Consider the following 1,134,653-nt stretch of genomic DNA (forward strand, 5'->3'; position numbering starts at 1 on the left):
AGATCTTCTAAATGCAAACTAGACCGCAGATATGCTATTAGGTGGACTTTCTAAATGCGATTATACCACAGATATGCTATTAGGCAGACTTATTAAATGCAACTACACCACAGATATGCTATTAGGTAGACTTTCTAAATGCAATTAAACCACAGATATGCTATTAGGCAGACTCTCTAAATGCAATTACACCACAGATATGCTATTAGGCGGACTTTCTAAAAGTGATTACACAACAGATATGCTATTAGGCAGACTTTCTAAATGCAAACTAGACCACAGATATGCTATTAGGCAGACTTTCTAAATGCAACTAGACCACAGATATGCTATTAGGCGGACTTTCTAAATGCAACTAGACCACATATGCTATTAGGCAGACTTTCTAGATGCAAACTAGATCACAGATATGCTATAAGCAGACTTACTAAATGCAACCAGACCACTGATATGCTATTAGGTGGACTTTCTAAATGCAATTACACCACTGATATGCTATTTGGCAGATGTTCTAAATGCAGCTACACCACATATATGCTATTAGGCAGACTTTCTAAATGCAGCTACACCAGAGATATGCTATTAGGCAGACTTTCTAAATGCAAACTAGACCAGAGATATGTTATTAGGCGGACGTTCTAAAAGTGATTACAACACAGATATGCTATTAGGCAGACCTTCTAAATGCAACTAGACCACAGATATGCTATTAGGTGGACTTTCTAAATGCAATTACACCACAGATATGCTATTAAGTGGACTTTCTAAATGCAACTAGACCACAGATATGCTATTAGGTGGACTTTCTAAATGCAACTAGACCACAGATATGCTATTAGGTGGACTTTCTAAATGCGATTACACCACAGATATGCTATTAGGCAGACCTTCTAAATGCAAACTAGACCACAGATATGCTATTAAGTGGACTTTCTAAATGCAATTACACCACAGATATGCTATTAGGCAGATCTTCTAAATACAAACTAGACCGCAGATATGCTATTAGGTGGACTTTCTAAATGCGATTATACCACAGATATGCTATTAGGCAGACTTATTAAATGCAATTACACCACAGATATGCTATTAGGCAGACTCTCTAAATGCAATTACACCACAGATATGCTATTAGGCGGACTTTCTAAAAGTGATTACACAACAGATATGCTATTAGGCAGACTTTCTAAATGCAAACTAGACCACAGATATGCTATTAGGCAGACTTTCTAAATGCAACTAGACCACAGATATGCTATTAGGCGGACTTTCTAAATGCAACTAGACCACATATGCTATTAGGCAGACTTTCTAGATGCAACTTCACCACGGATATGCTATTAGGCAGACTTTCTAGATGCAAACTATATCACAGATATGCTATAAGCAGACTTACTAAATGCAACCAGACCACTGATATGCTATTAGGTGGACTTTCTAAATGCAATTACACCACAGATATGCTATTAGGTGGACTTTCTAAATGCAGCTAAACCACAGATATGCTATTTGGCAGATGTTCTAAATGCAGCTACACCACAGATATGCTATTAGGCAGATTTTCTAAATGCAAACTAGACCACATATATGCTATTAGGCAGACTTTTGAAATGCAATTACACCACTGATATGCTATTAGGTGGACTTTCTAAATGCAGCTAAACCACAGATATGCTATTAGGCAGACTTTCTAAATGCAAACTAGACCACAGATATGCTATTAGGCAGACTTTCTAAATGCAAACTAGACCACAGATATGCTATTAGGCAGACTTTATAAATGCAAACTAGACCACAGATATGCTATTAGGCAGACTTTCTAAATGCAAACTAGACCACAGATATGCTATTAGGCAGACTTTCTAAATGCAAACTAGACCACAGATATGCTATTAGGCAGACTTTCTAAATGCAAACTAGACCACAGATATGCTATTAGGCAGACTTTATAAATGCAGCTAAACCACAGATATGCTATTTGGCAGATGTTCTAAATGCAGCTACACCACAGATATGCTATTAGGCAGACTTTCTAAATGCAAACTAGACCACAGATATGCTATTAGGCAGACTTTTGAAATGCAATTACACCACTGATATGCTATTAGGTGGACTTTCTAAATGCAGCTTAACCACAGATATGCTATTAGGCAGACTTTCTAAATGCAAACTAGACCACAGATATGCTATTAGGCAGACTTTCTAAATGCAAACTAGACCACAGATATGCTATTAGGCAGACTTTATAAATGCAGCTAAACCACAGATATGCTATTTGGCAGATGTTCTAAATGCAGCTACACCACAGATATGCTATTAGGCAGACTTTCTAAATGCAAACTAGACCACAGATATGCTATTAGGCAGACTTTTGAAATGCAATTACACCACTGATATGCTATTAGGTGGACTTTCTAAATGCAGCTTAACCACAGATATGCTATTAGGCAGACTTTCTAAATGCAAACTAGACCACAGATATGCTATTAGGCAGGCTTTCTAAATGCAATTACACCACTGATATGCTATTAGGCAGACTTGCTAAATGCAACTAGACCACCAATATGCTATAAGGCAGACTTTCTAAATGCAACTAGACCACAGATATGCTATTAGGCAGACTTTCTAAATGCAACTACACCAGAGATATGCTATTAGGCAGACTTTCTAAATGCAAACTAGACCACAGATATGCTATTAGGCAGACTTTCTAAATGCAATTACACCACTGATATGCTATTAGGCAGACTTTCTAAATGCAAACTAGACCACAGATATGCTATTAGGCAGACTTTCTAAATGCAATTACACCACTGATATGCTATTAGGCAGACTTTCTAAATGCAATTACACCACTGATATGCTATTAGGTGGACTTTCTAAATGCAGCTAAACCACAGATATGCTATTAGGCAGACTTTCTAAATGCAACTACACCAGAGATGTGCTATTAGGTGGACTTTCTTAATGCAAACTAGACCACAGATATGCTACTAGGTGGACTTTCTGTATGCAAACTAGACCACAGATATGCTATTAGGCAGACTTTCTAAATGCAACTACACCACAGATATGCTATTAGGCAGACTTTCTAAATTCAATTACGCCACAGATATGCTATTAGCTGGACTTTCTAAATGCAACTAGACCACATATATGCTATTAAGCAGACTTTCTAAATACAAACTAGACCACAGATATGCTATTAGACAGACTTTCTAAATGCAAACTAGACCACAGATATGCTATTAGGCAGACTTTTTAAATGCAATTTCACCACAGATATGCTATTAGGTGGATTTTCTAAATGCAAACTTGACCACAGATTGCTATTAGGTGGACTTTCTAAATGCGATTACACCACAGATATGTTATTAGGCAGACCTTCTAAATGCAAATTAGACCACAGATATGCTATTAGGTGAACTATCTAAATGCAACTAGACCACAGATATGCCATTAGGTGGATTTTCTAAATGTAAACTTGACCACAGATTGCTATTAGGTGGACTTTCTAAATGCGATTACACCACAGATATGCTATTAGGCAGACTTTCTAAATGCAAACTAGACCACAGATATGCTATTAAGCAGACTTTCTAAATGCAATTACACCACATATATGCTATTAGGTGGACTTTCTAAATGGAAACTAGACCACAGATATGCTATTAGGTGAACTTTCTAAACCAATTACACCACAGATATGCTATTAGGCAGACTCTCTAAATGCAACTACATCACAGATATGCTATTAGGCGGACTTTCTAAATGCAAACTAGATCACAAATATGCTATTAGGTGGACTTTCTAAATGCAACTAGACCACGGATATGCTATTAGGCGGACGTTCTAAAAGTGATTACAACACAGATATGCTATTAGGCAGACCTTCTAAATGCAACTAGACCACAGATATGCTATTAGGCGGACGTTCTAAAAGTGATTACACCACAGATATGCTATTAGGCAGACCTTCGAAATGCATCTAGACCACAGATATGCTATTAGGTGGAGTTTCTAAATGTGATTACACCACAGATATGCTATTAGGCAGACCTTCTAAATGCAACTAGACCACAGATATGCTATTAGGTGGACTTTCTAAATGCAATTACACCACAGATATGCTATTAGGCAGACTTACTAAATGCAACTACACCACAGATATGCTATTAGGCGCACTTTCTAAATGCAAACGAGATCACAAATATGCTATTAGGTGGACTTTCTAAATGCAACTAGACCACGGATATGCTATCAGGCGGACGTTCTAAAAGTGATTACAACACAGATATGCTATTAGGCAGACCTTCTAAATGCAACTAGACCACAGATATGCTATTAGGCAGACCTTCTAAATGCACCTAGACCACAGATATGCTATTAGGCGGACGTTCTAAAAGTTATTACACCAGATATGCTATTAGGCAGACCTTCTAAATGCAATTAGACCACAGATATGCTATTAGGCAGACCTTCTAAATGCAACTAGACCACAGATATGCTATTAGGTGGACTTTCTAAATGCGATTACACCACAGATATGCTATCAGGCAGACTTACTAAATGCAACTACACCACAGAAATGCTATTAGGTAGACTTTCTAAATGCAATTAAACCACAGATATGCTATTAGGTGGACTTTCTAAATGCAACTAGACCACAGATATGCTATTAGGCAGACTTTCTAAATGCTATTACACCACATATATGCTATTAGGTGGATTTTCTAAATGTAAAAATGACCACAGATTGCTATTAGGTGGACTTTCTAAATGCGATTACACCACAGATATGTTATTAGGCAGACCTTCTAAATGCAAACTAGACCACAGATATGCTATTAGGTGGACTTTCTAAATGCAACTAGACCACATATATGCTATTAGGTGGACTTTCTAAATGCAATTACACCACATATATGCTATTAGGTAGACTTTCTAAATGCAATTACACCACATATATGCTATTAGGTGGACTTTCTAAACCAATTACACCACAGATATGCTATTAGGCAGACTCTCTAAATGCAACTACATCACAGATATGCTATTAGGCGGACTTTCTAAATGCAAACTAGACCACAGATATGCTATTAGGTGGACTTTCTAAATGCAACTAGACCACGGATATGCTATTAGGCGGACGTTCTAAAAGTGATTACAACACAGATATGCTATTAGGCAGACCTTCTAAATGCAACTAGACCACAGATATGCTATTAGGTGGACTTTCTAAATGCAATTACACCACAGATATGCTATTAAGTGGACTTTCTAAATGCAACTAGACCACAGATATGTTATTTGGTGGACTTTCTAAATGCGATTACACCACAGATATGCTATTAGGCAGACCTTCTAAATGCAAACTAGACCACAGATATGCTATTAAGTGGACTTTCTAAATGCAATTACACCACAGATATGCTATTAGGCAGACCTTCTAAATGCAAACTAGACCACATATATGCTATTAGGCAGACTTATTAAATGCAACTACACCATAGATATGCTATTAGGTAGACTTTCTAAATGCAATTACACCACAGATATGCTATTAGGCGGACTTTCTAAATGCAATTACACCATATATATGCTATTAGGTGGACTTTCTAAATGCAACTACACCACATATATGCTATTAGGTGGACTTTCTAAATGCAAACTAGATCACAAATATGCTATTAGGTGGACTTTCTAAATGCAACTAGACCACGGATATGCTATTAGGTGGACTTTCTAAATGCGATTACACCACAGATATGCTATTAGGCAGACTTACTAAATGCAACTACACCACAGATATGCTATTAGGTAGACTTTCTAAATCCAATTAAACCACAGATATGCTATTAGGTGGACTTTCTAAATGCAACTAGACCACAGATATGCTATTAGGCAGACTTTCTAAATGCTATTACACCACATATATGCTATTAGGTGGACTTTCTAAATGCAGCTAAACCACAGATATGCTATTTGGCAGATGTTCTAAATGCAGCTACACCACAGATATGCTATTAGGCAGACTTTCTAAATGCAAACTAGACCACAGATATGCTATTAGGCAGACTTTTGAAATGCAATTACACCACTGATATGCTATTAGGTGGACTTTCTAAATGCAGCTACACCAGAGATATGCTATTAGGCAGACTTTCTAAATGCAAACTAGACCACAGATATGCTATTAGGCAGACTTTCTAAATGCAAACTAGACCACAGATATGCTATTAGGCAGACTTGCTAAATGCAACTAGACCACCAATATGCTATAAGGCAGACTTTCTAAATGCAACTAGACCACAGATATGCTATTAGGCAGACTTTCTAAATGCAACTACACCAGAGATATGCTATTAGGTGGACTTTCTTAATGCAAACTAGACCACAGATATGCTACTAGGTGGACTTTCTGTATGCAAACTAGACCACAGATATGCTATTAGGCAGACTTTCTAAATGCAACTACACCACAGATATGCTATTAGGCAGACTTTCTAAATTCAATTACGCCACAGATATGCTATTAGCTGGACTTTCTAAATGCAACTAGACCACATATATGCTATTAAGCAGACTTTCTAAATGCAAACTAGACCACAGATATGCTATTAGACAGACTTTCTAAATGCAAACTAGACCACAGATATGCTATTAGGCAGACTTTTTAAATGCAATTTCACCACAGATATGCTATTAGGTGGATTTTCTAAATGCAAACTTGACCACAGATTGCTATTAGGTGGACTTTCTAAATGCGATTACACCACAGATATGTTATTAGGCAGACCTTCTAAATGCAAATTAGACCACAGATATGCTATTAGGTGAACTATCTAAATGCAACTAGACCACAGATATGCCATTAGGTGGATTTTCTAAATGTAAACTTGACCACAGATTGCTATTAGGTGGACTTTCTAAATGCGATTACACCACAGATATGCTATTAGGCAGACTTTCTAAATGCAAACTAGACCACAGATATGCTATTAAGCAGACTTTCTAAATGCAATTACACCACATATATGCTATTAGGTGGACTTTCTAAATGGAAACTAGACCACAGATATGCTATTAGGTGAACTTTCTAAACCAATTACACCACAGATATGCTATTAGGCAGACTCTCTAAATGCAACTACATCACAGATATGCTATTAGGCGGACTTTCTAAATGCAAACTAGATCACAAATATGCTATTAGGTGGACTTTCTAAATGCAACTAGACCACGGATATGCTATTAGGCGGACGTTCTAAAAGTGATTACAACACAGATATGCTATTAGGCAGACCTTCTAAATGCAACTAGACCACAGATATGCTATTAGGCGGACGTTCTAAAAGTGATTACACCACAGATATGCTATTAGGCAGACCTTCGAAATGCATCTAGACCACAGATATGCTATTAGGTGGAGTTTCTAAATGTGATTACACCACAGATATGCTATTAGGCAGACCTTCTAAATGCAACTAGACCACAGATATGCTATTAGGTGGACTTTCTAAATGCAATTACACCACAGATATGCTATTAGGCAGACTTACTAAATGCAACTACACCACAGATATGCTATTAGGCGCACTTTCTAAATGCAAACGAGATCACAAATATGCTATTAGGTGGACTTTCTAAATGCAACTAGACCACGGATATGCTATCAGGCGGACGTTCTAAAAGTGATTACAACACAGATATGCTATTAGGCAGACCTTCTAAATGCAACTAGACCACAGATATGCTATTAGGCAGACCTTCTAAATGCACCTAGACCACAGATATGCTATTAGGCGGACGTTCTAAAAGTTATTACACCAGATATGCTATTAGGCAGACCTTCTAAATGCAATTAGACCACAGATATGCTATTAGGCAGACCTTCTAAATGCAACTAGACCACAGATATGCTATTAGGTGGACTTTCTAAATGCGATTACACCACAGATATGCTATCAGGCAGACTTACTAAATGCAACTACACCACAGAAATGCTATTAGGTAGACTTTCTAAATGCAATTAAACCACAGATATGCTATTAGGTGGACTTTCTAAATGCAACTAGACCACAGATATGCTATTAGGCAGACTTTCTAAATGCTATTACACCACATATATGCTATTAGGTGGATTTTCTAAATGTAAAAATGACCACAGATTGCTATTAGGTGGACTTTCTAAATGCGATTACACCACAGATATGTTATTAGGCAGACCTTCTAAATGCAAACTAGACCACAGATATGCTATTAGGTGGACTTTCTAAATGCAACTAGACCACATATATGCTATTAGGTGGACTTTCTAAATGCAATTACACCACATATATGCTATTAGGTAGACTTTCTAAATGCAATTACACCACATATATGCTATTAGGTGGACTTTCTAAACCAATTACACCACAGATATGCTATTAGGCAGACTCTCTAAATGCAACTACATCACAGATATGCTATTAGGCGGACTTTCTAAATGCAAACTAGACCACAGATATGCTATTAGGTGGACTTTCTAAATGCAACTAGACCACGGATATGCTATTAGGCGGACGTTCTAAAAGTGATTACAACACAGATATGCTATTAGGCAGACCTTCTAAATGCAACTAGACCACAGATATGCTATTAGGTGGACTTTCTAAATGCAATTACACCACAGATATGCTATTAAGTGGACTTTCTAAATGCAACTAGACCACAGATATGTTATTTGGTGGACTTTCTAAATGCGATTACACCACAGATATGCTATTAGGCAGACCTTCTAAATGCAAACTAGACCACAGATATGCTATTAAGTGGACTTTCTAAATGCAATTACACCACAGATATGCTATTAGGCAGACCTTCTAAATGCAAACTAGACCACATATATGCTATTAGGCAGACTTATTAAATGCAACTACACCATAGATATGCTATTAGGTAGACTTTCTAAATGCAATTACACCACAGATATGCTATTAGGCGGACTTTCTAAATGCAATTACACCATATATATGCTATTAGGTGGACTTTCTAAATGCAACTACACCACATATATGCTATTAGGTGGACTTTCTAAATGCAAACTAGATCACAAATATGCTATTAGGTGGACTTTCTAAATGCAACTAGACCACGGATATGCTATTAGGTGGACTTTCTAAATGCGATTACACCACAGATATGCTATTAGGCAGACTTACTAAATGCAACTACACCACAGATATGCTATTAGGTAGACTTTCTAAATCCAATTAAACCACAGATATGCTATTAGGTGGACTTTCTAAATGCAACTAGACCACAGATATGCTATTAGGCAGACTTTCTAAATGCTATTACACCACATATATGCTATTAGGTGGATTTTCTAAATGTACACATGACCACAGATTGCTATTAGGTGGACTTTCTAAATGCGATTTCTCCACAGATATGTTATTAGGCAGACCTTCTAAATGCAAACTAGACCACAGATATGCTATTAGGTGGACTTTCTAAATGCAAACTAGACCACAGATATGCTATTAGGTGGACTTTCTAAATGCAACTAGACCATGGATATGCTATTAGGAGGACGTTCTAAAAGTGATTACAACACAGATATGCTATTAGGCAGACCTTCTAAATGCAACTAGACCACAGATATGCTATTAGGTGGACTTTCTAAATGCAATTACACCACAGATATGCTATTAAGTGGACTTTCTAAATGCAACTAGACCACAGATATGCTATAAGGTGGACTTTCTAAATGCAACTAGACCACAGATATGTTATTTGGTGGACTTTCTAAATGTGATTACACCACAGATATGCTATTAGGCAGACCTTCTAAATGCAAACTAGACCACAGATATGCTATTAAGTGGACTTTCTAAATGCAATTACACCACAGATATGCTATTAGGCAGACCTTCTAAATGCAAACTAGACCACAGATATGCTATTAGGTGGACTTTCTAAATGCAAACTAGACCACAGATATGCTATTAGGTGGACTTTCTAAATGCAACTAGACCACGGATATGCTATTAGGCGGACGTTCTAAAAGTGATTACAACACAGATATGCTATTAGGCAGACCTTCTAAATGCAACTAGACCACAGATATGCTATTAGGTGGACTTTCTAAATGCAATTACACCACAGATATGCTATTAAGTGGACTTTCTAAATGCAACTAGACCACAGATATGCTATTAGGTGGACTTTCTAAATGCAACTAGACCACAGATATGTTATTTGGTGGACTTTCTAAATGCGATTACACCACAGATATGCTATTAGGCAGACCTTCTAAATGCAACTACACCACAGATATGCTATTAAGTGGACTTTCTAAATGCAACTAGACCACAGATATGCTATTAGGTGGACCTTCTAAATGCAAACTAGACCACAGATATGCTATTAAGTGGACTTTCTAAATGCAATTACACCACAGATATGCTATTAGGCAGACCTTCTAAATGCAAACTAGACCACAGATATGCTATAAGGTGGACTTTCTAAATGCAACTAGACCACAGATATGTTATTTGGTGGACTTTCTAAATGTGATTACACCACAGATATGCTATTAGGCAGACCTTCTAAATGCAAACTAGACCACAGATATGCTATTAAGTGGACTTTCTAAATGCAATTACACCACAGATATGCTATTAGGCAGATCTTCTAAATGCAAACTAGACCACAGATATGCTATAAGGTGGACTTTCTAAATGCAACTAGACCACAGATATGTTATTTGGTGGACTTTCTAAATGTGATTACACCACAGATATGCTATTAGGCAGACCTTCTAAATGCAAACTAGACCACAGATATGCTATTAAGTGGACTTTCTAAATGCAATTACACCACAGATATGCTATTAGGCAGACCTTCTAAATGCAAACTAGACCACAGATATGCTATTAGGTGGACTTTCTAAATGCAAACTAGACCACAGATATGCTATTAGGTGGACTTTCTAAATGCAACTAGACCACGGATATGCTATTAGGCGGACGTTCTAAAAGTGATTACAACACAGATATGCTATTAGGCAGACCTTCTAAATGCAACTAGACCACAGATATGCTATTAGGTGGACTTTCTAAATGCAATTACACCACAGATATGCTATTAAGTGGACTTTCTAAATGCAACTAGACCACAGATATGCTATTAGGCAGACTTTCTAAATGCAATTACACCACAGATATGCTATTAGGTGGACTTTCTAAATGCAACTAGACCACAGATATGTTATTTGGTGGACTTTCTAAATGCGATTACACCACAGATATGCTATTAGGCAGACCTTCTAAATGCAATTACACCACAGATATGCTATTAAGTGGACTTTCTAAATGCAACTAGACCACAGATATGCTATAAGGTGGACTTTCTAAATGCAACTAGACCACAGATATGTTATTTGGTGGACTTTCTAAATGTGATTACACCACAGATATGCTATTAGGCAGACCTTCTAAATGCAAACTAGACCACAGATATGCTATTAAGTGGACTTTCTAAATGCAATTACACCACAGATATGCTATTAGGCAGACCTTCTAAATGCAAACTAGACCACAGATATGCTATTAGGTGGACTTTCTAAATGCAAACTAGACCACAGATATGCTATTAGGTGGACTTTCTAAATGCAACTAGACCACGGATATGCTATTAGGCGGACGTTCTAAAAGTGATTACAACACAGATATGCTATTAGGCAGACCTTCTAAATGCAACTAGACCACAGATATGCTATTAGGTGGACTTTCTAAATGCAATTACACCACAGATATGCTATTAAGTGGACTTTCTAAATGCAACTAGACCACAGATATGCTATTAGGTGGACTTTCTAAATGCAACTAGACCACAGATATGTTATTTGGTGGACTTTCTAAATGCGATTACACCACAGATATGCTATTAGGCAGACCTTCTAAATGCAACTACACCACAGATATGCTATTAAGTGGACTTTCTAAATGCAACTAGACCACAGATATGCTATTAGGTGGACCTTCTAAATGCAAACTAGACCACAGATATGCTATTAAGTGGACTTTCTAAATGCAATTACACCACAGATATGCTATTAGGCAGACCTTCTAAATGCAAACTAGACCACAGATATGCTATAAGGTGGACTTTCTAAATGCAACTAGACCACAGATATGTTATTTGGTGGACTTTCTAAATGTGATTACACCACAGATATGCTATTAGGCAGACCTTCTAAATGCAAACTAGACCACAGATATGCTATTAAGTGGACTTTCTAAATGCAATTACACCACAGATATGCTATTAGGCAGATCTTCTAAATGCAAACTAGACCACAGATATGCTATAAGGTGGACTTTCTAAATGCAACTAGACCACAGATATGTTATTTGGTGGACTTTCTAAATGTGATTACACCACAGATATGCTATTAGGCAGACCTTCTAAATGCAAACTAGACCACAGATATGCTATTAAGTGGACTTTCTAAATGCAATTACACCACAGATATGCTATTAGGCAGACCTTCTAAATGCAAACTAGACCACAGATATGCTATTAGGTGGACTTTCTAAATGCAAACTAGACCACAGATATGCTATTAGGTGGACTTTCTAAATGCAACTAGACCACGGATATGCTATTAGGCGGACGTTCTAAAAGTGATTACAACACAGATATGCTATTAGGCAGACCTTCTAAATGCAACTAGACCACAGATATGCTATTAGGTGGACTTTCTAAATGCAATTACACCACAGATATGCTATTAAGTGGACTTTCTAAATGCAACTAGACCACAGATATGCTATTAGGCAGACTTTCTAAATGCAATTACACCACAGATATGCTATTAGGTGGACTTTCTAAATGCAACTAGACCACAGATATGTTATTTGGTGGACTTTCTAAATGCGATTACACCACAGATATGCTATTAGGCAGACCTTCTAAATGCAACTACACCACAGATATGCTATTAGGTGGACTTTCTAAATGCAATTACACCACAGATATGCTATTAGGTGGACTTTCTAAATGCAGCTTAACCACAGATATGCTATTAGGTGGACCTTCTAAATGCAAACTAGACCACAGATATGCTATTAAGTGGACTTTCTAAATGCAGCTACACCAGAGATATGCTATTAGGTGGACCTTCTAAATGCAAACTAGACCACAGATATGCTATTAAGTGGACTTTCTAAATGCAATTACACCACAGATATGCTATTAGGCAGACCTTCTAAATGCAAACTAGACCACAGATATGCTATTAAGTGGACTTTCTAAATGCGATTACTCCACAGATATGTTATTAGGCAGACCTTCTAAATGCAAACTAGACCACAGATATGCTATTAGGTGGACTTTCTAAATGCAAACTAGACCACAGATATGCTATTAGGTGGACTTTCTAAATGCAACTAGACCACGGATATGCTATTAGGCGGACGTTCTAAAAGTGATTACAACACAGATATGCTATTAGGCAGACCTTCTAAATGCAACTAGACCACAGATATGCTATTAAGTGGACTTTCTAAATGCAACTAGACCACAGATATGCTATTAGGTGGACTTTCTAAATGCACCTAGACCACAGATATGTTATTTGGTGGACTTTCTAAATGCGATTACACCACAGATATGCTATTAGGCAGACCTTCTAAATGCAAACTAGACCACAGATATGCTATTAAGTGGACTTTCTAAATGCAATTACACCACAGATATGCTATTAGGCAGACCTTCTAAATGCAAACTAGACCACAGATATGCTATTAGGTAGACTTTCTAAATGCAATTAAACCACAGATATGCTATTAGGCAGACTCTCTAAATGCAATTACACCACAGATATGCTATTAGGCGGACTTTCTAAAAGTGATTACACAACAGATATGCTATTAGGTGGACTTTCTAAATGCAACTACACCGCAGATATGCTATTAGGCGGACTTTCTAAAAGTGATTACACAACAGATATGCTATTAGGTGGACTTTCTAAATGCAACTACACCACAGATATGCTATTAGGCGGACTTTCTAAATGCAATTACACCATATATATGCTATTAGGTGGACTTTCTAAATGCAAACTAGACCACAGATATGCTATTAAGTGGACTTTCTAAATGCAATTACACCACAGATATGCTATTAGGCAGACCTTCTAAATGCAAACTAGACCACAGATATGCTATTAGGTGGACTTTCTAAATGCGATTATACCACAGATATGCTATTAGGCAGACTTATTAAATGCAACTACTCCACAGATATGCTATTAGGTAGACTTTCTAAATGCAATTAAACCACAGATATGCTATTAGGCAGACTCTCTAAATGCAATTACACCACAGATATGCTATTAGGCGGACTTTCTAAAAGTGATTACACAACAGATATGCTATTAGGTGGACTTTCTAAATGCAACTACACCGCAGATATGCTATTAGGCGGACTTTCTAAAAGTGATTACACAACAGATATGCTATTAGGTGGACTTTCTAAATGCAACTACACCACAGATATGCTATTAGGCGGACTTTCTAAATGCAATTAAACCATATATATGCTATTAGGTGGACTTTCTAAATGCAACTACACCACAGATATGCTATTAGGTGGACTTTCTAAATGTGATTACACCACAGATATACTATTAGGCAGACTTTCTAAATGCAAACTAGACCACAGATATGCTATTAGGCGGACTTTCTAAATGCAATTTCACCACAGATATGCTATTAGGCAGACTTTCTAAATGCAATTTCACCACAGATATGCTATTAGGCGGACTTTCTAAAAGTGATTACACAACAGATATGCTATTAGGTGGACTTTCTAAATGCAACTACACCACAGATATGCTATTAGGCGGACTTTCTAAATGCAATTAAACCATATATATGCTATTAGGTGGACTTTCTAAATGCAACTACACCACAGATATGCTATTAGGTGGACTTTCTAAATGTGATTACACCACAGATATACTATTAGGCAGACTTTCTAAATGCAAACTAGACCACAGATATGCTATTATGTGGACTTTCTAAATGCAATTTCACCACAGATATGCTATTAGGCAGACTTTCTAAATGCGATTACACCACAGATGGAAGAGTTTACAACAGTTTAGATTTTGGGGTTGAGTGGTAGGGTAGTAAGGCGTGAAGTAATTCCTTCTGTCCCCGCCCTTGCCACACTCACTTATTGTTGGCTTCTTGCTTCTCCTGCGGATACCTGCAGATACGACCTGGAGCCGTCTCTGTAGGAGCTGTCATTTGCCTCGGGTCCTTAGCCGATGGGCTGCCCTGGGGAGGATCGGTAATGGTCTGGGTAAGACGGTTCGTGGGGCCAATCGGGGCACGGTGGGCAGGTCGGTAGGGGGGAGACCAGGAAGCGGGGAGAGCGAGGGCTGTGGCAGGGAAATCAGGGGTTGGAGGCAGGCAAATTTGTAAGTAGCATTGCTAAAAGCTGCAAAATATCAAACAAATGGGCAGCAAAACAGAAGTGACTCGCCGGATGGGGCTACAGACGAAATGGCCGGTTCTTCCTTCCCTGCATTGCCCTCTCTCTGCCCCATGTACTCCATCTCCTGTGTGCCAAACTTGAGCAGTTATGCCTACCCAACGTTCCCAGGGCACATGTGGGAGATCTAGGGGTTGCTGCCCAACATGCACCCTTCTGCCCAGTCAATAATGAAGATATTGTAATCTACACTGCGCCCCCCAGCCAAGGTACAGGCAGACCCTAACACCCACTGTAAGCGGGGGTGGGAGTTGGGTGACCGAGCAGTGGCCCTGCCAGAGCCAGGTGTGCCAGTGCCATCTGAGTAGGGTGACCAGACATCCCGGTTTTCCTGGGAAAGTCAGTGGAAATCACCCTCCGTCCCAGGGTCCCGAGACTTTTATAATTTAATGAACCGCGTCCCGGGATTAGATGGGTGGATGGCTGCGGTCCCAGTTTTTGCCATGATCCGATTCAGAAATCCTGAAATCGGGGGCCCGGAGCGACTCTTCCTATGCGTGAAGGCTTTTCACGCCCCCATTTCCTCCCCCTTCTTCTCCCTGGTTGCTCTCCTCCAATGAGAGGAGTGTGCCTGGAACTTACACCCCTCCCCCACCACCAACAGGCCAGCCATATAGAAGTAAGACTACAGTTTTATCTGATTCCTGTTTGTGTTTTACAGTAGTCCTACTTCTATGTCTATGGCCTGTCGTGTATTTTTATTTTTTATCTGGTCACCCTACATCTGTGTCTGAGTTGAGGAAGGAAAAAGAGGGTCCTCACGTGAAAGCTTTAGTCGGGGCTGGACTGGGGGGAGGCAGATCAGAGCTTCAGGGTTACGTTTGATCAGTTGCACACTCCCATCATTTGTATTTATTTATAAAGCGCTTTACACCAAACCTTGGGACAAACATGGAAAGGCAAAATAAAATGAAGAGCCTGTGTGACTAAACAAATCAAATCACTCGGCAGGGGAAAGTTTATGAAGGAGCAGGAAGAACAAATGAAAAGAGCGAGAGAACTCCAGATGAAAGACTGGGCGCAGGGGGGTTTAGGGACAGCAAAGAGAAATCGAGATTGTAAAAGAAAGAGACGTGGAGGAGAATAAAAAGAGAAAAGGGAGAAACAAACGATGGAGAGGTAAGACCACGTGCACATTACAGTCCAATAACAAGGAAGTGAAAGGGAAGCTGGGAGCCAAAGGAGAGCAGCATAACGAGTGAAGGGAGGCAGAGAGAGGGGGATTGGGAGAGAGACAAACTAGGGTGTGAGCTAAGAAGATGAAGACAGATAGAAGAGGAGGAAGTTGGCCGTAAAGTCAATGAGTAAAGCAAAAGAAAAGATGGACGAAGATAAATGCAGACCTGAGCCATTTGGTGGCATTGAAAGAGAGGACTGGACTAATTTTGCAAATGCTAAACAAGTCAAAGTGACAGATACGAGATAAGGGAGGAGAAGGAAAGAGACTGATGAAAGAGAACTCCTAGGCTGCAAGCGGAAGGGGGGCAGATAGTAGAGATGGTGGAAATGATAGAGGTGGGGGAGGGAAGAGGAAACAGAAGAGGATAGAAAGAAAAGTCCCTTGGTTTTTTATAGGCTGAGGTGAAGAAAGCGAGAATGCATCAAGGATTGTATTTCCAGGAGGCAGGCACACAGAGAGGATGAAGAGTACCATAAAGGATACAATGATATGAGCGTCATCAGCGTAGAAGGGTGAAGGAAAAGTCAAGGAAAGAAGAGAAGTATAAAGAGAAAAATTAGAGGACCAAGGACAGAACCTTGGGGAATGCCGGACTGAAGTGGGAACGAGGAAGACTGGTTTACTAGCCCAGGGTACAGAGAATAAGTGATTGGACTGGTACAGAGAGACCCACTCTACCACAGAATTAGAACAGCCCAAGGAAACCAGCGTGTCAAGTGAGGGGGTGGGAGGGGCAGCTGACCATATCAAAAGGAGTGGAGAGGTCAAGTAAGATCAGAATAGAAGAGAGCCTGACATGAGGTGTAGACAGGCAGGAGTAAGTTAGTGACACGAAGCAGGGAGCTTTCACTAGAGTTCATAATGTGCAAAGCAGATTGGTGTGAGGGCAGGAGGGGGCACTGATTGATAAAAGCCAAAGCCTGATGGTGGAGCAGGCGCTCCAGACATTTCCCAAGAAATGGAAGAAGGGAGGTAGGCCGGTAATTAGAATAAAGAGCGGGAAAGAGTGAAGGCGTTTTCTGTGTAAGAAGCATGAGAGCGTGTTTGAAGTCAATGAGAAAAGAAAGGAATTAAGAAGGGCGGTCATGGAAGGTAGAAGAAGAGGAGAGATTTTAGCGATGAGAGGGGTCAAGGGGATAAGAAATGGATGCAGTAGGGTGATCACGGGCTAGGAGCTGGGCAGTGCCCGGGCCAGATAAGAGAGCAGAAGAAGAGAACGAGTGAGGAGGAGAGGAGAAGAGACAAGGGATAGAAAAGGAATGGATTGAACAGGATGCGGGGAAAGACCGTAGCTGAAGAATTTCAGTAGAGAAAAAGTGAGCAAAATCAAAGGAAGAAAGAGAGGAGAAGGAAGCAGGGTCAGGAGAGGGAGAGCGAGAAGACGGCCACAAATCTGAAAAGGTCTGCGAGGATGGGCCGAGCGGGATAGAATGAGGTCTGAGAAGTATTGCTTCTTCACAGCACAGAAGGAAGTGTCATATGAAGACCAGAGAGAGGGAGTAAAGTAAGGTCAGAGAGGCAGCAGCAGCACTGGTCTATACAGCCGAGGTAGGAGCGTAAAGACAGGAGCAGAGGAGTGTGCGAGGCTGCGAAGGTTTGTGAGAAAGAGAGAATGGAGGGGTGGGGTAGAGAAAATCAGGAGTGGAAGAAAGGCTATAATTGAGCAAGAAAAGAGTACAAGTAGCGGGAAGAGAAGGAGGGGGTAGGGGAAAGTATCCAGTTAAAGAGAGATCAAAGAAACTGTGCTAAGCACTTGAGAATGCAACGTAGAAAGGTGGGAGAAAGAGCGTGCCTAGAAGGGGAGAGAGGGAGGGGTGGAGGAATGGACGCATCATTTGGAACCATGAAGTCTAAGATGCACCCTCCTCCATTCATGGAAGGGTCATTGCTCCGGGGTGGGTCCTCCGAGAGGACTCCTTTAAGCATCCCCCCGATTCTTTTTGTATTAAAATGTGAGGAGAAGAATTATCCTAACCAATGAATAATCATTCAGCTGTTCCTTGGGGGAAGTCATTGAGGTTTTAGCTTTTCCTTCTTTCCTAATCCTTTATGGTGTCTTCTCATATCATATTCAGAAGGTGGTGGGTTTCATGTTCCACGGTCATCGTGGTAGCCTACTGCATATGGTGTGGCATGTCGGGGGTGCTCGGGCATCGGGGTGGCGGAGGCTGGCTCCGGCCATAAGGCTTGCAGATTTGTGCCACTCGGTTGTTCTCAATTGGCGTGCCTTATGGTGGCACAGATTCACCTTTGGGTACGCCATGTTTCTGTAGATTTCAAAAATGCCCCCTGTGTTCAATACTGTTACCTTTATTGTGGTTACATGTCTGGGAAGGATCCCAATACATCATGGCTGCCGCACACTAACTTCCTGTCAGGTGATAATGTATCAGTATGTGAGAGTGCTGGTCAGGAAGCACGGCGCAGCACAGCTCTTCCTGTCTGGGGTTCCCTGCATAGTTTATGCCGGATCAGTGCTGTGGTTGTGGACCAAAGAGCTTCCACACACTGGACAATGTTTACACTTAGTGTTTGCCCCCCCAATTAGGGGTCTCAAGCCTTAATTACTCTTTATACCACTCTGCCAGGTCCAGAGATAAAACATTCTCATCATGGAAGCCTATTTCTACATACCAAGATAGGTCTAGGAGCAGCTTAAATAGGCAGGTTTAGAATTAGATGCAGGTTGTGTATTTTTTTTACATTTTTTATTTTATTTACTTGTTTGTAACCAAAGAACAATTTGATTTTTACAAGACGCTGTTCCACATAGAAAACACAATATAAAAGGGGGGTCGAAAATGATGAGAAAATAGATGCAAAAGAAGACATGGAGAAAAACCAGAAAGCATAATACTTGAAGAATATGTAATGTCCGAATGAACAGATACATCAAGATTCGTTTTAGTCACACTCGGTTAATTTGCGGATTTTGGTTTAAACTCAATGCCGCTTCTAAGAACTTTACTGCTGCAGTTGACCATTCGGTTCTGTCCCCTGCAATCAGACGGCACCACCATGTGTCTTACTCTCGAAGGGATACATCATACATCAGGGGAAGCAGGTAGGCCTCCTGCAAAGACGCGGTTCTGGAGCAACTCAAAAGTAAATGTCTTAAAGTTTCCACCGTCTCTAAGTCCGAACAGAATCTACAATATCGTGCTTCAGTTTTCATGCGGATGGCTAAAATTTCCTGCGTTGGCAATTGATTAAATCTTATTTTCATAAAAGTTTTCTGCATTTTTTTATTGGGAAATTTTATGCAGTAATTCATAGGTTAATCAAGTTTGTTAGTTGTTGCTGGTAAATGAGCGAGTAGCTTATTTCCTATCGCTTTCTTGCCGGTTTGAATCCAATCTTCTAGTGCTATTTTTGACTTGATTCTGTTGGGATTCAGGATGAGGTCCTCTGGTGAGCAGGCCAAATCTGATAACTTTTTTGTGAGTTTTTGTTCCCAGTTCTTTAAAGCCTTGATTAAGTTCTATCTGGACCAGCTTATAAATCGGCAGAGTATCTGGAAGGATAATTTTACGAAAAAGTCTCATCTGACTTTGGTCGACTGATGCTTTCAGTGATAGTAAACCCAATTCCCGCCTGACAGCTGATATAGATGAAGATTTAGGCAGACGTAACACGGCTTTCCACAGGTAACCTTCCAGCTTCGCCCATATGGTGGTATCAATATTCAGTGCAGCGTCCATGCCATAGATTATCGATGGCACTACCTTTTGTTTGTAAAATTGGATAGCCGGGAGGAGGGAGAATTTTCCATATTTCCGGTCTACTAGTTTAGTTTGGGTTGTCAAGATTTTGATTTTTATCCACAAAGCTGAATGAGTCGCGCTTTCCGATCTTTTTGAGTCTATCATAATTCCCAAATATTTCATAGTAGAAACGGTTTCTACTTTTATGTTGTTCACATACCAGTGGCCTTGATTTGTGGTTGTTGGTCGACTTTTCGCCATCGTCAAAATCTTTGATTTAGCGATGTTTATCTCCAGATCGTTTTCATCGATGTACTTTGCCAAGTTAGTTAGTTGGCGCTGGAGGCCAATTTGAGTTTGATCCATGAGGATCAAGTCGTCTGCGTATAGTAATCTAGATATTGCGGTATATCCTACTTTGGCCAGAAAGGCTCTAACCGCTGGTTGTGTATACTGGAAATCTCCCATGAAGGCAATGAACAAGGCCGGAGCAAGCGGGCATCCCTGCTTAACAGCGCGCTCTGATGGAAATTGATCCGATAGCACCCCTTGCTGATTTAGACGAACTCTAAGTTTGGTGTCCGTATGTAATGCGATCACAGGGCCTAAAATTTCCGCAGGGCAGTTCCAGTTGGTTAATTTCGCCCACAGCTTTTGGCGGCTGATCTTATCGAAAGCTTGTGTCAAGTCTATGAACGCTATGTAAACTGCTGGTGCACCATTGTTTACGTTTTCTTTCATGATGTTCAGAATCAATATGTTGATGCTGGTGTTTGCGTTCTTAGCAAAGCCTGTTTGAAATTGGTCCAAGCAAGGCGCAGATCTCGCCCATTTATGAAATCTGGTTAGCAGAAGGGTAGCAAAGATCTTGGCCATGATGTCAAGAAGGGCGATTGGGCGGTAGTTTGCCGGGTTGTCTCTATTACCCTTTTTGAAGATTGGTACTATTACCGCATCTGTCCATGTTTTAGGAATTTGCTTAGTGATCTTACATTGTTTGAAGGTTTTTGTTATTAGGGCGGTCCATTCCTCAGGATGTTGTTTTAGGTCTACGTTGGTTAAGCCATCTGGTCCCGGGGCCCTAGACGTTTTTAGTTTCAGAATTGTCGCCAGGATCTCATCTCGATCAGCCAGATCTACCCACAACGATGCTGTACCACATATGTAATTTCTGGAAGTTTGTGGTAAAGGAGCGAATTGAGATGAGAAAAAGGTTATCCAGGTCTGTTCTGATACAACGTTAGACAGTTGGTTATTTGTCTCGCAGTTTTTATCTTTGATCAAAGCCCAGAATTCTCTTGGATTTTTTGACGTTAAGATCGTCAGCATTTGCTCTGCATCGTTTTGATACATTGTTGCTTTATGATGTCTCAGCCATGATCTATATGATCTAGTTGCTGCTTTGGCGATATCTTTTTGCTCGTTGTTATTGGAGACTCTGGCTAAGCGATTCAATTTGCGCATTTGTCTTCGTTTCGTAACCAGTTCGATGTCATACTCATGTACACCTTTTCCTTTAGATCGGGTACAGTTTCCTTTTTCTTTCCTGTGTGGCAGAAAAAAGGGAATGTAGTTTGGCCTATTTGTTACGTTCATAGTACTTTTGCTGACTTCATCGAATTTCTTTGTAATTTCCTTGATATTGGTTGCTGTGAGTTGAATTCGCGACGACTTCCGTGCTACCTCCACCTCGAATGTGTAGACTTGCTTGGGAGTGCTTTCTGTCTCAAGAGTCATTATTAGAAGATTGTGGTCACTAGATTTAGTTCTGTAGACCTCGAAGAAGTCAACAAAAGGAAGAAGGGAGTATGAAGTGAAAATGTGGTCCAGCATTGCTGATGTTTCTGCTCGTTCCCAAGTTGGAATCCGTGGGAGTTGGCCTCGAGCTGATGCCACATTGTGGAAATTTCTAATGTCCATAAAATCGGACCACAGCGCGCCTCTCACAGCTGAGGGGCAGAGATAGGAGGTAGTGGAAGATTGACCGACTCTAGCATTCAAGTCGCCACAAATTATGATGTGATCTGTTGCCAATTCAGTATAACATTCATCTATGGTTTCCGCAATGTTATTGCAAAATTCCAAATTGCTTGTTCTCTGCGGATTCCAATAAACATTAATAATAGCGAGGTTAGATTTCACTTTGCCCCTAGAAGAATTTTTTGTATGGAGCCACTCAGCTAGGAGAGCTAGCATACCATATGTTTCAGCCACTTTCTTTTTAATGGAAATCCCCGATCCAATTTTAATAGCGGTTAAAAGGCCTGAAGATGGTCTTCTGAAAAAGCCTTTCACCGCTGGAGAGATGTACGTTTCGTATCCATCAAGCACTGGTTTTTCCATTAGCCAGGTCTCCTGGAGACAGATAATATCAAAATGACTCAAGTCGAAAGCATCTGGCTGTGTCAAATGTTCATGTCTCCTCGTATTGCAACAACACATGGTACTCCTTTTCTTTGGAAGACATTTAAGTTGTGAAGCTGCAGTAGGCATCGCTGAATCTTTTCGTTGTTAATTTTGAGGGTTTGGATTTAACACCTTTTTCAGCCACCTCCAAGGCCCCGATGGTTCCCGTTTTTTATTATGAGCCCACTCAGCGCTTTCATCAGTTGAATCCGGACATCTGTGATTTTTTTCCCATCTGGGATTTGGTCTCCACTTGTCTTCGTATTGAACTTTTCAGTAGTTTGTGTTAGTATTAGACGAGTGGAGTTTCGATCTACATCTCCCACAACTGCGTTCAACATCCTCCCTGTAGGCCTCTCTCCTTCTCCCTATGAAATGATCTGTAGTTTTAGGCTGATGTTCCGAATGCTGTTCCACAGAGCTATTTGGGAGAGGAATGATCTTTGCGGCTAGTTCAGAGACGGGAACGCTTTTCGTCGTTTGGGGGACATTTTCATGTTGTTCCGATGAAGAGTTTCGTTCTTTTGAAGGTGGATCAGCTGCAGCTTTTTTCACACCATCACAAGTGTTGTCTTTTGTTCTGTTTGTTTCTGAGATCTTGGTTGTGTTCAGAATCAAAGGTTTATCTGCGTTGTTTGAATTGGACTCTAGGTTTTGCTTGTTTGGCCACAGGGGATGTTAGTTTCCTCTTCGTTCGGATGAACAGTAAGATCTAAAAGTGACGAATTTCCCAGGGACCCTGCCTCATTAGGCCGAGAATTGTCAAGTTCGATTATTGTTTGTTCGATTACTGGACTGTGGCATGCTGGAGCTTGCGGCGCCACACAAGTAGTTGTGGCTTTTTCTTGGTTTGAAACGGTTGATTTGGGAATATTGAAATTTGTTGGCACTTTTAAAGGTTCTTTGCTTTTTTTCTCATTTCGTGGTGTGCAATTTGATCGCTGATTTTTCGAAGTTTGGTTTGCGTTTTCTCCTTTAGTTTGAGAGGCCTTTACATTCGACAAAGGGAGACGTTCTGACTGAAGATTTAATTTGGTTTCTCCAGAACTACTTGCGTTGCTTATTGTGCTAATTAAAGTTTCAAGCCGGGTAATTTTTGATTCCCATTGTCTTTCTTTCTCAGCGTTTTGTTGATTTAGAGCACTGATGAAACCTTCCAAGAAGCTTACTTTGGTATTTAATGCCGATGCAAGCGTTAATGAATCTTTCATTGGGCCTCATTACAACTCAGGCGGTAAGGGTTTTACGGCGCCGTAAACAGCGCCGACCCTTACCGCCTGAGTACGAGGTCCCTTAGCGCCATGGCGGATTTAACACCTGCTTTTAGCAGGTGTTAAAATCCATGGCGCTAAGGGACCATGGAGTTAATTACGCCACCGTAATTTACGGTGGCGTAATTAACGCCTTCCCCACTCCCATTATGCCCTATGGGGCAAAAATGGGAATGGGGAAGGGTAAATGGGGATTGGGGACTTACCGCCCCGCCAAGGTCGGAATGGGGCGGTAAGTCCGCCAACCACCATGGCGTAAATGTAGTTTACGCCATGGTGGTAAAGTCACGGCCCAGGCGGTAATTTACCGCCTGGGTCGTAATGAGGCCCATTGAGTCGTTTATTGACTCATACAATTTTACAAATGGTGCGAGACCCACCGTTATGGCAGACATAATTGTTACCAGCTCCGTTTTTTTTAATGGGGCATCTTTAGGTGAATTTCCAATCATGTCGCTTGGCCTTCTATTTCTCACCGGTGTTCAGGTGCCTTTTGGGGGATCGCTATATGATGACGGTCTCCCAGATGGAAAGTCAGAAAGAATTGTTTTTGACCAAATGATGCCAGCACTGGTTGAGCCACTTTGAGGAGGGACTTGTTTCTTTTGGTCCGAATGGACCAGTATAGGCGAACATGTCCTTCTTTGGTCCATTCCGACAGTTGGGGGAGTAGTAGTTGATGGCATTAATAAATTGTTCCCCAATCCGCCCTTTTTCGGAACGATGCGCTGGTACATCTTCGTCAAGCAGATTTATTGCAGATGTACGTGCTTCATTTCGGTAAGAATTGGCCACGTTACATTGAGTACCCATGTCTCCCCGGCTGCTAGAACGTGGAACGTTCACCCGCAGTGAGCTCTGCAACCTCACTGCGGGTCGTTGACACTGGCAGCGAGTGAGAGGCGTGAATTTCCACTTGTGTGGAAACTTGGATGCTCTGCTCGTTCGGGGCCTCTATGATGGGGGCTAGGGACCCGTCAGACCCCACCACTCCTGCCGGTGGGGCTCCGTCTCCGGCACCCTTCGATGGAGAGCGGAGAGAAGAGGAGCCACGGATGATTCCAGCGGTCACCGTGGCCTCCCGCAAGCTGAGATCGGCCTTGCGGGGTCCTTCGACTCCGCTAGGCTCAACCTCACTCGCCGCAGCGGCGGCCTGAGGGGCGCGTACCGCCGACAGCAGGGAGGTCGAAGGAGGAAGCGGGCTCCACACCTCTGGCAACAAATTCATTGCAGGACGATGACCCTCCACCCGTGAGTCCAGGGCAGGTCCTCCCCCAGGTAGGTTCAGAGATGGCAAGGGGGGGGGACCTATGCGAATGAGGGGGGGGGTCAAAGTGGGGAGACGAAGAAGAAATGTTCGTTGAATCGTCCTCCGTGTTTTCACCCAAATCGCCTTCCAGAGCACCGGAGGAGGTGCCGCTCAGTGCGTTCGGGGCACTCTCGAACTTGGTGCTCGCTCCCTCGAGGAGACAAGTAGCCATTTGGGTAGGGGACGCCAAGGAGGGCGAAGTTATTACTTTTTTCTGTGCAATAGTACCGGGACTGGCGTTATTTCCATGGTTTCTTGCCATGCAAACTTTGCGAGAGTCTTTCTGCTTATCTAAGCATAGATATTTGCTCTATCAGATGGACTTTTCCCTTGAGGGTGGGGAGCAGGACATTCAGAATTTTCCATATTACAGACTTCAGGTCTAGGGAGCAAGGGGTCTGTTTGTAGGTCCATACCTCCTTACCTCCTAGCCTCAGTAGACTGCAGTTGACTGCTCACACCTCAGCGAGCCAACTCCACGTGCCGCTCCGCGTGTGTACTGAGGTTTTGTCCACAACCACTGTAGAAAGACTGCAGGCGTGTATTTATAACACGCTTAATCGCCACAGGTGTCTAAGTGTGGACCTGGGGATCGAACTCGTGGTGCTCCTTGTCGTTTTGCTTCCAAGTCTAGCGTGTTGCCCCTGAGCTATTCTCCCGAAACAGGTTACAGCTGAGAACAGTGTGTAGAGGAGAATGCAGTGTGGTTCTGCATTTGTCAGATAATGGGCCATTTCCATTTGGTTCACATTAAACATCGACTGTACACTAATTTGATTTCTTCCCTAGACGGGGACTTTCAATTGTGAAGGTAAAAGAGCGACCCTTGTTAAGCCTGCCAAATAGTGCATTAAAACCTGCAAAGACTTCAAAGAAATGCAGATAAAATAATTACATCATTAATGTGTTTTAACTTCCTGTGTTTCTGCAAAAGAGGATGCATTTGGAACAGGTCACAGGCTAAACATTCAGGGAAAGTGCACATGCTGCATGCACTTGTGTAGTGGCCCCAGACGCCCAATAAGAGTTCTTGAAGGTGCTATAACCATTACAGTTTTCAGAAAGGAATGTGTAGGCCTTGTGCTGGAGAGGTGCACATGCAGGGATGAAGGATTGAATGATGGTGATAAGCCTGAGCAGCATTTACAGAGTAGAAAGGAGGGAATAGGCTGCGCACACCGCCGGAACCCACAGACATGAATCCCATAGAGACTGCACCTCAACATTGTATCAAAGCAGAATTTGTTGCCGGCATCCAGACATTCTGGAAGGAAATGCAGATGGAGGAGGCTTCCTGCAAAACATCATTTCTTTCACTTTGTGCAGCTGAAGCTGTAAAGTCATACAGATTCCGAAATAATTGCCAGCACAAATGCATTTCCATAAATGCACGCTATCCCAATGCACAAAAAGCAGCAATGAATTGCTTATACAAAAGGATCACATTTTAATATAAAAAGTTGTTTGCACTGACATGGCTTGTTTTATGCCACCTGCATTACTATGTATCCATTGCAATAGTGGAAGCATGGTGTTAGGTTTGCTGCTTGCCGGACAGGTGACTCATAGATGACAGACAGCCGGTGAGTAGGAAACCAAAACAAGACCGTTGGACTGAAATAACAGAGTTCCCCACAAATCAGCATGAACTCAACAGATAACATAACTATGGGCCAAAAGGGCACAGCCAATTCCCCACTAACCCTAACACTAAAACTCTCCCATATCCTACATGCTCGCCCTCAAACACTGAACAAAGCCCACTCGTACCTCGACTGCTGCAACAACCTAAAACAACCACAAACTGCACACACTGCGCAACACCCAATAGGAAACTAAACCAACTACACACAAATCACCCATGCACACTGATACACCAAACACTGCATCATGTCTACCAACAAAAACAAAACAGTGCCCGGTGACCATTTTTCTGAACTGACACTACTAACAGCACACCAGAGCTTTCTTGCGCTTTTTCCCTCTCAATCCCACTAACTGAGCTCTCCTTCCTTTTCCGATCTGCCTGAGCACGTGGAGACCATGAAAATGTAAACAGTGTGCGGTATAAGTCACACTAGCATAACGTAACATAGCTTAGCCAGAAATGTTATTAGAAAATCTGTTCAACAAAGTGTGAATGTTATTCATTTAAGAAACACATATTGAATGTATTTATTTAATTATTGTGCATTTGTAAGGCGCTTACACATCAAGTAAATTGTGTTTCAAAGCGTCCACAGGGCAACGGGTAGGAAACATAGGAACGAAAGGCAAATATAATAACAATGAACAGAATGAAAGAGGTGGTCCTAATAGGCCTTGGGAGCATTCAGAACGTGCAAGTGCAGAAAGAGAGAAGGGACGAGGGAGGGGGGAGCACTAGGAGCTCCACTGAGGGAAGTGCTTGGGAGTATGTTGCAAGCAGCAGTTAAGTGCCTGGCAGAGATCACTTGTTAAGAGTGGTCACCTGCCAATGCTATAAGTGCAGTCCTGTGAGACAGCACCGGCCAGTGGGCGCCCAAAGGCAAGTGCTGGGAGTGGGTGGAGGCTGAAGGCTATTGGGGGTGGGAGGCTAGGACCCAGGACCCTGGTCACCAATCTCAATGTTAATGTCACTCCATGACATCACTTGCCATTGTACATGTCTGAGTCTCCCTGCATTTTTTATTAGGATTCGAGCCTACCCATTCACCCCTGGTGCTCCGGAAATTCCTGGTTATCTCACCGGCCCTGCTCTCCACTTTTACCTGGGCTGCTCCTGTTACAAGCATCCCAGGGCTTCCTAGAGCTCTGGCACGCATGGTCTGTGGCGTGGATACAGCTGCCTTTCTCGTGAAGACACCAATGACAGGACGGGACCTCGACAGCCAATCCGTGCCCTTTCCTGCTGCTGGAGCCCACCAACTGACACAGGGTAGGGCTGCCAGGTCTAACCCTCTGCCAAGAGCTATTCTTCCAAAGCACTGATGTTCCTAGGCTCAGAGGTCGAAGTGTGTGGGAGCTACCGGGAGCATAGTACCACTACTTTTATTTTTTACTGCTATGAGTCCCACTGTACAATAATTCCGGAATGGTGCTCTCTTTGAAGTTAAATCATACCCTCTCATTTTACCACCCTCTGGAAGTTCTAGCCGAACAGAAATCAGTTTCAGTAAACATTCCCAAGGCGCAGGTGACATCTCAGCCTAGTTGGAATTATCTGCCTACATCTAAACTTTCAGAACATGCAAGAGGTTCTGCTGACACTAAGAAATTATGGTTATATGTGATCTTACCGACCACAATTACAGAGTGGTACATTTCATTGTGGAAAAAAGACCAAAAAGCACAGATTTTTGTTTTCTTTTTTTAATTTGGGGGGTCTCCTCCCCAAGCCCTCTGTTTTTTAACCCTTAGAACATCACCCCAACCCCATCCCGACCCATTTTAACCCCTCTACTCCACTACTCTTTATTTATTTAATTAATGGTCCCTGTGTTTATGTTCACTCTGAAATTGACCACTCTGTTATGTTTCAGATATTTTGACTGGATACAGAAACTATCTCTCCAGACACCCCATCTAGGTGGCTTATTCTTCAACTTGTACAGAACGGGCGGGGGGCAATAATAAAGGGCGTTGTGTAAAGTGCCACTGAAACATGTCAGTATAGGTTAGGAAATGTCTAATTAAACTAAAATCTCAAACAGCCTATCCAACAGCCTTAGAATGTACTGGTGGTTCCCTTCCAGGGTCAACGGCAAAGTCTCTGGTTTTCCAATATCTGGCTACTTCCGGCGATCGTTGAAACTCCTCAATAATCCTGGTTTTCACAGGGATCTCTGACTTTTTTTTTTTTGCCCTCTTCTTAATGGTCACTGGTCTCGTCTCCTCCCCCGAGATTTCCTGTTTCTAACCCTCAGGGTGCTCTTTGTCACTGGGAGTCATCAAATCTCAGGTGAAGATCATGACTGGGGGATTGGGAGTGGGTGTGGCAGGCCCGAAAGGTCTGGATGTGGACCTGGACAGCATGGTAGGAATAAAGGTTAGCCCAGTACTCTTGATCTCCGTCAAATGGATCCTTTACATCTTGCCCGCTCGTCACCAGCTCGTAGCACACTCCGCTGATCCTCATGTTCTCTCAATCATTACTGCCGTAACTCCTCCTGTTATCTTATGCCAGCTGTCCACTCCTCTATATCTTACTCTTGCACCAAATGCTCCTCCAGTCCTCATGATCATCCTCCTGCTCTCTACACTGCCGCTTCCGTTATGAACACCTCTGCCAGCTACTCATCCCTTTCTTCCAGCTCCTTCTCCCTTCGGAATCAAGGTATTCTATTTTCCACTCTTTACTCTTCTTCACCCCTTTGGGCACCTCACTTTTTCAATTCCCCAATCCATAAATATGCACTCACTCTCATCCCTTTAGGAATGTATTCTTTGCAATCAATGTTCTCTGGCACCACTCTCCTCTCAATGCCACATCCATCTCACAGCTGTTTCTTGCCCGTTCATCGCCCATCGCTCCTTGTTAATCTTCTCTGGCTTTTCCTCACACCTTCACCCCTTTGACCACCACCCACACCTCAATGATCTTCTCCAATTCTCAAATGTTTCTCGCCCCTTCCTTACCCGTCTGGGGAACACTCCCTCTCAAGTCACCTTTGGTGGGTTTGTCCAGCACTCCCTCCCTTCTTACCATTAACCCCAGTTCTATTTGCTCCTCAGTTTGGTTCCCTGAGTCTCTCTTCTAGCTTCGAGGCTCCAGTGTGGGGCAGTCTTCTGGGTCTCTATTCCAGCCTCCATTGCACTACACCCCCTCCAGGTCTTTCCCCCAGGTTGCTCCAAAACATCTCCTGTCTCCAGCTTCTGCTCCAACTGCTCCCAATCTCAGACTGAGCACTTGCCATTGTAGAGGTCATTAGCCCATCCTCTCCAATTCTATCTGGTAAAGGAGACTCAGGTGTGGTAGACGGAATGGGGTTAGATTGACAGGTGTCGTCCGTGGGAATGGTAGCTTCATGAGCACTGCCCACCATCTTGGGGATTCTAATTCACTCTTCGGGTCACTGGTGTAGGGACTGGCTTGTGCGCCACACGTCTGAGAATGGCTTCCACTTCTGAGGTGGGACTTTGTGCTGGCAAGTCCCTCCAGTTTGGTGTGGCTCTCTCTGGTTGTCACGTCTGGCCCTGGCCGTGAGGTGTACTCTACTGACCTAGTTGCTCTGAACTGTGTGAGTGTAGGGCCCGGAGTGAAAAAATATATTCTTTTAAAGACTGAGAACAAAAAAAGTTTGATTTAGAAAGACTGTTTCTAGACCGCTGTAGCGGTCTTTCTAAATTGACCAGTCATGCTTCTGCCCACTCACAAATGGGCGCAGGGGCTGACAGGCTGGTGTGGCTGGATGATGTTAAATGTGCGTTTGCATTAGTGTGGGTGTGGTTGTGGGTGTGTCTGTGTGGTGTGTGACAAATCCAGGGAGTGTGTCCTCTCTCCAAGGGAGAGCCACCCCCTTTAAGCTTGGGTGGTGAGCCTGTTACGATTAACACCCCCTGGAGCTGACTACCCATTAAGGGACAGGGGAACTCCAGAGAGAGACTTAAGTCACCATCTCACCCCCAAGAGTCTAACACCTATGTGGGGTATGCAGGAACTAAGATGTGTGAGAATCCTTTTACAGGCTTCTGACCCAAACTTCTTTACACCATCTTCATGGAAGACAGCAGGAGGGTGGAAAAAACTATTTCAGCAAGCCCAACACTTTTCCTATGAGAATGGGTAAATAAAATAGGTTACCACACAAAAGAGCCCCAGGGTTCAGAGGCCTACCAGGAAATCTCAGAGTTCCCTGTAGGCCAGTCCACTCCTGTCCGAAGGTTCCGCACTAGGAGAATGCACTGCAGCCCGGCAGGTGAAAAACTGGTTCCATGGGGTGTGAGAATGGAGTACCTCAGTGGGCTGAGGCAGAGCACAGAGGAGGAACTGTCCCACACCATGCCAGCAAGAACGAGGAGGCGATGATCACTGAGTTCAGTTGAGGAGTCGTTTAAGTGGCTCTGCAGTGAGACAAGAGGCATTTGGCATACATTGCGCTCCCATGGAGCGACGCTCATCACAAAGAGGTATGTGGTGGCTTCCGAGGAATGGGAGGCAGGCGACAAGGCCAGAGGAATAAGCCACAGAAAAACTCCAGAGTGGGGAGAAAAACCAAAGGAAACCCTGGTGCGGGGAAGAAACAAAGAAGCACCAGAGTGGGGAGAGAAACAGAAAGAAGCCCCAGTGTGGGGAGAAACAGATAAGCCCTGAGGTGGGGAACGAGCCAACAAACCACAGAGTGGGGAGAGAAATTGAAAGAAGCCCCAGTGTGGGGAGAAACAGATAAGCCCTGAGGTGGGGAACGAGCCAACAAACCACAGAGTGGGGAGAGAAACAGAAAGAAGCCCCAGTGTGGGGAGAAACAGATAAACTCTGAGGTGGGGAACGAGCCAACAAACCATAGAGTGGGGAGAGAAATTGAAAGAAGCAGAGTTGGATTGGCCCTTCCTCCTTTCGGCCCGGTCTCTGGAGAGTGGGGGCTGGTTTCTGGCCATGTCTGGACCGGTTTGGAAGAAAAAAAAAATAGAAAAAAAATGTAAATTTTTTTTTTAAAAGTCTTTCATCCTTCTTAGGTCGATAAATGAGTACCAACACAGGTTGGGTGATATTGTATGCATATTTGTTCTATAAAAAAGAGGTTAAGCATATGTGCTATACAATAACATATTATCATTTGGCCTTGGACGTCTGCTTGGATTCACAGTAATTTAGTGTACTTAGGAACAATGCTATTTGATGCCACTTCCTGTTTTGTCAAGGGGTGAAAGGTCGTGTTTCATTGCTTACCGGGATGTCACTTTGGGGTGGGGTAAAATGACATCACTTTCGGTGATGTCATCAGAGGTCAAGGGCTGTGAGGCGAGGAGTGGGCCACTTTTTTGAGGCGAGGGGTGGGCCACTTTTCTTTGGGTGACCAGAACTATACCTTGTCCCAGTCCGACCCTGGCAAGAAGCCCCAGTGTGGGGGAGAAACAGATAAGCCCAGAGGTGGGGAAAGAGCCAACAAGCCACAGAGTGGGGAGAGACACAGCAAGAAGCCCCGGAGTGGGGAAAGAACCTAGGAGCCCAGAGTGGGAAATAAGCAAAAGCGAGCCCCAGAGTGGGTAAGGAAGAAGCTAAAAGCACCGCAGACTGCAGGAGGTGAAATAGGAAATGCTCACCCAAGGGAGTAGAACTGGGAGATACAAACGTTTTCATGGAGAACCAGAGAAATCTGTCTGGAACCATGGCAGGGCACTCCAGCTGTATACAAACAATGCCTTTAGAACTGTGAACATAGGCAAGGGGCCTGTGGTAAAGAGACCCATGGCTGGGGGTCAGAAGCCACAAGCCAGCCCCTTCCCTGGGCAAGGCCCAAAAGTATGTCTTGGTTGTTTTATATTTTCTTTTGAGCAGTAAAGGACCAATGCAGGTTAGAGTAAGATTTCTGGACAGAGGATATCATTTATGTTTAACCATTACGACACTCGGGGGGGGGGGGGGGGGTGGGAGGGGGGGGGGGGGGGGGGAGAGAGAGAGAGAGAGAGAGAGAGAGAGAGAGAGAGAGAGAGAGAGAGAGAGAGAGAGAGAGAGAGAGAGAGAGAGAGAGAGAGAGAGAGAGAGAGAGAGAGAGAGAGAGAGAGAGAGAGAGAGAGAGAGAGAGAGAGAGAGAGAGAGAGAGAGAGAGAGAGAGAGAGAGAGAGAGAGAGAGAGAGAGAGAGAGAGAGAGAGAGAGAGAGAGAGAGAGAAAAATATATTAGGGCTGGGAAGGGGGAGGCTAGAGGAGCAAAGAAGGGAATCAGGGTCTGAAAACCCTCATATTAAATTAAATCCCGCCACCATGGCAGAGGGCGGGTGGGGATTGACTATAAGGAGGATTCAGGGGTGGGGTGAACCGGCAAAAATGTCATAATCGCACAATTGGAGGCCGTAGCAAATCAGCCATACAATAATTTGCCGTTTTTGTATCACATGGAAGCGAGTGTGGGGGCCTTGTATGAGGGCTGCTGGTTGCACCGGGGACTCCCTAGCCTAGGTCAGGCCCCTCCCTCTCTCTAGGCTTAGAAGGGGTTTCTGCAAGTGCATGAGGGGAGCTGAGCATACAGGAACTTCTGTCTCAGCAGGACCACCACCCCGCGATTCCCTTAAGGGGGCCGTGGCATCTACAGTAGCTTTAGAGGACATGAAAGCCCTGCCCTTTGGGCTTGGGAACGCTGGATGTGTTTGATCCCATATCACTTCTGTTTCGCTGGGGGTAGGGGCTGAATGCCTTAGAGGGGCCCTGTCCGTAATTGGCGCATTGTGACGGTCAGCTGCCCTGACACGGGACTGAGTGATGATGACCAGGGGACCCTCACAATACCACCCTCGGATCCATACTCCACTAGTCCCAGGAGCATTACCACCCCACTGGGGGTCCCCAGATCAGTCCAGGTGCTTTAATAATTGTTTGGGAAGGCAGGGATGGTTGAAACTAAGGGGGTCCCTGCAACCCTCTCAATCTCTGTGTGGGCTCCCTCCATCTTGAATGCTCAATGTATTCTAAAGCACAGTAACCCCCCTAACGCCGAGGTCAGTTCTAATTTGGAAGAGAAACCTAAAGGCCCTGGCCTTCTCTGTCTAGATTTCTCCTTTTTGCTACCTCATGACCTTCCCCATCGCTCTTGCTCTCAGCCTGTACCTCTCTCCTCTCCCTTCACCTCTCTCTCTTTTCTCTCCTCTTGTCTACTCCACACCCCTTCTCGTCTCACCTCTCTTCTGCCACCCTCTCACTGCCTGTACCTCTCTCCACCCACCTCTTTCCCAGCATCCCTCTCCTCTCACCTCTCTCCCTCAAGGACCCCTGCCCACTCACCTGTCTCCTGATCTTATCATACTCTCTCCGCCTGTCTCTCCCAACTACCTTCCTCTTTCTTCTGTGTGCACTCCCCGCTATTACCCCTGCTACCACCTTTGACTTTCTTACTACTCACCTGCCCCACACTCTTCTCTTACACTCACCCTCGCTCCCTCTAATACTCACGCTTCTTTGCCTATCTCTCTTTCATTATTTCTCCCACCTTTCACCCCACCTCACTACATTAGACACAACTGGTACTGCTCTCCCTTGCTGCACTCTTTCAGAACACTACCACGGTCTCCTCAGCACTCCACTCCATCGTCCACCCTTCCTCCGGCTTCTTCTTCCACCACCGCTCCACCTGGCCTCAGCTGAACACGTTGCAATGCCCCAGCCATCCTTCTTGTAACACTCCAGCCGGCTCCCATTGGTCCCCCTGGTCACATGATCCCTTTCACCAATCTCTTGCAAAGCTGTCCCGCTGGGAGTTGGGACTTCCTCTGGAATGCTTTCACAAGGGATTCAGCCGTGCTCACCTTTCAATCTCCATGCTGCGGCTGCTCGCTTTCCTTGTGGCATTTTCCTTGCACTGATGAGTTTTGTTTCCTTCTGGCTTTGGGGAGGATTTCTCTGAACCCCTGCTACATGCAGCCCCTTCTCACCCTCAGTTCATTGTTTGCTGCCCACCATTCCCCTGGGTTCTATGAGGGGTTGATGGGTCAGGTGCTGTACCACCCCACTCCTTTAAGGGGCTTAGTGAGGGCCGTGGTGTTTTAAAACGTTGAAGTGGTACATTTGCGTCTTGAAAATATAGGGGCGTGAGTGGAGCACCGTTGGTACATTTAGAGTTAACCCGGCGCTTGCTTGGGAGGGTCGGCTGGCTCTCTTCCCAGCACCCCTTATCACCCGTATCTGGTTAAGCCTGCCAGAGGATGCCACTGCGGTACTCCATTGCCAAGAGGGGCAACACGTCGCTGTATTCACCTGCACAGTCTGGATTCTCTCTTCAACACATTGCCCCATTGCCTGGAGGGGCACTGAGCACCATGGCACTGGCACAGCCCGACTTCCTTTCACGCAGTTTCCCTCGGCCCGGCTCATTCTCTGGCACTCCCCGCCAGGAAAGGAAGCGCTGCGCCCACAAGCGCACTGCCCAGGCCACTTGCATCCCTGTGCTGCACTCCCAAGCCACGAACGGGAACAGCATGCGATTGCCACTGGACCCGCCCCTTCTCGGGTGGGTAGGCCTGTTTTCATCTCCAGGCTGGCCAGACTCATGGTCTGGGTGCAAATACTATGTTGCCCCCCATGCAGCAGCCAAACGTGCGAGCCCCTCCTGGCCTATGAGGCCCACCAAGGACACCATGATGGGGAGCTCCATTTGCTGCAGATTGTACTGGACCTGAGGGCAACCGCTATCAGGACCATCTCCGGGCTTCCCCTGACAGACACAGCTCAGGTAAGGACTCTGGCCGCCCTGTCACCTACTACTGCTGCTCCTGCTCTGGGCTACCACCACACGTGGCCCAGGACGGAACCTTCTACCAACAGGCACAGCGATTGAACCCTCTACCAACAGGCACAGCGATTGAACCCTCTACCAACAGGCACAGTGACTGAACCCTCTACCAACAGGCACAGCAATTGAACCCTCTACCATCAGGTACAGCGATTGAACCCACTAACAGGCACGGCGATTGAACCCTCTACCAAGTGAACCCTCTTCCAACAGGCACAGCGATTGAACCCTCTACCAAGTCAACCCTCTACCAACAGGCACATCGATTGAACCCTCTACCAAATGAACCCTCTACCAACAGGCACAGCGATTGAACCCTCTACCAAGAGGCACAGTGATTGAACCCTCTCATAACAGGCATAGCGATTTTACCCTCTACCAACAGGCACAGCGATTGAACCATCTACCAAGTGAACCCTCTACCAACAGGCACAGCAACTGAACCCTCTACCAACAGGCACAGTGGTTGAACCCTCTAATAACAGGCATAGCGATTGAACCCTCTACCAACAGGCACATCGATTGAACCCTCTAACAACAGGCACTGCGATTGAACCCACTAACAACAGGAACGGCGATTGAACCCTCTACCAAGTGAACCCTCTAGCAACAGGCACAGCAATTGAACCCTCTACCAAGTGAACCCTCTTCCAAGAGGCACAGCGATTGAACCCTCTACCAACAGGCACAGTGATTGAACCCTCTAATAACAGGCATAACGATAGAACCCTCTACCAACAAGCACAGCGATTGAACCCTCTACCAAGTGAACCCTCTACCAACAGGCACAGCGATTGAACCCTCTACCAACAGGCACAGCGATTGAACCCTCTACCAACATGAACCCTCTACCAACAGGCACAGCGATTGAACCCTCTACCAACAGGCACTGCGATTGAACCCTCTAACAACAGGCACGGCGATTGAACCCTCTACCAAGTGAACCCTCTACCAACAGGCACAGTGATTGAACCCTCTACCAAGTGAACCCTCTACAAACAGGCACAGCGATTGAACCCTCTATCAACAGGCACAGTGATTGAACCCTCTAATAACAGGCATAGCGATTGAACCCTCTACCAACAGGCACAGCGATTGAACCCTCTACCAAGTGAACCCTCTACCAACAGGCACAGCGACTGAACCCTCTACCAACAGGCACCGTGATTGAACTGTCTAATAACAGGCACAGTGATTGAACCCTCTACCAACAGGCACAGCGATTGAACCCTCTAACAACAGGCACAGCGATTGAACCCTCTACCAACATGAACCCTCTACCAACAGGCACAGCGATTGAACCCTCTACCAACAGGCACAGCAATCGAACCTTCTAACAACAGGCACAGCAATTGAACCCTCTAACAACAGGCACAGCGATTGAACCCTCTACCAACAGGCACAGCAGCATCTTTTAGCACCCTCTTCAGAGTGGACGCCCAGGCATGACCAGGCCAGGCTACCTGTGAAGTAAGGACGCAGATGTATATATTTTTAAACATAAAGCACACTTTAAAAAGACTGTGTATGTATATTTTTAAGGACTTTTTAGCTTTTTTCGCCCTTCATGAAGCCGCTTGGGGATAGGTGTTAAGTGTATTGTTTCTATTCCTTTTTATATAAAACCAACACTGTTGGCGTACAGGGGACTGTAGGGAAATGTATTCTGAAGAAAAAGATGCATAAAAGCGCTGTTTCAAAAGCAAACATGTGAGCAGCGTCCTGCACACAATGTCTGAAAAACACATGTGCAACGAAAATGGGCGATGTTTGTAGCCTCTAAAGTAAAGATATAATTGACACGGCCGAGAGAAATATTTTAAATGACCAGAAAGTATCCTACAACTTTTATTACGATAGGATTAAAAGCACAGTATTAAAGATGTGTTTTGGACAGAACTTGTAACTTGTATCAGCAAAGGCAATGCAATGGTGTTGATCTGTTTGAAAGTGTGTATTGCCACATGGAGAACAAAGCAAATTTTAAAGGATTCATTTCTGAATCAAGCACCTGCAATAAGTTTGAACTGCCATGTGGAATTCTTCCTTCCCACAACCCCCCAGCAACAAGGACTGCGATGCCTTGCTTTCTCAAGCAAATCAAACTCTTTTAGAAGCGGAGCAATACAAACTGTCAGGAAGCCAGACCCTATATTTAAACAAAGAATCAGGTTGGTAGACCCACACTTTTTGAGATTCAGGAAGTATTTATTTAATCTCTGAATTGTGGTAATGATACATACAATATGTCACTTATTTGCATGATAACAGATAGACGGACAGTTATACATTTGGTGTGTAGGAGTACCGTTGGGTACCACCCTCAAGAGTGTGGAGGGTGTTAGCCTTCTGGTGGTGCAAAATCTCTTGGATATACAATCAACCTGGGTTCACAACACAAGAGTGAATGCAGCCCAGGACCTCACTTGGTCCATGGGTATTGTCATAAAGAAAAACACAACAACAGGTGTGTACAGGTAAGTATGAGGCGAAGTTGTGTCATAGATCGACACTGTAGTGTTTCGGCCACGGAGTACGAGGGCGGCTAGGATGACCTTCTTCAGGATGGAGGTGAAGGGATGAAACACTGTCCGTATGGTATTGTGGACCGACAATCGGTGTGGCGGTAGAAAGCTTCCGAGGGTCTTCAACAATGTGAAGGGTCTGATGAAGACAATGGCCCAGTATCCACTGTGGGTAAGGATGTAATTCCAAAATACCAGGTCTGGAACAGGGGTTTCCAGATGGTGAGAGCGTCAGTAAATGGCGCCAGCAATTCTTGCCATGCCTGCGCCGAAGCCTCTGTCTGGATCGTCGCAAGCCAGCCCCGGCAATAAAGCCCAGGGGCCCATTCACCACATGCATCTGTCTATGTGCTTGGGTTTAAAATCTTTAATCCACACTGAAATCAGCTTGGTCGGTGGTTCTCCCTCATCCATTCTGATATTCCAATAAGCCAGGCCTTTCCCGAGTGAAGGAATGGAACACTTTTTTAAGACTGAACGGCTCATCTATAACCAGATAGACCGTGGGACCACTCTCAGGGGACAGGGTTGAAGTCGTAGATGGCCATGGCCACTTAAACTACAAACAGGTGTACCATGGTGACAGGCCTCTGGGGCATAAATATTCCAACTTTGAATTAACAGCATGGACACCAGATGGTGTGGTTGCTGGGCAGAAAAACTAAAGGCTGCCATGTAGTATTGTGTAAAGTGGAAGAAATGTAAAAAACCGAATCATTGAAATTACATTGGATTCATATTTCTATTCATACCTTTAAAACAAAACCTTGTAGTGAGCTAATTTTGTTCAGCTTGAAATGCCTAGATATACCCCCAAACAAACATTTTGTGATGTTATCTTTATTATGTAAATTAGACACATAGGTATTTTGTTATGCAGAAACAACACACGCCTGTGGTTCATATATCCTAGTGTCCGTGCTGGTGAGCATATCCGATGAGATGAAAAACAATGTGCGCATAAAAGTAAACGTGAGATAAAAGCCAAAATGTGCAACTTGTTCTCCATATGTCCTATCAAGATGAAAATTGCATCATTTAATTTGCCTGAGAGGGCAATCTGGTGAATCTATTGTGTGAGAAACCTGAAGGTGTCGCACCCGCTAGTCCCTGTGGATTGGTCATCCAGGTGGCCAGGACACGGCCATCGCTATTGTATCCAGTTCCTAGGGGTGGACCAGTGAGTCAGGATCCCCTGTATGGGCGGGTTCTCGGGGAGTGGAAGTGGGACACTGACAGGTAAGATGCAGTGTCCCCCTTCTTGTGACACCTTTTCCCCAGCCTACCACCCAGGATACGCAAACACTCCACCCCCACTTTTCTCAAGCGAACACTCTCACATATTACATGACATGTCCCAACACAAGGGTCAGGCAATTGACCAGAACCGCACACACCTGATGGCCCTTTCCCTTCCCCACAGGGATAAAAGGTGGAGCGCAAGAGCACAATACGAGCAAGGCAGACAGCGCAACGAGAGAGCTAACTCAGAGGAGGAGAAAGATGGCATGAACTGAGAGGGTGACAAGGAGAAAAGCAACCAAAGCCTCTGAAACCTCAGCAGAAGGAATCGTAAGACCGCAAACAATAGCCAACATGTGTTGCAGCAGATGTCAACATTACACGGTACCCTCCTCCGCTGATAACTCAGCCAGGGAGAGACCCGACGGATGGAAGCTAATATTGGAGAGGGTCTGAGCCTGGAAGAGGGGCACCCAGGGGTGAAAAAGCATCATGTATTGAACAAACAGGAAGGACCTTTGTTTATTATTTTTTAAACATGTTATGTCCTCGGAGGCAGGAGACTAGAGACTAAACTACTGAAGGCCCTGCTTGCTGAGAGTGAAACTGTTGGCTCGTGCTGGGAAAGCTTGAGCGTGTGCTCTGCTCCAGAATCCTACTTTGTCCTGTGCTGAAAACCTGTGGAAGGGAAACCCCAACTACCGCATCCTGACTTATTATTTGTGAACACTTACTTCTTCCTTAAGAACATTATCCCACAATTCTTATGAATTTAATGTAAGGATTGGCAATAGGTTTTTCTTAGTATAGGCCCTTTCTTTTTACAAGATGCCACTCGGACTGCCTTATTATTGTTTGATGGTCTAAGCTTGCTCCAATTTTAGATCTAGGTTTAGATTAGGCATTTTTCCAACCTACCTATATAGTTTAATAAACATCCTTGAACTGTGATCACTTGTGTCTCTCTTTACTGTTGCCACCACGAGTTCCTTACAATTGGTAACAACATTACATGTATGGAATATGCTATTTCAGACTGTTACTATTGTTTCATCCAGAAAGCTCCACAATGACATCACATCAAATGTTAGGGAAAATTGGCTTAGAAATTACTTCCATCAGACTGCTCCCTTCATGAATATACCCAATGACCATGGAGGGGTATGATTAATATGATGTCACTTTTGGAGCACTGTCTAATGCATGCATTGACCAATTAGATTAGAGAAATTATACACACCTGCAGAGGAGGTCCCAAACACGGTTTTCATCCCCACGCCAATTTTGAGGGCCAGGAACGTTCATGCCGAAACGTGTGATGTATGATGAGCAAATAAACCAGCAGAGAGCAGCAGCAGGGCTCTGCCCAGTACCTATCAGACTGACAGCACCTATTGAGGTAACTGCACCCAAGAAACCTTTGACAATAAGGTACCCATTGAGAAAACCATATCGACAAGTGAGACAAAATGACGATTGTCAAAATGCAATACTGGAAGAAGCCAAGAAAGTCCTAAAAGAAGACGAATGGTGATGTCACAAGACCCCGGACTGACTCATATATAAAAGATATGACAATCTATGAATGATGAAAAGAGACGAAATACCATGGATAAGTGACATCCTGAGTCTAAAGCGAAATAACAATGTCAAATGTTAGATGCTTATCCCATGAGCGTAATGCAGATATTCAGCCAGCTTACACGTGTACATATGCAAGAAGCTAAGAAAATCGTGAGGCTTGCTACAGGTCAATAGTGAAATAGAGTGCGGCAAGCGCCACCTATACATATCTACCTCAAGAAAGAACTGTGTATAAGTATACTTACACTATGCACAAGAGCCGAACTGACCAAAGGTTACTTAAGGTCTCACAAGGAGAGCTTTGCAGCAGGAAAATTGAGAATTAAGGACAGACAGAAACTCAGATGAAAGCAAGTCATGCCAAGAAGCCAAGGTCGTATCAGCTGAAACAGGTCAACAGTAGATACCTTTACTGAAGAGAAGAACAGAGTATCCTATTCTGAAAGGTCAAGATAAGCCACAGGAGGCAGATGGCTGACACAATAAAATCAAATGCAAGAATTATATGGAGAATAAGACGACTTTCACAGTGTCGGAATCATGTGACCGAGCCAGCAGAAGATATGAAACTCACACCTACGCATGGAATTGTGCCATGCCCAGACACCTTCACATTTCCAGACCAAGAAGCAGTCTTGAGGCCAAGATACAAAGAAATATTTGACACATGACCACTGAAGTGATGACTGATTGTTGCAATAAATGGAGGGAGACTGGGGGAGTGGACAAGCTTCCTGCAACTGGCCGGCTATTCTGCATGCTGCTAGGCTGGTTGAAAAGTATGAGTGGGGTTGATGCCAAGCCAATCATAGTGAACCAAGTAATCTAGGGTCCTATGGTTAATAGAGCCAATGAGACGACGTACTTTTAGTGACGTCTACGGCAGCTATTTTGAAGGAAGGGCTCAGATGCCCCACCTGACACTGTTTATCCAATCCCCTCACTTCGTTACCATAAACAGATATAGTACCTATATTAAAGTTGCTTTCCTATAACCAATAGAATTGCATTCAACATTTTAAGCATTACACGTCAGTAATGACGTGTTTTCGGTATAAAAGATGTGTTTTTTATGAAGTTCGTTGGAGTTGTGAAGCGAGAAGGAAAATCAAGCGACAGCTGATGTTCATGAACTCCCCGTTTTTTGTACTTGTCATCAAACTGACTCCCTTTGCAAAACTATTGAGTTGTTTTTATTGATTTGATGCAAGAGTATTAATCTGACTCCCCATCTATCTCACTGGTGCTGCTACTCATCTTAAAGTGCTATTGGGTAACCCCCAGCTTTATGGGCCGGTTGGGGTCCTAGTGAACACTTAATAGCAGAGAGAGGATGGTTTATCTACTATCGATTAGAGAAGCCACCCATTGACCATCAACATAAGTAACTCTAGGTCCTCGGCAATATCACAAGTCCTTTGCCATCCAGCTAAGTAGACCGAGAAGCTCCCTGTAGATAGTGGCTAGAGTAAATTAGAAAATCTGCAGTTGAGGTCTGAAGGAACCCGTGTTTCCACCCACAATTCCCTTCCCACTTCTACGAGCAGCCTTCCGGAAGAAAAGCAGGAGAGACGGTGACGAAGGCAGTGATCCCGAGGATCCAGAGAGGAAAAACATGCGAACGGTGAGTGAGAAAGACTAAATGCTTTGGCAAAAAGTTGCATGCCTTAGAACAAGTAAAGGAAGGTAACGGAGGGAGGTGGGACAAAAAATAAAGTCAGAAGTAGCTTAGCATGTGTATATATATATATATAAAAGGGGAAGTTAATATTGACTCGAGGGTGATCGAGCAAAGCATAGAGAGGATACCCGAGCTAGAGAGAGGATACCAGGAGGATACCTGAGCAGAGAGAGGACATGCCTAAATACCTATGCTTTAATATAGCGGTTAGAAGTAGCCTGCATTCAAAGACCTGAAAAGATAGGGCAATAGGAGACCAAAGCGGTTAAAGACGTTTTTGAATTGAATGGGCTTATACTCCATGTCGGAGTAAATCATAGAGGCAAGAGATTTATGTAGCCGGCTGGAGTCTGTCACGTCTGTCTTATGTTTTTCTTTTTTCTCTGAGGTCATCAAAAATAAGAAATCTTTGGAAGAATTAGCGTGAAAATTACGCGATTGTTTAACTAAGATATTGTATAATGTGAATTGATGTTTGTTGTGGGAAAAATAATTTTGGTGAAAAACGGGATTGGAGCTTGCGACGATTGGTGCTCGCTCATATTGTTGATTTTGTTTAAAATGTGACAACGTGTTGTGTGAGGAGAAGATATTACACTGCTAATACACTTGTGCAAACAGTTGCCGAAACATGCACCCAAGCTGAAAAAGTACAGTGAAGCCAGTAAAGACAGAGGATTATATCCATTAAGAAAACTTAAAGCAGCCACTGGATATAGCAACCCCGCATTTGAGTCACCTACGCAAAGCAGTGACGAAAGCCAGACAAAGACCGAGACAGACATATCACCTCCAAAACCCTGAGGGACAAGGAGAGGCGTGAGAAAGAAAAAGGAGATCAGGCACAAGCAAGTAAATCTCTAAATCCGAAGAGAGGGAAAAAATGGAAAGGAGATGAGGACAGAACTGATGAGATGGCATTCACACAGATTAAATGGATGAGAGGTTAGATTCTATTGAAACTCGATGGTAAAGGCATTAAGGATGGGAGACAAAAGGGAGAGCCAAACGATTCACAAAGAAAAGAGAAAGAAAAGGAAAAAGGATTGAGAGACGAAAGGGACAGGAAAAAAGAAGACAGACGTGAACAGCTGTATCGAGAAGAGCAAGAAAGGAAACGCAATCAAAAGCCAAGAGCAGCTAATGATCAAAATAGGCAGGAACAACAGATAATAGAGGAAGAAGAGCAAAAAATAAGGGAGAAGAGAATAAAAAGACAAAGGGATGAGGAAATTCGAAGAGCAAATGAACGTAGATATGCATAGAAACAGGAAGAAGATAGGATCAGAGAGGAAGCAAGGAAGAGCAGAGAGTCCTATGACGACATAGAACATAAGCGAAGACAGAGAGCACGTGATCTTGAATATCTGAAAAGAGAGGTTAAAAAATCCAATCCAGTAGTAGAATGGGAAGACATTGAAGAATTATTTCCTGAGTACGATTCAGTACCAGGCACGTCTACGGCAAATATCGAAGATGACTTCGACACCAGAAGCATCAGAGAGACGATCGATAGAATATATGATGAAATGGGCCTAGAACAAGTACCCCAATGGAGAGGGGAGGACGAGCGCCTTGAGAGCACTCAGTTGTATGACACTGAAGACGCCTCCCAAAGTAGTAGAAATAGAGAGATGTCCCTAGATAGGTTGACACTAAACAGAAACGAGGAAGATGAGAGGAGTTACACGAGTTGGACACAGACAATATCAGACGCAGAAAGAGAGGAATATGAGGAAAAGGAAAAAGAGAGAAGACGCAAAAAATGCTTCTCCAGAGGAAAAGGGATAAGATGGTCAGACTCTAGCGAGCCTGCACCTAAGGCATCAGAGTCAGCCACACAGTCAGACCGACACGAAGGAGCATCTTACGGTCAGCGGGGGGTGTCTCCACCACCCTATGTGAGCTGACTAAGGACATTGGCAGGTAGACGGCGATGCAGGATTATCTGTCATGCGCCCCTTTTTTGTCAAACATTGGGACCGATGGAAACTTGGCTGGCATAGATAGTCCCATCACGTTGGGAATGTATTTTCAGGCTGTGGTCTAGTCTTTTTCAAGATGGCCGCCTCCAGCAATATTAGCGTTCAGATGCAGCCGGATCCCCGCGTTGCAACTGGGTTTTGCACTATCCTGCTGTTGTTGCGCTCCTTATCATTTCCCTTGGCTCTGCTGAGCCCCTTCCTTTCTGTGCTGGGCACCCTTCACCCCCCACTAACGTTCCTTCTCTTTTTCCCCCTTCTCCTGTACGGGTTTCCGGGCACTCGCTCTGCGTTTTTCCCCCTGCCTTGCTCTCTCTCTCTCTCTCTCTCTCTCTCCTCGCTTTGCTTTCCTTCCCGTTTGCCATGGTTCCCTCGGCTCTCCACCTGTGTTTTACTTCTCCCTCTCACGGCGCTACCTTGGCATCCCCCTCTTGTGTCAACGAGCTTTGCTCCGTAGCACTCTCCTTCAGTTCATTTGCATTTTTTGACACTGGCACTTACCTGTTTACTGGAACTTCGTGTATACTCACCGATCTCCCGAGATTTCTGGATTTCCTCTCTTCGGCAAGGCGTTCAGTTTTTTTTTGCCTACTTGGCTTTTTCCCCATTGGCTATCACGGATCCGGGGCCACTGGTTTCTGGAAACATCCGTAACCATTGTGGTGTCGTTCCATGGTGGACAGTATCTTCTGAAAAAGAAATCCTCCATTAAAGAAAGAAGGAAGAAGCTTCCCATGGATATTTCATCAGGTGGGGAGGAGGGGAGGAGGGGGAGGAGACAGAAGTGGGAAGTGACTTGGACATTACACTATCACCCCTGCAGTGGATAGAAAAATGATGCAAGAGGAAAAAGAGTTGCATGTATTACAATTCCTGTTGCTCGAAAAAGGAGGAACAAGGCCACAGTATATTCCATGGCCTCACATGGACCAAGAAAATCAGAAAAACAAGCTTCCAATGTTAACATCGGGAGCTGGAAAATGGATACATGAGCTGGAAAAAATGACAGGAGGGAACACGTTGGCCATAGGGGATATTACGGGTCTTTTAATCGCCATACTTGGTGATCGAGCTGACGCCATGCTGCAGTCAACACTGCACACAATGGAGTTCCTTTTAACAATTGTAGAGCTGCGGTATGGAAAGCATTATGAATGCGATACCGGATACGTCTGGCATGGGATCCATAATGACCCGCAAAATGAAAGAAGATCCGTTGCTTTACATTCAGAATTGTCAAGACACATGGGTGCTGGAAACTGGTGAATCTTGGGGGAAATGCATACCCGTGTTTTACCATATATCATGCCAAGGGCTGCCAGATCAGGTACAGAAGCAGTTCAAGAAATCGGTATGAATCGAGGCCAAGCCATGGTCTCAGATACAATTAACCATAGCCCACTATTGCAGACTTCTGCAAGAAAAGAATCGCAAGAAAGAGAGTACATGAAAAGCTGAAGAGGCAAAGTTAGTGCTGAAGAAAAAGTCAAAATATGCCATTGAAGGGGCAATGATAACTAGCACAGACAGATCAAACATACAGCAGGTCAATAATCAACAGCAGGTTAATCAGGGCAGTAATGGGTTCTACCCCAGATGGAGAGGCTTTTGAGGAAGAGGATGGCAGAGTAATCAGGGAGATTTCCTGGGTAATCAGGGAGGTTTTCAAAAAAAGCAAAGTGGCAATCAAGATATGGCAAATGGGCAATCAATCATACCACCGCCAAAATGTTGGACGTGTGGGATGACAGGGCATCTAGCGCGCACATGCAGAAGGCAAGGCATGGTGCAAACAGACCAAGGAATCAGAAGAGGAATGGTGACTCCATCTGTGTTTTTACAGCAGGGTGGAAATGGCGTTGCACAGAATCACACGGTGCAACAGGAAACGCCAGGAGCACAGCAAAGCTTCCAACCTCAGAACTTGATACATTTTCCACAAGGACAGTCTCAACAGTCGCCGATGCAACTATCACAGAAAACAAGTGCAGGACAGGCATTGAACTCTGGAATGAGAGCCAACACTGGTGATAGAGGAAGTCCATTCACGCAGCATGGGACAAGGTTATATATGGACTAGGACAGCTCACTGGGAAACCTGATGTGTTCTATCCTATTAGTGACACCAGAACCTCATGAGGAATTAAGGGTAGATGTCTGTATAGGGGATAAAGAATATTTCTTCTTAGTTGAAATGGGTGCAACATGCTCGTGTATACATGAGGGCAAGTTTTCCTTTTCCGACGATGCCATGAATACTCAGGGCTTCACAGGAGCAACAAGTCATGTTCCTTTTACAAATGAACTTCCAGTCTCTATAGGAGAGTGTGACATGAAGGTGCCATTGCTATATTCAAGGAAGACCCCAGTAAATATATTGGCCCGGGACTTAATGACAAAGTTAAACATGACAATCTCGTTCACGAAGAAGGGCATAGTATGTTTGGCTCCAGGAATGCATTATTTAAACGCCTGCGAAATGATTAGAGCATACGCGGGACGAACAGCTATGAGAGCTGTCCCATTGGAACCAGAAATATTTGTGTATAATGGCAGGGCTACCAGGCCTCACAGAAAAAACCATGAGAACGCCAGACGAATTTCTATTTAGGCCAAGAATACCTATGCACGAAGAAAAAGGACAAGTATTTCCCTTGACAATATACACAGCCATAGTGTGAGGGAAAATGATACTGATCGATGGTTGCGATGATGAAGGCAGACAATGGTGCACAGTAATCGCCATTGAGGAAGGGTACATATTGAGTGATGTCACTGATGACGATCTGTTTGACGAGCAAAAGGATGTTGAGGAAACAACAGTTGAGGTAAATCAAATTTTTGGTGTGAGGATGATCAAAAGAGAGGTGCCCCAGCGAATGTTGCTGGCACAGAACCGTCCCGAATACTTTAATGACGACAAGGCCCAGGTGTCTGTCTCAGTGTGGACGACAGTCCACTATGACGTAGGCTTATTGAAAGGAATCGGAGAAGTAAGGATTACATTGAAACCAGGAGCAATTTTTCCAAAAGCACGACAATATCCCATGTCTAGGGAAGCAGATGAAGGGATTTTCAAGACAATTTCTGCTATGATGGAGCAGGGCATCTTAGTTACATCAGAGTCATCATGCAACACCGTGGTTTATCCGATTAAAAAATCAAAGGGAGGGTCATGGAGACTAATTCAAGATTTACTCCCGATAAATTATATTGTAGAGGCCGAGTTCCCTCTAGTCCTGGCCACAATACTATGTAATATACCTGTTGAGGCTCAATATTTCATGGTGATTGACTTGAAAAATGCATTTTTCTCAATCCCATTGCACAAATACTCATAAGATCTGACGTCATTTACATTCAGACCGATGCGTCTGAAAAGAATGAGGTTACCCCAGGGGTACTGTGAGTCTCCTTCGATTTTTAACAGAGTCCTGCAGATGGATTTAAGCAATATTGCAGTAGAGAGTGTTGTCTTACAATATGTGGATGACATCTTAACTTGCAGCACATCAGAGGAGAGATGCAGACACGATTCTGTTCAGCTATTGACCATATTGGCTGAGAAAGGATATAAAGTTGACAAAGAAAAGTTACAATATTGTCAGCAAGAAGTTTTGTACATAGGCCAGCTGATCGCATGAGGGGAGAAATGTTACCCATGAAAGAGCTGAGGCCATATTGAACACAGCCAAGCCACACATGATAAAACAGATGCAGAGTTTTCTAGGACTTTGCAATTATGTCAGGGCATGGGTCTTCGACTACAGCTCATACACTAAGCCCTTGTTACAAGCCCTGAAGAAGGCACAGGGGACAAAAGAAAAAAATGGAATGGTCTGAGACCATGGAAGAAAGCTTTATTGAACTCAGGAAAGCCATTTGCACGGCGCCAGTTTTAGGAATTCCCAATAATGCAGAGGAATTCTACCTGTTTTCACACACGAATGGCAGTGCTATGACAGCATTACTCACACAGAGAACAACATAGGGGTACAAGCTCCAGGCATATTACAGTGGGAATTTGGACCAAGTGATGAGAGGTAATTTCCCTTATGAACAGAGTTTAGCTGTCGCAGCGTTCGCCATAGAGAAGGCTACAACCATTGTGATGGGATGCTCAATGACGTTGTTTGTCGAGCATGCACTATTTGCCATTCTAGAGAAACCAAAGGGCACATTGACATCTCAGAGAGCTTCTGCTTATGAAGTGATCATATTGAACCCATCGATTAAGATAGTTTGATGCAAAATAGTGAACCCAGCCATGTTCATAGCAGAGCCAGTCATTGAAGGAGAACCGATCCATGACTGTGCAATTTAAGAAGAATTCTATGATGAGATTCCGAGAATGAAAGAAAACGCATTGGCAGAAGGAGAAATTGTCTTTGTTGACGGTTGTTCGAGAATCAATCAAAATGATGGGCAAAGATATACTAGCGCGGCTGTGATGAAGCACACAGCAAATGGAGAATTTTGAGTACTTATTAGTGCACAATTACCATCTTATTATTCAGTACAGGCTGCAAAATTATTGGCGTTGATACTCTCCATTGAGAATCACGCAGACCAGGAAGTGACGGTGTACAGTGACTTCGCCTATGTGATATCAACGGTGCATGCAGGCTTAGCGCACTAGAAAAGGAGGGGCTACCTCCAAGCGGATGGCATGCCAGTGCAGCACGCAGCCCTATTGGATAGGCTCATTAAGGCACAAAAGCTCCCAGGGGGCATAAAGGTCATAAAATGCACCACCCACATGAAAGGGACAGATTTTATCTCACGTGGAAATCGAGACACAGACACAGAAGCAAAGCGTGTGTCCACCCAAGACGAAGTTGTAATGGAATTGGAAACAACTGATGTGCATGAGAGAATGATTGTTGCACGAACTGAACCTGACAGCTATAGTAACATGGGGCAAACCCAGTTAATGGAATTCCAAAGGGAAGCACCACAGGAGGAGAAAACCCTCTGTAAGCAGTGAGGGTGTTCTTTAAACTCCTCCGAAAGTTTGTGGTGACAAGATAGCACTGGTAAATCAGTAATGCCTGTAGCCCTATTAAAAATAGCACTGGAGCAGCTACATTATCCACCACACATGACAAAAGAGAATCGAGCAGCAACACTCGCCGAAGACTGGTTCATACCGAATTTAGCAGAGCATGTAGCATTTTCTTTATGATGAATTGTATAATCTGCCAACAGTTCACGACTGGGCACACACTAAGAGTAATTAGAGGAGTCATCCCAAGGCCTAATGGACCTTTTCAGCACTTGCATGTCGATTAAGTCTATATGATTCAAGTGTGTAACGAGTACAGGTACCTAATTGTTGTGGTGTGCCCATTCTCTAGATGGATAGAAGCAGGTACATGCACACACCCAGACTCTACCTGTGCGGCCACATTTCTGGTGAGAGAAGTATTTCCCAGGTGGGGAGTATGTGATGTCATGAGGTCAGATAATGGTCCTAACTTTGTTAACGCAGTATTTGAGACGATCAGCTTGCTGCTTGGTATAAAGCACAAGTTCTCATCGGAGTATCACCCGCAAGGTAATGGAATATTTGAGAAGCTCAACGGCTTGTTAAAGGAAAGGAGAGCCAAGTTGAAGCTTACTCTTAAAAAGGGATGGCTACACTGCCTTCCATTGGCACTGTACGCACTCAGAGACCAGCCTGGTTCTGACCATCATCTTACGCTACACGAAATAACAACAGGCAGAAGGATGCATACTCGATTGACCCCCCCTGAGCTAGAGCTAGTTGTGATGCCTAGCCAACAGGAAAAATCTTAGGGTCTGAAATGCAAAATTATTTGAATTGCATGACATCTTGTCTTATTGTAATTTCAGGACAGCTGCAGCGACGACAAAAAGGGTGCGGGACACAGACACTCTGTGCATGCAAGTTGCAGGGTGAAGAAGAGAAATGCACGTATAAGCCACAAATTATTCTGTTGACTTTGAACTTTGGACTGAGGCATGTTAAAGACTTGATAAGAAAAGGATATGGCAAATTTTGATCGAGGACACACAAATTGGAAGAAAATACAATATCCGGACTCATTACAAACAGAAGCATTATTTGGACTCACTTATGGTGTCCAAGAGCAGTGACATCACTAAAGACGTTCTAAATAACTTTGACTTAATCTTGAGGTCATACCCGTCATTAGTGGGAAGGCTCACTAGCATCACTGAATTTCTTCAAGACCCTGAAAATGAAAAGACAAGAAGGAGGCTGATCGCTGAGTGGTTCCCCATCTTCTGTAATACAGAGAGGAAAATATAAATGTCCCAAGCAGAAGAAGAAGCGAATAGGCTTATCATACTGTTCTTTCGCTTAATTGAAGAATACCCAGATCTTGTTGGGAGCCGAACTGACGTCTTGACATTCCTCGAGATCCTGCAAACAGAGAATGTTTGAGCATAATCCTGAATGGAATAATAATCCAAGTTGCTCTTGAAGCTCACCGAAATCAAGCATCTGCCCACAGTGCAACAAGGACAAGACCAATGTCCCTGCCACCAGAAGATAGCAGATTGGCGAGTAACGTCTTCTTTCGCCCAATAGAGGACTTTCCAGAACTTGTGGGGACGCCTGCCTGTGTTGACGTCCTCACTTTCATCAGAGACCCAGCAAACTCTACACAGATGAGCATGCTCCTATATGGTATTGTGATACAGGTTGAACTGTCATCATCATCAGAATTTCCGAAGGAGACTGTAAAACTTTCCGCTGAGGGACATATCGAGAAGGTGTTGCCAGAGACTTTACTCTTGTTTATACTTATCAAGGACACGACATGTCATCTGAAGTGAAACAGATAAGAGGAACAGATTGGGAGCTTGTGTATTTTGAACAGGTACAGTAAAAGGACTTGCCGAATTGTTTCAGAACAAAGTGTTGCCGCCTAACCTACAGAGGCATAATGTACCTAAGTGTTGCATTTATCATTGTTCTACTGTCACTGACGATTCGAACTGCATTTTTTATTGGTGCACAAAGTGTTCCGGTTTCAGTGCACCCACCTAATGATGTAAGCACGACACCCACAAAAGTACCCAGACCTTTTATAGTCCTTCCAGTTCCTAGACAAGCTGACAAAGGGCTGAGGGAGCTTGAAATGGATGTGATTAGCCATGACATGGAAGACACATTTGACAACCAACAAATTGACAAGTCGGAGACAGGGTCGGCAGAGCAAGCATGAGAAAAGGTTAAAGAAAAATACACACACACAAACAGTGAGTACACTTGCACCAGATCTAGTGTGTCAATAACTGCAGAACCACAATCCAAAGCATGGGAGAAGAATAGACTGTCTACTAGGAGAAGTTATACTACAAATGAAGTAAAAAGACAAATTGAAAAAGCTGAACTTTTAAAGAGACAAAAGGGAGGTGGAGAATAAACCAACAGAGGCAGCACCAATAAGCACACATGTTCCAGTGAAGGGGACAAGTACACGTTCTACACTACAGCCATATACTGGGCCAATAGCAGAGTGGATACTGACATTTATAACCAAGAGGAAAAGGATGCAAGAGGAGAAGGAAAGGATAGCCAGACTTCCACCTACACCATTAGTACAGATGAAGAGACCTGAACCATGGATTGAGGTACCTGAGAAGGCTCCAATGAGAAGAGGCTACATGGATGCTATTAAGAATGTGATGATAGCAAACTACATGAAAACCTTGAGAATAAAGAGGAGCATACAAGGAGATGACGATGAACTAAGCAATTACCTGGACAGCACAGCACACTTGGGAAATACCATATGGTACCAACACATGAAAGAAGTTGGACAACAAAATTCAGAGGGGGTATGCTTTGTTTGACTTTCCCATGCTGTAAGGTAGGAGTGCACAAAGATCTTCGTAGCTGTGGAAATCGATGTCCAGACAGCATACTTTCTATCACACATAGCAATGTGCATGACCAGAGGCCAGTTCATGGGAAGTGATGCCTCACTGAAATGGGCAAATGAAGCAACTGATCCAAATGAAGATGATTATGATCTGGGACATAAAGACAAGAAACAATGGAAAAACAAAAACACATTGTGATCAGATGCGAGAAGCCTGGAGTTAAAGGAGCAGAAATCAGAAGAGAAGCAAATCACATACTAAACGTTCAAGGGAAGGATGCCAGAAGAGGCTCGAAAGTGCAAAAACAGAGGCCAAATGGAAATTTGGGGAACAGTGCTTTCACCAGACGGATGGGCGAAAGTAGGAGGGATTTGCAGGGCATGGATGGTCTTCGGTCACTACGAGGCCACCATCAACATAGTGCGAAATGGATGCAAACCATTATGGCCAAAACCTGCTAAACTATTGACATGGGTCGAGGACAGAGGACGACCCTGGCAGATAGTGCCATGGAGAGCCTAAAATTCTGCTTCAGGAATAATGGCACAAGGAAGATGGGGGAGAATCAGAACTGTGGACTAGTTTTTGACGCTTCAGGAATGGTACACAATACTGTAGTGATCATGGATCATTATTGGGCATGTGGATCCAAAGCATGTATCAGACTGCCGAGAAACTGGGGAGGTATATGCACAATAATAAATTTCAATTTTCCAGCACTGGTGATCCCAAAAAGTTTTCTGAATATTGACAGTCTCCCGAAAGCAGATGCTCACCTGAGGAAAAGGAGATCTGTGGAACTGATGAGCCGAATGAAGCGAGAGAATTACTTTTCTGCCAAATCCATGGAAGCTTTTGATGCTATCCCTTATGAACATAGGCTGTTCAGTCAGACTTCTTCAGTGTTCACGACAATTTTCATGCTGAGAATTCAAGTTGGAGCAAATATTAAATGGTTGCAGATAACCAGATGGGAATTACTGCAGACCATCAACACGACCATAACATGATTTAATGCGATCAGAGAAGAACTGAGGGCAATTTGACTACTGACTCTACAAAACAGGTATTTCCTTGACATGATCACAGCTATGGATGCAGGAGTTTGTGCCAAAATTTGAGAATCATGTTGCACATTTATACCATATCATGACGAAGAAAATGGAACGTTAACAGAAGCCATAGGTATGTTGACTAAATTACTGAATCAGATGATTGATGAAGCTGACGAAGTAAACGACAGCTGGTTTGGATCACTATTTTCCTGGTTTCCATAATGGATGGCAGATGCATTCAAGTTCCTAGGAGCCCTACTAGTGATGATATTACTCGGATTCTGTGTTATCAAGATAGTAATCTCTCAGTGCCAGAAAACTGCAAAAAAGGCTACAGGGATGAACATCATGATCGATATTGAACCAGGATGGAAGCCCAAACACCTGACTGATGAAGAAAAAAACTTTGTGAAAGCTAGCATTCATGCACCAGAAGGAACCAAGTTTCGGTATCCAAGGAAACACAGAAACTATGTGCGAAGGTGGATGGATCTATTGCAGTACAAATGGACAATGTCAATTTATGACATAGAATAAGGACGAGCACGTGAGAACAGCAGGGAGCCTGAAGGGAGTCATAAAAATATGGACTCCAAAGAGACATTTCTTCAGACCTTCATGTGTGGACCCAGATGAAGAAGTGAAAGTGAATACAGAGGATGCAGGAAAGAAGGATATAAAAGAAGAAGTGAAAGTGGTCGATGAATCGCCCAGAGGGGGGAGTGTAGAGGAGGACCCAAACACGATTTGCATCCCCACTGCCCATTTTGAGGTGACAGGAACGTTCACACCGAACTATGTGACGTATGACGAGCAAATAAACCAGCAGAGAGCAGCAGCAGGGCTCTGCCCAGTACCCATCACACTAACAGCAACTATTGAAGTAACTGCACCTAAGAAACCTTGGACAATAAGGTACCCATTGAGAAAACCATATTGACAAGTGAGACAAAAATGACGATTTCTCAAAATGCAATACCGGAAGAAGCCAAGAAAGTCCTAAAAGAAGACGAATGGTGACATCACAAGAACCCAAACTGACACCCATATAAAAGATATGACAATCTATGAATTATGAAAAGAGACGAAACACCATGGATAAGTGTCATCCTGAGTTTAAAGCGAAATAACGAGTCAAATGTTAGATGCTTATGCCATGAGCGTAATGCAGATATTCAGCCAGTTTACATGTGTACATATGCAGGGAACCGCAAGAAGCTAAGAAAATCGTGAGGCTTGCTACAGGTTAATAGTGAAATAGAGTGCGGCAAGCGCCACCTATACATATCTACCTCAAGAAACAACTGCACAAGAGCAGAACTGACCAAAGGTTACTAAAGGTCTCACGAGGAGAGCTCCGCAGCAGGAAAATCGAGAATTAAGGACAGACAAACTCAGACGACGGCAAGTCATGCCAAGAAGCCAAGGTCATTCCAGCTGAAGCAGGCCAACAGTAGATACATTTACTGAAGAGAAGAACAGAGTATCCTATTCTGAAAGGTCAAGATAAGCCACAGGAGGCAGATGGCTGACAAAATTAAATCAAATACACGAATTACATGGAGAATAAGGCGACTTTCACGGTGTTGGAATCATGTGACCGAGCCAGCAGAAGAGATGAAACTTTCACACCTAGGCATGGAATTGTGCCATGCCCAGGCGCCTTCACTTTTCCAGACCAGGAAGCAGTCTTGAGGCCAAGATTAATTGACACATGACCACTGAAGTGATGACTGATTGTTGGAATAATTGGAGGGAGACTGGGGTAGCGGACAAGCTTCCTGCACCTGGCCAGCTATTCTACACGCTGCTAGGCAACCATTTTGAAGGAGGGGCTCAGATGCCCCCCCTGACAGTGTTTCTCCAATCCCCTCACGTTGTTACCATATGCAGATATAGTAGCTATATTAAAGTTACTTTCCTATAGCCAATAGAATTGCAAGCAACATTTTAAGCGTTACACGTCAGTAATGACAAGTTTTCAGTATAAAAGATGTGTTTTTTATGAAGTTTGTTGGAGTTGTGAAGCGAGACGGAAGATCAAGCAACAGCTGATGTTCATGAACTCCCCGTTTTTTGTACTTGTCATTAAATGGACTCCCTTTGCCAAACCATTGAGTTGTCATTATTGATTCGGTGCAGGAGTATTAATCTGCATCCCCATCCATCTCACGGGTTCTGCTACTCATCTGAAAGTGCTATTGGGCAACCCCCAGTTTTATGCGCCGGTTGGGGTCCTAGTGCACACACCTCAAATGGGAGTGGGTTCTGTTCTATAAAAATATCAAACCCATATGTTCTGGAGACACACTCATTCGCTCGCTCACTCACTGAATGATGGAGAGGAAGGAGGAGAGAAAGAAGAATAAATTACAAGGAGGGGATGGAATAGATTGCTTTCCTTTTGAGCACATTGATGGATTATTTGCAGAGCACTCCAAGTTAAATCCCAGGCTTTCTTTAGTGGAAGGGACAGCAGACAGCCTGTGGAGGGAAGCTGACCCTCATCTTGCTGATGGATGTCCACCAGTTCCTACAGCGTGAGAGTGTAACCAGACCTTAAGAGGGTGCCCACCTCTCTGTGAGACAGCCACAATAAATTCAGTTGCAAGTATATTATAAAGGGAAAATAATCCTGACGGGAGTGATACTCTAAAAGGGGAATTGATTAAATCCCAGACCCTTTCATTTGTAAGTACAGAGGGACGAGGTTATGTAAATTGACTGTACTTCCTTGGAAATAAGTAAATATTTCAGAGGTTTATGTACGTCTGGAATTATAGATTTGATTAAATAGATCCTGCTGTGTGTATACTGGGAGATCCATTGACTCTTTATGTGTGCAATGTACAAACACGCAAGAGCAAAGGACATCTCACTGTGTGAATAGCAAGAACAATAAAGTAATGGAAGTCACTTCAAGCAGAATTTTATTATTAGTGCTGAATTGTTCAAGACAAAGCAAAAAAGGTGATTATTCAATACCAATTCAACCACCTTAAGTTGCCTATTGTAAATGAGAAATGTACACTTTCACATTAATGCAATAGAAAAAACACTGAAAGGAATTTATCAAAAATACACGCTGGATATACATTGTCCTTTTACAAGCAGGAATAGCAAGTAGCCGGTCATTCAATTTTGTGTTTTCTAGAATGTCATTAGAAAATATATGTTGTCTGAAGTGGATGGCCCTGAGGGTGGAGCCATGAGATACGGGCCTTCTAATAAATATTAGTGCACTTACATGAAATATATGTAGCTTGACAGTGTGAACCAATGAATCTTAGGGATAGGTTTTGTAACGTGTATGTCATCATGACATCAGCATTGACAAATCAACACCTCATACTGTGTTGTCATCTATGGAAACCTGGAGAACTTGAGTGAGAGATTGCCTGTTAATCCCATTTTCCCCCAGCTATTTTTGTATTGGTAACAAAGGTTGTCTTACCTTGCACCCAGCATACTCCATCCCCTCTATGTTGCCTCTTTTATTGGCAAATGCCATCAAGTGCTTTGTCACTTTTGGGCCCTGGTGTACATTAATATTGGCAGGGAGGGAAAGAGGCAGTCACAACACAGATCACCTGATTCTGCCCTTCAAAGCCATCAACCATTTCCAGTTATGTGTATCAATAGGTTTAAGGCCATATGAAATATCTGGAATTACTTTTACCTTGTAGAACTCAATCAGTGGTTGTGTAGAAAATCGTTCATATTTTCTCTGAATAATCTTCATTTGAGCAATACAAACATCTCCTTCTGTACACAATTTGATCTTGATCCGTGATATATGTTTTTGGCTATTAAGAAGCCTAGATAGACCATTTGGTAACTACCTAAAGCACATTTTTGTTTATACTCCAATTATAACCCAAAAAGTGTCCTTTAAATGTAATCTTTGTGGGATTTATTTTTAGTTTATTACGGGCAGCAAAGTTACCTAAGCATTTCAAGCTCCACTGCAAGCCAATCAGGGTAGTATCCAGCAAGAAGACATCAGCATATGCAAGCCAATCTCTGTGAGGGTGATCTCATTTTGGTGGTAACGCCCTGTATTGCATTTGGGTCTCTTGCAAATTGGAAATATGGAAGGTAAAAAGGCAGGGGGAGGGGGGGGGACACCGCACCCCTGCCTTAATTCCCTGTAAGTATTAATCTCATTAGTCAGGAAGCCCTTCTTCCATAAGGAATAGCTCAGGATTCACGTTTCTGCCACAACAAATATTCGGTCAACACAGTCAAAGGCAGCCGTCATGTCCAAACTGGCAGAATAGAGGGATCTGCCTTCGACACAAACAGCATTTGGAGACGTCCACATTTTTTGACACAACCCCGTTTGAAAAATACTTACCCAATTGGTGGACTCCGCCCAACGAGTTAACACCTTTAGAACGAATGCGGACAGTATCTTGCTGCTGACATCAATCAATGTGATTGGTCTGTAATTATTTTGCTGGGAGGCCTGTACTTCCTTTTTGTAGACAGGCACTATAAATGCCTTAAAACAGGAACTGGGAAATGTACCTGCTGAAATAGGGTCCTCTAGATTCACGCCTAAAGGCAGACGGCAGCTTTAAGGACTGCATTGTACAGGCCAAAGGCCCTGGACTTTTTTAATCCACATAACATCAATTCTAGGCCCCCTCTATCAGAATCCATCTACCATGCAGAGGGAGATTTATATGGCACAAGCACACTAGAGCCATTCCTAGCCTAGACATTTTGAGTGTGTACACCGCGTCGATACAATTCGCTTGTTTCGCCGCTTGCTAAATAGTATCATTGTTCAATAAGGACCATTATCCTCCTTTGCAGTCGTTATTTAGAACATAGCTGAATGCCCTTTGGCCATCTCTTATCTGTATATCCCACTGTGTTAGTCAGCCATATGTTGCATTTAGCCTAATTGTGTAAGGTAGCCTTACCTTGGGTTCAGCCCACTGTGTTAGTCCGCCATATGTTGCATTTAGCCCAATTGTGTAAGGTAGCCTTACCTTGGGTTCAGCCCAACTGTGTTAGTCCGCCATATGTTGCATTTAGCCCAATTGTGTAAGGTAGCCTTACCTTGGGTTCAGCCCAACTGTGTTAGTCCGCCATATGTTGCATTTAGCCCAATTGTGTAAGGTAGCCTTACCTTGGGTTCAGCCCAACTGTGTTAGTCCGCCATATGTTGCATTTAGCCCAATTGTGTAAGGTAGCCTTACCTTGGGTTCAGCCCAACTGTGTTAGTCCGCCATATGTTGCATTTAGCCCAATTGTATAAGGTAGCCTTACCTTGGGTTCAGCCCAACTGTGTTAGTCCGCCATATGTTATGTTATGTTATGTTACTTTGCATTTATATAGCGCCTTATGTACCATTGGTATAGTCTCAAGGCGCTGGTAGGTTGAACGCCCTCGGGAACCGAAGTTCAAGTCAGTAGAGAGAGTATAAAGGCGTCAAAGATGCGTGTGCGCACCGTATATGTGTGCTGCAGGTGTAGCATTCATGTGGAGGCAGCTTCTTAGCATTAGGTGTGGTGGTTGAGGGTTGAGGAGTATGTGTTCGTTCTGGCCGGATTATCCAGATCGATTGAGGCTGCGTTAGGCCTGAGGTAACCAGCAGTGTTTAGTTAGAGTGATGTGTAGTATGAGGAAGATGTTGGTATGAGAACAGCTATACCGAATGGTGTCATAGTATCGCTGTGTTCTAGTTGGGTGATGGTGTAAAAGAAGAGAGTAAGCGTGGTGATGTGATATGATGCGTATGAGATCGGATTATATCTACATACTTCCTAATTCGTCGCTCATGCGTTCGTTCGATCATGCATTCAACTGCACTAAGGAATCACCGGCTCTACTAGCTGGTACTTCGTCTGGTCTGCGCACACATACTTCTGATCTATACACAGGTGCCTGCTCTACATACACACATACACGTCTGCTCTACACACACACGCGTGCATGTCTGTTCCACGTCAGCTCTATACACAAACACATATACGCGCGTCCGCTCTACACACACATACGTCTGTTCTACACATACACGTCCGCTCTATACACACTCACACGTCCGCTCTATACACACAGATGTCCGCTCTATACATACACATGTTTGCTCTACACATACAGATATGTCTGCTCTACACACGCACACCCGTCCGCGCTACTTACACATACACGTCCGTTCTACATATACATACGTCCGCACTACACACTCCTGTTCACTTTACACACACTCCGGTTCGCTTTACACACACCCATGTCCGCTCTACACCTACATCTATACATCTGCTCTATATACACACATACGTCTGCTCCACACATGCACACGTCTGTACTACACATACATACGTCTGCTCCAGACACATACATACACACACGTCCGATCTACAGACACACATCCATGTGCGCTCTACGCCTGCATGTCCGCTCTACACGCACACGACCGCTCTATACACACGCACACATCCATTCTAAACACACACACGTCCGTTCTGTACACACGTAAGTTCGCTCTACACATGTACACACGTTCGTTCTACACGTGCATACACGTCCGCTCTATACATAGACGTCTGCTCCACACATGCACACACGTCTGCTCTACACACGCACACGTGTCCGTGGTACATACACATCCATGTCCGTTCTACATACACATACGTCACGCTCTACAGACATCTATGTCCGCTTTACACACATCCACGTCCGCTCTACACCCACACACATAAGTCTGCTCAACGCACACACACATCTGCTCTACACACACACACATCCGCTCTGCACACACACACGTCCGCTCTACACACACACACGTCCGCTCTACACAACACACAACACACGTCCGCATTACAGACACACATACATCTGTTCTGCTCGCATACCTACGTCCGCTCTATACATACTCACGTCCGCACTGCACACATCCACGTCCGCTCTACACACATAATTCCGTTTTACAATGTACGTCCGCTCCACACTCATACGACAGCTATACGTACATACGTCATCTCGACGCATTCGTGCGCTCCACACACTCTCTCTACGCACTCGTCTGCTCCACATATCCGTCCGCTCCATATACCCGTCCGCACGACACACCCGTCGGTACACGTCAGCTCCACGCACACATTGCCTCAGGGCACCCATCTGTTCCGCGCATCCATCCGCTCCATGCGCTTAACCGCTTCGCGCACTCATTTGCTCTGTGCGCACATGCGCTCAGCGCACTCATTTGCTCAATACGTTGGTCCGCTCTATGCGCTTGTTCGCCCTTATAGGTTCATCCGTTCTTATACACTCATTCGCTCAATATATTCGTGCGCTCTATACGCTCGCCTGCTCAATACACTCATCCATTCAATATTTTCATCTGCTCTACATATTTATCAGTCCCTTGTGCTCATGCGGGTTTATACCTCCCTCAGTGCTTATACATTCATTCGCTCTATACAATCATCCGTTTGGTACATCAGTTCAGTCATTTGGTCTAGACGTTTCTCTGTCCTATTCAATCGTCTGGTTTATGCCTTCATCGCCTCCACGCAACGTTCCCGTTTATGTGTTTGTCCGCTCTAAACATTCATTGGTTTTATACATTTGCTTTACTCATCATGTTGATATTTCGCTGTTATGACCTATTCACGTTGTTCTTTAGTTTACATTGGTGGTTATTGGTTGTCGATTTCTCGCTTGGATCTTGATGTTATACTATTATTTGTCATATTGCAGTTCGAGATCTAGTAGTTTGTTGGGCTGGTAATATTGCAGTGGTGTTATTCAGTTTGAGTTAGTTTTAGCACAGGGTTGGTTTTAGGGGAAGAGCCAAGTTTTCAATAGTTTGCGGAAGGATATTAGATCCTCTGTTAGGCGGATGTGGGGTGGCAGCGTGTTCCACAGCTTGGGGGCCAGGGCTGAGAATGATGACCCACCTAACTTGACTGAGTTTGTTTTAGGTACGACCAGGAGGGCGGCCGAGCTAGATCTTAGAGTGCGTGGTGGGTGATAGGGTTTTAACTTATCTTGAAGATATTGAGGTCCGGTTTTATGCAGCGCTCGGTGAGAAATGCATAGGGTTTTGAAAGACACCCTTCGGGCTACTGGAAGCCAGTGTAGAGTTTTGAGAGCAGGGGAGATGTGGTCCCTTGGTCCGAGTGCAAGTAGTAGTTTGGCTGCTGCGTTTTGAGCTCTTTGTAGTTTATTCAGCTGGTAGGTGTGGATTCCAAGGTAGAGTGGGTTGGCGTAGTCTAGTCTTGATATGACAATTGCTTGGACTGCGGAGAGTCTGTTGGGAAAGGAGAGGTATGGAAAGATGCGCCTGAGAGTTTTAAGGTGGTAATGGCAGGACTTTGAGACATTGTTGACTTGGCACGAGAGTGTTAGGTCAGAGTCAAGAGTGCATCCAAGGTTTTTTACAGATTTAGAGGGGGTTGGGGACTTGCCCATGGTTGATGGCCAGGGTAGTGGGTGTGGAAGAAGTTCAGAGTTGCCACATACCAGGATTTCTGTTTTGGAAGGGTTTAGCAGAAGGTGGTTTTTGGTCATCCAGAGCTCTATGTCGAGGAGGCAGGAAGTGAGCTCTGGTCGGCAGTAGGGTTTTGAGTTCAGGAATTTTAGAATTAGTTGGGTGTCGTCGGCATAGTTGTAGCACAGGATGTTGTGTGAGCGAATTATTGGTGGGAGGGTGATCAAGTAGAGATTGAATAGGAGTGCCGATAGGCACGCTCCTTGTGGAACTCTAGTGTCGGCTGGTCGCGTTTGTGAGGAGTAGGTGGAGAGTATCGTTATTTGGTGCCTATCTTTGAGGAAAGAAGCTATCCATTTTAGAGCGGTTCCACGAATTCCTAGGGAGTGGAGGCGGTCTAGGAGGATTGAGTGGTTGATTGTGTCGAAGGCGGCTGATAGGTCGAGGAGGATTAATGCAGCGCATCCTGCGGCGTCTGCCGTGTTTTTAAGGTCATCCCAGATAGAGGTTAGGGTGGTTTCGGTTCCGTGTCGGGCTCTGAAACCGGATTGGGCGGGATCAAGAAGATTGTTGGATTCGACAAAGGCATTTAGTTGGGCGTAGGCAGATCGGTCGATGAGTTTTGCAAGGAATCTTGTGTTTGAGATGGGGCGGTAGTTTTTGGGGTCGAGAGGATTGAGGGATGGTTTTTTTAATAGGGGTTTGACATGAACAGTTTTGAATGCGTCTGGAAAGATTCCTGATGTGAGTGAGTCATTTATGATGGTTCTTGCGTGTTCTCCTGCGCAGGTAGATGCAAATATTTCTTTAAGGGTTGATGCCGGGCATGGATCAAGCGGGGAGCCGGATGGTTTTCGGGCGGAAAGGAGTTTGCGAAATTGGTCTGCTGATATGGGACTAAAGGAGTCAAATGTTGGTTGGCTGGAGGTCGTTGGCGGTTGGGTGACTGGTGTGGACGGTGGGTTGGTTGGGGGATATAAGAGAGCAAGTTTGTTTGTTAGGTTGCTTGTTCTTTCGAGGGCTGTGGTGTAAAAGTGGAGAGAGAGTGAGTCGCACAGCGATTGAGAGGGTGTCGGTGTGGAGGCGGTGCATGATGGTTTGGTGAATTCGGAGATGATTTTGTGGAGTTCTTTGCTGGGGTTTTTGCAGTTTAGAATTCGGAAGTTGTAATGGGCTTTTTTTGCTTTTCGGATTTCAGCCTTGTATTGGCGGAGATGCCGGGCTAAGTTGGATCTGTTCAGGGGAGTTTTGTCTTTCCGCCATTTACGTTCGAGGTATTTGTATAGTTGTTTACTGGTTTTCAGCTCAGGGGTGAACCATCTAGGAAAATGGCCACAGCGGGCTGATGGTTTGCAGGTTGGTGTGAGTCGAGTTAGAGGGGTGTTGAGCCAAGAGTCAAAGGCATCAGGGTTTAGTTGATTATTGGATAGGTAGGTAGGCGGGGGAGACTGGAGGAGTGCGTTGGCTAGGTCAGGAAGGATTATTAGTTTCTTCCAGGATTTGCGTATAGTCAGTGTTTCTGGTTCGGGTACAGGTGTTGGAGTGGGAGAGCGTATAGTGAATGAAACGATGGAGTGGTCGGACCAGATGATAGGGATTGGGGGATTTAGGTGAATCTGGTTGTGGGAGGTGAAGATGGCATCTAGAGTGTGTCCTTTATGGTGGGTTGGGCCGTTTATGTGGGGATGGAGGTTGATTGCGTCTAGGCCGTCAACAAGAGAGTGTGTCATAGGGTTGGCTGGGATGTCGAACCATATGTTGAAATCTCCCAGAAGGGTGAGGTTGGGATGGTTTAGTTGGAGTGCAGAAGTAGAGTCGCAGAGGTTGTTTGAGAATTGTCTGTCGTAGCCAGGGGGTCTGTAAATTAATAGGAAGCTGTGGGAGAGTGAGGGGGAGAGCGATAGTTTAACTAGGAGTGATTCGCAGGAAGGGATGGCTGGTTTGTTGTCGATGATTGAGGCGTGGAGGTGAGTTTTAAATGCGAATGCTATTCCACCTCCTCTAGAGGGACGGTTCAGAGGGATGAGGGAGTAGTCTGGGGGGAACGCTTCGTTGACTATAGGGGCGAAGTCGTCGGAGAGCCAGGTTTCGGTAATGAAAACCAGGTCAGGTTTGTCAGAAGCGAGGAGGTCATAGATGCTGTGTCTGTTTTTTGCTACGGATCGGGCGTTGAATAGTATGCACTTCACTTCGGTAGGAGAGGTCGATGTGGGAGTTGCCGAGATGGGTGAGAGCGGGGGGGAGGTTGGAGAGAGGGCTGCCAGAGGGGTGCAGAGGTTGATGGATGATGGGAAGAGTGGGCGGGCGGAGGAAGTGTTGGGTATTGAGTGGGTGAGTATATGGGTTGGTCTGTTGCGGTTTGGTCTGGGGGATTTTAAGGTGGGGTGTGTTGGGTAAAGAGTTTCAGCAGCGGGTGGTGAGAAATCGAGGAAGAGGGGTTTCAAGCTGGGTGAGGCGTAGGGTGAGGGTGGAGAAAGGGGGGCTAGGGTGGTGGATCGAGACAGGAGAGGGGATGAGTGGTGGGAGATTGAGGGGGACCAGGTACGTTTCCTTTTTCGTGTCTTTGTTGTGAGTGGTGAGTGCGTGAGGGTAGGGGGGTCGGAGGGCGAGAGGCATGAGGCTTCTGTTCTTGCTAGGGCTAGGCGTGCAGTTTTTAGGGAAAGGAAGGCGTGTGGTTGTGGCCGGATGGAGGTGGGTGTAGCTGGGGGGGATGATGGTTGGATGGTTGCCGGGCTGGGTGTATTTGGCAGGGTTGTGTGAGGAGGGTGTATGATTATGGTAGGCTGATCGGGGTGGTTCGTCGGAGTGGTGGTCTTGGGGTGGGTGGCACGCCATCGTGCGCCTCTGGCTTGGTGTTTGGTGAGGGGAAGGGAGTGAGGTGGGGTGGAGGGTTGGAAGGTTGGAGGTGGTGACAAGAGGTGGGGTTGGGTGGAAGGGGCTGGTGGTGCCCATTGGTCGGATCCGGTGGACCTTCGTGGTATGGGAGTGCTCATGGTTAAGCTAGGAGGTGCTACTAGGTAGGTTTAGTTTTTAGATTAGACTTTGTACAGAGATGGTGCTGGGGACACTTCAGGTTAAACTTTGGACAGGGAGGAAATTGGGCACACTTCTAGATGTAGCTTTGACACTTCAAGAATCGACTTTGTATACGGAGGGTATTGGGCACACTTCTAAATGCGACTTTGCACAACTATGCTATTGATCCCACTTTACAAAATCAGTTTTCCCACAAATATGCTATTAGGCACACTTCCTAAATGCAATTTCTCGCAACTATGCTATTCGGCACACTTTCTAAATTCAATTTCTTCACAACTATGCTGTTCAGCCCACTATGCAAATTCAATTTTCCCAAAAAGTCAGTTTTCCCACAAATATGCTATTAGGTACACTTTCTAAATTGAGATTCTCACAAATATGCTATTAGGCACACTTTCTAATTTGAGATTCTCCACAGCTATGCTATTAGGCACACTTTACAAATTCAATTTTCCTACAAATATGCTATTAGGCACACAATCTAAATGCGGTTATCCACCCAAAATGCTATTAGGCACACTTTCTGAATGCAATTATGGACCCAAAATGCTATTAGGCACACTTTCTAAAGGCAATTGTCTAATCAAGATGCTATTAGGCACACTTTCAAAAAAAAGGGGTTACCCACCCAAAATGCTATTAGGCACACTTTCAAAAAAGCGGTTACCCACCCAAAATGCTATTAGGCACACTTCCTAAATTCAATTTCTTCACAACTATGCTGTTCAGCACACTATGCAAATTCAATTTTCCCAAAAAGTCAGTTTTCCCACAAATATGCTATTAGGTACACTTTCTAAATTGAGATTCTCCACAAATATGCTATTAGGCACACTTTCTAAATTGAGATTCTCCACAGCTATGCTATTAGGCACACTTTACAAATTCAATTTTCCTACAAATAAGCTATTGGGAACATTTTCTAAATTCAGTTTCTCCACAACTATGCTATTAAGCACACTTTACACAATCAGTTCTCCTACAAATATGCTATTAGGCACACTTCCTAAATGCAATTGCACACCCACATGCTAATAGGCACACTTTCTAAAGGTTACAAAAATGCTAGTAGGCACACTTTCTAAATGCAATTGTCCACCCAAATTCTAATAGGCACACTTTCTAAAGGTTACCAAAATGCTAGTAGGCACACTTTCTAAATGCAATTGTCCACCCAAATGCTAATAGGCACACTTTCTAAAGGTTACCAAAATGCTAATAGGCACACTTTCTAAATGCAATTGTCTAATCAAGATGCTATTAGGCACACTTTCTGAATGCTGTTATCCACCCAAATGCTATTAGGCACACTTTCTAAAGGTTACCAAAATGCTAGTAGGCACACTTTCTAAATGCAATTGTCCACCCAAATGCTATTAGGCACACTTTCTAAAGGTTACCAAGATGCTAGTAGGCACACTTTCTAAATGCAATTGTCTAATCAAGATGCTATTAGGCACACTTTCTGAATGCTGTTATCCACCCAAATGCTATTAGGCACACTTTCTAAAGGTTACCAAAATGCTAGTAGGGACACTTTCTGAATGCTGTTATCCACCCAAATGCTATTAGGCACACTTTCTAAAGGTTACCAAAATGCTAGTAGGCACACTTTCTAAATGCAATTGTCCACCCAAATGCTATTAGGCACACTTTCTAAAGGTTACCAAGATGCTAGTAGGCACACTTTCTAAATGCAATTGTCTAATCAAGATGCTATTAGGCACACTTTCTAAATGCGGTTACCCACTCAAGATGATGTGAGGTGGTGATTCGACATGGACATATCACAGTAGGGAGGGTTTGCAAACCAGGATGAGTGGTAGGGTGGTATGGCGAGAAGTAATTGCTTCTGTCCCTGCCCCTGCCACACTTACTTATTGTTGGCTTCTTGCTTCTCCTGCGGATACCTGCAGATACGACCTGGAGCCGTCTCTAAAAAAAAGCCGTCCTTTGCCTCTGGTCCTTAGCCGATGGGGCTGCACGGGCAGAGGGCTGCCCTGGGAGGGCCAGTAATGGCCTGGGTAACTTGGCAAAGTGACCAATCGCGATGGCGGTGGGCGGGTCGGGAGGCGGGAGGGAAGGCAATCAGGAAGCGGGTGCGGGGTGGGAAGCCTGGACGCTACGGAGGAGGCAGAGGGACCTGGATGGGGAGCAAACACTCACCGGCACTCCTGGATGGAGAATGGAGTTCGGGGGAGCTGCAGGCCACTAGGCCTTTGCTAACACGGTCAGGGGACCAATCGCGATGGCGGTGGGCGGGTCGGGAGGCGGGAGGGAAGGCAATCAGGAAGCGGGTGCGGGGTGGGAAGCCGGGACGCTACGGAGGAGGCAGAGGGGCCTGGATGGGGAGCAAACACTCACCGGCACTCCTGGATGGAGAATGGAGTTCGGGGGAGCTGCAGGCCACTAGGCCTTTGCTAACACGGTCAGGGGACCAATCGCGATGGCGGTGGGCGGGTCGGGAGGCGGGAGGGAAGGCAATCAGGAAGCGGGTGCGGGGTGGGAAGCCGGGACGCTACGGAGGAGGCAGAGGGGCCTGGATGGGGAGCAAACACTCACCGGCACTCCTGGATGGAGAATGGAGTTCGGGGGAGCTGCAGGCCACTAGGCCTTTGCTAACACGGTCAGGGGGCCAATCGCGATGGCGGTGGGCGGGTCGGGAGGCGGGAGGGCAGGCAATCAGGAAGCGGGTGCGGGGTGGGAAGCCGGGACGCTACGGAGGAGGCAGAGGGGCCTGGATGGGGAGCAAACACTCACCGGCACTCCTGGATGGAGAATGGAGTTCGGGGGAGCTGCAGGCCACTAGGCCTTTGCTAACACGGTCAGGGGACCAATCGCGATGGCGGTGGGCGGGTCGGGAGGCGGGAGGGAAGGCAATCAGGAAGCGGGTGCGGGGTGGGAAGCCGGGACGCTACGGAGGAGGCAGAGGGGCCTGGATGGGGAGCAAACACTCACCGGCACTCCTGGATGGAGAATGGAGTTCGGGGGAGCTGCAGGCCACTAGGCCTTTGCTAACACGGTCAGGGGGCCAATCGCGATGGCGGTGGGCGGGTCGGGAGGCGGGAGGGAAGGCAATCAGGAAGCGGGTGCGGGGTGGGAAGCCGGGACGCTACGGAGGAGGCAGAGGGGCCTGGATGGGGAGCAAACACTCACCGGCACTCCTGGATGGAGAATGGAGTTCGGGGGAGCTGCAGGCCACTAGGCCTTTGCTAACACGGTCAGGGGACCAATCGCGATGGCGGTGGGCGGGTCGGGAGGCGGGAGGGAAGGCAATCAGGAAGCGGGTGCGGGGTGGGAAGCCGGGACGCTACGGAGGAGGCAGAGGGGCCTGGATGGGGAGCAAACACTCACCGGCACCAGAAGGGTGGATTTGGCGGCTAAAACACAGGCGGCTGCACTCACCAGGCTCTGGGGGGCTATGGGAGCCGGGCCAGGCACGCGAGTAGCTAGGGTAGATGTGAGGGTTGGATTGACCAATGGGAGGGGGTGGGCGGGAGCGGGAGGCGGGGAGGGCCGGGGAATGAGGAAATGGATGCGGGGAGGGAATGGGAGGCGGATGGGCTACGGGGGGGAGAACGGGGACCACGGATGCCACCAGAAGGGTGGATTTGGTGGCTAAAACACAGGCGGCTGCACTCACCAGGCTCTGGGGGGCTATGGGAGCCGGGCCAGGCACGCGAGTAGCTAGGGTAGATGTGAGGGTTGGATTGACCAATGGGAGGGGGTGGGCGGGAGCGGGAGGCGGGGAGGGCCGGGGAATGAGGAAATGGATGCGGGGAGGGAATGGGAGGCGGATGGGCTACGGGGGGGGAACGGGGACCACGGATGCCACCAGAAGGGTGGATTTGGCGGCTAAAACACAGGCGGCTGCACTCACCAGGCTCTGGGGGGCTATGTTGCATTTAGCCCAATTGTGTAAGGTAGCCTTACCTTGGGTTCAGCCCAACTGTGTTAGTCCGCCATATGTTGCATTTAGCCCAATTGTGTAAGGTAGCCTTACCTTGGGTTCAGCCCAACTGTGTTAGTCCGCCATATGTTGCATTTAGCCCAATTGTGTAAGGTAGCCTTACCTTGGGTTCAGCCCAACTGTGTTAGTCCGCCATATGTTGCATTTAGCCCAATTGTGTAAGGTAGCCTTACCTTGGGTTCAGCCCAACTGTGTTAGTCCGCCATATGTTGCATTTAGCCCAATTGTGTAAGGTAGCCTTACCTTGGGTTCAGCCCAACTGTGTTAGTCCGTCATATGTTGCATTTAGCCCAATTGTGTAAGGTAGCCTTACCTTGGGTTCAGCCCAACTGTGTTAGTCCGCCATATGTTGCATTTAGCCCAATTGTGTAAGGTAGCCTTACCTTGGGTTCAGCCCAACTGTGTTAGTCCGCCATATGTTGCATTTAGCCCAATTGTGTAAGGTAGCCTTACCTTGGGTTCAGCCCAACTGTGTTAGTCCGCCATATGTTGCATTTAGCCCAATTGTGTAAGGTAGCCTTACCTTGGGTTCAGCCCACTGTGTTAGTCCGCCATATGTTGCATTTAGCCCAATTGTGTAAGGTAGCCTTACCTTGGGTTCAGCCCACTGTGTTAGTCAGCCATATGTTGCATTTTGCCCAATTGTGGAAGGTAGCCTTACCTTGGGTTCAGCCCACTGTGTTAGTCCACCATATGTTGCATTTAGCCCAATTGTGGAAGGTAGCCTTACCTTGGGTTCAGCCCAACTGTGTTAGTCAGCCATATGTTGCATTTAGCCCAATTCTGTAAGGTAGCCTTACCTTGGGTTCAGCCCAACTGTGTTAGTCCGCCATATGTTGCATTTAGCCCAATTGTGGAAGGTAGCCTTACCTTGGGTTCAGCCCAACTGTGTTAGTCCGCCATATGTTGCATTTAGCCCAATTGTGGAAGGTAGCCTTACCTTGGGTTCAGCCCAACTGTGTTAGTCCGCCATATGTTGCATTTAGCCCAATTGTGTAAGGTAGCCTTACCTTGGGTTCAGCCCACTGTGTTAGTCCGCCATATGTTGCATTTAGCCCAATTGTGTAAGGTAGCCTTACCTTGGGTTCAGCCCACTGTGTTAGTCCGCCATATTTGTGCCCAGATAACACACTTTCTCCCCTCGCACACCGCACCTTCCTAACTTAGAGGAAGGCACAGGCTCATTCCGCATGCCCTGCACTCACATATAACACAAACCCAACTGCACAACACCTCTGCCATTGGGACAAAGCTACCTTTAACAACAAATATTGGAGCTGTAGCTTCACACGCAAGTCTCGATCTCCTTAAACACAATCCACCACTGTCTAGTTCATTGTTTACATCTGCTGCGCCCATCCAGACGCCATTCACACATGGGTGATGTTGTGCAGCCCCTAAACGCTTACACCAGAGAAAATACAACTCACTAGGGAGAAAGGCCCAGCAGACTTCTTGCAAGGAGAACAAGTTGTATTCTCATAAAAAGTCAGGTACGCGATGGCAAAGAACGCTACTGCCACGGAGAGCTCTAACAAAACCGACATGGATGCCTACTTATGAGGGCGAAAAGGGTCACAACTGACATACATCACATAGGGTACAAATCCACTTAGCTGCTTGGTTGTAACCTTATACATAGGCGGCCTGCTCCATATGGGATGCCAGGTTATTGGCCAGAGCTCACTGCGTCATCAGGTGCCGGGTTCAATAATTAGCAATTAAGTGTGCAACTCGGAGCAGGCCCTATTAGAGGCCTAATGTGCACCTGGTACTGCAGACACGGGCGCCGAGACTACATTTGAGGTCATCCTATCTTACAAACCCCAACTCGATCCCAGACGCGTCAGCGCCGTTCCAGGCCTTCCCACCCTGAGTGTTACATTTGTTACTTTCCCTCCCTGGCACCTCTCAGCTCAAATCACAGGTGCCTTCAATATTCTGTTTGTGATCTTTTATGAGGAAGGGGTGTTAGAACAGTTTCATGGTCTGGGGTCTTGGGCTGGCTGGTACTCAGGAATGTTAGGGTCTTGGGACAGGGGTATCTGGTCACTATAACTTAGGATTTGGGCCTGTCTGGGTCTGAGGCTTGGGCACTCCCTCTAGAGGGATAACTACTCGCAGGGAGTTCTCCACCCCCTCATGGCCTTGCTGGGTGAATTCGTTCTTGGTTACATGGGCTAACAGTATGAGACAATGAAAGGGTTATGGGACAGTGTGAATGTGGCCTTCCCCACTACCGCCCAGGCTGCAGCCCGTTCTCACATTCACACACGTAGCTCAATGTCGCGTGCTTGGGTCTACTGTCGTGGCTGCAGCGCAAAGGCCGGCCTCAGTTGAAGTTGGCTGCTATTTTCCAAGATGGCGCTCTATGTCTAATGCACTTTACACACAATTTCTCTGTGCTCTAACCCCCAACATAATTTCTGTTGACACCCCCCTCCCCTCTATATTCTCTCAAGACACCAACACAGACTTGGGCCTCTGCCGCATTCGAAACCTCTTGGGGGCCTGGGACGGCCCCTGCTCCCCAACATTGACTAGCAGAGTCTTGGCCGCCCTGACATAACTTTAATGGCTGAAATGCACACATGCATAATAGCACCTCCCAACTGCTTCCAAATGTGCACCACACCTACTCAGAGGGCGTTCAACCAACAGCGCATTGGTACCATAATTATGGTGAAAGGAGCTAGACAAATGACAGAATGAATGAATGAATGAATGAATGAATGAATGAATGAATGAATGGTGTTTTGTACTTTTTGAGCTGGTTCTTATACCTTTGCTTTAGCCTTCTCCTAGCATTTATGCTTGTATTCTACAAGTAGTTATGCACGTAGTCTCCTAGCATTCATGCTCGCAGTCTCCTAGCAGTTATGCACGCCGTCGCCTAGCATGCATTCTGTCTCCTTGCATTTATGCTCGCATTCTCCTAGAATTTATGCACGCCGTCTCCTAGCATTTGTGCACGCCATCTCCTAGCATTTATGCTCACAGTCTCCCAGCATTTATGCTTGCAGTCTCCCAGCATTTATGCTGGCCGTCTCCTAGCATTTAAGCTCACAGTCTCCCAGCATTTATGCTGGCCGTCTCCTAGCATTTATGCTCACAGTCTCCCAGCATTTATGATCGCAGTCTCCTAGCATTTATGCTCACAGTCTCACAGCATTTATGCTGGCCGTCTCCTAGCATTTATGCTCACAGTCTCCCAGCATTTATGCTTGCAGTCTCCTAGCATTTATGATCGCAGTCTCCTAGCATTTATGATCGCAGTCTCCTAGCATTTATTCACCCTCTATTTGCCAATCCTTAACCAGTGGCCAGAATCACACATGGCATAAAGAGACCAGCTAGGTCAGCTGCCGGGAGCAAGACTCGCCTCTTGGAAGGCGAGACACTGTCTCTGCGGGCACGTGGGCATCTGGCTCGCCGTCTGGTGTGGTCTCTGGACAGGCTGTCTCTGATAGCGCCTTGAGGCCTGCGGGGATTCAGAGAGGGGGTTCAGTGCTAGGAGCTGTTGGCCGTCTCTGGCTGCGAAAGATTTGGACAGAGAATGTGTCTCTGTCGGCTGAAGTCTCTCCCCAACGTGTTGGTCTCGCGGTCTTACTGCGAGCAAACCAGCCCCCCCCCCAGCAGTGGTGAATAATTCATGAGCCGATGCTATTTTTTTATTGTTGATATTGGTGTTAAATTCGTCAGTGTGCGTCGAGAGAATGGGTGTCCTTTCGTTTTTTTTGAAGGAAGGTGCTAGCACGTCTCTGGGCGGGTGCTGGGCGCTCTCCGGCTGTCTCTTGGTGCGGCTGCACACCTCACCCGCTCGCCTTTGTCTCCCCATCTCCGATAGCATCTCCCTCTGCCTGCTGCCAGGAAAGGGCGCAGCCCCCACACTCTCTCTTTCTTCCCATTTTAGGGCTGGGGGCGGAGTCACCGAGGCCGGCAGCTGAGCCCACTTACCGCCGGCCTCAGCCCCGAATGAAAGAGACAGCGGCGGGTGAAGGCAGCGCCGGTGGCGGGCTCCGAGAGACAGCCCTGCCATAGCAGTCTCCCTGCCCCGAGAGACAGCCCGGGCGCAAAGAGACAACGTGAAGACGCTGTCTTCCGTGGCTCCGAGACAGCCGAGCACTCTGAGAGAAGCAGTCTCCACGCTGAGAGACACACCCAATCCCCAAGTGACACCCGCAGGGGCCGAGGGCTCGGAGAATGAATGAATGATGGATCATAGCAGACAGCTCTGAGTTGCATGTGCCGGAGCCCGCAGCCGTCTGACAGTCTACACGAGACATCCGGGCGGTGGTCTCTCTCCGCACAGGAACTGACAGTGGAGGGAGCGGAAGGGCTGGGCGCCTGTCCCTCCCCGGGACTGAATCATCCCCAGGAATGCACAGCTCTACGGCTCCACGCTGATCACCGCACCCCAGGCGGAGCGGTCCGCGGACCCGGGAGTTCGCGGACTGGCGGCGCTTTAAACGCGTGGCATGAAAGCACAATTAAATGAACTGCGAGATTGAGGCGCATCCTGGTAACCCCGTGACTACGGGCACGATAGCCCCCCCTCACTGAACTCGTCTGTGAAGGCATTTTAACCCTCCAACCGTGGCGTTTCGGATATTTCCATTTGGCGTCTGACTTCATTGGGGAGGGGCCTCTTCCGGAAAGCCCCACACCTGGTCACCGGGCCCAACATCTCACAATTGCTCTTAGCACCTGAAGACTCGTGCCTCGCCGTCAATTTCCTGGAATAAGGAGGAGCCTCGGCCCAGGCGCCGTCCTGCAGCACCGTGTGATCTTGCCCCCCGTCCCTTTTCTGTAGGGTCCCAGCAGGGTAGCACGAGCAGGTCTGTCCCTGGACAGCCACTGTGACGGACTCAGAGTGGGGTCTCTGGAGTCTCTCCATCAGCGCACCCCACCTGCCCATGCGCCTGTAGCTCGCATGAGGCGCTGTGCACGGACTGGCGAGATGCCGGACATTAGAAGGGTCGCGGTTACAAACTTCAGGTGACAAAGGCACCGCGAAAGAGGAGCAGGGGCTGTGCCATAGGGGCTTCCGGTCGCCCCCTAGGGATGGGAGGTCTCCCGCGTGTGTGGGGTGAACAGACCTGCACTCCCGACCCCTGGGACACACGTCTGCCCCTGTGTGACGCTAGGCTTCCTGGATTAATATAACCTGCCCCGTGGGAAGAGCACCAGAGCCACGCCACTGGAAGGAGCCTCGGGGATGGAGCACTACAAGGAGGTGAGCATGAGTACTATAGCGCGCTCTAGATTCCTCTAGGCGCTGGAACCACGCTGGCAGAGATAACTGTTAACTTCTGTACTGTATGCACCCTGTTCTGACAGTGCTGTCGCTGCCCCCAATGCAGAGGCGGGGCCCCCCCCCCCCAGATGCAGACACGCACCCCTGTGCTTATAGGGCTGCACTTCGCGTGCATGGGGAACGCCTTGTCAGAGTAATGCTGCCTGCTGCTTCCTCGGTGCTCTGACTGTGCTGACTCTGCCCCCGGTGCAGGTGCAGGGGCCGTGCCCGCGCCCGCTCCTCTGCTGTGCAGGGAGCGACGCTGCTTTCTCTGCCCTGCGAGGCAGCGAGAGGGCGGTGTCCTCTGATACAGTGACCATGGTGGTTGTGCCCTCTGGTGCAGTGACGGCCTTATGTCCCCACATGCAGTGACAATGCTAGTTTCACCCACTGGGTCAGTGTTCTGTCCCTATTGCAGTGACAATGCTAGTTTCACCCACTGAATCAGTGTTATGTCCCCCATGCAGTGACAATGCTAGTTTCACCCACTGAATCAGTGTTATGTCCCCCCATTGCAGTGACAATGCTAGTTTCACCTTCTGGAGCAGTGTCAGTGTTATGTCCCCCATGCAGTGACAATGCTAGTTTCACCCTCTGGAGCAGTGTCAGTGTTATGCCCCCCATGCAGTGACAATGCTAGTTTCACCCACTGAAATCAGTGTTATGTGCCCCCATGAAGTGACAATGCTAGTTTCACCCACTGGAGCAGTGTTATGCCCCCCCGCCCATTGCAGTGACAATGCTAGTTTCACCCATTGATGCAGTGACTGTCTTATGCGCCTGATGCAGAGGCATAGCTAGTTCTGCCCTCTGATGCAGTGAGGGGTCAGGTTGTGCCCTCTGATGCAGTGACAATGCTGGTTTCTCCCTCTGATGCAGTGTCGGTCCTGGTTCTGCCTTCTAGTGCAGTGATGGCACTGGCTGTGTCCTCTGAAGTGACACTGCTGGCTCAGACTTCTGGTGCAGTGACAGTGTCGGTTGTGCCCTCTGATGCAGTGATAGTGCTGAGTGGTCTATGGGTGTAGCGACAGCAGTATGCACCTGATGCAGTGACAGTCCTGGCTCTGCCTTCTGGTGCAGTGACAGTGCAGGTTGTGCCATCTGATGCAGTGACAGTCCTGGTTCTGCCTTCTGATGCAGTGATGGCGTTGACTGGCCTCTCTGGGTGTAGCGACAGTGCTGTTTCCTCTGGTGCAGTGACTGTCCTGGTTTTGCCTTCTGGTGCAGTGATAGTGCTGAGTGGTCTCTCTGGGTGTAGCGACAGCGCTGTACCCCTGATGGAGTGATCGTCCTGGTTCTACCTTCTGGTCCAGTGATAGTGCTGGCAGTGTCCTCTGGTGCAGGGACTGTCCTGGTTCTGCCTTCTGATGCAGTGACTGTCCTGGTTCTGCCTTCTGGTGCAGTGACTGTCCTGGTTCTGCCTTCTGGTGCAGTGATAGTGCTGACTGGCCTCTCTGGGTGTAGCGACAGTGCTGTTTCCTCTGGTGCAGTGATAGTCCTGAGCGCTCTCTCCTGATGTGGTGACAGTGCTGTTTCCTCTGATGCAGTGACAGTTCTGACCCCTCCCTCTCTGGCTCATAAATGCAAAGGTTTAGGGATTAAGCTTGAGTTAATGTATGGTTGTACATTGATAGGTTATTTATAGTGCTTCTATGGTCTCAATCAATTGCACCACTGTTGATTCGTGCCATCAAATACGGTCAGGAATCTTCAAATGGGAAGACCCTCAATATCGGATTAAATGCCCCTGTGAACAGCAGGGATCATGTCCGAAGATTTACCAACAGAACTGAAAGGAGAAGGCAGTACACATATAACTGCACTGTGTCTCACTGCTGCTCGGCTACCCTATGCAATTCTAGCTGCCTTTTTTAACCGCATTGTGACCATCTGCTCTGTTCTGCTGATCTGCTCACCAACTGCCTCTAGATCTGTTGACCTGCAGCCCAATGTGTCCCCGCTCAACATACTTGTATAGCCACTAAACTCAATGTTGTGCTTAATCTGCTCTATGTGCTATTCTGAAGTTAGGGGTTATTCTGATTCTAGGTGTTATCTTGAACTAAGTGTTACTCTGAACCTAGGTGCTATTCCCATTCCAGGCGCTATTCTGAATACATGCTACTCTGATCCAAGATGTTAATTGGTACACTGGCGCAATTCTAAACCTAATGCTGTGCTAATTGACAAACGCTTACTATGACCACTTTGCTTACCTGTACCTGAGTCAGATGCCAATCTGCAACCTTGCACTACATGGATTAGGTAGTATTCGGCTACTCCAAGCAGGCCGCACTGTCCACTGCTAGATTTCGACCCTAGACAGGACACACACTGCACCTTACCCCCCTCACACAATGTTCCTGCCGGGCCTTTACTCTATACTACTGAGAACCATTCTCCACATCACCAATTCCGCATGCCTGCCCAGCTCACCCCTTAACTTGACCAGCCTAGGCACCGCATCACCCACCCTCACAGAGCCCAGCACCACAATCATGCTTACCCTACTCGCTCCCCCATGCCTTTCGGACAGGCTGACCAGATTACGATCCAAACTTCCCAAAATACACGAGCCTAGAGCCAGGGACTCCACACAATCCATACTCACACACCGAACATCCATCAGCTCCTGCGCTAACCTTACGCTAAAAAAACCCGAACCTAAACCCGTCAACTCCACTACAACCAACAATAGAGCGCTCAGCACAGCTACCACCCCCACCCATGCCAAAGCCAAAACCCTACCTATAAAAGGTGCCCTCATCAACGCACGCTCCATGATTGCCCATGCCACGGACATCGCTGATCTCATTTTAGCTGAAGATCTAGACTTCCTAGCCATAACAGAGTCCTGGCTTCATGCAGCCGCAGGCCCAGCCCTTTCGCTAGCCATCCCCACTGACTACACCATCATCTGAGCGGACAGAACTGAAGCTAAAGGCGGTGGTTTGGCCATCATTGCCAAGACCCACCTTAACATCAGACTCAACTCCGCCACACACCACCCATCATGTGAATCACTTACAGCCAATCTACCCATCGCTAACTCCCAAACAATATCCATTCACTTACTTTACAGACCGCCCGGACCCCCGGGATCTTTCGAGGAAGACCTCAATGCCATCCTTACCGACAACCTAAAAAACTCCTCACAATGCCTTCTCTTAGGAGACTTCAATTTAGGCTACAAAGACCCCAAAGACAATCAAGCCACTCTCATCAGTAACACCCTGTCTGAACTAGGCTTCACACAAAAAGTAACCAGCCCCACCCATAACAAAGGGAGAACCCTTGATTGGATAGCAGATTATAACTGTGCCGTATCGATCACTAACAACACTCCCCAATCCTGGACCGACCACCACCTCCTCTCCTTCTCACTTGAGGCCTCAAGCCCTACAACCAACATGGCACTAGCCCCAGCCATCCACACGAGAAGCAAAAAAATATCACAGTAGAAAAACTGATCCCACTCATTCTTCCTACACTAAGCCAACTCCAAGACTCTAATCCCTATGACCTCGTAGAAGGCTATAACAACACCATGCGCATAGCCTTAGACGCCATTGCACCATTGAAACTTAGAAAATCCAAACCAAAAAAGCACCTCAACCAATGGTTCTCCAGCCATCTTAAAACCCTTAGATTGGAAAAGAGTAAACTGGAACAAGTCTGGAGACAATCTCCGACTGACCACAACAAACTATTGCTTAACAAAATAACGGCCAACTATAAAAAAGAAATCATAGCGGCCAAACAAGAATCCTATAACCAGAGAATCTCCCAATCCAACTCCAGCTCCAGAGAATTATTTACTATCCTGAAAGAATTGGAAACCCCGGTAACAATCCCAGATACTTGCGTTAAAAACAAACAATGGTGCACCAGTGTCCAAAATGCACTAAACAACAAAGTCACTGGCCTTCAAACAAAAATTAAAAATAAGAAAGACTCCCTCACCAATCTTACCAACCCCATCAACGCCCACTCGAGCCCTCCACCCTCACACCACACACCTAACTCTGCTCGCTTCAGCTTTTCCAAAGTCTCTTCCCTCGAAGTAGAAAAAATCATTCTTGGCCTTAAACCCTCCAACTGCAAAGGTGACCTCTGCCCCCCACAAATCATTAAAGACGCGGCACGAGACCTCTCGCCATTCATCACCAGACTCATCAATGCCTCTTTTTCCTCTGGAACAGTCCCCAGTAACCTTAAAGAGTCCTGGGTCCTCCCTCTCCTCAAAAAACCCTCCCTTGACCCGTCCATCCCAACCAACTACAGACCGATTACCACCGTCCCATTCCTGCTCAAGATACTAGACAAGACAGCATACCAACAAATTCAAAAGTATCTTGAAACAAACCACCTTCTAGGAATAAGACAATCCGGCTTCAGACCCCAACATGGAACTGAAACAGCCCTGATAGATCTGAAAGCCCAAATAGACGACCTTAGAGATAACGGGAAAACTGCACTACTACTCCTGCTAGACCTCTCTGCGGCGTTTGACCTAGTTGACCATAAAATCCTATGTAATCATTTAGACTCAGCTGCCCACTTTTCACAAGAAGCCATCAGTTGGATTGAGTCATTCCTCAACAACAGATCCATGCGAGTCTTCTCCTCCTCTGCCGCCGCCGAACCCATCCCCATTACATGTGGAGTCCCACAGGGCTCGTGCGTCTCCCCCACTCTGTACAACGTGTTCACAAAGCCCCTGTTTGATGATCTAGACGGCCTGGGTATCACCTACACTAACTACGCCGATGATACACAGATCCTCATCCCGTTGACGGGAGATTACAACCAGGATTTGGCCTTGGTGAACAGGGTGTATCTCATCATCCAGGCATGGATGGCTTCGCACAGTCTATGCCTGAATGATGACAAAACTGAATTCATCATCCTTGGTTCTACGTCCAACCTAACCAAACTCGACCACAATTATGCTAACTTCATCATAGATGGGAACCTAATCAAGGTTTCGAAAGAAGTAAAAACCCTAGGAATATACCTCGACTCCTCCCTAACCTTCCACAAACAGGTTAGCTCGATGGCATCCTCTACGGCCTACACATGTAAGCTCATAAGAGCAGCCAAACCCTTCCTCTCCACCCACAGCTGCACTACACTTGCCAGAGCATTGGTATTATCCAAACTGGACTATTGTAACGCCCTCTACATAGGAGCCACCAAACAAATCACCAACAAAATTCAGACGCTACAAAACCACGCCCTTAGGGCAGCACTCAATATTCCCAGGAGGGAACACATTTCCAATATCAGGAAATCCCATAACTGGCTCAGCACAACAGACAAAATCCTGCTTAAAGTAGCATCGCTTACCCACAAACGCCTGAATAATGCTGCCCCACGCTATCTGGCAGACAAAATATGCAAACACACCCCCATCAGACCCACCAGAACCTCCAATGCTAATCTGCTCACCGTCTCCAGGTTTAAACACACTAAAATGGGAAAGCACCTCAACACTGGAACTCCCTACCACCATCGCTCAGAACTCCCCAACCTTACTCACTTTTTAGACGCAACTACATCCATTGGTTAAAGAACACGAACCACTAACACCTCTAACACCACACGGCTGCTCTCCACGTTGCATGCTTTAAGAGAATCTGTAAATTTGTAATACTAAACTTGTATATATTTGTAATTCTTTAAATACATCTACTGCATTCTCTCCTGCCAAACTGTACACATGTTCCTTCATCGTCACACTGTAATTATGTAATGTAAAGTATAATTATGTAATGTAAAGTATAAGCATCCTGTAACCAAGCTTTGAATCACCTTGCTGCTCATACCCTCGGGTCTGGTGCGCAATACAAATGAATAAACTAAACTAAACTAGCCTTCATTACCAACAGGGCTCCAATGAGTAATCCAAAAACCTCAGTACACAAGGTCTATATGTACAACCATGTATTTATGAGCCCTGATGAAGAGCAAGAGCTCGAAACACGTCTAGGCTCTAACATTACCAAAACTATTGTGTGAAGTTTCAGTGAGAATGAATCACAATATCGCACAATAATGCAGAGTTGTGAAGGAATGCTCTGTGTAATGATTTTCAAAAAAAGGTACGTTGTGAATTATAAATGTTATTGCTATTTTATGATGAGGTTTTTATTGAAATAATTTGTTTCTGAAATAAACTTGTATGAATGATAACTTCAGGATTGGCGCAATTACAAACCAGGAGATTCACTTCCTGAAAGCGCCCATTTACTTTGAGGACGTTCAGAGAAGCGTCAGAGAAGCGTCACCAGGAACGTCGCTTGTGCAGGTTGAACTTTTAGTTTTCTGGCCACACTTGACCGGTTTCAGTAGTGTTTGGTGGTACGTTTCGGGTAACATTTGTGGCAAATGCAGTATTTGTATGCAGATTGGGGTCATAACTACCCTGTGCACAAAGCACTGGCTCGCCCTTACTAGGTGAGCAGGGAGCACTGACTCCTCAACAAAGTGTCCCTTACTAGACAAGCCGGGAGCACTGACTCCTCAAACTAGCCCACATTAGTGTCCCTTATAAACAAGCCGGGAGCACTGACTCCTCAAGCTGGCCCACAGAAGTGTCTCTTACTAGACGAACCGGGAGCACCGACTCTCAAACTGGCCCACAGAAGCGTCCCTTACTAGACGAGCCAAGAGCACTGACTCCTCAAGCTGGCCCACAGAAGCGTCCCTTACTAGACGAGCCAGCAGCACTGACTCCTCAAGCTGGCCCACAGACGCGTCCCTTACTAGACGAGCCGGGAGCACTGACTCCTCAAACTGGCCCACAGAAGCGTCCCTTACTAGACGAGCCGGGAGCACTGACTCCTAAAGCTGGCCCACAGAAGCGTCCCTTACTAGACGAGCCGGGAGCACTGACTCCTCAAGCTGGCCCACAGAAGCGTCCCTTACTAGACGAGCCGGGAGCACTGACTCCTCAAACTGTTACTAGACGTGCCGGGAGCACTGACTCCTCAAACTGTTACTAGACGAGCCAGGAGCACTGACTCCTCAAACTGTTACTAGACGAGCCGGAGCACTGACTCCTCAAACTGGCCCACAGAAGCCTCCCTTACTAGACGAGCCGGGAGCACTGACTCCTCAAGCTGGCCCACAGACTTGTCCCTTACTAGACGAGCCGGGAGCACTGACTCCTCAAGCTGGCCCACAGAAGCCTCCCTTACTATACGAGCCAGCAGCACTGACTCCTCAAGCTGGTTTCACTAACCAGATGTCTACTCCCGGAGGAACTCAAGCCGCTCGGACCTGATTTGATTGTAGAACCCCGGTTAGACCTAAATCGTGGTCTCCTCTCTGTTGAGGGAATAAACTCTTTTCAATGATATGCCCCCCACCGTTAGATAACAGTCAAGGAGGCCGATCACTTAAAAGAGCGGATAGCACACCCGCTAAGATCACCAACTGCAAAAGAAAAGTAACACTGTTTAGTTGTATGATAATAGTACAGAGGAATTAGATCTTTATGAAGGTATAGATAGGCCTGAGCTATGGTGGTGATTATTTTCTGACAACCCCTACCCCGATACCTAAAAGGAAGAACAACCCTGTAACTAGCAGATCACTAGAGGATGATGGGCATTCTTTGAGATAAAGAAAAAAGGAATGTAGAGAAGGGAAGTTCTTATTAGTGACTTAAGTCCAACAACGAATAGGATAAAATAAAAAAATGGGAAGGTTAGTAGAGGGACTATCCCGACGAAACGAGGGACGCACTGGAGTCGGGATGGTGCACGATGATGCAAAGCGTCCCTGAGTGCACTTGTATTGGACGTCTTCCTCGAGAAATAGGAACAGAGTAGAAGGAGTGTCCACGGAATCCTTAAGCAGGGGATGTAACAGTCTTCTCACAAGGCAGGGTGCGGGGAGTAGGTAACGTGCAACTGGTAATTGTAACAAAAGCAAATACTGTGCAGTCTTGCAACTTTAAAGTAGAAAATGAAAGAGTAAGAAATACTTGCGGTAATCATTCAAGGCAGTCTGCTAGGCGTGCAGGGGTCCGGTACACAGAAGAATGAACCAAAACAAAGGGCAGTTCGATGCAGTCCGTTTAAACATGCAGGGGTCCGGTACACAGACAGAAAGGTCAAGCCAAGGGAAATCCGAAAGGCAGTCCGTTAGGAGAAAAGAAGGTCGGAACCAGAAGTAGGCAAGACGAAACTTCAGTAATAAAGTGGGAACAACTTCAATAGGAAGCAGCGTTCGGCTCGTCTTGCCGTGCAATGAAGGATTCAGAAAGAGGCTTCAGTTTCCCATTGGCGTATCCAGGAATGGAGCGGGAATGCTGGGACATGTAGTCCTTTTAGTATTGCAGCCAGTAACAGCTGCAGAAATAGCCCGTTTCCACGGCAGCCTCCACTGCCTTTAGAATGGTGCTGAAAAGCGCCGGATTCTATTTCCTAGATGAAAACCAGGTCCAACAGATGGATTACGCCGTGTCCGGCGGGTTAACCCTTTTAATCCTCGGGATACCGCAGAGCCCTGAACCGTAACAGCTGGCCCACAGACGCGTCCCTTACTAGACAAGCCGGGAGCACTGACTCCTCAAGCTGGCCCACCGAAGCCTCCCTTACTAGACGAGCCGGGAGCACTGACTCCTCAAGCTGGCCCACAGAAGCGTCCCTTACTAGACGAGCCGGGAGCACTGACTCCTCAAGCTGGCCCACAGAAGCGTCCCTTACTAGACGAGCCGGGAGCACTGACTCCTCAAGCTGGCCCACAGAAGCGTCCCTTACTAGACGAGCCGGCAGCACTGATCACTCAAGCTGGCCCACAGACGCGTCCCTTACTAGACGAGCCGGGAGCACTGACTCCTCAAGCTGGCCCACAGAAGCCTCCCTTACTAGACGAACCGGGAGCACTGACTCCTCAAGCTGGCCCACAGAAGCATCCCTTACTAGACGAGCCGGGAGCACTGACTCCTCAAGCTGGCCCACAGAAGCGTCCCTTACTAGACGAGCCGGGAGCACTGACTCCTCAAGCTGGCCCACAGAAGCGTCCCTTACTAGACGAGCCGGCAGCACTGATCACTCAAGCTGGCCCACAGACGCGTCCCGTACTGGACGAGCCGGGAGCACTGACTCCTCAAGCTGGCCCACAGAAGCCTCCCTTACTAGACGAGCTTGGAGCACTGACTCCTCAAGCTGGCCCACAGAAGCCTCCCTTACTAGACGAGCTGGAGCACTGACTCCTCAAGCTGGCCCACAGAAGCCTCCCTTACTAGACGAGCCGGCCGCCGCTTGGGCATTGCTCTAGTGCAACTCCGGCAAGTTCAAGACTATATGCAGTGGCCGCCCTAACGAGCCCCGCCCCCAATATTCATTGTCAGGGTTCCATGTCCCTTTGCTGACGTCAATTTTTTTCGAAGAAATTAATTCGAAAAAACTCAACTTTTTCGGGGGACTACCCCCTCCTCCAGCCCCCCTTCATTATACTATAACCCTTTACCCTTCCCCACCCGACCCCTATATATTTGAGGTTTTTTTCAAAGTAATTTCGCCAGGGAAAGGCGATACATTTCTGACTCCTTCCTCCACCAAACACTGATGCAGTGACAGTGCTGACCCCCCCCTCCTCCCACACACTGATGCAGCTGGTGCAGTGACAGTTCTGGCTTTGCCTCCCACTGATGCTTACTGTTGAGAAGTGTTGGCACTATGTCTTTGAAATGAAAGAAGTTCAGTTCCTCGGGCCTGACAAGTGCCTGTACATTTAAAGCCCTGCACGCTCCTGACCCGCCCTCCCCTTTACATGTGGGTTTCCACCCGAGACCAGACTTGTGTGTCCCCTGTATCAGACTTCTATTCTATGAATTATACCCAGTTCACACAAACGTCATTCAGTAACTTGATCATGCCACAACATGTTTCGGACTCTAATGTTCCTTTTATCAAAAGACCTTCAACACAAAACACTGTAATTACAATGTTCATTTTAAAAGCAGTTCTAGCATTCTTAAATCATGTTAGGCTATGTATGTTATCAGGTGTTAATCTAATCAACATAGCATTTGTAAATTTGTCGGGATCCCAAAATCGAGTTTCGTGCTCCATGATATGTTTGTGCACTCTTGCTGCGAAGTAGAGTGCCGTAGAGTGCTATGATGCAGTTCTCCTCTGAACGTCGGCCGAGGGCCTTAGTACTACGCTGGAAGGCTTTGCGGAGAAATGTAGGGAGCTCAAACTCGAGATTAATATGACGAAAAGCAAGACACTGGTTTTCCACCCAAGATCTAGCAAATTTACTGAAGTTAGGTTGGCTATAAACAATATTTCCCTCGAACAAGTGCAGCAATACGATTGATTTCCCTGGTGTAAGATTAAATGACCTAAGTAACTGTTGCCACAGCGCTCAAAATCTAGTCTGCCTTGGAGAAATATGGGTGGGGGAGGGGAGGGTATCCTGAGATTCTTCTATTCACACGGCCAAGCCAAATTTCACCGGCTATCAAGATGTACTCAGCCCAAGCTGGATGGGTCAGAAATATGGGGTTTTTCGGATGGTAAAAAACAGGGCATGGTCGAGAGATCCTTTTTGAAAAGATTGTTAGGACTAGCTAAATCTTGCCCAAGCGGCCCAATTTCTCTAGAACTAGGGGGTAAGGCTTATCCAGGAAGAGATCTTGTTTCGACCCGTTTTTTTCTGGTTGCGACTATGGTTAGTTGCGGAATTGCAAAAATATCGGGGGGGGGGGGGGGGGGAGTGTCACACATGCTAGAAGTGGATGGTCGGAGATCCTTACCATGGTTCCAGCATGTAAAAAGGCTTTCAGATGGACCTAGGCGACCTCTGGCAACACCTGCAGAGAATCTCATGGGGTGATCTTGTTAAAGCAAAAAGTGTGGCGCAGAGGTTGACCGAGAAGGTACTGATCAATGGCTTTTTGGTTGCATCAGAGGGAGGCACTTATGTGTCCTATAAACAAACATTGGGGTTTGAAGCATACCTAGATTGGACTGATCATCCCCTGGAACGTAATGTGTACATAGAATTTAGGTTTTTGCAATTGAATCTGGCATACCGTACGATGAAATGGGCCCCCAATGGTAATGGAATTTGTCCAGTTTGTAGCACCGCTAAGTAATCTCTGGTCCACGTCCTCTTTTTATTGTCAGGGTTATCGGGTAGGGGGCGATATAAGTATTTAAAATCACTCTGCAATACTTATGGCATATGCCGTATATCAGCGGCATTTAAAGTGATGCGTACTGTGTAGCACGCTGTCTGACCCTGGCATGGTGTGTAAGGGCACACATCATTAAGGAAGGAAGTATCATGTTGGGATACTTGAATTGGACTACAAGGTAACATGGCATGAGTTTCTAATCTGGATCAATTGGTATTACACAATACACTTGATTGTGTTTATGTATATAGAACCCCTTTTAGGGTTTAATAATCGTTTTATATTATATATATTTATGGTGAAGTGATTAGCAACATTTTTAGGAAGTTTGTTTTGGGCATTATTGTAAGCAAATGTGTTTTTATGGCGAATACTATATTGTTGAATAAAAGCTAATTGATGGTGGTGGTTAATCTTCTTCAAGTTCTCGCCCGCGCCCGCCATTGGATTCAAACAGTAGCTCTATGTTCCTGCCTAGCTCCCTTGATGGGCATAATAGACGGACTGACTCAGCCGGGGCTTGTGGGAATTGTAGTCCTTGCACTTATTTTAAACTATGATCTAAAGAATGTCTCTGCAACGTTTGGCTCTCCAAATGTTTTTGGATTACAAGTCACATCAGCCCTAGTCAACCTAAGGATCATAGAGTCCAAAACATTGGCTGCGATCTCTGCCCTACGGTATTCTTTGTGTAACCTTGCCTTGGCTTCGCTTCGTTAAGGCCCTGTGGTGATAGTGTTTTCAGCTTCCGTATCCAAAAAGGGTCATGTTGTTGTTTAAGAAGTTTCATCCAATCGCCACCTCTGAGATGCTATTGAATGAATCCCAACATTCGGAAGCGTAACTGTGGTACTCTATATTGTGCGTGTACAAATTGTTGTGCTACTGGTGACTTTTTCTTGCGTGTTCTGATCGCAGACTTGTGTATTGCATCGTTCATGCAAACTACTAAATGAATTCAGGGCATCTGGATGTGCGTTTGTCACTACTGAGTGATGGGGGCAACTCTTCATGTCTACTGGTGATTTCCGATATGCAAAGGTCATGATATTGGGAGTGGAGGCAGCGGCGGTGTGTGAAAACCATAATCCGGTTATGTTAAAGGATAGTTATACCGCGCACTTTCACCACCTGAGTGGTGCTCTGGTGGATCTCAAAAGCAAGAGGGTAAGATCAGTTAGTAGGACTGAGCGGGAATTAAGGGCAAGGGAGCTGTGATTTGCTTTTGGCAGCTCCATTTTGTTTTACAGCATTTGCAGAGCATAGGTGTGAATTTTCGGTCGGTAGTTATGTGCTGTTGCACGAGGCTATGGGCCTCATTACGAGTGTGGCAGTCCGGAAACAAGGGTGCTGGTAAGCTTACCGGCACCCTTGTTTCTGGGCCACCAAACTACAAGTCTGCCTGCAGGGACTGTTACGCCCAGCAAGTCCTGAGTTGTCACAGAAGCACCGGCACTGCTATCTATGGTGCCGCTGCTTCCGCGTCCCCATTGCTGTGGAGTCCTCTGCGACTCCACGGGAATGGTGTCTTTCCGACGCCTGACTTCCTGCGCCGATGCGATGTGTAATGTCCCGGTGGCACCGTGAAATTAGGCACTGGAAACAGAGATTCGGGGGTCGGCGGCAACCTGCCGGTGGCACCGGCAGATTACTGCCAACCTCATAAGTAGGCCCTATGTGTGGTTTGTTGCGTGCAGAGGCTTTTATACTGCACAAAATCACCACCGTATTACTTTCAGAGCATCTATGCTTGCCTGTGGTGTGGAGTGTTGTGCCCCCACCAGTGGTATGCAGACCGTAGGCTTCTGGGGAAGATGGGGGGGGGGGGTCAGGGGGGAGTGCTACAAACACAGCGAGGGAGGGATGCAGCGAGGGAAGAATGTTTTGTGATTGGCTGTGTATGTGTCAGTCCTAGACTTCGACCAGATATCTGCAAAAGATTGGAGGGGGGGGGGGAATGGCTTCAAGTGTTGTGAGCATTGGGCTGTGTTTCCGAAGCAGATTTGCAGGGTTCTAAGTTAGTACGCAATGTTTGGGGAGGAACGCAGTGCAACACAGGTTTGAATCCCAATCCTACACTTAGAAACCACTCACTGGTATTAAGCGCGTTATAAATTAATAATTATAATGTTAAGTTAGATACGTGACAGCAGGGGAGTTGCTAGGTCTGGAAAAGACCCGGGGCTAAGCTGATGTTGGAACTGTTGGGACTGGGGGCTAGCTAGTCTTTTGGCTGTAGCTCCTGAGATTCTATCCGGGGCTACAACCAAAAGATCAGGGGCTATAGCCCCATTACCCCCCCCCCCTAGCAACGCCCCTGCGTGACAGGCTCCAAGAGCCTTTACTGGCAATCCTAGAAGTTTGGTTGCTTATTTGCCCGGGCATCTTTGTGCGTCGCACCCTGGTGACACAACTCTTTCTGTGCCTGCCAAGGCTGACATAGACTGTGTATAAACTGGCACCTTCATGTCGCAAGCATGTTCTTAAGAGTTTGCATCCTGTCGTGCCAGACTTTATTTGGGTTCAAGGTGGGATGAGGTGTTGCCTCACTTGGCAGTAGGCAATCGAAGTATAATCATGTTAACCCACTTGCAGTGGGACCATATGCACTGAGCTCCCGATGCAGCTGTGTTCATTCCACCGCCTGGAAGGCAGATATCGATAATAGCGGAGTGCAAAATCGAGACCAAAAGATCAAAACTATGGGAGTCATTTTGTGGCCTCTTCCTCATATTATGTAAGATGATTGTCTCATGAACGCCCTTTCCGTTCCAAAAAGCGCAGTCCGACGGTCGCTAGAACGATTATCGGCTCCAAGATAGACTACTGTATCAGCCTATTGACGGAACTCGATCGTGGTGAAATTGCAAGACTTCAAGTCATACAAAACAGTGCCATTAGAGCCATAGTAGGGCTGAACAAATATGACCATATCTCGGAGGCTAGGAAAGGCCTAGACTGGCTCCCTGTGGAGGCGAGGATACGCTTCCGACTGCTCACCATAGTGTAGAAGTGCCTGGACGGCTCAAATCCGCAGTGCCTGCCAGATAGATTAGCTGAGAAGCCAGGTGTCCAACATCGGAGATCAGACAATATAGCTATGCCGGCTGCGCCAAGAGCAAAGTTGCCGCAAGTTAACCAAGGTGCGTTCTGTATAGCCGCACCCAGACTTCGGAACTCTATCCCGCCGACTGCAGAAGTGAATAATCGCTAGGTGTGTTTAAGAAGCAATTGAAGACCCTTTTCTTTAAGTAATCCAGAGAGGAAATGAGTTTGCTCTCTTGGAAGCACAGGTGTCTCGCGGTAAAGTACGTTTTGTTGTTTATTTTCTGTTGTATGTTCCATTCTCTATAGGACTCTGTCCTTCTTTCGCCCGTAGGCCTCCTGGCCATTCTGGTTTGTGCAGAATAAATAAATAAAAGTAAAGATGTATGACGCAAAAGGGCAGGTAGGGAGAGAAGAGACTGTCTTCTGAAGCGACAGCTTTTTGTGTGAAATGATGCTGTGAGTGTATCTTTGGCAGTCGGGCAGTCAGGCTTTCAGGCCTTCCATGGCGCTAGGTTGTGATTGTGGGCCTGCGTGTGCAAAAACCACGTACAAGGAAACAAGCCCGAAAACACTCTTCTAATTGCTCCTTAGGCTGTGCAGGATCAACCACAAATGGGTGGGTTCCATAGACACAAAAGTTGGGGAAAAACGAGGGGCACTTTTAATTGAGGCTGGTTTTTGATCGGAGGCTTGTCGGAGAGCAAAGCTCCAGCCTGATGAACTTCCGGGGAGTTGGAGGCCGCTAGGAACTTTATGGCGATGTGTATAGTTTGTGTGAGGCACAATTAGTCCTGCGCTGAGGCCGGGTTCTTTTGGCAGTTCGTCTGTCTACTACGCCTCTCCACCTGGGCTCAGGGTGCCCTGTCATTTTATAGGGGGGCCGCCTGGGTTCCTTGGGCCCAAAAGCCTTAGTAGGCCTGCATGCAGGTTACATTTGCGGGTCTGCTTCCGGTGTTCTGCCCTTTTTCCCGAGCTAGCCGCCACTTGTGTATTTGCTTATTTTGTTAAGTGTTTTGCAGCGTGCTACCTTTCGGCTTTTTATTGCAACTTCAGAGCGCTTGACATTTTGATATGAATGTGAAATGACATGGGGTGACTGGACAGAACACGATTTAACCAGCTAGTGCATAACAAAACTAGTATCTGGTCCTTTTTATTTATTTATTTATTTATTTATTTATTTATTATTATTTATTTTTTTAACTTTTATTTATTTAGCTTGGCAGCACAGGAACAGGTTAGCAACATACAAGGCATGTACAAATCAAATGCAGTGCAGGTAATACAGGCACATAGTCAATTTACAACTCGATTATAAACAAGGGGGATACGTACAGAGTGGGTGCAGGGTTGAAGAAACAGTAGTTCAGGAGAGGGAACAGGGATGATGCGGGGGAGGTAACTGGAGATGCAGTGTCTGAAGCAGTATCCGTGGAGGACATATAGGACCGAAACTTAGACCAAATGTCTCTGGGTTTTGAATGAGTTGGCTGTAACCCAGCCAGGATTCTTCCATATCTGAGGCCCATGTGACCACTCTGAGCCACTGTGCATGGGTAGGTGGTGTAGGCCGGAGCCAGCAGAGTAAAATGGAGCGTACTGCGAGTAGCATGCAGAGGCCGGCCAGTTTTTTGGGGTCCCGGCAGAGTTCGGGAAAGTCATGGAAGAGATGCCTCATTGGGGATGGAGTGATGGGGTGTTCAAGAATAGTTGACATGGTAGAGCATACCAAACTCCAGAACTGGGCGAGACAGGGGCAGGACCAGATCATGTGAATATAGTCGGCGTTCTCATAGCCACACCTGGGACATCTTGGGGAGAGGTCATTGGACATATGGTGAAGTCATTTCGGGGTGTAGTGATATCTGTGGAGCACCTTAAACTCAATCAGTTGGAAGCGGGAATTGAAGGATACCCTGTGAATGCATGCACGTAGTATCTGGTCCTTAAAATTAAATTAATGAAAATGAGCAAAGCTCCCTTCTTAAAGACCCAACAAATCCGATTCAGTTACAAACTCGAAGTTCAGAGGACAGGAAAGGATGGAGCAGAGTTGGGTTGGATACAGCGCAAGTGCAAACGGGAGTGAGCGGTACAGGCACCCATCCAGTAGCAAAGGAGGGTGTGCATAGGCACGCGTCCACGTGGGAACATTTCCAAAGCATTCTAATTAATAGTGCCAGGGCCAAATGGGTGCATTTACGGATCATCTCGCAGTTGTATTCGGGGGCCAATTAAAGAATGATTTCAAATTAATATGTTGAAACTCTCCATTATTTTCCATACGAAAACCAATTTATGTCCTAAATATTTCAATGTGATAATCCACTGCAAATTGCCCTGGATTATTACATTGCAATATTCAGCCCTGGATTATCGCATTTAAATATTCAGGACCTGGATGATCAGTTTGAAATATTTAGGCCCTGGATTATAAAAATGACATATTCAGTCCTGGGATTATCAGAATGACATATTCAGGACCTGGATTATCGCATTGAAATATTCAGGACCTGGATTATCAGATTTGAAATAATCAGCGCTGGAATTATCAGAATGACATATTCAGACCCTAGAGTATCGCATTGAAATATTCGGTCCCCGGATTATAGCTACAGGGGATTTGAGGCTGAGTAAGACCCCTTTTAGGTCCACGCCCCCATTGCATAACGGCCCATTAGTGCACCTCACGATTTCTTATGGCTCTGCACAGGTCTTTGTTTGGTGAACATGTTTCTGTCACTCGCACTTCTGAAGCCCACGTGGCATTCTGCAGGCTTGCAGTGGTGTGTCCCTGTGTCACAGTAAGCTGATCTTTGGTGCCCCTGGGATTCTGAGGGGTGCTAGTGCTGTGAAGTTGTGCGTCAATGCCTGGTGTGGTGTATGTATTTTCTTTTTTACCCTGTTTGGTTTAATGATCATTTTTTATGCAAGTCGTTTGTTTATTGTGGCAACTTCCAGCACCACCACTCGACTCACTGCTGCATGCACAATCCTGCGCCAGTCTTCCTAAACCGCGCTGCTTGCGTTCCTCTGCCATCCTGGCCTTAGCCACACCAAGATACACCAGGAAGAGAGCTGGGTTGGGGGGGCGCCATTCCCGTCAAAGCACCCACCTTGTAGAACGCCCACCCCCCTTGCATCCAAGAAGAACCTTTGTACTTAGCCTTCAGAAAAATGTTTAAAATGTGGCTGTTCAACAAATAGGACTAAGACTGCAAGCATGTGTTGCTTGCGGCTCCTCCTTGCCTGTGTCTGTTTACAGCCTGACTGTCCCATTTACTTTTGCCTGTGTATTTTTTTTTTTTAATTTATTCTCTTCGTCACTATTATCACAAATTGCCAAACGTGCTGGCGATAAATTTCAAATAACGGGTGATCCGTAATTCAATAACCTTGCGCTCGTTCCTTGGGTTTTCCTAGTCCAATGTTTTAAATGGCCAATGTGTACAGACGTTACGGGTTCATTTGTGGCAGAACCTTGCCTTCGTCCGGCGTCCGCGTGTGTGCACACACAGGGTTCTGCCACATATGACCCCCCAATGACTGTACACACCAGATTGGATATTATGCAGCCATTTAAAACATTGGTCTAGGAACATCCAAGGAACGAGTGCCCCGTTATTGAATCACGTACCACCCGTTATTTGAAATGTATCGCCAGCACATTTGGCAATTCTTGATAATAGTGACAAAGAGAATAAATTGGTCACGCGTGTGGAGAGATCCACACACCTCCAATTGTATCTACATAGTCCCAAGTGGGACGTTTTTGCTTGTCTTGCCTTGAAAAAGACCACAACGGTTGAAACACGTGTTGGCAACCGGCAACAAGATAAAAGAATGCATCAATGCTGTCACTGTGATTAAACAGTAGAACTGTTACTGTACTATTTTTGCATTTGTAGCATTTAAGTCTGGACAAGCGCATTGATATTGGCACACCCAGGGTTTTTTTTGTATGCATTCTGCTAGGCAGGGGTGAGCCTAACTATGTCAGTATCTGCATCTGTCAAGCATATTCTGAGTGAAGTGCCCATAGCCAGAGTGCCCATACTCGCCTGGTATCCCCCGCGCTTTCTTACCAAGTCCAATACAGTCGTGCAATATAGATACTTTAGGTAAGCTGCCCAAATTTATTGCAACAAAACCCCTGAAATTCGGTGCATTTGGGAAGTCATGACCGGCTTAACTCTGTGCGTTCCCGTTGCAAAGCCCATGAGCGCATACACATTATAAGGGAAGGGATGGAGACATCACGGGAAGGCGCCGAGCCCGTCATGACTTCCCAAATACGCAGAATTTCAGGGGGTTTGTTGTGATAAATTTGGGAAAATTAACTAAACTTCAACAAAAGTTTTTTTTTGTGTTTTTTTTTTTTTGTTTTTTTTTTTTTTCTGTTAATTTCGACGGTTTTGTTATACCATCGTTGTTTCCGTGCCTCCAGCGACCCCAGCCTTTAGCAATGCCCACTGTATATTTTACAACACTACCAAGCTACTAGTCATGGCCTTCGGCCATGCCCACTGTATATTTTACACCACTACCAGCCTTTGCCTGTGTCCACTCTATTGTTTAAAACATTGGCTCGTGATATTTCATCCCTTAACTCTCTGTAAAAATACTTTTAAAAAACGTTTCCCCCATAACCATGGGTATAATAATGTACTATAGATAGCCGTGGTTATTGGTAGTTGTTAAATGCCCGGGAATATTGACAAAAAAACTAAATTCACCCCTGCCCTCCTAGGCACCCACAAAGTGCCCTCATCTATGTCTGCTCCCCTAAGACCTCCTCATCCCTCGCCCATTCCCCCCAACACTCGTTATCACGTGACACACTTTAATTCCTGATCTTGTTTTCTTACATTGCTGTGGTTATCCTTCTGTTTAACCGTTGCTACAGGAAATCGTTTGTGCTCTTAAATTGGTCCCTAGCCCACCTCCAACTCCCACGTTTTACATGGTGCCCTTATACCACCCCATGCCCCTCCACCTCTAGCATGTTACCATTTTTCCACCTCTCAATGGCAGTTTTCTGACTTTTTGTTTTCCAGTTCCTGCGGGTATACCCACGGTTACCTCTTGCATCGGATAAAAAAAAAGATGTCAGATTTTTCATTTCTGAAAAGCCTCTCTGCTGCAATGCACCATGGGAGATATCTCCATAATTTTTGGAGAAGGGGACACCCCCTTCTCTGTCAAATATTTTTTTTTAAAGTACTGGACGCAATAACCCCAGACCTACAAAGGATCGTGAGTCAATGATTTGTGCCAAAATTGTTTTGTACCTGGTCTGATTCCATCCTGCGGTTTTCGCTGTGCTGTTGAGCAAAAATTGACCTTTTCTATTATTGGGAAAATGAATGGGAACTAGGCCGAAAAAATGCATTTTATATTTCTTGATGATTTTTTTTCGTTTTTTAACAGATCTTTCCCGAATTTTCCAGTCTGGGGGGCCTGTGAATACAATTTCTTTGTCTGCAACATTTCACCCAAATTTGTCATACAAAGTTATTAGCAATTCATGGACAAGACACCGATTGGTTTGCAGCACCAGCTCGACTTACTGCAAGTATATGGGAATGGTTTGCAGCAAAATCTTGAATTAATCATTTCAGGACAACTGAAAGAGGGCCTTTTGAATGGTGGTTAAATCAAGAACCCTTACAGAAGGTGGAGAGCTTTACGTGTTTGGGTATATGTCTGAACACTAGCTTGACAGACGCTCCGAGCGAGAAGGGTATCAAAGGTCTGGCTGTCCAAGGGCTTGCGCTATTGCACTGCCTTTACTCCTTGCTCCCCCCATTTTGAAATTTTACAAAATGAAAGCTACATTAACATATGGAGTGGAAACATAATTTGCACTTCCATTCGGAATATAGAGGATCTTGGCGGGCATGTTCTGGAAGAAAGTGCTGCTGTCCCTGCCTAAAGGTATCCCAATTTCAGGTTCTTTGTCGGGAGCTGGGGCTCCTCTCGCTCTATGCCATGGAAGTTTGGAAGACTCTATCCCTTTATCGGAAATGCATAGCTGAGGCAATAGCGTGATAACGCACATAAATAGTCGGCCATCTTGAGAGATCCGTATCGACTACATCGATCGGATCTCTCGTGTGGCTCTAGGAACAGGAACTCTTTTAAGCAACGATAATAAGGTAAGAACGGGATTGGGTTGCACAACCCATTAAAAACGGAATCATTATACCCAAAAGGGGTTCTCTAACTTTAAGTCAAAGCTTTTATCCCCTCTCTTTCACTAGCGGGCCATTGTTTGCCAATTTAAACCTAGATGGCATGAGAGCACAGCTTAACAGCATACTAATAAGGACCTAACTAAAGAAATTGGAATAAAGATTTAATATTTCGTTTCACTGAAGTAATTTCAAAACCTCCTTATTCACAAATGATAACTACTCTTTCTACTTAACTTGTAACTGGACCCAAAGGCACATGAGGTATTAAAGTCAAATGTTTTTTTGGTTCCCTTTTTTTGCAGGCTAAATTATGTAATGAAATCGCAAAATACTAAATTTGTTCACCATAACCCTCCTGATGAACCATCCGATAGGGATGGAGAAACGCGTGTAGAGGGGTCGACAACTTTTCATTACCTAAAAATTGGAACTTTCTTTGCATCACCCAAAACTTCATTTTTTGGTATATTAAACGTATGATCATGAAAAGGATATGTACTGCAAGAATTTACTTTCAAATCTAATGAAATTATGAACTATTTGCTACATCTCAGCTCCTCTGTATGAATGCAATACAGATAAAGTTTAATTTAATAAACAATCATTCAAAATGAGCATTTGGAGCGCATCATTATCTGTTATTCCCTAGCTGAGGATATACCTTCTGTGTTTCAAACTTTAAGAATTTAATTGGCAGAGGATAAGGAAGGGACTGAAAATCTGTGTCTGAATATTCTTAGCAATTTTAGATGCAATAGAAGAGGTACTACAGCTATGGGGAAAAGACTGGATCAAAACTCGGGATGATATAGAAGAAAATAGGCTGTCTCATCGATGCAAATGCGATGCGAAAACATATCATATGCCTCCTAGGTATTTGATTAATTAAGTTTCCTAGTACCTTTTTAACTAAACCAATTTTTACATTTTCGTTTGAATTTGTATCCAACAAAGGAAATTTGGACCTCAAGAAATCTGGGTGGCATAAAAGATTCGATCTTTAGACTCATTCCGGGGAACAAAAATGAACAGCTGGTAAATAAGGCCACCTGTTACAAAGTTGTGCATGACCTCTTTCCTCCTTCCACTGCGCTATCATTGGGTCCCCCAGCATGGAATGCGCTGCCACTGGGATTCATCCGCCCGGCTTTTACATGTTGGGGGTGATGGGCAGTTGGTGGTGGACTGTTGGATGGTGATTTGCCCATACGTGGGTCCCTGGCGTCTGGGGTTGGCCGTGGAAGTGGTCTGAGCCGGTAGGTTCCATGGAGTCTGATTGGGGGGGGGCTGGACCAGGAACAATTCTGTGCAGGTATTGTGTCTTGGGCATCCTAGTATTGCTCCCGAGTGTGTGTCGGAGGCGCGGCCCACTCCTCTACCACGCACTGCGAGGGTGCAGATGTGAGTGGTCCATCAGGTCGACAAAATGACTAAACTGTGAAATTTGAATATGATGTTCCTGGTACATTTTGGTACATTTTGGGTTTTAATAAATTTGCCCCTGGTGTCCAAAAGGGAATCTGTGTGGAAGTCTTCTTGGCGGCCGCTGCACAGCCCAAGCCACAAGATGCATGGAGGCAAGTGACAGTATCGCATAAAGCCACACAACACATGTCCCTGTTATTGGCAAGTTGTATGTATGCGTACAAGAATTTGTGTCCAGAGGGGGGGGGGAATCTCGCTAATTTCAGGCTCGCAGGCACTTTTTGTACACTTGTGACGTCACAATTGTCGTCACTTAACAAAATCCTTCCCTGAACCTAACACCACCATGTGTTGGCTCCCAGAGTGGTAGGTCCAGTATAGAGAGGTATGTGGTGCTGTGTTATTGGTGGTCGCCGTGTCAGGTGGTACACTTAGTTCATCCCTAAACGTTGCTACCTGACAATTGTTACATAAGAACTCCTGAAGATTGGCTGGAGATTCCGCCCGCCAGCCTCCGTCCCCCAGTGTGCTGATTGGTCAGGCCGCAGGCCCCCAAGCCTGGGACTAAAGTTGTAACCAGACCACAAGACACCTGCTCTCATATACTATGTATCAACAAGATATAATTATGTGGCAGTGTGTAACAATGAGGTCTTTGCTAATGCCATGAGAGCAGTCCAGTCCCAGCGCATATTGTAGGTGGATTGTTGCAATTATGTGGCAAGGTTCAGTCTCAGACGTGGGATGGCTGCAGCTTCCCAGCTTCCAGGTCTTGGCATCATAGGTCGGCCGGATCACATGTGAGGAGACCGCTAGGGAAGTCGAATTACTTCGATTTGATTTGTATTTTAGCTTAAGGTGTCCTGTCCTGGTGCCAGGCTCATCGTGACACCAGAGATGCAGCGTCGAGATCTCTGCAAAAGGAGTTTAGTGTGCTGGATTGATCCGAGGCCTACCTAAAGTTTGGTTATTCTTCCAATATGATTGCTCAGGTTTAAAAGCAAGCAATGAGTGGTCAGGTCCTTTTGGGGGTGCTCCTGCCCATCCATAGAGTAACTAGCGAGTAGCATCTGCAAGCACATGCACAAGCTCTTCTGGCATCTTGCGTTTCTGTGGTGCGATAGCGGGTCTATATACAAAATAACAAACGTGCAGACAGAATGTGTGTCACTGTCCTCTAGCTCATAGAACTGTACCCATATGTTCATCATGTGGATTGGTGTATGAGTGTCCCGATTGTGCCTACTGCACATGTGCTTCTTGTCTAACGCGGCTATGTCGTCATGGAGTCTCTAACGACCTGCAACATGGTTTGTGGGGACATCAATCGAGTTGGTCCATATAGTCATCTCCAGCTCGGTCCTGGTTGTCATCGGTTGATTTGGCTAAGGCTCGTGCCATTGTGGGGTTGATCGGGTGGATGACTGGATGTGGGTCGTGATGCAAGCTCGCGTTGGGAGCAGTGGGACTGGATGCAATCTCTGATAGTCGATAGTTGTTCTGTCGGGAGTGCTTCTTCCGGTTAGGGGCCCCATCAGGAGGGAAGGGACACTCAGATTTTCCCTCTTCAAATCTTAACCCCTTGCATTGCTCTGGGCAACCATCCAGACCTACGTTCTTCACCTGCCAAGTCATTGCAAAAGGGGAAAGACAATATGCAGATCAGGCCTGGTCCCACCCCAAAAGGGGCAGTCCAGCCCAAACTGCTAGGTAACATCCCTTGTGTCCCCCAAACATGTTTCAGCCTTGTTGGACCTCATACGGGAGGAGAAGCTTGGGTCTCTTAAGAAGCATAGGCAGCGACTGAAGTAAATAAGTTAGTTGTACAGGTGCAGTGTTTTATTGTTTGAATTCTGCTGGGATGGACATTAAATTGCTGTGTGTGAGTGGTTTAGTTAGCCTGTGTGAAGTGTGTTTGAGCCTAGAAGTTGTGAATGTTAGTAAAGGGGGGGCGACTGTGTAAGAAACTATGCTGCAGAATACCTGGCAGTGTGGCCACAATTGGAAATGGCGAAAGCTGCAGGAATCCTACAGGTGTTGGACAACATAAAGGGAGAAAGCGGCAGGGTGTCTGGGAGCATGTGACCGAATGCCTGGCAGTGTGACCCACATAAAACGCACACAATCCAGGAATAGTGGTAGAGTGCTTAGAAGCAGGTGGCTGCACCACGGACTGCTGTTTCTTGGGGTTGAGGGATGTCATGTGACCATGTTCATGGCATTGCAATTGGCAGGAAACCCACAAAATGAAGTTCTACCACTTTTGGGGCGATTGAGATGGGAGGGGGGTTCTCTTGCCCCACCCAGAAATATAACTTTACCACCTGTGCATTTGGAAGCCCTGGAGTTGCTATGTGCTGTCTTTCTAGGCTTTTTGGTCCACAGGGTAAGCTTTGTTTAATGTGGCTGTGGGATGATGCTACGTGTAACGTAGAAAGGAAAGTACAGAAGACTCCGGCAGAAAAGGCTTCAGAATTCCTGCAAGAGTCCGAGTGGGTAGGGAGCCATCCGCAAGCCCCCATATGTGGAACCGCTGAGCTCACTCCTAGACGACCCCCATCATTTTGATGCACCAGCATGCAGTTGATGTACAGTGCCATTTAAAGGCCAAGGGCACACAGGATATTTGCCAGTTTATTACACAGCACACGGAAGCCAGGGAACTCCTTCCCCTGAAATTAATGTGGCGCACGCTAAAATGCTTATTTTATGGTTTTTTTACAATTTCGGATTCAACTTTGAGAAGGCCACCGCGTCTCGCAGCCAACCTCCACAGCACCCCGTGTCACAATGGACTAGGAACCAGGCGGGTGTGTATCAATAAGATATTTATTAATTTCTTATTTAATGAAAAAGGAAAATCAACCAATTGCAAAAGCCATCAATGTTGTGGCAACACAAAATGCAATAATCTCTAGAAAATAACCAGGTTAAGATGTACTATGACAGTTCTGGTTTTTTTTTTTGGTTTTTTTTGTTTATTGGCGGAACAGAAAAAGAACAATTTACAACAATGATAGCACTAGTGTCAAGTGCCACCCCAGCAACACTTAACCCCCCAAAACATCAATTGGACTTGATTCCTTTGGATGGAAGGCAGTTGCAGGGGGTAAGAATACTGTGGAGGAATCGGTTTTGGTGTGGTGCCCACAGAAACAAGATGGGGAGCCAGTAAAGCAGGGGAAAATCCGTTTTTGGAGCACCAACGGGAGAATGTATTTTTTCTTTTTTTTTTTTTCTTTTTTTTTTCTTTCTCACAAAGGCTAGGGGAAAGAGATGGAACACAGATAATGTGCTTGCTTGTGTTTAGAAACAGGCAGATCTTTTAGGAAATGCTAGTCAACACACAAGGAGAAAATGAAAATAGTTTTTTGTAGGATATGCAACACATGGGCAATGGAAAGGGAATGCTAGTGGAAAACCAGTTTTTACCACACAATAGGGAAAGGGGAACAGAATAGGAACATCTATTTTATAGATGTTGAGCACAAATTCAAGGGAAAATAAAATGCAAATTAAATGTGTTTTCACTGGGGCTGCAAATGACAGGTAGGCTCTAGGAAAAGGGGTAACTCAAAATAGGAAAATCGGTTTTTAGTTAGGATGGCGGAGAAAGGGATAATGACAGTGGCAAATGGAAATTCGTTCATCAGGGCACAATTTAAACACAGGGACAACTTTGTTTCTGAAGTGACAGTGGGATTAATTCTTTTGGGCAACACTTTGACTATAACAATTAACAAAAACAGTGGGGAAATGATTGCTGGTGTCGCATTCCACCAATCCCGATCCTGTGAAATTCAATGGGGGAATTAATTGATTTACATAACAAAATACTAAGGATTTACACAGACAAATGAGGGTTTTTTCAATGGGGATAAACTAAATTACACAGGCAAAAAAGAGATTATCCTATGGGAGATGACCGAACTACATGGGCAATTCGGGGTTTCAATGGGGAATTGTCAATGGGGGCAATATTGGATGCAATGCTATAAGAATGAAGGGCTTGTGCAATTTAGGGCTGTGGTTATTGCTACGTGCAAAGCAAGCCTTTGTTTAAGGTTCCGGAAAGACAGCTGCATCTCGGGACACTCTGGAAAAAGAGGGCAGTGGTCTGGTCACTCTACTCTCCAAGATGGTAAGTTTCAGCAGCCTTCTCTCCGTCCTCCTGTACTTCTCCTTTTTCTGTCTCCCCGGTTTTTCTGTGTCCGCTGTCCTAGCACAGTCCCCCTTATATAGCAGAAATGACATCACCAATTTTGCAATCTTGGGGAAGTACCCTGCAATAATCCCTGCCACTAGGTTTGGAAAGCTACCCTTTCTCTCTCAACGACCAGTCAGGATTGGTTTAGGGGTTTTGGAGCAACATCTATCTTTTCCCATTTGTTCTCATCCTTTGTTCTCCTTTCAACATTTTGGCAAAAACTAGTTATGTATCACAACTTCATAATTGTACTAGCAACTGCCATATTAAACATTTTAGCATATAATTGGGAATTAGATAAACCGACCGCCAAGTCCGTATGATGTAGCATGGCCATGTGTCACATTTTTGTTCATAATGTACAACAGTTATGAATATGTAAGTTATGAAGCATATTCCTAATTTATTTTTCCAACTTTTCACCCAGTCTCACATTTTAACATGTGCAGATCAGCCAGAAACCTAATCTAACTGGCCATTGCAATTCCCAGACTCGCAGGTAGATGCATTTTATATTCCAAAACCGCCTCGAAATTACATGAAAAATGGTATAAAAATGAACTCGATCCACAGTATGGTTGCTGCGCAAAATGTCTAAAATGAAAATAGTCTTTTAAATTAATTGTGGGTCTCTGTTAAACAAATGGGATGGCTGCTTCATCCCACACAACCATCTGTTCCCCTGGGCCAGCCTGGGATTAGAGGTTTTTTATGAGTCTCTTTGAAGTTAGTGTGTGCTCTTTGCAGTGGGTGCAACAAGGATTCACACCTTTATTCATGCTCCAGCCAAGGATGGCTTTCTTTTGAAATCCCTGCTTTACTAGTCAGCAGGTCTCGCGGATACTGACTTTTGATGCCTTCAGCAGCATCACATTTTATTGTGGGGTTATTAGATGCGAGATGTGACATCCTGGCTGAAAGTGGGGCTTTCCTTTTGTGAAGTTTTGTTCTGAGCCAGAACAGGTTTTTCCTGAAGACTACTTGTCCCTTCAAATGTCACTGGAGTTTTGTGGTTGAAACATAATATACTCTGCTTTGGTCATCCCACACACCATGTTTTGCTTTCCTGAAATTTTTCTGTGAGCATGGATTTCTCTTTTATTTATTTATTTATTTATTTTCCATTGTGGTTTTTTAAATCCGTTTTTATTTGCAAACACTTGTGCAGGCCATTTTTGCTTTCAACGTTTCAAAATCCTGTTTTCCATGTTGCAGGATTCTATGATTCCTCCTTCTTTTGTAGATTAAACTGCTGCTTGTCCACTGATGATAGGTAGGCCCCTTTCCACATGGCTCTTAAGCTTTCCATGAAACAAAAGTAAAAGCCAGGCCGTTTCTGTTGCAGGGTTTAAATGCCTGCCATTCAGGTGAAAGGCACTTCTGTTTGGGGCCTTTAAATGCACCTTCGCTCATGCCTTGTAACCATTCAAATGGGGATGACCAGTGCCTACTTACAGCTTAACCCCACCAAGGCCAAAGTCATACTTCGGGGCCACCCCTCAACCCCTCCAAGCAGGAACCCACTCAAAGATGTCTGGACGAAATGCACTGAACGTGTTCACCCGGATCTCACTCATGCATCAAAATCCCTCTGTTTGAATGTAGAGGACTATCTTTCCGTCCAATGTCGCATCAAACTGATCGCTATCCGATCTCTCTACTCTGGAAGAGCAAGCCATCCCTTCTGCCCCAGGACTTTCCAATGGTGGTGCCGGCCCTAGTGATCTTGCATATCAGTGGGGGTCATGGTCATGCCCCCTTAAAAGGCTCCTGGCTGTTCACCTGCCCCCCTTCCTCAGAACGGCCCACCATGCTGCAGCTCGCCTCATCACCAGCTCTAGGAACCTTGACCACTTCACGCCCACCTTGTGAAAATCACATTGGTTCCTATCAAGGTGCCGAGAGGAGCCTGGCACACAGGTGGCATAGTGGTTGCTATAGACTTTTATTTTTTAAGAAAATAAAGAGAAAACCTAACTTTTGCTAATTGTAAGAGGGGTTTCCCTGCCTCGACTAAAACACTAAGGGCTCTGTTAGAATGTCTGTATGCATCAATAGTCCACGATCTTGTGTCAAAACCCTACTTCTGTCCATTACACATAATACTAATATAAAGCTAAAGTAGATCTTCTTGGTCCAGAAGAATGACGCCCTTCTTCTGTGCTGGGTGTAGAAGTTTGCTTCCGAGTATTGGCTTCATCTTCAGGGAATGGCTCCCTTCCCCAGGTCAACGCACAAAAAGGCAAAGTTCAAACAGTTCTCCTTCGTAGCTACTGTCTCTCAACAGTTCAACACAACCATGGAGAAGGAGTCCATTCCCCTGGTCCTTCGTTATAAGGAGAATGGCTCCCTGCTCCTGGTATCTTTGGGTACTGGCTCCCTTCTACTGGTCTCTCTCTCACACTTTGATTTCACAGATCACTGCCACCCGGGGGAATGACTCTCTTCTACTGGTCTACGTCTCGTGCTCCTTTGAATGCACAGTTCTCAAATAATAGAAGGGTCCCTGACCCTGGATTCTCCTCTTCTTTGTTTGGGCTCACTTGGAATCTCTCTTTACCAAGTACTGCAACGAGGAAGATAGCTTGTGCTATTCTCTGGTTTGGGGTCCCACACTTCTCTTACACTCAGTCTGACTCTCACTCTCTCTTCGTTTGGCCCACTTGGTTCACTCTCCTGCCAAGTATGACCATAAGGAAGATACCTCCCATTCTGGCTTGGGTCCCAGATCCTCGTTGCTCTCACTCTTCGGTTCGACCCACTTGGCTTCCTCTCTAGCCAAATACTGTCATGGAGGAAGATGCCTCGCTTCTTGATGAGGGTACCCGACACCTGTTTTTCCCACTCTTTGGTTCAGCTCCCCTGGCTCACTCTCTTGCCAAGCACTGATGTAAGGGAGATGCCCCGCTTCTTAGTTTGGGTCCCAGGCCCCTCTCTGGCAGTCAGTGATTTTCCTTAGGCCATTGGGCTGAGGAAGAGTTACCCTGATACAGGACCCTCCTGCTGCCTACCCTGCATCCCTACCGGGTCTCCCAAACTTTCCCTGTACCTGCCACTGGGATTGGGTAGCTCGCTGGTTCTTCTTCGGAACAGCCATCTTGATGGCGGCACCAGCCTTCCTTTTCTGTGGGTTCATCGCCTACTTGGGTCTACAGGCTGCTGCTGTTTCCGGCCTCAACAGCAGCCATTTGGTCCACCTAGTCACGACGGCGGCAGTTCATGGCTTCGCAGGACTGGCAGGGAGGTTGCTTCCTACTCGACCTCCTTGGGGCTTCCACAGCTGCTCACCTGCATCCGCTGCTCAATCAGGTTCTTTGGTGGATGTGATCCGAACCTCCTGGATTTGTCGTGGGTTGAAGACCAGAAGTTCTACTAGTTTCCTTTTAATTATGCAGGCTCCACCGTGGTGCGAGGTCCACATCCATCATTATGGTTGTCTTGTCATTCCTTATTCCTCCTATGGGTCACCTCGTCCCAGTACTTGGGTCAGGCAAACTCTCAGGGCTCTCAAGGATCTTCTTCGTCCCAGTACTTTTGGTCATGTTAACCTCAGATGTTACAGATGGGCCTACTCTCACTATGGGAATTTGAGTTGGAAGTGGGGTCTTGAGGACTGAAGGGATGTTTAGGGCATGGGTGGAGGGTGGGTATACCACATTCTCCTGAGATGATCTCTCTTGTCCCCGTGGGGTCTCTCCCCAGGGGAGCCTTCCGCTGAGTACCACCCACAGGTTGACTATCTGGTAGCAGCCTCGCCACCCTGACCTCATGGGAAAGGCTCACCTAGAAGGCAAACTCCGCCAGTACGCCAGCCTACCTGATGGCCAACCAGAAAACATCTGTTGGCACGTGGCCACCTCACAGCAAGACCATCACCCGACTGGAGCAAGACTGGTTTGCACGGAGAAAGTGGTTCTTCGTAAGCTGCGCGCCGGTCCTCGAACTTCAGCGCGCGGCGTAACCATCTACTCCAAGTCACTTTCAGTTTAGGAAAGGACTGAAGACCACTCCTCCAACAAACACCCACTTGATGTAACTTTGATTGCGCTATCCTGTACACACACCCTGTTCATGTAGTGTACTGGGACTGGTGTACTGGTGCTTGGCTTTGTGACCTGTACAGCGCGCCCTCGCTTCCTCAGTGCTGTAATGCACAGGAGAGCCCGCAGTGCCAAACCTACCAGTCTTAACAGAATGCTGATGCAGTGTTGGGACCACAAACGAGCTCCTGCCCGTGGCCTGGACTTGGTGCCGGTTGGAGGGTTTCAGCCATAACTGGTAAGATCGCGGGGCGGGGACGAGAACCTGCAACCCGCGAACTGTGGAGTCCAGGGTCCGCGCAGCGCCGGGCCAGGAAGTCTTTCAATGGAACTCGTGTTTGCTCGGGCTCACTGGCTGAGAGCAGACACACGCAAACCCACCAACTGTGTGATGAGGGCCGTTAACGCATCACAGTGACGTTCCACCTGCTGTCACGTACCTATGAGAAAAAAGTCTAAGGAAATCGCCCAACCCCTGTGCTTTATTTATTTTATTTCATTGTTATGTTATAGTTTGTTTTGGTTGAAACATTGTAACCAACATTGTTTCAGGAACAAGGAATAGATTCTGAGTAAGGCCGTGTGTGTTTTTTTTTTTTTTTTTTTTTTTTTTTTTTTTTTTCTATTCTTAAGAGAGGGGAATTGGGGTGTGGCGGGGTTATTTCAATGATCGCTGTGCAAAGCCTATTGATTTGGACTTGGGGTGCCATGGTCACGTGCCAGGGCGAGTTCCGTGCCGCATTTGCACCACTCACAGGGTTGCAACTTTTCCTAGATTGAAATTATGCGGGTATATTTGCCAGAGCAAGCTCTCTGCTGCGAGTCCATGTCTGTAGGGATGGCTCGAGGGTCCTTTCTTAGTAGATGGGTGTATGGTGAGATGATAACGGCGTCCAGTATTTGCCCCGTGGATCAGACCTGTGCAGAACGCATGCGTACAGGGCCACCCTCCCTGAATAAACCGGCCACACGAAAGCCTGTTTCATAAAACTAAAGCCGCCCACCCGTTGGTGCAATGTAGGTGCAGGTTTTTTGTGGGAATTCAGCTTGTATGTACGTCCTCCTCCACTTTAATAAGACCCGTTGCTGTTTCTAACCCTGACCGTGGGCAGAAGATGTGTCACGCGCGTATATCAAAGAGCACTCGGCTTGGCCCCTGTGAGATGCCTTGCGAGTCCTGGCTTTTAGGCTCACATCGGATTGCATTATGGTATGTGTAGTGCTATGTTTCATATCCTGCACAGGAGCACAGCGTGATGTGTGCCAAAGAGCCAGAACTTCCCAAACACCAGCCCCTTCTCCAGGACACCTAAAGATGCAACTGGACCATGGATGGTGTGAAGCGCGGCCAGAGGACCCGGACTCGCAGCAAAGCTTTGCCAACCTGTGTGATTATGGGCACACCACACTCCAAATGCGTCCGATTTTCTTTGCCTGCCAAGTTTGGGATCCCCGGGAAGTGCTTTTGAGAAGTCTGAACTACACTGAAAGCCTCACGCATGCCTGGTGTTCGAGCCCATGGCGTTTCCTCCATGTATGTTCTGTATGTTGTTGTTAAGCTTTCCTAGTGGCCCAGCCTCCACCGTAGTGGCCGAGAGGTGTATGGTGTGTATTCTACACACCCCTTCCTTGGCCATTGCTCATGGAACCATCACGCGTGAGCCATCTGCCCTCCTAACAGAAAAGTACACTTGAGACCTACAATCTTTATTTATGTTTGCATGCATTGCAGCACACGACCCCCTCGGGTATCTAGGCGCTAGTTACATTGAGGGGGAAATGAAGGGGAGGGCGCGAGGAGATGCATTGGGAAGATGGGAAGACTGGGGAGTCTAGCAGAGTTACTTGCAAAGCCAGGTCTTTAAGTTGCTGCGGAAGGACCAGAAGGCTGCTTCTTTTCTGAGGTTTGGTTGGCGACGGGGCTTTCCTGGGCCTGGACTGCGTGAGGAGTCTCGGCCTAGACCCTAGGGGCGGTGGCCATGGGGTCTCCTCCAGCGGGCACGGCGGCTGCCTGCCCAATCCTGTGGCTTGCTCCCCGCCTGCTTTACTCTTTCTCCCACCATTCGGGACATGGGGGCGCTGCCTGCCGGGACCCGGGTAAACTCCCCTGGGCCTTACGCGCCGTTGCAGCTGGGTTTGGTGCCCGCCCATCCCTGCCCAGACAGGTGGCATGGCCTCGTAGGGATTCCCTGATCTGCTGGCACATCTAGCACACAAAGCCTGTGCTCGGCTTCTTGCCCACGGATCACTACAGCAGGTGCATCTACCTACTGAGCTACTTTAAAAACTATATTCCAATGATCTACGCTGTCTGCGTTCTTGATGATCGTTGAAAACTAAGGTTGCCGTGCGAGGAATGCAACGCTAGAGGGGCAAGCGGTGCACTGTTTAAGTGATGGATGCAAGGCTTTGAATTAATCATTACCACTGTCAGTGCTCTGGGCTGCCTTTCTTGCCGCCATTCTTTATTTTTGTGTCCGTCTGCCCCATTACAGAAGGGGGCCATCAAACAAGTATCGGTCCTGCCACCTGTGTGGTTTGTAAAGTTTTCCCAGTGGAGTGCCAGTGCCATGGCTGTAAATCACTAAATCCTTCTGTCCAAAAAACGAGGCAAAGCCAGTACGTCACTTCTCATGACCTTTCCCCGTGCCCAAAGGAAAGGTTGCGCCGGAACGCGCAGCGCCTGTACAACCTCAACAGCTTCTCCCCACCCCCCCCCCCCCCCCGCCCGCCCGCCTCCTCTCCCTAGAGAAGTGCAAAACTGGCGCTGGCCTGGTTTAATCCAGAGATGGCAGCGCGTGCATCTTCTGTGCCCGCAACCAGGCCTGGCAACGATGCACCTCTTCTCTTTCTCCCCTCTTTCTCCCCTCTTTCTCCCCTCTTTCACCCCTCTTTCACCCCTCTTTCTCTCCTCTTTCTCTCTCTCCCTCCTCTCTTTCTTTCTCCTCTCTCTCTTCTCCTCTCTTCCCCCTCCTCTTCCTCTGCCTTTCTCAGTCCTTTCTTCCCCTCCCCTCTTTCTCTCCTCTTTCTCCCCTTTCTCCTCTCTTTCTCCCCTCTTTCTCCCCTCTTTCTCCTCTCCCTCTCCTCTCCCTCTCTTCCCCCTCCTCTTCCTCTGCCTTTCTCAGTCCTTTCTTCCCCTCCTCTCTTTCTCCTCTCTCTCTTTCACCTCTCTCTTCCCCCGCCTTTCTCAGTCCTTTCTTCCCCCTCCTCTTCCTCTATCCTTTATTCCCCTCTGCCTCCTTCTCTCCGGACGCCCCTCCACCGCCTCCCTCGCACTGCTCCCCGGCCAATCCCGCCCACCCCCCCCCCCCCCCCCTACGCAGGAGGCAGCAGCCCGCGCTCGGAGCCCTGTCCCCCGGCCCCATTGAGCGCGGGTGAGTTAACGCGCGGTGGCCCTGACCTTCAGCCATCGCGGCAGATGGCCTTTATGGGTTCTGCTGGTGGTGGGGGCTGGAACCCCCACACATCCAGACCAGGAGACGGGGCCACGTTATTTACACATCTGACTTGTTATCGCTTTACACGCTGCGCAGGATAGCAGCGCCTGTGAGGCCGTGGAAACTATGCAAGGGAGCTCCCCGGGGGCCCCCACAAATCTGTATCCGGGACGCGCTGCAAGGCTCAAGGTAGCGTGACGGGGGGTGGGGGTATATACAGCAGGACTGTCTGTGTTATTGGGGTCTCTTGTGTATGTATGACCCAGAGGTATATACAGCAGGACACGGTTATTGGGGTACATGGTGTGTATTCTGCCTGGCTGAGAGGACACGGTTATTGGGGTACATGGTGTGTATTCTGCCTGGCCCAGAGGTATATACAGCAGGACACGGCTATTGGGGTACATGGTGTGTATTCTGCCTGGCCCAGAGGTATATACAGCAGGACACGGCTATTGGGGTACATGGTGTGTATTCTGCCTGGCCCAGAGGTATATACAGCAGGACAGTGGTAGTCAGGCCCCATGTCTGTATTAGACAGTGTGTTCTAATGTGTGACCCAAAGGTGTGTGTATATATTGCAGGACGTTGTTGCTAGGTCCGTTAGCTGTTTTCTGTGTGACCCAGAGATATATACAGCAGGACAGCGTTGACTGTGCGCCTGGAACAATACATCTCGGCGGGTGCACTACATGACCCACCGTCACACGCAGCAGGGCCGTGTTACTAGGGTCCCTTGTCTGTATTCTGCCTGGCATAGAGGTGTGTGCACAGCAGGACCGTGTTACTAGGGTCCCTTGTCTGTATTCTGCCCGGCATAGAGGTATGTGCACAGCAGGACCGTGTTACTAGGGTCCCTTGTCTGTATTCTGCCCGGCATAGAGGTATGTGCACAGCAGGACCGTGTTACTAGGGTCCCTTGTCTGTATTCTGCCCGGCATAGAGGTATGTGCACAGCAGGACCGTGTTACTAGGGTCCCTTGTCTGTATTCTGCCCGGCATAGAGGTATGTGCACAGCAGGACCGTGTTACTAGGGTCCCTTGTCTGTATTCTGCCCGGCATAGAGGTATGTGCACAGCAGGACCGTGTTACTAGGGTCCCTTGTCTGTATTCTGCCCGGCATAGAGGTATGTGCACAGCAGGACCGTGTTACTAGGGTCCCTTGTCTGTATTCTGCCCGGCATAGAGGTATGTGCACAGCAGGACCGTGTTACTAGGGTCCCTTGTCTGTATTCTGCCCGGCATAGAGGTATGTGCACAGCAGGACCGTGTTACTAGGGTCCCTTGTCTGTATTCTGCCCGGCATAGCGGTATGTGCACAGCAGGACCGTGTTACTAGGGTCCCTTGTCTGTATTCTGCCCGGCATAGAGGTATGTGCACAGCAGGACCGTGTTACTAGGGTCCCTTGTCTGTATTCTGCCCGGCATAGAGATGTGCACAGCAGGACCGTGTTACTAGGGTCCCTTGTCTGTATTCTGCCCGGCATAGAGGTATGTGCACAGCAGGACCGTGTTACTAGGGTCCCTTGTCTGTATTCTGCCCGGCATAGAGGTATGTGCACAGCAGGACCGTGTTACTAGGGTCCCTTGTCTGTATTCTGCCCGGCATAGAGGTATGTGCACAGCAGGACCGTGTTACTAGGGTCCCTTGTCTGTATTCTGCCCGGCATAGAGGTATGTGCACAGCAGGACCGTGTTACTAGGGTCCCTTGTTTGCATTCTGCCTGGCCTGGAGGTATACACAGCAGCACAGTGTTCCCTTGTCTGTATACTGCCTGGCCTGGAGGTATACAGAGCAGCACAGTGTTACTGTGGCCCCTTGTCTGTATTTTGTCTGGCTCGGAGGTATACACAGCACAACAGTGTTACTGTGGCCCCTTGTCTGTATTCTTTCTGGCTCAGAGGTATGTGCACAGCAGCACAGTGTTACTAGGGTCCCTAGGCTATATTCTCCCTGGCCCAGAGTTGCACACAGCAGCACAGTGTTACTAGGGTCGCTTGACTGTATTTGGCCTGGCTCAGTGGTATTCACAGCAGCACAGTGTTCCCTTGTCTGTATCCTGTCTGGCTCAGAGGTATACACAGCAGAACAGTGTTACTGTGGCCCCTTGTCTGTATTCTTTCTGGCTCAGAGGTATGTGCACAGCAGCACAGTGTCACTAGGGTCCCTAGGCTGTGTTCTCCCTGGCCCAGAGGTACACACAGCAGCACAGTGTTACTAGGGTCGCTTGACTGTATTCAGCCTGGCTCAGATGTATTGTATACACAGCAGCACAGTGTTCCCTTGTCTGTATCCTGTCTGGCTCAGAGGTGTGTATCTATAGCAGCAGGGGCGCTGATTACGCTGGTGCTCCGTGGCCCAGGCACTTCCCGGGAAAGTATATTTCCGTTAAAGTCCCTATACTAACATTGGAGCTCTTTTTTAGCTGTCACACTGCTGTACCCCCCCCCCCCCCCCCCACACCACACTGGCTCCCCTTAGGAAAACCAAAAGTCTGCACCCCTGTATAGTAGGACAGTATTACTCGATGAGGAGTGAGGTGAAAAGAGTGTGCAGTCTGCGTGAGGTCGAATGTGGTGGTTTTCCTACTGCTGACTTCACTGGGCTTTTTCCTCTGTGAGACATCTATTACTCGGGGTAAGGCGCTTTGTTCATTTAATCCTACTATATGTACTTTCGAAGGAGCAAGTACGGGGAGGGTACAGGCCACCCGGTCAATCAGACCATTCCCAGAATTCCCCCGAGCTGCCGACAGGAACATATTGGCATTCTCGTAGAGTGTTGTCATGTGCTCTCGAGGAGCCCCCCAGGTCCGCAGCCCTTAACTACACGATTACTTCCAGGAATATATATATATATATATATATATATATATATATTTAAAATACTTTTTTCGGCCTGTTCATTTATTATTTATTGGATATTTGTAAGGCAACCTATATAACAAATGGTGTTTTCAGGCACCAAAAGACAACAAAAAAAGGGGAGGGCGGGGAGCAAGGGAGAAAGATAACGATAACAGACCTACTAGGCCTTGGAACGTTCGGATTTGCAAGTGCAGTAAAATAAGTGCGAGGGAGAGGGGACGGATGTGCGGGTCTGCAAAGTGCTGGGGTGGGAAAGGAAGGGCAGGGTAAAGAGGAGCGAGTGCGAGTGCAAGTGGGTGGGGGGAAGAGGGCCACAGGGGCTAGGCCAGTGCTAAGGGGAGGCGAGGAGGGAAAGTGCCAGGGATTGCATGGGGTGAGGGTCCACATGCAACGTGCAAGGAGGGGGGTGGGCTGGGCAGAAGATGGGACTGGTGCCCTGTATAACTCGGAGGGAACCAGGCAGCCAGTCACTGCGGCAGATGAGGGTGTTAGCAGGGAAGGGGAAGGGGGAATGAAGAAGAGAAAAGAGGGTCTTGAGGAGCATCCAGAACTTGAGGAGATCCGGCTCAAGCCTGAGGGGGGCAGGTAGACCATTCCTGCAGAGCAGAGGGGTCTATTTCCCCCCCCCTTTCTGCTTAGAGAAGCGTCTGATCTGCAGAGAGCTGGAGCTAAAAGACCAAAGGGAGGTATTTGGGGAGAGAGAGTTGGATGTAGCGGGGTCCCAGACCCCAGAAAGCCTTGTGGATGATGCAGAGGGTTTTGAACTTGATACTAGTAGCAACCGGGAGCCAGTGGAGAGCTGTTAGGGCTGGAGAGATGTGGCCCCAGGGCTTGAAGCCAATGGTAAGTCTTGCAGCCCTATTCTGGATTCGCTGAAGGGGGCGAAGGGAGGATAAAGGTAGATTGAGGAAGAGGCTGTTGCAGTATTCCAGCCTAGAGGGGACCAGAGCTCTGGAGATGTTGAATTTCTGGGGGAAGATGAGGAAAGGGAGAATACTTCTGAGGAGGTGCAGCTGATAGTGGGCCTTCTTGGCAAGGTCCGCGATGTGAGGCAAGAGAGGGGAGTTAAAGATGACACCAAGGTGTTTTGCCTCACAAGAGCGTGAAGGGAGGGGGCCCATGGAGGGCAGCCAGAAGGTTGGAGGAAGCTGGGGTCCCAACGAGAAGAATCTCCATCTTACTGGCATTAAGGCGGAGATCATTGGTGGGACATCACTCCTGAATAGCAGTCGGGGATGAGAGAGCAGGGAGAGGAGGCAGTAGAGGGGAGCTTGAAGGAAAGCTGTGTGTTGTCTGCAGAACACTGGGAGTGAGGAGAGGAGGAGGTCATGCAGGCCAGAGGTGTAAGGTAGATGTTAGAGCCACAGCTAGAGGATTGGGCCTTGATGGACGCCACAGGTGGAGAGTGTGATAGGGGAGAGAAAAGGGCCCAATTGAACCTGTGAAGGTCTGTTGGAGTGTTATGGTGTCAGCCAGTTCAGTGCCAGGCCCCTGATGCCAATGGTGTCACAGAGCCGATTTGTCAGGGTGGCATGATTTACCATGTCGAAGGCAGAGGAGAGGTGCAGAAGGATGAGAACGGAGGGAGAGTTGGAATCGAGATTTGAGAGTAAGTCTTCATGGGTGTTCAGTAGAGCAGTTTCCGTGCCTCTGGCTGTTCTGAAGCCAGACCGGTGGTCGTGGAGACAACAAACAGATTGAGCGTGTTGCATCGATTGGGGGATGACCAGCTTCTCCAAGGGTTTTCCCAGGAAGGGGGTAATCAAGATAGGGCGGTAGTTAGCCAGGCAGGAGGGGTCAACAGAGGGCTTTTTTAGGAGTGGATGCACAATAGTGTGCTTGAGGGGTAGCAGGAAAGAGCTAGTGGCAAAGGATTGATTACAGAAATCGCCCAAGGCTGGCACAAGGGAGGCAATGTTGTCCTTGATAGCACCTGTTTGGAGGAAACTTCCATAGAGAGGACTTGTCTAGAGACCTCATCCGGTGCTATGGTCAAGAAAGAGGAGAGTAGGAGGGATGGGGGGCAAGGGAGTCGTGAGCTGGGGATGGAGGAGGGCGGGAGTAGAGGAGAGAGGACAGAATGTCCTAAGTTTTGGTTAAGAGGGAACCCAGTGAAGTGCAGAGGTTCAGGGATGGCAGGGGCGAAGTGGAGACTGTAGTAGGATTGGCAAGATCCTTGCAAATTTTAAATGGTTTGCCTGTGTTGTTACTGGCTCCGGACATGCGGCCTTGGAGATGGGCCCTCTTCTTCGGATGGAGAGTCTGTATTGCCTTTGGTGCAGGCGGTAGGCCAGTTTGTAAGATGATGTGCCCGATGCCTGCCACTTCTGCTCAGCAACTCTGCACTTGCGTTTTAGAGAGTCTAGGTCAGAGTCATACCAGGTGTTGCGCTTGGAGGCAGGCTTCATGTGGATCCTCATGACGGGGGCAACGATGTCCAGGGTGATGGTGATAGAGAGGTGAAGATTAGCAAGGGTAGAGTCAGTGTGGGAGTCCATGGCAGGAGTAGGAGGGGGAATGAAAGTGGCGGCAAAACAGCAACTGTCACTCGCTTAATCAGTCAAATGATAAACTTGGAGGTGGAGGCAAGAAGAGAAGTGGTGAGGTCAGATCACTCTGTGAGGAAGAGTGGCGAGAGTCAACAAGAGGGTTTGGAGAGACACCAAGCCTACAGACAAGGCATTTAAAGTAAGAGTAGGTCTGAGTGGGAATGATAGTAGCAGGGACCCATTCGGGGAAGATCAAGGCCACGCCTCCTCCAGACCGGTTAGGCCAGGGCTTAGAGAGGCTCTTGTAGCCCTCAGGGAGCAGTGTGTCAAAAGCAGTGACCGAGCTGGCAGTGAACCACGTCTCAGGGAGAGCGAGAACATCAAGCTCAGAGTCTTCAAGAAGGAGACAGACGTTCGAGGAGTGTTTAACAGCAGAGCAAGAGTTGAGGTTAGCTAGGTGAGATTGGTTGCCACCTTTGGAAGGTCTTCGGAGGAGGGGTACAAAGAAGAGGTACACCTGTTGGTAGTGGAGAAGGGACAAGAGGGGTGGCAGATTGACGAGTGGTAGGAGAAGGGAGGAAGTTTGAGAGACACGGAAGACGCCTATCAAGAAGGAGGAGGCAGGGCCAAGAGCCCTGGGCCAAGACAGTGTTGTTCTGATAGACTTTAATGATGTACCTAGAGGATGAGAAGCCTGCCAAGAGTACTTCCCATCTGGTGCCACCATTAATGGGTGACATAGAAGGGAGAGAGGACAGAGACCATGTGGGGAGTCCATAGGTCTGGAGAGGGTTGCGAAAAAGAGGATGTCTGTGGCAGTCTGCCTGGAAGAAGCATTGACTTGGGGGTCAGCGATGGGCAGGCCTGGGTTGGAGATCCAGAGCTTTTTGTACGCTTCCAGGCTTCGAGAGAAAGGTAGGATAGGCGACGGATTAGCAGTTAGAGTAAATGTGAGGGATAGAGAACACCATGGAGGGAGAAAGCAGAGATGGAAAGGGGGAGAGAAATGGTGGAAACTACAATGCATGTAGAAACTGCGCAATGCACAACAAACTCACCAGGCGGCCTAGCAGCAAGACTCTTGCAGACAAGTCAGGCGCATGAGACGTCCCAGGTCACCGACAACAGGATTGGTAGCTTGCTGCATGGAGAGACTCCAATCATTAGATGCTTGGGGTAGCAGGGTCTCCCAGGCTTTCCGAAGAGGTGTAAACCATCAAGAGCTCTCCACCATTGGGTCCACTCCGCCGTGCTTGCAGCCAGCCAGCCAGCCTGCAAAGCCCAGCAGAAATGCTGCTGTGAATTCCAGCTTCCAAGGGACCAGGAGAGGCAGCTGCAGCTCCTGCTCCTGTATTTATTGGTACACTTGTACCCTATGTCCAAACCCGGACAGTTTATAGTCTGGTGTTGCAGAGAAGGAAGCCTGATTTCCTACACACTCAATGCCACTGGGTGGGATGGGGCATCTTCATTGATATCAAGCTTCTGGTTTGCCCAGAAAGAGGTAATTTATGCCTCACAGAAGCCTCTGCCACAGCAGTTGCTTTTTATTGCAGACAATAACAGTCATTCTGCTCACAAACTCTTATCTCCTTTGGTTCCTGCCAAATGCTTCAGCTTTCACCACTTTGAATTGGGTTGATTAGCATGAGTTTTGTTCCCCCTTCTGTGCTGAAGCTCCACTATCCAACACCTCTGCTTCCCCACTCAGATCTTTCATAAAGACACTGCTCACCCTTTCCTGGTGCACCGGAGGCCCAAATTGGGAAAGGAGAAACCACTCAAACCAGCCGCCGAGACTCTCACACGCGAGGCAGACGCCCATCAAAAGTCCGCGGAATGCTCACCTTGCTGATATACTCTCCCAAAGTGACCGTCTCCACTTTCTCCTACTGAGTATGGCAGAGTTGTTCTCTCCTCCTTATTGCAAGATGTTACTCTTCCATCAATTCACATTTATCGGAGGCCAAAGGGGCTCACACCAGCGTGACATACAAATGGGGTTTGAGGCATACTCTCCCGCGACTTACCACTCAGACCCTCCTCTGAGTCAACCAGTACATGTGGCAAGTGTCCTCTAGCCAAGATCGGCTTTCGTGCAGCACAAAGGTGGACTCGCCGCCGCACCCACTGTGACTCTGAATCACAGGCGACTGGTTGGGTGGGGACCTCCTTGGCCCTCTACAAGATGGCACTGCTGGAACATTCAAACAAAGGCGGGCTTCAGCGCTCCACCCTTCTCCCCTGCTTGGCATCCCCGCTCTGACAGTCTCTCCACGTGAGGGGATGCCATAGGCTTCCGGTGCTCCAAAGACACCAAGTGGCAAACACACCAGGGCAAATGGCAGCCAACAGGATCCACCGGTTGCCGCCAGCTGATCTCTCTGTACCTGGCTGCTAAAGGCACCAGTCTCCATATGCAGACCTCGTACAGCCAACACAGGGGAGGGCTCATCCCCTGCCCACAGGACTATGGTGCTGGGTCAACGCCTGGTACCACAAGGCCTCCCTGTCCCCAGCATCACTGCAAGGGCATCAGCATCTCTTGGCACCAGCTGTCCTCCAACACCAGTTGAAGAACGCAGGCCAGATGGTGGCTCCTTGCCTGCACCCCAGCCGCACTTCCAACGGCCGGCAAGGCCGCTCCGTAAGCCCATGGCTCTCGTCACTGCCCAGGCCGCGGAAGCCCACTGCCCTGTTGTCGCAGTTTGTTACACGGGCACACACAAGTCAGGTATCTCCTTCACCTACAATAAATGTAGCGCGCATTAAAAACACTTTTGTGTATATAATCCAGGTCCTTTTTGATAAGGCCTCCAACCCGTCTCGCACACAACCTCCACAAATATCCAGTGTCGCAATGTACTAGGAACCAGGCCGGTGTGTATTAATAAAAATATTTATTAAAGTAAAATCAGCCACCAATATTGTGGCAACACAATGACTTCTACAAAGCGACAAGGTAGAAATAAACTTTCTCAATTAACTCCTTTCAAATCACAAGACAGAAGGACAATTCAATACATAGCAATAGCAAATTGGTTAAGCATTCCCCAGCAACCCTCACCCCCCCCCCCAAACATCAATTAGGCTTGATTCCTTTGAATGGAAGACCGTGGCAGGGAGCAGGAATGCACGGGGAAAACGTTTTTTTGTGTGATGCATACAGAAACAAAATGGGAGACAGAAGAAAATTCATTTTGCAAAGCACAATGGTAAAATGTTTTTTTTTTTTTTTTTTTAATTATTTATCACAACTTCTATGGGAAAGAAAAGAAAGGAAGGGAATTCGTTTTTCTCATGCTTAAAAGTACAGGCAGGGATTTGGGGAATATTAGTCGGCACACAATGGGAAAATCGGATTTTTGAAGACATGATCACAAAAGCACCAGAGGAGACAAAAATGCAATGGGAAAAATGTGTTTTGCCATACCTGACAATAACGCACAGGGCTCTAAGTTAATTATTGAAACACTTGTGTATAGGCGCGTTATAAATGCCATATCATATATCATATCAGATTAGAATGGGAAAATCGATTTTGGGACGTTTAGCACAAGGGCAATGTGAGAAAGAAAATGCAAATGGAAATTCGTTTTTTACCTTACAATGGGTAAATAGGGGCAATTTCATTTTGCACCTTACAATGGGAAAATGGGGACATTTTCATGTTGCACCTTCCAATGGGACACACATGGAAACAGGGCTTTTTGAAGTTCATTCTTTTGGCAAATCTTTAGGACTATACCGGCTCACAACACACTGGGAGGAGATTGTTGGTTTCGAATGCCACCCATGGAGATCCCGTGAATTCACTGGGGGAATTAATTGATTTACTTGGAGAAAAATGCTAAGGATCTACACAGGAAAACGGGGGATTTTCAATGGGGAAATCTCTAAAACCATGCTGAAAGAATACAGGGCATACACAGTCTTTGGCTTTTGGGGTTTAGTTGTACTTGCAGTAGAGGTCTGGACTGAACATCAGGGAGCGTCGGGACACTGCTGCAACAGAAAAAAGGAGGTCAGTCAAGGTCTCTGCCAAGTCCTCCAAGTTGTTCCAAGTCAGCTTCTAAATCTCCTTTCTCCACTAACATTAGGCCTCCCTCTGCTGGGATGTTTCTTCAGATTTTGACAGCAGATCACCTCATGAGATAAGTGGGGAAAAGTCTTGCTCTGAGGCAGGCTGACTTAGTAATAGTGCTAATGACATCACCAACTTGTCATAATTCTTGCAGAAGGGATTTGTTGAGTGTCACTATTCCACTCCCATCTGTGTGCTGATAGGATCAGGGAATGTAGGAGTGCTTTGGGCTGGCTAGGGGAAGAGAGCGCTTCTACCTCTCATTTTGACAAGTGGGCTCTCGGTCATGTTTTTGCACTTAAAATCTCACTACCTTGCAAGTGCACTTAACTTCCCAAACTTTACATGTATGAATACATTTTTGCCAACTATATTTTACTGCGAGTCAATCAGAAGTCTGTATGTCATTCCTGTACAGCAATGCTGTTTTTTTCATTTACTCAGGAATCCGATCAGTGAAAAATATGCCATTTTACAGGCATCATAGGAATTATGACTGGCATGTTTTTTTATCAAATTTTCATATCGCTGGTGAACGCAAGGAGGGCCACATCATATTTTCATTAATAACTTTAGTTGTGTTTATCCCATCAAAATCGTTTTTAGATGGATAGGAGTTTACTGTCATCTTTCGAAAAATCCTACAATTACTGTGACAAGATAAATATTGTCAATTGTACATGATAAAAAGCATTTCTTCCATTGTAGTCAATGTGCCACCTCACTCCTCATCTGGCTAGGCTCCCACCCTCTTGGAGCCCGTGACATCAGCAAAGGGTCTGTGTTTCGATTAGCTTAGCCATTCCAAGGGCTAATGACTAAGATAATGCACTTTTTTATTGAGGCTTGTGACCTGGGGACACAAAGGTCAGAGACCAGACCCACTGTTATCTGGTCCTCCCCTTGTCTCCCATCTCAAAAGTATTTTAAAGTTGTATTTTTAAGAGCCTAGTCCTGGTTGATGATGCCACCCATTGCCTGCCTTCAGGACAGCAAAGGGGAGGTCCTGGAGCTTGTTTGGCAGCAAACTTAAATGCATTTAAAATTACTTTTTACAAAATACAGTTTCAAACTATGCAAGTAATTTGAACATTGTCCATTTTGTGAGCTTGTGCATGGCAGAAACTCTATTCATTTTCTGAAAGTTTGACAAGCATTTTGCTGTACCTATTAGTTTAAAGGGAAAAACAAAATGTCATGCATTCGTTAATTTCCCAGTAAAAGGCTTCGTTTCACTGTGATGGCTTGAAACACAATCTTGGCATTTTCATTTAAGATTCTGTGCACTACGATTCTTGGTAATAATCGGTGCAGATATCCATGTGTGTTTTGGTTCCTTCATGAAAGGCAGTTTGCATGTTTTTGTATCTTCAGATTTTTAGGCCCACTTCCTCTCCTTTTTGCTTTGGTTCCATAGGCCTCATGTCCCACATTATCTCAGCGCAGGCCTTTTACTTGGGGGCATGTTCCCCACTGACTCTGGCCTTTTATTTATGGCATCTGGGGCGAATTCACACCACACTGTCACAGATCTGTGCCACGGGAGCGTCCCCAGCCACGGAGGTTACACAGGCAGCACCAGTAGGGTCCGCAACACTGATCAGTCCCCAGATGCAGCCAGAAATGCAGGATGCTGTCAGGAATTCCGAAGGCTGTACTGGAGAGGAGTGCCGGCATAGGGGATCTTCCGTCCTCTCATGCATATCTATCATACAATATATCCCCTTTGAAGGCTATTCCTCCTTCTTTGATGGTGTCAGCGGGGGTGGGGGATCTTGAGCGGCAGAGCCCTCTTCCCTTATTGAAGCTGATGAGGTTGCAATTGATGATTCGCTACCCCTATCTAACACGCCTGCGCTATTGCAAACGGAAGAGGATAATGTTCAGGCCTCATTCAATTAATCCCTTTCATCGGTTGAGTCGCCTATGGTGCGATCCAACAAATGGTGGAAGGCCAAAGAACATCAGTGCCTTGTTATTAGCGGCGCTCAATTTTGTATTAATTCCCTGGTGAATGTTTTTGAAATGAAATGCTACTGGAATAATAAAAAAAAATGGCATACAGTTTGTCTGCCTGCATGTTAAAATTGGCAAATGGAATACTGGCTGCCAGGGGGCGCACGAATGAGCCCAGCCTTCGTGTGAGCTCCCGCGCCTCTGGTCCCTGAGACGCGTTGAGCCCCCGTCTCATGACCCCCCCCCCCCATGGAAGTGAATCGAGGTGCTGATCCATAAAGACCCCACTGCCCCCGACATCCAGGAAAAATCCCGGATGAAATCGGACACGGGAAAGCGAAGAAATCGCCGTCCGAAGAAACCTGCTTCCCAGTGCATGGGAATCGAAAGTACAACTTGGGCCGACTGCTGCTGCCGCCCCGCAGCCGTCTCCATGAAACTCTGAGGCCCGGACAGCCAGCCTCCGCAGCACCCGCCCGGGCCTTCAACCCGTCGCCTATCTGATAGCGCGGGCTCTGCTGGAAGTACGCGGAGCCCGCAGGGAGGAATCGCGGAGCGCTTCGCAGCACGCCTTGACAGCGGAGATCCCCAGGTGAGGAGCCTATCCGCATACCCGTGGAACTGCACGCGGCCTCGGACGGCGCTCCTTCACGGGTGCCTGCTGCTCGCGGTCCCCGTGGCAGGGGTCCTCCCACGGGGGGTCTGTGGTTTCCCCTGGGCCCCAAGTCGGGGAGCCTGGAAACGGGCTGACACCACCGGAGGCCCCCACCTGCCATCATACGCCGGGCCCCTAGGCCCCAAAGCTCACCAGCGTCCTCATTGGCGACGTGCCCTGGGTACTCCCGCGGGGGAGGTGAGCCTCCCCTCCTGTGGAGGACGACTCACAATACCGAAACGCACTCCACACTGCCACCAAGCAACGGACACCCGAAAGTGGGGTCCTGACCCCCCTGCCTCATAAGCAGCCTGATCCCTGATCAACGAGGAAGATAGGGATTCCCTATGCCAATGAACTTCACAACCCACATACTGAGAGACAGCAGATAAGATGTTCCCCTGACACGCTGATCATATGTGCTTTGTATTGGATGTCTACATGCCGGCACGGCAAGGGACCTCGTCGGTCCGCCTTTGAACCTTACTGACCGCCACACTCTACTGATATATTGGGGACACGTGCTTCCCCCCCCCCCCCCCCCCCCTGTGGGACGTACTTTGGGGTTCCTGGCTCTCCCAACTGACGGCGACATCCCCAGGAATGCTGTACTAGACCTGGTCACCGTCGATTCTCCCTCCCATAGAGCACAATTTTGGGAGTGCTTTCCAAAGGACTCGCCACACGGCCTCACGGAATGCTCATCGCAAACCCCGATGACTGCACGTCGACTTGCATGTGGTGCCAAATATAGGGGACAGCCCTGATCCTGCAGTCCTGTGCAACTCCGAAGAGGGTAAGGCCCCCGATTCAGGGGCGTGTGCCTCCTCTGACCCGGGTCTCATCGTATGGACCCACATCACACACTGGCCAGATTCGCCTACGACCCATCCCCTTCGTTCATCAGACCCACAGCAACCATGTCCACAGACACCTCTGAGGCAGGTGCTGCTGCTACCAAAGGAGACTTCGCCACATTATTAAGCGAGATAAAAAACATGGGGGCCAACCTTGGTGGTAAAATCGATAGAATTACCCAGAGAATGGACAGAATTGAAGAACGGCTGGAAAGTGTTGAGAATAACCAGGCCTCGATTGACACCCTTGAAACCCAGATGGACATAAGGATTCGTAATATTGAAAAAAGGGAGGTTGAGGCGTGGCTCAAGATGGATGACTTAGAAAACAGAGAGAGGAGGAATAACCTCCGCTATTTTGGTATTCCAGAGCGCGAAGGCGAAACTGAAAAGGACCTCAAAGACACCATCCACAATATCGTAAAAATATTAACCGCTGATGAAGAAATTGATGAACCTAAAACTGAACGAATACATAGAGCTGGCGGATCTCGAGGGCCAGGTCCGGAGGCCCACTCACAATGGGAGGCGCCCAAATCACCATTTTTCAGGACTTATCCTCACTAACATTAGCGCTCAGACGCCTCTGCAGCACCCTAACAAAATGGCTCAAAGACCAGGGCACACGGTATAGATGGTGATATCCTTTCTCGCTCACCTTTGACCACGGAAGCAGGAAAATCGACCTCCGATCTGAGGAAGAAATCAAAGAGTGCATTGCTGACCTCCTCGGCACGGGCCCGAGAGGCAACGAAGATGGCGAAAATGAGCAGCCTGGATCACAATGGGAACTCCAGGGCCCCAGGCGGAAGAGAGTAAAGGGATCAAGGAAATACAGACGTCCCAACAACACTCCTGACAGTGAAAAATGAAGATATATCCTGTGGCTCCTGCGAATCGGCTTAACTACAGCCTCAGCTGAAACATGGGACACCGACCCCTGCAGAGACTGAGAACCAGCAAGATCCACGACGTGGGTGTCACCGCAGGCGGGGCACCCCTCTGGATCGAGAGGTGATGCTGACTCTCGCGGGAGGACCCTGGGAATGCACGTAACGTTATACTTCTACATGTTTGTTGTTGCTATTGTTGAAATTATACAATGTTTGGGGGGGGGAGAATGGGATAGGGGCTCACCCTTAAGTTGAGATGGTACATTTGACTGGGACTGTGAGGCAATGGTCCCCACTGATGGTCCGCCAACGGATTGCACACTGTCATCCAGTCCGTTCCGGACGCCGTCAACAGCTGCCCGTGCAGCACCTCCAGTTCCCGAGCTCACACGAGCACCACCAATTATGGTGGAACAGGGGGAGAGAGGGGAAGGGTCATAGACTCTTGGGAAACATACTAGCATTACTTGGCTTATTCCAACACACCACACCACCTCACAACCCCGATGCACTGCCATATTGCTCTGGCCGCTGAAGGTGAATGATCCCCCAACAAAAGTCGTCGATGGCGTCACCTGACAAGTCTAAAGGCAAGGGCCTCCTCAGAATTGGGACCATTAATGTGAAGGGATTGAACTCTCCAACTAAGAGGTCACTGGTGCATAGAGAATTCCGCAGATCTGACATAGACATTCTCCTTCTCCAGGAGACGAAATTTGCAAAGGGGGAAGCGCGGAGCGTTCTGGGGAAGCGGGGAGGCATAGAATTCTGGGGCTCTGGCCCGCTCAGGAAAGGAGGGGTCGGAATCTTAATCAAGAGGGGAACTGGATTTGAACTAGAAAAGACTTGGTCGGATGCGAGTGGTCGAGCCCTCCTGATAGTGGGAAAAATTGCGAGTATCAATTGCCACAATATACTCACCCAACAGCGAACAGGCCGCATTCCTTAGGAAAACGATCCCCAAAATAGTGCTAGAAGCTGCAGGCCACGTCATTTTGGGAGGCGACTTTAACCATTGGGTCGACCCGTCCATAGACTGGAGACCAGGCAACCCGGAAACGAGATCCCAACACAGAGGGGAACGTACAGAACTAGCCGTCATCATGGAGCTATACGAACTACAGGATGTGTGGAGAACTCTGCACCCTAGAGAGAGTGGATTCACCTTCTATTCAAACCCTCATGGCATATTTACACGTATAGATTACATATTTCTATCAGCCAACCTCACAGGTTCCACAAGTTACTTTGGAATCGTCCTGATAACGTGGTCAGACCATGACATGGTTCTAGCAGATGTCAACTACTTGTCACTGGGGGAATCTTGGCGTTGTAACGAGTCCCTCTGGAATGATGCGGTGTTTAAAAATGAAATGGGGACCGGGATCGAAGAATATTTTAAGGTGAACAATAATGGGGAGGTCTCCAAACAAATGATCTGGGAAGCTGGGAAGGCCACTTGGAGAGGCATACTGATACGCAAGGGCTCCTCCAAAAAAAGGGAACGCAAGATTGTAGAAAACAAGCCACGTAATGAAATACATCAACTAGAGGTGGAAGTAAGGGGAAACGCAGAGGTGGATCCTGACAAAATAGATGCAGCTCAACGTAAAAGAGAGGAACTACGGCTGTTAGAGCACGGCCAAGTAGTGCGCAAATTGCAATTTCGTAGGCAGACATACTACGATAAGGGAGACAAAGCTGATGCACTATTAGCAGCTAGACTTGGGGAACAGAGAGCAGAACGCAAGGTGAAGGAGATAATAGAGACCACTACTCCCATGGTGCACCCTCCCCACTCGATACCAGAGTGCTTTGCCAGCCTTTATGCAAATCTACACACCTCCGAGTTGACCTCTGCCCAATTTGACATAACCTCCTACTTGTCCTCAATCACCATGCCCGCAATAACACACACAGAGGCCGAGTTCCTTGATACTCCAATAGCTGAACACGAGATCCGGGACGCAATCAAACGGCTAACACTGGGGAAATCTCCGGGTGAAGATGGTTATACGGCTGGCTTTTATAAGACTTTTAGTGAACAACTGACACTCTTCCTAACAGAGCTCTTTAACGAGATGGTGGACACTGGAGTCGCACCGGACTCTTTCTAGAGAGCGCTCATAACAGTAATCCCTAAGGAAGGGAGAGACCCCAAACTCTGCGGGTCGTACCGCCCCATCTCCCTCCTCAATCTCGACACCAAGATCTATGCTAGGGTACTAGCAGCGAGACTGGAAACCCTAATGCCCAACTTGATCCACCCTGACCAGGTCGGGTTTATTCTCGGGAGGCAGGGAGCCGACACCATGTGCAAAACGTTACACCTCATTTATGCAGCCCATAACCTACCAGATGATCCGGTCCTCCTGTCAATCGACGCAGAAAAGGCCTTTGATAGGGTGGAATGGGACTTCTTGGGAGCAGTCCTACAGAAAGTAGGGATAGGCCCAAAAATCCGAGATGGGATACGAGCAATATACACCTCTCCCAAGGCATTGATATTTGTAAATTGGGAATATTCCAGGTGGTTCGACCTACAGCGAGGAACCAGACAGGGATGCCCCCTCTTTGCGATCCTGTTCGCACTCTCCCTCGAACCGCTGGCGCAAAAAATGAGAGATGACCCCCACATAGAAGGAATGCGATTGGGAGAGGTGGAATATAAGGCAGCATTGTATTCAGATGACATCCTTCTACACGTAACAAACCCTACAGGCTCCATCCCTCATGCCCTACACCTAATAGAGGAATATGGCCGGTGCTCCGGCTTCAAAGTAAACAAATCTAAGTCCATACTTTTCCCCCTCCAAGGTACCCCAGAAGAGAACGATGCTAAGTTCCTCTCATTAGGGCTCAAAGTGGAACACACAATGTTGCAATACCTGGGTATACACATTACTAGAACCCCGAGTGACTTTATGAGGCTAATTTCCCTCAGAGTCTCCGGCGATTTGAGTTAGATCTCAAGAAATTGAGTAAATTGACGATTTCCTGGCTGGGGCGTATTAACGCCGTCAAGATGATATGGCTCCCCCGATTCCTCTATCCCTTTCAGATGTTATCAATTGAGATGCCCAAAAGATTCTTCATAGATGTCCAAAAGATCATGATGCGATACATCTGGCAGGGGAAGAAACCGAGAATTTCATACAACACACTGATACTCCCCAAAGACGAGGGAGGAGTAGGGCTTCCCAATCTGAAAACCTATTATAAAGCCGCCCAGTTGCGCGTCCTAATTCCACACCTTAGGAACCACAAGCACCTTCAGTGTGTACAGATGAACAATCACTACCTGTCTCCCGCTACAGTTTCAGAATGGCTATGGTCACCATACAAATGGGTACAAAGGAAAATAAAACACCACCCCATACTGAGCACTATATGGAACATATGGCGAACTGGGAAAGAAATGCGCAAAATCACTACCTGGCCATCCCCGCTCAGTCACCTGTGGTCACCACGTATAAACAACCATATCCCCAATGTGGAGCGGTTCCAGTCATGGTATGAGGCGGGTCTGGAACGGGTGGGGCAACTCCAAAGAAAGGACTCGTTCATTACATTACCAGACCTGACGACGGCATTGGGGATAGGCAATCTATCGACATTCCACTTTATCCAATTAAAAGGGGTACTAACGAAACCTGAATAGAGACAAAAGCGTAAAAGAGACCTTACCACCTTTGAGAAACTCTTAGACTCCAGATCAGAAATGAAAGGTCTCATATCTGTGATGTATCAGACGCTATTAGCGGCGCGAGATGGAACCACAGATCCCCTCGGGCCAGATGGGAAAAAGACCTTGGTGAAGAGATACTCCCCGATCAATGGGACTTAATGTGTAGAGCTGCACCTAAATCCTCCATATCCAACCAATATTAGCTCCCTGCAATAAAGCTTCTACACAGGTGGCAATATGATCCTCTTAGACTTTCTAAAATGTCCCAGTCCAGGAGCCCGAGATGCTGGAGGAATTGCGGCGAAACTGCTAACTACTGGCACATGTGGTGGAGCTGCCCACACATCAAAGTGTTCTGGACCGAAGTCCTGGGTTGGATCAAGGAGGTTGAGGATATCCAAAGGGAGCTTGACCCCTACCTAATACTGTTCGGCCTCGAAAAAGACGAGGAAGATTGGTTCCGGGTGAAAGGCCTGGCCCCCCAAACTACTGTTGGCAGTGAGAGCCCTAATGGCGATCAAATGGAAATCTCATTTAGTCCCACGAAAGAACGAATGGGTCAAACTGGCTTCGAACATATACGTGATGGAAACAATCACTGCCTCCCTACATAATAAGGCAGCTAAATGTGAAACCCTATGGATGGACTTCAAGAGTAAATATATTACGCCTATCTCAGACTCCCAGTTGGAGGAACCCTCAAAGGCTTGATCTTAAGATGCAAAACTTAAAGAACACTACATGGGGTGAAAAAAAAAAAAAACAACTCATTTTCAGCGGCAATGGTGCTGCCAAACGTTGTACTGTGTTTACTGTGCGTTTCTAGTACTTACGTTAAACAACTATGCATATGATGTATACTAATCCAAGTGAAGGAGGGGGGTGGAAGTGGGTTGAAGCGAACAGTGGAAGTGACACACGCAGAAACATGGAACTATTGCCAAACTATGTGATTCTTAATAACATGCTATATTCCGCCCTGATTGGATTGACATGTATTTCTGGAGATGTATATTTCTTTTTTTTTTCTTGTCTACTGTTTGCTTCTTGGTTTTTGTTTTTTCTTTCTTTTTTTTTTTTGTTTGTAAAACCAATAAAGCCAAATAAAAAACAAAAAAAAGAATTGGCAAATGTGTTGCTGTTATTGGAGAGAACACTATTCAAAATCAACAGCATGGCCCAGATTAGGTGCAAAGTCCCACATCACAAAGGATTCAAATGCAAGCTTGCTTAGAGCTGGATACCCCCGATCAGATTCAATAAGGAGAGAATTTGTTAAATTGAGCTTCATCTCCTGTAATGGGAAGGAGGAATTACCAATTACGCCCTCCTATTATCTGTTTCGACCCCGAACTGAATAAATGGGTATCGGTTTCTGAAATCAAAAATACAACGGGAAAAAATAGAAAAAACAGATCAATGGAAATAAATAAAATAAGGGCTCCTCTCGGAAACATCTCCGACATTGCAAGCTAAGGCACAAGAGGAACATAAAGCAACCTTTTACCCCCTTTAAAGGTAAAACTCCTGTAACTACCGTGCCAACAGTGATGACCAAAAATGTTTCCAACAATAGTAAAAAATAAAATTAAAAATAGGAAGTCTGGAAGTGTTGTGCCTAATAGCATATGATGCAGTTTGTTCTGGCGCCTCCTCATAGATAGATGGGCAAGGACATCTGACTAAGTCCATAAGAACGGAGAGAGGCGTGAGGCAAGGGTGCATTCCTGCCCCCTGCCTCTTTAACCTTTATGTGGCTGACTTAAAGGGTGCATTGGAGAATCGGGGACTGCTCAGTCCCAAGATTCGAACTCAGAATATAAATTGGATCACATACGCGGACGATGTAGTCCTTATGGATTATACACTGCATGGTTTACAAAGGCTATTAATTGCATCCAAAAATCATGTGGAGATGAATGATCTGATTACTAATTCAGCTACATCTAACATCCTGAGATTTCATAATTGTGCAAAGAAAAACACTTTTGGCTCAGTAGTCACTTAACACCCAGCCAATAAGTCTGGTTAAAGAAGTGATTTATTCAGGATTCGTCCTTGCATCACATCCTTACATTCTGGCTGGGGAAAATAAATTAAAGGGGAAAATAGATCATCTCGCTTGTCAGATGCAAAGATTGAAAGGCAAGTATTGTAGACTTTCTTTAGTCCCCTTACAAAATGTTCATACAGGTAAAGTAATTCCATCCCTTTTATACGGCATGGATGTGGAATCGCAGGGCTGGAACTTGAATTGGTTGCGATTGGAAGCTAGACTGTGGAGGAACATTTCAAACCTTCCACAGTTACTCCCAATGGCGACATTAAGGTATGGATTGGGGCTGATCTCGTTGGGCACCAGCCTGGATTGGAAATTGGTCCAACTTTTTTCCGACCCATACAGGTTCCGCAGGAAAATTTGCAGTCGGAGGATGTAAATTGCATGCACCAACAACGCAGAAACTCTTTGTTCATTAAGCTGGGAGAAAGGGTAAAGTTGATCTTAGAAAATGGAAAAATCCACAGAGGAGCTAGTTTCGCATCCGGGAGGAGTGAAGGAGGCCATTTTAAGACAGGATTGGGCCTACACAATAGTCTGAAAAGTTATAGAGTCCACAATACATTCTCATACCTGGACATACCTAGGCGCTACATACCAGCTTACTTGAAAAAATTCCCAAATGCGAGATGCAGTGATGAATTAAGGTTTCGCCTAAATCTTCTACCGACTGGGGAAATATTGGATATGAGATCAAAAGATGATAAAGCAAAGGAGGAGTACGCTATCTGCTCCTTGTGTAAAGAAAAGTTGACTCGGACATTACGACATATTCTATTAAGTGCCCGGCTGCCCAAGAACTTAGAGTCCGGCACTTGGCTCATTTTGTAAATAAGGTGTATTTGTTAAATACCAAAGAGTTTTGGCACAGACTATCCTCGGCTCACAAGACCTTTTCAAGTATGGGACTGCTGAAGTTGTTGAATGAGTTAGGGTTGATCACATTGGCGAACTTTGGAATGGCACGTGAACCGAGGATTGGTTAGGATTGTATCAAATGTTTAAATGCTGTCATTTGTAATTTATTTAATTGGTGATTCATGTACAAAGTTATATCTTTGGCTATTCTGCATTCATTAAAAAATGAAAAAATAAGAAGGGCAAATTCGGTGTTCCTTTGTAACTATGAATAATGAGGCAAATCCTGATGTTCAAGGATGGGTATGATGCAGTTTGTTCTGACGCCTCCTCATAGATAGATGGACAAGGACATCTGACTAAGTCCATAAGAACGGAGAGAGTCATGAAGCAAGGGTGCATTCCTGCCCCCTGCCTCTTTAACCTTTATGTGGCTAACTTAAAGGGTACATTGGAGAATTGGGGAATGCTCAGCCCCAAGATTGGAACTCAGAAAATAAATTGGATCACATACGCGGACGATGTAGTCCTTATGGATTATACACCACAGGGTTTACAAAGGCTATTCATTGCATTGGAAAATTATGCCGAGATACATACACAGATGATATTGTCCTTGGGGATTATCCATCGCAGGGTTTGCAAAGGCTATTAATTGCATTGGAATAGCTTCCCAATCTCTGTTTAAAGTGGTTGCTCACCCCGTTCGAGGGACGGATATTTCAGTTAACTCTTATTATGTGGTAATAGAGGTAATGGAACCTGGAGTATGTTGTCCTGAAGCCCGTCGCCCTAATAAGACTATTGACCATGAACCGATCCCACCAGAACCCTTGGCTCTGAACTCTGGAATGAGTTTCTCCAGATTTTATTTTGGAAACAATGTTTCATAGTGAGGATCAAATTCTGCTTAATCGGCAGACTGTTCTTTCACTCTTCTGGGGATAACCGCTGTATGACGCATTTCTACAAAAGATAATGCTTTGGTTACATTTTTGGACATGGTAGAATTAGAAATACCCTCTGTAAATGTTTGCACTTTGATTTGGTCAGCTGTCGAGGATTTAAGGTGAAGGGGTTTTGATTTGTGGTCCCCGGGTACGCGTGGTACATTTAGTCGACATTATGATCAGCAGGGGCGTAATAAAGACCAACCTCCTATTTTTACTAATACGAATTTTACGGGAGCCAATGAAAGATGGAATGTAACATTTTGTGATTCAGTGAAAGAGGAGTTTGGTTTGGACACGGCTGCCAGGTAGTTGAGTAAGGGACTCTCCAGTGGGGGAGTCATTACACCAGGTTTCCAGCAGACCCCTATTGGTGAAAATTGACTCCTGGAATTCATGTGGCTTTACACAACTGAATTAAAATCTGGATCTATGCACTAGGTCTAGGGACCAATATGAGAGATGCCTTTCGGAGACCTTCTCTTTTGTAAATCTAACATCATGGACGTCATTTAGGGGTCACAACTGTGACCCCCATGGTCTCCCTTGCTACCCCCGTGGTCTCCCTTGCTACCCCCCAAAAAAAGTGTGAAAAAGTATTTTTTTTTCTTTTTTTTTTTTTTAAATGCATTCCCCTGGACTGTGGCCAGCACCATGTGGCTCTTTGCTTCTGGAGTGGCTGGCTTTCATGTTCAGGCCTACAAGTCTAACACTTTCAGCAGTGACCTTCAATAAGAAAGAATAGGAATACCAAACAATGTGTCTTTCTGGAATTCTATACAATCATTGCTAGACTCATTAAAGGTTTATTTCAGTCTCACTTCAGGGGGTGAGTCACTGAATTAGTCTGTTCTTAAACACCTCAACTCAGCCTTTCATCCTTTTGAGAACGATAAATAAGTAGCAACACAGGGTGGGTGATCTTGTGTGTATGTTTTTTCTATATAAAGCGCTTAAGCGCAAGTGCTATATAATAACACATCATTATAATTTGGCCATGGCAGTCTGTGAATGCAACAGTACTATGTAATGCCACTTCCTGAAAGGCTGTATTCCATCGCTTCCCACGATATCCCTTCAGGGTGGGGTGAAATGCCATCACTTCCTGTGATTTCATCAGAGGTCAAGGTTCATGTGATGGCATTTCCGCTAATCCAAGCATTTTGGTGAAATGACGTCCCTGTCTAACATCGGATGGTTTTTGGATAACAACTCTAAACGCTATCCGGGGGCGTATGGGAGACCGCAAGGTGGCCTTGTGATACCACTTGGACAAATATTAACCGAAATATCCTGGCGGTCCATGTTAGAATGAAATAACATGGAACCAATATGTTGATTATTAATCATTATTGGAATGGAAAGACTGGGTCCTTGGGGAGGTTAATTGCACAGGTGGAAACAGTTCTTTGTAAATGGAGAGACAGATGCTTTTGGGATGGACGATGTAGTCGTAGTGATTTGAATTATAGTTCTTCAACGTGTGAAAACAAGGAAATAATATGAGGCAGGGTAACCAAAAAGGAAACGCACCAAACACAGGTTACAAAGGAACATACAAAGTACTTTATTTTATACTGAATCCAGTTACAAAAGAACAGAACAAAATTCAGATAGCTATCGACCCTCAGTACAACACAGCGAACTCCGGCGTGGTTCGGTGTGCTCAGTGAGTGCAAATATTCATTGAAACAGTCAGGCTTTTATACATTTCTCCAGCCTGTTGTCCAGCCTTTCTTCAGGTTAACCATTCCATAAATAAGTTACTGCTCTAGGGTCCCTTGCCAGGTCAAATCTAGTTCATCTTAGGTTTATACATTAACAAGAAGAAATGGTAATAATGTATGCTCTAGGCCTAACATTACAATGCGGGACTTAATTTATACAATATAGTTAAGCAGGTGTTCTCATTCAATTATAGATCAGTTTCGGTGATACAGGTAATCCATTGCACACAGGTCAGCAGAAGGACAAGGTCTCAGCTCGTGACCCTAACAAGTGGCCTGCAGGCAAGTTATACATTAGCTGTACAGAGGTCATGACAATCGAGTTCTGTTCTGAATGACATAGGCTACCATTTTAGCTCACATGGTGACTTTATAGAGCAAGAAAACCTAAAATGGCGGCTTGACCCAAAATGACAGTTTACATGGTTTCTAAGGTCAGGACCTTGCAATGCGAGTTTATTCACATGTAGTTTATAAGCAGCTTGTTAGCAGCTTGGCGTAGGCCAATATTCATAGCAATAGGAGGCACGATATAATTTCTAGTTTGACAGGAGAAGCTTTAATGTGCGCATAACGTCCAGTATAGAATCCTGCCCTGTGGTCGAAGTGTAGTGGAACTATGCTCCCTGCTGGCCTGCACCGCTCCACACAAACCTCATCACCACACCCCCTCCCATGAGCATTACAAGCTGCCAAGCACATGCGCCTGCTGTGTAAGGGAACGTTCAGTGCAGTGCAATTCAACTTCTTCCTACACTTTTATTATTTTAAAACGAAACCATTCCGGAATCTGTATAGGAACAGTTCAATTTAATTTTTTAAAAAGTAGAGGAGCGCCGCTCCCGCTCACTGGGACCACTGCCTATGGATTGTGGAAATGCAATCATGTTGCCTTTACTGTTCCCAGTTTTTATTCAAGGTTGTGTTGCCTAACTCTCCTGACCCTGCAAGGACGTCCTCTTCCAGGTCTAGTGGCTGCAACGCTGATCTGCAACAATGCAAGAGAGATATGAGGCTCCAGATCAGACCATTAAAAAGGACCGGGCAGACAGCAGGAGTTAGTAAACTAACTCTTAAAGCAATTAAGCAGAGGCATTGCTAGGGTGGCACGGGGGGCTTTCGGTTGTAGCCCCGGATAGAATCTCAGGGTCTACAACCAAAAAGGCTAGCTAGCCCAGAGTCCCGACAATCCTGACATTAGTGTAGCCCCGGATCTTTTCCAGACCTAGCAACACCCCTGAGACTAAGTAAAACAAAAAAGCTTATGTAGCAGTCAAATGGGGGGGGGGAAATGCTAGCCTGCGTAACAAGTACATCCAATGTGAATTACTGGAAACTAATGAATAAGCAGGAACCTGTCCAGCTTCAGAGCCAGGAAACCCCGATACTGGAGACTGCTCGTCCAGCTTGGGAGGGAACAGAGGACTTGGGCCTTTTCCTGTGGGCTTTGATCTTTAACTGGGATGATGTACTAGCAGTGATTTGAAAAGGGTACCGGGGGTTATGGGGGGGGCTTTGCCACAGGGTTTTTAGAGGTGACCCGGAAATATGGGCCACTCATTTGTACATAGAATTCAAAAAAACTTTAAAGGAAGAAACATTTCCAGAAACCTGTCATAGTGCTCACATCACATCCATCTTTACAAGAAGGGGAACAAACTGGACCCCTATAATCGTCCAATTGCCCATCTGGACTCAGAGGTGAACATTTTCGCACCCTTGGTCCTGAGGGATCCCTCCCATCTGGGCTGAACAAAATGGGGTTCGAAAGCCTTTTCAAACCGGCTTTAGGAAGGCGGTGGGGACGATGCTACCAGGGGCTCTCATGGATATGTACCAGCATAGGGCGGCTACAAGGGTACTTATGACGTATATGTGTCTAGTATTGAGCTCTCGGTAGCCTTTGATACTGTTAACCGTGAGATCCTCATGGACGTAATTTAAAATCGTGGAATACCCTCCCTCCCTAGGTATATTGGTCAGTCTGTTTAAGGGATTAACACCAAGTATTACACTTAGGGTGCCCTTTCACAGCCTGTACACTTTCAGAGGACTGTTATGGGGCGGCATTTTGGCCCCACTTTTATTGCACTTCTATTTGGCGACATTGCACCTAGCGCAGTGACTGTTGCCGCTCCTGAGATATTTGATATAAAGGTTTTCTGGCTCTCACATGCAGATGATATTGTCTTGCTAGACTGTACCAAGGAGGGCCTTCGGAGACTCGTTCATGCTTCTTCCTTCTTCACATCGGAATCCTCTAATAATTAATGCGAAAAAACTAAGATTGTAAAAAGTTCTAGGAAAAAGCAATCTCAGTCCATGAGCTGGTGGTTAATGAACCAAAAATTGAAAAATGTGGATAAGATCCAATATTTGGGTTCACAATTATCTTATGGCCTAATAAAAAACATTATGATAGCTCGGATCTTAATAAAAGCAAGAGGTTTTGGTTACCAAATGAGGCATTAGCATGGAAAATGTATGATCTGATCATGCGTAAATTCTATGAGGGTGAAGTTGTCCCTGCCTTGCTTTTTATGGTCTGGAGACCATTCAGACACTCTTCGATGTTGATTTTACTTTCATTGAGGGTCTTGCATAGAAGCTAGTCCTTTCATTATCTAGGAGCGTCCCCATGGTAGCGTTATGAATTTGGCCTAGTTTCACTGAACAATAGATTGTTCTGCAAAAGGCTATTATTGTGTTAATAATTTTGGAATCTGGTACATTTCTCCTTATACGCCAATTTTGGGTAGAGGGGGCAGGGTGGGGGTGAAACCCAAGTGGAGTTCTGCGAGTCCACGCAGCGGTCACGGGGAATAACTCTCGTCAAAGGTATGGAAAATGTCTGGTCTTTAAAAATAATTGCACCTCCAGGATTGGCGCGAGAACTGGGCTCAACGCACAAAGTATACATGGGTAAAAGATCTCCTTTTGGTCCATAACAAACTTGGAGAAGTTCCTGTATACCTGGAGCGTTTCCCCTTGCCCGAAGCTAGGTGACTTACCTGCTTTTTCGTTTCAATTTATTACAGACGAAAGATGATCTATTCTCTGTGAAAAAAATTATGAGATCTCCACAGTTGGGAGGTTCTGCTAAAAAGATTGAGAGTCCTTCAAGCGCTTGGCTTTAGAATGTGAGGGCCTAAATCAGCAAAGGATATCCTGTTTTGGTCGGTGTGCGTACTCCGTGGATTTTATATTAAGTAACGAACTATAGAAACGATTGCATAATCCTAACTCTGGGGCATTCATTTTAGCACTGCAGAGAATTGGGTTAGCCAGATGCCCTCCTTTAGGTTTGAAAAAAAATGAGATTTTATTATTTGATTTGTTATTTATTGTACTGTGATTTATTCAGAATGTGGTTATTTTATATGTTCCGAAATCTTGGCTTTTCGTGTTTTGTTGTAATCTGTTGTGTGAGGTTTTATTTGTAAACCATATGCACAAAAAAAGAAGTTACTAGATCCCTTGGCTGTAGTCTGTCTGGCTCAGACGTGTGTGTATATGGTCCCAATGGCCCGATTCACATGCAGCAGGACAGTGTTACTACTGTGCCTTGTCTGTACTCTGCCTGGCTCGGAGGTATATACAGCAGGACAGTGTTACTAGGGTCCCTTGCCTGGCTCGGAGGTGAGGTATATGCACAGCAGGACAGTATTACTAGGGTCCCTTGTCTGGCTCAGAGGTATATGCACAGCGGGACAGTATTACTAGGGTCCCTTGTCTGGCTCAGAGGTATATGCACAGCAGGACAGTATTACTAGGGTGCCTGGTCTGGCTCAGAGGTATATGCACAGCGGGACAGTGTTACTAGGGTGCCTGGTCGGGCTCACAGGTATATGCACAGCGGGACACTGTTACTAGGGTCCCTTGTCTGGCTCAGAGGTGAGGTATATGCACAGCAGGACAGTATTACTAGGGTCCCTTGTCTGGCTCAGAGGTATTTCACAGCAGGACAGTATTACTAGGGTCCCTTGTCTGGCTCAGAGGTATAGGCACAGCGGGACAGTATTACTAGGGTGCCTGGTCTGGCTCAGAGGTATATGCACAGCGGGACAGTGTTACTAGGGTGCCTGGTCTGGCTCAGAGGTATATGCACAGCGGGACAGTGTTACTAGGGTGCCTGGTCTGGCTCAGAGGTGAGGTATATGCACAGCAGGACAGTATTACTAGGGTCCCTTGTCTGGCTCAGAGGTATATGCACAGCAGGACAGTATTACTAGGGTGCCTGGTCTGGCTCAGAGGTATATGCACAGCGGGACAGTGTTACTAGGGTGCCTGGTCTGGCTCAGAGGTATATGCACAGCGGGACAGTGTTACTAGGGTCCCTTGTCTGGCTCAGAGGTGAGGTATATGCACAGCAGGACAGTATTACTAGGGTCCCTTGTCTGGCTCAGAGGTATATGCACAGCAGGACCGTATTACTAGGGTCCCTTGTCTGGCTCCGAGGTATATGCACAGTGGGACAGTGTTACTAGGGTGCCTGGTCTGGCTCCGAGGTATATGCACAGCGGGACAGTGTTACTAGGGTGCCTGGTCTGGTTCAGAGGTATATGCACAGCGGGACAGTGTTACTAGAGTGCCTTGTCTGTATTTGACACTGGATGCTATTGACGCGCCCAGTGCTATATACGCGGTACAGTGCTAGCTGTCCCTCTCGCGAATACATCTGACAGGCGCTGGTGTCTCGGTCTGTGGGTGCTCCTTCTCATGCAGTTACATGCAGCGGCACAATTGTACTAGGGACCCTAGTGTACCAGCTCTGTATTGGGATGTGGGGCTCTGCCTAGCATAGGATTTTGTGTAAAGCGCCCTGGCATTACACAGGGTAGAGTAGTGGAGGTAACACAGTAGGAGATTGTTCTGGCATCAGGCTTTTATAGGGTCCCCAGTGCACCTGAGCAGTGATGGCTGTAGCACAGGGGTCTGCAACCTGTGGCTCTCGGGTGTTTTGGACTACGACTCCCATGCTCCCTCACCATTGACTACACTGGGTGGGACTGATGAGATTGTAGTTCAAACACCTGGAGAGCCAAATTCTGTAGACCCTTGCTGTAGCAGCGTCCCTGGCACCTATTACTGAGACCTGGCTCTCTTTGACCCGTTCTCTGTTTATGTTATAGTGTTTTAGCAACTGTATTGACGGGCAATCTCTCATATGGCAAGCAACACGAGTGCGCGCGCCCTGGCAAGGGTGGCTGCATCTGGGCCCAGCTCACTGTTCCTCCTGAGCCGGCTGACCCTGGTGGGCAGCACACAGGCAGAACGCTGGGCACTGGCCACCCGTCCCACTGGCGCGAAGCGAGGCTGTAGAATCTGGCTTGCATTTTAGGCCATGATCCCCCATCCATGTACATGAACACCTATGACGTGCATCTTAATTATTCATAAGTGCAACCCTTCCTAATGACTGTTCCCTGAAGCCGAGAAAATGTGCCCCGGGATGTTATTAAGCTGCAGAGGAAAGTGATGCCGGAAAAATCTGCGCCTCAAGAACCAGTTGGGAAAATGTGTGTATCTATCGCCAAATAACAGCCTGCATTTCCTGTGCAGCTGTGTGCAACGATTCACAAAAACCCACTGTGTCAAACCCCTGCGTGTCCATTTCTAGCATGTGCAGATGCGACCCTAAGCAGATTGGGGCGCAGAGTGGAACTTCATATGTTCCATCTCCCTGTTGCTTAGTGCCTAGAACCAACCTATAAGCACTCTGAAACATTGGGAATGCACTGCAGGGAGACTGTATGAGCATGCGCTCGAATGACGTCAAAAACCCCTCTAAAGACTCTACGTTTGCATATCTGGATGGCCGCGCTGCCACTGGCAGACCTAGGTCTACTTTGCATATCTGGATGGCCATGCTGCCAACGGGAGACCCAGGCCTACTTTGCACATCTGGATGGCCACGCTACCACTGTGAGACTCGGGTCAACCTTGCATATCTGGATGGCTGCGCTAACACTGCGAGACCCAGGTCTACGGGATACCCAGATCTACCTTGAATTTCTGGATGGCCATGCTGCCACCAGGAGACCCAGGTCTACTTTGCATATTTGGATGGCCACGCTGCCACCGGGAAACCCAGGTCTACCTTGCATATCTGGATGTCCATGCAGACACCGGGAGACCCAGATCTACCTTGAATTTCTGGATGGCCATGCTTCCACCAGGAGACCCAGGTCTACTTTGCATATTTGGATGGCTGCGCTGCCACCGGTAGACCCAGGTCTACGTTGCATATCTGGATGGCCATACAGACACCGGGAGACCCAGGTCTACCCTGCATATCTGGATGGCCACGCTGCCCCGGGAGACCCAGGTCGACCGTGCATATCTGGATGGGCATGCTGACACTGCGAGACCCAGGTCTATGGGATACCCAGATCTACCTTGAATTTCTGGATGGCCATGCTTCCACCAGGAGACCCAGGTCTTCTTTGCATATTTGGATGGCCATACAGACAACGGGAGACCAAGGTCTACCCTGCACATATGGATGGCCACGCTGCCCCGGGAGACCCAGGTCTACTTTGCATATCTGGATGACCATGCAGACACCAGGAGACCCAGTTCTACCTTGCATACCTGGATGGCCATGTTACACCGGTAGACTCGGGTCAACCTTGCATATCTGGATGACCGCGCTGACACTGCGAGACCCAGGTCTACGGGATACCCAGATCTACCTTGAATATCTGGATGGCCATGCTGCCACCGGGAGACCCAGGCCTACTTTGCATATCTGGATGGCCATGCTGCCACCGGGAGACCCAGGCCTACTTTGCATATCTGGATGGCCATGCTGCTACCGGGAGACCCAGGCCTACTTTGCATATCTGGATGGCCATGCTGCCACCGGGAGACCCAGGCCTACTTTGCATATCTGGATGGCCATGCTGCCACCGGGAGACCCAGGCCTACTTTGCATATCTGGATGGCCATGCTGCCACCGGGAGACCCAGGCCTACTTTGCATATCTGGATGACCAGGCTGCCACCGCAAGACATGGCGTGGTGACCCAGAGATAATGTTCATCCAAACTGTTGAGGGACTGGTCAACTTGACCAGTGGAACATGGTGTGCCTCCGAATACCTCCCTGAGGTCAGAACGGCTGCCCAATGGCAAACACTCGTGGGGACAGTCTGGCAACCCAGAGTAGCAAGCACACATTAAGCGCTGGTGTAGGTGCGAGCCTGGGGCAGCGCCTGCCTGCCGTGGGGCTGCCAGTATCTCCAGTATCTCGGGGGTGGGGGGGTTACGCCACACGTGCCTGGTCCTAGGCTGGGGAAGTAGAAAGTCATGCTATTATGAGCAAAACAGTTCATGCGAAGCGCAGCTGTACCGCCTGCCTCTAAACATCTCTACAAATCGGATCCACATTCGCTGCGGTTTCAAGATCCAGAGTTAAAAAGAATGGCTGCATTTCCGGGAAGCCAGGCTCGCGATTGACGCGATGACGTCATCCGCAAGCTGACGTAAGTGAACTACGTGCATGCCCCCAAAGGATTCCAAAAACCAGGTGAAAATAAAACTCTGTGGCCTGGAGAGCTTGGCCTGCGCGCCCCCTTTCCCCCCCCTCTTCTCTCCCTCTCTACACCCCGCGCTCCGAGTTTCAGATGGCGTATGCACTGGCTGCGGGCATGGAGGGCCAGATAATTCCTCACTAGGGCCGAACCTGAGGGGTCTGGCCTGGCCCTTAGGGCCCAACACGAGCCGGGCCGGGGGAATGGCTGCAAGGGAGGGGCCTGTGTCAGGGATGGGCGCAATCAGCGTTTTGGAGTAAAGCACTATATAAACTAAATAAATACAAATAAATACAAATACAAGAAAAGGCTGGGGAAGTAAAAGGGATATGGGTAAGAAATGGGGCTAGAGGGGGCAAGAAAAGGGACTAAACAGGACTCTGGGGTGGGGGGGCAAATAATGGATAAAGGCGTTCGGGCAAGTACAGGGGCTACCAGGTACTGGGCGAGAGCAGGGGCTAGGGAAAGGGGCTAAAAGTGACGGGGGCAACACAGTTGGTTGAAGGGGTTAGAGCTACAAAGGGGCAAGAATGGGGAAAGGAGCAAGGGTGGGATAGAAAAGGGGCTAAAACAGATTGGAGCAGCAAAAGTGCTGGAGCAACACAGGGGGCTATGTTTCTGTATTTCATGGGGTGCTTGTTAATGTAATGCTTGTGATGTGCGGCTTTGTCTCATGCCACATGCGTGAAAAGTTCAGCTGATGGACTATAAATGCACAACAATAAACAAACAAGGGGGGCTAACGAGGGCAAGAACAACAGGGGCTAAAGTGGGTAATAACTGGCTAAAGGGGCCTGGGGCAAGAACGGGCTAGGGGCAAACAAAGGGGGTAAAAGGGGCTGGGGCAACACAATTGGCTAAAGGGGTTGAAGGCTACAAAAGGGTCCGGAACAGGGCTAAACGCCACAAGAACGGGCACGAAAGAGGCCTGCAGTGGATTGGGCCATAAAGGGGCAAGAACAGGGGCTGGGGGCAACATAAGGGGCAAGATCTGGGAAAAAGAGGGCCGAAACGGATTTGGGGCAACAACAGGGCCTAAAGTGGTCAAGAACAGGGACAAAAGGGAGCTGGGGCAAAAAACGTGCTAAGGGAAAAAGGGGCTACAACTAATTGAAATTAAATGATATTTTATTTATATCGCGCTCATACACAAGTGTTCCAGACCGCGACCGGGTAAAGGGAGGGGAACAAGGGAGAACAAAAACAACGATCTTTCTAGGCCCAGTGACATTGAGAACGCGCAAGTGCGTGGGAGAGGGAAAAGGGGGAAAGGTGAATGGAAGCAGGGAAAAGTGGAAAGCACAGAGCAGAGGAGGGAATAAATATCAGTAAGTAAAAATAAACAAATAAAGGTGATAAGCAGTGGTAGTGCAGCCAGCAAGTGGTAAAGTGCTAGGTTAGTCAGATAGGGTGTATCTGATAAGTGCAGAAGAAGAAAAGTGGGTGGGGGACTGTATGGGTACAGATACAGGCCCCAGTGCAAGGGGTGGCCCGGAGGCAGTGCAGGAGGGAGGCAGGGTGAGCGGGTAGCTGGGCCTGAAGAAGAGAGGGTGGGACGGTGCCAAGAGAGAAAGCAGATCAGCAGGGGAGAAGAGGGGCAAAGGCAGAAGCGAAGAGCAAGGTCTTGAGTTGTTGCCGGAACCGGAGATGGTTCTCCTCAGGTTTTAGAGTGGCAGGAAGGTTGTTCCAAAGGGTGGCCACAGCCGAAGACGGAGATCTACCCCCAGCTTGTTTCTTTGAAAAACGGCTGACCCTGAGGGAGTTGGAAGAAGAGGAGTGAAGGGCTCGAGAGGGGAGGTATTTACATATTTATATTTCATGTATTGACTATTTCATTTTTGTACAATGTTTCAGTGTTTTATAATTTAGGCCGCCTTCCTCTTTACCCAATAACATTAGTCTATATGTTGTTTCAAAGTGTATTCAACATGTAGACGCTACTTTTCTTCAGAGTTTGTTGGATTTCATAGACATCTTCTATGTTGTTCTTATATTATCATCTCTGGTGCTCTAGACTCCACTGCTGATAGAGGGGCTGGATCTGTAATTCACCTAGAGACCAATTGATCAGGGGCATCCATTTGCAGTTGACTATAGTGACGACCATCTGGACTGTTTTCCATTTATTGTGCATCCGTAGGTTATTGCAAACTTATTTCCTCTGGAATAAACTTTGCAATTGGGGCAACAAAGGGGCCTAAAGGTGTTGGGGCATCAAAAGGGCTCTGGGGGCAGGGACCACACCAGTGTATTACAGGGGGAACGAATGCCTACCAACTCTTTGTGCTCACTACGCTTGCCTTCAAATTCGCCACCACGCCAGCCGCTGCACAAGCACAGAAAGTGTGCCTGTCCTGTCTCAGCCAATAAGTGGGTGGCTGGGGCGGGACCGGAAGTTAAGTGTCCACCTGACTTCATGTCCCGGCCGCCAGACTTCCTGTCCTGCCCCAGCCACTCTGATTGGCTGGGACAAGAGCGGGCTTTACTTGTTTTTTTTTCTACAACGTACTATTTTTATTAGATTTTTTTTTGTGTTACAGTGTGGTGTGGGGCTCGTGGCCGCCCCCTGCTGTGGGCAGGCAGTGACCCAAATGGAGTGTCGCGCCAGAGCCCCTGCTGTGACCCGGGCCGGCCCGAGGCCTGCCCAGCTCTAGTTCCTGTGTGCATTGCTTGTGTAGTGATTCCTTATCCACCTGCCAAGGTCCAAACCCTAGCTGTTCACTTTTTGGCAACAAGCCCTCGCTTTTACCCCAAGGAGACCATTTGGTCAAGACTTCCATCCTTTTCGCAGGGTACAGACTAAACACGAAGGGCCGTTTTGTTCCTAACGTTGCACCACTGCAGCCGCCTAGTAACGGCCCTGGCACAGTTTGGGGACTTCTTCGTGCAGACTGCCGAGTAGAATGCCAGGTCGCCATGGGCTCCAGTCTCTGCCTTCCAACGGTCACGTTTGTCTACCACAATGTTCTTTTGGGACTTTCTCCTATAGAAGTCCTCAAAGGAGTGGGTTCCACTGAGGAAGGTGCCATTGGGCAGTGGTCGAAGTGTCCGAAAAGAAGTAGTCGAGCTATGTTTTCTGCCGGCCTGCCTCTCTCACCACAAACCCCATCGCCACGCCCCTCCCACGGGCAATCCAAACCCCCAAACCAGTGTGCCTGCTTTCCAAGGGAATGTTCAGCGCAGAGCACTGAAGTGCAAGTTTCCACTTCTTCCTGCACTTCTATTTTAAAACGAACCCTTCTGGAACGTTTTCTTTTTAAAAAAAGTATAGGAATGGTAAAATGTAATTTAAAAAAAGTAGAGAAGCACTGCTCCATTCGACCACTGCCCCATGGTTTATAATGTGGCAATACAGGACTACAAGTCCCAGAATGCAAAGTTAAAACCAGGATTTGGACTACTGTCTTCCGAATGGAATGGATAATTGGGGCATTATAGTATACTGCTGCATGAAGCCTCCGCTGCCCGCGTTCCTTTCAAGTAAACCGGAAACTGATGTCTCTTCTAAGGCCAGGCTGAGGACAGTGGGGGTGGGTGGGGGGAGGTGAAATTGCAGCTGTCTGTTATTCTCCAAAAACGCATGCTGGGAGCAACATTGCCCAACCCTCTGCAAGGTACACTGCGCATGAAGGGTGTGAATGCAATCTCTTGCCCAACCTCTCTCGCCCTCTGCACGCTACCCCCTGGGCACGGATGTGGCAGCCCTGACTTTGCACACATGGCCTCCATTAACTTGCACAAGAACCCAGAGCTGCTGGCGTGCTGGGGGGGGGGGGAGGCGAGCCCCCTCCGTCCCCACCCTCCAGAGTGTCTTCTTTCTTTACAGCGTCGCGTTCTGGAGTTTTCTGGATATTGAACACTCTCTAAAGGAGAAATGGCCGCCTGCCTTGGCTGCTGGGGCAGCGATGGCTCCTCTTTAATGTCTGCGGTTATTCATTGCGTCAATTCTCTCTACAGAGTGTTAGTATCTTAGGGTCCAGTCCTAAAACTAAAAGTGGGGGGACTCGTCAACACTCGCAATGGGATGTGTCGTCACCAGAAATGAGCATGTCAAGGTGAAATATGCACATTTCATTAAATGTCTTTGCATAACCACCCAAATTGCACAGGGCGACCAGCGTTTGCCTTTCATAAAATCAACACACACACAAAACCCAGAGCGGAAATTTTCTTCTAATAGTGTTATTGAAAACGTTATAACGTGTGCATGTTTTAAACTCCAAGGACCGATACAGTTGTTTTCCCTGGACCTTGCAGTACCGAAATGGGACATTACACCTTTAGTTGTCTGTTATTTTTCATCCGGTTATACAGCGCAGTGGTGAAGTGTCTGGCCGTCAAACCTGATCCCCGTGGTCGGCTTTAATTCATACATTCAAAGAGGACATTCAATGTTTCTCATTTTAGCTGGGGGGCACTGAGTACACCCCCCACCCCCGCGTGTACTCTCGACTTGAGCCCTGTTATATCCCTTTACACCGATGTCTTGGGATGCGGCAGGTGCCTGCCTCTGTCACATACTCCCACTATCCTCGTGTCTGCATTGTAGATTTCCGGGGGGGGGGTTTGGGGGTTGGGAGTTAGGGGGCGCCTGAGAATGTGGCTCGAATGCTTTATTTCAACACGATTTCCCACGACTGCAAAAAAGCCATTCTTTGGTTTCTTTCCCGCCTAAAATGTTCCCACCGCGTTCGATATCCCGAAGCAGTGTAGTGTGCTCTAGTAAAATGCACACATTGGTTGGCAACAGTGTAGTGCACACAAAGGTGTTGCTAGGGGGCTATAGCCCTGGGTATTTTGGTTGTTGCCCCGGATAGAAGTTCAGGGTCTACAACCAAAAAGCTAGCTAGCCCCGAGTCCCACCAGTCCCGACATTAGTGTAGCCCCAGATCTTTTCCAGACCTAGCAATGCCCCTGCTGGTAAGATAAAAATCCACACTGATGCCAGTGATTTCTGTATGCTAACTAAAGAAAGGGATGACACGGGTAGTCTAGCTCAGGGGCACCGCGCTCGTCTTGGTAGCAAGATGACGCAGAGCAGCACAGCTTGAAATCCCGGGTCCGCGCTTGCATAGATGGGCCACGTCTCTTCAACCCAGACAGAATGTTCTTGAATGATTTGAGTCCAGTGTAATCTGGAGGCCTGGAGTATGTCGAGTGTGGCTGCAAACTGTAAACTTCCAGCCATCACTCTTCAGTGTTGCATGCATCACCCCGAGTATGCCCAGACGTGGGCCCATGCATGCCGGGCCTGGAAACCCAAGCTAATCCTCCCTGATGACGCCCAATGAGGCCGAAACATGTCTGGGGATGCTTGTGGTCTCGTGCAGAAGGGACCTGACCAAGAGGTTTGGGCTGGACTGCCCCTTTTGGGGTGGGCCCAAGACTGATTTGCGTATGGTCTTTCACCTTCGGTAATGGCTTGGCAGGCAAAGAACGATGGTCTGGAGGGTTGCCCAGAGCAATGCCAGAGGTTATAACTACATCATAACATTCCAGGACTTATTCTTGAGGAAAGTAGGTCTTGTTTTTATTTTTGATCAAAGCTTTTTTTTGTATTTTCCAGCTCACATTTTTAGCAATAAATGTATATGGTAAGTTGGGGATGGGCAATATTGGTGGGGGTGGTGCGCATGTAAAGGTGGTGATGGGGGGGGGGGCTGGGGAGGGTCTCCCTCTGATTTTCTATATGAAAAGAATTGAACAAAGAATTTGAGCAAACAAAAAAGTTTTAAACAATCAATAGACATTAAAACTTGTTTTACAATGTGTTGGACACCAATGGCACCAGGATGAGTTGCCCCTTGCCCGCCATGTCTCCAATCCCAGGTATTATTATTATTATTACTGCCTGACAGGCAGATGCGTTGCTAGAGTTGGGGGGGGGGGGGGGCTAGGGGGGCTATATCCCCGTTTCTTTTAGTTGTAGCCCTGGATAGAAGCTGAGGGGTTACAACCAAAAAGGTTAGCTAGCCCGGAGTCCCTCCAGTCCCGACATTAGCTTATCCCCTGATCTTTTCCAGACCTAGCAACACCCCTGCTGACGGGCCAGGTGACTGGGGGTGTTTCAGTGTGAACCTCCAGCTTGTGGCTCTGCCCGGAAAGAAGGATATAGTACGGCGTGAGGCAGAAGTGTCATGCCACTCCTAGTGGGTCGCTACCAGCTTGCTCGAACAGGCCTAGAGGGCACGGGCAGTGCCGGAGCTAGCCAGACCTGAAATTGAGGGACTGTTTTCCAGGCCACCTCACTACACTGTGAAGCTAGCCTTTTTAACCAACAGTGTTGCCCGATGTTCTTTAAAATGCACCTTGTTTCAAGCATTTCCCTAAACCCATCCGATATATGGCATTTAGATCTGCTCCCAAGCACTTCTCAAACGGTTTGCCATAAAGTCATGAATTGCAAATTGCGAGCGTGGGCTCAACTTTTGATTACATTTTTATTATGGTCTGGACTTTTAAAAAGAAATGTGTTGTCCCAATTCAACCTGAGGTGTTGGAAGAGTGGGCGAACAGATGTTTTTGTTTATAATGTAATGACATGGATCCTTGATTCAGGATAGCGCTGAGCACAGACATAAAAACCGGAAGCTTTTCAACAAGAAAAATAGAAGCGTCAGAATAAAATGACCACAGGGGTAGGGTGCCCAGACGTCCCGGTTTTGCCTCCTGGACCATCCCAGTATTTCACTCTTGGGCCCGGCGTAGACTGTTAAAACCATGTCACGGGATTTGAGGGATGGCGGGTTAACTGGTTTTTGCCGGTAATCCTTGAATAAATACCACAATCGGGCTGGGCACGGCTCTTCGTGATTGCGTTTCATTGTTTTTCTCACTCTCCTTCTTCCTCCATGGCTTCTCACCTCCAATGAGCGTTTAATAAGCATGTACTTTGCGTGGAAAAGGCCGCGGACATAGACGTAGCACTACAGTTTCATTGGAGTCCAATGTGCATTTTAGTCCTTTCTGTGTTTGTCAGCTGAAACTGTAGTCCTACTTCTATGTTGGTGGCCCGTCCCAGTTTTTTATTTTAAATATCTGGTCACCCTACACAGGGGGGAAAAACAAAATAACAGAATAGTGGTTGCTAAGTGGTAGCTTCAAGTGAGCAATCGGATAGAAATGTGAGTTTAATCGCCATGTATTACGTCTCGGTGACTATCCCTGTCGTAACAGATTGTGAGGCTTTGTTTTTTATTTTTTATACGCTTTCACTGGGTTGGCATTTTCTTTCATGACTGGGCTTTGGCTCGGGTTTCTAATGGTGCCCATCAGTCCCTCTGGTTATCTTGCATGCTTCTTGAAGCCGTGTTTGTTTGTTTTTTTTTTCTTTCTCCAAGGCTTTAAAAAGCCGGGTAGCCATCTTTGAATCAGGCAGAAGTCCCACCTCCATTTTGCGCCTTTGTGTTCTCTCCCCCAAAGCTCTTGGAGTCTCCAGCCATGCCAGGGATGTTGCCAGCTCCAATGTTCCTGGCAACCTCCTCCGCAATATGTGGCGTAACACAAAATGTGTGCTCTGCTGCTGGGCATGGACAGCATGTGGCCCCCCGCAGACTTGGGGCTGTGGGGGGGCCCCTCGTTATGCCAGTGTCCACAAAGCATTCCACCCCAGTAAGGGTCTCCTCCTTGCAGACTCCTAAGCAGGAAGAGTCTATGAATGCAGCAGTGGCCTTCGCTGCCTATGCTGCACCGCCAGGATCTCTGTAGGGGAGAGTTATAGGGCAACAATTAATTCAAAGAGTTTTCTCCCACCGCCCAATCAAGAGCACCACACCAATTGAGAAGATCTGGATTCTTGGCCAACCCTGCTTTTGACTCCTATAGCCCAAAGTGAACCCCCACCGCTTCCACAAAATAGAAGTAGACGCCAAGAACCAGGCCGATGTGCAGAAAGAATGTAGGTTGTTTATTCATTTATATCTGACTTTATTTCTTTAGTGTTTTTATGGAATCTGTGGTGCGATTCCGAAATAAATTCATGAAATGAATAAGTAAACAAAATCAAGATCGCACTATAGTTATCGGAATGCACGCCACCTTACTCCATGGCACAAGACCTTTCCTTCCTGACAAAACGTCACTTTACATACAAACGGGTTCGAGCCGCCATTTTGTTTTGATTAGAACTGTAATTCTCATAACACATAGGACGCAACCACATGTGCAGTTTTCATTTCAGCTCTCTATTCCCCGCCTGTTAACATGTACAAAGAAAATGCATTTCTAAAGGATGCTTCAGAGACTTGGGTCACTCGGGAGGTTCCCTAACAGGAACGTTAACGCAGCAACCCAGAACCTGACCGTACCATTGTGCTTTGCAGTAGACTTTTTATGGGGTCTAATTTAAATAAAATGTAGCACTCTTCTATTTGCCCAAAATAAAAAAATGGACATGCGCAGCACTCTTAAATTCGTAACTCCCTGCACGCTTTCCCTTTCAACAAGATCCTTTCACAACAACATTAATTAACAGACTCCTCAACAGATGATGGAAGCCTTTTCCTTTGCCACTAGGAAGTGAAACTATTCCCATTCAATTTGGAATACATTGTTGCCTCTGTCTCTAGAGTTGGCTTTTAAACCAGCTACGTTCACGTTGCTTAACCATGAAGACGCTTTTCTGAACAGCACAGACCCGTATATTCAGTTCACCATTTGGAATCCCTCCGCTTTAAGGCGGGGGGCATAGAAGGGGGAACAGTTGGGAATTCTTTTCAATTGGGTACCGCTGCTTCCATCCTCCCCATTCCCAATGAGCCCTATGGGGGCTCAAATGAGAATGGGGACGTACCGGGTCTGTGTCCCACGATAGGGAATTACCGGGTACTTCAAGGTCGGAATGGCCCGGTAAGTCCCCTTTTGCGGGACCAGAACCCGAGTTTGAAGGTAGCCATGCCCTCAATAAGGGCATGGCTACCTCCAAACTCGTAATGAGGGCCTTAGTCTTTATCACTTGTATAGATGTTGGGATTTCAAATTTCCCCAAAATGTGGAAATTAATTAAATGATTAATTGGTAAGAAAATGCCAGGAATCTACTTCTATATGCTCACCCAATTTATATGGGAAAAGTATTAATTCAAACCGATCCCCACCAATGATTTGTCTCATGTACTTACTTTAAATCACTCTGGGTCTATGCTAGGGGAAAGGTCATAGGGCCCCCTGGGTCATCTCATGGGAAGCATAGGGACCTGGTTAGACTGCCTCTCCAGACTCTGTTATGGATATCCACGGCCTCTACCTCTCTCCTGCTTCCCTCCAGATTTGAGTCCACCTCCTTCTGTATCTATTGACATTTAAAAAAAAATATATATCTAAATTAAATTGTACTGGCTCCTTGGTTGTTTATCCTGATGTGGGCATTCAAATACCGCAGAATCCTGCAGCTCGGTTATCTTGTGGTCTGCTTGGATGTGCACATATTTCTCCTGCGCTCTCTCTGCTTCATTGCCTCCTGGCGGAGGGTAGAATTAAATGTAAGTCTCTGTCTGACCCATCGTGCCTTGCATAAACAAGGGGCTTTCTACTTCCAGGAGAAGACAGTCCCTATTCTCTAGTGAGAGCCCTTCGATCGGCAATCTGTGGGTGGTACTGCTTTTTCCATCACAGCTCCATCCCTGTGAAACACTCCTCCCGTAGCTCTGAGGTTGACAAAGGACCATGCTCACTTTCAGAAATCCTTGAAGTCCTTTCCTTTTCCTATGTAATTCTCGGCAGCTCTTTCCCTGTTCCAGCGGTTATTTGCCTTTTCAGTGCCAGGCTACCTTTGGGTCACAGTACGTTATATAAAATCCTAATAATATAACATTGTTTTTCCTCATATGCAAAGCCTAGCCCCTTTCCTCTAATTGGTCCTTCGGTTTCTAAGATCCATCTCAGAGAGTTATGGTTCCACCCATTTGAAGTGGCATTTCTGAACAACTTAAGATATGAAGTTAAAATCTACAACATGACCCTTTTTTCAATTTACAGATACGTGTCACAAACTATGTATTTTTGAATTGTTCTGATCATGCCAGTCACAATGCTGCAGTGTGTCTGGTGTTGGCACATGGTTGCAGGTGGGAATAGCATGTTTTTGTGATTTCTTCAAAAAGAACAAACCTTAGCATCATGAGATTTTATAGATGGGTTTCTGACTCGATAAACCACCATATTCTCAAATCTCCTATCTGTAATTTTTTCTGAGAAGCTGTAATCACATTCTAGCTTATAAATCTGGTTCCCGAGGTCACATTTCGAGGGGATTTCTATCAACGGATAAGACTCTTCATGAGTTCTTTGGAGAGGTCTCCATCTCTGTAGGTGTCACTGTTCCTCAGTTAATGGACAAAATATGATTTTCCATATAATTCCATTCACTCGCTGTGGCAGGTACAGCATAGTAATCTTTACTTCTCTTAATGCAATTAAGGACAAACGCAGTAAGGTTTTTAGATCAATTGGATGTATCGCATGGGGATATATTGTCAAACCCTAATAGAATAGCGATATTAAAAAGTTAAGCAAGAGACCATCCTGTATGTATTAATATCAGTCGGATTGCCAAATTAAAAATGTATGTTTTTGTGCACCCAGCAGAGCTTTAGCCCCATTTCACCCTGTACTTATTTAACCAAGCTGTGCTCGAAGCAACTGCAAAGATTTATTATTTATCTGCGATTTAATATATTACCTACATCTGAACATACTGGGCGGCGGGCCAACATTCCTAGGCATGAGAGAATTTGCCGATTTATGTAATTCGACAGTTGAAACAGCTCGCCTTCTCCTCACTCAGTGTACAAATATGCAATATTACTATTTTAAAAGTTATTCTAATTGCATTTCTACTTTTGGGCTCATTGAGCACGATACATTTTGGAGCGCCTTATACAGGGCAGAATCTATTGTAATTACTGCTGCCGCCTATCACATCTGGAGGGAAGTCCTGTCTTTGATTTCTATCTGATAAAGGTTGACTATTTATTCTCAGGATACATGCTGTGTATTAATAAATCATTAATTCATATTTATTAGGAGTTGTATATTTCTGTCGGCTGTTTCCAGAATTGTTAGTAGTTTTACTAAGTTGAATTTGACTGTTTGACTGTTTTGTAATATTTTTCTGTCCCATTAAAATGTGTAAATGGTTTGTATTTAACCAATAAGCACAATAAACAATATATATGATTTTCCATATAATCATAAGACCCTTTAATTATATGCATATTTTTCATTCGCACATTTTTGTTGCTCAAACTTGGATGTAGGCTCCGTCCTCTGGTGTCTTTTGACTAAGTCTGCAGTACAACACTTAACATTCTTTCTCCCAGGGTAGATTGACCATCAGTGTCCTTATCTTTTTGAGCAAAGGGGATAACTCTGCCCCTTGACTCATGTGACCTTCTCATGTAACATGTCAATTGTAACTTAACACGAAAGGACCAGAGCGGGTCTCATACCTGAGTATACCCTATTGTGTTGACACATGAGAAGACTCCGGTTGGTCGATTCTGTAGATTGACCTGTCAATAAGTTGGATATGTATCCTATTTTTATGTCCCGTGGCTGGAGAAATCTAATAAAAACCTTTTTTTCATCTAAGAAGCAGTTTTAAAGGAATTTAAGTACCTCACAAGAGGGCGAACCCTCAATTTAAAATAAAATATTTGATAAAAATACCCCCTACAGAATCGACCAACCTGAGTCTTCGCATGTGTGAACACATGTCAATTGCCATCAGGAATCTCACCACAGACGGGATTTAATTCTGAGTATTATACAGAGTTCAAAACCCTTCAGCAGCCTCACGAGGCCCATGGCCTTGTAGCGCTTAACAAGAATGAAAGTAAATGAATACATTGTTTATTCAGTGTTCTCATTCCATTTGCAATAACCCTCTTCCCAAGCCCCAGCTCCACCCCTTTCCTGGCTCAGCTGTCGCTTCGAAGCGATTTCTAGATCCAGGGGTGAATCAGGGTTTGATCTTTGCAATTTGATTGATCTCTGGGCGATGCACAGCTTCACTTCACTTCTTGTGAATAGCAAAATAAATGATACCTTTAAAATGGCTGCATGTGCTTTACACATGAGGCCTACGTCACTATCTTGCAATACAAAATATGTGTTTGCTTCATCTTCATCCTCGCTGCTCATTTTAATACATTTTTGATAAGCTGACAAGGTCTCACATTTCCTTAAGGTGGGCCTTTTTGAATTTACTTCTGGTAATAGAGTTTCATCTGCAGAATGTTCCCTGTTCCCTGTTCCAAGCTGCAGAATGCACACATTTCTCAGTGGCAGCTCTGTTTTAGCAAAACTGCACTTAGTGCGTTTGTCACCGTCAAGGGAAAGTAGGCCACATTTCTCTCGGCCTTGTCACTTGAACACCGATCGCAATTCGTTTTATATTTCTGAAACAGCATTTTGATATTTGGCATTTGAAGGCAAAATGCTGGCCTTTTTGGCAACTGTGTTCTTTCAACATTCCTGCACCTTTGGGCCTAACTTTTAGCCCGATGCAGTTCCCTTATCCTGGGTCGAAAACGCCCCTCAGTTCCACAACGTTGACACGGGTCAATGCGCCTCATTACAATGTTGCCGGTCCGGAAACAAGGGTGCTGCTAAGCCCTTGTTTCCCGACGGGCAAACTACAAGTCTACCTGCCGGAGCCGCTGTGCGGACAGGTCTGACCCTGCCTGGCACAGCGGCCACGGTAGGCAGATTTGTCACGGGAGCAGCGGCACCGTTACTCCTGTGTTCCCACTCCCATAGAGTCCCATAGGACTCTCTGGGAATTGCGATTAATAATCGTACTGGCACCTGACTTCCTGGCTGCCGGACTTGTAATAGCCCGGTGCCCCCGGGAAGTCAGGCACTGGTAAATTATTACAGGTCTGGCGGCAACCCGCCAGTAGCACCGGCAGGGTTACCGCTGGACCTGTAATGAGGCCCAATGCCTTGGTTTCTGTCATTGTCACCAGCATTTTAATTCCTTTATCAGTGTGTCACTGTTGCTGGCCTAGAATAAGAGAACGGGCTTAAGTGAGAGGGTTGTTACCCTTGTCATGGCCATGTTCCCTGATAATAGTGTTCTTGCGGGGCAAGGGGGTTATGAGTTTGGACAGGGAACAATGTGTATTCCACCATTGTGTACCTCATGGCATAGCCCCATAGCTCCTAGAAAGCAGGCATTCCTGACCCACAGTGTCCCCTCTGGTTCTTGGGACTGGATGCTTCCAGCCCATGAGGCTTCAAGTTAAACTGAATGCTTAGCTTGAACCTTGGTGGATTTCAACGCGGTGGTAAGTGCAGGACGGAACCCAAGCGATGGCCGCACAGAAACCAATTGCTTGCAGGTGCAGTGAAAGTGCCTGTGATGATGAGCAGTCCTTGGGTTTGGACAGAGGTTTGAGAGATGGAAGGACTTCCATTCCTCGAGGACCCCGAGACTGTGGCACACATCCCTCCTGTCGTCCCCAGCATGCACAAAGTGCAAGTCTATCTCGTGCTTTTGCAGCTAACGCGGTCTCCAGCATGCCTACAAGAACTGTACTCTGGTCTTCCGAAAAGGTCACTACTTTTGGGGTAATGATCCCACCCCTTCCCCCGGCCCCAGAAAGCCAAATCCACATTTCATTATGTGGAACATTAAAGCCATGATCACTGCTTCCACGGGCTGTACTGTGTGGTAATGGCCCCGGGCCCGAGTTAATGGGCTGGCACTGAAGACTAAGAGTGGACCGAAAGAGCAGTGGGGTAGCCAGAGGGAAATTAAGTGGCACAATGCAATATCAGCAGGCAGTAGACCACAGTGGGGACTACCAGCAGGGAGTCGGTGGAGCAAAACTGCAGTGGGCGATGCCCTTGCAGGCAGCCATAGGAACGTCCAGGAGTAGAATTACGGTGGGCAAATTGGCGTAGGCAGGATTGTCTAACAAGGGTTGCATGTCACTATATTTTTGCGGTGATATTGAGCCATGGACCCTGCGGAGGACACCCCTGCAATCCCCGTACTATTTTTAAATGTGTGAGGGACACCCTTGCAACCCCCGCTCCCACAAATTATCCCCCTCAAAAATATCGCCTATGGGGAGGCAAACGACCGACCATATGTACGGTGAAATATTTGGTGGGGATAATATGTAGGGATACCCTAACAAGTGGGGCCGGAATCTAATGTAGTTGGGCCCGCCGCAGTGACATTAGCATCTGTAAATGCCCACACAGTGCTGCTGAGTGGGCATTTGCAGATGTTGGATGGGCCTTGCCCTCTCAGGCCCAACCCTGTCTCTGCCTATGGCATGGAATATGCCCGGGGAAACAGTGGGGTGCCCAGTGTGTGGAGAAAATGATTTGGAGTTGAGCCGGGACATGCGGGAGGGATGAAGAAAGCTTGTTGTCCTGATGAAGGCCGAATAGAGGAAGGTATGGGCCAGAGTTCTATGTTGCACTGAAAATGTGGCCAGAACACACTGTCGACATAAGATGGTGGTTTGGCTACAATGTTATGAATTAACTTTGAGATTGCGCATATCCGAATGGCGCAGATGGTGGGATTTTACCAGGCAAAAAATGGTGTTCTCCTAATAGCACACAAGATGAGTTGGGAGCTGAGTTGGAGCAGTCTGCGCAGAATGCCCTGTGTCTGTCTTTGCTTTCCCCTGCTGTTGAGAGGAGAAGCCAGAATTTAAAAGGCCTGCCAGTCCACAGAGCGGAGTAGAGAGCGGAGTTGGGAGCAGTCTGCGCAGAATGCCCTGTGTCTGTCTTTGCTTTCCCCTGCTGTTGAGAGGAGAAGCCAGAATTTAAAAGGCCTGCCAGACCACAGAGCGGAGTAGAGAGCGGAGTTGGGAGCAGTCTGCGCAGAATGCCCTGTGTCTGTCTTTGCTTTCCCCTGCTGTTGAGAGGAGAAGCCAGAATTTAAAAGGCCTGCCAGTCCACAGAGCGGAGTAGAGAGCGGAGTTGGGAGCAGTCTGTGCAGAATGCCCTGTGTCTGTCTTTGCTTTCCCCTGCTGTTGAGAGGAGAAGCCAGAATTTAAAAGGCCTGCCAGTCCACAGAGCGGAGTAGAGAGCGGAGTTGGGAGCAGTCTGTGCAGAATGCCCTGTGTCTGTCTCTGCTTTCCCCTGCTGTTGAGAGGAGAAGCCAGAATTTAAAAGGCCTGCCAGTCCACAGAGCGGAGTAGAGAGCGGAGTTGGGAGCAGTCTGTGCAGAAGGAGTTGGGAGCAGTCTGTGCAGTCCGTGCAGCAGTGATTGCGACCACAAAAGCTGCTCTGTGCTTGTTCCGCCTAGCGATTGTTCCTAGGACTGAATTGACAACCCTTAAAGGAAGCGTGTCGGCAAAACCACGACTGGTGTGCAAGGCTGTCTCAGGGGTAAGCACTCCAGTAACCTGCTAATCTATTTAGGTTTGTGAGTCTGCCATTAACAAAACTCTGCTTTCCTATAGCCAGCCCGTCGGCCGTCTCCCTTTTCCCCGACAACGAACCTCCTAATTTCTATCAACTGCGAAAGATTGGAGGGGGGAAGACAGTTTTTACACCCTGGGAAAGTCCTAGTCGGCGCCTCGGGTCTTGGGAGGGGCGCAGTAAGTAAGCCGCATGGGCGCAGTGAGGCGACTGCCACACTAGGTCCTTTGAACCGAGGAGTGCTTGAAAAGAGTGTTGGTCCTCACTTTCCCTCGGCCATGGTGGCTGTTCTTCGTAGCATGTTACTGACTCAACAAGGAACTTCTGATGTTTCCCAGGGATTACCATCGACTGCAACCGAAAGCTCTATGGGACTAAGTGATCCAGGCCCGAGTAGTGATGTTGCAACTAGGGTCGATGAAGGGAGGGTGTCTCCACTTCGTGTAGGTGCACATACCCTGCATGTCAGACCACCTGCATCTGAGGCAAAGTCCCAGTTAAAAACACTTCCTGTGGACAAAGGCCCCTTGAGAGATTGTACGGAGTGCATCATAGTTCATGATACGCAGAAAGACGTAGGAACTGTACTGACTATGCCTCTCCCATTCATTTGGAACCATGGGGGTCTCCCCCCGGCCCACCCCTACTCAGCCTGAAACTGACCCACGGCAGGTGTTTATTTTGAGTGAGCAGGACCTGGTGTCTGATGTTTCTATCCTCAACCCCACGATTTTCCACAAAATGAGGAAACGAGCGAGACTCTTGCTTGACTTTAAATCAAACCAGTAGGTATTTCAAGGCCCTATGGATGAGGAGGTTGAAGTCACAGAGGTCATGCTACATCGACCAGCTGTGCTTGGTGCCCAGATCAATGGGACCACTGGGGCTACGCCTCCAACCGATTATTGCAAGGAAGCGGTCCTGTGGACTATGACGGGAGGGCTCACTTGTCGGCCACGTCGGCATCTCCTGGGGGATGCGAGCCTGTCCAGGAACGGACGGTGGTCAATGAGCTATCCTTCCTGGTACTATCTCGTCTGCTGCACTCTATGGACAGGGGTTCTGGCACCCTTAAATTTGAATTGAGGGAGGTTCGGTCAATGTTGTAGAATGTTTGTGCAGAGGTTAACTTCATTGAAGGTTTTATTACTGGTAGCATAACCAAAGACTACATTATCCCGGCGAACTCCCGTGAAAAGATATTGCAAAATCTCACATTGTCCCTCCCCAAAAGCCCCTAACCCTGACTTTAATATGTGGCTAGCTGCTCCTCTGCCTTCCGAGCACATCTTGGAGGTCGAGCCGCAGACCCCAACTAGGAGGATGAGTTTTGTGGCATCGACTCCCGATGAGGAGTCTTGCCCCACTGTTTCTATTCTTGGTCAAACCACTTTGGTCTTACAGGAGAGGGAATGTGCATCAAGTAACAGCAGAAACATGGCTGAAATCCCAGAGGTTATCCCGCGCAAATTATCAAGCCGGGGTATATGTAAGGAATGTAATCCTAAAAATCAGGCAAAATCCAAACATTGTAAAAAGTTGGATAAACGTGCTAATAACGGCTCCAAGATATTCGTGCGGTATTTAGGGCTAAAAGTGGATGAACTTGTGAGTACAGGGGGGTGGGACTCAAAGGGACAAAGTTTGGAATGGAAAGTGGCCAAAAGGGGTTGGAAGTAAATAGAACTGGGACATGTCCTGGCAAGGTTATGCTTGCAAACGCCTGGGGTTGCATTTCCTGCTTTTTGGTCCCAGTAACTACGACAAGTGAGTACTTTAACTCGAGTAAGATCTCGGTGTATTCTGACTCTGAAAGCCCAGATCAAGATGGGAACAATGCATGGGGCATCCCCCCGGGAGGGCCAAAGAACGTTGGACAAAAATTGGTACTGGGAAATGTCACACTTTGCCTGAATCTTCATTGACGGAAGGCAGGGAAGGTTTGACCCAAGTTGCCCTGATAACCCAGGGCGTGAATAAGGAAGCCCCTAACCCTAGGAGGGGGCGGGGGGTGTTTCCAATACTCAGGACCTTGACACCAGCAAAGGTTTACTGCAAAGGTTCAGTGGCCCACAGCCCCCGATGTCAGCCCCAAAAACCGTGGGCCAAAGAATATAGGTTGTGGCGATAGGAAGGGAAACCACAAGGTGAAATTTGAAGAGGAACCACATTGTTTTATTGGGGCGCTTGTTTGAGGAATGTGATAACCCCTTAAATCACCACCATATTTTGTCTGTTTTCGGAAGTGCCAAGCCTAAGCCTAATCGGCTCTAAAGACAACAAACGGGTGGTCTTTTGTTTATGAAGACGGTCTGAATGTTGTAAAAGTGTGTCTGCGACCAAACATATTTAAGAATGTAATTCTTGCTGAGGGTGAAACGTTGTCAATGGGTTCTGAGATTTTTGAGAATTTAGCGGTACCTTTAGCCACCCACATCAGGGATACCAGGAGTGATAATTGGTCACCAAGAGATCATACTTACGATTGACAATCAGTTTGTGTACGAAACAGAGCCAGGGGCCCCAGAAGTTACAGTTCAACAAGGAGGATGGCGAGAGAAAAGCCAAATACGTCTGGGTTAGGATTGTGAACTCATTGATTGGGAAATCGGCCATATCAGACCCCAGGGTATGATTGTCAAATATCCATGGTGTCTTAGAACTCTAAGGGTTTTACCAATATATCTAGAAATAAAGATGAATTGAGGGCCTCTCGGTTTGCCTTCAGGAAACACGTGTGTGTGACTCGCCTCTTATGGACGGATATAAGGCTTCTGCACTGAAGTCTGAATAGGGTGAAAGAGGCCACCCAAATGACGGGCTGCTGACAGCCATTAAACACAACCAAGGAATTGAGGGCATATTAATCAATTCATCAAGAAAGGATATGCTGATTACGCTTTTGTCCTGGAAGCCGTTGGCATCTGATACATTCTCAAAGTGTCTTATATTTAATGTTTACTTCAATCCTGAACGTGTAAGTCTGGAGGACTTCTTTTCAGATTTTTCCTATTCCATGCTTGGGGAAATCCCAAAGGAGGGAGCATATGTCATAGTTGTGGAAAATTTCAACTCTGAATGTCTTGAGCAAGTCATGGTATCGAAAACAAGACTGATTGGATATTTCAACTAAAAAGCTCCACAACAGGAGTCTGATTTGCCAAGAACTTCTAACATGGGACTTGGTCCACATGGGACTTGGTCCAATTGAACAGAGTTTTGCAGCCCGATATACCCACAAGATTCCCGTAGCACAATTCTATCTGGTGCTGGAGTATATGCTATGTTTTTGTGTCCTCTGAGTTGCAGTCAAGGGGCAGTTCCTTGGAGGTATGGTGTACCCAGTTAAGCGATCACTCAATGGTAGTGTATGAGTTCCCAGCTCTATGGTCTCGCTCTGCTGGCCCAGAGGAGCTGACATTATCGTTTAAGCCAAGGGACCATAGTGTTTGCTGGCAACATAGATTTACACGACAATTTAATGGGATAATGGAATCGAGGCTCCGTGGAAGTCTCTACTGAAAAGGCACCCCTGAGAGTTTTGGACCCATTGTCTAACTAACTTTGGGGGCCTTATGCTCTGCAAGGTCACTAGAAACAGCCTATGTTCGGGTGACCATGTTCACACATTTGATAATGTAGTAATACTACGTGAGAAAGAGCTGAGATGGAATATCAGGAGTCTGAACAAAAGTAGCCAGTCATTCCTCGCTGATGGCCGAGCTTTGAAGACAACAGTTGAAAGCTGGGTGCGAGGCCACAGGTTTCTGAGGTCGATTTAATGATGCAGAAAACATATTGGGATGTATGTCGGGGCCCAATTCGGTTAATTTCTAGTGACTGATCAGGTCAAACAGGATTGACTCATTTCTGCAGGTACAACCCCTATCGAAGTCAATCCTGGGTTGACCATTTTGAAAAATGATATAAGGCAGATAACTGACACCCGTTGATTATATGGCATCTTGGTTTGGTGCCCTCATCTGGGACATGGACGACTTGCTGACCCTTGTTCGATCTAGCAAGAGTTTGAATGCTCTGGGCCATGACGGCTTATCAGTTATGACGCTGAAGTCTGACCCGATATTGTGGGCAAAGATTATTTCAGCCCTGTTTGCCAGTGTGTTATCAGAGAGAAAGATTCCCCAATCATGGAAACTTGCAACAGTGGTGGTGATCTTTAAAGGGGGGATAGATTCTCGCCCCTAGATTACTGGCCGATGACTTCACTGGATGCAAGCTGCAAGATATTTTCGAAGCTGGTTCTGCAGGAACTGCTTAACTGGGCTTGAAACTTTGGTAAACTGGATTTATTTCAAACTGGGTTCAAGAAAGGAGTGGGGATGGGCCGAAACAATTTTCTGGTAAACGTATTAGATGCCCAGGCGTGGGACCAAAATCAGGCTTTATAGTTGCCTTTCTTTTATGTAAGTAAGCAAGGCGTTCGATTGTGTAAATCACAATGGTCCAAACCATCTAAGCATGGTTGCCCAAGTGCACGAATAGATATCCTGGTGTCCTTGCATAGGGACACAGAGATTAGAGTCGGACTTGACGTTAATGGGTCCTGCACTGCTTGGATCATCGCAAACGGAGGATTATGCCAGGGCTGCGTCCTAGCTCCTTTTTTGTTTAATTTCTACATAATGGACCCGGGTCTATGTTGGGAAGCCGTCCGTATCAACCCCCTTCTCTTGGGTCAGACTAAGATTCAATATTTCAATTACGCGGATCATGTCATCATATACGACAAGACGCCAATAGGATTACAATGGGCCCTAGACAGACTAAATTTCTACTTCGAAACGCTGGACCTAAAGTTAAATGTTACTAAATCAAAGGTCCAAATCTTAAATGAAGCAAAAGCTAAATGGAAATCCATCGGTCGAGGCGCACGTCCTTCAAGTGGTGAAGGAGTTTAAATATCTGGGTACTATGGTGTTGTGTCGTCGAGCAAGTGTAAAGTAGACACGTATACGAAATTTAGATCTTCCTTTTTGGCTTTGGCCTCCTAGCTGTTTGACAATAAGTTTGGTTGTTTATCAACTCTGCCCATATTGAAATTATGTAGGCAAAAAATACTTCCAAAGCATATTTTTTGGTTTTGAAAAACTGGTGGCTACAGTAGACTGTTCAACACTAGAGGCCCTTCTGTGGTGAAGGGTTCTCACCTTCCCAACTCACTTCCTATGGCAGCTATAAGGCACGAATTGGGATTGTTGCCCGTTGGTTCATTGGTTGAATGGAAAGTGTTGCTTTAATACTGGCCCCTCCGCATGCATCAATGTACATAAAACTGGGCCAAGAACTTAGTAAATCGATTGCAAACCATTAGTGGCTTGGAAGGAAAACTGTGAGGTAATTGGATTGAATCCTCAGCTGTGGAACTCGTAAGTAATCACAATAAAGTGGAATTTAAGCTACAAATGAACAAATGGTTAAAGAATAGGACGGTTCTGATGAATTACCGATGTTGTAATGATCACTTAGAATACAACATAAAACGTTTTAACTCTTTGTCCCCTTACTTGAGAAGGCATCCCTCCCGGGACATTCGAACAAAGGCCTTACGATTGAGATTTAATCTCCATTTAACAAGGTAGGTCCAAGGTTCATGAGAAGGCTTGCAATCTAGTTTTAGTGTGTGTCGATTTGCAATAAGGTACAGGAATCCCTGAGGCACCTCTGTGTGGACTGCCCTACGCTGGCACCCCTCCGGCACGAGAAGTTGGGTAGATGCTTCTCTAGCATTTGGGTCACACCTGAAGACCACTTACAGGAATCCCTGAGGCACCTCTGTGTGGACTGCCCTACGCTGGCCCCCCTCCGGCACGAGAAGTTGGGTAGATGCTTCTCTGGCATTGGGGGTCACACCTGAAGACCACTTACAGGAATCCCTGAGGCACCTTTGTGTGCAGTGCCCTACGCTGGCACCCCTCCGGCACGAGAAGTTGGGTAGATGCTTCTCTAGCATTGGGGTCACACCTGAAGACCACTTACAGGAATTCCTGAGGCACCTCTGTGTGGACTGCCCTACGCTGGCACCCCTCCGGCACGAGAAGTTGGGTAGATGCTTCTCTAGCATTGGGGTCACACCGGAAGACCACTTACAGGAATTCCTGAGGCACCTCTGTGTGGACTGCCCTACGCTGGCACCCCTCCGGCATGAGAAGTTGGGTAGATGCTTCTCTAGCATTGGGGTCACACCGGAAGACCACTTACAGGAATTCCTGAGGCACCTCTGTGTGGACTGCCCTACGCTGGCCCCCCCTCCGGCACGAGAAGTTGGGTAGATGCTTCTCTAGCATTGGGGTCACACCTGAAGACCATTTACAGGAATCCCTGAGGCACCTCTGTGTGGACTGCCCTACGCTGCCCCCCCCTCCGGCACGAGAAGTTGGGTAGATGCTTCTCTAGCATTGGGGTCACACCTGAAGACCATTTACAGGAATCCCTGAGGCACCTCTGTGTGGACTGCCCTACGCTGGCCCCCCCTCCGGCACGAGAAGTTGGGTAGATGCTTCTCTAGCATTGGGGTCACACCGGAAGACCACTTACAGGAATTCCTGAGGCACCTCTGTGTGGCCTGCCCTACGCTGGCACCCCTCCGGCATGAGAAGTTGGGTAGATGCTTCTCTAGCATTGGGGTCACACCGGAAGACCACTTACAGGAATTCCTGAGGCACCTCTGTGTGGACTGCCCTACGCTGGCACCCGTCCGGCACGAGAAGTTGGGTAGATGCTTCTCTAGCATTGGGGTCACACCGGAAGACCATTTGTGGATCCGAATTTTAAATCTGAATGAAATAAGTTCATTAATTTCAACTTTTGAATTTTTAGAAAAAATTTTTAACCTTGAACTGAAAAGATTTTAGAACATTGTATATAATGTCTATGGTCTGAATATGAAATGATTAGTAATGGTGATTTGTTTGAAACTTTTAAATATTAACCAAATGCACAGTAAAAAAAGAAATGGCACTTGCAACAAGGTTCACAAGATGTTGAATTGAACATTTGGGCGGGCTGATCTCTTGTTTTTAAAAAATTCTGTACAACTTTTCATGACGTACTGAGTTGTGTACTTTCTAACCCCCTTCGTACTACTTTCTTAGGAAATGAGGCAAACGAAATATTTATTCAGAAACTCTAGAAGTGAGTGCTTGGTGTGCTAGGAAATATTCACAAAGAAAAAGTTTTTAATGATGTGCAAATGCTTGTGAGCACAATGAAGGCGATGTGGTATTGAATCACTGAGGGCGAGTGTGATGAGACTATAAACCTTCTTCAGCTTATGAACTCTCATGCTAACGATGGCCATGCAGTGCTCCTCTCGTGTGTTATGGTTTTGCTATAGGAGACTCCCACTCCCACTCCCAGGCGCATCACTGAGCTCTCCCATGGCCTATGGGAACATTGCCACTCCCAGGCGCATGACAGAGCACTCCCATGGCCACTCGGAACACTGCTGCTCCCAGGCACATTACTGAGCACTCCCATGGCCACTCGGAACACTGCTGCTCCCAGGCACATCACTGAGCACTCCCTTCGCCTATCGGAACACTGCTGCTCCCAGGCACATCAGAGCACTCCCTTGGCCTATAGGAACGTTGCTTCTCCCAGGCACATCACAAAGCACTCCTTGCCCTATTGGAACACTGCTGCTCCCAGGCACATCACTGAGCACTACCTGGGCATATCAGAAGATTGCCACTCGCAGGCGCATCAGTGAGCACTCCCTTGGCCTATCGGAACACTGCTGCTCCCAGGCGCATCACTGAGCACTCCCTTGGCCTATCGGAACACTGCCACTCCCAGGCACATCACTGAGCACTCCTATGGCCTATCGGAACACTACTGCTCCCATGCACGTCACTGAGCACTCCCATGGCCTATGGGAACAATGCTGCTCCCAGGAGCACGACGGAGCACTCCCATGACCTATCGGAACAATGCTTCTCCCAGGCGCATGACAGAGCACTCCCATGGCCACTCGGAACACTGCTGCTCCCAGGCACATTATGGTGCACTCCCTTGGCCTGCGTGCAGGCTGGGACTCCCAGGTGCATCACTGAGCACTCCCTTGGCCTATCGGAACACTGCTGCTCCCAGGTGCATTACGGTGCACTCCCTTGGCCTACAGGCAGGCTGTCGCTCCCAGGTGCATCACTGAGCACTCCCATGGCCTATCGGAACACTGCTGCTCCCAGGCACATCACTGAGCACTCCCATGGCCTATCGGAACACTGCTGCTCCCAGGCGCATCACTGAGCACTCCCTTGGCCTATCGGAACACTGCCACTCCCAGGCACATCACTGAGCACTCCTATGGCCTATCGGAACACTACTGCTCCCATGCACATCACTGAGCACTCCCATGGCCTATGGGAACACTGCTGCTCCCAGGAGCACGACGGAGCACTCCCATGACCTATCGGAACAATGCTTCTCCCAGGTGCATTACGGTGCACTCCCTTGGCCTACAGGCAGGCTGTCACTCCCAGGTGCATCACTGAGCACTCCCATGGCCTATCGGAACACTGCTGCTCCCAGGCGCATTACTGAGCACTCCCTTCGCCTATCGGAACACTGCTGCTCCCAGGCGCATTACGGTGCACTCCCTTCGCCTATCGGAACAATGCTTCTCCCAGGTGCATTATGGTGCACTCCCTTGGCCTACAGGCAGACTGCCACTCCCAGGTGCATCACTGAGCACTCCCATGGCCTATCGGAACACTGCTGCTCCCAGGCACATCACTGAGCACTCCCTTCGCCTATCGGAACACTGCTGCTCCCAGGCACATCACTGAGCACTCCCTTCGCCTATCGGAACACTGCTGCTCCCAGGCACATCAGAGCACTGCCTTGGCCTATAGGAACGTTGCTTCTCCCAGGCACATCACAAAGCACTCCTTGCCCTATTGGAACACTGCTGCTCCCAGGCACATCACTGAGCACTCCCTGGGCATATCAGAAGATTGCCACTCGCAGGCGCATCAGTGAGCACTCCCTTGGCCTATCGGAACACTGCTGCTCCCAAGCGCATCACTGAGCACTCCCTTGGCCTATCGGAACACTGTTGCTACCAGGCGCATCACGCAGCACTCCCTTGGCCAATCAGAACACTGCTGCTCCCAGGCGCATCACGCAGCACTCCCTTGGCCTATCGGAACACTGCTGCTCCCAGGCGCATCACGCAGCACTCCCTTGGCCAATCGGAACACTGCTGCTCCCAGGCGCATCACGCAGCACTCCCTTGGCCTATCGGAACACTGCTGCTCCCAGGCGCATCACGCAGCACTCCCTTGGCCTATCGGAACACTGCTGCTCCCAGGCGCATCACGGAGCACTCCCTTGATAATCAGAACATTGCTGCTCCCAGGCGCCTCACTGAGCACTCTGTACTCCAGAGACCCCCGGCCGGACCATAGAGCCGTGGTTCGCTCAGACGTACTTTAAGACGAGATAGCTGCACCCTTGAGATGGATGGGGGTGCAGATGTATTACTCCAACACCAGTCAATAAGGACAACTCAATGGTTTGGCAAAGGGAGTCCGTTTAATGACAAAAACGGGGAGTTATGGATTTCAGCAGTGATGCGATCGTCCTTCTCGCTTCAACTCCAACGAACTTAATACAAGTTGTAACATTTGTATTCAAAACTCGTCATAATTGACGTGTAACACTCAAAAGTTAACATGCAATTCTATTGGTTGGGAAAAGGTAACTTTACTATAGGTACTATGTCTGTATATGGTAATGGAGTGAGGGGATTGAGTAAACACTGTCAGGTGGGCGTCTAAGCCCTTCCTTCAAACATGACTACTGTAGACATCACTAAAAGCATGACATCTCATTGGTTCTACTAACTATAGGACCCTGGATTATTTGCTCCATTGTGATTGGGTTGGAACCAACCCCATGCATACTTTTCTACTTTGCTTAGCAGCACGCAGAATGGTTGGCCAGGTGCGAGGTGCCCCTTAGTTACCCGGCCTTCCTCCAGCCCTTGTTACAATCAATCATTACTTTAGTAGCCATGTGTCAATTAGTACATTGTGGTTGGCCTCGAAACTGCATCTTCTGTCTGGAAAAGTTATGATCTCCCTGCTTGGTCAGGTGCCAAGCGTAGGTGTGAATTCTTGCTCGGCTGGTCACGTGCTTTCCACACCATGAATTTGTCTCGTTTCTATCAATTTGTGTATTTTATTCTTATTTAGCCCGCCACCTGCCTATGTCTTATCTCGACCTTTCAGAGGCAGGATATTCTGTTCTTAGTTTCAATTAAAAATAGCTACTATTCATAGCTTCTATTGGTATGACCCAGGCTTCCCTGGCACGAGTTGCATCTGCCGAGTTTTGGTTCAGCCGTCTCTCCTCGTGTTACTAGAATATGAATCTTCTTGCGTTTGGCCGTTAGTAACCTGGGTTGGTTCTGCTTTTGTGCAAAGTTAAAATATACTTCTAATAAGGTGCTTCATTTGAGGTAGATTATGTATAATGGCGCTTGCCGCACTACTCTTCTACCAAGCATAGCAAGCCGCACTGTTCTCTTAGCTTTCTTGCGGTTCCAAGCATATTTACAGGTGTAAACTAGTTGAATGTCTTCATCTTGCTTACAGCTTGAACTTCTTTGTATTTCAATATCATTCTCCCCCTTGAGGTTCATGATCTCTTTATTCATGACGTTCCGTCTGTGTGTCATTCTTTGACATTTCTTCTATCTGTGAGTCTGTCTGGGTCCTTGTGACGTCACCATTCATCTTCCTTTACAGCCTTTTTGCTTTCTTCGGCGAGAGTGCTTAGGCAATCTTCATTTAGTCTTATTTGCTGGTAAGGTTTCCTCAATGGATACCTTACTGTCCATGGTTTTCTGGGTATCAGTACTTCAATAGGTGTTGCTCTTCTAATAGGCACTGGGCAGAGCCCTACTGTGGCTTTCTGCTGGTTTATTTGCTCATCATACGTCAAATATTTTGGTGTGAACGTTCCTGGAACTTCAAAATGGGCGACTGGAGTGCAGGCTTTATTTGGGACCTCCTCTACAACTCGCATGGCCTATCGGAACACTGCTGCTCCCAGGCGCATCACTGAGCGCTCCCTCAGCATATCGGAAGATTTCCACTCCCAGACACATCAGTGAGCACTCCCTTGGCCTATCGGAACACTGCTGTTCCCAGGCGCATGATGGAGCACTCCCTTGGCCTATAGGAACACTGCTGCTCCCAGGCACATAACAGAGCTCGCCCTTGGCCTATAGGAACACTGCTGCTCCCAGGCACCTCACAGAGCACTCCCATGGCCACTCGGAACACTGCTGCTCCCAGGCGCATTACGGAGCACTCCCATGGCCTATCGGAACACTGCTGCTCCCAGGCACATAACAGAGCACGCCCGTGGCCTATAGGAACACTGCTGCTCCCAGGCGCCTCACAGAGCACTCCCATGGCTACTCGGAACACTGCTGCTCCCAGGCGCATTACAGAGCACTCCCATGGCCTATCGGAACACTGCTGCTCCCAGGCACATAATACAGAGCACTCCCATGGCCACTCGGAACACTGCTGCTCCCAGGCGCATTACGGAGCACTCCCATGGCCTATCGGAACACTGCTGCTCCCAGGCACATAACAGAGCACGCCCGTGGCCTATAGGAACACTGCTGCTCCCAGGCGCCTCACAGAGCACTCCCATGGCCACTCGGAACACTGCCGCTCCCAGGCGCATTACGGAGCACTCCCATGGCCTACAGGCAGGCTGTCACTCCCAGGCGCATTACGCAGCACTCCCATGGCCTATCGGAACACTGCTGCTCCCAGGCACATAACGGAGCACGCCCATGGCCTATAGGAACACTGCTGCTCCCAGGCACATAACAGAGCACGCCCATGGCCTATAGGAACACTGCTGCTCCCAGGCGCATAACGGAGCACTCCCATGGCCTATCGGAACACTGCTGCTCCCAGGCGCATCACTGAGCACTCACATGGCCTATCGGAACACTGCCACTCCCAGGCGCATCACGGAGCACTCCCATGGCCTATCGGAACACTGCTGCTCCAAGGCACATAACAGAGCACGCCCATGGCCTATAGGAACACTGCCGCTCCCAGGCGCATTACGGAGCACTCCCATGGCCTATCGGAACACTGCTGCTCCCAGGCGCATCACTGAGCACTCACATGGCCTATCGGAACACTGCCACTCCCAGGCGCATCGGAGCACTCCCATGGCCTATCGGAACACTGCCACCCCCAGGCGCATCACGGAGCACTCCCATGGCCTATCGGAACACTGCTGCTCCCAGGCGCATCACTGAGCGCTCCCTCGGCCTATCGGAACACTGCCACTCCCAGGCACATCACTGAGCACTCCTATGGCCTATCAGAACACTACTGCTCCCATGCACATCACTGAGCACTCCCATGGCCTATGGGAACACTGCTGCTCCCAGGAGCACGACGGAGCACTCCCATGGCCTATCGGAACACTGCTGCTCCAAGGCACATAACAGAACACGCCCATGGCCTATAGGAACACTGCCACTCCCAGGCGCATCAGGGAGCACTCCCTAGCCCTATAGGGAGGCGAGCCGGGCTCGTTTTCACTGGTGCAGTTCATGAAGTGCAGTGTTTTAGTTTTGCCGATTAGATGGAGCAGCACGCACTGCCAATAAGCTGAAACTATTGGCATGGGAAATTAACATAGGAGAGAGTATGTGTGGAGAGACCCACTCTTGTGGGTATTGTGTGCAGTTTTACCAACCCCTGGACCTTCCGAGCCGATGTTAATCCCTCTGGCCTGTAAAGCAGCTCCTGGTGTAATGAAAATGTCTCAAGCAAGTGAGGGTTCAGCCACTGGATTTATAAGCGATGCACAGGTCTCGGGAGGATAGCTCAGGGGCAACGTGCTCGCCTTGGAAACAAGATGCAGAGCAACACAGGTTCGATTTCCCCGGGTCCGCGCTTAGAAACCTCTAAAGCGCGTTATAAATAACCAATTACAATTCGGTTCTTGCATTTGTTCCATTTACTGAATTCCTCTGTAAAGCAGCATGGGCGAAGCCAACAGTTTTGGCTCCCGTTTAAGCATGTGTTAGGCAATGCCATAGTCTGCTTCTGCACGAACACCATTTGCCACCTCTTGCCATGTTATGGACAGTTGGTTCAGACGGGGCCTGGAGAACGCCTATGCCCAGCCTGCACAACAACCAAAGCGATTGTCTTTGCCACAGCTTGTTTGTGTCGAGTATTGCTACTCCACTGCTTCTCCTGCCGTCCGCTTGTTTGTGTCGAGTATGGCCTCTCCACTCCCTTTTCCTGCAGGCCGCTTGTTTGTGTCGAGTATGGCCTCTCCACTCCCTTTTCCTGCAGGCCGCTTGTTTGTGTCGAGTATTGCCACTCCACTGCTTCTCCTGCCGTCCGCTTGTTTGTGTCGAGTATGGCCTCTCCACTCCCTTTTCCTGCAGGCCGCTTGTTTGTGTCGAGTATGGCCTCTCCACTCCCTTTTCCTGCAGGCCGCTTGTTTGTGTCGAGTATTGCCACTCCACTGCTTCTCCTGCCGTCCGCTTGTTTGTGTCGAGTATGGCCTCTCCACTCCCTTTTCCTGCAGGCCGCTTGTTTGTGTCGAGTATGGCCTCTCCACTCCCTTTTCCTGCAGGCCGCTTGTTTGTGTCGAGTATTGCCACTCCACTGCTTCTCCTGCCGTCCGCTTGTTTGTGTCGAGTATGGCCTCTCCACTCCCTTTTCCTGCAGGCCGCTTGTTTTTGCTTGCTCCTTAGTCAGCTGAGGATCATGAGCGTCCTGGCGTGTCCCACCCCAGGCGCCACATGTAACGCTGTGTCGCAGGCATGCTGGGTCATGCCTGCCTTGCAGAAGCTGTTCGCAGGCCGCCTCCTGCCTGCAGATCATGAGGCGCATGAGTGTGCCCCCTCCCTGGCACCCCGCGGTGTTTGTTATTGTGACGACTAGTGCTTTAAATGGGGGGCGGGGGAGGTGGAAGGGGAGAAATGCAGCTACTCTAGGCTTTAAGTGGTCTGGGGCTAGGACACGGTAATGTCGAAAAATTGGTCTTGTGCTAGGACCCTGCCGGGTCTCATAGTCCAATTAATTTAATAGTCCGCTGTCTCCCCGTCCAGCCACGTCGTTCTCGATTTCTCTCACTTGCTGTGTGTGTCCCATCCATTTGTAGCATGTTCTGTCTCTCTCCCCGCCCCCCAATCGTATTTTACCCCCTCTTTAGCTCTGTGTAAGCGCTTGGGCCTTGGCACTCTGGAACACTGAGACACTGCACTTTTAGGACGAGCACTTGACATTTGATTCTCAGCCTTATGCAGTCATCTCTCAAAGATGTCCATAAATCACAGACTGAAATGTCCCTGTTTTGCCACTAATAGTGTGACATTTACAAGTTGTTAGGCTTTGAGAGAAAGGAGGGTCTGGAAGATCAGGAATAATAATCTTATAACCAGGATCTCGCAAAAATAGGATAATGGCTTTATTTTACCACCCCTGACTGGATGAACGCTCAACCCTAGACAAGTGTGTGACTTCACAACTGCATTCACAGTTAAGTGAAATGCAGGGCACTCTGTTGCCATTTGCTAGTCTTTATTGCACACAGCATTAGGGCTCAAGTCGAGGGTACACGCGGGTGGACGGAGCCCCCACCCACTATTTTCAGAGGGCACCTTGATTTGCTAATTTCTGGGGACGCCACATTCAATTGGTATGTTAATGAGCCCCCTCCACCTTTTTATTGTATTATTTTTTTTAAGCGCTTGACCCCTGCCCAGCATGCATTGTTCTTCTCTCTTCCCATTTATTATCACGCCTCTTAAAGGACCATAGTCCTTCCCCTGGCACCCTTGTGCCCTGGGTAACTACCACTAATCGCTTACTCGTCTGGTTCGATGACGGAGGCTAAACCTCCGGGGTAGCAGTTGTGTGCCTGCTCTTTGAAGTTTCACAATAAAAAGTGTGACCATGTCTCACTTTGTCTCGGGAGGGTAGCTCAGCGGCAATGTGCTCGCCTTGGAAGCGAGACGACACTAGTGACACAGGTTCGATCCCCGGGTCCGCGCTTAGAAACCTGGGTTTTAAGCCGTTATAAATAACCAATCATATATCAAATCATGGAGCTGGGAAGGTGCAACTATGGGGAGGTTGGCAATGTATTGAGTACCGGTACTCTCCCCCATCTAGGAGAAGTCCTGGCCCTTGGCAATGACAGCAATGAGAAGTGCAGGTACTGAGGGTCGGCTAGTGCCGGTCCATTTAAAGAATTGGTGTTGCTGAGTTGGGGCTTTAAGTGGGCCGGGGCCCAGCCCAGGCAGGCTAAAAAAATTGGTACTGAGGTGGGCTCACTAGTGTCCCCCAGGCAGCCCAGGCCGCTTGAGGACCAGGATTACTTTCTAAAGCTTGAAGCCCCTGCTCATGTGCAAGAGCTTCAGGCTGAAGTAAAAAAAAAAAAGCATGTTCTCCATAATGGTGGCGTCAGCATCAGCGAGGCTTCCCTTCAATCAAGAGATGCCCGTGGGCCAGTGCCACCATTATAGAAGAAATGGTGAGGCCGCTGGAAGCAAGTCTTTTTTTCCTCTAAAGCCTTAAGCTCCCACTCATTCACGGGAGCTTCAGGCATTAAGAAAAAAAGTCCCCTGCTTCCTGCGGCCTCAGCTTTCTTAATGGTGCTGCTGCCCCTCCTCAAAAGACTGGCGAGGAGCAGTGCCAGGATTAGGACTGAAAACATGCGGCTGCAGCCCCCCGCCCCCCCCCCCCCCCCCGCCAGCCAGGCTTCTCTTTGTAATTCATGCAGAGATCAGCACCCCGTCAGCATGGGATGGGGGAGTTCTGATCTCTGCAAAGGGCTGCTTTGCAGGGGTGGCTGTAGCATAGCCCATTAAGTGGAGCTCGTCAAGGGGGCATGGCCTAAGGAGCGGCAGGCGTCCCCCAAAACCCTCCTGCCGTTCGGCCATGCCCCCTTGCAGAGCCCTTGCTTAATGGCCTACTGGACCGCACCTCCGCAAGGCGGCCCATTTTTCACACACCCTGCCTGCCTTCCTGAGTCCTGCCCAACACTGGGTAGTGCAAGGGGCTGTGTGTAATGATTCGCTGCTACACAGGCCGCGCTTCGCGGACCCGCTGACCTCGCATAATGGCCTCTTTAATGACAGTGCGGACTCCAGCTAACACCAGCTGTGAAAGTGGCGGGTCCGCAGCAATTACCCGCTATTGGTGATGCGCGGCCCTAATTACAGGTGCGCGCTTGCCACTCAATGGAGCCGTCATCGCGAGGGTTCTGGGCCCTTCCTGGCGCCGCTGCTTAGTGTCCAGGCTGGGAGTAAATGACACGCGTGGGACCGTCATTGCAGCCTCCGTGTGGGCAGCGTGCGTCCACTATCCACCATGGTTTGGCTGCATCCTGAGGGTGGCCTACCCAAGGTAGCCGGTGCAGGCAAATAGTAGCCGGGTGGGGGTGTACAAGGGCTTAATGGCAATGCCATTGGAGACTGAAGGCTAGCTATCCGGCCCTAGTATGCCTGGGTCCACGTCACATGCCGGTGGCGACACCAAGTGGCTTAGGTCTACTTCACAAATATTTAGTCAGTGAATATCCAGAGCGGCTCAAAACCTCACACCATAGACCTGCTGGTCACGCCCCCCCGCCACAGTGGAGCTGGCGGTCACGCCCCCCCACACCCTGGAGATGCCGTTTGTACCCCCCCAAACCGTGGAGATGCCGGTTGCGCCCCCCCCACACCGGCTGCTCCATGGGGTGGGGGGCGCAACCAGCAGCTCCACAGTGTGAGGGGCGCAACCGACAGCTCCACGGTCACGCCCCCCACACAGTGGAGCTGTTGGTCACACTCCTCGCGCAGTCATGCCCCTCACCCAGTAAGAGCTGCCGGTCATGCCCCTCGCACAGTAGAGCTGCTGGTCACGCTCCTCACAGTAGAGCTGCCAGTCACACAGGTGCATGGGCGTGACCGGCATAACCTGCCTGGCAGAATTATAGCACAGGGGCCACACGTTTGTCTTGGAAGCAAGGCAACACAGGTTCGAATCCCGGACCGCCCTTTGAGACTGGTCTCTGGTAATTGGCCCATTCCAAAAGATGAATTTGCATTACAAAAGATTAATTCATTTGACTGGTCAAAGAAGCGATTGTCAACGAGTGTGGCGCCTCCTCCCAGGACATCAAATATGTCCCCACCAATCCCTGCCTGCCCACCAAGACTCTGATGCAGATACACCCCCACACCCCATCAGGGACCTCTCTCAGGGCACCTGAGGCATGTTTATATTGGGTGGCCGGACCCACCCCGCCCATTTTAGGACCACCTATCTCCTGCAAGACTCTCCTCGTTATGAAGCACGCGTCTTTCACTCGCGCTATAATGTGTGGGGAGTTTGCAGGCAGGGACATCATTTGGGGGTCGCCAGGGGTTGCAGTTTTGTGCAGAAGCCAGGGCCGCAGGCCAGAGTCACACACATAGAAATAAAGTACATGCAGGCAGGAATAGGTTGTAGGTTGGGCACTGGTGAGGAAGGCCAGAGCTGCGGCAATTCATAGACCCTTCCTTGTCTCATGTTGCCAGTGTTCGTATCCCAGAAGGAATGCGCCCTGCAAGGCCACGAGGGGGCTGAGAGCTCTCTGGGATGAGCGATCCCAAGAGAAGGGGGGGTGGCACGAGCCTCCAACTCTCCCTCTCCCTGTCCCAGCTCTAAGTAACAGCCCCAAGACCCCAGCATTGCAGCCAGTCCTAGACCACCAACCATAAAACTGTTACACCCCCCAATCGATCAGAAAAGATCTGAAAACAGAGATCAGTTGCCTTCACCATAGGTCGCGTGATTTGTGCTGCGCGGTGCCGGGCAGGATAAAACATGGCTAATACGAGGATGGGGAACTTTGGGTGGGCGCCAGCGTGTCTGGAATCGAGCTGTAATCTGTTGGATGCAATGGCCTTGAAGCATGCTCTCGGCCCATGTCTGTAGTACCAGGTGCACATCAGGTTAGAGATGGAGAATGCATGGTTTATGTTCACGTAATTGCCAATCAGTGGTAGCTTCACGCGCGATGACGCGAAAGGAGGAACTCGCGTGGAAGAAGATGGGCTGGGACCAATGGTCTTGCATCCCTTATGGAGCAGGTAGCCTATGTATAGGGTCTCGACCAACCAGTCACGTGGGTTTGCACATTATGTAATGTATGTCACTGATGAGGCTGTATGCCTTCATAAAGTGTTGCTCGTACTGATTTCCGCAGAGTGTTCCGTGGCAGCAGAGTTCTTTGCTGGCACATCTCAATTTTTGTGGAATTAAAACTTTGTTTTCTTTGTAAGAGGTGTGCTGGGCCTTTTTCCCCTAATGGGTTGCATTTTTTTCTGTTGTGAGTTGAGGGGCTTCTCTTCACACCCCTGGATGCCTTGCCAGGCAGGATCACCCGCTCGGCCTACCGCACCCAGGTATGGGGAGAAGGGGGCTGCCCCCCTCCCCCCTCCATCCACCAGCATGAAAGGGAAAGTTGTCTAGCACAGTGTGGTTCCTCCAGTCTCTTTCCGGCCAGCAGCAGTTTCCCCCGCCTCCAGCGAGCGGCCTGGGACCCGCGGTCAGCAGCCCCGGAAGTCCGCTGGAAATCTCCCAGTGGGATCCCACAGTGGGGGTCCTGTCTGCAGTGGTCGCCTCTCTGCTTCTCACATCATCTACACAGTCTTCTTCACGCTGCCTCCGACTGGGGGCGGACGATTATGAACAGCCGCTCCTCTGCAAGTGGCCAATCGGAAGTCCAAGCCCCCACAGCACGAGGTGCGCTTGTGCCCGCCCACTGCCCCCTCCAGAGGCTCTTCTAGGGCACGGCGTGCGCTGTCCCTGGTGCTGAACGGCCACAGGAAGGCGGCCGTGCCACTGGTTTTGTTACTACACACGGTTTCCAAGACCTGGCCCTGAAGATCACCCTCTGAGGAGTGATTTCCTGGCCGGATGTTGATCTGTGCTGACTCCGGTCATCAGTGTCTTGTACTCGCAGTGTCTGCTGCCACGTCACTTGCGTGCCTGGCTTGCTCGACCTCCCCTAGCAGAGGTGAGCCAAGGAGGCCACTGAGCACTGCAGCCCGAAGGCCCAGGCACGTGTGTCGGAGCGATTCCACGCACCATCTCTGACTGACGCCCGAAGAGGCACGTAGGACTGACCACATAGCCCACCCACCCCCACCGAGAACAGCTGAGGGCCGGTGGCTTCTCAGACGTGGGCATCTTTCCCAGAGTTTAAATGGGAGGAAAAGGGAGGCTTTACTGCAACGCTGATCTGGTATCCGTGGGCGAAATGGAGCTGTTTGGGGCATCATTGAGCTGCCTGGCACAGGGCAGAGATGTTTAGCAATGTTGCCAGACTTTTACATAGCGCCACGTTCAAGGTTGCGTCTGCTTTATAGCGCTCTATTCTCTCCATGTAATGCTTGGCTTGCCCAAATAGGGTTGGCGTGCTTTGTAGATGCCTACAAAATGGTAGCGCTGCTTAGTTTGCCACATATATGATGTCACTTTGGTTCGCTTTAGGGTCTTGTATAGCGCCGAGGACCTAACGTATTGAAGCGCTATGAAACGGATGAGAAGGATAACCCCACTTTCACATGAGTCCCCAAAAAATAAATAGTGACTCTCGAACCCAAAATAAATCTGTGTTTTGAGTTGGTTGTTACTCTGTGATCTGAAACTGGAGTGGCCCTCCTGCAGGTTCCAAAGAGAAGGCAGGAGAATAGGCTTTAAGGCCTCCTGCAGGAGGATATGAGGTTGGGTTAGAAAGGTGTGTGGCTGTTTCTATATGGAAGGCACATGTGTGGATTAAGGGCACCCGCTTTAATCTAAATGCTCACCTGGACTATTGGCCAGTGATGCTTTTGAGGGATAAGAGTACTTTGGGAAATGGTTGGGGCGCTAGCCACTATCCTCATTGAAGGGAGTATTTTGGTACATCACTTATCAGAATTCCAATAATCGATTTTGGATCCGGTTATTGCTGTAGCTATATAACCTTAATGATAATTGCCAAGAAATTAACACACTTTTCAGAGCAAACTTCTGCAGCACATGGCAGAGCTGATGAAGCAGTCAAGGTGTGGAGTTAAAATGAGCTGAGGGTCGAACTGGACTCCCAACTGTGTGACCCGTGTTGTGATGCTTGACTTCAGGTACGCGTAATGTTTGCATTTTGGTAGTATTCATAGTGTTCTACTTGAAATAAGTAGCCGTTCCATTGAGCTGGGAGAGCTGGTTCTTACTGTTGCCACTTGGGAAAAATATTTAGGGGAATTTGAAGCCTGCCCTATTGAAGACATAAAAGCATGTATTTCTGATATAGTGGCTTCTTCACATCGTTTCCCAATATTTGCTAGGTAGTGCTTACAATCTATACCAGGTACTGTATGCCCGTCTTGGTTCTTTTAAGATCGGTTTGCGTCATATGGGTGCATTTAAAGGCCCTAAACAGAAGTCCCTTTCATATGAATAGCAAGATTTTAAACACTGAAACAAAAACGGCCTGGCCTTTTTGTTTTTTGTTTTTCAAGTAAAGTTAAAGAGCAATGTGGAATGGGCCTACCTGTTACCAAAGGACGAGCAGTATTTGACTTTACAAAAGGAGGAGGAATCAAAGTTTCCTGTTGCATAGAAAACAGGATTGTTAAACATTGATAACAAAAACGGCTTGCACATGTGTGGGCAAATAAAAACGGCTTTAAAAAGCAAAAGTGAAAAAAAAATCACTGCTCACAGAATAATGTCCGGAAAACGAAACATGTGTGGGTTGACAAAAATGATATTTATGTTTAACCTACAAAACTCCAGTGACATTTCAAGAGCCACTTGTCAGCCCAAGGCAGACCCTGTTTGTAGCTGTGGGTAAAATTCACAAAGGAACTCCCACTTCTATCCTGGATGTCACATCTCCCATCTAATGATCCCCCCCACCCCCCACACCCCGCACAATAAAATGTGTGAAACGTGTTGAAAGCCCAGTGTTCTCGAGACTTGCTGCATCTGAAAGCATGGATTTCAAGGAAATTCACCCTTGGCTGGAGCACGACTAATATGTGTGAAAGTGGGGACACCCACTTCAAAGAGCAAACTACCAACTTCAGAGACTCATAAAAAAACCTCTGGTCACAGGCTGATCCAGGCAAAGCAAATGCCGGAAAGTAGAAACTGTCTTTTTCTGAGCAACCATTATGTGGATTGATTTCATTTTTGTACCATTTTTAATGTAATTTCTAGGCGATTTTGGGGATATAAAATGCATCCACCTTTCACTCTTGGAACTGTAATGGCCTGTTGGACTAGGTTTCTGACTGATCTGAACATGTTCCAAATGTGAGAGTTGGTGAGTGGGTGGAAAATGAATTTAGGGATATGCTTAATAACCTCCATCTTCATAACTGTTTTGCTTTTATGGAAACCTCAGAAATGTGCCTCCTGGCCATGCTACATCGTACGGATTTGGTGGTCGCCTTATCTGATTCTCCATGATCAGCTAAAACAGTAAATATATTGGGTATGGCATTTGCTAGTAAAATTATGAACTTGTGATACATAACTAGTTTTTGCCAAAAAGTTGAAAAGAGAACAAAGAGACGATTACAAATAGCAATGGCCATATGTTGCTCCAAACACCTAAACCAATCCTGGTTTAGAGGCGGGGTTGGGGGGAGAGAGAAGCAGTAACTGTCCAATCCTAGTGGCAGGGATTATTGCAGGGTACATCACCAATTTTACTATCTTGGGGGATGTCATTTCTGCTATATAAGGGGGACTGCACTAGGAGAGGAGACACAAAAACCGGGAAGATGGAAAAAAGGAGAAAGACAGGAGGACAGAGAGAAAAGAAAGACCATCAAAAAGACTGCTGAAACTTACCATCCGACAGCTGTAGGGAGACACCAGAGGAGATCGCTGAAAGTGCATCTGGGCGGTCTATTTCTAGGAAGGCCTCAAAGCTGACTGGGTCCTGTGGTGGAGAGTGGGAGGCCATCTTTGAGAGTAGAGTGACAGACACCTGCCCTATCTTTCCAGAGTGTCCTGAGATGCAGCTGGCTTCCCTGAACCTTAAACAGAGGCTTGCTATGTAAATGGAACTAAGCCACGGAAACACAAAAAGTGGGGGAGTCTGCTTGCCTTGAATCCTTTCCCTTTACAATGAGTGAGGGAGGGAGGGAAAACTGTTGAGTTCCTTAGCCTATGTAACCATTAATTGAATTCCCCATTTGGCGGAACACTACGGGGTGAATTTTGTTAAAATTCGAAATTTAACAAGGCTCACTTCACAGTGTGCGCTGAAAACTACAGCCCATCATTTATTTGGGTAATTCTCGTTGCTGGCTGACCATGACTTATTAAAGGAAGAGGGGTGTCTTTGTTCTTAAATCAGTCCAACCTTTTTATCCAGCTTCCCCAACTCGGGCCTGTCAGTAAGGGGGGGGTCTGAAATCCAAAATTCCCCAAAGCATTCCGATTTTTCTGACTTGCCAACATAGAACAAAGCAAGGGGGTTCTGAAAAAGAAAGTGATGCATCACCCCGTGTTTTAAACCAAAAGTTTAGGCAAAATTATATTATTGATCAGTGTAATTATTTTGTCAAGTGAAATTGGAAAAAAAAGTTACTGTTAATACCAATATATTTCCCGTACACCAGCCTGGTTCTTGCCTCATTGTTAGCTCAGGGGCGAGGGATCCAAGGGGCATGATCTGTGTCTGTGATGGGGCTAAAAAAAGAACCTGTTAAACAGTTTGTTGAATAACCGTTTCAGTGGGGAGGGAGGGGACTCCCCGTGTTGAGGTGGCTTCTCAGTAAACCGTTACAGTCCAGCAGTATACCTGGCTTGTCGTGGCATCTTCTTCGACGGTTGGGTCAGCAACATCTGTGATGGAGGATAAATGACTGAGCATGAGCGCCTCTCGCGTGCACGGGAGGAGCGCCTCTCGGGTGCACAGGAGGAGCACCTCTCGGATGCATGGACGGAGCATGATCACCTCTCGGATGCCCGGAAGGAGCATGATCACCTCTCGGATGCCCGGAAGGAGCATGATCACCTCTCGGATGCCCGGAAGGAGCATGAGCACCTCTCGGATGCCCGGAAGGAGCATGAGCACCTCTCGGATGCCCGGAAGGAGCATGAGCACCTCTCGGATGCCCGGAAGGAGCATGAGCGCCTCTCGAATGCATGGTATGAGTTTGAGCACCTCTCGGATGCACGGAAGGAGCATGAGCACCTCTCAGATGCACAGAAGGAGCATGAGTGCCTCTCAGATGCACGGAAAGACCGCCTCTTGGATGCATGGTAGGAGTATGAGCACCTCTCGGATGCACGGAAGGAGCATGAGCGCCTCTCGGATGCCCGGAAGGAGCATGAGCGCCTCTCGGATGCCCGGAAGGAGCATGAGCGCCTCTCGGATGCCCGGAAGGAGCATGAGCGCGCCTCGGATGCCCGGAAGGACCGCCTCTCGGATGCCCGGAAGGAGCATGAGCGCGCCTCGGATGCCCATAAGGAGCATGAGCGCCTCTCGGATGCCCGGAAGGAGCATGAGCGCCTCTCGGATGCCCGGAAGGAGCATGAGCGCCTCTCGGATGCCCCGAAGGAGCATGAGCGCCTCTCGGATGCCCCGAAGGAGCATGAGCGCCTCGGATGCCCGGAAGGACCGCCTCTTGGATGCCCGGACGGAGCATGAGCGCCTCTCGGATGCCCGGACGGAGCATGAGCGCCTCTCGGATGCCCGGAAGGAGCATGAGCACCTCTCGGATGCACGGGAGGAGCATGAGCACCTCTCGGATGCACGGGAGGAGCATCTTTTGGATGCATCTTAAATGTGCTTGTTTAAATGCTCTTTTTTTCCCCTTTGTGCAAAACGGGGCATAAAATGCCCAGAAATGGGGGCCATGGGAGGGGCAAATCATGACCGGGTCATCGCCGAGGCTATCGTTATTCTTTTTTTAAGTACGAGAGCTGCGTGTTAACCCGCGTCTGTCACACTTATATTTCTTTGGTTTTTTCGCAGGCATTTCACGTCTTGTTGAAAACTGCTCCCAGCATTCGCTCTGTTGCTGGGAGCCTGTCCTGGCATCTCTGCGCCACTGTCCAGCCCCCCCCCCCTGACATGTTGAGGTCAGCTTTGAGACTAAGGTGCCCTGCGCGTTTCTGAAACAGGCGCTTTCATGACCAGGGCTCCTTTCACTTGCACTGCTCTTTGAGAATGTAGTCCAGAGTGTCTGAGGCAGGATTTAAAAAACTGCTGCCCAATCTAGGGTCTGGTCAAATCCATGACGGGGCTGCCACGTGATGGAGGTAGGGTGACCCGACGCCCTGGTTTTGCCGGGACTGTCCTGGTATTTGGTGCTGTGTGCCCCTTTCTCAAGATTATGTTCCCATTGGAAACTGCAGTGACCCCGCTTTTCGTTACCAGGTCTTCATGGCAGGCAGGCAGGCAGGCACAATCTCACACAGGAGAAGTGTTGCATTTTACAACTTAAGAGCGTGTTAGTTTGTGATGAATTACTTCTGATACGTGTTTCTTTGAACAGTCACACTGAAGCCTCCTTCTCCAATCGCCTTGACAGCCACTTTCAAGAGTTAGTCCTACTTTTATGTTAGTTGCCCTGCCCTGGTGTTTTACTTTTAAATCTGGTCGCTCTAGATAGAGTAGACGAAATGATGGCAAAGTTACCAGCCCTCTTAACATGGTTCCATGTGTTAATATCGCCATACAAAAAGCTCACCTTATTTTGCGGCGATATTGACCCATGGACCCTGCGGGGGACACCCCTGCATTATTTTAAAATGTGCAGGGGACACCCCCAGTACCCCCACAAAATATCCCCCCCAAAAATATCGCCTATGGCGAGACAAACGGCCATATAAACAGCGATCTTTTAGGTGGGGATGTTTTGTAGGGATACCCTTAACATTTAGGGAGGTTTGGTTTCATAGACCGACTCACACAGGGCCACATGACACGGGAGTGGTAATTGCAGTGCGACCGGCTGTAATGGCATTAGTAATGGCAGTGCGGACTTCGAGTGACGTAACTGCTCACGACAGCTGTGAAAGTGTCCGGTGGACCGCAATTATCCGGTATTAACGGCCCTGGCTGGTGATTACAGGTCTTCGGTCGCCACTCCGAGGCTTCCTGACGCTGCTCTTTTAATGACCGGCTCTTGAACGACGAGTGCATGTGCAGTTCGGGCATGCCAGCCTCCATCCGGGGAATTTGTGATTTCATTCTGCTCCAGTTTCTCTCACAGGCCCCCGTTTTACCTGGGAGGGTGGGCCGGGGTGCAGCTGGGTTGCCGGGAGGGGGAAACTCCAGAACACCGCAATGGATTCTGGGTCCTAAGCAAGGGATTGGCAGAAGCTGGGGGGCGGGAGGGGCTCATTCAAATATTTCTCTAAAGCAATGTATTGTAGACATGGGGTTAGATTAACCCACGTTTCTACCAGCACCACGAAAATGTTCTGCTTCTGGGGTAAAACGGAAGCAGCAAAGCGATGTGCTCCCGATCTCTAACTCGGGGTGCGTGTTGTGCTATACTTGTAATTGTCCTTTTATGACGCGCTTAATAACAATGAGTGGTTTCTAAGCCTGGATCGGATTCGAACCTGTGTTGCGCTGCGTCGTCTGCTTCCCAGACGAACCCATTGCCCCTGAGCTCTCCTTCCTCCCGTTTGGTGCAATACATTTTGACTGCAATGCTCTTATTTTGTTTCTTACCCAGATTTGTAGGTGAGACGGATTTGGTGGGAAAGTCACGTTTGCTCGTTTCCATATTATTAGCCAAGTAGCAAACCGTGTGCTATGTTCTATGGCGAGCCCCCTCCCCCCCTCCCCCTATTGCCCCCACGGGAAGGTCCACGGGTGCTCTGGCCACGCCCCCTGGCTTGCCATACCCGTTCCCACTGACGGGGTTGGACCCAAGTTGGACTGGTGAGCCCCTGGGCCATTTGGGAGAATCCCTCCCCCGCTGGACAACCCCTCGGTCACCACCGCCCGGGGGGCCCCTGGCAGGTGCACAGGTACACCCGCCTGTGGCTGTGCTATGGCTGCTGCGCCTGCCTCAACCTGCACGGGACCCTTGCCCCGCCCCCATCTCCCCGCCCCCAAACTCCACCCCCTTGCTTACATGAGCACTTGCCCTCTTGGGATTCATACACCGTCCTTCTTGTGTACCCTCTTCTTTTGTGTTGAGGGGGAACGCTGTGCCAAAGTCTCTGCGCGATGCACTGAGCAATGAGTGGACTGGCCTATAGCTAACTCTGGCGATTTCCTGGCAGGCCTCAAGGTTGGACTGGCCTATAAGGAACTCTGGCGATATCCTGGCAGGCCTCAAGGTTGGACTCGCCTATAGGGAACTCTGGCGATTTCCTGGCAAGCCAGTCAAGGTTGGACTGGCCTATAAGGAACTCTGGCGATATCCTGGCAGGCCTCAAGGTTGGACTCGCCTATAGGGAACTCTGGCGATATCCTGGCAGGCCTCAAGGTTGGACTCGCCTATAGGGAACTCTGGCGATTTCCTAGCAGGCCTCAAGGTTGAACTGGCCTATAGGGAACTCTGGCGATTTGTCATTGGGCCTCGGCACCCAGGGCCTCTTTTGTGTGGTAACCTCTTCTATTTCTAAATGTTCTCATAGGAAAAGGCTTGCACTTGCTGAAAATGTGTAATATGGGGCCACTTAGAACAATATTTCCAGGGCCTCTTTTGGTTCCCAGTCTACCCTGCACTGAGCCTTGCTCCCTGGGTAAGTTGTCCCCTGCCAGCAGTGGCATGGTGGCACCTTCTCTGCCAGCTTGTCACGCCGTCAGTGGGCGCGCTCTTTCACGCGCCAGCGCTGATCGATGCCGGGGGCACGCCGCAGGTTACTTTGTCGGATGTGGCATCGTCTTGGCAGTCGGCCATAGAGGATGGTGGCCCTCGGAAAGCGTTGGTAACATCCGAACTATAATGGGTTGGAAATGTGTGGTTGTTTGGGAGAACAGCTCGAGGAGGTGGTCTCGTGCAGAGGGGAACAGAAGACTCGCTCACCACATGAAACCAGGCACAGCCGTCCATCATTGGAGCAAGGGTGGCAGGGTGGCGCAGAACGTGCCTGCTTGGCAGGTTGGGCATCTGTATAAAGGAAGTTCTCTCCACTAAAGGGCCCCACCCAGGAAAGACTTTGTGTCTCTCTGGCCTCGGAAGGGTGGCACTCACTTGCCCCCCTACACGTGCAATTGCCCTCCCACTTACCTACCCATTTTCTCTCTGACTCCTTTTCACCCACATCTCTCACCCACCACATCTCTCACCCACCACATCTCTCACCCACCACATCTCTCACCCACCACATCTCTCACCCACCCTTTCTCTCACCCACCCTTTCTCTCACTCACCCACCCTTTCTCTCTCTCACCCACCCTTTCTCTCTCTCACCCACCCTTTCTCTCTCACCCACCCTTTCTCTCTCTCACCCACCCTTTCTCTCTCTCACCCACCCTTTCTCTCTCTCACCCACCCTTTCTCTCTCTCACCCACCCTTTCTCTCTCTCGCCCACCCTTTCTCTCTCTCACCCACCCTTTCTCTCTCACCCACCCTTTCTCTCTCTCACCCACCCTTTCTCTCTCTCACCCACCCTTTCTCTCTCTCACCCACCCTTTCTCTCTCTCACCCACCCTTTCTCTCTCTCACCCACCCTTTCTCTCTCTCGCCCACCCACCCGCCCTCTCTCTCTCTCTCGCCCACCCCCCCTTTCTCTCACCAGCCTCTCTCTCTCACCCCAGGTCTCTGGGTGATTTACTGGGGGAAAGACCTGTAAGTTCACATATTGCCACAGAGGCTCTTCAGGGTAGGATTTCACCCCCCCTCCTCCACCTAGGTATTGTTTTCTAGCTACAGTAATTGCCCCCCCTTATGCCCACACTGGTTGGGGCTGGGGGTTTGCAGCTACCAAAAGGATCTGGGGTAGTGCCCCCAGGAGGTCAGCCTCCAGCTTCTTCTCCTAAGGCCTGGTTCGGGCCAGCGTCTAAAACCAAAAACAAGATGGGTCGAAGGTTTTGCGTTAATTTGAACCACTGGCATTGCTCTGGGCAACCTTCCACCCTACCATTTTTTTAGCCCGTCTGTGCCATTGAAGAAAGCAGTCCAGCCATAAGTGAATCAGTCCGGTACTGCCACCAATGGGAACAACCCTCCCCGAACTGCTAGGCCAGGTCCCCTCTGCTGCACGGAAAAGCAAGCAACCCCAGGCATGCTTCGGCCTTGTTGGGCCCCCTCAGGTAGCTGCAGCTTGGTTCCCTATGGCACAGCGAGCAAGGGTCCCACGTCTGGGCATGCTCTCTTTGGCACGGGGCTCACCTAAGGTGCTCTACTCTAGCATTTTGGCTTCTGCTCGCCTGTTCGGTTTCCTCCATGTTTGCCCTGGTTCATGATTGGTGAATTTTTTAACTGGAGGGGCGTAAATGATTCCCCCAAATATGTGGAAGCAACAGTGTAGTAAGAGAGCCCGAACCAAGCAAGGGCAGTTCAGGGGTGGTTCTAAACCACAACATTTTTTTTAAATTGTGTTAAAACCATGCAAATTCAACACAATTTCTCTGAAAAAATAAGGTAAAAAGGCAGTTTGCAGTGGGTTTTGTAGGGTAAGAAGAGCACAATTTTCCTGCTAATTTTCATGATGCCTTTGGTATAAAAAACATGACTGTTGGCTGTGCCCTTTCATGTCCATATAGGCTGCAGATATGTATGCCAGTATCCCCATATATCATACCATAACCCTGCTGGCTTTACCAGTATGAAATGCCATGACGTATTATGAAAAGATGTCTCGACTGTACCAACCAATAAGGGCCAGTACCACTAAGAACCCTCCTCATGCTGCTTTTCACCCTTGATGCCCAGCAAAAGAAAATGCCATGCCACAGTGAAGGTTACTCTATACTGGACCCACCAGTGTGGGCCAGTACCACATAAGAACCCTCCTCATGCTGCCTTTCACTCTTGATGCCCAGCAAAAGAAAATGCCATGCCACAGTGAAGATTACTCTAGACTGGACCCACCAGTGTGGGGCAGTGCCACATAAGAACACTCATCACGATGACTTCACCCCGATGGCCAGTACAAAATGCCCAACCTCTGTAAAAAAAAAAAAAAATATATATCCAGACTGGACCCACCAATGTGGCCCAGTACCAGTAGGAACGTTCATTATGCTACCCAGGAAATTATGCCATGAACTGTGAAGATTGGTCCAAACTGAACACACCAATTAAAGAAAAGTGTCCTTGGCTGACCCCTCCCCCCGCCTCCAATCCTTCTGCAGCACCGCACTCCCCCAATCTTCCCAAAAAGATGCCTGCTGTCCACTTGGCACACACGCATCTGCATTCTTCAATGATCCTTGCACATGTATCGACATCATTCATTCACTCACCCATACATACACTCATAGGCATTCATATGGCATCATTCATTTATTCATTCACTCTCTCATACATACACACTCAGCATTCATACAGCATCATTCATTTATTCATTCACTTTCCCATACATACGTACATTCGTCAGCATTCATACAGCATCATTCATTCTTCATTCACTCTCCATTCACACACACTCGTCAGCATTCATACGGCATCATTCATTCATTTATTCATTCACTCTTCCATATATACATACTTGTCAGCATTCATACTGCATTATTAATTTATTAATTCACTCTCCCATACATACACACTCGTCAGCATTCATATGGCATCATCCATTTATTAATTCACTCTCCAGTCACTCTCCCATACATACACACTCGTCAGCATTCATACGGCATCATTCATTCACTCTCCCATACATACACACTCGTCCGCATTCATACGGCATCATTTTTTATTCATTCACTCTCCCATACATATATGAACGTCAGCATTCATACGCCATCATTCATTCATTCATTCTTCGATATATACATACTTGTCAGCATTCATACTGCATTATTAATTAATTCACTCTCCCATACATACACACATTCGTCAGCACTCATATGGCATCATGCATTCATTTATTCATTCACTCTCCCATACATACACACTCGTCAGCATTCATACGGCATCATTCATTCACTCTCCCATACACACACACTCGTCAGCATTCAGACGGCATCATTCATTCACTCGCCCATACACACACACTCGTCAGCATTCATACGGCATCATTCATACACTCTCCCATACATTCACACTCGTCAGCATTCATACGGCATCATTCATACACTCTCCCATACATTCACACTCGTCAGCATTCATACGGCATCATTCATTCACTCTCCCATACATACACACTCGTCAGCATTCATACGGCATCATTCATTAATTTATTCATTCACTCTCCCATACATACACACTCGTCAGCATTCATACGGCATCATTCATTCATTTATTCATTCACTCTCCCATACACACACACTTGTCAGCATTCATACGGCATCATTCATTCACTCTCCCATACACACATACTCGTCAGCATTCATACGGCATCAATCATTCATTTATTCATTCACTCTCCCATACATACACACTCGTCAGCATTCATACGGCATCATTCATTATTCATTCACTCTCCCATACATACACACTCGTCAGCATTCATACAGCATCATTCATTTATTCATTCTCTCCCATACACACACTCGTCAGCATTCATACGGCATCATTCATTCATTTATTCATTCACTCTCCCGTACATACACACTCGTCAGCATTCATACGGCATCATTCATTCACTCTCCCATACATACACACTCGTCAGCATTCATACGGCATCATTCATTTATTCATTCACTCTCCCATACATATACACTATTCAGCATTCATACGGCATCATTCATTCATTTACTCTCCCATACATGCACACTCGTCAGCATTCATACGGCATCATTCATTTATTCATTCACTCTCCCATACATACACACTATTCAGCATTCATACGGCATCATTCATTCATTTACTCTCCCATACATGCACACTCGTCAGCATTCATACGGCATCATTCATTTATTCATTCACTCTCCCATACATACACACTATTCAGCATTCATACGGCATCATTCATTCATTTACTCTCCCATACATGCACACTCGTCAGCATTCATACGGCATCATTCATTTATTCATTCACTCTCCCATACATACACACTATTCAGCATTCATACGGCATCATTCATTCATTTACTCTCCCATACATGCACACTCGTCAGCATTCATACGGCATCCTTCATTCACTCTCCCATACACACACACTCGTCAGCATTCATACGGCATCATTCATTTATTCATTCACTCTCCCATACATACACACTCAGCATTCATACGGCATCATTCATTCATTCACTCTCCCATACATACACACTCGTCAGCATTCATTCTTCGTTGTCGCATTCACACTTCATACGCTCACATGAACGTGCGCACCGACAAACATACTCTCTCATTCACACACACACACACGCACGCACGCACGCTTCTACGTTCTTACCTGCAGCCCCCGGCCCCTCTGGATTCCGGTATTCTCGGCCTTGCTCTGTCTTCTGTAATGAAGGCGATTTGTCCTTGTTGTTCGTTACTCAATATTGTATGTTGACAGTAAGACTTGAAAACCTTGAGGAGTAAATGTTGCTCAACCCAGATGGTGGTTGAAATATCAATGACACATGTTTGATCCTTCTGATGGTCACACGCGTCCTCTGTGCAGAAGACCATGGAAACAGATGGCACTATTGTCTCGGACTGCATACGCATTTCTACACAGATTTATTCTGAAGCCTAAATGATGGCAGATCTATCCCATGTAATAAAGCGTACTCCTTGTGTCTGGTATGTACTGTTATGTCGCATGAGATAAGGAGTAACTCGACAGTTTAATACTCCTAAAAATGGCCACGCAGTTCAGAATGTAGGAAACCAGTGGGGACGTGCAGTGTGACGACTGGCACTGCACGCTATCCACCAGTGCTCAGTACCATATCAGAATGTAGGATGCCAATCGGGACATTGTGTGAAGGCTGGCACTGCACGCTATCCACCAGTGCTCAGTAACATATCAGAATGTAGGAAACCAGTGGGGACGTTCAGTGTGAAGGCTGGCACTGCACGCTATCCACCAGTGCTCAGTACCATATCAGAATGTAGGAAACCAGTGGGGACGTTCAGTGTGAAGGCTGGCACTGCACGCTATCCACCAGTGCTCAGTACCATATCAGAATGTAGGAAACCAGTGGGGACGTTCAGTATGAAGGCTGGCACTGCACGCTATCCACCAGTGCTCAGTACCATATCAGAATGTAGGATGCCAATCGGGACATTGTGTGAAGGCTGGCACTGCACGCTATCCACCAGTGCTCAGTACCATATCAGAATGTAGGATGCCAATCGGGACATTGTGTGAAGGCTGGCACTGCACGCTATCCACCAGTGCTCAGTACCATATCAGAATGTAGGAAACCAGTGGGGACGTTCAGTGTGAAGGCTGGCACTGCACGCTATCCACCAGTGCTCAGTACCATATCAGAATGTAGGAAACCAGTGGGGACGTTCAGTGTGAAGGCTGGCAATGCACGCTATCCACCAGTGCTCAGTACCATATCAGAATGTAGGAAACCAGTGGGGACGTTCAGTGTGAAGGCTGGCACTGCACGCTATCCACCAGTGCTCAGTACCATATCAGAATGTAGGAAACCAGTGGGGACGTTCAGTGTGAAGGCTGGCACTGCACGCTCTCCACCAGTGCTCAGTACCCTAGTGGCGAGCTTGAAACGGCAACAGCACCCCGGTGCTGTCAGGTGGGGCCAAAGCTTTTGTTTTCAGCAAGTTCATGTCTGAAAGTGGCAGAGATGGGCAAGCCCATTGGCTGATGGTGTGGATACCCTCCTTGCCATAGTGTGTGCACCGAGCTGCACACCTGACATGGTTGATGTATGTTATCCTGAGACACTGGGAGGCCTCGGGTGAGCGCCCAGTGCTCCGCGATCCAATGGTTGCTGGCCCTGGGAATCGCCAGTCTCCCAACCTGTAATGTGCAACCGGTGTGTGAACTGCAGCAATGCTTTGTGAAATGCGTTCCTTTAAATTGCTCACTGCTCGCTGGAGTTTTATTTTATAAATGTTTGACAAAAAATCCTAGATTAACCCTGAAAACATTTTCATTGTCTTACCCTCCCCACCCTCTCCCGCACATCGCACGTCCGTCTCCTCGCACGCCCATCCCTCACTGGTCCCATGTTTTACTAAAGAATTTTCACACCGGTATATTTGTACCTCAAGATTTTTTACTGACGTTGATGCAAAATGTGGGGTACACCATCCGCCTGCCTCATTCCGATCCCATATTGCCTCACCCAAACACCCCCGCTTGCATTTTGCAGCAAAGTTTTGGTGAAAACATGTAGTTGATGGAATATCTGCAGTGAAAAGACTGCAGGCCCGCTTAACCTGCTGCAGGCCCGCTTAACCTGCTGCAGGCCGCCTTATCCCCTTATCCTGCTGCAGGCCCCCTTATCCCTTATCCTGCTGCAGGCCCCCTTATCTCCTTATCCTGCTGCAGGCCCCCCTTATCCCTTATCCTGCTGCAGGCCCCCTTATCCCTTATCCTGCTGCAGGCCCCCTTATCCCTTATCCTGCTGCAGGCCCCCTTATCCCCTTATCCTGCTGCAGGCCCCCTTATCCCCTTATCCTGCTGCAGGCCCCCTTATCCCCTTATCCTGCTGCAGGCCCCCTTATCCCCTTATCCTGCTGCAGGCCCCCTTATCCCCTTATCCTGCTGCAGGCCCCCTTATCCCCTTATCCTGCTGCAGGCCCCCTTATCCCCTTATCCTGCTGCAGGCCCCCTTATCCCCTTATCCTGCTGCAGGCCCCCTTATCCCCATATCCTGCTGCAGGCCCCCTTATCCCATATCCTGCTGCAGGCCCCCTTATCCCTTATCCTGCTGCAGGCCCCCGCATCCCTTATCCTGCTGCAGGCCCCCGTATCCCTTACTGCTGCAGGCCCCCTTATCCCTTATCCTGTTGCAGGCCCCCTTATCCTGTTGCAGGCCCCCTTATCCTGCTGCAGGCCTGCTTAATCTGCCCTCTTTCTTTAGTAGTCCCCTTTTGCGCCATACTTTTGCCCCCCCTCCCCACAGGGAGCAGAGTGGGAGGGTTAGAAGATGGTGAGCGCGGCTGTCAATGGAAAATACGGTTACATTATGAACCCACCATCCAGCGGGAGTGATGGGGCAAACATTGGGTAGAGCAGGAGTCTACAAACTGGGGGGCCGCAGGATGTGCAGGGGGTGCGGGGGCAGACTCTTTAAAAAGGGATTAAGTATTGAAGTAACTGTTTAATAGAAAATATAAGCAGTAGACAATCTGCTTATACCTTAAAGAGCTTGCTCTCCCGTCCCCCTCCAATCATCCTCTGGGCACCCTGGGGGGGGGGGGCGGGGGCTCGATATGAAAATGTTTGAATACCACTAGGGCAGAGGAATCGGAAGGCCTCAGGTGCTGCTGAAAACGAAGAACGGGGCGGCTTGGTGGCCTGATTTATTTATTGTTCATTTATAACGCGCTTAATACCAGCGAGTGGTTTCTGAACGCAGGATCAGGATTGGAACCTGTGTTGCCCCACGTTGTCTTCCTTCCAAGGCGAGCACTTTGCCCCTGAGCTATCCTCCCATAGATACTATCTGCCCTGGGTACCAAACATCCCCGATTCCCTGCCTGCTGATATGTCCTCTTCCTCTCTTTGTGTCTCTCTCGCTGCCCCCCCCCCCCCCCCCGCCCCTTCTCCGCCCCACCCTCGCTCGCTTCAATGATGCTTTACAAGCCTGACTTGCGCGTTTACGAGGCTCGCCGGAGGTCGGCTGATTTACAAGAAGTGACCGAGCTTTACCCAGAGGTCTTTGTGCGCCGGGAGAGTGGCAGGCTGGCAGGTCTCCCTCTCACTCTCCTCCCCATCGCCCCCCCCCCAACACACGCAGCAGGATCTTCATTCTGTGTTTAGTCTCCAGCTTGTCATAGGCTGTGATTTGCAGCCAGAAGGCCCAAAAGTGCCGAGGTCTCATATTCCAGAGACAATCAAGAGGTGTGTGCAGTGGCGTCACTTTTCTGAAAATGTGTGTGGGGGGAAAGGGGGTTAGGGCGGGCATGACATCTAAAGGAAAAGGGCCCCTGCTAAATGAGGGGAAGAAAATGGCGTGCCACCCTTGCCCTCCTCCCTAAAATGACACCCATGGGTTTGTGGCCCTCCTCTGGTAGTTAGCCGTGTGCACTGAGACTGGCTGCAGGGCCCTTTTCCAGACATGAGTGCGGATTCCCCTGCAAGTGAAGGGTTAATTGTGTTCCAGACAGTTCTACAGCAGATGTCACGCCAGCAACAGCCAGGCCCGTGTTGGGCGGGGACCACCAGCCCAGTGGTGTGGGATTTGGAAAGGGGGCGCCAGTAGGATCGCTCTCCACGTGTTTGAGGAAAGTGCTGGTCAGGTCATGCACACGCTGGGCTGCCTCTGCAAGTGCAGGGACAGCCCTCTCCATGGGATGCTGCTCCCTAGAGCGGGGGAGAGAGTGCGGGGTTAGGCCTCGTCGCCTATTGAGTAAGACTGGACTCATGAGAAGACCCTTGTGTGCCTGTCCCAGTCCAGCCCACCGCGGCGGCTGTTCCCAGAGCTTTTCCTGACTGAGGCCTGTCACCTAGGAGTATGTAGGGACTAAGCTTCCCCTGGACCCTCCTTGGAATGTCGGGGTGAGTGACCGAGAATGCAGCCTGAGAGAATGTGGATGTACGAGTGGTGTTCTGTGGGAGTTAGTTGGAGATATAGACCCCTGAGTGAGAGGTTTGCGGTGCTTGTGGCCCTAAGCTTGAATGTACATGACTTGATGTACTTAATACAATGTACAGGAACTTAATTAAAGAAGTTACCAGGACATCCCAGGATGTCAGTCATTAGAGAAGCCAAGCTTTACAGAGTGCCTCCTAACCCCCCCACACACTGCACCACAGGGACCCCAAATGTGGTAGTGTCTCAAAATATTTTTCCAAAGGCCATGCCGCACAGACCCTACGTGTGGACCAGCCTCCAACGAGCTTTGGTAAAGACCTCTGGGTTCCTCTTTGCACGAGGGCAGGTTCTCAAGCCGCCGTAGGCAGTATTATTCCAGTTGGAGCCCAGAAACGTTCCCACTATGACCATTACAATGAGAGTTCTCCTCAGAGAGTGAGGGAAGTGTGTGGTAGAGTGAGGGTGGTCTTCCGTAGAGCTGCGAGACATGGTCGCCGCTAAAGGATTCACTGTTTAAGCAAGAAACTCTGTGTAAAATGGTGCCTGTCCGGTTATTCTTTGTGTGGTGTCTTTGGGAACTATCATAGTGCTTGGAAGTATGTGCCAGTAGGCATCCGCCCTTGTTAGGCGGACCTCTGTAAGGCCCCCTGTCCACCAAAGGGACAGGTGGGGGCGCTACAGCACCATGATGCACCTGAAGACCCCATTCCCACACCAGGTGTTAGGGCAGGGCCAGATGGGGTGTGTCTTGGGGCACAGCCTGTACCCCATCTCTTGTGATTAGAAACTGGTAGCGACAGACACTTTAGTTCTGCACAAGTGCCAGGTCACCCTGGCCGCCCATCTCTTGCCCTGCATACACGATCACCTGTGCCAGCTCAGTGTTCCAGTGTGTGGTCACCGGCAATGTATTTTGGCCCTAGCTGCCTGTGTTTGGCTTATCTTGATCGCCTGTCCCTGCTTCAATCCTCCGTCTGTGGACCCAGATCCCTTACTTGGGCCCTAGCTGCCTGTGCTTGGGTTCTCTTGATAGCCTGTCCCTGCTACGATTTCACCCCCCCCCCCCTCCTCGCCCAAGTCTGTGGTCCCAGAACCTGTAATTGGGCCCTAGCTGCCTGTGTTTGGGTTCTCCTGATCACCTGTTCCCGCTTCGGCCCTCGTGGACCCAAATCCCTTACTTGGGCATTAGCTGCCTGTGCTTGGGTTCTCTTGATAGCCTGTCCCTGCTACGATTTCACCATTCCCCCCCACTCCTCCCCCAAGTCTGTGGTCCCAGATCACCCTAGCCCTAGCTGCCTGTGTTGGGGTTCTCTTGATCGCCTGTCCCCGTTTCGACCCTCAGCCTGTGGACCCAGATCCCTTACTTGGGCCCTAGCTGCCTGTGCCTGGGTTCAGCCTGTGATACCATCCCTATATTTCTCAAAACAAGGGGTGATGGCTGGAAGGTTCAGAATTAAACTTCACCCCTGGCATTGCTCTGGGCAACCCTCCAGACCACAGTACTCCACCTGCCAAGCCATTACAGAAGGGGAAAGACCATATGCAAATCAGACTTGGGCCGTCCTGCACATCCCTTCTGCACGAGACTACACGCATCCCCAGTCATGTTTCGGCCTCATTGGGCCTCATCAGTGAGGAGTAGCTTGGGTCTCTAACGGTGGATCTTTTGCATATAAGCCCCACCTCCTCGCCTCCCCACCCGTGTGGGAACTCAGCTTTCAATGTTTTACAGCGAGCATCTCTTTAAAGCCTGCTTCCTGTAGCGTGCAGATTTGCTCCTCCTGCGGTGAACCCCAGGGGTGCACTACATGAAGGGTTTCCTCCACCTAATGACTGTGGACCTGTGAGGGAAGGGCCCCCTATGGGTTCGTAATAAGGGAGCTTTCAACTTAATTGCATCTTTTAAGGACCGGTTGGCTTAGGAGTCTGCTCTGGCAGCGCGTGGGTGTCTCAACGCGGCTGTAACAAGTTCTTACAAACCGCTGGAGATGTCTCAAGTTAAAGGATATAATGAAATTGTGGCTGCAAAATTCTAATTGTATATCCCTACTTGTGATGACCAGACATCCTGGTTTTGCCGGGACCGTCCTAGAATTGGGCCCTCTGGTCCTGAGAGTTTAATTTTATTAAGTGCCAAGGACGAGGATGCTCGTCCTTTTTGCATAGACTTGCATAATAGCCTGGCAGTTAAGGGGTTAAAAACCCTGTGCCGGTTTAATGAAAGGGAGGGTGATCACTGCTGAGAGGCAATGATTCAAGGTGACCTTGATGACTAATAAACAGTTAAAGAGATCGATCCTTCGCCAGATCTCACTGCATCCAGAGGCTAGCCTCGAACCCCCAACCCTTCTGCTCAGTCACTTGCCACAAAACTGGCTAAGGAGTGCATACAACAAAGCCTGGAAAGACTATCGGAGAAAAAGCCTCTGTATTTCACATGTTTACTGTCCCAGACGAATCTGCCGTCTATATATAGGAGAAATACCGGAAATTATATTTATTTTAATGAGGGATTCCTTGGGGATATATGATAAGTCATTTATAACGCGCCTCTACACAAGTGTTTCAAGGTGTGAAGTCCTTTATAGCGCGATGGCGGTACTCGACATATTGGACTGATATAAATGGGCCAGTTGGAGTGGCATGTGTGGGCCTTCCCGTAGGGCGCCCACCCCTGCAGAACAGATGGCTTTGTCTCTCTGGCACAGGCTGCTAAAGCCTTAGAGGTAAAGTGGGTGGGGGCCACGACACAGAGTCTGCGAAACTGGTCATGGCAAAATTGGTTGGATTGCATCAACGACCGCTCACTGTGGGCATGGTCTGTAGCCGGTCCTTGTTATGTAGAACCTGCCTTGTGGCAAGGAGCCAGGACATTCTCATAGACTCCTTGATGCCTGCAGAGAACCTCCCAGACCCCACAGAAAATGTGCTCTGGGTGTGGGTGCTTCGGAACTGGAAAGTGTCATTGTGGCTCTGCACGTGACTGATTACCATAAGCCAAGGATCCACTAGCCCTATGGGAAATACACGCTATCCAATACTGAACCAGCACAAGGGATAACTGAACACACATCGAGCAGATACTTAAACCTGAGAAAATAGAACTCCGATTGAATCTTAGAAGATCATACATGTACAGGACACGTTGTATGACAATTAAGGACCCAAGGAATATGTGGAGCAACATACGAATTATATGTAACTTGGCATTTGAGAGTGTAGTCAATAAACAGCAAGTGGACAACTGAACCTTTGAGCATCATTTGAAGTACATACTCCTCCTCTAGACGAAGCGAGCGCAGAAACGCGACCCCCTACTGACTTTAAGCTTTTTATACACTCTACACAGTAAAAACATGAAACATCACCCAGAGACTTCTTTTGTGTTTGGCAACAAAAAGGCTGTGGCTTTTTATTATACATAATACTAATTAAAACAGCTGAGTGTTCTAGGTATTCCCCAACCAGCAGGTGTGCAGTGTTTTCTTAGTTCTGTACTTTTGGGCACTTGGCCAGGAACTGGTAGTTGCCCTTCTTTGCTCACAGGGTGCCCCCGACGTGAGCTCACAGGTCTATGTGTTTGGGGGCCTGTACATTGGCCGTTGAGCACTCCTGTGCCTGCTGGCGGTTTCCTTCCAGGCCCATGCTGCCACACCCAAGTGGGTTCTCGGCCACTGGGGTTTCCCCAAAAGACCCTTCCTCTACCTCCTCACCTTGTTGCTATGGCGTCCAGGATCCCTGTGTGGAATAACTCCACCCCCTTCACGGGCAGGTGGGTTCCATCTCTGTAAAAGGGGTCTGGTTCAGAATAAAACGATACCCCCGCGCCTGATGAAGCCCAGGCCCCCGTTTGTGCAGAATCTTTCTACGCTTGTGTTCAGCTTTCTCCCAGCTACGTCAATGGCTCTGATTGACGAGGCACCCTTCCACAGCACTCTTTCCGACATAAATATCCCAGTTTCTTTCCAGCGGTGTCCAGTCAAAGGATCGATTACAAAAGGCTCGAATGCAAAAGGCGAGAGTCAATAGGGTCGAAAACCAAAGGTTCGAAATATTCTTTCTATTTATATATTTATTTTTGGGTTTCTGTGTAGGTAAAAAGTGGTTTTTACCACAAAAACGGGGGTTACCAGTGGCAACCTGAGCAGCCATGTTTTGCAGCCGTTGAAGTCGCAAGATAAAACCCTTCAGTTGGGATAAGTAGAGGGAATTACAGTAGTATAAATGACTCCATACAATTGCCACCACAACTGGAGGGTGGAGATGGAACAGGGATAAGAGGAAGGTCTGCTAGCCTCTCATGTATGTCATCCCATTTCATGCCCCAGGTGCCCCAGCAGGAGGGGATGGGGTTTCTAAAGTGTAGTTGGTCTCGGATGTCCATGGTCCACCTTCCTTTTCTTACCCACAAAGGAACGTCCCCCGATCCAGGCCAATTTGCAGGGGGCTTCTTCATCTGTTGAGAGATATTTGTGAAAATAGTGCTGGTCTTATCCATCTTCTGAAAAACCCTGATGTCCAGACCCTTATTTTCTAGACCGCTTGTGGCCCTACGCCCGCACTCTATGCTGAAGGAGTGTGTTCTGTGCTGTCCCAGCCAGCCATGGCGATGGCTTTTTTGAGGATGACCTGGAACGGAAAACGGCTGAGGGGCTTGACGTCCCTATGTATTAAGAACAGGTCCCCTAGGTGGAGGCGAGTTGCAAGAAAATGTGTGATGCATGACGGGCAGTTGACCCCATCTTCCACGCAGCATAGGTGGATCAACCTGCCTTTTCCTGTCTTTGTCTTTCTTATCTCGATGGTCATGCAGTCCCGCCCCATGCGCATCCAACATGGATAAACCATCATTGGCCCTTGTACTAGAGGCTATTGGGGCCCCAAAATAGGCTAGCACAAAAGCTCTCCTAAATAACGTAGCCTCATATATGTTTGTTATTCTGTCTACTTAGCACTTATTTAGGAGACTGGTGTTGCACCAAGTGCTCTCTGAAGATAAGGAACAAACTATATGTTGGCCTATTCCCTGAATAATGCTTAAGTCTGGTTTCACGAATGAATTGTGCGTGAATTAAATTTGTACACCACTAGGGCAGTGTTTTTTTTATTTTTGATGTCTGTTAAGTAAATGGTTGTTGATGTCTGTTTAGGTAAATTAGTATATGTATTATATTTCTTTCGAATTTATTGATTTTATGAAGGTTTTGGAGTAGAGGCTGTGTGCAGTATTTGTTTAACTGTATTTTTTTTCCAAGCTCGGCTACTTTGTCTGCACAAGAGAGGGCGGGTTGCCTAGAACTAGCAGGTTTGTTTTCTTTAAAGTACTCCCCTATTTTGCAAGAAAGCCCCCCCCCCCCGAGAACAAAAAAGAAGGGGCTGACCCATTTTGTATAGACCCTTCCAATGGGAGACATCCTTGAAGAATCGGAGCTACACTCTTCCAAGGTGAGACATCCTAAGATCCCCCTGGCCCCCATAACCCACCCACCCACCCCTATGGTGAGATATTTTAAGATCTGTGCAGCACCCCGCCAAGGTGAGACATCCTTGAAGGATCAGGGCTACATGCTTCCAAAGGTGAAACATCCTAAGATCTGGGCCCCACCCTCCCAGGGTGAGACATCCTAAGATCTGGGCAGCACCCTCCCAGGGTGAGACATCCTAAGATCTGAGCACCACCCTTCCAAGGTGAGACATCCTAAGATCTGAGCACCACCCTTCCAAGGTGAGACATCCTAAGATGCACCTGCCCCCCATAACCCACCCACCCCTATGGTGAAACATTTTAAGATATGGGCAGCACCCACCACCCCCAACCCCGCAAGAAGATATCCTAAGATCTGGGCAGCACCCTCCCAGGGTGAGACATCCTAAGATCTGGTCACCACCCTTCTCCCTTCTAAGGTGAGACATCCTAAGATCTGGGCAGCACCCTTCCAAGGTGAGACATCCTAAGATCTGGGCAGCACCCTCGCTAGGTGGCCATCCTGAAGATAGGGAAGTGGCAGCCCGATCCATGGCAACTTCCTGCCCAACCTGCCTCTTCTGCCCAAAACCTCTCATTCAGACATATACCCATGCAATGTCCCCGCGCCAGAGCTGCTCACTATAGATGTATGGATAAATCTGCTGGAAGGTGGCTGCTCGCTAATGAAGGGTCCATACCCTACACTAGAGCTGGGCTGAACAGAAGCGAGCACCACACCCAGGCATCTACGCTTCTAACTGCCACATCGCAGTGCAATGCGCCTACGCAGTCCTCTTTACTCCCAACTGAAGGTTGCACTTATCAATGAGCCCTCCAGCCTCAAACACATTCAACGTTTTCAAAGTACCAGAGAGACAACCCCTGGAGTTCCACGAGCCATGCTCCTTCACTCCAGGTCATATGCCCAACACATGACGTAGACCATGCGGCTGCCACCATGGACCCGAAAGCCATTTCTTCACCCTCAAGTGCATCCTGGGGCAAATCTTTGGATACATTCTATACCAAGGTTTGAAGCTGCTAATGGCATCAGGGTACAGTTGAAGGCTGTTACTCGGCCCAGATGCGGGGTACCGTTATCAGGGAACCTTGATTTCAAACAGATACTCAAAATAATTCCCAATGGTGACTTGGCAGAGTCCAGTGCATCAGCGACTGGCCCAGCGAGGGAGCATGTACCATATGAATGTTCTCCAATGCCTACTCCATGAGTCTGTCCAACCACCAAAAGAAAGAGGTGAGTTAAGGATGGCAGATGGGCCCGCAGAACCAGCACAACACGCCACGTGTACTCTCATTGTAGTAGATATGAAGTGCCCTGTCTTGTGAGGATAGCCCAGGGGCAACATGCTCACCTTAGAAGCAAGACGACACGGAGCAACACAGGTTCGATCCCCGGGTCCGCGCTTAGAAATCTCTGGGTATTAAGTGTGTTATAAATAACCTATCGTATCATATATCCTACATCTGCCACAACTGTAACGCGACTAATCGCTGCGGAAAGGCCGATGTACGACTCTCGTACAGCACCAGTGCAGGGGCAGTGGATTGTTGGAAAAGGTAACCAGGTATTCTCCACATTATCATACAGCATACGCCCCCACATCGTGGCTGATATTTTCAGAAGGTACCCTAAGGTGAAGATTGGCTGTTACAGGAGCATTGGTCACCAGCCCAAGTTTGCAATAATTGCGACTCCTGGCATCTGAGAGAGGTCTGAGACTATGGGGAATACTTGGGTATTTGTACCATTCAATGAACCCCATGGTGGCACCGGGCAAATGGAGATGTGGCACACTTCATGCGTACCCTCAACAAATTCACAATACGAACACAATGGCCGTGTGATGTAGAAATGAAGATGTAACGTTTCCTGCAGAAATATTTCACCATGAGCCGCCCCTCCACTGAATGCCTACCAATCACGAGTCTCCCTGCCACGGCAGCCGTGCCTACTCCTCAGCCATGATCACCCAAAAGGTTGCCATCCAGTGTGCTGAAAATCATACTTGCTTGGATTACCAACCATCTAGCCGGGGACTGCTCATGGAAAATGGGGGAAGTCAAATGAGCAAGGGAAGTCGAGCCTCTCTTTTTTGATGTGACCGCACTTGTAGCGGTCCAATGACCAAAGGCAATGACTACAGCTACTCGACCAGGCGGTCGAGGTACTCGGAATGCGCGGCACTTTGACAACAGGCCCTGGGAAGAACCAAGAGTGGGGTCCGCACCTAGCAGTGAAAATTCATAACCTGTGGAACCGCTATCCTTATGGGTCACACAAATCCCACAGTATATACATAAAACAAATCGGCGGAAACTTGTTTTCTGTTGGGAATAAAAAGGCAGTTGCTTTTTTATTAAACATAATACTAATACAAAACAAAATGAGCATTATGGTATTTCCCAACAAACAGGTGTGCAGTGACACCATAGTTCTGTGTTTTGGGCACTTGGGCCAGGAACTAGAGGCTGCCCTTCGTTGCTCACACAGTGCTCACAGCGTGAGCTCCCAGGCCCGTTTGTTTGGGACCTGTAAATTGGCTAGGGAGCCCTCCCGTGCCTACTGGCAGATTCCTTCCAGGCCCATGCTGCCACACCTGAGTGGGTCCCCGGCCACTCGGGCTCACCCCAAAAGACCCTTGTTCTAACTTGCATACCCTTGCTGCTGATGTGTTCAGGATCCTTGTGTGGAATAATTCCATCCCTTTTACTGACAGGTGGGTTCCGTCTTTGTCTTTGTGGAATAGGTCTACTCCCGTGCCTGATAATATCCAGTTCCCTTCTTATGCAAACATGTTCTACTCGTACTTTCAGCTTTCTCCAAGCTATGGCAATGGCTCTGTTTGGAAGGCCCCGCCATATTTTTCTGGGTAGTATTTCGGACATAAATATTTCTGTCTCTCTCCAATGTATTGCTCGCCCCGTAAGGGATGTGTACGTGTCCTATGTTGTTGCCTTCCAATATCTCCTAGATTGGGTATTACCAGGTGTTCCGGGGGGTCCCTGAAACCCACCAGGTCAGCTAGTCTCTCGTATGTCCTCCCATTTCATGCCCCCAGCGCCCCACCAGGACGTGATCGTGGTCTTAAAGGGTAGCTTGTCTCTGGTTTGCTCAGTCCACCTTCCCGTCCTACCCACAAAGGAATGTCCCACGGTCCAGCTGGCTTGCAGGCAGCTTCTTCATCTGTTGAGAGATATTTGTTAAATTAGTTCCCTCCTTATGTATCTTTTAAAACAACCTGATGTCCAGCCCCCTATTGTCTTGACTCCCTGTGGTCCTACGCCCCAACCCGATGCTGCCGTGGCTGCTCCTATTCTAAAAGATTGAGTTCCGCAGTCTGTGCTTCCCAGCCTGCCATGGTGATGGCTTTTTTCAGGAATCCCTGAAACTGAAACCGGCTGAGGGCCTTTACATCCCTGTGTATCAGGAACTGGCCTCCTAGGTGGGGGCGATTTGTAGGAAAATCACTTTATCAACCTACATTTCCCTGTTTTTGTTTTTCTTATTTCTAGTGTCATGCAGCCTCACCCCATGCGCACATCTCACATGACCAACCCGTCATTGGCCCTTGTATTGGACGCTATCAACTTGCTGACCCTCAGGGCCCCAAAGTGGTCCAGTGCAAAAGCTGCCCCAAGTAACTTGCTCTCATATATGTTTGCACGTATTGCTCCTAGTTTTATCATGAATGCTTTTAGTTTTTCCACAATCGGGGGCCGTCTTCTGTCTTTTGCTGGGCCCTCCAGCTTGCTGCACCCCTTGAAAGCATTATCTATCAGTGCGCTGTGCGCTGTGGGCTGCGCACGGATTACCTCCCGACTATTCTTACAAAATATGCTAAGTCCGATAGGTGCCTCCTAGCCCATGCTTTCTTTTTATTCTGGCTATAACCCTGTGCAACTCATTTGTTGACCTCCATCTCATTTATGTCTTCTGTGTGCGTGACGTTTGTAATTTCTTTTACTGTGCCAGGCACTTACTGTCGTGCTTGCCTGTCTTTTCTGCCAATGCCTTGTTGGGCAGCTGCATCAAGACCCTTGTGGGGGCCTCTGGGTCTGACAGGGAGTGGGCATTGGTAGGGCCCTTGCTCTGAGGTGCGTTTGTTGCCCGCTGATTTCTTCTCCTGGCCACGGCCGTTCGGCGTGTACCAATCGGCTGCTCTTATGAGTTCCCTGTCAGAAGCTCCCACACCTCTTTTGGCACTCCTGTTCTCCTCTGGTCTGCATCTGGCTGGAGGCTCCAGAATGCATCCCACTGCAAGCGAGATAAAGAGCCAGCAACATCCTGCTCTGCTCCTGCAATGTGTTTTGCCCTTATCTCTGTTATTGTGCAGGGAAATTGTGGTCCTAGGCCTCAAAACCCATGGGCATGATGTTGTTCATCTATTGATGACTGCCAGCTCTTTTGTTGTTCACCTCTGCGACCGATAGCTTTTAGGCAATCCATATGGGGAAGATTTGCAGAAGCGTAATGTTTCTGGTCAACCCATGCATGTACCATGCCTTTCGTCAAGAGCCTGCAGACCAACTTTTCCCCAAATTTTCTCCAAAACCTTTGCTTCCGGTGGAATCCAAGAGTAACGCTCTTCTCATGTCCATATTTGATGACGTGCGCAATGTTACCGCCCTATTGAAATTCTTTAGGAAATGTTCCCATGTGGTCAAGTCTTTTCTGACTTGGTTTTTTGACTCCTGTGATTTTTAGCTCTAGGCTTCTAGTAAACATCCTTCCCTGCGGTATTATACTTGCTGCAAAATTGAGACTGCCTGCTAATGATTGCAATTCTCTCACCGTCCCTAAAGACCTGATTGCCTTCAATAGGCTTTTTATTTTTTCAGGGGGGATTCTGCATCCCCCAATACTGTCTCTCTAAAAAAGATATTGTAGTCGTTAAGCCTGTTGGTTTTCTTCGTGGGCCAAGGGGATGCCCCATGCGTCTGTGAATTGTATAAACTTCTCCAGGGCCTGCTTGCAGGTGTCCATCCCCTGTGTCCTAGGATTAAAAAATCATCCAGGTAATGGATCATGGATGCCTCCGGCACGTGCCTTTTGGAAGACTCATTGTAGAAAAACAACTAGACTTATTAAAGAATGTGCATAAGATGGATGGCACCCCAAATAGGCAGGCACTTGTCTACGTATATTTTGTTTTCCAATTGGAAACCTAGCCATGGTGTGACCTGGGGTGTACTGGCAAAAGCCTGAAGGCGGCGGCTATGTCCACCTTGGCTAGGAGCGCTCCCTCACCTGCTTTTGTGACCAATCTGATTGCTTCTCGGAAACTGGTGTCAGACACAGCTGTGTCCAGCTCTGATAGGCCGCTATTTACTGACCTGCCTCTGGGGAATGATAGGTGGTGCATGGGTGAATGGCTAATGCTTGTATGTTTATGGGTCCTCATGCTTGAGGTTTTTTGGGGGGTTCTTTGTGCATTTGCTAATGCTGTGCTCCCCTCCGCACCTGCTGCACTGGGGCTTATATCTATCTACATTCCTTGCCCAATGAACAGAAACCCTTGCCATATTTCCAACATATGGTGTTACTCACCTTGGGGGAGTGCATTTTGGTGGGTTTGTGTTGCGGGTATGTGACCTATCCTCCCCGCCCCAGACTGCTTCCTTAAGGGCTGCCCCCCTATATTTTGGTGTTGGCAAGTATCATTGCCCCTGCTCGCGGAAGGCTGTGGGGGCCTTTCTGCTTGCCGCCCCATGTGTGTGGTGGCACAGGGTAATAGGCTTACCTTTAGCACCTCATGTATGTACAAGTTGGCCTCGACTTCACCCCAGCCTAGTTCTGGGTACTCTTCCATGTACAACCTGAATGCGCTGTCGTAATTTAGGCAAGCCCCCCCACCCCCCCAAAAGGTGTCCAGGTGCCATAAGCTACCCCTTCCTCGGGGAACTTTTCCATTACAGTATTTGCCAGTATGTCAAATGACCGTGACCAGTTTCTAAAACTTTGTTTGCGCCACTTGCTTTCTCTTAGTTGAGTTCTGGTCTTTGTGTGTGTGGTTGTGTGTGGTTGTGTGTGGTTGTGTGTGGTTGTGTGTGGTTGTGTGTGTGTTTTTGCTCATTGTGGTTGTGTGTGTGGTTGTGTGTTTTTGCTCATTGTGGTTGTGTGTGTGTTTTTGCTCATTGTGGTTGTGTTCTGACTGAGTTCTCCACAGGCTGCCGCGTACCCTTGTGTGCTACTAGTGTGGCCTTGCCCATTACTGGTATGGCTGTGTATTATTCTTGAGGGCTAGTGGTAGGGGTGTCCACACCCCCCCCCCATGCTCTTAAATATCCTGGGCCTCATTACAAGTCCGGTGGTAACCCTGCCAGTGCTACCGGCCGGTTGCTGCCAGACTTCTAAAATTTACTGGCACCTGGATTGCCGGTAACACCGGGGGATTACAACCCCAGCGTTCTGGAAAGTCAAGCGCCGATAGGTAAATTGTAATTCCCCATTCCTATGAGAGTGGGGACCACGGAAGCACCGGGTAACGGTGCTGGTGCTTCCATTGCAGTCTGCCTACCGTGGCCAATGTGTCCGGCAGGGTCCAACCTGTCTGGTCCAGTGGCTCCTGTAGGCAGACTCGTTGTTTCCAGACCGGCAAACTTGTAATGAGGCCCCCTGTCTGTTCCTCTATTGCCTGTGGTAGCAGCGCCTGCTTCTTCAGTGCCGTTTACTTCCTTACTTGCTCCAAACTCGGACACCAGTTTCTCCATTCTTTCCATTTTACTTTAATTCAAATTCTTGCATAGATTTATGCTCGAACAGCATTTTCTTTGTTGAGCTTCTTCCCCTCCGGGCCTCTGACATATGCCCAGCCATATTCCTTTTTCGGCGCTGCAGCCCCTTCCAGCAATTTGGTGTCTCGTTTGGCTTTTGAACCTTTTTGGGGACTTGCCATTGTGCCTCATCTCCTGTTTCTCCCTGGTTTTTAAAAACAGTTGCTTTTTTAGCAGAGTGCTTGTTTTGTGTGCACCTGAAGTCCCCTCCCAGCTGCCTTTTATATGTTCGTTCTCTGTGCGTGCTTAGTAATTGTAATGTATCTCTGCTTTCATTTCTCTGCTGTGGCGAAAATGTGTGCTCTTATTCTGCCTTGAAAGGCCTCTGCAGCCCTCTCTCTTGCACTACAGTGTTTACCTAAAACTTTTCCCCCTGGAGCTCTGCTGCTCCTTTTTGCAGCCTTGTTCTTGTTTCTGCTCCGGGCTGGTTGCTATGGTGATGTGGACTTTCCACAGGCAATGGACTTCGCTGCATTTGCCCGGTTCTCTCCTTGTTACGCACCGGACGGCTCTACGGCTCCTCCCAGTACCCAGGTTTCAGTCCGCACCTGCCACTGCTCGTGTATGCGCGGTAAACTGACGGGGTGGGGTTGCCGGTAGGCAAAAATGTTAGTTTGATTTTCTTGATTCCTGCACCTTCGTTCGGTCGCTCTCCCGTAGCTGCTGCCTCGCTGCGATTCCTCTGCTACTCCTCTTACCTTACTTGTCCGTTCCTTGATCTGCTCCTTACCATGCAACAATGTTTTCTATCTAGTGCTTCCGCCGCAGACAGGATGTAAGGCACTTTGGGACAGTAAACCGTGCAAAAGCACAAGAGGCTGGGACTGGGAACGCAGCATCCAGGTACACTCAGGCCAGTGTTTCTTCTGCAGGGCGGCGCTTCTTCTTCTTCTTGCTGATAGATTTTTATCCATCAGCAGCGATTTTTGGACACCGAGGCTTGAGCCTCATTACTCCATCTTCTCAGGTTGAGTCTGTAGTCGTGGGTTTGTATTCTTCTTGGTCTTTGTGGTCTTGTCACAGTAGAGCTGGTTTCACAGGGTCTTCGCAGTGATGGGCCGCGGGTAGCGGTCGAAGGGGTTTGCAGTGAGTCTTCTGATCAGAGGGTTCTGATCCAGTTCTTGGCAGAAGTTCTTACTCCGCTTCGCTAGATGTTCGTCCAACATCTCGATGTCCAGGTCTCTGTGAAGGTTGGAGCTTCAGACGATATCTGCAGGGCCTTGTTCTGGACTATCTGAAGACTCTTCCGGTGTCACTCATGGCAGGTCATCCATGCTGGGGAGGCATACGTCAGGGTTGGTCTGATGATTGCCTTGTAGACGTTGATCTTTGTCCGGAGGGGCATTGACTTGCTCTTCTGGAGTGGGTACAGCGCTGCCATCTTTCCTGTTGCCTTCTGCTGAGTATTCTCGATGTGGCTTTCCCAGTTGAGTTTGCTGTCCAGGGTCACACAGAGGTAGCAGCTGCTGCTCTCCCATTTGATGGTCTCCCCGTTGAGGCTGATGTGTGGGTGCTCCTTGATCTTCTGTCTGTTGAACAGCGTTGCAGTTGTCTTGCTGGTGTTGAGTTCTATCCTCCAGTCGCTGTACCACGTCGCAGTGGTATCCAATGAAGCTTGCAGGTTCTTCGCCACTTCCTTTTCGCTGAATGACTGGGAGATGACTGCAACATCGTCCACAGGCAGCGCCAGGTCGGTCTTGTGGAGATCTGTCGGGATGTTGTTGGTGAAGAGGTTGAACAGGAAGGGTCCGCGGTTCGATCCCTGTGGCACGCCTGCTCGGATGGGATGCAGGACTGCTCCCGCAGTCCCGTCTTTATAGGGCAAATATGCCCCCCACCCACCCCCCAGCTCCTGGACATACAAAAGGCCGGCCTGTGTGGACAGCCACTTAGCAGCTATGTGCATGGCTTCCTGTCTCCTCCCTCACCTGTTTTATTGTTCTCTTCCCCCTTTGAAGAGGGGGAGAGTGAACACTGTTAATGATGCTGGCTTTCCTGTCTGGGCCCCCTCCCTGTCAGGCTCTCCTTTGGGATGCTTCTAGCAGGAGAGCAGCCACTGCGGGGGTTGAGGGGGGAGCCGTGCCTTATGGCCTCCATTCTTGCCCCCCCGCCCAACCCCCGTCCATCCTCTGTGCCCCTGTGGGCAGCTTCCCAAGTTTAAGGGTATGGGCCCTTTAGCTTCATGGGGGAGCCCCCTCATTCCGAGGCGCTGGACACCAGCTGGTGGTGTCCCAATGACGACCCCATCATGGGAGCAATCACTGCCCTGCCTTTATTAGCAAGCCCCCAGAACCCCCACCCTACTCCCCACGGTTTGATGCACGTGCATTCCTTGTGGAGACAAACCGCCCATGTGAAGGTTAAGGTCAATGACCCAGTCGCCATATCCGGACCTTTCATCTCCATTCCCATGACGTCGCCAACAAAGGAAGGTTCCAGAGGCGTCACTGAGTTTTGGGCCTGACGCGGGTCATGTATGTATGTATGCACACATGCTGGAGCGGCGTCCCTGCATACAAGGAAAGGACCCGACTATTGCCCCATGTCCGCTGGACCGCCTCCAGTGGCCGCGCTGGCCTCGCGCTCGCGCAAGCTGCGTGTGGTGTCAGTTGTGCATGCGGACGCTGCGTGCCATCGGTGAGCATGCACACCGTCGCCGTCTTCCGCACCCCCCACACCTCCCACGGCCACGCTCGTCGCCTGCAGCTGTTAACCACATCCTGGGGAGCCGAGTAAGCAGCTGCGGAGGTCGCGCTTTGCAGGTGCACTGGGGGCGCAGCAGGGTCATGTGACCGTAAAAGGCAGCGCTGGGCAGGAAGCTGGTGTGCCTCGCCTGGCGGCTGAAATCAAATGCATTCATTTATATATAGCGCGCAGGCCTGCAGGCATAGTAGTACGACATGACAAACAGATAAACAAAAATCACACATGTAGAATCAGATCCTGCAAAAACATGCCAACTCAATAAAATAGAAGTGTTTTTAAGATCATCCTTAAACTTTATCTTGGTATCAGAACCCAGGACTCTCGCCCCCTCCCCATAAGCATGTCCAACTTCCGAAGAGCCGAACAACCAGCGCTCACCATACCCCCATACACTCTGGAGTTCCAGTAGCGCACTCCCTCACTACACCCATCGAACCTCATACCACGCCTTTAACTGGGCCTGGGCTAGCCAGCGCTCAGCCCCGGCAGTCTCCAGCAGGGCTTTAGACCTGACTTTCCCAACCGGATCTTTTCCTTGCAGTAATGTGAATGCAAGCCTGAGTGACAATACGTCTCTATAATGCATGTCTATTATTACAGCATCATAGACCTTATGAATTAAGCTGTTTTCAAACAGGATTGGCTATCGAAACACATCATATTATAGTATTGTCAGTACAATGATGTTAATTGGTGCTTAAGAATCTCAGAATCCTTTCAAAGGATCCATGAGGTTGTGCCTGGCAGTGACCTATTTTGATTTGAAGTTCTATTTTGTATATGAATATATTTATTGTGGTTAATATTTTTAAGCACATTTATATTTCGTATGTGTTTTTAAAGTAGAATTTCTTTGCACGTATGACAACTCCATCGGGTCGGTTATGTTACTCTTAATTATTTCGGCCCCACCTCTTTAAAGGCTTTGGGAGAGGAGGGTATGCCTTTCCTACCCCCAAAAATGTGCATCACAGTGTGCTAGACCCCCCCCTTAATTGATTTCTTATCCCACTTAAATTACTGCATCGTACCCACTTTAATCCTCCACCCATTTACACCCTCAGTTGTGCTTTTCAGGTCCCATGACCCCTGTGTATAAACAGCAGAAGAGTCTTAGATCACGGACGTGTGTGTGTGTGTGTGTGTGTGTGTGTGTGTGTGTGTGTGTGTGTGTGTGTGTGACTGACTGAGTTAGACCCAGTTTACAAACAATTCCAGCTGGGAGACCCTCTAATCCCTACTTTGCCCAAGGTAAAAATCCTGCGTGTGGTCTTAGATCAATCACTCAACATGAAATCCTATGTGGCTAATACGTTATCTTCTGCCACCCATTATATTAAACTGTTGTCTCATCTGCGACCTTTCATTGCTCAATCCAATGCAGAGACCATCGCCGGAGCCATTATTGGCTCCAATTGGATTATTGTTGCAGTCTATTAGCAGGCTCCAGTAAAAAAAAACTATTAACCGTCTTCAGGTGGTCCAAAATGGAGCAGTTAGAGTGGTTTCTGGTCTTGCATACAGGGCACATGTCTCTGAGGCACGGCGAGCGCTACACTGGTTGCCGGTGGACTCTAGAATCTCCCTTAGACTTATGGTTATCACTTTCAAATGCCTTAAGGGCATGATGCCCTACTATCAACAAATACATTGGAATAAAATCCTCGATTAAAAATCTTTGATCTAACAACCAAAACATGCTCCACCAGCCAAGAGTTAAAAGCAAAAAAGCACAATGCGAGGCCTTTGCCTATGCGGCGCCAGCTCTTTGGAACACTCTGCCAGATCATTTGAGGAATTCAACAGCCCCGAGTATCTTTTAAGAAAGGCCTTTAAAACCTTCCTCTTTAAATAGTTCCCCTCTTTCTGTGGTTCCTTTCTCATAAGATTTCCTGGCCTTCTCTCTTTTTTGTGTTTTGTCTGCGCCCTCACACCCTATGGCGGGTCTATGGTCACGCTATACAAATGTAATAAAGTAAAAGTAAAGCAAAGTAGAGAGAGCGAGATTGCGAGATTACTTTGTAGCCGGTAGGCTAGCTCAGTGGGTTGAGCGCTCGCTGCTGTGATCTTCAGGTTGCAGGTTCTGATCCCTGCAAGGTTAACTCCAGCCGTCTATCCTTCCAAAGGTCGATTAATGAGTACCAACTCCAGTTGGGTGATATTGTATGCATGTATATATGTTCAATGTAAAGCACTTGGGCGTAGGCACTATATAAATGACTTATCATTTGTGTGATGGGGTTGTCTGGTGACAAAGAAGCAGGTAAAATATTTGATTGGTAGACAACATTGAATAGCATGTTGCCCCATAGACCTTCTGATTGGTTGGCATTCTCACCCAACCTTGGACTTTCGCCTCGTTAACAGCATGAATGCAAAATGAAACCTAGGTGCTTGAGTCATATCCGATTAATCCCCACTTTCCTAATTAATCCATCATCTCTCATCAGTCTGGCAATAAGTCAGTTTCCCACCTTGTTTTCTCCTTCTGAATCACGTGCGAGGAGACTGCAAATGTGTCCATTTCAACCTCCTACTTACTGCTATTTGATTTAATTATACTGGGTGTCATTGCTCCTCTCGGCCTCTAGAGACTTGCTCACTCCCTCTCGGAGGAGCCTTATCCATTGTTAATTGTCCAATACTTGGCTCTTGCAAATGTTTTCTTCTTCTTTAATCTAAGAGAAATATGTCTTATGTACATGGCTTATCCGTCTGCCTCCACTTGTGCCTTGCACTTATTCCTTAAAATAGCATCCTTGATCCCAAGCCAACACAGACTCCTCTTTATTTTGCACACATCTATTTTTCCAACGTCTCCTGACTCTGCATTCCTGGTCTGTCTGATGTAGCTGGATTGAGTCTTGGCACAAGCCGACGTCCATCTTCCTATCATGGCCGCCTTAACCGTTCTATTTTCCTCTATGGTAAGCTTCTACACGTCTCTTCTACCTTGCTTTACAGCATATTTACACTTATTGGTCAGTAGGTTACTTCATTCTTCTTTGTATATAGCATATCTTTATCATTGTGTACATGTTTCTCTCGTCACTTCAGTTACATCGTTACTCTTAAGTATTTCCATATTGTTTGAGTATGTCCTCGAAGATCTTCTTCATGACATCACTCTGCCCTCATCAGATTTCACTCCGCGCTCCATGATGTCCAACGGTGCGTGCTGACATCCTTCCACTCTTTCATTATGATGGTACATTCGGTATGGTTGCCTGTGTGCATATCATCTCTCGTACACTCGATGCGGTATAGGGACAACACATGGGGTCCCACATAGAGCTCCTCTTCTGCTGTTCCAATATGACGGTGGTGAGGGGGTGGGAGCAAGGGAAAACGCATCCACCTGCTCCTCTCTAGCTGGTTACAGGAGTGTGGCAGTCTTGGCATACCCAAGTGCCCTCCTTGGTTAATTGAGCTGGATCTTGTTTGGGACGGAAATTGGCCACTTGCCCTGGTAAGCGTGTTGGGCTGTCCATGATGCCCATGTGGATCCTGCACCCGACTGGTTGCCATGGTGATGTTCAGAGTGCCTGTGTTGTATGTCTGCTCTGATCTAGTCCCAATGGCAGCTTTTCAACAGTAGTTGTTTTACTCTATGAAGCGATCACTGGACATATTTGGAAAATCCTCGGTAGATGCCGTTTGCATAGACTCCTTGCCCAACCGTGCAGAAACCATGGGGAAGATGGCCACCATGCTTCACAGGAAGGAGGGGAAAGGCAATCCTATGTCTTATTGTTTTTGAGGTAGAAGATGCAGATTTGTACCAAGCTTTGGATCTGTGGCTCCGGCGTGTGGTTGTCCCTCAAGATTCCCAGGTTTGTTCCTTATGATGTCAGAGAGTAGGTAACCATTTTGTATGGACCCGGGATCATTTTGAGAAGTTGTTGTACCTTGGGGAACTGCTTGGTATGTCTCGGTGTTCAGGTTGTGTTGTATCATTTCCACAAAGGAGACACACCAGTGATGAGTCGATACCACCTCAGAGGCTGTTTACAAGGGTGAAAAACTAGAGTCCAACAGTGGGTCTGAATGCTCGTTCTGGTTGTTCAAATGTACATTTCTTTCAAGAGTCTCTCCCTGGTGTCAGTCGGTCTTGTGTGTAAATACAACGCATCTGGTTAGAGGGTCTTCCAGCTTTCATATGTCAGCCGGTCCGATAGCACAGCGAGTAGAGCGCTCGTTTTGACATCTGTGCAGAGCCTGCCAACGCAGGTTCGAAACCCGGCAGGGACAAACTCAGCCTTTCATCCTTCCAAGGTCGATAAATGAGCACCACACACCGTGGGTAATAATAAGCAGCGCTCAGATACCTGAGGGTTCATAGCGCTATATTAATGCTAAATTATTATTATTCTAGTTGAGTTATAGTTTAGTTCTGATCACTTGGTTGGGTGTTGGCCAATGTCCACTTGAATTGGGTATAGAGTTTCACATGGGCCGGAGCTAATACCGGAGGCGGCCAGGTCAGGGCTCTGCAGGCTGCTCTGTAGGTGCTTGACCAACTCCCTCTCCAGGTTCCTGGTCCTACAGCCCTCCAGCCAGCTCGCTGTCCTTCTCACCACCCAACACCTTCTCAGACCAAAGGGACCTTTCCCCGATGAATGTGTTTGCTCCTTCACGATTTACTAACTTCTCACACCTCCTCGATGCTCTGCATGCTCCTTCATACTCCTGCCTCACTTACAACCCCTCACCTCCTCTCCGACTCACCTGCTCGCCTCTCCTCCAATCACTCGTCCTCTTCTGATTTCAGTTTCTCCTCCTCAGGTCTTTCCTTCATCTCCTCTTTTCACTGTTGGTCTCTCCCTTCTGCAGCCACCACCCGTAATTGCATGGTCTCCTTCTCCAAACATCCACACAACCTGTTTCCCCCTGCCAGGTTTTAAAGGGGAGTAAATCCTCCCTCAATGTTTGGCCTTCCCTGCGGGTCTGTACCTGCGTATCTTGGTTGATCTTTCTGGGTGATAGACAATCTTTACGTGATTATATGATTTTGGGTGTATTTGTGTTCTTCGCAGCTTAAGGATGTTGTTTCTGATTGTGTCACATGCTGCTATGTCTGTTAGGATGAGAGTACCAGGATGTGTTGTCATCCCAGATTGGCACACGGGGAGGTTTGCATGCATTTGCATTTTTTTTAAGCACTCACCGTCCGCGGGCATCGAGGCGCTGTTAAAGGAATAGATTTTTTTTTTTTTTTTTTGCGTAATTGTTTTTGTCTTCGTTGCGTATTTATAACGCACTTAAATACCCAGAGGTTTCTAAGCGCAGACTCGGGGATCGAAGCTGTGTTGCTTCGTGTTGTCTTGCTTCCCAGGCGAGCACGTTGCCGCTGAGCTATCCTCCCAGGGTTTGAGTGATCCGACACCTACCAGTGCTGATCCAGAAGGTGATTGGTTTCTGTGTGCTTGGGGAGGTGGTGGTAGACTAGTGTGGCAGGGGGTGGTGTGTTGGCTGTATGGCTGTAGCTTGTTGGATCTTTTGGGCGTTTGAGGTTCTGTTTATCAAGGGCTTGGTGGAAGCTGACTTGATCTTGTGCCACTGACTCTTGGCAGAGGAAGAGGTGAGAGGCCAGTGGAATGCTCCTCGTTAGTGTTTTTGGAAATATCTGGTAAGCCCGCAAGGTTGCTTGTTGCCATGGTTGCCATGTCTTTCTGCTGATGGGATTGGCTGAGTGCAAGTGTGCTGCTTTTTGAAAAAACGTCCACTGTCCCTTACCTTTTCTGCTCGCCATCTTTCCTGTTTCTTGCTCAGCGGGTCATTGTGGAACAAAGCGATTTCTGAGTGTTGTAGCATTTAAAGTGTTGAGGTGGCATAGAGTCTAAGATGGGGGTGCAGCGTTGTTGCAGGCTGCTGGTTTCTGGAGTTCCCTTTAGTAATCTGACCACCTCATTTTATTGCGGTGTGGCCTGTTTTTTTTTTTGCATAGTGGTGGTCCCACTCTGCTCCCCATACTTTGCCCTGTATTGGCAAAGGTGCTGTTGATAAAGTAGCTTTGATGTGCGCCTTGTAGTTGTCCCTCCGTGTGTGTATCACTTTCTCATTCTTGTTTAGTGTGTTTATCTAGGGGGGAGCTGTCTTGCCTTGTGCTCTTTCTTTGAGGGTTTTGTGAGGGAGCGAACGTACCAAGGACTTTGAACTTACAATGTTGCGATGTCTGCGGTGCTTTTTCTGGGCCTATTTCATTTAGAGGGGCTAAGATTGGCACACTTTTGCCGGCTATGTAGTTGTGTGCCCAAGTGCCATAGGCGTGGCCTGGGGTGGCACGTGCTACTCCTGGAATCTGAATGGCCACCCCATTATCCTAAACTATGACACGTGTGTGTTTGTGTGTGTGTCAGTGTCCCAGCCCCACTTGAGCCACTCCAGTCAAGAGTCTGGCCACGCCACTGCCAAGTGCAGTGCGGGTTCGTGGATGGCCCTGAGGTTGCTTTCATGTCTTTGGGAGGGGCACTGATCCATTCACCCACATGGGAGTGGTATAGTTGAGGGTCACAGTGTATATTCAGCAAGTGTGCTGTTAATTTGACCAGTTGCACGTGGTGTATGGGTCAAAGGTCAGACCTCTGGCATCTGTACTTACACTACATCTGGAAGCCTCCTGGGAATGTGTGCTCGGACTAGATCTGGAAGCCTCCTGGGAATGTGTGCTCAGACTAGATCTGGAAGCCTCTTGGGTATGTGTGCTCGGATTAGATCTGGAAGCCTCCCGGGAATGTGTGCTCGGACTAGATCTGGAAGCCTCCCGGGAATGTGTGCTCGGACTAGATCTGGAAGCCTCCCGGGAATGTGTGCTCGGAATAGATCTGGAAGCCTCCCGGGAATGTGTGCTCGGACTAGATCTGGAAGCCTCCCGGGAATGTGTGCTCGGACTAGATCTGGAAGCCTCCCGGGAATGTGTGCTCGGACTAGATCTGGAAGCCTCCCGGGAATGTGTGCTCGGACTAGATCTGGAAGCCTCCTGGGAATGTGTGCTTGGGCTAGATCTGGAAGCCTCCTGGGAATGTGTGCTGGAAGCCTCCTGGGAATGTGTGCTGGAAGCCTCCTGGGAATGTGTGCTGGAAGCCTCCTGGGAATGTGTGCTGGAAGCCTCCTGGGAATGTGTGCTTGGGCTAGATCTGGAAGCCTCCTGGGAATGTGTGCTGGAAGCCTCCTGGGAATGTGTGCTGGAAGCCTCCTGGGAATGTGTGCTGGAAGCCTCCTGGGAATGTGATTTTTTTTATGGTCCCACCATGCTTTGCTGACACCTGAAAACCTTTCTGCAAATGATGACCAGTATTGGCGGTATGTATATATTGAGCGCTGAACTAGCTTTTGGAAGCAATGCAGTGCTTTACAAGTCCTAGGGGGGAGCATACAGTGAAGGAAGCGGGGGTTAACCACAAGGGTGGGGGAGGGCGCGCTGTTTGGCAGCAATAAACCAGGGGGGGGGGAGATCAATGTACTCCATGTATCCACCTCGGAAGGATGAAAGGCTGAGTTGACCGTGCCGGGATTCGAACCTGCCCCAGCAGGTATTGTTTGCCTCTGTCTTGATCATAAAGCAGATCTTGCTACTGTTCTGACAGTGGGATTATATGCCCTGGTGCCCTCAGAGCGTTTGCGGGAGAGGGAGCTTGGCATGTTAAGTGCTCACCCCAGACTTCTAATGTTCAGCCTTTAGGACACAGGCTTTAAAGTGGCTCCGCCCTTGATCTTTTGGAAGATTAGAACTGGGTCCAATTACATTGGGTAATGATCCCACCTGTTATGACCGAGAGTATGAGCAGGAGGCATCCATCATACACCGTAACCTTGTGTATCATTTTTGGGTGTCACTATTTCATCGTCGATGCTGTTGCGTGGTTGTGGCTCATGATTGGGCACGTCCATCAAGTTTTGCTGATCCAGGATGCCAGCTCCTCTTTTTGGTCCTGTGTCTAGAGTGCAATCACTAATGAGCTGCTGGAGAAGCTGCCATCCGAATCGGAGGTGACCAGGTGCCAGCTTGGATATCTACCCATAAACTGACCAAACTTCTCGTCTCTTCTGAAAGGTCCTCCCGCTTCCAGGGCATACCCATCTGTCTCTACTAGCAGCACCCTATTGCCCTTCCCAGTCCCTTCACTGAGAAGCCACCAGAAAGTTGGTGCCACTTAAAAGTTGGTGCCACTTGGGGTCAAGAGATAAAAATGTAGGACAAAAAGCCTGGCGGGGACCGTGTGGTATTCTTTTCCCCCGGCAATACGCCTTCTATTGACTCGGTCACCGTATGTTCTTTACGTGTTCGGGGTGTGAGAGCTTCAGGCTTCAGAAAAAAAACCTTTTTGTGTAGTGGCCGGGGCTGGCAGGGGAGATTAGTGGCCCCGCAGGACCCCACCTCAAAACGAAATTTTGGAGCCTGACAGGGCTGAGCCCCAGCAGGCTCCGGCCCACTTAAAGCCCTGGTTGGCGGTAAAAGGCAATGTTGCCGTTGTAGGCGCTTTTTTTTCTTTCTTTTTTAAAGTATTTATCTGATCAGATGGCCACTACCAACCCTGCCACCTCTAGACCACACCCCCTCTGCCCCCCCACCCCCCAACTCCTCCCCCACCATGGCACTTGTGGGATTCCCCACCACATTTTTTCCATTTCCACCACTGCTTATAGAAATAGGCCCTCATTACGACCCTGGCGGATTTCGCGGTGCAAAATGCACCGCGGAGCATGGCGGAAAGCCGCCGATAGCGCCATGGGGGTTGGCGGATTTACCACCCCATGCCGACCTTGGCGGAGCGGTAAATCCCCAATCACCATTTTACCCTTCCCCATTCCCATTCTTGCCCCATAGGGTATAATGGGAGTGGGGAAGGAGTTAATTACGCCGCCGTAAAGTACGTCGGCGTAATTAACAACGAGGTCCCTTAGCGCCATGGTTTTCTCCGCCCGGTAAAACCAGGCGGAGAAAACCTCCATGGCGCTAAGGGAACTCGTAGTACGGCGGACGGGTCCGCCGCGATTACCGCTGGCGGTATCCCACTCCGCCAGGGTCGTAATGAGGGCCATAGTCTGGTGGAAACCTAGACGAGCTGGTAAGCCAGTGCAGCTTGCTCTGCCCCTGCAGTACCAGCCTTTCAGAGGGTTCTGTGCATTGGGAAGTGTGCTATGTTTTATAGTTAAAAGCCATTATAACCAGTTCTACTTCAGTTGGGTCCCGCCGTCCCAAACCCTCCTTCAAGAGGTGGTGACTGCCCGTCGAGGCTTCTTGACAGAGAAGCAGAGTGCCATGGTGGGTTTCCGTCACTTCCTCCTTCCGTCTTTTGGCCAGATTCCAGGGTCTTGGTGGTTTCACTTGCAATGCTCGATGGCTGTGGAGTCCATTGGGCAGGGAACCAATGTCCTCCATGGTTGTTTGGCCATTGCTTTAGTTTAATGATGATTCGCATATTTAATTCATTGCAGCCCATGATTGGCGGGTCTTCTCTTTGGGGTGTGGTCCACTCTGGTTGATGGTAAAAGCGTGAGATGTGGGTTTCGCACTCGATCTCGTGTCGTTCCCACATCTAAACCTTGTACTCAAATGATTAGATTATCGATCTGTTTCAATGCATCCTCTTGCGAATGACCAATTTATTATTTTTCAGTGAATTTATTTTACATAATTTTGGGTTGGTTTTGGAATTGCTGTGCGGTCGATGCGTTGGGAGTTTAGGACCGCGTAGGAATGTAAATATGTCGAGTGTGCGATGGATACTTGATGGTGGATCGAAGATTGGCAGATTATTTTGAGAAGATCATATGTGCGATGAGTCTTATTAAAGATGACAGCCCATGTACATGTGTGCCCAGCCCATGGAGAGGAATCCTAGTTCTCTTGTGTAAATATGACAAAAATGGAGGCACTTCACTCATGGGTGAACGGTGGGTAGGGGCTCTTGCAAGCAGTAGGATAACCACAATACTGGGGGGTGCGGGGTGAGGCACCAGGGGGTGTGTGTATGGTGCATCCATGTAATGAAGGAAGGAATGAATAAAGTGAAGCCGCGCGTGATTGAATATATATACTTTACCATGCTACTGATGAAGGGGTGTGGTGCATCGAAACATGCAATACGAGGACAGCTAATAAAAGCATTATATATATAATATATATGCACACGCACACGCTGAGTGGGCAATGTGCTCCAGTGCAATAGATGTGTGCTCCGGTGCAATAGATGTGTGCTCCGGTGCAATAGATGTGCGCTCCGGTGCAATAGATGTGCGCTCCGGTGCAATAGATGTGCGCTCCGGTGCAATAGATGTGTGCTCCAGTGCAATAGATGTGTGCTCCGGTGCAATAGATGTGTGCTCCGGTGCAATAGATGTGCGCTCCGGTGCAATAGATGTGCGCTCCGGTGCAATAGATGTGCGCTCCGGTGCAATAGATGTGTGCTCCAGTGCAATAGATGTGTGCTCCTTTGAGGACCTCGCATCCCTGCGCATTCCACAGCTCTGAGTCGTGTTGTTTTTTCTCGCTCAGTTTATTCCTGCTCCGCCAGTGGTCCTCCTCCCCTTGTTTGCATTGTTGTATCCTGGGCCATGTGCATCCCTCTTGCCTCCACTCCCTCGTGCTGCCCACGCCCTGCTGTTCCCTCCAGACCCCTCCCCTCCTCCATTATCAGATCAGATTACTCCCTGAGCTCCTGAAGCAGCAGGATACCCTTCACCCCTCGGGCAGTGGGGGCGGGGGGACTCCATTAGCTAATGTCTGATGCTGCCCGATTTTCATTCATTCTCAGGTTTCACAGAGCGCGAGGGCAACCTCTGTCTGGGGCTCAGTCTGTGTTCCAGTCAGACTCCATCCTAATGTGTACAGCCGAGAAATGCACCTGCGCCCTGGCCAGCAGCATCACTGCTGCACCTCCGCCCTGGCCAGCAACATCACTGCTGCACCTCCGCCCTGGCCAGCAGCATCGCTGCTGCACCTGCACCCTGGCCAGCAACATCGCTGCTGCACCTCCGCCCTGGCCAGCAGCATCGCTGCTGCACCTCCGCCCTGGCCAGCAGCATCGCTGCTGCACCTCCGCCCTGGCCAGCAGCATCGCTGCTGCACCTCCGCCCTGGCCAGCAGCATCGCTGCTGCACCTCCGCCCTGGCCAGCAGCATCGCTGCTGCACCTGCACCCTGGCCAGCAACATCGCTGCTGCACCTCCGCCCTGGCCAGCAGCATCGCTGCTGCACCTCCGCCCTGGCCAGCAGCATCACTGCTGCACCTCCGCCCTGGCCAGCAGCATCACTGCTGCACCTCCGCCCTGGCCAGCAGCATCACTGCTGCACACTGCTGCACCTCCACCCTGGCCAGCAACCCCCGCCCTGGCCAGCAGCATCGCTGCTGCACCTCCGCCCTGGCCAGCAACATCGCTGCTGCACCTCCGCCCTGGCCAGCAGCATCGCTGCTGCACCTCCGCCCTGGCCAGCAGCATCGCTGCTGCACCTCCGCCCTGGCCAGCAGCATCGCTGCTGCACCTGCACCCTGGCCAACAGCATCGCTGCTGCACCCCCACCCTGGCCAGCAGCATCGCTGCTGCACCCCCACCCTGGCCAGCAGCATCGCTGCTGCACCCCCACCCTGGCCAGCAGCATCGCTGCTGCACCCCCACCCTGGCCAGCAGCATCGCTGCTGCACCTGCACCCTGGGCAGCAGCATCGCTGCTGCACCTCCGCCCTGGCCAGCAGCATCGCTGCTGCACCTCCGCCCTGGCCAGCAGCATCGCTGCTGCACCTCCGCCCTGGCCAGCAGCATCGCTGCTGCACCTCCGCCCTGGCCAGCAGCATCGCTGCTGCACCTCCGCCCTGGCCAGCAGCATCGCTGCTGCACCTCCGCCCTGGCCAGCAGCATCGCTGCTGCACCTGCACCCTGGCCAGCAGCATCGCTGCTGCACCTGCACCCTGGCCAGCAGCATCGCTGCTGCACCTGCGCCCTGGCCAGCAGCATTGCTGCTGCACCTGCACCCTGGCCAGCAGCATCACTGCTGCACCTCCGCCCTGGCCAGCAGCATCACTGCTGCACCTCCGCCCTGGCCAGCAGCATCACTGCTGCACACTGCTGCACCTCCACCCTGGCCAGCAGCATCACTGCTGCACACTGCTGCACCTCCACCCTGGCCAGTAACCTCCACCCTGGGCCAGCACCAGGGCCAGCAGCATCGCTGCTGCACCCCCGCCCTGGGCCAGCAGCATCGCTGCTGCACCCCCGCCCTGGCCAGCAGCATCGCTGCTGCACCCCCGCCCTGGCCAGCAGCATCGCTGCTGCACCTCCGCCCTGGCCAGCAGCATCGCTGCTGCACCTCCGCCCTGGCCAGCAGCATCGCTGCTGCACCTCCGCCCTGGCCAGCAGCATCGCTGCTGCACCTCCGCCCTGGCCAGCAGCATCGCTGCTGCACCTCCGCCCTGGCCAGCAGCATCGCTGCTGCACCTCCGCCCTGGGCCAGCGCCATCAGTGCTGCACCCGCGCCCTGGGCCAGCAGCATCACTGCTTCACCCCTTCTCACAGGTAGGTGGTGCCCGAGCTTCCAGAAAGGTGCCCTGCCGGAAGGCCAACCTTTTCAGGGTGGGGTGTGTTCGAACTGCCCCAATTACATTACCGCAGATTTTTCCAGAGATTAAACTCCTCCTCGTGTCTCCAAGTGGGGTGGAGTCCCGCCATCCGATCATGAGGCCCGAGACTAGGGCCGGGAATCTGACCAGGCAATCTGAGGTCGTGAGTCGTTCTATAACGGGAGAATCTTCGAAAGTCGGTGCATATGTTGACTAGAGGTGACTGTGAGGTGGCCAAATGCAGTGCACCTTGGACCAGGACTGCTCTTGTGCCCTGGGTCCAAGGGGCGGGCACCAAAACGATGCAGGTGCCCCGTCACCAGAAATGTTCAATGTTTTTTTGCCGTTGGGGCCTGCGTTTCCCTGTATCCGGCTAGAACTGGCGATCTGACATCACGCTTCTATTTATGTGTAGCACTTTGTGTACGATTTCTCCTGCTTCTAAGCACTGCAACCGGTGTTCTCATCACCACCTGTAGTGGTGCACAGTTCTTTTCGACCTCCGAAGGGATGCCGTGCTGATTTGGCCCTTCTCAGATGTGGAAGCGTGGGCTTGCAAATGTCAGTTACGCGTTTAACTCACCGAGCTATCCACTTGCACCATAGTATTTTGTGTGATCACGTGCAGTTAAAAAGAAACCTTTATTACGATCTCTACCCACCAACACCCCTGTTTCTGGTCTCCTCCAGTTCTTTTGCAATAAATAGAAAACATGCCATTAGTATTATCACATTTTCAAGGTGTGCCACGACACAGTCTTGCTGCTTCTAAGCACTTTAATAATGAGCAATGCATAACCCCACCCCAGTGCCAAAGCATCAGCGGGAGGTGGGGGAGAAAGGCCCATTCCAGCAGAGCCTTGGATGCGTGTGACTGCAGCGACTTGCATTTCGCTTCCGTCGTGCCCGTATACACCCCGTACCCCGAGCTTTACTTTAATGCCATGTTTGGGTATGCGCCAATATGACGTGTATCGTGGCTGGCACGCAGTGTGAGTGGGCTGCGGGCTGGCTATCGGGGGACCGCGCTTTGCCACCGCTTGCTGGGTGCAACAATCAGGTTGATTTTATCCATTGCTCCCCCAAACTGTGTGACGCTGCAATGAATTCAAGCTGGTCCCTGTCGTTTGTGTAAATCCCTGTGTACCCCCAAACATCATTCCCGGAGACGCCGCTGTTCAGCCGTGTGCAATAAGCCAAAGAAATGACTTACAGGCGGCTTGCTGAATTCTGCTCCTCGTCCAGGCGCTATTTTATGCACTCTTCGACTCGGCGCTGGATGGGTTCGCACCATTCTCCGGGCAACGAGAACTCGCCGTCGCGGCGCAGTGTGATCTGTGGCAGCACGGCTGCGGGTCTGTGCTGGGAGGTGGGACCTGTAGGCCCTGGTTCTATTGCCACCAGCGGCTGCCAGGAGCTACTTTTGACTGCAGAAGCCAACTCTAGCCATACAAGCCTAGCTATGTTCAACATGCACGTCCCGTTTTTGGGAATGCGCGTGAAGACGCATGTAAGGCATTATGGCTCGCATGTCATGGACACAGTGTGTGTTTGTTGTAAGATCTGCGGCACGCGATGTACTGACTCCTAGTTCGCAAGGGGAGCTCCTGCCCACCAGGTGCTGCCCAATTTACCCGGGAGCTGGTGTTGGCTCCCTCTGCTATCTGAATGGCGACCCCTGCTGGCAGACAGCCCTCATCACACGCTCAGGGCGTGCAGGCTCCATGCGATGCTTGCTATGAAGACCTCCTGCCCGGGACCCCTGTGGTGCTCGCCACAGCGCCATCGCTTCTCTCTTTCTGCGAGAGGGGACACTGGGCGTGTCTGTGGCCATACATTAAATGGGGGGGGGGGGGGGGGTGGCGAAGGGGGGTTGTCACCAGGGGTGTTGCTAGGTCTGGAAAAGACCTGGGGCTACGATGTTGTTGGAACTATCGGGACTGGGGGCTAACTAGCCTTTTGGTTGTAGCTCCTGAGATTCTATCCAGGGCTACAACCAAAAGACCAGCCCCCTTAGCCCCCCTCCCCCCAGCAACGCCTCTGGTTGCCACTGCGCCCGTAACTTTCTCTCATCGTGATTTATATCCGCCTAGAAGACCCACAAAAGCGCCTCGTCGTAACGATTGTCATCGGAGAAACACATTCCCGGAGACACGAACGTTGGTTGAGCAGCTTTTTTTGCTCTCCCTCAGTTCCCGACCTGAAACACGCTTCCTGGCGAGTGGGGACACGTCTCCTTACTTTTGGGCATGTGATATGATTGATATGATATGGCAATGCACCTGTACACAAGTGTTTCAAGGCGTGACGTGGCAAGGGAGGGGAACAAAGGGAAGACAGCCAGTGATCCTACCAGGCCGAGTGACCTTCAGATCACGTAAGTGCATGGGACGGGGAGGGAGGAGAAGTGCGGGGGCGGGGGGAAAGGGGGAGAGGACAGTGCAGTGCGGTACATGGAATAAGAAAATAAATAAACAATAAGCAAAAATGCAGCCAGTTAGTGGCAAGTGCAAGGTTAAGTGCAGACAACAGGTGTCAAGTGCTGGTAGTGGGACTGTAGGGATACAGAAACAGTCCCAAGTGCAGGAGTGCGACTGGTGGGGGAGGGGACTTGCGCCCGAGATCAGAGGGTGACCAGGTAACCAGTGCAAATTCAGTGTCAGCCAGGAAGTCAGCAGGGGAGAGGAGGAGAAAGAGCAGAAGCAAAGAGAGGTTTTGAGGTGCTTCCGGAACCGCAACTCCAGATGAAGGCCCCAGCCGAAGGAGATCTACCACCAACTCGTTGCTTGGAGAAGCGACTGACCCTGAGGGAGTTTCAGGCAGATTAGCAAAGAGCTCGAGAAGGAAGGTATTTGGGTAGAGAGAGTTGAAGATATTGTCCCATGGTCCATGTGAGCTTTCTGAACCTGCATGTCCTTTTCTTTGACGTGCATCCTTGTGTGTATAGTGGCACGTTTTCTCTTATGGGAGCTTAAGCGTGGGACATGTTTGTGCTGCATGGGACCGTGGTCTGGTGCCGAGTTCTGTGTGTTGTGTAGGATTGTGCGCCTGAACCAGTTGACATTGCCTTCCCTTCAGCATTCAGTGCTGTTTTTCCAGTTTCTTTTAGACTCGAGGCTGGCGATACGCCAGGGCCATCTTGGGTCCGAGTCCGTGCCAGGCTCATAGACTCCACCTTTTAACCATGGGTTTGTGAAGAAATGCCTCTGATGGTGTCTCTGGTTTTGTAGTTCCAAGCAAGTTTACCTTGTGACCGGGTGCCCTCTGCACTCTCGCCAGCTAATGTACCCCCTGCCCTCATTTAGCAGCTAATGGCCACGTGGGTGCTATGAGCTACTCTGTGGTTTTCCTCGCTACTTCTGCTTCCCTTTAGACCTCAACTTTGCTTCCCGCCCTCTCTACAACCTACCCAGATCCTCCCCAACTTCTTCCTACCCACCACATGCTGGTTGGCTCGCCATGATCAACTACCCTTTATCAAGTTCCTTCTCCTGGTCTATACTTCCAGTTCCTTCTCCTGCTCTGCGCTGCCAGTTCCTTCTCCTGCTCTGCGCTGCCAGTTCCTTCTCCTGCTCTGCGCTGCCAGTTCCTTCTTCTCCTGCTCTGCGCTGCCAGTTCCTTCTTCTCCTGCTCTGCGCTGCCAGTTCCTTCATCTCCTGCTCTGCGCTTCCAGTTCCTTCTCCTGCTCTGCGCTTCCAGTTCCTTCTCCTGCTCTGCGCTGCCAGTTCCTTCTCCTGCTCTGCGCTGCCAGTTCCTTCTCCTGCTCTGCGCTGCCAGTTCCTTCTCCTGCTCTGCGCTGCCAGTTCCTTCTCCTGCTCTGTGCTGCCAGTTCCTTCTCCTGCTCTGCGCTGCCAGTTCCTTCTCCTGCTCTGCGCTGCCAGTTCCTTCTCCTGCTCTGCGCTGCCAGTTCCTTCTCCTGCTCTGCGCTGCCAGTTCCTTCTCCTTCTCCTGCTCTGCGCTGCCAGTTCCTTCTCCTGCTCTGCGCTTCCAGTTCCTTCTTCTCCTGCTCTGCGCGGCCAGTTCCTTCTTCTCCTGCTCTGCGCGGCCAGTTCCTTCTTCTCCTGCTCTGCGCGGCCAGTTCCTTCTCCTGCTCTGCGCTGCCAGTTCCTTCTCCTGCTCTGCGCTGCCAGTTCCTTCTCCTGCTCTGCGCTGCCAGTTCCTTCTCCTGCTCTGCGCTGCCCGTTCCTTCTCCTGCTCTGCGCTGCCCGTTCCTTCTCCTGCTCTGCGCTGCCAGTTCCTTCTCCTGCTCTGCGCTGCCAGTTCCTTCCCCTGCTCTGCGCTGCCAGTTCCTTCTCCTGCTTTACGCTGCCAGTTCCTCTGCCAGTTCTGCGCTGCCAGTTCCTTCTCCTGCTCTGCGCTGCCAGTTCCTTCTCCTTCTCCTGCTCTGCGCTGCCAGTTCCTTCTCCTTCTCCACGCTGCCAGTTCCTTCTCCTTCTCCTGCTCTACGCTGCCAGTTCCTTCTCCTGCTCTACGCTGCCAGTTCCTTCTCCTGCTTTACGCTGCCAGTTCCTTCTCCTTCTCCTGCTTTACGCTGCCAGTTCCTTCTCCTGCTCTACGCTTCCAGTTCCTTCTCCTGCTCTACGCTGCCAGTTCCTCTGCCAGTTCCTTCTCCTGCTCTGCGCTGCCAGTTCCTCTGCCAGTTCCTTCTCCTGCTCTGCGCTGCCAGTTCCTTCTCCTTCTCCTGCTCTGCGCTGCCAGTTCCTTCTCCTGCTCTGCACTGCCAGTTCCTTCTCCTGCTCTGCGCTGCCAGTTCCTCTGTCAGTTCCTTCTTCTGCTCTACGCTGCCAGTTCCTCTGCCAGTTCCTTCTCCTGCTCTACGCTGCCAGTTCCTCTGCCAGTTCCTTCTCCTGCTCTGCGCTGCCAGTTCCTTCTCCTGCTCTGCGCTGCCAGTTCCTTCTCCTGCTCTGCGCTGCCAGTTCCTTCTCCTGCTCTGCGCTGCCAGTTCCTTCTCCTGCTCTACGCTGCCAGTTCCTTCTCCTGCTCTGCGCTGCCAGTTCCTTCTCCTGCTCTGCGCTGCCAGTTCCTTCTCCTGCTCTGCGCTGCCAGTTCCTTCTCCTGCTCTACGCTGCCAGTTCCTTCTCCTTCTCTGCGCTGCCAGTTCCTCTGCCAGTTCCTTCTCCTGCTCTACGCTGCCAGTTTCTCTGCCAGTTCCTTCTCCTGCTCTACGCTGCCAGTTTCTCTGCCAGTTCCTTCTCCTGCTCTGCGCTGCCAGTTCCTTCTCCTGCTCTACGCTTCCAGTTCCTCTGCCAGTTCCTTCTCCTGCTCTACACTTCCAGTTCCTTCTCCTTCTCTGCGCTGCCAGTTCCTCTGCCAGTTCCTTCTCCTGCTCTACGCTGCCAGTTTCTCTGCCAGTTCCTTCTCCTGCTCTACGCTGCCAGTTTCTCTGCCAGTTCCTTCTCCTGCTCTGCGCTGCCAGTTCCTTCTCCTGCTCTACGCTTCCAGTTCCTCTGCCAGTTCCTTCCCCTGCTCTGCGCTGCCAGTTCCTTCTCCTGCTCTGCGCTGCCAGTTCCTCTGCCGGTTCCTTCTCCTGCTCTACGCTGCCAGTTTCTCTGCCAGTTCGTTCTCCTGCTCTACGCTGCCAGTTCCTCTGCCAGTTCCTTCTCCTGCTCTACGCTGCCAGTTCCTCCTCCTGCTCTACGCTTCCAGTTTCTCTGCCAGTTCGTTCTCCTGCTCTACGCTGCCAGTTCCTCTGCCAGTTCCTTCTCCTGCTCTACACTTCCAGTTGCTTCTCCTACTCCACAAAGCTATGAATGGTCTTGCTCCTTAGGACCTGTTGGATTGCATGTCCGCTCACTCACCACCTCACTCCACCCGATCTTCCTCTGCACTCAACCTCACATCCTATAACCTCTCTGTGCCTCGTCTCACTTTGGATCTTTCCCCCTCCTCGCTCCACACCACTGGACCCCACTGCCCATAAGAATCAAAGCCAGCCCAACTGTGGACCTCTTCAAAGCTCGGCTTCAACTTCACTGCTTAAAGATGGAGATCCCCCATCCTACCTAGCAGACCCCACCCCTACATCAAGTACGGCTTATTAATGGTATCAGTACATCTCTTTAGTGTGAAGCACTTTCCCCTTGGGTTACTGTTACCTCTGTAAGTCACCCGTGTTGTTTTATATACACTTTATTTTGTCCCTGATCTATGGCCCACTGTGTTTACACCCTCATACACTTGCTCACTACTTGTTTTCATCGTTTAATTATTCTATTTTTACTGTCGATCCCCCTTCTCCCCCGCACTTTTCCCCTTCCTCCTCTCCTGCACTTGCGATATCTCCATGTCACCCGGCATAGTAAGATCATTGTCTCTGTCTTCCCTCTGTTCCCCTTGCCTCGACGCGCCTTGAAGCACTTATATAGGTGTGTTATAAATGCCATAATCATATCTTATATCATATTGTTATGCTATTGTACAGGCACCCTTGAGGGGAATGCTTCCACCGTCTGCAAATGTGCTATTGCAAGTCATTTCTGATCGAAATTGACATCCCTGTTCTTGAAATAAATACAAATACAAAAATATGTCTAGCATAACATGACTGTGTGCACAAAATGTTGAGCACGAGTGACGTCTGGTGCATCCAATTTTAGTGATGTGTATCAAACTGAAATGATGTTAAAATGCACCAGCTGGAAGTGTGCTGCTGCGCCTACCCTGCCAGTGCACGGGGGAGGGGGGTACACATCCATGTTCCTGCCCCTGCTGTTACTGCCGGTTTCTTTTTCCCTTTGCATTTCTAGTGCAAGAAAGAAACGGGGTCGTGATATAATTGCAAGGCGAGTCGGGGTCCATTCAGACATCCAGTGTGATGGAAGGACTCTGCTTGCTCACTTCTGAAATGGAGTCCAGCCACCGGACCAGCTAGTCCTCATATTTGGGAGCGATGGGAACCATTTCATTTATTTACAATATGTTTTTATTTGAGTTTTCGAAAGGAACGACGTTCCCCATATCCATTGCTAGATCCGTGAACTCTTCCAGTTTGTGAGGCAGGCCCTCGCTCCCAGCATCCCTTTTCTTGCCATGTGTCCCAGTGCACAGACCTGGTTTTCCTGTATTTTTGAATTTTTTTAATCTTTGTATTTCTAGCCCGCGCCGCGCGCACCAGGAAGGGCTCTACTTCTCCGTCTTTCCACTCTACCATCCTAATCCACTCAAGGACCGCCATCCAGTAGGCTTGCCCCGTGGGACATCCCCACCACATGTGCCAGTATGCTCCCGTTTCTCCACAGCCCCTCCCAACGGTAACATTTGAGAAGCCATCCATGTATTACGGACGGATGTTCAGTAAGCGCTCTCATTTGTTTGTTTATTTGGTAATGCGCACCATACCCACTTGCACCGGGCCTGTTGTGTGGGAGCCGGATTGCTGCGTTTACTGAAAATCAATAAAAAAAAAACAGAGGTGTTGCTGGGTGGTGGGGGGGGGGGGGCTATGGGGTTATTTATAGCCCAAAAGCTTGTGAAACCCTGAATGGTTATTTTATTTTTTTGCTGTGTTTTATTTGTGCTACTTCTGTATCAGTGCTGTGATAGTCGGGGTTTTGGCGCTGTCAACAAATAAAATAAATAAATAAATAGAAGCTCAGCTGCTACAACCAAAAGGCTAGCTTGCCCCCGAGTCCTGGCAGTGCTGACATTGGCGCAGGCCCGCGATCTTTTCCAGACCTCGCAACACCCCTGTCACAAAACATTTTAAGTTGATTCCATGAAAATTGCTCAATGCCCATCCCAAAACCATTAATATAAAAGCAATGTGTTTACTGAATATCAATTCCATATTCTGGGGGAACCAGTGATGGGTCCAAGAACATCTGGGGCCGAATTATCAAAAAAAGGAAATGAAACCAGGAGCCTGTAGCATTGTGAACATGTGCAAATGCCTTTTTCGGGGGGCTTAGGGGGCAGGCGAGACGCAGGTGCTTCGTGAGGGGGTAGGGGCAGCTGCTCCCCACCAGCTGTCAGAGCTTTGTGTCTGTTTTTTCACTTTGCATTTCAAGTGGAAAGGAAGGCTGTGGGTGGCAAGAGGGTCTTCCGAGGATCTTGTGAAACCTCTGCTTGTCTCCGCCGCGTGTTTGCAATGGGGAGGGATTAGTGATAGGTGGTGGCAGTCACAGCAGTGACTGGCTCATTGGGAATGACTATGGTCAGTGTGATGCCTTTTAGGTGTGACCATGTTGGATGATTAGAAACGGGCGCAGGGTGTGTGGAAAGTGACTGCAAGCAGGTGACCGTGTCATGCTCTCTCTTTAGCTCTGTCTTCGGGTCTCCGTAGTACAGCTGTTAAAGCCAGGATACATTTGTGTAGATTCCATTACTTTTCCTGCTGCTGATTGTAATCTTGCATTCAGGGTGGGGGGAAGTAAAGCTTCTCTTTTTGCTCTGCCTGTTTCTATAAATATTTACATTATTTGATTTCTGTCGTTTTCAAGATCTCGCTGTCAAACGGACTGTTATTTCATCCAGTCGAAAGCCCAACTGTAACATGTATCTGTATTAAGTAGAGCTGGGAAGCTATGGAGGAGGCCAGTCGATGCGCTAGTCCCATTTATTAACCCCTAAAGTGCCAGGCTATTATGCACGTCTATGCAAAAAGGAGGAGCATACGTGTCCTTGGCACTTATTGGCGGCTGTGAGAAGATGTGACGGGGCGCTAACGAGGACTCTGATCCATGCGACGAGGCGCCTCTGGGCGCAAGTCATTCGCGCGCTGTGATGCCTCCATTCACGCGCCTCCGGCGACTGGGCGCGTCTTTCTGGCGGTCCGCGGCTGCGAGTCCGGCACTCCTGTAGGAAGGTCTCGCGTTCGCTGTCATTTGGGGCTATTCATCGCCCGCTCACCAAAGATTATTGGCAAGAAAATCGCTCCCGGTTTCATGGTTATGAGGAAATTAGCGTGGCTTAAACATGACGGACCGTCTTTGAGTTTGCCGCCACTTTTACTGCACTGCCAAATTCAGAGTTTCAAAAGGAAAACCCGCCATGAACCACTGGGTTTTGAGTGGAGGAAGTTTCCACCGCACATTACCTTGTGCCGTGATTACCACGTGGGTGATACCTGCGTGTACTAATATGCAACCCCGGGGAGTCCCATATGACTCTCTAATCGGCAATAAAACAAGCGTCTGTATGACTCATGTGGACCCTTCTTGTTACTGCATGAGGTGACGGTATTTGAGTTTGGCGGTATTTACCGCCAATCCTTAAGCTCCAAAGCCTGATGGCCCATTCTGACAATGCATGCTAAATGGGCTTCCTTAGACGCTAGGTAGGGCAAGTAGATTGGAACTGGCGGCCCTGGGCCTTACTTCATCAACCACCATCCTTCTATTGGAGGACTGCCTGCGGGCAGGTAATGGGAATAAACCTAGAGGAGCTGCTGGGTAGACTGGGGGGTCACCCTAAATGGCTTGACCGTGCCACAACTTGCTATGATGAAGTGCGTGTCTTGGTTTTACCAAAAGAACCAGGAGTGTGCGTCCCTAGACTCAGAGCTGGAAGTGTAATAATCATCATTGGGGCGCCGTAGCACCTGTGCCTTTTGCTTTGTACAGAGCGTACCTTTAGTTCAAAGGCTCAAGGAACGCGTTTGGACGCATTTTCTTTCTCCCGAGCCAGTTATGGAATCAGCTCAGGCCGGACATTCAAGCACTGCCAGCTTCCCAAGTGTCAGCGAGACAGACACACACACACACGCTCTCACTCTCACTGTCTCTCTAACTCTCTCTCACACTCTGCAGGTCGTTAAGGAGCTCAGATTGTGCAGACATTTCTTTTACCAGCGGCAGAGCCTTTCCTATGCATGATGGTGGAACATTTCCAACTCGGAGCTCGCAAAGCACCCGTTACCTTGCAAATCTGTGATGGTTAGTGAGCAACACAAAGCACTCATTTAAAGATGTGTTTATATCCATGATATCTACTATCTTGATATGCACAAAAATAAAGTTGCTTTAAGTCACTATTCAAATGTTTTCAGCATCACGAATGACAATATGCTGGAAGTTTCTGATGCATAATCTGCATAGCTGGCCCTGTTTATTACACCACTCCCTTTTATTACAAGTCTTAAATCACTGAAAGTCCAGTGGGGTTAACTAGATTTTTCAGGTTGGCATTCTATTGCATTCTGGGACTTGTAGTTTACCATTGAGGATGTCAAAATGAAAGCCACAATATTATTTCGGATTAACATGTTGCTTGAAGGGTTTACATGCTGTCATGGGGCTTTATTATGCAATTTGTGTTTTTTTTTTTTTGGTAAGTAAACTCTATAAGCTCTTACTGTACTTCTTGAAATCCGACAATTTGAGCCCAAGTGTGTGATCCTGGTCACCCCCTTGCCCCCCACATGACGTCCCCTCCCACTGCCTCCTTTTTGCATGCAGCCGGAGCACCACTAGCTTCTTGTTGCCACTTCCACCGCTGCCTATACCTCAACTTGGGGGTCCGGCAGGCTTTTCCAGACCCCTGCAGGCTGGCAAACCTGCTTGGCATTGATTGACTTTCCCAAATGTGCAGGGCTTCCGGTTCGACCCACCTTTTGAATAGCTCGAATTGTTCTTGAGGCCCTGTGGTTTGACGCGGTGTGCGTGCGTTCACCACCTTTCAATTAAAGCAGAGCCGTTACGTTACGTTATATTATGTTATGTTAATACATTTGCAATGCGCGCACACAGGCCCGGAGGCATAGAGGCGCAACAAAGCGGGAAGAGAAGGAGCGGGAGTGATGTACGGTAAAGAGGATTCATCTAAACCAGAACGTTTCGCGTTTCCTTCGAACTTGCCCGTGAGCACTAATTCCCGCACGTGCGGTGGAACGGCGCATTCCGTGCTCTAGGCGCTGCTGAAGAGAACGCACCATTCCCGACACAGGTTAGTTTCGTCTTGGGCCTTGTCGAAAGGTTCTTGTCGTTTGACCCGAGGGCTTTGCCGATAGGTTTCCTTTCTAATGTTTCACTCTGCTAGGTTCGGCTAATTCCTAATGGACGTTTGTGTGGAATCGTTATGAGGCAAAACTGTATTCTAGCCTCTATTGGCAGCCAGTGCCATTTTTTTTTCGGCATCAGTTAAGTTTTCTCGAAATTGCTAATTTATGCAACCTCCTGCACCTGTCAAAAACTTGAGGGCAGGTTTGGGACCTGTTTCTTCCCACGTCGCTAGAAGGGGTGGACTGGGAACCAAAAGAGGCCCTGGAAATAATATTCGAAAGTACCCCGCCCCCATATTACACAGTTCCAGCAAGTTCAAGCCTTTTCCTATGAGAACATTTAGAAATATCAGACAAAAGAGGCCCAGAGCTCCGAGGCCTATGGGAAGTTCTGTGTAGGCCAGTCCACCCCCGGGCGCTAGCTACCCAGTGGCAGGACGCTAGCAAAGAGGGCTGGCTCCTATTCAGGACGACGTTCCATGTAGCCCAGTCCACCCCCGGGCGCTAGCTACCCAGTGGCAGGATGCTAGCAAAGAGGGCTGGCTCCTATTCAGGAAGACGTTCCCTGTAGGCCAGTCCACCTCCGGGCGCCATCTACCCTGAGGCAAGATGCTAGTCAAGAAGGCCGGCTCCTATTCAGGGTTCCCTGTATGCCAGTCCACCCCGGGCGCTAGCTACTCTGTGGCAGGACGTGAGCCAAGAAGGCCGGATCCCATTTAGGAAGAAGTTGCATGTAGGCCAGTCCACCCCGGGCGCTAGCTACCCTGTGACAGGACGCTAGCCAAGAAGGCTGGCTCCTGGTCAGGAAGACGTTCCTTGTAGGCCAGTCCACCTCGGGCGCTAGCTACCCGGTGGCAGGATGCTAGCCAAGAGAGCCGGCTCCTATGGCGACCGGCACCTATTCAGGAAGACGTTCCCTGTAGGCCAGTCCACCTAAGAGGGTGGCTCCTATTCAGGAAGACGTTCCCTGTAGGCCAGTCCACCTAAGAGGGCCGGCTCCTATTCAGGAAGACGTTCCCTGTAGGCCAGTCCGCCCCCATGCGCTAGCTACCCTGAAGCAGGACGCTAGCCAAGAAGGCCGGCTCCTATTTAGGAAGGCGTTCGACAATGAGCCGTCTACACAGGCCTGGCACGAGGGCAAGGACTGCGCCCAAAGGTACAAGGCGCGCTGTCTGCCCGCAGCACCTCCAGGGCAGCCGTGAGGGATTCTCTCGTCTGCACTCACCCCCTACTGTAAGTTCCCCCCCACCTCACCTCAGTGCGCATGCAGTGCAGAATACATTGCTACATATAAACGCACTCTTATTGGTTCGTGAGCGCACTAGTGTCACGTGCTGCCTGGTGGTGCATTCTGGGAGAAATGTTCTGGTGCAGAGTGGGTAGCCGTCGAATGCTGGTTTGGGGCGGCGCAGGAACCGGTGCCATGCAGGCACACCACACGGGCATCTTAAAAAGGCAACATGTATTCACCTCTCGCAGAAGTGATTAACCCGCCTGCTTAATCCAACTCTTCCCCCCCCCCGTGTGGCACAGCGCGCTACACAGTGCTTCGAGGCCCTCGTGAGTGCGCACCAGCCCAGAGAACAGGTCATGGGCCCCCACGTCACTGGTTACACCAGTGTGGGCCTGCCCCCCCCCCCCCGGGCTGGCATGGGGGATATTTAGGGGGCCGCAAGCCTATCGAAGCTGCCCCCCCTCTGTGGCTCTCGGCCTCCAGGGCTCTGACGTCATCCGTGCCGAGCGGCTGCTCCGAGCAGAGAAATCTTGAGCTTTGTGGTCGGCGCGCGAGTCATGTTTTCCGACGATCGCAGGAAGTGGTGGCAGGCTTTTAAAACCTGCACTTTCTTTCCCCGTCCCTTCTCCGACCTCCTCCCCCTATTTATTTTGCTTTTTATTCTGATCCCATTTGTAGTTCAAGGTGAATTCGATTTTGCAGGTTATTCGTGCTGGGAGCTGTCTGTGGGGTCAAAGCATGGAATGGAATCTGGTTTGGGAGTGGAGCAGGACATGGCAAAGGCCCCTGTGTGATGGCACGCGCGCGTTGCTCTTTACCACGTGACCCAACTGTTGTTGGCTGGACCTGTGGCCACACAGGCCAGCCCCATCCGTGCTGGGGGCACTCGGTGTGTGTAGGCAGGGCGTGGTCCCACGGCACAACATCAGTTGCTGGGGGCTCCTGGGCTAGCAAATTGGCTGTGGTTACACAGCAGGACCATGGGGGCTCCCAGATCAGCGGTGGCTGCAGTACCGCGTTCACACAGCATCAGCCTGCAGGCCCAGCAATGAGACACAGAGACAGAAGTGATATTCATGGAGTCTGCCGCCGGCATGTGCTGGCTGAGGCTCCTTTTATTGACGGGCAGTCGTGACCAGGTCATGACGCGCATTCTTAAAGGGGCAACACCACACCAACCTTGGGGATCTCCGCCCGGAATCAGGTCTCCTCTGTTGAAAAAGGGAGCCGACGTTCAGTAGCAAGCATGACGCACAGTCCCCTACATGCAACAATTCAAACGTTTTACACCGCGGCCTCTGCACCTACCAGCGGTCTTCACTGTGGGCGCCCAGGTGAGCCACGAGGTCCTTCCGAAAAGGGGGCTGACTTCTTTTAACAGGAAATCGAAGCAGAACTGGCATTTGGGTGCCCAGCATAAACTATTTTTGATCAAGGGCTGCCCAGCATGAACATAATTAGAGACAAGTGATACAAAAAGATTACATACATGTGCTCCTCTTTCTAACCTGCATGGTGCTGTGGGGGGAGGGTCAGGCACTCATCCAGGACATTCTACCCACCTGGAAACATTGCAGCTAAACCATCGTGAGCAGTAATTAAGCAACACTGAGACGATGGTGGCGCTGCACCTTGGTTCGCTTTGTATAAAGGGCTGCAACTAGTTGTAGATTGAACATCCGGCGTGTGGGGATGTGATGAATCTACTTCCACCCGTCAGGAGTACCAGGGTGAGTAGAGGGTAAAATGCCCACTCGGCCAGAGCCAACACCCTCATAAATGTAATACGAGTACAGTCAAGCGATACACCTCCTTCGACTTTTGTGGTAACGTGGGCTGAGGGAAGGCTGTACTCTCAAGAGGGGTGTGAATGTGGTTCGGCAGCAACCCAAACAGCGAAGTAGAACAGTCCAAAATAAAGCAATGTCCAATCAAAGCTCTATATAAAATTATATATTTTTGACAAACCCACCGTGTACAATAATAACTAACTAGAAAACACTATAAAATACACACCCCTGTAGAAAGAGCACAGAATATTTCTCTCTAATCTTGACTCTCGCTGTCTTCCTCCCCTTTTCACACCTTCTCATATTTCGGGTTCTTGTTTGGATCTTATATTTATCTCTTCTATTATTACATCTCATGTGTCCTCTTTTCCGGTATATCGACCACCATCTTCTTTTGTTCTCGACTTCTCCTGTTGTTGGCTCTTGCATTATCCCTTCGGTCACTTCTTCGGGCACTTGGACTTATTTACGTCGTGATCTACACAAGTTTAACACAACGCTTTCTTATCTCTATAAGTACTTGTAAACTGGGATCTCGAGCTTCATTCTAGAATCTGACAGCAGATGAAGCTGCCACTGCTCTTTCCTCTTCACTCTCAACATCTCTTGATTCACGTTACCCTTCTTTTTCATTTCACCCGCCACATAAACCCCCTCAACCTTGCTTGACTTCCGATCTTCGCGCAATGTGACGCGTCCTTCGGCGCCTAGAAGGATGCTTGCTAAAACTGAAGACACCAGGAAATTACACTTCTTATGTATCTGATCATACTTTATATGAGAACGGTCTTCTCAATCTTATTTTTCTGGTCTACTTCACTCCGTCTTCTCACCCTGAACGTCTCTTTAAAATTCTTTCTCGACTGCTTTCATCTCCTATTCTGGATCCTTCAACCAACACTGCCACATATCTTGCGCTTTACTTCACTGCTAAAGTCCCTTCCTTTCGTGCAGTTATTGAATCTTCTCGCACTCGGATAGTTCTGTTTTCTGTTTCTCCTCTGGAATCTCCTAAGGAAATTATTTCTGGATTCACTCCTATTACTAATGAAGATACTCTGTCTTCTTGCCTCTGCTCACCCTACTTCCTCCCCTCTGGATCCTATACCATCTGCACTCAGTCCTCCTATTTCACGATCTGCTCGTTCATGTCGATTTAATCTGTGCAACATTCGCAAAGCCCCTCTGTTTATAACTTTCAAAGCCACAAAGCTACTGGTGTCTGCCTTAATCTTTTCACACCTTTTTTACTGTTCCTCTTCACTCGTTGAACTTCCTATATCTCATTTAGCTCCGCTGAAATCTGTATTTCACGCTCCTATTCGTGTTCTTTGTCTATTGGCCCCTCGTGATTCTATTTGTTCTTCTTTGGTTCATCTCGGATGGCTCTATTTTCATCACAGTTTAAAGTTACATTTTCTATGTCTAGTTTTTAAAGCTCTTCATGGACTTGCTCCTCTTTTTCCTTCTTTGCTTGTATCTTTTTATCTTCCCTCTCGCTCCCTTTGTTCTCCTTCTCACCATCTTCTTGTACTTTCCTGTCCCCCTTGTGCTCAATCTCGCTTTCGGTCTTTCTTTTCTAGCACCCTTAAAATGGAATGCACTCCCCCTTTCTCTACGTTCCATTACTGTCTATTCATCATTTCCGGTCTCTGCCATCCCAACTGGTTAATGAGGGTTTTTTGCAATTGCTGGAATACTGTGTTTTAAATATTGACTTCATTATTTGTACTGTTTTCTGTCCTTAAGTACAGCGCTTTGGCATAAGGCACTATATAATATAAAATACAAAAAAATACAAGACTATGCAAAGATGGAATAGACCATAATGTATTTCTTATATAGTGCTACGCACCCATAGGTCTCAGAGCGCTCAAATAACACAAGGCATTATTATTCCACCGATTGGTACTCATTTTATCGACCTCGGAAGGATGAAAGGCCGAGTTGACCATGCCCGGATTCAAACTTGCCAAAACAGGCTGCACACAGATATCGGGGGCAAGCACTTGGCTCACGGTGCTGTCTGACCGGCTAAATACAACACTCCGGGTAATCGGATGGCTGGTGGGGTGTGAAATGTAACAAAGACCCCAATGTTCAAAAAATAGATTCTTGGGTGTAAAAGGGGATAAAAGTGACAACCAGTCTCGGGGGCCCAATAATGGACCAAAGGGGCTCTTGGCCGTCAATGGTACCTATTTCCCGAAGTTCTTGGTGGTCGGGCAGTGCAGAATCACTTGTTCGTGCTCTGCGTGCTGAGTGTCACAATCCAGGGGCTCAGGAACAAAAGTTGTCATTTTTCCGTGCTCCCGAACATGGGGGAGGCTGGTGCACTACTGCAGGGGCCCTACAACACGCTGACATCCTGGGTACCCAGTGGCTGGCAGAGGGGAGAGGGGGGGTCCTGTTACAGAAGCACGTCACCCCCAATGGTGCATGGGGGTGGTAAAGGGACATCGCTCACCTCTGCCTTGGAACACCTGCCACACCTCAGAACTGGAGGACTTTAGAAAGGACGGCTCTCTAAGCAGGGTCCAGCTAAATCTTCTCAAAGGATGATCCAAAGACGCTTCAAGATGATTCAAAGAAGTGGCAGGAGACCCCTTCTTTTATGGGCAAAGGACTTCAGGTTATTGGAGTAAAGCTAGCCTGCCCCGCGGGTCCAATCCCTGCCCTTCAAATGAGCAGACCATGCCCATCTGATGTCAAACCCAAAGTGGTTTGCCAGAGGAAGTGGAGGGGACATGAAAGAGAAGGGGAGATTCAAGATGGTGAAGGCCTCCTTTCCTTGAACAAAATTCCCCTGACCAAGCTAAGCCCACCAGTTCCTTCTCGCTAAGAATAAAGGCCGTTAGAAATGCCTCCCCCCCTGGTGTGAGGCCTGGCTCTTTGTGAATGGATGTGCCCTTTTATTCTTGTTCCCCGGCCAACGTGCTGTGGATTGTCTGTCCAGGGGAGAAGGTTGTTGCCTGCCCTTACACAACAAGAAAGAGAGGCAATCCCAACAGGCTACCATCTTGCCAGTAGGGCAGGGTCGAGCCTGTCTGGGGGAATGCACATAACCTTTCCATTGCTGAACCTTCTTAGAACACTGCTGGCAAAGTGTGCACCTGTTAAACCCCCACATCTATACAAGACGTGCTTTGAGGACTCATGTGATTTTTGTGGGTGGGTGGGTGATTTCAAATCCTGGTGGCTGAAAACTTGAGCAAACAAACTTATTATGAATGCTGACCTCACAAACACCTAAGAGGGATGGCATCCACACTGTGGGGAAATAGTGGGCGAACGCTATCAACCCACATGTAATCTCAACTTGTACCCTGAAAATCAGCACAAGGCCAGGAAGAACATCTTCCGTCCAGCCAACCTCTCTTCCCACAACCATGGACCTGGTAAATCGTCACCACAAATGTGCCCTCTGACCCCTCCCCCTCCTCACCACGACGTTTGGCTTTCAACAATGCCACATTTCATGAAAAGGACTTGAATATTACACACATCCTAATTAAAGTACTCCAGCAATATAGGAATCCTTATAGAAATATGTTCAACAAAAAGAGTACCAATGTTATTTTCACCCCACATTTGAAGACTACAAATACCAGAATGCAATTCCACAAAATGATGAATGGTTTGTAGGCTGTCTTTCAAGTCTTCATCATAACGAAAGAGAATTTGAAAAGTAAACTTTTGCATCGTTTGACAAAAGCATGCTTCATATGATGAGTGAAATGTAAAAGCATGCTTCATATGATGTGAGTGAAATGTAAAAGCATGCTTCATATGATGTGAGTGAAATGTAAAAGCACGCTTCATATGATGTGAGTGAAATGTAAAAGCACGCTTCATATGATGTGAGTGAAATGTAAAAGCACGCTTCATATGATGTGAGTGAAATGTAAAAGCATGCTTCATATGTGAGTGAAATGTAAAAGCATGCTTCATATGATGTGAATGAAATGTAAAAGCACGCTTCATATGATGAGTGAAATGTAAAAGCATGCTTCATATGATGTGAGTGAAATGTGTATTTAACACACCAAATGCGAACACATGAAAACTAGCGAGATAGTGCGCACCCCCTTTTGTTTGTTAACATATTCATATTTTAACTTGCTTCAAAGAAGACGGATTTGGGCAGAAAACTAGTTTTTCTGTATTTGTGCTTTCAGAATAAAATGCCCCTTTTTGAACCACTCAACCAACACCAAGGTTCTTGAAGGGACCATTACTGAAAACAGAGTGTGGTAAGTTGTACCTGTGAGGCCCGGTTGGGGCTGCTGGGGAGGTGGGCAGAGGGGGTATTCCTCCCTAGAAGGGAGTCACAGTGGTGTGGGCGCTGACCGCACCTCCTGACTAAACTGGGCACAAAAAGGAGCCCCTGCGCCTAGAAGCAGCACAGCCACCGTTTAAAGTAACTTGAATTACTTCTTATACTCACGGCAGCAGGTAGCTGCCAGGTCCCCAAGAGTGTGGGACCGGGTCAACGGCACATACTACCCATGCCTTGGGCCGGCCTTGGTCCAGCTATAAGCCTGCAGTGTGTGTTACTGACTGCAAATCAGTATTTTGTCTCGGGAGGATAGCTCAGCGGCAACGTGCTCACCTTGGAAGCAAGACGACGCAGAGCAACACCGGTTCGATAACCCCGGGAGCACACTTAGAAACCTCTGAGTATTAAGCACGTTATAAATAACCTATCATATCAAATGTGGCCAGTCCGGCTATGAGCCTGGAGTGCTTGGTTGCAGGGTGAAAGGAGAGGAGTTAAAAACGCAGTTGAAATTAATTTGATATGGTAAAGTCTGTATGGCAAGGAATTAGTATGGGCCACATAAACTATTGCGTGTGGAAAAGAGCACATTTAGCCCACACTCCATTAAGAAGTGATGTAAGCAATTGAAGGTATATGAAATGCAGCGTTTTTACCCTTACCGCCACACTGTTTCAGAGGCCCTCCGTGTAGTGCAGGCTCTGGTGAAAGCAGGGACATGTTCTGTGCTGTCCGGAAGGTGAAAAGTAAAACCTGTCGTGGAATAACGTGCTTCATCCTGAGTAGGGGGAGAAAGGCTGTAAAAGAATGACAGCCCTTTCTATACCACTTGGGGAATTTTTACGTTTGGATGCAATTTGAAGAAAATGCCTCCAGCAGTTGACTGGTAGTATTTACCCGAGAAAAATGACGTAATCCTTGCTGGTATAATTACCTCTGCAGGTAATTCATCCAATCCCCAATGCGGTCCAATGGGAGCTCCACAATATAGTCTGACAAGTGAGGGGTCATTATCGTGGGATAATGACCCGTCCACAAGTTGAGATGATCATTATCCCAAGTGATGATTACCCCACACAGGGATATTCGCACGTAGTGGTAGTAGCTTGAATTGCAATTAGGAAAACAGAGAGAGGCTCGAGAGAAATCCCATCAAGCCCAGAAACTGAGGAGTCCAGAAATGTGACAAATTGCTGCTTTATTTAGTCCACGCCGGGATACGCACATGGATTCCACAGCTCCAAATGCACTCTCAGCACATTACAGGCGGGCAGTGAGTTTTCAAGCTGCCGTGACCTCACAACCAAAAGATCCATTCCAAATGGGATTGGGTGAACAGTATAGGCCTAATTACAGTCTATAGGGTACAGATAATTTGATTGGTCTGGCTAGATCTGGTAGCTCCGCCTGGCACCACCCACCAGGTCAGTGCAAGCCTAGTCAGTCTAGGAAGTTTACCAGCATGTGAGCAAAAACTATGGGTGGGGAAGGTGAACTCAGAGCACCACCTGCTTCCTGTTATTGTTTCACCCCTCTGACTTCCCAGACCTTGAGCAAGGACAGTCCATTCTCCACCTTCGTGTTGTGTTGCATTTTTTCCATCTTCTGTCTTACATTTGATAGGAACGACCTTATCTGTCTGAATGGGGCTTTGTTCCCCACCTCCAGGTCATGCGTTCAGGGACCGTAAAAATGATTTTCTCTGCTGGCATTTATGAGGGATTTCAGTCTTTTTGTCCTTGCCGGTGCAGTATCATTTCTGCTGACTCAAGCCCTGTTCCCCAGTGTCCTTGGTAGGGCTGGACATGCTGCCAGGCCTGTTTCGCATCTCTCTGAGAAGTCAATGTAGAGAAGTCCCTGTATCAGGCCTCAGCCCTGTGTTTTGAACTTCCCCCAATTCTTGTCAATGCAGCTGTGGCTTCCATTTTGCCGATAATTGCTTTTTTTTCGTTGTGAACAAGCAGTGCATGTGTTTTGCGCCCGGCTAATGTCTCTGCGGGTGTGTTCAGCTATCTCATCTTTTCATGATTACTTTGGTGATGCCATCCGGGTATTGTCTCTGGGTCTGCTTCAGTGGGTGGCATCCGTCATCTTTGGGGTATGCTGGGGCCGGGGGGTTTGAGACCCCCCTCAAAAGCTATACATGTTTTATGGTTGTCCTGCTAACGTAAAAAAATAAGTTTCTCTAATAGTGAGTTAATGAAATGGGTAAACTGTTAGTAAATTCATTGTTTTATTTTGTAGTATTGAAATAACGTGGTTGTCATTATTAAGCATTTTAATTACAAATTTGGTTGAACTGGAACGGGTTTAACATGAGCAGGCATAAGGCGCCATGTAAAAGTGAACCATTTCTCTATAAGAAAGCAAGAGCCTTTTCCCATGTTTTAGCTTTCTCTTAAATGCGTTAACTAGGAAGTGGCAGCAAAAGAAAGTGACTCCCAGAGAGGAAATGTCTTGCTAGAAATCTTGGCTCGAAATGAAAATGTTGCTTCCCTGTTTTGCTTTTGAAGACCGAACACTGTCAATATCAATAATAACTGACTGCACTCTGCACATTCTGATTGGCTGAGAGGAGGTCTATAACAATCTCCATGTACTAATGGAGGATAATGCTACCTCATAAGGCTGATTTTCTGCACTTAGCTGCGTAGGTAACGGTAAATGAGTTTGGAGGAATTGGCACGGCTAATTCTGGCAATTTAATTTTTAAGCCCTGATCGCCAGGCAGTGAGATACGTAGTGTTCCTTTCTACCACGCGGCGGCGGATCGGCGTTGCCTACTCATTATTGTGTTATCCGCTAGCGGCATCAGAGAAGCGCGGGGAATGCTGCTATTCAACGAGCCCTCAAAGGCCAGTGTCTGCTGAGCTGCAGAAGAGTCTTTCTAGCTTCCACGATTTATTCTTTTGTGATTTCTTCCATCAAAGACTCGAACAAAGGAGATCCTTTCTGGACAGATCCCCTGTATACAGTCACTGATCAGCAGTGAAGCGCCCTGTAGCTCTGGGCCAATGATGCTAGAAGCTGATTGGTTGCCTGGCCAGCCATTGTCCTCCAGGATATGCTAATGAGTGCCTTGCATTTGTTGAAGGACAATGATGCTGCCGCTACTACGTCAGTGACGCGCGGGGGGGAACCTTCGCAGGAAACTGGGGTGGGTGCAGCGCAACATGCTGCCGCCATGACAATGAGGTGTGGAACGGTAACAGTGGCACCGCCTAAGTGGGTGCATGTGGGCAAGCGGAAGCTTGCATTTTCAGCAGGGCCAATGTTTTAGACCTGGCAGCACCCACGGGGAAACTAAATGTGACACTCGCCCCACCTCTGTCAAGGCGGGGTGTGGGAGTGACCAAATTACCAAACTTTGAAAGGCTGCCCCCTGCAGGTGTGGCAGCATCGCTCTGTTGAAGCGGAAAATGCTCCACCCAGCGCCAGCATGAGAGCAGGGCACTTTTTTTATTTCAATAGGGCGCCTTCACCATGCCAGCTTAGGGAACCCTTGAAAGACTCTGTCGAGCTGGCGCGGTAGGGGGGGCTTACGTGGCACCCCGACTGACTGCCCGGGTCACTCATGCCTAAAGCCTGGGGTTGTGGTTGTAAACCCCACATGGAATTAAATGAGATGGTCTTGCTAATCCGGGCCATGGCAAGGGTGCCGCCGCTGCCCCCACCACCACGTGTGTCGCTGACTGTTTCTGGGGGATCCAGCGGAGAAACAGGAAGGTGATCTCCAGTGTAATTACAAGGGTTCAAAGGTGAAATCTGTATTGGAAAAGGGACCCCTGGTGTGGCACAGTTTGGTTGCTGGAGAGTTGGACATTTTTAATCCCCGGCCTCTACGAGAAGCCGGGGAGGAGGGCATTACATGGACAGTTTCTGGAAGCTATTCAATTAAAGACCAGCTTTATTAAGAATTCAGCGTTGTCCTTGAGAGAGGGGCAGGTTTATTCTAGGTCTCAGGGGTGGAGTGGGCAATTGATGTTGGCAGCAACGTGCGCCTCTTTGCCTGGCTGTAGCAGACAGATTTGCACAAATTAACCCAGAGCAGGCACCCCAGGATCAATCCATTCTCCATATTAATAGCAAGAATGCTTATTCCTGAGAATGAACCCTGTGTTGCGCAACAGCACTAAGAGGGGAACAGACCTTCGCTTCAGAGCTGGAGAAGCGCGTGCAATGACTTTAAAGTGCTGCATGAGTGAAAGGCACAAGTGGCGCGCATGGGACAGTAGAAGGTATTAATTGCGAAGGGTGGCGAGCAACGTAAGCTAAAGGAAATGAGAGCGATGAATGGGAATGACATGAGTTCTGAGGGTCCTGTGGTCAGTTTCCTGTCCGATGGGCCAAGGTGTGGCATTATGCCTGCTGCTTTAAGGGCGTGCTTGCAACCAGAACATGTGCCTTGCCTGCAGCACCCACAGCAGCTGATCGCAAGGCATACCCCAAAGCATTGCTACTGGATGAGGTACTTCTTCCAACCGAGCCTGTCCTACGTCATGATTTTACATGTCCTGCACCAAGGACGTGGTCTGCAGCCATGGCCCAGACAGGCAACCTCAGCGTGCAGGACCTGCCTGTGCCCACTGCACGCTGCCACTGCATACCATCACATTGTCCATTGCTCAGTGATCTGTGGGGGAGGGTGCTCGCAATGATTCAGTTAACGTTACACGGTGAAGCCCACGTTTACCCCCAAAATATGTGAACCCCATTGCAAGAAGCCAAAGCCAATTGTGATAAATTGCCAAAAGTCATCCTTGTGGGCGGCTTCCTCATGTATGATGCCCAAATCTACGAACATGCCCAACTTTGTTATTATTCTTTTGTATAATATACTTGTGGAAAATGGGGATTCTCATACTTTGTTAGTCTTTCTGAATCTACGATTGGGAATTTTTAGTTTTGGTTAAATTGTGTTTTCCTAAAGTCTTACCTTGAGTGTGTTTGACCCAATTGCGCAATCCCACAGAGCCTTAAGAGAAGATTGATATCCTCTTACGTGGGATCTGCTGATTTGGTCAGGTGAGAAGAGCTGTTCTAGTGGAGAACTGTAGAAGACTTGATATCTAATCAAGATTGGGCATAAAATAAATCAAATGAGGACAGCCTTCCTGGAAGCACATAAGTAACCATATGTATAGACTTTGTAAATTATTGAAGGTTTCTGCTACTTGCTTGCTGTCGCGCTTAAAAGGGACACCTGGCAAATTGCATACCAAATGCAAATGTTAGAAAATTACTTTTGAACTACCTATATCTTCAAAGCCAGAATTCATAATACCAATGTTCCGATACTTGTTTTCTTTTTTTCTTGCAGCCATTGTGCAATGTGCAACCCACAGAAAGTGAGTTGGGAATGTATTCCTATTCAATGCCCATCTTTAATGGGTGTTTAGAGTATATAGATTAGTATTGTATTGGTAAAGCGTATTTCTGTCGTGTGTGAATGTATGAGCCCAAAATATCAAGTACAGTAAATTGACTTAGAATTGTTTAAGTATGCCTAGTGCAGCTTTAAGTAGAGAACAAAATGCATTTGTTGTACGTGACTTCCTTTGTCTGGAGCGAAACACACATTTATAAGTTCTATTATTGTATGATTTCACTGTTGTTGTGTAGAATTAATTTTAACCCAGAGGGGCTGAAATGAAAGGACATATTCTCAACTGTTAAGTACTTGCAAGTCCTGCTGAAGAAGTCCAAGTCTCTCCAGTCCAGTGGGAGCCTGTTTAGAAGACTATTACATGTCCTTGCCATGCCAGAGGGATTTTAAGCCACCCAGAAGGGCTACTCTATTGTATGCAGGATAGGTATTCAAAGTAGATGTTTACTTCATGCATTCACTAATGGAGGAAGGCTTTGGCTTCAAAGTAGACATTTCACATAAGCTTGTAACAACTGCATTAACTCGGTCAATGAGAAGGTGATTGACATTCAGATTCTCGGCCCTAGACATCTTCCTTGGATTAGTCAAGGTGAAAGGTCATGGAGAATATGCACACCAAGAGAATTTTGCTGTGGATAGTGCTACCATGGAAAGGGAATATTTAGGTGATGTATCGTCTCTGCCCTCCAGTTAGCTGAAATTGCACACCAAAGAAATAAATTCATTTAACGTGTAGAAAAAAGATTACCCAAAATGTGTCATCACAAAATTAAGCGGTGCATCCCAATGCAAGATCCGATTGACATATAATTTGGACAGTTTGTAGACGAAAGGAACTTCTATCGCAATCTTTAATAAGAAAGTATGTTTATTTCATTTAAACATTTATATATGCGCACCAAGCCCGTGGACCTCTAGGCACTGGTTATAATGGGGGATGGAGAAAAGGAACATACAGTATATGACGAAGTGGAAGTGAGGGAGTGTCTGTTGATGAGGCACATTTTCTTTTAGCTTTTTCCTAAAACTGTCATAGGATGGTTCATCTCCCAGGTTGAGGAAGGTTGTCCAGCGAGTAGAGGCATGGACCGGAAAGCTGCCCCCCACTCCAATCTTTAGAGGTTAAACCTTGGGGTAATGAGGCAATGTTTGTAGGCTGTTCTCAAAGGTCTTGCAGTGATGTGTGTTTTTCGATTTGTTTTCTTTTTGCATGAGATAAGGAGTGGTTTTGCTAGACAGCGATGAATAATGGAGAGGATCTTGAAATTGATTCCATCTTTGACAGGGAGCCAGTGGGCATCTTTTCTGGCTTCAGTGATGCAATTGTAATTGGTTATTTATAACACGCTTAATACCCAGAGGTTTTGAAGCACGGAACCAGGGATCAAACTTGTGTTGCTCTGCATTATCTTGCTTCCAAGACAAGCACGTTGCGCCTGAGCTATCCTTCCAAGACTGTGGTCATGCTTGCCAATGTCCAGTGCCACATTTAGTGCATTGTTCTGTATTGTTTGAAGTTTGCTCAGGTTTTTGACAGAGGTGCTGCGAGGCAGTAAGTTGCAACAGTCAAGTTTAGAACAGATAAGCGCACATGCAGATTCCAGCCGGTTCTTAGCAGAAAAAAAGGGTTTGCTAGCAGTGATAAACTTGATGGCATATCCAGATGTGGAAGCAATATGATTGATCTGTCAAGTCATGCTTAGCGAGGAGTCAAGGTAAACGCCTAGAGTTTTCACTGAAGCGGCAACAGGAACGGTATTACCTTCAATGATAAAGGCATTCAATGCTTGGTTTAGTTTATCTGGGCCAGTTCGGGAGCTGATGTGGAGGTTCTCTGTCTTTTCATCATTAAGGCAGAGGCTTTGCATGGCCATTCATGATTGTACGCTCTCAATGATTATATTGAAGCCAAGGGAGTCCTGTGTTTAGTTGCCGGTGAGGGTGACAAGAATGTTGTCACATTTCAAATTGTCATAAATGGTGAAAACATTTAAAATAGTAATTGTATCATGCAATATACATTAACATCTATAACTGTTCTCCCTGACTTGCAGAATATGAAAATGTTTTGTCAAGTTAACACATATGGGTCAAAAGGTATGTAAAAGTCCAACATTACCATGTTTTTAGAATAGGGCAGTCTCTCTCCCTCCTTTTCTTGTCATGTGGAAAAGAATCCACTCCTCTGTGACAGGGCATGGCTGGGGTTGGAGGGTGCTATAATGGCATACATATAGGACAAAAGGATTGGGATTGTAGAACATTGGCTGAAGAAGATTAAGATGTGGAGTTAACTGGAGATTGGGGCACAGAAGGGCTAATTCTACCCATAGGGAGGACGTGTCCATTGATGGGAGGATGCCAGAACAGCGCATAGAAGGAAGATCAGTCAGCACATGGGGGGAATTAATTTCCAAATAAGTCGCCTGAAGAGGATTTGCTTGAGGAATGATGTCCGGGTGACTGGGTTCCATGATGGTTCTGCTCCCAAAACCAGAATTTGCATTTGAAAAGGTAAATCCATCCCAATTTCTGACATGGATAAAATCTGGAAAGAAAGGACTGGGAAAGCAGGGGGGTGTAATTCAAAAACAGGGACATGGGTGTTAATATCCCAATGTTCCCAATGTTCTGTGTTTCTCTTTCATATCAAATGCAAAGTGAGATCTTGTTTTTAAAGGCCTAATTGACTTTGTATTGAGAAACGAAATTCAAAATGGAATCATTTTCGTGCCCCTGTAAGATGGAACGGTTTTTGTAAAGTTACTATTATTTTAAAAATAAGTAGTGGTTGCGACCAGTGTGGAGTCATGGTGGGTCATAGTGCAATATCAAGTACTATCGCATGGGATGGTATTGTGCATTTAATGTAGCCGGGAAGTACCATAGTTTTAGACCCGATGTGTGTGCAACAATGCTGAATTAATGTTATTCTTTAAGAACTGTACAAAGTGCAATCCTATGCATTCCCCTGTCTTTCGAAGCATAGGCAGAGTCTGGTAGAATGCGGGAAGGAAGGGGGTTTTAACTAAGTTTTTATTTATTTATTTTTTTTTTTTATTGTATGTTAACCTGTTTAAGGTTTTTTTACAAATCTGTGCTGTAGTGAACTGTGTTCGTACTACTTCTAAGAAGTTAGACCAGGACTTAAGACACCACTCTCAAATTTCCTTGAAGATCACTTGCTGGTGTTGTTGGTGTTGCAGGCGATGAAGTACTGTCACTGGCTTGTTGGTGTTGCAGGCGATGAAGTACTGTCACTGGCTTTTGCCAGGGCTACTTCAAGGAATTTAGCTGCCGCTCTGGACCATCTGGTGGAATCGCCTGCAATTAACCGAAACCATATTGTGTCTTCGTCGAGTGTGAGCGGGCACGTGATGAGTGGTGTCAAGTAGGCCCTTCTTTCGTGTGCCAGTCCAGGACATGAGGTGAGTAGATGACGGACAGATTCTATTTGGTCAACCAGTCCACAGACCCGGCAGTGAGGAGAATTTGCCAGTGCCCTTTTAGCCAAAACTTCTCTCGTATGCAGAAGATTCAGACGGGCTCGTAAAAGAATTTTTCTCAGCCTTTTTTCAGGACATTTTTCGCAATATTTCAGCGGAATCTTTGGGCGGTTGTAAGTAGGTGGCAGATCTTTTAGGGATGTATACGTTAGGATTTTCTCGTTGGTACACATCCAATCTTGTTCTAAAAGCTTTTGCTTCACACGCCCAGGATTTGAGATGAGGAGGTCGTCCGTGCAGTGGACTTCTTCTAATTTTTGTCCAATTTTCTTCGCCCAGTTGGTGAATGGTGTGCACTTCCCGTTTTCCAGTTCGTTTTCTAATATCCGAAAAAATCGTCAGAGAGTCAGGAGTTCGTATTTTCCTGTAAAGTAGAATCGCGCTTTGCATGACGACTGAGGCTAGTGAAGGAAGGCCAAGGTCGCGCCGAATGGCTGGCATGGGGGCTGCGGTAGGAAGTCCCAAGACCGATTTCCATAGAAATCCTTCCAGTCTCAGCCAAAATTCAGCAGGTAGAGTTAAGTTGGCTGCCATTCCGTATGTTATGGCCGGTACTACTTTTGTTTTATAAAATTGCAGTACCGGGGTCCAAGAGAACTTGCCGAATTTACTGTCGACAGCTCGAGATTGGGCTGTCAGGTTCTTGATTTTTGCCCATAACGAGGCTTGAAGTGAAGAATCGTTTAAAGTGTTGTCAAGTTGAATGCCCAGGTACTTAAACTCATCTACTACGTCGATTTTGTTTCTGCATCGAGAAACCATACCGGACACTTCTTTCTCTTTTTTTTGCTTTTTGAAAAGGATAGGATTTTAGTTTTGCTTTTGTTTATTTGCAGGTTATTTTCTTCCATGTATTGGGCCAGATTTGTTAGCTGTCTCTGAAGGCCTACTGCCGTCTGGTCAATCAGAATTAAGTCGTTGGCGTACCACAGTCTTGGGACTTTAGAGGAGCCCACTCTCGGTGGGAAAGATCTTACTGATTTCATAGTGTCTTGGAAGTCTCCGATAAACGAGATGAACAGAGCTGGGGCTAACGGGCAGCCCTGTTTTACTCCCCGTTTTGTAAAGATTTGATCTGAGAGTGTGCCTTGTTGGTTTAGGCGGACTCTGAGTGAGGTGGTTTCGTGGAGTGCCATTGCTGGTGCGAGAATCGAGTCTGGACATTTCCAGTTGGCTAACTTGGTCCACAGTCTTTCTCGATCTACCAGGTCAAAGGCCTGGGACAAGTCCACCATTGCCATATGGACCTTTCCCGTACCCCTCTTTGCATTAGCTTTCAGTATGTTGAGAAACAGTAGGTTGATTGACGTTCCTGCTCCCTTCTGGAATCCTGTTTGAAGCATGTCGGCTGCCGGGGAGGCACTGGCCCAGACTTTAAAGTGGCAGAGGAGTAGTGCTGCGAAAATCTTCCCTATAACATCCAATAAGACAATGGGCCTGTAATTGGCGGGGATGTCTGTTTCCTTTCTTATAGATAGGTACCAATACAGCCTCTGTCCAGGTTTTGGGAATTTCTTTTGTTTTCTGAATTTGAGTAAATATTTCGTCAATTGCTTGCGCCCATAGTAGTGGGTGTGCCTTAAGGTCAATGTTAGTCAAGCCGTCTGGCCCAGGATCCCTTGAAGATTTAAGATTGTTGATTGCTTCTGTGATGTCCTCGACCGATGAGAGGGTGATCCATGGGGAGTCTGAGAGGATGGGGAGATGTAATGACGTGGAGGTGGGGCAGCGGTATAACTCTGTGAAGTGCTGAATCCACTTTGCCTCTGGGACACAGTTTGCCAGCGCGTTTGCCTTCTGCCCATTAGTTGATTTTAGTAGTGGCCAAAAGTCTCGAGTGTTCCTTGTGGCAGAAGTGTAGAGCATTTCTTCAGCGTCGTTTTGGTACATGAGCAACCAGTGCTGTTTTAGCCATGATTTGTAGGACTTTTGTTCTGCATGGTAATTCAGCCATGTTTCCAGCGAGTCAGCTCGTATGGCCGTTTTTTTCAGTTTGTTAAGCTTTTTTCTTTTTATTGCCACTTCAGTATCGAAGGAATGCGTATGGGTCGGTTTCCCTGTTTTTGTTCTGGCAAATTTCGTTTTGTGTGCGGCCAACAGCGACACGTATTCTGGTCGTCTGTCGCTTTTGCTCTTTATTTGGACTGTTTTCCTCGCAATATTAGAAAAGAAGTTTTTTACATTTTCGGCGGTTAAGCGAAGCCTATTTTGTTGTACATTAGTTTCCACTGCTGCAGAATAGAAGGGTCTTGATGGGGCTGTTCCGTTCCATGACATTTTTAAAAGGTTGTGGTCGCTTTCCTGTGTTTTTACCACCGTGAAGTCGGTGAAATAAGCTATCAGCCCTTCCGTGATGAATATGTAATCCAACGTGGCGCAAGAGCTTAGTCTTTCCCACGTAGGGATTTGTGATTCTCGATCTTGAAATGATGATACATTATGGAAGTTCCTTGATTTCATTAGGAGGGACCAGGCTCGACCTCTTTCGTCCATCGTTGAATTCGGGCTTTGTTTGTTTTCCGCTCTCCCCTCACATTTAGAGTTCAGATCGCCGCAAATGATGATGTTGGGTACTTTCCGCTCCACCGTTAGGTAGTCAATTTGGTTGGCGACCATGGTGCAAAATTCTGTAGTGCTGGTTTTCGCCGGGTTCCAGTAGAGGTTTATTATGCCTAAGTCCGAGTTTGTCCAAGCGTCTCTGGTTAAGTCTTGATGGCACCATGTGGCCAACGTCGTCAGCATTCCGTAACCCTCTGCTGTTTTCCCTTTTGGAGTAATCCCTGAGCCAATCCGGATAGCTGTTAGTATGCCTCCGGAGGGGCGTCCTAGGATGGATTTGCAGGCGGGTGAGGCTTCTGTTACATATCCGTCCATGGCTGGTTTGTGAACCAACCATGTTTCTTGAAGACAGATCAGTTCAAACATACCTAAATTTGTGTCACTAGGCGTTGTAAGATGTTGATGACCTCTCGTATTCCACGAGGCCATGTTTAGGGAGCATTTTTGTAGAGGGTTTGAAGGACCGGTGTATTGTTTCTCCGTCGGATGTGGTCCTTGGTTTTGTTGCTATTTCTTGTGAGTTTGCGCAAAGGTTTCTGAAATCCATTTCCATGGGTTGCGTACTCGTGGTCTGCTCTCCTTTGTGAGTTCCGTTCTAGATTGTCTTGTTTCTCTTTTCTCGTGGTGACTTTGTGTTTTTGAAGCTTCGTAGTTGTTAGTTCGGGTAGTAGTTTGAAGGGTAGTTTGGTTTCTCCGCCCCCACCTTTCGTCGCCATATACCGCGTTTTGTTTTCTTGGAAGCCTCTGTGCGTAATTTTCTCTGTGTCGCTCCCTGTCTCGAGTTGGATCTTCAGTTTTTTCTTTTGTCGCTTTGATGTTTTCCTTCGAATGTTTCTGAAGGCAGTAGATTTTTAGGCCCATTTTTTGGAGGCCCTTGTGCACGTCGGGAGTTAACTCCAATGCAGTTTTTCTTCTTAAATGGAGGTAGGCTTTTGCTTTATGTTCCCGGTGGTAGGGTTCGACCAATGTGAAGTCTTCCGTTCTTAGGTGGCAGAGTGCTCCTATTTTCCCTAGTCTGTTTAAGACTGTTCTGCTGTTTAGGACCAGGTAAGAATCTTTAGATGATGTTTGTTCTAGCTTAAAGATTTTTCCCCCTTCATTGATCTTATCTTTGTCTGAAGCTGTGTCCTTTTTTTTCTCTTTGTTCCTTCGATGACTGAACTCTGGCAGGATAGTTCGGTTTGTAGTGTTTCTGATCTCGGTCTCTATGAGGCTCGAGTCCAACGAGTTCATGAGTCTCCTTTAAGTTTTCCAGGGCTTCTAAGGCAGTGGATGGAGCGTTTGAACGAGATCGTTTTCTGGGCGGCTCCCTTGATACCTTGGAGTGATTTTTTTTCTTTTGTTCTTGAATAGGTTCGTCATTAGATAAAGGGTTTGTTTGCGTATGTTTTGGAGCGTCGTCGCAGTTTGACCGTAGTGGAGAATCTGTTTCCCGTTCGTCGGGGTACAGCGATATGTTTGACAAGTCTGAGGATGAAGTTGAGTCTACGCTTATTCTGGTTTTATCTATTGCGGTCGACTGCTTCAAGTTTGTGAGTGTGGGGTTTGTACTCCCTTCCCCTTGGATAGCTTCCGTCTCTGTTTCTCCAGTACAATTTCGATTTTGAAGGGTTTTTTGAGGGGATTCCGTTGGGCGCAGCCACACAAAGGGTTTGGTACCATTCTTGATCCTTTCTATGACTTTGCCCCTAGCTGTGGATTTTGAGGGGGACAGTGCTCGTGTAGTCTCATCAGTTTTATGTTTTGAAGGAATTTTTGTGAAGATTGGGGCAACTTCTTTGTTCTTCTCGGTCTTTGTGGACTGTGTGGTTTTGGTTGGTGGTTCCACATTTTCATACCTAGTGCCCTCTTTCTTTAGTAGTTCTGACATCACGATGTCTATTTTTTCCTCCCATTTTGAATGTGTGGAGTTTGACGTTCTTTCCATTCCTGTAAGGTAGCCTTCCACATAGATTAGCTTATCCTTTAGTTCGCTGATCATTGCTGTATTGTCCTTCAAGGCCTCGTGTATTGATTCGTACAGCTTTGTGAAAGGGTTTAGCACTATTGAGAAAGCGGACATCACTGACAGAAGATCTTTTTTCTTTGTCGCAGGAGAGTCGTTTTCTGAAATGTTTGTGTTTCCAGGGCGTCTGCTTTTCTGCGGGGTGTTTAAGTCTTTGGCGGCATGGAGTGGCGCTAATCTTTCTGAGGATCTTCTTTCTACCGTTGACACGTTCATTTGGGGAGGCTTAGGAGGGTTTGCCGATGATTGGGTCAGGTTCTCCAAAGTGTGCGACTTGTTCCACACATCATTTTCTCGTTGTTGGCTGGGGCAGGAGTTGTAGGTCTGCTTTGGTCCCTCTAAGGTGGGCACGGGAGTTTGCAAGTTTGCGTGTGGCAGCTTTGGAAGACTGAGAGAGACTTCGGGGAGCTTGTTTATTTCGTCTGCCTTCTTTTTGTTCGAGTCTTTTCCTCTTTCTTCTTGCTGGGACAGTTCAGGCGGCGCTGGTCTCCTTTGATTCAGGTCTCCCGGTTGCATGGGCTCATGATCGATGACTGCATGTGCCGTCTGAGTCCGTCCTTGAAGATTTGTGTCAGTTTTTCTGGCTTTGCTCAGTGGAGATTTATCTTGAATAGCCTCTAGAATTTCGGCGTCTGACAGCTCAGACTCTTGGCTAATCTTTTGTTTGTGTTGCTTTAGGAAGTAGTCCTTTAAGCTGCTTAGGTTTGTCAGGGTCGGGTTACCTTTGTACCCTCCTAATGGTTTAGAGGTGACTTTTTTTTTCAGGGTCTTTGATATCGTTTTTTTTTCCCTTATTACATTCAGATTAAAGTTATCCTTTTTGCATGGAGTCTTTCCTCTCTGGGGTGAGTTTGTTGAGACTGTGCCGTGTTGGTCGTTGTCGCTCAGCTGTGATTCAGCCAGCACCAAAGGCGTGCCTTCTGGTAATTTTGATGGTTGAGGACTCAGATGTCGGTCTGGGTCCTGGACTGGGGATTCGTTCCCTTCTAGGGACCCTATGGACCCCACGGACTGAGTAACTACTGGTTGAATTTGGGCCTGCTCCGGGACCGTGGTGCTGAGTGTTTCTGATGGGGAGTACTCCTCCAGCCCTTTGTTCGTAAATACGTCGTCTTCAGATTCCGTGTCCCATGAGGAGGTAGGAGTGCCTCGTCTCGTGGTTAGCTGGGTCTTTCTGAAATGAAATCTCTTTTCAGAATTCATCTGATAGGCTCGGCTCTGATGGACCTGAGCCTGGACCTGTATGGCTGTATCGCATGAGTGTTCTTGTGCCGCGGTCGCGTCAGCGCGCGCCGCGCTGCTGACCGGCATGGTAGCCCAATCTAAGTTTTCTCCAAGATTCTGGGGTGCTGATTGAGTGTGACTTGGCGAGGTATGCGAGGCCTCCAGGTCACTTTTTCTGTCAGTGGGATGAATAGGTTGCAGATGGCTCATGTTTGGCCTGGCATGCTCTGCGGTACCCTGCCGAGCCCACCCTCCTGTGGTCACCGGGAGGGGGTCGCACGTCGAGGCGGTAGTCTGACTGGGCGGCTGGAGTCGCTCCGTTCTTGCTGTGTGGCTGGAGTGACTGTGCGAATTTCCAGTTGTAGTGGCGAGACTTTCCCGACCCCCTGCTAGTGTGGCGGGCTTCAAGTTTCCGTGATCCGAGTCAAAGTCACGTTTTTTTGGAGTAGTAGGTATTATTAATGGACAAGCCTCGCCCTTCCAGTGCCTGTCGGTTGTTTTAGTACGTGCTGGGTGATCATACAGGTTCTCTTGGTCTGTTTTGCTGCTGCTGCGCAGCCGGCGGCTAATGTCGCCCTCCGTGGGTGATAGAGGAGGCATGTGTGTGATGAGTGTGATAAGAGGGTGGCTGCGGGGTTTCTGTGATGGAATTGGGACGACACATGCTCTTCGGCTATCTGGTGCTGCCACAGTGCGCCAAACAGTCGCTCAACAGTCCCTAGGCTTTACTCCTCTCGGGCTTAACGCCGCGAGGGTGAGTGTCTCCGTCTTTTGAGTCAGCTGGGGTCACGTGATGCCTCACGTGTGTGACTCAAGCCACGCCTCCTCCAGGAAGCAGGCTCAGAACAGAGGACCAGAAAGAGCCCCTTCACGGCTCTGGAGCGTTCGTTTCCACAAGAAAAAAATGCTGCTGAGGTAGGTGCTGCAGCGTTTCTGTTACTGGAGAATAGTACATCTCCTGTCCAGAAATATAAAGAGTAAAAGCATTATATGTAGGCCCCTTTTTAAAACTGTGCATGCATCTGGATTGAAAAGCATATATTAATGTTCAAGTAAAGCTACACACACACACACAAATAGATGAAAAGAACAAATCCATGTTAAATGAAAGCCACACATGCATGAATATAGAGAGCTAGGCCTACACTTTCAGAAAACATAGGATGTGGTTTCAGAACCGAACATAGATTCCTGAGAGCACTGCCTCTGAGTTCAGTCTTACATGAGCTAAAGCAGACCAGCTACTTATTTTCATTTACATGGCTTAACACCTATAATCTCCTGCATGCTGGTCACTGTCTACATGTCAAGTGGCCTCTACATAATTAATACATCCACTAACTCACACCTGCATAGGGGGGTGGTAGAGTGTACAGTTATATTGATAATTTTTCTGCTAACATTCTCTGGTACCGTCTGTGCCTTTCTGGAGAAAATGTAAGGTTTTAACCTTACTTGTATCGTGTTAAATGTTTCTATTGAAAAGTTAGTGATTTTCTAAAGAAGCCAATGCTAACCAGAATGTTAGAATTACTAGTGTCCTTTACATACCCTAATATTTAGAAGAGGACTGCATTATTGAAAGAGTATGCCTTTGTTGACCTACAATGGTGAGATTCATATAGACTGGTAACATTGTGTTGCGTTTACGTATTTAATTTGAATACCTACAATATTGTTATGGTCTCCTGGGTCACGCCGATGACTCGGCTGTTTGAAACTGAACTTTTCCTTTAATTGTTTACTTTTTGACTACCTCACTGTCTGTTCTTTGCTCTGAACAGTGGGGATGGTATTGTATAGATGGGAGCATGAGATGGGCACGTCACATCTGCGTGAGCCAATAATAAACTATAGTTCTATGTCGGCAGAAATCGCTTTCCATTCAAATTCCAATGGAGACAATTCTGGGAAGCTAGAGTGGAAACCCTGTTAGACAGATCAATGCCTAATCGGGATTGTAAGTTGGAAGATGCTCAAACTTGATCTCCTCTCCAGCTTTTATGGAAACCCATCCAATGTGTTTTGGGGGAAAAAAAAAAGAAATCGCTAAAATAAACCTCCAATACGTATTTCTTATTTTTTTCATTTAGTCCGAATCTTGGGTTGGCCAACCTTTACCCTGATCCAGACCCTTCCACCTTGTTAGAACATTTCCCAGCAAGGGGTGTCAGACTGCCACGGAGTACAGACGGACAGACACCTAGCCCTTCTTTACAATTTATAATTATTTGTTTATAATGCGCTTAATACCAGGAGTGGTTTTTAAGCGCGGACCAGGGATTTGAACCTGTGTTGCACTGTGTTGTCTTGCTTCCAAGGGAAACACGTTGCCCCTGAGCTATCCTTCTCTCCCTGCCACGCTCCTTCTCGCACAGCCACATGCGCCTTACATGCAGTCAGCCTTGATGCGGAGCTCAGGGAATTTTTCTCACTATAAACGAAAAACTATTATCATTTGATAGCCTGCTCCGAAGTAAAGCACCTCACTTTCTAACATTACCTAACATTGAGTAGTCAATCGTACCCCTCTTCAAAAAGCACAGATGCAAGGTCAAAATTCAAGTTTTTGGTCTGAAACTCATTGGACTCAAACTGGATGCAGGACAAAAATGTCCAGGGGCAGGTAAACGCCCCTAAAATTACTTTAGGTTCAGGGGAGTAAAATTGTTCACTATATTAGCCACCATGACAAGGTCCAAAGGAAATCGACTTGTATGAAGAAAAGAAAGGAAGTCCCAGCACTTCTCCACAGGTGCAGATCAGGGGGCGAAATCCTCCCTCCCAAGGAGACCCCAGGAGAATCGGCAGCTTGAGCCCCCAACGGAAGTCTATAGGGAAATGCTGTTAAGACCCCCCCAGCCCCCCCCCCCCCGGTACCAAGTCTCAACCACGGACCACGGGGACCCTGAAGGGTAAGTATCATGAAAAATCCAGTATTCCAGGTTCCAGAGTAGAGTACTTTTGCCCCCAAAAAGACAGTTCGCAGAAGGTTAACCAGTGAGTGCAAGGCTTATTTTCCAGCTGCAGTTTACAGTCCCCTAAAATTTGGGGCCTTGTACCTTGGATGAATGACGACCCAGATGATATAAAAGACCAAATAGCCTTCCTCTCGGTGGGACCCTTTAGAATCAGTGACAATGATGCCAGAGCGGGGTGGGGGACCCAGCAAAACGGGCTCCAGAGGCTCAGTGCAAAAAGGAATGTAGCCCAGGCACAGAATATGGACCCGCAAAGAAGATGGAGGGGGCCACCCAGGACCGTTCTGAAGAGCAGTGGAGGCTGGGCATTGGGTGCTCAACACTCTTCCAGGTGACGGCAGTGACCGACACTTCGGTGGGGCAACCAGCCTCGAGATGGTCCCAGCAGGGAAGGCCTGGCCCAGTTAAGGAAGGGAGCCAGAAGAGGATGCAAGTGGCCCAGGGTGGACGTCCAGCAGCCAGGCATGCTAACTGGAGATTAGCCCAGGGCACACGGCAATATGACTAGACTGGTCCTAAAGGTGCAGCAAAAGTGTTAAAAAAAAAAAAAAAAAAAAGGGGGAAGGAATGCTCTGCCGGTAAGTAGCCACCTACCTACAGTCTGCGAAATTCCTAACTGAACTAAGTGTAGGCACTGGTTCTCCTCCAACGCTACCTGCCGCCCCCCACACACGCATAGGGGCTGGACTAATCCTGCCCCCCAATCACACTGGAGGATACAAAGCAAGCGCTGGCTGTCAGCCAATCTGGTTGGTCCCTAAATCTGCCAATCACCCAGACCTGCCCCCACAGGATGTGATGGTCTGCCCAAGTCAAGGAACTGTTATTCCCCATTTCAGACCACTGCTGATGGCACCGATGGGCTCACGTGTACACCACGGCCATTTTAGGTGAAACTTGTGGTTTCTCGCTCTCTTAAAATAGAGTGAAGTCCCAACATGTAAGCATCTACATAAGAGAAACCTTTTAAGTCGGGTTCACATACGAAGAGTGATGTGCTCTGCCCAAGGACCTGTCTTTTAGGAAGTGAAACCGTCTGGTGTGTATCTCAGGAAAAACTCGTGCACCTAAGTAAATGTGATTATGAGTAAAACTGCTGGCGTGCATGACACCCACGCCTGTCTGTACACTGGTGCACAGAGCACAAGTGGAACGTTTCTCCACCCCCCACTTCCTGCTCCCCCGCTCGACTTAAAGTGACTGCCTTCTTCACAGTGACCCTTCCCATCACCCGCACCTGCCAGCACGTGTGCAAAACGTGGTGGGAGTCTTCTGCAAAACTCTAGTGAAAGGTGCAAAGTCACCTGGACATTGGAAAGGGACGTTGGAGAGGGCACGTGGGCAAACCTGCGCCCCAGAAGCCGCGTGCAAATAGAATAACCTTGGCCTGCCAGTGCACATGGACGGGTAGAGACGTGGCATCAGTCTGGAGGAGACTGCAGAGCTGTATCTGTGGTCTTGCATGCGGAGACCCGGTGCAGATGCGGAGACCCGGTGAATAGGTGCACATGCTGAGACCGGGTGACTGGGTGCAAATGCGGAGCCCCGGTGCAAATGCTGCGACCCGATGCACATGCTGAGACCCGGTGACTGGGCGCACATGCTGCGACCCAGTGACTGGGCGCACATGCGGAGACCGGGTGCACATGCGGAGACCGGGTGCAAATGCGGAGACCGGGTGCAAATGCGGAGACCGGGTGCAAATGCGGAGACCGGGTGCAAATGCGGAGACCTGGTGAACATGCTGCGACCCGGTGACTGGGCGCACATGCTGCGACCTGGTGCAAATGCAGAGACCCGGTGAATGGGCGCACATGCTGCGGCCCGGTGCACATGCAGAGACCCGGTGAATGGGTGCACATGCTGCGACCCGGTGCACATGGTGAGACCCGGTGACCGGGCGCACATGCTGCGACCCGGTGCACATGCTGCGACCCGGTGCACATGCTGCGACCCGGTGTAAATGCTGAAACCCGGTGAATGGGCGCACATGTGTTACACTTCAGACTTCCCCGCGGGCATCCTTGCAAAATACAACTTCTTTACAGTCTCCTCTATGGTCCAGGTACAAGCTACCATGGTGTCTGTACAAACGGCGATGCACTCCAGGTCACCTGACACGTATTGTACGTGGAAGACGTACAGCAAGCCACGCCCCTCTTACGACTATAAAACCACCGTCTTCCAAGGGGCCCGTTGCTGCTAATTAGCGTTACCAGCTACACGCGGTTTTTGTACCGTTTCCTCTTCGTGTTTCCTTATACAAATCCTTATCTGAACTCCTGGTTTTGACCCTTTGCCTGACTTTTGGATTGCCTCGTCTCATCCTTTATTCCTGTCGTGCTCATCTGGTTTTTGGATTCGGAACGCTACTGGATACGGCTCTCTTCTGTGGCGGTTCTTCCCAGCTGCTGCTCTACTATTCAATTGCCGTCTTCTATCCGGATCATCTCAACAGCTACTCAATTATACTCGTGTACTCGGGTACATTCCTATTGCTTTCCTTGGATATTGTCTTCTGTTGGATTCTGGGACATTGAGTGACTTTTCTTGTGATTGCTCTTAAGTGCACATGAACGCCCTCCTGAATTGCACCAACCCGGCACTAGTGCGTCCCTCGTGCCGTTCGGGGTTACTTACCTGTACTAACTTCCCTGTTTGTTATTTTCTCCTGTCGTTGTCTTCAGAATCCTGGACTCCTCTTACTCTACTATCTTATTTCAGGTCGGTGGTTATCAATCCTATAGCTATAGTGTGAACCGATACTTAATTAGTTCAATTCCACTCATTTGTGTTATTCTTATTTTAGATCATTCCCGGGGAAATTCAACTCCACTCCAATATCTATATAGGTAGTTGTCCCATCATTTCATCTGTTCTAATTACTTGCATAATATCAACACTGTCTAATATCTTGGCATTCTTTTGCAGCATTGGTATTGGCGGTGTGTGTTCTCCCCGCTCTTTTATTCAATTGACACCTCTGTCTGTTCTAACTAAAACTGCAGAGAGGTACATTGTGGAAAAGAGCCCCTCTTTGAGGAAGCCTGAGTCTTGTACTCAGGGGAGCTGAGATGGAAGGCTGAGTTGGAATCTTATACCACCAACATCTCCAAGACCTTATCTCTGTATATTCGGCCTACTTGGAGTGGTGAGTAACAACATGCTGCGACCCGGTGTAAATGCTGAGACCCGGTGACTGGGCGCACATGCTGCGACCCGGTGCCCATGCTGCGACCCCGTGTCTGGGCGCACATGCTGCGACCCCGTGTCTGGGCGCACATGCTGCGACCCGGTTACTGGGCGCACATGCTGAGACTCGGTGCAAATGCAGAGACCCGGTGACTTGGTGCACATGCTGAGACCCGGGGACTGGGCGCACATGCTGCGACCCGGGGACTGGGCGCACATGCTGCGACCCGGTGACATGTTACACATGCTGCGACCCGGTGACCTGGATGCACATGCTGCGACCCGGTGACCTGGATGCACATGCTGCGACCCGGGGTCTGGGCGCACATGCTGCGACCCGGGGTCTGGGCGCACATGCTGCGACCCGGGGTCTGGGCGCACATGCTGCGACCCGGGGTCTGGGCGCACATGCTGCGACCCGGGGTCTGGGCGCACATGCTGCGACCCGGGGTCTGGGCGCACATGCTGCGACCCGGTGTCTGGGCGCACATGCTGCGACCCAGTGTCTGGGCGCACATGCTGAGACCCGGTGACCTGGTGCACATGCTGAGACCCGGTGACCCGGTGACTGGGTGCGCACAAGCAGAGACCCAGTGACTGGGTGCGCACATGCGGAGACCCTGGGTCTGGGTGTACATGCTGAGACCCGGTGACTGGGCGCACATACTGAGACCCGGTGCAAATGCTGAGACCCGGTGCAAATGCTGAGACCCGGTAAATGGGCGCACATGCTGGGACCTGGTGCACATGCTGCGACCCGGTGACTGGGCCCACATGCTGAGACCCGGCGACTGGGCGCACATGCTGAGACCCGGCGACTGGGCGCACATGCTGAGACCTGGCGACTGGGCGCACATGCTGAGACCCGGTGACTGGGCGCACATGCTGAGACCCGGTGACCGGGCGCACATGCTGAGACCCGGTGACCGGGCGCACATGCTGAGAGACCGGGCGACCCGGCGCACATGCTGAGAGACCGGGCGACCCGGTGCACATGCTGAGAGACCGGGCGACCGGGCGCACATGCTGAGACCAGGTGACCGGGCGCACATGCTGAGACCCGGTGACCGGGCGCACATGCTGAGACCCGGTGACCGGGCGCACATGCTGAGACCCGGTGACCGGGCGCACATGCTGAGACCCGGTGACCGGGCGCACATGCTGAGACCCGGTGACCGGGCGCACATGCTGAGACCCGGTGACTGGGCGCACATGCTGAGAGACCGGGCGACCCGGTGCACATGCTGAGAGACCGGGCGACCGGTGCACATGCTGAGAGACCGGGCGACCGGTGCACATGCTGAGAGACCGGGCGACCCGGTGCACATGCTGAGAGACCGGGCGACCCGGTGCACATGCTGAGAGACCGGGCGACCCGGTGCACATGCTGAGAGACCGGGCGACCCGGTGCACATGCTGAGAGACCGGGCGACCGGGCGCACATGCTGAGACCGGGTGACTGCGCACATGCTGAGACCTTGGGTCTGGGTGTACATGCTGAGACCCGGTGACTGGGCGCACATACTGAGACCCGGTACAAATGCTGAGACCCGGTGCAAATGCTGAGACCCGGTAACTGGGCGCACATGGTGGGACCTGGTGCACCTGCTGCGAACCAGTGACTGGGCGCACATGCTGAGACCCCGTGTAAATACTGAGACCGGATGACTGGGCGCACATGCTGAGACCGGGTGACTGGGCGCACATGCTGAGACCGGGTGACTGGGCGCACATGCTGAGACCGGGTGACTGGGCGCACATGCTGAGACCGGGTGACTGGGCGCACATGCTGAGACCGGGTGACTGGGCGCACATGCTGAGACCGGGTGACTGGGCGCACATGCTGAGACCGGGTGACTGCGCACATGCTGAGACCCTGGGTCTCGGTGTACATGCTGAGACCCGGTGACTGGGCGCACATACTGAGACCCGGTACAAATGCTGAGACCCGGTGCAAATGCTGAGACCCGGTAACTGGGCGCACATGGTGGGACCTGGTGCACATGCTGCGAACCAGTGACTGGGCGCACATGCTGAGACCGGGTGACTGGGCGCACATGCTGAGACCGGGTGACTGGGCGCACATGCTGAGACCGGGTGACTGGGCGCACATGCTGAGACCGGGTGACTGGGCGCACATGCTGAGACCGGGTGACTGGGCGCACATGCTGAGACCGGGTGACTGGGCGCACATGCTGAGACCGGGTGACTGGGCGCACATGCTGAGACCGGGTGACTGGGCGCACATGCTGAGACCGGGTGACTGGGCGCACATGCTGAGACCGGGTGACTGGGCGCACATGCTGAGACCTTGGGTCTGGGTGTACATGCTGAGACCCGGTGACTGGGCGCACATGCTGGGACCTGGTGCACATGCTGCGACCCAGTGACTGGGCGCACATGCTGAGACCCCGTGTAAATACTGAGACCCGGTGACTGGGCGCACATGCTGAGACCCCGTGTAAATACTGAGACCCGGTGAGTGGGCGCACATACTGAGACCCGGTGCAAATGCTGAGACCCGGTAACTGGGCGCACATGCTGGGACCTGGTGCACATGCTGCGACCCAGTGACTGGGCGCACATGCTGAGACCCCGTGTAAATACTGAGACCCGGTGACTGGGCGCACATGCGGAGACCCGGTGACTGCGCACATGCTGAGACCCTGGGTCTGGGTGTACATGCTGAGACCCGGCGACTGGGCGCACATGCTGGGACCTGGTGCACATGCTGCGATCCGGTGACTGGGCGCACATGCTGCGACCCGGTGACTGGGCGCACATGCTGAGACCCCGTGTAAATACTGAGACCCGGTGACTGCGCGCACATGCTGAGACCCGGTGACTGCGCACACATGCTGAGACCCGGTGACTGCGCACACATGCTGAGACCCGGCAACTGGGCGCACATGCTGGGACCTGGTGCACATGCTGCGATCCGGTGACTGGGCGCACATGCTGCGACCCCGTGTAAATACTGAGACCCGGTGACTGGGCGCACATGCGGAGACCCGGTGACTGCGCACATGCTGAGACCCCGTGTAAATACTGAGACCCGGTGACTGGGCGCACATGCGGAGACCCGGTGACTGCGCACATGCTGAGACCCTGGGTCTGGGCGCACATGCTGGGACCTGGTGCACATGCTGAGACCCGGTGACTGGGCGCACATGCTGAGACCCCGTGTAAATACTGAGACCCGGTGACTGGGCGCACATGCTGAGACCCGGTGACTGGGCGCACATGCTGAGACCCGGTGACTGGGCACACATGCTGAGACCCGGTGACTGGGCGCACATGCGGAGACCCGGTGACTGGGCGCACATACCCAGGGTCTGGGCCAGGGGCACCTCCAAGGGGTGGCCAAGGGGGGCAACGGCCACCCTTATAAAATCAATGCCCCCCCCATCGGCCCATTCAGATATGTGTGTTTGTTTTGGTGTGCCACCCCAAGATTACAAGTGTGGCCACCCCTATGAAAAATGCCTGGGGGCAACACTGGTCTGGGCGCACATGCAGAGACCCGGGGTCTGGGTGCAAATGCAGAGACCTCTGTGCTCCTTGTTAATGTTAAAGGTATTTGTACCGCGCACCGTCACCACTGGAGTGGTCCCCGGGCGCTCTGGCGGATCTGAAAAGGAGCGTGTGAAGAGTGGGGGAAAGGGGAGGTTAGTTGGATGTCGTGGGAAAAGGAAAGTGAGGTCTGTGATGTCCTGTTGGCTGCTTCAGTTTGGTTTGCACTGTTCGCTGAGTTGAAGTGCGGTTTTCGGGTCGGTGCCAAATTCCAATGTGCAGTTGTGCCGGAATATATGTTGTTAGTCTTTTTTTTTTTCCAACAACATTTTATTGAATTTTACAAGATGGGATGATACATGCAACAACGCAATACAGGTCAATATGAGCGTTAATTAGAGCCTTTATAGTCTATTTCGAGTCGTAGAGTGGAGGCGAAAGTGGGAGGTTCCTGGATGTGGCGGTTGGGCAGGCGAGATCTGAGACTGTTCCTCCTATGTTCTGGAGTGTTCGGGGGCCGGTCGGGGATTAGTAGAGAGGACTGCATTGGAGCCATCTGGTGAGTGGCGGCCTCCTGGTGAGGGTTGGGTATTTGGCCGCGTAGTCAAGGAAAGGGTCCCATATATTTAGGGTTCTATTTAAGGAGTCAGAGCGGATTGCAGTGATTTTTTCTGATACTGCAATTTCCCAGCATTTGGCCCACCATAGGGCAATTGAGGGGCCACTTTTGTCTTTCCATAATCGAGCCATTGCAATCTTCGCGGCTAGCAGTAGATGGTTGCAGAGGCGGGAGATATGGCCTGAGATCGGGAATGCTCCATCGCCGGTTTCACCCAGAAGGACGATGCCTGGGTCCCATGTAATTGAGAGGCCAGTTATTTCCTTAATGTGCTTCAGCACCTCTTTCCAATATATTTCTGCCTTTGGGCATGTCCATACTAAGTGGTAGAGGGAACGGGGGCTTGGCAGCCTCGCCAGCATGAAGCGGGAAAATCCGGGTTGGCTTTATTGATTAGTGTGGGGGTGATATAGTATCTGAAGCATAGCTTATAGCCTCCTTCTTTATTTGTGACGCATTGCGAGCTTTTATGTAGTCTAGTCCAGATTAGCTCCCAGCTTTCTACTGCTATTTCCCGGCCGAAATCCTTTTCCCATTCCGTCATATATCTTTCTTTCTTTGCTGGGTCCGATCTGTCGAGGAGTCGGTATATGGTGGATATTCTACCTTTGTTGGTCGGGGACGTTAGCGTGAGTTCCAGGGCTGTTGGCTCTCTCGAGCATTTGTCCCGAGTCCTTCTGTGGGATAACCAATGCCTAATTTGTGCGTATCGGAATCTTTCCCGTTCACCCACTCCGAATTTTGTTTTACACCTCTCGAAGGTGATGGGGGAGCCCTCTTCAATGAAGTCGCTAGTTTTTGCCAGGCCCCCTGCTATCCATGCGTGGAAGTCTCGAGGCGGGTTGCCAGGGGAGAAGTCTGGGTTGTTCCAGATGGGAGACATGGGTCCCAGGTAGCTGCGAAGTCCCCACTTCCGCGCTGCGGTTTTCCAGCAATGGGTTGTGGTAGTCGTGGCCGATAGTGGCCCTGAGTTGGGTATGTTGTTAGTCTTTTGTTGTTATGATAGAGGCCATTCTTTCATGAGCCTCTGATGCCATGATATCAAGGAGCCCTGAGGTTCATGCCAAGCCTCTGAAAGAATGACTGCATCAGATCTAGGAGCACATTCTTTCAGAGGCTTGGTGCCAACCGCTGTGCTCCTTGCAAACCTGCTGTAAACACATGAATGCCAAACGTCTTATTCTAATCATTGGGATGGCAAATGATTCTACGGATCGCCGAGGAGTAGGCGAGGAAAGTAAAGGGATGGTACGATCATACCTTCCTCTCGTTCCACGTGGCATTTAACCTCCACCCCTTCTGTGGGTGGAGCTTGTTCTGGGGTCTGGGTGGGTGCGGCTGAAGCACATCTGTAGATGGATGAGGACGCTACTTTGCCCTACTGTGAACTTGCAGAAGCGCTTTGCTGCGCCGGCGCGTGCTCTACTTTTGGATGATCTGGGCGCTTCTATCGGTTTTGCTGCAATGACCAATGATTTGCTAATTTCTCTTATAACCGGATGAAGACTATAGGTCATGCTTTTTTAATTGCTTGTTTGTATCTTGTTCTAAGAACTTATTTCACTTTTATGGAAATGGTCCAATTTCTGAAATAAAAGATGTGGTGGTGGTGGTGTTGTTGCTGGTGTAGTGTGGGTCCATGTGTAGTGTGTTGGACTTTGTTTCAGGAGGGTGGTTTATTTGTCATTAGTTGGCTACTTCCTCTCTGTGAAGGCAGAGATCTGCAGAACTGCATGAAGCCCTGGTTTCTCCCCCTGCGGGGGCCCAGGCTGTGTTCCTTTCGCGTCTCTGTTCTCAGCAGCACTTTAAGCTTCTATTGGCTCCGTTTCCCAGAAGCCTGTGTGGTCGGGACTTGCTGCGCGGGTGGGGCTCGCCATTACACGTTTTATTGCAGAGCGGTGGTCAGTCCTCCGCTTCATCCATTAGTTCTGGGGGAGTGGGGAGGGCTGTTCCAGTGCCAGACCCTAGGCCCATCTGCGCGTATCCTGCGTTACCAGGTGATTCCTCCGTCCTAAACTCACCCTGCATGTCTTCATTCTGGCGGGCGGGGGTTGGTGGGTAGACCTGCATAGTGCTGAGGTTCAAGCGCCTCGAAGCGCTGTTATCTGATCACAAAGCATGCACAATCACTAAGCAGCCAAGCAGACAGCAACAAGGAATGCCGTCCCAAAAGATGACCTCATCAGCTTGACGCAAGTCATTCTGGGTAGTTCATTCCTCCAGCCCAGGCTACAGATTTCATCATGGCGGAGGTCATTCTGGGGTGCTCTTCCACCAGCCCAGGCTATGGATTTCATCATGGCAGAGGTCATTCTGTGTTCCTCATGCCTCCAGCCCGGGCTACGGATTTCATCATGGCGGAGGTCATTCTGGGGTGCTCTTCCACCAGCCCAGGCTATGGATTTCATCATGGCAGAGGTCATTCTGGGTTCCTCATGCCTCCAGCCTGGGCTACGGATTTCATCATGGCAGAGGTCATTCTGGGGAGCTCATTGCTCCATCCTAGGCTACGGATTTCATCATGGCAGAGGTCATTCTGGGGAGCTCATTGCTCCATTGCTCCATCCTAGGCTACGGATTTCATCATGGCAGAGGTCATTCGGGGTTGCTCGTCCCCCCCCCCCCCCCATCTCCCTCCCTCCCCCCCAGAATCAGGCTACGAACGTCAGCTTGGCAGCGAGGCTGAGGCAGGCAGCGACGTCACGCAATAAGAGAAAAGTGTGAGACCCGAGTGTGACAAAGGAACCCCGCATCTCGCCTGATCTATCGCTAAAAGGAGTCATCTTTGGTAAGCGCTTAAAATTGGCCCAAAAAGATTGGGATATGCAAGTCACGCGTCTAGAGAAAAACATGTTATAAAACGAACCGTTCTAGAAGTTATGTTCGAGAGGGACAGACCCCTTACATTGGAGTCAGAATCCTCCCAGGGCAATCAGAAATTGGTGATGACGAGCTGGAGCAGGTCTTGTCCCATAGGCATCCATGGCCCATCCTCCTTAGGATCCAAGCAACTGTTTGTGGACAGCGCCCTGTCCATGGTGCTGAACGCTGCTCCAGAAGCCTGGCGCGCAGCTGTCCATGGTGCTGAACGCTGCTCCAGAAGCCTGGCGCGCAGCTGTCCTGGGTGCTGAGCTGGTGGGCCAAACAGAGCACTGGGGGAACACTTCTCTAGATATTAAGATCGAACCGAAACGGGGGACCGCTGTGGAGTGCTTACCACAAGTTGTCCAGTTAGGGCAGCGCGTCTGATTGGCTTGGGGTTGAGGTCCAGTCAGCACAAGTTAACTTAATGGAAAAGTGAAAAATACCCAATGTAACATTTTCTGGTGGTACCAACGCCCAGACTTTCGCTCCTCAGGGCAAGAGAGGTCCATCGCTGTATGGCGAATCCCACCCGAAGTTCTACGGTGTGGATTAGTTATTAACCACAACTGATTCATAAAATATAACGAAGTGTTCAGGCGCCGCCTTAAACTACTTCTTTCGAACTACTGGCCCAATAGCACCTGCAATTTCACTCTTGCATCTCTGCAGGAGCAGGCCTAGCCCTGACCTCCAAGATGCTCCGGGGCAAAGAAGAATCCAGGGTGAGGCTCAACACCCTCACAGACCTCGACTCCGCACAGAGAGGCTTGAATATAAATCTAAAATCACACCTTTCTGCAGACTACGGCAGGTCCCAGGTAGCCAGGCCATTGGTGCCAAAGTCTCCAATTAACACGGTTTCCACCAACCCCGGACGCTATCAAGATACATGAGGTACTGTATGCATAGCGGGTCATGGTGGCAGTACGGGCAGGTAGCCCAGTTTACAGCAGGTGGGCAAGCTAAAGTCCCAGAACTCCACGTAGGTGCAGCCCTTTCAACGCCCGCAGCGTCGTCTTTTGGGTTATGGTATTCTCACTGGTCCATCTTCTACGTCCTACGAACTACCCAAGTAACAAAACATATTGTGCAGAGGTCCCGTCCACATCTATGGGTCGTTTTATATTTATTGGAATGGGAAAACGTGCCAACAGAACCATAGCCTTCCTTACAAAAGTGTTCATAGAAATCCACATTCATGTGCAAAATCACAAAATTAAGCTGTTTTCTTGACGTGTCGTCATAAATGCTTTTGCACGCCCTCCGCACACAGGTTATATCCACGTATTTAAATAGTTGTCCTGATGTTCAAGCCTCTTGGTCAGTCTTTCTGGCCTGATCCTCATTTGGGATACCAGACATAATATGATATAGTGGTCTTTCCTATATCCCGTATGTCAACATGTTTCTGCTCTCTCCGGTTGCTTGGGAACATTCTTCAGGATGTGGGTATCACGTTTACGGTCTTATTTGCTCAAACTCTTCTTATACAGTTTATAGTCTCACTAATCTGTTTGGTGCGATTCTTAGCCCCACGTCGGCTGCTTCTCTATTTGCAGAGGATCTCATTTTAATATGTTTTCTTCTGCATGTTGGTATTTTACTTTCGTCCACTCTTATTCTTTTAAAATGAATGTTGAGATATGCTTGCCCCATTCTAAGATAGTATTGTGATTCGGGAACGGTTTTCCAGGTTCCACACATAGAGTACAACATGTGGTCTCTAGCCTGGACAGAGTTGCAGAATGCTGCTGACCTATTTGGCATTGGATTTTTGCAGGCACACTTGGTGTGCTGCTGTTTTAACTGGACCACGTTCGCTGGAAGAGCTCCAGAAGCTCAAAGGGATTCTGTAGAGGCCACCATCGGAATGATTTCTTGTCTGTGTGGAAATTCAGCATCCTCGCCCAAGAGCTTGAGGATTCTAAGGAACTCATGGTGGCAACAGTAAAGACAGACACATGTTATCACAGTTCAAGGGTGAGGATATCCAAAAGCCTTTATTTAGGGGCAAAAAAAGTCCTGACGTTTTTCACTGGGACTTCAAAGGAAATTAATGAGTAGGCAACCATCCATGCTTCCTCGGTGTACCTTAATTGGTAAGTTGCCTTTGCCCATCAACCGAAATGATAGAAGTGTACAGAGTCTTACTCCAAGTGCTACGCAGCTGTATGGCTAGGTCAACCCTATATAAACTTCCAAAATAAGTTGGACGCGACAAGGTACGGCAGAGCTTTATCCATTGTGGGGGAGAGTTGTTACTCTATAGTGCTGCAGGAGAGTGCCCCTGTAGTGGGGATAAATAAGGCGTTTGCACCTTGTTTGTATGAAATATGATAGGTTATTTATTATGCGCTTAATACCGAGAGGTTTCTAAAAGCGGACCCGGGGATCGAACCTGTGTTGCTCCGTGTCGTCTTGCTTCCAAGGCGAGCAAGTTGCCCCTGTGCTATCCTCCCGAGACACGTCGCATGTAGCCTGCAAAAACCAGCTACTCCCCCACTGAGCTCTTCTAAAGCACCCCCTTGCTCACATGTTGGATGCTTGCTATTCCGATATTTGAAAGGGCCATATATAAAAAATAATGGCCCTTCACCCTGTCGTTTATTATGCCTGCTAAATTGGCACAGGGATATGGCCATGGCTCTGTCATTGCACCTTTGTCCTTGTCTGCCACTCTCCTATATACTGACAATGAGAGCCACAGTGTGACAGATGCCCACCTGTGAGGGCATATTAACCTGGGCATTTTATATGCTTAATATAACCTGATCCTATTAATTCTGAAAGTGAGCTCTGCTAATCAGACTCACTATCATAATGCTTCATGCTGAAAAGTAAAATGCCAACATGCAACTTTGCTGAGCCTGTTCACTGGCACCTCTCAGCTGCTGCCCTGTAGCTTGGCAACTTGCCACGGAAAGCATCATGCGCATTCCTGCCAACATCCTGATTGAAGCCAAAGTTCCACCAGCCAGGGACAGCCTTTCACCTTGGGAAGCCCTGAGCCAAATTATAGAATGACGTGAAACTGACCCTCTCCAGAGGGGATGGGTACATCTGGCAGCCTGGGTGGGAGAGAAGGAGGGGGACTCTGGGAGAAGGTATGGGTGGTGTGAGAGAGGGTGAGGAACAGTGGTAGGAAGGAGAGAGAAAGATATATATAGTAGTGGTATTGAGGAGAGAAGGTAGGGAGTAATATTGAAGGATGGAGGTAGGTAGTAAAGGGGAACTTTGGAGGGATAGAAAAGAAATTGTGAGGGAAACTGTAGGGAGAGGAAAGGAGGAGCAACAGAGAGATGTAGTCAGAGGAACAGAGCATGTGTGAGAGGAAAAGTGTCTGGATGGCATCAACCTTTTGTGTTGCATTGGACTGTCGAATGTAGGTCATGGACCACCTAGATTGTTACCAGAGGAAGTTTAGATGGCGAAGGCATTTGCCTATAGGCCATCACCACCAGTCAAATGGCTTCATAGATAGTATGGTTTTCTGATCTCTAGTGACCATCCTGGGGTTGAGGGACGCCAGGGTTAGGGAGAACGACGGCCCACACCAGGATGAAGAGAGGGCAGGCTTTAGCAAGCCCCTTGACCATTCTGAAAATAGAAAACTTTGATCTGTCTTTGAGAGTTGGTGTATTCTTGAGGCCAATTGTGACAGTAATTTTATTGTCCGCTTGGGTTCTAGTGATTCATTCTGTCGGGGCAGTCTTTGTATTCATTGTTTCGGACCGTTTCACCAAGAAGCATACCACTTGGTCTCAACCCCAACAACACCTATGTTTTCTATGGGAAATGCTTGCCACTTTCCAGGAGAACTGATTTGCTGCCCGGGGGCAGGGAGAGAGTCATGATTCAAGGTTCAGGATCTACTAACAAGAGCAAAGTTGCCCCAGGATGGTAATTACTAGAGACTCTTTGGTGCAGGGTAGGCAAGAGCAAAGGGTGGAGTTGGAGTAGCCAGAAGAGTACGATTCCAGAAAATTGTCCCACCCTCTTGGAATCTCCCAGGGCTCGCCCTCTTGCTGTGCGCCCTTTCGGCAGACAAAGCACCCTGGGACTGACCTCACAGGAAAATAGATTGATCACAGAAGCCTGGAATGGGCCAGTATACTTTAACTAATTGACTATATAAGGGGTTGAGCCCACATTTAGTTGAACCCACTTTGAACCTCATAAGGAGTTCGCCTAGATACAGTCTGCCAAATGTCCTATGACATACAGGTGAAGATAAAGGCCTCCAAGAAGGGAAAAATACTGTTTCCCGCCCATCCCAGAGGAACATTTGACGTAAGTTGCTGCCTTTACACTGGAACAAGGATACTGCTCACTGGAGGTGACAGCCTCTGTGAGTGCTCTCTGCCAACCTTTTAGGCTTTAAAGGGCAGAAGGACTCCCCGTATTCCTGGAGATCCTGGGGCAGAGACCCCAGCAGCAGAGTAGTGTGGGTTATGTTCCCGCTTCAATCCCCTTTTGAGCTGACAATTGATTTTGAGACCCCTTTTTTGAGCTACTGCAGGCCGCCCAAGGTACTGCTTTTCACACTCAATGGGCACCGGCTGCGCCCCACCCATTTTTAAGCCAATGAAGAACCACACCGCATCTTTGGGCATCAAGTTAATTTGACCATCCCTCGCCTGTTCCTCACTCAATTTAAGCTGACCACTGCTGATGGACTAAACCGGTTCTCTAGACCATCTCAACCCAACTTGACCGTCTGGATCCTTAGGAAACAACCAACTGAACTGTCGTGATACCAATTTGACAATTTGTGAAGTGCCAAAGGACCCAGTAGCAAACCTAATAAGGATGTGTAGTGGTTCTGTCCCTCGAGCATGCATTAACGAGCCCTGGTAATATTTGAGATCCCGTTTTTAACCTTTTTTAAGAATATCTTCATTATTACTGCTGAAATGATTGCCCCTCTCCTTCTTTCATCCTAGTATGCTTATTCTGTCTCTTTTCTTACAGGGATGGGTCATCTTGTTTTTGATTAGGGTGTTTTTAATTTTGATTACATTAAACTCTCCTACTTTTATAGAACCTTGGCTCAACCTTTTATCTTGGTACCACAGTACTTTTTGTTGTTTGGATTACTTCTGTACCAGCTGTGACAAATCCTAGGGTATCATCAATGCTTCCATGAGGGGTAGGGAGAGTCCCTTTCCATGAAGCCAGGGAGGTGAGGCAGTATCCAATAGTTCCCCTGGGGATGGTACTCAGCGGATGGATTGCATGGTGAGGGAAGCCCTTCATCGTACCAGTGACGATCACCTTGGGAGAACGCAGTATTTACTTTCTTAATTTCTGTCCCCTGCTTCCTTTCCTCCCACTCAATTCCGTATAGTCGCCCAGATCATACTGGGATGAGGAAGAGCGAGGCTTACCCAAATGGAGTACATATATTTGCTGCCACAAAGAACATCGGACAAGGAGGCAAAAGCCCACTGCTGAACCATCATACACGGTGCATACTACTAAAAAGCACTCTGGTGATGAAAAGCAAAGAAGGACTGTGTAACTTGTCAAGCCAGCCCTGGAGGAGCCAGTTTCATGGTGAGAGACAAGAGGAGCTGGGAACGAGAGACTGTCAAGGAGGGCCGAGTCTCTCCAGTAGCTCTGTGGAGCAGGAAACTGTTGGTGATTGGGAAAGGGGAAACCCGATCGGCGAAGCCAAAGTGAAGACGCGAAAGAGAGCTTCCTGTTGTGGAGCCGGGTGAGCGCAGGATGCCAAACGTGGAAGCAGTACAGAAGCCAGAAGCCACAAACCACATCCAGGACAGACGCAGACCGCAACATTTCCCCAAGGTAGGGAAAGGGTAGGGAAAGGGTAGGGAAAGGGTTGGGAAAGGGTTGGCCGGGCTGGTGGGACATGAAGGGTACCAAATATGCTGGAGACATGTACCATTGGAAGTTGCAGAAAGGCATAATGAACAAACTGTAAAAGCTGGAACAAACTGTGCAAAATATCCTATGTGGAACAGTACCTGTCTGGAAAGTACAGCAGGTTTGTTCCGTTGGACATTGAGTGAAGCAGGGGTAGAACATCCGCAAAAAACAGCACATCAGGGTCTGGGACCCATATGAAGTTGCAGAAATGCAGAAAGAACAAACTGTAAAAGCTGGAATGAACTGTTCACAATATCATTTGTGCAACTGTACCTGGCAGGAGAGTACACCAGGTCTGTTCAGTTGGACATTGAGTAAAGAACCCACAAAAGCAGCACACCAGGGCCTTGGAGCCATATGTAGTCGGGCGAGGCCCACAAAAGCAGAACAAATGGGTCAAGGCCCCATACAACATGAAGAAACACAGTCAAGGTGCTGGGACTCGGGACAAGTCGGGGAGAACTCAAGATGATATAAAGGGGTCTGGAACCCACACAAAAGAGAAAGAAGCAAGATAACTACTCGGGGAGACCATGAGAAAGCCCAGAGGGATCTGGGGCTCATGTAAGAAAGAAAGAGAGGTACAAGAAACTAAAACGAAGGGTCAAGGACCCACTACCAAGAGAAGATCAATTTTGTGGAATTTTAAACACAGGTTAGTGCACCAGACTTACATTGTTTTTGAAGAAAAGAACAGGGAAAGAGAGACTCCTCCGCCCTCTCCCACAACTGCCCCTCCGATACTTGGGGACAGTGATTTTGTAAGAAGATACACAGTCAAGTCTGGCAAGTTAGTGTACCAGACTTGATGGTGCATTGTTTTTGCTGGAGAAAGAACAGGTGAAGAGACTCCGAGCCCCCCAGATACTTTGGAACTGTGTTGTGATAAGATCTACAGTCAAATCTGGCAGTAGAGTGAACCAGACTTATTACTACGTGCGTGAACTGAGGAGAAAGAGAATCACCCTTGATACTCGGCAACTGTGCTTAAATAGTTACACATTGTGTCTTCTCATCAAGCACGGAACATAAGTCTGTATGCAGAATGAGAGAAGCCTCTTTCTGGATCAAGAGAACACCCAGTTGTTGAAAGTGTAAGGGACGGAAAGAGGTTTGGACACAAGACGGTGGACATTTTACTTTACAAGACGTCCTGACTGAGTCCTTGGTGTTTATTTTGAGGTAGGGCAACCCCTCATCCAAATAGGGCATTTGGGGTTTTCCTTTTCTTTACTTTTATATAATAAGTCTTTACCAACAAGCATGCCACCACTGTGTCAGACTCTTACCTCTGCACCCTCACACAGCTCATGCCCCTCTTGCCTAGCCTGCCCTTGTGCCACATCACTGAATGAGATCTGCCTGAGATCTTGTGTCTGCTTCTACTTTGTGACTGGGAACACTGCGGATTTAGTAGTAGTGTGAGGTGGAGCATGTATTTTATACACCACTTTACCCTGTTCTCCTGAAGAACAGCAGTCCTTTCACCACACACTGGGCCTCTGATCTCGAAAGCAGTGGAGGGAGGGCCCCTTCTAATTCCTCCCTCGTTGCTTAAAAAGGCCAGCTCTTCAAACAGCACCTTAAACCCAGGGTGAAGGGACGTAGGCGATTACATCTGCAAACAGCACGAAGCAACAGCCAATAGCAATGGAGCATATCACACACTTAGATTATATGGGTAATTAGGCCACAGTAGGTGACAGTACAGTCTGAAAAAACATGGGCACTCTTCCTCCGATTTGGGCAACCAAGCAATCTTTCAACGTAAGATCCCAGCTGGCGTGGCTGGGAGCACGGGAGGGCAATGGAATGGACGCCTTTCTTCCCTCTGAGCAGCCACACAGGTGAGGGAAATCTTCAGTGCATGAGAGGCAAATCTAGCCCAGTACAGCCTCAACTCCCACCCCCGGCCCTCCCCCAATCCTAGGGGCTGTGCCCCAGGAGCATTGCCGTACACCTAGCTAAGTGGCGCTGTAGGCATAGCTGGAGAGACCGGTCCCACGACACAGTGCCAGCCTTCGGATGAGGTTGGCGGGGCAGGCATGCTTATTCAACAAGAGGGGCATTGGTGTGTCCTGCGAACCCAAGAGTCTACGCAGGAAATGAAAGGGAATGGATCTGCTCCTTCCGACCGGGGCTCCATTTTGGGCAATGCACCATATGAAGTGGGTGCCAAAATGGCAGACCGTGCAGAGACACAATGGAAACGAGCCAATACCGGCCTGCCGGACACCCCGGCTGGCGTTAGAAAGCCTGGCGATGAAAGGACGTTGTACCGGCTGGATCAGCTGAGGGCCTAGCGGTCCATAAATAACTCTGGCTTGGCAGCTCAATGCTTACCTGTACTATCCCTTTGATGCACGTACTGGTGCCCAGCCACACCCGGTCCATCTCAGTACTGGCCCGCAGATCCTGTGCTGTTTTGTCGGACCCTGGTTTAGCGCTGCCAATACTGCCCCGCAGGACTGCTGTTTCTTGAATGGAACCCCCGTAGAGCTCTGCCTTTGTATTACCCCTTCATTTTCCAATATTCTCCCCACCCGCCACCCATTGAATCTGTGACAATGCTGTCTGTGCTCTGCAGTCGGTCACGTGTGTTGGCTTCATAAGAACTAAAAATAGCCCGCGACCTGCATGAACATTTCATTAACTTCCATCCGAGTGTGCTGTGGCAGCCGCCACGCTCTCCTCGGCCCCTGAGGCTGGAGGATGCGCGTGTCTGGAGCTGGTGCAATTACCCGCCACAGCTCAATCCTCCCTCCTTGGACACACAGCACTAGCCTTGAAGGTGCAGGCGCCCTGACTGTGACAGAGGGAGGGATAACCCCAGCTTTACATGAAATATGGGTAATTCTGTTTCTGAAACGGAGGTCTGCTAATCGGACCATAATCCCCTTTCATAAATGCCCGGTGCCTACATTTTAGTACCCACCGGTACCTTTGCTGAGACAGCCTCCCGACGCCCTCTGTATCCGTCCTTCAGTGGCACAGGGCAGGTTGAAAGTCCACAAGTGCCCCGACTGCTGCTGCAGAGGTGGCTTTTTAAACTTCTGCGTCTTTTTTTCCAAATCAATAATAATTGCATGCCTTGGTCAGTCAGGTGGCAGATCATTATTTCAATGTAAGACATGCCCGATTCTTGCCAAGTGAATACTAAGAGCACACAATTGTACAGTTTATGCAATTTGGTATTACACCAGCGTCACCTTTGTGAACAGGACTGTGGCTATTACAGGACTGATGCGTATTAATGTCTGGTCTGACTGTCTCCATTACATCCGTGTGGAACGATGGCCCGATGCTGCCCTTTTGATTCTCCTGCAGGAAGGGTAACCCCTTCCTTTGGGCACAGGAACATCCCCCAGAAGATCTCCTGTGCCTCAGTGCCTCAAAGGCAGCACTCGTGTAACAACGCCCCCCTTGCATGTGGGTGCTGACCATTGAAGTCAGCTGGCATGGGAAGGGACGGAGTTAAATAAGCCAGGAATGAGAGGTGGGCTGGGAAGGATCCCACCATCGTGATTTATGTTAAAGCGATCTTCCTTTTCCTGTCTACTCCATTTCCTGCAGGCAAGGCACTCTGGGAATGATCTCCTAAGGCAAAATGGCACCCGATACAACAGCCAGGAATTGAGCCCTTTTAGCAGACTTGCTTTGGACCAAATCCCTGTGACATTTTGCCCTCGAAGAGAGGGCCACCTCTCCATCTTTTATTACTGATATTATTATTATTGTATTTACTGAGCGCAGACCTAGCTTTGAGAAGCAACAGAGCGCTTTACACAGGTATACAACAATATAGATAAACAGCGGAGCGCTTTACAGAGCTATTCAGCAGTACGGATGCAGAACTGAGTGCTTTTCAGAGGTAAAAGAACAGATATACAGTGGGCGGTGGGATACAGAGGGGCAGAGAGGAGGGGTGCAGTTATAATGGGGGACAGGCAGGCAAGGGGTGGGTCATCTTTGGACTCTTAGAAGGACAGAAGAGATGTCCTAGAAGTGAAGACCGAAGAGCACAGGAGACCTCTGTCCACTAGCTATCCCCTGAAAACAGTGGGCGGGGGAGGTTGCTATTGGACCAAGGTCTCGCTGCTGGCACCCTGTTTGCTAGGGGTGATGGATCCCCTGAAGGTGCCAGAGTAGGTCCATGGAGTGGTAGTGCAGAACAGAAGGACTGGCTTTGGTTTCGAGACCTTTGATTGGCACTCCCAGTAACGCAGATGTAGCTTAGAATACTGTTCCAACGCTCTATTGCATCTTCAAGCCAGATCAACCGGACTCCGTGCCTTTGAGCGGCCACAGGGCGTAGGGTGCTGCTTTTGGCACTCTACACCACTTCCAACTGCTTGCTGAATTTTGAGCCAATCAGACCCAGCCTGACTGCAGGCTTGACCTTTGCCGAAGAACTGATTGGAGCTCTTGACCTGCTGGAATCCATTGAACTCCCCGTTGGGAAGGCGGTTTAGACCCATCACAAGCAATTGTCCTATCGCCAACTCAACCACTGCTCAAAACATTGGAAGACATTGGATTGTACAAAAATACTGAGCATAAAACTGCACATAGATGTTTACTGCGAAAATTGCAGTAATGAAAATACTGCATAGCCAATACTGCGCCTCGTGGGTCCGGGGGAGGCAGGCGTGTCCCCCGCTTCCTTTTATGCGGGTAACCCACCTCAATAGGGTGCGGGGGTAGCGGGGAAAGGGACTCAAGAAGCGATCAATAAAGTGAGCAGAAAAAAAAGACACTTGCGAAAGTTTGTCGGGGAGAGATGACGAAAAGCCAGCAGAGCCGGGGGGCATGCGACTGGAAGGAGGGAGCCGAACCATAAGATGAGAGGTAATGGGGCAAAGGACAGGGAGGAGGCCTGGGGGGGTAGGGGTGGAAGAGACCTCTGCAGTCTAAAATACGCTATTTAGAAGTTCATCAATGCGGAAGGATCCAACCATTTGATCACCGGGTGCCGCCATTTTTGAAGTTGGAAGACTCTGATTCTGTATTTTGCGGCGGCGCAGTGATCACGTAGATCGGAGATCCCAAGGCTGGTCATGCGGTCCTCTAAGCTGGCACCGGCGGGGCATGGACTTGGCCTCCCTCCATGGGCACACGGCTGGGGGCTGATGCCGTGCTGCCTTGTGACCACGTGTGTGAAATTAGACCAATTCCTTGAAAGGAGGCTGTGTGCTCACATGTCTGCCAGGAGCGTTTGGCTGTCGAGGAATCCAGGCTGCCAAGGGGCAGGGGCCTTTCTGCTTTGAGTCAGAAGGCAGGTCATGCTGGCACTGCATGGGAGGGCATTCGCTTGCGAGAGTCTGGCAGGGGAGAGGGCGGCGGGGAGGGGGGGGATCCAGGGTAAACGAAGGCCGAGAGCGGCAGAAGTGTGGCGCTGAACACACGCCCGCCTGAGTGGGCCAATGTTCATCTTTCACGGTATATTTTCCCATGCATGTAATGCACATTACACGCTATATAGCGCCGTGAGGCCTCTTTGCTCAATGTAAGGAGACAGGGAATGTTAGGTCCTAGGCAGGAGAAGTTAGATTGTGACCAGTGGCGTCTCTAAAAGTCCATATTTGTCAGGGGTCAAAGGGGGGCAAACCAGGGGGCACAAATAGGACAAGGGAGGGTGGGGTGGTGGTACAGCAAATAATGGTCGACAGGCCATGCTGGTTTCAGTAACAAAATAAAAAAAACTTCCAAAGGCCTTTTAGTTTTACAAGTGTTTTACTGTGTATTTGTCATTGAACACATTTTATCATTTGTTGCTAAAACAATGAATGAAAAATGACATAAATTTATAGTCTGAAATAACCCCTCCACCCTCCCACCCCCCACCAGAACCTTTAATGGCCAGCCCACAGCACCCTGAATGGCACCTGGCACCTCAGCTACGCCTACATGTTGCATGTTGGTTCATCCACAGCAAAGTTCTGTCTAATCCTGGTGCATTACTTCAAGTTTAACGCTAGTAATCATGTCCAGTTTTATTAATTGCTTCATGGCGGATACTTCCCTCTTCTAAGTGCTGTGAAAGTGCTATTACCTAGATGAAGGCTCATGTAATAAAGTGGTCTTGTATAGTGCAGCTCTGAAATTTGTGGTAACCTTGAGGTTTTGACGGAACAATAGAAGGGGTGGTTGTAAGAGAAAGACCGTTACTAAACATGTGGTGTTGATGAGTGCGGGCCGGAAGTGCCAGTCAGTGCTGGCATGGTTCTATGTGGGTTGTGGCATTGATACTTGGCAATGTGTTGTATCAGATGAGAGCACTGACAGTGCACAGATTCTCCTCCCACTTTCTGGGGATCATAGCAAGGACATGGAGTTGGTGAACAGGGTATATCTTATCATCCAGGCATGGATGGGCACCCATGGCCTATGTTTGAATAATAAATCAGAGTTGATAATCTTGGGCACACATGCAAACATTAATAAACTAGGCCAGGAATTCTCCTCATTCAATATCGATGGAAATATCATTAAGGTTTCCAAGGAAGTAAAAACCCTTGCCTTCTACCTTGAATCCACCTTGTCCTTTGACAAACAACTAAAATCTTTGGCCTCTAGCACTGCCTACACTTGCAAGTTGATAAGAGCTGGCAAGCCATTCCTTTCTAATGACAGTTGTATGATCTTCGCCAGAACCTTAGTACTCTCTAGAATTGACTACTGCAATGCCCTCTACAGCGGCGCTAACAAAATTACTATCCAGAGACTACAAATATTACAAAATAACGCTTTGAGAGCAGCGCTTGGCATAAACAAAAGAGTACATATCTCCTCCATCAGACGCCAACATAAATGACTCTCCACTGATAACAAAATACAGCTAGAAATGATTTCACTGACCCACAAAGCCTTAGCCAACGCTGCCCTAGCTACCTCATGGATACACAAAAGAACTTCTACTAGACCAACTAGATTTGGTAACCCCACTTGCTTGGTAGTACCAAGATATAAGCTTACTACGATTGGTGGCAAGTTTTCCAGTGAAGGCGGCTGAACTTTGGAATTCACTACCTCAAAATTTGAGAGCAGCCCAACCCTACCCACACTTTAGAAGGAATGCCATCAAGCACATCATTTCCAATGACCCCTAGACACCCTTTCATCTACGCTGCATCTGCCTTTTTGGCCCATTCCACCTCCCGGCCACAGCACACTCCCACCACCCTTTACTCCCAGCTGAATAATGTCCACTATCGGTATTGTTACGTGATATTTATTCTGTTATTTTGTGATTACGTGCACCATGTTGTAACCTGTACAAATTTGTATATTTGTAAGCTTTGCATTATCTTATTGCTGCGCCCTGTTTCCTACGGGTTTGGTGCACATTAGAAGTTAATAAACAAACAAACAAAACAAACAAGCAGTACGTGATAGAGCTAAAGGCTGTGCGACAAACGGCGAGCTTCTCCCCCAAGGTTTCAGTGGTTGGGATGGTGCTAGAAGGCATACATCTGCTTGCTATGTGTGTGTAATTTAAGGGTGTTCTAGATTGAAAGGTTGGGCAAGAGAAAGTTGTGGTGTGGTCCTCAACAGTCATTCTAGAATTGAAGGGTTACACTGAATCGGAGTTGATGAGGTGGGATTACTGTTCTGGTTACACTTCGACTGTTGGGCAGTGTCATTGTCTTATGTGTGTAAACAGACATGACTGGGTTGCAATCTCATTGCTTTAAATGAGCTGGTCCTAACCGACTCACAGTACCTGCACTTCTTCTAATTTTTACCATATTGATTACCTGGACTTCTCCAAGATGGAGAGTACCGGTACTCCATTATGGGGCATGTGAAAAATAAAGCATTTCATTTTGACTTTACAGCAATGAAGAAATAACCCACTGCAATCTTTGCTGTGGCAAGTAGAGCCTACTTCCTCCTTCTCACTTTCCCACCCACAGTAATTCCTGCGACAATTGTAGCAGAGCCGGTGCAACCTAAGGATATTGTTCACGATTGCATCACGTATGAGGGAGAAGAGGAAGAGAGGGTGAATGTGAAGAAGGATGTGTTGGAGGTTGAGTGAGCTGATGTTTGTTGATGGGTCTACCATCAACCAAGAGACTGGTGAGAGGCATACGGGCACAGCTGTTGTGGGTCTTGTGGTTGGGGAGTACCGGCTCAGACTGAAGAAATGGCTGCATTCTCATTACTCTGCACAAGCGGCAGAACTGGTGACATTTATATAGGTGCTTGAAATGTGTAAGGGGAAGGCACTCACTGTTTATTCTGACTCTGCGTATGTCTCCTCCACCGTCCATTTTGGGTTATCAAGGTGGCTGAGAAGAGGATTTAGGAGGTCGGAGTCCCTTGTCTGCATGCTGCGCTGCTATCTCGGCTAATTGAGGTGTTAACCTGGCCAATAAATATAGGTTCAATAGCTCTTGGAAATCATGCTGCAGACAAAGTGTTGAAGGAAGCGGCATATTTTCCATTCACAGATTCCATGTAAAAGTAAACCATGTCCCAACAACAATTACCAGCCTCGTACGCTGCAGTCCCGGTGCACCAGATAATAGAAATACAAGGGAAAGCCCCTAGAGAAGAACAGAAGCTCTGGAAAAAGAGGATGTGTTCTCTCACCCATAGATTTTCTTTGGAGACAGGATGTGACGGAAAAGGTAGAAATGCCTGCTTCTTTTCGCCCTAGAGCAACTACATTACCCGTCACATAGTTCTCAACGACAAATCACAGCAGAGCTCTGGGAAGATTGGTTTATCCCTAAATTACAAGAACAAGTACTTAGATTTGTTGGGAATCGTATAGTGTGCAAGGAGTTCAATCCTGGAAATATCATGTGGTTGGTGAAGGGATGTCCTGCCTAGCCCTTTGGTCCATTCAAAGAGCTCCATCTCAATTTCGTGAACATAACTAGGTGCAGCAATTTCAGATATCTTATCATTGTGGCTTGTCCATTCTTCCGGTGGCTTGATGTTGGTCCCTGCATACACGCTGATGCTGAATCAGTGGCAAGAGTTCTGGTGTGAGTGGTATTTCTGAGGTGGGGAATTTGTCAAGTTATATAGTCCAACAACGGAGCCCACTTCTTTAATGCCTTGTAAGCAGAAATCACTTTTCTGCTCGGAATAATGCATTGGTTGTGCTCTGTGTACCACCCGCAGGACAACCGGATTATGGAGAGGCTCAATGGAGTTTTTAAGGCCCGGCTAGCCAAATTGAGTGCAGAGTTAAATCATGGTTTGTTTGCCTCCCATTAGCTTTATTTTTCATACGGAATTAGCCTGGGAAGCACCACCATTTGAGCCCTCACAAAATCGTCACTGATCATAGGCTACATACACCTCTCACCTACACATGACAACAGATGCACACAAGACTTAGGAGAGGTGTTTAAAGAGTATCATACAGGATTAACGAAAAGTATTAAGATTATATCATCACAGTAACAGGAGACCGCGACGAGACTACCGACGATCAGCACAAAATACAGTGTCTCCCTGTGGATAGAGTTTACATTCACGCCATTGCGCATCGCTGGAATGAGCAGCGTTTCCATGGACCACATATAGTGGTCTATGTGACTTCGACTGCCGTAAAGGTGGGGGGGGGCAATGAGAGTTGGATCCACTTGAGACACTCGAAGGGATACCGGCAGCCTGCCACCTACACAGGAGCAGGCTTAGAAGTTAAGTATGCCCTAAGGATTCACCTTTCATTTCAGTACAAAGGGGGGGGGGGGCGATTGGAGATCAGGAGTTTAAATAACTCTTGTATAAGAAAAGGAATGTTTTAGATTGTGAATTGTGTAACAAATGTTTTTTATGGTCCTTGGTTCATCATGTCTGAAGATGACACAGGACAACTGGAAATAAAATAGAAATTGTCTGTTGGGAAGTATGAGGGGAAAAAGAAATGTTGATAATGATTTTTTTGATAATGATGAATTAAATCCGATAATGACTGCATATGGTTTTGCAGCTGATAACATACGGTATGGCCATATGAGGAAGGTGGTGAGAGAGAGATCTAAAGGATATTGCTACATCTGCTCTCTCCTCCACCATGCTTCTGGCATTCCTAGGGTGTTTACCCCAAGTGATATGGAGGTAGCAGATGCACTATTTGTAGTGCACTTATCTCTGTGCAGGGTTTGATGCCAGTTTAAAGGGCAGTCAATTACAGCATCAATCATCTCAAGTGACGATCATTGTTTAATGGCCTAGTGGACAGAGCACAAACTATTAGGTGTATTCAAAGAGTCCAATTGATCTTGGAAGGAGCTATTTTTTTAAAATAAAAGTCGATGGATGCAAGGGGTGAAGAGTTGCAGAGCTGGATGAATGGGGGGATTCTCAGAAGAAGGGGTGGCACAGCTAAATGGGGAAAATATGGAGAAATAATTTGCAGTATCTGACGTGGCTTGGAGAACCAGAAAAACCTGTTAAGATACAGACATGTACACATTTTTCTCTGTATTAAGGTTAATAGCGCGGTGCCCGTTGGCACAAATGGGAACTGCAGTAACACTCTACACATTGTAGATTTGGCTGGAGGTACGGCTGCCCTTCTCGACAACTTTAGGATCTGTGGACAGAGTGCATACAGGCAGTTGCCTCCAGCATCGCAAGGTGTGTGCAGTCTCTCGACCCTTCATGTGCTGTCCTTGTGATCCCTGAAGAGCACCTGACTTTGGCCCATCCAATGCCTGAAATTACATCTGTGCTCCCTTCATCCCCTGTGCCCCTTGCATTCCATTTACCACCGTATATAGACAAATCGGAGACTGACGAAAATCCCAGACAATTACAATGAAGGCAAAGGTCCAACTACCTCTCAGCAGCATCATCACAGGCCTTATCAGACATTCCTGATAGATATCAAACTGGCCACAATTTTACCTCCCTCCTGGCATTTAAGCAGCAGCAAATGCCAAATAGCTCCAGGTGACCAGGTATTGACTCTTGCTCTTTGTGAACACTTCTGAGTCAGTCTTTAGCACCATTAAGGAAGAATTACCGGCACTGAGGCTCATAGCTTTGCAAAGCCGGTACATACTCACTTGACAGCAATGGAGGGCGGAGTATGCAAGAAAATCGGGAGTACCTGCTGTACATTTGAACCTCCCAATGATGCCAAAAATGGCATGCTCCCCAGAATTATTGCTGCTCTGCCTGAACTGAAAGTGATCATGCAAACTGGATCGGGGTATAAAGACTGAGGTAGAAATGTTCGAGGGAGAAAAGACCAAAGTTTATTTTTCCAAAATAACCTCTGGTCTTTTCTCCCCTGAATATTTCTGACTTGGTCTAAACCCATACCCACACCCTCACCCCCATTCCCCCTACTTACCTTGCTGCCAACAGGCTGTGTCCCTGCGATGCCCCTTCCCTTTCACTTCCATGATCGTGAACTGGCGCCGCTGGGTCCTTTCCTTTTTTTTGCTAGTATGGAGCAGCGGGTAGATTGCGGAAATGGTATGTGGACGAGTTGGGTTGATTCAGCGGAGGAGTATGTCCATATTGAGACCGGGGTGAGAGATGGTTGTAGAGATGTTCCCCAAGAAGATGATTATGATTTGTGGGTCATCAAGGAGGGTCCCCTTTGTTATGAGGGATTCATGTTGCGCACACCATATTGATGATGGGGGTGGGGGGGTGGCAGCAATCTGGATTAGTGTTGCAAATCCATATGACTCAAATAGTTAATTATGTTACTTTGTGTTACAATCATTTAGAATGTATACAAGTTAGATCTTCATGCATGTATAAAGACACCATATTAAAACTGCATATACAACACAACCACAAATTCACACAATGTGGTGCTTTTCTCCATGGTTAGCTTTTACAAATGCATTCGAAGTAGCAGGAACATTCTTGACGGAAAAGAGGAGTTACCTATTAAGAAGGTTGTACGAACAGGGCAAGGTTTACAGTCACTGCAAGGGAACAGGTGTTGGCTTCCCCTTTGTCTTAAAACCTTTTCAGGGGGTTAGTCATTTGTTTGGTGGTAATAAACATGAGGCTCAAGGCCAGGACCGATGGTTGGAAAAGGTTGTCAAAACAGCAAGGTTCAGAGTTTTGCTCATGTTTCAGGGAGTCAGGAAACTGGCAATATGGCACTGCTGGTGTGCGATCGCCTGCTGGTAGGTAATGTGCTGTTCCCAGGCATTAGACCTGCGTGCCTGGAGCTTCTCTCCTTTCTGCAGGACTCCCTGTCCTGAGAAGAAGCAAGGAAATCGGGTATAGAGTTCCCGTGGGTCATGGGTTCAATACCCCGGTTGGGTCAATTCAACTGTTCACCACCCCTCTCTCCCCAGCTGATATACTGGGTAATAATGGTGACCTTGATTATAACAGTGCTTAGATGCTGTAGGAATCTAGCATCAAGCTCTCTATAAATCGCCAAGCTTCTAATTCTGTTAGATCTCGCCACAATGCAAACCTGTGACTGGCGGCACGGGTCTCCCCTGCACAGAAGTATATACATTATTAAAGTGAGTGTCCTTGGGTGATTGCTGAGCATTCTAGCCAGCCCAGCTGCAAGGGATTATTTGCCCCATCTGGAAAGGGCCTGCCAAGTCAGGAGCCCTTGGAAGGGACCCGGGCTCACATCCTGCACTGCTCTTAAAGTGTGTGCTGGCATTATCCTTTGAAGAGGCAGGGGAGGCGAGGCCTGCATTCCCCGCCACCCCCCGCCCTGTAACTAATGGCCTTGCATCAGATTCCTGGGCACCAGTGCGGTGGGCGCCCCTGCAGCCCAGCGGATGAAGTCCCTTCTAAGGAGCTGCAGGTGGTCTAGCAAGAGAGCAGTTCCCCAGGAAGACACTGGGCGGCCATCTTGGCAGCCATCTTGGCAGCCATTTTAGCTGCGAGGGTAGATGCCACGTAGGGTGTAATGGGCTGGAATGAACTGCAATAGAGTTGTCTAATGGCGTCTCTTGTGGTTAAAGTGGGTTGAACTTGAGATGGCAGAGGTTCATGAGGGGCTTCGGAATACACTAATCCCATAGTCCTGCTTTACCATGGCAGCTGCCCTCCTTTCAATTGGCACATCCTTGGAGGGCATACCTGCCTAGTCTTCGGGTTTAGCCTGCAGACTCTGGGTTTTTACACTCTTCTCTGGGTTTTCCACAATCTAAGGAAATCCGCCCACGCCTCGATGTAATTGACTACACACACACTGTGTCTAATCACCTCGAGGTGTGGGTGTAAACTAAGACTCTGCGACAGAGCTGTAGGCCGGCGCCTAGTTAGCAGCATCTCCTGCACTGATGTGAAGAGTGACACCCGCACACATGCAACAAAAAAAAGACTGCTCTTTTGCTCAGTTGCTTGTTCTGCTGTCTCTCAGCCGCTTTTTTTTAAGGTGATCAGGTGGGCGGGGAATCGGTAACGTAATTCCCCTGATTTTGCATTTGGGAATGTAGGCAGGTATGAGAGGGTCTTTAGGCCAAGCGAGAAGGGCTGTTGGGCCTATTGCTCACGAATTACGCTCCCATTAGATGTGACCGAATTCGTCGACATTGCTTTGTAATCTAGTTCCCTTGAAGGCTCAAGAGAGGACTCTTCCCGCCCCTGAAACACTCCCCGGGATTGCTCTGCGAAAGATCTTTCCATTTGCTACCCTGCTGCTTGTCAGGAGTGGGGTTCAGGTGCCCAGAGCCTCTGGGGTCCAGGGACGGCCAGTTTTAATCTGAAGGTGCATTTAGCACAAGTGCATCAAGTTTTGATTTTTTGTGTGTGTGTGTGTGTGTGTGTGTGTGTGTCATACATACCAATACTATGCTGTTGCTAGTGGATCTGTGGGGTGACATACCCATACTATGCAGTTACTAATGAATCTGGGCGGTGGTCTTCCTATACTATGCTGTTGCTAGTGGATCTGGGGGGGTGACATACCCATACTATGCAGTTGCTAGTGGATCTGGAGGAGTGACATACCCATACTATGCAGTTGCTAGTGGATCTGGGGGGTGACATACCCATACTACGCTGTTGCTAGTGGACCTGGGAGGCAGCCTTCCAATACTATACTGTTACTAGTGGACCTGGGAGGTGACCTACCCACACTATGCTGTTACCAGTTGATCTGGGGGGGGGGGTGACATACCCATACTGTGCAGTTACTAGTGGATCTGGGAGGTGGTCTTCATATACTATGCTGTTACTGGTGGATCTGGGGAGTGACATACCCATACTATGCAGTTACTAGTGGATCTGGAAAGGTGATCTTTCTGTACTATGCTGTTACTAGTGGATCTGGGTGGTGACATACCCACACTATGCCAGTTCTAGTGGATCTAGGAGGCGACCTACCCACACTATGCTGTTACTACTGGTTCTGGGGGGGCAGCATACCCATACTATGCAGTTACCAGTGGATCTCGGAGGGGGCCTTCCCATACTATGCTCTTACTAGTGGATCTGGGGGGCGACATACCCATACTACGCAGTTACTAGTGGATCTGGGGGATGACATACCCATACTATGCTGTTACTAGTAGATCTGGGGGTGACCTACCCATACTATGCAGTTACTAGTAGATCTGGGAGGATACATATCAATACTATGCCATTACTAGTGGACCTGGGAGGTGACCTACCCACACTATGCTGTTACTGCTGGCTCTGGGGGGGTGACATACCCTACTATGCAGTTACCAGTGGTCTCTGGGGGGTGACATACCCATACTGTGCCATTACTAGTGGATCTGGGGGTGACCTACCTGTACTGTGCAGTTACTAGTGGATCTGTGGGGTGACATACCCCTACTATGCTGTTGCTAGTGGATCTGGGAGGTGGCCTTCTGATACTTTATTGTTACTAGTGGACCTGGGAGGTGACCTACCAACACTATGCTGTTACTGCTGGTTCTGGGGGGGGGGGTGACATACCCTACTATGCAGTTACCAGTGGATCTGGGGGGGTGACATACCCATACTATGCTGTTACTAGTGGATCTGGGATGTGACTTACTCATACTATGATGTTACTAGTGGACCTGGGTGGTGACATACCCACACTATGCCAGTTCTAGTGGATCTAGGAGGCGACCTACCCATACTATGTTGTTACTAGTGGATATGGGGAGTGACATACCCATATTATGCTGTTGCTAGTGGATCTGGGAGGTGGCCATCTGATACTATATTGTTACTATTGGACCTGGGAGGTGACCTACCCACACTATGCTGTTACTGCTGGTTCTGGGGAGTGACATACCCCATCTATGCTGTTACTAGTGGGCCTGGGAGGTGACATACCCACACTATGCTGTTACTGGGGAGTGACATACCCCATACTATGCCCTTACTAGTGGATCTGGGGGGTGACATACCCATACTATGCAGTTACTAGTGGATCTGGAAAGGTGATCTTTCTATACTATGCTGTTACTAGTGGATCTGGGATGTGACCTACTCATATTATGCTGTTACTAGTGGGTCCGGGAGGTGACATACCCACACTATACCAGTTCAAGTGGATCTAGGAGGCGACCTACCCACACTTTGCTGTTACTGGTGGATCTGGGAGGCAACATACCCACACTATGCTGTTACTAGTGGTTCTGGGGGTGACATACCCATAGTATGCAGTTACTAGTGGATCTGGGAGGGGGCCTTCCCATACTATGCTCTTACTAGTGGATCTGGGAGGGGGCCTTCCCATACTATGCTGTTACTAGTGGATCTGGGAGGGGGCCTTCCCATACTATGCTCTTACTAGTGGATCTGGGAGGGGGCCTTCCCATACTATGCTGTTACTAGTGGATCTGGGAGGGGGCCTTTCCATACTATGCTGTTACTAGTGGATCTGGGAGGGGGCCTTCCCATACTATGCTGTTACTAGTGGATCTGGGAGGGGGCCTTTCCATACTATGCTGTTACTAGTGGATCTGGGAGGGGGCCTTTCCATACTATGCTCTTACTAGTGGATCTGGGAGGGGGCCTTCCCATACTATGCTGTTACTAGTGGATCTGGGAGGGGGCCTTCCCATACTATGCTCTTACTAGTGGATCTGGGAGGGGGCCTTCCCATACTATGCTGTTATTAGTGGATTTTGCGGGCAATATACCCACAGTGTGTTGTACTAAAGGATCCGAGTGATCACATACCCAAACTATGCTGTCTCGGGAGGATAGTTCAGGGGCAACTTGTTCGCCTTGGAAGCAAGGCGATGCGGAAGCAACACAGGTTTGATCCCTGTGTCCGCGCTAAGAAATCTCTGGGTATTAAGCACGTTATAAATAACCAATTACAAACATAGGATTGTGTCTTCTGTTTTTTGCACCAGAAAAGCCATCTGACTCTGTAGATCCATTAATCACCAGGGACAACGTTATTAATTGTTTGGCCTTGATCAAGACCCAGGATGGATCGTAACACGTGTTGGCTGTATTGTTTTTGACCTTATAGAACACTCATATAAACAAGTGTTTTTTGTTACAATTTTCCTTGAGTAGTTTTGCATTATTTTACTTAATCACCTTGATGACAACTGCTTGATACTTATATAGTGTATGTCCCAGTGCGATTGTGACCAGGATACACTGTCTAGTTATCCACAGCCTGGCTCAAGATACACTATATTACCCGGCTCGGTTTTGGTTTACTGACCCATTGCCTACCCTTGTGGTCACAGTGACTGTTAAGTGAATATTTCTAACTCGCTTGCTTACTGACCTATGAAGGCAGCTTCAATCCGAGGACTTTTGCAGGGCGGGATCCGATGGACCAGACACTGCCCACGGTACCTATAGCTTTAAAATACCAGGCATGTGGATTAGTGGGAAGGACAGAGCCGGTGCTCTGCAAAACCTATGGACGATGGAGGCAAGCAAGTACAGACGGAGCCACTTGTATATAAAACCTTCCTTTATTTCCTCTACAAGTTTTCTGTGTCCCGGACTCCAGTAGCCCCTCCTCTTCCAGCTTCCTTTCTTTCCCTTAAGGTGGTTCTCACGTTAAGGTGGACCAGTCCTGTTTCACATTACAGCAATACGGGACTGACTTAAAAGTCGGCTCAACGTGGGGAAGGTGACCAGGTGGTCCGGCTTTGCCAGGACCATCACAGTATTTTGCCCTTGGTCCTGGTTTCCTGAAACTTTATTTAAGTTTTGAAACCATGTCCCGGGTTTTGAGGATGGCTGACTATTGTCCCGGTTTTTGTTGGGAACCCTAGAACAAATGCCGAAATTGTGCGAGGCACGGTCCTTCATGCTTCCGTTTTGCTTGTTTAATGCCCTCCCCCTTCTACCATGGCTTCTCTCCTACAATGAGAGCAGTGAGCTTTCAATAAAGGCGTACTTTGTGCGGAAAAGGCCGGCCACCTAGAAGTAGGACTACCGTTTCATTGGAGTCCTATGTGTGTTTTAGTCCTTCTTTTGTGTTTGTCCGCCAAAACTGTAGTCCTACCTCTATGGTGGTGGCCTCTCTTGGTTTTTTATTTTAAAATGTAGACGTCCTAGACGTGGGCTGCCTGGGTGTGCTGGTAGCTCTGTAAAGACAGTCATTTTTGGGGTGAAGTTTGCATTGGCACAGCTATTTTTAGTCAAAGTTTTTTTTTCTAGTGGCGAATTGAAGGTGAAGTTGGGGCAGCAATATAGGGCCATGGGACAGGAGTTGCATGTCTCACCCCTCCCACATCCTTCCTTCTCTTGACCCTATAAGGCTTTCCTCTCTTCTCCCCACCTCGCCCTGAACCCTGCAGGGTCTGTCCCGATTAATAGGAACTTGTGCCCTCTGTACCTACCTGCCGTATAGGATGTCCTTCTGCGCCTGGTGACGGGGTGGCTGCGTAGCAGACCCGGTGGCCACCTGCGGTATTGCACAGGTGCAGATCCAGTTCCTCATCAGTTTCATACCGGTCCAATCGATGGGTGGCCACTGTAGCGGGGCACTCGTATATGCCCATGTCTTCATGAAACACCCATTGTTTTATACAAAATTGTGCTACATCATTTTTGGAGGTAAACGGGCCATATTTTATTGCAGGAAATTCTTCAGAGATCATGATGGCGACCCCACATACTTTTGAATCGACCATAATTGGTTACCATGACCATGACCCTGGCAGCCGTGCCGACTCGCCAGCTGTCTGTTTGGCCTAGAAGCGGTCTGAGCTGTTCAGGGTTAATTGCAGAATCCAATATCCAGCTGGACTGTCCAATGCCCAGGCCTGGGCGAAATATCCACCCAAAGGGCAACCCGAGGGGCTGCCACCACCGTCCACGCCTGCTTAGCGTATTGCATGCAAGTGGACCCCTCGACCCACAACCCGGGTAGCAAAGTCATAGTTCAACATTTGGTCATGGTTTGAACATTTTCATAAGCCATTGTGTAGGTCCCCGTCAACACAACGTCACCAAGCTGATTGGGCTACTGTCTGACAGCCCTCCCCCTGTGCTAAGGTACCGGCACCTGTCAATACCGGCTCCTTGTCTTGTACTCTTCCCACTCTGCCCCCCCCCCCCCATTGCAGGGCAGCTCCTTCCCCCACATCTCACACTTAAAACAGGATGAACGCTTGCCCACCTGGATGGTCGACCAACCGCTGTAGAGCAGGTAATTCCAAAGATCTCACACTTAAGGGGGGATCCACAATTGTCCACCTGTATGGCGGTCCAATGCCGCCCTAGCATTGCCGGAACGCAGAATGCGGCAGTGGTTCACTTCCTTCCCATAATTTCCGCCAAACTTCTTGTTACATTCTTCTACTCCTTTTCGATAGCTTAGCAGGATCGTCCACGATCTGTTATGTCATGGGTGGCCCTTCAGGGCTATTCCGATCCACTCTGTCCCGATAATTACAAGGTGGGGTGCGTCGGGATCAGAGGTGGACGAGCCTATAGGGAACTTTGGAGTTCTCCCGCTAGGCCTCTGACCCTGGGCCTCTTTTGTGTAGCAACCTATTTCATTTCCAAATGTTCTCACAGGAAAGGGTTGGGCTTGCTGAAAATATGTAATATGGGGCCACTTTGATGATTATTTCCAGGGCCTCTTTTGGTTCCCGGTGCACCCCTGGTCGGGATACCACCGAACTGTAGACCTGCTCACACACCGTGACTCGCACCTTATGTTCCTCCTTCGCACGCCACACTGATAATAAAACAGGAGGCGCAAATACATTCCACCCCATTGACACCCACTGGGCAACACATGCCTGGGTCAGAATACGTATCTGCTGTTGCAGCATCGCTTAAAATAACATTATTTCGGAACTCCACTCAAGAACACCACTCTTATTGGATTCCTCGTGTGTTGCACACTGCTCGTGAATATTGAGCATCAGAAAATTGAGACGAAGAGGGAACACCCTTCCCTAGGTCTGGTTGCGAAACAATACGATCGCGGACAACCTCCGTTATCTCAATAGATCAATGCCACGCCCCTCTCCTCAGGCTGGATTGATTCATTTGATGTACTGCTCTCGTTGTCTGGGGCGTGGGGGTAAAACCACACACGCACTGAAAATCTGCACCACCCATCCCCCATCTTCAGAACAATAGCCTGATGGCGCCACTCGCCATCCCTCCGATTCTAGGGGGGATTCCCAGGAGCGCATTTAACACTGTTAAAGCGATCAACTGCCGGACCGCTAACCACAATTGTTGCTGCTACAAGAGCTTGGCATTTCGGCTACAGGAACATCCGCAGCCCAAGAAAACCTTTTGGTAGTTGGTTGCTACATAACTAGCCTGTCACAAACGTATTCAGCTGTGGCAAGACGTCGATAATCCGGTAATAACGCAATATGCACCGTTTTCCACCCTCAAGCCACGGCTGCCTTAATGAAAGAACTTGCTGGCGTATTTCAACCCTAGAACCCTGTTCATGGATCGAAGGTCATGGATTTGAATAAGATCATAGATTCCCAACAACCAATACCCTCAATGGGACACAGCTGTAAGCCGCCGCCATCATACCAATTCTGCCCCATTGGTATATGGATATATACCAATGGGGCAGAATTTTGCATTGGATTGCTGGTCGTGCTCCGTCGCCCAGAGATGAGTGGCACAATTGTAGGCTCTATGGCACATCACCTCCTGCAAACCTTAACTTGGTTGCCATGGTTACATCTTACAGCTGTGGGCCTTGCTGCCGTCTCTTCAACACGAATGTAAAAAGAAAGCCACCTCTGACCTCTTTAGGTGTTTTGGAAGACTCCATTGCGACTTGGGAACCCCATTAACCAATCGAAGATAACCAGAGATCGCTAAAGCCTTCCAAATACCATGTTAAGCTGAGCCAGAAACCTTCACAAATTGATAGGAAGGCCCTCTATGCAGTTTTCTTTGGGGCGCGGGCGGTGGGAATAAGGTGAAGTTGCGGCTCGGCCCCTATTTATGTGGCGGGCCACTCGATGAAGGTAAGGGCAGACCCTCACCTTCCATTGGTCTAGGGAGGATAGCTCAGCGGCAACGTGCTCGTCTTGGAAGCAAGACACCAGGGAGCACCACAGGTTCGATCCCCGGGTCAGCGCTTAGAAACCTCTGGGTATTAACCGCGTTACAAATAAGCCATCCTATCATATCATATATCATCGCCGCGTTTCTTCCCATAGTCACCCCGGAAGTCCAACCAGCAACGAGAAGGCCCCGCCATGGCCCACGAGGCAGACCCTAATGGCGCCGCTCACGTAGGGCCATGGCGGTGCCTCCATATTCTGAGGCCAGGAGAATTCCCCGTGCTAGTCTCGCTTCGGCCCTCCCAACCCTCGCTGCCTCTCTTCGTGCCTAGCAGTTTGTTGTGTACCTGGCAGTCCTTCATCTTCGCTCTACCGCATTCCTTTTTGGCTCTGCATGCTCTTCTCTCCCCTCCTTTATTTTCCAATCTGCCCTGTCGGCTTGGGGGGTGCACTCGTATATGGCCCTGGCTTCATGCCGAGAAATAGCACAACTGGATGCACAGGCTCTGGGAGCTAAACAGGCAGCAATTGTTGTGTGGTCAAGGCAAGATGGCCATGTCCCTGGAATCTAGCATACCAGCTGTCTAACTGAGCCAGGCCCCTTGATGAGACAAATGTCCATGCAGACATTTGCAGAACCCAACCCGGGTTCTGCCTTCCTGCCGATGGGCAACTCGGGGGACCAGTCGGCTATGCACGCCTGCATAGTGGCCTACTAGACAACGAAGGGCCCCTCGACCACCGCCCGCATAGTTCATGTATGGTGCAGGGTCTTGAAATCTCCAGAAAGAATTGAGAAGGTCCCCAGTAAAAAGCGTCAGATGGCAAGTGGCCTGCTGGCCAGTCGCCCTCACCAACCCCGCAAAGGGGAAACATCCTAGACTGACTTGGCTCAGCCGGTCCCCTTTCCAATGTTGACGCATTGCATTCTACTGAGCGGGGTAAATATACGCCCACCATTAAGGTTGCGGTGCAGACTATATGCATTTGCATGCTGTTATCCTACGTGTATTCCCAGAGGCCCTTCCATGCTCGTGTTTGAGCAATTTCATGCTAATGCAGGGGCAATTTGTGTGCTAGCGTCTGTGCTGGCAGACTTTAGACTGTCACCAATTAAACCTGTAAAAATTCAACGTGCCGGTCTCGGAAAGAAATGTTATTTTGTATCATCTTAACCGGAAATTGACAATCCAGCATAGAAGTGTTTACCAAATGTCTCCGGTTTGTGCCATTGACTGGACAAACATCGTCTGAAGTCCTAAAGGTGCACTATGTTCTTAATGTGTGCTAAATTTAGAACGTCGCACACGATGTACCGCTGTTTCCTCTGCACCCTTACGTGCAGCCCCTTGGGTGCGGCCCCTCTGTGCAGCGCTCCGTTGCTGCCCCGCTAGCTTCAGGCGCTTCAAAATGCAATCTCACTGGTACAGGCTTCAAGCGCTCTACACGTTTTGGGTTTCATGTTCTTTTTCTGAAAGCTACTTTGGGGTAGAATATCCAACATTTTAATAGTAATTTTCTCCAAAATCCATCCTACTCTAGCAGTAAATTGGAGCAGAAATGGTGTAAAGTGGCGGCCGTGTTGTAAAATGATTTAGTAGGAACTCCTCAAGGTTTCAGGGACTGATCTAACTCGAATATAACCAGCTTTATTAAAGAAAGATTACCCACCCATCCAATACCACCGGGTAGGCTCTGAACAGCCTATAGGGCAAGGCAAAACCCGAGGGCCAGCCCCAACAGGGCGATGCGAGCCAGCTGTTTGGGTCAACGTGGGCTAGTTTGACCAGTTGCAATACTATGCAGCTGGCAGTTTTGACCTGTGTTTCTGACCGAATGTGCTTTAAAATCCACTCTCTGCAACACATTGAGGCTGGTAGATGTGGGCACTTACTTTCGGATGCCTGGCCTTATCTTACATCCCAGTTTTGACAGGGCCACTATCTGAATAGTTTTCTATCTTTTCCCCTGGAGCCAATGGCAGATTTAAGGGACGGGGCCCCGTGGGCAAGTGTGACAGAGGGCCTTGCTCAGGCGGAGATTAGGGTGGGAAGGGTTAATGGCTGTGGCATTGGTGAACTTTAGGGTCAAATGTGCCATGTGTATTGTAGGTTCTCTTTTCTACTATCTGTGTTGTGTGTTTAGGGGTATGACTGGAAGGAAACCGCCTGCCCACCTCTCCAGATCTTGCTGACAAAGTGGTGTGCCCAGGATCACACAATTTGCGCATGTAGAAAAGCCGCTTTCCTCACCCATCTGATCATCACTTCCAAAATCTTCTGCTCTCCTCTTGCATCTGCTCCCTTGTCATCGTCCATAAAACCTTTACTCCTTTCCCCTACATGTTCCATCTGCCCCCATCCTTCTCACCTTCCATCCACTGCTCTCGTGAGTTCCCGTCCACTCCCCCCTTTCCCAGGAGGAAAACAGACTTTGCCACAGCAAGAGCCTGAGAGGTGATTCCCAATTAATCATTCCCTCAAAAAGAAATCTGTGCACCTTTTATTCAACATATATGCCTAAACTCGCCTAGAAAAAAAGCAAACCCACATCAGAGGAGAAGAAAGACACGTGGTGTAGAAACATAACTCTACTAATCTTCCCATCGGCGCCCCCCTTCCTGTTTCACCCCGTTACCTTCCACCCATTCTAAAGACCACCATCACTGTTTACCAGCCACTCCACCGCGCCCCCGCCATGTCTTCGTGGCCTGGCTGGAGAGGATGGAGGTCAATGCCTCCACTCCCCCACCCACCCCAGGACTGAGATAGGAGGGCCCGGCCCATAGTCCATCTCGGCTTCAGCTTCCCTGTGCCCCAACAATATGTCCCTGAACACTGCCTCTACTCCCAGCAGGCCCCCCGCGAATACTGCAGCATGCAAGGGGGCATTTTGTGGCTTAATAAATCGACTTTTGAAGCACGAAATTGCAGTGTTGCCGTCCCTTTAGAGTGTGAAGGAGTGTGACTAGGCTGGAGTGGCAGCCCTAACGCCACAGCATTTGGAAACGTAACCAATATCCTCAGGGCAACATACATGTTTGGAAACAGCTGTTACTTTGCATGGTAACTAAGAAGGGTCACTCTTATTATATATGGCGCAAAACTAGCCTATTAAATCCTAAGTGAGGCTTTTTTTTTTAATAGTGTACACTGGGAACTGAAACGCTTGCCAAGGGCTCCTAGATTTGGCAGCTAAGGCCAGAGGCACAGAGCACACGCTTGAGTTTAGTGGAGAAGCCGGAATTGGAGTCTACTCTGAAATGGAAGTACTTGACCAGATCTCTTCCTAGCTCAAGTTGCTACAGTTACATTTTGTTGTTTGGGTTTGAAGACCTAAACTAATAGTGTGTTTTATACAGATGGCTTTAAGAGTGCCCAAATCACATGATGTACAAATCTGTCAATATATAGATGATTGCAGAACCATGTTGATCAAAAAGTGTATGGGGGTCTCTTTGTTTTGAATCCTAAATTGCGCAGAGGGGACCACTTCTGTTTGCACATTTAGCGCAAAAGGTCCCCTGTATGCAATTTTAATTGTTTCCACCGCTTAGTAGAAAAGTAAATCGTGAAACACCAGTGAAATCACCTTTTACTCTTCACTTCTCCACTGTGGCGCTCATATTGGAGTCCCTGCATAATTGAGTGGCAGAAATTTGTATGCGTGCACAGATCCCGCCGGTGAATTTTGGTCCTTTGCGTCGGAATGAAAATGCATGTGGGCGCAAGTGCTGGGAGTATTTGTATGGTGGAGGGGAAGGCAGCGGCGGGAATGCAAGTTGTGTTCCGCCCATCCTCTCTGTCATACAAATTGAAGAAAATGGAGTGCACTGTTAATTGGAAGTGTAAAGGTCCGAGAGCTTTTATGCTTTCAATTAACCGTGCACTGTGCCGAAAATGAGCCCCCTATGTGTCTAGGAAGTGTAAATGCCAGCCGCAATTAAAGGCTGTGTGAGCCACCTGCAATGGATTCCTTTGGAGTCCGCCTGCTTATGCCAGGTGTAGAGGTCAGGAGGAATCCACTGGTTTTCCAGCAGCAGAAAAATACACGCTGGTGGAAAAACCAAGCGGATTTGGTGGGCGGACCTGAAAGAGCAAGCGGACGTTTTAAGTCCGCTCCGCTCTGCTCTCAACGTTGCCTGCGGAATTATACCAAATCCTGTGTGGCGTAAAAAGTGCCTGAAAATGCTTTCTCCGCCACTTTACAAGCTGCGCGGGACATGGAACATTACTCCAGAAGATTGCACCTTTTATTTTCCGCATCCGGAATGGAAGGGTGGGAATTGCAACAGGAAGATTAAATAGAACCCACAAAAAATCTCGTAGCACCAGGGGATTTACAATGCAGGCCATGGAGGGCTGGGGGGGGGCGGGGTGAATCAGTGTTGCACACGACCGGCAGCTACTGTGGCAGCAGGACTGTAAGAACAGCAAAGCAAAGTGCCCCAGTAATGGTCACTGCCATCACCTGGTGACGTCACTAATCGCAGTTGAAACTTTGAATAGAGATGAGAGGCGAGATCTCTGCGTGCCCCCCAGTTTCCACCTGCGAACCCTGGAAAATGCCCATTAGCCCCCTCCCCATTAATCCGTCCCGGATTGCCGGACCCACGCTGCCATTAGTTGGGTCGGAAAACATCCGCAGGTGTGAAGCCTCGGGGCGCGCCCCCTCCCCTCCCTCGTCACCCGTCCCCTCCCCTCCCTCGTCACCCGTCCCCTCCCCTCCCTCGTCACCCGTCCGCCCAGTTTAATGTTCCGCCCTCGCACAAGCCGCTTCTGCCCCTCCCCACCTTTAATGTGGACGCCCACACCAATGGCGTTTAGGTTCCCGACTGCCTGCAACACCTCATCAGCTACTGAGAGTGGTGGACACCATCAGCCACGGATTCAACATCAAGAAGTCCACAGGAATCGTCTTCCTGGATGTAGCCAAAGCATTCGACCGAGTCTGGCACAAGGGACTGCTGCACAAGATGATTGGCCTGGGATTTCCGAACTACCTGGTGAAGACGATTGCAAGCTACCTGGGAGGCCGCACCTTCCATGTCGCCATGCGGTCTGAGATTTCCTCTTCACATCCCATCCGAGCAGGCGTGCCACAGGGATCGAACCTCGGACCCTTCCTGTTCAACCTCTTCACCAACGACATCCCGACAGATCTCCACAAGACGAACCTGGCACTGTATGCAGACGATGTTGCAGTAATCTCCCAGTCTTTCAGCGAAAAGGAAGTGGCGAAGAACCTGCAAGCTTCATTGGATACCATCGCAAAGTGGTACAGCGACTGGCGGATAGAACTCAACACCAGCAAGACAACTGCAACGCTGTTCACCAGAAAGAAGATCAAGGAGCACCCACACATCAGCCTCAACGGGGAGACCATCAAATGGGAGAGCAGCAGCCGCTACCTCGGTGTGACCCTGGACAGCAAACTCAACTGGGAAAGCCACATCGAGAATACTCAGCAGAAGGCAACAGGAAAGATGGCAGCGCTGTACCCACTCCTGAAGAGCAAGTCCATGCCCCTCCGGACAAAGATCAACGTCTACAAGGCGATCATCAGACCAACCCTGACTTATGCCTCACCAGCATGGATGACCTGCCATGAGCGACACCGGAAGAGTCTTCAGATAGTCCAGAACAAGGCCCTGCGGATATCATCTGGAGCTCCAATCTTCACAAGGATAGCAGACCTTCACAGAGACCTGGACATCGAGATGTTGGATGAACATCTAGCAAAGCTGAGTAAGAACTTCTGCCAAGAACTGGATCAGAACCCGAACCCTCTGATCAGAAGACTCACTGCCACCACTGCAAACCCCTTCGACCGCTACCCGCGGCCCATCACTGCGAAGACCCAGTGAAACCAGCCCTACTGTGACAAGACCACACAGACCAAGAAGAATACAAACCCACGACTACACACTCAACCCGAGAAGATGGAGTAATGAGGCTCAAGCCTCGGTATCCAAAAAATCACCGCTGATGGATAAAAATCTATCAGCAAGAAGAAGAACAAGCGCGCCTGCAACACCTGCCCACATCGCCATCCCCACCCAGCAGCGCCCCGCTTGTTTGGACGGTGACCCCCTTTCGTCCTCCTTGGCCCTGGGAGGCAGTTTCCGTCTGATAGCCCCTGTCAGACAGAGCGGATGAAGTCAACCACCCTCAGGCTAACTTTGTGGGGGGAGGGCGGTGTAATCAGAGAGACGGTCGGTGTGGGGGGGGGGGGTTGTTTCACCTATATCACCTTCAAATGGATCACTCCGCCGTAGCCATCTGTGCCTAAATAATCGGGAAGGGAGACGGGGGGGGGGGTCCCACGGGATGAGGGGGAGGCGACACGAGGCGATTCAGCAGAAACCAGAGCGCACAATGCCGAAGGCAGCAGAGCTAAGAGATGAGATCAGCAGGAGGGGGAGGGGCCCGGTGACCGTGAATGCCTTACTATGCAGGGGGGCTGCACCCCCTTACACGGCGGAGGTATGCAGAGAAGTGTGTGTGTGTGCGCGCGTCGGTGCCTGGTGCAGTTCATCAAGGGCACACGCAAGGTGCTGCTTTCGGGCGCCTGGGGGAGGGGAGAGGGGTATGTAAGCCACACTCCCGTGTCTTGGTGGGGGCTTTTTGTGAGGGGGTGTGATGCATATACACGTAAGATACTTTATCGGCATGACCAGTTGGACAAATATTGCCAAATACTTGGAATACGCAATGGTGGAAATGGACAAAGCTTACTGGGGGAACGCCTTCCTCTCCCCACTAAGCAGGGGTGGGTGGGTGCATCACGCATGCGGGGCCGAGCTAGGTGTAGAATGTGGGTGCCTGGAATATAAGCTGCTGGCTGCTTTGAATAAAAACAAAGTGCATTTTGTGAACATAAGAATGACCACCAATTTATCAACCATGTCTGTGCTAGCAAGGCAAACGTTCACTCCTTCCGAGCATGTAGTGCACACTTGGTAAGGTGCTCCTTTCCTCTGTCAGAATAGTCACCCTGAAAGTAAAACATGTGCAAGTATGAGAAATAAATACAGCTTTGGTATGTTAGGGGTCGGTCGGCTCCAACAGGTGGATACGTGTGGTCGGGAGAACACTATGGTATGGCTGAGAGGCTGGACGGAACACAGAAAGGCTTTTGCGGGGACAGGAGTAACGGAACAGAGGAGAGTTTCCGCATTGGAGGCAAGAGATGTTGCGCATTTCACCTCGTGGGACTGGACCGCCAGGTCTGAGGGGGTAAGGGAACACGTCGGGGATAAGGAGCTGGCCTTGTGCCAGCGTTCCCTAGGAGCGGCGAGTGACCGGGCAGACCTGACTGGGAAAGAGTGGGAGAGAGACAGCCGGGTCCAGGGGGCGGGGCCTCACTGACCACGTGGGACTGGACCGCCAGGTCTGAGGGGGTAAGGGAACACGTCGGGGATAAGGAGCTGGCCTTGTGACCGCGTTCCCTAGGAGCGGCGAGTGACAGGGCAGACCTGACTGGGAAGGAAAGAGTGGGGGAGAGACAGCCGGGTCCAAGGGGCGGGGCCTCGCTGACCACGTGGGACTGGACCGCCAGGTCTGAGGAGGTAAGGGAACACGTCGGGGATAAGGAGCTGGCCTTGTGACAGCGTTCCCTAGGAGCGGCGAGTGACAGGGCAGACCTGACTGGGAAAGAGTGGGAGAGAGACAGCCGGGTCCAGGGGGCGGGGCCTCACTGACCACGTGGGACTGGACCGCCAGGTCTGAGGGGGTAAGGGAACACGTCGGGGATAAGGAGCTGGCCTTGTGACAGCGTTCCCTAGGAGCGGCGAGTGACAGGGTAGACCTGACTGGGAAGGAAAGAGTGGGGGACAGAGAGCCGGGTCCCGGGTGCGGGGCCTCGCTGACCACGCCTGGCTGCTCTAGGCCCTGTGAGGAGCAGTTTTATGAGGTGGATGTACTGTTTGCCACCTTTTAGGAGTGGGGTTAGTTTATGAACAGGGCTGCTTTGGGCAGTGCCATAGGGGAAGACATGTCGCAATGCATACTGCGGGGAAGGGTGAGCCTCTGGTTAAAAAGGGGAAGATCAGTACAGAGGAACACAGTCGAGGGGCGATAATCAAGGGGGCGCAAAAGGAAGGTGGTGGGAAAACAGGAAATAAAGGGGAGTGTGGCAAAGTGAGACTGCCGGTGGGCGAGGGCGGCAGAGGTAACACTTCAGTAGGTGTTCCAGTGGGAAGTAGTGTCGAAGGGAGAAGGGAAGGGGTGCAAGGGGCTGGTACTAATGAGCAGTCCTGCAGTAGCTCCCCAGTGGCTAGGAAGGGTGAGGAAGCTGGGAGGGCAGATACTTGACATCAAGGTGAAAAAGTCGATAGCCGGTGTGGAACTGGGGAGGAGCCAATGGCGGGTGATTGGGAGTGGCGAGTGGTCATTAAGTCGGTGAGGCCTGATAAGGATTTTGGCAACGTTGGCCCTTTTATAATTGAGAAATGGGTACAAAAAGCGATTGGTGAGGTGCAGTGTGTGCAGGTGATAAGTGGAGGGAGAGTGTTGGTAAAAGGTGCAGGTGAGGAAACCAGGAACAATGCTTTGGACATGGGTAGCCTTGGGGAATCCCCCTGTACCGTGATGGAGCAGTATGGTATGGAGCAGTATGGTATGGAGCAGTATGGTGATACATCTAACGGGGTGACACATACACATAACATATAGTGAGATCGCTGCCAGGTATGGGGTTGTTGGTAGTGTGGCGGTTGGGCAGAAAAACATCTAATGGAGGCCACCAGCCTTACGACTGTGGTTTAAGGGGAGCATAGTCCTAGAATGTGTGTATTTGGGGTATCAGTGCTTTAGGGTCAAGCAGTATGTCCCGGCGCCTCTTTATTGATATAAATGCCAAGAGTATGGCCATGTGGCATGAACGTGTAGGAAGGATAAGCATTGAAGTAAATGTGGTGGGCCGCATGATATTAAGCAATGTGTGACCGCGGATACGCCAAAGTGTTGCAATTATGGTGGTGAACACGTTGCTTCATGTAGAGGTTGCCTTAAGCAAGAGAGGCCTGGAAAATAATGCAAACAAAAGTGAGCCACATAATCAGCTGTTCTGCGGCGGTTCAGGAAGTGAGAGAGTAGAGGAAGGAAGTGGCGAGAAGTCTAAGGTTCTCCGAGGGACAGGCAGAGGCGGGGGTGCGTCAGACTCATAGGAGTGGCGAGGTGCCTGGACTGCATGGTTTAATGTCAGAATGGAGGACTTGTTATATCATTGCAACCATTAACGTATCGGCCAAGTGTCGGTCGAATGCTGACCGATTGCAAGCGGTCGTGAGAGCTGCAACAATGTATCTGAAGATGATGAATCTCACCGACGGGGATGTGCACAGAATGATGAGTGGAGGTGATGCTACCCGGTATAGTCGAGGGGTGATGAAATTATGGCAGTGGAATGCCAGGAGCTTATTGGCGGATTGACCAGAGCTGAAGAGAGAGCTATTACAAGAGGGTATGTGGATATTGTCTCTATACAGGAGACTTGGTTGAGAGGTGGTCTCAACTTTCACTTTCTAGGATATGTGTTGTATCAGAAGGATAGAGCAGTAGGTAGAGCGGGTGGTGTTGGTATTTTGGTTAAGAGTGGTATTCAATGCTCAGTAGTTCAGCTTGATGGGGACATTGAACTTATAGGCATAAAAATACCAGTGGGTACTGGAACGACAGTTGTGCTCAAATGCTATAACCCGTGCAACCCCCTTAATATAGAGACGTTCCAGCACGCCCTAGGTCAAGGGGCAAGTTTGTATAGGCTTAATAACTCATTGAATAGTCCTGTGACAGACATGAATGGGGATAAACTTGAGGCAGTGGCAGAAGAGTGTGGGCATGTATTGTTAAACGCTAAAGAATACACAAGGATGGATGGGACTACAGGCAAGGGATCCTGCCTTCATTTGATGTGGGTATCGGTGAGTTTGGCGCCTAAGTGTGTGTGGGGAAGGTGAGGACGGATGGGGAGATGGGAAGCGATCATGGGTCATTTGCGCTGGAGTTAAACATCAGGATGTTAATAGCCACCAGCTTGACACCCCCCCACCCCGGGCTGTAACATTAAAACAATGAACTGGGTGAAGTTTGGTGCGAGGTGCACTGATTTGATGGTTGACAGTGGAGAAGGTGCGGGGCAGAGTTCACAATAGAAGAGTTGGATCAAGCGATAGTGCATCTGTTTCAGAGTGCAGTGGAGGAACTGGCTCCGGCTCGGAGAAAGCAGTTTAGGAAACCAGAGGTCCTGTGGTGGTCGTTGGAATGTTCGGCGGCTGTAATGGATCTGAAGAGGAAACGGCAGAAGGCCTTGCGCTCTGAGTGTGGAGGATGTGGTGGGGTGTAAAAAGGCCAGGGCTTTTGTCTAGTGTGTAATTAGGTCACATAAGAGATGTATGGCACATGTATGGGCGAGATATAAACCTATGTTGGATCAGATGAGACTGAGTAATTCGATGCCGCGCATCACTTTCGATGCGTGTGAATTGTTCGATGATTGTAGTAAAGCGAATGCTTTACAGGCACATTTTGGGGTGTGGACAGTACATGTCGTCATTCTTCAGCAGCTAGACAAGAGACGCCACAGTTCATGATTGCAAATGTGAGTGTGTTGGAATGTGCAGGTGTGGACGCCAGGTGTGGAAGTGCTGTTCTCCTAGTGGGAGTTACGGAAAGCCTTGAAGGGGAGGCGGGACTCTAGCCCACTAGAGGATGGTGTGCGATAGGTCTTCCTGCCGATGTTACCGATAACGGCTTTGAGGTAGTGCTGAGACTGTATAATATGGTGTGGGATGATGCTGCTTGGGCGGAAGAGGGCTATCATCCTCCCAATATTGAAACCGGAGAACCCAGATGATTCCTGCGAGTCTTCTCGTCCCCTAGCCTTGAAGTCTGTCCTATGGAAAGTAATGGAGTAAATGATATGTGAAAGACTGCTGACTCTGGAGTCGGAGAAGAAACGGGTGTGTTCCAGCATGGATTCCAGAAACCTAGCTCAGTTATGGAGGCCGTGATTGCTCCGACATTGAAGAGGCCTTGAGCTGGGGTGAAATGGTGGGCACAATCTTCATAGACCTCGAGGAGGCTTTTGATAAGGTGTGGAGAGGTTTGCTCTACACATTGTGGGAGAAAGGTGTCCAAGGGAAATTATTTTCCTGGGTGGAGAATGTTTGGGAAAATAGTGTTTTGTATGACGGTGAAGGATGCGGTATCCCAGGAATATCTGCTGGAGAATGGGACTCCTCAGGGCAGTGTTATTCGTCCTGTCCTCTTTAATGTAGAGGTGGATGTTATTATAGGAAAGGTCCAGGAGTGTGGATGTAAAGGTGGGTTTTATGTGGATGATGGGGCGCTATGTGTGAGAAACGAGCGAGGAGGTAGTATTCAGGAGAAGTTGCACACAACATTAGATGTACTGGAAGGATGGTGGACGCAATGGGGTGTTACGATATCTAGCTCCAAATCAGTTTGCATGCTGTTTCATAGACGTAGAACAGCAGTAAACCTGGGCCTGCGTGGGGTTGTGCTGGAACAAGTGACGGCAGGTAAATGGGAGTGTCTCTGGATGAGCGTTTACATTGGAATACACAGGTGGATGGGGCAGTAGCGCAAATGCGAATGATGCCTAAATCTGATCAGGCCGGTGTCAGGCCAGGAGTTGGGGAAAGAGGGTGTCGAGAGCAAGAGACTGCTGCGTATAGGAATGGTTAGGCGTGTGTTGGAGCACGGGGTTCAGCTGCAGCTTAGTTACAGCAAGACTCAGTTTGGTTAGCTGGATAGGGGCCAGGCAAGAGCATTGAGAATGGTGACGGGCACAGTACGGTCGTTACCTACTGAAGCCGTGCAGGGTGTTAGCAGGGGTGTTGTCCTTGGACCTGAGAAGGGTAGAATTGTGTGTTAAATATTGGTTGAAATGACCCCCCCCTACAGTGAATGGCACCCAGTGAAAAGGTGCCTGGAAGTTTACTGGGTGCATATGTTCAAAGGTGAAAACTGGGAAGGAAGAGGGGGGACCTTTGCATTTCATGCTGATAGGTCAGAGAAGTTTCTGGGTTGGAGGTGCTCCAGATTGCGGAGAATGCTGATAGTGTTGTTTCCCATATGGATAATGCATGAACCCGAAAATCATCTATTTAGAATTGACAAAGGTAGCGGTGAAAAAGGAGGGTGATGGAGGGGAAATCAAAGGATGTAGGGTTTAAAGTAGGTGCACAAGTGTATGCCGATGGATCCAGGGACCCCGACAGGCACAAAGTTGGTATGGCCTCGATTTGAAGGAGGAAGAGGAGTTTAAAATGGCGCGGCTTACAGATAATGTTACGACATGCACGTCAGAGTTGATGGCAGTGGTTAGAACTATGGAGAAATGGCTGGAAAAAGTAGTAGTATTTGTGGACTCGCTGAGTGCATTACAAGCTATAAAGGAATGGAACCGTGATAGAAAAGACAGTGTTGTGTATTAGACAGCGGCTTGAGAATGCACAGTGGGAGGGATGGGGACTGAGTTGACATGGATCCTCAGTCATTGCAAGATATTGAGTAACGAGTAAGCGGAAGGGCTTCGTATGAGGCCACGACCAGGGAAGTAGTGGATATAGAGATCCCCTTAAGTGTCTGAGGTTTAGGTGGCTTTGTAAGGCGGAGTCAAGGGAGAATGGCAAAGCAGATGGGATACGAGCAGGAACGGAGGCACTTGTACACGGTACAAAGTAAGGTTCAGTCTAAGAGATGGGGGGGGGTGAATGTAGAGTTGGCACGCAGAGAGGAAACGCTATTGAATTGGCTAAGAGTGGGCCATGCAGGTTTGAAAGCATCGATGGTTAAGATAGAGAGAGTCACTTCTGCAAATTGTGAGATGTGCAGAAGCCCAGAAACGGTGAATCACTATATGATGGGATGTGAAAAGTTCAGACTTCTGAAGGAATTGCTAATAGCCTTGGTGAGTAGCATCGGGTTTGGGATGGCAGTGAAGAGTATTTCTGACTTGCTTCACCTCAAAGCTGGGTCGGAGGATAAGCAGTGCAAGTTCCTCCTTCACTATGTTAGGGAGACTGGGAAGTGTGAGAAGCTTTAGCAGTGCAGTGCAACGGACAAGGGTGACTAACAGCAAACATCATCGCTCCAGATAGAAATCAACGGCTCGGGCCGTTGGGAAGCCATCCCGAGAAGAAGATTACTTTTTAATTGTTTGAGATTGGACTGTCCTGGAAGTGAAGGGCAACTTTCAGATGTAGTTTCTGAAGTCGTTGTATATCACAGCTCCCTTCACAGTTTGAGACTCCCAACGCACAGCGTTTTGGAGACTCATGGTGGTAGTTGGGGCCAGAGTGCTTAGGGGGGGTTGGGGCATCTGGTTTACATGGAATGGCACTCCATCAAGATCATTGATCCCGATGGGGTCTTGTTCTGGCCCAATTCCTCCCTGGGGATATGTAAAAAATGTCCATTCTCACTTGAACTGCTAATTTCTCTGCTACTTCTGGTGGCTGCGTGAAGTTCATGTGGAGCGGTTCTTGTCCTACTTTACCTGCAGACACTTCTTTTGCCAAATTAGATGAGAATAAGGTGTGTGCCAGATGTCTTTTCTATAGGGGACGCATCCATAGTATTGTCATTGAGGGGGAAGAGTTGGATAGTCACAAGTACCGCTGCCCTACTCCTAGTGTCTCGGAGCACCTTACATGGTTCAAAGTAGGGGTATACCAAAATTCGGCTTTGAGTAAGTATTCGGCCGAATTCCAGCTGGAAATTAGGTATTCCACTTCTGCAGAGTACCTAATAGAATGCTTACTCGAAGCCGAAGTTACACACACCCCTACTTTACGCAGACAACTGACAGAAGTTATTAAATAAATAAAAAATCAATTATCTATACCCGAAGGCACGATCTTTGCTGCTGCTGCATCAGCATCAATATTTGAGAGGCCTTTTGAAGCTGGTTCATTATTCTGCTGCCGAGGCCGGCTTTGCCGCGAGATTGGTCCCAGACAGAATGCCGAAAGTTGCCCGGGGTACCGGCAGCGGTCATCTCCTTGCCCCCTCTGACCCTCGCTCCTTGTCTAAATGCCACGTCGCCTCTGTGCCTTTAACGCAGTGCTGGTGTTTCTAATGGCTCTAATGCTCGTCGAAGCCTTAATGGCTCTTGACAAAGCTGCCGGCTCAACAGAGCCGTGAGAGACGCCTTATTTTAAAGACTCTCCACGCTGTTTGTTTAAGCTAATATTAAAAAAAGAAAGATAATTTTAGTGAAACGGAAAAGGCAGAGCGGGACAGTTTGCTTGTGTGCGAAATAGCATAACTAAGTAAAAATACACATTGCTTAAGGCGCGAGTCAATTAAGCAGCGTTTGCGACTGTCTGAGGAAAATAATGAAGCAGCACTTCAGGTTAATGTAAATCGAAGTTTGCAGGTGAAGAATGTGATCAAGGAAGTGTGCAAGTGTCTATTTAAAAGGTTCACCTTCTGTAAGACAGTACAAACCTGGGGGCCGTGTGCAACGTGTTTCCTCAAGAGCAGCTGCATAATATGGCATCAGGATTTCGTTTGGGAAGCAGTGACATGGCCTGGTAAGACCTCTTGGGGAGGAATAGTCTGCTTACTGGAAACCGTCAGCGTGGCCCCTGGTGCGCTACCTATTTCATGTGCATTTGGACAAAGAATGAAGATCAGTCCCTCTGATTAAGAGTGGGGAGGCAACCTCCTTTTGTTACAGTCCAAGGGAACTGACTGCCAGGTGACTCTGAAAAGAAGCCTGCAGACAAGCCCGCAGGCCTTGGTCAGCACTTAGGAAGGTGTCAGGAGTCCTATGTTCTGTGCTGTCGTCGGACTGGGGTGCTTTGTTCCCTCTTTGAGATACTGTAAGATATCCCTTTGTTTAGGAGCTCTGGTGCAAAAATGCATACAACAATGTATTCCCTTGTGCTAGAATTGTACAAAATGACACTTGCAACGGTGCACACTTTTTGCAATTTGGGAAATGTTGGCTTTTGAAATAGATCTGTTGCCTGCTGGTTCCCTTGTGTTTGCAAAATATAGAAGTGAACAGCCTACATTTAGTGGAAAAAACAGTCAATATCTTCCTACCTTTCAAATATACCTTACGCTCCAGTGGTTTGTGATAATGGAAATTAAAGGGGCCTCTAATGAGTAACAAAGGAATATATATGAGAGGGTGCTAAGAAATGTGATGCCATAAGAAGTAACTAATGAGTCTTTATGTATTTATTGTGCATTTGTAATTTATGCTATTATCCATTTATAAGCATGTCCTTCAATGAAGTCCTGGTAAAACAAGCATTGGCAAAGCCAACCGTTCTGGTTTGTTATGCATATCTCAACACATTTCCAGTGGTAATCTACTATTCGTTAACTATTCGGCTCCAGCCGAATACTTTGGTCAACTATTCAGTATTCGGCTGAATAGTAAATTTATTCGGTACACCCCTAGTTTCAAAAGTTGAAAAGAAGGTGGCAGGAGAAACGGAACATAGATAATGTTTTCAGGAAAGGATAGGAAGATTGGTATAGACATGCGGCAGCAGGGGAGGAAGGGTGGATTCTTCTGCGTGGAAACCCATCGAAAGCTTAAGACCTCATGCACTGCTTTAAGGAAGCTTTGTTCCATGGCGCACCCTGCGGGCTACCTCCTCGTTAGGCGCTTTTGAAAGTTTAGAGTGAAGATGCTCTGCTGATTTGTAGCATTAAGACCCAGAGTTCTATGCAAGTTTGCCGACTCCTCTCTGCCACACTGTTTTCATAAAACGCGGCAGAGCAAGGCCGAGTGAAGAAGGCCCTACCATCCAATCATTGTTGCAAAGACTGCAACAAGGTGCCAATTTCCTTTCAATCGTGCATTTGTTCTTTCAGAGATTGGAATGTAAAGGCCAGTGTTAAAAATCACTTTTTCCAAAACTACCTTAGGAGTCACTCAGTCTGTGCCGCCCCCAATCATGCTTTCACAGCAAACGCTCCACCTAAACTGCTCCCACCCCTGTATCCAACTGTTAAACCACTTCTCAGCCTTCTCAGCTGTCCTCCATGTTCCTAGCACTTGCCTTCTCTGCTGCCTTCGACACAGTGCCATTTTGCCCGCCACTAAACCCCCCTCCACTATTGGCTTGAAGGACACATAATTAACTGGGTGGCCTCCTCCTTCATCTCAGACCTCCAACACGACCTCCCCTTCCCGCGGGAGTCCCCGAGGATCAATTCTTGGCCTACCCCTCCTCCCCTTCCCGTGGGAGTCCCTGAGGATCAGTCTTTGGCCTACACCTCCTGCCCTTCCTGTGGGATTCCCCGAGGATCAATTCTTGGCCTACTCAACCTCCCCTTTCTGTCGGGGTCCCATAGGATTAGTCCTTTACCTCCTCTACTCCCCTTCCCAAGGAATTCCCTGAGGATTAGTCATTGTCCTAGACCTCCTCCCCTTCCTGTGGGAGTCCAGAGGATCACTCCTTGCCCTGCACCTCCAGCCTGGGTAACCTTCTCGTTCTTGGGCTTCCACTACCACCTATTCGCTGATGCTCCTAAATCCTCATCTTCTTTCCAAAGGCATCATGTACTGCCTCAGCATTAACCCACCACTGGATGGCCCTAAACCGCTGCAGGCTCAATTTCTCAAAGACGGACATCCTCTTTCTCTCTGCCTCTAAATCCCCCATCCCCTTGCCACCGGACCTCCACACTCGCTTAATCACCAAAGCTTTGTACCATGGGGTCTTCTTTGACAACGTCCTAAGGCTTGCGCATTTCGTCATGACTACTGCCCCTACTGCCAGGATTAACCTCCATATAGAGGAAATCTGCCCCACCTTGCACATCATGCAGTGAAAACGTGCATCTCTGGTTGTGTGCTCAGCGAATGGGACTAGTACTTAAGCCTACTGTTAGTATACCCCTCTACTTCCCCAAACAAAGCGCTCACCTCCGCCATGCACTCTTAACCTACCCAGGTCCACCTACCTCTTCAAATCCACCCCCATCATAACGGATGGCTCTCCAAGCAAAATTACAAATCTTTAAGTGTCTACTCTCTCTACAAAGGAAGAGGAGGCATCTGTGGCGGCAGTTGGGGCATTGCAGAGATGCGAGCTGTGAGGCTGGTGTAGTATGAGCGGAGCAGTTCAGGGACGCCTGTCAAGACGAAGGGGGAGGCTGACGGAGACAGTTGTTTTGAACTGTGCAGCCCTGCCCTCACACCTCACTTTTTTAGTTGGAGCTATTCGGTGTCGCTTGCGACACCTATAAGCCGAAACTATTGCATTCGAGTACCAATAGGGAGGAATGTCATATGAGGAGGGACACAAAGTTCGTAGATGGTGTTTGGTTATTTGTCCACCCATTGACTACCCATAGTCCTGCTAATCTACATGGCCATTCCCGCCCAGTTCCACCCACTCCTCGCCTAGAACAACACCTCCTGGGAACGTTGTGAGCTTGCTTTATTCAAGCCTTACCATCAAACATTGCACTGAATTGCCTGCCAGTGTTTTTTCAAAGCTCTCTTCTGAAAGCCAATGACTTAATTGGAGCTTTAATTCTGCTACTGGTGTAATGAAAATGACTTCAGCTGTTCTGGCTTCAGCCACTTGATCTATAAGCACCATGCGTGCCCTTCGCTGAAGTCCTCTTAAAAACAAGCATTGGCAAACCCAACCGTTTTGGCTTGTGTGTATAAGTATCAGGCATTTGTCAGGCACTTCAATTGGATGCCCAGGTACTCGTATCATTTTGCACCTGCTGTTAAGATGGATTTCTGAACTATGTCCTGGAGGGGCAGAGGTTCAGAAGGCCAGCCTAGTTTCTTGGAACAGGGTAACCTCTGGACAAGCCAGACCAATCAGGGTAGCGATTGCTGCAGTCAAGACTAGGTCTCAAGAGGGGTGAGGGTGCCTGTAAGCCCGCAATGAGCACACAAAGCAAGGACAAGTACAAATTACTCCAAGCAGGTGTTATATTAAAAATATAGACACATTTATTACAAGGCCTTTGTAACATTGACCGTAGCGAGAAATCACAATAATACTCAAGTAAACCAACACATATCAATCAAATCCAACATATATACAAATACAAACAAGTCTAACGAGTTAGACCCACGCAATGTGTAGACAACCTAGATGGGGAGGGAAACGGGCAGTGCGAATAATAATTAGACCCAGTCCACCTTCAGAGGCACCTAACTAAAAGGACGTCCAAGCCCTACGAAGAGTGGAGCCTTGTGCTCAAAAGTACCTGCACACGCTGGTGCCAACGGGCAAAGGGGAGTCTCTTCGAGGGAATCAGGCAGTTTAGTTCGATGAACAGAGCTCCACGACTTAGGCACAGCCTCCATTGGGGGCAGAAGCAGAGCGCGAGTACGGAAAGGCGTGCTGTTAGACACAGCGGGGAAAAGCTATAGGCTACTGCAGGAGGGCGGCCAGTTTCTAGCGAGGCTACTCACCTGTCCCCGATGCAGGCAGACCCAGGCTTCTCCGCGTCAGTTTCAGATACGAGCAGAGGACGTCTCGGCATCGTGTAAATTCCGCAGCAGCAGAAGTTGAGTTGAGGATGTCCCAAACGCAGTGAACCCGCACAGTTTGTTACCACAGCAGGGCCACGGAGAGGCCATGTGTATTTCAGCCAAATGTACACTACTCACTTCAGACCTGGGAATGCCAAGTGTACGAATCGTGTGAGAGTGACAAGGACTCGTAATACAACACAACCTGACGGCGGTTACAGAGCAAGACTCCTGGGTAGGCTGGTCAGTCTGCTGGATGGCCCAGAGACACTTCCGAAGGCTTATGTGCAGGAGATGAAGATGCCGAGAATAGTTGTTCCCACTATTCCAAGGGGTCGAAGTACCACTACAGGCCTTCTCGTTCGATCAGAGGTAGAAAGGGTTTCACAAAGCGACAGCAGTGCAGAGGAGCAGTCCTTCAGCGGGTCACCAGCGATTCCTCGGTTCAGCCTCGTAGTTGCAGGATACTTGGCTCCTGTATTCCTTAGTTCGTGAGAACTCGGGAGATTGACATGGTAGAGGAGTTTCCAGCCCCCTCTTATCCACGGTTCCCTTCGCGCCAAAACGGAGGGGACCCAATGGGAGATCTGCTCATAAAACACTCACCCCATATGTGGACCTATCACGGAGCACGGTGGTCCCAGGCATTCATGACACACTAGACTCTCTGGCACCCAGGATGTGTATTGGGACAGACATCCAAACCCACATCCTGGAGGCACACACAAGGCCTGTAGAAGCCTGAGAAAGCATCTGTGTTTCGCAGGAAAGTACATGCCCAAATAAGGAAGGCCCCGGGTTGGCTCGACCTGGGGAAGGTGAAGGGGGCAAGACGGTCAGCGGGCAGGACAAAGAGCCTCGTGGTCTGGCCATTTTGGGAGCCAGGCCACCATTTTGGGCTAAGCGCGAGAAACGCGTTCAAACGCCAAAAGGAGCTCAAAAACACAAAGAAACGATCGCTGCCACCAGTCCCATCCGTGATTCACTTGCACCGTTCATTAACAATCCAAAGAGAGTATGTAGGGCCTGTAGAAGACTAGAGACCCAAGAGAGCAGTAACTTAGCTTACAGTGCCCTCTTGTGCCATGTTGCGCGAAAGCTGCAACATGATAAAAAAAAAACTACGGAAAACAACGTTTCCCGGTACTAACTGTCTTAAGGGCATGTCGGTTTCCCCGTAAGAATGGAGCGAAAGCCCAGAGGAGTGCGGTGGAAGGCTGCACTTCTCTGGCAAAGTCTAGATCCTGGTGAAAACAACAGCAAAAAGTTTAGGGGTTGCCACATGGAAGGAACATTACCCACAATTAAGAAATCTTTCCTAACACCTGCCATCATCAATGGCCAGTTAATACCGCTGCCACTGTGCCTGGTAAGTGCCTACACAAAAGTCCAAACCTTTGGCATTACCACTGCTCGTCTACTGCGTGTGTGCTTCCTGAGGTGGAGTGGCGCTTCTGACGCTTCCGGTCTTTCATGGCTCATGGCTTGGTCCTGGGCTCCCTGAGCTGCAGGTTGGTTCCATTGGGGGCAGGCAGTGATTCCTGCTCTGGGGTGAAAAGACAGCCCGAGTGACAGAGATGGAGAGGCCATGCTAGGCCCCTAGTGTGAGAGTGAAGCTGGTTGCTGTTAAGACCCATTGGAAATTTAGTTTTTGTAAAAGTGAACACTGGATTCCTATGTTAACTGTGGCCTATCTGAGTGCATAAGATTAATAATGAATCTACCCCTGTTCTAATATAGTACAAAACAAAGATTGTGTTTATGAACAGCTGGCCTAGGTGTAATACAACATACGACATGATAAAGGAATGGTTCGCCAAAAAAGATGGGCAATAATAAAAAAATATATTGTCTTTTTTTTTTTAAGTCCCTACGTAAAATTTTGAGCAAATGAAGCTCAAAGGGAAGCACATGTGGGCATCCATTTTGTGAAATGGATGCCCGCCTGTGCTTGCGTTTACGGCACTAATGAAGGAAAAGCCAGCCAGCCGTAATACACAAAAGCTACTGCTGGGTGGCTTTTCCTTCATTAGTGCCGGGACTCGGAGGACAGAGACCGGAGACTACAGGCAGAAAAGCTGCAGCTGCATCTCGGTAAGTGCTATTTTTTTTCAAAAAAATAAACACTAGCTGCGTTTTTTTTTTTTTTTTCTAAGTTTTCCGGGCTGGAGGAGCCTGGAAAACTTAGAAATAAAACTGCAGCTTTAAAAACATTGTATTTATGTTTGGGGTAGCTTTTGAAGCCCCCCAGGGGAGCACCGGAGACCCAAAGTGAAAGCCATGGCAGGCACAAACACAACGCAGTTGTGTTTCCATGCCGCAGTGTTTTTGCCTACAGCAGCTTTCCCATTTGGGGCTCCCCGTGGGGAGCCCGAGCCCCAAATGGGAAAGCAGCTGCAGGCAGAAACACAACACGGTTGTGTTTCAAAAACGCTGCGGTTTTTCTTTCTAAGTTTCTCAGGCTCCTCCGGCTCAGAGGAGCCCGAGAAACTTGGAAAGAAAAACCGCTGTGATTTTAAACATAACAACGTTGTGTTTGTTTGCGGTAGCTGAAGCTACCGCAAACATAAATACGACGTTTTTAAAGCTGCAGTATTATTTCTAAGTTTTCCGGGCTCCTCCAGCCTGGAAAACTTATTAAAAAAAACGCAGCTAGTGTTTATATATTTTTTTTAAAATAGCACTTACCGAGATGCAGCTGCAGCTTTTCTGCCTGTAGTCTCTGGTCTCTGTCCTCCGAGTTCTGGCACTAATGAAGGAAAAGCCACCCAGTGGTAGCTTTTGTTTATTACAGCTGGCTGGCTTCTCCTTCATTAGTGTCGCAAAAGCAAGCACAGGCGGGCATCCCCCCATGTGCTTCCTTTTGTAAAGTTTGAGCTTCATTTGCTCAAAACTTTATATAGGAACTTAAAAAAAAAAGTGTGAATGAATATATATATATATATATATATATATATATATATATATATATTTTTTTTTTTTTTTTTATTGCCCATCATTTTGGCCAATAATAATTTTTGTGCGAACCATTCCTTTAAACACATTGTGTCAATGTAAAATGCCATTTGTATTTAGATTACGTTTCCCCATTGAACTGGAAGGTCTGGGCCTCTGAAACCATGACCTCAAGATCTTTGGCGGAGGACCTCTAGGAGGAAAAGGTATGTTTTCAGTTTAAATGCTAAAAAATACAGAGGAGTAGATCACAATTGTGTAGGTGTCAGATAAGACAGCCAGCAGAAGTGACCTTAAGGTCAGGGGTCCCATTACCTGTTCATTAGCTTTGAACAACAAACCTTTGAAGCCCAGGAGAGGAGGGCATGATCACATGGGCCAGCCAGATGTCCTAATCGGGTCGCAGGAGAGAAATGAAACCTAAGAAATGGTGGGGGCTGGTGTGAAACTGAGGGACACTTGCTCTTCACTAACCTTGAATACATTTTCTTGAATAAAAAGTGCATTGTGTGTTCCACTGCGCTCATCCCGGGTTCATATTAGAGGGGATCAGTAGCCAGTTGGGACCATGTAAAGAATCATTTTGGGTGATAGAAGTTATGAAGACAATTAATTCTGTCCTTCTCATAAAGTGAAGTGGCAGATTTGTGACTGTTTCAGCTCAGGAGTAAATTGATAAAAATGGTATCTCCTCCCAGGAAGGGCGTGCCGAAATACAATTAGTATTTTCTGACTCACCAAAAAATATAGAACTCAAACATATATAGGTGCCTGCAGTTATCTGAAAAAATAGGGTAGCTGCCATGTTGTTAGATTTTAAGGTCACTGAAAACCCACTTGTCATTTTGGGATGACAAATCTTTCTCCTCCCTCAGCCTCCTTCATTCACACCCCTAACTCCTTGTCCTATTAGCAGGCCGTGGGCATATTGTGGGAGGGAGAGGGAGAGAGATGGCCAATCCTTAGCGTGGGAATTTGTGATAATGGAGTGTCACAAGCACTCTAAGAGATCAGTTTTCACTCTGAGAGGGATCTTTCTTTGAAGAATGGTCCCAACAGTAAAATAATCAGACCTTGGATTTTTCACAATCTGTATAAGAGCTTTGGGTGCGCGCCACCTTGCTTGGGGTGTGGGGGGAGGAGGAACTCTGAGTTAAGTGACCACCTAAAATCTCGCAACAAAGCCATGGGAAGGCGCAGGGGCAATCTGCTGTAATGGCATGCTTGCTGCCTTCCAGCAGGACTGCGTGTAATGTGCAGAGTGCATCGAAGCGTTGGTGGCATAGATGGTGCCTTCAGCCAGTGAACACTGCCCTTTGAAACACTTACACTTGCTTGTAACCCTGCACTGGCCTTCTTATGGCCCAGGTAGACGCCCCGTGGCCATGGACTTGTCTAGTTTTGTGCTGCCGGCATCCTCTGTACCTCTGGCCACCATTACCATTGGCGGTCATTCCCTCCTACAGAGCTATGCTCGCCTCTAGTCCCCTCTTGTCATGACTGTTTGTAGCTCCCCCTCACTTTAATTACCTGCTGGCCTGAGCCCTCCATCTGTAAGGGGGGCAGGGAGGCATGGCTTTGGCTTGTCTTGCAGTTGACTGCATCAATTTCTTTTAATGGTTTTCTCTTTAATCCATTTTTTGTTTAAATTCATGTTCAAGTATACTTTGCATTTATATAGCGTCTTATGTACCATTAGTATGATCTGGAGGCGCTGGTAGGTTGAACGCCCTGGGGAACCGAAGTTCAAGTCAGTAGAGAGAAGAGAGAGTCATAAGGTGCGTGTGAGCACTGGATATGTGTGCAGCAGGTGTGGCATTCGTGTGATAGCTTCTTCTTAGCGGTAGGTGTGGTGGTTGGGAGATCAGGAGTATGTCTTTGTTCTGGCAGGTTGTTATCCAGACCGATTCTGGCTGTGTTAGGCCTGAGGAGAACACCTGGCTGGAGGGTGTGTAACCAGCTGTGTTTAGTTAGGGTGATGGGAGGTATGAGGCGAGTGATGGTATGAGAACAGTTATACCGAATGGTGTCATAGTATCACTGTGTTCTAGTTGAGTGGTGGTGTAAGGAAGAGAGTAAACGTGGAGATGTGATATGGTGGTCTGTACACTCCAATAGTTCCATGCACCCAAACCGTTCCATGCATTCCGACCGTTCCATGCACTCCAAACCGTTCCATGCACTCCAAACCATTCTATTCACTCCGTTTTATGCACTCCAACCATTCTATGCACTTTGATCGTTTTATATACTTCAGATCGTTCCATGCACTCTAATCAGTTTTTTGTACAGTGTCCATTTTGTGCCCTCTATCTGTTCCGTGCATTCAATCTGTTGCCTGTACTCGCTCAGTTCTATGTACACTATCAGTTCGATCAGTTCTATGTATTCCTTCTGATCAATGCACTTCGTCCGATCTATGCATATTATCCCTTCATCATCCGGTCTGAACATTTCATTTGTTCTACCCACGTTATCCGTTCTCCATGCATCATCCATCCACATACTTGACCCGTTCCATACACTGTTTCACCCATTCTATCTACATACGTCATCCGTTCATCCACCTCCTTCATCCGTTTCATCCACTTCACCCGTTTCATCCACTTCACCCGTTTCATCCACACACTTCTTCCATTCCACCCACTTCACACGTTCCACCCACTTCACCAGTTCCACCCACTTCACCCGTTTCGTCCACACACTTCACCCGTTCCACCCACTCCACCAGTTGCACACATTCCAACCCCATGCTTCACCCATTCCAACCCCATACTTCACTTGATCAATCCACTTAACCCGTTCCATCCAACATACTTTAACCCCGTTCCATCAATATACTTCACCCGTTCCATACACCCACTTTCTCCGTTCCTTCCACATACTTCACCTGTTCCATTCACCCACATCCGCCGATTCCATCGACCCATTTCGCCCGATCCATCGACATATTTCATCCTTTCCATCCACATACTTCACCTGTTCCACCCACTTCACCTGTTCCACCCACTTCACCTGTTCCACCCAGTTCATCCGTTCCACTCACATACTTCACCCATTCCAACCACATAGTTCACTTGATCCATCCACTTCACCCGTTCCATCCAACATACTTCACCCGTTTGCTCCACACTCTACACACTCTACGCCCGCCCCACACTCTACATCTGCTCAAAACCCTACATCTATTAAAAAACCCTACATCCGCTCCACGCTATCAGCCACTCCACACCCTACATCCGCACCACACCCTACATCCGCTCCATACTCTCCCATCCGCTCCATGCTCTCATCCGCTCCATGCTCTCATCCGCTCCATGCTCTCATCCGCTCCATGCTCTCATCCGCTCTATGCTCTCACCCGCTCTATATCCTTTCCACCAACATTCTTCCGCTCCACAGACTTCGTCTGCTCCACTCACTTCATTCATTCATCCTGCATTATCGGTTCAACCCATGTCACTTGTCACACGCACTCGATCCGTTCCATGTTCTCCATCTGTCCCATGCACTACACCCGTCTCATGCACTCGAATCATCTCTTCTATTTATTCCATTTATACCATGCACTCTTACATTCCATGCCATCTATCCGTTTCATGCACTCTACCTGTTCCGTGCACTCATCCGTATCCTGTATTCATCTTTCCATCATCTCCACTTTATTAGTCTCGTCCATTTTGTTCCTCTCGTCCATTACATTCATTTCATCCATTTCATTAATTTCAACCACTTTACTGCTTTCATACAATTAATTCTTTTTATCCACTTCACTGCTTTGATCCACTTTACTCATTCTATTCTGTTTGTCCTTTTTAGATTACATTAGAGGTTATTCGATTTCGATTTCTCACTTGGATCTTGATGTTGGATTGTAATTTGTTATTGTTATTTATGATCTAGTAGTTTGGGCGAGTTGAATTGCTGCTATCCACTTTATTCCTCTCATCCACTTTGATCCTCTTGTCCATTATATGTATTTCATCCATTTCATTAATTTCAACCACTTTACTGCTCTGATACAACTCATTCTTTTTATCCACTTGACTGCTTTGATCCTTTTTACTCATTCTATTTTGTCCTTTTTAGTTTACCTTGGAGGTTATTCGTTTTCGATTTCTCGCTTGGATCATGATGTAGGATTGCTGATGTAGCATTTTGGGCTAATGTTATTGAGTTGCTGTCCCCCAGTTTGAGTTAGTTTGAGTTGGGGGTCGGTTTTAGGGGAAGAGCCATGTTTTCAGTAATTTGCGGAAAGACATGAGGTCCTCGGGGAGTCAGATGTGGGGTGGGAGTGCGTTCCACAGAGTGGGGGGCCAAGGCTGAGAATGATGATCCACCTAACCTGACTGAGTTTGTTTTTGGTATGACTAGGAGGCCGGCTGAGCTTGATCTTAGAGTGCATGGAGGATGGTAGGGTTTTAGTTTGTCTTGAAGATATTGAGGTCCGGTTTTATGCAGTGCTCGGTGAGAAATGCATAAGGTTTTCAAGGTCAATCTTCGGGCAACCAGAAGCCAGTGCAGAGTTTTGAGGGCTGGGGAGATGTGGTCCCTTGGGCCAAGCGCTAGTAGCAGTTTGGCTGCAGCGTGTTGTGCTCTTTGTAGTTTAGTCAGTTGGTATGCGCGCACTCCGAGGTAGTGGGGGTTAGCATAGTCCAGTCTTGATATAACAATTGATTGGACCGCAGAGAGTATGTTGGGAAAGGAGAGGTATGGAAAAATGCGCCTAAGAGTTTTGAGGTGGTAGTGGCAGGACTTTGAGACATTGTTGCCTTGGCACGAGAGGGTTAGGTCTGAGTCTAGGGTGCATCCAAGGTTTTTTACTGAATTAGAGGGTGTCGGCCCATGGCAGATGGCCAGGGTAGTGGGTGTTGAAGAAGTTAGGTGTTGTCACATACCTTTATTTCGGTTTTGGAGGGGTTTAGCAAGAGGTGGTTTGTGGTAATCCAGAGATCTATGTCGAGGAGGCAGGAAGCGAGGTCAGGTTGGCAGTTGGGTTTTGAATTCAGGAGTTTTAGAATTAGTTGAGTGTCATCGGCGTAGTTGTAGCACAGGATGTTGTGTGAACAAATTATTTGTGGGAGGGTAGCCATGTAGAGGTTAAACAGGAGGGCTGATAGGCATGCTCCTTGTGGAACTCCAGTGTTGATTTATACTGTGCACTGCTACCACACAGGGGCAGTCTCCAGGCGCTTTGTATATCGCTGTGCACCAGTTTATGTAACTTTGTAAAGCTCCCTGGTGTAAAACGTTATAGAAGCACGATAAGTAAATAACACCCAATCTCTCCATGTTCTTGCCCCTTCTATCTCGCTAACTGCATTTCACAACCTCCCAATCCATGTCCTCCTCCACGAACCTTTCCGTCCTTTGCCTCCCCTCTCTCACACTGGATCACTTCCTGCTCCTCTCTGCGTTATGCTTGGGCAGTCGGGCACCAACTTTAGACCTGTCTGGGTCAAGCTGGGCCACTCCTTTCACTGTGACAGGAGAAGCTGGCTACATGCACTTCCGGTTCCTTGTAACGGAAGTGCTCGCCGTATTGCTTCAGCGTGGCCTGCAGCTTTTGCTCCTAGATTTCCCAAGTCCCACCTCTGTATTTCCGGCTCTATTGCTAGACCCAGTGAATGAATAGGGCTGGGCAACCGCTCTGGCCTCTTCCTATGGGTGAATTCATGTTCCATCATTTGCATCGGCTCTGGGGCCAAAACATTAAGGAGTAGGCCAGAAAATTCACTAGGCTGCACGATATCCGATGGGCACATTAACATCTTGCAGACTAGTTTAGTCTTTTTTGCTTGTGAATGTTTTCATGTTAAAGTGAAGTAGGGAATTCTTTTAACTTATAAATTGATATTTTGGATGGCCTAGAATTTTTTTGAAAAAACCTTAGGTGTGTTAATTGGGATTCCTCCCATTTTTTTTTATCCTAAACGTTCTAGTGGTAATCAGTAAATACCTGTATAAAAGTTTATAAACCCCCCCCCCCCCCTGATTTCTTCACTGTTTTGCTCTGTGCTTCCGCCCCTTCTGCTTCTCGGGAAGAGACAGCCTTGATATCGGCCTGCGCTACTCCTGGTGAGCTGGGTGGCTGCTGTGCTTTGTAGTGTGTATATAGAACCTCCATGGGCTGCACTGAATTAGCACTCTATACCAACGTTCTTGGATGAAAAGCTGAGTTTTTACAGGCAGGCAGGTCTGCGAGATAACCCCATGCTTTAGGGGCAGATCAGCGAATTCATAACTTTTTGTAATTTAAAAATAAATTTATTAAGAAATTGGATTAATAGGAAACCTTAGCTAACTACAAAAACACACAAAAGAAAAAAATAGAAAACAAAAGGGAAAAAAAGAGAAGAAAAGCAATTAAATGCGATTTAACATAAAATCTCTCGATCTCTGTCTAACGCTTCAGACACTACTACAGGGGAACTAATTCAGTATGGTTTGAGCTCTGGGTTTGCTTTTGTGCTGGATTCTGGGCATGAGGGGGTGGGCATATTTGTGAATTTGTTTTGGGGGCATGTATGGTTCTTCCATTTGGTTGTTGACCATTGTTTCTCTCTTACAGGGAAGCCGCGTCTGGCTACGGGAGAAGGACCAGCTGCTGCCTTGCACCATCACCTGCTGCGCGGACCGGTCAGTGGTCTTCAGTTCGGACTATGGCGAGGTGAGTAGACCTGGGCGGGGTCCTTGTGGTGCATGAGCTGAAGGGTGGCGAGTTGTTCATTGCCTGTATGATCTCGTCTAAGTGCTGTGGAGCAGTCGGGGATGGTGAGTAGTTCCTTGTGTGGTTGATCTGGTGTAGGGGCTATGGAGCAGTCGGGGGTGGTGGGTAGTTCATTGTGTGGTTGGTCTGGTGTAGGGGCTATGGACCTGTGAACAGTCTATTGTGTGGCCTGTATGGTGATGCCTAGGTTCAGTGGTGATGGTTCCGGGCGATGACGCACTGCTCCTAGAGTAGTGGTTGTTTTGCAGTCTGTCTATCCCCGGTCAGCGTGTACTGTGTGATGGACAGCAGTGATAAAATGTGGTCCATTATCGGACCAAATTACTCTCTGCAAGCCAAACCTAGGGAAATATTCCCTAAGCATGGTCTTTGCCGTTGACAATGCTGTGGCATCTTTTAGTGGGAAAGCTTAAACCCTTTTGCTAAAGGCACAGATCACAACTTTGGCATATTTATAGTTTTGGCAACGTTCCATCTCAATGAAATCAAAATGGATCACCTCAAAGGACATGGAGGGGGGACCAAAACTGCCCTTCGGTGTCAGTGTTCGCTTCCCAATGTTATGTTGCAAACATATCATGCATCTCTGGACCAAACGTTCAGCAGTTTTCTGGATATTCGCGTTATACCAGACAGGATCTAATTGTTGACAAATCTTTTTAGCACATATGTGTGTTGGGCCATCAGCCATGGTGACCTTAGCAGTGACATAGGCATTGGGTAGCATCCATCTTTGCTTCTCATTATCCACCCAACAACCCTCATCGTCTAGACCCGCTGGACCCTCAGCCCACTGTTTTTATTTCTTCTGGAGTAGCTTCAGCCTGAATTTCTTTTACACTGCTAAACCAGTCGTCCATCATCAAGTATCGGTAACTCGTCTTGCTGAATTGAGCATGTACATCTTTGAGTGCAAATCAGTAGCAGGTGTTTGGCTATTCTGTCAAAAAAAGCGTTTCTTTTTCCTACATCGTCCGTTACTTTTTGATGTGTGGCACACTTCATTATTGCTAGTTGTGTAGGAAGCACAAGTGCTGATAGTAACCGGACTATCGGAGTGCCATGTTGAATTTTTGTTCCATGTGAGGTCAAGAATGCTCTCTCAGCCCATAGTCGGCCAAAATTATGAACCACCCCAAATGCGATTTGGCTATCGGTATATATGTTTACACTAAGCCCCTCAGAAATTTCACAAGCTCTGGTTAATGCAATAATCTCTGCAGCTTGCGCAGAGTTATGCGGAATTCGTTTACTCTCCACAACAGTGCTTAATGTGGTGATTGCATAAGCAGCGGTAGATGTACCACCATCAAATCTGCGGGACAACGTACCTTTTTCTTCATAAATTCATCTTATATATACTCAACCATCACCTGTAACACTTTCCTTTGCATTGCCGGAGCATACTGACTAAACGTGTAATGCACTTCAATGGGAGGAATTGAAACATCGGAAATCCATCTAAGAGCGTCGCTTGTGCAAATGCTCATTTCTTCAATTATTGGTGTCAATGGATGAAGAAATCGCTTCTGCACATAGGAAGCCTGCCGTCCATTATCATCCATCACATCTTTCTGTAACCGATCTAGCTCCCTTTTAAACCCAAATAACTTCTCTACATGCTCGTATACATTCGCTGCAGTGTCCCTTGAGCGGGCAAGGACATTCAAATCCCTCAAACCCTGTGGAACATTCATGTCCATCAAATCACTCCATATAAAAAACTAAATAAGTTCCCATTCGTTCTATCAAAATATTCTGTTCAGGAATACCACCTTATCAGAAATCGCAACTAAAACAGCCGATTCATCACCCTCTTCTATGTACTTTTTAGCCCACGTATACAAATCTCTCTTTCGGTCTTCAGATACTGTGCCTATGTTCGCTATTCATCATTCTACTTTGCTGTTTGAACACAGCGAGCCACTATTCTTGGATCAGCTACTGCCCCTTTCAACCACTACAGGTGGATAAGAAACACCTGGAAAAGAGGGTTCATGCAATTCTTGTTCAAAAGGTAGTGGAGGCAATACCACTGGTGGCGCAGATGGAATTGCGGGGACGGCAACTGTTGGCACAGGTGGAGGTGCAGGATGAGGAACAACGGGAAGAGGCACATAAGGAGGTGGTGCAGTTGAAACAGTTCTGCATTCATTCAATATTTTATTAATTAACTCATTTGATGTATGAAAATCCTGAGGGATATATCTTTTGCACATCTAGTTGGAAAGCCCTGTCCATACTTCTAAGAGATTCTGACTGTTTCTGCTGATCATGCAGCAATGCTTTCCCAGCATTCGTCATGTGTCTACACACACGCTTTTCTCTACTTTTGAGTTGCTGCATAGCTTCCTTCCTCCAATCTCTAACTGCATTAAATCCTGCAGGCCTAGCCTTTTTTTCTAAACAATACAGATTCTAAATACTCTAGGCGGGCAATTTCAAAACTACCATAAACTGGCCACTGAAGTTCGGAAACATGTCTGGTCTGTCTGTGCCAAATTTCACTAAATACGATAGCTCCCAGGCCATACTTATAATACATTAAATAAGCCGGCAACCAATCGGGTGGCGCCAGTTGGCCTTGTTTTCAAAGATTGTCTTTTCCTGCGGAAATAAAACCCTGCAACAGGATCACAATTTCCGAGGCATGGTTAAATCGCGATCTTACCTGGCTATGTTTGTTTCTGCAGAGCCAACACTTGCAACAAATGTCAGGATTTTTAGGAATCGGGGCACCACTCGCCTGATTTCAAATCGAAGGGTCTGATCGGACATCAAAACATTGTGCCTGGCGTTTTTGCAAAACAGGCCTCGATACACGGACCCCCGTCGTGATGCCCTACTACCGTCCAGGGATTGGGCATGCAGTAATGCAGAGGAATCACGTCTCACTTTGCAGGGCTCCCCGTCACTCTCCGATCCCGGTCCGGTAGCCTCGTCTTCGTCTAGCGATGTGGCATCGATCTTGAGGATCCCTATTTGTGTGCCATCTGAAAGATAAAAAATATGAAGGTGTAATACCACCTAATAGAAATACGCCGGTCATGAGGTCAAGGTATAATGTACATTTATTAACTGGCAGCTGTCTGGCTCTCAACACCCTGCAATGTGTGCAAGCAGACACCGTGACATGACAGAGTGCTGGACATTTCAAATACACGTACATTTATACAGATTTTCCACAATCCCGGACACATCGTCCAGCCCCTCTTCATGTCATACATTTACCTAGGGTTCATGGCCTATCCACATAGCTAAGTCATGTTTAAATATCTTTGAATAGTTTGTTGTTTTCCTTTAAACACTTCATATGTTTTCTAAATATAGGACACAAGGTTAACAGTCCTTATTTTACTCCCTTATATTTGTCTAGCGTTTGTTCTTGAGCTTAAACTCGGCTTACTTTCATGGAGCGAAAACAAAGATTTCTGCAAGAAGAGCATGTTCGCTATTCATCATTCTACTTTGCTGTTTGAACACAGAAGGCACTATTGGAACAGATGGTATCTAAATTACTGATTAGTATGGCTTTTGTTTAACTCCAAGGTTAATCAGTGTTAGACAAACAATCTACTTTAGCAGCTTCAACATTCGTATCTACGTTGATATCGTGGAAACGGTACAAAGTTAATTTTGCTCTGCTGGAGCCAAAAACACAATTCTAAACATGGGACAGAAAGCAGGAGGCAATAAAAATGGCAGATGACTCAAAATGGCAGCATATTCGGCCTGTTTCAGGTTCATTCAATGCAATTTATATTGCGATGTGAATGTGCTTAGGCCAATAGTTTACTATCAGGCGGTATTCATGCAAAATATACTTTTACACTCCGACACTGGGTCTATTGATATGGCCTGGGCAGTCTGCTGTCCTCTGCCACTGGATCTATTGATATGGCCTGGGCAGGGTGCTGTCGTCGACCACTGGATCTACTGATATGGCCTGGGCAGGCTGCTGTCCTCCGCCACTGGATCTATTGATATGGCCTGGGCAGGCTGCTGTCCTCCGCCACTGGATCTATTGATATGGCCTGGGCAAGTAAATCGATTTGAAAGACCCTTGCCATCTGAGCCCTGGGCTGGGCAATAACTCAAGCGCCACCCGTGTGTGTCTGGTGGTGAAGAGGGGGCAAATATTTTCCTATATAGCGCATCGTGATATGATATGGCATTTGTAACGCGCTTATACACAAGTGTTTCAATTCTAGATAACTCCCCTTTTTAATTGCTGAGGGAATGTGTTAATATTCTGCAGTGTACTTTCTGTACTGCCTGTCTTTTAATTGACCGCGAAAGAATGAAAGGTGGAGTCTGCCTTGCCATCCTAACTTGGGATCCAATGCCTGCCCTTATGTCAGTGGCCAAGGCGCGGGGCTTTCAGACAGGGGGGTAGCGTGCCGGATGGGGCACTGTCACCTGTTAGAAGAAAAGGTGCAAGGAAGCTTTCCTACATTTTTAAAACCATTTGAAAGGGGGAGGGGTGGGGACCCAGGTGTTTGTGCTTCGCTCCGATGTGTATAATGAATGGACTGACGTGTTTCTGTACCATAGTTCGTGTTCTGATGCGACGTGTGAAATAAGGCATTGGGCCAGGATTTTGAATCTGGTGACAATTGCCTCCATGGAGGACTCCTTTGGAGAAACAAAAAACCTGCAATGAGCCTTTTATCTCAGGAGGAGCCGGAGCACCTCCACACTGCAGGAGCAGTGTTTCACTCAGGAGGAGAACGGATTATCACCAGCCGTAAGGTAGGCCCCTGGCCCCATCCAGCTGAATTTCTACAATTTATCATCTGCAGCAGAGATCGCTGCAATATCTGAAAGAGCACTGCTTAATTTCTTCTAAGTGCAACTATCCAGCTACCGCTTTGTTATTGCCCATATATCTATGCCTTGAACCACCATCTGAGTGCTAGCCTCCTTTGTTTGCCGCGAGGTCTAGTCACTGAAAGATGGCCGCCTGCAAAAGTTCTATGGCTGCCCGCCCTGGCCGAACTATCCACCAGGTGCACTTCCCACGACCTGATTGGTCACCCACTGCATTTCTGCAGCCTATCCGACACCGGCAGGTAATAGCCGGCACACCCACAAAGGCACACACATCAAGGCTCTGCTCCTGTCTTGAGCCTGTCCTGAGCCGTACGGGCCGAGGGCCCCGCCGTGGTTCCCCACCCTCCACGCTCAACTCGACCCCCCCTGGTAAGTGATCGGAACTACCGCCTGAACTGTAAGCCTCCAACACCTACTGTATACCTAACCGTCATAAGATTAGCCCGGACGACGTCTGCGTGTCTAACGTATGTTTATTGCATCGTCCTGCCACTCGAGCCCTGCACGCATGCTAATTACTCGAACACGTCTGTCTATCTGCTTAACTACTGTACCAGACAGCGTTTTTCGAAAATAAGTAACTAACTATGTCCAACTAATTCACTATTGTCCAATGCTGCCTCTATGACTGCATATATTGCCCTCTGCCTAATGCTGCCCCAGTGCTGCCTCTATGATTGCATATATTGCCCTTTGCTTAACGCTGCCCCAGTGCTGCCTCTGTGATTGCATATATGGCCCTTTGCCTAACACTGCCCCAGTGCTGCCTCTGTGATTGCATATATTGCCCTTTGCCTAACGCTGCCCCAGTGCTGCTTCTATGATTGCATATATTGCCCTTTGCTTAACGCTGCCCCAGTGCTGCCTCTATGATTGCATATATTGCCCTCTGCTTAATGCTGCCCCAGTGCTGCCTCTATGATTGCATATATTGCCCTCTGCCTAATGCTGCCCCAGTGCTGCCTCTATGATTGCATATATTGCCCTCTGCCTAATGCTGCCCCAGTGCTGCCTCTGATTGCATATATTGCCCTCTGCCTAATGCTGCCCCAGTGCTGCCTCTGTGATTGCATATATTGCCCTTTGCCTAACGCTGCCCCAGTGCTGCTTCTATGATTGCATATATTGCCCTTTGCTTAATGCTGCCCCAGTGCTGCCTCTATGATTGCATATATTGCCCTCTGCCTAATGCTGCCCCAGTGCTGCCTCTATGATTGCATATATTGCCCTCTGCCTAATGCTGCCCCAGTGCTGCCTCTATGATTGCATATATTGCCCTCTGCCTAATGCTGCCCCAGTGCTGCCTCTATGATTGCATATATTGCCCTCTGTCTAATGCTGCCCCAGTGCTGCCTCTATGATTGCATATATTGCCCTTTGCCTAACGCTGCCCCAGTGCTGCCTCTATGATTGCATATATTGCTCTTTGCCTAACGCTGCCCCAGTGCTGCCTCTATGATTGCATATATTGCCCTCTGCCTAACGCTGCCCCAGTGCTGCCTCTATGATTGCATATATTGCCCTCTGCCTAATGCTGCCCCAGTGCTGCCTCTATGACTGCATATATTGCCCTCTGTCTAAGGCTGCCCCAGTGCTGCCTCTATGATTGCATATATTGCCCTTTGCCTAACGCTGCCCCAGTGCTGCCTCTATAATTGCATATATTGCTCTTTGCCTAACGCTGCCCCAGTGCTGCCTCTATGATTGCATATATTGCCCTTTGCCTAACGCTGCCCCAGTGCTGCCTCTATGATTGCATATATTGCCCTCTGCCTAATGCTGCCCCAGTGCTGCCTCTATGACTGCATAGATTGCCCTCTGCCTAACTCTGCCCCAGTGCTGCCTCTATGATTGCATATATTGCCCTCTGCCTAACGCTGCCCCAGTGCTGCCTCTATGATTGCATATATTGCCCTCTGCCTAACGCTGCCCCAGTGCTGCCTCTATGACTGCATAGATTGCCCTCTGCCTAACGCTGCCCCAGTGCTGCCTCTATGATTGCATATATTGCCCTCTGCCTAACGCTGCCCCAGTGCTGCCTCTATGATATCATATATTGCCCTCTGCCTAATGCTGCCCCAGTGCTGCCTCTATGACTGCATAGATTGCCCTCTGCCTAATGCTGCCCCAGTGCTGCCTCTATGACTGCATATATTGCCCTTTGCCTAACGCTGCCCCAGTGCTGCCTCTATGATTGCATATATTGCCCTCTGCCTAATGCTGCCCCAGTGCTGCCTCTATGACTGCATATATTGCCCTTTGCCTAACGCTGCCCCAGTGCTGCCTCTATGATTGCATATATTGCCCTCTGCCTAACGCTGCCCCAGTGCTGCCTCTATGATTGCATATATTGCCCTCTGCCTAACGCTGCCCCAGTGCTGCCTCTATGACTGCATAGATTGCCCTCTGCCTAACGCTGCCCCAGTGCTGCCTCTATGATTGCATATATTGCCCTCTGCCTAACGCTGCCCCAGTGCTGCCTCTATGATATCATATATTGCCCTCTGCCTAATGCTGCCCCAGTGCTGCCTCTATGACTGCATAGATTGCCCTCTGCCTAACGCTGCCCCAGTGCTGCCTCTATGATTGCATATATTGCCCTCTGCCTAATGCTGCCCCAGTGCTGCCTCTATGACTGCATAGATTGCCCTCTGCCTAACTCTGCCCCAGTGCTGCCTCTATGATTGCATATATTGCCCTCTGCCTAACGCTGCCCCAGTGCTGCCTCTATGATTGCATATATTGCCCTCTGCCTAACGCTGCCCCAGTGCTGCCTCTATGACTGCATAGATTGCCCTCTGCCTAACGCTGCCCCAGTGCTGCCTCTATGATTGCATATATTGCCCTCTGCCTAACGCTGCCCCAGTGCTGCCTCTATGATATCATATATTGCCCTCTGCCTAATGCTGCCCCAGTGCTGCCTCTATGACTGCATAGATTGCCCTCTGCCTAACGCTGCCCCAGTGCTGCCTCTATGATTGCATATATTGCCCTCTGCCTAATGCTGCCCCAGTGCTGCCTCTATGACTGCATATATTGCCCTTTGCCTAACGCTGCCCCAGTGCTGCCTCTATGATTGCATATATTGCCCTCTGCCTAATGCTGCCCCAGTGCTGCCTCTATGACTGCATATATTGCCCTTTGCCCGTTGCTGCCTCAAGATTGCCTTCTATGACGGCATACATTACCGATTGCCCAATGCTGACTCTATGACTGCATGTATTGCCGCCCATACTCGCTCTTGTTACCTATGCCACGCTCACGTTGTCAGTAACTATTAGATGTCAGATAGGCATCTCTTGCTTACCTCACGCACACGCTCTGGCACCCTGTCCTAGAAGCACCACACCTCCCTACTGCCAAGTTCCACCCACTTGTTAACTTTACCCAGTTATCCCCTGCAAGCTATCAACTCGCTAGACCCTAGCCTCCACTTTCTGCCACTCCCTAGGAGCGCAGCCGCCCATGATGGCCATACTGACCATGGCCACGCTCCTCCCCTTACTCCACAATCTTTCACCACAGAACTGCACCAACGCGACTATTCCACTTTACCCAGAACCACTATCACCAGTGGAATGGATAAAGAGATTTGCATGCCGCCCACACCTCTCATACCATGCCCTACACCTCTAAGAAACACACGACTAGGCTCTCGCCTCGTTCTACCTACTACCCGCAACCTGAAGGTAGCGCCACCCATCAAGTTCAGAAACGCCAGACTCAGCTACCGCACTAGCCTGAGCCACAAATCCGCTAGAATGATCACCAACCAAACCAAGAACCATAGGCAGCAGACACCGCACACCGATTCCACAGTTAGCCAAAACTGCACAACACCCTACATTCTGCCACCCACAAACGTTACCCCCACTTCCATTCCCATTAAGGGTGCCCTCATTAATGCCTGCTCCTTGGTAGCCCACGCCACCAGTGTTGCAGATCTTACCACCGCAAACCACCTAGACTTCATCGCGATCACTGAAATGTGGCTCCATCTAGCAGCTGGTCCTACCTAGCCTTAGCCATCCCTGATAACTATAACATCATCCGTGCTGACAGAAAAACTGGAATAGGAGGGGGGAGTGGCCATTATTGCTAAATCCAACCCAAACATCAGAGAAGCAACTAACACAACCCTGCCATCAGCCGAACTCGTATCCATCAAACTTCCATTATCCAACACCCAAACCATTGTCCTACACATTATATACAGACCTCCAGGTGCCCTGTCCACCATTGAAGAGGATATCTCTCTCCTACTCACCACTCACACCAAACCTAAATCACCAATTATCATCATGGGTGATTTCAACCTGGGACTCAATGACCCCAACGACGATCACGCTCCCTCTCTCAATGACACCATTACTCACTTAGGCCTCACTCAACACATCAACAAACCAACACATACAAAAGGAAGATCCTTAGACTGGCTAGCAGACGCCAACTGTAACCTCTCACTGACGGACATCACACCTTGTGCTTGGACCGACCATCACCTTATCACCTTCTCCCTAACCAGATTTGTACCCAAAACGAATACTCTCCAGAAATAATCGCAACATCACTATGGAAAACCTTAGACCACTCCTTATGCCCATCACTAAAGCCAACCTTCCTACTCAGAATGACAACCCCTCCACCCTGGTAGATCTTTACAACAACACGTTGGAACTAGCCCTCAACCAGATAGCTCCACTCAAACAACGAAAAGCCAAACCCATTGCCCATACCAGCAAATGGTTCTCAGCAGAACTAAAGGATCTCTGCAACATAAAAAGAGCTGCAGAAACTAGCTGGATAAAAGCCCCATCTCTCTCTCTACTAAAGACAAATTCTCTACAGCTGATTCCATCTACAAATCTGCTATCGTAAACGCCAAAAAAGAGATTTATAACCTGAGAATTCACAGCGCCAAATCTGGCACAAAAGAATTATTCTCGATACTAAGAGAACTTGAATCACCTTTGCCACCCACAGAGGACTGCACTAAGGACAAGGCCTGGTGCAACAATATCCAACTAGCCCTCTCAAAGAAAATTGCCCTTCTACAAGCTAAGATTGAAGCCAAAAAAGCCAACCTTGCCGCCAAAGACAACCTTAATAGTAAAAAAGACCTCACCATTCCCAACTGCCCCCCTTTCCACTTGTCCCCAGTCACTGAGGAGGAAGTAGTTATCAGCTGTTCCCAGTGCTCAGCCATTCCAGGCTTTGCAGCTCCGCTCCAGTGTGTCTGTCTTCGGCACTCCCATTGATCAGCTGTTCCCAGTGCTCAGCCATTCCAGGCTTTGCAGCTCCGCTCCAGCGTGTCTTTCTTCGGCACCCCCATTGATCAGCTGTTGCCAGTGCTCAGCCATTCCAGGCTTTGCAGCTCCGCTCCAGTGTGTCTGTCTTCGGCACTCCCATTGATCAGCTGTTCCCAGTGCTCAGCCATTCCAGGCTCCGTAGCTCCGGTCCAGCGTGTCTTTATTTTTTTCTTGTTTTATTATTTAAGCACATGTGCAACTGGCTTTAGATCGCTGCAGACCCAGCAGTGAGGGGATACTTTGGATTAGTTATATGAGGCGTGTATGCGGGGTGATTACACTAATGGGGGCGGTTTAGAGCTAACACAATGACTACAAGCAGGTGTATGTTGTCTCGCGTTCTTGCGTATTCTGGTTGTAGGCTTGTACTCGGGATGGGGAAAATAAAGCTAAAATCGAAGGCTTTTTGACCAACCCGATTTTCTGGTGGTTTATTGTGGTGTTTTTTTACTTGTCTCGAGTCCTCTTTCTCCAGTGGAGTGTTGCGTTAGCCCTTTGTGTGGTGTATAAGCCTTCCACGTGCCTGCCCGGATGCTACTGTGAGTAAAGCCTCTTGCTCTGGTTTGCCTGGTACTAGGAGGGGGGGAACTGGGAACCAAAAGAGTCCCTGCAGTGCAGACCATTGTCAAAGCGGCCCCATTTACACATATTAAGCAAACCCAACCCAATTCCTATGACAACACGTGTTGCCACACATGCGCCCCGTGGCGTAGAGTCCTAGCGGGACATCCCCGCAGCTCCCTATAGGCCAGTCCACCCATGCCTGGTGCGTGCACATGTGTGCTCCTGCCTTGCGTTGCTGCAGCACAGCCAGCTTTTGGTGGAGGGGTGAGGTTGGAGACAGTGGGGGGGTGGAGGCCTCGGGGGAAGGAGATGAAAGCCACACGCTCTCCGGGCACTGAACTCCAGGAAGGAATGCGAGGAAATGAGGAAACGCGGCCAGTCCTCAGAACCGTCCACCCTCGGGGTCAGGCGGCCTCAGGGTCGCGGAATGCGGCGATGGGAGCGTCACTCATTGACGGAGCCTGTCCTCTGGCTCGAGCGTCACGGGGATTCTGGAAGGGCTGTGGGAAAGCTGTCCCGTCACGCGGTGACCCAGTGGGACAGGATGTGGGTGGGTGGGCGCCTGGACGGGGCGGTGGTGGGCAGGGGGGGATGGGGTAGCTGCGGTCTTCCTCCAGGAAGGAGAGTTCGTTTGTCACTGCTCCGGGTACTTGTAACCAGCACCAGCGTCTTTAAGTCGTGACTTAGCACCAGTGGTCGAAATGGGGGAAAAACTGGTGGGGGATCCCACAAGGGCAGGGGTAGGGGCGGAGTTGCGGGAGGAGGGGGGTGCTTTAATGTCCAAATTAGTAGTTTTAAACGGCGCTATTTCTTTCATGCTGCTTCTTTTCCAAACTATAGATCGATTGCACTTTAAACCACTTCCATGGCACTGGTGAGGGGTTACTTCAATATGCGTGTAATAGTTTTCACCAGTGTTGCTGTGTATATATTCTTTAAAATGCACAATTTTCATCCTATTTTATTAAAAAACAACACTTTCCCCTTGGGTACTAATCAAACAGGGTGATTTCTGTTCGCCACAAGCAACGTTTTCTTTGACTGGAACCACACCCGGCACAGCTCCTGCAGCTCGCCTCCGAAAGCAGTTGGGTGGCTGCATTGTGTGGGATAGTTTCAATGTTAATAGCGCTATTTATTCATGGAATGTTTGTCAGATTCCTGTATATTTATTTATGCTGTTTGTCGGATACAGATATCCGACCAACATTGCAGAAGTAAATAAATAATTGGGGTCCATGTATCCGACAAACATTGCATAAATAAATAAACTGGGTCAGTCTGAGAACTGTAACTTCCCCTGGTGACCCCTTTTACGGGGTCACCAGAGGAAGTTGCAGTTCGCTTTTTCTGCAGCTGTGACCTGTATCAAAGTCCTGCTGTGTACACGCAGGAGGACGGAGCCAGCAGAGTGCTCATGGCGGCAATGAGCTGCTCCGCCCCCCCCCCTTACTCTGTGCCGTCGCAGGCGTTTTCCTTTCCATTTTTTCAAAATAATTTGGTTTCTGCAGAGGCTGACTCTGGCTGGATCCTGAGATCTGGCTACACATCTGGTCCCCAAGTTCAAGACAGTTCCACAAAACTCAAGGTTCCCTCCCCAAGTTCCACTTGTACTTATTTTCAATCTTCAAAGGCAGCTCCAGGCCAACTTTATACTCCTTCTGGTTTCTTAACAGTTCAGTCAGATTGCTTTCTCCTGTTTCACTTCATCAATTTCTATGGCTTTCACAATTGGGGTTCCCTGGTCTAAGCGCAGTTGTCAGACCGCGCGGTCCACCCATCGCAGGTTGCGCACACAGGGACCCTAGGCTCTCGAGCCCACACAGGTGCTTCTGGATTTGTGCCTGTGTGCTGGTTCCCACTCACTTAGCTTCCCTTCGTCAGCCCCCTGGCTTTGCCACAGTGTGTGCTTTCCTTTGCCAGTCTTTTGGCCTTGCCACAATGTATTTTCATATGTAGCTCATTTCATGGTGGTTTTGTTCCTTCCTCACCTTGTTTTCATGCTCTCTCGCAATCTTGCATACTTGCTTTCTTTTGAGCTTCATACGACTCGTGCTTTGCCATCAATAGGGAATATTTGAATTTTACACCACAGCATATCGTTGCCTAAAACCTTCCTTTAGTTTTGTATTCAATTGTGATTTCTCACTCTGCCATTTGTATATTATATTGTACTTGTATTTTCCTTTCAACCAGTTGCTTTAAGTTAATTTCTGCTGGCATATGCTTTCTCATTCATTCTTCATCCAATTCTGCTTTCGCACACAGCCCCAGGAGCGCCCCGTTCGAGTACTCTACCCACTACACTCACCGGTCCCGGGCAACTCCTCTGGGCAGCTGTGCTTTTGGTACAGGCTCTGCCGACACTTTTATCTTCACACGCGAGCCCCGTTCCCACTTCCTTTTCTCTTCCAGTCTCGACAGCAGCGCCGCACTCTATGCATGGATGCTGTCGGACCCCTTTCTTCTGTGTCCACAGCTGCTGCTGCGCACCTCCGACCATCAAGGCTTCCACACTATTGTCCTTGCGGCCTTCTTGGCCCTGGACTCCATGGTTCCTTGGGGTCGTCTGCCGTCGTCCTGGCTCCATCTCGGCTGCCTCCTCGCACACAGGATTCCTTGCTGGTCTACGTGCTGCCGATATCCTCCCTTCTCATACACAAGTGCCACTTGACCGGTTGCCGGTGTGAGTCCCAAATTGGAATTGCCTGGTTGCAATTAGTGAAGCAGTTGGGACATGCCTGATCTTTACAATGCTCTGCAGGCTTCTTCCTCGTCTCAGTACTAGCGTGGTGAAATGACTTACTAGTGTTCACTACTCCTAGTCGCTTCTTCCTTGTCCCAGTACCATAGTGGGTTGAATGAGGGAAAATGTGGGGCGATGTGTTGCAATAGCCCACAAAGGCTGGGGAGCCTTTATTAGGGAAAGGGTGATACCGTGTCTCATTATTAACCTTTCTCTATTTTACCCTCTTTCCGTGGCTTCTGGATGTATAATATTTTCTGATGTTACCCTGGCTAGAGGGAAAGGGGTCGCAATATTATGGGATTACAAGTTCATCATGGAATGTGAAGGGGGAGTACCACGTCTCTCTGAGAGACGTCCTCTTCCCCAATCCCCAAGGACCCTTCACCCAGGTGATTGGCTTCTCCACCCTCCCGGCTCAGGATCCAAAAGCAATGGCCTTTCCCTGGCCACCTGAGAAGAGGACCCATGGGGAGTAGATGTGAGTAGAGGTGGCCAAGCCTGGGCCGGCCTGGGGTCTAATGGGGGCTCCATCCTGACCCTCGTTTCGGGCTGGTACCCCTGGATGCCACAGGTCTGCCACGGGCCCCACCATTGCTGACCAGTGTACAGGAAAGGTGAAGAAAACAATAAAAAAGCAGCGTGGCTGCGTGCAGGCCCGCTCACACACCACCATCCGAGTCCTGACTTCCTGTCCCGCCCCCAGACAACACGATTGGCTGGGAGCAGACCAGGGAGTCACCCTGCATCTGCTACCACCGAGGTAGGCCCGTTCCCCATCCCACTCCCTGCCATGTATTTATTTTTGTGGGCGTTTCTTTAAATTTTTTCCGGCTCCGCACAGGCAAAATGGAAAGAAATGCTCAAGTATGATGGCGGCTCGGGTGCCAAGAGGGCATCAGGACTGCATTCATTTTTTTCCTTTTCATGCATTACTTACATTTTGCCCGTGGCGCGACCAATCCGGAAATAAATGCGCAAAACAGGAAAAAAAGAAAAGGATGCGGGCTTGATGGTGGTTCAACAGGGGCGCATTCTTTTTTTTTATTTTTTTTTCTTCTGGGGAAATGAGGGATTTCATGGGTTCAGCCCGTGGTGGGCTCCCAGAGCTGGGGCTGACCCCCGGGCTCGGCCCTACCCATGACATCCCTGCCTCCCCCAGCTCTAGATGTGAGGACGCCCTCAGGTTTCTCACAGAAGCAAGAGAGGTAACTAGCACGTGAGGGTTGCAGCTCAGTGTGAGTGCTTGTGCCACCAGTGTGTGTTGCTGCCTGCCCCACTGTTTGTGGACTAGGCCGATGTGGCGCCGGGTGCTGCTTTGCCAGCTCCCGACCTGTGCTGTGAACTGTCTTGGACTGGCAGTAGAGTAAGTTTGAACTGGTTTTCCTGCAGCCCTGCAAATGCTTAAAGAGGACTCAGTAAACCTGTCGACTCTGTCACTTCCATGGTGTCGCTGTGTGACCACAGCCTGTGTGTGTGTTCCACCCTGGCCTGTGCCAGGGACTGTTGCTGGGTGATCCCAGCCCACTGATCTGACTGGGTGATCCCGATGGGGACAGCGTGATTCCCCTGTCCTTTGGGGGCCGCGTGACTGTGGCATGATTTGTCCTGTTGGGTGCTCGGTACAACTTGGTATATGGCTCAGGTGCTCCCGAGCAAGACCTCACCATGCCTTTCCCCTAATTGTTACCACCTCTGTGGGAGTGGCTTGTATGTTGCAAGGGTGTAGCCACATTCACGCGCCCCATCCCCCGCTGGCCTGGAATTATGGCCAATCCCATGTCAGAAGATCCTACTTACGAATTTTGTGGGGGTGCTTAGATTTTAGGGAAGTGACATTGGAAGTGACACCATGTTTTTCACTCATCACCAGCTGGGGTGAGGGTAGAATGGAGGAACAAAGTGTTGATGTAGGGGTGTGAGAGTGCAGAGGGAAAGGTTCACGGCGGCATCCCTCTGGTTCCCCAAGCCTGGGGTATCCTAGTGGTGTTGTGGAGCAGGAGGGGGTAGTGCGCAGCGAACGGTGCGAACAGATTGGAAACAAAGACAAATTATAAACCACCTTCTCCAATTTTGGTAACGTGGGCAGAACTGCAGGCTTATCTCCAAAAAGTCCTGCTTGGATGCAACACAGCAAAAATACAATGGACCATGCACATGCCTGTGGGCCACAAACACACCTGTGACCTCCCTGGCCTGCGCACACACACCTGTGACCTCCCTGGCCTGCGCGCACACACCTGTGACCTCCCTGGGCTGCGCGCACACACCTGTGACCTCCCTGGGCTGTGCACACACACCTGTGACCTCCCTGGGCTGTGCACACACACACCTGTGACCTCCCTGGGCTGTGCACACACACACCTGTGACCTCCCTGGGCTGTGCACACACACACCTGTGACCTCCCTGGGCTGTGCGCACACACACCTGTGACCTCCCTGGGCTGTGCGCACACACACCTGTGACCTCCCTGGGCTGTACGCACACACACCTGTGACCTCCCTGGGCTGTGCGCACACACACCTGCGGCCTCTTGCTCTGGGCCGCGCACACCTGCGGCCTCTTGCTCTGGGCGGCGCACACCTGCGGCCTCTTGCTCTGGGCGGCGCACACCTGCAGCCTCTTGCTCTGGGCGGCGCCCACCTGCGGCCTCGTGCTCTGGGCAGCGCCCACCTGCGGCCTCGTGCTCTGGGCGGCGCCCACCTGCGGCCTCGTGCTCTGGGCGGCGCACACACCTGCGGCCTCTTGCTTTGGGCGGCGCACACACCTGCGGCCTCTTGCTCTGGGCGGCGCACACACCTGCGGCCTCTTGCTCTGGGCGGCGCGCACACCTGCGGCCTCCTGCTCTGGGCCGCGCGCACACCTGCGGCCTCTTGCTCTGGGCGGCGGCCAGACCTGCGGCCTCTTGCTCTGGGCGGCGCACAGACCTGCGGCCTCTTGCTCTGGGCGGCGCACAGACCTGCGGCCTCTTGCTCTGGGCGGCGCGCACACCTGCGGCCTCTTGCTCTGGGCCGCGCGCACACCTGCGGCCTCTTGCTCTGGGCCGCGCGCACACCTGCGGCCTCTTGCTCGGCCTCTTGCTCTGGGCGGCGCACACACCTGCGGCCTCTTGCTCTGGGCGGCGCACACACCTGCGGCCTCTTGCTCTGGGCCGCGTGCACACCTGCGGCCTCTTGCTCGGCCTCTTGCTCTGGGCCGCGCACACACCTGCGGCCTCTTGCTCTGGGCGGCGCACACACCTGCGGCCTCTTGCTCTGGGCCGCGCACACCTGCGGCCTCTTGCTCGGCCTCTTGCTCTGGGCCGCGCACACCTGCGGCCTCTTGCTCGGCCTCTTGCTCTGGGCCGCGCACACCTGCGGCCTCTTGCTCGGCCTCTTGCTCTGGGCCGCGCACACCTGCAGCCTCTTGCTCGGCCTCTTGCTCTGGGCCGCGCACACCTGCAGCCTCTTGCTCGGCCTCTTGCTCTGGGCCGCGCACACCTGCGGCTTCTTGCTCGGCCTCTTGCTCTGGGCCGCGCACACCTGCGGCCTCTTGCTCTGGGCCGCGCACACCTGCGGCCTCTTGCTCGGCCTCTTGCTCTGAGCCGCGCACACCTGCGGCCTCTTGCTCGGCCTCTTGCTCTGGGCGGCGCACACACCTGCGGCCTCTTGCTCTGGGCGGCGCACACACCTGCGGCCTCTTGCTCGGCCTCTTGCTCTGGGCCGCGCACACCTGCGGCCTCTTGCTCGGCCTCTTGCTCTGGGCCGCGCACACCTGCGGCCTCTTGCTCGGCCTCTTGCTCTGGGCCGCGCACACCTGCGGCCTCTTGCTCGGCCTCTTGCTCTGGGCCGCGCACACCTGCGGCCTCTTGCTCTGGGCCGCGCACAGCTGCGGCCTCTCCCTTTAAAGCCTCATGTTGTTTGCACCGCGGCTGTCACTTAACCCTCAGTCTCGCTCTCGCCCTCCTGCACTTAAGGAAGGGATTAAAGACCACCTCCTCAATGAGCTCCGCGCCTCCGCCACACGGACGCATGATGACTGGATTCGGAGGATACTTCACCCCCTGCCCCCCCGCCCCCCATCTACATGCACCCCCTGCCCCCCCGCCCCCCATCTACATGCACCCCCTGCTCCCCCGCCCCCCTCATCTACATGCACCCCCTGCTGCCCGCCCCCTCATCTACATGCACCCCCTGCCCCCCGCCCCCTCATCTACATGCACCCCCTGCCCCCCCGCCCCCTCATCTACCTGCACCCCGTGCCCCCCCTCATCCACATGCACCCTCTGCCCCCCTCATCCACATGCACCCCCTGCCCCCCTCATCCACATGCACCCCCTGCCCCCCTCATCCACATGCACCCCCTGCCCCCCTCATCCACATGCACCCCCTGCCCCCCCTCATCTACATGCACCCCCCACCCCTCATCTACATGCACCCCCTGCCCCCCCGCCCCCCTCATCTACATGCACCCCTTCTTTTACGCGTGCCGGCCTCGGCTGTTTCCAGATGGATACATTATCCTCGCTCCGGGACACGGGTCCAGCCACGCCCACCTGTGTCCCCTCTCCCTCTCTGGGGTGCACGCAGCACGTCTGTGAACCCACAGTCTCTCCCTTCCTTTCCCTCTTGCACACCCTCTTTCCCTCCTCCCCTTTCTCTTTCCCTCCTCCCCTTTCTCTTTCCCTCCTCCCCTTTCTCTTTCCCTCCTCCCCTTTCTCTTTCCCTCGTCCCCTTTCTCTCCCTCTTGGGCTCCCTCTTTCCTTCCTTTCCTTCCTTTCCTCCCCCTTCCCTCCTCCCTTCTCTTTCCCTCCTCCCCTTTCGCTTTCCCTCCTCCCCTTTTTTCCCCTCTTGGGCTCCCTCTTTCTTTCCTTCCTTTCCTCTCCTTTCCCTTCTCTCCTTTCTCGTCCCCTTTCCACCTTTCTCTTTCCCTCCTCCCCCTTCTCTTTCCCTCCTCCCCTTTCGCTTTCCCTCCTCCCCTTTCCCTCCTCCCCTTTCTCTCTCCCTCCTCCCCTTTCTGTCCCTCTTGCACACCCTCTTTCCTTCCCTTCTCTGCTTTCCTTTTCCATTCTCTCGTTTCTTTCCCTCCTCCCCTTTCTTTCCCTCCGCTCCTTCCTCTTCCTTCTCTCCCCCCCCTCCTGCTCTTATATTGTTTTCCTCTGCTGCACCCCTGTTTCTCAGCAGTCGGCGGCAGATGGCAGCTTCGGATGGGGGAGGGGCGGGGCATGTGATCAGAGCTGGTAAATGATGTCTCGTTTTATTCTAGACCTGCCCTCCCCGATAAAGCCCCATCTGGGAAGGATTCGCTCAGTCCATTTTGGGGGGGGGGGGGGGCAGGCATTCAAGTGTGCTAAGCCCGGCCTGTCCCCTGAGACCCCTGCAGTCAGAGAGGCGGGCTTGCGGTTCTGGGGTCACTGCGTCCAGAAGGCCGCGGGGGGTGAGGCGAGGTCACTCGATTGCTCTCACCTCGAGGTAGAGGTGAAGGGCACTGGGTCGCTGCTGTATTTCACGCCCAGCCGCCTAGTGTCTGCTGAGGGTCCACTCTAAGGCACAGAAGCGTCTGCCAGCTCAGCAAGTTAAACACTTCCTGCCCTGATGCGTGGTTTAATCTGCAGGTCAGAGGTTCGAAAACAAGACTCCGCCTTTCATCCTTCTCGGTTGATGAGTTGTATAGCAGCAAGTGTCGGCCGCCCTGGACTGTGTTCACACACCCGCTTCAGTGAGCTCTCGCCTGCCCAAGGCAGCTTTATTCGCCCACCTTGGTGGCAGGCTGGCCTAAGACGTATGCACTTGAGAGCCGTTAAATTAGCCCATATGAAGGTGTCTAACCTCTATACCTGGCACCTCTTGCCCACCACATCGCTACTTTCTGCTCTTTCAGTGTCATGTGGCTGACGCCCAGCTCTCCTTCAGGGGTCCCCTCAGCCACCTCTCCTCCTGCTCTCACACCAGACTGGCTGGCCGCAATTCAGCAGTGGTGTGCTGCCCGCAAACTCTGCCTCAATCCCATTATTTATTTATTTGGTTGTTTATAGTTCACAGAACTTATACATTCAGTAGTAAAAAGGACACAAATAACAGCATGTCAAATTTCATAGACTATAAAATGTCATACATATACAATTCATTCTTAGCACGAACTCATTAAAATTCGCTTATTAAACCTCAGAATTGTCGAAACAGCAATTCAGAGAAATATACCGTCCCCAAAAATTCCAGGGCTGACATAAGAGTTAACACTTAATGTGGGGGTCCGAGGTCGCCACTGCCTTAGACCAAACCCGATATAATGCCATCAGAAAAGACTCGGAATGGGTGTTCAGGCGGTATTGCCAAAAGTCATCAGACCAATCCTGTACATACCGGCCATGATTCAAGTAATACACACTTAGCATTCGAGGGCAGCAGGTCATTCCGTGTCTCACTGTTTCTAAAGCATCCGAGTTCTTGCACACGCAACGATAACGTTGGTCATTTTGGTAATTTTCATTGCGTACCTCGAATAGCTCTTACCGGAAGTTGATCCATTCTCATAACTATCCGGAATTTGCGTAGTAGAGGTTCAGGACAACGTATCTGGGACGGTTGGGGACGTAAGAAGGAATACACCGTTCCCTCTATATGTTCATAATTATGTAATTCGCTCATAGGGGTGAAGTTAGCTTCCCAATCTTTCTTCCATAATTTACGTTTAAATGCCGATTTAATAGATGTGTTATGACCACAAGAATTACGCGCAGTATTCCATTCTAATTCAGTAAATAGGGCAGGGCACGCCGAGTCGTATATATCCGTCCGGTCAAGTTTATCACCGTAGACCCAGTAAAGCGCAATAAGTCACTTTCAGGCTGGCACATGCCTTCTTAATAGCAGAAGGGCCGCGCTGTTGCACCACAATAGCTTTAAGGGATTGAAGATCCAACTCAACCCTTCTGGATTGGCTTGCACAAAATATTACGCCAGAAATATCCCTCTATTTTCTGGAGCCACAATACATGTTTCATTGTTATGGCTTCAGTCCCATATGTGACAACCGGTGTTAGCCATTGCCTATAGAGCATTAAGATTCCTTTCAAGGAGTACCCAGCATAGTTCTTTACAAAGTTCTTTATAAGTAGGGTCATTTGCTTTGCATGTCTGATTTTATTTTCAATTAACAGACCAAACCCCACTTTAGTACAGAATATTCCTAGGTACCTGCAGCGATTGGTCTATTGGATCTTACCCCCTGATTCCTCTATATTCGGTCTTATTAATTCTCTTGGGTGAATAGAGCATGAGTTGAGTTTTTTCAAATGAATAGTGAGTGAATATTAGCAAAGCAACCCAATTTTCCTAGGATTGATTTCATCCCACTAAGCGTGTGCTCCACTATTACGTCGTCTGCCTACAAAAGTGCAGAGACCCTTTCGGTGCCGAATTTAGCTGCACGATTAGCTTTAACTACTAGACGACCTATCAATTTCGAAAGGTATAGGTCAACTGGGAGGGCAGCCACCAGGCATCCTTATTTAACCCCCCTCATTAACACTTATAGGCTTAGAAAGGCGTCCCTGGTTTTCGAGTCGAACTTGGACGTTGGTGTGAGTATGAAGTTGCTTCAAGATCGTGAGTAGCCAATTTGGGCACTGCATCTCATTCAGATTTTCCCACAATTTCGAACGATTGACACTATCAAATGCGGATTTAAAATCTATAAAAGTTCTATAGACTGATGGATTGCCTAAAGTCTTAGCTCTGGATGTTACTGTGTCAAGGAGACGAATATTGTGGGTAGTACTGGTGCCTGTTCTAAAGCCAGATTGAAATGGGTGCAGAATAGACTTTGCATTAGACCAACTTTGTAAGTGATTGAATCATTGCCATTAAAATGGAGATCCTCCTCATTGGGACACCCGCTCCCTCGTTTCCTCTCTTTCTCTAGCCGTCCACTTTGGGCACTCTTCCTGCTGCTTTCGGTGAGGCTAAGAACCTTGGTGTCCTCTTTGACTCCACCCTCTCCTTCTCTCCCCACATCTCTGACGTCTCCAAGAAGCCAAACTACCAGCTGCACCTCCTCAGAGGTATTCTTCCTTTTGCCACTTTCCCCATAAGCTCACTGTCTCCAGAACTCTGGTCTTCTCTAGGCTGGACTATTGCAACATCCTCTTTCTAAATCTTCCTGCCTCCACTTGACCTATACAACTTATCCAGAACAGGACTGCAAGACTTGTCCTTGGCCTCTAAGCTCTGGGATCGTATCTCTCCAGCTCTGAAATCTCTTCACTGGCTCCCTGTGGCTGCAAGGATCAACTTCAAGACCCTCTGCATCATCCACAAGGCTTTCTGGGGCCTAGGACCGCTCTGTCTTCAACTTTCTCTTCCAAAAGATCTTCCTTTTTGAGCTCTTCGCTCATCCACCTCCAACTCTGAGGGCCAGATGCTTCTCCAAGCAGAGAGCTGGGGCCGATCTACCTCTTCGGCTGGGGCCTCCCTCTGGAACAGCTCCCTGCCTCTCTCAAACTTGAGCAGAACCACCTCCGGTTCCGGAAGCAACTCAAGACCTTCCTTTTTGCTTCTGCTTTCTCTCTTCGTCACCCCTGCTAAAGGGACCTTTATCACCACTGAGATTCAAGGTGACATTGACATAATAATTCTCCTTTGACATATCTCTGCCACCCCAGAGCAGGATCGAACCGCCAACCTTTCTGTTTACAGGCATTGCTACTTACTGATTGTGCTACACTGGTTAAGAAACGCAAATAGCAAAATCTGTAATAGCAATCAAACCAAAAGGCTCTGTAATTTAATTTACCGTCCCAGTCGAATCTGCCGTTTATTTAATTTATTTGAATTTTGTTTATAGGAGAAAAGCTGGAAATTGCATTTATTTGAATGTGGGATTGGGGATGGGGAGGGGGCAGGCTTTGGGCTGCGGGCACTAGTCCTACCTTTATGTTGGTGTCATGTCCCGTTTATTTTCAAAATCTGGGCACCCTACTCATGGTGGCAATGGGGTCAAAGGTTATGGGATGGCTATTCTGCTGATGGCATTAGGGAGAGGGGATGGGAGCAGGGCTGGCCCTGGGCTGCAAAAGGTGTGTGGGGCCCTCTTATTTGTATTGCAGAAAATTGTTTCAAAATGAGTCTTTAATAGCCATGGGAATCAAATAAACTGGGTAGCATATGGATTTTTACTGTTAATGCATGTGTTTTTAAGTAGCCGGCAGAGCGAGCAGGATCGTTGGTAGAGACCTCTACCTTTGGCAGGGGATCCTCGGTGAGGTCCATCGAGTTGCCTGGCAGCCCACATTCTAGTCACGTGATCTGCGACGCGGGCACCTGAGCACATCTGTTACCAGCTGTGGGTACTAGAAATATTGCTTCAGGCAGCAAAGCCAATCTGACTGCGGAATGGGGGGGGGGCCTAAAGGCGGCGTTTGTGTTTTGCTAACTTGTTTTTGCAACTGCTTTTATTTTTATGGTGTGTGTATATATATTTGGCCATAGTGTCCAAACTAGCAATATATAATAATTATTTATTTATTTATCTAGCGCTAGGACTAGCGCTACGAACCCTCAGGTATCTGAGCGCTGCTTATTATTACCCACGGTGTGTGGTGCTCATTTATCGACCTCGGAAGGATGAAAGGCTGAGTTTGGCCCCGCCGGGATTCGAACCTCCGTCAGCAGGCTTGAGCAGATGTCAGAGCGAGCACTCTACTCACTGTGCTATCGGACCATCGTATATTTCATTTAGATGATTATTTTGAAGGTCAAAGAAATGAATCCCCAAGAACACACTAAACCATCGCGTCCAATTTGCCCACGGGGTCTTTCCCCGCGCCACCCCCCACGTTTGCCTTTTAACTATACTCTGTTTCATATGGAGGACTTCCAAAGTAGACACACCTTTATATATCACTCCAGAAATATAGTTATTCTTGCAGAAATGCATTAAATCGAAAGAGTCCAACTGTTGCGCTATCTCTCGCATCGTCAACACTACAAATACCAGAATGCAATTCAGCAAAAGGATGGCGTGTTGTCTTTCTTTCAAGACTTAAAGACTCAAACCAAGAGATCAGGTGAAAAGGTAACGTTGGTGTTTTGCATAGTTTGGAAAAGGTCTGCGAATAAACGTGGCTGACACCCCAAAAAGCAAGCACCGGAAAACTAGCTCGATATGTTAATAAACAAAAGTTGCAAACTATTTTAATTATCTTCAAAGAGGATAGATTTGGGCAGCAAACTACTATTTCTGTTTGTGTTTTCAGAGAAAAATACACCTATTGAACGCCTTGTCTAACTCAATGTTTTTTAAATGCCCAAGTGTCGATCAACGTCCCATGGAGGCGGAGCTATTATGCAGCATTTCTGGGAATGCAGAGGTGGCAGCAGCCAGTGTGGGATGGGAACTGCTGATGCTGCATTTTAGAAAATCGAAAGTGGCCAAAGAATGTGATAGAAAGTGTGTAAGCAAAAAGCCACAATATGCCAAGCGAGGGAAAGTAAGACTCCCCAGCCGCGGCTGACTCCGACAAAGCCTTCATCTCATCATGCGTTTAATAATGTCTAGTATTGGCTATTGGGTGGTGCTTTAAGCACTGCCTGTGCGTGGGAAATGTTGACGACTGGAGGGATGGCATATGCGGATGGGGGGCACAGCCTGTGGGTATGGTTTAGATGTGTGCCCACCCTTTGGTGGTCAATGGCTATGATTTCCGCAGACAAATCCCAACCTCTGCCAGTGTCTTACAGCTAGCTCTGGGCTTTTAGTGGGATGCCAATGTCATTTCTAAGCAGTCTCTTGAAATGGAATTTTCATTTCAGCTCTAAACCAGCTCCAAGTCTAAATCAAGTGTGCCTTTAGCCACCTGATTTATAAGCATTGTGTGCTACTGCATCTGTTCCTTGTGCTGAATTATTATTTAAAACAAATATATTATTAAAGTGTATTTGGTTACATAAACCTTTTTAACACTATGCAACAACAAAAGAATCCAGTAAAAACATTGAAAAACATTTCATATCATTACTTGAACGAATATCATAGGAACAGTTCTCTAACCGCACTAAAACAATTACATATTTCCATATCATAGATGGCCATACATTGTTCTAAAAGCGCACTGGCAAAGCCAACGGGTTTGGTTCTTACATAGGTGCTAGAGGGCCATTCACCAGGCGGTGCCATACTACGCCCATGAAGATTTGCTGACTGTTGCGATCTTAAAGCCAGCTAGTACTGGAAAGCGGTGCCCGGAAAATATAGATCCCACACCTAAACAGCCTTGGATTCTGGGAACTTCTGCAAGACTTTTGGCCGCACTGGTGGCCCCAGGACTCCATGCAACTCTTGGTTCCATTTCCTCTTTGTGATGGAGCTATGTTATGCGAGAGAAGTGCCCGTTCCAGTTTTCTGCTGCTTCTGTTATCCTGTGGCTGCTCTGTTGGGAAGCCTGTATGTATGTAGGTTCATAGCCTATTGGTTTCGGTTAGTCCAATCGCTGGAATGGAGACTTCAATGTTTGTGATTTTAAAACTGGACTTTACGCACACAAAAAAAGCATTTCTAAAGCAAACAGTTCTCGCTTGTTAGTTCGGGGTGTTAGGTGTCGGGACACCTAAAATTCCAAACGATTGCATTAGAGTACAGGTACAAAGAAATGGCATAGATGGTTTAGGGGGTGGGGGGTGCACAGTCTGGTTATGTGTCCACCCCACCTATTAACTGCCCATGGCCGTGCTAATCCATATGGCCATTCCCATTCAATTCCTGCCCCTCCTCGCCCAAAAGACGACCTTGTGGGAACTCTTTGAGCTCGCTTTAATCAAGTCTTACCATCAAACTTTGCACTCAACGTGCCCTGCCAGTGTTTTTTCAAAGCCGTTTTCTGAGAGCTAATGACTTAATTGGAGTTGTAAACCTGCTAATGGTGTAACAAAAATGTCTTACCAGCTCTGCTTTCAGCCACCCGATTTATCAGCACTTGGCTTGTCCTACACTGAAGTCCTGTTGAAAACCAACATTGGCAAAGCCACCAGTTTTGGCTGGTGTATAAGTATTGGGCATTTGCCAGCCGCTGCTATTAGATGTCCAGATGCTGGCACCATTTTGCACTTGCTACCATCAATGGCCAGTTAATACCACTCCGGCAGTGCCTGGCAAGTGTCTTTCCAATGCCTATAAAAAGCTGGTGTAGGCATGTGCCAGGCATAGCCATGATGATGCCACCAGGCCAGAAGATGGTAACGATCGAAAATGCTGAGAGTGCCTGGGTTTGTGATAGAAATTCCTGGGAAATGCCTAAATATGGGTAAAAACTGTTAGCCTTGTGGATCCTCTTTTTTTAGCAGGCCTTCAGTTCAGATAGATGCAAGGAAACACATACTGCTTGCAAATAAAATGGCCAAGGTACGCTTGGGTAAGTAGCACAAGTAACAAATCGCTCAATAAGCTTCTCGACAACTGATCGTTTTCAATTATTTATTAGACAATATTTGTGCAACACAGTTGGGGTTCCCAATCTATGGTCGGTCGCTACACTTTTCCTCAACCTTGAAATGGGTTCCCACCCACCTGCCGGGACGGGTCCTTCAGGCAGCAGATCACCCTCGTTTCCTCTGGCCCACGGCAGCCTAGTCCATCATGGCTCGCCTAACACTGACTCCTGGTGGTGCGCAATAGGAAGTGAGGTGAGAGCTGATTGGCAGCTCTTCATGGTTTGGCTCCTCCTGCTCACCCTATAGGAGGCATGGAGGGCTGGCAGTTTCACAGCCACGCCTGCGCTGTTATGCACAGGCTGGGGGCTCTGAATATCAGACGCCGGGGAAGGTGCTTGTTGGATGGGACCACCTACTGGTCGACTAGTGAGGGGGATGGAACATTCTACCAGTAAAAAAGCGATTCCAGAGGAGGGAAGAACCCTCCCTCGAGGAGATTACACTGCTGAGACAGAGGGTCACCATGCGCAGAATGGGAGCCTTAGAATATCAGTGCAGTGCATAGCTCTCAAGCTTCTGAGAGCCCATTGAAGTGTACAGATGGGTAAGGAGTTTGGCAGGTGAGGAAACAGATTCCTTGGCCAGTGACACCCGCCAACATTGTGTAAGTTGAGGGGTATGAAGTGTATAGGCAGGACACATCTTCAGTTGGGATCAGACTGGGGCATACAATTGTCTCGGGCACTATTGAAAAAGTGGCCCACAGTTTCAAATGGCAATTCACTCCTTATGTGACAGACTGTTTGAGTAGTACCCAAGGGGAGGTTTTTTGATAAACTGTGCAATTTAAAGAATATTTATTCAGCAACAATGGTCAAAACTACTGCCCCCATAGTGAAGTAACTCGTCAAACTGGGCCACATTGGTAAAAAAAGGGGCCCACTTTGACAAAATAAACGGCCCCACACTAGCATTTTCTGTTTTTGGTTCGGCATTGTGGGAAAACTGCAGAGCTGTCTTAGAAAGGTCAAGGGGTGCTCTGAGTCCCTGCTCAGCCTCTCCCCTCAGCCTGTGAATTCTAACGCTGGAGTAAAGGGAGACTTCAGAGCTGTGTTAGAAAGGAATGCACAGAGTCCCTGGTTAGCCTCTCTCCTGAGCCTGTGGCTTCTAATGCTGGACTGCGTAATACGCCAATACGCCCACTGCCTGTTGATTGGACAAGGAGTTGGGGAGGTGTGGATGATGGAGGCTGAGGGAGGAGAAAGATTCATCATCTCAAAATGACAAGTGGGTTTAACTTTTGGTTTTCCTAAAAATCTAACAGGACAGCTACCCTAGTTTTTCAGATAACTGCAGGTATGTATATATATATATATATATATCAGTTCTATATTTTATGGCAAGTCAGAAACTACTAATCACATCTCGGCACACCCGTCTTGGGAGGAGCTACCGTTTTTATCGATTTAATCCGGAGCTGAGATAGTCACAACTCTGACCCTTTACGATTCAAACCTTACTTGCATAACTTATTACCACACCAAATTTCCATTACCTCAGAAGAATGAGAAGGCCGGAATCATAATTGTCTGTATAACTCAAATTGTATACATCACACAGGATTTATATTTACACAATACCGTTGGGCTTATTATCCCCTTTAATACGAGTCCAGAATGAGCTTATTGGGACACACGATTCTCTTTTTTTTCAGGAAAAAGTAGTCCAATGTTGATCAATGGCAAGGCATCACGTGTCCCTCCGTTTCACATAGCCAGCACCTATTCCTAAGTTTTATTTCTCCATCGTCACCTGACATGAGCATCTGCTTATCAGGCTTATTAGCACTCTGTTTCATACACAATGTTTGATTATCCATTAGTGGCGGAGTCGGTGCAGAGTCTCGTGAGTCTGCTTTGCCTGCTGGACTGTTGGACTGCTGTTGGAACTTTACAGTCCTCTTTCTATTTCTATCAACTGAGAGGGGTGTGCTTATAACCCCCTGTACTCCGCGGAGCGGCGCGGAGTCGGTGCAGAGTCTCGTGAGTCTGCTTTACCTGCTGGACTGCTGTTGGAACTTTACAGTCCTCTTTCTATTTCTATCAACTGAGAGGGGTGTGCTTATAACCCCCTGTACTCCGCGGAGAGGCGCGGAGTCGGTGCAGAGTCTCGTGAGTCTCTGGAGGCTCCCGAGGCTCAAGGGGTTCAAGGGGCACAACCCTCATGGATCGAGGGAAAATATCCAAAGTGCCGACAAAAATCGTACATCACCCCCTTACTCGTATGCAGCTGAAGCGTGCTAAAGAGGGATCGGAAGGAACTTTACCTGCGTCTTGGAACCGCTTTGCCGTGTCTACTACAACAGCGGGGAGCAATCAAGTAAGGAAATCCAAATCCCATTCCTCTCCAGTCGCACGCACAATATCATTGCCGCGCGTGTCAATGGAGGACACGAGCGTTTGTGCTGGCGACATGCGAACCACGCACGCTGTTGTCTCTTGTGTGGATCGATCGTGCAGTGAGCCAGACTGCAGCCTTTCCGCCGATAGCCTATTGAGCTTGAGGAAAACGGGAAATGTTTCTGTTAGTTCGGCTTGCAGAGTGAATGAAGGGGGGCCCTGTGACAGTGAAGTGGGGAGAGAGGGTGATAGTGTCCCACTAAGCGACACGAGTGCAGGTTGTCTTCCTGGGCGTGGTGTACAAGCGCTGGGAGAGTCCTCATGTGTGGACGATGTTCCCAGCTCTGATGGAGTCCAACTCCCATGCGTACGGTCCGTTGATTTGGCTGGGCCTGTACGCTTACCGGGAGATGTAGAACTGGCTGTCGATATGCGGGGTTCAATGAATCGCAAATCGCAACGGCTAACCTCGGAAGCCACTGGATCATGGCTTGAATGTACTTCTGATACCACTTCCCTGATAACCATGACCTCCCATGCCGGGAGTCCTTCACTGTCCCTCAAATCTTGTGCCACTCATCCACTGCCAGACGCTACCAGCCCCTCGTCTTCCAATAAAACTTCCTCCAATGTGGAGAAAAGAGTCCACGTCAATGAAGCACCTTCAAGTAACTTGGCTGAAATTATGACAGAAGTAGAGGAACGAGGTGTTAGAGAAGCTATTGCAATTACCCCTCTTCTAACTGTATCAACCCTAATGTCTCAATCTCATTACGATGAAAAAACCAATTCCTTGGCCATAGCGAACAAACTCCTCTTAGATCTGACAAAAATGAACAGCTCATTGAATGCCATATCAGTATCAAATGATAGTGATCCGAATAGTGGACTAACCACCATTGAAACCCGTTCCATGGCAAATGAGCTGGAGGTTAATGTACAATCAAGTAGCAAATGGCCTAGGGGTCCTAGAAAAAGAAGACAAATGGCTTCCAGTGCATCTCCCCCCATACCATGCTCCCAAAATAGAAACCAACGGAACCGAATTTCTCTGTCTCAAACCTCCCCAGCGACACCCACAAAAACCATTACAAGGCCACCTATATCCTCATGTAATGAGGAGCTGTCCGACTTTTCATCTCTGGACGAATCGCTGAATGCCTTCCCTGTTAGACATCAGCTTCTCAAAGGGAAATCAACCAACTACAGAAAAACTGCCTCCCAAACATTGAAAGACCTCAAGCTGCAAAGCATGGTGAAAGAAGCCTTAAATGATCTTAGACCGTTTGTTTTATCCTCACTGACCATAGCTATGGCTCCAATGCTCAAACTGTATGAACAATTCAATGACAATGTCAAAGATCTAACTACACTAGCAGCATTGACAAACTCTAAACTGGCAACAGCAGAATTATCGCATAATGGAGGAAATTCCAAAATACAGGATTACATCCAAAGATTCGAAACCTTAACCAAGGATCTTGCGGATCAGAAACGCTCAAACATTGATGAGAAACGCCTAATGTCTGAAATAACATTGGAAGCGTTAAGCCTATTGAAACAGGCCCAACCACCAAGGAGAATGTACGACGAGTCCCAACCAGCTTCTTGGGAGTCTGAGACGGCCCCACTAATGGCAGACACCTTATCAACTGAGCGGGAAGGCTGTGTCTTTCGCAAAAATGATCCAGGACAGTCATTGAGGACAATTGTTCCATCCTCAACAATTAATGCACGAAAGGAGCCAAATACCTCTAGGCCTCAAATAATGCAGCTGAATGGGAGTATTCCCCAGAGGGTTCCCCTGGATGATGAAAGATCCTCGAGCGAGGGAGACAATCTCTCGGATGTGTCTCACTCAGACTTGTCACAGAAGCTACCACCGACTATTCGGGTGGCAGATGTTGTTATTCGTCTGCCAGATGTAAACATCATATCATCTCATATTGAGCAATCAGAAACCCCAATGAAATCCCCCTCAGGTATTCCATCGACTCAACCTGACAACAACCTGTTGGATGTAAGTATCCCTGTGCCATCTACGTCTGCAAATACTGAAGGAATCACTGGACTTTCAGAACATGAAGCAGACCGCTGTTCTGAAACAAAAGATAAAACCTATGAAATATTCCAGAAAGCACATATTGCCGATGTAAACCAACTGCAGGAAAAAAAAACAAAGAATCAAAAATGCAAACGAAAAGGCAATAACATGGGATCAAGGAAATTTCTAAGAAATCTAAAATCAGTCAATGTATTTGTTAATACAGAAAAAGCAAATGAATCATCTAAAAAGACCAATATAGAGGTCCAGCAAAAGTGCCCGGACGATTCTGAACCGACAATTGTGATAGATGAAAGTGTCGAAACTGTTGAGCAAGAGCTCTTAAACTTATCAGTCTATGATGATGTGACAAATGCCGAAATAGACGATGAGGACTCGGCACACAAAACCACACGTCCTGAGGCCTTGGCAAAAATTGACTGGTCAAATTCTTCGAATGGGGCCCCCCGAGCCAGCAACTGGCGAGTTTGCGAACTAATACTCCTGCCAACAGAAGTGATCGTGTTGCCCCCCACTGAAAACTCCAACAAATTCGAAACTATGGCAGAAAAAAGAAGACGCCTGGGAGCTCAGAAAGGAGCCCTAAAATCTGGAACTGAAAATAGCTCAGCCTGCGGGAATGTTCATAGCAAAACGCAGGCTGAAGAACTTGACAAACCAAAACTTAACATGACAGACATGGTTAGTACAATTCAGCCCATCCTGCAGGATCCCAAAATAACCACAACATCAAATGTGGCTAATAAAAACCAACGAAGCTCGCAACAAAACCTTTTCGAAAACAAAGACAAACTGGCAAAAACTGCGAAGTATATGCTAATACTGGAAAGAATATTGGACACTAAAGATGGTCTAACTTTGAACCGAAACAATGTCCTTAGACTTTTACATCATGTTCCTGGACTCCGATCAATTGAGTCCAATGACATTCAAACAGTGGCCTTTATCAACGATCATCAGAATGACAAAGTTGCACTGCATATAAATTCCAGACTTGTCTGTGATTCACTCCTAAATGCAGTCTCGTTCCTGCTATCCTTAGGCTTTGACATTCATGAGGTCTTCCAAAATAATACTTCAGACTCTAGCTCCACAAAGGCAACGGTAGCATTAGATGACAATTCGTCCTCAACCCACAAGGTTATCTTTGGAAACAATGCTAATCTAAATCCTTCCACTAAAGCTGCCATTAAGACATCGAACAATAAGCCACAAATCAATAAAGAATTAAACAGCCTCCCCCAAGAAGGAAAATTCTGTAACTTGGGAGAAAACATCAAAATTACAATTCTTGGAACAAATTCTGCAGTTGTAAGCGAGCAAAACAACAAATTACACATTTTGGATGATAATAACACGACAAAAAACTGGAATTGGTTAGCTGGCGTTCTGGGAGGGCAATCTAGCTAATGCCACCAGGGACACTGTAGTCCCTACATGAATGTCCTCTCATGGAACACCCGAGGATTCATGCATTTATTTAATGAATCAAAAATAAATCCATTGAATCAAACAGTGATTTGTCTGCAGGAAACGTGGCTGACTCTGTGCCCATTATCAGGTGAGTATGAAATAGTTATGAACCCAGCCATAGTGAGAAAAAAAAGGTCGCCCATCTGCTGGTCTAATAACAATGGTGAAAAAAAACTCGGGTTGGACAGTGAAAAGTGTCTGTAATTATACTCCTTACATCCAACATACAATTGCAGAGGCTACTTCAATGAATCCCGGGAAAAAAATCCAGCTCAACATAATCAATTTATACTGGCATCATAAAGAAGCCGGTACATACAAATTTATGAATACAGTATTGGATTTAATTGATGCGATTAATAGCGAGCAACAAGTACCCAACGTAATTTGCTGTGGTGATTTCAACTTATCATGCTTGAGGAACGTGCCAGATTCTGCAGCATCAACCACACCGCAAAAGTTGGCAGAAAAGTGGTGCTCGGCCCTACAAGAAAGAAACATAGTAATGGCAAATGGGAACACTTGTGGAGACATTCCAGCACAAACAACATGGAAAAGTGGAAAGGCAACCTCCACTAATAGACTATTTCTTTATTTCTGACAATCTGAGCCAACGAGCTGTAGAACTAACGATACTAGAAGATCCAAATAGTGACCACAGTAAGTTAACACTCACTCTGCTTTCTCCGATAGTAGTGAAGCCAAACATCTGGAGGAACCAGGTTGAAGTAGAATCTAACAGAATTCGCCTGAAAATAAAGCCATCTGAGGTGAAGCAGATTACAGATTTATACTATAACCTCATAACAAACTCAACAGACGTTAACCCAGAATACACTGTTGTATTAGAACAGTTTATGACCATTCATAATGGTTCAATAAGACCGGACTTTGCTCCTAAACACTGTTACAATCACGAAATTGCAGTAAGAAAGAGGCAATTAAGAAAAGAGCTAAAACATCACGCACAACTTGACACTGATCAGCGACAGCTTGCAAAAAAAGCCTCAATGCAGAAATACAAAAACTGGCTAATCTCGCATAAATCCATCCAATACCAACAGGATAGCGAAGCCATGTTAGCGGCGCTTAGCAATAAGAAGTCAGCCGACTTTTGGAACCTGATCAACAACATGAACTGTCAACAAAGCGCAATTCAGACAAACATGGTCCCACAAGCGGAATGGGTTACTCATTTCGATTCGGTCTATAGAAAAAACAGCTCAACAACTGAACCTAAATTTCCGAAGCTCACCAAATGGGACTTAAGGTTCGACAAGGAGAGCATAGCACAGAGCATCCTACGTTCTTCCTCCTCAAGAGCACCGGGTCCCGATGGACTTACCAACCATCTAATAAAACAAAACCCAGAGGATTGGTCTGAGTTCCTCATGCTATTGTTCACACAGATCATGGAAGAAGCCACTATACCATCTAGCTGGAAATCAGCAATTATAATTCCCATCTTCAAGAATGGAAACAGAGCAGACCCGAAAAACTATAGGCCCATAGCATTACTAGATGTCCTAGGAAAAATCTTTGCTACCCAACTACAAAATCAACTAATGAAATGGATTGAATCTACAAAACATCTAGACCTCCGGCAAACTGGTTTTGTCCGAGGTGTTGGCTGCGGCCTAAATCTGCTACTGTTGAACATTTTGAAAATGGAAACTATAAGAGCAAACAAAAAAATCTATCTTGCATTCGTGGACTTATCCCAGGCATTTAACAGTATTGACCGGGAATTATTATGGAAGAAAATGGCTACCTGGAACTGTCCTCTCAGTCTACTCTTGGCTATTAAAGCACTTCACACCGACACAGTGATAAGGGTGAGACTGAATCAACAAGGACTCCTCTCCGAGCCAATAAATACCTATAGAGGAGTTAAACAGGGCTGTCCACTTGCTGCTATAATATTCAATCTGTTCATCTCAGACCTGGGGGCTGCCTTTGCAAATATCAATGCCTTTGCGCCAAAAATAAACGGAAACGAAGTAAATTGGCTCCTGTATGCGGACGACCTAGTCCTATTGGATTTAACACCAATAGGACTGCAACGGAAATTGCAGATTCTTGATCAATATGTCACGCAAAACGGCTTAGTCGTGAACTCGAAAAAATCTGCTATTCTAACTCTGCAAGATCTTCAAAAAAACAAAAAGAGAGGGGGCCGGAAAAAATTTAAATGGAGAATTGGGAAGGAGGTCTTACAATGCGTTGACCAGACTATGTATCTTGGCATGTGCATTAGCTCAAGTATCAATGCGTTTCCTTGGGTTGCGAAAACAAAGGATAAATGTAAACAACTAACAGCACAGGCCTGTATACTTAATAAAAAGTTTGGTAAACATTCATTAAAACCTGCCATGGACTTCTATAAAATGAAATTCATTCCGGCAATTACACATGGAGCCAATAGTGCTCTGGGATGTCCAGACACACTATGGTCATCGCTTGAACATCATTTCTGGTCCAAAGTTTTGCGCCTTCCAAAGGGTGTACCAACAGCTTGCATAAGATACGAGCTAAGTCTCTTGTCAATCAATGCAATTGTAACGTGGACCACTCTAAATGAATTTAGAAAAATAACCTCTGAGTCAACTGCTCCTCAATACCAGATTCTAACAAGTGCCGACACAGGACCGACAAACTGTATTCTGTCCCAATGGATAACACGCTGTGACACTATCCTCAGTGATCTATGCACCAACAGAGAGTTACTCCATACGAATCCTGTCAAAGTAAAATCACTATTATGGCAGCAAGATTGGATTGACACAGGGGACATAAGAGGAACTCATAAAATTATGAAAATATGCCCAGCTGAAGCAAGAAAATTAAATGACCCTCAATCCTACTTGCTTAAGTTCCCAGACACCGCCCGTAGACTCCTTTACATGAAATTTCGCTTGAACCAATTCCCAACAAGAGAAATGTTGGCAATTCGTCAAAAGGATGGAGCTCCGATATTGACCTGTCGCTTATGCGGGGAGGAAAATGAAACACTGAAACATCTTATTTTGTATTGCACACAATTGCGACAAGAACGATCTACTCATCTACTCATCTGAGAAAATATATTGTGGCAAGACCAACCGTGTCTGCTGAGGACTGGTGGGATATGATGCATCAAGACGTGGAACGCAGTCTAACAATCGAACTGACTTTCCTTCTTGAAAAGATGATCGAAAAGCTAGAAAAATATGAAAACGACATCAAAGTCGCCGTAATCTCTGCTCAAACATTGGCAATCTAAGAGTGCTTTGGACTCCAAACGCTCCTTACTTAGTCTTATGCCTCTTCCTTTTGCCTTCCTCCAGTCTATCTGTCTATCTTTGCCCTTATACTTCGATTGGAGCTTCTTCTGTAAATCTCTTTTCTTTAAGAATGATTACTTCTAATGTTTTTTGAGATTTTCTTTTTTCCTTTTCTCTTTCTTTACTTTTTTAAAGGTTTGTAGCAAACCAATAAAAAAAAAAAAAATTAAAAAAAAATTAGTGGCTCTGAAGCCATTTCCTGAGGTGGAGCTAACCCTGAAAAGGTAATTTCTGTTGGCCACTAATGCACAGTTAATGGGGAGACCTGACCGTAAAGGTTATTTCTACTGGCTGTGTTATTTACAACTCCCACAATTGGGATCTAATTCTCTGTTATTCATTTATTTCTAACTGAACCAGGCCTGTTTTTCCTGGTGGGCCCAGCCCAGGCCTTGAGTTCAAATTTTCAAAGGCACAGACCTTTCAGTTCAGTGGGGAAAACAGCAGATGCATCCATACTTCAGAAAATACAGCTTTAAATTGACAAGATGTGCTTACATGTAACATTTTAACATTATAGCTAGCTTTAGCTAGCTTTAAACTACAATCTTTCTTGACATAAGTTTGGATAAATTTAAAGTCACTTTAGGTATTATTTACACATAGGCCATAGTTGCACAGAAAATCCAACATGTGGGCCTTTTCATTTGAATGTCAGTTTGTCAAATGCAAGTGTCTTTCTCTGAAATATGTCACTTGGCTCCACTTTTTAAATGTAAGGCACAATTCCTCTTTAGTATTTTTCACATGCCTGTCATTTCAATGCATATTTTCCCATATGTACTGCTGAAGTTTTGAATCTGTTAAAAGGGTGCCTTTTCCCAGTTTTCATGAAGTCCGTATCACCACATGTTGCTTGTTATTCATTGGGCATATTCTTCAGTATTAAGCTCTCAGGTATATATCCCTTCACTTGCAACCCTGTCCATTTTGGTGGAGTTAAATAGGCCCATTTCTTTCTAGTTCACTAGGCCTTATGTCAGAAATCACTGTTTTGTACTGGCTTTTATATTTCAATGGAACTCCACCTTAGCCAACTTCACTTTCACAATACATACCCAGCTTCACTCTCACAATAGGGGCCTAGCATGGCCTCTCCATATCGTCACTGTGGGGCTGTCTTTTCACCCCACACTGCTCAACCTGCCCATTTAGTATAGTATGCCAAAACACTAAGAATTAACAATGAATAGTTAATTCCAAGAACGGCTGTAGCCCATGCAGCCTGGTCCTCAAATGCCTTACAAAATCTGTCTGAGCGCCATCATACTCCGCAGAGACTATATGCATCCCCTTGATTACCATTTCAACCTTATGGACAACGTGCCCCCAGTGAGATTTTGACACTGCAGGACACACCAATTGACAGTGTGTATACACAAATTCCAGGCAATTCCCCACCTAGAGGGATGCCTTTCTCACTGCTGCTCTCATTCTACTTGTAGCCCTAAGTCACCCCTGCCTCCCCACCACCACCTTCAAGAGATTAGTGTTTTTCCTCTGGTTGTGCTGATGTCTGCAATGGCTGTAGTGTGTCTAGCAAACAAGCATCTGACAAATGTTACTCACAACCAGTGAGTGGGGAGTAGGGGGGAAGAGAGGGGGGGAGAGAGAGAGAGAACGCGAGAGAGAACGCGAGAGAGAACGCGAGAGAGAACGCGAGAGAGAACGCGAGAGAGAACGCAAGAGAACTAGAGATCGAGAGAGAGAACGAGAACACAAACGCCATGTTCAGCTGGTAAACCATATATTTCTTTTTGTTTTTATTTTGCCTTTATCAAATTGATGATTTTGCAAATGTTCTTTGACCTATTCCGTTTCTTCTTACTTGTTTCTTAAATCTTATTTCTTTAGGCCTTGTCCCATTGCGATTTGCCTTTCTCAATGATCATGCCCACGGCGAGTTAATCAGTGGTTTGTTTAGTGCATTCATCCAGGGCTGCCCTTAAAATTTTTGCAATTGCTAGGGACCATGATGTCTTTGAGCCACTCGGAAGACGACTCCACCACACTTCCTCTTCAAACAGGATGCTTGATTCAATTAAGGGTCCAAGATACGATCTTCTCCATTTGATGGTCGATGGACAACTCAACGGGAGGTGTTTCACCGATTCTGTTTCTGATTCTTTTTGCATAGGCGACAATGATTTGTTGTTGATAGGCCCCTAACAGCCCGAATTTCATTTGTTGAAAGTATATTTAGGCGTGTCCTTAGGAAGGTGAGTCTCAGAGCTTTATCCGGGAACCTTTTCAAGATTTCGGTGGTGAAGTGCAGTTTTTTAGCCTGAAAAGGTAAGTGGGACAATAGCTTGTTTTTCTCAGCTAGGGCTTGAGTTTCGATCCAATCTTACTTGTCCATTTTATGTTTGACTTTTGTTGGATTCTGAATCAGGACCTCATCTGAGCATGCAATATTAACCAAACAAGATCGCTCTTTGACGGCCCATGCTGTTAAAGCCTTGCAGCTGCCGGTCTCCATTTCCATTTTTATCAAGTTGTACAGTGGGGGGGATTCAGGCATTATCACTTTTCTGAACAGAGCCATTTCTCTGGCATCTTTTACTGCTTTCAAAGAAAGTAGACCCAATTCTCTTCGGATGTCCGAGATGGAGGTCGCATTTGGGAATTGGAGGATCTTCTGCCAAAAGTAACCCTCCAGTTTTTGCCATATAGTCTATGGAATCATTGGCATTGCTTCACCTCTGTACACCAAGCTCGGCACAACTTTTCCTTTATAGAACTTTAATACTGGTAACAGCGAGAAACGGCCGTATTTCCTTTCTATTACACGGGCCTGTGTGGTTAGTTTCCGTGTCTTTTCTCACAGATGTTTTTGCATCGTTGTCTCGCCTTTTGAGCTGTCCACCATCACGCCCAAGTATTTAAAGTCTTTGACTACCTCGATGTTCGAGTTTTCGATGTGCCAGCTTGGTTTCTTCGCCTTCTTTTTTGATGGTTTTTCTAGGATCAAGAGTTTTGTTTTCTCTTTGTTTATCTCCAGGTTGTTCTTTGATATATATTTGGCCAAGTTGTCCAGTTGTCTTTGGAGGCCAATTGCAGTCTGGTCGAGAAGGATAATGTCGTCAGCATATAGTAGGCGGGCCACTGCTGTTTGACCGATTTTGGGTGGGAAGGATCTTATTAGGCTGACCCTCTCTTTGTAGTCACCCAAAAATGAAATAAACGGGGCCGGGGTGAGGGGGAAGCCCTGCTTTACTCCTCTGTGTGTTGGAATTTCCTCACGTAGCAGACCTTTTTGATTCAGCTTGACTCTCATGGTGGTCCCAGTGTGCAGGGCTTTGATTGGCTTGAGTATTGCTTTCAGACAGTTCCAATGGACCAGTCTTGACCATAGCATCTCTCTGTCAATTTGGTCAAATGCCTGGGTAAGATCTATGAACGCCAAGAACACCTTTCCTGACCCTGCCACAAGTTTGTTTTTTATGATACTGAGGATCATAATGCGCGCTGTTGTTCCGGAGTTTTTCATGAATCCCGCTTGGAAGCCCATTGCACGAGGCGGTTTTTGCCCATCCTTAGGAGAAACAAGCCATAGACCTTTCCGATCGTATCCAGGAACGCGATGGGGCGGTAGTTGCCAGGCACCGCCCTGTCTCCTTTCTTGTAAATTGGAGCGACCACAGAGGAAGTCCAGGACCTTGGAATCGATCTTCAGAGGCGGCAGTTTTTGAAAACTTGGCTGATGAAAGTAGCCCATTCTGCCGGGTGATTTTTCAAGTCGATGTTGGTAATTCCATCTGGGCCAAGTGCTCTGGAGGATTTTAGTCTTCTTATGGCTGTCTCAATGTCGTCTGTGTCTGAGAAGTCTTCCCAGTTGAACCTCTTCAGTGACAGTTGACTCTGGCAGGGGGGGCTGGAAAATGGTGGTAAAATGGGATTTCCAGCTTCCCTCCACAACACTATTCGATGCAATGAGAGTCTGAGCATTGCCATTCTTTTTGATCAGTTGCCAGAATGCTCCAGAGTTTTTGTCTGCCAGTTTTCTCAGCATTTCCTCGGAGTCTTGCTGATATCGAGAGCATCGGTAGAATCTCAGCCAGGATTTGTACATTTTTTGCTCGTCCAATAAGCTTTCTTTAAACAGTCAGAATTGTTGTTTGCCGCCTGCCTCTTCAGTTTCCTCAGGTTTCGCCGTTTCATCACCAGCTCCTTGTCGTACTCGTAAAGGGCTTGTAGATTACCCCTTGCTTTTTTCTGTGAGTTTGAGTAGTACAGGAGTAAGAGTGGTTGATAGTCCGTAGAGGATATAGATCCTCGCTCCTTCCTGGAGAGCTGCGTGGCATAGATTTTTTTAAAGTTCTCGGATCCTTTCCGCCGTTAATCTGAAGCGATTTCCTTGAGCTGTTTCCGATTCTTCGGGCATGTGGAGACACGGGCTGCTCTCAGTGGGCCACCAAATTTTCAAGATGTTGTGGTCGCTGGCCACGGTCCGGATGACCTCGAAGCATGTGATCCGGTTGAGCATTCCTTCTGATGTGAAAATATAGTCAATTGTCCCTTTTTGTGAGGTTGGGGGGAAGAGACTGCTCGATGTTATGGAGGTTTCTGGAATTCATGAGCGATTGCCATAATTGCCCGTGAGATTCTGCCTGGAGTTTATGACGCGATGGATTGGTGCTTGAAACTCCCCAGACATTTGGCATTCAGGTCTCCACTTATTATTATTAGTGGATCGTCCTGGACTGCAATGATTCCGTCGATCTCTGTTTCAATGATGTTTAGGAATTTCTTCTTCCGAGATGGCCTGCGATTTCCAATACGTTCTTATTATCGCAAGCCAGGAGGTCTTCGTGGTTTGGGGGAAAGCAGTCAGTTGCTCCCACTTCACTAGTACTGCTAAGTGGCTCTGAGTGGAAGCAAGGTGCTTCTGAATAGACACAGCGGTTCTCAATTGGACTGCCACTACAAGACCGGCTGAGGGTCGGCCCAGTCGACCTTTAATTGCCAGGGAGACCACTACAGAAAATCTGTCAATTACTTGGGTATCAAGAAGCCATGTTTCTTGTAATGTTATAATGTCAGTCACCCAGGTTGACATCTCCTGGTCTTGTTGGGTGGGTATGTCCTCTGGTGTTCCAGGACATCATTTTGAGATCCACAATAGGTTGAGTCTTCATCCTGTAAAGTCCATTTTATTTTATAGGGACTACAATTTTCCTCATAGATTTGTTAGCTGGTGTTAGTTGCTATTTACTCGATAGAATCGTTGGGGCTTTCGGAAGCCATGCCAAAAGTTGTTTAATTGGGGCGAATGTTGACATGGTCTTCTGAGAAGATACAGGTTTCAGGTACGCGAGGACTTGATGATCCTTATCGACAGGACTCTGGGCTGCCATTGGAGTTTCTCGGTACAGCCCGGGACTGGGGTCCTTGCTTTCTCTTGGCCAGCTCGGGGAGTTTTGAGTGACTTTCCTGTTGGCGTGTTTGGTCTGAAATTGGATGCCAGGGGTACCCGGCGTTCAGTGACTCGATGGTTTTTGAGCTTGGGATGAATTCCACTTGTAGGCCTCTGTTTTAGACCTATAGTGGGGCTTCTGGTCCGAAGGGTGTCTGGCACGAGTTCTGGTTGTTTACTCGTCTATTGTTCTTGTCATCTCTGTAACATAGTAGCCTCGTTTGAGGAGATCTGCTTTGCCTTCTTTAGTCCGCCGGCCTAGGGCGTTCACTCTGACGTGTAGGTAGGCCTTCGCCTTATGGTCTTTATGGTAGGGCTTGACTAACATTAGATCTTCCGTCGTCAGGTCTTTAAAAGTCTCTGACGTGTTTCAGGACTTTCAAGACCGTTCCCCCTATTCAGGGTTATTGCCTCAGAGGTTTGCAGGATCTGTTCTAACTTGAAGATGTTGATCAGTGTCAGGCGACGCTGATTTGTATTTTTTTTGTGTGGTGTCCTTTGCCCTGTAGGGGCTACTCTGCTTTTTTGGCCTAGTTTCCCTCTGGTGCCTGTCCGGAGTGCCTCTTTTTCTGGGCTCTTCCTTGTCCCGATTGTGTAGATCCATGCTTTTATAGGGCCTGTTTGGAGATGCAGGGCGAATTCTCAGAGATTCAGGCCCTCTCGGATATCTAGAGTTATTTACTTGTTTCTAAGCATTGCGATTGACGCTGTCTCCTACGTTTTTTTGGAGACCGGAGAGACTGTACGATTGAATTTGATGGGCGTGGTTTGTCTCCCGTATTTCCACTTCTGAGGGTCGGTGATGCGTGGAGGGTAATGTTCATGAAATTTTCATCTCTCATAAAGTCCTCTGCCGTGATCGGCGATTGTCGTGAAGAGGCCTGTGGAAGATTCCTGGCGGACTGCGAACACTGCGTAGGAGACCTGGGTGAGACACATTCCTCAGTGGCTTTTTTTGCACTGATCATGGTCCCAGGCAGTGGAGCTGCACCTTTTCCCGCTGTTAAGTCGATTTGTTCTGCTGCTTTCGCAGTTCGTAGTGAGTTTTTTGGTTTCTCGGCTGTCTTGGCGGCAGGTGGTGGACCCGCCTGCTCCGGATTTATCATGGTTTGCGGTAGACCCACTGTCGGCCCCTTTTGATGTAAGCTGGATTTAAGGGCCCCCTTTTGGCACCCTGTAAATGTAAATAGATGGATTGGGTCAGTCTTTTCCTTATTTTGCTGTTTTTTTGTTGTTTTTTTTGTAGCTCGGGAGTGTTTCCAGTGGTGTTCAATTTTTCTGCCACTTGTTTTTGGGATGCTGGCCAAATTTCTTTAGGATTGCTAAAGTCGTTATGGGTGGCAAGGTCTATTGAGTCTTTGACAATGGTTCGAGGTGAAAGAGGCTCTATAGGAGAGCCGTTTCTTGGGGGGGGGGGGTGGCCAGGCTTTTGTTCTACAGTTCGCTGTCCAGTTTTTCTTTGGCTGTAATGTACCCCTCTGGGTAGGTTAATTTGGTGTGGGTCATTGCAATTGGCGTAGTTTGATCCTTCAGCGTGTCGCTTATGGCCTCGTACAGTTTTCCGAACGGGGCAAGCGCAATTGTTATTGCAGACATCAAAGTTAAGTCAAGTTTTTTTGTCAGAGTGTGTTTCTGGGTATCGTTGACTTGTTCTCCAGCTCTGCTTTTTCTACGGGGTGTGGCTTGCAGAGGAGCCTCTGAAATTGACACTTGTGCTGGATTTTTCATTTGCCGCTGGTCCTTGGCCATTGAGGATGCAGAAGGCCCTAGGACTGGGACGATTTTTGGTGGTGTCAAATGCAATGGGGCGGTCTCTGCCCGGGTCGGAGAGACGAATGATTCAGACATCGCAGATTTTTTTTGGTGGTCTCTAAAGGGTGGTGTTTTGGTGGGGGACAGCTGCCCCATGTACTCGAGATCAATTGGGTTAGCTGCAGGAAGAGATAACTGGCCAGTAGGAAGTGCTTTGTCTTGAGATTTCCTAGCTCTCAAAGGGACTTCTGGAGAATGAATAGGAGTAACGCCCTGGGTCGCAAGAGGAGTGGAAATGGGGGGACTTGGAGAGTGGTTTTCTGCCAACGAGGGCGTTTCAATGAGAGATCCCATATCTATTGCGAGCCCCTTGTTTGGAATGAAGGGGGTTTTGCATGCTTTAGGGCCCCCGGGGTGTGTATTGTAACTTCCAACATTTCAGCGTCCGTTAGTTCTTTTAACACGTCATATTTTCTTTTTCCTTGACTCGCAAAGTATTCTTTCAGGGAGTTGCATATTGATGATTTCAACAGGACCTTCAAAGAGGGTCTCATTTGTTTTTGGGATGTCGGGTGTGCTGATTGTTTTGTTTTTTGGAACTGGTTTTTGAGAGCCTTTCACCCCATTTCTTTTATTTTTCTTCTGGGGTGGTGTGGAGGAAGACAAGGTGGCGGCCAGGGGATCAGCACGAATTTCATCCATAGCTGAGTCTCCCTGGTCGATGTTTACTGGGAGGAGACCCAGCCCCGCTCTTCCTTCTGCCAGGAACAGGGATCCACCTCCAGAGAGCTCCTGGGCCCCGCCCCCTTGCGGAAGCGGAGCCTCGCTCTCAGCCGCGTGGATCAGGGCCTGCACTTCCCTCTGTTCCGATGACATGCGCTGGGCGGGAGGAGGATCCCGCCCATTCTCCAAGCACTGCGGAACGAACGGCGTGGTCCCACCCTCGACCTGGCTGCCGCAGGCGGAGTCAGCCTGTCCAGACTGACCTGGGGACCAGGTCCCGCTCCTTGACGCCTGGGCCGCGGTGCTGGAGGTAGTTTTGATAGGTTTGATAGTGTTCGAATAATGACATTGAATTACTTTTTGTGAGGCTGAAGAGTCCACGACACAGGCCGGCAGGTGTATCCCTTGCAGTCCGCCCTTCGCTGCCGGGAGTGGGATGCTCCGGCGCTGTCTCACACGGTCGCGGAGCGTCCGCTGCTGGCTTATTCTCCAGAGAGTTGTGATCTTGGGTCGAATCTTCCAATGGTAGTATGTTTTCTTCAAGTTCATGTGTTTTTGCTGGAGTTCGGATGAACACTCCACTTGTAAGTCAGATATTTGGGCGGTTTGGGGCGTGAGGGGATTCTGCTGCGAAGCAGAGTCTTTACACAGCCCCGACGCCGGAGAAAAGCATGGTCTTGAGGTGGGGCGGGCCGACGGGACGCGTGGAAGGTCAGATCTATGCTGGCCTTGTCTTGAGCTTCGCAACCAGCGCCTCTCCTCATCGTCACCACCCTGAGGCGATATGAGAGGTTCTTTGAGGCTTCCAGCCTCCATTGAGAGGGGGTCCGCCAGTCCTGCCCACGGACTGCCACAGACTGCCCTAACTCAGCAGCTAACTCCACAGCCGCTCCGCAGATACTGGAGGTTTTTATGGGTCCGCCCACAAAAAGGAGTGTAGCAGTAGGGAGACTCGGGTCTCAGCGATGTAGAGTAGCCTGCCACAGACTGCACTAACTCAGCAGATAACTCCGCCATATAACCATATTACTCTTCAACTGACCCCAGTGGTCCAAGTGGGCGGGAGTGGTTGGCAGCGGTGCACCTCTACTTAAAAAATAAAAATTAAGTTATACTGTTTCCTTTTTTGATTTTAGTTTAAGAAAAACAAACTTTTTTTATTTTAAAAAGAAACCATTCTGGAATGGTTTCATTTTAAAATAAAAGGGCAGGAAGAAGTTGAAACATGCACCTCAATTCACTGCACTGAATGCTCCCTTAAACAGCAGGTGCAAGTGTTTGACAGTTTGTACTGTGTGTGGGAGGGGGCGTGGCGATGGGGAGCAGGGAAGATAGTTCCACTACTTCTTTTTGAACACTGACTGACCCTGGATCCAGAAAAGAGTTCAACATGGAGGCTCTTTCCATCCTGACATCACTGTTGACCTGTTGGACTACATCTGCCGTGCCTTCGCGCTTCTTTGCCACTCGGCTTTCCTGCATCGTTTGCTGGATCCGAGGAGTCGTTTGCATCCCCGGATGATGCTTGTGGTTTACCACCACACGCTCCATCCATCGTAAGTTCCCTTGCCATCGCCCAATGGCCTCAAATCCACATTCAGGACAACCGGTCTCCAACTAGAGTTCTGTGGGTACTGACCCTCTAGGAACCCGGGTCAGAAGAGATCTGTTCTTTACTTGGATGGTATTGATTATACTACAGTTAATACATGTACTACCATTGGTTGTGTGCGTGCAAACTAAATCACGTGATCTGGAAGTTGATCTTTATTATCTGTGATAATATTCACGTTACCCTATGCCTGGTGCCGCCCCACCCATGCCAGGTAATGCTAGGCCTTGATGGCCCCACCACCCCTAAAGTAACCATACAAAGGAAGCTGCAGGGTCCTGCTCCCATTGGTGGCAGTACCTGACTGATTTGCATATGGCTGGACCCCTTTTGCAATGGTGCAGACTGGCTAAAAAGCTGTGTTGTGGAAGGTTGCCCAGGGCAATGCCAGTGGTTCAGATTCATTTGAAACCTTCCACCCATCACACATTTTTTGGTTCTATTTCAGACAAAGGACGCGTCCTCTGGAAGGCAGCACTAAGACTGCTGGATGCCCCCTGTGCAGCCGCAGGGACTGGACAGGGGACTGGCACTGGCCCTCTTGAAGAGGTTTATCTCCCCTTGGTTTATACAGAGGCAGGATTCTGTTTACACAGATTCCACTGTAGCTGGTTGGGTCCAGGGTGTTCCCAGCTTATAGACCGGGGTGAGGAGTCTTTCAGGCTGTGTCTGAGACGTGAAAAAAAAAGAGAAAGCAATCCGTGAGGGATAGCCGCGTCCCCTGCACACTGTCTAACAGGCCGAACGGCCTAATGGAGTTGATAATCCGAAGATTATTTTGAATGTTTATGAATTTCTTTATATTCAAAATACAGAAGATTTAGGAAAAACACATTCAATAGACAATTAGTGATCATCAACAGTAAATTCTGTTATTCATTTGTGTTTTCAAGTGCCCAACGCGTTTCGAGTCGAAAAAACTCTTCATCAGGGGCGACATATTCATCAAACAATTTCTATAAAAGGAAAATTATATACAATATATTAGTGCTTTAGATAGACTTAATAGTGAACAAAATCTAACAACAAAATCACATTTGTTATGAAGACAGTAATTAGCTTAAACATTTTAGCTGTATTGGTGGGTAACACATTCTATTGAAAAAAAGCCCAACATTACCCTAGTCTTTCCACATTCACCAAGTTAGTGTGATTATGCCACATATGTGTCTATATAGAAAATAGGTAGCTGCCCCTATATTTTGCCTTTGGCGCAGTGAATTTTGGGGGGATAATTTATTACTAAGGAGTGCAAATTATTGTGCTGCATTGATGCAAAATGACCTCTTACCTTGAGTTATGCTAATAACCAGCAAGGACTCGGAGGGTAGACGATTGTGTATTGTCCACTAGGCTCACGGTAACTAGTTCTTTTAAATCTGTGACCAATGGGGACCGATGGCAGAAGCTAATCTCTCAAGCCTAGAGAGAAGGAAAGATATTTTATAACAATGTATGTGAAAAGCTTTCTAAAAGAAAAAAATAGGCTTAGAGCCCAGAGTTAAGTGCGTTTACTAAGTAGTTTTAAAGTCCGGTCTAAATACTCACTTCGATTCACACCAGCAATGTAGGAGGAGTTCAGGAGCCGTAGGAAACGGCAGTTGAATGAGCCTCTCACATTTTGCGTGTTTTTATATTGTTAAGTGTTATGACGTCACTCGCGCATGCGTTGGCGGCGTCACGCTTACGCATGACGTCACCAGCGCATGCGCGGACTGATGTAAACAATCCCCCATGTTGTGTATGAATTAAAATGCAGCATTCTACCATAGGCGATCCATATGAGGAAGCAACGATATCGATTTTTAATTATATGGCGTTACTTAGTAAAAAGTGATGGCCGTAAATGTGTATTTCTAATCTAAAATTTGAAATAGCGGTAATCCGTGAACCTCGATATGGGCAAAAGTGGGTCAAACGGGCTAATGATTAGGCTTTTGTACTAGGGCAACTGAAGAGAGTAGGTTGCTCTCTGAATTGTGATGTTATGTAATTATAATTTGTGTATATATCATCAACAATACTGTCGTGGAAACTTTGTTTTACACATTTAGCATTTTTCAGACCCTTATAAACGTTTCTTAGTTAATCAGTGGAGCATAAGGAAAACACACATTTCAATCACAATGACATAGCAGAATAGCTTTTAGAAAGCTTTTCACATACATTGTTATAAAATATCTTTCCTTCTCTCTAGGCTTGAGAGATTCGCTTCTGCCATCGGTCCCCATTGGTCACAGATTTAAAAGAACTAGTTACCGTGAGCCTAGTGGACAATACACAATCGTCTACCCTCTGAGTCCTTGCTGGTTATTAGCATAACTCAAGGTAAGAGGTCATTTTGCATCAATGCAGCACAATAATTTGCACTCCTTAGTAATAAATTATCCCCCCAAAATTCACTGCGCCAAAGGCAAAATATAGGGGCAGCTACCTATTTTCTATATAGACACATATGTGGCATAATCACACTAACTTGGTGAATGTGGAAAGAATAGGGTAATGTTGGGCTTTTTTTCAATAGAATGTGTTACCCACCAATACAGCTAAAATGTTTAAGCTAATTACTGTCTTCATAACAAATGTGATTTTGTTGTTAGATTTTGTTCACTATTAAGTCTATCTAAAGCACTAATATATTGTATATAATTTTCCTTTTATAGAAATTGTTTGATGAATATGTCACCCCTGATGAAGAGTTTTTTCGACTCGAAACGCGTTGGGCACTTGAAAACACAAATAAATAACAGAATTTACTGTTGATGATCACTAATTGTCTATTGAATGTGTTTTTCCTAAATCTTCTGTATTTTGAATATAAAGAAATTCATAAACATTCAAAATAATCTTCGGATTATCAACTCCATTAGGCCGTTCGGCCTGTTAGACAGTGTGCAGGGGACGCGGCTATCCCTCACGGATTGCTTTCTCTTTTTTTGCATATGTTTCCAGCCTAGATACCAAGGCTGTGTATTTTCTCCCCTGCACCTTGAACTCTGTAATCATTATTTGGAACAGTCCTCATTTTACAAATTTGAATTGTTATTAATTTGGTGTGCAAGTGTATTTATCAGTTTGTGTCTGAGACGTGACCAGATCGTATGATGTTAAATAGTCTGTAGTGCTTTCCGAGTCGTGTCCATCCCGCTCAGTCTTGTGTGAGGGCTACAATATTACCTAGACTTCAGTTTTCCAATGCCCTCTTTTCATTCCTCCGTTATAGGTTTGCCGCTAAGGCTCTGCTGACCCTCATTGATTCCTTCCAGTAGATCCAGTCTTGTCCCTTCCTCTCTCTGAGGTCATCGCTGTGGCTGACCTTTGATAAATGCTCGGACCGTTCTTCACAGCTAGTTCCGTTTTGTTACCCGTCTTGAGTTTCCTGCACAGATCCCGCGAGAGTTGCTATCCCTTCCCGCTTCTAGATTTATGGTGCCTGTCTGCCTGAATTGACGTTAGTGTTCTGGGTGCAGCTCGGGTTCCCCCTGTCCTTGTGTTTTAGGTTACACCCCTGTCTAAGCTTTGTGACGTGTGTGCAGTACTTTTCACATGTACCTGCTTGGTCAGTCTTTCTGTGGCTGGTGTTTCTTTGTTTCTCTGAGAGCATTTTTTACCACCGACCTCTGGCTTTTTTCTGGGCTAGGGTCTGCCTGGGTGCTTTACTGAGGAAGGTACCAGTCCTGGGGCTTTGTTTTCTGGGGTAAAGGGCAGACAAGAAGGTGCATTTCCCTTCTTCTGCCCCTGACAAATGCACTTGTTTTTTTTTTTTTTAAGATCTTGGAGGTGCAACATGAATATTTCATGTAATTAAAATGAACATAAACGTTAGTAATAAATGCAATCGCACCCCTCACTTCATGGTCCTGTTATGCTACCCCCGCACGAAGTAGAAGAGATGCAGAAGACGCGTAGTGATGGCTCCTCCAGAATGAGCGAGGGGGGATGGGAGGGCGCCGGCCCACCAGAACCTTCGCCCTTTTTGGAAGAGCTAAGGCAGCCCAGTGTAAACACAGAGCGCTTTATGTGGCTGAGGGAGGTCTCCTGGGCTGACTTCGGCCATCAATGAGAAACATAGTGTCTCTGTGGTCGTTTCTTTCCCAGCGTGCACGTCCAATGGACCATGCAAGGCCGGGAATGTTCTACTTTGGGGATGCCGGTTGGCGCACTGCACCTCTGAATGTGTGTAGGGGCTGCTCCCATGCCTCCCTGAACATTCAGAAAGTCTGGGTGGTGACGTCGGTGCTCTGGATCCTGCATGCATGTGCAGGAACCAGGAAGCGTTCTTTGCTTCCTGGTTCCTGTTCGTGTGGTGCGTGGGTCGGAGGGCTTCGGTGTTCCCTGCCAGGAGATGATGCGCAAATAAGGGCAAAGTCAGGACTGGGGCAGAAGGTAAGAACCTGTTCTGTGTATGTATGTATGCGTGCATGTGTAAATGATTGAGTGAGAGTATGATGCATGGGTGGGTGCTGGGTGTGTGCATGAATGAGCTAGTGTATGGGGTCGCAAGTGAATGCTGTGTGATTGAGCGGGTGGATGTGTGGTGGTGGTGTGCGCTTGTGTGTTTGGGTTAGGCCTCTGAGCTTGGAGGTAACGGGACTGAGAATTGCAAAATCAAAGATGCCCAGTAAAAAATTATGTGGTGGCATCACCTTTTGCTGGGTTGTTTGATAAAGCAATCATAAATGTTGTGACTAGACTGGCATTTTGGTGCACCCAGTCTAGCCATTTCTTATTTTTGCATGATATTTTTACTGCACATCTTTGATAAGGCAAGCATGTTAATTGTTACTCATTCCTTGGATACCCTCAGTCTCACTGGGTACCAGGCTCATATATGACCAGTCTCCCCTGCACTGCCTCCAGGCCTGTCGCGCCCTAGGGGCTGTAACTGTAACCACCACTGTCCCCTGCCTCCTTGCACTTACCCAGATCCACGCTGCCCTGGCTGCACTTACTCAGAGCAATGCTACCCTGATCACACTTTCCCTCTCCCTTGCACTTCTCCCGTCCCCCTGCCCTGTTCCTTGCGTTACTGCACCTGCACGATCTGAATGACAAAAGGCCTAGTAAGATTGTTGGTCTTGTCTTCCTTCCGTACCCTCCCTTGTCTTGTCCTGGCTAGTAACACATGTGCACAGGCACGTTATAAATAATATATATCACATCATACTTGACTAGACTGGCTTTTTGGTGCAGCCATTCTAGCTTTTTCGTTGGCATGGCATTTTTTTTAACTCTGAATCTATCGTAGAGCAACCATGATCTGTTGATGCATAGCCAGACTGGCCTTTTGGGTGCGGCTAGTTTGGACATGTTTTCATTATGCGGCATGGCATTCTAATGACAAAGCTAACTGGAGTATGTTCTTACATGGCCATATTGGCTGAACCAGTGTAGACATGTTCACAGCTCGCCTCTTGGTCATCCCTTCTGCTAAATCAACCAGAATAGAGGGATCCTCCTTCTCCGTCCAAGCACCGACAATATGGAACTCTATGCAGCAGATGCTAAGAAAGATGGAAGATCACCTCGCCTTCTGGGAGGCACTCGAGACCTGGCTCTTCCCACATATGTCTTGACTAACCTAATCCGCTTCCCAGTGAACTTCGCCCCAGACAGGTAGGCAGGGGTATTGTTGAGCCACTTAAGGGGATTCCAAGAAATTGCTGAGCACGCACAGAATGGATTCCAGTAGACGCGCACGACTGGACCAGCAATCCATGAACAAAACAAGTAATCAGCCATGACTCTTGGGTACGTATCGCACTTCACCTCGATGGAAGATAGCAATATCCCTCCCAAAGGCAGGGCCACCCGCCCACAGACATGTGCAATCACCTGCTTCTCGATCTCCTATCACACATCACCTCTGCCACTAAAATGCAGCAAAGTCCCATGATAAAAATTTGGTCTAGCTGGAGACCTAATCAGTCTCCTTGACTCTCGTACTTTTCCAACAGCCTTCACAGCACCCAACCACAAGCCAGTTCTACTTGGGCCTACCTTAATACCGGATAAATGCACACACATATTCTTAGTTCCCCGGACTAATCTCTCATACCTCGGTCCTCCAATGGCGTTCACATACAGCGCTTTGCGGCCATACCAATGGCAATAGGCGCTATAGAAATGCCATATTACATTACATTACTTTACATGTTTTTTCATAATATCATTACTGGCACTGGGGGCAAAGCAAATAAGAATATTTTCTTATCTGGGAATTATGGCATATATTGGTGCACCCAGCATGGAAATGGATGGGTATTAGCCAGCGTGAAAAGGTTTTCATACTGGCATATATTGTGGTAAAAGGCCTCATGAAAATGCGCGAGAAATGCTCCTGTGCACTGTTGGTGACTGGCATTTATTGGATTTGTTTCAAGGGTTACCATACAAAACCAATTGCAAACTATCTGGCTTTTTACACAATTTTTCACTTAGTGTTCTGTAAATGCATAAATGCACCATTGTAACCAATTATTCCAAAAATGTTCTCATGGGTGAGAACCTAGCTTGGTTGGTTCAGGCTGCCGCTGGGATATTTGTGGGAAATATTTACACCCCTTCAATTAAACAATTTCGCCAGTCGCCACTGGCTGTGCCATCATTCATAGCCCACAGACCACTGCCTACAGCATTCCCCCTTTTTTGAGTTTTGCACCAAGAGTGTCGCAGTTGCTACCACTGCCTGGAGAGTGTTGAATGAGCTTAAAATAAACCTCACCTCATTCACCCTCCTTGTTCCCTTCTCCCCGAACAGAGGCCTTGAGTAGGTGGTTATAAATGGAGGAGGAAAACAAATGCATAACAACTCAGTTTTTGAGCGGGTCGTGGCAATGTTGCTCGCTCTCCTGGAGACACCCCTAGGATCCTAGGAACTGTCTGTGGAAAGCATTTTAGGGTTTTATTTCTTTTTACTTCCTGGGGTGTTTTTCCAGTGTTTTCAGAATCTGTGTTTATCGGTGTTTTCCTGTTTGCCCCCTTCAAAAAATCACAGATAACTGTATTTTCCAGTGTAAATAGACATTCTTTTATTGCATCATTGCTTACATAAGTTGGGTAATGTCTCTCAGAGCACGATGTTATGAACACTTTATGGAGAATAAAGATGAATGTGTTAATCCCGTAATAGCTAACATTTCTACAAGTCAAAATTATTGTAGGAAATTATGCAATACTTTTTCAGGGACTCTTTGCCCGTATTTGCCCTTTCTTTTCTTCCCATGAAGACTTTGATTTGTGAAAACAACCTTTCCACATTGTAGAGACTTCTAATTTTAGCAGATAAAAGTGTAGTGTGATGAAAGGATTTGCCCAAGAGCACTCACTTGGTGGAGATGAGAATTATTTTGACTGTCAAAAGAAATAAACTCTAAGCAGATAATAAATGTTTATTAAGTGCTCCTCACTGCAAAATGAGAAGGGAGTCTGGTTAATCCACCCCTTGAGGCTTGATTGGAAGGGCGGTATGCAGGTCAACATGGTTTGCTGGGTGCAGGAATATCATGGGATCCTATAGCAGAATGTTGCAACGGCAACTCAGCAGGTTGGGTGATTGTTGCTGAGATGTTATGTGGTTATACTTTCCTGTAAATCATATGGCTTTTTCCTATTTCTGCTGCATCATGTGCTGTAAAATGTGGTGTTTTGACTGGGAATGAGAACAGCTCTCTCGCTTCACTCTGCGGGGGAACCTTTGCCCCCATAGTGAAAATCAAAAGCTGGCACCCATGAACATATGCATTGTAAGTGAACATGCATCTTAAAGTGAAATATACAAATATAGTTTAATTGACCTACCCTTTGAAGAAAGTGTGTAAGGCAAAAGAGCATTGGACTTTTTTTTTTAAGTAGCTGACACCATAAAAATGACCTGCGAGAGGAAATGTCCCCATAAATATGCTGGCAAAGTATAAAAGGTGCTCACCTTTTAAGCCCAGCAATCTGTAGTGAAATATTCCCTGGAAACAAAATCCCAATCAGAGACCAGTGCTTGTGGTCTTGTGGGTAAGTATCTGCACTGCGAACCGGACAACCTGAGTAAAATCCTTGTAGCTGAATACTTGAGCAAGCTTGCCAACCTCAAAAAAGACCAAGGAGTTGTGTCTGCCCTCTGAAAAAATGTTACGCTGTCCATCCCATGTATCCTTTACTTGCGCCCTCAAAAGCAGCCAAAATCAGGGAAAAATAACTGTACCTGTCTCCAGGATTGCAATCTCTTGACACATCCTGGGCAATTATCCATGGCTCACTTGCCCTCATCATTTCCCCTCCTCACCTGCATGTCTGGTTTTCAACAATACTCTGCTTCATAAAGATAACTTGAGAAGTACACATGTACGCTACTCACACACATATATACATCCTTATAGAACTGTTAGGTAAAAAGTGTACAATTGTGGCATTATTCCGCCCATCTTGATGGGGACACTACAAATACCAGAATGCAATTCAGCAAAAGGCAAAAAATGGCCTTTGGGTTTTGAAGGCTTATAACATGTAGTGTGTGAAAGTGTTACCTGTTTGTGTTTGACAAATGGAGGGTTCATCCATGATGTGATGAAACTATTACTTTCTACCAAAACCAAACACTTTTTGGTGGTACATATGAACATCTGAAAATAATCTAGTTAGTTTAAAACTGTTCTGTGTGATAATGGCCTGGAGGACCGCATAGAAATGGGCAACTACCTTGTGCTTTCTGTGTGTTTTCAGAATGAAATGCCCATTTGCAATTCTTCACACGGAAAGGTTACGAGCGTCTTGTCCAAAACAGTGGTCCCTTACATGAGCCATCGTTTATAAATCGATCCTAATTTTAAAACTTTCCTTGACAAAAGAAAGTTCTAAGTTGTTGCCGTAGCTGTTATTAGCCAACGAAAGCAGCCGGGAGGCGGGAGCCGGCCCGGATCACCTACGGTCCACAGCAAAGGCCCTGTCTACTCCCTGTCCACTTCAGGACGTGCCATTGCAAGTACTCCGATGCATCATTACCGACACCCTTTTGAATTGACTCTTGCATCTGTGTGTGCTACTGACCTGCAACATGGGGTAGGCTCCATGTTTATGCCCTTTGCTGCATTGTATGCTGATGCCACCCTTCAAGATGGGCTTGCGCATAATGTCTGTGCCACATATTTTTACTTTCTGCATTGTATGCTGAGGCCACCGTTCAAGATTGGACTGCGCATCATGTCTGTGCCACATATTTTGACTTTCTGCATTGTATGCTGATGCCATGGGAGATGCGGTGAGTAGGGCCCTTTTCGTATTGTCTGCCAAGCCCCCTCTCCAGCCACCCTTTCACCCTCAAACATCCTCCCATCCTTGCTCATACTAAGGCACAACTGGGATAAGGGAAACAGTGTTTTTCAGTTTAAACCTAGGAGGCACTCTTCCTTCCGGGGGTGTTTTTCCAGTGTTTATCAGATTTCACTGAAAGCCTAAGTATGGGCCTCTCCCCTGGTCAAGATTAATGACATCCAAATATCATTCCAGGTCCCCCACACTATCTTAACGTCAAAGTAAATTATGGCCATCTGTGTACCTGCCAGGCTACCCGCCATAGCCAGCTTTCTCTGCGAATCCTGCTTCTCCAAGAGGACACGCAAAGTCCTTGAAATTGACACTGGACGGGACCAGGCCTCCTCCAGCCCCCAACTAAGGGGACATGATCTTGCTTGTAACCAATGGTGCTTGTGCCGATTGGTCGACAACTCACAGGTCCATATTTCCCTCTTTGATCTATCTCAGCCTTGTGGTTAAGCCACACTCCTCAAAGTTTCATTGGGGCCATAACCACTTTGCAACAATTGACCACATTGGATCATGTATTTCGAAGGGATTGTGTCCTCCGACGTATTCCTTATCTTAGATAGAAATCCTTCAGCTTTGCTGGCCTCGGAAAATTTTTTCGCCAGAGGGCGCTGCGCGTCGATGATCGCCGAGTCGATGACCCTCGACGGCCTCCGTGCCGACGTCGACGTCATCCTGCCTATAAAGGCCGCGCGCAGCGTCCGTTGCTCAGTTCCGTTTTTCCGCGCTTCGTTGTGCCTCGGAACACCGTTGCTCAGTTCTCGTCAAGATAACGTATATAATAACTACTATTTACCTCGATATCGATGGCATCCTCCTCCGACCCGACGACCCCTCGGTCCGGTTTCAAAAAGTGCCGAGACTGCGGGAAGAAAATGTCGTTGACGGACCCTCACAGGGTCTGTTTGTGGTGTCTGGGAATCACGCACCAGAGTTCGGAGTGTGAGGAATGCCTTTCCATGACGGCGAAAGCCTTGAAGGAGCGTAGGGGGAAGCTCGAGAGAGGTAGGTCAACTTTAACTTCCTCGAAAGCTTCTTCGGTAGAGTCGAGACGTTCGTCTCCTCACCATAAAAAACACTCTCGATCTAGATCACGAAGTGGCTCCCACCACTCGTCGACATCGAGACACTCGAAGAAGAGACGTAGGAGATCCCCTTCGTCATCTTCGTCGAGTTCTCCTGAGAGAGTTCATTGCCCCACAAAACGCAGCTCGCAAGCTGAGTGGGAGGAATTCAGGAAAAAGATGCTAAGCGTCTTCGAGAAAGCGGCCTCGTCCCCCTCGAAGACAGCTGAGGGTGATACCCCGGGTAAAAAACCCAAAAAATCTAAACGCCGCGAGTCGCAGTACCCGGCGGAAAAGTCAACCCGAAAGCGCCTCGAGCCATCGGGAGATAAAGCATCATCGACGCCATCGTCGAAAACTCCTTCGAAACAGAGGTCGGCGCCATCGACGCCGTTGTCGAAGGATTCATCGGCGCATCAGTCGATCGAGTCGACGCCGACGTCGACGCCGATATCGACGCCGGTGAAGGAAAGAACCACGGCTACTCCACAGCCAACGGTTAGACAAAAGACCTCCGACTCGACGCCGAGAACGTCGACGTCGTTCTCGAGCAGGACTCCGATCCTTTCGAGTTCTTCGAGGCCTAGTACACATTTCTCGACGCTTTTCACGGCGCCTTCGAGTACTTTCACGTCGGTGTCGACGACATCGACGTTTTCAAGGCCTGTGATGATGGCTCCTTCTGCATTGGAAATGGGGTTTATACCATTCCAAAAACCAATGTATCCCCCTTTAACCTCGATTTTTGAGGAAAGGGAGGATTCAGACCAAGATATTGATTTACAGAGGACCACATCACCAGAGCCAGAGACTTTCGCCTCTGAGGAAGGAAGATTAAAAAATCTTCAGGATGCACTTCAGGAAGCTAGTGGCTTGGACACTTCTCCTGAAGCAGAATTTATCAAACCAGACCCAGGAGAACATGCGGAGACTCCATATAGAGCTCTGATGTCTAGAATCATAGAATTTATGGGTTGGTCTGCACCTTCTCCTGCCTTTCAGCAGGATGACCTCACTGACATACTGGACAAGGGCCCACAGGAGGATCCTGTGGTTCCATTTCACTCTGCTCTACAGAGAAGGATTTTGACAAACTGGGAAACGCCAGAAATTATCCCGGCAGTAAATAAAAAACTGTCAACAAAATACAGGGTGGCTAGTTCTGACCCTGAATATTTGTCAAAACACCCTACTCCTGAGAGCTTGGTTGTACAGGCTGCAACCTCATCAGGCAGCACATCTGCATACCCCACTGCTCCGCAGGATAGGGATGACAAAAAGTATGATGCCATGGCTAAGAAGGTTTTTTCTGCCTGTAGCATGGCGTTAAAGTCTATTAACGCGACCTGTACGCTCGCTAGGTTCAGCCACACCCTTTGGGAGTGCGCTTCATCAGCGGCTGACTGCCTCCAAGAAGGAGAGGAAAGGGACGCATTTTTAAACATCATCAGGGATGGTAAAGATGCGATGTGCGAGACCCTACAAACTGGCCTAGATTCTGCTGACAGTATCAGCAGGGCCATGGCGGCAAGTACCACAATCCGCAGGCATGCGTGGTTGAGGAAGTCTGGTTTTGCCTCTGACGTGCAGACCAGGCTTTTGAATATGCCCTTTGACGGTTCTACCCTCTTTGGAAAGAAGGCGGATGACAGTTTGGAGAAACTGCAAACGTCCAAGGCAGCAGCCAAGTCATTGGGAGCTGCTATCCGTCAGAATACCTTTCGTCCTTCGGGATCATCGTGGAGAGGACGGTCCTTTCGTTACTATTCCTCATATGGAAGGGGCAGGGGACGACCGGCTCAAAGAGGCCAAGGAAGATTTACCCGTGGTGGACGGGGTAGGGGAAAGAAAGCCGCACCCGCAGGAGCAGGAGCCACTTTACCTTCGGCAACTGCATCAGCCGCTTCAAAACCACTCTGAGGTCTCCCCTCACAGAACACCAGTAGGGGGCAGGTTAACTCACCATCTGACGGAATGGCAGGCTATTACGTCAGATGCTTGGGCTCTGGAGACAGTGGCCCAAGGTTACTGCCTGCCCTTCCTACATATCCCTCAGAGTCATCCACCGGGGAACAACCCTTTGAAGCTTCCAGATCCGCTCCTCTTGCAGGAGGTTTTAGACCTGCTAGAGAAAGGTGCCATAGAACTGGTACCTGTAGCGGAAAGGAACAAGGGTTGGTACTCCCCCTACTTCATAATACCGAAGAAGGACGGAGGACTGAGACCCATCTTAGACTTACGGGAATTGAACAAATTCCTCCGAAAGGACAAGTTCAAGATGGTGACTCTCTCTCAGATCCTTCAGGCCCTCCAGCTTCAGGACTGGTTGGTATCTCTAGACCTCCAGGACGCTTATTTCCATGTGCCGATCCATCCCAGGCACAGGAGATACCTGAGGTTCGCAATTGGCAGCTCTCATTATCAATTTCGAGTTCTGCCATTTGGGCTAACCTCCGCCCCGAGGGTCTTTACCAAGCTAATGTCGGTTGTGGCTGCAAGTCTAAGGAGGGAAGGGATTCATGTCTACCCTTACCTAGACGATTGGTTGATCAGAGCTGTATCTTCGGAACAGGCTCAGAGACAACTAGATTATGTTTGCCACTTCCTTCACAAGCTGGGCTTCTCCCTCAATTTAAAGAAGTCACAGATGATACCATCACAGAGACTCCAATTCATTGGAGCAGTCCTGGACACTTCCCTGGGAAAAGCCTTGCCACCAGAGGTGAGGGCTCGAGATATTCTGCAGATGGTCATCAGATTTCAGAATGCCCAATATCTCCCAGCCTACGACTTTCTGAGGTTGCTAGGCCTCATGGCATCCTGCATATTCCTCGTGCCGGAGGCTCGCCTGAGAATGAGATCCCTCCAGTGGGCACTGAGAACTCAGTGGTCACAGTTCTCAGGAAGGATGACAGATCTCCTTCGGATCCCGGTCAAAGTAGCCCGAGACCTTCAGTGGTGGGCCTGTCGGGAGAACATCCTGAAAGGAGAAATGTTTTGGCAACCATGGCCGGAGATAACAGTAGTCACGGATGCCTCACTCACGGGGTGGGGAGCTCACGCCAACGACTTGACCATCAGCGGTCGTTGGTCTCCATCGGAGTCCAGACTACATATCAACCTGTTGGAGCTGAGAGCCATCAGACTAGCGCTGAAGGCTTTTCTGCCGTCTGTACGGGGAAGAAACGTCCTAATAATGACGGACAATACAGTGGCCATGCACTACCTCAACAAAAGAGGAGGCGTAGGCTCACTACCACTGTGCAGAGAGGCGATGCAGCTCTGGTTTTGGGCAATTCAGGAAGGAATCTCTCTATCGGCAATTCACCTAGCCGGAGAGAAGAACTTGACAGCGGACGCTCTGAGCAGGCAGAGCACAGTCTCTCACGAGTGGGAGATAGCTCAGGAAGTCCTTCAAGAGATCTTCGCCCTTTGGGGAACCCCTCAAGTGGATCTGTTCGCCACCAGTATCAACAGGAAGTGCGACAGATTTTGCTCAAGGGAATTTCCCCCGAGAGGAGCTCTAGGAGATGCGTTCGTAGTGGACTGGGAGTTCCCACTTCTGTACGCGTTCCCTCCGGTCCCTGTCATTCCTCAAATGATCAGGAGGTTGAGAAGGTTTCGGAAGACCATGATCCTAATTGCCCCGGATTGGGCCAGGAGAACGTGGTACCCGGACCTTCTAGACATGTCCATCTGCCCTCCAATTCGACTGCCATACAGAGAGGATCTTCTCTCGCAGAAGGAAGGTCAGGTTCTCCATCCAGCCATCAAGACCCTCAACCTTCACGCTTGGTGTCTGAAAGGTTGAGGTACAAGGATTGGGACCTTCCGGATGATGTTATGGAGGTGTTGCTTTCGGCCAGAAGGCCAGCAACTAAAACTCTATACCGCTGCCGTTGGAACAAATTTTGCAGCTGGTGCAGAGAAAAGAATATTGAACCCTTTTCTTGTGGTACACCTATGGTGTTGTCATTCTTACTTTACCTGGCTAATTCAGGCCTACAGGTTGGCACAATTAAGGGCTATCTCGCAGCGCTATCAATCTTTAAGCGCACTGCAGAGGAGCCTTCATACTTCAAAATTCCATTGGTAATACAATACCTAAAAGGATTAACTAATGTTTATCCCCCGAAACCTTTTCAAGTTCCCTTATGGGATTTAAACCTAATTTTAAACTTCCTAAAGGGTGCCCCTTTTGAACCACTACACTCTTGTTCATTGAAGCTTCTCACCCTCAAAACTGTTTTGCTAATAGCATTGACATCTGCTAGAAGGGTTAGCGAGTTGCAAGCCTTATCGTGTAAACCTCCACATACAATCTTTTACAAGGACAAAGTTGTTCTTCAGGTGAAGCCTAACTTCCTCCCGAAGGTAGTCTCGGAGTTTCACATCACTCAGAAGATTATATTACCTTCTTTCTACCCTCCTCCTCATCCGGGGAAGGAGGAAGAGAGACTGCACAGGCTGGACCCTAAGCGAGCCTTGAGCTTCTATATCAGCAGATTGGCTAAGATCAGACAAGCAGACCAACTCTTTGTAGGTTATGCAGGACATAAGTTGGGCCTTCCAATAACAAAACAAACCATCTCCAGATGGATTATTTTAGCCATTCTGGAGTGCTACAAATTGGCAGGAAAGGAGCCTCCTCAAAATCTAAGGGCTCATTCTACCAGGGGTATCGCAACATCCTCAGCCCTTCAAAGAGGGGTGCCAATTCGAGATATATGTGCGGCTGCCACATGGTCGTCCGCACATACATTTACCAAATTCTATAGCCTGGATTCCTCCTCTAGTCAAGAAACTAGATTCGGCAAGGCTGTGTTACACTCTGTCCATTCTGGAAGGGTAACATAACTTTTATTACTCCCGCCTCCAGTCACAATACCACTGCTATGGGAGTCTATCTAAGATAAGGAATACGTCGGAGGACACAATCCCTTCGAAGAACTAGTTACTCTTACCTTGTAACGTTCTTTCGATGGGATGTTCCTCCGACGTATTCCTTATCGACCCTCCCATCCATCCCCGCAGTATGACTTCCTGTGGGTTTGCAGCCTATGCTCCTTCAAGGTGATTAGTCTAATCCAAAAACATTACTGGGGACTACAAAACGGAACTGAGCAACGGACGCTGCGCGCGGCCTTTATAGGCAGGATGACGTCGACGTCGGCACGGAGGCCGTCGAGGGTCATCGACTCGGCGATCATCGACGCGCAGCGCCCTCTGGCGAAAAAATTTTCCGAGGCCAGCAAAGCTGAAGGATTTCTATCTAAGATAAGGAATACGTCGGAGGAACATCCCATCGAAAGAACGTTACAAGGTAAGAGTAACTAGTTCGTCTGTTTTAAATAATAAGACTAATTGCCAGTGGTCCAATTCTCTTTCTCTTAGTAAAGTGCTCTTAGAAGAAGTTAGGCCTCTGTTGGAATTGCATGTACGCATGGCTCAAAGCTCTCCCATTGAGAACATGCACAAAAGTGTAACATAGTCCTGCTGTTCACTCTCGTGATGCTGTAATGTGCAGTTCTGATGGTCGAACATGACCTTCACAGTGAGTGTTCAGAGAAAAAGCTTGGTCGGTAAATGTACAGAAGCATGCACTACTTGAAGTTGGTTATGTTACAGAATCTTGGTATAGCGCAGCTTTCACCCGAGGTTTTTCATTAGGTCTCAAACACTGGAGCGCTAAAGCTCTCTTCAGCCAGACTCATGTTGTTTTTAGCCACATTAGCACTTGCGGCTTGCCCTGCTCGCCGGAGTGTACCACGAGAATCATCTGCAAACACACCAAGTGAAAGGCTCCCTGGGTAAATAAGGCGGTCATGGATTCTTCCTCTTGCAAGTCCCCGGACGTGCCTGAAGCCATGAATTATTAGTGAGGCACGAGCCCCACAGCAAAACGGGAGGTGATGGCTGGAAGGTTTAGGATGAATCTTACCCTCTCATATGAAGTGGCGCCTCGGCTTCTCTGTGGTGATCTTTGCTGGCAGCGGGGCAGCACATGCAGCCGCAGTGGGGCACAGCAGGAAATGGCAGCGGAGCAGCACATGCAGCCACAGTGGGGCACAGCAGGAAAGGGCAGCACATGCAGCCGCAGTGGGGCACAGCAGGAAATGGCAGCGGAGCAGCACATGCAGCCGCAGTGGGGCACAGCAGGAAATGGCAGCGGAGCAGCACATGCAGCCACAGTGGGGCACAGCAGGAAATGGCAGCAGGGCAGCACATGCAGCCTCAGTGGGGCTCAGCAGGAAATGGCAGCGGAGCAGCACATGCCGCCGCAGTGGGGCACAGCATGAAATGGGAGCGGGGCAGCACATGCATCCTCAGTGGGGCACAGCAGGAAATGGCAGCGGAGCAGCACATGCAGCCACAGTGGGGCACAGCAGGAAATGGCAGCAGGGCAGCACATGCAGCCGCAGTGGAGCACAGCAGGAAATGGCAGCAGGGCAGCACATGCAGCCTCAGTGGGGCACAGCAGGAAATGGCAGCGGAGCAGCACATGCAGCCACAGTGGGGCACAGCAGGAAATGGCAGCAGGGCAGCACATGCAGCCGCAGTGGGGCACAGCAGGAAATGGCAGCGGAGCAGCACATGCAGCTGCAATGGGGCACAGCAGGAAATGGCAGCGGCAGCACATGCAGCCACAGTGGGGCACAGCAGGAAATGGCAGCAGGGCAGCACATGCAGCCGCAGTGGGGCACAGCAGGAAATGGCAGCGGAGCAGCACATGCAGCTGCAATGGGGCACAGCAGGAAATGGCAGCAGGGCAGCACATGCAGCCGCAGTGGGGCACAGCAGGAAATGGCAGCGGAGCAGCACATGCAGCTGCAATGGGGCACAGCAGGAAATGGCAGCAGGGCAGCACATGCAGCCTCAGTGGGGCACAGCAGGAAATGGCAGCGGAGCAGCACATGCAGCCACAGTGGGGCACAGCAGGAAATGGCCACGGGGCAGCACATGCAGCCTCAGTGGGGCACAGCAGGAAATGGCAGCGGAGCAGCACATGCCGCCGCAGTGGGGCACAGCATGAAATGGGAGCGGTGCAGCACATGCATCCTCAGTGGGGCACAGCAGGAAATGGCAGCAGGGCAGCACATGCAGCCGCAGTGGGGCACAGCAGGAAATGGCAGCGGAGCAGCACATGCAGCTGCAATGGGGCACAGCAGGAAATGGCAGCGGCAGCACATGCAGCGGGCACAGCATGCACTTCTCTGCAGGGCTGCTATGCTTTTAATTGTACAATGCTGGCTCTGCACAGCAGGGCCAGCTTGCCTTTTAAGGCAGTAGTGCAGCAATTCCCTGCATAGCCACTCTGCTGTGCTACTAAAGCGACAGCTCTGGCTCTTCGCAAGAGAGCAGATGCGCTTTTAATGAGACAGTGGGTTAAGCAGGGGACAGCGTGCACAGGCAAAAAGATTACCGAAGCCAAGCTTTGGAAGAAAACTGGCTGCATTCATCAACACTGCACCCTTAATTGGGACATGTGTAACAGAATCCAAAAGAAACAGCAAACATTATACATATCAATACTGGCTTGAATCTCCCTTGATGACGGATGGTCTGTTCCACACGGTGTAGACTGGCGTCATGGCAGTGAGAAGCCGGACCGGCGCCGGGATCACAGAGGAGGAGATACTCTGCCCCTCCTCGGGCCACCCTTAAATGGTGGTTTTCCTACCACCAGATACCCTCCCCGGCAAGCCTGTGAAATGGAGCTGCCCGCTCCATTCCTGGCACAGCCTCTTCCAGGCTGGCACGTTTGTGCATCACTGTGCACCGAGAGGGGAGGACCCGGGGGTGTAGAGGCAAGGAACCATTGCCAAGTGTCCTGCCCACGACTGTGACTAATCAAACTTCCGTTGGTCCAGGGATGAATATCAGTTTCTAAACCATCAATCAACCCCACACCTCGAGTACACCAGAAGATTGGACACACAAGCAAATTATAAAACTCCTTGTCCAATTTTGGTAATGCGGATGGAACGACAGGCTTATCTCTGCAAGGTCATAGATCATTGGTTAGTTGCAACAGAGCAAAAATAAAATTATTACCCACTGATAAAAGGGACTGTCTAGTCAAGGTTGTATAAAAATATCTGATTTATTATTATCACAATAGAAAGTTCTAGCACACAACAAAATACAACCCACCCTGTAAAGGAGCACAGAGGACAGACAGTTTCACGAAGGAAAGGGATGCACTCTGGATGCTGATAGGAGGGTAGTCGGTAAAGCAATCAGTCGTAACTGTTCAAGGTTATTTGGTTTCAGCACCAAGGGAGCAAGGGGTTGTAAATGTCACTAGGGGCCTTTGGAGAAGAACCAGGGGGACAGAACCTGGTACCTGGTGCTTGAGATGATCTTGATGCTCGACAGTGTTCGGTTCCAGGACACTTTGCAACTCCTGCGACAGAGTTCAAGACAGGAGACAGCTGTGGGTATCAGGCAGCAGGCAGTTCGGCAAGCGAGGCAGGATGAACAGCTGCAGGTGGGCCTACGTGGCGGTTCGGGGTCAAGAATCAGTGTCTGTGCTGGTTGATCGATCTGGAACGCTGATTGAGGCATCTCGGGCAGATTTAGTGACTGCAGCGTGACAACAGTCAGTGGTGCAGCCAGTCACCGTTCGAGGGCTCGACAGCCTCGAAAATGTCCTTAAAAGATGGATGCTGGTTGATGCTTGTCATGGCACTCCTCCTAGCTTCTTGCTTAAGGCAGACGACCCAAAGCTGAGGAGAGTGTTTGCAAGAAGCTTGCTGGAAACCCTAGCAGGGCAAGCTGTGTGCTGGCTGGGTACCAGTTCTAGAGTTGCTAGAGGGTCCTCGGAGTCCGGTATCTACCTCTCTTCCATGGGAGATGCTTAGGGGAGGGGATCTTGCTTCACTTTTGGAAATCCTGCCTTCCTTCAATGGCGGAAGATGTAAGGTAGACTGTACCTTCAGGTCATGCCCAAATGAGCCTTTCTGACTTGAAGTGGTCGGATGATCTGTTAAAAGAGGGGCTTGACCCCCCCTTTAAAGCCAAATGGGTGCCAGTATTTGGTGCAGGCTAAGCCCACCTTGAGGAACCAATCGTAGGTCCCTTCCAACAAGCTCCTGTTATGCATGAGGTCATAAACAGAGTGCTTTGCAACAGAAAAGGTAAAGGGGTGACATGTACTACTAAGTCCCACCCAGCTTCCTGTCTGTTGTCGATCAAATTGTCTCTGGTTAATTGTGCTCTCTGTGGTTCCCGATTAAAAGCGGCAGGTGACCCTTGAAACAGCAGTCAGACCAGACTTCTGGTCGCTGCCAAACCACATACTAATTTGAATGGGGTCCCCCTGCATAGAGGACCAGTGTAAATGGTCCCAGATATGACATTTCACTGCCCTTGAAACTAAGAGGCAGGAGCTGACTTCAGGTTGACACAGATGCATATCAAAAGGGTGTTGGGTATCCTGCGACCAGGCCTCTCGCAGGTCTGCTTCAATTAACTTCTCATCAGTATGCACTGCCACCAGCAGGGCGCACAAAGGGTAGGGCGGATCCATGGAACCAGTTAATGAAGCTGGCCATGGCAGTAGGAAGGTTTTGCCTTCCCCCTTGAGATGCTTTGATGTACCAGTGGCTGTTACATTCCAGCTGAACATGATCGGAGGACTGAGCATGTAGGCTGTCCCCACCCAGAGTACACGTGACTGTTTGTTGTGCGGCGTGCATAGGAAAATGTGTGCGGATTAGCCCCACACATATTCTGGTGGTTGATCTCCCATCAATCAATTTCATTACAAAATTTCAAAAAAGCCCATGTGAGCGCACACTCCCCGTGCGGATGGTCTAATTCCTCACAATCACAACCCCCACTCTCCCAACCCAGTCGACACTTCGTTTGGAGGGGCCTTACCGCCGTACCGACAATTCTCAGATGGGTTACTGTATGTTTCATAAGCCAATACTGGTACTTAAAGGCCATGTTAGCAGAGAGGCCAAGTAGTGAGGGGGTGTGGTTTCTCCTTTCCCCTCTTGTCAGTCTGAGAAGGTGTGCTCTGTACTGCTAAGCAGTCAGTATAGGCATGTAAGGGTTTTCTAAAGCACACACTTACTGCGGAGCAGCTGCACTGTGCACTATATGGTGCTGGGCGGGCCCGGCGGGGCTTGGGCCAGCCTGAGTCCCGCCTAGGGCTCTGGCCTGACCCCTCTGTCGGCCCAGTGCCTGCTCAAAGGAGGGGCCAGCCACAAGCCCACCGGGTGCTCGCCAACGCCATCTTAAAAAAGAAACCGCGCTCGTGTCTGCCTTTATTTAGCCAGCCTGTCCCACACTTACTCTGCCCGGCGGAGCATGTCCTTCCCAACCACTCTCCTGGCCTCCTGCATCCACCACGCGTTAGCCTCTGCCACTGCTGTGATGCCGCGGTCCACAGCCGTCCGTGCCGCTGGCAGTGCTTGAATGTCCGGCCTGAGCCGATTCTATATTTGGCTCGGGAGAAAGACAAAGCGTCAAGCACGCGTTTCTTGAGCCTTTTGAACTAAAGGTACGTGCTGTAAAAAATTAGAAGAACTTGTGGTACGGCACCAATGATTTATACTCCACTTCCATCTCTGAATGTGGGTGAATTGCTGCCCCTCCCCCACTTTCTGCAGGCACTCAGGCTTCATTGACACTATCCATGGAAATTCAGGGGCGGGTGCAAAATGCATGTCCCGCAAACGTACTTAGTAACAGTTAAGGCCCCCATGACTTTATCTATGAACGCCATACTAAAGAATAACTGGGAGTTTCCGAATTCTCTACCATATCTGGTAAAATAGCTCAGCTGGTTGCGTGCTCGCTGCTGCGATCTGTGGGTGATATGCAGGTTCTCAACCAGCAAGACTAACTCAGTCTTTCATCCTTCCGAATAAATAGGTACCAACTTGTACACATTTATCGACGTGCAAACATGCTGTATGTGGACCGCGCTTTGGAGAAAGCCTAGAGCCCGGCCTGACCCCCGGACTCGGCCCTGCCCATGAAATCTCTGGCTCCCCCACCTCTATCGCTACAGAGGCAGAAGAGATCACGGGGATGGGAGGGGAGGGCAGATGCCCTGGGCGCTGCATTCTGCTGACTTATTTATTTATACTGCGCCATAGCCCACAGGCATCACTAGATGTTCTTTATAGAACCCGCACTCCGGTCCTGATTTGCGGTGTCTGTTGCCTTCGTGTTCCATGTGGTACAGCGCAAAGATTGCAGCTTCGGAGTCTCAATGGGCAGTGGGTCGATGGCTCGATCAAAAACTGCCCGAAGTTCCTTTGCTCGCCTTTTTTTTTTTTTGGTTCAAACTTTACAACTAAAATTAAGCTGGTGGGTTGGGGTCAGTCAATATTGGTGAGTTTGGTAGGGAGGTTCGTGGCGGGTCTGCAGGGGGTCTCCGCCCCGCTTTCTGTGCTTAAAGAAAAAAATGTCAGTAAAAAATATGTGAGCTGTTTTTTCTAACCACAGACATAATGACTGCGCTGTGTTCCTGCTGCCCGGCGTGCTGCTGTTGCCTGCGGTTCTTGGGGTGTGTCGTCGTAGCCAAGGGGGGGGGGGTTCTGTTCCATTTTTCTTTCCTGGCCCAGTGCTGCAACTCTGTGGCGCTTCTTGGGGCTCCTTTGAGGACTGTTTGTTGGTTTATTTATTTACATCGGTGCGATTTCTTTTGGTGGGGAGTCTGGCTTATTGCAGCTCTTGATGCCCATCACAAGATCCCGCAAAACTACCATGATATCGGTGCCCGATGGTGCTCACATCAGATACATGGGTGATGATGCCTCCACCCAGCACCTGCCCCCTGCCAGGAAGATGGGTGTGTGGGGGTGGGGGGGACTTTCAAGAAGCCCAATCCTTCGGGGATCCGATCCGGTTTCAAGAGGACGGGTTACTCTATCTGCGTCCTGAATGTCTGGAGGGAGTCGGCTCTCGGAGGTTCTAGAGGGGAGCGCCAGGAGAAGAATTGAGAGGGGCAGTTAGTGAGGCTGCTGGATCGGATGCTGTTCAAGAGTTTAATTTTAAATCTCAAAGGGCAGTTGTCTCTTCTGAGGGCTTTAAACTCTATGGGAGGGGCTTAGTAGGTGGAGCCCAGGGGGGCTCGTCGGACTGTTTGGTCTCTGTCTGGCTCACCGCTCCCTCTTATGGGAGAGGTGGAAGGCGCGATTCCGGAGTCCCCCTCTCCCAAGTGTTATGACTATACAAGTTTGGCAATCGGTGAAGGACAGAATGGCCAGTCAGACTGACCATATGGGTGTTTCCGGGGAATCGAGTTGGTATTATGCACACCTTATCCTCTTCGTTGACATTGGCAGTTCAGCCTCACACGAAAAGGATGGAGGAAGTTATATTGGAAGCCCTGGTGCAGTATTGCCTGGATAAGATCGAGCGGATGATGTATCAATCAAAGCTGGGAGACGGTGACGTAGATGGGGCCGATGCATCAATCAAAGCTGGGAGACGGTGACGTAGATGGGGCCGATGCATCAATCAAAGCTGGGAGACGGTGACGTAGATGGGGCCGATGCATCAATCAAAGCTGGGAGACGGTGACGTAGATGGGGCGGATGATGTATCAATCAAAGGTGGGAGACGGTGACATAGCTGGGGCGAATGATGTATCAAAGGTGAGAGACGGTGACGTAGATGGGGCCGATGATGTATCAATCAAAGCTGGGAGACGGTGACGTAGATGGGGCCGATGCATCAATCAAAGCTGGGAGACGGTGACGTAGATGGGGCGGATGATGTATCAATCAAAGGCGGGAGACGGTGACATAGCTGGGGCGGATGATGTATCAATCAAAGGTGGGAGACGGTGACGTAGATGGGGCCAATGATGTATCAATCAAAGCTGGGAGACGGTGACGTAGATGGGGCGGATGATGCATCAATCAAAGCTGGGAGACGGTGACGTAGATGGGGCGGATGATGCATCAATCAAAGCTGGGAGACGGTGACGTAGATGGGGCGGATGATGCATCAATCAAAGGTGGGAGACTGTGACATAGATGGGGCGGATGATGCATCAATCAAAGCTGGGAGACGGTGACGTAGATGGGGCCGATGATGCATCAAAGCTGGGAGACGGTGACGTAGATGGGGCCGATGATGTATCAATCAAAGCTGGGAGACGGTGACGTAGATGGGGCCGATGCATCAATCAAAGCTGGGAGACGGTGACGTAGATGGGGCGGATGATGCATCAATCAAAGGTGGGAGACGGTGACATAGATGGGGCGGATGATGCATCAATCAAAGCTGGGAGACGGTGACGTAGATGGGGTGGATGATGCATCAATCAAAGGTGGGAGACGGTGACGTAGATGGGGCGGATGATGCATCAATCAAAGCTGGGAGACGGTGAAGTAGATGGGGCGGATGGTGCATCAATCAAAGGTGGGAGACGGTGACGTAGATGGGGCCGATAATGCATCAATCAAAGCTGGGAGACGGTGACGTAGATGGGGCGGATGATGTATCAATCAAAGGTGGGAGACGGTGACATAGCAGGGACGGATGATGTATCAAAGGTGGGAGATGGTGACGTAGATGGGGCCGATGCATCAATCAAAGCTGGGAGACGGTGAAGTAGATGGGGCGGATGGTGCATCAATCAAAGGTGGGAGACGGTGACGTAGATGGGGGCGGATGATGTATCAATCAAAGGTGGGAGACGGTGACGTAGATGGGGCCGATGCATCAAAGCTGGGAGACGGTGACGTAGATGGGGCAGATGATGCATCAATCAAAGCTGGGAGACGGTGACGTAGATGGGGCCGATGATGCATCAATCAAAGCTGGGAGACGGTGACGTAGATGGGCCGATGATGTATCAATCAAAGTTGGGAGACAGTGACATAGCTGGGGCGGATGATGTATCAATCAAAGGTGGGAGACGGTGACGTAGATGGGGCGGTTGATGTATCAATCAAAGGTGGGAGACGGTGACGTAGATGGGGCCGATGATGAATCAATCAAAGCTGGGAGACGGTGACGTAGATGGGGCCGATGCATCAATCAAAGTTGGGAGACGGTGACGTAGATGGGGCGGATGATGTATCAATCAAAGGTGGGAGACGGTGACGTAGCTGGGGCGGATGATGTATCAATCAAAGGTGGGAGACGGTGACGTAGATGGGGCGGATGATGTATCAATCAAAGCTGGGAGACGGTGACGTAGATGGGGCGGATGATGCATCAATCAAAGCTGGGAGACGGTGACGTAGATGGGGCGGATGATGCATCAATCAAAGCTGGGAGACGGTGACGTAGATGGGGCGGATGATGCATCAATCAAAGCTGGGAGACGGTGACGTAGATGGGGCGGATGATGCATCAATCAAAGGTGGGAGACGGTGACGTAGATGGGGCGGATGATGCATCAATCAAAGGTGGGAGACGGTGACGTAGATGGGGCCGATGATGCATCAATCAAAGGTGGGAGACGGTGACGTAGATGGGGCCGATGATGCATCAATCAAAGCTGGGAGACGGTGACGTAGATGGGGCCGATGATGCATCAATCAAAGCTGGGAGACGGTGACGTAGATGGGGCCGATGATGCATCAATCAAAGCTGGGAGACGGTGACGTAGATGGGGCGGATGATGCATCAATCAAAGGTGGGAGACGGTGCCGTAGATGGGGCCGATGATGCATCAATCAAAGGTGGGAGACGGTGACGTAGATGGGGCGGATGATGCATCAATCAAAGGTGGGAGACGGTGACGTAGATGGGGCGGATGATGCATCAATCAAAGCAGGGAGACGGTGTCGTAGATGGGGCGGATGATGCATCAATCAAAGCTGGGAGACGGTGACGTAGATGGGGCGGATGATGCATCAATCAAAGGTGGGAGACGGTGACGTAGATGGGGCGGATGATGCATCAATCAAAGCTGGGAGACGGTGACGTAGATGGGGCGGATGATGCATCAATGAAAGCTGGGAGACGGTGACGTAGATGGGGCGGATGATGTATCAGTCAAAGCTGGGAGACTGTGACGTAGATGGGGCGGATGATGTATCAATCAAAGCTGGGAGGTGGTGACGTAGATCGGGCCGATGTATCAGTCAAAGCTGGGAGGGGAGACGGTGACGTAGATGGGGAGGATGATGTATCAATCAAAGCTGGGAGGTGGTGACGTAGATCGGGCCGATGTATCAGTCAAAGTTGGGAGGGGAGACGGTGACGTAGATGGGGAGGATGATGTATCAATCAAAGCTGGGAGGTGGTGACGTAGATCGGGCCGATGTATCAGTCAAAGCTGGGATGGGAGACGGTGACGTAGATGGGGCGGATGATGTATCAATCAAAGCTGGGAGACGGTGACGTAGATGGGGCCGATGATGCATCAATCAAAGCTGGGAGACGGTGACTTAGATGGGGCCGATGATGTATCAATCAAAGCTGGGAGACGGTGATGTAGATGGGGCGGATGATGTATCAATCAAAGCTGGGAGGTGGTGACGTAGATCGTGCCGATGTATCAGTCAAAGCTGGGAGACGGTGACGTAGATGGGGCGGATGATGCATCAATCAAAGCTGGGAGGTGGTGATGTATTAAGGAGCTTATTGTCCGCGACCTTCATCTATGCACGAATGTTGCGGAACTTTCCACCTGGGTTGACTCATTGGATATGAGGGTACTGCGGGTACATACTGAAAGAGTCAGTGAGCCTTGTCAAATGGATCAGAGCCATGACAGGGCTAACCAATATTGTCAGAGGAACCTAAATGAAATGCCTGTTTTGGGAACTCGGAATAAGAAATCCTAGGAACTGTTGAAGATCGCGCCAACGGGATCAGTTTTTAGCCCAGTGACAGACCTTTCCCATAGTGTTACTCCATCTGTTTTGAAGCCTGTTGGAGCCGTGGTTGGTGCAAATTCCATGGTGGATGTTCACCCTCAAAGGATATTCGCATTAGAAAATCCCTGATTCCAAAGGTGACTGGTGGGAGTTTGAGGGGTTTTTCTGTGGATCCACGAAATAATATCACTGATGTGCAGAAGCCGAGGGGGTCTGAGCCAAGAACGGTGCTCAAGAACAAAGTGTTGGCATGGTAACAGCAACGAGTGGGCCAAAACTGAGCTAGAACACAGGACCAGAGGTGTCGTCACAAGGTGACAATTGATAACTGGTGCTATAGAGTGTGGTCAAAGCAATCTACCACTTTTCCTGAGTTTATGTAAGAATCTGTGCAATATGTCATCCCACACTAACTTTAGAATGATCCTTAATTGATGTATTTGGAGCACCTGTGGGAATTGTGAACCTCTGCCTGGGGGTACAGTTTTTTGTTTTCTTTGCTGTTGCTGTTTAATGGTTATTTGTACTGATTGTTGTTTTTATGATTGTATGTTTTTGTGTTGCGCACTGAGGCCTCTGGGCGTGTTGCGCTTTATAACAAATACATCGTATCACTAATGTCCATGGAAGAACGACAACCTGTCCACTGCTTTGTTTGGTGAGCAATGGAGGAAGGTGCCACCAGCCAGGGGGCATGGCCTATTAAGTGCTGCCCCCCCCCATTCATCACTTGGTCCCTGCTCCTATGCTATATCACTTGTTACTAACTCCTCCCTTCCCCCTATCACTCTGCATCGCGCCATTGCTTTCCAGAGCTAGGTTTGTGCTCCATAAAGGCAAAACAACACATGAACACATGAATACATGGCTTTAGCTTCTAGGAGAAGGGCCGCCTGCCCCCTCCCATACATCGAGAGACCCTGTAAACATGTATGTTGTGTCAAGGTCTGCCTATAGTATTCCCTCTGGCCCCCCACACTCAATGGCCTCCTTTCCTCATCAACCGTGGCCTTTCTCCTTCAGCCTCCAACCTCTTCCACATTCCTCCTCTCTGGACTGGCAGCGAGGCAGGCCATGCTGCTCATCGCCCTGGGACCGTGCAACTACAGAGTGGTGAAGTGGCACTTGCACTGTAGCTCTTGGGCTTGTGAACAGTTTTTGGGGGCTGTTGTCTCTGCCGGGGCTTTCTCCAGCCTGCTTGAAGCCACGCACCCCTCTTTGCAGTGTTTGGTGTCCGATGCCTCTAGCTTAGAGACTGCTTGTCTCCAGGCATCACTTTTAGGGCCCAAGGTCAATGTCCAAGGATGAGAGATGAGGTTCAGTGTACACCGGTCAGTTGGGCATGGGGGTTCTAGACCAGGCATGCAGGTGGCTGCCTGTGGTCCTTCAATGCTGGCAAGCTCCAGGCCTTGGGACATACATTACTCTACGGAGAGAGACCAGCGACAAGGCCCGCCGGGGGATATCCGCTGGGTTCTCGCCGGGGGATATCCGCTGGGTTCTCTGAGGTGACGGGGCACCCAGACATCACTGCTATACCCTTTCATTGTGGTGGTCAGTTCAAGCGTTCATCATTACTTTCATTGTGCTGGGCCGTAGAGTGGGAGGTCTTCTGATCCTGTGGACTGTGCTGCTCGCTGTCCGCAGCGGGGTTGTGGTGGGGGTCGGTTCTCAGATCAGTTTGTGTCCTTTTACAAGAGACCTGGTGTCTGGCAGTTGAGGGGGGAGGGGACGCTCTTGGCTATCCCTGTAGAGAAGCAGATGTCCACACCCTGCAAGTCATTCCTGAGGAGTCGACGTCTCCAATTCCTCCTGCAGGGGGTCTATTTCAGGAGCTACATCATAATCATCTCAGGATGCTTTCCCAAAACCTTTTGAGTGGGCTCGTGCAAAGCCTTTAGTACTCCTGTGGAAATGGGGCAGAGGTGAAGCTCTCTAGCTTCTATTGCAGGGACGCATTCGTTCAAAAAGACGTGTCCTAGCCAACCAGAGGTAGGGATCATCTTTCAGACGAACAGGATCCCAACCAGCCAGAACCTGGGTTAATCACTCAAGCGGACAGGATGCTGACCAACCAGAGCTAGAGACCATTGTTCAAATAATCCGGATCCCAGCCAACCAGAGCCTGGGTTAATCATTCAAGCGGACAGGATGCTGACCAACCAGAGCTAGAAACCATTGTTCAAATCCTCTGGATCCCAGCCAACCAGAGCCTGGGTTAATCATTCAAGCGGATAGGATGCTGACCAACCAGAGCCAGAGACCATTGTTCAAATCATCCGGATCCCAGCCAACCAGAGCCTGGGTTAATCATTCAAGCAGACAGGATGCTGACCAACCAGAGCTAGAGACCATTGTTCAAATCCTCTGGATCCCAGCCAACCAGAACCTGGGTTAATCATTCAAGCGGACAGGATGCTGACCAACCAGAGCTAGAGACCATTGTTCAAATCCTCCGGATCCCAGCCAACCAGAACCTGGGTTAATCATTCAAGCGGATAGGATGCTGACCAACCAGAGCCAGAGACCATTGTTCCATTCGTCTGGATCCCAGCCAACCAGAGCCTGGGATAATCACTCAAGCGGACAGGATGCTGACAAGCCAGAGCTAGAGACCATTGTTCAAATCATCTGGATCCCAGCCAACCAGAGCCTGGGATAATCGTTTGATTAACAGGATCCCGGCCGGCCAGGGCCGTGGATCATTGTTGAAGCATATTGGGTTTTTCCTTTTCCGAAGCCCTTCTTGGCTTGCACAGGTTTTGTGGATTCCCCTGAGAAGTCAGAGAAATGGAAGTCTCCCCATAGCTTCTGGCTTCAGGCCGCTTTGTGTCCATAGGTCGCCTCCTCCACCCAATCTTGGGCGCTGATGTGGCCCCGATACCGAATCCCACATTCTGAGTGAAATGGGGGTGCCTGTGGGCTCTGTCGCTCCAATCCATGGCAATATTTTTCACTCCACCTCCCGCCGTGGGTGGCTCGGCGGCATTCCCCAGGTGCAGCCACGGCTGTGACCTACACACGCTAGAAATATTGACACCAAGAATCTACTCTCCGGCAGCCACGCGTTGTAATGCTGACCCCGGCTTCATGGATTGCCACCGTGCCGGGTTATCATGGGCGTAATTTTAGGGGGGGGGCGGGGTGTCTGTCCCCCCCAACTTTCAGGGCACACATTTGTCCCCATTCACTTGGCTGGGGCACCTTTTCTTCAGATGTCTTGTCCCCCCCCCAACATTTTCAGCAAAGTTACTCCACTGCGGGTTATTGATGGCTGCCCCTATGCTGGTGCTTGCTACCCCTGTGGACTGCTGGGCAACCCTGGGAGTGGATCATTCCGACCACTGATCTAGGGAACACTACTAAGCACTGTTTGCTAACATAACCCCGCGTCCAAAGGCCTGGATCAAACCTCACATGATGCCGCTTGTGTGGTGTGATCTAGAGGTCAGAGGTTGTGTGACGTCTCTTCTGCTACCCCTGTGGTTTTTGGGGAAATGGCGTAGAATTGGGATCCGGATGAAAAGCCAATCCTTGGAGCATGAGGGATGGCTCCGCGGTCTTCCGTTGCAAGCGGCGTAACCTGAGAGCTGCAGGCCACTCTGAATCCTAGTCCTGCCTGATGGCACTTGAGACACAGAGCAAAGGTTTTCTTTGCCTTTTTATTTACACAACCCCAAAGAATGGGGATGGGGGGGGGGCTAGCTAGCCTGCCTTTTGGTTGTAGCCCCTGAGATTCGGTCTGGTGCTACAACCAAAAGTCCCGGGGCTATAGCCCCCTCAGGCTCCCCTAACAACGCCTCTGAGCACACCTGCAGACCCTTCAGCAATTTAATCCGGAATGGCCTCGTCTTTCCCTCCCGAGCCTGTACCCCGTGCCGCCCCCCGACCTTCTGCATGTACCCTTCACATTCTATCCTCCTTATTGTACCCCATTAGTGTACCCCGTGTTGTACATACTATGAAGCTAGCTGTGAATGCCCAATCGCCCCTCCCCCACCCCCAATTGCTGGGGACATATGCATGACGCACAGTGACGTAGCAAGCAAAAGCTCAAATGTCAAATTCGCCTGGGGCATGCAGCCTTGTTGGACAATGTAGGCCGCACACCCTTCGTGCCGCTGCATGGAAGGGAACCCACTGGCGTGCAATTTAAGAAGAGGCCTATGCAATGCATGGGTTCCCCTTTACATTGGCCTTACCACATCAGAATCGCAGTATCTTCAGAATTGCAGGATGTCGTCTGCTAGTTTCAGATCCGCAACGCATTCAGTATAATTATCCACATTAGTAAGGAGTTACGGATGGGGTGTCTGCAGGGCTTTAAGTGGACTGGGGCTAGCCAGGGCTGAGCCCCGGCAGTCTCTTAAAACCTTGATTGAGCCGGGGGCTCACATTAACCCAGTCAGCCCTGACACAAACACTTTCCGTGCGTAAGATTCAAAGTACCAACCATACCACAGACTGCATTTATTGTGTTAAGAGCTTGGCGTTTAGTGCCACCTGTATAAAGTATTTAGCATCGAAGCACTGATTAATGAATGCATTAACACGCATGTTGCTGATCTCTCCAACTTTCCCTCTTATGATTTCCCTTGTTCCCCTTCCAGTCCTCCTTGCACCGCTCCGGGACGGCCGCTCTAGATTTAGACACGTCTTCACACAATGCCAATGTCGAACCCTTGCTGGAAAATGCAGCTGGTTACTTTTGCTTTTCTGGTACTCTCCGGCTTCTGCTGTCCCTACAGACAGGCTGCAGCTCCCAAAGACTGACTTCCAAACCTAGGTGAACTGGAGTCCCAGCTCTGGCCTAAAAGTAAGATTCTGAAAATGAGGAGTAAATGGAAAAGGATGTGTGGTCACAACACCCAATCAGCAACCTTCTCACTGGTGCTGCCGCGAGAGTATCATTATTGTTATTATTATTATGAGGGTATTTATTGAGCGTGGACCTAGCTTCGGGAAGCAATGGAGCGCTTTACAATCATAGGGGGAAAATGACCCTCACATCCTCTGAGGCAGTTGAGCCATAGGGACTGGATTGGTCTGGCCGATATCCAATGATCCTCCCACAGGATGGAAGGAGCGCGATTCCCTGCACTCTTCTCCCTCTCCCAGATGCACGATCTCGTCTTCGCTTTTTAGAATGCCTGAACCACGCACAGTGGGACTAGCATCCCGTCCCTAATCTGGACAGTATGCCTAGAGAACGTTAACACTAACTGGAAATGCTTAATAAAACCAACATACACATGTACCAGGTCAGACAAGAAAGCTGTACCCATTACACCAGCAAACTGACAACCACAGAGCACCACAGAGTTGCAAACGCACCACTGGGGAATTCTAAGATGGCGACAATGTATATTTGAATCTGTTGACCTGGACATGAAGAGTAATGACGTTCAGTTCCCTATTGACCAATACAAAGGAAATACGACACAGGTAAGGAACCAACCAAAAAGAGGCCAATCGGGGTAATCGAGATTAGCCAGCCCAGGGAAAGACCAATCCCAGGCCAGGTTACTAAGACACCCATCGGCCTAGGTGCATGAAAGGGGCTGTGCGAAGCCATTAGCCGGGAGAAAGCAGATGTGCTACTTACTGTTCCCTGTGAGAAAAGCTACATTGCTACCTGGTCCCAGGTAGCAGGTCTGCTGGCAGGAATTCAGCAGAAGCTCGGGGCAGAAAGGACATCTCAAAGACCAACGGTGTGGTCTGAAGGACGTGGAACCCCCTGCAGGGTCACAGTCCAGAAACCTGGAAAAGGAGGAAGGTGTATGGACTGGGTGTTCCAAGAGAAGCCGGAGAAGGGGAGACTCCTGGCAGTGGAGCAACTTCCCTGCAAATGTGTGCGGGGGGAGGGGACATGTCATCTAAATGAAAGGGGCCCCTGCCAGATGAGTGGAACACAATGGCTCACCACAAAAGTTGGTTGGGGGTGAGGACAAACAGTCCAGGTGTGCTCTGTCGGATTACGAGCAGAGGTACTCCCAAATTGAATGTGAGGCCCTGGCGGTACTGTGGGGTACAGGCACTTTTGACTCTATGTGCTAGGGAGGCTGGTGACTGTCATGATGGATCACAAGCCTCTGCTGCCCATCATGGTGGGTTTGTCCACCTAACCACCGGCCAGGATCGAGCGATGGATGCCCATCCAGGACCTCGAAAGGGCATCCGAAACTGACGAATGCTTCCGGATCCTGATGTGTGCACTGCAGATAGGGGAGTGGAAATCGCTGCTGGGAGGTCTGGGCAAGAGAACCCAGGAAGCTTGAAGAACATTGGAGCAGTTGTGGAGGGTCTGGAATGAGCTAACATTCACTGACTCTGGGTTACTACTGCAAGGAGACAAAATGCTAGTGCCCGCTCACAAGATGCATCAAGTGATTGGGCTAGCACATCCTGCTCACCAGGGGATGGCCAAGACCAAGACCAAGGCCAGACTACGGCTGAAGGTGTGGTTTCCAGACTTGGAGAAGAAAGTGAGGAGTTTGTGGGGGTCTGTCTGGTGCCAGGCAGCCTCCCCAGTGCAGAATGACCCCTCCATTGAGTTGATGCCTCGAGGAACATGGCCATGGGAGGCAGTGCATGTCGACTTCACGGAAAAAGATGTCCACTTCCTGGTGGTGATGGACCAGTGGTCTAGATACCCGGAGGTGGAGTTTGTTGACTCGGTGGCGTTCGATGATGTGGCAGTGGTGATGGACAACATTTTCACTACCCGTGGGCACCCACAGACTGTGTGCTCAGATAATGGACTGCCTTTCCAAGGTTAGAGCTTTGCCAAGTTTCTGAAGGAGTATGGCATACACCACAGGAAAATCACTGCAGTGTGGCCCCGTGCCAATGGCGAGGCGGAGCGATTTATGAGAACACTCAATAAGGTGTTTAGAATTGCCCATGTACAGGCCGAGTGCCTTCTCAGGGCCCTCTACCAGTTCCTCAGATAATATCTAGAAACTCGTCACTGCTTGACCGGGATATCCCCCGCTGAAGCCATGTTCAGGAAATGCCGCAGGGGCCTGTTGCCAGACGCGAGTGCCCAGGAGCCTGCTGTAATTTACGATACTCGGCTGGAAGAAGAGTGGAGGTGCAGCAATGAGGACGAATACATGAAAAGGGAGCTTTCGCAGCACCAGTTTGCCCCGGGGGATGAGGTGATCGTAATTAATAGACATCCCCAAGGAAAGCTGACGTATGAGCCGAGCTCCATGGACGTGGTTGCGGTGAAGGGGTCGATGGTGATGGCCTCAGATGGGACGGCAACTGTTACCAGAAATGCCAGCTTTTTCAAGAGACTAGGAGGGGGGCACACGGCAGGGGTCGTCCCCGGGAAGAGACTGTGCCGAAGAACCGGATGGAGGTGGTGAGGCTGGCAGCCCTCGGGTTCCCGTGATCGAGGGGACGCATGTGAGGAGAGGCCGAGCTGGGAAGGGGCAGGAGGTATCTCCAGAAAACTGGGAGGGGAAGACCTGCCCGCCTAAGTGACTATGTACCGGACCTCTGAGTCAAGCACCTGAGAGATGGTGGAGACTCTTACTTGCCTGTCGGTGTGGGGTGTTTAATGTGTTTGCCACATATTTTGAGTGGGTGGTGGTGGTTGTTAAATTGCTGTTTGTTGTTATGAAAGAGGAGCAGTGTGGTGACCTTTAAACTAGCACACGCAGCCGAGTGATGTAACTCTGCATGTGGATGCAGATTAAAGAGGCAGATCACGTGCACTCTACAGAGCACGCGTGGAGCCCGGATGAGATGCAGAGCCTCACAAGTCTTCTGTCTGCCAGGATGGGGGCTCACAGTGCACAGGGAGGTTCCTACTAAGGGGCCCCCTTCCACAGTCCACATTTATAACGACCATGTTAAGGTCGGGCTGAAGTGTCCACGCGTTCTGAGGACTATGACATGGTCGGGCTGAAGTGCCAACGCGTTCTGAAGACCATGTTAAGGTCGGGCTAAAGTGTCCACGCGTTCTGAGGACTACGTCATGGTCGGGCTGAAGTGCCAACGCGTTCTGAAGACCATGTTAAGGTCGGGCTAAAGTGTCCACGCGTTCTGCGGATAGCCCACATTTATAACAACTATGTTAACCTATGTTAAGGTCGGGCTGACTGGTCAAAACGTTCCATGTAGAGTCCAGATTTCTGATGACCAGTTCCGGCTGAAGTTTCGGTGGGCGCTGGAGCGTGTACTTTTCCACACCGCCCCCGTTCTGACTCTGGCGTTCGTGTGTAATGTAGTCTCGTGCCAAGAGCGGGTCTCCGGCACCCCGGATTTGCTTTGCTGCCGAAGGTTTTGCCGTTGCCTCCGATGTATGGGCCTTGATGCCAGCCTTTACTCCCAGAACCGTGAACTAAACCCCGAGCGTTCCGGGAAGTACTGGCTCATTTCCTGTTCTGTTCTGCTGAGCTCCTGAGCACCGCTGTTGCCCCTTTTACCTGCACCCAGGAGGCTCGCCTTTCTTTGGTCGCCCCACACCCCCTCCTTTGCCCCAGAGAGGATGGGCGACCCCCGGGAGTGATGAATTAACCACCTTCAAGGGTTCACTATGGAGCAGGTGGCTCCCCCTGTTCTCCGGGGTACCCCAGTCTCTGGTTTCCGTGGCACAGCCGTGTGCTTGTGGGACTGTAGTAACACAGACCATTTTATAGGAACAAGCACTGTTGCAAATGATTGGAACTGCTGGCTGGAGTCTCATGGGTGATAGTCGGGTAGCTCCGCCTTTCATCTGGTTTGGCTTGGATTCATTGGGTAAATGGTGAAAATGTTTGGAACTGCGTGTCTTTGAAGCAAGTCGTACTTTAGTAATCTCCTTCGCCATGCGCCAGGGCCCCAGTTTCCCATTCACAAGCCTCTTACATCTCACTGGCCCCATCACCCGCCCCTTTCACAATGATGCCCCGAGTCTTTGGCCGGGACGAGAAGAATGGCCTTGTGTAAATAAATAAGCCATTAATTTGTAGCGAGTGAAACCGACTGCTATTGCCATTGGCCTGACTACTGGTCTATGTGAATTGCAGCAATGAACTATGCTGCTGTACCATAACCAGGGTTCACCTACTCGTGGGTGTATTGAAAATGTGTTTGCATTTCCTTGTACGTTATTTCAAAATTATATTTGAGCTAGATCATTTGTGTGCTTACTTAAAGTTCATTTACAAAATCTAATCCTAAGAAAGTTGAGGGGCGGCTGTGTGTACCAATTCTGTGTGATTGACAGGTGAGGCGACCATGTGTATGGGGGTCAGAAAGCCTGTATGATGCCCCTGTATGGCCACTGTATTTATGTGGATAACCTTTGCAGGGGGAGGAGGGTCGAGTATTTTTGGAGCACCTGAAACATACGGCCACTTTCTGGAAATCTGAAATTTTCCCGGTGCAAAGTGTATACATAGAGGTTAAAGTGGGTGGGAACTAAAGGGTACAACGTTCCCACAGCACAGGACGTAACTTTTTTGTTTTTGCTGTATATTAAACTTCTCCTTTACGGCGATTCGAAGCTGAGCCCTGCTGCTAATAAGCCAGTGTAACATCTCACTGCCCTATCTTGCCGGTTATGTTACGTTATGTTACTTTGCATTTATATAGCGCCTTATGTTTCATTGATATGATCTCAAAGTGGTGGCAGGTTGAACGCCCTTGGGACCCGTATTTCAAGTCAGTTGAGAGAGGGAGAGTTGTAAGGTGCGTGGGTGCACCGGATGTGTGTGCAGCTGGTGAGGCACTTGCATGATAGCTGCTTCTTTAGCGGTAGGTGAGGTGTTTGGAAAGTCAGGAATGTGTGTGTTCATTCTGGAGGATTGACACCCAGACTGATTTCTGGCTGCGTTAGGCCTGAGAAGACGCTTAGGCTAGCGGGTGTGCTGAGCCAGCTGTGTTTAATTAGGATGATGAGGAGTATGTGGTGGGTGTTAGTATGAGGACAGCTCTACCGAATGTGTCCTAGCATGGCTGTGTTCTAGATGAGTGGCATAGGAGAGAGTAAGCATGGTGGTGTGATATGGTGGTATCCATCCGTTCCACATCCACTCTATCCGTTCCATCCTTTCCATCCATCCCATCCACATGGTGAACAGGTGTTGTCTCTATTCGCACCATAGATGACGCTATTGGTCGTAATTTCTAGGTTCAACTTTAACACAGTGACGCTATTAGGCACCCTTTCTAAAATAATAGAAGCTATAAAATCCCTAACACCTGTGAAAGTGCTGGGCTTAGATGGCCTGGGCATGGAGCTATACAAGGAATATCATGACGAACTGGCCCCCGTCCTGTTAAAAGTATGGGAAGGAACAATGGACCGAGACATCCTACCAGAGTCTCTGAGGGAGGCAGTAATAACAGTGCTATTAAAGCCTAGGCGTCCACCCCATGGCAATTCCGGATTTTGGTTGTTTAATAGGCTGTTTTACAGATGAAACCCATTCCCAAGCAGCCAAAAAGGCCAGCTCGGCCTCAGCATATGAAGGGGCAGCATTGTGTGCAGATAATAGGAGGCTGGGTGTGTCTGTCTAGAGCCATGTGCATGTCCCTTAAGAGTTCTGAATGGTGGGTGATTGGGACAGGAGGCCCCATAAAGCTGCATGCTGTGGGGGGGCAATGACACGCTAATGGGGGTCATTTATATTCAGTTTCTTTAACTGTTTTATTCTGTTTTGCTACAATAGTTGTAAAACACAGCATTGGTTGCGGGGTTAGGGGTGGAGGAAAGTATGGACTCGGGTATGGGGTTTGAATTCAGGGGTAGGAGGGTGATGGGGAGTTTGGGGGTGGGGATGTGAGACAGCAAAGGAGGTCGGGCAACATCTGTGCACTACTTTTTCTTGTTTTTACACTTTGACCACTGATACAAAGTGGGGTGATTGTGAACAAGTGTTCTTTCTATCTCCTGCAAACACTGCTCATGAGGAAAATTGACAGCAAGGCCTTTTTTTACTCGACGTTGGGTGTCTAGAGTTAAAGTGAAGGGACCTAGTGCTGCAATAGAGGGGCTGTTGTCAAATCTCTGCATTTCCTCACCTGGCTCCCTGGCATCCTCTCGATTGTAACTGGGGTACTGCTCGATAGTGTCTGTATATTGCACTGTAGAAGGTGGTAGTCTGTTCTTCTGTCACCCGAAGCCTGCATGGAAGTTGTAGCCATGGTATGTAGCTCTGACAGTTTATTGTATTTGGCTTGTATTCTGCACCATCAATCCACCTGGGCTCTGTTGAGAGCATTTTCAATGCTGCTGCCTGGTTGACCATTGGTGGCAAGAAACATACTTGTCTCCCTGAGCCTTCATTGGCTTCCTTATGAAGCCAGAACTCTCCTTTTAAACTATTTGCATCTCCCACAAAACTATACACTGTGGGGTTCAAATCCAGGCCCGGACAAACAGGAAACTGCATTTGACTACGTTGGGCCTAAAAATGCATAGCATTGAAAACACACAGATGACTGCAAAACTGAAAAGGCAGCATTTAATTTTCAAAAGCCACATCAAAATGTTGTTTGCAGAGAAGATAAATTAAATGGGCCAAGGAGAAAACTGCATATGATATGAGGTCAAATAATTATGCAGGCCTCTTGTCTACAGAAGGAAATTGTGGCCTTTAAAGTACAGAGGTCTCTTCATTATAGCTAACCTTTACACTGAGATTCAAAGCAACCTTCCCCCAATGGATGCCAGGCCTCTGCTTTGCTCTCTATCTAAAAGACAATCTCTTTGAAGTTTCTGGGCCAGGCAGGAGGCTATATTCATGCATGACAAGGGAGTTGTTTGGGTGCTGTAAGCAGCCGAGTCAACGGAGAGCCATTCCTTAATGGGTTGAACAATGGCTAATTCTTAAACATAAAATCCATTTTTGTGGTCTGCTCAAATACAGGAACCCGATGGACAGATCACATGTTCACTTTGAAGAAACAAAACTTAATGTGAAATTGAAGGAATAATATGTAATTAATACAATGCCATACAGTTGTACTGAAGATCCTACTTTGTTCATTTTGTCAGGAACCATAGGTTGCACGATAATGCGACAAATATCACTGCAAAGCTGATAAAAAAAGCCCTATCTGTTGATTTAACTTTCAGAACAATTCGACATTGGTAACAGGAGTTACAATCTATAATGTTTTTTTCTTAGTTCCCCAGAAAATGTCACAAAGCAGAGATTTGGAGCGATGATAGCTTATTAAATTAGATGTGTAGAAAATGTCAGGTTAACAACCATTATACATTTTGAGTAATCCATGAAATTGGCGTTCAAACCTGAAATATTGTGCCGCGATGAGACATGTTTCATTAGGCCCAAAATATATATATATATATATATATATTATGCTTAAGTATAAATTAAAACTATTTTCCATGTTAGAGTTTTTAAGTGCAAAATTGATGTGTAAACAGGTAACAAGTGGGTGGCCTCATCCCTCCCAGAATTTGGGTTTGGCAACTGAACAGGCCAATCATAGAAGAGATGGTTGGCCTTGAATAAGGGGATGGAAGATGGTTGTCCAATCAAAACGTATGACCAATGAACTGGTAGGTCATAATTTAGACATTTTTGTGGGTGTGGTTTAGGATTCATAAGGGGATGCTCAATGAAAATCAGGGAGACTGCCTGAAATTACCTGGGTTGGAACTGCTGATAAGATTGCTGGAGGAGACCAGGAGAGGGGACAGTGTCTGAGATCTATGACCAAGCAGAGGCAAAATCGAGGGATTGAGCCTGGAGAATATCCATGACTGATGGTGGATTCTAATGGTCCCTGTCCTGTAGCTGTGAGATGACCTGAGCCATGAGGTCCTTTTTCCTGCGTGCAAACTCAGAGATATTTACGTAAATAAACGTATCCATCCACACCAAGCTTGGTGGGGATCTGTTTGATTGAATAGTTTCCCCATTATTGATTGATAAGTAGATCCTTAGTATTTTTATTAAACAATTATTTAATTCCCACATAGCCAAATTAAATGGGGTGATTTTGTTGAAATTTGACCTCAACATCATCTCTTCCGGTGTGGATAAAAATATAGCCTGTAAAGTAATTGGGTATTCCTATTTATTTTTGCTAACTCCAAAACAGAGTGGGGTGCATTAAAAACAAAATTCCCTACTGCTTCTCATTTCCCTGAACCCTGCCTTAAAGAAGAGGTGTTTCAAATGAGCAACTGAATACCTGAGTTTGTGTGCTGGTACAGGACCATGTCTTCCCAAAGTTAATTGGCGTGGAGTCATTGATTTGAAAGCACCCCTTCTATTCGAGTGAGAAAGTGGCTCCGAAGAGAAGGGGGGACATTGCCTTAAATATTGGTCAACGAAAAAGGGTTGAAAATCTAAATCAAGTGTTTGTTCTGAAAAGCTTTTTGAGTTATAAAATTGCCAGCATTGCTAAGAGTGCAGCACCAGTCAACATTATTTTTACATGTAATTAATTTAAACAAAACTGCTAGCATTTTCAAAGGGCGCAGGGAAATAAACAATTCAAAAGGCTGCATGTCTGAAATTGTTTGTGCCAATAGGCAAGTGTTGCATATTATTTAGATTAAACTTTGTATAAAATAGTGTCACACATGATCTTGTTTCAAGGTGCTACATGCTAGTAAAAGTGAACCCCAGGCAAAGTGTTTTGACTGTACATGTTGTGGGTTTAAAGAGTTCGGGATCTGTGTTATCCTGAATCAACTGTTTTCAATTTGTGCTAAAAGAAATAGAATTGTTAGGAAAGAAAAGCATTTGGTCCACGGAGTGACGTGGCATGATTTGCGATTTTGTACAAATATACATTTTCCTCTTCATTAATGAATCTATATTTTTTCTGCACACCGGCCTGCTTCTTGGCTTCTATGTGGCACAGGGGTGAGGGAGCCACAGACAGGACTAAATTGAACCAAAAATGAATATTGGGGTGGTACTTTTGATTGGGGGGGAAGTAATTCCCTGCATCGATGGTTGCTGCATAAATATCTCTAAGACTCTCAAGACTTCTTTTATATTTGGCTGATAAACAGAAGGTTTCTGGGGCGTCTCATGCTCCTCACCTAGATGTTTCGGCGATACTATTCTATTAAGCAGTCTTCTTCAGGTGCTGCCGTCTCTCTTTGGAATTCTGAGTTGCTATGATGTATGAATTTCAGAAATGTAGGCAAGCTTTCAAGGCCTGGTTAGGGAACATTGCTTTTTAATCACATTTGCCTCTTTAATGTGTGAGCTTTGATTTGATTTTTGCGTTGGTCCTTTTTTTATGGGGTGTATGTTTTATAGGGCAGCGCTCTGATGCATGTGTGCCTTGTTTCGCTCTCTGTGTAAACTTGTAAAAAAGGAAGAGCTTCTCAGGCCCAATTATTCTGATTGGCGCTCGTGACAGATTTATTGAAATGTTCTCCTTAACCTTCTCTGGGCAATCTGCCACGTCAGCGTCTGTAGCAATGTTTGTGAAATATGGGGAAGGCTTTGTGTACTGGAAGAGAACTCGGTTGTGCAAATGGTGCCCTTCTGGCTGGTGTGATGTATGGGGTGTTTAGATGGGCGCGACTGCTGCTGGTTCCCTGTGCCTCTTTACTCATGTAAATGTCACTCTGCGCACTCGCCCGTCACGCGCTTTATTAAATGATTCAGCAAAGTGCAGGTCATCTTTCCGGAGCATAATAGGTGTCGGGGAAAATTGGCAGAAATTAAAGACATTGCTTAAAAGAAAAAAGAAGACATGTGACGATCACAAACTGTTTTTAGTTTGACGTATTCTCTTGCAACAAATTCACTTTCTTCTGTGTGGGGGGGTTTCACGCGTTGTGGCCTGTTAAAGAGATGGAACGTGTACATGCTGCGCGAGCGCGTTTTCAGTTTGGGGCATGCACTGGAGAACGTATTCATTGATGGCTTCTGGGTGCTGTTGGATTTGCTGGATGTCTCCAATTGGCTATAGTAGGGGTCCTGTGACGATTCATTAGGTGCCATCGCGGCTCCCCTGGTGGAGCCCCTTCCCATGAGGCCAGGCAGGTGATGCCGCTACCCAATAGTCCCAAAAGGGGTGGTTTAATGGGGAAGGACCTCATGGGAAGAAACTCCCCACCTGGGGCAAGTACGACCACCTATTTATTTATTTATTTATATGGCGCCGGTAGCCCGCAGGCATCGGGCGCAACATGAAGACAAGAAACCAACAATAACTTCATGTCTGACAGGACACTTGGCAAGCCAAACAGAGAGAAGGGTAAGCGGACCTGGTTAACCATCAAATGACTCTGTTCATTTGAACAGGTGTGTTTTCAGACTTTTTCCCGAAAGAGAGGTGATTAGACTCTAGTCTCAGGTTCAGTGGTGAACTATTCCAGTTTAAAGCTGCACGAGTTTGGAAAGCTCTGCCTAAGCCGTTTGCTTTCTTGTATGGTCTGACCACGATCAGTCCCAGATTTTCAGATGTTTGGGTACATGCTGGTAAGTTTCGGACAATCTTTGATTTCATATATGCTGGTGCTTCCCTGTATAGACACTTGTGGACTAGTGTCATTGATTTGAAGAGAACTCTATCTTCTGCTTTGTGCCAATGTAGCTCCCCCCTAGCTTCACTAATGTGCTCAGTCCTAGATTTCTGTTTAATTACTCTCACTGCGTTATTTTGGACTAGTTGGTATTTGGCCATGCATTGTTCACTGGCCCCAAGCAAAAGTACATTTCGGTAGTCCAGGCGCGATGGGATGGTTGCTCTTCCAATGGTGGTGCAGTTTGCTTCATTTAGGAGGGGTTTAATGGCTCTAAGGAGTCTAAGGTAATATGAGCAGTTTTGATCACGTACAACGCCTGAGCCTCGGAGCTGACAGAGGCTTCCAATGTCATGCCCAGGGTCTTCATCTTGTTCACCACCTGGATCTGCGTGTCTTTGATCTTAAAGGAATTATATGAGGACGATAGTTCAGCCATTGCCTGATGGGAGCCGAAGGTCATCAACTCTATTTTATTAATGTTCAGAGACATTCAGTTGTGGTCCAGCCATGATTCTATAATGTTATATAGATCTGTCACTGATTGGCTGTCTTTTGTGTAATCATTACTCATCTCTACGACTAGCTGAGTATCAGCGTAGTTTGTGAAATAGGTCTTAATTTTATCCAAGACTTCACATAAAAACCTTAAGTACAAATTAAACAGGAGCGGAGATAGACTTGCTCCTTGCTGAACCCCGCAAAAGATGTTCGACTCTTGGGGGAATTTGTCTCCCCAATGTACCCTGGATTTTCTGTCAGCTAGTAAAGATACCAGCCAGCCGATTGCCTCCTTGGAGCAGCTGGCTACTTTTTCAAGTGCCTGCTGGAGCAATTTATGATCTAGGAGATCAAAGGCAGCACTAAGATCAAGTAAGATGTGTAGTCCAGCCTTGCCCTTGTCAATGATACCCAGCATATGCGACTGCAGGTCAAGCACAGCCGTTGCAGTGCTGTGCGCAGCGCGAAAGCTGGACTGCTGGATGAAGGATCTCATTGGCCTCTACAAATTATTGTAATTCCGCAGTGGCAACCTTGTCCATTATTTTAAGGGTGAAGTTGCAGTTAGTAATGGGCCTGAGATTCCCTGGTTCTTGTGGGTCAAGATTGGCCTTCTTCACCAGCAGGGTAACTGTCACCTTTTTAATGCTATTTGGTACAATTTTGTCGCGAAAAGAGGTATTAACTATTCGTGTGAACAGGGGTGCGAATATATCACGTTGTCAAGGACTATTTTTGGAGATAGTTCATTTCTGCACATGACGACGGCCTCATTGAAGCCAGCGTCTTTAGCATGTCCTCGGTTGTATCTCATGGAAAGAGATTTTTTCTGAGTGTTCTGAATTTTCTTTAGTGATGAATTGCTCAGAGTTGACATTATTTGCTTAGGCTCTTATTATCGATTCCCTTGAAGATTTTGTTTACAAACGCTGCCCGAGTTTGATCACATTCTTCCTGTGATGGAATAAATGTAGGGGATAGTGCGACCGGTTTCTCGATAGATTTCAGTATCTCAAGGAGTTTGCTAGGTGCATTTGCAGCCAACCGGATTTGGTTGTTGTGGTAGTTACTCTTGTCCTCAAGAATGTTCTTTTTATAGGAGTTATCCGACTCCTTCCAGCTTTCCTTATTGGCTTGTGAAGGATTCGTCAGCCATCTAGTTTCTCTTCTCCTTTTTTCTTTCTTTAGGACTGGTAATTCGGGGTGCATTGGCGTTTCCCATTGGGTTTAACCGATTTGGACAGAAGTGGTGCCTTCTGATTCGCTAATTCCATGATGTGATGATCATATTTAGAAATAAATATCTCTCTGACTCTCCGACAATACATACCCACAGCAATGTAACCACCGCTGTACCCCCATTTCTAATCTGTAACCTAAGCTGAACAATCCTCTTTTGCCTTCGCGCCTGAATACCCCTGGGTCTGGTGCGCAATATAAATAAAATAAATAAACAAAACAAACATAATACCCTCACAGGTGTCCTCTGTCTTAAGACCTGTTAGGATTTCACTGACGCATTGCTCTAGTTGGGGTATTTCTATTTTCTTGAAATTCCGACAGGTTATAGACCGTCGGGTGATGTCAAACCCCAACATTCTTTTTCCTCCCCTTCCATCACAAACCCCTTTCGTGAGGATCAACCTATGAACTATTGTAATAGCTTCGGTAGAGCCCAGGTAGAAAAGACTAGGACAAGCAAGATCACAGAAGATCTGAAAAGTACTGGTCTGGCAAGTACTGGTACGAGTTGGCCTCAAGGAGGCATAAAAATGCAAATGTCAAAAGGAACAAATGACTTTCTGCCAGAGACGAGCTGGAAACAAAGTATAAGAAGAGACAAAGGAGTATACAGTCGAGCCCAGCTGGGTCAAGTAGCGAGAGGGGAGGAAGCTGCCAAATCTAGAAGGGAATCTAGAAGCAGCAAAGACCACAGACTGGAAGACGCGAGCAGGAAGTTGAGAGCACCTTAAGCAGGCCCGACGGCAGCGAAGGTGAAGCAGTGGCGCGACCTCCTGTAGGAGGTGGACTGTGTAGTCCCACAAAGACACAGAGGATGCAGGGAGCCGAGAGACACAGGAATGCAGTGAAACCACCAAAGACCGCAGGAATCCAGGAAGAGACAGACGTCGGATCCTAGGAGAACCGGCGCTGTGCAAGCGGCTTCCGCCATGTAATGGGGAAGCACGGGCGGACTGGTGGGGACAAGGAAAGTCGAGGGGTCTCAGCTTCCAGCCATCAACGTGATGAAGCCTCAAAGTGGGCCAAGAAGGGTTGGGGACCCAATAACGAATAGAGAGTGCATCCGAGGAGTACTTCCTCCTCTCAGTGGAGAAGCCCAAACCACTGACCACCAGGGAAATGTCGGGGACCCCACAAAAATAAAGACTGCATCCAAGGAGTAATTTGTCATCTCCGTGGCGAGCAAGAAACCACTGACTACCGGAGAATGTGCCAGGACCCTAACTTTGTTGGAAGAAACAGAGGAGAATGTCCTCATCCCACTGGATCAGGGTTGGGGACCATAAGGAAAGTGGAATCAAGTATAGAGGGAAGTGTCCTCAATTCAGTGACCAGAGGAGTCACTGAAACCCGTAGAAAGAGTTGGGACCTTGTGTAAACCCGAGGCCAGGTGAATGGTCGAGTCGGCAGGAACTAAGAAGATTGCAAGTTTTGTGCCAAGAATCGGAAGGGAGTCCTTCCCCCTGGTCTAAAGTCTGTGGACACTGTGATCAAGCAATAGACACAAGGAGAAGGGTGGCATTGTCCTGGTACAAAGAGTAGAAGCTGCCCCTCAATGTAAAGAATTCACCCGCCGCCACTGCATCGTCTGTGATAACAAAGGATGTACGTTATTTTTGTGAATACGAGAATTTCGAAGACGAAAATGTTGAATTCTAAATGTTCGTATGCGAAATAATAACCCCACAGCTAAACTGCTTTTGTGTACCCTGCTCCCCCCCCCACCCCTTACTTACCCTTCGCCGAGTCCCTGCAGCGCAGGTTCCCTTCACTTCCGTGGATGGGAACCGGCGCTGCAGGCTCCTTCTTCCTTCTTCAAAATGTTTTCGTCACGTGGGACCCCCCTCCACCCTGCCACCCCTGATTACATTATAGCAAACAAGGGTGCGAGGGACACCCCTGCTTCCCTTGTTCTCTATAATAAATACCGAATGGTTAAAATGTTCAGCATTTTAGGCTGTACGTACTTTTGGATATTTTCGTGTAATACCGATGGACAGCAGAGCTGGCGCTCCATTTCTAGCATTTGGAATATAAAACCTCGCAACCTCCGCTATCTCTGGTGTCCCGGCGGATCTGTCCTGTTCGGCCATCATAACCTCACTTCCTCGAACAGCGACTGCTGGCGAAAAACCCCGGAGGAAAGTCCCCAAAATGTTAGCAATTAGAACAGGATGTCGGAGACCAAATCATGCGAATAAATGCTCCCAGCTCTGGAGTGAAACTCTGCAGCGAATAGCCCCTCAGGGTGCAGTGGGATGGGGGAAGGGGAGGGTGTAAGTGGGGGGGGGGGGGTGTGTGTGTGTGTGTGTGTGTGTGTGTGTGTGTGTCCCCACTATGCATCTTGTATACAGAGGGTGATTCTCTGTATAACAGAGTACATGTGTGAGGGAGGCTGGCTGCATGTGAACCTCTATTCGTAGTTGTGCCAGGGGGAAGACGACTGCTAGGTCCACATCACCATAATCATGTTTAGCTTTTCAGTGGTCCTAAAACACCACCTGTAAGCCTAAACTATAGCATTAGAGTAAAGCTTGGGCGAAATGGCATATGAGGAGGGACACGCAGCTTGTGGGTGTTTTTGTTATGTACCCACCCATTGACTATCCGTGGCCAACCTAATCCTTAGTCATTCCCACCCACTTCCTGCCTCACCAAAAACCTCCTCCTGGGATCTCTTTGAGCTAGCTTTATCAGGCCTTACCATCAAACATTGTGTTCAGAGTGCCTGGCAGTGTGTTTTTCAAAGCAGTCTTTTGAGAATTAATGAGTTAATAGGAGCTGTAAACACGTTACTGGTGTAATAAAAATGTCATAACCAGGTAGGCCTTCAGCGACTCTATTTATAAGCACCATGGGTCCTTCACTGAACCGTCACTGAAATTCCTGTTAAAAACCTGCATTGGCAAAGCCAACAGTTTCAGATTGTGTGTAAGTATTCTGCATTTGCCAGGCCACTGCTATTGGATGCCCAGGTACTTGCACCATGTTGTACCTGCTGCCATTGATAGCCAGTTAATACTACTATGGCAGTGCCTGCCAAGTGCCTTTCCCATGCCTGCTCAAAAGCCCAAACTGTTGGCATTGCCATTGCTTGTTAGATATTACCTTAAGCGTTCAGGGGCGTGCAGCCTGTGCTGCTGCGTTTAGCTTATAGTATGGTGTTGTGTGTCCTTATAAAGCGCTCCATGCCACGTTCCTACGGGTTCTGGGAGCTGTAATACTAGGTCTGGGTGTTATCCCGTGTATTCTTGTAAGAGAGGCAATCCTTTCTTCTACGCTGGCTGAGCGCAGCAGCTCGTGCGAGTGATCGGAGGTATGCAGTAGCGCAGCACTCCCAGGGAGGGGGCGCCCCCCCGTGGTGTGGAGGTGCTCTTCCTGCGGCGGGTGGCAGGCCATGTGCCGCATCACTGAGCTAGCGTTCGCTGCCGCATGCCTCCTTGGCCCCCACCCCCTCCCCCGTCCTTTAAATTCGCCGGAGCAGGCCGGCACTGTTCTAGCAAGCAGTCGGGTTTCTGGGCCAGGGTGGCCACTTGAAGGGCTTGCTGTAGTGTGCAGCTGATTACTGTTAAACAAATAAGTTTAATTTAACAGTAAAGGCTCCATTTGCTACAAAACAGGGTCCCGCACAAAGCTTTGTGATGAACATGGCCACCTTCTTGGGACTATTTAGTGCCCCTGACCGGCCCTGGGCTTCAGTGGCCCCTCCCATCCATGGGGGCAGAAGGGGGCCAGAGTCCTACCCCCAGATGGTTCTAGATTACTGAGCGCAGCAGATTCTCTACCAACATAACTGCCCCCTGACACCACCTTTCCTAATGAGTAGTGCTGGAATTTGGATGGATTCTCCCAGATCCCGATTCGCTGGATTCGGGATCTGGGTGAGGGAGAAGCCCCCCCCCCCCCTGCCCTACCCAGGACGCTCCTAGGACCGCAATGGGGTGAAAACTGTCCCATCAATATTACCCGCGCATCTGAATTCTAAAGCTGCCCGAATGAGTATATACGGTTCGTTGTTACTTACGCTTTACTGTTGGAGTAAGTGTTGTACAAAATTAAATGTACACAAAGACCAGTGTGTGTTTATACTTACTGATTCAATCATACAACCCTGGTGTTAGACATGCTTGTCAAATATAATGTTTGTGGCTACAAGTGTTCTTTTAATTTATGCAAAGCAGGCTGCAATGCTCACTGGTGCTATTGCTCAGTGGAATAGGAGTGTACAAGACTGCCCATCTTGCGGTGATTACCTTCAATCAGACAATGTGTATTGGGCTATTCTAGGTTTGCAGTGTGTGCTTAGTTCGGGTAGACAAGCGTCATGTTAGGACTATTTACCGGAAGTAAGCATTTGAAATGGACATACTACATTTAACAAAAAACAGGTTACAAATCGGAATGCTCTGAAATACAAACTAACTACATCCGTTTCCGCAAACTGGTGAAAACCCATATCTATAAATAAACGACATTCCCAGTCTATGCCCAGTTTCAGAGTAAATCTATATGGTGGTCCCGTCTTCCCTGTCTCAGTCGCTGTTTGTCTTGTGTTCTTGTATCTGCGCCCCAAGGCTTGTGAGCTACCGGGTCATTATAAATATTAAAATAAATAAATCAAATAGATAAATGCACAGAATGCAGTCTCCAATCTCTGCTATGGACCGAATTCCGAACAGTCCTAATTGTACAGCAGCCTGACTTGCGTAACACAGATGGGAGCCAGGCACATTCAATTCCCAAAATGTGTTCAGTCCATTGTTGCATGTTGATTGAAATGACATTATTCACCTTTGGCAGTAACTTGGGGCTAGGTTGTTATCCCGTGACAATGACCCCTCCATCAGTGTGCAAGTTTTACTTAATTATTTTTTTAATGGTTTTGTTGCTGTAAATACACTCCCTTGACAGTCAAAGTGTGCTTCCTTCTTGGAAAGGGCATTCTTTGATTAACGCAATTATCTGTGACCAAAAGGGCAATTTGTATTTGTGTGTCTTGGTCACTGATTGGCTGATAGTGCTGCTGAACCTGTGCATTTGTTACAGTGCACTGCTCTGCGTGAATAGGTTCGGCCAATGATCTGCCTTCCATCCCTGCCCCCATCCCTGCCTCATCACTCAGGCCATTGGAGGTGGAACCGCAGGTTTCTTTTCCTTTTTCATCACGGCTGAAAGGCCGCAGGAGGAGGGCCTGGTCTGCTTGCCACATTCGTCTTTGAACCTTCCTGCCAAAGAGCTGCATGGTCCTGGCCGGATGCGAGCCTGCTGGCATCTCCCGACCCACCTATTTTATCTGGTGCCATGAGTGAGTGCTCAGCCGGCTTTGGGGAACCGGCTCGACCAATAGCGTGCTCTTGGTGTAGGATGCAGTGGATGCGGAGAGGGCACGGAGGCTGCGGATGGAGGTGGAGAGATGGTGCACGAGGAGGATGAGGGGGGAGAGTGCGAGTGAAGCCGCAGTAGGAGAATAACAAGGGAGAGTGGAAAACACTGAAGAGGTTGCAGAAGAATGGGAGGGAGAGCATGTAAGGGGTTGGAGAAGGAGAAAATGAGGGGTGGGTGTACAGAAAAGGTTAGAAGAGAGAACCCCTGAGGAGGAAGAGGGGATAAGATCAGAATACATTGAGGGAGAGAGAGAGAGAGGGAGAGGGAGAGAGAGGCGCTGTTTCTAAGTTTTGTGTAAGAGCTTTCTGCCTCTGGGGGTTTCCCAGTAGGCCTCACAGGTTGGACTGGCCTACAGGGCACTCTGGAGATTTCCCAGTAGGCCTCTGCACCCTGGCAGGGGTGGACTGGCCCATAGGGAACTCTGGAGATGTCCCAGTAGGCCTCTGCACCCTGGCAGGGGTGGACTGGCCCATAGGGCACTCTGGAGATGTCCCAGTAGGCCTCTGCACCCTGGCAGGGGTGGACTGGCCCATAGGGAACTCTGGAGATGTCCCAGTAGGCCTCTGCACCCTGGCAGGGGTGGACTGGCCCATAGGGAACTCTGGAGATGTCCCAGTAGGCCTCTGCACCCTGGCAGGGGTGGACTGGCCCATAGGGCACTCTGGAGATGTCCCAGTAGGCCTCTGCACCCTGGCAGGGGTGGACTGGCCCATAGGGCACTCTGGAGATGTCCCAGTAGGCCTCTGCACCCTGGCAGGGGTGGACTGGCCCATAGGGAACTCTGGAGATTTCCCAGTAGGCCTCGGCACCCAGGGCCTCTTTTGTGTGGTAACCTCTTCTATTTCTAAATGTTCTCATAGGAAAAGGCTTGCACTTGCTGAAAATGTGTAATATGGGGCCACTTAGAACAATATTTCCAGGGCCTCTTTTGGTTTCCAGTCCACTCCTGGAGAAGGGCAGACTCAGTTGACTTGGACATAGTGTTGCAAGCCCGTCACGTCTGAGCAGATGGCAGGGGGCGACCTGGGAACCCCCCCTGCAAGGGTGAAAGACAAGTGAGGTTCCCCGGGAGCCTGGTAGGCCCTCAACACCCAGACATGGTGGTCCCAGCGCAGGGATCCTGGGAGGGACTATCTTTCCATAGAGCGCATCGTCACCAGAGACTTGGCTGAGCCATAGGGACGAAGGTGACTTGGGAGACGTAACCCCAGGGATGTTGCTTTATTTGAGCTTTTGTCTAACCCCCACAAGAAAGCCTTTTCCTTAACCACGCCCTTTAGTTGTAAAAACAAGAAAAAGTCCAAGGTTTGTAAGCGAATATTTGCTTGTGTTTTTCCCCATATCGTTGTTACAAGTGTCAAATGTTTGTAGGGTCGCTGCATTTGATTGGAAACGTGAGACCTGGGATGATGTGTGTCTCCCTCTCTCCCTCTCTCCTTTCAGCATCACTGAGCTTCTTTAACCCTTCTCTCTCCCTCCAGGTCTTTTCCCACCCTCAGGCCTTTGTTACCTGCAAGCACGTCCTGCCCATGCACCAGACGAGTGTGGCTGGAGTGGAGGACATGTCCACGCTGGGAGATCTGCACGAGGCGGCCATCATGCTCAACTTGCACCTGCGCTACCAGCGAGACCGAATCTATGTGAGTTGTGCCGCGTTATGCCGACGGCTGCTTTGAAGTGCCAGGCTATTATGCACGTCTATGCCCTGAAGGGGTTAAAGCTCCAGGGTGATATGCACCCTTTCCCGGTGTGGAGAGCGTGGGTGTCTGTGCCGCTTCCCGGTCCTTTTCCCTCCACACCGGGCCCCTGTAGGTCCCTTGTACTTAAACCTGCAATGCTGTGTAAATGACAGTGTGCGGAGACCAGATGTGTAAGACTCTGGGATTTTTGGGGGCAGCTAAAACATTGTACTGTAAATAGTCCTCGCTTCTAGCAAAGTAGAGGGGGGGCATCTCTTGGCTGCTAGCAAGGCTGGGGTGTTTCAAATCCGTATTCCTGATTGGGCCCTAGATATGGGACCGTCCTTGCTAAACTCCGACAATTAATGAGGTGTCCTAATTTGATTTTTCTGCTAGGTTACAGAATGGGGTTGAGGTGAAGCGCACACCTCCTTTGGTGGACGTTTGGAGGTTTATCCTGGATTACCAAACTTTTTTTGTTAAAAAGTAGAAAATTCCGTCTTCCGTGCAACTATTTATTTATCCATGGTTTCACATGGACTCATAGTCCCAATTGTGGCCAGCCGACACGTGTTTCGACCGCGTGGGTCTTTATCAAGGCAAGTGGTATGGAAAAGAAGCCCCGAGTGGGGCAGGGTGGTGATTCAGTCGATTGGATGACGGTTGGGCTTCAATCATGCACTTAGTAATGTTCAATCTGGGTGCCTACCATCAGCACCCTACCCCACTTGGGGCATCTTTTCCATGCCACCTGCCTTGATAAAGACCCACGCGGTCGAAACACGTGTCGGCTGACCACAATTGGGACTATGAGTCCATGTGAAACAATGGATAAATAAATAATTGCACGAAAGACAGACTTTTCTACTTTTTAACAAAAAAAGTGTGGTGAAGCCACTGTTTTGAGAAAAGAAATAAAACGCAAGGTATCTAGGATAAACCCCCAGACGTGTTTCAAATCGGAACTGGCTTAAGATGCGGTGCAAATGTGCGAAGCCCACAGGTAGCATTCAATCGCGGCAGCGGCTCTCGCGGGAGGCAGGACATCGCACAGGGGATTTTCCAGAGTGAGCGCACTACGCTCAGAATTCCCACACATTAATGCGGGTTAGGTAGGCTATATAAAGGTATCAATAAATGAAACCCCATCACAGAAGCGCCATAGGCAAATAGCCGACGCTGCTATCATTGATGGGCTGTTTCCTCCACATACGTGTAAAATCAGCGTGTGTGTTCCTCACAGCGTGAAGAAAGGGAGATTACGCGGGTGGGGAAAGCCAGCATCCCTTTCACTAAGAGCCTCCCACTGAGCTAAAGGCGTCACGCAAACTGGGGGCCGAGCCCAAGCCCCCAGATTCCAAGAGCGCACAGATAATGCATGGTGAGGGGCTCTGAACCCGCGTCCCAGAGACCTCCAATCGCTCACTATCCGCACCTCTGAGACAAGGGGAGACCTTCAGCCAACCCAGCCTCAAAGCCCCTGAGACTTAGTAGCCTCGGCTTCCCAAATTACAGCACCTGTGTGTAAGGTTTTGCAGGACGTTGTGTTTCCAGGAGTCCTACTTATGGAGGGCACACACAGGTTTACAGGGAATAAGTAGGGGGAGGGGGACATGGGGGTGTGATGGGTGCTTGCAAGTCTTCCCTCCTAAATGATTGAGCTCGCACATGCAAGTTTTGTGTACCCAACCACGCGCTCCTTCAGATTGGTCCAATCCTGGTCATAGTTTGTTTGTGCCCAGCAAGCGGCGTCAACGTATCCTTATCTCTGATAATCCATTCATGGTGTGTTTATTGGAAAATGAAAGTCCGGCGCGGACAGGTGAAGGTCCTGGGCAGATGTCATGTCACCCAATATTGAGACTGCGCCCGTCATGACTGTAGTGGTTTTACGGCACCGGACCTTCTCTGAAAGGTGGCCCACTGTGACCCTGCCAGGGTGTCACCAGACTGGGTCTGTGGAGAGGAAGGGGCGGTGTCAATGATGCATGTCTTTTCAGTTGCACAGATGATCAAACCACCCTGTGGTACAAGTGGTGGCTCAGCAAGTCAAGTTCTCCCTGGTGCAGGTGCCAACTACACTCTGCACGCTCAAATCCAGGGCGGAGCTGACTCTGCTCTTCAACCTTTCCCAGGGCCATACTTTGAGTACATTTAAATAGTTGTATGTGATAATATCCCCACCAAAATTGTTGCCATACAAGAATGGAGCCGTTTGCGGTGACGTTACCATATGGAACCTGTGGGGGAACACCCCTGCAATCCCCGCTCTCATTTACCCCGTATATTATCCCCCTAAATAATGCTGCCTATATGCATGGCGACCCTATTTATGTGGGTAATATTACCTGATACCATTTAAACTTAGTCATAATATCTGCTGTTACAGTGCTTAGAAATGGGAGGAATCCGCCATGAAGCGCTACATGGAAAATTGTTGTTAAAGGAACTATTCCAGCGGGATCCAGGAAAACCTTCTCCACAGTAACAAAAAGTGGACTGTTTTGAAAGGCATTAGATGATCTCTGGAAATTTAAACCAGTCATTTGTAAATCAGCTTGCACAGTGCGCACTAAGTCTGCCTGCCCAATGTCCACAAAGCCAACAATCTAGGTTTACCCTTTACACTACAGCACATCAGCCATCACAAGAAAGACGAAACGCACATGGAATTGGGTGGAGGCGGTTTTGGGGTGCAAATTCCACCCCACGGCCTGCATGACCTGCCATCTGCACATGTTTCAGCTGCATGGCAGGTGCAAGAGAGAAACGTATCCCGCTGTGGGTCATTGCGCTGCGCGTTCCTAGCGCCGGGCGTGCGAATGCTAGTCACTGCAGGAGGCACCAGACATTCAGGAAAGAGGAAGAGTTTCCCTCCCCTCCAGGTGCCACTGCTCAAACCCCTCCAACTATTAGCAGCTGACATGGACCCCACACACTCGTTAGGCCTCAGTCTGAGCAGCACCCCACATCACGAGCATCTCTGAGCCCCCTTAAATCCGAAGGGGGCAGTGTCCGAGTTCCCAGAGTAGGAGGATGCCTGGGTCACAGCCCGCAATAGCACACGTGTATCCGAGCCTCTGACTATGGGCGTCGCTGTGTGAAGACCCTACCGAGCAGAAGAGCACATGGTGGCACTCAGGAACCCCCTTGGTATGTGGCTTTAATGAGCCCCGGAGGCGCTGTGGCCCCCAGCACCTTGACCAGTGAAGAGAACAGCACATTTTCACATTATAAATTCAAACTCTGCTTGTACCCCTCAAAACATATAGGGCAGTTTTTCCAATATCCTTTCCGATTTAAAAACCATGAACTTCGCCACAGAAGCGCAGTTTTAGTTTCGGCTCTTGGGTGACGTTAAGCGCCACGCGCACAGATCGGAAGCAGAGGGGATGCGAGGAGAGTCATCATACCCGTGGCCACTCCCACCCGCTACCTGCCCGGCCCTGCGCAGAACACTACAACTAGGATGTCTCTGAGCAAGCTTTGTCAAGCAGTAGCATCAAACTTTCTGGTGTGCATGATCTTCCAGGCTAAACAGCCTTCTAAGAATTAAGGACATACTAGCAGTTGTAAATGCACCATCAGTGCAATTAAAATATCTTAACGGTGCCTTCAGCCACTTTCTTTATAAGCAACATGTGTGTTCTCGCATCTGTTCTTTGCACTTAAAACTAGCGTGGGCAAAGGCAACCCTTTTGGCTTGTATAGGGACATCATATGCGTGGAATCTAGATAAATCAGACGAGTTTCCAGCTGTTACCATTTTATGGCCAGGCAGTTCCATTGTGGTAGTGCCTGGCACATGCCAAATGTCATGCCTATCCAAATGCCAAAACGGTTGTAGGAATCACACGGGTTTGGCAATGCGCCTCGAAGCCACCTGCTCGCCTTCCGTCAGACGGAAGCTGCGCTGGAGTTCTCTTGAGGACACGGTAGGGCTCGAGGAATAGTCTGGTCTTATGCTGCCCTCTGCCGGTAGCATGGTAGAACGCAGGCTTTGAACCTACTAATAGACGTGCTCCTATGGCCCAGGGCTCGGATGCATTGAAGGCCGCGTCGGCTCGGCCTGTCCTGATGGCCTGATGTCCTGGTGGCGTATATCTATCTACTCCTCTGCACGCTGCTATTTAAGCGCGAGTTCCTTTGACCAGGCAGCCTTCCCGACTCTCCGATAAATGCGATCTACACGATCTCCAAAGTGAAAGTGGTCATGGGCAGTCTTCAGGGGAGGGTATGCTCGCAAAGTTTCTATTTCACACCCCAACACACATGGCATTGCGACACACAGCCACAGGAATGAAGGCCATGTTCGCACGGTGGAACATGCAGTATTCTGTGCGAGAGCCGGCCGGAGCAGGCAGGCTGCATCCGGGTGCCTGAGGTAAGGAGGGGACTGTGTACAATAACTCATCGACGCGGAAAGAAGCTGGCGAACCAGGGCCGTGGTCAGAGCCTCGTGAAAAGACCCCCAAGGAGAACGGGGCCCCGTTCAGTAAGGAAGAAGGTTCCAGGGGTGGGCACCAGCAACAGGAAACCTCCGGGCACCCCTCCCTCGCCTTGCAGCGAGCTTTTGGAAGAACTAGAAGACACGGCTCTTGAGATGAGAGACTGCACCTGGCCTGGGCTGATCATGGCAAATCTTATTGATGCAATATCTAAGGACCAGCCCCGAGGACTTCGGAGGGTATCCGCTGTCGGATTCGTAACCAGTGAGAGGCTCTCAATAGCGGGAAAGCGCATGATTTAGGTAGATTGTGAATGCGGAACCCGCCCACCTGGCATTCCCCCAATGCCTTTATACGGGGAATCGGGCTTGCACTGTATCAAGGAGCCGGCCCCCGTGCAAGTGAAACAGGAGTCCGCGAGCACCTCGCCCACCCGCCTCGTGTTACTAAAATCCGCTTCCCAGAATGCACCCGGATTCGTCACTGATTGGGCAAGCGGGTAGAAGCAGCCAGGGGGACTAGGGCGCGGCTGCCTGGCAGGGCCATGCACACGTGTTTATGTCCCAGGAGAATGGCCGCCGTTTATGAAACATTAAGTGGCAAGCAGCTGTCCAGTCCCCAGAGCTGGGCTTCATTCAGGCCACTTGGGAACGAGTGTCCGAGTCAGGGAAGATTTAGACTGAAGCGTGAGCGTGATCTTACAAACTCCATTCATGGAGATCGCCCAGGGGATGGATATAGAGATCAAACCATAAAGGAGAACGGGGTGACCCCTGAGGTAGCCCGCAAGAGACTGCGGTGAGTCTGCAATGTTTTTACAGGGTCAAATCTGTTGCCTACAAATGAAGTCCAGCATCCACAGTGGGACACCCCAGCAGCTTCCAATAGCTGGACAAGGAAAGTCTTCTGGTCCACAGATTCAGAAGCGGCGGACAATCCCAGCACCCCACAATAGTGTCAACCAGTCCATACCAGCATTCCAGGCAAGAACCAGGCCAGGCCTGGGTCTAATTCAGAAGCTGTGGACAAACCCAGCACCCCCCAGTAGTGTCAACCAGTCCATATCAGCATTCCAGGCAGGAACCAGGCCAGGCCTGGGTCCGTGCACAGGAGGGCCCGAAGGACTGGTCTTTCCCCCATGTAGTTGAGCTGAAGTTGGGATGCTTCCCTTGGTGGCCAGGGCCGGCCGGCTACAAGAGGATCATTTTCAGGGTCGGTGAATCCAGGATTGGCCATGCACGCTTCCTGTAGGAATAAAGGGGCGTCACCTTGCTGGAGAGACCCGCTGGCAAAGTTCACCAGCAAAGATGCAAGTACATCAGCTGGGCAGTCTCCAAAGCTGCCAAGACCCCCTCAGGCTGACAAGTGGGCTTCACGGAAGAGATGAGAGGGGTCGCCTCATCACCCAGGACTCATTTAAAATTACACTAACAGGGCATTATCTAACGCAGGAGTGGGGGGGTGGGGGGTGGGGGGTTGAGACTTTCCTTTAAAGCGCTATCTTGCTGGCTGTCAAGTCTTGGAAGGGAAAAAAGTTAAGTGTCGGTAGCTTTGGTGGGAGAAGGAGGAACTAACTGAGTTTGAATACAAAGACAGTAGAATCCTCAACAACCACAAACCGTTCCCCCAGTTTACCATTCGCTTGCAACCACAAACCGTTCCCCCAGTTTACCATTTGCTTGCAACCACAAACCGTTCCCCCAGTTTACCATTTGCTTGCAACCACAAACCGTTCCCCCAGTTTACCATTCGCTTGCAACCACAAACCGTTCCCCCAGTTTACCATTCGCTTGCAACCACAAACCGTTCCCCCAGTTTACCATTCGCTTGCAACCACAAACCGTTCCCCCAGTTTACCATTCGCTTGCAACCACAAACCGTTCCCCCAGTTTACCATTCGCTTGCAACCAGAAACCGTTTCCCAGTTTACCATTCGCTTGCAACCAGAAACCGTTTCCCAGTTTACCATTCGTTTGCAACCACAAACCGTTCCCCCAGTCTACCATGCGCTGCAACCATAAACCTTTCCCCCAGTTTCCCTTTCACTTGCAACCACATGCAGCAACTGCCGCTGAAGGGACAGGCTCATGGCCTCAAGACCGGCTTCTTTTATAGACCAGAGAGCATTGCTACACCTCCTGGAAGAGTCCACATTGTCCAGCTTTTTTCCAGGTTTTCTCCTTCTTGCGACAGTCCCTGTTTGGTGGTCTGAGAGGAGGAGAGAACTGCGGCTGTGAAGGTCTTTTAGACTTTCTGGTGCAGAGTCGGCCATGAGAATCAGACCGCCCGTCCGAGGCACTGGGACACCAGTTCAGATACAATGAGCAAGACTTCTAATGAGAACGTGGAGCGAAGCAGGGGGACGGGCCATTATCCTGGATGGGTGATGGTTTACTCCTGGCAAGAATCGGGGTGGGTGGCTGGGGGTACATAATGAAAGAGATGATAAAGTGGCCCGGCCAAGGGTCAGGAGATGTGTTGGACAGGGTGGGCCTCGGGCCCCTCTCTAAGATGAGGAGAATGGCTTGCTGCTTTTCACGCCACTGAGCCATGATGGCAAGTTACTGGCTCCGGGCCAGTCACAATGAGGGTGAGTCTTCTAGAGGGCGGGGGGGGGAGGGGGAGCAAGCCTGTGGCTCTCGGGGTGGCTACAGCAAAACAAGAGAGGCAATGGCTGAAAGGTTCAGAATTAATCGTAACCTCTGGCATTGCTCTGGGCAACCTTCAGACCCAAGCTGCTCCTTCCTGATGAGGTCGGAACATGTCTGGGGATGCTTGGGGTCTCGTACAGAAGGGATGTGACCAAGCAGTTCGGGCTCGACTGCCTCTTTTGGGGTGGGACCCGGCCTGATTTGCATATGGTCTTTCCCCTTCTGTAATGACTTTGGGGTGAAGAGCGATGGTCTGGAGGGTTGCCCAGGGAGTTTAAGATTAATTCAAAACCTTCCAGTCATCACCTCCTTTTGTTTTGCTGTGTTGTATAGAAGGACATGCGTAAATGGTCATGGAGTGGGCGAGTAGGCATGTGGGATGTTGAGGAATATGAGTGGGTGATATAGTACAAAGCATTGATCTCTCTTTTTCTCTCTCTCTCTCTCTCTCTCTCTCTCTCTCTTTCCCCCCCCCCCATTCTCTGTCCTTCATTCCAGACGAACATCGGTTCCATCCTGGCCTCCGTGAACCCCTATAAAGCGATCCCCGGCCTCTACGAAGCCGCCGCCGTCGAGCTGTACAGTCGGCACCACTTGGGGGAGCTGCCACCCCACATCTTTGCCATCGCCAATGAGTGTTATCGCTGCCTATGGAAGAGGCATGACAGCCAGTGCGTCCTGATCAGGTGAGTGCCCGATTGCCAGCCAGTGTGCCCTGATGAGGTGAAGGTCCGGACTATAGCAGTCGTTGGCACTTGTTGTGCCCTGGTCAGGGGAGTGCCACAGATGCCTTCCGCGATCCTGGGGCTGAACAGGTGAAGATAAAGCCCGTACATTACATATATAGTTAAGGATATTTATACGGCGCACTATCACCACCGGAGTGGTCCCCTCGCTCTCTGGTGGATCTGAAAGAAAGGGGGTAGATTAGGGCGTGGTAGTAGGCTAAATGTTTGGAGAACGAGCAAGGGAGCTGTGATGTACTGTTGGTAGCTTCAGTTCGGTTAACAACGTTCTCTGAGCTTTGGGTGTGGTAGCCGGCCGGAATCTGTCGTGTGCTGTTGTGTAAGGCCCTGTGTGGTGAATTAGTAGTTTCAGTGTAGTGAAGTGCATGCGGGTTGCTGTGGTTTAAGAGGTATAGTTGTGTTTAGTTAGGATTTTAGCAGTGTTTGAAGAGGGCTGAGGTTTTAGTAGGGTTGGTTATTAGCATTGTTGTCTGGAGAAACGCACGCTCATTAGTGTCTTTCGAGATTTAGACACATTTCTTCCTTACAGTGACCCCCAGTTTCAGCGTGAAAAGACGGTCACATCTCACTGCTTATATGTTGCGCTAGTTAGTTTCTAAAACTCTCGTTTTGTTACTCGGGCCAGCCCCTACACCCCAGTCTGTGCCTGATGCAGACTGAGCCCGGTGATCGATCTACTTGTTACCTATGCCCAGTGCCTTAAGTGGCACTACAAAATGAGCTGGGGCTCATCAAGGGGGCATGGCCTAACGGTGGGGGTCGCCTGTTGGCCCGTTAGGCCACACCCCCTCGACGAGCCCTGGCTCAATGGGCTACTGGCACCCCTGCCAGGCAGCCTTTTGTAGAGATCAGCCCCCTCTCCCCTAGGGGAGAGGGGGCTGATCTCTGCCTTTATTTTCTAAAGGCTCGCCTGGCAGGGGACAGCGCCTTGCCTATTCAGCGTTAATGGTGGCGCTGGCCCTCGCCAGCTGGGGAGGGGAAGTGTCACCATTAAGGCTGAAAGGGTGAGGCCGCTGGAAGCTGAGGTTGTTTCCTGAAGACTGATACTCCCGCGAATGCGCGGGAGCCTCAGCATTTATAAAACAAGGTCTCTGCTTCCAGCGGCCTCACATTTTCTCCAGAATGGTGGCGCCGGCCCACAGGCATCTCTTGCTTGAAGGGATGCCTTGCAGGTGCAGTGCCACCATTATGGCATTTTTTTCTTAAGCCTGAAGCTTTCGCACACGACCGAGAGATTCAGACATTTAGAAAAAAAGCCTTTTCGTGTAGTGGCCAGGGCTGCCAGGGTAGATTAATGGGCCCTGGCAGGGCCCTGCCTCAAAACGAGATTTCAGAGCCTGCCAGAGCCCCGGCTCACTTAAAGCCCTGCATATGCCCATTCTCATAGCTCCGTCTGTGTGCGACATGGTACAGTTTATTCATTGCCCGCATGTCTTGGTTTACACAAGTGAATAATCATACCTATGTCTCGGATGATTTTGTTGTGTGTGTTGGGTTGGTCACTTGGCAATTCTGTGCATCTCCTAGGAAACTTCTAGGGTTTCGTGTATGTTGGTCTAGTGCATTGTCTTCCACTTACTAGCTTGGGTGTGGGTTTGATGGTGTGGTGCTAGTCCCCTCATTTTGGCTGACGGGTTAGCTTATATGGAGGGGTTGTTATGTGGATGGTTGTCTTGTGAGTGTGGACAGTAGTTGGATAGTGTTGATGCACAATTGCGTTGGGTTGGGGTTTACACATGGTTCATGTTGTCATGTTTGTGGGGGATGCTTGGTAGTGAGTAAGGTTGATAGTTGTGCATGTAGTTTGTCTCATCCTTGTTAGCTGCTATTCTGTCCTGATTGGAATGTTGCTCGTAATCGGTTTCGCCTTGCATGGTCTCTTTAGTTCTTGCGGGTGGTCCCCCTCTCTGTAGGTTCTAGGTGTTATGTATACTGTCTTGGGTTCTGTTGACTGACTCTCTTTGCATTTTCGGTTTTATTATTTCAGCTGTTTCCGCCTGGCTCCGAGGCCTTGCAGAGCCAGGTTTTTAGTAGTTTTCGGACTTTTAGGTGGCCTTCTGTGTTTCTAATTTCTTTCAGGAGGTTTTTCCAGCTTTTTGCGTCAAGGTGGGAGAAAGAGGAGCCCCCAGGTTTTTTCCTGGCATATGGCTTTGGTTCCAGGCGGATTTCATTGCTTGATCTAAGGAGTCTCGTCGGTTTTAGATGTTGGATGCCCTATGTGTTATGCACATTGTTTTGAAATTGATACAGAAGCTTTTTTAGCGCTGGTGTGATGTGGTCTCTTCTAGATAGTTTGAGGAGGAGCCTGGCCGCTGCGCTTTGGATGCGTGGTAGTTTCTTCAGCAGGTATTCCGGCATTCCGAGGCTGTTTGAGTAGTTGATTCTTGACATGAGGGTGACGATTGTCAGTGTTTTGTGGGTCAAGGACTGGAATGATAGGATTCTCTTTTGTGTGAAGAAGGAAGAAGCATTTCTTAATTTTTGTGTTTCCTTGTGGTTCTAATGTTAGTGCATTGCCCATTATGACTCGCACGTTTTTGACTACGTTTCATGGTGTGGGCGCGGCTCCCAATTCTATCGGCCATGGTATGTGGGTGCTGTTCTCTTGGTTTTTAGAAATAATCACGATTTCTATCTTACCTGTGTTGATTTTTAAGTTGTTGGCACTCATCCAATCGTAGATTTCATTGAGACCTTCTCCTAGAGCGGAGTGTTCTTCATTTTCAATTTTGTAGATGATTTGAGTGTCGTCTGTGTAGTTGTAGTACGTAAGATTGTGTTTTTTGAAGATTTGGATTAGCAGAGTCTGGTAGATGTTGAAGTACAGTGGTGATAGTGATGATCCTTGTGGTTATCCAGAATCGGTAACTCGAGGAGCAGATTGGAAGGGCTTTATCCAGAATGACTGTTCTGTTTGCTAGGAATGATTTTGTCCAGAGTAGTGCCAAGTCTGTTATAGCTATATCTTCTAATCTCTTGATGAGGGTGGCATGGCTTACTGTGTCAAATGCTGCTGAGAGATCGAGAAGAATTAGGGCGGAGGTTGTGTTGGAGTCGGCGTTTGTCTTTAGGTCATCCCATATGGATAGGAGTGCTGATTCTGTTCCTCTCGTGGGTCTGAAGCAGGCTTGTGCTTGGTCCAACAGCTGGTGTTTTTCTACGTGCTCTTTGGTTAGTTTGTATATATAGGTTTCTAGGAGTTTTCTGGGTAGGGGATGTTTGAAATAGGTCTGTAGTTGGAGAGGTCTTCCACGTGTTCTTAAGGAGTGGTTTAATATACACTGATTTGAAGGATCGTGGTAAAGTTCCTATCGCGAGCAACAGATTCAAGAGGTTTCTGTAGTATTCTAATGACGTTCCTTCTGTGAGGATTGATTTGTAGATGTCTGGTGGGCAAAGGTCCATGGACAAGCCTGCTTTCTTGCCATCTTTTACCAGCTTGACAAATGTCTCTACTGATATTTGTGGGAAGTTTTGGAGTTTGTGCTCTGGTTCCTCGTTTGATCTGGTTGGTTATGTGTTTGGGTTGGTTGGTCTGTTTTGTATGATTTGTCGGATGTTGTTGATTTTATTTTTGAAATGGCCTGCTAGGTTGTTGCATAATTTCTGTGAAGTATCGGAGTGTTGTCGCAACCTGGTGGGTTTCTCATTTCATTTATGATGTTGAACATTTCTTTTTGTGTGTTGGTGGCTTTGGTGATTCTATCGTCATAGTGCCTTTTTCTTTGCCTTTTCAATTTCCTTCTTGTACGATCGGATTTACCTTTGGAACTGAGTCTTCTTACTGTGGTCATATTCTTTCCTCCATTCTAGTTGCAGCTTCTTGGTGTTCTTTTTCATGGTGCTTAGTAGTGGGGTGAACCATTTTGCCAGTGCTCTTTTTCTTGAAGCGGTAAACTGTTTTTCCGGGGATATGCTTTCAATTGTATCAGCGATCCAATTATGAAGTAGGTCTGTTTTTCCATCTAGGTCTGCCTTGTCCATTTCGGTTGCAGACGGTTTTGTCAGCTCAAGTTGTTCTATTAGGTTGATTGCTTTGATGGTTTTCCAGTTTCTTTTTGTGGTGTTTGGGAGTTTGAGGGGCTGGATGGTAGTTTCATTTGGTAGCGTGATCACAAAAGGGATGATGAGATGGTCGCTCCAGAGTATCTGTATCAGCGGTGCGGTGGTGATAAGTTTTTTGTTGGCGAAAATTGCATCAAGTGTGTCCTGCCGTGTGTGTTGCTCCTTTGACCAGTTGTAGTTTCATGGTTGCTAGTTGCCCGATTAGTGAATTTTGTGAGTTGGCGAGATTTCCTTCAAATGATATGTTGAAGTCCCCTAGGATTATCAGATGTTCATGTTGGATGGCTATGTTGTTGATGGCGTCTATGAAGTTGTCGACGAAGGTTGCATCATATGTCGGAGGTCTGTAAACCATTATGAATTTAGTGTTTGTTTTTGGGTTTACTGATCAGTGTATGATCATAGATTTTCAATTCTCGATGTTTAGATGTTCGTCTGTTCTTATTTTCAGGTGTTCTTTGAATGCTAATGCAAGGCCTCCTCCTTTTCTTCCCTTTCTGTTTAATTGTAGGCATTTAAAGTTGATGGGGAAGAAGCTTTGGAGTGTGATTTTGTAGTTTTAGTCCAAAATAGGATATCGATATTATTGTCGCACAGCAGGTCAAAGATCTCTGAGTGCTTTGACATCGATCTTGCGATGATTAGGTTGCAGGGGACTTTTATGTTCCGATTTGGCTTGCGTTTTTTTATCGGTGTCATCTTCTGACCGGTGTTTTAGTTTTCTTCCACGCTGGTCTCCGGTTGTGGTGGTGATACAGTTGTGTTTGTCTCATCATCGAATAGCTCTTCCAGGTTAAGTCTTAGGTTTGTGTTTTCTTCAAGTTCCTCTTCTATATTTTGTGGTTGTTGAATGGTGGGGCCTCGTGTTCTTGTGATATATGGGGTTAGGGCATCAAGCGTGTTCTTGTTCCCTCTGGCTTTGTGTGTCGTTCTTCTCCATGGCTGTCTTCTGTTGTTGGTCTTTCTTGATTCGTTCGTTGGGTTGGTTCATTCCGGTGAGGAGTGGTTGTTTGAGAGGTATGGTGTTGGGTATAGAGTGTTCTCTTCTGCCAGCAGTAGTTCTGTTTTCTGTGTTTGTTTGGGTGTGTTGCGTGGTTGAGGATCTGTGGTGGCGATCAGTTGGGTTTGTTCTCTTTCCCATTTGCCTTTCTCGTGGTCCTATTCATTTTCATTGTATTTTGTGTTTGTTTGCGGTAGATTGTTGGGTTGGTGTGGGAGTATTGCTCCCTTTTTTTTTTTTTTTTTGGATTGTCCGAGATGGGTTCCTTGTAAATTACTAACTTTGTTTTGTTTCAGTTTCCTTTGCTGTTGTATGGGCGGTAGCCAACGTGCAGTGCTTTTGCAGTTTTTTTTAATTATGATAGTACGATTGTAGGTGCTTTTCCGGATTTGTTTCGTTCAGTTCTTTGCTTCCGTGCGTGTTTGATTACGGGTGGGGCGCTGTTGTCGCGCACAGTCAGTCTTTCGGGCTTAGTCCGGGTGTCTTGCTGGGTTAATCTGGTGTTCAGTGGGTTTGTCCGGTAGATTGCGAGCTGCCTGGGGGAAGCTAGCTAGCTACTGTGTATCTGGTTGTATGTATGTCTAAGGAGACACAACTGTGTTTGGTTTGTGGCTGTCTGAATGATCTAGTCATCGAGGATATAGCTAGTGCAAACATGTTAGATGTTCGGTTAGGATTATATAATCTTCTCTGGGAGTGATGTAGGCTGAGATTCAGTGTCCTCTCTCCAGGGGCGAGGAAGGTTAATTAACTAATGTTCCCTTGTTCTAGAGTGACTCGGGCAGCATTAACAACTGTGTCTTAGTGCGAAGGTAGCTATTATTTACCGTTCCATCTTAGTGTTGTGCCGGCTAGTATTCACGGTTCCATCTCGATGTGGCGTGGGGTAATGACCACTTTCCTCTCTGTATGTGACTCGAGGTAACATTAACAATTCTCTCCGAGTGCGATACGGGCTAGTAATTCACAGTTCCAACTCATTGAGGCACAGGCTGATGGTTACAGTCCTTACTAGATGCAACTCTGGTAACGTTCAGAATCCTCACTTGTTTTGAAGCTGGTCAGTGTTAACAGCCTAGTCTGCTATGTTCTGTGAGTAGGTAGAGTGGCAGGGCTTCCGGAGTACAGTGATTGCGCAAACTCCCCGCCCAAGGCCACACCTACCTTGCTGGTCGCTGCTGGTTGATGGCTGGCCGCTGGCCTGCCCTGCTGACACCTGCAGACACAGTTTGGAGCCGCTGCTGTAGGAGTCGCCCATTGCCTTGAGGTCCTTAACAGCAGGGGCTGCCGGGCAGGGGGCTGCCCTGGTCGGGTCTAGGATAAGGAGGGATGGACCAATTGGGGCCTGGTGGAGGGCACAGGAGGCGGGACTGGGGTGGGGAAGCTGGAAAGGGTGCTGGGGGAGCCATGGGGGTCGCACTGGGGGCAACAACCGGAAAGGTGGATTCTGGAGGGGCAAGGGCACAAGACAAGAAACCTTACCTGTTGCCAAGACGGGAAATGGCGCAGGAAGTGTTTGTACAGCGGGTTAGACCACTGTCTTGCACACCTGTACTTGTGACCAATCGGGGCCTGGGGGAGGGTGTGAGGCGGGACTGGGGTGGGGAAGCTGGAAAGGGTGCTTGGGGAGCTGCAAGGGTCACTCTGGGGGCAGCATCCGGAAAGGTGGATTCTGGAGGGGCAAGAGCACATGACAACGCTTACCTGTTGCCAAGATTCGAAATAGCAAATGTGACCTGATATTGAGTGCCTCTTGCACCAGGCAACTGCAGCCAGGGTGAGCTGGCGAGGGGGATGGCAGGGTACCAGCCAACGACAGCGACTGCTAGCTCATCCTGACAATGGCACGAGAACCAGGCAATAGCCAAGCATTGGGGCAGGGCCACAAATAGGAGCCAGCACTGCCATGGGCACTAGGCAGTGATCCATAATCAAGAAGCATGACAGTGGCACAAACTAGGCCTATGTATCAGCACTTTTTCTGGGCTTTTTGGCACCCCCTTTTTAGTAGTAGCTACTTTGCCAGTTAATCGGTGCCCTTTTCAGCCTCTAGGCGCTTTGAGTGTTCTCGCTCCGACTTCTTTTGGCTCTAGGTGCTTAAAGTGGTTCTCGGGTGATTCTTCTGGGATCTGCCCCCTCAGTGTGGAAGTTGGGAACTGTTAACCTGTGGCTTTAGAGATACTTTTTTAGGAATACTAATGGGGTTACCATGGGGGGCAGGGACCCCCACAGCCAATGAAAGCTGTTCCTGGGGTTGGTATACAGAGGAACACCAGGTCAACCCCTTAACTCCCACCATTGAACAGGAAACGCACGTCTTGGGCAAAAGTTTACTGACCCTTTAAGTGTCTTGGAGACCAGTGACCTCTCACAAGGGGCACACCTGCTCCCAAACCAGACTGGCCATGATGCAGGCCTGAACCTCACCTGCAATCATTCCAATAGCTCGCTAGCACTGCCCAATCTTACAGCAGGTCCTGCTGGACACGCGCGGCCCCGCTGTGGTCTTCCGCCACGTGCGTGCATGCGCAGAATCATGCAGACAAGAAATCCAAGATCGCGCAGTGGCTTTTTAGAGCGGCTGTTCCAATGCAGGAGGTGCAGAGAAGGCTGGCAACTAGAGGGAGAAGAGACATCAGACAGTGGTTTGAGAGTGACATCAGGTGGTGACAGGAGGAGGTTGGGATCCGGGGAAAGTACTGATGGCCAGTAAAGGGATAGCCAGTGAGTGCTGGAAGCAATGAGCGAGCACACTTGGCTCAGGATAGGAGGTAGAGTTGAGATCCCAATTAGAAGCGGTGAAATCCCTGGTGGGAAGTCGACCAATCATGTAGCCTGGTGTTGAGGAGGTCTGGGACCAGAGGAGGCGTAGGGAGGTGGTGCTGCTGGTACAAATCAGGAGCCAAGAAAAGGGTGGTGATGAAGCCCTCCTGGATCCTCTCTGGATGAGAAAACCAAGATGGCTCTGTCATGAAGTGAAGGAGAGACTCCACCTGTGTGTGCGCAACCGCCGACAGAGACTCGGCCGCGTCTACAGAGTCTGAGTAGATTGGTGTTTGGTGTACCCCATCATCCACTAGAGATTAGCCAGAGGACTTTTAGAGAATGGACGTTGGCCTGCGAGAGACCGAGAGGTGGCTCTACAATCGCGAGAACTTTATAAAGAGACATTCCATAGTGCAAGACTTTTCTTTTGTTGCACTTGAACTTTCAGACTGCCAGGAAGTACTCTCTAGAGCAAGGGCCCTCCACCTGCAGCTCTCCAGAGGTTTCGTGCTTCTACTCCTACGATCATGACTATTCTGATTAGGGCTGATGGGAGTTGTAGTCCAAAGCATCTGGAGAGCCAAAGGTTGCAGACCTCTGATCTAGAGAGATTGAATCCGGTGTTTGATTAGACTCCCACAGATCAGGGAAGGAGCAAAGGTCCTGATGAAGCCACAGAGGACAATATGTTAGACCCTGTTATTCATTAAGTTGTTTGAAGGACTCTTTGGGTACGAGGCAAAAAGGCCAATCTAACACCAACATAAGAGAGAGGAATTTAGGTTCAAGTCCTGGCCAAGCCAGAGTTATGTATTTTTGTTTTCTTTCTGTACAGCGATTTTTAAGAATGAAAATAAAGCAACTTCCTTCCTTACATCGGGCTTGATTTAGTCTGTTGATGAAAGCTCATAACATGACAGTGGTTACCCTTTGAGTTAGTCATCACTGCTACTGATGCTCTGGCTGCCCGCCTTTAAGACCCGTGCTCCAGTGGGCCAGTGTTCCAAGTTCTCTATGTCGTTTATCGTGTCTGGTTCTCTAGTTGTGGCTTTGTGTGTTTTCCGGTTGCTGTGGTGTTGTCTCACTTTGCCTTGTTTCCTTGATTTGCAGCGGGGAAAGTGGAGCTGGAAAGACGGAAAGCACGAAGCTCCTGCTGCAATTCCTCTCGTCCATGAGCCAGAACTCGACGGGGGCTCCGGCGTCAGAGAAGGGCACGCATGTGGAAGAGGCCATCATGGAAAGCAGGTATGGCGGGTGTGGAATAGGGAAGAGTGCCCCAGATTCCCACCCGGATCTTCGCCTGGGTGCTCAGTGGCTTTATGTTCAATAGCAATACCCCAGTGAGCCTCCCGCTGTTCTGAGCACACTTTCTGCGTGCAGGCTCTTTGGCCAGGTGTGGTGATGATGCTTGATTGCAAGGCGTCGGCTTTCAGGCCAGTTCTTTTGCAGCAGGAATCTGTGATGGATTCACATAATGGGCTTAAACCTTTCTATAAGTGGGTAGCTCTAGAAACTGCACCTAGCTTTACTTGTGTTGGCGGCCATCATGGGCATGTCCAGAAGGGCTGCCAAAGACTCGAGGCCCGCAATGCCCCACAGATCTTTGTAGTCTTTTTTTCTAACATTGAGCTTGATGGCAGTGTGCACAGTGGAGACAGTCATGTGAAGAAGGCCCATAGCAACAGAAGAGGGTAACATACCTAAGGTGGCTATAATGATAAGGTAGTGAAAGATTAGTTCAAATAGTTTATGCGTCAAGTTCCTGTGTATTTTTCGTGTTTATGCGTCAAGTTCCTGTGTATTTTTCGTGTTTGACGGCTTGTAGAGAACACTATTGAAGTTCTGCCCGGAGTCCAGCACATGCTTCTTCTGTGCCCCGATACCTGCAGGCTGCGGTGCTTTATAAATGGATAGTTTGGGTTTGGCGTCTCTGGGAGCAAAGCGTGATGAGCTCCTTGAGGGTCCTGCAGAGACCCCTAAACCTTTTGCTTCCCCCCCTCCCCCCCCGCCGGTTTTCTCTGAACTTCGCCTTTATCTTTGGGGTCAGACCAACGTCTAGTGCAGTCCCCCTGTCAATGCGAAACGTTTTAATGTATAGATGGCCCATACGGCTCCTGTGACAGAGGTGCCTTTTAAGCACCTTCATTTTGGTCCAAGGGTAATTGTTTCCCCTACAATAGTGTTGTGGAGCAGGCGACTGGCAGCTGTACTTTAGTTTTGGCTTTTCGGGGGTGCAGCCCGATTTGTCATCTGAAGCTTTCGCTTTCATTAAAGTTCTGCGCTCATCCATTTTCTTTAGGCCATCCCTTGGTTTTTCAGACCCATGACCCACAACTAAAATGGCATTTGTGCACGCACGGGCTCAATTTCAGCCCAGCACTGCACCTTCTGTGTGGGGTGGGACCGGATTACACTGGTCCCTTGCCCCCAAGCATCTCCAAGACAAGACACACACTGTATGGGTGGGCCTGAGTGGCAGTTTTTAGAGCCAGTCTAATGGACCTTTGAGTGTCTGCTTGGGATGTGATTGGAGGGCGGCCTTAGATCAGCCCATGAGTGAATGCATACACCTGAGGGTGACCCTTTTCCTCCCTCAATTATGCTGGATTCTTACCTGATGCTGGGCTGCTGAATGTTAGGACCAGGTTTGGTCAGACCAGCTGAGCCCCCTGGCTCTTCGTCTCTTGCCCAAGTTTCGCCTTTTGGCCGCTGGCTGTTCCATCCTGGAGCTGTTTCTGGGCTCTGTTACTGCAGTCTCTGTGGCTTTGACCTCCGAGACCTACTGCCTTCTGGATGATGGAAGCCTCCATCATCCAGAAGGCTTGTCGGACACCTCTACCCCACCAAGCTCTTCGTTTGGGATGTCTTTGGTCACCTCTATGGTTTCCCCTACTTATGGGTCCGGTTGTTGCAGGCTGCTCTGTTTTGCCCTTCGAGCATTATGGCTTTGCATGGTTGCGTTCCTACGGCCTCCTGGTAACTTTTTGGTCATTCAAACTGCTCCTGGTTGGTGTATCACACTCTTGGGAAGGCTGATTGTTTTGGTTGGGGTCATCTAGGTCTTCACTGGATTGGGGTGCAACTCCCTTTGTATGGAATGCTGTAACACGACCTGTGGAAGAACCCTCTGTGGGTTGTTTTGCCGTACCTGGGTAAAGGCCTCTGAAACTCGCCCTGTGATTAATTACCATTAGGGCCTGGACTGATGAGCTATTTGCTGGATTTCAAATCTGGGGTCCCCTCCAGCCGGTTGTAGTGGGGTTCTACAGGTTACCCCTCTACTGGAGTTCCCTGTTAACTTACATTGACCCAAATCTTGCTCTGCTTCCTTCCTTCTTGGGTCTTCTGGTTCCTGAGCCTGGAACTGGATCTTTTTGCGGTTTTCTCCCCCTTCATGGTGGTCTTCTCTGAATTTGTTGGGGTTGTTTGCATCTTTTAGTGCACCTGTGGGGCGGAAGAGAGACTTACCTGCCTCTTTCCTGTAACCACGGGTCTTCATATTGAACGCATCCTGTTATTCTCCCAGGGAACTTTTGTCAACTTGGAAAACTCCACCAAAGAAACTTATAAGAGTAATTACCTGAACAATTAGATTTTGCCGGGTCCCCCCTGGGTCCCTGCAGTGCCCTGCAAGAGGCTGGAATCTTAGCCTTTGCCACAGATTTAATTCTCATTTTTGTGAGTCCTTGTATTACCGCATAAATTGTGGTGCTTTCGCTTCCTGGAGTGTAATGATACCATTCAGGTCTGGTATTAGGAACCCAAGTGTATTCGTGGCGCGCTGAGCATGGTTGGCAAATCCTTAACCCATTTCCTTGTGTTAAGTACAACATGTGCTATTTACGTATTTATTTAATATACTACTAGTCAACATGGCTTTGGCTTTGTGTGTGTACATACATGAAAGGAAATGGCTAAAGCAGCTATAAAACCACAATTTAAACATGTCATCAGTACACAAATAATCATGAAATTGATCACCTAAAAGCCTAAGAGGAAAAGGCAATACAATACATAAGGGATAAAAATCAATTGCAACTGTTAATAAAAAATACCTTTCGATAGGTTTTCTAAAATCTCTTGACATTTCATATAGAATTTAACCATAAAATACATACGTTTTGATCATTTCCTTCCATAAACATGTTCCACATACATGATTCCTTCAAACAGTCTATTTCATTGCCATAGGATTTGACATATTCGTTTCTCAGCATCTTTAGGCTTTCACAGTTCATGTGTTCAAGCGTTTCAATGACATTCACGCCGCAGAGCCGGCACATGCCTTCAGATCGCGGGATCTGTATTCTTGCGCCTACTACAATTGATGAACGCCCTAAATGATTTTTTAATGTATTTTAAGATCTGTGAAAATATGATTAAAATATGTTGACTATATTATCTTGACTGTGGTGATAGATATAATCTAATGAAATCTCCACTTTGAGAAATATTGTTGATAAGTAGCCCCTATGGTGTGATAGAGGTGTGTAGCTAGTGGTTAGTGTACTCTTTTGTCAGGTGTATTTCTCCTCACATACCACAGCCCCCTTTACAAAAAATTGAGGAACCCTTGTTTTGCTCAAAACACTTGTTTACCCTAGGTATCAAAGTTCCTGGTTGTGATTTGCCTTACAAGTTCTTTACAAGGGCAAAGGACTCCCTTCCCCTGGCCTCTGGGTTACCTGGAGAATGACTCCCTTCCCCTGGCCTTTCTTTAATGTCCACAGTGCACAACCCCATGGGGAATTGCTCCCTTCCCCTGGCCTCTCTTTCCCTTAGTTTCACAACTTCACCATACCAGGGGGAATGACTCCCCTCCCCAGGTTTTTCATTCTTTGTTTTGGGCCTGCTTGGTTCACTCTCCTATAGAGGCCAAGCCCGGAGGAAAACCATAAGCAAGCTTCCCTGGTTTCCTGCGCGGACCGCAGCCCTGTATTTCTCTGCTTCTCGTGCTGGACAGACTTGGTTTACTCCCCTGCCAGGTACTCCCACAAGGAAGATTATGGATGACTGACTCTTCCTTGGTTCTCTTTCTCTAGGTGGGGGTTTTCAGGATTCCCCGTAATGATAAAATCTCAGCTTTTTGGACTCTGGAATATTGACTCTGAGGGGAGGTCCAATCTTGCCCCAGATTTGTATGTTTTCTTTCTTGGTGCCCCTCAGCAGTTGCCAAGCCCATCGTCTTTCCCCACCAGCCAGCCTGTACACTACCTTACCTTTTGGGTTTAAGTTCATCTTCTCATGCTCTTCCAGTCCTGGGTGTCGGCTTCCTCCTTTCTTAGGTCTCTCGTGGCTTCTGCTGGCTTCCCCTTTGTAATGGTGTCTCTGCAGCTTTTGGGTCTCTTGTCTCGGTCTCTTGCAGAGCCCGCTGACTTCTCCTCCGCTACAACGGCTCCACAGCGTTTGGCTCCCTGTAGCATGCCTACCCGTTCCGGACCGTGGGGTGCGCCTCTTCTCTGAGGTTGGGTTACTGCCTCACCAGTTCTTTCTAGGGTCTTCTGTCGCTAGACCCCATTGAGATGCTTCTTCCTGCTTTCTTTCCAATGCCGAATAGTTCCTCCGCTCTGTTCCTCCTTGACCAAGTACCGAGTCCTTTTTCCCTTTTTGTTCGTTGCTGAAACAATCTGACATGAATGACTAGAATGTTTGAGTTTCGCAGAGCATTATTCACTACTCCGCGTCTCCTCGTCTCAGTCTTTCCCACACAAGTGTCACTGGGTAGCCCCAGCTCTTCCTCATCTCATTGGATGTCACACTGACTGCCATACACATATGCATGGGTTGGTTGAGTATAGTATTGGGGTATACATAGTAGGAGATCAAGAGGTGTTTGGGTGGAGTGGCCATATCATACTCTCCCTGATCCACAGAGGGGGAAATCTCTCCCCATGAGATCCTCCCGCTGAGTACCACCCCTTGGGGGACTATCGAGTAGCAGCCTTACCTCCCTGGCCTCATGGGAAGAAGCTCTCCGTCAGGGAGAGTTGACATCTCGGGATTCATCGCAACGTATAGATATTACTTGCATAATTTAGTAATAGTTAATTTAAGTATAATGGTGTAGTGTATTCTCTGGGGGTGACTATTGGGAATAACTGTACGTCACTACCAGTCTATCTCCACCCTTGGGTTCGAGATATTTCGACATCCCTCAGTTGTGGGATGTAAAACCAGCTAACAGTTGGTACTGGCGTAAAACCAGCTATTGATTATAAAAAGAATTTCCAGTGCGCACTGCACCAGTCGATTATGCACCTGGAAGCAGCTCTGAGCGTTCCGACACCAAAGGGACAGTACCTTGAACGGTTTGTAAAAGACTGAAGTGACACAAGTTGATGCGCAAAACTTTTGGTTCCACTTGTCACATTTCATTGATCCGCAGAGGGCCAACCAAATGCAAACCTAAAAGCATTTGCAGGGCCAAACCGTGTGAACAAAAGAGCATAGAGGCCGACATGGCAAAGCTAATCAACATCGTCCTAGAGGCAAGCAGATTTTTGGCACCACCCACCCCATTAAAACCCATCAACTACGCAGAGGGAAAACTAACACAGAAGGGGATTGCAGAAATCTGGGCTCCAAAACATACCCAGCCTTCAAAATTAAGGCTTCAAAAGAGCTCTGGACGTTCAGACACTAGCATTTTGACTTGGGGTGGGGCGGGCAGGGGGGGTGGAGCGGGGGGGTGAGGTTGAGCTTGAAGTTAAAAAGAGAAAACCATGATGTTTCTCTGATGCCATCAAGCCCTTAAGTCTGAACCCACAATGAAGAATGTATTTTGGCTCCTCTGGTAGAATACAACCGAGGGATCCACACGGATGACGCGCCAGGTGATAAGTTAGAGTTTGGGCTTCACGAGAAAGACCCTGGTCTGATGGAAGACCTTAAGCGGACATGAATAAGGTTGGGGGCTCCGACGAGAGACGGCGGGGATAAGTGTCCCTTCCTGAGGGTGGGGCCGCTCATAAAAGGAACTGTTCAACGAGCGGGTCATTCTTCTAATCGGGCATTAGACGACAAACCCACTGAGACGACCTTTGAATAGGCAGGCCACATCTGACAGGCAATCAGAACTGTCCTTTGCTGGGAGAAATCACGACATATTTTCAGCATCCGGCCAGGAGTAGAGCAGTGCTGTAGAATGGAGTCGCTGCAAAGCTCCTAGCCAGGGTCCCAAATATATTTGAGACATCCAGAACCTGATTCTTTTGAAGAGCTACGAAGGCACCACTCAATGAACTGGCATCCCACATCGGGCCACCTGAGACAGCGAGTGCAAGCAAAAGTCGGCCATGATGAGCCTCCGAGAAGCGGTGGCCACAGCTCTTCTGCCAGGATTTGAGGGACGTCGGTGGGGAGGAAGCAACATCATCTGAAGCACTTATCAGAAGCATGTATGTAGGTTGGAGAATCGACACGCTTTGTGTCATGTCTGCCAGCGTTACCTGACGTCTGTATGATTTAAAGAAAACGTGTTTGATGTAAACTACTGCTGCCACAAAGCGTATCGACTCTCCCACATGAATGACGTGGCAAAGGATTAAGCTAAAGATCCATCCCAGGCCATAGGATGTCATTTAAGGGAGGTGATCTGTTTGGCAAATATGTCAATTTATACTTTGGAGGAAAAAAAGGAGAGTGGGTCTGCAAATCCATGCAAGAATTCTAACACCGCTCTGGGTCCCACGTAGTGCAACACCGCTCTGGGTCCCACGTAGTGCAACATCACTCTTCGTTACACGTAGTGCGTGTTCTAGGAGAACAACATTCATCCAGAGGCAGTCATTCCATTCTTATACCCCACAATATCTCCTGCATCTGTGCAGGCAATCATGGATCTATGAAAGCCTCGTCAAAACAGGTTCATCCCTGTTCCTCCAAAACCATCGAGGACCACATTGACACCCTCGCTCCTGCCCTTGCTGATTTTTGCAACCACTTGTTTGCCTCAGGATCCTTCCCCTCCCCTTTGAAGCACTCCCTTGTGCATCCTCTTCTCAAGAAGCCCATAGCTGATCCTTCCTGTCTGGCAAACTATTGCCCAATTTCCATTACCCCCTTTCTGGGCAAACCCCTGGAAAAGCTGGCCATCTCTCAGCTTAACCTTCGTTCAGATTCTGTTGGTTGTCTCCATGACCACCAGTCTGGCTTCAGAGTGGCCAGAAGCACGGAAACTTCTCTCCTCAATATCCATGAAGATCTGGTCTCCAACCTTGATTCTAACATTCCCTCTGTCCTCATCCTTCTTGATCTCTCTTCTGCCTTCGACACGGTCAACCATACCATCCTGCTCAACCGTCTCTGTGATAATCTGGGTATCACTGATCAGGCTCTGGCCTGGCTGACCTCTTTCTTCTCTGATCGACCATCCCAGGTCCAACTGGGGTCTTTCCTATCATCTATCTTCCTCTCCACCTGTCGGGTTCCCCAGGGGTCTAACCTCTCACCCTGGCTTTTCAACCACTCTCGCTCACTGCATTGCCATTTTCTGCTCAAATTTTCAGTGCTACGCTGACGACACTCAACTCATTTTCCAGCTGCCCTCGGCCACCTCCTCTCCCTCTCTCATCTTTGACTGCCTAACTGCCATTCAAGATTGGTGTGCCGCCAATGATCTTTGTCTGAATGCCAGCAAGATGGAGATCCTCCTCATCGACACACCATCTCCATCCTTTTCCCTCACTCTCTGGCTGGCCTCCCTTGGCCCTCCTCCTACCCCTACTTTGCTTCTGCCTTTGCTCCCCTTCTCCCCTGCTGATCTTCTCTCTTGGCACTGTGCACCTGGCCACCCTCTGTCCCCTGGGCCCAGGTACCTGCTCACCCTGCCACCTTCCTGCACTGCCTCCTGGCCACCCCTTGCACTGGGGACTGTATCTGTACCCATACAGCCCCCCCTCCCCATTTTTCTTCTTTTCTGCACTTATTCAGATTTACCCAGTCTGCTGCCTTAAACACAGCACTTGCCACTTGCTGGCTGCACTACCACAGTTTCCCTCAATTTTCTATTTATTTTATTTATCTGCGCTCCTCGGCTTCTGCACTTTTCACTCTCCCCCTTCCATGCACTTTTTCCCTTTTCCCTTTCCCATGCACTTGTGCGTTCTCAATTTCACTGGGCCTAGTAAGATCGCTGTTTTGTTCTCCCCTGTTCCCCTCCCTACACTTGTGTACGAGCGCGATACAAATAAAATATATCATATCATATATCGTATCATATCATGGCTGGACTGTACCACAACACTTGCGAGCAATGGGCTCTAAAATGAGGGGTGCTTCCCAAGCTAAACAATGGCATTTGCTCATTGACTGCAACCCTGCTACAGCGTTTCCTTTAGGGGAAGACTGAAGTTCTTCCACAACACCTAGAAGTACATTCCTCAAGACACTACGTCATCCCTCTTTTCTAAAGTCGGAGTCGTATCTGAAACACTGCCAAAGATCAGACTAAAAATAGAAGTAACCGCTCCCTCTTGGATGTTTGTGAGTAAGAGACCATCTACCTCCCTCTCCTATTAGATGTGGTCATATCCCTGTGGATGAATGGTAACTTTGAAGACCTACCCTTCCAAGAAAGGCATCCGACAAGACACGACGATAGAAGTCCCTATACTGTGTCACGCCTTGACCTCACAAAGGCCACTAACTCCATGACCGTCCTCGAACTGGCCCATCCACGTTCACACTAAACATTCGCCTTCCAGGGTTCCCTCTCTCAGAATCAATGGGAATGTTCACCAACGTCCAGCTGCAGTTTTGGCAATTTTACGCAGTCGATACAGGTCAATGGTCATGGGTGTTGCTAGGTCTAGAAAAGATCCAGAGCTATGCTAATGCTAGGACTGTCATGACTCGGGGCTAGCTAGCCTTGTGGTTGTACCCCCTGAGCTTTTATCTGGGGCTACAACCAAAAGACCCGGGGCTATAGCCCCCCCAGACCTTCTAGCAATGCCGCTGTCAATCGGTATCGCAATGGTTGTTCCATAAAGAGGGCTTATTTTGTGCAGTGCCAAAAATCAAGAAACTGGATGTGATGGCTCCTGGAAAAGGAAAGTTGACTGTGAATTTTAAGAGGTCCTCTGATTCCAAATCGGAAGATCTAATTTTCCGGAGCAGGAATGAGCCCTAGAAAGAGCACGTAAGATTTGAGAAGCCGTTCCCCCCCATCTGCAGAATTCCTAATTTCCCACAGTTTGGAAATTCCCAGGAATGATCGGGTCCTGCATGTGGTAGCTACACGATGCATATTTGCACGTGAGGTTACCTTTGTAGTAGTAAGCCACTCAAAGTGTACCAGCCTGGATTATTAGTGGCTGTAATAATTGTTAATGTTTTGTAGTGCTTCATACCTCCTTCAGTTTATAAACAATGTGATCATCTGTGTCCACATTGCCCCCCATCCCTCCTTCCTTTGCAGAACCCCCAGAGCACCAAGAGGCCACGCAAGTGGCAGCAGTGCGTGGTACAAGACCACAAAACAAAACGTGACGCATTACTCCCTCAAGATCCTCTGTTTATCGATATCTGGCCGATGAAGTGCTGAGGCAACCTGACCAGGGTAGGGAGTATGTCTTGCCTGAGCTATCCTCCTGGCTTGGTCCAGCAATATGGAGAGCGGCTTATTTTGACAGCCCAAAAGGCGAGCAGATGTAAGAACATTGAGAAATCCAACGCTAGAGGTTTTCACTGTCGGAGACGCCTACATGGTAGGTGGGGGAGGGTGCACACAAGCAGAACGTCCGTTTAAGGAAAGAGTGGTGCGGCTGATTGCCACATCAATGTACTAGACTGAGACTGTGGGCACAGAAGTGAAAATGGTGCACAAATACTGAGAAAGGTGGCCATGACCAGGACAGACTATACCTCTGCCATGCATTTGATCATCAAACTGGGGCAGCACGTTATCCCCCTTGGCCAATAGTAACCCCACAAATATGGCATGGGGCAAGTGAAAGATTAGCTGGACACATACTTATTCCTACCACTGACAAGGAAGGAATGGCTGTCGCTGCCACAAACTCCAAGGGGCTTAAATACCCTCAAGGTGCTGATGGGTGTGACTGCACTTGAATAATACACTCCAGAGAATATGGTGCCTAAAGGGCCCTGAGGCACAAAGCCCCCTTTAGCAAATGTTTCTGACTTCCATCGCTCTCTTCACCCTCTCATACTAAGCCATATAAATAACACATCCAAATACTGATTGTCTTTTTAGAAGGGTTGGGGGTAATGGGTAGTAATGTCTTGGGCATATAATACATTGGTCCTGGATTGGTGCATGTCATGTTTACTTTGTGAATAATACAGGATTTCGTAGTCGTGAACAGAGGTGTTGCTGGGGAGGGGCTGGTCTGAAGGGGCTATAGCCCTGGGTCTTTTGGTTGTAGCCCCGGATAGAAGCTCAGGGGTTACAACCAAAAAGGATAGCTAGCCCCCAGTCCCGACAGTCCCAAAATGAGTGTAGCCCCAGACCTAGCAACACCCCTGGTCGTGAAAATTGATTGCTGGGCTTGTAATCTGATGACCTTGAAGATGGTACTGAAAGTCAGGTGCTGCCAGGTGCACCATGCCATATGTAGGCAAATGAAAGGCCTGCTGTCTGCATCATAGCACACAAAGAATTGCCACCTGGAACCTAGTACATGACTTCACACTACACCATGATACAGCTTGACACGAACAACAGGTGACATTGGTGGGTCAAGCAACTCTTGCACACATCTTTGCTTCCACACATCACACTCCACCACATGCTGAGAAAAGAGCCCTGGTTTAGAACCTTCACACAGAGGATGTGCACCGCTAATGCGTAATGTTACTTACCTGTAACAGTAGTTTTGCAACTTGATATGTTATATAGGTAATGACGGTGTGCTTTCCAGTAAGGTGAAAAAAGTTCACACAAAATAGACGTGAAAAGATTATATCAGTCACACAGTACAGGGAAACAGCCCTCTGAAGGTGGGTTGGATCGTTTAGGGAGTAATTCGGGATCGGTCTATTATTTTTGACACCTACACCTTTAAATTTGAGGAAAATTAGATGCCATTTCCAGATCAAGCCCCTAACTAGCAGGATTATATACAGAATTAAAATATACAACATATTTCAACCTGCCAAAGCACTGTTACAGATAAGTATCACTTTCACTTTCCTTAGGGGTGGGTGGACAAACTTGTTACACATCAACATCTGATCTTATGCCCACATAATTATTTAAAAATGGTACGATTGAGCTGCAGTGGGTGCCTGTAGGGAGGGGGGATTTGAAGGGGACCAGGTTGGCAAGATGAGTGAAGGCATTCTTTATGATTGAGGATGGGGAAAGTATGGACAGGGAGTGGTTGAGCTGCAGTGGGAGCCTGTAGGGAGGGGGGATTTGAAGGGGACAGTGTTGGCAAGATGAGTGAAGGCATTCTTTATGACTGAGGATGGGGAAAGTATGGACGGAGTGGTTGAGCTGCAGTGGGAGCCTGTAGGGAGGGGGGATTTGTAGGGGACAGTGTTGGCAAGATGAGTGAAGGCATTCTTTATGACTGAGGATGGGGAAAGTATGGACAGGGAGTGGTTGAGCTGCAGTGGGAGCCTGTAGGGAGGGGGGATTTGAAGGGACAGTGTTGGCAAGAATCGTGAAGGTATTCTTTATGACTGAGGATGGGGAAAGTATGGACAGGGAGCGATTGAGGGTCATCAACTTGACGTTATTTAGAAGAAAAAAAATAACTGTCCGAAATCCTGGATGAATTGTATTCATGGAAATATATTTTCACATTTAATGCAATCAAATCCTAACCAGGCGCACAGAATCCTACTTAATTGAAAGATCTTTCTCCCCCCAGAGGACAAATGACACTGGCCTACAAGTGAGAGATTGTGGCAGAGCGTTGGCTTGGGGCACTAAATTAGCTAAAGTGGACGCAAATGCCTGCGCAGGGGCCACTGGGCCCTACCCTGCAAACTGCCAATGATCCAAATGTTGAACGCAAACAAGGAACCCGTGTCTGCAGATGCCAGTGCTGCTGCACCCTACAGCCATTTTGCAGAAAGCACCGGCCATGAAGTCAGTGCATCCAAGTAAGCCGCAATGTGCAGAGTACGGTCTCCCAGCCACCGGCTCATAGGATAAAGGTCTATGGGTTCTCATGCTATACCTCAGTAACAAAGGTTCTCAAAAAGTGTCATATGGGGTGGGTACATTTCTAATCCAATGGATGAAGAAAGTCACTCAGTTACCAGTTTGGGACCATGGCCCTTACATCCAAAGAGTCTAACCATTGCATGGCAAAATAGGCCAGGCTGCAAAGGGATCCTACTTATGCATATAGTGCAAGCATAAATTCTTTACCGCAATAGTCCTAACATAGCATTAACTCCTTACACTGTCATGGCTCTCGACTAATTTGCATGTAAGTGTATTGTCACTTCAGGCAGAATGTGGGACTGTTGCTGATTGTGCAGTGTTCCGACTTTCCTTGTGTTTCGGAGAAGTATGAAAACCCTGTATGAGTTGTGCATGAACTCGGTTTCCCGGCTCTTTGTAAGCTTCTAAAATGTCCTCCGTTTCCCTGTTCCTTCCTCTGCAGTCCCATCATGGAAGCCTTCGGGAATGCCAAAACTGTCTACAACAACAACTCCAGTCGCTTTGGCAAGTTCATCCAGCTACACTTTTCCCAGCACGGACACATCCAGGGCGGCCGGATCGTCGACTGTATCCTTTGACGCCAGAAGGTGGCAGGGTATCGCAGGAGTGGGGAGGATTATGGGTCATGTCGAGGCCAAAGTCAGAATGTCGCATGAGTGTCCACGGGAACCTTAGGAGACGCTCCATTTCTCTCTCTAGAGAAACAAATTAATTTCTCACTTCACTTCCCACACATCACACCTCTTGCCCTTATCACTGAAAACAAAGGAACTTAACATACAGCGTGCTACCGTATGGGCCATATGTGGGATGTACACGGTTGATATAAGTATTAGCATAATTGACCTAAAATATTTGACCTAAAACATTTGATATATATATATTTGAGGCTTGTGGAATCTGCTTAGATCACATGCTGTGCATAGGCTGACATCTAGTGGAAGCTGCAGAGTATTAGTTTGTTTTTCGAAACTCGAAAATGGGCGTCGACACAGGGCGTGCCAGTAATACTATCCCTAGTGTGACGTCCACTGTACCCAAGATCCCTCACGCGTCTAGGATCCTCAGATTGTTTTTTTCCGTCATACTGGTTGGAAGCATTTTGCGGAGTCCCCTGGCCTTAGCCATACTTTTGCTAAAATATTAATTTATTTAGATCCTTCCCCATCCCAACGTCGAACTTCGTCGCTCGACGCCGGCTGGAGAAGAAATCGACCGTTGGCTGCTGCACGACGGATTTGGGCCTCGGAAGGCTTCTGGCCTCGGCCCGGGCCTTGGAAGGCCTCTGGCCTCGGCTCTGCAAGTAGGGAGAGTGGGGGGTTGTACATACTCTACACTCTTGGTATATAGGTACACCTTATACATTTCCTACACTTAACAGCCCGCTGCCTCAAGGTGCGTATGGAGGGTACCCCTTTTCATTTCTGCCCCAAGTGCAATCGCAAATACCCTTGGGTCGACAGGCACGCAACGTGCAATCTGCTTGCCGAGGGACCACCCCGAAGCGAACTGCAGAGCGTGTAGTGGGTTTAAACCTAAGACACTTAAGGACCGTTCGACAAAGTGTTGGGCCCACCACGCCAGGCAGGCGGCCATGGCAGCGTAGGGCTCCTTCAGCGACGGCAGCGACGCCGTACTTTTGGACGGCGAGGGCATTACGGCGTCGATAGACAGCCGAGCGCAAGACCCCGACCTCGGAAGGTCGTCTGGCAGGGCGGCTATGGGGAAGACCCCCGGCGACACAAGCGCTTCACACACCACACACACTAAACACACAAAGTCCAACCGAGACTCGGCGACGTCGAGTTCTCGGAAAGAGGCACAAACAGAACGGTCCGATTCAGTGTCCTCTGGGCGCTCTCGATCGAGATCGCCGCATGACTCCAGGCAATCATCCACTCTTGCCAAGAGTGCCTCGCTCCTTAGGCTAACAGAAGTTCGATCGTCGGAAGATGAAGACGACTTCCATCCCCAGGCCGCGCTCCAGGAGTTGGAGCCCGCAGTCAAAATCAGCAAGGCCCCACGCTCGAAGGACAGGGACCCTACCCCCGATCCTCGACGCCAGACGTCAAAAAACTCCGGAGCCACGAAAGGACAGGGAAAACATTTTTCCACTCACGGGGAGGGGGGAAAACAGCAGAAGAAGCAGCCTTTGCACTCTTCCACACCTGTGAAACACACCACTCCCCCTAAACAGACGGACAAAACCAGGTCTGCTGATATGTCTAAAACCAGCAAATCTACTCAAGATAAATCCCAGAGACTTACTGAGAGAGTCATTCCCAGTTCCAAAAAATGGTCGAGTGAAGACATAGATAGGGTCATGTCAAGGATGTCTTCTTTGGCTGATTTTTACGATAGAAATCCAGAACATTTCCTTTTGTATGATCCACAAGGGGCGACACCCTGCGAGGTACAACCATACTCAAGACCATACTCACTGTATCAAGGAGAGGCTTCCTTTGGTGAGGACCAGGAATTTGGCATGGTAGAAGAGCAAACCGGGACGGGCTACTATGGGGGATGATGATGACCAAGAAGAGGAAGACCCGGAAACCTACAGAGTAGATTCACCGGTAGAAAACGAAGCCCCGGTTACCGACTCCCCTGTCGATAACCAACCCCTCCTAAACGAGGTTCTCGCACGTGCAGCAGAACATTTCCATATTGACACCCACGGTGTCCAGGAGGAGAGGGACTTCGCAGAAGAGTTAGTGGGAGAAAGGAGTCCTGTTGCCCAGACCATCCCTATCCTTAAGTCCATTCAGCGAAGAATAGACCCGTCCCTGGTGAACCCGAACCTCACCAGAGCAGTCAATCCCAGGGTTGAAAAACTTTTCAGGGCAGCCCAGTCTGACCCTCTCTATATAAGAGGACATCTGAATCCAGACTCCCTAGTGGTCACTAACACTCGTAAGAGGGCTGGAACACCCTTATCGTCCGAAGCTCCTCCCGACAAAGAGAGCAAAAAACTATATGGTTTCGGCAGGAAAGTAGCCTCAACGTCCGCCTATCAAGCAAGGATTGCAAACTCCACCACCCTGTTGGCCAGCTACAACTGCCATCAGTGGGAAGAAGTCGCGGCACTCATAGCCTCTGCTCCTGAACCTTTAAAGGGCCAGTTAGCTCGGATTTCCGCAGAGGGTAGAGCAGTGTCTGGTTGCATTTTGAAAGCAACCTTTGACGCCGCGGACAACATAGGCAGATTGATGGCAGAAGGCACTGTTATCAAGAGACATGCGTGGTTACGGCAGTCTGGTTTTAAGGCAGAAACCCAGGCATCATTGTTGGACAAACCGGTGGAAGCCGATCTGTTTGGTAAGGCGGTCGAAGACGCACTGAAGAATGCAAAGGACGAATACGAGACACTCAAGTCCCTTGGCCAGTTAACCAATAAACCCCCTAACCAGAGAGGGAATAGTAATTTTCATCGCCCACGCGGCCAAAATTCCCAGAGAGGATCTAACTATTCCCTGGGGCAGGGTACACAGTGGAACAACAGCCAACAGTCTACCCAGGGTTACGGCAGGGGTAATAGGAGAGGTCGTGGTAAAGGCAGAGGCAGCCCCAGCAAGGGAGGCGGCACGCCTCCACCAAAGCAGTGACGCTCAGTTCAGGGTCCCTTCTCACGCCACCCCAGTAGGGGGACACATTTCCAACTTCACCCAGGCTTGGGAAGGGATCACATCAGACAGATGGGTGCCGTCAACAGTATCCACAGGGTACTGTATAGAACTACTGCAGCGTCCCTGGAACCATCCTCCACGACAAAGAGTACACTCTTTAGAACATCAGAAGATTCTCCTCGAGGAGATCGCCATTCTGCTAGAAAAGGACGCGATAGAACTCGTCCCGGGACACCAGGTAAACAAGGGTATTTATTCTACTTACTTCCTTGTGCCAAAGAAAGATTTGACAATGCGCCCAGTATTGGACTTACGGCCTGCCAACAAGTATGTCAAGCCCCAAATGTTCCGTATGACTACGCTACAAGAGGTAATCCCCCTCTTAAAAAAGGGGGATTACATGGCAACCTTGGATATGAAAGATGCTTATTTTCATATTTCCATGTTCCCAGCGCACAGAAGGTACTTGCGCTTCAAGGTGGACAGTCGACACTACCAATTCAAGGTACTGCCCTTCGGGATAGCTTCAGCACCAAGGGTATTCACCAAGGTACTGGCAGTGGCGGCTGCACACCTATGGCAGGGAGGCAATCCCGGTGTACCCTTATCTGGACGACTGGCTCATAACGGGGGAAACCCCAGGAATTTGCAGGACAAACATTCAAAGGACTATCGACCTTCTCCACGAGTTAGGCTTCTCAATCAACGAGAAAAAGTCAAGCCTAGTGCCAAGCACCTCCAAACAGTTCCTAGGAGCAATCCTAGATACTCAAGAGGGGTTGACCTTTCCTTCAGAAGAAAGAATTCGGAATATACTACTGCAAATTCCGCATTATCAGTCCGGTCACCAAATAACGGTACGCAAAGCAATGCGTTTTCTGGGCATGATGGCGTCATGCATTTACCTGGTCCCCCGCCTGCGCATGCGTCCCATGCAGGAATGGTTGGCGAAACAGTGGTCTCAGGCAAGTGGTCAGTGGGACGATCTAGTGGTCGTTTCGCCAACACTAGTACAAAGCCTTCACTGGTGGACAAGAGAGAATCTCGCACAGGGGAAACCCTTTTATGATCCCGAAGTACAGGCAGTAGTCACTAACGATGCATGTCTGACGCGGTGGGGAGCTCACCATCTCCACCACACAGCTCAGGGTCTCTGGTCTCCCTCAGTGGCCAAGAACCACATCAACCTGCTAGAGCTTCTGGCAGTATTCAGAGCGCTTCAAGCGTTCGAGCCCCACCTACTAAACCTGTCAGTGCAAATCCGGACGGACAGCACAACAGCCATGTTCTAACTGAACAAGCAAGGAGGGACTCGTTCGCCAAATCTGTCCAAGCTTGCCCAGAAAATCTGGATATGGGCACTCAGACGGAACATCTTCCTGTCATCACAACATGTTCCAGGGGAGCTCAATTCCATAGCGGATGCTCTGAGCAGAGACTCCCTCCCAGAGGAACACTAATGGGTTCTACACAGAGAGGTCGTAGAAGATATCTTCTCTCAGTGGGGTTTCCCCACTGTAGACTTATTCGCCACAAGCGAAAACAGACAATGCCCAGGATTTGCATCCAGGTTCCCCCAACCAGACTCCCAGGGGAACGCCCTGTGGATGAACTGGTCAGGGATGTTTGCGTACGCTTTTCCACCAACTCCTCATCAGGAAAGTGGTGAACAAGATGAACAGAGAGTCGATGACGCTCGTCCTAGTTGCTCCCATGTGGGCAAGACAACCGTGGTTCCCACACCTACGCAGGATGGCGGTGTGCGAGCCCATCAAACTTCCAACCTGGTACAACCTACTGTCCCAGCACCAAGGTCAAACAGTGCACCAGCAACCCAACTCAATGAACCTGGCAGCATGGCTCCTGAGGTCATAGAGTTTGGACATCTCAATTTGCCTCAGAGATGTATGGAAATCCTAAAGGAATCTAGGAAACCAAACACAAGGCACTGTTACTTTGACAAGTGGAAGAGGTTCGTTATCTGGTGCCAGAGTAGACAAATCAACCCTGTTGATTGCACTCCTTCCGCTATTGTTACATACATGCTCCACCTGCTAGATGCAGGATTGGTTTTTAACTCCCTGAAAGTACACCTGGCAGCCCTGTCGGCATACACCACTTCCCATAGCAAGGTCTCGTGGTGGAAAGTACCAGTAGTTAAAGCCTTCATGGAAGGAGTAAAGAGACTTCACCCTCCTATTTCAAACCCACCACCAGGGTGGGACCTTAATGTGGTGCTAGCCAAGCTCATGGGCTCCCCTTTCGAACCCATGCATAAAAGCAGTCTCAAACACCTGACTTATAAAACGGCCTTCTCAGTAGCTATTACTTCTATAAGAAGGGTCAGTGAAATTCAGGCTCTGTCAGTGCAGGATCCCTTTTTTACTGTCCATAAAGACAAACTGGTTTTACGCACACACCCTAGGTTCTCACCTAAATTTATATCAAAATTCCATGTAAACCAGTCCATCGAGCTTCTGGCTTTCTTCCAGGACCCGCAAAGCTCGGCTGAGGTGAAACTACACACCCTAGATGTGCGTAGAGCGGTCCTCTACTATGTAAATAAAACCAGACCGCTAAGAAAGACAGATCAACTGTTTGTCTCCGTAGCTACAGGCAGAGAGGGGGATCGCGTCTCTAAAGGTGCCATCTTGAAGTGGATTATTAACTGTATCCAGCTGTGTTACTCACTCTCTGAAAGAACTCTGCCTTTCACGCCAAGAGCCCACTCTACTAGAGGCATTGGGGCCACTCTGGCTTTCATTGTAAATGTACCCCTTGACACCATTTGCAAAGCAACTACTTGAAGCAGATTCCACAAGCCTCAGAAGGGATACATTACTCACTGTAATCGTATTTCTGATGCTTGTATCTGCTTGGATTCACATGCGACCCACCCTTCCTCCCCTCTGAGAGAAGGCGCATGATTGCTTGTAGTCTTACCTTTCTGTCTATCTGCTTGGATTATCTGTACTCACGCTACTCCTCATGCTACCTCATGTCAGAAAAAATACAATCTGAGGATCCTAGACGCGTGAGGGATCTTGGGTACAGTGGACGTCACACTAGGGATAGTATTACTGGCACGCCCTGTGTCGACGCCCATTTTCGAGTTTCAAAAAACAAACTAATACTCCGCAGCTTCCACTAGATGTTGGCCTATGCACAGCATGTGAATCTAAGCAGATACAAGCATCAGAAATACGATTACGGTGAGTAATGTATCCCATATGGTTCAAGGTAAGTGGAGGGTTGCAGGGTTTCTGAATAAAAGGTCAAATTCGAGGAAATGTGACTAGGTCAAATAGACCCAAACCCTTCTATCGACACAATGGATTCCGATCCGATACCACTGACTCGACACAGGCAGTCGATTCAAGAGACTGTAACTCCCAACACAGAAAGAAGTAGATATTGCCTTAAAAATCACACATTGGTGCTTCCCAAAGGAGAGGTCAATTGCTGAACAAAATGGTAAGGGGTACGTTTCTCTCTACGCCAACATCCACAGAATTTACCAGGCCCAGAGAGAAAGAGGAGTCTGGGTCTTTTCCACAGAGAAACCAGAGGTCGGGAACTCCCTAAGAGAAATCATGGGGAGATCCCACCCCCACATTTGTATCCGGGGAAGGTTAAGTTGTACATTGGTTACCATGATAGACCCCTCTGTGCAGATACATTTAAGGCTAATACCCCGCTCTCACTTAGAAATCGAGGTAAAATGCTGAGAACCCCCACATTACCTGCCTTAGATGTAGACCACAGATATTTCCTCCAGCACAATAAAAGATGGATGCCTGCCAGTGTAGGAATTGTGGGCAGACGCCGCGCTACTAGAATAAGAGGCCGCTCAAGATGTTAGTCCGGCCCCATGCATGCAGGGTTGCCCCAGTACTCTATCCCGCTCGCGTCACAAACTGTGGGAGATGCCTAGCCTGCTACAAAATGGGAGGTTGGTCCTCAGTATTTAGGTTTGACTTTACTGCGATGTGCACTGAAATCATTACACCCTTAACGCACCTCTGCAGATCTCCTGGAAAAGGTGAGTTGCAACGCCGCCAACGCTGGGGACCAGGGCGCATTACGGCCAAGTCCTTTCCAGATGCTGATCTTTTAAATCACGCCCATGTCCATGTGTCCTATTGCTCCCCTACTCCGTAGTCTTCCATAGATGGTTTTTGGGGTGTGTCAACCCGAGTCCCTTCTATACCACCATCCACTGTAATGCATGGATTGCCCAAGACCACTCACACATGATCTGAATGATTTCTTATGAGGTTTGTGTGGGGTCTACCATTTTTCCAGGCCTTCTTTTTTGTCTCTAATATTCTGTGTATTTCAGAACCGGGTGGTGCGCCAGAACCCTGCCGAGAGGAACTACCACATTTTCTATGCGCTACTGACCGGAGTCCAAGGGGAGGAGAGAGGTAGGGACCGCTCTACTCATGGGATGTTTTCATTTGCATTTTATTGAATTTATCTCTAAATTACAAAACACTGCTCATAACAGTACAATAATAACTACAATTGTTAATATAGTATTGCAAAGGGAGAGAAAAGGTGTTGGGTTAAAGGTAAATTGAAATTAGAAGAATCAAGTCTGATGGGAAGTGGTAGCTGGTTCCAGAGTGTATGAGCCAGAAGCAAAAAAGAATGAGCGAGACGAAGCACAATGAGGTTTAGGAAGAAACTACAAGAAGAAAGTGAGATTGGTAGCAGAGAGAACGAGATGGTCGAAACGAGAGATGAGGAGCCGGACCATAGATGCACTTGAAAACCATATAAAGAAAGTGAAAGAGGAGATGAGTGAAGCAGGTGTAGCAGAGACAGAAACAAGGAAAAGAAAGTGAAAAAGGAGATGAGTGAAGCAGGTGTAGCAGAGACAGAAACAAGGAAAAGAAAGTGAAAGAGGAGATGAGTGAAGCAGGTGTAGCAGAGACAGAAACAAGGAAAAGAAAGTGAAAGAGGAGATGAGTGAAGCAGGTGTAGCAGAGACAGAAACAAGGAAAAGAAAGTGAAAGAGGAGATGAGTGAAGCAGGTGTAGCAGAGACAGAAACAAGGAAAAGAAAGTGAAAGAGGAGATGAGTGAAGCAGGTGTAGCAGAGACAGAAACAAGGAAAAGAAAGTGAAAGGAGATGAGTGAAGCAGGTGTAGCAGAGACAGAAACAAGGAAAAGAAAGTGAAAGAGGAGATGAGTGAAGCAGGTGTAGCAGAGACAGAAACAAGGAAAAGAAAGTGAAAGAGGAGATGAGTGAAGCAGGTGTAGCAGAGACAGAAACAAGGGGAAAGACCAACAAGGACACACATAGACTTGTAGAGCGAGCGAAGAGGACCTTACCAATGAGTAGGGAAGTTGTGGTAGTTTACACGCCGTATATTTGGAATTTTGGGATGTGATATGAGAATGTGGAACGCAGGCGTTGGAGTTGAAAAGTGGGGGCTCTGCTGTTGGCTGGAGTCGGCGCTGCAGGGTCTTTTGAGTTGAGGATCTGGGACATGTAGTGAGTGGGAAGGGGTATCGGCCGAAGGAGGACACCATGAGGGCGGTGAAAGAAGAGCTGGTACCTAAGAATAAGGATGAAGTTGGAGGATTTTTGGGTCTTGCTGAATTTTACAAGTTTGTTGAGAATTTTGCTGTAGCATCGGAACCCATTCGCAGACTTTTGAAGAAGGGAGTAGAATTTGCTTGGGAGGAGGGAGTGTCAGAGGGCTTTGAGATTATAAAAGATTAATGTGATGCATGGGATTTGGGAGGGTTCACAATGGAGGACGAGTGGGCTATTACACTAAATGCCACTGTGAAGGGGTTAGGAGCTGTTCTTTCCCAGGGCGTTGGGAGAGAAGAAAGGACAATTTGCCATGTATCTAGAGCGGTTACGGAATGTGAGAGTAGATATTCGGTGATAGAGAGGGAGTTGCTGGCATTCGTGTGGGGAACAGAACATTTCAGGAACTAGGTTTGTGGTAAGCAGCTCTTGGTGAGAACGGATCATAAGCCGCTGGTGGAGGTGCTTTCAGTAAAAGGAATGACGAGGGCCACGCCCAGAATCGCCTGGTTTTGCTTGAGAGTATAGGAATATGATCTTAAGGTGGAGTATGTACCTGGTGTTTTGAACAGTGGAGCAGATTTTCTCTCAAGGGCGCTGTTGGAAGGGACAGAATGTGTCGAAGTGGTGAAGGAGGAAGAAGGACTTATGGTAGCGTTCCTTGGGTAGGTTTTTGTGGATGAATATGTGGTGATCAAGAACGAGGAGTGGAAGGATGGTTTGGTGGAGGATCCTGTGCTTGGTAAAGTAATGTGGACGAAACAGGGTTGGCCTGTAAAAAGGACTTTTCGGATGATGTGAAGCTGTACTGGGAAATTAGGGACCAGTTGACTTTGGAAGATGAGGTGTTATTAAGAGGAAGAGTGTTGGTTGTACCAATGTGTTTTAGGGAACAACTTATTAGCAAAGCGCATGAAGCGCATTCTAGTGCAACTTGTACCAAGAGGAAACTGAGGGTGTTATAAGGAGTAGTGCGCGCCGCAATTGTAATAAAGGCTTTGAAGACTCACAGACAGGAATTGTTGTTGCCGTATTTGCCTGAAGGGGCGTGGGCAAGGGTGGCCATTGATATTCTGGGTCCGTATCAAATGTTTGGGAAGGAGCACAGGTTTTTGATTGTTCTGGTAGATCATTTTTTAAGGTGGCCCGGAAGGGCAAGTGGGTAAAAAGAATTTCTAGTGGCGAGATAATCAAGTTTCTGGAACAAGTGTTCAGGAGGGAGGGTTTCCCAGTGGAAATGTGGAGTGACAATGGTACCAAATTTTAAAGTGCGCAGATAGCAGAGTATGTGTGGAAGAGGGGTTTCAAATGGAGGTTCACGTCCTTGCATAGGCCTCAGTCTAATGGTGTGGGTGAATGTTTTAACAGGGTTTTGGTCGGAGTGATCACAGGCAGTGAGGAATGGTACAGAGGTGGAAGAAGTGGTTCAGAGGTTTTTATGGAATGTGAAGGTATCTCCCAATGGGGTCACTCACGTGTCACTGTTTAGGATTATGAGAGTCCAACACAGGCCCTAATCCTGCATGGGTGAGCAAGATGATTACAGGTGGTGATGTGGCAGGGAGTGCTCAGGAAATTGCAGTTTGATACCAGGTTGAGGGAAAGGATGTGTGAGGCAAAAAGGAGAAAAGTTCTATGATGCGATGTTGGGACGCAAAATCAAGGCGAGGGTTATGTTGGTGGTGTGGGCTCATTTGGGGCTCATTTATGTTTCAGTTCGACATTAGAATGCGCTTTATGTTCTGCTTTGTTCTTAATGTAGTAAGCACATGTGTGCCCTTGTTTAAGTTCAAAGCTTTTTGTGGGGGGGAGATGTATGGTAGCTTACACACTGTATATTGGAATGTTGGTATGTGATATTAGAATGTGGAACACGGGCATTGGAGTTGAAAAGAGGGGCTCTGCTGTTGGCTGGAGTCGGCGGAGTTTGGGGGTGTTTTGATCATGTGAGAATTGATCGCAGCAAACTTTGGGAATTGATCGCATGCAAGCTGTTTTTTTTTTCAAATGATCAAAACCACGACCCACACAACCCCACCCCCCACCCCCCACCCACCTTCCCTACTTACCTGTTAACTCATTCCGGTCCACTTCTGCCCTGTTGCATCAGATCTGTCCCTCTAACGCGGGTCGGATCCGACAAAGCAGGGTCCCTTTTGCTTTTTTATTTCCCCCCGGTCCCCTTCCTCCAATATTGAGGAAGTGGGGGACACTCCCTGCAATCCCCCAAGGCTAATACATACTGATCACGGGGAGCTGGGGACACACCCGCAACCCCGCTCCACATGTTAGGTATGTATTGGCCAAATTGTTTGTTTTTATTCTGTCGAATGGTGCAGGCCAAATAAAAATGAACAAACATACTAATACCGTCGGGGCTGTGAGGTCTTTTACAGTAAAGTTTACCTCTTTATAACGTGGGGTGCATTTAAAGGCCCTCAACAGAAATCCCTTTCACCTGAAAAACAGCATTTAAACACTGCCACCAAAAACGGCCCTGCTTTACTTTTAAATCACATGAGGGGCAGGTTTTCATCACTACAAGCAGAAACGGCTGTTGCTTTCCATTTCACTTGAACAGCAGCCCTTTAAACACTGCAAACGAAAAACGGTGTGGCTTTTTCTTTTATTCACGGCAAATTAAAGAACCAGGTGGAAGGGGGCCGTCCCATCATTGTCAATGGACCAACAGCAAATGCAAACTTGCTCAAAAAGGAGAAATCAAAGAATCCTGTGACCTGCAAGACAGGATTTTAAACATTAGCAGCAAAAAGCCTGCACACATGTGAAAATGAAAACACGGCTTTAAAAGCCACAGTGGAAAGACAGCACTGCTCACGCAGAAAAATGTCAGGGAAATATGCTGTGGGGGGTTGACCAAAGCAATGTACATTATGTTTCAACCCACGAGACTCCAGTCACCTTTTAAGAGAAACTTATGACAGGAAAAACCATTTCAGGCTAAGGCAGGAAACTTAACATTCAAAAGCCCTGCTTCCCACTGGAAGTCGCACCTACCAGTGAACCATCCCAGCAGGGACATCTCTATGGGGGGGGTAAACGTGGCATGTGCCCCAGGCCCCTGATCCTGGTGGCCCTGGAGGGGGCCCCCAGAATGATCCTGAGTGTCATGACACTTGTGTGAGAATAGCATGTGCCTGTGCCAGCCTGCCTGCAGCAGGAGGCACGGTGACGGGGGCACTGCGCATGGCTGGCTCCCCCTCGTAGGGCCCGGCCTTGACTTAAAGGTCAATGATCCTTCTTTCCTTCCTAAGTAAAGAAGTAACTAAGCAACATAGTACTCTAGTCTCCTCTCTGCCCCCAACCCCACCGGGATTTCGAGTAGTAAGTTGACAACAACCACTTTTGGATCATCATAAATCATTGCAGGCCATGGCTGGGCCTGGGAGGGACCACATGCAACAGCCAATGAAAACGACCATTCTGACGATACTATGCAGTAACACAGAATGTGCAGTTTTCATCAGCTGCTGTGAAATGACGTGGTGACGTGTTGTTGCCACAGGAAGCAGCGTGGCGCCACCTTCTCACGAGGTGTCTAGGCGTGGCGTCGGTCAACCGTCTTCACTCTCTTCTTCAGACAGAGCCTAGAGCCTGCCTGCTGCTGCCCGTGTGTGCGGGTGCGGCCTACCAACCTAGTTGGGCCGCTGGTGACTGACTGCCACTGTCTGCACTGTCGCAGTAGTGGGTAGTGCTAGCTAGTGTCAGTGTGCACTGACCATGCACTTGTCTGTGCACCAGCACCCCACAGCTGCGGCGGCCACCCCACGTGAGTGACCCACCTGAGAGAGACAAGAGGCCTCGGCAGCCGAGCCAGTGAGCTGAGTGCCAGTCCGACGAGGGGACGACGACTCTGACCAAATTAGGTAAGTGCCTGCAGCCAATGGGCAGTGGTCTTAACTTTAAGTGCAGTCAGGAATGTAACGGAAACGTCCATGTCCTCGCACTGCAGACATTCGCTGTAACGTAAGTCATAACGTTCAGAGGAATGCATGTCACTCAAACATTTCATACTTTTTCGAACCGCACATGTATTTTATTAGGAAGAGGGCGGCGAGTTAAGGAAATATGTATGCATTTTTAATAGGAATTTCATTTGGAGAGGTTTTATAATTTCAATGGTACTGTACAGCCTGGGTAGAGCCGATCCAATGTGCCATCATAGAAATGGGTTTACCTTTTCTGGAGGACGAATTGCAGATTGAACCTTTGCTTTTGCGGTTTATAATATGTTCTAATGAAAAGTTTGTTGGGTGATACCCCAGCATAGAACATTGTCACACAACAAATGTTTTCAAAGGGCACACTGGAAGAAAGAGCTCAGAAATACAAGTCTCATCCCAGTAACACAATGGATGTGAGAAGTTGGCTGTAGGAGTTAGAAGTTGGTTTCCAGGATGCAGCATTCTCTCTCAATAGAGCCCTTCTTCAGTCTCTTACTTGCCAAGGTGCTTCAGGCATTTTACTTCTAATCCTGACATACAGCTTTACTGTTTGGATTCCTCTTGCTCCTTCCCTGCTTCCAAGATCCATTCCTCCTCCAGATATGGAGAGCAGGTTTCTGGCGGGTATTTTTCTCGACTAATGTGTTTTCTCATGTTTGCTAGCCATTAGCATTCTTCTAGTGTCTTCCCATTTAGAAGGCATGGTCTCCTGGGACTCTTGCATGGGGAAAGATTTGGTATTAGACATCCTTAGGGCACGCAGACATTGGAAGTCCTCCCTGGTCTGGAATACTGCATGTGGTTCTTCTTTCACACTATCACGTTTGATGATCTTGCCATCTATGCCACATTGAGTTTTTCAAATGGCTGCGGCTCGTCCCACCTGCATTACCTGGCCTCAACCATAGACAAAAGACTTCAGAGAGCATTACTGTGTGCTACATACAGATGTTAAGTAGAAAAAGAAGGTCAGGTGCACACTCTAGTTCCCAGTCATTTAATCCTGATGCAAGTAATAACAGGGTTAAATCCCAAAATGTTCAAAAAATACCAGGGCTAAATCCAACATTTTCTTTTTCTACATTCAGATGTTGATCCATAACTCAATCCAGAGTCCATAAAAAATATGTCATTGACGTATTGTTGAGACTTTCAAATAAATACTAATTTTAAGCATTAGGATGAGGAATTGATTCATCAACCAGGTGATTTTGGTACTGGGTCAACATTTAGCATATTAATATGTAGCATTCTTACATACAAGTTGTTGCGTGGCATGCAATGCATGGTGTTACTGTGATGCAAGAGAGTACAGAGTAACAGTGGGTATATAAAACAAAAGGTAAAGCATATTGTGTCACGGGGCGGGGTACCCGTGTGTTTATGTAATCTTTTCATATCGATAAAATATGGGTGGGCATGGGGCCATGCGATGCGCTGCCTTTTTGGAGAGGAGGTGGGGTGCAGGCAGCACGCTGCGCATCCTCCTCCACCCTCGAGTTCTAGGAGGAATCGCAGCTGAGAAGCCCCATCAAAAAGGAGGTTCTCTGACCAAGCAGCATCCCTTCCCCTCTGGCAGATGATCCAGAGGTCCCCCAACAACGATCTTCCTAGAATTTCATGGACCAGTTTAAGCGCCCATGTTGCCAACGCTCCTCCTCACCAGAAGTGGTGAGGGGCGCACAGACATTCACGTTGAAGAGGCCTCTGCCCTTTCATCCACCTAAAAATCACAAGGCAGCCTCTCTCGCGACATTCAAGCCATACTAGTGTGCGCCCGCATATAAGAATCAAGTCTCCGAAACGCAAGGCAAGGGCATACATTTTCAACTTAAACACAAGATATTCAACTAAACATTTACGAATATGCACCAATTTGCACATTTCCGCATGATACAGCGCATCTGTCTATCCAGACACGGAGAGATGCTGCAGCGATTGGACTCTCCGCACACCTGGGTGGGTGGGTGTGATCCGAAAAGGTATGTGTGGATGTGGGCCTTTGCAGCACTGGAACTCGGCTCATTTCTATTCGGATGCCCATGGCCTATGCACTATTTTGAAAGCGTTCATTCCAGGAGGCTTTTGTCATTCTCGTGCATTTGTGCATGTTGGACCTGCTCGTTTGCCGCCTTCCCAATCCCAGCCCCACAGCCAAGTGTACCACCATCACCGACAATGCGTTTTATTTTATTATAATACATGCCATGCTTTACAGTTCGCATTGCATTGTGCCCAGGGAACAGATCACAGATGTATAATGTTTATATTTTATTAACAACTAGATAATCCATTTAAAGCTTAGAGGATTATCTGTTGAATTGGACTCGAGATATGTAATCCCTTCATTATTCACATTGGGAGGGGGCATGGGTGTCATGTTGCGGGGGCGACAGCGACATGGGTTTGGAGGGCGGTGGGATTAGGACATGGGATTCGGGGGCTAAATGGGTTTCGGGGGGGTGACATGAGTTTCAGGGAGGGGGCCTAAGGCTGTCTGTGCCCCGGGCCCTCAAAACTATTAAGATGGCACTGCATCCCAGTGAACCATACCGCAGTAAATGTGATGCTACCGAGGGAGTCCTAATTCCCTGCTCTGCCAGACATGAAGGCAGGAGCTCGGAGATTTCAAAGAAAGTGAAGTGTGGTTGGAGCATGACCAGGAGGGGTGAGCCCTTCTTTCACCCACTTCAAAGAACAAACTGCCAACGTCAAACAGTCCTAAACATTTCTGGTCACCGGCTGAGCCCAGGGGAAGACAGGTGGCTGTGGGGGATGAAGCACCCCTCCCACAGAGGGGGACCGATCCTCCCAATTGACATTAAGACTGATTTCATTTTAGGCATTTTCGGCAGCAATTAGAATGGGAATTAATTTCTTTTAAGGCTATTTTGTTCATGTAATTTCCGTGCGGTTTTTAAAAGATAAATTGCATTTTCCTAGGACTTTGGGGACAGAAATGGCCAATTGGAATAGTTTTCTGGCTGATCTAAAAATGGGATACATATGACAGTTGGTGGAAAGATGGAAAATGAAATTAGGAACATGCTTGATCATTTGCAGAGTTATAACTCTTATACATTTTATGAAAAGGGCAAAAATGTGCCTCAGGGCCATGCTACATCGTATGGAGTTGGCGATTGGTTTACCTAATTCCCTATGGTTTAATAGTTCTATAGGCACTGTTGAGAGAGCATAAACTTTGTGTAATTATGATTTAATTGACCTACAATAGGTTTGGCTAACAGATCAAATTGTGCTGGATGGCTATTCAGTAATCCAGCAAATGGCGACCTTTAGGCTCGGGAGGCCACCCGGCAAGTAGCTTGATAATAGCAGGTAAACATTTTATTTTAGAGAGCTTTTGGGTCATCTCACACACCATGCATGGTTTGCTGGCAGTCAAAATTGTGTTGAAGACGATTTGTAATCCAGCACATTCTATGTCAAGACTGGAGGAGAGCATTATGCTTAGCTTTCTTTTAATTCCGCTCATCAGCAGCCTTTAAAAATGTAAAATTGTATTTCTCTTTACTGAAACTAAATAAAAATGAAGGGACTACAAATCCCCATAAGTCCCTTGTTCAATGTAGTCTTGTATTCACAAAATTCTGCCAATCATGGCTTGGCTCTTCCTATGACCCACATCCTGCATGGGCCCCTTTCTAACTCAGCAGATAAATTGGGAGATTGGGGGCTCTGTACATTTACTGTACATCTTGTATGTTTTTGCATGTAACTGTATTGCCAGTAGAATTGTGTGGCTGCGTGTTAGCCGAGTGCATGGTACGGATTTCGTTTCATCCTATTACTGAAATATAGTGCACCTTAATACGTTTGCATTTGTTTTTCCATGCATGAGGAGCAGACCGGAGCCGTGAGCGCATGTGCTCTCTTGAGGCAGCCTGTCTGGCCCTCGCGTGCATCTTGCCGGTGCTACATTGAGGCATTTGGCACCTGCTGCAAACGCGAGAGGTGCTTTGGCACAGCACTGGGACCGTGACGTCTGTCGTGACGAGCTCGACTCGTTTGACAATGCGGTTTGGTTATTTCCGGTGTTTCAAGCCGGTATTTCAGCGCAAAAACTAGCTCCAAAAGGAACCCCGGCCTGCTTTAATATCAGAATGTCAGCACGGCTAGCGTTTACCCAGCATTTCACAGCCTCAGATGTACTTGAGTACCATTAACTGCCACAAACAGAATCTGCAGTATATATTGAATATCAGCTATGCAAGTAGTTTAATTTGCAGCACTGATTGTACTGGATACGCAGGTGACCCTCAGGAGCAGCTTGCCCTGTTCAAGCACAAGGTTGGCACAACATATCAAACCAGTACACTGCACCTGGCACTCCCAGCAGCTTCCTCTGTATACTATAGCAGCTTGATGAGTTCAAACTCAAGGCAGATTTCTTCAGAAAATTGTACCCTATATACCCCATGGAATCCAGGAGCACTACCCTAGATTGGAGTGAGGAGTGGATGGAAGATATCCCTAATGCAGACAGAGACTTGTCCCTAACCTTTAAAAAAAATAAAAGTCCTAGGGGACTCCCCCATAATGGCAGTTTCCCAAGAAGTGAAACCCATTAAGGACCGGCTAGAGGTTTTGGAGTAAATCTTGGCCAGTAAGGGTACAGGAGGGAATGGAGTGCACAGGAAGAGGAGGGCGGGCAGCCCTGGCGAGGGTACAGTCTGGTGTTGAACACGTGTGGAGTAAGAAGTCTCTGAAGAGGCCAGCCTCTTTTACCCCACCCCTGAGCCATAAGGAAGGGGATAACAAAGGGTCCAGTGAAGTGGTCGACACCTTCAGTAAATTAAGAGGCCTTTTTGCAAAAGTCTACAGTGCCACACCGCTTACCCCCCTACCCCAGAGTTGATTAATACAGGGGATGACGACAGCGGTTCCTCATCAGTCAGGCGAGTAAGTATTTGTGGATGTGCGCCCCAGTGATTGGGTTCCACAGAATCATGCCACCCCAGAGCAGGGGGATGAGGACAACAAAACGGTCTATATGTTCCACCCGGAAGCCATCGAGCACCCCAAGACAATAGAGTGGGTGTCTTCGCACAAGCTGCTTCGTACATAGCACAGCACATTAGAAAGCTGCTAGAATGAGGGGTGTGGTTCCGCATGAGAGCAGAGTGTCCGAGGCCTGACCTGCCAGGCAAAGTCACGGACACCCCATAGCTGGATTCCAAGCTGGTGCGTTTGTCACAAAGACGTCCAGAGACATAAGGAAGAGCGTAGCTGGAGTCGGGAAGGGATGCCAGGATAAGGTCCTGGACTTGGCAGTGTTATTGGCAAACATTATGGACCTAGCTGAAAGAGCCAAAGAGACAGGGGGACCTGTACATGTGGGCGCAGCGTGCAATTTGCCTTCTAGGTAATGCAATCTGCGCTCTTCTTGGAGAGGAAAAGGAATCTTCTATTAAAAGTAGATACTCGGGGCGTGGCTTGGCACCATGATGGTCGGTCTGGCTCTGTAAGAGCTCTCGGCCGTGACCACGCGTCCATCTTAATATGCCCCAGTGAAATTGTCTCCCTGTGTATATCTTCAATGACTTCTGTTGTGGAAGGGCTGCCTCACACATCTGCCAATTTTTGGCCACTGAGACCGCATGTGAACCAAGGTTTGCCGAGTTTCGCCTGGAAGGGGCCCGCAGCGGTTGAGGCGTACTCAAAATTTCAGGCGCTATGCCAGTGGGTGAGCCTCACGAAGTTGCCTTCAGGCAGGCTCTTTGATGGCTTAACATTGACCACCCCGCTGAGCCCTGCTTACCCGAGGGTCCTGCCTTCCCTAACGCCTTCAGCACTAAACTGCTTTTGGCTTCAGGAGTTCCGGGGTCCTACGCCACTGCCTGGCTGCCCCCACGAGTTGATCCAAGCTCGGCTGATCAGCCTACTTCTTTGCAAGGGCTTTCCATCCCGGACGGATTGGGGGTTGCGCTGATCCAACGGCAGCAGACTCCTGCTGTGGAGGGAGGTCTCCTGGTCCCGCTCCCTTCCCATCTACAGCACCTTCAGCAGAGACGGCCCGGGACCTTCCCGGCAACATGGTGCCCGGTCCTCCTTGGACCTTTCCTGACAATGACCCAGAGGGGTTCCTTCCCAGGAACTCAAAAATGTGCCAGCGGAGCTGATAATGTGAGCGGCACGGAGATCGGGGTCATCTGTCTGCAACTCTCACCCTCATCAGTGCCCTGATTGCCTCTTCTCCTGCAACGCTTGCCTGGCGGCTCCATGGTTAAGCCAGGAGGCCCGGGGCTGGGGGAAGGAGGCGATATAGCAGCGTGGGCTCCTGGCTTCCTGCGCTGGGCGAGGACCTTCTGAGCCCAGGAACCCTCACTGGCCCGGAGCTGCTAGAGAAGGTAGGGTGGCACCTGCCACATACTTAATCGAACGTTCCCCAGGGCGGGGAAGGATCTTTCTCCTGGCCGCATGTAGCCCTGTGGAGACTCTGTGCTGCATCCTTTAGCTCACAGAATTCGGGGAGTAAACTTATGCTGCAGGGGACAAATCCACAGCTCCCACAGGTCCTGGGAGCCTGCTATTGGGGCCCTCTCCGTCCTAATTCAGCACAGGGCAACGGCTGCTGCCCCAACGGAGGGTAGACATTCCAAACTTCCTCCCCTTCCGGAAGCCTCCACTTTATTGCCTCCATCCAAGCACCTCCAGCAGGGGATCCTAGGAAGATATCTGGTACTCTCTTCAGCTGAGGGAGCCCTGCACGCAGAACCTACTCCCTTGCCCCCCCCCCCCCCTCTCAGCGCCCTTCCTGGACCTGGGGAGTGAAGCGGCGCTGACCTCTGACCTCTGTACCCTGTCCCAGTCAAAGGGGTCCCGGAGTCGGAGGACCTAGTGAATATCCAGGCATTCTGACAGCCCAAACCTACTGGGGGTGTCCAGGCACTCCCTATAACCTAACACTTTCACCAAGACCGGCTGCAAGGACTGAAAGGCGCAACTGGCCACCAGCCGAGCAGCGGCTTAGGGCGAGTGTACCATAACAGTGGGAACCCCGGAAGCCCACACCACCGAAACAAGGTATGGGGTTTAACTACCCAGGGGCTCCCCTTCGGACTGAGAAAACAAGTAGTGCATAATGGGGAGTAGCATTGGTCTTCAAGTCTCTCTTCCACGCCTCAATCATCGACAACCAACCTTCCATCCCTTCCTGCGAATCACTCCTCGTTAAAATATCCATCTCCCCGTCGCTCTCACACAGCTTCCTAATAATCTACAGGCCCCCTGGCTACGATGGACAATTCGCAAACAACCTCTGCGATTCTATTGCCACCCTTCAACTAAACCATCCCAACCTCGCCCTTCTTGGAGACTTCAACATATGGCTCGACATCCCCACCAACCCTATCACACACTCCCTGGTTGATGGTTTAGATACAATTAACCTCTAAACCCACATAAATGGCCCGACTCACTATAAAGGACACACTCTTGATGCCATCTTTACCTCCAACACCCGGATTCCCTTAAACCCCCCGACCCCTATCATCTGGTCCGATCACCTCATCTCTTTCACCATTTGCTCACCCGACCCACCCTCCCGTACTCTAATCTGAACCACCGAATCTACGCAAATGCTGGAAACAATTAATAATTGTCCTGGACCTTGCCGACGCACTCCTCCAGTCTCCTCCTACCTCCCAACTCAATAAACAACTAACCCCTGACACCTTTGACTCATAGCTCAACGCATCTCTGTTGCGGCTCACACCCCCTTGCAAATCATCAACCCGCCGTGGACTCTTCCCCAGATGGTTCATTCCTGAATTGAAGACCACTAAACAACTATATAAATACCTAGAACGCAGATGGCAGAAAGACAAAACCAAGGAGAACAGGGCTACCTTGGCCCGACACCTCTATCTGCACAAGTCCGAAATCCAAAAAGCAACAAAATTCCACTACAACTCCCGAATCCTAAACTGCAAAAACCCAAGCAAGGAACTCCACAAAATCATCTCTGAATTCACCAAACCAGCTTGCACCACGACCGTCCCAACCCCCTCACAATCACTGTGTGGCTCTCTCCCTCCACTTTTACACCACGGCTCTCGAAAGAACAAATACTCTAGCCACCAAGCTGGCTCTCTTACATCCTCCAGGCAATACTCTCCCCATAGCGGCCAGCCCGCCAGCTACTACCACTACGCAACCAATGTTCGAATCCTTTAGCCCAATATCACCAGAGCAATTTCTCAAACTTCTATCTGCCCGCAAACCATCTGGCTCGCCGCTGGACCCTTGCCCAGTCACAACCCTCAAAGAAACTTTCGCTTCCACCTGCGCAGGGGAACACGCAAGATCCATCATAAATGCCTCCCTTTCCTCTGGTACCTTTCCCAACGCATTCAAAATGGTTCATGTCAAACTACTAATTAAAAAACCTTCCTTCGACCCCCCCCCACCCGCCTCTCGAGCCCAAAAACTACCGCCCCATATCAAACACCAGATTCCAACCCAAACTCATTGACCAAACCGCCTACTCCCAACTAAATGCATTTGTCGAAGCCAACAACCTCCTAGACCCCGCACAATCGGGTTTCAGAGCCCGTCACAGAACTGAAACCACACTAACCTCCTATCTTGGATGACCTTAAAATGAGGGCTGACTTCGCGGGATGCACCGCACTAATCCTTCTTGACCTATCTGCCGCCTTTGATACAATTAATCACTCAATCCTCCTAGACCGCCTCCACTCCCTAGGAATTTGTGGAACCGCTCTTAAATGGATAGCTTCATTCCTCAAAGATAGGTACCAAATAACAATACTCTCCTCCTACACATCCCAAGCCCGACCAGTCGACACGGGAGTCCCACAAGGAGCATGCCTATCCGCCCTCCTGTTCAATCTCTACCTGAGCACCCTGCCTCCAATAATTAGTTCACACAACATCCTGTGTTACAACTACGCCGACGACACTCAACTAATTCTTAAACTAACGAACTCAAAACCCAACTCCCGACCTTACCTCCTGCCTCTTTGACATAGAACTCTGGATGACCCAAAGCCACCTCTTGTTAAACCCCTCCAAAACGGAAATTGTGGGTTGTGGCAACTCCGAACTTCTTCCGCACCCACTATCCTGGCCATCCGCCATGGGCAACTCACCGACCCTGTGCAACTCGGTGAAAAATCTTGGATGCACCCTTGACTCTGACCTAACGCTCTCGCGCCAAGTCAACAACGTCTCAAAGTCCTGCCACTACCACCTTAAAACCCTTAGGTGCATCTTTCGATATCTCTCCTTTCCCAACAGACTCTCTGCGGTCCAATCAATCGTTATATCAAGACTGGACTACGCAAACCCCCTATACCTCCGAGTCCACGCGTACCAACTGAATAAACTCCAAAGGGCACAAAACACGGCAGCCAAAATGCTACTTGCACTTGGCCCAAGGGACCACATCTCCCCAGCCCTTAAGACGCTGCACTGGCTTCCAGTAGCCCGAAGGGTGACTTTCAAAACCTTATGCATCTCCCATCGCGCACTGACTAAAACCGGACCTCAATATCTTCAAGACAAACTAAAGCCCTATCACCCCCCTCGCACCCTAAGATCAAGCTCAGCCGGCCTCCTAGTCATACCAAAGACAAACTCAGTCAGGTTAGGCGGATCATCTTTCTCAGCCTTGGCCCCCGCCCTGTGGAACTCACTCCCTCCCCACATCCGCCTAACTGAGGATTTAACATCTTTCCGCAAACTGCTGAAAACCTGGCTCTTTCCCTGAAACCAACCGGTACCAAACTAACCCAAACAGCCTAAACAGCATCTCAATGACACCAATCCAACAAACTACCTGATGCGAGAAATTGACAGCTAATAACCCTGAATATAAACTAGAAAGACAAACTGAATTAAAGTAAAGTAGATCAAAACAGTGAAGTGGATAATGAGAATAAACCATAGGGAAACAGTAAGGAGATTTAAACTGCTGAAATGGACATCATGCATGAAGAAGGAACAAAGTGAATGGCATCCATGAAATAGTTGGAATGGATGAAGCATTGAATGCACTGAGTGGAAGACTGCATGAGTGGAAGAACAGATCCCTATATACATTGAATGAGTGTGTAGATCGGATGAGAGTATAGAATAGATTAACATGTTAAACGGACGAGTGTGTAGAGTGGTTGGGCATGTAGAGTGGACGAGTGCGTAAATACAGAGAAGTGAGTTGAATGCAGGAATGCGTAGAACTGATGAATGTACAGAGCGGATGTGCTTGTAGAGCGGAAGAGTATGGAAGTGCGGAAGAGTATGGAAGTGCGGAAGAGTATGGAAGTGCGGAAGAGTATGGAAGTGCGGAAGAGTATGGAAGTGCGGAAGATATATAGAGCGGAAGAGTATGGAAGTGCGGAAGTTATATAGAGCGGAAGAGTGCATAGCGCGGATAAGCAAATTAATATATAGAACAGGATTCATGCATATTAGCGAATGATTGTATAGGGCTGATGAGTGCATATTGCTGTTAAATGCGTGGAAAGCACGAGTACATAGAGCGGATGAGTACATAGAGCGGATAAGCCAAGGGGCCGGATGAGCGCGGGGAGCGGATGAGCTGAATGCGTGGCAAGCATGAGTGCGTGGACCGGATGATTATGTGGAGCGGGTGAGTGTGGGGAACGGATGGATGAGCAGAGCGGGATTGATGATACGAAAAGAGAGGTGCTTAGAGGGGAAGAGTGGGGAAGAGTGCGCAGAGGGGAAGAGTGCGGGGGGGACGAGGGGACAAGTACCTATAGCGGAGCGAACGAGTGCCTAGAGTGGAACGGGCAGTTTGCGAAGAACAGATGAGTACGTAGAACGGATGAGTGCGCAATGCACACAGTATTGATGAGTGCGTAGAATGGATAAGTACGTAGAACTCCTGAATGCGTAGAACAGACGGAATGAGTAAAGTATGTAGATGGATTCTATAAGGATAGAACAAATGATATATGTGAATGGAACTGATCATGGGTGCCGGACGTGGATGGAACGGGTGTCGTACGCTGATAGAACGGCTGACATATATGGATAGAACGGGTGCCGATGGATCGCGTGCCATATGTGGATGAAACGGGTAACATAAGTGGATGAAACATGTGAAATAGGTGGGTGGAACGGATGAATTATGAAGATGTTACGGGCAAAATTTGTGGACAGAGCGCATAAAACAAATTGGAATACACGAAACGGATTAGAGTAAAATGTGGCGGGCAGGAATGCTAATGGCGGGCAGGAATGCTAATGGCGGGCAGGAATGCTAGTAGCGGAAGAGAGTGCATGTGACGGACAGACAGGAGTGCATGCGTGGGGCAGACTGGAATCCCAGGAATGAATAAATGTGCACCGAATGGACTGGGGCGCATAGAATTGCGTGACGTACATAGCATGGTTCGGAATTCAGGGAACGTTTGAAAGAGCATATAACCCATCATATCACACCCCACGCTTACTCTCTTCTTTACACCACCACTCAACTAGAACACAGAGATACTATGACACCATTCGGTATAACTGTTCTCATACCAACATTCAGCCGCTCACTCCCCATCACTCTAAGTAAACACTGCTGGTTACACACCCCCCAGCCAGGCGTTCTCCTCAGGCCTAATGCAGCCAGAATCGGTCTGGATAAATCCCATCAGAACGAACACATACTCCTGACCCCCCCAACCACCACACCTACCGCTAAGAAGCAGCTATTACATGAATACTTCACCAGCTGCACACATACCCGGTGCGCACACGCGCCTTTCACTCTCTCTACTGACCTGAACTTCGGTTCCCAAGGGCGTTCAACCTACCAGCGCCTTCAGACCATAAAAATGGTATACAAGGCGCTGTATAAATGCAAAATAACATAACTTAACATATAACCAACTAAAACCACATATCTAGTTCAAATGGCAGGGGCTAGGAGAATTATAAATTATGAGGCATAACTAGTTTTTGCCAAAAAGTGGCCTACAATGGTAGCCCTACTTCTGTTGTTGGCCTGTTGCGGGGAGGGGATGTGCTCACAGGTGCACTCCTCTCATTGGAGGAGGGCATCGGGCAGGTGAAGGGGGAGGAAATGGAGGTGTGAAAAGCATTCACGACCCCATTTACGTGGCGGGAGCCAATTTCGGGATTTCGAAATCTGGTCCCGGCATAAACAGGAACCGTAGCCAGCTAGCCTTTTGATCCCTGGATGAGGTTTGGAAATTGAAAAAACCCCCGGGACATAGGGTAATTTCCACGGACTGTCCCGGGAAAGCCTGGACGTTTCGTCACCCCACACTTGGTGAGCATTGCAAAGATGGAAGCGACGAGCAGCATTTGGAAATGTGAAGAATTCTACAGTCCGAGGTAATGCCAAGATTAGACGCTGAACAGGAAAGCGGGAGCCGAGGGAGGAAAACCAAGCCATGAAGGAGAATAAGGGGTGGCTCAATTCAACAAGCAAACAAGCTGTACTCCATTATCAGTGCTGAAACACCCTGTCTGCGCAGCGTTGACTATTCACTGCCACAAACCACTCCAGTCCCAGAATTCCTGCTACTTCATAGAGCTCTCCTAGAGGTGGACACATACCAAACGGCTATTACAGGCAGGAATGGACAGTGAAAGCCTATTGGCGAAATGCGAGAGAGCAAATACGAAGTCTGGCTTCATTGTCGCTCGCTTGTGGGGTCTGCCCCCACCTGTGTCTTTCCACATCTCGCCACCCCTCTCGTTGCCCTCCCCTGAGCCCATGCCTTGGGTCTACCCCACCTATCACCCCTTACCTATTGCACTATGCCCATGCCCTCGCCGCCCCACTTCCTACTCCTACAATGGCCGCAAACAGCATAGCAAGGGCCTTGCACCCTTTTCTACATTGCATGGCAGCCAGTGGAATCACACTTGCGCTATTGCCGTGCACCCGATTCTCTTTAAAACATGATCTTCTCGTACCCCGGATGGAGCCCAGGAGCACTAATCGCGTTACGCACACAGGTGGGGTGAAGACTTTGCTTGGGCCCACCATTGATTGGTAAATGGGCTGTTACCAGGCCAGCCCAACCCTCAACCCAATGCTGAACACATGAATAATAAAATGCAGAAGCAAAAGAGCACAACCATGGAGGTCCAAAACAAGTGAGGGGCAGCCATCCAGGCAAAAAGAAAGGGTAGAAGAGTGAGGAGCAGCCATCAAGGCAAGAACAAAGGGTAGAAGAGTGAGGAGCAGCCATCAAGGCAAAAAGAAAGGGTAGAAGAGTGAGGAGCAGCCATCAAGGCAAGAACAAAGGGTAGAAGAGTGAGGAGCAGCCATCAAGGCAAAAAGAAAGGGTAGAAGAGTGAGGAGCAGCCATCAAGGCAAGAACAAAGGGTAGAAGAGTGAGGAGCAGCCATCAAGGCAGGAAGAAAGGGTAGAAGAGTGAGGAGCAGCCATCAAGGCAAAAAGAAAGGGTAGAAGAGTGAGGAGCAGCCATCAAGGCAGGAAGAAAGGGTAAAAGAGTGAGGAGCAGCCATCAAGGCAGGAAGAAAGGGTAAAAGAGTGAGGAGCAGCCATCAAGGCAAAAAGAAAGGGTAGAAGAGTGAGGAGCAGCCATCAAGGCAAAAAGAAAGGGTAGAAGAGTGAGGAGCAGCCATCAAGGCAGGAAGAAAGGGTAAACAAGTGAGGGGCAGCCATCAAGGCAAAAAGAAAGGGTAGAAGAGTGAGGAGCAGCCATCAAGGCAAAAAGAAAGGGTAGAAGAGTGAGGAGCAGCCATCAAGGCAGGAAAAAAGGGTAAAAGGGTGAAGAGCAGCCGCCAAAGCAGGAATAAAGGGTAAAAGAGTGAAGAGCAGCAATCAAGGCAGGAATAAAGGGTTAACAAGTGAGGAGCAGCAATCAAGGCAAGAAAAAAGGGTAAAAGAGTGAGGAGCAGCAATCAAGGCAGGAATAAAGGGTTAACAAGTGAGGAGCAGCAATCAAGACAGGGATAAAGGGTAAACAAGTGAGCAGCAATCAAGGCAAGAACAAAGGGTAAAAGAGTGAGGAGCAGCAATCAAGGCAAGAACAAAGGGTAGAAGAGTGAGGAGCACCCATCAAGGCAAGAACAAAGGGTAGAAGAGTGAGGAGCAGCAATCAAGGCAAGAACAAAGGGTAGAAGAGTGAGGAGCAGCAATCAAGGCAAGAACAAAGGGTAGAAGAGTGAGGAGCAGCAATCAAGACAGGGATAAAGGGTAAACAAGTGAGGAGCAGCAATCAAGGCAAGAAAAAAGGGTAAAAGAGTGAGGAGCAGCAATCAAGGCAAGAACAAAGGGTAAAAGAGTGAGGAGCACCCATCAAGGCAAGAACAAAGGGTAGAAGAGTGAGGAGCAGCCATCAAGGCAAGAACAAAGGGTAGAAGAGTGAGGAGCAGCAATCAAGGCAAGAACAAAGGGTAGAAGAGTGAGGAGCAGCAACCAAGGCAGGAATAAAAGGTAAGAGTGAGGAGCACCCATCAAGGCAAGAACAAAGGGTAGAAGAGTGAGGAGCAGCAATCAAGACAGGGATAAAGGGTAAACAAGTGAGGAGCAGCAATCAAGGCAAGAAAAAAGGGTAAAAGAGTGAGGAGCAGCAATCAAGGCAAGAACAAAGGGTAGAAGAGTGAGGAGCAGCAATCAAGGCAAGAACAAAGGGTAGAAGAGTGAGGAGCAGCAATCAAGACAGGGATAAAGGGTAAACAAGTGAGGAGCAGCAATCAAGGCAAGAAAAAAGGGTAAAAGAGTGAGGAGCAGCAATCAAGGCAAGAAAAAAGGGTAAAAGAGTGAGGAGCAGCAATCAAGGCAAGAACAAAGGGTAAAAGAGTGAGGAGCACCCATCAAGGCAAGAACAAAGGGTAAACAAGTGAGGAGCAGCAATCAAGGCAAGAAAAAGGGTAAAAGAGTGAGGAGCAGCATTCAAGGCAAGAACAAAGGGTAGAAGAGTGAGGAGCAGCAATCAAGACAGGGATAAAGGGTAAACAAGTGAGGAGCAGCAATCAAGGCAAGAAAAAAGGGTAAAAGAGTGAGGAGCAGCAATCAAGGCAAGAACAAAGGGTAAAAGAGTGAGGAGCACCCATCAAGGCAAGAACAAAGGGTAAACAAGTGAGGAGCAGCAATCAAGGCAGGAAAAAGGGTAAAAGAGTGAGGAGCAGCATTCAAGGCAAGAACAAAGGGTAGAAGAGTGAGGAGCAGCATTCAAGGCAAGAACAAAGGGTAGAAGAGTGAGGAGCAGCAATCAAGGCAGGAATAAAGGGTAAAAGAGTGAGGAGCACCCATCAAGGCAAGAACAAAGGGTAGAAGAGTGAGGAGCAGCCATCAAGGCAAGAACAAAGGGTAGAAGAGTGAGATGCAGCAATCAAGGCAAGAACAAAGGGTAGAAGAGTGAGGAGCAGCAACCAAGGCAGGAATAAAAGGTAAGAGTGAGGAGCACCCATCAAGGCAAGAACAAAGGGTAGAAGAGTGAGGAGCAGCAATCAAGACAGGGATAAAGGGTAAACGAGTGAGGAGCAGCAATCAAGGCAAGAAAAAAGGGTAAAAGAGTGAGGAGCAGCAATCAAGGCAAGAACAAAGGGTAGAAGAGTGAGGAGCAGCAATCAAGGCAAGAACAAAGGGTAGAAGAGTGAGGAGCAGCAATCAAGACAGGGATAAAGGGTAAACAAGTGAGGAGCAGCAATCAAGGCAAGAAAAAAGGGTAAAAGAGTGAGGAGCAGCAATCAAGGCAAGAACAAAGGGTAAAAGAGTGAGGAGCACCCATCAAGGCAAGAACAAAGGGTAGAAGAGTGAGGAGCAGCAATCAAGGCAGGAAAAAAGGGTAAAAGTGAGGAGCAGCAATCAAGGCAAGAACAAAGGGTAAAAGAGTGAGGAGCAGCAACCAAGGCAGGAATAAAGGGTAAAAGAGTGAGGCGCACCCATCAAGGCAAGAACAAAGGGTAGAAGAGTGAGGAGCAGCAATCAAGGCAAGAAAAAAGGGTAAAAGAGTGAGGAGCAGCAATCAAGGCAAGAACAAAGGGTAAAAGAATGAGGAGCACCCATCAAGGCAAGAACAAAGGGTAAACAAGTGAGGAGCAGCAATCAAGGCAAGAAAAAAGGGTAAAAGAGTGAGGAGCAGCAATCAAGGCAGGAATAAAGGGTAAAAGAGTGAGGAGCAGCAATCAAGGCAAGAAAAAAGGGTAAAAGAGTGAGGAGCAGAAATTAAGGCAAGAATAAAGGGTAAAAGAGTGAGGAGCAGCCATCAAGGCAGGAATAATGGGTAAAAGTGAGGAGGGGCAATAAAGCTAGGAATAAAGGGTAAAAGAGTGACGTGTGGCAATCAAGGCGGGAATAAAGGGTAAACGAGTGAGGAGCAGCCATCAAGGCGGGAATAAAGGGTAAACGAGTGAGGAGCAGCCATCAAGGCAGGGGCATACACGGTAAACGAGTGAGGAGCAGTAAATCAAAGCGGGAGCAAAGGCTAAGAACAAAAGGTCTTAGTCGAACAATAAGAAGGAAAAAAGGAGATTTTGCAAAGGGAGCATGAGTGAGGAGTCAAAAATGTTGCCAGGATTACAGGAATAACAAGGGTGATGATGACAGCTAGAAGGAAATGTAATCGAGACAGGGAGTACCCAATGAAAGGTGTTGGGTTGCCAGGTAAAGAATATGCTTAGATGGAGAAAGATCTCGAGTAGGCAGCCATGCAGAGCTCAATGGCAGAGACGAGCAGCAGTGGGCATGCGAGCAGGGTTGGAAATGAGCAAGGGGATGGGTGATGGTCCAGAGCCCTGGGGAACCCTGTAGATTAAGGTCATGATAGAACCATGTTTAATATGCTGTGGATGGTTGGAGAAAACATGTCAAATGCACTCCATGGTACTTCCTGATAAATCATAAAGTCCTGAGAGAGCTGAAGGCAAACCACACTGTCCCCGGAACTGTAGTGTGTGAATAGGTCCAGCTCATACTTTTTAAGGTTTATTCTTGACACTGCAGTGTTGAGACCAGCTTCTAGGCGCTTTCCCACAATTTAAGACAGTGCAAAGACAGAGTAAATCGGTGTCTTGCACTGGTTGGGTTGGCTATTGAAATGGACAAGACTATTGCTTCCACTGGGTCATGTTAAATTCAAGAGGGGCGGGAGGATTTCTTTCAGTAGGTTGAGTAGCCATCAAGCTGGGTTAAAAGGTGGTTAATGGCAGCTCGAAGTGCGCAGAGTGACAGCCAGCTTCAGGGGTCCTGCAGATGCTCAAGATGACTCCCAACGCGGCTGATGGGAGGATTGAAGTGGGAGACCTTGCTTCGTGGTTGCTGGGGACCCAGTCCACGATCTCCAGGGACAAGGAAGGTACTGTTGCCTCCAGGGAGCAGGATCCTGGTTCCATTGTTCAGACATCGGGTAGGCCTTGACCACAGCAGTTCAGCCCAAGTGGATCGCTGGGTTGGATGAGGGCAGGTCTTTCTCCTTTCTTTGAGTCCAATCTTCACCTCTATGGCTGAAGACTTTGAGCAAATGTTAGCCCACTAGAGCTCAATCGAAATATTCTTTTGATGTCCAAAGAGGATTCATGGTCTTCCCCTTTGCTTTAGTCCACCTGTGCCAGTGGATTGGTCCGCTCCATGCTCATCCGTAAAATGCAAATCCTGGCTGCTGTGCTTAATCTTTTCCGGGTGTTGTCTGCTCCAGAGTGATTTGTCCACTGGAAGCGGGCAGGGGTCACTGGATGTGTGGGCGCCCTGGGAGCTTTGAACACAGTGGGCCCCTCCCTGGACTGCAACTACTCTCCGGGGCTTCACGATCTCCACTCTCTCCCTTATCTGCTTACTTTAAAGAAGAGTCTCCAGCCATTGCCACTCTGGTGTGACTTCCCTCTCGCTGGCAGAGCCTGTCCTTTGAAGAACAGGTCCCTGTGTGCCCCCTGGAGGCAGATCCTGTTCTCCTGGAAGCTGATCCGCCTTCCTAGACCGAACAAAGGCTTTGCTGGGGCTGAACCCAAATGAGCTGTTGTGGGTGAAACTCATTTCCAGACATCTAAATAAGCAGCCTCTGACAGCGGAAAAGAGACAATAGAAACCAATCTGGCAATGAAATGGACCAATAGTTTTTGGCGGTATAATTGTAGATTCCCAGACACCACCATGTCAACACTAGACCTGGCTTCTCGATAGTTATTAATTTGCCACCCGGGCCTGGGAACACACCATTATACAATTTGGATCATGGCTGCCCACAGATAAAGGCCGTCCCTGGCTGTTGGAACTTTAGGTTCCATCAGGCCATGTGGAGGAATGCACATGTTGCAAAACTACAAGGCAGCTGCTGGGGGGTGTCAGACAGGCTCAGCAGAATTACATGTTTGCACTAAATTTTGGGATCTAAAAATCCAAAAATCTCTGGCTGTTCCGCCCTCACATGTGGCAAATAGGAAAAAGGCTCCCATCCCCCTTATGACGCTTTCTGAAATCAACAACGCATACAGAACAATGTACCATTTCCTGCTATTATCACCATAGCCCGACACACACAAAGCTAATTGTTCCTCAACATTGAAAGGGCAGCAATAACATGCAGGATGGCATGCTTTCCAAAGCAACATTTAAGCTCTATCTAAAATGACCACGACATCCATAATAGAGAGTGATTAGACCACTTCCTCTTAAGAGTTTTAATACTTTATGATATATGATATATATGAGTCTTTTAAACACGCAAGTGATTCTAGGCGTGACAAGGGAGGGAGGACAGAAGGAGGACAAAACAACGATCTTACTAGGCCTTGTGTCATTCAGATAACGCAAGTGCCGGGGTTGGGGGGCTTGAAGTGCCAGGGAGGGAGGCAGGAGGGCAAATCACAGCGTGACTTGGCTTTTCCAAAGATAAATAACCAGCCCAAAATGCACAACCCAACCTTGCTTCCTAGCACTGCAGCCCACCATGGTCCTGGCAGGGATTCTCAACCAAGCCGAAACGAAGTGAGGGTCCCCGTGTGCCTTGGGTTCAGCGAGCGGGGGCACCCCTAAAATCCTAGGCCAACTGCTTCCTAAAGGCTTCACTGACTCACCTGGTGTTAGTTATTGCCGATGCCTCAGAGGCGAACTCTCAGGAGGGGAGTAGGTTTAAGATACAGGGTAATAGACATTACTTTGAACAAGGCAATGTCCACCCATAGATGTTTAAGGAAGCATGCTTTAGCCGCTGTACAAAAAAAAGTTATTCAGATGTGTGTGCAGAATACAGATGAATGAAACAGGTTCTGAAAGTGTGCAGACGATTTCTCGGGTCGTGATCCGGCAATTCAGTCAAGCGGGTCCTTTGAATACCAAACGTGTTAATCGGTACCCCAGGAGTTTCATAGAGCCTGTGGCCGCTCTTCTGAACAGTGAGTTCCTCAGGGGGAGTCCGGGGGGGGGGGTTACAGAGCAACGTCTAATTGGCTAACCATGCTAGTGGATGTGATGCTGGGTTTCTCCGGCTCCTAATGTGAAGCATAAGACTCCATGTTAAAGATAAGTCCGACTTCAGAAGCACTCGGGTGCCGCGACTGAAGGTCCTCAGGGGGAGTTCCTGGGGGCGACTACGGCATCTTTCCTTTTTCTGAATAAGAAAGCCTTCAAGGAACCTGGGCGCTCAGTGCCAGAAAAGAGAGGACCTGACGGAGTTGGGCAATGGTACAGGAGACCGATTCACTGACTGTTTGGTCCAGTGCTGGGGTAAAAAAAAGCTGTCCTGCAGAGTCAGTTCAGCTACGAGATGGACCCAACAGTCCCAATGCTACTCTAAACTTCTTGCTTTTCAGTCAAACCCAATCATGGCTCTCAGAATTCAATTTTTTTTTAAAAAAACGGTATGCAACAGATCAGGAGCTCTGGCAAACCAAAGTTCTATAAACTTAGAGTAAGACCACAGCCCCAAATCTCTCGGCAAGCAATTGGTCTTTCCGAAAGACTTATCGACTCATCATTTTCCATTTACATCACTGACATTCCGAAAATGAAAAATGCCAATTGGCACAGCCCAGGATTAAGCCTGCTCAGATCCTTGAAGGCAAATGTCTAAGACCTCTCCACAAATGTGATTAAACGTCTTACCCGATGACCAATAACCAAGCAGTTCACTTTCCGTCAGCTCCGATGTGGTCTTAGCAGACACAGAGAGCTCCTTGTCCTACTTGAGGGCCAAGCGACTGCCCTACCTCAGCTTGACCCATTCGCACACCCATGTGTAGTGCTGCTATACCTTGTACTGCCGGAAACTGCCTTGTTTGAAGTTTAGACCCAGCCCCTGTGTTTTTCAAAGACCTCTTCGTTGAACTTGAGCAATGCTGCTGAAAATATCGCGGTCTCCCAGTGTTTTCAGGTGCAGAGTGCCTCTTTCATCTGAAAGCCTGCCTACTCTGTCTTTCTGTTGCTAGTGTTGGGGGGACAGGTGGGTGGGGTAATAGTGTTTTGATTAATTGTGTGTATTTATTGTTTAATTAAACTCTCCTTTTTTTATGGAACATTGGTTGGACATTCCTTTATTTTGGTCATCATGCCGCAAGAGGTATCCTGTTGGGTTGCAGCTGTTTCCCCTTTATAATTGGGATCACTGCTGGTTTAGTAGTAGTGTGGGGCTGAGTAGGAGTTTCATACACTACTAGTCATTTCATCAAAGCGTGATAGTCGAAGGTGAACTGTAATTACCACAGGCAATATGTCCCTATCAGGTGTGTAGTACGACACTTGTGAGGTTGCAGGGAACCTATGCACGCCTCACACGAGGTGTGATGCACGAGCACTGATCCACGATACATGCTTCCCTGAAATCTAATCCAGTATCTCTTCCCCCGATACAGAAGCTCTATGTCTCTCGGAGCCGGAGGCCTACCACTACCTCACTCAGTCCGGGTGTGTGACGGACGAGAACCTGAATGACCTGGACCTGTACAATAAAGTAATGGTGAGTCCTTCTACCTTCAGAGTTGCCCGTGCCCAGGTGGTAGGTGGCCCGGCTACAGCAGAAATACCGGTTTCAATCCCATCCTCCCCTGTTTGAATATGTCAGCGTTTTCCCAGCTGCTTATTAATCTTCATGATCAGAAGGGTCACGGCACATGTTTGAGCAGAAAGGGCAGAGCTGGAAAGAATTGGGCAATAGGGTGGGATGCATCCTGAAGGTATGAAAGGCTTTTTCCCTTTAGGAGGCTGGATTCTCACAGGTGGCACACGGTTTATAGTGAAAATGTCGACTGCAAAAATGTCGGTTTTTTTTATGGGGGTTCCCCCAACCACCCGTTTATTTTTACTAGCTAGACCCCAAAAAAACATCCAAATAAAACACATTTGAATGTATTCTTTGCCATTTTTTTCTCAACATTTTTGCATTCGACATTATACCTGGACACCGTGGCACTCCCAGAGACGGGTGTAGTTCTAGTGTCCCAGCTCCGAACCCCTCACGGGACTTCTCCCTTTCTGGCTCCTGTCTGCATGAGAGACCAACTTCCATTGAGCATGAGTTGAGGCAATGTTGGCCATGTACTGTGCATGCATGGAATGCAGGAAAAAGTATTACCAAAATCAGGTAAAGTTCCCAATTTTTTTAACGGGGGATCAAGGCTCAAGGGAACTAACTTAGAAGAGAGCAAAACATAAAGGTGAGTCTGATACCCCTCTTTCCATTGCCCCGGTGTTCTGAAGTGAAACCACAATTACAAAATAGACAGATACCCATGACATATGTTCCGATCTAAAGTCATGAACCCTATGCACATACAGTACTTAAAAAATATTTTCCATTTTATTATCATCACATGTTGTATAGCATTAAAAAAGGCAGAGATTGCCACGTACATAGTAATACACATTTCATAACAATTTGCCAATGATTAAACAGCTCTGTAAGTCTCAAAAAACAAAGTGCAACAAGCACCACTTAGACAAAGGAGGGGAAATAATGCAACAGGGTTTTATATCATTTTACCACTTTGTTTGCATGAAAAATCCCACAGTTAATTCGCATGGGTATTTTGGATAGCTGTCGACATGTTTCGGCCGTGAATTTATTTCAGACACTATCCCTAGTGTCTTTTAATCTTTCTTTTCTTAGGCCATCTTCAGGACAGAATTTCTTCAAAAGCAAGTCAAGAACGCCTTTATACCACAACAGTAGATTTGAACAACCGATTCTACAAAGAATACATAAAAACAGATACAGCATGTCAGTCTAAGATTAATTCATTACATGGGTTCAACTGTTTACAAGGTCTCCTAAACTAAAATGCTGTTAAACACATTAATTTGACACAATAATCCTATTACAATTCGACCTAGTCAGACACAAACAACAATGTACACGCTTCACTTAAAAAAAAAACACAGTGGGACACAACAAGGCAATGCAAGCGAGCTGTTCACAATTCCAGCTCCTTCACTGAATCTACAGCTTATAAATAGCACTGACTTTTTCGATACTTCTCACACGGAATGTATTTAGAGCTAAAACAATTCATTTTTATTCTTTTCATTTATTATACAATCTTTGCTAGGCTTCCAAATGTCAAATTTGATTTATAACCCAGGAGCAGCACTTATTGATGGACTGGTTCATTTTTCTATTTCTTTTAGGGCATAGATTTTTACTTACTCCAGGACTTCAAATCACGGGATTTCCCAAAGACACAAAAGGGGCCCCTCAAAAATCATACTTTAGACAAAACATGCATTTCTCAATTAGCCTCGTTCTGTATGATGGCCACAGAAATGTGTGTAGTACATTAATACCACTACTCACTATTGTCATCTGTAGGTTGTTTTTTCCAAGTGTGTAGCCCACAGTTTTACATACAGGACTATTAGAGGAGGAAAACGCGGCACAACCGCTCATATACAGTGCCCTAAACAAATAAAAGAAACGCATCTTCGTCCGAACCTTTAAAATTGGCTCCAATTCATTGTTTTCTTCAATGAAGAACACTTGTTTTATGCTTATATTATATTTAAAGGCTTTGATTTTATAATCGCATTATTGCGCCAACTATACGGCTGCACCATCAATCACATTGTGCTTACCCTTTCACAACGAGAACCACGTGTTTTCAATGGCGTGCAATTTGACCTCTTGGCTGTCACGGCAATAAATCGAGCGGAGGGGAAAACATTACTCATTCATTCCGGCGCTCGTCAAAACCCTTGGCGGCAGTCTCAGTTCAAACCTGAGGACACAGTCACACACACGAGGCGTCAATTAGCAAAACCGAGCTTGAAAGGAAAGCATAATAAGAAACAGTTATGATGGCAGAAAGGGTGAACACGCTTAGTCTTCCATGGGCGTCCGCGTTGACACTGTGTTACTCCGCGAGCACTAACAAGAAACGGCTTGCTATTTGTAGCCATTGACTGAGGTCACGTGGTTTTTTCGACTGACCACGCAGGTCACGTCACGTGAGTACTCTCACAACGGCATTGAAATTACAGTGCAGGAAAATGTACATGGGCAGCCACAAGTGCTGTGTATAATATAACCTGTGTGAGAAACCAGAGGGTGTCTCCCCCACTAGTCCCTGGGTATCTCTCTCTCTCTCTCTCTCAGGTGGCCATGGCACAGCCATCACCTTTGGATCAAGACCGTGGGGGTGTACCAGTGCAGGAGGATCACCTGGGTAAGAGGTCTTCAGGGAGTGGGCTAAGGCAGCCAATGGTGAGACGCGGTATCCCCCCCCCCCTGTTTTTGTTCACCTAACCCATTTTATTTTTTCAGATTCTCAGAGATCCCAACTCACCGACCACCCTCTTTTTACAAACATTGTGCCGATGAAGAGGGTGACTGAGAGTAACAAGACTAACCATTATACATCATACTGGACATGGCCCGTTAATTCGGTCAGCGAAAGTCAGGCACTTGACTCCAAGTGCTTACGACCGATAGCAATTAGCTCTCCTCACACACAAAAGGCAGAACGTAGATACACACTCTGACCAAGGCGGAACATGAGTACAAGCAGAACGTCTGGGGCAAAGGCAATCCTACTGGAGCAGAGTGACAGATCAAGGGACAAGAGCAGTGGGTCAAAAACCTCAAGTGTTCCCTACCGGAGGTCATTGCCTCCACCAGGCTGTGAAAGACATGTGCAGAAGGCCAGATCCCACATCAGAAGCCTGTATTGTGTTTCAAGGACACCAGCGACCCTCCCGGGTGATCGGCAGAGTTGGGGAGGTGAGGCTAAACCTGTGGTACTATCCTTGACTTGTGAATTGGAAAGTGCAGGAAAAAGTACATGGGCAGCCGTAAAACCAAGAAAGAAAGGCACAGAGCTGGTGAGTTGGCAAGCGACCTGAGACCAGTTTGTTAAATTTTGACATGGCAACATTATATCGCAAGTGAAGGCTTCACGCGTGTGGATAAGAGACGAAGAAAGACAGACCTGAGGAATGAACTTTGAAGTAAGGACAGCTGTGAAATCAGCGATACTGAGTAATGGAGTGGTCTGGCGAAGGAAAGTAGGCCACTCGAAAGTCTCTATGAAAGGTGCATTGTTTGTAACAATAAAGTGAATGAACTGCGTGAAATAAGCAAAAACTGACCCTGAGAGAAGGGGGGGGAGTGAAAAGCGGCACCTTGAATAATTTTGAGTCGAAGTGGTCCTGCAGAGGTCTGCAAAGAGAGCCATGCACATTCAAAAGTCTTCGGCATCTGAAAGCGGTCTGAGCCCGACTGAGCGAGAACCAAACTTGTTTTTTCTTATTTTTATCCGGTCCCCCGCCTCCAATATCGAGGAAGTGGGGGACACCCTCAAAAACCCCCACGGCTAACACATACCATTAATGGGGACACCCCCGCAACTCCCGCTCCACATGTTTATGTATTGGCCAATTTGTTTGAATATATTCGGTTGAATGTACCATTCAGCCAAATATATTTGAACATATATACTAATACCGGGGGACCCACATGAACATTTTTCTGAAATATTAATTGTAAGTTAGAAAGGGAGACTTTAACGTTGAAGGCCAGACGGGCCTCGATCCACTTCTTCTTTTTTTTTTTTTTTTTTTTTATTAAAAACCCCAAAGCCAAAGTGTGTCATCCTGCCTACAGGCCTTAGTCTGTGTGGTCCAACATGGTGAGAACAGCGGGTTCAGCTACATTTATTCTTTTGAACACTGATTTTTCCTTTGCAAACACTTCTCCTTTATACACTTTGTGTACAAGAGATAGGGCAGGCATTAGGTTTTTGTTAGCATAGGCCATTTTGATCTGACAGACTCCTCTAGGACTATTTTGTGTATCGTTTGATGGTCGCGACTTCTCCCGTGAGTTTTTGCAACCCAGAAGCATCAATATAGGTTTTACAAATTGTACCTCTTGTGTCAGTGTCGATACTTGTGATACCATGCCTCCCCTACACCAGGAGTGGTGCCAACTCCTGGATTTGGAGGTCTTAAGCCTCCTAAATGGAGGCTGTTTTAGGCAGAAGACAGAACTCTGCCATATATTTCTCGCCTGGGAGAGCAGAGTATTTACATTTAAGCATTCATTAATGTGGCAGCAGCAAACGTGCATTGGACAAAAGCCTACCCGAGCAATATCAATATACACCCTATGATGAAGCCAAAGGCGTGCCTGCGCTGCGCTGCGCAGTGCGGCCCATGTTGAGAACCCACACATACACAGAATAACGGTGTGACCTCATCTGGCTAGTAAAGGAAGACGGTTCCTGAGCATTGGCTGCTTGATTGAGAATCCGAATGCTGCGAGTAAAGGCATTATTTCGGTGATGTCCCATCGTTTTATGTATTGCAAGTAGCTGCACACCAGGAGCAGAGTGGCTACCCCCCTACCAGGGCAATTTCCATTTTAACAAATAGAATCCTAGTACAGCCATCGACTGGAGTGAGCAACGTCCAGATTCACTGCAGTTGCATAGATCGGCCACACACATCTCCCAGTTTACAGCCTCCACCAACCCGATGAGCGAATCGGACACTAGCTGGCCCCTCAGTGCTTGAGCCTTTGACAGCCTTGTGGATAGACGGGGCATAAATGTGTTTCAATGTGATTAAGGAAACCAATGATGCCACGAAGACATCCCCTATCCTGATCTATGCAAGTGCAGGGGTGCACAATAGGTTAAAAATGCTAACCACTATGGATCGGAGCTCCACCATAAAGACCATACAGTTGACTACATGTAAATGCTGATGGAGTGTTTCAGCTCTGATGAGCCAGACAAGTGAATGAGTTGATTGATGCATACTACACACAATTACAACACCCACCATCTTCCTGTACGCAAATCAACGAAACCGATGCAGTGAGGACATGATAGAGGCTCCTCGCCAAATTTTCAGCAAGCCTAACCAATCAAGTCAGACTCATGGAATTGGGCCGCTCCCGCGATTTGGCCCACTGCAGAGCAGAGAGAATGGAAGCTGCACTCCACAAACCTGGCCTAGTGGATGTCCAGGCCGCGAAACAAATCATATCTGGCCAATCCTATGCGAACAAAGTGGAAACGTACAGTGAAGCCCACTAGAAAGCAAGACCGTACGTTGATACGATTACTATGGGGATACACTTTAACACAAAGAAGTGTGCCTGACTATCCAACAGTATGCAGAGCCATGATGGACGCGACTGCCCTCCACAAACCTCCAGGCCCAAACCTTGAAGAGTGGGGCACGTACATGCTGCATCCCCCAATAGATGCTGAAGATTCAGATGATGAGCAGAAGGGAGTCTTAATACGGGTGCTCATGCATAAGAGGTTGATGTAGCCAACCGAAATGTTGAGTACCAATCACAGAAATGGATGCCATCATTGGCACTGAAGTGGCAGTTAGCGTAAAGGGACAGAACCAATTCAAACCGCTCTGCCCAGAACCAGCCCTTTCCGCACAACTGTGAGAATGTTCATGGAGGAGAGACCCCACTACACATTAAAGGCATGTTTCTCACTGACATTAAACATGGCAAAACCATTACCGGCAAATACTTTGTCACAACCTCCAGCACCACAATGCATCTTTGCTGGGATCCTGCTGAAGACATTGAGCTAACTATAATCTAATATTAAGTAACATAGCATTTACACTAAAGTGCTTTCCGTTGAATATTTGTTATATACAATTATTACCCAACTGAAATTGATACTCCTTTAACAAATAACAGCTTTAACAAATAGCAAGAGCTCTTTCAAGGCATTGGATGTCTGAAACATCAAGAGGTCTGGCTACACATTGATGAAACTGTAAAGTAGAAGAAGCTGAAATAATTGGGTGTGTTCAGCTGTGGATATCACCCATAGTACTTGCATGGAAAACAAAGCAACTGAAGATGTCCACATCTGCATTGATATGCATTTGCCATAAAATGAGAACGCCATCCAGCACCTGCTATGACCAATTTGCGGACTTACGAGGGGTGCAGCACTTCATGAAACAGAATCTAAACCCCGGCTACCAGCATATCACCACCCCCCCCGGATTCCAGATATATTTGACCTTTTCATTCTATGTGGGCCTCCATCACTACAAGAGACTAAACTATGCAGTTTCTTTATGTGGGTCTAGTATTTAAAGGAATGATCAGGGGTGCTCTGGTAGGCATTTCAGGCATGCTGATTGTCGGGAATGAAATTGCCATCTTTGCATCATTGATGGCTGAACACCATTCTCTCTTATGGGAGGTTCTTCAGTACCTGGAGGATCACCTTTTTAAACATTCATGAGAAGAAATGAAGGTTCAACAAGTACAGGAAATTTTTTTTTTCTATGTATTCGGTGACCAGAGCAGATCGATGGATTCTTGATGAGTTGTCCAACTAAAATCAGTGGTCTGCCTCACAACCAAACAGTGGTGTGTAGTTTTCTCGGAATGCTTAACAAACGCGGCAGATTCATCCTGAACATCCGACAAACTCTGAGACAACTCTGATGGACCATTGAATTCATGGGATTCATTGCAGCGGAGGGCATCTTAAGCACCCAAAGATGCCCTGACAACACACTATGATGGCTTACTTCTTCCCCACATGAATCGCGGAACTGCTCACTGATGCCATCCCATGTTCTGTTGGCACAGTTCTGATACTGCATTTATGGTTTGGTAATCACTGTTCCAGTTGCTTATGAGCGTAGCGGACTGATGATGCCAGAGACTCAACTTTCTCCGATCAAGATGGATGCCATTGCCGTACTCTGAGGATGCAAACTCTTCCTCGTGTACAAATGTGGACATCATTTCTCAGTGGTGCTGGATCCCAAGTCGCTTAATCCTATCTTCAAGGGCACAGCCCCGTGCCCTCCAGAGCGCATTGAGAAATATACCCTCCAGGTGCAAGAAAAGGAACTCCATCTCAACTACCAACCTGGCACTGACAACACCGCCAATGTTCCACCAATGCACCCTTGGCAGCCATGAAGGACGAGCATTAGGCTTAAAGGACTGAGGAGCATCCCCACCCCCAAATCTGTCCTTGAAGAAATTGCTAAAGTATTAAAGTATCACTGATGCAAATGGTCTTTTTGTGCCAAGACAGCGTTCACCAGTGGCAGGTGCAAAGGATTCTTGGAGACTAAACAATGGACCACACAACAAACCAACCCCAAATATGACCAAAGGTTTGTTGCTCTTCCGTGGCAATTTCTCAACACAGCTTCCTTCACTGCCCACTGGACGACGCCCATTGGTGGTAGTATATGATTTTTGAAGATTCCCGGAGTTGTAAATTGTCTTCTACTGCTGCAGTCCTATGCAACCTCAAGATGTTGGCCATGCATGGGCCTGCCCGAACTGCTAAACACGGACCGCGGGCCACCATTTCAAGAAAGCTGAATCTAGAAGATTTAGGGATGAAACACGCTTGCATTACACCCTGCTGGTAGCAAGCTAATGGACACACCGAGAGGGTAATGGGATTACCCCAAAAATATGATAATTGTGCACAACCAATCTGCCGACTGGAAGAGTTTGTCTATATCGGTTCTTGTAGGGCTACCAATCCATGCCACTTGCCTCTACAGGAGTGGCTCCTGTGATAATAATCGTGGCCTACTCCCCAAGAGCCACCATCCTTACTCGTGCCCCATAGTGCCCACCAGCTGGGTACTGTTGGCGATCAAGTACTGGTGAAGAACCGAAGAATTGGACTACATTCAGCTTTCCTTTTGAGCCCTCATTGTTGACTGCGGTGGCCAATGAATGGACCATAATAGCCGCTCCGAGTTTCATCGACTGCAATAAGAAATCCCTCACGTTTCAAGAAGCTGAAGCAGGAGTGCGGAGAAGGTTCCAGCCCTAATCAAGCTCATGAATCGCAGGATGGTGTTCCCAGCACACCCGGTGCTGGCCTCAGAAAATGGCGATGCAACGATGTTTGACGTGGAAAAGACTGCATCGGACAACACCACCAATAAGACCAGAATCGCTGGCCACGACTTGCCAACAGCCCCTGCGGGGACTGGTAAGAACACAACAAAAGCGTTTTAAGGACTGTGATTAACAGAGCCCAATTCAGGAGCATTATTGAATTGCCACACAGTATGGCTTTCAAATACTGTGTTGGTGTGGAATGTGGTGCTCACATTAATCGAGACTGGCATACTGTGGGGCGTGCACGCACGCACGCACACGCACACACACACACACACGTGCAGGCCCACACGTGCAAACACACACACACGCGCAAACACACACACCCCTCTGAGAGAAGCTTTGAATCAAAGGCTGCACAGTGCCCAACACCCCCTACCCCCCACACACAGTCAATCTGAAGGCAGCCAACCTGGATCTTAAGCCCCATTTCCACTGATCAAAATCCACAAGGAATCTGGTTCAGCAGCAGGACTCTAGAAAACAACAATGTCCCCCACTGTACACGAATGAGGAGACCACTTCCACATCAAAAGCATCTCCCTAAAGGAGCCTCAAGAGAACACCTTCATGAAATCCGAGGCCGGGCTGGGTCCTCCTGTCAGCCATTTTGTCAGTGGTTGCCTTTGGGTGTGAAATAGTTTTACCTGCACTTCCATCAGTGTGAGTAAGTTATTTTGACGTAATGTTTGCAGATACTCCTATCAGCAGTGTATTATATAACAGGAGAGCTTATTCTTTGAAGCTGTGGCAGATAACATGTGATACTATATCCATATCTAATACAGAGCGATCTGATAGCCAGAACTTTCTAGAAGGATAGGCGTAATCCTGTCAACGGGATACTTTTAACATGTGGCTTCTGGCCCCAATGCTTGTGATTAAGTGGCAACGCCTGGATTGTGGATTACACCAGTTGTCCCAAATTCTTCTTGTCCTGTAATGTAATGCCTGGGGGCTCTGGTGGATAAGGCCTAGTACCCCTTTTCAGGGATTACATCACCTGATTCTCAAAGCCCTTTTGATTAACACCCCCCTTCCCAAGTGTGGAGGTTCAGTGGTTTGTGGAGCAGTCCTTACTAGGGATTGTGTAAATGTCCTACTTCTATGTGTTAACGTGTATTCAGCCATGACATTGTGACAGGGCACCTTTTTCTGTCTTCAAGCTCTGAACTTGCAGTTCTGAGCCGGCATGGCCATTCATGAACCTTCGTTTTTAATCCCTTTTTGCTGCATCTCTTTGAGCAGACCGCCCTGAAGGTGATGGAGTTCAATGCCGAGGAGATCCGGGACACCTTCAAGCTCCTGTCGGGGATCCTCCAGCTGGGGAACATCCAGTTCATGACCGCAGGAGGAGCGCAGATCACCACCAAGGCGGGTGAGTACCTGGGCCGGTTCCTGGTGAGCACTATGGTTATCTGAGGGGATGCCTGGGGCCTCCAGATACCTTGCTCTGGATCCCTGCGCTAAGTACCAATGCCCTCAGTCAATGAGAAATGTGAGCCCTACATTAGTGAGGTCCAAAGTCCTGGATTCATGGGTACTGTAAAACACTGGTGATGAGCACCAGAACCCTCAACAGGCATCTTGTACTTTCTTTGTGTACAAAGTAAGGTGATAATAGGATATTCTGTTGAGGATTGTCTTCTCAGTCATAACTCAATGAAAGCCCCTTGAGAGGAATTGTGCAAATAGCAAAAAAAACCTTTCTTTTTCCATCAGCCGGACTGCAGCAGTTTCCCATGCCACAGGTGTCAGTTAGCACGGCAAAGACTCAGAGCTTGTCCATTTTGAACACACTTTTTTTTGTAGAAAATAAAGCATTGCACAACTACCTCATATTAATTTAGCATGACCGGTTGTTTTTCCACATCTTCTGAAGTGACGCATTTGCTTCAGATTTCTTAGCGCACTGTGTCCAAGACATAGATTAGCCTCTGTGTTTTTATTGGTTACCCCAACTGGCTTATATTTTTCCTGACTTCATGCCAGCTTCATTTGTAAGCACCACTGTTGAAAAATAATATATTCTGCTATTTAAACTGCCGAATTACTGCATATTGGCTTCTGTCCAAGCACCCCCTTTCTGAGTTTGCATACAGCACTACATTTTCTATTTGCTCAACACTTCTACATTTCCAGGAGATTTAAGGCCTTCAGTTTATTTGTAATTCATGATGTAGCATTCATTTTGAAAATAATGGATCCTTTTGCCATTGCTATGGTTCCTATTGTGATATGTTTTTCTAATTTCTATTGAGTGTGAATGATATTTCTTATGTTGGGGGCTACGTTCTATTTTTTGGATGGTGTGCGCAATGTAAGCATTGCTTTCTTTTTATATTGTCCTAAATAAATGTGTGCAGTGTCACCTTTTTTCCAATGTGCCTGCCTATAATAAGGGCAGCCTGACTGCCTCAATGGACAATGCTTCTGACGTTTGCACTGTTAGAGAGGATGGTGGGGCACATGCCCTGAATGACATTTTCACCTGTCTTATCACCAAAGAGGGGGAATAACTACTCCTCTCCAGTACCATCTAGATATTGCTTGTGGGAAGAAGTCTTTTTGTGGTCACTATGAGTTTCCCTAGGTGTGAAGTGTTGGGTGATTGGATATGACAAGCGCTTGTGTCCCTGGTGTAGTTACAGTACGTGTTCCTGTACTTTCCTGCCTGTTGGGCTCCCACGTCGACACACAGTGATTTCCCACATCTCCTTTCTCTACTAGTGCTGGGCCTCACCAGTGACCTGCTGGGACTGGACTCCTTCCAGCTGTCCGAGGTGCTCACCCAAAGGTCGATGATCTTACGAGGCGAGGAGATCAGCTCTCCGCTGACTGTGGAACAGGTAAGAGACGCAGTGTACTACCTTCACCTCGGTTACCTGGTCTGACGAGGGGTTTTGTGCCCATTATCTCTGTCTGCTGACATCTGGTATGTGCCACAGCTCCCCCTTGGCTTGCTTACTGTTTTTATCCCTCATCAATCTGTGCCACCGGACTAGCTTTTTGGCCTTCTATGGGACTGTATGCATCTTTCACCGTTGGTGGGGCCTCAGCCTATTTAACACAATATCCGCTTTCCTTCTCTACTGTTACATCTGACCCCGCCTCACTTTCTTCTTGTGGCTTTCTCTGTGCCCGTCTGTCTACCCCCACATCTGTCCTTTCATGCCGGCCTACGCCTGTCACCCAGTGCCAGAGAGAACATTTGGTGCCAGTGGTGGTAGGGGTCTCCTGAGGATGTACTGAAATTATAAATCATTTGGGTTACACCAGCCCACAGAGTGAAGACTCATGATAAATAGTCAGGCATTGGCAGATCACAGCATAGGGTCTTTCCCTGGGATACCCAGCAGTGGCAGCATCTGATTTTTCCCAGCAGGAGGTGTCAGCATTTGCCCTGACTTGGCACAAGTCCAGTGCGCTATACCAAATCACTATTTGAGTACTCAGTGTGTGGTTCTCTCGCCCAACAAAATCTTTCAAAATAAACAGGAAAAGGTTCTCTTGGCGAATACATGAGAATATCCTAACAAATGAAAGTTCACCAACATTACACAATCCATTTTCAACAACTTTCATGGTGCCTTTCTCAGATATATATGTTGAGATAAGCTGGTAAGCGAGCCCAGGGTAAATGTGCTCACCCTGTGACCTATTGCCTCTATGGAAACACACTTTCACGATGGCGGCAACCAATATATGCCAGTATTGTCACTGTAAAACATGTATGTGCGGTTTTTGCCTAATATATGCCATTATTGCCATTTAGAAACTGTTCCTGCTGTCTGTGCCCATTTTATGCCAGAATTGCCATTTGAAAACATTTTAATGTTGCCTGTTCTTACACGTAATGATGGTTCCCTCTTTCCCTCCATTCTGGGCATCATCTTGGTGGCAGAAGCATTACTTGTGGGAATCTAGAGTGGGGTGTGGGGGATATGAGAGGCGGAGTTTTACAGGGAACAGGAAACGAGAGGGTTGTCCGTGAACACGAGCAAGCTGTATTGTGAATGGTGGCTGTGTGTTGCTTGGTTGACCTATTTGATATGATGTGGCAATGCAACGTGCCTATACACATTTGAGCTTCAGATAGACATTCTAAAATATGGCTTGATGCTGCATACTCTGCCCCAGTCCCGGTGATCAGGAGGCAGAGCGTGCAGGCTGCGAGGATAGCTCAAGTGCATTCTTCTCACCTTGGGACCACACCGATGCCATGCATCATGAGTTCGATACCCTGGTCGGGCGTCGGGCCAGCTCAGCCCTTCATTCCCTCAACTCAATAATCGGTGTACCACTTTGTTGGTAATTATGTATATGGTAATTCAGTAAAAAAAACTTTGTTAAAGGGACGTTATGGTTCAAAGTAAAACCGAAAAAAAACCTGAGATTCGCCAGTTATGGTAAGGTAAGCAACCATAACTCGCGCCACCGTGCACTGCTAACACTAACACCCAGGACATCAAAGATGACATCACAAATGTCATTGATGACATCACTGATGACATCACATGGCTGGCTCTCCCTTTTTTCCTTTACTGACATATCTAAGCCACATAGTTTTCTTCAGTAACAGTCAGGAAGTAAAAATTAAAAAGGAACTATATTTGTAGACTTAGGGTATAAAGTCATATCATATGAAACATATACATAGCAGAAGACACAGGCTTGAAAGAGAGCAATCCTTTCTGTGCATGAAGATAATCATTAGGGTTATCAGCACTTTCTCATAGTTTTATTTTTATTACTCTACCTTCCCTGTATATGCTCATATTTGTATACATTGTACTCACTCTCCTCTCCTTAGGGTTCACTGACATCATGTGATACACATACATACAGTAAGTAGCAGCTTTGAAACAGAGCAATCATTTCTCTGCATAAAGATAATCAGTTAGGTTATGAACTCTTTCTGCTACTATTTCTGCTTTTTTGCTTACTTCTCTGTCCCTGTATATACTCATATTTGTATGTGTTGTTGTCTCTTTGTGTTTTGTCTGTAATAATGTAATTATGTATTAAGTGGGATTTATTAGCTACTTATTACATGTTTCACAGTACGCAACACTCTAATAAGAAAGCAGTTATCATTTCATTATTCTACATGGCAAGATTATGAATATTGCACCATCATCATGTATGCTGCACACACTGCCTAAGTTTCTGCATGAGTAGCTTAGTATACTGGATAGAACTTCATAATAGAATGCTATTTATATCAATGCATTGCGTAATGCACTAATTAGCTCATGATATTTATTCAAATGATCCTTGACACTTTTTGGTCAACATTGTAAGAATCCCTCCTACAGAGTTTTCATGAAAAGTAAATGTCATCAGTGATGTCATCAATGACATTTGTAATGTCATCTTTGATGTCCTGGGTGTTGGTGTTAGTAGTGCACGCTGGCGCGAGTTATGGTTGCTTACCTTGCCATAACTGGCGAATTTCAGGGGGTTTTCGGTTTTACTTTGAACCATAATGTCCCTTTAACAAAGTTTGAGGATTCGTCCAGAGGGAGCGAAGTTATAAGCCACCCAAATAATGCTCTTCCTATGGAAACACCAATTTAACCATAACTACATGGACGCTACCACGTCCATACAATAAGCAGCATCAGTTACCGAGCGCTCTGAAGCAGGATTTCCAGTGATATTGTGCTATATTAAACACCAAAAACAGAGACACCTTGGCTTGTGGTTTACTTTGAAAAAGTTATGTGCAAATGTGTTCCTCTTTTGCCGAAGTCTACGTCCTGTGCGTATTTGCAAACTCTCTTGATAGCAGAGTGGCCTCCGATGCAGCCCGGGTGCCCTGGTATTGGGAGGCAGGCCAAGCTACTGGTGCCACTCCCTCCCAACCACCATCTCTTCTCTACCCGCCCATCACTGTGGCTTCCATCTGTCTGTACCCCTCCCGCCCCTCTGTGCCCTATATCCCGCCTCTGTGTATCGCTGGGGATATTGCTAGAGGCTGGTGACGTGAGCAACCAGCCCAGGCATAGACGAGGAAGGTGCTGGGGGATACGGCAGCCATATTGGCTGTGCCCTGCTCCCACGAGCACTTGCTTACCACAGTTCATATTGGTGTTTATTGGATGCAACACTTCCATAATGTTGAACCTCAATTCCACTCTAAACAGTTGCACCTTTTGATCTGTCACCAGAGAAAATCTCAATTACCCAAGAATCTGGTGGCCCGCCAGGACCAAGTGGTGACCACGGAGGAGGAGATTAAAAAAGCAAGTTAAAAAACGGAGGAATTCTGCTGAATGGAGATGGACAGGATGGCAGGAAGTGTGAGCAGAGAACAGGGAAGCGGCAGTAAGGGAAGGAACAAAGCAAAGGGAAAAATGAGGGTGGAAGAATAAAAATTAGCTCAGGAAAGAATATAAAAAAGAACAAATTAAAGGAATCGTGAGAAAGAAACAGGGTGACTTAAAATAGCATGAGGAACAAAAGAGAAGGAGGAAAAAGACTGGGGTGATTAAACAGAAAATGAAAGAAACATGGAGGCAGAGGGGAAGAAGAAATGAAGGAGAAAAGAGAAGACATTACCAGACTAAAAGAAAGGGCGGGGAAGGGGACCTGGGAGAGCATGCGTGATCGACAGCCAGGTGCACTTACAAATGGACAAAACAAGACAGCCAACACAATCTGGTTTAACAATTCTCAAGTATTCTTAGAAAATCTGCTCCAGACTTCTATAAGGCTACTTCAAACAAAATCCACAGACATCTGAGCGGTCCTCGAAATGACCCAGACATCTGAGCAGTCCTCGAAATGACCCAGACATCTGAGCGGTCCTCGAAATTACCCAGAGCACCGAGCAGTCCTCGCAAATTACCCAGACCACCGAGCGGTCCTCAATCACCCAAACCTGTGAGCGGTCCCCAGACCTCATTCACAAGCACATTTTGTTCTACAAACAAAATATTTTTGGCCAAGATTCTTGGCCCCCTAAATGTCCAAGAGAACTTTTCAACATAATGCATCCTTTCCTTTCATCGGTTGGCTCTATGAGCACCACCTCCCAGATTCAGCATCTCTGCAATGTCCCCTCTTCATTGATTATTAATAACCTAGTGGAAATCAATGGGAGGATCATATAAGCCCACCCCGCTTTAATCCTAGATCATCTGAAGTCTGAGTTCTCCTGCCTAGTCGAACCTTCCACGCATCCCTGCGACCGGAGCCCCCTCACGTGGCTGAAGCGTGTGCTTCTACAGTCTCCAGCCCATGACCTCATCCATCAACAGCTCCCTGAAATAGAAGAGCATTTTCAAGGCACTGCATCTACTTCTAATAATTAGAGCCTCCACGGCATTTGGCAGAATGAATGTCCATGTACTTACCTTAAAGCCATCCTCCAAACAGCGAAGCGCTGTTTGAGTTATTTAATCAACGGGCGATCGTATAAGCCTCCAGTACAGTGCTATAGTTTAGGGTCATCAGTGGTTGACTGCGTTGGATGGCCCCCAGCTTGCCACCCTTAAACCCTCTAATTGTCTCTAAAAGATCTTCCAAAGTATCTAAACCAGGCTGGTTACTCGTTCACAAACATATGCTATCATGGGTGTCGGTTTGATTTTTCAGGCTTGTAGCGGTGGGTTGAGTGTGGACCTGCCCAGTCTACCATTAAACAAGGCCTTCCCTGTCGGCACAGAAGCGAATCCTTCCTTTTTCCCCTGCAGGAAGATTTATTTATTATTTATTTATTTTATTTGTATAGCACGCATACCAGGCCTGTAGGCATAATAGCACTGGCTATTACCCAATCGCGGTTGCTCCATTAAGCTTGCACTTGCACTATTGCAAGCTTGTCTGCCAGATTCCTAAATTCATAACCTCCAAAATTTGAGACTGACACTATGTGGCTTGTATTGGGCATGGAAAAAACCACCAGTTTATCTTCCCACCAGAGAAGATTCCACTGGCTCGCAGTTCGTGCCATGATTTGCTTTACACTGCTGTTTTTCCCCTTGCATCGAGTGCATCAAGATGTTTGAGTCCGCTGAAGGCGGTCCAGTGACGCAGTGCGGTCCTTCAGCTGTGATCGCTTTGAATCAGATGAAGAACAGGCGGGAGATGTGGTCAAGTCATGTCTCGAAGAGGTCGCGTCAGTTAAAAATCCAAATATTTGATGTGGTAATCGGCTCAAATGGTTGGGGCACATGCAGGCAATGGTAAAGCCAGTGGCTTGAATTGGAGCGAAAAGCAGTGAGTGTCAAAGGCAGCTCCTAGAAGCCTGGAGCAGCTAAAAAAAAATCGCGTTGGATTTAAAGTGATTAGAGACTGGAAAATGGTGCCCAGAGCTGTTCCTTGATTTCTGGTTGCTGGGGGACACCGTTCAGGGTCTCCAAGGGCAAGGCGAGTCCTTGGTCTGCACTTCCCAGTTAGGAAGGTTGCCATATTGTACTTGCAGGGGCTGTCGCCTCCAGTGAACAGGATCCTGGTTACCAGTTAGCCTGCAGGCAGACCTTGTCCCCAAATCTCCCTCTGGGGATGGCTGCAGGAAGGGTCTTTCTCCCTTCTTGGAGGCATCCATCTTTACCTCTATGGCAGAGGCTTTTGGACATACTGTACCCCGAAAGCGCTCCAGTGAAATCCTTGTTCGATGGGACAAAAATACGACCCACTTAAGCGGGTGGTTTTACTCCATCATCTAGTCAATCGGCCACAGGTCGGTCTCCCAGCTTCTGTAAAGGTCTAGTCCTGGCGGCTGTGTTCAGTGTTTTTTTCTGGTGATGTCAGTCCCAGAGTGCTTTCTCTGCAGGAAGTGGGGAGCTGGCACAGGAAGTGTGGCAGCCCTGGCAGATTCCAAGAATAACTAGGTGCAAAGAAATATTGTTTACAAAAATATCTGTTTTATACCCATTTTAACTCTCGTATTAAATATCCACATCAGGAATGGGACTTACTTTTTCACTCCCTAAAAAAACATTTTACTCAACGTTAGAAAATGGGGATTAAAACAATGCGACCTCGGACTCTTACCTGGAGCACTGCTGCTTCCTGCATTTCCCTCTGCTGTGTTTTAGGGTCGCGTGCCCCTCTTCAGTTCCCCGCCTTTATGCTTCCTCCTTACTCCCTATTGAGGGCTGTCCTCCTTGTGCCAGCCTTCCTGATGTATTTCTTCCTTCCACGCCTCTTAACCGCTTTGCGATTGTAGCACCTAGAGGCAATGCGTTGTTCGCTGTACACTGACCTATACTGACACTATTACAATGTATTATTGGGTTGTGATGAAAACGTGACACCGTTGCAAACCCTGAAACGCACAAGGCTGTAAACGCGCTCTTAATGGAAGAGGGGGGTACGGGGGGCAGTCAACCATCGAGCAGTGACGGTGGGCCGGTTGTGGCTCCTGTAAGTCGCCCCTTATTTGCTGTTCAGACCCGCACCTCCATCCCTCTCTATTGGAAATTCTCCCTGGCCTGCTGGGCGGAAGTCCTTCACTACATCTGTCAATTGATCTTAATTCAGATTTTCATATGGGAGTAGTTTCTACCACAAGGTGGCAGCATTTCCCAGCTCTTAAACTAGAGCGCCTTGCCGACCAGTCTGGGTCCTTATGCAAGTAAACGACGCTCCCGCTGGAAGATGCCACGCGGGTCTGGGTTTCCTGGGGGTCTGGAGCGGAAGTGCAAAGAATGTAGGCCGGGACGAGGCTCTCTTGCCACGTTCTGTATGATTGCTAATCTTGTGAACTAGAGCTCATGGTTGTTTGCTCGTAGGCAGGTCGGCTTTAGGGGCAGCCGCGCCCTGAGTGAATTGGTGTCCCCCCCCCGCCCCCCCCCCCGCGCGGGGGCGGGGCCAGGATGTGCCACTTTTTTTTTTTTTTTCAACCTCCTTGCTCCTTGCTCAGGAGAGGAGGTAATCATATGAATTGGGTGCATTAGCACCCTATCGTTAAATGCGCTGCTCCGCCGGGGACGCATTCAATAACAATGAGTCGCCTGATACGCCGCCAGCTCTGGGGAGCCCTTGAAAGAGCTGGCGTGGTGGGGATCTAATGGCGCCTTTTGTTATTAAAAGCACCCGCGACGGAGGGGCGCATTTAATAACAATAGGGTGCTGACAACATCACCCTATTGTCATTAAATGCGCCGGCTGCCACGGGCGAATTTAATCGCAAAAGCCTGCCTGCCGCGCCTTCTCCCTTTACGCCTGCTTGGGGGAGCCCTTGAAAGACTCCCCCGAGCTGGCGTGGCAGGTGCTAATGGCACCCTGGGGGGGCGTGGTACCCCGGGCAGTCGCCCAGCCCGCCCTCCCCTAAGGCCGGCTCTGCTCGTTGGCAGTGTTTTTAAATGGAGAAAAAGTGCAGGTACTCGCCAAGCTACGAAGCCGGAGATTCTGGCGCAGCGCTTTCAGCGCCGGGCCTTTCGGCGAGGCACCTTGGTCACAGGTCCCTTTTAGGCAAACCCTGTTGTTTGCTGGCAATGCCCAGTGAGATTAAATTATGTGCAAAGGAGCACTCTTTGGTAAAGCCGTGTATCTGGGATCCTTTCACACAAACTTCCAGTTTGTTATGCATTGTTAAGAAACGTTGAATATCTATATTAAATTAGACTTTTTTTGTGTATCAAACTAGCAGATATCATAGCTGTAGACTAGGCTTTAGAAGGGGAGTTTTATCATGGCTCGCTTTCATTGCCTAGTAAGAAATTTGGTCGGTAACTGGAGCTGTGTGCGAACTTTCAGTCGAAAACGTTCCATCACAACTGCAGAGAGCGTTGCCCCTGAGCTATCCTTCCGGCACGTTTGTCCCTCCTTTTGTTTTGAAGGGTGAACCCGGAAGGAGACATTGTGGGCACTGTGGTGGTCCAGAGAGGAGGAGGGAGGGGGGGCGCTGCTTTCCCCAGCAAAGGCTGCAGAAGGTTAGTCCTTTCCGTTGTGAAAAGGTGAAATGAAAAGCTTTCATTTTCACATCGCAACATAATTGAGCACCAGTACTCTCTTTCAGGCGTTGAGAAGGGCAGGTACTCAATGCAGGTACTGAGGGCCGGGTAGACCGGCCCATTTAAAGGACTACTCGTAGAGATGGAGGTTTGAAGTAAACAGTTCCTGGGTAACTGAATGGCCCTCTATCTCAGTCAGAGGCTTTCCTACAGTGGTGGGACCACATATTTGGTATGCCAAGCATGCATGCAATACGATGTGCCATTTGGCATCGAGTGCCAGGTGATGGGCCATTTGTCATGTCATCGTTACCGAGCTGCCATGAAATGCAGATGTTCACCTGTAACTGCGATTTGCTGCTCATGTGACTGGGGACGGAGTACAGTTTCTCAGGCAGTGCCACTTGCTAAAGCTCCTCGCTTACTTGTGGTGATGCTTAATGGCACTGTCGTGCTGAGGGCACACTTGGTACTCCATTATGTACCCTTAGGTCGAACTACCCTGAGTGTGCACTCACCATAAGCTTTATACAGTTGGAAACACAGGACCCACGGACTCCAACCCTTCCCTCTCCTCAACCATGTTTATTTATAATAATAATTTTGCATTTATATAGCGCTACGAACCCTCAGGCATATGAGCGCTGCTTATTATTACCCACGGTGTGTGGTGCTCATTTATCAACCTCTGAAGGATGAAGGGCAGAGTTTGGCTCTGCCGGGATTTGAACCTGCATTGGCAGGCTTTGCACGGATGTGAAAGCGAGTGCTTTACTCGCTGTGCAATCTGGCCTTTCACGCCTAGGCTCTTGGCTTAGAATCCCAAGTACTACAAAGCTGGTGTTTGTTTAGTCTGAGAAATCGAATGCTTTCCCTAATCAGAAAAAGCCTCCACGCTTCAAGGGTTTACTTGAGCACATCTCTAATCTATCACAGGGCCATATGTTACAGTTTATAATAGCTGTGCATTTACCTAATTCTACCCAGATCTACTGATCCCATTGGAGTTACTCTGGTAACCGCCTGCATGCTTCATCCCCATTCCGGCCATAACTGCAGCATTGTGTACCCAAAATCTCACAAACCTCTCCCCTCTCGTTAGCCCGAGTAGTTCACATCTTCTATGCGTTTTAGACACTCCTTTCTTTTACTCTCCACACTCATTCTGTTTTACTCTACACCCACAGACTAGGTCTCAGAGCCCTGACAAGGGCATGATATGGCACTTTCCTGGCAAGCCTAGACACTCTGCGACTACTACAGTGGCATCTTGGTGAAGTAGACAAACTTTGCAAGGTAACATAATGAAGCCTGCCCATTCTGGGCTTGGCGAGTGTCATGTAAACCGGTCCTGCTCTGCGCAGTGGGCATAATCAGATCCAGTCGTGCGCTAACTGGGCATACCGGAATTTGGCCCCTCTGCCCTGAAATCACTAATGGGTCCTGGGGATCTATAGCCACACTGTGATTTTAAAGTCGATATCTGGCCAGACCGTTGGTATCTCTGGTTTTGTTGCTACCATGGCAATGCAGGATAGTAAATGGACATACTGGTGAACAGTGGCAGTGTCCTGCAATGAAATAGTGATGCTTGTACAATGCCTCTGCTATGCTTCTTCAAAAGCCAAAGCTTTTATCAACTTTGGTTAAATATGCTGATAACATTTGCTCATAATGGGCCTGGTGGCAGAGTTTTTGTCTCCTCCCAGAGTTTCTGGGAAATTGAGCTTTCATTTGTGAGGTGGTACCCATCTGCTGTGATTAAAATAGGGGCATTCTTGTGAACTTTCTGTCCATTTTTCTGAGCCGTATTTTTGTAAAACCATGATCTCGTGTTAGCAGACCCCATGTCTCATTTCCTGGCATACCTTGTTTGTTTGAGCTATATTTGCTTATCTTTCAACATGCTTGCCAACATTATCCATTCCAATCGGGAGATACCAGTGCATGTCTGGTTTTCACTGTGCATTCTGGGACTTGTAGTCATGGGTTTATAATGGAGATATCCGGAACTACAAGTCCCAAAAGTGTGTCCAGAATGGAATTGATAATGTTGGCCTGTATGAGTTGGTTACATTCTAGTTTGGGCTCCATCTTCTGATGAAACTTCATAATGAGTCCAGAGCAGGCAGAAGATCTTTCCTCTAGAATGTTCTTTCCTGTGCTGATTCCACATCCTTGTGCCCAGGTGTTGGCCTCTCACCTTAATTGTCCATGTTCAATGCCCTTTACTTTGTGTCCTCTTTCTTACTGTGGATGGGCCGTCCCTGCTCCACTCCATTCCTGTATGGTTCTAAGGGTCTCCCTCATCTTTCAGGTGTTGCCCCCCACCTCCGTCGATTCCAGTGCGTGTCTAAGGGTCTTCCTCATTATTTCACATCTTGACTACCCATCCACCTCCCTCGATTCCAGGGCAGGTCTAAGGGTCTTCCTCATGTTTCAGGTCCTGATTACCACCCACCTCCCTCAATTTCAGTGAGCTTTTAAGGGACCTGCCCATGATTTCAGGTCTTGCCCACGCCCCACCTCCCTCGATTCCAGTGCAGGTCTAAGGATCTTCCTCGTGATTTCAGGTCTTGGCTACCCTCCACCTCCCTCGATTCCAGTGCAGGTCTAAGGATCTTCCTCATGATTTCAGGTCTTGGCTACCCTCCAACTCCCTCGATTCCAGTGCAGGTCTAAGGATCTTCCTCATGATTTCAGGTCTTGGCTACCCTCCACCTCCCTCGATTCCAGTGCAGGTCTAAGGATCATCCTCATGATTTCAGGTCTTGGCTACCCCCCACCTCCCTCGATTCCAGTGCAGGTCTAAGGATCTTCCTCATGATTTCAGGTCTTGGCTACCCTCCACCTCCCTCGATTCCAGTGCAGGTCTAAGGATCTCCCTCATGATTTCAGGTCTTTCCCACCATCCACCTCCCTAGAGTGCCGGTCTAAGGGCCTTCCTCATGATTACAGGTCTTGGCTACCTCCCACCTCCCTAGATTCCAGTGCAGGTCTAAGGATCTTCCTCATGATTTCAGGTCTTGGCTACCCCCAACTCCCTAGATTCCAGTGCAGGTCTCAGGATCTTCCTCGTGATTTCAGGTCTTGGCTACCTGTTAGCATGGATTTCTAAACTCTGCTCTTGTGAACGGATGTTTAGGAAGCCACCCTTGCTTAGTGAAACAGGGGACAGCTCTGGGGAGGTAGCCAGGACAATTCATGGTAACTTGAAGAGCAGTCAAGACTAGGTCTCAGGAGTAGAGGTGGTGGTCTGAGGTCTTGGATGAGCACACACAGTAGGACGACAAGAATTACCCTTAAACAGTGGTATATCAAAAATACACAATTTATTAGGCCCAGAACAAACATGAGTGGATAAAGGCAAACACAGTAATACTATTACTTCAACACACACTATGTAAATTATATACAGTCACTTTTCGGCCAACGCAGTAAAGTGCGGATTCCTGCAAAATCCTGGGAGGAGGGAATTTATATTGTGCGTTTGTAAGGCACTTCTACATCAAGAATGTGTTTCAAAGTGCCCACAGGGCTTTGGGGCGGGGGGGAGAGGAACAATAGGCAAATACAATAATTATGATGAGCAAGCAAGACGGAGGCAGTCCTACTAGGACTTCTGAGCATTCGGAAAGTGCAAATGCAGAGAGATGGGAACATGGGAATGGAGTAAGCGCTAGAGTTTTCCCAGAAGGGGAAGTGCTTGACGGAGAGCACTAGGTGAAGAGTGGTCACCTGCTGATACCATAAGTGCAGGCCTGTGGGATAACCTAGGCCAGTGGATATCAAGAAAGTGCTGGGAGATGGAGGAGGCTGAAGGCGATTGGAAGGAAGGCCAGGGCCCAGAAGGACACAAGGGCTCAGGCTACCAATCTCAGTGGCTGTGGGGTTTAGCACAGGGGGAAGAGGGGGTAAGCAAACTTGTCCAACTCCAGAAATGGATATCCCTAACTTAAGAAGTCAAGCTCTATGAAGATTGGAGCCTTGTGCTCAATGTTATGTTTGTGCGTATAAGCGCTCATCAATACGTAAAACTCATAAAGGACAAACTTCAATGGGAATGAAAAGTTGGAAGAGGACACTGGAGTGGAGAAATCCGGTTCCAAAAGTTAGAGGAGAATCTGCTGCGGAGAGCAAAGCTGTCCCCAATTTTGACGGCTACAGGGAGTGGAGGCCACCCAAGCCAAGGCAAGGACCACAAGGGACCCTTCATGTGTAAAAGGGATTGGAGGAACTAGGGGCCATCGGTAAGTGGTATGCTTACTCATCGCCCTTAACTCACTCCGGGTCCAAACCTGGTAGGTTCGAGATGGTGGCCTGGAGTACAAAATCCCACTGTTGGATACGCTTCAAGATGCACAGGCAATGCGGGTGCAGATGCTGGTCTGGTTTACACCAGGAGTTGGACCTCTCATCTTGAATGCAGTAGTTCTCAGCACACTCGAAGAAAGGCAGGAAAGTCACCAGCAGCGACTGTCGCTGTCGCGCAGTGACGCAGGTGCACCCAGGTGGCGCTGTCAGATGCACGCTTCTCTCTCATGGCCCAAAGCAGCTGGGACGATGAGGTTTGGAGAGAAGGTTCTTTGCAATGCAACTCCGGTTCCTCCAAAGGCTTGAGTCAAAACACGATGTAGCAACGCTCCGGCACCGATAACAAGGTTCAAGCTGGTCAGCCCACTGGATGGCCCAGGGACACTTCCGAGAAGACTCGTCTTCAGGGCATCAAAGAGACGTTGAGAGTAGTTGGTCCCACCACTCAAAAGGGTTGAAGCACCTTTGCAGGTCTTTGGAAATTGAGAGCAAAGCAGGGCTCTGCTGGGACAACAACGGGGTCAGGGTGCCAGACCTTCTCTGCACGGCTCCGGACAGTCCTTGCATCTGCTTTGCTTCTCTGGATACTTGGCTCTGTATGCAGATCTATCCAGACCTAAGGTTAATCTGTGGGTCTGCACTTGGGCCCCTTCCTCATATTCCAAAGGGTATTACCCAAATTGACCTTCTGCACAATTGACCTTTATCTGTATCATAGTTTTTTCATGTGTGGGGTGGGTTTGGGGTAGTAAATAATGTAAGGGTATTGGGTGGGTGGGGTCGAGGGGGGTTTCTGGATTGGGTGGGGGGTATCCCCCCGCATATATGTCCCAATTGACCTAATAACCTCGATCAGTTTTCCCTCAAGCAGTTCACTCACGATCAATTGTGATTAGAGCAATTCGTATACATCCTTCCAAAGTTCAGTGAGTACTCGCACCCAGTTGACCAATGAGGAGATCAGCCCCACTCTTACATGCAAGCAGTGGTCTAATCAGGGACCACTGTGGCTCTCGCGCTCTCATGCACATCAGCCATCCTGGCACCAGTAATGCGGATTGTGACCGGACAGTCCCAGCCCAATTCCTAGGTACCTACACACGTGACCTGCATTAGCAAGCAAAACGCTCTGGCTTTCGCGGGTGAATGCATGCCCAAATTAGGATTCCCCGGGTCACTCAGACCAGGAGGATGGCCAATAGACAAAATGGCCAAAGGAGAATACAGACCTTGTGGCAAGGCCATGACGGGCACTAGCTACAGTCAGGAGCCAAACGCGATAAGCGCAGTATGGCTCGGTAAAAGTGCATACAAATAGCTGAAAAAGCTGCTGCTGCCACCAGTCTACTCCTAGGCACATTGTCCAGTTAACAAAAAATCCTTAGTGGGTGTCTAGTGCCCAAAAATACAAGGACCTACGTGTGTGGTAACTGTAATGTACATTGCGCACTGCAATACAGTTGCCAAACAGTGCGACACAGTCATAAGACTAAGGGAAACAATGTTTCCCAGTACTGACTGCCTGAAGGGACAGGTCAGTTTCCCTGTAATAAGCTAAAGGATAGTGGAGTGCAGCTGAAGGCTGTGCTCCAGGGGTGAAGGTCAGCACAGGAGGCTGTAACAAAAGCAAAACGTTTGGGGGTCCCCGAATATGCAGGTAAAATAGCAGTAAGGGACATGTTTTCTAACCCTACCCCCACCTCCCTTGATTCCAGTGCGTATAATGCTATATCCCTTGTGCTGCCGACTGTACACTAGGATATGCACCCACAAGAATGAAATGGTAGTAGTAAGTGACTAACCTGTTCAGATGCAACAGCCTGAGGCTAGAGATAAGCTTCCCAGGAACCCTTGTGCTCAGCTGTACTTTGACTGACAGAACTGAGTAGCACTGGCCCCAGGGAACCCCTCTGGGGAGGGGGGAATCCCTGATGAGATGATTGTATGATGTCTTCTGTTGTAGCTTTGGTTTCTCGTGCAACTGCAGCCTGGGTATTCTGCCTACTAATCAGATGGTCTGGATACGATGTAAATGGGGAGGACTGACAGAGTAGCAAGAGGACGGAAGAGGTTGTGCTGCAGGGACGATAGGAGAAAAAGACGTTATCCTCACTAAAAGGGAGAGCTATGCTTTGATAAGGGCGCGAAGCACAGAGTATCGGCTTGAGGGTTCAAAAGGGCCTGGGACCGATGCAGAGGCTGCCCAATGTCTGAGGTGATGCTGGTGCTGAGATCTGTGTAATAGAGTGAGTTAGTAGAGCAAAATGGACCAGAAAGGGAGATACAATAGCAAAGAACAGTAAGAACATTTCAAACGCACCGAGCGTTTTAGGAAAAGAGTAGCGACATGCAGGTTTCCTAGTTGCTGCTGCATAAATCCCCTGTTGACATCAGTGTGGGAGGAAACAGGAAGGAGCTGCAAGTGTGTTCCAAAGCTAGACTGTCAACCGGAACTCCGACAGCCATTTTGGGACGGGGACAGTACACAGGACCGATCCTTCTCCATCTATTCCAGATAAAGTAGCATCATACTCGGGTCGTGACAGTGAGGGTCTTGGGGTCTCCTCATGATTTCAGGTTTTGGCTACAACCCACCTCCCTCGATTCCAGTGCGGTCCCATGTGATTTCAGATCTTCCCTACCCCGTACCTCCCTCGATTCCAGTGCGGTCCCATGTGATTTCAGATCTTCCCTACCCGTACCTCCCTCGATTCCAGTGAGGCCCCACATGATTTTAGGTCTACACTACCCCCCCCCCCACCTCCCTCGATTCCAGTGCCATTCTAAGGGTATGCACCCCTGCATGTTCTAGCTCGTGCTTCCCTTGCTGCCCATTAGTACCCGGCGAGGGGGGTGCGGCAGCCTCCCAGCCAATGGGGAGGCTCAGAATGTGGGCATTACCACATGGTAATCCCACCGCCCGGAGCCTCCTCAGGGCTGGCGGCCGCCATCTCCACTGGCCGGGGAATCGGGTATGTCTTTCTCCCACTCCTCCTCCCCCATCCACAGAATTCCCTCCCCGCCCTCCCACCCCCACTTCCACTTAGATTCTTTTTTGTCCATTTCGAGAGTGGACGCGCTGGAAACACTTCTGCCCCAAACGCGCCCGCTCCCAATCTGCGACAGGCTGTCATTGAAAGGGAGAAGGGACTACATGTAGTCCCATCTCCCTTTGCACGGTGGAAATTTTGTTTGTCTACTTTTTTCACTTATTTTCAATGACCGCCATGGAAAGGGAAAACTGACTTTGTTTTCCCTTACCCGGTGGCCATTTTTTTACATTTGTTTTTTTCTGTTCAGAAACGTCTGATTGGTTTGGAACAGAAAATAACATGCCTATGATACCCCGGTCTAATGGGCCGGGGTACTAATGGCAATCGGCCCCTCACCTGCGAGCCATTACCGCATAAGGTAATGCCCCAGGGGTCTTCATTGAGGCCCTTGCATATGGGCCCCGGGGGCATTACCTTATGCAGTAATGGGCCGCAGGCTTGCGGCTTACTGCCTAATTAATGTATGTGTACAATGGTTCTGTCTCTCCTGTTGCTGTTGTTGGGCACCAACCTCCCTCATCTTCTCCCTTTCTCTCCTAGGCCGCGGACTCCAGAGACTCGCTGGCGATGGCGCTCTACTCCCAGGGCTTCTCTTGGCTCCTCGGCAGGATTAATGCCAAGATCAAAGGGAAGGAAAACTTCAAGTGTGTGGGGATTCTGGATATCTTTGGCTTCGAGAACTTTCAGGTGAGTGGTGCGGGACCCCTGAGTGTGTCTGTTGGTGTAGCCTCATGTATTGGAGGGCTACAGAAGCACCTGTGGAGCCTGCCTGACCCATATGGCCATCATGTGTGGGTTCACACTGGACTGGTGCCTGTTGAAGCTTTGGAAGGAGCTCTCTGGATCATGATGTCCAACCTGTGCTGTGATGGACACACTGAGGCAGCACTCCACATCTGACCAGTACCTTTGGTGCATGATCCCATGGATCTTTGTGTCCACCCCCTTCGCTCCTTTGCTGTAGTGCAGGCCCCACACGCTTTGATGTTCACCCACTGCTGGGGTGCAGGGTCTCTTTGCTCATGGTATTAAACCCACTGCCCGCATGCAGGTGTGCATTACTCCTGGCATTCAGGTTGTTGCGCACACTGCGGAACCCATTACTGAAAAGCACTTTAACAGAGCATTGGACTTGACCCTGTGTTCTAGTTCTCCTGGCGTCCAGCCCACTGCTCTGGTACAGGACCCCCATAATCCTGGCATTCGGCTTGCTGCTCTAGTGTAGGAACCCATTACTCCTGCCACTCAGCTTGCTGCTCTAGTGTAGGAACCCATGACTCCTGGCATTCAGCTTGCTGCTCTAGTGTATGGACCATTAATCCTGGCACTCAGCTTGCTGCTCTAGTGTAGGAACCCATGACTCCTGGCATTCAGCTTGCTGCTCTAGTGTGGGAACCCATTACTCCTGGCATTTTTCCTGCTGCTGTATTGAAGGGACCATCTGAGGTTCAACCAGCTCACAGACGCTACTGTATAAGGTAATTGCTCTTATGGTTAAAACGTTGTTTTCTACTAATTGACCTAAACTTTAAAGCATTTCTTCTTCTATAGCTATTTTTCTTAATTACGACATTCTCCATATTTCGGAAGTGCTATCATGCTCCCAGATCCTTATTTGGACATGAAATCAATTAATCAGTTTTCCTCTTGTCCTTGGCGCTTTGATTGGGTTTGTCCCCTTTCTTTGATTGTTCTCGTGCTTGGTTGTGCCTTGCCTCTTCTCCTTGGCGCTTTCATTGGTTTGGTCCCCTTTCTTTGACTGTTCTCCAGCTTGGTTGCGCCTTGCCTCTTCTCCTTGGCACTTTCATTGGTTTGGTCCCCTTTCTTTGATTGTTCTCGAGTTTAGTTGTGTCTTTCCTGCTCTCCATGGCACTTTTATTGGTTTTATCCCCTTTCTTTGATTGTTCTCAAGCTTGGTTGTGTCTTGCCTATTGCCTCTTCTCCTTGGCGCTTTCATTGGTATCGTCCCCTTTCTTTGCTTGTTCTCGAGCTTGGTTGTGTCTTGCCTCTTCTCCTTGGCACGTTCATTGGTTTCTTCCCCTTTCTTTGATTGTTCTCGAGCTTGGTTGTGTCTTGCCTCTTGCCTCTTCTCCTAGGCACTTTCATTGGTTTGGCCCCTTTCGTTGATTGTTCTCGAGCTTGGTTGCCTCTTGCCTCTTCTCCTAGGCACTTTCATTGGTTTGGCCCCTTTCTTTGATTGTTCTCGAGCTTGGTTGCCTCTTCTCCTTGGCACTGTCATTGGTTTGGCCCCTTTCTTTGATTGTTCTCGAGCTTGGTTGCCTCTTGCCTCTTCTCCTTGGCACTTTCATTGGTTTGGCCCCTTTCTTTGATTGTTCTCGAGCTTGGTTGTGTCTTTGCTGCTCTCCTTGGCACTTTCATTGGTTTCTTCCCCTTTCTTTGATTGTTCTCGAGCTTGGTTGTGTCTTGCCTCTTGCCTCTTCTCCTAGGCACTTTCATTGGTTTGGCCCCTTTCGTTGATTGTTCTCGAGCTTGGTTGTGTCTTGCCTCTTGCCTCTTCTCCTTGGCACTTTCATTGGTTTCTTCCCCTTTCTTTGATTGTTCTCGAGCTTGGTTGTGTCTTGCCTCTTGCCTCTTCTCCTAGGCACTTTCATTGGTTTGGCCCCTTTCTTTGATTGTTCTCGAGCTTGGTTGTGTCTCGCCTCTTCCCCTAGGCACTTTCATTGGTTTCTTCCCCTTTCTTTGATTGTTCTCGAGCTTGGTTGCGTCTTTGCTGCTCTCCTTGGCACTGTCATTGGTTTGGCCCCTTTCTTTGATTGTTCTCGAGCTTGGTTGCCTCTTGCCTCTTCTCCTTGGCACTTTCATTGGTTTCTTCCCCTTTCTTTGATTGTTCTCGAGCTTGGTTGTGTCTTGCCTCTTCTCCTAGGCACTTTCATTGGTTTGGTCCCCTTTCTTTGATTGTTCTCGAGCTTGGTTGTGTCTTGCCTCTTGCCTCTTCTCCTTGGCACTTTCATTGGTTTCTTCCCCTTTCTTTGATTGTTCTCGAGCTTGGTTGCGTCTTTGCTGCTCTCCTTGGCACTGTCATTGGTTTGGCCCCTTTCTTTGATTGTTCTCGAGCTTGGTTGCCTCTTGCCTCTTCTCCTTGGCACTTTCATTGGTTTCTTCCCCTTTCTTTGATTGTTCTCGAGCTTGGTTGTGTCTTGCCTCTTCTCCTAGGCACTTTCATTGGTTTGGTCCCCTTTCTTTGATCTCGAGCTTGGTTGCGTCTTTGCTGCTCTCCTTGGCACTGTCATTGGTTTCGTCCCCTTTGTTTGATTGTTCTCGAGCTTGGTTGTGTCTTGCCTCTTGCCTCTTCTCCTTGGCACTTTCATTGGTTTCTTCCCCTTTCTTTGATTGTTCTCGAGCTTGGTTGTGTCTTGCCTCTTGCCTCTTCTCCTTGGCACTTTCATTGGTTTCTTCCCCTTTCTTTGATTGTTCTCGAGCTTGGTTGTGTCTTGCCTCTTGCCTCTTCTCCGAGGCACTTTCATTGGTTTGGTCCCCTTTCTTTGATCTCGAGCTTGGTTGCGTCTTTGCTGCTCTCCTTGGCACTGTCATTGGTTTCGTCCCCTTTGTTTGATTGTTCTCGAGCTTGGTTGTGTCTTGCCTCTTCCCCTAAGCACTTTCATTGGTTTGGCCCCTTTCTTTGATTGTTCTCGAGCTTGGTTGCCTCTTGCCTCTTCTCCTTGGCACTGTCATTGGTTTCGTCCCCTTTGTTTGATTGTTCTCGAGCTTGGTTGCCTCTTCTCCTTGGAACTGCCATTGGTTTCGTCCCCTTTGTTTGATTGTTCTCGAGCTTGGTTGCCTCTTCTCCTTGGCACTGTCATTGGTTTCTTCCCCTTTCTTTGATTGTTCTCGAGCTTGGTTGCCTCTTCTCCTTGGCACTGTCATTGGTTTCGTCCCCTTTGTTTGATTGTTCTCGAGCTTGGTTGCCTCTTCTCCTTGGCACTGTCATTGGTTTCGTCCCCTTTGTTTGATTGTTCTCGAGCTTGGTTGCCTCTTCTCCTTGGCACTGTCATTGGTTTCGTCCCCTTTCTTTGATTGTTCTCGAGCTTGGTTGCCTCTTCTCCTTGGCACTGTCATTGGTTTCTTCCCCTTTCTTTGATTGTTCTCGAGCTTGGTTGCCTCTTCTCCTTGGCACTGTCATTGGTTTCGTCCCCTTTGTTTGATTGTTCTCGAGCTTGGTTGCCTCTTCTCCTTGGCACTGCCATTGGTTTCGTCCCCTTTGTTTGATTGTTCTCGAGCTTGGTTGCCTCTTCTCCTTGGCACTTGCATTGGTTTCTTCCCCTTTCTTTGAAGTCTTGAGATTGATTGAGTCTTTCCTCCTGTTGCTTAGTTTAACATACACTGAGCAATGCATTTTGGGTTTTGTTGCTCCACTAGAGTTCTTACACCATCTACTGCGTCATCCCCTTTGAGTTGAGCTCCCATTGGCTGCTCTTATCTACTTTGTTTGCTGGGGTGGGGACGTGATTATCTGCACGTGCAGATAAACGCACTGCCCATACCAATAACTTCCAAAGTTGGTGCGGCTTTAGAGAACCACACAAGGGGACCAACACTTTAATAATGTATAAAAAGGAAAGACCAGTGCATTAACTGGGGCAAGAGTTCAAGGGGGGGGGGGGGCTCTAACAAGTGTGTGGCTTGGGCAGCAAGCAGCTTCTGTTCTCGTTACTCAAGGTTGGTGGGCAGCCTGGAGGGCACAGACATGTGGCTTTCCCTCCCTTTGTTTTGTATTGCAGCAGCGCCGACCCAATAGCAGGCGGTCTTTGGACATTGATGCACACGATCAAAAGCATCTGTTGAGAGGGGAGAAACTGAAGCGGAGATGAATCCTCTCTTTCATCCCCTGCCTCACCCAACAGATGTTGTCGATCGGGTGACATGCTGAAGAGCCAATACGCGCTGGAATGCTGGCTAGTGTGGGGCTTATGTGAGCACCTGCTCTTTTTTCAGACTGCCAGGACTTAGCTCTGGTCAGCCCCGGCCCACTTAAAGCCCTACGAAAGACGCTTCCAAGCTTGGCAGTAGCCAGAGAAAGGTGACCCATCTAATGGAAGGGCCGAGGAGGAAAGGAAAGCGGATTTATCTGCATGTGCCGTAGGATGGATCTGAACATTTTCTACACTGGTTCCAGCCCTGTGACCTAGGACCTCAGCCCATTGACCTTGCAAGCCTGGCTTAGGTCCTGCTCGGTCACATTGCACCAGTGTAAGGAAAGCACAAGGGAAGGGAGTAACCCTGCACCCTTGCAATACAGACTTTACACCGTTGTAACACGAGCTTGAAGCCAGAAACCTTTCAGCCTTCCAGTCTAGACATTGTACCATTGTAATGCTAGTTTGGCGCCAGTAACCTCTTGAAATCCTGGCACTGCCTTGGTAACCCAGCTCCCGTAGTCCAGACATTGTAACATCATGATATAAAGCTAGTGGCATTGTTCCCTTTAATATCACTTGCTCCAGGCCACACAAATTGCACCCTTACAGCCCTGGCGCATAGCTAGAAACAATGCACCATTGTAAAGTTGGTTCAGAACCAGCAACCTAGCACCTTTACAGTCCTGGTTCCAAGTCAGTGCCACCGTTATAAGTCGAGAGTAACATGGCTATGTTGTAATCCTGGCTCCAAGGCAGTGACGCCATCTTCTAACCATCCTGGATCCCAGAGAGTAGCATGGCTCTGATGTAATCCTGGCTCCAGGGCAGTGACATTATCCTATCCACCCTGGATCCCAGAGAGTAGCATGGCTCTGATGTAATCGTGGCTCCAGGGCAGTGACCTTCCCCTATCCATCCTGGATCCCAGAGAGTAGAATGGATCTGATGTAATCCTGGCTCCAGGGCAGTGACCTTCCCCTATCCATCCTGGATCCCAGAGAGTAGCATGGCTCTAGTGTAATCCTGGCTCCAGGGCAGTGACCTTCCCCTATCCACCCTGGATCCCAGAGAGTAGCATGGCTCTGATGTAATCCTGGCTCCAGGGCAGTGACCTTCCCCTATCCACCCTGGATCCCAGAGAGTAGATTGGATCTGATGTAATCCTGGCTCCAGGGCAGTGACCTTCCCCTATCCATCATGGATCCCAGAGAGTAGCATGGCTCTGGTGTAATCCTGGCTCCAGGGCAGTGACCTACCCCTATCCACCCTGGATCCCAGAGAGTAGCATGGCTCTGGTGTAATCCTGGCTCCAGGGCAGTGACCTTCCCCTATCCATCCTGGATCCCAGAGAGTAGCATGGCTCTGATGTAATCTTGGCTCCAGGGCAGTGACCTACCCCTATCCATCCTGGATCCGAGTAGCATGGCTCTGATGTAATCCTGGCTCCAGGGCAGTGACCTACCCCTATCCACCCTGGATCCCAGAGTGTAGCATGGCTCTGATGTAATCCTGGCTCCAGGGCAGTGACATTATCCTATCCACCCTGGATCCCAGAGAGTAGCATGGCTCTGATGTAATCGTGGCTCCAGGGCAGTGACCTTCCCCTATCCATCCTGGATCCCAGAGAGTAGAATGGATCTGATGTAATCCTGGCTCCAGGGCAGTGACCTTCCCCTATCCATCCTGGATCCCAGAGAGTAGCATGGCTCTAGTGTAATCCTGGCTCCAGGGCAGTGACATTCCCCTATCCACCCTGGATCCCAGAGAGTAGCATGGCTCTGATGTAATCCTGGCTCCAGGGCAGTGACCTTCCCCTATCCACCCTGGATCCCAGAGAGTAGATTGGATCTGATGTAATCCTGGCTCCAGGGCAGTGACCTTCCCCTATCCATCATGGATCCCAGAGAGTAGCATGGCTCTGGTGTAATCCTGGCTCCAGGGCAGTGACCTACCCCTATCCACCCTGGATCCCAGAGAGTAGCATGGCTCTGGTGTAATCCTGGCTCCATGGCAGTGACCTTCCCCTATCCATCCTGGATCCCAGAGAGTAGCATGGCTCTGATGTAATCTTGGCTCCAGGGCAGTGACCTACCCCTATCCATCCTGGATCCGAGTAGCATGGCTCTGATGTAATCCTGGCTCCAGGGCAGTGACCTACCCCTATCCACCCTGGATCCCAGAGTGTAGCATGGCTCTGATATAATCCTGGCTCCAGGGCAGTGACCTACCCCTATCCACCCTGGATCCCAGAGAGTAGCATGGCTCTGATGTAATCCTGGCTCCAGGGCAGTGACCTACCCCTATCCATCCTGGATCCCAGAGAGTAGCATGGCTCTGATGTAATCCTGGCTCCAGGGCAGTGACCTACCCCTATCCATCCTGGATCCCAGAGAGTAGCATGGCTCTGATGTAATCCTGGCTCCAGGGCAGTGACCTACCCCTATCCATCCTGGATCCCAGAGAGTAGCATGGCTCTGATGTAATCCTGGCTCCAGGGCAGTGACCTACCCCTATCCACCCTGGATCCCAGAGAGTAGCATGGCTCTGATGTAATCCTGGCTCCAGGGCAGTGACCTACCCCTATCCATCCTGGATCCCAGAGAGTAGCATGGCTCTGATGTAATACTGGCTCCAGGGCAGTGACCTACCCCTAGCCACCCTGGATCCCAGAGAGTAGCATGGCTCTGATGTAATACTGGCTCCAGGGCAGTGACCTACCCCTAGCCACCCTGGATCCCAGAGAGTAGCATGGCTCTGATGTAATACTGGCTCCAGGGCAGTGACCTACCCCTAGCCACCCTGGATCCCAGAGAGTAGCATGGCTCTGATGTAATCCTGGCTCAAGGGCAGTGACCTTCCCCTATCCACCCTGGATCCCAGAGAGTAGCATGGCTCTGATGTAATCCTGGCTCCAGGGCAGTGACCTACCCCTATCCACCCTGGATCCCAGAGAGTAGCATGGCTCTGATGTAATCCTGGCTCCAGGGCAGTGACATTCCCCTATCCACCCTGGATCCCAGAGAGTAGCATGGCTCTGATGTAATCCTGGCTCCAGGGCAGTGACCTACCCCTAGCCACCCTGGATCCCAGTGAGTAGCATGGCTCTGATGTAATCCTGGCTCCAGGGCAGTGACATTCCCCTATCCATCCTGGATCCCAGAGAGTAGCATGGCTCTGATGTAATCCTGGCTCCAGGGCAGTGACCTACCCCTATCCACCCTGGATCCCAGAGAGTAGCATGGCTCTGATGTAATCCTGGTGACCTTCCCCTATCCACCTTGGATCCCAGAGAGTAGCATGGCTCTGATGTAATCCTGGCTCCAGGGCAGTGACATTCCCCTATCCATCCTGGATCCCAGAGAGTAGCATGGCTCTGGTGTAATCCTGGCTCCAGGGCAGTGACATTCTCCTATCCACCCTGGATCCCAGAGAGTAGCATGGCTCTGATGTAATCCTGGCTCCAGGGCAGTGACATTCCCCTATCCACCCTGGATCCCAGAGTGTAGCATGGCTCTGATGTAATCCTGGCTCCAAGGCAGTGACATTCCCCTATCCATCCTGGATCCCAGAGAGTAGCTTGGCTCTGATGTAATCCTGGCTCCAGGGCAGTGACCTACCCTTATCCATCCTGGATCCCAGAGAGTAGCATGGCTCTGATGTAATCCTGGCTCCAGGGCAGTGACATTCCCCTATCCATCTTGGATCCCAGAGAGTAGCATGGCTCTGATGTAATCCTGGCTCCAGGGCAGTGACATTCTCCTATCCACCCTGGATCCCAGAGAGTAGCATGGTTCTGATGTAATCCTGGCTCCAGGGCAGTGACCTACCCCTATCCATCCTGGATCCGAGTATCATGACTCTGATGTAATCCTGGCTCCAGGGCAGTGACCTACCCCTATCCACCCTGGATCCCAGAGTGTAGCATGGCTCTGATGTAATCCTGGCTCCAGGGCAGTGACCTACCCCTATCCATCCTGGATCCCAGAGAGTAGCATGGATCTGATGTAATCCTGGCTCCAGGGCAGTGACCTACCCCTATCCATCCTGGATCCCAGAGAGTAGCATGGCTCTGATGTAATCCTGGCTCCAGGGCAGTGACCTACCCCTATCCATCCTGGATCCCAGAGAGTAGCATGGCTCTGATGTAATACTGGCTCCAGGGCAGTGACCTACCCCTAGCCACCCTGGATCCCAGAGAGTAGCATGGCTCTGATGTAATACTGGCTCCAGGGCAGTGACCTACCCCTAGCCACCCTGGATCCCAGAGAGTAGCATGGCTCTGATGTAATCCTGGCTCCAGGGCAGTGACCTTCCCCTATCCACCCTGGATCCCAGAGAGTAGCATGGCTCTGATGTAATCCTGGCTCCAGGGCAGTGACCTACCCCTATCCACCCTGGATCCCAGAGAGTAGCATGGCTCTGATGTAATCCTGGCTCCAGGGCAGTGACATTACCCTATCCATCCTGGATCCCAGAGAGTAGCATGGCTCTGATGTAATCCTGGCTCCAGGGCAGTGACCTACCCCTAGCCACCCTGGATCCCAGTGAGTAGCATGGCTCTGATGTAATCCTGGCTCCAGGGCAGTGACATTCCCCTATCCATCCTGGATCCCAGAGAGTAGCATGGCTCTGATGTAATCCTGGCTCCAGGGCAGTGACCTACCCCTATCCACCCTGGATCCCAGAGAGTAGCATGGCTCTGATGTAATCCTGGCTCCAGGGCAGTGACATTCCCCTATCCACCCTGGATCCCAGAGAGTAGCATGGCTCTGATGTAATAGGGCAGTGACATTCCCCTATCCATCCTGGATCCCAGAGAGTAGCATGGCTCTGATGTAATCCTGGCTCCAGGGCAGTGACCTACCCCTATCCATCCTGGATCCCAGAGAGTAGCATGGCTCTGATGTAATACTGGCTCCAGGGCAGTGACCTACCCCTAGCCACCCTGGATCCCAGAGAGTAGCATGGCTCTGATGTAATCCTGGCTCCAGGGCAGTGACCTTCCCCTATCCACCCTGGATCCCAGAGAGTAGCATGGCTCTGGTGTAATCCTGGCTCCAGGGCAGTGACCTTCCCCTATCCATCCTGGATCCCAGAGAGTAGCATGGCTCTAGTGTAATCCTTGCTCCAGGGCAGTGACCTACCCCTATCCATCCTGGATCCCAGAGAGTAGCATGGCTCTGATGTAATCCTGGCTCCAGGGCAGTGACCTGCCCCTATCCACCCTGGATCACAGAGAGTATCATGGCTCTGATGTAATCCTGGCTCCAGGGCAGTGACATTCCCCTATCCATCCTGGATCCCAGAGAGTGCATGGCTCTGATGTAATCCTGGCTCCAGGGCAGTGACATTCCCCTATCCATCCTGGATCCCAGAGAGTAGCATGGCTCTGATGTAATCCTGGCTCCAGGGCAGTGACCTACCCCTATCCACCCTGGATCCCAGAGAGTAGCATGGCTCTGATGTAATCCTGGCTCCAGGGCAGTGACCTTCCCCTATCCACCGTGGATCCCAGAGAGTAGCATGGCTCTGGTGTAATCCTGGCTCCAGGGCAGTGACATTCTCCTATCCACCCTGGATCCCAGAGAGTAGCATGGCTCTGGTGTAATCCTGGCTCCAGGGCAGTGACCTGCCCCTATCCACCCTGGATCCCAGAGTGTAGCATGGCTCTGAAGTAATCCTGGCTCCAGGGCAGTGACCTGCCCCTATCCACCCTGGATCCCAGAGTGTAGCATGGCTCTGATGTAATCCTGGCTCCAGGGCAGTGACCTGCCCCTATCCACCCTGGATCCCAGAGAGTAGCATTTCTCTGATGTAATCCTGGCTCCAGGGCAGTGACCTACCCCTATCCATCCTGGATCCCAGAGAGTAGCATGGCTCTGATGTAATCCTGGCTCCAGGGCAGTGACCTACCCCTATCCACCCTGGATCCCAGAGAGCAGCATGGCTCTGATGTAATCCTGGCTCCAGGGCAGTGACATTCCCCTAGCCATCCTGGATCCCAGAGAGCAGCATGGCTCTGATGTAATCCTGGCTCCAGGGCAGTGACCTACCCCTATCCACCCTAGATCCCAGAGAGTAGCATGGCTCTGATGTAATCCTGGCTCCAGGGCAGTGACATTCTCCTAGCCACCCTGGATCCCAGAGAGTAGCATGGCTCTGATGTAATAGGGCAGTGACATTCCCCTATCCATCCTGGATCCCAGAGAGTAGGATCCCAGAGAGTAGCATGGCTCTGATGTAATCCTGGCTCCAGGGCAGTGACCTTCCCCTATCCACCCTGGATCCCAGAGAGTAGCATGGCTCTGGTGTAATCCTGGCTCCAGGGCAGTGACCTACCCCTATCCATCCTGGATCCCAGAGAGTAGCATGGCTCTGGTGTAATCCTGGCTCCAGGGCAGTGACCTACCCCTATCCATCCTGGATCCCAGAGAGTAGCATGGCTCTGATGTAATCCTGGCTCCAGGGCAGTGACCTACCCCTATCCATCCTGGATCCCAGAGAGTAGCATGGCTCTGGTGTAATCCTGGCTCCAGGGCAGTGGCCTTCCCCTATCCATCCTGGATCCCAGAGAGTAGCATGGCTCTGATGTAATCCTGGCTCCAGGGCAGTGGCCTTCCCCTATCCACCCTGGATCCCAGAGAGTAGCATGGCTCTGGTGTAATCCTGGCTCCAGGGCAGTGGCCTACCCCTATCCACCCTGGATCCCAGAGAGTAGCATGGCTCTGGTGTAATCCTGGCTCCAGGGCAGTGGCCTACCCCTATCCACCCTGGATCCCAGAGAGTAGCATGGCTCTGATGTAATCCTGGCTCCAGGGCAGTGGCCTTCCCCTATCCACCCTGGATCCCAGTGAGTAGCATGGCTCTGGTGTAATCCTGGCTCCAGGGCAGTGACATTCCCCTATCCATCCTGGATCCCAGAGAGTAGCATGGCTCTGATGTAATCCTGGCTCCAGGGCAGTGACCTACCCCTATCCATCCTGGATCCCAGAGAGTAGCATGGCTCTGGTGTAATCCTGGCTCCAGGGCAGTGACCTACCCCTATCCATCCTGGATCCCAGAGAGTAGCATGGCTCTGATGTAATCCTGGCTCCAGGGCAGTGTCTTCCCCTATCCACCCTGGATCCCAGAGAGTAGCATGGCTCTGGTGTAATCCTGGCTCCAGGGCAGTGGCCTACCCCTATCCACCCTGGATCCCAGAGAGTAGCATGGCTCTGGTGTAATCCTGGCTCCAGGGCAGTGGCATACCCCTATCCATCCTGGATCCCAGTGAGTAGCATGGCTCTGGTGTAATCCTGGCTCCAGGGCAGTGACATTCCCCTATCCACCCTGGATCCCAGAGAGTAGCATGGCTCTGGTGTAATCCTGGCTCCAGGGCAGTGGCCTACCCCTATCCACCCTGGATCCCAGAGAGTAGCATGGCTCTGGTGTAATCCTGGCTCCAGGGCAGTGGCCTACCCCTATCCACCCTGGATCCCAGAGAGTAGCATGGCTCTGATGTAATCCTGGCTCCAGGGCAGTGGCCTTCCCCTATCCACCCTGGATCCCAGTGAGTAGCATGGCTCTGGTGTAATCCTGGCTCCAGGGCAGTGACATTCCCCTATCCATCCTGGATCCCAGAGAGTAGCATGGCTCTGATGTAATCCTGGCTCCAGGGCAGTGACCTACCCCTATCCACCCTGGATCCCAGAGAGTAGCATGGCTCTGGTGTAATCCTGGCTCCAGGGCAGTGGCCTACCCCTATCCACCCTGGATCCCAGAGAGTAGCATGGCTCTGGTGTAATCCTGGCTCCAGGGCAGTGGCCTACCCCTATCCATCCTGGATCCCAGAGAGTAGCATGGCTCTGATGTAATCCTGGCTCCAGGGCAGTGGCCTTCCCCTATCCACCCTGGATCCCAGTGAGTAGCATGGCTCTGGTGTAATCCTGGCTCCAGGGCAGTGACATTCCCCTATCCATCCTGGATCCCAGAGAGTAGCATGGCTCTGATGTAATCCTGGCTCCAGGGCAGTGACCTACCCCTATCCATCCTGGATCCCAGAGAGTAGCATGGCTCTGGTGTAATCCTGGCTCCAGGGCAGTGACCTACCCTATCCATCCTGGATCTCAGAGAGTAGCATGGCTCTGATGTAATCCTGGCTCCAGGGCAGTGACCTACCCCTATCCATCCTGGATCCCAGAGAGTAGCATGGCTCTGGTGTAATCCTGGCTCCAGGGCAGTGACCTACCCCTATCCATCCTGGATCCCAGAGAGTAGCATGGCTCTGGTGTAATACTAGAACTGCGGTGTGGGCTATTAGGGTGAATCTCTGCGACTTGTAATTATTGAGTTGTCCTGTGGTAATGCCAGTGGCCAAAGAGTAGGCCCTCTACTCCTTTTAAAAGCAGAAAAAGAAAGGATTGCCACTTCGCAAAGGTGCTCTAGGAAAATCAGGAATGTGTCCTTAGGTTTACATGTGTTTCGGCCCCTGGCCTTCCTCAAAACCGGACATAAATTAAATAGCTGATAAGCTTGTTTCCTGTGATTGTCGAAAATATTCAAAGTAGAAGCTGCAATTGTGGGATAATCTCTTTTCCTACAAATACGCAGCTAAATTCCCCTCGCGATTGCGTTGCTGTGAGCAAAAACGTTCTACTTTCCAGTTGCATCCCTCTATCCTGGACCTGAGACACTCGCACGTTATTAGCACATCCCATATCTGCCCCATGGAAGACTTCTGAGCCACTCACTAGCACGACCAACTGTGTGACCTTGAACAGTGGTCCATGGCTCGTCTTGGCTCCTCAAGGCGCTAGATGACCCTATGTCTCCAATAGGAACAGGGTCTATCCAATCTTGTATTTGGGGAGCTAGGGCTCCCAGGCCCTAGCAACCGCTGACTCCCCGCGGGCTGCGGCATTCTGGTTTTGTCTAGTTGATATTGCACCCTAGTCTTGCCCAAAGGGCAGTAACACAGCATTGCTGCCCTCATGGCTTCACCCCCCACCTTTCCCCCACACGCATGTTCCACCCTGCAACACTAGCTAAAGCATTGTGGTACATGCCCTTTGATGCTTTATTCGGTTTGTTGCTATGGCAACCTGATGATGCGGGGCAGATTGTAAAGCGCCATATCCCAATCTAGGTGCTGACCCAGTTGGGTAGAAGCCACCTGACACGATTTACCTTGATGTTCCATCCCAAGCATGGTCTATATAATATACGTACTATTGAGTTGGGTGTAGTGATACCTAAGACTCTAGAACCTTCTTTACTAGTCTGCTTGTGATCCTGGCAAATGTGTAAGATTGTCTTGGGGCTTTTGGCATTGCACCCTCACAGTCTTGGCACAATGCCAGTGCTCTGATGTTCCTATTCCCCCCCCCCACACGATGCTGCCTCAAAGGTATCCTCCGTCTCTGGTTCTACAAGGTCTCGGCACATGGGCCGCCGGGAAGGTGGGATGGCTAGCAGGAATTTGTGTTGGCCTTGAAACCTGCAGCTTCAGTTACAAGATTGGAAAGGATGACATCTGTCCCAGAACATATTGTGGATTCCAACATTTACAATGTGGGGGGCTGTTGCCTTAGCTGCTGCATAGCTGATTATAGGGCTCCGGGGACCGTGGCATGAAGCCTGGCACCTCTTTGGCATGTAGTCTATCCATTGTAAAGTTAGCAGTGCCCTCGACCACTATCACTTGATCAGACCAGCCACAGTCCTGAGGGCTCCCTGCTTTTATAATGATGGCGCCAGGCTTCCTAGTGCGCTGATCCTGTCTCTCTGCTTCCAGGTGAACCACTTCGAGCAGTTCAACATCAACTACGCCAACGAGAAGCTGCAGGAATACTTCAACAAGCACATCTTCTCGCTGGAGCAGCTGGAGTACACCAGGTGGGGAAGCCGTGCAGCTGTGGTGAGCAGGATGGGTTCAGAGGGACGTTCCTTGGCATCAAAGCTGAGAAGACGGGGGCGGGGGGCGTCCTGAGGCATAACATTGTCCCGGCACCAACGCAAAAGTGGCCCACAGTTGCAAATGGGAATTCATTCCTTTTGAGACGCTCTTTGAATAGTACCCAAGGGGCAGGTTTTTGATGCAATGTGATGCAGAGTGTGCATATTCAGGAACACTGGTCAAAACTATTAGCCGCACATTGAGGTAACTCACCCAACTGGCCCCCGTTGGCCAAAACAGTGCCCCACTTTGACCCCAAAAAACGGGCCCACACAAGCATTTTGCGTTTTTGGTTCGGCCATGGGCCTATTGCCCTATCGGCCAGTCCGAGCCTGGTCTTGAGACCTGCGTAGATCGCCTCTTCAGAGACATGCACACTGTGGAAACAATGTTGCCGTGGGGAAATTTAGTTTGTGCCCACATTTGAGAAACTCCATGGTTGGCGATGGGATCAGCGGGCAAGGAATGAGAAAAGACCGCCCTGGTGTATTTGCTTGTGTTCAGTGTTGGCGAGCAAAGCTCGATGCGACTTCCTAAGACGGTGGCATTTAGGTGTGCGTGACTGGTGGGGAGACAAACCTTTGGATCTCCATCGTTTGTTTTGGATGAGGTTGAGTTCACCTTAGAAATCAAAAGCAAGAAAGCACTTCATCCCAGATTCCTCCCTCAGTAATCCCTTTAGTAATTGGCTTTGTTACCCATTGTACGGATAATTCCTGGGAAGCGTGATGGGAGTATGACGCGTGCCACCTGGCCTCCCACCAGAAGCTGAACCGTGAATGTGCCAGTTGGCACTTCCAAGCAAACGCAGTTTCTCCCGGGACTACTACTCTCCAGTAGAAACTGGCCCGTAGCCCCAACTTGATCGGATGGAATCTGATTCGATCACTGAAAATCGTGGGACCACACCACGGTTCTGTTTCTGTGAGCCGGCATGTGGTTCTGTAACTGACTCCTCCAAGGGAGGGACTCTCGAGTGCATGGAAGCCTGTGCTGGAGGTGTCCGATGTGCAGCCTCTGGAGGGCAATGTCATGCAAGGTCCTGGGAAGGTGTCTTTAATGGAGAAGTATAGAGGACCTACTGTCCTGGCCTAGCTTGAGAGCAGAGGGGCGCAGTACAGGGTGTGGGTAGCGTATGGGCTGGCATCTTAACAGTAGCACAGTATTTGGAGATATGATCTGTATGTCGGTCTGTACATCTACTGGGATTAGTCCTTGGTCGAGTGTAGTTTAAAAAAAAATAAAAAATAAAAAAAAAACACGGTTTGAGATATTTGCAAAATTGGAGAATTTTGAGAATTGTGGGGACTTTCTGAGCCAATACTGGAATAGGGTTAGGGCATGGCAAGAGAAGGGTTGTTTACGGGTCCTCTTTCTGTGAGAGTTGAGATTTGAGCAGGTTGGTGGATTTGCTGAGCAAGGAGCGTTTTCCACCATATATGTGGAGCTTAGCCGCCAGTTACGCTGGTGTGCTACTCGTGACTGCGTTGTAGATGATGCACGCAGTCTTGAACAGTAGCCCGGCCTGGAGAGGGAGCCAATGAGGTATGTCTAGGACGTGAATGATTTGGTCACATTTCTGTGCACCTGTAGAAAGGCATGCTACAAAATGGTGGAATGCTTTTAGGGGGGGGGGCAAATGAAAGGCTGGCATCCGCATCAAGGCATTCCCCCCTTCAAAGTGCAAGACCACAAGACCTGCACTATGGGCTGTAACTCCCACGGTGAGATGAAGGGTTTGATGTTGGAATGATTTACATGCTGGCGGGCATGACATTTTGGCCTTCTTGGCTATGTGTTTCTGGAAGGACAGGCGGCTGTCACAATGGTGAAGCCTCAGGATTTGCTGAATGCAGGAGTTGTGGATCAATTTCTTCTACGTGCGTATCATGAGTCGCTGTTGGACAATTTGTTTAGCAAGTGGACAGATGAATTCAGTCTTGGATGGGTTAGGTTTGAGTTAGGCAGTCAACATCCGGTACTGAATGATGGCTAGGCAATTGCCGAGGCCAGTGATGTCCTGTGGAATTTTAGATAGTTGAGGCATTTTATGAGGACTGACTGGATTGTCTTCGTTACTGGTTTCACATTTCAGTTGTTAACGCTGTATCTGCCATGAAAACTATGAATGTCAACTCATGGACTGGCTTGTGGTCCAAATGATCCCTGTTGATGAGGAATCAAAGATCCGTCGAGAGATCCTTTGACCATATGACATGGAGCTTGAGCTTAAGTGTACTGTGACTAGGAGTGCACCGAAATTCTGCTTTGAGTAAGTATTCGGCCGAATTTCGGCTGAAAAAGAGGTATTCGGCTTTGGCTGAATAACTACTTAATTATCAGTTGAAGTTGACTAGTTTCCCCAACAAAATACATTAAGTACTGCTTTGAGTGGTGCCTGGAATCACCCAGGCATGTCATGTTCATCCTTTAAAAGGAAAGAACGTATGGATGGGTGCTCCCCTTGTGCCTGGGGAAAATGATAAGAATCTGCAATGGTGGCGCCTCAAGAGTAACTTTATAATTATTCTGATATTTTCTGAAATTAATTAAATATCCAATGGGGATCAAAAAAGAACAGTGGATTTGTCCAGCCGGGAGAATCAACACACAATACATTTATTAATATTTAATTATAACAGCTGAAAAAATTAACGCCTAGAAATACATAAAAAATACTTGTCAAAAATATAATAAGAACACTTAATTAAATATGACGCACAATTCCTGTGTGCAAATATACATCTGAAGATAAAAATCCATCATGAATTTTTATCTTTAGACGTATATTGTGTCATATTTATTGAAGTGTTTTTATTGTATTTTTGAAAGTATTTGTCTATGTAGTTCTAGAACACAATGTTTTTCTAGGCGTCATTTTTCCAGATTTTTTAAATAAGTATTATGAATGAATGTATCACGTATTGATTCTCTGGCTTGGAAACATCCACTGTTCCTTTTTGGGCCCCAGTGGACATTTTTTTATGTCAGAGAATATTAGCATACATGTAAAGTTGCTTGTGAGACACCACCTGTGCAGATTCCTATCCTTCATGCTGCTCTCCCTTTTTGGATTGAGTACAGGCAGAGCAGAGGTGCAAAAGTGCAAACCCTACCCTTCATGTGCTGGACAGACAGGCTCATCTGGTGGTTTGCTGGGAGGCGAGGGGCTGAAGCAAAGTCTCGCCTGTATTTTGCAGTTGAAACCCCTTGAGCTGGACCAATAGTTTATGAAGTCGCTATTGGAAAATGGTATTTCCTGTAGGTGCTTTTTCTGACGACGTGTGTGAGAAATCGGAAAGTTGCAGGTTCCAATCAATTCCCGACACAAATAATATAATTAAGATTACAGGAATAGCGCGCTCAGAAATATTATTGGCTAATAAGATGGGCAATAGTCTAAAACATACTTTAAAAATGTTTTTACTGAAAGTTCCTATGTGAACACTTTGAGCAAACGAGGCTCAAAGCGTTTACATGGGAGCAGCATCCATTTTGCCATTTCAGGCGGCCTCCTCAGCTCTGCCCTGACAGCACTAAACAAGCAGCGAAAGCCCCCTGCTGGGAGCTTTTGCTTACTGCAGCCAGAGCCGAGCTGAGGAGGCTGCCTTCACTTTCATTTTACGTTTTTGGTGCTCCCGAACCCAGGGAAGCACCGAAAACCTAAAATGAAGGCAAAAAGCAGAGGCGCGGCAATTACAAATACAACGTTGTATTTGTGATTGCCGTGGTTGGAAAACCACAGAAATTATAAATACAAAAACATTGTTATTCTGACTGCAGCGGCTTTCACGTGGAGTCTCCTGGGCTTCCCCAACCCTGAGGGAGCCCAGGAGACTCGAAGCAAAATCCGCCGCTATCAGAATAACAACATTGTTGTATTTGTAAATACCGCTGTAAATAACAGGCCAGGAGCCCCACCGGGTTTCCACGCCATTCTGATTTTTAAAAAAGTTGAGGAAAAAACGAACAAAGCCAGCTCCTGTCCTGTCCTGTCACAGCCAATTGAATGGCTGGTGTGGGACAGGAAGTCAGGCAGCCAGGACAAAAAGTCAGCCAGCCACTTATATCTGACTTCCTATCCTGGCTGCCTGACTTCCTTTCCCGCCCAGCCACTCAATTGGCTGAGACAGGACAGGAGCACTTTCTGCGCTTGTGCAGCGGCTGTTGTGAATTTTAACGTAAGTGTAGGGAGCACAAAGAGGTGCCTTCTACCTCTTTGTGCCTACTCCCCCCTTCCTCCTGCCCCCTTTAGCTCCCTTTATTGCCCAGTTCCTTTGATGCCCCAATCAGTTTTTCCCCTTTTTGCCCCCATTAGCGCCTGTTCTTGCCCCTTTTATGTCCCCAACCCCTTTAACCAACTGTGTTGCCACCAGTCCCTTTTACCCCCTTGCCCTACTCCTAGCCTCTATTCTCACCCCAGCACCCTTTTGCCTGAACCCCCTTTGGCCAATTGTATTGCCCCCAAGTCTTGTTTAGCCCCATTGCTTGGCTCAGTCCCTTTCTGTGTCCCAAATCTCTTCATCCCCTTTTATTGCCCCCAATCCCTTTCCATACCCCAGCCCCTGACCGAGGCCCCTGCCCGGCAGCATTTTACAGGCTCGGCTCATGTGGGCCCTAAGAACCAAGCCAGATCCCCAGGCCCGGCCCCAGCCATGAATCTCCCGGCTCTCCCAGCTCAAGTCACGCATGGAACTGGGAAACTTGCCACGGACGGATTGGTGCAGCAGTTGCAAAAGGCCCCGCACTGACCATGCCCCCAGGCCTAGGTTTAGCCTCCGAGCCCTCATAACACGGGTATTGCCTGTGCTCAAGGCCTCACTATATTTAGGACACCTCACCAGCACCTCCGTGTCAAGGTGCCCAGTCCATGCGTGACACCTCGAGCCAGTCCTGATTTTTGCTTCCAAGTGCACGCGGCAACTTGTAGTTTAGTTTTTCCTATTGCAAGGTTGGGCCTACAAGTCCCAATATGCAGTGCGTGAAAAATAAACCGGACTGGCTCAAAGATTCTGCATGGAACTGGGAAACTTGCCATCTATGCCCACCTGCGTGTGGGAAATAGGGATGGCGTAGTGAAAGCGGGTAACCTCATCACTGTGCCTCTCACATATCCAGACAGTTTTGGAAGGGGTAGGGGGGCTCTGCAGGCAATCCCCCCCCCACCTATTGCCACTAGATGGCCCAAAGCTCTGGGTATATGGCCCTGGAAAGCTGACTTTCCTGGACTGTAAAGCTATGTCCAGGCTTTGGAATGGAATCTAGGATCCGACCAGGCCCAGCTGAAGATGTGTGGGGGCCCATTTCAACATGATGGTTGCCCCTGCCCCCCTTTGTTTAGAGCAGAAAGCACTCTAAGGCACCCGTTGGGGGATGGGGGGCGCATATGTTATAATGGAGATAAAGTTAATAGCCGCCAATTATCAGGAGATGGAGAGCCAGCAGGAAGCTGAAACACTGAATGCCTGCTGAGTAGCTATGAATCCTCCTTTGTAAGAAAGTGGAGGAACCAGTGTAGAAAGTCAACGAGGTGATAACACTTCTGTTTTCTCCAATGGAACTGACGGCTGGAAAGGCTACACCGCTTGTAAGGGCAGTGTTGCAAAGCTCACACTGGAAGCCCCAAAACGTAAGGAATATATTGCCTTGTTATTCGACTGCTGACTGGTAATATGGGGGACAGTTGATGGGGCACCCCTGAGACTCGAGGCCTCTCATGTGAAACATTTGAAAGGTCCTGACGCCGTCCCTGGATCTCGCTTTATCAGAACGGGGAGGATCTGTGATCAGAGGCCTCGCGTGACAATAGCGCCATGACATGTCTTCCCCAGAGCCATGTGCCTTATTGAAGGGTTCACTTATTCTGAAAGTGAGGCCATTCTCCCTTTGGCCGCTCACATGCTCGCGGGAGACGGTAGCGACTTACAGTAGCCACGGCGCTGCGGCGGATAACCAAAAATAGCCAGGCACGGTGCCAGCAGCAAATTCCAGAAACAATGACCCTTTCCTGCGGCCCGGGGGCGAGAGGAGAGCGTTCCGCCTCGCGGAGGACACGCGTTGCTGCAGTAGCTACTGCGAATGGGATGAGTTCAAGGGGCAGCACCCGACAGGGGCCTTAACCTGAAAGCATGGGGCCTGGCCCCTGACTAAAAGCGGTCTCGGAACACGCGTGGGTGCGCCGTCGGCAGGCCACCTTGTTGCCAAGGCACACACGCTGGCAAGTGTTGCCTCAGCAAAGCCTTTCAGCTGGATATCTATGCAATGGGTTTGTGTGGAGTTGTGTAGGGCAAGGTGTGGCATATGGGATGCCGGGCGCGGAGGGGAGGTGGGGTGTGATGCCTGAGGACGAGAACCTTTCTGCTGTCTAGGTGGTTTGTGCCGAGGCTACTTGCGAGTGTGCAGAGGCGTTGCTAGGGGGCAGGGGGCTATAGGCCATGGTCTTTGGGCTGTAGCCCCGGATAGAAGCTCAGGGGCTACAACCTAAATGCTACCTAGCCCTGAGGTCTGACAGTCCCGACAGCCCCGGATCTATTCCAGACCTAGCAACGAGAGGGGGAGAGGGGGAGAGAACACTGAAAAGACTGAGTGTCTCCGGGTGAAGCGGGGAGCGCCCCTGGAGGGATCCTGCTGCTTAGGGAAGCGTGCAGTGTTGGGGGGTGTTCTGTGCACCGAATGACCGCTGCTGGGCATAGACTGGTGATGGGTGGAGTGGGTACATGGAGGTGTTGGGGACACTCGCAGGCGAGTGGGCGAGATGGCCATGGGGTGGTCACCTCTTGGTGTTGGAGGGATTGGAATTGTAATCTCCTCCAAGGAGTACGAACCTGCTTGGACCCATCCAGGACACCTCTGGATCGGGGCCACTCCCGCCGTCCTTCATCCATAAAGCACCTCTCCCAGTGCGTTCCCAACACTCTGCCTTCGCGGGTTCGGGGTACACTGTGGGTGGTCCCAGTGATGACTGCATAGTAACACCATTCTCTTCTCTTCTCTCCACAGAGAGGGCATCAGCTGGGAAGCCATTGACTGGATGGATAACGCCGAGTGCCTGGACCTGGTGGAGAAGGTGGGCCGTTCTTTCTTTCTCTGGGGCTGCAGGGGGTGCTGCATCCTCTTGCAGCTCGAGATGGAACTGCTAATATTACATTTGATCTTAGAAATGTCTCCAAGGTTGTCATGTTGAAGGCTTTCTCGAGGAATGGGTAGGTCGCCTGGCGGTTGGTGTTCTGCTTTTGTTCAGAATGCTTTGCTTTAAACTGCTGACTTTGCACTGTTACATTTCCGTGAGAAAGCTGCCCAGGCATTGTGGGGGCCACCATTTGGGCTACTCGCACGACCCTTCAATGCTTTCAGGGGGATGCCCTCTGGAACCGCCCCGATTCCTCATTGTTCCATTCACTGGGCAAAAGAGCAAAACTCTCTGCAGCAACAGTAGCATGGATGCAGATGTGGGAGCAGGAGAACTGGCTGCGGCAGATGTGGGAGCAGGAGAACTGGCTGCGGCAGAAGCATGAATGCAGATGTGGGAGCAGGAGAACTGGCTGCGGCAGATGTGGGAGCAGGAGAACTGGCTGCGGCAGAAGCATGAATGCAGATGTGGGAGCAGGAGAACTGGCTGCGGCAGATGTGGGAGCAGGAGAACTGGCTGCGGCAGAAGCATGAATGCAGATGTGGGAGCAGGAGAGCTGGCTGCGGCAGATGTTGGAGCAGGAGAACTGGCTGCGGCAGAAGCATGAATGCAGATGTGGGAGCAGGAGATCTGGCTGCGGCAGATGTGGGAGAAGGAGAACTGGCTGCGGCAGAAGCATGAATGCAGATGTGGGAGCAGGAGAACTGGCTGCAGCAGAAGCATGAATGCAGATGTGGGAGCAGGAGAACTGGCTGCAGCAGAAGCATGAATGCAGATGTGGGAGCAGGAGAACTGGCTGCAGCAGAAGCATGAATGCAGATGTGGGAGCAGGAGAACTGGCTGCGGCAGAAGCATGAATGCAGATGTGGGAGCAGGAGAACTGGCTGCGGCAGAAGCATGAATGCAGATGTGGGAGCAGGAGAACTGGCTGCGGCAGAAGCCTGAACGCAGATGTGGGAGCAGGAGAACTGGCTGCGGCAGAAGCATGAACGCAGATGTGGGAGCAGGAGAACTGGCTGCAGCAGAAGCATGAATGCAGATGTGGGAGCAGAACTGGCTGCAGCAGAAGCATGAATGCAGATGTGGGAGCAGAACTGGCTGCAGCAGAAGCATGAATACAGATGTGGGAGCAGGAGAACTGGCTGCAGCAGAAGCATGAATGCCGATGTGGGAGCAGGAGAACTGGCTGCAGCAGAGGCATGAATGCAGATGTGGGCGCAGGAGAACTGGTTGCGGCAAAAGCCTGAATGCAGATGTGGGAGCAGGAGAACTGGTTGCGGCAGAAGCATGAATGCAGATGTGGAAGCAGGAGAACTGGTTGCGGCAGAAGCATGAATGCAGATGTGGAAGCAGGAGAACTGGCTGCAGCAGAAGCATGGGTGCAGATGTGGGAGCAGGAGAACTGGCTGCAGCAGAAGCATGGGTGCAGATGTGGGAGCAGGAGAACTGGCTGCAGCAGAAGCATGAATGCAGATGTGGGAGCAGAACTGTACCAACAATAGAAAAGGGGAACCCCCGGAGAGATAAGGGACCCTTTGAAAAACTAAAGGAACTTATTCAGAAAATCACCAGAAGGCATCCCAAGAGAGACTGGTTGAGACTATGGAAGCCTGTCCAGGAGAAGGCAGTCATTCTCCTGGACTGTCTCTTTTTACATAGCGGCAGGGACAGAACAGGGTACTTTGAGACGGAGGACAGGCTATTACTTTGGGGCGATATCACTGCCGGCGAGCACCTTAGTTTTGTTGTGGGTAGGGCAAACACTGTACTATTAAGGAGAGATGGCCCTACTTCATTATTTAAATACATCTACTTCTGAAAATGCCACCAGTTTCTCTGTCTCCTTCATCTGACCTGCCACAGTCCCTATTCACCCAACGGGCTAGGTGGAGGCGCTATAGCGCATAGAAGATGAGTCGAACACAATGAAGGACATTAGCACTGGGCCTGTGATTTGGGAAGAGTCAGGAATGCTAGAGGAAAACAGGAGGGCATTAACCCCCAACCAGTCTTCTATTACACCGCACAGGTAGTGCCTAGAAGGCTAATAAATCCGGGGGTTACATAAAGGGAGGCACAACCCTTGGGAGTGCAAGGGTTTGGGTGCCCGGGAGCATGTTGGGAGGCAGATGGAACGCTGGATTCCGCGCCTCCCTGTGCATGCTTGGAGAAGGGCATATGTGCATGCGGGCAGTTAGCCAATCATGCTGATGACTGCGATTTTATATTCCCAGAGTTTTCTTCAAATAACCTCACATTCTCTTCCCCCATTCTGTCTGGTTTGCAGAAATTGGGCTTGCTGGCCTTGATAAACGAAGAGAGCAGATTCCCTAAAGGCACGGATGGCACGCTCCTGGAGAAGCTTCACAACCAACATGCGGTGAGTAGATCCAGACACGTCCCTGTAACCCACCTACCTCTCCTCCAACATGCACACCATGAACTTACCCAGCTATCTGGGACCACGCGGGTTCCCATTGCAGCTACACAACCAACATGCGGTGAGTAGATCCAGACACGCCCCGGTAACCCCACCTACCTCTCCTCTAACATGCACACCATGAACTTACCCAGCTACTTGGGACCACGCGGGTTCCCATTGCAGCTACACAACCAACATGCGGTGAGCAGATCCAGACACGCCCCGGTAACCCCACCTACCTCTCCTCTAACATGCACACCATGAACTTACCCAGCTACTTGGGACCACGCGGGTTCCCATTGCAGCTACACAACCAACATGCGGTGAGCAGATCCAGACACGCCCCGGTAACCCCACCTACCTCTCCTCTAACATGCACACCATGAACTTACCCAACTACCTGCAGCTACGCAACCAACATGCGGTGAGCAGATCCTGACACGCCCCGGTAACCCCACCTACCTCTCCTCTAACATGCACACCATGAACTTACCCAGCTACCTGGGACCACGCGGGTTCCCATTGCAGCTACGCAACCAACATGCGGTGAGCAGATCCAGACACGCCCCGGTAACCCCACCTACCTCTCCTCCAACATGCACACCATGAACTTACCCAGCTACCTGGGACCACGCGGTTTCCCATTGCAGCTACGCAACAGACATGCGGTGAGCAGATCCAGACACGCCCCGGTAACCCCACCTACCTCTCCTCCAACATGCACACCATGAACTTACCCAGCTAGCTGGGACCACGCGGGTTCCCATTGCAGCTAGGCAACCAACATGCGGTGAGCAGATCCTGACACGCCCCGGTAACCCCACCTACCTCTCCTCCAACATGCACACCATGAACTTACCCAGCTACCTGGGACCACGCGGGTTCCCATTGCAGCTAGGCAACCAACATGCGGTGAGCAGATCCTGACACGCCCCGGTAACCCCACCTACCTCTCCTCCAACATGCACACCATGAACTTACCCAACTACCTGCAGCTACGCAACCCACATGAGGTGAGCAGATCCAGACACGCCCCGGTAACCCCACCTACCTCTCCACTAACATGCACACCATGAACTTACCCAACTACCTGCAGCTACGCAACCAACATGCGGTGAGCAGATCCAGACACGCCCCGGTAACCCCACCTCTAACATGCACACCAGGAACTTACCCAACTACCTGCAGCTACGCAACCCACATGCGGTGAGCAGATCCTGACACGCCCCAGTAACCCCACCTACCTCTCCTCTAACATGCACACCATGAACTTACCCAGCTACCTGGGACCACGCGGGTTCCCATTGCAGCTACACAACCAAATGGCGGTGAGCAGATCCAGACACACCCCGGTAACCCAACCTACCTCTCCTCCAACATGCACACCATGAACTTACCCAGCTACCTGGGACCACCCAGGTTCCCATTGCAGCTACACAACCAACATGCAGTGAGCAGATCCAGACACTCCCCGGTAACCCCACCTACCTCTCCTCTAACATGCACACCATGAACTTACCCAACTACCTGCAGCTACGCAACCAACATGCAGCGAGTACATCCAGACAAGTCCTGGTAACCCTTCCTACCTCTCTTCTAACATGCACGCCATGAACTTACCCAACTACCTGGGACTAAGGGGGATTCCATTGCAGCTTCACAACCACAGGGAAATGGTCTGCAACCAATCCCCCTTCAGGAACACCCCATGAGTTAACACCACTTCCAGCCCTCTTCTCTGTTGGACAACATGGCTAGCACCACTCCCAGACACCTACCATCATGATCCTGGAAACGGGGAAGCTTTGTGACTTACCGGCCATGAATTTCATGGAACAGAGGTCAGTACCTATCGTTTGCCTCGGTTGCACACTAGAAATTGGCCCCATTCCGCTCACCATCCATCGTCGGCTGGAGAGGTTTTACTTCCAACTTGCCTCCGGCATTGTGGGTCCATTTTCCGCAACCAGACCCTGCCTCCGGCAAACATGAATCACCCCCACCTCCTTGGCACGCTCCACAAGAAGGTTCTTCTAGCGCAGAAGAGCACGCTTTCTGTGACCGCCCCTCGCTGCCAGCATGCGCCAGGAACCAGCCCACTACTCCTGGCCATCTCTCCACTCAGGCTCACACCACAAATTCACGCCACTCCCAGTGACCACCCCTCACCTCTGGTGCACAATATGACTTGGCGTCACTCCCAGACACCATCTTTCCCTCGAACGCCAACCAGTACCCTCCTGGAATAGCTTCATAGACAACTTGCTGTGCAAATAGTGGCACAGTGATCTGTAACCATCACTCGCCCCATGAAGTAGCCCCATCTCCAGTCCCCCTCCTTCTCCTTACAGAAGCTTGAGCACCAATGTATTGTCAGTATGGCAGATCATGTCTGCTGCAAGCGTTGTCGCTCACTTTCCTAGCCCCACTCCCAGTCACCGACCCTCACCTCCTTTGGCACACTTTGAGTTAACCGTGCTGTCCAATCACAACCCTGCATCACCTGTAGAGGCGTCAGTGCAGACATGGCATGAGCAGATGGAGCCTGTGTAACCCCATGTCTGCTCTGGGATTGGAAATGCACCAAGAACCCCATGCCCAGACATCATTGCTCACCATCTGGGTAGGGCATGTACTGTGACCTAACTGATCCCCCCCCCCCCAGACTTTCCTTCAACACTTGGGCATGAGAAGGGAAGTGAGTAGCCATGGTCTCATTTTCAGCGACCAGATTTCACCTGTCAATGCTGTAACCCAATGATTCCATTTGTGAAAACATAAAAATAATATGAGGCCGGGAAGCCCAAAAAGAAACACACCAACACAGGTTACAAAGAACATACAAGTGCTTTATTTAAAAGCTACGACAGTTACCAAAGTCAATTGACAAACGGATAGCTATTTGGCTCTCAGAGTAACGTAACGAACTTCAACGAAGGTTCGATGCATTAGTAAGAGAGACCGTTCTTTGGAATATTTAGGTCTTTTATACGTTTATCCAGCCCTTGGCCAACCCCCTCGCGGGTTAACCATTCTAGGAGTCGGCCTATGGGTTCCTTGCCAGGTCAATCCTATAATATATGCATTTTGATTAGTTTCGCTGATATAGTTGTACATTTACACATAGGTCAACAATAGGACAAGGTCTCAGTTCGCGACCCCGACAAGTGGCCTGCAGGCATATTAATTATTCGTGTGTACGGAGGTCACTACGGTCAGAATCTTACTCAGAATGTCATTCGGCCTCCATTTTGATGTTCAGGGTGACTTCCACATTACAAGAGAACCTAAAATGGCGACTTAATCCAAGATGGCGACTTGCATTACTTTCTCTAAGGTCAAGACCTTGCCGCAGAGTTTGTTCGCAGATGATGTTTAGACAACTTGGCATAGGCCAATACACATACAATTGTTGCGATAGGAGGCATAACATTATTTCAATTCCGACACATACAAGACGGACGATTAACTGCTCTAACCCAATATCTCCCTACCAGAAAGGCGATCAACTGCTCGAACCCATTGTACCTTACCAGAAAGGCGATCAACTGCTTGAACCCATTGTACCTTACCAGAAAGGCGATCAACTGCTTGAACCCATTGTACCTTACCAGAAAGGCTACCGGGAAGGATCAACCTCTCTAACCAAATGTTTCCCTACCAGACGGACGATCAACTGCTCTATCCCAATGAACCTTATTAGACAGGCGATTAACTGCTCGAACCAATGTTATCCTACCTTACAGGCGATCCACTGCTCTCACCCAATGTTACCCTGCCAGACAGGCGATCAACTGCTCTGACCCAATGTAACCTACCAGACAGGCGATCAACTGCTCTGACCCAATATAACCTACCAGACAGGCGATCAACTGCTCTGACACAATGTACCCTACCAGACAGGTGATCAACTGCTCTAACCCGATGTAACCTACCAGACAGGCGATCAACTGCTCTCACCCAATGTACCCTACCAGAAAGGCGATCAACTGCTCTGACCCAATGTAACCTACCAGACAGGCGATCAACTGCTCTCACCCAATGTACCCTACCAGAAAGGCGATCAACTGCTCTGACCCAATGTAACCTACCAGACAGGCGATCAACTGCTCTGACCCAATGTAACCTACCAGACAGGCGATCAACTGCTCTCACCCAATGTACCCTACCAGAAAGGCGATCAACTGCTCTGACCCAATGTAACCTACCAGACAGGCGATCAACTGCTCTAACCCAATGTAACCTACCAGACAGGCGATCAACTGCTCTGACCCAATGTAACCTACCAGACAGGCGATCAACTGCTCTCACCCAATGTACCCTACCAGAAAGGTGATCAACTGCTCTGACCCAATATTACCCTACCAGACAGGTGATCAACTGCTCTAACCCAATGTACCCTACCAGACAGGCGATCAACTGCTCTAACCCAATGTAACCTACCAGACAGGCGATCAACTGCTCTGACCCAATGTACCCTACCAGAAAGGCGATCAACTGCTCTAACCCAATGTACCTTACCAGACAGGCGATCAACTGCTCTGACCCAATGTAACCTACCAGAAGGGCGATCAACTGCTCTAACTCAATGTACCTTACCAGACAGGCGATCAACTGCTCTAACCCAATGATTCCCTACCAGAAAGGCGATCAACTGCTCTAACCCAATGTTACCCTACTCTTGCACCTTTCTCTAGGAATGGGGACTAAGATTAAAGGGCGTTTTAGTATATTTAGAAATATTTTGGCGAAGCACTCCTCTTCTTTTCTACCATGTAGGCACTAATAGTACTGCCTAATGCACGCGTGCATGCACTTATGCACTTTGTCATCTTAGAAGGGCACCTCGAAATCCAATAGTCGCTCCTGTGCCCTGTGTTCCCGCTCGAGCTCCTACTAATAAGCCTCTTATGGCTTTGTCATGGCGTCCGCAGTGCCTCGTTTTCGCTCCTATTCCATCGGACGTCTCCTTTAGTTTAATCTCTCTTTATGGTAATGTTTTTTGTTTTTTTCATGTAACCCTTTCTATAGATTTTTCTGGCAGTTTAATATTTTCAGTGAAACCGAAACTGGTGCTCTGTGGTAAGGATCCATTCTAGGCCATCGGTATTGCAATCGCTTGCCGTGGACTGCCAGTTCACTGCCCCAATTCTCCAAAGCGTTGTCAGGATACCGACGTGTGAGAACGACAGATGCGTGTTCCTTGTAATGCTTTCCACCTTACATGGAATGTAGCTGGCTTCCCTCTTTAATTGTGGATATTCGGGGCGTCAAGCGAATCTTCGGAAAATTCGTTTTTCATTTAAATATTTAGTATGCAAGGGTCTTCAGTTTTTTTGGACAGCACACTGTTACCCTCTGGGTTTAGGGTGAACGATTTCTCTAATCTACTATTGACCTGTTCCCTAGAGTGACCATTGCCCCAGTGGGCGGAGTGCTTTAGACCAAAAGGACACATCGTGGTCAGAAAGACATGGATTGAAAATGTGCAGGAGACTTGACTAGTGCAGAGCTTCCCCGCCCCCGCATCCTTCTGATCCGTGCACCCCGCTCTCCTTTTCTGCACCCATTACGCATGACCTGGCCAAGGGAGAGTAACGCGGGAGCCTCGATTCCTCTCCAGAACACCCCACCGTTGCCTTCGAGTTTAGGCCTTAACCTTTCCCAAATGGAGCGTTTGGCTGCCGGCCTCAGGCTGCAGCTGGCGAGCAGGAGTCCTGAGTGAAAGCAGACTGGCTTCTGCCACATAACCAGCCATGTGAATGTTCCCCAGGCTGCCACTTAGTGAGTCTGGAAAATGCCCAATATTACTACTGTGGACTCGACAGGACTGGCGCCCCCAGAGTACCTTGGGAAACTAAACCGAAAACACGACCATTTTCTCAGAGAAAGAAAGACACACAAATGTACAGAAAAAAATCACCATCGTGTTAAAGCACCAAATACATTTTAAAGAATGAATTGATAACAACATCTTCTTGGTGCAGTAGGCGAGGACCCCCACAGCGAAATAACTTCCGGGTCCTCCATGTTAAAATAACGATGCTCCTGTACCTTTTTGGGGGTCATGTCTTAACCCATCTCTTTTCCCGGGTGCGGATGAGAAGAGGAATCGGACGTCACACTCAGAGGAGCAGTAGGGGGCCCTTGGCTTAGGCTCTTGCCCCATCACTACACTGAGACTTGTGAAACCGCTCTCCTTGTATATTTCCACAAACTCCCATGGGCCATTCTTCGGCCCCTCCCTGAAGAGAATGGATGTGTGTGTTGTGCCTTTGTGTTGTGTGCGCCATTGTGTTGTGTGCGCCTCGAGACAGCGGCAAGGCTAGTCTCTGATGAATGGGAATGCAGGGTCACTATTGACTTCTGTGCGTTCACGTATGTGCCTGAGCCTGTAGAGTAAGGTCTGATAATAGCGGCATGACATATGCTTCTTTACATGCGTATAGTCTCAGGAGGATAGCTCAGGGGCAACATGCTTGCCTTGGAAACAAGACGTTGAGCAACACCGGGTCCGTGCTTAGAAACCTCTGGGTATTAGCGCTTTATAAATGTTAAAGGTATTTGTACCGCACACCGTCACCAACGGAGTTGGTCCCCAGACGCTCTCCGTCGGATCTGTAAACGAGAAGGTGGGATGGGTTAGTAGGTGAAGAGGGAGTAGGATAGTGAGAGGAGTGGTGTTCTGTTGGCAGCTTCAACTCTGTATAAACTGGGTGCTGAGCTTTGGTGCGGGTATCGGATCGATGTCAGTCCTTGTGTGCTGTTGGTGCGGCTTATGTGTTGTGAGGTGCGTGCAGGTTGTTGTGTGAGAGATGGTTGTGGGAGATTTCTGAGTGAGATAAGTCAGAAATGCTGAGTTTTTTGTTAGTGGGTTATATGAAGTTTAACATGCTAACATTCAGAACTCTGTCTGAGTGTGGCGCTCGCTAATCCTCCCAATCTCATCCGGATGGGCGAGTGGGTTGTGCCTGGCAGGGTTTTTGGTTCCTGTGCTGTTCTAATGCACTCTGTAAGTGTTCTAATTCTGATAGAGTGAGTGTTGTGGGTTGGGTTTTAGTTGGTGCGATGCGCTCGCCGTTCTGTTCTAGCGAGCTCTGTAGGTGTTCTAGTGCTGATGGATTGATTAATGTCAGTTGGGTGTCTATTCTCCTCCTTGGGTGTTGGAGCAGGTGCTGTGGTCTCCTCTTACAAACTTTCTATCTAAATGTGTCTGCTGGGAGTTTGGATAAGGTACGGTCTGGAGGCAGTGGATGAGTCATTTAAGGACTTTTCGTCTCGGTGTGGGTATGTGATCAGTTTATAGAGACCTCCTTTTGTGGCTATTTCCCGCAGTAACTTATGGTCTGTCGTGGGGTCCATTCTTTGGGTTCCGTGTATGTCCATTTTGGGAGTGACCGGGGTTGGTGTTTTTATTCATCGTTGTTTAACGGGGTGGGCATTCTAGTGCGTTGCTGTTGTAGTTACGCTGTGAAGAGCCATGATTTGAAGAGTTTCCTGAATGCTAGGTGGTTTGTTGTGTTTCGTATATTCTTAGGTCATTCCAGGTTTTCGGTGCCTGGTCAGAGAAAGAGGATCCTCAGAGTTTTATTCTGTTGTAGGGTTTTGGCTCCAGGCAGATGTCCGTGCTTGATCTCCGTGTTCTTGTCGGTTTATGTAGGCGTAGTTTATCGCGTAGGAATTCTGCGCCTTGTTTGTGTATTGCTCTGTGCGTGATGCACATGGACTTGATCTTTATTCGTTGTTTTAATGGTAGCCAGTGTAATATTTTTAGCACAGGTGTAATGTGTTCTCTTCTGGGTAGCTTGAGGAAGAGTCTGGCTGCAGCATTTTGTATGCGTTGTAGTTTTTTTAGAAGTCGTTCAGGCATGCCCAGGAATAGGCTATTGGCGTAGTCTACTCTGGACATGATTAGAGCAATGATGGTAAGTGTTTTGTTGGCGAACGACAGGAACGGTAGGATCCTTTTTGCTGCTCGCAGGAGGAAGAAACATTTCTTGAGTAGAGCATAAATAAATAACCAATTACAATATAGCTTACACTTCTGTAAACACACATGGTATGTGGCAGCTGCTGGTTTTAAGACACATCCGCTGCTTCTCTCGTCTTGGGAATTGGAGGGGTCTGGCTCTTGACTGTCCCTTTTCCATTTCTGCTCGGGAGGGTCCCCTTTGACCTGTGGGAGGCACAGGGTTATTTTCTCCCTCCTCTCCTTTTTCATATCGGCCATCCATTTGCTTTGTTGTGTGAGTCCCAGTTTGTTGTGTGATGACACCCGAGTTTTGGCATGACTGGCTATGATCGGCACACCCATGCCACCATGCCCGTCTCCAAGCAGTTGATTCTTGGATGTGGCCGTGGCAGAAGGCTCTCTGGCGAGGGTGGACATTGTTTCATTATATACAATGACGCACAGAATTATGTTTCTGAAAGTGAGCTCCACTAACTAGACCCCTCTTTCATTAATGTTACATGACAAAATTATAGTGCAAACTTGTGCCTTTGCTGAGATACCGGTGCCCTCAGCACAATCTCTGCAGTGGCACAGGGCAGGTTCAAATGTTGTGCGTGCATTCTTAAAGTTCCTGCAGACAGCTGTGTTTTTTAATCTTTTGCACCTCTGATACAAAACTTAATAAATGTGTGCCTTTGTCAGTCTGCTGGCACATACAGCATGGTGACTACTAAGAGCACCCAATTACACAGCCACAAAATCTTGATATTGCACTAGGACAGGACTGAAGTGTATTGGTGTGTGGTCTGACAGCCTTCTCCTGCTAGGTGGAAGCAGACAATCCTCATGTGAAACCTCTTAAGTACCTGAGGAACAAAGGATGTCTGCACCATGAAATAACTCAACATATTAAGTGTCATGAAAATTGTTTCTCCAAGTAGAAGGATAAGAAACAAGAAGCGTCAGTATCTCAAAACATTCTCCATTCTTACTCCAGTGGTCTCATCAAATCTCCAATAATTTGTATCAAGTGAACAGGCAAATCAGTGTGCCAAAGTTCCTTTGTCTTTTCAAAGGTGCAGGCTCAAAACCAAAATGTTTACACTTCACAGTGGATGTTGTCGCTCCTCCAAGGGTCTAATTACTGAGGGGGATCATCCGTTACTTGGAGCCTGAACTTGTGGTGTCCATTTCATCCACGGCTCTCAGGAAATCGGGATCTTTCGGGTCCTCCGTGCCCGCAGTCTGTTTGGTCATTGTTGTAACACATCCTCCTTCAAAGTTGGTAGCAACTTCGGCCAGGCTGATCTCCAAGTTGGCACTTCTATCGAAGGTTGATCAGGCCATGGTGGGATTTGGTAGAAAAGTGTACCCCACTCTTCACCTTCTCCTTATCTCTCTCTCTCTCTCTCTCTTTCTCTCTCCTTCTCTCCTTCTCTCCTTCTCTCCTTTCTCTCCTTTCTCTCCTTCTCTCCTTCTCTCCTTCTCTCCTTCTCTCCTTCTCTCTTTCTCTCTTTCTCTCTTTCTCTCTTTCTCTCCTTCTCTTTCTCTCCTTCTCTCCTTCTCTCCTTCTCTCCTTCTCTCCTTCTCTCCTTCTCTCCTTCTCTCCTTCTCTCCTTCTCTCCTTCTCTCCTTCTCTCCTTCTCTCCTTCTCTCCTTCTCTCCTTCTCTCCTTCTCTCCTTCTCTCCTTCTCTCTGGGTTCACATAGTCTCCTTTTCCCACACAGTATGATCCTATTCTGTCCTTCCTATATCCTGGAGCAGTCTTGCCATCTCATCACCCCGCCTGCCTGTCTAATTCTTCCTGTTTCAAATTGGTCCTACAGGCCCGCTATTCTGTCCGATGGTCCTTGGCGAATATCTTCCTTTGTCCTTCTGGTCGTTGAAGGTTTAGGCATTTCCCCCTCTCTATGTTCTGGTGTCTCTCTATCCTGCCAGTCCATGACATTCTCCCTCCTTCTCCACAGGCTATCCTCCTCGCTTCACTTCTCTCCTTTCCGAGGGACTCGTCTCGCCTTGTCCTCCAGGTTCTCCCTCTCTACAGGCTCTGCAATTATTTCTGGTATTTTTCTTTCTAGCCTTTCTCCAGCTGTTGAACAAGGTCTCGCCCCAAACTGTTATCTACTATAGTCTCATGCTCTGGTTCCATCTGACTTCTTGGAGTCTCTTTCGTTCTTACTGTAGCCAACTTGCTCATCTATCTCAGTAAACCGGTCTCTTCCACTCTCCTTCTTCTAACACTGTCTAATTCCATCTGCTTGATATAATTCACTTGTTATCTCCCTGGTAGCCCCCACCGAGCTGTTGTCCGATTCTTTCTCTTCGCAGAGCATTCCCCTGTTTTCGGTCTCGCAGTCGTTGCCACTGTGTCTGTTACTAAATACCTTCCCTCTCCGCCCCATATTCACTAACAGCTTTCACCCTCCTCAAATGGCAATAAACATCTCTTTATACATATCAGTTCTATATTTTACGTAATAACCATCCCCCGATAGCTTACTCCCTTGATCTTCTCAGGTTAATTTGTTTCCAGCTCCAGTTCAGACTTTACACCAGTTTCTGTCTTCACAGAACTTTCCCTCTCCTCAAACCTCAATCCCATTTAAAGCGTTCCAGATCCATACCTTTCTTTATCATTAAATCTGACATTTTCGAAGTTTCAGCTTTTATTTCCATTTCCAGTTCCAAAACTGTTTTCCTTTGTTAAAGCTGTTCTGTTCAGTTCACTACTTTTCCTGCACTCAGAGGGGAACACACTTCTTTTCTGCACATACAAATCTCCCTTTTTAAATGTCCCCACAATTCTCTCCCATTACGACGCACTGGTCCCTCTGTTATGGGCTCTTTCTCTCGCTCTGCTTTTGTAGGCCAATTCTTCCTTCTTGGGCTCTGGCTGGAACTCCAGGCCTTCTCCTGGCAGCTTTTCCAAGGAATGACGCCTTCTGTTGGCTGCTTTTTAGAGGGGTTTTCTCCCTCCCCTTGGGGGTTGTCCAAGCACTTGCCTGCACCTGTACTGCAGGGGTTGCACATTCTCCTGATTGGGTCATGTGCCCAGGGTGATATCATGTGTCGGGAGGCCGGGCTAAGGGCATAAGACGGCTGGCGGCCATTTTGGTATCTGTACTGTGTTGTATAGTGGCAGGGATTGCTGTCTGCTTCTTGGTGTTTGTGTGTTGAGCAGTATTTTCTGCATTTTACCATGGGTATGCAGACCTCTATCCCAAAAATGAGGGGTCTGCAGTCCCGAAAAGTCAGTTTATCCAAACTCGGGATCTGCAACGACTCCATAAAGGTTTGTGCTGCAGGCTTTCAGTGACTTGGGGACACCAGCAGGTGGGTCCTGAGAGGAACATTTCCAAGACATGGGGACTCAATACACTCCCCATTTTCTTGAGAGTATTTGCCTGATTTTAGGGAGTAGAAGTTCCACTATAGGAGCCTGATCAAGGATACAAATGTTCCAAGTTGTGTAGAAAGGCCTAAATGGGCAGGACTTTCCTCAATGGAGCAACACACTTCTGTCAGGAAGGTATGCTGCTTGTGATGTGCCTAGGACCTCCTGCCCTCATGCCCTTTTTAGCGTTATCTACCTAAGACTTGAACACATTCCAGATTTTCATCCTGGTTACAATGCAATTGGGTGTTGATCATTGGCAGACCTCTACTATCCTATCATGGGAGACAGCAGTCTTGCTCTTCTGGAGAGCTAGGCCAGGTGCTCCAGGACAGCAGGAGCACATAGGACCAATATCCTTTGGCATTGAGGACCCCTTTACTGACTCGCTTTAATTCTATAGCCTCTTTCAGATTGCAGTGTCGGGGACCAGCAGCCAGGATGACTCACTCAGGGTAGCAATGACTTGGAAATGGCGTTTACTGCGGAGCAGAAGGGTCACGTTTCCTTCCACAAGGACATATCTGGTGCAAGCTTCTCAAAGTCAGTTTTGGAACTGTTCCCCCCCTACCCTCCCCCACGTCCAAATGGGGTCTTGGCACCTCAGTATGCCCAAGACGTGGAAGCCCATGAAACGTTACCTGCAAGGCATGTGAACAGCAATGCCATGAACACTTTGGTGGAACCCTTTTGATTCTTTGAGCCATTCAAATTAGGCACAGTTGCTATGCCTATAAGGTGGGGTGACAGGTAGTTCCCGTGGGAACTGTGAAGGCATTGTGAAGCAAGATGCAGACAACAGACTTCAAACAAAAATCTTTTATCAACTCAAAATGTCAGGATGGTAGAAGGCCCAAATTGCCCTATTTTAAGGTGGGATTCCCTATGTAAAGAAACTAAGGATAGTCCGAGTCAGGAAGTTCAACTTAAGTCTGGCTGTGTCCAAAACCTATCCTGGCCCTCACACCTAAAGCTAAACAATGTGTAGCGATGTCAATAATGAAAGAAATAGTGTTGAAAAGAATGTTCTGAGCTCCTTCCAGCTCGTCGCTTAACCTTCAGCTCCCCTTCCCCAAGTTTAAGAAGGTTCTGTCAAAGTATTGGGGTTTCAAACAGTTCCACAAAATACCTTCAGGGTTCCCTTCCCCAAGTTCAAACAGGCACCTTGTACTTGTTCTCAATCCCTCAAAGTACAAGATCAAGTTTATACTGCTTTCGTTTTCTACCAGTTCATCAGGTTGCTTTCCCTTGGCTTGCTTCAAAACATGTTTATCTTTTCACAGCTGGTGCCCCTTGGACAAGTGCAGCTATGGGACCGCACAGTCCACCCACTACAGGTCATGCACCTAGGAGCCCTAGCCTCTCCTGCCCACACAGGTTCTTCTGTGTTTGTATCTGTATCAGGATTCGCACTAAACAACCTTCTTATCTTCTCACAGTTTGGGCTCCCTGTTCCAGGGGCTGTTGTTGGGCAGCGCGGTCCACCCATTACAGGTTGCGCAACCAGGAACCATAGGTTCTCCTTGGTAGCCTTTTGGCTTTGACACAATGCTCCATAACTCCTTTGCCAGTCGTTGGCCTTGTCGCACTGAATTCCTGCTTACATTTCACTTTATGATTTACTTTTTCCACCACTTTGTTCTTGTGTTCACTTTTTTCCCATCTCTGCTTTCTTTCGTGATTCATACAGTTTTATATTTGGCTTTCAAACAGACAGCATCTGTAGTGCATGCATATTTGTCATAGGATCATAGCTTTGCCCATTTGATATTCAATCTGCACCATCTTTCATCTTGCCTCTTGCAGGTTAAATGGCTTTTAATATTTTCTCCAATTCTGTTTCTCATGTACATACATTTCATTCATTCAACTTCCATTTCGGGTTTCCCTTCCAGCCCAAGGAGTACCCCAGGTCGAGTGGCTTCCCTCTGCACTCACTGGTCCTTGGTGACTCCACCTGGCAGCTGTGCACCTTGCTTCCGCTTTCATCTGCATGTCTTGTTTCGTTCGCGGGCCCCACTCGCAACACGGCAGCTCCACTTCCCTGCTGTGGATGCTGCCGGTCTCTTGCTGTGTTCGTGAGCCGTGCTCGCACTTCGGATTCACTCGGCAGCTCTGTTTCTCTTCTGCGGACGCTGTCGGTCACTCGCCCTCCTCTCACTATGCTCGCCGCTCCAACGGCACGCCTTGGACCACTGAGGTCTACCCAATTGTGGTTCTTTGTAGCCCATTGATTCGAGGGCTACAGAGTCCATTGGGGTCTCCTTAAACTGGCGTCCTGTCTCCCCTGGTCCCACCCCGGGGGCCGCCTCGCAAACGTGTTTCCCTGCTGGTTTAGTCTCCCATACTGCTGGTCTCCTCCCTTCTCATACAACAGCAACCACTCAACAGGTTGCAGGTGTGAATTCCAAAATGTAATTGCCTGGTTGCAATTCGTGAAGATCTTGGGACATGCCTGATGCTTACAGCACTCTGCAGGCTTCTTCATCGTCTCGGTACTAGAGTGGTGAAATGTGTTACTCATGTTCATTACTCCTAGTCGCCTCTTCCTTGTCCCAGTACTGTCCTAGGGAAATTGTGGGAAAATGAGGGGAGATGTTTGACAATAACCCCAAAACGCTAGAAGAGGATTAGGGTGGTTTTCAGAAGGGAACGGGGATACCATGTCTTGCCTGTTGGTACCCCACTCCCCCCAAGAACCCTCCACCCAGGTGATCCTCCCTTGCTTCTCCACCCCCAGGGTCAGGATCCAAAAGCAATGGCCTTTCCCTGGCCACCTGAGAAGAGGATCCAAGGGAGGTAGGAGTGAGGATATCCTCAGTTTTTTCAAGGAACCTGGGCAGTAACAAGGATTTGGACCATGTGCAAGTTCACTGGGGGAGGGGAGGGAGTGGGGGGTGTTCTTACATGTGCCAGGGAACCACCTCCTGTGAATGTTTTGCTAGCTGTACTTACAGGCCAGATATATGAAAGAATGTAGGCTTCTGTTTTGTCCAATGTGTGGGGTACTGCGTGCTCCAGTCGCGTTAGGCCTCAGAAACTTCTCACACTTGTCCCTGAAGGCATTTCCTTCTGGCGTTCGTTTGCATGCTGCTCATCTTGTATTACTATCAGCATGTTGCTGAAAAGTGGGATTTATTACTATTTTTTTAGGTTAACAGAGGCTCAATTGTTTGAATGTTGTCTGGAAATGTTTGGCTTCACGGCAGTGGGCGCACCATGGGATGTTCTTGCGGTTGGCACAGTAAATGCCATGGCAGAGTTGCCCACAACAGCTGCACGTGTTTGACTCCAAGAAAGATGTTCTTACAGCGTGCACGGCCCGTCTCTCCACCAGCACAGCCCTCACTGCCCTTTCATTTGGTAATGGGTGTAGCGTGTCCACTTCAATTCCTTTCTTTTGCTTGCAGTACATAGGAGATATTTCGCTTTAAGCAGAGGTGTTGCTGTGGTGTGGGGGCTGAGGGGGCTATAGCCCTGGGTCTTTGGTTGTAGCCCCGGATAGAAGCTCAGGTGCTACAACCAAAAAGCTAGCTAGCCCCGAGTCCCACCAGTCCAGACATTAGCGTAGCCCGGGATCTTTTCCAGACCTAGCAACACCCCTGGCGTTAAGAGTGCCCCCGTGCCATTTCACGGATAAAGCGCCCGACTCAAACCCTTAACGACGGAGACCATCCATGCTAATGCTCTCGTGCCAGTTTGTGGCCCCGCCATTGTATGTTGCATCAGTGTTGGATTCTGCACAGGGCACAGATCAAGCGGCTCTTTTTAGGAGTGGTTTGACTTACACAGCGGACAGTGGCAGAGCCAGGATGGGGGCAGAGGGGGTGACTGCCCACCCTGGCTCCACCCTGGTGCCCAGTGCATTACCAGTGCACCCCTCAGCCTCCCGCTGATACCCTATTGTCTGCCCCACCCGCCAGGCACCAGAAGCTGCCTCTGCTACTGACCGCCGGCCATCCCTGGTTCTATGCCATAAACACAAAAAGCCTTTTTATTGAGAATGTGCTCGCTGTGCCCTTATATGCATTTTTCTTTTGGAGTATTATTTTTGTAGCCCTTTTTTTACCAGATGACCCCAGAGTGTGGTGGTAGCCAAGTGACCCCAAAGCGGGTTAGGAGTACTTCACGCCCCAGTTGGACTAAATAGCGAGAACACCCTGGTTCATGTGTACTACCCGAGACCCCATCGAGGGGAAATCAACAAAAGGAGTGGAGAACCGATTATAATTTCTGGGAAGTGAGTCCAGAGCAGCACCTGCAGTGGCGTCTTCAGGAAGCAACTTTAGGGGGCTGCAGGCAAAAGTAGGGGGGCCTCCTATAAAAGGGCTATTGCTATGCTTTCCCAAACTGACATGGGCCCCAGACCTGGCATCCTTCCCCCTCACCACCCAGAACCCAGGCCCTATACCTGACAACCTGCTTGCCTGCCACCAGAAGCCAGGCCCCATACATGGCATCCTGCCTCCCTAGCGCCAGAACCCCAGCGCTATGCCTGGCATCCTGCCTCGTTACCGCCAGATTCCAGACCCCTTACCTGGCATCCTTCTACCCCCACCATGCAGAGCCCAGGCCCCTGGCATACTGCCTCCCCAGAGCCCAGGGGCCAGAATGCAAGCCCCATTCCTGGCATCGACATCTGCCCCTCCCGCCCCCATCACCTAGAACCCAAGCATCACACCAGACATGCAACCTCGCTAGCCCACGCCCCATACCTGGCATCCTGCATCCTTAACAACCAGAGGCCAGAACGCAAGCTGCATACCTGGCATAATGCCTCCCCACTACCATAACCCAGGCCCGTACCTGGCATAATGCCTCCCCACTACCATAGCCCAGGCCCGTACCTGGCATCCTGCCTCCCCACTACCATAACCCAGGCCCGTACCTGGCATCCTGCCTCCCCACTACCATAACCCAGGCCCGTACCTGGCATCCTGCCTCCCCACTACCATAACCCAGGCCCGTACATGGCAACCCACCTCCCCACCAGCATAGCCCAGGCTCCATATCTGCCCTTCTGCTGCCCCACCACCACAACCCAAGACCCATACCTGGAATATTGCCTCCTCAACAGCCAGAGGACAGAACACAAGCCCCAAACCCACCATCCTTTCCCCCACAACACCAGAGCCCAAGCCCCATAATGATGTTTTCCATTGATATAAGCAAATAACTAACTGTGATTTCTGCTCCCAGTTCTTATCAGGTGGTCTGTTGAGCAATGTATGGCGACAGTAACTACCTGAAAATCATTCTACACCCCCCTCAGCATACAACTCCTCTTCACATACAACCTCTCACTGAGTCAATATGGATTACACAATAGAATGCATTCCATACATAGCACACATACCTACCACAGATACACCAACACAGCTCCCCACACTCCTTGGACACCACAAGGACAGGCACAATAATCACATAAACCATGTATGTTACCATCCTGGAGCGCACACTAACCACTGCTCCAGACAGCACACAAAATATATATAAATCTTGCACATCACAGAGAATCCTACCTTTTCAGATCGTGCACACATCCACGTTGCAACAAACCAACCTCCCGCTGCTTCTGCATTAGTCTCCTACCCCACCTCTTGAAGATCCTGAAAATCCAAGAACCCTTGAGGATGGTGGACTGTACTATACAAAACTCAATAACATAGCATAACAGTGGATAGCAAAACGATTCACTCAGTCTCCCGTGAGGCCATACTATGGATGGCCAATGCCATTTTGGTCACTGGCAGCGATAGCGGAGGAAATCATTGTTGGCTCTGCTGAGGTCAGCCCACTATACATGAAGGCGATTACATTATTTGCCCAGGATCACACGCTTTGGGTTAAAATCCCAGTTTTCCTGTTTAACCAATCTACAGTTTAGGCATTTGAACACATAACTTTCAAGCTCACCCTGCTGCAAATATGTACATTTTGGATGTCAAAAGTATTTCAAAGCCTAAAATACTACAATACTACTGCATGATAGAGCTGAGTGCTCAAGTTTCCCATGGCCATGTGCAAGAAGGCGTCCCAGTCCTGTTTATGCAATTCCCAGAATCCAGAGGGAGGGGGGGGCAGGACTGGGTGGTCTTCTCATGCCTGGCCACTGGAAACTTGAGAGTTCTGATAGTTTAATTGCAAATTGCACATATCTCAAATTAAAGTGACCTTACAATATAGAAATCCGTAGTGAAACATGTTGGGCCAAAAAAATATTGTAGTTTTATTTTCCACATCGTGAAAGGAAAAAAAGAAGTCTCAGAATGCAAAAAAAATTCAAGTCTGAAAAAAAACTTCCTTTAACACAACTACACTTTTCTCACTTTAGAAATCACTAAAAAAGGTTTTGTAGTAAATTCACTAGGATAATAGTTACATTTGTCACGAACCCCCAGCTTGTTGTGCAACCTTTTAAGAACATTTAACTCTGCAGATGAAACGATCCTTTTCCCATGTTAAATAGTAGTAGACTTAATTACTAACTCTGAAAAAGTAAGCTTTCTTGTGTAACTTTAAATATCTTGTAAGTGTACACCCATGTACTAGGTAAGCCAGCTGTTAGGAATCTCTCAGATGGAACACAGAAACCAGCAGATGAGACGTAAGACAAAGGACTAATTGCTGGAGATTAAGGCCACAAAAAAGGACAGGCCTGTATGCAGGCCAGTCAAGGAACTCTGTGCAACTGCAAGATGTAATGGGCTTTGCTGTAAAGTCAGCAAGCCCACTTTAAGCAGACTTGGCCAAACTCCCAGGGCAGGTCTTCACTCGTCCCTGGTGGGTGGGTGGGTGGATGGCACACAGGGAGGCACAACATTTTGGAGGGGAGGCCAGTGCCCCCCCTGGCTCTACCCTAGCGATGCCACTGAGCACCTGGAAGAGAACCTTCAAGCCTCAGCAACCCCACGGGTATCCAAGTCCCGGGACTGGTGTAAAGTCTGGTCAAATCCAAAGAAGGAAGAAAGACATTGGCTTGGAGCATGTCAGGTTTCACCATCTCCCCACTCCCTTCAACGCCCCTCAACTTCTCCGCTTTTACATCCATCTTTATGCGACACCCCGATTTACACACACATTCCCTTTGCCAACCTTCTTTTTCTTAATGGTTAGCTCGGAATGGTGAGATTCTCAATAACATTTTCAAATTGGTGACGATACTTGGCTCAGCTGCCTCCATTTCTTCGGAACTTCTAATATGCAGCCTGTTTGGCTTCGCCACCTCGCGTTCTTATGCATCCTGCTAGACCACTGACACTCCACACCATTCTAACACCAAGTTGGGGGGCCTTTTGACGCTTTGGCGCAAATTGTTTCAGTGATAATCCTGGTTGGTGCGTACATTTAGCCATTTGTTTTATTTTCTCAGATGGGTTCATAGCTACACTTCCTCTCCAGATGTATTCCTCTTGGTTTCACTTGTCCAGGTGCTGAGCTTATTCATGTGGGACTAGTCAGCCCTTGCCTGCTCGGCCCTCACCAATACAGCTCAAATTTGGAAATATCCTGTCCACCATTTTGGGGTCAGGCACAGAGTCCTGGACGTGTAGCGATACAGCATTCCTAATGAATACACTGAAAGTTAATGTATTCACTCTCTGCATGTATGCATGGATTTTGTAGGGATGATGTGCCCTTTTCTCATGTATAGAGAATCTTTCATCTAGGCCTGCTCTGTGGCTCACACCAGGCTTTGCGTAGCTACAGTGCGTTTGTCACAAAGCCACACTCCATTGGTTTATCCCCAGTCGGGGGTCTGGTGTTATTTGTATTTTCCCTTTATATTCTGGTTCGTACTCACTCCATAATTCTTCATGCTTAAATGACTCTGGTTTTGTCGGCCCGGTCGCATTGTAGGTAGCAGCAAGAGATGCTGGGTACCACAAGTGGCGTCTTCTAGGGGAGGGCAATTCGCCGAAGGGTGGACTCTTTACCATATTTGGTGCTGTGACGAATTCCGGGACCCCCATTGGGACTAAAGAGGTGAGTCTGCGAAGCTTAACATCCCCTAGGGGACAGAGCAAGCAAAATCCCACTGGGGGCGAACCCTCTATCTGGGGACAGGCAGGGAAATGTATCATCCTCCCTCATCCCACGATTCTAATAGCTATGTTTGTTATATGGAAAATGATGTGTGTAATGACTTGCCTCTTTGTAGACCAAAGGCTGTGATGGTGTCTGGCCTCTTTCAAGCACTGTTGACTACACCGGATGGAGAATGGGATGGAGTCCCACCCCCTCACTGCAAGGGAATATATATATATCTGAGGGAGGTTTGTGTTGTGAACGTTTTGGAACACTTCACTTGAGGGGTGTAATGGACAAGGATTCCTAAAATATATTTGCTTACCACTTGATTGGAACCGTGCATTGGGCAAGAAGCCCAGAGACATTTGATGGTACCAGTATTGAAACGATGCTTTACGCGGGAAGTCCTCTTCAAATCTAGAGAGACATTTCAGTGGGGGTCAGAAACCAGCCCCCTTTTTCATTTGGGTAAAAGACCCTTCTGGCATCCAATGTTAGGTTATTTTCCTTTACAGTGGTAGGGACAGGAATTGGGCTAGGATAGGTTGTCAGACGGCAGACAGACTTTATTTTGTATGACATCCTGACGTGCACCCTTTTTAACGCTTATCTTTCATTCAGCGTAGGGACTAGAATAGAAGCGATATGATAAGATGTTTGGTACCTCAATGAAACGTGTGCTTCTAAGCATGTTGTCCGTCTCCTGATTCTGACTGACCACTGTGTAGACCTTGTCAAGGAAGTTGGTTGTGCCGCATTAACAACCAAGCCGCGTAGATGCGCCAAATGAAGTCTGCCACCGTACAATTCGCAACCCAAATTTGTATGTAACCGCTTGGGACCCTGAAAGAAACGAATGGGGCAATATAAGCCACTTGGCTGCAGTTACTGGCAAGGCTGGAATTCGGGAACTCCTAACGGCAACCGTGGGCCTTCCACAATCTCCCTGTGTCTATTGCATGTGCTTGGAAGTGAGGGTCCAATTTGTAGAGGATGATATCAAGCCCCCTCCAGCTCTGACCTGCAGGCAGGAAGAGCAACCATCTTAACCTTGGCTAAATCTCTCCCTGCGTTGGATAATGAAGAATTGCTCTTCAGCTGAAAGTGCATGGGAAGAAGGAAAGCGCACTCAAGTCAGTCTATAGCTTGTGGTGTGGGGCGCCCAAATAAACCAGAAAACCGTTGGTCTGACCAGGACACCGATGAGCGACAAGAGTCAAGTGTTTGAAAAGACCTTGACTTGGAACCCTACATGTCCGGGTTTCACGCAGGAGTGCTATAATGTTCCAGATTAACTTTTGCTTTAATACATGTCCCCTTTGTATAGATAAAGGGGTTTGATCGGGAGGGGAACCTAAGGATCATAAAGGTCAATGTGCCTATCTTTCGTTGGATTCACATATGGACTGTACGATGGCCATTGATTGTATTTTTCTTTATACATATGGAAGGACAGTGTTCCTACACCATACAATGGATCCATTTGATGGAAAGCAGTGAGCTTCTTACAGTGGGGTGAGTGACACTCTAACCAGGTTGTGGAGGGGAGTAAATGGAAAAGTCAGCGGGGACAAATCATGGGTGGACATACATAGGCTAAGGACAAGCAACATTAGACGTTTGTAAGTGCAGGTAGGGGGTACGGCCAGCCGTGCCAGGGATGTGACCATGGTGGAAGCGGTGCTAGAGTGGAGGCCAAGGAAGTGAGGTACGGAGGCAGATTAGAGGCGAGGGGAAAAATGTTAACTTGAAGGCAGATGAAAAGTACGTTAAGAGGATAACGCTGAGGCGAGGAGGTACGCTTTCAGTTTGGCTTTAAACAAATCTGTGTGGACTGTTTCTTGGATGGCCAGGGGAAGTGATTTCCATGCAAGTAGAGCAAGAAGAGAAAAAGAGCAGAAGCGAATGTAGCACAGGTAGGACAAGGTGCCACAAGCGGGGAGTAGGTGTAAATTGAGGTGGTTCTGGTTGCGAAGTTAATGATCTTTTTGAGAGGACCAAGCATAGTTGGGTGGACCGAAGTGGATGCTGGCACAGTAGTCCAGTTTAGAGAAGACGAGTGATTATGGGATGCTTGGCAGTGTTGAATGGAATGAGGTGACGGATTTTCCTACTATTTAGGAGGTCGAGGCGAGCCGCCATTGCTGTTTCGGTGATGAAAGTAGAGCAGGCGTGAGAATGGTCATAGATGACGCTGATGTTTCTAGCAGAAGAGTAGTAGGGAAGAGGGTCAGGTGAGAAGCGGATATTGTGAGGAGTCAGAAATGAAAGGCAGACACAAAGGTATGTTAGTCTCTAAATTAGACATTTTTATTTAACAAAGTTGGGTTGGAAAAACCCATCTCTAGCGCTGGTCTTATGAGGATTCTCCCTGCCCGAAAACTAAAACTTAGGATCTGCCTGTGTCGCGTAGTCAATAACTTTAATATCCGCCCTTGTGTCCAGACATTCTAAGCTGACCCTCACACAAGAAACAAAACAACACAAAGTGCATGGAAATGTCTTTGAGTTGATTTTAGCAAAAACAATGTTTACAAACAAAATTATAGGGATGGCTCCAACAAAAAGGGGGTTCCAAGGAGAGACCCTTGGATCCAGAGGGTGGTTCCCTTCCCCTGGGATTTTAGGTAGGAGGGCAAAATACTGTCCCTTTGTGTAAAGTGTCTGTTTATATGACAGTTTCTTTGTGTCTTTGGAATTGAATTCACAAAGTTCTTGTGCAAACTATAAATTCCATAGCCGTCTTTATTTTAGCTTTAAACAAAAACAACTTTCTTTGGTTTCAAACAATGAATTCCATATTCTTTCTTGAACTCTTCTCGTTACTTTTGCACATTGCCTGGCATGCTTCCCTGCCAGGACTCCTTCTATGGGGGTTTTCTGATCCCCTGGTATACTCCCCTGCCAGGTATCTTCCCCCAATGTCAAACTCCTTTATAGAACTTCAGGAGCCTGGTTTTCCTGCTTGCCAGAACTTCTGCAAAAGCTCACAAGGTGAGGGTTTTCCTTTCTCACCCTCGTTTACCTCTCCTGGACTTTGCTTTCCAACTGCCTGGTGTATTCCTTTACCAGGAATTCTGCACAAGTTCACAAGGTGAGGGTTTCCCTTTCTACCCCTCTTTTCCTCTCTCGGGCATTGCTTCCCAATTACCTGGTATATTCATCTGTCAGGACTTCTGCAAGAGTTCAAAAGGTGAGGGTTTAACTTTCTCCCCCCCCTTTTTTTACCCCTCATGGGCTTTGCTTCCCAATTGCCTGGACTTCCTATTTTCTTCACCATTCTTGTCACTGTACCACAATAACATATACCCTGAGGTCGTTGGTATATTTGCCCATGGTAGTACCTGCTTCAAATCTCCCCCACTTTGACATCTCATACATCCTTGCTTGCCTGAGGCTTGTTGTGACATTTTGTTTTGGTTACTTTCAATAGTTCTTATTGGCGTTTGAACTTGTGTTGTTCCTTGATTGTATTTAAACAAGCTTTGTGCTTTTTTGTCATTTGTAACTTCATACAGTTCAAGCATTTGCTGGTGGGTGCGTTGTAATGTCTCAGGGTCCCCCGCTGTTTAGTCAGACTCACTGGGTCTTCTTTGCGTCTCCCAACTTACTTGTGCTTCACAGTGCTGTCTCTTTCCTGTCGGGAATGTGCAGACACTCTGTTAAACGTCTAACGCAGCTATGCAAGCAACTGGCGTTGCTGCGGTCGTGTACCCTGGAGTTTCTGCGCGGCACCTCCAAAACTTTCCTCTCTCCGCACTCTGCTTTCCGTCTCGCCACACCGGTCGGGATACCTTGCGGTCAGGAGTCTCAGCACGGGATTCCTCGTCCCTTCCTGCACAGTTCTCTTTGTCATTGCCTCTGCCATTTTTTTATGTCCTGCTTCTTTTAGATCTAGCAAAACTAGTCTGTGCATTAGACATTAGACTTCAGACCTCTCTTGATCTGCATAAACTCTTTTCTCCTCTTCTTCATCTCAGTACTTGAGAGTTTATGGGAGTTGAAATCCATAGATGTTACTGGATTACTTGGATGTGGTTGTTCAAAGGTTTTCCATAAAGACGCATCAAAACCATAAGATGTTATATATGAGTTGTGTGTGTTTAGTCATAAATGGGGGGGTTTTATTAGAGTGATTGAGGGAAAGTCTTCTGAATTTCACCACATGATGGAGTTGTAAGATAACAAGCCCTTAAGGACCCAGGTATTTTATAGTCTTCTGGTGGGAAGGATGGGTGCTCATCTGAAGCGCCCCCTCCACTTTTGAATAAGGCAGAGGACTGGGAGTTTGCAGTAGGAGCTCGGGGAGGGTGCAGGAGGGTGTCCATAGAAACCTTAATATGGGGAGGTTGGTGCAGGTTTTCCCCCCTGGTATACATGGGGAACAAAATGCCATCTTGGATAAGAGCAGCCATATTATAATCGAGGCCAAGTGTTGCGCTGCAGTTAGGGCTGTAGGCCCTAAGGCATTCAAGGGGAAGTAGGTGATTGCATGCGAGAATAGGTCGTAGCATGGGCACCTGTGAGAAAGGCCAGAGCTGCAGAGACTCGTAGACCTTCCATTGGCTCATGTTGCCAGTGTTTGTATCCCAGAAAGAATGTGCCCCCGTCCCCCCAAGGGCACAAGGGTGTTGAGAGCTCTCTGTAAAAAGCGATCCCACGAGGAGGGCACGAGCCTCTGACCTTCCCAGTTTCAACTTCAAGAAGTAGCAATCGGATGCCCCCATCCCAAGACCCAGGGCATTCCAAAGTACCAGTCCACCCCAGACAACCGACCATAAAACTGTTGGGCCCACGATCGATCAAAAAAGATCAGAAAGCAGGGACCAGTTGCCTTCACCATAGGTCATGTGATTTGTGCTGTGAGGAATAAAACAACATAGCCAAAAAGAGGTTGGGAAGCTTTGGGGCGGGTGCCAATGTGTCTGGAATCTAACTGTAGTTAGTTAGAAGCGATGCCTCAAAGTATTCTCTTACCCTATGTTTGCAGTACCAGGTGTACGTTGGGTCAGAGATAGAGAATGTATTGTTTTTTATTTTCCTAACGAGTAATCAATCGTAACTGCTGATGCGCGAGGAGGAGCCCACATGGAAGAATATGGGTGGTCGGGGGTCGGGGATGTGACCAATGGCCTGTCATCCCATATGGAGCAGGTAGCCTATGTATAGGATCGCACAGTCGAATTTGTACTGTATGTAAATTTCATCACGGATGACACTGTGTCTTTATAAACTACTGCTCATACTAATTTTCGAAGAATACTCCACGGCAACAAAGCTCTTTGCTGGCAAGCTCTATTTTTGTGGAAATTAAACTTTGTTCTCCTTGCAAGAGGTATGCTGGGCTTTTTTTCCCTTGTGGGTTGTATTTTTTTCTGGTGAGAGCGTTGAGGGGCTTCTCTGCATTTCCTCAAGGGAAATGGGGGAATACCTCACCTCATCCAATGAGTTACCACCTCCCTCGAACAGCTGTCTCCTCCCATGTGATCCTTTCCTATACAGCCGTCCCCAGGTTCCAGATCAGGCAATCATTGTCGTCCCTTGGTGGCACAGGAGCAGGTCACTGTGGGGAACTCTGTGATGATGCCACCTGATTCATCACAATAAGCAGGGGAAGAGATGAGCAAGAGAGCTAGAAGTAGATGTATCAGAGAGGGTGAGAGAAAGAGCAAGAAATTGGCAGAGAAGAAGAGTAACTCTGTTTTGGTAAAGTTTGACATCAGAGAGTGTGAAGCCACCCACCATTTAATGGCAGAGCACCAGTTGGAAATGTTGATGGCTCAGAGGAGATTTCAGGAAAAAGAAGATGATTTGGGTCTTATCTGCAAAGAGTTGGTACGAGAACCCAAAGGCTGAGATGAGTGCCCCAAGAGCAGAGGGATAGAGTGTATAGAGGAGCTAACCCAAATCGGAGCATTCTGGAACACAACAGTTAAAGGAGTGCGTTGAGAGGTGGTGGTGTTCCAGGACACAGAGAATTTGCAAGGTGCCAGGTAGGATTCAATTCAGGAGGGAGTTTGATCGCGAATCCCAAACAGAGAAAGAGTACTATGGAGATCAGAGTGATGTACAGCGTCAAAGGCAGGGTACAGGTCAAGGAGAATTAGGATAGACAATAGGTTAGGAATCTTAGCAGAGATGATGAAGTTGGAGAACTTCCTGGGGGCAGTTTCCATGGAGTGGCGGGAGCAGAAACCTACTTGTAGTTGGTCTCAAGTATTGTGGATGTCTAAGAAATGTGTAAGATGCTTGAACACAACCCTTTCTAGCACGTTTGAGTAGTGTGGAAGGAGACACACACAGCACACGTTAGATTGTAGGTTACAAAGGATGACTGTGGCCCTTTTGAAAATAGAAGGAAAGCAAACTGAGTCGAAGGACAGGCTGAAGAGTTCAGCGAAGGTGAGAGGCGTTAAAGGGGCAATAGGCTTGACTAGCTGAGGGGTAAGACCATCTGATGGGGTTAGCCTTCATCAGTAGAGACTGGACTCCCTTAAAGTGAGAGATGAAGGCTTAGGATGATGGTAGAATAGACTGTGTAGAATGTACGAGGAGGGAATGTGAGGAAGGCCATGAGAGAGTCTGTAAATTTGGAAATTTTTGCAGCGAAGCATTCTGCTAGGTCATTAGCTGTCAGAGCGAGTTGATGGCCGTAGGCTTAGGAGGAGTGAGTTTAGGGTGCCCTGTAGTCTGCAAGGATTGTTGGAGTGAGAGTCGATGAGGGTGAGGTAGAAATCTGTTTTTTCTCTTTTAAGGGAGGACTTGAGAGAGTTAAGGGCAAAAAGGTAGAGTTGCAGTCCTCATGCGAGTGGGTACACCTCCATTTGTGCAGCAGCTGACACGTGTGTGCGGAGAGAGCATATCAATGGGTGCCCCATGGCTGAGGATGCTGAGACTTGGTGATGAAAGTTAGCAGCGGGAAGTGAGGGGAGGAGTCGTCCTATCATAGTGATTGAAAGCTAGAGAAGGCTGCATTAGTGGAAGAGGCATCAGGCATGAAGGAGGAGAGTGAGAACGGTATGTCGGAGAGAAAGGGGGCATGGCAGAAGGGGTACATTTCCTTTTAGTAATATTTGATGCAATTGGTGAGGAGAGGTCAGAGGGTGGAAAGAGATGGTGGCAGAAACAATGGGCTGATTAGCTCAGGATGGTGTGACAGCCGTATTAGTGGCTGAGCGAGAGGAGGAGAAGAATAAGAGATCCAAAGAGTTACCCTTGGTGTGGGTAGTTAGGTTATGGATGGAGTAGAGAGTGAGGTCATTAAGAAAGACTGAAGTTCAGATTTCTGAGAAGTGGTTGGAGAAGGAAGGTTAAAGTCACCAAAGAGAATGAGGTGATGTTTTGTGGAAAGAGAATCAAGCTGCCCAAATTAATCAAGAATGGTCCAGTTGAACCAGGAGGGCGATAGATGGAGATGATGTGAACCAAGTGTGGTTGAGCGATAGTAGAGATGGTGAATTCAAAAGAGGTAGAGGTAGGAGAGGACATGGCATTGGAGATTTGTGAGGCATTGAGGCACGGTGTAGGTCTTCGACGCCTCCACCTCCTATTTGTGGAGAGTGAATGGAGGATAGTCCGGAGTCATGTAGGGCCGCCAGAGTGGCAGTGTCGGATGGAGAAATCCAGGTTTCAGTGCTAGACTTGAGCTTTATGATAGGGATAGAAAAGGAGGAAGTTGTAGCATGTTTGGAGAAAGCGTAGAGAGAGGGTGAGTAAGAGCAGAAGCAAATGCATTAAAGGAGAGTACTGCAGTGTGGAGAGACCGTAAAGTAATTAGCAAGCTAGGAGTAGTCACAGGTGTAGAAGGGAGGAAGGCAAACGCAAAGGTTCATAGGCGAAGAGGCTGGTCATTGACTGGTTTCACTCTTTACTGATGTGCCCTAGGACGCTCCTAGGGAGTTCAGATAAGACGTCACACGCTCTTGTCACCTGATGGCCTAGTCTATCAGTGATTGGTCTCTGATTTTGTTCCTGGTGTTGCTGGTATGAGACGTTTTCTTCCCGATTGGTGTCCCCTGAAGATTCACTTATGGTCTTTTGCTAGAGAGTGGGCTGACTCAAGATGGCTGCAGGAAGTGAAATCACTGAACCAAGATGGCCACAGGAAACTGTGAATCCGATTCCAAAACTTGAGTCTGATTTCACACAATGGCGCCTGGTGTTTCTTTTCTTATTATTCCTTTCTGATCTACGCTGTATAGTTTGCTTTCTGAATCCCTGAAGCATAGGGATGAAATTGTAAAATGTGGACCTAAGTTGGAGGAAATGTATATAGTTCCTGGTATACTTAACCTTATTATGTGTCTCCGATTTTTTAATTGCATGTTTTTTCTACTGTTCTGATGATGCGACCATTCTGTGGGTCGATGGTTGTCTTGCTTTCCATTTTATATTCTCTTTTTACAAAGCATTTCAATCTCTTCCACAGAATTCCTCTTTATTAAACTTTGATTTGCTATTGGGAACGTGTGAAATAATTGTGCGCTTTTATACAAGCAGTATTTCTGGAATACTGTATTACTACTATACACACATCTCTACTGGTGCGCTTTCACACAATGGTGACTGTCGATTAACCTGATCTTCGCTGCTGGTCTGTTGCTTGCTATTGTGATACAAAAATGAAATGGAATTGACCAACACAGTGGTGGCTCTCCATGCGTGTCGGGCTGACTGCTAAGGTGATTTCCTGTGTCTATGGGGCCTTGCGGCCCTCACTTTCTAAGGGGGGTGCCATTTACACTGGGTTGGCTGCCGCAGCACCTGTACCCAGAGCTTGTTAGGGACTCTGTCTGCCTACTGGGCAGCTGAGAAGCTGCAGTGAGCTTGCGAGTGGGCAACCCATACTCTGTGGGTTATACCAGTCGCTGCCTCGCTTGCCCTCTAATACTTCCGAACTCCCCCTCCCCTCCACCCAGAGGCGTTGCTAGGGGGGGGCTAAGGGGGCTATAGCCCCTGGTCTTTTGGTTCTAGCCCCGGATAGAATCTCAGGAGCTACAACCAAAAGGCTAGCTAGCCCCCAGTCTCGACAGTTCCGACATAAGCGTAGCCCCGGGTCTTTTCCAGACCTACCAACTCCCCTGCCTCCACCACACTGTTTGGGGTGTATTTCTATGGCCCACTATTTCTGGTAATCTGACTGCTGCATAAGGAAATACTAGACGCACCATTGGTATTACTTGACCCGTCACCTTTGCCCCTTGCACTTGACGCATAGCTACATGGTCGCCATGTTTGCTCTTGCCATGATTCTCTTTGTGTCCCACCCCTTTGTTTGAAGTGTTATCTTGTTTCGCCCCGCCCCCCGAAGCTTCTTCTGAGAGGCGGTTTCCTGCTTTCAGGACACTTTCTATGAAAACCTATTTTTGAATGTCGCTCCGGAACTTTCCAGGCTCGGGTCGTGGCCTTTGGTTGTAGGAGTGCACTTCCGCTAGGAACGCACCCCAGTGTGCCGCGTTGAGTCGGTTACAGAATGGGAATGTTTCATCCCCCTTGCCTCTCCCAAACTATTTAGGGATTGCGAGTTCAACCGTGTGCAGGTTTGTCAGCCTGTCCATGAGCAGGCAGCATGCATGCTTCTTGGGATGAGGACCTCCTGGGGGTCTCGAGTCAGCAGAGAGGGGTGGCGGGTGCGGATACAGTCTCTGCTTTTCTGGTGGGGGGGTCTTCTTATACCCCCAGTGGGGCTGCTTTTAAAACGCGTTGAATCTAGGCAGTCCCCCGCGGTGTCAATAAACAGCAACTATGGCCCCATTGCCAGGGATGCCACAACTACACGCAGTCTGCAGGGGCGGGGTGCATGTCTTTGGACCAGCCCTGCCCACACAACAATGCTTTACGGTGTTTTCATGAAACCTATAGGTAGCTCAAAGGAACTGTGTAGGACACTGGTGGGAATTTAAAAGCAATACTGTGATCTGCATAAGAATGCACGACGCCCACAGATGCATTGAATGCTTGTAAAATATCATTTTTGTCTACGATCTTCTAAGATTCTGATAATATCCTTATAAGAATATAAACAGGAAATGACGCAGGCAGAGCAGGATGTAGGCTTGAATTATATCCGATTTGTTGGTTATTTCTAGAGGCAAAAGCGTGGTCTGCTTCCTTCCTGATCAGCTCAGGTGCTGGTGCCAGTGGTCGAAGTGGTCGGGAGCGGTGCTCCTATACTTCTTTTAATTAGGTTTTACCGTTCCTATACTTTTATTTTAAAAAGAAACCGTTCCGGAACGGTTTCGTTTTAAAATAAAAGTGTAGGAAGAAGTTGAAACTTGCACTTTCAGTGCACTGCACAGGAGGTTTTCTTAAACAGCAGGCACATGTGTTTTGGGTTTTTTATTTTGCATGGGGGGGGTGGCAATGAGGTCTGTGGGGAGCGGGGCAGGCCAGTAGGGAACATAGTTCCACTACTTCTTTTCGTACACTTCGACCACTGCTGGAGGCAGGAACTTTGAGGTGCATGGTATAGGGTTCTATTAGACCCCAAAAGCCTACCCTACTGTGCTTCTCCGCACCGCCAAGCAGTGCGTCCTGCGGCTGCGTTCCCAGGCAACGGGACTGCCGGCGTTTCTCTTATGTCCAGGGTATGTGTGGGTGCCTACAGCAGGGAGCTATGCAACACCCATAATAGAATGCACCGGCTCCGAAAACATACTCGCACCCCTTTTCCTGATAGCTTGTTCGTCTGCAGTTGGTCTTTTCCCAACCAAGAAAATGTACTCCTTGGGTTGCCCTTTCAGGGAACCCTGCAGCTGGCACATCCAGCTGTGTCTGCCTACAGTGTCGCGGATTTCCTTCAGTGATGCCGGATGGCTCAAGAGTGCTGGCCCTTATGGGGGGAATAAGGGAACATCCCCCACCTCCACTCAGTGTAGGAAGGCCCTAGCACCTTTTCTGCAGCACAGATCGTGACATAGAACGTCTCTGCCATGTTTTATTGACATAACCTGGGCATCTGTCCATCTTTGTACCAAAACCTCTGCTCGTTCTCTTTGTCCCTTTCGGTATCCCCCCAGTAAGGTGCATAAAAAAGGTAGCAGATTTATTTTCACACCACAATGAACTCAAAATACTACAAACTTTGTGAAAATAGTTCTGAAGGTACGGCGACTGCTCCGTGTCCAAAACTTGCTTCCCCCTTTCCGAACCAAGTCCACAGTAGACCAAAGCTCCCCCAACCATTCGTGTCTGAGCCCCGCCTGCCCTTGCAGGTGTTCCTGGGCTGGGGGAATGCTGTTTATTCGGGGGAAGCTGAGCCCTCATTGCTACCACCAGCGCCCCTGCCACTTAGGCCCCCAAGAAGTGCTGGTCCCGAGAAGGGTGAAGACACTTCCGGCTTTCCCATGGCTCATTCAGAGTCTGTATCTTGCCATTGGTCGCCAAAACACTGCCTCGCCGTTCTGCGACATCAACGGCCAGGCATTGCCATTCTGCCGCTCTCCATGCTGGGTGGGCGAGTGGAAAACAAAAACCAGGTCCTTCGGTGCGGCGGATGTCCTGCTGTTCAAAATGGATTCTCATGCAGCAGGACGCCCGCCGGCTTATGTGCAGCCTGGCACGCCCGTTTCCATTGTTGCCTTTCACAGGCATTTCTTAGGTTTGGTGCACTTCACGCTCCTCAGGCTGCATCCAGCCCACTTCCCCCTTAACGGGGGGGGGGGGGGGGGGGGGGGAGAGAACACTGCCCACGTTATTAGGGCGCCTCCTCGAATTCTTCACGTTGTCACCTACACTCTTTCTGTCCTTGCATCAATTTTTACGTTTAGAGGCACATAACCCACTAGAAGGCTATGTTACAAAAGTATACAATACTCATTCAGATTACCCATCAGTAATCCTTACTTCCTGTTTATGCAAAGCACTTGGCTGCATAAATCTGTATGTATGTAGCCAGAATGTAGACGTATACAGTAAGGGCAAAAGAACCCTCTTTTTTGGTGGGTCCATGACCATGCTTGTGTACTGCCTTATTATTAGCAGTACATAAAATCACAGTCACTTGAATTGTACTAACCCACTGAAATATGTACAAAGTATTGTGATCTATATACAATACCTCTTTGTGCCCAGGACGGCATATGTCATTATCTTAAATACTCTTTTGTCGGATGTGAACTAATACATTTCAGAACTTAACTGTCTGCACTTTTTCTGGAAGAGCACACTGATACTCAGTATCCAAAGCTCCACTGCACTTTTTAAGACAACCCACCTTAGCGTCACTGACAAGGGTAGCCTTTGACCCCTTTTTTGGATATATTTGCCAGAATGTAGACTCCATTGTCTGTTGTTGGACACTTTCAGGCCTAGCTTTGGTGTTCGGTTTCCTACTTGCTTTGAAGGGGGTGAATGAGGAAATGGCCTACATGAAATGGCCTTTTGCACAGTAATACCCCCCCCCCTCTTCTGGACAGATTGGGTTGCCACCACATGACGATGGACCAGTGAGTGATGTGTTCTTCTGACTTCTGTGGTGTGTGGAATGCTGCGCTCCTTGGTCTTCTCTCATTGGGCGCTGAATAATGATCTCCCCCGCTGTTGTTTTAGGGTAACCACTACTACGTGAAGCCCAGGGTGACGGACCACCAGTTTGGCATCAAGCACTACGCTGGAGAGGTATGTATGGAGTGGGGTTGATCCACAGGAGGGGTTGCAGGGTTAGGGGAGGAAGGGGTGATTTTACAGAGGATGTGTTGGGTCTATGCAGCGGTGTGGCTGGGCTGAAGTCCTCTGTCCGCTCCGCCGCCAGGAGACATTAATGATAGATCTGTGTGCATGTCGGAGGAAGATCTTCTCCTGAATGACGGCTGCTTTTGCCAATAAGAGTGAGGAGTGGGGAGGGACCGCCTCCACCCTGTCAGTGACTACGAGCATTCAGGTGCCATTGAGAAGAACTGGCACATCTGGCTGAGCAAGAACCAAACATCTCAAGCATGAGGCCTTCACGTCTTCATTCATGCGTGACTAACTCAAGGCCACTCCTCACTCCGCGTGACTGCATGTTCAGGTTAAAGTCCAACAGTGGATGCTCGCTCTTGAGTGCGAGTCTTTGCATGCTGATATCAACCTTGGCAGAGTCTTGATGGGGTAGATGGCATTGGAGGTCTCTGAAGTTGATTCTATATACAGCCATGCACCTGCTTCTGTCCAACGTATGCTTCCATGTGATTAGCTGGTGCCTGGCACTGAAGGTCCTCTCCTCTGTGGTGTATGGATGTATTCACAGCCATAGACCTGGCACTGAAAGTACTCACTGGAGCATTATTGTATATGGAGAGATGTAGACTGCACTTTTGGCCCTCTGTGGCATATGATTGTATGTGCAGGGTTAGATCTGGCCCCGGTGCTGGTCTCTGATGAATGAAGGTATATGCACACACATACCTGGCACTGGTTGCCATGTCTTGTGTATGATTGTATATGCAGGGACAGTAGCCTGACACTGGCAGTGCTCACTGGTGTGTGATTCTGTAAGCCAGCATGTATCTGGCACTGGTGGTCCTCTCTGGTGTGTGGTTCTGTAAGCCAGCATATATCTGGCACTGGTGGTCCTCTCTGGTGTGTGATTCTGTAAACCAGCATATATCTGGCACTGGTGGTCCTCTCTGGTGTGTGATTCTGTAAACCAGCATATATCTGGCACTGGTGGTCCTCTCTGGTGTGTGGTTCTGTAAACCAGCATATATCTTGCACTGGTGGTCCTCTCTGGTGTGTGGTTCTGTAAGCCAGCATATATCTGGCACTGGTGGTCCTCTCTGGTGTGTGGTTCTGTAAAACAGCATATATCTGGCACTGGTGGTCCTCTCTGATGTGTGGTTCTGTAAGCCAGCATATATCTGGCACTGGTGGTCCTCTGGTGTGTGAATGTATATGATGGTGTATATCTGGCACTGGTGGTCCTCTCTGATGTGTGGTTCTGTAAGACAGCATATATCTGGCACTGGTGGCCCTCTCTGAAGTGTGGTTCTGTAAGCCAGCATATATCTGGCACTGGTGGTCCTCTCTGATGTGTGGTTCTGTAAGCCAGCATATATATGGCACTGGTGGCCCTCTCTGAAGTGTGGTTCTGTAAACCAGCATATATCTGGCACTGGTGGTCCTCTGGTGTGTGGTTATGTAAACCAGCATATATCTTGCACTGGTGGTCCTCTCTGGTGTGTGGTTCTGTAAGCCAGCATATATCTGGTACTGGTGGTCCTCTCTGGTGTGTGGTTCTGTAAGCCAGCATATATCTGGCACTGGTGGTCCTCTCTGATGTGTGGTTCTGTAAGCCAGCATATATCTGGCACTGGTGGTCCTCTCTGGTGTGTGGTTATGTAAGCCGGCATATTTCTGGCACTGGTGGTCCTCTCTGGTGTGTGAATGTATATGATGGTGTATACCTGGCCCTGGTGGTCCTCTGGTGTGATTTATATGCTGGTGTATACCTGGCCCTGGTGGTCCTTTCTGGTGTGATTTATATGCTGGTGTATACCTGGCGCTGGTAGTGCTCACCTGTGTATTCTTGGGATATACCTGTAATTTCTGGTGCTCGCTGGTCTGTTGGTAGATGCAGAGACATAGCTGGCACCATTGGTCGTGTCCAAACAGCTGTGAATTCAGCACCTAAATACTTCATTTGTTTCAAGTCCCTCTCTCTGTGTACCAGCCCCACTCCCTTGGAACACATCTATAAGCACTTTAGTTATCGTGCACTTTATTTATCGTGTACATTATTTATCGTGCACTTTAGTTATCGTGCCTGCAGCTGCTTGTGAATTGAGCAGCTCTTATCCTGATGGTTGAACCACGTGCATTTCTTTCAGGTGCTTTACAACATCCGAGGCTTTTTGGAGAAGAATCGGGACACCTTCCGAGACGACATCCTGAACATGCTGAGAGACAGCAGGTAAGCAGGGACACCCTTCATAAAGAGACAGCAGTTAGGCAGAGACACCCTTCATAAAGAGACAGCAGTTAGGCAGATACACCCTTCATAAAGAGACAGCAGTTAGGCAGGTACACCCTTCATAAAGAGACAGAAGTTAGGCAGATACACCCTTCATAAAGAGACAGCAGTTAGGCAGAGACGACACCCTTCATAAAGAGACAGCAGGTAAGCAGAGACACTTTTCATAAAGAGACAGCAGGTAAGCAGAGACACCCTTCATAAAGAGACAGCAGGTAAGCAGAGACACCCTTCATAAAGAGACAGCAGGTAGGCAGAGACACTCTTCATAAAGAGACAGCAGGTAAGCAGAGACACCCTTCATAAAGAGACAGCAGGTAGGCAGAGACACCTTTCATAAAGAGGCAGCAGGTAGGCAGAGGGCAGAGACACCCTTCATAAAGAGACAGCAGTTAGGCAGAGACACCCTTCATAAAGAGACAGCAGTTAGGCAGAGACACCCTTCATAAAGAGACAGCAGTTAGGCAGAGACACCCTTCATAAAGAGACAGCAGGTAAGCAGAGACGACACCCTTCATAAAGAGACAGCAGGTAGGCAGAGACACCCTTCATAAAGAGACAGCAGGTAGGCAGAGACACCCTTCATAAAGAGACAGCAGTTAGGCAGAGACACCCTTCATAAAGAGACAGCAGTTAGGCAGAGACACCCTTCATAAAGAGACAGCAGGTAAGCAGAGACGACACCCTTCATAAAGAGACAGCAGGTAGGCAGAGACGACACCCTTCATAAAGAGACAGCAGGTAAGCAGAGACACCCTTCATAAAGAGACAGCAGGTAGGCAGAGACACCTTTCATAAAGAGGCAGCAGGTAGGCAGAGGGCAGAGACACCCTTCATAAAGAGACAGCAGTTAGGCAGAGACACCCTTCATAAAGAGACAGCAGTTAGGCAGAGACACCCTTCATAAAGAGACAGCAGTTAGGCAGAGACACCCTTCATAAAGAGACAGCAGTTAGGCAGAGACACCCTTCATCCCTTCATAAAGAGACAGCAGTTAGGCAGAGACACCCTTCATAAAGAGACAGCAGTTAGGCAGAGACACCCTTCATAAAGAGACAGCAGGTAGGCAGAGACACCCTTCATAAAGAGACAGCAGTTAGGCAGAGACACCTTTCATAAAGAGGCAGCGGGTAGGCATAGGGCAGAGACACCGTTCATAAAGAGACAGCAGGTAGGCAGAGACACCGTTCATAAAGAGACAGCAGGTAGGCAGAGACACCGTTCATAAAGAGACAGCAGGTAGGCAGAGACACCGTTCATAAAGAGACAGCAGGTAGGCAGAGACACCCTTCATAAAGAGACAGCAGTTAGGCAGAGACACCTTTCATAAAGAGGCAGCAGATGGGCAGAGACACCCTTCATAAAGAGACAGCAGGTAAGCAGAGACACCTTTCATAGAGAGACGGCAGGTAGGCAGAGACACCCTTCATAAAGAGACAGCAGGTAGGCAGAGACACCCTTCATAAAGAGACAGCAGATAGGCAGAGACACCTTTCATAGAGAGACGGCAGGTAGGCAGAGACAGCATTTAGGCAGAGACACCTTTCGTAGAGAGAAGGCAGGTAGGCAGAGACACCCCTCATAAAGAGACAGCAGGTAGGCAGAGACACCCCTCATAAAGAGACAGCAGGTAGGCAGAGATATCTTTCATAGAGAGACAGCGGTAGGCTGAGACACCCTTCATATCGACCATTGCACTGATGCCTGCTACAGATGATGAGACCACAGCCATCCAATGTGGAGTGCATGCATCAGGGTTAGTGGTGACATGAATGTCCAATGTGGAGTGGATGCATCAGGGTTTGTGGTGACCACGGATATCCAATGTGGAGTGGATGCTTCAGGCTTAGTGGTGACCGTGAATGTCCAATGCGGAGTGCATGCACCAGGGTTAGTGGTGACCACGGATAGCCAATGTGGAGTGGATGCATCAGGGTTAGTGGTGACCGTGAATGTCCAATGCGGAGTGCATGCACCAGGGTTAGTGGTGACCACAGCCATCCAATGTGGAGTGGATGCATCAGAGTTTGTGGTGACCACAGCCATCCAATGTGGAGTGGATGCATCAGGGTTTGTGGTGACCACGGATATCCAATGTGGAGTGCATGCATCAGGGTTAGTGGTGACCACGGATAACCAATGTGGAGTGCATGCATCAGGGTTAGTGGTGACCACGGATAACCAATGTGGAGTGCATGCATCAGGGTTAGTGGTGACCACAGCCATCCAATGTGGAGTGGATGCATCAGGGTTTGTGGTGACCACAGCCATCCAATGTGGAGTGCATGCATCAGGGTTAGTGGTGACCACAGCCATCCAATGTGGAGTGGATGCATCAGGGTTTGTGGTGACCACAGCCATCCAATGTGGAGTGGATGCATCAGGGTTTGTGGTGACCACAGCCATCCAATGTGGAGTGGATGCATCAGGGTTTGTGGTGACCACGGATATCCAATGTGGAGTGCATGCATCAGGGTTAGTGGTGACCACGGATATCCAATGTGGAGTGGATGCATCAGGGTTTGTGGTGACCACGGATATCCAATGTGGAGTGGATGCATCAGGGTTTGTGGTGACCACGGATATCCAATGTGGAGTGGATGCATCAGGGTTTGTGGTGACCACGGATATCCAATGTGGAGTGGATGCATCAGGGTTTGTGGTGACCACGGATATCCAAGGTGGGGTGCATGCATCAGGGTTAGTCGAGACATCCTGCACACATCAAGGCATCTGTTCTTGATCCGTTGCAGGAGAACCATTGTATTAAGGCTGCACTTTTCCACCCTCTGTCTGAGGCAACTCTACTATTCTTGCATCTACAGCACCTGGAGGCCCTCTCGGGGTTACATGGCACTCTACAAACACCAATATCATGGGTATTTTGTTGCACGGGTAATACCGTGCCACCTCCCTTTGATGCAGGAATGATGGGTCATGAGGTGGATAGTTTTGTCAATGGTTGTAGGTGTGAGATGGCATGCTGTGCGGGGTTGCACATATGTGGGGGTGTTCCTTCCTTTGTGCTGATACTGGCTGATGCAGGCACTGAGAAATTGGGGTAGGTCACTCAGAAGTAGCCAATATTTCTTCACTTTTTAAAGAGATGGAAAAGTTAACACACACTATTTTCTTTAAGGGGCTGTTCTTGTCTTCCTGGGCAACGACCCGGCAACCAGTGATGCTGGGGTAACAGGGCCAAAGAGTGATTGATGCTTTTGGGCACCTCTCAGGTTAGACTGGTGCAACTTGCCTGGGTGGTTCATCCTTGAACAATCCCCCAGCATCTGCCTCTCTGCAGTGATCAGAGTTTAATACTTTCAATAAGCAGACTTTCCTTCACCCCCAGTTCCTCCTGCTCCAAGTTACCCCTTCTCTCCAACATGCTAAATAGAGGCTCGCGCAAACTCAGTAACTGGAAAGCGCACATACATGATCTTATGGTAGATAGGGTGGTGTAGACAGTGTCTCTCTGCCGGCCCAAGTCCAGAATTGGCTGCGTGAACCGAAGGTCGTAGGATTCACGCCTCAACTCTCATCCAGTGCAAAATCTCTCAGCTTTACTATTGACTACGACCTTTCATTCAAACCACACATCACCAAGGAAACCCAAGCGCCATGGTCGTAGCTTGTGCTCCTGCACAAAGTCAAGCCTTCCATCCCGTCCCTGAGTTTCCGAACCGATGTCCAGGCCCAGGTCATCCCCCCCCCACCCACCTGGACGATAGAACCGTGCCACTTGAAAGAGCGGCAGATGCCACCTGCCCATCCAGCACATAGCAGAATGCCTGAACACAGGACTAGGAGAATTCGACGACCACTTCACCCTCATCCTGAAGTAAGCATCATGTCCAAAGCTGCCGGCATCACCTGCAAAGCTGTCCCACCCAAACCATCACTACTATACCTGGCTGTGAACTCCCCGTCTCCATCGGCCCGTGCACCAGCAGAAGACTCCACATTGCCAGGCTCCAAGAAAGCCACAGGAACATTCCTTTCCTGCTTTGCACCCTGCTTCTGGGTCGAGGTGCGAATGCATATAATTCTTCCCTGCTGCACCCACCCTTCAGGAAAAACCTCAAGACCATTTGGTTTAAGGAACACCTCATCAGTCTCTGATTGCTTCACTTAACCCTAATGGTCCCTTTCTGGAGCCCCCCATACATTCTAGCACCTGTTACCTGCACCGATACTTGTAATCACCCCTGCGTGCCTTACCTAGTTACATCGCTCTCATCAAGGTTTCTGCTGTGCGCCCCACACATACAACTAGTTAGTACCTTGGATCCCGGGTAGTCACTGTGGCGTGGGGTAGGGAGGGTGACGGTGGCAATTCCAAGGACTTGCAAATATTGGGAAGCTCCCAACCTGCCCGCTCCCTCCCCAAACTCGCAGACAATGGGCGGGACATAATCAGGTACTCGCAGCCAATGGGCGGGGCTCACATCCAATGGGCGTGGCATGATCAGGCACAGGGTAGCCATTATTGAACTTCAAAAAATAAGTTAGCCGCCATTTCCATGCTTTGCCCCCACAAGCTCTGCAGCCTGCTCGTTTTGGGGAGCCCTGACAGGACACCCAATAGTTGAGAATATATTTCAAGTTCTCTATTCTGCACCCAAACACAACATGTAGTTTTGCTGTTTGCTAATGAAAAGGCACTGCCCCTTTCTGGCGAGTGAGCAGGTTGGGTTTTGGGAAGAGCTGTTATAATGTGGAATGTTGTACTGAACATTCTTTGGTCAGGGTTCCTATTGGAGTCCTCTCCCCGCGTGATTCTGGAACATGAACAGAATCACACGGGAAGAAGACGGGCGTTGTTTCGGAAGCTGCAGGGGAACTCTCTATGTAAATAAACCCGTTGAAACGGAGCCGAGTATCGTGTGTGTATATTTCATCACACAACGTAACAAGTGGCGACGAGGATGGGAGAGTTCCCCACGGCATGCTGTAGATGACTGCCGAGAGCTAGTGGAGGAGAAAACAGTCAGCCAGAACCCACAAACACCAAGCTGGAGGTACGAACAAGTGACAATATTACAAGAAAGTGGGGTGTTGATTGCATCTCGAGAGCTGCATGACTTCAGTGTTGCGCGAGCCACAACGGTTCAAGAACTTCATGCATAAACATCATATGCGTGGGCACGCTGCTGACATTGTAGTGAAGCAGTGAAGAAGAAACTTTAGTAAAGCACCCAGCGACGTGCGCTACGTGCGCCATCTTGTTGTATAAGTTGTCATGGCAACATAATACGAAAATGAAATACGGCAGTACAGTTGAATGTAGCAAGTGAATCGTGCACACCATTTCACTTACCAAAGGAACGGGTGTTGATACATGTATAAGCGGACAATCGTGATGCTGCAACAGGGCACGTGCTTTAAGCAGGTAACATTAAGCCTGAAAATGAAACAAGTTATCAAATTAACTGTGCACTGACTGCAGTTCAACGCCCATGAAAGGAATTAAATGCAATTCAAAGTTGCCTTTATGAGAGGAGTTCTATGCAAGTGGACAGTTTAAAAAATAAATAAATTGTTGCTACCAAGCATATGAGAAATTAAAGATCTCACTGGAATGGATCTGGTTCAGTGTACATGGTCAGACGGCAGTATTTAAAACGCTGTTCCTGGGACAATTTTCTTGGTTTACAGAGCAATTAAGCTGATTTTTCATCAGTGTAAAAGGATATTCGACTGGTCATGCAGAACATTGTAGCTCCTGTGAAATTTTTGGCTCAACCCAGCAGTCCTGTCTGCTCATGGGAACAGTGGTTGGACAATTTTCAAGTTTATTTGCGGGCCATTGGTGGTCAAAATACGATGATGACCTCAAGGAGGCCACCCTACTCAACGGCGTGGGGGCAGAAGCATTAAGAATATTCCAAACTTTACCAGAAATTAATGATGCTGGAGAGGGATCTGAAGATTCTGCAAGCAGTGTGAGAAAATATGAAACTGCATTGTTGAAACTTGGCAAACATTTTGGGAACAAGACGAACATAGTCCTGGACAGATATAGATTCTTTTCCAGAAAGCAACTTAAGAATGAATCCGTTGATGCATATCTTTCGGCATTAAGGGGTCTCATAGCTACATGCGAATTCACAGGTGTGGCAGATGAGTACTTGCAAGACCAACTTGTTCTACATGTTGCTGACTCCCAAATCCAACAGAGACTTTGGCAGGCGAAAAATCCAACGTTGGAACAAACGTTGGAAATTGCCAGGTCTATTGAATTAGGGAAAAAGTGTATGAGGGAGGTGCAAAGCAAGCAAGAGAGTTTTGATGTCAAGTCAGTTCAAGCTGTACATGATGGGGAAGTTAACAAAGATGAAGAAGCTTTGGTTGCCATGGTGAAGAAGATTGTGAGGTCAGACCTAGGAATTGACTCCAAACAAAACAGGGAGATGTTGTTCAGATCACAAAACCAAATGCTACAAATGTGGATGGTATAAACATGCCAACCCAGATAAAGACTGCCCGGCAGCAATGGATGTATGTTTCAGGTGTGGTCAAGTTGGCCATTTTGGGAAAGTGTGCCGCAGCGTTAGAGGAAGAGGCAGATTTAATGCGCATGGAAATGTTAACAGGAATTATGCTCAAGTGTGTAGAGGTGCTACCTCTGGAGTGAGGGCTGTTGAAGATGGTTCTGATTGGAACGATGTGGTAGCAGTAACAACTGAATTTGAGGAGGAGGTGCAGATTCTGGCTCTCACATCGAGCCAGGGAGCAATGGGTCCATGGGTGTCTATGACCATTGATGGAGTTACCCTACGAGTCATGGTTGATACAGGATCCCCTTATACAATGGTGGATACAGAAACGTTTCTGGGAGCTTTGCAGAGGAAGATGGAGGACCTACATGTGACTAAGGTCAGAGCAACTGGCTATGGTAAATCTCCAATTAACATTATAGGTTATGTTTGGGTGCATCTAGTATTTGAAGGAAGACAAACATATTGTAAGTTGTAAGTTGCCCAAGATGGATTTTCAATAGTGGGCTGGTGGAACAAGCTGCATTGAGAATTAAGATTCACCCGGGTGAGAGCACACCTATATTGAGTGTTATAGATAACTGTTGTGATTCTGCTGCAACATTGGCTCAAAGTTTTCCCAACATTTTCAATAACAGCATTGGTGTGCTCAAAGGTTTCAAGCATTGTATAATACTTAAAAGAGGGGCGAGGCCGGTGGTACATAAGCTGAGGAACATACCAATTGCCACGCGTGAGCCACTAAAAAAGGAACTAGAAAATGTGTGCTCCCAAGACATCATTGAGCCTATAGAGTTCGGAGTGGCTCTCTCCCATTGTGATTGTAAGGAAGCCGGATGGGTCAATCCGGATGTGTGTTGATCTCAGGGAGCTCAATAACAACATATGGATAGATTAACATCCCCTATCTAATATTGGAGAGATGCTTACCATGATGGAGCCCGCAAAGTACTTTGCTACATAACCCCATACCATCGGGTGGTGCTAGAAGAAGAATCCAGGCACCTTACATCGTTAATAACGCCCTTGGGTGCATTCAGGTTTAAGAGGATGCCATTTGGTTTGGCATTGGTGGCTGCCGTTTTTCAAAGACTGATGCAGTATCTCTTTGAGGGTTTACAGGGGGTGTACTATTTCCAGGATGATATTTTGGTTTCTGCGATGTCAGAAGATCATGACGCCAAATTGCTAGGAATCTTGCAAATTATACAACAAAAGGGCCTCACCTTAAAAATTGAGAAATGCAAAATAAAGAAAAGAGAGGTGACTTCCCTAGGTCAGTGCATTAATGCTGAAGGGATCAGACCTAAAGAGACTTTGGTAAACACAATACTCAAGCTTCCTGATCCTTCCAACAAGGATCAGCTGAGGAGTTTGTTGGGTCTTACTGAATATTATTCGAAATTTATAGACCATTATGCAGACAGAACAACTCAGATGAGGAACCTAATGATTAAAAGTTCTGAATTTGAATGGTCTGAAGGATGCAAAAATGAATTGAAGACAATTAAAATGTTAATAAACAAAGAACCCACTCTAAAGATGTTCGATTGCAGTGCAAAGACTATTGTGTCTGTGGATGCAAGCAACATAGGATTGGGAGGTGTTTTAGAACAAGTTTAGGGAGGAAATGTGGTGCCGATTGCTTTCGCCTCTAGAACTTTAAAAGGTGCAGAGAAGAACTACTCCACCATTGAGAAAGAAGCCCTGGCTGTCAAATGGATATTAGAGTATTTTAAAGGGCTTATATGGGGAACCCCCATTGAATTTAAGACGGATCATAAACCTCTCATTCACATATTGAATCCTAAGACTCCACATTTAACTTCTCCACGCATCAGAATGTGGATATTAATTATCATGCAATATAATGTGACCATCAGATATATCCCAGGAAGAACGAACATGGTTGCTGACTGTCTCTCCCGATTGCCATGTTCTTCAGAAGATGAAGATCTTGATGAGAATGATGAGGAAACTGATTGTGTGATAGCACAAATACATCCCAATTTTTGTAAGGAGGAATGGGTTGAGGCCACGAAATCGGATGTGGCACAAGGACAACTAAGAGGAGCAGTGGAGAGTGGCTGGAGAGATGTGGCTGAGAATGTTGAATCTTGAGGAAGAAACAAGAATAATATAAAAAGTATTATGAAAGTCAGAGGTATGTTAAGGAAAGCAATATCACGAAAGGAGATTGGATCGGAGTGAAAGAACCCAGGAGAGTTATGAAGGGAGAGTCCAAATATCGCTCTCCACAAAGGGTAGTGGAATGTTCAAAAAAATCTGTAATTCTAGAGGATGGTAACAGATGGTCATGCAATGATGTTATGACAAGAGAGGAGGACAGGCACCGATGCAGTCTTCCAAGTGGCGTAGATCAGGAACATGTGTTTATGGAGAACACTGTTTCATCAAAAAGACCCATGAATTATGCAAGAATATCGAGAGATGATGCAATGAGTACAAGATCCAGAAGAGTTGTGCCAAACAAGGAAAAGGATTTTATTTATTATTGAAACTGTTAATTTGTTGAGCTGTCATCATTTTCGCCATTTCTTCAATCATTGTGGGAGAGTTTTCCCACATGTATCCTTTTATCAAGTTATTGTTATGTTTATGTGTTATATGCTTGTATGTTTTCTTTAAATGCCTGTACATAGTTATTCACGGCATTTTGTAAATATTGTGGGGGAGGAGATGTTATAATGTGGAATGTTGTAGTGAACATTCTTTGGTCAGGGTTCCTATTGGAGTCCTCTCCCCGTGTGATTCTGGAACATGAACAGAATCACACGGGAAGAAGACGGGCATTGTTTCGGAAGCTGCAGGGGAACTCTCTATGTAAATAAACCCGTTGAAACAGAGCTGAGTATCGTGTGTGTATATTTCATCACATAACGTAACAAGAGCTTTAATTGCTTTCTGACTTTAGTAATTTCACAACCTTCCCCCCACCCCCTCAGATGGAGAGAACTTCCAATGGTAAGGGTAGCTCGGATTTTTGAGTAACCCGTTTAATTGTATTTAGCTTATTGAAACTTCGTATTTTTAATGATAAATTATTAATATTTCTGCAAGTGTTCAGATATAATCCACATTTATCAGAGGCGGTACCCTCACCTTTGCTTTTAAGAGGAGAGAAGATGTGGCTTTTGGAAAGAGGGCTACATGAGCCAAAGTGGGATAGAAAGCTAAACTAGGTATGCTAGGATTTATGAAGTGCATGTTCACCCACTGGAATCTTGGCACTGGTGCCCAGGAGGCCAGAGGCAAAAGGGAAGATATCCCTTCACCTGAAAAGCCAGGTGTTTAGAGCCCTTCTAAACACCTCTCACCACCACTCTCACCCAGCTCAACTCATGACTGCATCATGCACACATTAAGATACTAGCATAGTAGTCTCAGTGGAAGGAAATGCAGAATGAATTGTGGAGGGCCGCACTGGGAGTATGTTTAGTATCCAGTATGGACTAATGACCCATGTGCATCCTTCACTCAGAATCTGGAGCTCAGATAAATAACATGCCCGTGGAGTCTAGCCGCTAAATGACAGAAATAAGATGATAACCAAATCCATGGATTATATTGAAGAGGCCATCCCATGCCACGTCATCAAAAGCCTTTTCCGCCTCCAGGGGTGTCCACGTAGCTGGCTGAGCCCTGTGCCGCACTCCCTGACCCAGAAGGCTTTACGGCAAGGACAGTGTCTGCTGTGATGAGCAAGAGTCACACTCTAGGTGCACCTGCTTACCTGTCGGAGCGCTAGGGTTTGCGGCCTGGAGCACTTGAGTCCAGCATACGCTAGCTGCTCGTCTCTCAGGGGCCACTTGGGAACTCAGTTTTAGGACCCGTGGGAGATGTTCTCCATGAGATAGACATTCTGCAGAGCACCGTTTCTACTGAGTGCTTCCGGGGATTCAGAGTTGGACCGCCCAATTTTCTTTACTTTCTCCCCTTTCCTTGGGTTTTCTTGTTGTAGTATGCAAGTACTGAGGTGTTCATGCTACGGCCTATTGGTAGCTAAAGGTATTGCATAGGCCCTGACTGTACGGCGGGCCGCAGCATCCATTAAGAAGGGGATTCATGGAAGACAGCCTACTCTGGTGTAGAGGAACTGCAAGATATGGCATCAGTGCATAGAACGTGTATTGACCGTATGATGGGTGTAGGGTTCAACGCACTAATGCGCGATTCATTTAGTGGTGGAGGCTGCACTGTGTTTAGTGAGACTCGCTATGCTAAATGAGGTTCTAAGTTTAATCAAGCACACCTCCTCAGTTACAGCTGCTTCCGTATGAAGAATGGGACCGGTCAATCCCAAAACCCGAAGGATCCTATGAGAACTGTTGGAATCTACCACGTGCAGAGATGTGATGATTTTGGCCATTTCTTTGACTTCCTACAATGTACATTTAATTGTGTTTTGATTTTTCAGGTTGGATTTCATTTATGATCTTTTTGAAAAGGTCTCGAGCCGGAACAGTGAAGAAACATTGAAAATGGGAACCCAGCGCCGGAAACCGACAGTCAGCTCCCAGTTCAGGGTAAGCGGGAAGGGAGGAAGGGATTGTGTTGGCAATGAGGTGGTCAGTGAAGGCGAAAGACCTACACAGATGGTCACAAGGACAACATGATGCAGAGAGCAGAGTGAAAGTGGCCAGGCAACTGGAGGAAGTGCGGGCAGACTGGTATACCATAGTGAGGCTGTGATACGAGGACATATGAACAGTGAATGTATCATGGCCATAGCTACTTGAAGCAACTACTGCAAGCGAACCTCCCTCACCATTCACTCCCATCATAAACAATATCAGCATACTTGCTCGAAAAACATTTGACCTTTTTACTTTTGACCAAATTATTTTGATCGTTCTTCGATCGAAATTTAGTCAAATTTAATTATATATATATATGTGGGGTGGGGTGACCCCCCTGCATTTCAACCAAATATAGAGCAAAAGAAATGTGGTCAAATGTGAAAAGGGCAAATATTTTCGACCAAGTAGAGCCAAACCATCATAAACATCACATATGACTTCTCTTCTAGATAACTAGCAAATGCAAATAAAGCTTCCAGGCCATATCATGTTTTGATATGTTGACTTGCATCTTGTAAACCTCGCTCCTCTTTGATCTTCAGGCTGGGCGTCCATTTCACCTCCACTGTCCATCACGCTCTTCTCTTTTCATTGTTCCCGAGATTAATAACCACCCCCACCCTAGTTACATCGCCCAACCTCTGAGGACGTGCCTTCAACACTTGTAACATACATACATCTGGTCCTATACATCACCCAGGTCTGAGCGCCCACCAGCTGTCCATGGTGTCCGTGATCATTTGGTGTGGACAGCAGGCAAGCACTGCTCCAAATGATCCCCGACCCACAATTGAATATTCCCACCCCTTTCCTTTAGGGTAGCTTCTCTCCTAGCTCTGTGCAGAGAATGGAGGAGACTGCCCACAGCTAGGTAACAGGGTTTCCTCCAAGCCTCCCATGGCTCACATAGTGGTGGGTGTGAATGGCCAGTCCAGGGCAACTCGTAGGGTGGGAAAGAAGGGTTGGGGTACAGGATGATGCACATTGCGCTTTCTCTAGACTCTTCTCCACACAAAGCTGATCTGAAAACAGTGTGGCGGAGCAGAGGTACAGAAGAGTTTAGGGGACCAGTGGGTGCTCACCCACTACATGAAGTGGTACCTAGAGCAACGCGGATGGGGAAGCCCTCAGAGCCCCCGTCATGTCGCTGACCTTCATGCTTCGTAGTACAAAAGTAGAAGGGGACTACACTGGTCGGTTTTCCAAAACATCATCTTCCCAGGGTGGGGGTGATATCTCCCCTGGGCCCTGAACTTCACCTGGGCCTCGAATGCATGTACCCTCTGGTGTGAGGAGGGAGCCTGCTTCCCAAACACCCTCTTCACCTCCAGTCATTTGCTGCAGGAAGGAGCACAGACCAGGCTACAGATGAGGGAGGAGAGAAGACCTCAAGGGGGAGTGGCGCGCGGACGGCTAGATCAGACACTGGGAGGATCCGACCCAACTATAGACATGACCAGCTGATGGATAGTTCCCATTTGGCTCTGGGGAGTGAGCAGTGGCTGATGCATAAACGTATCACTGCCTGGCAAAACCCTAAGCAAGCAGGGTGGGGTGGCCGATGTACTTGCTTGTATTTGGTGCCAAGAGATGAGCTCTGCACTAGATCCAGAACAATTGAGGCCAGGTGCAAGCTTGGCAGCACATCCATAAGACCGTTTGTAGAGGCTAGCAGGGTGCTGAGCGCTATCTCCCCGAGACTGTGCTAGACTAGGATATTTTGGGGACCATGAACTGTCCCATGTTTGGACCTTTGGAACAAGATTGAGTTACCCTATTTTTAGGACAGGGCTCCATGTTGGGGTTCTTTTAGCTAACTCTCTGAGCCCACTACACCTCTTTCTAGCCTTCTTGGCTTTATTTTTCTGACAGAGGGACTTGTACTAAGGCCCCCTTGCAGATGTAACTCCTTACGGGTGTGCTGACCTTGGTATCCTATATGGCTAACATTGAAATGAAATGATATTTTATTTATATCGCGCTCGTACACAAGTGTTTCAGAGCGTGAGCAAGTAAAAAGGGAAGGGAATAAGGGAGAGAAAAAAACAGCGATCTTACTAGGCCCAGTGACATTTAAGAAAGCGCAAGTGCATGGGAAAGGAAAATGGGGGGAAAAGTGCAAGGAAGGGGGGAGTGGAAAGTGCCAAGCAGAGGAGAGAAAACATAAATAAATACTAAAATAGAATAAATAATAAATAAGGGCCTTAAATCATGGTAGTGCAGCCAGCAATTGGCAGGTGAAAGTTAGTCAGAAATGTATATCTGATAAGTGCAGAAGAAACTTGGGAGGGGGACTGTATGGGTCCAGATACAGAACCCTAGTGCAGATGGTGGTCTGGAGGCAGTGCAGGAGGGTGGCAGGGTGAGCAGATACCTGAGCTCGAAAGAACAGAGGGTGGCCAGGTGCACAATGCCATGAGAAGAAACAGATCAACAGGGGAGAAGGGGGGCAAAGGCAGAGGAAGGTCTTGAGAAGTTTCCGGAACCGAAGATGTTTTTCCTCAAGGTTCAAGGTGGCCGGGAGGCTGTTCCAAAGGGAGGCCCCAGCCGAAGACAGGGATCTACCCCCAGCTCGTTTTTTTGCAAAACGACTAACCCTGCGGGAGTTAGAAGTAGAGGAGCAAAGGGCTCCAGAGGGGAGGTGTTTACGGAGGGATAGTTGAAGGTATTTTGGCCCCAGGCCCCAGAAAGCCTTGTGGATAATGCAGAGGGTTTTAAATTTAATCCTTGCATCCACTGGGAGCCAATGAAGGGATTTGAAGGCTGGAGAGATACGATCCCAGGGCTTGAGGCCAAGGACAAGTCTCGCAGTCCTGTTCTGAATTAGTTGTAGAGGGTGGAGAGTAATCCAGTCTGGAAAGAACCAGAGCTTGGGAGACAGTGAGCTTTTGAGGGAAGGAGAGGAAAGGTAGAGTACTTCTTAGGAGGTGAAGTAAAAAGTTAGATTTTTTTGGAGACGTCAGAGATGTGTGTGGAGAAGGAAAGTGTAGAGTCAAAGATAACCCCAAGGTTCTTAGCCGCGCAAGTGGGGTGGGAGGAGGGCCAAGGGAGGCCGGCCAGAGAGTAAGAGGAAAGGATGGAGATGGTGTACCAATAAGGAGGATCTCAGTCTTGTTGGCATTTAGACATAGATCATCGGCGGCACACCAATTTTGAATGACGATTAGACAATCGGAGATGAGGGAAGGAGAGGAGGAGGAGGCTGAAGGAAGCCTGAAAATGAGTTTGGTGTCGTCAGCATAGCACTGGGAAGTTGAGCAGAACATTGAGATGCAGTAAGCGAGAGTTGCCAGGTATTGGTTGAAAAGCCAGGGCGAAAGAATAGACCCCTGGGGAACACCACATGTGGAAAGGGAGTTAGAAGATAGGAAGGACCCAAGTTGTACCTGGGAGGGTCGATCAGAGAGAAAAGAGGTCAGCCAGGCCAGAGCCTGATCAGTGATACCGAGGTTGTCACGAAGACGATTGAGCAGGGTGGTATGGTTGACCGTGTCAAACGCAGAGGAAAGGTCAAGTAGGATGAGGACAGAGGTAATGTTAGAATCGAGGTTGGAGAGCAGGTTTTGACGGATATTCAGGAGAGCAGTTTCAGTACTTCTGGCAGGCCTGAAGCCAGATTGGTGGTCATGGAGGGAGCCAACAGAGTCCGAATGGAGATTAAGCTGAGAGGTGGCCAGCTTTTCCAGGAGCTTGCCCAAAAAGGGAGTAATGGAAATTTGGTGGTAGTTTTCCGGACATGACAGATCAGCAGTAGATTTCTTGAGGAGCGGATGCACAAGGGAGTGTTTAAGAGGGGTGGGGAAAGAGGCAAAGGAGAGGTTGCAGAAATCAGCAAAGGCCGGTGCAAGGGTGTCAATGTGGTCCTTAATGGTTTTAGAGGAGCAGGGATGGACCTGTTTTGATGAGGTTTTCATAGATCGGACTTGTCTAGATATCTCAGGGGAGAAAAGCGGAAAGGAGGAGAAAGGGGGATGAGGGGTCAGCAGGCTGAGGAGAAGGAGAGGGAGGAGGAGGTGGAGCAGAGGAGAGGGTTTTAGAGATAAAGTGAGAGGCAAGGGCATTTCAAAGATCCTGGGAGGAGAGAGGAGGGGTGGAGACTGCAGCAGGGTTGGTCAGCTCCTTGCAGATTTTGAAAAGTTCAGCCGAGTTGTTAGATGCCGCAGAGATGCAGGCTTATATGTGGACTCTCTTCTTAGTGCAGACAGCGAGTCGGTATTGCTTTTGGAGCAGGCGGCAGGCCAGTTTCACAGAGGATGAGCAAGAAGCCCTCCATTTCCTTTCCTCTGCCCTACACTTCTGTTTAAGTGTAGCTAGGTCAGAGTCATACCAAGAATTGCACTTGGCTTTGGACTTCAAACAGATTCTCATGACGGGGGCAAGAGTATCAAGAGTAGCAGAAATGGAGGAGTAGAGAAGAAAGGGCTGTGCTGAGGTGTGAGTCTGCCTGGGGTGGAGGATGGGAGGGGGGGGGGGGGTTGCAGCGAAGGCCTTGACTGACAACGCTTCATGGGCCGGATATCTGAGAAGGTGGGTGGCAATCTAGGAGGGGACTTGGCTTGGGGGGAGGAGATGGAGAGATGAGAGGAGAGGAGGCAGTGATCACTCCAGGAGAGAGGAGTGGTAAGGGGGGGTGGAGGGGGGAGGCTGGATGAGATTAAGACATCAAGTGTGTTGCCAGCCAAGTGAGTCGGGCCGAAAGGAAGGATGGGGAGGGAGAGTGAAACGCAGAGGTTGCAAAAGAGTGAAGATGAGGGACAGGTAGAATCAAGATGAATGTTTAGGTCACCAAGGAGGAGAAGTTGAGTGGTGGAGGCCAAGAGGGAAGAGGAGAGGTCAGCCCACTCAGAGAGAAAGGAGGTGATTTGACCAGGGGGCCGGTAGAGAGTAGCCACAGTAAGAGAGTGGCTAGGAGAGAGAGAGCCTGCAGACGAGGCACCTAAACGAGGAGTAAGCTTGAGTGAGAATATGAGGGGCAGGGATCCACTCAGGGAAGATGAGGGCTACACCCCCTCCAGGCCGATTGGATCTGGGAGCTGAGAGGATATTGTTGCCGTCGGGGAGGAGAGTGTCAAAACTCGTGGTAGAGCTGGCTGTGAACCATGTCTCGGTGAGACTGAGTACATCAAGGTCGAGGTCTTCTAGGAGGTGACATATGTTAGACGAGTGTTTAACGGCCGAGCGAGAATTTCTGTTCCCTCAGTGTGTATGACGTAGGCAGGTGGTAGCTATACATTGTCTTTTTGGTTAAACCATGCTGTACACTTTATTTTTACTCAATTGGTAGCCAAGTGCCCATTGGTGGTGGTCATTTGGGTACTACGGCAAAATGGCCAGTCTATCTACTGTTGCGAGTTCCCTGACCTCCCCATATCAACATGTGGGATAGCAGTCTGTTTGTGGGAAAGATTGGTCCGGTTGCCCGAGGGTGGACAAAGCAGGTTCCCTCTGGTCTGCTACCACCACAGAGCGATGGTATTGACATTTCAGGAGTTCCTTGGCAGACGGATGAACTGTGGGACTACAAGTTCCAGGATACCTTGCATCTGATACTCGCAATGCAGGGAAACTGACAAATATTCAGAGCCACTTGAAAAAAACAAAATCTGCAAACCCACAGTCATTGTGAAGTTCGGAAGGTTAAGTAACCGAAATTACCAGTGGGAAGGGGCTGTACTTCCATTGTCCCAGCACAGTGCCAGCTTCCACACGTAGGGGAAGACCACACACTGCACAAACAAGAGAGTGATATTACAAGGTGGGGTGGGGTGCCGCATGCATGAGTCTGATCGTTCTGGGACCATTTCAGATTTTCAAGTAATTGGCCAACCCGAAAGAACCCCACTCATTTCTTAATGAGGGTAGTTAAGAAGCAGTTAGAGAACAGCCAATCAGAAGTGAGAGTTAAACTGGAATTAGGCATAATCTATCTGGAGTGGCGCCTAATAAAATCAAAGAAGATCTGAAAACCCCTCGCGTGTTCGATGCACTGTCAACCCCCCTTTTCAGACACCACCAGTAAGTGATCCATCAACAACGACCAGACGAACTTTGATATGAAAGACTTTGGCCACAATGAACCCTACATCATGCCCTGAGAACATCATTCCAGCAAAAATACATTTTGGATAGAGAAGTCCTCTTTTCTCCACACTTGACCAGATTTGTTAATTTGTCTTTCCTACACAATCACATTCCGGACATGTGAAGACCTCCCCACCGAACTCCAAAATATCGGATTTGCTACCCTACCCATCATTGATGGTATATCTATTTAAGATTGCATTTTAATGTATTACTTGATAGAGATGAGGTCTGTAAGGGTGCAGAAGAAAGACTGACACGGAGGGGGTCATAGTGTTTGCTATAAACGTTTATTCAAGGGATTCAAAGAAAACCCTATCCCGCCCTAACTCTAAGAGGGCAACAATCTGCACCAATACGCTAAACATTTTTTCAAACTTGTGCGTGCTTAATGATTCAGAAATAATTATTGAAGTGGTAGTAGATTTGTGACAAGGTTTTAATTTTATTCAGTTTAAAATTGCTTATTTCTCATGTCATTTTCCTCGTATTTGTCCTCTGTAGTTCTCTTTCTCGTGTGATTATCCTCGTGATAATCCTCTTTCTCGTGTGATTATCCTCGTGATTATCCTCTTTCTCGTGTGATTATCCTCGTGATTATCCTCTGTGATTATCCTCATTTATCCACTGTAATTGTCCTTATTCTCATGTGATTATCCTCGTGATTTCCCTCTTTCTCATATGAATATCCTTGTGATTGTCCTCAAATGCTACTGTTTCTACATATTTTATTGAAGAATTGTGTGAGCGGTCTGGGAAAAATAAAAAAAATTAGCTAATGAACTGTTAGATTGTGCTGCTGCTGTTGCTGATTGCAATAAATAGAAAAAGAGATTAATTTCAATGATCAGAATTGTGGTGAATGGTATCTCTTGATGTTTTGTGGCTAGGGGCATAGTTTTAAATCTTGGTGTTTGGATTCATATTATTAAACTACCTTATATATAGTGTGATTGTTAGAAGAGAGCTTGAGATTATGAATTTTTTACAAGCATTTTCTGTTCTTTTTGTAGATATAGTGGGTGTTTTTGTGATTAAATATAAATCTCAAGAACAATGTATTGTTATATGCAGTTCTTCTAATTATAGACAATTGTACAGTTCACTTTCCTGGTTCAAGCCAGAAAAGCAGGTGTCCATGATTTGTATCCATTCCACCTCGCTTGCTTCCTATATACCATTTGTGGCATAGGCCCTGGATTCCATAAACATAATTGGTGTTGCAATCCATCAGTGGTTTGATGTCCCTCTTAGTGCCATTTGGAAGATTAATACGTTGCAGCCCATTCATCATGTGTGGGCATATTTTACAATTACCACATTTAAAGTTCCCTCGAACCATTGTTAGGTTCCATGACTGTTCCAATGTGCTTGCTTTGTTGTCCGGGCTCATGAAATTGAGTCTCATTTGGATTTTGATTGTAGTTGCTGTCCGATAGGGAAATCATGAGGATAATCACATAGGGAAAAAGGATAACCACAGAGGAGAACTGAGGATAATCGTGAGGATTATCGCACGAGTAAGAGGACAACTACAGAGACAGTTACGAGGAAAATGACATGAGAAAGAAGCAATTTTAAGCTGAATAAAATTAAAACCCCGTCACATACCTCTTACCACTTCAATCTTTATTTCTGAGTTATTAAGCACACACCGGTTTGAACAGGTTTTTGGGATATTGGTGCAGAATGTTGACCTCATATTTGTATTCATGTAACTTTTGAATACTGGACAGGCACAACAGAAGAGGTCAATTAGCGACAACACACACTCTTATCCAGCACTAAGGATTTTTCACCATAGGTTTGTACTATGTCTGCAACTCATTGTTAACCTATCTATAAGAGGGGTTTCCCTGCCTCAACTCAAATAACTATCACAGAATGTCCAAAGCAAAAAGTCCCATTTTAAAAATCCTAACTCTGTCCCTTACACACACTAAGCTATCTAAATCAAAGGACAGGTCTTAGTCCAGAGAAATGACTCCCTTCCAATTGACATAAGGCAGTTCTTATCTTGGTAAGATTTTCCCAATGTGGTTTCAGCCACTCCTTAGCTGTTGGGAAATGTCTTGCGCACTGCTGCCTTCCTGAGGCTTGCAAAGTAGTTCTTCAGGGTCCCAGCTTGGCTTCCTCTTGCTGTATACTGTGCTGAATAACAGCCTGGATGCACTTTCCAGGCTGTAGTGAGTCTCTGACCCTGGTGTGCAGACCTGGCTCCCTCTCACCAGGTACTGCGATGAACAAGAACAGCCTGGATGCACTTTCCAGGCTGTAGTGGATCTCTGACCCTGGTGTGCAGACCTGGCTCCCTCTCACCAGGTACTGCGATGAACAAGAACAGCCTGGATGCACTTTCCAGGCTGTAGTGGATCTCTGACCCTGGTGTGCAGACCTGGCTCCCTCTCACCAGGTACTGCGATGAACAAGAGTAGCCTGGATGCACTTCCCATGCTGTAGTGGGTCCTACAGATTTGGTTCACTAACCTGCCAAGTACTGTATAGGCTTTCCACTAACTTCCCATTTGCTTTATTAAGGTGTGAGTCTGACTCGCAATTCCCACTTAAGTTTTACTTTCTGTGGGCTTGGTTTACTTTCCTGCCAAGCCTTAGTACAAGTGCATGCACCTCTATGCTTTCCTCCCACTGCGGTAGGGTCCCAGACTCTCCTTTGCCAGCATTCAGATCCATGCGACCATCTGATTAAGACTTCAGAGCCTTCTTGGCTACCCGCGTACCCTGTGATGTGGTTTGCTTGAGTGGTGGCTCCCTTGAGGTAGCTGGGCTCGTACGCGGCACTCTGGTAACTTCCCCGAGCTTCCCTTGCTCCGTGGTGGCTCTGCAGTCTTCTTTCCTTCCGGAACAGGGCGGTCTTGCACTCTGGCACTTTGTGGGTTTCTGAGGCACCCAGGGTCTTGTCTGTTTACGGGACGTGCAGTCCTCGTATTCTGGACCGACCTCAGACTCTCTACCTCTTCTCGGCATCCCAGTCAGCACCTGCCTACACATCGTGCTCGTCCTACCTCTTGTGGTTCCTCCTGGGAGGGGCTTGACAGACAAGCCCTTCTTTGGTTTGTATCTTGTTTCTTCCAATCAATTGTCGTGAACCACTAGACTGGTAAAAGTGGTTCCAATGGTTGTTCGGTATTGCTCCGCACCTCCTCCTCGTCTCAGTACTAAGGGAGTGCTGATGTGGTAGCTCACCTAAGACGACTCCTTGTCTCAGTACTCCCTACGTGGACTGCTTTAGAAAAGTACATTGGGTATGAGGGTAGGAGTGAATAGGAAGGATGCTAAGGAGAACTGGGTTAACTGTGAGGGTCTAGGGTCAGGGTGATTGGTGGGAATACCACGTTCTCATGATGTAGTCATTACTTGTCGCAAAGGGGGTTTCCCCTCCTATGAGATCCACGCCTGAGGACAACCCTCAGAAGGACTTTCTGTTGGCAGCCTCACCTCCCTGGCCTCTTGGAAAGGGGGTCCCCCTATGAAAGCAGTGATGATCTCCTGGGATTCAGCGCAGGTCCCATTCCTGGTCTGGAGAAAAGAGCGAGAACCTGTGAACAATGTGAAACGTTGAAACCTCTTGTTTTACACTGCAAGGCCACACAATCTTATAGAAGCTTGTGGTTGGAAAGCGTTGTGCCGAATCCTAGAATGGCGATTAGTGAAAACCTCTTGGCACGATTAATGGAGAGGACGAACACCTCATTCATTATTAGGTTTCCTAAAAGTATACATGATGAAGAATTTTATATTAAATTGTCATGAAATTATATGGATGTTTTATTGAACAAATGGAAAGGGAAATGTATATTTGTCTGGGAAATGGGTGGAAGAATTGAACTGTATTTGTATTATGTTGAAACGTTTTCAAACTGGCGAAAAGTTTTCTTTATAAACTATAGTACAATAAAACAAAAGAGGAGCAGGAGTTCTATCTGTCTGGTTCTGCCTGTTTGCCCTTTGGGATCAGGGCTAGTGTGGGGTGGAGAATGAGTTGTATTCGATACTCGCTCCCGCTACTCCAGAACAGCAGTAGCCCAATTGTCGCAGTGCGCATTTTACGCCGTATTGCACTCCAGTGGAATTGAAGGAGTAGGGGCGCTAAAAGGACTTAGAATTTCCCCCCTGCATCCCGCCTCTAACCCCACAAGCCTCCTGATGTTACACCCTCGTGAGCCTTTTATGCAGTTGTAAAACAAATAAATTCCTATGAAATCCGCCTGCGTTTAGCAGCTGCCGCGCACAGACGTACTCCATAGGCATCCATCGCACCCCCATCTGCAAAGCATCATTTGTAGGACAGATTCACATTTCTTTTCAAAAGGGGAGAGTAAAATGAAAGCGAAAAGGTGATTTTGCCTGTTTGTACCATTGCATGTTCCACTCCGTTTTGTGGAAAGTTGCATGCATGGGACGCAACAGCGCCTGAGTGCTCCATGTGGGGGGGCCCCCCTTTTCAGTTGCCACTTTTAACTAAGTAACCCAAAGTATGTGGTGTGAATGGAGAAGGGACTTTCAGCATCAGAAGAGAAACGTTGTGATTGACATGTGCATTTTCATGTTTGTCCAGTGCCTGACCCATGTGAGGATTAATTCTACTGCACACACCTTTGTCTTGTAATTGTCATGTGGTGGTGTTGTAAAGTGAGGATGTGTAATACACCTGGTTTTGGCTTAATCGCTAGTGTTACTCTTTCCAACCATGGCAAGAGAGTGTGGTTTCCATGCCTCAGGGAGGGTTCTTAATGTGGCTCATTCATACTTGGAGGGTCCAGATGACTATTTTGAGTGAATGTTACAGGTTCTTGACATGCGAGTGTCATTGTTGCTAGCGGGGAACCGCCACAATCTGTCGTTTAGGAGACTGTAGGAGTGTGTTGGTTTTTCTGGGACTGCTGGACTTGGCTGGTGTTTGGAAGGATGTCCTCCGGTGTTGTAGATGAAGGCAGTCCTTTGGTATGTGGGCGGCGACGATGGTTTGCTGTTGGCTGGGTGACCTTTCTGATGCCTGCTGGGGTTGTGTGGTGCACCTGCCTTTCATGCCCGTGTGAATGCTCAGCCATAGCTGGTGTCTTGGCGTGATCTGTGTGATGGTAAAGTCCTTGGCCAACCCTACTTTGTGCTTTGTCTTCACCTTCAGGATTCACTTCATTCCTTGATGGCAACGCTCAGCACCTCCAACCCGTTCTTCATCCGCTGCATTAAGCCAAACATGGAGAAGGTGAGTCCCTAGACTTTGACCCTGGTGGAGAAGTGCAGGGGGGGGGCTTAAGTAGGTCTTCAGGGAGGATCTCTGTTGAGGAACATATTACGTGGGGTGTTCAGCAAGGCCCTTCGTAGTCCAGTCCTATCATTGTTTGTGGGGATACTACGCCAGCCCCCACCACTCTGTGACTGGTTTACAAAGTGACGACAAACCATAGAAGCTATCTCATAACATGCGGCAGCAAGAATGTTTGACTGATGGAGCTGGTGGTGTGGTAACAATTATGAACTAGCCACGTTATGTTGCCAAAATTAAAGAATTACCAGATGAATAGCCCTATTATGCAGGCCGACATGCATACCCCGTACACATGCCTGTCCATATCTCAGCACAGGGGGCGCATTAACAGGGAAACGCATGAGAACTTTGGAAACCAGCATGTCACGCAAGAGCTCTGGCATGGAAGTACTTGGCCTTGTGTGGCATCCATTTTGAAGATGGCAGAGCAGATTCTCAGGGATAAAGTTGCATTTGTGGATGGGCTTCCTCCCAATGAGTCTAGGCTTCAAAAATCTATCCAATAGCCTGGCCCAGAATACTCAGGGAGGCTGAGAAGTAGGTCCAACCCCCGGGCCCGACCCCTACTGTGTGCACACTCAGAACGGCCATTAAAGATAGAAAGGCACTTCCTGTGTCGGCCGAACACTATTAGGTTTAGATCTTATCAAAACCGGCATGCGCCACACTTGAGAGTGGCAGATGACACTCCTTCTGTTTCATTTTTCTGGGATAGTTGCCTCAGGACTAATCAAACAAGCCTTGCCTGTTAAAGGGGTGTCTGGCGCAAACCATGGGAAGATTTAAAACTCTGGCCCCAAAAACCTGGCACTGGTAACCTAGCGAAGATGAGGAAACCTGTGCAAAGTCTCGGGGGCTTCCTTTCCTGCGTCCAAGAGCCAGTATGGTCACAGAAAGGCCCCACTTGAGTTTCAACTGGACCCTTCCTATGTCATTACCCTGGTTTGGGCCACATTGTGTTGTGGTTTTGGACGTTGCCCTGTAGCAGGATCCTCTGCACCGCACATTTGCCGGATCTTCTGGAGCCTACTCCCTTGGAGCAGCCTCTTCCAGGAGCACTGTAGTGGTATGGCCATGGAGCTCTCCTTGAAGGGATAGTGTGTGGAGTGGTGGTGAAGTGCAGTCCCTCCTGAATCTGTCCAGGGATTGGTTGATTACTTGTATTGGCTGATATGATTACACATGATAACTTTCTGTGGTGACCAAAAGCCTTTGAATTGCTTTGGTGTGTGCCTTATTCTCTTGCCTTTTCCCTTCAGGCTCCCAACACCTTTAACCCAGAAGTAGTTCTCAACCAACTGCGCTATTCTGGGATGCTGGAAACGGTGAAGATCCGCAGGGCGGGATACCCTGTCCGGAGGCAGTTTCAAGACTTCCTCATCAGGTAACAATCTACTCGCAGGACTTCCCTGTGCACAGAAGACACTGGTGGGTCTCTGCATAGCATCGTCAGGCCACTGCAGCAAAGTAACTTTACAGAGCGGAAGGGAACAGATTCACAAAACAATGTGCGCGAGATGCACAAGCCTAACACTGCACATCCTGCACCACCCTTCACAAATGTACAATTCCAATACAGTGACCGCTTGCATCTCTGGCAAAGGCCAGCTTCATGGTACAGTGTTTTGAGATGGCTGTCTCTTGCATCTGCTTAAGCCTCGCACAAAGCTTTACTTTACCGTACAAATGTATACTGCGCACCTGGTAACCCGGAGGCTTATGGGCGCATCTACAAACAAAACATGGAGATCACCTCAGTGGAAGGGGGGGATACCAAGTTACTGGGGAAGATGGCTACCCAATTTATTTGAATAGATACGTTTTCAATTTGTTTTTAAAATGTTGCATCAGGTTATTCTTGATCATCTCTACTGGAAGCAAGATCCAAATCTTTGGGGCTGCTGCATAGAAGGCACCTTGTTTGACTTGAAAGACTTGTGTATAGGTGCGTTATAAATGCCCTATCATAATGATGTCCTTGTGTACCATGACCACAATGCGAAGTGTGTCCTTCTCTTCTATCAGCAACCAGTGCAAAGCCTGTTTGGCTTTTTTTGACATGGTCAAACTTCCTCAGGCCAGAAATGGCTATAACTATGCTGTTGTTTATGACCTTAAGTCTCCCAAACTCCGATTTATTTATCCCTACAAGGAGACTACTACAATCCTACAAGGAGACTACTGCAATAGTCTATCTTAGACCCAATTATTGCTCTTGCTATAATTGCATAGTTGGCTTGTGAAATAAATGGGTGTATGTGTGTGAGCAGTTTTACACTGTATGCTGAGGAGGCTACTTAATAGCTCAATTGTGCCTTCATGGTGGGATGTTGATCCAGGACAATACTTATGGTTTTGACCTTTGTTTTGGCCTCCAGAAGGTGCCCAACGAGTGGGAAATTTTTATAATCCGCCCCTAACTTTTCTATTTGGTGTATTTGAGCAATTCCCAATTGAAATGTGCTAGTCCTACTTGGCTGTTGCTCTGGGAACCTACACACTCAAACGCACATGTCAAACTAACAACCTCTACACATCGGGCCCTCACAGGATAAAGCATCTTGCGACCTGCAGCGTGCACTGTGGGTAGATCCTGACTTTTTCTGGATGAGCTCCAGAGCTGGCTTTGGGGTTCCCCAAACAAATAGTCTAGACGAGGATTAAAATGCCCCAAACCAGCGAGTGATCGCAAGATGCAACAGACCTAGCTTTTAGATTTTCTATAAATTGGATCGAATGACCAAGAGACTGGCTACATGCTCCTGTAATGTATGCAAGGGGCGCGTGGTGAGGGAGGGCCTTGTAAATAGAGCAGTAAGAGTGGTGTACATGCGTCAGGAAGCCAAATATTTCTTACTTAGTCTCAAAACCCATCAACTGCCCAACGAAAGATCTATATGTGACAGATCGACCCAGCCCCCTTTCCCGGATCTAGCAATAGTAGCTGTTGTCCTGACTCTGTAACAATTGCCTTGCAGATACAAGGTGCTCCTCAACTCGCAGAACATTCCTGGAGAGGCTCGAGCGAAGTGTGCTGCCTTCCTTCAGTCCTACGATTGCTCCAAGAAACATTGGCAGCTCGGAAAAACCAAGGTAAGCTTGGGAAAATGAGATGTAGATAGAGAACGCTATGGAGGCTGAAAGAAGAATAGAAGCTGGCGTAATCTTGCAGGAAACTGAAACAAGGCTTAGAGGAAGCAAAAGGGAGGCTTGCCCGTGACCCATGGGAATCTTGGAAGAAACCTGGGCTGGTGGGAGATTGGAGGAAACCAAGGGAGGCTTGGGGGAATGGGAGCAAAGTTTGGGGATGACCCAAGGGAAACGTAAAGGAAACTTGGGGGCCAAAGGTATTGGAGTACTCCTGATGGAAGATTGGAAGAAATTGGGGAAATGGTGTATAGATGGCGAAAGTTGGGGAAAACTTGCAGAAAACCCACGAGAAGATGTGTGGACATCCACAGCTGGCAAGGAGAAGGGTGATCTATGGCTGGGGGCTTGAGCAAGGGGGGGGGGGCAGAGTAGAGCAGGATAGTGGTGATAGAAGGGAGGGCAGTCCATGAACTCTATCTCAGTAGCACTGGCACAGGGGTGGGGCGAGAGCTGCATTGGAGGGAAGACTGGATCTCAGCTAGGCCGGGAGCCATTGAGTCTCGTTTGAACTTGTGTATAGTAATGGTGAAGAAAAGAGGGGAGAGAGACGCAGTGTTGGAAGAGAGCACGGGAGGTATCCATGTTGGATGGAGGAGAGTTGAAGGACGATGAGATGAAGGAAAGGTCAAGGAAGCTGCCATGATTACATGGGTTGGCTGTGGAGGGCAACCAGAGGAGTGGTTGGATGAGGGTGTTCTGCTCAAGCCAGTGGGCGATGGAGATGTTTGTGGAGTAGGAATCACTCCCGGGGTTGATGAGGCTCATTGAAGAGGGTCACAATGGTGAGATCAAGTTTGGGGGGAAAAGGACCTAGGAGCGCCAGAAGGTAGATGGATGAGAAGAACACGAAGACTGGTCGGTAGGAGGTGTTGAGTGGTAAAGTGTTCAGAGGAGATGGGGAGGATTTTAGAGGAATACCAAATGGAGAAAAAATACTACTACACATTGATACCACGGGTGCCAATGCTAAGCGGAAAAAAAAAATGTTCTTCAAGCGGGTTATCAAAGTTGTAGGCTTTTGCAAACGTCAAATCCCACTTTGCACATGTATTATAGAACAAAAAGAGCTGAGCCACAAACCACCACACAGCTGGTTTTGTATATCAAAAAGGAAAAGAATTATTATTGTTCCACTTGACACAAGTTTGAACGTACATGCATGCAAAAACAAAGTACACACAAATTTTAAGTAAATTAGAAAATATATATATACATATATTTCCTAATCTGAGTACATCAGGATACAGTGAAAAAAGGGAAGGAATTTATACAATTTACTTGTCACATTTCAAACTTATTTCTGTAAAGTTCAAACATGTAGATTGATCTAAAGAAGTATAGACTCTGAAAAGGTGAGACCCAGTGCGAGAGGCAGAAATTTGTGAATAAATCCTGTGTTACCATAAATAGCTTCGAAAGAAGGGGAAATAAAAGAAGATTTCAGGCAAGTTGTGATGAGCTTGTTGTAACCAAACATTTGTTGATAAGGTCAGAAACACAGCACTTCTAGTCAATGCTTGTTGCCTTTAAGATAATGCTTTAAACAATTTTCAAAATTGATGCAAATGGCAAATTTGCTAAATTCTATATACAGAAAGTCCAATAGGCCATTTCCTTGACCTAGTTGATGGTTTATAGGGCCATTTAGTTTTTCAATCTATGGATTAAGGTCACCATATTTTCAACAATGTCACGAAGAAAAATAGCATCTCAAACAATGATTCTCCAATAAACATATTAAAAAATCCTTGTTTGGTTAGTCAGGGTTCCAATTGTTTAGTGGAAACCCCCTTGGGTCTGCCAGCGTGGGCAAAAGACACTGTGGTGAGGAGAAGTTCATACACTAGTGGAGGTGAACCGAGACCACCTATGTCCCCTTGCACTTTCACGTTTCGGTGGTGAGCCAGTCATGTTGAGCCACCTTCATCAGGGCATGGGTATGTGACCCTATGGGGAGAAAAACCAAAGGGCAGCATTTAAAACCCGAATGTCTGTGCTGTGTGGGAGTGATAGTGTACCAGAACTAGTAACGGGAGAGTTGCATTTAAAAGGTGAGGTTACGGACAAACAGGGGGGGGGGGGTCCCTCCTAGGCGTAAACAAATCTTAACGTATGGCGTAGAGACCCAGAGACCACTGAGTTCAAGTGCTGGATCTCACTGCAACGGGCTAGGCAGAAGCTAGTTAGTGAATTCACTGTTGTTGTGGTGTTGCTAAATAATGGAGGCACATGTGTTCTGAAAAAACAGCAGGCTTCCAGAGACCTTTTTTGAAGAGAAGAGGTGGCGTGTAAAAATACTGGAAGGTAGACGTTTGGCATGAGTTCTGTGACTAAACTCCCCAAACGGGTCTCCACCTATGCGAGTGGTCGAACGGGTCCGTTTCTATGCGTCCTCCTGGAGTGCAGGATCCCATATGTGTCTTCATCTGAGGGATTCATTCATTCGGTTGGTTTAGACGGATCTTCTAATTCCAACAGTCTGGTCTTGAGTCTAAATCTGAGCATAGAGGTGAAAAAAACAGGAGGAAGAAAAGAAGAGGGATATCATTTAATTTGAATATTGCAAATGTAGAGGTGTGTTTAGGTCCTCACTCCCTGCCCTCCATTGAGCGAGAGCTGTCTTTCTCATGTTGTCATTACCTGATTAGAAATGAGTGTCAGGATCAATCATGGCGTGTTCCCTGGATTACAGCCCGTGATCCTGAACGTCGGATATCGCTGCGTAGTAAATCGCGGTTCTATTTTTATCCAAAACGGGTGAGCGCCGGTGAAGCTCAGGGTTGCGTTTACCCCGAACCGCAGTAACCGCAGCGTTACAATCTCCCTCTATCAATGACCGGATGCTGTGGATGCCGGTCCTTGACAGCCTAACTTGCCATGTTGCTAGGATATGAAATACTCCACCTTCTGTTACATTGGAGGGTGGGTCCCAGCCAATCCCACCTCCACACATACATGCTGCTGGAGGGTGTGTACTGGGGAACCATTCCGCTGGTTTCTGGTATCCTACCAGCGAAATAAATTGACTCCCCCTGCGGCGAAAACACTAAATTTAAACTGTGTCTGCCGCACGACTGGAGCCTCCATGTCTGACATCGAGTAAGCGTATTCAGATGAACATAACCGATATCCCAGGTCTCGAATATGTGAGACCCATACTGCGCTCCCAGTTAACAAAGTAAAAAGCAAAATCATTCATCTTGTTACCGAAAAGATACATGATGCTGATTTGAATTCTATTGTGCCTAATCCGAAGTGGTGTATCATGTGGAGCCTAACCTCGCCCGTTTCACATCTGTGGTATGGGAACTTAGTCATACCGTGGCGTGCGTGACACGCCAGCCACTATATGGCGTTATTAGTTGGTGTTTTTCTTTTGATCCAGAAGTCAAATCTCATTAGTGATAATTCTGCCCACATGGTGTTGCCTGGGGCCCGGCTCAAGACTAATTGAGATAAATGGTCTAATGGGAAATGGCTGGATGCATATCGTGGAGGAGCTCAGTCTTTTCATATTAGACCGGGGAGGCACATATTGCTCATTTAAGCCCATGTTCACGCTATCCAATCTGTGAATCCACTTGCATTCAAGATCAAGTAGGTATTTTTGAGGATTTCAGAGGTGGCAGGAGCAGCAGCCAGTCAGGCCCTGTTGATCATGAGTCACCCCACCACCTCCGACTATCTTCATAAGGGACCGGTTCAGCGTGGAAGGCTGGCAGTGTGGCGGTGATGTGGAGGTGATCCACCGCCCAGTGTTTCCCAGAACTGAGCGGGGGGAATCTGAAAGCAAAGCAGTATTTTTCTCTGTTTTGGGTTCTTTAAAAATGAATTCTTTGTTTATTCAATACAATTGCATGGAACCGTGAAGCTGGCTGTGCCTCAAAGACTGACTTGGCAAAGGAGAAGGACTAAGAGAAAGGATAAAGATCAAGGAAAAGAACTAGGGTCTAGTGCAGAACGGCGAAGGGTTAGGACAGCGGGGGAAGGGTTAGGACAGCGGGGTGAGGTGCAAAGGGTTAGGGCAGCTGGGTGAAGTGGCGAAGTTTTAGGACAGCTGAGGAAGGGCTAGGACAGTGGGGGGAATGATGAGCATAAATGACAGGAGACGGATTTTGAAGAATGAGGAGGAAGGATTTGGATAAAAGGGAACAGAATCGGATGAAGCAGTACTATGACCAAGACTAGGACAAAAGAGGACTAGGATGAAGGACCAGGACAAATTGGAAGGACTAGAGTAATGCAAAGGACGAATCATTCATCCTAGGAAAATAACTGGGATAATGGAGAAGGGTCAAGTAATGTGAAAGAAGGATTAATGATTGGGGGAAAAGGACTAGTTTGAAGGCTTAAAATAAAGGGTTAAGATGCATGAGGACGACTAAGGCCAAGGACGAAAGAGGACTAATCTTCATCCTAGGAAAAAGGAGTAGGATGACGGACTGGGGAAAAAGGCTAAGCACTACAAAGGGGAAGGGTTACGATAAAGCTTTAGGATGAAGTAGAAAGAATAGGACGGAGGAGGTGAAAAGACTAAGATAGAGGAGGACTAAACGTTAAGAACTAATTTGAAAGACTAAGACAAAGGACTAGAACAAAGATCTGGGAGGACGTAGGACTGAGATGTATGAGATTGGCTAACAGAGGACTAGGATGGAGAAATAGTGCTGGAGGAATAGTGCAGTTAAGGTGGATTGGGTTGAAGGAGGACTCGTTCTTAATGTTAGGAAAAAGGACTAAGATGAAGTAGAATTATGAGGAGGAAAAGTATGACTAGGACAGACAGGACTGGGATGAAGGACTGGCATGAAAGATTCGGAAATAGGACTAAGGAGAAGGGCTAGCACAAAGGAATAAGCTGAAGGCAGGGGATGAAGATGGACTAGGATGAACAAATGGGAAAAGGGACTAGGAGGGAGGACCAGGACAAATGACTTTGACAAAGAAGGAATAATGGGAATTGCTATAATGGAAGGCTAGGATGAAGGACTATGTCAAAGAAGCTCTAGGATGGGGGACTAGGACCAAGCAGAAGTACTGGGATGAAGAAGTAGAATGAAAGACTTGGGTGAAAGGTGCTCGTAGGACGAAGGAGGACTAGGACTAAATATTAGAATGAAGCATGAGGACACTAGGATAAATGGCAAGGGTAAAGTAGAATGATGAGGATGATGGAGGAGAGGTAGGACTGGGTGAATGTTTAGGACAGAGGAGTGGGGGCTGTAAGGAGAAGGTCTATAGTATTAAAAAACTAGGTAAGGCCTAGGGCAAAGATCTAGGCTGAAAAATGATGATTCAGAAGGACTAGCACAAAGAACAAGGATGTAGTACTAGGTAAAAAGATGACTAGAATGATGAGCACATCAGGTGGAGGAGAAGAACGAACACAAAGGACAAGAATGAAGCAGGACCACAATGAAGAGGACTAGAAGAAACGTTGGTGGGGCCGGCCCCCAGCTTTGCAGGGCTATAAGCCTTTCCACGTTGAGAAGGTTGCAGACAGAATGCATCACTCTATCATGGAGCTCAGCCCGGGGGCAGGGGGTGATGGAATAGGTGTGCTACGGCATGAGCCTGCCAAATTTCTGACCTGGGGGAGCAGATTTATGTTCAAGACATCACTAATGCTGCAGCAAACGTACAGTGGCAGAGGACAGAAGCCTTTGCCACTTAGCCTCTGAATTAGGATGAAATCTGCATCTAATGGGCCAACGTGAAATGTAATGGCTGATCCACCTCCTCGGCTCAGAGGAAGGGGGTGGGGATGGTTATCGCCCAATAGGTTACTGGCCTAACGCTTTTAAAACGTTTATCCAGCACCCCATCCCCATAGAGAAATGAGGATGGCTTCACTCCTGAGAACAGAGGACCAAGAAGGAGGACTAGGATGACATACGACTAGGACAGACTGTCATGCTAGGCCCCTCACTGCGCTTTCACATCCGGTATCCCGCTTTGGAGACAGTCTGTTGGCTCCACCTTGAGAGCACCGTCAGGGTACAGCAAGGAGTCAGCAGGGTAGTGTCAACCATCATCCTGGCTGGGATACCAAACAACCAAGCCAGAGAAGGACAGTAACTCTCACGATACCACCGAACAGCAGCACCCCTGATTTAGTGTGGTGGCAGGACAGTGCAAGCACCGTACATGGGGGTGGAGATGGAGTTCAAATGCAACAACCACGCACTGCAATCACAGAACATAGCAGCAGGTGGTAGGAAGCAGCAACGTCAGAGCCTCAGATAAGGTAGAAGGGAGTTTGGGATCAAGAACTGCAGAGAGAGGCGTGAGGGATCAGGGAACAAAAGGCAGATCAAAGGGCCAGGGAGAGGATCCAAACACAGGATACATGAGCTCTAAGCAGAAGAGGATTGTGATGCGAGGTTACCTGCACTGCTGATGAGTTTTAAGGCCGCTGGCTTGGAAACGAGGCCATGCCTCAGTTGCAGCGTTGCTATGGGTGATCACCCAAACGCAACGTGTGGCTCGGAATGCCGCTATTGGTCCTCCGCGCATGTCTGCAGCACAAAACATGGACGCCCCGTTGCCGGAGAACGCCAGGGGGACCGAGGCCACCAACGTACTGCCTGGGCAGGGACGGCCCCCAGACCGTAAGGAGGGAACTGCCACCACAGGCTTGCACTATAACACAGACTAGGAAGGAGGACTAAAATGAAGGACTAGGATGAAGGACTAATACAGTGGGGAAGAATTTGGACGAATGACTAGAATGAAATACTGGGATTAAATTAAATTGACTGGGAACTAGGGTGAAGAAGAATTTAGGATGAAGGGGAAAAGGACGATTAAGGACTAGGATGAAGGAGGGCAAAGGACAAGGATGTAGGAGTAGGATAGAGGTTGAAGGACTAGGGAGAAGAATGGGGACAAAGAAAATGGACTATGATAGAGACGAAGTAGGTTCAAAGACAACAATCTAGGATGAAGAACTAGAACAAAGGACTAGGGAGAAGGATGAGGACTGATGACTAGAATGAGTGTGGACTAGGACAATGCAGATGAACTACAAGCGAAGGATAGGGCAAAAGACTGTGGCAAAGAACTAAGACAAAGGAGGAAGACTAGTGAAGAAGGATGGGCAAAATCACCCCCTCCTTTTCCTCCTATAAGGTACATGATGAGGAAGAACAACAGAAGATATTGTGAATGCCTATAGTATTACGGACCAATTTCCAGTGCTCCAATAATCAATAAGTATGTCGAGAGGTACCCACTCAGCGAGCCCTACAGACCAGGTGTGGTACAAATCTTACATAGAGTGGACGAAGACCCTCAGGCTGCAACTAAAGAAACCTCATTTGACAGTATTGATTAAAGTGCCAAGAAGCAAAGCCACGGATGTCGTTAGAAACACCACGACATAGCAGCGTTAGACAGGAAGCACACGTGCCATCCGCACATCGGGACACATACACACACTCGAATACATGAAGAATACAGGCGTACAGTTCTATAAGTTAGAGGACAGCTACATAAACACATTGTCATGGTATTTATTATTTTGTCATTAGCTTAACGCAGCAACGCAGAAACCGTAAGAAGCAAGAGATCCTAAATAAAGCTTGCAGATGCTTATGAGCAATTATGAGCAAGAAACTCCTAAGGTCTTGGAAGGGCAGGAGCCCGTCCCGAAGCTGCCACCTGAAGCGCCACCACCACAGGAGCACAAAGAACTTGGACCGTGCATCCGACGGCTGCAGGGTAAGCACACCATACCCCCACAGCCTGTACCAACCTACCCCATTGCCTGCTGTATTGCACCCCGCTGGGAAAGGAAATACCGATATCCTTTCAATCTCGCTTCCTCATCTAGAAAACTGCGTGGCTGCTGCTAAGATGGCTGCCATGGGTAAATGTTGATTTGGTTGCCTAGCAACCGAGACCTTCGCACGGCCACCTCCGATTGGTTGAGGAAATCCTTTTGTGTGGCCAACTGCGACCGGAAGGCGACAGCTGGCCTGCTTGTTAAAGGCCTGCATTTTAAGGCCAACAACCTGTCTCAGCCTGTCTCGGCCGTGACGAGCCCTAGAGCCAGACATTCCACTCCTCGCACCAACTGTAGAATACGGGTTAGTCAGTTAACGCTAGCAGAGCTTTACACCACCCTAGACCTTAATCACCATCCTGCCGGATGAAACAATCTTATCGCACCATCGGCCAAATGATACTTCCATATGTAATAAACTCCATATAAATAAGCCACCAATGCCCCTGCACTTATTTTGTGCTCTACCAGTATTACGCCTTGCATTGTGAATGCCCTTGCCCTGTGCTTATTGAATTAGCCTATTTTGTGCTCTGCCAGTATTACGCCTTGCATTGTGAATGCCCTTGCCCTGTGATTATTGAATTAGCCTATTTTGTGCTCTGCCAGTATTACGCCTTGCATTGTGAATGCCCTTGCCCTGTGCTTATTGAATTAGCCCATTTTGTGCTCTGCCAATATTACGCCTTGCATTGTGAATGCCCTTGCCCTGTGCTTATTGAATTAGCCATTTTGTGCTCTGCCAATATTACGCCTTGCATTGTGAATGCCCTTGACCTGTGCTTATTGAATTAGCCCCATAAGCAAGACCCTACGTTTATATCACAATGTGGGGACCATTATAGTTAGCATTGTGGCGTATCCTCCCCCAGTGCACAAGCATTTCACTGACTGCCCAGGCGTGCTTGACTCTGTACTATGGTGCGTCAAACTCCCGCCCTCTATCGAAACCTCCATGATTGGCATGTTACACTTAATCGCTCATACGTATTTGTGTCTAACCAGCCAAATGTTGTGAAATGCCCCCATGCATTAATGTTTTCGGTAGTTTTAATGTTGACCCACCTACCGTTCTTAACACCTTCACTGCCAATATCCTGTTTTTAGCCTGCCTTACCATCTATGTTCTCGAATATTAGCCTACATTGTTACCAAAGGGATTTATGCTATTTCATATGCCAGTCTGCTCATCACACATTGCATTTAGCTTGTAGGGCTAGACTGTTTATTGTAGCATATTGCATTCAGCCTATTTGCCTCTATATCGTGTCGCATTCAGCCCAGCTGACACCTTCTAGCACACCGCAATCAACCCATCCTGCGTTCTGACCCTTAGGCACTGAGTTGAGTACTCCGTCCCTCCATGCCACACTATACTTGAAATAGCTATGCTAGGCCAGATACTTTTCATCCTGTTCCCCTTCTTCCTCGTTCAGGAGAAGTAATCATTTCCGTACTCTTACTAATGGACTCGCAAGGCTAGCCTGCCCTAAACATTATCCCATTCCATGTCCGACTCCATTCCTCCCACTCACTTCACCATTTCCACCCAGCCCAAACCACACTTTTAGTCTCAACCCCCGCAACATAATACTTGGGGGAGAGCCTTCTCCATCAGCTCTCACAGATGACCTTCCGTCAAGCCTTAAACACTCAGTTACAAAACCTACCCCATCAAAGGGATAGATGGAACGCCTCGCACCAAAATATTCCGCCACAGCACTACACCCACATTCGCGACCTCCAAACCACCTACACCCCTGGCTCACTGGAACAATAAAAAGCATGATCCAGCTACTGCTGCCAACACCAGAAGAACTTGTAATGCTCCCCCCTCTGAGGACTAAGCGTGCTCCCACAGTGGAACCCAAGTCACCCATCAGCCTAAACAATGCTGTCATTAACGCCCGATCCTTGGGAGCCCACGCGATCAAAGTACATGACCTAATCATTGATCTTAACTTGGACCTACTAGTAATCACAGAATCCTGGCTGCAGCAACCCTCAGGACCGTTGCTAGCTCTGGCTATCCCACCGCACTACTCCCGACTCAGAACCGACTTCACAGGAGGTGGTGGTGCCATCATAGCTAAGAACAACCTACAAATTAGATCAAGTTTCATCGAAATAATTGCAGGATACAAACTACTGCTTACCAAACTTGCCATGAATGAAAATACCACAGTTAATTATGTGGTAATTTACAGAACCCCAGCTCAAATAGTCACCCAGAAATAGACATCCCATTACTACTTGTGCCCATCTGAAAACCTAATACAAAATGCATTATCCTTGGGGACCTGAATCTAGGATTCAACGATGACCAAGATTTGAAAGCAACAGCCCTTCACCAAGCACCCACACACACATCAAGGGCAGAACCCTTGATTGGATCCTCACTCTCAATACCAAACTCACTATAGGCCCAATTACTCAACTTAGCTGGACAGACCACTTCTGCGTAGAACTCACTCTTTTGAGTGATGACCCCTGCCCTCCCAAAACCAAAGTAATGGATACCTTTGAAAGCAGAAACCCCCAAAAGCTCCCTGTAGAGAACTTTAACCCCATCCTGAACAAAACACTAGAATCTCGTTCAGTCGTCAGTAGTGATCCCATTGCCATTTCCGAATACTACCACAAATGTCTCTACCTTACTATTGACAAAGTAGCCCCTATCACAACTAAAACGCGACGTGCCAACAAAAAAACAAACTTCTGGTTTAATGAAGAACTAGTCGCCCTACGAAGGTCTAAACGCTCTCTTGAACCTGCCCGTAGTAAGCACCCCACCCCCGCTTTGGCCAAAGCCTTCAAGGACGCCAATAAAATCTACCAAACAGCCATCATCTCCCACAAAGCCAACTCATGCAACACTTGTATCAGTAATGCAGCATCAGAGTCTAAAGAACTCTTCTCATTCCTTAGAGAATTAGAAAACCCCATACCAACTGCAACATCCACCAATTCCAGTAAAGAATGGTGTGCCATCGTACAAGATGAGCTTGCCTCCAAAATTGCTCTGCTCCAGAATAAAATAACTACTAAAAGACTGTTATTAGCAGCCAAAAATACTCTACCCTAATCCCCTCCCCACCATCAACAATAACCCAAATTCCCTATTCCACTTTACCCCTGTCACCCAAGAACTAGTGCTCGACACTATCTCTAAATTAAAATCCTCTAATTGCAAAGGAGACACCGTCCCAGCCAAACTAGTGAAAGCACGTGCCTCCACCCTGACCCCTACTATCACCAACTTTGTCAACACCTCTTTCAATTCCAATATAGTACCGTTAGTATCAAAGAAGCCTGGGTCATCCCATTTCTAAAAAAAACAACCATGGACCCCACCATACCAACAAATGATCGCCCTATAACCACGGTCCCATTCCTACTTAAAATCATTGACAAATTATCTTATAATCAAATCCAAGCACACCTGGAACAGCACCAGCTCCTCGGTACCAGACAATCAGGCTTCAGGCCTAACCATAGCACAGAATCCGCACTCCTGGACCACAAAATCCAGATGGATGCTATCAGAGATTCAGGGAAACTCTGCATCCTCCTGCTGTTAGACCTCTCCACAGCATTTGATCTCGTGGTCCATGATAAACTATGCACCTCACTTGCTCGGTACTTCAACTTCTCCAGTGACGCCACTGCATGGGTGAAATCCTTCTTAACCAATCGTACATCCAGAGTGCCCATTGGCAAAGAAGCTGCCGACCCCATCTCAGATCCCATCGGAGTGCCCCAAGGATCATGCCTCTCCCCCACACTGTACAATCCCTACACCAATCTCAGCATTGGATGACATGGGTGTCATCTACACCAATATTGCAGATGACACCCAGATCCTCATACCACTCACAGGCAACTGTGACCAGGACACTGACCATCAATAAAATATATGTCTTCATCCAAAACTGGATGGCACTAAACTAGTCTGTCAACGATGAGAAGACAGAAGTTCTCATCATAGGATCCCCAGCTAAAATACCATCTCTCCACCCAGGCTACTCTTCCATCAATATTGATGGTACGCTCATTCCAGTGCGCAAGCAACTACCTCGACGCCAGTTTCCCCATGACTAAACCTATTAACACGCTTGCTTCTTCCACGGCCTACACCTCCAAACTTATTGCTCTTAACCGACAATTCCTGACCCCAACCAACTGCCTTACCCTGGCCAGGGCCCTAGTATTATCTAAGTTGGATTATTGCAATGTGTCACTACTAGGCCCCTCTAGCACCAATCTTACCAAACTAAAATGACTGCAAAAAAAAGCTGTAAGGGCAGCATTAGGGATAAAAAGAAATCTGACCATATCTCTAAGATAAGGAAGGATGCTCACTGGCTTCCCGTCAAAGCCAGAATTATATTTAAAACACTCTGCTTTGCGCATAGATGTATTGCTAAAAAAGCCCCAATATACCTCCAGAACACCTTACAGCTAAAGGACTCCTCTAGATCACTAAGATCCGATGACGACAACCTACTTGTATCCCCTCGGTACAAAACCACTAGAGCTGGGGGCATCAGTTTCCTTGTTTTAGCTCCCAAACACTGGACCACCCTCCCCATCAATATCAAAAAAGAATCTTTTTCCCTGGTTATAAGAAATTGTTAAAAACGTGGTTATTCAACCAATACTAACATAGTGAGCTGCGCCTCCTCTCATGTGGTAACATTCCAGTGGAAATTGTACATTTTGTCTAGAAGTGCAATATACTATTTTGTCTTCTGTGAATAATTCCTGTACTCTGTAACCGTGTCCAGTCAAAGGATCGAATGACAAAAGATTTGAGTCAAAAGGACCGAAAAAAAAAAAAAGTTGAATGCCTTTTTTAACCTGTATATTTTTTTTGGCTTCCGTATAGGTAAAAAAAGTTTTTTACACCAAAAACGGGGGTTTGGGTGGGGGACCCCCCCCAAAAAAAAGTCAACCCTTTTTTGAGTCTTTCGACTCAAACCTTTTGTCATTCGATCCTTTTCATTCGATCCTTTAACCTATAACCCTCAGTAACTATGTATGACCATTGCCTAAGCTGTCTTGTAACCACGCCGTGATACACGAGGGTCTGGGCGTGTAACAAATGAATAAAATAAATTAAAATTAACCGTATGGAACTGCAGGAGCACCTATGGGACCTGCCAGAATCACGTGTGATTAACATATGGAGAATATGGAACAGCATGGACACTGTAGGAACTGCATAAAGGTTTAGGAAAATTACAACGGGCCACAAGCCCTCCGCGAAAGCTGAGCTGAGGCGAATTCAGGCTGAACAAGAGCAAAACATGTGAGACAGGGCCCGCCGCCAAGGCCACCAGATACGAGCGACATTCCGTTCCCTGAACGGCAGTAACACCGGCTGCAATAAATTGCGAATAATTCCTTATAATTCAGAGTAATCCAGAACTGCAGAAGTTCCAAATCACGGTCTCCGAGCACGAGACCCGGCCGACTCTGATGATGAATAGAAACCACATCTGGGAAAGAGTCAATATCACGCCGCCAGACAGAAGCTTGCAACAAAGATGTTACAATGAGAGACAAGTGTTGCACAAAGTGAACGGGCACTTCCATAGTCTAAGGTGGTCGAAACAAGTTACAATGCAGACACATAGTCATTCTTATTACCTTAAGAAGGTACACCAAGAGCTGAGAACCTTTGCGGATCCCAGGCCTGGGGTGTCAGCTCTAGCCAATCACAGTTCAGGCTCCTAGGGGTCGGTAGCAACGGACAAGAACCAATGGTAAAACACTTGCACTGCAACCATGTGTGGAATTAGTAATGGGATGGGCCAGGCCAGCCACCTGACATGCGAGAGCCAGTAGACTAGCCTGTATAGTGCCCACTATAGGTGGACTATTACTCAATAGCCAATCCAGTAGTGCAATAGGTTTTCTGGAGAGGGCCCAGAGTGTAGCGTCACTCTGATGTCATTTGGGTACAAAACTGTCCTGTGAGCCAGAACGCTAAGACGCTAAGATGCCTTAGGATTTCTTTGATCCTGGTACTGATCCCTGTTGGCTTTGGCTGTAATAAACCAGTGTGAACTTGCTGTCTGACTGGGCCTACGTTCCTTTTGGGCCAAGGTGTTAGGGCCTTCCAATAGTCTGGGTCTTCCAAGTGTCTGAAAACTCCTACAAGCCCTCGAAACTACCTGGAGTTTGTCTCCAGTACTAGGATGAAAAAGCATGAAAGGACGAGAGCAAAGGAGGAGGACTAGGGCAAAGGAAAGGGATGAAGGAGAAGGGCTGGGCTGAAGGCAGACACTGAGGAGAGAAAAGAGCAAAGGAGAAAGGCCTTGTCACGAAAGCGCTGAGACTGGAAGCGGACCTACCTCTATCCTCGATCACTACAATGCGCTTCCTGGAGGAGGCGCGGCTTCGCTTGGACACGTGATCTGATCACGTGATCTGGGGCGGATTCAAAGGACGGAGATTGACGCCCATCCCGCTGAGTTCTCAGTCACGAAAGCGCTGAGACTGGAAGCGGACCTACCTCTATCCTCTACACCCCATCTGGCATTGCGAGTGCTCTCACAGACTCACGCCAGCAACGATCACTACAACGCGCTTCCTGGAGGAGGCGCGGCTTCGCTTGGACACGTGATCTGATCACGTGATCTGGGGCGGATTCAAAGGACGGAGATTGCCGCCCATCCCGCTGAGTTCTCAGTCACGAAAGCGCTGAGACTGGAAGCAGACCTACCTCTATCCTCTACACCCCATCTGGCATTGCGAGTGCTCTCACAGACTCACGCCAGCAACGATCACTACAACGCGCTTCCTGGAGGAGGCGCGGCTTCGCTTGGACACGTGATCTGATCACGTGATCTGGGGCGGATTCAAAGGACGGAGATTACCACCCTTGCGGCGTTAAGCCCGGCAGGAGACAAGCCCATTGGCTGTTGTGCGGCTGTTTGGCGGTCTGAGGTGCACCCAACAGGTATTTAACTAGCGCGCTTCGCGCGCACCTACACCATCAAGCAATAAGTATTACAACCGTAATGAGACTGCGCAGCTCGTCTCTTGAAGAAAACATGGATGTACAAGAGGGGTCCTACATAGAGGCAGAGTGCGCGTTAGGGAGGGGGGTATCCACTGTCTCTGAAGTAGATCCAGTAGCCACACAGGAGACGCAAACCCATTCTGATGCACAACAAACACCAGCGGAAAGGTTCCCCAATCTTAACATTCAAAAAATATGGAAAAGAGGGTTAGAGTACACTCTGACAACTGAAAAAATCCAGACAAGAATCAACGATCACTTCCCTAGGAAAAGGAACAAGAGCACCAATGACCTAGAGGGCATTACTGACACTACCTGGCATTTACCATCACATAAACCTAATACCCAGGCCACAAACACATCATTGGAGGACTCAGAAGTAAATACCACCCCAACAAACAAAACTCAAGGTTCCAGGGCAATCTTACTGAGAAACCGCAGTCAACAAGAAGAGCCTTTGGCCATCTCACCAGAAGGCCCTCCATTGGCATCAGAAAACACATTGGCAGCCCTGAGCTATGTTCTAAACTCTCTGGTCTCAGTGTTCGAACTACTGAAAACAGAGGTGCAAATACAAGCAGGACATCTCTTGGAAATGTCGCAAGAAATTACGAAAAATGAATCATCTATGGTCGCTGTAAACAATATCTTGAATAGTATCCTGATTCCAACTCTAAAGGAAACACAAACAGAGGGCATCAAACAGGGGCTAGACATCGCCCAAATTCAAAGCTTACTGAAGGAGGGGGCAAAAAATAACTCAACCACTCATAATCTCATAAAGGCAATCCCCTCGGAAATTCAAAAACTGCAAATACAGAACAAGACTCTAAACGAAGAAGGGCCAAAAGATCTCTTCGATGATACACCACTCTCAAACTCAATCTTGGAAGAATTTCGAAGGTTGGCAAATGTGGATATTGATTATATAGAAGTCTTTAACAACAGCCCTCATAAAACCCAAGAGGAGGAAGAAAAGAAAACCGACAGTATAAATCAAAATATCGAGACCCCACAGATAACGAGAAGGAGGAAATGTCACAAAAGGGGAAAACAAAGAGAGACCACCTCTTCCCAACCTCCAGGGAAAACAAGGAAGAAACCCAAAAACCAGAAAAATAAGGCAAAAAAGAAAGCAGGGGTAAACACATTCCTGAAAAATCTCACTACTCCCACAGCTGAAAAGACAACTGATCCCATTGTTATTGCATCTCCAGCTACTAACCTTTCACAAACATCGAAAACACATGATGCCCTCGTAAGCAAGAGCGCCCCTGAGACAACCCAGGGCAAAAAGACGTGCTCAACGGGCAGAGAGAGTCCTAGTAAAACCAAGGTTCAAACATCAAACTTTGGGATGCAAACGGATCTCATATTTCCATTACCTGCAGCTCCCGTCAACCAAAAAAGCATACCGGTCACTACAAACATCAAGATGGCTCCAATATTCCTAAAACAAAATTTACATAAAGAACCAAGAAAGGAACCTGGTGGGGAGCCCAAGCAAGCATTGAGAAAAATGGCCCCTATTTTTCTGAAACCGTCAGATAAAAAAGCTCCTGCATTACAAGAAAGAAACACACCTACCGGGTCAGCCATCAAAGATGTGACATCACCAAGCTTCTTACTCAACGAAGGAGTCTGCTGGAACGGGTCCGGGAAATTTATAAACCTGGAAAGGTATCCTCAAAATGGAGAAAGAGAGGAAAACGAACAAAAACAACAAATCCCCATAGCAGGAAATGAGGAATTAGCGGTATCGAACTTTACAATCCCAAGGTTGTGGCTTAGACTAGAGAATCAGAGTACAAGGACATCACTATGCAGATCCGTCCTACTGTCAGAAATCCAAAAGAACTACAATCTCTATCTTTTTGATTCAGAGGACATTGAATATTTAGCCTTCCCATTCAGGGAGGATAAATTCTTTGTGGAGATAGCTCTCACCTCAAGAAAGGCACAACAGGCGCTCATTAATAATAAAGACGATCTGGCTAAAGAAGGGCTTTGGGTTTATGAATCAGAGGAAGAAGGAATGTATGGAAGTTACCGGTGGCATAACCAGACCGCAGAAGAACCTGCACCCACTGCTGAGTGCACTGCCGGAACTATTGGAGGGCTCCAAAGCAGTGCAACAAGTAGCCGCAGTTTAAAAGACGATCTGATAACTAAACTCCCAGAAATCATCTCGCAAATCCTCCAAAAACTGGGCGAGGAACAGAACAGTCTTTAGTCAGAGAGGCCTTAGATTAGTCTCATGGAACACCAGAGGCCCAAGCTTTTTGAAGAAAAAGCAACTTAAAAACGACCTCTTAGAGCGCAATGACATCTTATTATTCCAGGAAACATGGTTAGCTAACTCTATCGAGATAGAGGGCTTCACAGTGCAAAACCTCAGGGCCTCTCAAAAAGCCAAAGGTAGACCAGCAGGAGGAATGTTAATAGCAACTAAAAATTCCGCCATCAAAAATGTGGTCACGCTATGCAATAATCCAGTGGGCATTCAGGCCACTAAAGCAGAGATAAGACAGAACGACTGTCAGGCCAATCTCATTTTGGTAAATATCTATTGGAACCCAGCCATTTCCAAACTCCGAGACTTCATAGAAACTCTAAATGAACTCTTCTCTAGGGTTAAGATGATCCACAAAGGAGCACAGATCATTGTAGCAGGAGACCTAAACACAGATCTCATTAGTGTAGGGAACAGGAAAAACAGCTTACTTAAACACAGTTCTACACAGAAAGGTAAACAATGGCGGGACTTCTTCCAATCATGGGATCTCGACATGTTATCTATAGACGATAGCAGTAAGGACAACACCGGATCAACATGGCGGCAAGGAAGTTTGCAATCAAAAATAGACTACATCTTCACCTCTTCATCACTTACCCTGCACCAACATCATCTCAACTTAGATTGGGAAGGGGGAAGTGACCATGCGAGGATGGAACTCTACTTTCCTGAAATTCAGAGTTCTGCAAACCCACGCATTAGACAGGACCTGGAGGGCTTTAAAGGGAAATTGAAAGTACTTAAGTACAAACATGGGGGGGTAAACTTGAATGATCAGCTAGCAATTATTCATCCCTCAATAGTGGCCGAAAAGTGTCATCCAGAAAAATTCGGAAAGTTCATATGGTCCACCTGCCGACCAAGTGAAGTACAAACAGTGGGGAAACAGACACATCTCCATCACTTCGACGAGGAAACCTTCAAAAGGAAAAGATGCCTGCGACAAACACTTCGAAGTATAAGACAGACCAGAGCAGAAGATCCTGTAGGCTGTATTCAAAAACTTAAAAAATCCAAACAAATCTATAGAAACTGGTCTAAGAATCACAAACATTTAAAAATACAAGAGGATGGGGAGAGAATGCTTTCGCTTCTTAGCACAAACAACTGCAGAAACTTTTGGGCAGCCCTAAATCAACTTGAAACTGGCCAAAACAGTGCTCTTTGCAACTTAGTGTCGGAACGCAAGTGGGTAGAATATCTGGCCAAGAACTTTGAAGCATCAGGCTCAAGAGACATTAATATCAGCAACATCACCTGGTCTCTGGACTTTACCGTAGAGGACATTGAAGAATTAATTACATCATCCTCTACCTCGAAAGCCGCAGGGCCGAACGGCCTCACATACCAGGTGTTAAAAAATCAGCCAAAACTTTGGTCAAAACTGCTATTCTATCTCTTTCAAGGAATAGTGAGGGAAAAAACGTTTCCACCATCGTGGAAGAATGCAGTGATGATCCCATTCTTCAAAGGGGGTGACAGGCTAAGTCCAACATGCTATCGACCCATAGCCCTCTTGGATATAGACAGCAAAATATTCATGAGAATATTAACGAGGGAACTTTCCCTTTGGGTGAACTCAAATGAAATTCTCTCCCCGCACCAAACAGGTTTCAGGAAGGGTCTTTCTACCAGCCTTAATGGCCTCACACTGAACCTGTTGAGCGAAAGCTCGAATGAGAAAGAAGGCTCGCCGTTGTATGGGGCATGGGTAGATCTGTCCAGGGCATTTGACATGGTGGACAGATCACTCCTATGGCAGAAAATGATCAAACGGGGAATTCCAGCCCCCCTGCTGGCTATGCTCGTTGAACTACATAAAAACACTACGATCAGAGTGAGGCTGGATGACGCCGGCAACCTCTCAGAAGCAATCCAGGTTCTAAAAGGGGTACGACAAGGTTGCTTGGGTGCACCTTTGCTTTTCAATCTTTTTCTTTCAGATATAGGAGACTTTTTGGCCTCGGCGTCGCTGATCTGTCCCAGGATCAACAGCAGAAGAATTCACTGGCTGGCCTATGCGGATGATCTTGTTCTCTTGGATGGATCAGCATTAGGACTGCAACATCTTTTATCTAAACTCAATGAATACGCCAAGTTAAATGGCCTAATAATAAACCCACTAAAATCTAAGGTCCTGATTTTCAAACACCCAAGAAAAAAGGTAACATCAAGGATCTGGGTTTTGGACAACGAGGAAATTCCCAGAGTAGATGAGCTAATATACCTGGGATACGAAGTCTTAGCCCATCCAACTGTAAACAAGGCGAATTCATCCATTCTCAACAAGACCTCGAAAATCATTGCGCAAATGAAAAACCTAAACGGAAAATTTTGTAAATTTTCATTGTTACCACTCAAGAAATTCTATGTAGGCAAAGTAGTTCCTGTCCTCCTCTATGGACTAGAGGCAAAACCTCTGCTGTGGAACTATGATTGGTACAAAATTGAGGGCCTCATTTGGAAATCCTCCATTAGGCTTCCAATGTGTACATCGTCAGCTAGTCTGAGGTTCGAATTAGGCTTGACCTCACTGAGCTGCTATGCAGAGTGGAAACTTCTCTCACTATACCGCAATATAATCACAGCCAGTAAGGCCACCCTCTTTTTCGACATAAATCAACATCTAAAGAAAGCGAAATCAAACCAGCTATCGAGCCTAGAAAAGAAGATCGGACAGATTCTGCATAAACTTGATTTAACAACAGAAATCCTGCTACAAAACCCTTTGAAAGTAAAAAAAAAAACCTAAAAATGGCTGACTGGATCGACACAATCACAAGAGTCAGAAACCTAAAATCACCGAACTATTTCCTGATAGTAGACAGGAAACTGGGAACCATGCCACGCTATCTGGAAAAATTCCCAGATCGTGAAATAAGAAACAGTTTTCTCAGACTACGTCTGAATTTAGCCTACACAGGAGAAATACTGGCTCAAAGAAACCAGGGAGAGAAGGCAATAAAATTCTGTGAAATCTGCAAAACCTCGAACCTCCAAACCTTGAAACATTTACTATTGGAATGCGAAGGCACATGGGCCATAAGAGTGTCTTTACTGAGGAGATTCGTCAGCAGAGAAGAGAGCCTAATCCAAGATGCATTCTGGAACAGACTGATCTCCGGCCAGGAAATTATGCTCACTGCAGCGATAGTAAAAGTATCAGAGGAACTCACCATTCTAACAAAGTATCAAAAGATGACACAGACTAATGAGCTTCCTGGTGGTCACTCATAGGCCTTTCAGGATTTTTAGCTATTCCCTGGCTTCCGAGAACCGTTTGTAATTTTATCTAAGGAAATGCACTATTCTTTTGTAAAGGTTTTCTTGTAAAACCAAAAACAAATAAATAAAAAAAAAAAAAAAAAGAAAGGCCTTGTATGAAGGATGATGAATTCGGCAAAGTTGAGGGATTGGGTTATCGGACACACAGCTCTGAGCTGGGCTGCTATTGGAGAGTTTGGTACCACCCTGGGGATTTGAGTTGGGCTTGTAGCGGCGAGTGTGGCCATTGGCCTAGGGCTGTGAGTCAGGCTGGTATTTGACAGAATGGGCATTACCATTGGTCGTCGAGTTGGGCTGGTACTGTTAAGTGTGGGTTTTACCCCAGGGCTCTGAGATGTGCTTACGTTGGAAAGTATGGGTATCGGTCTCATTGGGTACTCTAAGGGTGTGAGTTGGACTGGTATTGGAGAGTATCTGTACCACACTAGGGGTGTGAGTTGGACTGGTATTGGAAAGTATCTGTACCACACTAGGGGTGTGAGTTGGGCTGGTATTGGAGAGTATCTGTACCACACTAGGGGTGTGAGTTGGACTGGTATTGGAGAGTATCTGTACCACACTAGGGGTGTAAGTTGGACTGGTATTGGAGAGTATCTGTACCACACTAGGGGTGTGAGTTGGACTGGTATTGGAGAGTATCTGTACCACACTAGGGGTGTGAGTTGGGCTGGTATTGGAGAGTATCTGCACCACACTAGGGGTGTGAGTTGGACTGGTATTGGAGAGTATCTGCACCACACTAGGGGTGTGAGTTGGACTGGTATTGCAGCAAATGGGGGTTGCCCTAGGGCTATCGGTTGTGCCTATGTTGGAAAGCATGTGCCCCCCACCCCCACCCCGCGGCTCTGAGTTTTGCTTATATTTGACAGCATGGGTGTGACCCCAGGACTCGAAGTGGTGCTTATATTGGAGAGCTTGGGTGTGACCCCAGGGCTCGAAGTGGTGCTTATATTGGAGAGCTTGGGTGTGACCCCAGGGTTCTGAGGTGTGGTTATATTGGAGAGCTTGGGTGTGACCCTATGGCTCTGAGGTGTGCTTATATTGGAGAGCTTGGGTGTGGCCGCCCTGGTTCTGATGTGTGCTTATATTGGAGAGCTTGGGTTTGAACCCAGGGCTCTGAGGTGTGCTTATATTGGAGAGCTTGGGTGTGGCCGCCCTGGTTCTGATGTGTGCTTATATTGGAGAGCTTGGGTGTGATCCCAGGGTTCTGAGGTGTGCTTATATTGGAGAGCTTGGGTGTGGACCCCCTCCCCGGGCTCTTGAGGTGGGCTTATATTGGAGCGCTTGGGTGTGGCCCCAGGGCTCTGAGGTGTGCTTCTATTGGAGAGCTTGGGTGTGGCTCCAGGGCTCTGAGGTGTGCTTATATTGGAGCGCTTGGGTGTGGCCCCAGGGCTCTGAGGTGTGCTTCTATTGGAGAGCATGCGAGTCGCCCTAAGCCTGCGAGTTGTGGGTATTGAGGCGAAGTCCCTGTTGCGTCGAGGAGAGGCTGGCCATTAGCCCTTGGCTTGCGAGGTGGGCTTCGGGAGGAGAGTTAGCTGGGCGCCATTCCCCATCCCTAGCATAGGAGTGTGTGCCGAGGATGGCCCGACGCCACAGCCCGTGCAGGAATCCCGGGGCAAGGCCCTGTGCGCCATGGCCCGCTGCCGGGCCTCCCGCAGACACGAGGGCCTTGTGTGATGCGGACAGAGCGGCCCTTTGTCTTCCCCCCTCCCGGAGTCGGGTCAGCAGGGCAGGGTGCCGGGGGCCACCCCGTCCTCTGTGCCAAGCCCAGTCCTCGCCTCCATCTGGAGTGTCACATGCTCGCCCTTTGGCCCTGCCCCCATGCCCTGTGCCCAGCCTGCTTCGTTCCCATTGTGCTCTGCGTCACGCGGGTGCCAGCTTGGGACCCAACCCCCCAGGCATGATCTTGTGAGACAATCTCGCCTGTGCCAGCTCCAGGCGTCCCGCCCCCGGGCATGTGCCAAGGCCACAATGGGCAGTAGCTTGCGTCTGGGCACACCGCGTCCCCATTCCTTCATATCTGCATCACCCCACGTTCCTCACTAAAGCAGTGGGCATGCCCGCCCCCCCCCCCCTGCCCCCGGCCCCCAGCCGTTCTGCTGTTAAGTGTCGGTACTCCACCCTTCATACAGTACCGGCGCTATGAAGCTCCCAGATAAAGCGCCAAGTGCCTTATTCTCGACACTGGCCTATTGAGCAGGCCGGAGAGGCCCACGGCAGGTTGACCCTTCACCCACGGTGTTCATCGATGCGTAGCACACAGACACGCACTTCGACACTCCAACTTAGGTCGAGGTTGAAACGGCAACCGCCCCTTATTACGGCCATGCCCCTCGGAATTAAAGGACAGGGGGCGTGGGAGCCCATGCAGCCAAGATGGTCCCGCGTCAAGGGATATGCGGGGCCTTCAATGGGGTGCACCCATCCTTCCCCACACCGCTACGTGGTCAGGAAAGAGGCTGGCGACATTAATCCTTGCAAAATCAGGCTTTGTCGGGCCTAAGAGGGCAGCAGGAGGATCCCAAAAGGGCCGGGCCGGCTGGGCAGGCCCTGGCTCAGACTATTCCAGAGGGCTATAATATTATTCACCTCGATAGGCCTGGCCCACACCATGGCAGGGCGGGGCCGGTCCCTGGGCACTCCTCGCCAGGGGCCCCGGTCCTGGCTCAGACTATTCCAGAGGGCTGTAATATTATTCACCTCGATAGGCTTGGCCCACACCATGGCAGGGCGGGGCCTGTCCCTGGGCACTCCTCGCCAGGGGCCCCGGTCCTGGCTCAGACTATTCTGGGGGGCTGTAGTATTATTCACCTTGATGGGCCTGGCCCACACCATGGCAGGGCGGGGCCGGTCCCCGGGCACTCCTCGCGTGGGGCCCCGGTCCTGGCTGAGACTATTCCGGAGGGCTGTAATATTAGTCACCTTGATAGGCCTGGCCCACACCATGGCAGGGCGGGGCCTGTCCCCGGGCACTCCTCGCCTGGGGCCCCGGTCCTGGCTGAGACTATTCCAGAGGGCTGTAATATTATTCACCTTGATAGGCCAGGCCCACACCATGGCAAGGCCGGTCCCCGGGCACTCCTCGCGAAGGGCCCCGGTCCTGGCTCAGACTATTCTGGGGGGCTGTAATATTATTCACCTTGATAGGCCTGGCCCACACCATGGCAGGGCGGGGCTGGTCCCCGGGCACTCCTCGCGAGGGGCCCCGGTCCTGGCTGAGACTATTCCAGAGGGCTGTAGTATTATTCACCTTGATAGGCCTGGCCCACACCATGGCAGGGCGGGGCCTGTCCCCGGGCACTCCTCGCCTGGGGCCCCGGTCCTGGCTGAGACTATTCCAGAGGGCTGTAATATTATTCACCTTGATAGGCCTGGCCCACACCATGGCGGTGGGATAGCCATTATTTTTTAAACTGACCTTCACTGTTCCCAGCTATGCTGCCCTCACAGCTTTAACATAGAATCTGTACTACTTTGGTATGCCATCTTTCCCTCCTTTGGATGTCCTAGTTTGCTCATCTATATGGCGGCCTATTGGAACCGCTGCTTGACTTCATATCGAGCCTGCAGGCGAAATATGCTCATTTAATCATTCTTGGAGATCTAAATTTAAAATGCAACTTCCATGGGACCGCAGCGCGCGATCCTTTTCATGCCAGCTCGCTGGGCTTAGATCTGCCTCAGCAGGTTGTAGGCAAGGAAATACTCGAGATGTTGTCTTTGCCAGTAAAGCCTTTCTCTCCTTTCACTCGGCTGAGGTCATCGTCTGGACTGACCCTTATTTGATAACTTGCACTTCGCCGAGTAACTGTGAATTACCCAAGATCTTCCCCGAACGCCGGCGTTGTTGGCACTCGGCCAACCTTAAGAATTTGGTCTGTTTTGTTAAGGAAAAATGGTCAGTGGCTCCCCTCCCCTCAATGTTCTTATTGGCCACCTTGCTCTTGGGGGCTGCCAATGAGGCTGCTCCTCTTCGACATTTCCAAACCCTTCGACATTCCCAAACCTGCAGACTTCCATCCGAACCTGGGTTTGTGGACCAACTGAGGGCAGAAGGGCTGCGGGTGAGACAGCTAGAGCGGAAACGGCGCCTTGGCTACGATTCTACAGGCAAACTCCTGTACAGGACCGGCCTTTCAGCCTACTCGGCAGGGACGTCATTTAGGGGTTTGCCAAAGGTCGCAACTGCGACCTCTGAGGTCTCCCTTGCGACCTCTAAAATAAAAACCAAAAAAAAAACTTTTTGGGTTTTTTAATTGCAAGCTCCTGTGGCTTTTGGTTCTGGAGTGTCTGGCTTTCTTGTTCAGGCCCCTTAAAAAAAAGAAGAAGAATAATAATAAGAGCAGGAGGGCCACACGTCTAACACTTTCAGCACTGACCCTAAATTAGAAAGAATAGGAATACCAAATAATGTGCCTTTCTGCAATTCTATACAATAATTACTAGGCCCATGAAAGGTTTATTTCAGGCACACTTCAGGGAGTGAGTCACTGATTTAGTCTGTTCTTAAACGCCTCAGCTCAGCCTTTCATCCTTCTGAGGTCGATAAATGGGTACCAACACAGGGTGGGTGATAAAGGGTGTATATTTTTTCTATCTATAGCGCTTAAGCATGAGTGCTATATAATAACACATCATTCTCATTTGGTCATGGACGTCTGCTTGCATTCAGTGATTTTGTAATATGGGCCTATACGCACTGATATTAACGATACATATGGCGATCCATTCGTGTATGAAATGTACATCACATTATAGTGAGATCGTAACCGTATTATTCATAGTGTTCAATGCTATGTGATGCCACTTCCTCTTTTGTCAACGGGTGAAAAAGGTCATGTTCCAACGCTTCCTGCGATATCACTTCAGGGTGGGGTCACATGACATCACTTCCTGTGATGTCATCAGGGGGTCAAGGGTTGTGTGATGTCACTTCCGCTACCCCTGGCATTTTGGTGAAATGACGTCCCTGCTACTCGGCGTCCGTTCGCACAGCGAAAAAACTCTATTTTGCTGAGAAGATCGATACCGCATTAAATGAGCCTAAGACCCCCTTTTCTGTAATGAAATCTTTGTCCTCTACGAAATGTACTGCGGCTATAAACCCGACTCGGGACCTACGTGACTCCCTTTCTGAATGTTTCATGACAAAAACAAAATACACATCCGACAAGACAATACTATTCTCGAATTACACAAACCAAATCTCAGAGACAACACATACACGAGCGTTTAATAATGCGCAGAACATCTCATGGGTTTTTAAGAATGTGTGATTTCTTGCTCGCGGTCGGCCAGTGGTGCAGGAGTGGCTCTATCGCGGCGGTCGCCTGTCGCGACACTCCATCCCAGGTGGCAGCCAATAAAGGGGGGGAGGGGGGTCTCTTGCGGGATCAAGACTGCCACGAGGGTGGCATTCTGCCTCCGGGTACCCTGGCACATAAGAGGGCCTTGGAGGGGGCGGGGGGGGGGGGGGGGGGCTGTCATGCAAAAGTCAATGCTCCGGTACTGGTGCCATGCTGCAGGGAGGGGGGGAGGGGTCTGTGCCTCACAAGGGAGCAAGCATTACTGCAGCGCTCACATGGGCGGGCCTCGGCTGTGCTTGAACATGCTTTGCGCGCATGCAAGTGCCTGTTGTCCTGGGGGTGCTGCCCTGCTTTAGAGACCATTCCTGCCAGTACGCATGTTGGGTGCTGCATGAGTGCCATGCTGTGTAGGGGTTCGATGATGCATGTTAATGTGCTGCATGAGGGTGTGGTGATGTGTGATAGAATGCTGCATGAGTGCATGGCTGTATGGGGGTCCGGTGACGCATGGTAGGGTGCTGGATGGGTGCCGTGTTGTACCAGTGTTCCGTGGTGCATGTTAACGTGCTGCGTGAGTGCCATGCTGTATGGAGGTTCGGTGACGCATGGTAGGGTGCTGGGTGGGTGCCGTGTTGTAGGAGTGTTCCGTGGTGCATGTTAATGTGCTGCATGAGTGCATGGCTGTATGGGGGTTCGGTGATGCATGGTAGGGTGCTGGATGGGTGCCGTGTTGTAGGAGTGTTCCGTGGTGCATGTTAATGTGCTGCGTGAGTGCCATGCTGTATGGGGGTCCGGTGACGCATGGTAGGGTGCTGGGTGGGTGCCGTGTTGTAGGAGTGTTCCGTGGTGCATGTTAATGTGCTGCATGAGTGCATAGCTGTATGAGGGTCCGGTGACGCATGGTAGGGTGCTGGGTGGGTGCCGTGTTGTAGGAGTGTTCCGTGGTGCATGTTAATGTGCTGCGTGAGTGCCATGCTGTATGGGGGTTCGGTGACTCATGTTAACGTTGTGCATGAGTGCCATGCTGTACGAGTGTTCCGTGATGCACCAATGCAGCACGTAAACATGCATGAGGGTTCGGAGGCGCATGGTGCCGTGCTGCACTGCTGCACGAGGGTTCGGCCATGCACGCGGCCCGAGGGGCAGCGCTGCTGCGAGTTGCATCAGAGCGCCAGGCCGCCCACGGGTGCCAGGAGCTTGTTATCGGCCTCTCCCCGTCTGCAGCTGCCTGGGAAGCCGGCCAGGGAGCTGAAGAACAGCGCTATTGTTCCCGGGGGGGGTCAGAGGGAAGCCCTCCCTGCCTCCGCTGCTCACTGCCTTTCTTCGCCTTTTTAAAGTACAGAATGAAATTAATCTCGCAGTCTTAACCCCGTCCATTCCGTGTGAGCAGCCACACGCCACTAGCTAGCTTTAGCGTGTTCTCCTTCCCTGGGCCCGCGGGGGTCTCCCACCGGGCCCGCGGGGGTCTCCGTCTGCTCTCTGGGCTGTGTGTTGCGGGGTGGGACAAGCCCTTACCTGTCTGGTGTTGGAGAGTGGTCCTTACCTGCCTGGTGTGGTTGGTGGGAGGGTGGCATGAGTCCCTACTTGCCTGGTGTGGTGGGTGGGATGAGTCCCTACTTGTCTGGTGTGGTTGGTGGGAGGGTGGGATGAGTCCCTACCTGCCTGGTGTGTTTGGAGAGAGGGTGGAATGAGTCCATACTTGCCTGGTGTGTTTGGTGGGAGGGTGGAAGGAGTCCCTACCTGCCTGGTGTGTTTGGCGTGGGAGGGTGGAATGAGTCCCTACCTGCCTGGTGTGTTTGGTGTGGGAGGGTGTGATGAGCCCCTACCTGCCTGGTGTGTTTGAGGTTGGAGGGTGGGATGAGTCATTGCCTCTCTGGTGTCTTTGAGGTTGGAGGGTGGGAAGAGTCCTTTCCTCTCTGGTGTGATTGGTGTTGGGGGGTGAGTCCTTTCCTGTCTGGTGTGTTTGGTGTTGGAGGGTGGGGTGCGTCCTTGCCTCTCTAGTGTGTTGGATGGTGGGATGAGTCCTTGTGTTTTTGAGGTTGGAGGGTGGGTAGTCTCCTTTCCTCTCTGGTGTGTTTGGTGTTGGAGGGTGGGATGAGTCCTTGGTGTGTTTGAGGTTGGAGGGAGGGAAGAGTCCTTTCCTCTCTGGTGTGATTGGTGTTTTAGGGTGGGAGGAGTCCTTGGCTCCCTGGTGTGTTTGGTGTTGGAGGGTGGGATGAGTCCTTGCCTCTATGGTGTGTTTGGTGTTGGAGGGTGGGATGAGTCCTTTCCTCTCTGGTGTGATTGGTGTTTTAGGGTGGGAGGAGTCCTTGCCTCTATGGGTGTGTTTGGTGTTGGAGGGTGGGATGAGTCCTTGCCTCTATGGTGTGTTTGGTGTTGGAGGGTGGGAAGAGTCCTTTCCTCTCTGGTGTGATTAGTGTTTTAGGGTGGGAGGAGTCCTTGCTTCTATGGGTGTGTTTGGTGTTGTAGGGTGGGATGAGTCCTTTGTGTGTTTGAGGTTGTAGGGTGGGATGAGTCCTTTGTGTGTTTGAGGTTGGAGGGTGGGATGAGTCCTTGGTGTGTTTGAGGTTGGAGGGTGGGAAGAGTCATTTCCTCTCTGGTGTGATTGGTGTTTTAGGGTGGGAGGAGTCCTTGCCTCCTTGGTGTGTTTGGTGTTGGAGAGAGGGATGAGTCCTTGGTGTGTTTGGTGTTGGAGGGAGGGAAGAGTCCTTGCATCTCTGGTGTGTTTCGTGTTTTAAGGTGGGAGGGGTCCTTGCCTCCCTGGTGTGTTTGGTGTTGGAGGGTGGGATGAGTCCTTGCCTCTATGGTGTGTTTGGTGTTGGAGGGTGGGATGAGTCCTTTGTGTGTTTGAGGTTGGAGGGTGGGATGAGTCCTTGCCTCTATGGTGTGTTTGGTGTTGGGGGGTTTGATGAGTCCTTGGTGTGTTTGAGGTTGGAGGGTGGGAAGAGTTATTTCCTCTCTGGTGTGTTTGGTGTTGGAGGGTGGGATGAGTCCTTGGTGTGTTTGAGGTTGGAGGGTGGGAAGAGTTATTTCCTCTCTGGTGTGTTTGGTGTTGGAGGGTGGGATGAGTCCTTGGTGTGTTTGAGGTTGGAGGGTGGGATGAGTCCTTGCCTCTATGGTGTGTTTGGTGTTGGAGGGTGGGATGAGTCCTTGGTGTGTTTGAGGTTGGAGGGTGGGATGAGTCCTTGCCTCTATGGTGTGTTTGGTGTTGGGGGGTGGGATGAGTCCTTGGTTTGTTTGAGGTTGGAGGGTGCAATGAGCCCTGACCTAGACTCTGGGTTTGGTTGGACGACAGGCGGACGCAAGTCCTTCCCTGCTCAGCGAGTATCTCTCGAGTTCTTGGCGATTCTGTGATTTTGGTGCTGGGGGCGGGAGGCGCCCGCTCCTGCACCCATGGTGGGACAGAGCTGCTTATTGGCTTCTCCAGCCGCCCTGGGCAGGTTGTTTTGGGGCTTGGGGTGGATTTCCTGTTTATTTGCTAGTTTTATTCAATGCGATTGTGTGGAAAAGGAAGGAAGGCAACTCGGAGACTAATGAAGGGGGCTGTGAGCTCGGGAGGGAGGGAGGGAAGGAAGGGTATGGGGTTAGGATGCAGGGGGAGGGCGTGCCTTTGTGTTGCCTTGTTCTGCAGTGAGCAGCTGTAACTCTGCTACTTTACAGAGAATGGATGTGGCGGCTACAGTGACTCTAAATTATGCCGACTCGGCCGCTTTCATGTGGTAGGTCTAAGCCATCCTATAAAGGCTAACCTGGCCTCGACGCCCTGCAGGCCAAACCTGCCATCATTTACCAAAGCACCACCCCTACCACCCTAGTGCCCACCTGCCCCGCCAAGTCCACCTTCCAAAGCCATGGCTAGGCTGAAAACCAATAAGCTGCTCTGTTCCATCCGCTCAAAACCAATAAGCAGCTCTGTTCCATCTGCCCAAAGCCAATAAGCAGCTCTGTTCCATCTGCCCAAAGCCAATAAGCAGCTCTGTTCCATCTGCCCAAAGCCAATAAGCAGCTCTGTCCCATCAGCTCAAAACCAATAAGCAGCTCTGTTCCATCTGCCCAAAGCCAATAAGCAGCTCTGTCCCATCAGCTTAAAACCAATAAGCAGCTCTGTTCCATTTGGCCAAAGCCAATAAGCAGCTCTGTTCCATTTGGCCAAAGCCAATAAGCGGCTCTGTCCCATCCGCTCAAAGCCAATAAGCGGCTCCGTCATCCACTCAAAACCAATAAGCGGCTCTGTTCCATCCACTCAAAACCAATAAGCGGCTCTGTTCCATCCACTCCATAAAGTCCACCTTCCAATGCATAGCTAGGCTGGAGACCAATAAGCGGCTCCACTCAAAAGCAATAAGCAGCTCTGTTCCATCATCTCTATAGAGTCCACCTTCCGAAGCATAGCTAGGCTGGAAACCAATAAGCAGCTCTGTTCCATCCGCTGGAAACCAATAAGCAGCTCTGTTCTATCCTCTCCACAAAGTCCACCTTCCAAAGCATAGCTAGTCTGAAAACCAAAAAAAAGCTCTGTACCATCCGCTCCACAAAGTCCAGCTTCCAATGCATAGCTAGGCTGGAGACCAATAAGCAGCTTTGTTCCATCCGCTCAAAACCAATAAGCGGCTCTGTTCCATCCTCTGTAAAGTTCACCGCCCAAAGCATAGCTAGGCTCAAAACCAATAAGCATCTCTGTTCCATCCGCTCCATAAAGTCCACCTCCCAAAGCATAGCTAGGCTGAAACCAAAAAAAAGCTCTGTTCCATCTGCTAAAAACCAATAAGCAGCTCTGTTCCATCCTCTCCACAAAGTCCACCTTCTAAAACATAGCTAGGCTAAAAACCAAAAAAAGCTCTGTACCATCCACTCCACAAAGGCAACCTTCCAAAGCATAGCTAGGCTGAAACCCAATAAGCGGCTCTGTTCCATCCTCTGTAAAGTTCACCGCCCAAAGCATAGCTAGGCTCAAAACCAATAAGCATCTCTGTTCCATCCGCTCCATAAAGTCCACCTCCCAAAGCATAGCTAGGCTGAAACCAAAAAAAAGCTCTGTTCCATCTGCTAAAAACCAATAAGCAGCTCTGTTCCATCCTCTCCACAAAGTCCACCTTCTAAAACATAGCTAGGCTAAAAACCAAAAAAAGCTCTGTACCATCCACTCCACAAAGGCAACCTTCCAAAGCATAGCTAGGCTGAAACCCAATAAGCAGCTCTGTTCCAGCCGCTCCAAACCAATAAGCAGCTCTGTTCCATCCGCTGCAAGCCAAGAAGCAACTCTGTTCCATCCGCTCAAAAACAGTAAGCAGCTCTGTTCCATTCGCTCCACAAAGTCCACCTTCCAATGCACAGTCAGGCTGAAACCCAATAAGCAGCTCTGTTCCATTCGCTCCACAAAGTCCACCTTCCAATGCACAGTCAGGCTGAAACCCAATAAGCAGCTCTGTTCCATTCGCTCCACAAAGTCCACGGCTCGGGTGTTAGTCTGTTTTCTCTCTTAGCGGGCTGTCAGTGAGAAAGTGTTCATGTTGTAAAAGGGAGGGGGGGGGATTGAGTTCCTACCTGGTAGGATAGGGTAAAGGTGTTACAGGGAAGGGATACCGCATCTCACCATCCGGTGTCCCACTCCCCGAAGACCCCTCATCCAGGTGATTCTCCCGCACTGGTCCACCCACAGGAACTGGATCCAAAGAGATGGCCGTGTCCTGGCCACCTGGATGACAGATCCCCAGAGACTGGCGGGCGAGACACCTTCGGGTTTACTATTTATTTTATTTTTTTTTTGTTACATTTGTATAGCGCACAGCAGCTCATGGGCATCGAGGCGCTGTTACTTGCGGGAGGCTTAGTTAGAGGGTAGGTACAGCTGTAAAATGCATTTATACATGCGTTTGTACATTGATACATTAAAGTGCATAATCGATGTATAAGTACATTTGAGCTTGTCCAGCTGAGCAGGTGATTATGGTTAAGGTTTCTCATGCGAGGTGGATATAGTTGGTCTTTATCTAGGTTCTTTGATTTCAAGACCTTGGAAAGAGCGAGATCTATCCAAGGACTCTCGCATATTCCGCTGGTTTCTTTTCCTCTGTGCTGGCAGAGGCAAGGTGTTTCTATTTGTCGCTCGAAGGTATCCCATAAACTGGCCTCGAGGGGGTGGCCCTGGATTTATCTGCTCCTCGTGTCTCGTAGAAGGTTCTCGGTAAATGGTAGGCTCATGGTGTTCCATCTCCTTCCAATTCCACACTGGGGAGGTTTGGGAGTAAGCGTGCCAGTTGTCTTGAGGCATAAATTCCCTTATGGGGAGTTGGAGATTCCTGCAAGAGAGTGGACAATGCACAGTAGTCCCTTCCCACAATTGCTTCTTCAGGAAGCCCAGGAAGGAAGGCTGATATCAGACCTGACTCGCCCCTGATGTTAGTGTACACAGGTATCTTAGGGTGTATTTTATTATCCCTGTGTACACATGTAACTCTAACTAGGGTGGCATTCTCGAGGTCCGTTGTTGTGACCCCATCCGCCCTTATGGCGCTTTGTTTGCTTCCTGAGTCAATTGCTGCTTTTACTTGTTTCCATTTAACCAGGCCTTTTCATATGTGAAGTCAGCGGAGGACTGACACAAACATACACTAAAGGTGTCCAGATCTTCTTTGGGTTCTTCACATTCTTCCCCCTTTAGACAGCCTATTTCCATGGGCTCTCCCTTTAGATTTTTCAGACAGTGTCTGGCCAAATGGCCAGTTTCTCTGCATGAAAAGCAGATAAAGGGGGTGGGGGATTTACTTCCCTTAGTTTCTTCCCTTTTACTTTCCGCTCTACTTCTCGGGTCAGGTCTTTAACTTCCATTCTTTCTTTCAGAATCCACTCTGTGGTTTTATAGGATCCTCCTCCCTTATCTAATACCCGGGGTTGGAGCCGGTGAGTAGGTTTGTGATCTTTCCGCTCCTCTCCTCGGTGCACCGAGTGGAAGTGTTGGGCGGCGTCTGAGCGGTTTTGGGCAGTCTCCATAGCCATGGCTAGTGTAGGGCGATTTAGTTGTAATGCTGCCTTTTGCAAAAAAGGGGGTAAAGAATTGGTGAATTGTTTGTTCTAAAGTAATAATTTCTATAAATGTTTGTGTTTTTAATTCAGCTCGCATTTCAAGGGGGGGTTCCCTGGAGTTTGGAGTAACGGCGCTTACATTTTGCCGATAGAAGTTACAGGTTTGGCCGACTCTTTTTAAAAGCCCCGCAAATTAAATTTCATTATGTATTACTGTTTTACAGTTTTTAAATTGATTCTAACTTATCTACGAATTGTGTGTTTTAACCTGCATTTGATGCATTGCAAATGGTGATTTATTAACCAATGTGCAATGAAAGTAAATACAAAAATAATCGTGCCCCTGACTCAACGGTTACTCGAGCCATTGAAAGACATTGTCTCGCCATCTCCAGTGCCGAATCGACCCTTGAGGAGCCTGCTCAATCGAGCCAACTCGATACTGACTGCCATTGGGACTGCGTAGACTTGAAACCACTCAACTGCAGCTACAACGCCAAGAAGCCTGGCTCGACCCTGATGAGCCCCCAAAGACATGAATAGGGAACCATAAAGTGGCCCTATCCCTGTGGTCCGCTTTTGGGGCCATGGTGACTTTTAAGCCCCCCCTTCTTTCCCTTTTGCCTTCCAAGGGCCTTGACCATTTACATGGTTGCCCAGTCTGATTGCTTGAACACCCCTGCTCGTCTACACAGGGTGCCCTTTCTCAAAGGTCTGCATTCTCTTTTTTTGTTTTGCAGGGGTGGGTTCTTCTAGTCTTTTCGGATTAGTGGATTGCATTTTGGACATTCTTTTATTACGGGACCACTTTCCTCCTGTTTGGGCGGCTACTGTTATCCGCTCACATCTCTCCTGAAGATGCAGCCTGCCCTCGGCATGCATTATCAAAAGAGGAGAAGGGGGTATACCTGTCGGGCTGTGCCAGTTTCACCTTGATGATTGGGATCGCTGCTGGTTCAGCAGTAGTGTAGTGCTGAGCAGGCGGTTTAGTCATTACTCATTCCTGTACTCCTGATGGAGCAGTAGTCCTTTTGTGATGCCCTGCCCTGGGGTTCAGAGAAGGTGTGTGCCCGGTGCTCAGCAGACTCGGACTGTTGCGTTGAGTGTTGGGTAGGTGCACACATGATTCGACCCCACTCCCCGGCATTCCAGCTATATCACAGATGATGAAAAACTGCCCCCTCCCTTGGCTCACTCTTGTTAGCAGTGGACGTGCAACAAGCTTAAGTTACACAGAAGGTCGCTTGGGTGCCGTGAGTTGCATATTTTCATAAGTGATGTATTCAGTAGTGTCAGCCCTGAGCTTTTCTTTGAAATGCGATACTGCATAATCCCTTGAAAAAGCGAGCATAGGAAAAACACATACAGGGAAGAAAACTAGGGCTGTTTAGCCCAAACCTTTTTAGAAGTTCCAGCCACTGACTGTGTGGTGAGGTATCTGTAACGATATAATGAGAGGCCACGCTCAACATAGAGAGTATTTCCCCCCACCCCAATTAAGAGAGCCGACATTATCCCATGTATTTCTTTGGATTAGATAATCACAATCTATGACTCGTATAGAGCCATGCAGACCCCGCCCCCTGTGCCAACAATGATCCAAAAACCCGGCCGGGCTATAAAGAAAATATATATTCATTTAAAGTATATGTTCAATAGATCTTAAATGGTTGCCCACGCCACCTTCTCTGTGGCACAAAACAAAGCTTCCTCACACAAGGAACTGTCCTTTTCGTAATAAACGGGCAAATATGACTTGATAACATTTACAGCAAAAATAAAGCACCGTTTTGATTTTAAAACAAGTTACACATTGTACATTCGGTCCTTTGTTTAATTACCTGCACACATGAAAATGCTAGCAGTTTTGGAATCGCACTGATTGATAAGAATAGAACCCGGTTTCCCTTTCACCCAAAAGCAATGCAAAATCGTTACTCTCGGGAGAGACTGTATATTGTTCAATGGCAGTTACACTAGTTTCACTTTGCAAAGCGCTTCTCCCCCCAGCACCACAACCCAAGCATCAATTACACGGCGCATCCTTCTGTTCCAAGGCCAGGTCTAGGGAGTGGGAACCATTTAGGAATTTTGGGACCAAGGGCACCCTTTGTCTAAATACAATGTTTAATAAGTGGTGACAATTGGGAATTTTGATTTGTGGCAAAAACTCCTTTCATTGAAAGGCAAGGTTTGGGAAGGGTGTCAGTTGGGAATGTCGTTTTATAGCTAGGACACCCCTGTTCATTAGAGAAATCTGGGGTGGACAGGAAAAATGAAGGCACCCAATTACATTACTTGACTGTAACATAAGTCCCACTAGGAACGGGGGTGGAAGTTTAAAACTCTTCCACGCTCCCCCATGCTTCAATCTGTTTGGGAGTTAATTAAATGAATATTCAGTCAAATATGCTACGGGTCTACACAGTTTCCCGCCCCCCCACTATACATGCAAGATATTAAGGCAGGCAGGTCCTCCACATACTTGGATCAATTGTACTTACATTGGACTCTGTTTTGAGGTGCTCAGGGAAGACAGCCAGGCTCCTCTGGAGAATCCGCCCGAGTCTGGTCAAAGGTTGCTGTTAAAGATGGTGACGGCATCCATCCCTCAGTTGGCTCTCCTTCAGAATAAGGCTGCTGTCAGCTGTTGGCTTCCCCAGTTTCTCTCTCCCAGGCAACGTTTAAAGCCTCTCGACTGAAGGTGGTTTCAGTCGGCTGTTTCCGGATTCACCCAGGTGGATTATAGGCGAGTCCTGGAAGATATTTAGCAGCTCTCATTTTTCTCCCTATGTCTCTTTCCGAAGTCCCTCACACAAAATATTAAGATCAGATGTCAATTTATTAGCCTCGAATTTCCATTGGACCTGTACAGTTCTCTTCCCCACCAATGGTTACACCCCTGCCTGCCTATCGGCCCAGGGAGTTCCATGAAGAAGTGAAGTGGAGAGGTACACACTTTCTTTCATTTGCACTTTGTTAGCTTTCCGCTTTTTCCCCCTCACAAAATCCCTACATGGCAAATGTTTAGTAACTTACTGATAAATGCCATAATATATAGATATTAATTTTCCCCAACTCATGACAAATCAGTGGAGGTTACTTAGCACGGACGTGCTATGGTTTTTCGCCCTTTATGCAAAAACAAACGTAGTTGGGTATATGAAACGTCCTAATCAGATATTTAATTTAGTAAGCCATTAGCTCCCCATCTTTCAGATGTCTAACATTTTTGGGGCAGCTAGAAACACTTTGGAGGTTGTCCCGGGGTTATCACAAATCGAATACAGATACAAATGGCCTTGACAACAGCTTTAAAATGAGATCTGTCCCAACTCTGTAAGTATTACAGCCCCAAAGTTATTGAATAAAATGGCATCTGTAATGTAAGTCAATGACCACATATTTGTACATATATTTACAGTTTTGTTTTTGATTCTTGGTCTCATTTCCCTGAAAAGACATGGTTCAGAGCATATATCATCTGTGGGATGAATGTTGCTTTAGCCTGCAATAAAAAGGATTAATCACTCTGGAGGAGCCCAAAGCTGAGATAATGGACACTACAGAGATGGTATCTGTCACCAGATGGTCTCTGACATCATGAGACTGTGCTGGCAGTTGCCCTTTGGCCTTACTATCTTGAGTTGACCACAATTTGGATCTGTTTGTCTTCTTTTTAAACATTTCCTATGACCCAGGCCAGCCCCATTTGGATCTGGCCCGACATAAATACCTAGCATGCAGGACTTTCAAAGAGATCTCCCTTCCAAATAAGGAGCCCAACAGACCTGCCATGGGGGGAAGGCAATTTGGTTCTCTGTGTTGAAGTCAGCCCCACTGACAGAGGCGTTGCAAGGGGGGGGGCTTAAGGGGTTATAGCCCAGGGTCTTTTGGGTGTAGCCCCCGATAGAAGCTCAGGTGCTACAACCTAAATGCTAGCTGGCCCGGAGTCCCGCCAGTCCCGACATTAGCGTAGCCCCGGATCTTTTCCAGACCTAGCAACGCCCCTGCTGACGGGCCAGAATTCTGTACTTCGCTTGTCACAATATCTTTCTTTATACACAAGGCCTTCCTATTACTTTCAACACGTATGCACATCGCTGTTTATCTGATCATAATAGATTCATTTTTGGCAACTTTTTTCCTTTTTGCGAAATGCCCATGCCGCTGGACATTGCAGTTTCAGTGTTGGAGAACCCTGCTTTTCATGGAACATCCATTTCTTTATTTTTTCTTGGCCTTGCAAGTACATGCAAGGCTTTTTTGAAGCAGTGTCTTTCTTGCTGTACAGCAGTAGTTTATTAATGGGGCAACCCTTCTGTTCATTTTGTCATTTACCACGTGCATTTTAAAATGTCAGTTTCTGTATTGCTTAATTTTCAGGGTGCACAGCATTTTGATGTGTGGCAGTTTCAATGACAAATGCCACTTTTTGTCTCTCAACCAACAATGTGCCTTTTCAATCTTCAGCATGACACCCATTTCCCATTCACTAGGCCCCTTCGTCGTCAAGGTTTGGGCTGGCATGTATATTCCAGTGTCTCTTTTCCCATTAGACCAATGTATTTCACATAAAGGCCTAATGTGGCCTTTCCTTTTGTCATGTTGGGGCTGCCATTAAACCTCACATATCCCCCATCCAGATCCTGAGCCAGGCAGGGGGTAGTTCTGTCGTCCAAAGTGATGAATTTACCCTTGATAATGTTGCAAACAATTGGGCCCTGTTATAGTGCCGCAAAGCTCCCACTCTGGAGGAAGGAGCTAATAGTGCAGAGTGCAGCAGGCAGGCGTCCTAAAACAGGGAGACTTGGACTCTTAGAAAATAATCAGTTCCATGGGACTTTAGCACTTGTTTCCTTGCCAAATTATCAAAATAAATCAATCTAGCAGGGATTGTAAAATCAGGGGAGTAGAACCCAACTCTGTGCAGGATTCTTAATGCTCTGAGCCAGAGAAGATTCAAGCCACGCGCGGTATGGTGCTTTTAGATGCAGTGCTTCATTAGAGACCCTTTCTCCTTGTAGGGGCTGTAGTAAGTTATTATTGCTCTGCTCAATGTATTGACCTCGAAAGCATAAGGGGCGGAGTCCTCCCTTCAGTGATTCCAATCTGTACAGATGTCTGAAGCGAGTGCTTACCTTGCTGAGCTATCTAACATTAGATGCTTTCATCAGAATGCAGCTCCAAACCCGAAACGGCCTGATGGGCGGTGGGGTACTTGGAGAGAAGAAGCAGGCTTTGCAGAATAACAGGCTTCTTCTTTGGTATGTTAACGAAGAGCAGCTTGCCCCCATGTTGGCAATCTGATGACAAATCAAAATGCATCTTTTATTCAGGACATTAAATGTACGCTTTTCAGCACATGTTACAGGCTGCCTTTGCTGGCTCGCTCCGGCCTCTTTCAGTATCCAGCAAAGTTCTTATCACCTGTTTTGAACTACATTAGCCCTTTGCTGACAGAGAGCGGTTAATAGCTTTTCAGTGGACGTTTTGTGTTTCAGCTCCCTGTCGGGTGCCTGCCTCATGAGAACCTGCAGTTATTAACCTCCTGGCTGCATTTCTTTATGTCTCCATGATAATATCAGCACAGCACCAGTGCCTTGGGGTGTTTTTCCCAGTTTTAGCCAAGGACAGCCCTAAACATTTTGAAGTGGGGCCCTGACACCTCTTTGTATATCGCATAGGCGGACAGCCGTGGGCACAGCTTAATTCTAGCTTCTTGTGGGCCGGATGATCTTGCTGCCTCATCAGGGTTTTGGCACCAGCTGCCCTGTTCCTGGACGGATCCCAGCAATTGTTGCTGTGCAACAGGTCCTTGAGCACTTCTAACAAATTTACATATAGTCTGTTGACATTCACCAAAGCACCTTTGATTATTACTTTAATGTTTTAAAAGGCAACTCATGTACGAAGGCACTCCTTTTAAAATATGCACACACATTTCGACACAGCTCACAGTGCTGTTCACTAAATGACCGGCAGCTTAATCCGGAAAATTCCGGTCTCCTCGTTACATGCATCGAAAAGGAGGAGGAGTGGGACATTTTAATTGAGAGTGTGCGTATTAAAGGGTTCACGATTGTTAACTTTAATTTTTCAAAGAGGAAATGTATTCGGACACCCTCGGTATTTGTGTGCATGTACACTGCAATGAAGAGCAGTGCACGCAGTGTGCTTAAGCATGCACTCGATACAATGATTGTGTACCCCTACTTCAGCTCTCCATCTGCTCACCGGTTCTGCGCCATGGTACAAGGCAAAAAGTACTTCCGAGCAAACTCCTTGTCGTTCGTGCTGCATGTCACCCCCCTCCTGGGGGCTTGGCAGCTCCCAGGATGTGTGTAATGGTCACATGGTGGTTACCATGTGACCAAACCAATAAAGGGGACAACAAGCCGCTTCTGGCTCTTCAATGAACAAAGAACTGACTCTGGTGCGATTCTTGGTAGCTCCATGCTGGTGCCACACCAGGCTCATTGATGCGGCCCTGCATCACGACGGTGCGCCTGCCGGGCAACACCGTCCCCATGGAATGATTGTGCCATGATGTGACCACAGCGATTGGCGCAACCCCGGCCTGGGTGCCCCCAGAGCTGAGGCTGCCGTGAGCTGGGTGCCCCCAGCCCAGGTGCTCCTCTCCGGTGATCCGAAGCGTGCAGGGTGCTCCCTGCTTTGTATCAACTGCGTGGACGCAGCCCCATGGTCCATGTCGGTTGACCCCCGACATCTGTGGTGTCACGCTCTGGTGATCTGGGAGTGGGCCACAACAATTTATTCGGTCTGTCGAAAGGGCTCAAATAAAATGTACGGCCTTCACCCTCAAATGCTACCAAGATGGCGGCTTGAGAGCACGCACTGTAGCGTGCAAGCCGTCCCTGTGCGTCACTGATTGCTCAGCAGGGCAGCAATTGGTTTCAATTTCGATGCATCTCGCGGAGGCCGGCTCCAACCGACCCTCAGTACCCGCACTTATTATTTTTGGTCGAATTGATTGCTAGGACTTCTCCAAGTATGAGGCGAGTGCCATGTTGCCAATCGTTGCAGATTACCTAGCCGAGGGCGTCTGCAGATGTTTTTGACTACAACTCCCATCATCCCTAACCAGCATAGTCAATAGGCAGATATATTGGGAAGTGTAGTCTGAAACATTTGGAGAGCCAAAGGTTCCAGGCCCCTGACTTTTCCCCGCACATCAGCTCTCACAAAGCCTTCCTAGATCGGGGTTCCCACTTGTTCCTGTAAAAGGTCAAAGTGCAAGGCTGCACATCTGCGTCACTGAGGTTTGCATTGTAGTGAGCAAGATTGATGGCACAGGGGAGGGGTGGGGGGCTATTATACATGGTAGGGGGACATAACGCTGCATGCCCTGTACCAGAAGACATTATCTTGTATTTTTTTTCACTGTGACTGCAGTTTTAAAAACTCACACTAATTTAGGATTTTTATTGTGATCTTCTAGACAGGATGGGTAAAATAAAGCCAGATGCTCGTTACTTTTTTAAAACGTTTCCTAGAATGCCAGGTTCATGTCTTATCTAATTTGTCTTCTTTTAATGCATTGTTGTAAAACTATAATTTCATCTTTTCAAACCCAAACCTTAACAAACACTTATATTAACTATAGATGGAAGATATGTGGCCAAGTGCGTAAATCCCGATTCCCCACCTCTTGAGCAAAGTGTGTGATCCTGGGCAAATCGTTTAATCTCACTGGGACTTATCTGCAAAAATTGGGAATACTGACAAAAAAGCTTCCCCAAACAAGGAGGCAGATCTAGGGGGTCGTTTTCCAATCTCCCAGAGTGGCAAAAGTGTTAAAAACCACGAGTAAAAGATGTATGCACGTTTTTTTTATCCCATTTCCCTCCCCAGGGGATATTCAAGGTTTTGAATGCCTCTGGCGGGGTCTGACAGTGCCAGATATGCATTGAATTCCTATGGAATGTGCCATATGTTAGCAACTGGTACAAGCTGGCAGATATTATAGGAATTCATGCAAACGCCTTGGATCACCCATGCCGAATTCCCTAAAAAAAAAAAAAAAACTACAAAGATGGCTGCCATGGGCATTGAAAAGGAGTCCCTTTCCTTTGTTCGTGCCTAGTCTTATAAAAAGCAGTCTGCTCTTTGAAGCGCAGGCTGCTCCCCTTGCACGCACAAGGAACCCGAGTTTTTAGAAGACTCAGCACTGCAAGACTCAGTGTTACTGTGAGCACACGCAGGTGGCATTCTTTAAATGCAGAGATGCTTTAGACAGAGGGGACTTTCATGGAGGTTTGATGCTTGGCCACTAGTAAGCACAGTCTGCAAACTGGCAGTGTCTCACATACAGGGTTGCAGCTGTGCAAACTAGTGTGTGTGTGTGTGTGTGTGTGTGTGTGTGTGTGTGTGTGTGTGTGTGTATATATATATATATATATATATATCCTGCAATTGACAGACCTCTCTTTATTAGGGGGAATATAGTGACCAATCAAAACAGAAGAGTACATTATTCACTTAAAAGGGTTTCTTACTGAATCACTATGAGACCTGTTTAACATTTAAAATTGTGGCCATTTTGATGTTCCTATAATGCTCTTTGCTTTTATACATCTCTAGAATTGGGTCCCACAAAAGAGAAACAGTGATACGCAACCTGTCCAGGGGCCCTGTACCTGGGCCCCGCCCCTAGCTGTGATGTCCACCTGACTGCGGTCACGTGGGCAAGCAAATAAATACGAGCGCAGAGCCCGCCAAAAGGCAGTTCCCGCTCCGACACACCCACCCACTGTGTCCGTGTCTCTGTCTGAGCTGCGCGCACCATCTGGCTAGGCCCAGCCTCCAGCGCATCACACTAGCTACCCACAGCTCTGCCCCTTGCTTCGCACAGCCCGCCCCTTGCTTTCCACAGCCCCGCCCCTTCAAAGAGGTGACCGTTCCCCCAGTAAATGTCCATTTCCAGCACTGGTGGCAACTGTGGTGACGAGGGATGAAACCACACAGTGAGTGTGAGTGGGGGAGAAAGTATGCTAGATGGACCTGGGGAGTGAGAAGTTGAGGGGCTCTGTGCGGATTAAGAGCGCAATATGGCATAGAGAAAATGGCGGCACCTGTGAGAGGCACCAATGGCCTGTCTGCAATGCAGGCTGTACTACACAGTAACACCCATATTCCTGGCCACGTGATTGGCTGGTGCCTCTTAGAAGGTGCCTCAAGGGGGCCTCTGGGAGAACGGAGGAGCAGCCACCTAGTTTGCGTATGATCAGTTTGAACCTCGATTCGGCCAGTGTGGCAAAATGTTACCACATCACCACCACCCTCCCAGTTTCCTTGAATTATTGGATCAGATTCACATTCCATTGGTCAGCTTCTTCCTTCGATGGATTGAGTGATTGCAGCCTAGATGAACACCTTGAAGACAGTCTCTTCGGGAACTGCTGGGCCCAAAGGTGGTCTTCTAAAGTCTTCAGAGACTAGGAACTAGGAACATCTTGAGTGAATTGGGGTCTGATCATTTGATTCGGAACTGTAGGATCCATTGACAAGCATGGGTTGGAGAAGCCTCCTCTGCTTTTAATGAGAGTTCTCAAAAGCTCAGCGTGTTCCTTGAGGCGTGTTTTAACCAGATTTCGTACCAAGATTGCCCCCCAAATCCATTGTGTCTTTAGAAACCAGGGACCAGCCGGTCTTTTGAGGTTCTTGAGTGTCCCCCGTTGCCTGAAAAGTTCTTGGACTCAAACTCCAACCCGCAAACCTCGGAATACTTAGAGGACACACTAAAGTCAGTTGCTGTTCGATTCCGGGTCATCCGGTCCATCAGAGATGCAATGATGATGGACGTTGGTTCTGACCCATTCTGTCCACTGGTTTGTATTTAGAAGAGACATTGGGGAGCCCTGGGGGATCTGACAACTGCCTGCATCAGTCTCCCCGCTCAACTGCACATGGCATTGTCCAGTTTCTCACATGCCATGACCATGAGATGCCATCTATGTTTGATGGGCACCAATTATGTGAATGCATCTGGGCCATGAGTGGGTTTGGACAGTTCTGACACTATCCAGCCGCTGGCAGCAGATGGACATAGTTTCTTATGAGAAATTGAAGGCAGATGTGGGAATGAATGGTCCCCAGGCTGGCCTACCTGTTGCAAACTCACCATGATTGCATGTAGGGAGCGTTTGCTACTGTCTGGCTTTCTGGTGGGGTCATCTCGGCCATAATTCACTCTAGGATTAGAGGTCTTGCACCGATTCTTTGAAGACGTTTTTGGAAGAAGTCCCAGAAAGACAACTCCTGGGAACAAACTGCTTGCACAGTGAAGCCGCACAAGAACATTTCAGCTGATGCACCAAAGGAAACTGACAGCAACCTTCTGCAGAGCCTTGATGACCTTCTCAAGAATTACTTCATTAGTCCCTTCTCCCCAAGGTGGAGCCCCCCCTTATGAGGCTAGGGAGGTGAGCCTGCTCCGCTAAACCCTCAAGGGTAGAGGCAAGTGGGACCTCACCGGGAGAGACTCCCCCTTTAGGGGAAAAGGACTCTCGTTCTGATGAGGAACTCCCCCAAAAAACTCAACAATATCTCTGAGAACAGCTACTATGGAAACGTGTGAAGGAGAAACCAGGATTTGCTACTTTCACCCAGAAACTGTTAACATCTCCTTTAACGAAATATCCCATTCACCTGGGACGAAGGGATAATGTATGGAGGCAGAGGGAAGCCATGTGAGATGAAAGATGAAGCATTACAGGAGCAAGAGAGAACCTTGTCGGTACAGAAAACCTATGCGAGCAGCTAGCAGCCCCGGTGACGACGTCCCTAGGAGTCCCAGGTAATGAGGAGAATGAGGGACCCGGGAAGAGAACGGAGAATAATTATGGGACCAATCATACTCGTCCCAGTCCAAGTAAAGAGACTGTGAGACTTAAACCCAGAGTAGTGAATGCAAATCATTATGAGACCAAGCTTAACTCGTCTCAGTTAAGATAAAGACGTTCAAATAATGAAACCTCAAAAAGCAAATCGGAATCCGTACTGGAATGCTCAGTCTTTTATAAGTAAAGTCCAAGAAAGTATAATCGAAAGAGAGGCGTATAAAGGTTGGATAACTTCACCACGGGAAGAGAAAATAACACGCCCCTGTAGAGAGTATCAAGAGGAGAGGAATGGAACCCAAAAGGTTAACAATCAACGAAAGGAAAAGCTAAGCAAAATCTTTAACGAATTGTATGAACCAGGAGGATAGCTCATGGCCAACCCTCTCACGACAGAGCAATACAGGTTCAATCCCCGGTCCACGCTTTAGAAACCTCTGGGTATTAAGCACGTTATAAATAACCCTTTATAATTATAATAACTAATCAAAACAGTCACCAGATACTATCTGAAAATTAACTATTGAAATAGGAGTTTGCAAGTAGCAAATAGACTACAGGAGAAGGGACTCATTCTCCTGCCTTTAGTTATTCTAGTGGCAGGGTCAGTTGGGCTAGTTTGGAGGGTGGACATTCACTGATTACTGACGAGCACCATGGTTTTGTTAGGTAGGGACGCCTTCTAGCATAGGGAAAGTTAGACATTTTTCCTTTTCTTTAATAAACCTAATGGTGAAATTGACTTATCAGAGTCCACGTCCTTCTCCTGACCCACCACACAGGTCATTTAACAAGCAGCCGCAAATCCATATGTGAGGTGGGATTGAGAAAAGAGCATGCGCCTGGTATGTACCAAAATGTACCAGGTAATGTGCTTTGCCCCTGCCATGAACCCTCCACATCGGTCACATAAACTGAAGCCCTCACTTCCATTGAACCACCTCCGTTTGCCCCCCCCCCCCCACTGGCCGAGAGCCTATTGGCTCAGTCCAGCCCATTAAACAAAGAGACACTTCTGAAGACCTTCCCACATGTCCACCACCCACCAATCCTCATGGAAATGAAACTAAGCAGGGTGTGAACCCCCCTGTTCTAATCCATCCCAACAGCCAGGACCACCAACCCCGCTGCAAACTAATCTACATGCCTTTCAATCTCTTACCCCCTTAAACTACAGATACTAATCGCCATGCCTAATGCCTGGTAGTGCCCCCACCACCACACTAGCCTGAGCAGAGCCAACAAGGGGCTTTCTGTGTGGCCCTGCAACACTTATACCCCAACACATGCCCCCTTGTTCACCCCTATTATTCCTGCGCTGGCAACATAAACCAGTGCAGAGTGAGTGCATCCTTCCCGAAGTAGAACTGATTAGTTCCAAGTGCAGGGTGCCTAAGCTAGGAAAAAAGGTGCAAAGTTGTGGTTAGCATTATTTTCTTTGCACCCCTTCAGGGTCTGTACCCTGGGTCGGTAAGCCAGCACCTATCCTATTCTGGGAGGGTTTGACCAACTCTCTGGGCTTGGTGGTCCAACACCCGTTGTATCCTTGGGAGTGGTCAGCCTTCTCTGGATCCAGTGGGCCAAAACCAGTCACCAACGCGGGAAGGGGGTTGCCTTTTCTCGCTTCAGTGGTTAAACACCTTTCATCACATGGGAACGATTGGCCTTCTCTGGGTTCGGTGGGCCTACCCCAGGGGTTGGCTTCAAGCAAGCGTTGTGAGCATTTGCTCCTCATTTTCCATGGTGGGCTGCCTTGCCCTTCTAGAGTATGTACTATGGCTTCTAAATAGCCTCTTCTCTCCCTCTCTCGGTCTTTGAGGTGGGCACTACAGGTATCGGAGTAAAGATCTTCTACCATTTTAGTACTGGCGACTCGGCCTTGCTCCAGCCTTGGTCCCACTGGTCTCACCTTCTGCCACTCTGCACCCTCGCTTCACTATGTTGGCTTGTCAAATGATTCTCTCCTATCTACATTCCTCTCCAGCCCACTCCCCTTCCTCTCCTCCTCTTCTGTCTTCCCCTTCCTGAGGGATCGCTACTCCCTTCTACTCCGTCCCTCCTCCAACCTTTCACTGATGTCATCCTCCAATGTCCTGCAAATGCAGCTTTTTTCTTCCTGATATACTCTCCTACCCCTGCCCCCTTTTTGATCCTTCATCACCTCCAACCTCGTCCTGTACCAGAAGTTCCACTACTCTTCCTCTGTCTCGCCATCATGAGTTCATTTGCATACAATGATTCTTAATGTATGCACATTTTTCCTCATGAATATTAATGATGGATATCCTGAAAACCCGTCGGGATTCCGGCCATGGAGGCCCAGAGTTGGAAACAGACTAGTCCACTCTACGGCTGACTCTCTTCAGACCTCCTTTCTTCTTCTCGATCTTTCCCGCTCTGTTCACCTCTCTCCCCTCTTTCCCACTCTCTTCCCGTCACATTGAGTGGAAACTGACTTGCTTTTATACTGTGGGCAAGAAGATGATTGCGACAATAATCATTCTCATTGGCTGCCATGTTCATTCCTGCATTTTATTCTGTTGTGGCTACGCCACCCGTCTCCATAACTCAAAGAAATATGTCGTATAAGCATGGGATCTTTCTAAATGAATACTTCATTTGGCTCTCTGCTGGTAAACCAGAGCCATGGATTGTGGAATCTGGTGCCACCCCTAGAGAGCGGATGTGTGGCGCAGGCAACATACATTGCTCGGGCATTTCAATGTGGTCATGACAACCACCATGATGCACCATTGAAGATGATGAAGATGATGGCTGGAAGGACTTGACTGAATCAAAAACCGCTGGTATTGCTCTGGGCAACCCTCTAGGCCGCTGCTTTTTAGCCCACCATGTTATATGCAAATCAAGCTTGGTCCCACCCGAAAAGGGGCCTTCTTCATGAGACCACAAGCAACCCCAGACATGTTTCGGCCTCATTGGGCTTCATCAGAGAGGTGTATCTTGGTTCACTGGGCATGGCAAGCGTGGGCCCACATCTGGCCATACCTGTCCCTCGCAGGGCGGTTAATGCAACATTATTTATTTGTTAAAAATTCTTGAATACCGCGCCCAGGGCTTTAAGTGGGCCGAAATTTCGTTTTGAGGCGGGGCCCTGCCGGGGCCCACTAATCTCCCCTGGCAGCCCCGGCCACTACACGAAAAGGCATTTTTTTTCTACAGCCTGAAGCTCTCGCTCGTGTGCGAGAGCTTCAGGCTTCAGAAAAAAATGCGTTTCAGCCACAATGGTGGCGCCGCACCTGCGAGGCATCCCTTTAATCAAGTGATGCACGTGGGCCGGTGCCACCATTATGGAGAAAACGTGAGGCCGCTGGAAGCAGAGGCCTTGCTTTCTAAATACTGAAGCTCCCGCGGATTGGCGGGGGTTTCAGTCTTCAGGAAAAAGGCCTCTGCTTCCAGTGGCCTCACACTTTCAGCCTTAATGGTGACGCTGCCCCTCCCCAGCTGGCGAGGGCCAGCGCCACCATTAAGGCTGAATAGGGAGGCGCTGTCCCCTGCCAGGCAAGCCTATAGAAAATAAATGCAGAGATCAGCACCCTCTCCCGCATAGGCTGAGCGGGTGCTAATCTCTACAAAAGGCTGCCTGGCATCCCGGCAGGGATGCCAGTGGCCCATTGAGCCGGGGCTCGTCAAGGGGGCGTGGCCTAAAGGGCCATCAAGGCCCCCGCTGTTAGGCCACGCCCCCTCAATGAGCCCCGGCTCGATTTGTAGTGCCACTTAAGGCACTGACGCACCACATGCCAAAGGCCTCAGGGCGCGTACATACAACAGACATACAGACGGACAAAACATGACAGGAGCGATCAGTTTGAGAAGGCGGTCAGTCTAAGGGCTGGGTAGAGATGGGGCAAAAGAGCTATACAGTCAGTCAGGCGGGAGGTGATGGCTGGAAGATGTTGAATGAATGCAACGCCACTGCCTACCCTGCTGTTACAGAAGAGGAAAGAGCATCTTCAAACCAGGCGTAGACGTGCCAGAATTTAGGATTTCGCCAAAACCATCCAGCCGTTGCTCTTCCTTTTTCCTGAAGCCACCTGATTGGTGCAGCACACGATAGCAAGGTTGAAAAAGCTGGTCACCCCAAAGTGCACCGGGGAGGTGAGCAGGAACTGCAGCCAGTGGGATCCCAGGTGGAGCACATGGAAAACAAGGTGGCTCAGACCAAGACGCGAGTACATGGCAACAGGATAAAAAAAAATTGGTGTCTGCAATGGTCCTCCAGAAAGACGAGGTGAGCACCAGTATTTCAAAATGAGATGACCTGTACGTGTGCCGCTCTGCAGAGCCTCCTTGATAGTGGTGTGGGGGTTCACGCCGACTGATAGAACTTTCAGACCAAGAAGATGTAGTGACTGCCATCATAGAGGAGAAGGTCGGCAAGCGCGACCCTGGAGGCACTGTACACCGGTGATGGATCCTAACGGTCCAACGGCCCATGAGGACCTCCTAAGGAAGGACGCGAGATCCAAGACTCTGGACCTGGAGACACCGCTGATCCTCTCCTTCCCAGACCGGGGTGATTCTTGGGTGGTGCAGTAGTGGGGCGGGGGGTGCTGGCGACGTGGAAATCCTTGATGGATATGGCAATCGTGGTGCTCCAAGAGGCTCCTTAGACCCAAGGGGAATCTGGTGGTGCACTGGCCCCTCTGAGACAGTGGAAGGTGGCATATTATTGATGCCCTCTTTTAGAACTCAATGGTGGTACTCTTGCTTGCAAATATGAGGGGATAATGGGTTGTTGAAGTGGGCAGTTAGACCGGGCCTATTTTTTTATGGTTATGGCACTGGGTTCGTAGTACTGTGCGCCTCTACCAGAGGTTCACCTAACCCACCTCTTCCACACCTTTCGCTTCCCCAGTTAAATGTCATGTGTTTGTCACCCATCTCTTTAATTTGCTTCCCCTTTCCCTCCCCTTTGCTTTTTACACCCAGTTGTCGAAAATCATGGTTTTGCTTTTTAGGCTGCTCCGTCCATTGTTTTTCTTTTTTTCCTTTTAAAAGTCCTAAATGTAAAACTTTTAGAGTGGCTGGTTATGGTGTCCATGTTAATCTGTACAGTGTGTTTTTAGTTTGCAGCATAACCCAATACAAATATATTTAAACATGCAGTGGCAAAGCCAACAGTTTGGGCTTTTCTGTATGCAATGCATAGGCATTTGGAAGGCACTGCCATAGTAGTGGCACGTGGACATAACATGGTAACAGCTGCAAAATGGTGCAAGTACCTTTGACATGGCACCCAGTAATTTTACAGAAAATGATTTTTCGATGGATTGGTTTCCTGAAACAAATATATATATTAAAACTGGTAGGGAGGAGGTTGGGATGGGGTTTAAAACATAGAGAAACGGGGGCACAAATAAAACGAAACAAAAAACTGTTTTTGAATGGATTTTATTTTCAGTAAAAAATTCATCCCAAAAAAGTTTTCGGTAATAGACAAGCCAAAACTGTTCGCTTTGCCAATGCAAATTCAGGCATGCTCCTTAAAAATCAAGTGGGTGAAAGCGCACTGGGTTAAGACCTATTTATTACACTAGTAGCACTTGTATTGCTTCATAAACCCCATTCATTCTCTGAACTCTGCTTTGAAATAACACTGGAAGGCATTTAAAGCATTGAGTAGGCGGCTGGTCATGTGACCAGGTCCTGCCACTCAGTTGCTCCGCCCACCTCTAGTTTTCACGCCTTCCAAGCCTCTACTTAAGGACTCGGGGCCAACTCCAGGCAGACAGCATTGACGAGGCTGCTGGTCACGTGACCAGGCCCTGCCACTCAGTTGCTCCACCTACCACTTATTCAATCAGTCCTCCTTAGGCATCCTCGGCAACGGGTGTGCAATGACAAGGACCTCACCTGTTTGTGCATGTTTGCGCCTGATAGGGCCAAGGGCCTGGCCCGCTATCCTGCATTTCACCTACAAACTAATCGCTCCTACTGCTACTCACCAAAAGATATCACCAGGTGTCTCTTACCTCCGCAGCCCATCCCCACTCTCACTAGGGTTCATATGGCCAAGTGCCCTGGGCAGCCCCGGCAAGCTACCCTAGCGAACCTCATCAATATTGTCCTTTAACCCATCCAACACCCACAGATCACATGCACACGCCTTCTCATGTTGATCAATGCTTGCTCAGTAGTCACTCAAGCTGCAGAGATCACTGACCTCATCTCGTACAACAAACTTGCCAATATGGTTTACCCCAACCTCCCCAAGTGCTTTCGACGTCCTCCAACCCCAAGGCTACTGGATCCAACATGCTGACCAGCCAGGAAGGGCAGGAAGCGGAGTGGCAATCATCCACAGGAGCGATTGGCCATTCTCCATCATCCCCCTCTACCAGAACAAGCTCCTTTGAATCACTCGCCTGCCCGTTCCCAATATCGCACAAGGAATCCATCACCTTCCACCTCATCTACAGACCTCCTCACAGGAGTGACCCTTTCATTGCAGGCATCTCCAACTTACTCTCCTTTGCCGAATGAGCACAAATCTAATAATGTCCATCTCTGTGATTTTAACGTCCCTGTGTCTCTGGCTGACGAACACGCTCAAGGCACACTTTTCACACAGACCGCTTCCATGGACCTTATGCAAATTGTGCACCCCCCACGCACAGCAAAGGCAACATCCCTGCATCACCTGTGCAGACCCTATCCCACTTGGCTGCTCTGACCATGCCGCCATCCCATTATCAGTCACCCACTCGACTACTGCTCAGAAAAGTCAGGCTACACGCCCCCTCGCTCAACGCCGCTCATTCAAAACCTTCCCGTTCATTGAGCTAGAAGCAAACGTTGCAGACTTTCCCCACCCTCCCTCCACCCCCACAAAGAGTGCCTCTGGCCTCCTGGAATTATTCAGCAGCTCTGCTATGAAACAGGTGGACACTCGAGCACCCCTGAAATCTGTCTGGGCAAAGACCAAACCATCCACCCCATGATGCACCCCCGAGGTAGCCTCCAACAAACACTCAGTAAGAGCCCCGGATAAACGGTGGCACAAACCACATAACTTGGGCGACCTCGCCAACACCAAATCTCTGTGCGCAAACCGTAGGATTCTGATTACCGAGGCCAAAGCTACTTACTACTTCACCGCCCTTGCAGCAGCCTCCAACAGGAGCAAAGCCCTATTTGAATGAGTAAAGCATTGTTCCAACCCCTCGCCTGATCCAAACGTACCAGCAACTCAGAAAAGTACAATGGAATCAACACATTTTTTATTGAAAAAATACACGAAATCCGAGAGACCATTGAATCAACTTCTCACAGCACTAGCATCCCCGGCACGCACACTGCCCCGCTAGACCAAATTATCTCCCCTTCTTCCCCAGATCACTTTAAAAGGATATCCTCCCTCAAACCTACTTCTTACTCTGACAATATAATTCTGGCCTCCATCATTTTTTTTTAAAACTTTGTTTATTAAGGGAACGGTTCACAGCAAGACAATTCTCATCAGCAGTGCAGCACAGCATGTGTATAATTTCGACAATGGCATATATCTATGGCAGTGAGGCAGGCATCGTCACCTAAGGTGACGGAGTAGGTGTTACATCAGCATCAGATCACATAGGTACAGACATAACAGCCACCATATATCTTTTGGACGACAGGGTGTCGGGACTGATGAGACAAAAAGTTTCTCATCGTCATTCACCATACATAAGTCTTTCAGGAAGTTGGATCGGGTAGGCCCTGCGGCAGGTTTTCCAACATTTAAGGATGCAGCGTTTGGCAATAACACATGAGATATTAAAAAAACCTTCTCGTGGTTTCCTTCACCTTTCCAATGTCACCAAACAGGTATTTCAGGGGGGACAGAGCGGCTGGGATCGCTGTTATCTCCTCAAGGAGCTCAGCCACTTCTCGCCAAAAGTCTGCAATAACAGGGCACGACCAGTACATATGATACGCTCCAGCATCGAGGGTGCCACATTTCGAACATGTCCCTGTGCAACCCTCTACAAAACTTAGCTAGCCTAGCCGGGGAGTAATGTAAATGATTCAGGATTTTAAATTGAATCAGTCGGAGTCCTGAGTTCATGGAGACCGATTTGGTGAGTTGACAATATCGGGCCCATCTCACGTCATGAATCTGGGTACCCACATCCCGTTCCCAGGTTTCTCTGATGGTGTTTCGTGAGGGGGAAATGTGTTTATAGCGATGAGACTCCCTTATTATGACCATCCGTCGTCACCACAGCTCTGATGCATTCATGTGTCTGGGGTTCTGCCGGGAAGGAAGGCCATTTAGCAGCAAAAGCTGTTCTCATACGATAGTATTGAAGGCGCTTAAACTGGCCACCCCCCACTGCATCCATGAAGTCTGTGAGTTCACAAAACATGCCATCGGGGAACATGTCTCGCATCCTGAAAAGTTTCTTTGGGTCCCAGGTTCGCTGAAGGGCCTTGTCAAAAGTCGGGGAAATACTAGAGACGTTCCGCAGGGGTATATCTGGGTCATAGGGGATCACCAGGCCAATCCTCCTGTAGACCCTGGACCAAGCTCGTGTGGTGATGTATACCGGGTCGAATGGGCAGATGTTACCATAAGTGGGGTTCAGGAGGACAGATCGTATGTCATTAGGGCGGACTGCGTGCTTTTCAAGAAGAATGTGTGGGGCTGTGTCTTCGGGGTCAAACCAATGTTTCACAAATTGTGCCTGTGCTGCTATACAATATAATTCAAAACCAGGGGCTGCAATACCGCCCTGTGAGTATGGCTCCACCATCTTGTCCCAACCCAGCCTAGTAGTTTTCCCGTTCCAAATAAAGGAAGACGCCAGTGATTTAAGTTTCGCAAAAAAGGGTTTACCGTGCCAAATCGGGATGTTGTTGAAGAAATATAAGCGTTTGGGTAGAACTACCATTTTAAGTAGGGCCACTCGGCCATATAAGGACAGAGGGAGATTAGCCCATAGTTGGAGCTCGGTCGTAAGGGTGAGGAGTAATTTGCCGTGATTATGCGAGTACAGCAGCTGTCTATCTCTGGCCACCATGATTCCCAGGTATCTTACCTGCGTGGGGGCAGGCTTAAACCCTGTAATATGAGATGGGTCACCTGTATTAGGGGTCAATGGAAATATTTCAGATTTTGGGACATTGATTTTATATCCTGAATATTCCGAGAACTTGTGTATATCAGACATAATGTGTTGCACATTCTCATGTGGGTCCCGGACATATAACAGCGTATCATCTGCGTACAGTGATATAATTTGGGGAGGGCCAGTCATCCTGAGACCTCTGTGCGAGTGGTGTTGACGGATAAATTCCGCCATCGGTTCAATAGTGAGTGCAAAGAGAGTGGGTGAGAAAGGACAGCCCTGTGTGGTCCCTCTGTGTAGATGGAAAGAAGGGGACAGGGTGTTATTAGTTAGGACCTTGGCAGATGGTTGGGTATATAGCAGCCGGACGCATTTAATAAAATATGGCCCAAGTCCAAACCTCTCGAGTATCAGGAAAAGGTATGTCCAGGAGACGGAATCAAAGGCCTTTTCTGCATGTAGGGCCACTACAGCCGCTTTTGCCTCCGGATCTATTTGCGCCAGAACATTAAATAATCGTCTCAGGTTTAAAGCTGTAGATCTGGTTGGTATGAAGCCACCTTGGTCGGGGTGGACCAGGATTGGCATGTACGGCAGGAGTCTGGTGGTCAGCACCTTGGCGAAGATTTTCGCATCAGTGTTGATTAGGTAGAGGGGCCTGTAGGAGGCCATATCCTGTGCTGGTCTGCGTGGCTTCAGAAGGACCGTAACGACTGCTTCACGCATAGAGTCTGGAAGGATACCACGATTCATAGCCTCTTCCCGCACTTTCAGTAATAGTGGGGCCAGCTCACCCCGAAATTCTTTGTACAGTTCGGCGGTCAGGCGGTCTGAGCCGGGGGCACGGCCACCGGATAGAGATTTAATGGCCTCAGTGAGTTCTTCAATAGTAACGGGTTGATCCAAAATGTTTAGTGTCGTTTGGGTAAGTGTTGGGAGGTTGAGGGAGTCCAGGTACCTGAACGTGTCTTCCCTGGTTTTAACATCATGATCAGAGTACAGAGCAGAGTAGAAATCAGCAAAATTAGAATTAATGTCCCTTTCTTTATTGACTGTGACACCAACCGGGTTCTGGATACTAGCGATTGGGTTAAGGTGCCTGTCTGTTCTAAGCATGTTGGCCAGAAATCACCCCGCTCTATTACTCTCCCCGTACCTGCGGGCCTTAGCCAGGGCAGCCATGTATAAGACTTCCCTGTTGGCTAGCTCATTGAATTCCTTGAGGGAAGCGTGCATCTTAGACAGGGTTTCCTTGTTCAATGTGGCGCTATATTCCTTCTGTAATGCGTCTATTGTGGCTTCAGCCACACCCAGTTCCCTTCTCACCGCTTTCAGCATACCTGTAGACTTACCCAGTATAGTACCCCAGATCCAAACTTTGAATGCCTCCCATAGGGTAGCATAGGTGCTCACCGAACCATCGTTCAACTCCAGAAATTCCTCAATTTCGATATGTAGTGCCTCACAGATATTGGGGTCCCGCGATCGCAGAGGGCATTCTCCACCTTTTAGCCAGAGGTGGGGAGTCATCTAGGCTGATGTCTAGTGTTATCGGCGAATGGTCTGCGAGCGTGCGGGGGTGTTATTGCACAGTCCGTGATCGCCCCAGAGAGGGATGAACTAATGAACCAATAATCTATATGGGAGAGGGAGTCATGAACAGATGAGTAGAAAGTGAATTTCCTCTCGTATGGATGTAACGTGCGCCATGCGTCAATTATATCAGTCTGTTCCATCATCTGTCTAACAGTAAGAGCCGCTTTGGACGGGGCCCTGGGGGAGGTAGATGAACGATCCAGGGAGTGATCAAGAATCATATTAAAATCCCCACCCCATATTATTTGCGCCTCTTCCGATGTGGACAGCATATCGAGGATTGTGCAGTAAAATAGCGGGTCATCTATATTAGGACCGTATGTGTTGATCAGTAATATTTGCCGTCCGCCACCTCCCCCCATACCAACACGTATCTACCTAGAGGGTCTATCTTACCAGAAAGATACCTGAAGCATAGCTTGGGGTGCATAAGAGTCAGGACTCCCCTGGACTGTGCCGAATACGCTGTGAAGTACCTATGAGGACCCCATCGTGGGAGGAATTTGGTATTGATACTCCCCAGCGCATGTGTTTCCTGTATCAGAAGGATGTGGGGGTCGTGGCGTGTAATGTATGCTGCAATTTTCCTTGCCTTGACTGGATTGTTGAGACCCCGAATGTTCCAGGAGAGTAGTCTAATGTTCAAGCCACCCTTAGCCTGCGCCATAGTTGGCTATCGGAAGGAGCGTTTGCCAAGTATGGCACCATTGTCTCAAGTGATGGCAGAGTCCTGCTGGAAAATAGTCCCCTGGTTTTAACTTTGTAACATCCCCAACCATGACTGGCAGAACACCAGGAAAAACTTTTACCTGTTTCCCCCGCCAACGCCCACCCGCATCATCAACCCCAACCCGATGATGTATCCCATCAACCATAACTAGGGAAGTCTCTTGCGGGTGTGAGCTGTACTCACGTGACCGACCACCATGGGGGGGGCTCACGGCCCTACGACAGCATATGGTGGACAGGGCCACCTCGCCGTCAACGGGTTATTGAACTTGTGGCAAGGCAGTGCGGAGTAAGTCTCATCAGCCAGCATGGTCCTCCGGTTCCGCCACCGGCCGGGGCGGCAAGTTGCGGTTAGCCTCCCGGCTCCCCGGGGGAAGGGGGATTGAGGCCTCGACATACATCGTGGCCTCCGAAGGATTCTCAAAAAAGTGTGCTTGGCCTCCGTGTTGGATGCCCATTTTAGCCAGGAAGACAAGTGCATATGGGATCTGGCGTAGCCTCGGCTGTCTCTTGACTGGTTCGTAGGACCTCCTCAGCGTTTGGACATTTGTTGAAAAATCCAGATATATGTGTATCCTGTCGTCTTCATAATGTAGGGAGCCTTTTTCCCTGGAAAGCCTCAGGATGTCTCTCTAATTCAGGAGTCGGGCAATGATCGTGCGGGGCGGTGCTCCAGGCTTAGGAGGGGGGGCCAGGGTACGATGGGCTCGCTCCACGAGAAAATGATCGGAGAAAGCATCGGGGCCCAAGAGGGATTTCAGGAGGTTTTCCACCTGGCGTTCCATGGAACCTTTTCCGAAGGATTCGGCTACCCCGACCAGGCGGATGTTGTTTCTCCTGGAACGAGATTCCAAGTCCTCGCACTTATTCAGGGTTTTCTGCAGGTCACCCTTTAACTGGGCGATATTGCAGCTGTGTTGTGCTATCGAGTCCTCGTTGACTCCAATTCTGTTCTCTGCCTCCGTAGTGCGTGCACTTTACTTGTCAACCCTTGCCTTCAGAGAGCTTATCGTGGCCCCTATATCGTCCAGTTTGCTGTTAACCGCCTGGAATCCAGTCTGGACCATCGATAATAGTTTGTACACTCTCTCGTCCATTGGAGATTCCGGTTGGCCGCCCGGGGGCTCAGTGGGTGTCTCGGCAGACCCATGTGGCTGGGAGCTGGCAAAGGAGTCCATCGGACCAGCTTTCTTGGGGCCCATACTTTTCTTTTCGCTGCGGCCCAAATATTAAACCTGTTGGGTTGCATCCACACACGTTCTAGTGTCCAGTGGTAGTCGGTGGGCAGCGATCGCCGGCACTTAGGAGTGTGACTCAATCATCAGCGTAGTTTGTGGGCAGCATGTGCTGCATACGGGGAGGCGAGGGCAACACTGCTTGTGTGGCGGGTATGTGCAGAGGAAATGCGCCAGAGCGTCCCGGTAGGAGCCACGACAAGAGCACCCACCTTATGATGTTATCCGCAGGCCCCGACGAGCGAACGCAGCTGGCACGCCACCGTTGGCAAGGTCTGACTCGGTTGTCAATCCAGGATCAGCCCACGGGGCAGCAACGGCTCAGGGAGCGGGTCGGCACCCTGCAGAAGAAAAGTAATGTTCCGTCCATGCCGGATTTGCGGTGTACACCCGGGAGGAGGACCGGGGGCCAGCAGAATATATTCACCAGCAACTCCGAAGTGTATCGGGAAGGCACTCAGCAGCAAAAAGGCATGCAGCGCGGCTCCTCCCCTCCCCTCTCCGGCCTGTAGACGAGCCGATGCCTCCGGCTGTCGCGTGATTCCTCTGGAACCGTGGTCCGGGTGTGTCGCCGCCGTGCTCACGGTGTAGGTTTCCAGTCCGATATCTCAGGATTGAGCCGGCGTTTCTGCAGGGGAATCAGTTGAATGATGCCGCAGGTCTTCCACTGCCGATAACAGATGTTTATTGGCGTGTAGGTGGCCCCGAACAGGATTAATTTTATGGTAGGATATGTTACGGGCCGGAGCTCTCCCTTCAGGTGGACATCTTTGTCGTGTGCAACAGCGCCCCCTCCTGGCCACCATCATTAAACAATTGACAGGCCCGGTGCTCAATGCGCTCCTCAACATTATCAATGCCTCCCTCACATAAGGATAATTACTGGACACCTTCAAGACTGGACTCTTACAGCCTCTTTTGAAAAAACCAACCCTAGATCCAGACGACCTAGCTAACTACAAGCCCATTACAAGCCTCCTGTTTATTGCCAAATCTTGGAAAAAGTAGTTGCTACACAACGACTCGCCAGAATCGAACAACTCCACCTCCTAAATCACTATCAATCAGGGTTCCACCCAAAGTGTAGCATCAAGACAGCCACCATCCAAGCGGTGGATGATGGCCTCACTGACCGAATGGGATTCTCTGGCACTGTCCTGAATTGGTTTACCTCCTACATCTCTGAAAGACACCATGCATACCAGATGAACACGTTATGTTCTGACTGACTCCCAGTCTCCTGCGTAGTCCCCCAAGGCTCCATCCTCTCGCCAATCCTTTTTAACGTTTACATGGAGCCTCTTGGCACGCTCCTCAAAGATCCCAATATAGCCATCCACCAATAGGCAGCAGACGATGCTCGGTTGTATTTGAGAGTTAATAGCGCACAGGACATCATTTGTCTCTGTGACTACCAAGCCATCATCCAATCCTGGACTTCGACTGCCTACCTCAAACTAAACCCATCCAAGACTGAATACATCCTCATTGGTCCGGCTGCTAAAAAACATGTCCAACAATAGCTCAATGATGTGCTCCTCGAAGGATTTGATCCACAACTCTCAGGCTTAGAAAATCCTTGGGATTCAAAATTGACGACAGCCTGTCCTTCCAGAAACTCCTAGCTGAGAAGGCCCAAGCAGGCTGGCTCCAAATCTCCACCCTTCAAAGAATGAAACCTTTTATACTGCCGCAGAACTTCCGGACCGTAGTACAGGCCCTTGTGGGCTTGCAAATTGGCGAGGGAAATGCTCTCCTGACAGGGCTCCTAGCTGCTCACTTGGCTCCCCTGAATGCAGTCCACCACACTGCAGCGTGTCTTATTACAGGACCACATTAATGTGACCGACTTACCCCCATCCTCCGTGTAAAACAAAAGCAGAACGTTTGATCTTGCTGCTTGATAACTCTAGCTCAAAGAGGGTGTGTTTTGGGGTGGGGATGGGCAAGTAGTGGGTGCAATTGGCCATAGCTAATAGCAAGACCGTGGGCAGACGTTGGGTGGGTGAATATTTAAACACGCACAACGTGTGTGACCCTCCTCACGTCCCATCTCCCACTGGGCTATAATCCACCAATAGTTTTGTAGTAGCCAATACTAAAAAGAATAAGGATGGCGACCTAAAAACAAAACTCATGGTGGGTGGTCCTGGTCCTCTGAGAAAGACAGTTTGGAAAACCAGACTTAGCAAAGAGGCCGAAAATCAAAGCACATATTTACGTACAATATCAGCCAACCGAAATTGGGACTTTATGGCAGTATTCTTTAAAATCCCATACTGAACATATTTCTACCAGTTAGACTTCAGAACATTAGCAGTCACGACCTTTAGTTTAGGACTGGTGCCTTCGTCTTTGAACTAAAGCGTGTGATCCTGGGCAAATTCGTATGTGCTGTGCCCGCGGTTGTTCACATGTGAACCACATACGCTCTGATCTGATGCCGAACCACACAGAGGCTGATATACGGTTTCCACTGTATGTGGGTGGTTTTTAATTATGAGCAACTCCGCAACATTTAGGTTTGCCCAGATGGGAATAAATTAAATATGCAGATGGTTAGATGCAATGTCAGCATTTTTTCCTTCCGATTTAGTATAGCTGCCAAGTTGCCTAATTCCATGCGTGGCTCCTCCGGCCAATCCTGTTTTCCGCACTGCATGCTGGGAGTTGTAGGCCCATCCTTCTAATGGGAAAACCCAAACTACAAGCTTCAGCATGCAACTGAAAAACTAAAACCCGGACCGGCTCGAGGTGTCAAGCGCGGACCTGGGCAACTTGGCAGCGGAGAGCCTGGGGGATGGCTAGAATTGCGGGGTGATGAAATGGCAGAATGCTGAATACTTGGGGGTGATGCACGGCGCGTGCTGCCAAGAGCAGACATTTCCGGGGTTTTAATTTGCCCTTAGAAGTTTGCCAGGATGTGAAGAGGGAACTGGCAGGCTGCAATGCAATGGGCAAGGAGGCTGGCATAACTCTTAAAATGGCTGGTAGTAGGAGTTTGTTCCCTGGCAAAGCTTGGGTGGGGCGAGGCAGGCTGGCACCTGGCAGAGTTATGAAGGGAGCAGGGGGCGCTACTAAGTGATCCCGCGAGGGTGTGCCAGAAGCAGGGGCCTGGCAGAGGCATGTGGGGGGAGGGGCGGACAGGGCGGCACTAGAGGAAACCCCGCCCCCTCCGGTCTGTAGCAGGGCCGTCCTTGTGTCCCTTGCTGGGGAGTCGCGAGACGGCGGGGAGAGATGGGGTAGCAGCACACACACCTCCTGGTAAGTAAGCCCACACTCTGGCAGAGCTTGTGAGGGTAGCGGGCGCAGGGAGGTGCACGCACCTGCAATCACGGCGCACACTCCGCCCTGTATTCCTACGCACACGCACGGAATGAAGACAACGCGCGCTGTGCACACTAACCGAGGGGTGAGGTCTCACACTACTGAGTACACGAACTCTTCATAGATAGGAATGCACGCGCATGTGTCGCCCACACAGTCACCTGTGCCCAAGGATGCGCCTATTAACACACACACACACACTGTGCCCACAACCGTGCGGCGGAGCCTGTCCATGTGTCTACAGGACGTGCCCAGCGAGTGAGCGGCTACTTGAGTTTTAATATATGGATTGTGTGTTCGTTGAACATGCCCTGGGGCATTGTGTTCCCATTGGACATCCGCTGGGGGATTGTGTGCCCCTTTGGACATGCCCTGGGGGATTGTATGTCAGTTGGACATGCCCTGGGGGATTTCCCTGGGGGGATTGTGTTCCCATTGAACATGCCCTGGGGGATTGTATGTCCGTTAGACATGCCCGGGGGATTGCCCTGGGGGATTGTTTTCCTGTTGGACGTGACCGGGGGAATTGTATTGTATGTCCTTTGCACATGCCCTGGGATATTGTGTTCCCGGGGGATTGTATGTCAGTTGGACATGCCCTGGGGGATTGTGTTCCCATTGGACATGCCCTGGGGCATTGTGTCCCCGTTGGACATGCCCTGGGGGATTGTGTGTCTCCGTTGGACATCCGCTGGGGGATTGTGTGTCTCCGTTAGACATGCCGTGGGGGATTGCCCTGGGGGATTGTGTCCCCGTTGGACATGCCCTGGGGGATTGTGTCCCCGTTGGACATGCCCGGGGGATTGCCCTGGGGGAGCGTTTTCCTGTTGGACATGACTGGGGGAGTTGTATGTCCTTTGCACATGCCCTGGGATATTGTGTTCCCGTTGGACATGCCCTGGGGGAATGTATGTCCGTTGGACATGCTCTGGGGGATTTCCCTGGGGGATTGTGTTCCCATTGGACATGCCCAGGGGGATTGTATGTCCTTTGGACATACCCTGGGGCATTGTGTCCCTGTTGGGCATGCCCTGGGGGATTGTTTTCCCGTTGGACATGCCCTGGGGGATAGTATGTCCTTTGGACATGCCCTGTGAGATTGTATGCTCCTGTTGGACTTGACCTGTGGGATTGTGTCAGTTGGACATGCCCTGCGGGATTGTGTGTCTGTTGGAGGATTGCGTGTCTGTTGGACATGCCCTGGGGCATTGTGTCACAGTTGGACATGTCCTGGGGCATTGTGTCACAGTTGGACATGCCCTGGGGCATTGTGTCACAGTTGGACATGCCCTGGGGCATTGTGTCGCAGTTGGACATGCCCTGGGAGATTGTGTCGAAGTTGGACATGCCCTGAGGGACTGTGTCTCCGTTGGTAATGCCCTGGGGCATTGTGTCCCTGTTGGACATGCCCTGGGGCATTGTGTCCCTGTTGGACATGCCCTGGGGCATTGTGTCCCTGTTGGACATGCCCTGGGGCATTGTGTCCCTGTTGGACATGCCCTGGGGCATTGTGTCCCTATTGGACATGCCCTGGGGGATTGTGTGTTTATTGGACAGGCTCTGGGTGATTGCTTGACTATTGAACATGCGCTGGGGATGTGTGTGTGTGTGTGTGTGTCTGTTGGACATTGCCCTGGGGGGTTGTGTGTCTCCATTGGAGATGCCCTGGGTCATTGTGTCTCCAACAGGGCATTGTGTCCCTGTTGGAGATGCCCTGGGTCATTGTATCCCTGTTGGACATGCCCTGGGATATTGTGTCCCCGTTGGACATGCCCTGGGGCATTGTGACCCTGTTGGACATGCCCTGGGGGATAGTGTTTATTGGACAGGCTCTGTAGGATTCCTTGACCATTGGACATGCGCTGGGGGTGTGTTTGTGTCTGTTGGACATGCCCTGGGGCATTGTTACCCTGTTGGACATGCCCTGGGGGTTTGTGTGTCCTTTGGACATGCCCTGGGGTATTGCTCGACCGTTGGACATGCCCTGGGGGATTGTGGCTCTGTTGGACATTGTCTATGGCATTGTGTTCCCATTGGACATGCCCTGGGGGATTGTGTTTGCCGTTGGACATGCCCTGGGGGATTGTGTTCCCGTTGGACATGCCCTGGGGATTGTATGTCAGTTGGACATGCCCTGGGGGATTTCCCTGGGGGGATTGTATGTCCATTGGACATGCCCGGGGGATTGCCCTGGGGGATTGTTTTCCTGTTGGACGTGACCGGGGGAATTGTATGTCCTTTGCACATGCCCAGGGATATTGTGTCCCCGTTGGACATGCCCTGGGGCATTGTGTCCCCGTTGGACATGCCCTGGGGCATTGTGTCCCAGTTGGACGTCCGCTGGGGGATTGTGTGTCCCCGTTGGACATGCCGTGGGGGATTGCCCTGGGGAATTGTGTGTCCCTGTTGGACATGCCCTGGGGGTTATGTCCCCGTTGGACATGCCCTGGGGGATTGTGTCCCCGTTGGACATGCCCTGGGGATTGTGTCCCCGTTGGACATGCCCGGGGGATTGCCCTGGGGGATTGTGTCCCCGTGGGCATGCCCGGGGGATTGCCCTGGGGGAGCGTTTTCCTGTTGGACATGACCGGGGGAGTTGTATGTCCTTTGCACATGCCCTGGGATATTGTGTTCCCATTGGACATGCCCTGGGGCATTGTATGTCCTTTGGACATGCCCTGGGGGATTGTGTTCGCCGTTGGACATGCCCTAGGGGATTGTGTTCGCCGTTGGACATGCCCTGGGGGATTATGTTCCCATTGGGCATGCCCTGGGGGATTGTGTGTCCCTGTTGGACATGTCCTGGGGGATTATGTTCCCATTGGGCATGCCCTGGGGGATTGCCCTGGGGGACTGTGTCCCCCCGTTGGACATGCCCTGGGGCACTGTGTGTCCCCGTTGGACATGCCCTGGGGCACTGTGTGTCCCCGTTGGACATGCCCTGGGGGATTGTATGTCAGTTGGACATGCCCTGGGGGGATTGTGTTCCCATTGGAAATGCCCTGGGGGATTGTATGTCCGTTGGACATGCCCGGGGGATTGCCCTGGGGGATTGTTTTCCTGTTGGACATGACCGGGGGAATTGTATTGTATGTCCTTTGCACATGCCCTGGGATATTGTGTTCCCGTTGGACATGCCCTGGGGGATTGTGTGTCCCCGTTGGACATGCCCTGGGGGATTGTGTGTCCCCGTTGGACATGCCCTGGGGGATTGTGTGTCCCCGTTGGACATGCCCTGGGGGATTGTGTGTCCCCGTTGGACATGCCCTGGGGGATTGTGTGTCCCCGTTGGACATGCCCTGGGGGATTGTGTGTCCCCGTTGGACATGCCCTGGGGGATTGTGTGTCCCCGTTGGACATGCCCTGGGGGATTGTGTGTCCCCGTTGGACATGCCCTGGGGGATTGTGTGTCCCCGTTGGACATGCCCATGGGGATTGTATGTCCTTTGGACATGCCCTGGGGGATTGTGTTCCCGTTGGTCATGCCCTGGGGGATTGTGTTCCCGTTGGTCATGCCCTGGGGGATTGTGTTCCCGTTGGTCATGCCCTGGGGGATTGTGTTCCCGTTCGACATGCCCTGGGGGATTGTATGTCAGTTGGACATGCTCTGGGGGATTTCCCTGGGGGGTGTTCCCATTGGACATGCCCAGGGGGATTGTATGTCCTTTGGACATACCCTGGGGCATTGTGTCCCTGTTGGGCATGCCCTGGGGGATTGTGTTCCCGTTGGACATGCCCTGGGGGATAGTATGTCCTTTGGACATGCCCTGTGAGATTGTATGGTCCTGTTGGACTTGACCTGTGGGATTGTGTCAGTTGGACATGTCCTGAGGGACTTTCTCTGTTTATATTGCCCTGGGGCATTGTGTCCTTGTTGGAGATGCCCTGCGGGATTGTGTGTCTGTTGGAGGATTGCGTGTCTGTTGGACATGCCCTGGAGGGATGTGTCCATTAGACATGCCATGGGGGAGTGTGTCTGTTGGATATGCCCTAGGATATTGTGTGTCTGTTGGAGGATGGTGTCCCCGTTGGACATGCCCTGGGGCATTGTGTCACAGTTGGACATGCCCTGGGGCATTGTGTCACAGTTGGACATGCCCTGGGGCATTGTGTCACAGTTGGACATGCCCTGGGGCATTGTGTCGCAGTTGGACATGCCCTGGGGCATTGTGTCGCAGTTGGACATGCCCTGGGAGATTGTGTCGAAGTTGGACATGCCCTGAGGGACTGTGTCTCCGTTGGTAATGCCCTGGGGCATTGTGTCCCTGTTGGACATGCCCTGGGGGTCTGTGTCCATTGGACATTGCCTAGGAGGTTGTGTGTCCGTTGGACATTGCCCGCCCATTGGACATTGCCCTGGGGGTTTGTGTGTCTGGGGTTTTGTGTGTCCGTTGGACATTTCTCTGGGGAACTGTGTGTCTGTTGGACATTGCCCTGGGGGACTGTGTCTCCGTTGGACATGCCCTCGGGGATTGTCCCCGGGACATGCCCTTGGATACTGTTTCCCTGTTGGACATGCCCTGGGGCATTGTGTCCCTGTTGGACATGCCCTTGGTCATTGTGTCCCTGTTGGACATGCCCTGGGGCATTGTGTCCCTGTTGGACATGCCCTGGGGCATTGTGACCCTGTTGGACATGCCCTGGGGGATTGTGGTTTGTGTTTATTGGACAGGCTCTGGAGGATTGCTTGACCATTGGACATGCGCTGGGGGTGTGTTTGTGTCTGTTGGACATGCCCTGGGGCATTGTTACCCTGTTGGACATGCCCTGGGGGTTTGTGTGTCCTTTGGACATGCCCTGGGGTATTGCTCGACCGTTGGACATGCCCTGGGGGATTGTGGCTCTGTTGGACATTGTCTAGGGCATTGTGTATCCGTTGGACATGCCCTGGGGGATTGTGTCCCCCGTTGAACATGCCATGGGATATTGTGTCCCCGTTGAACATGCCATGGGATAGTGTGTCCCTGTTGAACATGCCCTGGGGCATTGTGTCCCTGTTGGACATGCCCTGGGGGATTGTGTGTTTATTGGACAGGCTCTGGGGGATTGCTTGACCATTGAACATGCGCTGGGGGTGTTTTTGTGTCTGTTGGACATGCCCTGGAGGATTGTGAGACCATTGGACATGTCCTGGGCGATTGGGTGCCGGTTGGACATGCCCTGGGGGATTGTGTCTCTGTTGGAAATACCCAGGGGGATTGGGCATCTGTTGGACATGGCCTGGGGGATTGTGTCCCCCCTGTTTGACATGACCTGGGGTATTGTGTTCCTGTTGGACATGCCCTGGGGGATTGTGTCTCTGTTGGAAATGCCCAGGGTGATTGGGCATCTGTTGGACATTCCCTGGGGGATAGTGTATCCATTGGACATGGCCTGGGGGATTGTGTCCCCCCTGTTGGACATGACCTGGGGTATTGTGTTCCTGTTGGACATGCCCTGGGGGATTGTGTGTCTGTTGGATATGCCCTAGGGTATTGTGTGTCAGTTGGAGGATGGTGTCCCCGTTGGACATTCCCTGGGGGATTGTGTCTCCCCTTTGGACATGCCCTGGGGGATTGTGTCTCCCCGTTGGACATGCCCTGGGGGATTGTGTCTCCCCGTTGGACATGCCCTGGGGGATTGTGTCTCCCCGTTGGACATGCCCTGTGGGATTGTGTGTCACCGTTGGAAATGCCCTGGGAGATTTTGTGTCCCCGTTGGACATGCCCTGGGGGAACGTGTCCATTGGACATGCCCTGGGAGATTGTATGTTCCTGTTGGATGTGACCTGCGGGATTGTGTCAGTTGGACATGCCCTGGGGCATTGTGTCCCTGTTGGACATGCCCTGGGGGTTTGTGTGTCCAATGGACATTGTCCTGGGGGATTGTGTGTCCGTTGGACATGCCCTGGGGGATTGTGTGTCCCCATTGGACATTGTGTGTCTGTTCCACATTCCCAAGGGGAGGGGAGGTGTCTGTTGGGGGATTGTGTGTCCATTGGACATGATCTGGGGGATTGTGTGTCCGTTGGACATGACCTGGGGGGATTGTGTGTCCGTTGGACATGCCCATGGGAATTGTGGGTCTGTCGGGGTGGGGAATTGTGTCTGTTGGGGGAGTGTGTCTCTGTTGGACATGCCCTGGAGGAGTGTCTCTGTTGGACATGCCTGGGGCGGTTGTGCAACTGTTGGAGGATTGTGTGTTTGTTTCGGTGGGGAATTGTCTGTTGGGGGGGATCGTGTGTCCAGTGGATATGCCGCAGGGGATTGCGTGTCTGTTCGACATGCCCTGAGGGATTGTCTGTTGGGGGAACTGTGTGTCTGTTGGGGGGAACTGTGTGCCTGTTGGACGTGTCGTGAGATTAGTGACTATCAAGCCTAGAGATTGAGCGATTGTTGCACGTGTCCATGGATTGAGGTACTGTGGCATGTGCCTGTCGATTTGAGCATCCGTTGGATGTGTCTGCGGATTAAGACTGTTGCATGTGTCTGTGGATTGAGCGACTGATGCATGTGTCTTGAAATGAAATTACTATTTATCGTGCCTAGGGATTGAGCGACTGTTGCCCTTGCCCATGGATTGCACATTTCCATGGATTGAATTACAGTTGCATGTACCCATGGTTTGAGCGACTGTTGCACACGTCTGTGGATTGAACAACTGTTGGGTGTGTAGTAGTTGTTTATCAAGGGCAAAAGATGTTATCATTAAACTAGTTTCAGGGCACCAGACATTTTACAACAGAGTACTAACAACATACAATATAAATCACAGAAAATCAACAACATCGGGCAGCATATTACCCCATAAGATTCAGTGTTTATGGTACTTACAAGGACCTGAGAGATTGTTTCAATCGATGTTTTAAGTATTTTGTGTAGCGCTATTCCTGATGTTGGTAAATTATTGCACAAACTACAGCTGAGGACTGCCAAACTCTTACCGCCAAAGGATGTTTTGTTTGGTTTTCCTACCACAAGCACGTTTTTTGCACCTGATCTGAGTGAACAAATTGATTGATAGGCTCTCTATATATACGATAAATATTCAGGCGCAGTTCCGTTCACTATTTTCCAGATTACCATGAACACACCGTTCCTTGACAATATCCTCAATCTGTACCCAACTGAGCTATTTGTGCTCCTGGCAAATATGGCCACATTTGTTCATACCGAAGATGGTAAAGATTGCTCTATTTTGTAATGCTTTGTCAGGGCTGACCTAGAGCACGTTTATTTCAAAACGGCCTCTGGGGAGAGGCTAGACAATTCCATGGAGATTGAATTAACCTGAGTTACACTGACGGGGTCGGTTTGGGCCATAACAATGTCTCGGGCACCAATGAAAAAGTGGCCCACAGTTGCAAATGGCTATTCATTCCTTTTGTGACACTGTTTCAATAGTAACCACAAGTGAGTTTTTTGATAGTGTGAGTCAAATCGTGCATTTTAAAGAACATTTATTCAGCAACACAGGTCAAAACTACTAGTCACAGAGTGAATTAGCTCATCAAACTGGCCCACTTTGACCAAAAAACAGGCCCACACCAGTATTTTGTGTTTTTGGTTCGGCCATGGACCTATTGCCCTATAGGCCAGTTCAAACCTGCACACTGAACCACAAAACAGATACAGCATATATACGTTTACAAAACAGTTGACACACTCCCACATTTCCCTCATTTTCCCATACAAAGCCATCACCCAAGATACAAATGGTTTAGCCCTGTAGAAGGAAATCTAGTCACCACAATCTCATTGGCTGCCTTCACTGTGGCTCCACCCCTTAGACATACAATTTCATGAGATTGAAAATACAAGTCCAACCCTCTTCTTGGGTTCCTTCATACAGGACACACAACCCTAATATGGGCATACAATACAGTTTTAGCACTGATTCCAATTGGTCACAGACCTGTAACACTAAATCCGACATGCATGGTTTATATATGGGCACTGGACTTCATGAGGCTATAGAGGGCTAACAAAAGGCTCCTTTGATCGGGCACTAACTCTTAATTTCTCCAAACACTCGCAACACCCTGGATATTTATTTTGGGCGTTTTCTCGCGCCCTTTCATTATGCAACCACCATTTCAATCCATCTGGCCTCCGGTCCCATTAAACTCTTTTTCTTGCTAATCTGACTTTCTCATCGCCCTGCACTCATCTTCGCTTCCAGTCACCCTTCTATAGTTTTAGCCACTAACCCCAGATTGACCCTGCCAGGTGGCAGATGCTTCTTTGGCCACTCAAACAACAATTTCCAACCTCAAACCCTGGGCCCATCACTCTTCATTCTATTTCAGCTCCAAATAGCCACTCCCATCTTGTTGCAGCTGTCCCTCTACCAATCGATACCTTCCCCCTTGGCCAGCCAGTCTTCCGAAACAAGATAGAAATCTATTTAGCAAACCCAAGCCTCAGCCTACATAGGCCAAATATGTGGCATCCAATCTCCCCATGTATTCCCCATGTGTGCATGAGTATATTTATGTACGTGTTCAAAACAACCGCATCCCCTCATAATGGGTTAACCATTCAAGTGCCTTTTCCCACTTTGTATGAAGTTCTGTGCTTTAAATCTCATTGTGCTGAGTTACACAATGTGCTCCCATATTATATTGCTACGTATATGCAAATCTAAATGTATCATACTAGACACAAAGCTGCACTAAAAGTAACCTTTAAAAACACCTTAATGAACTATTCTAGATGCATGCAAAACTGCAACATTGTAACAATATTGCATCTATTCTCGTCCCATCGTAACATTAATATGGTGTGTGCACTGTGAACCTCTCCTTTCTATTGGGATAAATTCAATCTACCCCAACAGCTTGTCATTTGGCGTTACATTTTTGGGAGATGCCAAAATACATTGATGAGCAGTGCTGCACTCTAGAAGGAGCTACTGCTTGGACTAAGGTTTGCAGGTAGTCTGCCTGCATCTATTGATATTCTATACATGAAAGTGAGCTGCTTCAACTACAGCATCTACTTGTGGCGCGAAAGTTAATTGACTATCAAATAGCGCACCGACATTTCAGACCACCTTCACGGGTAAGGGTGGTCCCCCGAAGAGGGTAGGCCATGGAAATGGAACCTCTAAGTCTGTATCGCTGCCTAGCAGGAGAAATTCCGTTTTGTCTCTGTTTAGTCGTAGCTCAGCGCTGTATGGCTCCTAAGCACTCTGATACCTTTCAGCCGCTGTTGGGCCCTCCAGGCAGATAAATCGGAATCTGTGTCTCATCTGCATATAATGGACACACAGACCCGTATTTCTCGATCACTAGGGCCACTGGGAGCATGAGCACATTAAAACGTGTGAGGGGGCAGTGTCTATGGGCGACTGTTGCACATGTCCACGGATTAAGCAACTGTTTGTCGTGTTCATGACTTGAGGATCCGTCGGACATGCCGGGGATTTAGTGACTATTGGATGGGCCCAAGAGCAGACTGGCCATTAAAATGCTCTGGTGTTCACCTAGTGGGCCGGCAGCATTTAAGACCCCAGGGCTGGTCACTTGACGACTTAGGGCCGTGTGGGGTTGCCACCCTTCCTTCACAAGCCAAAGGCTACCTCAGCAGAGAGAAGACCACACATTAGAATAATTAAAGGGCTGCTGTGACACCTGCTGCAGCACCTTCTTCTTGGTCAGTGTAAATACAGGGCTGGTCACCAGTGAGCCACGCCTATACAGCTCGTGCTCACCTGCCGGGCAGGCAGCTCACTGTGTTGGGTGCTTGCTGCTGAGGTATATGCTCACACTGCAGATAACATGTTCAAGCCAGAAAGGGCGAAATCATTGTTTCTTTCTGCGTTTGATCATGTGTATTAACACCAGTGCTGTGAAGCGTGGTAAGAAGCACTATATAAAACTATTATCCGTTCTTTATATATTTTACCATGGCTTGGGCACGCTGCTTTTGAACGCTGATCCAGAGCAAAGTGTTCGAGAGCTCCCATCAGTGCATAATTGCCTGGATTCATGGCCGTGTTAGCAATGGGTTTATGGGGTAGTGCTTCTGTGCAGAGTGGCATTCACAGACCTGTCTGGAGGGGAATAGTTTACGTGTTTGAACTGGGTGTTCCTTACTGCCTCGGCCACCGCTGGCCTCCCATTCTGCCCATGGACGTACCTACATATTGACCCCCTGTGTCTATTGATTGAGAAACTGTTGGATGCGCCACAGAATGACTGGCAGCAGGTCACGGCCGCAGACTGAGTGACTGGTTGGCCTGTCTATGGAGTGACTGATGGGCGTGCCCGTGGGACTGAGCGACTGCCGGGCGTTTCCTTGGGACTGAACGGCTGCTGGACGTGCCCGTTGGACTGGGTGACTGCTGGGCGTGCCCATGGGGCTAATCGACTGCTGGATGTGGCCATGGGGCTTGAGCGACCTATGATGCTCATGGACTGAGTGACTTCTGGACTCGCCCTGGGATGTGTGACTGTTGGACATGGCTTTGGATTGCTCAACAGCTGGATATGTTCAGGGATTGGGCAAATGCTTGTCTGATTGACTGTTGGAGGTACGACTGTTGGACATGTCCTGTATTGGGTGACAGCTGGAAATGGCCTGGGATTGTAGAACTGCTTGCAGTGCCCAGAGATTGTAGAACTGCTTGCAGTGCCCTGGGAGTGTGTGACTGCTTGTAGTGCCCTGGGAGTGTGTGACTGCTTGCAGTGCCCAGAGATTGTAGAACTGCTTGTAGTGCCCTGGGAGTGTGTGACTGCTTGTAGTGCCCTGGGAGTGTGTGACTGCTTGTAGTGCCCTGGGAGTGTGTGACTGCTTTGCTGGGCATGCTAGGGTTGAAGGACTGCTTGTGATCAGGGATTGACGGACTACTGGATATGGCAGGGAATGACTGACTGCCGCACATGCCTCAGGACTGAGTGACTGCTGAAGGTGCCCGGGGACTGAATTACTGCTGGACGTTGCCAGGGATTGCATGACTGATTACGTCAGACAGGTGGGCATGCGGAAAGAGTGGCCCAGAACTGGAGGTATTGAAGGATTGTCCCACCATGACATGCACACATTTTGGTGCGACATGTGACCCACTCTTGGAACTTTCATGGAATTTATCTGCTAGACAGGTTCAGGGATTGACCAAATGCAGGAACTTGATATGAATTGCTCCCTGCTGTGTCCAGGAACTTAACCTATTGTTGGCTGTGTGTAACCACTAACCGATGTTACACGGCCAGGCCCATTGTTGGCCCTGTCCAGGGGCCAGGCCCATTGTTTTGTTGGCCCTGTCCAGGGGCCAGGCCCATTGTTGGCCGTGTCCAGGGACCAGACCCATTGTTGGCCGTGTCCAGGGACCAGGCCCATTGTTGGCCGTGTCCAGGGACCAGGCCCATTGTTGGCCGTGTCCAGGGACCAGGCCCATTGTTGGCCGTGTCCAGGGACCAGGCCCATTGTTGGCCGTGTCCAGGGACCTGGCCCATTGTTGGCCGTGTCCAGGGACCTGGCCCATTGTTGGCCGTGTCCAGGGACCTGGCCCATTGTTGGCCGTGTCCAGGGACCTGGCCCATTGTTGGCCGTGTCCAGGGACCTGGCCCATTGTTGGCCGTGTCCAGGGACCTGGCCCATTGTTGGCCGTGTCCAGGGACTGGCCCCCTGGCCCATTGTTGGCCCTGTCCTTGGCCCTGTCCTTGGCCGTGTCCAGGGACTGGCCCATTGTTGGCCGTGTCCTTGGCAGTGTCCAGGGACTGGCCCATTGTTGGCCGTGTCCTTGGCAGTGTCCAGGGACCAGGCCCATTGTTGGCCGTGTCCAGGGACCAGGCCCATTGTTGGCCGTGTCCAGGGACCAGGCCCATTGTTGGCCGTGTCCAGGGACCAGGCCCATTGTTGGCCGTGTCCAGGGACCAGGCCCATTGTTGGCCGTGTCCAGGGACCAGGCCCATTGTTGGCCGTGTCCAGGGACCTGGCCCATTGTTGGCCGTGTCCAGGGACCTGGCCCATTGTTGGCCGTGTCCAGGGACCTGGCCCATTGTTGGCCGTGTCCAGGGACCTGGCCCATTGTTGGCCGTGTCCGTGTCCTTGGCTGTGTCCAGGGACAGGCCCATTGTTGGCTGTGTCCAGGGACTGGCCCATTGTTGGCTGTGTGCAGGAATGTACCCACTCTTGGACCTGTCCAGGAAATGACCCACTCATCCTCTCGCTCTCCTGTCCTTGCTTTTGCTAGGTATTCCTGAAGGAAGAACTGGAGCAGAAACTGGAGAAGAACCGGGAAGAAAAACTGCAAAAGGCCGCTATGATTATTCGAGCCCACATCTTGGGCTACATGGCAAGGTGAGTGGCAAGGTGTGGGATTATATGATAGGCTACATGGCAAGGTGAGTGGCGAGGTGTGAGATCCCATCCTGGGAAACCAAGTAAAGTGAAAGAAGAGGAGTGCAAGTATATCCTGGGCAATATGACATGGCAAGTGAAGAGGTGTGTGATTATTTTATATCATGGCCCACCTGGACAATTGAGTGGAGAGGTGTGTGTGTGTGTATTATATATCTTGGCCCACCTGGACAGGCGAGTGGAGAGGTGTGAGAATATAGTATATCTTGGCCCACCTGGACAGGCGAGTGGAGAGGTGTGAGAATATTGTATATCTTGGCCCACCTGGACAGGCGAGTGGAGAGGTGTGTGTGCATTGTATATCTTGGCCCACCTGGACAGGTGAGTGGAGAGGTGTGAGAATATAGTATATCTTGGCCCACCTGGACAGGCGAATGGAGAGGTGTGAGAATATTGTATATCTTGGCCCACCTGGACAGGCGAGTGGAGAGGTGTGTGTGTGTATTGTATAACTTGGCCCACCTGGACAGGCGAGTGGAGAGGTGGGTGTGTATTGTATATCTTGGCCCACCTGGACAGGCGAGTGGAGAGGTGTGAGAATATTGTATATCTTGGCCCACCTGGACAGGCGAGTGGAGAGGTGTGAGAATATTGTATATCTTGGCCCATCTGGACAGGTGAGTGGAGAGGTGTGAGAATATTGTATATCTTGGCCCACCTGGACAGGCGAGTGGAGAGGTGTGAGAATATTGTATATCTTGGCCCACCTGGACAGGCGAGTGGAGAGGTGTGTGTGTATTGTATATCTTGGCCCACCTGGACAGGCGAGTGGAGAGGTGTGTGTATTGTATATCTTGGCCCACCTGGACAGGCGAGTGGAGAGGTGTGAGAATATTGTATATCTTGGCCCACCTGGACAGGCGAGTGGAGAGGTGTGAGAATATTGTATATCTTGGCCCACCTGGACAGGCGAGTGGAGAGGTGTGAGAGTATTGTATATCTTGGCCCACCTGGACAGGCGAGTGGAGAGGTGTGAGAGTATTGTATATCTTGGCCCACCTGGACAGGCGAGTGGAGAGGTGTGAGAGTATTGTATATCTTGGCCCACCTGGAAAGGCGAGTGGAGAGGTGTGAGAATATTGTATATCTTGGCCCACCTGGAAAGGCGAGTTGAGAGGTGTGAGAATATTGTATATCTTGGCCCACCTGGAAAGGCGAGTTGAGAGGTGTGAGAATATTGTAGATCTTGGCCCACCTGGAAAGGCGAGTGGAGAGGTTTGAGAATATTGTATATCTTGGCCCACCTGGAAAGGCGAGTGGAGAGGTGTGAGAATATTGTATATCTTGGCCCACCTGGAAAGGTGAGTGGAGAGGTGTGAGAATATTGTATATCTTGACCCACCTGGAAAGGTGAGTGGAGAGGTGTGCACTTATATGCTAGGCTTCATTCTTATCAGGGCATTTTCTGAGCGTGGACATAGCTTTGAGAAGCAATGGAGCACTTTACAATCAGAGGGAACAATATGGTGAGGGGAGCAGAGAAACTGGGGAGTCGAGAGCTAACGGGGGAGGGGGAAGGTGGGCAATTTGTCAGCATGGGGTCTACATGGAACCTGAGGAAGGATGCAGTGGAGGTCAGATTGCCTGTTTTCTGATCAGGTGGGGAGTTGCGAGTGTGGACCGATGGGTTAGGGAGGAGCCATTCCTTGAAGAGGAGGGTCTTGAGCTCCTTCCTGAATTGTAGAAGCGAGTCAGGTGCTGACTGGTAGGCTACATGGAAAGTGAGTGACGAGGTGTGAGATTATATGCTAGGCTACGTGGCCGGTGTGAGATTATATGCTCAGGTACATGGCAAAGTAAAGAAGAGGGGTGAGATTATAGGATCGGTTACATGGCCATTGAGTGAAGAGGTGTGAGATTATATACTAGGCTATATGGCAAGGTAAGGAAGAGGTGTGGGATTATATGTTAGACCACATGGCAAGTGTGTGAAGAGGTGTGGGATTATATACTAGGCTACATGGCAACTGAATGAAGAGGTGTGAGATTATATGTTAGGCTACATGGCAATTGTGTGAAGAGGTGTGGGATTATATGTTAGGATACATGGCAAGTGAGTAAAGAGGTGTGAGATTATATGTTAGGCTACATGGCAAGGTAAGGAAGAAGTGTGAGATTATAGGCTAGGCCACATGGCAAGTGAGTGAAGAGGTGTGGGATTATATGATAGGCTACATAGCAAGTGGGCGAAGAGGTGTTACATTATAGGCTAAACTACATGGCAAGTGTGTGAAGAAGTGTGGGATGATATGCTAGGCTACATGGCAAAGTGACTGAAGAGTTGTGAGATAATAGGCTAGGCCACATGGCAAGTGTATGAAGAGGTGTGAGATTATAGGATATGCTACATGGCAAGTGTGTGAAGATGTGTGAGATTATAGGATATGCTACATGGCAAGTGTGTGAAGATGTGTGGAATTATATGCTGGGCTACATGGCAAGTGTGTGAAGAGGAGTGAGAATATATGCTAGGCTACCTGGCAAGTGTGTGAAGAGGAGTGAGATTATATGCTAGGCTACCTGGCAAGTGTGTGAAGAGGAGTGAGATTATAGGATATGCTACATGGCAAGTGTGTGAAGATGTGTGGAATTATATGCTGGGCTACATGGCAAGTGTGTGAAGAGGAGTGAGAATATATGCTAGGCTACCTGGCAAGTGTGTGAAGAGGAGTGAGATTATATGCTAGGCTACCTGGCAAGTGTGTGAAGAGGAGTGAGATTATAGGATATGCTACATGGCAAGTGTGTGAAGATGTGTGGAATTATATGCTGGGCTACATGGCAAGTGTGTGAAGAGGAGTGAGAATATATGCTAGGCTACCTGGCAAGTGTGTGAAGAGGAGTGAGATTATATGCTAGGCTACCTGGCAAGTGTGTGAAGAGGAGTGAGATTATAGGATATGCTACATGGCAAGTGTGTGAAGATGTGTGGAATTATATGCTGGGCTACATGGCAAGTGTGTGAAGAGGAGTGAGAATATATGCTAGGCTACCTGGCAAGTGTGTGAAGAGGAGTGAGATTATAGGATATGCTACATGGCAAGTGTGTGAAGATGTGTGGAATTATATGCTGGGCTACATGGCAAGTGTGTGAAGAGGAGTGAGATTATATGCTAGGCTACCTGGCAAGTGTGTGAAGAGGAGTGAGATTATAGGATATGCTACATGGCAAGTGTGTGAAGATGTGTGGAATTATATGCTGCGCTACATGGCAAGTGTGTGAAGAGGAGTGAGATTATATGCTAGGCTACCTGGCAAGTGTGTGAAGAGGAGTGAGATTATAGGATATGCTACATGGCAAGTGTGTGAAGATGTGTGGAATTATATGCTGGGCTACATGGCAAGTGTGTGAAGAGGAGTGAGAATATATGCTAGGCTACCTGGCAAGTGTGTGAAGAGGAGTGAGATTATATGCTAGGCTACCTGGCAAGTGTGTGAAGAGGAGTGAGATTATAGGATATGCTACATGGCAAGTGTGTGAAGATGTGTGGAATTATATGCTGGGCTACATGGCAAGTGTGTGAAGAGGAGTGAGAATATATGCTAGGCTACCTGGCAAGTGTGTGAAGAGGAGTGAGATTATAGGATATGCTACATGGCAAGTGTGTGAAGATGTGTGGAATTATATGTTAGGCTACCTGGCAAGTGTGTGAAGAGGTTTGGGATTATATGATGGGCTACATTGCGAGTGAACCGGCTGGAGAGCCATAGGTTACGGGATTCATGCTGCGTTTCAGTATTGAATAGCGGCTGGTTATGGTGGTGTTTGACCCATGGATAACAAAAAACGGCATTGAGCCATGCATGGGGTGGTTCTGGTGTCTGGGGCTTGACCATGTGCTGTTTATGACCTGGGTCTTCGATGCAAGCCATTTGTGGTGTATCAGTCTTGAATGGGTGCTGTATGTGTTTGTCTTGTATAACACTGTTTGTGGCGATGTTTGTTAATCATGGCTTCGTATTTGCTGCACATGTTTAATATGTCCTCACATGTTTTCACCTGTTTGATATGGGCTGCTTTTGATACTGTATCATGCCCAGGGATGGGTGAAGTATTTGGGTTTTGGGTTAAAGGTAGTTGTGATTTGGTAGCCTTGGATAGGGGCTGGCTGTGTTGCATGTGTTTTGAATAATGAATGGGTGTGGAGTTTGGGTCTTGACTCGTGTGTGTTTCTTGGATGGGGTTGTTGTATCCAGTCTGGTTGTGGTGTTATCTGGGTGTATAATACGAACATGTAGTGGTGTGTGGATTTTGTAAAGGCGCTGCATATGTTGTCGTTTGGGTAGGGCTGTGTGTTGTGTGTATGCTACACGTTGGTTGATATGTCACTGTGCATGTACTTGACTTCTAGTTATTTTATTGTGTGCGTATTTCATAAGGGATGTTTATGTTGGCTGTTTTTGGCAGCGGTTTGGGATTTGTTGGTCTTGGCTGGGAATTGGTTGTGTAGTGGGGGACTTGGACGTGGGCTTGTTTGTATTATTTTGGTTTTCAGTAGAGCCTACTCTTGGTGTTGCCAAGGTGTTGAATATAGACAGGTGGTGCTGGTTTGTGTGTGGTATGCAAAGGGACTGGGCGTATTGTTTGAAAAGGGCTGTTGCTGTGCTGTTTAGCCTACATGTGCGTTGGCGATGCATATTGTGAGTTGGATAGGGGCTTGGTGTAACGTTTGGTTTTGGTCGTCTTGCATGAAATTGGTTGTTTTTTGGCATGACTGCAGGCCTGTTGTAGTGTTTTGGTTTGTAATAGTAGCTGGTTGCGCTGGTGGTGTTTGGTTCTTTTGGTTTTGGTTTGTGCCGTGAATTGGCTGGCTGGTAGTGGCATTTTTTGTGTCTAGGGTATGGAATGGTTGCGATGTTTGGATTTTGTGTAGGAACTGTTGTGAAGGGGCAATGCTGTAAAGTAGGTTCTCTTGGATTGACACCGGGTTTGATGCTTTTCATATGTTACTTGGGCCGGTTGCAGGTCTTGGATAGTGGCTGGTTGTAATGTCTGAATTTTGGGTTGAGGCAGGTTTGTGGGTGTGTTTGGATCGATTTGGTTATAACCAGGGCTTTAGTTGGCTGGGGCTGAAAAGGGGCGTGGTCTAGCAGGAGGCATTCGGGTCAAGGAAGTGGTGCCTCTTACTTGCAGTCCCGACTCGCCAGGCCATGCCAATTTTTGCCCACCCCCCTTTAAAAGCCCCAGTTTTGCATAAGCAGTGGTTATACTATTGAGTGCCTTGGAGAGTGGCTGTCTGTAATCATTGCATTTTGAGTAGGGGTGGGTGTGTTTAGATAGCTTTGGTTATGATACTGAGTGCCTTGCAGAGTGGTGGTTAGTAATGTTTGAATTTTGGGTAGGGGTCGGTTGGTTGGTGTGTTTGGATGGCTTTGGTTATGATATTGAGTGCCTTGGAGAGTGGCTGGCTGTAATCTTTGCTTTTTGGGGAGGGGTGGGTTGGTGGGTGTGTTTGGATGGCTTTGGTTATGATATTGTGTGCCTTGGAGAGTGGCTGTCTAATGTTTGCATTTTGGGTAGGGGTCGGTCGGTTGGTGGGTGTGTTTGGATGGCTTTGTTTATAATATTGAGTGCCTTGGAGAGTGGCTGTCTAATGTTTGCATTTTGGGCAGGGGTGGGTTGGTGGGTGTGTTTGGATAGCACTGGTTGTGATATTGAGTGCCTTGGAGAGTGGCTGTCTGTAATCTTTGCATTTTGGGGAGGGGTGGGTGTGTTTGGAAGGCTTTGGTTATGCTATCGAGTGCCTTGGAGAGTGGCTGTCTGTTTGCATTTTGGGTAGGGGTGGGTTGGTGGGTGTGTTTGGATAGCACTGGTTATGCTATTGAGTGGCTGTTTGTAATGTTTGCATTTTGGGCAGGGGTGGGTTGGTGGGTGTGTTTGGATAGCACTGGTTGTGATATTGAGTGCCTTGGAAGAGTGGCTGTAATGTTTGCATTTTGGGTAGGGCGGGTTGCTGGGTGTGTTTGGGTTCTCTATGCCTTGCAATGGAGATGGTTGTGAGGCGGCTGACTGTGATTGTGTGCATCTTGGTTTCGAGTGTGTGTGTGTGTGTGTGGTGGTGTTTGCTGCCGATGATGCGGAAGCCTGAGCTGCCTTCTGTGAGGGTGTGCTGGAGGCGCCGGCCGCCCTCTGCTTGCCCCGGCTGTGTGCCTTGGTCGCCTGCCAGGCCAGGCCTCTGCTGCCTAAAGCGTCCTTTCCCGATTGTGCGTCCGCAGGAAGCGCTTCCGGAAGGTCCAGCTCAGCGTGCTCACCATCCAGAAGAACTACCGGGCCTGCGCCTCGAGGCGCGCTTTCCTGCGCCTGCAGGCCGCGGCGCTAGTGCTCCAGAAGCTCTGGCGGGCGCAGCTGGCGCGCCGCCTCTACCGCCAGCTGCTGCAGGCGGAGCGCAGGCGCAAGGAGGAGGAACGCAGGCGCCTGGAGGAGGAGCGCAAGCGCCTAGAGGAGGAACGGAGGCGCCTGGAGGAGGAGCAGAGGATGAGGAGGGTGGAGGAGGAGCGGAGAAAGCAGGAAGAAAAGGAAAGGGAGGAAGAGGAGAACAGGTTGGTTTACATTATGAAATCGAGTAATCCCCATGTACGCCCCCAACTCGCCTACCTATAGGGCACGCAGGAGAGCGGTGCCTTCTGGGACACCCCTTTCCCTGTTTAAGTCACTGCCAATGAGCTATGCCTTCCCGTGCCCATCCTATTCCTTCCTTCCCATCATATTCAGTCCTTCTTATGCCCATACTATTCAATCCTTCCTATGCACATCCTAATCATTCCTTCCCATGCTCATCCCAATTATTTCCACTGCTGGGTGCCATTGCTTCATATGCTCATCCTATTCCTTCCTTGCCATCCTATTCAGTCCTTCTTATGTCCATACTATTCAATCCTTTCTATGCGCATCCTATTCATTCCTCCTGCTGAGTGTCATTCCTTCCTGTGCCCATCCTATTCCTTCCTTCCTTCCCATGCTCATCCTATTCAATCCTTCCTATGCGCATCCTAATCATTCCTTCCCATGCTCATCCCAATTATTTCCACTGCTGGGTGCCATTGCTTCATATGCTCATCCTATTCCTTCCTTCCCATCCTATTCAGTCCTTCTTATGTCCATACTATTCAATCCTTCCTATGCGCATCCTATTCATTCCTCCTGCTGAGTGTCATTCCTTCCTGTGCCCATCCTATTCCTTCCTTCCTTCCCATGCTCATCCTATTCAATCCTTCCTGTGCACATCCTAATCATTCCTTTCCATGCTCATCCCAATTATTTCCACTGCTGGGTGCCATTGCTTCATATGCTCATCATATTAATTCCTTCCCATGCCCATCCTATTCATTACTCCTGTTGGGATGTCAATCCTTCCTATGCTACTCCTGTTCATTCCTTCCTATGCTCATCCCATTCCTTCCTTCGCAGGCTCATCCTAATTATTCCCATTGATGGGGATAGGGTGCAATTAATCCTTATGCTCTGCCTGTTCATTCACACTTCGAGGGTGTCATTCCTTCCCATGATCATCCTAATCATTCCTCCCTATTTATTGCCACTGTTGGGTACCCTTACTTCATATGTTGCTCCTATTTATGCCTTCCTATGTTCATCCTATTCCTTCCTTTCTATGCTCATACTATTCATTCCCATCCCATTTAATCCCTCTGCTGGGTGCCTTTCCTTCCCATGCTCATCCTATTAATTCCTTCATATGCGCATCCTGTTTGTTCCCACTACTGGGTCCCATTCCTTTCCATGCCCATCCTGTTCATTCCTTCCCATCCTGTTCATTCCTTCCCATGCCCATCCTATTGATTCCTTTGTATACTCGTATGTATTCCCACTACTGGGGTATCCTTACTTCCTTTTCTTCATTCCTATTGCTGGGGTGCCATGGCGTGCTCGCTCTGTTCATTCACACTGCAGGGGCGTTATTCCTTCACATGCTCATTCTGTTCCTCTTCCTGCCTGGGAGTCATTCCTTCACATGCTCATTCTGTTCCTCTTCCTGCCTGGGAGTCATTCCTTCACATGCTCATTCTGTTCCTCTTCCTGCCTGGGAGTCATTCCTTCACATGCTCATTCTGTTCTTCTTCCTGCCTGGGAGTCATTCCTTCACATGCTCATTCTGTTCCTCTTCCTTCCTGGGAGTCATTCCTTCACATGCTCATTCTGTTCTTCTTCCTGCCTGGGAGTTATTCCTTCACATGCTCATTCTGTTCCTCTTCCTGCCTGGGAGTCATTCCTTCACATGCTCATTCTGTTCTTCTTCCTGCCTGGGAGTCATTCCTTCACATGCTCATTCTGTTCCTCTTCCTGTCTGGGAGTCATTCCTTCACATGCTCATTCTGTTCTTCTTCCTGCCTGGGAGTTATTCCTTCACATGCTCATTCTGTTCCTCTTCCTGCCTGGGAGTCATTCCTTCACATGCTCATTCTGTTCTTCTTCCTGCCTGGGAGTCATTCCTTCACATGCTCATTCTGTTCTTCTTTCTGCCTGGGAGTCATTCCTTCACATGCTCATTCTGTTCCTCTTCCTGCCTGGGAGTCATTTCTTCATATGCTAGTTCTTTTCCTCTTCCTGCCAGGAGTCATTTCCTCACATCCTAGTTTTATTCATTCTTGATGAGTCATTCCCTCACATGCTCATTCTTTTTCTCTTCTTACCTGAGAGTCATTCCTTTGCATACTAATTCTATTGCCTATTTTTTCCTTGAGTCATTCTTTCACATGCTCATTGCATTCATTCTTCTTGCCCGGGAGTCATTCTTTCACATGCTCATTCCATTCATTCTTCTTGGCTGGCCTCACATGCTCGTTCTATTCTGCCTTTCCTTCATATGCTCATCCTTTTCCTCTTGCTGCCCGGAAGTCATTCCATCACATGCTTTTTCTATTCCTTCTTTCTTCTTGATTGGGAGTCATTCCTTCACATTCTCATTCTATTCCCTTTTCTTGCCTGGGAGTCATTCCCTCACATACTCGTTCTTTTCGCTTGTTGCCCGAGGGTCATACCTACAAATGCTAGTTCTATTCCGCTTCCTGCCTGAGAATCATTCCCTCACATGCTCATTCTATTCTGCTTCCTGCCTCAGAATCATTCCCCCTCATGCTCATTCTATTCCGCTTCCTGACTGAGAATCATTCCCTCACATGCTCATTCTATTCCGCTTCCTGCCTGAGAATCATTCCCTCACATGCTCATTCTATTCCGCTTCCTGCCTGAGAATCATTCCCTCACATGCTCATTCTATTCCGCTTCCTGCCTGAGAATCATTCCCTCACATGCTCATTCTATTCCGCTTCCTGCCTGAGAATCATTCCCTCACATGCTCATTCTATTCCGCTTCCTGCCTGAGAATCCCTCACATGCTCATTCTATTCCGCTTCCTGCGTCAGAATCATTCCCTCACATGCTCATTCTATTCCGCTTCCTGCCTGAGAATCATTCCCTCACATGCTCATTCTATTCCGCTGCCTGCCTGAGAATCATTCCCTCACATGCTCATTCTATTCCGCTTCCTGCCTGAGAATCATTCCCTCACATGCTCATTCTATTCCGCTTCCTGCCTGAGAATCATTCCCTCTCATGCTCATTCTATTCCGCTTCCTGCCTGAGAATCATTCCCTCACATGCTCATTCTATTCCGCTTCCTGCCTGAGAATCATTCCCTCTCATGCTCATTCTATTCCGCTTCCTGCCTGAGAATCATTCCCTCACATGCTCATTCTATACCGCTTCCTGCCTGAGAATCATTCCCTCACATGCTCATTCTATTCCGCTTCCTGCCTGAGAATCATTCCCTCTCATGCTCATTCTATACCGCTTCCTGCCTGAGAATCCCTCACATGCTCATTCTATTCCGCTTCCTACCTGAGAATCATTCCCTCACATGCTCATTCTATTCCGCTTCCTTCCTGAGAGTCGCTCCTAAACCTCAACAATATGTTGATCCTAAGGAATGCGCTCACCCATAGATGGGGATTATGAAAACTTTACTCATAGACTTTTAACAAAAGTCCACAAGATCGAGGCTTAAATTAAACTTAAAACATTCCTCAATTTTCTTAATACCATAAGTACATCCCTTTTGTTCCTTTTTTACCTGAGAGTCATTCCTTCACACGCTCTTTCTTTTCTGCCATTCCTTCATATGCTCATTTTATTCCTTCTTGATTGGGAGTCATTCCAATAACATGCTCATTCTATTCATTCGTCTTGCCTGAGAGTCCTACCTTCGCCTTCTCATTCCATTCCCTTTTCTTGCCTTGGAGTCATTCCCTCACATGCTTGTTCTATTCCGCTTCCTGCCTGACAGTCATTTCTTCGCATGCTCCTTCTTTTCTGCCGTTCCTTCATATGCTCATTCATTTCCTCTTCCTACCCAGGAGTCATTCCATCACATTCTCCTTCTCACCTAATCATTCTTCTTGCTCGAGAGTCATGGACTACTCGACCTTCTGTTTATTCCCACGTCAGAGTGGGATTCCTTCCTCACTCTACCAATGCACATCGGTCCTGACCTACTGCACCGCCTGCCATTCTTTTAATGGCACCCTTGCACAGCACTGCCAATGCACCTCAATTCTTATATCAAGCAGTTTCTGCTATCTTAGTGCAGCAGCTCGGCTGCGCCCCCTGCACTTGAAGCACAGCTACATAGCGAGCTGCCAATGCCCCTCACTCTTGAAATGCAACACCCACTGAAGTTCCACATCAGCCACCCTTTCACATCTGATAGAGAGCCGAGTCGGATTCCCTGCAACATTAGTACTGCCACCCATCAGTAGCCCGCCAATGGACCTCAATGCTGGCATACACACCCTCTGCACTTTCAGTACTGCCACTTACAGCTCTGCTAATTGACTGCCATGCTGGCATAGAGCGCCCTATGCACGTCTAGCTAGTACTGCCACACAAAGCTCCATCACTGTACATGAATCTACCCTTTATTGCTACCCCGACTCACCAGAACTTCCGTCGATTGGTCAGACTTGACCAGCAGCACCCCCCAGACAGCTAAAAGTCCATCAATGCACCTCACTCCTGATATACGGCACCCTCTGCGTTTCTACAACTGCCACCCTTTACACCTGTGACAATGGAACCCAATTCTGCCCCCCACCCTCTCACAGCTCTGCCAATGCACGCCTGTCTGGACCAGATGCACCCTAGTTGAAGTCTGCAAAGGGCGCCACACATCTCAGGAGGTTTAGTGCTCAGGTTGCACTTTTGCCATGGGATCACTGAAATGAGCACCACTGACCTGGGAGTTAGTGAGGCCTGTTGTTGAGATGCTGGTGGGGTTCTGTTTCTGGTAGGGATGTGGCCTGTTTACTCTGTGACCTGCTGTTTCACATGTATTGACCTGTGCATGTCTCTCCACAGGGAGCACGAGCGCCTGGAAGCAGTTCTCCGAGCGGCTTCGGTAAGTTTGACACTTTGCTTGCTCTGAAGCTCGGGGTGAAAGAACGCCAGAGTCGGCCTGGAGCATAAAACTGGCCTGGGGCCACTAACGGAAAATGTGGCTCTCAGATGGAAATAGCAATTAATTCCTTTTATGACAGACTGTTTGAATAGTACCCAAGGTGGAGTTTTTTTGGTCAACATGTGGTGTTAATTCTACATTTTAAAGTTTGTGTTTAGAAACTGTTCAAAACTACTAGCCGTATATTGAAGTAACTAATCCAAGTGGCCCAGTTTGGCCCAAAAAGGGCCCATTTTGACCAAGAAAACTGGCCCACACTAACATGTTGGGCATGCAATTCAGGCCTTGACCTATCGGCCAGTCACGCTATTCTTAGAATGCTTTTGTTATATTGGTTTTTTAATATATTTTTGGTCTTTTTCTGGGGTGGGGGCTTGAGGTGCAGACCAAGACATGGGCCTTCATGTCTTTCCTATATGGTCTGCCCAGAACCCACTAGTGGGGCAGGTTTAAGAGAGAAACCCGCCAGAGCCTGCGGTGGAAGCGAAGCGGTGAGCCTCCTTTCAGCCAGTAATGCCTGCAGCGGAGCTTTCTGGGGCAGACATTACACGCAAGTAAATATTTGTCTGTTTTGGGTGAACCAAAAAAGTGAGGTGTGCCAAGGCAGGAATAACGGGGGTTCTCCCAGATCAGCTGAAGTATTTAGCTACCTTGTTTGCGATTTCTCTTGGGACACGCCCCAGGGATTGACTCTGGTCTAATGGGCTGGGCCAGAAATGCTTATTGCAGACCAGTCTTTGGCCCGGCTGGGCCAGGTAGAGACCAGGACCAAGATGCCCATGGAGCAGACCAGAAGTAGTCTGTGCCACAAGTGTACTGTGCCACCTGTAAATGACGGCATCTGAGGAGGAAGATGTGGCAAACCCTTGGAAATCGTCCCTTCTCCGCTGGGGAGAACCACTTTTCATGAGGCTGTTACCGATGGTCACCCTGGGAGTGGTACTCAGCAGGTGTATCTCATGGGGAGGGATATAGGGACGACTAGCCAGGGAGTACCCGGTATGTCCACACTGCACCACAGCCTCCCTCATCCTCCTACCCTATACAGGGTACGCTAGTACACCACACTTCCATGTATTGGTGTAGGGTAGATGACACAACCCTCATGAGAAGCAATGAGACAAGGAAGAGTAGGGACTACCTACCTGAAATGCACTGGAAGACTGGGACGAGGAAGAGTCCAACTAACCCAGTAGAGATTGACCATGCCAATACTGGGACCATTCAGAAGTGCAGAGCCATGAAGAGTGCCCCATAGAACCAAAGTAAGCGTTCCAGTCAATGTGGACACTGAGTATAAAAGTGCAGAGGGACTCAAAACAGTGTTTGACCCTCCCTGGAGGAACCCAGAGAGAAGTCGTCCCTGGAGGATCAGGGATCGTGAGAGCGAGAAAGCAGAGGAACTTGAACACTGCATCTGGGATGCTTACCGACCTGCTGGGAAGCTCACTCAGCGTCCGCTGAGGTAGGACAGGCCGAAAGGTTGTGAGAGCCAACCTCCAGACAAAGACAGCTGGACATCGCGGTCAGAGGCAGAGACTCTGCCGGCGAGGAGCAGAGCACTGGGGGCCGCCGTAGCACACGGAAAGTCAAACGAAGTTCGCAGAAGCCCGACCAGAGACCCAAAACAATTGCACACCTCCCGGAGAGGGTAGGCAAGACCCTCACAGGTACCACTCGCATGGTGAGCAGGCTAAGGATTAGTAATCCCATTTTATTCCATTAGACCATCGATCACCATCTGTGCTTGATCAGGACCTGGTGAGCGGGTTAAGGATAGCTAATCCCATATTGATCTGTAAAACCATATGTCATCCTCTAGGCATGACCAGGACCACCCACATAGTGATCCGGCCATGGATTACTAATCACATATTGATCTACCAGAGCATTGATCCCCATCAAGGTCTTTCTGCATCACTTACATGGTGAACAGGACAGGTCATGTATTACTAGTTCTGTATCAATGTACTTGTCCCTCAGCCTCCATCCATCATGGAACGAGGAGATCTAGCAGTATCGTGTATGCCGACCTAGCAAAATACCAGAAGTCCATGAACTTTTCAATAGCACAGCGCTGGGTTGCTGCTGCTGCTGGCACCAAGCGCACTGTAATCTTATTCTTGGGTCACCTGGAAACCAAGCACTCGGAGTATGAAACACAAAGCCTGGAACACAATTCAAACTTTGCCTGAACTCCAAGGCAGAGGGGGCTGGGGAAGCGGGAGGCTTACCCACCACGGCGGTCTCGCGGAGAACTCCAGACCTTAAGGCTACAGGGCAGTAGCAGGCCTAAGACATTTATTTTTAACGAAATTCTATAACTAAATATCCACCAAGGAGGGGAAATGGAATTTTCCATGAGCCCAGCAAGAAAAGATGGCATGCCATCAGGAGCGGAGCACTGGGCATGCACATCACACAAAAAAAGAGCCACTGAGGCCAAAGCAGAACAAAACTGGCATTCACTGCCACACAGCTAAGAAGCTCAAACAGTCAATAGGTTAGGTGCGAGAACATCCATCGTAGCTTCGTACAGTTTCAGCACGACTCGATCACTGCACCTGCACGGGAACACTGCTGGAAAACCCTAAACCCCACTTGTGAAAATGGCATTGATTGTTCACTACGGATAAAAGCACAAGGCTCAACTGTGATCGCAGGGGTTAGAAAGCCTCGGGTGCAACCATAGAACCCATCTGGAAGAGGACGAACATGAAAGTCTAAGTGCGCAAACATAGAACCCTATTGGAAATTGAGGGTAATTGAATACAGTGTAAAAACGTAGAACCCAACTAGAATAACAAGGTTACAGGATTCTGTGGACACAAGCATAGAACCCAAATGGGAAGGATGGGTGATCTGACGCACTGAAAAGAAACCTAGTACCCAACTAGAATAGGAAGGGCATCAGATGCTATGGGTACAAGAATGAAACCCAGTTGGGAAGGGCGGGTCATTAAACACATGGCAGACAAACCTCGAACCCAACTTGAATACAAAAGGCCTTGGATTCTTTGGGCACAAGCATAGAAACCAACTCGGAAGGGAGGGTAATCGAACACACTGTAGAATAAGCTGGAACCCAACTGGAGTATGAATGGCATTGGATGGTATGGGCACAAGCTTGGAACCCAAATGGTAAGGGAGGGCAATCGAGCACACTGTAGAATACGATGGAACCCACGTAGAGTAAGAAGGGCATTGGTTGGTATGGGGACAAGCATAGACCCCCAAAGGGTAAGGGAGGGTAATCAAGCACACTGTAGAATAAGCTGGAACCCAAATGGAGTGAGAGGGGCATTGGGTGGTTTGGTCACAAGCAATAGCAGGGAGCTAAACTGGAAAAGAAGGGTACTTTCTACGCACAGACCCACAACCAAACATAAAAGGAAGAGCATTAAACATTAAGGGTACAAACAAAGAACCCAATGATAATAGGAAGGGTGCTAGGTGCACAAATATCAAAGCCCACTGGGATAGGCTTGACTTTGAACACTAAGAACAAGCGTAGACCCGTACTTGAGTTCCATTGAACCCTGTATGCATGAGCATACTACCCAACTGGGAGAGAAACAGCATCAAACGCAATAGGCACCAAAAGGATCAGCTGGTTTGGAACAGGTGTGGGACACTAGTCGGTGCTTCGAGTTAGAGGGAATCTTAGAGGAACACAAATGTTTGCTGGCAAGTAAAGGAATCTCAAGATGAAGTGATCATTTTTTAGGAAAATCCAGAAGCTGGTTGATTCTAAAAGGCATGGAAAAGGACACTGGATGCTGTTTTTGGGCCATCACCAGGTCTCCACTGACTGCAGTACCAATAACCGTGGCACGGTGTGATGGATAACAAGGTGTTGATGACAATCGGTGGCCTCCGTTGTGCTCCTTGACATTGTTTTCAGTTTTTAATTTTACTGACCCAGTGTTTATACCTTCCTTTGGGACATGCATGAATGTATACAGGGGCCTGGGCACAGAGACTTAATACTGGTGGTGGGCAGGCTCAGTATCATGGAGGTGACTGCCTTTGTGTCCTCAGGTCTTCCCTGCTCCACTGTGAGAAACCCGACTGTGTCTCCTTAGCTAGTTCCCGGGGATTTGTCATCCAGGTGGCCAGGACACGGCCATCACTAATGGATACCGTTCCTGGGGGTGGACCAGTGAGGGAGGATCATCTGGATGGGGGGTCCTTGGGGAGTGGGAGACTAGTGGGTGAGACACTGTATCGCCCTTCTCTCAACACCTTTTCCCCATCATACCATGTAAGATATTCCAAAACACTGCCCCCCCCACCTTTTCAGACACAAACACTTTCGCACAACACGAAAGACAACAGACTAAAACCAGAGTTGTTTACCTGACATGTCCCAATAGAAGGGTCAGGCAAAGTCAGGCAACTGACCGGAATCACACACACATGACAGCCCTTTCCCATCCCCACAGTGATAAAAGGTGGAGCATGAGAGAACAGGACAAGCAAGGCAGACCGCACGACGTGAGGGCTAACTCAGCACGGCAGTTCCAAAGGAGGCAAAATACAGCGCATACCAAGGGGGTGGCAAGGAGAGAAGTGACCTGCCCTTTCCAACCAAGGTCTGTGAAATCTCTGCAGATGGAAACCTAAGTCTGAGAACAATAGCCAGCATGTATTTCAACGGATGTCAACACTACACAAGACCCTCCTCCGCCGATTACCAAGCCGGGGAGAAACGCCGGTCTCTGTGGTACCAATCTTGACTTGGAGAAGAAAGCCAAGCGGTTCATCACAGCCAGTGAGTGGAGGGGAAAGTCGTTAAGAAACCGAACTGTGTTGAAAGAAAAGTAGCAAGCAGCTAATTTCAACTTTGAAAAGTTTAAAAGAACTATAGAGAAAAGAGAGGGAAAACCAGCAACAGAGGCGTCCGGCACCACGTGGGTACTAAGGCAGGAAACCATGGGCGATTACCAGATGGTAGAGACTACCGAAACCAGAAGGCCGTAGGAAGAGGTGGAGAGGTCAAAGTGGTCATACAGGGGTCTTGTAAAATCCTCTGTACCGTCAATAGTCTTTGACCGACAGATTGAGAAAGCTAAGGGAAATGAATCCTTCATGGTGAAAGTTAGTGAACAGTGTGTTGTTGACGGGAAAGAACCCGACGGAGGGATGTCCACAGTGAATTGTTTATAAAGACATTAAGACTTGTGAATGCAAGAAAAGCCATTGTGAACCTGAAGGAGGGAGGCTAGCATTTGAAAAGGAGTCCGAACCCGGAAGGGGGAGATCCAGGGGTGGAAAGTCATCACCCAAAGTTCATTGAGAAAGGAACTGTTCAATTGATTTGTTGAATGCGACTTGTGAGGGGTCTGCACCCAGAAGAGGGGGTCTCTGGGGTGAAGCCGTCACTCAAAGTATATGTGAAACAGAACTTTGTTTGCTGAATGCATCAGGCCCTCGAAGACAAGAGACTTTTATTGAAAAGAGACTTAACCGTCAAAGAACCTTATAGCTGATAAAGAACTGTCGTCTTGTGCTGGGAAGGCTCGAGTGTGTGCTGTGCTCAGGAGATCCACCTTGTCCCGTGCTCAAAACATGGGGAAGGGAGACCCCTGGCAATCACTTCCTGACTTAATTATTTTGTGAACACTTTTCTTTATCGAGAACATTGCCCCATACCTCTTTTTGTATTTAGAGTAAGGATTGGCAATAGGTTTTTCTTAGTGTAGGCCATTTTATTTTGACAACGCCACAAGGACTGCCTTATTTTATTTGATGGTCAAAACGTGCTCCCATCTTCGATTTAGTTTTAGGTTAGGCATTTTTCCACCCTGAATTCATAGTTTAATAAACCCCCTTGAACTGTGATCACTTGCGTCTGTCTTTACTCTTGCGACCATGAGTTTCATACAGCACACTGTGGAAGTGCACACTGTGTGAAAGAGCTCTTACCATCTGCGAATGGGGTCCCTGCAGAAGAAGCAGCGAGTATTCCCTCCTGTGCTTGGCTTAGGCAGGGTTATCCAACTCCAGGCTTCGAGGGCCACATCCATGTTTGATTATTTGGGATACACCTCCTTAATACTCCTGAGATAAATTTGCATACAATGATTTCAAATGTATGCACATATTTGCTCATGAATATTAATGAGGGATAATCTGAAAAACACATTCGTTTTCTGGCCCTCGAGGTTTGTAGTTGGCCAACGCTAGCTTAGACGTTCCCTCTAGAGCCTGACGCGATGCAAGCGCCTAGAGGAGGGCTGCAGACTTCTGTAAGAGGGAGACCTCTGGTCTTTAGGCTGGGCTGAGTCGCAACCTGGGAATAAACCCCTCTGCTGGGTTTCCTCCATCAGGGTAGTATCTTACAAGCTGTCCCTTGATTTTAGATTGGGTTATCTTATGGTTTTATAACTAATAATGTAGGATAATTGAAAGCTTATATGGATTAATAGGCAATGTATCACAAATTAAGGATTTTATTGTGCATTTATATGTGCAATTGTTAGCTTGCTTTTTATATGTGAAGTATATAAAGTTTGTTCAACATTATCACACTTAATAAAACCAAACAAAATTGTGGGTTATACCAACTGATCGCATCCGATTCCCTCGCCTCCACGTGCACCATAATTCCATAGCTCAACAGGGAGTGTTAACCCATGAATGGAGAGTGCAGTAGCTTCGGTGGTGCTCTGTTCACTTCTAATCTTGCTACATTAAGATGATTTTTAGATTAGAAGAAAGGATTGTGTTTTGTTCAGGAGGGTGCTTTAAAGGAGCACCAACCACGGCTGCCAACCTCACAGAGGCTAATCCCAACGGCAGAATGCGTGGTGCGCCAGCAAAGGTTACACATGGAACACCTCAGTATCTCCCAGGAATTACATTCAAGGCTCACACAAGATCTTTCTGAAGTGTTGCACCTTCCTGGCACCTCTGCAAACCCTCAGGACGCACTGCTGGGCACAATCCCCTTCATGGCATGAAAAGTATACAGAGCGCCTGCGAGAAAGTGCCATTTGCCATTTTGAGTAGAGTGACAATGAGTGGTGACCCCCCGTTTGCGGGCAGCGAATGCTGGGCTCCCTGCAGCTAGAGTGCACTGCATCACTGCCTCTCACTCACTGCCTGGTGGGAACTTTTCCAGTGTGTGAACCAAGAGAAGGGAGCAGAGCAAGCCCACTGTTGGATGCCAGACCCCCCAATTGCACATCTGCCTCATGGCTCAATCGGAGTGAGAATTACTCTTCATCTGGGTCCCAGTGCCTTTGGTCCACCCGCGGGAATCCCTTTGGTGGATGAACCCTCATGGGTGGTCTCATGCCCCTCCAGTGTTTAGACTTGACCATTTAAGGGACTTTCATTGGTACCTAGGTTTTCACTTTACAAAAACATTTCTTTTCATCTGAATGTTGTGCGCAACATTACTCACTAAATCATTGCACAGATCAATCAGTCAAGTTTTGCTGCATGTAGCCACCAAACACATGGATCCAGAGTTCCTTGTTGATGATGATGTTCCCTGTTTGCAGGACAGACTGTGCCATATTGGGCAGGAGGTTGAGCTTAGTGATTCGGCGGTTATAGAAGTTCACACAGGGTTTCCCAAGCACGGTTGTGGCGACTCTCAAGTTGCTCTCAGCATGTGGTGTTGCAGGGTCTCCAATTCTGAAGTCACAATCCCACAGATGGTGGTGTGGGATCCCCGATGGTGAACTTAGATCAGGGGTCTACAACCTTTGGCTCTGCAGATGTTTTGGACTACAAATCTCACCAGTCCTCCATCATAGTCAATGGTGAGGAATCATGGGAGTCGTAGTCCAACACATCTGGAGATTCGCAGGTTGAATACCCTTGTCTTAGGAGGTCACAGATGCCTTGGGTGCCCTGTAAGGTCAATCATTAATCACTGTGCATCACAGATAGTGTTGCAGGCTCACTGAGGTTGCTTCAGTGTTATAATGATGTAGTTGTGGGATCGCTCATGCTGATCTCAGTTGTGACACATTTGATGCTGTGTGGTCCCTCAGACCTGACGGGGGTGACCTGGAATCTCTGCTCTCTGTTTCACATATGGTGTTGAGGTCGGTGAGATTGCTTTAGCGGTTGAGGGGTCCCTCAGATCACTGTGTGAAGCATGAGAGCATGGAGCTATTGGGCCCAGACAAGATATACCAGATTGTGTAAAGATGGCAGATTTTCTGCCGGCATGCTGTAGAATTCTTTAGGCATCTGTGTTCTGGGCCACTCTGACCTAGAGTTTGAGATACTCGCTGATGTAGGCAATGTCCTATCTTGGGCAAGCTCTTCTAATCGCGCACTCTTTTTTTTTTTTTTCAGGAGGAGTTGAAGTCCCGAGAGGAAGACGTTGCTTTGCAAGAGGAGGAGAAGCGTCAGATGGATGAGATCTTGCGTCTGGAGATTGAGATCGAGAAGCTTCAGCGGCAGCAAGAGGTGGACGGCGTATCCATTGCCTGCGACGACACCCGCAACGAGCTGTCTCGACAACGGGAGAAGCAGATCCAGCGGTTGGAGAAGGAGGCATCGCGGGTTGCACAAGAGTTCCTTGAGCTGTTGGACTTTGGAAACCTGGATGAGTGTGTCCCTAGCCTGGAGCATTCCCTTTCCAACGAAGGCACGCTTAACATGGAACTGCGGGCACCACTTGCCGAGGAAGAGGAAGATGAAGGGTTCCATGCAGAGGAAGAGCTTGCACAGGGGACTAATGTGGCTCCATCGGGATCACATAGCACCAGAACTAGTGAGAACTTCTCTGAGGAGGACACATATACAAACATTCCATTCCCAGCACCACCGGAGTCTGTGGCCGAGGATTATCCGGCCGACCGCCAGCAGGCTGGTCTCTCCAATGCCGAGAGCATGTTGGATGGGCAGGATGTGTACAGTGCTACATCGGAAACATCTGAAGGCATTTATAACCTAGTGTCTGAGACCATGAGTAGTGGCGAGGAGATGCTGGAGCCTATCTACAGCCTTCCTCCAGATGTGGAGTCGGACTATGACCACGATGAGTACGAGGATGGTCTGGCCAGCACTGGGGATGCCACGAGTTCCTTTGAGGGTAACCTCCTGGATGAGGAGCTGCTGGAGAGGTCCAAAGGCACAGACCTGGATAGCAATCGGTACAGCCTAGACTCGGTGAGTGAACTCCAAATCTCCACTTTCAACAACCGTCTGGGTAATGTTCTGTGCAGTTTTACTGGTATGATTGTGCCGATTCACAAAATTAGGGTATCCTGAGATTAGTGTTGCAGTGTGTTTTTATTGTGTTAATTACCTGCCATATTGTGTGTTTATGTGTATGAAACCCATGGACCGTGTATATTAGTAAGAAGTACCAGAGTGTGAAATACCTTTTCAGGGCTAAGGTGCTCCACGGGGTTGATGGATCCTGCAACAGTCGAGCAGCAATGCCAACACCCTGATATATTAAAGCAGTGGGCAAGGGAATCGCACAGGTGTTAGAGTGGTTGTAAGATGATTGGTGATTCGTCTGCAGTTGGAGAGCAGGATTGAGAGCAACCCGCAAGTGTGGAGGTGCACCTGGTACTGCTGGTGGGGACCTTGGGGAATCCCAGACTTCCAGAAACCCTCAGGTGGGAACAGAATAAATATGGAGTTATGTGGCAATTGGTTGTTAAATGCAGAAAAGACAACCAAGACATCAAGGTTAATTTGCCCGCAAGCAAAAACGTGGTTTTCCACATGTCTCTTCATCCAAGTCCATGAGAGATGCAGTATCTGGGGGTGGGCAGTCCCTCTTGAAGGGGGCTGAATCGTCCACAAGATCACTTGCCTCCACGGGGCAGCACAGAGCAGTGTTGGTTCATTTATCAATGTGTACATTGATGAAAGTGGGACACATTCATGCAAAGGCTGTCCCATTCAACAAGCTTGAGGGACACACTGGCAAGACCTGCACGCCCCCAACCACATGCACACTGGTTCTCTCCACCCTCCTCTACTTGAGAAGTGCCAGGATAACTGGTGGATAACTTGACTGTTGCCTGTAGAGATAGGGTTATTCGTTCTATCAGGGTTATTTGTAGGTGTTTGGTATGCATCGGGATAGCTGCAGTTGTGTGAGAAGATCTGTGTACCTTCTGCGTCTCCTAGAAGAACTGGGTCAGCAACAGGGCTACGTTCCCTTCAGCGCTTCCAAACTTGGCCTAGTCGAGCAGCACGGCTGCGGGTCCTGACCGTACCAGAGTATTGTGTATCGAAATAATTTCTGCACTACTACAGCATTCCAAAATACTGCACTGTGGTAGTGCATTCAGGATCGTATGAAGAAAAGGGATAAAGGTTTGCCATGGCTACAGATTAGGGGATGTGCAGAGCCAGGAATGAAACACGGACACAGATGGCTTATTCCGGTTATAACCTTTTATTAAATGAAAAGAGGGTTGGAAAATGCCTCATTATCCCTAATCTAGGGGCTGTTTCCCTACCTCAACCAAACCTAATGGGTCTGTCCTTTGCCAAGGTGTCCAAAGCAAAAATACATCCTGTGTCTGAAATCCTATTCTGGCCTTCGCACTCTAAAACTATCTCAAGGTACAAAGGATATTGTATCTCACTCTCAAAGTGTGAATGTTCAAATCCAACTCAAAGGTATGCACCCAGCCAAAAAGTTACAAATTAACAATGTTCACGGTTCCAGGTGATGGCTCCCTTTCTCGTGTTTCTCTTACCAATACAAGAGGTTCAGACCGAGAATAATCCAGTTCCTTGAGGCCCAAAAGGACAACTTCCTCCTTTTTGGCACTACAATCCACTCCCAGGGAACTGGCTCCCTTCCCCAGGCATTTCTTCACATTCAAAGCCAATTCTAATCCTAAGCGAGTGAGTCCTCAGAATTATCCTTTTACTGTATCACAAATTGGGTGTGGATCCCCGACTCGCAGGCCACCTGGTATACTCCCCTGCCAGGTTCTTTTCCAGATTTACCACAGTTCAAAATCTATTGCCAGGTCTTGGATATAGTCTTTTTCGCTTCTTTTCATATAGTTAGCTTTGTCTGGTATACTCTCCTACCAGGACTTGTATGCACTTTTTTTCAAACACTTGACTTCTTCTGGTATACTACTCTGCCAGGACTTGTGTGCATTTCCCTTCAAACATTTGACTTTGCGTGGTATACCCTTCGGCCAGGACTTATATGCACTTAGTTTCAAAAAATGTTGATCCGTACTTCCCATAGGCTCATATTGTCAACAAGCATGTTTGATAATTTCTACCCATTTCCTCAGCTTGTTTAAAAAAAATACTCTATAGACTTCATCAGGGTTCAACACACAATGGGCCTCATTACGAGTTTGGCGGTAGCCGTGCCCTTAATAAGGGCACGGCTACCGCCAAACTCGCTACCGGCACCCGCGAATGGGCCATTACCGGCCCATTATGAGTTGAATGGGCCGGTAATTGCCCATTCGCGGGTGGCGGTATGGCCGGGCTCCCGATCCCCTTTCTGCCCAAAAGGGCAGAATGGGGGTGGGGAGCATGGTTGCACCGGCACCGTTTATAACGGTGCCGGTGCAACCACGAGTTCTACTTCCAGGTGCCGCTCTGCACGCCTGGTCTGACCAGGCGTGCAGAGCTGCACCCGCAAGCAGAACTCGTAATCTGGCGGTATGGTAACAATGGCGCCGGTAGCACTACTGGCGCCGTTGTTGCCTTACCGCCACATTCATAATGAGGCCCAATGTCTCTCTCTGGCTTCCTTCCTTAAGGGTCCCAGACCCCATTCCCACTGTCTAGGGCCTTCGTATACTGCCCCACAGGGCTCCAGCATCCCAACCCTTTGCCTGGGCTCACTGGCTTTCTGCTTCTTACTTCTCGGCATTCTCGACTCCCAATCCGGCTGTTTCTCTGGCTCTCGCGGCTCTCCCTGCTACAGTTAGCGTCTCCGATAGGTGTCTACACTGAACGGCGTCCCAGCGTCTGAAGCCTTCCGTAAGCACGACTTGCTTCCTCGCGCTCCGCTCCGGTTTCTGCGAGCCTCTCCAAAGCACGTGGCTCACCGTAGCCCTCTCGCACATCATAGCTGTCTGGACTCCTGCACCGCCGCCGGCACCTTGCTCTGCCATGAGTTGGAGGACTCCATGCTCCTCTTCCCGGCAGGGTTTTAAACCATGTCAGGCCAATTGTATTTCCCCAGCGACTAGACCGCTGCCCATGGTTCTCATGGGGAGTAATCATCATTACTCCTCCACTCTTTCTCATCTTCGTTATATTGTTTTTGGTGCAACGTTTGGAAGTTGACATTGAACCTCATAGGGAGTAATCATCACTGCTCCCAGCCTCTTCCTCATCCTAATTGTTAACAGACTACTCTTTGGGGAATAGTGTGGAATACTTGAAGTAGACCTGGCCAGTGGTTCAGGGAGTGTGTTGCAATATGCCATGCAGGCATGAGGACGGGAGTGATCATTCCGGAAAGGGAATGGGAGGTTATGTGACGGGTTCAGACGACAATGTGTCATCCTCCTGAGGGTTGCCTCCCCCCATGTGATCCTCCCTCATATATGGGAAAGGAGTGATGACATCATCAGATTCAATACAGGGACTAAAGGTGTCGAGGAATGAAGATTCAACTGAAAATAGGAATGTAGAAATGCAGGAGTCGCAGCGTACAGGAGGAGTAGGATTGTAGGAGTACGGGGATGCAGGATTCAGAGCAAATGGGAGCACACAAATGCAGGATTTAGGGCATACATGGGTGTAGGAATTCAGGGCATACAGAATTGTATTAATGTTGGCTTCAGTGCATAGAGGTGTTTTGGAATGCAGTATTCTGGGCATACACGAGCTAGTGAACCGACTATTTAGAGCATACACAAGTGAAGAAACTCAAGAAATCTGGGCACAAAAGAGTGCAGGAATGCAGGATTCCGGTCATGTAAGCATGAACTGCAGGATTCGGGCATACAGGAGCTGAAGGAATGCAGGATTCAGGTCATGGAAGCATGAACTACTGCAGGATTCAGGCATACAGGAGCTGAAGGAATGCAGGATTCAGGCCATGTAAGCACGAACTACTGCAGGATTCTGGCTATACAGGAGCTGAAGGAATGCAGGATTCAGGCCATTTAAGCATGAACAGCTGCAGGATTCCGGGTATACAGGAGCTGAAGAAATGCAGGATTCAGGCCATGTAAGCATGAACAACTGCAGTATTCCGGGCATACAGGAGCTGAAGGAATGCAGGATTCAGGCCATGGAAGCATGAACTGCAGGATTCCGGCCATATAGGAGCTGAAGGAATGCAGGATTCAGGCCATGGAAGCATGAACTGCAGGATTCCGGGCATGCAGGAGTTGAAGGAATGCAGGATTCAGGTCATGTAAGCATGAACTGCAGGATTCCGGGCATGCAGGAGTTGAAGGGAATGCAGGATTCAGGCCATGGAAGAATGAACGGCAGGATTCGGGCATACAGGAGCTGAAGGAATGCAGGATTCAGGCCATGGAAGCATGAACGGCAGGATTCGGGCATACAGGAGCTGAAGGAATGCAGGATTCAGGCCATGGAAGCATGAACTACTGCAGGATTCTGGCTATACAGGAGCTGAAGGAATGCAGGATTCAGGCCATTTAAGCATGAACAGCTGCAGGATTCCGGGTATACAGGAGCTGAAGAAATGCAGGATTCAGGCCATGTAAGCATGAACAACTGCAGTATTCCGGGCATACAGGAGCTGAAGGAATGCAGGATTCAGGCCATGTAAGCATGAACAGCAGCAGGATTCCGGGCATACAGAAGCTTATGGAATGCAGGATTCAGGCCATTTAAGCATGAACTGCATGATTCCGGGCATGCAGGAGTTGAAGGAATGCAGGATTCAGGCCATGGAAGCAAGAACTGCAGGATTCCGGCCATATAGGAGCTGAAGGAATGCAGGATTCAGGCCATGGAAGCATGAACTGCAGGATTCCGGGCATGCAGGAGTTGAAGGGAATGCAGGATTCAGGCCATGGAAGAATGAACGGCAGGATTCCGGGCATGCAGGAGTTGAAGGAATGCGGGATTCAGGCCATGTAAGCATGAACAACTGCAGGATTCTGGGCATACAGGTGCTGAAGGAATGCAGGATTCAGGCCATATAAGCATGAACTGCAGGATTCCAGGCATGCCAGAGTTGAAGGAATGCAGGATTCAGGGTAGCCAGGAAGAAAGGAATGCACAACCCAGGGTGTACATGAGTGCCAAAATGTAGGATTTGGGGACAAGAGGAGTGTAAGGTTCTGCGCCTAAAGGATTGAAAAAATGCAGCATTGAGGCATACAAGATTGTAAAAATGTAGGTTTCAGGGCAAACAGTATTGATGCAATGCAGGAGTGTAAACATGCAAGGTTCAGGGCATACTCCAAGTGAAACAATGCAGTATTCAGGGCATACAGCTGCAAAGGATAGCAGAATTCTGGCCAATCAGCATAGGAATACAGGATCTAGTGTGGACAGGAGCAAACAAACGCTACAGAATATGATTGCAGGATTCAGTGCATACTGGAGCGTATCAATGCACGCTTTGGGGTATTGTAGCGTAGGAATGCAGGATCCTGGGAGTACAGGAGAGCAGGAATGCAAGGGTATAGGAATGCAGGCATCGGGGCATTCTACAGTGTAGGAATGCAGGCTTTGGGCTAGTAGTGAAGAAATGCAGGCTTCAGGGAGTACCGGCGAGGGGGATGCAAGGGTATAGGAATGCAGGCATCAGGGCATTATACAGTGTAGGAATGCAGGCTTTGGGCTAGTAGTGAAGAAATGCAGGCTTTAGGGAGTACCGGAGAGGGGGATGCAAGGGTATAGGAATGCAGGCATCAGGGCATTATACAGTGTAGGAATGCAGGCTTTGGGTTAGTAGTGAAGAAATGCAGGCTTTGGGTTAGTAGTGAAGAAATGCAGGCTTTAGGGAGTACCGGAGAGGGGGATGCAAGGGTATAGGAATGCAGGCATCAGGGCATTATACAGTGTAGGAATGCAGGCTTTGGGTTAGTAGTGAAGAAATGCAGGCTTCAGGGAGTACCGGAGAGGGGGATGCAAGGGTATAGGAATGCAGGCATCAGGGCATTATACAGTGTAGGAATGCAGGCTTTGGGCTAGTAGTGAAGAAATGCAGGCTTTAGGGAGTACCAGAGAGGGGGATGCAAGGGTATAGGAATGCAGGCATCAGGGCATTATACAGTGTAGGAATGCAGGCTTTGGGTTAGTAGTGAAGAAATGCAGGCCTCGGAGTACCGGAGAGGGGGATGCAAGGGTATAGGAATGCAGGCATCAGGGCATTATACAGTGTAGGAATGCAGGCTTTGGGTTAGTAGTGAAGAAATGCAGGCTTTAGGGAGTACCGGGGAGAGGGATGCAAGGGTATAGGAATGCAGGCATCAGGGCATTATACAGTGTAGGAATGCAGGCTTTGGGCTAGTAGTGAAGAAATGCAGGCTTTAGGGAGTACCGGAGAGGGGGATGCAAGGGTATAGGAATGCAGGCATTCAGGGCATTATACAGTGTAGGAATGCAGGCTTTGGGTTACTAGTGAAGAAATGCAGGCTTCAGGGAGTACCGGAGAGGGGGATGCAAGGGTATAGGAATGCAGGCATCAGGGCATTATACAGTGTAGGAATGCAGGCTTTGGGCTAGTAGTGAAGAAATGTAGGCTTTAGGGAGTACCGGAGAGGGGGATGCAAGGGTATAGGAATGCAGGCATCAGGGCATTATACAGTGTAGGAATGCAGGCTTTGGGTTAGTAATGAAGATATGCAGGCTTCAGGGAGTACCGGAGAGGGGGATGCAAGGGTATAGGAATGCAGGCATCAGGGCATTATACAGTGTAGGAATGCAGGCTTTGGGCTAGTAGTGAAGAAATGCAGGCTTTAGGGAGTACCGGAGAGAGGGATGCAAGGGTATAGGAATGCAGGCATCAGGGCATTATACAGTGTAGGAATGCAGGCTTTGGGCTAGTAGTGAAGAAATGCAGGCTTTAGGGAGTACCGGAGAGGGGGATGCAAGGGTATAGGAATGCAGGCATCAGGGCATTATACAGTGTAGGAATGCAGGCTTTAGGGAGTACAGGAGAGAAGGGATGCAAGGGTATAGGAATGCAGGCTTTGGGGCATTTGGTAGTGCAGGAATGCTGGGTCCGGGGACTACAGAAGAGAAGGAATGAAAGCCTGTAGAAGGATGGAGTTCTGGATTTACATCAGTACAGGCTTTCAGGCTGACCGGAGAGCTGACTCCATGTTAAACCTCAGACAGACGTCACAACCTTGACTGACACCTGCCATGTTTGTGGAACAGAATCGCAGTGGGATTAGATTGTGGTGCGGATCTCTTGATAATTATATGGGTGAAGCAATTCGCCTCTTTTTTGCAAAGGTCTTTGCATTTCTCCTATTAGTGGTCAGCCTGAAGGATCAGAATAAACCATTTTGCATGTCACACTCTCTCATACTTACTAACTTGTGGAGTTTTGAGTGCAAAACGCGCACCGGGCCAGTAATCTCACTACTGAAAGTTCCAAATTACCAGTAGCAATGACTTTGCAGGGCCTCAAAATGTGCTCTCGCCACTGCCCATTGGCTGGCCATAATTGCCTCTTGGCGAGTAAGAAATAATGTGCTGTGTCCATGTGGAGCATTGAGGAGGCGTGTCATTTCTTTATGCCCGTCTAGTAGCTTGCAACGTTTATTTTGACGCCATTACTTTTTATGCTTCTGAGGTCGATAAGTCAATTAGCATTCAAAATGGAGTAATAGTACTTATGTTATTAGTGCTTAGAAGGTGGAGGCTTCCTGCATGAAGCGCTAAACAAGAACACATACTATTTCCCAGGGTGCTTGCGGCACTTCAGTGAGAGATGGTAGACTATCTGCCTACTGTGAAGGCATCATGAAGTAAGACACAGACAAGAGATTCACATTTCTAAGGAAAAGTTTTATTTGACTGAAATGTCAGGATGGAGTGAGGCCTAACTATCCCCATACTATGATGGGATTTCCCTACCTAAAGAAAACAGATAGTCTGTATCAGATCAAATCAAGTCTGTCTGTGTCCAAAACCTATACTTGCCCTCACAACTAACTGTATACAATGTGTAGGGATGCCAGCATTAAAATGAATAGTGTTCAAACTAATGTCCCGAGCTCCTACTGAGACTTCTAAGCGCTATAATTCAAACAAAGTAGAGTATCTGGGACTGAGTTTCAAGATGACAGGGGAAGATGTATTTTGGCATATCATACACTCGAGCGGACTTCAGGTTCTTCCATAACAAGTATTTCGTGGAGAAGTGAAGTGCTGAATAGTACACAGCTTCTCCTTTTATACAAAACCTGAAGCCTGCATCAGCATAGGTCATTTGTTATTCATTTGCAAGAGATAACAACACACATATGTTCAGACTACATACATAGTGATGCCCTAATCCCCAGAAGGCAGAACAAAGTGCACATTCAACAGATGTTATTATTACATTGTGAGTTCCTACTTTACTTATGGCTTTAATGACAAACTCTATTTGCCAGTTCACGGACGGTGACTTATGTTTGAGGCCTTAAATACAGAATCCACCTGCCCTCCATTTCAACAATGGTCATCCTGTTTGCACAACCTTAAAAAGATACCTTTCATGTGTTTAACAAAGTGGAAGGTCTGAACACTATGAATCAGTGTGTAACTAACCTCTGCTTGGTGCAGTCAGCGTTTACATGGCATTTAGGGAAGAGAATAGGGCCATATTGGAACAGCCTAACTTACTTCGCAGAATAGGAGGACCTGTCCTTAAATGTTATTTAACCTAAGTTTATCGGTGAAAGCCAGGCGACTAATGCATGCCCTCTCCATGGACTCAGCCTTCTCTTGTAATGACTGACAGAGGAAATCATGAACACATTTCTAGTTTGTTTTTACTCAATGACTGACAAATACGACTCCATTTTGAATATTACTGAAAGAACAGGATTTTGATTTCGAAAAAAGGTTAACTTAGGGCCAGGAAACATGCATATTATTATAATATTAGAACACTTCCAGCTCTTGGCCTGTACTCAGTTTCCCCGTCCTCAAGATAAGAACAGTTCAAAAGGACTCTGGGTTACCTTCCCCAAGAGTTCAAAACTTCCAGCTTTCAAAAACAATACCAGTTCAAATATTTGGTCATCCAGACCTTTCACTAGTTCACATAGATTGCTTTGTTTCTTCATTTCAAACTCACTTCAGGAACTGTTGAAAAACACAAGCTTATTTCCTTTCCTTGATTCTTTCCAAATAGGGGGTACTCGATCTAGGCCCAGTTGTCGGACCACACGGTCCACCCATTACAGGTCACGCAACCGATACCCCTATTCACTTTGTTATACTTTCTGTACTGTTCTGGCTTTTTCCAACGCAGGTTTTTTTTCTTAACCTGTAGTTCCCTGGGCTCCAGTATCTTTGGCCAATACTTTGTTTCTCACTTCATAGCCTCCTTGGTAGTATTTTGGCTTTGCCCCACTTGTGGCTCACACAACTAATTTTGTGGCGTTTACCATTAGCACCAACTTTCTTTCACTTCATAAGTCTTCATCACTTGCTTTTGTACTGTGCAGTATTCAAATTTGCTGTCAATTCGGTATTCAATATGACTTGTTTCAACTTTCAAAAGTGCTTGTAATAGCATGCAGCTTGTTTGGTATTCAAAGACCCTGTTTTGGCCTTCCACAGTACTTATAACAGTTTTCTGTTTGCTTGGCATTCAAACATGCTTTTTTCCAGTCCCTGGAGCGCCCCCGGTATGAGTGTTCCCTTCTTTTCACTCACTGGTGGTATACAGCATCTCCTTTGGGTTTCTTCGCTCTGCCTTCCATTCACGGGAGACACAGCGGGCAGCGATCGCCGTCCAGGAATCCTGCAGCATGTAGCTCCGCTCTTCCCCAGCAGTAGCTACTGAGAGCACCACTCGCTCTCTGAGACCTGTGGCAATCGGGAGGCTTCAGCACCCCACAGCTCCGCTGTGGGCCCTGGGCAGAGAGGACAGCAGGATCCTAGGCCCCCTCATGGCCAGCTTTGTCCCCGGCGTCTATCTGTCACTTCTGCTCGGCATGGCTTCTCACAAACCTGTTCCTCTCCCGCCCGCTCCGATACTCTAGGCCATCTCTCAGTGCTGGGCGGTCACCATTTGTATACACCTGGAACTTGTTAAATGACTACAGGTGCGAGTCATTAACTTTAATTGCCTGGTCATTGTGAAACCTATTAGCTGCACATGCCTGGCTATTCCAACTGACATCTTCCAAAGCCCTTTTCCTCGTCTCCGTACCAAAGTAGTGTTTGGGGAGGTTTCCATGAAAGGAAGGGCTCATAACTTTGTTGTCTCCTTCTCATTTTGATACTTGGCTGACATTTGTTTGTATTAAAAAGAGGAGGCTAATATGTGTTTATCCCACCCAGCTGAGGAGCTGTCCTCCTAGTTGATTTCTTCCCCGGCCCATTGTAACAATGGCAATTCTGAGGTGCAGTTTGGAAGGAAGAAAAGGGGAAAAGGCTGACCGTAACCTGCAAAGGCTGTTGGGACAGAAGGTTCATTTTGCAAAGGGAATGGGTATACCATGCCTCACCTAAGGACGTCCTCTTCCCCACTCCCCAAGTCTCCCCCAACCAGGTGATCCTCCCTCGCATATCCACCCCCAGGGCCAGGATCCAAAAGCGATGGCCTTTCCCTGGCCACACAACTCCTTACTCTGTGGCGTAGGTAAAATACACTGTGTTCTGCATTGTAGGTGGTGCTTCTTTAGTATGCATGATTAAGTGCAGATCAGAAATGTCATGGTGTGTGATGTCATCACAAGGCCCAGGGATGGGTGGAGGTCGGTGGGATATACAGGTCTAGGTAGTGGGGTGAGTCCATGAATGACTTTGAAGATGGAACGGTGCTGCACAGAGTGCTGCTACGTATGGGGAGATCGGTGGAGGTAGGAGAGGATCGAAGGAGATTTGCGAGTGCAGGTTCAAAATGTCAGTACTTTAGTGCGGGCTGGAGCAATAGACTGTGAGTCCTTCAATGGGACTGAAGTAGGAGTCGAGCCTGCCGAGGGCCACAGTGGAAATGCTGTCTTCGGCGGTATGAGAGGCAGGGTGTGGCCAGGCGTTGGACATGTTGGCAATGTTGATCCCTGCTGCAAGGGATGTAATCCGGCAGAGTTAGGACCCTGAGGTTGCAAGCTTAAGGGGTTGGGGTAAGGCAATCGGGGAGAATGATATGGGAGGGGTGAGGCATTGGAAGCTACAGGTAGAGGACCATGATTTCCGGAGAGTGGAGCTTTCGGAATGTAAGTGCCATCCAGTGAAGGAGAGACAATTGCAGATATGATAGAGCAGTTGAGAGAGGACGAAGATGTGAAGGTCGTCAGAGAATACGTGTTGGGAGAAGCCAAAGTGGGCACAAGCCTGCTGAAAGAGGAGGGGTAAAGAGTGAAGGGTAGTGGCCCAAAGACACATCCTTCATATAATCCAGCTGGTGGGAGAATGGCAAAGGCAAGACCAGTGTTTCAGAAGATGGGGAGGAGCAGTCAGAGAGATATTGTGTAGGAAGTGGTCAGACGAGGTTGGTGTTCTAGAAGCCAAGGTCTGGGAAGAGAAGGACTGACCGTGTTAGAAACAGCTGGGAGATTGAGGAGGCAAAGGAAGGCTCGGAGAGATGAGAGAAGTTTGGAGAGATGAGCAGGAGTGAGGAAGTTGGAGACGTAGGCCCGTGCCATTTCACTGCAAGATCCAGAGATGATGGGGTCACGGAGCCTGGGAAGAGCCCGGATACATAAATATATTGGAAGACCACCTGGTCCAGGATTGGAGAGCAGTGAGGGAGAAAAGGAGGCGGGGATGAGATTTCTAGATGTTGGTGAATTTATTAGGTCAGACTTCTCGACACCGAAGGGGCACCATAGCACAGAGTATCTTCATAAAACACTTTCACAGCTCTGACTGCGTCAGGGGATCCGACATTGCTATTGCCTAAACACAGGAATGTTTTTAGTTTTTTCCTAAATTCCACATGATCTTCAAGATGGTGAAGAAAAGGTGGCAAAGTATTCCAGTTCTTTTGCAGCTGGAATCTGTCACTTAGATACTTGCGGAGAACGAAGCTCAGCCGCTACACATAATATTTCCTCAGCTCTGTTGGAGCTGGTGAAAATCTGGTCCATGAAATAGAGCCCTTTATCCTTATTTTCTCATAGGCATATAATTGACTCGCATAGCTGAGTCCATTAATAGGGTCACTTTTTTACCTCCCCTTTCTTTCAAGTTGTCTTTTCTCTTTTTGGGCGGTGGTGGGGGGGGGGAATCTTAGTGTCTCATCAAACCAGGGTTTTCTCTTTTCCTGGTTAGTTTTTATGAGTCTCCTCTTAGCTGGGGCCAACCAATTCACCACTTTTACAATGTTCCCATTGAATAAATCTAAAATGATAGTAAGATCATTGCTTTGGGACTTGCTTGCCATGGCACTGGATGAGAATGCTTCAAGAATGTTTTCGTGTGATATATTGTACCATTTGGGCCTAATCTGTTCGTCTAATTGGTCCGTTACAGACTAAAGTATCCTGCAAATTATTACTAAAAGGAATTGGCTATTTGTAATGTTTGGTTTGTAAGGTGTGTAGGATGATCGCCCCCTTGTGCAAGATGGGAAGATCTGATAGGCATGGGATGGTTAGAGAGGAGAGCGTAGAAGGCGCAGGTATAAGGGGGCCTTTTTGTTGGCCCATTTGAGGGGCAAGCAGAATGATGTTGGCACAGGCTGGGGGTGCATCCCAGAAGATGTTTAAGGAGCCAGGAAGTGGGGCTTCATTTCCATTTAGTGATGGGAGAGATCGAGTGAAGGGTGCATGGATGAGGGAAGTAGATGGAGCAGTGGTCGGAGGAAGACTGACCAGTGGAGGAGGCAGAATAGTCAAGAGGGGAAAGACTAGGCCAAGGATTTTCCTTGGATGTGACTGGTTGTGGGGTGTTTAGCGAAATGGCAGTAAAAATCGGACCAGAGGACTTGGTTCAACGATAAACGTTTATTTAAAGTAAAACTAAATTCCTCATTAGCCCCATCACTAAAAGGGATTTCCCTTTTTACCAAATAAACTAAGGTGCTCGTCAGGGTGTCGAGTAACCAGTCCTCCGCCATAACCTGTCCAACTAACTGGCCCTACCACCAAATGAACAAGGGAGACAAAAAAATGAAAGAAGGTGTTTTCACACTGGAGGTCGTCAGTGCCTCCTGGTTGACCCCCTCTCCTGCAGACATCAAATGTTCCTCCCAGGATATGGTTCCTGGCCTGGGCCACCACACTGGCTTTCAAAACAAGAAATCAAATCAAATCAGTTACTAAGTCACTCAGTTCATGAAGGGATTTAAAGGGTTCAAAAAGGATCACCTCAGTTCAACAAAGTCTTCAATCCAAGGGGGTCCTCGATCTTTCCCCCTCCAACAATGCTGTATCTTAATGGCCCACTCGAACCGCAACCTCTGGGGTGGCATGGGTGTTGCACTTCAGTTGGCTTCACCACAGTGTTCAACCGCCCACCTCCCTTTTTTCCTGTGATGCCTGTGTACCTGATCTCTCAGGTCCACCCGCCCGGGGGGTGGAGGGGTCCATTCTGGCATCAGCGGTGTTCATCTCTACCTGCTGTGTTACTATTTCCTGCTTTTGTGGCCTCTCTCTGGGCCTGCCCGGTGCTTGTGGTTCTCTCTTTCGGTACGGGAGCAGAAGAGCTTTTGCCCCCAGCGTTCCTGGATCCGGGAACGTTTTGTGAGCTGCGGGCCCACCCTGTCCTCTGTATGGTGTTACCTTCAGGCTGTGCTCGGTCCGCGCTCCTGCGGCAGCATGTACTCTGTGTGTCTCTTCCCCTGCCATTCGGATTAGTGTCGGGTGAACTCCTCCTGGTGAGGACATTGTGTTTTTATAGGAGTCTCGGTTGCAAGAAGTCATGTGCTTCTGATTATAAGATGTCGAGTTTTGGGAGGGTCCAGCACCGGCGTTAGAAAAACAAAAAGTCCTGATCACATTTACAACTTCTGTGGCCCCCATATATGCAGAGGGTACAGATTTCACAGGGGCCCATTTTACACCCGGAGAGTCCTTGTCCCCAAAGAGGGAGTCCCTCCCGGTGATCTCCCGCTTTCCCAAACCCCTAGGGAGGGTCTTGCGGAGCAGGCTCACCTCCCTAACCTCTGTGGGGTGGCTCCCCCTTAGGGGGGGAGGAACAGAAAACCTTTCCTGGATTCATCACAGTGGGGATTGGACATTTTCACTAGGTTGAATTCGCCCACGAACAACCGAGCCCTCCCTGGGGACATCTATAATGAGGCAAAGATCAGGTCAGGAGCTGAGTGCTTGGGGGGGTTATGGTGGGTGCAAATGATGTGGATAATGGGTGGGGTGCGAGCGTTGGAAGAGCAATATGTCAGACCGAAGCTGGGGTAAAGTCAACGGAGGTTAGGGGTAGATGAGGTGGCTTTATTGATCGTTCCGCCAGCCAGGGGAGTTGCTAGGTCTGGAAAAGACCCGGGGCTAAGCTGATGTCGGAACTGTTGGGACTGGGGGCTAGCTACTCTTTTGGCTGTAGCTCCTGAGATTCTATCCGGGGCTACAACCAAAAGATCAGGGGCTATAGCCCCCTTAGCCCCCCCCTAGCAACGCCCCTGCCGCCAGCTACACCCACTTTTTTAGGCTTAGCTCCAGAAGATGACATTGGCCTCCTATAGAGGGATAAAAAGAATGGTGTCATTTGTGGACGTGGCATTTTTTTCTGCCCTTTGTGCAAGAATACACATATGGCAGGTGCACCACCTGTGTCACATCCAATGTCTAAATGATTGTCACATTACGTTGATTTAGAACAGCCATTTCAGTCTGGAAATGCATCTTTACACGATGCTCTAATTAGGGCTGGGAGATTTGGACCAAAAGTCATATCTCGATATTTTTGGGCTGAGTGGCGATATATGATATATATATATCTCAATATTGTTTGTGGGTTAAATGCTCAGTTGTAACCCGCCAACTACTTGCGAGATGTGACAAACACCTTTATTTATAAGACATTGGTTAAAATAAAGTCTAAATATAGGGTTCCTCTCCTTGTTTGGGAATTCACACAGCTGTGTTAATATCAAAATGTAAATGTAGTATATTAATGTGTATATATATATCTCCATGTAAACGATATTGTCTCCCCCTAAATCGATTTTGAAAATATATTGATGAATCTTTGAACCACTATATATATCGCCCAACCCTAGAATTTACATCAAAAATGTACAAATTAAGTGTGTCTTTCAGACACTTGATCTATAATCCTTGCTGCCCTTGGCGGGTGGGGTGCGCGCAGGGAGGAGGGGGCGCAATGTTCAATACTGCGGCATGTCACACCTGTGACAAATCTGCCTCCCATTCGACTCTAATTTATTGACCTGCCAGTATTCAGATTAAGTGTACAGACCACACATTTCAATTAGAAATATCTTTTATCTCAGAATATGCTTTACCCCACCGGACATCTGCTGCTACAGACTCTGACATATTGACCTGTAACGACAACCACTGATAGTCAATAGTTTAGCCTGTAGGATAGGTAACCAAGTTTGAATAGTTGAGATGCTACGGAGAAATGCCTGTGGTGACATGAGGGGTAAATCTATAAGCAACTACCTTATCTTCTGCAGCTTTTTCCCAATCAGTATGTTCTGAAATAGCCATCCTAATACTCTTTGATAACCATATTAAATCATTCAACTATTCCATTTGTCTCCGGATGATAGGCTGAACTAGTTTTGTGTTCAATCCCATTTGCCCTTAAATATTCCTTAATCTCTTCAGCAACAAATTGCACACCATTGTCCATCATGATGGAGGTAGGATATCCTTCCCTCCTAAATATGTCATCAATACATTTTATCACAGCCTTTGCACACACATTCTTCACCCATGACAACTCCACCTAATAGGAAAGCATGTCTACTAAAACTATGCCATACCGCCGTGTTCCTTGAAAAGTAACTGGGCCCACAATGTCAAGTCCTACCGTCTCCCAGGGCATGGACGGAATGGACATGAGGGTGATGGGCTCTACTCTCGTGACAGTCTTTGGCTGCATTCTCACAAAAAACACACTCCCTACCTTTTACTGCACCAACTGTGTGGATGAATCTTTCAAGAAAGCAATCCTGTATAAGTCTTTTTTAATAATGGTTCATCAAGGGAGGTGAAGACCAATAGTTAGACACATGTTATGTGTTTTATTGGGATGGTTTCAAAAAAATCACTATACTTTATAAAGCTTGTACTGTTTCAGAATACATAAACGTGGGGAGTGCAGTTTATAGACGGCCCAAACGGTTGGCTTTGCCAGTGCTTGTTGCCTAAGTAAGGAGAAAGCAATTACCTGATGCTGCTGAGAGCATCAAGCATGCCTGTGTCGCGGAAGGACATCCTTGCCTTAGCGATGCTTGTCGCGAGGAGCTGTGGACGATGAGTCCGAGTCCTGGTGGGTGGAAGGTGGTCTCACTGGCCAGGGATTAGCCGAGTGGGAGAGGGCGATAGATGGGGTTGGCATCTTCGTGGGAGGAGCTTCTGGATCGAGTGCAGCCAGCCCTACAGATAAGGGGTGTAACAGCCACTTTTACTCCCTAAAAATAGGCAAATACTCCCAAAAAAGAAAAACAAGGAGTAAAAATACTCGCAACAAAAAATGGGAAACTGACGTGTACAACCTTGCGCCCCTCAGTTCACCAATACAGCTCCAAGCATATGCTTGAACCAATAGTGTACGTAGTGCCGCAGGAAGAAACTACTATCATTGCTGCCTCATCATAAGAAGTAAGCCTGTTTCTTTTAACGTGCATGACTATGTAGGTGCAAAGAAATGATTACAAAAACATTTTCTTTTTTCCAGTTAAAACATTTTTTATCGCTTATAAAATACTCCCATTGGGAATTGGACTTAGATTTGTACTCCCTAAAAAATAATTTTACTCCCAACTTTAAAAAGCAGGGAGTAAAATACTCCCACTTCCAAATCTTATCTGGACCACTGAGTGCAGGTGTGGATTATAGGAAGCAGTGATTATGGGCATACAGTGGAAGTAGCGTGCAGGAAAGTGAGGCGGGGGCAGCTGGAGTACCCAAGTGGGTGGGTGGGTAGGGGGATAATGGGGTGTCGAGGCCCATGTTTGTGGAGATTCCATGCTAGGGCAAGTGTAGGCAAATAGCCAGCAAATATAAATGAACCTGGACAGTGGGGACCACATGGCATTCTAGTGAAAGTCCAGTAGCGACCACAAAAGGAATTAAAAGCTTAGCTTGGTACGGACCACACAATGCTGCAATGGGCTGGTGCATTGGCGTAGATGGGCAAGCGGGGTTATATAGGGTGGTCCACTCCTCCCATGTTTATCCAGTGGTCAGATTCAGGGAGTCCAATCGGGCCGGGGTGTGTTTTGGGCCTGTGCTGCCATGCCTGGGCTTTCTGAAAAAAGAAGAGTTGATGGCTGGAAGGTTTAGAATTAATCTTAAACCCTGGCATCGCTCTGGCCAACCCTCCAGACCATCGCCTGCCAAGCCATTACAGAAAGGGACAGACCATATGCAAATCGGGATTGGTCCCACCCCAAAGGAGCAGTCCGGCCTGAACTGCTAGTTCACATCCCTTCTGTAGAAGGCCTGCCTGGCTATCAATTGGTTTCATTCCTCTATTTCATTCCTCTATTGTACGACAATAGAGCTGTGGTTTGCAGCTCTATTGTCGTACAAGAGCTGCCAAGGAGGAAGCAATTCCTGGTAAATGGGTGATCTTTCTTCACCCTTTCATAGGCTAAATTCCAATTCTTAAGGAAACGACGCCAGATGCATTTAAAGCAAACTTTCAACCGCAGCTGCAGCACTTAGTGGGTTCATTTGCAAAAGAGAAGGTCCGTTCAGTACATTTAAGGCTGTACAAAGTTGCCTGCTTGTTTGACAAACAAAAAAAACAATGTTCTTGCAAAGCTGCACTTATCTTCCTAATAAAAAACATGTTGCCTGCCAGTTCCAAATAATGAACCCATCAATCAACCTTGAGAGATAATATAAGCAACCCACAGCAGACTAGCCTGTCATCTCAAGCTGTCTGTGTCAAATGTGCATGAGGACATCCAGCCACCCCTCTGCCACTGTGAACAGGGCATCCAGCCCTCCCTCCTTTTCTTGTGTTCTGTCACTGTGAATAGGGCATCCAGACCCCCCTCCTTTTCTTGTGTTCTGTCACTGTGAACAGGATATCCAGACCGCCCTCCTTTTCTTGTGTTCTGCCACTGTGAACAGGATATCCAGGCTGCCCTCCTTTTCTTGTGTTCTGCCACTGTGAACAGGATATCCAGGCTGCCCTCCTTTTCTTGCATTCTGCCACTGTGAACAGGATATCCAGACCCCCCTCCTTTTCTTGCGTTCTGTCACTGTGAACAGGATATCCAGACCGCCCTCCTTTTCTTGTGTTCTGCCACTGTGAACAGGATATCCAGGCTGCCCTCCTTTTCTTGTGTTCTGCCACTGTGAACAGGATATCCAGGCTGCCCTCCTTTTCTTGCATTCTGCCACTGTGAACAGGATATCCAGGCTGCCCTCCTTTTCTTGCATTCTGCCACTGTGAACAGGATATCCAGACCCCCCTCCTTTTCTTGCGTTCTGCCACTGTGAACAGGATATCCAGACCGCCCTCCTTTTCTTGTGTTCTGCCACTGTGAACAGGATATCCAGGCCGCCCTCCTTTTCTTGTGTTCTGCCACTGTGAACAGGATATCCAGGCCGCCCTCCTTTTCTTGCGTTCTGCCACTGTGAACAGGATATCCAGACCCCCCTCCTTTTCATGCGTTCTGCCACTGTGAACAGGATATCCAGACCGCCCTCCTTTTCTTGCGTTCTGCCACTGTGAACAGGATATCCAGACCTCGCTCCTTTTCTTGCATTCTGCCACTGTGAACAGGATATCCAGACCGCCCTCCTTTTCTTGCATTCTGCCACTGTGAACAGGATATCCAGACCGCCCTCCTTTTCTTGCATTCTGCCACTGTGAACAGGATATCCAGACCCCCTCCTTTTCTTGCATTCTGTCACTGTGAACAGGGCATCCAGCCCTCCCTCCTTTTCTTGCATTCTGCCACTGTGAACAGGGCATCCAGCCCTCCCCCCTTTTCTTGCATTCTGTCACTGCGAATAGGGCATCCAGACCTCCCTCCTTTTCTTGCATTCTGCCACTGTGAACAGGATATCCAGACCTCCCTCCTTTTCTTGCGTTCTCTCACTGTGAACAGGATATCCAGACCTCCCTCCTTTTCTTGCATTCTGCCACTGTGAACAGGATATCCAAACCTCCCTCCTTTTCTTGCGTTCTGCCACTGTGAACAGGATATCCAGACCTCCCTCCTATACTTGCGTTCTGTCACTGTGAATAGGGCATCCATCCCTCCCTCCTTTTCTTGCATTTTGCCACTGTGAACAGGGCATCCAGACCTCCCTCCTTTTCTTGCGTTCTGCCACTGTGAACAGGATATCCAGACCTCCCTCCTTTTCTTGCATTCTGCCACTGTGAACAGGATATCCAGACCTCCCTCCTTTTCTTGCATTCTGCCACTGTGAACAGGATATCCAGACCTCCCTCCTTTTATTGCATTCTGCCACTGTGAACAGGATATCCAGACCTCCCTCCTTTTCTTGTGTTCTATCACTGCCAATAGGGCATCCAGCCCTCCCTCCTTTTGGTGTGTTCTGCGCTGTGAATAGGGCATCCAGCCCTCCCTCCTTTTGTTGTGTTCTGTCACTGTGAATAGGGCATCCAGCCCTCCCTCCTTTTGTTGTGTTCTGTCACTGTGAATAGGGCATCCAGCCATCCCTCCTTTTGTTGTGTTCTGTCACTATGAATAGGGCATCCAGCCCTCCCTCCTTTCGTTGTGTTCTGTCACTGTGAATAGGGCATCCAGCCCTCCCTCCTTTTGTTGCGTTCTGTCACTGTGAATAGGACATCCAGGCTGCCCTCCTTTTCTTGCGTTCTGTCACTGTGATTAGGGCATCCAGCCCTCCCTCCTTTTGTTGCGTTCTGTCACTGTGAATAGGGCATCCAGCCCTCCCTCCTTTTGTTGTGTTCCGTCACTATGAATAGGGGATCCAGCCCTCCCTGCTTTTGTTGTTCTGCACTGTGATTAGGGCATCCAGCTCTCCCTCCTTTTGTTGTGTTCTGTCACTGTGAACAGGATATCCAGACCTCCCTCCTTTTCTTGCATTCTGTCACTGCGAATAGGGCATCCAGCCCTCCCTCCTTTTGTTGTGTTCTGCCACTGTGAACAGGATATCCAGACCTCCCTCCTTTTGTTGTGTTCTGTCACTGTGAATAGGGCATCCAGCCCTCCCTCCCTTGTGTTGTGTTCTGTCACTGTGAATAGGGCATCCAGCCCTCCTCCCTTTTGTTGCGTTCTGTCGCTGTGAATAGGACATCCAGGCTGCCCTCCTTTTGTTGTGTTCTGTCACTGTGAATAGGGCATCCAGCCCTCCCTCCTTTTCTTGTGTTCTGTCACTGTGAATAGGGCATCCAGCCCTCCCTCCTTTTGTTGCGTTCTGTCACTGTGAATAGGACATCCAGGCTGCCCTCCTTTTGTTGCGTTCTGTCACTGTGAATAGGACATCCAGGCTGCCCTCCTTTTCTTGTGTTCTGTCACTGTGAATAGGGCATCCAGCCCTCCCTCCTTTTGTTGTGTTCTGTCACTATGAAGAGGGCATCCAGCCCTCCCTCCTTTCGTTGTGTTCTGACACTGTGAATAGGGCATCCAGCCCTCCCTCCTTTTGTTGCGTTCTGTCACTGTGAATAGGACATCCAGGCTGCCCTCCTTTTCTTGTGTTCTGTCACTGTGAATAGGGCATCCAGCCCTCCCTCCTTTTGTTGCGTTCTGTCACTGTGAATAGGACATCCAGCCCTCCCTCATTTTCTTGTGTTCTGTCACTGTGAATAGGGCATCCAGCCCTCCCTCCTTTTGTTGCTTTCTGTCACTGTGAATAGGACATCCAGGCTGACCTCATTTTCTTGTGTTCTGTCACTGTGAATAGGGCATCCAGCCCTCCCTCCTTTTGTTGCATTCTGTCACTGTGAATATGGCATCCAGCCCTCCCTCCTTTTCTTGTGTTCTGTCACTGTGAATAGGACATCCAGGCTGCCCTCCTTTTCCTGCGTTCCGTCACTGAATAGGACACATCCATCCATCCATCCATCCCTCCCTCAATTCTTGCATTCTGTCACTTGCAGCTCGTTGTTTATTATAGAGTATACTACGAGTCCCAGAATGCAGAACCACCCAACAGCAGATGCACCGCTCATGCCCCATGTTAGTGATAGTGAGTTCCCGTGCTGGATGGAGCCACCGGGCCATTTAGCAATATTTGAAGCTTTGTTGGAATGCAATCCCTCTCCAGACATTTCCTACCTCCCAAACGATTGAAACTCAAAGACCAGAGGGCGAGAGTCCTCTGAGGTCTATAGAGGAGTGAGGCGCTTGCCTTGAGCGTGTACTAAGTGATAACCGCAAAGCTCAAGTGAGGCGAGAGGTAAAATATGCCAGGCTGTCCCAATATCAAGCTGGCAATGCTCCACTAGGCCTGCGCTCCATGGATGTTCCGTGGATGCTGAACCCTGTGCGACTGCCACTTGTAGAGCCGCATCTGTATTGAGAGTGTTGGAATATTAACCTTCTCAATGCAACGTCACTATTGTGTAAGGGGCCTAACATGGCATGAATTAAAACAGGACTCGTAGAATGTCTCTCATGCCTTCCACCAGACAGTGCAATAACTCTGGTCCCGAGTGTTTTTCTGAAATTGGTCTCAATAAAGGAATTGGGTTAGTAACAAAAGTGGCCATTTGTTTGTCGGCCTTACAGGCCTTCGGAATGGTCTTACTTATGCAGCAGGGCAATCCAAGTTCTGCCACTTGCCCACATTGCTAGTGGGGCATCGCAAAACCACACCAAGGTGTAGCCCTGGTAGTAGGTTATAAGCCATTAGGCCCCCATGATCAAAGATGATTGGATAGCGCTCACTCTCTCACACACTCGCGCACCTCTGCAGCAGGCCCACAGCCCACTGAGCTATGGTTACTTATACGCTTTTGTATGTATTTGAACACACCACAGTGACCAGTTTCTAAATGATGTGTAAACATATGGGTTTGTCGGTGTGCAGTCATAATGTCGACATCAATAATGTCGACAGTCAAAATGTCGACAAATTAATGTCGAAAATCAATAATGTCGACATACAAAAATGTCGACATTTTACATTAATGTCGACATTTTTTCGAAATGTTGTATAAATAAATAAATATATATTTATTGTTGTGTTGTATGTGTTGAGTATGAGGGGTGGGGGGTGGCAGGGGGTATTGGGTGAGAGGGGTTGGGGGGGACATCCCCATAGTAAATGATATTCTTTTTATTTATTTGTTTATTTATTTATTGAATAATAAATAAATAAATAAATATATAATTACTATGTGTTGGGAATGAGGGTGAGAGGGTGGTTGGGGGGGTGTGGGGGGGTGTCAGGGGGGTGTTGGGTGAGGGGGGGTTGGGGGGGGACCCCCCCCATAGTAAATTAGACTCTTTTTGGTTATTTATTTATTGAAAAAATAAATAAATAAATAAATAAATAATTAGATTGTGTTGAGTATGAGGGGTGAGAGGGTGGTTAGGGGGTGTGGTGGGGTGGCAGGGGGGTGTTGGGTGAGGGTGGGTTGGGGGGGGACCCCCCCATAGTAAATGATACTTTTTGTTGGTTATTTATTTATTGAAAAAATAAATAAATAAATATATAAATAATTAGAATGTGTTGCATATGAGGGGTGGGAGGGTGGTGGTGTGGGGTGTGGGGGGGTTGCAGGAGGGTGTTGGGTGAGGTGTTGATAGTGTTAAGGGTTTATAGTCATATTGTCGAAAAAAAAATGTCGACATTTTTTTTTCGACATTATGACTTTTTACATTAAAAGTATAGAATGTCGACATTATTATTTTCGACATTATTTTTTCGACATTTTTGTCTGTCGACATTTTTTTGTCGACATTATGACTATAAACCGGGTTTGTCAACTTCTCAAATTGCCACTCGTGATAAATCGGTATGCATAGCTGAGTTTAATACGCGCACACAAACGGTGGCTTCCCTTCCTTCCATTTTAGGGTGGATACATTTTTAAGCCAGCTACTTTGCGGGATTGCCTTGTCGTCATTTTGCTAATATGCATTGTCCATTGTGCCCTTTTTCACTTTCAGAAGGAATCATAATTTTTTATTTTCAGATTGATTTACCATGTGGTTTGATGCTTGGCAAGTCGGCTTTTTTGAGGTCACAGTTGGCACAAGAATCACTCCAACTTGTTCAAGGGTTTCTATTGATAATTTTGTGGGACTTGGAGCCGCCCCCTCTCTTCTGGTTTACCATTTCCTCCCTAACCCAAGTGTCACTGACCCCAGGATAATATGTACAGAAAAGTGACTCCCTACTGTCTAATTGTATTTGTTACTAGGAATGAGGACCTAAAGATCAATTCCCTCATGAGCTTCCTAACTGTGCCTATCGGATCCAGTTACTAGTGTTCGATAGAGCTAGGGGGGCTGTGCAGTACAGCCTCCTTGCTGGATTCAGTCCTTCTATCACGCCTGTCTCGTCTCTCCCTCTTCTATGTTTCCTCCCTCAACTTCTTTCTCCTCTCCTCTGTCCCTCCAATGTTTCTCACTCCTGGGTCTTGCCTCCAAAGTTCCATATTACCACCCTCCCTCTGATCTTACTACTCCATGCTATCTCTCCTTCCTCTGTCACTGTTCCCTTATCGACGCCACCACTCCCACCTCTATGCCACTACTCCTTCCTCTACACTACTAATCCCTTCCATACGCTATTGCTCTACTCCCACCTCTACTCCCACCTCTTCGCCACTACTCCCGCCTCTACTCCACTACTCCCTGATGTACGCCACTACCCCCACCTCTACGCTACTACTCCCACCTCTACATTACTACACACTTCCATTGCTCTGCTTCCTCCTCTATGCTACTGCTCCCTCTGCGCTATTATAGGAGCATGGGGGCGAGTCTGATGCTAACACGGAAGAGGTTGCATATTCTTGGGGCATACGCAGAGAAGGCTTGTTTTCTGGTCCGTTCCTTTTTGCAGCGGCAGATTTTAAGTCGCCACATGTCCTTGCTTCTGGTGGTGCGCTGTCCACCAGAGATGCTGAGTTTCTTTGCGAGGTAGCTGGGTGACTTGAGGGCCTTATAGATGATGCAGCAAGACGTGAAGGTGATTCGTGCATGCAGTGGGAGCTAGTGAAGCACGATGAGGGCCACGGTGATGTGGTCGTATCTGCGTAGACCCATGAAGAGGCGTGCAGCCGTGTGTAGGACACTTCTCAGAGGCACATGAGGACGGGAGGCCTCCATCCAGGTGGGATTAGACCAGTGCTTGAGCAGTGGATCTAAAGCTGTCAGGAGGGAGATAAGGAAGGGCGTAACTTTCCACAAGAGGGAGAGCTGATACCACGCTGTCGGAGGTATCTTAGCTATGTGTGTCTTGAAGGAGAGGTGTTTGCCAGTGTGGAACCCGAGGGACCTGGCGCAGGAGGTGGGCTTAGGTGTGAAGCCCTCAGAGTTCATGTTGATTGCCAGGTCTGTATGTATGGGTGTTTGGTGCTGTTGGTGAGAAGTAGGAATTCGGTCTTGGGGGGCAGGGGGAGTTGAGCTTCAAGTATGCACTGAACATCTAGGACTGGATCAGCGAGTGGCAGGTTTTGACCTATGGATGTCCTTGATGGAGTTGATCTTGAGGTTTAGCTGTGTGTCGTTGGTGTATTGGTGGATGTTGTGTGTGGCTAGGTGGGGGCTCCCAGTGGCTCCATGCATAGATGGACTATCACTGGGGAGAGGCTGGAACCCTGCAGGACTCCACAGGTGACGGGTAGCACTGTCAATTTAGAGTAGGCCATCTGAACAAACTGCTGGCGGTTGGGGAGGTAAGACTTGAACCAGCGTAGAACATGGTTGCTGATCCCCATGCGCTGATGTAGGGTGTTGGTAAGTGCCCGGTGGTCCACTGTGTTGAAAGCGGCCGGGATGTTGAGTAGAACCAGGAGGGCAGGGGTGGCCATTGTCAAGGATGTTTGAGGGTGTCGTCGACCACCTGTATGGCTGCTGTCTCTGTGCTGCATCTGGGTCTGAACCTGGATTTTTAGGTTTGGAGGTGATTGTTGGTGTCAGTGTTGCTGCGGCTACCACTTTCTCGATGATCTTACCTAGGAAGTGAGGATGGGTAATGGGGCGATAGTTACCTAGGTGGGCTTCTTCCTTAATGGAAGGATTTTTCCTGTTTGTAGGGTTGATGGGAAGGTGCCTTGAGTTAGGGAGCTGTTGATGATCTCCAGGTAGGGAAGGAGAGCTTCTGCTGGGAGGGTCTTGAGGATGGATGTTGGGAGGATTTCTGTATGCAATGTGGCTTTCAGGGCAGCCAGGGTTTCTACCAGGTCCTCTGTCGAGAGTGTCTAGAATGTTGTCCAGGGTGTGGAGATATGACGAGGAGGGGGTATGAGGAGGGTCTGTAGATGCAGAGCTGGCATCTATGTGCTGTCGAATCTTGCTGATTTTGTCGATGAAGGTGTTGATGGCGGTGGATTTTGATGACCGGGGAGCTATAACCGAGCTATAACCGAGTCAAAAGTGCCCACAATGCCGCTTCCTGGTCTTTTGCTCTGCTTAGCATCTCTCAACCATCTGGACGCCGAGTTATCCGTCTGGAAACGTAATTATCTGACCTTTTTCTTTTTAACCGAAACTATTCTGTTACTGCCAAGAGGAGATGTCCGCTTAAAGGCATGTTGTGTTAATTATCTGCAAGATAATACCTCTTGCACAATTGCTGGATAGCTTTCAATGTCAATGCAATGAAGTTAGTCCTCTTTAGCCTGGAAACTGGGCACATTCCGATTAAATCTATCTCCTGCAGTTCATTTAGACCCCTTGCGATTGAGCAAGATGTTTACAGTGCAGGCCGTCTTCTTGAGGAACCCTGCACACAGTATTTCCAGTAATACATGAGCCAAGTGCAGGAAAGCCTGGTTCATGGGCGGCATGCCGACCTAGGTTGCGACTCTGACGGCAATTATCTGGCTCCAAGCTTGGAGGGAGTGCACTCTATTGAGAACACCCAGAAAAAGGCATCGGGAAAGCTGGCAGTGCTATACCCACTCCTGAGGACCAAGTCTATGCCCCTCCAGACAAAGATCAACGTCTACAAGGCTATCATCAGACCTGCCCTGATCTATGCCTCCCCAGCATGGATGACCTGCCTGAAGCGACTCCGCAAGAGTCTTCAGATAGTCCAGAACAACGCCCTGCGGTAAGCGGCTCGAGCTCTACTCTTCACAGGGATAGCCAACCTTCACAGAGAACTAGACATCGAGATGTTGGACGAACATCTAGTGAAGCCGAACAAGAACTTCTGCCAAGGACTGGATAAGAACGCAAACCCTCTGATCCGGAGACCCACTGCCACCACTGCAAACCCTTTTGACCACTTCCCATGACCCATCTCGGCAAAGACCCTGTAAAACTAGCCTTACTGTGACAAGTCCACACAAACCATGAAGAAATCCAACCCACGAGTACACACTCAACCCGAGAGGATGGAGTAATTAGGCTCAAGCCTCGGTATCCAATAAGCACAGCTGATGGATAAAATCTGTTAGCAAGAAGAAGAAAGAAGCCATGCTGGGCGTGCACCTTAGCAGCGCTGATGCTGTGGATCTGGTCTCTGATTGTGTGGTTCGCAGCCCAGATAGCCTTGTTGTAGCATGGTTTGCGACTCTGATGGCAATTATCTGTCTCCAAGCGTGGAGGGCGTGCTCCCTAGCAGCGCTGATCCCACAGACCTGGTCTCTGATGGTGTTTGCAACCCAGATAGCCTTGTTGTAGCATAGGTTGCGACTCTGGTGACATTGTGCAGTTCTTCTGTGCATTGCAGTTTCTCCATCTGTCTCTCTACCCCTTCCATCTCTCTGCTCTCTCCCTCCATGTATCTCTCCATCCCTCCTATTTACTCTAACTCCTATCTCTCTACGGAAGCCTAGAAGGAAAAAGTTAAAAAAAAGAACTCCTGGTCTCCAATCCAGGCCTGCCTATTGCTGACACCTACGTTGATGCTTCTTCCAGGCAGACTGACTTTGTTGCTCCCACGCTGGACCTATGGACTATACCCACATGGTCTCTGTCCTCTCCCCTTTCTCTTCATTGTCCATTAATGGTGGCACCAGATGGGAAGTACTCTTGACATGCTTCTCATTCTCTAGGTGCAACATTAACGTCTATCAGAATGGCACTGTTATGGCCCAGGCCTCTCAGCCCAACCTCCTCCTTCTTGATGGATGTCTTCTATCTCTCATCACCTTCCTCCCTTCCCCTGCCACTCCTCCATCTACCAGCCCTCTTGCACCTTCACCAACGACAGACGTACCACATCCCAATACCTCGCCACAAAAGAGCTTCAAAGATGGCAACCAGCTTCACCTAGCTACACTCAACTCTCTCTCTCTGCTGTTAAACACTCCTGATACCTGTCTCATTCTTGAACACTTTGACCATGACTCTCTCGCTGTCAGAGTCGTAGTTCACTGCCAGCTCTCACTGCTTCTGACACACTCCTCCCTGATGACTACAAGATCCTCTCTAATCCCAGGCCTAACTGGTCTGGAGGTGGAGGGACCTTGATCTTCCCTAAATGGGTCCCTGCTACTATCATTCCCACTCGGACCTACTCTTCCTTTGAATGCCTCGTCTGCAGGCTTGGTGTGCCTTCAACCCTCTTGTTGACTCTCACCACCATCTACAGGATCCCTGGTCCGGTTTCCCTCTTCCTGTTTGAGTGGTCTGACCTCCCCTCTTCTCTTCTTGCCTCCACCTCCAAGCGCCTCTCCTCCTGAGAGACTTCAATATTCACACTGACTCTCCTGATTCTGCGACTGGACTCTTCCGCAGCCTCTGTGACTTTCTTTCCCTCGCCATTCATCCTTCCGGTCTGACGCACTGAGCCGGACATACCTTGGATACTTTCATCTCAGCTGACATCGCTATCTCCAACCCTCTCACCAGACCTGTCCCCTGGCCCGACCATGTTCTCCTATCCTCTCAATTGGATCTCTTGGGTCCCACGGCTAAGCCTTTTCCTGCACTGCAAGCCTCCTTCTCCATTATTCGACGATGAAGTGAGTGTCAGTTTCATCTTTTGCCGCCACTTTCATTCCCCCTCCCACTTCTGCCACGGACTCCCACACTGACTCTGCCCTTGCTAATCTTCACCTCTCTATCACCATCACTCTGGACATCCTTGACCCTGTCATGAGGATCCACATGAAGTCTGCCTCCAAGTGCTACGCCTGGTATGACTCCGACCTAGCCTCTCTGAAACACAAGTGCAAAGTTGCTGAGCGGAAGTGGCAGACGGGCCTGCTGCCTGTTTCAAAAGCAATGCAGACTCTCCATCCTCTCGAAGAGGGCCCATATTCAAGCATGCACCTCTGGGGCCACTAACAACACAGATGAACTGTTTAAAATCTGCAAGGAACTTGCCAATCCTGCAGTCTCCACTTCTCCCCTGCCATCCCTTACCCTCTGTACTTCACTGGCCTCACACCTCTCTTAACCAAATCTCAGGACACCATGTCCTCGCTCTCTTCTACTCTGCTCTCTCCCTCCTCAGCTCTCAGGTTCCCCCTTAGCCACCCTGTCCCCTTCCCTCCTACTCATCTCTTTCTCACCCATAGCCTAGCAGGAGGTTTCTAGACAAGCCCTCTCTATGCAAGTCTCCTCCAAACGGGTGCTCCCCTGCTCCTCCAAAACTATCGAGGACAACATTGTCTCCCTTGCTCCATTCGTGGCTGATTTCTGTAATCACTCCTTTTGCCACTGGCTCCTTCCCACTACCCCTCAAGCACTCCCTTATGCAACCTCTCCTCAAAAAGCCCTTTGCCGACCCCTCCTGACCAGCTAACTACCGTCCTATCTCCATTACTTCCTTCCTGGGCAAACTCCTGGAGAAGCTGTTCATCTGCCAACTGATCCAACATACTGAATCTGTTGGTTGTCTCCACGACCACCAGAGGGACAGAAACTCCTCTGCTGAACACCTGTGAAGAATTGCTCTCAAATCTTGATTTCAACTCTCCATCCGTTCTTATCCTTCTGGACCTTTCCTCTGCCTTCGACACAGTCAACCATGCCACCTTGACAAATCGGCTCTGTGACAATCTTGGCATCACAGGACTGGCACTGGACTGATTGACTTCATTCCTCTGTGAATGACCTTCCCAAGATCAACTGGGCCCTTTTCTCTCCCCCATCAGACTCTCCACATGTGGTGTCCCTCAAGGCTCTATTCTCTCGCCGTGGCTCTTCAACATCTACCTTGCCCCTCTGGCCCACCTGATCTCCTCCTCTCCGCACTTCCAGTGTTATGCAGACAACAGGCAACTCTCCTTCAAGCTCCCCTCTACTGCCTCCTCTTCCTCCTCTCTCATCCCTGACTGTCTGACTGCTATTCAGGCACAGTGAGCTGCCAATGATCTTTGCCTTAATGCAGTAAGACTGGGATCCTTCTCAATGGGACTCCTACTCCCTCCTACCATCTGGCCGTCCCCTGTGGGTCCCCTCCCCTCACCCTCTTATAAGGCAAAAAACCTTGGTGTCATCTTTGACTCCTCTCTCTCCTCACATCACGGACCTTGCCACCAAGGCCCACTATCAGCTGCACCTTCTCAGAGGTATTTGCCCTTTCCTCATCGTCCCCGAGAAACTCAATGTCTCCAGAGCTCTGGTTCTCTCCATGCTGGACCTCTGCAACAGCCTCTTTCTCAATCTTTCTTTATCCTCCCTTCGCCCCCTTCAACTAATCTTGAATAGGACAGCAAGACCTTTCCCTGGCCTCAAGTCCATGGACTGCATCTCTCCACTCCAGCCATAAAACTTATCCACTGGCTCCCGGTTGCTGCTAGGATCAAGTTCAAGACCCTCTGCATCACCCACAGTGCTTTCTGGGACCCCACTTCATCCAACTCTCTCTCCCTAAATATCTCCCTGCTAGAGACCTTTGGTCTTCTAGCGCCAGCTCTCTGCATGTCAGATGCTTCGCTAAGCAGCGTGTGGGGGGGGGGGGTGTAAATCCCTCTCCTCTACAGGAGGCTCCCTCTGGAATGGTCTCACTGCCCCTCTCAGGATTGAGCCTGATCTCATTAAGTTCTGGAAGCTCCTCAAGACCCTCCTTTTCTCTTCTTCCTTCCCTCTCCCCTCTCCTGCTAACACCCCCATCTTCCTCAGTCATCCCCCTCACACTTCGCGTGTGGACCATCACCCCCTACACTCCGTGCAATCCCTGGCACGTGCCCTCCTGGCCTCCTCGTAACACTCGCCCAGCCCCTGTTGCCCTCACCCTCCCTTCTCCACCCCTCCTTCACTTACACTCCCTCATCTCTACCCTGCACCTCCCATCCCACCCTAGCACCTCGTACTTTGCCCTACCTGCACCCCCCCTTCTCCCTCGCACTTATTGCTACTGCACTTGCACAATATGAATGTCACAAGGCCTAGTAGGACTAATATTGTTATCCTTCTCCCTTGCTCTCCCCCTCCCTTTTTTGTCTTGTGGCCCCTTGAAACACCACTTGTTGTATATAGGTGCCTTACAAATATCCAATAAATAAAATTATCTGGCTCCAAGCATGGAGGGAGTGCACCCTAGCAGCACTGATACTGCGGATCTGGTCTCTGATTATGTGCTTGGCAGCCCAGATAGCCTTGTTGTAGCATCGACTGCTGTCTTGATGGTTGATTGTGGGCTTTGATTTCATGCGATGTTGCTCAGAGGTCATGGGGCAGGGCTCTTGTGGCATGGATCTGGGGACTTCTGGCTCGGTATGGGGCTATTGGGGCATAGGTTCGTGATGACATACATTGGTAGTAAGATGGCCTGGGCTGACACCTGGGATATTGATGCTTGTGGATCGAGGCGGGGGGGTTAGGGGGGGGCATGTGTGTGTGTCTACACGCGCGCACATGCATTTCATGGCACGGGTTGTGCACCTGATGGCATGTTGCACGGAAAAAGGCTCTGAGGATGCCCACGGGTTCTCCGATTAGGGTGTTGGTTGCACTGATGGCACGGAGCAGTCTCTGTTGATGTGGCTTGCAGCACCAACGAACTGGATCTTGATGGTTGTTCCGATGTCACAGATTTGTTGTCTGATTGCGCCTATGTGGGCTCTGATTTGGTTAGTCAGGGCTTGGATGCCGTTGCTCTGGGGTATTATGGCGTGAACCTTATTCTGTGGTTTGTGTCTACATCGGGTTAGAGGCGTAGCCAGGATCGTCTTGCAAGTGTGACCTGAAGCTAATGTAGTTGGGCCCACCACAGTGACATTAACGCTGCAAATGCCCACACAGCGCTGCTGAGTGAGCATTAATAGATTTTGGGTTGGCCTTGCCTGCTCCGGCCCTACCCGGTCTACGCCTCTGACAACGGGACTTCAAATTGTTTAATTTACCGAAACCCCTGGGTCCATGAGTTCTTTTTGTGGTTTTTCCTCTTATGGCCTGCCTCCAGCTAAGCTGACGTTGGTTAGAGCTGTGATTGTTGATGTGGATGGAGTGGGCCTGGTCTCTGGTGGTAGGGTCTTGGGCATTAATCACATGTTCCATGGCCCTGGTAGCATGGGTCAGGTAGATCTGATCTCGTTCTCACGAGGGCATTGATTGTAGTTAATTTCCTGATGTTGTGGTGCAGCACCAGCTTGTGTGAATCGAAGCTCCGATTGAGTTGATCAGGACTGGTGGCATGGTTTGTGCCCCACTGTGGTGTGCTTTGCGTCCCCATTGGTGGTGTTTGTAGGTGTGGATCCTTTGTGGAATCTGGTCCATGCTGGTATGGAATCTGGGCCCTGCTAGTATGTGCAGTCTGGTCTGTGATGGCATGTTTTGTGACCGTGGTCATTTTTCTTGTGGTCATGATGTTGTGTTTTGTGGCTCCGGTGGCCTGGCTTGGGGGATTTGATAGTTTAGATCAAGACTTGGTTTGAGGCTGCAATGGTAGTGTTTTGGGCTTAGGTGGAACCTATTTGGGGTTGTGGGAGCTGAGATTTGGGCTCTGGCGAGTGTGGTTTAGGACCTTGGTGTGGTTTGTTTTGACTGGTGTGGTTTTAACTGTGATGGCTTCGGTTAGTGCTTCAAAAGTGTGGTTTGTGCCTTTGATGCTGTGAACCAGTGGTGCTCCAGTGGTGTACGTTGATGTGGTTTTTGGTGCAGACTTTGTCAGCCGAGCAGAAATAATGTGTATGATGCAGGACAGGGACAAATGACCATGCAGCCTGCTCTGATGACACGATGCATGAGGATAAAGCAAAGTGTCCCAAACATCAGCGAAGGGGAATGAAAGTGACCACATGGGCTCGAAGGACAGTGGTGTGGGGTGTCTTCAGAGGCACCCCCAGCATTTAAGTGACAAGAGTGCCTCTGTGGGGAATCTGATGGTCTCCAGCAGCCTGGGGGGCATCGAGACTGGGTGTCAGCAGGTGGCGGGGGCTTGGTATTCATCACTCAGTTCAGAAATGACCGTTCTCCAATGGCAATCATTGCAGAGTCCTTTATAGGTGAAGTAAATGTAGCTTTTAGAGAAGGGTGTCCCTATTATGCGACATGTACCATGTGTGAACCATAACCCTGCGACCACCAAACGTACACAGATTGTAGTGGGTCTTGGTTTGTGGCTTCTGAGCCCCGATTGGCGGGTTAGGACCCCAAAAGCATGATTGAATCCTGTTTCTAGCGCCATTCGACTTGACTGGCTTTGAGACCCTACTGGTGTGGTTCGGCACCCTGATGGCCTAACCTTGCTAAGCGAGTCTAATTTTAGGATTTGAGGCACAGTGTGTGTTTGGTAGCTGGTAAGCCCAGGCATGAACTCTACTGTACCGTCGGCCAGAATTTGGACATCCAACAGACAACTAAAATTGGGTTTTTTCACATTAAACACACTACAACTACAGCGGTTGTTATTGCAGTCCTATATATTTTTGACTGAGAAAATGCTCATCTTGTCGACAATCTGTGGCAATGCCTGCAAAATTTTAGATTGGCCTGAAAAAGATGCTGTCCACAACCATTCGTATAGCAGAGATGCATGCGTCTCCTAACAAAGATGGCAACCACAACCAGGTGTAGAACAGATGAGTGCTTGCCCTCACAAAGATGGTGCCCACAATCCTGCATAGAAAAAATGTTTCATGGTTCCCCTCACAAAGATGGCATCCACAACCAGGCATATTCTATTGGCAGAAGCTGAAAGCGAGGGGTGTGGATGGGATTCGGGGGAAGGGAGGAGTAAATACAAGATGGCTCTACTTTAGTGTTGGAGCATGCAGACTGGATGTAGGTGTTCTGCGTAGAGAGGCTAAAGGCATTTGTGCCCTAAGAGAAGCCGGGTGTGCCTGTGGTCCTAGAATGCACTACCCCAGGATGTAGAATGTAAGTTGCATGTACATGTAGGGCTCAGATGTTTGTCTGTTGGGAGGAGTGTTCAATGTTCATGTGTGGGTGGCTCAGTTGGTATGTGTATTTTGTTTTGGAACATAGAATCTGAGCGTAGGGAGTCAGCAGGTTGGTGAGATACTCTAACAAACGTCAAGCCAGACATAGCACATCATAACGTGTTTATAGCATGGCATGAAAAAGGCATACAAGTTATCACAAAGCATTAAAAGCTGTAGAAACACACAAAAACGCATTAGAAGGCAACAATCCTTGTGTCCTCCCTGCACTACTAAAACCAGCCTCTTGCAGACAGGTACCATTTCATTTATCGTATTTCCACTGTCAGGACCTTGGTCTCTCTTTTTCCCTGCCTCCGCTCGTCCTCCCTGCCCTGCTTGTCCTCCCTGCCCCCCGCTCGTCCTCTCTCTCTGCCGCTCTTGCTTTCTCTCCCTGCCTCTCTTACCCACCCTACCAAGTTTAAACTACAAAAGGACTGGTTGTTCATGGATATTGTAGTTTTCCTTTATTGTGTGGTAAACAATGTTTTTCCAAAGAAGCTGCTCTAGAAGTAAAGAGTAGAGTTGAGCATAATCCTTCGCCTCCGTGTCTTTAAACGATTTATGATTTTGTTACGATAGTAGGGAAAATCTGATTCCTACCATTGGATTGCTTTTGGGTTACAAATATTTAAAGAGGGGGAAAGTAAAAAATTGGCTTCTTTTCAATAGAAAAATCAGGATTCTCCAGCCCTAATCAGGAGGGTTGGCACGTATGCGCTCTTTCTCTTCGCAAGTCTCTTTCCCTCTGATGGTCTCTCTCTGACGGTCTCTCCTCCTCTACCTCTTTTTCTTAAACATGCATTTATTCTTCTTTGGTATGTAGGTTGGCTCGCTGAGCATTTTCTCAAACTTGCTCAGATGCTGTGACTTTTTCTCATCAGGGTATTTGTCAGATAATATCAGCAGGGGCCAGAAAACAGGGTTGTTTCTCCCGGAAGTCTATCCCAGTGTCTAATGCAAGCTTTAAGCACCCCTCATTATGCCCAGACACGGGGCAAAAAGAAATCCCCTCCATTCCCTGCCACCTAGAGTTACAGCCTGTCAAAGTGTCAAGTATCTCTGACCTCTTACTAGGTACTGCTTTCTGCCTAAGAACAGGTATGTGTGCTTGCCCTCACAAATATGGCACCCATAATCTGTCATAGAACAACAGATGTGTGCTTGCCCTCACAAATATGGCATCTACATTTGTGAATAGCACATCTTTGTGGCACATACTCACAAAATTGGCCTTCACAACAAAATTGGCATTCACAATTAGGCATGGAACTCGAGATACATGTTTGTCCTCCAAAAGATGGCCCCCTCAATCAGGCCTACAACACAGTTATGTTCACTTGTCCTCACGAGTGTCCCTGCACATGCTGAGCCCTGTTCAATGGGGCAGAGTTCAACTCCAGTCTCTGCATTAAAATATATAAGACAGCAAATGATTGGTGATGTGTCAAGATAACATACTTTGTGCATGATGTCCAATAGTATTGTGTGAATGATCTCGGAGCAGGAACACGCCATGATTAATGAGCTAGGCCGACAAATAACAAATGCCACAGATAGCAAATATCTAAAGTAAAAATAATGGATGGGGGACACAGTGTTAACTAGTGTGACTCATGCACAACACAAGACCGGGCAATGGCATTAGCAGTTAATAGGCCAGTCAAAAAGATTACACTATTTACGAAGCAATCTAGTTCTTCGGATCCCTGCGTATCGATGAAGGGATCAGCCAGAGAGTTGGATCCACTAGGCAGAGGGTGGATGGAAGGGATGATCTGTAGATGGTGATCCATATCAGAGGAGGGGAAACCGCGCATCCACGATCAGCAGCTACGACTGCCTATGGCACGCTACAAATCCACTCCGAAGTCTGCCAGGACTATTCATGATTGTGAATGGACTACAAAAGATGCACTAGGAATCTAGACGGAGAATCGGAGCAAAGATCTGGCATCTCTGCTGTTTAGGAAAGGTGAAGAGGGGGAATGGTCCACCAGGAAAGAGCCTTTCACCTCTTCTAAAGAAGGCAGGACTTTTATATTCTCCCAGCAGTCCTACTGGCCTCTGTGAAGGGACAGCCATGACAATGGCTTCCTCAGAAGCAGACCGGTTTCCTAGTTAGATTAAAGGGCGAGTAGTTGCAAAGCACTGGCCCGCACTCCTTCAGGATTGCGCATGTTTTCCTGTTTTGAGCCTTGTATGAGCCGAGGGATGGATGGATGGATGGATGGATGGATGGATGGATGGATGGATGGATGGATGGATGGATGGATGGATGGATGACTAGAGACCAATGTGGATTCTCCCCTTATTTTATGATTACCACAAAGGACATGACTAGGGTTGACTGTATCCACTGTAGTGAGGTTGAAAGAGTAGAACAAAGAATTGGGCAGCCAACAGGATTTTTGTTCTCTTAGGACCATAGTCCTCAGCCGCCCCCTAGCCCCCTTTTATTTTAAGGCCTACACCCCGGCAAGTGACAAGTCACTCAGTCTCTGTTGATGTCATGGGTTCCCAAGCACTTCTTCCTTGGTCTTTCTTGGCTGTTGTAGATTTGTCTTCTCTTCCTTTGGCCCACCTGGGCCTCCCTTCCAGGCACCTCCCACCCAGCGACTTTGGGAATTCTGACGGTGCCCAGCATATACTGTTGGACACCATAGTACTTAACCTTTCCCCTCCTGCGTTGTCGCGTAACGCAGCCTTGCTCACTTAGTCTGTCATATAGGTTGCCCCCTTGGACTGGTCTCTGGCTTATCTTGTTTAAACTTGCTCTAGTCTTCCAGTACAGCGTACATCGCAGCTTTTGAGATGCTCGCCTCCTCCTTCCTTGGTCTCTTCTCCTTGCTACTCCACAGGATTCTCTTGCTCGTCCACCACTTGGTTGTCTGCCTCTTCTTCTTGCCTTCCCTCACCCCATTCATTGCTTTCTCTTTACTCTCTTGTATTTTTTCTTTCCTCCTCCACCTTGAAGCTTTCCTTCCTCTCCACTTTCTTTTGCCTCTTCGCCTTTCCTATCCCTTCGTTCTTCCACCTCCTCGCCATCCCTCTGTGCCCCCACTTGTTCTGGCATTTGCTCCCACCTCGTTCTGATGGTTTTCTCCCATGACTTTCCTCCTCTACATCTCCTGACACATTTCTCCCTCTGCTCCTCTCCCTCCTCTCGTTCTCTGCCTCTACGTCTCTCCCACAGCGCTTTACAACAGTCTCCCAACTCCCACACCTTATACTGGGTTTACTCCACGTGTTATAAAATATCTGGGTGTTGGTGCAGTAAGTGTGGCAGTCCATCAGCTGTGCATTGACTGTCGCAAGCTAAATGATTGGTTCAGACTCAGACAGACCACAGTCTGGGGAACTCGGTTGTGCTATGGACTGCCTTGTGGTTCTCTGCACTGAGACTATCTCAGAGTCGGCTGCTTTCTTGGAATGATATAGTGTTCCTCTCTCTTCCTCTCCATTTCCCTAATTACTGCACTGCTGTCTGATGCCCAATCGACTGAGGTACAGAGTCCAATTCCTCTTAAATGACCATAGCTTTCCATGCTTTGAGGTGGGCAAGGTTCACAGTCACTTCCTAAAGCCTGTTTGTCTCCCCCAGGTTATACTCACTGTCTTTTAAATATCTTCCACAGTGCCCCAATAAAAGAAACACCCTAACTTGAGCAAACGTTGGTCTTTAGAGCCCCAGTTAAATTTCTCGGGCATAATAGCTCAGCGGCAACGTGCGTGCCTTGGAAGCAAGACGACATGAAGCAACACAGGTTCAATCCCTGGGTCTGTGCTTAGAAACCTCTGGGTATTTAAGCATGTTATAAATATGCAACTAAGACAAAAAAAACAATTACGCAAACTAAAAAAAAACAAAAGAAATTCCTGTAACAGCGCCTCGATGCCCGCGGTCTGTGTGAGCACTTTAAAAATGCTAAATAAATAAATAATGGTTGTCTTGGGGTCCGGAAAGAGACTTTATATGAGGACCACATTGGGGAAGGAACCGCCTGGCATGCGAGACTAGGGATACGTTGGTATACCTGGGGGAGGGCGGTCATGCATTTACCCCCTATACGGGTTTCTCAATCCTCATCCCCCTACCCTCCCACATGTATCCTCATCAGAGAGCAGATAGCAGATTACAGTCAGACCCTCATAACCTTGCAGGCTATTGTTGCCCTTTGACCTACATTCCCTTGCAATAATACCCTTTTCTTTTCAGTGGGGGGTGCGAGTGTAGCTTTTGTGTATCATCTCTGCTGCCCTTACCAGTCTTTTTTTCCTGTGGGAGTGATTTATACTTCCTGAGCACAGTCACCCACCCTTGTAGCATATCAGTTTCCCAGTGGGAGCGGTTTTCAACCTGGCTACATGTTGTGGGACACCTCACTGACTTTGCATGTTCTCACCATGCCTCGGAAATAGGATTGTGGGCATGGAGTTTCCATGGCCACAGGATGACTGATGCCTCTGCTGAACCCTTTGTCTTGTTCACCCAGTTCAACTTACTCCCTAGATCACAGTCTCATGAGACACAGAATCATTTGGCTTCTGCAAAATAGAAAGAGAAGACAGACACATGACTGAGACCAAAATAAGATGGTACACCCAGACCCATGTTTGATGAAGCAGACCGGAGAAGGTGGACTGTGTGAACTGCCAGATTCAGTCAGGGCTTTTTTTAACAATGTAAGACCCTCTGAGCTCAGAAGATGCTTCTAGGTAGGACCTAGCATTGTGAGGTCTAATGTGTCGGGATAGTGTCGCCATCAGGAGTGGGGTAGAGAAAATGTGGCCATGACATCCACAGATTAAAATCTTCAGTACTGAGGTCTGAGAATGCTGACCCGAGTTCCGTGTGTAATCTCAGAGGGATGAGCAATGCTGTAAATAGTGTGGCTGAGGCCCTCTTCCAAAACTTTCTTTAAGTCTTATTTCTACAGCCACAAGATCCTCGTTCCAAATCCTCTCATGATGAGAGCCACGGGACATGTGCAGAAGCTGCTGATGTAAACCATGATCTTGTAGCAACAGGACCCTTTTGTGAGAAGCTTGTGTGGCGAGGTCAGATAGCATGGTCGAGGCATAATTTGGGAACTGACATGGTGAAAAAGGATAGTGATGCTGTGAGACTCTTGTGTGAGCATCTCTCATGGCGAGACAGGTTACTATGGCTTTGAGAAGCTCACGTGGTGAGAAAGGATAGCATGGCTGTAAAACCCTTGTGTGGGCATTTCACATGGTAAGACAGGACAGCGTAGCTGTGAGACTTGTGTGAGCATCGTGTGAGCAGCTCACATGATGAAACAGGATAGCGTGGTGTGATATGCAAAGAAGGTCAGAAAGCTTGCTGTGGCTACAAGAAGCGGTGCGAAGACTGGAGAAGTGTGACTGTTGGACTCTTGTCTGAAGCTCATGGTGTGGCAGGCTAGCATGGCTTTGGGCCCATTTTGTGATACACGTAGGTGTTAGACGAGATAATATGGCTGAGAAACCTGTGTGAGCTTCTCCCATGACAAATTGGCATGGTGCGAGATGCTTACAAGGTGAGAGCAGATGGTTCAGCTACAAGAGTCTGGTGCTGAGAATGGGTAAAGCATTCCTGTGAAAGTCTTGGGAGAAGCTTGCGGTGTGACAGGCTAGCGTGAGAGGCTTGTGAGGAGCTTGTGGTGTGACAGGATAGCGTGAGAGGCTTGTGAGGAGCTTGTGGTGTGACAGAATAGCGTTCCAGAGGGCCCTTTGCAGGTTCCATGTGATATTTTCGCCGCAAAAATATCGCGATGCAAAAATAAGACATGGACCCTACGGGGGACACCCCCACACCTAATATTTTCGCCACCAAAAATATCGCCTATGGGCATATGTTCGGCGATATTTTTGCTGGGGAAAATAATACCTGATACCCCTTTGGATTGGAAGACGAGGGGCGCCAATCTAGGATTCACCGATAATGATGTGACCAGTCTGCCACTTTTTTGCCTGACAAAAATCCCAGCAAATCATTGTTCTTTGTCTTCTTTTGTGCTACCGTTTAGTTTCTGGACAGTGAGGAGGAGACTGATGGGCACATCGACACCGATGAGGAGTTGTCCAACGGGCGGGTTACTCTATTCAATGGCTCTGGACCCCCTTATTTCCACAGTTACCTCTACATGAAGGGTAAGTCCCAGAATGAATTCAGTCCAGCCATACACAAACCAAACCGGTTTCCTTTACGTTATCTCCCCCACCCCCCACTGCTATAATGTCCTCATGTTTTATAGATTGCATGCGTAGTCTAAGAGCAGCGAGTAATTTGTGGCCACATGCTTGCAGATCCCATCACCAGTGAGTACACCACCTTTGTATGAGCTTTTAGTTTTGAACAGCGTTGAATGTGATTGCAAGCATCGCAGGATGATGTGTGATGTTTTAATGTTGCTTCTTCATGTAAGTTCTAAAATACTCCATGTTGAAGCAGTGGTACTTAAGAGGAAAGATACCTCAGGGGCAACGCGTTTGTCTTGAAGGCAAGACCGCACAGCGCTTTACAGGTTTCAATCCTGATCCCGGGCTTAGAAACCACTCTTCGTATTAAGCACGTTATAAAAGAACAATTATTATAATTATCAGAAATTTAGTGGAAAGTTAGTTTCCTGAAAGACACTTTTGTCTGTTACGGTCAAGAACACTTTGAAACCAAGTCCAGGTTCCTGTTGGCAGGTCCCAAATCTGAAAACTGTGTCTAGCTGCTAACGGGGGGAAAGGGCGACCGACTTGTGGGTGGAAACTGGAACTAGACATTTCTGTGGGGCTAGGACTGCATTAGAGGAAATGTACAGAACTCCAGGAGGCTGTGTATTAAATGGATGCATGTCTGGGATGTAGAAAGTGCAAACCTGCAGGACAACAAGTTTCTTCTTGAATTGCAGGAGCGGTAGGTCTGTTCTCGCGTGTCCCCCGTCAGCTGGTTCCCAAGGTGAACTGCTGTCTTCCTTTTCCCCAGGGGGCTAGTTTACAATCCGCAATAGACATGTAGCAGGCCTTAAGCCCAGCCTCCTTTTCGTGCATCGGTCCATCGAGTTGTGTCTGGATTCTGTGGAGTGTCTGCATTGCCGGTTGACGTTCCTCAGCCTCTGGTACTCACTTGTCATTGCCTCTCTCTCTGGTCCGGTGAGTTGCAGACTTGACTCTCCACTGCTAGGCATCTTGGTACTCACTTGTCATTGCCTCTCTCGCTGGTCCGGTGAGTTGCAGATTCGACTCTCCACTGCTAGGCATCTTGGTACTCACTTGTCATTGCCTCCCTCTCTGGTCCGGTGAGTTGCAGACTAGACTCTCCACTGCTAGGCATCTTGGTACTCACGGTCCTAGGGAGGAAGAGAGAAAACACTGGCAAGCATGTGGCATTACTGATATGGAGCGAGAAGAGGTGATGCTTCACAGTTTCAGCCAGGGCCTGTTCAAAGGAAAAGCGATTTAGGCCCTTCCAAATCTCACACCCCGCCTCTGGGGCAGGACTCCATCTAACAAACCCTGTGCTAGGCCTTCAGCCTCAGTTTAAGCGGGGTCCCCATGGCCCTTGACAAGTTAGATCTCTGACCCTGTCGCACAGGACCAGATTGTGAATCTCTTGTGCATTTTATCATTTTTTGTGTACTAGATGAAGATATTATGAGTAAAACAGTGCAAGGGTGGAAGACATTTCAAGGAAGGAACTGTGGACTGTTTTAATTAATCTTTCAACATTGCCCGATAAATGCACCTTTTTGCCATGGCAGCATTACTAACTGTTGTGTTAAAGAGAAGAGAGAATCTTTTAAAGCAATTAGATTAATGTTACTCTGGAGAGTATTAGGTTACAAGTTCTATATCATGATATACTAGCATGTGTGTCACAAGTCGAATTATTGTATGCTTTTGTATTATAGTTATCACTTGTGCTGTTATGGACTGATAATGCATTTTATTTGACTGATTATTAGCATTCTGATTGATGCACTGACTACTGTTGTTGATGATTGGTACCCTGAGAGTATATTTGCCTCCTTATCCCTCAGGCGGCCTCATGAACCCCTGGAGGCGGCGTTGGTGTGTGCTGAAGGATGAGACCTTCATGTGGTTCCGCACGAAGCAGGAAGCGCTGAAGTCGGGGTGGCTCTATAAGAAGGGAGGTGGCATGTCCACCCTGTCGCGGCGGAACTGGAAGCGCCGCTGGTTTGTGCTACGAGAGTCCAAGCTTATGTACTTTGAGAACGACGCGGAAGAGAAGTTAAAAGGGACCATAGAGCTCAGGAAGGCCAAGTAAGTCTGGGCAGGGAGCAGTGGGGTGTGTACCTTTCTGTGGGCAGGGAGCAGTGGGGTGTGTACCTTTCTGTGGGCAGGGAGCAGTGGGGTGTGTACCTTTCTGTGGGCAGGGAGCAGTGGGGTGTGTTGTACACCATGAGTGTAGCCAGGCTTGAAGTATGGGAACACTAGAGCACGAATGTATGAGGTTAGTGAATTAAAAAGTATTGAGGCAGAGAGACACTAAGCAGGTGAGGTATTGAAACCTTGGTATGTGGGAGGTAAAGGGCAGGAGAGGATGAATGTGGTTCATTAAGGTGAGCAGGTATCGGAGATAATGAAATCCCAAATCATGACCACGGTGTAATGAAAGCTGAGTGGAGGGATCGCTGTAGTAAAAACAGAGAACATTGAATGCAATAATGGAGGCTGAGAGGCTGTAGATATGTCGAGCAGAGTGCTTGTACAAGGGATCTCCCCTGCTGGTAACCAGGGACATGGCGGTAAGATTGGGGAAGGACGGTGGAGTCTGTCTGCTGCAAAGCCGCTTCCTCGGCACGTCAGACAGGTTGCACACAGCCTACTGTTTGCTCTCCTTTCTTGCCTGCTTCGTGCAGGCAAGCGGCTGCAGCTCCTTCGGGCCTCAGCAATTTGAGGCTCGTCTTCCTCCACGCCCTGGCTCCAACTCTTTTGGTGGTCCCTCCGGTGGGTTCCGCTGCCCTCCCACAACGTGTACCGTGGGTCGAGATGCTGCTTCTGCGTTCTCCTTCTTCAACCGGCCACACGTCCTCTGCTTCTTTCTGATTGGTTAAGCTCTGCAGGCTTTTCATAGCCCCTCCTCTAATTGGTTCTTGTTCTGATGTGCCTCCAGGAGGCGGATCCCTTTGCCTTTCAGATGTTTTGCAAGAGAACCGGGGAGGGGAGGAGTGACCTGTGGCCCTCTGAGATTTTCCTACCCTAAGGGAGGTGGTCACCGCCAGAGGGATCCCGCTTCCCCCGTCCCCTAGGGGTTAAGAGCTCCCTGGTCCCAAAGAGGGTGACACTCTCTTGGGGAGAGGTGACCGCCTCCTGGGATTCATCAAACAGCAGACCAACAAAAACTCCAACATTGCCAGGCAGGAAACAAAGTACTGCAAGAGGGTAGTAAAGAGGAAGCTGGCCTGTTCCTGCTATGAACCCTCTCTCTGGAACTAGCCTCCAACATAGAGAAGATTGTCTCTCTCCATCCTATGCTTTAGGAAAGACCCGACAACCCTGCTCTTCAAAGAACATCTCACCATTCGCTGATTGCTTCACTCAACTCTAATTCTCCCCCTCTTGTGCGCCCCACCTTCCCTCCTCTCCCTGTCCCCCACAGCCTTACGTCTAATACCCAAGGTTTGGCCCCTTTGTAGAGTGCTTCCATGGTTTCCCGGCTAGGCCTGAGCTTTAGAAATCCCATACATCGGCAACATCACTCAATCCGAATGAGGGAGGCCAAGTTGAGGACGTTCAGGCATGTTTTTCTCACATTTTTAAACCCAAAATAAATGTAGGTAAAGATAGCCATGCACTTCAGTTTATGAAACACAAATGGGAGCAGAAACCATGGAAGGCAGGGAGGGCCGCAGGGAGGGCCACAGGGTTGGGGCCGCAGGGCTGGGGCCGCAGGGCTGGGGCCGCAGGGCTGGGGCCGCAGGGCTGGGGCCGCAGGAAACCCTTTCAAATCTCTGGTTTCCAACAGCAATATGAGTCTGAACAAAATCCAACACACACTCAGCCAAAGCTGTAATTGGACATGGCGAATGAAACTGAGAAACTATTGCATTTATAGATCACAGGTGAATGAAATTAATATCTGCACTTGGTGAAAGGGAGGTACACTTCTGTGAAAGAGTGTAACGTCAAAAGTTTTTTTTTTATGTAGGAGAGCCCAGTGTACCCTCAGTATGTACCAGCCGGTGGGCATATGTGCAAGAGCCCAGTGTGCCTTTTGTAGATGCAAGTCAGTGTCCGTATGTGGGAGAGTACAGTGTGCCCTCAGTATGTACCAGCCAATGGGCATATGTGGAAGAGCCCAGTGTGCTTTCCGTAGATGCAAGCCAGTGTCCGTATGTGAGAGTGACCCGTGCACCTTCAGTAGGCACACACTAGTTTGTATATGCCATGTGGAAATGCATTGTGAATATACAATCAAACGGAATGCAGTTTAGCTGAAATTGCCAGAGTGGTGAGACGAGTTATGCATGAACTTGAAAAACTGTTCTAGAAATATGAAGTTGTACAAATGTTGACAGTTTTAAAAAAAATGAAAATGGTGAAACCCTGTTCATTAATGGTTCCCGCTCCCTTCAATCTCTGCCTATGGGGCTGCCCACAAGGCATCCACACTGTGTGTACACGAGAATTCAACAACTTCAAATGCACTATCCACAAGCAATTAAAGACTTGGAGAACATCCCAATGAAGAGAGGCTACCGAATCATGGAAACGCTCCCCTCGTTCGTGGGACCCTCCTCAACAGCCGAAGTTTAGCACTAAAATGCACCCCCAGCAGCAGCCTCCAACAAGAGCCCAGCCCTTTCCAAGATTGTCAAGAACTGTGTCGGCCCCAACCAACTAGCAGATTACATGGATCCCCAGGCAAATGTAACTCCCCCAATAAGTTATTCACTAATAAAATTGACCTCCCACACCACATTGCTGACAAACAAGCATAACTCTGGAAGGCCTCTGACACATCCTCCCTGCTGGGGAGGCCTTCCAGGGTTAAGGACACCCCCTATCAAGACAATATTATCCAGGCCGCCATCCTGAAGAGCGTAAGAGGAAGCATTATTTCCTTTGCTCCACTTTTATCCAGGCCTCACTCACTCAGCATCCACTGACAATTGGAAGACTGGCCAGATTTTTCTAATCTGATAAGGAACCCCACACTCAACCGGGAGGCTCTAGCAAACTACTCTCTTATTACCCGTCCACCCTTCATCGAAGAAAACATTGAGAACACAGTCTCCCTCCAACTAGATAAAAAGAACATGCAACATAATCATGTTTTTCATTACCAGCCCAATTTCCAATCCATGAAACCCCCATCATCCAAGTCATCACCAACATACTCCTCACCATGAAAAAGGGAGCCCTGTATTCTGATTCTGCTTAAACCTTCTGCTGGATTCAACAGTCTACCACAAGCACTGCTCTACGCCCTTTCCACCTGCTTGGGATTCAATGGCACAATCCTTTGCTAGTTTGACTCCTACCACACCAGTCTACCTCAACGCGTTCAGAAGGTCACCCGAAGATCATGTTATCCTGTGACCTCTGGCGAGCCGCATGGTCATCCTACCCGCAGAGCCCTTTTTTGCGAGCCCTATGGCTGCCAATTGAATCGAAGGGTGATTTTGTTCGATGTATAGCAAGCCCTATGGCTGCCAATTCAATCTAAGCGTGATTTTGTTGCATATGTTTCTAGCCCTATGGCTGACAATTGAATTTAAGTGTGATTTTGTTCCACGTGCTACCAGCCCTATGCCTACCAGCCAACTGTAGACATCTCATATATGTTAGTCACACCTGCCCTCCTACACACCTAGCCACGACTCCCAAGCATGAGCTGATCCCTGATAGCCATCCGTCAGCCACCCCACGCAATTGCAAATCTAAGTACACGTATTACCTATCTGATAGACCCTAGTTTACCATCCTAATACTAGTGCCCAGAGTCCTGCTATTCTGCTACCTGTCTGGCTTTCCCATGTCTGCCAACCCAAAACTGAGGTAGGTTCTCCTCACTACAAGCCTACAGCCAGCCCTGCTCATGCCACTAAAAAGAGCGTCCATTATGATCAATCCGGCTCCCACTACGACAAGTCCCGCTCTCCTTGGGGCCCATCAAACCAAAGTGACCTTGGTCCAATCGGCTGCCCGCAACAGCGCTCATTCATATCCCACACCTCAGCCCAAATATTCACGCCCGCTGCGAATGGCACAGGCACTCTGCAACTCGCATGCCATTGCACCATCACACCTCCTTCCTAAAACATGCCATTTCCCCTCGTCTACCAACCTCTTAACCACTGCACTTATGTCCACTGCTCATCAGAAAACTCCTGACCTTCTGGAACAAGCCTCCAGCTCCTAGATTCTCCTCCCACACTGCACCATGTTCACTTGAATACAGTAACAAATGCCTAGCATCTCGCCATATCTTTATTCCTAAAAACCTATCAACCACCATCTCATCCGCCACTCGGAATAATAACCTACGCACTTCCACTACAAAAACACGCCAGCCACCTAGAAATCCTGACCATTCCACACTTATTTGCTCATCCCCAAATGAGGGCACACACCCTAGCCAACCTACAACGACCAATGCTCTCTGAGCCACGCACAACCACTAAACCCACATAGGAAAATAAAAAAAACCTTGAAACCTTACTCCCTGGCAACCGATCCTACGGATAACCTGCAAACAGATACCACAACCTACATTAAAGGTGCCCTTATCAATGCAAGATCCCTCCTGGCACATGCCTTAGACATCATTGACCTTATTACCACTAACGACCTAGACCTTCTGGTAATCACAGAAACCTGGCTGCACCCAGCAGCTGGACCTATCCTTTCAATGGCCATCCCCCAAGTGTATACCATCCTCAGGAAAGACCGAACGTCCGTCAAAGGAGGTGGAGTGGCGCTCATTGCCAAAAATAACCGGAGAGTAACTACCAATCAAACCTTCCCATCAGGAGAATTGATTTCCTTCAAAATCTCCCTCTCTGCCACATCTACCCTCACTCTTCACCTTATCTAAAGACGCCCAGGCCCAGTGACATCCTTTGAGGAAGACATAGCATCACTCCTTGCAACCAATACAAAACCCTTGTCTAAAATCATCATTCTTGGAGACTTCAACTTAGGCCTAAATGACCCATTAGACACCCAGGCTACTCCTTGTACCAACACTATTGAAGCACAAGACTTCACCCTCCGAATCACCAACCCCACACATGAGAAAGGATGTATACTGGACTGGCTAGCAGACCTTAACTGCCATACCAACATAGTCATGCCCGTGGTTAGACCACAATGTCATTATATTCTCTATTAGCGCTGCAACCAAACCAAACGCCCCACTACAACCTGTCCCAGCGGTACTCTCAAGAAATCATCAGAACATCACCCCCGACAACATGCTCCCCATGCTACTACTGCTAACTATGCACACAAACACCACCGCCGACCCCCACCGCTATGGTGACCCTCTACAGCCATACCCTACAGACGGCCATTAACAAAGTTGCTTCCTTGGGCAACCCGTAGCCCACACAAACTCTTGGTATACTGCAAGCCTCAAAGAAAAACGCTCCGCTAAAAGAACTGCAGAGAACACTTGGAAAAAAAACCTACCCATGCAAATAAAGAACACTTCAATACTATAGCTTCGGAATATAAGGAAGCCACCATCCTATCGAAGGGCAACTCATACAACATGAGAATTGAGAACGCCAAATCAGGCTCAAGAGAGCTCTTCATTATACTTTGGGAGCTTGAAAAACCAGCCCCATGCCCAGACCACTGTAACGAGGATCTTCTATGGTACACTATCATCCAAAATGCCCTTTTTGACACAATCGCCTTACTCCACAACAAAATTTCAGCTAAAACAGTTAAACTCGCCCCAACTGCCCTGCCCCTAGACCCACTCACCACGCCTGCAACGTCCATTCCCAGATTTGAATTTTCCCCCGTCACCATTGCTGAAACCACAAAAGTCCTCAGGGGACTGAAGCCGTCAAGATGTCGAGGAGAGATCTGCCCTGCCTCCCTCATCAAAGACTGTGCTGATAAACTTGCCCCGTTCATCACAACCTTGACAAACCGTTCCTTTTCCTCCAGTGAGGTACCAGAAAACCTGAAAGAAGCTTGGGTACTCCCCTGCTTAAGAAACCCATATTAGACCCAAATGTCCCATCCAACTACCGCCCGATCACAACGGTTCCTCTTGAAAATACTTGACAGAGTTGCATACCTAGAGATTCAAAAATTCTTAGAAACCCACAATCTCCTAGGCCTTCGCCAATCAGGCTTCCACCTTGGCCACGGCACGGAAACCTCTCTCCTGGACCTCAAAATCCAAATGAACCAAATCAAAGAAAAGGGGGGCTTGGCTATTCTCCTCCTTCTCGACCTCTCTGCAGCATTCAACCTCCTCAACCATGATATATTCGGCAAACACCTTGCCCTAGCTGCCCATTTTGTGACCAACACCATACAATGGATTCAATCCTTCTTTTTCAACTGCACCATGAGCTTTCTCCACCACTGCTGCAGCCCTCCCTGTTCCAGTTACATGTGGAGTCCCTCAAGGATCCCATGTCTCTCCAACACTGTACAACGTATTCACCAAGCCCCTGTTCGATGACCTAGACAAATTGGGAGTCATGTATACCAATTATGCGGATGATGCCCAAATACTCCTTCCAATAACAGGAAACAATGACACCGATTCCAAATCATTGAACAAAATCTATTTTACCATCCAAGCCTGGATGGCCCAACATGAGTTTTGTCTTAATGACGATAAAAACGGAATTACTCCTCATTGGCAATCAATCTAGACTAAACCAACTACCACAATCCTACAAATCCTTCAACATTGGCGGCAACATTATCTCGGTTGCAAATGAGATAAAAACACGTGGAGTTTATTTGGATTCATTACTTTCCCTAACAAGGCAAGTCAACGCCATTGCCTCGGCAGCAGCCTACACCTCCAAACTGATCATCGCAAGCAGACCCTTCTTAACAGCGCCCCGGCCTACCTTGCTAGACAAATGTCCACAGTCCACCCCAACAGACCCACCCGCTCAGCCTACTCATGCCTCCTTACCATCCCTAGGTTTAGACGGTGTAAAGCTGGAGGCTGCAGCTTCCCGGGGATTGCAGCCAAACTATGGAATTCCATTCTGTTGGCCTTAAGATCTGACCCCCTCCCTCTGGTCCTTCCGCAAAGGCCTCAAGACCTGGCTCTTTGCCCAAGAGCATTAGAAGCCACCTTTAGACAGTGTAACATATGCTGTGTAAATCCAGAATGCACGCATATTAAATATGGTAAACTCAATGGACCGTCATAAAGACCCCTACCTAATGCATGCTACAATTAATGTAATACCAGCTGTAACTCTTGTAAACAACGCATGCTACCCCTGTAAGCTATGTCTGTAACAGAATACCTATGCAAGAAAATATTGTAACGTTTGTAACCTACCACCATTGCAAACCACCACTGCAACCAACTCTCTTAAGAAAAGCGCTGAGATGCCCCTGGGCTTGATGCGCTATACAAATAATGAATAAAAAAAATAAAAATAAACAAATGCTTTCCCTATTCATGTTCATCCTACACATGGGGACACAGAGCTTTCTTTCTGGGCCTTAGCCGGCAGTATGCGGACGGCTCGCACATCTCTACTTTGAAGGTGCATTACGTTGACGACATTCATCAGCTGAAATGTTGTCTCTCCTTCACTTGCACACATAAAAGAGAAGACGCAAATCTCGCTCCTTGCCAGACTCAAGCCGTTCACCTCCTTCCGTAGACTTAAGGACCACTTTCCAGGTCCCGTGCTTTCCCACATAGGTGTTCATAATGCTCCTGTTTTAGGTGTTCAAGCCATTACTCTGGCCCCACCAAAAGCTGGTACATTGCAGCCTTCATTAAAGGGCTGAACAACGCCAACCACATTAACAACACTCAAAATAACTACTCTGGATAACTCTGCAAGCCTGCAGTACCTTTGAGGCAGCCTGCATCTCCAACAAAGCTCTGATAACCAAGACTCATACCTGGCCGAGACTTTCATTATCTCATGAGGTTACCACAATATCAGGATCCAAGACATCTCCTGAATGGAACCCAAAGAGGAGATGAATATCCAGCGAGCATGTTCAAACTCCAGTACAATGGAGCAACAGGACACCAGCGCACCTCATGCCACCCTGCTGCTCGTCAGGAAGCAATAGAAGACTCTGCTTATCAAGGAACAATACAATGACCAAGGATGACAGTTCATTAATAATTGAGAATATTCTATCCCCCTCCCTCTGTGTACCCCACCCACAGCCGTGTGCCACTCGGCTGCGTTTTAGATGGGATTGTACCTAAATAATCACCCACATAATTACTGAAGATGAAAGTGTGACCTGTGCCTTCCAGTGTACATGGAAAGGTTGTGTGTGCCTGCCTGTGTACATGTGAGTATTGTGTCTTTATACATATGACAACTGCAGGCCCGCCTATTCTCATGCTAGTAAAGCCCCGTGTCCCAGCCTATGTACATGGAGAAAATGGCTGCTCATATCATGTCTGCCTTCAGGAATGTCCTGTGTGCCTCCCTGTTTACATGGGAGGTGTGTATGTGTCACCTGAGTGCCTTTGTTTATATGGGGAAGTCATGGGTGCCTGGTTGTGTATGTGAGCGAATCTGCATGCCTACTTATGCACAAAGGTGAGCACTCAGGGTCTCTAAGGCATCGTTTGGTAGGGAGCAGAATTTTCCTTGGGATGCTTAATCTGTATATTCTTTGGATGTTTGTATACCTCAATCTTGTTCTGCCCCTCTGGGGGTAGGTTCTCTGACCTGTTGTCAGTGACTTAAATCGCTATGTTTCATTTTAGGGAAATCATTGATATCCACGAGAAGGAGAACGCGCTCGATGTAGTCACCGCAGACCGTGTTTATCACATCGTTGCTGAGTCACCAGAAGATGCCAGGTACAGAAGGAAGTTAAAGTCACAACTTTGGTTTTCTGCATTGTCACTGCTGGCATGCTATGTGTGGGCAGGCATGTCCTCCACAGCGGGGAAGTTCACATCAGTCAATCCTGAACACAAACCACCACCAGAGCCCTCGGCATCCTCATTAATTTCCTCAACAATTCACCACCCAAAGAGTCCTGGCAATGACTCACACATACACAGCTCACTTCCCAGAGCCTTCACATTATGCTGGTAACACCCCGCCATGAAGAGTAGTCACACCGGAGGGCCCCTCACAAGCTAGACTCTTCACACCTCATACCCTGCACAATTCCAGACCTAGTGCCTGACTGTCCACAGGCTTTGCACCATACAGCAAATGCCACTCAAAGTTAGAAGCCCGCTATCCAGAGCTCCACACCTCACCAAGTCGCCGGCAATGGTTCTTTTCATGGTTTCTTCATTAAATCCCTGCCCACCTGGGGTATTTACATGCATCTCCTGTTGTGATGATTTGTCAACATCCTCCTTGTGTGCATTTGTCGCACTCTCACTTGGAGGGTGTTTGACCAGTTCCCCTTGGTTAGGTATTTTTCACCAGTTCACCCTCCCCCTCTGGGTAGGTGTTTCAGCAGTCCCCCTACCAGGGTGCATGTTTCACCAGTCTCCTTCCCTCCCCGGGTGTATATTTCACCAGTTGCCCCCTGTAGTGGGTATTTTACCAGACCACCCATGTAAGTATTTCATCAGACCCCACACTACCTGGGTGAATATTTCAACAGTTGCCCACCGCCCCGGGTGGCTATTAAACCGGGTGGCAGATTGTGCCACAACAGTGGGTGGCTATTTCCCCAGTTCTCCCTCCTATCCCTTGGGGTGATTATTTCGCCAGGTATTTTATCAGTCCCCGCTCGCCCGACCCTCAGGTACCCCGCCCCCTCCTGCCCCCTTCCCAAGGTTGACTCATGGCAAAAGAACAACACTGTATAAAAGGCCCAGACCGGGAGTTAAGGGGGTTGGTATCTAGAGGCAGAAATTGCAACAGGAATGTTAAGCGAATGGCCAGTATAGAAAGGAGATTGGAAAGGGAGCTTGGAGTGCAGAAGGCTTGCGACAAGTCGGAGAGTACGAGAATAAGGAGGACGAGGCAGTGTAGGATTTGAGGAGGTTGTAGTTGGGCATCAGGAGAATGTGGTTAAGGAACACCTGAAGGAGATTGGAGTTGAGGATCAGGTGGAGGTTGGAGGAAAACATCAGGAGAAGTTGCAAGTTCTCCTTGCTGGCAAGTTTGTAGCTAGCAAGTGAAGAAAGCTTGAGCGATGTGGTGAACCAGAAGGAGTCAGGCGACGTATTGAAATGTTCAAAGTGGTTTGATTTAAAAGAAAACAACTAACTGGCCCTAATTCTAGGAGGAAAGTTCCCTACCTGTCAAAACTATAACTATATGTGCACATCCGTGTCTAAAGCAAGAAGTCCTCAGTCCTAAACCTAACCAACTAACTGGCCCTACCACTATCCAAAAACCGAACAGAAAGAAGGCAGCCGGAGCAATAGCCTCTGTCTGTGGCTTGTGTCTGGCCCAACACTTCAAAAAATAGTTCTTCAATGTCTTACAGCATTTCATGTCTTCTTGGCAGACATCAATGTAAAATCAAAAGAATGTTTGTATGTTTCCTCTGGCTACAAGTCTCTTGATGCCAAGTCTGTGGATCTTGGACTCCCCAATGTCCTTTGGCTCTCTTGGCAGGCCTGTTCACTCTCAGTTCATGTACTACACATAGAGCTCTTGCCCACACTGGTTTCTCAGATTCCCGTACTCTTGCTGGTTCTCCCAGCCTCTATGCAAGGTGTTTGTATTTAGCTTGAGTAGATACACATAGGGCGCTGGCTCATTCAGGTTTCTCAGGGTTCTGTAACCTTGTCGGCTTTCCCCTGGTTGGATGTAAACAGTATGTATCTCTTTGCATCATATTCAAAGGGGTGCTTGCCCGTTTGGGCTCCCCAGGCTCCCATAACCTTGTTGGCTCTCCCAGCCTGGATACAAAGTGTTCATACTTCTCTTGCTCTGATTCACACAGGGCGTTATTCCTCTTGGGTTTCCCAGGTTCCTGAAACCTAATAGGTTCCCCCACCCTCGATGCAAAGTATCTGTACCTCTCAGCAGTTGTCTCTCCATGGTAGCGTTTGCTTCCCTGGTGCTGCTTCTCTCAACAGCTAATGTCCTTCGGGCATAGAACTCAGGGATTCGGACTCGCCGAGACAAGATTGTCCTGGAGTCAGTTGCTAGGCCCCTTTTCTGTGGAACCACCACCAGAGGAAATGGGTGCTTCTGCATCGCCGCCAGTCTCCCCCTGACCCTGGCTTCTTAGATAGATGGGACACCATCCTTCCAGTGTTTCAGCTAGTGTTTGGCTCGCTCTCTACGCCACCGCTGGCTCGTGGTCTAGCGTGGCTCCACATCTCTTAGTTGTTCTCTCCACAGAGATTCCTCCCTGTTCACAGTTCTTCCTGGGTGTATATACGTCATCAAGATCAAAGAAAGTGGGTCTTTCTTTCTTCACTACGGCTTTCAGGTGAGATCCAGCATTACCTGAAACCAAAGAGAGGAGCGGTCACTGTTTGGTGGTTTCAAAACAGAATTAGTAACAGTCTTTCCAGTTCCCATGGAGGCAGATATTGTTTTGTAGACCGGGAGTTCCTTTTCGGAATGGGAGTCCTTGTCCCCATGAGGGGCGTCACTCCCAGTGAGGTCCCACTTGCCCATACCCCTATGGGTGGAGGGTAAAAGGAGGGGGCTCCCTTCTGGGTAGAAGGGACAAATAGTCTAGATTCGTACACAAGGCATTTCTGTCCTAAATCAGGGAGTTTGGGGTGGCCCCTATTGGAAGGGGTGGGTCCCACGGTTGGAAGAGGAGGAATGAGGTGTTGAGGAGGAGCAGGATAAATGCAGTTGTAGAGAAGCTTGGAGGAAAGGAGGTCTCCGAGCCATGGTGGTGGCAGAACCTTTGGGAGGCTGCCAAAATCAACTTGGAGGAATAATAAACCTGGTTAGCCTTATTTGGAAACTTGCTAAAAATCCAACGATTGCCCGTATGTGCCAAACAAGGTCCAACTTTGCCTGAGTTTCCTACAACTGCTTAGAAGGTGGTGATACCCCACTGGAGGAACCTAATTCTGAGAAGGAGAGAAGAGGCAACTGGCATCAAGACTGAGTGACTAAGCAGGGGAATCCCTGGGTACCTAGGCACACTGAGCTGGGGAATCCCTAGGAAACTAAGCACACTGCACAGGGGAATCCCTGGGAACCTAAGCATATTGAGCAGGGCAATCCCTGGGAACTTAAGCATACTAAGCAGGGGAATCGCTGGGAACATAAGCACACTGGCACTAGCATTTGTGCAGCTGCTTAGAGAAAGAGGCACTTACTAACCAAGGGTCACAGTGGAAAAGGCAGACTAGGATAGAAAGATACCAGACTCCACAACCTTCCCCAGCGGGTTTACAGTTGGAGATATTTTCGAGTTTTTGCCTCATTATCCAATTGTCAACAGAATATCTGTGTGAGGGAGAATGGCGAGTATAGAAAAAGGAAAACAAGGCTTAGTCTTTTCTGATGATCCATGTCCTGGTTGTGACACCCACTTGGTGGGTATTTCACTGTGCCACTTTGGAGGGTATGTCCTTCCTGGTGGGTATTTCACCATATTCAGCCCTCTCCCAACCCACGAGTGTTTTATAAGATCTCCTTGTGCATATGTGAGCATGGCACCTGTTGTGAGCGTTCTATTGGGCCACATACCCTTATGGGTATTGGGAAGTACACCCTATAGAATTTTGGACCAGGTCTCTGACTGCGACTCCTTTTTACCATTTCACAGACTTGCCCAAACCCCTGTCATGCAGCTGTACAAACTGCTGGGAACAAACTGTCCCTGGAAAGTGCAATCGGAGAGTCTGGCACATGATGAATTGCTGGGATTTGGAGTTCAACAAAACAGCTCATTCATGGGCCCGGTCAATGATTGAGGGAGAGGGTGTGTCCTGGGCCATGTCCATGAGACGCAGGGAAGATTGGGCTTCTTCAAGCTCCTCTGAGATTTGATAAAGCCCTTCCACTGTAAACAGCAGGATTACTCACATCCTGAGATCGGCATGTGCCCAGTGCCAGGCGTTTGAGCCAACACCTGCTGTGTGTTCGACTTCATACAAGTTCTGTGGTTTCCTAGCTGTTTTCTGAACATATTAAAAGGCACCAGCCGCCGTGTTTAAGCCATGTGTGGGGGTTGCACTAACTGTATATAAACATCCAGTGTCCCTCTCACCTCCCCCCCAAGAGAAGGCTTCTGGATGCCCCCACAAATAATCTTGTGTGATTCCTTTATACAAAGATGAGTCTTGCTTGCAACCTACTCTGCCACCATAAAGACCATACACATGTGTGTCCCATAAGGGAAGTCTGGTCTGCCCCTCCTAGGAGTACAGACTTTGAAGCCCCACCGAAGAGAAAAGCCCTACGCGCACTCAAGAGAAGGGCCCGAGAGCCCCAAGAACAGGGTCTTATATAATCGCAAAAGATGATCCACGTACACTCCAAGCATGGGTGGCCCCAAAAGAGGAGAGACCTGTGTGGCCCCTCCAGAGACAAGTCCTTTGTGGGTCCAGCAGAAGAGCGGTGATTGCCCTAGTGGAGAGCCCAGTGTTTCTCTGTGTAGTCTGACACTCTAGGACTCTCTCATACTTACTGTCCCTCACACTCTTCTCTCTCTCTCGCTCTACATCCCTCTGCCTGTCTCTATCTCTGCTGCTGTTTTGGAGTCGCTCCTCACCTTTGGTGTGGTAATGTCTCCTCACACTCCTAAGTGCTTGTAATGTACACACCACCCATTTATTAACCCACTCTGCCGAACAAATTGCCCCCCTTCTCTTGTGCAAAGCATAGCGCCCTTCGGTTCCAGCACAGAACACACTCCTTCCCTCCTATTGGTACACAGACAGAACTCACTCACTCACCCTGTGAGTGCATGTATATCCACATGATCCTGTGGAAGTTCATACAGAATGCATCCACACATGGGTTCCGTACCCTCTTGATAGCCCTACAGAGATTGCTGCATTCTGGGTACCTGTGCACAACACACATCTGTCTGACTGTTCTTGCACTCTACAGCATCCTCTGGTTGTGTGACCATCTAGTAGGCACTCGCACCGAGCATTGTACCCTCTTTGGCCCCGTAGAGAACTCACTCTGTGGGTGCCCCTGCTGAATAGCATTCTCCTGCCCCTGGAGAACTCGCTCTGTGGGTGCCCCTGCTGAATGGCATTCTCCTGCCCCTGGACACAGCTGCAGCCTTGGACCAAGGGTTTTATTAGAACTCTGTTCCTGGGAATCGCATGCCCCATGAAAACCCACATGACTGGAGATGGCTTTATGCTGTGTCTTTTGCTACCTTACATCAGCGTGGTACAGAAATGGTCCAAGCACCCCAGGAGGGGGATCTTGTGATGCGTGTTTAAGACCGCTTTGTGCTCAGCGAATTAGTCTTGCTCTACTCCATAGGTTCTAGCTCCTCGTTTTCTCACAGATCAACAGTTTTTCTTTCTCTTTCCACAGTGGTTGGTTCAATGTGCTGAGTCGAGTTCATGGTGCTACAGCCCAACAGCTGCGGGAAATGCGCGACGAGCAGGCCAACCCAAAGAATGCAGTGGTGAGTGGAACCCCCCCGTTGCTTAAGGGGCCAACAATGCGTGGATGTTATTTTATGGACTTGGCACTTTTCAATGTGTACTATGGAAAATTCATAGTGCAGGGCAGGTGACATGATGGGGTGCCCAACACAGATCAAGGTGCCCACAAAGAACTCTCATAGCACGTTGTACTGTGTGAGCGAGCGGTGCATAGCATTGAGCAATTTATTTTTTTAAACGCATACATGTTGTCATGTGGGTCCCTTGCTGTAGGCTTGGCATAGTACAATGTGCAGGTTAGTCCTTTTCCTGGGGTATAAGGGTATAATTTGCTATTCCAACTCCAGTCCTAGAAAATGTGTGCAAGATTTCTGATTTTGGAGCCCGTAGAAGACATGAAGTACCTCGGGGGATGTTTGGGAGAACACTTGGGTGTAGTGTGCAAACTACTACCCTAAGGGGAAGACTCTCAGGTCTGCTTGAGGCCACCCTTTCTGCAAGATAGTATGACAAAGTGCTCAAGTCACGTGATGACGCACGTACATTTTCAGTTTTATCATAAAACCCCCTACAAGAAAAGGCAGCTGGGGCTGCAAGTCTAGGCGCAGCCCCTATACATTATCTCCCAACCTTGAAGGGGCTCCCACCTCACTGGCCCAGTCTCCCTACTGCACGATGGCTTGCTAAAAGGCTGCTTTGCTATAGCCAGGTTACCCCCCAACTGTTACGGGCACAGCCTTTTATAACTCCCTCAGGGATGTCCTAGGTGACCTAAACCAGGATCATTGGATGGTCTTACCGTATCCCTCCTCTGGAGACAGTCTTTTACTCCCTATCCTCATTCTTTCTGACACTCCTCTTCTCTACCACTCACTCGGCCTCTATACCCTCTATTCCTCTACTGTTCTTATCGCTTCTCTCACTTCATTTGACTCCACTGTCTACCTCTGTTCTGGTCTTACTCCCCCTTTTGCTGCTTCCGTCTCTTCTCCTCTACACCCCCCCTGATCTTATCGCCTGCATCCACTCTCCTGGCCTATATATATATATCTATCAATTCAAGAACCTTCACTTCACTCTCTCCAAACATGCCAAGTCCTCCTCTGCCTTCTGCACACTCCTCTCTGGCTCTTCCTCTGCCTTCTGCACACTCCTCTCTGGCTCTTGGTCCTCCTTTCACTTCCTCCAACCTCGAACACCTTTCACTGCAGACTGATTCTTGTTTCTCGTGGCTGTTTATAGGCCTCCCCATCCTATCGAGAAAGTTCTCTGGGCACCAGTTGAGTACTTGAGTCAGCTGCTTCCCTGCGCCAATCTCTTTCTGATCTACTTTGAACTTCTCCCATCTCCTCCCCTTGTGGACTGGCGTGTCTCCTGGAAGGCTTCATTAGAGCCTTTAGCCCTGCACCCTTTTCAGAATCCATTTCCTTGCAGCCTGTCACGCCGTCTCTAGTGTAGTTTTTTCTCCGTTCCTCTACTGGATCAAGTAAATCACTGTCCATAAAGATTTTTGGGGGTGCTGTACATCTCCCCATTGCTACAAGCTTGTCAGCCACTGCTTTACTGTTCACTAACAGTGGTCTGGGGACACTGTGGTAGGATGTGGGCCTCGGTCTGCTCCTGGATGGGTGAAGCCAGTCATTTTTTAACAGGGTGACCATACCTCTCCTGGTTTGAGCCAGGATTTGGTTGTTGAACCCTGGTGAATTGTGGTCCCTATAGCACTTGTTGGTTTCTGAAAGGTGTTGCTCTCAGTGGTCCACTACCCATTCCAGCGGCATGAGGGTGCTGCATGCTGGTAGCTGTAGTGTCTGAGTCGCGACAAACATAACTACAATGATCAACTCCACCTCCAAGTCATGTGGTATAACCAAGCGTGCAAAACTATTTAAGGCCCCTGAGTGGGTACTAACTGGGAAAATATGCCTTTAACCAGTTGTTGGAGTGCTGTAGTCTGCATAAAAAACTCTACGTGAAATAAAGGACTACCGCGATGCAACTTCCTTCAGGGCTGCCTTCAAGGCAATCAGACATTTCATCACCATGGGTTTTCAGCCTCCCCCCCCCCCCGTTACATGGCTCTTAAAAAGGATGTATGCCTCAAGCAGTGTGTAATACTCAGTCGAAACCAGTAAACGTGTGCTCAGTTGGGTCATTTGATGTAGGCTTCGCACTGAATATGGTATACCAGGAGAACAACTATAGAGCACCGTTTGTAACCAGGGTCAGCAAAGCCCATAATGCCCCGCAAGATCATACTGCCAAATGAAGGATGAGTGGGGGCATGTTACTGTGCACAATGCACTAAGAGCATACATCATTCGTGTGACTGGCTTCTAAGAGGCGCAGCGCTACTCAGTGCAGTCTGAGTTACTTGGATATGGCTCATCGCAATATGATGAGTTTGGGGGAAGATTTGTAGTGCACTTCTTGAAATCCCTGATGGGAGCTTGCACCGTTCAGAGTGCATCAGGGTTGCATTCACAGTGCAGTATGACTGACAGGAGATGGGTTCAGCATTAACCCACAGCATTCAGCGACTACATTCCTTGTTCAGTGTGGGTGACCCAAGCTGGGGCTTGGCAATGCATGAGCTGCACCAGGGTACGCCCCAGGGGGGCATTAGTATTGTGCTCAACACAGACCTTTTAAACCAGTAGCACATGATGTCAGCAGGTGAATTATTGGATTGTTTGTGAAGCCCATAATCGGCACTGAATTCAGATTCCCCTATTCCCTACATTAAGGTACCTTAACATCAGACTTTCCACTGAGCACACAATGAGGTGGAGTCACAGCAGGAGGACAGTGCAGTGTGTTATGGGATGTGGGATTTTGTTTGTGGAGCTACAGGCTCAGTGCTTCAAGGCTATAGTACTTTCTGTTGGAGTTGAGGGACCTTTTTAAAGGGACATACTGCTTTGCTTGGTTCCCTCTCCAATTACTCCTCCTATTGTCTGGCCTTCTCGTGTTCCTCCTCCTGGGAGGGCCTCTTGGGTCCCTCACACATCTGCAGAAACCTCTGGCTTTCCTGTCTCCTACATCACTACCCTCTCTACTGTGGGCTAGGCCCTCTCCTGATCCTCTGCTTGAGGAGTTATTGCCTCTCCTTTTCCTCCACTCTAGGATCCACACCTCTTACATGCCTCGTGTTTTGCCCTTCTGGGGGCTGTTGTGGCACTCTCTTCTAGAGATGATACCCCCTTGTGTCTTTCCTGTGGGTGGGGGTTGGAGCCACTTGCATGTCTTTTCTGGATGCTGTATTTTGTCGTCCTTATTGGGGCTGTACCCACTATCACTGCTTTGGGGTCTTTAAATTGGCATGTTTTTTTCTGGGGGCAGTGCAATCTCTATTGTTGCTCTCTTACTGGGCTGCATACTGTCAGGTGGCTCTTTTCCCTCATCTGGGTACTGAGCCTTCTTCTTGGAACTTTACCCTTGTCAGTTAAGCTGTTCCTGGATACTAACCTGGCCTTTGGAAACCATGAAGACATTCAGCAAGTAAAGGGAAAGAAGGTAGTTTTCTGACAAGAGTCAACCAAACCCCTTTGCTCCCTCACCTTGTTGGATTAAGGAAATTGAGTGCAGGAATTTCAGGTGGGCAGTTCTTCGATGATGGAAGAGCTGTAGCAGTGGGGGAGATGAGAAGAAGTATTCATTTTACCCGTAGCTTTGCCACTTCGATTAACCCCCCTTTTTTGGTGTTTGATAATACCTGTTAAGGGTGATTAGCCCTTGTGTATGGAGGACCACCGCAGACTTAAGCATCAGTCTTTGGTTAACCTCTTCTGAGTTTCAAAGGAGACAGGGAGAAGGAAATGGCACTCTTTATGGATTTTTCCGGCTTATGTTTACAAAAGCCTTTCAGGGAAAAGGACAGAATTTCACTCATGATACGTGGTCGATGACTATGCAGCTTCCATCTAGAATTATGAACGTTTTGACAATGTCGTTTCAGGCTGGTCGGTAGTTAAGGAGCATGGAACATGACCACTAAAATAAATACCTAATAAAGTCAAGCAGTGTTCTTGAATTCGGATCTCGTAATGGCATCCATGAGTCTTGTCCTGAATAGTTTGAAAGACAAGGGTTTCCTTGTTCCGGGAACATAAATAGTCAGACTAATAGGGGTTCTGGGTCCCGGGTCGTCAGTTCTCTGGTTTACATGGCGGCCATTTCATAGTGGGAAGAACCGAACAGGGACTATACCTTTTAGTCCAGTTAGGTTGCCATAAACCTCCTGGCAAAAGATAAGGCAATGTTCTTTTGATTTTAGTGACCAGTTCATTTAACCTGACACTATGTTCCCCTCTCGGCCCCCCCATCTGGTTTACAAGCTTGGAATCTTTACTGCTTGGCTTCCCAGGGTGATGGAGGTGAAATTGTTTCACTAGTTTCGGGGGAAAGACATTTTTAGCTAAAACCCAGGTTCTATCTTCCAGGCCATCTCCTACCCAATCAACCAGGTATTGAATAGTCCCTCTCCAAAATTAGGAATCCATGATCTTTTTGACCTCATATTCGTCTTGGTTGCCCACCGCCGAAGGTTGAGATAGAAGCCGGTCTCCATAGCAATAAGAGTGCGTTACAGGTTTCAGGAGAGATGCATGAAATACGGGATGGATTCTGTAGTTTGAAGGTAGAGCTAGCCTCATGGCCACTGGATTGACGACTTTCTTGATCTTGAATGGGCCGATGAATTGAGGTTTCATCTTCCGATGACAAGAGGGCATGCAGTTATTGGTTGTGGCTAACCATACTTCATCATCTACTACATAATGGGGTGAAACACGCCTCTTTTTATCTGCATATGTTTACGTCAAATTTAGCAAATTTTTTAACTGAGATAATGCTTTTGCAAAACCTTAGGTGTAGGTTGTTGATGTGTTCCTGTGCTGGTGGTATAAAAGATAAACCCACTTTAGTCAATGGAAAAGAAGATGGATGATATCCATAGGATACATGAAATGGAGAGTCTGCTAAAGGGGAATGGTAGGAATCATTGTACACGAATTCTGGAATGGGAAGTAAATCCAACCAGTCCTGGTCACAGGCAGTGGTGTAGCATCGTAAATATTGATTTATCTCCTGGTTTACCCTTTCAGTTTGTCTGTCACTTTGAGGGTGATAGGTGGATGAAAAACAGAGATCTATAACCAATAATCTACTGACTTCTTTCCAAAACCAGGAAATGAACTGTGAACCTCGGTCTGTGATGATGGCTTTAGGTAGATCATGGTGATGAAATACATGTTCTATGATTAGCTGGGCTAGCTTATGGGCCAATGGTAACTGGGTCAGGCCAATGAAATGGGCCATTTGGTAATAGGGTCCACCACTGTTAGAATGGTTGTTCGTCCTTGGACTGGAGGGAGTTCAGTAATAAAATCCATAGAGCAGTGTTTCTATGGTCATGAGGGTATGGGAAAAGGTTGCAATAAACCCATAGTTTTTTGATGGCTAGTGGTTGGACTGATACAGTTGCCACATCCATGAATGTAGTCACGTACATCATTGGCCCAACCCTTCCACCAAGCGTCGCATTGTACTTTCTTCTTTGTTTTTAGAACCTCACCATGGCCTGACCCTTTGCTATCATAGCACCATCGTAAGAAACATGACTGGATGGCTTGAGTTGGGAGCCATGATATGTTACCGTGAAACAACAAACCTTGATGTTCATGATGTGACGGATCGTCTTGGAGGAATCGTAAAGTTTGGGCCTTTGTGCACGCTAGACGGAACTGCTTCTCATAACCTCCCAGTTCGACATGATGAATAATCAGGATCTGAGAAGTTTCTATGAATAGGAGCCCTTCTACTCGGTGCACTAGTGTCTGGTCCCGTCGAGATAAGGCAAAAGCTTTGGTGTTGAGGTTCCCAGGCGTTATATGTGACCATCAAGTTGAACTGTAAGAAGAAATGGATCCATCGATTCTCTCTCTTGTTGGTGAATCGAGCTGTACGAAGGAACTCCAGATTTTTATGACAGGTGATGACTTAAACTGGGAATTTAGCACATTCCAGATAGTGCCTCTATGTGATAAAAGCTTCTTTGATGGGCAATAATTCTTTGTCAAATATACTGTAATTCTGCTTGGTTCTGTTTAGTTTTCTGGAATGAAAAGCGATTGGATGTTTCAATCTGGTCTGAGGGTCACATTGTGATAATACTGCACCTACAGCATAATCGGATGCATTGGCCTCCACCACATAGGGTAACTCAGGGTCTGAGTTCTTGAGAATCGGGGGATGTAGTAAATTTGAGTTTTAAACAATCAAATGCCTCTTGCTTGAGGTTGTTCCATTTGTAATATTACCTTTTTGTAGCAACGTGGACGATGGTATGAGTATCTCTGAGAAACGTGGTATGAAGCGATGATACAAATTCGCAAATCCTAGAAACTTCTGTAGCTCTTGACCGTGGTTGGAATGGGCCAGTCCAGGATGGCATTGATTTTCTGGGGATCCATTTCGATTTTACTCGGTGAAAGTATATATCCGAGGTACGCAACTTTCTCTTGATGGAATACGCATTTTGAGATCTTGGCAAACAATTGATGTTTCTGTAGTCAATAGAGGACTTCTCTGACGTAGGCAATATGGTCTTGCAAGGAGGATGAATAAATCAAAATATCATCTAGGTAAATCACTAGGTAGACCTCAACAATGTCCCGGAAGATGTAATTCAGAAAGAATTGAAAAGCAGCTAATGCGTTACACAACCCGAAGGGTATTACGAGAAATTCAAAATATGCATACCATGTGGGGAACAGTTTTCCATTCATCCCTGGCTGCTATCCTTATCAGATTGTAGGCTCACCGTAATTCTAGTTTAGTATAGGTTTTGCTGTCCTGCTTGCTCAGGTAGGACTTGGATCAAGGGTAAGGCACATCTGTTCTTAATCGTGATATTCATTTGCTGGTAGTCTATGCAGGGCCTAAGCTCGGTTTCTTCTTTCTTGAGGATGAAAAAAATGGGGACCCCCGCTGGAGAAGGGGAGTGACATATGAATCCTTTAGCCAGATTGTTATCAAGGTATTGTTTGAGGATGACGTTTGGTTCAAGAAGGTATAGAGGTCTTTCAATCTGTCAGTTAAGCTGTTCTTCGATACTAACCTGGCCTTCGGAAACCATGAAGACAGCAAGTAAAGGGAAAGAAGATAGTTTGGTGACAAGAGTCAACCAAACCCCTTCGCTCCCTCACCTTGTTGGATTGAGGAAAATGAGTGCAGAAATTTCAGGTGGGCAGTTCTTCGATGACGGAAGAGCTGTAGCAGTGCAGGAGATGAGAAGAAGTATTTGTTTTACCTATGGCTTTGCCACTTCAATTACCCCCACTCTTTTTTGGTGTATAATACCTATTCATGGTGGCTAGCCCTCATGTATGGGGGACCGCCGAAGTTTTTAGCATTAGTCTTCGGTTAGCCTCTTTTGAGTTTCAAAGGAGGTGGGGCGAAGGTAATAGCACTTTTTATGGAGTTTTCCGGCTTATGTTGGCAAAACCCTTTCAGGGAAAAGGACGGAATTTCACTGCCTGATACGTGGTTGATGACTATGCGGCTTCCGTCTAGAATTATGAAAGTTTTGGCAATGTCGTTTCAGGCAGGTCGGTGGTTAAGGAACATGGACCGTGTCCGCTAAACTAAATACCTTAGAAAGTCAAGCGATGTTCTTGAATCTCACTGGTAATACTGCTGAGGCATCAGAGCGTTGCGTGCTGCGTCTCAGAGCGGAATCCTTGACAGGCTGAATTCTGATCTCGTAATGGCATCCATGAGTCTTGTTGTGAATAGTTTCCTCGTTCCGGAAACATAAATAGTCAGACTAATTGGAGTTCCGGGTTACGGGTGACGTCAGTTCTCTGGTTTACATGGCGGCCATTTCATAGTGGGAAGAACCTAATGGAGACCATACCTTTTAGTCCAGTGAGGTTGCCATAACCTTCCTGGCAAAAGATAAGGCGATATTCTTTTGATTTACTGCCACCCCTCTTGTGTAGCTCACTTCCTGGGTTCTACCTTCTCATGTGGCTCTTTATAATGGATTCTTTCCTCCCACGGATTCCTCATCTATGACATCCCTATTCCAGTGTAGCTGCTGCCTGGGAACTTTTCCACTGCCAGGTGTGCAGCGCTGCTCTGTCTGATGCACCTACGTGCCCCACACCAGAAATAATGTTTGGGGGTCTATATGTATAAATAGTGGCACTGCTCACCGTGACTTCAGTTCCTTTTTTCTGTACACTGTTCGTTGCTCGGGAACACACTCATCAAGTTTAATTTTCGAATACGCCTTGCCTTGGTTTTAAAGCTTTTGGGTTTCAAGCCATCTGCGGACGGCAGCTGGCAAATTCCAGACTCTGATCCGCACCGGATTTTTCTTTATTGCTTGGGCAAGGGCCACGATACCCAGGAGTGGAGGTCATGGCAGTCCATGCATCAAAATGCCTTTCGGGAGCGTCTAGCAAAACGCTTCGCATTCATCCACAAGGAGAAGGGTCAGGCTCCAATCGATGGGTCTGCAGTCATGTTCGAGGTCACACAGTGTGGATCAACGCTCTAAAGAAAGGGCTGCTCCACGCAAGGAGATGCAGAAAAAGCATCAGAATAGGTCTTGCTGCCGAGTGAGTCCTCACAGCGATATTGCTCTTCTTCGAAGACCCACCCCTCCAGTGATTCGTCTGAGTGGGTAGTGCATCTACTTTTTCACACCTGATCCTCCGTGCTGGACGAATGGGATAACTTCTGCCGGATGACAGCTCAAAGGCAACATCACTGTCCGCTTCAGCTGGAGCGCCGACTGGTCCCACTGTGTCTGTTGCGACCAGCAGGGTGCCGGCTGGGAACCACTTCTGCATGCCCTATGGGTTGGGGCCTGGACCAGAAAGGGACCGAGTTCCCTTGACGCCAACAGGTCCCACCATTGGGCAATGAGACCTCGCTCCGACTTCGCCATCGGCATCGTGGACAACACGGCTCCCCAGGAGTACGTCCCACTCCCTGTGGATGCCGTCATGGTAATGTATGAGGAGGTGGGTGACCAGTTCCCCTTTGGACTAGAACCTCTGGGTTCTAGGGACGTGAGAGATTTCCCAGAGGAATTCTATGGGGAAGGTGAGGATGTGCAGAGGACCTGCAGTTCGCCAGTGGCCTCAGCACCTTCCCGAAGATGGACATTTTGCCAGCTTCCACCCCAAGTAAGCCTCACGCCGCATTCCAGCGCATGATGGCCAAGGTGGCTAGTACTCTGGGACCGTCTGCTCCATCCAGGGCAAAGGTTCAGCATGAACTCTGTGACATGATTCTGGACGATGCCCCCAAGAAGGAGAGGCTCCTAACCTTTGTGGCCGGTCCCCATACCAGAGGTGTGGCAGAAGCCTGCCTCTGTTCCAGCATTGTCCCACCACTTCTGACTCAGCTATTCTCCCCTCCCATGCTTTGCCTTAGAGCTTAGTGTTCAGGCCGCAACTGCTATTCTGGAGAAGTCTACTTTCCCATCCATTTCTCTGGACAGGGAGAGTAAGAGGTTTGACACATAGGGTAAGAAGGTTTTTGCATCAGGCAGTCTTGCCTGCGAGCAGGTAATGCCTCATGTGCCTTGGCAAAGTTCTCCTTTGACCTTTGGACGCATTGGCCAATGCAGCTGAGTATGTCCCGGAAGGAGAGATAAGGGATGGTTTCCTGTCCTTGGTCTCTGGCGGCAAGGAAGCAGCATGCCAAATGCTGCAATCAGGACTGGATGCAGCGGACTCTGTGGGCAGGTTTATCGCCGCAAGCACTGTGGTCAGATGCCATTCATGGCTGAGGATGTCCAGGTTTGCCGGTGACGTCCAGACCTGGCTGTTAGACATGCCTTTCAATGGCCAGAACCGCGTTGGAGCTAAGGGTGAAGCCCTTCAGAAGGTCCAGTCATCGAAGGCAATGGCTACGGTTTTGGGGCTTGCTTTGCAACAGCCCACTACAGTCAGTGTCTCAAGACGGTGGGTTTTGTCCCTCCACTACGTATGCCCTGAGGGGCTGTGGTTAGTCTGCCCCACGTAGAATGCAGGACAGAGGCTTCCAAGAGAGGTGGAGTGTCCGGAGGCATATTCCCTGCCACACCCCAGAGTACAACACCCCAGTGATGGGCATTGCATATCAATGTCGGCAGGGGTTGGGTGAGGTTTTCCCTGGTCAGCTCAGAGTGGTCAGGTACAACTTCTGACATTGGGCTTTACAGATCATCAAGCAGGGTCATTGCCTCCCATTCATCCAGCGCCCTCCGGATCAAGGCCCCAGGCCACCCCCTTGTCTCTACCCCATCTTCCTGGAGGAGGTTTGTCAGCTTCTGTCCAAGCGCACCATCGAACTGGTGCTGAATTTGGAACAAGGAAGGGGGTGGCACTCAGCCTATTTTCTGGTACCAAAGCAGGACATGGGTGTGCATCCTATTCTGGATATGCAGCTGCTGAACCTGTTCCTGCGCATGGATACGTTCAGGATGGTTACGCTGGCTCATATCCTGCAAGCCCTCAATCTACAGGACGGTTGGTGTCACTGGACATTTATGAAACCTACTTCCATATCCTGATTCATTGGAAACCTAGGAATTACCTGAAGTTCGTGGTAGGCCAGCATCACCACCAGTTCAAGGTTCTTCAGCGTTCTGGGTTTTCACCAAGCTGCTGGCAGTGGTAGCGGCTCGCTTCAGGAGGGAGGTCATTCATGTCTTCACCTGCCTGGACTGGCTCATCCGAGCTCGGTCCCCAGCTCTGGTGTCAAAGCGTCTGCTTCATACATGAATGTTATTGCACATCTGGTCTTTTCCCTGAACTGCAAAAAGTCTCAGGTTTTGAAATACCAGTACTTCCGATTTATCATTGCAGTCTTGGACACTCACCTGGGCAGAGCTTTCCTGCCCGAGGATCGAGTGACTAATATCTTTCAGATGGTCAATGTCTTTCAATTCCATGAACAAGTCCCGTTTTCAGGTTTTCTGCATCTTCTGGGCCTTATAGCCTCCTGCTTCCTATTGGTGCTAGAGCCGAAGCTGCACATGAGATGACTTCAGTGGCTTCTCCGTTGCCAATGGTTGCAGTTTCAGGGCCAAATGTCTGACCTCTTACAGTTCTCCGACCAGGTGGATCAGAATCTTGCATGGTGAGCCGTGTGAGACAACTTGCTGAGGCACATTGCTTCGTCAACCTTTGCCCCAGGTGATCGTGGTCACGGATGCCTCTCTGACTGGTTGGGGCACTCACCTGTCGAACCTAATGGTGTTTGGACTGTGGTCTCCCGTGGAGTCTCAGGAACTCATTAACTTCCTGGAGCTGAGGGCGATCAGACTGGCTCTGGTCACTTTCCTCCTCTCTATGAAATGCAAGACTGTTCTGGTCATGATGGACAACACAGTAACCATGCACTACCTCAAAAAAACAAGGTGGTGTGGAGTCCTTCTCTCTGTGCAGAGAAGCAGTGTGACTGGGGTTCTGGGCTCTGGAGAACGCTGTCTCTATCTGGCCAGCAGAGAGAATGTTAAAGCTGATGCCTAGAGCAGATCAACTCGGGTCACCCACAAGTGGGAGTCTCCTTTTGATGGACTCTTAAGCGTATTCCTCCCAGATTGGGGTACCGGTACAAAATCCATTTCTGTCTGCAGATGGCATAAATCTTCAATGTGGTGCCGGGGGAGGGATCGGGATCCTTTTATCCTGCCCTCCGTCACCAGTGTTGGATTTTCTGCTATCATTGGCCCAGGTGTGTTTGCAGATTGGCACTGTGTAAAGGGTTACTTCACCGTTATTTTGGTGTTAGAGGTCCACAGAACAGGGCTTGTTTTTCACAAACCCCACAGTTATGCAGTTCTTGTGGGGCTTGTGTAACCAGTTTGCTGCCCTCCAGTTTGTGATTCTGGCGTGGGATTTGAATTAAGTCTTAACATTTCTTATGGGTGCCCCATTTGAGCCCCATTCGCTGTAATCTTCTTACTGATGGATGTTCCTCCCATGGATTCCTCGTTGCACTCCCTACCTACCCCTCATTGTGGAAAGCTAGTATGCCATTGGTTCCATGGTCAGACAGCATCAGAGTGCTAGGGGAAAAGAGTGAAACTGATGTCACAGGGCATGGCTATGCTGTATATATACTGCACCTGATGTCCTATCCGGTGCAGGGCGCGTAGCAACGTCAGGCAGAGCCGACGCAGTACCGCACTGCACCCGCTGGCACCAGAAAGGTTCCAGAGATCAGCTGCACTGGGATAGGATTATCATGGAATCTGTGGGAGGAACCTCCATCAGAATGGACATTACTGAGAGCTAATATGGGGGCTGTACCCCCTTGTGTATATATTCTGGAGGCTGTGTTCTTTCTTTTGTCCCTTATTTGGGCTATGCTGCTCACCTGTCCTTGCTATGGGGTCTGTAGCTTCTCATTTGGGCTGTATATTCTCTTCTTAGGACTAATCCCTCTCATGTGGCTCTCTTCTGGGACGTTTACCCTCTCCTGTGTGTCTCTTCTAGTTGCACCATCCTGTATTCTGGGCCTGCACGCTCTGTGCGTCTCTTCAGGGCTGCCCCTCTCTTCTTGGGGCAGAACTGTCTCGTGTAGCTCTCTTTCTAGATTCTATCCCTTCAGGTGGCTCTCTTCAGGTACCCATAACTTCTTGGGTGTTTTTCTAGGTTCTCTACTCCTCTTCCAGAGCTGCACCAGAGCTGCACCCTCAGGCTATACCCTCTTTTTGGGGCAGAGCTCTGAATGGCTCCTCCCTAACGCACAGGTCCACATACCCTCCATCCCTCCTCCCACCCTGCCTGATACTGGATGATCTGCTCCCTGCTGTTTCCTCCCCTGGTTGCTTGTAGATCTCTTGCTGCCACATTGCCCGCCCTCCCCTGGTTGTTAGCTCCTCACTGCCTTGTTCTCGGCTTTCCTCACTGTGTCCTCCCCTTATGATTGTAGAGCGCTCTTTTGCTTCCTGGAGATCTGTGTGAATTTATATAAAAGAACTGTCTCACATGGCTCTCTTCCTGATCCCTTTCTTGTGTCCCTCTTTTAGGACTTATCCTCTCGGGTGCCTCTTCCAGGGTTGCGCCCTCTCGCGTCCTTTACGTCTCACCTTTACCTTCCTTTCTATCAGACACTACAGTTTGGCTTTCCTCTCTGCTCCCATGGGTGACCCTCTCACACCGTTGCTCTCTCCTGCGCAGCTTGTTTAAATGTGTCCTGATGATTTCCATCTGTCTTTCATTTAGGGAACGCTGGACGTGGGACTTATCGACTCCGTCTGTGCCTCGGACTGTCCGGACAGGTAGGTGCAGCTCCTGGAATAGCCATCCTTTCACACTTCTTTTCTTTGTATATTTATGATGATGTTTTGTAGGTGCTGTACAGAGATGTAGGGATCACCTCGAGGAAGAGATCAGGTTCTGAACTCGGATCGTGCAGGAGACCGAAGAAGCAGTGCTAGTGGAAAAGACAGGGGGGTGGGGGGAGAACTAGTCCAAGCGGTAGGGGCCAGAGGGTGGTGTTCTAGAGGGAGAGTCCTGGAACAGTTTTTAATTGGGTCTGCCTTCTTCATTATAAGTATCACTGGCTTCTCCCAACCCCCCCTCTCCACCCCTGCAGCTCTTGCTCCTTTCAAAAGGATTCTATGTCTCAATTGTTACCACATTGCTCCCTGACATCCGTTTCCCTCACAAATCTCCCCTCTCCTGGGCCTGTGGAATCCGGAGGATAGGGCCTGAGTGCTAGTACCTCCGTGAGGGTGGGCTGTTTTACCGTGGGTCTGCTGATTCCTTGCACGCAGCAGTGCAACGCATAGCCACCAAGGAAGAGCCAGGTTTCTGTGCCTTTCAACGCTGCATGCAGGTGCCCGCATTGCAGAGATCTTCAAATGCGCGCGCCAAGACAAGTATGGTGGCCATCATTGACACTTCTAATTTCTGTGGACTGCATCTGTTTTGCTCTGGCACAGGTGAAGGGGGTGCACGCAGCATCATTTAAGCCACTAAGCATGAGTGGGAGTAGTGCTCCCTGCTGAATGCCTTTGGGGTAACCTCCGCTGTGCAGCAACCTCATGCGGGGCATCTTAATCTCACCAGGGCGCATGCAGAGAAACGCAGAATCCATTTTTACTGTGCTTTACTTACACATTAAAATGGGGCAATTACTGCCTCTAAATGGAAATAGTCGTCTGGGTGTCTCTGTGTAAGTCTTCGTCTTCCAAAAGCTGCCAGTCTGGTTTAGTGGCCCAAGCACTTCCGGCCTAACCCTAGAAGCGGTGTTTGGGATGCGGGGTAGAATGGAGGTCATCTGAAGGCTGCCTCCAGAGGTCCGTCTTTGAGAATGTAAGTTGCTGTCATTGATTGCTGAATAACACATTTTTCTCAGTAGCCTTGTGGGCTCACGCTTCCGCCTAATGGGGCTCTTGTCTAGGCACCCCTAGGGCACTGTACACTTCTTCCATGTTCAGAAACACTTAGAGCACATGCAGGGCTTTAGTACAGTGACTCTGACTCAGCTGGGTCACTAAGAGTTTCTGAAGTGGGTGACCGGTAATTCTGAGACTCCTCACATGTCCATTCCATCTCAGCTCTCGCATGTTAAGTCCAGGGCATACCGCATTTTACGAGGTATAGTGGGTCTGCGCAATGCCACCTCCACCATCCTTGGTAGGGGCATTGGATAGCTCTCTCCTTTACTTGTCTCCCTCTTCCGCATACTTCCTCCTTCTTTCATTCCTCATCTACTGAGGTTGGGGGTGGAGTTCCTGCCTTTCCTACTCATTCACGTCTTGTTCTTTGTGTGCTTCTCACCTTCTCCTCTGATCCCCTCTTATTTCCTTTCCTGTGAACATCTGTTTCTCCTCCAGACTTTTGTATACAATCTTTCCTCCTCCCTACCCTCTGCTTTCCACCTTCTCCACTCCTCCTTGACTTCTTACCTTTCACTCCTGACCAGTGTCATGTGCAGTTAGGTATTGCCTGTTCAGTGCTTCAGTTGCACCTGAGTTATTGCCTGACCAGTGCTGCTGGTGCAGTGAGATGTATCCCATTCACCACTGCAGGTACAGTGGGATATACCCTGACCAGTGCTGCTGGTGCAGTGAGATGTAGCCTGTTCACCACTGCAGGTACAATGGGATATACCCTGAGCAGTGCTGCTGGTGCAGTGAGATGTAGCCTGTTCACCACTGCAGGTACAGTGGGATATACCCTGACCAGTGCTGCTGGTGCAGTGAGATGTAGCCTGTTCACCACTGCAGGTACAGTGAAATATTACCCGAAGAGTGCTGCAGATGCAGAGAGATCCCCATGTACCGGTGCCTCTAACCTTTTTCTCTGCTCTGTTCCTCGCAGGCCAAACTCCTTCGTGATCATCACTGCAAATCGTGTGATCCACTGCAACACTGACATAGCAGAGGAAATGCACCACTGGATATGCCTGCTGCAGAAACCGAAGGGAGAGTCCAGGGTCGACGGGCAGGAGTTCTTGGTGAGAGGTAAAGTGATGCACATACTACACTAAGAGCTATGGAGAGGGCTGGCGTGGTGGCCACTGGGCCACGATCAAACCGCAAGCACTGCTGTAGAAGTTCTGAAACACCCACAGGGGAGGGGTATTTACAAATACACCGGTAGTTAATAACTACTAGTCTAGATGAGCAGTGGGAAAGGCTAAGTATGCTGGAGTATTTATATAGCTTTGTGGTTTAATTGCACTAGAACAAGCAAATCTGATGGGAGGTTTAAGCCTCTCTAGTGTAGATGAGGAGGGCACATCCCAAAATAAGGCCCGCCAGATGGAGGCTCAGATTTAACCGAAGGGATTTCTTGAAAGCAAAGCATGGAAGGGCCGCCCAGCATGACTGATGGACACCCAGTCGGACACCGAAGTAAAAATGTGCCGGGGCATGCACAGGTGAATCATCCTTGATTAGACGAACATGCAGGACTGGAGACTAAGTAAATGAAGGAGCTGCAGCAGGCCAAAAGGAGGGATGGATAGTGCCGGTCTTAGTCTTCCACCGGCCTCTAGACTGTGAACTCTGACCTCACATATGTGCTTAGTTAATGTTGGAGCTGCCTTGCTACCAGTACCTGCGCCTAATCGAAGTTCTGGATCCACACTTACTCGATGTGTTGACAGCATGGGATGAAGCATTTGGCATGGCCCCAGTCAGGGCAATATATTCACCTCCTAATGCACATTTTAGGGATATGATATGATAGGGTATTTATAACGCGCTTAATACCCATCTAAGCGCTGAACCGAGTTCGAACCTGTGTTGCTCCACGTCGTCTTGCTTCCAAGGCGAGCATGTTGCCGCTGAGCTATCCTCCGGAGGATGACTAAGGTCACCATAGATGCATCACTTTGAAATGCAGAAGATGGACGGCCACTTACAGTACCTTTGTCAAAGGGAGGAGGTGGTGGGTTACTTTAGCACGTCTCTGTCCACATTGCTTTCAAATGGAGGAATCGCAGGGTGCCTCTGAGCTGCTCCAGAATGTCACTCTCAAATGAAGAAGATGGAGACTTGGGTTGGTGCAGGTCCTGGGAACAAGGTCCTCTAATTGAGAAGGTGAGGTTTGGACTGGGGCACTCCTGGATGAAGATGGAGGATTTGATTTATCAGTCCTCTTCAGGAGACAGTAAGCAGGCTCAGATTTGAGTAGCACTATGGGCATTTCTCTTGGCAGGTTTTGCATCTCAGTCTGCCCGGGTTGCCAGGATAACCCTTTACAAAGCTTAGGTTTCCCTTCTCAGCCCAGGTCTGGACCTACCGTAGCATTCCGGTGAGGATTAGGGCTATAGGCTGCCCTGATGAGGGCTCTCTCGTTTGTGTTCTCTATCTTGGAAGCTTTGGGTCATCTTTTGGAGGTGGGTTGGGGTCATCTGCTGGAGAGGGGGGCTCTTGCTATGCTGAGGGGTTTATGAATTGCCTGGTGTGCAGTACGGAATCTGGAGCAATCTACAGGGATAAGTTTCCTGAGTACTAGGGGTTGGCACTAGGGTAACATTAGCCTCCAAATCAGGGAACGTTCATTACACAAACACTTGGGTATAGGCGTGTTGTAAATGCCATATCATATTACAAAGCAAGGAATCAAGGGAGGAAATAGTGGGGAAAATGCAATTCTACAAACCCCTGAAGAAATGAGTGGGGGTCTAGTCATAAACCGAATCTGACCTCCAAACTTTGACCTGCTCCTATTATTATTATTATAATTGTATTTGATTGCGGACTTAACTTTAAGAAGCTACAGAGTGCTTTACAGAGTTATACAACAATACGGATGCACAGCAGAGTGCTTTACAGAGGTGAACAGCAGTACAGATGCATAACGGAGCGCTTTTCAGAGGCAACAGATCAGATATACGTGGTTACAGAGGGGCACAGAGGAGGGGTACAGCTGTACAGGGTGGCGGGGAGGAGGGAGGTGGATGGCATCTAGCGAGTCAGGTGGTGCGGGGGGCAACTTGATGGGCCTAGGTGCTGAGGTGAGACTCCTTGAAGAAGTGGGTCTTGAATTATTTTCTGCATTGTAGGAGCATGGGGGGCGAGTCTGATGCTGGTGGGGAGGAGGTTGCGTAGTCTTGGGGCATAGGCATAGAAGGCTTTTTGTAGTCTTTTCCTTTTTTCAGCTCCGAATTTTAAGTCTTCACGTGTCCTGGCTTCTGGCAGTGCGCTCTCTGCCAGAGATGCTGAGTTTCTCAGCGCGGTAGATTGGTGACTTGAGGGTGACTGCTTCATAGATGATGCAGCAAGACTTGAAGGTGATTTGTGCGTGCAGCGGGAGCCAGTAAAAGTCGATGAGGGCCATGATATGTGGACCCGTCATGATGCTACGCCGCCCCTGCTGACACGCTTACATGTATTCAAGAGTTCATAACAACTTCCACAAATGTACTGCCTATCCCACAGACAAGCAGCATAAACCCAGCATAGCCAAGAGTAGTGCCTTGTCCACAGATGACTGAATGCTGTTAAAGCAAAAGGGGCCAGCACGAACTAGGAAATAAATGGAAACATTCTCCACTTTCTCCTGACAAAACAGTGCCGTAGTCCTCATGTGGCTGCAAATCCGTCCTCTTAAGGGAGAAGAAGAAATACTTCAAATCCTGAGCCCTGCAACGCCTTGAATTCTTCAGACCTTACAAAGAACTGGCTGTCCCAAAGCATACTGCGAGCACCCCAAAAGCTCTGTGAAGACCCTTTGCCCATATTCAACATCCCACGGGCAAACATTGTGCAGACCAACCCAGCTTGACACCCTACTTCTTATGGAGTGCCCTAGACCTACATCCTCGGTACATTTCCTCAGGACCCTAACCCTGAAGTGCTAAACCTACTACCTTCCCTTCAAGCAGCCTTCTCTTTGGACACATGTTTGGAAGGCCGAGTGGTCATTCTGGATCTCACTGCACTTTGTGACTGCACCCCCACCCTTACTGAGGCCCCCTTTAAGGAAGGGGCATTCCTCCAGAGGCTCCCAGGAGCGATTATCGAACACAGCAGACTCTGAGAACTTTGGTGACATGGGGTACCCTTCTAGTAGACGCTGTGTGGTGGAGGCATAAGAAAGGGCTCTAGGCCCTCTTGCAAATGAACAGGATTCTGAGTGGTTATTAGTCTGCTTGCAACATCACTATGGCAATGAACCTTCCCTTTTAATCCCAAGGGAGAAACTACTCACTTCCCTGGCTCATGGCTAATCCTGCGTCCTGTGGCTTTCAACTCTGTTGATCTTTGTATCCTCTGCAACCATTTCCCTACAGCTGTGAAGTTTGCCAGGGGCAACACCAGTGGTTAAGATTAATTCAAAACCTTCCACCCATCACACCTTTTGCTTAGACTGGAAGATTGTTGCTACAACCTAAAGTTCGACCTCCTTCGTCTCCACAGGAGCTGCCATCACATTGAGAGTCTTGCAAGAACGGCAGCTCCCTTCCCGTCCATCATATTTAATGGCTACACGCAGGCCTCCAGATAAGCGTCGTACTAGGCCTTTTTACGCACTAAACTCTTGTAAATACAACAGCTTATATCTTTTCATGCATATCATGTGCGCACCATTTGAGCGCCGAGGACTGGTGACATAAACCAGAACGCTTCTTTGGATGTTTATCTGCACGGTGAAAATTGCAGCCTCTGGAGAAGCCTCTTAAAATGGGCATGTTTTTCTCTGAGCTTTGTGCACAGAGCCTTTCAAAAAGAAAAAGCACACGGTGAGATGAGGAGTGGCTTCCTTCTGTTCAACTTCTGCTGTGTATTGTGTCTGGATGCTCATGGAGCAAACAGAAGAATGATGCATTGTAAGTGATTTCAACCCAGCACCCCACCTAAGTCAATGCCTAGCGTGTGATGCGCAGCTGGAACCCTTAATTATATATTTTTGTCTATAAGTTCTTTTATTTCTGAATGATGTACCCTTATATCACGCCCCTTTCTCTGAATCCCCCCCGGTCTCACTGAACCAATTAATATTGATACAATGATCACCATTGGGGTGATGTCACGACAATCAACAATCTCTTTAATCAGAATGAGTATGGAGAAGAAAAAAAATGCAGCATGGAATAATAATTGATATGGATAGGAAAACAATGCAGCATGGAATAATACTTAATGTGGGTTCAATCAAATGCAGTATCACTCTTTCCCCCTGATACTACTCAGCCCCCCCTAATATGCAATATAGAGATGGAAGGAGAGAAAACAGGTTTCAGGAATATGCAATCTCAACCAATACAATTTCAATCCCAATTCCCCCAGCAAGCATAGAGAGAAACAGGAATGATTTCAAAACAGTTCAAATGCTTTTGAATGCGGTTTGTAATGAATGAGAACAATACTGAAAAATTGATTTACCTGTCTAAATTGGATTCAAAATTAGTGGGAGCCGCTTTGTATAGTTCCAGATAAACACTAGCAATGATGATTGAACAACTAGCAGAATGAAAACGGAATTCTGAGGTCAGATGCAAAGAATAGCTGTTTTACAAGTGTTGAAATTGAGCCAAATGTGAATTCGCGGCAAACTTTTCAGCGTGCGAGAAACGCGATTGCGGCGAAACTATAAGGAGTTGGAATGCGGTTTTAGATTTGTTTGAAAGCTGAGGATGTTAGCTTCGATTAGATACTTAACTTTTTTTATCATGCACGGTTCAGAAGTTATGAAGGTTTTAGTAGAGGTCGATTTTTTTTTTCAGAAATAGTCAAGATTTTCAAATGAAAGATGCGCTTTTGAAATTACAAACAGATGTTCTTTACACTAAGGAGGCTATGAAGATGCAAGATACCCAACGGACAGCCACCAGAACAGCGGCGCCTCTGTTTGGACTTGACTTTTGCCCGCCAAGACACTTGTCTTTCTTCAGCAAATACATTAGCGCAAAGATGAATTTTGCACTAAAATTAACAAAGGACTATATGGATGAGGGAAAGATTCAGAAAGACGAGAAAGGTTCTACAATGCAGTTCTGGATATGATAGAATGGTTTTGGATTGGATTACTTAAGGATAAGAGATTGGCTATGGGCAATTCTATGCTATAGATACTCACTACTATGGTTTTGGAATAGGCCCGTCAGGATCTGATCAAAGGGTTCTGGACTGGAATTCTGCTAGCCCACCGGACAGGATTCAGGCACCCGGTTCTGCGCTCAGGTCTCTGCACGGCCTCTAGACTGGATCTGACAGGTTGGTTCTGGGTTACAGCTATCTGGTTACAGCTCTGCTCTACTGGTTTGGATCTCTGGGTTCCAGCAAGAGTTCTTGGCAAGAAAGCAGAAACGGCACAGCCAGGCTGTTCAATTTTTGGCGTGCCCCTTGGAAGTGTGGGGTTAAAATCAGGTTTCAAGATTTTAAAGGCCAACTGAGAAGGGTTCAGCTTTGGAGTCGGGCCTCTCTGTTTTCAAAGTTCTGGAGTCTTGGATCTGGGTTCCTCCTGCAGAGCGCTTCGCCAGTAAATCAGTTGATGGGTGAATCTGTGTGTCTCTAGGTCCTAAACTGTCCCTATTTATGTATTTTCCAAAAGGTTGGATAGGCTGAATTATACTAGGCACACCCTCTAGGAATCCTATTTGTTAGAGAATTTCCCCTCTCCTGATTTGAGAAGGAAATCTAGTGTCATAGTGATGCTGCATTTTACAATCCAGGGAGTACCTCCTCTTTGTTTCAGTACAGTAAATCTATTTTTCACATAAATCATATTCACATTACAGATTTAGCAGCGCACATATCCGTCCGAGTCTCATTTTAGTGCGTGCTTCGGTTCAAAATTGACAGTTTTTCGCGCTTTTGGTGTGGTACCTAGTGTCGGATCTGTCCACATTTTTCTCCATACATGCGCATGACATCTGGGCATAATCCTGTGAAGTTTCATATTTCTAGCATTATCACAATTGCTACATCATCAATATTTTGGTAGCCCTGTCTCTGAACATCGCACAGGGTTCAGAGTAGTTTCAAACTGTGAGCAGCATTTTCATATTAACAACCTATAAATTACAGATTTTTACAACTTCTGCACAGTTCTCCGAGACTTTTTCCAAAAAGATATTTTCTACAGTTTCAGATACACAAATCTGTCTGGTCCCGCCTCCATGGTTTGCTGGGTCCAGAGCACTCCCAGGCTCCCTTCCTGCTGGCAGTTGTTTTCTGTTGACAGTTGAATCTGCATATCTTTTCAATCAAGGGAGTCTTTTGTCTCTCCTCAGAGCAACAGTCCAAAATCTCCTTCCACCTCCATTAACAACTCAATGACAGTTCCTGAACAGAGAGCAGGGGGGCGATGCCTTTGTTTGGGACAAACTGTGGAATGTGCCTTTGAAGTACTGTGGCTAACATTAGTTCACTTTTAAAACTACTTGTTTAAAATTGTCTTTTCTAAATAAACTTACATTTTCAACAAATATACCCACAGATCTCATAATTCTAGTTTTTTCAAACATAGATATTGAATTGCAGCGACCTATATTGCTTTTGATGGCAAGTATCTTCTTTTCCACAATTTGATCTTAAGACACAAGTTTTAAACTGCCAGGATAAGTAAATGACAGCTTTGACACAGGCGAGCGGCGGTACTGCGCCCATATTCTGACATATTTTTCCAGGCAAGCACCTTTTTGAAGGGGGATCTTTTTATGATGAAATGTGCTTCTCCTGACCTTGTGCTTAAATGGATTCTTTAAAATAAAGTGATTTTTAACACCCAACAAGGATGTTGGATCTTTTCTGATGTTTGGGACCCATGATTTTGCACTTTCAACAGCCAAGGAAAAACTGATTTTAAAGCACTTCTGGGTTTTCCTGGCAATGCAGCCCTGGCTTTTCAGGTAATTCCATTTCACTCTGTGGGCAGCCCAATGACAGGTTTTGGTAGTGTGGTCTCCGGTTCCACCACTGACACAGGCAAAATGGATTGCCGGCCTATTGTTCAGGTGTCCCTGCGCACTTCTCAGAGATCTTTAGCGCATAGAGCTTTTTGGCAGCCATCCTGTTTCTGATGAAAGCAGCACACAGTGCTGTTGCAGGGCAGATCCTAGTGGGTCCGAACATCCCACAAGCCCCCCCTTGCGATTTGGCATTGATCGTCCATCAATGGGTGGGAAGTCGCAAGACTGGGATGATCAGTCTCATTTCTTTTGGTTCCAAAAATGGCAAAGTTCATCATATTTTGTTCCCTCGGGGGGGGGAAGGGGGGTTGGCGGGGAGAGAGAGAGTCGACCAGTTCCTCGCCCAGTCCTGATGTGGTTATGAAGCGATACCCGGGCCCCTTGGATCTTTGCTTCCGGTCCCCGGGTGGTCCTCCTTGGTTTTAGTCTCCATGGTTTCCAATTCTAGGATGACAAAGCAAAACATATTTGTAGACATTTCCCCACCACTGTTAATGTAGTGGGGTGGAAACATACATTTTGACAAATCAGAACACATTTTTCTATTGGCAATTTATTGACTATATAGATGGAATATTTTATAGTTGGAATTCTAGGGAGCTGGAGTGACCCCCTCTGGGGTTCCAGAAGACTCCTCCAGTTGCTGCAGAGTGTGCCTAGGATGGCAACACTTCAGTTGGTTAATATGGACCCACTTATCTTCCCCCTCTGCCAAACTGCTTTTGGGGATGCGAATTTTATAGGCGACTGATGAGATTTTGTCTACAATTTCAAAAGGACCCCTCCAGGTAGGCAAAAATGTGCACTGTTTGGCCTGGTTCCTTTGGAAATTGTATAAGTAGACCCGGTCTCCTACATTGTATTCTTTTCTAGTAGTCTTTAAGTCATAGTGGGTCTTCATGCTGTCTGCAGATCTTTGTAGATTTCGCTGAGCATAGGCAAAAGCATGTTGAAGGTGTTGTCTTAGATTTTCAACATACTCATGAGTTGTGGAGACATTTACCAATGTCTGCTCTTGGGTTCTGTAGAACAGGTGCTAGGGAAGCACCATCCTGCATCCAGTCATCAGCTCAAACGGTGACATTTTAGTTGCAGGTGAAGGGGTAGATCTGATGGCCATTAGGACAAGAGGTAATCCAATATTCCAACTTGGCCCAGAATCTGCCACAAACTTTAATATGCTCACAATTGTCTTGTATCTCTCCACTGCATCACTAGAGGCTGGCCGGTAGGCAATGTGTAATTTCCTTTTGACCCCAAGTATCTTCCACATCTTTGTCATTACTTCGTTAGTGAAGTGGCTACCTCGGTCTGACTCGATCCTTTGGGGTAGTCCAAAACGCGAGAAGATGTGGTTGATCATCAGGGCAGCTGCTGTTTCTGCCTTGCAATTTGGTGCCGGGAGACATTCCACCCATTTAGTAAACAAGCATGTAACGGTCAACATGTACTTATTTCACCTAGAGGAGCAAATCACGGTCCCGATAAAATCGACTTGTAAATCTGACCATGGCAGTGTCCTCCCACTCTTTTGGAGAGACGCACGGTGTGTGAGGGATGTTGGCTGAAATTGTGCACACACAAGACACCCCTTCAAGTATTGGTCAAGGTCCTGTCCCATGTGTGGCGAGTATGCAACCTCTCTTAAGATTTCAAATGTTGTATGAAACCCCCTATGACCGGCTGTGGCCGCATCATGGGGGGTGACTTGACATCAGGCTTCGGAATGAGGTAGGGACCACCCACTGATCATGGCCAGCTAGGGATCTCCTCACCAACAAACCGTCTTGGATTCGGAACATTTTTTGGACATTTCATCAACACTCTGAGGTCCTCTTTCCCTATGTAATCGGTATCTGTCAGGGGAAAGTTCTCAGGGTCCTCAATGTGTTGATAAAACTTAGCAATTATTGGATCCCCTTTTTGAGCAGTAATCAAATCAGCATCTGGGGTCTCCTTACTCCATTGTGCAGTTGAGAGTTCCTTGTGAGCATTTGTCTGGGACCTAGTAATAGCAGTGACCTGGATCTCCCCCAACAGGGACTCTATCTCAAGTAGATCCCCTTGGATGGCTCTGGTTTTGGCCAGCTGATCGGCTAGGTCATTTCCAGTTTTGTCTGGTCCCTCTACTTTGGAATGACCCTTGATCTTTTTCCAGTAGATGGTCATCCCATTCGAGGTGACCAGATCATCAATATTTTGAATTCATTTTCCATGTTTCAATGGTTTGTTGTTAGCACATAGCATGCCTCTGGTTTTTCAATTAACCAGGTGCTCCACGAACCTGTTCCGTACATAATCCGAATCTGTGATTAGGACCAGTTTGTGGAGTTGATGTTGGACAGCAGTGAGGATGGCTTGATGCACAGCCATCAACTCTGCCACTTGACTACTTCGGGGACCAATCTTGTACCCAGCAGAGGGTTCTGTGGTCTCATTCACCCATGCATTCCCTACGCTGGCCAAAAGTTCTTTTTCCCCGTTGTCAACATGGTAGGAGCATCCATCCACATGTGGGCATTCCCTCACACTTGTCTTCTTCAAAGACTTTGTGTGGGGAATTAAGGTATGCCTCATGTTGTCCTTGATTTTAAGACTTTCGTCCTCGAGACAGTTTTCTCTGGCACAGTCATGTAAGTCAGCCAGACCTTGCGCGAGGGGACTCTTCTTGTGTTGGCCATATCTGACCTCCACAGGAAAGCCTTGCATTGACAGAATCCAGGAAGTAATTCGGGAATTACTCACATTTCCGGCCCGGATTCTGTCACTTTGGAGATAATGCAGAGGCTGGTGTGGAGTCTCCACTATGATGTGTTCTCTCTGGATAAACGGCCGGTAATTCTTCAATGCCCACACCGTTGCCATGAGGGCATTCTCACAATCGTTGAATTTTTCCTCCACTGAGTATAAAGTTTTACTCGCATAGGAGATTACTTTATTGACCTTGTCATGCTTTTGATATAATACTGCAGTCAAGCATGTATTTGAGAACCCTGTCTCCAAGAAGAACTCCTTGTTTTTGACAGGGTGAGCAAGACAAGGCGCTTGTGAGAGGCTTCTTTTGAGTTGTCTTACTGCCACAGCTTGTTCTGGACCCCACTCCCACTTGACACCCCCCTTCAAAAGATGAATCAGGGGTCTTGTGATCTCTGCGTAGTCCTCAGTGAACTTTCTGCTGTAATTAGTCAGTCCAAGGAGGCTCCTTAGTTCCCGCAGAGTTGTGGGTCTTTTAATTTCTGGAGTGCTTCTGCTTTCTTTTCCTGGGGACAGAGGCCCTGAGGAGTAACCTCATGCCCCAAGAAATTTACATGGGTTCTACACTACTGTGCCTTTTGAAAGGAAAGTTTTGCTCCGGCAGCCCTCAACTGTGTCAGAACATAACGAATCTCTGAAATGTGTTCCTCCACAATTGAGCATTTGATTAGAACATCATCCACATAGGCCAGGTTACCCCTCTCACCCAGGTCGGGCATGGCCTTATGTAGGAAAATGTTGAATTCATTGCCGGAGTTGATGTATCCGAAGGGAGTCCGGGACCATGTGTACTGCTGCCCCCCAAAGGTGAAGGCTAGCTTGTATTGGTCCTCCCTACTGACAGGTACAGTCCAGTATCCATTGGTCAGGTCTATTGCAGTTAATACCTGTGACCCCTGGATCTGGACCAGCCCTTGGTCAATGTAGGGAAGAGGCCATCGGGAAGGATGGAGCAGTTTGTTGAGCTCCCTAAGGTCGGCGCAGAGTCTCCACTGGCCGTTTGGCTTCAAAATCCCCAGCACTGGATTATTGAAGGTGCTGTGGACTGGACGTATTATCCCACGGGACTCAAGGTTCTTAATTATTTCAGAAAGGGACTCCATTGATGCGAGAGGCAAGCGATATTGCTTCACAAACACTGGAGTCATGCCAGGGTCCATGGGAATGGTTGTTGTGTGGATGACGGTGCGACCACAGTCATGAGTCCACCACATAGAGATCTTGAAAATCCAAGAAAACATGTTTCAATTTTTGCTTCTGCTCCAGAGTATCACAGGCATCAGCTAGGTTGACTCTGTCTTCAACCATTTGCCTGAAGCCCGGAAAGACTTCTGGTTTTGCTATCTCAGCGGCCTCCTCCAGCTGTGTGGAGAAGTCCCTGGTCAGAGTGCTGATTTGGACTGGTGGCTTCAGGTGGGGAAGGCAGTCCTCGCGGACTTGGAAAATCACCTCATCCCTCCTGAAGTCACATGTCACATCTTCATTACCATAAGGGCAGGAAATGTACATCAGGAAGTTCCCCCCCATGCCGGGTAAAGATCCTGTATGGTGTTGTGTTGTCATCACTATCACTGTCAAAACAGTCCTTGGGGATTGGTCCTAACAGTTCATTGCCTAAATCTATGGAAAAATGTTGGTCATCAACCGCCATTCCAATAATGGTGCCTGCGGCTAGAGTGATACTCTTTAAGTCGCTGTTATCCACCTCTATTGGAATGGTGTCATGTTCTATGTTGACTAGTCGTGTTGGGTTTACCGCCAACCCTTGCTGTTGGAGAGAAGCATTTATATGAATGTAAGCATCATGGTTTTTCAATTTCTGTCCTCTTTTAACTTTCACTTCCAGGGAGAATTGTCGGGTCCTTTCTGGGATGGTGACTTCCTCTCCAATCTGAATTTCAACTGCATAAGGCAGCAGTTGAGCTGACCTAAATGCTTCCTCTGGTTCATCAAAGCCCATGGGATTATCCGCTAATCAGGACCAAGGTTTGAAGTTTATTAGGTCCAAACTAATGGCAAAGCGATTGAGAATGTCACTGCCCAAGTAAAAGGCATAAGTGACGTCTCGCACAATCCAACAATTATGGACTATGCTCTTGTTGCCTATGGAGATTTTGAGCATACACCTGCTTGGCAGGAGATGTTTGGAATTGGGTGTTTCCAGATCCATTTCCCATTTGTCTATCAGTTTAAATGTGGGGATGGCTGGATCTTTTGGGAGTTGGCGGAACAGGGTTTCGCTGATGAAGCTCTTACCTCTTCACACACACTCGAGCGAGAACAGAGTCCTTCCCATCATTTAACTGCCAGGCTCTGAGCTGATTTCTCATCTTTCTGGACTATAGGAGTGGGAATGTCTGATTGTGGATTGGTAAAGAATTTCAGTGTGTTTCCTTCCAGTGTGGAATGCCACCTTAGACTGGAAGGATGGTTGATTTTCAGAAACAGAGAGGACCCCCCATCACCAGTCTGTTGTCCTACTGCTATTACTGTCACGTCTTGGATTTGGTTATTCTGGAAGTGAAATTCTTCTTGGTCAGATTTGTGTTCAACCATGTGGCAGGTGCCGTTTAAACTAACATGGTTGACACTCTGTTTTAATTTTATGGGTCGGCTAGTCTGGGTCCAGAGGACCTTGTTTACACAATCTATTAGGGGTGACAACCTACGCAGGAGGTCATTCCCTAGTATAAAAGGGGTGCCCTCTGCAGTTACAACTATGACCGGGTGCTTCACCTTGTGTCGCCCAATTTTAATATCCGAATTTCCTTCCCGTCGAAGTTCTGAAGTTGTCCAGGAAGGGGGGGTGAGAGGAATTTGATATTTCTCCCCCCTTCCTGATTTCAGTTCATCAAAGGCCTTTTTGGACAGAGGGGTAGCTTGGGATCCGGTGTCCACCAGTGCCAAAATTGTACCCTGCCCCTGTATTTGGACCGGGGCATAGAATCTTCCCTCCTTCTCCTTAAGGGGGCACAGATAATGTACATTTTTGGACAACTGGTGGGTTAGTTTTCTAGTTTTGGACACTGATGGGGAGGTGATTTGGGCAGAATTCTGTTTGGAGTCTAGGGAATCTGAAAGGAAAAGGTGACAACTAGATATGGGAGACGTTTTGGGTTCCCCTGGTTCTGGTGCTGGGCTGCCCCCCCCTTTTTGGAGGCAGTCGCCAGGCTGGCTTTGAACCAGGGATTTTCATGCTGCTGGTTCTGGGGTTGTATGATGGGCGGCGCTAGCTCAGTCCCCACATCTACCCAGTCTGGATTAGAATCCTTCGAGACCCATTTTTCCTTGGGAGGAGTTCCCTCATCTCTGAAGTAGAAGATCCTTTTCCCAGGACCCTCTGAGGATCCCTCTCCTTCAAATTGGATGATTTGTACCCCCTCCTCAAAATGGGCCTGATTGGGTTCTTTGTTTCTCCAACCCCCCACTCTGCTCTTTGGGTTGCAGACTTTCAGGGGCAGGAGATTTTGGTTCCGGTTCCTGGGTTTCCAGGGGCTTTTTACAAGTGGGAAAGGAAGCTTCCTCCAAGGCTTTACACCCCCATTCCCCTTGTGCCTCCTCCCTGGGAACCAGTGGGTTGTCAGGGTTCTTCCTGTGTCATTGCTCTGGAGCACCAGGTCTGGAGTTTGAGGCATTCTGCGCCGGCATGGTCATCTGAGGGTTCTGTTGAGCCCTCAGCATGCGACCCAGATCCTGTGCTATGTTTTGGACCTGGCGCTCTAGCTGTGACACCCGCTCAGGCTGATACGGGGTTCTGTTGTCTCCCCTGGGCTGGTCCCGGGCAGGGTAGCTATCCCTTCTCTGAAAATACCCCGGGTTTGGAAAATTTGGGTACCCCTCCACCCTTGGCCTTCCCTCTCCCGGATTGGGTTGTCTGGGCTCAGGAAATTGGGGAAAGAAGGATGGATGGTTCTGGGGTTGGAAGTTTTGCATGTACCTGGGGAAGAAGTTCTGCCCAGGATTTGGGGAATTACTGCCCCCCTGTGGGAAGTGAGGAGGGAAGTTCCCTGGGTTAGCTGCTGTTTGGTTGGATCCCCCCTTGGGCTGGAGGAGTCCACACATAACCCAGGATGGGTCTGTTCCCCTTGTAGCGGGGACTTATGTAGTCAGGGGATTGAGGGGCCTCCTCCTTGTGACTGGTCCGAGGGCCTTCTGGGCTTGGGATTGCTCTGATTTTGTGCAGGCAGGTTTTTAGGCGCCCCCATCTCCAAATCTAAAATGGGGACAACCTTCACCTCTGCCACCTTAGCAGCAGCAGGGGTGTTGGTTGGTTTGGGGCTTTTTTGAGTATTTTTGTTTGCTATGGGCTTTTGCACCTTATAAATTTGTGTGGCCTGTTCAATGACCCATTCTAGTGATCTTTTCTCATGAAAATCTCTCACTAGCTGGGTCATGATGTATTTGGGGAGAGCGTGGAAAAAAGTATTCACAAATTCTTTGCTGTCCGTGCGCACCCTTCTGGTGGTCTGCGCAAAGGCAAACTTTAATTCCTGCACAAATTCTTGTGGGGCCTGATACTCCCCACATTGCAAGTTGTAGGCTGCCTTGCGAGCCTCCTGAGGATTTCTATGCACCGAAAAATGCTTCAAGATGGCTTCAAGTTAAGGATGAATGGATGTTTAAACTAGACATTTGCATCTGTGCCCCAGATAAGGTTTTATGGTAGGAGTATTTTACATACAGTTTTCATGATTAGAGTGTACATTATATTGTAAGAGTAAACATGATTTGCCTCTGCAAGAGTGTAAAGTGTAAAGAAGTATGAGACAAGCAACAAAAATACTAAACTTTTAAAAAGAAAAGGAACCATCAGAAACAAAACAGAGTAGCAAAGATGTCTGGCTTCAAACAATAGATTACATTTGTATAAAACCTCCTGCTCAATAGTGTCCCAATACAGCACATAATTGCACCTTGATGATAAATGCAGCCATCGCAGGAACTGTGAGAAATACATTTGTGCAATATAAGCTTGCTTTAATTGAAAAAAGCATAATTTAATACAAAGGACACTTCCCAATTGTAACTAGGCTTTCCATGTTATTACTAATAAGATCCTAAAATGCTGGGAACATATGTATGCTGTGGGATGTTCTGACCCACTAGGCTCTGCCCTGCAACATCACTGTGTGCTGCTTTCATCAGAAACAGGATGGCCGCCAAAAAGCTCTAGGCGCTAAAAATCTCTGAGAAGTGCGCAGGGAAACCTGAAAAATAGGCTGCCAATCCATTTTGCCTGTGTCAGTGGTGGAACCGGAGACCACACTACCAAAACCTGTCATTGGGCTGCCCACAGAGTGAAATGGAATTACCTGAAAAGGCAGGGCTGCATTGCCAGTAAATCCCAGAAGTGCTTTAAAATCTGTTTTTCCTTGGCTGTTGAAAGTGCAAAATCATGGGCCCCAAACATCAGAAAAGATCCAACATCCTTGTTGGGTGTTAAACATCACTTTATTTAAAGAATCCATCTAAGCACAATGTCAGGAGAAGCACATTTCATCATAAAAAGACCCCCCTTCAAAAAGGTGCTTGCCTGGAAAAATGTCAGAATATGGGCGCAGTACCGCCGCTCGCCTGTGTCAAAGCTGTCATTTACTTATCCTGGCAGTTTAAAACTTGTGTCTTAAGATCAAATTGTGGAAAAGAAGATACTTGCCATCAAAAGCAATATAGGTCGCTGGAATTCAATATCTATGTTTGAAAAAGACTGGAATTATGAGATCTGTGGGTATTTTTGTTGAAAATGTAAGTTTGTTTAGAAAAGACAATTCTAAACAAGTAGTTTTAAAAGTAAACTAATGTTAGCCACAGTACTTGAAAGGGACATTCCACAGTTAGCCCCAAACAAAGGCATCTTCCCCCTGCTCTCTGCTCAGGAACTGTCATTGAGTTGTTAATGGAGGTGGGAGGAGATTTTGGCCTGTTGCTCTGAGGAGAGACAAAAGACTCCCTGGATTGAAAAGATATGCAGATTCAACAGAAAACAACTGCCAGCAGGAAGGGAGCATGGGAGTGCTCTGGACCCAGCAAACCATGGAGGCGGGACCAGACAGATTTGTGTATCTGAAACTGTAGAAAATATCTTTTTGGAAAAAGACTCCGAGAACTGTGCAGAAGCTGTAAAAATCTGTAATTTATAGGTTGTTAATATAACAATGCTGCTCACAGTTTGAAACTACTCTGAACCCTGTGCGATGTTCAGAGACAGGACTACCAAAATGTTGTTGATGTAGCAATTGTGATAATGCTAGAAATACGAAACTTCACAGGATTATGCCCAGATGTCATGCGCATGTATGGAGAAAAATGTGGACAGATCTGACAGTAGGTACCCCACCAAAAGCACTAAAAACTGTCAATTTTGAACTGAAGCTCGCACTAAAATGAGAATCGGATGGATACGTGCGCTGCTAAATCTGTAATGTGAATATAATTTATGTGAAAAATAGATTTACTGTACTGAAACAAAGGGGAGGTACTGCCTGGATTGTAAAATGCAGCATCACTATGACACTAGATTTCCTTCTCAAATTTCATTTCTAGCATGTACAGTTATGAAGGTTTTAGTAGAGGTCTATTTTTTCAGAAAGAGTCAAGATTTTCAAATGAAAGATGCGCTTTTGAAATTACACACAGATGTTCTTTACACTAAGGAGGCTATGAAGATGCATGATACCCAACGGACAGCCACCAGAACAGCGGTGCCTCTGCTCTGACTTTTGCCCGCCAAGACACCTGTCTTTCTTCAGCAAATACATTAGCGCAAAGATTAATTATGCACTAAAATTAACAAAGGACTATATGGATGAGGGAAAGATTCAGAAAGACGAGAAAGGTTCTACAATGCAGTTCTGGATAAGATAGAATGGTTTTGGATAGGATTACTTAAGGATAAGAGATTGGCTATGGACAATTCTATGCTATAGATACTCACAACTATGGTTTTGGAATAGGCCCGTCAGGATCTGGTCAAAGGGTTCTGGACTGCAATTCTGCTAGCCCACCAGACAGGATTCAGGCACCCGGTTCTGCACTCAACACGGCACTCTGGTCTATGCACGGCCTCTAGACTGGATCTGACGGGTTGGTTCTGGGTTACAGCTATCTGATTACAGCTCTGCTCTACTGGTTTGGATCTCTGGTTTCCAGCAAGAGTTCTTGGCAAGAAAGCAGAAACAGCACAGCCAGGCTGTTCAATTTTTGGTGTGCCCCTTGGAAGTCTGGGGTTAAAATCAGGTTTCAAGATTTTAAAGGCCAGCTGAGAAGGGTTTAGCTTTGGAGTTGGGCCTCTCTGCTTTCAAAGTTCTGGAGTCTTGGATCTTGGTGCCTCCTGCAAAGCGCTTTGCCAGTAAATCAGTTGATGGGTGAATCTGTGTGTCTCTAGGTCCTAAACTGTCCCTATTTATGTATTTCCCAAAGGGGTGGATAGGCTGAATTATACTAAGCACCCTCTAGGAATCCTATTTGTTAGAGTATTTCCCCTCTCCTGATTTGAGAAGGAAATCTAGTGTCATAGTGATGCTGCATTTTACAATCCAGGGAGTACCTCCCCTTTGTTTCAGTACAGTAAATCTATTTTTCACATAAATCATATTCACATTACAGATTTAGTAGCGCACGTATCCATCTAAGTCTCATTTTAGTGCGAGCTTCGGTTCAAAATTGACAGTTTTTCGCGCTTTTGTTGGGGTACCCAGTGTCAGATCTGTCCACATTTTTCTCCATACATGTGCATGACATCTGGGCATAATCCTGTGAATTTCCATATTTCTAGCAATATCACAATTGCTACATGATCAACATTTTGGTAGTCCTGTCTCTGAACATCGCACAGGGTTCAGAGTAGTTTCAAACTGTGAGCAGCCTTTTCATATTAACAACCTATAAATTACAGATTTTTACAACTTCAGCACAGTTCTCAGTCTTTTTCCAAAAAGATATTTTCTACAGTTCCCGATACACAAATCTGTCTGGTCCCGCCTCCATGGTTTGCTGGGTCCAGAGCACTCCCAGGCTCCCTTCCTGCTGGCAGTTGTTTTCTGTTCACAGTTGAATCTGCATATCTTTTCAATCAAGGGAGTCTTTTGTCTCTCCTCAGAGCAACAGTCCAAAATCTCCTCCCACCTCCATTAACAACTCAATGACAGTTCCTGAACAGAGAGCAGGGGGAAGATGCCTTTGTTTGGGACAAACTGTGGAATGTGCCTTTTGAAGTACTGTGGCTAACATTAGTTCACTTTTAAAACTATTTGTTTAAAATTGTCTTTTCTAAATAAACTTACATTTTCAACAAATATACCCACAGATCTCATAATTCCAGTTTTTTCAAACATAGATATTGAATTGCAGCGACCTATATTGCTTTTGATGGCAAGTATCTTCTTTTCCACAATTTGATCTTAAGACACAAGTTTTAAACTGCCAGGATAAGTAAATGACAGCTTTGACACAGGCGAGCGACGGTACTGCGCCCATATTCTGACATATTTATCCAGGCAAGCACCTTTTTGAAGGGGGATCTTTTTATGATGAAATGTGCTTCTCCTGACATTGTGCTTAGATGGATTCTTTAAATAAAGTGATTTTTAACACCCAACAAGGATGTTGGATCTTTTCTGATGTTTGGGACCCATGATTTTGCACTTTCAACAGCCAAGGAAAAACGCATTTTAAAGTACTTCTGGGATTTCCTGGCAATGCAGCCCTGCCTTTTCAGGTAATTCCATTTCACTCTGCGGGCAGCCCAATGACAGGTTTTGGTAGGGTGGTCTCCGGTTCCACCACTGACACAGGCAAAATGGATTGGCGGCCTATTTTTCAGGTTTCCCTGCACACTTCTCAGAGATTTTTTAGCGCATAGAGCTTTTTGGCGGACTTCCTGTTGTTTCTGATGAATACAGCACACAGTAATGTTGCAGGGCAGAGCCTAGTGGGTCAGAACATCCCACAGCATGCATATGTTCCCAGCATTTTAGGATCTTAATAGTAAAAACATGGAAAACCTAGTTACAATTGGGAAGTGTCCTTTGTATTGAATTATGCTTTTTTCAATTAAAGCAAGCTTATATTGCACAAATGTATTTTTCACATTTCCTGCGCTGGCTGCATTTAACATCAAGGTGCAATTATGTGCTGTATTGGGGGACACTATTGAGCAGGAGGTTTTGTACAAATGTAATCTATTGTATAAAGCCAGACATCTTTGCTACTCTACTGTTTTGTTTCTGATGGTTCCTTTTCTTTTTAAAAGTTTAGTATTTTTGTTGCTTGTCTCATACTTCTTTACACTCTTGCGGCGGCAAATCATGTTTACTCTTACAATATAATGTACACTCTAATCATGAAAACTGTATGTAAAATACTCCTACCATAAAACCTTATCTGGGGCACAGATGCAAATGTCTAGTTTAAACATCCATTCATCCTTAACTTGAAGTCATGGTGGTAAATTGTAATATATTTGACCAGCGGGACGCTGCTCAAGGGTGAGTGATTGCCATAACACCAATCACAGGGTTCACATCCTCTTTCAAGTCTTCAAGACTCCACAAAATATGTCCCTATAGCGGTAAACCAGATAGGTACTTACCTTTTTTAATGTAGCGCTTCATGCAGGGTCCTCCCAACTTCTAAGCACTGTAATTAGGATTACCTAGGCCAATGGTCAGTTTACCTCTGAATGACGTAAAGCGTACCCTGTCCAGCCAACCTTTGACCATGAGATTGCATATAGAATTTAGCATTGAGCCCTTACATCTCTGCACTATTGCATCATAAAAGTGGTGTACTATTAATTAGTACTAGCTTAGACTACATTAAACACTGTAACAACCAAAGGTTTAGAAATCAGTCTTCGTTAGTTTCAGCTTCCATAACATTCAATTATCACAACTACTTAACTTTCAACAAATCAAAAAAGAGTAAAAAATAATAAACAAATAAAATATATTATTTTACAAAAGTAATGATATGCTGTTGGACAAAAAGTGTTAGGATTTGGACAAGAAAACACATCAGCATTTTAAATTGCATGTACCCAAAATGTTCACACAACTTTACTGATGGACTTCAGTAATATAAAACTTGCACCCGCATTCATACAAAGCCAGTTAATATGGTTTTAAAGTCTGTATAATTCAGACTCGCTATCCCCGACATCTGAACCTTTCCATCCTTTCTTGGTTCTCCAGTGCCCTGGACTTTCATCAGGGGATGAATGCAATCGTATAATGCATTCAGATCCTTCAACTGTAGAGAAACATTTGCAAAACCAGTTTTTGCAAGAGAAAGCTGATAAATAACAAAGACAAACTCAATATAATAAATGGAATTTAATTACTTCTTATACAAGGCAGCATCAATGCCAATTCATACTTGGTTACAAAGTTCCAGTTTCCGTAAAAATAAATTCTGCTTATCCTTCGAAGTAGGTTCATTATAAAACGTCTGAAAACTATCCATCAAAAGAATCATATTAGCAAAAGTGTTTGCTGTCCCTTCAAATGTCAGTAGATCCTGAACTAAAGTAACCTCACCCCTTTTCACAGGTGGACAAAAACCGGAGTGCTCGTTCCTTAAATTAGAGTGTCCATTCTTTAAGTATACCAATCCATATTACTCGACCGTCTCGGGTGTCTGTATTTCTTCAAAACTACAAAAGCAAAGAATAAGGGAGGTGTTATTAGCAATCCCTTCCCACCATATTGTTTGTCTTACAGAGATTTGGTTCCTTATCAGAATGCAATTTACCTGCATGAAGGCTCATCCACCCAACATCCTCTCTCCAGGCAAGTTGCCAGAATGGAGATTCTAGATTGTGTCTTCCATAAATGGATTTCGGCCGAGCAGTGCACGTCGCTGCGGTACTGATTAATTCATGATCTACGAAATCAACGGGACTTGTAGTTCTAGTTCTTACAATGACCGCTACACGTACAGAGACGGAGAGGTAAACAAAACGGAGTCTATTAAACAAGAAACAACAAATGCAGCTTTTCGTTAAATAGATAGATCTACCTATTTTAAGGGATTTTTATGTTCATAAAATTACGGCATGTGTTGTCAATGCTGGTACCGTCAACAAACAAGGTATCTTAGTTGATGGTTGTGAATAAATCGGGGCATTTAAGAATGCAAGCAAGCTGCTAAACTTAGAAAGATATTCAGAGTTGTGACAATCATCTAGTAATCAGAGTGCCACTCAACTTGTTTATTAAGCCCTACACGGTCACTACGTGTTTCGGATATAATTCTTTTCCTTTTTTCTAATGGTAGTTCGTTATGCGTAGCAGAGCAACCCATTTAAAATAGTCAGGTTGATGTAGCTCGTTTACAAAATGTTTGAGTGGAGCGGTGCGGACATGCTTTCTTAAGCAACTTTTCCGTTCGATCATCCTCGCTTTCACTGCGCTCTGTCTTTCCAATCTATCTGAGCCTGCACAAGCAAATTATCATGTAAACAACCCTCTTCACGCCACCATCCACTTCTTTCGTGATGATGGTTGGTGTACGCATCACACAATTGCCACAAGGTTAATGACAATCTATTTCTCCGAGACCCCAAAGTTGATCAAAGTAGTGGTTTGTACAGATTGTGATTTAATATAATTCCTTAATACCAAGTCTCTTAAGAGAGTGCTTTTTTTAAAGCAAAAATATGTTCATTAAAGGATGAGTAGTCACTTTTTAAGATGGTTACTTCAGGATGAATACTCATATTTAAGGAATGAGAACTCTGTATTTGGTCCACCTGTGAAAAAGGTGAGGTTACTTTAGTTCAGGATATACTGAGGTTTGATGTTACAGATCCCTCTACCTCTGTTCTAAAAGCACCAGCTCCTGGTGGGCGCCTTGCGATCTGCAGCCCCATCATGGATGAAGAAGACTGGCAGAGGGTAAGCCCTGCTGCCTTGAGTGCTTTTGTTACCTTAGAGCTCCTGCTCCGTTCCAAGATGGCGCTCCGATTCGTTTCAGCCCTGCCTTGGCTGTTTTCACCACCTGCCTCCACCTGCCCTGGATAGGCTCCCGCTGACACAAAATGCTCCTATCGCTGGGCACTGGCAGGCGATGCCGGTCCCCTTGCAAGGCCTACTTCTAAGGCTGCTGATCTGTGTCTGGCTCTGTCCGGCAGTGGCAGGCACTCGATCGCTCTGCACATGTCGTGACCCATACGTTTTCTTCCTGCTACCCAATTTCCAACATTATCGACAGACCACCACATAAAACAGAAGTCCCAGGCATTCTCCGCCTGTCCCAGCACTCTCTAAGCAAGTCCCTGCTCACCCTGTTCACTAATGTCCTTAATCTGCCGTTCTTGGCATCAGGATTCCGACATGGTAAGGTGCGGCTTTTCCGATGGCTGATCGTCGATCCACATACAGACATACTACTACCGCTGTGTTCTGCACTTCTGTGGGACCTGGTCTGTATATGATCCTCGCCTATCCTGCCATTACTTGCATTCTGTTATCGTTCATCCAGTACCCACTTATTATGACTTGTTCCTCATCCTTGCTTCATCGGATTCGACCTGCAACCCACTGATTATGTGACTATTTACCGGCTGCTGCTCCCTCACCGGGAGACACTGCTCTTCCAGGTATGCTCCATACCTATTGTGTCATTGCACATGTGTACCCTGTTACTGCAGCCGTGATGCAGATCCGTAACATACGCAAGGTTTTGCCTCTTGCTCATCCATATCTGCTACTCAACCTTACAGAGCGACCCTTGACGCCGACCTGTGCTTCTAGCCCTCTTGTCCTGCACTCGTAGCGTAGATCACTGCATGTAACACAACCGATGGTCAGCCTCGTGGCACATTTGTATGTTTACCTGCCTGCACCCTTGACTGTGCACCCGATGCTACCCCCTTACTATGAGGCGTGGCTATGCGCAACTGTAGACCTACCTGATTGTCTATGAAGCCCCCTGTACCATGAGGCGCGGCTTCTGCAAAGTCATTGATCCATCTGACCTGGATCTGTATATTTGTTGAAGCCCCCCGTACCATGACCCCCGTACCATCAGGCTTTGCCCGACTAAGCTTTTCAAAACCCCCCATATGCTGTAACCGCTATCCCTGGCCTTGCATGAAGATTGTATCTCTCCGCACTTACTGTGACTAGCGGCCTGATGCCTCAGGGTTCGGTGCGCTGCTGTGAATGCAATAAATAAATAAATAAATAAAATGCTGCTTCTGATGCATATTTTTCAGAATTGTGTGTAATGAACCTCCTTGCAAGGGTGAGCAGAATGTTTTTGACTACATGCAACTGGGACTTTGTAGCCAAGAATGAATGGGCATTGATGCTGCCTTGTCTACTACCAAGAAAGAAGTAATTTCATTTATTCCATTTATTATATTGAGTTTGTCTTAGTTCTTTTTCAGCTTCTTCTTGCAAAAGCTGCTTTTGCAAGTGTTTCTGGGAACCTTGCTGCAAGTGAACTGTATTGTGAGAGCAATCCTTACAGTTCAAGTACCTTAATGCATTCTAAGGTTACATTTATCCCCTCGAAAAAGTCCAGGGCATGGAGGCGCAAGAAAGAACGGAAATGTGCACATGTCGGGGGTAGCGAGTCTGAATTATACAGACTTTTAGAACCCGGATTTGGCTTTGTATGAATGCAGGTGCAAGTTGTACATGAGTGTGGTTGTCTGAACATTTTGGGTACAGGCAATAAAAAAGTTGGTGTTTTCTTATTCAAATCATAGACACACTTAAAGTTTTATCCAATAGTATCTGACTATTTTTATAAAACAAATATTTTTCTCTGAATTTTCTAATACATTGCTGCTTTTTTTTCTCCATTATTATTGCTTTTCCTTTTTTGGATTTGTTGAGCGTGAAGTAGTTGCGATTAGTAGTTGTTGATTATTTATGTTGTGGAAACTAAGACAAACAGTTACCGACTTCTAAACCCGTGGCTGTTATAGTGTTTCATTTAGTGATGAGTTGTGCCGGTTTTCACAGACATGTTCTATCTGGCAGCCCTTCCTTTTGGGTTGCTGTCCTTGCGTCGACTTTCATTAATCATCAAAAGGCAACTCTAGTATCAACCTTCAACACACGCCAAAAGTCCTGTGTGCCTTACTGAGTTATTCGCCAGGTGTGTTTGTGTCTTAAAAATCAAAATATATACAGAATAGCTCAAATGGCCAGACTTTTGTAGAGGAATAATGAAAGGTGTATAGTGACGTATCCCCCTGTGTTATATTACCATCCCATATTTATTTATTTATTGTGCATTTGAACATACTTTAGGAAGTGGACCAGCTGTAGAGTGGCTTGGAAATGGTACACAAATCAATTGCTGTTTGAAAGTTGATTTCCTTCTAATGATGGTTCACTGAATTCCGCCAGGCAGAGCTTTTCTGAGTCGAGTTGGCCTACGTATCTGTACTAGTCGCTCTCAATGTTACTTTAGTTCCATCTGTGATGAGCTTGCACTGCTGAGGAACTTAAGTGCTTGTGTTCTATGAGGGACATGCTCCCGCCTCCCACTGCTGTGGCTATGCTGTACCTATTCTTTGTGAGTGTAGCTTGCACTGGTCCATCCCATGCAGTCCTTCCCTATTCAAGTGGAGCTTGTACTGCTCTGAACCACGACTTGTCTGTTCTGTGTCTGGTAATCTTGCATTGTTGAGACCCACAAAATTCCTGTTACGTGTGGAAAGCGAGATGTACTGTGCTCCATGGTATATCTTTTCTATATTAAGAGTGGAGTATTCACTGCTGAAGGCCAGGTTACGCCTGTTTTATGAGAGGGGAGCTTCCATGGCAGAGACGCTTGTCAAATCTTTCTCTGTGTGGGAAACCTCTACCCTTGCTTTCCCTTGCACTGATTCACTTCACCTGCACGGCATGATAAAATTTGCATTGGGTTTGCTGTGTGAGGGATGCCTGCACAGCGCCTACTCAAGCTGTCCCGTTCTGTGTGAGCGATGCCTTCGGCATGCATTGGGGTTGCTGTGTGAGGGAAGCCTGAACGGCGCCTACTCAAGCTGACCCGTTCTGTGTGAGCGACACGTTCAGCGTGCATTAGGGTTTCTGTGTGAGGGAAGCCTGAACGGCTCCGACTCAAGCTGACCCATTCTGTGTGAGCGATGCGTTCGGCGTGCTTTGGGGTTGCTGTGTGAGGGAAGCCTGAACGGTGCCTACTGAAGCTGACCCATTCTGTGTGAGCGACACGTTCAGCGTGCATTGGGGTTGCTGTGTGAGGGAAGCCTTAACGGCTCCTACTCAAGCTGACCCATTCGAGGGGATTGGGTCCTCTGACGTATTCCATATCGATACGCCGTCCTCGAGGACCTCCTCCGACGGCTGACGTCACCAGATGTTATAAGTAGGACGCACAACGCCCGTAGCCTCAGTTCCGTTTTTTCCGCGAACGTGTTCGCTTCGGAGATCTCGGCGCGCCTCGACTCTTTGGAGTTTCTGTTCTTTCGGTTCTTCGAACCTGTTAGTTTGTGAAGTATTATCGGTATGTCTTCCTCTTCTTCCAACCCGCATCCGGGCTTCAAGAAGTGTGGGGACTGCGGGTCCAAGATGTCGGTGACGGACTCACACGACACCTGCCTCTGGTGCCTCGGGGAGGCCCACGACACGGATGATTGTGTCGACTGCCAGTCGCTTATGTCCAAGGCCTTGCGGGAACGTAAGAAGCTGTCGGTCGGTAAGGTGCCCAAGCCCCGGAAGGCGAGGTCCACTGGGCTTTCGACGGACGATTTGAGGGGCGACTCTCTGTATCGTAGTCATAAGTCTAGGGGGGGTCTCGGTCCTGGAGTTGGTCCCGCCATGTAACGCTCACCTGGTATCCACGGGGACGTCACTCAGCCTGTTCTGACCTCTTATGACCTCAAACCCTTCCCTGGAGGCTATTCGACTGGAGACTGGGCCTGAAACACAGGATTGGTGGAGTTTAACTCCCTATTGTCTGTGTGCTTGAAACCCTTCTTCCCCGGGGTCCAACCCTTCCCTTTGATCCACAGCTTACCTTGTTTTCTTGGATAGTGTGCTCTCCGTCCTGCCTTCAGCGCAGGGGCGCGTTGTTTGATGCGGGCTCATTGCTGCCTAGTTACTTCACTGGCAAGAGTCTGACAGGTAAGTATAATGAGTCTTTTGAACAGTTCTCTAACTTTGTTCCTTTCCTTCCTTAGATGATGGCCGGCGTCCGGGGATGGCGGCGTGCTGCTGAGATGAGTAGCGCTGAAGGTGAGTGAGAGCGCGATGCACCCCTTTCGTATTTGCATTGAACTGAGTTCTTTTTCTGTGTCTTAAGTGCCGCAACGTTTTCAGCGTGGATGCTGGTTATGAAGAACAAATGCGGTGGGTAAGCGCGGTATGCGGCGCCTCTAGATGTTTCCACGCTAACGTAGTCTCTCTTTTCCCTCTTGCAGATGGATGAGAAGTTCAGGAGACAGAGTGGCTGGGATTCAGGTAAGCATTTTAAGCTGGTACAGTATTTAAAAATAAGCGAAGATTTGCAGAATGCTTACTAATGCCTTTTTTCTGTTCTTTTCCCTTTTCCTTAGGAAGCGGCGTGCCGGCATGGGAATGACACCGCCGAAGATGCCCGCAGAACAGAAGGCGCGATGACTGATGGGCCAAAGCGCCGCAAGGTAAGGCTGTTCCTAACGGTGTTCTTGTTCTTGCAGGAGCTGAGCGCAGAAGAAAGATGCAGGCCTACTAGAGACCGATCCGAACACGGTGAGTGTCACACTGCAGGTGCAGAAAACGCAAAGCTTGTTTCTCAGCCTGGGTGTGGCTTAAATAGTCTCTGGATATCCCAGGTGCCTCTGGGCTCCACACCCAAAAGACTAGACCGCACATGCAGTTCTGGGAACCAAAATATGTGGGGGCATCCATCTTGTCCCCATCAATGCACTACAAGGCCAATCCCCAATGTTATCCTATGGGAGTGAGTGAGTGAGTCTGGTGCCACAAGCGCTAAGTCTAACTCCAAGTGGGTCTTTGGAGGGATGGAGAGGCCCTTGAGGGCCATGTAGTTGATCGTGGCCTGGCTCCAGCCTGACCTCTTGGAGGGCTGGGGACATGAGGGGCAGGAATCATGACACGCCACTCCTCTGTCTCTTCGAGGCACTCCCGGAAGCGCCGTCATCGGTCGCTTTCCCCGTACTCATCGAGGACTCCGCCCGTCGGCGGGTTTCTTATCCCACCAAGCGTTCCTCTCCGGAGGAATGGGCTTCCTTTGGGAAGAAAATGTTGGCGATTCTTGAATCGCAGGGCTCCGGTCCGTCCGTGCCTCCGTGAGGGGTCGGCCGTGACCGTACTAGAGACACCGCTCGTACGCCTTCGGGCTCGGGTGGTCGGCACGATTTGCAGGAGAGGTCCCGCTCGGACAAGGGGAATCGTTCTAGTCATGCCCGTTCCAGGTTCCGGTCCTCGACGTGCTCGAGCCCGTGTGCACCTGTGAAGTCTTCGAAGATGTCGACGCCGGACTCTCTCGAGGCTCCGTCTCTGAGGAAGTCGTTGATGCCATCGGCACCCAGGCTGTCGAAGGACACGCTCGGGGCTCCGCCCTCGAGGCCTGTGTCGAAGCCGTCGATGCTGTCGACGCTGCACTCGACGTCGACGCTTTCGAGGCTGTGGTGTCGGAGGTACCCCGTGGCACGGGGGAACCCCCTAGAAAGGCTCTGGCCAAGGCAAAACATGTCTTTCTCCCTTATTCAATGCCCATTTTCCAGCCTATGAAGTATATTTCCGAGGTGGACTAGGGTTCTGAAGATGGGTTTGTTCCTGACACAGTACCAGATGAGATTCTTTCTGGTCATAGCCAGATTGAGGACCTGTGTCAGTCACTGCATGACGCCAGTGGTCTGGACACCTCTGCGGAGGTGGAGTTCTGTAGGCCTGAGCCTGGCACCCATGCAGAGTCATCGTACCAGCGCCTTATGTCGAGGGTCACAGACTACTTGGGGTGGTCGGCGCCCCCAGTTGATTTTGTGCAGGATGACCTGACGGATAGCCTCGACCAAGGTCCACCCACTGATCCGGTACTGCCAGTCCAAATGGCTCTGCAAAGAAGGGTGGCAGTGGCTTGGACTGCTCCAGAGAGTCTCCCGGCAGTGGGCAAGTCTTTGCTGCGAAAATACCGCCCAGCCAGTAGTGACCCCTGCTACTTGACCACGCACCCCACTCCGGAGAGTTTGGTGGTGCAGGCGGCTACGGCCCTAGCAAAGCGGGCGTCGTATCCTACCATCCCTCCTGATAGGGACGACAAGCGTTTTGATGGCTGGGCGAAGAAAGGGTTTTTCTCAAGGAGTATGGCTCTTCAGGCAGCCAACTCCGTATGTGCCTTGTCACGTTTCACACACACTCTGTGGAACTGTATTTCCTTAGCGGCTGAACATATTCCCGAAGGGGACGAGCGGGATGGTTTTCTTGCTATTATTCAGGATGGCAAGGATGCCATGTATGAGTCAGTTCAGTCGGGTTTGGACATGGCAGACTGTGTCAGCCGGTCCATGGCGGCGAGCACCGTAATACGCAGGTTTGCGTGGTTGAGTAAGTCGGGGTTTGCTCCTGATGTGCAAGCCAGGCTCCTCAACATGCCCTTTGATGGTGAACATCTTTTTGGCAGCAAGGGTGACGAGAGCCTTGAGAGGTTGCAGACCTCCAAAGCTGTAGCAAAGTAGTTGGGCGCTGCAGTCCACCAACCTCCGCCTTTTCGTCCTAGGGGACAGCAATGGAGGGGAGGTTCCTTTTCGTTATTACTCATCCTTTAGTAAAGCGAGAGGAGCTGCAAGTCAAAGGGACAACTGTAAGAGTGCCAGAGGTGGAAAACGAGGTACTCGAGGTGCCAAGGCCGCGTGAGCAGTTGCCTCTTTGCCCTCAGGCAACGCCGCAGCTGCTTCTGCTCAGTCATGAGGCCCATGCTTCGCAGGTTGGGGTGAGGCTGGCGCAGCATCTTGTCAAATGGCGTGCCATTACTTCAGATGTGTGGGTTCTGGAGATTCTAGCCCACGGCTACTGTCTTCCTTTTCGGCAGAGGCCTCACGACAATCCACCAGGGAACCTCTCTTTGAAGAGTCCGGATCCGCTCCTTGCACAGGAAATTCAATCCCTGCTGGAGAAAGGTGCCATAGAACTGGTGCCTGTAGCGGAGAGGAACAAGGGTTGGTATTCCCCTTATTTTTTGATTTCCAAGAAAGACTGGGGATTGAGACCCATCATGGACTTGTGCGGTTTGAACAAACTCCTCAGGAAGGACAAGTTCAAGATGGTTACTCTTTCTCAAGTCCTCCAGGCCCTTCAACTTCAGGACTGGTTGGTGTCTCTCGACCTCAAGGACGCTTACTTTCATGTGCCGATCCATCCAAAGCACAGAAGTACCTGAGGTTGGCGCCTCGCACCTTCAGTTTCGGGTCCTGCGTTCGGATTGACCTCCACCCAGAGGGTCTTCACCAAGCTCATGGTAGTGGTGGCAGCGCATCTCAGGAAAGGGGGGATTCACGTCTACCCCTACCTGGCCGATTGGTTGATCAGGGCGCGCTCTCCCGAGCAAGTCCTGGATCATCTGTCCGTCACCTGCCACTCCCTCCACAAGCTGGGCTTCTCCCTCAACTTAAAGAAGTCCAACTTGATGCCAACTCAGAGGCTCCAGTACATCGGAGCAGTGCTCGACACGTCCCTGGGGCAGTGTTTTCCTCCCCAGGTGAGGGCTCATCACATTCAGCAGATGGTGCACAAGTTCCAACATGCCCAGAGTCTCCCTGCGTTCTTGAGATTGCTCGGCCTCATGGCATCCTGCATTCTTCTGGTGCCAGAGGCCAGGTTGCGGATGAGATCTTTGCAATGGGCACTCAAGCTCCAGTGGTCTGTCCTCCGGCAGGATGTCGGACCCCGTTCAGGTGCCGCCCTCGGTCGCCCAGGACCTTCTGTGGTGGGCCGTCGAAGGCAATCTGATGAAGGGGGCTCCATTTTGGCTACCCTGGCTGGAGGTGACGATCGTGAGGGACGCATCCCTCACGGGATGGGGAGCTCATGCCAACGAGCTGACAGTCAGCAGTTGTTCGTCTCCTTCGGAGTCCAGACTCCATATCAATCTGTTGGAGCTGAGGGCCGTCAGGCTTGCCCTGAAGGCTTTTCTGCCGGCTGTGCTAGGAAAGAATGTCCTGATTCTGATGGACAACACAGTGGCCATGCACTACCTCAACAAAAAGGGGGGCAGGGTCACTTCCTCTGTGCAGGGAGGCGATGCAGCTCTGGTTCTGGGCAATACAGCAGGAAATTTCAATCTCGGCAATTCATCTGGCCGGAGACGAAAACAAGGCGGCAGATGCTCTGAGCAGGCAGAGCACGATCTCTCACGAGTCGGAGCTGGCTCAGGAGTTTCTCCTGGAGATTTTCGCCCTTTGGGGGACCCCTCAAGTGGATCTCTTCACCCCCAGTGACAACCGGAAGTGCGAAAGGTTCTGCTCGCGGGAATTTCCTCCAAGAGGAGCCTTAGGGGACGCGTTTGTGGTGGAGTGGTCATTCCCGCTGCTGTACGCGTTTCCTCCAGTCCCCGTCATTCCACATGTGCTGCAGAGGTTACGGAGGTTCGGTTCCCGGATGATCCTCATTGCTCCGGCATGGGCCCGGAGGACGTGGTACCCGGACCTCTGGACTTGTCCATCTGCCCTCCACATCGTTTTCCCTACCGAGACGATCTGCTCTTGCGGGAGGGGGGGGGGGTCAGGGTCTCCATCCAGAGGTCAGATCCCTCAACCTTCACGCTTGGCTTCTGAAAGGTTGAGGTATAAGGATTGGGATCTCCCTGAAGACGTGATGGAGGTGTTGCTTTCGGCCAGACGGCTGGCAACAAAGTCCCTGTACCGTTGCCGTTGGAGAATGTTCTGCGACTGGTGCAGGGTTCAGAATGTGGATCCTTTTTCATGTGACATTCCTGTCGTTCTGTCTTTTTTGCTTTCTTTGGCCCACAGGGGCCTGCAAGTGGGTACCGTTACAGGTTACCTGGCAGCGCTGTCTATATTTAAGCGCTCGTCTGAGGAGTGTTCTTATTTTAAAATCCCTTTAATTTCTCAGTTTCTGAAAGGGCTCACTAATGTGTTCCCTCCGTCACCTTTCCACGTGCCCGGTTGGGATCTGAACCTTGTTCTCAAGTTTCTAATGGGTGCTCCCTTTGAGCCTTTGCATTCTTGTCCTTTGAGACTGTTAACCCTTAAAACTGTGTTTTTAGTTGCGGTCACTTAGTTACAGGCAGTTTCAGTTAAGCCACCTTCATTGTATTTCATAAGGACAGGGTTGTCCTTAGAGTTCGTCCTTCCTTTCTTCCGAAGGTGGTGTCGGAATTTCATTTAAGCCAGAAGGTTGTTCTCCCAGCATTTATCCTCCTCCACATCCTGGTAAGGAAGAGGAGAGGCTCCATAGGCTGGATCCTAGGAGAGCTTTAAGTTTCTACATTTCACGCATGTCCCGGGTCAGAGTGGACGATCAGCTCTTTATTGGTTACGCTGAAAGGCATTTGGGACAAGCTGTTACTAAGCAGACTTTGTCTCGATGGATCATCTTGGCAATTTCCGAATGTTACCGCTTGGTTGGTAAGGACCCTCCGGTAGGGTTACGGGAACATTCTACTAGGGGTATGGCTGCCTCTACTGCCCTGCAGAGGGGTGTTCCTATTCGTAACATCTGTGATGCAGCCACCTGGGCTTCGGTCCATACTTTTGTACGTCACTACTCCCTTGATTCTATCCGGGGGCAGGATCTGGCCTTTGGCAAGGCGGTCCTTTACTCTGCAATTTGATTGGGCATTCTAAATTTGTATATTCTAAATTCTTTTCCCACCTCCTTACGTTGGTACTGCTTTGGGAGTCTGTCATAGATATGGAATATGTCGGAGCACCCAATCCCCTCGAAGAACAAGTTACTTTCTTACCTGGTAACGTTCTTTCGATGGGATGGTCCGACGATGTATTCCATATCGCTCCCTCCCTGCCTACCCCGCTACAGAATTTCTTATGCAATTGCAGCTTACATTTCTGCACGGCTTTCTGTGGTCATACTGGCAGAAGATTGGTGCCACACGTTCTGGGGAAAAAAACTACAACTGAGGCTACGGGCGTCGTGCGTCCTACTTATAACATCTGGTGACGTCGGCTGTTGGAGGAGGTCCTCGAGGACGGTGTATCGACGTCATCGACGCAGGATGCAGACGGCGAAAGATTTTCCGAAGCATCACAGCAGTGGTGATTACTGTCATAGATATGGAATACGTCGTCGGACCATCCCATCGAAAGAACGTTACCAGGTAAGAAAGTAACCTGTTCTTCTGTGTGAGCGGCACGTTCGGCGTGCATTGGGATTGCTGTGTGAGGGAAGCCTGAACAGCACCTACTGAAGCTGACACATTCTGTGTGAGCGACGCATTCAGCGTGCATTGCGTTTGCTGTGTGAGGGATGCCTTAACGGCACCTACTCAAGCTGACCAGTTCTGTGTGAGCGACGTGTTCAGCATGGGGGAAGCCTGAACGGCACCTACTCAAGCTGACCCATTCTGTGTGAGCGGCGTGTTCAGCGTGCTTTGGGATTGCTGCTTGAGGGAAGCCTGAACGGCTCCTACTCAAGGTGACCCGTTCTGTGTGAGCGGCGTGTTCAGCGTGCTTTAGGGTTGCTGTGTGAGGGAAGCCTGAACGCGACTACTCAAGGTGATCCATTCTGTGTGAGCGGCGCATTCGGCGTGCATTGGGGATGCTGTGTGAGGGAAGCCTGAATGGCTCCTACTCAAGGTGACCCGTTCTGTGTGAGCGGCATGTTCAGCGTGCTTTGGGGTTGCTGTGTGAGGGAAGCCTGAACGCGACTGCTCAAGGTGACCCGTTCTGTGTGAGCAGCGTGTTCAGCGTGCTTTGGGGTTGCTGTGTGAGGGAAGGCTGAACAGCGCCTACTCAAGCTGACCCATTCTGTGTGAGCGGCGTGTTCAGCGTGCTTTGGGATTGCTGTGTGAGGGAAGCCTGAACGGCTCCTACTCAAGGTGACCCGTTCTGTGTGAGCGGCATGTTCAGCGTGCTTTGGGGTTGCTGTGTGAGGGAAGCCTGAACGCGACTACTCAAGGTGACCCGTTCTGTGTGAGCGGCATGTTCAGCGTGCTTTGGGGTTGCTGTGTGAGGGAAGCCTGAACGCGACTGCTCAAGGTGACCCGTTCTGTGTGAGCAGCGTGTTCAGCGTGCTTTGGGGTTGCTGTGTGAGGGAAGGCTGAACGGCTCCTACTCAAGCTGAGCCGTTCTGTGTGAGCGACGCGTTAAGCATCTTATGCTGCTGTTCTACCTATTCTTTGCATGCAGGGGAAGCTCAGAGTGTTAGTGCGCCTCGCTTCCCTTTGTGAAACTTTCGGTGCTGTTGCACCCTGTGTTTTATCTCTTGAGAGTGAGAAAAACCTGCTTATCTGGGTATTAAGCGCGTTATAAATAACCAATCGTATGATAGCGTATCTTCCTGACCTCGGAGACCCCCCCCCCCCCAACTTCTTTAAAGCAGTAATTGCGCCGAGCGGCCAGTACGCGTTGAGGCACGTCCGGTTAGGGGCGTGGGGGAGCATTATTGAGGTGGCCTAGACTTCGTGTTCATCTTTGGGCGTGACCCTGGCCTGGGAGTCTCCTCTGCTTTATTGGCAGTTCTTCGCCACCCGGTTCCGCTGATGCCGAGGTGTCCAAGATCACAAGCAAGTAAGTCTGGCATGGGGGAGCGATCTTATGAGGGATGGAGAACCTCGCCACGAGTTGATGAAATGTGAGCAGGTGCATCATGGCTGGGGCCTTGCTCAGGCATGGAATTAACTGTACCCCGCTTTTCCCATGGCTCCCCGCTTTCTGCACTGAGCTCCAGCTGAACGTTGCCAAGCTGGCAGGCAGAATGCTGGCACTAACCTGCACCAGTCGTACGCGTTTGCTTTCCTCATTCGTGGAAACCGAGCGCCGCTGTGTGGCTAAACTGCACACTGCATTTTGGAAGACGGGCGAAGTCTGGTCTTATGTTGCCAGGTGGAGCACCGCATCTCCCTCCACTGGCCCTCTCCAGGCCTCGACCTGCCATGTGCCTGGGATATCGGCCGGTGCGCAGCGCCTGCCACCCATCGGAAAGAATACCCCTTTGCCCTGGAGACCCCCTGAGAGCGGCGATTGAGGTAAACAACATATGACAGATATTGTGCCCCAGTACTAGAGCAAAATGAACACAGTGCCAACCGGTATGTTCGCGTTTCACAATAGTCCTAGGAGCAGAGAAAACACTGCCCTGGTGCCAGGGTGGCACTGGGGCATAACATTGTCTCGGGCACCAATGAAAGTGTCCCATAGTTGCAAACGGCAATTTGTTCATTTTGTGACCACTGAATTGTACCCAAGGGGGGAGTTTTTTTTATACATTATAATGAAAATAGTGCAATTTAAAGAATATTCATACAGCAACAATGGTCAAAACTACTCACCGTATAGTGAAGTAACTCACCAGACTGGTCCATATTCGCCCAAACAGTGGCCCACTTTGACCAACAAAAACTGGCCCACACTAACATTTTGTGTTTTTGGTTGGGGCATTGCCCTATAGGCCAGTCCGCGCCTGCCCGGTGCACTAATGCACTGAAAGAATGCTGGTTGCACAATGGTAGTTTTTGCCCTATAGCCAACTACACTACCGTCTCGGGAGGATAGCTCAGGGGTAACACGCTCGCCTGGGAAGCAAGATGATGCAGAGCACCACTGGTTCGATCCCCAGGTCCGCGCTTAGAAACCTCTGGGTATTAAGCACGTTCTAAATAACCAATTCTACTTATAGTGGTGGAAAGTGTTTGTTATGAGGCATGGCCAGTCTGTGCTGTCGCCCCGGGCACCGCCCTCTGAAGGCCCCTCAACTACCTGCTGCCCAGTATAAGAAGTGAGGAGGGCTGGGCTGCATCCAGCCACAGGGCTTTTCTGTGTGCCTCTTTTCAGCCACAGGGCTTTTCTGTGTGCCTCTTTTCAGCCACAGGGCTTTTCTGTGTGCCTGTTTTCAGCCACAGGGCTTTTCTTTGTGCCTGTTTTAAGCGAGGCCATGCTGTGACGTGCTTACCGTCCGGTCCACCGCCTCAGCACTGGCCCAGCACCCCATCAGACCCGCGGGGCCTCACAGTTATGGATTATCACACTAAGAACCTTTGTATTGGACAAGGGGTTGAACAGGGGCGTTCTATTCTGAAAGCACATACAGAAAAACGAGTTGCCGCCCAGATCTGTCGTCTTTGAAGACAATTAAAATATGTTGACACATAACAGTTGTGCACTCTCTCGATAGTATTCATATGTCCGCATTTAGTGTGTTAAGTAAATGTTTTTGTGGGAGATTGTCACATTTTGCTCACATCATACAAAGCATGCATTTGTCAAACAATTCCAAAGGTTAACTCTTGAAAGACCGCCTACAAACCATTTTTTAAATTTTGTGGAATTGCATTCTGGTATTTGTAGTCTTCAAAGTGGGGTGTAAAGAACACAACATTTGTACTCTTTTTGTTGAACATATTTCTATAAGGATTCCTATATTGCTGGAGTACTTTGATTAGGATGTGTGTAATATTCAAGTCCTTTTCATGAAATGTGGCATTGTTGAAAGCCAAACGTCGTGGTGAGGAGGGGGAGGGGTCAGAGGGCACATTTGTGGCGATGATTTACCAGGTCCATGGATGTGGGAAGAGAGGTTGGCTGGACGGAAGATGTTCTACCTGGCCTTGTGCTGATTTTCAGAGTACAAGTTGAGATTACATGTGGGTTGACAGTGTTCGCCCACTTTTTTCACAGTGCTGACTCCATCTCCTTTGGGTGTTTTTGAGGCCAGCATGCATAAAAGCTTGTTTGCTCAAGTTTTTTGATCCCACCAGGATTTGAACCCACAAAACTACTTGAAAGTGTCTTCAAAGTGCACATCTTGTATTGGTATTTTTTCTTTCTCTAGAAATATTTTAATATAGATATTTGGGTTAAAAGGTGCAAACCTTTTATACTTTTCCCGCAGTGTTTTAGGAAAATCTCCTCTAGCTGTTTTTTTTTTTTATTCGGGTATTGATAATTCATTTTGTGAAAGGCAAGGCTCACTTCTATTTTGAAGTTTCTCCTATTAGGAAAGGCCAGTTGAATTCAATTTGCGTATTTCACTTTAGGATCGGTCCAGTTCCTGTACATATGGTAATCATTGCCCACACTTTTTTTTGGGACTTGAGCCCTATTGATGACATTTGAAGACCTGTGGAATTCCTTACTCTGACTGCCTCAGTACCTTTCTGGTAAAAAGGCTTTGTTGCGATTGCTCTATCTTGCAGCAAAGGCACTTTGCCCTGTCTGGCTCAGGGCCATTCCCTGCCCTTACATCCTTGGATTGTGCGGTCAGATTAGGTATGCTTGGATTATTTACGGGTGATCTTCATTACTCGGTCCTGCTCTTCCTCGTCACAGTACTTTCTTTTGAGGTACCCATCTCTACAAATGATTCAGCTCACTCTGTCAGCTACTCCAAAATAAGCCTCACTCCTGATATTGCTACAAACGTAATATCAACAGTTAAACTTCAGATATTGAACGTGTTTATTTGATCCCCACGAATATTAATGACTAATTTTGTGACATCCTGTGCTGCGTTGCAAATAAAGAGGCCCCACACGCTCTGTGTATTTGTAAAGTGCAGACCTACGTCCACCTGGGGGCAGCATGATGCTAAGATGCACAGCACACACAAGGATCGGAGCTGGTACCTCGCTCAGCAAAAAGACTGCCACGCTGCTCGGCTCAGGGCCGTTTCCTTGGCTGCAGGCACTGTATCCAGTGTCCCTCCTGGGGCCCCAGTGCCAGGAAGCCACACCAGTGCTACCTCGTCAGGTTGCCTATGTGTCTTCATTCCCAGGGACAGTTGAGGGGTCCCTCTGTATCAGAGCCAGTTCAGGGGGGCGATCAAGTGGTGCGGTCACACAAGAGCACCGCAAATAAAAGGGCGCTGCCAGCTCACACAATGTAAACACTTACGGCACCCGCACAAGGCGCTGTGGTAGCCCTGGGGATGGCACTGTTCGGTATCCATTAGGTGGCCGTGCCCCAGGATTGGTAAATCTAGGTGGGTTCCTCATCTGCTGCAACCGTACTGATGGGGCACAAGTCGGTCCCGGTGCTAGCCACGCTAATACAACACACTGAAAGGGGTTGCCGCATCTACCTAGGAGGGTAGGAAGACCAGAAAGCGAGTAGGGAGAGGAAAGGAGCAGGAAGAGGAGTGAATATGAGTGAGAGGGAAGAGTGCATGGGAGAGTGTCAGAGTAAATGCAGACACTAATCCTTCATAAATACCATCCATTTGGGAATATTAGAATAGGGTATCGGCTTAGCAAGACCTGGAGGGAGTCCAATAGGGCCTCAGCCTTTAGACCCTTCCATAGTAGAGAGACTATTTGTAGACAATTGGTGTTACCGATCTCCAGTGTTCAAGGCAACTGTTGTCTTGACTCTCCCCTGTCCCGGCGCTGTGTGAATGAAGGGCTGATGGAATGCCCGTGGAATGTTCATGAGGGGAATGTTGATGCGCAAATGCCTCTTGAGTGTTCCCTGGGAGAGCAGAGTGCTGGCGGGAGTGGGTACCTGTGGATGTCTCCCATGTCTTCCCTGTAAACTACCTAAGAACTTACCTTAATCTTGTACCCTTGTCAACTGGACTTCAGTAAAGAAGTTATTCTTCCCAAGCATTTTGTCTCGGAGTCTTCATTAAAGATACATGGGTATCTGGGAACCATGGGCTAGGTTGGGGAGAGTTCATGGGAGGCTGAGGGTTGAGCTCCGAAAAGCCCTCTAGTCACGTTACTGAGTAGCCAAAATTAGGGCCTGACAACAGCCCAAGAACCTGTTAAATAAAACACCCTGAACCATCTATCGTAAAAACACCCTGAACCATCTATCGTAATAAAGCACCCGAACCAGCTATCGTAATAACACCCTGAACGATCTATCATAATAAAACACCCTGAACGATCTATCATCTATCGTAATAAAGCACCCTGAACCAGCTATCGTAATAACACCCTGAACGATCTATCATAATAAAACACCCTGAACGATCTATCATCTATCGTAATAAAGCACCCTGAACCATCTATCGCAATAAAACACCCTGAATCATGTATCGTAATAAAACACCCTGAATCATGTATCGTATGTGGGGGGTATTGTAGGCCATCTTTGACATGATTCCATAGAATGTTCCTCCAGAAGAGGTTGTGGGTGGTTGAATACTAACCAGTTCATAACCACGTTAGGCCTGGTGGACTATCGTGAATTGTGTCCCAGTGAGGGAAACACTGAGGCAACCAAGGTTCTGCATCCTAGCAGAAGGTAGAAAACCTGGTAGACGGAGCGGCCCCGGGCTCCTATCTGAAGATCAGTCCTATGTGTCTCTGTGTGTTGTTTACTTGTGATCTACCCAGAGTTGCTTTTTATGAATTGTGCTTGGAACGCATTTCAAGGTGATTTCTAACACCAATATCCATGGTGTGGTATTGTTTGTTTCTTCCGTCAGGCTGGCTCCATAAAGAGGTCCACGGCGGCAGCAAGATGTCCTCCCTGAAACTGAAGAAGCGCTGGTTTGTCCTGACGCACAATGCCCTGGACTACTACAAGTCCTCCGAACGCTCAGCCTCCAAACTTGGAACCCTTGTGCTCAACAGTCTGTGCTCCGTGGTGCAACCCGATGAGAAAGTCTTCAAGGAAGCAGGTAAGCCAGGCCTATGTTCTCGACCCATTGGTCAGCATTTAGGAATGTGCAGATTCACAGATTAGCCTAATTAACTGCATGGCCACTGTGTCAGCAAAGGAGAACTTGGAGACAGCAATGGCCCTTGTCAGCAAAGGAGAAACGGTATGCAGCACCGTCACAAGATGGCCGAGTCAGCAGGTGTACCTGGAGAATGTAGTGGCTGTGCAGCCGGTGTGTCATTAATAGGACATTTGCAGATGGAAGTGTCAGCATCTTGACTGCGAGAGAGCAGTGCCACCCAAGAAAAATCAAATGTTGACAAAAGGCGAGCTCCGCGAAGGAGCGCGTGAAGCGAGAAGGTTTAGCACCGAATCTGCGGGGCGATGGCTCTGTGAATGTGTGGATTCTTATAGCAACCGTTTAAAAACAGCAAGGCTGTGCTAGCAGGGAAGTCTAGCAACATTTGTACATGAATGTCATGTTGACCAATGGTACATAGTTCAGCAGCACACGTATACAGTAACTTCCCTTCCTTCCTTTCAAGTTCTGACAGCTTCCATTGCTGGTGTTCAAGATACAACTTAAGACCTTCCTCTTCTAGTTTTGCCACTCCTATCTGATTCATGCCACATGGTGGTAGCTCGCGCCTCCCTAGCGCTTAGATACCCCACGGGTTATACGCGCAGATACAAATCCCTCTGTCATTCAATCAAGAATGTCCATGAAGAAAGCAGCGTGACACAAAACTCAATGTTCTGGCCGTAAGAAATACTGGTGCCTCTACAGTAGATTAAATGCCACGTGTTCAGCTGTTCACTTCAAATCCACCGCCACATCCAAACGGTGGCATCAAATCTATTCTTATCACGAGGGCCAATATAAACCACTTCCTGCACCTGAGAGAACAGACGGGCTAACCCAACAGCTGATCTGGGAGGACGGGTAGGTCTGTTCTCGGCAAGTAGAATGTGCTGCAAACACATAATTTCCACCACTTTTTACAGCACCAACAAACTCATACTGATGCCCATAGTTTCTCGCCTCCTTTACAAAGATTATATTACAAAGGTAGCGGGCGCCCCTCTCTCGCAAGAACAGACATGATAACCTGTTCAGTGGTTATTAACCACCTGAGAGTTCGCAGCCACTGCTTTTACTCACTGTGCCTTTCACAGATGGGAAATATCCATTTGCATATCAGTCTTTGTCCTGCCCAGGGGCAGTCCAGCACCGAAATACAATGGCAATTCCAATCTGAACGAGAGTACCACCAGCAACCCCATACACGTGTTTCACCCTTGTTGGGGATCATCAGTGAGGTGAAGCTGATGCCTCCCTAAGCACAGTGAGAGGGAGTTCATACACGTGTTTCACCCTTGTTGGGGATCATCAGTGAGGTGAAGCTGATGCCTCCCTAAGCACAGTGAGAGAGAGTTCATACACGTGTTTCACCCTTGTTGGGGATCATCAGTGAGGTGAAGCTGATGCCTCCCTAAGCACAGTGAGAGGGAGAATACCTTTGTAAAACAATTTTTTAAGGAACTTGGGATTGGTAACCCTAGGTCTCCTGGGGGCAACCAGACGTGGTCTCCCTCTCACTGTTCTTAGAGAGGCATCAGCTTCACCTCACTGATGATCCCCAACAAGGGTGAAACACGTGTATGGGGTTGCTGGTGGTACTCTCGTTCAGATTGGAATTGCCATTGTATTTCGGTGCTGGACTGCCCCTGGGCAGGACAAAGACTGATATGCAAATGGATATTTCCCATCTGTGAAAGGCACAGTGAGTAAAAGCAGTGGCTGCGAACTCTCAAGTGGTTAATAACCACTGAACAGGTTATCATGTCTGTTCTTGCGAGAGAGGGGCGCCCGCTACCTTTGTAAAACAATCCTTTACAAAGATGTCCAACTTGAGCCACTACAGCCTCACTTCCATTCTGGCCACTGTTCTGAAATGCCCCTTGTAGGGGCGGCCGTCCAATCACCTTAATCCAGAGTAGGCCCACTTCTTAAGAAGCGAGTGCACGATTTGCCCAAAAAGCAAGTTTATTGTACAAACGGCCGGCAGGGGCTAAATGACCTCAAACTAAGCTAGTCTTCCCAAACCAGACAAGCTGACACATTATATACTTTTATGCAACAGTTAAAACACTCCCATATATTTTATTACAAACCACCCCTCACACACGATTGGTTAAAACCTAAACAAAGAAATCCTGTATTTCTCCAATTTCCCCATTCTCGTTGGTAACCGTTATCTTAACTACCATCTTCAGCTCATGTATAGAAGTAGAACACACCTTTTTGGGATTCATCCGTGGTAGGCCATGACTTCACTATACAATTATACATTCACATACAAACATAGTTAATTACAAGTCCCAGCTGGTCTGAGACCTCTTAATCCTAAATGTAATTTGCACATATTTGGGAGTAGCTAGTGGGTGCAATTGCAACCCCTGCCATCCCCCAAGCGATCCCTGGCCCTGCCTTTGCGACCCCTCTGGGTGGGGAGGCCGGATTGCAAAAAAGAATTTCTTTTTGAAATCAATCTGACTTCAAAAAGACATTATTTCCATTTTGGTTTTGCGAAATGGAATAATTTATTTTTGAATCCGGTGCGAGTGACTTAAAAAAGAAATGATTTCATTTTGGAATCAAGCCAAAGCCCCCGGCCCCCAAGACATGGATGGCTCTGGCTCCTGTGCTGTGCTGCTCATGACCGAACCCAGAGCTGGTTCCTTTCGTGCGTGCTGGAACGTGGGAGCCAGAGTCATGCCTGCAGAGGAGCAGCTGCAGCAAGGGATTCTGAAAGGAAGGGATATTTTCTGAATATAAAAGTAAGTGAGTGTGTAAGAGTGTTATTTAATGCATGTATATATCGTGTAGTGTGTGCGCGCATGTACTGTAGGGTGAGTACAAGGGTGCGAAAGTGCATGTGCAGAGTGAGGAATGGTGTGACCGTGTGGATTTAGGAATGTACTATACAAATGCACATTGAGGAGTGGAGGGCAGTGTGACAGGATGGTGAGACAAGGCATCCTCTTCCCTGTAACACCTTTACCCCCTCCTACCAGATAGGATACTTGGGAACTCTATCCTCGCCACCATTTTACAAAACAAACGCTCTCACACGGAAAGCCCGCTATGGGAGAAAACAGACTAACACCCGAGCAGTATACCTGATGTCTCCCAATACAATGGTCATGCAAGGTCAGGCAATTACTGACCATCACGCATAACTGACTTCCTTTAAGCTTCCCCACATGGATTAAAGGGGGGAGCACGAGAGCACACTCTGAGCGAGGCAAAGCACACGAGGAAACAGCAGTTTTGAGATGGCAGCTGAATGAGAGAAGAAAGACAGCAAAACAGGAGGGGAATTGCAAGGAGGGGAATTCCTTTGACCTTTCTGACAAGAAACTGTTACCTTCAAAAACCCTCAAGATTAGAAAGCGTAAGACCAGGAAACCAGGCTGAAGAATCCTGCATTGTTTCGGAGATACCCAGGGCCCTCCCGCGTCAATAATCAAGGTAGGGAGAAGCAGCATCCGCCGTGGTACCGTCCTTCGCTCCAAGAACAAAGCAGCGTCGGTGAAATCAACACAGCTGGTGAGCTGGGGAGACTGGTACAAAACCGGTCTGTGTTGAACCCAAGGTTTCAAGCAGCAACACCGTATTGCAAGCGCTGGAATGACCATTGTTAAAACATGTGTGATAAAAGACGCAAGTAAAGTTGGACTGCTGATAAGTGATTTAACTTTAAAAGAAAGACCCGATACCTTTGACAGAGTGGTCCGGCACTGCATGATTGCTCAATCGAAGGTCTCCAACTGAGAAGTGGCAGAAGTAAAAGTTAAAATGGGCTATATTTAGAAGAGAACAAAGAATTATGAATCGAAGTGGTCCTGCGACGGGTCAAGCAAAATCCTGTGCACAGTCGAAAGTTTCTGATTTTGAAGAAGTAAAGAAAGTTTGGAAAATGAGAAGTTTGGTCGAACCTGGCAGAGGGTGACCAATTGAAGGTTTTGTGTTAATGTCGGTCTGTGCCCGGCAGAGGGCGACCCACGACGAATAGTGAATCACAGAAAAGTTGTACATGTAAAATCCTGAAAAGAAAGAAACTTTAATGTTTGTTGTGTCGCATCAGGCCCTCTGAAATAAGAGACTTTGAATGGCAAAGAGACTTTGGCACAGAAGGCCCCAATGCTGAGGTTTTGAAATGCATCCTCGTGCTAGAGAAGCCAGAGCGTGTGCTAAGCTCGAGTGTGCCGCATTGTCCCATGCTGAAAACGGGGGAGAAGGGAAGTCAACGGCTCAAATATCCTGACATATCATTTCTTTAACACTTTTCTTTCGCATAGCATTGTTTCCCACACTATTTGTATTTAGAAGTAAGGATTGGCAATAGGTTTATTAGTATAGGCCCTTTTATTTTGACAAGACACCACTAGGACTGCGTAATTATTATTGATGGCCGTAGCTTGCGGCCATCTTTAGATTTAGGATTAGATGTGCATTTTTTTAAACCCAATTGAAGTTGAATAAACACTCTTGAACTGTAGTCACTTGTGTTTGTCTTACTGTTTGATACCATGCCTTCCTTACAGCAGCCATTAATGAAAGAAGTTCATACTTCTCAATGAGGGTCGTTCAAAGATGTTGATGAAACTTTGCTTTGTTTAGTCAAAGTTTGTGGTATCGAAAGTGAATGGCTCTTGTAAACTTTGTTTGCCCTTTGCATGCTGTCCAGGAAACATGTATACATAAAGTTATAAATAAGAGTATTCCAGAAAATGTTAAGCAACATGTTGCAAGAATTTGATGTGTTGTGAAAAACTAATATGCAAATCCATAATGATGTGCTAAAACATTACGTGATGAATTCAAATATTCAGACATAACTAATTATTACTCCGGTAAAAAAAGACGAGAATAAACAAAAGGAAATGGAGACGAGAGTCAAACAGTTTTAGACTAGAGAGTCACCCCATGAAATACACACTACACATAGCAATAAAATTTGCATTAAATGGCAAAACAAGACAAAAGGAAACATGTTTATTTGTAGTGTGGACAAAGCATATGAAATGTAAGCAATAGAAGTGCTAATTGCCATGCTAGGAGAGTGGGAACATTTGTTGCTGTGAAATTCTTGGTCAGCCCCTCATTAAGTGCAAGGTTTGGCCTAATCTCATCTAATCGGGCCTAATCTCCCGCCAAATCCAGCAGGAAGTGTCAACAATCCCCGAAATAGCCTGGATCTCCCTCTGATAGCAGGTCATGGGCATAGATCATCTCGTGTAGATGAGTAGGCACTGTTGTAGCTGCACTCCAGTATATGCACTTTAAGCACTGCATACCTTTGCTTTGGATGCTTTGGAGTATTGGACCTTGTTGACATGGCTAAGTGCAGAGATCCTCTTATGAAGATGAAGAGCAGGCACAGTTCTTGCTTCACTCCAATACATGTCGTTTTGTTCCTACACTTTGGATGCTTTAGAGTACGGAAACATGGTTGACATTGGCAGTGCTTGAAGCACATAGCTAGCAGCATGCCCGCGTACCAATGACGAGCATGCTTTGCTAGGTCTCCAATCCAGTACATGCATTTTGTCATGCACTGACTGCCACCACTTTGAATGCTTCGGAGTGTGTGATCTTGTTCACGTTAGCAGTACCTGAAGCCTGTAAGCCAGTACAATGGGCAAGTAGCAGGCCAAAGGCAGAGTTCTTCTTTTGGAGATGACAGGCATGCTCTGGTACAGCTTCCAATGTTCATGCTTCCGAGGGCTGGGTCTTGTTGACATGAGCTGTGCTTGAAGCCTTTAGCTTGGCTCTCTCCTATGAAGCAGGCCATGGGTAGATTTTGTTTCATGGAGATGAGTAGGTTATTTTATAGCTGCAATCGAGAATATGCACGGTTCTTGTGTATTGCATGCTTGCATTGCATTGTTATATTTGATTTTCGTTCCCGTGTTCCCTCCCTGCTGCCCTGTGGGCGATTTGAACCACAATGTACTTGCTGTATAAGTGCCTTAAAAATGCACAATAAATAAATTACGTTGGATGCATCCGAGTGCAAGACTTTGCTGATGTGATCAGTGCTTGGGCCATGCAGTCTGGCTCGCTCTTCGGGAGCAGGCAAATGGAAGAGTTGCTCGCAGCTTATACAGATTTCTTGGGGGAAATGCCTTCTCTAAACCAGAGGCTCACATGTGGAGTTCCACAAGGGGCATGTTTATCTCCCGCTCTGTTTAATATTTTCTGCCACTCGCTGTGTGATCTCTTACTCTATTGGACTCCACTTTACTAACTATGCAGATGATACACAGCTTGTTTGTGAGCCGAGTGGAGACTACGCAAAGGATGCCAGTTTTGTTGCATCCACATATGAAAAGATACGAATCTGGCTGGCAGAAAATGGTCTGTCTCAATAGCGTGAAGAATGAATCCCTCGTCGTTGGATCAGCTCAAGCAAGAGGAAAACTAGGAATCTCATACGCAAACTTCTATTTGGACCAGCAAAAAACAGTAAACAAGGTTAAAACGCTTGGTGTTATAATTGAGGCATCGCTTAATGCATATGGCCAACTTGCGAGTGTAATGAAAAACACTCAGATTTACCTGAGGCTCCTGTGCCTTCTGAAGCCTTTTATTTCCAATACCAACTGCGTCACCCTGGTCAGAGCTTTGACCATGCCAAGGCTTGATTATTGTAATGCTTTGTTATGTGGAGCGAGCAAATCCTGTGTCAAAAAGTTACAGATCTTGCAAAATGATGCTGTCAGAGCTATAAAAAATATCCCGAAACATGAACACATATTGCCTAGGAGAGCACTGCACTGGCTCCCTCTAGAGGCCAGAATAGAGTTAAAAGTTAATACCATGATATGATATGGCATTTATAACGCGCCTATACACAAGTGTTTCAAGGCGCGACGAGGCAAGAGAGGGGGAACAGAGGGAAGACGGACAATGATCCTACTAGGGCTGGTGACATTCAGATCGCGCAAGTGCATAGGAAGGGGAGGGGGAAAGTGCAGTACAAGGGGTAATAGAATAACAATAAGTAAAGTACAGCCAGCAGCTGGCAAGGGTAAAGGGTAAGTGCAGACATCAAGTGTCAAGTGCTGGTAAAGGGACTGTAGGGATACAGAAAAACAGTCCCCAAGTGTGGGGTTGCAAGGAAGGCAGTGCAGGTGTGCAACTGGCGGGAGAGGGGAACTGGGCCCGGGATCAGAGGGTGGGCAGGTAGCCAGTGCAGTGGCAGTTTCAGCCAGGACATCAGCAGGGGAGAGGAGGAGAGAAAGTGGAAACAAAGAGAAAGGTTTTGAGGTGCTTCCGGAACCGGAGATGGTTCTCCTCTTCAGGGGGGGCAGGAAGGCTATTCCAGAGGGAGGCCCCAGCCGAAGAAAGATCTACCACCAACTCGTTGCTTGGAGAAGTGACTGACCCTGAGGGAGTTGGAGGCGGAAGAGCGAAGAGCTCGGGAAGGAAGATATTTAGGAAGAGAGAGTTGAAGGTATTGAGGCCCCAGGCCCCAGAAGGCCTCGTGGACAATGCAGAGGGGTTTGAACTTAATCCTTGCAGCCACTGGGAGCCAGTGCAGAGATTTCAGTCCTGGAGAGATACGATCCCTGGGCTTGAGGCCAAGGACAAGTCTCGCAGTCCTGTTCTGGATGAGTTGCAGAGGGCAGAAGGTGGAAGCAGGCAGATTTAGAAGGCTGTTACAATAGTCCAGCCTAGAGAAAACCAGAGCTCTGGAGACAGTGAGCTTCTGGGGGAAGGAGAGGAAAGGAAGAATACCTCTGAGAAGGTGCAGCTGGTAGTGTGACTTCTTAGAGACGTCGGAGATGTGAGGAGAGAAGGAGAGTGTGGAGTCGAAGATGACCCAGAGGTTTTTAGCCTCACAGGTGGGAGGAGGAAGAGGGCCAAGAGAAGGCGGCCAGAGTGACAGGAAAGGAGGATGTGGGTGTGCTGATGAAGAGAATCTCAGTCTTACTGGCATTAAGGTAGAGATCAATGGCGGCACACCATGGCTGGATGGCGGGCAGACAGTGAGAAATGAGGGAGAGGAGGTGGCTGAGGGTAGCCTGAAAATGAGCTAATTATGCATAAATGTCTGTTTCGAAAATGCAGCTAGATATTTGAAAGAGTGCCTTATTGTTCAGAGCTCTAATAGGGCAACTAGATCTAAGGACTCAATGCGACTGACATGCCCTAGATACAGGCGGGCAAAAGGCAATGAACGGTCATACCCAGTGAATGCAGTTTTAGCATGGAATTAGTTGTCAATAAGCCTGCGACGTGAAGAAAGTTTTACTGCTTTTAAAAAAGCACTAAAGACCATAGTATCCTATTAGAACATTGTCAGTTTGGACTTTTAGTCCTTTCTCATTTCTCCTTCTGTGCCCTGATGCCTGCGGGCTATGGTGTGCAATACATAAATAAAATATACAGTGATATCGTAACCATATTTTCATAGTTTATGGAGGAACAATGCTATATGATGCCATTTCTTGTTTTGTCAAGGGGTGAAAGGTTGTGTGCCATCACTTCCCACGATGTCACTTGAGGGCGTGGTCAAATGACATTACTTCCTGTGATGTCATCAGAGGTCAGGGATTGTGTGATGTCACTTCCGCCACCCCTGACATTTTTGTGAAATGACAGCCCTGCATGGTTTGCATGGATACTACAAACGACATGAGAGAGAACAGCGATCTGATAGCACAGCGAGAGGAGTGCTCGCTTTGACATCTGTGCAGAGCCTGCTAACGCAGGTTCGAATCCGGGCAGGGCCAAACTCAGCCTTTCATCCTTCCGAGGTCGATAAATGAGCACCACACACCATGGGTAATAATAAGCAGTGCTCAGATACCTGAGGGTTCGTAGCGCTATATAAATGCTAAATTATTATTATTAGTATTAACAGAATAAACAGGTTTCCTTTCAAACGGTCGATGACCATCTCACCCACCCCTACCTACTGACGTCATTGGAAAATTCTAATCCAATGACTACCATTTCAGCACGCACGGCACATCCTGAAAAACAAGCAAAACCCCTGAGTATCAGACACTCTGGCCTCAAACGTCACTTCACCCCATGTTTATTGTTGGTCAAAACAAATGCCCAGACCCCTCTGCAAGCTCTCAAGCACTAAAATGATTACATCTAGTTTCTGCAAAAATGCCAGGCCATAAACCATTGCTGGTTTGTTAGCTGAGCTGACCATCTGCTAATGCCGTAGTTACTCATTTACCCTTCCTCTGACCTCGGAAACTCTGCAAAATCAGTTTCTGAGAGTCACTTAAAATTCACCACGCGAAACCCTGATGGCCGAGTTTTACTCCATTCATAAAAAGCCCACTACATTTAGATGTATAAATTCCCTATGCAAGTATATCAGTGTGTACGCATGTTTAATAACTGTCATGATTTCTTCACAGTGGGTTCTCTATGCCCCGCATCTAGGCACTCCATAGTACACCATATGTGGATTGTGTTTTATATTGCATATGATGGTTTTGGCATTTATCATTCTACATGCGTTTAAGTCCAATATGTATCAACTTGAACACAAAGTAACACTTAAAGTAATATTACACTGGATACATATATAAAATAGCAACCTCGCGCCAACTTTGCGCACCCGCAGTCACAAATATGGCGCATGCAACATGAACACCTCTTCCTCATTGGGACCTTTCTTGACCACCCCAATACCTTCAAAATTTCAGGAGACACCATTGAAGCAGCCACTGAGGGGAGCGTGTGTGACCTCTTGCTATCCTATATCTCAGCATGGCTTTTGAAACTGCAGACAAGACATCAGGACTGTCAAAATACCTCTTCCTCTTGTTCATGGCCTTTCGTCCAATCAGTCTCTGTACTAGACTGTCTTTTCAGACTCTCACAAGGTCAAGTGATAAATCCAGCAATAATCACTGCTCTACATCCTCCTACTATGGCAAAGTGTGCCCGTTCTATCTTTCCCTATTGCATGTCATAACGGCGCCTTGATGCCTACGGGTTTAGGTGCTTTATAAATGCAAAAATAAATGAATTAAACTCCCAGACAGCATGTTCTCTGTGCCCCTCAGCTGGGAACGCTCGTACAACACTCAATAAATGCCTTGGTCTTGCGAAACCTGCCTGTTGGGCTTTGGATTGTAAATACAAAAGAGCTTTTAGAAATGTACGGGCTCTAAATAAAACCTAGAGTTCAACGCCAAAAGCAAAATCTCTTTCCTGAGCAACCCGCCATTTATCTTAGGTTGACTAATCACAATCAACAGCAAGGGTTAATGGGGAGGGCTCCCTTGTCATCAAAATGATTTTACTAGCCAGATTTACTCGCCTCTTACAATATAGACAACTGAGCTGATTCTGTCCATTACACTCCCAGAGGTCAGTCCAGCAGCAGCGGTAATGAATATGAACTCCCAATTTACCTATGTATACCCAGTTTCTGCAACCTTTGCCTCTGCAGATGTACCCCTGTCCTACACAGTCAATACAACTGTAGCCTGATATGGTATCTTCCTGTTATCGCTGGACTGACTTCCTGTCCACATCCAGGTCTCACCCCTAGCTGCATCCATTAAGAAACCTTAATATACATAAGCCCTTCAGATATGCCTGGCTACAAAATATGCCAATGCATGCTCCCCCGGCACCACCCATGCAACCTCTGATGAGAAGACTGATGCGTTGCCGTGCAAGGGTGTCTGGTGTGTGCTAGTGATGTGCATCTGCTCTGAAACAAGCCCCCTCATCACACCGGCAGATCTTGGCAGAGCTGAAGCTTAGAAGGATGTGTATCCATGCGTTCCTTTATGGGATTGTTCAGAACCGCCCTAAAGGATAGAGACAGAAGTCAAAAGAAGGCTACACCTCACGCCATCCGTCAGGCCCCTTCACTCATCCAAATCTTCAGCAATGGAACAGCCATTCTCTGAAACTACATTGACCTTCAACCCGTGTCTAGCTTCACTTCAAGGACGCCCCGAAATGCCTCCCGTGCACAACCCATAGTTCTCCTCACATAGAGTACACGTGTGCCATAAAGATGTACTGCTGTGTGATGGGAAATCTTCTTTGGGCTGCTTTCCTCCCATAGACTTCTATGGGACACCCATTTTGTTGCTATTGTTTGTTGGCTGGCCTGACTTTCGGGAGGTAGGTAAAGCCTCTGCTTTCCTTCCTTTGTTTTGTGCTCATGTTTATGGGGAAGCTGCTCCGTCCTTAAGACTATCAGTTTTTAGAGACTGTCTCCCTTAGGGATTTCTTGATTTTGTGTCCTTACTTAATTCTTTTATAATGCACGTAATGCCGGAGACTAGTTTCTAAGAGCGGGACCAGGATTCAAACCACTGTGTTGCTCTGCGTGGTCTTGCTTCCAAGGAAAACTCATTGCCCCTGACCTATCCTTACTTAACCTTGAATATCACCTCACAGTGAAGTGTGCTTAGGATATTTTGGATCCTTAAAACATTTTCTTTTGTAACTTTGTGGTTAAATGTGTCAAGTATGAGCGGTTATATTTCTACAGTGTTTGACTTTTTACTCCTGCACTCTTGCATTTTAGCACACAATGACATAAGTACCATATACTGTAACATAGCTGTAACGTGTGATTTTCGCCTGCCATTTGGCTATTTTGTACTTTGGTCTTCTTCCTGCCCTCTCGGGTGCGGAATTGCCATATATGGAAAGCCCTATCCCAGGCACAGGGGCAGTCTGTGCGTTGCCGGATATGAGTGCTAGAACTATCTGGTCCCAATTCACATCCGGGTCACTGAGTGTCAGTTGCTGGGCAGATTGTGTGGCCAGTGGCTATCCATTTTTGGATAGCCACTGCTAGTTGAATGATGCAGATCCTTAGCTTGGATAATAGGACTCCTTGTGCAGCCATTCAGGTAATCATCGGGGCTAAGATTCCTACAAAGAAGTGCAGGCCACTGAAGAGCCGAGGATAGCAGTTGCAGCTGACGAGCATTGCCTCCACCCAAGTCCTGGTGAAGCGATGCTCCTCTTTTCTGATCTCTGGAAAACCCCAGACCAGCATGAGCAACCACTCTCCACTCCTGCTTGCTTGAGGATCCCTACCTGCTGAGCCTTTGGAAGGGTCCTTGCACCCCCAGTGGACTGACCAGCCCACTCCTGGGCTATGTTGCTGGAGTCGTCAGTGTTTCGAGTGCATCCTTGGCATTTGGTGGATATTCAGCTTGTGCTTCAAGATGCCTGCTCCTGCATATTCAGCGTTCCAGTCCCAATGTAAGTCGTGTAGGGCCTGCATCTTTGTTTGCCAACCTGACGCCTGACCGTGATGACTCTCGTTGAATCCCATCTTCACTCCCTGGAGGTCGCTTGCTCCACACAAGTCTTCTTCCTTTCATGTCAAGGGTGATCATCTTTGTCTGTAATTGTAAAATAGGTACCACGACTGACTGAAATGAAATCCCAACACCAAAATCGACTTTTGCACCTCCCTCATCCGGCGAAATACAGAAGTGGGGGCCATTCGAATCTGGAACCTGTGATGTGGTCTTGGATGGGAATCTGCATAAGGGGGGGGGTAATTTAACTTGCTGGATTTGTCCATGCCCCCTCTCCTCCATAGGGTTACATGGGCGTGAAGCGCTTGACCCATCTCTCACTTGCTTGACTTACATCGGTGGTGCAGTCGAGGATCCCCCTAGGTGTTACGTAGTTTGGCAGGACTGGGAGACACACTTACCTGAACTTGCCGGATTTCTGGAACTCTTAATCACAACCACTGGCATTGCTACAAATCCAATAGTTAACCCACCTGAATAATGTATATTGTGGAGCTGGAGAATTTTAAGCGCTAGGCTCCACTTATCTCAGGGTTGTACTTACTAAGGTTTGGGGACCCAATTCTCAACACTTGTGTATGGGTGCATTATAAATAACTTATCAATCAATCAACTGTTTAATTCTCTCTTTCTTTATCCGATTACTTACCCGTGTTTCACTGCTCCTGAAACAACCCTGTACTTGCTTTGCCACATACAGGTATTCAAAGTATTGCTTATATTTCTGCTAACTGTAATTTAACAGCCTTTAAGGTAAAATGTGAAACCCCCCACATGATTGTTGCTTTGTGTTGAGTTATTGGCACCCTAAACCACTTGAACACCTCCCCTGAGACTAAGCCTTGCCACTTTATTTCCTACCTTGACTGGGTTTGGCTCGTCTTCAGTGTCTTTCCTTTTCACAATAATAGGTTGGGGTCCCAAAATCCACCGCCAGGGTGCATTTTGGAAATCCATCTTAACACTGTGTTTTTAAGAAGTTGTACAGTGTTTTGCAATCTCTACATTAATGATGGATTATTCTCGACCTCTAGGGTACTGGAACATCATTGTTCATGGACGTAAACATTCCTATCGGCTCTACACTAAACTTCTGAACGAGGGGATGAGGTGGGCCTCGGCCATCCAGGGGGTCATCGACAGCAAGGTTCCCATTGAAACCCCAACGCAGCAGCTGATACGAGACATTAAGGTAGGTTGCTGCACAATTCTTCATGTATTGGGGAGCTCTGTGGTGCATTCACCCCCATAGACCTATTCAGCGGTCTCACTAGAGGGGTTGGCTGCAGATCTCACCTACGCATGCACACTTTTATTTGTCTTCAAGTGAGATTCACTCACAGTTCACGCAGAACTTTACCCATTGCACCTCTAATGGATATGTTCTCTGGTGCACGCTATGGACAACTGGGCATCAGTTTAAATGGAGCAATGGATCCATCGACCATCCGGCTGCTGCTGGGTTTAGACCGCCATTAGAGTACAGGAACCATGTTAAGCCACACCATGGACAGGTAAACAACCAATCCATCCACCGTGTCACCTGGGCCAGCTGCACGTGTGCCTCTTAAATCTGGTAGAGTAGGATAGGACTGCTCCACGGTCGGGCGGGGGGGGAAGGGTGTCACACACAGCCAGAATGGCCACATCTCCGCACCTTACATTCTGGGTATGCTGCAGAGCTATGTCGGCAACATTAGTCAAGACCACGAGTCCAATGACTCCTGTTAGAACCTCACTTTAAAAATCAATACACCATCAAACCAGAAACCCTGGGTAACACTGCAAGCCTAAGAACCTGAAGACTGGTCCTCTTAATGCCAGACTGGAAACAGTACACCAGCAAACCAGAAATCCTGGGTTACACTTCAAACCCAAGAACCTGAAGACTGGTCCTCGATGCCAGGCTGGAAGCAGTACACCAACAAAGCAAACATCCCAGGTTACCTGCAGTGCTACCTTGGGTTATGTTGTAATATGTTAATTTATTGGGATTCATACCATACACTCCCACCATTTGTATAGTCTCCAGGTGCTCTGACGAATGAGAGGGGGAGGTGGGTGAGTCTAGTGTGCATAAATAGCTTTGCGGCTGTGTTGATGCATGCAGACATGAAGTACCCTGAGCTGTGTGTGTGGGTCTGAAGGGGTGCCTTGTGTGCATGTGGTGCTAGATGCATTGGCTGAAGGTGTGGTGCGTAAGTTGGGTAGAGGGGGTCATGCTCTGAAGCTTGATGTCTGCAGGATGGGGTGTTCATTTGCTATGTGTGGATGGCATGGTTGGTGTGCATATTGTGTGTAGGAGCAAAGAATGTGATGGTTTTAATGCGGACAGCAGTCCAAGATCTCGATGGGCATGTTGGTGAGGAGTACAGACACACATGAAGCCACGTATAGCAGATCCTAAGATGTCATAGCAAGGCATGAACAGGTTCATGAGTACATCTACAACCAAGATTATCCACAGCGGGGGATCTGAATTAATACAATTATGTAGACTGGCTCGGCAAAGCAAATCGCATGATGCCTCCTGGGTGGAGGAATAGGTGTTCGGAGGATTTGGGGAAAGATGTATTTTGATGTGTTATTCCTAAAACGTGGTGGTTTCGGTGTGTGCAGTGCATGTGCCTTCCTCCTTTTAAGTTGCAGTGTTTTTAGAGGGTCCTGGGTTGTCCGTTGTAGAGTGCAGAGCGCATCAGGGTGAGCTGCATTTCCTTTTCATTACTGAGGGAGTCTGGGTTTTCCTTAAGGTGTAGTAGAGTGATGCAGAGCCTCTCTAAGAAGACTTGTGTGCTGACTGGAAGCCAGCGTTCTCCTTTCAGTGTTTGGAAGATGGGGCCCCATGACCTTTTCCGCGGCTTCCTAGACCAGATGACGTGTAGATACACTTGTTCTAGCATCCAAAGGCAGAATGAGATGGGATTGTTCGGATGGTGGTAGGTGGTGGTCACAGGGAGGAGACGCCAAGGAATGCCGAGATGATGTGGGATGGGCAGGCCTCACATCCGGTCATAGGTCACTGCTAGGTGTTTTTAATGTAGTGGTTGGAGTGATTTGATGGCCTTGCACAAGGGGCATAGTTTGGATGGAGGGGCTTTTGGAAAGCATTTCAGAAGACCTCTACAAGCCATACACCAAATGGCTGCACAAATCCATAGCTGGTTTATCCGGACATCCCTCGTGGAGACGACACCACAGCGGCCCAGCAGAGCTGTACTGGGCAGATCAGGACATCTTCGTTTGAGAACCCGCAGAGGCTGTGTTAATGCACTGGTGGGGTGGAGAGGTTTGGGCATGGGGTGGAAAGGGAGGGTTACCCGCACGTCTAAGCTGAGGAGTGTGCTGTGCAACACTGTCACTGGGGTTATAGCAAAAGGAATCTCACCCAAGCACTGACCGCAGAACCTCCTCTTTATTTAGGAAAACAGCCTGAACTGTGAGTTGGTGGAGCAGACGTATAAGAGGAACCCAATCCTGAGGTACACACAGCACCCGCTGCACTCGCCTCTGCTGCCTTTACCCTACGGAGATGTGCGGCTAAATTGTAAGTCTTATCAAAAATGTACCATCGCTCTACAATTGTGAGTGAGGTTAATTCACTCATCCGTATATTCAAAGCAGATTGATCTGTTTACATTGTAATGATTTATATTCACACCCTAAACCCTCCTCTAACCCCTCAGTGTTTCCACAGCCAATCATTTGGCCAAGGCTCTCTATGTGACCTAAATCTCAAGTGTGCCACCACCGCCTTGCTTCTCCACTCTTTTTGACTGCTTACTCTCTGTTCTCTACTCCTCTCCCTTTCTCCCTTGTCCTATCTCCTCTCCTTCCGTTCTTCTATGCACTTCCTCTATCAGAATTGTCCCTGGACCTAATGTGATAGCAACCTCGTCTGTCTCCTCCCCCCTCCACTTACTTGTCGCCCCCCTCCCCAGCACTATCTGAAATGTTGTCAGGCCTAGTACAATAGTTGCTTGTTTTGTTCCTCCCCTCCCTTTCTGCACCCCTCTCCCTCACCTCTTGTTTTCTTTCCGGCTCTACCAGAAATGTCGTCAGGCCTAGTATGGTAGTCGGCTGTCTGTTTCCATTTCCTTCCCACTCTCCCCCTCCCTTCCTTATCTATGTTTTAGCTCTTGCACTATCTGAAATGTCATCAGGCCGAGTACGATAGTTAATTTTGCATCCTTACTGTTCATGGCCTGTAAGAATGTCATTGTATTTTCCCTTGTTCCCTCCCTTGCCTTGAAGTGCTTTGAAACGCATTGTGTATAGGCGCTATATAGATAGACTATCATATCATTATGCTCTTGCCCTGATAACTTTGCATTCATCATACTCAGTTTGCCCTCAACCACCTCCTAGTGTGCCCTCGCCCTTTCATTGAGACCTCTCAAACTAGATCTACCCTCTGTGCCATGCATCTTAAGGTTCACTGCTTGGTAACCTGTTGTGAAAGTCCAAAGAGAATGGGGAGTAAGAATAATCCTCTTGCGCAACTATACTACTTACCTGTAACTGTATTGTAACGTAACCTTTTTTGACTGCTTGCAATTGTATCTGTAACCAGATCTAATTTATGCGCCCGTATGCCCCTGGGCCTGGCTGCGCTTTACAAATAAAATAAATACAAATACTGTAGTCATTTTATTCCTCTGGCCCACCTGTGTTGGTGATATCCCTGATTCAGACCATGCTTATGAATGCATAGCAAAATGGTGGGAACTGCACACAAAAAAGTGAGGGCCACGGTGCGCAACAGCAATCTGGGACAAGATCTTTACAGTGTCAGTGTAGTGCGCTAGAAGCCTTTTCTTTTAAACTGTTGGTCCAAGGTTTCCAGTCTTGCTAATGGGTGGCATACGTTTCTGCACGGAAAGATGTTCCTTTTGCTGCTCTCCACCCATAGACTTCTATGGGACACTTTCCTTTGCTTTGTTTCAACTCTTGACCTGACTTTCTTGGTAGGGGACGCCTTCTGCTTCACTATCGTTGCTGTATGCTCCTTCTAATGGGGAAACTGATTAGGCCATAAGCCGATCAGTGCTGCCACACTACGTCTCTCTTTATGGATTTCTTGTATTTTTGCAACTGCATTCATCACCCTAAAGTGAGGAGCATTTAGGATACTTTGTGTCCTTAGATCTTTTTCTTTTGTAACTTGTGTGTACTGGTGGCAGCAGATATTTTCCTACCATATTTTGAACTTTGTACTTGTGCCCTTTTCTAATTACAGCAAATATATGTAGCTAGCACTCTAAGATGGCGACGCCGCGTGATGTTTGCCTGTCCTTTGGCCTTGTTGTTGTTTGTCGTTCCTGCGTCACTAGGGCCGGAATTGTCTTCTATAGAATGGCTGTTCCTGGGGCAAGCTGCTGATTTTGCTGGATAAGCGGTGGTCTTTCTGTATGTGTGTGTGTGTGGCTGGAGTTGGGGGCTGGACGGTCTACTCCCAGTCCACACCCTGGTGCCTGTATGTCTGTTTCTGGGCAGATGTTTTGACCATTGCCTACCCATGATTGGATATTCACTACCAGTTTGAATGGTGCAGATCCTTATCATTGATGGACCCAGGTGAGCTTCAAAGCCAAGGATTCCTGCAGCCATTCGAGAGATCGTTGTTTGAGCCAAGGCTGCTATGAATAAGAGATGACCCAAGGACTACTCCTGCAGCTGACAGGCATCCACTCCAGTGAACTCCCGGAGACTCCCTAGACTAGGTGGAACAACCAGTCTCAACCCCTTCGGAAGTGTCACTGGACCACCCGATCGACTGACCCTCTCTCTCCTAGGCTACCACGCTGCAGCTGAGCCCACTCAGCAAGACCCTCACTAGGGGTCTGGGCAAATGGGTCCTCAATGGGAGCGAATCCCCTCTTGGGGAGAAGGACCCCCTTTCCTGTAAGCAACTCCCAGTCCAGAGTACATTGTCTGCCTACATGGGAATCAGAAAGACTGCTACTTCTGTTTTGGACTCTCCAAATAGTGACATTTCTTCAATCTCTTTGGCTGCCTCCTGAACTCCACAGTGAAGGGGAAATTACACACCCCTTTTTGTTGTCTTGACAAACATAAAAAGACGAGGAACCGTGAGAATGGAGGAGAGGGAATCCTACACAGAGGCGAGTCTGATGGGAAGACTTTCTGCAGGGGCGGGGCCATGCTATACCACAGAGCCGGTGGTAGCGTGGGAAGTGAGCTGATCGCTAGCACGACGCCGTAAGGCTGGCATCCTGTCTGACCAAGAAGCCAAGGTCGGGGGAGAGACAGAGACAGTAAAGCAAAGTTTCGCCTGGTGGCATGACCACGCGGAACCTGTGGTTGGCCTGGGGCCTGTTAACTAACGCCAAGACTAGACTGCAGCGGAGATGTCGGATCCCGACCTGCACTTCTGAAGTGAATGAGCTCCCGAGCAGTGGAAGGAAGCAAATGCTCCCGAAGAGGTGATGCCGTTGAGGGGTGAACATTGATAACAAAGGCTGGAAAAGCCACAAGGGTTACAGGAGCCAAGAAACCCGAATGAGCAGATGCCATACCGTGGGCCTGCTGATACAAATGTATCCGAGAGCCAGAGGGCTTTGGGGAGCCCTGGGAAATCAAGAGACACAAACATTAAAGGCTGGGGAAGCCACAGGGGCAACGGAAGCCTGGAAAATCCGAACGGGCAGACGCCCGTTCGAGGTCTTGCTAAAGCAAGCCCGACTGAGGGCCAGCAGACTTTGGTGAGCCTTGGAAACATGACATATAGCGAACAGAACTGGGAGTAGAGAGAGCCTGGAGGGTTTCTGTGTTGCGACACCAGACAAGGACACTGTCAAGCACTAAGTGTGACATGGTGGGATTGTGTTCAGAAAACCTAGTCTTTCCCGAGAAAAGGAAAACTGAATGGAGTGTATGTAAAGTATTAAAAGCTTGGCCTACAGAACATGCAAAGAGGCTGAGGACTGTACAGCGAGAAATGTATTAACTTTGTGTGAAGAGATCCAGAACTTGATGAACTTTTAAAGCCTTATTCTTGGGCGGGGGGAGGGGAAGCATCCAAGTGATTGGGCCAGACAGGGGCCAAAGACCGGGGTTGTTGCTCTGGCCTCTTTTCTTTTGTTATCTTTCCTTAAGAGGTAGGGTCAGATACCAGAATAGAATTGGGCATGAGGATTATTTCTTTTGGACTTTGACAGCACCCTTATCTTTAGTTTGGTTAGGCAGGGAACTGCCCTCATAGCGGTGGGGTTGGATAGGCTTTTTTGTTACTATTTGACTATAAAAAACCTTAACGTATCACATCTTAGACTGGCCCCTTCTTCCGGTACACCACCCATGGCAGTTACATTTTCCTGCTGTCCTCCATAGGGTTACATGGGTGCAAAGTCCTGATACCTTCTTGCTCTTTCCTGAGATTGGTAGGTGGTAATCAGGTCAAGGTTCCCTTCCTAGGCCTACCCTACTGCATGGGATTCAATTACTTACCTGAACCTTTCTTCACGTTTTGAACTTTGCACAATGCCAGTGGTTGTGTTTCAACCACATGGTAAACCTACCTGAGAAGTATAACTTTGGAGCGGATACATTTAGGGCACAAGGCTCGGAACCATCTTAGGGTTGGATTTAAGTTCTGGGGAATTGCTTTATGGGTGCCTTGAAGTGTCTCTACTGAACTTTAGGCATCTGAGTACTTGCCTCTTTGACACCGGTTATTGAATCATGTTCTTTCGGTCTTCTCCTAATGGTGAATTTATGTGTCGGTTTCATAGTACGTATGTGGCAATATTTGCCTAGAGGTTTTATTTGCTTGGTGTGCATTTTGAAGGCCTAATAAATCATTGTATAGTTTTGTACTTGCCTGTCCTACTGGAATGATTGGTGTTCTATGTGGACTTCTTGTGGCCCGATACCATGAGTGTAAGCCTTGCCGCTCTGCTACCTCACCTTGATTGGGATGGGCTAGAATTCAGTGTCTTCTCTGTTCACCATAAAAGGTTGGCCTCCCAAAATCCACCCAGGTTTGAATTTGGAAATCCATCTGAACAGTGTCACACTGTTGGTAAGGTAAAAGGGCCTGCAGGAATATGAGGATGTAATCCTCTAAATGTGATTGGTTTATCCCAACATCAGCAATCTGGCATTTCCTGATAAACCCACCGTGGAATGTGAGTGCTCTGCTCATTGCATTAGTGCAGGAGTCTGTAACCTTTTGCTATCCAGACGTTGTGGACTACAACTCCTATCGGCTCTAACCAGCATAGTATTTTTTTTTTTATTTTTTATTGTAAAACTGCAGTTTAATAGATGTATCAAACTTTTGTTACATAGCACTAGCACAAGAGTTTCAGCTAATTTGCTCCCTTCAAAGCTAAATTGAGTTGCTCGGCTCCCCGCAGAGAGTAGGGACAGAGGTCCCTTTCATTTCTTTTTTTTTTTCTCCCCTTTTTTTTTTTTTTTTTTTTCCCCTTTATGTTTTGTCCATCATTCCTCACAAATAAGTACAGTCTTGGTTCGCTTCTTCAGGTTTAGTCTGTGCTCAGTATCGCATCTAAGAAGTTGATTATGCTACATGTGAGCTTTATATTCCTCCCAGCCGAGACAGTTTCCCACCACTCATCTGCGTCGTATAGGATGGGTTTATAGGAGAGCAGGTGTAACTCTCGTGGAATGGTAAGCTGGGTGCAGGCTGTTATTAGATGTTTTAGAGACTCTACTTCACCTGAGTTGCAAAATCTGCATTTATTTGAAGAGATGATTTTCGATCGACGTCGCCATAATGCTTCTCTGGTATTCAGGACGTTCAGTCTGAATTTCAGGAATTGATTCCTGTGGTGACGTGAGGGGCAAGTTGTGAGATACTTCGGTAAGGAATGTAATTTCAACATACTAGTCGAGGCTGGCAGAGTGGATTTAAGAGTTGCTCGGTGCTCGTAAGTTGATATCCAGTCCCAAGCTTCAAGTTTTTTTTTTGCGTGTTGTGGGCGATCAATCAGCTCGTCAGTAGATATATTTGCGGCATCCATAATGGTTTTTATTTCAGACTTCCATGTTTGAAGTAGGCTTGAGTGTGGATGTTCATTATCATTTACGAAGATTTCATAGGCTGGGATTTGTGATCCGAGCAACATTTTCCTCAGAAGCGATAATGATTGCCATAGTATTGTCATATACATTGAGTTCTGGGTCAGTTCATATCTTAGAGCCGCCATTGAGATATATTTGGGAAGTCCTAGTGCTCGTCTCCAGAACCTCCCTTCAAGTTGCTGCCACAGGGAATGATCGAGATTCCACCCTGTTGCTCCACCAAAGGTTACGGTGGGGAGGAACTTCTGCAGATAGAATGAGATTAGTGGCGCTATTGAAAATTTTCCATAGTCTTTGTTAATTTTCGCTCCTTGGAGACCTAATTTAGTTGCTCTTTCCAAAAGGTCAGCTGACCATGCAGATTCGCAAAGGGAGTTGTTGACCATGATGCCCAGATATCGAATCGAGGTTACGATACTTAGATTTTCGTTTTCAATAGTCCATTTAAAGCATTGATCTTTCCTTGATACGCTTTTTCCAATGCACATGATCTTCGTTTTTCCTGTGTTTAGTTGTAAATCATTGGCTATTAGATATTCATTTAGACTGAGCAATAGATGTTGCAGGCCGATCTGAGTTAAATCCAATAGCACAATGTCATCGGCGTATACAAGGTATTTAATGGAAGTTCCGTTTATCTTTGGAGAAAAACTGTGTGCAGATTCCAGCCAATTTGGTAAATCAGAGATGAATAATTTGAATAATTCGGCGGCAAGAGGACATCCTTGCTTGACGCCTTTATGCGTGGGAATTGGCTCTGTCAGTACGCCTTGTGAATTCACTTTCACTTGTATTGTGGTGTTAGTGTGCAGAGCTATGAGGGGGTCAAGAATTTGAGCTGGGCAATTCCACCCTCGAAGTTTGGCCCAGAGTTTATCTCGATTTATTGCATCAAACGCTTGTCTGAGGTCGACAAATACGAAAAAGATTTTTCTCTTCGCTTTTAGGGCTTCTAATTTTAGAATAGTTAGTAGGGTGAGGTTTACGTCAACACCTACTTGTGCGACAAAACCTGTTTGTCGACAGTCTGTTTGGTTTTTCTTGGCTGCCCAAGCCGTCAGCTTCAGTCGAAGAAACGATCCGAATATTTTTCCCATCGTGTCCAGCAAGGCAATGGGCCTGTAGTTCGAAGGATCGTCTCGACTGCCCTTCTTATAGATTGGTACCACTATAGCTTTTGACCATGAAGCAGGCGTTTGTCTTGACATTGAGATTTGACGAAACAAGCTTTCCATAAATTTGGCCCAATGATGTTTATGTTTCGAGGGGATTGGGTCCTCCGACGTATTCCATATCTATGACAGGTAATCACCACAGCTGTGCTGCTTCGGAAACTTTTCCGGCGTCTGCGTCCTGCGTCGATGACGACGATGCGCCGACGTCGAGGACCTCCTCCGACGTCCGACGTCATCCGATGTGATAAGTAGGACGCACGACACCTGTAGCCTCGGTTCCGTTTTTTCCGCGAACGTGTTGCTTCGTGTTTCTCGGTTCTAAGCCTCGACTCTTTGGAGTTCTGTTCTTTCTGGTTCTTCGAACCTGTTCGTTTGTGTATTTCTTCGACGATGTCTTCCACTGCGTCGTCAACCCCGCGTCCGGGCTTTAAGAAGTGCGGGGAGTGCGGGTCCAAGATGTCGGTGACTGACTCGCACGACGCCTGCCTCTGGTGCCTCGGGGAGGCCCACGACACGGATGACTGTATCGACTGCCTGTCGCTCACGTCCAGGGCCTTGCGCGAGCGTATGAAGAAATTGTCGGTAGGTCGGGTGTCCAAGCCCCGGAAGTCGAAGTCGGCGGGGGTTTCGACGGATGATTCGAGGGGTGACTCTCCGTGTCATCGTCGGAAGTCTCGTCGGTCTTCTTCTAGGAGTCGGTCTCGCCACTCCTCCGCCTCTTCGAGGCATTCTCGGAAGCGCCGACACCGGTCGCCTTCCAGGTCCTCTTCGGAGGACTCTGCCCGGCCCGTCGGTTACCCCTCTAGCCGTGCGACGCCGGAGGAATGGGCTTCCTTCGGGAAGAAGATGTTGGCGATTCTTGAGTCGCAGGGTACTCAACCGTCCGCGCCCCCGAGTGGGGTCGGCCGTGTGAGGTCGAGAGCCACCGCTCGCAAGAGTGGTCGGCGCGAGTCACGGGAGAGGTCCCGTTCGGACAAGGAGGCTCGTTCTCGCCGTACCCGTTCCAGGTCCCGGTCCTCGACGCGATCGAGACCGTGTGCACCTGTGATGTCTTCGAGGAAGACATCGACGCCTGTGGCGTCGAGGGAGTCGACAGGCTTTCTCGAGGCTCCGGCTCCGAGGAAGTCGTCGAAGGCGTCGACATTCAGGTCGTCAAGGGACACGCTCGGGGCTCCGGCTTCGAGGGCTGTGTTGACGCCTCCGATACTGGAGGCGCTGCATCTGACGTCGACGCCGGTTTCCTCGACGTCGATCCTCTCGGCGCCGTTGCCGGTTTTCTCGGCGTCGGCGCCGATTCGCTCGACGCCTTTCGTGTCGGAGGTGCCCCGTGTCACGGGTGTACTCCCTAGGAAGGCTCTGGTTAAGAGCAAGCACTCTCGGGTGCCTTTTCGCCACCTGGATTATATTTCGGAGGCGGATGAGGTTTCTGATGGCCTGGTTCCTAGTCTGGTGCCAGATGAATTTGTCTCGGGCCATAGTCAGTTTGGCGATTTGAGACAGTCACTGCATGATGCCAGTGGACTGGACACCTCTCTGGAGGTGGAATTTTGTAGGCCTGAGCCTGGCTCCCATGCCGATTCCTCGTACCGGCGCCTTATGGCTAGGGTGTCTGAGTATCTGGGATGGTCTGCTCCCCCAGGGGAGTTTGTGCAGGATGATCTGACGGACATCCTTGATGTTGGTCCCCCAACTGACCCGGTACTGCCGTTCCATATGGCTTTACAGCGAAGGGTGGCGGCGGCTTGGACTGCTCCGGAGAGTCTCCCGGCGGTGGGCAGATCCTTGTCACGTAAATACCGTCCAGCCAGTAGCGACCCCTGCTACTTGACCAGGCACCCCACTCCGGAAAGTTTGGTGGTGCAGGCGGCCACGGCCCCGGCAAAGCAGGCGTCGTACCCTACCATCCCTCCTGATAGGGACGACAAACGTTTTGATGGCTGGGCGAAGAAAGTGTTTTCTTCTGGTGGTATGGCGCTTCAGGCGGCCAACTCCATTTGTGCCTTGTCACGTTTCACGCACACTCTGTGGAACTGTGTTGCGTTAGCGGCTGAACATATTCCCGAAGGGGTTGAACGGGATGGTTTCCTTGCCATGGTCCAGGATGGTAAGGATGCCATGTGTGAGTCCGTTCAGTCGGGTCTGGACTTGGCTGAATGCGTCAGTAGGTCCATGGCGGCGAGCACCGTGATACGCAGGTTTGCGTGGTTGCGGAAGTCGGGGTTTGCTCCTGATGTGCAGTCCCGGCTCCTCAACATGCCCTTTGACGGTGAACACCTTTTTGGCAGCAAGGCTGACGAGAGCCTTGAGAGGTTGCAGACCTCAAAAGCTGCAGCGAAGTCGTTGGGCCCTGCAGTTCGCCAGCCTCCGCCTTTTCGTCCTAGGGGACAGCAGTGGAGGGGTGGTTCCTTTCGCTATTACTCTTCCTTCAGTAGAGCGAGAGGCGCTGGCAGTCAAAGAGGCCAACGCAGGGGTACCAGAGGTGGACGACAGGGTACCCGTGGTGCCAAGGCCGCTCGGGCTGTTGCCTCTTTGCCCTCAGGTAACGCCGCAGCCGCTCCCATTCAGTCGTGAGGCCTTGTCCCATGGTTCGCCGGTTGGGGGAAGGCTGGCGCAGCATCTTGTAGAGTGGCGAGCCATTACTTCAGATGTGTGGGTTCTGGAGATCAAAACCCACGGCTACTGTCTTCCTTTTCGGCACAGGCCTTGCGACAATCCACCGGGGAACCTCTCTTTGCCGAGTCCGGATCCGCTCCTTGCGCAGGAAATTCATGCCCTGCTGGAGAAAGGCGCCATAGAACTGGTGCCTGTAGCGGAGAGGAACAAGGGATGGTATTCCCCTTATTTTTTGGTTTCGAAGAAAGACGGGGGATTGAGACCCATCATGGACTTGCGCGATTTGAACAAACTCCTCAGGAAGGACAAGTTCAAGATGGTTACTCTCTCTCAAGTCCTCCAGGCCCTTCAGCTTCAGGACTGGTTGGTGTCACTCGACCTCAAGGATGCTTACTTCCATGTGCCGATCCATCCCAAGCACAAGAAGTACCTGAGGTTCGCGGTTGGCGACTCGCACTTTCAGTTTCGGGTCCTGCCGTTCGGATTGACCTCCGCCCCGAGGGTTTTCACCAAGCTCATGGTGGTGGTGGCAGCGCATCTCAGGCAAGGGGGGATTCACGTCTACCCCTACCTGGACGATTGGTTGATCAGGGGGAGCTCTCCCGAGCAAGTCCTGGATCATCTATCGATCGCCTGTCGCTCCCTTCACAGGCTGGGCTTCTCCCTCAATTTAAAGAAGTCCCATTTGACGCCAACGCAGCGGCTCCAGTACATCGGAGCTGTGCTCGACACTTCCCTGGGGCAGTGTTTTCCTCCCCAGGTGAGGGCTCTTCACATTCAGCAGATGGTGCACAAGTTTCAGCATGCCCAGACGCTCCCAGCGTTCGAGTTCTTGAGGTTGCTCGGCCTCATGGCATCCTGCATTCTTCTGGTGCCAGAGGCTCGCCTGCGCATGAGATCTTTGCAGTGGGCACTCAAGATGCAATGGTCGCAGTCCTCCGGCAGGATGTCGGACCCTATTCAGGTGCCGCTCTCGGTCGCCCAGGGCCTTCTGTGGTGGGCCGTCGAAGGCAACTTGATGAAGGGGGCTCTGTTTTGGCTTCCCTGGCCGGAGGTGACGATCGTGACGGATGCATCCCTCACGGGATGGGGAGCTCATGCCAGCGGGCTGACAGTCAGCGGTCGTTGGTCTCCGTCGGAGTCCAGACTCCATATCAATCTGTTGGAGCTGAGGGCCGTCAGGCTAGCCCTGAAGGCTTTTCTGCCGACTGTGCGAGGGAGGAATGTCCTGATCCTGGCGGACAACACGGTGACCATGCACTACCTCAACAAAAAAGGGGGGGCAGGGTCACTTCCTCTGTGCAGGGAGGCGATGCAGCTCGAGTTCTGGGCCATCCTGCAGGAAGTTTCGGTCTCGGCAGTTCATCTGGCCGGAGTCGAAAACGTGACGGCTGACGCTCTGTGCAGGCAGAGCGCGATCTCTCACGAGTGGGAGTTGGCTCAGGAGATTCTCCTGGAGATCTTCGCCCTTTGGGGGACCCCTCAAGTGGATCTCTTCGCCTCCAGTGTCAACCGGAAGTGCGAGAGGTTCTGCTCGCGGGAATTTCCTCCAAAAGGAGCCTTAGGGGACGCGTTCGTGGTGGATTGGTCGTTCCCGCTGCTGTACGCGTTTCCTCCAGTCCCCGTCATCCCGCAAGTGCTGCGGAGGTTACGGAAGTTCGGTTCCCGGAAGATCCTCATTGCTCCGGCGTGGGCTCGGAGGACGTCGTACCCGGACCTTCTCGACTTGTCCATCTGCCCTCCACGTCGTCTTCCCTACCGAGACGATCTGCTCTCACGGGAGGGGGGTCTGGTTCTCCATCCAGAGGTCAGATCCCTCAACCTTCACGCTTGGCTTCTGAAAGGTTGAGGTATAGGGATTGGGACCTCCCTGAAGACGTGATGGAGGTGTTGCTTTCGGCCCGAAGGCCAGCAACTAGGTCTCTGTACCGCTGCCGTTGGCGTAAGTTCTGCGACTGGTGCAGAGTTCGGAATGTGGATCCTTTTGCATGTGACATCCCCATGGTTCTGTCCTTTTTGCTTTCTTTGGCCCACAGGGGCTTGCAAGTGGGTACCATTAAAGGTTACCTGGCGGCGCTGTCCATCTTTAAGCGCTCGTCTGATGTGTGTTCTTACTTTAAGATCCCTTTAATTTCACAGTTTCTGAAAGGGCTCACTAATGTGTTCCCTCCGTCACCTTTCCTGGTGCCTGGTTGGGATTTAAACCTTGTTCTTTGGTTTCTTGTGGGTGCTCCGTTTGAGCCTTTACATTCTTGCCCTTTGAGGCTGTTAACTCTGAAAACTGTGTTTTTGGTTGCGGTTACTTCCGCTCGCAGAGTGAGTGAGTTACAGGCACTTTCAGTTAAGCCACCCTTCACTGTTTTCCACAAGGACAGGGTTGTCCTTCGTGTTCGTCCTTCTTTTCTTCCGAAGGTAGTGACGGAATTTCATTTGGCCCAGAAGATTGTTCTTCCGGCATTCTATCCTCCTCCGCATCCTGGTAAGGAAGAGGAGAGGCTCCATAGGCTTGATCCTAGGAGAGCTTTAAGCTTTTATGTTTCACGCATGTCCCGGGTCAGAGTGGACGATCAACTCTTTATTGGTTACGCTGGTAAGCGTTTGGGGCAAGCTGTGACGAAACAGACTTTGTCCCGCTGGATTATTTTGGCCATCTCGGAGTGTTACCGCTTGGCGGGTAAGGACCCACCGGCTGGCTTGCGGGCCCATTCTACCAGGGGTATGGCTGCGTCTACTGCCCTGCAGAGGGGTGTTCCTATTCGCAACATCTGTGATGCAGCCACCTGGGCTTCAGTACATACATTTGTACGGCATTATTCCCTCGATTCCATCAGTGGGCAGGATCTGGCCTTTGGCAAGGCAGTCCTTTGCTCTGCTATTTGATTGGCTATTGTAAATTTTGTTTATAAATTCTTTCCCTCCTCCTTGCTCTGGTACTGCTTTGGGAGTCTGTCATAGATATGGAATACGTCAGAGGACCCAATCCCCTCGAAGAACAAGTTACTTTCTTACCTGGTAACGTTCTTTCGATGGGATGGTCCGACGACGTATTCCATATCGCTCCCGCCCTGCCTTCCCCGCTGCAGAATTTCTTTTGCGATTGCAGCTTACGTTCCGCAAGGCTTTGTGTCTGACTGGCAGTTGACTTATGTCACACGTTCTGGGGGAAAAAACTACAACTGAGGCTACAGGCGTCGTGCGTCCTACTTATCACATCGGATGACGTCGGACGTCGGAGGAGGTCCTCGACGTCGGCGCATCGACGTCATCGACGCAGGACGCAGACGCCGGAAAAGTTTCCGAAGCAGCACAGCTGTGGTGATTACCTGTCATAGATATGGAATACGTCGTCGGACCATCCCATCGAAAGAACGTTACCAGGTAAGAAAGTAACTTGTTATTTTTTAGCGTGATGTTCGAAATTTGATCTGGACCAGCTGCTCTTGAGTTCTTTAGTTTTTGAATGGCCAGTACTAGATCTTCATGAGAAGGAGTTATATCCCAAGCTTCAGAAGAGATGGAGAAAAGAACTTGAGGGGCTTGGAACGGCTGTTTATAAGCCTTTGTAAAGTAATCAACCCATTTCGAGCTCGAAATTTCATTTGATATGTTTGAAATTGTTTTTGAGGTTCTTTTATTTAATAGAGCCCATATTTCACGCGTATTTTTGGTGATTATTAACTTGAGCATTATTTCAGCTCGATCTTGTTCAATTTTCATCGAGTGTGATTTAAGCCAGTTTCTGTATGCCTGTCGTCGATCTTTTATGCTTTTTTGTATGTCTTTTTGATCATTTTGGGACTTTCTTATCATGCGTAGGTCTTTCCTCAGTGCTTTTTTTGCTGCAGCGATTTCATTACTGAATAGATGTTTTGGGCTGTGGCCATATATTCTTGCATTAGAATGTTTTGGCAAGAACGCGGCAAACAGCGGGGCGTATTCAACATCATTTGAGTCAGCAAGACTTGAAGCTAGCTTCAGAATTTGCGGGCCATTTGTTTTAAGCCTATTTCCAGCAGCGTTTAATGATAGCGGTAGATCGTATGTCTCGGGATGCGGGTAGATTTCATGATCTAGTGATAAACGTAACAAGTCATGATCGCTTTCGGCCTTCGGGACGACCTCGAGTGACACGACCCTTTCAAATAAATTTCGAGAGGCCCAAATGTAGTCTAAGGTGTTTCTACATTGTAGTCGCTTCCAAGTTGTCTTACAGGGTTGGTCACCTTTTGTGTTACCGTTTACCATCTGACAGTTGCGTGCAGCAAGGGCTCGAGACCAGGATTGACCTCGTTCAGATACATCAGACTCAGGTATCTGGTTGTTTTCCAAGGTTTGAGGATTAAATCGAAACCAGCTACAATTCAAATCGCCGCATACAATCACTGCTAAATTGGTGTAGTTGAGGAAGGCGTCGTCAATTAAAATTGTTACATCATCGATGAAATCTGGGGTGGAAATCATTGCTGGATTCCAGTAGCAATTGATTACAAGTAGGTGACTGTGTGTCTTGGAGTTCGTCATGTCAGATCGAATGATCGTGCACTGCACAAATGGATTCGGGTTGACTGCAACAATGGGGGTCATCCAATTATAAATTTTCACCATAGTTAATAATCCTGAGTAAGGACGACCTTTGGTGTTTTTTTTGGCCGGGTTTAAAAAGATACAGTATCCATCTCGAGTAGGTGCTTCACGAAGCCATGTTTCTTGGAGGCAGATTATGAAGACGTCGTCTCGAGGTTCTGTAAAGTTGTTGAACAAATGCATGAAGCCACGGGTGTTCCAGGACATCAGAGTGAGCTTCATCCGGGTCACTCATTGTTATTGGTTTTGGTCGTTTCTTCTTTTAACAACAGGTCTGCCTCCGTCTCTTCTGCCTGGGCGATCCGAGTCGTTTCGCGATATGTGCGAGAGTGCTAAGGATTTCCGTAGGGACATCCGGCATGTGGTTCTTTCAGAGTTATTTGTATTTGTCTTCCTGATCGAAAATCCTTTTTGACTTATCGAGTCGGGTTCCAAGGTGATGTCAAAACCAAAGACCAGCAGCTCTTCAACTGCTTGTAATAAGAGGTTTTTCACAGCACGTGAAGTTATATGTAGTAGCACCTGATCTGTAGATTTTTCCGTTACGTATTCAACAATTTTTATATCGTCGGTCATTATTATCCGGAGTTGAGGTACACAGGCGAATAATTTTAGAACATTAGCTCTGTTTAAGTTTAATTCATGATCATCCGCATGAATATTCTGAAGTCGGAGTTTCCATGGAGTTGTTGCAGGTTCTGAGATAGTATCGCCATGGACCCTAGAACAAAAATGAACATCAGTTTTCCTCTGATTCGTTGTTAGCTTAGGGTTTAGTTTTGAACTTACAGGTGAGAATGAGACCTTTGCGACAGTTGGATTTTCTTTTTTTGAAGTTTCGCAAGAACGTCGTTTGTGCAGGTTTTCGTTCAGAGGGATTGACTTCTCTCCCAGTTTGTCAAAAGCGTTTGTTGGAGTGGCTTCATAGGGGGGAGCAGTGTGTGTTTCGCTTCCAGTGGAATATGTAGATAGATTACACAGGTCTACAGAGCTTACGTCGGCCGAGCTAGACAGACTCTGGATATCCGAGTCTATGCGTTGGCGTTTTGTCGATTGTTTAGACATAGCTTTGTTTTGTGTTTTTGGTTGGGGAAACCGTTGAGTTAATGATGAGCTTGCTTGTGAGTGGTCAGATTTTCGCTCAAACAGACCGGTTTTCTTTGGGGTAGTCAGAAGTCTTATGAATTTTTTTACATTCTGACGTGCGCTTTTTTGTGGCATTTCATTATGGCCAGTAGCGGTATGTTTCTTTTTAACAATATTGGGGCCCTTCTTGATCATTTTGGTTGTGGCAAAGGTTTTGGCTGGGCCACTAAAAATGTTGAAAGTGGCCGGTTGCAAACTTGCTTGACTAAGTGCTTCTTCGGAGGTCTCGATCAGAAGGGGAGCATCGTTTGCTGAAGGGCCAGCGATGTTCGTAGGTCTTGGTAAGTCACAAGTGGGCTGAGATTCGGATTGGACCAATTGGATGGAAGCTGAAATGCTAGTATCAGGTTTTGAAGGGGAGCAGACATTAATTGCTGTAAGATTTGTCTCGTTTTGCGTTTTCCTGTCCCCATTTGGAACTGATGAGTTGCTTTTTGTCCTTGAAGGTGTCACATATACTTGAGGATTAAGATTAGCATTTTTCCTCATCCATTTCACAGCGGCTAACAGACCTTCTGTAAGTGTATCGTTTTGGCAGTGATGTCTTGCGGCCAAGTCACCTAAGCGGTCTTGCCATCTTGTTGACTGGTCAGCATTTTTTTCCATTTGTATTTGAAGAAAGTCTGTGAAGAGATCGATTTTGTCTATTTTTTGAGCCAAGATCTGCATCATCGCTCCTTGGTCGGATATTTGAGTTTGTAGGGCTTCGTATAGTTTAGTAAAAGGTGCCAAGGCGACTGCAGATGCTGCGAGGACATTATTATGAATTTGCGTGATGGCTTCAGTTGAGAGGCTTGCCTGAAAAGTGTTTGGAGATGTTGAATCTTGTTCATTTGAAGATGGGATTGAGCAGTTCAAATGAAACTTGGATTTGATGGGCGAAAGAGATCGTGGTAAATTAGACGGCCGAAATTCACCGTGAGGGGACTTATTTGAAGAGAAGGGGGAGCTTGCTTGGGCCAATTGGAGGTCTTGAGTTTTTGGGAGGGTTTGTGAATTTGACTTTAGTTCTGCAATTCTTTGTAAGCGCCTTGCCCTGGCAAAAGAGCTGGATTCTAGGTCAGATGGCTTGTTTTGTGCTGTTGTCCGGGGCAATTTTGGGGAATGTCCGCTCAAAGTTCTTGTAGGGACTGATTCCTCTGGCGCTTGGCACGCGTAGCTGCTACGGTTACCATGGATAGAGGGCTCAGGCGTGTAATTTGGTGTGATGTTGTTGGCGCATTCTTTTACTGTTCGTCCTCTTAGAGGCATTGATGGACCGTGAATTTTTTCGATGGTTTGTTCACTTTGAGGGCGCGCGTGATTATGGTCTGTTGGTCGATCAGCTGTAGTTGCCAAATGCAACAAGGGTAGAGAGGTTAGGTTACTGGACGTAGATCTTACGGAATGCAGACTATGTGTCAAGTTCTTTGGAAGAGCCACTGTAGTTAATTTCAACTGTGCAGAAAGTGCTGTTTGTGCACAGTTTAAAGGACATTGCATTGCGTCTTCATTGGGAAGGCTTAGAAGTTCGTCGTCGCTCACCGGAAAGAAGGAGGCGACGTGGTTGAAGTGGCACAAAGGTTGTATTGGTTGAATAGGTTGAATGAGTTGAGCTGTCAGAGCATCGGGCACTGAGGGAACTGTGGGGATCGAGAGATCCTGTATTGTGTCCAGAGATGCAGCGGCCACAGCAGCACTCGACAGAGGGCATGTTGGTGCAGCAGAAAGCGCGCTGACAGGATACGCTGCCTGATCTTCTCCGGCGTTGTTAATCGATTGGAGGATCAGCTGAGGGTTGACAGAGATAGGAGTGGGGATTGCAATCACTGGGAGCTCGAGGACATCGCCATTGGAGGTATCTAGCGACTCCAGGCTCAACGACGGTACAGACCCCCCATATCCCTGGTGAAGCTGATTCACAGGTAGGTGTACTGCCGAAGTCGTCTCAGAAGTTGTTAGCGGGATGCAGTCGTTAGAACAGAAGCGGATGAGTGGTTGCACTTCGTTTGGACGTTCATGGCTCAAGACTTCAGAGCGTGAGTTAGGTTTATGACAAACAGAAGGTTGCTCAGACTGATCTGAGTGTATGTTTGATATGGCTGTAGGTAGGGTAAGCGATGCGAGCAGAGCTCGACTAGCAGATTTGGTTACCTTAGTTCCAGGTACAGCTTTCATCGTGGTCCAAGGATTAAGCATTCGTCGGTGTTGCAGCGTTTTCTTGCGAGTTTGAGGCCCTTCTGGTGTTATCGTCATCGAGGCTAAGCTTAACAGCTGTGGCCCGAGAGCTTCCTGGAGCGGACTGGTGCAGACTGGACTCATCGCCGGGCTCCGCTCCGCGCCGGCAGGACCTTTTTAAAGGTAGCGGAGTAGAAACAGGACTGGGCTGACTCGAAGTGCAGCTCCTCACAGTAACAGAGAATAGCGACTGGTGCAGACTGGACTCGTCGCCGGGCTCCGCGCCGCGCTCCGCGCCGGCAGGACCTTTTTAAAGGTAGCGGAGTAGAAACAGGACTGGACTGACTCGAAGTGCAGCTCCTCACAGTAACAGAGAATAGCGACTGGTGCAGACTGGACTCGTCGCCGGACTCCGCATAGTTAATGGTGAGGGGTCATGGGAGTTGTGGTCAGGTGGCAGACCTCTGCATTAGTGCATGCAAGCGTAGCCTTTACTGCGCGCTCTTCTCTGTTAGGAAGGTTTTACCACAGCCCCCCCAAAAGACCTGTCCTGTAGGAAGAGCAGGGTGTCCTCCAAGTTAGACCAAAGCTCATGCAGTGGATCGCGCAGCGGAGAAATCGAGCTTTTGGAGGCCTGGGGCTGCTACACACATGCACAATGGAATACATCACACCCACTAAACTGCAAACATGTATACACCTTTAATTAGCACTGTATTAAGGTGAGAACATTGTCAAATCATTTCTTTAGGATGCACAAACAAAAAAAGTATAATTTAATAATATGGTGAAGCTTCGTATATATTATATTTAATATCATATGATCATATGGTTAATATCTGAAACTATATACCAAGGTACAAGTTGTACCTGGTTCACTTTCTGGTTTAATCAAATGCATCATGTTTTGCATTTGCTGATGTATTCCTAAAAACCTTCAAGAAAAATCAGTATGGTTAAGAGAAAATGCATGAGGCCACTTGACTCCAGGACACACAGTATAGGAGTTTCGCCTAACAGGTAAGTACCAGGACGACAGAGATCCTGAAAAGGAAGGAAGGAGTTGGAACAAAGGGACAATAGACAGTACAATTGGGAACAGAGTACAGGGCCTGAATAAGGTCCCAGTGCACCCTTAGAAATGGAGAACCAGTGAGCCACCAGTGGTTTCCGGTGCTCTGATTTCACTGCACACAGTGATGTGCAGTGATTTATTCTCCTGAAAGCACTGGCCCAATTTACTGTCTTTGTACTAAAAGGTCTTCATTCCGGCAAGTACATTAGCAAGTTATTTTAAAGCAAATTAAGAAGTTTCCAAAAGTTCTTCCCAATGGAACCAATGGGGCCAAATCCCATCTGTCTGCTGCAGTCTTGGGGAAAAGTTAGGTAATGATAACTTGTTTATATAGTGCTTTTATCCAAAGCACTTTACCGAGAACATATTGACATACACTATCACCCCTTCAAAATTGGTACTCACTTTACAGACTTCGGAAGGATGAAAGGCTGAGTCAACCTTGCCGGGATTTGAACCTTCGACCTGCAGATCAAACACGGATCACATCAACGAGCGCTCAACCAGCTCAGCTATCTTACTGGGTAAGTTCTCCCTTCACCCAACCGGTGCAGCAGATGAGGTGACCATCTAGTGGAGACCCCCCGACAGGGCCCTGATGAAGGTCTAGCCCAGGGTTGAAGTTCCAGCTGGTTGCAGGAACACAGAAACCACTCCAGCCAACAGAGGTTCGCAGTAGCGGGTAGCAGCCCAAACCCCCTGTACTCCTGGACTAAGGGGATCCTTGCAGACGGAACCATTTTACAGGGACAAGAGCCCATTACTAGGGAGCAAGTACTCGCAGCACTGGTTCCAGAGAAAGCAACCCAGGAAAGAGATGTCAATAGGTGAGTTTGGGTCTCTGGTTAGTAACGGTTGGGGCTCTGAGTAGAAGCACTCAAACCCACGACCCAAGAAGAAAGGACATCTGGGGGACACTACCCACAAGCAAGAAGTCTCATCAGCCATGAGAATGCCAATGGAAGCAAAGAACCCCCCCCCCACCCGATCAAGGTTCCAGGGCAGCTTAAGAAAGCAGGACAGGCCAGCAGGCGAGCAAGAGATGGTCCCACGATGGGTGTGGCAGCGGGAGATCCACTCTATCCAAAAAATGAAACTGGGAGTATCAGCAATCCACTGGCCTTTCAGGCCAGCAAGATTCCCCCCCCCCTTTAGGCACTCCAGGGAGGCAGAACTTTAGGCATGGAAAGTGTCCCATGAAAGAACAGCCAGTCCGGCCAACATGGTGGGCTGAAGACTCGAGCCCTGCCTGGGCAAGACTCCACCTGAGCAGAGAAGGACAAAGGAGCTGGGGTCCAGTCACAGCAGGTGCCCTGGAGCAGTTTCTTTTCAGCACAGGTCTCCCTGGCTGTGTGCATGAACAGATCAGAGGAACGCTCAGGGTCTCCCGCTGATGCAATATCCACTCGGGGGCTGCCTTCGCCAGCACACCAATCGCACTCAAGGTGGGCGCGCAAAGGTTTTGGCAGCCTGCCAAATCGGGCTGACCAAAACAAATGCCAAACCTACACTGAATGTAGATTGGGAAGTCTAGGACACCGCTTAAAACTGTAACTGTGGCTGCCTTTGTGGGCGTGGGATGGACCCACTTTAGGAAAACGGCCATTGTCGCTGTGTCTCGTGGTCCACAGAGACAAATGGCCCGGAGCATTGCTCAACATGCATTAGTACCCAATGGTCACCAAATAGGTGCACTGGGTTACTAAGTCGGTAAAGGGGACTACAATCCTGCTGCACCCTAAACAAATCCCCCCCTGGCATCACCCTACTCCTGAATAGACTTCCAGGGTGATACTGTGTTATTATGACGAATATTCAGGCTGCTGGATTTGACGACTTTATTACTTGTATTAACAAACGGGTAGTTAACACTGAAACTATGTCCACACAATGGTCATGAGCTGGGACAGTAAGTAATACAGGACTGAGGTGTCCTGCGCTGCTCTGGGTTATTGTGGCAGTCTTTACTTCCTTGTTAGGAAGAGCGCTGGGACCGCAACCTGCTCCTCTGTGTTGCCGCCTTCGGACTCTCCGTTTGCCCGCTTTGCGTGGCTTTCGCACAGTCTTATGTGAAGTCTCGCGAGACTACGTGATGCTGCGTCTTGTGAGCTCCTACATAGACCCTTTCTGGGACAGAAACGGTGTGCTTAAGAAGCACGCCGGCCCTGATAGCCAGATGTGTTTAATAAATGCAGCACACCTGAAAGAGAGCTACAGTGAGAGGGGCGCTTAAGTGCACGTCCTTCTGGGCATAAAAGAAAAGTAACAAAACAAAAAAAAATACAAGCCAGAAAAAGGTTTAGGGAACCCAGAAAGTTAAGGAGCCAGAATCCTAAAAATTCTGTCCAAGCACTCACTCCATAAAGCACCTAGAGATTATCCCTGGGTGGTAGCGGCGCACGGTATGAATCAACATATTCGTAAATCCTTGTTTGAGTTGCGAGTCCACAGTTCATGTGAATCACCCAGGAATTCCACCAGCTTTACACGGATCTGTCCAGGGGAGTTGGGAGCCCTGAGTCCCTGGTATTTCAGAATTTGAAAATGCATTGCATTCCAGATCATGCCATGCAAAATGCGTGCATCCTCCTGTATGCGCAGGGTTCGCAATGAAATCCACATGAATGTTGTAATGGATTCTGGTTTACGTTCCATGTCATTTCATAATTGATTCCTGAACTCTGGGTCTATTGCAGTGCAAAAGGAGAAGGGGTACACCACGCTGCAGGACGAGGCTGTGAAGGTCTTCAACTCGCTGCAGGAGATCGAGACGGTATCGGATCAAGTCCCCATCATTCAGGGCATTCTGCAAACCTGCCAAGACCTCAAGCCCCTCCGCGACGAGATCTACTGCCAGCTGATCAAGCAAACCAACCACGTCCCTCAACCCAACAGCGCCGGCAACCTCCACCACTGGCAGCTTCTGTCCTGCATGAGCTGCACCTTCCTGCCCAGCCGCGGGATCCTCCGCTACCTCCGCTTCCACTTGAAAAGGTATGTAGGATTGCACTCCCCCTCAGGGCTTGCGAGCCTGCGTCTATATCCCAATGTTTCGGTGTTTATGGTAGTGGCAGGGACCCCCAAGCATGCCGCCACCGACTCTTTGCCATCACATCTCCTGCTTGGCCAACTATTGGTTCTACACCTCAATTTCCAATGTCCTCTCTGCTTTGCACTGGAAGAAAGTGGTGATTTTAAGTTATGGGGAAGTAGCTGAGGAACGCCATGTTGTTTCCTTGCACCCTGTGAGCACTAAATACACCACGTCGGCTGCGCAAGATGTGAGAGGGGCACTCTGCTAGGTTTGTAAACGCAAGTTAGTTTTCATGCAGCTCTTGCTGCTGAGCCTGTGCAGTCTTAGACGGGGAACATGATGTTGAGGTTCAAGCGTATATGTGAAACCTGCGCACACCATGTGATGCAAATATTACTCAACATGGTGGATAACTAGCAATTCAGAGACGGAGAGTAGAGCGATGATTGCACTGCATAGAAGACAGTCAGGAGAAAGTTGGAAGACTTGGAGGTTGATGTGCCAGTTTGTATTTCCAGCTCTGGGGTTGCCATGCACAGGATGACCTGATGAGGATGTGTTTCAGAGGCCACCTGCAATGAGGTGCACGAGTGAGATCTAGTGCCAACAGTGTGCGTTTTGTACAGAGGGAATGGGGGTTTGGTGAGTAAGAGGCTACCAAAAGTATGGAAGGTTGAATAAAGCCAACATAAGCATTCAGAATTTCTTGCTTGATTTACTGTAAATTGGGTGTTTTGGTACACAAAGGGCAGTGGGGATTGGTTAGGAATAGGTTTCCTTTTATCTTAAAGATTGCGTAAAACTAGAGGGAATGTTAGCACTGAAGGAGCGCACATCGTACCTCTGGTAAAGGAACGTTGGACTGAACCACGTGCAGTCGTGTTGCACTGAGCGTAATCACAAGGGGCGTGGGGCTGCTGGGACAGAAGGGTCAGTTGGTGCCATTTGGAAACAGGTGAGTGATTCTATGCTAGGCCTGCTCAGCACGCGCCGTTGTACCAGTGCTGGAATATGGAATATGGTTGGCATCTGTGAAGTCCCTCAGGAAGGATGCACAGGGCTCTGTTTCCCGCCCGCGGTTTTTAGTGCCTTCATAGGTTCCTGTGCAGAAGGGCTGGTCGGTGAAAGTGCTCTGTATCCAAATAATGCAAAGATCTGTCAAACAGCCATGGCTTAGAGGAGCTGGAAGAAGAGTCCTGAAGGAGGCAGCTTAGGTTCAATGCAAACTGCTTGCTTGAAGATTAGAAATCCTGAGGGGTGGCACTCGATAGGAAGTCATGTCTAGAAGAGCATGAAAGGCAGTTTGGGGGCTTGTGGGGGGGGGGGGTCATTGTAAGTAACTTGCCAGCCCTGTGTTCGGATTATGGGGTTATTTTCCCGACTCTCTGAAAACACAAGATCCTTATGATTTTCTTGGCTCACCTAGTGGTCGCTATATTTTAAGTCTTAATGGTAACTCTTAGGAGTAGACAAGAACAATCTGTTAGAAATGATACGTCATACCTTGTTAAAGGTAAGTAAGTGTTCATGCAGGTTGACGGTAGGTAATCTACGCTCGGAAAGTCTCGAGGAGTATTGTTAGCATTGACTCTACCAGATGAACAGCACACGAGGGACACCTTAGGACTTGGACTTGCTCAAACGGGATTCAGTCTCATAGGATATAGTGGAACAGATGGACCGGGTTCTGATTGGATGAGCAGGATGCTGGTCCTAAAACTCTGCAACCCCAAAGGGTGAGTGTAGGACTTTGCTTCAGGGTCACTGGGGGTGCCTTTTTAAAAGGCGTCTTTGAGGGAAGCATGATGAAGGGAATCTTTAGCCATTTCTGACCTCTGGCAGTCAATGTTTGGGTGCTTACAAGGTAAGAGGTCAATGGCTACAGTTACTGTGCTCGGGATGTCTAGTGGCAGAAAGGTAGCCAAGGAGCCATTGGCGATGCTGTGGAACCGAAGAAAAGATCTATTGCTGGAGATGGCTTCAGTCGTCTGATCCGTTAGATGTGTCGCTCCAGTATTAGGAGATGCAATCGGTGTTGAGGGGAAGCAGTTCCATAGTAGATGTATTATTCATAATCCTCACGTTATTTCCTGTTTGTTTTCTGGGTTGTACCTCCGTTATTTGTCTGGGGGAGCAACCACAACCCACAGGATTTATCTATTGCTTTGTGTGCGCCCTCTTCAGGTCAAATCTGTCTGGCTCTGAGCTTTCCAGGTAGAAGGGTACACTTTGAGGCATGTGTCTTGACCAAGAACAAATCACTGGTTTCAAAGTTCCCCTGAGTTGGCAGAAGTCCTCTGTCTGCAGATTACCAGACAGTGCTCTACCATCCGAACTGGTCCTGGAAGGTGGCAGCAGAGCTCTCACAGTTCTTCTCCAATTGGTCATATAATCACTTGTTGCCTGGTCAGACATGGTAAAGATGTAAATACTCTGGTTATATGTGAGCCGTCGCAGGCCCGGGCTCATCAAAGTCTTTGGCCACCATTTAACCAGTGGAGGCAAGCCTACGTCAGGAGCCTGTGGGGAACTTTGATGTGACCCTCTGGAGTTAGGGGATGGTGATGAGCCAGGACAGTGGTTGGGGGCTGGGGCAGGTCTTCTTCTCTGGCCCCTCTGAAAATCCCTGTTGGTGACCCCTCCAGGGCCCAGGTTAAGGATCAAAGATGGTTTGTAGTAGAAGCACAAGAGGCAAAGTTGTCAGGAGACGTCACAGCCATTATCTGAAGATCTGCACCTGTAGGCGAGCATCGGTAGGGTTGTTGCAACCATCTGTTGGACCCATTAACCTTTATGGTGAGTTTGTGCCACAAGGGTAACTGTAGCTTTGTTTTTCTCATGAGCAGGTTCTTAAGGGGGTGCAGGAGTGGGGGGAATATTGGTGATGCTTGGATCGAGCCCGTAGGGTTCTCTGTTTTCCCACCCGGTGCACAGCAGATCGGTAGCCACAATGAATGTTTTCTCACCTGGTCAGGCCAACCATGCAGTCTCTGATGGAACTCTTGCTGGGGTTGAATGGCACGCAGTGCGGCCATTCGGTTGCTCACTTCCGCCATGCCCCAAAAAGGCAGGCGGGAGTACAGGCACACCAATTAAAGTGAATGGTTCACATGTGGGAAGAAGAGGGCTAGTCAGATGAAATGGTATACCCCTTAGAGACTGATGGCGAACCTGTGCCCAGGCTAATCAGGCACCCGGAATAGAAAGGGGAGGGGCAAAGGCAATTGGAAGCCATTATAAACCCTCAAACTGACTATAGAACACTGGGGAGGTGAGGGGGCATGTGCAAGACTAAGCTTCCAAGAAGTTGAAGGGAGCTCGGCTTTACCCAAACACTGGTGGAGATCAGTTCTGTGATTCTGTGTGTGTGCAGAGCTTGCTGGGCTTCCACCCACATACTGGTGGAGTCAAGACCAAGAGGAAAAGGAGTTACTAGGTCTTCTGGAGACTACATCCAAGCACTGGTGGCATGCAGGCTGAACCTCAGACAACCAGAGTAGCCCGGTATGACTGAGTCATTGAGAGAACACAAACCGCATACACAAGAGTCTAGAAGCCTGCTACGGTCTTTATCCCAGGCCCTTCCAGATATCAATCTTGGCAGAGCTATCAGAAGTACCTCAGATATTGGTGATGGCCAGAACGGTGGACTGAGACAAACCTCTAGGCATGTTGGCGCAGCCCAGCAAGACGTTGGGAGACCGGAGGTACCCAGGGAATGTCATACGCCAGATCCAGAGAGAGCTGAAGACAGTCAAGAAGCCAGCAGGCAATAGTACAATGACTGGAGGCAGGGCCTCTTAAGAGAATCTGAGGACCAGTAAGTGTCTTGGAGTGAGCCAGGGGTTCCATGTGTTAATATACCGCATAAATATTGCGATACAAAAATATCGCCATATTTCTGCGGCGATATTGACCCATGGACCTTGCAGGGGACACCTCCCAAACCCCTGCTTTATTTTAAAATGTGTGGGGGACACCCCCGCAATCCCCGCTCCCACAAATTATCCCCCCCCAAAATATTGCCTATGGCGAGACAAACTGCCATATGTACGGCAATGTTTTTGGTGGGGATATTTTGTAGGGATACCGAGCCAGGTAACCGCTGACCCACCTAGCATTGAGACCTTGACCAGGGGGTTGATTCCAGACTGGGGGCAAGAGAGTCCAAAATGGGCTAGGAACCTACATGCCCATCCTGTCTGGAGGCATTGGCCCAGTGGGGTGGCTCCAAGCTTGGTTCAGTTTGTTCATCCTGCCCGCACTCTCAGTCGAAAAGATGGAAATACTTGCTGCAAAAGCTTGGTGTGTCTTCAAGTTTCAAAGTGTGTCGGACCTTATAACTTTGGGACAAAGTTTGACACTGGGAAGCGTGCTGGGCTTTATATCTATGTGACAATTGTTTTGATGTCTAGCAGCGATTTGGAGGCTGTAAACCTGAGACTTTATTTTCTTTAGTAGGAAGTTTTGTGAAGTACATTGCATCCTTTAGATGGAATTGTACACTTCTTTTAGACCCTGTTGCCTTCATTAACCCCCTGTGTGGGGGCTCTAGCCCATCAAGATTCTCTGAACGTGGGCTGTATTCACAGGTGAAAGCCCGAGTCCCTTCTTAGTATTGTTTAGATTATTGTAAACAGACCTGAAAACAAACTCCCTGTCAGCAAAGAAGCATTGCAGGATCAAAGGACGACGTTTTATCATTTTTAATGAATAAAATGTGTACACGCCTTTAGAATCCATGCTGCAGGTTTGTGGGTGCTCATGGGGATATTGACCTCGGTGGCGTGCCGACCTTGCCGGTACTGGTACCAATACCAGTATTAAGGGACCCTTGTTTTGCTCTGTCCATTGATTTGGGTACTGGGCCGTTACCACCTCATACACTTCTAAATATAGCGATCTTGGATGGATGACTGCAGGGATTCTAGTCTGTGGCCTAGAGGCTAAACCCAGATATTCAAAGCAATCTCTAAACCTTGCTGAGGCTTGCTCTAGGACGTGGCACACAGAAGATAAGCGATACCCACTGGGCCGGAAGCTAAATTAAGGAGGCTGCTAGAACAAGAAGGTGGGACATTTACACTGTGTCTAACTTGGGCATGGGGAAACTTCTAGGCACAGCCAAAGAACAGCGAAGTCTCTGACACAGACGACAAAGAGATGGATAAGCCGAAGGTTATGTCATGTGTCTGAGCTGCGGCCATTGCATTCACAGGTGTTCTGTGGCTGGGATAATGAGTCCAGGGAGACTGCAAGATGATTCCAGTGGAGGGCTAGATTAGTGTGGTGGCCTGTGTGTGGCCATACATGTAACTTTCCTTTCATAGCTTGGGGTTGCTTATGTTCTAGCCTTTGTAGTAACTGATGTTGTTTTTCTCTAGGGTGAAAGAACACTTCATGGGTACGTCGGTGGACAAATATGCCCAGTTCATAACCGACTCGTTGAAGAAGACGAAAGCAAGGGAGTTTGTGCCGTCGCAGGAGGAGATATCTGCTCTCATCACTCGGCAAGAAATGACCACAACTGTTTATTGCCACGGTGGAGGCTCCTGTAAAATCAGTATTAACTCCCACACTACGGCGGGAGAGGTAAGATGGACCCGAGGCAGAGAAAGGAGGGAGCATCTGTGGTTAATGAGAAGAGGAAGGGATCTGAGGGGCAGTGGGTGAAGAAGGCATCGATAGAATACATCATTTAAAATGATTTCTGGCTGTGTAGTGTCTTGGTATTGTACTCCGGTTCAGAAAAAATAAAATGATAAAAAGTCTGCATAAAAATATAAATACAGTAAGAAAGAAACTAGAAAAGTTAAGTGGATGAAAATGTCTATGAAAAAGAAAACTGGATGTGCACAGGAGTGTGCTGTCCTTGGTGAGTGCACAGTTCACTTACATGAATGATTGAACAATTCACTGCTTAATAGTTGTGTAATTCAGCTTAGTACAGCATTGCACAGGTAATAATAAAAACTGTCTATTTCACCTCTAATTTAATACAAAGAGCTGCAAAATGGTCGTAGACCCCAACCCCCAGTCCCCCCCCACACGCCCTAAGTGGGCACCACACCAAAGAGCAGGTTATTTTCCATTGTTCGTATCAGCAGATGGGCTCACCTTTGGAAAAACATGAAAACCCTTGCAGTTACACCCTAAATAAAGGTAATTTACACATGGACATATTGTGCCTAGAGAGATGAGGATACCCCACATGGTAGAACCACACACCGGGAGTTGCTGTTGGTACTCCTATTCAGCGGACAATTTCCAGGTATTTCTAAGCTGGACTTGCATTATTATTATTAATGTTATGATCAATAATATTAGTGTATTTATTGAGCGTGGAGCTAGCTCTGGGAAGCAAAGAAGCACTTTTCATTCATAGGGGGAAGAACACCGTGAGGGGAAGCGGAGAAAAAAGGAGCAGAGAGCCAACAGGGAAGGGTGGGCCATTGGCATCAGGAGTGGGGGGAGTGGAAGCAGATCAGAGTCTCAGGTAGGGTGAGGAATGCAGGGTGTGTGGAGGACCTAGGACCTAGGTCTTAATGATTGGGCAAGTCTGATGTTGATGGGGAGGAGGTTCCCCAGTCTTAGAGCGTAGACCAGTGGTCTTCAAACTTTTTTGGCCAGGGCCCCCCTGAGCAAAATTTGGGCAGGTCGGGACCCCCCAGAAATGCCAAATGGACAGTATATATTGCGCGCCGTCACCTGCTCCCATCAAAGTCGCTGGGCTCCCTCATCCCACTCCTACCCAGTCGCTGGTCTCTCCCCACCCCATCACACACCCAGGGCTCTCCCCACTCTGCTCCCATCACTATCCCATGGTTCCCGCCCATTGTGCTCCCACCATAGTCCCTCGGTTCCCCCATCCCGTTCCCAACACAGTCTGAGGGCCAGTGGCGGCTGGTGAATCTTTTTTAAGTGGAGGGGCATTAAGGGGAGGTTCGGGGGGGTTTCCCCCTGTGAATTTTTATTTAAATAATAGGTTAAAATGTTGCATTGTAGAGCATACTTTTAACAAAAAATGGGTAAATAGCCAAACAGTTTGCAATTGTTGCTGGGAGTCCAGGGGGCAGGCATTGATATTTTATTTCTATCGCGCTCGTACACAAGTGTTTCAGAGCGTGACAAGGCAAGGGAGGGGAACAGAGGAGAATAAAACAGCGATCTTACTAGGCCCAGTGACATTGAGAACGCGCAAGTGTGAGGGGAAAAGTGCATGGAAGGGGGGAGAAGTGGAAAGTGCGAAGCAGAGGAGAAACAGATAAATAACAATAAATAAATAATAAAGGCAACAAACAGTGGTAGTGCAGCCAGCAATTTGCAAGTGCTACGTTTAAGGCAGCAGACAGGGTAGGTCTGATAAGTGCAGGAAGAAAGATGGTTCTCCTCAAGTTTTAGAGTGGCAGGGCGCTGTTCCAGAGGGAGGCCCCAGCCGAAGACGGAGATCTACCCCCAGCTCGTTTCTTTGATAAACGACTGACCCTGAGGGAGTTGGAGGTAGAGGAGTGAAGAGCTCGAGAGGGGAGGTATTTGCGGAGGAATAGCGGAGGAATAGCTGAAGGTATTTTGGACCGAGGCCCCAGAAAGCCTGTTTCACTGGGCTGGCTCCTTAGCTCCTACATAATGGGTGAGGGGCCACTATGCAGTTAGTAATGTTGACCATTGTTGCTGAATATATCACAATTTACTTACATTTTAACACAAAGCACCCCTTTGGGTACTATTGAAACAGTGGGCTTCATAACTACTCTGGCAGTAGCTGTGCCGGTAAAACCGGCACGGCTGCCACTGGAGTTGCATCCGGGTCTGGCACCCGCGAATGGGCAATTACTAGGTCATGCCGAGTTAGGCGGACATGATAGTTGCCCTTTCGAAGGTGCCGGTAGATCCCCATTCCCATTTGAGCCCCATATGGCTCAAATGGGAAGGGGGAGCTCGGATGCACCGGCACCGTTAATAACGGTGCTGGCGCATCCGACGAGCTGAGGTCAGACCTGGCGGGGGCTGTCAAGCACCCACGAGCACAACTCTTACTATGGCGGAACGGTAGCAACAGTGCCGGTAGCTTACCAGCACCGTTGTTACTGGTCCGCCATAGTAGTAATGAGGCCCAGTCTGTGACTAAAGGAATGAATATCCATTTACAACTGTGGGCCACTTTTTCATTGTTGCCTGAGACAGTTTCATGCTTCAGCCCGCCCATGTGGGCCACCCCTGCCCATTTCTTCCAATCTAAAAAAAAAAAAAAAAAAAATCTTTTTTCATGCTGAGCTCTCAGGGCCCCCCTGGGATGCACCCGCGGACCCCTAGGGGGTCGCGACCCACAGTTTGAATACCACTGGCGTAGACAGAGGAGATTGTCTTCTGGTTCTTCCATTCCTGGACTGTCTTAATTCACGTCTGGACATTTCCTTACTTCTGGTGGATCGCAGGCCTCTGGAGATGCTGGGTTTCTCAGTAAGGTGGCTTGGGGACTTCTGGGTGACAGCCTTGTAAATGATGCAACAGGATTTGACAATGATAGCGGCTTGCAGTGGGAGCCTGTGCAGTTCGACGAGGGTCGGGGTGATGTGGTTCAATTTGCAGAGTCCTTTAATGAGACTTGCTGTAGCATGCAGGACACATTTTGGGGGGCTGGTGGGGGCAAGGTAGTTGCCGGAAGGCCTTCCAAAAGGGCATTGCCACCATCGTCTCGGGAGGATAGCTCCGGGGCAACGTGCACGCCTTCGAAGCAAGACGACACAGGTTCGACCCCCGGGTCCGCGCTTAGAAGCTTCTGGGTGTTAAGCGCGTTATAAATGATCTATCATATCATATATCCAGGTGGGAGAGGTCCAAGGCTTGGACAGTGGATCTGAAGTTGTTTTCTGGGATGAAGGCTTGATTTTCCAAAGGAGAGAAATTTGGTACCAGGCCGTTTGTGTCTTCCTTGCTATGTGCTGTTTGTACAGGAGTTGTCTGTTGAAGTTGAACCCAAGGGGCTTGGCACAGCTGGTGTAAATCCCTCTAGGTTCACAGCAGAGAGCCAGATCTGGATGTTGGGGTGTTTGGTGTGGTTGGTCAGCAGTAGGAATTCAGTCTTGTTGGGGGGGTTGAGCTTCAGGTAAGCACTGGACATCCAGGACTGGATGAATGTGAGGCAGGCCTTGAGCATGTGGATGTCTTAGATGGAGGTTATTGTTTGGTAGATCTGCATGTCATCTGTCTATTGGTGAATGTGGACATTGTGTGGAGAGAGGAAGGTTCAGTGAGGTTCCATTAAAATATTGAAGACTACAGGGGACAGGGTGGATCCTTGTGGGACTGCCAAGGTGACACGTAAATTCGGTGATCTGGAAGAATCCATTTGTACGTACTGTCAGTGGTTCGCAAGGTTGGATTTGAACCATCGGAGGTCGATCTTGCTGATCCCCATGTGGCGATGCAGATTGTCAGTGAATGTCTGGTGGTCTACCATGTGAAATGCTGCTGAGAGGTCAAGGAGAACTTTGAGGCAAGAATGGCCATCAAGTATTTTACGTGCATCGTCGATCACCCTTAATGGTGCAGTTTCTGTACTGCATCTGGGTCTGAAGCCAGATTGGTAGGACTGAAGGAGGATTTTGGCTTTAGTGTGTTGGAGGAGTTGTGTGGCTACTGATTTCTCAAGGATCTTACCTAGAAAGGGAAGGTGGGGTAATAGGGCAGTAGTTGCTGAGATCACCAGGGGCCAGTGTTGGTTTCTTAAGACATGGTAGGATTTGTCCAGTCTTGAGGGTCGAGGGGAAGGTGCCTTGAGTTAGGGAGCTGTTGGTGATTGTCAGGTAAAGGAGGAGCGTTTCAGTCGCAGGAGGCAGGGAGAAGGGACTTATTTTGCAGATCCCTGGCAGGAAAAGAAGTCAGTTTTCTCTCTTAATGGTGGCCACTAAAAGAAATTAAACCAAGAAAATGGCTGCTATGGGACGCGAGACAGGACTACAAGTAGTCCCTTCTCCTTTTCCAAGTCTTCTGTGCCAAAATTATACCTTTCAGGTAGGTTTACCATGTGATGTTTGTCACACTCTGGCCTTGGCGAATGTGGGACCGCTGGAGGGCATACTAGGTTCCATCACGTTCGCCTTGAACATGATGCTGCGGTCTAGTCTTCCAATATAGCCGCCGCTATAATTATGCATTGGAATTGTGCCCCAGTGCATTGCAACTCTGTGCGATACGCTACATGGCAAGAGTACCTTCCTGTGTTCTTCTCTGTCACTGTTCTTTCCTGTGTCTACTCGTTCCCTCCTGTTCTTCCTGTTGCTGTTCGTCACCTACCTACTGTTGCGTATGGCGCGGCTCCCTCTTCACACGCGGTGCTGGAAGTTTCCTGCTTCGCATTCTGCGTGTGTTTTAAGAGCTTCACAGCATTCGACGGGGCATCCTTTCTTCTCGCGGAGCTGGCAGTTTGCTGGCATTCGCAATCTTACCTGAGGACGACCACCATCTACAGCGCTCAGACTGGAATCATATTTACTCTTCAAGTACAGACCATGAGCCTTACTTATCCACTGTACCTGATACAAGTCACACTCTGTGTATGCTGTGTAATGTAGTTCTTGGAACACTTCTTCACACGCAAGGAGGAATTCATACCGGAACAACAAACACAGTCATTAAAGACCACCTCAACCATCTTCTCCAGGGTTTTTCCGCATACTGCTTTTCCCTGGTTTTGGGTGGGCTCCCCAGAGTCCCCGCTGCCGGGCAAACTGCCTTATAGGCAAGGTGGCCTCTGGGGGAGCCCGTCCCTATCACTACAAAAAGAAAGGAAAGACCCTAAAGAAGAAACCCATTGGGTCCTGGAGAGAAAGGAGAGTGGAAAGCTTGTCTGAAGAATCCTCGGAAGACATTGCAGACACTTCAAGTGAGGATTGGGCTAGTGAAAAGGGCATAGCTCCTGGTATTAAACCGCTAGATTCTGAGAGAGTACAATGCCAGTGGTTGCGATTCAAAGTTCAAACAGTAAAGGAAAGTTCAGGTAAGTAACTCGCTCAATCCCATGCCCTAGGGTAGACCTAGGAAGGGAGCATTGACCCTGGTTATCACCTACCAATGTCAGATATGAGTGAGATGGGGACAGGACTTTGCGCCCATGTAACCCTATGGAGGACAGCGGGGAAAGGAAACTGCTATGTTCACGTACTTTCTGTCTCCGATTTCTCCAGAGACCCCTGCTGAAGTTCCGGAATCCATTGAGGTACAGAGGTCACTTTTGGCCACAGGATTTAGTTTGTCGGTTGCAGTGCTTGCATTTCGGTTCCAGTCACTGTCCAGCTGAACACGCTTTCAACGAAAACATTAAGAATTCTGCAGAACATCAGGACAACCTTAGGACTCATCCAGGGAGCGAAGAAGATGGATTGCAACGGGAGTCACCACGTTCAGGTGATGACAGGTGATGTTCAATCGATGGACAAAGAAGCAGGTTCTGCATGGCTTCCATTAATGCAAGAAACTGCAGGAGCTGGCGTCTTGTAATAAAGGTGGAAGATCCTCCAAGTTGCAAGGATGTACTCAGAATGGCGACAGCTGCAGCGAAGTAGCCAAGGAGAGAGGTTGTCAGTCCACTGGTTGGTCCAGGTTACACTTCTGAAGTCTCAGAAGGGACGGATCAGTTCAAAAATTATATTTATCAGGTAAATTGACTGTCTGTTCACTTGCGCTTTGAACATTTTTTATTGTTCTCTCTAATTTTTCAAATAAAGAATATTTTTACTTATTCAAATCATACACAACTTTGCACTTGAAACGTGTTACAATTCAATCAATGCCTTGGTTTCCAGTTCAATATTCACACATTTTGAGCTCAGCATTTGTTTCTTGTTGATGCCAATTATGAACATTCTATAATATTTTCACATTCCACTTTAAAGGTTTCACTTGGTTGTTTAGAACTTTCACGATTATTAGCTTTGCCAACACGTATTGCACTCATAGGTCTTTTTTAATTTATTCTATTCAAGACCTAATAGTGAGCTTCTTCAGGACTAATATTAAATACTTCATCAATGAACTGCTATGAAACTTTCTCTTGTATTTCAAGGTTGTGAACCATAATCAACTCCATGTAGCCCAGTGTTTCCGAATGAGGAACCCTAAGGAGGACGGAGGGGAAAAGAACTTGGGTTATTAACTTACCCCCTGACTCAGATTTCGCCACAGACCACTGCTGAGGATCGGCAGTCCATTGTGCTTTGTCTGGTCGAGAGTGACCCATGGGTCATAGGTGCAGAGGTCACATTTCGGTACAGGATTTAGTTTTGGTCAGTCATGGCACCTTGCAGCTGAACACTGTTACAAAGAAAAGGTGAAGACTTCTGCAGAGCAGGGCACTTCAGGTCATGTCCATGGAGCAAAGAAGACCGATTGCAACGGGAGTCACCATGATCGGGCGGTGATGGGCAATCTTCAATGGACCAAACATAGAGCAGGTCCTGCGTTGCTTCCATTGATGCAAGAAGGCTGAAAATGCAGGGCAGTCGTCCTTAGTATAAGTTGAAGATCCTCCAATTTCCATGAATGTACTTGGAATGGCAATAGCTGCAGTAAGATAGCCCAGGAGAGAGTTGGTCCGTATACATGTTGGTCAAGGGACACTTCCAAAGGTGCAGGAGTCGGGACTGGTTGTTCCCACTTGTCCACGGGTTGAAGCACTGACAAGGGTCTTCTTGAGATCAGGCAGAGGAGCAGGACTTCACCGGGACTTGTATGCTGGTCAGCAGAGGAGGTGTTGTTGGTTGGCTGCACTCCTTCTTGGTGGTCGTGGCGCCAATGATGATCTGTGGAAGGACTGCCACAGTCCTCCTTTTACTCGAGACTTGGACTAGAGGCTTGCCCATGCCCACCAGTGGTAAGGATCTGCAACATTCAAACTGGCAGTGGCTATCCAATTGTGGTAGCCTCTGGCCACACCATCTGCCATTCTAGTACCAGGATGTGGACTGGACCAGAGACAGACCACCCTTTTGCCGGCAGAAGCAGCAACGTTCCTTGGGAAAGGGTTTTCCACATATGGCAATTCTGGTCCTGAGAGGGCAGGAAGAACGCCAAAGGACAGAAGAAAATGTTATGGCACGGGCACCTTGGAGTGCTAGCCAGTCTTAATAACCTTTTGTGGTAATTGTGAAAGTGCACCAGTATAAAGTTAAAAACCCGGTAGAATAATATCCGCTGCCACCAGCCCATCCGGGACACGTTGTATTTCAGCACTGATAATCTTATGGATTGATCAGTCTCCCCAAAACAGTTAGCACAAAGCAAGGAATTAATGCTGAAGGCTTTACTTACTTCCAAAAAGGCAAGACACGAGTCGAAACACAGCAAAAAGGAAGGATATCCCATAGATGTCTATGGGAGAAAAGCTGCAAAAAGAAAATCTATCCTTACATGTGACAACACCAGTGATTGAGCAACAGCATAAAAAAATGAGGGCAAAAGATGTTAATTCTGCACAGAAGAGAGATGTGTTAATGTATTACTTGCACTTTCTTGCTCACCTGAGGGATCCACAAGGGCTTGGAATCCAGAAAGAATCCTAAAGATGTAGCCTAAGCATTTGCTTCTGATCTAGTATTGCCCGACGGAGTGAGTCTAACCAAGATTGAGTCACATTACTGAATTTTTCCAAACTAAATCAAAGAAATTCCGTTTGCAAAGTATTCAATTTAAGACGAGCTGATGGCATCCAGTCATTTTCTCTATGGAAATACGAGTGAAATTCTCACAGAGATCAAAGAAAGCGTCCAACATTTAAAATAAATTAACAACAACAAAAAGATTCAGAATTCTTTTTTGCCTCTAAGTTTGATTCCCCATTGGTGGAAATCCACCATTGATTTTCCAATGTACGAATACATTTATTTCCATTTAAATGCAGTGTACTTCAGGATTTTGTGTTTGTGTTTTACTTTCTGAGTTTTAATAAGAGCGGCACTATGCAGGACTTTAGTTAGCATGCCCAAGGCTTTCCCAGCCAATTCAAATGTTAATGTAGAGCAAGAGTCGGCAACCTTTCGCTCTTCTAATGTTTTGGACTACAATTTCCGTCAGCCGTAGCTTGTATATGCACTGGAGAAGGATCATGGGAGTGGCAGTCCAAAACATCTGGCGAGTTGCAGGTTGCAGACTGCCAATATAGACTAATCCAGGAACTGAGCACAAGACGACACTGATTCATCACGTTTAGTTCAAGAACAAGAATTTGAATGTCGAGCACTGCATACTTGCTTTTATTGTTGCCCTTGATTCTGGGTGATTGTAAAAGGGAGGGCAAATGGAACTAACAATGATCTGTCCAATCTAATTGAATTGGGGTATGGCATTCAGGGGACTGGCACTTATTCTATCCAATAAGTGGCCTCTAACGTATGTTGGAGAAGGGATATGCTGCATTGAATGCATGATCCCTTTTAACCAACATGTACCTTACACCTCTCATTATCAGCAAGTTTCTAAGAGCCAAATTAATTCTTCCATTCTCCAGTGGGTTGCCTAAATTCAACTGTTTTTCCTAAAGACACCAAAGAATTCCGTTCATCCATCATCTATCTCGATCTACCATCCATCCCTGAATCTTCCAGCAGGCTCCTTTGCCTACATCCTTCAAGCAGAGAGACCAGGCCATCCATCTGTTCCTCCGGCTGGGCTGTTCCCTCTTCAGTGTTTTGTTTTTTATGATGACGACGATGTGGTTTTTCTATATTGCCCCACAGGTGGTGGAGAAGCTCATCCGTGGACTCGCCATGGAGGACAGCCGGAATATGTTTGCCCTCTTTGAACGAAACAAACTTGTGGATAAAGCTATAGAGAGCCGGGTGATTGTTGCCGACATTCTGGCGAAGTTTGAAAGGTGTGTAAAGCTGTGGGTGGTGCTCTGCTTTTCTTTCACCCCAATACAAGAAGAGCATGAGTGGCACCCTCTCCATTCCCTGTTTTCCATCTATCATGTCCTTATCATGTCTGATGATCTGTGCAGTTGGCCTTCTCTTTTTTTTTGTCATTTCGTAGTATTGGTTCTATTTCTTAGTTTTAATTTTTTGTGCCTTTCTGCATCTAATATCTGCCTTCCTTTTACAGCTACTCTTACACCTCCTTTGTTTTATGCTTTCTCTTCTCTCCTTGCTCTGGTAATTCCCAGCACCCATCTTTCATGTTGCTCGCCCCCCCCCACGCTGTGTGATCTTTTTTCCTGTTCTTCCCTCATGCCGGTTCATAATGCTGTCATAGATGCTAAGTGGACCTCTGTCATTTGCAACACCTTCAGGCAATTCTGACTTTCTGCCCAACCTCACTTGCATACTGGAAAATGAAGGCCCATACTTGCAATGGTGAAAGGAAACCATTGGTACCAGAATGCAAAGTGTTTTATGAAACGCCTGCCTGAACAAACACATGGGTAACTAGGTAGCTATTGTCTAGATGTCTCTTGTACAACCTCCAATTCGTGTTTACTATCAATGGATCTAATTTCCCCACACATTGTTTTACTGTCATTCTGTTTCATTATCTTTTTTCCCTCCACACACTCCACACCCCTTACTGTGTGTCTCTCTCTTGCCCCCCTAATGGTCAACTACACCATCTTTTTCCCAACTGGATACAATCGCGTATCCCATTCTATTGCTACACATACAGACACACAATTTACTCTCATTGCTTCTCTTCTCCTCATTGTTGGGTACTATCAGTCTTTTGTGCTCTCTACACTGGTTAGTCTCTCCTTACCTCGTCACACACTGCCTACTATCAGCGTGCCCATCCCCTCTTCTTTCTTTCCAAGAGACGGGTCGCTATAACTGTGCTTTGTTTATCTTTCTCTTTTTACATCTTTTTACTATCACTGTCTCTTATCTTTACCCCTTCCTCCTCACATGCTGGCTACTATTTATTCCACCATCCAGGCCTGGATGGCGATCAATGGCCTCTGTCTCAATGGGGACAAGACAGAAATATTGATATTAGGATTAAAGAAGACCCTAGTCAAACTTGATAAACTGTACGCCAACTTTACCATTGACAACTCCATTATCACAGTGTCCACAGCCGTCAAGACACTGGGGGTCTACTTAGACTCCTCTCTGTCCATGACTAGACAAGTTAGCACTATCACTTCCTCTTCTGTGCAGATCACCAAACTCGTAAACGCCATAAAACCATACCTATCCAAACCCAATTGTATATCAATAGCTAGAGCAACCATTGGAGCCAAACTAGACTATTGCAATGCCCTTCTGGCAGGCACATCCATGAAAAACTTAAACAGGCTACCAGTAATGTAGATTAATGCTCTTCCTGCCGCCCTAAGCATCTTAAAAAGGTTGCATATCTCCCAGGCCAGACAATTAGCTCAATGGCTCCCAGTTTAAGAGCGTATCGCATTCAAAATCCTCACCCTGACACATAAATGCCTCACTCTCTCTGCACCCTCATGCCTATGTGAGACTATCACCAAATCCTCCTCCACACAGCCCACCAGGACACAATACACCAACCAACTCCACATCCCACGAATCAATAGTGCCAAAGCCGGGGGCCTAGGCTTTCCATATATTGCTGCCAAATCCTGGAACGCACTACCCACAGACATCGGAGCAGAAAACGCACTCCCTGCCTTTCGAAGAAAACTCAAAACCTCACTCTTTGCCCTGTAAAATGTAACTAACATTTAACTGTCACTGTAAATGCTCTGTACAATATCACTTGCCTGTAATTTTATGTATGTTCATTTATATGTAATTAAGCTATGTCTGTAACAAGCGCCACGATGCCCTAGGGCTGTTGCGCGCTTTACAAATCCGAATAAATACTATCACTGTGTCTCTTACCTTGCCTCACACACTGTTTCCTAAAACTCTCTCCTTTCTTTCCTCGTCACTGTGTCTTTCTCCTGTAGGTGTTCAGTGCACAATTGTTTCACAACACTCCGCGCTATCCCCTTGTCTTTGTTCATCACTAACTGGTCACCATACATATTTGTTATGTTCTTTCCCTCTTCTGCGCACACTGCTGGTGACTATTACTTTGTCACGTCAAACTTGCCTCCCACACAATGGTTGCAAACTCTATGTAATGTCGTCTTTCACCACACAGATTCCCAACACAGTCTGTAATTCTCTCATTTCCTCCCTACATAATGCTTAGTAACATGATACATTGTATCTTCTCTCCTTCATATCGGTCTATTTTATCATAAGACACTTCTATGCACCATGGTTAATAATCCCAGAGTCTGGCATCGCGTTCCCCCATTCTTCCACTCTGGTCTCCACCACAAGTTGGTTATTAATGCTGGTTCTCTTATAGTCTCTCGCTTCTGCCTCCTCTCGATGTGTCATGTTTTCACCACACCACTGCACACTACACAAAACCGTTACTAATGCCCTCTTGGATCTTCTCATCTGCTTAACAGGTTCGCTGGCACGGAGGAGCTAGAGCAGGAGGGCCAGTGGAAGCTCTACTTCAAGCTCTATTGCTTTTTGGACATTGAGAACGTTCCAAAGGAGGGAGTGGAGTTTGCCTTCATGTTTGAGCAGGTGGGTGTCCTTTTAGGCTTATGCTATGAATTTGGGGTTACCAGTCCATGTATATGGTTCTTGATATAGGTGACAAGACTTTGAAGCAATTGACAAACATTCCTGGCTGATCATTGTGAAGGCATCATGAAGCAAGACACCGACAACAGATTCAGTGTTCTAAATAAAATACTTTTATTTACTTAAATGTCAGAATGGTGTAAGGCCTAACTTGCCCTATGCTACGGGGGGGACTAGGATAGTGCAAGTCAGTAAGTTCAACTTAAGTCTGTCTGTGTTTTAAACCTATATTTGCCCTCACAACGAAAGCTAAACAATGTGTAGGGATGTTGGCACTAAAACAAGAAGACCCGACTATGAGCATCTCCGCTCCGTTTTGTCATCATTGAGACAGAGCATGTGTTCTGCCATCCAGATTTGAATGGCTTGTTACACTTGTTTCAATGAGGCGGAGTCCGTGGCGTAGTCGCCGGTCAATGGTAGGAGTAGCTGCGTGTCGTCGGCGTAGTTAGTGTAGGAGATTCCTTGGGCGTCAAGTAGGTCAGACAGTGGCTTCATAAAGATTTTGTACAGTGTCAGTGACACACAGGATCCTTGAGGGAAACCACATGTGACCGGAGTTAGTAGAGAAGACTCTCATTGTTCTGTTAGATAGGAATAAAGTGATCCATGAGGTGGGTTTGGAAGAGAATTGGGTCCAAGTGAGAAGGTGCTTGCACAGTATTTGGTGGTCCACTAAATTGAAGGCAGCTGAGAGATCTAGCAATAGAAGGAGGGCAAGTTTGCCTCCGTCTTTAGATTCGTCAAGCTGGTTTTTTAGGTCCATTAGGGCTGTTTCCGTCGCGTGGCCTGGCCTGAAGCCAGATTGTTGCAAGCCTAGTAAGTTGTTGGATTCCAGGTGTTGTTGGATCTGCAGATATGCTGCTCTGTCAAGTATTTTCATACGGAATGGTACAGTGGTAATGGGTGGGTAGTTGGTTGGGATATCGGGTTCCAGTGTAGTTCTTCTTAAGGAGTGGTAGTATCCAGGCATCTTTTAGATTGGCTGGCACAATGCCTGAGGCGGAGGCGGCATTGATGAGGGAGGAAATGAATGGCGCTAGAGCTTTTGTGCAACGTTTAATGACTGGGACAGGGCAGATGTCTCCTTGATATCTGGAGGGCGTGAGTCCCTTCGTTATTGTCTTGACATTGACTGAGACAGGTTTGAACTGAAATAGGGGTGGGCAGTGTGTTTCTTTTGCTGGATTTTGAATTGAAGCATGGAGATCTTACCCATTAGGGCAGATTGGATGTTTGTGCACCAGGCAGTGTCTTTGGTGCTGTTGTTAGGTGGGGCTGGGGATTCAAGCTCACAGAGTATACTGAAGAGTTCTCTAGTACTTGAATTAGCTTTTGCAATTCTGGCATTGTGTGTGGAGCTTTTAGCTTCAAGGATGGCAGTCTTGTAGACATCTCGGCCATCAACTCTGCCATCTGCGAACAGACCTCCAAAAGCTTAATCCTAGGACACTTAAACCTAGGCCTCCACAACACCACCGACCCCAACGCCCTTTCCTTGGCCAAAACCTTGGACAAGGCTGGGACAAGGCTGGGTTCATACAGTGTATCACGCTTCCTACCCACAACAAAGGCTAAATCCTAGACTGGCTTGCAGACTTAAATTGCAACATCCATATCCTCTCCAATGTACCCTGCCCTTGGTCTGACTACAACATCAGCACCTTCCAAATACCCATTCAGAGACAGCATTCCAAACCACCCCCACTGCCCGCAGTACACACTAGGAATTCTGGTAACATCACACATACAAGCAGTCTACCTCTCTTAATCCTCTCAGAGAGCAAATCACACATATCAGCGATCCTACTATACTGGTCGATCTTTACAACCAAACCTTGACCATTGCGAAATGGGTTTTGTTTAGATGGTTAGGGTTGTTTCTCCATGAGGTTTCCACTTTGCGTTTCGCTTAATGGAGGATTTTTAGGTCTGCGGTAAGTAAACCATGTGTTGACATGGGCACATGGTTTGGCTTTCCGATTGGGTAGTGGAGCGACTGCATTGATAGCAATGGTCAAGGTTTGGTTTTAAGGTTGATTTATTTGTTTACATGCAAATTACCCATCTTTGATAGATGATTGGGACACCCATAAGATGAATGTCTAATAATAGTTCTTAACATCGGGCTCCGCATACAGACCAATCCTAATATGAACCCTAGGTTTGGGCATTAGAAGGCTTGTGAAGGACTCACATGAGTCCCATTACCAATGTTCTTGACTGAGGACCTTTATTTCCCGCTTTTATAGAACAATTCCTATAATTCTAGACTAAAATACACTCTGATAATATAACTTATATCCCACTGCAAAATAACTGTTACAGGTAAGTAACGTGTTGCTTACCTCTCATAGGTGGCACAGCCCATAATGATCTTCGGTTCTATGGTAGTTTTGAAAAATCAATGTTCATATATTGCCTTAAAATTCCATCACTAATATCATGTGGTACTCTCCTCTTTATATAGATCACACTAATATTCTATATTCATATTCTCCACCTTGTGCAAATAGTATCCGCTGCTGGTGCCCTCACTTGTTTTACAGGAAAGAAAAGGTACGACTTGTTTACAGCATCCATATTCAAATGTCCCAAGTCACACAATTGTAGTTTTTCACCCAGTGGACCTTCTACATAGTGAAACCTGGCCCAGGACTCCAGGGAGGGGTTGCTTGTGCTATGTTTTCCAATGATGATGCCTTAGGAGTGGCACCATATTGTGTAAACGCATTTTCCTCTTGTTTTCATATTCCATAAGTATTCTACATCATATTTCTCAGTTATATAGTTTAAATTTGAAAACATCACTATTTTATGGTATATCGGCATCTTGCATGCCAGGGTTTTGTGAATTAGTACTTAGTTTTACCTTACAGGATGATCCACAACTAGAACAGTGCCCCATTCCCGTCCTCCTCCCCCCACCCCCCGAAACCCCATTGTAGTAAAAATCTAACATTCTTCAGTCCTCGTGTGTGAGGGATTTTCAGCCTTATCAGAGTCCTGCAAAAGCATGTCCTTTCTAAGGACCATCTTATTTGAGGGATTGATATTAAGCCAGAAACATCAGTGAGCTAAGCACTCTTCCCTGGTATCTGTGTGCATCTTTCAGTCACAGGTTTAAATCCCAACAGGGCTGACTCAGACGTCCCTCCTTCTCTTGCCAATTAATTTAGCACCGTTGAGGTCGGTAATCATAAAATCTGTTATCAGTGGCAAGAGTTAGTTCAGTGTGTGGTGTGCTTTATATAATTGGTACAACATTAAATTAATTGTGAAATCAGTCTTGTGTAAAATATTCCTTTGAGGGTCTTCCTGTGAGACATAACTATTTATTTATTTATTGATTGCTTGTTGGGCGCTTATACAGGAAATATATTCTGTTTCAAAGTGCCCAAAGCGCAGCAGGGAGGACACATGGGATAGCAGTACAAATTAAATATATGCGGAATACAGAGGGGGAGGCAAAGGACAAACCTACTATGCCTTGTATTCTGCATGTGCAGGAAGGAAGAGGGCAGTGGGATAGGTGCTGTGGTGTCCGTGCTCGAGGGTGAGCCGCAGATGAGTGCAAGGTATAGTAAGTGCTATGCGGCCCGGAACCACATTAGGTGGAAAGTGCGAATCACTAGTGCGGAGGGTGTGCTGAGGCAAGTGCTGAGGAAAGACAGATGCTGGGGAGATTGGGTGTGAATGTCCGAGGCACAGAGGTTGCATAAGGGTCCAAGACACCAATCACAGCAACTGTGAGATTAGCAGGGGAAGGAAGAAGGAAAGGAGGAGAGTCTTGAGGTGTTTTCGGAACTTCTCCAGGTCCTGCTCAAGAAGCAGCGGGAGGGGGAGGCTGTTCCAGAGGAGAGATCCGGTTGAGGAAAGCGATCAGCCTCCTGCTCCCTTTTTGGCAAAATGCGTTACACACAGAGAGTTGGTGCCAGAGGACTGTAGAGGTCTTGAAGGAGAGTATTTGGTAAGAGAGAGTTGGAGGTAGAGTGGTCCCCGGCACAGACAGCCTTATGGATGATGCAGAGGGATTTGAATTTGATCCGTGCAGCAACCGGGAGCCAGTGGAGGCTCCTGCTTGACTGGATGAGGGCCATCCTTTGCAAAGGATTCCTGTGGACGGGCAGTCCTGTGTGGAGGATGTTCTGGATGAGGGCCATCCTTTGCAAAGGGTCCCTGTACACGGGCAGTCCTGTTTGAAGGATGGCCTGTAATTGGACTTTCCTGTATGACATTGTAAATCATCTGACCTCACAATTTATGGATGCACTTTATCTGGTGAGGGGTTAACATGGTGGCAAATCAAAAGGTTTGGGTAAAACCAACTATGCACTTTATTGCACTTTGATTGTCTTCGTGATTTGCAACACTGCCATGCAGAACTACTCACCTCTAGGCGCTGACCTGTGGCATAAAATAAGCCATGACCATGACTTGGTGACCCATGATCTAACTATGACCATACATGTGTCCTTCCCATCATAAACCTGCACTCATCTGGTGCTGCTGTTATTTCATAGTCTAACTCCCCTAATACCTGACCACCTGCTAGCTCATCAGTTGCTGTCTGATATTCCTACACCTGAATGTTCTTTATCATTTCTTTTCAGGCTCATGAAAGCCTCATCAATGGGCACTTCCCCGCCCCTGAGGAGACCCTGCAGCACCTGGCAGCTTTGAGACTCCAGTACCTTCACTGTGACTATAGCAAAGTTACGTGGGGCCTAGAGAACGTCTACCCCGTCAAGCGCCTGAAGGCCAAGATCCTGCAGTCCACCAAAAGCAGCAGCTCAATGTCTTCGGCCAACACCCTGGAGAGGAGAAGGACCAGCTTCCTAGAGGGGACTTTGAAGCGCGGCTTTAAGGCGGGCTCCATGAAGAAACAGAGGCTGGAAGAAGAGCAGATGCTGGAGATGTGGGTAAAGGAAGAGCTGGCAGCGGCACGTGTCAGTGTGGCGGAGAAATGGAAGCGCCTCCATGGCATGTCCCAGCACCAGGCCATGGTCAAGTACATGAGCATCGTAAAGGAGTGGCCGGGTTATGGATCCACACTCTTTGATGTAGAGGTAAGCAATGTGGGGATAATTCAGGAGAGGAGTAAATGCATCCATTCTGTATCAGACCATTTGGTCTGAAGCCATTCTATTGCTGCAAAGGTCTGGATGCAATGGTCTAGTTGTGGAGTAAGTGTGCAGGTGTTGACAGTGAGCTGTGTGCATGAGACTTCATACAATGATGTTTGGAGCAATTTAATTGCTGCAGAACTGTGTGTGCAAGTATCTCGGGTCAGTGTGCAGGGGTCTCAAGGGGTCTGTGTGCAGGTGTCTGATGGGGGCTCGGAGGCCGGTGTCTGACGGGGGCTCGGAGGCCGGTGTCTGACGGGGGCTCGGAGGCCGGTGTCTGACGGGGGCTCGGAGGCCGGTGTCTGACGGGGGCTCGGAGGCTGGTGTCTGACGGGGGCTCGGAGGCCGGTGTCTGACAGGGGATCGGAGGCAGGTGTTTGACGGGGCGACCCTATGCCGGGGTCTAATGTGGAGGGTTCGTCGGCAGGGTTCTGCTGCAGTCAGTTTGGAGGTGTCTGTGTGCACAGGTTGGCTTTGGTAGATGTGGACTGTCGGCCGGGGATCAGCAGGGTTCGGTGTGCAGGTGACAATATTGAGCAATGTGTTTACCTCTTTACTGGGCTGCAAGCTGGGCTCTGAAGAATGGGAGCTATCGACGGGGCGACAGCATTCTCAACTGAGCACGGAGGGGGGGGGTGGTGTCCGGGTGTCAGTGTCTTCATGGTGCTGCAAGTTTACCTTTGTCAATGAGGTGATATTTGGAGCACTCTATGCAGGGGTTTTGGCCTTTGCGGTGGGCTGTTTCCTGCCTCCATAGTTGATTATGTGCTGCAAGGGGTTGTGGTCCTGCCTCTGCAAGTGACTCCGGGGTAAGTTCAATTACAGATGTATCCATTCCACGCCTAGCAATAAGAAACCTAAAGCAAATCCACATGCATACAATAATTGCTTTTACTAAAGAGTATAAGGAAGACTTTTATAGATCAGCTTAATGCTGGGGACTGGATATGAAGTTCACACAAAGAATAGAGGTCATTAAGACAACATCTGCAGTATTCAAATAGATTTGTGATGGGTACTCCCAATTGGGATATAAAAGGTTAACAATTGAACCTCTAGATTCAGTATAGGGCAGTAACTAGGAGGGGACGCCGCATATCATCTCCATGCCCATGGCTTGGTTCGGTATGGAGAGCATTGGATCACCTTAACCATGGCAGTCACAAGTCCTTCTAGTCGGAGTCAGACAAATGGGGGACAGGGGGAAGCCAGTGACAAGCATGCCAATGGGTTTCAGATCAGCAGCAGCTGACTCATCATTTTTCCTTCACCCTCCTCTTCCATCACTTGCCCTCTAGAGGGAGCTGGTGTTCACATTCGAACTGCGCAACAGCACCCAACTGGGACATGTTAATGCGTCCATAGCAGTTTATTCAGGCCATGGGTTTGGAATAGCCCCTCAGGACCCCCAACGGTCTCACAGAGGACCATCAGTTGGACTGAGCTGCTGCGGCGGCAGAAACTAGAGTATTCAGTTTTCCCACATGGTCCCAGCCCCTCCCTGCTCCCCCAATATTTTCTTTGAAGAGAATTGAGGGCTCTTCTAAATCTCCCGGATTCTCTGAGAACTTAAGGCTGCTCAAAAAAGCAACCAATAGTATTTAAAAAAAAATAAAACGATCGTCCTTCAGTCGCTGCATAGGCTCAAGTGATAATCCAACAGATAGCCAGTCGCCCCCACCCGTCCCCCAGAACTGCTTGTTAGACCCTAAAGACCTCTGGGCATCTGGATCCATTGACTTACGACGAAACCAGGGAATTGTTTAAAGGTCAAAGATCAGTGTGAGTTAGCGGACCACTCCCTCTGTCTAAGTGCAGCCTAAATATAATGTCTAAACACATCCACGGGTCTAGCATAAGTGCAAGAACCTCTGTCTGGAAAAGTGAAGCCGAAGGTGGCAGTGATGACCCTAGCACAGAGAAGCCTTGGAGAACTCTTAGGGCTGTCATTTCAAGGTTGCCTGATATCCCCCAAATACCCAATAGTAATCCTCGTGTCACCCTGCAAATCCATGAGATGGACCAGCACTCTTCCAGTGGCACTCTGACAGTGTCCAGGAGTCCAAGCAGCCCTCTGTAGGACCATTGACGGCACCTTGTACCCCCTGTGTCACCCAGTGACTTCAACAGAACACTAGTACCTCTTAAAGGACATTAGCAGCCTCAACCGAAGGTTCTCCAACATCCAATATCAGAGCTGCTGGTGGCCCTGTATGAGCACACCAGAGGCCCTTGCCAGTCTTTGATTGGCGTGGTTACCTGCTTCTCTGGGGTACGGCTCTTGGAAGCAGGTGGTTATTGCCTGTGGTTAAAGGCTGAAGAAGTCCATGGGTTGGGTTTGTTTTGGGTCAAGTTAACATTTTCAAGGTAAGTCCAGTGGAACAGGAGGCAAAGTTCTTCAAATACATTGCCAACTGGCCTAGGGTGGTGGGCTTAGACGAGTAAAATGTTCAAGCTGCAGGGGATCAGAGGGGCTAATAATGAGGGGGGATGTGGGACAGATGAACATTCCTTTTTTTTAGGCGAAGGGAATGTGGGAAGTTGGTGAAGGCTGCCTGGTTAATGTGGAGGCTGTAGCCAGGTCTGGAGGCAAATCAAAGGACGGGGGGCGATGGGGACGGGGGAGAAGAGAGGTGAAAGTTCAGGAATGTGAATATGAAGGTTGTCTTTCTGTGTTATAGGGTAGGAGGAGGCTGGGCAGAGTGAATGGATGTGTAGGATGGAGGCATGGGAGCTGTGATGAGCGAGTGGTCGGTGTAGGTGGCAAGATCAGGGTGTTCAGCGAGTGGTGGAGGTGGAAGGATCACCGATAGTTCCTTTACTTGGGAAGCTGAGGAGGAGAATCGGAGATGGCCTACAGGAGCATAGCCAGTGGAGGCCAATAGTCTGGCACGAGGAGGGTGAGCGGGGGTATGAGTATAGGACATAGGGACAGACTGGCCATTTTGAGGGGCATGTGGGTGTTCAGGTGTGCAAATGGACATCACCCCAGCTTTGAGATCCCTGCAGTGGCTCCCCTCGCAGGCACACAGGACATTGATCTATTCCAGATTCATACAGAATTCATCTCATTAGGTCAAGCTCGGCTATCTTGCAAGGGAGTGAGGGTCCTTAGGCGAGCTGAGGAATGTGCAAATGCAATAGGTCTCTGGGCTCTAAATCTCCATGGTTAAAAAAACAAAACCCATAATGAAAGGGCTTCATTGAAAATGTGTCCTGGGCTGTTTTACAGAGGATGGAAAACACCCCTTCTCACATTAGAAAGGGCTTGAAACACATTGGTTCCTAAAATATCTACAGAATTATGTGTGCTGGGAAAGAATTCCAACACTTTCTTCTACTTTTACTTAAGGTGATGTTTGGTGTATATTTCTGAAAAATAACTATTTTGGGGTGAGAATTGTACGTGGCAAGTGTATGATGTTCCTTGGTCATTGCCATATGTATGCATCACCCTTTGTGTTTGCTCCACTAATTGCAAATTCCTTGTACTGGTAAATAAGGGTTGGTTCTATTATTGCCTGGATGCGGTGGGTGAATGAGCAGTGCCATGGAACACATCACTGGTTACATACTCAATTAATACGTCTCTCCTGTATTTCAGTATAAAGAAGGTGGATTCCCCAATGACCTGTGGCTCGTGGTCAGCGCGGAGAACGTGTCCGTGTACAAGCGTGGCGATCCAAAGCCCTTGGAAACATTCCAGTACGAACATATAGTCTTCTTCGGTGCGCCACAACCCAACACCTTCAAGATCACTGTGGACGAGCGGGAGATGTACTTTGAAACGCCCCAGGTATGTCCGAGCGGGGAGGTTATTTCACAAGGAAGCGGGCACTGAGGAGAGGCGGAGCAGGCATCATAGCTCCAGGATGTTCCAGGAAAGGGACCATTCGTTTCCTGGAAGGGCTATATCAGGAGTGAGTCTTAATTGATCTGGCACGCACACAAGGCCCAGACCGTAGGGATTGGATAAGGCACCCCGGCATTTCTTTCTTGGGAGAGGTCTTGTGGTGCTGACATCCTTAAAACCCATACACCAGCTTTAGATTAAGGACAATGTTTCCAGTTTTCTCTTAATTTCTCATGACATGTACGGATTGTGAAGATACCCAGTTTATAAACCTGCAATAACAGAGGTTTTAAAAATGTCTGGTCTGAAAATAACCCAAGCTTTGCAGGGTACAGACCCTGAAATGCTTGGGTTATTTTCAGACCAGAAATCTGTTAAAGGACAAGATTTGATTCAATAGTTTAACACTGGTCTAATCCACCTTGCCATCAGCAGAAACGTATTGCCCTTTCAAGTCTTCCAAACAACATATAACTTGTGGCTATGTTCTGGATTAGACGAGCCTTCCTTGTGGTTCGATGAGTTCTGTTAGTGAAGACTCCATACACAACCCGAGATAACTTTCCTCTTCCTCCCTGGGTTGAGCCCTATGCAAGAGCCCACTCCTATATGCCAAGGCCCACCATTCTCTATGCCCGATAATGTGGCCGTCCAGTACCATAAACATCGTGTCCTTACTTCACCTGCTACTCTGACTTCCCAATACACACCTTAATCCTCTGTTCTCTAGGCTTGCTAAGCCACCTCGTAAGGCATGCCTTATTCCGCGATTTTACTTACCTTTACTCCTTCTCCCAAGGCAGATATCATTCAGCCATTCCATATGCCTGCCACCCCATCTCCAAATTCTGTACGCATGATGCCTCATCTCTCACGACACACCTCACCTATCCTTTCTCTTTGCCGGCTACTGCAGCTTCCAAAACACTGGTTTTATGGTGCATCATTTATATAGATTTGGGATTTTGAGAACACGTTATCCTTCACTATAAACTTCCAGAATGAGGTCTACGCGAGTCGGCACTCGTGCGGGGGGATGAGACTGGTTCTTCCGTGTCTTGTATGTGTCTGGGCCTTTCCAATGTAGTTTGTGGGAGGATAGGCTCTTAAATAGCAGCATGGTCTCCAACTTCACCAACTTCACCATGCCTGAACATTAGCAATGCATAGATCCACCAATAGGGAAACGCTAATGACCAATGAGAATATTGAATATTCTAGGCTTGCACTCTAGCTCATTAGGTGCAGGACATATCAATGTTATTGGACATGCAATTTGCATTAGTCTGCTGGAGAAAAGAAAAAGAGGGGAAGATAAGAGGAGGGGAAAGCAGGAAATGGATGCTACAAACACAGAGGGAGGAAAGTCTTGTGATAGCATGGGTGAATATCAGCTCAGTTAGGGGAACATAGTTCTGCAAAAAGGACCAGATAATATGACCTCAAGTCTTGTGATAATTGGGTTGTGTTTCCAAGGCATATTTGAAGAATGAAAAGTTAGTATATAATGTAATGTTGGGGCTCAAGAGTTGGGCACCCCCGGCCGTAAGAAATACTCTGCCTCATTTAGGACGTGAACTAGACACAGCAGGGCCACATGTACGCATCTTAGTAGGTGTATAGTAAATGTGGCTTAGGAAACTTGCGATGCAATATCTATGGCGCATTGATATTCGCTTGCTTTGGATGCACGCCGCATCCCATACTTTATCTTCAATAGTGGCCCCCAGGGATTGTTTTTCCATCTCCATGTAGAAGACCCGGAAACATTCTTCCTCCAATATTTAACCAGTTTGTGAATAGAGTGGATATTAATATGGGAGCCAGCACAGGATTTGTAAGATGTTGGAGTACTCCCTAATGGTGATGTGAGGAAGAGTTTGAATTTAGTGGCAATCTCGCCCTTTAATCTAAAATACGCTAGTATATGTGAAGGAGGAGCCCTCAGATATTTCACCTTCTGTAAAGCGAATAATTCACCAATTTTGTAAAGATCGAGTTGAAGTCTCATTACAGCCCCCAATGTTTGCATTCTTTTCAAGCTGTACCATACACATCCGGATCCAATCAATCTCTCTCTCTCCCGCTCTCTCTCCCGCTCTCTCTCCCGCTCTCTCTCCCGCTCTCTCTCCCCTCTCTTTCCCCTCTCTTTCCCCTCTCTTTCCCCTCTCTTTCCCCTCTCTTTCCCCTCTCTTTCCCCTCTCTTTCCCCTCTCTTTCCCCTCTCTTTCCCCTCTCTTTCCCCTCTCTTTCCCCTCTCTTTCCCCTCTCTTTCCCCTCTTTCCCCTCTCTTTCCCCTCCCTTTCCCCTCTCTTTCCCCTCTCGTTCCCCTCACCCTCTCTCTTTCTCTCCCCCTCTCTTTCTCTCCCCCCCTCTCTTTCTCTCCCCCTCTCTCGATCTCTCTCCCCCTTTCTTTCTCTCTCCCCCTCTCTTTCTCTCTCCCCCTCTTTCTCTTTCCCCTCTCTTTCTCTCTCCCCTCTCTCTTTCTCTCTCCCCTCTTTCTCTATCTTTCTCTATCTCTTTCTCTATCTCTTTCTCTATCTCTTTCTCTATCTCTCTCTCACTAGCCACGGCATCCATATTATAGGTAAGCCCCACTATCTCAGTACTTCAGTAACTGAAGTGTGGCCCTAACGGCTACAGCATATCTTTCTGGCTCCCTCCAGAGTCCTTCCAAGGGGCTCACTATCAGAACCCTCCCCAAGCCGACATTTGGGATACTGTTATGCCTTAACAGGTGCCTGGCTCCTTTCTCTCTATTGATGCGCTCCATCCAGTTCCCTTCCCCGATGTTCCTATTCTCCTCTCTGCTCTACTGTTGCCCTTCTACCTCCCTCTGCTCCTCCTTCTTCACCCACTCTCCTCATCTGCCCTCTGATGTTCACATGCTCTCCTTCCTCCCCCACCCCTTTCCTACCCCATCCCGCTCCATCCTCTTTCTTTCCCCTTCACTCCCTGCCTCTCCTCCTTTGCCCTCCCTTTGCACAAAGTCCCTCTCACTCAACCCAAAGAGCACTCCTAGCTTCACGTTCACTATCTGGTATCACCCGATATTCCTCCCCTGGCCCCTCTGTCCACCTCCTCGCCTCCTGAACTCACCCCTACACTCTTCATTCTGCTTTCCTTGAGCTGGCCTTTTATACTCCTCCCTTTTTGTTCCTAACCTCTTCCTCCCACCCCTTCATTGGTCTGGCACCACGCCTGACCCAACGGGCCATCTGTGGAGCCAGACCACTTGGGTGGTCTTTCACATTGATAATCTTCATAAGACCTTTTAAGTTCTGGACCCTTTTCTTGTGCAACATCGGAATCCAAATGTGTGCTCAGATAAAAGAACCACCCTCTCCTTTTGACATCTGCTCCTCAATAGTTGCCAGGAGGTCTGCGAAGTGGGCGATGCCATGGTTAACTTATATTTATAGCCTATGTGGTGTGGTTACCGATTATGGATAAAGTTAAGTGTTCTGTGTGGTGGCTCAATGACAGACAGATGTATGCACTAAGAGTTACAGCCGGAACCCTGGTCGTCTTTATTAACTAGAAAGACTGCAAGGTTTACCCATGTGTCCAGGGGGCTCTCTTCTCGGACCCCGTCCACTCCTAGTGGCACTATCCCTGCACTTTGGATTGGCCCGCCGCTTTGGTGCCCCAGTCACCAGGCCATTCTTCAAATGCTGAATGTGTCCTATAGCTCTGAGAACAAAGTGTAGTCTGTCCCAAATCTGAACTGCAGGTTTTTTGAGAGGCCTCAAACAATGGCCTATTCCGCTGAACCCCAAAGTCCTCTGGTATCTGTCTGTTCTCTTGGGCGCTTTTGCAGGTGTCATGCCCTGACGGCACCAAGTTGTTGCCCCATTGTCCAGCTGCTCTCTCTAGCCAGGACTTTACACTGTTATGCTCTGCCATGCCACCATGAACTACTAGTGTCTGTCTGCTTCCACTCTGACGTCAGACATTTCGATAATCCGATTTGCCTTGCTTGGTCGCTGCTGCTGTCTGCTCCCTTCCTCTGATGACTATTCAGGCCCTCCTCCCAGGTGCTTTGAAGACTGCTGAAGTGCCCATTCTGAGTACCACCACTATTTCTACCAAAGCACTTAATGAACTGCCGCCCATAGAGAACTGCCCATTGGTGTATATTGGGGTGCGGGTCTGATGGTGATATTTGCTGATTTCTTTTTTTCTCTTTTTTCTTAGGTGGGTGAAATCACAAAGATTATGAGAGCGTATATCAACATGATAGTTAAGAAACGTTGCAGTGTTAAATCTGGTGTTAGCCAGGACAGCCGGGCAGGAACCTGGATCAGGTGATTGGAGGCTTTGCCCAGCCTGATTCAAGCAATCGTCCGTGGATTGGACGCTTAAGAATTTCAGCAGTATATAGTTTATAACTGTATTTTCAACAGCATGACAAAATAGTCAGTGTTCACATATCAGCTTGCTAGAAACTCGCACCAAGGATGGGTGTTAAGGCGATGCAAGTGAACCTGTTTCTGCTGATGGAATAAAAAAGGTATTGGTGCATCCAGAGAAGTTGGGATATCCTTGTCTTCTAACGGGAAGTTACACCATCACAGTATGCCGATGGCCCAACCACTAATGGGATATCCTTGTCTTCTAACGGGAAGTTACACCATCACAGTATGCCGATGGCCCAACCACTAATGGGATATCCTTGTCTTCTAACGGGAAGTTACACCATCACAGTATGCCGATGGCCCAACCACTAATGGGATATCCTTGTCTTCTAACGGGAAGTTACACCATCACAGTATGCCGACGGCCCCACCACTAATGGGATATCCTTGACTTCTAACAGAGAAGTTACACCATCACAGTATGCTGATGGCGCCACCACTAATGGGTTTTGGACACGTTTAATTGTGCAGAGTGGACGGAGCAGAGTCCCTGCTGATTTCATGTACGATGGTTTGAATTTGTTGCTGGAAGCATTGGCCATGTATGGACTTCTGGCACATTCAAAGTCTGAAGACAATGACTGCCAAGTGACCAAGGCTCTGGCGTCTAGTGTATGTGACGTGAACGCATCTCTTCGATTGATTGAATCATCGAGCCACGGGATGACTGCATCTGTTGGACATTATTTTGTACTCCGCCCTTAATGGGACTTGTATGATTGACATGAACAATAGAAGGTACACATGATCCACCGACTGGGTGTTCTTGCTCACCTTTGAAAAGCAGCAGTGTGCCATGAAGCAATTCCCAGTTGGCCTTGACATTTGACAAGACGAATGCAGTGTCCTCACAAGATGGGAAAATTGCTGCGTTTGGAATTCTGGTTTCCTTTTGGCGGATGGACAAAGGCTTGCCCCAGCGTTTGGGTCATGCCGCCAAAGTGGGCAGTGAGGCACATGAGTGTGGCCGGCTACTGTGTGCGATACAGAGCACAGGTTCACACTGGATTGCTGCTCTGCGACTAGTGTCCAGGGGTCCTCCTTTAGTGTGCAATTGAAGACCCATTCCTTTTATGTAGCACTGTTTTGTTTTAAATCTTAAGAAAATGTGTATCTGACTATGTTATGGAGAGTATGGAGGTTGAATCCTCGATGGTGGGTAGGAAATACAAAAAGCTATGGCCTGAGCCAGTGACAGTCACTCAGGAAGTAGTCTTGATGTGTTTATGTTCTGTAACGCAAATATTGCTACAAAGTTGGGTTTTTAAAGATGATTATATAGTCTGTCCATATCAGCTTTTCAAGTAGACATTAATGCAATTTTCATGCTTCCAAGGAACACACTGGAGGTGAAAGTCTCCATACACCATCTCAGGGCTTTTTACCAAATGTCGGAGAGAGGTTTTGTTTTGTCACTGCCTTTGGACTATGATCGATTCTTATAGAATATGACCTTGTCTTATTTATTGTCCTCAAACCTATGTGCGGTTTCTGTAAGCCTGCAGGTGTTCGCGGGACTGCACAATGTTGGCATCCCCCCCCTTCATGTTTGCACAATGGTCATGGAGTCTGTCAAGCTCACCTCTGATAGGGCCAAGTGGAGGCTGGGTCTTCAGTGGGTTGCCATTATTCACAGACTCATCATTGTGATGTTGCGCATTGCGTGGTCCTGCATCTTCTGTTGAAACACGTATGCACTGGAGCTGAAGAAGGATGCTGTGGAAAACTCTGTTGTTTGAAGCTTCTGATCAAATTTCCATCTGTTTGAAGACATCCCATATCAGAACTGCCAAGGGAATGAGGCTACCCTTACATATGCCTATGATTAATTCACCCTTTGACCAAAAGCACTCTGCGTCGCAGCAGCCAACGCACACTTCTGCAAGGTTCCATCTCTGTCCCAGTAATCTGCATACCCTGCTCCGCAGCATATGACCTGCAACATTAGTGAGCAATATGTGGTCTGTACCATTAGCTATAAATCTGTGATCTTCAGTGTCTACAGTCTAATGATCAGTCTTTGGCATTTAGCATTGCTAGTCAGTTGGCGGTCTTCAGCACCAGTTGGTGGTTTGCAGCTCTGATCAGCAATCGGTGTCCAGAATATCTAGTGATCTGGAGCAATATTCAGTAGTCTTTGGCCTGCAGGTACTGGTCAACATGTTGTGGCCTGCTTCACTAGTCAAAAGGTTTGAGGTCTACACTAGACAGCATTTTGAAGTCTGAAGCATTATTCAGCAGTCTGTGGTCTACTGCAGTAGTCAGTCTGTCATCTGCAGCACTAAATACATGATGGACTCTTGCATTAGTTGGCAGTATGTGGTCGGCAACACTAATCAGCAATCTGTGGTCAGTAGCACTAGGTAGTGGTCTGCGTTCATTTGAATTAGGCTGTGGTCAGTGGTCTGTAGCACCTGTCAGTCTTTTTAGGGACTGATGCACCAGACAATATGTGATGATCGGCAATGATAGTCACCAGTATGTGGTCTTTTGCATTAGTTGGCAGTCTGTGGTCGGCAGCACTAGGTACTTGTCTTCGGTCAGTAACATTAATCTGTGGTCAGTCAAGCCTGTCAACAGTATGTGATCTGCAGTATTATCAACTCACGGTCTCCAGCATTAGCCAGCAGTCCATGGCCGGCAACCGCATGCAACCCTCTTCTTCACAACATACTGTAGCTATAGATTCCCCCCCCCCTCCCCACCAACACAAAAAGCTTTTCTTTTTTCCACATTATTTGCACTATAGCACCCCAAACTCCTGTTGCCAGATCTCATTCTTTAGACCATTGGGCTTTCTAAAATATCCCTGTTCAACCCGAAATGTTGAATTCCCTTCTACAGTCTAATGCAGCAGCTTCTGGGCCTCCTTCCTTTATCACCATTGCCCACTTCCCCTCTGCCACACACTTTAACAGCCGTATGTCTAATAGGTGTACAGCTCCCGTCCACTAATCCTCTAAAATGTCTAAACATCTTTTTTCAAGAGAGGGCAGGCACTTTCTTGCCACATTTTGGGGTGTATGGTTCCTTCTTTGCTGAAGGTGGTGGGGCACTTTCTCTCACTCTTCAAGCAGAAGAAATATGCACACCCCCTTTCCCATATATGTGGACCATTGCAGAAACTGCTACAGATCAATTTCTCCACTCGAAGTGTATGGCGCCTACTGCCCCGGCAAACAACTACACACCCCATTCCCACACCAGAGGCATGCAACTCCCCCCTGCACCAGGGATATATACATAGAATATATATATAGCTCTGCCAGAGCCACAATAGACCTGGGCTTCTTGTCTTTCAAAACAAACTGAAGCCAAATGGTGCCCCATCTCACCCTAGACCGCATACACATCTCTACCTAAAATGACCATGCATAGTCCCATTGACCATAGCAGCTTTCATTGGCACCTGTTCTATTTTTACAGCTTACGAGCTTCCGGTAGCCTTAAGACGCCTTATTCCCAAGACTTATTTACAATGCCTTCTAATTGTGTCCTTCACCGGGAAGAGGTGGAGGAAGTGTACGATTGATGCAGAAATGAATCCGGAGTGAGGTGGAGGGGTGGCCCTGTCCTTTCCCTGATGTTGGTCTCATACACTGGTCCCTTGTCAAATATCCCCCCGCCCCTCTCCATGTCCACCTCACTCCCCCCTTGTATTACCAGATCTTGGGTTGCTGCTGGCAGCTCCACCCCAGGTGTGAATGTATTTCTCTTGTGCCCCAGAGTCCTTTGTTTTTAATTTGTAACTGGCTTTACATTATAATGCTTTAATAAATTATTGTCTCCAGTCTGACTCCTGGTTTTATTTATAATAATGGTGCTTAAAGATGTGACTTAACACTCGATGCCCTCTTCTAGAAAATCCCTCATTGCCCTTCTCTGCAACATTCACGGGCATTCCCTGGCACATCTGATCAAGCAACCTGTCTGTGCACCAATCCTCTGAGTGCCATTCACTGTGGCACCATTTATTAAAATGTTCTCTTGGGAAATTGGTGTATCTAAGTAAACCTTCGACAAAAGAAAGACACACATCTAAATCCAAAAATCATCAAGCAATGAAACAATATCTTTTTTTAGCATTACTAATACAAAAGTTCATACAATTCTTGAATAAGCATTTGCAGTATTAAATTTAAAAAATATTAACAAAATAAACAGGCCTTTAAAATACGTATCATAATTAGATAAGTATAACTGAGCGCATTACCACTTTATACAAAGCAAGTCAATTGGATGTAAAAACGAAATCACAGAAAATGTCAGTGGAACTTTGTTACGGTTAGATAAGCAATCCCCAAATTCTCGAGACATCTGCCAATCCAGCTTATTTATGAAACTCCCAAACACTGTTGTCCGCAGAGTCAGAAGCTGTGTCAAGAGAGGATTTAACGGTTGGATAGTTTCTGCTTTATTGCAATAGTTACACCAGTTTTGTACGCTTGTTGATTTAGAGTGTATGTTATGAATCTCCCCCGTGGGCAGGAGATCTCAAATAAGCATTTGGGAATTTACCAATTAACGGGGGGAAACATGCCCAGAGGTTTGTCAAATTTGGGGGAACTGTTGTGGTTTTTATATAGCCTACTGGTTTCAATTGTTTCACACAAGACACTTAAAAAGAAATGTTTCTTCACCGCCGTAGGATTGTTAAAATTTCAGCAGTTTCACATAAACTATGTAATATATTGTCACTTTTAAGCATATAATTCTGAATTGGCCCAGCTTTCCCCTCCAATCTTATATTTCTAAAATCACAGAAAAGCAAATTGTGAGGTGGGCGAATAAAAATGCCTCTAAAATGTCAGCATTTTACATTTCAACCAGCCGTGTAGTGATGTCAGACCTAGTTCATAGCGAATCAAGGAAATTGGAGTGTAATTCGGTAAAAGCAGAGCAGTCTTCCAAATGTAGCTATTTTGCCCATATAAGAATTGTGACCCAGGAGACCCATCGCCTGTCCATAAAGCAAAAGCGGGAAGAGTCTTCGCTCTATAGAAATTGATTAAGGGTATGACCGAGAATCTACAATGTTTTATTCATGCGTTTCATTCATTTTTTTTTTGAGCAAAGACTTTATTGATTTTAAACATAGGAAAACAACTTAACAGTACATGCATCTCTCTGTGTATCAGGGCTGGGAGCAAGGGAGCAATCATACAATCAACATTTTCAGGAAGAGGGTCAGGAGAGGAGAGAGAAGCAGGTAAAAAACTAAAAACAACAAAAGAGAGGAAAGAAGAGAGAAAAAAACTCTTGGTAACTGGGACTGCCGTCTAGTGGTCCGTCAGACTTTACCAAAGCAGGAGTTACTCGTGGCACAATCAGTATGTTTCTGGCTCGCTTCATTCAGCATCTGTCCATTCTTAGCGTCTGCCGTGTCACATCTGCCTTCTAGCTGGCGTCTTCCCAGCGGCTCCATATTTTGATTGCTTTTTGCGGGCAGCCCCTTGCAGCATATACCCGATGTTCCATGTCGGCGCAGATGTCCACATCCACGACCCATTGGTCGTAGTCCGGAGTGTGTTTTGCGCCCCACAATTGTGCTATATTCCGCCTGAGCACGGCCGTTGCAGTGAAGCAGAGTATCTTTTCATACCGGGACAGGTCGGTTTCATTAGAGATCCCCAGAAGGAGATGTTTTGGGCATCTTTCTATTGTCTTGCCTATAACGCTGGATAGTTTGTCACAGCATTTCTGCCAAAGTTGTTGGATATTATTGCATTCCCATAGGATATGGAAGAATGTGCCTTCCTCACGCTTGCATCGCAGGCAGCGTGCGTCTGTTGTCTTCCCCCAGCGGAAAAGGGCGACTCTTGGGTAGTAGACGCGGTGCAGGATCTTTAGTTGGACCAGCCTGAGTCTTGAAGAAATGGTTACCTCGCGCGGGTACATTAGGGCCTCCACCCAGTCTTCCGGCTGGAGCGGTCCCACGTCCCGTTCCCATTTGGTCTTCAGGCTGGTCAGTTCTGGTGTCGCAAAGGATGTAATCACATTGTACATGGTGGAGGTGACTTTCCGTTTCACCTGGTCCGACACCATATTGCATTCAAGGGGGGAGCTTTCCGGTATGTTCCGTATATTTTGTTGGTGGGTGCTCCACGCATGTTGCAATTGTGTGTGGTGGTATCTTTCTGTGGCTGGGAGGGAAAATTCCTCTTGCAATGTTTCAAATGGTGCAAGTTTGTCCTCCCGCAACACAGCCCCGACGGTGGTGATTCCTCGTTGGACCCATTCGGGCCATCTAGGTAGCTTTTGTATTTCAGGAAGATGGCAATTGTTCCATAGGGGTTGGGCCAGTGTCAGTTTCCCATCCCATCCTAGGTGTCGGTGTACCTCTTTCCATATTCTCACAATGTGTGTTGCCATATCTGGTTTCGGTGGGTGACCCAGGCTTCCGTAGAGATGTTCTAATGGTGCTGTTGTGTTGTGGGGGTTAATTGCCTTGATGTGCGGAAGTGTCCCATCTCCATGCAACATGTCATTGACCACCATCAGCTGGCCGGCCCAGTAGTATTGGGGAGGGCAATCATTTTGAATAGTGCAGCTCTACCCAACAATGTCAATGGCAATGAGATCCAGTTGCGGGTGTCTTCTGCGAATCTTGTTACGAGTGGGGCAAGGTTCAGGGATGTATAGTCTGCAAGTTGCTGCGTGATGCGTATCCCAAGATATTTGAACTGCTCCATTTCGATCTGGTAGGGGCCGTTCATTGCACTGGTTGCAGGCGCATCCCCTATAGGGAATAGGATGGATTTGGCCCAGTTCACTCGTAGGCCACTGAATGCCCCATATTGCTCCAGTATGCTCGTAACTCTGGGACAGGAATTGGCTGGGTCCTTCAGATAGATGAGCAGGTCATCAGCATAGAGTGATACTCTGTCCTCCCAGGTTGCTGACCAGCGGAAGCCTTCCCAGGCAGGTGTGTTTCTCAGGAGAATTGCCAGGGGTTCTATTGCGATCGCAAAGATCATGGCTGACAGTGGGCAGCCCTGCCTCGTTCCTCTCCCCAGCCCAAAGGGATCTGATTGCCATCCATTGATCCTAGTTCTGGCGGTTGGACAGTTGTATAGTAGGCGTACCCAGCTCATAAAGTTCTCGCCAAAGCCCATACGGTGCATTATGACCCAGATAGCCTCCCATCTCACTGAGTCGAAGGCCTTTTCAAAGTCAATTGCAAGTAAGGCCAAGGGGCCTTGTATGCTGTGGGCTCTTTCCAGGGCTGAATATATTCTGTAAAGGTTCATGCGTGTTGATCACTGTGGCATGAAGCCACACTGGTCCGGGTGTATCAGAGAGGGAATGACCTGTTGGAGGCGGTCTGCTAGTATTTTGGCCAGTATCTTTGTTTCGCTGTTGATAAGTGAGATAGGCCTGTATGAACTGCAGGTTTCGGGGGGTTTGTCCGGTTTGGGTATCGCTATTATCGTTGCTTCACGTAGGTCAGGCGAGAGAAAGCCCTTTTCACGTGCATACTGGTACATCCGTAACAGGTGCGGAGCAATCACATTGGTCCCCACCTTCCGCCATAGCTCGATCGGGAAGCCGTTGGGACCCGGGGATTTGCCGGTTTGGAGGCTGGATATGGCGCTTAGAATCTCGTCCTCCATGACGTCTCTCTCCAGTAGTTCCTGCTGCGCCGCATTTAAGGTAGGGATGGCTATTTCCTCCATGATCGAGGCATCCATTCGAGTCCTGGGTGCCCCATAGAGTTCTGCGTAATACTCTGCAAAGCCTTGTGTTATGTCCTGGTCCGTTACACGAGTGTTTTGCTCTCCTGTCTCCAGCCGCCAGACATGGCTGCGCCCTTGCTCTTTCCTTTCCAGCCATGCCAGCAACTTCCCAGCTTTGTCTCCCGTTTCATAGATTCTCGCTCGCATCGCAGTATGTGCGTGCCTTGTATTATCCATTGCTGTATTTTGGAGCTTCTTTTGTGCTCGAAGCAGGGTGCGATTTGTGTCCGGTGTGTCTTCGCTTATGTGCTTTTCCTCTGCCTGCTTCACTTGCTGTTCTGCTTCAAGTATTTTGCTAAGATGCTTTCTTTTTTTGGCAGTCGTCCATGATATTAGCTCGCCCCTTAGCACTGACTTGTAGGCCTCCCACAGTGTCTCAGGGTTAGAGGCAGACTGTGTATTAAGCTCAAAGTATGTGTTTGTGCTCTCCTGGAGTTTATCCACTAGCTCGGGGTCCCCCAAGTAGTAGTTATTTAGTCGCCAGCTCGGCGGGGGAATCGGCCTGGATGTTGTGATTTTTCAGTTCAAGCGGGGAGTGGTCAGATATGCCTCTAGGAAGCAGGTCTGTTTCCTGTACCTTGTGTAAATCAGAGGGCGGGACAAAAAAATAGTCCAGCCTAGATAGGGAGGCATGTGCCCCTGAATGGAAGGAGTATTCCCTAGTGTCTGGGTGGAGTTCTCTCCATGTGTCGCATAGACCCAGTGCATTGGTGAATGTGGCGAGTCGGGTAGTTGCGTTGTGGTTCCTGTTGCGTAAGTGTGAGCGGTTACGTTCATGACTTCGTTGAAGTCTCCACCCAGAACCAGCAGGTTGGAAGTGTTGTTCGTGATCAGCGGGGCAATATCTGTGAGCAGTTGGTCTAGTTGGGTTGGTGGTGCGTAGGTGGCTAACAGTGCGATGGATTGATCCCACAACGTGCCCGTCACATATACGTATCTGCCGCCAGTGTCCAGGCGCACTGTGGTGAGTTGGAAAGAGAGGTTTTTGTGTAACAGGACCATGACTCGCCTTGATCCCATTGTAAAGCCTGAGTGGAGTGTCAGCTTGTAGTTTGTGCGTTTGAACAGGGTGTATTCCATGCCCGCAAGATGGGTTTCAGTCAGAAGCACTATGTCTGGTGCCCTTCTATTAAGGAATTGCCGTACCAGGCGCCGTTTGATAGCGTTGCCGAGGCCATTGACATTCCACGTCATGAGCCGGAGTGTTCTGAGGGCATGAGCAGTGTTATGTGATGCCATGTCTGCTTATGGGAGTGAATACGTGTGCTGCCGATGACGATGCGTCGCGTTTCGCGGGCTTGTGCCCATAAGTTGTGCTCGTACTGATTGGTCCTGATATGTTTCGTGTCTGACGTGTCCCGTGTGTAATGAAACTTAACAAACCCGTTACCCCCCACCACATACTCCTCCCAACTAGAAGCATCGGTCGCCCGAACCTAGAAAACCACGGGTGTCAACTGGACACCTTACATGCAATAAACTCAACTTGTGTACGTATGCTAGTCCCTGGCGGTGTGCGATCAGGGGTTAGCCCCGCTGGGGCTATTCTCTGATGTGTCTCTTAGAGGGTGGGGGGCCCCTCTAACGTGTGGCTGCGAGTCGACCCCGCGGCCGCAATTTTAGGAAGTGTATTGATTCGAGTCAGCAGGTACGGTTTGTGGATTGTGTTAGGGTAGTGCATTGTGTACTCACTGGTATACCGCTGGGCGTCGCCAGGAGTGGTGACAGGGGTCATCCATCGCTATCCTCTGGTAGGTCTTGTTCCGGGGGCGGTCGGGGTGCGGTCTGTTGTTTCTTCCCCTGCTGGCTCGGGGAGTTGACCAGTCCCCCTCTATATGTTGTTCCGCCCAGTGCCATGCTTCCTTCGGATCACTGAAAGGATTGATGTGCCTTTGTGGTAAATCTTAAACTGTGCTGGGAAAAGTAGGCCATATTTGACCCCCAATGTTTGCAGGTGCTTTTTAAGTTGGTGGAAAGACTGCCTCGCTTTCTGCACCTCTCTCGTGTAGTCCGGAAAGAAGGCGATCCTTGAGCCGTTAAAGGTGATCGGGCCTTTGGTCCGTGCCAGTTGCAGTAGGGTGTCTCGGTCCCTGTAATTTAAGAATCTCGCAATTACTGTGCGTGGTGGCGCCCCAGGTGTTGGTCTACCCGTGGGTACTCTGTGTGCTCGTTCTATAGAGAAAAACTTGGAGAAGGAGCTCAGGTCATATAGGGTTGTTAGCCATTGTTCAAGGAAGAGCTCCATGCAGGGGCCTTCAGCTTTCTCAGGTATGCCAATTATGCGCACGTTATTGCGCCTTGAGCAGCCCTTACCGTAAACCTACCAGCACCGTTATTACCGGACCGACATAGTACGGCTCTGCAGGCAGGTGCCGTCCCGCCCTGGTCAGACCTGGCGGGCGGAACGGCACCCGCTCGCATAGTTTCATTGAAGCACCGGCACCATTATTAACGGTGCCAGTGCTTCCGTAGTCCCCATTCCCATTGAGTCCTACCAGACTCAATGGGAATGGGAATTTACCATTTACCAGCACCTGACTTCCCGGAACGCTGGGGTTGTAATCCCTCGGTGTTTCCGGCAAGCCGGGCGCTGGTAAATTTTGCAAGTGTCTCTGACAGGGTTACCGCTGGAATTGTAATGAGGCCCATTGTCTGCATCATTTGGGAAGATATACATACAGCAAGACGGACCAATTTTCTTGCACACGCCCCCTCCATAGTCGTGAGCAAATCCAGAATGCATCTGTTCTGAAGGGTCATAAGCCTGATTGCCTGTAATTCAGTCTTTATCAAATTAAGACCCTGCTCCGTCTGGTTCGCCAGTGGAAGCATCTCCCATCTGGTGATCAGCAGCCTCTTGGCGTTTGCTGCAGTCTGGATACCTGGCACTAGGAGGGAGGTGAAAAAGCTCTCTGTTTTAGTAAATAATTTATATTGATCAGGGATAACCTCGTCTTTAGACCAATAATTTGATCTTTTCTGACAGTCTTAGTGAGCGACGGGCATGCTTGTCAGATAAGGGCTCCATTGGTTCTGGGGGCGGCACATTTATTACGGCCAAAGGGGCTCAAACTACCAGAAATGCTGTGTGCAACATATTCAGTGAACGTACGCCCCTTCATGATGGTGGGAGGTGTAAGTATGCATATTGTCCACACACCCAGTAGAAATCCATTAACGCTGCTGTGCCTTCAGTCAGGTCGGGATAAAGAGTGTCTTATTACATCAAATGTTTGTTCCTATTGGTATTTCCTCAGAAGCACAAGGAATACTCCACTGCTCTCTGAACATTTTCTGGTGTTTCACAACTCGATCCATGTCAATTTTGGCAAATAATTTCCCATGTCCTGCCACAGTTCCTATTAATGCATGCCACTAAATCTTCGAAACTCCCAGTAAGCACCCTGCTGCGCAGCTCTCTACTACTGCTACCCATCTGTTGTTGGAAAGACACACTCCTTCCATCTTCACCAATGGTCTTATTTTACAACTGAGCTGTGCTTTCATCTTTGCGCATTCTTCATCTATGTCCATTATTACCACTTGGACCATGTGCCCTTGGAAAGTACTTGGTACACAGCACAGGGCCAAGTGCACCAACTGGACTGTAAGAGGCAGCATTTCTTGAGGTACAAACACTTTGGGTGGCCCGTCACATGGGGTATCAAAGAGCATACATAGCAGATCCTGTTTGACCTCTCCCTCCCCACTTCATGCATTTGATTATAACACACGTTATCCGGTTTGGAGTGGTGCACATCTGCCACGGTATCAAGTATTACCCTTTTATATTGATTATATTTTATCTCTGCCTCAGTTTCCCTCCTGGTTTGTGTCATCCCCGAAGATGCATCTGTTTCGTTCTTATACCCCCATTTATATGCCCCAACCACATCAAATAACCACACAGAAACACTATACCTATTCCAAAAAGAAAACAACATATACAACACAACATATATATTACACAAAAATTGTAGTGCTCAACCTACAGAGGGAGAGAAAAAACAGACAACCATGCAGAAAAATGCAAACCCTTCATCATAGTATAAGGATTGGTCAACTGCAGTATAATAAGGACACATGCTGCAAAGTATACTTTAATATCAGTCAGTAATGTGTTCATTCTCATGAGAAGGTGGAGCAGTGCTGAGTGCTATCTGAACATCAAATAAGTGGACCCAGTAAGTGGACCCAGTACTGCAACTCCTTCACATGAACGCCTGGAGACTGCCCTTGGGTGGTAGTGGTATGCAGTATAAATCAACATAACATTGTCTTGGCGTAATTTGGGTTTTTTAACTTTCTATGAAACACATCTCAAGTATGTGCTCATCATGTGGATACATCGAGTTATTGTACCAAATTAAGCCATTACTCTGCATTAAAAATAGGTCCGTCTTGGAAACTGTGCTAATGAACTAGAGGCTTGATTAATGTAATAGTTTGCTTATCGGCACCTCGTAATCTAATCTTGCCCGACTGCAAACGCACAAAATGTGGCCGTTAGGGCTATATACGGTTTAGCCAAGAATGACCATATATCCACTTTAAGAAAAAAGTTGCACTGGCTTCCAGTCAGAGAATTAGACACAAGTTGCCCTCTCTGGCCTACAAATGCCAGAATGCTGCTGCTTCTCTCTACTTGGAAAGAAGAATCTCTCGTACGCAACCCATCAGAGCCTCACGCTGTAATGATTCTTACTCTCTACTTCAAACTCGCTTTCGCCTAAAAAAAAAGTTCAGAGGCACCTGCTTTGAGGTCTTTGCACCCCAGGAATTGAATATTCTCCCTCAGGCTTGTAAACGTTCATTCGAGGGGATTGGGTCCTCCGACGTATTCCATATCTATGACCGATAATGTCCACAGCTATGCTGTGGACATTACCTGTCATAGATAGGAATACGTCGTGGGACCATCCCATCAAAAGAACGTTACCAGGTAAGAAAGTAACTTGTTCTTCTCCTGCTTTTAAAAAAAAGCTATTGAAACACTTCTATTTAACTCTACAGATTAGTATCTTTTTTCTCTCCTTGTGCTTGACTTCTTCCCTCTGATCTATCCGCCCATTTGTTTTGGTTTGCGCTCTGAGGCCCATGGGCGTGTCGCTTGAAGAATTACAAATAAATAAACATAACAAATGACAGTAAATTGCCCATGTGTTCTGTGCTTGTTCCAATGACAGACGAAATTCCTCACTAACACCTGGTCTCCTGGATATAACTGCAGCACTGGTAAATTCAGTTCACCAGTCGGTGATGCTGCAACTGCATCTTCTCTTCTAGGAACAATCTGGCGAGACAACTTTTATGCTTTCTATTAGCTCCCTCAAATACCCCTTATACTCCTCCCCCAAAACTCCTGCTGTCCTGTGAGCATCTGATGCTGTGCATGTAGGCATAAGAAGTGTGCACATTCTTAGCCCAATTACTATCTAGTGCAGGGACAAGTGGTGGTCTTACTGGGGTGCGTTCTCAGCCTTAACAAGGCCAAAGGGAGACAGTGCAGCCAGTTCCTTCTGAATGTAGTACATATCTTCGACAATTTACTCTTCAATAGTCCATTCAGTTTTTCTACAATCCGTTTGCCTGAGGATGATATATTGAGCACGGTTTGTGTTGTATCCCTAATAGGGACGCAATCTCTTTAAACAGTTTGTTAAAGTGAGTACCATTATCAGAAGACCTCACATACCCCCAGCGAGGAAAGACCTTTGCGTACCAAAAATGTTGCTGCTGAGTTTTGTGTAGGGTTGTGCGCAAGGACTAGCCTCAATCCAATGGGAGAACGTACATACTTCAATAATAAGTTAAAGGTAATCACTGCACCTGTTAAGCATGTCCACATAATCGATGTGAAGTTCCCGGAATGGTCCAGTCGGACGGGCAATGTGCTGTGCAATGTCCTGAGAGTCTGTCCAGTGCTGTAAAGATGACCCGTTGTGCAATTTGTCACAAACATGTTGACTTATTCCAGCAGATTGTGTACAAACCAGTCCTCCTCGATATTCACAGCAATGTGCTGTTTTGAAACATGCACTGGGTAGTGCAGCTGCTAAAAAGCAACCATAAGCAACTCCTGTGGTATTGCTACTTTACCTGTAATATTTTGTCTGCATATCAAATCAGTCGGTGACTGTGGTCGCTCCCTTTTAACCCAAATCTGCTTCTCATCCTGGGTCACCTGTCCTTGAAGCTATATTTGTGTGAGCGGTACTGCAGTGTATGGGATGGCTAGTTGCAACTGTTGGTTTGCCCCCTGTGAAGAGTCGGGAATGAGACTTGGACACAAGGGATTCATAGTTTTGGTCAAAGAAGTTTATTAAAATAAAAGGGGTTGGGAAAATAACTCTGTCCCTGCACTGGAGGTGTTTCCCTACCTAAAACCCAAACTAAGGGTTTGTTAATGTCCGATTATCCAAAGCAAAACTGTCACATGCCCAAATAACTATTCTGGCTCTCGCACTCAAAATAAACTCTATGGTGGAAATGAAAATGTCTTTGGCCTTCAAGTGGTTCAGAAATGTTCAAAGGAAAAATGCCCAACTCCAACACAAAAGTTGCAGAAGAACAGAGTTAATTATTCCAGAGGATGGTCCTCTTGCCCTGGATTTCTCTTCACTCTGAAGTATGTTCAAAGATATCAGTTCTTTGGATTTCACTTAATCCACAATGTGACTGTTCTACAAAAACAACTTGGTTCTTTATCGGTATAGGAGACCTGGTGTACTCTCCCGCAGGTTTTCACTTTTAGTTCATTGATTTTACACAGCTTTTGGCTGGTCCTGATATATCCCTCTCAGGACCACTTTTGCTGATACACTTCTTGTATTATGTTCAATTTGTCTTTGCCTGGTGTATTTTCCTGCCAGGCTTTCCCATGAAAACACTCTTGCACTTGCCTGGTATACTCTCCTGTCAGGGCTTTCTTTACACTCTTGTAACTGCCTGGTATACTCTCTTGCAAAGGCTTCTCTTTCTTGTGCGCTCTGGACACACCTTCAAATTTAATATTCTCTTGAGTCTACACTTTCCTGCCAGGACTAGTCTTCTATGTATATTGCATACACTCGTAAAACTAAACTCCCTTACTACTCGTTCACTTTCCCTTTTAATAAAGGGTTCAGTATTTCCTTGGCTTTCAATTCTTTCATTCACATGTTTTACATTTATTTGCCTTTGGCATGTTTGCCTATTCGGCCCTGCCTCCCTTTTGGGAACTCACTGGCTTGCTGGCATTCTTTCTTCTTCCAGCGGTCAACCGCAGCCAGTCGTTTGGCTTCTCTCTTCACTTTGCCGCCTCATTTCCTCGGCCGGCATGCTCCCTGCGGGACATTCTGATTTCCATTTGGCTTCGGCAATGATAAAGCCGTACCTGCAAATTCCCAGGAGCCCTGTGCTGACTGGCAGCGTGTCTGGTCTTGCGGTCGGCTTCCCACTTCTGTCATCCTGAGCTTGCTTAATGGCTCCAGGACAGCCTCTGCAGCTCTACAGTCTGTGTCTCCCAAGAGCAACAACTTTCTCACTACAGCAGCATGCTCTGGCCAGCTGTGGCTGTGATTTAAATCTCCTGTTTACAAGGATGAACGCACAACTAGAGTGCAGCCTGCACTCTTGGTCTTTTCCACTCTGCATTACTCAGCACCTCTTCCTCGTCCCAGTTTTCTTGCATTTATGGGAATGAAAGTCCAGTCTTGGGGTTAAACCTGTGTAAGTGTTTGAAGGCAAGTTAGCACTTGATAACTTGCAAGTAAAGTCTGGGAAGACATTTTCATGAGTTTTGGAGGGTAAGACAAGTCTTGATGGTTCACACACAGATCTTGTCAGATGATTTTCCATACCCTTCCTAGGTGAATGAGGGAAGGCAACGATGCACCATTAAGGCATTGGTCATGAATTGGGTATCTTCAAAAGAAAAGGGGGATACCATGTCTCATCCAATTGTGCTCTGCTACTCTCCCAGAGACCGTCTTCCCCTCAATGTGAACCTCCCTCATATAGTCACCCTCAGGTTCATGATCAGGTAATGGCTAACGTCCCTTGGCCACATCGGGAGAGGTCACCACCAGAAAAGGAGTGATGACACCATTGGATTCATCACATACCCTTCCCCTAATGATGCTAGTTCTCTCTGCATCTATTGGAAAAAGGGAAAGGAAGTCTACAGTTCGTTGTTCTCTTCCTTTTTGGTGTTCTAACATGGAACAATAGGGTGGAATATCTAAGAACCAGCACATGACCCATGCATTGGTGTCTTTGTGGAAGCTCATCCTTGTCAATGGAGGGTGATCTGTGGCCAATCTAAACTTCCTGCCGGTGAGGTAGTACTTAAGATATGACACTGCCCACTTTATAGCCAAGGCCTCTGTTAGAAACCTGAGGGTGTTCTCACAAGTACTCCCCAGGGATCCTTTGTTCAGGTGGTCAGAGAAGGGCCATCACTCTTGGATCCCAACCATAGGGGCAGACAAGCGAGGAAGGATCACCTGGGCAGGGGGTCCTTGGGGAATGTGGGAGGAATGCCTGAGGGTGAGACATGGTGTTCCGCCTTTTCCGATACACCCCTACCTAAAATACCCTCAGTCTTCATGGGATATTGCCATCCAAGTCCCATCCTACGCCAGCACTTTCTCTTAAGGAAAAGAGGGAAAACATCATCCACCTATTGTAACAGACCCTGACCAATCCTCATACCTAACACAGAAAATAGACAAAAGGATAAAGAAACCCATTTACCCACAACAACATATTTATCCCCCCTTTCCTGACAGTAATTTACTCATAACCCCTATTTGGAACACTACAACTCCCATAATTCCTATTTCCCCTTTGACTACCAAAGTATTGGGGCGATGAAGAGACAACCAGGAGTAATGAAGATTAACCATAGGAAAATACAAGCAGCAGCCCTTCCTACTCTATGGAAATGTCCCGCTAACGTAGACAGGCAAGGTCAGGCACCCAACCATTATCACCAACACCTGAAACCTGTTAAGGAGCCAGCAAGGTAGAAAAGGTGGGGCCAGAAACACCCAGTTGAGCGAGCCGGGGAATGCTGGAAGGACCGTGGACGCCAGGAGGAGGAGCAAGAAGAACCAGCAGCTGGAAAAAAGCCTTGAGAGTCTGGAGGAGGACGGAGTGCCAAGACACCAATCCTGTGTGTAAGGGGGGGAGCCGTGTGTCCAAGGAGCCAAAACGGGGACAGCTGCAGTTTGCTGGCAGCGCCCAAATCAGTGCTTGTTCCCTGGGTGAGCTACAGAAGCCCAGGTGGCTGAGGGGCAGGTGGTGAGACCCGTCAGCTACGCTACTCGGGTGAGAGGTGGAGGCCCAGTGGCGTGTGTGTGGCTGAAGCAGATAACCTCTTTTGAACATTGTGAAAAGTTTAGCAGATTGTAGCTCCCAAGCTTGCCAAAATGCTGCTGCAGGGATCTAGTGAAGTAGGAGCAAAACAAACATGTTGCATTCTGGGATGTGCAGTGTGAAAATGGCAAGATTGGAAATGCAATGTAACGGGAAGGTAAAAGAAAGTTCCAGGAAGTGTGCAAAGGCAAGATCGAGGAGAGTGAAACCAGAGGGGCAACCAGTCAGAGTGGTCGCGCAGGGAGAAAGAAGGAACACCCAGCGTTCTCAAAAGTCTCTGACAAAGCCCAGGTACATAATTTGTTTTCGTGCATTTGGTGAATACTGCCTTGAGTGACATAAAGCACAGGGCAGGCCTCCAGGCAGGGGATGGACCCCGGAGGGCTGCAGAGACCCCACACCAAAGTTGGGAAAGAGGCGTAACGCACAGGGGTGGCCCCCAGGCAGGGGACAGACCCAGGAGTGCCACAGAGACACCACACCAAAGTGGAATGAACTTTGTGAACAATGCCAAGACAGGTCTCAGCTTGGGGAAGTGAAACCCTGAGAGGCCCATTACCAGTTTTTGTTACAAGACAAACCCTGAATCAGATGAGGGAAGCCTGAGGGGTCTGGTGTGAAATATTGTTGTACCAGGACTATAAGAAGAATTGTGAGCCAAGGAACTGTTGTGAAAATTGGTCGCGGTGGTCATGCATAGTTCCAGTCCAAATCTATGCAGTTCCGAAGGTCTTCGATGTGCATGTTGCATTGAAAGTCAAGTGAAACCCGGACTTGGGCAAGGGAAGCCTTAGGGGTACAGTATTTTGTTTTGAACAAAGAAAGTATTGTTTGAAGTCAAGAGAAACCTGGACTTGGGTGAGGTAAACCTGAGGTTTTTGTTTGTGAAAGGTCTTTATGTTGGATCTTTGTTGCCTCTTTTTGAAACCAGTGAAGTGACTTTGAAACCCAGATGAGAGAAGCCTAAGAACATAATCTGAACTGATGAATTGGGCCAACCACACTGTGTAAACCAGCCATCCTGAAGAACTTCACAAGCCACCCCAGTGCATTGACCTTGGAGAAGGGAGTGGTGTGCCACTTCCATTGACATTCGGACATTCTTTTTGATACTGTTTTTTTTTGTTGCATATATTTTCCCACACATGTGGATGGTCAATCAAAGGAAATGTGGCCTGCGAAGAGAACTGCCCAGAAAACTGGGCGTCTTCACAAGGCTCCAATGTGAAAGTCTGACGCCAAGGATTTGTTACTAGCTTTAAAGAAAAGACTTCAGTTCTCCATTCAATCAGCACTTCTCACTAACATGTTCACGTAGGAGGAGTGGATAACGTTTTATGGTAAATTATTTGGCCCCGTGGGTGGGTAAGAGCATTCACATTTGACAACAAATAGAATGGCATGGGCTCACCCATTTGACGACTTTAATTGTGGCCTCTAATATGATCATGGAGGCTTGTGGAGCCTTTATAAGCTCTTGCAGCGGGTGAGGGAGATGGGTGAGATCCCAGAGTCTTGGAGGCTACCTATACTAGTCTGATCCTTCCAACTATCGCTAAGCTATTTGCAGCTTTACTCCTGAGACAACTCCATAAATGGGTAACGAGTGCAAACAGGCAACTTCTGTCAAACTGGCTCTGTAAAGGAGGTAGGAACTGATTTGAACCGGTTTCGTTTGACCACCCTCAAAGGGAAAGCACTAAAAAGTAGAACAAAAATTGATCTGGCTTCTGTGGACTTAAAAATAGCCATTGATAGTTTCGAACAACTGCTAATCGCTACCTAGAGGCCTGGGATTGCACCAGTAATTTATTGTCGGCAATCAAGACTCTATTCTAAAATACAAGTGGGAGGCAGATCTCTCTCTTCGTCGGGTGCCTCCCTGCCTCTCGAGCAGAACCATCTCTGGTGCCGGAAGGAGCTCAAGACTTTTCCTCTTTGCCTCTGATCTGTCTGAAATGGCACTGGTTACCTGGCTACCCTCTGAAACAGGACCCAGGTCCCTGTATCTGCAACCCTGCAGCCCCCCTACCTGCACTAACACTCGCTGTCTGCAATTAACACTTGCACTGCCACCTGCTGGCTGCACTTCTTGTTTTCAATTTTTAGATCCTACGTCCTGCACTTGCTCTTCCTCGCCTTCCCCCTGCACTTTTCCTCGCACTTGCGCAATCTCCATGTCACCGGGCCTAGTAAAATCATTCTTGTTTTCCTCCCACATCTCATTGTGTCTTGAAACACTTGTGTATAGGCATGCTATAAATAAAATCTATCAAAAAAGGTCCAAATCAGATGAAATGCTCAGGGCCTGCTGCCCAAGGAGATCAGCTCCCAGAGGGTTGAAACAGGGATGGATGCCTGTTAGCTCCCACTCTGGTTTATTTTATTTTTATCTATCGGACCATCACAATACCGTGGGTCATGCCAGAACCATTCCTTGACTCCTATAGAAAGTCAGCATAGTTTGGTGGGTCTACATGGTTAAAAGTGGGCTTGAGATGAATGTGAATAAAACTAAAACTAACATCTTGGTCCTATGTTATGTAAATATCATTCTTCCTAAATATCTTCCTTCTCGAGCTCTTCACTCATCTGCCTCAAACTCCCCCAGGGTGAGTCGCTTCTCCAAGCAACGAGTTGGTGGCAGATCACTCTCTTCGGCAGGGGCCCCTCTCTGGAACAGCCTTCCTGCCTCCCTGAAACTCGAGGAGAACCATCTCCGGTTCCGCAAACACCTCAAAACCTTCCTCTTTACTTCTGCTTTCTCTCCTCCCCTGCTAAATTCCTGACTGAAATTGCACAGGTTACCTGGCCACCCTTTCTGATCTCTGGCCCAGGCCCCATCAACTGCCCACCTGCACTGCCTCCCTGGCAACCCCTGCATTTGGGGACCGTATTTTTCTGTATCCCTTCAGTCTCCCTTCCAGCACTTATGTCTGCACTTCCTTGCACTTGCCACTAGCTGGCTGTTTTATGTGTCTTATTTATCTTATTTATTCCACTTTCCCATGTACTGCACTTTCCCCTCTCCCTTCCCCCCGCACACTTTTCCTTTCCCCCCTTCCCATGCACTTGCACGATCTGAATGACACATGGCCTAGTATGATCGTTATCTGTCCTCCCTTTGTGCCCCCCCTTGCCTCGTCGCGCCTTGAAACACTTGTGTATAGGCGCGTTATAAATGTCATATCATATCACATCGTTTTTGCAGAGCACGAGGGCAAGTATACGTTTATGACACAGACTTCTCTTTTGGTTTGACTGTCTTGGACCATTTGGTTTACTTTGATGGTCGAGACTACTTCCATTATACAGTTAGGATGTCTCCAACCCCAGTCAAGTTTAATAAAAGTTTTTGAAACTTGTTCATCTTGTGTCTTCACTTATGATATCATGCCTTCCTTACACCTCCAATTAAATAGTGGTATAGTTCTTTTCTTGGGGGTATAGTTTTCTAATGATGAAAAGAATGGGGTGTTCTATGCCCTTGTGGTCTTGTTAAAAGGACAGCCCCCAACCTGACATGTGAAGCATCAATCTGTAAAATGAACTATTTTGTAAAGTCTGCCACCTTCAACACTGGCTCATTACACAGAATGTTTGAGTTTTGTCTTCATCCTTCCACTTTATCTTTTGGGGTATTACATTCTTAAGCTCATCAGTGAGTCAAGACGTGATGCAAAAGTAAATCACCTTTATTACCCCACTAGATCCAAAAAGGCTCTTAGATCTTTCTTCGTTCTGAGAACTGGAGTTTCCTGGACAGCCTTCACCTTCTCACTCTGTTGAGCCAGCCCATTACCAACAATAAATCCAAGATACTTGACGGCTGACTGTGCCAAGTGACACTTTTTCAGGTTGGCTGTGAGCCCGGCTCACCTCAAATCGCTGGTAACAAGGTACACATGGTGTAGCTGTGTCTCCCATGTCCTGCTATGGATGATTACATCATCGATATAAACCCAGCAAAAAGAGGACTACGGTTGAAGAATTTGGTCCATTAGCCTTTGAAAGGTTGCAGGAGCCCCGTGTAGCCCAAAGGGTAATACCTTGAACTGAAATGGTCTTAACGGGGGTGGAAAAAACATTTTCTCCTTGTCCTCTGGATTACGGGGACATTGCAGCATCCCTTTGTCAGATCAATCGTGGAGAGGACGACTGTGGTTCCCACTCAATCAACTAAATCATCCATCCTAGGCATAGGGTAACTGTAGAATTGCAAAACCGTATTCACCATCCTGTAGTCCATGCAGCACCTCCAAGATTGATCTGGCTTGACAACAAGTCCTATCGGAGAAGACCAAGAGCTCGGAGATGGCTCAAAGATGTCTGGTTTCAACATATTTTCCACCGCTTCTGTGACTATCCACTTTCTGGGTTCTGGGATCCAGTAGGGTTTCAAATGGACCACTTTCCCTGGGGATGTACAGATGTAATGAAACACCCCATTCACTCTTCCTGGCTCATATCTGAAGACATTGGCAAATGGTTCTAGTAAGTCTAACAGATCTTCTGTATGATTTTGGGAAAGGTGGGAAGGAATCATGGCGGTTGTATCTGATTTGTCAGTCAACAGGCTAGTTAATACTACTGTAGTATTCACAACCAGATTTTCTCTCCATTCCTTGAGGAGGTTTACATGATAAATATGGGTCTGAAGTCTTCTATCGGGTTGGGAGACTCGATAATCGTATGGCCATGTTTGCTCTATCCCCTCATAAGGACCGTACCATTTGGACTTCTTATTCTCAGATGATGGAAGGAGAACAAGTATCTTTCGTCCAATGGAAAAGGACCTACGCATAGCCTTATCATGGTAGGCATTTTGATTTTCTTGGGCGTTGACCATATGAGTCTGAAATTTGGTTCTGACTGTAGCCATATGTTGCTTCAACTGTTGGGCAGTTTGGGAAAGGGGCCAGGTGGCTTTCTGCCAGTCCTCCCAGTGGAGAGACACACACACCTTGTGCAAGATGTGTTGTATAACAAAGCGTGGTTTTCGATGAACTCAAATACCCGGGCACTCCTATGGGAAAAATCCCAGAAACTGCTCAAAATGAAGTATTGTGTTTCTTGTGTTTATTCCAAACAAATATAATGAAAAAAGTATTAAAATGGTTGTGTTTAACAACACACTTTGTTCACATTTTTTTTACATTTTCACGAAACAAAAACATCCCAAATCACTGTCTCTTCTGATCTGTTGACACATCACATCTATACAGTCTCAGTTTGTATGCTTTCACACCATGTCTATTAAACATTGCATATTTCCAGAACATTATATAAATGAATCTGACAGCATGTAACTTTACAAGAGTTTTCCTTTACAGGGGTGTTTCCCATAGGAGTGCCCAGGTATTTCTTCGAGTTCATCAAAGAACCAAACATGTTTTGTATTTTTTTGTCACTGTAGCCATTGACATTTATACGGGGGACCTGAAATAAATCCTAACTTTACTTCATTTATTTATTCTTTTAAATCATTACAGCTGTATTGTATGCCGGAAGGGTGAAAAAGATTGATCAGGGACTTCCAACCCCTTGTATTCAGCGAACTCTGACAAACTGTAATGCATGTAACGTGATTAATCACATGCCTGTATTGTCCCAAATATGTAGGGCTGACCGTCGGGTCAATAGAACTCTGGACAAATGAACACTAATTATGCTTTCATATACTAAAATGAACGTGGTTGTATGTACAGGTCAGACATGCACTAGGCGACTTCAGCAGGACAGTTCTCAAGCAAGTGAAAATGCCAAACCTACAAAGTCAATATAGAATGGCTCTTAATGCTGGACTGTCAGTCTTAGGAGGTCGAATGGCACTGCCTAGTTCCAAACCCTACAATCCATCACATTGGGTATGAACTGCCCCCCACCGCTCCTTGAATGTGCTATCTAACATGTTTGCGGTCCATTGGCATCTTATGATTGCCTTTGTGCTGTGGATGCTTGTTAGTGCTCTGTGATTCATGAGGTTTCTGTTAACCTAAGACCGGAGTTGCAATAAAGAATTCCCAGGACAGATTGAGAGCAGCATATAATTAGGAATATGGTGTTTTAATGCAAATAGTTTCTCCTTTCTGGATGCTTGCCACTCAGTCTAGATGCATGGCACCAGCCAAGAGTTGAATAGATAGTAAAGAATATTAGAATATGGTTGTCATTAATACAGTGAGTCAGGTTCCCACTGAGAACATTGCAGAGCCGTGGGAATACTATAAAAGCACAATGAATGTCTGAATCAACATGGGGTGACATGTTTTGCATTGCAGGCACTAGTGTGCTGCATGCAAGATATGTCACCGGCATAAGAAACTTAGATGCCAGAACACGTGTTTGGGACATGAAGACAGACCATTGCATACGGTGAAATGCTGCATACAAGATGTTCTATGTAAGCACTGTTTGTACACACAGCAGTATGATGTGACTGAGTTTGGAAAGGAATCCATGAATTGACCGACGGTAGCTGGCTGCATTCTATATGTGGGAAATATGCAGAAACTGGCCAGACATTGCAATGAGGCTGTTTCCTTTACAGCAAGTTTAATTATCAGGGGAGGAAACCCGGTAAAGCACTGACTTGAACAAGTTAACAGTGTTTACTTTGTCTATATCCGGGTAGATAATAGTCAATGTATATTAAGGAGACAAAGCTAGTGTATAGATGCTAGAGTTTGAAAAAACCCTTTAAATCAGGTGGGGGAGGGACCAGTCGTAATTAAAAGATAAAAATCAATTTTAATAGTTAGTTGTAAGAATTAAAACACATAATTAAATGTGTGGTCCACAATACAATACTTAACATCCAATATAAAACAGGGGATACATAACAGGCTTAAATAGCACATTAAAACAAGTTCACAGAAAAAACATACACAATTGGTACTTGTAAAACAAATAGTAGTGTACCAGGTTCTATTAGAATTAAATGTATCTTCGATTTAGGTCTCTGTTTTTAGTCCAGAGAATAGTCAAGATAATACAGTAAGGCCAGTGGATTTTCAGCAAACCACTACACATGTTTTAGAGAATACAACACTGGCTTTGTTGGATCATTGCCACTGTAACTAAGTCTTAGCAGTAAGGCCTTCCACTTTCTTTTGCAGTCCCTCGTGGAATGATAGAACAGGCAGCAGAAGCATTTGTCTTTCAGAATGTTGGTGAGCCATTAATGCACGGTTGTTACTTGATGTATTAAGCGCCTTCCAAATGCACAATAAATAAAATAAACATCCTGACACAGGTGATTGGTACAGTATTCTGGCATGTTCGTGTATGCTGATGCACGGAGGGCCTGAGATTTCGGTGTTGAATGTGGTCTCATAATTCCAGTGAGCGAGCTGAGTGAATGTTCTGGGGGTGACAGTGGGATCTGGATGCTGGCTGGGTGCGGATCGTCTGGAGATGGTTGTGCCCTTATACCTTTCTTTGTTTTCTCTTCAATGCGACTGCCATCCCAGTGGACAATAAAGCTTACCTTACATGTACTGCTGGAACCTGTGTTAAGGTACTTCAACAAGCAGTGGTTATTTGACACAAACACTTCCTTTTTCCACATTCACTGCACATGTAAGGAATCCTATTTGTGTCTTTTCTAATGCTGCTTTAGTCATCCTGATAGTTTAAACCTGTTTCTGCAATCACTATACAGTGATATGTTTTCACCTGTGTGTGCACTTACACACACAGGGTGGATTCGCAAAGACCTGAACGCAAAGTTATACTGTTAAACACCTTTTATTCTGGTACAGGATAAGATTGGGAGAAGGTCTTGTGGGAACTACAAGGAGGAAACACAAACACTAATGGGGCATAGCTAAATTCAAATGCTCAAGGGTACAGAAGGATGACAAAACAAGCACAGGGTATGAATGTATCCTAATTCAAGTGTGATTCCAGGTGCTGGATTCAGGTTTTTCACTAAGCTAACAATCCAATGGCAGAGTCGTAGCCCAACGGGTTGCTCAGTCACTCGGAATTACTGGGGTGTTTGTGTGGTACAACATTGTTATTTTTTCGATGTTTTTTAAATGCTAGTGCTGGGTGGGGGCTTCACCAGTCTCTGTTGGGTCTTTGTTTCCTCCTCCTTTCACTCTCGGGAGGGTTTTGTCCACCTTTCCTCTTCTCTCTTGGGTGTACTTCTTCCTTTCTTGCCCCCCTCTTGTGGCTCATTTTATCGCCTTTCTTTCTCCTCTGCAACTTATCGCTGATACTTTACCTTCTCCTCCAACTTCCCTGATATTACTCTCCTCCTTCTCTCTGCTTTTTCCTCTTCTAACCTTGTTGTCCTCACTTTTCTCTCTGCACACAATAAGTCACTGGAGCACAGCCCTATCGCTGAACATCAAGGTGTATGTGCTCCCTTATATACTGAACTGCTTGGGTCAGATGGAAGCACTCAGTGTTTGCATGAGTGTTTCGGTGAGGGCTACGTAGAGTTACTAATGGGGAAAATGCAATTACCTGCAGACATGTTACTTTGGGATTGGTCCGCTCGGTTTTCCTCTTCCTGGGTTCTCGAGTGCCCCATGCTTGGTGAGTGTAAAATCTGTCCCGCAGGCAGACTCACTGACCACTCGTTCTGCTATACTTCCCGCATGGCTTACCTAGCTGCCTACCACCATTGTATTCTCCTAATGGACCTTCTTGTGCTCTTGGCATTCAGGGTATTGTGAGAGATAGGAGGCTGGGTAAGGGCAAGAGGCTCTGGGGGAAACAAGTGGGAGGGAGAGAGTTTAGTGGGTGGCCTGCTCTGTTCCCAGTCTCTCTGGCCCTACCCCCCCATGCCTGCCCCTTTATTTTGTCACATCATGCTGGTGCCTCTTTAGGTTGAACAATAGATTACAACTACTTTTAGAATCACTGGACATTTAGGGTTTCTCTCCCGTGTGTGTGAGCATATGCCGGCTTAGATGTGGTACTTGTTTGTAACTATTTCCACATTTGTTGCACCTGTATGGCTTTTCTCCAGTGTGTTTTCTCTGATGTTGTTTTAGTAGTGAAGGATGAATAAAGGCATTCCCACATTCACTGCACACATATGGTTTTTCTTGTGTATGTGTTTGCTGATGGCACTTTAGGGTTGGCAAGTCAATGAAAGTCTTCCAGCATTCACAGCACTTGTATGGTTTTTCTCCTTTGTGTACTCGCTGATGAGCCTTTAAGGTTGTTAACTGAGTGAAGCTCTTTTTGCATTCAGAGCATGTGTATGGTTTTTCTCCTGTGTGTAGTCGCTGATGGTTCACTAGGCATGACCTCCGGGTAAAGCTCTTTCTACATTCACAGCATGTGTATGGTTTCTCTCCTGTGTGCACTCTCTGATGGTCCCTTAGGTTTGATAGTTGGGTAAAGCTCTTTCTACATTCACAACATGCATATGGTTTTTCTCCTGTGTGCTTTCGCAGATGGTTCCTTAGGTTTTGCAACCGAATGAAGCCCATTTTACATTCACTGCAGGTGAATGGTTTTTCTCCTGTGTGCACTCGCTGATGGTCCTCTAAGCTTGTTGCCTGAGTAAAGCACTTTCTGCATTCTGAACACGCATACGGTTTCACGCCTGTGTGTGTTCGCTGATGGACATTTAGGGCTGAGGAACGTTTGAAGCTCTTTTGGCATTCAGTACACTTGTATGGTTTTTCATCTGTATGTTTTCGCTGGTGGTATCTAAGAGAGGTTGCGCTAGTGAAGCGCATTGCGCATTCACTGCACACATATGGTCTTTCTCCTGTGTGTGTTCGCTGATGGCACTGTAGGTGTGATAAGCGGTTAAAGCCTTTCTCGCATTCACTGCATGGATGTGTTTTTTCTCCTGTGTGTGATTGCTGATGGTCTTTTAGTGATGATGAGTTCATGAACCTCTTGCCACACCTCCGGCACACGTATGGTTTTTCTCCTGTGTGTGTTCGCTTGTGGGACTTTAGGTGTGTTGTGGTTCTAAAGGTTTTAGCACATTCGTTGCATGTGTAGGGCTTCTCTCCTGTGTGTATTCGCTCATGTCTCTTTAGATTTGATAAGACATTAAAACGCTTCTTACAAACATTGCAAGAATGAGTTTTTTTTCTTGGCTTTTGTGTCTTCAGGTGTGTTAGTTGACTGCCTACCATGGTTGTTGCACCACAATTATTTTCCACATACGTTCACTGCATGCTCATATCTCTTCCATGTGCATTTGAAGCTTCAGCCGTAGGAAAGAAGCTCTGTATGCCATCAGCACGTGCTCAGAGAGGTTTATTCATTGCAAGTAGGAGACACTCTTCCTTTTAACCTTCAGTCACGCAGATTACAGTTTGTTTAATCCATCTTTGGAATTTTCAACTAGTTTTTGTGATGTGACTTGACAATGGATTTGTAAGACCAGAGGGATCTCATCCATTTAGGAATATCAGCACTGTTGCACTTACTGCCAAAAGAGTGTCCTAGGACCAAAGTTGGAGAGACAAACCTTTCTACAGCAGAGGTGGCCTAGTAGAATACTTGCCTTGCTTCCTTTTGACATACTTTTCGTGCCGAGTTGATTTATCTGGGAGTGGTTTCATCTGGTTCTACAAGCAGGACACTTGTTTCTCAGTCTCTTCTGGCCGTTAAGGTAGCTAATTATTTTTGTTTTTCTTCATTATTCCTCTTCATTTTATTCATTCATGGATCCACTCTCTGTGGGTTATAAAGAGATTCCAAGTCACTCTATGCATAGGCTCCGGATAACACATACTGTATGGAAAATCATTGAAACTAATCATCTTGTCAGAAAATCTCAATTTTTTTGGGGGAAATGAAAAAAGTGCTGTAGCTCTTGCAAAAACAGAGGCAGATTTGGCAAAGTTTTATACAACCAGATATGATCGAAATCTGATCATACACACACATTATTCTTTACCCCTCTATGTAACCACCTGCATGGGTTAATCCTAACCTATGTGGGGAAATGTTGGTACATACAAATATTTAATTGTTTTCTGATCTTTCTCTATATTGCTCCTACCAGACAACTAGTGTATGTAACTCCTTTAATGTGGGTTCTGTTTAATAATGTTTTTACGTTTTATTTACTTCAACCTTTTCTTTTTATAAATCTATGAATGTTTGAAATAATTTCTATGTTGAAAATAAATTCTCATATCTTTGAAGACATATCTATATTCTTCTTGCTCTCCCACTCTCTTGATGACTCAATTTCTGAGCATCAGTACTGGTCTCCTCTAAATATCTATGACTAACACCTCCAAATAACTTAGTAAACACATGTGGATTTTCCCCTTCTTTTTTGCTTGAATACTGTTTACTGTCCCCGAAAATCCACAACAGCAAATTGGGACATACCTACCTTTTCGTGCACCACTTTTAAAAACATTAAGCTGCTATTCAAGGAATAACCACATTTCAGTTTTGAAAACTGATAAAGATTTTAGTATGAAAGTCACTATTGCTTACAATGTAGTAGACCATTCAAAAAGAAGCAAATCTAGGGGGTGATCTTTGAATGGGTTTGTACCAAAGTGCGTGTTACGGTATTGGCAAAGTCATTAGCAGTGCACCTTAGAGCCGGCGTCTGCAACCTTTGGCTCTCCAGATGTTTTCAACTTCAATATATTTTCTATTGAAAGCAGTCAGCGTGCTCCTTTTTTTTGAAGAGCTTCACACCTCCCCTCCTCCTTGCTATACTAAGGGCCCATCCACCCTGGGAGGGTGGGGGGCAGCCTCACAGTTTGAAGACCACTGGTCTAGAGGGTTACAGGTTGCAGACCTCTGCCATGTAGGATCAAGGCATCAGGAATCCGAAAAAATGTGCATCGCTCGAGAACATGCACAAGTAAGAGAATCCAGTCGCCTCGCCTGCCTTCTATCAGATCATTAATTTCATGTTTTTGAGGTCTCAGTAATTATGTAAATAATTCTCCTTTAGTTTCACAATATTCCATGTGTTTTAGAAGGATTGCCTGAAAACATAGGTTTGATTATTGATGACCCAAAGTAAAGGAATAAGCTGGTAAACATGATCCAGAAGACCGTTGGGCAAGAGTACCTTCTTGTGCTCTGCTTGATCTTCAGTTGTGCTCCCTGCACTACCTCACGGGAAAGGCTATGAGGGGAAAAAGGGGGCAATATAGTGTACATGCCGAACATCTATGAAGGGCTTGCTTAATGTTGCCTTCCAGACAAGGTTGTCAGCTCCTTCTGATGTTTTTCGCACCTTCCTGGGCCTTTAGAATCTTGAAAGAAGGGTTCAGGTAGGGTAAAAGGGGATGGGAAGGGATCATTTAGTCTTTCATGGTATGTTCCTGGTACAGCATATTCACAAGCATTTTCCTCATGGCGCTTCCGCTAGAAGCTAATGATGGCCTGTATCTACCACTAAGCAAATGAGTGCATGATTCTTACACCACATCATCTTATTTATCTGCAGACTTCAGGTGAAAAGCAGCAGAAAATGTGGGCCTCCCCTTGTCACTAGGAGTCGGGATACGCGCCTCTACCTGTTCCAAGCCTCTGCTGCCACTCCCCCTACATGCTCCATGATTGCACCTATTACAGGGTTTTATATTGGAACTACTTCCACTTGGTGAATGCTGTACGTGAATTGAGCTTGCCAGCAGGACGCAAGTCAAGATGTGAGACATGCGTGAGCATGCAGCCGGCGAACCGGACCACAAGCTCAATATTACCTCATGTGGGAGTAGAGAGGTGGCTGCTGGAGCCATGAATACTTGCAGATGTAGTCATTCCTGTGGGGATGTCTGACACCTGTCGGAGATTGGATGAATCACAACTGGCTGGAGTTGAATGGGGATAAGACTGAGGTGCTGGTGGTGGGATCCCCCCCTAATCCTTCACTTTGGGTACCTTCCTTTTGGCCTTCCTCGTTGGGTCCTCTCGCGAACCCTGCCGATAAGGTTAGGAACCTGGGGGTAATAATCTCGGCCACTCTTTCCATGGAGCCCCAGGTTACCGCTGTATGCAAAGCAGGTCACTTTCAACTCCATATTCATAGGAAGGTTCTTTCTTTTGTCCCTACTCATCTCCACCTGGTGGCCTCGATTGTGCTCAGCCACTTATATTATTGTAACTCCCTTTATCTATATCAGCCGAAGGGTCTTATTCAGCGGCTGCAATAGCTACAGAACATGGCGGCTCGGGTTGCGAATGGCTCCACTTTTGGTGACCACATATCCCCGGTGCTGCAGAGCCTTCACTGGCTGCCAGTTGGCCAGCGCATTGTTTCAAGACCCTGTGCCTGGCTCATCGTGCCCTCCAGTTTCAGGGGCTGGAATATCTGTGTTCCAAGTTCTTACGCTATGTTCCATCACGGTCTCTGTGGTCAGCCTCAACTGGCTTGCTGGTTGTTCCCACCTTTCGCCGCTCACGTTGTGGTGGGCGGGCCTCTTCTATTGCAGCACCCCATCTTTGGAATGGTCTGCCTCACATCTAAAAAAATATTAAAAAATCACCTTGCCTTCAGGAAGGCTCTTAAAACGTTTGTTTTGATGCTGTTGCAGTTTTCCGCTCTGTTCCTCTCCCCTCTCCAGCGCCAAGATGCCTTAGGATGGTGAATGTGCGCTTAATAAGTATGCATAACATAACAGATAGAAGCCCGGAAGGAAACAGTGCCATACGTGTGGAGTGGAGGACGCCGTTATAGCCTCAACCCACAGAACAACATGCCACCTATTTCCCAAACATTAGCAGCTACACATGGATGGGGGTCAAACACGCACCCATTTGGATGTCGAGATTAATGAACCAGTACAGGTGTGCACCCTAAATTCACAATTGACTGTCAGCCAGGAGTCATGAGTATAAAAGAGACCCCACACCCACCCAAGCTAAGAGTGAGGAAGTTTGGAGACTATTTGGCAGCATGAAGGTGGAGCGAAAGGGCAAGTAACCAGGGAGAAGGTGAGAGGAGAGCAATATCAGGTGTAGTAAGGAAGGAGGTGAGAGAAGGAAAGGAAGGCGTTGGGGAGGGCAAGAGCCAGAGTAAGAAGAGCGGTGTTGGAGGAGAATCTGACGAAACTGGTCATCGAATAAAGGGGACGGTGAAGTGACTGGTGGAGGTGGACAGTAAAATCCAAAGGGGAAACCCAGCACTGATCAAGCCAAAGGGATCAGAATCTGGAAGGGGTACTGGAAGGTGAGACCACTGGTTGAAGAACTGGGATGCAGACAGTGTACCAAGCCCTGTGGACCTGGGGCCAAAGAATCCCAAGAGGCTAGCTCAGCGGCAGCATGCTCGCCTTGGAAACAAGACGACACGAGGCAACACAGGTTCGATCTCCGGGTCCGAGCTTAGAAACCTCTGGGTATCAAGCGCGTTATAAATTCGCAACTCGGTTCCGGTAACAGCGCCTCTATGCCCCCAGGCTGTTAGCGCTTTAAAAAAAATGCAAATAAAAGAATGTTAGGGCCAAAGAGCCAAGAGACACCAGCAGGTATGAAACCGTTAGCTGGAATTATTATTATTGGGGTATTGAGCGTGGCCCTAGATCCGGGAAGCAATGGAGCACTTTACAAGTCATAGTGGGGAAGCTGAGATACAAATGAGCGGAGACTGAACAGTGAGCGGGGTGGGCAGCTTGGCAGCAAGGGATCAACGAGCAACAAGAGGAGAAAACAAGGGGAGCAGATATGCCACACTCACGTTATGTGGACAGTGTGTGTGGACCTACATGTTAGGGAGGAGCCATTACTTGAAGGGAGGATCTTGCGCTCCTTCCTGAAATGTAAACGCGAGTCTCATGGTGACGTGGAGGAGGCTCAAGATTCTGGGAACATGGACAGAAAAGACATGTCTTCTGGTTCTTTCCTCCCTGCAAAGATGGAGTGCAAGTCTGCACATGTACTTATTTGTGGTGGATTGTAGGCCTCTGGGGGCACTAAACTGTCAGCGAGGCAGCTTGGGAACTGGAGGGTGATGACCTTGTAGATGATGCAGCAGAATGTGAAGGTGATACGTGCTTGCAGTGGTAGACAGTGCAGCTCAATGATGGTCAAGATGTCGAATTTGCATAGTCCTTGATGAGTCGTGCTGCAGCATGCAGGACACATCTCAGGGGTGCTAGAGTGGTCACTGGAAGGCCTTCCAGAAGGACACGCCCACCAAGGACCAAGGCTTGAACAGCAGATCTGAGATTGTTTGCTGGGATGAAGGGCTTGATTTTCAACAGGGGGTAAAGATGGAAGCAAAAGTCCTGATTTTAGTGGAGAGTCCAAAAATCAACATGGAACCTCAAGTATAGTGAGAAAAGCCAGGGAGATCATAAAGTAATCAAGTCACAAGGGCTCACCGAATCCCTGATGTCACATTGCTCTTGGCTGGGAGGATGGTATAATGACTGCAACCTGTCCGTGAACCTGGCAAACGGAAGGGATATCAACTACTATATGAAAGCAAAGAAACTACAGCTGTTCCCCAGGGCGTGGGTTGGTCAGTAAAGGTCCCAATGAGAAAGAGGGGTTCACGTTGTGCACGCCATATTGATGAATGAGGAAATGGCAAAGTTGGGGCAATGTTGCAATTTTACATATATTTAGTATAGTTCATGGGAATGGGATATGTGTGCCTTTTAGTGATATTATTGTTTCAGTTGATAGATTTTAGATTGCACACACGCAGCAAGATAAATGTCAAAATGGCTGTTGAAATATAAATGCAATATGGGTATGGTGGGCCACGAAGTGCCTAGAAACTGGATAATGAGGACCTTCATAATGCGCATGCGAGAATGGATATTTGCAACTAAGAACCCACAGTAAAGAGAATGTAGTAGTCTTGAAAATGCATGCACCAACATACCTACATGTAGGTCTTAAGAGGCATACGTTTGGGGCAGGTGGGGTACATGGGGAATGTACAAATCTGTATGCCACGTGCTCTTTCAAAGTTTGGCGAGGCCCTGCAGCCAGGGCTTGCGAGGTGAACTCTGTGTGACTGGGAAAACTGGTTTTGCAAGGTTGGAGGCGGAGGGAAGGCAATGAGTACCTGCAACATCATCAGATGCTTTCAGCTAGGTTGGGATGTTATGACTTGGTACTATTGCAGAATGAGATCCAATCTTTTTAAGTACATGGGAGTCTGTTACTCATTGTTCAGGAGAGTCCGGTCATCTGCTTTTGAACAAGCAATACATTCGGTCCAAGAGCCACTTAGGGCAGAAGTCACAAATGCTTTCCTGGTTTTCGGTCAGTTCTTCCGGAGGCCATGCGTGTTGAATAGGTAGTCATTTATATTAGAGTGAAACAAGGACACCAACAAGTCTGGGCTGGTCAGATATTTATCGCCAGCTCAAAGGGAACTTGTTTGTGCTCCCCTTCCTCATATTGTTTGAAGTGGCCTTGCAAACCATGTGCTCCAGCATTCCGTGCTCGCAGGAGCGACACTCCCCATGCACGCCAGGGCAGATACGAGGTAAGTCCATGGTCTCTGCATACCTTGTTGCACTCACAGTGCTTTCCTTCCATATTTGATATTGTGCCAGTACTATTTTCATTATTGCTGGAGCAGTGCTTGCTGAAGCACATAGCTGCAATCTCCAATGTCCAGACCCGCATTAGTAATAGAACCGCATAGGTTAGAGGAATGTCTAAGATGGCCACCACTGTTTTTCGTATGCCTGCAGCCTACTGCAGCATCACAGCCCAGCTGATTGGGTGTTTCACTGCACCTTTATAGCCAATTAGAGGTAACCGGTAGGCAAAGCCAGCCCTCGTCTAAGGCAATCAACCAAGGCTCCTGTCCCGAGCCTCGTACTACTGCATCATCACAGCGGGGAACATGAGCTCCAGCATTCCGTGCTCGCAGGAGCGACACTCCCCAAGCACGCCAGATCAGATGCGAGGTAAGCCCATGGGCTCTGCATACCTTGTTGCACTCACAGTGCTTTCCTTCCATATTTGATATTGTGCCAGTACTATTTTCATTATTGCTGGAGCAGTGCTTGCTGAAGCACATAGCAGCAATCTCCAGCGTCCAGACCCACATTAGTAACAGAACCGCGTGGGTTAAAGCAATGTCTATGATGTCCACCGCTGTTTTTCGTATGCCTGCAGCCTACTGAAGCATCACAGACCAGCTGATTAGGTGTTTCACTGCGCCTTTATAGCCAATTAGAGGTAACCGGCAGGCGACGCCGGCCCTCGTCTAAGGCAATTGTCCAAAGTGCCTGTCCTGAGCATGTCCGGAACGGAGGAATGCCATCGATCACTGCATGCAGTACTACCTTTGCAATCGTGAGTAAACTCCTGTGCCCCTGCATAAGCGAGTGTCGTCCCAGCCCCGTGAGTCAAATTCATCCGGCTGCATGGAACGTTTGCTAACTTACTGCTGAACACAAACTCACATTGTTTCACCATCCAGTACGAGTCACAACTCTTCATGCGACCAAACAATAATGTGTACTATTGCTTTGCGCTGTTTCTGATCCTACAGCGCCTTGCCTGTTTTATAACTATGCAAATCTTGATGTATCTTTGCTATATTATGCAGCTCACAGACGAGTAGCTCTATCTGGGAGTACAGTGTTTGCTTTGCCTAAAAGAGATTGTACCTTTACTGTTTCTTACCTTTGCACCCACTCTCCATCACACCGACTGTATTCTCCTGTCGCGCCCTGACCAAGTTATAAGGTTAGTTACAGAGGACTAACTGCGTCCACTATGACCGCTCTTAAAGCCTAGTTTTAGATGTTCCGGGGACTAGCTATGCCCGTAGCCCATCTGTCTTATGTAAAAAGCCACTGCATTTGTTAATCAATCTTACACAGGACTGTATAGGGTCACCTACCTGTCCTAGCATCCACCTAGTATCTCAAAGACAAAAAAGAACCCTATTAGGGAACTCCCGTCCCCTGCACTCTATTAATCGCTTAAACAAGCTGAATAAAGGTTTATTCCCAAGAGGGGAATCAGAGTAAATGGAGTAAATCAATTTAAAGTGCAATGAAACAACATAGTAATTCAAGATATCTGTTTAGTATCGAAACATATTCATCAATTCGACGAAGAGTTGGTTATCCAATCTGGATTTATTTTTCAAAGAGCAAATGCCCAACGCGTTTCGAGATAATGTTCTCTTCATCAGGGGCTGTAGTTATTCGTTGTGTCAATCACAGTAACTCTAGAGAAGTATATACAAAATAATAATAATGTCAATTTACATAATAATGATATCGACTTAATGTTTTAGAGACAGTGATTTATCCAATAAATCATAAGTTCTTAAAGCAAAAGGTAGTACACTAATTAGAGGAGTCTGCAATCATGTTATAAAGTAACAAGGAACAAGAGTTAATATCGCTATAGCAGAGTCTTCATCCTAAACAATTATAAATCAAATGTAAAAAAATAGACTATTGCAAGAACCACTAGGTGTATAAAGAGTAATAAACATACCGTATGTTACATTAAAGGATAGACTGGGTCATGTCGTTACACAAGTGTGTCATCCCAACAAGTTGTAGCTGTCTGGGTCCCCTATAGTATAACCAAAGAGGCAGAAGATACTAAATGAGCACTGTGCTTTGGAATCAAGTAAAAATTGATAGATGAAGAAGAAAGTCTGTTAATTTACTAGCCAAACATGAATTGCTTGTATCTGAATCCCTCAGAGGCTGAGGGGACGTGTTGGTGTCAAAGGAGAACAGTATTTTCAGTCTGTGCGCGGTACCTAAAAGATGGAGGCGCCACTCGTTACAAATAGAACGACCAAACAGGTCTACAGTGTCAAGAGTATCCAACTAGCGCAAAAATTGAAAAATAGGGTTATAGTAGTCTGGCCCTGTCCTAGAATAAGTAACTTACTGTAGTCTTTGTAAGGCAGGAAAGACAGGTAGGAGCGGGGAGATTCCGCAGTCGCTATAGGCCTCCAAAAAACATGGCGGTTAATATATACGTCATTATTGTGACGTCATCACGCTGTAACGCACATGACGTCGCCAATGTAAACACCATGTATACGTCCGTTTAAAGAGACGAGTCTGGTAGCAAAAAGTGGTCAAGAGGTAAATACGGCTGAATGTGAAAAGCTGGATATGTAAAGTTTACCTGAGTCATTAAATATGACACAAAGGTCTATGTATGCAGGAAAATGCGTATGAAGGGAGTCTAATAAGGAGTGTCATTTAAAGAAATTAGTCTGGTTCGTTTAATATTCTCAAAAAGTCTGTATACATGGGAAAGTACGTGTGAAGGGAGTCTAACAAAAGATGTAATTAAGAAAACTAGTGTCATTGCAGGGGTATATTTAAACCTTCAAAAATGATTAACCCGAATATCAGCGATAATACATAGGAGGTACAAATACTAAACTGCATAGATATATTAGACATTTGTAGCCAAATATGACATGTTATACATAAAAAACATATGCATTTGTAAATGAAAACATACTAGTAAAGTCATCCATAGAAGTCAAGTAAATAAATAGTATCAATATGATAAACAAGGTATGCTGTACTCTGCCTCATATCAGATGAGTGCACAATCTGTTGAGGTTAAATGTGATTAGCTCAGATGCGAACCCAAAACTGAATTCTAATACCTCTGGGGGGGAAAAGTTGATGCCTATATTTAGACTTAAAGGCTATCGATGTGATAGAGCAGATCTCAGCAACGGAGGAAAAAGGATGTTGCGTTAAAGGAGAGGTGTTTCAAAGGAAAGGACCTAGGTAGAAATCTTCGTTGAGTCCTTTGGGATTAACTGAGTCCAATTTATGGATCCAGTACAGTTCTCTTTGTGCTAACTTCTTAGCAAAATCTCCTCCTCTTGGTAGAGAATGTACTGTTTCTAAAATAACCCATCTAAGTTGTGAAATGTTATGACCGTTCTCCTTAAAGTGTCTAAAGACTGGTGATTTGTCGTTCTGTGTTCTAATATTCGACTTATGTTCGGTCCAGCGTTCTTTCGCTTTCCTATTAGTTTTGCCTACATAGTATTTCCCACAGGGACATCTTAAGGCGTAGATGACATTTTTGCTGTCACAAGTGGCATGATCTGATAGGAATATTTTTTTACCATTGTTAGGGTGTCGGATGTATTCACCTTTAATTATGTTAGGGCAATGCTGACAGTGTAGACATGGGTAAGTTCCAGATTTTTGTTTTCTCAAAGTCGTTTGTACTGATGATGTTTTCTTTTCAGCTTTAACCAAACTATCCCTCAAGTTCTTTCCTCTCTTATATGCCAACATAGGCGGTTCAGGGAATAATCTGGATAGTTAATTAACATAATTAAAGGTAGACACTTTAAGGAGAACGGTCATAACATTTCACAACTTAGATGGGTTATTTTAGAAACAGTACATTCTCTACCAAGAGGAGGAGATTTTGCTAAGAAGTTAGCACAAAGAGAACTGTACTGGATCCATAAATTGGACTCAGTTAATCCCAAAGGACTCAACGAAGATTTCTACCTAGGTCCTTTCCTTTGAAACACCTCTCCTTTAACGCAACATCCTTTTTCCTCCGTTGCTGAGATCTGCTCTATCACATCGATAGCCTTTAAGTCTAAATATAGGCATCAACTTTTCCCCCCCAGAGGTATTAGAATTCAGTTTTGGGTTCGCATCTGAGCTAATCACATTTAACCTCAACAGATTGTGCACTCATCTGATATGAGGCAGAGTACAGCATACCTTGTTTATCATATTGATACTATTTATTTACTTGACTTCTATGGATGACTTTACTAGTATGTTTTCATTTACAAATGCATATGTTTTTTATGTATAACATGTCATATTTGGCTACAAATGTCTAATATATCTATGCAGTTTAGTATTTGTACCTCCTATGTATTATCTCTAATGATATTCGGGTTAATCATTTTTGAAGGTTTAAATATACCCCTGCAATGACACTAGTTTTCTTAATTACATCTTTTGTTAGACTCCCTTCACACGTACTTTCCCATGTATACAGACTTTTTGAGAATATTAAACGAACCAGACTAATTTCTTTAAATGACACTCCTTATTAGACTCCCTTCATACGCATTTTCCTGCATACATAGACCTTTGTGTCATATTTAATGACTCAGGTAAACTTTACATATCCAGCTTTTCACATTCAGCCGTATTTACCTCTTGACCACTTTTTGCTACCAGACTCGTCTCTTTAAACGGACGTATACATGGTGTTTACATTGGCGACGTCATGTGCGTTACAGCGTGATGACGTCACAATAATGACGTATATATTAACCGCCATGTTTTTTGGAGGCCTATAGCGACTGCGGAATCTCCCCGCTCCTACCTGTCTTTCCTGCCTTACAAAGACTACAGTAAGTTACTTATTCTAGGACAGGGCCAGACTACTATAACCCTATTTTTCAATTTTTGCGCTAGTTGGATACTCTTGACACTGTAGACCTGTTTGGTCGTTCTATTTGTAACGAGTGGCGCCTCCATCTTTTAGGTACCGCGCACAGACTGAAAATACTGTTCTCCTTTGACACCAACACGTCCCCTCAGCCTCTGAGGGATTCAGATACAAGCAATTCATGTTTGGCTAGTAAGTTAACAGACTTTCTTCTTCATCTATCAATTTTTACTTGATTCCAAAGCACAGTGCTCATTTAGTATCTTCTGCCTCTTTGGTTATACTATAGGGGACCCAGACAGCTACAACTTGTTGGGATGACACACTTGTGTAACGACATGACCCAGTCTATCCTTTAATGTAACATACGGTATGTTTATTACTCTTTATACACCTAGTGGTTCTTGCAATAGTCTATTTTTTTACATTTGATTTATAATTGTTTAGGATGAAGACTCTGCTATAGCGATATTAACTCTTGTTCCTTGTTACTTTATAACATGATTGCAGACTCCTCTAATTAGTGTACTACCTTTTGCTTTAAGAACTTATGATTTATTGGATAAATCACTGTCTCTAAAACATTAAGTCGATATCATTATTATGTAAATTGACATTATTATTATTTTGTATATACTTCTCTAGAGTTACTGTGATTGACACAACGAATAACTACAGCCCCTGATGAAGAGAACATTATCTCGAAACGCGTTGGGCATTTGCTCTTTGAAAAATAAATCCAGATTGGATAACCAACTCTTCGTCGAATTGATGAATATGTTTCGATACTAAACAGATATCTTGAATTACTATGTTGTTTCATTGCACTTTAAATTGATTTATTCCATTTACTCTGATTCCCCTCTTGGGAATAAACCTTTATTCAGCTTGTTTAAGCGATTAATAGAGTGCAGGGGACGGGAGTTCCCTAATAGGGTTCTTTTTTGTCTTTGTGTAATTGTACAACCCATATGCCAGGGTTGATTTCTTTTCTCCCCTGCACCTTGAATTACTCTTAAATAGATCGCTCTATTTCATAATAGAGTACCATATACACATTGAAGTCAGTCTTACATTCTGAGTGTCAGGTGTGTTCTTTCCAGTTAGTTATCCACCTAGTATCTCCCATCTACAAATAGTGGAGACGTCTCTCCAGCCCGTTGTGCGGCACCCATTGACTGTCCCAAGCCATGCTCTGAGATATTCAGGTGAGACACACTCCACCATGAATCCATTCCGTATTGCAGATGGCACTATTCACTGTACAGGAGGATATCACACCTCATTGGGCAATGACCTGGCCAAATGGGGCTACCTCCAGCACCACCCTCGTCCCACCACATTCCTACCCAACATCTCCCTGTTCCCACCCAACCCCTCCCTGAAGAACGTGCATGCCACCATCTACAGCAACAATGAGGCTTGTCACGCTACAGCCAGATCCAATCCCACACTGCCCGCCACGAAGACCGCATGCCCCATCCTGGCTGCACTTAGCCTCAGGACCACTATTAGCGCTGGCTATCCCACCAGAATTCAACATTTTCAGGGCGGATAGACTCAAGGCACAGGGAGGGGGTGTGGCTACATTAGCCAAAACTAGCCTCTAAATAAGATCCTGTCCACTCGACCCACTAGAAGGCTACAAATTACTCCTTGCTAAAATCACAACTGACCCCAAAACCACAACCAACATTCTAGTTATCTACAGAAGACCCAACAATAACAGCCACCCTGACTTGGATATCCCACGTATCCTCATGCCCCACCTCAAACCGAAAACAAAATTCATTATCTTAGCTGACATCAATCAAGACCATAAAGCCAATGCCTTTTACGCTTCCCCAACAGAATTTAACTTTACCCAGTTAGTCAACACCCCTACTCATGCTAAAGGCAGAGTATTAGACTGGATACTCACCCTAAATGCCCATGTGTCAATAGACTGTAATGTACCAATTGACTCATTAGCTTCACATTATCCTTTGAAGAGAAACTCTACCCCACCCCCACCACAATGGATATCATAGAAATAAGTGCAACCTAACAGTAGATAGCCTCACCCCTATCCTGAAGGAAGCCCTATCCACCAACCTGACACTGAACGCCAATCCCAGCTGTCTTGCAAACTACCATTGACTCACTAGCCCCACTTACAACAAAAACGCGACACCCAGACAAACACAAACTTTTGGTTCAACGAAGAACTTGTGCTACTTAGGCATACCAAAAGATCTTTGGAACATTTCCACAAAAAGGCTCTATCCGCCGACTCCTCCAAAGCATTCACAGAAGCCAACAAAGCCTACAAAGCGGCCATCATAACTCACAAAGCCAACTCTTTGAACACCCGCATTAGTAACGCATCCTCAAATTTCAAAGAGCTCTTCACAATTCTCAGAGAACTGGAAAACCCTGTTCCACCATCCACATCAGTGAACTCCAGCAAAGCCTGGTGTACCACAATACAAAATGCTCTAGAATCTAAAATACTAGTACTCCAAGACAACATCTCCACTAAAGAAAAGCTCCTTGCTAACAAAAACACACCCACACCATCTTTAGCCAGATCCACCGAAAGCTCAAACTCACAATTTAAATTTACTCCAGTATGCCAGGAACAAGTACTAGACACTATTTCCCAGCTCGAACTATCCAATTGCAAAGGAAGATGGCTTCCCAGTCTACTTAGTCAAACTGTGCGCTCCCACGCTTACTCCTATCATCACAGATTTTGTCAATACAAACTCCGTCCCCACGAGCATCAAAGAAGCTTGGGTGACCCCTCTCCTAAAAAAGAAAAAACCTCATTGGACCCAACAGTTCCTATAAACTACCGCCCCATAACTACGGTTCCATTCTTGCTGAAAATCATTGACAAAATAGCCTATAATCCAATGCAATCCCACCTTCAACAAAAGCACCTCCTTATTCCAGTCCTAAAGCAGGTTAAAATCGTAGGCGTTTATCTAGACGCAAACCTAACAATGACCGAACATGTAAACTCCCTTTCATCGGCCACCTCCTACACATCAAAGCTTATTGCATTAAGCCGCCAATTCCTTACGCCGCAAAGCGGTGCCACCTTAGCTCGGGCCCTCATCTTATCAAAGTTAGATTATCGTAATGTATTACTGCTAGGCACCTCGAACGCTAACCTAGCCAAACTCCAACTGTTGCAAAATAAAGCACTGCGAGCAGCCTTGGGACTAAAAACATCTGACCATATCTCCACCATCAGGAGAGAAGCCCATTGGCTTCTTATAAAAGCCAGAATCCTCTTCAAAACACTTTGTCACCCACAAATGCCTTGCCGAGAAGGCTCCTACGTACACCAACAACACTGTTTCCCTGAACAGAACCATGGGAACTTTAAGATCCAACAGTAATGCTCATCTCTCTGTCCCATGCTACAAATGCTCTAGAGCAGGGGGAAGAAGTTTCTTAGTTATGGCTCCTAAACTCTGGAACACTCTCCCTCTCCAAACTAGAACCGAGCCCTCCGACCAGTGCCTCAAGAAAACACTCAAAACGTGACTATTCAACAAATTCGAGCCTGATCCTTCCCTCCTCCCCCCGACACCTGGGACTGCATATGTTAGGAAGCTGCATGAATAGTTCACACCCCTGCACCCCTACTGAAAGAACCGATCACCTGCTAACTATTGTATAACCATTTTTATCATGATGTAAACCTTTATAATGTATGATGACTATTACTGCCTCCATCAACAAGATGGCTGTAAATACGCCATGACACCCCTGTGTTTGGGCATATAATGAATGCAATAAATGTGCATCAAGTCCGGGTAAGGAGGTTCCAGGCCAACTGGAACTTGTAAATGAATTATGTTTGTATGTGACTGTGTAACTGTGTGATGATTTCATGACCTACCATGAAGAGCCCAGGAAAGGGGTACATTACGAATATGAGCTGATGATGGTAGTTAGATAAATGTAACCAATGAGAATGTGAGAATTAGAAAAGATTGGATTTCTTCTGCACCGGTTTAACCAATCGTATGTGGGGAGCTGACTTGCAATTAAATATGTGAGAGTGTTTTAACTGTTGCAAAATGTATATCACCTGACAATTTTGTGTGGTTCAGGGAAATTTGGGGTAGTTTGACTCTACAGTGTCATCTAGCTCCCCCCAGCTGTTTACAATAAACTTGCTTTACAGGCAACCATGCACTCGCTCCCCAGGTGGTGGGACTACTGTGGGTTAAGGTGATTAGAGGCCCACCCGCACAAGGGCCAACATTCATCTGCAACATCTACACAACGGCTCCAGGGGCCACAAACCTAGAGAACTGAGAGACTTTTGACCAACTCTGCTGGAACCTCCCATCATGAACAGTATTGTGAAGTAGAAATGTTTTTTGGACTGAACCTTTCACCCGACTGGTTTCTCTGCTGGCCAATCTACTTTCTCATGTGAGACCCATTTTGTTTTTGGACCTTACTCCGCCCTGTTATACATCAAAAAACTTTGATTTAGTCCTAGTCCTACAAGTCCTTTGTTGAGCTCTAATTCTGTACACCAAGCTCATCGGTGGCACTGCTATTTCTACATTGCAACCTCCGTTTCAGGGAGACTTTTATTTAAAAAGATAGTATAGCAGTATTCAAGGTTTGCATAAGTGTTTCCGTGAATGCCAGACCAATAAAAAAAAAGATCTGAGTGCACCAACACTTTCCACTGTGTGTGTGTGTCATGATGCCTACCCCCAGGCATCTGGACCAAGCCCATCAGCCCCGGGAGCAGGCATCTAGACATTTAGTAAAACCTCAGCAGCCCCGGCTAGGGGCTATCTGGGTTCAGTCCTGGCGCCTTAGGCGCCAGGCTCATAGTAGAAACAGTTGTGGCGCCTAAGGCGCCAGGCTCATAGTCATTACTTACCTCAGGCAGACCATGCTGCAAATGACTCCAATCCAACATGAAGCCTGAAAGGGACTATTTTTCGACAGGGACTATTTTTTACTCGGGTGTGGTTCTAGGGACTTCTTACCTGGGACTACTTTTGAGGCTATTTAAACCACACCCGACCAGCAACACATGCTTCGCGTTATTCTGCATCCAGCAGCGTAACACTCACCGTGCCTGCAGCCTGCATCCAGTCTTCTGCCACGCCCGCCTCGACTCCAGAGCTCCTAAAACAAAGAGGAAAGAAAGGGACAAGGTTAGAAAACAAACTTATTTCTATTCCACACCTGATTCTGGATCCATCTCGTCTCCGGACCTGTAAAGAACATCATTTCTGCACGCACCGCACCTCCAGCTGCAGCGCCGCGCCATACTCGCCAGTCTTCACAGCATCCTCCGGGTCGGCGCTGCCTCCATCATTTCTTCGCTGAACTTCGGCACCTAGGAGACAAAAGAAAACCACAAGGTGAGCCGAGGGAACCAACAAATATAATTCTTACCACCATAGACTTACCTGATTTACCACCGGAGGCATCCTTTTGTGACTCTCCATATTTTCACGTGCCGCATCTGTAAAGAGAGATAAAACACATTTTCCACGTGCAACATTTACCGGACTGCGCCGGGTAATACAAACTCTTACCTGAGCGCCACCAGCTGCCACAAGAGCATCTTTCATGAGCCAGCTGCAAGACAAGAAAGGAAGGGGGGAACAAGAGTGAACATCGGACATATTGAACTCTATGAACTTAATACTTACTAGTCCTCACCAGGAACCTCAGAGTCAATTCTCTCCGGAGCTCTCCTCAGCCTTCAAATCAGTGAAGTAACTGGAATTGACGCACCCCTGCAAATCCACACAGGATGGAGAGCTCATCTTTCAAGAATATAAGGTGAGATTGCTGTGAGGGCATTTCAGAGGTGATTAGTTGGGGAGGACTGTGGGGTGCCATCACTTGAATTCACTAGTGGCTAAATCCATCTATCCACTTGCAGGAGAATATTTCTACGGGTTAAGCAGACAAGATTAGGAGGGCAGATCCAGTCAGTCATCGCTGCACTACGCATCACGTGGGTGGAGACCGCAGCTGTCCGGGTCCGACCGACGCCCCTGTGGGAGCCAGGTGAGCGTAACAGAACGCGAAGCCTATCTACAAATCCCCACCCGGGCGTTATGGAAACCTCAGAAACGGACCAACTAGCCCTATTGTTAGGGGAACTTAGGGCACAAATGCACTCCGCGCGCCAAGAGACTAATGCCGTCAGGAGAGAACTGGTTGTGTCAAAGGAGCGCACTGATGATCTTGCTAGACAATTACTGCAAAAATAAGCTGGGCAAACACCATTACCTGGATTCGGGAGGAATCCAACTCCTGTTTCATCGAGCAATCCTGTGCAAGTGGTTCTACCAGGGAGCATTCCTTTAGCTCCACCCAAACGTTTTGCTGGGGACCCAAAAAAGTTTGCCGTGTTTATGAACCAATGCCACTTGCACTTTTTATGCAGACCTGGAGCTTTTCCGAACGACCAAACCAAAGTAGCCTTTGTACTATCATATCTTAGTGGCAGCGCAGCAGATTGGTCAATTCCATTAGTTAACCAGGATGACCCTCTTCTTCGGGATGTTCAAGGTTTTCAATTGAGCATGGAAAGACTATTTCCCAGACATTCACAGGGACAGGCCCTGGATAATGAACTTTTATCATTACGACAAGGTAACCAGGATCTACTTACCTATATCGCCACTTTCAATAGGTTAGTGGTGGAAACCGGATGGCCAGAGGTAAAACGAATTGCATTATTTCATCGTGGACTTCGGGGTGAACTCAAAGACCTTTTGGCCCAAGTTGTGAACCCACCTCAGGATTGTGCAGAATATATAGACTTAGTGGTCCAGTTAGACCACCGACTTCAGAATAGAAAGGCTGATCGAGCTAAGTTCGAGAACCGGGTATTGGTTAAACCCAATGTTACCCTCAAAGGAACATATGTATCAGAACCGATGCAGATCGGGGGGGGTCAAGGGACCCTTAACTCAAAAGGAAAGAGAAAGAAGATGGCAGATGCAATTGTGTCTGTACTGTGGGGCCTCAGGACATTTTCTACGGGATTGCCCTATAAAAACATCTAAAAGAGTAGTCGGAGTTGCTGATAAAAATCAAACGGAGCCTGATTCGGGAAACGACCACGCCCGACAAGCGTAGAGGTCCGCTTGCCAAGCTTGAAGAAGGATACTCAGACCTTGCACTTCATCATACCAATGGTCCTTATAGATCCAAGGCAGCCATCACGTATGCACGCAGTGAGGGCATACATTGATAGCGGGGCCATAGGAAACTATGTGGACCACGAGTTGGCTTCTAGGATGAATCTATCTCTCTGCAAAAAGACCACTTCGGATGTCATCACCACAGTCGATGGAACTGAAATTGCCTCTGGGCCTGTAACTCATTCCACCGCAGAGATGACACCATTGGGTCAGGATGGGCATTGAGAGACTATTGTGTTTGATTTAATCAATGCCCCGCAGTTCCAAATAATACTGGGGATACCTTGGTTGCAAACACATAATCCTTGTATTGATTGGCGAGAGAAGAGAATAACCTTCCCGGATTGTGCACATACTTGTTACCCGAAAAAACCCTTGAACCAAGGCCTGGCCACAGTCGCTACTCTAGTCGTGCAGTTACCTCAGGAATATCAAGAATTCCAGGATGTTTTCCAAAAGGAACAGGCAAACACCCTACCACCTGACAGATGATACGATTGTCAAATCGATCTCATACCCGGTGCACAAACTCCATGTAGTAGGATCTACGTCCTTACGGAACCCGAAAACCTTCACCTATGACAATACGTGGACCAATACCTTGCTAATGGATTCATTCGTCCATCCAAGTCCCCTGCATCTTCAGCTTTGTTCTTCGTGCCTAAAAAGGAAGGTGACCTCAGAACGTGCATAGGCTACCCCGCATTAAATCAGATCACGGTTAAGAACCGATACCCATTGCCTCTGATCCCCGAATTACTAGACCAAGTAAAGGACGCTTGCATCTACACTAAATTAGATCTCCGAGGGGCATATAGTCTGGTACGTGTAAAGAAAGGCGACGAATGGAAGACTGCTTTTCGCACTAAGTATGGGTTATTCGAATGCCAGGTGATGCCCTTCGGGTTGTGCAATGCACCAGAAGCCTTCCAGGTTTTTATGAACGATGTCCTTCGTGAACTCATTGACGTCTGTGTTGTTGTATACATAGACGATATTCTAGTGTACTCCTCTTCAGAGTCAGAACATGTGAAGTACGTTCGTGCAGTCCTCGAGAAACTACGCCAGCACAAGTTATATGCAAAATTGGAGAAATGCGTTTTTCATGCTACGGAAGTTGAATTCCTTGGATTTATCCTGACTCCAAAAGGAGTCCGAATGGACTCTAGAAAGGTGGATGAAATCCTCAAGTGGCCATCACCCAGCTCAGTTAAAGGGGTACAAAGCATGCTCGGATTTGCTCATTTCTACCGCAGATTCATTCCGGATTTCTCACATGTTCTACACCCTATCACAGCACTTTTGCGAAAAAACAAACGCTTCTTGTGGACTGAAGAAGCTGAAAAGGCCTTCCAAGAGCTGAAAGCGAAATTCACGTCTGCACCGGTCTTAAAGCATCCACGCCCCGAACTTCCATACATAGTTGAAACTGATGCATCCAGTTTAGCCATGGGAGCTGTCCTGTCCCAGAAGGATCCTGAAACCGGTCAACTTCACCGAGTAGCATTTTGGTCCAGAAAGTTCTCGGCACCCGAGTTAAACTATGCGGTTACCGATAAAGAATTATTAGCCATCAAATTCGCCTTCAAGGCTTGGCGGCATTATCTTCTCGGTGCCAGGCATACCATTACGGTAATCACCGATCACCGGAACTTGCAGTATTTAAAAACAGCCAAGGCCCAATCGTCGCATCAACTTTGATGGGCATTGTTCTTTGCCGAGTTCGATTTCATGATCACTTATCGACCAGGTTGTAAAAATGGCAAGGCAGATGCCTTATCCTGAATAGGGGTGGGAGAAGCATATGCGAACCCGGAACCGGTGCCTATAATTTCAGAACAAAGAATTCTTGGCATAACCACTATACATACACTAGAGGATATTCAAGTAAAGATCCAACAACTCTTCGATCCAACAGCCCTGCAGGACTGGGTGAAGAAAGGCTCGGAATACTCAGTCATCAATGACCTACCTTATTATCAAGGGCGACTATTTCTACCACACAAGGAACTACAAGAACTAGTCATCTCAATTATCATGACACCCTGATGGAAGGACACCCAGGTATCGCAAAAACTGAAGCTAAAATTAAGAGACAATTCTGGTGGCCCACCTGGCGAAAAGACGTAAAATCATTTGTAATGTCTTGTGGCATTTGCGCCCAAAACAAAAGTCAGAAGAAAAAACCAGATGGCCTCTTACAACCTTTGGCTATTCCACCTACACCATGGCACACCTTATCGTTAGACTTTATTACAGATCTACCTCCATGTAATGGATTTAACACCATTCTAGTTATTGTGGATCTTTTTTCCAAGATGGCTTTATTCCTCTAAAGGGATTACCTTTTGCTTCAATTCTGGCCAAGGAGTTCCTCGAAAACATTGTTCGAATACACGGATTTCCTTCCGTATTGGTCTCTGACCGACGTAGTCAATTCATTTCACATTTTTGGAAGAAATGTTGTCAACTGGCGCAAATCGACGTGAGGTTATCAACCAGTCACCATCCCCAGACCGATGGTCAGACGGAGAGGACCAACCAGACCCTTGGACAGTACCTACGTTGCATGCTACACCAGACCGAAAGTAATTGGAAAGATATTTTATGGATTTCCGAGTATGCATACAATAACTCTGTACATTCAGGAACCGGACAAAGCCCCTTTTATACCATATATGGACATCACCCTCGAACCTCAGAACTAGATTCGCCTCAGCATTTAGAAATGCCTGCAGTTAGTCATTTGCATTCTACTATTACACAAGCCTTTAAAGAGGCAACAGAACATTTGAAACAAGCAAAAGAGAAATATAAGAAAAATGCTGATCAACATAGAAGTGAAACTCCACAATACCAGATTGGGGATCAAGTTTGGCTGGCTACAAAACACATACCCCTGAAGGGAACTCAGACTTTTAACCCTAGATATTTGGGACCTTACACTATTAAGGCCATTATCAACCCGGTAGCAGTCAAATTGGAATTACCCTCTAATATGCGCATTCATCCTGTCTTTCATGTTTCACTTTTAAAACCAGTTCAACCAGGAACAAGATTAACCAAACCACCCGACCCCATCTTGATAGATGGAGAACCTGAATTTGAGGTAAAACATATCCTGGACTCCAAGATGGTTAAATCAAAACTTTTTTATTTAATCGATTGGAAGGGCTACGGACCACAAGAAAGGTCATGGGAACCTAGTGTCCACGTCCATGCACCTCGGTTGGTGAAAAGATTCCATCGGTACTTCCCAGACAAACCAGGGCCCAGGGGAAGAACAACTTTAGGAGGGGCCTTGGGGGGGGGGGGGTGGAGTGCTGTCATGATGCCTACCACCAGGCATCTGGACCAAGCCTATCAGCCCCAGGAGTAGGCATCTAGACAGTTAGTAAAACCTCAGCAGCCCTGGCTAGGGGCTATCTGGGTTCAGTCCTGGCGCCTTAGGCGCCAGGCTCATAGTAGGAATCAGTCCTGGCGCCTAAGGCGCCAGGCTCATAGTCATTACTTACCTCAGGCAGACCATGCTGCAAATGACTCTAATCCAACATGAAGCCTGAAAGGGACTATTTTTCTACAGGGACTATTTTTTACTCAGGTGTGGTTCTAGGGACTTCTTACCTGGGACTACTTTTGAGGCTATTTAAACCACGCCCGACCAGCAACACACGCTTCACGTTATTCTGCATCCAGCAGCATAACACTCACCGTGCCTGCAGCCTGCATCCAGTCTTCTGCCACGCCCGCCTCGAATCCGGAGCTCCTAAAACAAAGAGGAAAGAAAGGGATAAGGTTAGAAAACAAACTTATTTCTATTCCACACCTGATTCTGGATCCATCGCGTCTCTGGACCTGTAAAGAACATCATTTCTGCAAGCGCCGCACCTCCAGCTGCAGCGCCGCACCATACTCACCAGTCTTCACAGCATCCTTCGGGTCGGTGCTGCGTCCATCATTTCTTCGCCGAACTTCGGCACCTAGGAGGCAAAATAAAACCACAAGGTGAGCCGAGGGAACCAACAAATATAAATCTTACCACCATAGACTTACCCGATTTACCACCGGAGGCATCCTTTTGTGACTCTCCATATTTTCACGTGCTGCATCTGTAAACAGAGACAAAACAACAAGTTTTCCACGTGCAACATTTACCGGACAGCGCCGGGTAATACAGACTCTTACCTGAGCGCCACCAGCTGCCACAAGAGCATCTTTTCACGAGCCAGCTGCAAGGCAAGAAAGGAAGGGGGGGGAACAAGGGTAAACATCGGACATATTGAACTCTATGAACTTAATACTTACTGGTCCTCACCAGGAACCTCAGAGTCAATACTCTCCTGAACTCTCCCGAGCCTTCAAACCAGTGAAGTAACTGGAATCGACGCGCCCCTGCAAATCCACGCAGGATGGAGAGCGCATCTTTCAAGAATATAAGGTGAGATTGCTGTGAGGGCATTTCGGAGGTGATTAGTTGAGGAGGTGCCATCACTTTAATACACAAGTGGCTAAATTCATCTCTCCACTTGCAGGAGAATATTTCTACGGGTTAAGCAGACAAGATTAGGAGGGCAGATCCAGTCAGTCATCGCTGCACTATGCATCACGTGGGTGGAGACCGCAGCTGTCCGGGTGCCAGTGAGCGTAACAGTGTGACCCGAGACAGGGGGGACCATGAGCTGGGCAAAGACAGGCAACACAGAGCGACATCGCTTTCAGAATCAAGGATGCGCTCTGAGATCTGCCTGTCACTCCAATGGCACATCCCCGAGATGAAGAGTTTGCAGGTGGCCTGAAACTGCCTATTAAGGAAAAGCAAGGGGAAAGAGCATGAAAGAAAAAGGTTGTACAACTTATGAACCACTAAATTGTCACTAATCCAACTTCTGTAAAATAGGCATCCTTAGAGGTATATGAATTTAATTAATAATGTAATGCTATGTAGTGTTTGATGAGTAGTATTTTTTGGTTATTTATTTTTCTAGATTTCCATAATCCATCAGAATGTGAATGCTAACGTAGTTGAAATATTATTAATGTTAAAAACCTCTCGATGCAATCTCTAGATATGCAGTGAAGCACGTTTATGCATTTACTAAAATTCTGAATGCTTTGAATAAAGAAATCTCAACAATAACAAAAGAAAGATTAGCATCAGTTTGAGGATGTTTAAATGAAATGTTACTCTACTGATCAGTGCAATATTAAATATTTTCTTCAATACTTGCAAAGGTTTCGAAATTGCCAGGAGCTACAATTGACTGCTCAGGCAAGTGGTGCCCAATTCCGACCCCTTGTTGTACAATCGCAGCTGATGCTCAAGGAAGTTTGATCCAGCGATCACATTTATAAAACTCAGGCTAAGCATAAGTGGTTCCTTTCACTACTGCAAACATTTTCAGGCAAATGTATTATGCAGGTACCAATAATACTAACCAGCATTCAAACCAGATTGACATTGTTAATTTAAAGTTGGTGTTAATAAAACTCAGATTAGCACTAAACCTGAGGTAGCACCTGGTCCGAATTGACAGTTTTATTTCTTGTGATAGTAGTTACTTATAACTTCACAAACGTTTAAATAAAACACATCAAATAGAAATACTAAGCAGTTCATATTGCAAATAATTATTCTGAAAACCTGTCATAACCTAATAAGAAATTACTTATCAAAAATGGTATTAATCACTTTCCAAATGTGCATCAGTGCAAACGTTAACAAGGCAGATCGCTCTGAATTACAGCAAGCCCACAATTGGCCCAAAATAAACCAATCAAGGTTATGTACATAATTGTTTAGTTCGTACATTTTTTATAGTTGAGTCTGCAGATCCAAACGAGAATCTGAATGCAGAAATTTGACAGGAGAATTCACGCTTACAATTTTAAGTAAGTCAGTAAATCTTGTTTCTGCAGCCCTGGATCGGATATCATGGAATCTTTGCTGTAAAAATGTTTTGCAGGGGTATCTATCTAGCAGGTGCTGGAGTAAGTTTCGACCCTGTGGAAGGAAATATGTCCCAGAGGAGTAGCGAGTACCCCTTTGCAGATGGAAATGACCAAACATGGCTGCTGGTTCCATGGACCTCTGCGGAGGATTTATACAAAGTTTTGCGTCATCCTTTTAGTTTTGGGGACAACTTGCTGCCCCACATGCAATTCTCCTACTTTCTCTACTGACTGAACATGTCTGGAGACCATGCCCAATAGGTACCGACCTTAAGACAATACTATGTAACATTCTCTCTCCACAGTATGGGAGGGCATTGATTAGGTCATATGCAATATTCTTTACTAGGTCATCGTCAGTATGTGCTAATAAGGAAAATTATGGTTGGATCAGGAACCATAATAGGACAGGTTTAATATTTAATTCATAATGTACCTTCACATTATTTTAAGTGGCAAAATACGTACTTCTACATTTCCTTCTCCAGAGACTCATCCTATAGTGTGATGCCTTTCCACAGACTATTGACAGTTTGTCCTTGACTTCCTACAATCTAGTTTTACCATCCAGTTTCCACATGACCCCATGTGGTGACATGTGCTTCGGTGCATGTAAATAATAGGCAACATATCTGTATACTGGACATGTGAACACTGGTGCGTACTGTCACTGGGCGTGTGGGATTGGCCATCATTGGTTCCGGGAAACGCGCCTGTAAAACTACACTGTTGATAGCTGACATTGCAAAGATGAGGAGAGAACTGTCAGACAACATGTTTGCCTGGAATATTATGGTATCTCTCCTGCATGTAATATGCCCATGTTAGATAATTAGTCAAGTTAATATTTTGCCTGAGCAACAGTTAGAATTGTGTGGTTCCCGAAGGAATCGTGGACTAGGCAAGGGAAAAACAAGGAAATGATCATTCGATATTAATCATATAAGTTATAGTGCTATTTCGAAAGGACTGGTTCTCATAAATAATATCCAAACCGAAATGTAAACCAGATTACATATAAGAACACTGTGATTACATACGATTGTAAAATATATTGTTCCAAATACTAACATGCCCTTGGAACAAATACCAATTGTAACATTTCCTCTGGATGCACAAGTACACAAGCAGCCAAATGATCTCTAGAAGTTCATGTATCAGAAATAACGTTTAGATATCGCACCTTTTCACAGAAACTTCATGAACATTTTATGGAACACTAATCTGTCTCAATAAATCCTATTACAGGAATGAATACTGTGGACGTACATCATATGAGATTTAGAGATAAATACCATGCAAGCCGTATCCACTCTTATCATAGCACAATCTCATCTTTATAGATCTAATATTCAGAACCAACCTGCTAAATATCACTACAACAAAAGAAGTACAAATATCTGGTACACTTTATTTTAAAAAAAACAGGGTAGCCTCCCAACTCACTTTATGCACAGTGCCAAGGTGTTCAAATGCAAGATGCAGGCAGGACGGGATAGTTCTAGGCTTCTAGTAATTCATCTATGTGCGATAGTCTTTGTGACTGAATATAGGTGAAAAAAACTAGACAGTTTTAAAAGGGGTTTTGTTTTGTGACTCCATTTGTATCAAAAGAAGGCTCTTATTTGGGTAAATAACTGTGTTGTCCTTTCTCGTGCAAATGTGCCAATCACAGTTACTATCACCAAACAATAGCAGTCATTAACCCTTACATGAGCGATTGTACTAGACAGTGGTTGGTCCAACTAGTCATTTACATTGTAAAATATACTGATTATCATCAATGGTATGATGCCGGCTGCATCTTACCCATAACAACTCAATGATGGTGGGGGGCCTGCAAAACCTCCATTTGCGTGAGACGTGTCGTGCTTATCACATAAATGGGGGGGGGGGGGTTGGGGAGTACGGTGCCAACATTTCTTGAAAGAGGGTTTACTACAAAAAGGAATGACAACTGGACAGGCAGCAGTGGGCGAGATCACCTGCCCAGCCTTGATTTGAATAGGGGAATGTGCTGTCAGCATCCACGTGGGGCTGGGGGACATTGTACCAGCGGTATTGGCATGAGAGCGTGAGTCCATGTGATGCCTGCCTATCAATCACTGTCAAGGATTTTGCAGATTTGTGGGCAGCGAGAACGAAGGCATCCATCTGCATGCCTGTCCACACGCAGCAGTTTCTACATCAGCCTTGTTTTATTTCATTTACTTTTCTATGAGTAGGCAGGGCTCGGCCTGTGTTTTGAACGTGCAGTGGCTTACAATGTCTGCCAATCTAGCCATGTAGCACAAGCCCTGCCTGACCCATCCACCCAGCTTATATGCCAATTCATGTATGATCAGTGATACTGACCTGTGATTAACCCTTTCCCCAACTAAGAGGTTGTGGGGCCCAACATTTCCAGCTCCACTCCTAAACAGGCCTCATGCACAGAAGCACGTATGTGTAAAGGAAGCATCAGATGGGTCCTTGTGTTATAAAGCAGACAGCCCCGGATATTTGTTTTGTCCTTCAATTAAAATGAGGTATGTAGCTAAAGTGCTTATCACATGTCTGACTGGGCCGTAAATCACTAAGATGAGTCCATCTTTGCACTAACAGTAGTACAGATATCACTAGAATTTCACTTATATGCTTTAACCTGCTAGCCACTCCTATCGTAACCGAGCTCCTGCAACCGACCCCGACTACTTTGCCTTATCCCTCAGCATTTTCCTTCCGCTACCACTAGCCCGGCTCTGAACCCTGTTGGTTCCCTATCACCACTTTGGCCTTACCCAGACTGCCTCCTCTGTGACCACCTTGGCTCTCAGTATTCTACTTCCTCCACCACTACTTCAGTCTCTGCTGCTTCTGCCTCTGATCCGAAGATTCCATAACCATTTTCGACTGCCTCTGCTTTAATTTATTTAATTACTTATACTGCCCCACATGCCCGTGGGCCTCAGAGTTGTGTGCTCTCACCGCCCAACTCTGCTGGTAGTCAGCTCAAATTCACTACTCTGCTGCTCGCCATCTCCACCCACCATCTACTATCACTACTTGTTCCAAACTTTGCCAACGAGGGGTCCCCTTCTGCCCAGAAACGTGATCCTTCTAGTGAAGGGGTATTCACATCCTTGGATGCTCTCTCTGGTTGGTGGTGTTGATTGCCGGTTCTGTCAACTGAGGTGAGCAACTGGCAATACAAGATCAGGAACCAAGGAGGAAGGGCACCAATATCCCACCTAACCATTGTGACTCTTAAGGTACTACCTTGACACTCCTCACGTCATCCATTTTGACACTGCAAGTGTTGCCGTAAAATGGCTCGGATGCTGCAGTAGCAGATAAAGCTCTAGCCTGATTTGGGGGCAGGAGGTTGCTCTGTGGAATTGTCCATGAACTAGATTAGCCTTATTTCATATAAAACTGTCCTAAGATTCTTTGTTTCTTCTATACCACTCATCAAGAAAGTCTGGCCAAGTCATTTAAGACATGAAAACTGGCTGACCAGTTCAACCAGTACTAGTTAGGCCGTAAACTAGGATTTTCACATATACAATAAATGATGGCCCCCGAGAGTATGACTAGGCTGCAAGACCCTCTTGGTTCATGATCCCAACTTTAGAATTGACCCCCCTGCAGTCTGTCTGTCTGTCTGTATGACTGATTATCACAGGAGCTTGAGAAAGGCTGTGCACTGCCCTCTAGACCCACAATATCCCTCACGTCAGTCAACCTTCTCGGTCATAGTTGAAGCACCAAGATCCCCCTCCCGAGGTTGCAGACGAGTGCATCACTTTGAATTAACAAAACAAAATAAGTTCATAAATGATTAGGATGGCCCTGCATCCATAATAACACCAGTCAATACATCACTAGACTAGCACTGTAGTCATGCAAATAGCAGTCCATTAATCAATAAGATGGCCCTGTGTTATCATTGTCCCATGCTTTCATATTAACATCGGAACACGAATCACTGGTATGGCCCTAAATGCATTATACCATTGGTCCATAAATCACTCGGATGGCCCTGCGTCCGTTTTAAGAATGGATTCATAAAGCATCAATATGGCCCTATATGCTTATTAACATTAGCTAATATAGCTCTTGAATGCCCCTGTGTTTTAGTAATTGTGCAGTATTTGCAGGTGCAGTGTGGGTACATCTGTTTTCAGTTGGGATCACTTCTCCAGCTCCCCTATTGGTGTAAGAGTTAAAAGGAGTGAGGTGGGACAGAATCCCAGATACAGCACAAACGATGACAGCAAAGCTCCACAGAAGACCCACTCAATCTGTCTCCTTGAGAGATTTCCTCCAGGACCACCCAGTCTATTTCTACAAACAGCGGAGGGTTTCCTACCTAAGCAGAAACACGATCAAGCGGCAGGGGCTTGCTCGGAGGGTGAGAACATGGAGATAATGCAGTGAGCCGGGTCCGTGCTCCTCCTCCTCTGCACCAGGCTGGACAAAGAGACTATGACAGCTTTTGCTGCTCGTGCTGTCTCTGCCGTCAGCGACCCGGAAGAGGAATCCCTACACATCACCGTGCTGTCTCTGCTGTCACTGACCCGGAAGAGGAAACCCTCCACATCATCACCGCTGGCAACGGGTGGCGCGCGCCCTCTGCTGGATGATGACGTGACTCTTTCCTGCAAGTTCCGGGATAATTTATACAGACAATTGTGACAAGAAAGCGTGAAGAGGGAATTATTCCCCGGAGTCACAGACATAAATACTCTGAAAACACATCTTCAAGTGCAATAGCTCAGACTTCGCCCCTCTACTAGTAAACAACTTACCCTTTCATTTGAGAAGCATTGCAATTTTTTGAGTGCCAAACCAGAGAATTACCGGTAGACGCCCGAAGATCTTACTCTGTACCTTTTAATGTGAAAATAACATTCAACCTCGTTACAAGTATGGGGTGTGGTCAAAATGGTGGTACAGTGGCAGTAATTCTGTTACCACCACTTTACCACTGTATAAATACACTGCTGTGATATCCTTCCCAATCTCTGTCTCTCTGACCAAGTGGGGAAGATGTGAGGGTCAATCGGCATACAGCTCGCAGGAGCGCAATGAAGACACGACCAGTGGGCAATGGTGTAGGATCTGCTCTGCCCCGTTTCCGGTGCACGCCGTCTTTATTTCTTTTATCTACTCCCTTTCCTCTCCTCTCATGGGGCAGGTTTCCCCACACTCACGTGAAAAAAGTCAGGCTTAACACCACAAGTGCCATACCATAGATGCCAACCCTACGGATTTAGCATAGCTCTCAACTCACCCGCTTTTGGCGGGTGTCACCCGCCTTGCAAAGGGCTGTTTCACCCGCCAAGCCTCCTGCACGCCCATTAATTCCAATGGGCGTCTCACCCGCCAAAAACAAAATCTGGTGATTTCACCCGCCTTTGTGATACAAATGGTTGAGAGCTATGGATTTAGGTACCATTTTGGTACCAGATCCTACCGCTAATTTCAGACACATGTTGGTTCATGACTCCACGGGCTGCTGCCTCCAAGTCCAGCCCCAGAGCAAGCAACGGCAGAGCGAGTCTTGTTCAGCCCGTGTTAGGAGGCCTATTAGTGTAAAGGCATTTATGAAGCTCCTGTAACTGACATGTTGTGACTCTGCCACACGCACGTGTGCAGAGGACTTTAGGCCATCACTTGGGCAATGTGAAGCCACACATTCCAATCCTGCAAGACAGCTGTCTCTGTGTGTAGTGCTGCATTCACAGTGCAGCCCACAGAAATAATCATTCCACAGGGTGTGGGGTCTGTGAGGACCTCTTAGTTCTGTCAAGATAATTTGGTGTTTCACATACGTAGTTATGAGTTCAGATTGACCGTTTAAAATCTTGCCCTTAGTGTGTATTGCAAGCTCCAGTGAATAGCGTAATGTCCAAAAGACACAATTAATACACCCTTCTTAAGCCAGAGTAGGACTGCCTTTTCAGCCCAAGACTGCAAAATTGTTTTAAATCATATTTAGAAATATTTCCCACGTATGCAGCAGGTACCAAAAATACACCATCCATCTAGTCACCTAGTAATAACTGCAATCACACAACTGAATGATGTTCATTTTTTATCAACCTCTGAACAATGAAAAACAGTCAAACCAACACCTGAAGGCATGCAGAGCTCTCTGCAGCCAGTGCATTCACCACATGATCTATCTTATCAGCATCAAAATGTAACTTCCTAGAAGCCCTTTAGGATACCTCAAATTATTTATTCTTTTCAACAATTGCAACTAAACAACCGTTTTCCTGAAGGTTCCCTGAAGTGTGGGTCTAGACTTGCAAGTGATGGGTGGAGTCACAGATGGGTCTAAGTGGAGGCCGCAGGAAGCTTCAGGTTCCATTATCTATATGCTGTTAAAGTGCATTTTTACAAACATATCGCAAATTCATTTTTTAGCGCTCACAGTTCATAACCTTTCATTGACAAACTAAATTACAAAGCTTATTTAGAGTACACTATGTAAGGGCAGTGACTTCACTGTTAGTTTAAGTTCCACGAAACGTGCCCCCTACAACACCTTCAGCCACGATTTATAATAACCATCTACAATAAGGGGGCAACTCAACGGTTGAATGCATGAATCGTGTGAACCCCTTGTCATGTGACATGTTCAGCCATGCCAAGCTTATTAGCAAAAACACGTGCCTTGTAGTTTTGCATTTTTCATTATTGCACAGATGTCCTGCAAGGCACTGACTAAATAAACACGACCGATGTTAGCGTGACAAATAGCATTGTGCCAGGCACTATGCAAGGAAACAAAAGATTCAGGCCCTCACACTTTAAAAACAGAATCATTGTGTAGCATTTCGAGGCAAAGGGATATTTAACACAGTTCTTCAAAACGCCAGGAAACGGGTGATAACTGTAGCACAGGACAGTCATCTGGAAACATGAATCTAACAGAATAGGATCATAAATAATTACCTATTACTCACCCTCGATTAATTGAAACTTTTTCTTGTTTGCCAACAGTACAAATGAAGCCATAGGTTCCATGGATAACTGACAGTACAATGCAAAAGTAATCGACTGAAATGATAACATACCAAACAGTGACAGGCAACAAAATGTGGAATATGTCAAAAATTCTTCACAAACAGGTCCATGCAGTCATACCGGCCAACCCTAAACTGCATTTTTAATTATTCCTGCTTTTCACAGATTTTAATAATAGATCTTACAATGCTTGTTATATACAAAGGTCACTCAGACGTGCCTACATTTGTAGCTGTAGGTGAATGAACTGTGGAGTGCACGTTGAAAGGAGGTGTTAAAGGCAGACACAAGAAGGTGATAACAGAATCCTGTATAACCTGATACATTCTTTACATCATTGTCATCCCACTCTGCACACTCAAGAGTACAGTAATCTACTGCCTGGTTTCCAATCATAGTCGGTGTTTCAGTTATCTACAATTACAATAACGAACAATGAATCTTTTAAAAGTACTATTTGCTGGTTCACAGGTGGAATAAAGGGATATGGTTATTTTCCCCTGGTTTTGACTTATTTCTGGTAGGAAATTTTCTTGCAGGGACTGCCAGGCTCAGATTAACCTTCTCTGAACAAAATGGCATGCTATGTCATTGAGCCGAAGGTCATGTGATGCCATTCTCTGTGATATCATCAATAGACTAATTATTATTTTTGAAGCTTAAATAAAATCCTACCTCTTTTTGGCCAAATAATGTTGGCAAGTATGCCATCCTCATAGCTCTCAACCTTTTCGGTGCAATGGGTGGGCGAAAACAGAAGGTATGCATTTTGGCGAGGGAGAGCACGTGGAATTATATGGACGTTTTAGGGACTTGGGTGAGTGAATGGATTCTATGGCGGATGACATGTGCCAGAAGCGTGTGAGTTGAGAGGTCTGCATACTACGAGTTTCAGCAATCAGGTGGAGGATGTTGCTCCAGCAAAATGTAAGAGGTAAATTATCCCCTTACCCACCAAAAATCGCCAGAATTACTGCAGCTAAAAATGTCCTCATGGAGTCCTATGTTCTCCAAAAATGGGCACTAGCACCACTGAACATGCCACCACCTGCGACCCCGTGGTATCGCCACAGGACCAAGTGGCAGTAACAGTAAACAAGTTACGCAGTCATTTCATGAATTTACCGCCATATTACTGCCAAATCGTAATGAGGTCTGCTGTACTTTGGTGTGACATGCATGTATCATAGGCAGCAGTAGGGCTGACAAATTCTGGAAGAAAATGAAGAACACATCATGTATACTATGTCATTGTAACCTAAGATATGCGCCCAGATGCCTTTGGGCCAGGCGGGCTATACAAATAAATAAAATACAAAAAAAATACAAATGTCTGCTCAGAACAAGTTCTTAAAATCGCACAATTGCATGCTAAAGTGTTTTTTTACTCATCAAACACTATTGTCGTAGAGCAAAACACATCCACAGTGTATAACTCTAGGACCCTTTTATATTTCCGAGTTGTGAGTGAGAACCTGATTGGGCGCTGCAACTCATGTTAACAAGATCAGGGTTGCAATATCTACAGAGGCTATATACCAAATGAGGCTTTAGAACAGGAATCCTGGGATGAAATGAAATGGTGTGCCTACACCTCCCTTTATTGGGTGAAACTAGGAAAAGCCCTTTAAATAAATGAATCTGTATTCCCATTCACAAATGCCATGCTACTCAATCGTTATAAGCCAAATAGTAATTGAAATTCAAAAATAGCAAGCCTGAATAGCAATTATAAACCAGCACACCAAGCTCAGATGGTGCCAGGTAACCTATCGGTAAAGTGGGGTGTGGTGCAGATTTGAAATGTGCTGCATTACATTTAATGCTTGACTCAGTCCTGTGCTTAACTATAGTGGGAACCCTGGTAGTGCCTGCCAGAATCAACCGTGTAGCTCACATGCTTGGAATAGGTCTAATCCGTTCAATGTGCGCATGCTCTAACCAAGATATATCCCCATGTAGGCGGTAAGAGGCAGCCTGCTTCATGTATTACTGTTCTGGATCGTATAAGCGAGATCAGTGTCCCACCTCCCTCGGCGAGACAGCTTCATTGTGTAATTTAGCCGAATTAGGCAGAACAGGCGCTTCCTGGGCCCTGAGAGAACTGTAGTCTAGACAAGATACTGCTGGCTCACTTTAATTGCCTCAATACGCGTCTGCTTCCCGCGCAAGGAGTCCCCGCCCTGTTGTGAGGATGTAGCTAAGACTTATGTGCCTCCCAGTGTGAACACTCTAAAATAGACAGGGGGCAATCTGATATATTTTAAACGGTTGTCATGGCATGTCGCCTGGAAAGCCCCTCCCCTAGAGATCTAAACCAATGACTTCCAGAGAAGGGGTGGGGTTGTTCCATACACTGTCTGGCTGCTGGGATCTGGGTATGTCCATGTTGCCCAATCCTCTTGATTTCTGCTTTGCTGATTACCATTGGATTATTGCTGGATGGTGAATTTCCCTGACAGGTGCAACTTATTCTAGTCAAAGAGAGGATGTTCAAGCCATTCTATGGCGGTGACTTTACACTCAAGAAAACAGCACACATGCCTCAGGAATCAGCACAGAAAGAGGTGTACAGAAGAGCACGCTCGCAGCAGCTTCCCAGCAATGCATGTTAGGAGGACCCATGCATCCAGGAGCAGATGTTGCAGCCTAACCGTCTGCAGGATTGCCTAGGCTAAATTAGAACACTACTACCTTAAAAGACACAGCCCGGTACTATTGGGCCACGGATCAGCGCGGCTCGCAAAACAAGTGATACACATGTTTGCCCTTGCCCGGACCACTATGGTAAGTGAACAAAGCAAGGGCATGCAGTGCCACAAGAAAGTGGACCTAAGTGGCAGAACAAAAAATGACATGTCCCCTCACGCCCCCCCCTTTTAAACATGTGGCCATGTATTTCAGGAGACTGCTGCCACGTAGACCCTAGGCAAGCAGGGGGAATCCCCAGAGAGTGGGAGCCACCTTAAACTGCAGAGCCCCAGCTGTGTATGTCATGCCACTGTCTAGAAGACTCATACCAGTGGCATGTTGGATCAAGAGCAATGACAGCTACCAGAGAAACGATGGTCTGAGCTGCGCCCAAACTAAGGGCGCCAGTACATTATGCAGCAAATGAGCCGCCTTCTCCTTCACCGACTGCATGGCACCTGCATGGCACCTGCAGCAGCAGCCAGGCACCATAGACTCTGCACCCAAAAGGATGTTATGCTGCTCTTCCACTTGCCTCACCTCATTTCGCACTTCCCTTAAATCCCTCCTCCTCCACTCCCCACCTTGATGCACCCCCCTGCCCTCTATACTCCCCCTGTTCTTTTCCCCCTCTTTTAATCCCTCTCTCCCTTCTACCTTTACTTTCTTCCTCCCCTCCTGTTACATTTATTCAATCCTTCCCCTGCCCCTCCCCCAACACTCCTGTTCCCACTCCACTCCCCCCCTCTGTCAATTGCTCTTTGCACTGTTTTGCTGAATGATTCAAGTTGTAATTTGCTCATAAAGTTATTGTTATTACTCTGTCCAATGTACAGTGACTTGGTGTAAAGCGCTCTATAAATCAATCAATCCAAATGCAATGTATGCCATCTGGATCTACGCCCCTTGGTATAAATGTCCCTGTATTGAAATGCATTGTTGCTCAACGTCGCTACTTAACATGCATTGTAAAGTAATACTGCTCAAAGGCCCAGCGCCATTTATTTATTTAATTGTTTTTTTATAAAGCGCCTAATACCGTTCCTGAGTTCGGTTTCTAAGCGCGGATTGAGGATTCGAACCTTGGTTGCTCTGCATGGTCTTGTCCGAAAACCGGCGTGTTACCCCTGTGGTAACCTCCGTTCATGTGCTTGATAAAAAGTCTTCAGCCCCCTCCTCCATCCCACCTCCTAACCCTCGCCAAGAGGCACGCACTGAAGTGAGCCATGGCCATTCTGTTTATTTGTTCAAAGGAAAAGCAAAGCTTTGGCAGACATTGGAAGCTCAGCTGTGCAAGCTAGAGAAGTGCTGCATATATTACGAGACCCTGCCCACAGGCGAGCTGCACAGAGACCCGTTTCTGACAAGACATCATGGTGCACATTTGTTTGGAATATGCACAACCATGTCTTACACTTTTTTGTTCAACTGCAGATGTTATATATGTTCGGCATTACAAGCTGCATGCCTATTTCATAAATGACTACAACCAGGTAACGTTATCACCCAAGCTCTTCTGGGTTCTATTGAAAGTAGTGCATTGCATTGGGCAGAATCTCAAGGGATGGGCGAACCCTCCCATTAAATGACAAAAGGGTGTACTAACAAAAAGAGCTGAACTAAATGCAAGCAAACTAAAAGGTGTTGATGAAACCACATGGAACTGGGGAGAATATACAAAGAGTAAAACGGGGAGAGCTGGGGAAGGAGAGGCCAGTTAAGGGGTTCGGCCCATTGGGCCAAATGAACATATATTGTAGACCATGAAAGATGGTTGTGGAACTTGCGTGCATATGTGTAAACGCTTGCAGGGTTCTTTCTGCCTTTCTACTTTACACAGTTGGTACAGGTTGTTACCATTCACCTAAAACCTTAAACTGCGGCCTGGTCTGCGGAGTGATTCAAAAGAAAGCATTCCGATATAATAAATACACCAGGCTGACTTTAGGCATACATACCCCAGCCTTTGTTCCACCTGTGTATGGGGCAGGCCTGCCCTGCAGTGACAGTCTGACCACACCATTGCACTGCACTCCTCATCCTCCTCACCCACTGCTCCCGCTGAGGCATCTTCTTACAGGAGGGCATGTTTCTTTAGACAGCGCTGTCAGCCTCCAACGCAACCCAGCAGTAGCAATCCACAATGTGACAAGACACTAGACCACACTGTAACTACAACTGCATGTGCCATTACAACCTTGTTCAATGTGGGATATATGACCAAAATACCATCGCATCCCTTGTGCTGAGACACGCGCTGGTGTGAATTGGTGTTAACTTTTATGTCTAATCCTCACATGATGCAAACACTCCGTTTTCTTGATTTGATATATTTTCTATCATAGAAATTGAATAAATGGGTGCTGCTCTCCCCTTTTCAAACCGCATTCTGCAAAGGACACAATACATCGAATAACATCAGTATGTTACAGAGTTTTATTGCGGCATGTAAGGGCAGAGATACTGAGAGACTGTATTTATGTTTTTTATTGATTTCATTAAAGCATTTGATACTGTTTTAAGACCTCTGCTCTGGGCCAAACAGGAAAGATGGGGCATTGACGCCACTTTACTCTATTTCATTAGAGCACTATACACAGAAACTGCAATGGCCGTTCGTGTTAATCAGGAGGGTGCGACCACTTCGGACATCCCGACCAACATTGGAGTTAAACAGGGCTGTGTATTGCCCCCATGCTGTACAATTTGTATGTCAGTGACATGGACAAGGCTATAAAGGCAGTTCGTAATTTTACTCCGCACATTCGTAAGATAGCGGTCCCCTGGGTTGTATACGCAGACAACACCATATTGATAGATCGCACCCCTATAGGACTGCAACGATTATTGACAGTGTTATCCATTTATGCCCAGGCAAATAATCTTAAAATCAATACTAGTAAGACAAAAGTACTAATTATTGGTGGGAAAATTAAGAAAGGTGCACCTGTTTGGTCGATTGATAACTCCAATTTAGAAATGGTTGACAGATATATATAATTATTTAGGATTTCCTATGTGTGCCTCACCCTCCAAGTTTTCTTTTCATAATCATATTCGATAAAAATTTGTAACAACATGTTTTTTATTCCAACATCTTATTCGAAAATGGGTGGATATAACATTGAGGGACTCATCTCCATATATCGCAAAAGCATAGTACCAAGTACATTACATGGTTTCTCCATTCTTCCACCATCAATAATTACTGGGATGAAAAAACTTGAAGGTAGGGGGGCGCTGTTGCGCACAGCTAAAATGGCCGCCTAGGTGAAGAGCTCTGGCTCGACTGAAATCCTTTTAAATATAAATCCTTCCAGAGTTGGGTTGACCGGCGTAAAATTGCAGAATTCTCCGTGGGAAGGTTCGCGGAAGGCATCCTGTGAAGGTGGAGCGCGTGGACCCTGGGACGGCGGAGATATCCGAAGCTACAGCTGCAGCGTCTGAAGAGCTGCAGCGCGGCCGCCTGCGGGCTCCGGGCGATTTCCACTTGAGTCCGTGGCGTGCAGCGCCAGGTCGGCCAGGTGGGGGAGGTGCAGCCCGCCAACACATCAGCGACGCTCCGTTTATTCTTCCCCCCGCCTGTGCGAAGACAGGCGTCCAGACCTTCCTACGCCGGGCACCGGGCCGGAAAAAAATCCTTCGAGGACACGCCGCGACGGCAACGTGCGCTCCTTTGGATCCTGGTTCCCCCCGCGGCTGAGTCCAGCTGGGACGTGGCTGGTGAAGTAAGTGATCTGCTTGGGGGGGGGATGGACGCCGGGGGCCGGTGCTGCTATACGGGATGCACCTCCCCCACCTGGCCGACCTGGCGCTGCACGCCACAGACTCAAGTGGAAATCGCCCGGAGCCCGCAGGCGGCCGCATACATCAGCCGGTGCTGCTATACGGGATGCACCTGTGACGGGCGTGTGGGGGCGAACGCTGCAGAACTGTGAGTGAAGCCCAGATACCGAGGGGCCGGCGAAGGAGTGGGGGGCGCTGTCATGATCTCTGCTTCCAAAAGGTCAGGGTTTTCCCAACTCCCTTGGAAGCAGATCCATAACCCAGGTTCCGAGTGCCAACCAGTCCCAATTGGGACCTTTTGGACCCAGTCCTGGCGCCAGTGGCACCAGGCTCATAAATATGCACAGTCCCAGCGCTGGAAGCTCCGGGCTCATAATGCTTGGGTGGATTTACCTGCAGCAGACCATGCTGCTTACTTGCCTGCCAGTTGAGTCTCTGATCCTCTTCTGTTTGGAACTACTTTTCCTGTTGGGTGGGGCAGGAGCCACTCCCTAGATTCAGAACAATGGAACTCTTCTGGAAAGCAGGAACTCTTTTCTTACCTAGGCGTGGCTGTGGAAGGAGACACCTAAGCACTACAGGAGGCTATTTAAACCACACCCGATGGATGAATCTTGCTTTGCGTTATTCTGCATCCTCAGCAGCAGAACGCTCATCGTGTCTTCTGCATCTGATCCTGGGCCTAAGGAAAAAGGCTTACCATTCTGAATCCAGTCTTCAGCAACACCTATAAAGACAAGAAAGAACAGGTTAGCATTACGGTCTTCAGTGACAGCTCTTCACTTACCTGGTCCATCGGCTGTCACCAACGCCTCGCGCTGCATTCCGGCATCTGAAAGACAAAGGCTTACCTACTCTTCGCACGCTCCGGAGGCCTTCGGCGCTGCATCCCGCATCTGAAAGACAAAACAAGGTGCGTTTAAAGACATTGGGGAACTTTAATACTCACGTGCCATTACTCCTTTCCACATCTAACCCAGTGGGTATTCCGGCACCCTGCAGCCGCCCCGAACTTGTACCTGCAAAATAAAAAGACAGTTAGAGCGCATCGTGAAGCAGGCAACAAGCGCTTACTTACGTGCTTCCAGGCGCTTCTATTCATCACACGGGCACCATCTTCAACTCACTTCAGCCCGCCATCCGCCATCGCCGGAACCCTGCAAAACAAGAGACATCATTACTAAAGACTTTAAAGACATTAGAATTACTCGAAACTTACAGTTCGTGCAGTAAACGACGGACAGCAGTCCTCTGAAGTCAAGAGGCCTGCTCCCCTTATCCAGTGAAGAAACTGGTTACAGCACCCTGCCTCGAGGCAGATGGAGAGCACGGCGTTCACTTACCTAAGGTGAGAGCGTTAACCTTTGGGGTTCTACAGGAGAAGAGAAAGGGAAGAAGAGAGAGACATTCAATAACCCAGTTCATTAATCCCACATTTTCTATCTGCAGACATCTTACCCTTCGAGCCAGACATACAGTGCACAGAGGTCCATCCCAAAGAGCCAGCCGTGTGTTACACATCACCTTTGAAGATACGGTATACGCCCAGTCAAGACCAGCGCCTCTACGGGAATCAGGTGAGCGTTACAGAACGCAAAGCCTACCACAAAACTCCCGTCCAGGCGCTATGGAAACCTCGGATACCGACCAGCTAGCCCAGTTACTTGGGGAACTAAGGGCAGAAGTGCATGCAGCCCGTCAGGAAACGAACGCTCTAAGAAGGGAACTGATTATTTCCAAGGAGCGAACAGATGATCTCGCTAGACAATTGCTACAGTCACAAGCCGGACAGACCCCGTTACCCGCATCTGGGGGAAATCTTCCTTCTACATCCTCTATGAATCCAGTGCAGATCAACCTACCTGGGAATGTACCTCTGGCTCCGCCCGAACGATTTTCTGGTGACCCAAAGAGGTTTGCAGTATTTATCAATCAGTGCCGGTTGCATTTCTTATGCCGGCCAGCAGCCTTTCCAACTGATCAAGCTAAAGTAGCTTTCGTGCTTTCGTACCTTAGTGGCAATGCGGCAGACTGGTCGATCCCTCTAGTAAATCAAGATGATCCGGTCCTCCATGATTTTCAAGCTTTTCAGCTCAGTATGGAAAAACTGTTCGCAAGACATTCACAGGGGCAGGCCTTGGACAATGAGCTTCTTTCGTTGCGACAAGGTAATCAAGACCTTTTGGCTTATATTGCGTCTTTCAACAGACTGATAGTGGAAACTCACTGGCCTGAGGACAAAAGGATTACGCTGTTTTATAGAGGTCTACGCGGAGAGCTCAAAGATGTGTTAGCCCAAGTAGTGAATCCCCCACAAGATTGTTCGGACTATATAGACTTAGTCGTTCAAATAGATCACAGACTGCAGAACAGGAAGGCCGATCGTTCCAAGTTTGATGCTCGAGTATTTTCCAAACCGCCAACTCCTTCCAAAGGAGTAGACTCCGGGGAACCCATGCAAATAGGGGGTCTGAAAGGTCCTCTAACACAAAAGGAGCGGGAAAGGAGAAAACAGTTGCAATTATGCCTCTATTGCGGAAACTCAGGGCACTTTCTTCGAGACTGTCCGGTGAAACCTGCCAAGAAGGCAGTAGGAGCTGCAGTTACCAAAGTTACAAACTCTGAGCAGGGAAACGACCTCGCCCGACAAGAATAGAGGTCCTCTTGCCGAGCGTGAAAACCAGTTCCGTGACCTCGCATTTCGTGATACCTATGGTCCTCATTAGCCCTGATAATCCGGATCGATTACATGCAATTGAAGCTTACGTCGACAGCGGTGCCATCGGCAATTATGTGGATCATGAAATGGTTTTGAGGATGAATCTAACTCTTTGTCCCAAGGCTGTAAAGGACGTCATTACTACGGTGGATGGTACGGAGATAGCCTCCGGGCCAGTAACGCATACCACTCAAGAAGTGACGCTAGTAAGTCAAGATGGACACCATGAGAAGATCATGTTCGATGTGATCAAGGCCCCTCAGTTTCAGATTATTCTAGGAATACCTTGGTTAGAGAAACACAATCCTCTGATCGATTGGCGAGCAAGAACGGTCCAGTTTCCAGAATGTGTCTCTACTTGTCACCCTCCACCTGGTGTTGCACTGGCAGCAATTTCTTCAGAGACTCCCCAGTTACCTCCCGAATACCTAGAATACCAAGATGTTTTCCGGAAGGATCAGGCTAACTCTCTACCTCCTCATAGGTCTTATGACTGCCAGATCGACCTGATACCTGGATCTACTCCTCCTTGTAGTAGAATTTATGCCCTCACCGAGCCTGAGAACCTTCACCTTCGACAATACCTGGATCAATACCTGGCAAATGGGTTTATTCGTCCTTCCAAGTCCCCTACTTCTTCAGCTTTGTTCTTCGTTCCAAAAAAGGAAGGAGACCTTAGAACTTGTATAGATTATCGCTCCCTGAACCAGATCACCGTTAAGAATAGATATCCGTTACCTTTGATCCCTGAACTCCTGGACCAAGTCAGAAAAGCATGCATATATACAAAGCTGGATCTTAGAGGAGCTTACCACTTGGTACGAGTAAAAGAGGGCGATGAATGGAAGACGGCCTTCCGCACCAAGTATGGGCTATTTGAATATCAGGTCATGCCCTTCGGACTTTGTAATGCCCCGGCCGCCTTTCAATATTTTATGAACGATGTCCTCAGAGAGCTCATAGATGTGTGTGTTGTTGTTTACATTGACGACATCCTCGTTTATTCTTCATCGGAATCTGAACATCGGAAACACGTGAAAATGGTCCTCGAAAGATTGCGTCAACACAAACTTTTCGCTAAGTTGGAAAAATGTGTTTTCAACGTGACTGAAGTTGAATTCTTGGGATTCATATTATCACCTGGCGGAGTGCGTATGGATTCAAAGAAGGTCGATGCAGTTCTCAAATGGCCATCACCATCCTCCGTAAAAGGTGTGCAAAGCATGTTAGGCTTCGCTAACTTTTACCGCAGGTTTATCCCCGAATTCTCTCGAATAGTCCAGCCCATCACTGCCTTGTTAAAGAAAAACAAACGTTTTGAATGGTCTACCGAGGCGGAACAAGCTTTCCAGGATTTGAAGACTAAATTTATCTCTGCACCAATCTTAAAACACCCTCGCCCCGAACTCCCCTACATCGTGGAAACTGATGCTTCAAGCCTTGCCATGGGGGCAGTTCTATCACAAAAGGACCCGGTAACCAATCAGTTGCATCCCGTGGCATTTTGGTCCCGCAAATTCTCGCCTCCTGAAATCAATTACACGATTACTGACAAGGAACTTCTGGCTATCAAGTCTGCCTTTAAGGCGTGGCGGCATTATCTGCTGGGGGCCCGACACACCGTTACTGTGATTACGGATCACCGAAACCTGCAATATTTGAAAACCGCAAAAGCCCAATCCTCTAGACAACTCCGTTGGGCATTATTCTTTGCCGAGTTTGACTTCATAATTACCTATCGACCTGGTACAAAAAACGGTAAAGCTGATGCCCTTTCTCGGATGGGAGTGGAAGAACACTTGATCAACCCTATACCTGTACCAATCATTCCCGAACAAAGAATTCTGGGTGTAATCGCCACAGAATCCATAGAGGAAGTTAAGGATAAAGCCAGGCAACTTGTAACTCCAGCAGACATACAGAATTGGCATCTGCAGGGAAAGGACTTTGCAGTAAAGGACAACTTATTGTATTTCCAAGAACGATTATACCTACCCAGCACAGATTTACAGAAAAAAGTAATCTCCTGTTATCACGATTCTTTAATGGAAGGACATCCCGGTATGGCCAAGACCTCAGAAAAGATCAAGTGCTACTTCTGGTGGCCGTCTTGGAAAAAAGATATCAGAGACTTTATAATGTCCTGTGGAGTATGCGCCCAAAACAAGAGTCAAAAGGAAAGACCAGCAGGCCTCTTACGCCCTATTGACATCCCACCTCGCCCTTGGCTTACGCTTTCTATGGACTTCATCACCGATCTACCTCCATGCTCCGGATACAATACGATTCTAGTAATCGTGGACTTATTCTCCAAGATGGCGCATTTCATTCCGCTCAAAGGCTTGCCAACAGCAGCAACTCTGGCCCGAGAATTTCTCGAAAACATCGTCCGACTGCACGGTTTTCCTTCGGTTCTAATTTCGGATCGAGGTAGTCAATTTATTTCTCATTTTTGGCGAAGTTGCTGTCGGTCGGCTCAAATTGATGTGAGACTATCGACCAGTCACCACCCTCAGACCGACGGACAAACCGAGAGGACCAATCAAACTCTGGAACAGTATTTACGCTGCATGCTGCAACAAACTGAAAAAACTTGGAAAGACATCCTTTGGATAGCCGAATATGCCTACAATAACTCTGTCCATTCGGGAACTGGGAAAACCCCGTTTTTTCTTTTGTACGGCAGTCACCCTCGAACCTCGGAGTTGGATCCCTTCCAAGATCTTGAAACACCAGCAGTAGACTGCATTCTACAATCACCCAAGCCTTTAAGGAAGCTGTTTCTCACCTTCAAAGGGCTAAAGAACAATACAAGAAAGGAGCAGATCAACATCGGAAGGAAGCCCCTCAATATCAAGTAGGGGATCAAGTCTGGTTATCCACCAAATATCTACCTCTAAAAGGGCCACGCACATTCAACCCAAGATACCTTGGTCCCTATTCCATCACTACCATAGTAAACCCAGTAGCGGTCAAGTTGGACTTGCCCCCGCACATGAAGATACATCCGGTCTTCCACGTCTCTCTATTAAAACCCGTGCAACCTCAAACCCGACTAACCAAATCTCCAAAATCTATCCTAGTTGATGGAGAACTCGAGTTTGAAGTCAAAAGCATTCTGGACTCCAAGATCTCCAAATCTAAACTATTCTACCTAATTGACTGGAAAGGCTACGGCCCCCAAGAGAGATCCTGGGAACCTGCTGAATATGTCCACGCTCCTCGCCTAATCAAAAGATTTCACCGAACATTTCCTGACAAGCCAAAACCCCCGGAGAAGCCCGGTTTGGGAGGGGCCTTGAGGGGGGGTACTGTCATGATCTCTGCTTCCAAAAGGTCAGGGTTTTCCCAACTCCCTTGGAAGCAGATCCATAACCCAGGTTCCGAGTGCCAACCAGTCCCAATTGGGACCTTTTGGACCCAGTCCTTGCGCCAGTGGCACCAGGCTCATAAATATGCCCAGTCCCAGCGCTGGAAGCGCCGGGCTCATAATGCTTGGGTGGACTTACCTGCAGCAGACCATGCTGCTTACTTGCCTGCCAGTTGAGTCTCTGATCCTCTTCTGTTTGGAACTACTTTTCCTGTTGGCTGGGGCAGGAGCCACTCCCTAGATTCAGAACACTGGAACTCTTCTGGAAAGCAGGAACTCTTTTCTTACCTAGGCGTGGCTGTGGAAGGAGACACCTAAGCACTACAGGAGGCTATTTAAACCACACCCGATGGATGAATCTTGCTTTGCGTTATTCTGCATCCTCAGCAGCAGAACGCTCATCGTGTCTTCTGCATCTGATCCTGGGCCTAAGGAAAAAGGCTTACCATTCTGAATCCAGTCTTCAGCAACACCTATAAAGACAAGAAAGAACAGGTTAGCATTACGGTCTTCAGTGACAGCTCTTCACTTACCTGGTCCATCGGCTGTCACCAACACCTCGCGCTGCATTCCGGCATCTGAAAGACAAAGGCTTACCTACTCTTCGTGCGCTCCGGAGGTCTTCACACTGCATTCCGGCATCTGAAAGACAAAAGCTTACCAACTCTTCGCACGCTCCGGAGGCCTTCGGCGCTGCATCCCGCATTTGAAAGACAAAACAAGGTGCGTTTAAAGACATTGGGGAACTTTAATACTCACGTGCCATTACTCCTTTCCACATCTAACCCAGTGGGTATTCCGGCACCCTGCAGCCGCCCCGAACTTGTACCTGCAAAATAAAAAGACAGTTAGAGCGCATCGTGAAGCAGGCAACAAGCGCTTACTTACGTGCTTCCAGGCGCTTCTATTCATCACACGGGCACCATCTTCAACTCACTTCAGCCCGCCATCCGCCATCGCCGGAACCCTGCAAAACAAGAGACATCATTACTAAAGACTTTAAAGACATTAGAATTACTCGAAACTTACCGTTCGTGCAGTAAACGACGGACAGCAGTCCTCTGAAGTCAAGAGGCCTGCTCCCCTTATCCAGTGAAGAAACTGGTTACAGCACCCTGCCTCGAGGCAGATGGAGAGCACGGCGTTCACTTACCTAAGGTGAGAGCGTTAACCTTTGGGGTTCTACAGGAGAAGAGAAAGGGAAGAAGAGAGGGACATTCAATAACCCAGTTCATTAATCCCACATTTTCTATCTGCAGACATCTTACCCTTCGAGCCAGACATACAGTGCACAGAGGTCCAGCCCAAAGAGCCAGCCGTGTGTTACACATCACCTTTGAAGATACGGTATACGCCCAGTCAAGACCAGCGCCTCTACGGGAATCAGGTGAGCGTTACAGGCGCTGTGAGAGGGAGAGCGGCCTGGCACCAGGATCGCTTCTGGGCAGCTTCCCGCCCCCCCGGTGTCTCTCAGGTACAAATATTGCTTGCCGCCGGGGCCTTAGTGGGATATGTGATGTGCCGTAAAGTGGAAGAATGAGCCCGCGTAGGTGTGGAGGTCCCCTGTGCTCGTTGTGCTACGCCTCGGACAGCAAGGCCTGAAAAAGCCGCCGAAACACCTTCCCTCATACCCGCTGACCCCTCCTGTGCGGGACGGGCGTGTGGGAGTGGGTGACTCTGTGCCAGAATCCAGTTTAGCGATACAGCGGACGGGCTGGTGGCTGTGGAATAGCAGCGCTCCTGGACCCCCTGGAAAGAGGGGGAGAAGACGAGGCACCTGACCGGACGCTGCCAACTCCTGGCATCGAGGGGAATTGTAGGTGGCTTACACTGTCGGCATACCCCCAGACTGCGCCCGGGGTCGTGCGAGGACCGCAGTGGTACAACGAAACACCCTTTGGGGCGAGAGTGTGCGCCTGGAGGGAACAGTAACTACTCCCGCGCCTACACTGCGGTGCACCCCGGGCCTAGTTGCGGGACGCGGACTGTGCTGCCAACATACAGTGCAACGGCTGCAATCCAACATTAGACACCAATAAGCATACATACGTGGGAGAGCACAGTCCATCCCAAAAACGACGACGCCTAATGGGCCGCACAGAGAAGAAAGCGGCAGGGGGAAGAAAGACTGGTCCAATGGATTCTTATACCAACTCTCAGCCACAGGTGACATCTGAAGGGGCAACACAAACACTTGAAAACCGAGACACAGATCCCCTGGATCGCCTGGCAACAATCGTGCAAAACGGGTTCCTGGCTGTCACGTGAAACTAGATGATATTGTGGCAACGATTGGCTCTTTGAAAGCGCCAGTGGAAAAGGAAAGCGCGCGTATCTTGGAAGCAGAAAACAGGATAGGGGTAAATGAAGATGTGCTTGCACAACATGGGCGCGACATAGCCCAGCTTCAGATGGAGCTCCGTAAGACTCAGAACAAGTGCGAGGATCTCGAATCCAGATCCCACAGGAATAATATCCGTATTGTTGGGGTGGCAGAGTCGTCTGACAAAGGCTCCATGGAGAGGAGGGTGGAAGAACTACTGAAATCTGTATTGGGGGAAGACTCCCTGTCCGACCACTTCCTTGTTGAAAGAGCCCACCGCACCCTTGCACCAACTCCCAAGCCGGGCGCTCCACCCCGAACCATCATTGCACGACTCCTGAATTATAGGGATAGAGATACGATCCTCCGGCTGGCAAGAGAAAAGGGGACACTGCACTATGAAGATAGCAGGATACATATATACCCGGATTTTTCTGCGAACATACAAGCACAACGTAGATCCTACGAGATGGTCAAGAAGCAGTTACGACTCCGTAACACACCATATGCCCTAATATTCCCTGCGAAAATGAAAATCCAACACGGGGGCAGGGCCCATTTTTTTGAGAACCCAGCAGAGGCAATGGCATACGTCGAGGCCTCTATACCACTGCCCCCCAGAGATCGCATAAGATACCCAAATGCAAGACCCGGCCCGGGTGAAGGCAGAGGAGATCCGGTAGAAGGCTGAATCGTACCTCCCCTACAGCGGGGACATGCTCTTTTTCTTTACAGTCGGTGCAACTAGCCTGGACCAAGATCCGATGTCAACGGGCCGTAGAGTCTCCCGCATGGGCGGCCAGACGGCTGGTCATAGGCTTGCGACGAAGCACCCTCAGGAACGTTCCAATCAGTTATTTGGGTCCATCGTCAAGTTGGGGCAGATGATGTGGGAGGGGGTGGGAAAGGGCGAATGGTGAAGTTTCCTTTTTGGATCACTACCCGGACGAGTTTAAGTCTGGGAGGAAAGTTTGTACAGTTGAAGGTTGTTGGTTTTTTGGAAAAAGGTCTTACAGATGCTGGTACCGCCTCAGTTCTGGCTACACACGCAGCTATGGTTGTCACAATGCAATGCAATGTATACACGTAGGAAATGGGTGATGGGCTGAAGGTTAAGCTAATGACATGGAATGTTCGAGGCCTAAACAATCCAATTAAGGCCAGGAAGGTTGGCAATTATGTCACCAGACACGGGCCCCACATTTTGATGCTGCAGGAAACGCATGCGCAGGGATTGGTGAATGAGAAGATACTGGCGAGGTGGGGTAGGCAGCGTTACTACACGAATTACTCCTCGCAGTCCAGAGGGGTAAGCATCCTTATACACAAATCTTTAGGATTCATTGACAAAGGTCATCTTGTGGACCCAATGGGCAGATATGTGCTTGTTTGGGGGGAAATTGCGGGGAAACACATGACCCTGGTAAACACCTATGGCCCCAACATAGAAGACCCAGACTTCTATCTACATATTCTTGAGATCCTTCTTAAACATGAAGCAGCAACCATACTATGGGGAGGAGACTTCAATGTGGTGCTTGACCAGACTCTGGACAGGACCGCTACGGCACTCAGGTCGCCGTCCAGGACGGCGCTGGCATTGAGGCGGATCATCCAGCAGCTGTCCATGTTGGATGCCTGGAGGGTGTTTCACCCAACTACCAGGCGTTACACGTTCTATTCCTCTGTACATGATAGCGAGTCACGAATAGACTACTGGTTCGTCCCCGCTAGTACAACACACGCCCTACAGAGTTGTGAAATACTCCCCCGCACAATGTCTGATCATTCCCCGGTGATATTGGAAATTACTCTTAGAGACCCGGCTAGGAGATGGAGGATGCCCAGTGGTATACTAAAAGACCCAAACGTGGCGGAAAGCTTACACACGGAAATTGCCAATTTATTTGCAGATAACATCGGGTCTGTGGACCGCATCTCGTCAGTATGGGAAACGTTCAAGGTGTGGGCGAGGGGGGCCCTGATATCAAAGACCATGGGGCTTTTAAAGGAAGTACGCCGGGACCTGGAGAGGGTGGAGAGGGAACTGAACGTACTAGAGGAGGTATACGGCTGGACGCACGGTGGAGACACCCTGGCTGAAATACATAAATCTCTCAGGGAATTTGACAGATTGGCGGTGCGGGGAGTACATTATATGGCAGCCCCTTCCAGGGCTCGCAGATATGGGGAGGGAAATAAAGCAGGGAAAATGCTTGCCAACCTGGTTAGGCAGGAAAAACATGTGGCCCCGATTGCATCAATCCACACAGCACAAAACGTGACAATAACGAGCGAACAGGGAATAAACAATGAATTCACAGAGTTTTACAAAACACTGTACGCGAATAAAGATAGGAAATCCCCTGACGAGATCAAAACTTATCTTGATACACTGGACCTCCCTAGACTCACAGAAGAAAAAAGGCTAATGTTGGAGCAACCTGTCACGGCAGAGGAGCTCACTGAGGCGATTAAGGGGCTCGCGTCAGGCAAGGCGCCGGGTTCAGACGGCCTGGGAGTGGAATTTTATAAGGAATTCCGGGAAGAACTGGTTCCTGTATTGTTGGAGGTGTGGGGGGAGGCTCTGGGTGAACAAACCCTGCCACAGTCTATGCGCGAGGCCATAATCACAGTTCTGCCTAAACCCCGACACCCGCCACAAGATATGTCCTCCTATAGACCCTTTTCCCTGATAAATGTGGATGCAAAGATTTTTGCGAAAGTGCTGGCGAGCCGTATGCTACCCGTTACGCCAATATTAGTACATACGGATCAAAGCGGGTTTATTCCCCAAAGGTCTACTGCCTTAAACTTGCGCAGGCTATTCGGCATAATGTCACAGATCAACCCGAACAAACAAGCAGTGGCGATATCCCTGGACGCCGAGAAAGCGGTTGACTCGGTCTCCTGGGAGTATCTTTTTCTGGTATTGGAGGCATTCGGGGTGGGCCCATATTTCATTCAATATGTCAAACTGCTTTATACAACTCCATGCGCAAAAGTACACATGAATAGAACTATGTCTAAATTGTTTAAGCTGGGCAGGGGCACCAGGCAGGGATGCCCCTTCTCCCCTATCCTTTTTGCCCTGACAATTGAACCCATGGCGGCGGTGATACGGCTGAGGCACGGCAACAGGGGCATAACTCTGAAAGGAGTCACCCAAATAATATCATTGTACACGGATGACATGCTACTATATGTCTGCGAACCCGATATAGACATTGTTCCCATTATGACAGATATCAACGAATTTGCAGAATGCTCGGGCTATCCGGTAAATAGTGCCAAATCAGAAGTGTTCCCGCTCACCCCCTCCACAAAATGCCCAGCTCAAATGTGTGGCCTCAAATGGTCCGCACACCACATCAGATACATTGGGGTTCTAGTCTCTAGTACTAAACAAACCTTATACACTGAGAATCACGACCAGGCTCTACAAACGCTTAATACTAAACTACAGATTTGGAGGTGACTCCCGATCTCATTGCACGGCAAAATTGCCATACTTAAAATGATAGTACTTCCCAAGCTGCTATACCTATTTGTAAATATCCCCATATGGCCGGGGAGGGAGTTCTTCTCTAGGATACGATCCATGGTGGTATCCTTTCTTTGGAACGGGAAGACGGCAAGAATCAGCTGGGAGAGAATGACAGAACCATATGAAAAGGGGGGGATAGCTGCACCAGACTTTAAGCTCTATTATACGGTGGCACATGCACAATTCGCAAAGTACTGGTACGATGAATTTGACAACTCCCCGCATACGCGAATAGAAGAATACACCACTGTGCCCACCAACATCAGGTCGGTGATTTTAACACTAAACATAAGGACTCTTGCGGATTCGACCCTGTGATCTGCACGGTAAAAGCCTGGGGAGCTATATATAGAAAGCTGAAAATAGAGATCCCATACAACCCCGATATCCCCCTCTGGAAGTACCCTGACCTCCCCCCCACATTTGATACTGGCATACAATAAAATTGGGACCCCGACACAGAGATGAAAGTAGGAGACATCTACATAGAGGGGAAGTTTGTGACCCTCGAGGTGTTTACGAGGGGTATGGGAGGTGGGCAGCTCAAGACACTGCAATATTACCGAATGAGGTCCGCATACCAAACACGCTGGCTTCATTTCCCGAGGAACCCCCTAACCACCTATGCATACAGCTGGTCACAACACAGGGTGGGCTGGGAATCTCCAGACTTTACAAGATAATACAGACACACTCCGATATGGTAAGCCAGGTGAAGGAGAAATGGGAAGCAGACATGAAAATGTCAATACCAGAAGACAAATGGGCAAGATACTGCGCACTCACGAAAAGGGTGTCCCTTAATGTGGGGCTGCATCAAATACAGTTCAAAATACTGAATAGACTGCACTACACCCCTGCCAGGATAGCTACATGTGTGCCTAACGACCCAGGCAAGTGCCCCAATTGCGGGGCCCCAGCAGTGGGGGCCTATCATATGTAATGGGTATGGTATGCTGACGGAAATCACACAGATCCCCCCACATTTGACCCCACAAAAATATCTGTTCGTGATATTGGCAAATGCTCTGAAAAACTCAGAAGGCTGTTCAATGTGTCATGTGTTATTGCTAAGAGATGTATATTGAATGGATGAAAGAGCCCGACTGCCCCCACCATGGACACTTTCCTGCGTGAGTTAACCTACATAAACGAATGTGAGGAGCAGTATGTAATGACCCAACCGAGCATGAGTAGCCAAAGGACATTTGGGGCCCATTCAGGGCATACCTTTGTGATATGCTTTCAGACACTGATACACCCACTTGAATGACAACTGTTAATTATTTAGCGAAGCTATAACTGTATATGCAATTGTAAGCCGTGTTCACTGTGTGCCAATGTAACTGTCGAGACCATCAATAAAAATAAGTTTAAAAAAAAAAAGAAAAAACTTGAAGGTAAATGATTGCGTTCCATCGTAGGGGTCCTTCGAACGATGCTGGTCGATGCACTTATAAGTGAACTTGGGGTTCCCTCAATTTGATCAGTTTGGTTGGTTTAGTGATGTAACTTGTATTATTCAATTACTTTTATCAACTCCAAAAACCAATACATTGAACAGTTATTTGGCGGTGTAATATGGAAAAGATGGTAAAAACCTGTTTTTAAGGCAACGACATACATATCGCAGTTGAATTTATCTACTGAAGAGTTGATTCTAAATCCAAATAGAGCGGTTATTTAAATAAAGAAAACAAGAGACGTTGATATGAGTACCAACATTGATAGATTGGCTAAAATAAAATAATACAAGAAATATAGCTGGCAGGGGTCTAAACAACAATCTCCTTGTTTATATCTGACTAAATTATATTCCACTAAAATACACAGATTCATTGCCCACGCTTGAGCATACTGGGAGGTGGATGAAGATGCTGTAAAAAGACAGATTATGTTGGCTTCGTAAATTAGATTTCGAAACTGGTCGCCATTTCCTCACTCAATGCAGCAAGTTGGAAACTGTATATTTAAAACGCTACTCTAAATTTGTCACACACATTGACTGTATTGAATATAATAAATTCTGGAGTCCCATCTATTGCGCTAACTCCATTGTTATGACGGCGGCGTACCATGCATGGAAGAAAGTTTGTGCTTTGCTCATCATAAGATTGCAGAGAGGAGACGACATTGCCAGTGAATATGATCTTGGACCACAGACATCTATTTTGGTGACAAAGTGTAATTCTTCCTTTATTGATCACTAAATGTGTAACCAACATAAATCTTAGAAAATGATTGATATTGGAGGTAAAGTATAAACCTTCTGAAATGTTCTGTCAATAAGTATCAAACATGACACTCGATTTAAGATATCTATTTATATTAAGGACTATACAATCTTTTCTTAATTGATTACTAATGCTTAGTGAACTCGATATTTGGTGTTAGATATTTATTCATTTTGGAGACATTCAACTCTCTTGTTGTATCTTATTTTATATGTTTATACTGGACAGAGAGTAATATATGCTTTTTTAATTTATTTATGATTATGTATTTAACTTGACAATGCATCAATTTGCATCAAATATCCACGATCTACAATAGTTACAGAGCCCCAGAAACTGCTGCATCTGTTTCACTGTAACTGGCCGAGACGTATTCTGAACTGCTGTGGCTCTCTCTGGCATTACCTTCCTTCCTACCTCTATCTAGCAGTACTGCAGTTTTGCTTTTTCCATTTTGTACCCCTTCTCCGCGTGCAAGTTGAGGAGAGTCTCCTCGACACTGAAGTGCTCCAGACTAATAGGTTGTCCACGTAATGAATTACGGTACTGGAAACTGTGAGACAGGCATGTATCAAGAGAGACACAGACTCAAAATGAACAGTTTGAAAACCTTTAATATCACTCTTTGTGGGGTTGGGGTAATGCCTATCTGTCCCCAACTCTCAAGGGGTTATTCCCTCAACTGATGTTTCTAAGGGCTGTCGATGTCTGTAAGTCCAAAACCGAAGTTTGTCTGTGTCCAAACCTATTCTTGCTCTCACTCTTAAACCAAACGTGATAGGGGGTCTTCTTAAGGGAAAAACGGTGTTTCAAAAGGAAATGTAAACCACAGCTGGTTTCTGGTAGTCTTACCAATAGGTGTAGTTCTGCCAGTTCAAGATAGTTCAACTCAGAAGGGTTGCCCTTGGACCTTTCCACGTAGGGCTATTGCAGCACGTCAATAGAGTTCACAATGTCTCTAGGTGTCTTGGGGTTCCTTTCCCCAAGTGTCAGTCCTTCCAGTTCCAAACAAAAAACAAAACACAGTTCCTGTTAGGCCTCTGAGGGTTCCCTTCCCCAAGTCTAAGCCTCTCTTCACGAAGTTCAACAATGTCTCTTGTGGGCCTCTTAGGGATCCCTTCCCCAAGCCGAGGCCCCCTTTGGTCTCAAACAAGCAAAAGGTTCCTCTTGTCAGGATGTGCCTTTCACTGTACAGTTCTTTCATGGGGGTAGCACCAGAGACTTTCGAGAACGCAGGGTTCTTTGCTCCTCCCATGCGCGACCACTCTGACCTCTAAGCCCTCTTCTTATTCTCTGGCACATTTTCCTCTTCTGTACCTCTTTCACTCTGTCCTTTTCCACTTTGCTGTGCTTCCTGCACACCTTTTTCTATTGTGTGCACATGCACCTTCTTTTCATCTTTCTGTGCCTCTTGCACACTTCTCTTTACTTCCCACTGTGCTCTCTTGCATCTTCATTTGCCCTTTAACATGCCTCTTGCACTCTCTGTATTTCTTTTGTGTCGCTTGCACCCTCTCTCTCACTTTCAGTTTTCTTTCACCCTCTCTTGACTGTCCATTTTCCTTCTCACGGTCTCTTTGCTGTCTCTCTCGGTTTCGGGTCAATTGCATCCCTTCTCCTTACTTTTGGTCACTTGCACCCACTCTTGCCGTTTCCGTGCCACCTGCGCCCTTTGCTGTCTTTCCTTACTTCTGCGCCTCTAGCTACCTTTTTTGTCATTCCGCTTTGCTTTCTTTTACCCTTTCCAGCTTTCGCTTGCTTCGCTTTGCTTTTACCTTTCTCTTGCTTCGCTTTGCTTTCTTTCACCGCTTTCCAGCTTTTGTCCCGCTTTCGCTAACCGGGCTCTTTTTTCAACAACGCTCCTGCTCCAGCCACCCGTTTCTCTCCGTCTCAGGAAACTCACCAACAGTAGCGCAGAGCCAGCAAGCAGATCAGATGGGTGTGGGTAGAGGTCAGGATCTCACCACCTAGCCCGCAGACGCCCCTGGGACTGACACACATCCCAAGGAACAAGCATTTCCCTGAACACCGCTGGCAGGATACAGGCTGCCTCGTTATGGCTCCCTAACTACGCCGCAGAACCTCACGAACACTGGGCCAGCGTCTCAGCAAGCCGTTCTCCTCCAGATCCTCCAGGCTTTGCTTCCTGCAGCTCCCTGCTCCTTGGCTCCTCTGGTCCAGTCATCACCCCCAGCTTGCTCAATGCCTCTGGCAGAACCACCTTTTTTATAATGCAGGTGAGAGTCAATTGGAGTCAGGTGTGCACAGTTGGAATAAGTGCCTGACCTTGCCTGACTCCAGTAGTGGGACAATTCAAAAGTGTTACATGGTAGGCCTCACTTTGTATTCCAATGTTTCTATGGGTAATCCTCATTGCTCTTTTTCCCCTCTTCTTCATCCCAGTACCCATTAGAAATGGGCAGGGGGAGATGGGGTGTGACTGTAGATTGGATTTATTTAGTGAAACATTAGTAGGTGACTGACAGAGGATGAAAGAATCCCCTCTAGCCTTTGTTTTATTTAAAGGGATAGCATTTCCTCTCGGTAGGTCACTCTGCACCCCTGACATACTGGCATACAAGCATGGGACGTTGTAGTATTCTCTGTGGTCTAGAGTAGTGCAATGCTTAAGACCATGAGCCTCATTACAAGTTCGGCGGGAGCCTTGCCAGTAAAACCGGCAGGCTGCCGCCAAACGTAAAAAAAATTCCAGCGACTAGGAATGGGCAATTCACGGGGTATTACAACACCCGGTAATTGCCCATTCCTGGGTGGCGGAAAATATTCTTCCCATTCCCATTGAGACCCATAGGCCTCAATGGGAATGGGGAAACCGGATGCACCCGCACTATTCGCGAATGGTGCCGGTGCATCCGATGTGCCCTGCTCGCGGGTGCCGGTACACCCGTCAGGTCAGACCTGGTGGGTGAAAAGGCACCCACGAGCAGAACTCTTAGTTTGCCGGTCCAGTAACTACGGTACCGGCAAGCTTACCGGTACCGTAGTTACAGGACCGGCAAACTTGTAATGAGGCCCCATGTCTTTGTCTTATTGGATCTTTTTTCTCAACTAGTTTCCTATAACAAAATCCTTTCTTGTCCTCGCTTGGATTGGGGTTAATATGGTCTGGATCAGGGATGATTGAACCAACATATCCCATAAAAGCTTCTGGGACTTCCTCACTCATCGTCCTGTTGGGATACTGTGTCCGGCCTTCGGACACTCTCCCTGCAGTTCCCAAGGACCCCCTGCCCAGGTCATCCTCCCTCGTTAGTCCGCCCTCAGTGTTAGGATCCAAGAGCGATGGCCCTCCCCTGCACACCTGAACAACAGGTCTTCCAGGATTACTTGTGAGAATGCCCTCACGTTTCTCACAACACATGTAAATTCCCTAAGTCCATCTGAACCACCATGTTAAAAACACTCAAGATTTGCAGTACTCATGGGGCAACCTTGTGTGCTCGAATCGCTGACCACGATACGTGAATGCTGTTAGGTATTGAGAATCGGGATGTAAGGGAACAGAGAAAATTCCTTTTTTTAAATCAGTTACCATGAAGTGGGTTGACCCAGTGGAGATGTTACAGAGAATGATGGCAGGATTCAGTACCACCAGAAGTTCAGCTGCAACAATATTATGGAGGGGGCGCAAATCCTGGACCATTCTCCAACTGGACCCTTTGCTTTCTTCACAGGATAAATAGCAGTATTGCATGGGGACACAGAAGGTTGTATTATGCCTTGCTTCAACAGCGTCATAATGGTCTCATAAATCAATTTGTCGACTTCCTTAGACATGGGGCACTGCTTTACCCATGGTAATATCACACTGGGTTTAAATTTGATCCTAATTGCTGCAACACTCTTCAGCAGCCCCACATCATGAGGATTGCTGGTCCACAAATGGTCCAGCACTTTTTTCAAATCCTTTTTCTAAAATTACAATGTATTTGTAATGATGAGTATGATCTATGGTACTTCCCTTTGCTCTATCGCTATCTGGCAAGGCACCCCAATTTCAAAGATTATCTCTCCTGTGTTTTCAGTGTCTTTGAACAAGTGCTCATCAGACACGTCCCTCAGCGACAAGGTCGGATCACTGCACAGAACTTGTGCCACTGTCCAACTTACTCATCTGTGCCTGTTCTTCTTGATGACTGCGGTTTCAAATAGAATCCTAACAATGACACCTTGCGTTATTTCCAGCGGCACATCAGGTTGAAATAGGAACTCAAATGGTACCCACCAGGCCTGATTTCTGATCCCCAGGACCCAACTCAACAAAACCATCACACCATGAAGAAACAATGCTGCATGTACAGGAAACCCCTAAATCGGGCTGTCTCTACAATAGGTCTAAAAATGTGCTGCTTCCCTTACCAAATTTAAACCTGGGGGACGAGAATGCAATACCTTCCTCCATAAAGGCAATAGACATCTGCAACTTGCTCATGATGTCCCTTCCCAAAGGATTAGCTGGGGTGTTCCTACAATACAACAAAGGGGCTGATACATTTTGATTACTGTCAAGTTTCAAAATGGAATAAAGGCAATCACTCTAGATAGTCTGTAAAAACGGTTAACTTTTATTCAAACTGAACACGAACTTATAACTGCAAGAAAGATTCTTTGTAGTCGTTTAGAAGCCTAGCTTCTCTTCACTGCTGAAGTGATATTTCTTTAAATTCTTCCAGAAGCTGTGCCAGAATCAGTCTCTCAACTTGTCACATAGACAGCACTTTTAAAATCAACTAAATTTAACTTGAACATTCTCCAGCCACTTTCAATCACATCTTAAAAGTCTTTGCATTCTTTCTTTTCTTTAGTTTTCTCTTCTTTATTTTTCTCTCCTTCCACTTTGCACTCTATTTCTTATTATTAAAGTCTGACTTTGGGCCTCATTACGACCCAGGCGGTCCGGAAATAACGGTGGCGGTAAACCCGCCGCCACCGTTGTTTCCGGACCGCCTGAGTCCGACCCCTGCAGGCGGGAGGTGATGTTCCCGCCAGGTCTGACCTGGCGGGTTTAACACCGCCCACCTGCAGGCGGACAAGGAAACACCGGCAGCATTACGAGATGCTGCCGGTGTTTCCATGATCCCCATTCCCATCGAGTCCCATAGGACTCGATGGGAATGGGGATTAACACCATTCCGCCTTCGTGATTCCCGGAAAACCGGGGTTGTAATGTCCCGGTAATTCCGGGAATCACAGAGGCGGAATGGTAATACGAGTCTGGCGGTAACCAGGCGGTTTTACCGCCACGGTTACCGCCGGACTCGTAATGAGGTCCTTTCTCTTTATCCTTTCATTCGTCTCTTCTCCTAGCTGCAGTTCCACTGATGGCTCCTAGAGGTCCTCGCAGCAGGCTTAACAGCAATTCTTGGTACCTGCAGTTCCACTGATGCCTCCTAGAGGTCCTCGCTACAGGCTTAACAGCAATTCTTGGTACCTGCAGTTCCACTGATGGCTCCTAGAGGTCCTCGCTACCCAGGCCTTTCCTTTCTCTGCCTTCAGAAGCAAGATCAGCTGTTTCAGCTTCCCGATCTCCGCCTCACTTCTCTTGGAGCTGTCAGTTATCAGCTGTTCGTGGAGCTTCTCCTTTCACGGACCTCACACTCCGATCAATGTTTCTTCCTCTATTAACTATTTAACAAAAACTATTTAACTGATGATCATTTTCAGGGCTACTTTCTAATAAGCCCAGCCATAACTGCTCTCTCTTTCTTCCTCTGTAACCTGGAAACCAGAACACACAGGAGACTAGCTTAGATAAAAGCACCTAAAAAGTTAATCTTTTTTCCCATTCACGAGTTAAAATGTCCTTTATCATGTACATGTCCTTCCCTCGTTCACTCATACCTTCCTATTCAGAATAAGGCTGCGAGGGGCTGTGAGGCCGGATATTATCAGATAACATCCCCTGGTTTCATATACTTCAACCCCTCAAGTGATTGACCCTTTCACAGACCCTCCCCTCCTGAGCCCTTACGTTCGGGAAGGGCATGAGTGCGTGAAAGGAAGTCAGCCTGTTTTAGCAACCGACCTGGATGATGTATAGTTTGAAAAGAGTAAGGTTGCAAAGACAGAAACCATCTTAATATCCTTGGATTGGTATCCTTATTTCTTGATAGCCATACTAATGGTGCATTCTGTCACCAGTGTGAAATTCCTCCCCAGTAGCTAATATCTGAGTGCTTCTATAGACCATTTGACGGCTAAGCATTCCTTTTCAATAGTTGCATACCCGAATTCATGAGGGAGTAACTTCCTGCTGATAAACAGTATGGGCCTTTCTTCATCACCCCTACTTTGAAATAATACTGCTCCCAGTCCTGTCACTGAAGCATCTGTAAGTAAAAAGAAAGGTGCTGTAAAATCAGGACATTGAAGCATGGCTTTGTCAGGCAGTGCATTCTTGAGACCATTAAAGGCTCCTTCTGTTTCTTCGTTTTTCCATTCCCTTTTTGGAGGCGCTGATGATCTTAACAAGTTGGTTAGAGGTGTTGCCATAGTACAGAAGTGTGGGATGAACCTTCGGAAGTACCCCACAAAGCCTAAGAAAGCTCAAACCTGTGTAGTGTTAGCAGGGAACTGTAACCTTTGTATAGCTTCCATCTTTTTTTTTTGTTTTTTTGTAGTCTGATAATACCTTGCCCCACAAAATATCCTAGGTATTTAGTATGAAAACTGGCCACATGTGATTTCTTAGGATTGATATGTAAGTCTGCCTGTTGTAGGGTCATCAATACTTGGTCTAAATGTGTCAGGTGTTCTACCCAAGACTGACTATAACCAATAATTGTCACGACGTTCAGCCTTGATCCCCACTGGCAAGCCCATTGGCCAGGTGGAATCAGGACTCGGATCGCTTATAAGGCCTAGCATCCACTTCTCAGGCCCTCTTGGGGCCAGTTCTGCCGCCTTTGGTGCCAGGCTCATAAACAAAGATAGACATCTGCTTGTGGAACTACTTTTTAGGCTTTCAGCCAACATGGAGGCATCCACATAGCTTGATTCCTAGAACCAAGCTATGCGGTATAGTGTTTTGGGTGTGGTGGCATAGGGACTACTTTACCTGGACTACTTTGCAGTGGATATTTAAACCACACCCGAACAAGACAACACGCTTCGCGTTACTTTGCAACTAGCAACGTGACGCTCACCGTGTCCAGCTTTCTCATGAGCCTGGCGAATTCCGGACCTGCAGAAAAAACAAAGAACATCGTTAGCAGCAGAATCTTACCTGTAATCTCCATCCTTCACTGCTCGCAGCTCCTGGGCAGCTCCGTTTGAAGAGTTTGCCGCCCGGATCGAAGGACCTGAAAAAGGGAGAAAGACATTATTAAAGGAGGTAGAAGAGACATTACAACCACGAAGTGCTTAGAGACTTACCTGGCTGGTTGATTTTCAACCGGTATTTGCTCCAGAACTTCATCCGCGCTGGGTGCACACCGCGACCTACGAAAAAGAGAAAAGCACAGGTCAGTGAAGACAAGACATCGCTGTGCTGCGCAAAGTGCCTCCTTACCGCATTTTAGCGCTTTTGTGCACCGTCATTTACCGGAAAGAACCAGCCTACCCAGTTCTCTAAGCGGACACTCCTCGCACCTAAGGGAGATAAAAAGAGACATTTTAGAACAGTGAAAAGGCATGCAAGAATAACAACTTTGTAAACTCGCAATAAGACCTACCTGAAAGACATTACTAGGGCTGCAGTCAGTGAAGTAACTGGACAGCACGCGCCCACCATAGACAATGCGCCCCTGCCGAGAAAGCAGGACGGAGAGCCCACCAATTCTGACAACCAGGTGAGAAGAGAACTCGAGGGGCTGCAATCACAAGGGAGGTGGGAAAAACTTACCTTGGTCGTTCAGTCCTAACGTAGTCTTCATTTCCAGGCGGAATCCCATCAACACCGAGAACCACAACAGGGAACTATTGAGAAGGGCATTGCCGACCAACTGCCAGGGTGGCGTCCCCTTGGATACCAGGTGAGCGTCACAGAACGCAAAGCCTCACATAAATAATCCACCTGGGTGCCATGCAAACATCGGAATTCGACCAATTGGCCCAATTGTTGGGGGACCTTCGTGCTGAGGTTCATTCAGCCCGACAAGAGACTAATGCACTCTGAAGAGACCTAATAGTGACCAAGGAGCGCACCAATGAAATCAGCAGAAGATTCTTGCAATTGCAGGCAGGTCAGACTCCTCTGCCTGGAGGAAATCCACTGATGCAAAATCCTATCTCACCATCCTATACCTCCAAACCAGTACAGATCACGCTGCCTGGAACAGTTCCCCTGGCACCACCAGAAAGGTTTTCGGGCGACCCATGGATGTATGCTGCATTCATAAATCAGTGTCACCTTCAATTCCTTTGTCGCCCTGGGGCATTTCCAAATGACCAAGCTCGAGTAGCTTTCATCCTATCATACTTGAGTGGAAGTGCAGCAGATTGGTCGGTGCCGTTGGTGACCCATAATGATCCATTGTTACAGGACTATAGGGGCTTCCAGAGAGAAATGGAAAAACTGTTTGCTCGCCATACCCAGGAACAAGCAGTGGATAACGAACTCCTATCCCTCCGGCAGGGGAACCAAGACTTGTTAACATACATTGCAACTTTCAATAGACTGGTTGCTGAAGCCAGGTGGCCAGAAAACAAAAGAACCACGTTATTCCATCGAGGCCTACGAGACGAATTAAAGGACGCCTTGGTCCAGGTAGTTGATCCCCCCAGAGACTGTACCGAATTCATAAATCTGGTCATGCAGCTGGACCATCGGTTGCAGGACCGAAAAGCAGACCAGTCCAAATCAGACTTTCGAGTAGTTTATGTTCGGCCTAGAGACAACACACCACGGGTGCCAGACAACGCCGTAGAACCCATGCAGATCGGAGGGATACGACCTCCATTAACAAAACAAGAGCGGGATAAAAGAAGACAACAGCAACTTTGTTTGTATTTTGGAAAATTAGGACATTTCCTGAAAGACTGCCCGGTAAAACCCCCAAGGAGGACAGTCGGGGCCACAGAAAAGGATGAAGTTAAGGAATCAGAAAACTACCAAGCTCGGCAACCGTAGAGGTCAGTTTGTCGAGTGATGAGAAAGAGCCACTGACCTCACACTTTGCGATACCCGTGATCTTAATAAACCACCAACAATCGTCAAAGATGCATGCCGTAGAAGCGTACATCGACAACGGAGCAGTTGGGAACTATATAGATCAAGAGTTGGCAGCAGAGATGGGGCTCCCTTTGTGTTCTAAATCTACCAGGGACAAGGTGACTACCGTGGATGGGACAGAAATCGTCTCCGGACCAGTAACCCAGTGCACAGCTGCAGTAACCTTGCTGTGCCAGGATGGACATCGGGAGTGTATTTCGTTCGATCTTATTAAGGCACCTCAGTTCCCGTTGATACTAGGGATGCCATGGTTGGTTGCTCACAACCCTCTGATAGATTGGCGGGCACGGAAATTAACCTTCTCTGGCAACTGCTCCCTGGCCTGCTACTCTCCTGAACCAGAACCCGACTCCTGTATCTCCAAGACTTCCAATACTGTAGCTTCTACCATAGGAGTAACTAATACTTTGCCAGATGAATATCATGACTTTCAGGACGTATTCTAAAAAGACCAGGCTAACACATTGCCGCCCCATAGGCCTTATGATTGCCAAATTGACCTTATTCCCGGGGCACAAATCCCTTGCGGCAGGATCTACGCTCTCACCGAACCAGAAAACCTTCACCTGAAATCCTATTTGGACCAGTACCTTGCAAACTGATTTATCCGCCCATCCAAGTCCCCAGCAGCCAGTCCTTTGTTCTTCGTATCGAAAAAGGAAGGGGACTTGAGGACCTGTATTGATTACCGCGCAATAAACCAGATCACTGTGAAGAACCGCTACCCCTTGCCTCTTATCCCGGAAATGCTAGACCAAGTCAAAGATGCCCAAATCTATACCAAATTAGACCTTCGGGGAGCATACCACCTGGTCCGGGTCAGAAGCGGAGATGAGTGGAAAACCGCTTTCCGTACCAAATATGGCTTGTTTGAATATCAAGTCATGCCTTTTGGCCTATGCAACGCTCCCGCAGCGTTTCAATATTTCATGAATGATGTCTTGAGAGAACTGATTGACGTTTGCGCCTTGGTGTACATAGATGACATCTTGGTCTACTCAGCCTCAAAACAAGATCACATCAGGCATGTTCGTTCAGTCCTCACCAAGCTCCGCCAACCTCGTTTATATGCAAAACTGGAGAAATGTTTTTTTCACGTCACCGAAGTAGAATTTCTTGGTTTCATCCTTTCGCCCAAAGGCATCAGAATGGACGTACATAAGGTTGACGCTATTCTAAAATGGCCATCACCAACATCTCTGAAGGGGATACAGAGCATGCTAGGTTTTGCAAACTTTTACCGCCGATTTATCCCAGACTTCTCTCAGGTTGTGCACCCGATCACAGTACTGCTACGAAAAAGCAATAAAAAGTTTGCTTGGACCAAGGAAGCAGAACGAGCCTTTCAGGAACTGAAACGAAGGTTCACCTCCGCCCCAATACTGCGACACCCTTGTCCAGACCTCCATTATATCGTAGAAACTGATGCTTCCAGTATGGCAATGGGAGCGGTCCTTTCACAGAGGGACCCAGAAACTGGCCAGCTGCATCCTGTGGCCTTCTGGTTAAAAAAGTTCTCACCTCCGGAAATTAATTACGCTATCACGGACAAAGAACTCCTAGCCATCAAGTCCGCTTTCAAGGCGTGGCGACACTATCTTCTGAGAGCTAGACACACCATTACAGTGATCACAGACCACCGGAACCTACAATATCTTAAAATAGCCAAAGCCCAGTCTTCACGCCAGTTACGGTGGGCCCCCTTCTTCACCGAATATGACTCTGTGATCAACTTTCAAACTGGGGTCAAGAATGGGAAAGCTGACGCCTTATCTCAAATGGGAATCGATGAAACGGTGTATACAACTCCAGACCCGGTACCCATCATACCAGAAGACAAACTTTTGGGTATCACAACAACCCTATCACAAGCCGAATTACAAAACGAAATTTGACAGTCAATGAGCCCGGATGCTTTCCTCGCATGGCAAACTCAAGGAGACCAATATTGCATCAAGGATCAGTTACCTTTTTTTAGGGACCGGCTATATGTACCCAAGAAGGAGTTACAACAGCATATCATTTCAGGCTATCATGACTCTCTGATCGAAGGACACCCTGGAATCACTAAAACCTTAGCCAAGGTGAAAAAGAACTTTTGGTGGCCTACCTGGAGTAAGGACATTGTCCAGTATGTTCAGTCCTGCAGCGTCTGTGCACAAAATAAATCACAGAAACAGAAACCATCGGGTCTCCTACAACCACTGGACATCCCTCCCGCTCCATGGCACACTCTTTCCCCTGACATTATCACTGATCAGCCACTGAGTCAAGGCTTTAACACCATTCTTGTAGTCCTGGATTTGTTCTCTAAAATGGCACATTTTATTCCTCTCAAGGGCCTCCTGGACGCATCCACCCTGGCAGAAGTATTTCTGGAAAACATTGTCAAGCTACATGGTTTCCCATCAGTTCTGGTCTCAGATCGAGGCAGCCAGTTTGTATCCAATTTTTGGAGAAAATGTTGCGCAATGGCACAGATTGACGTCCGGCTATCCACCAGTCACCACCCCCAAGCGGACGGCCAAACCGAGAGGACCAACCAGACCCTCGAGCAGTATTTACGGTGCATGCTGCACCATCAATTGAGAGATTGGAAGGACTTACTTTGGGTAGCTGAGTATGCATATAACAATTCCGTACATTCTAGCATGGGACAAACACCTTTTTACATCCTATATGGCAGACATCCACGTACCTCAGAACTCAACCTTCCTGCCAACTTGGAAATGCCTGCAGTAAAGACTCTTCACACAGCCATCACTCAGGCGTTCAGAAAGGCGAAGGAACATCTTATTCATGCTAAAGAAAAACAAAAGCACTTTGCCGACCAGCATCGGAAAAAGCCCCAGACTATCAAGTGGGAGACCAGGTTTGGTTAGCCGCCAAATATGTACCCATCAAAGGGACCCGGACCTTCCATCCTCGATATTTGGGACCCTATACCATCAAGGCAATTATTAACCCGGCAGCCATCAAATTGGACTTACCACCTAATCTACAAATCCATCCGGTATTCCATTTATCCCTCTTAAAACCAATGCAACCCGGTACACGAATGAAGACACCTCCTCAACCCATACTAATTGATGGAGAACCAGAATTCGAAGTCAAAGGCATCCTGGACTCAAAATACTCTAGAGCCAAGTTATATTATCTCGTCGACTGGAAGGGATTTCGGCCTCAAGATAGGTCCTGGGAACCCAGTGAGAACATCCATGCACCACGTCTGATCAAGAAGTTTCACCAGAACTTCCCAACTAAACCTGGACCAGACAGGAGACGCACCATGGGAGGAACCTTGGGGGGGAGTGCTGTCACGTTCCTCAGCCCTGATCCCCACTGGCAAGCCCATTGGCCAGGTGGAATCAGGACTCGGATCGCTTATAAGGCTTGGCATCCACTTCTCAGGCCCTCTTTGGGCCAGACCTGGCGCCTTTGGTGCCAGGCTCATAAATAAAGATAGACATCTGCTTGTGGAACTACTTTTTAGGCTTTCAGCCAACATGGAGGCATCCACATAGCTTTATTCCTAGAACCAAGCTATGCGGTATAGTGTTTTGGGTGTGGTGGCCTAGGGACTACTTTACCTGGACTACCTTGCAGTGGCTATTTAAACCACACCCGAACAAGACAACACGCTTTGCGTTACTTTGCTACTAGCAACGTGACGCTCACCGTGTCCAGCTTTCTCACGAGCCTGGCAAATTCCGGACCTGCAGAAAAAACAAAGAAAATCGTTAGCAGCAGAATCTTACCTGTAATCTCCATCCTTCACTGCTCGCAGCTCCTGGGCAGCTCCGTTTGAAGAGTTTGCCGCCCGGATCGAAGGACCTGAAAAAGGGAGAAAGACATTATTAACGGAGGTAGAAGAGACATTACAACCACGAAGCGCTTAGAGACTTACCTGGCTGGTTGATTTTCAACCGGTATAGCTCCGGAACTTCATCCGCGCTGGGAGCACACCGCGACCTACGAAAAAGAGAAAAGCACAGGTCAGTGAAGACAAGACATCGCTGTGCTGCGCAAAGCGCCTCCTTACCGCATCATAGCGCTTTTGTGCGCCATTATTACCGGCAAGAACCAGCCTACCCAGTTCTCCAAGCGGACACTCCACGCACCTAAGGGAGATAAAAAGAGACATTTTAGAACAGTGAAAAGGCATGCAAGAATAAGAACTTCATAAACTCTCAATAAGACCTACCTGAAAGACATTACTAGGGCCGCAGTCAGTGAAGTAACTGGACAGCACGCGCCCACCATAGACAACGCGCCCCTGCCCAGAGAGCAGGACGGAGAGCCCACCAATTCGACAACCAGGTGAGAAGAGAACCCGGAGGGGCTGCAATCACAAGGGAGGTGGGAAAAACTTACCTTGTTTGTCCAGTCCTAATGTAGTCTTAATTTCCAGGCAGAGTCCCATCGACACCGAGAACCACACCAGGGAACCATTGAGAAGGGCATTGGTGACCAACTGGCTGGGTGGCGTCCCCGTGGATACCAGGTGAGCATAACAATAATATCATCTAAGTAGGCTCCTACATATTGCTCATGTCCTTTGATTAAGGAGTTCATTAACCTTTGAAAGGTAGCTGGTGCGCCATGGAGCACAAAGGGGAGAACTGTGAATTGATAAAGGCCTGTTGGCGTCGCAAAGGCTGTCTTCTCTTTATCCGAAGGCCAAAGAGGAATTTGCCAGTATCCCTTCGTAAGGTCGATGGTAGTTAAGAATTTTGCTTTCCCCAATTTACCCAACAAGTCTTCAATTCATGGCATTGGAAATGCGTCAAACTTAGATACTTCATTCAATTTCCAGAAATCCATACAGAATCCTGAACTCCCATTTGGTTAGGAGACTAATACCATGGGGGAACAACAAGCACTGTGTGAAGGTTCAATGACTCCCAATTTAAGCATTTCTTTTACTTTCATGTCAATGGTTTGTATCCGAGCTTCAGGTATCCTATAAGGTGGAAGACGTACTGTAACTCCTGGAGAAGTATTTATGTGATGATATGTTAAAGTGGTTCTCCCAAGAATGGATGAAAATATTTCAGCGTATTTGTCAATTAACTTGGAAAGATCTGATTTCTGCAGTAGAGACAATTCCTGGTTGATCTTTAAGGCTTCTTTCCTCGCTTCTTCTGATGCTTGTGCTAAGTGTTCAGTTGACACCTCTTCAGTATTAATCATGGATACTATAGGTAAATGTTCGATCCACTTCTTTAACAGGTTCACGTGGTAGGTTTGTAGAGGCATTCTCCTATCTGATTGGCATATTTTATAGGTCACTGGTCCTAGTACTTCTTCCACTGTATAGGAGCCTCTCCATGTGGCCAACATTTTATTCTCAGAAGTTGGAAGAAGAACTAGTACGTTGTCCCCTACTTGAAACTTCCGCATTCTGGAATGCTGATTATAATATTTTTCTTGATTCGCTTGAGCTTGTAACAGGTTATCTCGGGCTATCGAGCAGAGATTTTCTACTCTCTCTCTTAGTTGCGAAGCATATTCAGTCAGACTTATTTCTTGATCTGGTTGTTCCTCCCATCCTTCTTTTAATATATCAAGCAGTGTAGGAACTGGTCTACCAAAAAGAAGTTCAAAAGGGGCAAAGCCTGTTGACGACTGTGGTGTATTTCAGAGAGTCATCAAAATCCAAGGTAAGAAGCGATCCCAATTTCTTTCTCCTGGAGTGGTAGTTTTCTTAACATTTGTTTGATTGTTTGATTATATCTGTCGACTAATCCATCCGTCTGTGGATGATAGACGGCTGTCTTGAGATGTTCAAACTTTAACGTTTCACACACCTGTTTCATCACTGTGGACATAAAATTACTTCCTCTGTCAGTCACAATTTCTTTGGGGATTCCCACTCGAGCAATGAAGGGAACTAACACATCACATATCTGTTGTGCGTTGGTAGACCTCAACGGAAAAGCCTCAGGATAGCGGGTGGCGTAGTCAACTAACACTAATATGTATTTGTGCCCTCGACTAGTAGGATCCAAAGGGCCAACTATATCCATACCTATTCGATTGAATGCTTCCACAATTAAAGGGACAGTTTGTAGTGGAGCTTTTACGACTACTGCCTTATTCTTCTTCTGGCATTCAGTACATTGTTGACAAAACCTGGTCACTTGACCGTATACCCCGGGCCAGAAGAATCGTGCTTATATCTTTTGCGTTGTTTTCTATGTTCCCAAGTGACCTTCTCCCACTTGCACATGAGCCACTTCTAATACGGTCCTATAATACTTACTCAGAATTAACAGTTGTCTAAGTGTTTCACTCCCTTGGTTTTGCATGACCCGGTAATATAGACCTTTGTCCTTAATGAAGGTTGGGCTCTTCCCTTCCTGGTGTCCTCCTACATATTCTTGTGCATTTGTGCAAGACCGGAATCCAATTCCTGTGCCATCCGGAAACTGTCCCCCTGCTCGTCGAGCCTCCAATCCACTGTGACAGGGTACATATTCTGCTCGAGCCACTCTTTCTTTTCATTCCGACGTTTGGTTCTGCTTTTTCAGTTCCTTTGTGGAAGTGGCCACATTTTCTTGCTCATAGAAAGGGGGAGTCTTCAACCGCTCTTTCTCAATGTTTCGTATTAGTTGTGGCAGATCGGGAACATCCAATCCGACTAATAGGGCTTCTGGTAACATCGGCATCACAGCAGCTCTTACCCCAATTTGCTCCCCCACCACCTTAATCCTGATCTCCTTAGTGGGATACCTTTTCACATCCTCATGCACACACCTTATTGGGATGCTAACACTCGACTCAGGCACTTCACCTACCAGATCAGCTGTAACTGCTGTTTGCAGGCTCCCAGAATCAATCATTGCTCGGGTTGGGCGGCCCTCCACTTCAGCTTCACAGGTATAAACATATGGCGATTTGATAAGTTGGTGTTCTTCATTGTCCTCAGTTTCTTTTGAAATTACAAAAGTGCCAACGTCCATCCGCTCGGACTTGCTTCGCTTAGGACAGAGTCGTGCTAGATGTCCCCACTCACCACATTCGAAACATTGGGGACCTTTGAAGGATTGACTAGCGGGTCTTGTTAGAACAGTTCCTGGAATACCTTCAGTGCCAGGTCGGGATCGTGAACCTTCCCACTTAGATCTGCGTATCATTGAATTTGGCCACCTTGACACATTTGTTGATCTATTTGACGGTCGAGGGTCCATTGACCATTCTGTTGGGCGCTGCATACGTCATCATTTTACTTTGACCTGCCTTTTGGTATGCTGATGCAATGTTCACTGCTTCCATCAGACTAGGACGGTGGTGCTGTCTAACCCATCGTTGTATCGAAGGTGGTAGCTCATCTATAAATTGTTCTAATAACATTTTCTCAGCCATTTCTTGAGTTGAGGCTTGTAGCCATTTGTCGCCTAATTTTTTAACCTGATAAAATAATTGTCTCGGGGTTTCCTCACTTTGTAATTTGATTTCTCTAAATTAATTCTGGTATGCCTCCTCATCATGTCCCAACCTTTCAAGTACTACTCTTTTCATGTCGACATAATTGGTGTCACCTGTCGGATTGGCAGCCTGATATGCACTTTGCATCTACCCCATCATCAGGGGAGCAATGAAATGACACCATCATTCAGCTGGCCACTGGGCATTTCTCGCCACCCTCTCAAAATTTACAAAGAAATGGGCTGGATCTTCTCCGGAGGTATATTTTTGTAGTACAGAGGCTGGTACCTGAGCATGTCTTCTTAGGTTAGTGGCGTCAATTAGTTGTTTCTGTTGAACTTGTAGTGCTTGTTGGAATGCCTGGCGGTCTGCTTGTGCCTGTTGAATCTGTAACTGCAGTGCTTGTTGTAAAAGATGCTGCCCCTCACTTAAAGTCTTTATTAGAGCTTCCATTTCGTTGTGCCTTATCCCACCGATGCCACCAAACGTCAAGTTTCAAAATGGGAATAAAGGCAATCACTCTAGATAGTCTGTAAACAATGTCAACTTTTATTCAAACTGAACACAAACCTATAACTGCAAGAAAGATTATCTGTAGTCGTTTAGAAAACTAGCTTGTCTTCACTGCTGAAGTGATATTTCATTAAATACTTCCAGAAGCTGTGCCAGAATCAGTCTCTCAACTTGTCACTTAGACGGAACTTTTCTCACCTACTAAATTTAACTTGAACGTTCTCCAGCCACTTTCAATCACATCTTAAAAGTCTTTGCATTCTTTCTTTTCTTTAGTTTTCTCTTCTTTATTTTTCTCTCCTTCTGCTTTGCACTCTATTTCTTATTATTAAAGTCTGACTTTCTCTTTATCCTTTCATTAGTCTTTTTTCCTAGCTGCAGTTCCACTGATGGCTCCTAGAGGTCCTCACAGCAGGATTAAAATGAATTCTTAACAGAAATTATTGGTACCTGCAGTTCCACTGATGGCTCCTAGAGGTCCTCGCTACCCGGACCTTTCCTTTCTCTACCTTCGGAAGCGAGATCAGCTGTTTCAGCTTCCCCGATCTCCGCTTCACTTCTCTCGGTGCTCCTGCAAACTCAGCTGTCAGTTATCAGCTGTTTGTGGAGCTTCTCCTTTCACGGACCTCACACTCCGATCAATCTTTCTTCCTCTAACTCAGAGGTCTTCAAACTGTGGGGCGTGCCCGCCCCAGGGGGGAGCGGCCGCATCCCAGGGGGGGGGGTGGGGGCGCCAGAGCCCAGCATGAAATGTAAAAAAAAAAAAGATTGGAGGAAATGGGAAGGGGCAGTTCACATGGTCAGACTGGACCATAAAACGGTCTTAGGCACCAATGAAAAAATGGCCAGCAGTTGCAAATGGATATTCAGTCCTTTAGTCATAGACTGCTTACATAGTACCCAAGGGGTTGTTTTTTGTTCAAATGTAAACAAATTGTGATATTTAAAGAATATTTATTCAGCAATAATCGTCAAAACTACTAGCTGCATAGTGAAGTAACTCCTCAAACTGGCCCACATTGGCCAAAAAAGTGGCCCATTTTGACTGGCCTACACTAGCCTTTTGCATTTTTGGTACGGTCATCGCCCTATTGCCTATAGGCCAGTCCAAGTGTGCCGGCTCATCCATAATGGGTGAGGGGGCGTCCACCCACTGGCCACCTCACCCATTATGGAGGAGCCAAGGAACCAGCCCAGTGAAACACTGAGCAATCCCTCAGCTGCTTTTTCCAGCTCAGGGAGTGCTTCTGGGCTGGCTGAACTGTCAAAGGGAAACACTATTTGCCTTTGACAGTTCATTTCCCCAGCCGCACATGATCACTGAGCCATGCAACGCTGGGGGTGTTTTGCTTCACCAGCCTTGCTTAGCTCATTGGAAATGCTGGCTGGGGCACTGCATGTATGTATGTGCGAGGGGGTGCTCCTGCGCCTCCTCGCACATACGGGCAGAGCAACCTGGAGCGGTGCATTTTAGCAACCACGCGCAGGCCCCTGCAGAAGGTACCGTTATGGCAATTTTTTTATTTTTATTTAAATGTGTATGGATGTGTGTATGCTTGTGTTATGGGACTGTGGTGGGAGCAGGATGGGTGGCAGCACTGGGATAGTGGTGGGAGTAGGGTGGGGAGTGCCCAGGGTCTGTACTGGGAGTAGGGTGCGGTGACGGCACGCAAACGTTCATAGCGATTTCTACATACTGTCCATCTGGCACTTTTGGGGGGGCCCGGCCTCCCCAAACCTTGCGCAAGCCTCCCCTCGGTTAACAGTGCACAGCATTTACATGAGATTGCGAAACTTAGTTACATCAACAAAAATATATACATACACATATTGACAAGGTCAGCGATATGAGGTGAATAGAGAGAGAAGTTAAAGATGACACCCAGGTTGTTCGCCACCCAGGATGGTGAAGGTAGGGGTTAGGGTTTGCATACTTTGTATGTACACTGTACAATAACATTTTTTTACAAAAAGACAATCAGATTATAATGATTTAAACCGGGATTTGCACTTCTCAACAAGTTCTTCTTTGGGTGGACATGGCACAGTGGCAATGTTTGGTGGCAATGCATCAGTGCTCTGCACAGAAACGCTCAAAATTCCATATCTGTGCTTCTCGAGTACAGCAACAATAAGGCCTTTAACAAAGTCGAACTCCATTTCCTCATAGACTGGTTTGATCACCCATTGCTCACTTCTTTTTGCAAAGGCCGTAGTGTAGAGAAGCATCCCTACATTACCTGTAGTTCTAGATTGTTCACGGCACACATTCTCGTTATGGGCCAAGACCGCAAGTAGAGTCCTATGTTTCATGCCCTGCATGCTGAAATGCAAGCGCTATGGCCTGTACTTTAGGCACATATTGTGGAACACTTCCAAACCTCCTGTGTGACAGAATTCTGTCAGCCCCCTCAAATCTCTTGATAGAGTTTTATCAAAAACAATCTTCTCAATGGCTTTGTGTGTGGGTGAAGATGGAACCAACCACTTCTTCTTCCGTGCCTCCTCTGGGGACAAAGGGCCATGTTCACATTGGTGGAAATGTAGGTTTTCTGTCCAGCGGTGAACGTTGGTACAGTGGTGCATCAATGACCGCCATTTTTCAAGTAGGATTTCCACTGACCCTTCACAAGTTTTGGAGCTCCACCAAAGATGGTTGCTGATAGACTGGGACCACTGTGAAATACTTTCCAAACCTTTTTTTTCCCTGCAGCCGAGATTTTCTTATTGATTGATTTAGCAAGATGCCATACATCAAATTGATCTTTAATATGTGGGAACTGCTCTCTCATTGTGTTGGCAATTGAAAAGTGTCTGTCCATGGCTATGAGGTCGATGTGCATTCCCCTCGATTGTAGATATTCCACTGATTTTATAAATCCTAGTTTCTCCATGGCCACTGAGGATTTACATTGGGACACCTGCACGACCACCGAACTCACAATTTTCTTACTATCCATGTCCTGAAAGTGGTAGGTGCAGTACTTGGCAGAAAATCCAGGGCTGTCGCACTGTCCATCGCCAGCTAGCCTGAATCGTTTGCCTTCGTATGTACTTGCTAGAGACAATTGTTCAATTTTCCAAGCATCACTAATGGCCGGAAATAGATAATCATGTTGGAATTTGTAGTACTGCGTTTTAGAAAGGAAATGGAGTCCCACAAACTGAAAGAAAGACTCTAACTTTCTAAAACTGGAGCCACTAAAAAGTGATGCAGCTGCACACAGTAGATTGCCTGCTGGCAGTTTCCCCAGCATCGGTTGTGCAGACCATGAGAACGTATGATTTAATCTACAGGTGGCATGTATTGTGACGTTACTGCCTTGTTTTTGACGAGTCACATGAATCAATGGCTTCCGACATACTTTCCCTCTGACGGAATGCCCACATTTCAGCATACTTATAATATACATCAAACAACTGTCGAATACTATGTAATTGCCCTCTTTCATTAGACTGTCATCCGGCATCACACTTGTTTCGGACTGCATCGTTGAGAACATAGCAGCATTGAAAGAAATATCGCCGATATCAGGTTCTGATGCGTCGATGAATGCTGCTGCTGGTTCATTCTCTGTCATTTCAACATCTGTTACTTCAACATTGATGGGAGAACACAACAATGTCCACAGGTTTTTTGGTGGCAATTTTTTGGCGGGTGTAGATTGTGTGAATTGATCTGCGACTACTTCAGAGCTATCTTCAATACATTCAGTATCATCTTCTTGTGGTGTTGCAGTCGCACTGTAGCAATGGTCCTTTACAACTTTACTGAATTCTCCGGACACATTCATTTCATGTTCTGGCCATTGGACATGAGCATCTCTAGTCTCAACACGCGGCGTCTGAATTAATAGTTCCTCCATAGTGTAAATGGTCTGGCAAGCAACATCTCTCATTCGCTTCACTGTCTGTGTATGTATAGTTTGTACACCCACGGGTAACTAGAGGACAGATTGGAAAAGGGATGTTTAGTTTAAACACAAGATAAAGTATAGTACAATTGACTGGAAAAAAACATAAAATAGTCCCCAGCACAAAAAATTTGTAAAGTTATGAACTGTTTGTAACTAATCTTATTTTTGTTTCTTTTCTTTGCAACTTTTTTGACTTGACCTTCAACATCTGCACGCTGTAGCTCCGATTCGTTTCCGCATCTCTTCCCTTCCTGTTGCGCTGCAACAACTATATTTTCTGTATCCGCATAGACAGCACGGAATGAGGCTCCATTGACTCCCTGAAACACAGTACTTTCATTACTATGTATCACAATATTGTTAGCATAAAACACACGTGAGGACGAACACACAGGTACATCTCAATAGCTAAACACGATTTAAACATTGTGTAGAACCATCAAACGACAAGTATTCGAGCTCTGATGACCTAGTTCGATGGAACTGTCAGTATCCATACCTCTGGCTCTGCATGGACTGCCATGAATGATTGTATTGGAGAGGATGCATCAGCAACTCCCTGAAACACAGTACTTGCGTTAGTATGGTTTTCAATATTGTAAACATACACACACTTGGGGTCGACGGCACAGGTACATATAAAGAGATAACCACAAATTATGCTTTGTCAGATTTAATCGATTTATTTCTCCAATTTCTTTACATCTGCATCAACTAAATGGGATGTTGTGATTGTAGTGGAAGCTCCATCGTCTCCCTGAAACACAGTACTTGCGTTAATAGGGAAGAAAGTATAGCAAATGGAATCACGTTATATGATCACGCTCGATGGAGCTGTCAGTATCCATACCTCGTGCTGCTGAAGAATATCTAGGGATGTTGTAAATGTAGTGAGCACTTCCGAAAGCTGTTGCGCCAATTCGTATCCGCATGGTCCCGCTTCCACTTCCCCTGGAATTACTTGAATGTCAGGCTCCGCATCAAGTGCGGGGGTTGACGCTTCAACAACTGCCTGAAACGTAGTATTTGCATTAGTAAGGATTACAATATTGAAAACATAACACACACACTTGGGGTCGACCGCACAGGTACATATCAATGGCTAACCACGAATGAAACATGGTGTAGAAAAAACAACAAGTGTTCCAGTCCTGATGATCACGGTCGATGGAGCTGTCAGTATCCATACCTCGTGCTGCTGAAGAACATCTAGGGCTGTTGTCAATGTGGTGGACGCTTCAGCATCTCCCTGAAAGACAGTACTTGCATTAGTATGGATAACACTAATTATAATTGAAAACAAACACCAGGGGAAGACAACTAAGGTGTATATCAATTGGAAAGCACTAACCAAACAATTGGTAAAATAATCACACGATACATAAAAATTATTACTTGACATGCATAAAACAAGTCTGTAGCGGAATAGCCAAGTAAGATTACCTGATACGCCCTAGAAGTGGTTGATAAATGCGAGCACGTCACGGAAGTAGAATGTTCTTGCTTCAGATTCAAGGGATAGTCAAGCAGTTGTAAATGTGAATTATTGTTTGATAATGAAATGCCAATATTTAAAATTGCCATGTATGGAGACAGAATACTTGAGTAATGCATTTGAAAATGCGCAATATAGCACAGTTCCCTGTGCCCATATATAGATTTTGTTTGTGGGTTATGAAATCTAAAAATAATATATTGATAAATGTCATTATTCAAAAAGCTATACACTCATATCAATGTCGAAAGTATTACAAATTGGAAACAACACCTAAAATATCAGTGAATCCATTCGGCTACCTACACACTACCGCAAGGCCTAAAGCTAAAAACGGACACTTGACTGACCAGTGGCGGAATGTGGACGAATAGAGTGGGAATAGCGTTTGCGAGCAATTTTCGTGTCATTCGCCGTTTATTCTCCTTTGTTACCCAAGATGTGGCGTACATGTTCGAGGGAAAGTGCCGGCTGCAGATGGGGTATCGATCATCCCTCTTGTCCTCAAAGACTTGTTGGACTCTACTTTCAAGCTCATGCAGTGGATATCCGCAATGTCTGACTCATTCTCTTATTCGATCAACAGTTTTCGGGAATACATGCATTCTAGTGCCTTCAAATTTAGCATGGGTCTTCGAAGGGCAACCGCTAATCGAACAGGCAGGCATTGTTGAAAATTCTGAAAAGTAAATATCGACATTATTAAACAATCTTGGTGAATAAAAATGTGATACAAAAGTAAATGAACCATACAATGTTCAATGCAAAGTTTGTTTTACTCGCCGGAACTATACCAGTTCATCATGTGCGGCTTAGTGTTTGCATAAATTGCAGAAATTTGTAAATGATGTGACTAAACTCTGAACATGTGTTCTTTCTTGCACGAGAAGGAAATATGCTTACATTATAGACTGGACCCCCGAAGGATGCAATTCGATGACAATTGACACAGATGAAAATAAATAGATCTATCGGTAGCATAACAATTGAAACTCAAGTCAATAGCATTGAGCCAAATGAACATAGCACTATTGGGTACTCTAATCGCAAATAGATAGAAATTTAAAAATGACCGAATTATGACTAGGATACATGGCCTTACCTTGACCAATAAACAGTTGGATTCAGCAGGCCGAGCGGTATGTTGCAGGAGAACAGGTAGATGGCCACAGGTAGCACACTGACGAGTTTGCTCGAAGCGGTCACAGATGGCATGACGACGAGCAGATTAGCATAGATCTCAGTGCTTCTCAGGTAGAACGTTCAGGAGTTGACTTGCAAAGCACAAAGATGTTCTCATGAGACATATCAAGTGGTTTATAAAGTATTAGAAACAGGGGTGTGTTTGTGAATGAATGAGGTGTGTATGTCATGGTATTATGTGGTTTGCTGGGGGGCGGCCAGCGTCAGTCTTGGCCTGCCTGGAGACACGGGGTCTAAGGAGGCCATGTGAGCGATTGCCCCTAGACGTGGGATACCTTTTGAAGTGTACATGGTGTTTGGCACCTTGGCCGTTATCGCCCCTGACAGCACACCATGGCATCCACGGGTGCGAAATGCCTTTGATAGGGGAGGGGGATGGATGGATGGGCCGGTGGGCGTGCAGACAAGGCACAGGAAGACTGCTGAATGGAGACACACTTATGTGGATTGCAGGGGGGCGGCCTGCCTCAGGGGAGGCCTGCCTGGAGACACAAGGTCTGAGGAGGCCATGTGAGCGATTGCCCCTTTGGCGTGGGATACCTTTTGAAGTGTACATGGTGTTTCTCACCTTGGCCGTTATCGCCCCTGACAGCACACCATGGCAGCGCTCATCCACGGGTGCGAAATGCCTTTGATAGGGGAGGGGGGGTGGATGGATGGGCCGGTGGGCGTGCAGGCAAGTGTGTGGGAGCGAGGGGCCATCAGGCCCCTCTCATTCTTTACTTCTTAGTAGAAACTCGGACCAAGTGCCTCCAGTAGTGGGTTCGCCCCTTGCCCTTATGTGATGTTAACTTCGGTTGACATTCGCGTAGATGGGACCAGTGAGCAGGACATGGGGCATCCATTTTTGTACACCCTTTCGACTCCATCTTGGTGACCAGGCCTCACTGCGATAGTACAGCGCGCAGAGCACATGGCCCCCACCCTCGTTCCCACTCTGACTGGAGGAAAACTCCGGAGGTATTTACAACAGCTAATAAATGTAACACATTACTCTTCCTCTGAGATCACTGTCCTGCATGTGAACCAGCCTGAACTAAGCACATAGCTCGTTCATCTCCACAAACGTGTCCTTGCCCATGCACCCTCGCCAGTGGAAATTTACTGCCATTCTGACCCTGTGTCCCTGCAAGGTATTCTCTTCATGTGCCAGACCACTGACCACGCCATGATGCCCACCTAGCAGATCCCCAACTAACATTAGACCCCTACCACAGTATATCGTTGCCTATCAATAACAAATGACACATACCAGAGATTCTTGTGAGCACAGACCCACACTTCAACCAGTGTATTATAGTGGTCAAGACCCTTAACCTAAGGCCTGTATAATCCAATGTTAATAGATAGTATAGATATATGTGTGACTTTTATAGAGACATAACCTACTGAAAGACTTTGAACAAGTGTTATTTAGTGCATGCATTATTGAGAATATATTATGTTAGCTTAGATAGTGACCACCCCGCTTCACAGCGACCTGACCTTCACCCATTCGGAGCACAGATGTATGACGTCCATCCTTGAATGGCGAGACACTTCATTCATTTAAAAAATTGAAATAACCGTTGTTGAAATATATGTGGTGTTTTATTTTGTATCTTATTTTGATGGCACAAAAATACAAGACTTTACACATTGTACAGGTCAGGTTGAAGCACAGCGAGGGAAAATCCCCTGTACTGACCGCTGTCACTCGGAAAGTTTCTCTTATCGCACGAATGGCAAAGGCGGGTATTACTCTTCGAACGCGGTGTCCAAGCCTCCCGTGAAGCCACCATGTAAAGGAACGATAGGCCACCAGCCGGTACCACCTCTGAAAAAGAATGATACAAACTGTTTTTAAATGAACAAGATAAGTTTATTAAACGTTTGTTGTCAATGACAATTCTTGTAACTAATGGCATTCTGCTTGGACAAATGCTATCTAGAGACTGCACGCTATTGAACAGCTTTCATGCGATAGCATGATATGTATATGTAATTTTGGATATAGTAGAAGACCAAGAAATAGGAGTGGCATCACAAGCAGAGTATACTTACTCGTTACTTGGGTTACGAGGACAAACAGTTGCGCAAAGTTCGTGCATAAGCACCATCATTATCCTCAACACGGACCGTGTGAGGCAGGCTGCCCTGAAGTCTGGCAGCTCGGTGATGCATTGCGGCCGTGGCTCGACTTCCGAAATGTAGGCCACGCATCCCGAGTTTTCACAGCAGCAGCAGTTCTCATCCTCGGTTGGCATTAGGTCGCACCGATTGCATGTGCACCAGGTGGAAACACCGTCCATGCGACTAGGTCCAGTGTCTTCATCCGTTGATTTGTCCTGCCAACTGCCGTCCGAAGCCCCATCGTTTTCGCATGTTTCCCTTTCCAGTAGTCCCGCCTTTAATACTCGGGCTCATACATGTAGGGCATTATTGTAGCCATTGTGTGGTAAACAAACGAAAATAATTTATAGCGGTGGTACTTGTATCTGTTCACACGGGCTACAAGCAACGAAGGTAGCTGACCAGAGCACAGAAACGAGTCACAGAATACTCAAAGTAACACAGAGAGAGGAATGGAATCGAAAATCTGCTGCTGTGTGTTGTGAAACTGTCAGTTTATACTTATTGAGTAAAGAGGCTTCCTGCCGTTTCCATGGCGACACGTAATTAGCTGAAGCGCAGCGATTGTTGATACGAGACGTGCTTTGGCGTTGTGAAATGGGCGGTACGCGTCTGCTGATGACAGGCTCAGGGGCAGGGGATATGATTTAGTGCCGCAAAAGCAGGTCAGCCAGGGCGATGGGGCAAGTGATAGGATTATCACAAAATGGCAGCGGCCTGGTGCCTGTTTTCGCGTGCGTTTAATGGAGGAAAACTCGGGTAAGGTCCATAGGACATTTTTCTAAAATCGTGCGACTTAGGCTTAAAAACACATGGCCGACCCGTAGGGACAATAACATTTTTTGACCAAACCATTCCTTTAAGACTCTATCAATGTATCTTCCTTTGAAAGTGGAGTAGACTGAGCTCCAAAAGAAGTTGTTTGAGTAGTTTTGAGAAAAGTGTTGCTGCCACCGAAGATTGGTTGTGGATTTGTTGTGAGCCCAGGAGGGTCAGACTGATATTCCTGGTAGCAAGTTTCAATGTTTTACTTACTGTGGATATGGAGTTCTCCACAATCTCTTATCTTCAGCCAAGACATTCTTTTGAAAAGAATGGAAGTTTTGTCAGAGGAATACTGTTTTTTGCAGTACCTGCCAGCCTAGGAGTTCATGAACCCTCCACTTTCCTCATCAGTGTCTTTTGGGGTAACTGTATCCTCTTTAAGAGGTTGGTCCAGAGGGGCTGGCACATACTTGTGCAACCGGAACTGGTGGAGGTGGCAATGGAGGTGCAGGCTCTGAAGCCGAGGTGTCACCATTGGTTCAGCCAGTTAATTGCCCATTATTGGTATAGGAGCTAGAGCTAAGGTTATGGAACTGGTGGTTGGATCGGACGCACTTGAGGATTATGTGCTATTTGCTGAATTATTTCTCCAATGAGATTTTTAAAGTATCCCACCATAGGCTCTGAATGCATGATTCTCTGAACATTTTCATAAAATCTGACCTCAGAGCTAGAAGACACAGTTGGAGTCCACCAAAGAAAGGAGGACAGAGTCGCTGAAGCAAGTGGGGTCGGGCACCACTTAGGGTGCCTGGGAGGATGTGGTGCACCAAATCTCAGACAGGAAGATGGCACTGGATAAGTCATAGAGCATGTTGACTTTGGCGACCAGTCAACCATCATAAACGCCTCCTGACTGACTGGGGAGTGTGAGAAACCTAGGGGTATTCTCCTATTTGGACTCCAAGAATCCTCTATTCGGTGGCCAGGGCACAGCCATCGCCTTTGGATCCAGAACCTGGGGGTGGACCAGTGCGGGAGGATCACCCGGTAGGGAAGTCTGGGGTCATTCTCATGGGAATACCCTAGGCGAGACACAGTATTCCCCTCTCACCCATTACCCACAACCACATAACCCCTTGCGGAGTGCGTGAATGAAGGCACCAAGTAAAGTGGGCAAGTGGCCCAAACCCAAAATGGTGAACGTTGATGAAAGGTGCATTCTAGGACATGAAGTCCAAACACTTATACACCTTGTAAATGAAGTTGGTCCAAGCCCGGCAGAGGGAGATCAGCTGTGAGTTTTTGTTAAAGCAAACTGTGAGGAGGGAATTTTAAGATTGAAGTGGTCCAGCAACGGGTCAAGCTAAACTCTGTGCACATTCGAAAGTCTTTGATAGTTTGATGCTAATTGAAATTGGTCCGAGCCCGGTTGAGGGAGACTAATTGTCTAAAATGAAGGATCTGAGCCTGGCTGAGGGGGATCCGGGGTGAACCGTGAGTCATCCGAGAAAGATATTCTCTGAACATTTTAAAAGGGGGATCTGAGCCCTGAAAAGGGGGATCCACAGTAGCGATTGTGATATAAAATGGTTCTGAGCCCGGCTAAGGGGGTTCCAGGGTGAACCATCTGAATTGAATACTTATAAGAGGAAAGGAACTTTGTGTTTTGTTTTGGTACATCAGGCCCTCTGAATTAAGATACTTTGATAGGAAAAGAGACTTGGGCACAGAAGGCCCTGATGCTGGTAATGGAACTGTATCCTCATGCCGAAGAAGCCAGAGTGTGTGCTTTGCTTGAGTGAACTGCCTTGTCTTGTGCTGAAAACGTGTGGAAGGGAGGCCAATGGCCTGAACATCCTGACATATCATTTTGTGAACATTTCTTTGTTTTTCATGAACACTACCCCATACTATTAGTATTGGCAATCGTTTTCTTTTAGTAAAGCCCCTTTTATTTTGAAGAGACTCCATTAGGACTGCATTATTATTATTTGATGGTCATAGCCTGCTCCCATCTGTAGATTTAGGATTAGATAGACCTTTATCACACCTTTGTTGAAGTTCATTAAACACCCTTGAACTGTGGTCACTTATGTCTGTCTTACTGTTGATACCATGCCTTCCTTACAGGAGGCAGTGGGATCTGAAGTGTTCTGGAGCCCAAAGTATACAAGGACTCGCTGACGACATTTCTCATATCTCCCCAGCAGTACGACACACTGTGACCAAAGTGTTCCTTTTTCTTGATGTCTAGCTGCCATTTTGTGAGGGCTATGGCACTGCTCCCTTGATGGTGTTACAGTAGTTGAGGTGGCTGTTTGAGGCTTCTTGGACAAAGCTTGCTCAATATTGTAAGGTAACCACACAGGCCTTATGTGCCCGCATCATGACATTTGTGCGAGATGCACAGAATTATACTTGTTGTGGAGCAATACCCCCTGGGCACAATCAGATAAACCCTCATGAGCTATTTTCCGTCGGGGACTTCCAGGCTTCTTGAGCTCAGTAGGCTTTGATGTCGGGTCACGCACACCCAGTAACAAATCTAGATTAGTCCTCGGTGGAAGCGCTGGAAGCACTGGTAAGAGACTGAGGAGCCTCAGAGACAACTCTGATAACAGTTCCCAAGGGAACCTCTGTACGAACACCCGTAGAAGCTGGAATGGCCTCGGAGCACACTCCGGTGGGCGGTGGCTAGCCACAAAAGGACTTGCATCCCCCCCACTAGCGCAGGGTGTCTGACTTACCTGTGAGATTGTTGGTTTAGATTAGATGAATTCCTTAATATGTGCTGGCAGTGAAGCATGGAAGACTTCCCACCAAAGAGATCATTTTCAACACAGTGCCAATGAGAAAAGGCGTGACAGGCCAAACAATTCACCCACCTGTGATGGGAATCTAAACATTCCAAACAAAGTCGGTGGGAAACCGCAGCCACATAGTGCATGCCACAGGACGAACAAGACTTAAAATCCCATAACACCCATAATAAAAAAAATTAACTGTTGCTGGGAAGCAAGGTGAAGAGACAAAATGAAGGGGGAAAAGGGAAAATGAAGTGCACAGTGAAAATGCACCGTGCTGTGCATAACGTCCAGTCCTGTTGACGCAGAGAAAGGACCGATCAGTGCTGCCAGTGGGTGGGGTCAGTGGGGCTATCCATGTCCATACCCCCTTTGCCTTATTGCCCAAAAAATTCTTTTAGGGTGGAATTACACTTTTTATGCTGTGCAAAAATAGCTCTGGTCCTGTCCCCTTGGACCCAAAAGTATGGAGGAAAGGAGACAGAACATTGGAGTATGTCTCCAGTATTCACCTTCAGCTCCAGTTGCTACTCCCCCAAATCCATCAAGGCCAAACAGATCAATGACTATGCCCTTGCCTGCTCTTCACTTGGCCACATCTACAGGATAGTGGGGAATCACCTCCTGTGGCAAAGCTCTAATTGCAGCGTTTTTTTATTACAGCCCTTGAGTCCTTGCCAGTGCTACTCGATGTTGACCAAGCTGAAAGTAGTGGTGCCCAAACCACCGACTGAGTCACAGATGGCCTTACAGATTGTGAAGCGCTGGCGCTTGATTGCCTTGGCATCGTTGACACATTAGGTTAGGTACCTCCTACACAATGCCATCCCCAAGGACTGCCAAGTATCGCCTTTCTGCCCATGGACATGCTCTTGGTGGCTGCCTGATGGGGAGGACTAATGAAGGAGACATGCTTGTCAGAAAAAGAGATGAAAACAATATCTGACTGCAGGAGCGTGATCTTGGTTGTCTGTAGGGCTCAGGGCAGGACACAGGAATGTGGAGGAGGGGCCCTGGGGGTGAGCTATGTTGGGTGCAGGCACCAGGGACCAGATGGTGGAGCCAGGAGCAGGGAGAGGTGGTAGTGCAGCCATCCGTGCAAGAGAGAACTATACAGTGGCAAGTATGGTAAAACAATGACTAAGGATTAAACATTTGTGGTGGGGAGTGCCACACGTTTCAGGGTTTGGGGTCTCTGGGGCTTGTTTAAGGGTCTTCCACTGTAGACCTGTGTGGAGCTTACTCACACCCCATGACATTTCTTCCATGTTCTGTGTGGGGCCATAAACGAGATCATATGGTCTTATGCACAGATTTACTCACATAAGAACCACGTGTAGTCTTCACGTGATGTGGTCTGTTTGATCCATGTGAAAAGACCATGTGACACAGAAATTAACCCAAATGATGCGAAGGAGCCAGATGAGACATGCCTGGTGGCAGTCATGATATTTCATGCAGATTTAACCCGTCTATCAAAATACGCCTGTGTGTGTGGGTGAGTGTACGGGGGCGTAGGCGAGTTCCAATGCCCCTGGCAAAATGCAAGCTGTGATCCAATGGGCTTATACCTACACCCCACTCTGCATCTAGCCCAAAATGTGACATTCTGATGAGGAATAAGAATACTTTAGTTGAAATATCACGTGGATGCAAAATGTGTTCTTTCTTAAATGGCATTCTGACGCATAATGTAGAGACCCCTCAAGTATAGAGAGATGGCGGCCTGAAGCAGTGCACCGATAGAGTAGAGGTCCCGGTAAAGATCGAGGACAACAGAGCCATTCCTCGAACAGCCGATTATTAACTGTTTTATTATTTAGCGTGGACAAGGCACACAAGTTGTGTCAGAAACATTTACAACAATAACATCAAAATGAATTAAAACAAAATTCAAAAAATAAAAACCAAGCCAAAAGTGGAGACACCCAACACAAGGGAGAATTTTAACAACTGGCAGGTGACAACTCCAGTTTTGCTCATTGATCCATAAAAAGAAACGCCTCAGTGTTGATGGCTTGTGGAACTTAGCTATCACCATCTGCAGCAAATCCCTAGTTCTCAAGCCTTTCAGATCCTGAGCTTATCAGCTATGTGCATGTGGGTCCAAGGTGAATGGTTTTATAAGCAAAGCAGAGCTACTGGGTAAAGGATGCTGACCTGGAGGGGAAACAAGTATAAATGTTTCATCAATGGGTGATGGGGTTCTTTATCCTGAACCCAACAACCTACATGGCTTCAGCATGTCGGAAGACCATATATGAACTGTCTTTAGCAGTGGAGATGTAAGTGCAGCATACCATGCTGAATCTAAAATAACATTTAAACATAAAGCTCAATACCTCATCTTTGGCCCAAATCCAGCCTTTACAAAAAGAGCCTTTTCATTTAAAGTAAGAGTGAGGAAAATACAAAATGCATATCCTCGAGCTGTGAAACAAAGCAGAGTTGGGATTTGTTTAAATGCAAAGGTTGTTGATAAAATCAGAGGCTATCAATGTGTTCACCTGCTTTTTGTGTGAAGAATCAAGACAAGAAATAACACAGAGCAAATAGGAAGACACGGTAGTGTAGAAGACCATGATGGGATCCACAGGTGGGATTGGAGTTAGCAGTAGTGCGGGAAACCTGGGTTCCTTAATGGCAAGGACTTCCCCTGCTGTGTAACAGAGCTAGCTCAAAGAGATCACAGGAAGATGTGTGTTCAGCCTTGAGAGGCCGGTAGTGGGTGGGAATGGCTATAAAGCCAAACAGCGCCCACAGGCTGAGCATCGCTCCTCACATTCGATCTCACTCCTCCTGGCTCTACACCAATACAATGTTTTAGCTAGTCATTGCTAAAGTGCCAGCTAGCGGCGGAAACTAAAAAAAGGATACTTAAGGCACAGAAATTGCAAAGCCTGTTCAAATCATGGACGGCCTTCCTGTTGGTCTTATCAGCAGGAACATGCAACAGGAGGGTGGTGTGGTAGGCCCTTTAAAGGAGAATGCCGTTAAGCACTGGTTTGCTTAGGCTACAAATACATCCCTTCAAATATAAGCGTAAGGGTCTTCTGAACCCCCCCACCACCCAAAGGTAATTGCAGAGGATTTCACAGAAACCCTATACGTTGGAAGGTGTTCCGCATTGTGTAAAGGTGGTGCGCGTTTGCTTGTTTTGGCATGGATTGATGATTTCATGTAGAATCTTGTGCTGTTTGGCTCAAACTGCACTAAAGATGGCTTTTGTTCCAGGCCCATATTATGTAGTCAAATATTTATCACACACCGCTTCAAGTAATATAAGAAAAGGCTACTTGCATTGCAGTACATTACAGAAAAAACCTTCATGTTGATAAAACATTAGAATCTCTTTAGGTAATACAGTTTAGACCCTCCCCAAAGTGGACCCCACTGATGGGCTCCTTCAATGTACTTTGCCCCCAGGTGGTGTTCTATACTGTGTGCGATAGAGGTGAAGCACAGTATGAACATGCACAGAACATATTGAACAGGACGTATCCTTGCAAGAAGGCTAGTTCTCAGAGTCTTAATGTCAAAGACTAGCCGGCTGTTGCATATTACCATTTGGCACAGCACACTCAATTTCTTTTACACTTGTATAGTTGGTCCATTGACAATTAAATCAACTGGAGAAAAAAACAATCTTCCTACGGCCCCTGGATTGTACCCAGAGGCACAGGGTTTAGAACGTATTATACGTTCCAGTGCGTAATGGACCATTGTGTACCACTGGAGTCATTGTCAGTGTCTTGCCGAGAGTGTGTACATTTCTTTAAGAAAAAGCCCCACCACTAGAGTTACTCAGCCAAGACTTGACGGAAACATTATTCATATCTACTTCCCCTTCCCTTGTGTGTGGAATATGATGTTTACACAGACCCGTTTAGCCACTAAAGCTTAGCTTAGCTTACATTCTCTACACTGTTCATTTTCTTGTGTGGGTTTTCTGATGCCCGCTGAGGTGTGACGACCTGCTGAAGTGCTTACCACACTCTTCGCACTCAAATGGCTTGAGTCCAGTGTGGATCATCTGATGCCTGCACAGAGCAAAGCTCTGAACAAAACGTTTCTCACACTCGGTACACTGGTATGGTCTCTCCCCTGAGTGGGATTTTTGATGCCGCCTCAAGTGTGATGTCTGACTAAAGTGCTTGCCACATTCTGTGCACTTGTAGGGCTTCTCCCCAGTATGAATCCTCTTATGCTTGCATAGATTTGAGCTCTGAGTGAAGCTTTTCTCACACTCGGCACACTGGTACGGTTTCTTACCAGTATGAACTCTCTGATGCTTGTACAGATTGGAACTATGAGTAAAGGTTTTCTCGCAATCGGTACACCGGTAGGTCATCTTCGCTGTGTGGCATTGCTCATGCTGCCTTGGTTCTGCTATTTGACCTAAACGGGATTTAGATTCTGTGCCTACCCAGGGCTTCTCCCTGGTCTGGATCCTCTGATTAACATAGAGATCAGGCAGTTTGCACTGTGTCCACCGGTGAGGGTTCTCCCCAGTTTGCATCCTTTTGTGCATATGCAGACTCCCGGTTTTGATAATGGAACCATTTTCTGTGGAAAGAAGCAGAGGTTCAATATATTATTTAATTGTACAACATGGCAGATACTAGGCTTAGTTTCATAATGCAAATTATCTTCCTCTTCAAAACTAACATTCTGTGATTCTGAGTGACTACATTTGTCCCCAGCAACTTGGAAGACAACTAGCAATGAAAATAAAACCATCCGAGTCTTTGCACAACAAGAAATAAAAACAGACAATCATTATTTGTTGGGTAATTTCTACAATGATCAAAAGGACCCTGAATGGCTTGATTTCATTAAAGCTTTTGATAGAATTGCATTCTTCGAGACATATAATTAACCCTTCCCTTGGAGCCCAAGGGGAGGGTTAATTATATGGCATTATGCACCCATTCCATGGGCAACAACTGCGGGAGGGGAGGTCATGGCCCGAGCGAAGCACAGGGGACCTCTGACGGCTAAGGAAAGACTCTCAATTAAAGGAAAGGCCAGCAGAACATTGACTGCCTTCTCCCCAATTCAATTTGTGCATCCAAAATTTCAGGATTTAATTAAATTCCAGTGGAACAGTTAACAATTCTTGCTAATATCCTCCCGATGAACCACTGAATAAAAGTGGGGAAACGCGTGTTGAGGAATAAATAACACGAGGAACAAATAAAGACCATTGAAGAGACTTTCCTTATACTAATGAAAACTATACAATTTGGCGCAATGTTTGGATTGCAACTTCTCTTTTTCATCATCCCATATATTGGGCAGCCTCAATATTAAGGAAATCCATTTTTTGCAGCCTCAATATCAAGAGAAATTAAACTAACAACCAAAATCCATTCATAAACAGAGGACTTGTCAACGGTTGCTTTAAGGCTGTAACTTTAACTTGAGCTTTGGGGATATCAGAAGTACCTGGGTATTTTAGATATGGGCTTGGGAAGTACTCTTTATATTAAGCCGAGACATGACATTTTACCAGTAGTGAAACATACAGGTAGTAGGGAATTAGCTATCTTTAGTCACTGCCTGGGCTGTAAAGGAGTGGAAGAAAGTGTGAAACATTGTATGTTTAGTTGCCCTTCTTACAGTGATATTCGGAAAAGGTTTCTGAAAAGATGTTTGAATAAACATAGGATGCACACTTTAAAGGAGGCTGGTAAATTATGAAGATCTTTAATGAGTTTAGATGTACCTCTGTTGGTAGCTCAATATTTGACGAAAGCATGGCAACAAAGGAAATTCCTGTTAAATGAATCTAAAGTTATTTCATTATTTAAGTTTTGCTTTATGTGTTTGCAGTTATGGAAAATTATTATCAAATACTAAATGAATTTTAGCTGCAGCTTGTGTGGTTATAGATCGTAACAGAGCTGTGTATTGATGGCAGGTTGAAATTAATTTATTTATGGCTCATTTCACAATTATATCTTTAAAGGATGTAAAGTGGTCAATATATATTTGATATTAGTGTGTATGATGGCTAATGTTTGTCTGTATTTTAAATGTAATGTAGTATGGTTTTATGGGGATAAGCCAGAGAAAAAGACAATGACAGTCAGTGTGGTGGGTGCGTCAGGTAAAATACACTCACAAACCTTGAACCTAGTGCTAGAAGAAGGCCCTCAATCCAGAATACCCTGGTTGGAGCTGAGGTGAGCCACAGTATCACCCCCTTACCTGCTGAACCTAAATATATTTTCCTACTTGTGATTAATCATGAGCCCTGCAAGTCACCCTTTTCCGTTTTTCTGGCAGGGAGTAAGTCAGGTAGGAGGGATTGAAACCCCATACCAGCTGATATTCTAGTACAGAAACACTGCAGGAGGAAGTCAAGAGGTCAGGTTTTCCCCCCAATACCCAGGATACCTTTCCTTCAGACACCTTTGGGTGTGTCTTCTCTGTATGCAACTTAAACCTCAGACACGTCAGCTGATGGTCTTGCATGAAGCCGTAGACTGCTCAGAAAAGGAATGCAAAAGGCTTGGAGACATAATAAAACATGACAATAGGAGAGGGAATGGTTTATTTGTACGCTTTCCTTTAAATTTATTAAATATAAGAGTGGGTCTCAGTAGTCAGTAGTCTCAGAGTCAGGACAGGAATATGGAACTCTGGACGCAGTGGTAATGGAAGTGAATGAGAATGGAAATGAAAAAAATGTGTATCCAGTGAAAAAGTAGTCAACAAAAAAGTAGGCTGTAAAACAGTTGTGGTGACAATACCTCTGCAGTAAAAGAGTTCCCAAGCAAAATGTAATCAATAAATGCAGCTAAAAAGTAGCCAGAAATGTAGCGCTGCTAGGGTAATTGTCAGGGTTAAGGAGGTTTAGTGGACTTGCGATTGCCTGTTTTAGGGTTAGGCTATGGGTTATGGTAAGGATAGGGTTTGGAGTAAAGATGTTGGGGTTTGATTAGTCATTAGGGTAGATTAAGTGTCAGGCTTAGTGTTAAGGTAGGGGTTATTGTAAGGCTAGGGCTGATAGAGGAATGCTTTGGGTAAGTGTTACAGAAAGGAACAGCAAGGTTGGAGAGGGCTGGTGATGTTGGCGTAGCATGGCGGTAAGGATATCGCTGGTGGTAAGCATATGGGTAAGTGGTAGAGTTGCCATTAGGGTAAAGCTAAGGGTAGTTTTCGAGCAAGGGTGTGGGTTAGGGCAAGGGCTATGTCATTAGTTGTGAGCTGCTGATGGGGGTTAGAGATAGGTTCAATGTTCATTTTCTATTTATTCTGTTTTGAGTAACATTCAAATACAATTTGCTAGCGTGCTGAAGGGCTCGTGTAATGTAAGAGTTCAGGGCAGAATAGAGTTAGGGGAAGGTTTAGGAATGGAGTTAGGGTGATTGTGGGGGTTTCATTAGACACTTGGGCCTTATTTAAGGTTACAGCCTTGTACTTTTGTCTATTTAAAACTAGCTTATTTGCTTAACCTATTACTGGCATCATTTCCACACTTTGGATTGTTTTTTTAAACTACTTTTTGCCTTTATCATGACAACATTTTTCTGGGGACATTTTCACATAGAACCAAAAAATTGAGAATAACAAAAAGAGAGACAAATAAAGAACAAGTAGATAAAAAATATAAAAAACACTACCAATATTCAAAATCTTTTTTTCGAAGATTACGACCAGCCTATGTTCCTTAAACCACTACTAAAGCATTAATGGACTATATGGCATGTGGCCTGTGAGATAGTATGGTCTGTGCGTGATAAAGAGTGAGTGATTGTGATTGGTATGATGGTTTATGAAGTTGGTATCCATTTGTGTTTCAAAAGGGGTGCATGTGCTGGTGTTCACATTTGTGGTAGTCATGGAGTGAACTTCTGTCCGAAATCTTTGTATTTCTGTGTCTGAATGAAATAATGTACCTTTCTAGCTTTGGCCAATGGGTGGTGCAGCTACCAACTGGCAAGTGCCTATACAAAAGCTACAAGAATGTAAGTTGTTAATGCTCGCCATGTGCAGTGATGAAAATGTGTGTCTGGTTGGTTTGTGTCTGTGTGGCATTCTATCTCTATGCATGATGCTTGTGTGAAAGACTGAATTAAAGTTTGGTTGCGCAGTCTTCCTGATGCATGCGGGGTGTATATGTTTTTACACTTAACAGAAATTCAACAAAAATAATTATTTAAAATCTGGATCCTCTTTCATTTATACTGTGGGGTACAGAAATGGCCCTGGCTGAGAATTACTTCATCTTCAATAATAGCATATTCCATCAGATTCATGGGACCACAATGAGGTCGTCTGTAGCCCCGTCAGCAGCCAACTTGTATGTTGAATCCTTTGTATCGGCAGTAATTAACAACAAAACGATCCCTTACTTATCGAACCTCCATTTATGGAGGCGTTAAATCGCTGACGTCCTGATTATTTGGGATGGTGACTCTACAACCTTTTCGAGTTTTTTGCAATGGATTAATGAACAAAACATCTTTTTGAAGTATGCAGCTGTGTGCAGTCCAATTGAAATACATTTTTTGGATATTACGATCTGGGCGGACACATCACAGAATATATTGAGAGTGAAACCGTTTCACAAACCAACTGATAGGACCTCTACAATCTTGTTTGATAGCTGCCATCCGCGGCACACAAGAGAAAATCTTCCTATAGGCCAATTCTTGAGATTGAAATGCAACAGTTCTGTGAAAGAGACCTTTGAGTCTGAAGCAATGATGGTGAGCTCTAAATTGAAGAAGAGGGGATGGACATCCGAATGCTATTGTTAAGAGGGCTCGTAAGCGGGCGAGAAACAACAATAGGGAAGCTCTTCTTGAATATAAGACGAAAATGGAAAGTAACAACAGAATCGTTTTTGTGAGCACGTTTAATTCATTGTTGAATAAGGTCAATAGAATCATCAAAAGGAATTGGCACATTATTAATGAAGGTGACTGCCCTTTAGAACCACCACTGTGTGCATTTGAACGAGGTGCGAACTTGAAAGATCTTTTGACAAAAAATGATCTTGAGATCTAATCAGTCACAATTGACTATTACTGAATCCTGGGGGTTACCAAAACCAGTGGGGCACACACCATGTGGTATGTGCAGCTGTTGTAGCACCACAAGTAGAACGAAGGAGGTGGACCTAGGTCTCAAGAGAAATTGGACACAACGACAGTTCACCAACTGTAACTCCAGAATGGTTGTTTATGAAATTTGGTGTCCATGTAACAAACTCTATATTGGAATGACAGAAGGGAAAGTTAAGATACGAATTATAGAGCATAAGAGATTTATTATAAATCAAGCACTCACTGCACCCTTAGTGGGACATTTCATTGCGAAGGGTCATACATATGGCTCTTTAAAGTTGACGGTGTTACTGCAGATTACACCTGTTGGCAGTACACCGGAGGATAAAGAACAGCGGTTGATTTTTCTGTGTAACACCAATGAACATGGCCTTATAGAGACTATTGATTGACTAAATTTTTGATAGCCTCTTACAAACTGTATTTCACTACTTATAGTCTACTAGGAGTATTTTAGACACTGCAGACTGTGTTTGAGGGCACGTTTTCATGCAGTCATTATATTGTACAAAAAATGGGTGCTTGTTCGTGCATTATAGATGTTATTTGCCAATGTTTAAGGCCTTGTTTGTGTGCAGTTCTAATACTGTAGAAGATCTAGATATTGCATCAAATGGTAATTGTAAAGTTTTTATCTTTCCAAAATGGCTGCCGGTGTGGGCCTCTAATTGCGTGCGAGTCAGCATACAAGTAGATGTTCCAACGTAAAACTCTGTTGTCTAGCTCTCCTAAATGGGAGCAATTTAAAGCTGCATTGATACAGGCTGGCTGTAAGTTTGGAGGCGTTAACTGGAGGAAAAAGAACACGGATGGCCAATTTGACTTTGTTGCCCAATTTGAGATAATTAATTGAGATGCCGTATTATTTGAATACCGGCTTGGTGTGCGCGAATCACCGCTCGGGAAGTAAATGTTTATTACTGTTTCCTTCCAGTGCGGTTCGTTTCGGGACGTCTACCAGTAGATGCACAGCGTGTACATATTCAACAACACGGAGAACGGAAGTTATTTATTCCAAAAGCCGCGTATCATTACGGTGAGTGTACGCGGTTTACCGGTATACAGATGCAAATGGAGTATACGATTTAATTGTATAACAAACTCCTTTAAGAGTTGGTAATAAGCATATAACACGTGTTTAAGAAAAACCACGGTAGTTGGCCCTAGTGTACACGATTTGGGGACACAATCTCTGTTAGACAAAATGACTGTTTGGTCTTAACAGTATATTTGTCAGACTGAACTGGAATGATGGTTCAATCTATGTCGAGCTTTAGAATAAATACAGTTCCTTCTGCACTCTATTTGAATAACATGTAACTACATATTTTTAATGGTTGCTAATAGGATTGGTTTCAAGAGGATCCCCTGACTCACGGTTTTCCCTCGTTGTTTTTTTGACTGTTTTGTTTATAGATCATTCTCTACTTTGAAGGTGTTGTATCCCAAGCTTTTTAGAAAAAAATAAACAGCATTAATGATAGCAGTTTCGACTGTTTCCTTAGGTTTTGTTTAATTAAAAAACAATGAAGTTACCTTTGGAGCTCTCTGTGCTGGTCATCCAGTGGTGATGTGTTAACCGTTGAGAACTACTCGCTGTGACAAGAATTTCCCCTGAACAAGTTCTTTTTATAGTTGTTAACTCAGACGAGAACGAAACATGTTGGGTGCGTAATCACTGCTAAACTCAGTAGGACGCTAGAATAGGACATTTTTTGTCTATATTTTTTGTCTATTTTAGGACCTAGATATGACAATGTGTTTTTTTGTGCTAGATGATTGTATATTTTAAATAACTAAACACTAGCAGATGTCAGTGTCATATTAAGGGTAATTGAAACCCTATTGATGTTGTCTTTTTGTTAGAAAAAAATATTTTCAGGTATATGGTATTGCACGAGTCACTTTAACCAAATTGATATGTTTAATGTAATTGATGATTTTTTAATGTCTTTTTAATAAAGGAAGAATTTAATAAACTAAGTTTTTAATGGGTACATGTTGATGATATAATTTAATTATTTATATTTGGAGTTTTGTATTTTAGATTTGTTATTAATTACATAGTACATATCACGTATTGGATGATTAGTCTCCAGAGAGTTCCTATCAGAGGTGTTCTACCTGAAAAGCTGTTTGGAAACAGTAGAGGAGTTGGGATCTCTTCTGAGTATTTTGCAGTTGCTTTAAGGGTATGATCCTCTCTTCAAAAGCCTTGGTCCTCCTTAAAGTTGGTTTGACCTCTTTCACAGCCTGAATTCCCCCTCCTAATTCCTTCTTCTGTCACTCACATCCTCCCAACGCCTGGCTTAAAATCCAGGGAGAAGTTAGAAATAAAGTCAAAGCAAGGAGGACAGAGATAACAGAAGGGCAATCCGGCGCTGCAAAAATCTTTTTCAAGTTCTGAAAATTATTGGCCAATGTTTCTGCAGACATAGTGCCTCTAGACCCATAAGCTCTTTGCCCCATTTTCTGAGGCACAGGCCTGCCTCACTATCTACCCTCTCATTCCTATCAGTAGGAATGCCCTCATGATTCCGCCCTGAACCCCTCATTAAATGACAAGGTTAAAGTGATTACTTATTACCTGTGACAAGCAATTCCTCTTCATCTTCAAATTTCACCGATTTCCTTTGGCCCAGAGGGTCACTGAAATGTGGTTCCTGCCCATCTACAATCTTAAGATTCAATTTGTAGTCCTGGTAACCTCTTGTAGGTATATAGTTTCCTTCTTCAATGTTCACAAGGCAAACAGAGTCCTGGTGAGCCTGGCCAGATGTTTCCTCTCCTACTTCAATTTTTACCCAGTCACAGGAGTCTGGATAATCCCTGGAAAAGGTATTCTCTTCTACTTCAGCCTTACCCTGGTCAATGGAGGCCTGGCAAAGCTTAGTGGATGGCTCATCTCCATGTTCAATCTTCCCCCGGCCTATGAAGTGCTGGTGATATCTGGTGGAGGGATCCTCTTTTTCTTCAACCCTCACGTTCAAGTAGTTCTGACAATCACTCGAAGAGAGCGACTCCCCTACTTCAACCTTAATCCAGTCTGTGGTGTCCTCATAATTGCTGCCAGAGCATTCCTCCCAGTTGTTGCTCTTCAGCTGTTCGATAGAGTGTGGATAGTCTCTGGTGGAAGGACTCTCCTCCTCTTCAACATTCACTTGGTTCGTGGAGTCTGGACAGCCACTGTAAGATGTCCCTTCTTGTACATCAGTCTTCACCCAGCCGATTGAGCATTCAGAATTCATTCTAGAAGGTTCAACCTTGCTTCTTTTCATCTGCTCCATGGAGCCTATCAGCAGATGGCTCAACACGTTCTTCACTAGTCAGTTGGTGCATGGAATGACAATGTCTCAGAAGCTGAATTATTCTCTTCTTTTAACTCACTCTTCCGAACCATTACTTCTAATCTGTGGAAGTCACGTCACCCTGATCACAATCTGTAAACTGTATTTTCAAGGCTAAAATATTCAAAAGACAGAATGAGAAAAACAAGATGTTAGAAATTTGGCCCACAAATGCCCAACTAGTCGCATGTTGCTCGATCTGCCCTCCCAAGGAATTTAATCTCACCAACATATAGCACTCTTCGTCTGTAGGCTTAAACCAACATGATCACCAAATTGTGAATGAATTACAAAAGATCTATGTATTAGCTCCTGGGCAGTGTATCCACCAATTAGGTTGCTTTCAACACATGAAATCTGCTGGTACATGGTAGTGTTTCAAGCAATCTCTTGATTGCTGCACTTGTGCTTTTTTAAAGAAGAGAATAAAACTGAAATTTTTCCCTTGTTTTTTACTCTTTTGAGCGAGCATAATAGAGCAGCTTAATACCTGGTGAAAATGTACCTTCGCCCCCACTCAAAATTGCACTAGGTTGAACTGTTACCTAAGGCTAATGGCGATAATACCTGAATGGGCGGCCAGGTGGTCTTCACCTGGATCACTAGGTACTCTGAGGATAATGTCCTTGGAGATCCACTAAGTGGCTTCCTTAGTAAACACTGCACCGAGAATGCACTCATGCAACTTTCCCGCTGATGCAAACCACTCCAAACATTTGTCTATAGTCATCCTTTCATACCACTCTGCCGCTTTTGACACTGCCAACCACCCCTCTTGCCTTCTCTCCCCAGGACCTTGGGTTTCACAAATCTGCTCTCGCCTAGATCGCCTTTTACCTGGAAAGTGGCTGTTTTAAAAAATCCTGCAACATGGAAATCTCTGACCCCAACCCTCTCCCTGTCTGAGTCCCTCAATGATTAGTCCTTCAGGCTTTGTACCTCTAATTTCACCCTTTATTTCTCTGGCCTAGGAAGACTGAACTAGTCTTTTGGCTTTCATCTTCACCTCTCTGCTGATGTAACGCTCACCTGATTCCCACGGAGGCGCTGGTCCCGGCTGAACTGTTATAGTCTCTTCAATTGAGAAGCATAGAGCTCGGATGACTCTCTGGACTGGGCTCCCTCTTATTGACCGTCTGGCTTGCAGGGTAAGGTTTCTGCAGGCGGAAGAAAAAAGGGTTAATGACCGTTTGGCTGAACTTCCTCCTCACTAATCGCCAACTCTCCGAAAGTCCAATGTCCTGGTGAGCTCTCACCTTAGGCGTATAAATGCTGGGCTCTCCATCCTGCGACTTATGCAGGGGTGCGTGGGTTCCAGTTACGTCACTGGAGGTCCTCAAAGTCTTTTGTGGCCTTAGAAGTGGCACAGGTGCTGAGATGCCAAAAGGTGATGCCGCCGTTACTGCACGAGCGGATACCAGTAGGTATAAAGAGTTTATAGTCTTGAAGAGATGGGCACCTTTAATGAAGTCTTTGCATTATCTTTTTCAGGTGCCTGGATGCTGAGGGCGTGGTCACTGAGAGCGCGACACGTGCGGTTGTACGTAGGTATGGGAATTTCAATGACACCTCAATAAAGTCCCTTGTTTTCTGTTTTCAGGTCTTGAGATGTTGCGGGCGTTGTGCGTCCGCTGCCGTTGCACGTGCGAAGTACGTGAGTATAATGATCTGTGACCTTATTATAGCACCTCTAACAATGTTCTTTTCTTATTTGCAGGTGTCGGGACCTTGCAGGCGTTTTCCCAGTTGCGGATGCATGTGGGGAAACACGTAAGTGTTAGGCTTTCTTGCAGTCTTTAATGGCACTTAAATAATGTCTTTTCTTGTTTTCAGGTGCCGGGCTGCTGCGGTTGAAGAGATCGTAATACGCGCACAAAAGCAGGTAAGAAAAGTAAATGCGGCCGCCTTCACCCGATTCCTACTTAACAATGTTCTTTGTCCTTACAGGTGCCGTTAGGCTGCTGAAGAGAAGGCCGCGAAGAATTTGTGAAAGCACAGATGGATCAGGTAAGCGAGCGCGGCTGCAAACGTGTTGCAACTTGCTAACCTTATGTTTCTTTTGCTTGCAGGTTCTGCCGGTGTCTGGATTCCTGGATGGTAAGTATAGTTCTCGTGTCTTTCTTCCACAGGTTGCTGAGCTGAAGCTGGAGATGTCACTGGAATGCTGGAGCTGACTCGGTGAGCGTCCTGCTGCAGATGCAGAATAACGCAAAGCACGTTTTCCCAATCGGGTGTGGTTTAAATAGTGTTGGAGTGATTGGGTGTCTTCTTCCTCAGCCTCGCCCAGGTAAAAGAGTTCCTGTGTTCCAGAGCTAAGGAGTGGCACCAGCCCCACCCAGGTAAGAAAGTAGTCCCAGTTCAGGGAATAGTTCCTCCCAGCAGAAGGCTGGGGACTTCATCCTGCCAGCATTTGCAAAGGTGAGTATGCAGCATGGTCTGCTACAGGTAGGTCCACCCAAGCACCTTTGCAAGAATTATGACTGAGGTTCCTTATGAGCCTGGCGCCTCATGGTCCAAAGGGCCCCATAGGGGTTTGCTGGAGCCGGGGACGAGGGTCGTGAGCCTGCTTCCGGGGATGCTGGGCTTGACTTGGCTTCTCGGGAGCAGTGCTCATGACAGCTGACAGTTAACACTTTTCCTCTTTGAGTTCAGCCATCTCAGAAGGGATTAGTAATTTTATCACTGCAGTCCCTCACTAAATAACTCACACGTGTCTCATGCTGAACTCTTCAAAACCAGAAGACATCTTTCCCCTGGTTCAATGTTGTTACATCAACCACTTTTTTAAAGTTTACATTTTGGTCGAATCAATTCAGTCAACATATTTTTGACCATTTTCATTATGGGGATTCCCTTGTACTCCCCTCTGCCTGCCCCCTCCTACCAGTCCCACCTTTTACATCCGTATCCAATACACACAATCGCACCCACACCCATCACAATCAAAGTCAGACCAATTGTGGAGCTCTTCAGAGGTTGTTGTGACAACTCAATGGTATACACCCCTTCTCATCAAGGGGGAGCAACCCCCATATAGGCTAGAGAGGTGAGCCCTGTGCCACAAGACCCTGCATAGGGGTCTGGCAAGTGGGACCCACTGGGAGTGACTGCCACTTAGGCCACACTATCAGTATATATGGGACTGCCTACTGGGAAGAAGAATGCAACATCCTTATATGTGGCTGTAGGCATGCATGAAGTAAAACTAGAGAATGTAAAAGAAGAGGTCCCTTTAATAGCCTTGCACTTAACTGAGACCAATAGAGGAGGAGAGAGAGTATTGGACATGGGAGAAGCCCCCAACGTGATCACACCAAGAAGGGGTGGTGTCGAAGCTAGCCACAGAGCCTGCGACTTTCGAACAGGCAAGGACCGCCAAAGCGAGATGCCGGGAGACTGGCGATCAAGGCATTGGGGAAACTACTGTCTGAGAGAGAAGAGGTGTACAGGTGGTGGGGCTAGGAGCAAATTGTGGTGGGCAAAGCTCCCGCACAACCACGCTGAAAACATCACTGCTGGGAGCAAGCAGAACTCCCTCTCCTTTGCGTCCAAAGTAGGCGGAAGCCCGAGGGCAAACCAAGAACTGGACACTGACAAAAGCCAAGCAGAAGAAAACTGAGCACCAAGAAAAATACCCGAGCGAGTGCCGAGACCTGCAAGGTTCCCATGCTGAAGGTACCGGGGAACACGGGTAAAGTGAGAGGCAGCCGGGGAAGGAACACATGAAGCATACAAATTGTCCCAGTCATAAAGACGAGTGAAGAGGAATGAGATTGTTGAATTGCCAATGTGAAAGGTGTCTAGAGCCAATAACTAGCAACACTGTGAGGGGAATAAATTGGATGAAGAGTGTAACTCGTCCTAGTCCCATAGAATTGACACATGGACTAAAGTTGTTTAACTGGCAATGTGGGGAGCTCATTGAGGCTATGTTCTCATAAGCCAAGAGAGGATGACGGGTGAAAACATGACCTAAAGCCGTGTCTTAAGAAATATGGAACCATAGTACCAAGAGAGTACGAGAATAGAAGAGAAAGCATTAAAGAAAGATCCCACGAGAGAGACATTATACAAGGGGATCCAGTCCAACATGATCTAATCAAGGGTGAATTGAGAGACTATAAAACAAGAGACAAAAGAGTGCAAAAGTATGTAAAGACTCATTGGAAACAACATATCCTTAAAGAAAGCACACAACCCAGGAGTGTTGTCCAAGAATTAAAAGAGCTCATGGAGGAGATATCCAGGCTGTATTGAAATAGATCATAAAAAGAGGATACAGGTGAAACAGAGACATTTCATCCACAAACTACTGAGGAAATCCTCAACCCAAGACGACCTGCATTTTGAGCCATTCCACGACGAGCTGCAACGTTCCTAGGCTCCAAACCGCCAATACCCTGGGACCTGCGACCATTGTGCAGTGCATGGTCTTCAGTAGATTGAATCCTCCTGAAACTTTGGTGGGCTCCTTCCGGACCTCTAGAAGCAAGATTCTATTCCTTGAAGACCCCACATCAGAGTGCTGGACTGAGGAAGCAAGGAAAATCGATCAGGCGACAATCGTTCTCCATCTACTGTTGTATTCCCAAATTCTGCTGAACGGCTAATGTCCTCACCTATCTTGATGTATTTTCTTGGTTGAGACTTTCTGATGAAACAGGCAGGACACAAAGGCCACTGCAAGCTAAATCCTATATTGGGGAAAAAGTGTAGCTCCATAATCCCCACTGGCAATAAACCATCAGAATGCAGGGCTGAGTGTGTAGATAAGACAGGTAACTGAAAAAGGGCAACAGTAACTAGAAGTGGCAGGCCAGGAGGAATCCAAGTTAATAGAATGGCAGGGAGGAAGCGAGAGTGTAAGCAGAGCAGTCACAGTAGAAAACAGAGTAGAACAATGAAAGAAAAATAGCGTCTTACCCCAAAGTAAGCGAAGAGGGTTGCAACGCACCAAACGAAACAGTGAACTGGTATACACAGAAGGACAACTGCCATCTTGGGAAAGACAAGACCGCTGCATTACTGTAGTGGTGTAAGCGTGAAAGCACGATGGAACGTGCTACCTTCCACCATTTCCACAAAGGAAACCGCTGAGCTATGACATGTATCCCCATTAGGCACCTCTCCCTCTATCCAGATTTCGCACATCTTGTTGCTACTGTATTTTACAGTCTACTGTTGTTGGCCAATTTAGGCATCTCTCCCTCTATCCAGGTGTCCCAAATCTAGATGCTACTGCACTTTACCATCTACTGTGGTACCCCCTTTTAGGCGTGCCCCCAAAATGGAGGTAGGATTGTCTAATGTTGTATCCCCATTTAGGCCTCACTCCCGCTATCCAGGTGTCTCAAAACCCTTTCCTACCGTAGTCGTTCCAGGGAGACCACCAATTGTGAGACCAACCAATTGCATTGGACCGAGAAAAAGAACACTGCAGTCGAATTCTATCCAAACGTATGGTACGTATACCTTACACCACATCTGTGGACACAGACACGGCCACCCATCCATGCACCCTAGAATGCAGCTATGGCTATGTTTTTCAGGTCTAGCAGCACACATAGATGTCCACACTGAAACCCCTGACGTACCTCAACACTTCTGCCATTAGTATACAGAGACAACCAACTAAATAAATTTGGTCTAGCTGAGCACACATCGAATCTTCAGCACTAGCACTCTCTCCTAAACCACCAACAGCACCCACCCACATCCTTGACCTCTGGGCTGATTACTGGAGCCTAGCCCACCACCTAAGCCTTAAACCAGCAAAAATGCACACATGCATCTTTTAATTTAAACTTGTAGAACCTCCTACACATGGACTGCGGTCACAGAGGGCGTTCCAACCACAAAGCGCATTGAGGCCATACAAATGGGGAAAGGGCGCTATATAAATGACGAATACAATACTATACAAGAGAATAAGGATCTTCTCTTGGATGAGTCTACGTCTTAGTGGTAGTGTCAGGTAGAGTTAGGTTTGGACCAATGACATTTTATTTGAGCACTTGCTGACAAGCAACCTTAGTTATTTTAGATAGGTAGGGTGAACACTTAAGCGATAGGAAAAGTTAGGCCTTATCTATCTAATTTCATTAAAATTACTAAAATGCTCTAAAAGTGTCTGACTCCTTCTTCCGACCCCCCAGAGCTGCCTAAACATCACTTACTTACCAAATAGGGAGCTTCACTACCTGACCTCACTACTAACCCCATTGCTGCCTAATAATGTAATTTTGATATATGTTAGTATATTGTTATTAGTTTGAAGCACTTGCCCGTGCGTGTTAATGTTGCCTATGTAAGTTACCTGTTTCATATGACATGTATATTTCTTGTTTTGTACCTTGTCTATGTCCCACTTTGTTCACACCCTCAAACTGGCTCACCACTTGTTCTCATCTTTGTGCTTTTGTACAGGCACCCTTGAGGGGAATTCCTCTGCCATCTGTAAATATGTTATTTCAAGTCATTTCTGAGCAAAACTGATATCCCTGTCCTTCAAATAAATACAAGTCTGATGGTAACAACTCCAAGCCCTTGTTAAGCATCGTTCTGGCCTTTAATTAGGATGGTGGCCCATTACTTACCGGGACGGCACACCCACTGGTTGTTAACGCCTAATTAAGGACTTCTCTCCTGCAGGATCATCAGTGGCATGAAGGCAAGAGAATTTGCTTAAAAGTTATCTCCCTAACCCACAAGTGCCCCTATAGTAATGCACCCGCTTACCTCAAACAAAGCCTCAAGCTATGCGAACCATGCAGACCCCTGCGCTCAAGCAGCAACCAGCACCTAAGCCAATTCCAGAACTAAAAGAGTGAGGGGAAATGGGCAGTCTTTCGCAGTGCTTCAGGTCCTGTACCTTATCCCATCTTCTCCGTAAATGTCATGCGTTGATGTGCGCCCTGATGCCTGCGGGCTATGGCGTATAACAAACAAATATATAAATGTACTACTACCTGATCCTGGTTGCAAAAATGTGTCCTATGACTCCATAATTAAAGGGACACTCCAGCATTTCATCTTTTTTAACTCTTTATTTTAGCAAGGGTGGATAGCTACATGGGTAAAGTGTTAGTCTATGATGTAAGTGTAGCCTGCACTTTGCAGTCCTTTCCAAGGTTGATAAATCAACTAATAAGAATAACGGGGTAATAATCCCACCTGGTATTACATTTGATATGTTATCAATTTCTTGTGAAGCTCAACACGCCTGAAGGCCTCAGTGCGCTGCAAAGGAGGATGGGCGAGTAAAAAGTCAGAGACGGAAAGACAACAGCAGGCATTTCTTAGAAGGTGAAGACTGACATGGAGCGCCATAGAGGAATACAAAGCATTTGTATAAATCTAAATGAAAAGTACAAACAAAAGATTCCAGTCTACTGACATTAAGCTGTGCAACAATGATTTAAGATCATTTCTGTTAGTCTTCATGTATTGGTCATATAATGGCACCCTAAAGCTAAAAAGGTGTCAGCCATTAAGTTTTAGGAACACAAATCATATCAATCAAATTTAAAGAAGAATTTCTCAAAAGACACCAATAGGCCTATTTCTGATAGCCAATCCTCTATATAGGTCATTTGCCTATTTTCCCAGATCCTCCAAATGATTTGCTGTGCAACTAAAGTGCTTTAAGCAGTGATTATTAACTTTCCTATTTCATGTTTGATAACTACTCATCTAAGTCTGATATTACCAAGATGGCATTCACACTTATTCGTGAATTTAAAATCAAATTATTCTTGCAACAAAAAAATAAATCACTCAAACAATGTACAACTTGGCCGTTCTATGCCTGGCTCATAAACATCCTGATAGAATTGACCCTTTTCCTGCAGCAACTTTTTTGGAGAGCCGGCAGAGGATGTAGAGGAGTGGGGCTGCACAGCTTTGAGACCAGTTCAGCCCAGACCAGACTCTCAGCTATATTGCAGCTCCGGCCGATCGAGGGAAGCGGCTCCTTGCAGCTCCATCTTGGCTACTAGACATGGCCATGGGCTTGCCTGGGGCCGGGCGGGCGTCTTTCCCCCTCCATTGTTTGCGGCTCGAGGTGGGGTCGCCGGGCGATTGGAGGGACGCTGATCTGCCGATACACCACGGAGAGGAACCGCGCAGGCCTGCTAAGGTCTCCCCCTTTGCCCTCCTTCCGTACAGATGGGTTTATCAATATATTACTGAAGAGCCGACTGTCACTTAAGGACTGCTGGTGGGGGCACACCCGGTCTCTTACAGAAGCAACTGTGCAATCGGCGCAAGTGAGAGGTGACTGCTTCGGGTCTGAGGGTCTTGCTAACTTATGGCGATTGCTCAGCGGGCCCGTGCCGGCAAACAGCTCTCCCCCTCTAATGACAACCAAACAGCCAAGACTGATAGAGTGGAGAGAAACAGAAGAGCAACACGCAACGCTTGACTGGCCTGTGAGCACAGACCCCCTATAACTTGGAATACTTGTGAGAGACACAGGACAAAAAAATAACCAAGATCTACACGGCATACCGAGTGTGGCGGGCCCCTCATAGAGGGGCATACTAAAGAGGAGATGGCAAAAGATAAAATAAGGAAGCACAGCACACAGAACAAAACAGACCAGTACACTATCTCCCAACCAACACAGGAGCAAGTCTCAATACCTACCGGAGTAATGAATACTGACACGCCACTGGCGGGTGAGCTCGAGTGACCTCTTGCTCAAGAATGTGATGGCAGCCATTACTGACTCATTGCCATCTAAAGAACGTAAGATGGACACAATAGGCATCTAGGTCAATCTGCTACGCCAGGACCATCAGAAGATATCCTCTAGGATGGGTGAAGCCGAAACATGCATCGCTGAATCTGAAGACACCCTTGTGGCACTTGGGGGACAGGTCTCTGACATGGCATGGAAGATTAACATCAGAATACTTGGCCTCCCAGAAAAGTCAGAAGGCCCATGCATGGAATTACTTCTTGAGAAATGGCTCGGCGATGTCATGCAAGCAAAGGGTCTCTCGAATTTCTTCTCTGTTGAATGAGCCCATTGAACTCCTACTGGTCCATCAAGCCAGGAGCCTCACTGTAATGATACAAAACCTATGCGGTAGAGGGATAGCGTAGGGGGAATGGTTAGGGGAATTGACTACGTACATTTTACATATAGATTAAACTTTTAATTGGATAATGCTTAACTGGCTGCTCCTAACACCAGTTCTAAATTGATAACAAGAAAAAGACATCATCACACATGTGTGGTTGGCACAATACGTACTAGGCGGCCTACCACTGAGGGTCCTGATTGGTTGGGATTCTACTGACCAACCTTGGACAACTGACAGGTTATCTAAACAGGAACCAAAACGGGAGTAGGGGGAAGAGAGGTCCACGGACTGCTTTCCTTTCAATTAAAAAAGATACCTTCCCTTATTCCTAGGTTATGAGCCAGGGTAATTCCTCAGTAGTTGGTCTTGCATGGCACCTCATGTCTGAGAGCCCTACCTGTGTCTGTTGCTAATGAATAGACTGTTTGTTCTTTTATTTAATCTAAGAATATGTGGCTTGTGCCTGGGGAATTGTTATCTCGAGTTCCCTCTGAGCTGTCCGGACCCTCCTTATTTTCTCATTAGCCTTGGCTTGGTCTGCATAGCTAATTGTCTGGGCTCAGCAGGGTTCTGTATTTCAGTAAATACAGCATTCTCAGTTTTCGTGAAGCCTCAAGGTCTTTCGTTCACTTGACTGGGTGCTGCGTCTTCCATTTTGGAAAATATGGCTGCCCATTACTGCCATGTTTGTAAACTATATAGGCATGTTGTTCATGTTGCATTCAGCTTATATATCACTTACGTTAGTATTCTTCATGTCAAAATGGATGCAATTGAAATTCTTTGTGTATAAATGCACAGCTGATCTAGTGTTCATGTTCTTCAAAGTGAGTGCATATTTGCTTCAGGTCTAATGCATGCACATGTATTGCTGTGGTGCTAGTTTGGTTTTACTCGTGGCATCTTCAGTTTACATTGTGCCCATCTCCTGCTGTACCTGCCTGGGATATGGGTGGTACGGTTGCCATAGTGAGTATCGTTTCTCTGCTGTGCGATATTGGGCTGGGGATGGGGCAGTGGTTATGGTGGTTATTCATCTGTCTCTTAAAACCACCAAGAACAGTCATAGCTAAAAAACAGAACTTGCGATCCTTGTGGACTATTCCAGAAATGTTCAAAAGGTGTGTCAAAAGAAGGGACAGTCCCTGGAGGTTAAATATTCCCTTTTCTTCCCAGCGCAGCTTAAGGTCTACCTAAACGAGAAAACCAACATCTTGACTGATCCTAAAGATACGTGGTCCTTGATTGAACTTCATTTAGACAACCGTCAGAGAAGGACGCAAAGAAAAGCAAAACTACTAATCCTGCATATTCATGACCGGCCTGCCTCCCTGATGATGCCGCCGGAACAATCTACAGATGCTCCTTTTGATGATAATGCGATACTGCAAAACACAGGTTGAAGAATTCCTACAAGACAAAGTTCTGGCTGCAAAAGATAACTGGGAAAAGACATATTGCCTAATAATATACTCAAGATAGGGCTTTCCAGCATGGATCTACCCAACCCAAGTGGTAGCGGTAGCCCCCCTTACAGTTTGGGTACACCAGCTACACTGGTAGTTGTTTTGTTTTTGGCCTATGCCATTATTTTATACGGGTGTAGTTCAGGTTTGGGTGACAGATGCATCTAGTTCACAGGATGTATAGGGAGAGGGTGAGCTGGGGTATCTGGGGTTTGGTTATGTACAATCAGGTGTGGGATATGCTTTGTCTTTAAGGCACAGCACTGAACATTAGTTTGGGTTACACATCCTGCATACCGTTTTACTGAATGGCCTTGATGAGTGGTACTGAGGGCGCACAGTTCTCATGCATGTGTTGGAATGTTAACGGGCTTTGTGACAGTATCAAAAGAGGCACATTGGCAAAAACTATCCTTTGTAATGCTTCAGGAAACCCACCTATCTGCTGAGGAATGCGGGTTGTTTAAACTTACAAATTATGAGAAGATATGGCATGCAAGATTGGCACATGGGTCTAGTGGGGTCATGAACTATTCGCAAACACACTCCCTTTGAGGTCACATCAATCACTCAGGACACCAGGGGAAGATACTTACTAGTGAGTGGGTTGTTTAAGGGGGAAACAATAGGTCTCCTTAACGCCTATGCCCCCCACCACCACCACCAAGCATTGACTTCCTTCATGAAATCTAGGGGCTGTTAGTGGGATGTCCCGTTGACTTGTGGATGCTTGGAGGCGATTTTTATTTTGTGATGGACCGCACCTGGACAGATTTCCAAGTCCTGACGGTCGAGAACAGACCCAAACCAAACTTCATGACTTTATGCAAGCCATAGGGCTTGTTTTTGCTTAATGATCAGTCCACTTCCATCTTCAGGGTTTGTTATTTCAGCTGGGTGCACATCTTTCCTTGTCTCAAATTGATAATGACTTCCTGCCTAATACAGACCTGTTTAGGGTTACATATATTAGTTTCCTCTCACGGGGTACCTTAGATCACTCACCGCTCATACTTTCAATAGGTAGATTGGGAACCCCCCGCCAAGCAACGTTGCGACTCAACTCGTACTATCACAATTTCCCAGTGTCTTGATACAACTTGCTGACAAAATGAGGGAATATTTCAATAACACTGAATCAGTTGATGATCCAAGAATATTATGGGAGGGTTACAAGGCATCTATGCCTGCGCTGGATGGCAAGGGAAAAACAGAGGCTACAGAGGATGCATGAACTGGAACTCAAAAAACAAACATCTGGAATAAACCTTCCTCGATGATCGCTCCTTGATGACCCAGAGAGCCTTACTGCAGTTGTGGGCCTCGTAATTACAATTGTGCAATGGATATCGCTTCATTCTTCGAACAATACAAGAATTAACGAAAAATAGAACAAGCTTGAACAACAAGATACAAGACATCGAGAAGGAACTCAAAGAACTATTGGGCCAAGAAGAACTTGATATCATTTTAGCAGACATTAACCAAAAACTCGAAACATACAAATATGAAATAGAAGCTAAGCAGCTAATGAAGTTCTGACAATATACTTCCGATTATCTCAACATGGAAGTGTACACGTGAATGGATAAATTGGCACCACCACAGAGATGACCCCACCCTTGGAGCTCTGGCAATTTGTCTAGTACTGACTCCGAAATCACGAAAGAACAAGGAACTACATCCAGAAAGGTTACAGCTACCAACTAAGAGACCACCATCAGACCCACCACGTCTAGTGGTTCTTTTTTAGAACACAAACCGGGAGAAAAAGGACCGGGGGGGGGAGGGTGACAGGAAATCCAAGAGTGGAAGGAAGAGTCACAAGACAGCAAATGAAAACCTAGTGATTAATCTACCTACCAGATCTCTTAATAAAGCAGAGACAGATATGTTACAAAAGGGCCTCAGCTTCGTAGCAACATATATACCTCTCTATTCGACACCAAGATTTAACTTTTCCGGTTCATTCACAAATTAAATCTCAAATTGTTCTTTAACAAACTTTAAACTGATAACGACCAGACAATAATAGAAGAGAATGATGACTATCAAGAATTCAAGAACAAGAGCACTTTCATACCTCAGATAAACATACCATCGATAGAAATCTTCCACAAACAGACCCTTAAAGACCTGAAAAAAATCTCTTATAAACGTCCTCAATACAGTAACCTTAAACCTTAAAAACGTATGCTACTGACAAATCTTTATGGAGATACGAGTATCACGGTCCACCCTGCGGACAAAGGAGGAGCTCTAGTTATAATGAACAGCACTGATTATAATATAGAATGTGAAAGACAACTCAGTGACCTTTCGATCTATTCCAATCTCGAAACTGACCCAACCATTGACATATTATCGAATCTAGAAATTATCCTTAACAAAGCTGAAGAGTTGGAATGGATAAACGAAAACACAAAGAGATTCCTACTTAAAAGCCATCCCAGAATAACCAATTTTTACATACTCTCTAAGGTACATAAGCACCCCACATCTCCACCAGGGAGACCCATTCTGGTTGGCATGGACAGTGTACTTCAACCCTTAGGCAAATACATTGACTTCATTTTGCAAACTACTGTACATAAAACCAGTACATATGTCAAGGGCACGTCATATTTTCTACAATACCCAATACACTGAAGGTTCCATCATGTTCACCATAGATGTCAAAAGCCTTTATACTTCCATCCTGCATGATCTTGGTATGGAAGCAATCAAATGGATACTTCTTAAGGAAGGAGAAATCAGAGCACCCAAGGAATTCATTCTTGTTCTACTTCAATTAATATCTGAAAACTCATACTTCCAATACAGAAACAACTATTACTTACAAATATCTGGCACCTCCATATGGGCAACAATGCCCCTCACCTCTGATAATTGATTCATGCATACATTTGAATAAGAAACACATCTTAGAGCATGGAGTATGGTGTAATTATATCAAACCGTGGGAACACTATATTGATGATATTTTTGGAATATGGAAAGGTACCCAAGAAAATGTCTTAAGATTTTTTGAATATTTGAACACTAATCAATCCCAGAATTCAGTTTACCAATGAGTCAACTAATGACTTTTCCTTGATGTGTCAATCAAGAAAAAGGCTGTTAAATACATGATCAATATCTCCCGTAGACACAGACCGTAACAACCTCCTTCATCAACCCAGTTTGATTAAAAATGTACCTTGCAGCCAAATGCTACGAGTTAAGAGAATCGTAAATGATCCAGAAGAATATGAGAAAGAAATTGCCAAAATGGGAGAAAGGTTTTTGGCACGGGCTGTAAGGCAGAGGAGATCAAAGCAGCGAAAGATCGTCTTATGAACCCACAACAGGATGGGCAGAAATCAGTGAGAAGAAAGGAGAAGACCAGTCCATCGCTGGTATACATATCTCGATATTCCATGCAAAGCAATTGGATAAAATCGGTCATCAAGAAAAACTGGAGTATGTGCTTTTTACAATAAACCTGAAACGTGTCACACAGGAAAGTCCAATGGTGGAGCTTCTAATGACTTCAACTTCAGTGGTGGAAAAGAGACCCAGTGGTGAAGAAGGGCCCTGGGTCTGACAACTATTTTGGTGGCTCTAATGAAGGAGACATTTAGATTGGTCAATAAGTAAAAATATAAAAGCCTTGGTAATGCATCCAAACATGTGCACAACCAGTCCCAACTCAGTCATCTCTGTGGCAGCAAGGAAACACTTAAAGAATCCTTCCTCTGACTCAGTGCCTACTGTTAAGGATGCAACAGCAAGAAACATTTGGAAAAAGTGTAATACCAACTGTCATCATGACTGCTAATGTGAGAAAAGCCCCAAAGGTTCTTCCTTCATCCAAATGTAAATAAGCTTGCCCCATCCAGAAATATAGAAGGAAAACGTCAATGCTGAAATGTGTGCACGAGTGGGGCATCGTCAGACCATCTGGAACCCATAACTAAGGCTGATAAGGGATTTTAAGGTGCAGTCCATTTATTGTCAGTTATTACTGCATTGATTTTAGAATCTTTTAATATTAGTCTGTTAAATGCAAACGCTGTTGAAGTTTATTCACACATTGCAATTTGAACATCAGCAAATGCAGGAAAGTAGTGCTGTTGTGAACATGCAGTGGCAACTATTTGTGATCAGTTCCAACTTTTCTAAAGTACACCTATTTTATATAGCGGCAGATTGTGCATGTTAAACGGTAGGATAGGTGGGTTGTCATTTTTCACTATTGTTTTGAAATGTCAGGTGTTTCTCTTTTACTCTTTTATTGTTGTTGGACTTTATGGCTTAATAGAGATGGCATTCATTACTTTGCTTTTAAATATTGCTAAGTGGTTTGGGTCTGATTGTGAGCGAGGGAAATAATTGGTACAGTTAAACATGTTGTGCTATGAGTGATATAATTTAGTTCAAGGTGTTTGACTAACGGTTATAGGTATTTCTTTATTAATTCTTTCAAGTCCATGAGGCATTTGGTTAGATAGGGTGCATTTTTTATGAGAAATGGGGGGGTCTTATAATTTGTGATGGCATGTTAAGGATAGGAAATGATGTATATAATTGATTTTCTTGTGGCATAGGGTTCTGGTAGGTATGGTTCAGAATGCAGTATTAGTTGTACATATGCTAGCTCATTTCAAGCCTGATGTTTATTGGGCTTCAGGTGGTGTAAAACATTTCAGGTCTGTTTATGTTAGTCTTTGTGTGAGTCTGGTGTTTGTTATTTCTTAGTTTTGTGTTTTCTTGTTTCAAAAATATTTTTAAATTGTGTACAAGAGTTGTCTTTTGTTGTCTATGTGGGGGCGGGAAATACTTATGCTGTTCAACTCCATGTTATGGGATCAAGATTCCAATCGGACTACTGTGTTCAAAATTGTATTGATTGAAGATGTGGTATGAATAGGAAAGTATCAGTAGATGATTGTTGGTGGCTTTAGAACATGAAAGGTAAGGAAGTTTAAATTGAAACTATGAAGGGGCCAGTTTCAGTGTGCACTTGGAATGTGAAAGGTTTAAACTGTCCATGAAAGAGAAAGAAAGTGTTGTCTAAACTGTGGCAAGAGAAAATTGACATGGCTTTTCTACAAGAAACGCATTTGGTGGATGGTTCTGGTAGTCTTCTAATCAATGCAAGATATACGAAAATATTGTTAAATTGCCACTATTCTAATTTTGCCACTCTTCTAATTCTAGAGGAGTTGGGATTTTGTTAAGGAAAGGTTTTGGTGCAAGCGTGGAAAAAATAAGTATGAATAATGATGAGCCTACAATATTGATTTACCTAAAATATGAGGGCATCTTATTAACGATTGGTTCTATATATGGTCCATGCGCAGGAGGGGGAATTTCTTCAATTCACTGAAGGCAATGCTACAGGATATGGGAGATGAATTGGTTATTTTAGCTGGTGATTTTAATTGTGTGATAGACCCTAAAATGGACAGGTCCTCAACTTGCCATTTTACAGGGCAGAAGGCAAGAAGAGAATTCAAAGAATTCATGGAAGTATATGATTTAGTTGATGTATGGAGGAAGCTCCACTGGGGAGAAAGGGAGTTTTCATTCTATTCACCGTTACACAATTCGTATTCTAGACTCGACTACAATGTCCGATAAACTGATTGAGAAAGTAAAGTGTGTGAGTATAGGGGAACGGCACATTTCAGACCACTCAATGGTACTGACTAAATTGGCTTTATTCTCAGGGAGGTGGGGAGAATATAGATGGAGGCTGAAATAGTTTGTATTGAAAAATAGGGATGCCTCTAAGGCATTAACAAAATGTATACCGGATTACTTTAAGGTGAATGATGGAACGGCATACAGCATGATGGTGTGGGACTCCTTTAAGGATTCTGTTAGAGAGGAACTCATGAATTGGACTGCCAGGGTACGGAAAGAAGGAGAGGCTAGATTAGAGAAACTTGAGAAAGAACTAAGGGATTTTCAAAGAGAATATGCGTTGACAAAAGAAGAGTGTAAAGGTTAGGATAGTTAGTACTAAGGAAACCTTGAAAAGTGAGGTGAATTTGCAAGTTGAGCGGGGAATGTATTACGTGACCCAAAAATATTGGTTAGGAGGAGACCGGGCAGGTAAATTGTTGGGAAATAGGCTGAAGAGTTATTCAGAAAGACTGTATGTTCATAAGATTGAGGATGAGCTGGGAAATATGGTGGTTAAGAATGACATATTAGGTGAATGGCTAACCTGTATGTTGAGGATCTTGCTCCGCAAATGGATAAATTGGATAGCTTCTTCGAGAAAATTACCCTTCCCACAATTTCTGAAGAAGGTAGAAATTCCATGGAGGCACCAATCACCACTTTAGAGGTTATGTCAGTAATTGAGGGATTAAAAAATGAAAGTCCCCAGGAATGGATGGTTTAACAGTAGAGTTTTATCAAAAATATGATGAAGTGTTAGCACCGGTATTATGTAGTTTATATAATTGTATTCTGAGAGAGGGGAAGTTATGCAATTCAATGAAGGAGGCAATCATCACAGTAATTCTGAAACCTGGAAAGGATTCGACTAAGTGCTGTAATTACCGACCTATTTCACGGCTCAATGCAGACAAAGATATTTACCAAAATCCTTACTATAAGATTGGAAAAATATATGGGAGAGTTGGTGGAGTGATCTCAGACGGGATTTATGAAAGGGCAATATGGATACGACAATATAAGAACGCTATTAGATATGAGTTTACCAGACTCGGAGATTGAAGATATTTTGTTGATTTGTTTGGACGCCGAAAAGGCATTTGATAGGGTCAATTGGAGATTCTTAAACTACACTTTGTCAAAATTAGGATTTGGCCCCTTTTTCCTTAAAGCCATTCAAGCACTACAAACTGACATAACGTCTAAGGTATGGGTGAATTAGACGTTTTCCACAGCATTCCCATTATATAGAGGAACAAGGCAAGGCTGCCCCCTGTCACCGTTGTTGTTTAATTTGGTTTTGGAACCGCTGTTAGCATATATACGACAACATGGGGGTGTTCAAGGCTTAGGTGTAGATGATGGAGAAGTCAAAGTATTGGCATATGCGGACGATGTGGTGGTTATTTTGAATAATCCTGTAGAGTGGGGACATATTTTGAGAAGTGTTTTTGAAGAGGTAGGAATGTTATCGGGTTAGAGGATCAATTGAGAAATAACTGTCGTATTCCCGGTGAGGAGCTCACTGGGACGCAAACAATTGTTAGGATGGAATTGTAAATGGGAGAATGAGTGCGTCAAGTACTTGGGTATTTATATTGTACGATATATTAAAAGGATAGTGAATTATAATGTGGATAAGATCATCAAGGTACTTCAAAGGGATATTGTGAAATGGGGACGTATAACTCTAACCATTTGGGGTTAAATAAATGCAATAAAAATGCTTCTACTTCCAAAGGTTTTATATATTATTCAATCGTTGCCCCTAATATTTACAAAGGGAGCTCTTGGGCGTATAGATAGGCTGTTTCAAAACTTTCTGTGGGGGTTAGGGAAAAGGGCGAGAATTCCACAATATATTATGATCAGGAGTGTTAAAAATTGAGGTTTCGGGAACCCGATACTACAGAATTATAATAATGGGTTCTTGTTGAAAAAGTTGTCTAGCTACTCCAGTTGGGATCGGAATCAGTTGCCGTGGTGGGTGCAAATTGAGATGCAGCAGTTTTCACCATATTATATCAAATGCCTGTTTTCTTTTGGGAATTTACCTGGGAAGGTGCAAGTTTTGAAAACAGAATGAACGACGAAAAATGCATTGGCTTCATTGATTGTAGGAAACGGGGAAGGGTTATCCATTTAAAAAAAGAGGCCTATCTTTGGCATAATCCTGGTTTACAGATTAATAATAAGGTACTAGAGAAAGGCATTTTGACCATTGGGGATGTCTGGAATGATGTAGGGGTGATAGCTTTTGAGAGTCTTGTGGAGAGATTTGGATTGGGATGTAGAGAGTTAAGAAGATATGGTGAATTGGTTGATTTACTCACTGGAAGGAGGGAGACGATGGATGCACCACTTTTACAGAAACCAGTTGTTTTCCAGGTTTCCCTGTGGAGCTCAGAAAGTATTGAATATCTTGAGGGTTATGCAATGTGATGCAAAATGGTTGAATTCATGGGAAAAGTTGCGGCTGTCGTGGTCGGAAGAGTTAGGTAGAGATCTTACACTAGAAGAGTGAGAAATGGTATGGAAAGTCCCAATAAATGCTAAAGCGGATCTACAACTGCGGTATATTCATCAGAGGATATTGGGTCAAATATATTGGACCCCTGCACGTATGTGTGCCTTGGGGATGATCAATAATGATAGGTGTTGGGGTTGTGAGAAGGAGAGGGGTAGTCTGCTGCATATGTTGTGGAGTTGTGAAAGAGTGATGAGTTTTTGGAAAGATGTTGATAGGATTGTCCGCATCTGGAACATTACTTATCCGCGTAATCCCTTGGCAATCATCCTGCAGTTATCAAGAAGTGGTCATAACATTGGTTGGGTAACATCTTGCTGGATTAGCAAAACTTTGTTGGTGGCAACTAAGCAGATATTAAAGGTTTGGAAGACCAGAAAGAAGCCCACAGTGGAAGAGTGGATTTCAGATGTGCAAGTTTTAGTAAGGTATGAAAAGACTATGGGGATCATTACGACCGGGTCGCAAAGGGATACCGGTCACCGGTAATCCCTTTGTGCCTTATTCCGAGGTCCCTTTGCGGGTCCCTCCCTTAACGCCTGGTTTTACCAGGCGTTATGGACGGGACCCGCAAAGGGATACCGGGGTCACTAACGGTACCGCAATTTGTGGTACCGTTATTGATGCCTTCCCCCTTCCCTTTGAGCCCTATGGGGGCTCAAATGGGAATGGGGAATGACTTTTCAAATGGGGACTTACCGGTCCCGCAATGGTCGGAATAGACAGGTAAGTCCCCATACCACTAAGTCGGTGGCGGTACCGGTATTGGTGCTAGTAGCACCATGACTAGCACCAACCTCGGAATGCGGGCCTATGTATTATAAGCAACAAAAGGAAGTATTTTATGATGAACTGTGGGGAGGTTTCACTGAACTTTATAGATGACCAAAGATTGAATTGTGTAGTGGAGTTGTTTTGCTTTCAATACTAATGAGGGAATTTGGGTGGGTGGGTGGGTGGTGGTGTCTGTCAGGTCTTTTGTTTGTCAGGTCCTCATTGTTTGTTGATGTCTAATTAGTGCGTATGTTTCAGTTTTTTTTTCTCCAGTATTAGGTCTAGTTCAACTTTGAAAATTAAATAACAACAGTTTGTTCTTTGCTTTGAATGTTGCTTTCATTATGGTGTTATGTTTAGTACAATGACCTAAGCTGTAAATATTGCTGTTCTTTTGGTTAATTTATGTTGATAATTATAAATAAAGTGTTAAGAAAAGAACAACTGGTGATCTCTGACCAGTGATTCAACGGTTGAACATCTGTTTACAGATTTGCCTACATTTGCCTACAGAAGAAGCACCAACTTCAGATATCGTTTAGTTAAAATCAGGCCAGCAGAACAACCAGCTCAGACAGCAATAAAAGGAACATCTCCCTGCTTACACTGCATTAATTGTGGATTTGTGATTAAAGAAGATACCATCAACCATCCCCGGACAGTGGAAAAGATCAAAATCAATAGTTTTGCCACATGCAACACATCCAATATTATCTACACCATGAAATGCTCCTGTGGCATATACTACGTTGGAAATTCTAAACGCCAAGGACAACTAAGATGGAACGAACACAGGTTCTGCATCAATACCAACAATACAATCTCAGCAGTAGCACATCACTGGATGGAAATGAAACTCAACATCAATTAAAATTGATTCCATATAGTTGACATAGTCACTAAATGTAACACGCATGAACATCACACCAATCGTCTTGCACAAGGAGAAACCTATGGATAGACCGCCTCGATGCCATGATCCCTGGCGGGATTAACGTAGAAATAAACTGCATGTGCTACTTGTAATACTTGATCCAATCTTGGGGGATCCTGATCACTAAAATCCCACTTAATTGATATTTATCACATGTTGACATTTCACTAATTCCAACCTTATGTGACAGCTCCAAGCAGATATCGCTGTGCACGGATAGATCAATAGGGTCCATATATTTCCTATATGTATTTTAGTTGTATTCTGCTTTAAACGAGGATCACATCTACATATTCCTTTTTTGTTCAGCAAACATTATCACATTTTCATTCCTACATGTATTCTGGGTGTACTCCGTTTTTAATGATGATTGCATTTATTCCTTTTGTGTCTGCCCTATTGAGCGGACTATACCAAATTGCCTACACGCTTTGCAAACCTCTTTGCCAGCCTCATCATGGACGCCACCCCGTTGTCCCTGTACGGAGGGTCCACGGGATGCAAGGCGTACTTGACATCACTACGTATTCGTGCCTGTGATGTCACGTCACCGCAGAATGATGCACATATCGCTCTGCAAACGCATTCGCCGAGTTCTTTCCCCACGTTGTGCTCGCAACACTAAGAAAACCCCTGCTATCAGCCAGCTGAATCATTTCCAATTGGTGCATTACTGCCCACGCTGACTCCAATATGATTTGGAAACTATATATTTTCCTGTAGGTGGAGAAGATATCGACCTTTAGAAGGACAAACGTCTTTATCCAGGTAACCTTCTGCATGATTTCAGTGTTACCAACTGGTCAATTGATCTAGTCTAATATAGGCATCCCTGATTTCCACCTCATTTAATTTCAGATTTGTTAAAAGGCTTATCAGCCGGGTAACCTCTACCTTTCGGTTGTCAATAAGAGACATTTTCTTCATTTTTCGATTTACAAAAGGCATTTTCTAATATGTTTTTTTGCTCCGTTTTGTCTCTATCACTTCATGATTTGAATCTAATGTGGTATGTACGCATTTATTATTTTTATTCTCATCATTTATTTTTGCCTGACTTATTTCATTTACACTATTTGCTGTTACCACTTATTAACGCAATACTTAGTGTCCAAGCCCTGAGGACCGACTATGTCTGTAATGCATTGGCATTAGGGCTGTGCCGAATAGGATATTTAGTATTCGGCCGAATACCGAATGGTTTGTCAACTATTCGGCCGAAGCCGAATATGAAGCCGAATAGTTGCTTTATTTAATACATAATGTTCCAAACTTTAAAAAAAACACTTATGAAAAAGAAAATAGAGCACCATTTTAAATGGTAATGTTAATGTTTATTTATATAGCGCCTATACGCAAGCAAGTGTTTCAAAGCGCTCAAGGAGGGAAGGAACAAGGTGAAAAACAACAGTCGCTCAGAGCCCTTGAATTCCTGAGACGATATAAGACTGCACAGGCAGATAAACTGAATATGATACATTTAACAGTTTAGATACAGCAAATAGGCCTGCCAGCGATTCTGTGTTTTTTTCTCAAGTGCACATTAAGGGGTGAGAACAAGGGAGAACAGACAGAACAATCAGGCTTCACTTGTATTTCTCTTCATTGTAAAAAGCCAGAAAGAAAAACAGATTTAATCAAAATGAAGGGACCAAATGTACAGAAGGTTGTTACTTATTCAAAACCAGTGCCAGTCAAAGTAGGAGGCTTCACAAATGCAAAAGGACTAGGTTGCAATGAACAAAATGGATATTGCAATGTTCAAATGTCTTTGTGAATCGGACGTATTGCATTCTCTATCCAGTTACAAAGTCGCTGCAGTGGATTTTCGAAACTTCATTGCAGCTAACATAGAAATTTATAAAATGGTTCATGTCGGCTCATGCAGGACACAAGTCAAGAGGAAATCTGAAATGTGTGAACTCCATCCCACAACTATTCACCCCAACTCCTCATCGGCCAACCAAAGGAGAGGACTCTCCCAGAGAGGCTGTTGGTGTTTGGTAAATGGGTAAGCACCGATTCATTTATTACGATTGATTTTGCACATCAGGTCTAACTATTCATTGCATTAAAAAAACACAAACACTATAACAATTCTGGATTATACATAGGGGAAGTTATGTAACTCTGATGGCCAACAAAACAATTAAACAAATTATAGCAGCATTAAAATATACGTTAACATTTACTTCATACTTGATTGAAATATAGTGCTATTCTAAGCAATATATTTGCTACAGTTTTCCACCAAATGTGCTGTTGCTTTTGTCAATTTCCGTCTTTTTGCCCGTGTTTTTGTTTTGGTTTATTTAGGCAATAAAGAAAACTGCTTGGATAGTTTGCTGTGCTATAGCAGCAGCAATCTTGAATTAATCTGAGTGGCTTGCAGGTCTCACACAATTCAGCCTTTCATTCTTCAAAGGGAAATTTCACAAGCATCACACTTTTACTACAAAGCAATATATATAAAATATAGACAGGTGTGCAAATGTACAAGGACATCTGCCCCATATATTGAACTGCAGCCCTCTGGTGGTTTTGAGAGTGAGCTTTGCAAGATCGTCCTGTCTCCACTCCCTCGTCCTGTTGTGTTTATGCTGAAGGCTCCACAGTTTACACCCATTTCTTTAAAAAAGCTACTCTGACCTCGCCCCTTCTCCAGACGGCCTGTCGGTAAGCTTCTTGCCCCTGCATTCAAATGCTGCTAGAAGTGTTTAAACAGCAATTATGATCTTCTCCCATTTCCGAGTGAACAATGGTCCGCAATCACTCGTGCTGATGGAAAGGTGTTGTGTCACAGCCTGGTCTGTCCCTTTGTCACCTTGGCAGTAGCTAGACCAGCTGTTAATATGTTTGTCAAAAGAGCAAAATGCTCATGTTGAGAAGCAAGCGTGTGAAGGGGCTCAACATTTAGGAGAGTTAATGCACATCTCCAAATCCCTTTCATATATTAACTAGACAGAAAGGCCGTAAATGCACATTCTCATTAGAGAATTGCTTTATGTCAGTGTTGATCCCACTGCCACTAGCCAAACCAAAGTAAAAACGGTTTAAAGGAAACATTTCAGAGGAATAGTCCTATATTTTGCAGAACAAAAAGGCAATTTAATCACTATTACCCGATAGTTTATTTTTGTATTCCTCGTTAAAGCAGAATCATTTTCTGGCTCTGGTTGCCTTCACTGTCTGATTGCTTTGAGTAGGTGTAGGGTGTTATCTCTTTGCGTGGTCTGGGGAGGTTTGAGGCCATGCAGGGATTTATGTTTAGTAGGGATGGGCAAGCAGAATTCCATGTATGGGATTTATGTTGTTGAGGTGGTAGGTGGAATGCCATGGGCCTCATCACGAGTTGGGCGGTAACACCGGCGCTAATAGCGCTGGCCCTATCTGCCCTACCGCCAAACCCACAGGCAGTATTAGCGCTGGATTACAGGTTTGGTGGATTTGGAAATCCCCATTCCCCATTGAGCCCATTCGGGAATGCCCTATTCCGCATTGGGCTCAATGGGAAAATTTCGCACTCATACCGCTGGTGGATTTCCCGCCGGCGGTATGTGCGCGAATTTTCAGCAGATTTCTCCCCAGCTCAGAGCTGGGGAGAAATCTGCCGAAGCCCTGATTTGGCGGACCCTTAAATCTGGCGGTAACAGCACTACCGCTGGATTTAAGGGCTACTGCCAAACTCGTGATGAGGCCCCATGTATGGTATTTGTTTTAGCGGGTGGCAGGATGCCAGTAATGGGGCATTGCACTGTATGCTGGCAGTGTCAGCAATGGTGTCTTTGGCTCCACAATTTACATGCTCATTTTGCCAGTTCAGCCCACATTTGCCATTTGGAGCCAAGCAGGACTCTAAGGCTCTGCCTTGACTTGGCCCATCCCAGGAATTCTCTGGCTCTCCCAACTCTACATCCCACAAATTCTACCAACAGAGCACAGCTCTCTGACTGTCTCATACAGAGTCCTCATACCTATCTTTACCCACTGTCACAAACTGGCCCACTTTGGAACTGGAGTGATTACCCAACATAAATTCCTCTGAGAGGCCTGTTAGGTGGGGACATATTAGTCTGCTTGACATAACCAAAGCACCCTGCAAGTTTCCACTACCTATTGTGAATTCATAATGTTTCTCCATGGGCATGGCCCATAGGAACAAATGCTGCTCACTTTTCACTTATCCTCTTCACTTCTTCTCGCCAATACACAACAATGTGCACATTATCATTCCTGATATAACATCAGATAATGTTAAACTCAGGACTCAAGTCCTTAAAAAACGAAAAGGGGGGATGTTGTATAGTGCGTCATCTTCCTGCCACCGGCGTCCGCGCTGGTAGGGTTCTGGAATCCTCTGGATTCCAGAACCCTTCGAGCTGTGGATCGCCCCTGACTGGCTGTGCCTCTGTGGGGGCTCTCTGACTAAAGCTTACTGATTAACACTACAACGCGGGTGTGGTCCATCCTTCATAAGATTTGGTGACAAGGACCGCACCTTAAGGGTGAGAGACTCGGGGAGTCGAGGAGAAGTGCCGAACACACGCGTGTTTGGGAGGTATGCCGATACGACCGATGATCGCTAGAAGGCATGTTGGAAGTACGGGCCTTGAGGAGAAGTGCCCCACTAGATACCAACGTAGGGGCGAACGGGCACATCATACGTCCATACCCCTAAAGGTACTCTCTCTTGGTAATATTAAAATAAGCATAAGCGGCTCACCGCGATCGTGCATCTTTTGATTGTGCATCTGCGAGCTGCCGGAGGCAACAGCTTTCAAGGAAAGGATCTGACAAAACGTATGCAGTGTGGTGGCCATCTTAAGGATTGTTTACAAGTTTGTGAAGACAACCACTAGCATGGAGCTCCACGGAAAAAAAGAAGGTATACAACGAATCTCAGTGGAAACGGGCACAAGCACGCTTTCCGTGTGCAGGAACAGCATAAGGACAAGTGTTAGGAGGCACAGCTCCTGAAAAAATAAAAGAGAAATGCACCAACAAGGGGTTAAACACCTCACCAAGTGCAGCCGAGCATAACAGATACTAGACATGGTGATACCCCAGGGAAACTACAATTCAATCCAAAATAATACCGTGCAGCTATTTCTGATTTTCAACAGATATTCAACAAACACAAAAACACTGGTGAACAAAGACCATGGCATTGGCATTTGGGAAAATGCAGAATGTAACTGCGCCAATTCAGTTCCCTCCATACCCAGGGTACCCAGCCAGCGCATGGGAACAATGTGATGATGGATTTCAGGTGTACCTGAGGGCAATTGTGGGAGCCAAATTCAGCGATGGCCTAAAAGAGGCTACCCTACTGAACTGCATTGGGGCGGAAGCGCTGAGGATTTTTCATGCACTACCGGATCTTGATGAAACAGAGAGTGGATCAGGAGATAGCAACCGAAAGTATGAGTGTGCTTTGGGCAAACTGGCCAAACATTTTGGAAATAAAGTCAACATTGTCCTAGAGAGGTACCGTTTCTTCTCAAGACGGTAACATAAAGGTGAATCCATTGACGCCTACATGGCGGCATTGAGAAGTCTAATTTCTACATGCAGGTTCACTGGCATTGCCGATGAATACTTGAGAGACCAGTTGGTACTACATGTAGCAGACCCCCGCATTCCACGAAGGCTATGGAAGGAGGATCCTTCTCCCGGAAAAATGCATCCCGGAAGAAAGGAGGGATGAAAAATCATTAATAGCTTTGGTCAAAAGATTGACCGCAGGCAACTCCAAAATATACTCCAGGAAAGACAGGGAACCTAACAACAAATTCCAAACTCAATGCCAAAAATGTGGATGGAACAAACACGGCAATATTGAAAAAGAGTGCCCAGCTTTTGCTGATGAATGCTACAAGCATGGCCATATGGGACATGTTGCTAAAGTCTGCAGGAACACTCGAGGGAGAAGTAAGTTTGAGCAACAACCTATTAACAAGTCACAGCATACCAAGGTTAAGGCGCTGGAGGAGATGAAAGGCCCGGATAACTTGTTATACATTGCCAGTGACATGGTAGAAGAAGTACAAATTCCAACCGTCACGCCCAATGAAGAGAGTAGAGGAACCTGGGTACACATGCAGATCAACGATGTATCAATGCGAGTTATGGTGGACACTGGGTCACCTTATACCATGGTGTATTTTGGAACCTTTGTTACAGACTTAAAAAGGAAACCTGAAAAACTGCAATGTACCAAAGTAAGGGCCACAGGCTATGGCAAAACACTGATAAATCTCATCAGATATACATGGGTAAAGCTACATTTCAAGGGCAGGGAAACATTTTGTAAGCTATATGTGGCTGAAAATGGGTGTGCCTGATAGGCTGCTGGGAACAAGCCACTTTGCAGATTAAAATCCACCCTGGTGAAGACATTCCCATCTTGAGCATATCGGAAGACAGCTCTAGTACCAGTGAAACTCTAGCTAGAAGTTTCCAGCGAGTGTTCAGTGAGTCAATCGGAGTACTAAAAGGTTTCCAACAAAAAATAATTCTGAAGAAAGGTGCAAAACCTGTTGCACACAGAGTGAGGAGCATTCCTATAGGAACACAAGATGCCTTACAAAATGAACTCACCAAGCTATGTGAACAGGACATAATTGAACCCATCGAGAGTTCAGAAGTGGCTTTCTCCAATTGTGTTAGTACAGAAACCAGATGGAGCTATTAGGATGTGTGTCGACCTTAGGGACCTCAATCCTAACATCTGGATAGATGGGCACATCTTACCCAATACTGGGGAACTATTGACGACCATGACCCCGGCAAGGTATTTCACAACTCTCGACCTGTCCTCAGCATACCACCAGGTCAAGCTCGATGAAGATTCCAAACACCTTACATCCTTCATCACCCCCTCGGGGCATTTAGGTACAAGAGAGTGCCTTTAGGATTAGCCTGCGTGGTGGCGGTTTTCAAAGACTCATGAATCACTTGTTTGGGGGCCTTAGGGGCGTTTACTGCTTCCAGGATGACATTCTGGTCTCAGCTAAGACAGGTCACAGACCCAGAAACCCTCGCAACAGCCTATGATGTTGCCATCAAAGCAGCTATCAACTCCATTGCACCACTCAAACCCCGGAAATCCAAACCAACTACCCACTCTAACTCCTGGTTCACCCCGGACCTTCTCATACTCCGCAATGAGAAAAAGGCTGCACTTACGCAATGGCAAACATCCCACTCCGACGAAGATAAGCTGATCTTTAAAACCCGCTCCACCATATACAAAAAGGCAATCACCCTAGCAAAGTCCAAATCCTTTGAATCCAGAATCTCAGAAGCCCAATCTAGCTCAAAAGAAATCTTCGCCATCTTCAGGGAGCTGGAGACACCCACCCCCGCTCCCCAGAACTTCACCAAAGACAAAGCCTGGTGCGACGAAATACAAACGGCCATGCAGACCAAATTGAAGACTCTCCAAAGCAAAATACTGGCTACCAAACTAGCCCTACCTAATACACACATCCCTGTCCCACCACCAGCCTCGGACCCCCCCCCAACCTTTTTCCTTCAAACCCATACAGGAAAAAGATATCATCAACATAATGAGGAATATCAAACCCTCTAACTGTAAAGGGGATGCTTGCCCAGCCACCATCATCAAGGACTGTACTGAAGCGCTTGCTCCCTTCCTGACAGCCTTTGTCAATGCGTCCTTTGCCACAGGGAAAGTCCCCGCTTCCCTCAAGGAAGCCTGGGTCCGCCCTCTCTTAAAAAAAACAACTCTTGACCCAACATCCCCTAACAACTACAGACCTATCACCACTGTCCCTTTCCTCCTCAAAATATTGGACAAAGCAGCCTACCTGCAGGTCCAGCACTTCATTGAAGAGAACAAACTCCTGGGACGCCGTCAATCTGGCTTCCGCCCCAGACACGGGACGGAAACCGCCTTACTTGACCTGAAAAACCAGATGGACGATGCCAGAGACATGGGCAAACCAACACTTCTCCTACTTCTTGACTTATCCGCGGCTTTCGATCTTGTTGATCACGACGTCCTTTGCCACCACCTCTCCTCCACTGCCAAGTTCTCCCCTGACGCCACTGCATGGATCACTTCCTTCCTACAAGACAGAACCATGCAAGTATTCTCTGACCTAGCCTCCGCCTCACCCTCCTTCATACTCTGCGGTGTGCCCCAAGGCTCCTGCCTTTCTCCCACCCTGTACAACATCTTCACACGGCCCCTCTTCCTCATCCTCGACGCTATGGGTATCTCATACACTAACTATGCTGACGATACCCAGATCCTCCTTACCCTCACTGGCAACTACGACACTGACTCCTTGACCCTTAACAACCTCTACAACACCATTCAAGCCTGGATGGCAGACAATGGACTATGCCTCAATTCCGATAAGACTGAACTCCTCCTGGTAGGCTCCACCGACACACTAAGAAATCTAGACTCCCAATTCAGTCACTTCACCATCGACACCATCAAAATACCTGTCTCTGACTCAGTCAAAACCCTTGGAGTCTATTTGGATTCCAACCTATCCATGGAGAGACAAGTCAATGCAATAGCCTCCTCAGCTGCATATCACGCTAAACTAATCAACGCAGTCAGGCCCTTTCTCTCCAAAGAGAACTGCACAAACATAGCCAGAGCCATCACTGGCTCCAGGCTAGACTACTGCAACGTACTCTTCCTAGGAACCTCCAACAAAAATCTCGAAAGGTTACAAGTCATACAGAACAGTGCTCTCCGTGCAGCCCAAGGCATTGCTAAAAGAGAACACATCTCGGAGGCCAGAAAACTAGCCCACTGGCTCCCAATTAAGGAAAGAATCGTCTTCAAAGCTCTTACACTGACCCACAAGTGCATTCACCTCACTGCTCCCGCTTACCTCTCCGAAAGGATCCACCCTGTCTCCTCCACAAGGCCAACCAGATCACCCTATACCAACATGCTCTATGTGCCACTAGTAAAAAGAGCCAGAGCGGGGGGTTCCAGCTTCCCATATCTTGCACCCACACACTGGAATGCCCTACCTCCCACTATCCGAGGTGAGGCCTCCCTCATCGCCTTCCGTAAAGCTATGAAAACCATCCTCTTCACATAAGGTCCCTCACATCAGCATGAATACTATACATTTTGACCCACTGCATAAGCTGGAATGTAATGACCAATCGCAGAAGCTGTAAGTATTGTATTATGTCTGTAATACTTATAATGTACCAACAACTGCTACCATTCCTGTACCTCTGTAACTAAGCTCTCACAAGTAACAGCGCCTCAATGCCCGTGGGCTGCTTGCGCGCTATATAAATCTAAATAAATAAATAAGAAGAGGAACATAATGCCAAGTTAATGGGAGTCCTGTAAGTCATTCAAGAGAGGGGCCTCACGTTAAGAATAGAGAAATGTAAGTTCAAGAGGAAAGATGTAACTTATTTAGGACATTCAATAAATGCTGAAGGGATCAAACCAAGGAAAGAATTGGTAGACGCCATTATGAATTTACCTGAGCCTTGTAATAAAGACCAACTGCAGAGATTTTTTTAGGCATGACTGAGTATTACTCCAAATTTATATCCCATTACACAGAAAAAACAAAGTACATGAAGGAGCTTATGAAAAAAATGTGCTAAATTTAATTGGTCTGAGGAGTGCAAAGAGGAGTTTGAGCAAATAAAAAGACACATCAATAAGACGCCCGCCGCCAACATCCTTCCTAATTTCCAAGGCTGCATCATCTAAGTGTTTGTATGCACTTGGATGTCCCTTTGAGCCCCCTCGCCTGCAAACCAGATCTGTTTTCATTAAGATCTGTGCTAACCGCCATTAGCACCCACGAGGAGATTGCCACTCCAAAATGGCCGACCCGGATTTCAAAGTGCCTGCCTGCACTCCCCGGCTCTGAGGAGGAGGAACAACAGGCCCCCTTGCCCTGCTCCATTGGCTCCTTGCCCCCTTTAAGCAGCCAATCACGAGCCGGCAGGCTCGAGCCGGCTCCAAACGAAGGCACCCATACAAAGGCACAGTGCCTGTCGTGAGCCTGTCTGGGGCCGTATGGGCTCTGGGCACCCAGAGCTGCCACCCAATACTGTTAAGTCACACTTGCCTTATCCTGCCTACCCTGCCCCTCGATCTGTGAAATCACGCCTGCTGTGCCAAAATAATACTGCCACCCTTTCCTCCACCTAACTGCACTGACCCATGGCATAACACTCTGCCTTTACCACCTAAGACTGTAGTCTGACCAAATCACGCATCTGGATCCCTGAGGCACCTTCCCCCGATGCACTATCACGCTGTCAAGGCATATGCTGCATCCACCAGGATCACAACTGTCTAACTATTGTTGAAGTTACTGCCTATTTGAACTTTGTGAAATTGCTGCCACTTTCCCGTTTTGTTGTTACCAGCTATTGTCCCCACAATGATGAGACTAACCTACCTTACTACTGCTGTATGATTAACCCTCACAGAGGACCACAACACCCAGCTGAACCATCACTGCTTCACTAGTCACAGGCACTCGTAGCATTACTGTGTCCACCAGATTTAGACATACTCCCATTGTTTAAATAACTTCATTCATTTGAATCTACTACTGTTACCAGGTTACACTGACTAGCCTAGAAGTGCCCCGCGCCAAAATTGCACTCTGCCTATGTGTGTTTTTGCATTGCCTAGCCTTTAAAGTGCCCCGCGCCAAAATTGCACCTCGCCTATGTGTGTTTTTGCATTGCCTAGCCTCCAAGTGCCCTGCGCCAAAATTGCACCTTGCCTATGTGTGTTTAGGCATTGCCTAGTATGATGTACTCTGTGCCTATTGTAACTGTGCTGTACACTAGGGTCGCCAGAGACCGCTGTGCAATTGTGTTGTGCCCTATGGTCACTTACTGACCACCGTGCAATTATATCGTGCCCTATGGTCACTCACTGACCACTGTACACGTGTGTTGTGCTTAGCTGCTACCCTAACCAGCCTGTTATCTGCTCCATTTTTGCCAGTTTACACACAACTCCAATCTAGCTAATGTACTCACGCCCTCCCATTGCCTTGAACTATGCCAGCCTGGCTCTTCCTCATCATGTTCCCCTTCTGTGTCATGCCTAATCACATGCCTTGTAGCAGGAGCAGCTACATCCCATTTAACAATGGTCTAGCCAAGCTTGGCTGCCCTAGACATCACCCCAATCCCTGCCCCATACCCTTCCTGCCCACCCTGCCTCCCTTCCCCCACAGTGCCCCTATAGACCATACTGCAGAAATCGACGTCACTCTAGGTCACCCGCCACTTAACCACGCTGACCTTGCCAAAGATGCCCACTGTGACACCAACCAAAACCCACCCAAAATAACAGAATATCGCCCTACAGCCCACCCCAACATCACCACCCGCAACAACAGACTAGGTTGCAGACTTCTCACACTACCGAGTAAAACACTAACTACGCCCACGACTAAAGACACCAACAAAAATAGCCATGCAACCACCAGTTCACTAAAAGGAGCCTTACTTAACGTCAGATCCCTTGTTGCTCACCCTACTGAAATCGGCGACCTCATCAGTTCAGAAGACCTGGACTTCCTTGCCACCACAGAAACCTGGCTTCATGCAGCAGCAGGTCCCTATCTAACCCTTGCCGTTCCTGACAACTACTCCATCCTTAGGGCCGACAGACCCAATGCTCGTGGAGGAGGGGTAGCTCTCATATTCAAATCTTCGCTTGATATTAGATCTGTCACCGTCCCCATTCTAAATTCATGTGAACACCTTTCCATTAAAATACAAACTTCACCTAAAACCACTATCACCTTGGAACTAATATACAGGCCCCCTGGCCCCACAGGGACCTTTGAGGAAGGTATAACCTTCCTCATAGCAGAGAAATCTAAACCTCTCTCACAGAATATTATCCTAGGTGACTTTAACCTGGGTTACAATGATCCTCACGATACCCCTGCATCTTCCCTTGCTAATGCCCTCTGCGAACACAACTACACTCAACTCATCACCTTACCTGCGCATCAGAAGGGCAGAACCTTAGACTGGCTCGCTGCCTACAACTGCAACATCACCTGTAAGGACCCCCAACCCTTCATATGGACTGACTATCTCCTACTTTCTTTTGATATTAGCACCAACAACCCGAACCACATACAGTGCCCCCCGGCACCAGCTTGTCTGACTAGAAATAAGCGTTACATTACCGTAGAAACCCTCATTCCATTGGTTCTACCTACCCTTAACATGATCCCTGACACATCGGACCCTAACGTACTTGTAGACACCTACAATGACGCCATGTCCAAAGCTATTGACATCATTGCCCCCTTAAAATTACGTAAAAGTAAACCTAGAGCCCATCTTAACTCCTGGTACACACCGGAACTTAAAATACTAAGAAATAAGAAAACTAAAATGGAAACCCTGTGGAAAATGAATCCATCTGAGGAACACAAAATTAATCTCACCAATGCATCCTCCCTCTATAAAAAAGAAACAATTCGCACCAAAAAGGAAGCCTATAATTTAAGAATAAACAATGCTAGCTCCAATACTAAAGAATTATTTACTATCTCTTGAAGGAGCTAAAAAACCCCAATCCACCTATGGACATGTCCGTGAAGGATCAATCATGGTGCACCAGCATCCAAAACGCCCTTGCGAATAAAATCACCGGCCTGCAAACGAAAATTGAAAGTAAAAGACTACAACTCTCCAACAATAACCTACCCACCCCTAGTTCACCTACTACGTCCAATATCAACTGTGGTTTCACCTTCAAAAAGGTAACCGCACTAGAAGTGCAAAACATTATAACTTCTCCCAAACCGTCAAACTGTAAAGGGGACAGCTGTCCCGCACAGATTATAAAAGATGCCGCAAGAGACCTCTCCCCATTTATTTCTAAACTTATAAACGTATCATTCACTACCAACTCAGTACCTAACAACTTGAAACAGTCGTGGGTCCTCCCTCTTCTAAAAAAAACAGACCCTGGACCCAGCCATTCCTACTAATTATAGGCCTATCACCACTGTTCCCTTCCTGCTAAAAATCCTGGATAGAGTTGCTTACTTGCAAATCCAGAATTATCTAGAATCCAACCAATTACTGGGACTGCGTCAATCTGGCTTTCAACCTCAGCATGGAACAGAAACTGCCCTTGTTGATCTCAAAAGTCAGATTGACGACATTAAAGACAAGGGTAAGGCTGCTATCCTACTTCTCCTAGAGCTCTCAGCAGCTTTCGACTTGGTCGACCATAAAATACTCTGTAACCACCTCTCCTCTGCTGCTCATTTCTCCCCTTCTGCTGTCACATGGATACAGTCCTTCCTGGCCAACAGAACCATGAGGGTCTTTTCCCCTGTGGCAGCAGCAGACCCCATCCCCATTACTTGTGGTGTCCCACAAGGCTCATGCGTCTCCCCCACACTTTATAATATTTTTACAAAGCCTCTCTTTGATAAATTGGATCGTCTAGGTGTCACCTATACAAACTATGCGGATGACACCCAGATACACCTCACCATATCTGGCAATTACAATACTGATGTCACCAGGATCAATGAAATTTTCTCTGTCATTCAGGCATGAATGGCCACACATGGCCTCTGCCTGAATGACGAGAAGACCGAACTGCTCATTGTCGGTTCACCTAACAACCTACAAAAACTGAGCCCCAACTATTCCAAAATCATCATCGATGGCAACACCATCCTGTCGCCAAAAACGTGAAAACTCTTGGTTTCTATCTTGATGCCAATATCAATCTCACCCAGCAAGTCAATTCTACCGCTTCCTCCACCGCCTACACAGGAAAACTAATTTGGGCTTGCAGACCTTTTCTCTCTACTAATAGTTGCCTTACTCTAGCAAGAGCCCTCAAAAAGTCCAAGTTAGATTACTGCAACAGCCTCTACCTAGGTGCCAACCACGCTATAATTAGTAAACTCCAAGTCATTCAAAATAATGCGCTACGAGCAGCACTAAATATTCCTAGGCGAGAGCATATCTCCAACACTAGAATCACATGCAAATGGCTTACCATCCAACAAAAAAATGACCTCAAAACTCTCTGCCTTACATACAAAGCTCTCAACCACTTAGCCCCCCCCCTATTTTACCAATACGTTCACCTGGAAGCAATACAGCAGAATTACTAGATCTTCCAACACCCTATGTATCATGGTGTCCAGATTTATCTCTAAAAGAGCCGGAGGCTCTAGCTTCACTGTCCTCGCCTCCCAACGTTGGAACTCCCTGCCACTAAACATTAAGTCCGCCAGTTCCTTCCAGTCCTTCAGGAAACTTGCCATTGGGTGGCTATTGGCACAAAGTCAATTAGTATGTTAGACACAAAGTCAATTAGTTTGTTAGACACAGTTACTATCTGTATATATTGTACATGTACCATTTATGTCTTAATTGGCCATGGCCTGTACTCTCTGTATATAACTTTTGCTGAAAGTATCACTGTTAATGACCATGTATTGTGCTTTGTAACATGTACCAGCGCCCATTTACTCCCGGGTCCGGAGCGCTTTATAAATAAAATAAACAAACAAACGAAGGTGGATATTGGATATAATGCAATACAACCTATGTGTAAGGTACACTCCTGGGAAGTCAAATATAGTAGCAGATTGCTTCTCGAGATTGCCATGGAATTGCTGAGATTATGTGGAAGATTCCCATAATGATTTCAATTCTAAGAACATCATTGCAATGATAAATCCCAGTATACTGAGAGAGGGGTGGATCAAGGCAGTGACTGAGGATGTCGAACAGAAATGTCTCAAGCGAGCTATCTAAAGTGAATGGAAGGAGTTTGACCGGTCCATTAGCGTGTACTCCTAATCGAGTGAAATAGAGATATCTATGGATTCGATTTGTGTGTACAGGGGCACCCGTATCAATCCCCCAGTGGAATTAAGATGAAGGATAATACATTTGGCACATGAAGTCCATGTGGGCAGAAGTCTCACCAAAAGAATGGTGAGAGGAAGCCATTGGTGGACTGGCATGTGAAAGGAGATGGAAGAAGCTGTTAAGGATGGCTCAGCATGCGCTGCCAGTGACAAAGGAAAGAAAGTGGGGAACACACCCTTGCAGCCAGTGGAAATTCCAAGGCAAGTATGGTAGGCAATTGATATTACAGGACCCTATGAACATTTGGATACTCAGAAAATCTACATCATCGTCCTATTGGATTATTCTGCAAAATGGGGGGGGGGGGAGTAGGGGATTGTCCAAGGTGCAGTTACTGTCAGGAAGATTGTGAAATTCTTGTAAGAAGTTTTTAGAGGAGACCCTTCGGAAATTGTGTCTGACAATGGGGTCCAATTTGTGCCAATGGAGGTACAGTCTTTTCTGAGTTAGAGAGCTATAGATCATAGAACCACATGAACCAGATGGTTATACCATACCATGGCTAATGGACTGGTAGAGAGGAGGAATAGCTTTGTTAAAAACATCATCCAGCTTGCCCTTGCCAATGCGTTGCCATGCCATTTACACAAGTGGAAGCTCTCAACACCTACAGAACGACCACAAACTCCGCAACCGAAGAAGAACCATTCACCATGATGAGGGGAAGGTCGGCGTCAAACAGACTGAGGCCTGCGTGGTTAATTGGGAACACTCACAAACAAATTGATATTAGTGACATTGTAAGAAGGGTAAAAGATAAGCAGGCAAAATACAAGGAACATTATGAGCGCAGCAATGGAGTAGTAGAGAGCAAAATTGAGGTTGGGGATTGGGTAGCTATAAAGGAGCCCAAGAGAACACTGAAAGGAGAGTCGAAATTAAATTCAGGGCCCCCCAAAAAGTAAAATGTTGCTCTGGAAAGTCTGTGTTACTGGAAGATGGTAAAAGATGGTCCTGCGATGATGTGGTACGAGTTGAGAAGTTCATACAGAGGGAGAAGGAGGGAAGAGTCAATGACTCACAGGAGGCTAATGTAAAGGCCAGAGAGACTATTTGGATGGAGACAGAATGTCGAGGAAAAACAGAAGAATCATCCAGCATTTCAGAAAGGACTTTATTTAATATTAGAGCGTCCTGCCCCTGCCGCATGCTTTTTGCTGGCATCCTGGTGCAACATGCTCTCGTCGAGAGTCTGTATCCTTTTCCTTGTTGGTTTATTCAAGATTCCCCTAGATGTATAGTGTGTCATCTTCCTGCCGGATTCCAGAACCATACAAGCTGTGGATCGCCCCTGACTGGCTGTGCCTCTCAGGGGGCTCTCTGAATAAAGCTTACTGATAAACCCTACAAAGCGGGTGTTGTCCATCCTTAAAACAGAGGACTATGACATATGCAATGGGAAGTGACATGACAGGAACTGAATGTATCCTAAAGTGAAATATGCACATTTCTTTCAGTTTATCTTTTCCAACTGAAGAAAGTGCACATTGCATATAAACATTTGCCAAAAGAAAAGATGTTCCTGTATTGTTGCTGGATAAGTATGGAAGGGGGCACCTTTTATGTCTAAGAATCTGTAACAAAACATGCCTGAAAGAGCTGATTGCAATATAAGATATTGTACACCTGTGTGATAGCAATTTGTCTGGGCTTGTGGCTAGTGTCTGGTCTATATTTGCCTGAGTTTTTGTTGTATTTGTATTCAAATGAGAATGACAAAGTATTCGGCAAGAGCCGAATAGCTTTTTTTCAGCTGGAATTCGGCCGAATACTTACTCGAAGCCGAAAGTTTGGTACACCCCTAATTGGCATATAATAGTGGGAAACTTGACATCTGGATGCATATTGCCTTTTCATGCAATTAAATAATCAAAAACTCTTTGAACTCAATTTTTTTTAAACCTTTTGTACATCATGTGAATATCATATGTAGCTTTTTCATAAGAGCACAGTGCGAGCACACCTCAAACTCAAATTTCCTCTAGTTCTCTTTTTTGTTAAACCTCAGGGTATTCTCACCCATACTACCCTTGCGTCCTATACGCACGGGTACAACGTCCTTTCATTGCCAGGCTTTTTAACGCCTGGCTTTTAAACGTGGAAACAATAACGAAAAAGTACATTGAATTTTGTTGGGGGGGTGGGAAAGGGAAGATAAGGGCTTGGGGGTCGGGAATAGTAGAAAATGGGTGCATGAGAGGGGCTTTGGGGGGGAACCCCCATAAGAAATTTGCTGAACTTTTTCATTATTCATTCTGCAATTAAAAAGCAGGCGTTAGAAAGCCTGACGATGAAAGAACATGGAACCCTACACAGGTGTCCAGGATTCTGACCCTGGGGGGTGGAGAAGCGAGGGGTAATCACATGGGTGGAGGGTCCTTGAGGATTTGGAGTGGGGTAGCCTTAGGCGAGAAAGGTTACCCCTTTTGCCCTATTGACGACAAAACCAACCCTCCCCGACCTTCATAGGCCATTATAAGCCAGCTCCCCTCATTTCCCCGCATGACCCTTGACAGTACTGGGACGAAGAAGAGGCAACTAAGAGAAATTAAGAATACTCCCTTTCAGCACTTCAGTACTGGTAGCAAGAAAATGCCTAAAAAGAACTGTGAAGATCAGGCATGCCCCTTTGATTATGTCAGGAAGGGTTTATCAAGCATCCACAACTGCAGCATGTCAAGGGGTGGCATGTGTATAAAGGGAGACCAGATCAGCAACAGAGAGATAAACCTTGAGACCATCAGGAGACCCTTGCGAGGAGGCCGCTATGGTGGTACCGGAGAACCAACCAGGACACTGGCAAATATCCCAGTGAACTTGTGGGACCCGATACGAGTTCTTTCCCAAGGCCGGGAGCCTCCTTAATCCAGAGCGAGCTGCAGGAGCTGCTGAGGAGTGCAAAGCAGAGAGGATGCCATCTGCGTCCAGGAAGAGGCATTGGAGGTGCCACCTTGGATAAGAGATGCACGGCAGGGGAGCGGGTCTCACACCAGTGGATTTCCCGGCATCGGTAGTCGAGATGAAGCCGCGGGATTCAGCTGGAAGAGGCACAGCAGACCGGCGAGTGTCGGAGGGGCGCTCAGGCTTCAGGGCATTCCTATGGGACCGCAAGAGAGCAGCAATCCGTGAAAGTAAGCAAATACGGGCATATTACATACCGAACTAAATGGTAACTTAATATTGAAACAAATACATGCATATTGAAAACCAAACTGAATGGGAACTTAACATTGAAGACAATAGGTGGACATTGAATATTGAACTGAATGAGAACTTAACAATGAAGCAACAAAAGTGCATGTTGAACACTGAACTGAGAGAATCAACAATATTAAATGCATGTTGCACAATGATGTAATTCAAATCTTGAAGTCAAGTACATTAAAGGCTGAAATGAACCAAACAGTGAACCTTTATGAGTGAATGCAGTGTGACAAGGCCATAGATTGGTAAGAAGTGCGTGCCATGTGGTGGAAGAGCCACAAGGCTTGCCAGGAAAAGCCAGAGAAGTCCAAGAATACACATAAAGCCAACATGCCAATATAAGGAATTAAAGGAGAGTTCCGGGACTTTTTTTTTATTGTCCCTACGGTTCGGCCATGTGTTTTTAAGCATAACTCGGTAGATCGTAGAAAACTTTCCTATGGACCTTACCCGACTTTTCGTCCATTAACGCACTCGAAATCAGCCGCCATTTTCTGATAATCCTATCACTTGCCGCATCGCCCTGGCTCACCTGCTTTTGCGGCACTAAATCAAATCCCCCGCCCCTGAAACAGACTTTATCAAAACATTCATATTCCCCGCCTCTATCCGTGACGTGACTGTGCTGCGTAGGCAAACGCGCCCAGGCGTCTTCTACGCGACTCCACACAGAACCCGGAAATCAACACAGATCAGCTCACACAACACAGCGCGCCACAATTCGCAATATGAAACTGTACTTTTAAATCAAACCGCAAGATTGTAAATTTGGTAAAGTACATTTATTTGACATCAAATGTTTAGAGAATATTCAGCGATTTTCTTTTTTATTTGCTCACGTTCCAAAAAGTTCGTTTTGAGGCACGCGATGTTCCTTTGCTGTACACAGGGTCTTAGATCATCTCACAATACAGCGCCACAATTCGGAATATGAAACTGTGGTTTAAAAGCAAACTGCAAGATTGTACATTTGGCAAAGTACATTTATTGGACATCAAATGTTTAGAGAATATTCAGCGATTTTCATTTTTATTTGCTCTCGATCCAAAATAGTTCGTCTTGAGGCAAGCGATGTTCGTGTGCAGTAAACAGGGTGTTGGTTTACGATAAAATAAGCTCTTCGGTCGCACTGATAATCGCATGGCTGTTCCAACAACGAGGCACTAGGCCACCACAACGGTCTGTATGTTGCATCTAGCCGTTAGTACCGCGTAAGGACATACTTGTACTTGGCGATCGTCCCATAAAATGGTCAGGGTGGTAACGTTGTTCACGCGGAGAAGCAACTGGCGGTTAAAAAAGCCGTCCGCCGGTGTCTGGTACTCGTGACACATGCAGTAATGCATGATGTACCTGTTTGAAAAACATAAACAATGAAATTAGTCTCACCATCAGATCTTTATTAAAATTATTCATTTTATATATTCGGTCAGGAAATTATTTCATAGCTAGGACAGTGCAACTGGGTTTTAAACGTCAAGGGGGGGCTGTAGGATACTGAGACAGTCCCTCAGTGCAGGGGTTGACAGGGAGTGCAGGTGGAGAGTGGAAGGGCCCAGGACCGAGATCGCAGACAGTGGACCAGTTGTAGCAGGGGAGAGGGAGAGAGAAAGCAGAAGCAAAGGTTTTGAGGTGCTTCCGTAAAAGTAGACGGTTCTCCCCAAGATAGTGCGCGGTACAAAACAATATGCCACATAGAACGAACAAGTACAACTTAACCCGTCTTTAAAGCTACTGTATAGTAATTAAATTGCGGTATAAACTCATCTAAAGAGTTACTTACATTATATTTGCATTTTCCATTGTGTCTGTGCGTAGGGCAGCCCCGAAATACCACTCCTTCTATGCCGACGTTATTTCTTCTAATGAACGAACATGAAATGGCTTTCGTTTCTGAAATTATATTCATTATCGTTTCTTACGTGGTCCCGGCCTGTCAAGGTCAAAATACAATAGAACCTTATACTGAGTCGTGGGCCATTCTGGCACCCGAGAAAAAATCAAAGCAGCTGACCTTCACTTTGAACGAGCACACATTCCTAGTTAGCTACATTCAGTGTAAGGCATTCTCACAGGACTTGAAATTTACACTCCATCTTTGCATTTTGTCTGCGTGCTTTGCAGCCCCACAGAACCATAAATACGGAGACATTCTATATTTTTTGAAAAATGATTTATATTACTGTTTGGTTTAATTTAATGCGCAAATGAACAAGGTTGGATAGATACACATATTCAATGGGCCTGCGACATGAGGAGACTCGAGAGAACAGACAATCAAATTACAATCATTTAAACCGTGATGTGTATTTCTCAATGAGTTCTTCTTTAGGTGGACATGGAACAGAGGCAATGTTGGGTGGCAATGCAGTTGTCCCCTGCACAGGTTCGTTCACAACTCCATTTATGTGCCTATCTAGGACGTCAACAATAAGTTTCTCAATAAACTCATATTGCATATCCTCAAACACTGGTTTGATCACCCATTGTTTACTTCTTTTAGTGAAGGCCTTATTGTAGCGAAGCGTCCCTAAAGTTCCGGTCGTCCTACTTTGTTGACGGCCAACATTATGGTTATGTGCCAAGACCGCTAAAAGAGTCCGATTTATCATGCCCTCCATGCCAAAATGCAATCGTTTTGGCCTGTACTTGAGGCACATATTGTGGAACACCTCCAAATCTCCTGTGTGGCAGAATTCCGTGAGTCCCCTCAAAGCTTTTGTTATAGTTTTATCAAATACAATCTTTTCAATGGCTTTGTGAGTGGGTGATGAAGGAATCAACCACTTCTTCTTCCGTGCCTCCTCTGTGGACAAATGGCCATGTTCACAATTGTGGAAATGTTGGTTCGTGTTCCATCGGTGAACGTTTGTACAGTGTGGCATTACTGACCGCCATTTTTCCAGTAGAATTTCCAACGACCCTCCACATGTTTTTGAGCTCCACCAAAGATGGTTGCTGATTGACTTGGACCACTGTGAAATACCTTGCAATTCTTTTTTTTTACCTGCAGCCGACAATTTTTTATTGATTGATTTTGCAAGATGCCAAACGTCAAATTGGTGATTTATATTTTTGTACTGTTCTCTCATTGTCTTGGCAATTGAAACGTGTCTGTCCGTGGCTATCAGGTCGATCACCATTCCCCGCGATTGTAGTTCTTGCAATGATGCTACAAAGCCAACTTTCTCCATGGCCACTGAGGATGTACTTTGTGACACCTGCACGACCACCGAACTCACAATTTTCTTACTTTCCATGTCCTGAAAGTGGTAGGTGCAGTACTTGGCTGAAAATCCTGGGCTGTCGCACTGTCCATCACCGGCTAGCCTGAACCGTTTGCCCACGAATGTACTATCAATAGACATTTTTTCCATTCTCCAAGCTTCGCTAATGGCTGGAAATAGATAATCGGTTTGGTATTTGTAGAACTGAGTTTTCGCAATGAAATGGATTCCCACAAACTGAAAGAAAGACTCTAATTTTTTAAAACTTGAACCACTAAAAAGTGCAGCCGCTGCACAAAGTAGATTGCCTGCTGGCAGTTGTCCCAGCATAGGTTGTGCAGACCATGTGAAAGGATGATATTTTGTACAGGTGGCATGTATTTTAAGGTTAGTGCCTCGAATTGCACGAGTCACATTAATCAATGGCTCCCCACATACTTCCCCACCTACCAAATGCCCACATTTAATCCGAATAATAATATCAATCAAACAACTATCGAATACAATGAATTTGGCCTCTTTCCTTATACTGTCACTCTGCATCCCAGCTGGTTCGGCCTGTAACGTTGAGGACATGTCACTCACATGAAAGGTAGAATCTCTGATATCGTCTTCCGCTATGTTCAGTGATATTGATGGTGTTTCATTGTCGTCTACTTCATTCTCTTCCATTGCAACATCTGTTCCTTCTCCGGCGATGGGTGAATAAAACAATTTCTTCAACTTTCTCGCGGTCTTAGTTTTTGCGGGTGTGGATTCTGTGAATTGATCTCCGACTGCATCCGAACTACCAGGAGGACATTCACTATCAATGGCTGGTGGTGGTATAGCTCCGTTGTCAATCACTTCATATTCTTCCCATTGGCACAATGCTTCTCCAGTCTCAAGTCCCTGCCAAAAGGTTTGACAAGCAACATCTCTCGTTCGCTTCACTGTGTGTGTAGATCTAGTTCGTACACCCACTCGCAACTAGAGGACAGATTGGAAAAGGGGTGTTCAGTTTAAACACAACTTACAGTATTGAACTATTAACAGTGAAAAACAACATAATATAGTGACCAGGACACTAACCTTCTTTTGCTTTCTTTTCTTTGAAACTTTCTTGCCTCGAACTTCAACATCAGGACGCTGTTGCTCCGACTCGTGTGTGCATGTCTCCACTTCCTCTTGCGCTGCAACGACTATGTTTTCCTGATAAGCACATCCATCACGCACTGACGCTCCATCGACTCCCTGAAACATAGAACTTTCATTAGTATGTATAATAATATCGAAAACACAAAATGTACTTGGGGACCAATACCCACGTACATCTCAATAGCAAAACACGAAAGAACGCTTTGTGTAGAACATTCAAACGACAATTATTCACGCATTGTTGATCTAGTTAGATGGAACTGTCAAGATCCATACCTCGTGCTCCTCATAGACTTCCATTGATGATATTATTGAAGATGATGCTTCAGTGACTCCCTGAAACACAGTAATTGCATTAGTATGGTTTTCTATTTTGATAAAAAGAACAGAAAGTTTGTGCAGGCGTGAACGGCTCATCTAAATAGACCTGCACAAATGATCAGTTGTCTAAAATAAATAATGGATATCTAAATATGATTCGATTTGCTCGATCGTTGGAAGTGTCACCACCCAGAAATCTGCATCAACTACTAGGGGTGATGTTCTTGTAGAAGAAGCTCCGTCATCTCCCTGAAACATAGTACTTGCGTTAATAAAGAAGGAAGTATAGCGGATGTAATCACGTCACTGTCACATCCCGTTATGGTTGGAAATTGCCATGGCGTTTACATGAGCGCTCTTCAACACGCAGAACCCACTGAAAACTACATTTCCCAAATTTCCTGCTATATTAGTCACGTGACACGCACGTACCACGTTGCCGTGTCTTCTGAAGTCCGTATATTGTACTGCCTGTTTGATTGCTCGGCGCTCCTAAACTGTGTTAGTTTCGAGCTTTGTTCTTGACTCCTGTTTCCCCTGTGCTAATTCCGAGCCTTCGCCCCTGCCCTTCCCGTCCTGTTCTTCGACTGATCTCCCGGAATCCTTGAACTTGGTTTGAATCTCGACCTCCTCTTCTATAAGTCCTTTGGCTGTGACGCTTTTGGTATTCAAGTACGTTATTTAAGGGAACCAGCGTGAAGTAACGCTAACTTCTTTTTCCCTGTTTACTATTACCATCATTTATTTCTGGATGTTATCTGGGACGCTTTGCTGAATTTACTTTGGAACACTGTGGATATTTTCTTGGACGCTTTGCTGCAATTTACGTTGGAACACTGTGGATATTTTCTTGGACGCTTTGCTGCAATTTACTTTGGAACACTGTGGATATTTTCTTGGACGCTTTGCTGCATTTACTTTGGAACACTGTGGATATTTTCTGGGACGCTTTGCTGCAACTTTGGAACACTGTGGATATTTTCTGGGACGCTTCGCTGCACTGAGATCCTATAGCACGAGTACCCCTCCATCACCCCGGATAATTGAGTTCCTCTCTGTGTCCACTACTAGTAGGCTACTGGTATATATTTGCTACGGACCAGGTAAGAGTGGGTACTTGGGGGGTGTCATTTGCTGTTAATACGGTAATACCTGGCTGTATACTGAACGTCTGCTCTGTCTTTTCCCTCCTTTAGCTCTGCCGAGTCTGCTCCTGCCTTTTCACTCAAGCCCTCAGCCTGACAGGTGGGATAGATTCATTGTAGGCTGAGCTCTTGGGGGGGAAGTCTTTGGCATATCACGTTAAAGACGTTCGTGTTGGAAGACAGAAAGTTACTTTTCCATAACCGGAAGAGTTATATCTGCGACAACTGGGATACCAATACCTAGGCTGTGACAGATTTAGGAGCCTAACCGTCTCTCGGTTATGGAGGCTGCAGCGGATCCGTTAGCAGCCCTCATGCAGGCTTTTTCTGCTCTTCGTACCGATATGGCATCAGCACATGCGACATTACATCAACGCATGGATGTTCTACAGAGCTTTGTGCAGCCTCTACCCCATGACGAGGAGTTTGGTGACGCTGCGGCTGCCGCGCCTCCTCCAGTACCACCTCCGGCTCCAGCTCCAGTAGTCCTCCCTGGGCCATTCCCTTTGGCCCCGCCTGAACGCTTTTTGGGTGATCCCAAAATGTATCGGACCTTTGTGAACCAATGTCGCCTTCATTTTCTTTGTCGTCCCTTAGCATTTCCAGATGCTACTACAAAGGCGGCATTTGTTCTTTCCCATTTGGGCGGTACTGCTGCAGCATGGGCTAATCCATTGCTGGAAGCAGATGACCCGGCTCTGTATGACTTCGATAGACTAATCCAAGCCATGAACAGTGTTTTTGACATGAGATATAAAGCACAATCCTCGGATCTGGAATTTTTGGCTATTAGTCAAGGCAAGTCGGATCTCCTGACATATCTTGCCCGCTTTAATCAATTAGCAGCGGAAACCACATGGCCAGAACAGAAAAAATCGGCTGTGTTTTATAAAGGGTTGTCGGACGACCTGAAAGATGCCTTATCAGTGGTACCTGCTCTTCCATCTGGCTTTCCCGAATTACTAGACCTAGTCTTACAAGTCGATGCTCGACTTCGACAAAGACGTGGCGAACGTCGCTATCCCGATATTCGCAACACCCCTCGATCAGATGGAAACACATCTGTTTCACAGGGAGAAGTCGAACCTATGCAAATCGGGGCAATTAGGGGTCCTTTGTCCAAGACCGAACGAGAAAGACGGATGGTGAATAATCTCTGTTTCTATTGTGGACAGTCAGGCCATTACATCCGTTTGTGTCCTAAAAGACCTGTTAAGTCGTCGGGAAACGCCAGGACTCGCCCTTAAACCGGGTCTTCCGGACGAGTCAAATGATCCCAGGCCCGGGAGAGTATGAGTATTTTCCGTCTTCGCATGTGTACCTTGCTATGTCCTTTACGGCCCCCGGCGTCACTACCTTTTCGAATCCGGTAATGATCGACTCAGGGGCTAGTGGGAATTATATGGACCTTAATTTGGCTAAACGTTATGGGCTAACTATAGTTCCCAAAGCAAGACCCGAGGAGATACATGCGGTAGATGGTTCACATTTAGTGTCTGGACATGTAACGGATCAAACAGGTCCACTACAAATGTCCACATTACAAGGACATTCGGAATCCATCACTTTCGACCTTATCACGGCCCCTCAATTTGGCATAATTCTGGGGCTTTCTTGGTTGCAAAGACACAATCCTGTAGTTGACTGGGTTGAACAAACCGTACGGTTTTCCTCCTCTTTTTGTATGCAGAGGTGCTTTACTTCCCGTACTGTAGCGGTATTATCCCCTTGTTTGGCGATGGTAGACTGCCTTCCTTCTATCAACGCCACGTCAACTAACCCCGTTTCGGTACTCCCGTTGGAATACCGTGAATTTTCTGACGTGTTTAATAAAGGGCTATCAGAAAAACTGCCCCCACACAGATGCTATGATTGCCCCATCGATTTGATACCTGGGGCAGTCATCCCCCATGGTCGGATTTACTCCCTTACACAGAAGGAAGAAGAGTATCTACGGAACTATATTGACAACGCCTTACGTCTTGGACACATACGTCCGTCCCGTTCACCAGCGGCCTCCCCAATATTTTTTGTGCCAAAGAAAGAAGGGGATTTGCGCCCCTGCATGGACTACCGCGCCCTTAACAAAATCACGGTGAAAAACCAGTATCCGTTGCCACTTATTACTGAGCTCCTCGACAAAATGACCTCCTCCACTATCTTCACCAAGTTGGACTTGCGGGGAGCGTACAATTTGGTAAGGATGAGAAAGGGAGATGAGTGGAAAACAGCCTTTAAGTCGAAATATGGGCTGTATGAATATTGTGTGATGCCTTTTGGGCTTTGTAATGCCCCAGCGACATTTCAACATTTTGTAAACGACATCTTCAGGGATATGCTGGATTGCTATGTTGTCATCTATTTAGATGACATTCTGATATATTCAGACGCTCTGCCCCAACATGTACAGCACGTGCGTTCTGTTCTACTTCGTCTCAGGGAATACTCTCTCTTTGCAAAATTAGAGAAGTGTGTATTCCATGTATCATCTGTAGAATTTTAGGGGTTTCAGATCTCCCAAAAAGGAGTTCTCATGTGTACTTCCAAGGTTCGGGCAGTTTTGGATTGGCCCGTTCCGAGCTCAGTGAAAGCACTTCAATCCTTCTTGGGTTTTGCCAATTTTTATAGGCGTTTCATCGCCTCATTCTCTGAAATAGTGGCCCCGTTAACCCGATTGACTAGTCCTACTGTTCCTTTTTTGTGGGATGACGAAGCGCAATTAGCTTTCCAGAACCTGAAGGATGCTTTTACCACCGCTCCTGTGTTGCAACACCCCAATCCTGCTCTCCCATTCATCGTGGAAGCAGATGCCTCTGCTATTGCAGTAGGGGCTATCCTTTCGCAGGTTTGCCTCGCTACTCAACGCCTACATCCAGTGGCTTTCCACTCTCGAAAACTTACTCCAGCAGAACGAAACTATACTATTATGGAAAGGGAACTCCTTGCAATCAAAGTGGCGTTCAAGGAATGGAGGCATCATCTTTTGGGCGCAAGACACCCGATAACTGTGTATACAGACCATCGAAACCTTCAGGCCTTGTCACACGTGAAATGCACCAACGCCAGACAGATACGTTGGCATTTGTTTTTTACCATGTTTGATTTCACGGTGACGTATCGCCCTGGTCCTTTACATGGAAAGGCAGATGCCTTATCTCGCATTGGTACTGACACGGAAACTGTCAAACAATCCACACCAGTATTACCATCAGGGGCTGTTATATGTGTTTGTTCAGTCTCTCCGTCAATAGTAGTCAGTTTACGGAGATGGGCCAGGGATCATGTTTCTGTCCTGAAGAAAATGGATGCTGAGCTAATTACCGGACTTCCCTACGTTAAAGGTTTATTATACCTACCTGACAACCAAACCAGACGAAAGGCTCTTGAATGGTCCCATGACCTTCCGTTAGCAGCCCATCCTGGCCAGGCAAAAACTTACGATCTTTTACACCGTTGGTGCTGGTGGCCTGGAATGAAGAAAGATACCGAACAATACATCCGTAGGTGTGCTGTATGTACACAGTGTAAAAGACAACCGGGTAAACCCGTGGGTCTTCTAATGTGTATGCCTTTACCACCGCACCCCTGGCACACGGTGACTCTGGATTTCGTGGTAGAACTCCCCTGTATCGGGGGTATGTCCACAATTCTTGTGGTAGTGGATGTCTTTACCAAGATGGCTCGGTTTATACCATGTTCGGGGGTACGCACCGCTCCCACGTTAGCAAATTTGTTCTTTGACCATGTGGTACGCTTTTTTGGTCTACCTACAATACTGATTTCCGACCGGGGGTCTCAGTTTACCTCGCGGTTTTGGTGCACTCTCACTTCCTCATTGGGTATTGATGCCCGCTTGTCTTCGGCCTATCACCCCCAAACGGATGGCCAGACCGAACGTACCAATGGCACTATGGAACAGTTTCTTCGATGTCTGTGCCTACAACATCAATCTAATTGGTTGTCAGTCTTAGGTGTCGCGGAATTCGCCTATAACAACTCATTACACTCATCGGTAGGCTGTTCCCCGTTCTATGCATTATATGGGTTGCATCCAAGGACCCTTCCACCTGTTTTGCCTTCCCTACGGCAGGTTCCTGCAGTCAATGCAGTTGGGGATTCATTGATTGCCATCCGTAAGTCCGTATTGGCACATCTAAAAGCTGCACAACATCGCACCAAGATACAGGCGGACAAACGGCGTACTCCGGCTCCTCCTTATTCCTGTGGGGACCGCGTATGGCTCTCAACAAAGCACCTGGCCATTCGGGGTAAACGAAAACTTTTACCATGTTTTGTGGGTCCTTACACGATACTGAGGTGTCTCAACCCTGTTGCTGTCCGTTTGGACATACCAGCACATTGGAGAGTGCACCCGGTCTTTCATGTCTCCTTGCTTCGGCCTTTTGTACCCGGCACCCGATTGCCTCCCGTCCCAGCTCCACTTACCGTTCATGGCGAGGACGAATACGAGGTACGTGCCATTTTAGACACCCGCCTATGCCGTGGAGTTCGGTCCTATTTGATCGATTGGGTAGGGTATGGCCCAGAGGACCGGTCCTGGGAACCAGCCTCTAATCTAAATGCACCCCGTTTGTTGCGTGCTTTCTGGTTGCATCGCTTGCGCGGGCACAGGAGAAATCGCTCTTTGTGGAGGGGTACTGTCACATCCCGTTATGGTTGGAAATTGCCATGGCGTTTACATGAGCGCTCTTCAACACGCAGAACCCACTGAAAACTACATTTCCCAAATTTCCTGCTATATTAGTCACGTGACACGCACGTACCACGTTGCCGTGTCTTCTGAAGTCCGTATATTGTACTGCCTGTTTGATTGCTCGGCGCTCCTAAACTGTGTTAGTTTCGAGCTTTGTTCTTGACTCCTGTTTCCCCTGTGCTAATTCCGAGCCTTTGCCCCTGCCCTTCCCGTCCTGTTCTTCGACTGATCTCCCGGAATCCTTGAACTTGGTTTGCATCTCGACCTCCTCTTCTATAAGTCCTTTGGCTGTGACGCTTTTGGTATTCAAGTACGTTATTTAAGGGAACCAGCGTGAAGTAACGCTAACTTCTTTTTCCCTGTTTACTATTACCATCATTTATTTCTGGATGTTATCTGGGACGCTTTGCTGAATTTACTTTGGAACACTGTGGATATTTTCTTGGACGCTTTGCTGCAATTTACGTTGGAACACTGTGGATATTTTCTTGGACGCTTTGCTGCAATTTACTTTGGAACACTGTGGATATTTTCTTGGACGCTTTGCTGCATTTACTTTGGAACACTGTGGATATTTTCTGGGACGCTTTGCTGCAACTTTGGAACACTGTGGATATTTTCTGGGACGCTTCGCTGCACTGAGATCCTATAGCACGAGTACCCCTCCATCACCCCGGATAATTGAGTTCCTCTCTGTGTCCACTACTAGTAGGCTACTGGTATATATTTGCTACGGACCAGGTAAGAGTGGGTACTTGGGGGGTGTCATTTGCTGTTAATACGGTAATACCTGGCTGTATACTGAACGTCTGCTCTGTCTTTTCCCTCCTTTAGCTCTGCCGAGTCTGCTCCTGCCTTTTCACTCAAGCCCTCAGCCTGACAGGTGGGATAGATTCATTGTAGGCTGAGCTCTTGGGGGGGAAGTCTTTGGCATATCACGTTAAAGACGTTCGTGTTGGAAGACAGAAAGTTACTTTTCCATAACCGGAAGAGTTATATCTGCGACAACTGGGATACCAATACCTAGGCTGTGACAGTCATATGATTTCGCTTCATCGAACTGTCAGTATCCATACCTCGAAATGCATAAGAACATCAAGGGACGATGTAACTGCGGTGCACACTTCTGCAAGCTGTTGCGCCGACCCGTAACTGCACGCTCCCCCTTCTTCTTGGACTAATGCTCCATCGACTCCCTGAAACATAGGACTTTCATTAGTAATGAACACAATATTGAAAAAAGAAGACACATAGGAGGGCGACGACAGAAGGACATATCAATGGCTAAAAACGAAAGAAACATTGTGTGTAACAATCACGCTACAAGAATGCAAGATCTGATGATCTCCATCGATGGAACTGTCCTGAAACGTACCTCGAGCATCTGAGTGACATCAACGGTAGTCGTCAATACGTTGGACTCCTCAGCATCTCCCTGAAAGACAGTACTTGAATTATTAACGAGTTTCCTCGAAGTGGTCACGGAAGTTCACAGAGACGAAGAGCAGATAACCAGCACCTTCACGGGTTGACTAGCAAAGTGCAAAGAAGTTCTCATTAGAAATATGAAGTGGGTTATAAAGAATTCGAAACAGGGGTGTGTTTGTGAATGAATGACGTGTATATGTCGTGGCATTATGCGGTTTGCAGGGGGCCGTCCAGCGTGAGGGGGGATGCTTGGCAGGAGACACGGGGTCTGGCGGTAGACATGGGAACAACAACCCATGCTCTATAGACCACTTTGAAGTGTACATGGTCTTTGGCACCTCTTGGCCTTTATCGCTCCCTGACAGCTCCACTTGCCAGCACAAGTACCCCGGTGCGAACTGCCTTTGATAGGGCGGGGGGTGGATTGGGGCGGTGGTCGTGCAGACAAGACACAGGAAGACTCGTGAATGGAGACACACTTATGTGGATTGCAGGGGGCCGTCCAGCGTGAGGGGGGATGCTTGGCAGGAGACACGGGGTCTGGCGGTAGACATGGGAACAACAACCCATGCTCTATAGACCACTTTGAAGTGTACATGGTCTTTGGCACCTCTTGGCCTTTATCGCTCCCTGACAGCTCCACTTGCCAGCACAAGTACCCCGGTGCGAACTGCCTTTGATAGGGCGGGGGGTGGATTGGGGCGGTGGTCGTGCAGACAAGACACAGGAAGACTCGTGAATGGAGACACACTTATGTGGATTGCAGGGGGCCGTCCAGCGTGAGGGGGGATGCTTGGCAGGAGACACGGGGTCTGGCGGTAGACATGGGAACAACAACCCATGCTCTATAGACCACTTTGAAGTGTACATGGTCTTTGGCACCTCTTGGCCTTTATCGCTCCCTGACAGCTCCACTTGCCAGCACAAGTACCCCGGTGCGAACTGCCTTTGATAGGGCGGGGGGTGGATTGGGGCGGTGGTCGTGCAGACAAGACTCGTTTGCCGCAGGGCCTCACCAAGGAGAGGACATCTAACTGCATGTAAGAGGCAGGCTGCAGGATCTAGTACATGGAAGGCAGGGGGGTGAGTTTATAAATACCTCACCCTCCCAGGAGAATATATGGGTGCAGTTCACCCTGGAGACCCTGGATGCCTAGGCAGTTAGTCAGCAGCAGGCTGGCCTGTGGTGGCAAGGCGGCACGGGCCAGAGGGGGTCATCTCTGTACCCGGTGCCCAAAAGGATGATTTATTATGATCAACCATATTGATTATTTACCTATAACCATGTTTTGTATCAATAAAATCCAACGGCCTTCCTTTTATTGCCAACGCTTGAACAAAGTGGTGTGGTAAGTATTTTTGGGGGAGGAGGCAAGGCCGGGAGGCTTGATGCCAACCCGCAAAATAACATATGTATGTCTGCTGCATATGGGTTCAACGGTTATGTGGATTGAAGGTGGGCGGCCAGCGTGAGGGAGGATGCTGGCCGGAGACATGTGGTGTGACAAGACAAGGCACAGGAAGACTATTCAATGGAGACACACTAGATTCATTTAAAAAATCAAAACAACCATTGTTAAAATATATGTTGGGTTTTATTTTAGATCTTAATTTCAATTGAACATAAATAATAAACATTACACATTGTAAAGTTGCGGTTGCAGCACATCCAGGGAAAATCCGCGGTATTGTCCACTGTCGCTGGGGAAATGTTGTCTAATGGCAAGTACCGCACAGGCAGGTATTACTGTCCGAACGCGGTGTCCGAGCCTCCCGTGAAGCCACCAAGTGAAGCAACGATAGGCCACCAGCCTGTACCACTGTTGTAACTAGCGTCACGAGAACGCTGCGTACCTGTTCGTCCGGTTGGGTTTCTTGATGATGAGGCCAGGCTGTCAGAGGATCCGAAGAGACGTGATTAATGGCACGGGGAACCAGCCCAACCCCAGCCCGAATAGAACCGGATTGGAGGCGAACCGGCTCCCAACGCCACGGTATTGCTCACCCCTGATTAATGTGGCGTCAGGACAGTGCAAGCACTGGCAGGGGGAGCCTCTGCGTAGATGGTTCAAAGTCCTCAGAGGTATTCCGGCAAAATGCAGATCCGGAGGCAGGAAGCAGATTGTACCACCAGGAACGAAGGCAAGGAAGCAAGCAGGGCAGGCTGGTAATGAGAAGAGCACGGGGACTGGAGTGGGAAGGAGTCAGGAATGACTGAGCTAGGCGGACAAGGAGGGACAGGCAGGGACCAGGACAAGGGAAGCCAGGGAGGACTCAGGGACAGGAGGGAACTAGAAGGAGGGAGCGCAAGGACAGAGAGACAGGGGTTCCCCAGGCAGAACAGGGGAAGAAGGAAGCAAGCAGGAACACTGGAATTCCACACAAGGCAGCAAGGACACGATCCGAACAAACCGCGTTGAGACGCGGTTTGGAAAAGGATCAGGGCTCCTTAAATAGGCCCAACAACACCTGGGAGGCTTGCAACGCAAGCCGTTCCGTCTCTCAGGCATTGGATACCCCACAACGAGGCTTGGGCCGCATACCTCCCAGAATCGAGCATCCTGCGCACTGCGCATGCGCGAAGCGCGGAGAGCGGACGCCCGCGCATGCGCAAAGCAGCGTGCACAGGAGACCCGGAAGCGCCCGAGACCCGGGACACCCCCGAACCCCGAAGCCGGAAGCGAGGATACAACCTCCAAGACGTGGAGCGCCGTAACGGGTAAGGAGACCCCAGGACAGGTGGCGTGACAACCACCTGTGAAAATGAAAGATGCAAACTGTATTAAAATGACAACTTTCTTATCACTGTCGATTCAGGTAAAAAATGTCATTCTGCTTTGAAAAAAATTCTATCTAGAAAATGCACAACATGGAACCAATTTACATGCATTCGAATGATGAGACGACCATGAAATAGTAGTGGCATCACTGACATCACAACCAGAGTATACTTACTCGTTACTCGGATTACGCGGACGAACAGTGCCGCAAAGTTCGTGCATAAGCACCATCATCATCCTCAACACGGTCCGTGAGAGGCAGGCTTCCCTGAACTCTGGCAGCTCGGTGATGCATTGCGGACTTGGCTCGCCTTCCGAAATGTAGGCCAAGCACCCGGAATTTTCACGGCAGCAGCAGTTCTCCTCCTCAGTTGGCATTAGCTCGCACCGATTGCACGTGCACCAGGTGGAGACGCCGTCCATGCGACATGGTCCAGGCTCTTCATCCGTTGACTGGTCCTCCCAACTGCCGTCCGAATCCCCATCGTTTTCGCGTGCTTGCCTTTCCAGTAGTTCTTCCTCGGTGTACTCGGGCTCGTACATATACGGCATTATTGTAGCCATTGTGTGGTAAAGAAAGTAAAATAATTTATAGCGGTGGTACTGGTATCTGTTCACACGGGCTACAATCAACGAAGGTAGCTGACCAGAGCACAGAAACGAGTCACAGAATACTCAAAGTAACACACAGAGAGTAATGGAATCGAAAATCTGCTGCTGTGTGTTGTGAAACGGTGTGTTTATACTTATTGAGGAAAGAGGCGTCCTGCCATTTCCATGGCGACAGTTCATTAGCTGAGGCGCAGCGATTGTTGACACGAAACGTGCTTTGGCGTTGGGAAATGGGCGGTACGCGTCTGCTGATGTCAGGCTCAGGGGCGGGGGATTTGATTTAGTGCCGCAAAAGCAGGTGAGCCAGGGCGATGGGGGGAAATGATAGGATTATCAGAAAATGGCGGCTGATTTCGAGTGCGTTAATGGACGAAAAGTCTGGTAAGGTCCATAGGAAAGTTTTCTACGATCTACCGAGTTATGCTTAAAAACACATGGCCGAACCGTAGGGACAATAAAAAAAAAGTCCCGGAACTCTCCTTTAAGTGACAGTGCCTTGGTGTGCAGGAGTAAGTGCCAGGGAACCTGTGTGGGCTGAAGAACCCAGTGATCCTCGTTGCGCGACCTGTGATGGGTGGACCGTGTGGTCTGACAACTGCACCTAGACCAGAGAGCCCTGAATGGTGAAAGATAAGGACACTGTGAAACAGTTCAATAAAACCACTGCAAGTGAACTGGTGAGGGAAGCCAGAAAGAGGTTCAGGTTTACCTGGATTTTTGTTAAGACTTTTCTTGTTGGAAAGACTGAAGCAAATATAAGTGGCGGAGTTGAAGTCTTGGGGAAGGGGGCCCTGAGACTTAAGGGACCACACTTGTTGCCTTGAGAACAGAGTCTTGAGGCCCCTTTTGTTTTGGATTGTGTTACTTGAAATTTGGGGAAGGGAACCCCAAGAATTGATTCTGAACTCTATTGCCTTCAACATGAGGAAGGTCATCTTAAGACTTTTTCATGGAACTTTCTTGTGCTTGGGGGAGGGGAGCTGAAGGAAAGCTGCGAACTGAAAGAAGCTCAGAACTTTAAGTTGAACACTGTTTCTTTGGACTTTGATATCCCTAAACAATGGTTAGATGTAGTTGTGAGGGCAAGGATAGGTTTTGGACACAGACAGACTTTTAAGTTGAACTCTTTGACTCAGACTTTCCTTAGTTTCGTTCAGTTAGGGAAATCCCACCTTTGCATAGGGCAAGTTATTCCTTTACCCATCCTGACATTTAAGTTAATAAATATCTTTTGTTTGAACTTGAAGTCTGTTGTCTGTGTCGTACTTCATGATACCTTTGCAGTATCCTCACACTGACAAAGTGTGTAGCTCTCAATGTGGGTTGCCTGACTGCAAACAACCAGTAGATGCATGCCAGCGATGAAGTAAACAAAACATCTTTCCAACTCTGAGCCAAGGCAGACTGAGATTTTCAAAATGGCCTCGCTTTCTCGTCTGCTTGTGTCCATTTCACGAGTTTGCCCAAGACCATTAAATGAATCTGGCATTCTCTCACATTGATAAACTCGATAAAAGAACCATGGCAATATGTGCTAGAAAGAGGCACATAACACAGTGTATCACATAACACAGTGAGGGCAGCAGACAGTTTTAGAAATATTTTCCAACTAAATGTCTGGGTGGAAAGTAATCGTGAACAGCATTAGCATTGACATCCATAAGTAATACACATTCTAGAGGATATCTAAGAAGATTTCAGAGGTGATCCCCAAGGGCATGTACTCAGTGGCCTGCAAGTACTAGATCTTATAGAAGCAAGCTCAAGTATACTGAGGACCTGTGTAAGCATGGCATGCCTGATTCAGGAAGAATAAGGGTTCAATCTGCTTTTGATCTTCCGTGCAACTACCACGTGCATCTCTGCCACATGAAATACAATGTAATCCGACCAGAGTTACAAAACTCCATATGTTAGCAAGCATCTGACTCCTGATACACTAGCCATGGGTCCAGAAAGTACTGTATCTCCCAGTAGAACAGACAACCAATGGTACTTAATTCAACAGGCCAAAAAGCAGCCTTCATTTACTGTTTCTTAACTCGAGTAAGCCATGCAATATGGTGTCCCACTGGTGTTACTTTGTCAATGTCATAAGTAAATTGTTCTACTCACCAAAATATACTAGGCCTGTTTCCAATATCTATATTACTTTGGCTCCCCGGGCATGCTGCTCTTCACAATGTCAGCAGCCATTGATTTGGTGACCCACTAACATGCACTGCGCCATGCGTGGTCTCCTCACACAGTTTCACCTTCTTCTAGGAAACGCCCACAGGGAGCTGTAGAGGAGGTCCCAAATAAAGCCTGCACTCCAGTCGCCCATTTTGAAGTACCAGGAACATTCACACCGAAATACATGACGTATGATAAGCAAATAAACCAGCAGAGAGCCGCAGTAGGGCTCTGCCCAGTACCTATCAGAAGAACAATACCTATTGAAGTACCAATAACCATACAACCATGGACAGTAAGGTACCCATTAAGAAAACCCTACCAGCAAATGAAACGAAATGAAGATTGCTTAAGTACTGTCCAGGAAGAAACCAAAAAGTCCTTAATGGAAGACGAATGGTGACGTCACGAGGGCCTGGACTAATGCACCCATAGAAGATATGACGACCCAAGGATGACACGAAGAGACGGAATGCCATGCGTAAAGATATCACAAAACTGAAAGAACAGAACGTCGATGAAAGACAAAGCAGCTTACAGCAACTGTAAGCAGGATGAAGATATTCAACCCGCTAACGCCTGTACATATGCTTGCAACCGCAAGAAAGCTAAGAAAACAGTGCGGCTTGCTATGCTAAGTAGAAAGTGCAAATAAATAGAGCGGCAAGCGCCATTATACACAATCTACCTCAAAACGAAGCATGTCATTTAAGTGCAAGTGCACTTTAGACAAAAGCAGAATTAACGAAGGTTACTAGAGGTCAAACAGGAAGAGGATTCGTATTCAAGCTAAAACGAGAAGAGATGGCTGAATCGAAACTCAGCAGAGGCAACGTGAGCCAGAAAGAGCCAAGGTCAGACCAATAGAAGGAGCGAACAGTAGATTTGCGGAATCGAAACTTAAGAACAGAATAGCCTATCTCAGGAGGGCCGAGATAAGGAGGCGCAGGCAGGTGGCAAGCTGAATAAGAATTAAATGCACAAATTGAAGGAAACTAGGCAAATTCACGGTGTGAGCAGCACGTGACCATCCGAGCAAGAAGAAGCACGGGTTCACACCTACGCCTGGCTGTCACCCAGACAGAGAGATCATAACTTTTTCTGACAAGAAGATACAGTTTCGAGGTCGACCACAGACAACTAATTGACACATAGCCACTAAAGTAATGATGGATTGAGGGAAGGCAGGGTGAATCTTGGGGCACCCTGCACCTGGCTGACCATTCTGCATGCTGCTAAGTAAAGTGGAGATTTATGCATGGGGTTGAAGCCAACCCAATCACAATGGACCAAATAATCTAGGGTTCTATAGATAGTAGAACCAATGGGACGTCGTACTCATAGTGACGTCTACTAGAGTAATGATAGAAGGAAGGGCTTAGACGCCCACTTGATAGTGTTCATCCAATCCTCTTACTCCGTTACCATATACAGATATAGTACCTACAGTAAAGTTACCTTTTCCTAACCAATAAAATTGCATGTTAACATTTGAGTGTTAGACACCAATGATGACGAGTTTTGGGTATAAATGTTACTGTTTTTATGAAGTTCGAGGGAGTTGAAGCGAGACGGACTACCGCATCACTGTTGATTTCCATGTTTCCCCGTTTTTTGTACTTGTCATTAAACTGACTCCCCTTTGCCAAACCATTGAGTTGTCCTTATTGATTGGTGTTGGAGTAAGAAAACCTGCACCCCCATCCATCTCAAGGTGCAGCTATCTTGTTTTAAAGTACTCTCGAGCAAACCCCGACTCTATGGGCCACCCGGGGTCTCTCCAGTACACTTGGTAGCAGAGATTTGATGGTTTTCAACTATTGATTATTTGATTAAAGTAAGACACCTATTGACTGTCGACATAAAGTAACTCTAGGTCTTCGGCAATATTACGAGTCCTTTGCCATTCGGCTGAGTAAACCGTGAAGCTCCCCGTAGACAATGGTAGTGTAGGCAAGAGTCTGCAGAAAGGGCCTGAAGAGACCTGTTTTCCCACACTTCCCTTCCCATTCCTACGGGCAGCTGAGCGAGCAAAAAGCTGAAGGGGACGGTAACAAAGGCAGTGATCCCGAGAGTCCAGAATGGAACCATGCGAACGGTGAGTGAAGCAAAAAATGTAGTGCTTTGGCAAATAGTGCATGCCTTAGAACAAGTAAAGGGAAAAGGTAATGGGGTAAGGAGGGAAAACAAAATACAGTTAGAAATAGAGAAGACTGTATATATATAAGGGGATAATGACTCGAGCGCAATAAAAGATAAATGAGAGATTACCAGGGTAGACACCCGAGAAAAGAGAGGTTACCAGGGCAGACACCCGAGAAGTGAGAGGATTCGCCTTATTCCTGCACTTTAATATAGCGGTCAGAAGAAACGTGTACCCAGAATCCCACATAAGGGGGAACGACTAGGCTACCACAACGTTTAAAGACATCATGAAAGGGGTATGTTTACACTCCATGAAGGGGTAATGATTAGAGGCAGAGATATTTGTGTCCAGCTGGTGTCCGTCTAGTCTGTTAAGTGTCTGTCTCAGTGGTCGAAGAGAGTGGGAGCGGTTGGGAGCGGTGCTCCTCTACTTTTTTAAATTATGTTTTACAGCTCCTATACTTTTTTTTAAAAAAAGAAACCATTCCGGAATGGTTTCGTTTTAAAATAAAAGTGTAAGAAGAAGTTGAAACTAGCACTTTCAATGCACTGCACTGAAAGTTCCCTTAAATAGCAGGCGCATGTGTTTGGGGGTTTGTATTGTGCGTGGGAGGGGCGTGATGAAGGGGGTTGTGCGGAGTGGGTGCCGGCCAGCAGGGAACATAGTTCCACTACTTCTTTTCGTACACTTCAACCACTGGTCTGTCTTATATGTTTCTCTGTTGTGACGTCACACATATGCATTGAAAATGTTTTGAGAAAACTGATTTAAAAATGTCATGCGATTTGATAGCTGAGACAGAATCGCACATGAATTGATGTGTTTTTTGAACAAATCGATAGTATAACATTTTTGTGGAAAATTTGGGTTGGAGCTTGCGATATTTGGTACTCGCTCATATTGTTAGAAGCTGTTTAAACCACACAAAAGCATTGACAAGTGTTATATAAAAGAGGAAAGGGAACAGACTTAAGCATGGAATACATAACTCCATTAGCACACTTATGCAAGCAATTGCCAAAACACGCACCCAAGCTAAAGAAATATAGCACCGGGTGGGCTAAAGGTACCGCCCACAAGATGTTTATGCCGTGGCCACAAAATGCGTCTTTATCTAAAGCCGTCCTACAACATATGACGACATATTTGCACGCCACAAATACAGGCAATAAGTTAGAAAAACGCCTTGCTGTTCAAGAGCTGTGGAAAATGTACAAACAGGTAAAGGAGGAAGAGCCGCCAACAGATTGGATATTTAATGTATCCATAGAGAGGGGTGTGACGCCTACCGCGCCACCTGCACCACCCGAAACAAAAATCGAAGAGAGTAAGGACGAGAGATTATACCTGTTAAGGGAACTAAAAGCAGCCACGGGGTACAGCAACCCCGCATATGAGTCACCTACACATAGTAGCGACGAGAATCAAGGGAGAGATAAGCACAAGAATATTACCTCCACAGTCCCAAGGGACAAGGGGAAACATGATGATGAAAGGAAAGAACAGGCACAGACAAGTGCATCTCTCGAAAAAGGAGAGAGAAGGGAAAAGATGGGAATGGAGCGAAGACAGAACTGATGAGATAGCATTCGCAAAAGACGAATGGATGGGAGGACACATTCTATTGAAACTTGATGAGAAAGGCATTGAAGACGTAAGGCAAAGGGAGACGTTAGATGAGACACAGAGGAAGGGGAAGAAAAGGAGTTAAGAGACGAAAGGATAAGAAGGAAAGACAAAGGCGAGAACAGCTATATCACGAAGACCAAGAAAAACAGCTTGATCGCAACCCAAGAACAGCCTATGATCAAGGCAGACAGAAACAGCAAAGGTTAGAAGAAGAGCAAAGGATACATGAGAAAAGAATAAGAAGACGAAGAGATGAGGAAATTCGAAGGGCAGATGAACGTAGAAATGAAAACAGAAAGGAAGAAGATAGGGTCAGAGAAGAGAGGAGGAAGCGCAAAGAATTTGATGACGATATCGAACGTAAGCGAAGACAGAGAGCACGCAATCTTGAGTATTTGGAGAGGGAGGTTAAAAAACCTGATCCAGTTGTAGACTGGGAAGGCATCGAAGAATTATTTCCTGCGTACGATTCAGTACCAGGCACGTCTAGGGCAAATAATGAAGATGACTTCGACACCAGAAGCATCAGAGAAACGATTGATAAAATATATGATGAAATGGGGCTAGAACAAATACCCCAAGGAGAGGGGGAAGACGAGCGCTTGGAAAGCACTCAGCTGTATGACACTGAGATGTCACCCGAAGTAGTGGAAATAGGGAACTATCCCTGGACAGATTAGAAATCAGTAGAAACAATGAAGACACAAGAAGTTGCATGAATTGGGGACAATGGCCAACTCTGAAAGGGAGGAGCGTGAGGAAAACGGAGAAGGGAGGCGGAGCGAAAGACGACTCCCAAGGGAAAAAGGGATACGATGGTCAGACACTTGCGAGTCTGCACCGAGGGCATCAGAGTCAGCCACACAGTCTGACCGTTATGAAGGAGTACCCCATGGTCAGATGTGGGTGTCTTCACCGCCCCTATGTAGACAGAATAAGGACATTACCAGGTAGACAGCGATGCAGGAATATTACTGCAATAGACAGGAGGACAATGAGAAAAGAGAAAGAGGGCTACGCATTCCAATTTCCGTTACTAGAGAGGGGGGAATAAGATCACAATATATTCCATGGCCACACATGGATCGAGAAAACTTGAAAAACAAGCTTCCAATGCTGACATCGGGAGCTGGAAAGTGGATACATGAGATAGAAAAAATGACAGGAGGAAACACTTTTGCTATAGGGGACATTAAGGGCCTCCTAATCGCCATACTTGGTGAGAGAGCAGACAATGTGTGGGCACGAGCAGGCTACCCTGGCGTAACCACAATTAATACTGTGCATGACAGGGCGCCATTTAACCATTGTAGAGAAGCAGTATGGAAAGCGCTATGAGTACTTTACCCAGATACTTCCAATATAGGAGCTATAATGACTTGAAAAATGAAGGATTCTGAGGATCCGTTAAATTATATACAGAATTTCCAAGTCGCGTGGGTGCTCGAAACGCATGAATCCTGGACGAAATCAATACCTGTGTTTTACCATATATTGTGCCAAGGGTTGCCAGAACCGGTGCAGCAACAACTCAAGAAATTGGTAGGAGTTGAGGCTAAACCTTGGGCTGGAATACAGTTGACTATCCCACATTATTGCAGACTGCTGCAGGAAAAGAATTGCAAACAGGAGGCAACTCGAAAGGGTGAGGAAGCTAAATTGGTGCAGAAGAAATTATCAAAGTATGGCCTAGAAGGAGCCATGCTAAATAGCGCAGCTGAATCAAGAATGTAGCAGGTAGCTAGTCCACAACAAAATAATAGGGTTTTACCCACGGGGAAGAGGATTTAGAGGTAGAGGATGGCAGAGCAACCAGGAAGGTTTCCAAAATAATCAAGGAGGCTTTCAAAATATGCAAAATGGTAACCAAGATATGTCAAATGGGCAAATGATCCGACCACCGCCAGTATGTTGGCTGTGTGGAATGACAGGGCACTTGGCGCGCACATGCAGAAGTCAAGGCATGATGCAGAACGGCCAAGGAACAGGAGCAGGCATGCCGAATCCAACTGCAGTTTTACAACAGGGCGATGCACAGAATCACATGGTGCAGCAACAAGCGCCAGGAGCGCAACAAGGGGCGCAACCTTTTCCACAAGGACAATCCCAACAGGTACTGCTGCAACTATCACAGACCATGAACCCTGGAAGGGGAAGTAACAATGGGAATGGGGAAAGACCACACGTGCACGTGGGGCAAACTTGTATATGAACTAGGACAGCTCACTGGGAACCCTGATGTGCTCTATCCTATCAGTGACACCAGACCCTCATAGGGAACCTATGGTTTTGGTTGATGGTTACGATGATGAAGGCAGACAATGGTGCATGATAACTGCCATTGAAGGATATCGAGTGACTGACGTCAACGATGACGATCTGTTTGAAGAACAAACAGAAATGGGAGAGACAATGGTAGAGGTAAGCCTCACCTTTCTGGTAAAGATGATTAAAAGAGAAGTACCTCAGAAAATGATGTTGCCACTAAAATGTCCTGAATATTTTGATGACGATATAGCTAAAGTGCCTGTCTCAGTGTGGACTACCGGACCCTATGATGTGGGTCTCCTGAAGGGGGTTGGAGAAGTAAGGATTAAACTGAAACCAGGAGCAATCCTACCAAGAGCCCGATGATATCCCATGTCCAGAGAGGCAGATGAGGGGATTTTTTAAGACAATTTCTGCGATGATGGTCCAGGGCATCTTAGTGACGTCAGAGTCACCATGTAATACGTCAGTGTATCCTGTCAAAAAAATCAAAGGGAGGGTCTTGGCGTTTAATTCATGATTTATGCCCAATAAATGATATTGTTGAGGCCGAATTACCTTTAATCCCTATCCCGGCTACAATTCTATGTAATATACTTGTTGAGGCAAAATATTTCACGGTGATTGACTTGAAAAATGCATTTTTCTCAATCCTGTTGCACCGTGACTCACAAGATCTGACATCATTCACGTTCAGACAAATGCGTCTGAAAAGCACAAGGCTGCCACAGGGATACTGTGAGTCTCAGTCTATTTTCCTGCAGATGGACTTGAACAATATTGCACTAAAAAGTACCGTTTTACAATATGTGGATGACATCATAATCTGCAGCACAACAGAAGAGCAATGCAGGCACGATTCAGTTCAGCTACTGACTATACTGGCTGAGAAAGGATATAAGGTTGACAAGGAAAAGTTACAATATTGTCAACAGGAAGTGCTGTACATAGGCTAGCTGATCTCACATGAAGGAAAGAAAGTGACCCTAGAAAAGAAAGGGCTGAATCCATACTGAACACAGCTAAGCCACACACACGATAAAGCAAATGCAGAGCTTTCTAGGCCTGTGCAACTATGTTAGGGAATGGGTTTTCGATAACAGCTCTTATACTAAGCCTTTACTTCAGGCCCTAAAGAAGGCCCAAGTGACGAAAGAAAAGATTGAATGGTCTGAGGCCATGGAGAAAGTGGAGAGAGGGTTTGCCGAACTCAAAATAGCGATTTGTACAGCTCCAGTTCTCGGAATTCCCAACTATGCAGAGGAATTTTACCTGTATTCACACACAAACCGCAGTGTCATGACAGCAATGCTCGCTCAAAGAACCTCGTTGGGGTACAAGCACCTGGCATACTGCAGTGGGAATCTGGACCCAGTAATGACAGGCCACTTCCCATGCGAACAAAGTTTAGCTGCTGCAGAGTTCGCCATAGAAAAGGTGACAATCATTGTAATGGGATTCTCCATGACGTTGTACGTTGAGCACTCATTATTTTCCCTTTTAGGGAAACCAAAGGGCACGTTAGCATCCCAGAGAGCTTCTGCTTATGAAGTGATCATATCAAACCCATCGATTAAAATAATCCGATGTAAAATAGTAAACCCAGCTATGTTCATCGCAGAGCCAGTCACTGAGGGAGAACTGATACATGACTGCGCAAATTATTAAGAGTTTTATGATGAAATCCCCAGGGTGAAAGAAAATGCCTTGGCAGGAGGAGAGATCATCTTCATTGACGGGTCTTCGAGAATCGATCAAAATGACGGGCAAAAATATACAGGTGTTGCTGTGATAAAGCACACAGCTAATGGAGAGTTTCAAGTGTTTCTTAGTGCTCGAATACCATCTCACTATTCAGCACAGGCTGCAGAATTACTGGCGTTGATACTCGCCATTGAGAATCACGCAGACCAGGAAGTAACGGTGTACAGTGACTCTGCCTATGTGACGTCAACAGTGCACGCAGGCTTAGCGCGCTGTAAAAGGAGGGGCTACCTCCGAGCGGACGGCACGCCCGTGCAGCACGCAGCCTTATTGGACAGGCTGATCAAGGCACTACAGCTCCCAGTGGGCACAGCGGTCGTGAAATGCGCCACCCACACAAAGAGATAAGATCTGTCCCACGCGGAAATCAAGCAGCAGACACGGAGGCCAAGCGTATGGCATCCAAAAGGGAGACGATTATGGAAGTGGAAGCTATCCATGCCAATGGACTAATGATGCTTACACGAACCGCACCTGAAGGTTACAACAATTTGGGGCAAACACAGTTAATGGAACTCCAAGGGGATGCGCCGCAGGATGAGAAGAACCTGTGGAAATATCAAGGGTGTTCTTTAAACCCCTCTGACAGCTTATGGCGACAAGACAGCACTGGTAAACCATTAATGCCTGTAGCCCTATTAAAAATAGCGCTGGAGCAGTTACATTACCCGGCGCATATGACAAAGGAGAATCTAGCAGCAACGCTCGCGGAAGACTGGTTCATACCGAATTTAGCTGAGCATGTTGCATTCTTTATGGTGAACTGCATAATCTGCCAGCAATTCACCACTGGGCACACACTAAAAGTAATGAGAGGAGTCATCCCCAGGCCAAATAGGCCATTTCAGCACTTGCATGTCGATTACGTCGACATGATTCAAGTATGTAACGGGTACAGGTACTTAATTGTTGTGGTGTGTCCATTCTCTAAATGGATAGAGGCAGGTCCATGTACACACCCAAACTCTACCTGTGCGGCCAAAATTTTTGTGAGGGAAGTGTTCGCGAGGTGAGGGGTGTGCAAAGTCATGAGATCAGATAACGGCCCTCACTTTATCAATGCAGTGTTCGAACAGATTAACTTGCTGCTTGGTATAAAGCACAAGTTCTCGTCAGCGTATCATCCACAAGGTAATGGGATCTGTGAGAAGCTCAACAGCTTGTTAAAGGAAAGGATAGCCAAGTTGAAGCTTACTCTAAGGAAGGGATGGTTGCACTGCCTTCCACTGGCATTGTATGCTCTTCGGAACCAACCTGGCTCCGACCATCATCTTACGCCACACGAAATAGCCACAGGAAGAAGAATGAGAACTCCCCTAACACCCTGAGATAGAGCCAGATGTGATGCCCAGTCAACAGGAGAGGTTTTAGGATCTGAAATGCAAAACTATCTGAACTGTATGACATCTTGCCTTACTGTAATTTCAGACCAGCTGCAGCGACGAGGAAAAGGGTGCAGCGCAGCACAGAACACAGAAGGAGACACTACATCAGACTCAGTTCAAGGTCTACGTGTTCCACTCGTCTTCCCTGGAGACACTGTCTTGGTGAGAAACCATACAAGGAAAAGGTAGGACGAGCCAAGATTCAACTGTCTTTTTATCACAGAGGACTGCACTCCGCCCGCTGTGAAGTTACAGGGCAGGAGAGCATGGATTTTTCTTGGTGATATCAAACCCTACATCGGAGAAGGTCCCCTGCCTGCACCCCAACCAGAGGAATCAATGAGCAACGGGGAAGAACCACAGCACGTGCAGACGAGATCCATGACGAGGAAGAAGGACACATGACCAGCTAGACAAAGATAAAGAACTTTTGTGCAAAAGATTGTGGCTTCTTTTTGGACATTACTCTAAGCAAAAAAGGGGATAAGGACATAAAAACAGACACTCTGTGCATCCGAGTTGCAGGGTGAAGAAGAAAATTGCACGTGTAAGCCACATCATAGTCTATTGCCTTTGAACTTTGGACTGAGGCACGCTGAAGCCTTGATGAGAAAAAGACTATGCCAAATTTTGACAGAGGACATTTACGTTGGAAACAAATACAGTATCCCGATTCATTCAGCACCAAGACTTTATTCGAAATCACTTATGGTGTCACACAGTAGAGACATCACAAAGGACGTGGTCACCTATTTCAACCTAGTGCTAAGATCATAACCGTCATTGGTAGGAAGACTCACAAGTATCACAGACTTTCTCCAAGACCCTGAAAACGAAAAAATAATAAGCCAACTGCTTACAGTCACTGCCGAACAATTTATTAGACTCCCTGAGTACAGTAAGGAAGAATCAAATGATACCAACACAGGCGGAAATAGATGAGCTCATCAACACACTGTTCTTTCGCATAATTAAGATTGTCCAACTCTCATTGGGAGAACAACAGACGCACTCACATTTCTTCGAGATCCAGCAAACACTGAACATTTGAGCCATCTCTTGAATAAAATAAATCATTTTGGTCGCAATCCACGCCACCGGACAATGCAGACATTGTTTACATCAAGGAAAAAACATATAATCCTGAATCTTAACAAAGACAGAACAGGTGTCCTTGTCACCAGAAGACAGCAGATTGGCATACAACGTCTTCTTTCACCTTATTGAAGACTTTCCAGAGCTAGTGGGAAGACAAATCAATGTTGACCTACTTACAATTCTCGGAGATCCAGTAAGGTGTACTCAGCTAAACATGCTCCTGTATGGTATTGTAGCTCGAATCAAAATGTCCAATCTCCATCGAATCCTTAGGAGAAGATTGTGAAACTTTCCGCGATGGACAGATTGATGGAGCGGAGTCGAGAACTCCATGTGTTATATTTGATTGTTATTTTTTCCCTATTTCTTCTTACTGACCATTGTCAAACATGTCCTCAGGACTGAAGCAGATTCGAGGGGTGGACTGGAAGCTGACCTACTTTGAACATGCACAGTAAAAGAGCTCACTGAAGTGTTACATAATCTGTTTTTCCCATAGTCCAACAGGGAAACTGTATCCTGAAATAACAGACAATCCGTCGCCCGCAAGAGGGGTGACACTTGTGAACCATCTAACACTCGCAAACACAGTATTTGAAAGACGATATTGGTTAAGAAAATAATAACATTGACATTTGGCGAATGATCGAGATGGGGGCCCAGAGCAGCAACCTGGTCCTCCCACAAGTAGAGAGGCACCCCCACTTCTCTGGAAGGAAATGCTGTCGCCTTACATATCGAACCATAATGTACTTATGCATTGTATTTATCACTATTTTACTGTCATTAATGATCAGAACTACATTCTTTATTGGTGCACGAAGCATCCCAATTTCAGTGCACCCACCTGATGATACACCCATGAAACCCACAAAAGCACCCAGACCGTATATAGTCATTCCAGTCCCTAGAAAATCTAATGGTAGAGTAAATTAACTTGAAATGAACGTGATTAATAGTGATATACACACACTTATGGTAACGAATGAGCAGGAAAACCGAAGACAGGGTTGGCATGAAATGAATGAAGAAAAAACACTGACAACTACACGCACACACACACTGAATGCACACGAAACAGGCCTAGTGTCAATGGGCCTCATTACGACCCTGGCGGTAAGGGGTTAGCGCCAGCGTTAGCTGCGCCGACCCCTTACCGCCAATTACGAGTTCCCTTTCCGCCATGGCGGTTTTTACACCTGCTTTTAGCGGGTGTAAAAAACCATGGCGGTAAGGGAACTTGGTGTTAATTACGCCACCGTAATTTACGGTGGCGTAATTAACGCCTTCCCCACTCCCATTATGCCCTATGGGGCAAAAATGGGAATGGGGAAGGGTAAATGGGGATTGGGGATTTACCGCCCCGCCAAGGTCGGAATGGGGCGGTAAATCCCCTTACCGCCATGGCGTTAACGTAGTTAGCACCATGGCGGTAAAGTCACGGCCCTGGCGGTAACTTACCGCCAGGGTCGTAATGAGGCCCAATGACCGCAGAACCACAAACGAAAACAGAGAAGATGAGACTGCCTGCCATAAAAACCTTCACAGAAGACAGTGGGAGAAAATAAGAAGAATGAAGAGAAAGACCAACAGAAGCAGTCATTGTCATGTTCTGTATGGCAGATTCTTATCCCGCGAAGTATTCCAACATGGCCGCCATATCTGACGATCATTACAAACACAACAGTCTAGATGTTCTATCCCAGAACACACTGCAGCTCACTGACGTCACATCCTCCCAAGCAGCTTATCAACAGTATCCTCCAAGAGTCCAGTGCGTTGCTACTCTCTTAGGAGTATACAAGCGCTACGTGAGTTAGTTTGTTGCAATTTACCTATCCTTGTCTCCTTACTCCTGACTCCTTCTGGCACTCTCTTTACCTCACTAATTCTCCCTTCTATTCTTGATCTGCAGACCGCTACGGAAGTACAAGAGAAGATTTTACCCGATCTCGGACGAGTTAAACCACGCCCCTTAGGAGCGCGGTTCCAGCCAGTTTCACTTTTGATCGGCATTCAGATCCTCGCTTTCCACGAGGTATTCCGTTGCGCTTTATATTAATCCTCCTTCCATCGGCAGTCTAGGGTATTCCGTAATCGGTTGTTCCCTTTTCATGTTTTCATTCTAGCGCGGTTTCCTACCACAACATCCCAGGCTTACAGCCACTCCCCCGTGAGCTGTCTCCGGGAGGCTTCCTTTGTTTACAAACTGGTAGGCTTTATATTTTGTTTAGTTGCCCCTTTGTTACTATTGTCTTATGATCTTTTAGCTATTTCTCATTCTACCCTGTTTTGTATTCATACTGTTCTCCTTAGCCCATCTACTCAGTATTTCTGGGAACTCCAGGTGACCTCCCCTTTCCTTCTTATCGATTACCCAGGACGCATCTCTTCCTACAAACTGGGGGTAAGACATAGAACAGAAGAGTCAAAGGGGGTCTGACAAATTGATAGACAAGGAAATTATATCCTACTCTAACCTACTCTAACCTTTATCTTCGTAGCCAGACCTTAGTCTCATTTGCTAAGAAGCCACCAACCACAGAAGGCGGAATTGCATCTCGCGCTGGAACATCTCGGGGAGACAACGCTCTCTAGCAGCTCTCCGCAGGGTTTTATCCCCCGTGAGGGTTTCCCTGGGAACCTCCCGGGATCAAGCCTTTGAGCAGGACTCTGGAGAGGTTTTCAGGGGAATTCCTAATTACTGCAGGGAAAGTCATAGAGAGATTCATTCCAGGAAATCACCAGGCCACAGGACATTTCTCTTCGTCAATTCAGTCCAGGTAGGTGATTTTCTGTTTTCCTTCTCTGTTCACCTGGAGCAAATGACATTTATATCTAACAAATTATAATCTCTGACAGTCATATCAGAAACCCTTAAGAAAACAGAAACGGCCTCAGAAAAACTCTCCGCAAGGACACAAATGTTAGTAGACTTATTATTCCCATACATAGCCAAAGCGAGGAAACTACAAGAGGAAATGAAGAACAAAACGGCAGAGACTGTATTGACAGGCACACATGTTCTAACACAAGGGACAAGTACCAGGTCTACAATACAGCCATATACCGGACCAGTGTCAGGCTGGTTGGCATGGGAATTTGCACGCAGCAGAGAAAAGATGCATGTGGACCAGGAAAGAGCAGCCAGACTCCTGTCCACTCAAATGGCGCAGATGAAGAAGCCTGCACAATGGCCAGGATACCTGAAAACCCTCCACCAAGAAAGAGCAATACAGATGTATTCAGAGATGTAGTAATAGCAAACTAAATGAAAACCTTAAGAATCAAGAGACGCATGCATGAAGACGACACCGAACTGAACGATTACCTGGACAGCACAGCACACTTAGGTAACATTTGGTACCAGCACATGAAGGAAGTTGGCAGATGAAAATCCGAAGGGGAATGCTTCGTTTGTGCACTCCTACCGTACAGCATGGGAAAGTCCAAGATCTTTGTGGCAGTAGAAACTGATGTCCCGACAGCACACTGTCTCTCACACATAGCAATGTGCAATACCAGAGGCCAGTTCATGGGAAGTGATGCCTCATTGATATGGGCAATTGAAACAGCTTATCCCGATGAAGATGACTATCTCCAGGACATTAAGATGAGAAATAGAGCCCATACTAGGAATCACGTGATCAGGTACGAGAAGCCTGGAGTTAAAGGAACGGGAATAAGATGGGAAGTAAACCCGAGACTGAACGTCCAAGGGAAAACTCCAGAAGAGGCTCAAATTTGGAAAAACAGAGGTCAAATGTAGATTTGGAGAACAGTACTTTCACCAAACGGATGCGAGCAAGGAGTAGTGATCTGCCGAGCATGGATGGTCCTCGGAGCCTGCAAGGAAGCCATTGAAAACTCACAAAGACTGTGCAAACCACTATGGCCTAAACCTACAAGACTACTGACATGGGTCAAAGACAGAGGAGGACCCTTTCAGATAGTGCCACTAGAAAGTCCGAAATTGTGCTTCAGGAACAATGGCACAAGAAAGATGGGAGAGAATCAGAACTGCGGACCAATTTCTGAGGCCCCAGGAATGACTCATGGGACTGCAGTGATCATGGGTCATTATTGGGCATGTGGACCTAAAGCATACATCAGACTGCCGAAAAACTGGGGAGGCATATGCACAATAGTGAATGTCCACAATCCAGCATTAGTAATCCCGAAAATTGACCTGTTCATTGACAGTTTCCCGAAAACAGATGCTCATCTGAGGAAGAGGAGATCTGTGGAACTGATAACTTGAATGAAGAGAGAAAACTACTTCTCTGCTAAATCAGAAGAAGCCTTTCATGCAATCCCATATGAACACGGGCTGGTCAGCCTCACCTCATCACTGTTCACAATGATTTTCATGCCATGAATCCAAGTTGGAGTAAGCACTAAATGGTTGCAGATAACCAGATGGGAGTTACTGCAAACCATCAACACGACAATAAAAGGATTCAATGCAATCAAGGAAGAGTTAAGAGCCATCCGACTGATGACTCTCCAGAACAGATATGTACTTGACATGATCACAGCTATGGATGGAGGAATTTCCGCATAAATAGGAGAATCATGTTGCACGTTTATACCTTCTAACGATGAGGAAAATGGAACTTTAACAGAAGCTATACGTATGCTAACCTGCAAAACCAGATGATCAATGAAACCGACGAAGGTGATGATGACAGGTGGTTTACATCACTGTTTTCATGGGTTCCACAATGGATGGTGGATGCATTCACATTCTTGGAAGCCCTGCTAGTGATTATATTACTGGGAGTTTGTGCGATCAAGATAATACTCTCGCAATGCCAGAAAACATGCGAAGAAAGCCATAGGGATGAAGATCATGATTGATGTCAAACCAGGATGGAAGCCAAGAGATCTGACTGATAAAGAAATAAGAGACTTCGTGAAGGCTAGCAAGCACGCACCAGAAGGTACAAAGTTTCTTTATCCCAGAAAACGCAGAAATTATGAAGGAAAATGGATTTACTGCAGCCCACATGGACAATGTCAGCTGATGACATGGAACAAAGACGAACATGTAAGAACAGCAGGAAGCCTGAAAGGAGTGATAAAAATATGGACTCCAAAGAGACACTTCTTCAAACCATCATGTACAAACCCAGAAGATGAAGAAGGAATGAACCCAGAAGACGAAGTGAAGATAAATACAGAGGAACAAAGTGAGATGAATCCAAAGGAGGAAGTGAAAGTGGTCGATGAATCACCCAGGGGGCGGCGTGTAGAGGTGTTCCCAAATAAAGCCTGCACTCCAGTTGCCCATTTTGAAGTACCAGGAACATTCACACCGAAATATGTGACGTATGATGAGAAAATAAACCAGCAGAGAGCCGCAGTTGGGCTCTGCCCAGTACCTAGCAGAAGAACAATACCTATTGGAGTACCAATAACCAGACAACCATGGACAGTAAGGTAACCATTAAGAAAAACCTACTAGCAAATGAAACGAAATGAAGATTGCTTAAGTACTGTCCAGGAAGAAACCAAAAAGTCCTTAATGGAAGATGAATGGTGACCTCACAAGGGCCTGGACTAACGCACCCATAGAAGATATGACGACCCAAGAATGCCATGCGTAAAGTTATCACGAAACTGAAAGAAGAGAACGTCGATGAAAGACAAAGGAGCTTAAACTGTAAGCAGGATGAAGATATTCAACCCGCTAATGCTTGTACATATGCTTGTAACCGCAAGAAAGCTAAGAAAACAGTGCAGCTTGCTATGCTAAGTAGAAGAATAGAGCGGCAAGCGCCATTATACACAATCTACCTCAAAACGAAGCATGTCATATAAGTGCAAGTCCACTTTACACAAAAGCAGAATTAACTCAGGTTACTAGAAGTCAAGCAGGACAGGATTTGTATTCCAGCTAAAACGAGAAGAGATGGCTGAATCGAAACTCAGTAGAGGCAACGTGAGCCAGGAAGAGCCAAGGTCAGACCAATAGAAGGAGCGAACAGTAGCTTTGCGGAATCAAAACTTAAGAACACAATAGCCTATCTCAGCACGGGTTCACACTTACGCCTGGCTGTCGCTCAGACAGAGATATCATTACTTTTTCTGAAAAGATACAGTTTTGAGGCCGACCACAACCAACTAATTGACACATAGCCACTAAAGTAATGATGGACTGAGGGAAGGCAGGGTAAATCTTAGGGCACCCTGCACCTGGCTGACCGTTCTACGTGGTGCTAAGTAAAGTGGAGCTTTATGCATGGGGTTGAAGCCAACACAATCACAATGGACCAAATAATCTAGGGTTCTATAGATAGTAGAACCAATGGGACGTCGTACTCATAGTGACGTCTACTAGAGTAATGATAGAAGGAAGGGCTTAGATGCCCACCTGATAGTGTTCATCCAATCCTCTTACTCCGTTACCATATACAAATATAGTACCTATAGTAAAGTTACCTTCTCCTAACCAACAGAATTGCATGTTAACCTTTGAGTGTTACACGTCAATGATGACGAGTTGTGGGTATAAATGTTACTGTTTGTATGAAGTTCGAGGAAGTTGAAGCGAGACGGACTATCGCATCCCTGTTGATTTCCATGTTTCCCCGTGTTTTGTACGTGTCATTAAACTCCCCTTTGCCAAACCATTGAGTTGTCCTTATTGATTGGTGTTGGAGTAAGAAAACCTGCACCCACATCCATCTTAAGGTGCAGCTATCTTGTCTTAAAGTACTCTGGAGCAAACCCTGACTCTATGGGCCGGCCGGGGGTCTCCCTAGTACAGAGCTCTTTGATGGCTACACTGTAGGATGAGCACTCATGTGAGGAGCATGTCTCAGACCTATACAAATAAATAAACAAGTGAGGCAACTCACACTATCTAGAAAAAAGTCCAACATACGAACCAGACACCAACCTCCCAAGTATTACTGCGTGTCTATGGGTAGCCATCAGGTGCTCTATCAGTTCAGAACATCTCTCCTCTGCAGTGAAGATACATGAGGATCATCAAGTTCCATAACATTGTGACAGACTTCAGACATGGAACGACCTCTTCCCTGACCCCCCAAGGCTGGATTGCCATGAAACCGCAGTAAAGAGACTAAGCCGACAAGTATATGAGGAAGAGGTGACCCGGGCGTGAAGCAGGAGCAGTGGAGATGCAAGAGTGACATCAGCTGTGAGTGTTGCAGTGGAAGGAGGAAAAAAGTCAGGGGACCGAGGCAGAGGGATGACAAGAGAACAGACAGCTCGTGAAACAGCTCAAACGACAACCACAAATAATGAAAAGGTGGACAATACCAGAAACTGACTCCCAATGAAGACTGACAATGGGAGGGGCCTGTGAAGGCACAACATGCTAGTCTGGAAGATAACTAACAGGGTGTAGACAGGAAGGATTGAGGTAAGAGCTTAGGATCCAAAGGCCAGAGAGGCAGAGGCACTCACATTGTAGGCACGGTTGTAGCCATTGTTTCTGGGCATGTAAGAGTGAGAAAAGGCTTGTAAACCACAAACTTCAAGAAAGGGTGACTGCACCCAACAATCAGAGCAACACGGAATGACTCAAACTGAAGACCTAAAGACGAGCTGACAGAAGCCAAAAACCAAAGGAGGGAGAAGCACAGGGGACAAAGGCGCCGGCCAATAAGGAATATGTACACAGGCGGAATCTGATGGTATATGCTCGCGTTCCATCCTTTTTTGGAGAGCAGTCTTTAGGACACTCTAACACCTGCCATAAAAAAACTATATTAACCATGTATGTATGAACTTGTGGAATATATATTCAAACATAAACAAAGATATACATTCATAAATAAGCAAAAAGAAGTATATTTTCAACTAGATCGAGTATAAATGTACCAAGAAGGAGAGAAATTATTCCAGCAACCAACATGGAGTCTTTTTCAAGCAGTGCATTGTCCAGTTTGTGCCAACTCCTGCCTACATTCTAGAGTTTTTGCCGGTGGATGAAACTGCAAATCTGCTCACCAACTCTGAAGCTAGCAGGGTATGAGAGTATGTTACGTTTCCCTCCCACGCTGATGGTTTTGCCTCTCAAACACGGTCATTTATCCATTATTCCTTAGCTCACATCGCTGAAAAGCGCAAATTTGTAGGATTCACACCAAACTACATCCCTCATCTCTCTAAGAAAAACCTGGACTCTGGACTGCACAGGGCTTGAGAGCTGGGGCTAGCATGCCTTTCCTTAGCCCAATTTAACTAGCACAGTCAAGCGGGGCAATTCCCTGAGGGACTCAAACATTGTTCAGCACAAGTCTAGTCTGGACCCACATCTTTGTACTAGCTGTCAACTGATAGGATTTGAACATTTTTGCTAATCAGCCTTAACAAAGCGGTGGGCTACCAGACTGGAGGAACGGATGTGACCAGGAAGGCTTCATTCAGGGCCATCCTAGATGGGGCAACTGCAATTGTACATCGTGCAATCCTGGCTCAAAATTCAGATAGCATAATCAGTTATTTTTGACTTCACAGTGTTGCTGATGCATTTCAGATACAGCAACGTATTCTTCTTCTTGGGCTATATAGCTGTTCCTTTAGTTCAATATATAAATTCATTGTAACCTACAAAAACACAACGATATTCTTAGTCAAGCAAGCATTATTATACATTCGAAGACCACTCTCAGATTAAAATAAATCAAATGACTAACCTCTAGTATTCATCAATGTCTCCCAGTTTATATGCCTAAAGAAAAAAAGGGCATACAACCAAATTATCTCAAACGGAAACGTTCCTCATTAACCATTCCAAACTCAATGTGTGCTCACCCGACTTTGGTTAGCCAAACATGACGTTCCAGCAACAAGTTTCAGGAAAGACAATGCATGGCGGCTTGCAAACCTAAACAAGAGATTTCACCAATAAATCAACACACAAGTGCCCACGGGTAACAGCTTACGGGCGTAGGCACTGCCATTAAACTCACTTACTTACATCTAATGAGTTGAAGCATGAGCAGCGGAGCGGCAGACCAGCGGAAACCAGTCGGGTGCCGCGCGTCCCTTATTTATGACCGGCGCTCTCATGTCGAGAGCCGGAGTGAAACCAAGCTGTCAACCGAAAGAGCGGTGGTCATCTTAAAATGATGTCAATAATACAGGTAAGAGAGTGTACAGAACACAAAAAACATTTGAAAGAGAATTGTGGAGGCTCAATGCCCCCCTCACAATCTATACAATAAACTATTCATTGATCTTCTCAATACATCCATAAAACGTTGCTGAAACAAATTGTATTTCTTGCTATTGCTTATGCATATTAATATTCACAATATAACACTAAGCCAATTGGGGCTCCTGGGTGAAAATCCTGTTCACAATCTAATCAGAGGTACACTCATTCAGTGTCCCACATGTTACCTTACATGTACTGGACTCAATCAAAGAAACTATTTGAAGCCATAAGATGTTACATAATCGCTTGCACGTTATAAATAATTCCCCAAATTCAAGTAACTTTTCAGAAGTTTCAAATAATTACGATCCACTGTGTAGCGACCTCCTATGCTTGTACTGCTCTTTCATGACTTAAAAAGGATGAACCCCGTACATTCGTACTATATAGCACTTGTCAAAGGCTTTCAAAGAGATACAGAAAACACTATTCAATTCAAATTACTGTGAAGATTCTTTGTCCCCAAAAGTCATTAATATCTAGGATAGCATACTGTTAAATTAACTTACTAATGCCAATGGATATAGCATAGTAAGGAGTCTGAGGGGTGTAATGTCATCTGGTAATGCTTAGGGGGACTTCATAGGAAACTGCTCAAACATTATCGTGATGTTCCTATGTAACATGATAGATCCCACTCATTGTTCAACCCATGAGGGATCGGGGCATAGATAGATAGATAGATAGATAGATAGATAGATAGATAATAGCAATCTATGCTATCTCACTCTGTAAAAGTTTCTTCTGCAGATCACCCCCTCTTTTGGATGTAACCAGACGTTCTATAATTAAACAGTGTAACTGGGCGACATTATGTTTTGCTTCAGAAAAATGATGATGTTGGACTTATGCTCCGTCCAGCGCGTTTTGGCTCTTCGTGATGTTAGCCCTACATAATAAAGTCTGCAGGGACATTTAAGGCCACATTGCTAGAATCACAGGTACTTGAATGTCTCAAAAATATTTTTTTTGCCTGAATATGGGTGTGTAATGTAATTGCCCTTACTAATGCTGCCACAATGTTGGCAGTTATGACATGGCTTGGTACAAGCTGAATTTGATCAGAAGAGCATACCTAATTCCCAATATACTGGGACACAGCCATGTCATAACTGCCAACATTGTGGCAACATTATGAAGGGCAATTACATTACACACCCATATTCAGCAGGCAAAACAATCTTATTGAGACAACATTCATAGATGAGAATACATCATGTGTCTGCACGTCATAGATCAGAGTGCACTGTGATGAATCTAGCAACACGGTGACTGATTCCCTGGAGGGAAGCTTCTCTTATGTGGCTAGGGAAAGGCAGAAGCTACCTGACTGTGACCCTGGGGTGGCTATCTGCGGGAGGACCACGACCGGAGGTCAAACTCCAGGGAGACAGAAAAATACTGAACTTGAATAATCATTCAGCTGTAATTCTTAATGACACCAATGTGGCTTTGCAACATTCCTGTATGACTTCCTGTGATGTAGATAGAGAATTCCTGGGTTCTCACGGCCAAGAACATTATTTATCCCCTGCCCCTCTTGTGTAGTACTGAGACGAGGAAGAGGGACGGAGTAATGAGGATGACCAAGAGCGGTAAACCAACGTGGCGTTCTAGTCTTTGGAAAATGCTAACCAATAACTGGATATTTAAAACTGACACAGCTGAATAAAACGTGAGAGAGACTGCGACTGCTGCTGAATCCAACTAGTTCTGATGCAGGTTGGGACACCGGAGGCGCACAGACTGCAGCGCGGAGGCTGACGAGAACGGCATGCAGAGAAATCAAGCCGAGAGAATGTTGCTGCATTATTTCCATGGGGAGCTGGAGCCGGCAAACACAGAAAATGGCAATGCAGGAACCATACCCCTTTAAGGCTAACTGAGATCCAGAGAGTGAAAGATTGGAACATTTTAAAGAACTGTGTGCTTAAGGGAGACTCGATGGAGGAGTCGTCACCCTTGAAACTGTGAAGTAAAACATTGAATGAAAGGAGAAACGCAGGGTAAGAGTCGCCCCCCTGTGAAGAAGCAGAACATGATTGACTCTTTCCGGAAGTACTGAATAGACAAGAAACATAGGGAAAGAGAGGACCCTTTTTCCTGGTGGACCTTTTGTTCCTTTTCTTTTCTGCAACTTAGAACTTTAAGTTTGGAACTTTAAAAGAAAGCTATAAGTGTAGTGTATAGCTTACAGAAATCCCCGTGTTGTATATTGAGTTTAGCGTGTACAGGTCAGTGTAGGCTTTTGGACACAGGAGAGACGATGCTTTTTGGTTTAACATCCTGACACAGACGTTCATTCGTTTTGTTGAGGCAGGGAGTCCCCCTTTCTTCATTTCACCTTAATAAGCCTATGACCAAAAACATAATGCCACTGTGTCTGACTCTTACTCTTTATCCCTTACAACACCCTCTGTCACATTGCACAGGAGAGTATTTCATCAGCCATCCACCTCCTAGATGATGAACGCCCTGCATCTGCACATCATAGGTCAGTGTACACCCTCAGTCACACCTCACAGGAAAGGGTATTTCATCGTCCAGCCATCTCATCGATGAGAATACGTCATCAGTCCACACATAATAGATCAGAGTACACCCTCAGTCACATCTCAGAAGATAGAGCCTTCCATCAACCACCCCCCTCCTAGATGAGAATACGTCATGTGTCTGCACATCAAAAATCAGAGTACACCCTCTGTCACATCCCACAGGTGAGAGTATTGCATCAGCCACCGGCCTTCTAGATGAGAATACGTCATCTCTCACATTGCACAGGCAAGATTATTCCATCAGCCACCCACCTCATAGAGTCATGTGACTGCACATCATAGATCAGAGTACACCCTCAGTCACATCTCAGAAGATAGAGCCTTCCATCAACCACCCACCTCCTAGATGAGAATACGTCATGTGTCTGCACATCATAGATCAGAGTACACCCTCTGTCACATCCCACAGGTGAGAGTATTGCATCAGCCACCGGCCTTCTAGATGAGAATACGTCATCTCTCACATTGCACAGGCGAGATTATTCCATCAGCCACCCACCTCATAGAGTCATGTGACTGCACATCATAGATCAGAGTACACCCTCAGTCACATCTCAGAAGATAGAGCCTTCCATCAACCACCCACCTCCTAGATGAGAATACGTCATGTGTCTGCACATCATAGATCAGAGTACACCCTCTGTCACATCCCACAGGTGAGAGTATTGCATCAGCCACCGGCCTTCTAGATGAGAATACGTCATCTCTCACATTGCACAGGCGAGATTATTCCATCAGCCACCCACCTCATAGAGTCATGTGTCTGCACATCATAGATTGGAGTGCACCCTCAGTCACATGCAACAGGAGAGAGCATCCCATTAGCCCCCCACCAGAGAATACATAATGAGTCTGAATATCATAGATCACAGTAGACCCTCTCTCACATCTCACAGGAGAGAGAGTATTCCATCAGCCACTCACCTCATAGAGTCATGTGTCTGCACATCATAGATCAGAGTACACCCTCTGTCACATCCCACAGGTGAGAGTATTGCATCAGCCACCGGCCTTCTAGATGAGAATACGTCATCTCTCACATTGCACAGGCGAGATTATTCCATCAGCCACCCACCTCATAGAGTCATGTGTCTGCACATCATAGATCAGAGTACACCCTCAGTCACATCTCAGAAGATAGAGCCTTCCATCAACCACCCACCTCCTAGATGAGAATACGTCATGTGTCTGCACATCATGGATCAGAGTACACCCTCTGTCACATCCCACAGGTGAGAGTATTGCATCAGCCACCGGCCTTCTAGATGAGAATACGTCATCTCTCACATTGCACAGGCGAGATTATTCCATCAGCCACCCACCTCATAGAGTCATGTGTCTGCACATCATAGATTGGAGTGCACCCTCAGTCACATGCAACAGGAGAGAGCATCCCATTAGCCCCCCACCAGAGAATACATAATGAGTCTGAATATCATAGATCACAGTAGACCCTCTCTCACATCTCACAGGAGAGAGAGTATTCCATCAGCCACTCACCTCATAGAGTCATGTGTCTGCACATCATAGATCAGAGTACACCCTCTGTCACATCCCACAGGTGAGAGTATTGCATCAGCCACCGGCCTTCTAGATGAGAATACGTCATCTCTCACATTGCACAGGCGAGATTATTCCATCAGCCACCCACCTCATAGAGTCATGTGTCTGCACATCATAGATCAGAGTACACCCTCAGTCACATCTCAGAAGATAGAGCCTTCCATCAACCACCCACCTCCTAGATGAGAATACGTCATGTGTCTGCACATCATGGATCAGAGTACACCCTCTGTCACATCCCACAGGTGAGAGTATTGCATCAGCCACCGGCCTTCTAGATGAGAATACGTCATCTCTCACATTGCACAGGCGAGATTATTCCATCAGCCACCCACCTCATAGAGTCATGTGTCTGCACATCATAGATTGGAGTGCACCCTCAGTCACATGCAACAGGAGAGAGCATCCCATTAGCCCCCCACCAGAGAATACATAATGAGTCTGAATATCATAGATCACAGTACACCCTCTGTCATATCTCACAGGAGAGAGAGTATTCCATCAGCCACTCACCTCATAGATGAGCGCATTTTTGTGTGTGGAATCAGTTTGTGGTGTGTACCTGGATTAAATACAGATAATATTCTAGCAGTAATCTTCATTACTCCTAGTCATTCAATACCTAGTCCCAGTACTTACGTTATGATGGTGTCCCGCATTCCCGACAGACTTAGCCACTTAAAAGTTCTAATTTTTTAGGCCCCATTCCCTAACCCACCCTGTACCAAAAAGGGGAAGTCTCACATCCCACTTCCTAGAATACCAAGATATAGGATGTGACAAGATACAGGTACAGAGGTTGGGGGTGAATCCTAAGTACTGGGACGATGAAGAGTAGGACAGGAGTAACAAAGATTACCAGTAAGCAATCCTGGCATTACCTCCACGTCCTTCTTCCTCAACCCAGTAACTACTTTATGAAGTATGCCAACTATCATCACAATGAGGCACGCACGGATCACACAGACTATGGAATTGGGATGCAAACCAAAAACCTATTTATTTCTGTGACCAGATCAACAAGAAACAGCACTCAAAACCGAGCAGGCAAAAGACTGATCCTAATGGTAAAGACAAATCAGATGATAATATCTAAAGAACGTGAGAGGGGATGCACAAGTTGCTGCATTACAGATGTTGAGAATGGATGCTCTGCACGCTTCAACCCAAGAGGCTGCCATCCATCCCCTTGTGGGCCTAGCCATGGTGCCGGGGAAACACTAAAACCCGCTCAAGGAATAATCCAGGGAGATTGTTTGCTATGCTAAAGGCAGTGGCTGATCGTAAGGGAGGAAGCCTTATGTAATAAACAAACAGGGTGAAGAGTGAAATTCTGCTGTTCGTTCCAGGTAGATCAGAAGAACACTCCCGGCATCCAGATGAGCCAAAGCACTGGCCTCATCTTTGGACAAAAACAAAGAGAAGGAAGGAATCACCATTTCTTTGGACAAATGAAAGGAAGAGACTACCTTCGGTGATGGACTAAGGGGAGAACACTTAGTGAGGGGCAGAGGAGAGTCCCTAGTTACCCAATGTACATAGCTGACACAGCAGCCACCAAAAAGGCAGTCTTGAGGGTAGAAACTTCACATGGAGGGCCTGATGCACCAGAGAGGAGTAGGGTTAGGGAGGGAGAGGGACAGAGAGAGCGAGAGAGACACCCTCCACCCCCAGGTCAAGAAACTGAAACCTTTTAGAAGGCAGTCTATAGTGAGAGCGCCAGGGCCCATCCCGACCTGGTTCCCGAAAAGGCCCTAACCACGGTCAATTGTGCTCTAAGGGAAGAATGAGTCAACTCTAGATCAGATCAAAGCCCTCTTGTAGACATTGGGAAAGAGCCCCACCAAACATTCCAGTGGGAGGAACCCGTCTCCTACAACATGTGACAAAGGAGTTTCATTGACATGCATAAGAGGCAAGGGTAGAAGGGCAGCCAAAATCCGGAGCAGAAGAAGCTCTGCCCTCAAACCCTCCCATTCTATAGCCAAGTCCCCCCATAGCCAATTGGCCAGTGGGGAGCCGTCCAGGAATAACTGGGGAGAAACATGAGGGAGGAGGATGGGTGGAGAAACAGACATTTGAACCAAATAAGCAAACCAACCCCTCTGGAGCCCCTAGAGAATCGTCAAGGCATCCACCCTCCTAGAAGGAAGCAGATGTAAAATATGGCCAAAGCAGACCTATCCACCGTGGGAACACCCAAGTGCTGGCACTGGAAGGCCCACCTCAAAGACCTACATTCCATCTAAGATGGGCATGAACGGCTTAGAGCATCCACCAGAGTTTGCTACCTGTGACACATGGACTGCCCTGATACAAAGGAGAATTCCTCTACCCAAGCCCCCATGGAATAAGCAATTATGTTCACTGAGCTGGCCCTCATTTTCCCCTTATGGTTGATATAGGCCAAGGCCGATGTACTGTCTTGTCTACCCTGATCTAAAAATTGCAACTCTGCAACTTCAACTTGAAGCGACGAAGGGCCCATCATGCTGCCTCCAGGTCCCTGCACCTCGATAAATGAGGGCTCTCCGAACAGGTCCAGCAGCCTTAGCTGATTTCTGGTTTGATGCTACTCCCTGCCACTGGCAGGTTCTCCCTTATGAGCCGCCACCCCACTTGATCTGCCCAGAAAGAGGACATAGGGATCAAAGACTTAAAATTCCTGGATCGGGGTGCCTAGTGTCTGTGCAGGTGAGAGAGAAGGGTTTGAAGATGTAACTAGGCCCAATGGGTTTCAAAGGATGTGACTGCCATCAGTTCCTAGATTCTCAACCAGAAGTGGGCATTTTCCTGATGAAGTTGACATAATATCTGAACCCCCTCCTGGAGGGAGAGGGTGCTATCATCTGGGAAGTGAACTCAGCTGGTATCTATGTGGAAGACAGCCTATAACTAGTAATGTTGGTGCCGGAGTCGGCAACAACTTTGTCATGTTGACAGAAAGACTATGAGAGATTAGAAGGTCAAATGTTCTGAGTTCACTTCCCTCTGTGTCCGTACTGGAAGTTCTCTGGATTAACCAATTATCCAAGTAAGAATAGAGGGCTATCCCTTCCTCTTGCAGTTTCCCCACCCGTGGTGCCAACACCTCAGTGAAGAAACGAGAGGCATATTGGAGTGCAAAGGGAAGAGCCTTAAACTGAAAATGATCCTGGGCCACTGTGTACCTCAGAAACTGCCAGCAGGGGGATGTATGGGGAGGAGGGGAGTGAAAATAGGAATTGAGGAGATCAAGTGAACCCAACCAGCCTCCCATTGAGGTGATTGGAAAAATATGATGCAAGGTTTCCATCTTGAAGGGAATCTTTTAAACCACTTAATTTACCCACCTTATACTGATGACCAGGTGAACACCTATTGTTTATTTGGGCACCAAGTTGATGATTGAATAACAGATCAAAGTCCTCTTCCCAGGAGGAACCTCCACAATATCTCGCTTGGTAAGAAGAGACTGGATTTTCCCCAAACAGAGCCACTTTATTTCTGGGATCACTCAGCAGAAGGATGAGAATTGCCTCAGTCCTTTCCAGGGTTGATGAAAATGATATCGTGTACATTGGGAGACCGTGTGCGATACCCAGGAGTTTGATAAGGTGGTTTTTCCATAGCTGAGAGAATTACAACCGTCTGGCCCCCACATTAGGGAGAATATAGTCAGGAAGGCTGAGGCTTGACCATCAGAGCTTCACATTTACTTATTGAAACTAGGGAAACACTGTGATTGTCTGTGAACACTAGACTGCACTCACCTGCATCCAGTGTGTAATGTGCCCGGGAGTGAGAAATCTGCCTGGCTCACCACAACTCGGATTTCTCAATATGGCAGTGGTAACCTGCATGCTTGGCCTGTTTATCGGAACACAATAGCTATGATTCTAAGTCATCACCAAACAACCTGGAACCCATAAAGGGGAGACCTAAGACCACAGACCTTTCTGTATTGTCAGTTTTCCAGTACCGAGTGTAAACATGCCTCCTGGCATGAATCGTGATCCCCATGGCCAAAGATGCTGTTGGCCGGCATGTGCATTGTATAAATCAAGTATGAACAATCGGCACCCTCTTACATTCTATCATGAAGAGCCTGAAAGACCTCTAAAAGGGATTTGGCCGTATACGATAGATATGTCCCAGTATGCATTGCCAGCTGTGAACCTACATAGGTTTCTTCAGAGGGGAATCAACTTTCTCGCCAGTCAGATGTCGTAGAGTGGTCACCTCTTTGAAAGACATGCAGGATCGACCTGTAAAAATTGCGAGTAGCGACTCCACCTCAACAGACACAGTTCAGTTAGCGTCTTCCAACAATGAGCACAGCCTTATCATAATCTGGAGGCAGTCGATCTCTTTGCCTTTCCAATCTCTCAGGTTCGTCTTCCTCATTGCACGCATCACAGGGAAACCCTTCTTAGGCCCATCATAGAATTGCTGGACAGTCGTGCTTTCTGCTACTTGTCCCAGTGTTGGGTCCTTAAATACATGCAATCAACAACAATTCTAGGACGTTATGAATGGCTTTCTGATCCAGCAGTAGCCCCCTGGGTCTACCCTCACCTTCAAAAGAAGAAGGTGAGGAGGAAGAGGTTGAGGGAGGGTCATTCTTGCCCTTAGACCCCTTCTGCTTCTGGGTCTTTTCTTCGTTCAGAGCCATCTTCATCAGTTTTAAGGTCTGTTCTCCAGCCCGAAACGGGTAACCTTTTGTAGTTTAGGAAGAGGCTCATCAGCATCAAAATAAGCACAGGAAGTGACAGAAAGACGTTTCCTGTTGTTTGCCCATGATCAGTTTGCATCAGGACTGCTAAGATCTCTGATCAGAATGGGATCATCAAAGATGGAGAAAAAGTGGATACTTCAAGTTCTACTGTGAGAACAACAGATTCCTCTTTATATATTTTTGGGATTTCCTTGCTGTTTCAAACTCAATCTCCTCTTCCAGTTGGGCGTTAGAGTCTGTAGACAATCACAAACCGAACCGCTAAGGCTGTTGGGGTCAAGAAGCTCGCTTTTGAGAAATAGTGCCCCAGGCACCCTCAGCCTCCTGGGTTTGTGCACACACATTGACAACCTCTTTGCCACCCCCTTTGGGTTGAGAGAGACGAGCCCTGTAGGAGCAGTCCCCACCTGGGAGAAGCCCAGGCAGGATCTGAGACCCTAGGTGCCCTGCACCATTGCTTTGAAGCCCACACACTAGTGGCCCAGCTCAACAGCTGTTACTGGTTGATGGGAGAGAAGAAGGAGTCTCGATTTCCCTGCCCACCACAACAAGGCAGTGTCCCCACATGGCCTGTTCATGCCAGGAGTGGGGCCTCTGTGGAGCCATCCATACCTGGACCTATTCAGGACCTGAGGGGGCCTGGGCTACTTAACTAGACGTCCATCCGCCCTCCTTCAACTTTCCTCCACTGTCCCCTGCTTGTCCATGGAGTGGGGAGCAGGAGTCCAATTGCCACCCCTGCTGCCCAGCAGCATGGATACCTTTATAGTGAGGAACCAGCTAGGACCATCTGGATGGACAGAGTAAGAAACAGTAAGTGGGGCATGAGACTGCCCCTTTTGGGGCAGGAAGGGTTATGGGTTGGAGCCTAAATTATTGGGAATTCTTGAGTGATTAAGGCCGTCAAGAAGACAGGCGACTCTATAAAGTAAGTACTGGGATGAGGAAGAGGGATGTGTAGGCAATTCTTCCTCTGACTGACTCTGACCCTGGAGGGTCCCTTCCTTTCTCATCCTGTGGCCAGGAGGTCCTGGGATCCTTCCCCTGCGATTCTTCCAGGGAAGGTAAGCCCCTTTGATGGCTTAAATTGCTCCGAACGCTATGCTGGGAGCAACAAGCTCCGTATTTCAACTTGAACATCAAATTGCTTTTAATGAATATGCTCCAAAGTCGTGCCCCTCAGCGCTTCCATCATGGGCTGTTTATTTTGCTTTGTACATTGTAAACTGTGTTAATCAGGCCTTTCCATCATGGCCGATCCCTTCCTCATGGTTCCAGTGGCCTCCCAGCAGCTCTGCCTGCCTGTCTATGATTAGTGCAACTACCTTATATATGCACCAATCGGGCGAGCCGGCAGGTGAATGCGGCCCACCTCCAAGGACCGTTTTAAGGCCCCTGGTTGCCAGATCATGAGGTGAGCCCCTCTGTTACCCTGTGATGTGCATAGATGTCCCCCAACCCCCTCTGTTGCCGTGTGATGTGCATAGATGTTCCCCCACCCCCTCTGTTGCCCCTTGATGTGCATAGATGTCCCCCCACCCCTCCGTTGCCCCATGATGTGCATAGATGTCCCCCACCCCCTCCGTTGTCCCGTGATGTGCATAGATGTCCCCCCACCCCCTCCTTTGCCCTGTGATGTGCACTGATGTCCCCCCACCCCCTCCACTGTCCCGTGATGTTCTTGATGTCCCCCACCCCCTCATATCAGGCAAGGGCCAAACTCTCTTCAAACTAGGAATCCTTCCTGATCAAGGATACTCACATCCAGGTTCTGAGCAAGATTAAAACCCTCGGGATGATTCTGGAAGCTTCTATGAGCGCGGACGCTCAAGCTCATTACATCAGCAAAAATTGCTTCTATTACCTTAGATTGTTGAAAGCTATTCAACCCTATTTGAGTGAAGATAACTGTGCTACCATAGCAAAAGCTACCATTCTATCACGCCTAGGCTATGGCAACACACTCTTACTGGGTGCTAACAAACAATGGGTTGTTAGATACCAACAGATTCAAAATAACGCAGTCAGGATAATTAAACACAAATCTAAAACCGAGCATATCAGCAACGCCAGAAAGGAACTTCATTGGTTAAGAGTAGAGGACAGAAAACAGTTCAAGGCCCTCACGCTGGTACATAAATGTATCTACAGGAAGGCGCCAATGTACCTTAAGTCTAAGATCTATCCTTATTTACCTAGCCGAGCGCTAAGATCAGGCGCATTAGGTACGGTGACCGTAGCACCTCACAAGCGCTCAAATGGTCTAGGGAAAGCTTTCCCGACAGTTGCTCCTGGAATCTGGAATAAATTGCCTGTAAATCTGAGATTGGAATCAAAACTCTTAACTTTCCGTAAGAAACTGGAAAAACCCACTTGTTTAAATGATCTGAACCTCGCGCTTTAGCTAGACACGCCCACATTTCAGTGAGGTTTACCACTAGTCTTGTGTATATGTTTTGTCAAGTAAGTAGTACCGGCGTATATGACTCCTCAGAGGATTGCAAGCTTTAAGAATGTGGGGACGCAGAAATGTCCCAAATGCAGTGAAGTCAATGCGGGCATGATACACATGTTCTGGGCATGCCCCGAAATAAAGAGATTCTGGGGAGAGGTGGGCCACCCCTTGAATGAGAAGGGCATTAAACTGGAAGTGGAGTCCCTGTGGGCATGCATGGTAGGGGGGGGGGTTTCCCAGGCTGCGCAAGTTGAGATATGTGAGCAATCTAAAGGACTTGGCCTACATTCTGGCCAAGCGCAGGATAGCTATGAGCTGGAAAGCCAGCCATAGACCAAAGGTTGAGAGTTGGTGGCAAGACCTTCAAAAATTGGCAGAAGGAGAGACTTTGGTGTGGGGCGAAGCAGTTAACAGAGGGGGGGTGACTTGGGTGAGTCATTGATGGCTTGGAGGCAACTAGTGGCCACACTATTTGAGCCAGCACAGGATGACTCAAAAGCAGAAGACGCCTCCAGTGACGCAGAAGTGCGCATACCTCCTGGTGATGGAACAGAGGTCGGTGTATAGTAAGCTCGGGTGGGATGGGGGAATAATTGGGGTGTGAGGAACATGTTATATTTTTGTTACATTTTAAGTTGTTGTTATTGTTTGATTTGTTGAGGTTGTTTTGATGAAAATCAATAAAAATTGTGTAAAAAAAAAAGAATGTAGTAGTGTTTATGTGAATGCGCCCCGATGCTCGCGAGCTAACAGTGCTATATAAATTAAAATAAATAAAATAGATGTCCTCCCACACCCTGTTGTCCTGTGATGTGCATAGATGTCCCCCCACCCCCTCTGCTGTCCTATGATGTTCATTGATGTCCCCCACCCCCATCGTTACCCCGTGATCTTCATTGATGTCCCTCTCACCCCCTCCGTTGCTCTGTGATGTGCACCGATTTCCCCCCACTGCCCCCGTTGACCCATGTTCTGCATAGATGTCCCCCAAACCCCTCTGTTGCCCCGCAATGTACATAGTTGTCCCCCCACCCCCTCCGTTACCCCGGGATGTGCATAGAGGTCCCCCACCCTATTCGTTGTCCTGTGATGTTCATTGATGTCCCCCACCCCCTCCGTAGCCGTGTTGCTCATAGATGTCCCCCCACCCCATGTTGCCCTGTGATGCTCATTGATGCCCCTCCGCCCCTCTGTTGCCCCTTATTGCTCATTGATGCCCCCCTGTGTTGCTCATTAATGTCCCCCCACCCCTCCATTGCCATGTGTTGTGGCTGGGTGTGGATGTTATGTGACTCCCCCCTTCTCTTCCCTGCTCTCTCCCTTCCTGCCTGGATTGGGCCCAGGTTGAGACTGATCATACTCAGCCTCTGTCACTGACTCCCCGATTAGTCGCCCGGGATGCTGTCTGTGTCCCCCTCCCCGGCCCAGCCCCTTGATACTGCCTTTGTCCACCCCTTCTTGTCCCCCACCCTTAGCACTTACGCTTCTTTCAAATATGTCACCTGCCGTTTGCTAGCTGCTTGTCTGTCTTCCCCTCCCCACTTCTGTTCCCACCCTCTCCTTTCTCCTTCCCCCTCCAGCACTACCTGAATTGTCGTCAGACCTAGTAAATTAGTCGCTTGTTCTGTTCTTCTCCTTCTCCCTCATTCCAATCTCCCACTCCCCCCACTCTCCCCTCTTGTTAATTTTCCGGCACCACCTCAATTGCCGTCAGGCATAGTAATGCAGCCGCTTGTCTGTCTCATTCTCTTGCCCACCCCACCCTATCATTGTCAATTTTGCTCTTACTCTTTCGTTTACATCCTCATGACCTATCTGATAGCAGCTTGTTTGTCTCCCTCCCTTCTCCTTTGACCCCACCATCCCCTTTCCCCTCCAGCACTATCTGAATTCTCGCCAGACCTAGTAAAATAGTCACTTGTTCCGTTCTTCTTCTTCTCCCTCATTCCAATCCTCCACTAACCCCCCCACCATTTTAATTTTCCAGCACTACCTCAATTGCCATCAGGCATAATAATGTAGCGCTTGTCTGTCTCACTCTCCCCCCCTCCTCATCTTTGTCTAGCACTTGCACTATCGGAAATGTCGCCTGATTATGATAGTTGATTTTTGATTTCACATTCTGAATGTATCAAGGACTGTAAGAATGTTCACTGTATTTTCTACCCATGTTCCCGCTTTGAAACACATTGTGTATAGGCGCTATACAAATAAACTATCAATATCAATATTAATGTGAGGCTCATTGGGTAGATTTGAGATCCTGGTGCAGAAAAAGAGTTTGTGGCATGTAGGAGTGAGCATGTTTGTGCCGTGGACGAAGGGTTTTTGATGTTTCAAAGAGGTGATGTTTGTGACATGGAATAAAGTCATATGATGTGTGAGGGCGGTTGGTGACATGGAATAAAGGTGTGCGGTGTTAGTGGTCAGGGTGATATTTGTGGTGTGGAATATGTGTAGGAGTGCAAATGTTCAGAGTAGATTGGCTGTGTGTTATGTGGAATAAATGCTTGTGGTGTGTTGAGGCATTGTGGTGTGACATGGTATTTGCCGTTTTTTGGCGCAATCGGGAGAGAGGTGGGGTTTGTGGTGTGGAATCAAGCGTGTGTGGTGTGTAAAGGTGGGTGTATTTGTTTTGTGAAATAATGATTTCCGATTTGTAGACATTGTAATCATTTGTGGTAGGTATAAGGTTTTGGTACTTGTAGGGTTGGCTATGTGTGTTGTGCAGTGAGGATTTATGATGTAGGACTACGTTTTTATCTTTTTTGAGAATGGTGGTATTTGAGGGTTTGTTATTTGTAGGGTTGGCTATTTGCGGTTTGCAGTAAGGATCTGTGAGGTGTACGAGTCGTGTGTCTGGTGCTGAATATGAGTGTGCGGTGGGTAAAGGTAATTGTGGTGTGGAGCAAGGTGTGTGTTTGTGCTCTGAGGCTAGAATACGCGTGTGTGGTCTAGGAAATCCTACCTTTGCTTGAAGCGCACCTACAGTTCTCTTTAATTGGTTGAATTTTCCGTAAGCGTCATCATCGAGCTGCACATCCATCCGGCCAGGCTAGACTTCCGGTTGCGTCCGCACGACCACTTGCAGTTCCGGGTTACGGAGGGCAGAGGCAGCACGAGCAGTGCAACTGAAGGCAGACTGGGCCTGCGGGCTCGTGTACTATCGGCCTTTGGGAGAGCCTTCTTCCTAGGACTGACTCTGAGGCCCATCTCTGGGATTTGCTTGATTTTAGCTTCGTGCTCCTTCGGGCGGGAAGGGGACTCTCCTTGACTTCCTTTCTAGCAGATGACTCCCCGCGGATGTGCACCGCCCCTGGCCACCGTTTTCTATGTACGCCCATGCGCCAATGCACAGTAGTGCCATCAAGAGTCGGGCCATTGGTTACCACGAGGGCTAGACACAGGACGTTGATTGCACGGTATTTACTAAACACAAGCATACCGGCCCCATATTATGAGTGCACACGGGAGGATAGCTAAAGATGCCAAAGCAGCAGGGACACGGGTTCTTCCGGGGCAACAGTAGCGTTGCAACTGGTGGCTCTAAGTGGGATAAGAAATGGAGGGTGGGGGCTCTAATGCGTAGTGATGCAATATTTGGAGACGCAGCCTCACATCCCAAGCAGCTAATAAAGCTTTAAAAGAGGAGTAGCCTGTTTGATTAAAGAAGTAACCTAACCGCCAATCAAGTCTACATATATGCATCATATCAAAAGAGGTCAGTACACCATGCAATCCCACAGTTCTTTTGAAAGAAATCCATTATTCATGCACACTAATTAAAGGCATTCTAATGATAATACTTAATACAATGTGTGGCAGAAATCAAACCATGTATTCTCCTATAATTTCCCGTTCCTGTTTGAAAAGTATCTAATTTCAAATGTCTTTAACTGATGGAATTCTAAACGTTACTGTAGGTGACATATGCTGGCAAAGAGCAGTATTGCAAATCATGTTTGTAAAATAATTTGGTAAGGGAGGTCAGTTCTGAGAGTTCTGTCACTGGATAATATTTTGAGTTGCCAGGGGTGAGCCCTGGCCCACCTAAAGCCGTGGGTGGCTCTATAGGGGGGGATAGGCCAGTGATTTCCAGGTCGACTGTCGTGTTTCATAGAGCATGCGCCTTGCATACCTGGGGATGGTGGTTCACTATCTTCGTGTGCATGTTCATTCGCTAACAGATGCTGAGACTCTGTGGTCACCCTTGTCTTGCCGTGGTAGGCATCCCCCAGTTTCCAGGAGCAGAAAGCACAACTCCCAACACAGTGGCGAGAATCTGCAGTATTTCAGCAAGTATGGTCAATGAAAACTTGTATTAGTCTTGAGTGACTATGGGACCCTCCTGTTGTCAGGTGCGATGGTGTTTGCTGGTTAGGGGGTGGCTCGTCAGTAACCGTGAGAGACAAAGGGCTCATTAAAAAAGTGATGGCAAATGGCTAATCCCACTTGGTGAGCGGGTGTTTAAATTCTATTGAAAGGCATGGAGGTGAGTATTACGCATCATCATCTTTACTTGAATAAACTAGCAGCAAATAATAAGCATTTGAAAAAGGTTCATGCTGTTTACTTTTAAAAAAAAGTAAACAGCATGAACCTGCTTAGCAACAGAATAATACATATATAGAACAGTCGCAAAGCAAGACAGCGTTGTTGGTCGTGCCTCTTGCTGAGCTATTCACATGCCATCCTTGTCCATAAAAGGAAAGCACATCAAATCTTCTGTAGCTGCAGCCCATGTTCATAAAGCCACAGGAAAAGCTACACCAACAACGCAATATAGCTGGGCATGGCTGAACACTTGAACTCCTGCGACAGGTCATCCTCTGGGTGTTGAGTAAAAGCATTGCAAACTTCTTAACACCAAAACTGCCAAAGAGAAAAAAATATGTGGGAGGGATAATACTGGCCTCCATGTCTTTTAATACAATTTAACCCCCCGCTCTCGTAGTGAGCGAGGGGATTAGCCATTCAACAGAAAAACGGGATGCTTACTATTATGCAAGTTTAAAGCCCTTGCAACACATATAACGCATAACAGGATCTGTTTTTTATGCTACAACTCTCTGAATTGGATTACCTGGACCAGTCAGCAGCTTGGATGATGTGTTTTAATTTACCACCCAGGGCTGCCAACATGGAAGCCATGGCCCCTGTCGCTGAGTGAGCGCCAAAAAGTGAATACCTGCTTTGTGTATTACCCATTTAACCCAACGTGCTAATGTGCACAATGAAACCAGTTAATGAGCTTGGTGCTAAAAGCAGCTGAGAAATCCTGTGAGGTTTCCCAAGGTTTTCTGTTCATAACATTTGAGACAATTAACTACATAAAGCTTTAAGTCCTCCTTAAAAAACGGATATGGAACTGAGGTGGTCATACATTTTGTTCTGCAGGTAATAACGAATATAACTCCTTCTGGAGTATAAGACATGCATTACTTACCGTAATAGCATTTCTGATGATTGTATCTGCTTAGATTCACATGCTGTGAATATAGTCTGACATCTAGTGGTAATTGCAGAGTATTGCATCTTTCTTTCGAGGATCGAACGGGGACGTTGACATGGGTGTGCTTGTATCACTATCTCTAACGTGACGTTTAGTGTACCCCAAATTCCTCACGCATTGAGGTACCTGCGATTGTGTTTTTTCTGCCATGAGGGAGCCTTATGACTGAGTACAGAGAAAGGTGTAAGATGTCTATGTTCCTTCTACTCCAAGAGCGGTGGAAGGGTGGGCGCATGTGAATCTAAGCAGATACAATCATCAGAAGTGCTATTAAGTAATGCATGTCTTCTGATGCTTGTTAATCTGCTTAGAATCACATGCTGTGCATAGAGTAGCGAGCAGTACCCAGAGATGGTGGTGGGATGTGTGAAGGAACAGTAGCAAAGGGAGGTCTTAGCACTGCTTGTCCTACTTGAGAATCGGACGTAGCGTGTGTATCTAGGCAGTAGTGTTGTGTAAAGGTGTCTACAGAACTCCAGGTTGCTGCTTTACAACTGGACTCAAGGGGAACATTTGCAATGAATGCTATGGAAGCCCAGTGCCCCAAGTAGAGTGTGCGCTAGGCTTGAAGGGCAGATCTCTTGGCAAGAATGTAGCAAAGTGTGATGCAGTTTACGATTCACTTTGAAATGGCTGATTTAGAGACATGGTTCTCTTCTCTACCAGCTGCCAATGAAACACAAAACTGGTTTGTCTTTCTTAGTGGTTTCGTTTTTTCCAGATAATATATCACTGCTCTCCTCACCTCAAGTGTGTGGAGGCTTCTTTCTGCCACGCTAGTGGGGTTCTGGAAAAAGGTGGGTAGTTCTATTGATTGGTTCACATGGAACTTCAAAATGAATTTAGGTGCAAAACTACCTTATCCCTGTGAATTGTGACGAACGGGTCTTGAACTGAAAAGGCCTGCAGTTCACTAACTCTCCTAATTGATGTGACTGCCACCAGGAAGGCGGTCTTGTGAGTGCTTTAAGGCTAGCCTTATGCATAGATTCAAAGGGAGGCCCCATTAGTCTTGTTAGAACCACATTCAGTTCTCATCCGGGAGCTGTGGTTGAAGTTGGGGGATGCAGTTGTTTAACTGCTTCCATAAAGGCCTTGATCACTGGAATTTTCCCCCACGAACCCTTTTCTGGGACATGTAAGCTGAAAGTGCAGGTAAGTGTACCATCAGGGAATTGAAAACCAAACCCGAGGATAGTCAGTGAGTTAGGTACAGGAGGACTGAGATTTTACTCATTGGCACATCCACTTCCTCCTTCCCTGCAGCTCTCTGGCATGCCTCTCTTGGCCCTCTTCCTGCACCCACCTGCAAGGCTAAAAACCTCGGGGTCATCTTCGACTCCACACTCTCCTTCTCTCCTCACATTTCTGATGTCTCTATGAAGTCACACTACCAGCTGGACCTCCTCAGAGGTATTCTTCCTTTCCTCTCCTTCCCCCAGAAACTCACTGTCCCCAGAGCCCTGGTTCTCTCTAGGCTGGACTATTGCAACAGCCTCTATCTAAATCTCCCTGCCTCTACTCTCCGCCCTCTGCAACTTATCCAGAACAGGACTGCAAAACTTGTCCTTGGCCTCAAGCCCGGGGATTGCATCTCTCCAGGACTGAAATCTCTGCACTGGCTCTCAGTGGCTGCAAGGATTAAGTTAAACCCTCTGCATTGTCCACAAGGCCTTCTGGGGTTTGGGGCCGCAATACCTTGAACTCTCTCTTCCCAAATATCTTACTTCTCGAGCTCTTCCCTCACCCGCCTCCAACTCCTTCATGGTCAGTCGCTTCTACAAGCAACGAGTTGGTGGTCGATCTCTCGCCTCGGCAGGGGCCTCCCTCTGGAACAGCCTTCCTGCCTCCCTGAAACTTGAGGAGAACCATCTCCAGTTCCGGAAGCACCTCAAAACCTTCCTCTTTGCATCTGCTTTCTCTCCCCCTCTCCCCTGCTGAATTCCTGGCTAAAACTGCACTGGCTACTTGGCCACCCTTTGTGACCTTGGGCCCAGGCCCCGCCATTTGCACACCTGCACTGCCTCCCTGGCATCCCCCACACCTGGGGACTGTATTCTTTATCCCTACAGTCCCCCACCAGCACTTATGTCTGCTCTTACCTTGCACGTGCCACCATCCGGCCGTTTATTTGTCTTATTTATTCTACTATCCCATGTACTGCACTTTACCCTCTCCCATGTACTGCACCTTCCCCTCGCACTTTTCCCTTTCCCGCTTCCCATACACTTGAACGATCTGAATGACACCTGGCCTAGTAAGATCGTCGTCTGTCTTCCCTCTGTTCCCCCTCCCTTGCCTCGTCGCGCCTCGAAACACTTGTGAGTAGGTGCGTTATAAATGCCATATCATATCATGTGTCGGTGAGCAATCAATGGGGTTGATGCTCTTGGAGTTGCACCAGATGAAGACGCGTTTCTGTTTGTTGGAATAGCAATGTCTGGTGTTAGGCTTTCTTGCTTCTCTAAGTATGTGCATGCATCTTTGAGGAAGTTGGAGGTGTCCGAACTCTATGACCTCAGGAGCCAGGCTGCTAAGTTGAGAGTTTCCGGGCATGGATGGAGAGTTTCCCCCATGTCCTGTGACAGCATGCTGTACGAGCATGGTAGCTTCCTCGCACGGGGGATTGACATTGCCATCAGACGAGAGAACCAGGGTTGGCAGGCCCACATAGGGGCCACCAGAATCATCATGACTGGTTCCTGGTGAATCTTGTACACTATCTTGTTGAGTAGAGGAGTCGGGCGGAGGGGAGGGGGGGGGCGAGCGTAGACAAATTTCCCTGATCATGTTATCCAGAGACCGTTCCCCTTGGAGCGGTTCTGCTGGGTACCTGGTGGCATAATCTCAGCATTGTGCGTTCTCCAGAGTCGATCTCTGGGAAGCCCCGGTCTGCAAAAACATTGAGAACAAGGTCTTCGTGCAATTACCACTCGTGCTCTACGGGTAGTTGGATTTCTCTGCTGAGCATGTCCGCCAGTAGATTGAGTTCCCCTGGAACGTGTTGTGACAGGAGGAACATCTTGTGTTTGAGAGCCCATTTCCATATATTCTGAGAAGTTCGGATAGTCCTTGAGAGTGTCTGCCCCCTTGTTTGTTTAGGTAATATATGGCTGTGGTGCTGTCCGTTAGGACTAGGACTGTCTTTCCCTGTAGGTGTGTTTGAAAAACCTTCAGGGCTTTGAACACGTTAGCAATTCCAACAGGTTTATGTGGCTGGATGCTACCGGTGGGGACCAGACGCTGTGCGCCATCCGATAAAGGAGGTGAGCCCCACCCCCGTCAGAGATGCGTCCTTGATGAGAGTGGCTTCTACTGCGGGGGTGGTGAAGGTTTTCCCCTGCAAGAGATTTTCCCTTGACTAGCACTGCAGAGAGAGAACGAGGGCTGCCGAGACAACCACTAGATCGTCCTATTGTCCGCTGTCCGGACACCACTTGTTCCCCTTGTATGAGATTAACCAACACATCAGGGAAATCCAGGTCTTGTCTGTATTAGCACTCATCCCCGTTGACGTATCGGTCGGCTGGGTAGCCATTCCAGTTAGTGTAGTACTCTGCTTGTGACAGCTGATCACGTGCAGCTTTGTCCCCATAGCCAATGCCATGTTCCATTGCTCTCACCATCCTCCTCGGCTGTTGTGGGTAAAACTGTGGCTGTCTCCATTGCCCCAGTCGGCTGGCCCAGTCTGAAAGGTTGTCTACAGTTGCTTGATGTTATTTGGGCTGGACGGGTTGGTGGAAATGGTCTCCCTTCCCGACAGATGGCCTGGTAATGTCCTTCTCTGCCCCATCTGGTGCAACGCTGGTTCATTGCTGGGCAGCGGCCTAAGTGAGGGAAGATCTGGCCAAATCGATAGCACAGCCTCTGCTGACGTGGACCTGTTATCAGCGGGTGTCCTTCCGTCTGTGGCCCTCTTGCAAAGGCTTGGTGGTCTGGGGTGGCGCTCCCTGTTTCTTTGGTGGTGGTTGCCTCTGTTTCATCGCTCTCTGGTTTCTTCTTTGGCGTCTCTATGGCCGATGCTCAGATCTCCACCCCCTCATGTACTCTCGCCATCTCTATCACTTCGTCGATCGTCGGGGCTTTCTTTAGGAGCTGTTTTCGCAACACTGACGATGTGCATCCTTCAATGATTTGGAGCCGGATCGCCGCTTCATCTGAGAATGCTGAGAATTGGCAGTATACCAACTTTTGGCAGAGATGCGTGATGACCCCCTCCACCATCTCATGTGCCGTCTGTTGGCACTGGTTAAATACATATCGTTTGTAGTCCCTGTTGGTCTGTATCACAAGTTTCTTGTTCAAAGCTGCTACTAGGTCGTCATAGGTGTTTTTCTTCAGCGGGGAGGGTCTTGATGATGCCATTGACTTCTGTCCCTGCCAGGTTCATAAAGATGTCCTTCAATACCAGTGACTTCTCCTCTCCCGTCGCCCTGATGAATACAACAAAGTCTTCGACCCAGGCAGTCCATCTGGTGCCTCTGTCAGGCTGCAGCTGTAGGTTGAATGGGTTTGGTTTCTCAGTAAGGCAATGCTGCTGGTAGATGGCTGTGCTACTGGGTCAGCCATGGCGGTCGGTTTGCAGGGTTTCGGTGTCAATCCTCCTTGCACTGAGTGAGGCTCTGCTGCTAGCTGCGGTGCCCTAGTGTTCCCGTGTCTTGCGGTAGGCGTAAGTGCCTTTGGTGGGGCGCCTTCTGTAGGATGTCCACTTGTGCAGGTTTGGATTTTGTTTTTCTTACTGTTTCTGGGTGTCCCTATTGCTTGCTAGCTGGTGTGGGCAGTCTGGCAGGACAGCGAGTTAGGCAGGCAGGTGTGCCAGTTCTCACAGGTACTAGTCGATCACTGGGAAGCCCCAGTCTGCAAAAACATGGAGAACAAGCTCTTCGTGCAGTTGCCACTCGTGCTCTACGGGTAGTGGGAATTTTCTGCTGAGCACATCCACCAGTAGATTGAGTTCCCCTGGAACGTGTTATGACAGGAAGAACATCTTGTGTTTGAGAGCCCATTTCCATATGTCCTGAGACAGTTTGGATAGCCCTTGACAGTGTCTGCCCCTTTGTTTGTTCAGGTAATATAGATAGCCCTGGACAGTGTCTGCCCCTTTGTTTGTTCAGGTAATATATGGCTGTGGTGCTGTCCGTTAGGACTAGGATTGTCTTTCCCTGTAGGTTTGTTTGAAAAGCCTTCAGGGCTTTGAACACTGTTAGCAATTCCAACAGGTTTATGTGGCTGGATGCTACCAGTGGGGACCAGACACTGTGTGCCATCCGATGAAGGAGGTTAGCCCCAAACCCGTCAGAGATGTGTTCTTGGTGAGAGTGGCTTCTACTGCGGAGGTGGTGAAGGTTCCCCCTGCAAGAGGTTTTCCCTTGACTAGCACTGCAGAGAGAGAATGAGGGCTGCCGAGACAACCACTATATCGTCCCATTGTCCGCTGGCCTGACGCCACTTGTTCCCCTTGTATGAGATTAACAAACACATCGGGGAAATCCAGGTCTTGTCTGTATGAGCACTCATCCCAGTTGGCATATCGGTCGGCTGGGTAGCCATTCCAGTCAGTGTAGTACTCTGCTTGTGACAGCTGATCATGTGCAGGTATGTCCCCATAGCCAATGCCATGTTCCATTGCTCTCACCACCCTCCTCGGCTATTGTGGGTAAAACTGTGGCTGCCTCCATTGTCCCAATCGGCAGGCCCAGTCTGAAAGGTTGTCTACAGTTGCTTGATGTTATTTGGGCTGGGCGGGTTGGTGGAAATGGTCTCCCTTCCTGGCAGACGGCCTGGTAATGTCCTTCTCTGCCCCATCTGGTGCAACGCTGGTTCATTGCTGGGCAGCGGTCTGCATGAGGGAAAATCTGGCCAAATCGATAGCACAGCCTCTGCTGACGTGGACCTGTTATCATCAGTGGGTATCCTTCCCTCTGTGGCCCTCTTGCAAATGCTTGGTGGTCTGGGGTGGCCCTCCCTGTTTCTTTGGTGTTGGTTGCCTCTGTTTCGTCCGTCTCTGGTCTCTTCTTTGGCGTCTCCATGGCTGATGCACGGATCTCCACCCTCTCATGTACTATCGCCATCTCTATCACTCAGTCGATCGCCGGGAGTTTCTTTAGGAGCTGTTTTCGCAACACTGACAATGTGCATCCTTCAATGATTTGGAGCTGGATCGCCTCGTCATCTGAGAATGCTGAGAATTGGCAGTATACCAACTTTTGGCAGAGATGCGTAATGACCCCCTCCACTGTCTCATGTGCCGTCTGTTGGCACTGGTTAAATACATATCGTTGTAGTCCTTGTTGGGCTGTATCACGAGTTTCTTGTTCAAAGCTGCTAGTAGGTCGTCATAGGTGTTTTTCTTCAGCCGGGAGGGTCTTGATGATGCCATTGACTTCTGTCCCTGCCAGGTTCATAAAGAAGTCCTTCAATACCAGTGACTTCTCCTCTCCTGTCGCCGTGATGAATACAACAAAGTCTTCGACCCAGGCAGTCCATCTGGCGCCTCTCTCAGGCTGCAGCTGTAGGTTGAATGGGTTTGGCTTTCTCAGTAAGGCAATGCTGCTGGTAGATGGCTGTGCTACTGGGTCAGCCATTGCGGTCGGTGTGCAGTGTTTCGGTGTCAATCCTCCTTGCGCCGAGGGAGGATCTGCTGCTAGCTGCAGTGCCCTAGTGTTCACGTGTCTTGTGGTAGGCTTAAGTGCTTCGGTGGGGCGCCTTCTGTAGGATGTCCACTTGTGCAGGTTTACGTTTGGGTTTTGTTTTTCTTACTCTTTCCGGGTGGCCCTATTGCTTGCTAGCTGGTGTGGGCAGTCTGGCAGGACAGCGGGTTGGGCAGGCAGGTGTGTCAGGTCTCACAGGTACTAGTTTATTATTTTCTGTTTTTTTTTCTTTTTCGTGATGCAGGTGGGCCTCTCTTCGGGCCTTCTAATGTCGTTCATATTCATTTCCTGTGATGGGGCCTAGGTGGGCCTCTCGCCGGGCCTTCCTTGCGCATGCTCCCTCCCTCCGGGGGTGCCCGTAGTGCAGGCAAGTCTCCTCGTTCTGAGGGTGGGCTCCCCCTTCTGACGTTCTCCTCACCTGGTGTGTAGAGGATTCGTTGCAGCTTCTTCTCCATTAAGGGTGGGTCCTGTGATGTTCTCCCTCACGGCAAAGGAGGATGGGCACTGGAACCCGGCAAGGACACCTGTATGGTGGTGAGTAGGCTCTGGGGCAACCCGCAGAAAAAGTTGGCTGCTGATGCACACGGCTGGCTTGTCCGAAACTAGTGTTTATCCTCGTCACCATTTGTTAGTTGAATCTGCACCAAAGCATGCATTCATGAAGACCGACGGGACACATCTGGCTTGGTTAACCATTTATTAATTACTGCCTTACCTCAATGGCTATTCCTCCTTGAGGCTCCTCCTCTTCCTCCTGTCTTGCTTTGTCCTTTAACCCTCGTGTGGCCTCATAACACTATGCACAGCTCCTGATTGGCATAACACAACATACTGATGAATGGAGGGCAGGCAAAGCATGCATAGTGATGAAAAGTTGATGCGTGGCTTCTGAATTAAAGGGGCATGAAGGAACATTGCCTGCCATTGCCAATACCACTCACCCACACGCAGACAGCTACCTTTCACCTGATCGACCAACCAGACCAACAAGAACTTTCTCAATGAAATTACAGAGCAAATCACAACAGAATCTGTAAACTAGATTACTAATGTTTTAGGACACCTTAACATACCCAGAGAACCAAGGCCACCAAAAAAACTGAGACTATACTCAACCTGCTCAACACCATGGGCATCAAGCAATTCATCACAAAACCAACCCACAACAAAGGCAACACATTCGACCTGGTATTCAGCACCTCTCCAGCCCTCGTATGTCGTCCCTAACCTTTGACTGGACAGACCATGCAGCCCTACTCATCCAGCTCCAACACTCCCCCATTGGGGACAACTCAAACCGACCAAGACACTCTACCGTTCTTTCAAGAACTTTACAATGAATACACTGAAAGGAACCTTCATCACCTTGACCTAGAATCCACGTCCAACCCTTTGGAGGATATCAGCACCTAGCTCAACATACTCAACCATACCCTAACTGAAACCACCAACACCCATGCACCTTTGAAACCTCTTATCAACAAACATAACCAAACCCCCCCCCCCCCAGCCCACACATCTTGGTGCACACAGGAACACTTCGACAACAAGCTTGACATAAGAGGAAAGAAAATCTGTGGAGTAAATCACACCAACTAGAACACCTAATTTCCCTGAGAACCCCACGATAGTATGCAAGAGACTCATCACAGCCAAAGTAAACTACTACACAACAACCTTCTTGTAAGCATCCAACAATAACAGATTGTTCTTTCAAGCTGTGAAGCACTACATCAAGCAGCTGCCAGACTCTGCAATACTACAATTCACTGACCAATATAAGTGTCAACTGCTTTTTTGCTGAAAAGATAGGAGAAAACATTTATAGCTGTAAACCCAATACAGACATCGCACCTATACCAGCCTGCAACATAGCAAGATTGGCCGTATATAGGACAAATCTCTCAGGAGACCTGAACTGCACTGATGCAGCCCTAAAACCCACCAACTACAAAGACAACATTCTCCCCATCTCCATTGTGAATATCATCAAAGGGGAACAGTCACACCACTACCCAACATGATCAGCACATCTCTCATACAAGGCACCTTCCCAGATACAGTAAACATGGGACAGATCCTCCCGCTGCTGAAAAAACCCACATTTGATGCAGATGACCTGGTCAAGTATTGCCGCATCACCCATTTACCCGTCCTCAGAAAAGTGATTGAGAAAACTGTCACAACCTAATTGCGTGAAAAGCATCACTCTGCACAATCTTCTACAGGACTACCAATCCACCTTTCGACCATGATGCGGCACAGACATTCCCACCATCTTTATTATCGACGACAATGTACACATTCTTGACAAAGAGAAGCCCCCCTCACTCGTCGTCCTCTTCGCTTGCCGTCTTCAATCCCGTTGACCATGATGCTCAACTCAAAATGTTCTCTAAGTGCATCAACTTCAATGGAACATTCCTGAATTGGTTTACCTCATGCCTCTTCAACAGAGACCAACTCATCCAGATGGGCCCAGACAGATCCTATTGCCACCCAGTAACCAGCAGAGTTCCACAAGGCTCCATCAAACCCCCTGCCATCTTCTACTACTAACTGTATCCTCTAGGGTGACTGCTCGACAACACCAATATACAGATGATACACAGCTTTACCTAAAGACCAATTCCATCGGCTCAAGCACTGTCTGTCCCTCATTCAAGCCAGCATGTCAAGTGTCTACAAGAAGGGCAACCCTACACAGACCGAGGTTATTCTTTTAGGAAAACCCATCAAGCATCCTCAAGTCTGAATTTGACCGATTGATATGGCGCATGCCATAAACACTCACGTAGTGCAAAATCTTGTGGCTTTACCGTTGACTGAACTTTCATTAATAACATACTCGCCAAGAGACCCAAGCTGCAACACACTTTGTTAGTGCTTGTCCGCAAATTCAAAACTTTCATCCCAAACCTAATTTCTAGAACAGTTTTTCAAGTCCTGGTTCTCTCCTACCTGGACAGTGTAATCACCCTCCTAGCAGGAGTCCCTGATGCCACCTTGGTCCCTCAAAAAATGTACAGCATGCTACAGCCAAGCTCAACACAGGACTAATAAAATTCAACCACACTGCCTCCATTCTCAAGGAGCTGCAATGGTTACTCCTTCAAGTACACATGTTCATGACTGCCTACATCACCTACAAAGCAGTCACAACCAAAACCCAACTTTATGTGGCAGGGAATATAGCAATCTCTGGAAGCCAGCATACTACCCAAACCCACAATATTGCCAGGCTGAAAATAAGAACTGCAAGAAGGACTATAACAGGAAAAAGGTCCTTTCCTGCTTTGGATCATGTCTCTGAAACAAGTGACCAATGCAGATAGGCTTTCCCCCTCCATCCTACACTTCAGGAAGACCTGAAGACCCTACTATCCAAAGAACTTCTCGCCAATCACTTTACACTCCACTCAATGCTTTCTCCCTTTCTGGAGTTCCCCCTCCTGCTCCCACATAACTTGCTGTAATATATCGCGTATCTTTCTTTTTTTCATTGTAATTAAGAAATAACTATGTATTGTAATGTATCATGTTCTTTTCCCTGTATTTTAACAAAGAAACTGCATATTCTTGTAATGCGCATCCAGATACCTACGGGTGTAGAGCACTCTATAAATAAACAGTTAATTAGCAACCAGAATGAGTTTCCATTACCATTAGTCTCTAATTGGGTCATTAAAGATCTTCAGAAGAGTTTGACAACCCTCCAGAGCTTAAACGTATATCGGGCATAGATAGCCGTATTAAGACTAACCCAATACCATTCAAGACAAGACAGCTTCCAGATAAGCAGTATGGAACTATCATAGAGAGAGCGCTGAGAGAGATAGTTTGTGTTTTAAGAACACCTTGGGCCTTATTACGACCCTGGCGTTAACCATGGCGCTATTAGCGCCATGGTTGACGCCGGTATTTTACCAACTCCGCCATGGTGACTGGCGGAATTACCACCCCATTCCAAGGTTGGTGGGGCGGTAATTCCCCATTGGCCCTTCCCCATTTTTGCCCCCATAGGGCTCAATGGGAATGGGGAAGGCAGTAATTACGGTACTGCAAATTGCGGTACCGTAATTACCTCGAAAGTTCCTTTGCGGCTTCCTTCCTTAACGCTGGTAAAACCAGCCGTTAGGTCGGGACCCTCAAAGGGACCTCGTAATTAGGCGGTAAGGGTTTAACGGCGCCGACACCTTTTACGGCGCCGTCAGCCCCTTACCGCCTGGGTCGTAATGAGGCCCCTAGTCCTTATAAATCCTTTATGTATTTTATAGATCAGAATCTATGAAATATAGAGATCCCGTCTAAGGATGGCACCCTAAATCCTAAGGACCGCCTACTAAAGGACTACATCAACTCGCCGGAACAGGTAATTTTCATACCTGATTCTAGCTAACACAATATGAGATTGTTGCTAGGAAAATAAGCAATTATAGCTCATCCTATTATGTTTTTTGTTAACAGTTCCACCAGCTACAATCTGAAAAATCTTCATTAAAAGAAGAATTAATGTTTTTAATGTACTCATAGTCTAAGTGAGTCACCTCCTGATGAACGTTCCTCACCCATATCGAGAACAGAAACATGTTGAGTTGTGTTTTCTAGTATTTGTTGAACTAGAAACTCATGTGAACAAAATAATTAAATCTTTAAACAGAAAGAATACAATCACCCTAATGTTGTGTTGTAAACAAGAGATTTATTGCTCTGTCTCCTATCACTAAGGATAAACTGTCACAAGACTATTGTTTTTATAATAGTTTAACATGTATGCACTTTATTTTTCAGTATGATGTTATTGTTGTGTTTTAATTACTATTTTCTAGATGAATTTGATATATTTTGAAAACTATAGTTTCAAGGGTCGAACTGTTGCAACATCCAACTACCTTTTTGATATATTGGTTACTCTGTGCATTGCAGTGAAAGGAACTACTACCCAACAACATGTGCCCCGGCTCTATTTCCATCTACGGAAGTCATAGAAATAGGTGGGATCATTTAATGATATTTAATTGAGGAAAATGGACTGCAAATTGCGCCTTGAAGCTGATCAGGCTCTGGGGCTTTATTTCCATCCTCCTCTGTCTGGGAGATTGCATCTGGCCCTTTTCCATGTGTTGATTCATTTGCGCGCTATGAGCAGTATTCCTAAAGAACAGTGTACTATCTTGGTTGCTATTGTGTATCTGTGTGGGTAGCTAGGCCCTGTGGAATGCTTGGTGGATTGTGGAGTGTTTGGGGCTTGGGGATTCCAAGGTTGACGGTTAGACTGGGAGCTGGGCAAGGGACCAGGACAGATGCATGTAGCCTTCTCTCATTCGTCCCAACTGTATCTATGGAACTAAGAAGTAAACAAAGCATCTTTCCCTTTTGTACTTACCTGAGTCAGCCTGGTTCCTGCTCCCTATCATCACTTGCTAAAATACGTCAAACAGCCTTCCCACTCATCTCCTCCCATGCATGCAGTGTGGCCGATTGGGCCCTGGACAATAGACGACAGGCCTTGCCCCTCATGCCACAACACCTAAGCAGGCCTTCCAACCCTCCTGCAATATCGAGCAAAATTAGCTTTATTGCGGCATAAGCCATAACCGCATACAACAATAAACATTCTGATAGTAAACATTTTTGACAATATAAAAATGTTTAGAATTATTACAAAAACATAGCAGCAGCATCATTCCTCTAATAACGGTAAAAATTTTAAGAGCGTTGTCTTGGCTTGATCAGTATAACAATGCGATTCAACCAATACATTCAATATAATATATGTTCTAAGGTTGTACAACATGAACAGTATACACATTTGGCAGAATCTTTCGCAGATAGAATGACACAAAGTTTCCAAGTAAGAAACATTATCTTGACTTTATTGGCACATACGTAATATTCAATCAAATACACTCCGCATATTCACAGTACAAGGAGGTAAGAATCAGTCCCAACAATGCAGGGGTTTCAAACCATTGCAGTATTAAAAGGAAGATTGTCACAATCTGTCCCGGTAATGGTAATTTAATAATCGGCCAGAATAGAGCTAGCACATGGGAGAGAATGCTCACAGCCCATTCTTTTAAAACTTTGTTCATCGAATGGAGGGGCGGCTATTGGAGGTCATTGTTACCTTTTTACCTGTTGACTTAGTAACCACGCACAATGGGTATATTGGTCAATGTTATTGACTGTGGCCTGGTTTCTGGTTGATTTTAGAAGGGTCAGGGCAGAGGCTACAGTTTGAACACCCTCCATTTTCAAAGTGGCTTTGAAATAGATAGCTCTCAATATTCTCAGATTTGCACAAGAAAAGAGAAAATTATCCAATGTTTCTGATGCCTGGCTGCATAATGGGCAGGTATCAGTGTTCCGTTGCCCCAATGCCCCTTATGACCCCCATCAGGTACTCCAATTCATTACAGTATGCCCCAGGTTCTGGTGTGGACCACAACCAATAAAGAACTGGTTTAAAAGTGATTTCAATACTTATGGGAGACACATCCAACTAAATATGGATTATTGCTTTGGGGGTTCCCTTGGACAACATAAGCATGCCCTTCAAGAACGTATTCTCCCTTTTTTCTAGCTCAATCAGATTCGAGTTTGCCCAAATATCTATCCCGTAAGCGGCAGAGGTTCGTGCTTGTTTTTTGTATAACTCTATGGCAGGAGAAACAGCGCCTCTGCCATGACGGATAAAACTCCTCACACCACTACTAGGCTTTTCAAAGACTCGTACATGCTTTGGATATCTGGGCATTCCAGGTCCCATTTTCATGGAACCCGACGCCCAGATAATCATAATGCTTGACCTATTCCAAGTGTGGCCATCGAGATAGACAATTAGTTTCCCCTTTTTTGCAAATTTTTGTTTGAATACCAGGACCGTGGTCTTATTATTTAGGGTTAGTTTCAGTTCCTTACACTTCTTCAAGAAGGAACCCAGTAATGTGCAAGGTGGCATGCCGTGTATGTGCAGAGAGGCCACCTTGCTGCTGTGTTTGGTTGATGCTACATTGGTTAGGTGCTATGCCACCACCCACATTTTCTGCATGCTCACCCCTTGTGCCCCACAGAGATACACCTCCACCCACCACCCTCTCTAAACTGTGGGCAACAGACACATAATTATCTAGTAAGAAGGCTGTAGGTCTCTTCAAATGCTGTGGTGTGTGACATGCAAGATGGTAAGACAATGGTTGTGCAGGAGGAGAAGTGTGTTATCCTCTCAATATTCTCCTCATTAGTGATGATACACAACTAGCAGCTGCCTGTTCCTGCCATGGCATCCAATACAGATTGCATTCCTGAAACTATAATGGCTTGTCCCCCGGTAGTAGCACTTAAGGTTTTGCGTGGTTCCTGAAAACGAGGAAAAGGGGGCTTTTTGAAGTGTAAAACACAGAGGGTTGACTCCCTGAAATCATGATAAAGGCTTTTTTGTTTGCTGCATATATTACTGGACTGGGGCAGATAAGTGTGAAATGGAGAGTGCTAATGGCGCCCCTTCCATGACAAGTCAAAGCTCAGTGGGAAGGGGCCATTAGCATTCCAAAGCCCCTCATTATGTGTATACTCCACAGTAAATGGCTGCACCACATAAGCTTCATTCATCCTAGCTAGCTGGCAATGTGTGTACGTTAACATGAAAACAGTGAGGTAATAATGCATACACAAATGCACATTTTATTCAGAAGATGCTTGTGTCAAACAACATTTTTTGAGTAAAGACAAGTAGGGCAATACACAGATGCCTGCTTGTCCTGTCCGGGTTAGAACATTTCAAGCATCACGGTTTTTTACTGACTCCTTGATTTCTGGAATAAGGGGTGTTTAAAATGAATGTTGAAAACAAGAGGTGTTTTAAAAAAAATGGAGACTAGCATGGGTACCACTTTAGAAAGAGTGCCATCACCAGGGCGTGTCCCTTCATATTAAACACACTGGAGAGATTGAGGCAAGCAATCCCACCTCTACCTCCATTGACCATTGTAAAGTGGAACCAGGTCAGTGCATATGGGAACAATGATGGGGCAAAAGAGTGTGACAAGGTCGAAATGGGAAAGGAGAAAGGAAGGGGCAAACAATGGGTGAGCCAGGGCTGCATGGAGGCGACTTTCTGAAGGTTTAAAGCTACGGAGAAAAGAACATTTCTAAAATCTGTGTTTGTGAATGTAGCCAGTAGGATCACTGGATAGAGGTGTGGGGGCTACAGTGAAGAGTGGCTGAAGGGTTATTGGAAGCTGACAGAAGTGAAAGTAAAGAAGAACAAGTTACTTACCCATGGTAACGTTCTTTCGATTGGAAGTTGGGGCGCAGTGTGCCATCTCGTCCAGCCGATGCCCCTTGAGGGTCTCCACTTGACTGTCAACGTCATCACAAAGCGCCCGTTGGCTTCAGTTCTGTATTCCCCTCCTGAAGAGGAATTGCTAGGCGAAGGCTCCAAGAAAGCATAAAGTGTAAGAACACGCAAATTGTACGGCGGGGTAGGCCAGGCGAGGCCATGAGGAATATGTGAAAGGAACATCCAATCGAAAGAACATTACCATGGGTAAGTAACTTGTTCTTCGAATGGATTGTGTTCTCCCAAGTATTCCTCATCTTATGATAGACTCCCAAAGCAGTAATAATTCGGTGGTGGGAGTACAAATTATGTTTTGTTCTGATCATGGACCGAATGAAGGACCGCTTTTGCAAATTGTCCTCCCTGAATGGAAGATGAATCCAGGCAGTAATGTCCCACAAAAGTGTGAGCAGACGACCAAGTGGCCGCTGAACAAATGTCTTTGATAGAAAGTTGGCAAAATTATTTTTTGCAACAAGTGGAAGTCAGAGACTACCTTAGATAAAAAAAGAAGGTTTCACCTTGAGAACAACCTTGTGGACGGTTTACAGGAAAGACCCAGCAACTCGCTTACCCTGCGGGCTGACGTTCTTGCAATAAGCAAAACAGTTTTGAATGTTAACAGTATTAATGGGCATGAGTGTAAAGGTTCAAAATGAACGCATGCTAGAAATCCTAACACCAGATTGAGATCCCATACAGGGACATTGAATGGAACTGGTGGAAATACATTAGTAAGACCTTTTAGGAATTGAACAATCAGGGGGATCTTAAAATATGACTCCTCCTCTGAAGAGCGCTTGAAAATAGCTAGCTCTGCCAGCTAACCTTTAATTGCTCCAATATAGAGCCCCAGATTTGCCAAATGTAACAAAAAGGAAAGCACCCTAGGTGTGTCACATAGAAAGATATCCACATTCTTATCTCTGCACCAGCTGCTGAACTTGTTCCAACGGCAGCGGTAACAAGATTTTGTTGCTGGCCGAAAGCAAGATCTCCATTACGTTATCTGGGAGGTCCCAATTGTTGTACCTCAGCCTCTCAGAAACCATGCATGAAGGCGGAGTGTCTTGACCTCTGAATGGAAAACCGCACCCTCCTCTGGCGAGAGAAGATCCTCTCTTTGTGGAAGACGTATTGGAGGGCAGATGGACATGTCCAGAAGGCCTGGGTACCACATCATCCAGCCCAATCTGGGGCAATTAGGATCATGTGTTTCCCGAACTTTCTCAAACTTCTGATCATGTGAGGACTGACAGGGACTCGAGGAAATGTGTACAGGAGTGGAAACTCCCAGTCCACTACAAACGTGCCCCCTACAGCTCCTCTTGGGGGGAATTCCCTGGAGCAGAACAGCTCACACTTCCGGTAGACATTGGTTGTGAACAGATCAACTTGAGGGGTTCCCCAAACGGTAAAGATCTCTTGAAGGACTAGTTCCCACTCATGGGAGACTGTGCTCTGCCTGCTCAGAGCATCCACTGCTGTGTTTTCCTCTCCAGCTGGGTGAACTGCCGATAGAGAGATTCCTTCTTGAATTGCCCAGAACCAGAGCTGCATTGCTTCTCTGCATAGTGGTAGTGACCCTACACCTCCTCTCTTGTGGAGGTAGTATATGGTCACTGTGTTGTCCGTCATTATCAGGACATTCGTGCCCCATGCAGAGGGCAGAAAGGTCTTCAGCGCTAGTCCGATTGCCCTCGGCTCCAAAAGATTTGTGTGTAGTTTGGACTTCGATGGAGACCAACGATCGCTGATTGTCAGACTGTTGGCGTGGGCTCCCCACCCCATGAGTGAGGCGTCCGTCACTACTGTTATCCCCAGCCAAGGCTGCCAAAAAGATTTTCCCTTGAGAATGTTGCCCTTGCAAGCCCACCACAGAAGGCCCTGAGACTCTGCTTGGAATTTTCAGGTGGTCTGACATTCTGCCTGAAAACTGGCACCATTGAATCCTGAGAGCCCAGTGGAGGAATCTAATTCTCAGGCGAGCCTCTGGCACCAGGAAAATGCAGGATGCCATGAGATGAGCACCCTCAAAGAAATCAAAGGCCGGAAGATGCTGGGCACTCTGAAATTTGGTGACCATCTGCAGAATATGTTGAGCTCTCACCTCGGGTGGCAAGGCTTTCCCAGACGAAGCATCCAGGACTGCTCCAATAAATTTGAGGAGTCTTTGAGATGGTATCAAGTGAGACATCTTGTAATTGAGGGAGAAACCCAGTTTGTGAAGAGAGTGGCAGGATACACTGAAATGTTCCTGGGCTTGTTTGGGCGAACAAGCCCTGATCATCCAATCGTCTAGGTAGGGGTAGACGTGAATCCCCCCCTCTTCTGACACTCGCTGCCACCATCACCATCAATTTGGTGAAAACCCTCAGGCTGAGGTCAGCCCAAATGGCAGAACTCGAAACTGATAATGAGAACCGCCAACCTCAGGTATCTTCTGTGCTTGAGATAGATGGGCACATGAAAGTAAGCATTATGAGGGTCTAATGATACCATACAGTCTTGGAGTTGGAGAGCCTGAACGATTTGAGAAAGGGTAACCATCTTAAACTTGTCCTTCCTGAAGAACTTGTTCAAGTTTCTTAAGTCCAAGATGGGTCTCAATCCTCCATCCTTTTTGTGAATCATAAAGTATGGGGAATACCAACCATTGTTCCTTTCCTCTACAGGTACATGTTCTATTGCACCTTTCTCTAGCAGGGTCAACATTTCCTGCACAAGGAGCGGATTCGGAATTTTGAAAAAGTTGTTCCCCCGGTGGATGATCCCGAGGCCTTTTTTGGAAAGGAAGGCAGTAACCTTGAGCTACAGTTTCCAGTGGCAAAGCATCTGTAGTAATTTTCTGCCATTCTTTCAGTTGTTTAGTAAGTCTGCCTCCCACCGGGGTCTTGTCAGTCAAGGCCTCAGAGTGGTTTTGAAGCAGTGGCTGATGGTAAAACTGTCACTGCTTGGCTTAGCACCTCTCCCTCGTCCACCATGAGGGAATCTTCTCTGGCTTCTTTGACCGGCTCTTTCTCTTCCTCTTTCTCTCCCTCTACCAATTGAGTAAAATCGAAAGGACTTACCCCTCCAGGAAGATGAACCAGTAGGGGTGTTGAGGTTGTCCAATGGCGGCACTAAGGGATTTAGCCGCCGCCTTCGTGGTCTGTAGCTTTTCCAAACTTTCATCCGCTTTGCTGCCAAGGGCATGATGAGTAGTCTAGCTTGCACATCTGGTGCAAACCCAGACTTCCTGAACCATGCAAACCTACATAACACTGTGCTAGTTGCCATGGATCGGCTGATGCTGGCTGCAGTATCCAGACCCATTGCCTCCTTACCATCCTTGATGATTGCCAGGAAGCAGTCTCTTTACCCTCCTTTTGGGATATGGTCAGCCGCCATAGCTATGCAGTCCCACAGGGTAAACGTAAACCTTGACATGGTACAAGTTAAATTAGTTGACTTTAATGCCATACTGCCAGCAGTAAATCTGTTTCTCACCCAGGCATCCACTCTATCATCCCCATCAGGAGGGATGGATGGATGGGCATGCTGACTGCTCGGTAGATGTAGCAGCCTGAACCACCAAACCTTCTGGTGTTGGATGTTTAGTTAGAACTCTGAGTCGCTGCTGGATGGCCTGTATTTTCTAGCAACCCTTTTATTCACTGCAGCCGCAGTCTCTGGTGTCTCCCAATTTGCACAGACCCATTTTTGTAGTGCAGTGTGAAATGGTAAAATTGGATCTTTTTGGGACCCTGATCCACAATATCCGTCATGTAATCCTGCTCAAAATGATGCCTGCTCCAACCTACAAACTCCGTAACCTTACTCATTAGCCTCCTATATGAGAAGTAAGCATGTTTAGTAGAATCTAGTTTGCCGAATTCTAACTCGGGAGGGTTATCTAACCCACTGAGGGTTGTCATATAAATCTTTTAATCTAGACTCATCAGAGATCAATTCATCTGGGTGGGGGGATAAGAGTTTTATAGAGGGTGGTGGGGCAAAACTGGGGCTACGATAATGATGCTGAAAAGGAGAATAAGGCTTTCATAGAAAACAGACATTCAATCAATTTTAAACTCCTCCCTCTCTCTAGCACGTCCCTGCTCACGTACTAATTTTGCAGGCAAGCTGAGGAGGCAGACTCCAAAACTAGACTAGTAAGTAGGCAGCATGGGGGGAGGAGGGGGTGTGTGATGCTACGTGACACACATTACCTTAGCGGTGACGTTATGCTGGGTTGCATCAATAATTGTTTGGTATGCTATGGTATGGCATGTTTTGCTATGTGGCAATGCTATGCTATCCTGTGCTACCTTCGCTATGCCCTGCCCGCTCAGGTTTACTATGCTACTCTGTCTTAGGTTCTGCTACGCCATGTCATGTTTAAGGTGTAGGGACCTGTGGTGCAATATTTTTCTGTTTGGATGTATTTTTTCTCCCAAATACTTTTTTGCCAGAAAGTTTAGCTTGAAATTGTGCTTTTGACGTACACCTTTACTTTGCTTCTGAAGGAGTGTCCTTCCCAAACACCTCTGGACTTCCACTTTCTCCCTCACTTCATCCATACCTCACCTAGCTCCAAACATGTGTTCCTTTTTTTTCATTCTAGTTAGAGAATTGGATTTGTTTTTTTTCTTTTGGTCAATTGGTTTATTTATTTCCCCTCCACCACTTCATTTTATTTTTAGACATAATGGCAATTTTTGTTGTAGGTCAAAGGATCGAAAACAAAAGGCTTGAATACCTTTTTTTCGACACCAAAAGGACTGAAAAAAGGGTCTATTTTTATTTTTTTTAATGGGGGAGTCCCCCCAACCCTCCCATTTTCTTTTAATAAAAAACATTTTATGCACACTAAACTTAAAAAAAATATAAATAAATAAAAATCATTTGATCCTTTTTTTCCCCCGGCCCCTTTGGATTCGAAAAAAAGGCATTTGATCCTTTTGATTCGATCCTTTGACCGGACACCGGTTATGTCTCCCTATATTACGTGAATCTTTGTCATGTTATTTGCTCTGTACAAGGCCGTTGTGCTTTGGCCCAAGCCAGAAGGTGGCGGGCAACAAGCTAAAGGACACCTGCATAAATACATGACATGTGAGCAGCGCTCAGTTCATGAAAAGAGCCACAACACCTAAGTTGCAAATGTAAATGGGAAAGGACCAAGATCGACATAATGGCTTCTTTAAATGGAATGAGGTAATTACAGCCAAGGTGTAAAGGGGTAGGCCAGGCTGGATTATGCAGATGAACTCCCAGAAATCTCACCTAAATGAATCCTGCTACACAAAGCAGTACCATCATGCCCATAAAGTTCCTAGTAGGCCTTAAGAAGTTCCAGGAAGCACAGCCGAGGCCTTTGCTCTGAGGAGCCATAGTTCAATAACCACTCACTTTTCAAAGTGACGTAATTGCTCCCACCTTTCCTGCCTACTCCAGCCATAGGTAATAAGTAGGAGAGTGCTTGTTCCCTTGTGCATTGTTTGAAGACACCCACAATACAATAAAATCAGGGTGTTGTGACCACTCCTGAGAGAAAGGTTACTCACAAAACAGCATGCCAGGCGTTTCCGGCATAAGGAAAGATAGACCCCCCCCCCCGCCCATCCATCGCGACTTTCCTTGTTTGACGCCATCCACATTCACCTCTCACAGTCTATTCTTGACTTGGCCACTCTTGGACAATGGGTTTGGTAGTCCCAGAATTTATATTCTGGAGTTTGTTTTGTGGGAGAAATTAAGCATACTCCCTGCAAGAGAAAGCCAACACCCTTCAATGAGACATGTGAGCACATTTTGAACTCATCACTCAGACATACACTACTCTTTGTTTGCAATATTCTGTATTAAACATACCCTCAACTAAATTCTCACTTATTTACATGTACATTCACAAACCTTACCCCTCTCCTTTTCACCTACTAGTTAAATGTTTTCCCTGTTGGTTTCCCCCTTTTCCTCCAACTCCTTCCCGTTCTCCATTCTTCACAAAGAAACAACTTTTTATGCCAGGCTAGTAGCTTGCAACTTGGAGTTTTTACTGGATTGACATTTTTACCCTTGACTGGAAACCCCTGGCGGGGCACAATGACACTTTTTGGGCAAGGCTGGGCACAGCAAGACGACTACGGTGGTGATTTGGTGAAGTATAATGTAACAGGACATTCTATCTCATAGAATAGGCTTCATGCCAATACAAACCCGGCCTGGACCACATCAACACAAGTAATGAAAGATCCATCGTCGGGCTCTGACTGGCCTATAGAGCAATGCCCAAGCCCAAATTGCAAAATGCTAGTGTGGGCCAGTTTTTCTGGTCAAAGTGGGCCAGTTTTATGAGTTACCTCACTATGCAGCTAGTATATTTGACCATTGTTGCTATATATTCTTTCAATATGCACAATTTGCATCACATTTTATTAAAAAAAACTCCCCCATGGGTACTATTCAAACAGTCTGTCACAAAAGGAATGACTTGCCATTTGCATCTGTGGGCCACTTTCATTGCTGCCTGAGATTATTTTATGCCCCAGTCCGACCCTGTCCATCGTCGGCATCCCTTCCAACAATCCTCTACTATTGCTCCAGCTGGTAGCTCATCACCTCCGTTATGCCCACACATTAACCTAGAGCATCAACAACCTACTTCATAACAGGGGCATAGCATGCTCAGCAGTTGTTGCACTCCTCTGAAGTCACTGATCCAGAGAAACCCTAGAGTCTTACTCAAAAGGTCTTTAATAAAGCCAGTGTTAGGAACCTGACCCTGAATTGGTTGTATGCGTGTTGTATTGGCTTTAATGTAGTGCAAACCTATGTAGAACTGTCCATCAAGGGGATGCAGTAATGTGAATACAATTAGAAGCACGTGGAGACTAAAATCCAGAGGGTTACAGACGACGCATGGGAAAGAATTAATGTTAAGGAGGGAAAGGTGTACACCATTCAGGGCTGGAGAGCTTCTGCAGATTATCAGTTCATACAGGGCCTTAATATATTTCAGTTTAACCACTAGAAATGTTAGTAAACAGACATGGATCTTGTTACAGGGTCATGGTATGTGAGGACTATGCTGATCGAGAACCTTTCCAAGTTAGGATTCTGAAAGATTACTGACTGGCAGGAGTGGATGCTTTTGACAGTGTTGCGTAGAGTCAGTGTTAATTAAGTGAGGTATGTGTCACAGCATAGTAGCTTTCATATGCAGCCTGAATGATGCTTAGTATAGTTGTAACTTATAGTAAGTCACACACTTCTTGTTGACATCAACGTACAGCTTGTAACAGGCCCTAATCCAATTGGAGCCTACTCAGCCAATCATCATTCAGTGTTGATGAAATGATTACCATCAAGTCAGATAACAACAATACTTTAATCAACAAACAGTCAGTTCTTTTGTTTGCTATATAAACAATCAATGCTACAGGTAAACAAATGCTTACAGGCCTACATGCAACCTATCAAAATTCAAATACAACACAATCCAGGAGAAATGACAGCATGTGTCAAATACTATGGCATGGCCTGTCTATCTGTCACTAGTACTGGGCAAGGGTCAATCAGATTTTTACAAATAGTCTGACTGGCCCTCACAAGGTCCTTACCCAGCTGACAAAGACTTACCTGTCGAGGGACGCATCCCTCACAGTTCCTTTTCCTTCTCCCGTAAGGCCGCCATGGAAAGGGAAAAGGCTATACGTAGTCCCTTCTCCCCGTTCCATGGTGGCCATTTTGTTTGTTTATTTATTTTTTTCACTAGTATGAATGGTCGACATGGAAACAGAGAACTGATTACGCATTGTCCCTTCTCCCCGATAGCCATTTATTTTTCTTAATTGTACTGATGTTTATCAACTCGAGAAAAATAGCTATTGATACCCCGGTACGATGTTGTAACTATCACTCCGGGGGCATTATGTCACCAGTAATGCCCCCCTCTTCTGGTTCTATTGCTCAATTGTCACATTTAGTTATTTTTATTTGTTTTTATAAAACACGCCTAATACCATACCCGAGTTCGGTTTCTAAGCACGGATCTGGGATTCAAACCTCTGTTGCTGTGCGTGGTCTTGCTACCAAACCAGCGCGTTGCCCCTATGCTATACTCCATTCACATCCTACCTGGACCTCAAAAACCGCTCCTTGGATCATCATCTTGAAAACATCTCTCCACTCTAGATCTCTTCCCTAAACAATAAAACATGCCCAAACATTCCTTACCCATGACAACTCAAACCTGCCACTTAAACACAAAGTAAGAAGAAATTTGATTAGCTACTCTGTGTCAAATCTAGAACTTCAGAGACCAGCTACTTGGCGACCATGCTTTCAGGGGGTCAACTATTCTGTACCATGGAAATAGACAAAACTAGCGATTGTGGGTAATCTCTTGATCACTCGAAGTAAAATAGGTGTCCTAATGGTCCTGTAAGCAACCACTGACATGGTCCTGCTTCAGCAGATCCCATCTGTGGATTGGAATCAACAAGGTTCTTCTCCTTTCTACCTAACACATCTTTCACATAACAATGGGGATGGAAAATAAAATTCCCTTGGCATCAAACATATTTCCATCAGCCTAGAAGAACATGTAACCACTTGCATTACCTCTGCCTACGAATACATAGATGGCAGCTAGCTGCTGTGAGAAACATGAGGGTATTCTCCTCAGTAGACCTAGAGAATCCCTCATTCAGGTGGCCTGGCAGGAGCTGGCACTCTCAAATCCCAAGCCCAGGGTTGTGCTTGGGGGAAAAAGCCCCAGGTGAGACACGGTATTACGCTGAGGAAAAAGGAGAGGATAATGAGATCCATGAAACTTTTGTAGGTTGTGCTACAGCTATCTCCCTTCTTCCCAACGAAGATCCGTTATTAGAATCCCACCACCCATCCACCTCTGGTAACCCAATTAAAAACCCTGTCACAGTAGGAATCAACTTCTCTTAGAATCACGGTTTTAATGTTGCCCACCAGACTAACCCCAACCATTCTTCTGCACATCCCTCCGATAATTCATTTCCGAACACCCAATCTACTTTGACAAAACACTGCTGTGCCCACCATCACCTCTGTTCAGTTCACAATCCTGGCTATTCCCGTTTATTTCATAAACACTCCCAATCACATCCATCTGATTGTCATTTTCTGACTTCACAGTTGAATGTGACCACAACTACAGTTCCTCAAAACCCTCTTACTCATTGTACACACCCTACAAAAACCACCTTTCCAATCAACCCCCATCTTATAATACCTTTTCCCCATCTGGATACGAAAATACTTTACACCCCCCTCCCCTTTTCCGCCACAAGCACTTTCACATCCCACGAAAGACAACAGACTAAGTCCAAACCTGTTTACCTGACATGTCCCAATACAAGGGTTAGGCAAAGTCAGGCCATTGACCAAAACCACACACACCTGACAGCCCTTTCCCTTCCCCACAGGGTGGAGCACAATACGAGCAAGGCAGACCACATGACGTGAGAGCTAACGCAGCACGGCTGTTCCAGAGGAAGAGAAAGTCGGTGCATACCGAGAGGGTGACAAGGAGAGAAGCGACCTTGCCCTTTCCAACTAAGGCCTCTGAAACCTCTGCAGTCGGAATCATAAGACCGCAAACATAGCCAGCGTGTGTTGCAGCAGATGTCAAGGTACACAAGACCCTCCTCCGCCGATTACCAAGCCGGGGAGAGATGCTGGTCTCTGTGGAACCAACCTTCACTCCAAAAAGAAAGAAAGCCAAGTGGTTCATCACAGCTGGTGAGTCAAGGGGAGAGTCGATAAGAACCGAACTGTGTTGAACAAAAAGTAAACAACGGCTAATTTGAACTTTGAAAGGCTTAAAGATACTATTGATGAAAAAGGGGGAAAAGCAGAAACAGAAGAGTCCAGCACCACGTGGGTGCTGACACAGGAAACTCTGGGCAATTACTCGATGGTAGAAACTACCGTAACCAGAAGGCCTTCGGAAGAGGTGAAAAGAGGTCAAAGTGATTATACAGGGGTCTTGTAAAATACTCTGTACCGTCAAAAGTCTTTGACCTACAGTTGATTGTGAAGGAAAGGGAGATGAATCCCGCTAGATGAAATTAGCGCATGAACTGTGTGTTGTAAAGATTGGCAAGAGTGAACCCGGCGAAGGGATGCTAACGAGAAGGGGCGAGGCCTGAAGTCCCTATGAACAGTGTGTTGACAGGAGTGAACCCGACTAAGGAATGTCTATAGTGAAGTGTTTTGCAAAAGGTGGCCAGTGGGAGGCTGACAAACATGGGTGAACCCTGAGTAACTGTTTAAAAAGACATTAAGATTTGTGAAAGCGACTGGCCACCAGGGGGCGCAGAGACTGACATGGACCCTGCGTGAGCTCCGCCGCTGTAGCCCCAACAAGTGGATTGAGCCCCCCACTTGCGCCCCCCGCAGGCAGAAATCGAGTGGTGGATGTCGGAAGACCCCCCATCCCACGGGAAAAATCCTGGGGAAAATCGGGCAGAGGACTGGGCACAAAATACATGTGGAGAGATTTAGTGCTTGTAGCTCGTGCGGTCACGCGAATCGCTTTGTTCTTGTGATTATTCTAAGGACCAACGTTCGCGTGATGGCAGTGGCAGTTGAAGGACGGAGTGAAGCAGAGTGGTCCTTCCGGCAGGCTCGCCGAAATAAACTTGTAATAACTAAACACTCACCGTGTCTGCCAGGTTCTTACAATGGCGACGAGGTGAACTGCGAGCCCGCAAAGGAGGGGAGCTGCACTACCGGTGGGGACCACGAACGTGCATTGAGACTGGCTCTCATGTAAGGAGCCACCGGTGTACTGCAGAGGCTCTCCGTCCTCCTGGGATCGGCCGGAGAGAAGGCACGGTGAGGCGCGCTGAGTGGCGCTGCAGCGGGGCGGTCTTCACAGCAGAGAGAAACGCATGGAAGTTGCGGCTGATTCGAGAGGTTGAGCCGTGGACCCGCCACCCCTGCTCTCCATTGGATGCCAATTTTCAAGGTGAGGAGGGGCCAGGGGAGAGTGCAGAGGACTCATTCAAGGGGGGCGGTCCACTCAATTGCAAATCACTGGGAGTGATTTTTACGTCTTGTTAAAGAGAAACTACGAACTTCAATGGACATAAGTCTCACCCTCTAAGAAAAAAACAAGCCCAATCGCCACTCGACTCGGGTAGTAACAAGGAGAGATAACAGTAGTGGAGAAACAAAGGGTCCCTTTAAGGGTGATCACCGCTCTGAGACTGTTTCAACAAAAGCACACACGGGTCGTGCAGGAGTACATGGGTCAAATTTGAGACATTTCTTCAAAGCTGTATGAACTGTGACATCTTACACATAGCACTAGTATTATTAATTTGGACTGCTGAAAAATGGCTGCAGCAAGCATGTCCCCACCTCCACCTTTCTTGTCTGAGCCAGGCACTCCACCTATAAGATGGGACAGATGGAAGAGGCTATTTGATACCCATTTAGTAGCAATTGGTGGGGAGAAATTTGCAGCTGCAAGAAAGGAGGCAATGCTTCTATACAATCTGGGCACAGAAGGTCGTAGTGTGTACGACGGACTGCCAGAGCCCCCACAAGAAGTTCAAGGGGAGTTAGATCAATGTACTGTGGCTGAAAGGAAATTGGAAATACATTTTGAAGCAAAGAAGAATATAACATTTGAGAGAAATAAGTTTTTTCAAAGAATACAGGATCCTCATGAGCCCATAGAGAATTTCATTGCAGCTTTAAGATCCCTGAGCCATACGTGTGCGTTCGGCCCGTTCACGGATTCACTTATCCGTGACCAGCTAGTACGTTGTACTAACAACATGAAAATACAGGAGAGATTGCTGTCTAAGGACGTATCTCTGCAAACGGCAGTGGAGACAGCCAGAAGCATGGAGCAAACTCACAAGTACATGTCAACTATGAAGGGTGACAGACAAGAAGGAGAAGTAGCAGCAGTGAGAGGATTTAGGAAAATGAATATAAACAAGGAGATTAAATGCTATAAATGTGGTAGCAACCGGCATATATCCACAAGTGTGTTCTGTCCTGCAAGGAACATTTCGTGTTTGAAATGCAAGAAAAAGGGACACTTTGCAAGGGTCTGTAGGGAATCAGGCCAAGTACAAAGCATTGAGTCGGGAGGAAGAATTCCAGAACAAGAAGAGAGTTCAATTGTTGCTCAAGGTACTCAAGCCAAACTTGTGCTACAAGTATCAGAAATCTCTAATAAAGGAAGTGCACCAACAGATGTGTTTTTGGTGAATGGAAGGGTTGTATCAATGAAGGTGGACAGCTGTTCACTGTGGACTCTGATGTCAAGAAGAACATATGAAGGCTGTTTGCAAGGTGAAGTGAGCAAATTGAAGGAACACACAATAGAGCCATATGCATATGGCAATGTAAAGATCAAGATTTTGGGGAAATTTCAAGCAGCTATCAAATACAAAGGCAGGAGTTGTGATTCAGAGGTGTATGTAACACAAGAGGGCTCGTCTCTTTTAGGGTGGGGCGATCAACGTAAACTAGGAATTAGGATACAAGCGAGTGCGGAAGAACCAGTCACGGTTGCAGAGATTAAAGACAAATGGGACAAGGAATTTCCGGTGGTGTTCCAAGAGGAACTGGGGATGCTGAAGGAATTTGAACATGAGACTCGTTTGAAAACAGGGGCCAAACCAAAGGTGCATAAACTGAGGCCAGTACCTCATGACTTGAGAGGAAAAGTAAAGGTGGAGATTGAAACATTATTGCAGAAGGGGATCATAGAGACAAGTGAGAGTTCTGAGTGGTTGTCACCAGTGGTGGTGGCAGCAAAACCTAATGGGGAAATAAGGCTTTGCGTGGACCTGAGAGACATCAATAGAAACATTCTCATAGACAGGCATCCCTTACCAATAATTGGAGATAAAGTTGTCAACACTCAGGAATGCCAAGATATTTTCTGTGATTGATCTGTCTCAGGCCTATCACCAAATTCCTCTGAAAAAGGACTGTCAACATCTGACGGCGTTTATAACATCTTTCGGAACCTTCAAGTACTGTAGAATGCTGTTCGGCCTTGCCTCGACAGCAGCTGTATTCCAGAGGGTCATGGACACTATTATGGAGGGGGTAAAGAATATTTTGGTGTTCCAAGATGACATGCTAATTTATGCTAGTTCTATGGCTGAACATGATGCGATTTTGACCCATGTATTGAGTAGGTTATCTGAAGCAGGATTGACCGTGAGAAGAAACAAATGTAAGATTGCGGTTGAATGAGTGGAGTATCTGGGACATGGAATTGATGAACATGGGGTGAGACCAAAAAAAGTTTGGTGGAGGCAGTAAGGAATACACCAATACCAACAGACAAAGATCAAGTGGGATCTTTCTAAGGTCTGGCCGAATACTATCATACATTTGTAAAAGATTTTGCTATGGTGTCCACTCCTCTGCGAATGATACTGAAGAAACGATCAAAGTTTGCATGGTCTCTGGAGTGTGGTGTGGCATTTGATAGCATTAAGGAAGTGGTCAGCAAGGCGCCTTCAATTGGAAGGTTTGTTCCCAAGGATAGAAGTGTGTTGGTGGTGGATGCTAGTATGTTGGGATTGGGGGCAACCTTAGTGCAGTATAATAAGGAGAACAGAGGGAGAGTTATTGCATTTGCATCAAGTGCATTGGGAGGCGCGGAATGTAAATACTCAGTTATTGAGAGAGAAATGTTAGCCATGTTTTGGGCCATTCTCCACTTTAAATACTTTTTGTGGGGTAGGTGTTTCATTGTTCGGTTGGATCATAAACTGTTAGTACAATTGTTTGAGAGTGGGAGATGGGCCTTGGGATCATCTAGGATAAGCCAGTGGGGTTTAGGTATCCAAGGTTATAACTTTGATGTGAGCTTTCTGCCTGGAAAAAAGAATGTGGTGGCAGATTGCCTTTCCAGGCTACCAGTTGGTGAATTTGAAGAATCTAAAGATGTGGAAGTGTCGGTAGCAGAAGTGGAGGATGCTGTCAGTCAGGAGAAGTGGTTACAAGAAGAGGATTCTGATGATGAACTTAAATTGATCAAAGAGTGGACGGTGAAGAGTTTGGATAGGAAATTTGATGTGTGGTGGGAGATCAAGGAAGATTTGAACATTTATAAGGGCAGGTTAAGGAGGGGGTGGTGTGTGGTTCCTCCAGAGTCGATCAGACTGTGTCTAATAGAACTTGCCCATAAGGGACACCCAGGGGAAGGGGCCATGAAAAGGAAACTTCGACAAAGCTATTGGTGGCCACGCATTGACAAGATAGATGGGTGAAGGACTGTATGGCTTGTCAAACAAGCGACAAGACTAAAATTGTACGGGAGACTCCTTTGGTTCCAAATGTCATTCCAGACCAACCATGGTCCAAGTTAGCAGTGGACATCATGGGTGCCATTGCGGGTTTGGGAGGAGGTTTGAGATTTCTGTTTGTGCTAGTAGACTTCCATTCGAAATGGATTGAATGGGATGCAGTCAAGGAGGTCCCAGCTAGGGATTTGATTATGTTTCTAGAGAAGGTATTTCTTAGAGAGGGGGTGCCCACTGAGCTAGTCTGAGATAATGGGGTTCAATTTGTTTCAGAAGCAATGAGGATGTTTCTCAGCAATTATGGTATAAGACACATTAGAACTGCGTTGTACCACCCTAGGGCCAATGGCCTTGTAGAAAGGGTCAACCGATATTTGAAAGGGGGGTTGCAATTCGCTATAGGAGTGAGACAGCCATGGAGAGAGGCGTTAAACCTGTTAACCTGGAATTATGTAACTACGCCGCATTCAGAGACTGGAGTCTCTCCATTCGTGTCCCTGAAGGGCAGGGAACCTGGGACCAGATTGTGTCCGGGGTGGCTAGGGATGGCCAAGGTTGTTCAGGTAGATGGGGATCAGATTATGAAACTCATTAATGTGGGTCAGGAGAAAAATAAGGGCTGGTTTGATGCCCGGGAAAGAGTAAAGGCATGTGAATGGAAAGTTGGAGAGATGGTCTATATAAAAAATCCCAGGTTGGTGAACAAGTGTCTGGAGAGTAAGTTTATGGGGCCCAAAAGGATATGTGCGGTCAGGAAGAGTGTGGTGGTTTTGGAAGGAGGAGAAGTGTGGTCAAAAGGGAGGATTGCAAAGGTGTAGGGTCTGGGTGAGGAGGAGGAGAAGGGAGGCCTATTGCCTGAAAGTGGGAGTGAGAAAACGACTGAAGGTGTGGAGAATAGGTTCTGCAGTTCCCAAAGGATAAGGTCCAAGCCTGTTTGGATGGAGGACTATATGTCTTAGAAATTTAGTGTTATCAGGTGTGGAGTGAACCAATCTCAAAATTGTATCTTCTTTATGTTGAAATCATCTTTTCTTTTGTTTTGTGAGTGTTACTTTTCTTGATGGTTATTTTACTAATGTTCTAAGCGTGTTCTGTTAATTAGGTTAAGTTAATATTCATTTTGTAAGATATGTGGAGAGATTTAGTGCTTGTAGCTCGTGCGGTCATGCAAATCGCTTTGTCCTTGTGATTATTCTAAGGACCGACGTCGTGTGACAGCAGTGGCAGTTGAAGGACGGAGTGAAGCAGACTGGTCCTTTCGGCGGGTTCGCCGAAATAAACTTGTAATAACTAAACACTCACCATGTCTGCCAGGTTCTTACAATACACATTACAGATTACAGATACGGCCCGCCAGATCAGGAGGGTGGGTGCACGTATGTGTAATCGCCCCGCCGAGAAGATGCCCTGCCCCCCCACCGGTCCCCCCTCCCCCCAAGACCTAGGGCGGCACTGAATTGGCAATGAAGCGGCCCTGAAACTATCCCAACACACAGACCGGATTTAAAAAAGCGGCGAGTAATCAGCTGCAAGGCATCGAACCCACAAACGTCAGAGATCCAGCATAAATGCCAGAGGCCCGGGCCGTGGACCCAGCACTCGAAGCGCGCAACTCTGCAGGGGCCAGAGCCCGCCCTGTGTACTGCAAGGTAGGACGCAGTGTGGTAAGCACCCGGTGGGCCCCCCCCTTTACTGAGCCCGACATCCACCTGGCCCGCACGGACCAAAGCACGTATCATACGTGAATGGATCCTATGCGGCAGCAAATAAATGAAGCCCACCCACCCCCAGTAGCCCAGAAACCCTCAGGAAAACTCAGGGCATCGCTCCTACTGAGCCCCACATCACTCGCCATAACGAGGTACATGGATAGGAGAGAAGGCACAATCAACCAACGGTGCATTAGCACATTCCCATCATAACACCCTTTGTGAAAGACGGGCAGAAGGACTGGGAGCGCACATGCCCATAGGCAAGCCAACATCTGCAGCAGATGGCCACGAAGTAACACCAGCGTTACCCTCGTATCATAATCTCTCGCCTTGTGGCAGGAACGGGGGGGAATAAATAAACAAATAATCTGGTCACCCCAATAACCCGGAGCGGACGAATCAACAAACTAGGTGCAAACCTGAGTGTGGCAGATAATACCCTGTGGCCCCAGTGCGAACCCCATCGCTGGGACTGGACCATCACTGAACCCCATCAAAGCAAACCATTCTCGGAACCCCCAAGGGTGCGCAACAGACCATGGATAACCCACTAAGGCCACAGAGGTACTTGGAACGGGCCCAGTGAAACCACACCACTGCACCCCAGATCCTGGAATCATTCTAAAGGCATCCTCTAATGAATTTATGCACTAGGCACCACGCCTAGCCCCCAAGGACAATAAGCAATAAAGGGGGGAGACCCGATCCACCATAGCTTGGTGCTTAGAGCCGAGAAACACACCACGCAAGCGGTAAACACCGAAGTGCCAGACAAGAAGGGGCCCCATAAACCTATATACAGAGGGGGCAAATGACGCCACACCCGGCAAGGACCTTACTTTAAATACCCGACATAAGGAATACAACAGACCCATACTCCCCTGAGCTTCAAGGCAAAGCGGCGTCATCACATCTGAAACCCCCGTGTGCACTCAATTCCACAAATCCCCACGTGAACTCCCACGCTACACCAAAACCATCTTCTAGACGATACAGGAGTGTGAAGCAGAAACTAGCCCCTTTTGCGTATACCTCCATACCTACAAGAGCAAACAACCCCAACATGGCAACCGGTGAAACAGGAAATGAACTCGCAGCCACGAAAGGCGACATTGCAGCCCTGCTGGGAGAAATCAAAAATATGGGAGCCAACATAGGAGGGAAGATAGATAAAATCATGCAAAAATTGGACAATATGGAGGAGAGGCTAGAAGGAGTCGAAAAAAACCAGGCATCCATAGACATTCTAGAAACACGACTCGACCAAAGATTGACCGAACTGGAACAACGGGAAGAATACTTCAAACTCAAGCTGGACGATTTAGAAAACAGGGAAAGACGAAACAACATTCGCATCTTCGGAATTCCAGAACGAGAAGGCGAAACCAAAGCCGATCTGAGGAAAACGCTCCATGACATTATCAAACTCCTGGTCACCTACGATGCTGTTGACAAGCCCATAACAGAACGAATCCATAGGGCTGGTGGCCCCCTGAGTGGTCCAAGGTCAGTCCTTGCCCGCTTTCACCGCTTCCAAGACAAGATCAGGGTAATTGAGAAAGCGAGAAGAAGCAAGTCCATCACTCTAGGAGGAGCCCAAATCTTCATATACCAAGAACTCTCCTCCATGACGCTTGCCCTGAGGCGGATGTGTGGCCCCCTCATGAAAAAACTGAAGGAAAAGAATATCCGATACAGGTGGGGCTATCCCTTCTCCCTTTCCTTTGAATATGAAGGGTCCAAGATCAGATTGAGATCTGAAAAAGAAATAAAAGCCTGCATCACCAACCTAATCGGCCCACGAGAGTAAGAAGAAAACAATCAAGGCGGACCAAGGCGAGAAGACCGAGAAGGGCGAATCCAAGGACCAAGAACAAGACAGGTGAAAGGTTCAAGGAAGTATCGAAGAGGTAACCTCTCCCCGGAAGCGGACAATTGAACACTCTCAAAATGGTTAAGACAGAACTTGTCCCACTGTTGATAAAGTGTCTTTCTAATGCACAGAGGTCCAAATCCAAGACATCACTAAGCACTAGATATGATCAGTTAAGGGGGGGACACTGGGAAAGCTCAATAAAGACTGTGATGAAACACCAGAACAAGCGGTGTGAAGTAATGGCCCCCACAGGTGGTTTGATGCAGACCGGGTGCTTTCAATCTGGCTTGATTGGATGCCACCATCTGGGACGGGATGGAGGAAGGGGAGGAAGGGAGGGTAAGGATAAGAAAAGGGTTGAAGCAGCACTTTCAGCAATCCGAGACATTCAAAACAGTGTGAAAACTAGAGTAAGAACACAACAACTGTCATCTCACAAGAGCCATCCCCCTCAAACGAACAAACAATGACATTGAACACTGAAGCAAGAGGGAGGGATCTCTTAAGGGTGGGGACACTTAATGTAAAAGGACTCAACTCGCCAACCAAGAGATCCCTTGTGGTTAGGGAATTTCGAAGAGCTGAGCTGGGCATTCTCTTACTACAAGAAACAAAATATCTGAAGGGAGAAGAAAGGCATATCCTTGGAAAGCGCAAGGGGACAGAATTCTGGGGATCAGGGCCGCTCAGAAGGGGATGAGTTGGAATTCTTATCAGGAAAGGCATTTTTCCGACACCAAAACATGGTCCGACAAGGACGGTCGAGCCCTGTTAGTAACAGGAAACATAGGCAAGGTGAACGTCACGATCGCAACACTTTACTCGCCCAACAGAGGACAGACCAGGTCCCTTACCAAAACAATGTCCAAGATATTATTGTAAGCCTCAGGCCACGTCATCCTGGGAGGGGACTTTAATCAATGGCCCGATCCGGCCAAAGATAGAAAATCTGCAAACCCCGACACAAGCAACCAAGTCAGGGGTGACCGTTCACACAAGGCAGGAGTGATGGAAATATATGGAATGATAGATGTGTGGAGGGCCATTCATATAAACGATCAAGGCTACACCTTCTTCTCCGCCCCACATAACACTTCCACTCAAATTGATTACATATACCTATCCAAAGAACTGGAAGATACTACAACACACTCACACATATCCCCAATCACGTGGTCAGACCATGACATGGTGACGGCAGACATCCAGTGGGACAACTTACCGACCGGGGGGGGGGGAGGGAATGGCGATGCAACGAAAGCCCCTGGAAAGACACAGTGTTCAAATTCGAAATGGAAGCTGAAATAAATGAATTCCTCAAAATAAATAACATGGGGGAAGTGTCCAAGCAAACATTCTGGGAGGCGGGTAAGGCCACATGGAGAAGGGACAACCAAGAAGAGGGAGCGCGGAACCGTAGAACATAGACTAAGAACCAAACTGTGTCAATTGAAGGAGGGCAGTAGGGGAGGTACAGGGTGTGACCAAATCGTGGCTGACAAAGCTAAAAGGAAGAGGGAAGAATTGAAATTGTTAGAACGTGAACAGGTAGTGTGCAAACTTAGTCTCCTGAAACAAAAATTTGATGAAAAGGGAGTTAAGGCGAGGTGGCGCTGTGGAGCAGCCCAAGATGGCTGCCTAGCTCCTGAGCTCCGTGTGGGACTGGGCGATATCCGTTTATATCTGCGGCCACACTGTGCGTTACACGCTTATCTCTGCATCACCTTTGCCCCACACCTCAGCGCCTCTGCCGAGCGAAATTCCGGCTCCTCTACGACCCCGGGCGACCCAATTCGGGGTCCTGGACTGGGCGGCCTGACTCCGGCTCTCTCCTCCGCGGTGTCTCAGGGCCTGGCACCTCTCCTCTGCGCTCGATCGGGCGGACTGCGGCCCGATCGGAATCCCGGCGGCCTCCAGGCGTCCTGGGTCTGACACCCCCCGGGAGCGGCCTGACTGGGGGCCCGTGGCCGGCAGTGACGCGGACGCGTCCCGGCCCTCCGCCGGCCGTGAGAGGACTCCGGCTGTGGTCCCTTGCTGGGGGATCGGGGGGGGTGAGCCCCCGGAAGGTGAGGGGCGGCTACCGGTAGGCCCTACATCCCCGCCCGGCCCCCCCCGGGTGGACTGCGGCCCGCTGGGGGACTCGTCAGCACACCGAGGCCAGCAGATCGGCAGCGACGTCCCCCACCAAGTCCCCGCTTGAGACTGGCTCTCTCCCCCGCGGTGTGCGCGGCGCCGGCCCGAGGCCTTCCCCCTTCTCAGGGCCTTGCACCTCTCCTGGGCGCTCGATCGGGCGGACTGCGGCCCGATCGGAGTCGCGGCGGCCTCCAGGCGTCCTGGGCCTGACACCCCCGGGAGCGGCCTGACTGGGGGCCGTGGCCGGTGACGACGCGGACGCATCCCGGCCCTCCGCCGGCCGTGAGAGGGCCTTGGCTGTGGTCCCTTGCTGGGAGATCGGGGGGGTGCGCCCCCGGAAGGTAAGGAGCGGCTGCCAGTGGCCCCTACATCCTCGCCCGGCCCCCCGGGCGGACTGCGGCCCGCTGGGGGACCCGTTAGCACACCGCGGCCTGCGGTTCGGCGGAGACGTTCCCCACCACGTCCCCGCTTGAGACTGGCTTAGTGGCGCCCCCCCCCCCCCAGATTCGCCTCCCGGGTCGCCTGCCTTTGCGGCCCGGTCCTCTCCACACTGTGGGCCCTGGGTGCTGCCCAACACCAGCACACCCCAATCAGCCCCGCTGGGCCCTGTTCTCCTTCACCCGAGAGGCCCGCACAGCTGGGGTTCTCCCCCCTGGTATTTCCCCCGCACTCTTCTCTCTGATATTGGGACCACCGCTTACTCCACCCCCGCGCACCAACCCACGATGCCTAGCAAGACCAAGGGATCCTCCAAGGGGGGTGCCATGGATAGATTCGCCAGGGCTGTCCAGAGGGAGGAGGCTGACCGGGACTTACCTATTACTGAGGAGCTGGAGAACTACGTTTGCCCCTCTCCTGCGGCCCCTGACCTGACCACGATCATGGAAACTATGGCCAAAAACTTTGCTTCCTTTCACGAGAAGCTTGACGACATCAATGCCAATGTTGCCTCTTTAAAGACACGGGTGGATCAGGCGGGGACCAGGATCACAGACGCCGAAAACCGTATATCAACTAATGAGGATGCTATACATGCGCTACAAGATACTGTGGCATCACTGTCCCAAGATATGCGGAATGTGAAAGCAAAGTGTGAGGATCTCGAGTCGCGCTCCCGCAGGAACAATCTGCGTATTATCGGAGTGCCAGAAAACGCCTTAAAGGGTCGCATGGAAGACGCGGTCGAATCATTGTTGAGGTCCCTCCTGGGTGACCCCGCCATGTCCCCATACTTCACCGTCGAGCGCGCTCATCGGGCTCTGTCACCCAGACCCAAGCCAGGGGACATTCCCAGACCCATCATAGCCAGGATTCTCAATTACAGAGACAGAGATCTTATCCTCCGCCTGGCCCGAGAGAAGGGAGACCTGCGATTCGAGTCTCACACAGTGAGAATCTTCCCGGACTTCTCTGTAGCGGTCCAGCAAGAGAGGCGTCACTTTATTGGAGTCAAGAAACTGCTCAGAGAACGGAATGTCCCCTATGCTATCCTGTTTCCAGCCCGTCTCAAAATCACACACAATGGGAAATTGTACTTTTTCACTGTACCAGAGGAGGCGGTGAAATTCATCGAGGCGCATCTACCGCTTCCCATCCCGGCGGGAGCTCAGGCTGAGGATGTCTGAGTCGATGCCACACACTAACTGGCCTTCTCTATCTTGTCCATGGTACTCGTCAATCGGAACGTGGTCATTGTAACAATTCACAACAGTCCTATGGTCTCAGGCCCCCTGTGTGCCCAGCCGGGCGAGGTGCTCGGCTGGCTATGGTGGCCTGTCTTCTGATCCGGGTACTGCAGAACCTGTCACTGACGGCGTTGCTGTCATGCATATTTGTCCTTAAAGCCGCCCACACGGCCACAGCACACCTCGCTGCATTTGCAATGTTCTTGGTTTTTTGGTTCCCGCTGCTTTGGTGCCACTGTTGGGCACGGGAAGGGTGTCATCCCTGTTGGATGTCGCCCCCCGACCTCCATGCTTTGGGGAGTGTCGGGTTAGCTGGAGATACCTGCGGGGAGGGGTGGGGGTTTCACACTGCAAGTTGGGGGTGGGCAGTGAGGGTGGGACGCGGTTGGGGTGGGGATTGGGGACATGTTTTCGAAAATGGCAGTGGCGGACTGACAGCTGGTCGCGCACCGGATCGCAATGCTCTAATTGTACATCATTCTGTTTCTGCATTTCAGCATCTGTGGTGGGATGTTCACTAAGCTTATTGAGATATATCTGTCCGCTTCAGTCATGGGCACTCTGTCACTGGGAGATCCGGTGACCATTGCACTGGGGTCCGGTACTGGGGGAGGTGGGATCTGGCGTCCTCTGACGTTGGATCACTATCTCTGGTTTCTCCGCAATGGGATTTTATTGATTGGGGTACTAGTGTGGCTGTGACGATAATGACATGGAATGTCCGGGGCCTCAGCAATTACACCAAGGGTCGCAGGATCATGGCTTACGCTAATAGGCACCACTGCAAGGTGTTACTCCTGCAGGAAACACACTCCACTGGCCCGTTGGCCAGAAGCATTGCGCCCACATGGGGTCCCCTCAGGTACTTCACGACCTACTCTACGAGGGCCCGTGGAGTGCTGACACTAATTCATAAGTCTCTTAAATTCTCTCTTCACAGAAGCTATATTGACCCGGGGGGGAGGTACGTCATCCTCCATTGCGCCATCGCCAACAGAGATTACCTACTCGTTAACACTTATGGCCCCAATGTAGACTCCCCTGAGTTTATTGATCAGGTGGTGTCCATACTCCTGGGATACGTGGGTGTACAGATCATCTGGGGTGGTGACATGAATTTTATTTTAGACCCTGCCGTGGACAGGACTGGCTCTGCCCCCAGACCCTTAGCGAGTGCAGCGCGCAGGCTCTTGACACACTGCAAGTCACTGGATATCCTGGACAGTTGGAGAGCTCTCCATCCGTTAACGCGGGAATACACATATTATTCATCGGTACATGATAGCTCTTCTAGAATTGATCTGATCCTACTGTCGGCCCAACTCATTGGTGGGGTTTCAGATATTCGTATACTTGCACGTACTCTGTCTGATCATTCACCGGTCGTACTGATCATTAACATGGGCATCCAAGCCCCCACCATGAATACTTGGCGCTTTAAATCGGTCGCCCTGCAAGACATCGTTTTCAAGGCAGACATTCTGTCGGATATTCGGTCCTACTTTGAATTCAACTCGCCACAGGACACCACCCGGGGGGTCCGCTGGGACGCCTTCAAGGTGTTCATTCGGGGGGCAGCCATCTCTAGGGAGTCCGGGGTTCTCAAGTCCATTAGGGCCTCCCTGTCGCGATCTGAAGCCAAACTGCGGGATCTTGAGCGGGCCCACCCCACCTCTGTTGACCCTGTCATCCTTTCCCAGATAAGTGAGGAACTGAAGCTGTTCAACGAGCAGGCCGGCAGGGAGGTGCAGTACTTTAGCCGACCTCAGGCGGCGCGGAAATACGGTGAGGGGGACAGACCTGGCAAAACTCTGGCCGCCTTGGCCAGGGGGGAGTGGGGGCCAGCCCAAATCACCTGCGTCAAAGGTAGCAATGGGTCGACCCAGTGGTCGGACCAACATATTTTAGAGACCTTCACAGACTTTTACTCCGAACTGTACTCGCAGCCTCCCGAACATAGCGAATCGCAGATGCGCGAGCTCCTTGCCCAGATCCCCACCACTGTCGTCTCCCATGCTACAAGGGAACAGCTAGACTCCCCCTTCACCCTGGACGAAATAGTGGAGGCCATTTCCAGCCTTCCGAAGGGTAAAGCACCGGGCCCCGACGGGCTTACGGCCGAATTCTTTCAGGAGCACGTGGCCATATTGGGCCCCGAATTGCTTGAGGTCTGGAATGAATCCCTGCGCCTGGGCTCTCTTCCCCCATCCCTACGTGAAGCTGTTATCACGGTTCTCCTTAAGCCTGGCAAGCCGCCCGATGAATGTGGCTCGTATCGCCCCCTCTCACTCATGAACCTAGATACGAAGATCTTCGCCAAGGTGATTGCTAATCGCTTTCTCCCGGTCATGCCTTATATGGTTCATGAGGACCAGTCCGGTTTTGTCCCTGGCAGATCCACATCACACAATATTAGACGGCTGCTCAACGTAATGGCCCGCATAGACCAGAGCGTGAGTGCGGTGGCGGTGACATTGGATGCCCAGAAGGCTTTTGACATGGTTTCCTGGAGATACATGTGGCTGGTTCTGGAAACCATGGGCGTCGGTCCTGGGATGATCTCCTACATCAGATTATTATACACCTCCCCGGTTGCCAGAGTCCGCGTCAACTCTCAAACTTCTACACTGTTTCCTCTCTTCCGGGGTACCCGCCAGGGATGCCCATTCTCCCCAATTCTGTTCGCCCTTGCCATCGAGCCTATGGCGGACTTTATCAGGGAACGACACATGCGCGAGGGAATACCTCTCCGGGGCGCCTCCGAGGTGGTCTCCCTATACGCGGACGATGTCCTTCTGTTCGTCAGGGACCCAGATCTCTACCTCGACCCTCTCCTCCGGGACGTCACCCGCATCGGGACTTTTTCAGGCTTCACTATAAATTACACAAAGTCCGAACTTTTCCCCCTCACACACTCCACACTTCACCCGGCCACTGAATACCCGCTCAGGTGGTCTCCCAATGGGATCAAATATCTGGGGGTTCATGTGTCCCGGACCAGGGAGACCCTTCTGGCTGACAACTATGTGACATTGGCTGCACTGGCCGAAGCCAAACTAGAGCGCTGGCGCTCTCTTCCCTTATCATTGGCCGGGCGGCTGTCGCTGGTCAAGATGATACTGCTCCCTAAGTTCCTGTACACGTTTACAAATGTTCCCATCTGGCCTGGAAATAGTTACTTCACTGATCTACACAAGCTGTGTGCCCAATTCTTGTGGCATTCCGGCGCGGTGCGGAAAAAGTGGGGTGCTATGACCCTTCCCTATGATAGGGGCGGGTTCACGGCCCCTGACTTGATGAGCTATTGGACTGCGGCGCAGGCACAATTTGCCACATACTGGTATCCTGGTCCTCCTTCCCGCCCGCATGTCAGGCTTGAAATCATTGCTGCTTCCGGTGCTAACATTATGTCCTTACTTCTACACCGGAAATATGAACCTGACTCTCCCATAGACCCCGTCCAGACCACCTTGTTTGCCTGGAGGCGGATATTCGCTGCTGCCCCTGAGACTCACCCTTACTACAAATGGCTCCCCGCATGGCGGGTCCCCAGTTTGGAACCCACGAATGACTCAGCCCTGACACGGCACTGGCGGGACCTGGGTTATCTGGCCCTTACAGACTTTTACCCGGATGGGGTATTCATAACGCCACAGACGTGGAAACCAGCCCACTCGGGCTCGCCACTCGAGCTACTTCAGTTTTACCGACTCCGCGCAGCGTTCCGGGCAGCTTGGCCCACCTTCCCCAGCGAACCCCCGGACCACCCTGCCATCTCCTACATTGCTAACTCCGGGGGGGCGCGGGGAGTGGTCTCATCATTGTACAAACTCCTGCTCACTGCTTCAGCAACACCGCCCCCCAGGGCGAGAGAGGACTGGGCCTCTGAACTGGGGGTTGTTATTTCAGAGCAGCTGTGGGGTAAAATGTGCTCCCACACCAGTAGGGTCTCTCTTAATTTTCGACATCGCACTATGCAGTACAAGCTGCTGAATAGGCTATACTATACGCCACGCAGACTTTCCAAATTCGCCCACTCCGACACGCGACTCTGCCCCCGTTGTGGGGCGGAAGATGCCGGTCATCTCCACATGTTCTGGGATTGCCCCAACCTGGCCCCATTCTGGGATGAGATTTTTAAGACCATGTCCGCACTCTGTGATGCGGTGCTTGAGCCTGACCCGATGGGGGCGTTGTTTGGTCAGTGGGATGCTGAGGGCGCCAGAGGAGAGGCCAGGCTGTTAAATGTATGCTGTGCAATTGCTAAAAAATGTATTCTTCAAAACTGGAACCGCTCGGCACCCCCCACTTTCCAGAAATGGTTGAACTTGGTGACCTGGTCCCGTGACTGCGAGGAGGACTACATTATTACCCTCCCAGGCCGGTCCCGGCCCAAAAACATTTGGACTGCCTTCAACAGCTATCTCAACGCTCTCGATGCTACCTCTTTGGCGGATGGCTCGCCCTAGACCCCATTTCTGTACATTGTGCTCCCCAATATGGCACTTAGCTGATCTTTATCTGCAAATGTATGCTACTGTGTGTGAACATCCCAGTGTAATGTACCTTGTCATGTTTAAAGACCATACTCTCGATCTGATGTGTGTGTATGTCAACTGCCACTGCCAGCAAAAATAAAAGTTTAAAAAAAAAAAAAAAGAAAAGGGAGTTAAGGCGGACGCACTCCTTGCAGCTAGGCTCTGACAACAGGGAACGGAGAGAAAAATAATAGAAGATACCCTCCCACAACCGACACTCCTCCCACCATTCCAGAATGCTTCGCCAAATTCTACCAGGCCCTATACGCCTCAGAATTAAACTCTGACCAACCCGAGATAGAGGCTTATCTAACCTCGATCAACACGCCCAAGATATCGAGCCAAGACTCGGAACTCATTGAATCTCCTATAACTGAACAAGAAGTCAAAGACGCAATAAAGAGGTTAACCATAGGCAAATCCCCAGGAGAAGACAGCTATACAGCTGGATTCCACAAAACCTTCACTACGCAACTAACGCCCTTTATGGCGGAACTCTTCAACGAAATACGAGAGACAGTGAAAGCCCCAGACTCCTTCACCTGAGCATTGATCACAGTGATCCCCAAAGAGGGGAGAGACCCCAAAAAATGTGGCTCATACCGTCCCATCTCCCTACTTAATCTTGATGCGAAAATCTACACAAGAATCCTGGCTGCCAGACTAGAAACATTAATGCCACAAATCATACATCCTGGCCAGGTTGGATTCATACTGGGGAGCCAAGGAGCAGACGCAATGCGCAAAACTCTCCACCTCATACACACAGCCAGGATCATGTCCAACGACCCAGCCCTCCCCTTGATCGATGCGGAGAAAGCCTTCAATAGAATAGAATGGCGTTTCCTGATTGCAGTTCTACGTAAGATAGGAATAGGCCCAGGTTCAGAAAGGGAATACACGCAGGTTACATGTCCCCGAGGCATCCATATTTGTGAATGGAGAATACTCCAGATGGGTCAAATTAGAGCGCGGAACCCGCCAGGGATGCCCCCTATCTGCAATCCTCTTTGCACTCTCCCTCGAACCCCTGGCAATGGCAATAAGAGCGGACCCCTTAGTAGAAGGTATTGACCTAGGAGACAAAGAGTACAAAGTAGCTCTTTATGCGGATAATATACTCTTACATGTTACCAACCCAACGACATCCATTCCCCGAGCGCTCTCCCTACTAGAAAAATATGGTCAACTCTCTGGTTTCAAAGTAAATAAAACAAAATCCACACTCTTTCCCCTCCAGGGACAAACAGAGATAAATGAAACAAAGTTTTCCCCACTGGGCCTCACGATCGAGCACTCCAAATTGAAATACCTAGGCATACAAATCACCAAAGACATTGCAGACTTCTTTGAAGCCATCTTCCCTCCGCTTCTTCAACGATTCCGTGCCGACCTAGCTAGATGGAATAAATTAACGATATCCTGGTTTGAGAGACTCAATGCTGTAAAAATGGTATCCCTCCCCCGGTTCTTGTACCCCTTCCAAATGTTACCCATTAAGATGCTGAACAGTTTCTTGTCTGAGAACAAGAACACCATCTTGAAATTCCTCTGGCAAGGGCAGAAGGCAAGAATCTCCTACGATACCCTGACACTACCCAAAGAGAAAGTAGGGGTAGGCCTACCAGACCTAAAAAATACTATGAGGCGGCACAGCTGTGAGTCCTGATCCCTCATCTGCGCAACCACAAAGACCTCCAGTGGGTCCACATGGATAATTATTACCTGTCACCAGCTACAGTCTCAGAATGGCTTTGGCCCCCCCTCCCAAAACAAAAAAAAACCCACTACCACATGGCCATCCCCTCTGAGCCACTTATGGTCCACTGGCTTCAACAATCAAATCCCTAATGTAGAGCGTTATCAAGCCTGGCACGAGGCTGGCTTAGAGAGAGTGGGGCAATTACAGAAAAAATACCATTTTATACCCCTTCCGGAACTAACTGAGGCTCTGGGAATAGGCCCCCTGTCTACCTTTCAATATATTCAAATAAAGGCATCCTAACAAGACCAAAGTGGGAAACCAAATTGAACAGGGACCTCACCCCCTTCGAAAAGATACTCGACACCAAAATAGAAATGAAGGGTTTAATATCAATAATGTAGAAAGAACTGATAGAAGCGGGAAAGGGGACCACAGAGCCCTTGCAGGGTAGATGGGAGAGAGATCTGGGAGCACAGATTAGCCAGGAACTATGGGGAACCATCTGCGCAGCTGCAACACAAATATCTATTTCCAACCAATATAAATTACACGCAATCAAACTCTTACATAGGTGGCAATACGACCCCCTCAGACTTTCTAAAATGTTCCAAACGGCAAATCCAAAATGTTGGACGGGGTGTGGAGAAAATGCTGATTACTGGCACATGTGGTGGGGAGTACAAAAGCAACGGTTTTGTGGAAAATAATGTTTTTAATACTCGAAGAATCTGAGGCAAAAAAACTGGAGGTGTGTGACCTCTAACTCATAAGTGTAAGGCGTTACAGGAGGGTAGCAAATCCAAAGGGGTTAGTGCTTCGCTGTCCAGAAATGGGGATTAGATTCTGGAACTGTGAGATGGTGGTCCGATCTGGATCGGGTTAGCTGTTCATCTTCTGTGCTCTGTATCGTTTCTTTAATGGTTCCCGTGGGTAACAAAGAATCAGAGATGTTGGCCGCTTGGAAATGCAAAGTTAAAAAAAGGGGGAGGATACTTTGGCCGAGGGGCCAAGTGATGGGAGAGAGCTCTTCTAAAATTGCACACTCATAGCATCTAGGAGTGTGTTGGAGAAGTTTTTCACGCAATATCTTATTCCTTCCGATTGAGATATTTGCTGTAGGTCATGAGAGCCCTCATGACCTGTAGGGTCGACCGGTTTCAATGGCTAATGATATTGGAGCCATCTTCTTCAGGACCGTTGTTCAGAACGAGGAGTAAATCCCAAGGTTTCAGAGTGTCTGAAACAAGGACAATTGCTGCATTGGGGGGATACAGGAGGGGTGGGGGGAGAGAAACAAGAAATGAGCATGAAGACTCGGGGATGTGGAAAGTCTATCATTTAACAAGTATTAGTCTATCATTAACAAGTATTACTTGCTAAACACCTTACCCAAAAAGTAAGAGGAACCGTGTGATTCAAGCCAATATCAATTCGAGGTGCAAGGTAGCAGGATGATTGAAGTGCCTGATCACCGGTGTGAAAGAACAGTGCCTCAACATGGCGGGCGGGAGGTGTGAACAGGGAAAGGGGGTGAAGGGTCCGGGGGCTTGGGCGTGAGGGAAAAAGAGGAATGGCTGCATATGGAAAAAAGTACCTCTATGCAGACTGGGCTGTCGCTGTCTAATCAGTCACTCTGGAAGACAGAAAAAGGTTCTGTCAGCAAGGGTTAATAAAAGGACTGAAAACAAACTGAAAACAAACAGGCTGTACTATGGTACAGGAGCGGCAAGGACAGTACCTGGTATTCGTCTCCGTGCAGGCGTCTGCTAGTGGCAATGCTGCAGCTCGGAATGAGCGCGGAGTTGAAGCAGGGCCAAACGCCTCTAAAAACAAGAGGGAAACGCGCACTGCACTCGGCTATGTATGCCTTACCCAAAATCCACAAGGGCATCGTGCCACCACCCGGACGCCCCATTGTGTCAGGCATTGGCTCAATCCTTGAACCACTCTCTCAATTTGTTGACTTTTTCATAAAGGACCAGATTCCGAAAATGACAAGCTATGTAAAAGACTCCACCCATATGCTGAACTTAGTAGACACCTTGCAGTATGATCCACAACAAGAGTGGCTAGTCACTATAGATATTGAGTCTCTGTACACTCGGATCCCTCAACAAGAGACTTTGAACATGCTGAGCAGGTTACTACATTCTGGCATCGAATTACATGGTGTGCCGCCCACCTTCATCCACCAACTGGCAGAGATTGCATTGACCAACAACTATTTTCTGTTTCAAAATACCTTTTACCAAACAGATATCCGGCACTGCGATGGGAGCTACTTTTGCCCCCAGCCTAGCAAACTTGTATGTCAACCTCTTTGAACAAGACCACATCTATTCAGCCACCCACCCTTTTGTCGTCAATCTTGGCATATGGCGAAGATACATAGATGACATTTTCATAATCTTCAAAGGGACAGAATTGGACCTGGTGTCTTTCCACGTCTGGCTGAATTCACTGAACCCACACCTTCAGTTCACATTAGAAAAAGATAAGCAATCCATACACTTTTTGGACCTCGCAATCTCAGCCAACAATGGGGGACTAGTCTCAAGTGTGTACAAAAAATCTACTGACAGAAATTCCCTCTTATGCTACTCCAGCTACCACCCTAGAGCACTCAGAGACAACCTGCCTTTCGGACAATTCTTAAGATATCGCAGGCTGTGCAGCCAGACCTCCACATACACCACACAGTCTAGCCTCCTAAGGGAACAATTGGCAGCAAGGGGATATCCGCAAAGAATCATCAGAGACACTTATAAAAGAGCCAAAAATATTCCGAGATCTGTAACCCTCCAACAACACACGAAACCAGCCAACACCACAGGGATCACAGCAGTATTCAGTTACTCGCCCCTCCTCAATAAGATCAAGCAAGAAGTCAAGAAGCTATGGCCGATCTTGAACACAGGCGATACCATCATCCCCATACCCCGCTTTGCCCTCAAAAGACGGACGAACCTGCGAGATAAAGTGGTCAAAACACTAACACATACCACTTTACCCACAGGACCCAGTCAGCGCACCCTCTGGGATACAGCACCAGCCAGAGGACATGCACCCTGTGGCATTTGCTCCATGTGCTCTCAGACATCACGCACGACAGAGATCGACATAGGATGGCAGACACCTTGGAGGCAAATGACATTGACAAATTGCAATTCCAAAGGAGTGATTTATATGATCACATGCCCCTGTGCCCTTAGATACATTGGCATGACTGCCAGGGCAGTTCGGATACGCATGGTAGAACATAGGTCATGTATACGCACTAACAAACTCACTGCTCCCCTAGTCCAACACTTTACAGCTGAAGGACACACAGCAGACTCATTTAAATGGACCGTCATAGAAAGGGTCACACCCCCTGTGAGAGGGGGAAACTTCAACAATATACTTTTTAGAAGAGAACAGCAGTGGATTTACAAACTCAACACATGCTCTAAAGGACTTAATGAAAACATCCAGTGGCATGACTTAGCAGTGCTACCATAGATTGCCTGTTAGTACAGGCTTTGCCCAGCCCATACCCCTTTTCTCTGGAGTAGAGGGACCGCCTGTGCGTTTTTGATCCACACATACAACACCCCCCCCCCCCCCCTTGGGCTCTCCTGTCACCTTGATTACATACTGGCCGGCTGTTTCCGGCTCATCAGTGCCCCGCTCTGGGCCCCCCTTGTAGTTTTCTTTGTCCTCCCCCCCCACCCCCTTTCCCCTCCCTTCCCCCCTCCCCCCCCCGCCCTCCTGTCCCTCCCACCCAGCCAGAAGCGATCTATTAAACATACCAAGCCCCCTGGGCACTCCCTCCAGCTCATTCCCCTGTACAGCACCGAGCAGCTGTCTTTTACGTATCATACGTGCTTTTCGGCACTATTTGCGGGCGATAGAGCACACCTTCCCCACATGGGTCTATACCGCTCAACGCAACGCGGCTACGACGCCCGCGCACGTCACTGTGACGCGAGTGCAGTGCGCGTTTCCCTCTTGTTTTTAGAGGCGTTTGGCCCCGCTTCAACTCCGTGCTCATTCCGAGCTGCAGCATTGCCACTAGCAGACGCCTGCACGGAGACGAATACCAGGTACTGTCCTTGCCGCTCCTGTACCATAGTACAGCCTGTTTGTTTTCAGTTTGTTTTCAGTCCTTTTATTAACCCTTGCTGACAGAACCTTTTTCTGTCTTCCAGAGTGACTGATTAGACAGCGACAGCCCAGTCTGCATAGAGGTACTTTTTTCCATATGCAGCCATTCCTCTTTTTCCCTCACGCCCAAGCCCCCGGACCCTTCACCCCCTTTCCCTGTTCACACCTCCCTCAACAGTGTTGAGGCACTGTTCTTTCACACCGGTGATCAGGCACTTCAATCATCCTGCTACCTTGCACCTCGAATTGATATTGGCTTGAATCACACGGTTCCTCTTACTTTTTGGGTAAGGTGTTTAGCAAGTAATACTTGTTAATGATAGACTAATACTTGTTAAATGATAGACTTTCCACATCCCCGAGTCTTCATGCTCATTTCTTGTTTCTCTCCCCCCACCCCTCCTGTATCCCCCCAATACAGCAATTGTCCTTGTTTCAGACACTCTGAAACCTTGGGATTTACTCCTCGTTCTGAACAACGGTCCTGAAGAAGATGGCTCCAATATCATTAGCCATTGAAACCGGTCGACCCTACAGGTCATGAGGGCTCTCATGACCTACAGCAAATATCTCAATCGGAAGGAATAAGATATTGCGTGAAAAACTTCTCCAACACACTCCTAGATGCTATGAGTGTGCAATTTTAGAAGAGCTCTCTCCCATCACTTGGCCCCTCGGCCAAAGTATCCTCCCCCTTTTTTTAACTTTGCATTTCCAAGCGGCCAACATCTCTGATTCTTTGTTACCCACGGGAACCATTAAAGAAACGATACAGAGCACAGAAGATGAACAGCTAACCCGATCCAGATCGGACCACCATCTCACAGTTCCAGAATCTAATCCCCATTTCTGGACAGCGAAGCACTAACCCCTTTGGATTTGCTACCCTCCTGTAACGCCTTACACTTATGAGTTAGAGGTCACACACCTCCAGTTTTTTTGCCTCAGATTCTTCGAGTATTAAAAACATTATTTTCCACAAAACCGTTGCTTTTGTGCTACCACCCTTGATCCATATTTAATGGTTAAAAGGAATCCAACGGCTTGTCCGTGTCCTCCCTTGCTTGTTTATCCCAACAACATACCCTGTTTGTTGTTACACATGTGGTGGGGATGCACCCGAATAAAGATGTTCTGGGACGAGGTACTTGGATGGATCAAAGACATAGATGGAATCACCAGAGTGTCTGACCCCTACCTCATACTATTCGGTCTTGAAAAAGAGGAAGACGATTGGGATAGGGTCAGAGGGTTGGCACCTCAGCTTTTATTAGCAGCCCGAGCCACACTAGTAATGAATTGGAAATCCAAATCAACCCCCAGCAAAAGTGAATGATCAATGTCGCCTCCAATATATGTGTGATGGAAAGAATAACGGCTACACTGCATGGAAAATCGGCTCAATGCGAGGCATTATGGATGGACTTTATAAACAAACACCTTTCAAGCGAACCACAGTCCCAAGATGACTAGCCAGCTAAGCAGACATAACACACCGAACGCCTTCATGAGCGACTCATCAAGACTGGACGTCGTCCACCCCAATATAAATCCCTTACACCCCAAAATATCCAACGCTGATGACACCCTATTGTTACACACTGTAGAGATGTGGTAAATGCTTGCTCGACCCACGGAGGGAGGGGGGAGGGGAGAAGAAAGGGAGTCACATTGTAACACAAGTGTGGGACCTGAACAAAAGAGAAGAGGAAACTGTTGTGATGTGCTTGGTTAGTCTGATGTGATTTGTCATGTGATTTATGATGTCACCAGAGTGCCTGTGGAATGTTGATGAATGCTGAGTGGGAGAATGCTGTGATGAGAGTTCCATGTTGTGTCAGTTGAGCCCTCCCTCCCTGGGTGATGGGTGCCGGTGTTTCTTCTCTCTGTGTCTCTGTCTTAAGTCTTAATCCTGTAACTGTAACTGGATCATAAGAACTGAAATAAACTTAAGAAGTAACCATAAAGCTGCCTGGACTGAACTTTATAACAATGGCGACGAGGATTTCCTTAACATCAAGAACCCATGGCAAAGGAAGAAGAAGAGAAACTAAGTAAAGACATTAAGAAGTGAAGAAGTAAATGATTCAATACACCTGCTGCGGGGGGGTGCAGGATGAACCAGGACCTGAAGAAAGGAGAGGACACCGCCCCCAAAGAACAAGTAAGAGTACCCATCACCCAGGGTGGCCACGGGAGGAAGGGGTCACAAGTTCCCTCAAGGATAATTGCAGCAGCCTAGGCTTTCGCCCCGGGAGTGCTGCGCTTTGGAAAAGAAGCAGGAAGGGGCCCATGAGACAACGGTCCTCCTATAGATATATATAGAAAAAAAACTGCACTTTTGTGGTGTGTATGCAGCTGCAGCCTCAAAATTGTGTGTAAAATGACTGTCGTGGCCGTATGCGCATTGTAATCAATTGCGGAAGATGGAGAGGGAAAATAACTGTTCCCTAAAAGCTTATAGGGCTCATGATGATGTGCGCACATCAGAACTATGGTAAAGTGACCGTTAGCCCAGTAGTCAGAGCGATGATGTGCGCACGTCAGAACTACGGTGAGAGTGACCGTTAGCCCAGGAGTCAGAGCTGCAGGACCTTTACTCACTGTGCCTATTTCAATAGTGATGACGTCGCGTTCCAGTGGAGGGAGTCGGCGAAGCGTCAGAACGCTGTGCTTCGGTGTTCTGAAGTGATGGATCGTTGAATGCTGGAGCAGTTCGATGCTATTCTAATGCCGGGGATGTCTCCTGCATTGTTGGGGTTAAATTAGAGGAAAGGCCCTCGCAACGTGCTTTGCCGTCATGACACGCATCAAGGAAGTGGAAGGAGTTGGATAGGAACGAAGTACTTTCGTTTCCAGTCATCCGGAATGGAAGAGTTCGTGGCAGCTGGAGTTCTTTCCGTAATGGAAGAAAAAAGGATATATAAACGCTCGTTTCAAGTAGGTGAGGAAAAAAAAACACTGCTTGGGAACATGGATAATAACGTTTGTTTCATGAAAGCAACGGCAGTCAACTAACAGGAGAACTATTTACATATGAGGTACTGTCATTTTCTTTACATTGCTGCCGCATCCATGCGATCCATGGTACTTTTGTTTTATGGTAGGGTCGCTGCTCCAGTAATTTAAAAAAAAAAAAACAAATGGAGTTTACATTGAAGCAGGGCGTCCGGTGTTAGTTGCCATAAGAAAGGCAGAATATCGTGCTATGGAAGGTTTTAAGTTTGTGTTCGGTTTAAGCAGCCTGGGGGCCGTTGGCACGTTGACTTTGAAGAGCACGGAGTTTAAGTGAAATGAATTATTTCAGTTTAAAAGTTAACATGTTTATTTTCAGATGTAAATGCTAAGATGTAAAAAGCATTTTAAAGGTTTAAGGTTGGGGTCGCATTTACATAGTCATTTCGAATTAGCGTTCCTATTTGTTGTATGCAGTGATGACTTATGTATTAAGCAAAAGAATAAATGTCATGGTTGGAGTTTGTGCAATAAAGTGGGTTCATGGGTTGGAATGAACTATTGGGGAAGTGACTGTGTGTCGCAGTGCAGAGTGTGTACGATTTTGTAAATATGTGACAATGCATTTTTGGAGAATTTGCACAGTTTAAGACAAATAGTGCATGTTTAACCTTTTGAGGATTTTCAGGAGTAAGTTGTTGCACAACAGCATGGACTTTTAGGAGAATTTGCACAGTTTAAGACAAATAGTGCATGTTTAACTTTTTGAGGATTTTCAGGAGTAAGTTGTTGCACAACAACATGGACTTTTAGGCATACGTGACAGTCAAATCTAAGTGAAGGAAAACTGCATATGCTAAATGTAAAATGTTGGAGTTTAAGAAGAAAATGTAAATAATGGAAAAATTGTCATGTATATCCGTGCGCTTGAGGTATGGAAGTGAAGGCATGTCACTAGCAGAATATCTAGAAAGCGTATGGATGTATAAAAAGGATGAGTGGGTGCAAAAAAATTTTTTTACTAGAAGTTTTATATACTAGGGAGGTAGCGCCTCCGCTGGTATTAATCAGTAGGAAGTTTCATGGTTTAGAGTAAGATTGGTTAGGTGGTAGCGCCACTTAGAAGTGCCCCCTATCAGTGTTTTTATCTAGCGCTGTTTAGGGCATGGAGATTGCGTTTTGTGATGCGACTAAAGTGAGGTAGCGCCTCGGTAGGCTTTAGTTGGAGAAAGGAAATCCTGAGGGTAGCGCCTTGTCAGGAATTTTAAAGTAATGGTTAGTGAGAGTTGCACAAATGTGAAAGGTAATGTAAGTGTCTAGGTCTTTGTTATAGCAGTAGTCTAGTCAAATGTTTTGTTTGGAAGTAGTGCACTCTTTGAAGAGATGATTCTTATCTTAAAGGACAGTAACCAGAAGACAGGTAAAGAGAGTTGCTGGTAGGGGACGCCCTCTAGTAAATACTATATAAAGTTGAAGATGCTGTTCTGAGTGAAGAATCTCTGGATGATTTGTTTATATTTGTGCGTTGTGTGTTGATCCTGGCCATTTTTTTTCCTGGTCAGGGTTGATTATGGGACTGGATTGTACTGCCATTGAGAAGTGTGTTTGAGAGAACCATATGTTTTTGAGATGGTCTTGGAGTTGACTGGCCAGCATCTCCAAGCTGTTTGAGGAGCTATACACCATGGTATGGTCAGGTTCGCTTGATTGGCTTGGTCCGCCTATATATATATATATATATATATATATATATATATATATATATATATATATATATATATATATATATATATGCATATGTTTGTGTATTTCTGAGGCGTGCCTGTTGCTGGTTGTGTGTTAGTGAGCTGTAGAATTTTACTGAACCTCTTATCTGTCTATGGTGATTTCGTTGTCATCCTGATGACTGGTATTGCGTCAGGGTGGCAAGTAGGTGCTTCAGGGTGGCAGCCTGAAGGCTCGCTTGTGGCGGGGGCGAGCAGGAGGACCAAAGTTATTTTGTGATGGATAATGGTATTGTGGGTTTAGGTATAGCCTTGGATCTGGGCTGGTTTGTGTCTAGTGTGGGAGACTAGAGTCCACTCGTGGCAGGGGTGGATGGGAGGTGATTAGTGCTGTTATTGATGGTGTTTAAGAATGATAGGCGGAGTTCTGAAATTGCATAGTTGTGGGTTTTTCAGGTGAAACCTCCATTGCTCGTGAGTTGGATGAGATGTGCGTTGTCTTTGTGAGAATGTCTGATAGGAGGGAGATGTGTTGTGAAGCTTTTGTTGCAAGTGTGTTTTGTAAGGGGGAAGATGTGTTGTGATGTGCTTGGTTAGTCTGATGTGATTTGTCATGTGATTTATGATGTCACCAGAGTGCCTGTGGAATGTTGATGAATGCTGAGTGGGAGAATGCTGTGATGAGAGTTCCATGTTGTGTCAGTTGAGCCCTCCCTCCCTGGGTGATGGGTGCCGGTGTTTCTTCTCTCTGTGTCTCTGTCTTAAGTCTTAATCCTGTAACTGTAACTGGATCATAAGAACTGAAATAAACTTAAGAAGTAACCATAAAGCTGCCTGGACTGAGCTTTATAACAGAAACTAATTGAAACTGCTCGAATTTCGGACCCAACTCTGTATTTTGAAGTTTGAAATGTTTTCTATGTAATGTGACTCCTAATGAATACAACTTTAATAAAGACACATTTAAAAAAAAAAAAAAGATTTGTGTAAGCAAGAAGTATTGTAATACCAGGGGAAGTGAATTGTCCCCCTTGTCATTTGGGTCCAAGCCCGACTGAGGGAGATACAGGGGTGAAAAGTCATCACCCAAAGGCCATTTGTTTGTTTGTTTGTTTGTTTGTTTGTTTGTTGTTGAATACATCAGGCCGTCAAAGGCAAGATACATTTTATTGAAAATGGCCTTAACCATCGAAGAACGCGATACCTCGTACGGAATTGTCAGCTCGTGCTGGGAAAGCTCGAGCATGTGCTGTGCTCAAGAGATCCACTTTGTCCCGTGCTCAAAACGTGGGGAAGGAAACCCCTGGCAATCACATGCTGACTTATTATTTGTGAACACTTCTTTCTTTATTGAAAACCCTATTCCATGCTTTTTCTATAATTAGTTGTAAGGATTTGGCAATACTTTCTTTTTTTAGTATAGGCCTTTTACTTTGACAAGACACCACAAGGACTGCCTTATTTTTCATTTTGATAGTCGAAGCTTGCTCCCATCTTAGATTTAGGTTAGTTGTTTTTTCCACCCTGCATTTACAGTTTAATGAACATCCTTGAACTGTGATCATTTGTGTCTGTCTTTACTGTTGTCAACATGAGTTCCTTACACTGCATACCAAAAACTACAAGTGAATCTGATTGCCATACATAGATAAGAGACCACATTCTTCCAGAAGTTGCTGAGCAGAACTCCTTATTGCTGACAGTTTAACAGGCAAAACAGACACTGATATTTGGCAAAACTATCTCTGGGGTCAAGGGAAGAAAGCAGCCTTGGATAGGATTTCAACCCGATAGGAAAACCTACACTACAGAAAAGAAAGCTCAATCCAGTGATGGCTGTGCTCCTCAGGTTAACAATAGATCTATACCGAATCTGCATGACAATTCATGACATTCAAATGTTTTAAGTGGGGATCATTTGCATACTTGAGGGGCAGTTGGAAAACCCAACTAAAATGATTGATTTCATGAGTCAGTTTTTTTATATCTGTCCAATTAACACCCAACAGAGCTCCTCCATTGTATTGGAATATTTTTGGCTTCTAATTTACACAGCAAGAATGCCCAGGTGCTAGATCTTGTGTACAGGCACGTTATAAATGCCAGATCATATAATTGAGTATATAGATGGGGCAGGAGGTATGCAGGGTTGAGCCAAAGGTGGGTATGGTGGGGAGAAGAGTAGGTAAGAAAGAAGACATATTATATGGCAATGGTGAAATAGGTACAACAAAATAGTCCACTATAAAAATTGTAGTGAGGAAACCAAATAAAACCAAGGGTAACAAGAGGAACAGCTTGGCGTTCGACCTTCTCATATAGCAGTATCTTCTGCATGTTTCAATGAGAACTACGAATGTAGCTCTCTCATTGTAGGCCTGCACATGCAAGACTCGTACCCACACACAGAAATATAGTCTGATCAGGGGAAACATGTATCTGTTTTTTGTTGCATCAAGCTGGGGCTGTTGCTACTGTTGTCAGTGTATGGCTGTGTAGGTATATAGATTAGTACAAAGATTACAAGTGTTTTTATAGCACCTATTATATTTTTGCATGTAGCTAAGTGCACGTTTGCTCCAATTGTAGTTTTTTGCTATGATGGATTACCATCTGGAGTGGGTGTAAAAGCCCTAGCTTTTCTTTATTTTTATTAAATAATACAATGATGCAGGTAATTCTGCCTCAAAAGGGTGGTCTGCTAATCAGACCCCCTTTTCTAAAGCTCCATGCCAAAAGTATAGTTCATGCATGTACCCTGTTCCACAACATGATGGGGACAAAGGTCACCTGTGCATGCCTTACGGCTGCTGTGACTTGAAGTCACTGAAAACAAAGACTGCATTTAATGTGAACCTTGTATCCGAAATATCATAATTGTGGCTCTATCAGTCTGGTGGCAGGGTAAACTCCCACAATAGGTTGGTTTTGACATGGTTACTGATATGAGCCCACAAGGATTAAAACCACATCAAATTAATATTATACAAGGTTCACCACTGTGAGCCCAGGTCAAATATTTCAGGCCTATGTGGATTCACAGCTAGCCTGTCTGTCTCCACTTCAGCAAGTGAGACAATAGGCAGTATGATCTCTTGATTCTCTGGGAGAAAGGGTACCACCTTCCCTCACACCCAAGAACTCTCACCAAGATATCTCCTGGGAACCATACTTCCAAAGGCCACTCCCATAACAATGGCCAGCCTCACACCAGGATGTTGCATATCAAAGGGCATCTGAAGCTGTAGGCTTGGGAAGGAGGTAGAGTTAGAGAGGGATGCCAGGGAGGGAAAAGGGGAACTGAGAATGGTTTCAACACCTTTGCTTTCTGTTGGGCTCCTTTTCCTTTCTTTCCCCTCCAATTCCTGCGTAACAAGGCACACTGTCTGGGTATGATACAAGAAGGCAAGGGTCACTGGTTCCAGTGACTTCAAAAAGAAAGCCTGCCACTCCTTCCTTCTTTCATGTTTGGACCATCAAGAGAAAAGATACACTTTTGGACCTTTATTGGGATTGCAGTCCATTCCGTAGAAGTGAATACAGAAGGCATCCAAAGAAGAGGAGACTTCTGTCCTCTAACCGCCCGCAGTAAACAGTGAGGACCAAGGCCTCACTGCTGGCTGCACTGAAACCAGGTCCATGTTCACTAGAGATGCCAGCCAAACTCCCTGAAGTAGGAGTGCAGCCAAAGGATTTACCTTGTCCCCCCTGGAGACCTTGGACTGTGCCTCCCAACAACCCAGAGGTCAAGGAACAGCTCTGAGCCCTGGATCCTACATTGAACCGCTTGTGAGCTTCAGCGACCTGAACATCGCTAGCCTGTCTAAGCTTTTGTGTTGTACTGTTGCTGCTTGGACTGCACCATGTGTTGTACCCAGTCAACCAGTTCATCAACCCAACACCAAATCACTGCACCAGAAGCCTATTGAGCCCCCAAAGACAAGAATTAGGTACTGAGAAGAGGCCCTGACCCGGTCCACTTTTTCTTTCGGAAAATAGTGGCTTTTGTTTAAAGACATATTCTTTGAGCGGTGATATTGCTGCAATTGCTTGCCTGGTCAAATACTCCGAGTTCTATTCTATACCGGTTATGCATTTTTTGCGTTCTCTCCACAGGGGTGTGTGTATATATATCTTTGAACTTTTGCTGTTTGGGTTGTTAATGTGGTCATTTCACACCCCTTCTGAGAGTACAGGCTGCCCTCAGCCCACGTTACTACAAAAGATGATGGAGGTGTACCCATTGGGCTGTGTCCGGTTTACGTTCATGATGGGGGGTCACTGCTGGTGTTGTGGTGTGTGGAAGGGGGGGCAGTTTAAACACTACTCAGCCCCGTACTCCTGGGGAGCAGTAGTGATCGGTCACAGAGCAGCAAGCCAGTCTCTTGCTTTAAACAGACCCTCCTCTCCTCAGAGGCAAGAGGGAAGATAAACCAGAGGGGAAGGGAAACACACCCACCACTTCCCTCACCTCCCTCTCAGTCACTCAGCCAAAACAACACAGAAAACCTCCTCCGCCATTTAGCAGCATGGCTTACACACACACAAAATGCATGTATGGCCCCAAAACTACACTGGAAACACCAACTTGAAATGTTCAAGGAATATATAAACCAGAAGGCACCAGATAGTCAGTATTTTGCAGGTCTAAACCCCTTTAATTGTAAGGCATCAAACTGGGGAGAGAGCGGGAAAAGGCTGGTCGCAAACAAAGAAGAGCACACGGCTTGACTTAAAAATGCCCAATAGCATTTTAACAAAACCTCTTCCTGAGTTCTGAACTGCACAGTCTCACTTCCAATCAGATCCCAGCAGTAAACCACTGACCACCATAGCCAAAAAGAGAGTAGATATTTGGTGCAGGCAAATAAAGAACAAGTTACTTACCAACTGTAACGTTCTTTCGACTGGATGTTCCTCCCACGTATTCCTCATCTTAGATATATTGTTACCTTCAGCTTTGTTGCTTCGGAAAAAGAAATTCTCCACCAGAGGGCGTCATCCATCGTATAAATGGCTTGAGCTGCGCCCGTTGGCCTTAGTTCTGTTTTTTCGTATATTGTAGGCAATGATTAGTGATTAGTAGATAAGGCGTGTCCCTTTGACCAAAAGCTCTCAAGGAACCTTGAGTGTAAAACACGTAAACTGTACTGTGGGGTAGGCTGGTAGGGTCGATGAGGAATACGTTGGAGGAACATCCAGTCGAAAGAACGTTACAGTTGGTAAGTAACTTGTTCTAGGAATGGATTGTGTCCTTCCACGTATTCCTCATCTTAGATAGGCTCCCAAAACAGTATGAATTGGAGGAGGGAGTACCAGAAATATTAATCATGTACAGTAAGAAGTACAGATTTTGCAAAGAGACCCCCCTGTGAAGAAGTCGAATCTAGGGAGTAGTGCTTTACAAATGTATGCATGGATGACCAGGGGGCTGCTGTGCAAATATCCTGCACTGGGATACCTCTCTGAAGAGCTGTTGAAGTTGCCATGCCTCTGGTTGAATGAGCTTTCAGCCCATGTGGAGGATCTTTCCCAGCCAATCTATAACATTCAGTTATAGCTAAAATTATCCATCTCGACAATGTTTGTTTTGTCACTGCCAGCCCTAATTTGCAGCCAGCATATCCCACAAAAAGTTGGTCAAACTGTCGTAATTCAGCCAATCTCAATATATAAGAACTAAGAGCCCTCTCTGGGTCCAATCTGTGTAATCTTTCTTCCTCCTTACTTGCGTGAGGAGGAGGATAAAAGGCAGGCAGTGCTATCTTTTGTGGCAGGTGAACATCTGAGAAAATATTTGGTAGAAAAGAGGGTTTGACCTTAAGAACAACTTTATCTTTGTGAAAGATGGTGTGGGGAGGCTTGCTAGAAAGCGACTGCAACTCACTCACCCTGCGCGCTGAAGTAATTGCCACTAGCAGTATTGTTTTTAGAGTAAGGAGCCTTAACTGGCAAGAACCCAAGGGCTCAAATGGAATACATGTGAGGAATTTCAACACTAAATTTAGATCCCACACAGGTACTTGAAAGGGTATTGGAGGAAACACATTAGTAAGCCCTTTTGTTAACTGTACAATTAAGGGTATCTTGAAATAAGATTCCTCCTCTGAGGAGCACTTAAAAATGGACAGCGCAGCCAAATAACCTTTTATCGTGCCAACTTGGAGCCCTAAATTGGCCAAAAGACAATATTGTAGGAATATTACATTGAAAAGGGTTCACATTCTTATCCCTGCACCAATTACTGAACTTGTTCCAACAACACCGGTACAGAGATTTAGTTACTGGCCTTCTGGCCGAAAGCAAAATCTCCATTACTTCATCTGGAAGGTCCCAATCCTTGTTTCTCAGCCTCTCAGAAACCATACATGAAGGCTGAGTGTCTTGACCTCTGGATGGCGAACCCGACCCTCCTCTCGAGAGAGAGAAGGTCCTCTCTTTGTGCAAGACGTATTGGAGGCAGATGGACATGTCCAGAAGGTCCGGGTACCACGTTCACCTGGCCCAATCCGGAGCAATTAGGATCATGGTTTTCCTGAACTTTCTTAACCTCCTGATTACTTCAGGAATAACGGGGACTGGAGGAAACGCATATAGAAGTGGAAATTCCCAGTCCACCACAAACGCGTCTCCTAGAGCTCCTCTTGGGGGAAATTCCCTTGAGCAGTACTGATCGCACTTCCTGTTGACCCTGGTCACGAACAGATCCACTTGAGTTCCCCAAAGGGTGAAGATCCCTTGAAGGACTTCCTAAACTAGTTCCCATTCGTGGGATACTGTGCTCTGCCTGCTCGGAGTGTCCGCCACCGTGTTCTGCTCTCCGGCTAGGTGAATTGTCGTCAGAGAGATTCCTTCCTGTATTGCCCAGAACCAGAGCTGCATTGCCTCTCTGCACAGTGGTAGTGATCCTATGCCTCCTCTCTTGTTGAGGTAGTACATGGCCACCGTGTTGTCCCTCATTATCAGGACATTCTTTCCCCATAAAGAGGGCAGAAAGGCTTTCAGCGCTAGTCTGATTGCCCTCAGCTCCAACAGGTTGATGTGTAGTTTGGACTCCGATGGAGACCAACGACCGCTGATTGTCAGATCGTTGGTGTGGGCTCCCCACCCTGTGAGTGAGGCATCCGTCACCATCGTTATCTCCGGCTATTGTTGCCAAAAAGATTCTCCCTTGAGGATATGTTTGTTGCAAGCCCACCATCGAAGATCTTGTACCACTCTGGTTGGAGCTTGCAAAAGATCTGACAAATGTCAGAAATCCCCTGAAAATTGGGACCCTGAGTCCTGAGGGCCCACTATATGGATCTCATCCTCAATCTGGCCTCTGGCACCAGAAAAATGCAGGATGTCGTAAGACCGAGCAACCTTAGAAAATCGAAGGCCGGCAGATGCTGGGCATTTTGGAACTTTGTTACCATCTACAGAATGTGGTGAGCTCTCTCTTCGGGAGGCGAGGCTTTGCCCGATAAAGTATCCAGGACTGCTCCAATAAATTGGAGTTTCTGTGAAGTTATCATATTTGACTTGTTGAAATTCAGGGAGAAGCCCAGTCTGTGTAGGAAGTGGCAGGTCTTGCTTAGATGTTTCCTGGGCTTGTTCAGGAGAAGGTGCCCTGATTAACCAATCATCCAGATAGGGGTAGACGTGAATTCCACCTCTCCTGAGACTCGCTGCCACTACCGCCATCAGCTTGGTGAAAACTCTCGGGCGGAGGTCAACCCGAATGGCAGAACTCAAAACTGATAGTGAGAATTGGCAATCGCGAACCTCAGGTACTTTCTGTGCTTGAGATGGATTGTAACATGAAAGTAAGCATCCTGCAGGTCCAATGATACCAACCAGTCTTGGAGTTGGAGAGCCTGAAGGATCTGAGAAAGGGTAACCATCTTGAACTTGTCCTTCCTGAGGAACTTGTTTAAGTTTCTTAAATCCAAGATGGGTCTCAATCCTCCGTCCTTCTTTGGGATTAGAAAGTAAGGGGAATACCAACCCTTGTTCCTCTCCGCTACAGGTACATGTTCTATTGCACCCTTCTCTAGCAGGGCTAAGATTTCCTGCAAAAGGAGTGGCTCTGGAATTTTGGCAGAGTTGTATCCCGGTGGGTGATTGAGGTTTCTTCTGAAAGGGAAGGCAGTAACCTTGGGATACTGTTTCCAGTGCCCAAGCATCTGAAGTAATGCCCCGCCATTCTTCCAGATGCTTAGAGATCCTGCCTCCCACCCGGGACTTGTGGGTCAAAACCTCAGAGTGGCTCTGCGATAGCTGCAGTAGCGGCTGCTGGGACAGTTGCTGCTGCTGGGGCAGATCTAGCACCTTTTCCTCGCCCCCAAGGAAATTTCCTTTGTCCTCTTTGACTGGCCTGTCCCCTTCCTTTCCCAAATGAGGAATAAAATTGAAAGGGGTGCCCCCTCCAGGAAGATGAGCCTGTGTAGGGGAGTTGTTGAGATCGTCGTAGTGCGGCACTAAGCGACTTAGCTGCCGCTTTAGAGGTCTGCAGCTTCTCCAAACTTAAGCCGTCAAATGGCACATTGAGAAGTCTGGCCTGTACATCCAGTGGAAAACCTGACTTTCTCAGCCGCGCAAATCTGCGTGGCACAGTACTAAATGCCATGGACATACTGATGCTGTCAGCAGTGTCCAAACCGGATTGGAGGCATTTCCCCCACAGCCTCCTTTCCATCCCTTACTATGGCTAGGAAACCTTCCTGTTCCTCACCATCGGGGATATGCTCAGCTGCCGCTGTCATACACTCCAACAGGGTGTATGTAAATCTTGCAAGGGTGAAAGTTACATTTGTAGATTTCAATGCCATGCTCCCCGAAGAAATAAATCTTACGGGACCATGTGTCAACTTTTTTTTATCATCCCTGTCTGGGGGAATTGTAGGGTATGCTGCATTCCAGGTAGACGTGGCCACCTGAACCACTAGACTTTCAGGTGATGGATGCTGCCTTAAATATTCAGGGTCTGAATAAGAGGGCCTCTATTTAGATGTGGATTTCTTATTGAATGTAAACATTGCGTAAATGTTAACATGCCCCACACGGGTATGACTGCATACCCCGTTTTCCTGTTTTCCATGCTGTTGATATATATCCGTATCTCCCCTCCTGTCACTGTAAACCCAGCCCCTTTCTCTATGTGTCCGTGTGTCCCCTGCCATCCTGTTAACATGCCTGGTCCCGGGCGCTTTAAAGATAACCATCATATCACATCACTACGCTTACTCTCTACTATACACCATCATACTAGAACACAGCTATACCCCTGATAAATTCGGCCTAGCTGTTCACATACGAATACGACCCCATGAACACCTGATCACCCTAATAAAACGCAGCTAGCCGAGCACATTCTGGCCTATTTGCTCACATATGTGTCCTTCAGGCCTAACGCAGCCAGAGCCAAGTCTGGGTGTCCACCCACCAGACTGCACACATCCAACTGATATCTTCAGCACCACACCTAATGCTAGGATGCAGCTACCATCCGGCAATTACATCAGCTGCACAGCACCCACGCACCTATGGTTCCCGAGGGAGTTCAACCTACAAGCGCTTTGAGGTCATACCAATGATATATAGAGCGCTATATAAATGCCAAGTAACATAACATTACATGAACTGCAGGAGCTGACTCAGGGATTCCCCATACAGTCGTCACCTCCCTTTGCAAAGCTATGTGAAAAGGAAGTATGGGATCCTGTTGAGGTCCCCCCGAAAGGATGTCTGTCATGTCATCCTCTTGGTAAGTAGGGGAATTTCTGTTCCATCCCATAAATTCTGTCACCCTATTCATTAATCTCCTGTACCCTGCATCTGCATGATCAGCAGCGGCAGGTTTTTCAAAGTCATACTCCGGAGATGTGTCCAGACCACTTGCTGTCTGTAAGAACTCATATAGGTCTGCCATTTTTGATTGAGAGTCAATTAACTCCTCAGGAACTTCCCTTGTTCCAAAATTTACACCAGCCGGCGAAACATCCTCCTCCTCGGGGGGATCTTTCCTCATAAATGGAAGACATGGATTTAAAAAAAGCCTGTCTATTTTCAGGATGAAAAATTTTCTCCGGTGGCATAGACTTTGCCTTTGACACAGATGTCATTTAGGAATAGGAATTAATGAAAACATTGACAAGGGTGTTGATGGCGTCGACGTTATCGGTACCAGCTTCGATACAGTCGAAGGAACCCTCGACACTGTCGAAGGAGTACTCTACTTAGAGTCTGCGAGTGGCCTGTCGACACCTTGGACTCTGTCGCCTTTGACCGAGGCTTCGAGGAAGCCTTTGATGACAATTTTAATGGCGGATGAGTATCCAACGCCATTTTGTCGAGTATTGCCTCTGGTTTTTGCACCGGTAGGCATTTCTTGTGAGGCGTCGGGGAGGATCCACTCAACGATTTTCAGTCTGATCTTTTTGTCTTGGATCTTCCCCTGTCACTTTTAGTATGAGCAGGGACATGGCCTTCACTAGACTTCTTTGAGGGCGCCTGGGCCGCATTCTCAAAGATTTTCATCATTGAGGCTCTGAAGACCTCTCACTTCTTCTGGGAATCATATTTAGAAGGGCAGGTGATAACCTCTTCTGAAGACGTCGAAGAAGAGGAAGAGGGAGACCGGTGTCGCCTTTTCTTTGACTTTTCTGAAGAGGAAGACGACTTCCTAGATCTACTCCTCGACCTTGATTTCTTCGATTTTTGACGTCTTTCACTAGACTCAGCCAAGCCTTTTTTTCTTCTCGAAGAAGACTTCGAGGTTTCCTCCCCCACTGGCAGTTTACCTCTCTGTTCCCTGAGAATTTTGTTGGTCATCGCCTGACAGGAATAGCACTCGTCTATCCGACGGTCGGGACCCAAGCACCAGAGGCAATTTCGATGGGGATCAGTTATCGACATCTTCTTCCCACATTTCTGACATTTTTTTAAGCCAGTTTTAGGCATGGAAGGGTTCGATGACAAAGACATTTTAACGAGAACTGAAGCGCCGTTTTCTTGATACGAAGCGAAAGCTATCGGAAAAATGGAACTGAGGACAACGGGCGCGGCTCGAGCCATTTATACGACGGATAATGTCGATGCTCAACGGATACCGCTGAGGGATATCGACGCCACGGCCTCGAACAGAGCCCCCTCTGATGGACAATGTTTTTTTCCAAAGCAGCAAAGCTGAAGGTAACGATACATCTTAGATGAGGAATACGTGGGAGGACACAATCCATTCGAAGTAAGCTTTATGTCCCCAGTTAGGGAGACGTGAAGCAGCAGTGTATAGATGTTTTAGGGAGCTGTGAGAGCAGAGGTAGTGGAAAGCGCAAGAGAGTTGAGGAGGCTGAGAGGGATCAGGGCCTAGAGAGACAGCAGGGGCCTGGGCACCATGACACTTATATTGTGAGATCGGCAACCTATCCCTTGCAGAGTGAAAGTACTGTGAGAGGCAATGTACCAGGGGGAGACCCAGACCATGGGAGAGATGCAGAACCCCAGCGAGAGGGACTGACACAGTGGAGAAACTAGGCCCTGGGAGGGAGGCAGAGAGAGTCCCAGAGAGAAAGCTACAGCTCAGACAATGGTATTCTTACTTTCCTCATTTTGCCACTGGAACTCACCGTCTCCAGACCTCTGGTCCTCTCTAGGCTGGACTACTGCAACAGCCCCTTTCTAAATCTTCCTGCCTCTACAACT

The 1,134,653-nt window shown here is 47.6% G+C and overlaps 3 protein-coding genes and 1 long non-coding RNA gene across 4 annotated transcripts; 1 reads left to right on the forward strand and 3 right to left on the reverse strand.

The window, feature by feature from the left end:
• Positions 1–72,999: 72,999 nt before the first annotated feature.
• Positions 73,000–861,453, forward strand: LOC138489261 (unconventional myosin-X-like). Its single transcript, XM_069616957.1, has 41 exons — positions 73,000–74,483; positions 317,808–317,906; positions 412,847–413,005; positions 420,642–420,829; positions 429,831–429,965; positions 442,304–442,428; positions 449,516–449,529; positions 449,830–449,914; positions 475,793–475,896; positions 485,557–485,686; positions 487,039–487,157; positions 503,123–503,269; positions 517,232–517,332; positions 524,393–524,459; positions 526,810–526,902; positions 558,873–558,941; positions 561,131–561,213; positions 572,209–572,317; positions 583,599–583,679; positions 585,002–585,126; positions 586,721–586,835; positions 658,619–658,725; positions 665,002–665,325; positions 670,157–670,196; positions 678,576–679,394; positions 718,937–719,060; positions 720,941–721,184; positions 729,832–729,927; positions 735,524–735,617; positions 748,833–748,888; positions 750,939–751,081; positions 789,282–789,476; positions 802,840–802,997; positions 805,226–805,349; positions 826,318–826,615; positions 832,040–832,247; positions 841,388–841,524; positions 844,084–844,207; positions 848,881–849,336; positions 852,998–853,189; positions 857,443–861,453. Exons 1-41 carry the CDS (start codon positions 74,466–74,468, stop codon positions 857,554–857,556), a joined length of 6,219 nt encoding a protein of 2,072 aa, XP_069473058.1. The 5' UTR covers positions 73,000–74,465; the 3' UTR covers positions 857,557–861,453.
• Positions 476,715–493,765, reverse strand: LOC138489262 (uncharacterized). Its single transcript, XR_011274766.1, has 2 exons — positions 493,312–493,765; positions 476,715–477,124 (listed from the first exon to the last, which is right to left on the reverse strand). It is a non-coding gene; the product is annotated as an uncharacterized lncRNA (long non-coding RNA).
• A 20,033-nt stretch (positions 861,454–881,486) lies between the features above and the next one.
• On the reverse strand, positions 881,487–913,717 carry LOC138489265 (zinc finger protein 135-like). The gene is made up of 2 exons (XM_069616960.1): positions 913,574–913,717; positions 881,487–885,421 (listed from the first exon to the last, which is right to left on the reverse strand). Exon 2 carries the CDS (start codon positions 884,872–884,874, stop codon positions 883,642–883,644), a length of 1,233 nt encoding a protein of 410 aa, XP_069473061.1. The 5' UTR covers positions 884,875–885,421; positions 913,574–913,717; the 3' UTR covers positions 881,487–883,641.
• Positions 913,718–968,139: 54,422 nt separating this feature from the next.
• On the reverse strand, positions 968,140–1,068,750 carry LOC138489264 (zinc finger protein 3-like). The gene is made up of 3 exons (XM_069616959.1): positions 1,068,648–1,068,750; positions 978,013–978,886; positions 968,140–970,911 (listed from the first exon to the last, which is right to left on the reverse strand). The coding sequence occupies exons 2-3, from the start codon at positions 978,710–978,712 to the stop codon at positions 970,274–970,276; spliced, it is 1,338 nt and encodes a 445-aa protein (XP_069473060.1). The 5' UTR covers positions 978,713–978,886; positions 1,068,648–1,068,750; the 3' UTR covers positions 968,140–970,273.
• Positions 1,068,751–1,134,653: the final 65,903 nt, after the last annotated feature.

This window comes from Ambystoma mexicanum, chromosome 9 (genome assembly GCF_040938575.1).
Source record: "Ambystoma mexicanum isolate Mex_15411 chromosome 9, UKY_AmexF1_1, whole genome shotgun sequence".
Classification (NCBI taxonomy): Eukaryota; Metazoa; Chordata; class Amphibia; order Caudata; family Ambystomatidae; genus Ambystoma; species Ambystoma mexicanum.

Coding starts and splice junctions, on each gene's coding strand:
- LOC138489261 (XM_069616957.1), top strand. Junction 429,966..442,303: donor GAGGCCATCATGGAAAGCAG/GTATGGCGGGTG, acceptor CTTCCTCTGCAG/TCCCATCATGGAAGCCTTCG. Junction 449,915..475,792: donor AGTCCAAGGGGAGGAGAGAG/GTAGGGACCGCT, acceptor CCCCCGATACAG/AAGCTCTATGTCTCTCGGAG.
- LOC138489264 (XM_069616959.1), bottom strand. CDS start 978,712: ATGGAGCAGATGAAAAGAAGCAAGGTTGAACCTTCTAGAATGAATTCT. Junction 970,912..978,012: donor AGAGGAATTGCTTGTCACAG/GTAATAAGTAAT, acceptor TTCTTTCCACAG/AAAATGGTTCCATTATCAAA.
- LOC138489265 (XM_069616960.1), bottom strand. CDS start 884,874: ATGGTAGGCAGTCAACTAACACACCTGAAGACACAAAAGCCAAGAAAA.